The following is a 1,153,433-nucleotide window of genomic DNA, read 5'->3' as shown; positions in this document are numbered from 1 at the left end:
AGCTGGTATATACAGTACATGCAGATTTAACAGCAAGAGAGATTTTTGTTATCACTCATTACAAATGTTGAATGGTGCTCGAGCTAATCACTTTTTTTGAACACTTGACAGTTAGGAGCTGATTGGCTGGATAACCATTTAACATTTGTAATCAGGGCTGGGAAAAACTACAAACTACTGCACCCCCTCCTGACCCCAAACTGCCACCAATGGCCATTTTCCAGCCCCTCAAGTGAAAGTGTGAAGGTGGCATCTTAGAAGTTCCGCAGTCACCACCTTTCTCATCTTTCTCATAGATATCCTTAATGTTGTGATAGGCATCCTCAAAAAAACATCTGCTGTAAGGGGGCAGACATTTTGTGAGGGCTATTTATTCATAAGCAGCAGGAGGAGCACCGGGACGCAGACAAGTAGATCTGCAGGTCCCGGTGGTGGCAATCAGAGAGTTAAGACAGGTCCCGGGCGGACTTCTTATGGAGAGAAACCAACTGACACCCACCAGCCTAGACAGCTGCGGAGAGAGCACACAAGCAGAGACCAATACTCGAGGGGATGGGGAAATGGAGAGGGGAGAGAGAGAGGACTGAGGGGGGGTGGGAGAGATAAGGATGGATGGGGGATGGAGAGTAGAGGGCAGACACTGAGGTGACCTGGGTCTCTTTACTAGTATATTATAAAGTAATACAAAGCAAGTGGCATTACTGTATGCACCGCCGCACCCTGTACCCATAGACTATTACACACCGACGTGATTAAACATTGTCTTGTTCTTTATTTCAGCATTTTAGTGCGACAAAGCCTATAATCTTTGAAAACGAGCAGCAGAAATCACGAAAAATATATTTGATCTTGCTGGATTGCTGCACTAATTGAAAAAGCAATTAGATGACAAGTCCAATTGGAAATTATATTTCTTACGAAGGAAAAATGAAAAGTCATTATAGTTTCATGGATTATTTTGTAAAATCCACCATCAATTCCAGCAGTAAGCTATTATATGTGACCTTGTCCTCAGAATTGACCTAAAATATCTGTTTCAGTGTGGGCAGCAGGAGGTGTCTGATCGCACACTTTTGGGCTGTTTCTGAGTTGACCGCAGATGACTCCTAGTTCTCGTATGGCAAGCGCGGATACAAATTATTATTTTTTTAAATGTTAATGATCAAAATAGAAGTTTCACATGGATGGTGAAATATGTGGCAGACGAATATATAGGGTAATGTCATATATAGGGGCCGTTCGCAGCAGGGAGGGAGGGGGGGGGGGTCTGGTTGTGGTGGCAGTGCTGGGACATGGGAACTTCCAGAGTTTCATGGGTGTCCCCATGAAAGTGCAGATTTTGTAGTTATGCCATTGAGAAGTATATTATATATTCATTAATAACAGAATACAGGCTAAATGCCAAAGTAGGGCTCTTTAATATTAGCAGTAAAGATGTTGAAGGGTCCACCGATGTAGGAAGATGACTCTTTTGCACTCTGGGTCAGGGCCGTCTCTATGTATGGACTCAATGGCCTCTTGCGCAACGGTCTTGTGATCCAAAGCATACCTCCCAACTTTATTCCTTCCAAAGGAGGGACAGCCATATGCGTGCCGCAGGTGCGTTGGAAAAAAAGTTGGGGGCGTGGCCTATACTTGCGGCTCCCCACAAGGCCTTGCCCCCTTTTTCGATGCTGTGGGGTCATGCCCGGCAGCTCCGTGTGCTGCTGGCTATGTTCTTAGCCCCTCCAGCTTCAGGATGACAGGGGGGACTCCCAACTGCCCCCCCCTGCAGCAGGACATTGCCGGACACGGGAGGGACGCGGAAGCGTCCCAAAAAAACAGGACATTCTCACGATAAGCGGGACAGTTGTGAGGTATGATCCAAAGGGCCTGCACCGTGCCGCCCACTCAGAGGGGTGGATCCAAGAGTTAGGCTGATCCTATCCTAATTATAGCATTGTTTGCCAGCTTGTGACATGTGACCATGTGAAGGTGATTGTGCGGCCATGTTATCATGGGTGTGTATGTTATAGCCACATCATGGGAGTGTGAGTCTGTAAGAATAACAGCAAGTGGCTCCAGAAGGTGAAGGTGTATACAGGAGATGAAAGGCAATGGTTAAAAGGTAAGCAGCTCAAAAGATGCAGTTATAGTTCAGTCATGATGGTATGTGAGGTAAAAGTAGGCCAAGCATGAAACAGGAAGCAAGTGGGATGTAACTGGGGATTACAGTTTGCATGCGATTTGGTCAGTAAAGGCCAAATCAAACAGTACATAAATAAGAATCCTCCAGAACACTCTTGATTTCTTTGTGAATTCCATGCATTCAGATTTGGCCATGTACTAAATGGCGATGTACCAGAACCGCACCTAATAAAGCTCCTGCACGCTATTTGTGCTATCTTGTCTGTCAGACTGACAAACACTGAGGCTTATTTATCAATGAGCGATAAAACTCGTTGTGTAGGATAAATGTTGCTCCAGCCAATCAGCTCCCAACTGTCATGTGTTAGAGACCTGATTGGCTGATGCACCATTTATTACATGCAACAAATTTTATAAATCACAATGTGCCTTTATATCTGATAATAATCTAAATAATTTAAGAGAAAATCTAAAATGCTAACAAACATTTTCTCTGCATTGGATCCTCTAGAACAGGGGTGGCCAAACCTGTCCTCAAGATCTACCAACAGTTCATGTTTATCAGGCAACCTGTGGATCTATCGTAGGAATGAATGCAGCAGGTTTTCAAATGTGACAGTTAGTAATGACTACAGCTGTGCACCAGCTAGGTGACCTGAAAAACGTGGACCGTTGGTAGATCTTGAGGACCGGTTTGGCCACCCCTGCTCTAGAGGTAGGCCTGACAAAATATTGGAAACCCTGCACCTATAGAGAACACAGGGTCCTGCTTGCTATCCTAAGTAATTATAACAAAATACTGTATAGTGCAGGCTCTTGCAGCAATACAAGTGCACTAGGTGCCCAGGGCTGGAGAAAGCCTTCCAGGGCCCGGGGAAGAAAGTGGGCGTGTCATAATCTTAGAGGGATCAGTATGATTTATCTACAACTGAATTACCGACAATAACTTGACCGACACTGTTATATCGGAAGGGTGTGAATACCTATGGTCAACATCCCGACACATACATTATGAATACTGTTGGAATGCCTACAGTCAATATAGTGACATGATCATAATGCTGACGACTGCTGCTTAGCGAATGATGAATTGGGACCTTGGTCCCGTAAATTAAAGAAAATTAAATTATTTTTGAACAGCAGACGATGTTGCTCTCTTTAACACTATCAGTCAGTAATACTGTAGCATGTAAGTCACTTACGGTCCTAATGGTAATGCTGCTAGGGCTCATTCCTTTCCCTGAACATCATTTGCACAATCAGGTTCCGCCCACCTAATGTCTCTCTGGCTTGGAATAGAGGGGCGTGACACTGTGGTATTACGTTAGCCCTGGTGCTGACTAAAGTCTATAAAGGCAATAGTCTCTACTTAGTTGGGGTACTCTCATCCCTGTTAGTGTAAGGGGACCTTGCTGGCTGTTTCTTGTCAGAGATGGGGTGACTGTAGTCAGACTTAGGGCTGGCTGAGATACAGGGCACTGAGGGCTTATATCAAGGGGCACTGTATGATAAATATTGCTCCAGCCAACCAGCTCCTAACTGCCATGTGTTTCCTTAGTCCTTATGGGCTGAGGCACCATTCATTACATGCAACAAATTTTACATGCAACACTTTGCTTACTCTACCACTCTCTTTGCTGTTGGTGGGGTACGTGCTGTCACTGGAGCTGTCCCTCCTCTATGCAGGAATTCCTGGATTACTGCTGAGGCTTGGACTAGCTCAGAAGCTGGAGAATAGGGGAAGCTTGGGGGTTCAATAACCTGTGCCCACATACAGTGGCGGATTAAGTAATCGGGGGGCCCAGGTTACATTAGACAGGGGGCCCCCTCCAACTTGTTATTACTGGAAACAAACTGCATGGGATTGGGTAACACTGCAGGGTTGGGCCATTAATATATATATATATATATATATATATATATATATATATATATATATATATATATATATATATAGAAGTAGAGGTGTAGGCCTGGCACTCCTTCAACAGCAATAATGACCCAGGTGCCTTCAGGAACAGATAAGTACTGGTAGGTGAAGAAACAACCACGGCACTCTGGGGATTTTTGAAACAGGTATATTTCAGCAAAAAATAAGCTTCCAACATTTCGGGGTATAAAGCACCCCTTTGTCAAGGTAGATGTGCAGTAATAAACTTACAGTGCATTGTGCTTACCTTTATAATACAAGTGAGGAGGGTGAACAAATCACGCTGTTCTGGCGTGCAGGCACCGAAAGCCCGGAAGTGAGCAGTGAGAGGAAGTGCTGCGCGGCGGATATCCTGCCGCTGGAACGCTGTCTGGAGCGCAAGCTTGTCATCTTCATGGAGACCAGATCTATGTCCAGCCTTAGCGTCAGACACATTTTGAAAAACCGGTGCCGCCTGGCGTGATTGGTTCACCCTGTGATGCAGACATTATGAGTGCATATATAACCATCACATATCCCAGATAGAGGGGGAGATTCTCTAAGCTAGGAATGTGGTAAAAACCCAGTTATCAGGGTTTTTACCGCATTTTGGGATGCTGTAAGCATCCCCCGCTGGGTTACCGCGGCGGGAGGCATCGCCAGAAAAATCTGGCGATGCCCCATAGAAGCCAATGGGCTTCTACCGCATCCCACCTCCACCCCGCGCCGACCCCCCGCACGGACCCCCGCCGCCCCGCATCGCCCCCTCACCTGTGTCCGGGCAGCACAGAGCTGTGCTGCCCGAACCTGTGACCTCCTCCCTGCACTGATCCTCTTCCGGGTGCAGGGTGGAGGAGAGCCCGGCGCAGCAGTGGCGGGTGTGGGAGGGAGGGGGGAGCCGCCGGGACCTGTTGGGACCCGGCGACTCTCACCGCAAAGGACAGCTCTTAACGCAAGAACTGTCCTTTGCTATAATTATTGCATATGTTACAACATATGCGATAATTATAATTGCGATGGCCGGCGAAGGGGGGCAGAGATTCTTAGAGAATCTCCCCCAGAGTGTGGCCCAGGGGTACTGAGCCCCCCCCTTAATCCGGCCCTGCCCACATATGTGAATGAGGTGGTGCTTAGGGCCCGAAGACGTGGCTGAGAAGACAGAGTCTTGAAAAGGTAAGTATAAGTGAATAATAAGTACAGCAACTGTAAATCAGCAAAAACTGAAATACTGTACTGAGAACAGAATGGAACCGGTGGAGAACGTGGACTCGGTTGGAACTGAATAATTATGGAGACTACTGGTAACACTTGATGAGAGATGATTATTAAAGTTGTACGATGGTGACCTCGATGATGGAATGGAGATGAAGATGAGATGCACTGCAGGTAAGTAAATGTTGCTCAGATCAGATACCAATAACACAGGCACTTGAGGAAAATACACCAATGATGATGGTTTCCAATGTTGGTTCACCAATGGTGACTGGTAGGAAGAGATGGTACTTTAGAGTTGAGCAAGTAGGCGATGGTAATAAGCAGTGAGTGCTGGAGAGCGAGGGTGCTCAATGGTGTCGATGGTTTCAATGGCCTGGACAGGTAGCCTTATTTTGGTTCATTCTTTCTGACAAAATCCTTCTTAGATGGACAAAACCATGTTTACTGCAGGGGGGGCAGATGTAACATGTGCAGAGAGAATTAGATTTGGGTGAGTAATTTTGTTTCTGTGCAGGGAAAATACTGACTGCTTTATTTTTACACTGCAATATAGATCTCACTTTGAAGTAAAACCCCACCCAAATCTAATTCTCTCTGCACAAGTAACACCTGCCCCACCTGCAGTGCACATGGTTTTGCCCATCTAAGAAGGATTTTGTCAGAAAGAATGAACCAAAATAAAGCCCCAGGAGAGGTAGCAGTACAGTTGAGAATTGTCTTGGACCGAAGGATATGGTGAGGACCACTAGGAGGAGTCAGGCTGTGTGGTAAATTGTAATAGCACGATGCCCTAGAAAACAGGATAATCACAGGTGCAGGATTTAGAGATGCAGCTACTCTGGAGACATCATTGCAGTGATGGATTGGGGCAGTCCTCCCAGCATCCTTATAGTGGCAGGTGACATCTGATAGGTTGAGTCCCAGACTGTGTGTGTGTGTCAGTGAGGTCAGTGTCAGGTAAGAGGATTGGCTGTGGGAAGTCATATTACCTGATCCAAGATGGCTGCGCCCATGGCTGGAAAATAGAGGCATGGCTGCGGCCTGCAAACATGGCGGTGAGGACGAGCATGACAGGGGGTCTTGTGGAGCAGATACCTTTTGTGCAAGAGACAGCACCATGGTGTTTGGATGAGCACCACTGGATGGGCCCGAGGCGAACCGGACTGATGCCAGTTCACCCGCAGACCGCACACTGTACCGCAAAGCAAGCTTAGAGAGACACTTGAATGGTAAGAAAAAGTTTCTGGATCAATATACAGTCATTGGCATAACCAGCAAGATGGTAGACAAGCATTAGGTCGGCATTACTTAAGATCGACATGCAGGAAGGTCGACATGACTTAAGGTTGATATGGGTTAGGTCGACAGGGTCATTAGGTCGACAAGGTCATTCGGTCGACATGGGTAAGGTCAACAGGGTCATTAGTTCGACATGGGTTTTTTACTGTTTTTTGAGCCAAAATGTGCCGACAGGCGGTATTTCATACTCTCTGCCGATGCCTCCACATGGGCCAGGCTGCTACTGTCATGGCTCTCACTGGCTAGCTGCACATACCTGCAGCTAGGCGGCTGGGATCTGTAGCCTCTGACTCTGTGGCTGTCCCTCCTGAGCTGGCCAGCACTTTACCTTTCACAGCAGCCATGCTGGCTCTCCTCACTGACTCTACTAACTGTAGTGCTCTTCACTGACTCTCTCAGTTTCTTGCCATGGGTAGGAGATATTTATCCCCTCTTGCCATCCAGGGCTACATTTTAAAACCAGGGCCTCCTGAGCTGGTATCTGGCAACAATTTATTGTCCCTAGCTTAATTAATCCCTTTGTCCCTGCAGTTTCTGTGGCAAAGTCTGTATGCTGTGAGCTGCATGTTTTCATTGATTTCCAGTCACTGACATGCTGGGTCATGTAGTTCCACGGCTGTTTTGTGGTGCCAGACAAGCACATGTGCCCCTTCTCTCTTGAACCATTCCTGACAAACATGCAAGTTTGCCAATGGGTGCAACTTCTTTCCGTTCATGTATAACCTTTGCAGATTTGGAAAGTCATGTAAGTCATTATGTGGAACACCACAGCATTTTTGATTTGAAAAGAAAATATCAACAAACTGAGTAGTCAATTGTTTGGCATTAATGAATGTCAGGAAAATGCATTTATTGTGCACAATTTCACCTATTTGCTCTTTAAATCAGACTTGATCTACGCAGCCAGAGCAACAGGTATTGTATTAAGATATAATAAAACAGCGCAGCGTGACTCTCTCTGTGTTTGGCGAGTAATATGTTTTGTGCGATTATTTTAATTTATTTTAAGAACAAATGGTCAGCAGGCCATCAATTTCAAAATTTTACCGATTACATTTTGCCACAGCTAAAAACTGACAACCCTGCGGGAGTTTATCTAAATACGTTTGATTCTTAATACATTGTATAAGTCGACTATTATTCCTGGTTGATATAATCCTGCTTATTATTAAAGTTATAATTACATTTTTCAAATCACACTTAATACATGTAATATTTAGTGCCAGAGGATGAAAACCAGACACCCAGAATTCAGACACAAGGTGGATTTAAGATACACTTGAATGAAGAGCTGAGGTAATTGTGTGGTTAGCAGACATGACTGACAGAGGCCTAAAGTATCAAAATAATGACTCTGTCGCTGGAGGATTCTGGGTAACGCAACAATAAAAGTTTATAATTACAGGCAGGAGTTGTGGAACGGCCTAAGGCAGAACAATCGGTGTTGGGAAGAGGAGGGGGAGGTGGGGTTTCCCCATGAGATACCACTGGAAGCTTGAAATATTTTTTTTTTTTAAATTTACATTTGATCCAGAAAGATATACTGAGATTTGTGTTTAAAATACCAATTAATTGACCTGATTTCCAGACCTTGGGGGATATGTATCAAATAAAGCAGAGATAGAGAAAGTACCAACCAATCAGGTTGGATGGTACTTTATCTCTCAGCAGTTTTGATACAGTACATCACGCCAGTCACTTGGGCATGCCAGTTAATGGGGTTGGCTGCAAACAATATTAGTGTGATTGGAAGTTCAAGTGTGATTTTGGCCAATTGTGGGCAGACTCCTGTACACATTGGGGGTTATTCTGTTTGGTACGGTGGGACCGTATACGGTCGGATCAGGCTTTTTTTCATCTGCGCATGCGTATCTTTCGCAATGCGCATGTGCGGCGTCCTCACACCGCTCACAGACGGGTCTCTCCGTGCAAAAAAACCTGTCCGCGAGAGCACGGTCATTGTGGGTGGCATGTGGGCGTTTTTATGGGTGCGGCCGGAATAATGAGGAAAACTAGGCGTAAACATGGGCGTACATGGGGGTGTGCACACAAAATGCACGGTGCCACAACCGCCTCGATCGGCGCACGCACCGTGCATTTTGGCCCAAAAACAGGCGGTCGGCAAAGAGTGCTCCTGGCCACCCCTAGAGATACCGCAAGAGAGCGGACGCCTGGGTCTGCTAATTAACGCTGATTACTAGTCAAACACATACACCTGAATGTAATAAGCAATGCTGCAGGCCATTAAGTGAAAACCATTATTTCACTACCTGCAAGCCACACACAGCCCTCAAACACATTGGAACCTTATCTTTCTACCGTTCTCTACATGTAAAGGTTGGTTTAATTTTAGGTAATATTCATTCTAGTACCTGGTTATATATGTCCAGGTAGTTAGTTTATAACCATCTACAACCATTCAGAAAGTGTTTTTTTCGGTACTTATGTAGTATCTGGGCTGCCGATTTTGTGATTGTATGCCTTACCTTAAGGCATACAATCAGATGCGATGCGATGCGATTCAATGCTATTTTGCATAGGATTCAATGTTAAGAAAGTCCTGTTCATTTCCCCACTATCCAAGTGGGCATAGAGTTGATTTTATATAGCATGGCGAGCGCAGCGAGCCACCGAGCCCGAAGCGTGGCGAGCGAAGCGAGCCCTGCGAGGGGACGCATATTTCTTAAAAAGTATTCTGTGTCCCCTCGCGGAGCTCGCTACGCTCGCCACGCTTCGGGCTCGGTGGCTCGCTACGCTCGCCACAGGTTTATATCCAACTCCATGCCCACTTGGATAGTGGGTAAAGGAAAAGGACCCCTTTTTCCCATTGAATTCTATGTTAAAATGGACTCAGACCATTTTAACATTGAATCCTATGGAAAAATCTTGACCATCGCATCGCATACGATTTGGTCGCATGCAATGCGATGCGATGCGATCCGATTTCTAAATCGGATGCCCAGATACTACATAAGTACCTTTTTTTCTACTTTAAAAAGCAGGACACTAAATTCACAGGAGTCGACATGTGTCAACTTTTTCACTGTAACACAAACATACCAGTTTTTTATTATGAAAAAGACACATAAACCACATCTAAGAGCAACAATGATGTTTTTGGACTCAATTTCTACTTGCAATGGTGGAGCAATGTCTTAAGGCCATGGCCACTATTTTGCAGACACTCTGTATTTTTTTCCCCAAGAACATACGTTATGCACTTTCATATCTGCTATGAACTTTATGTAGCACCCTCTGTATGTAAGATGCCACCAAGCACATTATTGCAATCACATATCTGTAACAAAGGATCCCAACATCTGCCTATCACACTCTAAAGTCTAATTTTGAACAATATTAGAACATGTTTGCATGTGGCGTACGCTCTGATGTATTGGTGGCTAAGAGGGAGATCTGTCCGTGCACGGTGGCGTGCGCTCTGATGTACGCCTCTCCCCATTGTCTGTGACCGTCCATGTGCGGCTGTTCTGTGGGCGGACTTACGCTCACCGTGAGCGTACGGAAAACGTACGGTGTGAAGGACCGTACGCACGTTTCACCGTACCAACCAGAATAACCCCCTCTGACACTGACATGTGATTGAAGCAAGATTTTTTCTCCCCGATCTCATTACCCAAAGCACTGACACTGCAGCAAGCTAAAACAATTTACAGACAATTTCAACCAGTGTAATGCTCAATATGCAAGCTTCAATATTATTTACTCATTCACTATTATTGATTCTTAATGCAGTGCATCCTATGTACATACACACTGCATGTTAGACTTGCCAGAAAGAACACATGTTGCCAATAAGGTGTTTTACACTGTGATTTTGACAGATATGCATTAAACAGCCCATACACGGCCCGATGCCTGGCTGTGCGTTCCTTGCTTTGAGGTGCGCGCTCCTGCGGCACCTCATCGCACAGTACAAAAAGTATGTGCTTGCACATACTTTTTGTACTTAGTTCTCATCAAATTGCATCGCATTGCATGCACATGCAATGCAATGTGATGTGATCTGTGCTATTTAAGCCCACAACGCACGCCCGTATCGGGACTGTGTATGGGCTGCTTTAGATCTGGGGTAGCCAACCCTAGTCCTCGAGAGCTACCAACAGTGCATGTTTTGCAGGTCTCCTCACAGAGGCCCTTATTCTGATCGGTGCGGATATATCCGCGTGCGTTCGGCCCGCCGATGTTTTGTGTCTGCGCATGTGCAGAGGCGTCTCTGCGCATGTGCGAGCGGGGCGTACGGCGAAATTCCGCATGATATGTGAACACTCCGAACAGGGGGTGGAGAGGGGCGTGAAGGGCTATTTGGGCTCATTACCATATGCATACGCCCCGCGTTTCATGGGAGTTCCCATGAAAACGCTGGGCGTACGTATGGTAATGCGGCCGTGACGCACGTGTAGGGGGCGGACATATGACATCGCCGGATGTCAGCTGCCCGCCCAGATCTCTGCATTTGCACGGAAAAATGTCCGTGTGGTCTGAGGTTGCGGGTGCTGGTGGAGCACTCGGTCCTGCATTCGATGGTCTGCGACCATCGAATGATGGGGGAGGTTCCCTTAGATGGAGGAGGCGTATTCCGTGAAAAATACACGTGCGGTCCGTTCGGACAGCTTCTTACTGCATACGGACGGAGTTGGCGATCCGTATGGAAGGCGGGGTTTCGCACGCACGGTCCTGGCCGCATAATCGGCTCCGACCGCACCGATCAGAATAAGGGCCAGAATCACAAGTGAGCTAATTAGCTCCATCTGTGTATCTTTTAAAATGTGTCAGTGATAAATGAGTGCAGCTGTGCAGCAGCTAGGTTGTCTGGAAAATGTGAACTGTTGGTAGCTCTCAAGGGCTAGGGTTGGCTACCACTGCATTAGATCAATGACCCTCGTGCCTGCTGTAATTACAATGATTTGAGGGCAAATGTGATAGAATTTATTGCAGTGTAGCTCCATTCCTCCCAACCGTCCCACTTTTTGGGGGACAGCCATGAATTTTAGAGGATTGGTCCACCACAACTCGTGTCCCTTACTCACATAACACTTCACAGTACTGTCCATTATTCACATAGCCCTGCACAGTAGTGTGCTTTATTCACATGACACCACATAGTAGTGTCTTGTATTCACGTTACACACAAGTGCTCCTTATATCTGTTATGCCACACAGTAATACCCCTTATACATGTTAAGCCACAACACATTAGAGCCCATTATACACATTATTATACACGCAGCCTTGCGAGTCCACCAAACCCCGCCCGGCGAACGACCGCCCCCCGCCGCCCCCTCAAAGTGCGGCGTCGACTGAACAGCTGCGAATGGATGTTTTGCATAAACATCCATTCGCATGGCTCGGGTAACCGCCCACATCTTTCGATGGTCACCGACCATCGAATGATGTTTAGCGTGCACGCATATATAAGTGACTTTTCAGTTGCGGATATATGCGTGCACGCTGGCGTGGATATGGCCGGGCAGCTGACATCCGGTGATGTCAGCTACCCGTCCCCCACACCCGCGTCACTGCCTCATTACCATGAGAACGCCCAGCATTCTCATGGGAACGCCCATGGAACGCTGGGCGTTCTCATATGGTAATGGGGCAGCCCGGCTCCCCCCCTCCCCACGCCAGCATGGGTGCGTGCACCCGGCGACCGAAAAGGTCACAGTGGGTGCACGCACCATACGCCTGCACATGCGCAGATACCCGCCTGCGCATGCGCAGACGCACAACATCGGTACTGCGTGCGAATGGCTTCTGGGTCTTCAAGTGACACAAGTCATCTGGGAACCCAGCAGTCGGAGGAAGAGAACCCACATGTATACAGTACATGGGTTCTCTTCAATTCGGATGGTACGGGTAACTTGTGTTGTATCATTTGGTATGGGTAACTACATGGACCGAAGAGGACCGAGGACGGTGCTAGTTTTAAAAGTCCCGGCGACTCCTACATCCCCACCCCCTCCCTGTATTTTAATAACCAAGATCGGCCCAAGAGCTCAGTGATGGTTCTTTAAATAGGGGGATCCTAAATCTTTTAACTACCCCTGTATTTTATGGAACCAGCATAGCTCAATGAGCCCGGGGCCGGTCACTCTTAGAAGGAGGGTATGCTTCTGCAAACACAGCAGACAAAAGCATTCTTATTTCAGAAGTGCATTTTCAGCTGAATTCACAGAAGATTTTGCTAATAGGAATGATAGTAAATACCGGTGTTCTAGTGGGTGCCTATGCAAAGTCCTGTTGAGTTTGGCTGGTGGTCTGTTGATTCATACATGTGAGTTCTGCCATGAATTTTATTCATATTTGAGCAAACTCTCCTGATATTTGTGTTCAGTAAATTACCGAGATGATATCTTAAAAAAAAAAGCTACAATCTTGAATGGACTTGAATAGACAGAAATGATTGTAACTTTACTCCCGTGTGCATACATCCCAACTGTCCTGATTTTCGCGGGACTGTCACATTTTTATTTTACTGTCCTGAGTCCCATCCACAGCTGCCACTGTCCGCAGTGGGGTGGTGGGGTAGGTGCAGTTAGCTTTCCCACTGCCCATCACTGCTCTACTGAGCAGAGCAGCGGTGAATATTCAGAGAAACAATGCAGCTAATAAAGTAGTGGATAAGCTATTAAAACCTAGGTTGAACTCGATGGACGCAAGTCTTTATTCAGCCTTATCTACTATGTAACTATGTAGCTGGGGGCATGACCTGCAGCTCACCATTTTCCAATATTATTAAGGTGGCAATCATGTACACCGGAAAAACAGGTTGATTTTGGCATGTAACGGATTGCCGCTTTAAAAAAAAAATGGGAAAACTCTCCCAAAATCTCTCAATTTCTAAGAAGTGGAAAAGCGGAGAGTGATAAACAACTAGCCAATCAGTTTCTACATGTCATTTTTCAAACCCAGCCTGTAACATGACAGGTAGGAGCTGATTGACTGGTTGTCCATCCATCTGCTGGTCCTGTAGTAATCCATATGGGGTACCTGTGGAAGGAAACCATACTCACCAGGGTCCTCCGGCATAGTCCTCTTGGGTCCATGTAGGCATCCCTGGGACTTGACAAAAAAAAAAAAAAAAAACACAATACCGAATCCCTTGAAACTAAGGAGGTTATTCTGGTTGGTGCGTAATTTTCCAAATTCTTTCTGAGCGGTCCGCACGCTACGCTGTGCGGACATGGTAAGAAGAAACACCCACCGGTCCTCCGCATTCGGACGGACTCACACTTTAAGAAGAGGGCGTGTTTACGGACGACATCCAAACCTTGCGTGTGCGGTGGGCACACACATATTCTGCACGGTCTTACAGCGTCTGCACGGTCTTACCGCGTCAGAACGGACGGGAACATGGATGTACGCACCGATGCGGTGTATTTCTGCAAAACATACCACTATCTTTTGATCCCCAAATGTGTGGTGTTATTGGTAAATGTAAAAGTGACATGTATATTTATATTAGTGATAGCAAGTTCTGTCCATTGCTTGCAGTGTAAATGTGTGTAACAAATGGAGCCGTGCTTTCAGCATAAATTTGTGTGTTTAGTAATGGTCCATTTAGGCTGCAAGGTTTCCAATTGAAGCAATGAAAGAGTGTAATTAATGAGTAATGAGTAGAGGAGTGGATTGTATTGTGTTCAGGTGACATTGGTTCAGGTGCGGGAGTACTAATTGGGCGATCCGAATGCCTAGCGCATGACCGAGTGGTGTCCGCAAAGAAATACTTGTTTATGGACACCGCATATTTCTTGCCTTTTGGTTCGTTTACAGTCGGTGTTCAGTCCGAATGCACGCCTACCAGAATTAGTGCACTCCCTCGTGTACGCCCAAGTTTACGCCCAGTTTAGCCCACTTTGAAACTACGCCCCTGTGTACTTCCGAATGACGCCCATAATACGCCCATATCTCCCGAGTGAATGCGGTGCACATTTCTGTACGGTATTAGTGAGAACAAGTACGGAGACCTTGCGTGGCACATGCGCATAGCGTTGCCTACGCATGCGCAGATGGCTAAAAAACGCCATCCGAAAGAATTCGGAAATTTACACATCGACCAGAATAAGGCCCTGTCTTTTTTTTACAGCACCATCAGCCCAGTGCCCACCAACCAGGGGCACCGGGGACAACCCCAGGCTTCAGCCTGGGCAGGTAAAATCTGGTGGGGGGGACCCCTTCATTGAGGGGGGGTCCCACTTCCCCAGGATCCCTGAACAGGCTAACTGGTCAGGGTGACCCACACGCCGTTTTTAAAATTATTTCTTTTTTCTTTTTTTTTATCCGCTGCAGCCTGCACGCATCCGAATGATCTGTGCAGGTTGCCGATTTGTATTTCTATTTAGCGGGCCGCTGAATACGAATACTGCAGAATACGAATGGCTACGTCATCGGCAAAATATGAATCTGTAAATTAGGCCGATTAGCAAATCTGCCCTACAGTATTTACGATTTGTATCTTAGTTAAAATACTGTACAACCGATGCCGTATTGACAATAGGAATACGACGAGTCATATTCCTATTCTTAGTATATTTCCCCCAATATCTGCAATGTGCCAAGCCTATTATTTTTTGCATTGTAACATAGCTGAAAATGCCTAACAGACAAAAAAGAGAGGGCTGGCTTCATTTTACATTAACATGCATTGCAATAAGTGTGGATATTGAATTCATGCAGCATAATATTCACTGTAAGACAATGCGAGGCTTAGATGATCCAAGCCTGAGGCACAAACATTTAAGAGTCCTCGTTCCAAACTAAAAATGGATAAAAACTAAGTAGGTCATACATTACTAATGCAGCATTAGAAGCAGATTTCGTTTTAGCAAGGTGGCAAAACCTCGATGCAGAGTAAAATCTATTTATCCCAGATCTCCTGAAAATCCAGAAAATCACATATTCTTCGCAGCAAAGAAGTTTAATAAATAAATGAAAAACTTTTTTTGCGATGAGTTTTTTTTTTCACTCTATCTCCAAAGCTGCTTAAGTGCCGAAAATGAACAGTGGAGAGGTTTTAGGCGTAATAACTATGTTTTATGTTGTGATATTAGCTTTATAATCTTTTAAGCTATGGGTTTTAAGGAGGCAGAGAGATTCATTTGCTTTACGTTTTTATTCTTTGCTTTCAAATTTAGTGAACATGACCTAATTTTCTTCTAGACTTGGTGAACCATATTTAGGATGTTTTGGATGATCAAATATTAGTATTACATTAAAAAAATCTAAAAACAATTCAGAATAAAATACAGAACGTAATTAGAAATGGCAGCACCTGGTTTAAGAAGAAAAAAGGACATCCCTTTACCCTCAATTTTAACCAAATTACTGTATACTAAACTATTATTTTCCCTGTCCCCATCTGCTATCTGCCAAAGGCCATTGGTATACTTATAATGGGTGCATGTTACACAAGGACCCCTTATTCCATGGGGGCATTACACTGTACACCATGCACCCCTACATTAGGGTTGCCAACTTTTGAAAGCTATTCTCTGGGAGAAGCCCGGAGGGGTGACTTTCAGCAGGAGTTCCGCCCCCAATAAGGAAAGTGACCCAGTTTGCCGATCTCCGCGGAGGGGGCGGGGCTAAATTACGCGATTATGACACTTAGCCCAGCCCCCTCCCCTGAGATCAGCAGATAAGGTTATTTTAATGCCGCGGTCAAGGGGGGGGGGAGCGGAGTTCCCCCAGAATTCGGGAGGGTTGCCCACCTTTCCGGGAGGCCGGGAGGGTGACCCGATTTTTGGGCCCCTCCCTGCCATTACGGGAGGGAAGGCAACCCTGCCCTACATGGGTGGGTCAGTATGTGCGGGGCTGCTTTGAGAACTGTGAAGGTTCATTATGGCTGATCAAGCATGTGAGGAAGTGGACACATCATCTTGGAGACATACAGTAGCTGTCTGTTCCTCCCCAATGGTGACCTTGTCTACTGTATGTGGTTCGGGGCTGGTTGAGTATTTGGCCTGACCTATTATGTAGGCTATTCAAATGATAAGCATAGACTCATTGAACCAACGCTGCCCTTTAAATACCAACTTGTCTCTTATTTATGGTGCACTGACCTGCAAGATACAGTCAAGGCAACCATTCTGTGGAAATACAATATCTTTTATGTATTGCAAGACATGATAGGTTCTCCTTCATTAATACAGTTTCACAATAGGTGTTGAGTGCATAATCATTTTCATTTCTGAGACTAGTAGTTCCCAAACTGTGTGTGTAGGCTCTTGCAGGGGTGCCTTGGTGTGGTGGTTCATGACCAAATCAAATTATTTATGGTAAAAGCAAAACCAGTGCTAGTAGCTGCAACTCATTAAACGTATAGACAATCAGAAGCCCAATTGTAGACCGTAACATAACTGACCCTAAGAATAAAAGGTAGGTACAATTTAGTTAATTTAGCATTCTAGCACCCTACGCCTTGTAATATGCTTGCAGCTCCTCCTTCCTGCCTGGGGTGTCTCTGTCTGCTGTGGTACTTCAAGAACAGTCTGGTTTGTATCTCAATGCTGAGACACAAACTGGACTGTCCTAGAAACACCACAGCAGACAGTGACACCCCAGGCAGGAAGGAGGAACTGCAAGGATTTTCTAAGGAGCAGGGTGAACACTGTAATTTAATATTTGTTTCCAAATTCATCATTAAAAAACTTTTATACAAGAGGTGCCGTGAAATTCTGATACTCTAGGTCGCCTTGTTTCAAGAACATATGGAACCACTGGCTAAATGGCTGACTCGAATGCGATACCTCGCAACTGCCCGCCAAGGAGTTGTCCGAGGTATCGTACATGGGCCTTTATTCAGATCCGATCACAGTACAAATTTGTTTAGAAAATGGGCAAAACCATGTGCACTGCAGGTGGGGCAGATGTAACATGTGCAGAGAGAGTTACATTTGTGTGAGTTATTTTGTTTCTGTGCAGGGTAAATACTGGCTGCTTTATTTTTACACTGCAATTTAGATGTCAGTTTCAACGCACCCCACCCAAATTTAACTCTCTCTGCACATGTTACATCTGCCCCACCTGCAGTGCACATGGTTTTGCCCATTTTCCAAACAAATTTGTACTGCGATCAGATCTGAATAAGGGCCATGATGTATTGTATGTGACCCCCAGCGAGTGCTGCCAGGTCCAACAAATCTTGCGTGCAGCATTTGCGATCTTCGAATCTGATCTGATGCGCTCGGGATCAGGCATCGAATGGGATTCAGAAGTGAGCACATACGGTTTGGGCACTTTTCACCCGATTTCTCGGCCATATCCGTCGGATTCAGGCCTAAAACGTATACGTGTAATATGGCAAGCTTTAGATATTAACTAAAAAATACACCAATTTCTTCTTCGGATGACCAAGTATTTGGAAATAAAGAACAGTCTGGAAAACCTTATAAAATTTTGCAGAAAGGAACGGGGGTTTTGTTGTGTATTTATAGCAGTAGTGTGTGTGACCAAGGCTCTGAAATCATCGTTACATTCTTCATATGCAAACTGGCCACAATTAAAAAACATGTAAAACATAATTATGTATGGCATAATACAAATCATTAGAATCAAGGTCATTGTGTTTTTATTTGGCTGTTGCCACAAGAGACAGCTGCCAGAACTGGTCATCATAGCTGAAATTATCTGTACAAGGTCATACGCAGGACACAGGGCCGGCTTATCAAAGGCTAACATAAATCTCTGCATAGATTACAGTATCATCAGTCCGTTATCGAAATGCAAGCCTGCTTACTGAGACATAGCAAATAGGGGGCACTACAAGCCGTATGTGGGTACTGTACTGCTCTTTTATTGATTTGATTGTACTGAATGCTGCAGGGATTATAAACTAAACTCAAGTACTGTAGTTAATAGTAGCCCCTGCTTATTAGCAGCTGTGGTTGGTTAGCTGCACTCCCCGCACCTATGGTAGCTACACCCCTGTATATAAGACATGTACCTGTGAAAGGGAAGGTGGCCACTCTCAGCTCTGGCCCCCACAGCAGCTGCACTTCCTGAATGTATGGAAGCTATGCCCTTGTGTATAACACATATAACTGTGACAGGGAAGGTGGGCCCAGCCCTCGCACCCCATGGAATCCACCCCGGGCCGGGGGGGGGGGTGTGTGCTGATGCTAGAGTCCGGGGGGGGGGGGGGGGGGGGCTGACGCTACAGCGTGGGGGTGGGGAGGGAAACTACTTACTTCGCCCGCCGCACCGTCGCGCTTCGGTCAGCTCGTGGTGACGTCATCCGCATCACCGGCCGCAGCCTGGTCACAGCAAACAGTGCAGCATAGCCCAAAACAAATATGGCCGCCGCATATATGCATATAATATATGCATATAATATATGCATATATGCGGCGGCCGCACACAATATATGCGGTGGCCATATTTGTTTTGGGCAATGTTGCCGTTTGTGACCAGGCTGCAGCCGCTTGCACCTAGGATGACGTCAGCCCCGGAGGCACGGTCGGCAGCCTTGCCAGTGGGGAATCTGGACTGGCCCACTGGGAAATGGCCCGGTTTCCCGGTGGGCCAATCCGCCTCTGACCCCATAGCAGCTGTATTGCCTGCACCTGTGGTAACTACACCCTTAAATCTACCTTTAAGTAATTTTAGATCTGCATGAATTGTTTCTGTGCTCACAATAACATCTTTCATATTGAAAGCTTTTAAATAAACGCAGCATGTAGTCTGCGAAGATTATTAAAAGTCAAATAATAATAAAAATTACAGTAGAAGATTAAAAAGAATAATCACTGGTATTTGGAAGGAACAGACAAAAAGCCATCTCAGGATAAAGTTACATTGTGTCTCACACAATGACGTGATATCCTATACAAGTTGTAATTATGTGTGAACTTTATCTAATGGATATGATAGTTGATATTAATTTAGGGCATACAGTATTACAGAATACGGTATAGTGGGAATGTAAATTGGATAGGAAAGTTTATGGAAATTAAGGAGGATATTCAATCCTGGACGATATTTTTGACAGGTGGAAATATCGACCGTTTCTGGCAAGATTAGGTTGAATTGTAATTCAACCTTTTCAATGTAGGGTCAGTGGTTTGGCGAAAAGGGCCGCTAAGAAAAGAAGTGAATTCGACAATCGGGAGGGAATTAGTGCAGTCCTGCATTAAGGAATAGGAGTGAATAATGAGTCTGGATGAGAGATGTACATCTTGTGAAGAGCCAAGAGGTCAGTTTTGGAGATCTTCTGAGACCCTCATCATACTTCTGTCCCTGTAATTCAGGGGTGTCAAACTCAAATTCATCGGGGGCGGCATCAGCAGTTTGGTCACCCTCAAAGGGCCGGTTGTATCTGTAGGACTATGTGTCCACTCTTTATTATCATAAATTATTGACACTGCATTCAATTATTGTATAATTATGTATTATTGTAGCATTTCCCTCCTGCTATTGCTGTGAACTGCAGTGCATTAGGGCACACACTGCCTGCACAGGGGGGCAGCACTCAGTCTTAGGGCATATGTCCTGCTTATTATCATGGGACACAGCAATTAATGATGGGCTGCAATGTGCCAGTGCACACACACACATAGGCAGAGAGTTTGATACTTACCCGCTCTGATGCGTCCACTCCAGTCTGAGCTGCTCCACCACCAAGGACACAGCTGCGCTCTCACACAGGCGCATTTCCCCCTCCCTCCTGTGAGTAGCGCTCCTCGCACTATCTATCCAGGAGTGGGGGGCAGCGTGCTCCCGGTCACTGTGCAGTGCACACTCAGCAGTAAGTGACCTGGAGCGCACAGCACCATTCACCACGACAGACCTGCTCTTTCCTCTCTCTGGCTCCTATACAGCAGATTGGAGCGGAGGAGGGGTTGACGACCGGCGGCACTGCGCTAGAGGGCAGACGTTCTCTGGCTTGTAGGCTGCCGCGCATGCGCTGAAGAGGCGGCTTTCTTGTTTAAAAAAAAAAAAATCGAGAATAAAAGGTGAAGGCTGGCGGCGGCTGCGCGGGCCACATGAAGAGGTCTGGCGGGCCGGTTTGGCCCGTGGGCCTTGTGTTTGACACCCCTGCTGTAATTGCATCTGAGACAATAGCCTTCTAATTACAACTTAATAAAATACATATGCATAGTATACAAATCTGTATTGTATATTAAGAATAAATGAATCCCAGTTCTATATCATGAATTGGGATTTTCCAAACATTTTATATTCTTTTGTCCTTTCTACCGTCCATACAAGGAAAATATAGTTACAGTGTTCCAATATAAAAGAAATACAACGACAACAATTTTCAATTTGCTTAGGTAGACTTAAGCCCCATACACACTAGGTGATACTGTGAACAATATCGCCTAGTGTGTGCACTCCATGTCCGGATGAGGGAGTCCTCGCTCCCCCCGACGTCGCTCCCTGACAGCCCCGACATCGGCAAGTGTGTATGCAATTGTCAACACCAGTATCCCGCCGGGTCTCTCTGCGGCCAATATCAGCGTTGGCGGGGACCCGTTAAGTGTGTATGGGGCTTTAATAAAAAGGACACTGTTTTTAATGTACTGTGATCTGTGCAGCATTAAGATATATGAACCATGCTGTTTATCAGGGTGCAAATGGGAGATTTTTTATATTTTCAGAAAATACATCAAATCTATCTATCCAACCAACCATAAAGTGTTGACAATTATCGTATCTTAATGATGTGATTAAATGAAGCAAAATATACTGTAAGTCTTTACTTCCTGCAGAACATAACAGTAGATGCACATTAATTGTATATTCACTGATGTTTGGCCACAGTCTTTAAATGTTAATGTACCCTGGGGTAACCATATGGTGTCTGGGAATAAAAACTTGCTTGAGAATCTCATTTTCCACCAGACTCTGCCAGGGGCCATTTTTTTTCTTGCACAAAATCATGATCTCAGTCTGTAAATAATTGATGTTCCTTACCATATCATTTTGGTGCCATTTGCTTCACAGTTCATCTGTTAAATAGGGTATAACGTGCATTGTGATTACGGGAACTAGCCTCAGTACAAAATCCCTGCAAGGGACTTTCTTGGTGTTAACACCAGAACCTGCAGTCCTGTTGTATATTTCAATGTGACACAAGCATTAGGTCGACATGGGCAAGGTCAAAAGGTGGACATGGTTTTTTTTGTTGCTTCTTTTATCCCGAATGTTGACACCGTCAACATGGACACTGTATCGGTGCACTGCGTCCTCTCGCATGGCTCGCTACGCTCGGCACACTATTTTATTCTCCCACCGCGTCCTAGAGGATGGTAGAGCATGACATACCGCCTGTTGGCACATGTTGGCTCAAAAAAAAGTGAAAAACCCCATGTCAACCTTTTGACTGCTCATGTCGACCGAATCCTTGTGTCAGCCTAATGACCTGTCAACCTAAGCCCATGTTGACCTTTTCAGGTGACGACCTTGGCCCATTTTGACTTGGTCTACCCAATAAATGTTGACTTAAGTGGCGTTGACCTAACGGCCGAATACCTGGCAAATGGGTGTACATAATGTGGCATAAGATCAATTTTTATAGGAAGGGATGTAGTCAGGATCCTGACTGTGTTATCCCAGTGTTCACAATAGTTGAGTATTAGCATTAGTTGAGTATCTTGCATTAGAGTTATGTTAGCGCTAGGGGGAGGGTTAGGCTACAGGAAGGGTCATTTAAGGTTAGGCTGCGGGAGGCAGGGCTGGCGCCACCACTAGTAAGCCTTAGGCATTTGGAGCTGGGCGGCAGAATGGAGCTGGTCCCCCCTCCCACGCCGCATCACCCAGCAAGCCGCCCCTTCCCTGGGGAGCGTCACGGCGAACCGCATCACCCGCCAAGCTCCCCCTCACGACGCTGGACACCCCCTCCCCGGGGAGAGTCATTGTGGTCAGCACCGCATCGCATGGCAAGCCCCCCCCCTTGGAACGTCACGGCGCCGGACAGCCCCCTCCCCTCCCTTTCCCTGGGGAGAGTCATGGCGGCCAGCGCCGCATCGCACAGCATAGCCCCCCCCCCCGAAACATCACTGACGCCGCATCACTGGACCTGGCAGGCAGCCCCCCTGGAACGGGTAAGTGCACTGGCCCTGGCGGTAAGGGAGGGTTAGGCTACCGGGTGGGACACTTAAGCTTGGTAGGATGTGGTAGGGAAGGGTTAGGGTTCATCTGCTGGTTGTTGGTTAGGGTTAGGCTGAGTGATGGGTTAGGTATGGTCAGTCTGCTGGGGGTTGGTTAGGGTTAGGCTGCCGGAGGGAATGGATTTGGTTAGTCCACTGGGAGTAGTTTAGGGTTCGGCTGCGGGGTGGGGGGGTGGGGGATTGGTGGGATGGTTCTGATTAGGCTGCTGAAGAAATAGTTAGGGTTAGGCTGTAGGAGATGATGGTTTGGGTCATTTTGCTGAGGAATTGGTTAAGGTTAGGCTGAGTGCTGGGATGGTTAGGGTTAGTTTGCTGAAAGAATAGCTAGGGCTAGTCTGCAGATGGTGGGTCAGTTAAGTTTAGTTTGTTAAGGGGTTGGTTTGGGTTACGCTGCAAGAAGTGATGGTTAGGGTTAGACTGAGGGAGGCAATGGTTAGTGTAAAGCTGTGTACACATGGGCAAAAATCACTGGTAATATGGTCGCTGAGCGCACTCCTGTTTTTTTGAGCATGTAAAAATTTGTGTGACTTATTCATACAAGGCACGGGGGTAGCTTTGAGTGTTTGTGTAATACCCGTAGTGCCATGTATATAGTATGTATTGGCATAGGAGGTCATAGGTTGGATGCCTCATAGGGACTACTGAAAGATGAGTGTTTAATGATATCCCCATGGGGGACATTGGGGGTTATGCCGTCTGTGTCTACTGTGCCTTCACAGAAGGTGATAGAAACTTTCATAGAAAGCAAGAAGGACTGACTTTATTTAACATATACTGAAGTCCCCTGGGGGGGAGTTGGACTGAGCCACTTTTAGGAAAAACAGCACAGGACCTCTCCATGTGTCCCGTTTGAAGGGGCACTCAAATTGGTGACAGTTGGCAACCAATAAGCATATTAATAAAGCTATCCAGCTCGCGCGGTGAGCGGGCAAGTTGGTCCAGCGCGAGAAACAAGTTATAAAAGTCCCCCCCAGCAACGGCTGTGGCGCAGTTTCCCTAAGGTATACCGTTGGAGCAGAGCTACGCAGCGTGACCAGAGGCGGACAGCAGTGCTGGAAAACAAAAAAACAAGACTTACCTGCGACTCCGGTTCCCCTGACGAGGTCCCCTCAGGCGAGTAGCAGCTCCGGTGTCCGTAAGTGCGCAGAGTCCGACAGTGAGTGACGAAGACGGACGGCGCCATTGAAGTGACGGACGAGCCGTGTGGGGAAGGAGGCGGGCCGCAGCAGTGGAAAGGCAGTAGACGGAGGCGGGAGTCCGTGACGTGTAGCCTGTGACTGACGGGCACGGCCGGACTTGAGGAGGAAGAAACCTGGATCGACGCCGGCCGCGTCATTCAAGAGGGCGGAGAAGAGGTGTCATCAGAGGCGGTAATCAGCCGGGCCCTGCGATATAGAAGGGGACGGCAAGAGGTGTGGTAAGTGACAATTCAGCCCTCATCGCAGTACACTCCTCCCATTACAGTTAACAAGCCAAGCCTTATTCTAACCCATACGCTGATACTGAATATAGTCTGTCTACGGAACAGACGCCCCCTGTAGTCTATATTGGGCATAAACTGCTAATGACAATCCCATCTGGGAAAGGCAGCCGCACACCATTAGTTACCTCTCCGCAGTAATAGACCTAACCAGTGGAGCCGGGAGCCCACTGACAGTGACAGTTGTATCGCATAGTGAATACCAGGATTAGGGGTGTTAAACCCGGCTCAGCAGCCAGGGGACACAATCCTGAGGCAGACCTATCCAGAGAGCCTCTGTATTACAGAACTATAACATAAGTCAGTTCACATTGGAGAAGGGCAATAGCCAAACCCGGCTACTTTGGCCTGGGGAAGCTATATAGAAAAGTGAGAATACTTATTACATGAGTGCATGAGGTTGCCAGACTGAGAGGAGACTACAGGGATTGTATGCAAGGAGCCAGCAACTAGAAGCCATAGCCACGGCAACCAAAGCGCTATAGCATTTCAAGGAAATCCACCTCTTCTGCCACTGGGTTTGCCCGCTCTAGACAGATTGTGTTAGTAGTAGCTTGTGACTAGTGGAAACCTAAAGTCAGGTGTAAAGCTATACCGTGAGGAACTAAGTGATTCTGTATAAAGCTCTGGAAGAGTGCTACTGGGCTAAACCCGGCTCCAGCCAGGGGACGCCCCACAGGACCTCCTGTGAATACCGTATCGGTATACCTACAGTACAGTGGGACATAACTGGTTTATCACAACCCTACTTAAATACTTACCAGAGACTAAAGAATAAAACAGCATTCTTATTGCAGGTAGACTTGTGGGACTCAGGGTATTGGGTGATCACCGTCCTAAAGGAAAGAAAAAGCGCTTGTTAATCTTATAGTTAGTACTTTGTTAGAGATAAATAGAGTTAAAATTATTATTGCGCATTAATAGGGTGGCAATAAACTTCACACACTTATGTAAGGTGCACTGTAAATGAAACGCTCGATTTGAGTTAATTTAAATATCCGTGTATATTAACCTGTTTATTGCCACTTAAACGTTTGTGATAACCATATTTATTGGTTTCAGTTAATACGGTAAGGTATTATGGTTGTGTGTTAAAGGGAACCCTGGCGGAAGGAGAATCCCAGGAGTCGAATGCAGGTTCCAGTAAAAAAAAAAAAACATTTGTGTATTGTATTACTTACCTACTGCCATGCATTGTTCCTTAATGTATTGATGGTTCTGAAATGTTATGCTCTTGAGTGTACAAGAAGCTAGATTTTTTTTAATAATAAAGAAAAAGTTTTAAACCTTCCGTGATCTCCTGTGAAGAAAAAAGAGAAATTACTTACCTACCGAGAGGTGCGACCTACAAGTTCTAAGGTTTACATTTGGGTGCCAGCAGGGCTATTTTTCAGCAGGCTCCAGCAGGAACTGAGGTCCTTATTCTAGTTCACTCTTTCTGACAAAATCCTTCTTAGATGGACAAAACCATGTGCACTGCAGGTGGGGCAGATGTTACTTGTGCAGAGATAATTAGATTTGGGTGGGGTTTTGCTTCAAAGTGAGATCTATATTGCAGTGTAAGAATAAAGCAGCCAGTATTTACCCTGCACAGAAACAAAATGACTCACCCAAATCTAATTCTCTCTGCACATGTTAAATCTGCCCCCGTGCAGTGCACATGGTTTTGTCCATCTAAGAAAGATTTTGGCAGAAAGAGTGAACTAGAATAAGGGCCTCAGTTCCTGCTGGAGCCTGCTGAAAAATAGCCCTGGGTGCCAGGTTTGAAAAGACGGGGTGGTTTTTCTGCCCCCCACCCCATTGCCTAGTTCTTTACAATTATTTGCAGTAACTGGGCAGGGTGAGGTTTAATAATGTCATCAGGTACCAACCAATGATGCAAGAGCCTCCTCCACTCCTCAATCATAACTAGCAGCATTTTGAGGGAACATTTTCCACATTGCTGAGCATGAGTGTGAGTTATACTTAGCCAGGGCCGCCGAGGGCCCTGGTAATTTTTTGGAGGTGTGGCCTAATCACGGGAGGCGTGGCCACCTCCCGAGATTAGGCCATGCCCCCAAAATGTTTTAGGTGGGTGAAAAAACACTCTAAAGTCAAGGTGGGAGTGTTATTGCCCACCCCCCAACTCAACAGCAGCACACACCTACAGCATGTGGTGTGCTGACAGCAGGCTCAGCATGAGCGTCTCACTGACAGCGTGAGAGCTCATGCTGAGTCTGCTGTCAACACAGCACATGCTGTAGGTGTGTGCTGCTGCAAGGAAGGGGCGGAGGGGGAAGGTATGTGGGAGGGGGACGGTATGGAGTTGGGGTCAGACCAGGGCCCCTGCCGGGCCCCTCCAGCAAGCCCGGGCCCAGGTAATTAGTAACCACTCCCCCCCTCTCGGCGGCCCTGTCCTTAGCCCTATTGGGGAATATGCTGAGGATGTGTCCTTAGCACTGAAGGAGTTAAGGGTAATATTTTGTTGCCAAGTGTGTTGTAAGGCATAGTTTGTATGAGAATATAATCTCATCTGAACATTCATCTCAAAATTCAAATGTACGTGAATTGGATAATTGTCACTAGCAAGAACAGTGGGGAAGCATACACTATATTCAAGACTCACAAGGATGTCATATTACTCCCTGCTGGAACTGTCATCTTCAAATCTGCGAGATCTGAGCAGCCGCCAGGGCTTGTCAAAGCCGCGACTGCTCACTGTAACTAATGAATTATTATTATTCTTTTTTTTTTTAAATGAGAAGCTTAAAGCATCCAGTTCTGTAGGCACAATGCGATAAGCCTACAGAACATGTCCTACATGAATTTATGGTGACTGACCAGAATCGGGAGAAATAAATCTGTGTCTTGGTCAACAAATCATATAAAATCAACACTATTTGCTGATTCACTCTTAAGGTCCATACACACTGAACGGTTTTCCCCGTTTTGACGATTTTCCTGGGGGTGGATTACTTTCCAAAGCAGGACGCAATGGAATGCTGTCCACCCCGTTGCTCTTCTGCTGGTTATACCAACAGTTGAGCGGCTGGGCCATCGAGGATGTGGGAGCGCGCATCACCGCTCATACAGTAGCTGCTGCTCACACACTTTCAAAAGTTTCAAGCCTAAATTTTGCAAAAGAGAGAGGGCCAGATGTACTAAGCTTGAAAAAGTGATAAAATGGAGAGTGATAAACCACCAATCACCTCCTAACTGCCATGTTACAGGCTGTGTTTAAAAATGACAGGTAGGAGCTGATTGGTGGACAATCTCCATTTTATCACTTTTCAAGGCTTAGTCCATCTCGCCCTTAATCTTGGACAGAACAGTGATGGCTACATCCGTTAATATTGCTCCAGGGTGGACGGGTGATCTGGGCTGATGGGAATGTGAGAACAACTCTGTGTCGCTCCAGTGGGTATCCGGCTTAAGATGCTACATTTTGAAAAAGTCATACTTGCCTACTTTTTTTTATTTCTCCTCTCCGGGAGAAGCCCGCACCGGAGACCAGACAGCAGCATGTCAGGGGGCGGGATGAGGTGGACGTCACCAAGCCCCACCCCCATAGCAGGCAAAGGAGGCAATTCGCGGATATGGGGAAAGGGTTCAAATGGTGCAAATTCACATCATTTAAGCCCCAGACTTCGCCGTGGGCCTGCAAAAATGAGTATGTAGTGCAGCGGAGAAGGAAGCTTCAGGGGCACCGCGGTCGATGCGGGAGACTTGCCCACCTTTCGGGGGGCCGGGAGGGGGACCCGAATTTTGGGAGCCTCCAGGCCATTCCGGGAGGGTAGGAAAGTCTGTTTAAAGTATGGAAAGTACTAGATGTGACTGAATGTATAATTTTATACAACGCTAGGTGAATATGAGGATGCATTTGTATGTAACACACCCATACACCTGGCACATATACTACTATTGTATTTATACTGTATGTAAAAAATATTCAACTTAAATGTAACTAAGGGCCTGATTCAGATGTGATTGCTGCTATGTGGAATTGCAGAGCCCTGTGATCATATAGTCGCCACCCAGACAGTGAAATCCGGCCCCATGCAAGTCTGCGAATGACTTGCGGATGGATCCAGGGGTGGTTTGAGAGCAAGGTTGACTACCCTCCCGGAATGGCCTGGTGGCTTTCGAAAATTTAGTCCCCGTCCCCCGGAAAGGAGGACAACCCTCATGTATACCGGTGCAACCCCCTTTCCTATCCCCCACGGCAGCACTAATTTCCCGCGATTCGCTGATTTTTTGGGAAGGGGTCCGGCTAAAGATGCAAATTGAATCACTTAGCCCTGCTCCTCCCTGAAGACCTCCAGATTGCGGACTTTGCAGTACTGGGGGGCAGGGCTTGATGATGAACAGTTTCTTGCCTAAAAGTAGGCAACCCTATTTAAGAGAGGAGGAGGCCCGTGTGCAGCCTCCACCATTCAGGCCCCTCCCGTCTCCAGGCAGCAGTGCCAAAAACTGCACAGCATAGTAGAGTCTGATCACTAGAGGGCTATTCGCTGAGCTGTGTCTAATCACAGCCTAGAGAACAGGTGAACACTCGGTAGCATGCGAGGGGTTGTGTATGCTAACACATTCCCTTGCAAATTCAACGGCCGCTCATAAATCATTGTGCCGTCTGCTATTAAAAGTCAGTCTACTCTAGACTGCTAGACTGACTTTTATTATGCCCGCAGATTGCCGAATTCGGGCATGCGCTGACATTGTGTGACATGAGCCGCCCACCCCAAGTAGGTTTTGCCATGCCTCTGCGACACCCATAAAACACTGGCTGTTCCCGCTGCTGCCAGCCCCTTTCCCTCCCCTGCTCCAGCAAATGGCCCACAGTCCAGTGGCGTAACTACTGTAAGACAGCCCCAGCAGCCGCTTGGGGGAGAAAGCAGCAGCAGGGTCTGTGTGGGCGACGGCACCCGCTCGATGCACTGACATGCTGCTGCCTGCCGCTGCCCACTGACTGAGCACTGGAAGCGAGTCAGCCACAGCGCAGGTGGGGCCATGGCAGAGATGACAAATTCTCCCACTGATTCAATTGACTGTACACAGAGCTGGCTATTGGCTACTCTGTACAGGATGGGCGGGCAGATGGGTGTGCTATGGTGGCCTGAGATGCGTCGGAGCCAAGGGAAGCAGCAGTGTATGCTGGTCTCTCTTCCTCTCTCCTGCTTCAGCTTCTCCCTTATGCGTGTGACGTCATCACATCACACGCTGGGGAAACATGTTGGAGAGGAGCCTGGAAGGGGGGGGGGGCGCAACAAACTTTTTGGCAGGGGGGAGCAAAATTTATAGTTACTCCACTGCCACAGTCCTCATATTGCTGTTTGTAAGTTCTCACATTTTTATTTGCTTTTCAGTTGCATTCATTTTCGGAGTATGTCAAGGTCTGCCGTTTATTTTCCGCGTCAGCTTTTCCGTGCTTCCTTATCCAGTCTACCTGGTAGTCTGTATGTAATGTATTATACTGTATCAACACATTCCGGAGCGTTTCTCTTTATTACATGTTTTATGGTATGAGTACTACATTTTTATCTTTGTGAACGGTGCAGAAAATGCAGTTCCCAGCTCGGCGCTGAATGCTTCATGAACAGCACATGTATTAGATATGACACAATGATAATGGAAAGGAAATTACTAAAATTGAATTTTCTAACACAAAAGTGAGCGATTGGTTTTCTGGATGGGAAATGTTTTCCTGTGTCAGCTGACTCAGCAGCACCTCATTTATGAATTTCATGAAAGATTTAGCAGCCGGAGTGGAATCAAATCCAGGTGGCTTTCCAAGGGTGAAAGCGGTTACAGAGACAAATTGATCTATCACGAGATATGTGTGAAGACATGGTAAAGTGCTCATCATTCCATTTATTTTACAATGAAGTACTTTTCAAACATTGTTTCTAACATTGCCTTGGCCAAGGCAATTAATTGGCTCGCTGTTCATGCATAATTCATTCATGATCATCCAAGTAATATATTTGTGTTCCTACAGTATTCATGTAGTGCTCCATTACAGTTGAACACATTGTGGGGGGATGGCTGCTTTAAATGGTAGCACGCCCCTTTTTATTACTTAGGTTGCATGAGCCCCACGTGACAAGGTCCCGATTCAGACTTGATGGCTGCTGCGCTAATTCGCACAGTGGCCATTTATCGATAGACTGCGTGGTATGCTTGCGCAACGCCTGCTAGTAAAGAAATCCTGCTACTTTTTTCTTTCACTAGTCGTTTGCAAGTTGATTGACAGGGAGTTGGCCTATGGGGGGTGGTACCCGCCTAGGGTGGCCAATCTCGGGATCGGAGGGATCCTGGAATTTGGCCACTAAAACACCCAGATTTCATTCCCAGGATTGGAGTTTCCAATCCCAGGATTTCGGGATTAGACTGCGCATGCGCAGTCTAATGCCGGGCTGCGTCTGAGCGGGTGCTCAGACGCTGCCCGGCTTCTCCCGTCCCCGGCAGTGTGGTTTTGCGCAGCGTGACGACGTCACAGGTCACGCTGCGCAGCCCACACAGCGGCCTTGTCCTAGGCGTGCTGCCCTCCCGCCCCGGCTACCTGAGTCAACAACCCGTCGGGCTCCAATGTCAGCCCGAAAGCCACCCACCCGCCCGGGGCATCGCACACCTGCCCGCCCTGCTCATCACCCACCCGCCTGGTCCAACTGCACCACAAAGTAAGAAAATATGCGGGGTGCCCGGGCGGTATTTGTATTAGGGATGCCAATCCCGTCCGTTTAGTGGTTGGAAATTTCTTGCATGGAGCTTGCTACAATGAGGAATAACATTTACTAGGGCACCACTATGGGGCATGACATTTACTAGGGCACTAATATGGGACATGAAATTTACTAGGGCACCACTATGGGGTATAAAATTATCTAGGGCACTAGTATGAAGCACAAAATCAATGAAAGCACAGCTATGTGGTATAACATTAACTAGGGAAGTAAAATAGGGCATAACATGGGATGCAGTTGCAATACTGGCGGACGGAATCCGGCGGTCAAAATCCCGACACTTTGTCCCTCTGTGGGTGTCCACAACACCCATAGAGGGAGAATAATTTATTGTGCCGAGCACAGCGAGGCACCGGGCCCGCTGTGTGGTGAGTGCAGCGGGCCTGCAAGGGGGGGCGATCCACATCACCCCATGTCAGGATTTCGGCGGTCGGGATTCCGGCGTCGGGATTTTGACCGCCGGGATTCCGACTGCAGGAATTTCAAACCAATACCCATAACATTAACTAGGGTACCTTTATGGCATATACAATGAACTGCTGCAGAGACAAAGCACTGCAACATAGGCCTATTCAGGAGAAATGCTGCTGTTGGACCCATAATGTTCTGTCCGTAACCCTCGTGCTGAAGACTACTCTGAAAAGTGGGCGGTGCAGATAATTAGATGTAGCCAACTCTGATAATAACAAGAGGATGCTTTGTAGAAGAAAGGGTTGTCTTCCGTAGATGGGCGTAGTAACTTATGTCATTAAGTTGTGAGTCCTGTTATACTGTTGGACCCCGACTATGTAAATGTGGAACTAACTGAATAGTTTAATAATCAATTGCATGTGGACATTCTTATTGGAGCACCTTACTTGTTTACTGAAAATATACTGGCTATACGACATCAATCACATATTGAAGGTCGTCTTTTCAACTTTTGATTGATGCCTCAGTGATGTCACTAGCAGTTCCAAAACATGGCGCACGTGTACAATGGTCCAAATCTGACGCACTTCACACATGTGAGGTTGACTGTGATGTCATCATGGAAGACGGGTTTGAAACTACTGAATGGCAGTTACTGTACATCCTAAAGATGCTAGGTGAATGGAGGGGGGGGGGGGGGGGGGGGTTCTGTGTTTCAATAGGCAGCCCACAAGTCAAACAAGAGAGGACATGGGATGGTGGTGCCAAGTTCTTTTCGTAACACCCGAGTGCGCCATTTGCCCTGACAGCCCTATTAATTGCCATCTTTCGAAAATCTTACGGTACCTACTGTAGCAGAGGCAGAACTCTGGGAGGCAATGAAGTCATCTGCCGCCGGGCTCCTGCTCCAAAGGGGGCACCTCTCCTCCCCCGCAAGTTTAAATCAGTTATTTAAAAGCCATTAATATTGCTTCTGTGGCTGAGTTCTGAAATATATATGTGTTCTCTATCTCTCTCTCTATCTATATTTATTAAAATAAATATATAAGGTTATATAGGGTTGTGAGTGTAATTGGGGGGGACCAATATATATCTTGCCTCCGGGCAACTGGAACGAACTTATGCCACTGTACTGTAGTCAATGTGTACATTGTATTGTGATTAACATGTGAACTGATACTGGTGTAAATGAATGCCAATGTAATACATTTATTAATAATAAATATATATCTGTGCAGGCACCAGGATTTTTTTTAAATTGAGCGTATTTAAGTGAATTCTAATTGCTTTACATACATTTTACTGCCATCTGGGTACCAAATAGACCCAGTGTGAAAAATGTAATTGCGACCTTTGCCTCTGTGCTCAAGATAAACCTGACATAAAGGACAGCTGTCTCTGTTTTTTTAACACTATTAAGGGCTACATGAAAATGGGTGAGGCCAGAAGGTTAATACTGGTAGGAATTCCGAGGCAGAACGTGTACTCTGCTGGTGAAGAGATCAGAAAATAACATGCAGAACAAATTAGATCTACAGCTAGCAGCTTGCCGGTAACTCCCAATTAAGATCAGGTTCTTATTATTTTTATTTTTTAGGAAAATTAACATATATAATTACAATACAATTTATTTGTGAGTGGTTGTGATGTGACACACTGATTTCTCTTGACCATACTCAGAAACACGGTTCATTTAAACTTTTTGGTAAATCTTCAATATATATATAAATATACCAAATTAAATCATTATATATATATATATATATATTATATAATAATTTAATTTGGTATATTTATTTGGATATTTTAATGAGTTAAAATAATCGGCTGCGCCCGCGTGGCATAAATGGTTGGCCGTGCTATGCATCACTTCCAGGGACACTTGAGACTCAGCGGAGATCCAACAGGCTACTGTAATATGATGGAGACAAGAGAATACACCGGTGTGATTGGACGAACGCGCGGGACATCACTTCTGGTACAAGCCACAATATAGCGATAATGTAATGGGTTGAGTTCTAAGGTGATCCGAGTGATTCTCCTCTCCCACGGAAAGAAGCTGGTTATTAGCAATTATATTTTACTTTAGAACTTTCTATTGCTAGGATCACTTAAATGTTCATTAAAATGCCCGAGTTGAATGCAATCTGACCCCTAAAGCCTTGACCTGGAAGTAATCTATACAGGTCATTTCCGTATTTATTATTTTCAATAAATTTTGATTTACTATTACTTGTTTCTTTTATAATTGTGCATAGAGTGAATATTTATTTTGAATATATTCTGTCTCCAAGTATATTATTGTGTTATTTATATTAGACGAGTGAATTGAATCTTCATTTACACTTGATAGGTGTCGGTGTATATACATGTGACCATACAACAGCAAGGCATCTTGATAAAGCTGACAGTTTTGGGGCAGCGAAACGCGTTGGTGGTGTGATCCCAGGAACTCTATTCAAGCGTCTTGGAAAACTTACCTGGTTATTGATGAGACCCTGCTTCTCTAATTGGATTATCATTGCCACCTTGCTCTGGATGATCATCCATGTAAACTCAATTCTGGACATTTACCTCCATCTGCACCCAGAGGACTTTTCACTTACTTGGACTCCATCTCAATGGGGATTTCTGCCAAAGGGTTTCTATTTATTTCTTATGAAGCTAAATTAATTGTGGTCCTGTGAACATTTTAATTTTAATACCCACTTTCTACTTTTGGTATTGTTTTTAATATGTGTGGTTATAAAAAAAAAAATCTATTTTCTTGTCACTCTCTAAACTTTTTTCGAGCTCTGCTTTCTTTTTGCACTACATTGTGTTTGTTTCTGGGTAGTGATTGATCCCAACAGAAGCTGCTCCTTTAGAATTCATCCATGGTAAGCGCACAGGAATGACAGAATATTGTTATTTTGCCCTTTTAAAATTAACATCTTGGCTGTAGTACCGACCAACAACTGCAGGGGGTAGACGGCCAGCACATTTCACATACATGTAAAATTGTATGTAAGATATGTGCTGGCTGCCTTACCCGTCATCATTAGCTGCCGCCGCTACACAGGACATGGGCTTACAGTGCTCAGCCTGTCCCTGACTCCCATTGGAATGTTTCACAGGAGTTAGGGGTCAGTCTTTGAGGAAGACAATTAATGCAGTTGGCAACTGTGGAACTTTTGAGACACCCCCTCCATAATTTCACTTAAAGGCAGGGCAGATGCAAGGTTTATTGGGGCCCTAAGCAAATTTTATTCCTGCAGGGCCTATTATAGATCTACCACTGTATGGACATCAAAAAGTTACATCCCATTGCTGGTAATCATGGAATTCCCACAATATAAATGGAAAATTACTACTATCGGATCAGGAACATTGATGGTTGCCAACCAGCAGCTTCTGATGTCAATCCCTAAGATGTGACAACCAGGAATGGAGCGGAAGTCAAGGCCTATGCTGATCTCTTTAGCAGCTACAGACAAGGAGAGAGACTGATGAGACTGACTGAAGGGCAGAAGAAGGCAATGAGAGGTGTCACTGTGAGGGACTTATCAGCCCAGATCTGCATGGAAACAAGTTAGCAAATCAACCTACAGTATAACACTGTGCCAACACTGCTGGACGAGCTGGAAGGTTCGTATTGGTGACAGTGTGGGGTTGGGCAGTAAGTTGAAGTATAGTGCCAAGAAGCCTTACTCCCGCCATGGGTAAACCTACCTTTAACACTTTCCCTGTTTTTAGGGGCTCCTGATCTCCTGCTGCTTTGACCATTCCCTGACACCCTAAGCAGCCATATTGATCAGATAATATAGCTATCTGAACAAGACCTAGGGGTATTTGAGAAACAGTGAACCCATGCATTTATACCGGACTGTGGAGTGAAAATCATGATCAAACTGACTACAGTGGTCGATGTTCTGTAGCCAGTTGTTTATGGATTTACAGTATCTACACCCCCTGCAACTCTGAATAAGCCCCTTATGGGCACTTGGAGAGATTCATGGGCGTTTGGATCGAAACGGTCAACAGTGTGTAAGTCGATCATGTCAATTAATTGACATGAAAAAAGTCAACGTATGAACATGGTTGACATGGTGAAAAGGAAAAAGTTGAAAGATGAACAATTAGACAAAAGCTTTTATTATTTTGGGTGACAAAATTGTAGGTTTGAGTACATTAGTGTTCCATGGCCCCTCTCATGGCTTGCTTCACTCACCATGCTGATATGCTCACCATGACAGGTGACAGGATCCCAAAAGACTTCCGGGAGGAATGATTCTAACAATACTGAGTTCCGACCTGGAATCTTCTGATAATCTTCTGGGAAGTCGCCCGGGTACGCTTTGGCCTAAGCCCACAGAGCACACCAGCGAGCTTTCTTGCCTATAACAGCCCCTCTCCTGTAAGACTGGACACATGTACAGGTAATGATATGCCGCCAGGACTTACGTCGACAGGTGGCAGTGCAGGCTCAACCTTCAGCAACCCAGGCGAGTTACCGGTGAGGGTTAAGGTGCAGCAAAAGCTAACTATGCCTACTACACTAAGGACGAGGACCACAGGGCTAGTGCATGTGACAATGGACGGACAGACTTAAACAGGGTACACACAGGCAGACAACACTAATGGAGTGTACGGAGTGAACGGAATAATGCATAACAATGACAGGGAAAAGAGGTGGAACAACACGATATATACCCTGAGACGGAATATACGGTATAAATAGTGGAGCCCCAGCAGGTGTCCCGGGCAGGGATGACACTGTGGGTAGGACTACAGAAAAGTTCTTAATGAAACAAATATACGTGCAAGTACCAATCGATGGATAGGTTGGAGATACTGGCGTATAAATAGTTAACCGTGAATAACCTATCAGGGTTAACCACTGGCTGGAGTAACAGAGGGGACCAAATACATAAACAGAGAAGTCAGGACAGATCCTCAGACAGACTCTATATCCGGCGTTGGACTGCCCTCAGAGAAATAGCTATAAAGGGGCTGGGTTTAATCACCGGGTCCAAGACCTGCCCACACTAAACTAATATCAGCTGAAAGGCTGATTTTCCTGCCTGCCCGCGGCTGCCTGGCTTCCCCGTTGCCCAGGGAATCGCTGCAGCAGTGGGAGGCCGGGGAGGAGACGCTTCCCGGCTGCCTAGCAATGGCAGCTGGAAGTTCGGACCCGGAAGTGCTCTGACATTACGGCTGACATCCGGGATCCATCCGCCGTGAACGGCAGCCGGCGGCGCGGCTCCCACCACATGCTTCAGGAAAGGGTTACCATTCCCAATTGTAGCCCACATGGATGGTAAAGTATGAACAGGTTGAGAAAGATTACAAAACACGTGTCAACCATTGTCATACGGAGTCTCTGTCGTCTTGTCTATGCTGCCGACCAGAGTCCTGGCAGCTGTACAATGCAGTTGCGCATTTGCAAAGCCTAGCTTCTATGGGCTGCATCGACTGCAGTCCATAGAAGCCTGCTAGGGCTGCACGTTAAGACTAGGAGGAGCTTTCTACAGGAAAGCAGCTCTCAGCTTCTTGCAGTCCCAGAGGGAGGAAACACCTCCCAATCGGACTTCCTTACTGCAGGTGACTGGCAGGTAGAGCATCCAATAGGAAGTCACTGTCAGTCACAGTGAAGCCAGTGCAGTCTCACGGACTGCATCTAGCTTCACTGGCACTAATCAGGGTAGCGGTTCTTACTGGCAGTAAAATCCCCCACAGATGTCTACCATTTGAACCTGTCATTTGAAATGCGCTGCTTCCTCTTTAAATAGAGTATATGGAACAAAAATACTTTATTATTTTATGGGCTCAATAGCTATAAGTCAAAATATTGTCCCAGACGCTGAGAGCTCAGCATCGGAAACACTCAGACCCCTGTTTGCCACAGAAGCTAATAATTTTCATTGCTTCCCTCTTTTACAATATAAATCTTTTATCGTAACATATATTTCTCTGTAATCCTTTTATTATTGTTGTAAAGAAGAGGAGAGCTTTAAGTACAGTGCAATCTTCACTTGTGTTATGCGCACTTACTTTTGTTTTAACACTTATCTCAGGGGAAATTTAAAACTTCTTCTTGCAGAGACGTATAACATGAGGGGATGTAATACAATTTCATTTTACAGTATTAAGTTTATGAAGCTTTCACAACTGTTTTTTGGACGGAGCGAGGACTAATTTTGTCTTGTGTACTTGGGCAGAAGAGTGGCTGTATAGTGATTTAAGTGCAACATCTTAGTGGAAAAAAGTATGTTACAGGTAACACTGAAAGACCATATTGTGTATATTTATCCTAAAAAAAGCGATTGTAATACTTTTTAATGGCTAATACAATGTTTTTAGAAAAAATTGCATACTTACTGTCCAGCACTCTTAGGATGTCTGTAATTCACTTACTGTACCTTCAACATTACATCAAAATCAATATTTGTATGTTATCTTCCTTTGCACCTGTTCCTAGTTACCAGATATGTTTTCTAGCTGCACCTGCTTTTATAAATGGACATTGGTGGTTGACATCAATGCTAGAATTGCAAGTGGCCATCGATGGCAGCATACTATGCAATGGATGATCATCAATAGGTGGGTTCTTTTTTTTTTTTTACCTATGCATGGTCATCCCATTTCTTTGACTAACAGGGCCAATGAGAACCTGGGGGCAGGGCTTCAAATGTTCAGGGGTTGGAGTTATGCTTCATGTCCCGGCACCTTGGGGAATATGTAAACAAAATGAAACTATTCAGTATGCTATGCAATCGATGTAGGGAAACCATTTGGTTCTCTCGCATTGACACATTTATTTTACATCGACCATAAACAATCAATGATTATGTATTTTCATTGGTCGATTGCTATCTTTACTTGTTCTACATCTACACCTTCAGCCTTTACTTCCCTGTACAAAACTATTGTCCTTTTGGCGAACTTCCCAATTTCTCAATTCAACTTCTTTACTTCCTTAATATATAATCACTGCATCAGCGTTCAGTAAAAATTCTAATTGTTTTTCTAAACTCAAACAACCTATAGACCACAAATCTCACATTGCTGTGTGACCGTACTACACACTGTAGCTCCAATTGATTCAATTTTACATTGTGATCTGGGTAGCTAGCCTGCATGAAGTGGCACTTAAAGTCATGTATCAAAATTCTTGTCTCAATGGCCCTTATTCTGATCGGTGCGGCCCGATCAGAATATGCGGCCGCAACCGTGCAGGCGAATCCCCGCCTTCCATACGGATCGCCACCTGCCGTCCGTACGCGGATATGTGGCGATCCGCATGAAATTGGACGGGGATACGCCTCCTCCATGGTGGGAGCAGCCCCTGCATTCGATGGTCGACGAACATCGAATGCAGGGCCGCACGCTCCACCAGGTCCCGCAACACAAGACCACACGGACACTTGTCCGTGTGAAATCTTGTATGGGGGCGGGCAGCTGACATCCGGCGATGTCAGATGCCCGCCCCGTACCCACGCGTCACGGCCTCATTACCATGCATACGCCCCGCGTTTGCATGGGAACGCCCATGAAACGCGGGGCGTATGCATAGGGTAATGAGGATAAGTAGCCCCTCACGCCCCTCTACGCCCCCTGTGCGGCGTATAGAGAATCCTTGCGGCGAATTCGCCTGCACATGCGCAGAGTGACCTCTGCACATGCGCAGTAGATAAACATCGGCGGCCCGTACGCAAGCGGGAATATCCGCATCGATCAGAATAAGGGCCAATGAGAGGTATAGGCATCATGGGCAGTACGGATGGTGTAATTGTTAGCATTATTGCCTCACAGCACTGAGGTCATGGGTTCAATACCCACCATGAAGCTTAGAGAATCTGGCCCTGAGTGAGGTAGGTGTGTTTTGATAGCCGGATCGCTGCTCATCTTGATATCTGCCCTGACGTTCTCAAAGTCAGTGCATGAAACCCAAAGCTATTTCTGTAACATTATATTATCACTGTATACCTCAACAAATTGGTGATGAATTTCAGCAGATGATGTGCCCTTTACAGGGCCGGCGCTTCCATTAGGCATCTTTAGGCAGCTGCCTAGGGCGCAGGAACCTGAGGGGCGGTCAGCTGTCACTGCATAGCAGAAAACACAGTAGCCACACAGAAAACACAGTAGCCCGCCGCCCTCCATTCGCCCGCCTGCTACCCTCCATCCAGCCGTCCGATGCCCTGCATCCAGCCGTCCGCTGCCCCCCCCCCTCCCCCCCCGGAGCGAATCCCCGCACTTTTATGAGTGGTGAGGGGATGCCGGGCAAGAGCAGCCTTCTTTATATAAATATATTATACATATATGTGTGTGTATGTATGTATGTATGTGTGTGTGTATATATATAAATATATATATATAAATATATATATATATATACATACACATGGGACGTGCAGGTGTTGATGAAAGGGGGGGGGGCGGGGGGCTACTGTGTTTTTTCTAGTTTGCCTAGGGTGCAGACAAACCTTGCACCGGCCTTGGCCCTTTAGATGCAGAAATCTGATCACACAGTGAGCCTCAATGTTTCCACCAGCCCCATTTTATACTAGATGTGGGATAGTATGAGGCACAGTCTAATGACGTGAGGGGAAGTATTGGTCTACCTTCTCTGGCCTTATGGGAAATTAGAATAAAATGGAGAATATTACACATGTGGAAGGTCTTGAGACCATACTGTATTTGTCAGGGTGACGCTAGTGATAAAACAACCGTTTGCGTTCATATATACATCTGACTTCAGTTGCATTGTTGTATTTCAGACTCTTTGTAGCATTCCAGCACATTCATTTTATTTATTATTTTATGTTGTCCATCCAGGGAGGCTTCATTTCCTGTAACAAGATGGCCACCGAAGTACTTTGGTGGGCATCTTGTTATAGGAAATGAAGCCTCCCTGGGTGGACAACATAAAATAATAAATAAAATCCCAGGTGGGCTTAGGCCCAGATGAGAGACCACGCCCTTTGATCCAAGTGAAACAATGTTAAATATGCATCTGTCCAAGGCTTGCACAGCTCATGCACTTAAATTGATTTGGTAAAAACAACTAGGTGGAACTACGGCCTGTGGAATTCTGTGTAGGAGTAAGATAAAATAGAGAAGGCGGTACTTGTGTATTTTGTCGGCGCCCATCGCATCGCATACCATAACGCATGCGATGGTATGCGATGCGACGCGATTTCGGTGGTTAGTGTACGATGGAATACAATTTTAAAATTGTATGCCATTGTACATGGCATACAATGCCATACGATGTGATGCGATTAAACATTGTATAAGCACCCTAATGGGTGCTTATACAATGTTAAGCACCCTAATGGGTGCTTACAATGTTAAATGCACCCCCACGCCACCCCCCCACTATAAACGTGTATAGTACGTGTATAGTACGTGTATAGTACGCGTCCTACGACCTTTTCATACCCTCACTATCCACGTCGGCGTGGAGTTGAGAATAGATTAGTGTGGCAAGCGCAGCAAGTCACCGAGCCCGAAGCGTGGCGAGCGGACGCGGATACCTGTGAAGCCCGCGAAGGGACGCGTTTACCTGTGAAGGTATCCGCGTCCCCTCGCGGGGCTCGCTGTGCTCGCCACGCTTCGGGCTCGGTGGCTCGCTGCGCTCGCCACACTAATCTATTCTCAACTCCACGCCGACGTGGATAGTGGGGGTATGAAAAGGTCGTAGGACGCGTACCGCCGCCCCTCGCGGGCTCGCTGCGCTCGCCACGCTTCGGGTTCACGTTTATAGTGGGGGGGTGGCGTGGGGATTTAACATTGTAAGCACCCATTAGGGTGCTTATACGATTTTTCATCGTATAGGGGGTCAAAATCGCGTCGCATCGCATGCCATCGAGTACATGGCATGCGATGCGATACGATCATCGTACGATGCACAAATCGGGCGCCGCCCAAATACACAAGTACCGAGAAGGCTATGAGCCCTGTATGTACACATCTACTTTGACATCTTGAGGTGGTAAATAGTCCTGGGCAACTTTTGCAACAGATTAGTCTTTTTTAAGACTGTGAGCAATAAATACATTTGCCTTTAATACAATGTTTTCTTCATTTTGCGAGCATCAATAATACAACACAAGTAGTTCTGTTCTCTGCCTGTCCTTGTTTAAGCCCAGATCTCAAAGCTGCCGGTATTCAAATACCTGTGGTAGGAGCCTGACCAATTGATGTGGTTCCAGTTGCCATGTGGTAGGAGCCTGGTGGCAGCATTATACCCACTCACTGTGTAGTGGTTGGAGTCATAAACAAAAGTTACTGATGGTAAGAGGGAATCACCTACTGACCAGGTCCTGTGAGACCCAAACCCAGTCTGTGATCACTTGGAGTGGGCGGTGAGGGCTGTCCGGACACACCCTTATTTAGATACTCTGTGTGCACAATGCCAACATTTGCATAGTTGAGCGGTTATTGGCTGGATATGCATGTGCGACGGTAACACTGAACATTCAAAGGTGCTTTAGCAATGTCCCTCCCAGTGATGATTTCTGACTAGACCTTTCCATGTGTCCTTCAGACCTGATTTTATGCAAACTTCCACAATCGCCATTATTAGTAACAGAACTTGCATGAGCCCCAAGCTAGGTAATACAGGTTCCTCATAAATAGTTTTACCCTCTCTGAATGTACAAATTAGAATATTATAGAACTGTAGCTACTTTCCCAAGACCCTCCCACAAGTCCGGGTGGTTCTGTGCACAATTTCTACTCCAGAAATGTCTAATTTCTTGGCACAAAAGATACAGTATGGTCAGGTTTCATATGATTCAGAATAGGATGGACATACACAAAATGCATACATTCACATCTATGTAGGCACTGTATTCATAGAGATCCTTCAACTTATAACCAGCCCCTTGATATCTTAAGGCCCCCATACACAGTTCCAACTTGGTCCAATATCAACTGATTCCGATGGATTAGGCTTATATATCATATGAAATCGGGACAAATCGGAGGTGTATGACATCAGGTCTGATCTGATGTGTGTTCCTGTGCTCATCAGATTGGATCCTGTAGATCTTACGGGCAGCATGTGTGATCTATCAGAATCGGATCATCAGCGGCACATCGCAGGTGCTTTTTATCACCCGCAATGTATCGCATCCGATTCCCCTTGAACTCCCCCCCCGGCAGCTCTCCGGAAGTTCTTTTTAAATGTGATCAATCGCATGCAAAATTGGCACATCAAGTGCCAAATTCTATGGACGTCCCGGGGAAGTTCAAGGGAAAAGAGGTCCAACTTGTGCCTCCTTAAGTGCAGCAGAAAGCCAGATGCTTCTTGTACTGCAGACCCTTTGTCTTTCCTAATGTTCCTTGGAGTAGTGAAGTGATAGATCTGGAACACATAGGAAGATCATCGTGTCTGATCATTATGGAAACTGCATTCTCAACCATTCTGCACCTGATAAAGAGCTCACATAGGAAACCCTGATTTTATATGGGATATTATAAAGAGCTTAATCATTTTATGCTATCAATTGACGGATAGTGTATAAAAGCAAACAAATATTTCCATATCATAATTTAACCAGGTGTTCTGAAATTGTGGACATCTGGAAATCCATACCTTCCAAACAGCAAGCTCCCCATCTCACACTGAGCTAATATAAATCACACAAAGATCTGAAGACGGAACTTGATAGAAGTGCAGCAAAATAATAGAAAAGGCATCAAAGGCAGTGTGTGTATTTACAATCTGCCACTGATGGCAGGCAGCCTTGTGTAGACCTCTCACAGCACGCTACCAAATTGTTCATTCACATAATTAAGGAATACATGCAAAAACAACTTCAGCGGCAGGATTGTAATGCATTCTGAAGACCAACAAACATAAGCGACTACATACTGTATACACAACGGAACTGCTTCATTGAATGTATTAATTTAATTCTATGTGACAAGTATATTTTGTACAGTGGGAGGGGGTACTATTTACCTGGGCCCAGGTCTGATAGAGGGGCCCAGTAGGGCTCCCAATACCTGGCAGCTACAGGTAATGAGGGACCAGAGCATGCTGGGTTGCAGTGTGGCCAGGGAGGTGCTTACAGTACTATGTTGTTTGTACTTTATTGTGAGTGTGTATTGCCACGCCTCCAATGATTAGGCCATGCCCCCTGGAAGGTACCTGGGCCCATCCAGACTCTCTACTGCCCTGATTTTCTATTTTACAAATAGATGGAGGTGGTAATGGAGCAACCCTCCATGGTACAACCTGATGTCCAACCAGTGTTAGGAATCTGGATGGTCCAATTTGTAGGCCAGCATTTTGATGAGGTGTCGGCAACATTCTTATTGCACATTCAGGATGCACTAGACACCGTCAACACTTACTATGGTCATGAGTTTAGTTTTTTTAGTCATAGACCCTCCCCTAAAATATCTGGCACTCCCAAAAAATGATAGGTTACTGCTCGCAAATGCCGGCTTCCTGTCCGTTAGATTGTGAGGAGATTGTGGTTAGATCCTTTCGTTCTTTTTGTTGCTATTTTGGCATGTGTGCTACGATCCGTATGCATGCGATAATCGAGTGGATGGCAAATTCACACAATAGTGATTCTGAATCCACATGAACAATGTGCTGCAAAATTCATTTATACTTGATCATCTGAAAACTAGCTCCTACAGAATGGCCCTTATTCTGGTTGACTCTTTTCGCAAGGTGGACCGATGTTTTTCGCATGCGCAGCAGCATTTCTGCGCATGTGTATACCCTGGGTGCGTGTGATCTTAGCAAAAAATTCGCTTAGCTGGGTGCACGCTCCCTGCCTTTCAAACAGGGGGTGGAGAGGGGCATGGGGTGCCGGGCATGTCCTTGTAAACACAGGGAGTACACATGCTAATACGTTTGTGACGCACATGCGGGGGTGGACAGCTGACATAACCAAATGTCAGCTGCACACCCTATTCCCTGGATTTCTACACGCATATGTACAAGTGGTCTGGACCACCCTTACATATGTGTGCGCCTTCACCATCATTCGGTGGTCAGCGACCATCGAAAGATGGGGGAGGTTCCCACTGGCATGCAAATGGATGTTTATGTTAAACATCCATTCGCATGCCGGGCAAACAAACCCGGCGTGCAAAGGGGGGAGGGCGTACCACCATTATTATGGTTGACCCTTGCAAGTCAACCAGAATAAGGACCAATATACAGCTAATATATATATATACTGTGTATATATATATATATATATATATATATATATATATATATATATATATATATATTGAAAGTTACACAAAAGCCAATGTTTGCAGCTAAAAATCCCTCAGATGAAAACATTATAAGAATCACAATATTGTAGTAACAAGCGATTCCTTCCTTTGGCATTTCCACATACAGTACAGTGCTAGGGATATACCACAATATTTATTCTGTGACTTTTTACTGTGTACTAAATATGGCAACTTCATTAGAGGTTTTGCACCTACTTTGAGTATTAATAAAATGTGTGTGTTTTGGCATTTGTGTGGTGTTCACGTTCATCTCTTTTTATCTTTTATTTATTATAAGCTTTTGTTTTTTAAATTAGCAACAGCAGCACAGTATATAAAGGCTTTGAACAAATGAACCACTGACACCATTCATAATTCTAGAACAATATCAATCCGAGCGGTATTCAACTAGGGACCACATCGCTAAAGTGCCACCACAGCGAAGCTCTCACACACGACCGGCAGCCCCTCCCAGCTGTGAGGCATAGCTGCAAAGCCAGGTGCAGTCCAGCCATGATTCAGTTGGCACTGTCTAGGCCAATAGGTCAACAACAAATGGTTAACATGTACAAGGTCGATATTGACAATAGGTAGACTAGGTAGACATTGACAAAAGTTTGTTTACTAGGTAGACATTGACAAAAGGTCAACATAAGTAAAAGTTTGACGAGGAAAAGGTTGACACATGGAAAGGTTGACACAAATTTTCACTTTTTTTATGGTGTCAAAGTCGACACCTGAGCACATGGACATGGAATTAGTGTAGTGGGCACGCTCACCATGCATCGGGCCTGGTGCCTCCCCTGCTACCACTGCACTTGGCAGGAGGACCCAGCGGCCTTGGTGCATGTTGGCGCCAATGACATAGTCAGTGGTAGATGGGACGTCCTCAAAAAAGACTTTAAGGATCTAGGCAATAAACTCAGGGCGCGGACATCTAAGGTAATAATCTCAGATATATTGCCAGTGCCACGAGCTAGCCCAGGGAGATTAGGGAGGTCAACATGTGGCTCAAAGATTGGTGCCAGAGGGAGGGATTCAAGTTCCTACAAACTTCTCGGATTGGGCAGACTTCTCAGTCAGGCACCATGTCTTTTGCCGTGACAGATTTCACCTGAACGAGGAGGGGGCAGCAGTGCTCGGGGGTAGAATGGTGGGAAGGTTGGGGGAGATTTTAAACTAGGTGGATAGATATAAACCATAGACCAATAACTGAGTGTAGTATAGAGGGAGGAAGCAAGGAGAACGATGGAAGAGGGGAGCAAGGCAAACGAAAGGTGTATGAAAATCACACAACCAAACACGACAAGTATTGTCCACAATATTAATTTACAATTTCAGGAACCTTCTGCAAATGTAACAAGTAACATGACGAGGGTGAAGGAAATACGAGATCTGAAATGCCTTTAGCCAATGCTAATAGTTTAACTGGTAAAAATGGGGGAACTAGAGACCCTAGTTTTGGAAGAAGATATTGATCTAAAAGGTATTACCGAAACTTGGTGGGATGAATCACATGAGTGGGAGGCTAACATAGAAGGTTATAAAGGTTTGAAAAAATAGATTAGGTAGAACGGGAAGGGTTGGTAGGATTATATGTTAAACAATCCTTAAAACCATATATAAGGGAAGACATATACGAGAGCACATTGGAGTAAGTAGAATCGGTATGGGTAGAAATCACAGGTAGAGGTAACATTAAAGGTGCTAAAAAACGAAGTGTAGGAATGTGTTATAAATCTCCCAACATAAATATGGAGGAGGAAAAAGACCTCTTGCTACAAGTGGGAAAAGCGGCCAGCTTAGGGGACATAATTATTATGGGTAACTTTAACTACCCACCTACATTTTTTTATTGGATGTCCTGAATGACCAATATTTGTATACATTTATTGAAATCCAACCAGAAATAATAATATCCTGGATCTCTTGATTAGCAACAATGGGGGCATTCTTACTAACATAAACATAAGGGAGACATTGGGGAACAGTGATCACAATATGATCAAGTTTGATTTAAGTTTTAACAAAGATAATTATGTTGGAGCAACTATGGCCTCTTATTCTGGTTCACTCGCAAAGGCAAATTCTTTCTCAAATGGACAAAACCATGTGCAGAATTACATTTGGGTGGGGTTTTACTTCAAAGTGAGATCTATGTTGCAGTGTAAAAATAAATCAGTCAGTATTTTCCCTGCATAGAAACAAAATAACTCACCCAAATTTAAATATGCTTTTGCAAGTGAACCAGAATGAGGGCCTATGTCCTTAAATTTCAGAAAAGCAAACTTTGGTAAGTTTGAAGAGTCCTTAAAGGATATAAAATGGAAGGAATTATTTAGAGGTATGATACTACTAAAAGGTGGCCAACTTTAAAAAAAATACTGCAGGAGGGCACTGATATATTTATTCCGAGGGTAAATAAGCAAACAAATGTCAGAAGGAAACCTATGTGGCTTAACAGCCAAGTCAAATTAGAAATGGCTAAAAAAAAGGAGGGCATTCAAAATGTTTAAACAGGATGGGACACCTGAATCATTTGCCGCATACAAATAATGTAATAAGAAATGTAAAAATACAATCAGGGTGGCTAAATTAGAGACAGTACAAAATATAGCCGCATATTGCAAATCTAATCCTAAAAAAGTCTACAGTTATATTAATGGGAAACGGTTGAAAATATTGGCCCGCTAAAAAAAAGGCATGATACCCTGGTAATAGAAGGAATCGAGAAAGCGGAAATATTCAATTAATTTTTTGCTTCTGTATTTACAAGGGAAGACTCTTCGGTGGTTCTCCCAGAGATTGAATGCTGAGCTCAAGTCACACTGCAGTAAATGCAGGGTCTCTCTGGATGTAAGGGTTACACGAACGTGTCACTCATGCTCAGATGGATAGTATCATGAACCCCGGTTCTCGCACTGCTCGCATGCGCCCCTTACCGGCACGCTGGGGTAGTGTCCTCCGTAGATCAGCTGCCGGCACAATCGGCAATCCCTGGCGTGATGTCTTTTGTTTCCAAGTCGCCCCTGCGTCACTGTGAACTCCAGGTGTATTCCCTGATCAAGCTGCGGGTCACATGATCCAGGTAAGCTCCAACTTACTTCCTGGTCTGTGTGCTGCTGCTGCGGCTAATTCCATCACCTGCGTCTGATTCCCTAATCACCTGGAGGGATAAAAGCCCAGCTCACAGTCTCCTCCTTGTCTTGAACAACTCGTCAGTTTACCTGTGAGTTCTCCAGCGTTAAGCTCCTGTCAAGACTCCCCACGTGCTCCAGAGGTCCGGTTTCCTGAGTCCGCTGTCACCTGTGTTACTCTCAGCGTCCTGGTTATTCCACTCCTGCCAGAAGTCTCCACGTGTTTCCATCTGCCGTGTGATCCTGTCTTCTCGTGCAGCCCAGGTTACTTACTCAGCGTCCGGTTATCCGTGGGTTCCGTGCCCGTCTCCCCTCGGCTCTCAGGCCGCTTCAGTGATCCCCAGTGATCCCCAGTACCGGCTCTCAGGCCGCTTCAGTGATCCCCAGTGATCCCTAGCCGCTCCAGCGATCCCCAGTGATCTCCAGTACCGGCTTCCTAGCCGCTCCAGCGATCCCCAGTGATCTCCAGTATTGGCTCCCTAGCCGCCCCAGCGATCCCCAGTGATCTCAAGTATCGGCTCCCTAGCCGCTCCAGTGTTTCCCATTGTCTCCAGCATCTCCCTGTGATATCTTCGTGTCATCCCCGGCTTCCAGGCCGCATCTCATATTCTCAAGTACCCTCCGTGTTGCTGTATAGCATTCAGTGCTATCGATCACCATCGATGGTTTAAGTACCCCATTAAAGACTCTTGTTGTCCAAACTCTGCTAAAGTCACAGGGGAACCTGGGCAGAGGGCCGCGACCTGGTCGGCAGTTGCAGCGAAGTCCATATCCCCTTGCGGGGGTCCCTGGTGAATACCACTGTCGGCTTAGACCCCGCGCCTCTGCTTTTGGTCTCAGCCAATCCTCTGTGTCCCCGGCAGATCATCTCCCTTCAGCCTCCGTGCATGAGCTCCAGCTACCTCAAGCCTCCTCGCTTCCAGTTCCCTGCGCCCTCCACTGGCGCACCCAGGTCAGTGCCGGGAACACAGACAGTCCAGGCCGTGACAGATTGTTCAAGACCGATGAACTCGGCACGCGACCATAGTGTGGGGCCAGCGGCTCTCCAAGATGTCACCTCGCGTATAGAGACACAAGAAGCGACGCAGCAGCAGGTGATTACATTCCTCCAGGATGTGTCTACTCGTCTGGATTCCCTCCAGCAGTCCCTCCGGCCACCTCCGCCACCGGTATCTAATCAGCCTGCCACTCATGCCCCCGCATATATTTCTCGTCTTCAGCTGCCTACTCCTAATAAATATGATGGCAATCCCAAAGGCTGTAGAGGCTTCCTAAACCAATGTGACATTCAATTTGAACTTCTACCGCAGAACTTCCCGACTGCCAGAACCAAGATAGCCTATATTGTTGCTGTCAGGTTCTGCCCTAGATTGGATATCACCCCTCTGGGAAAGATCTGATCCAATCCTCACCGATTATGACAGATTCGTCTCTACCTTCCGACGGATATTCGATGAGCCAGGAAGGCCTGTATCAGCTTCTACAGAAATTCTCTGCATCAAACAGGGCTCTTGTTCCATGGGCCAATTCGTGGTTCAATTTCAGACCCTTGCCTCCGAGCTCAAATGGAACAATGAAGCATTAACAGCCGCCTTCTGGTTGGGCGTCTCAGAACGCCTCAAAGATGAACTTGCCACCCGAGATCTCCCTGAGCAGCTTGAAGAATTAATTTCCTTGTGTGTCAAAATAGACCTGCGTCTAAGAGAGCGAGGTTTAGAAAGATTAAAGAAAGTAGTTCCCAGAGTCCCGCCTCCGCCTCAGCACCGTCCTACGACAACCGCCACAGAAGAACCTATGCAAATAGGTAGATCTAGGTTATCTACTGAGGAACGGTCCAGGAGGCAGAAAGAAAAATTATGTATTTACTGTGCCGCTCCCGGTCACTTCATTGGGTCCTGTCCCGAGCGTCCGGGAAACGCCAAGCCCTAACCTGCAGTGGGGGAGTCAGGTTAGGTTGTCTCAGTAAAACTCCTCCCACCACTGACTTGATTCTACCTGTTGCCCTTGTGTCCCCTGTGCGTACCCTGCAAGTCTCAGCCCTGGCAGACTCCGGGGCTGCAGGGAACTTTATCTCAGCCGAGCTGGTAAAAAAGTGCAAAATTCCGATTCTGCCTCTTTCCCAGCCTCACTACTTAACAGCGGTGGATGGAAGTAGGATCCCCGGAAGTGATATTGTGCATCGGACAGTTCCTGTCTCATTCCACGTAGGGGTACTTCATCAAGAATGTATGGATTTCCTGGTCATTCCTAAATCCTCCTACGACCATGTGTTAGGGTTGCCATGGCTACAACTCCACAACCCCCGTATCGATTGGAGATCTCTTCAAATCGTGGAGTGGAGCGAATATTGCCAGAAACATTGCTTGACTGAAGTAACTCCGGTTCGATCTTCTGCAGTTAAAAGCCTTCCGGGTCTTCCCTCAGTGTATCATGAATTCAGCGATGTTTTCAGTGAACAAGCCGCCGATGTACTACCTCCACACCGCCGATGGGATTGTCCCATCGATCTTCTTCCTGGGAAGTCCCCTCCTAAGGGGCGTACCTATCCTTTGTCAATCCCTGAGACCAAAGCGATGTCTGAGTATATTCAAGAAAATCTCCAGAAAGGTTTTATCCGGCCCTCTACCACCCCTGCTGGTGCAGGATTCTTTTTTGTGAAAAAAAAAGATGGAGGGTTACGCCCATGCATAGATTATAGAGGTCTCAATGAGATAACCATCAAGAACAGTTATCCTCTTCCCTTGATCACTGAGTTATTTGATCGTATAAAAGGTGCTAAAATTTTTACCAAACTTGACCTCAGAGGGGCGTATAACCTAATCAGAATTCGTCAAGGCGACGAATGGAAGACTGCCTTCAACACTAGAGATGGGCATTACGAGTATCTAGTGATGCCCTTCGGTCTCAGTTATGCACCTGCCGTCTTCCAAGAATTCGTCAACGAAATTTTCAGAGATGTCCTATATAAATACCTTGTTGTGTACCTCGATGACATATTAATTTTTTCTTCAGATCTCCAGTCTCATCGTTCTCAAGTTAAAGAAGTGCTATCCCGTTTACGTGCTAATAAATTGTACGGTAAACTCTCTAAGTGCACATTCGAAGTTCCCCAGATACCCTTCCTAGGGTATATCGTGTCTGGCTCAGAGTTGCGAATGGATCCCGCAAAACTTGAAGCCATCAATAGTTGGTCCCAACCAACCTCTCTCAAAGCAGTCCAGCGTTTTATTGGCTTTGCCAACTATTACAGAAAATTTGTCAAAGGATTCTCGACCCTCATCTCTCCCATCACAGCTCTCACCCAAAAAGGTGCCAACCCAGCCGTCTGGTCCGAGGAAGCCTTGTCCACATTCCACCTGCTTAAGCAAGCCTTCATATCTGCCCCCATCCTCCGGCAGCCAGATACAGACAAACCCTTCCTCTTGGAAGTTGATGCCTCAATTGTGGGTGTTGGTGCTGTGCTCTCTCAAGTTACAGACGATGGCAAACAGCACCCCTGTGGGTTTTTCTCTCGAAAATTCCTCCCTGCCGAGAAAAACTACTCAATTGGCGATCAAGAGTTGTTGGCAATTAAACTTGCACTGGAAGAATGGCGATATCTGTTAGAAGGGGCCAAGTTTCCCGTGTCCATCTTCACAGATCACAAGAACTTACTGTACGTCCAGACTGCCCAGTGTCTAAATTCCCGTCAAGCTTGTTGGTCCTTATTTTTCTCACGATTCAGTTTTAAGATTTTCTACCGTCCTGGGTCCCAGAATGCAAAAGCCGATGCACTATCCCGTTCTATGGAAGATGACACAGTGCTGCAAGAACAGCGTCCCATCATCAGTCCTACGGCTTTTGCCGCCACCCATGTGTCACCTGTGCCACCTCGAGGAAAGATGCTGGTTCTACCAGAGCTCCAGCCCAAAATCTTATCCTGGGCTCATGTCTCGTCCTTCTCCGGTCACCCAGGCGTTTACAAAACCCTGGAGATTCTTCGCCGGTCATATTGGTGGCCTCACATGAAAAATGATGTCCAGGATTTCGTGGCCTCATGTCCTACTTGTGCCCAGCATAAAGTCCATCGTCAATCCCCTGCCGGTGCTCTCCTTCCGTTGCCCACTCCCATGCGTCCCTGGACGCACATTTCCATGGACTTTATTTCCGAGCTCCCAAAGTCTCAAGAATGTAATACCATCTGGGTGGTGGTAGACCGGTTCTCCAAAATGGCACATTTCATCCCGTTGACTGGTCTGCCCTCTGCTCCCAAGCTCGCTCAGATCTTCATCCAACATATCTTTCGGATTCATGGACTCCCTGCTGATATTGTCTCCGATCGTGAAGTGCAATTTGTAGCCCGCTTTTGGAGAGCTCTCTGTTCTGCCCTGAAGGTAAAATTGAACTTTTCCACAGCGTACCACCCGCAGTCTAATGGGCAAACAGAGAGGGTTAACCAAGATCTGGAAGCATTCCTTCGCCTATATGTCTCCTCGTCCCAAGATAACTGGGTTAGTCTGCTGCCTTGGGCAGAATTTGCCCACAATTTCAGATACCACACAGCTACTGGCTACTCTCCTTTCTACGTAGTGTACGGTCAGCACCCTCGACCACCGATCTTTGAGCCTTTACCAGCCTTGGAAGTGCCTGCTGCATCTTCCACACAATAGCTTTTCTCACAAGTTTGGAAAAATGTGCATGTTTCTCTCAAGAAAGCCTCAAAAAGATATAAGTTCTTTGCTGACCGTAAAAGGAGGGCAGTTCCTCAGTTAAAACTTGGCGACAAGGTATGGCTCTCCACTCGAAATCTTCGCTTACGAGTCCCGTCCATGAAGTTCGCCCCACGATTCATCGGGCCATTCCCTGTGATCCAAAGGATCAATCCTGTAGTTTATAAGCTGAAGCTACCACCATACCTGAAAATCCCAAATTCCTTCCACATATCCTTATTGCGACCTCTTGTTCTCAACCGGTTCCAAAGTGCGACTCCTGAGCTCCCCAGAGTTTATACCCATCGAGGGGTTGAATTCGAGGTCGATAAGGTGGTGGATTCTCGCAGAAGATATGGAAACATCCAATATCTCATCGATTGGAAGGGCTATGGCCCAGAAGAAAGAAGCTGGATCAATGCTGCAGATGTGCATGCTCCCCGTTTGATTGCAGCTTTTCATAAAGACAACCCGAGTAAGCCCAAAGGGTGTTCGGTGCCCACCCTAAAAGGGGGGGGGTACTGTCATGAACCCCGGTTCTCGCACTGCTCGCATGCGCCCCTTACCGGCACGCTGGGGTAGTGTCCTCCGTAGATCAGCTGCCGGCACAGTCGGCAATCCCTGGCGTGATGTCTTTTGTTTCCAAGTCGCCCCTGCGTCACTGTGAACTCCAGGTGTATTCCCTGATCAAGCTGCGGGTCACATGATCCAGGTAAGCTCCAACTTACTTCCTGGTCTGTGTGCTGCTGCTGCGGCTAATTCCATCACCTGCGTCTGATTCCCTAATCACCTGGAGGGATAAAAGCCCAACTCACAGTCTCCTCCTTGTCTTGAACAACTCGTCAGTTTACCTGTGAGTTCTCCAGCGTTAAGCTCCTGTCAAGACTCCCCACGTGCTCCAGAGGTCCGGTTTCCTGAGTCCGCTGTCACCTGTGTTACTCTCAGCGTCCTGGTTATTCCACTCCTGCCAGAAGTCTCCACGTGTTTCCATCTGCCGTGTGATCCGGTCTTCTCGTGCAGCCCAGGTTACTTACTCAGCGTCCGGTTATCCGTGGGTTCCGTGCCCGTCTCCCCTCGGCTCTCAGGCCGCTTCAGTGATCCCCAGTGATCCCCAGTAACGGCTCTCAGGCCGCTTCAGTGATCCCCAGTGATCCCCAGTACCGGCTCCCTAGCCGCTCCAGCGATCCCCAGTGATCTCCAGTACCGGCTTCCTAGCCGCTCCAGCGATCCCCAGTGATCTCCAGTATCGGCTCCCTAGCCGCCCCAGCGATCCCCAGTGATCTCAAGTATCGGCTCCCTAGCCGCTCCAGTGTTTCCCATTGTCTCCAGCGTCTCCCTGTGATATCTTTGTGTCATCCCTGGCTTCCAGGCCGCATCTCATATTCTCAAGTACCCTCCGTGTTGCTGTATAGCATTCAGTGCCATCGATCACCATCGATGGTTTAAGTACCCCATTAAAGACTCTTGTTGTCCAAACTCTGCTAAAGTCACAGGTGAACCTGGGCAGAGGGCCGCGACCTGGTCGGCAGTTGCAGCGAAGTCCATATCCCCTTGCGGGGGTCCCTGGTGAATACCACTGTCGGCTTAGACCCCGCGCCTCTGCTTTTGGTCTCAGCCAATCCTCTGTGTCCCCGGCAGATCATCTCCCTTTAGCCTCCGTGCATGAGCTCCAGCTACCTCAAGCCTCCTCGCTTCCAGTTCCCTGCACCCTCCACTGGCGCACCCAGGTCAGTGCCGGGAACACAGACAGTCCAGGCCGTGACAGATAGTTAGATAGGGGTTAAAGCCTCCCCATAGAAGCCAATGTGGAATATCACAATAGCTCTCTGCAATTATTAACCACCCTCATTTGACAAGGCACTTACATTTTTGTGTGAAGGTTCTAAAAATGAAAAGAGGTGCTATTGCTCATAGCAACCAATAAGATTCTGTCTATCAAATTCTCTTTTGCATCCTAGCAAATGATAAACAAAATACAGGGCCAGATGCACTAAGCTTCTAAAGTGATAAAATGGAGAGTGATAAACAACCAGCCAATCAGATCCTACCTGCCATGTCACAGGCTGTGTTTTTCTAAAATGTCAGGCAGGAGCTGATTGGCTGGCTGTTTATCACTCTCCATTTTATCACTTTTGAAGCTTAGTGCCTCTGGCCCTCAGATTGGTTGCTATGGCAACATCACTTCTTTTTCTTTTTAAAAGTTTTACCCCTTACGCTCTAGACATGCCCTCCTTACCATCACTAATTAAGCCACAGCGGTGTCATTTTTTATTTTTTTTGGTCTATTATTTCAACAATACTTTTGTTGTTTATTTACTGTAAGAAAAGTGAGAGAAGTGTGAAACGTTATACCCTTGTTCGTTTTTACTTATTTGTCTTATGTTGCATAGCACGTTCCTTGGTTATGTAATATATATTTCCATCTGCATCCTAAATCGGCAACCCAATGTGATTAAAGCGGTAATAATGTGACAAATAAATGATAAGTAAATTAATTTCGGCAGTGCATTCCTGATCCTGCTGAGGGTCCACAGGCATGATGAAATTGTTTCCCGGGAGCAGGAAATATTGAGCGTGCAGCATGGCTGACGAGAGAATATTCACAGGATATTATCATAGTCATATCCTTCTTCTCAGTATTCATTTGCTCATTTTCATATAAATGAATCATCCGGGTGCAATTGGGGAAAATGTCAGCACTGCGATGATTGTAAAACACATGACTTATGTCAGGAACTTCCTCCTAGTTCGCGGCTGCCACCAACAGTGGTCCAAACATCACACAAATCAGTATTCTGTCACATCATTCTGCCATTACCAGAATCAATCAGATTTCAATCAAAGAGAACGTAGCGTTGAATCATAAATTACGTGTTACTATATGAAGCGCAGGGTCATCAACAATGCATATTGTGATTTATTAACAAGTGGAAAAATTGTTTGATTAGCATAATTAAATGTGAAAAAAAATCTCTATATTACTGTAATACATAAAGGGTAATTATAAATAGATAACTTCTGGTAATGGTATGAAGATATAGGGAATAATTCATGACCTACTGTAAGATATAAGAATTGGAGAAGTCACCAAAATGTTCTGTGACCATATAAAGAGGTGTTGGAACCCAATGTGATTTCTATTATCCTTATGTTCCAATATATGGGTGTATTTTACAAGCCGCAGGCTAACTGCAAGCGCCGGAGGTATTCAATCACCCTTCAATACACCGCGTTTGAGTCCCTTCATCCGGACTCAAAACATTGGGTCATGCGTGTGAAAAACCCCAATTAATTCAGCAGTTTACTTGGAATCAGTGGGTTTCCACACAAGTGTCCTGATTTTTTGGAGTGAAAACCTATAGACTATTTGGTACTTATATGTGAGTTGGGCGCCCACTAAGCTATGTTCTTAGTTTTCCTCGTCCCCTCGTGGGGCTCGCTACGCTCATCCCGCTTCGGGCTCGGTGGCTCGCTGCGCTCGCCACACTATATAAAATCAACTTCATGCCGACATGTATAGTGGGGGAATGAGCGTACTAACTATAGTGGGCGCCCAACTAACATATACTGTAAGTACCGACTATTCTTACTAAACAACGGGGAGATAGTGCTGGTTCATTTCTTACACAGGCATGTGCCATAGTAAAATAACCTTGGTGCCATTTTCTTGGTGCTGGTGTCAGTGTCTGCTTGGTGCATGCACAAGTGTGATTGGTCATTCTGCAAAGAGACTGCTTTTGGGCTCCCTCCTTTCTTTAAATGCCTTTGGGACAAGAACAGTACAAACTTGTATAGATTTTGTTGAGCAAATTTCAAACTCAGAATAAGGGGAGATTTACAGTATCACTACTTGTAAAGTGGACAACTAGATACACTATCCATAGCAGTCAATCAGATTGCAGAGTAACAGCTTCATTTGTCCTATTTAGAAGGTTGGATATTTCTCCCCTTAATGCCATTGTGGATGGTTTAGAGTATGAACAGCCAAATTATATACAGTAACTAGTGGTGTTGGGTTTTGAAGCATAACATGTACAGCTGTACTCACTGTTGTATGCACAATAGTGGTGGCTTGAAGCTTCAGTATATTTGGGTTCTATGAAGCTCATCAAACAGTGAGTATATGCTGTTTACAGGTCGTGGTGCGGGGTTGTTTAAACAGCTTTATATCAGCAGGTAAACATCATGTAATTCTGGAGCCAAGTGGGAGACTTACTGTATGTCTCTATCATGTCTCCCCACACACAGTCCTAGGTGTACTAAAGACAGGTTGGAGGTCAGACCTCTATGGGTCCTTGTGCCCAGCATATAATCACAGTGGGGGGTATAGTGTGGGCGCCAACTGCTTTGTAACACATTTGGACCTCCATGGACTAACAATAAGAAGTAACTATAATAAAAAGCATACCTTATGTTTTCTGTAGATTTATTGGTATTCCTGGCTTAAAAAAAATGTATAATTCAAATACTTTGAGGGAGTATGATATTTAAAGCCAAAAATGGTTAACAGCAAGCAATAGTAGAAAGAGTGATTTTCAAAAACTTTGAAAATAATACAAATAAACTGCTGGCTTCTGTTTTCGGAGTCTGTGGAAGAGGCCAGCAGGAGATCCGTGCAGGACTCTTCAATCAGATATACAGCTCCTGTAAAACATGGAGATTAAACTGATTGCGGGATACAGGAAATGCACAGTGTACGGCTTATCACAGAATATGTGCAACCCACTGGGAGGGCAGACTCAGTTACCAACACAACCCCTGTGAGCCGGCAAGGGGCCACAAAGTGGATTGTACTGAACATTGAGGACATACCGTATTGTTAAAAGAACAACAGAAATTTCTGTGTTTTAGATTAATAGTGGCCGGAGCTTAATGGAGGGGACTGAATTTAGAGTTGCATTGCCTGAGAATGAAATGATGTCTGCATTTAACACATATTCACTCAGGTCCTCCTCTTTGATTTCTACTATATACTTCGTTGGATGTCGCAAACTACGTTTCAGGATCTGTTGGAAGGCTCTCGAAAATCCTTCTGTCCACTCAGAAAAGTAGGCAATTTCACCACCATCTGTAATAATCAATTGAGTTTATTTTCCTTATATATTTCAATGAATCTTCCCCAAAAAATCTTGCCCATCCCAGGCCAAAAAAATAATAATTGTAAAATAAAAAAAAAGTTAAATTGTATTAAATGTGTCGTCTCATTTCTTTTACTGTAGAGTGTTGTAAGTAATTAATTGTAATGTAGAGTGTTGAAAATTGAATTTATTGTAATGTGGACAGTGGTGGTATGAAAAAGTTCAACCACACGTTCCGCCGCCCCGACCATCCCCTCCTATTGCATGGGTGCATATACATATAAATATCACTTTGCATTGGGTGACATATGTTGCTATGTGATATTGCAGTGTAACCACCCATCTCATATCTACGTTGCTATGCAATATTTCATTATAAGCACCCATCTCATATCATGGCATTGGTGCTTGAACAATGCATTGTACACTACATACATGATGCCATACGATTTTTCATTGTACATTCATCGCATCGCACTCATTGTACACCACTAACCACAGTACACGATGCCATACGATTTTTTCAGAGTACAATCATCGCATCGCACGCATTGTACACCACTAAACACTGTACACGATGCCATACAATTTCTCATTGTACAGCATCGCACAGCATCGCATGGCATCGTACACATTAAACAGCAATAGATAAGGTACACAGGGGCAGATGTATGATGTGTCGATATGGGGGAGAAGGGTATCAGCGCACGTTATATGTGCACTGATACCGCTTCTCCCCCATGTATGAAGCGGCCGGGATGCTGTAATGGACAGGGGCGCTATGCTATGATAGCAGGCCGAATGTATGAACGGTCAGCATCGCTGACCGTTCCGCACGAAGCCGGGTTTGGCTTCGCCAGCATCAGGCTGGCGAAGCCCTATCTAAACAGCAGGGACAGCGCTGTCCCTGCTGTTAGGTCTGGGCTGCGCTGGGGATCTCGCGTGAACAGCGAGATCCCGCGCATGCCCAGTGCGGCCGGCTGGGGGACAGGAGATAGCGCATCAGTATTAACTGATGCGCTATCTCCAGAAAGGGACATCGCCGGAGGGGGGAGTTAACGCTCCCCCGCTTCGGCAGACAAGATGTTAATACATCTTGTCGATGTCCCTTCCTGCTTCGCCTCGCTATTGAGGCGAAGCAGGAAGTATCATAGCGGCGCTTATTGCGCCGCTATGATACATCTGCCCCAATATGCCATACGATGGGCACCGTGCTAGGAAACAAGTACCAAAAACATTTTCTATCCCAATTGCACACTGAGTGAAAAATATACACATAATAATCAGATAATACAGAGACCTTGGTTGCATATATCTGCAGATATAGGGCTAAGCCCCCAGGCATCAAGGCGTCTCTGTGTCACTGGGGGTCCCTAATATTGGGTATGGGTCTGGGGTGTGGGCCTAACTTGAGTCATCTGCTGGTGTGTGCCAATGCCACTCTGCAATATCAACAACTGCACACACATAATTTCCAACATATACCACACCCATTTACAACACCATGCTCTGATCTAGATGTCAATGTCCTCTTTAGCTACAAGAGATCTTGGGAGTCCTGGAAAAATAGGGACTCTTGGCCTTATGCTTTCTGTACTGTAAGATGCATCAAGCATTACATTATGCATGCAATGCATTACACCATACTGCGCAAGCAGAACAGCAATTATTTACACCAAATTACAAAGGACAGCTCTCCTGGTAAGAGCTGTCCTCTGCAATGATGTGAGCTTATGACCTGGAGTCGATCTGTGCATGCATTGGCTGACTTGCACGCAATGGTGGGTGCTGGGAGGTATCCAATTGGATCTTTATCAGGTGGAAATGGGAAAAGAAGCCGTAAAGGCTTCTATTGGGTAACATCATCTAAAGATGGCATTGCCCACCACATCCAAGCTCTGGAATGCATTGCATTCAGGAGCTTGGTGCAAATACAATAAGTGGGCAAACCTTGGAAAAACAGCATTTTCTGAGGTTTGACCACAAAATCAGCATTGATGTATCCCACCCATACTGTCCGAGGTTAACCCTTTGAGTGCCAATAGATCTGTGAAATATATGCAAAATATTGGCTAAAAATGCCGGCGTTGCTCACATTTGTTATATAAACTCAAATAAAAAAAGTTGTGTAAAAGAAAACTGATATTTCCTATATAATGTAAACATTACAGGTCATTATGATGAATAAAAATATTTGCTTGCCAATTTTCACACGAATTTTCACAAATTCCCCATGGCATTTATCTAAACACAATTGTCTACATCTGTATCAAAACAATTTCAAATATTAATTGGAAATTAACACAAATTTGCTCATTACTATTATTAAACATTCTATATGTTCATTCTTCTATGTCAATAATTCAATAATGACAGAGTTAAGGAACAGCAACTGAAACGCCAACGTAATCATCTGCTAGAAAACCAACATACTATTTAATATCTCTAACATTATCTTGTCGAGATATTATATTTCAGCGTGTCCTTGGATTAAACATTGAACAGAGCAGTAATATTTTTCCCCGGCTATAATCTTCTTTTCAGGCTAAAGTAATTTCAGTGTAATCATCTCACAATCTAGATCTATAAATTGCTTTATATCAATTATACTATCATTGGCAGTTAATTGCAAACAAGTGGTTGTGCCTGTTGGTCTCTGGTGTCCTAAGAAGTATTCAAATAAATTATCCTCGGAATTGATGTTCAACGACTGTGAATGACATGTTCACCTTCTGTTCACTTACAAAGGAGAGATAATTCTGTAACTAAACTTTAATTTTATTTAACTTTACAGAGCAGTGTTATCTGAATCATTTCTGAATTAAGTTGACTTGATTTTGATTTTGTCTGTGATTTTATAACTAGCCTAGAAAATTAAACCAGTTCAAATTGCCATTGAATTTCTCCAGTTCGTTGGCCATGAGCGTGTTCAATTGAGCCGGGTTAAAATTCATACATCGAAATTTGCATTTTGTGTCCCAGATAGAACTGATGGTGTTTGAGAGTTGCCGTTGAATTCGCGTTTTGCATTAATATTAGAGTTTCATTTTTCAAACACTACTTAAATCAAATTGTTTATATCGTTCATTTTTTTTAAATTCAAACTGAAAACACAACAGTGTTCAAAATTGTATTAATTCATTTTAGATTTGATACATTTAGAGGCACTTCACAAGTGGAAGAACAGACTCAAAATGGTAGAACCTTCTCAGGCCTTCTTTACTTTATTCCATTTTTTTTTATTCAGTCTAAAATTAAAGAAATTCCTGGCAACTGTTCACATTTGTGCACAAATTTGGTCAACCGTATTGAGATATGGTAGATGACCAGTGTAACCCTATCTGCACTCCAAATGGCTGTAAAAATGTGTTACGGAAAGAGTTCCTGAAACTGACATGAATTCAAATATGGTATAATACTGTTTCTGTAAGTAATCAAAACATTGCATTTAATTATAGTATGCGTATACAGTATACCAATCATAGCAGCAACCAGACTGAAATGCCATCTGTAATAGATAAAAGAATATTGTGTCTGGACTACTTGAACGTATTTTATAGCATTCTTGATTCAAGTTAATGTATTACTGTCAGTGGCGGCTCTTACCGTTATGGAGGAGGGGGTTTGCTGCAATGCGGGCCCCCTCCATGGCCATGTCCGGCCACCGCCGCGCTCCCTGGTTCCCTACACGTGGCCAGAGCATGCACAGTAACTTCATACATACTGCGCATGCGCTGGCCCAAGCCTCCATGGGCTGCCTTTGCAACAGCCCCTGGAGGTTTCATCGGGTTCCCGGGTCCGGTGCATGAGCAGTATGGTCCGCGGTAGTGCGCATGCGCGGAACCGTTTTGGGGGCTGCCGCGCATTTGCGCAGAGAGAGGCATCCCAGAGGGAGGGAACACCTCCCAATGGGACTGCCTTGAGTGAATGGCAGGTCAGACTTCCAATAGGAAGTCACTGCCAGTCACAGTAAAGCCAGAGCAGTCTCACAGACTGCATCTGGCTTCACTTTAGGCAGAGACAGTGGCGGATTTCACATGGGGGGCTGCAGCCCTGCAGCCCATAGGTAAAAACCGCCACTGATTACTGTATTATGTATTTTGATGCACACCAAAGAGAAATAACTTGCAGTTTGGAACATACAGTATACAGAGAATTCCACCACCAATGCAGCAGTCTGGCTCCACCCCCAATATCAGTGAGGGGCAATGTCTGAGCCTCCATGTTCCCAGCATTCTTCATTTTGCATGAAACTGTGGCTACTTAGCTATACAGTATGTCAGATCTGGTTGGAAGGGAACCACAAGGGGCTGGTTGTAATCTCTATGAGGCTTGGAGGTGAAGGGGGTTCAACGACATAGATGTACCCTTTTTAGATCCATGCTCAGTTTTTCTGAACAGGTATATACTGTACAGTAGCTTTAGCATGTAGTAGTAAGAGATTAAGCCAAGCCGCAAGTGGTTACCTATGACTGTAAACATCTTAATAAAGTTGTCTATTGAACTAGTCACAATCAGAGATCACCACTATTAGCACTATCAGTACTATCAGGGAACCATGGACAGAAAACTCTTTAATCTTCGACCCATTGAGGGTACTTTAAAACTAGAGGGAACTTGACAATGGCAGAGCTAAATAGAGGAGGATAGGTCTTGTCAGGGGCGTAGCTCTCAGAGCTAATGGAGTCACTTGCCTTCGGGCTCCAAGCTCTAAAGGGGCACATATATATATATATATATATATATATATATATATATATATACACAAGGTAAGTAGGTGCGGCACTCAGCTTTCTCATCCAAATAAGGAAATGACGACAGGACCAAGTCGACGTGTCGTGGCACGACACGTCGACTTGGTCCTGTCGTCATTTCCTTATTTGGATGAGAAAGCCGAGTGCCGTACCTATTTACCTTGTGAATATGCTTACCTGAAGCTGTGGGGCACCGGTGAAAGCTTCCAGTGCAACGGGAGTGCCGGTCCACCTGGATCTCTCTCTCTCTCTCTCTCTCTCTCTCTCTCTCTCTCTCTCTCTCTCTCTCTCTCTCACTCACTCACTCACTCACTCACTCACTCACTCACTCACTCACTCACTCACTCACTCTATCTATATATATAGATACTAGGTGATTCATCGCGCCCTACGGGCGCTCTTCACACCGTCGTAAGGGGCTGCGCCCCCTTAATTTGTGAACGTTTGTATATGAGAAATATGGTTAGAATTGTATGAAAGATGCCCTGTATTGCAACTTAGGTGTCTGCGAATCGCGGGAGGGGGGGTCGTGCAGGGTGCCGCGAATTGCAGGAGGGGGGGTCGCGAGGGGTGCCGCGAATTGCAGGAGGGGGGGTTGTGGGGGGGTGGATGCTGCGAATCGCGGGAGGGGAGGGATTGCAGAGAATCGCGGGAGGGGGGTCGCGGGAGGGCGGCTACGGAGGCGGGGGTTGCGGCAAATCATGGTAGGGGGGGTTGCGGGGGGTGTGCCGTGAATCACGGGAGGGGGGTCACGGGGTGGGGTGCCGAGAATCGCGAGGGGGTGTGTGTGTGCCGTGAATCGCGGGAGTGTGGGTTCCGGGGGGGGGTGTGACGCGAATCGCCACAAGAAAAAATCAACACAGAAAGGTCAACACATGTAAATGTTGACATAAGTGTGGCACTTCATTGGTGTCCATGTCGACACATGAGAATGAATATGAAAACATTCAAAAAATGAAAAAAAAAATTCAAAAACTCATGTCAACCTTTTTCATTGTCGACCATAGCCATGTCAGTGTTTTCCATGTGCAATTTAATTCTGGAGCTGCCGCGAATCGCGGGGGGGGGGGGTGCCGCGAATTGTGGGAGGGGGGGTCGCGGGGGTGGGTGCCGCGAATCGCGGGAGGGGGGGTTACGGGGCGGGGGTTGCGGCGAATCATGGGAGGGGGGGTCGCGGGGGTGTGCCGTGAATCACGGGAGGGGGGGTCACGGGGTGGGGTGCCGAGAATCGCGGGGGAGGTGTGTGTGTGTGTGCCGTGAATCGCGGGAGTGGGGGTTGGGTGGGGGGGTGTGACGCAAATCGCCACAAGAAAAAATCAACACAGAAAGGTCAACACATGTAAATGTTGACATAAGTGTGGCACTTCATTGGTGTCCATGTCGACACATGAGAATGAATATGAAAATATTCAAAAAATGAAAAAAAAACCCTTCAAAAACTCATGTCAACCTTTTTCATTGTCGACCATAGCCATGTCAGTGTTTTCCATGTGCAATTTAATTCTGGAGCTGCCGCGAATCACGGGGGGGGGGGGGGGTGCCGCGAATTGCGGGAGGGGGGGTCGCGGGGGTGGGTGCCGCGAATCGCGGGAGGGCGGAGTTCACAGGGGTTCCGGTGGGGGGTTGCCGCGAATTGCAGGATGCCGCCAATCGCGGGAGGGGGGGTCGCGGGAGGGGGGGTCGCGGGAGGGGGTTACGGAGGCGGGGGTTGCGGCGAATCATGGTAGGGGGGATCGCGGGGGGTGTGCCGTGAATCACGGGAGGGGGGTCACGGGGTGGGGTGCCGAGAATCGCGGGGGGGGGGGGGGGTGTGTGTCCGTGAATCGCGGGAGTGTGGGTTCCGGGGGGGTGTGACGCGAATCGCCACAAGAAAAAATCAACACAGAAAGGTCAACACATGTAAATGTTGACATAAGTGTGGCACTTAATTGGTGTCCATGTCGACACATGAGAATGAATATGAAAACATTCAAAAAATGAAAAAAAAAAAAATTCAAAAACTCATGTCAACCTTTTTCATTGTCGACCATAGCCATGTCAGTGTTTTCCATGTGCAATTTAATTCTGGAGCTGCCGCGAATCGCGCGGGGGGGGGGGGGTGCCGCGAATTGTGGAGGGGGGGTCACGGGGGTGGGTGCCGCGAATCGCGGGAGGGGGGGTTACGGGGCGGGGGTTGCGGCGAATCATGGGAGGGGGGGTCGCGGGGGTGTGCCGAGAATCACGGGAGGGGGGTCACGGGGTGGGGTGCCGAGAATCGCGGGGGAGTGTGTGTGTGTGCCGTGAATCGCGGGAGTGGGGGTTGTGGGGGGGGTGGGGGGGGTGTGACGCAAATCGCCACAAGAAAAATCAACACAGAAAGGTCAACACATGTAAATGTTGACATAAGTGTGGCACTTCATTGGTGTCCATGTCGACACATGAGAATGAATATGAAAATATTCAAAAATGAAAAAAAACCCTTCAAAAACTCATGTCAACCTTTTTCATTGTCGACCATAGCCATGTCAGTGTTTTCCATGTGCAATTTAATTCTGGAGCTGCCGCGAATCACGGGGGGGGGGGGGGGTGCCGCGAATTGCGGGAGGGGGGGTCGCGGGGGTGGGTGCCGCGAATCGCGGGAGGGCGGAGTTCACAGGGGTTCCGGTGGGGGGTTGCCGCGAATTGCAGGAGGTGGGGGGTCACGGGGGGTGCCGCCAATCGCGGGAGGGGGGGTCGCGGGAGGGGGGGTCGCGGGAGGGGGGTTACGGAGGCGGGGGTTGCGGCGAATCATGGTAGGGGGGATCGCGGGGGGTGTGCCGTGAATCACGGGAGGGGGGGTCACGGGGTGGGGTGCCGAGAATCGCGGGGGGGGGGGGTGTGTGTGTGCCGTGAATCGCGGGAGTGTGGGTTCCGGGGGGGGTGTGACGCGAATCGCCACAAGAAAAAATCAACACAGAAAGGTCAACACATGTAAATGTTGACATAAGTGTGGCACTTAATTGGTGTCCATGTCGACACATGAGAATGAATATGAAAACATTCAAAAAATGAAAAAAAAATTCAAAAACTCATGTCAACCTTTTTCATTGTCGACCATAGCCATGTCAGTGTTTTCCATGTGCAATTTAATTCTGGAGCTGCCGCGAATCGCGCGGGGGGGGGGGTGCCGCGAATTGTGGGAGGGGGGGTCACGGGGGTGGGTGCCGCGAATCGCGGGAGGGGGGGTTACGGGGCGGGGGTTGCGGCGAATCATGGGAGGGGGGGTCGCGGGGGTGTGCCGAGAATCACGGGAGGGGGGGTCACGGGGTGGGGTGCCGAGAATCGCGGGGGAGGTGTGTGTGTGTGCCGTGAATCGCGGGAGTGGGGGTTGTGGGGGGGGTGGGGGGGGTGTGACGCAAATCGCCACAAGAAAAAATCAACACAGAAAGGTCAACACATGTAAATGTTGACATAAGTGTGGCACTTCATTGGTGTCCATGTCGACACATGAGAATGAATATGAAAATATTCAAAAAATGAAAAAAAAAACTTCAAAAACTCATGTCAACCTTTTTCATTGTCGACCATAGCCATGTCAGTGTTTTCCATGTGCAATTTAATTCTGGAGCTGCCGCGAATCACGGGGGGGGGGGGTGCCGCGAATTGCGGGAGGGGGGGTCGCGGGGGTGGGTGCCGCGAATCGCGGGAGGGCGGGGTTCACAGGGGTTCCGGTGGGGGGTTGCCGCGAATTGCGGGAGGTCACGGGGGTGCCGCCAATCGCGGGAGGGGGGGTTGCAGGGGGGTGTGACGCGAATCGCCACAAGAAAAAATCAACACAGAAAGGTCAACACATGTAAATGTTGACATAAGTGTGCCACTTCATTGGTGTCCATGTCGACACATGACAATGAATATGAAAAAAAAAAAATTCAAAATAAATCTTCAAAAACTCATGTCAACCTTTTTCATTGTCGACCATAGCCATGTCAGTGTTTTGCATGTGCCATTTAATCCTGGGGCTGCTGTGAATTGCGGGGGGGGGGGTGCCGTGAATCGCGGGAGGGGGGTGGCAGGGGGGGTGCCGCCAATCGTGCAAGGGGGGGTCGCGGTGGGGTTCTTTTTGCCGCGAATCGCTGGGAGGGAGGTCGCGGGGGGGGTGTTTTTTCCGCAAATCGGGGGGGGTCACAGGGGAGGGTTTGCCGCGATTCGTGGGAGGGGGGGGTCGCGGGGTGGTGGTTATGCCGCGAATTGCGGGAGGGGTCGTGGGGGGGTTCTTTTTGCAGCGAATCGCGGGAGGGGGGGTCGCGGGGGGTGTTTTTGCTGTGAATCGCGGTAGGGGGGGTCACGGGGGAGCGGGTGTTTTTGCCGCGAATCGCGGGAGGGGGGGGCGCGCGGGGGGGAGGTTTTGCCGCAAATCGCGGGAGGGGGGCGCTCACCTGGTGGCTGTGGAGTAGCAGTGCTGGGCAACATGGGAAGGCAGTGGGTGTCTGGCACTGTCTGTGGGCTCACTGGGCTGGTTCTCTGTCACATACCTCCCAACATGACCCTCTCCAGGAGGGACACAATGCTCTGTTTCTAGACTTCCCCTTAATGTATGATTGCCATCACCTGTTTTAAACAGGTTAATTTCTCAGAAAGGTGTTCAGCACAGATGAAGGCAATCACACATTAAGAGGAAAGTCCAGGAACAGAGCGTTATAGACACAGACACCCACTTTGAGTGACAGATGTAGCCAAATATATAGGAGATTTGTAGACAGATTGTAGATGCATTGTTTTTATATATCGAAAAGGGTGTTTGTATGGGGGTATGGTATATAAAGTATAGTAGAGTAGTGGGTGTTGTTTCAGGTTGGGGTAGTGTAGGTGGGGAGTAAATTCACCCAGCTACAGTGTGGGTGAAGCTAATCATGGTTCAGGGGGATGCAGTCACACAGGTAGGGTTGGCGCTTAGTGTGTGCCGTGGTGGTAGCCATGGGACACAGTAGTATAGCGGGGAAGAAGGGGGTTTTGTGAGGGGGGTGAGGGCTTGGGAGGGGGCATGCGGGTGTGGGAGGGGAGGGTTGTGGGAGTGGAGAGATTGAGTAAATGCCCACACCCACTGTGTGTTTGAAGCCAGTCAGGGTTCTGGGGGGTGCAGTGACACAGGGAGGGTTGTCACTTAGTGTGTGCGCTGGTGGCAGGCATGGGGCACAGTAGTATTGCGGGGAGGGGTAGGGTTTTGGAGGGTGTTGAAGGTGAGGGCTTTGGAGGGGGCAGGAGGGTGGGTAAGTTGGTGAGTAAATTCACACAGGCAGAGTGTGTTTGAAGGCAGTTAAAGTTCATGGGGGTGCAGTCACACAGGCAGGGTTTGAGCTTAGTGCGGTGGCAGACATGGAGCACAGTAGTATAGCGGTGAGGGGTAGGGCTTGTGAGGGGGGGGAAGGGTGGGTAGTGGGAGGGGAGGGGGGGGATTGAGGGTGAGGGGGGGAGTGGAGGGTGATGGGGGGAGAGGTGGGTGGGGGGAGGGGGACGGGGGGCAGGAGGAGGTAGGGGGGGGAGGGGGTGGTTAAGGGGGGGTGAGTAAATTAACCCAACCACACTGTGGGTGAAGCCAGTGAGGGTACAGGGGGGTGCAGTCACACAGGCAGGGTTGAATGTGGTACAGTGAACCAGTGTGGGTATCCAGGTGTAGGCAGTGACATGGTTCTGGGGGGAGGCTACAGTAACCCCCACCCTCCAGCAGTGACTGACCTGTCTGTGGGCAGGCTCTCCTCGTTGTCCCCATGGTGTCAAAGGCAGGTGTCCGTGGCGGCGCTCCTCTTGTCCCCAGCTCTATGTGTGCAACCGCTGCAGTAGCCGCACAGCAGCTCCCAGTGTCTGAGCGCAGCGTCCTCTGCGCAGTTCGGGTGTGTAGCTGCGGGATTAGAAGCTCCCAGGTGCTGTTCTGGCGGGTGCCGTGGGCGCACAGCTGCACAGCAATCAGCGCAGCTTCCTCCTGTGCATCATCCGACAGAGCGTCCGCGGCCGCACAGCTGCGGCGGCAGCCGAATTAGACAGCGTCCCCAGTGCAGTCAGCATGGGCTTGGGGTATTGTGTGTGCACTTGTGTTTTTTTTGGCAACTAAGTCTGGGTGGGGGATGTGTATTATTTATTTGGCTACATGTGTGTGTGTGTGTATAAGGCTGGGTGGGTGTAACCCCGCCCAGCGTTATAGACACACTCTCTGGATGATTGACAGATGTAGCCAAATATATAAGAGATATATAGATATATATATAGATATATATCTATATATATCTATATATATCAGCACCTGTGTGGTTCACAACAAGTCTTGTAGTTCCAAGTCTGACCGCAGATTGTAACTCTGCATCGCACCCACTGCTCTGTCCCAAGAGTCCTGGTAACACCTGCAATAGGGGACTGTTGCTGCTAGATGCTGATTCACACTGCATACCGCTGAATCTTGTGAGTCTTACCCTGACCCATCGGCCATTGTCATACCTTTTATAAGTGAAGGCGGTGTACTAAATTCCAGCTTGCCTCCGAGCGACTGTGATGAACTTACACCTCTGGGTCTTGTCATCACAGTACATTGCCAAAGATGAATGAAGCTGATACCATTTAATGTTCCACAGGATTCTATCAACTCCTGCCCCCTGGTTGACCTATTTATGTATATGACCCAGGTAGCAGTAGATTTGAAAGATGGAAATAACTATTGTGGGCCATTTACTTGGTCCAGACTTATTCCCTACCCAATTACATCCCCACCATACAATCTACACATATACTCACATATTTGTCTGATTATTTTATTTCCCTTTCTCCTTACCCCTGGCCAACACTGCTGGAGGACCATGTCATACAGCCCTTTGCAATCTGGCTGGACCATTATGCAATAGACTGCACCTATCCTTGTATTTCCCTATACATAATAAGCTTGCAAGCAGGGCATTTACCACTGTCTAGTGGTAAATATAAGGGAAAGTTGTGGTGCACTATAAACAGCAGCTGGTACGTTCCGGTAAAACCATTGCTGGTTGTTCCTAATTAATTGGACAAGGGCCTAGTCCATAGGTATCATACAATTCTAAAAACCTAGTGCTTTATTCCCAACAGTGGCATATATATGCTATTTGCTCTTTACATATTATTTTCAGCATTTATGCAGATTTTAAGAGATTGAATAACTGACTGTTTTATACATTTATCAGTAAATAAATGGTAAAATAATAACTTTTCTTAGAAGTCCCCGTCTTATTGCTTAGTGCTGGTATATCCATATCTCTACCTCTATGTCTGTCTATTATTACCCAGTTGTGTTTCCAATTATAAAGTGCAACAAAATTTTTTGCACTACTTTATATAAGAAACTGTTAAAATAATTTCAATAGCACCAGACTCACTGGGGTTTATTTCCTAAGATGGGAATTCTATTTCAGATGGGATATTGTTATGGTCAACCAATCAGATTGAATTTTCTTCTAGAATGTGCTAACTAAATAAGAAGTAGATTCTGGTTGACGATATCCCATATTAAATAGCACTCCCATCTTAGGAAATAAACCTGAGAGTCTCCTGTACTGGTACAAAATCAAATGCCTTTAATCGTCCTGTTCCCTTAAAATCCTAGAAGCAGTGGCGTAGCTACAGGGGTCGCAGCGGTCGCACCTGCGACCGGGCCCCTGAGCCAGGGGGGCCCAGCCCCCGCCAATGTCAGTAGGGTTACCACCCGTCCGGGATTACTCCGGACAGTCCGGTAATTATGCCCGGTGTCCGGAGTCCGGAGGGGTGGTGTTCCCGGACTATACATTGTGAGAAGCAGCTGTGTGAGAAGCTGCAGTTCTAAATCTTGCGCCAATCCGGGGATGGAGAGCCGCTGCCACACCACCACTGCTGGTCCTGAGTGGTTGCCCTGACCGCGAGCCAATAGGAGCTTGCAATCCGGGCAACCAATCAGGACCAGCAGTGGCGGTGTGACGCTGACTGCAGGCGGCGCGAGATTAGAAGTGCCAGAAGAACTGACAGGCAGGTTCCGCGCCGCAGCCATCTCCCGGAGAGTGCACCTACCAGTCAATATAGCAACGAAGTGGTCGGCTCTGGCTGGGTGTGCAGTGTGTCGCTGCCGGGGACTCATACATACGCTATTGGTAGCCTCCTGTTCCTCCGTAAGTTACCAATATCACCTGCTTATACAGTCCGTGTTAGTGTTACTGTGATTAGATGTCCCCCCCCATTTCAATATTGGACTGATACAGAGACTTCATTCTAATTGGACAATGAGCTTAAAGGAATAAAAATAATCAAAAGTTTATTCATTTGGAAATGGAATTATACAAATATAAAATATATGGACATATACTGTATATTTCCATTTAATCAGAGAGGTGGAGTACACCGCTTGTGATTATTATTCTTGGACATCAGTAATTTTGTTGTATGTAGGGGGGCCCCAAGCTGACCTTTCGCACCAGGGCCCATGAACCCTTCGCTACGCCCCTGCCTAGAAGCCTTGGACGTGAAGACAATTTAGGAGAAATGCTAGGGGTCCACAGTTTGGATGCTCGGGTAGCTGGTACAGATGAGCGGGATCAGCTGTTTGGGCAGTTAAAGAGTGTCTTTAATAGATTACTGTGACAGTGGAATTTTACCAGCACAACCGAATGTTGTTTGTTTCAAATTTGCAGGTTAAACGTTTAGGGAAACATTTTTTTTTTACATCAAATCTGACCTTGTGCATTAGTATCCTCATCATCATCATCTTCATCCACTTTAAAAATGACGGACAATAACAGTTTTGTTATTTAAGCAACAGTTATGTGATAATCATGTGTAATTATTACGATTGCAAAATGTGACCTTAAACTCTTATTCGGATACAAGGTAAGACGCATTACGGAACTATGTAAAGGCCAACATGGATGACAGCAATTAAGAGCAACCTGTTAACATTTAAATCACTTAATTATCATTTGTATTCATGTTTGCTGCTTGTTCTACTTGATAGAAAGCCCTCAGGTGGCCATGAAGATTGCAACTATTAAAACAAACAGCTGTTCAGCATTATCGTTTAGCTTGGAGTCAAAAACCAAGACAAGGAGCAGCTCAATATGTTGGCCGGTGTAGGCTCCATGTAGAACCTATTCAACTTGTTAAAGTGTTTTGAATAACTCATACAAAAATAGAGTTAAGAAGCTGCTTCTCCATTGGATGAGATGTTTTCCTGCAAGAATAGTTATATTCCAGATGTGCACCTGCCATAGGACTGATGTTAGTTATGATGGTGCGATTGATAGTGACATATACAGACCAGGTGGTATGACAGTATCTATGGACGCTGACAGTGGGCATCCCAGTCCTTGCTATCTAACTAGATGCATTTGTCCAAGAATGGTCAACCACGTTTAATATCGATCTAGATGCCGTCGATCCACTATACTAGAACCATACTGTAGACCCAGGATGACTATGTAGTGGCATTTGAGCACCGGAGCGTCCCGTCCCGTCCCCCCCCGCCTGGGGCACTCCAGTGGCTTGCACCGTCAATGTCTGGGATTCTGCTGAGGAGGGAGGATAGAGGCCATGCCTGTGAGAGCACATATAATAAAAGGAGGGGTGAACTGTGGGGAATAAGGAGAAGACCAGGTCACGGGTGGAAAGGAAGGATAAGATTTGGGCGGAGGGGGTGGTAGGCTATTATGGAAAGCTGTGCTTGAGTTCACAACTTAAGCTGGTGAGTAGGGGAAGAATTCATTTATTATCAATTGCGGCCCAAGAGGAGGGGCTGCACCACAGGTCAAAATTAAAATAGGGGAGCCCCACCAACTGTCAGTGAGTCAGTTTGGAATGGCCATTGGTGACTGTTAGTGTTTCTGCCCTATTTGAATATTGAACTGCACTGCAGCCCCTCCTCTGGAATCGACACTTAAAAGGAACCTTGATAAACCCATGTCGACCTTTTGACTGTCAACCTTCCCAATGTCGACCTAATGCTTGTGTAGACCATATGACCCTGTTGACCGAGGGCCATGTCAACCTCTTACATGTGACGACCTAAAGGGCCTATACGCACGTTTTTGCCTAGCATGTATGGATAACGATTATGGGGAAAATTGCTTGGGTGAAAAACGCTCAGTTTCCCGGGGGGTGGACGACTTTCCATAGCTGTATGCTATAAAAAGCCGTCCACTCCTCCGCTAATCTGCTGGTGATACCAGCAGATGAGGGGCCGGGCCAGGCCAGGTAGAAAATGTAATAACAGCATTTTATGTATTCTGAAATACTGACACATTAGATATCCTTACCGGGAACAGTAGAGCTTACCGGGAACAGGGGTTAATGTGGGAGGGAGTGGGGTGGAACTGAGTTCCACCACCTGTAATGGTTAGATGGAACTAGTTCCACCTCCTAATTGTCCTTGCAGAATAATTCTAACAGAATAGTATGGAAGTTTGCAGGGGAGTGCCAAAAACCCTACCACTGGCCCTGTCTCTGCCTAATGGGGGGAGGGGAGGGGGAGGAATTTGGTGGCAGGGGTAAATGAGTTCCACCACCTCCCCAGGACCACTTTAAGCCCTGACCGGGAACTTCCTAGAAAGGCAAAGGACGCCAGATTAGGGCAATACCACTTGGATCACCGAAGCACCCTTGAAGATCACATTTGTACCTCTTCAGTAATCCCTAGTAAAATAGTTTTTTTGTCAATTAATAAGATTGTCTGCCATGTGGAATTTATAGTATGCTATAATGCCTTTTTAATTCTATGCTTATATAAAACATGTGTACTTGAGTGCATCACTGTTTAATAGAGACAGATTACATGGTGATATTAATGATATTGTGCATTGCAAACTGGGTCCTGGCAGTTAATTTGATCACTGATGCATTTTGCTCATAAGAGAAAACATCTCAACTCATTCATTATGACAAAGAAATCATTCCGCAGATTCTTTTCAAAAACAAATCTAAAAGGTTTTATATTTACAAAGCAATAAGCTTAATAAATGCGGAGTAATTCTGTATAAATTAAAGGCTGGCAGCTATTATTTCATCCAGTGAATTAATTACTTCGTTCTAAGCTGGATTGGATCATAACTTGCATTGGATTTCAGTATGATTTTCTGCTACTGTGTATCGCGTTGTGTTCTGGGAAAATCATAGTGCTAGCTAAGGGCCCTAATCAGACCTGATCGCCAGGCTCAGGGGCGGAACTACCATTGGTGCAGCAGGTGCATTGCACCAGGGCCCTTAAGGACTAAGGGGCCCGCGCCATGCGGCATATTGTTAACTTGGGTTGGGGAGGAGGAGGAGGGGGGCCCAAATTAAATTTTTGCACCTGGGCCCACCACTCACAAGTTCCGCCCCTGGCCAGGCTGCGTGTTTCCAGGGCCCAGCGCTAAGGTAAATGTGGCCCCGCTGAACGCACTGCCCACGACCATGGGCCTGATTCAGTTTGCACAGATGCAAATGGGTTCGTAGCTGTACACATGAGTTGGAAAACATTCAAAATCCCCCAGCGATTACATGGGAACGCCCATGAAACGCTGGGTGTTCCCATGGGCGTGACTATCCACCGCCGCCCCACGCCCCCAGGCTGCGGCCTTGGGTGCGTGCATCCGGTGAACAGTCTCTTCACCATGGCTGCACATACCTGGCATATGCACATGCAAACTGCAGGTTCGCGCCGGGACTGAACCATTTCAAAGTCCCGGTGCGAACCTGCATTTTGCGATGGGAAGGCAGTATTATATAACAATCTGCACACACACTTATGTAATGATCTGCGCCAGAGGCAGAACTCTGGGAGGCAATGGAGTCATCTGCCGCCGGGCTCCTGCTCCCAAGGGGGCACCTCTCCTCCCCTGCAAGTTTAAATCAGTTATTTAAAAGCCAACGATATTGCTTCTGTGGCTGAGTTCTGAAATATATATGTGTTCTCTATCTCTCTCTCTATATTTATTAAAATAAATATATAAGGTTATATAGGGTTGTGTGTGTAATTGGGGGGGGGACCAATATATATCTTGTCTCCTGAACGAACTTATGCTACTGATCTGTGCACACCTATGCACCCGTCCAGTACACATTCTTTATGTGTGTCATTTCACAGCTATATTTATTAGAAGAATATGTATCAAACTCATTATCATCCCTTCATTTGTCTCCCTACTCTAGTGATGCCACCAATATGTAAATATACCCAATAATTATAGATATTACAATGCGGATTTCCTTCCACACACTAAGATATGATTGCATTATCTTGCCGGGGCCCTTTGTCCATAACGGAAATACTTCATTTTTGTCTTGCTAATATATGTGTATAAAATATAAGGAATGAGGTTAGACAGCAATCAAATCAAACTATTATGGCTTTTCCTATTTCAAAAGCACTTACTTTGGATTGAGGCGACAATTTAATCACCTGAAATAAGCTATTTGTGGTTAATAGGACAAATGCCACTGCGAATAATAAATGACACTAAAGTGTAATGATATCTTGTGCGAGTCTCGTTTCTTTGTGTTGGATGAGCTGAGAATTTGTAAATCGAAGCATGTTTCAATATAGATGCAGGCAGTGCTGGAAATGCAAATTTATAAGTGGGGGAATGGAAATCCAACTCTCTCACTCCCCCGCCACCACCTGTTACATCACACTGTGCTAGGGTGGAGCAGTACAGATTTAAATTCCAGGCCGACTGTGAATCCTCACTTGCACATTGATTAGCCTCTCTGTGAAATTGGGGCTGAATGTGCAACAGTGTCAATGGCAGACTGCCAGCCAATGAGACGCTGTCATTTGGCAATAAGTCATTGGCTGGTGGTCTGCAAGACGTGATTGGATCATGCCAGAGTTTGAATAAGATTCTTCTTTTGATTGGCAGACAGTCCGTGAGCCAGGTTTGGCTGTTGGCCGCTGCCATCTTCACACTGCACTGCAGGCCTGCAGAGGGGGGGGGGGGGGGGGGGGGCAGAGATACCACCATCAAGGATAACCTCCCAGCTCCTATCCTAGCATTGCTGCCACATAGCCCTTATTCTGATTGATGCGGACTTTACCGCGTTCTTACGGATTGCGTCTTTACGGCGTCTGCGCATGCGTAGAGAACGCAACGCGCATGTGCCACGCCTTGACTCGGTACCAGTTCGGACAAAGACCGTCCAGAACTGTTCACCGCTATCATTCGGGAAATAGGGGCGTATTATGGGCGTCATGCGGAATGACACATGGGCGTAGTTTCAAAGTGGGCAAAACGGGGCGGAAACATGGGCGGACACGGGGGAGTACACTTATGTTGGGGGGCGTACATTCGGAAACCACTCCGAATGCACGCGAGCAAAAAGGGCTGAAATGTGCGGTGTCCACAAGTGTACTATTGCTTTGCGGACACCACTCGTTCATGCGGTAGGCGAACGTACGCCTAATGACTACAACCATTAACACCTGAACCCAATACAATCTACTCCTTTACTCATTACTCACTAATAGGCCGCTTGTCAGTGCTTTAATTGAAACCATTGCTGCTTCAAGGAAACATTACTAGTCCCCCACATATGCTGTACTTCTCAGACACTTAAAAACTGCTAACAATTGACATGACAGAATATTAATACTATCAATACACATGTGTATTCGACATGTACTCATGAAACCACACATTTTGGGTAAAGTAAACACATTTATTTATATTCATGTCACAGTCAATGCCACTGTCATGCAATGACCATAAAATTAAACATCAAAACTATAAACAACATGCCAGGAATGCAGCAAAATAAATAATAATAAAACACAAATATAATAGCACACAGATGGACTCCAGCACCTCCTATGTGCCACTGCACATGTAGCCAGTGGGAAATGAGGAGGCTGCTGGCCCTTCTACAGCAGGGCAAGCTGCACCTGACCATTCTACAGCAGGGCACCCTACACCTGGCCCTTCTGCAGCAGGCCAACCTGCAGCTGGCTCATATGCACCATCAGCAGACTCATTTGGAACACAACCGGGGACTTCACCAGATAGTACCATGGCCATCACTTCAAGTACAGCTGACAGTAATGCCAGGCACAAGAGGGCAACAGGGGAACCACAAAGGACATATGAAGCAAGGGCTCATCTGGTTCCCCTCAGCACGTGATTGGACACAAGAAGCTGACACACACAGCACAATGGAAGATTTGGGAACACATAACGGTAGAGATTAATGCGGCCACAAGTTCATTTCCGACCACGTTTGGCCTTGGTAGGCTCCTTGGCCTGTGCAGCAGCTCTTCGGGGACGCCCAGATGCTGGGGCAGGTGGAGCAGATGATGTGGAGGGGTTGGCTGGTCTACCCCTCCTGCCAGCAGGGAGTGTTTCCGCTGGTAATGCACCAGAAACGGATGACATTAGGACCCTGTTGCTGGTAACCAGCTCCACCATAAGCTCATTATGGTGGAGGAGGAGATCATTTTGGCGGGTGGCTTGCTCGGCCAGCACCTGAGCACTTGCAGCCATGGCCTGATGTGACTCAGCCATGGCCTGCATGCTCCCAGCGATGGACTGCTGGGTGCTGACCAAGCTCGCCAGGATCTCCTCGGTCCTACGCATCCGTTCTGATGCCAAATCTCCCTGCTGGTTGATGTCCACAAGCACCTGGGCCAAGGCGGCCAAATCGGCTTGGCCCGATGCCTGCTGCTGCACAGGCCTACCTCTGGGGCCAGGTGGCACGGACTCCTCCGCCTCCTGAGCAGAGTCCTCACCAAGCGGTGGGGTGTCTGTGGGAAAAGATAAACACAATTAGGAGACATTCTACGATAATTACTTGCACAAGTTTATGGCATGACCAATATTTACCTTCCAGAAAAGACGCAAACACTTCAGCTGGGGCCTCGCTATCCATCGTGCTCACCCCCCTGATCTCCTCAACTGAGATACAGCTCTCCGCCATCTCCTCCAGGGGGGTGAGCTCTAGCCCTGATGGCATGGGGCCGGCCCCAGATGTCTGGCTGTGTTCCCACCGCTTGGTCATCTTCCTCTTCAGGTTGGTTTTGAAGTCCTGCCACCTGCAATGTAAGTTGACATATTAATACATGTCACTCCCAATGTTAGCTGTTGCAGCCATTGCTCTGTGCTACATATTACAACATGTGATTAATGTCCCATATATAATATTACATGCAACTATGATATCAACCGTTACAATACACATTCACAATCACCCTACTCTAACTCTCAAGGAAATAACATGGCAATAATGTATGTGTATCGTAACAACCTCATGTGCCATTTGCAAAATGCATATAAGCATCAATTCAATCATTACTTGGCTATTACTGGCCACATGTATCACAAAACAACTTGCCTCTTCTTCACATGGTCCGTCTCACGAACTTGTGGCGCAACTGCATTAATCTCTGCCGTTATCTGTTCCCAAATCTTCCATCGGCGTGTGTGTGTCAGCTTCTCGGATGGACACTCTATCCAATCACGTGCTCGGGGAACCAGGATGGCCAGCTCCTGTGCTTCATATGCCTTGTTTTTTTTTGGTGGTTCGGCTGTTGCACTGGCTCGCCCCTTGCTACGTCCCTGGCCACGCCCCCTGGCACCAGTCGCTGCACTTGAAGTGCTGGCCATGGTACTACCTTGTGAAGTCCCCTGTTGTGTTCCAAACAAATCTGCTGATGGTGCAGATGAGCCAGCTGCAGGTTGGGCTGCTGCAGAAGGGCCAGGTGTTGGTTGCCCTGCTGTAGAATGGTCATGTGCAGCTTGGCCTGCTGTAGAAGGGCCAGCAGCCTCCTCATTACCCACTGGCCGCATGTGCAGTGGCACATAGGTGGTGCTGGAGTCCAGCTGGTCAAATAGTTGCTGCAGATCTGGGTCCACCTCTGGTTGTGATCCAGACATGTTAGCAACAACATTGTCACCTTCTAATACCCCTTTATATACTGTTTGTGTATCCTGTTTGGCGGACATCAGCGGCAGCTGCGTTCCGTGCGTGAGCGTACGTCGCTGTTTTTTCGCGCCGCATACGGTGGCTGAAATTCCATTGTGTAAAACCTGGCGAAAGTTCTACATGAAATACTGGTCACCAATGCTAACATTGCATAGAATCTTCTGATACACCTGTGACTATTGCACAATACACATGCTATTTTCTAGCATGACATGACATTTGATTCATGACTACTGTGGTATTGTGGCGTTTCATTGCAAGCTAAAAGTAGCCCAATCCCTTAGATAATCCAGGCCACAAATCATGCAATACTCATCTCTACTGTTATAGACCACGCATGTGACAGCCCTATAAATAGTGAGTTTAGTTTTGGGGGAAGTTCAATATAGGTGCTAATTATTATACCTTGGACAAGGGATCTTATGTGTTTGTTATATCTTCATTATTGTAGTTGATACTATCCCTGATGACTGGTGAGTACATTGATTTATGCTATCATGTGTTGGGGATTATTTCCTGTGTTGATGTATGATTTGTTTGCATATATAGATATATATCTATATATGATGTTGGAATTTATTCACATGTTTCAACATTTCAAGGAGCATGCAGGCAGGCAGGCAGGCAGGCAGGCAGGGCTGGTGTATAATGCTGGTTTCAGGATACCTGCAAGTGTGTGTATGTGTCTTTTACACATAAATGTACGCATACACATAGATGCATAGAGTAATTAATGCTAACTACAGCTATGCGTTGCTAAGCTATAGCACGCGTTGCTTGGCGGAGCGCGGCCTTATTGGATTTGCTAAGGGCATACACACTGTGTTTTATATATATCAGATTTGTTCATTGCCATACATCAACACTACGGTTTTGAAGGCATGCGAATTTGTCACCATTTGTGTTGGCGCAGAGACGCTGTTAATGTAAAAATGAACAATAAAGTTATTATCACAAATAACTGTGATCAACCAATGCCACCACCTGATTGGTTGATAGATGCCATTGTCAACATGGCGGAGACACGAAGGGCAGAACCCTTCACGCATGAGGAGCTGCGAGTTCTTGTCTCCGTCATGGAGACAAGGCTGGGCCGTGCAGGGCCCTTTATAACAAACAGGCACAAGCGGAGGGCCTATGCTGCGGCAGGGCGCCGAATTTACGCCCGCACTCGGGTGCGGAGGTCCCTCGGGCAGCTGGAGAGGCGGTGGTCGGACCTCCGCAGGCGCCAGCCCCAGCTGCTTCACCAACTCAGGGGCGAAATAGCTGAGTGTGAGTATTTTAGCTATGAAATTTCGCACTTACAACATAGCATATATAAACAATAAAATGTGTCTCATGATAAGTGGGTGTCCATGGGTTTAAAAGTCCATAGACTGTTATGTGTGCTTCTTCCTGGTTAACATGCAGTCATGAGGCTTTTATATGTAATGCCATAGCATTGAGGATTCTGATGCATACAATGTGCCCGATCTAATATGTGTTACACATTGATAAATGCCTGGGTTGTAATGTGGGAACAAATTACTAACCATCACATAATAATTTGAATGACACACTTTGGAGTCCATTAACAGTAAGGAGCTACTTTCCTGCATCGTTTGCCATCATTATCACCCTTCCATGTATGTCTTGTTTTGGATTAATAAATGTGCCCCAATGAGCCAACATTGACCATGATGTTTTTTTCTACCACACAGCACGAGCCCGAGCCCGACAGGCCCGTGAACAGGCGGAGGCAGGCCTGGCCCAGGACGAGGGCCAACACCCCGAGGAGGAGGTGCCGGCAAGGGTGGAGGAGGAGGAAGTTGGCCAGGAGCAAATGGTGGAGGAGGAGGTGGAGGAGGAGGAGTTGCGTGAGGAGGTGGAAGAGGAGTTTGTGGCGGAGGAGGAGGTGTTGGTGGCGGAGGAGGAGGAGGAGGAGGAGGAGGAGGTGGTGGTGGTGGTGGAGGAGGAGGTGGAGGAGGAGTTGGAGGAGGAGGTGGAGGAGGAGTTGGAGGAGGAGGTGGAGGAGGAGTTGCAGGAGGAGGATGTTGTGCCCGAGGAGATGGCGGAGGAGGGGGCTGAGGAGGCCACAGTTGCCCCGGACACCTCCAATTCAGAGGGGGAGGAGGCGTGCCAGGCACCGGAGTCGGCGCAGATCGGTATGTTGACATAATGCATAATTCATGAAGTAGTTGTACTGGTATTTGTTTTTTAGCACTGGTGATTACAAATTTTGGGCCCATACTAATCATATAGACCCCAAAGTGGGTAGCTACAGATACAGGTACGGGTTAGATGGGGTGTCCAAGGCATCCCTTTCATCCAGGACACCTCTGAATTACACAGGTTTGTGGGATGGGTTGGAGGTCCATTTTGACTGCCACATAACCATTGTAGTTAAACTGGATCCTGGAGTAAAGGGATGAGTGGATCATTTGTGGCTTAAATTCACCTGCTGCAAGCGTGGATTATGACCCATCAAATAGTGGAATCTATATTGTTGGTGAATGTTATTTATAAACTCTAGGATGTATGCTATAAATGGAGTATGGCCCGGCCTACCTTGGAATGGAGTCAGAAGTTGCCAGTGTCCCAGGAGCCTCCTCTACCTAAACACCCCCTGTACTTCAGTTTTTTTTTTGGCCGTCACAGAATTGTAGGTTGGTTTAGACAGAATTATGATTTTGAGGATGTGTACTGTGCATTCCTTACATTTGCATAACTCCCATGCCACGAACCATCACTGAACTTAGACTGAGCAGATTGTGACAAGTTCTTATTGACGGAGCCCATGACCTGCTTGTCATTGGTTAGTCATGGGTGGGTTGTGACTGAGAAGAAACAATATGACTGTTATGTCTTCTGCAGAGTAAAGTGTATAGGCCAAAAAATACAGTATGTAGTAAATAACTTAGCATGTATGTATATATGTGTCATATCTATTTATCTATGTGTGTCTCTATCTCTCTACATCATGGGTCCTCAAAGTGCGGCCCTCCAGATGTTGTGAAACTACAAATCCCGCCATGCCTTGCCACAGTTTTAACACTTCCTTATAGCAAAACTGTGGCAAGGCATGCTGGGATTTGTAGTTTCCCAACATCTGGAGGGCCGCAGTTTGAGGACCCATGCTCTACATAGATATATATATATATATATATACACACATGTCACCTAGCATTTGTGCAATTTATGTCGCAGTATGTGAAATGTATGCAAGAATAACATGACTAATTGTTGCCCCTTTGACATGCCCACAGATGACACCACACCGGCAGATGAGGGTGTGCATGGGGCCCTCCGGCGACTGGAGCACCATCTGCGGCTGGCGCAAGCAGACCTGCAGGACCTGAAGGACCTGCTTCTTTAATTTCGAATTTTATATTTATTTAATGATGTTAATTGTGGCGTTAATAAAATTCTTTATGCAAGTTCACAGTTGTTGGTTTTATTTGCACTTTAAATAGTATATGTGTTGATTGTTTATAATCTTTTACACAGGGTGTAATACAAAGCATTGCACTTACATTGCTGTAAGGGTTAATGTGTGCAATGCATGTGTTAGGCATGCTTGTAAGGATATATTGGAATCTAATTGATTCCAATTCCAAATAAGCAGTTTTTTATGAGGATAGGTAATTGAATAAGTGGGTCATGTGATGTATTGCAGAAGATACTTCATAGTGGGTTGTTTGGCGTAAATCCTCCGCTTACGTGCGGTAGCACCGCTTGGCTCCCGGTCGGATGCGGTATTCCCGAGCATACTCTGTAATACTCTGTAATACCGTGCCGAATCGGAGTGTTTCTCCCGCACACGCATGGTTTGGTTGTCGTCCGTAAACACGCCCTGTTCTTAAAGAGTGAGTCCGTCCGAATGCGGAGGACACGTGGGCGTTTCTACGGACGATGGCCGCATGCGGCAAAACACCGTGGCGTGCGGACCGCTCCGTAAGAATGCGGGAATTTCCGCACAGATCAGAATAAAGGCCATGGAGAGGAGTGCCCAGAGGGACACCTCGCCAGACAATACCGTTGTTTCTGCGGCGCTGGGATCCCATACTCAATCCCAGCACCGGGACATTCTATACACAGGCAAAAATGAAGTGGCGGCGAGAAGTGGTGGTATGTCATACAACCATATACCGCCCCAGGCTGATCACTGGATACAGGGAGTGGGTACATTTTCTATTTCTATATGATTTATATTTTAATGAAATTAACCAATAAATCCAAAAGGAATAAAATATATTTTTGGGGGGTTATTCAAACCTTATCGCTACTCTGCTAAATTGCAAAACCATGGGATTAGGTATACGTCACACAGTCAGAGTGATACGGCCAGTCAGACGGCCTCGTGCATGCGTACTAAGGGCTGTACGCATGTGCATTCTGTCAATGTCATAAATCCCTGCTAAAGTATTTTATCAGAGTCTCCACTACTGATCAGAATCCGATTTATGTCTTCTTTAAATCTGACGTTACTAGTGTTGATCTATACTAAGCCTTGGAGAGTAATAAAGTGGAGAGAGATAAAGTACCAGCTAACCAGCCCTTAACTGCCATTTTGCAGCCACATCCTTGCCCTTACCCCCTCTGGGCACATCTGGTTGGCCTACTACCATCTTCAGTCGGATTCAGAACTCTGCCCTCCTCCACGGATACCCAGCATGTTTGGGGGGTGGTGATAATGGTAAATGCTTGTTTTAGATCTTATGCTGCCCCTACACTTATGCAATGGGATTTGATGCGACATCGAAGTACGATGTCGATCGGATCCGATCACATTTTTGGGTGCAAAAGTCAGCACCCGATGTCGAATGCCATCTTCCGATGGCACATTGGGTCCTGGAAGAGGGCGGGCAGGGGGCGGCGGAGTAGTGTATCCTGGCAGTACCACTTGCGGGAGTCAGCGGTGGCAGATTTGTTTAAAACACTGGGCTGCCCTGTGATTGGCTGAGCTCTCTCAACCAATCACAGGGCAGCCCAGTATTTTAAACAATTCTCCCGCCACCACTGACTCCCGCCGCCCGCAAGTGCTACTGCTAGCGCTACACTACTCGGTCGCCCCCTGATATGAGACGCAGGTATGCCGCCAGCGGTCCCTAGTGCCCCCGCTCACCAAACCCCACAACGCTGAATGCCTCCCCTCTGCCCCCCACCCCCGGATTGTATTCGAGCAATCGCATGTGGTTAAAAACCATGCGACCACTCCTACAATTCGATAGATATTATGTGCAGCACATAATATCTGTCGACGCGTCATTCGACGGCGTGCCCATGCATCGCGTTGAAAAGTCCCTTAAAAATCCATACAATCATTCGATTTATCGGCCAGAATTGGCCGAAATCGAATGATTGTATACAATATCTCACAAGTGTATGGGCAGCATTAGCTTTAATCACAATGCTAAACAATAAAATAAAAACCGAACCAAGTGTCCTTTAAGTTCCTTATTTGTATATTCATCCTGAGCAGCTAATTATTTTATCCTTGACTGCAAACAATTATATCGTCCATGCAATTTACTTTCAAAGTACATAAATTATCACCAGTGTATTTTATCACTTCATGGGTTACAAGAAATCATTATAACATCATTATTCAAAAGAATTGAATTAATTTATGCAAACTTGGTCATTTTATTCTGTGACACTATAAAATATGGCTTTCAACTACTGAGCCTGCTGAGTTGCTGAAGGTTAAGGATGGTGACGATGAAAGTTGGGGGGGTTGGGATCATTAGGTAGACCACTGAGGGTCTTAAGTCAACACCTTCAAAAGGTTGCCATGGGTCTAGGTAGACTAGGGGGTGCTGCAGCACATTCACAATTCAAATAGGGGAGCCACACCCACTGCCAATGAGTTAGTTTGAAATGGCAGTTGGTGGCAGTGGGTGTGGCTCCCCTATTTAAATTTTGAACCGTGCTTCAGCACCACCTCTGTAGCAGTCACTGCTGAGAGTTCTGGTTTTTAGGAATATCCATGGCACAGTTGGTATAATCAAAGTAACTGACTGAGGTGCTTATTAAGTAACCTCTGTTTAAGCAGGGATATCCTTGAGGTTGCCTTGAGGACAAAGGTTCGGAACCACTGAGCCACTAACTGTTCTTTCATGTCCCCATATAACCCGCTACCCAGGCCCGGATTTGGTAATCAGGCCAACCCTAGGCACCACACTTTAGTCCACCCCTCCCTGTACCTGGTCGGCCAACCCCCGCTGCCTGGCTCAGTGCCTCCGCTTGGCCGGTCAGCCTCTCCACCTGCTCCAAAAAAGTGGGGACAGAGAAGAATATTTCTTTTTTAGCAATTAATGTCTTTGGCTGCACCCCCACTGAGACCAACGAATTTGGATTGTCTCGCTTGGGGTACATACGAGTGCTATAGCACCAGCCAGTGCAGATATATCCCTCTCCCCCTTTTCCCTATAGTTGATCTCCACCTGCTCCCGCAGCCGCCGTTCCTCGCCCTGCAGGTCGGTGAAGGAGGAGGAGAGCAGCCCTGCCAGGACGTCTTCCAGCTGCCTCTCCAAGTCGCCGTAACTCCTCCATTTCCACCTGCAGCGCCTCTACTGTCACTCTCCTGCTGGAGGCTCCTACAGCTAGCGGCTGGCCACACCGACACCTCCGTGACGGGTCCATGGATGTGCGGGAGGGAGAGTGCAAGCTGGCACAGGGAGCGCCAAGGAGGGAGCACACAGGTGTCCAGCACAGGTACCGCTGGACACCTGTGTGAGCAGGAGCCTCGTCCGGCACAGGTCACTAGCTCCTGGTCTCTACAGGCAGCTGTGCAAGGGTGATGTCAGTTTCATCTCTCTCTTTAGACTGACATTGATCAATTTTTTAAATAGCATTTGTTAACTCTTATAAAGCACAAAAAAAGGTTGATACTTTAATTATTATATAATAATCCTTTATTCTTCCACTTATTCCAGCTGCAAAACTCCTCCTGTGTTGCACCTATAAATTACATTTATGAATTTCCCAGGAGATGTGATCATAAGTTAATACCAATTCTTCAGATGAAAAAAGCAGTTTGTACTGTACGTGCAGACACATCCTATAGGATAAAAATCTAACACTACTATTCACCTTTATGGGGGAATTCAAGTGTTTTGTGCATTGGTGTCCACTAGATGGTGCCCCGATGGGGCAATTCCAGTGTTGCTGATAACACCAGAAGACTCTGCCATTTTGTTATCTAGTTATACAATAATCTATCATACGCTCACTTACTGAGATATATATTTGTACAGTGTGTACCCAGCTTTAGTCATTGAAGCTTCCACCAGCTCCTGAGATAGTGACAAGTTTATTTCCCAGAGATTTGTTTATTAATGATGTCTCTGTTAAATGAGCCATTGTCCATTGTTCTTTCTCCCTCATTGATTGTCATTGTGTCTGTATTGCCGAATTCACCTTAAATATTGCACAGATGTGCATTATATTCTTATACATTTGGGGCCTAATCACATACAGAAGGACAATGTATCTGTACTAATCGCTCGGCTAATCCTCAGATTCATTTTTGTTTTTACCCATGATGTCTGTTATTTACTTGCCCACTGGTGATTAATTAAATTTCATTAATCCTGGCTTGAACCAATGACAAATTTGGAGTTAAGAATAAAGGTTTCTTTATTCATCCAACTGCAATTAGGTTTTGACCCAGTAAAAAAGGGAATAATAAACTTTTGTAATATACAGTATCAGCGCTTTCATCATAAAATGAAATGTTTAAAAATAAAGGTGCAAAAATGCATTGGAGGAGTGACTAAGGGCAGGATGTATTAATATACATCGCCGCCCTTCGCCGGCTGTCCGCCGCGATGCCAGTGCATATGTACTAACATATGCGGCTGGCATCAGATGCGGTGACGGAGGCCCCCCCGTGATACCTGTACATTGGTCTCCGTCATCTCCCTGCTACCTGGCTCTCCCCTCACGCCGGGGACAGCTAAACAGGCTGTCCCCGGTGTCTCCTCCTCCCCCCTGCAGCCGGAAGGACGTCCGGCTCCGTTACCAGGGGGAGGAAGGGCTTACCTTCCGGGTCCAGGAGGACCTGGACCAGGTAAGCCAGAGGGAGGGGGAGAGGGGGGGTCGGCGGGTTTGCGGCGGAGGCGTCGGGCGGGGAAAAGAAGCCCATAGGCTTCTATAGGGTATCGACACCCAAAGGTGGCGATACCCTTCCCTGCGGTAACGAGGCGGCAGGGTTTTAATACATAGGAAAATGCGGTAAAACGGGGGTTTTACCGCATTTTCCCCTTAGTACATCCCGCCCAAAGTGTGCACATAATGTACCAAGGGCTCTTTTTCATTGGCTTATGCCCGGGTTTAATTCCCCTAAGATCTGTTTTCTACACCTTTAATTTTAAACATTTTCATCTCATGATTAAAACACTGATATATTACATCACAGGTGTTTTATACTATTTTATAACTGGGGCAAAACCTAATTGGAGTTTGATGGACACGGAAACCTTTATATGAGGGTCATCCGTTATTTTTATGTAAGCATTCCTAGTATACAGGCTGAGTGAGTGTATGGATTTTCTCATAGGGCCTGCAGTGCACATGGTTTTGTGCATTAGAGAGAGAATTTGCTTTTGCAAGTGAACCAGAATGAGGCCCATAGTGCATGTATGGTCTATGGGCCGCAATCAAAAGTCTGCATTTGAATATGAGGGTGGTGAGCTGAAATCCACAAAAAGTAATCCGTGGCATGCCCATTAGTTTGGTCATGTTTAGCCGCAAGCCCATTAGTTTGGTCGGGTTTAGCCGCTATGTGCAGCTGAACCGAACCTTAAAGAGTGAGATCAGTACATATATCTCCTTGATCTCCCATTGCTTTAGGATGGACATGACATTTGAACACAGCCCTATATGTTTTTAAAAAATGATCCATGTCTGCAAAGCCTGCAGAGAATTGTTCCTAAGTGAAAAGGCAATTGAAATTTGACAGTGGTGCAAGCAAAGGCACACTCATGTATATAATCAGGACTCACTAAAAGACAATCATTGATGTCCCATTGTTGCACCCCGCCAGCCGTTGTGTCAGATACACTGCATCTTCATAAAAATAAATGCTTATCAGAATGACATCACAAAAGATGACGTCACATGGTTCAATCATTGATGTCCCATTGTTGCACCCCTGCAGCCGTTGTGTCAGATACACTGCATCCTTATAAAAATAAATGCTTATCAGAATGACATCACAAAAGATGACGTCACATGGTTCAATCATAGATGTCCCATTGTTGCACCCCTGCAGCCGTTGTGTCAGATACACTGCATCCTCATAAAAATAAGTGCTTATCAGAATGACATCACAAAAGATGACATCACATGGTTCAATCATTGATGTCCCATTGTTGCACCCTTGCAGCCGTTGTGACAGATACACTTCATCCTCATAAAAATAAATACTTATCAGAATGACATCACAAAAGATGACGTCACGTGGTTCGGTTTGCAGTTTTACGGTATCATGACGCATACTGATACTGTTTTAGACCTGTAATCAAGCATCTATTTGATCTACTCTCTTAATACATTTACAGACATTCATTTCCACCCTGTAAGTGTGTGCAATGTATAATGCCCAATCTTCTCTCTGCCAGCATTCATCTGCTGCACAAACATTAAAAACTGTGAGGTCACCGGGCAACATTAAAACCCATATGCTGCTTCTGGCACCAGCCAAGAGCAGAGCATCTGTGATACCTACTGTATCAGTACATAAATGCATTGCTTGGATATTTATACATTCTATCTAAGAACGTCTGTTAATCAGGGGAAATAACATTAGGATTTAACTCTTGCAGTACAGAAATGTATACCACCTCGTGTAAATAAGACACGTGCTAAAGTAGAAGAAACAGAATTTCAGGAGGAATCATGAAACGTTTCATGCAGTGGAGTGGTAGAACCAAGACCACAAGGTGAACATTTATTGTCTCTGCAAATCCAGGTACAGCAATGCAAATAGGGGGCCAAATGTAATAGGGTGAGAGTTTCAGAAAGTGAGAGATTTTGGGAGAGTTTTCCCATTTTTTTTAAAAGCAGCAATCATTGACCATGCAAAACCAGGTTGATTTTACCATGTAGTTTATTGCTGCTTTAAAAAAAATGGGAAAACTCTCCCAAAATCTCTCACTTTCTGAAACTCTCACCCTATTACATTTGGCCCATGATATCTCCATTGGATCATTACTGACCGTGCAGCTTAGTCTAAAAGTGAACAGTTCCATGACAGTGAAACTGGTCACACATTCTAATTGAAGATATCAGTCTAAAGGTGATTGGGGTGACCTAGGTTCAGGGCACAATGGGGCACCTAGTTTTGACCCCATCCACCCTAGGTACCATGCTAGTACTACTGGCAGGGTACTGAAACGCTATGCAGGTTGTTGTATTAGTCTCTTTCTGCTATTGGATCTCCAACAGCCTTTGCATAGCCATTATGTCTGAGAAAAGAGAGGTCAGTGTCCTGCACTATTGCATTACACTACTGCTCTATACCGGTGGTGGTGCCGAACTTAGCTGATGACATCACATGGAGTCTCTTTCCATTGAGATCATCCATTGGATAGTTTAACATTATCGATGGCTAGTTGCAATATTGCCATCGATGGCAACCATCAATAGCAATGGCAATGATGGTCATCCCTAGATGCATGCAGTGCAGAAGACGGTGTATTTTAGTACCCAGAAACCACCTTAGATTAGGGATGGCCATCAACCATCAATCATTTGAAATCATCGATAGTTTATGGTCAATGTAAAATAGTTTTGCCTTTGATGGGGGAGAGCCAGATGTTTGTTTCCCCCCCCCCCAAGGGACCGGCACATATGAAGCCCCGCCCCCATGTTTTGATTGAACCGCAGGCTAGTCAGTCAAAGAATATGGATGACCATTGTTAGGTAAAAATATCTATGTTCATCCGTTGCATAGTATGTCAGTTGCACTATTGCCATCGATGGCAACCATCAGCGGTGTAGCTAGGTGCCATGGTGCCGGGAGCAAGGGCATATTTTGCACCCCCCGTAATGAATTGTGGGCGTGGCTAACATGTGTTGGCATGTTACATTTGAAAAGAAAAAAACTTAAAAAATAAGACACTATATAATACACTGTAACGCAATCTGCTGCGCTATATAAGACGCTGTAACGGAACCTGATGCGCTATATAAGACACTGTAACGGAATCTGCTGCGCTATAAAAGACACTGTAACGGAATCTGCTGTGCTATATAAGACGCTGTAACGGAACCTGATGCGCTATATAAGACACTGTAACGGAATCTGCTGCGCTATAAAAGACACTGTAACGGAATCTGCTGCGCTATATAAGACACTGTAACGGAATCTGCTGCGCTATATAAGACGCTGTAACGGAATCTGCTGCGCTATATAAGACGCTGTAACGGAATCTGCTGCGATATATAAGATGCTGTAACGGAATCTGCTGCGCTATATAAGATGCTGTAACAGAATCTGCTGCGCTATATAAGACGCTGTAACGGAATCTGCTGCGATATATAAGATGCTGTAACGGAATCTGCTGCGCTATATAAGACGCTGTAACGGAATCTGCGGCGCTATATAAGACGCTGTAATGGAATCTGCTGCGCTATATAAGACACTGTAACGGAATGTGCTGCGCTATATAACATGCTGTAAAGGAATCTGCTGCGCTATATAAGACACTAACGGAATCTGCTGCGCTATATCAGACACTGTAACGGAATCTGCTGCGCTATATAAGACACTAACGGAATCTGCTGCGCTATATAACACGCTGTAACGGAATCTGCTGCGCTATATAAGACGCTGTAACGGAATGTGCTGAGCTATATCAGACACTGTAACGGAATCTGCTGCGCTATATAAGACACTAACGGAATCTGCTGCGCTATATAACACGCTGTAACGGAATCTGCTGCGCTATATAAGACGCTGTAACGGAATCTGCTGCGCTATATAAGACGCTGTAACGGAATATGCTGCGCTATATAAGACGCTGTAACGGAATCTGCTGCGCTATATAACACGCTGTAATGGAATCTGCTGCGCTATATAAGACGCTGTAACGGAATCTGCTGCTCTATATAAGACACTGTAACGGAATATGCTGCGCTATATAAGACGCTGTAACGGAATCTGCTGCGATATATAAGACGCTGTAACGGAATCTGCTGCGCTATATAAGACGCTGTAACGGAATCTGCGGCGCTATATAAGACGCTGTAACGGAATCTGCTGCGCTATATAAGACACTGTAACGGAATCTGCTGCGCTATAAAAGACACTGTAACGAAATGTGCTGAGCTATATCAGACACTGTAACGGAATCTGCTGCGCTATATAAGACGCTGTAACGGAATCTGCTGCGCTATATAAGACGCTGTAACGGAATCTGCGACGCTATATAAGACACTGTAACGGAATCTGCTGCGCTATATAAGACGCTGTAACGGAATCTGCTGCGCTATATAAGACGCTGTAACGGAATCTGCTGCGATATATAAGATGCTGTAACGGAATCTGCTGCGCTATATAAGACGCTGTAACAGAATCTGCTGCGCTATATAAGACGCTGTAACGGAATCTGCGGCGCTATATAAGACGCTGTAACGGAATCTGCTGCGCTATATAAGACACTGTAACGGAATCTGCTGCGCTATAAAAGACACTGTAACGAAATGTGCTGAGCTATATCAGACACTGTAACGGAATCTGCTGCGCTATATAAGACAGTGTAACGGAATCTGCTACGCTATATAAGACGCTGTAACGGAATCTGCTGCGCTATATAAGACACTGTAACGGAATCTGCTGCGCTATATAAGACGCTGTAACGGAATCTGCTGCGCTATATAAGACGCTGTAACGGAATCTGCGGCGCTATATAAGACGCTGTAACGGAATCTGCTGCGCTATATAAGACACTGTAACGGAATCTGCTGCGCTATAAAAGACACTGTAACGAAATGTGCTGAGCTATATCAGACACTGTAACGGAATCTGCTGCGCTATATAAGACGCTGTAACGGAATCTGCTGCGCTATATAAGACGCTGTAACGGAATCTGCTGCGATATATAAGATGCTGTAACGGAATCTGCTGCGCTATATAAGATGCTGTAACAGAATCTGCTGCGCTATATAAGACGCTGTAACGGAATCTGCTGCGCTATATCAGACACTGTAACGGAATCTGCTGCGCTATATAAGACACTAACGGAATCTGCTGCGCTATATAACACGCTGTAACGGAATCTGCTGCGCTATATAAGACGCTGTAACGGAATGTGCTGAGCTATATCAGACACTGTAACGGAATCTGCTGCGCTATATAAGACACTAACGGAATCTGCTGCGCTATATAACACGCTGTAACGGAATCTGCTGCGCTATATAAGACGCTGTAACGGAATCTGCTGCGCTATATAAGACGCTGTAACGGAATATGCTGCGCTATATAAGACGCTGTAACGGAATCTGCTGCGCTATATAACACGCTGTAATGGAATCTGCTGCGCTATATAAGACGCTGTAACGGAATCTGCTGCTCTATATAAGACACTGTAACGGAATATGCTGCGCTATATAAGACGCTGTAACGGAATCTGCTGCGATATATAAGACGCTGTAACGGAATCTGCTGCGCTATATAAGACGCTGTAACGGAATCTGCGGCGCTATATAAGACGCTGTAACGGAATCTGCTGCGCTATATAAGACACTGTAACGGAATCTGCTGCGCTATAAAAGACACTGTAACGAAATGTGCTGAGCTATATCAGACACTGTAACGGAATCTGCTGCGCTATATAAGACGCTGTAACGGAATCTGCTGCGCTATATAAGACGCTGTAACGGAATCTGCGGCGCTATATAAGACACTGTAACGGAATCTGCTGCGCTATATAAGACGCTGTAACGGAATCTGCTGCGCTATATAAGACGCTGTAACGGAATCTGCTGCGCTATATAAGACGCTGTAACGGAATCTGCGGCGCTATATAAGACGCTGTAACGGAATCTGCTGCGCTATATAAGACACTGTAACGGAGTCTGCTGCGCTATAAAAGACACTGTAACGAAATGTGCTGAGCTATATCAGACACTGTAACGGAATCTGCTGCGCTATATAAGACGCTGTAACGGAATCTGCTGCGCTATATAAGACGCTGTAACGGAATCTGCTGCGATATATAAGATGCTGTAACGGAATCTGCTGCGCTATATAAGATGCTGTAACAGAATCTGCTGCGCTATATAAGACGCTGTAACGGAATCTGCTGCGCTATATCAGACACTGTAACGGAATCTGCTGCGCTATATAAGACACTAACGGAATCTGCTGCGCTATATAACACGCTGTAACGGAATCTGCTGCGCTATATAAGACGCTGTAACGGAATGTGCTGAGCTATATCAGACACTGTAACGGAATCTGCTGCGCTATATAAGACACTAACGGAATCTGCTGCGCTATATAACACGCTGTAACGGAATCTGCTGCGCTATATAAGACGCTGTAACGGAATCTGCTGCGCTATATAAGACGCTGTAACGGAATATGCTGTGCTATATAAGACGCTGTAACGGAATCTGCTGCGCTATATAACACGCTGTAATGGAATCTGCTGCGCTATATAAGACGCTGTAACGGAATCTGCTGCTCTATATAAGACACTGTAACGGAATATGCTGCGCTATATAAGACGCTGTAACGGAATCTGCTGCGATATATAAGACGCTGTAACGGAATCTGTTGCGCTATATAAGACGCTGTAACGGAATCTGCGGCGCTATATAAGACGCTGTAACGGAATCTGCTGCGCTATATAAGACACTGTAACGGAATCTGCTGCGCTATAAAAGACACTGTAACGAAATGTGCTGAGCTATATCAGACACTGTAACGGAATCTGCTGCGCTATATAAGACGCTGTAACGGAATCTGCTGCGCTATATAAGACGCTGTAACGGAATCTGCTGCGATATATAAGATGCTGTAACGGAATCTGCTGCGCTATATAAGATGCTGTAACAGAATCTGCTGCGCTATATAAGACGCTGTAACGGAATCTGCTGCGATATATAAGATGCTGTAACGGAATCTGCTGCGCTATATAAGACGCTGTAACGGAATCTGCGGCGCTATATAAGACGCTGTAATGGAATCTGCTGCGCTATATAAGATACTGTAACGAAATCTGCTGCGCTATATCAGACACTGTAACGGAATCTGCTGCGCTATATAAGACACTGTAACGGAATCTGCTGCGCTATATAACATGCTGTAAAGGAATCTGCTGCGCTATATAAGACACTGTAACGGAATGTGCTGAGCTATATCAGACACTGAAACGGAATCTGCTGCGCTATATAAGACACTAACGGAATCTGCTGCGCTATATAACACGCTGTAACGGAATCTGCTGCGCTATATAAGACGCTGTAACGGAATCTGCTGCGCTATATAAGACGCTGTAACGGAATATGCTGCGCTATATAAGACACTGTAACGGAATCTGCTGCGCTATATAACACGCTGTAACAGAATCTGCTGCGCTATATAAGACGCTGTAACGGAATCTGCTGCTCTATATAAGACACTGTAACGGAATATGCTGCACTATATAAGACGCTGTAACGGAATCTGCTACGCTATATAAGACGCTGTAACGGAATCTGCTGCGCTATATCAGACACTGTAACGGAATCTGCTGCGCTATATAAGACGCTGTAACGGAATCTGCTGCGCTATATAAGACACTGTAACGGAATCTGCTGCGCTATATAAGACACTGTAACGGAATCTGCTGCGCTATATAAGACGCTGTAACGGAATCTGCTGCGCTATATAAGATGCTGTAACGGAATCTGGTGCACTATATAAGACACTGTAACGAAATCTGCTGCGCTATATACAGGGGCTGGGTGGCAACTTTTAGCCTGGGGGGCAAGTACAGAGCACCGACCCCTAAATAAGTAAAGGCCGAAATGGATCTTTGCCGTAAAAATAAATAAACATATATGAAATATGTCACACAAGGCAGTCCCATTGGGAGTCCCCTCCCTCCGGGACGCCTCTACATGGGCTGCTGAGTGGCAGCCCATAAAACCGTGTCCCACGCATGCGCAGTACGAGGACGATACTGCGCATGTGCCGAACCCGGGACCCAGAATATGCCTTTGGGGCTGCTGCAAAAGCAGCCCACAGAGGCTGGGGGCCAGAGCGTGCGCAGTACTAAAGAGGCTACTGCACATGCGCCGGCTGCACGATGGGGACCGGCGCAGGCAGCTGAGTGGAGCAGGAACATGACAGAGGCAGTGGAGGGGGGGCCCGCATCACGGCAGCCCCCTCCTCTGGAGAGGTAAGAGCCGCTACTGCTCTTATGCAAATTATGCAACACAATAGTAGACCCCCTTATACTGTACTTGTCCCTTACACATTATGCCATATGGAATATGTAACGGAATCTGCTGCGCTATATAAGACACTGTAACGAAATCTGCTGCGCTATATCAGACACTGTAACGGAATCTGCTGTGCTATATAAGACACTGTAACGGAATCTGCTGCGCTATATAAGACGCTGTAACGGAATCTGCTGTGCTATATAAGACACTGTAACGGAATCTGCTGCGCTATATAAGACACTAACGGAATCTGCTGCGCTATATAAGACACTGTAACGGAATCTGCTGCGCTATATAAAACACTGTAACGGAATCTGCTGCGCTATATAAGACACTGTAACGGAATCTGCTGCGCTATATAACATGCTGTAAAGGAATCTGCTGCGCTATATAAGACACTGTAACGGAATCTGCTGCGCTATATAAGACACTGTAACGGAATCTGCTGCTCTATATAAGACGCTGTAACGGAATCTGCTGCGCTATATAAGACACTGTAACGGAATCTGCTGCGCTATATAACACGCTGTAACGGAATCTGCTGCGCTATATAAGACGCTGTAACGGAATCTGCTGCGCTATATAGCGCTGTAACGGAATCTGCTGCGCTATATAACATGCTGTAAAGGAATCTGCTGCGCTATATAAGACACTGTAACGTCCGCCCTCCCTATGCCTCTGGCAACCATTGATGGCAATGGCTACAATGGCCATCCCTACCTTAGACAGCTGAGGGAGAGCTACTGCACATGCCCAGATGCAACAGCTCCCAGCATGCTGTGCTCACAGAACACCCCCACGATGTATTACACACATTTATGGCAGCAAATGTTTAAATCTTCAACATAAAGATATTTTTTTGCTCACATTTTGTTTCCCAAAAAGTGATATATGCCGCTATTACTTCAAAATCTTAATCTTGTTGCTGCAGACGGTGTATGTTTTTTAATGATGTTTTGCTTGTCATAAAAAGAAGGATTGTGCTGGTTACAATTCAAAGCATAGAAAAGCGTTGATGAAGTACACGGCGCCGGCCGGCTCGCCATTTATCAATTCCTTATAGGAAGACTTTTGCTTTTTTAATACTATTCTTCATCGTCAAAAAAATGTGTTGGCTTTATCTCCTCTCCCAGTTGGCAAGAATGAGAGCAGCGCTGAATTTGTATGGTGCATCGACAGGAGCTTTCAGTAACCTTACATTACAGCAGTGATGGGGAACCTCCATCACCTCCAGCTGTTGTTCAACTATACATCCCAGAATGCCTTGCTACAGTTTTGCTTTATGGCCATTCTAAAACTGTTGCAGGGCATGCTGGGATGTGTAGTTCAACAACAGCTGGAGGGCCGAAGGTTCCCCTCATCCCTGGTGTATCACATGTGTGGTATAGTGTTACAGGACACTGCTGTCTGCATAGTGTACAGACCACATTGTATAAACAAATATATAAATAGAAATATTTATTAAATACTTATGTAACAAACTCTTCAGTATTGTGATGTTGTAGAAATTGTTTATTATAAATGTTATTTTATGTTATATCATAAATGTTGCAATTAGTATAGGTTTTTAGTGCACATTTTCATCAAATCACCAATAACCGGTGAAATCACTATTACAGTACTTCAACATACCTCCAGGGCCGCCATGAGAAATTCTGGGCCCCGGTACAACAACTTCCTGGGGCCCCCACGGGTGGAGATCCCCGCACACTCTGCGGACCTTATGTTACGCCACTGTTTCCAAGGTGGATACACGTACAAAAATTTACACTGTAATGTCTATTACACATGTCACACATCCATTACATATTATACCACATGCCATAATGCTCATTACACGTTATGCCACACACCGTAATGCTCATTGCATATTAAGAAGTTAACATGCTCTACCAGGGGTTAACATGCTCTGCCAGGGGTTAACATTCTGTGCCAGGGATTAACCTGTCTGCCCTGATTTACATGCTCTGCCAGTGGTTAACATGCTCTGCCAGGGGTTACATGCTCTTTGCAAAGGATTTACACATACCCTCCAACATGGCCCATTTCATTAGGTACAAAATGCTCTGTTCCTGGACTTCCTCGCCAGTGGCAATTACAGATATGAGCCTGCAGCACAGTCCAATATTCAAAAGAGGGGGTCACATATACTTCCACTCTAAGCATCACTGTCCTGGACTCACTGGCAGTTGATGTGACTGCCCCTCTTTGAATTTTGGACTGTGCTGGAGTCCAACCTCTGTAATTACCACTGGCGAGGAAGTCCAGGAACAGAGCATTTTGTACCTAATGGAATGGGTCATGTTAGGGGTACTTGCCACCAAATAAAAAAAAAACCTGTGTGTCCAGACCAGGGCCCCCCTGACAGGCCCGGGCCCGGGTAAATTGTACCTGCTCCCCCCCTCTCTCGGCACCCCTGCATACCTCCCAACTGTTCCGATTCTCGCGGGACCGTTCCCTTTTTTGGGATGGTCCCAATTCCCACCCAGGGACTGCAGCGTGCCGTGGAGGGGGGTGGGGGGCAGTCCCCCAGCATGTATTCATAGAGACAGAGGGGCTGAGGGCATGGCCAGTGGCTCTGAGAGCTGCTGGCCATGATGACTCCATGGTGGTGAAACAGGGGCATGCAGCAGTTACTTTTTTGTCAAAACTTTATTGACAAACAAGCAAATTGACAAGAGCTTTCTTTCTGCTTTTCCAGAGAGAAAAGGCAAAAAAAACGCAGCTACTGCAAGAAAGCCTGCACTGGAGAAGACAGCTGATGGTGATTGATCTCTCTCCTTGGTAATAGTTGGGTCACTAAGTGGCCAGTTTATTAACATTATTTTACTAAAGTAATGTGAAAAAGGGTGTTTTCACCGATGGACACTCAAGCTGATCACTGTGTAAATTAAATGAAAAAAATATATACACCTCCTCAGGTTCAGATGATCGGTGCTCCTGTGAGGGCTTCTGGTCTTCAGGGCTTCCTGCTCTTCTGTGATCCCAGTGAAGTAAAATAACACAGCAAAGTGGCAACTCACTTTACAGGACTGAGGGCCACAAAAGGAGGAAGCCCCGGAGACCACCAACGCTGCAAGAGCTGATCCCCGGGTAGGCAGTGAATCAGCAGTGGGGGATTGTCGGGAGAAGGTTGCCAATGGCGGTGGTAGCAGCACGATGTTGACTGAATGTGCACCATGGGGATCCATTGCAGGGACAGTGCTTTATGGCAAGCTCTGTCCCTGCATACGACAATTTATTTATTATTTATTAACAGTTTCTTATATAGCGCATACATATTCCGCAGCACTTTGCAGAGAATATTTGAACATTCCCATCAGTCCCTGCCCCAGTGGAGCTTACAATCTATATTCTTTACCACACGCACACACAGACATTCTAGGGTTAATTTTGTTGGGAGCCAATTAGCCTACCAGTATATTTTTGGATTGTGGGAGGAAACTGGAGTACCTGGAGGAAACCCACTAAAATACAGGGAGAATATACAAACTCTGCACAGTTAGAGCCATGGCGGTAAATGAACCTATGACCTCAGCGCTGTGAGGCAGTAATGCTAACCATTACACCATCCATACTGCCCAAATGGATTTGCTTATGGAATGGATACTTATGTACAAAGTAGTTAATTTTCGCAGTGCGAATTGGCCAATATTATCAAAGCACATTCACATTTGACTATGTGGATGATAAAAAATCGTACCTTGGTGCCATCTTTAACTAAGTCAGTGTGATATCGTAGCCTGCTGTTGGTGCTAAAGAAAACCCTTTACTACATATGGAGAAGCAGGTAGGTAGGTGTTCCCTTTTCAAGTGTGCCCCTTCCCTATCCAGCGGCATTACTGATATAATGGATTAAGGATTGGCATGGGAAGATCAGAGGAACTGTCCCAATTTGGCATTTGCCGATGTTGAGAGGAATGAATTAGTGGCATGTTTTGTGTAGATACAGCTATAAATGTTTGTGCACATTATGGGTGAGATTTAATGGGATGAGAGATGCAGAAAGTGAGAGATTTGGTGAGAAATCTCCAGTTTTTTTAAAGCAGCAATCATTTACACTGCAAAATCAAACTGGTATTGCAGTGTAAATGATTGCCGCTTTAAAACAACTGGAGATTTCTTACTAAATCTCTCACTTTCTGAATCTCTCATCCCATTAAATCTCACCCAATTTATCTTTTATGTTAGTTGCGTCAGTTTTAGAGATGGGAAGGTGACAGAAATTGCAAAAATTTCATAACTGACAAGTTTGTCAAAAGGAAGTTTAAAAACAACTGTAACAATATATTTTGGTGAATGGAGGTTTTTCTTAATAAAAATATGTTGTGAGCAGCCAGAAATATTATTCAAGAAAGAATCATTTGTGTAATGGGCCATATGTGATTTCTACAATGTTATACTTGCTGCAGCTTAGTGTATAAAATGCATATTGTATTGTATTTCATGGTCTGCAAATAGAAATGAGGATACAATATCTGAGCTTTGGTATAATTACTGTGCTGTATATACCCGATATGGACGTAAGGCTATCTGCTTTCATGTGTGCTTCCATTCTCTGTGCTATGTTCATTTTTGGCAATTATTATTACAGGTCGGGTCTCCCTTATCCGTTTATTCCAAAAACAGAAATATTCAGAATATTTTTTTTTGTTCCCTGCCCCTTTTTTCATACTAACCTCGTCCCCCCATGTCCATGGCGACCTCCGGGATCCTCTTCAGCGGCAACTCCGGTCCCAGGGGTGCATTGCGTGATGTCAACAGTGCGCCCGTGCACTCACGCAATGCACTCCTGGGACCTGAGATGCCGCTGAAGAGGATCCTGAAGGCTGCCGTGGATGACGTGGACAACGTGGATGCCAGGGGACCATCGGGCACCAGCAGGGGACCAAGTAAGTATGGCAAAAAATATATATTCCAAAATCTCCAAAAAATCCCTTATCCAAAATGCTTGTTGTCCCGATCATTTCGGATAAGGGATACTCAACCTGTATTATTATTATTTATATTATTATATTTTTTATTTTACTTGGTCTCAGAGATGTCTGCAGCAGCTTACGGAGAAATAACACAATTATACATCAATATAGTATAACAATTAATATAATGATATACTTAAATGCAGGGGAGCGAAGGGCTGAGAAAATGACTATGGGGACGTTTCCTCTGTTCACAGCAGAAAACCAGCTACCCAGTACTTACTGTTAGGCTACACGCTGATGTCCAGTTGGGGTTGTGTGATGACATCATGTGATGTTATTCGCCTGCTCCAATCATACACACACTCTGGGGGCGATTCTCTAAGACAGAAATGCGGTAAAAACCCCGTTATCAGGGTTTTTACCGCATTTCTGTATGCTCTAACCCCCCTCCGCAGTGGCAGCGCTGTGGAGGGAATCGCCAGCAAAAGCTGGCGATTCCCTGCAGAAGCCTGTGGGCTTCTTACTGCAGCGCTGTTTGAGGGATCCGTCACGATCCCTCCCAGCATGCTCTGCGGCCGTATACACAAGAAAGGGTTTCACAGTCACCTCTGCGCCTTTGTGCAGCGGTCACAAATATTCTAAAGGAGGAATAGCTCAAAAAAACCTCCAAAATACACAATTCAAACAAAAAAATGGAACATCATAACTGCGCTCAAACTGAAAAATATATATGTATATAATTACGTATCACCATGAAGTTGATCAAAACGTGGATGTGGATTCCTATATTCGTTTCTGGCTTATCCTCCGATGTGTTTGTACATAAAAAGGAAAAAATGCATATAGTGTGATACCGTTTTTACAAAACAATTAATAAAGTCTTTGGGTATCCCTTCGGGTACAACACTTCTTCCCGGAGTTTTTGTGATATTAAATCTTATCGGGTCACCACCTGTGAATTTTTCATAAGCCAATGCTTACAGTATCTTACACTTTATGGTTGGTATAGAAACATATAAAGGTATCTTTAAAAGTGTGCTCACGTGTTCTTACTTCTTATACATTATGTATCCTACTATCATGGTTTCTTTTTCCAATAAACGGACCGGCACCAAGCAGATTGGTTAAAAAACCCTTCTTCAATTTATTTTGCATAGATTGTTCCACTGTATGGGGAGAGGTTCCTTCCTCTGAAAACAACACCAACGCGTTTTAACAAAAGTCTCTTTCAAGGTGTGTCCAGCGCCGGCGCCACATCGCAAGGGACAGCTCTTATCGCAAGAGCTGTCCTTTGCGTTAATAACCGCATATGTTACAGCATATGCCGTTATTAATAATGCGGTGGCCGGCGAAGGGGGGCGAACATTGCTGCAGATGTTACAACATCCCGCCCATAATTCTCACTTAAATATTGCCATCGTACGGGTATTAAACCAAGTGAGAATGTATGAGACCAGCTCAGCAATATAGTAACTCCATATACAGTGATAACAAGAGAAATGATGCTACAATAGGACTGTACACAGCGATACTATGCAGAAACTAATGAGAATCTATGCCAAACAGAACAAGTATATGGTGAAGGCAGGTGGATAAGTAGTACAGTGATAAGCTAGCAGACTAGCTGACTGTTCTGTTCAAGTGTGTTATGATGACTGGCGGACGGTCAGGATCCTGGCGGTCAGTATACCAACATCCTGGCCGCAGGTACACCAACAGAGTGCTAAAAATGCCCCTTGCGCTGTAGGGCACTCGAACAGTCAGGATTTGGACGTTGGTATACTGACGCTGTCATCCCGACCGTCGGCCAGTCATTCGGCACCCGTTCTGTACAGCATTGAATGGGTGCCACAGCTCTGCATATAAGGTCCCTGCAGCCAATCACAGGTCCTCCTTTTTGTGTCTGTCTACACTACGCTGTCTCTGATTTGCAGGCGCCCTGTGCGGGGGCAGGTGACTTCCGCATTTGTCAGCTGCCCACCCCCCTGCACCCACGTCACCAGGGCATTTTCATGAGAACACCCATGAAACAATGGGCTTTCCCATATGTAAATGACCCGGGCCGCTGCCACATGCCCCTCCATGCCCCCCACCAGCACACCTGGGTGCCTGTGCCCAGCGAACACTCTGTTTGCTGTGGCCAAGGCATATGCACATGTGCAGAACTGACCCTACTCATGCACATACGCCACCATCCACCCATGCAAGTTTTCTGGTCCATACAAACGGACCAGAATAACCCCTTATTGTAAAGGCTGCACGCTCAAATGGAGAAACACTTAAATTGTTCAGTTGAGAGCCATCTAATGGCCGTCGTTGTGCAACACACTTGAATTCCCCCCCATAAAGTGGAAGAGCAACATTAGCCTTTTATTATATAGGATATTTACACTTTGAGAGTAACATATACAGAAGTTTCTGGGTCCTAAGTGATCAGCAGATGAATGTGGGGTCCTGCACTCAGGGCCCCCGCCCGCACACGCATGCACTCCGACCCCATTACTTACCAGCATCCAGCAGTGGCGGCGGCATCTTCCTCCTTCACGGTCCGGAGTGCACACTGCACAGTGCAGCCTGCAGAACGCCGAGCCCCTCTGTGTCCTAAGCTCGGCGCTCTGCAGGCTGCACTGTGTATTGTGCGTGCCTGGCTGGAGTCTGCCGGGTGGGATAGGCCCAGAGCCGGGGTGCGGAGGTGGCGCCGTGCTGCTGTGGGCAGCTGCCCAGGCCCCTCCGGGGACCAGGACAGCTGTACCCACGGCACCCCCCTGTTGGCGGCATTGCCTGCACTTGTATTTGCACATAACAGCATAGGGGACATAATTGATCAGAGATGGGCTGCACAAAGTAAATATTACTCTTTATTAACCCAACCATTTTAAGATATTGTGTTTTATTTTTTATACCTTTTTTTTTTACATTTAAAAGCAATTTGTTTCTGATTGTTTTCATCACTTAAGCTTCTGCACATGATTCCATTAACAATGCTTTCCTCTCTCTGCTTGCGTTGCAAAGAGTAAGGAATGTATTGTTTTATGATCTCAGAATACGTAAATGCATTTATATTGATTGTACTTATCTAATACACATTATGTGATTAGATGAATCAAGAATCTGTTCTAACAGGCTTTCCTTCATTCCTGCTACACAGTAGCAGATAATGGTGATCTGTAGGAAGACAGCGGTGTTTGTTGCAGAAGTGTTGGGGTTTCAGCAATTGAATGACGCATTCTCATCAAATGTTGTAGAGGACAAGTGGAGGTGTTTTCCAGAGCATCCAAACAGATTCTATAGATTTTATAGAATGTTCCAAACAAGTGATAACTAGAAAAGTTAACACCCTCCTTACCCCATTGCCGCCGCCGCCTCTAACCCGGACACGCAGATAGTCGGGTCCCCAGCTCTCCCGGCTCCAGCTGCTAATAAAAAGTGACACTCAGAAAATGGCTGCCCCCATACAGCAGACCGTTTTTAAGGTTGCCAGAGGAGGCCACCGCCTCCTCTAGCATCCTCAAAAACTGTCTGCATTATGGGGGCAGCCATTGTCACTTTTTATTAGCAGCCGGAGCCGGGATAGCTGGGGACCCGACAGATCTGTGTGTCCGGGTTAGAGGCGGCGGCAATGGGGTAAGGAGGGTGTTAATTCTGGAGGGGGGGGGGCGCCCAAAATTCCCGGCGGGGGGGGGGGGGCACTGTATATGTAGTTATGCTACTGATTATGAGGCATATTTGTCAATCAGCAGGTTCTAGACTTGGGGCCAAATGTAATAGGGTGTAATAGGTTTTCCCATTTTGTAATGGGTTTTCCCATTTTTTTTAAAGCAGCAATCAATTACACTGCAAAACCAGGTTGATTTTGCCATGTAATTGATTGCTGCTTTAAAAAAAATGGGAAAACTCTCCCAAAATCTCTCACTTTCTGAAACTCTCACCCTATTACATTTGGCCCTTGGTGTGAAATGTAATCGGTGAGAGAATCAGAAAGTGAGAAATTTGGTCAGACATCTCCAGTTTTTTTTTTTTTTTTAAAGCGGCAATCATTTATACTGAAAAATCAAACTGGTTTTGCAGAGTAAATGATTGCCGCTTTAAAAAAAACAACAACCTGGAGACGTCTGATCAAATCTCTCACTTTCTGATTCTCTCACCCTATTACCCTTGATTTTTATAATCTCTTATCACTGCTTATTGCTGCAATAACACACATAGGAACAGTGGCTATGAAAGTAATGTGTTAGCAGTGAAGGGATCGATAATGAAATCACTTCTCTTCTTCTTGGAAACTCCGCCCTGCCGCAACACAGTCTGCTGACCATGCTTCTGTGGCCAATCATTGTGTTTTACTTATAAAGGTGTGAACAGTGGACCTGCAGTGGCATTCTGGAGCTTGATACGTTTGGCAATACCCATGGAAACTAGGGATGTGCACCGGACACTTTTTGGGTTTTGGGTTCTGATTACCTTGAGGTTTTGGGTTCTAATGGGTTTTGGCAAAACACCTCCTAAGTGTTTTGTGTTTGGATTTTTTGTGTTTTGGGTTCTGATTTTTTTGTTAAAAAAGCATAAAAATGGCTAAAATCACAGAATTTGGGGTTTTTTTTTTTTTTCTCCTACGCTATATTAACCTCAATAACATTCATTTCCACTCATTTCCAGTCTATTCTGAACACCTCACACCTCACAATATTGTTTTTAGGGCAAAAGGTTGCACTGAGGTAGCTGGATAACTATGCTAAGCCACACAAGAGTGCGGCACAAACACGTGGCTCATGTAAGAGTGGGACTGCAGCGGTAGATACGGCAGTACTAGGTAGTACTAGGCACCAGACAGGTAGATACGGCAGTACTAGGCACCAAACAGGTAGATAAGGCAGTACTAGGCGCAAGACAGGTAGATTTGTCAGCAATACTAGTATTGTGCACCAGCAGAATTTATAATAATTAATTGTATTATTAGGTACTGTTTGGCAGTGGCACTCAGTGGCACACGTCAGTGCACCAGCAGCATGGAATTATTTTTTACAGTCCCACACAGCACAAGTATTATTTTTTAATTAAATTTGATATAGTAGCCTAGTATGTAGTTGTACTACTAGGTAGGTACACTTAGGCAGTAACACTGCCAGTGGCAGCAGTGGACTGAGTAAATAATACTGGCAACCTCTATTCACAGTATTCAGTGCAGGCAGCACCAGTGGACTATATATAATTCAATTAATTATTAATAATATAGCAGCCTAGTAGGTAGAGAAAATAAACTACTAGGTACTAGGTAGGTAGGCAGGCAGGCAGTAGCACTGCCAGTGGTCACCATAAAAGGTAGTTATTATATTACACACCACCAGTAGCTTTATGCAGTGCACCAGCAGAATTTATATAATAATTAATTTTATATTAGGTACTGCTTGGCAGTGGCACTCAGTGGCACACGTCAGTGCACCAGCAGCATGGAATTATTTTTTACAGTCCCACACAGCACAAGTATTATTTTTTAATTAAAGTAGAGGTACTTGTGTAGTTTCACGGCGCCGGAAGTGCAGAGGCTCGCGTGCCGCTCTAGCTATGAAACTTGGCAGCCTGCCAGAGGCTCTGATTAACCGTGCGCGTGCCGCTCTAGCTGTATTGAAAGCTACGTAAACAGCGTATAGCTGTATTGACAGCGTGGCGCCGGGCAGCAGCAGCGCGCTGCCCAGGCGCTGACAGGTCACTGTCACTGTGGCACTTGTAGTTCCACAGTGAAATAGGCAGCGCCTGGGCATCGCTGACAACGGGGGTATGTTAAAGTGGACACCCCGGCACAGCGATGCTGGGGCTTCTAAACTGTACGCGAGATTCAGACGCAACTGCGTCTGAATCTCGAGTACCATAGATAGCCGCTAAGAAGCCGGAAAGCCTGGATTCAGATGTGGCCCTAGGGGAACACTATTGAAACCCACCTTCAGTGCCACTAGTGGACGCCACAGCTGTGGACCGTGTAAATCCCACTATCCATGCCCACCCGAAGCGTGGCGAGCGCAGCGGTACGCGTCCTACGACCTTTTCATACCCCCACTATCCACATCGGCGTGGAGTTGAGAATAGATTAGTGTGGCGAGCGCAGCGAGCCACCGAGCCCGAAGCGTGGCGAGGGGACGCGGATACCTTCACAGCTATCCGCGTCCCCTCGCGGGCTTCACAGGTGTCAGCGTCCGCTCGCCATGCTTCGGGCTCGGTGTGTGGCGAGCGGACGCTGACACCTGTGAAGCCCGCGAGGGGACGCGGATAGCTGTGAAGGTATCCGCGTCCCCTCGTGGGGCGCGCTGCGCTCGCCACGCTTCGGGCTCGGTGGCTCGCTGCGCTCGCCACACTAATCTATTCTCAACTCCACGCCGACGTGGATAGTGGGGGTATGAAAAGGTCGTAGGACGCGTACCGCCGCCCCTTACACGGTCCACAGCTGTGGCGTCCACTAGTGGCACTGAGGGTGGGTTTCAATAGTGTTCCCCTAGGGCCACCTAAACTTCTTAGCGGCTATCTATGTGACTCGAGATTCAGACGCAGTTGCGTCTGAATCTCGCGTACAGTTTAGAAGCCCCGGCATCGCTGTGCCGGGGTGTCCACTTTAACATACCCCCGTTGTCAGCGGCGCCCAGGCGCTGCCTATTTCACTGTGGAACTACAAGTGCCACAGGGACATTGACCTGTCAGCGCCTGGGCAGCGCTGCTGCTGCTGCTGCTGGCCGGCCGCTACACTGTTTACGTTTACGTACAGCTAGAGCGGCACAAGCTCAGTCAGACAGAGCTACAGCGCACAGTGAAACAGAGCCTCTGGCAGGCTGCCAAGTTTCATAGCTAGATCGGCACGCGAGCCTCTGCACTTCCGGCGCCGTGAAACTACACAAGTACCAAATTAGATATAGCAGCCTAGTATGTACTAGGTAGGTACACTAGGTAGGCAGTAGCACTGTCAGTGGCAACAGTGGACTGAGTAACTAAAAAATACTGGCAGATTCAGTGCAGGCAGCACCAGTGGACTATATATATAATAAAATTAATTAATATTATTAATATATAATATAATAATATTACAGGCACAGCACCAGAGATAGGCCCCAGCACAGAGGAGACAGTAGTACTACAGGTACACAGTTAGACTGTTCTCCTAAGCAGAGAGGAGAACAGAGTACATAGCAGCACTGAGGGAGACAGCCCCAGCGAATAAAATAATTCATTACAGCACAGCACACCAGAGGTAGACCGCACAGAGGAGACAGTAGTACTACAAGTACACAGTTAGACTACACAGCAGCACTGAGAGACAGCTCCAGCGATTGAAAAATATTGCGCTCAAGGTCAAGCTCAAGTTTAAGCCCCAGCAGCAGCACCAACACACCCTCTCCCAACCCACTACTAGACTGGAGTGAAGATGGCGGGCGCAGCAGCCGCTTTTAAAGCCTCTCGAAATCCGGCGCCGGGAGATGACGTTTTGACCACGAGGACGGACCCGAGTCAGGCGGGAATCTCTGAGCGCTGCTCGGAACCGGGCTCGGAATGATGACGTTCGTGGGGGCTCGGATCTCCAGAATCTGTCTGCACATCTCTAATGGAAACCTGTAGGATGATTTTGCTGTCAAGGGGGAAATATCTGCTGCCATCCCGTGTGCATACAGCTGGGTCCCGTCCTCATACACTGTTGCTGAGGTTGTGGCAGATAGCCCCTTACAGCATACCTGAAATGAATATGTAAATTCTTTATTTGTAAACAGTTGTTCTTTTCCTTGGCCATAAATACAACTGTAATAAATAAAATGCCAAGAATATTATAATTTAGAAGTTCCATCAGCCTTCTAGTGATTAAACTGGTGTAATATATGAAAGACATCACCATCTCTGGTTCAGGGATTTGCAATTACACAGATACCGTGGAGTTTTGTAAATAAGCCGGTGCACGGACCATGAAATGTGACCAACACACATACGCTGCGCTGTAATGTCATGCAGATAACCAACAACGCATCAGATAACTTTGAAGTTAACAAAATGAGAACCCTGCTAAAATATTTCCTAGGAAATCAGAATGATTAGATCTGATTTAGGGAGAACAAAGAGAGCGAAAATCCTTGTGGGAGGCAGGTCTGCACCCAAACACCTTATATTTATTAGCCGTTATGTATACAGCACACACATATTCCGTAGCGCCTTACAGTTAGTATTTGAACATTCACATCAGTCCCTGCCCCAGTGGAGCTTACAATCTAAGCTCAGCTCCCTCTCTGTATTTCTCATTGCCTCCCTTCCTTTCCATGTCTCTCCCCCGTTACTAAGCCCCACCCCCACCCCCGTCTCTTCGTGGCATCACTCTCTCCTTTTCAGCCACACTTGACTTACCTCACTTGACTGCTCTAGTCCCTGGTTCTTCGACTTGCTGTGTGTTCTAAGCACCTTCTCCATTCTACAGTGACCGTCTTAGCGCTGCGCTGGGTATATGGAAAAGTAGTACAGCATGAGCAGCCTGATTGGCTGTTCGGGATTGAGAGGATGGATAGATGATAGGGTGAGCCGGGAGATAGTCATCATTGAAGTGCACCATAGGAGCGAATGTATACAGCTGCTCACTTCTCCACCAACTAGTCTGTTCAATTCATGATTCAATGTAGTAATTATTTTGGTTATTTAGCAAACAGGTGGGGGCGTAACTGCCAGAGGCAATGGACGCTTCAACCTCTGGGCTCCAAGCCTTGAAGGGGCACCTGCATGTAAAACAGCACCTGTGTGGCTCACAGTGGCATCAAATTGTGGCCACTGCTCTTGCAATGGAGCTCTGCAGCGTACCTGTAGTTAATTGACTATATACCAGGAGCCCTGCTAACATCTGCAATAGGGGACAGGATGGCTCCTGTCTAGTGCCACTCAGTCTGCGCTGCAGCAAGGCATGCTGCTGGAATCTGAGATGATACACACAGGTGAATGTTTGGGGTGGGGACCGAACTCCAACTTGCCTCTGGGAAACTGAGATGAACTTACACCTCTGCACATTGGCTTCAGTTTATTTGCGCAGTGCTAGATTGTGTCATCTGTTCCTCTACAGTCATGATTTAATTTTTTATTTAATTAAAAAAAAAATGAAACTGTTGAAGAATTTTAATATTTTATAATCTACAGGGTCTGTAGTGTCTGAATGGTAATTACTCCCCCCCCCCCCTCAAAACTTACATTATTGACTAATTTTGTGTCCTGCTGTTTGTAAACCATATTCATAAATCACTAAATTCCTTGTAATGAGCGGAATTTTTCAAAGCTTTAACAGTGACCCCGTTTGGCATCTTTCCATGTAATTAAACATCGTAAAATTTCAACAGTTTGGCAGAATGTTTAATTGATACCGAAGTGATTACAGGATACGTTATCATGTAAAAGTTAGAATCAATTTTAAAGTCTTAAAAAATTAGGAGCCTGCTTCTGTGCGTTTTTGTCCTCATCATATGAATAAATAAGAAGCAACAGTCAGGCGCAAAATGCTAATTAAGTTACATTCTTGGAGCTGATCTTTCAAGGTTATTGAGAGAAAGACGGAGTTTAACAGGTCAAGTAAGATTTATGGTGGTTAGCGGTAGGTTAATTACAATTATTTGTTCTGTTGCCAAGCATTAAAGTAAAATATCTGTCTGTTCTTCAGTGTAATTTAAGATCTCACATGTTTGCTACATCAGAAATATTCCAAAAATAGATCCGGACTATGAAAAAAATAAGTGATATGTTCTTTTTATTTTTAAATTTAGCAATTTTGATATTTTGGGTGACATTCTATGGGATGAGATAATTTGACTTTGGCGATTTTTTTCGCAAAAACGGCCGAAATCGCTTTTTTTTCCATTTTCGCATATTTAATAAGCTGCGAAAATGTGAAAAAAGTGCGATTTTGGCCAACAAGTTCGACACACTGGAAATGCGATGGCTGCTTTTCGCAGCACATCGCATCCAGATGTTTTCACATTAAAAAGTATACAAATCGCATATTTAATGGTATGCGATTTGTATAAACTGTGTCTATAATTCGCCCAAAAATCAGACCAGGTTCTGATGGGTGAATTAGCCAGAACCCTGCACAGATCGCAATGATCTGTGCAGGGTTCTGGTGTAAAAAAAAGTTTAAACAGTTAAAATAAAATAAAAACCAGCGCGGGGTCCCCCGCCAGAGCATAACCAGCCCCGGGCTCATTGAGCCGGTGCTGGTGACATAAAATCAGGGTCCCCGACAAATAGGGGTCCCCTTGATTTAATGAAACCAGCACCAGGCTCAAGGTCCGGCGCTGGTTCCCAAAATACGGGGGACAAAATGACTAGGGGTCCCCCGTATTTTAAGAACCAGCACCAGACCCAACCAGCCAGCAGGGTAATGCCACAGCCGGGGGACACTTATTATATAAGGTCCCGCGGCCAAAGCATTATCCCCCTGGCTGGTCAGCATGGGCAGGGGTCCTGGGGAAGTGGGGACCCCCCTAATGAAGGGGTCCCCCCCCTCCAGGACTTACCAGCCCATGCTGAAAGTCCGGGGCTGTCCCCGATGCCCCTGGGCGGTGGGCATCGGGCTGATGCAAAGTGTAAAAAATAGAATATAAAACTATTGTTTTCTACTGTTGAACTATGAGTCCCAGCAAGCCTACCCCGCATGCTGGGACTTGGAGAACCACAAGTCCCAGCATGCGGGGCATTAAAGGGCCCGCTGGCACTTGTAGTTCTACAGTACAAAAAATAGTTAAATAAAACACACTGACACCCTGAAAAATACAAGTTTAATACACACATAACACACACATACTGATACTTACCTACCTTGAGCCCGTAGGTCGGTCCCTGGATCCTGGGTCCGGGGCTTCTGGACAGAAGAGTCCGGGGCCTTGGTCCTGGTTCCGGGGCTGGTTCGGGGTCCTGGGCTCCAGGGCTGATGTCTCCGGGGTCCAGGATCCGAAGTAGTCCAAAAGGGGTTCCTAAGGAAGGAAATCCTACTCACCTGGTCCCCGGCGACGACCTCAGCATCTTCTCCGGCAGACGCGCTGCTCCCGGCTGGTACCCGCTCACGGACTGGAGAGGCGCAGAGATGTTCATCTTCCGCGCCTTTCCTCCGGATGTTTCTATTGGCCGCCTAGCCTGTTTTTATATCGCATGTGGTGCGATATAAAAACATGCGCATTTATCTCAATCCATAGAATGTCACCCTTTGTTTTTATGCATAATTGAAGTGCCGTATTTACTGGGGTTAAATTAGTCCGTCAGCTGTATTTAGATGCGGAACATGTTCCACCACCGCTATCCCACCTTGGCTGGCCATGGAAATGTTTCTGTACAGGCAGTACTGCCTCCCACATTAGTAGATGGGGGTGGGCCTAGAGCAGGGTTGCCAACCCTTCCTGATTCCGGTGGACCCCCTTCCGCCCCTCATGTACCTGGTTGTAGAAGCTTTAAATTGCCGCGATTCACAACTTTTCTGCGGAAGGGGGAGCGGCTAAATATGCAAAATGTGCATATTTATCCCCGCCCCCTCTTCTAGAGAGCCGCATATTGCAGGATTTGCATTACTGGGGGCAGGGACTGATGATGTCTCCATCAGGCCCCGCCCCCAGAAGTGATGCTGACAGTCTCCTCTCCGGGGTTCTCCCGAAGAGGAGACTGTAAAAGTCGGCAACCCTGGCCTAGAGTGACTGTCTCCCTCAGCCTACTTCCACCAGCCCGCCTCCAATTTGGCTGGGCTGACAGTAGGGATGGCCATCATTGCTATTGCCATCGATGGTTGCCAACAATGGTGGTGCAACTGGCCATCATAGTGGCAATAGTGCAACTGGATAGTGGGGGATACAGTTACTACGTGGACAAGCATTAGGTCAACACCACTAGGTTGACATGCATGAAGGTCAACATGACTGAAGATCTACATGGGTTAGGTCGACAGGGTCATTAGGTCGACACAAGCATTGGGTTGACATGGGGAAGGTCGGCAGTCAAAAGATCAACATGCGGTTTTTTACCTTATTTTTTAGGTCGTGGTGGGAGAATAAAATAGTGTGCTGAGCGTAGTGATGCGGTGCTACGTTACAGTGTCCATGTCAACTGTGTCGACATTCGGGTCAAAAAGGTGAAAACCCCCATGTTGACCTTTTGACTGCCGACCTTCCCCATGTCGACCTAATGCTTGTGTCGACCTAATGACCCTGTTGACCTCACCCATGTCGACCTTCAGTCATGTCGACCTTCCTGCATGTCAACCTAGTGGTGTTGACCTAATGCTTGTTGACCTAGTTGGTGTCTATCCAATGATCCATACCCGATAGTGGCATACTATGCGAAGGATGACCATCAATGTTTTTACCTATCGATGGTAATCCATTTTCTTTGACTGGTTGGCCTGTGGGCCAATCAAAACATGGGGGCAGGGCGTCACAGGTGTCGGGTGGCAAAGCTATGCTCCGTGTCCTGGCCCCTTGGATAAACAAAAAGAAAAAAACAAACTATTAGTTAATGATTGACATCGCTGTGGGGAAACCATCTGGTTCTCCCCCATCAATGGCATAACTATTCTACATCGACCATAAACCGTCAATGATTTTGAATCATCAATGGCCGATGGCCATCCCTAGCTGCCAGTAATAGTATTGCCATGACTATATTTCTAAAGGAACACAGGTGCAACTATGATGCACATGCATGCCCGCCGCATGTGTGGCACACCATTCGTGTTGCACCCATTCCCTAGTACAACGTTTTATGTAATATGGTCAATTATGTGGAGCCAGAGGACTAATGCTGACCACACATCAGACCAACTTTCCTCCAACATCCAACTAGTTGCTTGAATGGAATAAAATATATGGTACTGGATGGGAGCAAAGGACAATCAGAAATGTGCTCACAAACCCAGGAAAATGGACAAAAACATTCAGTCAAATTGTTTAAATCAAACAGGTTCAACTACAGTACCGTGTCTGAGCGACAGTTTTTGTCCTTTTCCAGATTTTGGGAGCAAATTTCTGAAATAAATATTACATTTACGCCCATATATTTTTATTCCATCCAAGCAACTAGTTGGATGGTTGGAGGAAAGTTGGTCTGATGTGTGGCCAGCAGGGCATAAAGTGGTCATGCAGAGGTGGGGGAACTCATTTATCTGTGCCACCCAATTACCCCCTGCTCCCCTACATTAAGCAGAGACAGGGCCAGTGGTAGGTTTTTAGCACACCCCCCCCCCCCCCCCCCCCGCAAACTAGAATGACTTTCTGTGAGAATTACTGTGCAGGGCCAATGTGGAGGTTAAAATGTTCCACCTCACCATTACAGGTTCCGTTCCACCACATTCCCCCTCACTTTAACCCCTGGTGGCCAGCATTAGCTAAACAGCTAATAACTCAGGTATCAATCCTGAAAAGGAATAGCAATGGTAGAGGGATAATAATAATTGAGGTCATAGGTTTACTTGGATTTACTCAGATCTCAAAGTGGGATCTTATTGGCTCTCAGATTTGGATTGCTGATAAGAACAGTTTGGATAAATCGGATTTTGCACTAATTTGAGTAAATCTGAACCTGCACATCTCTAGTAAATATTACTGTGACCATACCACTATTGCGTGGTCCATATTGCTGTATGTAAAAATAGAGACCTTTGCTGGGACCAGCTTATGATTGAAAACGAACAGAAGATGAGTGATTTGTATTTTAACACTCTCTACATTAGCTCTCTCCAAGCTTTGCTACTCTGGCTATTATGTATTCATAAAGTTACTTACTGTATGACTCATTTGTCTTTTGCTTAAAGTGTGTGCATATAGGCCCTTATTCAGATCCGATCGCAGTACAAATTTGTTCTCAAAATGGGCAAAACCATGTGCACTGCAGCTGGGGCAGATGTAAAATGTAGAGAATTAGATTTGTGTGAGTTATTTTGTTTCTGTGCAGGGTAAATAGTGGCTGCATTATTTTTACACTGCAATTTAGATTTCAGTTTCAACACACCCCACCCAAATTTAACTCTCTCTGCACATGTTACATCTGCCCCACCTGCAGTGAACATGGTTTTGCCCATTTTGAGAACAAATTTGTGCTGCGATCAGATCTGAATAAGGACAACAATTATATTAAGTCACTTGGCGCCGGAGATGTTAAATGTAGACATTATTATATGTTTATTGACATATATGTATATATAGCGCCTGCCTATGCCGTTGCGCTGTGCAATATTTCTATATTTTCTATATTTCTAGGAAGGAAGACATACTGCAAGAGATAGGATCTGTCATTACCCTCTTAGAGATGAGCGTCATGTGCAGACAAGAGTTATTGCCATCCAGAGTATAAACCCATCAGCATGCTGTCAAGTCATATTCCGTGATAGAATGAAATTGAAGATGAAGGTCATACACGTGTTTTGTGTTACATCCTTATTTGCCTGTGTAGAAGGTGTCCGCTCAACCTGTCTGAATTAGCAGCCAGGTTTTCATAAGCTGCTGTTTGACACTTACCGAGGTTATGATGGAAGTAAGCAAAGTAATGAAGAGATCAATCCTGGGGAAAATACAGGGACGGTGTCTGGGAAGAGGCAAAGCGATGATCCAGGCAATCCCAGACAACTGATGAGCCACATGAAAACCAATAAGGGAATATAGAGTAAATCATGCTGACATTACTGGTGAGGTGACAGAGACAAGGGAAAAGGGAGAGGATTCGAACGACAGTGAAGATTAAAAATTACCATATTTAACCAAATATAAGATCCAAGCTAGCTAGACATTAAGGAACTCACAAAAACCCTTGACGACTAATCCTGGGCACACATTGTCAGATAAAATGTTTGTCAGACCGCAGATATTTTATCCTGTAGTCTAATGCCAGCAGATATGATGACCATACGCTGGAGGAGATGTATCAAAGCTTGGGCAGAGAAATAAATATTGAGGGTGGGATGTACTAAAGGAAAAATGCGGTAAAACCCCAGTTTTCGAGGGTTTTACCGCATTTTCAAATGTACTAAGACCCAGCCGCCACGTCTTCGCCGGCCAGGGTATTGCCACCTTTGGGTGGTAATACCCTATAGAAGCCTATGGGCTCCTTATTGCCGCCTGCCGCAGATGCTGATCCCCTCTCCCCCTGGATTACCTTTCTCCAGGAAGCCTGGCCCTGGACCCAGAAGGTAAAATCCTCCTTCCCCTAGCAACGCAGGCGGGTTTCAGGGGACTTAAATTTCAGGGGACTTAAAGGCAGGTAGGCAATGTAACAAAGCAATGAAGAAGGCAAGTCAGATGCTTGGTTGCATAGGGAGAGGTATCAGCATTAGAAAGAAAGAAGTAATAATGCCACTGTATAGGTCATTGGTACGACCTCACCTAGAGTATTGTGTTCAGTTCTGGAGGCCATATCTCCAGAAGGATATAAATACATTAGAGACTGTACAAAGAAGGGCAACTAAAATGGTGCATGGCCTACATCACAAAACGTACCAGGAAAGACTAAAAGATCTTAATATTTATTCTTTAGAGCAGAGAAGAAAAGGGGGGACATGATAGAAACTTTCAAATATATCAAGGGCTTTAACAAGGTACAGGTGGGAGACATTCTTCACAGGAAGAGGAGCAACAGAACACGAGGACATGCACTGAAACTAGAGGGAGGAAGATTCAGGGGAAATGTGATGAAGAATTACTTCACAGAAAGGGTAGTGAATAAGTGGAATAGCCTCCCATCAGAGGTAGTAGAGGCAAATACAGTAGTACAATTTAAACATGCTTGGGATAGGCATATTGATATCCTTACAAAAAATAAGCATCAAATATGGTTTGAGGTAACATGTCTAAAAAGGGGCAGTCTAGACGGACCAAGTGGTTCTTATCTGCCGTCAAATTCTATGTTTCTATGTAAGCAGTCGGGCTCGTTCTGGCAAGAACGGCCGGGAAGTGACGAGCTCCCGGCCGCAGCTTGCCTCTTCCCAGCCGCAGCTCGCCTCTTCCCGGCCCCAGCTCACGGCCACGCCCCATATTTGTCCAGCTGCAGGCTGGACATTGAATCCCGTCAGCTTTTTCTCAGTCGAGCAGACCGACAACGGGACAGGGTCATAGTTGTCGGGCCAGCTCGACAGCCATGGCCCATGATTGAATACACCCATAAAGTACCAACCGGTCAGCTCCTGTCATTGTTCAGACAGCCTATAAATGACAGAAGCTGATTGGTTAGTACTTTCTCTCTGTACTCATTTCTCTACAAGCTTTTATACATCTTCACGACCAAGAGCTATACCACAGTGTATAGACTGCCGGATTTGGCTGACCGATGATCAGATTAGTAAAACATGCTAGACAGTCCCAGCACACCCTCTAGTTTTATCGTTGCAGTCATACACTATGCAGTTATTGGCCCAATCTGCCTATAATTACAGGTCAGACATATAATTGAACAATCTGTGCCCGGCTTTACCTGGAATAAGTTTCAGTTGTGGGTTCGGCAAATTAGGAGTAGGAAAATCTTAAATAAAGATTGGTTAAAAATAATAGATTATTGATACTGGTATTATGAATATTTCTGTAACTGGTTTGTGTTCCTTTACTTGGGACATTTATGATGTGATTCAAGTCATTGGGGTTGACCCCTTTATTCCCATTGTGACACCAACCTTCCCTCAATGTCTGGCTGCACACATATCACATATTACTGTGGCATCACTTCTTGTGCTACAGTACAAACACTACAATCCCTAGGTCTTCAGAACACAGTCCTTTCTTGGTTCTCATCCTACCTAATGGCCCTTTCAGTGATCGCTTTTCTGGTTCTACCTCCTCACTACCTCTGTCACTATCAGTTGGGGTACCACAAGGCTCAGTCTTAGGTCCTCTGCTTTTCTCAATCTATACGTCGTCTCTTGGCAAACGAATCTACTCTTTCAATTGTCAGGATCATTTGTACGTTGATGATACCTAAATCTATCTATCCTCCCCGGAATTGTCACAGTGTTGCTCCGTGTCTCTGAATGCCTTTCTGCCATTTGATCTTGGATGTCATCTCGCCACCTCAAACTCAATATTTCCAAAACAGAATGAATTATTTTCCCAGCAGCCAAGAGTAGTTACCAACCTGATATCTCTATCACTGTTGAGAACACAACAATTAATCCTACTCCGCAAGCTCGCTGCCTAGGGGTCGTCCTCGACTCTGAACTGTCCTTCATTTCTCACATTCAATCTGTCTCTAAATCATATTACATGCATCTCAAAAACATATCCAAAATTCATCCGTACCTTACACAAGACACCGAAAAATTAATCCATCCACTCATATATCACGCATTGATTATTGCAGTGGCCTCCTTACCGGTCTTCCTAAGAAAAGACTTTCACCGCTACAATCCATTTTGAATGCAGCTGCGAGGCTGATCTTCCTGGCTAGCCGTTTTCATTGTCTGCTGATCCGCTCTGTCTGTTCCTCCATTGGTTGCCTGTATATTACTGCATTCAACATAAAATACTTCTACTCATATACACGGTCATTAACCTGACTACACCAACATCCATCTCTTCACTTATCTCAAAATATATCCCCACCGACCTCTCTGCTCTGCACAAGATCTGTGTCTCTCATCCGCACTCATTACTCGCTCCCACTTACACTTGCAGAACCTTTGTGGTGCAGCACCCACCCTATGGAATTCCCTTCCACACACACTAAGACTCTCCTCTAACCTCCAAACTTTCAAGTGTTCCCTGAAAATTAACCTCTTCAGGCAAGCTTATCATATTCCAGAACCCCCACATAACCTCCAGTAGCATTCATATCTAATTGCATCCCATCAGGACTGTCTTGCAATCTGGTGGGACTGCCATGCTATAGAATCCTATCCTATTACATTGTAAGCTTGCGAGCAGGGCCCTCCTACCTCTGTCGATTTGTTACTGCCCAGTTTGTTAAATCACTGTTGTTTCCAATTGTAAAGTGAAATCTGCTTCTCTAAATAAGAATCTGTAAATAAATAAAATGGGGTGTGAGCACATTTCTGGCTGCGACGTGCAGTACCAGTAAGTCATCCCTTTAACTGTAGTCATTCAGATAATTGTACTTGATCAAACATACTGTACCATTTTTCTGACCAATTTGTTTGACCAATATCGTTCATTTTGGCCCTTCTGAATGATATTGGTCAAAATATCTTTCAGTGTGTATGCTACGAACGACGAATGATGACCAATTTCCCTTGAACCCAGTGTCCTGGACGAAAGATGTTGACGAAAGATGTTGACAAAAAGACGAAAGATCTAAAGTAGTTACAGTTTATAGGCTTTTTTAAAGAAATCCAAATTGAGCTGCATGCACAGTTGATGAACCACCTTGATGAACAACCGTCCGGTATGCGCATCATCATTCGTCGTTCGTCGCATACACACTGAAAGATATTTTGACCAATTTTGTTCAGAAGGGCCAAAATAAATGACACTGGTCAAAAAATATTTTCAAAAAATTTGTACAGTGTGTATGCACCTAACGAGAGAGAAAAAGTGGAGAGAGATAAAGTACCAGTCAATCAACTCATATCTACCATGTTACATGCTGTGTTTGGAAAATGGCATGAGCCTTTACTTGGTACTTACCACTCTCTAGGGCTTAACAAATAGACTCCTTTTTCTTGTAAGAAAGGTGTACAATCCAATTGTAAATTTGTTCAGTGAATTTATCATATGCGGTAAGGAATTCCAGAGCTAAACCAACCTTTCAGTACAGAACCCAAACTGGTTATAAAAATGTCTATCCTCTATTCGCACCCTTGCCTTCTGTATGGTCACAGGCACAAAAAGAATTCTGAATCGTTGTAAAGACTTTAAATATATTTCCACATATTGGGCCTAATTCAGACCTTATCGCAAAACTGCTTTTATAGCAAATAGACAAAGCCATGCTGCACTGCAGGGGGGCAGTATAACATGTGCAGAGAGAGTTAGATTTGGTTGGGATGTTTTCAAACTGAAATCGAAATTGCAGTATAAAAATAAAGCAGCCAGTATTTACCCTGCACAGAAACAAAATAACTCACCCAAATCTAACTTTCTCTGCACATGTAAAATCTGCCCCCCTGCAGTGCAGCATAGTTTTGTCCATTTGCTAAAAAAAAAGCTTTGCGGTCAGATATGAATCAAACCCATTGATCAGGTGACATCCAAGTAAATTGTTTTTGATGACCTGTTTTTATAATTGAATTCTACCATTCCCTTTATTTAGCAAGCTTCTCATCTCTAGTGTGTGGTGTGGCCAGAGCGGTGCTTAATGTCCTATTTTTTCTGCATTTTATTTTACAGGTGCATGGCCATTGCCTCCTGTGATTAGGCCACACCCCCTGAAAAGTACCTGGGCCCGGCCAAGCTCTCTACTGCCCTGCCCACTCTTTTGAGGCAATTTGATTATAAAAGATGTGCAATTGCCCTATGCGACTGCCTTATAACTCGGAATTACTGTAGCTCAGCCTAGCAGATTTCTATATGCTCTATAGAGTCCAAGCCAAATTTTGTAAGACTGCTAACAGCATGGTCAGAAATACCAGCAACTTGTGCCAATCGCTCCATATTGAATTGCTCACCCCATATTACCTTTTGTTCTTACTATATTTTGGAATCCAAAACTTGGCCATTCTATTAACGTTTAGGTTGAAGGAACATAGAGATTGTCAGAATAGTGGGCCTTATTCTGGTCGATGCGTAATTTTCTGATTTTTTCGGATGGCGTATTTTAGCCGTCTGCGCATGCGTGGGCAGCGCTATGCGCATGTGCCACGCAAGGTCTCCGTACTCATTCTCACTAATACTGTACAGAAATGTGCACCGCATTCACTAGGGAAATATGGGCGTAATATGGGGGTCTTTCGGAAGTACACAGGGGCGTAGTTTCAAAGTGGGCTAAACTGGGCGTAAACATGGGTGTACACGAGGGAGTGCACTAATTCTGGTAGGCGTGCATTCGGACAGAACTCCGACTGCAAACGAACCAAAAGGCAGGAAATATGCGGTCTCCATAAGCAAGTATTGCTTTGCGGACACCACTCGGTCATACGCTAGGCATTCGGAACGCCCAATCAGTACGCCCGAACCTGAACCAATGTCAGCTGAACACAATACAATCCACTTCTCTACTCATTACTCATTAATTACACTCTTTTCATTGCTTCAATTGGAACCATTGCAGCTTAAATGGACCATTACAAAACACACAAATCTATGCTGAAAGCACGGCTGCATTTTTTACACACATTTACACTGCAAGCAATGGACAGAACTTGCTATCACTAATATAATTATACATGTATACGGGCAGGTTCCCGTCCGTTCTGACGCGGTAAGACCGTGCAGAATATGTGTGTGCCCACCGCACACGCAAGGTTTGGATGTCGTCCGTAAACACGCCCTGTTCTTAAAGTGAGAGTCCGTCCGAATGCGGAGGACCGGTGGGCGTTTCTTCGTTCGATGTCCGCACAGCGTGGCGTGCGGACCGCTCTGAAAGAATTCAGAAATTTACACACCAACCAGAATAACCTCCAGTGTGAGAATAGAATATACTGTAGCTCTCTGCAGTGAAAAGCTTCCTCCAATTGAGCTGCTGTTTTCACATCTTGTACTGCCTGGCTAATGTCATGAGTTACTCAGTCAGGGGCAAAAGCAGGATTTCTAGAGGGGGCTTCCAAATGCAATCAACAATCTCCCAATCTGAGGAACATTAGAGTAGAACTCAGGGGTAGATTTATTAAGCGCGGTGAAGTGATAAACTGTCTGGTTTTTATCCCCAGCCAATCAGCTCCTACTTGTGAAGTTACAAGCTTCTTTTGAAAAATGACAGGTAGGAGTCGATTATACTGTTACTCACTTACTTCACTGAGCTTAAAAAATCTACCCCTCAGTACAGACCTTGAACATATACAGTATATACACATTGGTCTTTTTATACACTTGATAGTATATTTCAGTACAGTATTAATAATTAATCCTTTAGATGGTCTATAGTTTAGGCTGTATAAAACATATTGAATATAAATAACATAAGTGGCCAGGAAAATTGTAAACATCCCATAATAAATATACTGTACAAACATATTAAAAACAGTAGGAGACAGAACTGCTCTTTCTAAACACACTTTCTCCCACCTCATGCTTAGGCACCTGTCACTTCTTCTTTGCAGCTGCTCTCTGGTCTACTGCTTCGATTGATTGCTCAGATCCACACACACAGCAAATTTGGTTGATGACGCTGCCACCACCGGCCATGTGCAGCAGCTCCGCTCTGACCCTTACATTAAATTTTATGTCCAGAGCTATAGTAATCGCATTATTTACTGATGCTTATGCAGTCATAATTTGAACCCCTGGCCAAGCCAAGGGATATTTCCTTGCAACTGGAAACCCCCCCCTGCATTTGCCTATGTCACTGCCTACAGCTATTTAGCCAGTGAGTGATAACAGCAGCTCAAGTGGAAGAAGCAGTGAGTAACAGTATAATCAATTAGTACTTCAATTTCTTAAAATAACATAAAAATAATTAAGCACAAGCCTCTGTCGTAGTTCTGTGGAGATAGTTAACGTCTGAGATTTACTGTAAATGTCTCTAAATAAAAAACAGCAAAACATCTTTTCACCCTTTCGATAAATAATCCCCTGGGTTCTATAACCAAAAAAATAAGACTTTTTTAAACAGGGAACGGTGCTAACGGGCTTTCTATGCTTTCTTTCCCAACATACTGTAACATTCGCCAGCCAGCCCTTAGCCAGATGTAAAACCAAGTTCTCTGTTTAAACATATGTGCTCACTCTAATTAAAGGCTGTCATTGGTATATTTGAAACACATTAGTTGTATATTAGATCTGTCTGTAAATTAAGCTCCTTTACATTGCTCACTTATGGAAACAGCCATTTAGGCTAATCAGGCGATAACAAACTCCCAGGCTAATCGTATTGTTCCGCCCATTACAAAATCAAAGTGTTCTGCAAACATTTGCTCTTAGTTTAAATCAATATGGGTGTAAAAAAAAAAAAATATTGTCGTAAAAAATTGAATTGATGTCACCTGTAATTATCAATTAGGACAAATTGAAAATGTAGCATTGTTGAAAAAAAAATTGCACCGAGAGCCGGCATGCATATTCATGCTGCATTAATGTTAACGGGCACAGATGCGCTATTTTTATATCAGAGGTTTACTGAGGTTGAGCTAATGGTTTCTGATTTTTTTTTTCTTTTCTCGTTAAAAAAAAAAAAAACTTAAATGATGCTACAAATTGATACTAATAAATTAGTATATACATAAAAGAAGTTTCAATTTCCGTGCTAAAAGCAAACCATTACACACTGCATAATGGATTTCAGAAGGCCAACTGATAAGTGGTTGTATTCAAATATTTTCTATTGGCCTTTGTGCTCTTATCTTTCCAGAAGCAGCACTGAATATAACTGCCGTTTCCAACTAACCTTTGCCATTACATCATCAGCGGTAAATGGGTGACCATTTACACGGCCACACTTTTTTTAATTACTATTTTCTGAGCTGCGGTTCAGATAAAACGCCCAATCATTACAAAGACTTGATAACGCTTAGGAATGTTGTCTGTGAAAAATTGAAGTTCTTTGACACAATGGCGAATACTGTACTTTCATGTAAAAGAAGAGAAAATGCAGGGGCACACTCCAAACATTAAGAACATAGGTAATAAGGACAAATATAATAATTTTGCAATTTAACATAGAGGAAAACTGAGGTTCTTGGCATAATTTTTGGTGCACAAAGCACATAAATGTCTAGCTACAGCTCTGACTAATGCATTTGCATACGTGAATCAGGCCCTCAGTCCATTTATTTTATGTTTTTAGAATGTGCTAAATACAGAGCCAGTTTTTAGGACTGCAGCTCCCCTAGGTTAAAACCACCACCTCTTCAAAATTAGTAAAGCGGCCCATGTCTTCACTGTAACTGGCAGTGGCTTCCTGTTGGAAGTCCTACCTGCCATTGACCTACACGACAGGCAGTCCCATTGGGAGGTGTTCCCTCTCCGGGACTTCCAGCTTTGGCTGCGATAGGCAGGGAGCTGGCTTTTTGTAGGAAGCCACTTTCTGCCTTGCCGTGCAGCCCTACCTGGCTTCTATGGGCTGCAGCTGATGCAGCCCATAGAAGCCAGGCTATTGTGCATGCGCAGCGGGGAGTTTCAGTGACCGGCGATGTGGCCAACAGTAGCCTCGGTGCATCGGAACCTGGTGGCAGAGACAAGTGAAGACCTGGCGTGGACCGGTGGCACGGCAGCCCCCCTCCTAATTACAGGTAGGAGCTGCCACTTGCTAAAGATTGGGAACGCTGTACCTGGAGAATCTGTTATGTATTCTATGCCAAAACATTAATATAGTGGACAATTTGCCATTATGTCTGCTTTTTAAAAAAAAAAAAGTATGTTGTTACATGGGTCCTTATTCAGATCTGATCGCAGTATAAATTTGTTCTCAAAATGGGCAAAACCATGTGCACTGTAGGTGGCGCAGATGTAGCATGTATAGAGAGAGTTAGATTTGTGTGAGTTACTTTGTTTCTGTGCAGGGTAAATACTGGCTGCTTTATTTTTACACTGCAATTTAGATTTCAGTTTCAACATAACCCACCAAAATGTAACTCTCTCTGCACATGTTACATCTGCCCCACCTGCAGTGCACATGGTTTTGCCCATTTTGAGAACACATTTGTACTGCGATGAGATCTGAATAAGGGCATTGGTTTGTAGTTGCAGTGGCTTAGCAATAGCCATGCAGACTCTGGTGGTTTGGCGGTACTGGGTGGCTTGTGGGCACTGGTGGTCTGTGGGGGTGCAACAAACAATATACTTACCTGCGCTCCCGTTGTGCCTGCCCCTATTGAAAATGTCCCTCCTGAAATGGCCACCGCCTCAGAGAAGATTATTCTTATTGATGCTAGAGGAGTGTGACAGCCATTTTGGGAGTGACATTTTTAATACGGCAGACATGGCAGGTCCTGGCAGTGGCAGCGAGCAGATATTTTTTCCAGCAGGGAGCAAAATTTATAGTAAAGCCAATGCATAGTTGGGTAGGGCCATGTCCAAGTTTAATTTTGTATTTCAGTGTTATAATAGAGCTTCCCGTGTTTGATCACTGCATGCAAAATCAGCCAATCATGCAAAAAAATAATAAATGCTAAAATAAATATACATTTGTGCCCCTTGCACAGCCCTCTTTCTCCTAACAATGACTCAGGACCATAGCCTCTTTGTAAGTTCCATATTAGCTTTTACTATGATTATTGATTTCCAGCTGTCAAAAAAACTTGCATTCTAATATCCTATATAGAATTTATTTTTCATAAATATTCAATTTATATTTATAAAGGGCTGTACATATGGTAAGCAAAGCAGTGGCTGATAAAGGGCAAATATTGAAGGGTAAACAAGTAGCTCTAACAACAATTGAAATTAAATTGAATAATATTTAATAATATATAAAAACACATACATGCTAAAAAGCTCAAGGCACCTTTCGACAATATGCTATGAAATGGATGGAATCCTGAATGGATCTGTTCCTATTGATACCGCCAAAATAAGAACCACAATGACAAGTGTCGAGGTGCTTATCCTTAACGCGTTTCGCTGTGACAAGGCATAGCGAAACGCGTTAGCCTGAGCACCTGGACATTTCATGGCCACTTTTGCATCCTGTTGGATCCGGACCAGCCGCCCCCTGATATCCATACCACACAGCCATCTTTATTCCGGAGGAATCTTTCATCTCCCTTACTGCCACTGTTGTGGAGGATACTGATGCCATGCAATCCTTAATTTGATTCATTCCTCAAGTGGACAATCATTGTGGTAACTACATCTACACCATCTTTTAAAGAGAAACTTGCCCATTGGACACTTTTAATTGTGGTTCAATAGTTAGCGGTATCAATAGGAACGGATCCATTCAGCATATCATTAATTTCATAGCATATTGTCAAAAGGTGCATTGTGCTTTTTATCATTTATGTGTTTTTATATATTATTAAATATCATTCAATTTCATTTGAATTGTTGTTAGTGCTACTTGTTTACCCTTTTGCATTTTTATTGTTTGTGGGATCCCTCCCAGTAGCTGCTTCGTGATCCATCCCTTTCAGCACCTGATAGTGTTGCCCAGGCAACCAACCCCATTCTCCAAATACTGAAATGTGTAATTTACTGATCTTTATTCATAGATTAGATACGCAGAAATACAAGTCTTAAAACTACACCAAGAGTATGACTTTATTAGTGGAATTCTGCTACAAACAAATGGTAGCTGTGGAGTATAGTAGGTACAGGACTGGGACCACTTTTGCATAATAGATGACCAGGCTGGGACTAGTAATACATAGTAGATAACCAGGCTGGGTCAGTAATGTGTAATGTGTAACCAGGCTGGATCGGGTAAAGTGTAGTGAGTAACTGGGCTGTAATGCATAGCAAAGACACCACACCAGAAAACACACAATTACATTGGACCAGGAGGGCGTCTGTACAATCTACATTGTTCTTGGAACTACCATATTTCCAGGTAGTGTTTATATCTGGTCTTGAGTGCTCCAATTGGCTGCCAGGGTCACATGAGCAACGGAGGGATTCCATTATATTTCAATGAGACCTTTACCTATATCTCTTATATATTTGGCTACATCTGTCACTCAATGTGTGTCTGGAGCTATAACGCTGGGTGGAGCCTCTGACTCACATGACTGACTCACATGACAGAGAACCAGCCCAATGAGCCCACAGACAGTGCCAGACACCCTCTGCCACTCCATGTTACACAGCAAAGACACAGCTACTCACCAGACACACCAGGTGAGCGCCCCACACCTCCATACCTCCCAACATGACCCTCTCCAGGAGGGACAGAATGCTCTGTTTGTGGACTTCCATCTTAATTCATGATTGTCATCACCTATCATTTTAAACAGGGTAATTGATAAGAAAGGTGTTTAAGCACAGGTGATGGTAATCCATAAATTACCACCACCTCCCTCCCCCCCCCCCCATTCACGGCATCCCCACGATTAAATGGCACATGCAAAACACTGACATGGCTATGGTCGACAATGAAAAAGGTTGACAAGGTTTATTTTTCACTTTTTCAATGTTTTCATATTCATTCTCATGTGTCGACATGGCCACCAATGAAGTGCCACACTTATGTCAACATTTACATGTGTTGACCTTTCTGTGTTGATTTTTTCTTGTGGTGATTCGCGGCACCCCCCCCCGTGACCCTCCTCCCGCGATTTGCAGCACACCCCCGCAATTCACGGCACCCCCGGTGACTCCTGCGATTCGCGGTGACACACCCCCCCTCCTGCAATTCACGGCACCCCGCGACCCCCCTCCCACGATTCGCGCCAACCCCCCAGGCCCCCCCTCCCGCGGTTCACGGTGCCCCCCACGACCCCCCCTACCGCGATGCCCCACCCCTGACCCCCCCCCCATTCTGTCATTGCGGCAACCCCCCGCCCCCGCGACCCACCCTCCCGCGATTCACTGCAACCTCCCGCGCCCCCCCATCCCACGATTCGCGGCACCCACACCCCCCCCGCGACCCCCCCTCCCGCAATTCACGGCATCCACCCACGACCCCTCCTCCCGTGATTCGCGGACACCCCTCACCTCCCCCCCCCCACCCCCGCGCGTGATTCACGGCAACCCCAGGATTAAATGGCACATGCAAAACACTGGCACGGCTATGGTCGACAATGAAAAAGGTTGACATGAGTTTTTGAAGATTTATTTTTCTTTTTTTGAATGTTTTCATATTCATTCTCATGTGTCGACATGGACACCGATGAAGTGCCACACTTATGTCAACATTTACACGTGTTGAACTTTCTGTGTTGATTTTTTCCAGTGACAACTACAGTATGAACTATGTGCATGTCAACCTACACATCATCAACTAGTTCTTTGTATAATATATAACACCTGTTCTGTTTTACTGTAGGTGTTTTAAGTCAGACCTTTTACTGCTACTATTGCTGTTTATGTAAATGCATTCTGAATGACAGCAACATCCTACCATCCTTCTACAAGAATATATAACCAACTAGGTGATTCATCGCGCCCCGTGCCCCCCCCCTCCCGCAATTCACGGACCCCCCGCGCACCCCCCCTCCCGCGATTCGCAACCCACCCTCGCGCAATTCACGCCCCCTCCCATGCTTTGCGGACCCCCGCCCTCTCCCGCGATTCGCCGACACCTGCGCCCCCTCCCTCCCTTGATTCACAGCACCCCCCGCACCCCTCCCGCAATTCACGGCACCCCTAAGCCCCTCTTTAGTCCCCCGTATACTCACACACCCCTATCACTACCCAGCTTCCTGCTCTCCTGAACCGTAACTTCCACCACTGGGGAGTCGCTGACGCTGTTTTGCCCACATGCCCCTATCATGCCTAATAGCCCAGCCTCCTGCTCTCATGCACCCGAACTCCCACCCAGTAGGAGGAGACACTGACTAAGGGCCACCATCCTGTACTCCTGTACTGCCACGCTGGACCCTCACCCACTGGCAGAAGCCGCACAGTATCTCCCACCCTCCTCTTTAGTCCCCCTTATGCCCACACACCCCTATCACTACCTAGCCTCCTGTTTTCCTGTGTCGTGACCTCCGCCAGTGGGGAGCCGCTGACTCAGAAACACCCTACTATACTATTGCACACACACACACACACACACACCTAAACAACATGCACACACAGCCCCCCCCCCTACACCCACAAATGTCACTGTACCATCCACACTATCAATGTACATCTTACTCTGTAACCACTTTTTAATTAAACAAAACAATACACACCCCCTTCCACATCATATGCTCTCTATTTAACACATTTCACCTATAACTGAAGTTGCAATACAGGCATCTTTCATACAATTCTAACCATCTTTCTCATATACAAATGTTCACAAATGAAGGGGGCGCAGCCCCTTACGACGGTGTGAAGAGCGCCCGTAGGGCGCGATGAATCACCTAGTACAGTATATATGTGCTTAGCGATACGCAATCAGAGGACTAGAATGATAAACGAAGCACCAAGGGCCATAGTTTAAAGTTACAGATATACAAATATACAAACAAAACTCAGATTCTTCAACTACTGCTCAACGTATTCATACAAGGTAATTATAACGTTTCTCGTCTAGTAGCTACCCATAATTCATTATTATAGTAGTTGTCCATAATTGTATATCAATGTTAAGGATCAGTTTTAGAATATGGCTTATTTAATAACTGGTTGCAATCATGGATGCGTCTTTCCTATGGTGATATTTTTGCTATTCGGCCTCAATACTACCATGGCATATTTGTTGTCAATAGCAACTCTCTCAGGGCCAAATGTAATAGGGTGTGAGAATCAGAAAGCTTTTGGGCTTGGCCATTTTTCAGCTGAAACAAAAAAGTGAGCCGCGTTCAGCTTAAAATCTCCCAGTGTGTATGGGCCTTTAATGTAACCATATATAATATATAAAATAAGAGATGCTACTATACTACTACTCTAAAAGAAGATGCTGGTGCACACTCAAAGTACTAAGAATGCTGATAGACAAAACAGATCCAGTATAATAAATTCTAAACATAGCGTGGAGTATAATTGTGGTTCTTAGCTCATACAGTATACAGCCAAACATGGACTAGGTGAGTCCTATGAGAGGTACACCTATCATTACTAGCAACACATGTAAAAGTATTACTCTGTTCGTATTGTTAGTGACCAGCGTCTTCTCTTACTTCCGTGCCCCTCCAAGCTACTTGAGAGATTTACCTACACTCGTCTCACACATTTCTTTCACAACTTTTTGGAGCCACTTCACAATCAGACTTTCTTTCCCAACATTCCACAGAGACCGCGCTGGCTGAAGTAGTGAATGATCTGGCCACGGCTAAAGCTGGCCATACATCAGAAAGATCGATCTTAAGATCGATTGCGCTCATGATTGTGTACAATTTCCCTTGAAATCCCCGGCAGTCCTTGGTGGTTTTTGGACACACAATCTACACACAATCGATCATACAATCAATCATACAATCCATCTACTGCATGATTGTGTACACAAGATGTGCACACAATCTGCATACAATCCATCTTACAATCAGTCATACAATCCATCTGCTGATTGATTGTATGATCATGTACATAAGATGTGCACACAATCTGCATACAATCCATCTTACAATCAGTTGAGATTGTATGATTGGGTACAATATCTTTCTGATGTATGGCCACCTTAAGTCTAAAGGCTACTGCTCACTCCTTAGTCTTCTAGATCTCTCTTTTGACACTGTTGACCATTATTTTTTTCATACAATCACTACAATCCCTAGGTTTTCGGGACACAGCCCTTTCTTGGTTCTCAATTGACTTATCTAAGGAAAGGAAAAGAAGTAATAGAACACGAGGACATGCACTGAAACTGGAGAGAGGTAGGTTCAGGGGAAATGTTAGAAAGAATAACTTCACAGAAAGGGTAGTGGATAAGTGGAATAGCCTCCCATCAGGGGTGGTAGAGGGTAAGACAGTAGAACAATTTAAACATGCTTGGGATAGGCATATGAATATCCTTACAAAGAAATAAGGATTAAAAAGGGTTGAGATTACCTGAAGGGTAAAAAAAGGGGCAGACTAGATGGGCCAAATGGTTCTTATCTGCAGTCAAATTCTATGTTTCTATGTTAATTGCTCTTTCATTATTTGGTTCTGACTCCACCTCTTCAGTTGGAGTACCTCAGGGTTATTATAATTTATTATTATAATTTTATTTATAAGGCGCCACAAGTGTTTCGCAGCGCCGTACAAAGGAACAATACAGGGAGACAAAACTTGGCATAACATTGAATAACAAAAATACAGTACAAATAAAAAGCACCACAGTTCAATACACATTACAGCTTAAATGAAGTAGTGAGGACTCAATCAACATACAACTAGAGGCTTGAGGCCAATGATGGAGGTGAGTATGCAGACGAAGAGGGTCACTGAGTGTTGGAGTAAAGTAGAGCTGTGAGTGAAATGTGAAGAGAAGTGGGCTTTGACAACAGGAGGGAAGAGGGCCCTACTCGGAGGAGCTTACAATCTAGTAGGAAGGGGAGACAGACAGATTACAAGAGGTGCAAGCGAGGGAGTGGTGGTTAGATAGCAGGATGTAAACAGGCAAGGGGTCGGAGAACCAGCTGGTTTATGCAGTGGAAGGGTACGCTTTGATGAATAGGTGAGTTTTCAGTGCCCGTTTGAAGCTTTGCAAGGTCGGGGAGAGTCTAATGGAGCGAGGGAGTGCGTTCCACTGAAGGGGTGCAGCACGGGCAAAGTCCTGTACTCTAGCATGGGAAGCAGTGATCAGGGTGGAGGAGAGACGAGAGTCGTCAGCTGACCGTAGAGGGCGGGAGGGTGTATGAATGGAGATGAGGTTAGAGATATATGGAGCAATGGAATTAGAGATGGCCCTGTATGTGAGTGTGAGGTGTTTGAAGAGGATTCTGTAGGGGAATGGAAGCCAGTGCAGATTTTGTTGAAGGGGAGTGGCAGAATTAGAGCGGCGGGAGAGGAAGATAAGCCTGGCTGCAGCATTGAGGACAGATTGGAGAGGAGCTAGTTGGGATTGAGCGAGGCCGGTGAGAAGAGCATTACAGTAGTCAAGCCGTGAGATGACCAATGAGTGGATGATCAGCTTAGTTGCACTCTGTGAGAGAAAGGGCCTGATGCGAGCAATGTTGCGTAACTGGAAACGGCAAGAATGGGCCAGGGCTTGGATGTGGGGTGCAAAGGAGAGGGAGGAGTCAAGAGTGACACCCAGGCAGCGGAGTTGGGGAACAGGGGAGATGATGGTGTTGTTAACAGTGATAGAGATATTAGTAGGGGGCATAGCTCTGGGTGGGGGAAAGATAATAAGTTCGGTTTTGTCCATATTCAGCTTCAGAAATCGCTCAGACATCCAGGTAGAGATGGCAGAGAGGCAGTTGGAAACTTGAGAGAAAACAGTGGGGACAGATCAGGAGAGGAGAGGTAGATTTGGGTGTCATCTGCATAGAGGTGATATTGGAAGCCAAAGGAGTTAATGAGTGCACCCAGAGAGGAGGTGTACAGAGAGAACAAAATGGGGCCAAGGACGGAACCCTGAGGGACCCCGACAGGAAGGATAGAAGGTGGTGAGGTAGAGCCAGAGGCAGAGACTGAGAAGGAACGGTTGAAGAGGTAAGAGGAAAACCAGTTGAAGACTGTGCCAGAGAGGCCAATGTTTTGGAGTGTGTGGAGGAGGAAAGGGTGATCCACAGTGTCAAAGGCAGCAGATAGGTCCAAAAGGATAAGCAGGGAGAAGTGACCCTTGGATTTGGCTGACAGCAGGTCATTGAAGACTTTCACTAGGGCAGTCTCAGTGGTATGAAGTGGGCGAAAGCCAGATTGAAGGGGATCTAGGATGGAGTGGTCAGACAGGTAGCTGGTGAGATGCCTGTAAACCAGCCGTTCTAGTATTTTAGAGGCAAATGGGAGAAGAGAGATAGGGCGGTAGCTTGTGGGAGATAAAGGGTCCAGGTTTGTTTTTTTAAGAATAGGCGAGACCAGAGCGTGTTTGAAGGGTGAGGGAAAGATGCCAGTAGAAAGAGATAGGTTAAAGAGGTGAGCAAGGTGGGAGCAGCCAGTGGGGGAGAGGGAACTGAGGAGACGGGAGGGGAGAGGGTCCAAGGGACAGGTAGAGGGGGGAGAGGATGAGATGAGGTAGTGGACTTCCTCAGCTGTAGTAGGGCAGAAGGATGACAGAGTGGGGTAGTTGGGAGGGGAGGATGATTGGGGTGGGTCGGCAGAAGAGGGGGTATGGGAGGAGATATCATGTCGGATTACCTCAATTTTAGAGAGGAAGAAGGAGGCAAGTCAGTGGCAGTGAGGGATGAAGGGAGGAGGGGTGGTGCAGGGCGAAGTAGAGTGTTGAAAGTTTCAAAGAGACGTCGGGGATTGGAGGAATGGGAAGAGATGAGAGATTTAAAGAAAGATTGTTTGGTATAGGAGAGAGCAGCGCTGTAGGAGGAGAGAATAAACTTGAAATGGAGGGTCTTCCAGAGAGTGAGATTTCCTCCAGAGGCGTTCAGCAGATCGTGCACATTTTTGCAAGAATCAAGTTATTTTGTTGTGCCAGGGTTGTGGTTTAGAGCGTCGAAGGGGAACAGTGTGGAGGGGGGCTACAGAGTCGAGAGCAGAGGTGAGAGAAGAGTAATAGAAAGAGGCAGCCGGGTTGGGGCAAGTCATGGTTGAGAGAGAAGAGAGGAAAGTCTCCAGGGAAGACAGGACAGTAGGGTTCAGTCTTAGGCCGTGTCGGACTGGGGCATTAAGGGCCCACCAGGGAACTCTAGCTGCAGGGGCCCACTGAAGGGGTGTGGTCAACCACTGGTAGATGTGATGCATTTTTCTGATTTGAGTACTGTACAATCATGTACTGCCGCCCCATTCATTCATGCATTAATGCTCTCATTCCACACCCTGCCACTCTCATTGAAACATACTGTACATGCACTGCCGCTTCCATTCATACACTGTCGCTCCCATTCATACATTGTTCATACACTACTGCTTGCTTACATACATACATACATACATACATACATACATGCACTTCCGCTACCATTCACACATAATTGCATTGCTGCTATCATTCATATATACAGTATATGCACTGACACTCTCATTCATTCATACACTGCTTATTTACACACACATATATATATATATATATATATATATATATATATATATATATATATATATATATAATGGTGTAGAAAGATGCGGCACTCCCAACAAGTAAAGTACACGAAACTTAAGGTAAGTTTTAGCAACGTTTCAACGTCTTTTATTAGACGTTTTCATCAGGCTTAAGTGTAAGAACAAACATTACATACCTTTATACACCACAGTGACTGCTGATGTCTGCACACGCTGGCCCACTTCCGGGTCCCTACCAGCGTGACATCATCAGTATGCGTTAAGTGTTCCCATCACCAAGACAACAAGACTAAACAATAACAAATACAAATGGACAAGTTACTGATAGAATCCAATCTATACCAAGGCAATAAACTTCAAATACGTAATATGCGAACATAGTTTACATGCAATGCAAATCAAACAACAGCGCTAGTCATGCATATGTATAATGTCTGGCATGGTAAGCACCGTTTAAATACGAAATAATCAGGATAATACAAGGTGCGTTTGGGAACGATTAGGAAATATCAAGGTAAGTGTAAAGCATCACACAGACTGCAATTGGGCCAGCGAACAGATCTCCAATTGGATTCTATTAGTAACTTGTCCATTTGTATTTGTTATTGTTTAGTCTTGTTGTCTTGGTGATGGGAGCACTGAACGCATACTGATGATGTCACGCTGGTAGGGACCCGGAAGTGGGCCAGCGTGTGCAGACATCAGCAGTCACTGTGGTGTATAAAGGTATGTAATGTTTGTTCTCACACTTAAGCCTGATGAAAACGTCTAATAAAAGACTTGCACGGCCCTCTTTCTCCTAACAATGACTCAGGACCATAGCCTCTTTGTAAGTTCCATATTAGCTTTTACTATGATTATTGATTTCCAGCTGTCAAAAAAACTTGCATTCTAACATCCTATATAGAATTTATTTTTCATAAATATTCAATTTATATTTATATGGGGCTGTACATATGGTAAGCAAAGCAGTGGCTGATAAAGGGCAAATATTGAAATGTAAAAGGGTAAACAAGTAGCTCTAACAACAATTGAAATTAAATTGAATGATATTTAATAATATATTAAAACACATACATGCTAAAAAGCTCAAGGCACCTTTCGATAATATGCTATGCATGGATGGAATGCTGAATGGATCTGTTCCTATTGATACCGCCAAAATAAGAACCACAATGACAAGTGTCGAGGTGCTCACCGCTAACGCGTTTCGCTGTGACAAGGCACAGCGAAACGCATTAGCTTGAGCACCTGGACATTTCATCGCCACTTTGCATCCTGTTGGATCCGGACCAGCCGCCCCCTGATATCCATACCACACAGCCATCTTTATTCCGGAGGAATCTTTCATCTCCCTTACTGCCACTGTTGTGGAGGATACTGATGCCATGCAATCCTTAATTTGATTCATTCCTCAAGTGGACAATCATTGTGGTAACTACATCTACACCATCTTTTAAAGAGAAACTTGCCCATTGGACACTTTTAATTGTGGTTCAATAGTTAGCGGTATCAATAGGAACGGATCCATTCAGCATATCATTAATTTCATAGCATATTGTCAAAAGGTGCATTGTGCTTTTTATCATTTATGTGTTTTTATATATTATTAAATATCATTCAATTTCATTTGAATTGTTGTTAGTGCTACTTGTTTACCCTTTTGCATTTTTATTGTTTGTGGGATCCCTCCCAGTAGCTGCTTCGTGATCCATCCCTTTCAGCACCTGATAGTGTTGCCCAGGCAACCAACCCCATTCTCCAAATACTGAAATGTGTAATTTACTGATCTTTATTCATAGATTAGATACGCAGAAATACAAGTCTTAAAACTACACCAAGAGTATGACTTTATTAGTGGAATTCTGCTACAAACAAATGGTAGCTGTGGAGTATAGTAGGTACAGGACTGGGACCACTTTTGCATAATAGATGACCAGGCTGGGACTAGTAATACATAGTAGATAACCAGGCTGGGTCAGTAATGTGTAATGTGTAACCAGGCTGGATCGGGTAAAGTGTAGTGAGTAACTGGGCTGTAAAGCATAGCAAAGCCACCACACCAGAAAACACACAATTACATTGGACCAGGAGGGCGTCTGTACAATCTGTTCTGGGAACTGCCATATTTCCAGGTAGTGTTTATATCTGGTCTCGAGTGCTCCAATTGGCTGCCAGGGTCACATGACCAACGGAGGGATTCCATTATATTTCAATGAGACCTTTACCTATATACAGTATATATATGCTTAGCGATACGCAATCAGAGGACTAGAATGATAAACGAAGCACCAAGGGCCATAGTTTAAAGTTACAGATATACAAATATACAAACAAATCTCAGATTCTTCAATTACTGCTCAACATATTCATACAAGGTAATTATAACGTTTCTCGTCTAGTAGCTACCCATGATTCATTATTATAGTAGTTGTCCATAATTGTATATCAATGTTAAGAATCAGTTTTAGAATATGGCTTATTTAATAACTGGTTGCAATCATGGATGCGTCTTTCCTATGGTGATATTTTTGCTATTCGGCCTCAATACTACCATGGCATACTTGTTGTCAATAGCAACTCTCTCAGGACCAAATGTAATAGGGTGTGAGAATCAGAAAGCTTTTGGGCTTGGCCATTTTTCAGCTGAAACAAAAAAAGTGAGCCGAGTTCAGCTTAAAATCTCCCAGTGTGTATGGGCCTTTAATGTAACCATATATAATATATATAATAAGAGGTGCTACTATACTACTACTCTAAAAGAAGATACTCGTGCACACTCAAAGTACTAAGAATGCTGATAGACAAAACAGATCCAGTATAATAAATTCTAAACATAGCGTGGAGTATAATTGTGGTTCTTAGCTCATACAGTATACAGCCAAACATGGACTAGGTGAGTCCTATGAGAGGTACACCTATCATTACTAGCAACATATGTAAAAGTATTACTCTGTTCGTATTGTTAGTGACCAGCATCTTCTCTTACTTCCGTGCCCCTCCAAGCTACTTGAGAGATTTACCTACACTCGCCTCACACATTTCTTTCACAACTTTTTGGAGCCACTTCACAATCAGACTTTCTTTCCCAACATTCCACAGAGACCGCACTGGCTGAAGTAGTGAATGATCTGGCCACTGCTAAGTCTAAAGGCTACTGCTCACTCCTTAGTCTTCTAGATCTCTCTTTTGACACTGTTGACCATTCATTTTTTCATACAATCACTACAATCCCTAGGTTTTCAGGACACAGCCCTTTCTTGGTTCTCAATTGACTTATCTAAGGAAAGGAAAAGAAGTAATAGAACACGAGGACATGCACTGAAACTGGAGGGAGGGAGGTTCAGGGGAAATGTTAGAAAGAATTACTTCAGAAAGGGTAGTGGATAAGTGGAATAGCCTCCCATCAGAGGTGGTAGAGGCTAAGACAGTAGAACAATTTAAACATGCTTGGGATAGGCATATGAATATCCTTACAAAGAAATAAGGATTAAAAAGGGTTGAGATTACCTGAAGCGTAAAAACAGGGGCAGACTAGATGGGCCAAATGGTTCTTATCTGCCGTCAAATGCTATGTTTCTATGTTAATTGCTCTTTCATTATTTGGTTCTGACTCCACCTCTTCAGTTGGAGTACCTCAGAGTTCAGTTTTAGGCCGTGTCGGACTGGGGCATTAAGGGCCCACCAGGGAACTCTAGCTGCAGGGGCCCACTGAAGGGGTGTGGTCAACCACTGGTAGGTGTGATGCATTTTTCTGATTTGAGTACAATCATGTACTGCCGCCCCCATTCATACATGCATTAATGCTCTCATTCATACATACACCCTGCCACTCTCATTAAAACATACTGTACATGCACTGCCGCTTCCATTCATACACTGTCGCTCCCATTCATACATTGTTCATACACTACTGCTTACATACATACGTGCACTTCCGCTACCATTCACACATAATTGCATTGCTGCTATCATTCATATATTCAGTATATGCACTGACACTCTCATTCATTCATACACTGCTTATTTACACACATATATATATATATATATATATATATATATATATATAAAGTCCACACTGAGAGCATCACACCATAACCGTAGTAAATGCCGGTGCCTTCCCAGGTACTCCTGGCATGGAGTCCAATACACTCGAAACACTGGCGGCACTCGGTCCAATAATTGAACAGGAAACGGCTAAGTAATATCAACGTTTCGAAGTTTAATAACACTGGACAGGACACAGGACACAGTGTTTATATACATACAGGGTTTAAATACATACCACATACAATGAAAAAAACGTGAATTCCCGCCACACGCTGCCCGCGGCTCCGTACAGGCGTGACGTCATCGCATAGCAACGAAGCCTACGTCCCACGCAGCCGGGAGGACAGTGTAACCATAGAGACGCTTGATCCGGGTCGCTTAGCGACCAAACAAGTTAGTCGCAGCGGTCGGACCTCAGCGTCCTTTGAAATACAACAAGTGAAGAAAATAAAAAAGAGGAAGAAAACAGCAGTCAACACAAAAAAACATGTCGATTACATGCATGTTAAGTATAATATACATCAAAAAATGCATAATTGCTAGGTACATACTCAAAATATAATTTAAGAAAATAAACACGGGAATCATGAATATAAATAAGGCCAAATGAGCAAACCAAAAAGGTAAAGTACTATAAGTCAAATGTGTTAGATTGTAGCGCTCAGCGCCTGTCTCCATACACTGTCTAGTGTAAGGCTCACAGTCTGCCTTGTCCCCTTGCAGCAACGTAGCTAGGCGTCACCCTGAGTGACAGCTCGCTTAAGCGAATAGCAGGGCAGAGACCCCTGACCCTGCTGGCAGCGTTCCTTTTCCTGTTAGGAAGTCCCCGCGTAGTGTGTGCCTCAGAGAGAACGTGTGTGACTCCATCCATGCTGTTTGTAGCTCCACGTGCACCGGAGCGCGTAAGAGCAAGCCCCGCTGTAATCCCGTTACAAGCGTGACCTTTGCACAGGGAGATCCATCATCATTGGCAGCAGCGACGACTGGGAGAGATACCGCCAGCGTAAACCAGTTGATAGCCATTAACCCTGCATAAGCCAGACGCTACAGCTAAGTAACAACCAGACACTGTGATTGCCAATGTACCAGTTGTATTACTGCCTGAAGTTAACTGCAAAAGTACTGTTGTATCCTACAAGCCTGCCACTTGAATAAATCCTTCAGTTGGTTATATCTTCGGAGTGTGTGTTTAACAACCACCCTGCACGTACTTATAGACACTCTGCCAATAGGTTATGGGCCCAGCACGTCACGTGCGCGAAGATTAACCCCCTAAAGACAAAGTGCTAGCGCAGTACATAAAAGAACACAAAGGAATTATTTCTGAATTGCCATTTGTGGAAGAGTTAACGAGAATGCACAGGGCATAGCATGAACTTTCCAAAGCTCAAAGGCTCAGAGAATTATACTACATGGAAGTTTGCTATGGAAATGCAGCTTAAGAGGGAGAAGCTATGGAAAGTCACAATAGCCCCAGGAGATAGTCCAAACCCAGAAGAGGTAGACAAGGCCATTGGCACAATAGGCCTGGCTGTGGAGCAGCATGTTTATTCTACTATCTGTGGGAAGGAGTCCGCTAAGGACATGTGGACAACTCTACAAGGTGCTTATGAGAATAAAGGCTTAATGAGAAGGATAAGTCTAAGACGCACACTGTATGGAACAAAGCTGAATGCATGCAAGGACATGAACGATTATATTGATAAGATACTATCGATAGCTCAGCAATTGGCATGTGTAGGAGCAAAAGTGGATGAGGAAGAAGTGGCGATGGTAATGCTGCAGAACTTGACAGAAGAATTTGACTTTCTGGTTGTCGCACTAGAGTCAAATGAAACCAAGCTTACAACTGAAGTTGTGAGAGCCAAGCTACTACAGTTCCAAGAGAGAATCCACAAGGATGCCATGACTGAGGGTTCTGCCTTAGTAGCAAAGGGTGCGAAACCCAAGAAATGCACGTTCAAATGTTATGTGTGCCACAAAGTAGGGCACAAGGCTTCAGAATGCAGGATGAAGAACACTAGTGGCATGCACAAGCGGCATGACAAGAAGAACGAGTCAGCACTGAATGTAACAGACAAGCCAAGGAGGGATCTCTGGTACATGGACTCGGGAGCCTCTAGACACTTCAGCTGCAACAAGGAGTGGTTCAATTCTTTAACACAGTGTACACCCACAACAGTTACCGGGATTGGTGAAAAGGTCCTTACTGCATCAAATGTTGGGACAATCACAGTGAGACTAAGAATTGAGGGACAGACAGTAGTCACAGATATTCAAGACGTCCTGTATGTACCAGAATTGGGAAGTAACCTCATCGCTATCAGCGTACTCGAGGCAAAAGGCTACAGAGTCCAGTTTGCAAAGGGCAGGTGTATGGTGCATAATGAAAGAGGGACTGTAATAGCTTCAGCAACCCGATGCAACCAACTATACGTCCTAGACACAGATGAATGTGTAGCTTTGGCAGCCTCTGCTGAAAATGAGTCGATGGAACTCTGGCACAGACGTTTGGGACACTTAGGATATGATAATGTCCAGAAACTAGCTGATGGGATGGCAACAGGAATCACAGTGAAAGACACCGGAAGACCTGTGTGTGAGAGTTGCATAAAAGGCAAGCAGACCCGCAACCCATTTCCCAAGTCAGCGAGCAGAGCAGAAACACAGTTAGCTCTGGTGCACACAGATGTGTGCGGACCAATGGAAGAGGAGTCAACCAGTGGTTACAAGTACTTCATGACTCTCATCGATGACGCCACAAGAATGACACACGTATACTTCATAAGGAAGAAAAGTGAGGTGATCAAGAAAATTGTGGAGTACAAGAACCTAGTGGAGACTCAGACGGGCCTAAAGTTAAAGGTCCTGAGATCCGACAATGGGGGAGAGTACGAAAATGGAGAAGTAACCGACTTTCTAAAAGGGCATGGCATAAAGCATCAGCTGACGATGGCCTATACGCCTGAACAGAATGGCGTAAGTGAAAGGGCGAACAGAACTATCGTTGAAAGAGCACGAGCGATGGTGAATGATGCTGGCCTAGAGAAAAGTTTTTGGGCAGAAGCTGTATCTACTGCAGTATACCTGAAAAACAGAACACCTACGGTGGCCGTGAAAGGGAAAACCCCCTTAGAGGCCTGGTCTGGGAAGAAGCCAGACATCAGTCATCTCCGTGTCTTTGGGAGCAGAGCTTATGCGCATATACCAAAGGAGAAAAGAAAGAAACTTGACCCAAAATCAAGACAGTGCATATTGCTAGGCTATTGTGAGGAGAGCAAAGGATACAGACTCTGGGATGCAGAGAACAGAAGTCTTCTGAAATCAAGAGATGTGATATTTCAAGAAACAGCATCACCCACAAAAGCAAAAGAACAAGAAAAGCAAGCACTAGTAGAGGTGTGTGAAATAGAAAGCATACCTGAAACAGAAAATACTGAAGAAGGAAGCGAACCAACAGAGCTTCTATAAGGAGAAACAAGGGCATACCAGCTAGAAGATATGAGGAAGAATATGCGAATATTGCTTTCAGTGAACCTCAGAGTATTCGAGAAGCGAAAGCGTGCAGTGATTGGGAGAAATGGAAATCTGCAATAGACACAGAGCTATCAGCACTGAGAGAGAACGATACTTGGACCATAGTAGATAGGCCAAGCAATCGCAAGACAGTCAAGAACAAGTGGGTCTTCTGCAAGAAGTTAAATTCAGACGGAGAAGTTGCCCGTTACAAAGCCCGTCTTGTTGCTAAGGGATACACACAGAGATCCGGAATTGACTATGGGGAGATATACTCACCTGTTGCGAGGTATAACACTCTCAGGTTAGTAATTGCAGTCGCCACCTTACAAGACTTACTGCTATACCAACTAGACTTCGACTCAGCGTTCCTAAATGGAGAACTACTTGAAGAGATCTATATGGAATCGCCAGATCATTATAATGAGGATGAACTTCAGACAGAAAAGGTGTGTCTTCTGAAGAAATCCATATACGGCCTGAAGCAGAGTGGTCGTTGCTGGTACATAAAATTGGACACAGTACTACTTGAAATGAATTTTATTAGATCAGAGACTGACCACTGCCTTTATCACAAAACTCTGGGAGAAAAGTTGTTCATCATAGCAGTCTATGTGGATGATATACTTATAGCAGGTCACGAAGATCACATTACAAGTGTGAGAGATCAACTAAAGCAGAGATTCAAGTTGAAAGACTTAGGTCCAGCCAATCATCTGTTGGGAATGAGAATTGTTCAAAACTTGCAAAAGGGAACAGTCACAGTCGACCAACAAATGTACATCGAGGCAACAATCTTGAAGTATGGAATGGCAGACTCCAAGTCAGTAAATACACCAATTGACAAAAGCATCAAGATTACAAAAGGTATGTCACCAACCACACCAGAAGAAGCAGAGGAAATGCAAGATGTTCCTTACAAGAGCGTGGTTGGAAGTCTTATGTATGCAAGTATTGGAACCCGTCCAGACATTACTCATGCAGTCAGTCGGGTGAGCCAATTTGCAATAAATCCTGGAAGACAACACTGGATCGCAGTGAAGAGGATCCTGAGATACCTAAAAGGTACAAGTTCCTTGAAATTAAAATTCGCCAAGACAAGCAATTCAAATTTGAAAGTCTTCTGCGATGCCGACTGGGGAGCAGATGAAGATGATCGTCGTTCCCACACCGGTTACCTGTTCACACTGGCCGGAGCAGCAGTTAGTTGGGCGAGTAGAAAACAACCAACCGTTGCCCTCTCAACAACTGAGGCCGAATACATGGCTCTTACAGAGACATCAAAGGAAGCACTCTGGATCAAAGAGACTTTGTGTGAGTTAGGTCTACTTTATGAAGAAGAGACTATCAGTATCGCATGTGACAACAGGGGAGCAATAGATCTTTCCTGCACCACCAAGCATCATGGAAGGTCGAAGCACATTGCGATAAGACACCACTTCATCAGAGAACTAGTGGAGAACAAGTCCATCGATGTTGAATACATTGCAAGTGAACAGAATGTCGCTGACATGCTTACTAAAGGACTGTCGAGAAACTTGCTTATTAAGTTCGTGAAGGACTGTGGACTTGTCTAAGTTCAAAATGTTGATTTGAAGTTTTGATGTTCTGAATGTCTTTTCTCTCTAACCATATTTTCGGTTACAGGTATCACAAAAGGACAAAGCATTGTATTAAGTTCTTTTATGTAGCCGAAGACAGCCTTGAGCGAGGGGGAGAGTTAGATTGTAGCGCTCAGCGCCTGTCTCCATACACTGTCTAGTGTAAGGCTCACAGTCTGCCTTGTCCCCTTGCAGCAACGTAGCTAGGCGTCACCCTGAGTGACAGCTCGCTTAAGCGAATAGCAGGGCAGAGACCCCTGACCCTGCTGGCAGCGTTCCTTTTCCTGTTAGGAAGTCCCCGCGTAGTGTGTGCCTCAGAGAGAACGTGTGTGACTCCATCCATGCTGTTTGTAGCTCCACGTGCACCGGAGCGCGTAAGAGCAAGCCCCGCTGTAATCCCGTTACAAGCGTGACCTTTGCACAGGGAGATCCATCATCATTGGCAGCAGCGACGACTGGGAGAGATACCGCCAGCGTAAACCAGTTGATAGCCATTAACCCTGCATAAGCCAGACGCTACAGCTAAGTAACAACCAGACACTGTGATTGCCAATGTACCAGTTGTATTACTGCCTGAAGTTAACTGCAAAAGTACTGTTGTATCCTACAAGCCTGCCACTTGAATAAATCCTTCAGTTGGTTATATCTTCGGAGTGTGTGTTTAACAACCACCCTGCACGTACTTATAGACACTCTGCCAATAAAATTAAACAATGTAAACCTTTGGTCTCAATCAGACCCCTGGGCGACAATGTATCTAGACGATGTATCCAATGCGCCTCACATCTCAATAGCTTCAGAGAGCGGTCACCAGATCTAAGACTTGCAGGTATATGGTCAATGATCATATATTTCCATAAAGTGCCGAGCAACAGGCTGGTCAACCGAACCTTTAGTGATAGCGGCTTTAATGGCCCACCGATGTCCGGCCATTCTTTCACGCAGCGTACGGTCGGTTTTACCGAAGTAATGTAACCCACCTGGACATACAATCTTATCTCATATATTTAGCCAGATCTGTCACTCATCCCCTTTGTATATAACGCTGGGCGGAGTTACACAGTGTATAACGTGTTATACACACAACATACACAGCCCTTTCACAGACCGCTCCACAACCCCCAATATACACATTACACACCCTCCAGACTCCACCACCACTCCCATATACCTGCACCTTTTTAAACTATTATGCTGCGCCCTGCACAGAGCCGCCGCTGATAGGCTGTGAGCGGCAGAGGGGCGGGATGTAGCTGTGAGAGCTGGTGTTACAGCAGCCGCTCTCATCAGAGGTCAAGCTGCGACGCGTGCCAGCAGGGCTCAGGATGTGGGCTGGAAGAGCAGTGTGTCAGCTCTTCCAGCCACATCCCACCCACACCCCGCTGCTCACCTTCTCTGCTGAGAGCGGCGTGTGGATCCGGGTGCACAGGGCCCGCCCACTCAAAAATGCAGCACGCCCGGACACCGTCCTGATCTCCAAGTCCCGCTGTACTCGTGAGGGGGATGTGGCGGCAACGGCAGAGATGGGGGGATGCAGCGCTCCTGTGCCCCACTGACTGATCCTCCATCTCCCTCTCCTTCACAGTGGACACACGCAGGAATTGCATGTATGCTGTACAGTGAAAGTGTTGGTGTGCCCATACTACTTTGTGTGTGTCAGTGTGCCCCAGGTCCCTATACCATGTATGTGTGTGTCAGTGTGCCCCAGGTCCCTATAACATGTATGTGTGTGTCAGTGTGCCCCAGGACCCTATACAATGTATGTGTGTGTCAGTGTTCCCCAGGACCCTATACAATGTATGTGTGTGTCAGTGTGCCCCAGGACCCTTTACAATATATGTGTGTGTCAGTGTGCCCCAGGACCCTATACAATGTATGTGTGTATCAGTGTGCCCCAGGACCCTATACAATGTATGTGTGTGTCAGTGTGCCCCAGGTCCCTATCCAATATATGTGTGTGTCAGTGTGCCCCAGGACCCTATACAATGTATGTGTGTGTCAGTGTGCCCCAGGACCCTATACAATGTATGTGTGTGTCAGTGTGCCCCAGGACCCTATACAATGTATGTGTGTGTCAGTGTGCCCCAGGACCCTATACAATGTATGTGTGTGTCAGTGTGCCCCAGGACCCTATACAATGTATGTGTGTGTCAGTGTTCCCCAGGACCCTATACAATGTATGTGTGTGTCAGTGTGCCCCAGGACCCTTTACAATATATGTGTGTGTCAGTGTGCCCCAGGACCCTATACAATGTATGTGTGTATCAGTGTGCCCCAGGACCCTATACAATGTATGTGTGTGTCAGTGTGCCCCAGGTCCCTATCCAATATATGTGTGTGTCAGTGTGCCCCAGGACCCTATACAATGTATGTGTGTGTCAGTGTGCCCCAGGACCCTATACAATGTATGTGTGTGTCAGTGTGCCCCAGGACCCTATACAATGTATGTGTGTGTCAGTGTGCCCCAGGTCCCTATAACATGTATGTGTGTGTCAGTGTGCCCCAGGACCCTATACAATGTATGTGTGTGTCAGTGTTCCCCAGGACCCTATACAATGTATGTGTGTGTCAGTGTGTGTGACCTACCGGTAAGTATTTCCTCTTCGGTTCTTTCCTTTTCAGATACTACAACTCACAATGACATTTAATATTCGACACAGTAATTCACACAATAAATAAATAAATAACCAATGTTTTATTTTGCAGGAACACTGCTTCTTCTCTGCTATGGAGAATCAAGGTTAATGACATGCAAACAATCTATTTAATGCATAAAACAGAGTAATTTCACTTTAGTAGGACAATAGTATTGCCTTAGCATAACAGAACAACAATAAATATAATCGACAATCAAAATTAACGACCTCAACAATCACCTGAGGTTACTTAATGCATTAAGTATTATCCTAACTGCAGTGTGGATTAAAACCCTTCAGTAGGCAATTGCACTGTCTCTAGTTTATAGGAGTTAAATACCTTTTCCCAGTCTCTATCCTGAATTTATAGAAGTAGTCCTCAACTGGAGGAAATGTTTTACAATATAAGGGAAATACTGGGTAGTTCGGAGGAGAAGTTAAGCTCTTTGTGCGACTATGATCCCTGTTATAAGTACTTGTTTTATATATCTGTCCCTTCCTTTACAGGCATTCAGGTCCCTCGCCGAGACGTCTATACTGCGTGATATTTGTAATCCAAGGAAGGAAGACAAGGTAACTTGAACTAAATAAAGGAGTAACTCTGTGTATGAAGGGTCCTTATCACTTTAATGAGTTTCCTTCTATGCTGGTTTAATGGGGCTACCTTCAAAGATGTACTTTCTGTCGTCTCACTGCGCTTGGACAAGATACCAGCTGACTTATGTAGAGATCACCCTGCAGACTTGGGCAATGTAATCGTTAACTCACTGTTCACACTGACTATTAGCTGAGCCTATGGAGTAGCGCTGGCAAAACTGATCTGAAGAGGTTTTTCCTTCCTAGTAGGGCTGTCGCTAGTCTGTCCTAAGCGGTATCTCTCTAGGGATGACTCTAATTAGATGAGAGGTGCTGATGTGTGGTACTAATGGTACCTATTCAATGTGCTGTACTCTGTGGGATGCACGGCAGTAAGATTACGATACCTGGGGGCTGGGTTGCGACTCACCACTCCCCCTCTTCATTTGCAGCTAGTCTCAGTCACCGCCTTCCCTGTCGTCTTCCCGGCCTGTGTAATGGAGGCGCCGCCTTCCCTATGACGCTGCGGCCCGCCTCCCGGAACTCCGCCTCCAGACTCACACCGAGGAAGCTGCCGGTCACTTCTGCTCGGGAGATGCCGGGGACTGCAGGACAACACCTCCGGTAAGGCTTTTCTTGGCTCCAGCAGCGCTGTCCGTCACGGTCAGGCTGCGCATCTCTGCTTTACACTTTCTCCTCAGGAACAACTGCGCAACAGCCGTTACTGGCTCCGGCTATATATTAACTCTTTCACGCGCTCGCCTTTTGCCCGCTCTCACCGCGAGCCAAATAACTTTATGTCACCACGTCCATGCACAGTAAGTCCACTGACCCCTCTGTACGGGGTATTTGGGTTGGCCCCTTGGCTCCTTTCTCTGGGTGGCTCAATCTATTTCCCTTCCGGGAGGGGAGCTCCATGTATAACTAAAATAATAACTATCTTGCTTTCTATGGGAGTCTTCTCTTGCCTTCTGTGAAGGCATTTATACGGATAAGCCTTTCTAGTTGGCATACCATAAATTAACAATAAAAGTTAGTTTTTCTTGCAAAGTTTCAGTTACCTTCCATGAAGGTATTTATATACATTGCTATATGGACCTCCCCTATGGGGATGAATTGCACTACAAAACATGCAGTAGTCTCTATGAGGCGTATATGGTACAGCCTTGAAGGTTTATAAACATTATACACTATGGGGGTGTTCACTCCATACCAGTGGCCATCACACACTTCCCCACTGAAATTTGCATGTCCCCATGCATAGATTCAAAGAAAATTAGCATTCTTATTATTCAAAATAAGATTCAAATGAAGAAATAAACAAACTGTATTATAGATGACTTAGTCAATAATACATACAAACTTCTATTTTTTAAATTCGGTACCTGAGAGGTAAGATGCCTTTGGTACTCCTGCTGGAGCGTCTTAACTCTGAGGTACTACAGGTTAGGTCATCCGACAATTCAAGAGCATCAGTACAGTCAAATGGCAATAACAATGGATCATGAACCTCATCTACATTGGATGGCCCACTGGCAATCACAGGGCAAGGATACATGCAAGTATTCACTCCCGGCCAGAACATTCTCAACATGTCTTGGAAGGTGGCATTGGGATCTGGACCTTCCATTGAATCAGAGTCTCTTATCCCATGTGTAACCGGTACAGTCAATTCTGGTGGTGGACTATGGCATTTTTTTAACTGGTTCCGGTGCACTACCATCGTACCATCTTTTCCGACTTTGGCGATTTGATAAACATCTTGGCCAGGTTTAGGTATGCTTCGAATCACGTAAGGTACGTTTTCCCAATGTGGATCAAGTTTGCTGTGGCGGTTATGCCGTTGCTTCCACACCACGTCACCAACTTGTAGGGGTTCGGCCATGGCTTTTTCATCATAGTTATTTTTCTGTTTTTGCTGACACTGGTCTCTCCTCTGATCAACCAGTTGGTAAGCGTCTTTTAATCTGTCACGATGTGCTTGAACCCACTCTGTGCTAATGTCGATATCTGGATCCAGGTCGGAGGGTACATCCAATTGGATGTCAGCGGGTAACTTTCCTTTCCTTCCGAACAAAAGGAAGTAGGGGGTGAAACCAGTGGTGGCATGCTCGGTATTGTTATACACAAAGGTTATTTCGGGCAGAAGAACAGGCCAGTCTTTTCTTTCATTTTCTGGTATGGCCTTTAGAATGTTGATCAGAGTCTGATTCAATCTCTCACATGCCCCATTGCATTGTGGGTGGTAGGCAGTGGTGTGGACTTTTTTACACTTGTACAAGGCACAGAGTTCGTGGAACAATCTTGATTCGAACGCAGATCCCTGGTCTGTCAGAATTTTGTCAGGATACCCATAGGGTCTGATGAATGCCCTCCAAAGGATTTCAGCGGTGGTGCGTGCAGTGACATCTCTTACTGGAAGAATGACAGCAAATTTTGAGTAATGGTCGACTATCGTGATGGCGTACTGGTAGCCACTTTTGCTCGTTTCCAGCTTTACATGATCTATCAGGAGCAATTCAAGCGGATGATGACTGAGAATTGGGTGCAGTGGTGCTTTTTGAGTGGAGGCGGGTCTCTTCTTTAGGGCACAATTACTGCAATTGTGGCACCATAACTCCACATCTTTCCTAATGTTGATCCAGAAGAAACGTTGTCTAATGGTAGTTTCCAGCTTCTCGATTCCCAGATGACCCGACTGGTCGTGATATGCGTGCAATATTCTATTGACTTGCTGCCGGGGCACAATGATTTGCGTCACTTGTGCATGTGTCTTCGGGTTGACACTCCGACGGACAATCAGATCTCTCTGAACCCAAAGCCGATCTCTCTGCCTCCATAGCTGACGGAACTCATCGCTCTCAGACTGAACTTCTTCTTTTCGCAACGTTTCCTTGGACAGGAGCAAAGCTTTCAGTTTGGTCAGTGCTGGGCTGGCGTTCTGGATTTGTAGCCATTCATTGGACGACCCCACAACGGGTACCTCTGGCGGAGGCTGGACTTCATTCACTGATTGCATCTTGGTAGATACAGACTTTTGCTGAGTAAGCATGTCATAGAAGGTGGGCATCTCCACTTCCTCCCAATTATCTCCTGGGTCAGCTGCAAACTGTTCCTGGGGGATACGTGACAGGGCATCTGCATTGGTATTGCTCTTGCCAGCACGATATTTGATGGTAAAGGTGAAATTGGACAGTCTCGAATACCACCGCTGCTCCAGTGCTCCAAGTTGAGCCGTGTTGAGATGAGCCAATGGGTTGTTGTCTGTGAAGGCGGTGAAAGGGGTGGAGAACAAATAATTACGGAATTTCTCTGTGACTGCCCATACTAGGGCCAGCAGCTCCAACTTAAACGCACTATAGTTGGCGTTGTTTCTTTCAGTCTTTTTTAAGTTTCTGCTGGCGAAAGCAATGACTCGCTCCTTTCCGTTCTGTTCTTGTGAGAGCACGGCCCCCAAGCCTCGAAAACTGGCGTCGGTATACAGGTTGAAAGGACGAGTGTAGTCGGGGTAGGCTAATATGGGCGTCTCTGTCATGAGCTTCTTCAGCTGGTCAAAGGCGGCTTGTTGCGGTTCCCCCCACTGTACTAGCAACCGTTTGTTCTGTTGACTGCGATTTATTCCTCGTAACAGTTCATGTAATGGGCTAGCAATCTGGGCAAAGTTTTGGATGAATCTCCTGTAATATCCAATGAAGCCGAGGAAGCTCCTCACGTCTCGGACAGTTCTAGGAATGGGCCAGTCTTTTACAGCGGAGATTTTATCTGGGTCTGGAGTGACACCCTGAGCACTGACAATGTGTCCTAGGTAGGCCACGCTGCTTTTTAGCAGGAAACACTTGGATGGTTTGAGTTTGAGCCCATATTCGGCTAGCTTTTGGAAGACTTCATGAAGGTGCTGGAGATGATCATGGTACGTTCCCGAATATATGATGATGTCATCTAAATACAGTAACACAATTTCAAAATTTTGGTGCCCCAAGCAGTGCTCCATCAGTCTTTGAAACGTTCCGGGCGCATTACAAAGACCGAAGGGCATGCGATCGAACTCGTATAGCCCCATGGGCGTGGTGAAGGCTGTCTTCTCGCGGTCGGCATCAGACATTTGAATTTGCCAATAACCGCTCGTTTGATCAAGGGTCGAGAAGTAGGATGCTGATTTCAATGCGGCCAGGGACTCCTCTATTCTTGGCAGGGGATAGGCGTCACGATGGGTAATTTGGTTTAATTTTCTATAGTCTACGCAGAAACGTAGGCTGCCATCTTTTTTTTTTACGATTACAATGGGGGCGGCCCAGGGGCTGAAACTTTCATGGATGACTCCGCTGGCTTTCATCTCTTCCAACATTTTTTTTACCGGTTGGTACAGTGCAGGGGCAAGTGGCCTATATCTTTCCTTTATTGGGGAAGCATTCCCGGTGGAGATATGATGACGGATCTTTTCAGCTTTTCCGAAGTCAGATGCATGCTTGCTGAAGGATTTTTCATTCTCTTTCACAACTTTTAGAACTCCTTCCACCAATTCGCTGGGGGTATCAGCTTCCCCGACATGCACCTCCGTCCACCACGGGCACCCTTCATCAGATGTTTCTGTCTGCGTAGTGACACCCACATTCAGGTCAACAGTTGTGTGTACATCCTCAAAGGTGACCCACGTCAGTCTTCCCATGGTGTGATTTTTGGTCAATCGGATGGAATAATCGTGAGGATTACACACCCGCACTGGAACTCGGCCATTCGCCACCGTGACTAGTGTTCTTGCCACAACGAAGTCGATTCGAGATGGCGCCTTGCAAGGTTCAATGATGGCATCGTAAGACATCCCAGACGGGCCGCATCTAGCTTTACACCACAGGATAGTCTCTGTGTTGGGACGTAGTGTGATAGCTTTATGATCCACAAACTTGACTTTCCCGACTTCACCTGTTTCTCTCACAAATCTCTGTCGGTTTTGCAGCACTTGGACCACCTTGCCCAAAGCTTTCTGGCAATTCTGGGAAACACCCGGGAATTCATACTTCAAGGCTGTTAACAGTTCATCGGGGCAGTTCTGCAAGATATTCATACCAATTATGACGGAAGGGATGGTAGAGGCTTCGGTATGGGTGATAAGGCAACCTTGTCGGGTCAACAGGGTCTTTCCAATTTTTACATCGATTTCACAATAGCCTTCACACGAGATATCTAACCCATTGCTGGCCAACAGCCTCAGCCATGTGGGTGGAGGAGGTATAGGGCTCTTCTGACTCCAGAGTTGGCAGAAGATCTTGTAGTCAATTGTGGTTACCTGGGAGCCAGTATCTAAGGTGGCTAACACTTGAATGTCGTCAATATGTACAGGCAGTACAGGGCATTCTCCAACATACCGCGGGCACCACTCTTCAGGGGTAGGACCTATTCTTGGTAATTCCCCCGGGGAGCGCCCTCTGTCCCCGGGGTCTTGACGTTTAAAGGACTTGCATCTTCATCCCGACAAGCACGTTCCACATGACCACTGCGTCCACATCTGCGACAGATAGGGCGCCCTTGACTGTCAAATTCATCTGTGGGTCTCCGACCCCTCCTTTGACTATTGCCCCTCCAATCTCCACGAGGATAACGATTTCTGGATCTCCAATTTGATTCGTTTTGCTCGTTCGATTGGCGACTAGCAAGACGTTGGATCTCTCTCTGCATATTAGCCATGCTGGACACCAGATCTTCGATCTGTCCCTTTAATACGTATGAGATATCGTGCGAGGATGATTGGGCTCCTTGAGCAGCCATTTGTTGCGTTTTCACCTCCCTCGCTTCTGACTGGCCTTCTGATTCTTCCACCATACTATCCTGGTATCCTGGATACTCGGGGAACTTTACTTCTGGAGTCCGTTTGGGCCCGATTATTTTAATTGCGATGTCTTTAAAGTCGAGGAAAGAATCCTTCGCCTTTTGTAATCTGAGGAGTTTGAGTTGTGTCTTTATGCTGTCGTTGTAGACCCCCTCGATCAACCGATTAACCAAGGTTTGATTCATCTCGTCTACGTCGTGTTCTTCCGGGTCTAACTCTTGTATGTCCTTGTACATCTCCTGAAGGCTTATCGCAAAGTCTCTTAGCGTCTCCTCAGAGCCTTGCTTTCGAGCATAAAAACGTGACTTGAGTTCTGACAGTGTATCACGTCAAAGGTAGCGGCCAACCGCTTGAATATGTGATCTGCTGTTTCTCTCTCGGTCTCTGGCCAGGAATACACCTCGCGCAAAGCAGAGCCTTTCAATTGGCCTAACAGTATCTCTAATTGCTGCTGAATGGTCACTGGATACAGTTTATATATTGATTCCAATTTTTTCTTGAATGTCTTTAATGAACTGGAGTCTTTCCCGCCTTCTCCAGAGTACATCGGAATCCATGGTACTCCGAAGTAATATGGTAGTGTTATGGGGTTGCCTGCCATAGCCGGTTGTGCGGGTGCGGGTGTGGATGTTGATACACCCGTTCCTGATGATGATGCTGTATCCTCGCTTGACATCTTTCTTTTCTTGTTCTTATCCTGTTCGTGACGCCAAATCTTGTGTGACCTACCGGTAAGTATTTCCTCTTCGGTTCTTTCCTTTTCAGATACTACAACTCACAATGACATTTAATATTCGACACAGTAATTCACACAATAAATAAATAAATAACCAATGTTTTATTTTGCAGGAACACTGCTTCTTCTCTGCTATGGAGAATCAAGGTTAATGACATGCAAACAATCTATTTAATGCATAAAACAGAGTAATTTCACTTTAGTAGGACAATAGTATTGCCTTAGCATAACAGAACAACAATAAATATAATCGACAATCAAAATTAACGACCTCAACAATCACCTGAGGTTACTTAATGCATTAAGTATTATCCTAACTGCAGTGTGGATTAAAACCCTTCAGTAGGCAATTGCACTGTCTCTAGTTTATAGGAGTTAAATACCTTTTCCCAGTCTCTATCCTGAATTTATAGAAGTAGTCCTCAACTGGAGGAAATGTTTTACAATATAAGGGAAATACTGGGTAGTTCGGAGGAGAAGTTAAGCTTCATGTGCCCCAGGCCCCTGTACAATGTGTGTGTGTGTGTGTGTCAGTGTGCCCCAGGTCCCTGTACAATGTGTGTGTGTGTGTGTGTGTCAGTGTGCCCCAGGTCCCTGTACAATGTGTGTGTCAGTGTGCCCCAGGTCCCTGTACAATGTGTGTGTGTGTCAGTATGCCCCAGGTCCCTGTACAATGTGTGTGTGTGTCAGTGTGCCCCAGGTCCCTGTACAATGTGTGTGTGTGTCAGTGTGCCCCAGGTCCCTGTACAATGTGTGTCCCCAAAGACACCCTTCCTAACCCACGGTACCCCTTCATCTGCTCCTCCTACAGCGGGAACACCCCACCACCCAAACTCTAAACCTAAACCCAACACATCCCTTACCACACGAACCATGACCCTCACCCATACAAATACACCCAAGCGTTACCTCACTCCCTAACCCGCCTACTCTAGCACACCGATTAGCCCTTCCTCGCACACGCCAACTCCCTCCGCTTGGGACACTGCGACCCGCCAGCAAGTGTTCATGCTGCTTGGGACACCGCTAGCCACAGGTATCCCACTCCTGCTACCCTGACACCCTCATGTCCACACCACATGCACCCGCAGGCTGCTACTTCTGCACCTACCAGGATCAGTGAACCGTTTACCGCAACCCTAAAGGTGCCCATACACGCACCGATTCTACCGATGCGATGTGTGCTATGAGATGCGCACTCCCGCAGCATCTCATCGCACAGTACAAAAAGTATGTGCTACACATACTTTTTGTACTGTCTTTTTATCGCATTACATCGCATGCACAACGCATGCGATGCAATGCAATGCTATTTTAGCACAAAACGCACAGCAGAATCGGTGCCTGTATGGGCACCATTACACAAGAAACCCCACCCACTACACCAGCAAAATCAGACACAAGGACATCTTTTCTCTACCATCAACGGATACCAGGTAAATCGCTCGCCCAGCACGTCATACAATCATATGCCCTTTTATTTTACAACATTTCAGCTCTCACTAAAATGGACATAAAACACATTCTTTACCAAATAACAACCATAATTCACACTCAAATATATTTCTCACTTTAATGGGGCGCAGCCCCTTATGACGGTGTGAAGAGCGCCCGTAGGGCTCGATGAATCACCTAGTATTCAATAAATTTGGTAGTACATGTTACGCGGTGTTTAATGGTGAATCTTTCTCCGCTACGGGGATGACAGAAATGTTGTCCTGATGAAGAAGTGTTATTAAACTTCGAAACGTTGATATTACTTAGCCGTTTCCTGTTCTATTATTGGACCGAGTGCTGCCAGTGTTTCGAGTATATGTATGTATATATATATATATATATATATGTATATATATATATATATATATATATATATATATATATATATATATATATATATATATATATATATATATATATGAGACGATAACCCGGCACTCACTTGTCAAATAAGACTCACAGGCTCATAGTTTGCATTTGCAACGTTTCGGATCCCTTTATTGGATCCGTCGTCAGGCAGTACAGTACTGTACTGCCTGATGACGGATCCAATAAAGGGATCCGAAACATTGCAAATGCAAACTATGAGCCTGTGAGTCTTATTTGACAAGTGAGTGCTGGGTTATCGTCTCCTACATACCCCCTTGCCCCAAGCTCCATGCAGCTGACCAAGAAATGCTGCCTGTTCGCACTATATATATATATATATATATATATATATATATATATATATATATAGTTGCTCCCGTGAGGGAAAACAGCACTCACCAGACTTCAAACACAAGTGTGTCTCAGGAACAGGATGTCCAAGCTTTATTGGTCAAATAAATATTGGTCCGAACCTGCCGAAGTTTCGGTCCATCTGGACCATTCTCAAGGCAGAAGATATCCAATACAGTATGTGTTGCTGACATACTGTATTGGATATCTTCTGCCTTGAGAATGGTCCAGATGAACCGAAATGTCGGCAGGTTCCGTATTTGACCAATAAATCTGGGACATCCTGTTCCTGAGACACACTTGTGTTTGAAGTCTGGTGAGAGCTGTTTTCCCTCACGGGAGCAACTGTATATATATAGCACTGCCTATCTGTAGGCACTGTTATTTATACGGCACCTGTATTTATGGGAGAGAGTGCAGGTCTTGTACATATATATATATATATATATATATATATATATATATATATATATAAGCAATGTTGTTGAGGAGGCACTCCCAAATGAACCGTTGGTAGCAATAAATGCAAAGCAGAAATACAGATCCGGTGCCCTCCTAGGGATGGTCCAGCGGCAGCTGGCAATATACACAGGGGGTTGGCGGACTCGGAATAAACGACACCACACAGAGTTAACCAACGTTTCTGTGCTCAGCTGCACTTTTACCTGCACCTTGATAAAAGTGCCGCTGAGCACAGAAACATCGGTTAACCCTGTGTGGTGTTGTTTATTCTGAGTGCCACCAACCCCCTGTGTATATATATATATATATATATATATATATATTCGTAGTACGGTCCGGCACTCCCTCTGTAAGGACAACTGCCCCGGTGCCTGTCTCGGTGGACAGTGTAGATGGAGAAAGAAGACTGGCACTCGTAGGTCTTTTAAAATCTGTATTCAGCAAACAGTGGAAACAACCAACGTTTCGGGGCTGCGCCCCTTTGTCAAGGTGTGTGTGAACCTTGACAAAGGGGCGCAGCCCCGAAACGTTGGTTGTTTCCACTGTTTGCTGAATGCAGATTTTAAAAGACCTACGAGTGCCAGTCTTCTTTCTCCATCTATATATATATATATATATATATATATATATATATATATACATTCCACCTCACCCCTGCGCCAAGACACACTAAGGGGGAGTTTTCAAACTGTGCCAATATTTTCCGCCAGGGAAAATATCGTCACTCGACAGTTGGAAGCCCGGATTGAATACCCCCTAAGACCACTACCTCCTTCCTCCTAGGTGCTCTAGGCAGCCAAATTATAGCAAAGGGCATCTTACCGCTTGTCGGATCATGGAGCTGCTGGTGTGTGCGTAGGCGCAGCTTGCTGTTGGTGAGGAGGGACTGGTAATGAATGCTTTGCGTTGGTGCCACTGGCTCAGCACTGCTGCACCAGATGGCAGGAAGTGGGATCGTGGTACAGAGGGAGGCTTGCTGGGCCCCATATGGGGTTACCAACCGTCTGTGATTACTATGGACATTCCAGTAATTAATACCGGAATCCGGAAAGGTCCTGGATGTAACCCTAGCCTCATAAAAAGAACACCCCTTCCCCCATGATTGCCACTGGTGACCAGGCTCCTTACATGAGTGGACCCCGCTCCCATGGCATTTTACCGTGATTATCGGGCCTGTGGGGAGGCAGAGCCAAGTGAAATAAATGAAAATTGCATCATGTTGCATTTCCCAAGACCCCACAGGCCCGCAAAATGCGGTAAAATGCAGCAGGGGGCGGGGCTATGATCGCCGTATGTGGGACGTCAAAATTAATAAACGTTTATAGGCACAAAACCCCCTCCCCGCCTATGTGTGCCACAGCATATCAGTGCAGCCTGTCAAGCAGCTTTTCTAGTGAATCAGTGACGCTGTACTGTCAATGACAGAGCTCGCCGCCTCTGGGCAGGGACACTAATTGGCTGCAGCTGCACTGTTCCCCTGCTGACATCATCATCATCCCTGATCTAGCCGATGGGGCAAGGAAAAGCAGCAGCCGATGCTTGATATAACAGCGCTGATCCTGGGGCCACAAGCCGAACCCTCGTGCAAAAGAGGGTGTGGCTAAAAATCAGCTGGGCCTACCCAGTACTATTTCGGGAAAAATAGGTTCAGGAACTTCAGGTCTGGGGGTGGATCAATTAAATAAAAATAAAATATACATTGGGTTCGCAGCTTCAATTCAGCTGATGAAGCAATCCGCAATACATCCAAAACCCTCTGGCCAATGGTACAGAGAGATAAAGATCTTCAACAACTCAAATATACCCAAATCATGCCGTGTTATACCAGGGGCCAAAACCTAAGGGACATGCTGGTCAAAATGGATGTGACCAAGAGGGCGAAACCACTCACCCGCACCAGACCTGGTGGTTGCTACAAGTGTGTGGGCTGCACCACTTGCAGCTATATGATTTCTGGAAAGTGCTTCTTCCATCCCCATTCTGGGAGAAAATACACAATACGTATACCGTTGACATGTACCAGCACCCATGTGGTGTATCTCATAAAATGCCCATGTGGCCTCTGCTACGTAGGCAAAACTATCAGAACCATGAAAACCCGTATGGCTTTACACCGGTCAGCCATCAAAAAAGCATTTGAAAAAGCAGACAGCGACCAACCGGTAGCAAAGCACTTCTTGCTGGAGAAACATAATTTGGCCACACTTCGATACATGGCCATAGACCAAGTCCCCGAGGACATCCGTGGAGGTGACAGAGGAAGAAAACTGCTCCAATTGGAGACGAAATGGATCCATGAATTGGACACTATGAGCCCCAAAGGGCTTAATGAACAAATAACGTACAATGTGTTCCTATAATTGTTCCCCACAGCCTCCCCTCCTTACCCTCCCCATTGTTTGGGAGTCTTCTTAAAAAAAAACTTCAAAAAAACTTTTTTGACATCCCCTTTTTTTCACTTTTTCCATAGTCAATGTGCTATGCCATATTTTTCACATTTTGTGTACATTACATCACTGTTACATGCGGTCACCATTATGCATCTATTTTAGAAATTGATCGAGTGAATATGTCTCACTGTTTTACATATACACTTGGCACCACGTAATTGTATGTTTTTGCTTTGTAGTGCTGTCACCCTGACAACCAGGACACACGCTCAGACTGACGCCTCCTGGAGACCAGCCGGGAGGACGCTACGGTTGCTATGGACGCTGCGCTGCCGGATCCCGGTGACGGGACAGCGCAGTGACGCACTTCCGGGTTACCCAGGCCAGACCAGAGACGGCAGCGGGCGGTGTCGGGGGGACAGGCTGACCTTCCTCACATCTATATAGGTGAGTTTGTTACACCTTCTTATTGTCTTGCACCAGTTTTGCTTTGAGAAAGGGAATTAAATCCCGAAACGTCAGCACAGTTGCTCTTTGTGTCTGAGTCTTTTTTGGAAGTCCGTGGGAGTGCACACAGTGTTCTGAACTGCCTGTATGCTTTTGTTTGTGAGCACCCCGGCGCATACACACAGGGAGATTTTGGAGTGCCGGTCTGCAAGGATCCTACATATTGGTTTGGCTTCTCACACACAAAGGAGCTGCAACCTGGACAAGGCACCCACCACCCAGTTCCCTCTGCATCTATCAGATGGAGTGATTTCTTCATAGCACTGACACACGTGCAGATAAGTGTATACCCTTGCTGTTTGCCCCACGACAGGGGACAGAAGGTACAGCAAGTGCAATTTTACCCACGCTCACTTCCCTCACGCCCACTACAATGGATCGGGAGGATGAAGGGAGAGACCAGCGGGCACATCATAGAATCAATCTTCCCCTGGGTGAGAGACTGAGATTCTCAGATAGTGAAATGGAGTCAGTGCTCTTTAAAGAACGGCTGGCAGATGTGACAGGAGATCTCTCTGCGGATGAGATATACAACGGTCTCTTCAAAATCAAGAAGAGAGAAATAGACTTTTTAATGCACGGAGTTACCCTCTCCGAATACATTCGTGAGAAAAAAATTCCTAGGGGGTTCAGAGTCAAGAACACCCCGACCATTGGGAGGTTCAACAATGAGTTTTGCCGTCGCGGGGTAGCAATACTCAATAACTGCTCTTTCGACCTCATGACTCTAGTAGTCGAGGAGTCTGCAAAGGAGATGGCCATGGCTAAAGATAAATGGAAAGAGTATGAAAGTAAACACAAAGAGGCACTCATTGCTGACAAGTCTTGTGATTGGATCGATAAATTGGACAAACAAATCTCTACCTACAAGAAAGAGCTGACTACATTTAAGAGAAAAAAATTTGATACAGTAAATAGAGATTATGCTGAAGCCAATGTATACACCTGGCTCACTGGCACCAACGCAAACAGACTCCCATCCTCTCGTCCCAGGAAATTTACTTCCAGAAGGAATCGTAACTATGACACATCTAGTGACTCTCAGTCATCCGCAAATGAGGGACCTTCAGCCAAACCTTTCAATGTCCAGAAACCCCCTTTAGGGGTAAAGACCCGCGCAGCGCGCGGGGGGCAAACAGACCAGTCCGAAGAGGGGGGCAGTGCAAGCGCACCAAGCTCCAAGAAAAAAGGCAGGAAATAAGTGCCATATTTAACCTCACTGACATTGAACTTTCAGCAGCTGAGAAATCCGTCCTCAACCGAGGGATGTCATTCGTCCCTACGAATAAGTGTAAAGACCTTCAATGGCACATTGAAACGACCCAATTACACCGCCAACTCAAACTCAGAGATTTCTTTAAAGACAAAGACTCGACCACGGTCATCAATAAATTCTCTAAATTCAAAAAGAAGTCTCAATTCGATCCGTCTTCTTCTAATACCTCCATTGCCAGTTTTATTAAAACACTTAACTATCAAGTTCCCACTATACAGACTGTCAAACCTCACTCCAATCTTTCTGGGGCAGAATGGAAGGCCATCAAACATCTTAAATCTCTAAACAAGGTCATGATCCTACCCGCGGACAAAGGCGGCGGTATTGTTCTCCAGACCCTACAGGACTATAAAACCGAGATGTACTCTCAACTTAACAACAAAAATGTATATCTACGCCTGAAATCCAACCCTACCCAGAAATTTAAAAATGAATTGGACACCATTGTGGATCAAGCGGTGAGTCACAGAACCATCCCCCTTGAAGTGGCTAAATATCTAAAGACTGAGTTCCCAGTGGTACCAATAATATATTGTCTTCCAAAGATACATAAACATCCTACTAGACCACCTGGGAGGCCAATAATTTCGGCTAGAGAATCTCTTTACAGCAAACCAGCCTTATTCCTGGACCACTTCATTCAGCCATGTGTACAAATCCAAAACACATATCTACGTGACACGACAGATCTACTAGTGAAGTTAAATCAGATACGGGACATTCCTACAGGCACCTGGCTATGTGTGTTGGACATAACCAATTTATACACAAGCATACCTCATATCGAAGGACTGGAAGCCATGCGCCATATGATGGAGAACAACCAGACATACCAGGGACCGCACTCTGAATTCATGATGCGGTTACTGGAACTTATTCTTTACAGAAACTATTTCCTGTTCGATGGCGAGTTCTTCCTTCAGCGTACGGGGTGTGCGATGGGTTCGCCCGTCGCACCCTCGTACGCCAATGTATATATGCATGCCATCGAACAGGAGATGTTCTTTTCTCCAGGAATTAAGGACAACTTGCTCTTCTTCTGTCGCTACATAGACGACGTGCTGCTCCTTTGGCAAGGGACAGAGTCGTCTTTTCGCAATCTCATGGAGTCTATCAACAATCGTGACTGTCCCATCAAGTTTACGTTCCAGATGAGTCTCATGGAGGTACACTACCTAGATGTACATATTTACATCAAGGACGGGAAAATTGAAACAGACATATACCAGAAACCCACCGACCGCAATACACTTTTAGCGGCGGATAGCCATCACCCAGGGTGCACTAAGAGGAGCCTACCATACTCGCAACTACTACGAGTTAAGAGGATCACTAGCGAGTCAGAGAAACTCACTGAGAATCTGACCAAGATGTCCTCCAAATTCAGAGATAGAGGCTACCCTCACAACCTGATCCAACAAGCCCTCGAAAAAGTTGAAAAAATCCCTAGGACCGACCTCCTGAAGAAAACCTCAACTCCCTCAGAGGAGAAAAAAAGAGATAAAATACATTGGGTTCGCAGCTTCAATTCAGCTGATGAAGCAATCCGCAATACATCCAAAACCCTCTGGCCAATGGTACAGAGAGATAAAGATCTTCAACAACTCAAATATACCCAAATCATGCCGTGTTATACCAGGGGCCAAAACCTAAGGGACATGCTGGTCAAAATGGATGTGACCAAGAGGGCGAAACCACTCACCCGCACCAGACCTGGTGGTTGCTACAAGTGTGTGGGCTGCACCACTTGCAGCTATATGATTTCTGGAAAGTGCTTCTTCCATCCCCATTCTTGGAAAAAATACACAATACGTATACCGTTGACATGTACCAGCACCCATGTGGTGTATCTCATAAAATGCCCATGTGGCCTCTGCTACGTAGGCAAAACTATCAGAACCATGAAAACCCGTATGGCTTTACACCGGTCAGCCATCAAAAAAGCATTTGAAAAAGCAGACAGTGACCAACCGGTAGCAAAGCACTTCTTGCTGGAGAAACATAATTTGGCCACACTTCGATACATGGCCATAGACCAAGTCCCCGAGGACATCCGTGGAGGTGACAGAGGAAGAAAACTGCTCCAATTGGAGACGAAATGGATCCATGAATTGGACACTATGAGCCCCAAAGGGCTTAATGAACAAATAACGTACAATGTGTTCCTATAATTGTTCCCCACAGCCTCCCCTCCTTACCCTCCCCATTGTTTGGGAGTCTTCTTCAAAAAAAAACTTCAAAAAAACTTTTTTGACATCCCCTTTTTTTCACTTTTTCCATAGTCAATGTGCTATGCCATATTTTTCACATTTTGTGTACATTACATCACTGTTACATGCGGTCACCATTATGCATCTATTTTAGAAATTGATCGAGTGAATATGTCTCACTGTTTTTCATATACACTTGGCACCACGTAATTGTATGTTTTTGCTTTGTAGTGCCGTCACCCTGACAACCAGGACACACGCTCAGACTGACGCCTCCTGGAGACCAGCCGGAAGGACGCTACGGTTGCTATGGACGCTGCGCTGCCGGATCCCGGTGACGGGACAGCGCAGTGACGCACTTCCGGGTTACCCAGGCCGGACCAGAGACGACAGCGGGCGGTGTCGGGGGGACAGGCTGACCTTCCTCACATCTATATAGGTGAGTTTGTTACACCTTCTTATTGTCTTGCACCAGTTTTGCTTTGAGAAAGGGAATTAAATCCCGAAACGTCAGCACAGTTGCTCTTTGTGTCTGAGTCTTTTTTGGAAGTCCGTGGGAGTGCACACAGTGTTCTGAACTGCCTGTATGCTTTTGTTTGTGAGCACCCCGGGGCATACACACAGGGAGATTTTGGAGTGCCGGTCTGCAAGGATCATATATATATATATATATATATATATATATATATATATATATATATATATATATATATATATATATATATATATATATATATATTAGAGAAAGGGAGGGAGAGATAGATGTATATATTGTATTTAGAAACAAAGGCACTCACAGGTGACTTTAAAATAAAACTTATCTTATGAAAAGTAGATTTTCAGTTCCTGATGATGTCATATTTAATTAGAGGTTCTGGAACTGAGTTCCTGCTGGTTCCTGCTGAAAAATAGCACTGGGCCTACCAATGTTTTCCCCGGCTCCCCGTTGGCCCTGTCTGAGCCTGGTCTTAGGTCCTCTGCTTTTCTCAATCTATACTACAGTACATCCCTTGGCAAACTAATCACCTCTTTTAGATTTCAGTATATACTGTATGTGGATGATAATAAAATCTACCTAGCTCCCCCCCCCAGACTTGTCACCATCTGTATTGGTCTGATTGCCTTTCTGTCATTTCATCTTTACCGTCCCGGTCATCTGACACATGATTCCCTGATCTCCTCCTCTGTCCAACTGGGCATGGTAGCAGAATGTAAACAGCAGAACAGCACAAAAACGTTTTAGCTCTTCTCTGTCTACTGTCTGCTGTGATTACTTCCTGGATTACTTCCTGGATGTGGTGACTGTACAGTCATCACAAGCAGGAAGCCAATCATTTCACAACCTTTATTATTATTACTAAATACCATTTAACCCCTTCACGACATTTGACGTATATATACGTCATGGCCGGGAAGTACTTCCCGACACATGACGTATATATACGTCATGACTTTAAACTGTCACTGCGTCTAGAGACGCAGTGACAGAGGGACGATGTCTGCTGTCCCTGACAGCAGACATGTCCCTGCATGCCCAGGGGGGGCTGCGATGCCGCCCCCCCGTCGGCGATCGCTGTGATTGGCTGTTCAGTGTGAACAGCCATTCACAGCGGTTTCCTGTGTTACTGGCGAATCAGACGCTCGGTAACACAGGTGTCAATCACCGCCGGGCGTCAGGGGGCATGAGGGGGTCATCGGTGACGATGACACCTCACCCCACCCTCACCCCACCTGCCCCCAAGGCTGTGATTGGTCCGTGGGACCCACGGACCAATCACAGCCAAGGCGCGACATTTAAACTAACGGTGACTGCGCTGCAGACGCCATTCCGGTCTGGAATTTCGTGCAGAGCGGTCACCGTGCCTATCTGCCGTGATACTGACCTGATCCTTGCTAATACTTACCTGATCCTTGCAAATACCTTACCTGATCACTTGATCACTGCTTGTAGCGTGCTGGACGCTTCCTGGATCTGACTTCCTGAGACTTCCTGCTGCTGCTGCAGTGTGATAGAGAGATAGAGAGATAGAGAGAGAGATAGAGAGAGATAGAGAGAGAGATAGAGAGATAGTGACAGAGAGAGCTATATTTTGTGTCTGCTACCCCCCCTTTTTGGGGGTGCAGGGGTTTTTTATATATAACTGTCAGTGCTGCTGCTGCTGCAGTGTCATAGAGTGATAGATAGTGATAGATAGTGATAGATAGTGATAGATAGTGAGAGATAGAGAGATTTGTGTCTGCTACCCCCCCCTTTTTGGGGGTGCAGGGTCAGTGCTGCTGCTGCAGTGTCATAGAGTGATAGATAGTGATAGATAGTGAGAGATAGAGAGAGATAGTGACAGAGAGTGATAGAGAGTGTATATTTTGTGTCTGCTACCCCCCCTTTTTGGGGGTGCAGGTTTTTTTTTATACATATAACTGTCAGTGCTGCTGCTGCAGTGTCCTAGAGTGATAGATAGTGATAGATAGTGATAGATAGTGAGAGATAGAGAGAGATAGAGAGAGATAGTGACAGAGAGTGATAGAGAGTGTATATTTTGTGTCTGCTACCCCCGCCTTTTGTGCTGATCACTATATCTGAGGTGATCAGCAACTTTTTGGGGGCGCAGAGGTTTTTTTTTTTTATATATACCTGTCAGTTGCTGCCAGTTGCACTGTCAGTTGCACCAAAGGTTGTGCACCTGCTGCCCCTCACTGGTAATCAGTGTCGCATCACTGATCACCTTTTTTTTTTTTTGTGGGTGCTGTGTGGTCTTTTTTTATTTTTTTTTTACACACACTGTGATTTTGTGGGTGTCCTGTGGCCACTGTGCGCTGATCAGTGACGTACATCACTGATCAGCTTTTTCGGCACAGGGTTGATCTATTTTTTTTTTTTTTTTATCAAATTCCTGTTGCCTTTGAGCGCTGTTCAGTGACGGACGTTACTGACCAACATCTGTGCTCAATTTTTGGCGCAGGACCTTTTTTTTTGTTTTTTTAACCCCTTCAATTTTTTTTTTTTTAACCCCTTCAATTTTTTTTTTTTTTTTAACCCCTTCAATTTTTTTTTTTTTGTATAAAGTATTTTTTTTTTCTGCACTACATACACACTACACACTACATACCCCCCGGGTTGAAATAAAGTTTGTACCCCCCCCCCTACACTATACACGTGTTGAAACATTTCACTACCAGTAACACAAAAATAAAAATGTCATCCCAAATGTCATCCCAAATGTCATCCCAGTCATCCAGAAGAATGTATTCAGTGGAGGAGGCATATGCCATGCTTGCCTCTGATTCTGACACAGCCAGTGAGGCAAGTGGGGAATTTGAAGGATTCGTCTTAAGCTCCTCTTCCTCCTCTGGTGATGAGGGACCCCCTCAAAGACGCCCCCGTAGAGCAGCTGAGACCCCCCCCCAATAATTGATCTCGTATGGACCCCACCACCAGACAATTTTGAGCCCCAGGTTCCTGAGTTTTTGGCCATGCCAGGAATCCAATTTGATTCCACAGGTCTCAGAGAAATTGACTTTTTCAAATTATTTTTCTCTGATGATTTTATAAATTTAATGGTGGACCAAACTAATTTATATGCCCAGCAGTTTATTGCTCAAAACCCCACGTCATCATTTGCTAGGTGGACCCCTGTAGATGCAGTAGAGATGATGACGTTTTGGGGTCTGGTGTTTCATATGGGCATAGTAAAAAAGCCAGAAATTAGGCAATATTGGAGTACAGATGTTCTGTACAGCACCCCATTTTACCGTATGGCCATGACTCGGGCTCGTTTTGAGGCAATCCATAAATTTATACATTACACCGATAATGCACAGTGCCCACCCAGAGATGATCCCACCTTTGACAGGCTATTCAAAGTCAGGCCGGTCATTGATCATTTCAGTGCCAAATTTGCAGAGCTATACATCCCTGATAAATGTATTAGTATCGACGAGTCCCTTATACATTTTAAAGGAAGGGTTAAATTCCGCCAGTACCTTCCCAGTAAGAGGGCAAGGTATGGCATAAAAATGTATAAGCTGTGTGAAAGCACCACAGGGTACACCCACAAGTTTAGGGTATATGAAGGGAAGGATTCAAGAATTGAACCGCCAGAATGCCCCCCTCCCTCGTAGGTGTTAGTGGAAAAATTGTCTGGGATTTAATGCACCCCTTCCTGGATAAGGGTTATCACCTCTATGTGGATAACTTTTACACTAGCATCCCCCTGTTTAAGGCCCTTGGTTCAAGAGGTACAGCAGCTTGCGGTACTGTGCGCAAGAACCAAAGAGGCCTCCCCAAAACGCACATTGCCCAAGTACTAAGAAGGGGTGAAAGCAGGGGAATATGCACCGAAAATATGTTGTTGGTCAAATATAAGGACAAGAGGGATGTCCTTATACTGACAACAATTCATGGAGACAGTACCACCTCCATCCCTGTACGAGGTACCAGTACCCACATCTCAAAACCAAATTGTATCCTAGATTACAATAAGTACATGGGCGGAGTGGATCTTTCAGATCAGGTACTGAAGCCGTACAGTGCCCTGCGGAAAACAAATATCTGGTACAAGAAGCTGGCCGTGTATATCATCCAGATGGCACTGTATAACGCTTACGTGCTATTCCGTTCTACCGGCCAGAGGGGGACATTTATGCACTTTCAAGAGGAAGTCATAAAGGGCCTAATATTTGGGAACCAGCAGGCAGAGGGCCCCAGTACTTCTAGTACTGGCCCCCGTATTGTACCAGGGCAGCATTTTCCCAACGAAATCCCCTCCACTGCAAGAAAGGGCAGGACACAAAAAAGGTGCAAAGTTTGCTATAAAAAGGGAATAAGAAAGGAAACTATTTTCCACTGTGAAACTTGCCCCGACAAACCCGGCCTATGTATAAAGGAGTGTTTCAAAATATACCACACATCTATGGATTATTAGGTTCATCATTTCACCGTGCTTCGGGGGTCTTGCTAATGCCACATAGCACCCACCATTCATTCCACCAGAATCTGAGCTGCAAAATCCAAAAATCACTCCTTCCCTTCTGAGTCCTGCCATGCACCCAACTGGTATTTTTTGGTCACATGTGAGGCATTGCCGTACTCTGGAGAAATGGGGGCACAGATTTTGGGGTGCTTTGTCTCCTTCATTCCTTGTGAAAATGACAAATTTTGAGCCAGAACTGCATTTTTTGTGTAAAAAAATGTAATTTTTCATTTTCACTGCCCAGTTGTATCAAAATTGGTGAAACCCCTGGGGGTTTGAAATGTACACTATACCCCTAGATGAATTCCCTGAGGGGTGTAGTTTGCAAAATGGGGTCACTTGTGGGGGGGTTCCACTGTATTGGTAATGCAACATAGCACCCACCATTCATTCCACCAAAATCTGTGCTCCAAAATCCAAAAATCACTCCTTCCCTTCTGAGTCCTGCCATGCACCCAACTGGTATTTTTTGGTCACATGTGAGGCATTGCCGTACTCTGGAGAAATGGGGGCACAGATTTTGGGGTGCTTTGTCTCCTTCATTCCTTGTGAAAATGAAAAATTTTGAGCCAGAAGTACATTTTTGTGTAAAAAAAATGTAATTTTTCATTTTCACAGCCCAGTTGTACCAAAATTGGTGAAACCCCTGGGGGTTTGAAATGTACACTATACCCCTAGATGAATTCCCTGAGGGGTGTAGTTTGCAAAATGGGGTCACTTGTGGGGGGTTCCACTGTATTGGTAATGCAACATAGCACCCACCATTCATTCCACCAAAATCTGTGCTCCAAAATCCAAAAATCACTCCTTCCCTTCTGAGTCCTGCCATGCACCCAACTGGTATTTTTTGGTCACATGTGAGGCATTGCCGTACTCTGGAGAAATGGGGGCACAGATTTTGGGGTGCTTTGTCTCCTTCATTCCTTGTGAAAATGAAAAATTTTGAGCCAGAACTGCATTTTTGTGTAAAAAAATGTAATTTTTCATTTTCACTGCCCAGTTGTATCAAAATTGGTGAAACCCCTGGGGGTTTGAAATGTACACTATACCCCTAGATGAATTCCCTGAGGGGTGTACTTTGCAAAATGGGGTGACTTGTGGGGGGGTTCCACTGTATTGGTGCTTTGGGAGTCTTGCTAATGCAACATGGCACCCACCATTCATTCCACCAAAATCTGTGCTGCCAAATCCAAAAATCACTCCTTCCCTTCTGAGTCCTGCCATGCGCCCAACTGGTATTTTTTGGTCACATGTGAGGCATTGCCGTACTCGGGAGAAATTGGGGCACAGATTTTGGGGTGCTTTCTCTCCTTCATTCCTTGTGAAAATGAAAAATTTTGAGCCAGAACTGCATTTTTGTGTAAAAAAATGTAATTTTTCATTTTCACTGCCCAGTTGTATCAAAATTGGTGAAACCCCTGGGGGTTTGAAATGTACACTATACCCCTAGATGAATTCCCTGAGGGGTGTACTTTGCAAAATGGGGTGACTTGTGGGGGGGTTCCACTGTATTGGTGCTTTGGGAGTCTTGCTAATGCAACATGGCACCCACCATTCATTCCACCAAAATCTGTGCTGCCAAATCCAAAAATCACTCCTTCCCTTCTGAGTCCTGCCATGCGCCCAACTGGTATTTTTTGGTCACATGTGAGGCATTGCCGTACTCGGGAGAAATTGGGACACAGATTTTGGGGTGCTTTGTCTCCTTCATTCCTTGTGAAAATGAAAAATTTTGAGCCAGAACTGCATTTTTGTGTAAAAAAATGTAATTTTTCATTTTCACTGCCCAGTTGTATCAAAATTGGTGAAACCCCTGGGGGTTTGAAATGTACACTATACCCCTAGATGAATTCCCTGAGGGGTGTACTTTGCAAAATGGGGTGACTTGTGGGGGGGTTCCACTGTATTGGTGCTTTGGGAGTCTTGCTAATGCAACATGGCACCCACCATTCATTCCACCAAAATCTGTGCTGCCAAATCCAAAAATCACTCCTTCCCTTCTGAGTCCTGCCATGCGCCCAACTGGTATTTTTTGGTCACATGTGAGGCATTGCCGTACTCGGGAGAAATTGGGGCACAGATTTTGGGGTGCTTTGTCTCCTTCATTCCTTGTGAAAATGAAACATTTTGAGCCAGAACTGCATTTTTGTGTAAAAAAATGTAATTTTTCATTTTCACTGCCCAGTTGTATCAAAATTGGTGAAACCCCTGGGGGTTTGAAATGTACACTATACCCCTAGATGAATTCCCTGAGGGGTGTACTTTGCAAAATGGGGTGACTTGTGAGGGGGTTCCACTGTATTGGTGCTTTGGGAGTCTTGCTAATGCAACATGGCACCCACCATTCATTCCACCAAAATCTGTGCTGCCAAATCCAAAAATCACTCCTTCCCTTCTGAGTCCTGCCATGCGCCCAACTGGTATTTTTTGGTCACATATGAGGCATTGCCGTACTCGGGAGAAATTGGGGCACAGATTTTGGGGTGCTTTGTCTCCTTCATTCCTTGTGAAAATGAAAAATTTTGAGCCAGAACTGCATTTTTGTGTAAAAAAATGTAATTTTTCATTTTCACTGCCCAGTTGTATCAAAATTGGTGAAACCCCTGGGGGTTTGAAATGTACACTATACCCCTAGATGAATTCCCTGAGGGGTGTACTTTGCAAAATGGGGTGACTTGTGGGGGGGTTCCACTGTATTGGTGCTTTGGGAGTCTTGCTAATGCAACATGGCACCCACCATTCATTCCACCAAAATCTGTGCTGCCAAATCCAAAAATCACTCCTTCCCTTCTGAGTCCTGCCATGCGCCCAACTGGTATTTTTTGGTCACATGTGAGGCATTGCCGTACTCGGGAGAAATTGGGGCACAGATTTTGGGGTGCTTTGTCTCCTTCATTCCTTGTGAAAATGAAAAATTTTGAGCCAGAACTGCATTTTTGTGTAAAAAAATGTAATTTTTCATTTTCACTGCCCAGTTGTATCAAAATTGGTGAAACCCCTGGGGGTTTGAAATGTACACTATACCCCTAGATGAATTCCCTGAGGGGTGTACTTTGCAAAATGGGGTGACTTGTGGGGGGTTCCACTGTATTGGTGCAACATAGCACCCACCATTCATTCCACCAAAATCTGTGCTGCAAAATCCAAAAATCACTCCTTCCCTTCTGAGTCCTGCCATGCACCCAACTGGTATTTTTTGGTCACATGTGAGGCATTGCCGTACTTGGGAGAAATTGTGGCACAGATTTTGGGGTGCTTTGTCTCCTTCATTCCTTGTGAAAATGAAAAATTTTGAGCCAGAACTGCATGTTTGTGTAAAAAAATTTAATTTTCCATTTTCACATCCCAGTTGTACCAAAATTGGTGAAACCCCTGGGGGTTTGAAATGTACACTATACCCCTAGATGAATTCCCTGAGGGGTGTAGATTGCAAAATGGGGTGACTTGTGGGGGAGGTTCCTAACTTTTAGCACTTATGGTGCCTAGAAACCTACATGGTGCCTAAAAAAAAACTCATAAAAAGGAGGCTCCAAAATCAAGTAGGTGCTCCTTCTATTATGAAGCCTGTGGTTTGGTCAACGTGCACACTAGGGCCACATATAGGATATTTTTGAAAACAAAAGAATTGGGGGAATCAATTTTTAGTCACATTTCTCTAGTAAAATCTACTGTATTCGTTAGAAAAATGTATTAAAATTGAAACTCTGCAAAAAAAAAGAAATTTTGAAATTTCACCTACACTTTGTTTTAATTCCTGTGAAACACCTAAAGGGTTAACAAACTTCCAAAATGCTGTTTTGAATACTGTGAGGGGTGCAGTTTTTGAAATGGCATCATTTATGGGGGTGTCTCACATACAAGTCCCTCAAAGTCACATCAGAACTGAACTGGTCCCTAAAAAAATCAGTGTTTGAAATTTTCTTGAAAATTTGAGAATTTGCTAGTCATATTTGAAGCCTCCTAGTGTCCAAAAAAATGAAAAGGAGGTTGAAATAATGATTGCAACATAAAGTAGACATATGGTCTTTGTTAGTTATTAACTATTTTGAGTGGTATGATTATTTGTCTCACAAGCAGAAAATGTGACATTTTGCATATTGCTAAATTTTCCATTTTTTCACGATATTTTGGTATTTTTCACAAAAAAACACAGACTGTATCGACCAAAATTTACCACTAACTTGAAGTACAATGTGTCACGAGAAAACAATCTCAAAATCACTGGGATAAGTAAAAGCAAAAAAAAGTTATCCCCACTTAAGTGAGACATGTCAGATTTGAAAAAAAGGGCTCTGTCATGAAGGCACAAACTGGCTCTGTCATGAAGGGGTTAAGACCCTTTCCCACTGGCAAAAAAACGGCTCTTAAATGGGTAAAACTCTGTTTTTTACCCATTTAAAAAAAATGGTATTTGTTAAATGGGTACAGCAACCTGGAGCATTCCCACCGCAGCTCTACCCATTTAAAAAGGCTAAAAAAATGGCAAATTACCGTTTAAGAGCTGCAGTGGGAAAGGGGTATTAGATTTAATTTTTCCACCTCGAACTGAATATTTAAAAAACAGAATGAATTATATTTCCACCAACCATTAGTAGTTACAACTTGAAAGCTCTATCACTGTTGAGAACACGTCATCCTTGACTCTGAACTGTACTTTAATCCCCACATGCTACATGCATAAAAAAAAAATGAAAATACGACATACAGTACCTTATGCAAGACACTGTAAATTGTAATCCATGCTCTCATTATCTCCTGCATTAATTACTGCATTAAGCATTCAATGTGCATTCGATTTCTATTCGATGAAGCAAATTAAATTGAAAAATAATGCACATCTTACCGTGTGTACCCACTATGAGTCTTACTCATCTTCCCCAATACAGTCTCTCACCATTACAATGCAACCTGAATGAATCTTCCTCCATAGATAATCATTGTCTCCAAAACCAGTGTCAGTTCCTCCATTGGTTACCTGTATTCTACCGTATTCATTATAAAATATGTTTACACACAAGGCCACAAACCAAACTACTCCAATGTACGTACATATGTACATCTCTGTTTATCTCAAAATATCTTCCAACCCAACCTCTTCGCTCTTCACACAATCCATATTTTTACCCTCACTCATTACTCGCTCCCATTCATTGCAGGACTTTTTCAGACTGCACACACTCTGTAGAATGCCCTCCCATGCACAATAAGACTCTCCTCTAGTATCCAAACCTTCAGGCATTCCCTCACCTCTTCAGGAAAGTTTATACATTTCCACCCACATAGTTGACATAAACCTTTCCTGTCCAATTATATCCTCATTAAACAGTCCAAACATATCCTCACTTGTTTTCTTTCTTCACTTTCCCATACTCCTGACCCCTCATCAACATTGCTGCATTACCAGATCATACAGCCTACCAAGAACCTTTGCCATCTGGTGGACCATTATGCAATAGATAACGCCTATCCTTGTGTATCAATGCCTATTTCCCTATTTTGAGAGCAGGGCCTTCCTACCTGCTTGTTTCATCAATGTTTCCAATTTGTAAGGCCCTATATAAGAAACGGTTAATATATAAATAATGAACTAATTAAAATAGTCTCCTTTATCATAATTGTTCATGATATAAAGTGGTATACAAGGAAGCTACTTCCATGGATACGGTGCTGTACTGGTTGGCCCTTTCTGTCTCTAATCTTATCAATGATGCTTTTCAACAGTAAGTCCCCATTGCAACTGCTATGCTCTTGATTTCATCAATGAAAAGTTTGATGGCCTAGTGAAGCTTTGATGATATCAGGAAAGGGCTCCATCAGGTTTTTGCAGGAGACAAAGGGAAATGCAGAGGACACTGGTTTGCTGATTCACAATATACAGTAGATATAATTAATTTTCTGTTTTTTTGCAACCATGAAAAGGAAAGGGCTGGGAAATGATAAACCAATTAAGATGCATATCACATGAAGGTCTCAGATTTCTACTGCAACAGGACATCAAACTAACAGCTAATACTATGTTCCACCTCGGTTTTCATTCCAAGACCCAAAAGCTCCATACATGTTTGAGCCTCAATAATCAAATCATTTCCAATCGGGAATAATGTGGAAGACCGCGCAGCAAATCCAAAACCAGATTTTATGTTCCAGATGCTATCAACACATATAAAGCGCAGTACATATTTTTTTGGACATAGCTACATGCAACAGTACGGAATTCCTATCCAAGAAAAAAAAAACTTACAAAAAGAGGCGAAAATAAAGAAGGGGAACGGGGAGAATGGAAGTGAATGGTAGACTGAAGTTGATAAAATGCAAATGAGTCTCATCTCCGACAGCTGGCGGCTTCAGCGTGACACGTTTGATGAATGGTCCTTAAACCCCGAGCAGGCTTCAGGCTCCAATTCAGTGTCAGGATGGGAGAAACGGGAGCATCGCTGGATGCTTCCTTTAATTAATGCAACACTCCTGCATTAGTCAGGACAATGGCGATAAATGGAAAAAGAACGGATATCACTGGTAATATCTGAAATCTTTCAACCTTGAAGCTGGGCTGCTTTAGCCAAAAGCTGCACTGTCGTAAAAAAGGTTTAATTGTATTTGTAATGTACCAGCGCACCATGACAAACCCGCGCTGATATCGCAGGCAGCTCTAGGAGCACCGGTGATAAATGAGAATAATGGGTGGCATATAGGAAAATGCAATGCAACCAAAGACAAAGAGAGAAGTGGATGTGCTCCTGAGATAGGAACAGCCAGTGAAATTCTAGGTGCAGAGATATTCAGACTTCATTTCCAACATGGGTGTTCACAAAATTAATCTTGCTGACAAAACTGAGATTTACTGCTCCACTCCCTCTCTTGTGAATATCTTGTTGTAGTGGAGTCTGCCAAGCAGTCAACCAAGAGACAGAATTAAAACGAAATAAATCAAATGCATGGGCCGAGGCTGTCACTAATTGCAGATCAGAAGAACAGGTGCTCCTGAAACTCATCTAATTCATCCAAAGAGGAACAAAAATAGTTACAGCCCAGGAAGATTGCAGCCTGACAAGTTCGCTGTTTTAGGAAAACAGGCGCTATCGCTGCTGATTTCTGTACTCGTCAGCCAGTATTAATGATTGCATGAAATTAGCAATGCTTACACCGTTCTCTTCTGCCTTGTGTAAATGTTGATGACATGGGTGAGAGGATCATTTTATGATGACGTGGTGATAATGACAAAACAAAGCATCTGCTTGGCCAGATTTTTCTGCGCACATATTGGTGCCAACCGTCTTTTACTGGATGTAAAGATATGAATGTTTATTGTCACTGTGCTTACTAATTGTTCTGCAGCGATGCTTGTGTACAAGCACTTACTGTATGTATTGTGCTGTATAGGATTCACTAAGCACCGCATGAATCCTTTACTTTTATTTTCTTGCTGTAGAACAGAATACTGTTTTCATTGTATAACGTGTGTAAGGAAGGGGAATTAATGTACTCTGGGAGGCAATGGAGTCATCTGTAACTGGGCTCCTGCTCCCAAGGGGGCACCTCTCCTCCCCTGCCAGTTTGAATCAGTTAATTGAAAGCCGTTGATATCACTTCTATGACTGACTCCCCTCCTAACATCATTTTTGCAGGTGTCACACTCTGTATTAGAACGCATGACCTATCCGACTGGAGACAGACACCTTACTGATCGAGCTATTTGGGGGGCACCAATATTTATCTTGCCTTGACGAACTTATGCCACTGAATGTATTGTATGGTAAATTTGAAGATGGGGGATTCGGTTGGGAGGCACAGGAGTATTGAAATATATTGTGGATGATTTACCAAGGTGTAGGAAGTCCCATCCCAGGCATATGGTATACATTGCGTAATAGAAGATCAAAAGCAACTGTAGTGAATATATACTGCATGGCAACAGTTCCAGAACTTTTTTCCATAACTCCTAACTTTTGTCTTTCGGGAGGCACAGCTGTGTCCAAAAAAAGGGTGGGGTTTCGGGTGAGATGGACATGGCCTCAGGCATAGGGGGTGCGGCCGAGCACCATGACCGTCATGATACCCATGAAGAACTCTCTATACATGTTACATCTGCTCCACCTGCAGTGCACATGGTTTTATCCATTTTCCGAACAAATTTGTACTGAGCTCAGATCTGAATAAGGCCCATTGTGTACATGTAGATTGGGGGCATGAGTACATTTAGTAAGTGGTCTATAATTTGTTTTATTTTGTTGGATTGTACACCATTGGCAGTAAGGTCTTGAAAGTGTTGACCTTTTAGCGATACATTCTCATATAATTGGCCAACAGAGGAGAAGGTGCGATGGACATATTTATTTATTTATTATTTTGAGCAGTTATCCTAAAGTACATTTCAAGTGTGTTGGAAACCTATTGAGTTATTAGTGAATTATATTTTACCTTGTAACATTCAAATGTGAGAGGGTTTGATAGCTACATATGCTGATTTTTTTTCAAATGACGTTACCATGAATACATGTTAATTCCAAGTAATATTCACACAACCTGCATGATCTCTCCCTACAGCATATCTCCCATCATTTTAGAAGGAGGTCTTGGGACATCTTGTGCGTGTCCACATTTCACACCACCATTGGGTGTCCCACTGGGGGCATGAACAGGGAGTAACGACTGTCGGGCTAGCCTGACTCCCTGTCCCGTTCTCGGCCGTCTCGAGATCAGCTCGGCAGGCGGTATTCAATGTCCCGCCTGCTGAGTACATTTCAAGTGTGTTGGAAACCTATTGAGTTATTAGTGAATTATATTTTACCTTGTAACATTCAAATGTGAGAGGGTTTGATAGCTACATATGCTGATTTTTTTTCAAATGACATTACCATGAATACATGTTAATTCCAAGTAATATTCACACAACCTGCATGATCTCTCCCTACAGCATATCTCCCATCATTTTAGAAGGAGGTCTTGGGACATCTTGTGCGTGTCCACATTTCACACCACCATTGGGTGTCCCACTGGGGGCATGAACAGGGAGTAACGACTGTCGGGCTAGCCTGACTCCCTGTCCCGTTCTCGGCCGTCTCGAGATCAGCTCGGCAGGCGGTATTCAATGTCCCGCCTGCTGAGTGCGGAAAAGAGGCGTGGCCAAGAGAAACGGCAGTAAATCATTGAGCTGTGGCCTGGGAGCTCGACAATTCCCAGCCATTCTCGGCAGAACGGGCCCGACTGCTTGTAAAGTCGGGCCCGTTCTGCCGAGATCTCTGTTCAATGTTGTTGGGGAAGACAGCACTGAATAGGGACCTGACGCTATTTCCCCCATTGGGAATAACGGCGGGAGATTGAATACCCACCTCATTATTGAGATTTTTCCTTGCCATATACAATCGTTATACCGGCATTGCATTTGATGAAAGCTGATGGTAGCATATAAAAAGGTTTTCAAAAAAATAGAAGGCATTGCATTTATTCTAGGTGTTAGGATTCAGTTCAGCCATCATGGGAAATGTTTTCCTTATAGCTGTTAGCAGGATGCACAGTTCACTGCATAAAGAGTGTTATATGATGTGGAAAGATTAATCCCAAGGTATTCCAGTTTGTATTTTCAACATCAGAAGCCACGTAATAGAAGGTCAAGAGCATGAAATGTAAGATTAAAGGGTAGGACCTCAGATTTAGACTACTTTATCTTGTAGCCTGAAATTTGACCATATTTATTTAACGCATCATATACATGTAAGATATATGGGATTTGAGAGTGTGAGAACATTGACCGTGAAAAGAGATATCTTAAAAGTGCAAGCTTCAATCCCTGCAAAGTCAATATGGCATAGAGAGCATTTAACCCATGACAGTGTTCCTGGGTAGTGCTAAATGTCTATAGGCAGCGGGAATAAATGGTTATATTACCCAATGACACTGACTTCTAGTACAAGAAGAATGGATTGTACGGTTAACTCATCTGACAGTTGTGTTTTTTTTATAAAAACCACATGAAAATTGACTATTTAAAAAAAAAAGAAGTCAATAACAACTTTTTAATACATATTTCACAATTTTAGTGGAAAAATTGTAGCTAGCGTATGTTGAAGCTTTGAGAGCACTACTTCCAACTTTCCATATCGCCTTCTGTACTTCTGCGCATACGCTCTGCCATTTTGATACTGTGATATAGCGTCAAAGTGGGATATGTTTTCCTCCTAGTTCTGTGAGGCCCTGTGATTCCATAAATGCTGTTACCGCTACAATCACCTGTTCCGTTTTCACCCTGCACTGCAACCACATACAGTCACGCTTGTATTCCAACAGCTAACCGAGTCCATAGGTCCCCGTTGTAACATTAACCATGTCCCCAGTGCCTACAGATTACCAAGTGGCAACAGTCGTCCAGTGACTTGAATCCGTCCTCCCATTTTTGTAAATGACAGGGAGTACTTCTGTTCTCCTCTCTGCATCAGAATAAAACTTTGTACTTGGAACAGGAACTCCAGAATACAGTTGGCAGAGCATTCTGGAGTGCAAAATCATAATTGATTTTGATGGTCACAGCTACATCACTGCTAGGGGTCTGAGCAAGCAGCAGAAAATCACTTGGCGCAGAATTGATTTCCTTATTAATATATAATGCTGTATGCAGGACACACAGTGGGAGGGCACTGTCACATGGTAAAAACCTATTTGGTGGCAGTCCCATGAGACCATGACAGTTAAGTTGATCATAATATGTTGTTGGATTATCCTTCACAGGAAGCAGTGTAACGGCAGCCGCATATGCTGCATACAGAGACCAGTGGCAGATTTTACCTAGGTGGTGTCCTGTGCTGCCATCGAGATTGGTTGATTTTTTTTTTATCACTCTCCATTTTATCACTTTTGAAGCTTAGTGCATCTGGCCCAATGTCGCCTTCTGTGATGGTCACCCTCTATAACTACAGATATCTACTTAACAGATGCACTCTCCTCTATGTCCCCACTATAGTCAATGGCTGCATCCCCTCTTTGGCAATGTCCTCCTCTATAGCTGCCCTTCTTCCCTCTAACTGCTTTCTCCTCTATAACCACAACGTCTTTGCAGCCCTCTCTCCTTCATGTTGCATCTAGCCTTGAGGATAGGCCTATAATATAATTTATCTTTCCCAACGCCATGTATTCTGTAGTAGTAATAAGTAATATCCAGGGTCCAACAGGAATGCCCATGACCACCAACTTCGCCTTCCCTTCCTTCAGCTATTAGGTACCATCTTTCCAGTATAGGGGCGGGATGTATTAAAATACATCGCCGCCCTTCGCCGCCCGCCGCAATGCTACTGCATATGTACTAACATACCTGTATTGTGGTGTGCGGGGTGTCGCTGTCACCTTCCTGCCGCCTCCTGCTCCCCTCACGCCGGGGACAGCTATGCATGCTGTCCCCGGCGCCTCCTCCTCCCCACTGCCGCCGGAAGGACGTCCGGCTGCTTCACTAGGGGGAGGAGGGGTTTACCTTACGGGGTCCAGGAGGACATTTCAGGAAGGTAAGCCGGAGGGGGGGTCGGCGAGGTGGCGGGTTTGCGTCGGCGGCGGCGAAAAGATGCCCATAGGCTTCTATAGGGTATCACCACCCAAAGGTGGCGATACCCTACAATGCGGTATCAGTGCGGCCGGGTTTTGATACATAGGAAAATGCAGTAAAACCGGGGTTTTACCGCATTTTCAGTTTGATACATCTCGCCCTAGGTGAGCACAGGACCTTATTATGACCCGGTTTTAGCATTGGGGTTGGTACCAGAAATAGTAACCTTTGCTGATACATTGCAGTGCATTTCTATCACAAGAACCCAGCAACTGTCCTGCAATGTAATCTATGAATCCAAACATCAAACACAGAGTATAATCTTTCTCCATTGTATGTTTGTGGTGTACCAATAGGTGCAGCAATGAACTGGGCCACCGAATCAGCCCTGGTATTCCATTGTCGCTGACTATCCCGGCATGCATGTGATCACCCTCTCTCCTGGACCCCAACGGCACCCAGAGATAGCCGTCGGACCTGCCACGCGTCCAGCGGCTCTCTCTGTGTGACGATTGGGAGGCTGAGCCTCCATCTTGGGGGAACAAATCTGGCCATCAGCCCCTCTGGCATTTGCCAGAAGTGCCAAATGGTCAGTCCGGCTCCGGATAGGTGCAGTTGGCCATAATTAAATGTTCTCTGCATTTTTTCTGTGATGTAATTGATCCTGTTTATCTGCTTATTGATTTTTTTAAATGATAGAATCATATTTTTTTTTTTAAATGTTTATTCACAATGGTAAATATTATTTCTTATGTGTAAGCTTAATGTGATTCCTTGTTCACAGTTGTTTGCATTATTTTGTTGCCATGTTGCACTTTGTCAGCATTCTTTAATTTCACATTTCCAATGTACACAATTTTATCTTGGCTACTAAATTATCACGTGTCATTTGGACGTGTGACTTTTTCCTTTGCTCGTGCTGTAAACCAGATGAAATTGATATAGCGTATAATTCTCTTACATTTCTAGCTCAACAAATGCTGTTACTATCTAATAAAACATTTTTACTGTTTAATTAATGCTTCTAAAATAATCTATAGGAGGTATAAAAAGTGACTGGTCAATATTCAAATTAGTATGCCTTAAGGGTTCTTTTTTTTATTAACGCACAAATATTTTATGTCTGTGTTATAAATTGAAGACATAATTACTAGGACTATACTGGGAAGAAGAAGTTATGTTTCTGTTGAAGTCCTAATAAATGAGATATATTTGTAACAGAAATATAACCGTAATTGTGTGTGTGTGTGTGTGTGTGTGTGTTTGTGTTTGGAGACCAATATACCTCAAAACGTCTATATTTATTCTTCTTATAATAATTAGCCGTTCTTGCTTACAGCTAAATGATATTGAATGATTATATTTACAGACTAGAATTACTTGTGTTAGTATTTGTTCTCCTAAACCCCTCTTACCCTAAATTAGAATATAAATGCACACAATTTTTACAGAGACCTACTGCACCTCAAGAACTGCAGCTGGGGGGTCACTCAGGGGTACCAACCCTAATACAGCACACCCTGAGGAAGGACTTGGTGGTGGAGGACCTGACTGATAACTTGCTGTTGAAATTCCTGTTTTTGCCATCTGAGATGCTTTTTCCCCCACTGGACCCATTCCTGGTACGATTCATGGGGAGAACATGAGATCAACAGCCATTCTGATCAGTTTTTAGCATCCTTGTATTTTATGTCATTTATTGTACTATTGGACTGGTATTTGTTAACAATTAATATCTGTTGGAGTCTTGTGGAACCATTGTGGAAAGAGTTTTTTGGAGACCCTGACCAGAGAAAGAAACCTTTATGGGATTATAGGGACCCCCATTCGGGTGAGTGTCTGCTATATTATTACTGTCTGGTGGATATACGATACAGTGGTGGACAGTATCAAATATAAAGAAACCTTTATGGGGACGTCACCCACTTTTGTGAGGTGAGTGCCAACCAACTTTGTTCTACTGTTGGTCTATGCATTTATAAATATTAATTGCTGCCATTTTTCTCTTGTGGGCATCATGTCTGGAGTGAAAGAGGTCTGAGAAACCGGGTCTGAGGAAGTCAGAATATACCATCTGTGTGGACAGCACCGAGGGGATCACTTACTTTTGTTATATTAGAATATAAATTCCTAATTCTCCTTTGACTAGGACCTTCCCATGATTGGACGCGAGGTATCTTTTATTTGGATACAGTATATCCATATTGCCAAGAATTTCTAAAATTCGTGTCTGATTATAATGATCTGCGGGTCACCCAGTTGAAGGTTGGAAGCATTTAATGGGCAAAAAAACCCCCCAAACACTAGGGTTGCCATTGATGGTTCTACCGTGGATAGTTTGCAGTGCTGTATTGCATCAATGGTGGTAAACCATTGAGAGGAAACCATTGATGATTTAAACCGCATCCCTGCTCTCAGTCACAGGTGAAGCAGTGGGAAGCAATGGAAGGTGGAGCTAAGAACAGGCTATGGGGAAAAGAAATTGGCTCATCTCTGCCATTGTTGGTGGAGAACCACTTGACCTTCACCATCAATGGCAGAACCATTAACCTTCTCTAGTGATTCCTAGAAAATGACAGACAGAATCTGATTGGTTGCTATGGGCAACATCACCTCTATTTACTTTTAGAAACTGTAATACATTTTCCCCTAACTTTGGCACATTGCCTGATTCTTTGTTACCTTCTGAGCAAGCAGAATACATTCAGCATGCAGAGGGCCTGAACAATGCTCGGCACGGATCTCACTACATAAACGCAAACAGAGAGTGTTTGCATACAGCACATGACATTGCCTGATCTGTCTTTTCATGAAATTAGGTGGAACTGAGGCGTAGCTTTGCAATTGCACAAATCACATTGACTTATGGGAGTGTTTTGCGAGATAAGTGGGAGTGTATCTAAAGCTCTGGTGTTTCTGATACCCCTTTCAGACAGAAAACGAAATAACTGGGTGAAGCAGTTCTACCCAGTAATTTCATGAATAACACGGGTCCTTTTTCTGTGTGAAAGGGCATACCTGTGTCCTAAATCCCGTGTCTCTGACCCTGGAATTGACCAGGGTCGAGGACACAGAATGTGTGACCTGTGTTGACCCTTTCACACAGAAGAAATACCCATGTTATTCAGCAAATTACCGGAAGAAGACCGGTAGAAATTTTCAACCCAGTAATTTGTTCTTCTGTGTGAAGGGGGGCCAGGCTGCTCCCGGCAATATGACACGGCATTTGAAATGCTGTGTATTTGCCGGGGTTTTCAGACTTTTCTGTCTGAAAGGGGTATAAGACATGCGAGAAGGGAAGCCTGTTCTGAGGAATCTCTGGCACCTATATATTGTACTAAAAATGCAGGTGGCGGGAAATGGTGTAAAAGCAATGGGCAGCACAGGTTTAGGCTTACACACACCCAATCCCACACATTGTTGAACAGAATGCTGTATTAGCATAAAGTGGTAAATGTGGCATCTGCAGATGTCCCGGATGGTGAAATGGTTAGCAGCACATGGGTTTGATACCCATCATGGCCCTAACTGTGTGGAGTTTGTATATTCTCCCCGTGTTTGCGTGGGTTTACTCCGGGTACTACGGTTTCCTCCCACAATCTAAAAATATACTGGTAGGTCAATTGACTTCAAACAAAATTAACCCTAGAATGTCTGTGTGTGTGTGTGTACATGTAGTAGGGGATATAGATTGTAAGCAGTGGTTCCACTGGGGCAGGGACAGATGTGAATGTTCAACTATTATCCGTAAAGTGCTGCGGAATATGTGTGTGCTATATAAGAAACTGTTAATAAATAAATACAACCAATGAGAATCATTATCTTTAAATGCTCCTGCCACCGTTAGCTCTGCTAAAGTTTGGTAGGTACTTGTTTCCTAGCACGGCGCCCATTGCATACCGTACTTAGTGGTGTGTGATGCGTGCGATGCGGTGCGATATTCCCATTAAATTAACAGGAGCACTTGTACAATATACTGTAATATCGCATAGCATTGCATGCCAGCAAATGGCACGTGATGCGATGCGATTTTTAATTGGACAAGCACCCTGATGGGTGCTTACAATGTTAAATGCACCCCCATTGTCAACGCCAACTCCACTATCAACGTCAACTCGATGCGTGGCGAGCGGCGGTGGTACCAGTTCGACCGACCTTTTCATACCCCCACTATCCACGTCGGCGTGGAGTTGAATATAGATAGTGTGGCGAGCGCAGTGAGCCACCAAGCCCGAAGCATGGCGAGTGCAGCGAGCCCCACAAGGGGACGCGGAATACGAGCCCAAATCGCGGCGAGCGGACGCGGAATACATGTAAAGTAATCCGTGTCCCCTCGCGGGGCTCGCTGCACTTGCCATGCTTCGGGCTCGGTGGCTCACTGCGCTCGCCACACTATCTGAAATCAACTCCACCCCGACGTGGATAGTGGGGGTATGAAAAGGTCGGAGGACACGTACCGACGCCCCTCGCGGGCTCGCTGCGCTCGCCACGCTTCGGGTTGGCGTTGATAGTGGGGGTGGCGTTGACAGTGGGGGTGCATTTAACTTTGTAAGCACCCATCAGGGTGCTTGTACAATTAAAAATCGAATTGCTTCGCATGCCGCTATATTGCATGCAATGCGATGCGATTGTATATGAGAAAAATCGGGGGCGCCGTGCTAGGAAACAAGTACCATTTGGTCCAATCTCTAAATGAATACTTTATTGTAAGCATCTAATTAGCAGAAGCACTTTGAACATAGTGGGTGCGTCTGTTTTGAAGTTAAGCAACTAAGACTGTTCATTGCATTTTTAATGCATTTTAAAATTGTATTTTTTGCTGTCTGTCTAATAATCTTATAATAGAAAATCAATCATTTCAGTAAGCTGCATGTCATAAATCGATGCATTGATTTTTGTTCTTAATATCCTTCCTGGCCATCTAGATGAGTAGAGCTCATAAACAATTCCAGTCCAGTTGAGGGTGGCAAGGTCTGGTCATTGAAACAATGCATCTCGTTCCCGAATGTTAATCATCTGCATCTTTGGTCTGCAGAGACTCTGAGTTCCACTTGTATTGATTTTGTGCATAGATAATACAGTTATGAATGGGGAGGCACTCAGCTGTGTGTACCCTCTGTAAATCTGCAGATGATGATAAGAACAGGACTTGCCAAAAACAAAATACAGTGTCCTAAATATAGGAACATGGTTTTATCTTAAAGAGAACTTATCACCGGGGGAACAGTGTTCTACTAATGTCAAGCTATGGAAAATCAACCAGCCTTTTGTGGTTGGTTTATAAATTATGATAGGCGGTGGTTCTGGTTGAAATTCGCAGCTTTGTGTGTCCTCTATGCGCCGCCTGCATGAACGCCTGCCCCCGCTCTCACGCCGAATATCGAATGATTTTGCAAGTGCTCGCAGATTTAAGACACCTCTATGGTGTATGTGCAGTCGCAAGCCATTGCTCCGAAAGCGCAGGGGAGCGTATGGATTAGAATGACTTTCTATATGCAGAGGTTTTAAAAAACAAACAAAACAGAAATGTCGCAGCTGCTGGGTTTTGCATTAAGATGCCCACAGGCGGCATCTCATATCTGGCACTTGTGCCCAAAGACGCAACCACCGCACGCACATTGCATGACCATTGTCCTTGGTCCTATGGTCATCGGAAGTAGGATGCCACAGCCATTTATGCTACACACCGGATCCCATTTGTAATGCCCCAATACTGCCACTATGGGCAGGGCTGGATTTAGGGGTCAGACTGCCCCTAGGCACAGCATATTAACAACCCCCCCCCCCTGAGTCCCATTGGCCAGAGGAGGGGGGTTTGGGCAGGGGCACCATATGCCGCGGCACAGAGCAGATTACGCTACAGCCAGGGAAGGGCTAGTTCTCAGCGGTTAAAATTGTGTCTTGTCTCCCCACTTGCCTTCTAGAGTAGAAGTGCATGGGAGGAGAGAGCCGCTTACACTGCCTAGCCCGTACTCATCCGCTGCAGCCTGATCCGGCAAGCGCAGCCCGGGATTACCAGGCTGCACACAGCTCCATTCTCCCCGCCGCCAGTCGCCTCTCCGCCGCCCGCAGACAAGTCGATGGACCCGTCTTCCAGCGGCGAGGAATCGGAAGTCTTCTAGTGGGAGGGCAACCACCCCCATCGCCTCCCCCTGTATCCGTCCCTGGTTACACAGGCGGCAGAGCAGAGGCACATTCAGTGCTGCTGGCTGCTCACACACTTTCTGCTGCCTGGGAGGAATGCAAATTCTGATCAGGTCGGCAGCATCCCGCTCCTGAGTCAGGTCACAAGCAGCCTGCCACCCTGTGATGGGTGCCACCCTAGGCCCGTGCCTCACAGGCCTAGTGAGAAATCCGGCCCTGACTGTGGGACTATGTGGGACTATGTTTGAGTCACTGCCCTCCAGTACCACCCACAAACACTCCCTTACTGTCAATCACTTTTACGAATAATTCCTCACTGTGACTGTCGCTGGACTATTGCGGTGGACTTGGGTAGCGCCCATGGAAAGTAGTTTCTCTACTAATTTATTTAGCATCTTCTAGACTATAATAGATAGAGGTGGAAATTTACTAAGATGGGAGTTTGATTTCAGATGTGATGTTTCTATGGGCAACCAATCAGATGCTATGTATTATCTTCTAGAACATGGGTGGGCAATAAGCGGCCCTCCAGGTTAAACTACAGATCCCAGCATGCTTTGCATCCATTTAAGAATGGCCAAATAGCAAAACTAAGGCAAGGCATGCTGGGATGTGTAGTTTATCAACAGCTGAAGGGCCGCTTATTGCCCACCCCTGTTCTAGAAGGTATTAAATAAATAAGAAGTACAGTAGATTCTGATTGGCTGCCCATAGCAAATAGAAATAGAACTCACATCTTAGTAAATTTTCCCCAGAATCTGATTGGTTGCTTTGGGCAACATCCTTTCTACTTTAGAAATTCCATCTTACCCCAGTATTAATGAATAGAATGAAGATCATTGTGCAGCAGTCCATGATTAAATACATTTTGCAAATCCAGATGCCTATTGTTCATACTGTACAATGTTATATCACTTGGCACATATATGGGATAATGTGGTGTTTATTGTAAGTAGTACCAATAAGGAGAGACAGAGAACTCTGTAACTATACAAAAACAGGGCACAGAACCCTGAGACACCGTCTATGTTATTTCTATACCGTTATGACAAATGCCTTTATAAATGGTATTTTACTATCACTAACCTTGGATTCAGTTGAACTGAATTTCATTTGAAAGTTCCAAGGGGACAGAGCAAAGTCTGGAAGCTGCAAAAATTGGAACACAAAACCAAATGTAATAATAAAAAAAAAGTGATTTATTTGTCACTTATAAGCTTGAAAGTGATAATTTGAAACTAACTCTATGCTAATGAGCCGATGCCTTTAACTAATCAAATAATTCCCGCACTTGTTTTGCTTTTTTGAGATTATTTTCCAAAGGAGACAGTCAACAAGAACGGATCTGAAACTGTCAACTGAGACTGCTTAGCCGGCATTTCCATTGAACTGCAGACATCTTAGTTGGTCATCCAGCACAACCAGCACTGAACTGTAGCTATCGGCAGGAAACAGACTGCAATGGTACGCTGCTTTTCATCTGCCTATCAAAGGAGAAGAATGTCATGCAAATGCTATGGGTTCACAGAGAACCATATGTCACCGCAGACAGCAAACTATGGCTGAGGAATCACTGTTAGTATATCCCTGTACTAGAAATGCATGCTGCCGCTAGCTTTCATACCAATGTGAAACGTATAATGGGAAACATACAGCTGCAGACTCAGGGTAACCCCTATAGCAGAGAGAGGCCACTGGATTTTGGAACAGGTTTGGAATCATGAAATAAGATACTTGGAAGATGTGACCTTCAAACCAACATGTGTTTCTTGTTCAGAGGCCTTTGTTTCTACCTCTAGAGAGCACTTGTGAAGTGAATGATGTAGCCTGTGTCTTAAGCTCATACACAACATCAGGCTCTTTGTCACAAAACATTTGAGATAATGATTAAATTATGTATGGGAAAAAAAAAGGTACTTGTTTCCTAGCACGGCGCCCAGATTTCCTACGTACGGCACCGTAGGGAAATCGCATCGCATGGGCCAATATAGCGGCATGCGATGCAATGGGATTTTTAAATGTAATTTTACCCCACAATATCGCATCGCATTGCATCGCATGTCCTGCAAAATCACATGCAATCGCATGCGATTTTATAGAGTGTGCGATGCCATGACATTAGGTATACAATAATATGATTGTATGTCCCAAAAATAGGTTTAACTCACCCCACCACTATCCACGACACCCTAAAGCATGGGTATCCGGACTATTGTTAGACAGCACTTACATCGACAGCCATTACATCGACACCATTAGTTCGACAGCTCAATAGGTCGACATGGTTTTAGGTCGACATACCATTAGGTCGACATGTCATTAGGTCGACAGCTCATTAGGTCGACAGCTCATTAGGTCGACATGTTTTTAGGTCGACACTACCATTAGGTCGACAGTGTCTATGTCGACAGTCAAAAGGTCGACATGGGTTTTTTCACAGTTTTTTGAGCCGACATGTGCCGACAGGCGGTATTTCATGCCCTACTATCCACTAGGGCGTGGTGGGAGAATAAAATAGTGTGCCGAGCGCAGCGAGGCACCGTGCCCGAAGCATCGCGAGCGAAGCGAGCGATGCGAGGGGCTGCGGTACACTTCAAACTGTGTCCATGTCGACTGTGTCGACATTTCGGCCAAAAAACAGTGAAAAAACCCATGTCGACCTTTTGACTGTCGACATAGACACTGTCGACCTAATGGTAGTGTCAACCTAAAAACATGTCGACCTAATGACATGTCGACCTAATGAGCTGTCGACCTAATGAGCTGTCGACCTAATGACATGTCGACCTAATGGTATGTCGACCTAAAACCATGTCGACCTATTGAGCTGTCGAACTAATGGTGTCGATGTAATGGCTGTCGATGTAAGTGCTGTCTAATATCCGTCCCAGACCCAAAGCATGGCGGGTGGCAGCGGAACGCTTCCTCCAATTCGGGCTCGGTGGCTCGCTGCGCTCGCCACACTATATACAATCAACTCCACGCCGGAGTGGATAGTGGGGTAATGAAAATGTCGGAGGGCGCGTTCCGCCACCCCCTATATATATATATATATATATATATATATATAGATAGATAGGTAGATATACACTGGTCAAAAAAATAAAGGGAACACTAACATAACACATGCTAGATCTGAATGAATTAAATATTCTTATTAAATACTTTGTTCTTTACATAGTTGAATGTGCTGACAACAAAATCACACAAAAATTATCAATGGAAATCAAATTTATCAACCCTTGGAGGTCTGGATTGTGAGTGACACTCAAAATTAAAGTGCAAATACACACTACAGGCTGATCCAACTTTGATGTAATGTCCTTAAGACAAGTCAAAAGGAGGCTCAGTAGTGTGTGTGGCCTCCACGTGCCTGTATGACCTCCCTACAACTCCAAGGTATGCTCCTGATGAGGTGGTGGATGGTCTCCTGAGGGATCTCCTTTCAGACCTGGACTAAAGCATCCGCCAACTCCTGGAAGTCTGTGGTGCAATGTGGCGTTGGTGGATGGAGCGAGACCAGATGTGCTCAATTGGATTCAGGTCTGGGGAATGGGTGGGCCAGTCCATAGCATCAATGCCTTTATCTTGCAGGAACTGCCGACACACTCCAGCCACATGAGGTCTAGCATTGTCATGCATTAGGAGGAACCCAGGGCCAACCGCACCAGCATATGGTCTCACAAGGGGTCTGAGGATCTCATCTCGGTAACTAATGGCAGTCAGGCTACCTCTGGCGAGCACATGGAGGGCTGTGCAGCCCTTCCAAAGAAATGCCACCCACACCATTACTGACCCACTGCCAAACTGGTCATGCTGGAGGATGTTGCAGGCAGCAGTCTCCTTGGCGTCTCCAGTCTGTCACGTCTGTTACATGTGCTCAGTGTGAACCTGCTTTCATCTGTGAAGAGCACAGGGCGCCAATGGCGAATTTTCCGAACGTCCTGCACAGTGTTGGGCTGTAAGCACAACCCCCACCTGTGGACGGTGGGCCCTCATACCACCCTCATGGAGTCTGTTTCTGACCGTTTGACACATACACATTTATGGCCTGCTGGAGGTCATTTTGCAGGGCTCTGGCAGTGCGCCACTTGTTCATCCTTGCACAAAGGAAGAGGTAGTGGTCCTGCTGCTTGTTTGTTGCCCTCCTACGGCTTCCTCCACGTCTCCTGATGTACTGGCTTGTCTCCTGGTAGGGCCTCCATGCTCTAGACACTACGCTGACAGACACTGCAAACCTTCTTGCCATAGCTCACATTGATGTGCCATCCTGGATGAGCTGCACTACCTGAGCCACTTGTGTGGGATGTAGACTCCGTCTCATGCTACCACTAGAGCAGGGTTGCCTACCTGACCCTCTCCTTCAGGGAGAACATTCTCTGTCCCTGGACTTCCCTGGTAATGTATAATTGCCATCATCTGTGGTGAGCTAGGTAATTGATAAGAAAGGTGTTTCACCACAGGTGATGGCAATCATACATTACCGGGGAAGTTCAGGAACAGAGCATTTTCTCCCTGAAGGAAAGGGTCAGATAGGCAATCCTATCGCAGCCCGCTGTCCACCATCTGCAGCAGACCCCTACCTCCCTCCATGTCCTCCATGCTGCTCCTCCTCCGGGTAGCCGGGTACTGCCGCAGAGCCCAGGAGGTGACGGCGACCCTCCACACACCACATCCCAGGTATCACAGGGGGCCTCTGTCACTGCACCGCGATGCTAGCTGCATATGTTAGTACATATGCTCTAGCATCTCGGTGGGAGCGTGGCAAGGGGCGGCAATGTAGGTTAATACATCCCGCCCTTAACCCTACTATTATTATTTTTCTGATGATCCAAATTTTTACACTTTCTATAGTATATAAATAATAGCCCTACAAATATATAACGATGAATATTAATACATATGTAAAGCATGACAAATGAATATGCTTTTCTTTCTATTATTGTGTTGTACTTTGTTTATACTCTTATATCATCTCAATTATGTCGGTCTAGGGCATCTAGTTATTTACCATATTAGTTAATTGTACGTAATGTAACAGAAATATCTTATGTTGCTTTGGTTGTATGTAAACTGTAGGCACGCTAGAATTCAGGGCCAGCATGGTATACAAAAACCACAAACAAAAACCTCTGTTATCAACTCCAATTTGTCCTTGGCAGAGATCTGTATTGTGCGTCTGATAATGTCTTGAATGTGGAATTCATAAAACCCACATATCACACCAAAGAATAGTACAAGAGGGGGAGAGAGAGAGTACACAGCCAACAAAATACAATTCCAAATGACCTTGATGAAGGGGAAAGATTGAAATAAAAAGATGAAATACTGCAAGGACAAGTAAAGCAAAGAGCTATTGTAAACAAGACATAATAAACTGATAGAACCCAATGGATATAATAGTACTGAATGGTAAATAATGGGGTTTGCGCTCAAAAGATATATGCGGTCTATCTTTAGATATAATAATATACACTGGACCTATAGTTACCTAGGCCACAAATATAATCCAAAATAAACGTATTTCATGAACTATGTCGTAGGATAAAACTGTTGTTTTAAAGAGAAAAGAAACGCAATTACTTTGGCCGCTGTCATGCTGGGGCGACTGCCGGGTATGATGTAGCTCACAGACAATGTCGGCAAGCATTAGGTTGACTTCAAAGTTTGACCTGGATTAGGTCAAAATTGGCAAAAGGTCAGCATGTACTAGGCAGATGGTTAACAAAAGGTTGATATGGAAAAATTCGACACATGAAAATATTGTCGTGAGTTTTTCATGTTTTTTCCGTGCGTCGACACTTGAGCATGTGGGCCTCCAATAAATGTAGTGCGATCCCTCGCATGGCTCAGCTCTCTCGCCATGCTTTGGGCTACTGATCCGAATCAGTGTCCATGTGGACGATAAAGCATGGAAAAGTCCAAATAAAACCATTAAAAAAAAAAAAGTTAAAAAAAAAAAGTTAAAAAAAAAACCATGAAAAACTTTTTCATGTGTTGACCTTTGTGATGTCAAACTTTTGTTTGTGTTGACCTTTTGTCCATGTTGACCTAGTGCATGTCGACCTTTGTCAATGTTGTTGACCTTGTGGTATCGACTTATTGACTGTCCATCTAGACTTTGTCTGTGAGCCACCCGGATTGCGGCATTGCCATGTTTCTAGATTGTTTACAATTTCTTATTTGCCATTTATGTTCATTTTTCCTCTAATCTTGGGCAGCATGGTCAGTGTAGTGGTTAGCATTACTGCCTCACAGCACTGAGGTCATTTATTTCCACTATAACCCTAACAGGGTGGAGTTTGTATATTCTTCCTATCCTTACATGGGTTTCCTCTTGGTACTCCAGTTTTCTCCCACAGTCCAAAAGTTGCCCCTAGAATGTGTGTGCGTGTATATGTGGTAGGAAATATAGATTGTAAGCTTCAATGGGGCAAGAACTGATGTGAATGGGCAAATGTTCCCTATAAAGCACTGTGGAATAAGGGGCCTTATTCTGGTTGGAGCGGCCGGGCCGTACGCGGACGTCCCGGGATTTTTTATGATCTGCGCATGCGTACATTCGCTAATGCGCAGGCGCGACCACTCACCAATGCTTACGGACGGGTCTCTACGTGCGAAAAAACCTGTACGCGAGTGTACGGGTATTGGGGGCGGCACAGGGACGTGAAGAGGGGTGCGGCCGAAATAATGAGGGAAAATGGGCATAAATATGGGCGTACACGGGGGTGTGCACCAAAAATGAGCGGTGCTACTACCGCACGATCGCCTAAAGCACCGTTCATTTCGGACACAAAACAGGCGGCCGCCAACCGACATCTCAAACCACCCCTACAGATACCGCATGCCAGCGTGCGCCTGGGTTTGCTAATTTACGCGGATTACTACTCAAACACATACACCTGAATGTAATAAGCAATGCTGCAGTCTATTAAGTCCAAACCATGAATTCACTACCTGCAAGCCACACACAGCACTCAAACACATTGGAAGCTTATCTTTCTATACTTCTCGACATTTAAAGGTTTGTTTAATTTAAGGTAAGAATCTTTGTAAGACCTGCTTATATATGCTAAGGTAGGTATTTGTTAAACAGGTCGACACATTCACTACGTGCTTTCATAGACTTTACACAGTAGCACACTCAATCTACACAAGTCGACATGTGTCAACGTGTTCACTCTAATACAAACATAGGTTTTGTATTTATGATACAATAACATAAACCACATCTAACACCTACAAAGGATGTTTCAGCAATGTTTGAAGCCCATGCCCACTATTTTGCACATTAATTAATTCAATCAATTAATTAATTTTCATAATTATAGTTGAAAGGCAACATTTGCAGGTCCATATATATGAAGGGTATGTCAGCGTACACGGACGTACGCTCACTCTCACGAGCGGTGACATAAGCTGACTTTTCTATTGAAAACAATAGGGACCCGTCCGTGCAAGCTGGCGTACGCTCAGATAGCCGCAAGAAGTCGGTGGGAAGACGGCCGAGAGACGTCCGTAAACGGTGGTGTACGCTCAATTGTACGCCAGTTGTCGGAGTGTAAGGGCTGGTCCGTCCGCGTACGTTGGCGTACGCTCATTTGTACGCCACTCCCCTTCTACGTTGTTTCTGCCCGTACGTATGCGGCTGAGTTGTGGGTGGACTTAACCCCAACGGCCGCGTGCGGCTAGCGTACGTTAATAGCGAACGTACGCACGTTTGGCCGCTACGATCAGAATAAGGCCCTATATGTGTGCTATATAAATAACTGGTAATAAATAAAATATAATATGACATCACAGCTCCATTAGAAGAAGACCCAGAGTGAAATTCCAGGGAAAATAGGACTATTATTTCAGGTAAACTTGGAGCACCCACGTAAGTGTACCTCTAGCTTCTGTGTGTGTTCCTGACAAGACACAATGTAGTAATAGAGAGGTTATAGAGCGTAATAGAGAGGTTTCAAAGTCTAATTGCAATAGCATTCTATTTTGAGAGACAATAGTAGATAGACACTGTAATATCCTGTGATTTGCAGGCATCGGTGGGATATGGGCAATGTGCAGTAGCCGATAGATTTAAACCAGCAATCATATCTACATTAATACAGATTGGTTCAAAGTTTATAAATGACATACATATATGTTGTTCAATATATGTTAGCGCAACCTTTGATGTAACAATTTTTAAAAGCCCTGTATGTGCAGTTTATATGTTCAGAATGTGCCTTTGCAGGGCAGTGTGCTGCTCTAATAGGTACAATTCTACAAAGAGGAAAAGTAATTACCCAAAAACGTGTGCTCCCTTTTTTATGCACTTTCATTTGAACTTCTGTTGACCATCTGTTTTTTCTTAGTTAACCCCTCTTGCCGGTAAACATAAGTGTCACATCTTTGCTATAGACATCTGTTGCTGGGCTTGGACTGGGCCTGCAACCTAGGCTCCCTGCTTAATACTGCTGTGGGGCAATAGACAAAGCTATTGTGGGTGTAAATTGTGTGCCTGCTACAGGCCCTGACCAGTCCTCTCAGTGCCGACCTCTCCCCCTGTGCCCAATCACACCCTGTGCCATGCCTGACCTCCTGGAAGCAAGTGACAACTATAGGCCACACTTCCTCTCAGCACCAGTGAGACAGATCATGTTTGGACTAGAGCTGGGCTGGCCAGACTGGTCCTCAAGATCTACACCAGTTCCCATTTCCCAGACCACCTAGCTGGTGCACAGGTGTAGTCAATACTAACTCACATATTCAAACATGCTGCATTCATTCCTAATAGACAATTTCTATAGTTCCACAAGTGGGCTGGAAAATATGAACTGTTGGTAGATCTGTAGGACCGGTTTGGCCAACCTGGACAAAGAACACATCTAAGAAGCTGCTGCCCACCCATCTAAGGAAGATACTGTATGTGTGCTAAGTAAGTGCATTGACCTGTGAAAGTCTTTGCAGAAGGCTCACATTCAGAAGTGGACCCAGCCAGGAGATATACCCACTACATGGAGAACTATGGAGCAAACTGACTCTAGTAACTAGAGGGAGCTTTACAAATTTAGCTATGGAGCCCACTCAGTATTACTTTCTTCCTGTGGGGTTGCCATAATTAGAACCAGGGTCAATAGAGGAAATCAAGGACATCACCTCCAGAGAACTGGCATCAGGTGTCTACGGTAGTTTCACTGATGCACTGTGTTTTATGATTTGAGCTGTCATTGGCGATAGCCCCTTTTGCACAACAACAAATACCTGTACTTCATAAGCTTATTAAACAACCACTACAAACTGAACACCACAGCTATACAAGGGATGCAGTCAGTTTAGCAACGGACATTTGACCAACGGTCATTATTCTGACATCCATTGACCGACAGTCAAAATACCGACATGGTCAATATACCGACACTCATTATACCGACAAGTTCAATTGACCAAGATGGTCAAAATACCGACATGTCAGCATGAGTTTGCAAGCAATTTTTTGCCCAAGAACAGACCTTATCATTCTTTACCATCCCAATGGACCTGGAGGGAGAATATAAAAGGGTGCTTGATGCATGGCGAGTGCAGCAAGCCAAGCAAAGGGGATGAGGTACACATAGATGGTGTCTATGTCAACCTACGTCAACACACACAAAAAACCATAGACACACATGTTGACATGTCAACCTGTCGGAATGTTAAATGTCAGTATTTTGACCATGCCGTTATTTTGACTCTAGGTCAACGAGTGTCGGTATAATGACCATCAAACACCCGTCGGTAAATCATACCGAACCCCTATACAGTCCTGTAACATCCTGTACAACATACAGTACTGCACCATTAATTATCTCTACATCTAAAGGGGTTAACGCCAATGAGAAAATGTTTTTTAAAAAGGCACAAAACACTCCAGTCTGACGTGGGTGTTTTCTTGGAAATGATAAAGAATTTGCGGAATGCCAGATGTCATGATAAAGCTCGGCAACATACAATGTAACTATCTAGCGCATTTCAAACTCTCTATAGGTTTTAATTAGCAGGAGACACTGTAAATATCATAGGACACCATATAGAGATAATCAATTCTAAATATTTCACTCGCCCAGGCAGTAACTAAATCAGCATAACACATTTCCAGTTTTTGCTGTGTACAAAGAGATTGGAACTCTTGCAAGGAAACATATCTGTAATGAATATGCATTTATGTTAGAATGAATATAATACAACATCTGGGATTATGAATAACCCAATCTAATCCCAAACCAGTCCCACTCTCAGTCAACGTTCTTTTATTACAGACAATGTTTTTTTTATCAAGAGATTGATGCTGTTATTCAAACTTTCTTTAAAAGTTTTGGAAAACTCCCGCTCTCCCTCTCTCTACTTGCCATGCATAATAGCGGCTGATCATTTCCATCAGGCGGCCCTGATTTCCCTGAGCGCCAGCATAAAATGCATATTTAGAAGCCTAAAAAGAAGACTATGGATAGCAATCAATAATATCATGTCAAAATAAAAAAAAAGTACAGTACTGTATGTGTGTTCTTGGTCAGTCCCATTGTCACGTTCCAATTACTATAAAGCCTTGATTGCCTTGTTTTGTGCCAGCTGCTAGAACATTTCTAGGAATGTAGTAGAAGGGGCCGGCGAACGCTGTAGGCCTTGTTCGGAGTCACACGTAGGTCTGCATGCGGCTGCGGGTGGAGATTTTTAGCAACATGCACAAGTCATGAGGCTGCATACGCTATGGATGAATGGTTCTTTCACAGAATTCCACCCAGCCCAGCACATTCATGTTCTCTCTCTCTCATGAGCATGTTTAGGTTCAGTTCCACCAAACCCAGCAAGTTCAGGTTACTGTATCTCTCTGAGTTCCACCAAACCAAGCAAGTTCAGGTTACTGTATATCTCTGAGTTCCACCAAACCCAGCAAGTTCAGGTTACTGTATCTCTCTGAGTTCCACCAAACCCAGCAAGTTCAGGTTACTGTATCTCTCTGAGTTCCACCAAACCCAGCAAGTTCAGGTTACTGTATCTCTCTGAGTTCCACCAAACCCAGCAAGTTCAGGTTACTGTATCTCTCTGAGTTCCACCTAGCCCAGTAAATTCATTTTCTATTTCTGAGTTCCACCAAGCCCAGCACATTCATGTTCTCTCTCTCATGAGCATGTTCAGGTTGAGTTCCACCTCGACCAGTAAGTTCAGGTTATGTGTCTGAGTTCCACCTAGCCCAGCAGGTTCATGTGTCATCTCAGAGTACCACCCAGCCTTGGATGTCCAGATCCTATCTCAGATTTCGGCCAAATCCAGGTTTTGCCTCAGACTTTCACTAAACCCAGTATGTTCAGGTTTTTGTTTCTGAGTTCCACCCAGCGCAGCACATTCAGTTCTGTCTCAGAGGGGATTCATACAATACCCTTGCAGTCTCGTTGCTGGTGGTCAAAAGACCGACCCCCGGAATCCTGCTGAGGACAATTCTAACAGGGGCCCTGTAAGTGACCTAACTATCTCAATCTACCCTCCTAACCCCCCTTTGCTAGTACCTAGCCCTATAACGCGTACCCCGCTGCCTAAACCCTCCCCGCAAGTGTGTAACCCATTTACCCGACAGCTTAAACCTCCCTGCTAGTGCCTAACCCATGCACCCCACCACCTAAACCTCACCCTCCTTGCTAGTACCTAACCCTTACCCCCATACCCCACCACCTAAACCTAACCCTCCCCGCTAGTGCCTAATCCTAACCCCCGTACCCCACCTCCTTAACCTAACCTACCTCGCAGACCTAAATCCCCTTCTGAGTGCCGTCCGATCACCGTCATGCTAAACAAATCCACCTGTCGAAGGCAACTTCTGTGTATGCAGATCATCTCCCCATACATTGTGTATTGCATGGAAGCACTCCAATTATCATGCATTCAAATTTTCCCCCATCCCTATTGGCTGCTCTCCTGCTGCATGCAGTCTATGGCAAATAAAAACCTTTGGAAAAATATGTCGCCATATTCTACAAAGGTCATAACGTCTAACAAGCTGTTGTGTTTACCTGTGTATTGTTTGTTTGTATCATGTTAAACAGACTACGGGAATGCAGGCGGAGAGGGAAAATGTGGATGCGAGAAAGAAGCGGAGATAAAAAATAAAAAAAAGATAAGGAAAAATATGTAAATAAAAGAAATAGCAGGAAATGAGAACAGAAAACAGCTGACGTCGGGAGAGGAAGAAATATCAGCAGCGTTGTATTGAAGCAGCTGCAGTGAGCGAGCGACTGATAAGAGGCATTGAGTGGGCCATTGTATGCTACAGAGGAGAGCGGGGCTGTGATAGATCTTGTAGCGCATTGTGTAACAAGGTGTATAGAAATATTGTTATAGAAACCACAGGCTCGCGTCTTGGCTTCCGGTAATTACATCCTGCCGTCTTTAAGACTTGTCCAATTGCCTAATCTTACAAAGATGGCATCACACAGAATTGCAAATATGTTTCTGAGAGAGGACTTTAATATCAGCATGTTAGTAAATACCGGCCCCAAAAGAAAAAAAATTCCGGTAGGAAATCAATGAAATGTGAAATGGTGCCATAATTATGTCAGCAGAAATTTACAGTTTACCGAGTTCTCTGAATTAATAGCACGGATTTATCTCTGCATGTTGGAAAGTTGAAAAAACCTCATTTGTATTTTTCTCTATGATTATAAGGATGCAATTTCAGTTTTGCAATATAATTATTTAGCTCAAACGTGCTGCACGAAATCGTCTATGGAAACCCGTTGCCAAGTTGTGAGGACTGGTTGATCAGCAGGTGGACAGTACACTGCATTCACACCACTTACAGCAGTGATGTTTTACTAGTAGGTCATGCATCAACCAATCAGGAGGCACCAGCACCCAGGGGTATGTTTACTAAAATGCAGGTTTAAAGAAGTGGTGATGGTCCCATAGTAACCAATCAGATTTTAGTTATTATTTTCTAGATGGTGCTAGATAAATGATAGGTAGAATCCAGTGACGGATTTTACCTATGGGCTGCAGGAACGGAGACATTCCAGTTTAAATCCCCCAACCTGCTCATCGTCAGCGAAGTCAGATGCAGTCTGTGAGACTTCACTGGCCTCACTGTGATTGACAGTGACTTCTTATTGGAAGCCCTGCCTGTCAGTCACCCTTATGACAATTAGTCACCCGCATGACAGGTAGTACAACTGGAGGGTGTTTCCTCCCTCCGGGACTGCCAGTCCAGGTTGCGATATGCAGAGAGCTTGCTTCCTGTTGAAAGCCAATCCCTGCCTTGCCGTGCATCTCTAGCCGGCTTCAATGTGCTGCAGTCATGCAGTCTATAGAAACCAGGCTTTTGTGCATGCAGAGTACTGTTGCCGCTGCTGCACATGCGCCTGCTTGGCACCTGCCAACTACATTGTACATGTCCCGGGACACTGGACAGCAGCGGTAACCCTGGAGGGCAGCCACCCTCGAACACCAAGGTAGGAGCCACCACTGGTAGAATCTGATTAGTTGCTATTTAACATCTTTACCTCTATATACAAACGCCATGGGCGGATTCAAGGGAGGGGGGCACCAGGGAATGTGCCCCCCCCCTTTATTTTTGACATAGCTCATTTAGTAGCTGAGGACCGGGGTTTTCCAACAAGCCTGACCTCACGTCGTTACCCCCACCCCCGGGAACCGGAGATACCGCTGGGCAAAGCTGGAACGTTTTCCCCATAGGATAACATGGGACCTGCTAATTCCGACCCCCATCCATTGCGATAGCTGCCAGTCCCCCCCCCCCCCCCGGTATCACAGAAGCTCATGGTTGATCTCATTCGACCCCAAATTGCCGTGCCTTCAATCTAATACCAGACTGGTCCATATGAGTCAATTGGTTCCTGAGATATTGCGGATAAAATATGATTTTTTTTTATTTCTGAAACGTAATTTCATGGCTGTTGTTCTTTGAGGGCAGATTTCTCTGGAACCAAATGGCCCAGTTTCACGGGACCAACATCATTTCATGTAAATGGATCAGTTGGTTCCAAAGATAAAGCCAGATAAACGATATATCCAGTTAAAATAGGGGGGGGTTTCCTCGCGGCTTTGGTGAGCAATGTCCCTGTTTATGAAGCATATTGTGCAGCAATATGTGAGTTTTGGCTCAACCTGTGTGGCATTGTATGAATTTTGGCTCAATCCATGTGGCATTATGGGAATTTTGGCTCATACCATTTGGCATCATGTATAAGTGGCAAGTATAGTGGGGTCTAGTATTTTGTTGCATACTGTGTAGAAGCTGTATATGGTGTGGTACACTACACTACACTGAAGGACACACCCCCTTTTGAGTGGCCACACCCCCTTTTCCAGAGCGCGCCTTCGGCACGCGCACAACTACATCCTTCACTTTTGTCGCCAAGGTGGGCCTGTGTATTTTAAACGCCAGGGGCTTTTTTATTCCCATTCCCACTCTCTCTCTGCTCTCCTCTCTCTCGCCGCTCTCTTAGCATGTACATTGGTGCACACATGCATACGCAAATCTTTAGGCTATGGAATTGCTAATCATCACTAGTTTAACTGCCGCCCAGAAAAGATGATAGATAGTCATCGCAAACTCATTCACACAGACACAGACTATGCACAATAACGAAGAACAGCGACTGTTAATGGCACGCAGACTGGACGTGGCAGCATTGACACAGGTGCTGTACAGATTTGTAAATACATGATATAATAATAACAATTGTATTTATATAGTTCTCTTTCTCCGATAGGACTCAAGGCGCTTAACAGATAGAATTAATGAATGTAATACAGTACAGTACAGAGACAATGAAGTACAGAAAAACTTTTCATAAACAATACTTAAGGGAATGAAGGAGATGCTTGAGTAAAAAGGAAAGTCTTGAGTCCTCTCAAACTGTGCAGGGAAGGGAGTTCCATAGAGTCGGAGACCCATGGCTAAAAGCTCGACCCACAGATGATTTACGGGTGATTCTAGTTATTGCTAAAAATCCTTAATCTACATGTATTAACATGCAGGACTTTCTTCGGGCTGCACCCACTCTGTGGAATGCTCTCCCATGCGCAATAACACTCTCCTCCAGTCTCCAAACCTATAAGCGTTCCCAGAAAACTCACCTCTTAGGGCAAGCTTACCAAATTCCAGAACCAGCCACCTAACCTTCATATACAGTTCCTATCTAATCACATCCCCACTGTACAGTCCACTGTATATCCACTCTCTTTCTTTTTCACATTTTCCATCCTCCTGACCCCTGGCCAAACTGCTCGGTCACTGTATCATACTGCACACCAGGAACCTTTGCATTCTGGTGTAACTAATTCCTATTTACCTATAGATTGTAAGCTTTGTTGTACAACTGTCTCCTATTGTAAAGCGCAACGGAATATGCTGCGCTATATAAGAAAATATTAATAAATAAAATAATATCTGTGAATCAACCTGTGACCAATGTTTTAATTAATTATAAATCGCTTCCTTTATCTGTAACTGAAGTATTATTGTTTTAAAAAAACACAATAGGTGAAATGTAATAGGATGAGTGAATCAGAAAGTGAGAGATTTGGTAAGAAATCTCCAGTTTTTTTAAAGCGGCAATCATTTACACTGCAAAATCAAACTTGCAGTGTAAATTATTACCGCTTTAAAAAAAAAAAAAAATCTGGAGATTTCTTACCAAAGCTCTCACTTTCTGAATCTCTCATCCTATTACATTTCACCCAATATATAAGATGCATGATTGTAGAAAATAATATTAAAACACGCCTAATGATTAGTTTGTTGTTGTTAATAATTTGTTTATTTCTGAGATATGAACTTGCGTGCCTGTATTTTATACAAAGGAGGAATTTTGTAAACTTTGCACACATTATTTTTCCATCCACTGTACAATTTGCTAACACGGCCTTTCTCCTGCCTTTGCTTTAGATGGCATTAATAAATAAATGCATGCAAATGTTACATGCTGTGACTTTTTATTGGTTTTACTTTGTTCACATTTACCAACAGGGTGAAAATGATCTTCAGTTTATTTATTATACGACTGCAAATACGCTATATGCCCATATTGGAGTACATGGAAACCGCAGTGCGGAAATCACAGCAACCACTTACATTGCCAAAATAACTTCTCCACATTGTTCCTGGGGGGGTTGGGGGATAATTATCTAAACAATTAAACATATTTCTGGTGCCTACTCTTCAACTATATATTTTGTTCTCGGTATTAAAAGACAAAGTCGAGAACAATGGAAGCATTTTTTGGGGGACAGAATTAACATTTTTTAACATAAATATTTGTTTTCTTTAGGGATTTGCAAACAATGCCATGCCTATAATTAGATGTCAGCTAAGATACTATGGGGGAGATGTATCAAACCTCCTAACCACCATGTTAAAGGCTGTATTTGGAAAAGGAAAGAAAGCTGATTGGTTGGTACTTTGGGCCTTATTCTAGTTCACTCATTCTGACAAAATCCTTCTTAGATGGACAAAACCATGTGCACTGCAGGTGGGGCAGATGTTACTTGTGCAGAGAGAGTTAGATTTGGGTAGGGTTTTACCTCAAAGTGAGATCTATATTGCAGTCTAAAAATAAAGCAGTCACTATTTACCCTGCACAGATACAAAATAACTCAGCCAAATCTAATTCTCTCTGCACATTTTACATCTGCCCCCCTGCAGTGCACATGGTTTTGTCCATCTAAGAAGGATTGTGTTAGAAAGCGTGAACTAGAATAAGGCCCTTTATCTTCTTTCAAAGAACGCCATTTCTCCCAGTACAGAGACTCATGAGCGCCGACAGAGGGGGAGAGACAGTACGTAACTCCTTCTGCCGCAATGCTGTAACTAGGCCACTGGTGTACACTGAGGACCGGAATTAGCCACACCCTCTCCAGTGGCCACACACCAAGTACCGGAGTCCAACCTGTGTCTCCGAAGCATGGCAGACACTTACTAACTTCTCCATATTCCTGTAGTATAGGTTCAGTGGGTCAGAGACAACTGGATAAGGAGTGGAGGGTGACCCCCTTCCTGATTTTATAAACGGGGGAGGCAAAATTGCATCAGTAATAGAGTTAACTAATTTTTACATTAACCCTTTAATAATTTTAGAGAAAGAGTTTGGTAAAAGGACAGAAAAAAAAAGTTGGCTTCATTCTTATTTTTAGATACTGTACTGCAGATACTGCAGTGCAGCATGATTTTGCCCCGTTGTGTGCTATTTTGCTTTGTTAACAAAGCTAAATCAGGCACCTTGTATTATTGTTGACATTGTGGATGTTGTCATGTCCAATATCGACCTCTTTTCCATATTGACATTATGATTATATACTGATATGGGCACCAAGGGGGTTATTCAGGTTGATTCGCAAGGCTGCGAATTCACAGCTTTACGAGTCCATCAAACCCCGATCAGCGAACGACCGCCCCCCCCCCCTCCCCCGCCGCCCCCTCAAAGTGCGGCTTCGCCCGAAAAGCTGCGAATGGATGTTTTGCATAAACATCCATTCTCATGGCTCGGGTAACCGCCCACATCTCATCTTTCGATGGTCACCGACCATCGAATGATGTTTAGCGTGCACGCCTATAAAAGTGACTTTTCAGTCATTTACATTTGCGTGCACGCTGGCGTGGATATGGGCGGGCAGCTGACATCCGGTGATGTCAGATACCTGCCCCCCCACACCCGCGTCACTGCCTCATTACCATGAGAACGCCCATGGAACGCTGGACGTTCCCATATGGTAATGGGAAAGCCCGGCGCCCTCCGCCCATCTCGCCCCCCCCACGCCGGCATGGGTGCGTGCACCGGCGAACCGAAAGGTCGCCGTGGGTTTACGCACCATACGCCTGCACATGCGCAGATACCCGCCTGCGCATGCGCAGACGCGCAACATCGGTACTGCGTGCGAATGCACGCATTACCGAAGTGATCTGAATGAGGCACCAAGTTTCTCTCTCACCTAAGGCACTAAAATGTCAATTTAAAGTCTAGGCTTCAAGTTTGATTATGAGCAGGGTCCTCACCAGCCCCCCCCCCCCCCATCTGCTTTATGTTCCCTGTATGTCCCAATTTTTGTACTGCATACCGTATGTGCTGTTTTCCCTAATTTCTTTTACAAAAAATTGACAATAGTGTGTGACTGATTGTGGGTTCACATATTTCCTTCTGAAGTGTCACACAGTAAGATAAGTGCTAATCAACACTTTTATTTAGTAATGGTACTTTATGATACGGCGGACCATCATCTATAGTACGGAATACCGGCATATCTAGTATTTGGTGGTATGGAATACAGTCATCACTAATACTCTTTAATATGGAATAAAGGCATCTCTAGTACTGTACTTTGTGTCATGCAGTATTGGAGTCTCTAGTACTCTGGTACGGAATACCAGCATCTCTAGTACTCTCTGATATGGCTTACTGGCATTTCTAGTACTCTATGGTACGGAACACGGTTAACTCTAGTACTCTGTGGTACAGGACATCAGCATCCATTCTCTAGTACTCTGCAGTACGAAATACCAGCATCTCTAGTACTCTCTGATATGGCTTACTGGCATTTCTAGTACTCTATGGTACGGAACGCGGTTAACTCTAGTACTCTGTGGTACAGGACATCAGCATCCATTCTCTAGTACTCTGCAGTACGAAATACCAGCATCTCTAGTACTTTGTGATATGGCTTACTGCCATTTCTAGTACTCTATGGTACGCAACACCGTCATCTCTAGTACTCTCTGGGGATGTGGTCATTTGGTCTACTGCATTATGGTAGACAGTCATTAGGTCGACACCATTAGGTCGACATGGGAAAATGTCGACATGGGTCTAGGACGACATGGGAAAAGGTTGACATGGTCATTAGTTCGACAGGTCGTTAGTTCGACAGGTCATTAGTTCGACATTGTCTAGGTCAGCAGTCAAAAGGTCGACATGGAGTTTTTCACAATTTTTTGAGCCAACATGTGCCGACAGGTGGTATTTCATGCCCTACCATCCACTAGGGTGTGGTGGGAGAATAAAATAGTGTGCCGAGCATAGCGAGGCACCGTGCCGATGCATTGCGAGCACAGCGAGCGATGCGAGGGGATGCGGTGCACTTTAAACTGTGTCCATGGCGACTGTGTTCACATTCAGGTAAAAAAAAACAGTGAAAAACCCCATGTCGTCCTTTTCACTGTCAACCTAGACAATGTCGAACTAATGACCTTTCGAACTAATGACCTTTCGACCTAGAACCATGTCGACCTTTTCCAATGTCGACCTTTTCCCATGTCGACCTAATGGTGTGGACTTAATGACTGTCGTCCATAATACTGTAGACCAAATGATCCCAACCCCTCTCTGGTACAGAACATCGGCATCTCTAGCACTAATACCTCAACCTCACTGAAAATGGTAAGAGCAGTGGAGAGCTGGGGGACAGATGCATAGTGTTATATGTTCAGGGGGGACAGGTGCAGAGTGTTACAAGTATTGGGGGGGACAGGTGCATAGTGTTATACGTATTGGGGGGGACAGGTGCATAGTGTTATATGTATTGGGGGGACAGGTGCATAATGCTATATGTACAGGGCGGGGACAGGTGCATAGTGTTATATGTACAGGAGGGGACAATTGCATACTATATATATATATATGTATGTATGTACAGTATTAGGTAGGGGCCCTATGCACTGCTTTGCCCAGGGGCCCATAATGCTGTTAAGATGGCCCTGATGGAGTACCAAAATCTCTAGTACTATGTGGTATTAAATATCAGAATCTCTAGAACCCAGTGGTATGAAGTACCGGCATCTCTAGTACTCTGTGTTATGGAGTGCCGGCATCTCTAGTACTCTGTGGTATGAAATATCGGAATCTCTAGAACCCAGTGGTATGGAGTTCCAGCATCTCTAGTACTCTGTGCCATGGTGTACTGACATCTCTTGTACTCTGCGGTATGGAATATCAGCATCTCTAGTACTCTGTGGTATGGAGTACCGGCATCTCTAGTACTCTGTGGCATGGCGTACTGACATCTCTAGTACTCTGTGGTATGAAATATCGGAATCTCTAGAACCCAGTGGTATGGAGTTCCAGCATCTCTAGTACTCTGTGCCATGGTGTACTGACATCTCTTGTACTCTGCGGTATGGAATATCAGCATCTGTAGTACTCTGTGGCATGGTGTACTGACATCTCTAGTACTCTGTGGCATGGTGTACTGACATCTCTAGTACTCTGTGGCATGGCGTACTGACATCTCTAGAACTCTGTGGCATGGAGTGCTGGCTTCTCTAGTACTCTTTGGTACAGAGTATCAGAACCTGTAGTCCTCTGCGATATGGCGTACTGGTATCTCTAGTGTTCTGTGGTAAGGAAAACCAGGATCTCTTGGACTCTGTGCTACAGAATACTGGCATACTGTATCTAGTACTTTGTGGTATGTAGTACCAGCATCTCTATTGTTCTATGGCATGGAATACTCACACCACTAGAACACTGTGGTAGGGAATATCTGCATCTCTAGTACTTTGTGGTATGGATTACTGGCATCTCTAGTACTTTGTGGTATGGATTACTGGCATCTCTAGTACTTTGTGGTATGGATTACTGGCATCTCTAGTACTTTGTGGTATGGAGTACAGGCTTCCACTGAAAGAGGAAGTCCTTTTACTGGTATTGTTGTTATATCTGCCTGGAACCGGTAGTCCTCCATTACAGTAGACACTTACCTGGCCACATCAGCAAGATACAGTAATAGAGTACCTTTTTGGTAAAAAACAAAATCACTGTTGTTTGTTAAAAATTCCAGCCATAGACATGGGTATAACTAGAAAATGTTCATATAGCTGAATCAATATTACCAGAACAGTATACTCCAAATCTGTAACTTTCTAGTTTTATAAGTACGAAAGTAGCTGCATTGTTCCGTGTAGCTGCGTTAACGCATATGACACTCATGTGAGTAATATCTTATACAAGTTAATGATTTGAAGCTTTGACCAATCATTTCAAATGTGGCAACAGAAATTAAGCCAGGTTTAGCATTTATTTATTTCACCGTTTTAAAACTATTGGTCAAAACCGCTGATCATTAGCGGATTTGACAACCCGCTTTAGTTAACCCTTTCAGGTCCAACGTTTAGTCAGGCTCAAGATCCCTAGCGCTAGTAGCAGATCCAATGGTGAGCCACTTTTAAATAAGATCATTAACATCGTTCAGCGTTCAATGGAGACCATTTTTGAAGAAAATAAAAATGTACAGTTAATTGAAACATTTAAACCAGACTGAATTGTAAAAAAAAAAAAAAAATTGGACTGCAAAGGGTTAATCTATCCCCTGGCATATTTGTGGGGATCGCTGCAGGTTTCAGCAATCATGTCTATAGTATCTAGATAAAAAAGGTTCTAGAGACAGTAAAGTACGGAGGACATCTCAGTTTCACATGCTAAGCGTCCTTCTCCCGCAGTAAAATCTAAGTGTCCCATTGCTAATAAAATATCTGTATTAATGAAATATTTTGCAAACTTTAGAAACCTCATCTGTTCTTTTAATGGAGCATGGTTGAAAACATTCCTGTCCTCTTTGCCCAGCTATAACCTTTAGTGTTGTTAGTCTAATTGTCTGTGAAACAATTAATGTTGGATATTGCAAGGACTTCTAATTCAGACATTGGGAATCAAATGTGAGCAGATGTTTGTTTCAAGAATTAAAGGCTTAAAAACAGTGCAAGTAAAATTCATGCGCTGTAACTCACAAGAACCAAACTGACAGGAGTTTAAATTGGTCTGGCTATGTTAGGAAGCTACTGTAAATAGGGTATATGATTGGTTGCTATAGATTACAGCGCATCATGCTAATTGCACCATTTTATTATGACAGCACCAATACTGTATATCATTTTTTTAAACAGTTTTTTTTTTTTTTTTTAATTCTTGTAAAAATACAAGGATTGATCCTTTTCAAAGTCAGAGTGCAAGGATGGATTTTCTTTAAAGTGCTATAAAAAATAATTAATGAATCTGCTTTCTACTATCCCGCCCCTGTTGTATGTTGTATGAAGTGCACAAATGCTAGTGGTTTGTGGATGTTCCATATGGGAACCACTCATTTTAAAAATATATTTGGAAGGGCTAAAGGCCATGCATGACTGGATCTGATCACATCCTTCCTGTGGCTGCCCTCGGTGGACTTGCTGTCAGTTTCTGCCATGCAAATACCACAAAAAAATATATAATTTCTATGTGCAAGTCATGAAGCGGCATTTATAAAATTCAGATTGAATTCATTAATTCCCTTGGTTGATTTCCAATATGAAAGCTACTAGTCGCAAGCAACAATTTATATGAACTGACTTTGAATGATCATTTGGGCATACTGTATTTGCAAATTCTTGACAGGTTATCAACCTTGTACAATACACATAAGCCCTTATTCTAGTTCACTCTTAGAGGCAAATTCCTTCTTAAATGGACAAAACCATGTGCACTGCAGGGGGGCAGATGTAACATGTGCAGAGAGAGTTAGATTTGGGTGGGGTTTTCCTTCAAAGTGAGAACTATATTGAAGTGTAAAAATAAAGCAGTCATTATTTTCCCTGCACAGAAACAAAATAACTCACCCAAATCTAATTCTCTCTGCACAAGTTACATCTGCCCCACCTGCAGTGCACATGGTTTTGTCCATTTGAGAAGGAATTTGTCTCTGCGAGTGAACCAAAATAAGGGCCATAGTGTAGAGACTAAATAAGGACAGGGGTAGTTACTGGTGATCACTAATAATCCAACATTTTATACTCAATAATGAGCCTGTCAAATGGTATGGTATAAGCTAAAAGCACAATGCACGGTGATAGTCCACTACAAGTCTGAAAGGATACACCCTACATAGTGCCTAAAGTAGGATAACATGAACATCACAGAATGCTGTAGCCATTTACTGAAATAAAAAAAAGTTATCTAGTGTGTCCTCTATTGTGGTCAACAACAATTTCTATTTGAAGAATGGCATTCTACTGTATATAGCAAAACAGAGCATGTCAGGTGGGATAGCTTAGTAAAGGCCATCGAACATCAATGGTTTATGGCCGATGTCGAATACTTTTGCCATCGATGGGGGAGAACCAGATGGTTTACCTCCATCCACAGCACAGCAAAACCGATATTTTGCATTTGTTCTTTTTTTCAAAGTGCCGGGACACAGAGCATAGCTCCACCCCATGACATGTGAAGCCCCATCCACATGTTTTGATTGTCGATATGTAAAACTATCGATGGTCATCCATGCATAGTTTTACACTATCGATGGCCAGTTGCACTTTTGCACTTTTGGCAAAGGCAACGATGGCCATCCTAGGATAGATAGTACATGAATGCAATGCAATCTTTTACATCTTACAGGGTAATGTACAGTATGACACCTTATTTTTCAAAACACCCATTATAGAAAGTAACATGGGATGAGATCAAAGGATTAAGTGGGCCAAGATGTCTGGAAGCAGCTGCTGATGACCAAATTGTTGCCCGTTACAGTGCTATTCAAGTGATTTGTATCGCCACATTGCCATGTGGGTGAAACATTTTTTCCTTATATACGGGCAGATTTATTAAGCTCGGTGAAGTGATAAACCAGCTCCTACGTGTGAAGTTACAGGCTTGGTTTGATAAATGACAGATAGGAGCTGATTGGCCGGTGATAAAAAACAGACCGTTTATCACTTCACCGAGCTTAATAAATCTACCCCTAAGAGCCTTAGTAGATAACATTTTCATTTTAACAGCTCTTTATGTTTTTTACCTGTGAAAAGATCAGAGAATGCTTGTGTAGAAAGTTTACAACGCTGTACACCCACAATGTCTTCTGTCTACTTATGTTTCCAAGAGGTTATGACAGCTGTTGGTGTGGGCAGCCATAAAGGGCAATATATTGCAGTGGAGAAGTCACCAGAAAGGAAGGAGCAATGCCCCTCAACAGTGAGGCTGCAGTAACATATATTTAGGGATTCAGTACGAAATCCCGGCGGTCGGAATCCCGGCGGTTGAAATACTGATGCCGGAATCCCGACCGCCGAAATACAGACAAGGGGGGGGGGGGGTGTGGATCGCCCACCCCCCCCCCTTGCGGGCCCAGTGCATGCCTCATATCATCTGTCTTGTCTCTCTCCTAGATTTAAGGCTCCTAGGAGCAGAGTCCTCTTCCCTCCTGGTTTCACATCCCTCTAGCACTTCAGTGACGACATTCACCTACTGAGCAACCATTTGGCCCAGAATTCCGCTCCCTCATAGCCAATTGTCTCTTCTAGTGACCTCACTTCTGCTAGATGCGCCATCACTATTGGAGACAGGTTCGAGTATTCTCCAATTACTCCTGTGCTCATGTTGCTTCCCAGTAATTTGTGTACTCGGAATTTGTAATATAATAATCTGTTTATCCTGTACTGGCCTACTGCTTCTGTATGCACGACACCATGGACCACTTGTGGCACCTTAAAAGGAAAGGGCCTGATTCAGACCTGTTCACTAGGCTGTGTATGTTCGTAGCCTATCGAACAGGTTACCGCCGCCCTCCCAAATGCCACCTTCCCGCGCAAGGGGATGTGCATGCTTACGCATCCCCTCGCATGCGGCTGAATGAAGGAGAAATCCTACGATAGTTGCTGACCATTTAATGATCTCTGCAGCCTTTGGTCTGAAAAGAAAGTCAATATTTACTTTTCAGATGGAAGCTGATCTCTGAATTCGGGGCGGGCGCTGAAGTCATGTGATGTCAGCCACCAGCTCCGAGCAGGCATCAACGCGCCTGCGTTCCCAGGCGAACGCCCAGAATTGTTATGTGGACACCTATTAACCGCTGGGCTTTCCCCTGCCCCCCCCCCCCCCCCCTCCCTGTCTGGAGCGTATGGCTCGGTGAGTCTGAAACTCGGTAAAGCCACTAACTCACAGGGTTTGCGCGCACGCATATTCGTGCATGTCTGTGCGCAAACCCCAAAAATTTTGGAAGGGGCCCAATTCGGACACGAACAAACAGGTCTGAATAGGCCCTGAAGTGTAATATTAATAATAATGATCTGGTGGAGCCTAAAGAAATTGTACACATACAGATTACACATTTATTTGGTATTTTATACAATTTATTTACAAGGTTGAATCGCCTTGGGATATAGTTACCGCTGAGCGCCATCCTTCAGATTCACAATCTTTTCCATTGTATCACATACAGATGGAGCCAGCCTCATCTAGTCCTCTAATAGGGTTAAGTGAGCCAGATCTGTTGTACTTAATCCTATGCTAACCCCTACTGTATTGTTCTATGTATTGTATTGTAGCTGAGAACAATAGGCCTTGGTGAGCCCTGGCTTCCCAGAGAAGGCTAGCTGAGGAAGGCTCCATCTGTAAACTTATTTATTAGGCATTAAAGAAGGAGTTGTGAAATAAAGATTATGTTCTACTTTTAACTTAGTGGAATGGTTGCTCTGGTGCCCAACATGTATTTTTACTACATTGTCCAACAACGGTTCTCTTTATAAGTTATTGTGAAGTATGCACCACTATGTATCAAGTATGTATCCAGGGGTCTTTGGTTTTAGGATGCTATACCCCCACAATAGCCGAGACAGTGGAGAGAGAGAGTGAGGTGTTGTGCTACACTACAACCTGCCACCCCAAGTACATTTTATGACTACAACAATACAGTATTGATTTGTGTTTCCTATCATTATGACGTGGAGAGATTGGGAACATACACAGATGGGTCCTCTGTCATTGTTCCTGAGGACACATTCATTATTCAGATACAAAAGCTGGCTGAGACGCACAGGAACTGGTGGCTGTCATGCGCCTTGTGTATAACATACAGTATGATTGGAACACATCTGTGTCTATATAAAAAGCAAAACTAATGATATATTTATTAAAAAACTTAATTTATCCAACTTTTTATGATCATGTGCCCAATTCAGATCTGATCGCACATTTGAAAATGTGCATGGCGGCTGATTATTAGGATGATTGACAGGAAGTTGGCATCTGGGGTTGGAAACCGGCCCTTTAGTGGGAGTGCACAAAGAAAAACATAGGTGTGCCTAGAAAAATGCTAGGCGCGCCTGGCCATTTTTCTGCTCCATGACTTTTTTTCCATCGCAGCCGAGAAGTCCAATGCTTGCGATAAGTTGTGCCCAGTGTAAAAATCCAATGGTGATCCTGTTACGATGGGTTTGGACATATTCACTCAACTGGGAATGCACATTAATTTGCAAGGCGGGATTTTAATCTAGTGGGGCGGCGACTTAACTGAACGCTGGCCTATGCAAATTCATGGTCTTGCGATCAGGGCTGAATTGCACCCTATGTGATAAAGCCACTGTAGAAAAGAAGGATTATTTCTAGTACTAATTGGTACTACACTAGTTTTCAGGAATTTATTTATTGTTCTTAGGAGAGTGTAGATGGCTGAAGGGCCGGATTGGCACTTCTGGCAAATGCCAGAGGGGCCGATGGCCAGGTGAGCTGATTTCTTCTTGCAAGGTGGAAGTTCCGCCTCCCAATCAGCGCACAGAGAGAGCGGAAGGACTTGTGGTGGGTCCGGTGGCTCTCTCTGTGTGCCACTGAGGTCCAGCAGAGAGGGGAGCATCACACGCCGCTATTACCCTGCAAGCTGGGAGAGGCAGCAGGCACATGCGTGGTGCATGTGTGTGTGCACATGCACAAATGCCATGGCCAATTCGGCAGCTCAGTCCCTCGTTGGATGGCAGTAGTGCTCAAGCCACTTTAGAGGCTGTTTGTAAAGGAAGAAAGAAGCACATTTTTTTGTATTGCTGTGTAATAATCAGTAATATTAATTTATATAAACATTTCCTTTCAGGTTTAAAAGATTCCACTCTCCCTGACTTGTAATTTACTTTAAGCTGGTGAATATTTCTGTGGTGACCCAAGAAAAAAAATATGTACCATGTATGTATCATGAAAACGCACATTTTTAATACTGATACAATCACTTTCCAACGGAAAAGGTAAAACACACAGTGGAAGAATTGACATAGTGGTTCCAGTGGTTGTCAGCTCAATATTTCATATAGAGAATGTAAAAAAACAACATTCTTCATCCAAAAATGAAAATAAAAATAACAAACGAAAACCATTAATATTCTGTGGGCTGGCATTTCAATAGACACTGTAAAATCAGAAAATGTAATTTAGGCACCTTTATGTAGAAATATTTGAGTAGGGATAAAGTAAGCTGATTGCTATCAACACATTTCTTTGACCCAGTACATATGTTTTTACAAAGTAAGGACACAAAGGGCAGAAATGAACAAATCAGAATATTTAATGTGCAGATTGTTATGCCTCCCGCACTAAGAATTTATTGGATCCTCCTACTCATCAATAGATGTTAAATATCACAACGGTTAAGGTGATACAAATGCCAATTTAATGAAGGAAATGTATATTTAGAGTTTGGCCCACCAAGTTCATGTTTATCATGTTTATTACTGCATAACTGGGATATCTATCACAGCGTGGAGAAAGATGAACTAGAGAATGATAAAGACGCAACCAATCAGGTCCTACAGTATCTGACATTTTTTAAAAACAGGCCATGAGATGAGATTTAAAAGCTGATTGGTTGGTACTTTGGAGGGTATCCGATCACCTGTGAAGAAACATCAGGAGTGAAAAAATGGATGTTTATTGTGATTTTTTTCCAGTGTTATTCAATTTGGTCGCCAAATTTACCGGGGGCTATTGAATAGCCCTAGGCAAAGCAAATGCCGAAGACCATGGGTAATTGGATACCACTCTATTCTCTTGCCACTTTTTCTCTCTCCATGCTTTGATAAATATCCCCCTTAGTCTGATTCAGAGTCCCTTAGCAAGTTAGGGCAATATTTTTCCTAAATGTTAGAAAAATTAGCCAAATGTAGTTAAACATTTTTGTACAATGTCGAGCTTAAATTTATAATTTTAACGTTAGAATTGGAGCTTGTAAAATTGTAAATCCATTTAAGTAACTCCTAAGAGTTTTTGAGCACAAATGCACCTCTTTTTAAGGAAAGCTGACCTTGCACACAATTTCTTGCAACTTATTGTATTATAAAAAAGACTATTACTGTAGTTATTGTTTGAACAAAACTTTTTTAAATTACATGGATATGAAGACGCTGTGGAGGAAGCCATGTAGGAGGCTACAACGCTAGGGGTGACAAATCATTCTGACAGTATTTTGGGGTCTCCCAGACTCTCTGGGAAAGTACTGTAGGTCAGGCTTTTGAAGACTCTAGGGGCTTGAAGTGCAGTGGACTGTGTTTTTGTGGCTTTGCGTCCCTGCTGAGTCATGTCACAAATTACAGGTTAGTCCAGTGGGGTGTCTGTGTGAGGGGAGTGGGTAGGCATGACAGTATGACTCTGTGTAGTATGTACCGTGACCAAGCTGAAGAGAATGGATAATAGAACAAACCACCTAAAATAATTTGGTAACAACTGGGCATGGCCAGTTTTATGCACCAATAGTAGTTATTGTGCCCAAGAATCTAGAATGAAATAAACTGCAATGTTTAAATATATTTCATTATCCACATATCAAAAACTTTTTTTTTAAATTATAGTTAATATTTAATGTCTACATGAGACTTAAATGAATGTACATTTCCCAAACATTTTGTTACAACAGCACAATCATGTGTTTCTCTTTGATGCCTTCAACTGTGCTTTTTGTAATTTGGTATGTCAAAATGGGTTCGGTATGATTTGTCGATGGCTGTGATCCCGATGGTTAGTATACCGACATAAGATTCCTGCTTGTATGGATTTACTTTTATGGATTTACTCCTTTTGGGCAACTTCATTTAGCAAGTGCTGCATGGAGTTGTGGTCACGTCCTGACCAGAATATGAGACACTGAGGAAAGCCATGCTCCACCTCCCTTGCTGGCTTGGGACTCCCCTTCCAGGCAAACCTGGTTGGGTCTAACTGCCCTTACTGCCATGCTCCACCTCCCTTACTGGCTTGGGACTCCCCTTCCAGACAAACCTGGTTGGGTCTAACTGCCCTTACTGCCATGCTCCACCTCCCTTACTGGCTTGGGACTCCCCTTCCAGGCAAACCTGGTTGGGTCTAACTGCCCTTACTGCCATGCTCCACCTCCCTTACTGGCTTGGGACTCCCCTTCCAGACAAACCTGGTTGGGTCTAACTGCCCTTACACCTCTGAGCCCTTGCACTTGAAAGTTAATTTCTTCTACCTAGCCACTGACAAATTTGTACCACACCTGGCAAGCCATACTGGACAGATCCAGCCATGATATGGGTGGGTCATAAGTACGGGTCATAAGAAGTGTCATTTGACATCACTCACAAGGTGGCTCAGTGATCAGATGGCAGGATTTGTCCACTATAATGGATCCGATTACTGGAAGAATATGAGCAATCCTGATTCTGAATTCTGATTCCTTTTTAGTGTCTTCAAGTGTGCAGATAAAAAATATTGAATTATTTGGGACACATCTAGAGTATTAGATGTTGAATATAAAACAATGATGCGTGTAAATATGTATATTTATGTTGCGACTAATGTCCAATATCAGGGCAATGTTGACCTTAGTGAGGTCTTGGTTAATCTTCACCAGTGTTTTGGCACCAAGTACATAGAAGTAAAGTTCAGTGTTCTCGTCGCAACCGGTGTTTACTACATTCTAGATAAAGGAATGGGACACTTAGAAAATGCACTGGAAGATTATCTTCCTCCCCAACCACTGAGCGTAGATTTTTATTGTCATATAAAGCATAGAGACAACCTTTGTCAAGTGCTTTGTAGAACCCAGGGCAAAAAAAATGCCAACGTGTGCTCATTTCTCTCCCGACTCGTCTAGATCCAAGATGATAGCTGAACACCAAAGACACAGCTTTCCAGAGATATACTTTAGTCCATCCACATCTCACGGTGTGCCAAAGGCCACTGCCTCTCCACCTGCCTATTCCTTTATCCAGATTATTTTCCGCACAACATAGCAGAGAGGCAAGAGCCATATAAATTGTCCCACCAAAATCAACAAATCCCCAAATTGAATGTTAGTCAGTATATAATATATACTATATATTATATATAGTATATACACACAAATGTGCGTAACTTATATATGTGCATATTCAAAAATATATGCACATATATAAATATATATTGTACATACATGCACGTCCACAAGTGAATACATGTATTCATACTCTCATATAACAATGACATTGATTTTTCACCATATTTAAAGCAAGAAAAAACAAACATATTGCTTATTATAGATCCTTGTTGTTCCAATCTATTTGCCAGAATCTTTTCTTTTCCCCCCTCCTCTCTGTAAACCGGGTAATACCGCTCATATGATCCTGCACAGATACAATACCTATAGCAATATGCAATGCCGCTTTATAGTACAGAAACGCCCCTCACGTTCAGTCTCTTTCCCTCCGTGCCACAAGGAGTAAGGTTTTTGTGCTTATCGTCAAATAAAAATCGCAGTGCAAAAATTCAAAACATGGATGTTACACGGTTCAACAAAAAAGTTTTTGTTTCATTTTTTTGTTTTGTTTCTTTTTTGTTTTTATATGGCAACACAGCCTATTAATTCACATACAGTATAGTACAATAGAACAATAAGGGCAGACAGTAATAATAAGAAGAATATGAACAAAAGAGGGCAAGCTTGCATAGGAATGCAATCAAAGAAAAATATGTACAAAGCCAAAATGCTTGTCGTCCTTGATGCCGTTCCTCTGTTGTGTACTCCTGGCAAGAAATATTTAAGGTGGATGGTGTGTATATAAGAAGGAAAACGTAAATTGTCTGTGGGAAATGTGTGGCGTTTGTGTCTTTACATTGCATTTACAGTCCTTCCAATCCTACATAAATAATGATAATGTCCATTGCACTGGTTTGAGTTTCCTCGTGACTTTCATCAGTCCAGACCAACCGGTCTTCAGAGCAGCTTGTTCAGTACTCTGCGAAAGAGGAAAAAAAAGAGATTGTTACGGACTGTAAGAAAAACATTTATTGCATAATAAAAAGCACCTAGATAGATTGACTGGTCTAAGCCAGGCATTTCCAATTTGGTCCTTGAGACACACTAAGGGGGTATTCAATGTAGGCCGGCCCTATTCAATGCGGTCTTCCATTTTACAACAGTCGTGCACGTTCTACCGAGAACGGCCAGGAATTGTCGAGCTCCCGGCTGCAGCTCGACGATTTCTGGCCGCTTCTCACGGCCACAACCCCTTGCCGTGGCCACGCCCCCTTCTCGGCGCTCGGAAGGTGGGACATTCAATCCAGCCTGCCATTCAGTGTTGAGCCAGCCAAGAACGGGACAGTGTTGAGCCAGCCAGGAACGGGAGAGTGTTGACAGCCAAGAACGGGACAGTGTTGAGCCAGCCAAGAACTGTCAGGCCAGCCCGACAGTCGTGACCCTGCATTGAATACCCCCTAACAGACCAAGTTTTAAGGATATCCATGCTGTGACTTAGGGCCTTATTCAAACCAGTAGGTAAACTCTGCCCCACTGCACGCACCTCCCCCCCTCGCTGAGCGAATCCTCGCAGTAGCATGCGAGCAGATGTGTACGCTTATGCATCCGCTTGCATGGAGGAAAATATAATTCAATGGTCGCTTACCATTGAATGATTTTTCCTCCCTTCGTCGATAAAAGAAAGTCTATCATTACTTTTATCCCAGGCGGAGATGGATGAAATGGGGGGCGGGCGCTGACGTCATGTGACGTCAGCCGGTCACCCCAAGCAGGTAAGGACATACCAACGTTCCCAGGGGTATGCTTAGTGTTTCTATGGGTGTGCCCATAAAACACTGTCCGGTCCCTTGCATCCACCCCCTGCATGCCAATCAGTGAACACCCCGGCGAGTGTGAAAATCACAGAAGGCGTTTGCTCTGTTGCGGTTGCACATGCGCATATTCATGCATGCCTAAACCCCAAACATTGGCCAAACCCCAAATTTGGACCTGAGCGATTAGGTCTGAATCACCCCCCTAATTAGGTATTTTGCGGTAACCATCTATGGTGAAGACTGGATATACTAAATCCTGCAAGGTTCTGCGCCTTGAGAACCGGGGTGGGGAATGGCGGTTCTCTGCTGAAGACCCTTGGTTACTGGGATCTATTGCTTAAGGTGAGGTGGGCCCATCTCCTAAGCAATGTCCCATTTACATCACTTCTCTGTTATCCTGGTACAAAGGTTTCTCCACGTACTGTGTGTGTGTGATCTGCAGAAATATCCTCTAAATAATGTGCCAGAATCCTAGTTTCCCTTTAGAGCGTACAGTATCTCTGTGCTGCAGAGCAATGACGGATAATAGCGCTCAGTACAAGTTATATTTGCATGTGCACAGAATACAGGTAAAGGTAATTAGGTGCAGACAGGAAAACGTTTTCTGGTGTCAACGGGGAGATTTAGGCTAAAGCAGGGCTGGGCAACACCAGCCCTCCAGATGTTGATGAACTACACATCCCAGTATGCCTTGCATCAGTTTCAGCATGGCCACATAGCAAAACTAATGCAAAGCTTCCTGGGATGTGTAGTTCATTAACATCTGGAGGGCCGGTGTTGCCCAGCCCTGGGCTAAAGCATACATTGTTGTTACAATAGCTCTAGTCTAGCCAAGGGAAATAACAGGAAACTATACTAATTTGAAAAATAATAAATAAAACATAAGTGGTCATTCATATAATTTTGCTTGTTAAACCAGCCAAACGGAATGACAGTATGTGAAATACCCTTTCTGTGTCACCCCTGTCTGTCTGCCCCTCCCCTTTAGAATGTAAGCTCTCACAAGCAGGGCCCTCTCTCCTCTCATGTGCTTTTCTTAGAATATATATATATATATATATATATATATATATCTGCCACCCAAGAAATTGGATCAGTGTCCTACCCCTGATGCATCTGTATTTATTTACCATGTACATGTCTTACATTGTCTTGTACTGTATTTGTTTTTTGCTCATTTATGTATGGTTAGGGGCTGCGGAACCCTTGTGGCGTAATATAAATAAACGATAATGATAATCTGTGGGATGTAAGTACTTCTTATAGACATGGTTAATAGTGTAAGAAGTTCCACTACCATGATTTTTTGAAAGATATATAGTGTACATTATATATAGAACATGGGCAGGGTCTTCCTGAAAGGTGTGCATGGCCACGCCCCTACATAGCCACACCCACAACTAAGCACACTCTGAGCATATGCCATTGCCTCATCCTACGCTGCCCCGCCCCCAAGTTGGGATTGTGCCTGCTGATCCCGTGACAGTCAGTGCAAATTCGTATAGGGGCTGCCTAACTGATAGGTTGCACCCAGCACGCGCAACCATGTCATAGAATAACCAAATCCTATCCTTGCATCTCTGGAGTCGTTTGGAATAACGTGAGAAATATTGTATTTGTGTCATTTCTTTAGGTGTCAACATAATTACTTACATAATTCACCTGTAAACTGTCCTTGAATGTTTGGCCCCAAATATCCTACGTCAAGAAAATCAATGGCATTGCGCGGGTGACCTCTCATGATGTCACCTTTCCTTGGTCCTGTTGACTCCTTTGAAGAATTGGTTCCTGTAGAGCTGTGACCTCCTGGAGATGGGAAACATGGTTTGCTGTACGGCATCAGTATTTCATCTGCAAAGGAACACAACAGACTGAATATAAACGCACTTTATTAATTGATTGATTGTCTTATATAAATTAAACAGAACATTTTAAATACTACTGTACTTTCCTTTAAATCCATTTGCAAAATAATCTAGCAGGAGAATGCATGATGGAATAAGGATACTTAAATAGCTTCCACACCTGTCTAATTACCTTGATTGCTGCTCTCTTTGATATTTTACAAAATTGCTGATCTTTAAAATATTGCCATTAATTTGAATATGAGTTCTATTTGTAAGCGTTATATGTAGACTCTAAATGTGCAATTATATTAAAAAAGAAAAAAGAAGGAGCTACAGATATGCTTAGATATATAGACATGGGAATAATTGTCAGTATGTCATTACCTGCTAATTAGATTTAGTTGCAGTTATTTGATGGTGTGGCAGAAAACATGCTTAGTGCAGCATAAGTTATACATGAAATTCATCCTTGTTTTACCTAATGTACAGTAATATGCCCATAATAGCTTAAGTGTTTACAATTACACTTAGTAAATATGTCTATCACACACTCTTTAACTCATCGTCAGCAGGTTACCATGTTAGGAGGAAGACAGAGGTCAGAGATTAGAGGTGAAATGTGGTATTTTCTAAGTGGGGAACTAATACTTCTGTAAATGACATACAGTAGACCAGCAGTGAAATGTCAGAGTTACACTGAACAGCACAATCAGGGCGGTATTCAATGTCAGGCGTTGTTTCCGACAGGGGAAATGATGGCTCCCACAGCCTATTCAATACTCTGTTTCCGACAGCATTGAAGGCTGATTTTGACCAAACAGATGCGACTTTAAAACAAGTTGGATCTGTTTTGTCGGGAACAGCCATAGATTGTCGAATTCACCTTCGTTTCTCTACAAGCCATGGCCATTTTCGCCGAGACGCCCACTTTTTGCTAGTCGACAGTCGGAACATTGAATTATACCTGTCGAGTTGCAGGCAAGCTGGCAAAAAAGGCCCAGGATTCCGACTGTTGGACATTGAATACCCCCCTTAAATTCAATGTTTCACATGCAAAAAAATTAAATTGACCATGTGGACATTTAACATTACTTATAGTTAGGGCTAGTTTTCAGCAGGCTCCAGCAGGAACTGAGGCCCTTATTCTAGTTCACTCTTTCTGACAAAATATTTCTTAGATGGACAAAACCATGTGCACTGCAGGTGAGGCAGGTGTTACTTGTGCAGAGATAATTAGATTTGGGTGGGGTTTTACACCTGCCTCACCTGCAGTGCACATGGTTTTGTCCATCTAAGAAATATTTTGTCAGAAAGAGTGAACTAGAATAAGGGCCTCAGTTCCTGCTGGAGCCTGCTGAAAAATAGCCCTGTTTATAGTTACAATGATACAGACTGTTGAAGGTTTGTTTACTAATAATTACATTTAGTAACATTCTGGACTGTATACCCAGACTATTAATCTTCTGTGGCTTTATCTACAGATGTGGATTATGTAAATTAAGAGCATAGATTAATTGAAAGGTCGCAGTGTGAAGAGATCAGCAGGACATCGATACTTTGCATGAGCAAAGATGAGATGTTGCCATGCTACATTGGGTACCATCTGTACAAGTTGCGCCCTGCCACCCTCCTCTTGGTGCCCAGGCTGAACTATCATGATGTGTCTCTATATATTTAACCCTTTGAGTGCCAACATCTCTGTGAGAGATGTGCAAAACATCCACTAAAAATGCCAGCGTCGCTCACATTTGTTATATAAATTCAATTTAAAAATGTGTGAAAAAAGTTTATACTTTTTATATAAGGTAAACATTATAGGTCATTATGATGATTAAAAATGTTTGCTTGCCAATTTTCCCACCTATTTTCAAAAATTCACTTGGCACTCAAAGGCTTAAATAAGTGAATGATACTGATTGACTTCATATTGACTAAAATATCGGGACTCCAAAAGTTTCTATAATTTTTTTTATAGAAAATACATTGCAAAGGTAATTTTCAAATTTTTAACCAAAACGATTAAAAATTTTGTTGGGATGTAATGACACCCAAGTTCGGAGGCCGTGCAGGATACTGGCTAATTGCGGACATTTTTATAAAGGGGCAAAACCATGCCTTGTTTTTGCCCCTTTAAAAAAATGTCCACGATCAGCCAGTATCCTGCACGGCCTCCGAACTCGCTCGTAATTGCAATCGGCCCTATATTTTTGTTGCCAGGTACTGCTTACAATGCACATGCTCTAATGTTAGCTATTTACCTGATCCAAAAGCCTGCTTGTGTTGGCGTTCTGCGGAGCCAAGCCACTCCTGTGTTTGTCGCTGTCGCTCTAAGGATGTTCTACCATGACGATCCAATGAGGTCTTTGCATCATCCATGTTCGATGGATGTCTTTCGAGAGAACTTGCTTTTCTTTCTGATGGACCATTGCGTTGATTGGGCATTTGCTGCCTCAAGCTTTGACAAGGTGGTGGTTCAGGTGGTGGCGGCAGATCTTGAAAATGATAAAATATATATTTATAACCGTTCAATGGAATAAGATGACTCAATTATGAACCACAGGCGGACCACATTTCATATTACATACAGTACTGTATATGAATTGGTACCAGTTGGGAAAGTGGATAGTGAAAATACCAGTTACCGTGCCTCATATAATTGGAATTTGTGTAGTTTAGAGGACAGAACATGAATTATTTTTTACTTTGCCCTTTATTATTTGTGCAGCAGACATAGTAATGCTATTGCATAGTGTTACTTAGTTTAGACAAAGTCATTGATTTTAATTCATCTCATAATTCACAATCTTAATAATTTTAAGAGCAAATGGTGAATTGGGATGTGACCGGGTACTCCAGAAAAGAGATAAGAAATAACAATTCTCTTACTGAACACATACATCAGCCTTGAGTTGGTGTAATTCCCCATGTTGTAGATGATTGGAGTAAAAATAAATCTGCAATATATGGGGTACACCTTTGACAATTCTGACCAAAACTGATTGGAATCGGTAAATCAGATTTTCCAACATGTTGGATTTCTCTGACAATATGGGCTGTATATTACCGACCATTCCTACTAAAAACCTTGCTCTATAGGCAGATCTGTATTTACTGTAATTGGGAATTGCTGACATATTATCAGTGTACAGTATAGGTGCAGATTGGTGAACCGGAGAATCGTTAAATCAGGGGAAAACACAGAACCATTGTATAGTGTTTTTGGCTATGATCAACAAGAGAGTACTGTTCTGCCTGGTGTCTGCAGCAAAGAAACCTTGATGTGAGGATAACCCACGTATGCATGTAAGATTTGATGTGAGCATCCTAAAGCACTCCTGTATTTAAAAAATATACCTTTATGTGTATATCCGGCACTTGTCTAAAGTAAGTATCATGTAAGCCTTCGTTAAAATATATGCACCAAAGTGAACTCATAGAAGCTACACATCATGGATCCATCGACCATAGATATTTCATATTTAAGAACATTTTATGCAAAATTGGACTTTATGTTGAATATTAGACTTACTACACTATAAGGTCCTTCTGTATATATATTTTTTTCATGTATGAGAAATCTGCATTGCGTCATTAAAAAGATCATCAGTTTTGAATTCTACAATTGCACGTATGTATATTTGATGCTTGTACCCACACAGTCGGCGCAACCACAGGTGGCTTTACTCTTTTGGTTTTGTGTATTCTTTTGATGTGTTTGGCGACACATCTTGTATTTCCACCATAGTTACCGCCCATGGCGCAGTGTTTTATGTTTTATCTTTTATTGTATGTCCTTTTCATGTGTTAACCTATGCTCTGTTGACCAAAAGTTTTCGACCTATTGAGTATTTGCTGTCGACCTTTATATTGTCGACCTGCCAACCGCATACCTTAACATCAATATACAGGTCAGGTTTATGTAATTACGGTTTCAGCTATATATTATTTATAATGCTTAGAAGATTATATTCAGGAACATGCTAAACATGGGATGTTATATGATAGTCCTATTATTATGTTACTTTAAAAATGTAATATAATACAAACGAGAATCCTAAAGTTACCTTCTGCAATGACTTCTCTACGAAGTACAGGAGGTGGCTCCATCCGGCCTCCCTTGTGTTTTTTAGTAGGCCGTGGTCTCTGACTGTGATTGATGGCTGAATTGTTGCTCTCAGTGGAGAATGGACTGGAAGGTCGTGGCTTCTGACAAAAAGATTGCATTTTGCCTGGAAATAAAAAGAACGCCCGAATGTAATTATGAGAAAGGAGACCGTCTGTATTACAATCACATCCAAGAGTTTATTATAGTTATTTTGGCAATAACCACAGCTTGATGTTGACAAACCTCAACCAACACCCATGCAAATAAAATAAGCAGGAGAAGACTCATCTGGGCACCAAAGAGACTACGCTCAGGTCAATGCTATAGACGATTTATTCATGGGTGGACTGACTTCGCACCCAATAAAAGAACTATGTTACGAGACCTCTGTAATGTGTTCTACCATGGGATCATGCAGCTCTAAAAAAGGCTTCCACAATGTACAGTACTATTTTTAAGATAAGATATGAGATGTTATTAACGTTTCTCTTCATATATAGGTAGCTACTGGTGTAGATATCACAAGTGTATAATTGACCATCCAGCAATAAGTGCACCAATATATGGCCCGGAAGGCAGGTGTTTCATCAATCCCATGACCCCTCTCAAGACCCCTGGCCTTGCCAGGGTTGTTACAAATACTGAGCATTCATCTGGAGTGAACTATGGCTTGAGACGCTGGGTAAAATGACAAATACGCAGTGATGTAAAACAGCGAGTTATGATACAGTGAACATTTCAATTACAAATATACACGGTAAAGCAATGATAGCAACAAGAGCACTACAAGTAAAATATACATTGTTAATTATTATTCAATGGAAAGTATAAGCAAAGAAATAGAATATGCTTGTTTATGTTCACCCAAGAAGACATGATTGCAGAGGATGAAAGTTTCCATCCACCATATGCCATGCATGTTAATTAAGCCAGCAGCATAAGGTACGTTCATGGAGAGGAAAGAAAGCCCAAGAAGAACATGGCCGTCCCTCATGCCATAGGCACCAGATCAAAGTCTACAAACCTGCTCTGGACAGGCTGGTTCCATTGAGTGTGAAACCAGCTTTATCAGCTGCTGCAACCAGTGAATGAGCAAAGTTGCCGCTCGTAAATATTGAGTCATCGGAAGTGCTAACTACACTAGATCTACGACTAGAAAAGTTACGGTCCTCATCAGATGCAGACCCCCATCCATTTACCATAGAACCTAAAAATAAAGGCAGGGGTCTAGTGAGTTGCAAAACATTTGTGTATTAACCATATTTTAAAATCATAACAGGAAAGTACATCGGAGAACACTATCAAATGTTTGATAATGAGGCCATTTAAGTGCACTGCCCATCTTGAGAAAAACCATAGAGCTTTGGTTGCCAAGCTGGGTCTTCAAAGATCCCCTAGCTGGAAAACTGATGCATTCATTGCTGATACACTTTTAAAAGATCTATCGGTGGTCTGTAAACCTGTGTACTACGCCTTGGAGACATATAGCTGATGGAGATAAAGTATCATCCAAATAGCTCTTAATGTTACACGCTGTTTGAAAAATGTCAGGAGCTGATTGGTTGGTACTTTATCTCCATCTACTTTATCTCTTTCCAAGTAGTAGTTCATAGACCTCAATATTTGGCCACCCCTAGAACTTCCTGCCATGCTAAGACAAGTGCACCTAGGAGATAATGTAGGGATCTCACACTAACACACCCAGTGTTACCTAAAATAGCATTCAAGTCAGCATTATCACCATCTGGCCAGAAGACTTTATATCCTCCGGAGCCGCCACTGAACGTGACCTATCTGGTGTCACGCTGAAAAGAATCTGCCACCGATCATGGTAACAGGTATTCTACATTCACAGAGTTGTTACTTAATGTAATGATATGGATGCTGCACTGTGGAACCCATCAACTTGTTTTTGGGAACTAATTAGGATGATGACCTCTTCTAAGATGGACAACATCTTTAAAGAGGCCAGTAAGATTTGCATTTAAAAAGTTGGATACCAAGAAAACAACCAAGCCAGCAGGTCATCTATTATTACAAACCCATTTGGGTAGTGGGTGCCTATATAATACCTTATACTTACTGTACTATGCCTGATTCATGTTTGCAAAGAAAGCAAGTAACCATGCTGCCATGTGTAAGCCCCTTTTATTATTTTCTGTGCAGGGTTAATACTGCCAGTTTTGCATTACTCTCTACCATTCATGATTGCAGGACTTTCTTTGGGCTGCACCCACTATGTGGAACGCTCTCCCATGCACAATAAGACTCTCCTCCAGTCTCCAAACCTACAAGCGTTCCCTGAAAACTCACCTCTTCAGGCAAGCTTATCAAATTCCAGAACCAGCCACTTGAACTTCATATACTGTTCCTATCCAATCACATCCCCACTGTACAGGCCACACATATCCTCTCTCTTTCTTTTTCACATTTTCCATCATCCTGACCCCTGGCCAAACTGCTGGGTCACCGTATCATACAGCACACCAGGAACCTTTGTATTCGGATGGATTTTATACAATAAAGAATATCTATCCTTGTTTATCAATGCCTACTTCCCTATAGGTTGTAAGTTTGCGAGCAGGGCCCTCATATCTTTGACTGTATGTAAATGCCCAGTATCACTATTGTATTGTAAATTGCAATGGAATATGCTGCATTATATAAGAAACTGTTAATAACTAAAAATAAGAATGTAGCACACATGTTAGACAGGTTTAAATTTACACTGTCATTTAGATTTCAGTTTGAACATACCCCACCAAGTCTGCACATGTTACATCTGCCCCACCTGCAGTGCAACATGGTTTTGTCCAATTGTTTGCTTTTTTGCATTACTTGCAAACATGAATCAAGCCTTTATGTTTGTGACTGTACAGTTATGCTGGTGCCTATGTTTGTGACTGTACAGCTATGCTTGCGCCTATGTTTGTGACTGTACAGTCATGCTTGTGCCTATGTTTGTGACTGTACAGTTATGCTTGCGCCTATGTTTGTGACTGTACAGTTATGCTTGTGCCTATGTTTGTGACTGTACAGTTATGCTTGTGCCTATGTTTGTGACTGTAAAGTTATGCTTGCGCCTATGTTTGTGACTGTACAGCTATGCTTGCGCCTATGTTTGTGACTGTACAGTTATGCTTGCGCCTATGTTTGTGACTGTACAGCTATGCTTGCGCCTATGTTTGTGACTGTACAGTTATGCTTGCGCCTATGTTTGTGACTGTACAGTTATGCTTGTGCCTATGTTTGTGACTGTACAGTTATGCTTGCGCCTATGTTTGTGACTGTACAGCTATGCTTGCGCCTATGTTTGTGACTGTACAGTTATGCTTGTGCCTATGTTTGTGACTGTACAGTTATGCTTGTGCCTATGTTTGTGACTGTACAGCTATGCTTGTGCCTATGTTTGTGACTGTACAGTTATGCTTTTGCCTATGTTTGTAACTGTAAAGCTATGCTTTTGCCTATGTTTGTGACTGTACAGTTATGCTTGTGCCAATGTTTGTGACTGTACTGCTATGCTTGCGCCTATGTTTGTGACTGTACAGCTATGCTTGTGCCTATGTTTGTGACTGTACAGTTATGATTGCGCCTATGTTTATGACTGTACAGTTATGCTTGCGCCTATGTTTGTGACTGTACAGCTATGCTTGCGCCTATGTTTGTGACTGTACAGTTATGCTTGTGCCTATGAGCCTTGTTCAGAGTTGATCGCTGTTGTTTGAATTCACAATACTATCCATTATCAAATTACTGCGGATGGGTACGAATCATAGCGCGCATGCGCAAGACCAATTAGCGTATACATCTAACTGCTTTCCCCTCTCAAATTAAATAACAGAAAGCCAGAGTTTGTGGGTGGTAACCACCCTTATTCTGGGAGTGTCATGAAAAACACAGACGAGCCATGAATTTTCAGTATGGGTGAGTGACGTCAGCTCCGCCCCGATCAGCCTGTATCCGTTGCAGAGTTGTGAAAGGGTCATTGTTTTGCACACTTGTACAGACTGGGAAAATAAACCGATGGTGACTGAGAATAGCGAATAGCGATCAATCCGCAATTCTCTTGTAGACTTGCGGTGGCTATCTACTCACAGTCATCCGCAAATTTGATTTAGCAAATTTTGAATCAGGCCTTATGATATTAAAGACTTTATTTACTTTTTCATTTACCCTATAAAACAGTGTACAGTATTGCAAATACATGGCAAAGTTACCAAAGATTTTTATTGTCTGTGACAGATGCGCAAAATACTTAAATAATCCAATGTTTAGTAATTAAATTAGATGTTTGAATCAGGCCTTATGATATTAAAGACTTTATTTACTTTTTCATTTACCCTATAAAACAGTGTACAGTATTGCAAATACATGGCAAAGTTACCAAAGATTTTTATTGTCTGTGACAGATGCGCAAAATACTTAAATAATCCAATGTTTAGTAATTAAATTAGATGTTTACTGAAGGTAGATTTCCATTTATTTTTATTGTTGAAAATCAATCTTAATGAGTATTGGGTTTAAGGGCAAAAATGCTTATTTACTAACAGATGTTTTTTTTTTTAATATTAATTTTTTTAAATATTATTTTTATTTATATTATATATTTATATATTTTATTATATTACCAAATATGTGTTTTAGCCCTGAAAGCCCAAAATCGATTTATTGTAGATCGATTTTCATTGATTTGAAAGCGGTAAAAATTGATGAAAATCGACCTTCGGTAAATATGTGCCTTTATATTTATGATGAACCAGACAACATTATGTTTTACTGACATAAAATTATAGTGCGACCAAATATTTATCAGCGGCTAAACTGCTATATTTTATACATGCTTAGTAACCCGCGAGCTATAGGAACTGATTTGTGTAATTTATATATTGCCGTGCAAACTGTTGGGAAATAAATGTCTATTTAAATATGTGATGAAAGTTTAATTTATGCCATTTTGAAATATTTATTTTTGTTTACGCTCTTTACGCTTTGAAAAATTTCTCAAGACATTTAAGCCGTTGAAAAGAAATGCCTACAGAACATTAAGTAGTTGCTGAAATGTTACTGAGCAATAAAATACTACGACAAAGTGGCATCTAGCTGTGTCTTCCTAGAATATCTTCTCCACTAAAATTAATTTATGGTCAGTCATCAATTCATTTACATGTCTTTTTATGCTAAACCCATCTTCTGCTGATTAATGTGTATTACTGGATCCATTACACAAAAGTCTGTGTTTTAGAATGTGACTTGGCTAATTGTTGCATTACCATTTTTATAAGATTCCAAAAAATATCAGTTCTTTAGTTTCAAGGCGCAAGCTTAATTCGCAAATCAAGTTTTCCTTAATAAATGCAATCTCCTCTATTGCTCAAAGAATAAAACAATTTTGTAACTATATTGACTAAATTAATTGAGATATTAACATCCAAAGAATTACATTTTTTTCTTTCAGTTGTGAGTTTTTTTATTTATTTTTTCATTTAATGTACCATGTGATTTTGCAACCTACTTTTCTACATATTACAAAGTAGGATTCCACAAGGCTTTTTTAACCTAGTTGTGGGGATTCCCTTGTCAGTGAACAAATTCCTTTTGTTTTGCTACCTCTATCAATATTAATAACATACTCCCAATAAGAAAAGTGAACTCAACTGGTGATTGACTACTAAGTTCTAAAATTCTATTAAGGTCAGTGAATGCAGGCACATCCTAAAACATATAAATGGAATGCCAGAGACTGTAGTGTAAGTCTGATCAATAAGTGTAGGCAGTGGCGGGACTGGCAGAGGCAAACGCAGGATTTTCAGAAGGGGGTTTCCAGAGAGGGGCGGAGCAAAGCACGGAGATGGACACTTAGGTGACCCAGTATATGCCGGGTCAGTTAAAGTATTATAGATAGACCAAATGAATATAAATAATAATAATGTATAATAACATACATAACAGCAGTGTAGACCCCTGGGCATAGCAATGTATTAGGGCCCCTACCTATCCTCCAGCAGTAGGGGAGGGGGGTGCTATGAGCAGAAGCTTTGATGTCCTGCGGGTGGTAGGGGTATTATATCAACCGCTCAGCATGTAGGGCCTGGATCAGTGATTTCCACTAAGTACCCCTTTACTGCACAGATGGTGGGAGATGAGGTGGGAGAAGGGGGCATTGGGCTGAATGAAGGGGCCCTGATACATAACTTCCAGGGTGGTAGAGGATGTTTAATACGCAGAGGAGGGGTGTATAGTGGAGTGGGCTTATTATTCATAATTTTCTGGTGGGAAGACAGCTTGCTTGACTGCAGATATCTCCAGTTCCTGGAACTAGATTTCTTAGCTTTTAATGGAATTAAAAACTAGAGAATCCCACCTACCAAATGGTATTGGGGACTAGGGTATAAGAGTTCAGGAGCAGAGCAATCCACCAACGAGTATATAAAACTACATACCAGGTGTGTAGAGCTACTAGTGTCCATCAAAGGGGGAGAGTCCTAGCTTTTGGAATATACCCTCAGAAAAACTCTATGTCAGACAGAACCTGAAATATCTGACTGGGAAGATCAATTAATAGGCTTGGATGGGGACCACTGTTTTGAAGTCAGGTATCTCCGGTTCCCCAGGGCCAATTTTTTAAAATTATTGTACTCATGGAAGGAGGGCACCCTCAGCTTTCAGTCTATGCCCCTTAGATTCCTGGGGGGGGGGTTTCTGGGTACTCAGAAACACCCCCTGCCTGCACCACTGACTAGGATGCCCCTGGAGATTCCGCTGGCTCCTCATTCGCAGGAGCTGGGTGCTGCCTAATAATAGCAAATTGTAACACCCGGATTCAGATCACTGAGGAGGAGCTGGAAATTTGGTGTAACCCACTGAAAGGGTTGCAACCAGTGTGGAATAAAAAAAATGGATATAGCAACGCTGAATATAACCTAATAAAATGCTATGTGCCAATTGGACTGATTTTACAGGTTAAAACAATTTATTTCCCTAATATAAAATAAACACATGAATAAAAGACACGTATTCGTCAAATATTAAAAGCATAGACCACAATGGGGATATCACTTGTATATATGCTAATGCACTAGTTGAAGAGTCCTACATGAATCCTGGTAAGAAGAATTTAGAAAGATATGACTGTCCGTTCCTAGTATGCCCTTATGGGATCTGGCAATAATATAATTATATGGACGGATATCCAGTGTTCTCTAAATAAGATTACATTTTGAAGTACTGTAATGATGAAGATGAATTTTCAGTACATAAAATAACTTCTTATGCGACATACACACAGGGCAAATTGAGCCTCAATGCTGAGCGATGTAGTGTAGCACAGATCGCTCAGCACACATCGCTGGCATACATGCAATGCGCCATTGATGTGCGCTGAGCGATCTGGAAGGGCCAGTGTTCTTTGGTTACACTGGCAATGACTAGCTGTATACTCATGCAGTATAAATCTACTCCGGCGATGGCAAAGCGCTGGACCATGCATTGCCGATGCTGTGGGCCTGCACATTAAGTCATCCATACTTAATTTCTAAATAATCCAGTCAGGTCACTAGGGCTACAATCGCGCCCGTGTCTATGCCCCATTAGTACAAGATTTAGTGCCTCAAAAATAAATCCATACCAACCAGAGCAAAGTGGAATAGCTGAAAGAAATAACTGAAATGCCAATAGACATCAGATTATCTGAACGGGTGCCGGACAGGGTCCCGACAGTCGGGATCCTAACAGTCATTTACCCGACGTCGTGATCCCGACTGTTAAAATACAGACAGAGGGGTTCCCGATGGCCACCGGCTATTCTCCCTCGCGGGGGTCCACGAGCGTAGCGAGCCACCGTGCCTGCAAGGGGCTTTGCTGCGCTCGCCATGCTGTCTGAGTCCGGACAGTCGGGATCCCGACGTCGGGCTAATGACTGTCGGGATCCCAACTGTCGGAACCCTATACCACACCCATCTGAACACTGAGGTAAAGCAGCAGTGACAGCTACGGAGATCCCCCAAAACAAGTCTATGAGCAACAGTGTGATGTTTGTTGAAAGCCTAGGGGATGATGGGATGGCCTTGCGAGGCTTACAGAGGGTACAAAGACAGTATTGAACAGATTACTAGTATAGCTCATGAACAAATGCCTGAGCAGAGTATAGACTTGGGCCCTATGGATGAGATTACACAGTGGCAATCAGAGAATGAAGCAAGACATTCAAGAAAAGAAAACAATGGTAAAGCACTAGTACAATGAAATATGACTAGGCTGCACAAGGCGACTGCTGATTAATTTGATACCTGACACTTTTATATCTGTGTACGACTGAGTTTCTAAATCTGTATTCAAAATGCTACAGCCACAGCTATTTTCCAACACAAGTTCTCATGTGCTTTATATACAGACCAATTCACATACAATATAGAAGTGTTGCAAATGAATCCTAGTCACAATGCATTGCAACTAAAGCCCTGTAAACACTAGGCGATTTCAGCCAAAATCACGGGGATATGGTCGCTGAGCGTCCATATCCCTGTGCATATAAGGGAGTACAGAGGGAGCATCCCTTGTCCTTGCCTAGCACCCGCCAGAACGCCCCCTCTGGTGAGTGCCGGCGGACAGGGCTCCATTAAACTGGGAAGCGAGTGCGTCTCACGCCCATGCGCGTCCCAGTCTCTCGGCGGCTGGACGCCAGGACCCTGCCCGCTTCAGGGAGATGGGCAGGGTTAGGGGGGAAGCATCAGAATGAGGCGGCGGGGACCCGGGGGGATCCCCGTCGCCACGGGCATGCGAACATCTCGTGCACGCACCCCCTGGTGTGAGCTGATGGCTGGCAATAGTTTCGCCAGCCCCTGCCTGAATGAGGGGCGCTACATCTGTATGTCAATGTTGCAGCTATTCTGAGTAGTAATTATTCAATTACTTACATCCTCGTATTAAACATTTTTTGAATGTAGCACATTATAGCCATAACCTGTTAATTAATGGAAAATAATATCTGCCAAGATACTGGTGCTAATGAAAACCATAGTCAGGAATATACCACAAAGCAAAATGAGTTTCTAAAACAAATAAAGAAATGTAACATGAGTTTGAAAATGGAATTTGAGAATGAATTTCATAAAAAAAAATATTAGTAATAATCTAGTAAATTATGCAATTTGTACTACTTACAAGGTAAAATGATTAATAAGAAAAGAAGGAAACACATTTGTTAAGGCCTACTGTACTTGCGTACGATATTGATGGGAGACATCTAAAGTGCAGGGAGATCTCTTGGATACTAATCTAACCTTTGCTATTAACTAGATCTCCTGCATACCCAGGAGAGCAACCTACCCTTCTAGATCGCGCCCACAGAGAAGTGGGCTATTCGGCGATTTTAATGGACCAGTTGTAGTATTACAGAGCATGACGAACTGATGATAAACTTATTCAGTATTCATTTCCCAGGGCTCTACTGAGGGGAGCAGAGAGAAGGCTGACTCATCCCCAAAACCCTACTGTGCTGCTTTAAAGTACTGTATTTACTGCTATGTACATATGAGAAGCTATAAGACAAGTAAAGGTTTCAGGATATGTATCTAGTGTTACTTAGATATTATATCAAGTTGTACAGTTCATTCTTGCCTGTGACAGCACAAAGACAATGGGCAGACATGTTTGCTTGTCTACAGGAAGTATTCTCCATGGAGGGAGCATACTGCTGGGTTTCTTCATATTCAGACACCTGTGCATATAGAGACTGCTAGCCTACTGTTCACCACTTAATTGAAAATCAAATTTAAATAGCAGCAGTTATGATTGGTGCTTCTACTCAAGTCCCACCCCCAAACCCCACATTTTGTCTGAGGCTGTTAGACAAAATGGCTGCTGCTAACTTTGGTATACCACAAAGGTCACATTCTAATTGCTACATGCTTTGCTTAGAAATGAGGAAGTACCTGGATTGAGGGATGAATAGGGCCTACTCCACACCCAGATTGTCATTGGCAGCAATACACCACAATTGGCTGCCTATCAATGCTCCTGTCTGGGAAATCTCAGGTGCACAGGGAGACACTCTTAAACTTTAAATAAATGATATTGCCCATAGCATCCAATCAGATTTTGTCTATCATGATCTTGATGAAGCAGCCAATGACTGTGGTGGGCGACAAAATGCTTTAGACCACACCCACTTCAACACCTGAGCGTTAAGGCTCACACCGCGGTGTCCTGTTCTGGAGAAACCAGCCCAACCCACTAAAGCCACCTGTGGGAGCAGACGGAGTCAGTAGCCTGTAAGTGGAGACCTGCAGACTGACAGACAGCTACTGCTGAAAAGATAATGCCAACTGTGGCTGCTAGCCGTGGACGAATATCGAGTGCCGGACAGTGCAGCCTCCTGCTATTCTTTAAACCCAGCCTGTAGCATCACTTTTTGAAACGTGATCCATCTGACCCTTAGAACATACAGTACTTGCCTACTTTTAAACTCTCCTCTCTCGGAGAGGAGGCTGTCAGCTTCTGGGGTCGGGATGTTATGTAGACATCAAGCCCCGCCCTCAGTAGGCAATCCCGCAATTTGGGAGGGTTGCCCACCTTTCCGGGGAGCCAGGAGGGGACCCAATTTTCGGGAGCCTCCCAGCCATTCCGGGAGGGTAAGCAACCCTGCCTTAGAAGCTTTAGTAAAATTACAACTGAGACTCCGAAAGCCAGGGCCAATAATTAAGTATGTGAAGCAGTAATAATCAGTAATAATCGATTAGAAAGATAAAATGTATATACAGTACAGGTATTGGTGTTACTGGCTTTGTAAGCTATAATTAGATTACATTAGTCAACCTTTCTAAAACTACCCTAAATTATTTGGTGAATAAAATAATATGACCCGAAAAGTATAAGCACAGACATGTCTGTCTGATCATTTTAACAAAGAGAATAAGATTAGTTTCTAATTAAAAAGGAAAACTATTTATAAGTTTTGTGTGTGAAGTTTCTTGCTGGCCTGTCATAGACTCATCTTCCCTGTAGAATTATCTACTGATGAAAGATTTCTTTTAAGTCTTCAAATTTCTTCTTTTTAAATGCATGAAGGTTCTTGTCTTTTTCTTGCAGCAAATCAAACATCTTTTCAAAAACCGACTTTAACTTGATGTCTTAAATTGAATGCAAACTACGATTCCCCGAGTGGCAAAGATAGCAGAGAACCGCAAAGTGGCAAGTCTAATAAACACACTCTAAGAACGCCGAAGCAACAGCACAGAAAACACAGCACACAGACAAATAGACACACATTCACATAAGTACCTGTCACAGAGCTGTCCAGATTATCCATGCTAGAACCTGGCGTATGTTCTAAGCCTCGGAGAGGCCTGGTAATTTCATCTTCATTATCCTCTTCCCCGGTATCCTGTAGATCTTTTTCCAGGTCTGATATAAATGCTCCTGACACGTATCCCATCGGAGGTACTGGCGCCAATGGCGCTTGGTTATTGCTCTGTAAGTGCCTACAAGGGGAGAAATAAAACAATGTTTAAAAATAAACGCACCAAAATAGCACATTTCTATATGACCAATGGAACCAGATTGCCATTTATCGAGAGCATGGAAATGGGTTGGAGAGAATGATGCTGTTATATATATTTATAAGGAAGTGGATTTCATTACATTTGATGTATTATTCAATTGTGAGGCCATGGTCAAATGATTCACTAATTGAAGAAACAAACTTATTTTTACTGTAATAACAAGGAGTAAACTAAATACGTGTCCAATATTCACTCTAAGGGCAGTTTCACTCGCGCCGGCTGATGCCGGGCGGCGAAACTCCACACGGCCAAGAAGCTGTGCCAAAAACAGTAGTTAACAATAGTCGGGATTGTATCCATTTACACGGGACGGTCATGGCCCGGCCGTCGGGTTGCAGCCAGATGTCACCACTGGAAAGGACGGCTACCGGGCTGTGGCCATCCCGACCATTGTAAACTTCTGTGTACGGCACGGCTTCCTGGCCGTATGGGGCTTCGCCGCCCGATTTCAGCCAGAGCGCGTGAAACTGCCCTAACCCTCTACCCCTGCCCCTCTCTTGTAGCAACCGAACCCTAACCCCCTGCATACTTACCAATTGGGATACCAGCTGTTGGGATTCTGGTGTCGGTATACGGATGTGTGTTATTATCTTAAAGCGTGAATATAAACACAGACCTATTTTTTCTGTTATATCCTTTATTAGAAATTACAGATCCTATCACCTGATTACACTATTCAAAGATATAGAATTGGGCCTGATACATTTTAGACTGATTGCACCGTATTGGAGGGACAAATGGAGCATATTGTCTACTGTGCACACCTGATTGTGTGCTCCAGTGGGTTGCATGCAACATCTTCTGGTTGGCCACACTGCATGGGTGCAGTGCAATGAAGGATGGAATGAGGTATCATTTCGTTATTTATTACGTTGTGTAATATTTGTCGGCATTCTGCTATGGTCCAGGGCGAATGGAAATCACCCCAACCAGCAGCATGGTGGCCGGTCATGTATGTGTGTGTACCCAGCCTAATGCTGGCCATACAGTAGACCAGTGGTGGCCAAATCGGTCCTCGAGATCTACCAACGGTACATATTTTTCAAATCCCCTAGCCGATGCACAGCTGTAGTCATTACTAACTGTCACATGGTCAAACCTGCTGCATTCATTCCTACTATAGACCCACAGGTTGCCTGAAAAACATGAATTTTTGGTAGATCTTGAGGACAGATTTGGCCACCCCTGCACTAGACCAATTTTCATCCAACTAGTCGGTTGGTTGGACTGAATATCTGATACTGGATGGGAGCAAATGACAATCAGCAATATACTCACAAACCCAGGAGCATGGACAAAAACCTTCAGTCAAATTGTTAAAATCAGATTCAACTACAGTACCTTGTCTGAGCGACAGTTTTTGTCCGTTTCCAGATTTTGGAAGCAAATGACTGAATTACAAATTACATTTACTCCCATACAGTACCAGATTTTTAATTCCATCCAAACAAGGAGTTGGATGGTTGAATGAAAGTTGGTCTAGTGTATGGCCAGCATACAGTAAGTGGGATACTTACCAAATCTATGAGAGATATAAAGTACTAACCACATAGATTCTAAACGCATTCTATTGGACCATATAGTACAGATCTGTACTATATAGTTTTGCCTGCACAGTAAATTTTTTATTAGATTTTGATGCTGCGGAGCTGCAAATCGGGATCGAATGCAGCTGAAAAATCATTTGATATCTATTTGATTTCGCTTCAATTTTGCTTGTATAAGCAAAATCAAATAGAAAAAAGACCAAATCAAACCATGTGTACGGGGCAGAAGAGTCATTTGCACATCCTGTGAAATGACAAGAGCTGATTGGTTAGTTGGGTCTGTTCAAATCATCTCCCTGCAGACTCCTTTCCTTCAACAAATGTTATCATCTTTCTTCACAAAACGTATGTAAGTCACAGCGAAAAATGAAAGACACTTGCGCTAATGACAGGAAACACCATGGGCTAAAGTTTTATTTACACTGCTGCAGTAGCTGAAATTGTACACTTGACCACCTCGACTGGCTCCAATAACATTTTTGTCAACATTTCTCATTAACACCATTTCCCTACGTGTGCTAATACTAGTAAACACTAAGGGGGGAAATTTACTAAGCTGTGCATTCTACGTCCCATGTGATGTTGCTGTGGGCAACCAATCAGATCCTGTCTACTATCTTCTAGAGAGTGCTAAATAAATAAGAAGTAGATTCTGATTGGTTGCCCATAGCAACACATACTTACCTACTTTCTGTCTGCCCTTTCCGGGAGAGGGCAGCCAGCTCAGGGGGGGGGCAGGGCTGTGGGGAGTGAAAAGGGGTGGGACGGGGGCAGAGCCACACGTGTGGCTACTTGTTTGTTTGCTCGTGTAGTTTTAGCCACGCCCACCGCCGTGCAATGCCATTTCAAAGGCATTGCACAGTGGTGGGCGGGGCTAAAATGGCGCAATTCGTGTCATTTGACCGTAGACCGCGCGGGGGGGGGGGGGGTTGTTTCGCGGATGCCAGCAGGGGGGGGGGGGGTGTCGCGGGTGCGGGAGGGGTAGGGGTGGGGCGGTAGCGGGAGCCGGGCGTCTTTGCGGGAGGGTTGCACCTCTTCTTTCCGGGGGGCTGGTAGGGGGTCCCGATTCGGCCATTCCAGGAGGGTAAGCATCCCTGTAGCAACATCCCATATGAAGTAGAATATACATCTTAGTAAATTTCCCCCTAAATTTCTGCTGTTAGTGAGGGGCGAAAAAATGTATTCATCACATGTTTTAATGTTATCTCTTTAATTATTCTAGGCCAGGCATGTCCAAACTATGGCCCTCCAGCTGTTGTGAAACTACACATCCCAGCATGCCTTGCCATAGTTTCAGCATTCTCTAATAGCAAAACTGTGGCAAGGCATGATGGGACCTGTAGTTTCACAACAGCTGGAGGGCCATAGTTTGGACATGCCTGATCTAGGCAGTGGTGCCATAATATACAGTAGATACATTCTCAGCCAAGACTCCTTCCCTCCCATCAATACTGCAGACAAGTGAGGAGGGTATTTTGACCTGACTGTCTGATTTACTGCTTCATATTTTTGACATATATATAAATTATCCATTTAATTGCAACAAATTCCTATGATTTGTAAGTCTAATAATGTTTTCAGTATGTATCTCTGTATAATAAATCAAATTATACAGTAGTCACCTTCATTGATCTGCCCTTCAAGCAAAATTATTTATGATAATAAAGCACCAGGCATGTGTAAATTTGGTTAATGAAATTGTTAAGCTACAAAAGATGACATGAGATAGGTACACAGTGCCGTTATTGAAGACGGGGCTTTCTAATGTTTTGGACCAGAATTGGCAATAAAACCATGCAATTATATGTTTCACAGGTGCAAAGCTCAATCTCTTCACAGGTATAATTTCAAACAATCCTCACTGGTCTGTACCTGTTCGCAGGGCCGGACTGGCCATCATGCACTTCTGGCAAATGCCAGAAAGGCCGATGGTCAGGTGGGCCGATTTCTTTGTGCAAGGTGGAGGCTCCGCCTCCCAATCAGCACACAGAAAGAGCTGCCGGACTCACACGTTGCTATTCCCCTCAGAGGTCAAGCGTGTGCACAAATGCCAGAACCGATTCAGCGGCCCAGCCCGTCACTGCATGTTCGCGTGTACTCAGTGGCGTAGCTACAGGGGTCGCAGCGGTCGCAGATGCGACCGGGCCCCTGAGCCAGGGGGGCCCAACCCCCGCCATTGTCCTGGAAGAGGGAAGCGAACAGGACGCAGTCGCACCCGTTCCCAGTGCTCAGTGGTGGATTGGCCACTGAAATTACCGGGAAGAATCCCGGGAGGCCGCTCACCCTGGAGGCCACTGTCTCCTACATTTTAATAAAAAAATTTTAAAACTCACAGTCACAGCCTTTGCAGTGGAGAGCGGCGCCTCAGGGGCTCAGTGTCTCTGTCCGCATACAGAGACCCTGCGCCCCTCCAAAGATGGCCACCGCCTGATTGTGGACAGATGCTAGAGGCGCTCCTGCACCTCTAGCATCTGAAAGGGGAGCGCAGGGCTTTCAGCGCTTCCCGGAAGTGCGCAGTGCGCACCCCTGGGCATTGGTAACGAGCAGGTGACACGCACCTCCTGGCAGCGACCTAACTATGGTCCCGGGGCAGGCTGAGTCTGTGGAGAGCTGCTGTACGCTCTGCAGCCCCGCTGATGTGCAGACTGACAGCTGCCGGCCTGCCGCACACTGTGTGACCGGTAGAGGTGGCACGGTGATCTGTGTTAGGGCCCTTCCTGACAGCTCACGATCTTCAGTGCCTCATCCCGTCCCTCTCCTCTCCCCCTCAACTGCCCTCATCCCCTCTCCTTTACACCCCACCCCCCCCTTCCCTCGTAGCAGAAGCCGGCCAACAGACATTTCTATGCTCTGCTGAGCATGGTGCACTGGAGGAGCGAGCAGGCATGGGCAGGGGAGAAGAATGCAACACTACAGTGTGTTTGTGTGTGTGCTGACAGGGGGTAGGGTAGGATGTGTAGCATAGTGGCAGTAGTATAGTGTGTGCGGGGAGTGGGGTGCAGGGTAGCATCAGTAGTGATATATGTGCGGGAACGGGTGTAGTGTAGGGTACAAGGTGTAAGGTAACAGCAGTAGTGTAGTATGTGCGAGGAGGGGGGTGTAGTGGCGATAGTATAATGTGTGCAAGGTGTGGGGTACAGGGTAGCAGCAGTAGTGTGTGTGGGGGGAGGGTGTAGCGTAGCAGCAGTAGTGTAGTATGTTCTGAGAGTGGGATGCAGGGTTGCGGCAGTAGTGTAGTGTGTGCAGGGTAATGTGTAGTGCGCAGGGAGGGGGTGCAGGGTATTAGCGATAGTGTAGCAGCGATAGTGCAGGGTAGCAGCAGTATTGTGTGTACTGTAGTGGCGGTGATATAGTGTGTTCAGGCAGTGGGGTGCAGGGTACCGGCAGTAGTGTAGTGTGTGGGGATGGGGTGCAGGGTATCAGTAATAGTTTAGTATGTGAGTAAGTTTAATTTATATAGCGCACTTTCTCCAACAGTATATGCGGGGAGTCGGGTGCAGGTTAGCGGCGGTAGTGTAGTATGTGCGGCTATGTGGGTCAAAGTCTTAATTTTTAAAATGTCTATGGGGAGTGGGGGCCAACTGTCTAGACGCATCCCTGTTGTTTTGCCAAAATATCATGGGGCAAAGGGAGCAAAATGTATAGTTACGCCACGGCCTCCTGGGCAATGTGCATGTAACTCTGCCTGTGCAACGAGCAAGAAACTTCCCCTGGACAATGAGCATGCAACTCCCCCTGGACAATGAGCATGCAACTCCCCCTGGACAATGATAATGCAAATCCCACTGGGCAACAAACATGTAACTCCCCCTTGGCCATGAGCATAAAATTCGCCCTGGGCAATGATCCTGTATCTCCCCCTGGGAAATGAGCATGTAACTCCCCCTGGGCCATGAGCATAAAATTCGCCCTGGGCAACGATCCTGTATCTCACCCTGGGAAATGAGCATGTAACTCCCACTGGCAAGGAGCATGAATTCCCATGTGGCAACGCGCAAGAAACTCATGACGAGGAGGACTAAACCCGCTGGCAATGAGCATTTAAATCCCCCTACCCCCATGGCAAGGAGCTTGTAAACGCTGGTAAAGAGCATATAATCCTTGGCATCAATCAAGAAACCCTTGGCATCGAGCAGGAAAACCCTGGCAACAAGCATGTAACGCCTTGCAGCAAGCTTGTAGGTAAGCAGCAGTATGTTGCATAATATGTAATAGGTATTATGGTTTGTGGTAAAATATGTAATGGGCATTGCCGTGTGTGACAATGAGTAACTGGTGCATTGTGTCTAAGGGGCTCTACCTGGTGCAGTGTGTAGTGTAATGTGAATTGGTACTAATATGTGATATTGCCCCTTCCCCACACCCTACATTTTTACCTACATTTAGTCAAAATCGTAAGGAAAGTTAGCCAAAATCGCACAGTGTTAAGGGGGCTTGTGATACCAATGCGCGGCTCCGTGCATTTAGTATCCCAAGTAGAAATAGACTGTGCAGCACAATTTATTTCTACTATATCTCAGGAGGGCGATGCTGCACAGCATGGACACCGCTGCACCCCTTCCCCACCGGCCGATGCTTTAGCCTTGCCTGTCACTGATGTCTCTAGGTACAGTGATGTAGGAATCTCACCTACTGCTATGCTGACTCTGCCCATTTTTTATTTGGTGCCGCCATGAGGCCACTTCCAGAAATTTTCCAGGGCCACTTTTAGTCCCCAATCCGCCCCTGCCAGTGCTGCTTTGCGGGCCCGCGTGCGTCGCGCTGACGTCACGCGGCAAGGGGTCCCCTTCCTATTGGCTGCCTGCGGCTGGGGACGGGACACGGTGGCCGTATCTGAGCTGTGATTGGCTGCAGCGGCTCCGAATCCCCCTGCTGCAGCCAATCACAGCTCAGATACGGCCACCGTGTCCCGTCCCCAGCCGCAGGCAGCCAATAGGAAGGGGACCCCATGCCGCGTGACGTCAGCGCGACGCACGCGGGCTCCAACCTCCCTCTCCCTCCGCTTCCGCGCCATCACACAGCACGTCGGCGCCCGACACAGCCTGGGCTGAGCCAGCTGATGCAGCATAGAGTGGAGTAGGCTGCCAGGAGCAGGACCGCCCGGCGCCCTGTATCGGACTACAGTGAGTCCTGTCAGGCTTATGAGTTTATGTGAAAAATTGCTAAAACTGCTGGGATGTGTAGTTCCACTGTTACAGTGGAACTACACGTCCCAGCATGCCCTGTCACAGTTTTAGAAATCCATTATCTAAAATCTGTGGCAGGGCATGCTGGGACGTGTAGTTCCACAACAGCACTGACTCCAGTCCTGTCAGGCTTGTCAGCTTTTATTTTCTTGGGGTGCCTGCCTGGTGTCTGGCAATGCACTGACAAAGGCTCATGGGAGGTCATAAAAGGTTAAGTAAACCCAGTGAACATTGCTTGCCTTATTTTGTGGCCACGTCCCTTCCCCATGAAGCCATTTCCTATATTTTTGGCTTGAGCACCCACCAGCATCTATGCCGCCCACTCCCTGCTCTGCATGGCTGAGCGTAACTGCCCTGTTCGCCGCTATTAAGTCTCCCGCTGGACTGCTAGCCAATTAGTACTTGCGGTCCAGCAGCCAATCAGAAGCAGCATTGATGGCTGCTGGACCGCAAGCATCTATTGGCTAGCGGTCCAGTGGGAGACTTAATTAAAAATAGCATGTATGTAGGGGGGCCCCAAGCTGACCTTTCGCACCAGGGCCCATGAACCCTTAGCTACGCCCCTGCGTGTACTTTACACTGGTAAGGAGTATACCATTACTGGTTAGTAATATATTGGAATACACGTGGCACTGGTAATTACCCGGGCCCGAGCCCGAGCCCAGGCTTGCTGGAGGGGCCCAGTGGGGGCCCTTGTCCGACCCCCCCATCCCCCTCCATCTCTCCCAGACAGCAGCAGCACACACCTACATCATGTGCTGTGCTGACAGCAGGCTCAGCATGAGCGTTCCACTGACAGCGTGAGAGCTCATGCTGAGCCTGCTGTCAGCATAGCACATGATGTAGGTGTGTGCTGCTGAGGGTAAGGTGGGACAATAACCCCCCCCCCCCCCTTGACTTTAGAGTGTTTTTTTCACCCCCTCTAAACATGTTGGTGGCGTTGCCTATTTGTGGGAGGTGGGCACGCCTCCTGCGATTAGACCCTGCCCCCAAAATGTTACCAGCGCCCGACATATCTCTCAGCTTCCCTGATAGTGCCAGATGTACTAAGCTTTAAAAGTGATAAAATAGAGAGTGATAAAGTAATAGCTCCCAATTGTCATGCTACAGATGGTGTTTGGCTAATACCAGTTAGGGTCCGATCATTTATTAATCTTCATTTTATCACTTTAGTACATCCATAGGGAGTAAAAGGCAGCTCCATTAAAAAGTTCCTATTAAAACTGATCTTGTCAGTCCAAATGTATTTTAATTATAATAAAAAAAATGTTAATGCTAACATGTATTGGTCCCCTTTATTATAATCAGTCTATTGTAAGATGATCATATATTAAATATATATTGGAAACTTTGAGTTTTAAAAATAAAAATATTGTTTTTACTCACCATAATAAACAAATGGGTTTCAAGCTGGGTACACAATATGCGATATCGTTAGTAATCGATACAGCTAGCTATCGATATCACTAACAACATCGCTTGAACTCCCAGGCGAACGATATCATTAGTGATATTGCTCAGTGATGTCACCTGCCCCCCCCCCCTCCCCCCCTGCCGAACATGCAGTCATGGACGTTGTAGTCAGATTTGACTGCATGTTCAGATGACAAGGGGGGGGGGGGATTCAGGGCCGGCACCACCACTAGGCAGCTCTAGGCATTTGCCTAGGGCGCCGGCACCTGGAGGGCGGCAGTTCGCCCCTCACCCCCAGCATGGAGGGTTAGCGAACTGTGGTACCTGTGTAAAAAACTTGCATCCCTGCAGTGCTGGAGCGTGCAGGGGTGTCCGTGCCGCCGGGGGTACCTGCGGCGCTGTCATTGTGTATAAGCTGGCCGCGGCCGGCGGGGTCCCTACAGTGAATAGAAAATAACTAGCGCTATGCGCGCGGCGGCGCGGGAAACGCTAGTTATTTTCTATTCACTGTAGGGACCCCGCCGGCCGCAGCCAGCTTATACACAATGACAGCGCTGCAGGTTCCCCCGGCGGCACGGACACCCCTGCACGCTCCAGCACTGCAGGGACGCCGGGGACGCAAGTTTTTTACACAGGTACCACCCCACCACCCCCACCACCCCCGGCACCGGGGCGCCCCCACCCCGACTCACCGGGGGTGCTCCGGTGCCTTGCACGGGCCCTGGGGGGATTGAATGAATCGCAGGTCATAATTTGGTCGGTCAAGTTACCCCATCTTTTGGCATGTTCTACTTTATCACAATAGATTTAAACTTCAGGTATCACCAGACAGTAACTGGACGATAGATCTACCATGTCCAGTTAGACAGCCAATAGGCTGACGCCGCATGGTCAACATGCATTATTTTGACAGGTACAAAGGGTTCATTTTGCTTAAGGTCGACTGTTACAAAAGGTCAATGGACAATGGTCGACACATGCGTTTTGGGTTTTTCACATTTTCTCAACGTTTTCTTAATTTACTATCCACGTAAACATCGACTGGAAATAGTGACTTGCCGAAAAGCACAGCGAGCAAAGAGAGCCACCAAAAAGTTTTTTGCCGACCATTGTCTTGTCGACAGTTTGACTCCGTCAACCTTTTGTACCTATCAAACTCAACCACTGTTGACCTTTCATGCATTGATCTTTTGTACACGTTGACCCTTTGTATCTGTTAACCTACCGCATGCCAACCATTTGCGGTCAACCTACTGACTGTTGACCTCAACATTGTGGACCTTCTACTGTATACTATACCCACTCCATAAGCTTCAATATGGACACTTACCAGGATTGTTTTGCAATGTCAAATTGGTATGCTCTTGTTAACTCATCCAGGTGAGCCTGGAGCATGGGTTGCATCTCCTCCCTTGGGGATGGGGTCAATGTTGCTGTAGACTGTTGTCCAAAAGAGATAGCAGGGGAAGATGCCACCCCACGTACTGGTGGTGTGGGCACCCGATCATCATCTTCCTCCAGCTCGTCATCCGAGCCTTGGTGTAAGTATGTCTGCACAGGCAGGGGTGGACACCATCCATCACTGTCATACCTGTGGACACAATGCACAGCCATTATAATTTTTGTATTTTAGAACCTTCTGGGATATATTCCCATGTAAAAAAATAAAATCATATTTGTGTATTCCAAAAAATTATACAGAATAATAATTCCTATATAACAGTTACAACTCATAACTGATTATTATGTTGGAAGAGCAGTGCACTATTGCGCAGACTCCAGTCTTCTTGTTCTCCGGGGAGGCTTCTTGTCCTATTCCAAGATGACCAAGAAGTTCTCTACAGAGCATGTGCAGGAGCCATCTTGAGACTGTGAGACTGTGAAGAGTGACATGAGGAGAGTCTTCTGCTTAGCTTCTATGAGAGACTTGGTATTAATCGGTTCAAGCATCCCTACACCGCTATAGACTGGCATTATACACTCATCAGCACAGCAGGTGAGCCTTATGAACCCCCACTCTGCTCGAGCTCCGCTATATGTGAACCAGAATACATGTAACAGTGAGTACGGCTGTACCGGTTATCTACCAATAAACCATCAGAACTGGTTAAGTAACTGGGCTGTTCATAGTTTTAGTCACCCGCTGGTGTTTACATATATACTGTAACTCTGTAATATTACCAGCTGCACACACATCATTTTCCACATATTAGACATTAGTGAATATCTCAGATTGGGCCAGATGCACTAAGCTTCAAAAACTGTAAAATGGAGAGTGATAAACAACCAGCCAATTAGCTGCTGTCTGATAGTTTTCAAACACAGCCTGTGACATGGCCGGTAGGAGCTGATTGGCTGGCTGTTTATCACTCTCCATTTTATCACTATTGAAGCTTAGTGCATCTGGTCCTTTGTGAGATGATTTACCTCAATGGAACATCAATAGCAAATCAATTAAAAAATATTTATGATTCAAGTATAACATTTTAATTACAAAGATTATTTAGGTGTGTGTAAAAGATTTGACAGTGTACATTTTGTCCAGTTTTATGATTTAAAAAAAAAATATGTATATACTGTATATACAATACAATTTTGCAAGACCTTGTCAGCATGACCTTCACAAAAGATTTTGCTTATCTATATACACCATCAATTATTTTTGAAATATGCAAATAATGTACATTTTTCCGACCAATTAAGAAACACCAAATATTTTAAGTATATAATACTGACTGACCCTAGAACCTTGTATAACCTTTTTATTTTGTTGCTACTGTCGTTAATAATGCACTCGAATAATTTTTTTCTTGTTATTTTGACCCTTTTTTGGGGACTCCGCAAATCTTGAAAATTCCAGGTCACATCCTTGAGAGGCAAAAAGTTTGACACGACTCAAAGCTGACATTAGTATTAAAAATAAAGATCTCACTCGCTACGGGAATAAAAGATATCAAACTGTGCTCAGAGATTATAAATAAACCAAGTCTGGCCCCTTCAAAAATAGTTTTAGAAGCAGCTACAGCATAGAAGTAATGCACTCAAAAAGAAATGTAAAGGGCAGAAAATAACAGTAGAACACGCTCACATACAGTTCCGTATATAAATAATAAATAAAAAAAATTGATGTGTGGAACATGGAGACCAAGCGCTACCACTGTATTTTATGTTATTGCAATTAAAGAACAGGTGAATGAGATATTCTCTTATTGGTATTTTATATAACATCCCATACTGATGGAAGTTAATCTGCAAGTCAGTAGTGTTCCGATTTGTGTCATTAGGTCTTAATATAGCACATATTAATGTACTGTACTGTACTTCCGGGTCCTGAGGATGTGATCAGGATTCTGGCGGTTGACATCCAAGTGGTTAGAATGCTGCATTCTGGTCTTTGGGAATTTATCCACCTGCATTTATCTGACCACTCCCCATTACCACTACCAAATGCTAGCTTCCTGTCACTCACTTTGGGACTAATCACTGTTTGCGAGGGCCAAAACCAGCATTTGATTTGTATGCACGCTTTGTTGTTACCTTTGTTTTATCATCGTTATTTTGTGCACACCCATACTAACTTTAATCAGTTTAATCAATAACGTGAAAATACTTTTGGGTTTAATTACTAAGATGAGAGTTATATTAAAGATGGGATGTTGCTATGGGAAACCAATCTTTTATCTTCCAGAAGGTACTAAATAAATAATAAGTAAATTCTGATTGGTTGCCCATAGGAACATTCCATCTTCGTAAATAAACCTCTTTGTATGCAGATGTCCATTGTCTTCATTAGATTTCATAGTTAAAGGGTAACAGAGAATACATTAGCCCATAGGTATATGAACTACTTTGTGAATGTTGCTCTGTATATGATGTGCATTTGTTATATACAGTATGAGGTGCGATGTGGACGGATCCGATACGTAATCCCGGCGGTCGGGATCCCGGCGGTCGGAATCCCGACACTGGAATCCCGACCGCCGAAATCCCGACATGGGGGGGACGTGGATCGCCCCCCCTTGCGGGCCCGGTGCCTCGCTATGCTCGGCACGCTATTTTATTCTCCCTCTATGGGTGTCGTGGACACCCACGGGGGGAGAAAGTTTCGGGATTTTGGCGGTCGGGATTCCAGTGTCGGGATTCTGAACGCCGGGATCCCGACCGCCGGCAAATTGACCGCATCCCATGTGGACTACAGTCTTAATAGAAAGAGTCAATGGGAAAATATTCGGAAAAGTGATACCATCTAAGGCCTTTTGTTACCAAGTGGATTTGCCGCACTAATTGGGATGTATTGTTGCATAAACTGACTTTGGCAGATAACTTAGACATCACTGTTGTCAGCAGTAACGATGTGGTAAAAAGTGTTGCCGTGATTTTATTGTTATGCGGCACTAAACTGTCGATTGAAACGTTCATTTGTGTAAGCACAGTGACGAAACATCAATTGTTAGATCTATGCTTTACAGGCAACACACAGGAACCTTTCAGACTGAATAAGCAGGATTCGATAGAACACAGATTCTCAAACTCGGTCCCGAGGCAGGTCATTTTTTTAAGGTCACCTGGAAATCATGACCGGTGTGGGGTCCTGAGGACTGATTTTGAGAACCGCTGTGATAGAATATTAAAAGATTATAAATAACAACCAAAATGGCTGGCAAGTTCATAGTTCATAGGTCAATTATGACCAGAATGTGAGCTAATTCTATGGAATTGCACCTTTAGCTGTCTCTCCTACCAAACTATCTGTCTGCCTAAACTGTCTGTCAATATATATATATATAGAGGTCTCTGTTGGAGTAAGATCTCATGCTGCCCTGATGCTTGTCCTGATGAAGGTCTGAAATGCGGACCGAAACGTTGATGACAACTATTTGAGTTCAATATTTTAATGAACTGAATAAAAAGAATTTTTTCTGCGAATTGGTGAGTGCCCTCCTTTCAAAAACTTTATTTGATGGTCCTGTGCCTTGGAGTGAGCACAACTGTGATGATCCAATGAATTGTGTGCGGATTCCAAAAATACATATATATATATATATATATATATATATATATATATCAAAGCAAGCATGGATTTTGTTGCTGCTTCAGGACAAAACGGCTGGAAATCTAGCTGATATTTGAATTTTTTATTTGTGCTACAAATGAGGCCACAAAGTCATCCGTTTTCCTCTCGACATTACTGGCTGGAGATAATTCATAGAAGGCAAAGACGACATGGAGTTTTACAATGCACTCATTAAATCCGCACAGCTTTGGCACATCTCTCTTACTGCAAGAGGCAAAGCAACTAACTGGCAAATGAACATGACAGGAACATGGAAATCACAATTTCTTTGGCACAAGCATCATTAATGGCAGAGCTCTTAATCTGTTACTCTACAGTCTTCCTTGCCAATGACTGCAATTTAAACTTGTATATAAAAGCTTCCAGTTTTATGTGAAGCTGAGAAATGTCCCCGGTGTACACACAAGCAGTTCATGCACAGCCTTACCCCACTTCCTGATGGTCCAACCCATAATGCTCTATTTCCGTGCCTGGAAGAGGCTGGATCGGTGGTGGAGGCAGCGGTACATTAGCCCAGTTGGATCCATTATTTTTCTGAGACTTATTGCTGTTTTTGGTCTTCTTTTTCTTCCCTCCTTTTCCACCTAATGTTAAAAGCCAAAACAAACTCAATATATAAAGAATACAGGTGTTCTAAAACTGACAGGAAATACTATATTTATACAGTAGGATTGCGGTATCACTCCTCTCTATTCATAGCATTGTGTGAGACATTTAACATCTTAAAACCCCTCAATACAACAGTGATTTAATGACATGCCCATATAAAAATATACACATGATTTAGGCTTTCGGAGGCCCTGATTGTGTTGTTATAGTAACATTAAATATTAACAGAACCATCAATGATTGGGATGCCCAGCAATGGTTTCAATCATTATTGGTTTACCGGTAATGTTTTCCTGCCATCAATACCGATGGCACCATCTATGGAAACTATCAACGAGGTAGCCTTGGATGGATACACCTAGTTCCTAGCAAACATATTAATCAGCATTCTCATGCATATTGTATTAGAAAACTGTCTCAAATGTCTCCAAATGTATGGATACAGAATCATCTACAGTATCTCCACTGTATAGGCCGGTGGGCTCATTAATATCCCCTTCAGACATAAAGCCCCAGCTTCAAACCTGCTTGGACCTTGGAAGCTGAGCACAGGTTGAAGCTGGGACTTTCTGTACTTGCCCACATTTACACATAGGTGACGACCTAGGTTACACTCGGCTCGTCACCCTTCACACCAGACCTGTGTCTTACGGTGACCTGAGTCTTCTGGCTTACAGTGGGCGCTTGCAGATGTTGTCATCTCCAAGCAGTACTGTGTCACACTAATCGGCTCCTTTTAGGCATGACCCGGGTCATCAAGACTGGATGTTCCACTTCTGGTTTTACAATGCAGCTTGCCCTAGTCCAAATAAGAATGCGGTTCGGCCATATCCACGTGTGGTTTAACGGTTTGCAAACCACCATATATTATTATTATTATTATTACTATTATTATTTATTATTAGTGTGGCTATCTGCAAACCACACACAACAATGGACTTCAGTAGATATATCAAAAGCAAAAATAAATTACAGTACAGTTAATGCAAGAGTGGCTCAGTGGCTAAGTGCTCCGTCAACCCATCAAGCAGAAACGTTGATTCTGTGTGAACCGAGCCTGTGAAATTGTGGCTACTATACAAAACAATAACAATGACGGACACAACAACACAGGATATGCTAGCCTCTATTATCCCATGCGGTGATAACGCAACCACACACACAAATATAATATTAGGGCACTGTATGGTAAGGCCAGAATCAAACAACTTAGACAAAGATCCCCATTTAACCCCAATGAAGACCAACCTGAAAGGCTGCCACTTCTCTCTGAGCTGTTATGTGAGCTGGTGGTGCTGAAATCCTGTGATTGGTTGTGTGGCATTCTATTTGACAATCCCTCAGCACGGTAGTCGGGAATGTAAAGCAAGGCTAAGGGTTAAAGGGCAGAGGTCATCGTGGCATCATGTGATTAGTACACAGCGTAAGCTCATGCACCACATGCAATTCGCAATCAAAGCCGCGGTGGTGAAGATAAGAATTTCAATGTTTGAAATGGAAATGGTAGGAGGTTAATTAGGGAGAATTAGGCCGTATCCAAAAGGTGCATGCAACATTTTCTATATTAGTAAAAGTGAACACAGATTTTTTTATTAACTAGTATTTTATTTGTTGCTAATGTTTTCACATGCAGTCACGATAAAGGGTCAACCGGTACTTACCATTGTTCCCTTTGCCCTGGTCAGTGAGGCAATAACCTAATCCCGTCAGGTCAGACTTCTGCTGGACCGAAGATTTCCATTGCGTTTCTGGCAGGTCTACGGCCAGCTCATGAATGCTCTTGGAATGCAGGATTTGGGTGGTGGCATACGGCGTCGTCTGTGCTATTTGCCCCGGGCAGTTATAGCCGGACTTGGTGGTAAAATCAATGCTGCTGTAAATTGCACCGTCAGACAGCATGGTGGCTGTCTTGTCTCCCTGTCCAGGAGCGGCTGATAGCACGTCTGCGTTAAACATAAGGGAATGAAATAAATCAGTGATGCACAGGAAGCCACAACTATCAAGGTTTAAGATGAAAAATAAATGTGTCACTCAGTACGTTTGCATTTCAGCTGAGACAAGAGTCCAGGAGCCAATGAAGGGAGAATGATGTACAACCACCGCCTCGCTATCAGCATCTGTGACAGGCCAACCACTTGTCCTTCACGTTCCACTGCCTAAAACCATCCTTTCGGGGGTTTTTTTTTTTTTACACTACACCTTCATAGTAGAAAGTGATGTTTAGAATATTTCACTAGAGGGGGACACAATGTACTCCATGAATCCTTCTATATCAAGTTGTCTGTACTGAGAGAATGAATCCACAAATCTTAGAGAGCCCCCACCTGCCAGGAAAACAATACAAATCTAGTGAACGGATGGCACCAGATAGTAAATCTTGGTTCAGCGACCCTTTATCACCATACAGACTGCTGGTTGTGATCAGAGAACGTACAAGTCTTTTTGGTGACATCAGTAAGCCTTTTGTCCACCCCTCCACTGACATTAGGGTCAATTTACTAAAGCCTTTAAGGAAAAGAGGTGCTGTTGCCCATAGCAACCAATCCGATTCCGTCTATCATGTTCTAAGATGCAACAGAGAAAAGTTAGACCGAAAGTGAATGGTTGCTATGGGCAACATCACCTATGTTCCTGAGTATGGGTCATTGAGTCGACCCAATTTAGGTCGGCGTGCATTGGAACGACCACGGAAGGTCGACAGGGCTTAGGACGACACCTGAAATATGTTGACATGGCTAGGGTTGGAAGGTCAACGCAAGCATTAGGTCGACAATGTGAAGGATGACATGAGTTTTTCATGGTTTTTGCCATGAATGTCTACATAGTCGACATGGACACCGTCTAATTGTACCGCGTCCCCTCACGTGGCTCACTGCGTTCGGCACACTATTATATTCTCCCGCCATGATGTAGTGGATGGTAGAGCATGAAATACCGCCTGTCGGCACATGTCGGCTCAAAAAACGTGACCACGTCATGTTGACCTGTTGACCTTCCCATTGTCAACCTAATGCTTGTGTTGACCTTCCAACCCTGTTGACCTTAGCCATGTTGACCTATTTCAGGTGCCGACCTAAGCCCTGTCAAGCTTCAGTGGTTGACCCAATGCATATTGACCTAAATAGGGTCGGCCTAATGACCGTATCCCTTTTCCTGTTTAAATGCTTTACCCCGTTACGCCTGGACCCCTGCTGCTATACACGTTTGTACCGGCATTTCAGGTGTGATAATCTATGTAATAATAAAATGCAACGCAAGTTGAACACATGTAAGACACATCAGGTGACATTTAATGGGATGAGATATCCCGACTTTTGCGATTTTTTTATCAACATTTATCAGCCCGATGGCCACCGCCCAAGGGGCATCGGGGACAGCCCCGGGCTTCAGCCTGGGCCCTCGAGTCTGGTGCTGGTTTATAAAAGGGGGACCTTATTTGATTCACCCTGTGATTTTTTGAAACCATGATCGTCTCTTTGAGCCCGGGGCTGGTTATGCTCAGAAGGGGGGACCCCACGCCATTTTTTCATTAAAAAAAATGCCCATTACCATGTCTCCAAAATGGCATGTTTACTAATTCGCACATTTTCATGACTAAAAATCGTACCATATTGCACTTTTCACCCGCAAATTCGCATCCCATTAAATAGTTGATTTCGGAAAATGTGATATTGTGCGATTTCAGAACCTTACTAAAAACCGCATCCAATTAAATGTCACCCATCTGGTGGACTTTTGCACATTGATTTTTATACAGACATCAGTTTAAATTTGCATATTATATTAATCATGTGAACATTGCTGCGTTTGTAACCTAAAGGTATCCACACACATGATTATTTTTTCACTTGCAATACAATTATATTTACACTAATTATTACATGGCGTGGCATCTGAAAGATCGTAGGCAAATCGCCCTAATTGAGAAGATTTTTCCTAATTTAAATTGTCCAAGTTTGATTCCCTTGGTTGGCTATGGAAATTGCATCTCTATTAGTTTGGACAGATTGACGAATCATCATTAAGCAATCCCCTATCTGCGCATGATCAGAATAGACATCACTGTATCATTCTGCGCGCAAATATTGTCCAACACTTAGGGTTTTATTTACTCAGATGGGAATTCTATTTCACATGGGCTGTTGTTGCTATGGGCAACTAATCAGATTCCATCTATTGTCTCCTAGAACATGCTAAATGAATAAAAAATTAGATTTTGATTGGTTGCCCATAGCAACTACCCATAGGAAATAGAACTCCCATATTAACTGTTGGCAATGTTCTGCGAGTGGGGGGAGGGCAGTTGGGGGGGGAGCAGGAGATCACCGCTGTTGATCGCACAAGAGGGGGCCAGGGGCTACCCAGTTGCTAGGAGACCACGGGCATGCCCTGAAAATGCTAAAAATGGGGGAAGTGGTGGTAGAGGCCCTGCCCACTCTCCTCTTAGTCCTGTCTCCTTTTCGGGCCAGGTGTGCGTTTGGCGCGGCAGGTCCCAATTTAGCAAAATTGGGAGGTATGACTTAATAGCTGTTAGTTCAAAGCGTATTGGTTGCTATCTGCGAATTCTTCACTGGCCCACTTCTCCCCTCTTTTCACTGCTAGATACATCAACTCTGGTCCCGACCTCTTCCAAAGAGTCATCTCCGTCCCAATAGGACCCTCACACAGACCTGAGCAGTGTGCCCAGCTCTGATGAGGCTAACAAGCGGCTGAGGGGGGAAGGAACAGACGATCAATAAATCCTGCAGTCAGGGAGAAGCCCTTCTGTTATGTATGAGATAATGTATTTATGAGACAATGATAATGACTTGCAGTCCACTACTAATTTGTGCCACATGAGGAAAAGGCATTGGCTCTTCTTACCGCACACAAGGACATTAAAGCTGCATTTTCAATGCACATAAAGTTATCTCCTAATTACTTTATTTTATTGGCTGAATCATTACAGAACTCCCAAATCATTTTAAGTGGAATTATCCTTAGAATAATCATAATACGTTATGTAAAACTATGTACAATTTTATTACAACCTTGCACTCTGCAACTTTTTATTTAATTAAAAACCGGGTCACTGAAGGACGTATTTTCGCTCTTCATACTACTGTATTACAGTATATTGCCGTCTAGAGAAAACTTTTACTCATAACGCAGAGGTCAATAGCAAGTTAGCAATAAAGAAACCTTTATCCAAATACTAAACTGTGCCATTTCTATACATTATTGGCCTAATTCAGACCCTATCGCTGGGCTGCGAATTTGCAGCCCCAGCTATAAACGAACTCCTGCACATGCACACGGATCCCAGTCGTTGGAAGTGAGAACCATTGACGTCAGCTCCAGCCCCATTCTCCCCAGGATCATCACAGTGCCTATGCTTATGGCTACTTGGCCGGTGCACACGATGGTGGTGGGGGAGAGAATCCACTCGATAGTGAGTGAGTGCGATGTCATTCACAGCCGTGCAACGGAACGGTATTTCACTCTGCCGGGGGAGTGGCTATCTGATTGCTGGGTTAAAACAAGTAGGAGCCCAGTAATCAGGTCTAAATGACGTCCTACATACGGTATAATAAAATGTAATTTATTATTCTCATTTTATAACAAAAGCGCAACCCAATATTTTGCTGTAGTTGACGCGTTGAATTGGTTGGGTCTCATTATGCCTGATGTTTTCTTGAATGCCTCTACCCAAGTGACAGGCTGAGGCCTATGCAGGTCCAGTCAGAGGAGGCCGGCGTTTTCACGAATGGGGGCCTGTTGCCTCCATTTCCTGGGAATAGTTGGGCCAAGGACTGCGCAACGAGGGGTCTCAAGAGCCGGTCTGCTGCCATTTGGAGGCTTGAATGGGGTGGCAACAGCCCCATTTTCCCAAAACGTCACCCCCATTGTGGGGAAGGGATGAATCTAGGACCTCCACTGGAGGAGGGAGATTTCCTGGCCTCTTTGTTGTATCTGTGGCGGCTTGTGTGATCCTATTGGTGGCTGGGGGGGGGGCTGGCGATGCAATGAAGAGGCCGGCTCCATCTGTACAGTATAATCAATTATGAATGTACCCATAGCAGTGGTCATCTCTATGCTCAGGTTAGCTTCTGCCCATGTTAGCAGATTATCGCAGCTGAATACAGCAACGGCATCAGTGAGGACAAACCACATCTGAATTAGCCCCCAGGCCCATTGTTTTTAATTGTACTGTTAATTGTATGCTACAGGGTATTAAAGTCACAATGATAATTAAATAACCCTCTCCCATTTATATGAGTAAGTATGTTCCTTATTTTCCTGTTTACCTTAGACCACACAGATATTTTATCTTCCAACCTCCGTTGCCATGGGAAAACTGCAACGCATATTAGTTGCAATCACATCTAATGAGAGTTTATTTGTTAATTGGGTTTCCTCCACTTTAATAATAGTCTTCATCTTTGATTGGATTTAACTTGTGGTTTATTGGATGCAAATAATGAAAAGTAAATGAAATAAGTGGGAGATATTGTGTCAACCTCCTCCGAAATTGGCTTTATGGCTGCAGTTTTAATCCTGTATTCGTCTAATGAGTTTTGCATATACGCTGTGACACGCCGCTCTAGAACCATAGACAGATCAGATTAGACGGAACTCTATTGTGATGATCAATAGTGGACTTTTGATTTCTCGGAGACTTGAATAGGAAAGATCAGGGCCGCAAGCTGCTAGGGAAATAATTCACATTGATTGCAGCAACCGAATCTGGCTGGAGGAACACATTAGGCCGGCAGTGTAGTGCTTTCGCTGTGTAGTGTGGCTTTATATTGCTGGCAAAACACACAGCTGGGGTAATTTTCTTTCTATAGACATGACTCTCCCTGCTAACGTGCAGCATGCCCTGCATTAATGCTTCTCCGTGCTTATTACAGCTGCACCAATCGCGCCATGTTTTAGGAATTTCACAGTTCGTGTCATTATACTAAGTGGCAGAACAAGAACAACATTAGACAACATGTCAAGATTAAAGGGTCAATTCAATTAGAGGTGATGTGCTGCAGTACGTCAATGGGGCATTCAAATGCACAAATAGGACCTGATAGCCATTGTTAGCAAAAAAAAGCACACAAATGGGCAAAACCAAGCTGCGCTACAGGTGGAGCAGATGCAACATGTGCAGAGAGACTTAGAATTGTTCAAACTGAAATCTAAACGGCAAAGTAAAAATAGAAAAAGTCGAACATTTGTCTAATATTGGTGGGTTACATGCAAAAGCAGCCAGTATTTACCCTGCAGAGAAATAATATAAATTAATTCGCTCCCCTTGCCTGTCAAAATGGTTTATTAGCAGACACAAGATAATTGGCTTTTATGCTTTACTGAATCTGGCACATAATATAGTACATTGTTGATCTTCCTACGCACCTCTAAGAGGTGCAAGTAAAAACAGGCGATGTAGGTGGATGCAAAACTTCATTCACATGACCATCATTTTTCCTAACTGAATCGACCCTTAAAATTTGGTGTTGCATCTTCGCTAAGCATACTGCCAAATGAAGAAAGGAGTATGGACACATAGGGGAACATGGTTGCTATGGGCAACACCCAGTGTTTTTTTTTCAACCTATGGGCTGCAGCCAGGTAAAATCCGCCAGAGTTTGCACTGGCTTGAGACTGTGACTGGCAGTGACTTCCTATTGGAAGTCCAACCTGCCAGTCACCCAAGGCAGTCCCATTGGGAGGTGTTCCCTCCCTCCGTGATGCCTCTCTATGCGCAGCTGTGGGGCAGCCTCTAAAAATGGGTCCTGTGCACGCGCAGTACCATGGACAATACTGTGCATGCGCCAGACCAGAGATCGTCAGTACTATTCTATGGGTCTGCTCCAGAAGCAGCCACGTTGAGGCTTTAGCCAGCACATGCTGCTACTGCACCGGTTCTGCGCCGATGATCAGGACTAGAATAAGGAGGTGGCGGGGACAAGAAGATAGAGGTGGCGATGGGGACCTGCGGGGACCAGCAACGGTGGCACCAGGGGGGGGGGGGGGGGATTGGGTGGCAATCTCGGCAGCCTCTCTCCTCCAACGAGGTAAGAGTCATCACTGGCAACATCCCATCATCAATAAATTTATCCCACCATGCACCATGCCTCCATATTTCCCTGATTTCCTCGCATTCTATATAGGTTCAGCATAACAAATAACTACCTCCTTTGTGTGTGAATGACAGGGGCACTTTGGACATAGTGGGGCAGATGTATTAAGCATGGAGAAGAGATAAACTGGAGATAAAGTGAAAGGAGATAAAGCACCAGCCAATCAGCTGTGTTTGACAATGACAGTTGGGAGCTGATTGGCTGGTGCTTTATCTCCTTTCACTTTATCTCCAGTTTATCTCTTCTCCAGGCTTAATACATCTGCCCCACTGAGAGATATGTCAAAGCTTCTATACAGCTTCTAGCTAGCCATTATCCAGTACAGTCTATGACGTTAAGTAGAAGCTGATTGGTTGCTTCAAGCATCGTCACCTGATGCATCTCTGCCTTCACACACTTATGCGACTTCTCGGAGGGTAGAAGTCTCACAAGATTTCCCTTGAACTAGCCCTCAGCTTCCCGGGCGGCAGGATCGCCTACGATACACCGTATGCAGTCATTTTGCATACAATGTATTGCATGTGATCCCAGGCAAGGCGGATTTGATAACTTTTTATGGCAGCCCCTGCGATCTCTGGCTCCGATGCGTATGACACCGTACCTCAGATCAGAACCGGAGATTATACATGATATTACATCATTTCATGGTCCGATGGGTCAGAATCGGGTGGAAAGGGCCCTAATCGCACTAGTGCATGGGCCCCTTTAGCCTGGCATGAATACTGTATAATGTGCTGAAATATGTCGAGCACAATGACACCATCGTTAAAATGGTATTATAGAAAGTACCAACCTCCACAGCCAAAATTAACAAGATCATTCGGCCCGTTGTTGCTGTTGTTTACCGGCATACTGGAAGCGGGCCAGGAGTCAGCAAGCCAAGGATAATTGGGGTCACTCGCATTTAAAAGTCCTGGGCGACTGTAAAGTTAAAAAAAAAAATAGAAGAGAATAATTCATCAGAAGGTATCTGTATAAATGAGCCACAGCGAGACACAGAAACATATGCAAATCACTTCAGTCCAATCATCCTTTGAGCCTCGTATGAGTCTGAGTGTAATATATTGTCTGGGAAAAAGAGTACGCTATCAGCTGGGGAGGGAACCGTATGTAGTGGGGCTATGTGATAAATGAGCACCTCCGGGGAACAATCACTCACAATGACTCCGCTGGAGCAGTAATTTCCAGGACTTTAAGCTACTTTTTTCTTCACCTTTCACTTTTCAAATATGTGTCTGTCATCCCCCAACTGATCTCCTTTCACAGAGCTTTGTAGTGTAAGACAGGGCGGCCTGAATTAAAGTACTGTAAAATGCATTTCATCTTCATCTTCCTCTGTCCATTCATTAAACTGTTCATTGTACGCTGCTGCTGCAGCTGTTATCCATAGTGGTTGGGTCCCGAAATTACCCTTGTGCTCTCCTCTGTAGTGTACACTCTCAAACAGATACATTCTGGCACTACTGACACCAGCAAATATAGGTATGCCACTGATAATTTGGCACCCACGGTTCTTACGTTGTGCCGGAATATCGGTTTTGCTGGATTATCTGTGGTATCGGAAGAAGCCCCTTTGCAGTGCGACCCCCACAAAGCCCGACTACCTGCTCCCCTTAGTCAGAGGCAGATTTATTAAGCACGTTGAAGTGATAAAGTGGCTGGTACTTGATCCCCGGCCAATCAGCTCGTAACTGTCCTTTTTCAAACCGAGCCTTGACAGTTAGAAGCTGATTGGCCCAATGCTAAAGTACCAGCCACTTTATCACTTCACCGAGCTTAGTAAATCTGCCCCTTCAAACTCCCCAGCGCAACTCGTCTCCCTTGGCCGCAAGTCTCTCCTGACGCTCATCTTCTACCCTGCAGCACGACCTCCGCTGCAGTGGGCCCCCCACCCCTGTCAACCTGTAATAACTTATGTTCTACCCCAGGCCTCCTTGCACCAATGCAACACCAATTCCCTGCTCTGTTGGGTTCAAAACGTACAGTACACTTAATTCTGGTTCCCTTGCAAAAGCAAATTCTCTCTTTAATGGACAAAACCATGTGCACTGCAGGTGGGGCAGATGTAACATGTGCAGAGAGAGTAACATTTGGGTGGGGTTTGTACTTCAAAGTGAGATCTATATTGCAGTGTAAAAATAAAGCAGCCAGTATTTACCCTGCACAAAAAAATAACACTCAAATGTAACTTTCTCTGCACATGTTACATCTGCCCCACCTACAGTGCACATGGTTTTGTCCATTAGAGAGAGAATTTGCTTTTGCGAGTGAACCAGAATCAGGCCCTTGTTCTGGATAACACTAATGGCACAATACACCAAACAACACAAATAAAGCCCATCGGTAATTAATCTGTTGTTGGCAGGCCAATGGATCACAGTTGGCTTTAATTTCTGATATGTACAGTACTTATCCTTTAAAACATTCATCACTCTTTTTTTTCCCCCATCCATTAACATAAAATTTGTTGGAAAAAAAAAAAGCTTCTGTATGCTGCATTTCTGTAAATGAAAGGTAGCATTAATAACCATTGCCGTTTCCCAATAAAGCTTTCCTCTTCCAATTCCTAAGAGTAGTCCCTGTTTCCTAGGCAACAGAAATACAGGAAAGACACTGTTCTTGCAGCATCTATAAGCTCTCATTAGGCCTAATCTCCTTTTGCTAAAATATTGATTAAATAAGAGATTGCAAGTTATGACCAAGGTCTAATTGCAATCTCCATATTGGCAAAAGGGAATTTAAATTAGGATATATGGGGGCACTATCAAGTTTTATCAGTTTCAATTGAGTAGCCAGAGTAAAGGAATCCAGTTCTATCAATCTACAGCCTATCCATCATCCATGAATCATTTATTCTGTGATCGATTATGTGTAATTGTTCACTCACAGCAATTTCAAATGAGCCAATAAGCAGCCTTAAACAACAGCAACTTAATTTGCTAATATCTACTTAGCGTAATAAACATTCCGCTTGCCCGGTGGTTCCCAAACTGTGTGCCGCGGCACCCTGGGGTGCCTCAGAGCACATGCAGGGGTGCCCTGGGATGGTGGTCCATGAACAATTAATTTTATTTATGGTCAATGTAATAGGGAAAATCAGTGCTTATGGCTTCCAATCATACAATATGAGAACAAACTGAAGTGAATACTGTCCCTCACAACATAAATGGAAATAAGGATCACATATAAACACAATTTATTTAATTTAATATATATTTTTTAAAGTACTCAATAAGAAAATTTTGGCCTAGGGGTGCCACGAAATTTTTTTTGATACTCCAGGGTGCCGTGATTCCAAAAAGTTTGGGAACCCCTGCGCTTGCCTATGAACGCATCACTTGCAATGTTTATATCTAATTAATTTCTTTTTTTTTTTCAACCAGGATGTCGGGGAGATACAATGAGAAGTATCCGTACCCATGAAGCAGACACCAAAGACTCAAGATCATTGCATTGCAACCTTTTAATGTCGTTGAATTGTTTTTGAATGACAGTCGTTAGCAGTTTAGCCATAGAGGTGTAAATTTGCTTTGTAGTTTCCAAACCTACCTCCCGTTACTCATGAGTCCTCCGTCTCCTCTTTGAAATGTAACTGTGTATTAAAAGTGAAAGGGAAAACATAGTCAATATATTTTTAAATATGATCTTTGGAATTATAATCTTTGCATTGTGCAATCTACAGTAGTGCTAATTATTCCACGAGTACACATTAATGCAATTGTAATATATTAAAGGTATACTCCCTCAATACAAGTCTCTAATATTGCATGTGCTTTTATAGATCACTTACAGTTGTTATTTTCCGAATACGTGTAAGTATAGAAGACATTTTTTGGTTCAAAAAGATTATTTTTAGCAAAAGTTTGGACAGTTTGCAAATGTTCTAGAAGCAAAACATAATCTAGCTTTCTTTTGAAGCTAGGAAAATGCAAATTCAGGTTTGCTAACTGGCTGTGCTTCAAGAAAAGTCTTTAATATTTTTCATTCATATTAGCGTAAACCATACTTTGAAATCAAGATCCGTAATGAAATGGACATCAAGTATTCCTGTCAGCGACCCTCACTGAAGGCAGCCATTTTTTGACTGAACCAACCTTCACATGAATGCAATTTATTTTAGGACCTTCCCTCGTTAAAGAGTAAAATGGGGGATATGAAGATGTCATTTGCATCACACCCGCTTCGTCCCTACTGTGCAACGATATGTGTTCATGAATCATGGTTCGTTTCACAAAATGGCTGCCTCAACTGTCAACAAGTCATGGGTGCACTTCATGTTTGTATAATTTCCTACAAACCGGGACAACGAATAATGTGGATATATACAGCAAACAAATGTGCCACTGTGACATAGACATTTTGATTTACTAGCGGGTAGGATAGTCCATGCAGGTGCTTCAGTCATACAACAAAGAGAGAGGCCTAAAGGATTACATGGAATGCCAGAGACAGACCTGCATTGCTTTTCGCTGATATTATCATGTCAGCAATACTGCTAATCTAAGTGGAATGCTGATAGCTTCACTTAATTAAAATGCAAGACATTCTTGTAATAAACTTTAAAAAGAAGAATTAAATGTAGAATAATGATATCCAGATAGTTGCTGACTGAGTGAGCAGTAGAAGGAAAACATTGTAACCAGTCGGTATTAAATCAATACGGGGCAGGCCTGTCAGAATTCATTGCAATTAAAGAAATGTGGCTTTTGCCTGACAGTGCCTTCCTCTTATCAAGCGGCTGAGCGATCCCAGGTATTTTTATATTTTCCTAAGCTTCTTGCTTTAGCTAATAGGCTGCAACACAATTTTGTCCTTCTGATCATATTGCTTACACTTGACTGCACATGGAGATTTTCAGAAGCTCAGAAATTATATGGAGACGTACATTACCTATTTTTTTTTTCGAAACCACCAAAATGTATGTAAATCTTTTTGTGCTTGATAAAACAAGGGGACTCTGTTTCTGAGAGTTGTTTTGACCAGAAGTTTTTGGGGGTTATTTACTAACAAAAGGGCAAAAATGCCAATGTCAAGTAACCTATAGCAGTTTATAAGCAACTTGCTTTGGTTTGTGCAGTAAAAATGAAACAGGAGCCTGCGTCTAATTAGTTGTTTTGTTTTATTACTGTTTTTGGCGATGCCAGGTAAATATTCTATCATGTTGTACGGTAAAATGGCCACTGGGTGGCACTGTTCGGTTGATGGTTGATAAAGAAGGATATGGCAGCTTGTATGGCAGCCCCTACTTTCGCTAAATCGGTTTATTTGATAAATACGAATGTGCTGGGATTTCACTTTCAGCTGAATACTTTTTTTCACACATTTTTACTTAATGTTTCTAAAAATACACAGTAATCATAAGCTCTGATGAGCAAAATTCTTAAAACTGGTCATCGGAATATTCGTTGGGTTTATCATTTTGGCAAGATGGCCTCTCCTGCTGTGTCTGTTTTTATCTACATAATACATAGGAAATATTACCCATTTAAAGGGTCTAATGACAGGGTTGGATTTAAAGATCGAAAATGAATATACTAACAGTCAATAAGTAGACACCATACGGTCGATATACATAAGATCCATGGTTAAAAGGTCAATAGGGTCAAAAGGTAGACAGTATAGACAGGTCCAAAGGTCGAGAAGTAGAAAAGGTCAAGTTATTGGAACCATGTTTCCTTACTATTCCCAGCTGTAGTCCACGCGGTTGGTGAATGATGAAAAAGTTGAAAAAAACACAAACAAACATGTCGACAATTGTCATGTCAACTTTTATTGACTTGTTGATCTTTTGGACCTGTCGACCTTTTGTAGCTAATAGAGCTAATGCAAGTCGGCCATACTGTGTCAAACGTAATGACTGCCGGTTTATCAGCCAGAACACCTAACGAAGTCAAGGTAAATGCTAGTAGCTAACTTCACTAAGCAGCAGGTTTGCCGACAGTGTCGACCGCAGGATGTAAAATGGGCAATACTATTAAATGTCAACCAAGTCTCTAGATCTCTACTTATTTGTAAATGGTAAATCCATGCACTTTGCCTACAGAACATAACTCCATATGCTTGCATACTATTAGAAATTGTTTAGTGAAACAAGACATGCGAATGGATAAGTGGTTATAGTGCAATATAATAAATAAATCAAGCTAGATTTTAGTAACCCTTCACTAAGCGCTCCATGGAAATAGAATTGGAATGCATAGAAATGTGTTAAACAACATAAAAGGAAACTCCTTTGGTTTTATTTTTGGAGCAGGTTTTATAAACGGAGTGGAATCAGCAGATTGTAATTGACTGGGACGCACGCGCGTCCCAGTCTGAGAGTCCCTCTCCGCCAGCGCTCCCCAGCGGGGACATTCTGGCGAGCGCAGGCAGTGAATAAGAGGGGCTCCATCTGTAGTATCTGATTGGTTGCCCATAGCAACATCCCATCTGAAATAGAACTCCAATCTTAGGAAATTTCCCCCATAGAATCAGGTCCTGTTCTAACAAACGTTTTGTACTGCATATCTGCAGTGTGTTGCGTGTGCAGGTATGTTGACATCAAAAATTGGACAATGTCATAATGTCTTCATTTAGCGTTAGGGTTAGGCTATGGTTAGAATTAGGGTGAGTTAAGGCTAAAATCAGCCATTTTGAAAATTGACATTTTTATACCAAACCAACAAGTATTCCAAATTAACAACTCTATTGTTTAATAGACAAATGTGGTGGCTTTCCGGCCAATGTGAAGGAGGGGATCATGTATAACTAGCAAACACAATAAACACATTTTGGGGCTGATGCAGTATCGTACCCATCTGCGGCCACATTATTTACGTGGAAATATTTGAATATTGCTGCATATTTCTGCCTGTATTCCGAGTTGGCCATTCTATGTCCCTGCACATCCGCATGAGCAATCACAATGCAAAAATCCCAGATGTGGCTGCATTCCCTGTAAATTAGGCTCGTTAGGGGCAAAATGCATCCTCATTAGATAATATTCTGTACGGCATATGGCACTAACAGTTCAATTGACACGCATGACACGTCTATACTACTTATTATGTTATTCGAAAAGGCAGAAGACCCCCCTCAACATATAATTCATACTTGGAACTCATGGGGGGGGATTCATTTAAGTGCGAGCCAAAATGATGAAGACTGCAGGACTTGTTGAATTTCTCCTAATTGCTTCTGATGTTAGATGTACCGATTGTACCAAGTGTGATTCTGAAATTTGAAATTCGTTGAATATCTGATTGTGAGGGATAAGATGTCAGTTGAAAGCTGCGGTGACTCCAGAGGTGGAGCTTCAGCACAGTCCAAAATTCAAATAGCAGAGCCACACTAACTGCCACCCCAAACATGGCCAACCGTGACTCACTGTCAGTTGGTAACATAGGCGAATCTAGGGGGTGGTCCGGGGGTGCACAGGACCACCCATTAGAGATACGGCCAGGCAAAGCTGGAACATTTTCCCTATAGGATAACATGGGACCCGCTAATTCCGACCCCCACCCAGTTCAACGGCTGCCAGTTCCCCCTTCGGCATCCCTGAAGCTCGAGTTTGATCTCAGTCGAACCCAAATCGGTGGGCCTTCAATCTGATACCAGGCTGGATCCATATGGGTTAATTGGTTCCAGGGATATTGAGGTCAACCGTTTTTTTTTTTTTTTTTCTTAAATGTAATTTCATGACTGTTTATGTTCTTTGAGGGCAGATTTCTCTGGAACCAAACAGCCCAGTTTCATGGGACCAAAATCATTCGAAGCCAACTCCAAAGTTCTTCAATATGATACTGGTCTTATGTAAATGGGTCAGTTGGTTCCGAAGATATAGCTGGTTGGTTAAAGGGGGGTAGGGAGAGGGGAGTGGTTGTCTCTCCCCCTCACACCAGAAAATGCAGGGACTAGGCTGGTGTATAAGGGGTCAGCCTGGGAATGTCCCTGCATGATCCTGGGACCATATTCCCGGGTAAATTCCTGCATCTTCTGTTGTGAAAGGGGTATTATTTCAAACAGCCGTGACCTGCAGTGCTCTGAATACAGCCGGGCAGCCCCCTGCTACCTGCCCAGCTGTCAATGACTGTCACCCCTGCAGCTTCCGCTCCAATTCTTCTCCCCGCTTTCACCTCAGCCCGCACCCCCCCCTTTAATCATGTGGTGCCGGCGCTCACAATATTTCAAATGTCCACTCGGCTAGAGGGAGCACCAGGAGGAGAGTGGGAGCGTGCTCTGCGCTGCGCTCTGCTCCTCTCCCCATAGAAGCAGCTGCACCGCACTCCATCTCTCCCTGCAGCAGCGAAGGCTCATATAAAAATTTACAGTAATTGGCACTTTTGGGGGCATTGCTTAAGGGATGCTACAAGTGGCGGTATGTGGGGGCATTACACATAATGTGTGGCTTAATGTGTAAGGGGCATTACGGTGTGCAGCATCATGTGTAAGCGGCATTATGTGTGCAGCGTCATGTGTAAGGGACATTATGTGTGCAGCATCATGTGTAATGGGTACTATGGTGCGCGGCATCATGTATAATGAGTACTATGGTGTACGGCATAATATGTAATGGGTACTGTGGTGTGTGGCATCATGTGTAATGGGTACTATGGTGTGCGGCATCATGTGTAAGGGGCATTATGTGTGCGGCATCATGTGTAATGGGTACTATGGTGCCATCAAGCAAGAACCCCCTAGCAATGAGCACGTAGGTAAGCAGCACTTATGTGGCAAATATGTAATCGGCATTACGGTTTGTTATATAGTATGTAATGGGCATCATGATGTGTGGCACAATGTATAATTGGCATTACGGCGTGTGGCTTTATGTGTAATGGGTATTACGGAGTTTGCTAAAATGTGTAATGGGCATTACTGTGTATGGTCTAACGTGTAATACCACACCCCTTTTTATGATGCCACGCCTTCTTCCCATGAGACCACGCCCCCTTTTTGCCGCGCGGCTACGCCGCGCAAAGATCCCCCTGCTGTTATGTCTGGATCTGGGACCACCCATTACCATAGTTCTAGATTTGCCTATGGTTGGTAAGCCTCCACTATTTAAAAATTGGACTGAGCCACCACTGGCCGGGACCTTGCTAGAATGTGGCTGGACAATAACTGCTATCTGACCTTTTGTGCAGTCATCGGCTGACCACATTATTTGCACCCCATAAAATCTGTTCTTTCAATGAGGGTGCAGAATGGACATATCGCTTGAATTGTCTACAGCACTGTGCAGGTAAACTAGACATACAACAGGAAATTCAATGTTTAAGCATGGGGGCAGCTTTTGTGATTGAAAATGTGGGCCCGCAGCAGCAAATATTTTAGAAATCTGCTGCATCCCCCACTAGATACAGATGCGTCCAGCCTCATTTTACACACGATTTCTTATAATCGCCTGTCGTCTGCTGCAACTAGAGTGCCTGAGAACATGCGGGTGCACTGTGCACACACCCGAAGTCCACAGAATTGCATGGTGCGTGTGCTCCGGCGAGTGATTAGTACATGGGTGTGGCTAGTTGCAATTACAATGGATACTCATGTGTGACGCATTAGCATTTAAGATGAGCAAGGACCAGGGCAGGCTCCAGAGAAGGGGCTGCAGCAGAGTTAAAAATTCATCTGCTACCAACTGCCATTCCAAATGGACTCACTGACAGTTGGTGTTTGTCCGCAATTTGAATTTTGGACTGTGCTGCAACCTCACCTCTGGAGCTGCCAATGGCCAAGGACATATCTGTACAAACTAAGGGATGCTTGAAATTTGGTGTATTTTCTGGGGCTATCCCACAAATTCCTTCTGACAAACATGCCCCTTAACGTGTTCCTAACCTGAATGTTGTATGCGTGTCCAGATTGCACTATAACAAGCAAGTCACCGGCGCTGCTAGCGCAAATCTATATCTGCTCTTCCAAAATATTGCCACCTGAGTTCATGTCCTACATCCCCTTCACCCCAGCCTGTCCAGCAGTCTCTATATTATGATTAGAAATAGTGTTAAGGAGCTGTGGGCCAGATGTATCAAGCTTCAAAAAGTGATGAAGCGGAGAGTGATAAATCACCAGCCAATCAGCTCCTACCTTTTCAAATCCAGCCTGTAACATATCAGTCAGAAGCTGATTGGCTAGCTGTTTATCAATTTTTTAAGTGATCAAATGGAGAGCCAGCCAATCAGCACTTACCTGCCATGTTACAGGCTGGGTTTGAAAAATGACAGGTAGGAGCTGATTGGCTGGTTGTTTATCATTCTTAATTTTATCACTTTTTGAAGCTTGATACATCTGGCCCTGGGCCAGATGTATCAAGCTTCAAAAAGTGATAAAATGGAGAATAATAAACAGCCAGCCAATCAGCTCCTACCTGCCATGTTACAATCTGGGTTTGAAAAATGACATAGGAGCTGATTGGCTGATTGTTTATCTCTTTTTCATTTTATCACTTTTGAAGCTTGATACATCTGGACCCCTGTGTCTATAAAACAGTCCGACATCTTTAAATTTAGAAGATGAATTTGTATTTTTAGTTCTTTCTTATATCAAATTGGATGTACCTGTATTGTGCCAGTTCTCCTTCTTTGTGCCAAGTGCAACTTTGTGGTGAATTGTTGTATCAGGGGAATCTGAGTAAAGGATGTAGAAAGAAAGGACATTTCGCCCATTTCGGATAAAAAGTTAACTGGCAATAATCTATGTTGCAGTGTAAATGAAGTGTAAAATGTATCTAGCACATAATTGGTGAAGTAATGGGTTTTAAGCTTCGAAAGGCTTTTTATTCGGAATAAAATATTTTCCCCGAGCACCGAGCTGCAGTCATCTCTCAAGCAGGCTGCGTGATATATACATCTCTCAGAAATAAATATAATCCTTTTGAAATAGTTTTGCCTAAAGGACGGAGGGTGACCACTTGTATTAAGATTATCCGGAGCAAGCTGAAGGGAGTTTTGAAAGATGCGGAATCTTGTGTGACTTATCCAGAAGGAGAATTGAGACATTCCAAAGCAATAATTGCTAGCCGGCGTCTAATTAAAAAGGATAGGGAGCAATTGTGCTTATAGGACACAATTATATTTAATTCTGAGAGCTAATGATATTGATGATATGAGGGTGATAAAGTAACACATACTAATGGACAGTACCTGCTGGGGTAAAGGTGAAAGACTGAACTGCAAAACAAGAAGGTAGAGACAGTTTGAGTTACAAACCCAGCTACAAGAAATTATAGTGATCAAATGATGGATGTGGCATTTATCAGCATGGTGATCTGACTTTGTTTGAAGCAGTAGCCATTCAGCAGCCAATGGTAGATTATTTTACATTGGGGTCAATGAGAATGTAATTGCAAAGCTTCCCGTTTGCATACATTTTTGAACCTTAAAGCAATATGCACAAACATATTGCAACCCATTGCATCCAAACAGTTTCAAGATCTCATCTTTCCTGTACAGGTAAAAAAAAATGAAAGTAACAGGTCTGATCGGTTGCTATGGGTTACAGCAAGAGACTCAATATTGCTTGATCATGGACAAAATATATAAACTCCAATGAGTGCATTAATATAAACATTAGATAGAAATATTAATAACTGGGTAAGAACACAAATTTAAAAACAGCAATGTATATGTTTATCATTTTATTACATTTCACCTTGAATGTGCAACTTTATTTACCCAGAACATCATTCAAAACTTACGCAGTGCCCGCTGCCATAATGTTACAAATGTCTGTCCCACATTAGATGGACTACCTATTCAGTTATTAATTATTGTTTCATTTAGCAACTGTCTCGCGTTTCGCCATTTAGAAATGATGCGTTGTTGAAGTGACTACAAAGAAAGCAGATAATTTTTGGGCTGAATCAAGCCAATCCATAATTTAGAAGTTAGTGATGTCAATGGGGCAATGTTCGCTCTCATTAGAAAAGCCTCTGGTTCCTAGAAATTCCTTAGGCTGTATTGTCATGATTATCGGTTCCCATCTAGCCCTTTAATAGGATTAAGTGAGCCAGAGCTACTGTACATCTCCATGCACCCCGATCGCAGCAGAGTCCTCCAAAATCCTTCGGAGGGAAGTATGCCATTACTTACAGGGAGTTCCAAAAGTCCCTCCGCATTATTGTGCGTGGTTTGTGGCTGCAGATCTCCTCTGCAACTGTGGGAGGCCAGAGAGAGACAAATCCAGTAAGGAATCACAGAACCAGCACGGAACCATGCAGCTTGAACCTTTGACCATCTCTGCTGGGAATTTATTTAGCACACTAATCTCTGCAGAGGGACATTTTGAACTCCCTGTACATTTTATTTATTCCCCCTCGTCTTCAATTAATAATATTTAGAAAAAAAACATATTCTTGATATTTTATTATGTTTCATATTTATTTTTCACCAATACGTTTAGCTTGAAGAAATACCCCACAAGTAATTAGGGTCCCTATTTAATTCATGCATGTGCTATGACGAGTGTTACAAAATGTCCTGAAATGAGATCTGGGAACTAATGAACAGACTGTCAGATGTCATATCTCTCACATTCCCACTAATTCCTTATTCCAGGAACAAATGGCAGCATCGTTCAATGACTCGCTTTCCATGTTCACTCATCTTTACCCTGCCTTTGTTTTCTAGTATCTCAATAATCCCATACATTAATATTCAGGGAGAGCTGGAACATCTAACGTGACATCTCTCCAGAGAGACAATGCTGCCGCATCGCAAGCTGGATCACGCTTTGAAGTACATATGGTTTGATCTAACATCTTATCCATTTGATCTTTAGCACTGCAAATATCTATCATACTTCCAATGAAGAATGAATTTTGGATGTAGCTAATATGACATACAGCTAGGGCCACCACAGGCTGCAGGTAACAATTGGGTCGGAATAGATTTATTAAAGTGAACTACGTTAAGCTCAGATACTGTAACAATGGCCCTTATTCTGGTTGGTGCGGTAATATCAGCGTGCGTTCGTGCCGCCGATGTTTTGTGTCTGCGCATGTGCAGAGGCGTCGCTGCGCATGTGCGAGCGGGGCTTACGGCCAAATCCCGCATGAAATGTGAACACTCCGAACAGGGGGTGGAGAGGGGCGTGAAGGGCTATTTGGGCTCATTACCATATGCATACGCCCGCGTTTCATGGGCGTTCCCATGCAAACGCTGGGCGTACGTATGGTAATGCAGTCGTGACGCACGTGTAGGGGGCGGACATATGACATCGCCGGATGTCAGCTGCCCGCCCAGATCCCTGCTTTTGCACGGAGAAATGTCTGTGTGGTCTGAGGTTGCGGGAGCTGGTGGACCACTCTGCGACCATCGAATGATGGGGGAGGTTCCCTGAGATGGAGGAGGCGTATTCCGTGAAAAATACACGTGCGGTCCGTTCGGCCAGCTTCTTACCGCGTACGGATGGAGTTGGCGATCCGTATGGAAGGCGGGGTTTCGCACGCACGGTCCTGGCCGCATATTCGGATCCGGCCGCACCGATCAGAATAAGGGCCAATATGATGTATTTCTAAATTGGACTCTGTCGGAACAGGGAGCGCAAGCGTATCGTGCGCATGGGCCCCCTTCCGGCGGCTGGCGGCCGATGGTGGAGGCTGGCAGCTGGCGATTCCATCACCAGCCCCAGCCTGAATAAAGCAGGCTCCATGTGTATATTGTGTATACTTGAGTCCTGTTGGAAAAAGTGCGCTATTTAAATATAAATAGTAATGATTATTATTATTATAATTTCTATGAGGAAAGACAGTGGTCTGTTATTGGAAATGCTCTTACAGTAAGTAATCTATAAGTAACATACTTATATAGTGTTCATTCTAGCACCCGCTATCTTTGAAAACCCATGCAGTTCCTCTTCCCTGCCTGGGGTGTCGCTGTCTGCTGTAGTGTTTCTAGCACAGTGTGGTCTGTATATCAGCACTGATATGCAAACCAGACCTGTGCGAGAAACACCAAAGCAGACAGCGACACCCCAGGCAGGGAAGAGGAATTACATGGGTTTTCAAAGATAGCGGGTGCTAGAATGAACACTACTTACTGTATATATGCAGATGGAGTTGACTTCATTGCATTTTATGCAGATGGAAAATGTACAGTAATCTCTATTCTCTTCCATGGTAAAGGTGCGATAATAGAGTCTATCAGTAAACAGGTTTACAAAGTCTACTGTAGTATATATTGGGATATACTGTATAGGGATACGGGATGCACTTTAATTGAAATATGGTGAGACGCAGTATGTAACGTAGGAATCATTTTCTGGTTAACCTCATTTAGAGAAAAGTGGGACAATAAAAATTTACATTTTTGGTCCATTTGTTGTAATACTTTTAGGAGATTGTTTTATAATATTTTCATATCCCTATGATAATTTGGTATTCATATTTTGAGCTGTAAAATGCACGGAAATTTCCCTCTTATATCTTACCAGCATAATTACTGAGTCCCTTTCTCTTCTTTCTGCGCCAATACAGCCAAATACTGAATCCCATGAGGATCACCCAGCAGGCTCCACCAATCCCGGCTATGAAGGCAGGCTGTTTTACCACATCGGTGATCTGTTCCGTGATGCTGTTGTTGTTCTCCGTGATTAGAACTTCATTGCGGTTTCCTGTGATAGCAAGTGATAATTTTTTAAAAATGTCACACAATGTCAACAATATTTTAAATATTGAAAACAATAAACTGAACTGAATTGAACCTAAGTAAAAAAATACTGTGCTGCAAGTACCAGAAGACCAGAATGAGGCAGGCCTGGTGATGTTCAGGGACAACTTAACATTGGTTTTGTGGTTATTTTGTGGTTAAATTATGGGCAAGTGCCCTGGTGCCACCCCTGCATATATTTATCCACTGATCTTACAATCTATATTCCCTACCACATATACATGCACATACAGACATTCTAGGGTTAATTTTGTTGGAAGCCAAATAACCTACCAGTATCTTTTTGGATTGTGGGAGGAACCGGAGTACCCAGAGGAAACCCACGCAAACACGGAGAGAATATGCAAACTCCGCACAGTTAGGGCCATGCTGGGAATTGAACCCATGACCTCAGCGCTGTGAATCAGTAATGCTAACCATTACACCGTCCGTGATGCCCCGATCTGGTAGTTCTCCACAATCATTTTCAGAGAGTGCAGTAGTGTTTTCTTTTTAAACCGGCAAAGGAGGCCCCATGCATAGCCACGCCCCTTTATACACCACATTGCCCCACCAATTCTCTGAGTGGCCTACCTCCTGCTGGGCAGCACAAGCATAGAGGTTTAGACACTTAGATTCTACTGGAGTAGATCTACTGGCGAGCACATATAGATGTATACACAAGCCGCCACCAGTAAGCTTGCACTAGAATTTCCTTGAAAGCAGGTGTTACAGTGACAATGCTGTCAGCGCAGCTAATTAGAAAAGAGACAAGCCATGACCTGCAACGCTCACTGGTTTCTCCAGACAAAGATATAATGATATTCAATGTCTACCTTCTACTGAGGACTAATGAATAAAACTAATTTGTTACAGCAAAATTAATTAGTCACAATAGAATCAGCAGCAATTAATACGGTGAAAGTTTGCAATTCTGATTAATCGAAATACACATTGATACATACTGTACTGTGGGCTTATTTACAAACCTTATAAAAACAAAAGCCTTGACAACTGATTTGTTATTCTGTGGCTGATATATTGGATACTGCAATTAAACAGTTGGTTTGTTTATTTGTTTTAAACATATACCGGGGTAGATGTAGATGTATGAAGGGAGGAGAAGTGAGCCAGAGGAGAAGTGGCCCATGGCAACCAATCAGCTGCTAATTTTATAGTATGCAAATTATAGATGTTACTTCATTGCTGATTGGTTGCCATGGGCCACTTCTCCTGTGGCTCACTTCTCCCTTATCACTGCTTCATACATCTACCCAACTGTCTTTTCCATTATTTACTTTGTATACTGTGTGTCACTACTGGTCAATCCCAATAAAAATAATTAAAAAGCACCAACTGAAATCATTTCATGAAATCACATTTACTAAGGTGTGACTACAGTTCTTGTTTTGTTTTGTTTTTTATGCAGCTACAGATCCAACTGTTATCAGTGGCCCAAATGGATGAGGAATGAAAAAAAGTTCTCAGTATAAGGCTTAAAGGACCACGTAATAAAAAATACAGGTTGGCTTACATAAAATGGATACTAATGTTGTTGACAAATATTATAATAAAACGTCAGGAGCTTATCACAAGAGGTGATGCCTGAGATAAAGCTGTGATAATGGGCGGGATGTATCAAACCTTCTAAAGAGTAGAGCAGGCAAGTCAGTAAGAGAAGTTGTCCATATTTATCAATACATTATAGACAAGTACAGGAAGAAGTTGGTTAGTTGCAATGGGCACTTTCTCTACTTGTCCACTCTTTAGATTTGATACATCTTTCCCTATGTAGTGATACGTTTTTACAACACAACACATTTTCTTTCCAGTAATCACAATAACTGGTTGATAATAGGGAACACTGGCTCACAGTCAGATGTGTAACATATATAGGGGGATGCATTAACATCCGCCACCCCACATCAATGTCATTCGCCGGGTATCGCATTGTTAATAATCGCATTTTAGCTAACATATGTGGGTGCCAGACAGGATCCCGACAGTCATTAACCCGACGTCGGGATCCCGACTGGTAAAACACAGATGGCTGGGTTCCCAATGACCGTCTGTTATTCTCGCTCGTGGGGGTCCACAACCCCCATAGAGGGAGAATAGAATATGTGGCAAGCATAGCAAGCCCCCGTGCCCGCAAGGGGCTTTGTTGGGCTGGCCAGTCTGGATCTCGACGTCGGGCTAATGACTGTCGTGATCGACTGTCAGAACGGCATACCACACCCAACATATGTACGTATGTATTCAGGGCCGGCGCTACCCACTCAGCAGCTCCTGCAAAGCAGGGAGGCGCCATGCTGAATAGGCGCTGTCTCCCTCCCTGCTCTGCTAAAGCTGCCTCAGCCCTCACTGTCACTGCCTCCTGCACACCGCCCGCAGCGCCTGTCTGACAGCGGGAAGCAGTATGGGGAGGCTGAGCAGCTCCCTGCACCGCGCACACACTGTCCTCCTCCTGCGACCTGCCCCCTCACGGACACTTGCGCTGAGGCATGTAGCGTTGTCTGTGAATGCCTGGATGACATGTCATGTCCGGATCCGCCCCCTACCCATTGCTCCCTGCGCCTGTCAGCTGTCAATCAAATGACAAACAGGCAGCAGCGTCGCCTCCCCTTCCTTCCCTCTTCTCAGTGTGCTGTGCCAGTGCCACTGCCAGTCCTCAACACTCAACCCCCTCTATCTCCTCCCCTCGCACATAGTTTTTGTACTGCTTTCGGATCGCATCGCACACACATTGCATTCATGCCGTGCGATGCGATCTAGCTCATAACGTATGCGATTCTCGCAGCGTGTATGGGCACCTTTAGTGCCTGCAACATTTTGCGGCCACAGCACTGAGATGGGTATGCATACATGTACATGCACCCGAGATCCTCCATAGGATCGCATGTTGCATACACTCCCGCAATCGGGCTGCAGCTGGTTGCAATGGCAATTTGAAAGGGCGCAAAATGTATGGTTTGCAGGAGGGCGCCGGACACCCTAGCACCGGCCCTGTATGTATTATTAAAGTAAGGACAGCTCTTCCAATAAGAGCTGTTGTTTAAAAAGCGGCTTCAGCGCTGGACTCCCAGGTCTGAGCCCCGGGCAGGGCCGCCAATAGGGGGGTGCTGTGGGTACAGCTTTCCCGGGCCCCGGCCTCTGAAAGGACCCAGGCAGCTCATTTTCCCCACGACTGCATCCGCTGCGCTCAGTGTGCTGAACAAAGCAGGTACCGGAGCGCAGGCTTATTCAATCCAGGACACCGGCAGCCACTTAAACTGCTGCACCGGCTTTTGAGCCAATCAGAGCTCACGTACCAACAGCCAATCAGAGTGGTTGCCGGTACGAGAACTCTGATTGGCTCACCAGCCGGTGCTACATTTTAATTGGATCTGAGTCGGATCCCTTAACAGGGCTGAGGAGAGAAGCCCATAGGCTTAAATATATATTCCATTGCAGCATCTTACAGTCGGTATGACAAATAAAAAAAAAGAGACAAAATAGAGCAACGGTAAGAAGCAGTAGGTTCTGCAATTGCTCTTTGCAGTGTTTATTTTTATGTTTATATATGTTCCCATTGTGTGGCTGAATTTGAATTCAATACCCTGATTATCTATTTTATTTGAAAAGAAGAGATATCTTTTATTAGCAATATAAATTAACTGCTGATCCTAAACCAGTAATGATTTTCCTGGGCTGTCTGTATTTGGAAATCAATATTTGCTATTCTACAATGTATAAAAAGACAAAGGGGGTTAATAAGGATTCCAATTACATTTTTACTAAGCAAACAGTCAAACCTTATATCAGTCGATGTGACCCTTAGGTCCTATTTCATCTACCCCGCAGCCCTGTGTAGTTAATGAACAAAAACATTTAAAAGGAAAATATACAATTTAAGAACTGCATAATCACTTGCAATACTTGATATTAATGACATAAAAGGAGGTGTCATAAAACGATTGTTAAGGCTGGGACAGCGAGATCATTAAGGAAACAATTAGCTGCCATCTTGAGCATAATTATGTGGAGAAGATGGCTCATGGGCCAACGCTTTCCTTATGCCCTATACAGTATACTAATTATGTTATCAGTTGTTTAATGCAGACACCTTCCATTTCGTTTGATATGGCGTGCTATAAAATGGCATTTCAAAGTGAGAAATCCACTTAGATGTATTTTGGAAATAGCCAGTCTCCAGTGAATTGTTTATAGTGTCGCCTACACTTGGCTGAGGTAGAAATTGTGTGCGCTGAACCAGGATTCTAAAGAATGAGGCCTACTGATCCACTAGGGACCAATCCTGTCTGTGAGGCAAACAGTACCTCAGCACTGTGACTGGAATCAAATGAATAAGCAATATTACTACCACAGATCACAAAATGGCTGCCACGTCACTCTGACATGGCTGGCTTATCATGCTACTAGTGATTTTCTTTTAGTGTACACTGTGGCTACCTACCTTCACTGGGTCTCAATGATAGACACAGCTGGCATTTACTCAAAATGTGCAGGAGCGAACACCCATCTTTTTCCTGGGTGTACCCACGAAAATGATGGGTGCACCCAGGAAAACGCTGGGCCTCCCTATGCAAATGGGGGCGGCTTCCTGCCTTTCCGGGTGTGGGCAGCTGACATCACCAGATGTCAGCTGCCGCCCCGGTTCTCGGAGCGGGGCGCCGCTAATCTAAGTCAGCAGAGAGTGACTTAGATTAGTGAGCGCTTCAGAAATCATTTGAGGGTCAGCCACTATTGAATGATTTTGGGCCCGCATGCAAGGCTGCAAATGGATGTTTATGCAAAACATCCATTCGCAGGCCTGCGGGGACATTTGGTGTCCAGCAGGGGGCGGGTGTTCGTGCGGGCAGTGTTAGTTGGCTTAAAAAGCCAATGGTTCCACAAGGACCCTTCACAAAATAGTAACTCCAATAAAACTTAGAACACCCAGTAACACTATCACTTACACATTACACTGCATGTAGTGCCCTTGATTCATATTAAATCACACATTAGTGCCCCTTATACACATAATGTCCACAGTCCGCAACACACCTACATAAAACTCACTTCCTGCAAAGTATTTTCCCCCAAATGTTATACGGGTCTGATTCAACTTTATTAGCGAAGCAAAAAAGCACACAACTGAGCAAAACCATACGGCAATGCAGATGGGGCAGATGTAACGTACAGAAAAATTTAGATTTGGGTGGGGTGTGCTCAAACTGAAATCTAAATTACAATGAAAAAATAAAGCAGCTAGTATTTTTACACCACACAGAAATAAATGAACTCCTTTAAATCTAACTGTCTCTCTGCACATGTTAAATCTGCCCCACCTGCAGTGCAGTGCAGCGTCGTTTGGACAGTTGTTGGCTAAAAAAGCTAAATCAGGCCCTACATTAGGTAACAACCTCCTTGCCGGAGGAAAAGTCTCTAGAAATTACTTTAAAAAAGATCTAATTTATTCATTCACTACTGTCTTACAGCATGCACTGCAAACTCTTAAATGCCCTTGTGAATACTATTGAAATGTAAATGAAACCACTTTTATATCAAGCAAAAAGGTTATTAGAATCCAGTGTTCTAATAATTGTGCTTAGCGGTAATCTGTACCAGGCGACCCAGAGGAGATGATGAACCAGATTTTTCTTTTCCATTGTACTGTAACAATTGAATATTACGTTAGATGCTTCTAGAACTTCCACACGTTGTAGTTAATGTTAAATAGGATACGTTTGGATGTGTCTAGCTGTTAAAGGCCTAACATTACTGGGTCCATCATTAAATAAGCGTTTGGGGGAGTGCTGTCTGCAAGCTGGCACATGTAGTCCGAGGGTACGATGACCTGCAACTCTTGCTTATAGCATAAGAGGATGGAGGAGGTAGTTTGGCAATCCTGAATACTATCAACTCCGATCCGGACAGGCAAGTACAGCCAGGTAGTGAATAGATAAGCTGCATTTGCCACTGATATTGGCTGAGGCTACCATATTGAATTTGTCTGTGTGCTCTGATTGAGTTAGGACTGGGAAGCCAAATTCCCTCAGTGAAACATGATTTATTTAGTGGCCATATGCGAAACGGGGGAGATATTTTGTGGAACAGATTAGAAAATTCCACCCATCTCTAGTTGGAACAATATATCTAGATATGTTGCATTGTTTCTCAAATGCTGATGCAGAACTACATATGTGGCACTTTACTCCAATGGGGAATAGGGCTGAGAGGCCATCATAGACCTGTCTTCACTTGAATGCTCTGCTGATTTGATTACAGCTCTGCTTCAAAATAATGTAGAAATCCCCAGTGTGGCCATGAATGTAATACACTGGCAGAGATGCTGGAGGGGACTTTAAAGACCCAGATTTTAAATCCCAGTAATGCTGAATCATGGGTTTGCTGTGAGACTCATATAATACAATGGATGTTAGTGATAAGAAGGGAGAGAGAAAGCATTTACACATATACAGGGTTCCAAATTATACCATACATAGGGCTCCATATTATATCATGCACATGGATACGTATTATACCATACATAGGGCTCCAGATTATATCATGCACATGGATACGTATTATACCATACACAGGGCTCCATATTCTACCATGCACATTGATACATATTATACCATACACAGGGCTACGTATTACACCATACATAGGGCTATATATACAGTAATACCATACACAGGGCTACATATTACACCATACACAGGGCTACATATTACACCATACATATTACACCATACACACGGATACATATTATACCATATCGTACATATGGCTACAGATTACACTATACACAGGGCTACGCATTACACCATAAACATGGCTACAGGTTACACCATACACAGGGCTACGTATTACGCCATACATATTACACCATACACACAGCTACATATTATACCATACCGTACATATGGCTACAGATTACACCATACACAGGGCTACATATTACACCATACACATGGCTATGTATTATACCATACACAGGGCTACATATTATACCATTCACCGGGCTACGTATTATACCGACCATACACATGGCTACATATTACACCGTAAACAAGGCTACATATTATACCATACTTAGGGCTAGATATTATACCATACACAGGGCTACGCATTAAGGTTTTACTGTGTGTGTGTGTATATATATATATATAAATATATATATATATAAATATATATATATATATATATATATATATATATACACACACACACATATATAGTCCAACGGGATATACACTTCACAGGTCATGTTGCTATGGGCAACCAATCAGATCCTGTCTACTATCTCCTAGAGGGTGAAAAAGAAATAAGAAGTAGCTTTTGATTGGTTGCCCATAGCACTATGACCTGTGAAGTGTATTTCACATCTTAGTAAATTTCCCCCAATGTGTACATTATAGCATAGTAACAATAGTTTATAAAAAAATCTTCTTACCTATCAGGATTTGCTGCGGTTCACTTTTCACGCCAACGCCAGCACTTGTGCTCGCTGCAACTTCCACGCGGTACTGGATTCCAGTAAGCAGACCACCAATTACCACTGAGCGTATAGCAGCATCCACGGTCTTATTGATGTGGAACCGAGTCTCATTGCCTAGACACCAGATCTGTAGATGTGTAAAAAAGATATAGGCTTGTATTAAAAGGTAAGGCTTGGTCTGATAATAGATGTTACATTAATACTTTTGTAGAACAAATTGGATGGTTATGAGAAAGAGGAAAGCTGCTTATTAAATAGCTCCAAAAACCCTGGGAAACCCTCCCCACGGACTCTGTGTTTTGGTTGATTTATTGATCGCCCAGATGATATATTGACTTCCGCAGATGGCAGATATGTAGTTTTCTGAAATACCTGGTCCCAATGGATTGCCTTCAAGGATTCTGTGGCCTTTAAGGACTACCTTTCTTCCAACGCACCCTACCTTCCTCCAGTACTTTAAGTTGGTCATGACCTGAAGGCGATTGGGGTCTATGGGTAAAAATTTAATATTATACCTCAACTATGCAATGGCTTTTGTTCTAGTCTGTGTTGCCTTGGTTCTGGCCATCGATATTATACAACATCCAATTTAGATTGACTCTTTTCTATGGATCCCTCCACTCTTTTTATGGTTCTCTTTCTCCTCTCAATGGCATATGTGAATGTGCAAGCCATACAGGGGGCGTAACTCCCAGAGGCAATGGAGATACCTGCCTCCAGGCTCCAAGCCCTGAAGGGGCACCTGCATGTATAGCAGTGCTTGTGTGGTGTCACTATAGGATACAAGTGTGTCTGTTGCACTTCCAACAGAGCTCTGTGACAAACCCTTTGCAGAGCTAATTGCCTCTATATAATTTGCCATGCCAACGCCTGCAATAGGTGACAGGATAGCTCCCATCTGGTTCTGCTCAGCCTGCAATGCAGCAAGTGACGGTGTACCCACATCTTCTGGACCCCAAGATGGGACCCATCAGTGAACGCTGATTCTGCATACGGCTGAAAATCACAATTCTGATCCTGACTGGCCAATGTCAGGCAGCATATCTAAAGCCCTGCCAATTCAGTACCGGCTTCGATCCCTGTGGAGCGGCTGAGAGCACTATTTATAAAATGGGGGGGCACCAAACTCCAACTTGCCTCCGTGCGACTGGGCTGAACTTACGCCCCTGATGCAATAGCAAACCCTGCTTCGAACATGCGCAGAAAAGGTTTCCTGGACTTCCCACTCATGCCCCCACCTCTGCAACAGGGCCAGTTCATCTAGGTCAGTGTTTTTCTACCACTGTGCCGTCACACACTAGTGTGCCTTGAGCTGTTCTCAAGTGTGCCCCCAGATCTAGAGATGTCCAAACCAGTTTAGAGCCACCACCAGTTCAACTGTTATTCATTGGTCTCTTATTTTCATGTAAAGAGCCAGTGTATTTTATTTTTGTTACCTGTGGGGACCAGGGTGATTTTTTTTTTAAATGGGGGCCAATAGTTTTTTTTTTTTCCTGTGGGGGCCCAATGTGTTTTGCCCTATGGGGATCTCATTGAGTCCCTTGGCAATTTTAAAATCTCATTTAGTGTGCCGCAAGGTAAAAAGGTTGAAAGTCACCAATCTAGGTGGACCTGGGAAATACTACCCGGTGGTTCTAAGTTGATTTACCCAAACCGAAACAATACAGCAAAATATAAGTGACATAATCAGAGTATATCTCCAACAATACCCTGTATTACTTTGGAATAGCCACTGACAATGCAGAAAATAGAATATTCTGCATACACACTATCGTGTTAAGCCTGATAAATAATATTAATGTCACCCCGCTAGCCGCCTAATATAAGAGGTCTGTTCTCTAATGCTTTACATTTGTAATTACACTTACTGGCGGAGTCTATAAAATAATATTGCAGGTGTCGGTTTGATTTTTGCTCTGTGTAAGGCAGCTGATGATATTCAGAACGGTGTAGACCGCCACCACTGTTATGAAGAATTTAATCGTATGTTAATCTGCTCTAAATCTAATATGAAGAATGTAAAGTGCAGGCGCTATCAGGATGAATTTATCCAATCAGTAAGTATTGACAGAGGTGAAGTTGAGGTTAATATCTGCATGGGGGTTAATAAATCTTGATGCAATATTGATCTCCCCAAATAAATATACACATAATGACTGTGTATTTTAGGATCTTACATTTGCACAGAAGATAATCTCCTGGAACATGTCAGATTCACCGTAGCAGAGATAATAATAATATGCTTGTTGGGCTCAGATGAAAATGATATTGCTTTGCAAAATGGAGTGAGAAATAGAATAAGACACAGACAGAATAAATTCAATATTATCATTTTTGCCGATTGCTTTTTTATTTTTTTTTTTACTTCTTTTTGATTTTGTGGAAAATGGCCACATAAAATCTGTCGACGGTTGTAGCGAAGGAAATATTATTACCCTATAGTCCTGAATAATTCCGTTCTGGTGATCTGACGGTGGCGGGTCCCAGGAGACGCTGATACTTGTGCTATTGTTGCTCCCGACTGTCAGCACTGTAACAGACTGCGGCGGAGCACTCGGGGCTACAGCAGGTGAAGAGAAAAAACAGGAAAGAGACATTAATCCTGGGAGCTGAAGTCTCATTTTTAGCTACCTAATGTATAGCCGGGGCAGACAGAACGCGCTGCTCAAGTTCCCTGCAGACCTGAATATGCAAACATTGCAAGGTACCGAGCATGAAATATTAGCTGTTGTGATAACATCTGTTTAATAAAGGGACAACATTCTGCTTATTTGTTTTTCAGCAGAAATAAAACCTCTCATTTATTAACATGTGCATGCACTCCTCTCTGTATTCCTCCTTTTTCTACACATTAACAATATACAGTACTAATGCAATTTATTGTAATATATATATATATATATATATATATATATATATATATATACATCTCTTATATATTTGGCTACATCTGTCAATCATCTGCGGCTGTAACGCTGGGCGGGGTCACACACCACCCAGCCAGCAAGAACAAATGTAGCCAAACATATAGGAGAATATAGGAGAAGCCCACACCTATCCCCACCTAACCCCCGCAATCACGAACACCTTACTGCACCGCCGCGCTGTCCCAGTCCCTGTGCGCCGGCTCCTGTCAACTGTCGCGGGAACACAGCCGCACATACACTGCTGTGCGCCCGCTGCCTCCTCCGTCCAGCCACCCGCCAGCAGCGCAAAACGCTGTCACACAGCGCCCGCTGCCTCCGGATAGCAACCCCACGCAGAGCCACCCCTCAGACCTGTACACGCCGGCACAAGCTCCCGCTGCCTCCGGCCGCCGCAGAGCCAGCCGGCAGCAGCGCTACCCGCTGTAACACAGCGCCCGCTGCCTCTGGCTAGAAACCAGACGCAGAGCCACCCCGCAGACCGCTACACGCCGCGCTACACGCCGGCACACAGCGGACGCAGCCTCCAGCTCCAAACCCGCTGCTGAGCCACCCGCCAGCAGCGCTAACAGCCGCCACACAGCACCTGCTGCCTCCGCAGGAATACACGCCGCTGAGCCACCCCGCACACCCCTAGACGCCGGCACACAGCGCCCGCTGCCTCCGGCGACAAACCCTGCCGACACACTTCGCCCGCAGCCTCCTGCTGCCAACCCTGCGCGGAGGCACCCCGCAGCACCGCTACACGCCTTCAGACTGCGCCCGCTGCCTCCTGCTGCCAGCCCTGTACAGACCCACCTGGCAACACCGGCTGGCTGCACCCACTGCCTGCCACCCCCACCGGATGAAAACAGACTGTGGCCGATGCATGCCAACCCCGGACGCATGAGCCAGCTGCCTGCCACCCCCTTCAGCCTCAGAAATACTGTGGACGAAGACTGCCACCATTGCCCGCCTTGGACACCAACAGACCACTCATCTCTACCACCAACGGATAAAAGGTAATTTTCACACACCATTGTAACACACACACACTTTCTAGCCACAACTACACCACCCCATGCACTTTAGACCTATCGACACAAACAGCACAACAATAACATCCATAACACAACATAACACCACCGCACACCACAACAGCACCAACGCCCCCATTAACACCCCAAATTACTTAGCAAGCGCAAGACATTCAGCAAACCCAACCCACAACACCACACCACCAACGCCCCCATTAACCCCCCTAATTGATACACAACACCAAGACTTTCGGCACCAAGGTGTCACCACCAGCCTCTCCTGGCGATGCACGGAGCATGCCTCTCTGTGTATGCGCCGTTACACACTCACCAACACCACTTCCACAAACACCCTCACCCCACTAGCCCTCGACCACTGCCATGTGGAACCATCCCCATCCCAAAAACACCATATGCCCGGACTGCAATGCCTACAATTTAGCAACCTACAGGAGCCTTTCCCTGCAATTGCCGCAGAACGGCTTTATGCGCATGTGCCCTAACGTGCTGACCCACCTCCCTCCCTCAAACCCACTCCCCGCACTGCCCCTCGGACACTACCATGTCTACCCATACCCAACAATGGCATGTACACGGCCAAGAATAACAATAGCCCTGACGTGCAGAAACAGCATGGCCAATATTCACACATCACCAACATTCACATCCACCAGACAACAAAACACCACAACACTCTACAGAGACACAAATAATGTAAACCCCAAAACAAGCCCATTCGGCAAACAACAAAACACCAGACACCGGCACACACCCACAAAACATTCCGCCCCCACAACCAATATCTTGACACCACTAGGTCCACACCCCCTGCACTCCACACCAGCAACAACTCGCCAACACAACCCATCACACCTACACTATCCAGCCCCCACACCAACAACAAACCACACTCACTATCTTTGCACCATAAGAACCCATGCCCTCTTTACCATCGGTCTCAAAACCAAACCCACCTGCCCAACATCTCAAGACAACTCAACCCTTCAGAACAACATCAAACACAACCCCATCAACATCCTACTAACACACACTCTCTTTACACCGCAATTGCACACACACTTACACTGCACACCTATGCACGATATCCAACATCACAACACTCACTATCTAACCCACCGTCAATAGTACAAAAAATACACACAACTTTAACACGATAACACACACTAGCACCACCCTCACACGCCAACTAGCGTTACAGCTCAGCTACACAACACTAGCAGCTTAAATACCACTTCTTCTACCCACCACACCTCCATTTCAAACACACACCAACTTCAATCCCAGACAAATATACACACAGACACCCAACTACCTAAAAAAACAGAACACACAAATAACCACAACACCATTACAACATCCCTTTACATGCACACCACCACTACCAACACTTATTTAATATCGCACACAACACACCATACATTAAAACAACAACTACACAGAGTACTCTAAATTACTTATAACACAGACACTCCAACACAATCATTACATTACTCCTCTAAGCATCCCTATTCTTTACATAACAATCTTATGTCTTCCTTCCCAGCTACAACAGCTCCAGCTGAAACCACCGAAGAGAACAACTGTTAGAAGAAACATCCGCAGCAGCACTCAATACTGACCTGGACTACTACATCTAAAGACTATAAAGCCACAAAACCACGGTAAGACCAATACGATTTTACACATACATATACTACACTATATACGCTTACATCACCTCACTTTTGCCCCATTACTAACACACTAGGAACACACACCACCACTTACTCTTACAACAACTGCACAACCACCTCATCAACACAAACAATACACACACACACAACACTCATTTCTCAACATCTTACTACTACATTACTAGCATCCACACTACAACTATACATCCGTATTGCTCAAAAAATCACTACACAAAGTAACATTCAAAAACTATGCACTTACTTACAATACTTAGGAAAAAAACCACACCTACACCAAAATCATTCACACACCCTCACTAACATACATCACATACACTACACTACCCGCCATTAGCACTACTTCTGCTACTAGCCACACCACTCCTACATCTACTATACTCGCAATACAACACAGCATATTGACATAACACAACCACACATAAGTCGAAGTATCCTTTATGTACATCATTAGCTACTATTACAATCACGAGCTTGCTAAACCACTCCACCACACACACACCCGAACAATATACTCCACACATTGAACACACGCACACAACAAAACCCAACACAAGTACACACTGAAAACACCATCACACACACTTCACACACACACACACACACCAGACCAATATACACCACACATTCACCACACACACACAACAAAACCAAACACAAGTACACACTGAAAACACCGTCACACACACTTCACACACACACACACCAACACACACACACACACACACACACATTACACACTTCAAACACACATGTACAACTGTGCTATAAACTCAACATAAACCTAACCAAACAACACCCACAACTCTACTATAGACTCTATATACCCACATACAACAACACTATTCTATAGATACAATCAATGCATGTACACTCTCGCTACAAATAACTCTGGTGTGCGAACACAGCTACTACTGGCCGCACTAAAAATACACAATTTAAGATCCTTTACACACACAATCCACTGCAGCACTCAACAATGACCTGATCACAAACATCTGTCAACTACTAACACTATACTGTTAGAACACCCCACAAACACAATTCAATTCACACACACACACACACACACACATTCCAAATACATCCACACACACACCAAAGTTAAAACACACCTCACAAGCGCATCACACACACACACACACAACACCTTTACACCACACTCTAACATGTACGCCACCCCTACTAACACTTAATTTACATCACTAACAACATACTCCAAACCAAACAACTAACACACTACAACACATTACTCCTCACACAGACACTGAAACACAATTATTACAAGATTAATCGAAGCATCGCCATTCTTTACATAACACTGTAATGTTTTCCTTCCCAGCTACTACAGGTCCAGCTCAAAACACAGAAGACAAGACCTGCTACCAAATTATACGCTGAAGCACTGAATACTGACCTTTACTACTACTACTACATCTCAAGACTACAGCACAAGGCCCAAAACCACGGTAAGACCAATACTATTTTACACACCCACATACTACACTATATACGCTTACATCACCTCACTTTCCTAACAGTTAAAACACACTATAAACACACAACACCACCTACAGTAACAACTACTGCACAACCACCTCATCCACAAAAACAATACACACACACACCTCATTTCTCAACATCTTTCAGCTACATTACTAGCAGCCACACTATACATCCCTATTCTTCAGACAAAAAACCTATACAAAGTAACATAAAATAACTATGCACACCCCGCAATTCCATTTCTTTTCAATCTCTTTATGAAAAAGACCACACCGACACCTAAATCATTAACACACGCTCACTAACAACGATCACATACACTTCACTACCCGCCATTAGTACTACTTCTGCTATTAGCCACACCACTCCTACATCTACTATACTACAAATACAACACAGCATATTGACATAACACAACCACACATAAGTCAAAGTATCCTTTATGTACATCATTAGCTACTATTACAATCACGAGCTTGCTAAACCACTCCACCACACACACACCCAAACAATATACTCCACACATTGAACACACGCACACAACAAAACCCGGCACAAGTACACACTGAAAACACCATCACACACACTTCACACACACACACACACCCGAACAATATACACCACACATTCACCACACACACCCACAACAAAACCAAACACAAGTACACACTGAAAACACCGTCACACACACTTCGCACACACACCAACACACACACACACACACACACACACATTACACACTTCAAACACACATGTACAACTGTGCTAGAAACTCAACATAAACCTAACCAAACAACACCCACAACTCTACTATAGACTCTATATACCCACATACAACAACACTATTCTATAGATACAATCAATGCATGTACACTCTCGCTACAAATAAATCTGGTGTGCGAACACAGCTACTACTGGCTGCACTGAAAACACACAATTTAAGATCCTTTACACACACAATCCACTGCAGCGCTCAACAATGACCTGATCACAAACATCTGTCAACTACTAACACTATACTACAAAGCTAATTGCAATGGTGACAAATAAACATTTCTAATCTTCAATGTATTTCAACACTTATTTCAACACATACATTACCTCAACTCTACATTTTATGCATTTAAAGTAACCAAAATACTATTTATAACAATAACACAAGCACAAAACCATTGCCAATGTCATTTCATCACATCTTTCGATTTTCCAACTCACACTCCAATTGATATTACACATATTCAGACAAAAAAACAAACATTCCTACAAATATTTTGTTGTCATTTTAATGGGGCGCAGCCCCCTACGACGGTGTGAAGAGCGCCCGTAGGGCGCGATGAATCACCTAGTACATACATACATACATACATACATACACACACATACAGACACTATATATATCATGGTTGCTTACCCTCCGGGAATGGTCGGAGGGGTCCTGGAAATCGGGTCCCCCTCCCTGGCCCCCCGGAAAGGTCGGCAAGCCTCCTGGAATTGTGCCCGTCCTCCGCAACCATCCCCGACCAAATGACACATACATGACATCATCGGTTGGGGCGTGGCCATCACATTATGTCCACCGTGGATATCATACAATATAAGGAGGCCGTATGTAAGGTATGTTCTTTGTTCCAAAGAAACAAATGTTTTTTTTTTTTATACAGAGCTGTGCACATCATAGGTTGCAACCACCTCTGCGTGTGCATTTGGTTTGCTACTGGTCCCAATCACCGGTGTAGATTTGCACCTGCCCCTTAGTAGGTACACTGCATACCCCTCCAAGCAGGTGTATGTGTGCAGTTGTAGTCACACACCCTCACTCACCGTTCCCAGAGGTTTCATCCACTGTACAGTATGTGGGTAGTCCATTTACTATAAATGTGACACCGGTATTAATACCTATCGGGGGTATTCAATCTATTTCTGCAGGCGGAAATAGCGGCACGTGCCTATTCAATGCTGCCGTGTCCGACAGCATTGAAGGCTTTCAGATTCAGTTGAATCTGAAATGTTGGAAATGGACGCTAATTGTCCAATTCGTTGCTGATTCCGACAACTTTGCTTCCATTTCTGACAAAACCCAAACGTTCCGACACTCAAGAGTCATTGAACGCCGACTGTCCAGTTACAGTTGGAATGGGTCAAGACCAGCCGCGAATCCGACTGTCGGGAAGGTCCCGACATTCTGATTCGAGATTGAATACCCCCTTTGAGCCTGATTGAAATTTGTACACAATGCCGATGTTAACACAGCTGAGCAGTTATCGGTAGACTGTACCGGCGCCAAGGTACTCTACTGATGCTGCCTGCAATCAGCAGCAGAAATATATTGCTATGGATTGTTGGACAGAGGAGGGCCCCAAACCGGTATCTTGCCTAGGGCCCCAAAATCCGCCATTGAATGTAAGATTTTTATTTTCTTGCAATTATTTCTTTCCTACCAATATATACAGTGTTTATTCTATAAAGTGTCGCCTATAAACATTTTCTGCTACTTTCCGTTTGACATTGCCATTCTCAGACCTTTGATTTCATATAATGAAGCACTGAAATGCAACTTTCCATTCTATGTCATATTTTGCTACAGTTTTGCACGAAGTTCCCAGAAATGACAATCAATGATATAAGTGGGATCATTACTATGTCAGCCACATATTTCCGTTTAAGGTATCAATGTTCTATGATACATACAGTGTTTCCCATTAATTGCATTGTCTGTTGACACACTGTGTTGAGACTAAAGGTAGTCTTTAATCAATTTCACACAATCTGATCAATACCCAGCCACACAGACCAGGCTTTGCAGGCAAATATATTTATTGATTTTTTCTTTTTTTTCCTCCCAGGTCTCTGAAGTTTCACACACCCAAGGCCATACCGAGGCGCTAACGAAGGGACGTGATAAAAGGCTATGCTGGAGGAATCCCAATACTTTGTTCTCTAATGGATGGGGTTTGTTCTTCAAGCTTCCTATACTCCAGGCAGTTGTTTGGAAAACATTGTACAAGTGGTATGTAAGCTGTTAAGTCATCGGTTTTTATCGCTTCATTACCACCATACTGTACCGCCATCCCTCGTCTCCTCCTGCTCTCAACTTATCACTATATACTATATACCAGTAATACCGACACATAAATAATGCTGCTAAATTTGTAACTCCCATATTGTTCTATAACAACATTGTTAATAATAATTAATAAAAGTGTTTATATAGCATACATATTGACAAAACCATGCTGCACTACAAGTTGGGCTGATCTAACAAGTGCAGAGAGAGTTACATTTGGGTGGGGTGTGTACAAACTGTAATCTGTAAGAATAAAGAATGCAGTATTTGCCCTGCACAGAAACAAAATAACTCACAAAAATGTAACTCTGCCCATGTTGCATCTGCCCCACCTGCAGTGCACATGGTTTTGTCCATTAAAGAAGGAGTTTGCCTTTAAAACTGAATCACCCCATAAGTTGCAACACAATGTAACTAGGATACATCGGAATACCAAGCAATCATTTTCTTGCACATATTTAGTGGCAGTTACATATCACCTCCTCAGTAGTGCTGTTACAGATGTCCTCAGTCGGTTTTTAAACACCCCCAAGGGATACTTTGGATAAGAGATACTGGTACTTGTGTAGTTTCACGGCGCCACCGCGCACCCAGACTGCCTTACTTTACTAAGCTACATTATCAGCGTAGCGCCTGTTTGAAAGCTGGCACAAGTACCGAGAAACTCAACCTGTACCAGGAAATTTGCCTTTGGTTTCAATTTTGTGTTTATCACAATCTTTAAATCTGCCACATTCACAAATATTGCCGGCACCTACTGCCTGGTTGTGAGGAACTGAGCGCTCACTGGGGGGGGGGGGGGGGGGGGGGTGTCTAAAATGTGTGATAAAGGACCTGTCTGAGCACTCAACTGGGACGTTTTGGTTGAGTTCATTAATTTGGTTGGGTGGAGCCGCTATGTGCTGCTAAGCTGAACCATACTGAGAGCATTAGTGCGATATCCACCATCAACTGGATATAACACTGCGATATCCCGTCACTTTAAACAAGAGAACAGGAGGGAGAATTGAATTCCCGCCCAGCAAGTCTTAAGAAGACTCCGGACGAAACATTCTCAGCTACAGGGTGTTGCTCCAGGTACACTGAATGCCAAATACAGGTGCCAATGTGTGGGGCACCATTGGCCTTTAGACCGGGTGGCCACACTATATGCCCCCCAGTGCCAGTTACAGCACAGACTGGCAGTATACATTTGCTCTATCTCGCCTAGCTAAACGTTTAGGCAAACAACTATTTTTTTGTAATCACTTAATTAATAGTTTTACATAATCGTCATAGGTAAGACATTATTTTTAGATTTGCAAGTCATTAATGCTGTTTATGGCAATGAGTCCATAAGTCCTTCAGAAAAGAGTTTGCATACCCATGCCATACAGTTAGGGATGACCATCGATGATTTGAAATCATTGATGGTTTATGGCCGATGTTGAATACTTTTGCCATCGATGGGGGAGAACCAGATGGTTTCCCTCCATCGATGGCACAGCAAAACAATGTTTTGCTTTGGTTTTTTTTTTAAAGTGCCGGAGCACAGAGCATAGCCCTGCCCCCGACACCCGTGAAGCCCTGCCCCCATGTTCTGATTGGTCCACAGGCTAATCAGTCAAACACAATGGATGACCATCGACAGGTAAAAATATGGTCATCCATTGCATAGTTTAGCACTATCGATGGCCAGTTGCATTATTGCCATCGATGGCAACTTGCCAGCCTTATAGGGTTGCTGTATCAATCAGTGAAAGGTGTAGACAACTGGACCAGTGGAGAAGTCGCTCATAGCAACCAATTAGCTTCTACTGTACCTGTCATTTTCTGGACTTGATAATTGCTGATCAGTAGCTATGGGCGATTTCTCCACTGGTTTACTCCTTCATTCTTTCCACTGCTTGATGCATTAACACATAGCTGTTGATGAACTACACATTCCAGCATGCCTTGCATCAGTTTCAGCTTGGGCAAATAGTTAAACTAAGGCAAGGCACGCTGGGATGTGTAGTTCATCAACAGCTGCATGGCCGCTTGTTGCCCACCCCCGCATTAACCCCATAGTCACGTAAAAGCAACATTTAACAGTGGCTTTTAAACTGCCGCAATGATGATCACATCTGACATCAAACTTTCTGCCTGCACTTATCCAGCATTCCTGTTTCATCAAACTTGCAATTCCAGCTCAAGTATCATTATCCTGAGTATCTCGCTCTTAAGCTGGAAGACTGAAGTGATTACCAGACGTGTAATTACACACCTGTGCACCTGCTAGAAAATATATATATATCAAAAAAATTGGCAAAGTGTATACCTGTCACTACGCTTTCTCAGACCTGCGATGTGACCGGTTCTGCAGCTCAGCGAATGAAATCTGTACTGTATTCTGGAGCAATGTTTGCCACACAAGAAAACTTTCTGGTATTTAATAAAACAATGGCCCTTATTCTGACCGGTGCGGCCGGATCCGAATATGCGGCCAGCACCGTGCGTCCTAAACCCCGCCTTCCATACGGATCGCCAACTCCGTCCAAACGCGGTAAGAAGCTGTCCGAACGGACCGCACGTGTATTTTTTAATGAATACACCTCCTCCATCTCAGGGAACCTCCCCCATCATTCGATTGTCGCAGACCATCGAATGCAGGACCGAGTGGCCAGGCAGCTCCCGCAACCTCAGACCACACGGGCATTTCTCAGTGCAAAAGCAGGGATCTGGGCGGGCAGCTGACATCCGGCAATGTCATATGTCCGCCCCCTACACGTGCGTCATGGCCGCATTACCATACATACGCCCAGCGTTTGCATGGGAACGCCCATGAAACGCGGGGTGTAAACATATGGTAATGAGCCCAAACAGCCCTTCACACCCCTCTCCACCCCCTGTTCGTAGTGTACACATTTCATGCGGAATGTGGCCGTGCGCCCCGCTCGCACATGCGCAGAGACGCCTCTGCACATGCGCAGACACAAAACATCGGCGGCACGAACGCACGCGGATATTACCGCACCAACCAGAATAAGGGCCAATGAATCAAAGGGCACTCAAACTTCAGCAAGCAAACTGCACCAATCAAACTGCACCAATAGAGTTGCGGCTGTTATATGCTATGAGCATCTATTAGCTTATTAGCTAGAATGTTGAGTTTGTGTTACCTATGTGCCATATTTTATATATATATAGATATATATGTATATATCTATATATCTGGGGGTGGCGAGCTGGCACTCTCCTTGTAGATGTATTCCCCGGTGCCCATTGGTAGGAATGGGATAGTGTAGGGAAATAACCACGGCACTCAGAGGATCTTTCAAAATTCAATAGGGTGTATTCAGGGTGTCCAACGTTTCGGGGCACAGGCACCCCTTTGTCAAGGAACAAAAAAGTGAATCCACTTTTTTGTTCCTTGACAAAGGGGCGCCTGTGCCCCGAAACGTTGGACACCCTGAATACACCCTATTGAATTTTGAAAGATCCTCTAAGTGCCTTGGTCATTTCCCTACACTATATATATATATATATATATATATATATATATATATATATATATATATATATATATATATATGTATATACAGTATATATATATATATATATATATATATATATATATATATATATACACACACATATGCTGCAGTTATAGAAAAAAGCCACACAAGACGGTGTATCCCAAAAAATACAACTCAAAGCACCTTTCTCTTGTGGCTTTGTATGTTTCCAGGTTCAAGCGGCAATATAAATGAAAGCACTTGTCTAGGGATGCTGGGGTTATTAAATAGACCGCGTAGCTAAACAACATTTTTTAAAGCATTTTCTCATTTCCCCTGCTGCTGGTTTGCGGAGACACTGGCCTGAGAGCTGACAGGTCAATTATTTCAGTACTGAGCTGCCTACCACAAATGTGCAAGAGCCCAAATCGCTACTCATCTTTCTCCTGCATGGCCAAAGCGGATTCAATCTGTTACCCTCGCAAGGCCGAAGAGTTGGGAGATGGATACCTACTCTATGGTGACAAATGCCGACTCCAGATACAAAGTCTAACTGTGGGGAAATTAATTTTGGGATGGTGGCCTTTGAAGTACCATTCTATATAAAAAGTAATCCAATGAAAGTTGGCCCTGCTCGGAATGTGTCAACTACCTTTGATTTGTTCATCTCACTCTCGCCAGTTTTATACGAGGCCGATCTGCCGGCTCTTAAGAGATTGCTATTTTTATTGGGAAGAATGTGTAAACTGACAATTTGTGTTGAGCTATTTCTGAAGTTGTACTGTATCTGTTTTTCCATAAAGAATGAAACACTGCTCTTACCACACCTTACACATGGTATATAAATCTGAAAAGACATTTAGCATTAAATTCCATTCAAAACACAAAGGTATCTCACACAAAACATAAGAATATATTTACTAAAACCTCTGGACTATACATCTACCCACCAGTTCCAGGATTCTGATGATTGACGATTTCCCGAGCAATCTAAAAAAATTCCCACATGGAAAAAATTCCCAAGTTGCCGATTCCAATCATTTTTGGACCATAATTGGCAGTTTGACGAGTTCCATCATGTTGGGTTTTGCCGGTTATCCGACCCAGTGATCGGCAAAATGGGGAATTGCCAAAATAGTTTGAAGGCCCGTTCAAACCTCCAGTTTTTCATTTTGGAAGTTTTAGTAAATCCACTCCCGTGACTTTCGATTTCACAGATTTCAATGAATTACTCCAGAGGTTGTTTTTTTGCTAATTAAATGTGTAAATGAGTTTAAGTAACACAAATACATATTAACATACTGTTGGTGTGGCCATAATTTGTGTGGCTCTACTTACTGTAAGTGGATGCACCCTAAATAAGTAACTGTGTACCAAATAGCAAAAAAAAAAAAAAATGAAAAGGATACACGTAAATCAAATGACTGATTAATATCTTCGTAATTAAAGACAATGATCTACACCCAATCATTAGATCTCAGGGACTAAATAGAAATATGGGACAATGGCCCTTATTATTTATTTATTTACAGTTTCTTATATAGCGCAGCAGATTCCGTTGCACTTTACAATAGTAGACAGTGATAAAACAAACTGGGTAACAACAGACAGACTTGGGGGTTAGAGGGCCCTGCTGCAAGCTTACAATTCTGGTTCACTCGCAAAGGCAAATTCTTTCTCAAATAGACAAAACCAAGTGCACTGCAGGTGAGGCAGATTTAACATGTGCAGAGATAATAAGATTTGGGTGAGTTATTGTGTTTCTGTGCAGGGAAAATACAGACTGCTTTATTTTTACAATGCAATATACAGTACTGTAGATCTCACTTTGCAGTAAAACCCCACACAAATCTAATTCTCTCTGCACGTTACATCAGCCCACATGGTTTTGTCCATTTGAGAAGAAATTTGCCTTTGCAAGTGAACTAGAATAAGGGCCTATGTATGATAATAGGGAAAAATATCATTTGAACCCAGCCACCCTTGGAAGACTCCTGTTACATACCATGTGTAAGAAAACGTGGATAATATTAATGCTTCTCTGTGCTATGTACATTATAGTGTAAGTTTCAGTAATGGAAGGCCCCCACCATTGTGTGTCTGCATCTGTTTGGGACACGGCCTATGCTCTGTCGTGTCACCTCTTCTCACCGTGACAGTACTGAGCGGTGCAATACATAAAAGTCACAAAGGCCTCTTTAAGTCTTCTGTCTTTCATACTTCTACCAACAGCACAGATGGCTCCTTCCTCTTAATCAGTCAAGAGAACCCTAAATCATGTCTGTAGCCCTGACACTGGAGAACATTTCTATCCAATTTAAAAATGTGTTGAGGAAAAATAAAATGTTTGAAAGTAATGTAAAATTGCATAACATGAAGCCATGTGTTTTATCAGACTTTTTTTTTTTTATATGATCTTTTGCATATTTTAGCACAGCTGCTGGAATGTAGAGGAGGTGCTAGCTGCATCCGTTCCTGAATCAGGCTGTGGAGGTCTATGTATTAACAATTGTCATTAGAGCATGTTATGTAAAGTAACCTGTCTGAACGTTTCCAGATTTTGGGAAAAAATTACTGAATTACATTTGTTCCCATCCAGTACCATATTTTTATTCCATCCAACCAATTAGTTGGGTGAAAGTTGGTCTAGTGCAGTGGATCCCAAACTGGGTACATGTACCCCTGGTGGTATGCTGCAGACTGGTTGGGGATACTTGAAAATAATATTGGTGGAAGAAGAGGAAGAGGTCTCTCAATGGTGAAAGAAGTCTCCCATTACCCCCATGGAGATGAACTACGTTGCGCAACTTCCGGTTCCGTCTGCAGCATCATCAGTATCTTCTCATGCTTTTGCCCAACCAGCAATCCACTGGGAGCTACCCACGCTGCCCTCAGACATCAATGATCATCTGCCCCGTGCTGACACCGGTGGAGGAAGTAGTGGCATTAATCCTGCAGGCATTAGCGAGAACCCCGGAGATAATACACAGCCAGCGCCAGAAATAGAGGGACCCGATTCCTGACTGCACACTACTCCTCCGCTACTCCTTAATATAAGGACATGCATAAGCATTCACATACTGTACCGCTCACTTCCACTCAACTCGAAAGTACTGTGGATATTTCAAATTGAGTGGAGGGTGTGCTCATAAATTAAAAGACTAATCAAGGGGTATGGAAGAAAAAAAAAAAAAGGTTGGGAACAGCAGGTCTAGTATATGTCCAGCATAAGAAATTAATGAATACTGCATAGAGCCCCATCATCATCGTCGCTGCTATGTACAGGATAGCACGCCGGTCTGTGGAGCAATGTATGAAAGATCAGTGGCACTGTCCATCTCGGCACCTGCAGCTATCGATCTCGATAGCTGTAGGTGTTGTTGACTATTCATCACAGCGGGAAGATCTTTGTATGTATGGTGTCTATGGAGTGCTTTTAGACATGGATATGAGATCTTTAAGCTATAAAGATGTTAAGTTAAGATCCTAAAGCAGTAAGGACTCCTAAATGTTACTGCAAAAAAAAAGTATATATAATTATTGTCAAATTAAATAAAACAAAAATAATTTGCTGCATATGTCGTATGGGATACTAAGGAAACACCCAATGGAATATACAACCTGAGGTCACCACCACCTACTCTAGGTCATAACTCCTCCTAACCTCTAGGAGGCGACACAGCTCAAGATAATCAACCATGCCCTTAGCAGACTGGCCACATTTCTCAGTGTGCTTAGCAGGCCCCTTCTGGAGATGGCTCAAGTCCTTTGTGGTGGATCGCTATTTTTTGGATACTGGTGGATTTTCTGTCAGAATCCAGTTGGTCTTCCAAAATGTCTTTGGAGGAAAGATAAACACCTGGGAGAATCCCACAAAAACCCAGGGGTGGCCTATGCAAAATCTACACATATAATGCCTCTATCAAAATCAGAACTCATGACCTTACCGCTGTGAGGCTGTAATGCTAACCACTATGCCAACCGCCTATTAAACGTTTAGTTTATAGTTACTCTTTAAATGATGTCAGCATACAGAATTCACTCATGTTATGCAATACTGTCCCGTATTAAGGAAATAGACCTTGAAACATTCAAATTGGTGTCAAAGTCAAAAGCAAATAAGCCATCATTGTGCCGTTATGTATGATATTTTCTTGCAGGTTGACTTGAGCGAAAATATGTCAAACTTTGTAAACTGTGAAATCACTCTGCCACCACAGCAGTTCGACACCGATTGCCTTCAACGTTTGGTGACATTTGACAGACGATAAAACTATTTATCAGAGATGCCAGTAAGCGATGGCAGCAGGTAGCAGTGCCGAAGGTTACATTAATCTGTGCAACAGATCGAGGCTTGTGACTTTCGCATATCTTCGGGCAAAAGAGAGCCATAAAAATCACGCTCGGTGCTGCAAGTCTAGTGGCACTTAAAGTGTCCTTTAAAGTATGAAATTACCACCGGACTCGTTCTGCGACGAGGCAATAAATGAAAATGTCACTTCTACAGCCATCCTCAGATTTAAAGTAGAACACACGTGCCCTTCTACCCGGCATTTAATTGAAGTTTAGTCGGAAAGCTAGATAAGTTTAATACAAGAAAAAAGCAGTTAATCTTCTTTGCGGTCTTTGCGGAAACCTACGTAGGCAAGGAGCAGCTGTTTCTGAATAACTCCTAAAATTGAAGAATAACATATTTTTCCTTTTCAAATGTCAAGATCTCTTTTCGTGAATATCTACGTTTATCCAGTAGCTACTGGACAATTTATTTATTGTAGACAAAAAGATTTCACAACAGCCAATTTTCACTTCCGAAAAACATCATATATAATAATGGAAACAAATTCTGCTCTGTTACCTTCCTCGGTTGTACGGGCTGACTTTGAGTCGCTATCCATCCCTTGAAATTCATTGAAATAAGGTCGGACCTTAATCTCATAAGTAATTCCCTTCTTTAAGTTGGCTATCACGGTACTCCGCTCAGCTGGAACCTTGACCTCAAAAGTCTGCCATGCGGATGGAGATTGGAGGCCTGACATCTGACGGTACATCACCCTGTATCCCTGTATAAACTGGGACTGACGATCAACCTAAAAAAAAAAAGAGAATGTTTTTTTTGGTATTTGGAATACAGTGAGAATATTAATGCATTTTTTTATTTGATTACAAAAAAAACAAAACAAAAAATGCTACATATTGATACATTATTTACATCATTTTGGGGCAGCTTTCAGAATAAAAGTGTTTTGGGGCACTAATTTCAATAACATCATAAGGATTTGTTGTACTGTACATTGCAGTACACACTAAAAAATGAGACATGGGTTCTGAGGTCTACAAACATGCCATTGGGGGATGGAGAATTTTATTGAGTGTGGTGCTATAGGTAGATATGGAATGCAACATACTAAACATCTACTTTTATGCTGTGTATTTACATCTATAGTTTGTGCCTTCTGCTATGAAAATAGAGGAACATCTGTTGGTCAAAAGGGTAGACTTGTAATTCAATTATACCCCTTTTTCACTGCTGCTAAAACCCGGGTTACTGCTGTAATAACCAGTATGCAGCTCAATGAAAACGGTTTTCAAAAAGGTTGGACCTGGCAAGGACCCAGGCTAAGGCGCATTGTAAATAGGTAACCTGTTCACCCAACCCAAGTCTGTTTACAGCATGGGGACTGGGTAAAAAAAAGAGAACAGTGTCCCGTCACAGGTCTTCGGTCTATTCCCCTGTTCCATGATCCAGATTTTTCTGGTTTTGACCCAGGCCCATGGAGATCTGGATTTCTCGGCACCTGGAGTGTAAAGTCATCTCCAAATGCCCTCAAAAGAGAAATATCCAACATAGATGGTTTTGACCCAGAAATAATCTGGGTTGGAGCGAAAGTGTGAAAGGTGTCTGTCCCTGATCTGACTAGGATTTAAACCATGTTCCAAATTCCATTTTTGACCTGGGATTTTAGTGGAAAAGGGATCAGATGGCAGTGTTTCTGAGTCACACAGACACTAGGTGTATATAGATGACAAGTAAGACCACTCAAAGTAAATGCTTTGAAAGCTAGTAAGGTAGCTAATGTAAGAGAGAGAGGGAGATGTAGTTTCACTTGTGGTGAACAGATGTCAGTGTTTTGGTGACACACACGAACACTGGCATAAAGCACTGTATAAGACACACACTCCCAAATGTAACACTATAATGCACATTACTGTACAGTGTGTAAGAAATACTTCACTTTCATGACTTGAAGCCAAGTACAAACCAAAAACACATTTTGGTAACACGGACTAACGTCTTCCTACGGCTGTTTATCATAAGGCTTGAAGCTTGAAGTTTTCACATTTCAGTGTGGCAACTGCTTAAAGGGATTGAACCAAATGGAGTTTTGCAATATATTTCAGACAGCCATGCATTTGAGATTGCGTAAGCGTCCTGTTTGTCTCTTATATTACCCTAAATATACAACCTGATTTTCATTTTCTTGGCAGTTTTAAAAACTGAATGACAGCTACAATGATGCAAATTGCCCTAATTAGTATTCTGACCTCACGGTAACACAGTTGTTTCCTAAGTTTCTAATGGCCTAAATACATCCAGTGGAAATCTCAACACTATCCGACCTGTCAGGCCCTGCCAATACAATTAGTATAGAGTGTTGAATCTGCTGACAGAAAACATGAAATATTGAAATAAAAGTCAGATTGCATTTTGTGCTGTGTTCACATTCTGCAAAGGGAAGCATTTTCCCCACAACAAAGAAAAGCATGGATCTCAAAGAGCTTTTTCTATATAAAAAACAAACAGACAGCCTGATTGTGGCTTGTTCGAAAGGGGCCGAAGCCGACCCCGTTCAATTCTAGCGAGGGTATGCGGGTGGCGCTGGTGGCAGGCGGAGGCTGGAGGGCATTTGGTGGGACAGTGGGCGGCACTGACCTGTTCACTAACAGTGAAGGGTTGGGTCACCTTATATTGTCTCTTTTATTATGTAGTGCCGTAACTACGGTTTTACAAGCTACGCCGCCTTCCAGTGTGCAAGTCGGAGGGGGCTGAACCATCGCCACCCAGGTAGAGACAATGACACATCTTTAGGACACATTCTTCTTGACGTCTTAACCCTGCTCATTTTCTGATAGTGAGTAGCATTGTGTAAATAATATTTCCGAGTCTGAGCGTTGGCAAGAAGCCTGTCTCATTCTCATTCGTGTTATAAGAAGAACTGGCCAAGCCGGTCACTGGGAAACCACTAATGTAACATATCTGTACATATAGGATATCACTCAAAGCTGAAACATCTACTGTGATTAAACTCTTGAGAGTAGACATCGCAATGCAAGTACAGTACATAGAGGACATAAACTGTGTTTGGCCAGATTTGTGATCGGAGGATAAAAAGAATAGTGGATTCCTTACATGTATAATACTCCTCCACATGGATAATGAAGTCATAAGAATAGCCAGGGATTTATATGGGGAGATAACAAGTCACTTGAGACTCATTAGTGCTTTAGTAATTGACGAGAGCAACAGAGCTGTGGTAGCTGGGGGAACAATGTACAGTGTTCTATACAGTGCATATGGATGGCTCTACAACATAAGCCCACTTGATACTTGCCGGTGCCTGACACCTGGTGTACGAGGATTATATTTACCAATATCTGTAAGAGAATGCAGGAAAGGACAGGACAGGAGGGCTGGTACCCCACTATCTCTATTGCAGCAATGGGAAATCCTCAATCACCTTAATTTACCAGCAAGATGTCTTTGTGCTCTACTGGCCGGCAGCGCAAGAAATAATTTACCACTGCTTAGCATTAGGGCTGCTCTTGCTGGTGGAACCCAGAGGCTACTTCTCATTATAGGAGTGGGCTTTTCACTCTTTAATAGAGCATAGAGTGTCTAGTCAATAATGTTAGACCAGATAGGGGTTTATAGAAAATAAGGGAATATTGCAAAATGTAGAATCTTACATCTAAAGGTCCATACACACCGGGCGATTACACTTACACACTGAGCGGCTTTCCCCCTGCCTGGCGCTGTCAACGGGGGTGGATGGCTTTGCATAATGCAGTGCTATGGAAAGCCGTCCTCTCCAGTAATACCAGCAGGTGAGCGTCGGCTGGCAGCGATGATGCGGGAGAGTGCAGCAGCGCGCACCACCCCTCGCAGCCTGTACACATGCTGAAAGCCGTTCAGATGAGAAAGCTGAGTGGCTTTCACATGAAAGTCGCACAGTGTGTATGGGCCTGTACACTTCAAAATCTCTCTCATCTATATATATGTCTAGTTTTTGATTGTGTGTCTCCGAAACACTGCCATCTGTTGGCAGCAAGTGACATTATATATCTTTCTCTCTCACATATGGACAAACACTGAGGCAATCACAAGGTGTCAGACTAGCTTTCGAAACATTAGCTTTGAGCGGGCTTACTCATATATATATATATATATATATATATATATATATATATACACATATAAAACAATGCCCTCCTCACCTTTTTTCTTTTTTTTTTAGGTGAAGTACCTCCAGTGACCACTAGAGGCCACTCCATAGACCAATTTACTCCTTAACAGAAAGTGAAACCAACATAATCTGTTTAAACTTTTGATATGGAAAGATGAAGTTGTGTAGAGTGTAGACAGAGGTTGGAGGTAGGAGCAGAAAGGGACTAAGCTGAAGATAGAGGTTTGAGGTAGGAGCAGATAGGGACATAATTTTGACGGGCTTTTACATAAACACTCAATGTTAAAGAGTAATGTTAAAAACGACAATGGAAAGATAGCATTATTCAGATTAAGGTCAGTAAGAAGTGTAGACAAGCAGAGGCGCCTTGAGGAGGAAGTGTCCCCGAAAGTGCAGTGGGGAGCACTCACTGCACCAACCTCTGTACAGTGGCAGGGGGCGTGTACTCTCAACAAGTAAGTCTCTCCCCATAGGCTCTGGCTGCTCTACCGTGTGGGTGCAAATCTCCTGTCTCTCTCCCAACTTCTTTCAAATTCAGTATGGCAGCCATACTTTTCAAAAACCCCGGAGAGATTTTGAAAAGGAGACAAAGATTTGTCAAAAGAAAAGACCAAATGCATATTTAGTTACTTAGTTCTTTAAGACTTAAGAAAAATAATAATGTTATATGTGGATTTGCTGCTTTAAATATGTGCTTCGTGCAAAATATCATCATTCCCAACAACATTTGCTGTAGACACACATGTCAATGTCTGCAAGCTGTGTAAACTTAATTGCGAAAAAATGTGTCACTGTTAAGATTCCCGCAACATATGTCGCCGCAACATTAGCAGGCTATTTTCTAAACTTCCCTGTCTTAACTTTAAATAAATGCACGCAAAGAAATGGATGTAACTCCCAGTAATACCCTCCTAATACTGAACAAAACAAGCTGTGTTTTTAAGAAGAACATTGAACAGCTGCTTTTCAGATCAAGGAAGACTGTAAATCAGACAAAATTGTTTATATCCATCTTTGTCTCCCATCAATTAATTGTTTATGTGCATTAGGACTTTCTGAACGATACATTGGAACTGGAACAAGATCCGCACAGCAGACTTTTTTTTTCTTAGCTCAGATGTAGTCTAGGATTTATTGGTGGTGGAGAAATACAAGAGGTATTATACCGCAGCTGATTCTGGCAATATCTTCGACATTTAGTTGTGCTGCACCGTTCCTTGGAATGCTAATCAGTTTTTATTGAATGAAGACGCTAATTCAGACCAGTTCGCTAGGCTGCGTTTACCCGCAGCCTAGCGAACAGGTCAGCGCCCTCCCGCTGAACTCCCAGGGCGTTCCCCTGATGCTGCGGGACTGAATTCAGCCCTTTCCGATAAATTTTGAATCAGGCCCTTGGTTCTGGGGCAGCAAAGGGCAATTCTATTTCAGTGCTGAAAAGGGTGGAGGCACACTTTTGCGATTAGGCAGTTGATTGGGTAAATACTTCCAATCAGCCACTGGCAGCCTATAATGGTTAGGCATATCAAGGTGGTGGCTGGCCACACCCCCCTCTGGAGGCTGGTCATGCCCCAAAACATTTGCCACCCACCACTGCATTCCACTTTTAGGTCCTTCAAGTGGTTTTATTGGTGATTGGGTCATGGATTGTATATGGGGGTACCCAGAATAATCAAGAGCAAAAATTAAACCACAATTGTATTTGTGTATGTGAAAACCCTTTGAGATCATAGTTATTTCCCTTTTATGTGGTGATGACATTGTGTTTGCCCGTTGAGCGCCGAAAGGGGGAGCGTGGCCACGAGAAACGTCCGTGGATTGTCGAGATCCAGCCACAACCTGGACAATCCACGGCTGCTCTTGGCAAAATGAGCTTTTAAAGTTGGGCTCGTTTTGCCGAGATGCCCCTTGAATGTTGTCGAGAAAGACAGCATTGAATATGCACCCGCCACTATTTCCCCCGTCGGAAATAGGGGAGGGAGATTGAATACCCCCCTATGTCTTTTTCATTTCTAAGCTGCAGTAGAGAAATGATCGCTTCTACTGTAGAATCGGATTGGTTTCTATGGACAACATCCCCATTTTTCACTTTAGAAACTCTTTAGTAAATTTATCCCTGAGTTGGAGGCAAAGAAAATCCGAATGCTGAGTAAGCAATGAGGAAGCATGAACCACCGAAGGGTGCTGACATGCCGACACTTTAATTAGTTAGTCAGGTCATATGTAAATTAGATAGGGGTGAGCCAATCAGGGTGTTCAATGAGGAGTAGGCAGGATAGAAAGGATCGCATGCTATAGTGATCTTCCTCTGTTCTTGTGAATCCCCACCCTCCCATCCCTATTTCTTCTTCTTGGCGGCGGTAAAGAACGGTCATCTTGTGTAGTTGTGTGAGTTTGTAGATAGTGGGTGCCCTCTCCCTGACATCGATTGTCATGGGCCATGCTTCTGCACTGGGGATGGCCGCACCATCTGCAAGAGTGGTGGTGCTGGGAGAGTGATCACCAGAGGTGAATGGATGGTATGGTGATGCTTACCCCCACTTTCCTATCTTGACTGTTCTTTGGTGCCGCCACCATTTTCATAGTCTATAATAAGTTGTCAAAATAAATTTGACATTTAAGCTTTGAAACGCCAGCACTTGTGTCTGTGTCTTTATTTTAGGGTTAATTATTAGTTAAGTTAGAGTAAGTTATGGTTTAAGTTGATATGGTTTAAGTGTGGGGCATAAAGATACCCAATGGTGAGTTCATGCTGATTTGCACACTCATGCTTCCCACGGTGAGCGTGCACAGAATCTCAGAAGTTATTGCGGCACACGTTCTCAGACATGTACTGTACTTTCCAGAGTTTTTGCTACGATCACTTGTTACTGATCAGTATGTTGTGCAACCAGTTGGTAGTACAGCACAGACATCATTCCATACTACAATGATTCAGTAGCACTGATTTAGAAGCACAGAATGTATGCACACAGTAACTTTACAGATATTTTACTACTTTAATCTATAATGTGATTTAGCTGTGATTTTATTTACTGACAAGACCAGCGCCTAGAGACAGCTAAGCGTGTTTATGTGCGCCCATGTGTATAAAATATATACGGCATATTAAACCCTGGTACGCTGCTAATAACTGGCACAGCTCGTGTTATTTTTAGATCTTTATGCCCCTGAATGTGTTAGATTTCTACCCTGCTTTTACTACTGTTTTTTAATGTGACAAAATCAATACTGGAAAGCAGGGCAGTGGATAGATGTTAACACATTTTCTGTGCTGTGAGTTAAACAGAATGTATTTGCAGAACATTAAGTTTTTGCAATAGTCCCGATAGCGCAATTAGGTATTATAGCAGAAACTATAGAAGCTGTCCGTCTTCAAATTACATTTATATTTATTCAATAAATCATCCCCCAAATACTGTATTTTTTTTTTTACTTTTGATTTTATTTATATTGACATACTGTCTGAATGACAATGTTTAGGTCAGCACAGTGGTATGTACTATCATAGTGGGGGGCACTGTGACACGGGACCTTATTCTGGTTGACAAGCAAAGCTCAGAATTTCACAGCTTTGCGCGTCATCTATGAGCCGCCAGCACGAACGCCCGCCCTCGCCGAATATCCCCACACGCATGTGAATGGATGTTTAGCATAAACATTCATTCGCAGCCTTGCGCGCGGTGACAAAATCATTTGATGGTCGCTGACCATCGAATGATTTTTTCAAGCGGTTGCAGATCTAAGACACCTCTATGGTGTCTTAGATCTGCAGGCTACCTGTACGGGAAGAGGATGGGCAGCTGACATCCGCTGACATCAGCTGCCTGCACCCCGCGTCATCACCGAATTATCATGGGAGCGCCCAACGTGCAGGGGAACGTATGTACTAGAATAAAGTCCATGGTCAGGTTGCTATAGCATGGGACAACAGTAGTGAGAGGCACTGTGACATGGTCATGTCACTGCAGTGTGGAACATCACCAGTGACAGGCAATGTGACATAGGTCCAGATGCTCTAAGCTTCAAAAGTGATAAAATGGAGAGTGATAAACAACCAACCAATCAATCAGCTCCTGCCTGACATGTTACAGACTGGGTTTGAAAAATGTCAGGCAGGAGCTGATTGGCTGGCTGTTTATCACTCTCCATTTGATCACTTTTGAAGCTTAGTGCATCTAGCCCATAATCAGGTCACCACAGTATGGAACATCACCAGTGAGAGGCACTGTGACGTGGTATATGACACTGGGGTCATGCTTGTAGAGTCCATCAGTGGTGTGGTAGTGGGTCTGGACATATTCAATAACACCAGAAGTCAAAACAAGAACTTATTAAAGGAAAAACCATCTCAGACACCATCATACATGCTCTACAAGGGTACAACACATGTAACAGGTAAATGCTTACATATGGAAAGAATCTATCAAAAAGAGTTACGTTAAACTACACAACCCCTCAAAAGGTTCCTCACTGAGCCAGTGCTGCAATTTCATGAATCCAAGTTTCATCCAACAACATTCCCATGATGTCACAGCACAGTGACACGTACAGTCACCGCTAAATGTGAGCTGTGACTTATTTGAAAGCCAAACAACCTTTTATCATGGTCCACTCCTATACTTCCTGTAGCCGTTATCCGTCACTGATGATGTGTTCTGCTGACGGTGATGTCATAAAAGCACAATGATAACGTGTACTTTATTGTCCTTACCGTCCAGGAGACCTGAATGGTGGTGGGTGACAGGACTAGGGGATTGTGCAGCCGGACAATGACGTCTCCCAACTCCTTCTGCACCTGTCGATGGTCTACTCCTTGAACAGTCGGGCTTATGTCTGATAGAGAAGATATAACAGCAGTTAGAACATTGAATAATATATTATTGAACAGTACAACATTTACTTCTTCAACAGTTCAATTATTGGAATGAATGCTCTCTTTAATTGAAAAAACTAACAAACAAACAAGGATGAGGATCGATTTGAGCCAATCGATCCATCAATGAAGACACACAAAGACTACAGGTGTATTGAACCCTTCTAGGCAGGAAAAACTGGATGTGCTGTTTAATGCACTCTTTGAAAAAATGCAAAACATCTTATGGGGCCGACACACGTAGAGATTTTGCTGAGCGTTTTGAGCGACGCTAGATCGCGTCTGTAAGGACCAGTGTTCTCCGGTGAGAACACGGACCCTGATCGGTGATCTAACTAGATTTATCCAGCATGCTGGATCTTAATCACCGGGCGATAGCGACACGGGGGGGGGGGCACACATCGCTATCGCTGAGTGATGTAGGGGCATTTTCTAAGCAATCTAGTCAAATTAAGTCAAACCGCTTAGAAAACGCCCTGAAATTGCCCCGTGTGTTGGCCTGATTAGTAGTGTAAAATTGGCCACGTCCGCTGTTTTCTGATGGAGATGGCGTGACGAGCAACTTTTATAAAGTGTCTGTTTACCACTGAGGTAACTCAAAGACCAGTCAGTTAAATCTTTGTCATCGTGTTTATTAAACTTTCCCCAGATTTGAATATTTACTGTCTTTTTATCACGGTCCCTATAGAATAGAATCAGCCAAGTCATTGATCATCTAAAAGCAAAACTTTCCGCTACTGATGTCATGTGATGTGTGGGTGGGAGGATCAGGTTCCTGAGTACAGATTACTCAGAGTAAAGATCGCTTGTTCTATCTAACCTGCTTATTTTATATATTATAAAGGCACACATATTGCAAACATAGAAACATCTCCTGTGATTGTCCTTATCAAATCACTTCAAAAATTCAATCTTAACAATCCAAAATTGCTCATGACTAATTACCAAAATGATGGAACAACATAATAGTAATGTCAGCGCTGGCGGCTATGCATGCCCAAATGGAGAAACAATTTAATTTCTCCACCAGGCGCCATCTAGTGGCTGCCAGAGTGCAAAACACTTGATTTTCCTCCACAGAGGTGAGGAGCAGCCTTTTCTTATAAAGGATATTCTTTGTATATTACTAGTGCTTAGTGCTGTATGTGTTCATTGTGTTCTTTCATACAACACACCTGCACTGCTTCTAGCAGACACGGGTACGAGGAAAGGGTCTCTGGTACAGTACAAATCATTTAATTACCAAAGTGACTGAGGGCTAGATGTACTAAGCTTCAAAAGGGACAAAATGGAGAGTGATAAACAGCCAGCCAAACAGCTCCTACCTGCCATGTAACAGACTGTGTTTGAAAACTGTAAGGCAGCAGCTGATTGGCTGGTTTTTTATCACTCTCCATTTTATCACTTTTGAAGCTTAGTGCATCTGGCCCTGAATCATTACCTGCTGTTTTTCTGTATCACCAGATAAATCTGTAACTTGACTAAATTAATTAATAAATGAATATTGAGTACAGTATAAATGACATGAGTCATCTATCTGCTATATATCTTTTTTTTTCTCTGCTCCATAAAAATAATCAAATCACAAACATACAATAAATATATGACATAAAATGCCTCAGTTTGCTATTCTGATGGAAACAGCCCATAACTAGAGGTCAAACAGCCTATGCTCTCAGGACACTGAGGTAGTGGAAGCCGAGATTTGGACTGTAAAATATTTATCTCTTAAAAGAAATGAGGTAGAACAGGAAAAGACCATGGTTTCTAGGGTAATGGGACAGATGTGTGAGGCGTAAACACGGCCGGTGAACACGTGCTCCACACGGAACATCTTGGAATGTTGTTTCAAGTCAAACACTTGACGGAAAGCAAACTGCGGTTTGAGCTCTTACGCTATAGGATGGTGTTTGTACTGCGCTACTGAATATGTGGTGACCTATATGATTATCATTGTCTTACGGAATAACAGATTCTAATAGTATAGGTACTGTATTTCTCTATCGAAATAGTTCAGGTTCCGGCACTGGCACCCATCGGGTCCTATTGTCCATGACGTCGTGATGAGTACTTATCGTCTAGAGCAGGCATATCCAAACAATGGCCCTCCCAGCTGTTAAGAAACTGCAAGTCCCATCATGCCTTGCAACAGGTTTGCTATTAGGGAATGCTAAAACTATGGCAAAGCATGCTGGGATGTGCAGTTTCACAAAAAATTATCAATGTAACTGTAACTAAACTAGCAGTTATCCAGCTGGACACAAATTGTATCTTAAAGACAAGGGTGAACAAAAAAAAAGGGATTGTTCAATCTATACCTCATATGCCCACATGAAATCCACTCAATCAGTGGACACAGTGAATGGTTTAATAGGGAGTCCATTGTCCGCTGCTCTCCTGCTTTCTGTATATTCCCTCCAGTATCATTAGCTTCCGAGCTTCCCGTCCCAACTCCCAACACATACAGTTCATTTTCCTCCATAGTTTGGAATGCAGTGATCATTCATTCGTCCCCATGGAGATTTCTCATACATTCAGGGTCTAAGATATCTACAGTATCTAAGATATAGAAAACTAAGATATCTACAATAATCTAAATTATAGCTATTTGTCAGTGTTATAGCTATCTACAGTATCTATCTATAGATGTGTCCTGCTCAGTGCCGGCGCCACCTTTAGGCATTTGACTGTGGGCACCGGCCACTGGAGGGCAGCACTTGGGAGCAGGACCACCCCAACGTACAGCCAGGTGAGCGGAACCGTGAGTGACTCGGTGGTCGCATTACCCCCCCCCCCTTTCCCTGCTGTAGAGCGGGTGATCGGTGGGGATGGTCGCAAATCCCCCCACACCCCTGTGGAGCGACTCATATCACTTTTTTTGAAGCTTAGTGCACCTGGCCCTCTACCACTCCAGGATTTCTAGAAGGGGGATTCAAATGTAATTCCCAATCTCTGCAGAACATTGGAGCAAGTAGGGGAGTCTGGGGGAGCGTTAGAAGAACCTTGAACATTGATGTTTTTATACACGGGATACTCTATGGAACACCGTATTAATGGATTACAGTATTAATGTAACAAAATCTCATGCTGATTGTACCCGTGTGTACACACTATAAGAGAAGTGGTTAGCAAAAGGTTAAACATAACATAATAAATAGATACACAAACATACTAGAACCAGGACTGCACTCTTTAGGTACACCGCCAACACCCTCATGATTATTGGAGCCACCTGCCATAAGGAATGGGATTTCTGGGCAACTGGAAACCCCCCCCCCCCTGTGTTTGCCAATGTATCTGTCTACCTATCTCATATCTATAGTTCTATGTATGTATCTAATCTATCTATCTATCTGCGTGAACGTAGTATTGTTTTGGATACCATACACTCCCCCTATTAAATACTTTAGATGTTACAGTATGTGCAGTGATAGAGTTCTCCCTGTGTAGCTGCACATGAGATATGAGATAATGCCATTCAGCTGATTCCCTATTTGCGCGCACTAAGTCACATTACCTTGTGTTCGCACTGGATCAGACACTGGGCTTGGATCACTGAGACCTTCAGCATTGATAGCTCTCACCATGAAAAGATAGATTGTGTTTGGTCGAAGCCCTTTCACAGTAAACAGCGTGCTCTTCACATGATTTGCTACCGTCTGCCAGCTATTGCTGACAGATTGGCTGCAGAAAATAGAAATATTGTGTTAAAACTTTTCATTATTCAGAGGAAATTCTACACCAGCAATGAGGGACTACATGATGTATTTTCTGTGCATTAGAACAGTTAGTATTAAATCAGGGGAAGGCTGTGAACCAGAGCCCTGGGACTAGATTTTATATATGAAAGCTATAGGTTTCAGGCCCGGCCATGTTAGAATAGGCTAAATAAATAATTGCTCATTTTTTATTAATTTATATTTAATTAAACAAGGCATTGTATACAGTATGGAAGGTGTTTTATTATAGACTAGGAGTAAGCAGCCTTTGGTACGCCAGCTGCTGTGGTACCACACAACCCAGCTTGCCTTGTCACACTTTTACCAGGCCTTACCAGCTAAACTGTAGCAGGGCATTCTGGGATGTGTAGTTCCCACAGCAGCTGGTGTACCACAGATTGCCTACTCCTGTTATAGATGGTAAATGTGTTTGCAAATTCAGTTCTCTCATGAATACTTATTACTAGATTAACAGAGCAAAATAATTTTCGATGCCATGTACACACATAAAGGATTATTGGATCTACTGTTGATTCATGTGACGCCTAGTAACTGCAAGCAGTAGTGCGTGTGCTGTACACGTGTGCTAAGTTAGTATGTGCGTCTCCAAATAAGCATCTGTCCCAATGTCACCGAGATGTTCAGTGGTTATGGAAATATTAAATAACCATTACCATAACAGGACTAAGATTGATTACTAACGTATAGACTATACTGTACAACCTGAATATCTAACAGAAATAAGGATTCTTTTGCCTGAGAAAAAAAATAACTTTGAAAACCTGACTTTTTATTTTCAAAGCATTTTGAGACAATTGTCTGTTTTGTGAATTTAGGGCGGGGCATAGCAGCCACCTACCATTAATGCAATACAGCCCTATCTGCCCCCCAGGAGTACTCATTGTAGCAGCTTGGTGTTCTGCATGCACAGACTGTGTACAGTGCAGGGCGGCTCCCCTCATCAATGGCACAGATGGGATGTGTCACATGTTGTTGATACGGGGACATTGGAGCCACTCTGTACTGTATACAGTCTGTACATGCAGATTACAGAGCTGTGGCATCCCCCTTATAGAAACAAGGTGCTGCTGGGCACCAGTTGCTGGGCCAGACTGACTTATGTGGGGGGACACCACTCTTGTAATCCCCCCATCTTAATTTGGCCCTGCTGCCCAGTCTTTCAATGTAACACAGGGCATTCACACAGAAGGAGGCAGCAGCTATTCGGCCGCACAAGCAGGAGAAAAGATCATGTCCAGACAGACATTGTGGGTAAATGCTCCAGACTATAACAACAGCTACTAGCAACAATATTACATGAGTAGCTGCACCAGGAGTACACTAGGTGGCACTGTCTCTCAAGTTGTCACTGTGCAGTCTCTCTTTGTTGTGATCATTATCTCTCTTCTAGAATAATTTTTTAAATCCTCCATGGTATGAAGTTTTACATGTGCTGGTTGGTTGCAAGTTTATGCCCTAGTCTTCCCTGCATGTTTCCTGTTAGAACAAAGATGCATGCTATGTAACACATAGCCCACACTGGTGCATGGTGCAATAATCAGGGCCCCCTGTATATTCCCTCTCTCCCAAGCATTAAGGTTTTATCAATCATATATATGTATGGCAATAGAGAAGGTGGTTACTGGAATTACCTGAAGGCTTCAATGATATAGGAAGTCACAGGTAGGACTCCAGGTGTGCCCGGCTGCCATGACAAAGTGACGCTGTTCTTACTGACATCTGTAACCTGAGGTTTCGGAGGTGACCCAGGCAAATCATTCTGATCATAGCTCTTACTGACAGTCGCTCCCCCGGATTCTGTTGATAAACACATCACTATCAGTGATCCATAACCTTTCTATGTAACAGCAGATGCCTGGGCTAAGGTGTATGTAATGCTTACCTGTTACTTCCAGTACAGCGCTCCATGTTGTCTCACCGCTGGAACTTGTAGCCACGCAGCTATACGTTCCAGAGTCAGTAGTCTGCAATATAGGGCTAGAGTTAATACAGAGCTGTAACATAGAAACATAGAAACATAGAATTTGACGGCAGATAAGAACCACTTGGCCCATCTAGTCTGCCCCTTTTTTAAACATGTTACCTCAAACCATATTTGATCCTTATTTTTTTGTAAGGATATCAATATGCCTATCCCAAGCATGTTTAAATTGTACATCTGTATTTGCCTCTACCACCTCTGATGGGAGGCTATTCCACTTATCTACTACTCTTTTTGTGAAGTAATTCTTCCTCAAATTTCCCCTGAATCTTCCTCCCTCTAGTTTCAGTGCATGTCCTCGTGTTCTGCTGCTCCTCTTCCTGTGAAGAATGTCTCCCACCTGTACCTTGTTAAAACCCTTTATATATTTGAAAGTTTCTATCATGTTCCCCCTTTTCCCTTCTCTGCTCTAAGGTATACATAATAAGATCTTTTTGTCTTTCCTGGAATGTTTTGTGATGTAGGCCATGCACCATTTTAGTTGCCCTTCTTTGTACAGTCTCTAATGTATTTATATCCTTCTGGAGATATGGCCTCCAGAACTGAACACAATACTCTAGATGAGGTCGTACCAATGACCTATACAGTGACATTATTACTTCTTTCTTTCTACTGCTGATACCTCTCCCTATGCATCCAAGCATCTGACTTGCCTTCTTCATTGCTTTGTTACATTGCCTACCTGCCTTTAAGTCCCCTGAAATAGTGACACCTAGATCCCTCTCTTCCTCAGTAGTTTCCATTATAGTGCCATTTATAATATATATTTAGTCTTTGGATTTTTGCAACCCAAGTGCATGATTTTGCATTTTTTGGCATTAAACTGTAGTTGCCATGCTCTTGACCATTCCTCTAATCTACCTAGATCATCAATCATTTGTTTTACCCCTCCTGGTGTGTCTACCCTGTTGCATACCTTTGTGTCATCTGCAAAAAGGCACATTTTACCCTCAATTCCATTTGCAATATCACCAATAAAGATATTAAAAAGCACTGGTCCAAGTACAGATCCCTGGGGTACTCCACTTGTAACCTTTCCCTCCATTGACTGTACTCCGTTTACTACAACTCTCTGTACACATTGAATTACATTCACAGATTGTACAGATACTTAGAACCATATACTAGATGGGTACAACGGCTTCCTCAGCTTAGGGCTGCTGAATCGCACACAAAGTAACTGTAGTGGGGGGCAGCTCTTATTGTGAGTGTGGTACGTCCTCGGGGGCGGGGCCAGCTCTAGAATTAGGCAGCTGCATAGGTTGCTGGGATCTGAGGGTGGGGTCTGCCTATCGCAAAGTTAAGGCTTTCCATGAGGAAGATCCTTGTTGTACTTAATACAGGTGGTGGCTGTGGAACTTCTAGGACACCACTTCCACATTTTCTCTTGAGGGGCTGGAAAGTGGGCATTGGTGGCAGTGTGGGGTTGGTGGCAGTGTGGGGTTGGGGGGCATAGATTGAAATGTTGCCTAGGGTGCCGATAAGCTCTTCAACGGCCCTGTATGTCCCTCAATCATCAGAACCTGATACGGAAATTGTCTTTATTTATTTTTATGACAAATTTACACAGTAACAGGGTTATTTTATCCTCTTCCTTTTTCTATACTCAACATCTCCTTGAGTGACGCGCACAATATCCGCTAAAAATGCCAGCGTCGCTCACATTTGTTATATAAATTTAAATAAGAAAATGTTGTGTAATAAAAGATTATATTTCCTATACAAGGTAAACATGACAGGTCATTATTATGAATAAAAACTATATATACAAGTATAAAAGAGGACACTGAGCTTCCCTAGTCATGAACTGATGTTAAGTACCCCTGGATGCACACGTACCACAGGTGGAGAACACCTGCCTACAGTAAGTCATTACTATTCTATGGTAGAAAATAAAATATTTAATTTAGCAGCCAGTCCTTTGCAAACCTCATTATAAACACATAAGCAGGTTTAGAGAGGTCTCAGATTATACTTAATATGAATATCATGCTCACTTTCTTTACATTAACCATATTAGACCTTTTTCAACAACGTACGTACGTCACCGTTCTCACTGGGATAAGGGCAGGTGGTGGATCTCCAGTTACAGCTAAATGTGTGCGATGGTGACGATCGGACCGCACAGCCCTTGTAAATGACTAAATATCACAGCGATCTTGTTCATCACTTCAGCCAACGCAGGAGCAATAATCAGGACAGAAGCTGTGTATGTTCCCAGAGATGGCTGTGGATCACTGAGCTCCCACCTTGAATGGCGGCTTCTCCTAAGACTACTCGAGATCCAGCCTATTCAAGCGTTCAATTTAATCCAGCGGTACAATAAAAATGCATTAACCTTAGTGGTCGGTGCCTGCTATCAGCGGCGAGTGGGAGGCTAAATTGTTTACTCAAGGAGTGCTGACATTCATTTTTCTAATAAATTCCATTTTGTGCAGAGGAAGTTAATAATTAACTTATGGTCGCAGACAGTGACAGAGACACTTGTAAGGTATTTTGTAAAGTGCATTACCGTTTGAATGAATGAATGAGCAGGGACTACAGTATGTGTGTAATACACACATGCGCGTGCACAAAAACACCACAATAAAATAAAACGGGTTTTTATTATTATTATTAACCCCTAATACCACTTTCACACTGCCTAAACGTTTAAAAAAAATGTATTTTAAAACGATATTTATAACGGGTCTGAGCCTTGAAATTGCACTAGATTACCGTTTTAAATACCATTTAAATACCATTCACATCAGTCAACCCGTTTTAATCCCCTCAACATGTTTCAAGGCAGAATGCAAGGGACAGCCTATCACAGGTCTGTAATCTGTTGTTTTTTCTAAATACCGTTTCAGAGCCATTCTCACTGCATAAAAAATGGCCCTGAAACTTGTAGGACTTTTTAAACGTTTGGAAATACCGGTTATCTTTAATCGGTAAATCAACTCTGGCGCTTTCCCACTGCAGCCTTAAACATGTTGAAATGTGGAAAAAAAACGGCAATATACCGTTTTACAAGTGCGGTGTGATAGGGGTATAAAAGATTGTCATGAAGAATACTTTATTAAACACAACTGCGTTTACTGCTTACCTTTAGAGATTTGATCTGTAATGAGCCTTTATCCAAAATAGATAATCTTGTGTCTCTCCCCATGAAGTTAAATCCTTCTTTTAACCAGCTGATGACCGGCATGGGATCGCCAGTGGCCTTACATTTCAGCAACGCCGTGCCGTCAACAGCCAAAGTCTGGTTGGCTGGTCCTTGCAGGATTATTGGTGGTGGTCTGTCTGTTAGCACTAAAAAGACACAGTAAAATATATTAATTGTGGTGTACCACATATTGATATTATGTGTTGATGAGCGGGAGACAGATTTATCGAGGAGCTGGTTTTCAAAGTTGATGGTCATTGGCGGCTGTGAGTGACAGTTTTCAAACCAGGCTTGTTTAGCATTAATTCCTATTGGTCAAGCCGATGATGACCAGAGGCGCTTTTGGTAAATTACGGCAAAATAAATATGGCGCACGCTTTCTCTCCGTATTCAATAACATAGGTTTATAAAGAAAGATAGATCTAACGTTTTTTTTACATAAGACCCTCTCAGTAAGTTTTATGAAACCATCAATCAGAAAACTGAAACACGCCATTAGGTTTATGGTAAAACTCTGCACATTTACATATTTCTGGGTAACACGTGTAATTTAGTCTAACGGCCTAAATGGCTTTTCCATAATACATTAAATGAGATGGATCAATAAGAGATTAAAAGTCTCTTTTCACCAGAACGAATTGTTGGCTTCAGAGTGGCTCTGTGTATGAGGCCGTTCTAGGTCTCCGTGACATTGAAGCCAAAGGTTAAATGAACACTTAGAGGTTGCAGTGAGGTGTGAACCTCCACATTGCCATCAAACCTGGGACCAGTCAGTCCTCATTTCAACAACATTCAATTGTTTTGCTGCACTGACACCTAAAATGTACTACTGACTTAAAATCTATTTTCTTCATCTAAGGTATAACACAATGCACTGAGTATCGCATTAGTGCTCACTGTCTCTGATAAATTCCATTTACTGTAAATCAATGGTGTGTTAAAACTAAGAATGCGATGCGCTCCCGATATAATTCAGAACGTACAAAGCACTGCCGCTACAATGCAATAACTACCAAAAGTATGAATTATGAAATGTTATATGAAGGCGAATGTTTGCTATTTGTTATACTGTATAAGATGCTGTATTATTCTGTTGTATTCCATTTTGTGACCGGAAACAATATTCAAAAAAATATCCAAGGAAATGCTGGTTATTAATTCTCTAGGAACCAGTGATGTCATTGGTTCCTAGTGGACCTATAGGCAGCACTCTCCGTGATGTCACTAGCGCCTGCAGTAGTAAAATTATCTAAAACATTCTCATTGCTATTTATAGTAAAATTGTTAACGTGTGTTCTCGGTGATGTCACAGGATACTCACAAAATGATAAGCTTGTTTAGATAGTGATGTCACATGGTATCAGAAAAATTATAAGCCTGCATTTTCAGTGATGTCACGGTATACTAATATAGTAAAAAGCTTTTGCGGTCAGTGATGTCACAGGATACTTGTAAATAGAAAACCTTGCATTGTCAGTGATGTAAGGGGATACTAGCGAATTGAAATTTACAATAATGACCCCGTCGACCTAAAGCTACGTCCACCTCTTTCATGCATCGACCGAAGGCCTGTCGACCGAATGCACGTCAAACATAGTTTGGTCGACCAAATGATCCACATCCTGGTGTGTTGCATAATCTTACTTAAGACCAAATACACAAGGGGGGATGCAGTCAAAATACCAACAAGGTCAAAATACTGACATTTAAAATCCCGACAAGGTCAAAATACCGACATTTAAAATCCCGACAAGGTCAAAATACCAACATATAGAATGTAGACATGTGAAATAGTCAACATGACTTTCGGTTGACAGGTCACGAGATCGACATGGGTATTTTCACTGTTTTTTGAACCGACATGTAACGACAGGCGGTATTTCATGCCCTACCATCCACTAGGGCGTGGTGGGAGAATAAAATAGTGTGCCGAGTGCTGCGAGGCACCATGCCCGAAGCATTGCGAGCTAAGCGAGCAATGCGAGGGGCTGCGGTTGACTTCCAACTGTGTCCATGTTGACATTCGGGTAAAAAAACATTGAAAAAACCCATGTAGACCTCGCGACCTGTCGACCGAAAGTCATGTTGACTTTTTCACCTGTCTAGATTCTATATGTCGGTATTTTGACCTTATCTGGATTTAAAATGTCGGTATTTTGACCTTGTCGGGATTTTAAATGTCAGTATTTTGACCATGTCGGGATTTTGACCTTCGGTAAATAGCTGTCGGTATTTTAACCGTCTGTATTTTGACCGTCGGGATTTCATACCGAATCCACAAGGGGACCTTTTCTGCAGCTTAAATAATAACCAGCTACAAAAATGTCACACACTAAGAAAAAAATTACAAAAATAAATAAATAATAAGCAAACAAAATGCATTATCTCCGAACTATGAATATTTATGCAAATATCACTGCAGGTAATTACAGTAAATGTAATATTTCTGCTTTCTGAGTAGTTTAAAAGTTAAAGGAAGCATGAAAAAAAGACATATAATTATTTCCCCCTGACATTTACAATGTAATATGAAAATCACACAGCTCTACAAACGGCCGTAACCTCTGCTGATTCCCAGTCATTTTTTTTTTGTACTGTAACAAATAGACTTGAGTCTCTTACTTCCAACACAGAGAATTTCTCATCACTGGTATCCTTGAACCCTGCCTGTTCTTCGCAGTAAATCTAGAGTGTACCAGCAGGTGCGACTATTAACAGCTCAATGGTCTGGGAGCCAATGTTTATTTCCTGTGTTTGTTCCAATCACAGCTCCCTGCCCCCCAGTCACCTCCGTGCCACCGTCAGATATTGAAAAATATTGTCTTGCCATTAATTGAGAAAACCTTTTAATGTGTACGGTAATTTCAATTGCACCAAATGCATCATTTTGTCAGATGGAAAATAAAGATCGAGGCTGAACTCAGAAGCAATTAGAGGATCAACTGGCAAACAAAAACAGTGTAATTCTCTTTCCGCAACTGCATGATACAGTCTTTGTGTGACCTAGTGACCTACATTGTGGAAATGTAGTCTAATTGTAAAACAATTGTACATGAAAAAAATAATAAACTAATGTAATACATGTTATTCTAACTGCAAAGACATGTTCCTTAAAATTAAATTCAAATTGGACATCATTATTACACTCATTTACCCAGGGACCAGTGGTGTATCAATAGGTCCGCAGACCACGCGGTGGCTTGGAGGCGCTAGGTAAGTTTTGTCGCTGCGGGGTCTGTGGAAGCTATTGCCGGGGGTTAATGGGGCCACCACCGCCGCCGGATCTGTTGCCCTCCTCCTCCACACCACTGCCACCCAGTCCACTGCTGCCCCCCGGGACCATCAGATCCTCATGTCTGCAGTCCCGGCGCTCCTCCTGTTAGAATGTCACTTGCAAAATGGCTGCCGCCTTAAAGCAAGGTAGATGGGGAGTAACAAATCATAGATAAAGAAACTGCAATTGGCTTAGCAGCAAATTCCTGAAATAAACCATGTTGCAGTGAAAGGGGTGCAAATGCATGTATTTATTTATTTCATTGCACGCAGTGATCAAATAATAGATAGCATTGTCCGTACACTGCCATTTTGAATTAAGCATTGACACGCCCCTCCCAACCAAGGGTGGTGCAGCCTCAGAACTGTCAAAGAAAAGGTACTGTGTTTGTTGTGTAGTAATATATAGCAACCCCACAGGCTACAAGTGGTACTACATTTGTTCAGGGCTTATACTTTTGAACGGATTAAAAAGTTTTTTATAAAGGGTGCACATATATTAAGCAACACCATAATATGTTCAACACTCAGGAATTTGTTGAACATCACAGGGCCTTTTGCAAGTATCTAATGACATAATAAATAATAAGCATCTTTTATATGAACTAGAATGGCAATGTTGGAACAGCACGTTGACATTAATTATAGAAACAAGACCCCAAATGTTAAGGGACACTACGCCGACACAGTTTAATCTGTTTTGTATATAATGTGCAGTCACCATAAAATTTCCAGCAGTGATGGCAAGGCTGGGCAAATGGCACTCAATAAGCATTTTTCCTTTCTTTCAGGTCACGGAGGCTCGCAGGCTGACAGAAACCATGTACACTCACCGTCAGTCACTTCCAGCTGGGCCTTTGCCAATATGCTCCCAGCTACCGTCAAAGCCTGGCAAATGTAGTAGCCGGCATCTGAACGCTGAATGTTGGCAATGGTTAAGTCTCCAGTTGGAGACACTGAATATCTACTGTTGGGTTGCTGGGGCTGATTTGGGAACAGCAGATTCTGTTGAAAATAATAAAGAGAAAAAAAAAAATAGAGAAATGGATATAAACATTATGAGACAATATACAGAAACTGCAGTATAAACAATATTAGCATGAAAGCAATCATGTGTGAGACATTTCTCAGCAACCGCAGCAATACAGTACAGTATAACGGCTTTCATACAATGAGACATATGTTTATTGGGATGGAAGTCATTTGTATAATTCTGGTTTCATTCCTAGAGAACAGTTTGCATCAAGAACATCTATCTATCTATCTATCTGTCTGTCTGTCTGTCTGTCTGTCTGTCTGTCTGTCTGTCTGTCTGTCTATCTATCTATCTATTTATATATCTATCAATCCAGTATCTATCTATCTATTTATATATCTACCTACCTACCTATTTATATATCTATCTACCTATGTATCTATCTATCTATCTATCTATCTATCTACCTACCTACCTACCTATCTATCTATCTATCTATCTATCTATCTATCTATCTATCTACCTATTTATATATCTATCTACCTATGTATCTATCTATCTATCTATCTATCTATATATCAATCCAGTATCTATGTATCTTTGTATCTATTTATATATCTACCTATTTATATATCTATCTACCTATCTATCAATCCAGTATCTATCTATCTATTTATATATATACCTACCTATTTATATATCTACCTACCTATTTATACATCTATCTATCTATCTACCTACCTATGTATATATCTATCTACCTATATCTATCTATCTATCTATCTATCTCCAATTTGTAGTTATTTACCTATTTATCTATCTATCTAGTATCTGTATATCTAGTAGTTAACTATCTATCTCTATTGATAGATTTTAGAAACTGTATACAATATCAATCTATCTATAGTACTATATATAGTATCTATAGTATCTATGTATTTATCTAGTTACTGTCTATATACAATATAGTTGTTGGTGTAATAATCAGGCTTTCGAATACATTTGTCCATATAGGGTCTGCCTGTCTGTCTAGCGATCTGATAATGTATGTCTATCTAATAATCTATACCTAATACCCCTTTCACACCGCAAAAATAACCCGGGTCAACCCGGGTCGGTGTGCAGTGTGAAAGGGCCATGTTGTATATCCCAAGTCCAGTAATATGGTAATCGGACCTGGAGTATAAGCAGTGTTATTCCCGAGTCGGACCCAGGATGCAGGGTAGTCTGAATAGGTAAACCGGGTCAAGTGATTCAGGTCCCACCTACGGAGGATGCAGCAGCGTCACCTCAGTGCTGCCTCCTCCCCTGCTCCCGCATGATGCGCCGCCACTCCGCTCCGCCTCCCCAATTGATGTGTCACAATCCCAGGTGTGACCTGAAATCTGTGATGTGAATGGGTATATGTAACTTGTATCTATCTTTTATCTATCAACTGCTGTATCTATACATTATCTATCAATCTATCTATCTATCTATCTATCTATCTATCCATTTATCTATCTATCTATCGTATCTATCTAGTAAGTGTATATCTATTATCTATCTATCTATCAAGTATCTGTCTATCTATCTAATATCTATCCATATTGATCGATTGTATCTATCTATAAACAATATCAATCTATCGATAGTATCTATGTATATATGTAGTTACTGTCTATATACAATATAGTGGTTGGCATAATAGTCAGGCTTCCGAATAGGTTTGTCCATATAGGGTCCATCTATATATAATCTTCTGTGTTTACAGTGTAGTAAATACATTTTTCCCCTATGGGATGCACTTAATTAAATTATCAAGCTTGTAATTAACTGAAGAAATGTTTCAACACGAAGGTAATAGCATCTAATTAATACAATTCTGCCTTTAAAATGCCCTACTTTAAAATAAGACCATGCAAGTGTATAAATTGGGTATTAACATTATTCAATTAAACTAGATGACTTAAATAAAGTGTTGTGTTAATTGTAGCCTCTCTCTGTATAATGAAGCAATGGATGTCCACTTTAAAAGATTCACGTGTTCCACTTCAGAACCACTTAACATAGACATTAGCATGTCACTAAATTAAAGCTGGCTCCGCATAGATTGTCATCCTAACAATACTTTTATTGTCCCTTTTTAATTTAACATCATGGGACCCTTTGAAAATATCATCACCCATTGCTCAGAACTATGGGGTAGGTGTATCAAAGCTTGGAGAGAGATAAAGTGGAGAGAGATTCGTGAGCAGCTTTTTATGTGACTACAATAAACCATAACCAGTGGCGTAACAATAGCCCCGCAGACCCCGCGCTGGCGGGGAGTTGCAGAGTAAATGTGGGGGCCGGAGTCTATGGGGGCTATTGTTGCGCTGACCTGCCTTACTGTGGCGGGGACTCACAGATCTACCTGTCTGCGGTCCCGGCGCTCCTCCAAATGAAAAGTCTCCCTCACAAAATGTCTGCCCCCTTACAGCAGACTATTTTTAAGGGTGCTAGAGGAGGCTTCAGCCTCCAAAACTGTCTGCTGTAAGGGGGCGGACATTTTGTGAGGGAGATTTTTAATTTGCAGGAGAGCGATAAACAAAAAGCCCTAACAGCTCCTAACTGCCTTTTACCAAACGCAGCCTGTAACGTGGCAGTCGGGAGCTGATTGGCTGTTGTTTTTTTAAATCACTTTCCACTCTATCACGTTTTGAAGCTTGATATATCTGACCCTAAGAAGTAAATTTACTCAAGTGTGAGTTTTTAGATGTGAAAGATGTTACCCGTAGCAACCAATAAGATTCGATCTAGTATCCCCTAAAAAGCACTAAATCAGTGATGGCTAACCTCGACACTCCAGCTGTTGTGGAACTACACATCCCAGCATGCCCTGCTACAGTTTTGCTATTTGGCCATGCCAAAACCGATGCAGGGCATGCTGGGATGTGTAGTTCAACAACAGCTAGAGTGTCAAGGTTAGCCATCGCTGCACTAAATGGATGATAAGTAGAATATGATTGCTTGCTATTTCTCAGCTATTTCGGCTATTAGCGGCTATTTTCCAACTGTATTGATCAACATGCTGGTTGAAGAAATGCATCGATTTCAGTAGGAAATCTTCAATATCTGTCGGATTGACTGATATTGGGGGAGGGGGGTGCTCTAACATCCGCACCCCAGCTCCGCCCCCTATCGCCGCACTTCACATTCATAATTATCGCACATGCACTAACATATGCGATAATTATGGCAAAGGACAGCTCTTGCGTTAAGAGCTGTCCTTTGCGATAGAGTCAGCGGGTCCCATGGGGATACGGCGGCTCTCCCCGCCCTCCCTTACCTGGCGCTGATGCTGCTGCGCCGGGCTCTCCTCCTCCCGGCACCCGGAAGAGGATCAGTGCAGGGAGGAGGTCACAGATCCGGGCAGCACAGCTCTGTGCTGCCCGGACACTGGTGAGAGGGGGGGGGGGGTGCGGGGCGGCAGGGGTCGGTGCAGGGCGGTGGTGGGTCGGTGCGGGGCGGCGGAGGGTTGCGGTAGAAGCCCATAGGCTTCTATGGGACATTGCCAGATTTTTGGCGCGATAACCCGGCGAGGGATGCTTACAGCATCCCAAAATGCGTTAAAAACCCGATAACGGGTTTTTACCGCATTTTTAGCTTAGAGAATTTACAATGATTTACTTTCATTGTAAATCTCTCCAAGATCTTCACATTATAAATATCCAATAAACAGCGGTGGCACCAAACACAGCATTATATAACCATATTCATGAATCTAACCATTACTTTAATTTCTCGAAAGTGATGGGACATCACCAGAGTTTTACCGGAGAGTTGCCTACCTAGGAGAGCATATAATTCAGAGCAGATAACCGTTTGGTTCTGTTCTACATTCTGCTCCAGTTTTTCCCTTTGTCTTAACCACCGCTGCGGTCCGTTATTTATTTCGACCCGACCCCAGAGCCATTACATTGCCTGCAGGAGTAGATTATTAATCTATGACAATCAACAATGTTTTATTGATTTTTCTAGACCTTGACAAAAGATCTGATTCCCCAAATGCTACTGGGAGGTTTTGTTTTGGAATGTGTTGTAAATCACGCCGCTTATATCAAGAACTATTACCCATGTTTTGTCGGCTTTGAATGGATAATTGTCTCTGTTCTACATTTGTGGTCTATCTAGCTATTAGGCCTTCGCTCACACAGCCTTCTTGCAGTATATGATTTTAGCACTCACAAGACCGGATACAGGATTTTACAATATAAATATAAAAATAATAAAAAAAAAAAGTGTTCACATGTGCATATTTCAAATATAGTTTACAGTGTGGATCAGTGGTTCACATCCTCTTTTCTCTCCGTACCCCTTGATTAGGCTTTTCATTTATGAGTACCCCCTCCTGTCAATTTGACATATCCACAGTACTTACAAGTGGGGTGTAAGTGGGTGGTTTGCGCATCCTTTTGCATGTCCTTATATTAAGGCGTAGCGGCGGAGTAGTGTGCGCTTAGGAATCGGTTCCCCCTGTGTCTGGCCGCAGGTTGTGCACTGTTTCTGGGGTTCCCGCTAACGCTTGTAGGATTAATGCTGCCACTTCCTCCATTGTAATAAGTGCGAGACAGGTGAATGATGATGTCTGAGGGCAGTGCGGGTAGCTGCCAGGGGATTTCTGGTTGGGCAAAAGCAGGAAGGGGCACTGAAGGCGGAACCAGACGAGACGCGGTTCATCTCCACAGCAACGGAGAGGCTTCTTCCTCTTCTTCCGTCATTACCAATATTACTTTCAAGTACCCCCAACCAGTCTGCAGTGTACACCCAGTGGTGAAGGTTGGGAACCACTGGTGTAGAACAACACTGAACATACAAGTAAACAGGGTTCAAATCCCAGTAACAGAAGCTGGTGATGAGTCAGCTGTGCGACAGATTGACACCATGACTCCCAACTTTCAAAGTAAGTAATGCTGCCTAGCTTTGAAAAGGGGTGGGGTCTCTGGTGGTGGAGGGGTAGGCCTTGGGTGGAGGGGATGTAATCCCCGCTGCACAACCCCCATCATCATCACTTTGGAGGCATTGTGTGCAGCTGTGAATGAGGCCCCATGGGTGCAGCTGTGACATATTGGCCATGTATTATTATATCAGATAATAATAAATCCACAATGGCATTATTTTTGTGTCACATAATATATTGGACTTCTGTGTACCCTGTTTTACTATTTGAATCCTCTGCACTACGCTAACCCCGTTATACTGAATAAATGTAATTGTAACTATTAATGAGATGTGTTAGAGCTTTGGTATGTGACATATTATATGGACGCTTAGTTTATTGCCGGCTGTGATTAATGTGGACCACCGATTTGCTGTGTGCCCTTGAACTGTACGTCTTAAATCTGATAGACCTGACTTGCACAATATACTGTCAGGCGTGTTAATGCAAATATAGAGCCTGTGGCAGTTTCCTCAAAGCAGGCATAATGTGCCACGTAAGTGCGGAATCCTTACCTGGCTCCCTTCCTTCTGCCAGAAGACAGCAGGCTGAGGGTTACCCTTCGTTTCACAGGGGAACGTCACAGTCCTTCCCTGAGCCACGATCTGATCTCGCGGTCTGACAACAAACTGAGGAGGTGCTGGAAATAATGGAAGAGGCCGAGTTAGGAAATTGCCTATTACAGAATCAGTAATATCCCAATAAAGACTGTAGATTGTAAATAAAACATACAAGTTATCAAACTATTATATATATATATATATATATTATTCCCAGAATGCAATTTGGGACCATCTGTGGCTGAATTGCGTTCATCTTTCTTTGTATCTTGTAAGACATTTTGGAGTAGATGCATGAAGCAGTGATAAGGGCGGAGAATTGGCCCATGGCAACACATCAGCACAGAAGTAACATCTATAATTTGCATAATATAAAATTATACACAGCAGCTGATTGGTTGCCATGGGCCACTTCTCCTCTGGCTCACTTCTCCTCCCTTATCACTGCTTCATACATCTACCCCTTTGTGAGAAACGTATCCAATTTTGTAGATATATGAAGTGAAGAAGTTGCTTTTAGCAACCAATCAGCGGCTAACTTTCATTTTTCGAGCAGAGCCTGTAAAACGGCAGATAGAAGCTGATGTTGTGTATGTTTTATTACTCAATGTTTTTACTTGTTCCAACTGTACAGTACTGGTAGGCTGCACTTTTTTTTTTTGCTGGGCCACAAAATGGCTGCCCCTGCTGCATTCGGCTGATGGGCGCATAATAAATAGACATATAAATGCAGCATGGAATAAATTGCATTTCATCTTTTCATATTATGGCTTTCTTGCTACATTCAGTTAGCACAGACTTCAATCAATGTCATGCATAAGCACTGTTATGCTAATATCAACATCTGAAGCTGAGTGGGCAGATACAGAGATCAGCGTGTTGTACATGAATACAGAAGCATAGGCCATGTGTGAGGTGGGTCGCAGGATGACTGGATGGGAGACCTCAAGGTTAATCACCTCATTTTTAGTGCTGTACAATAATTCCGGATAAAACAGGAGATAATGAATAGACGTTTGGAAGTATTACACTAATGAAACCAAATACAAATGCACTTTACAGGTTTTTTTTTCCCCTTATAAAGTAATTTATTACATACAGTAACATAGCAAGTTTGTAATATATAACAGTCAGACAAGATGGGGGAATTGGGCTTTATTCGCCATCATTATTGCACATTTCTTTGGTGATAACTGAAGTCTGTATCTTAAAAATCGGAAAGACAAAGGAGTGTGTCTGTGTGGTGCACCAGAGAGAGTTGGATATTAAAATATAACTTTTATTAATTTATTAGTAAAATATAGCGAAATATAAGACACAAACACATACGAACATAAACATGTAATAAAAAGGATATCACTACCCTCACAACGTGGACCCCCACATGCCCAATAATTGTATTAATTCACTTCCAATATTGATTTTTAGAAATGCTAAAGAGCTGTCTAGTTGAATATGTTTAATAACCAAATAGCGTTTAATAATCAGTGCGATGTTATCTAAGTTACCCTTAAGTTTAAGGTAACACACTGCGTTGATGTGAATCTCAACTGCAATTCCCCCACCCGGTGGAAATATAATCCACAAGGATGGGTTATGTGTTTTTGGTATTCCGTCAGGTATTCCGTCAAACATGATTGACGGGAGCCTCCCGCCCATTCTGGGAGGGTAGGAAAGCCTGGGCATAGGAATGATGCATGCTTTTGTCAGACTGAGAGAAAATGAAGAAACTGAACTCGGACAACTGAATTTGCTTCAAAGGGGGAAATGTAATAGGATGAGAGATTCAGGAAGTGAGAGATTTGGTAAAAATTCTTCCGTTTTTTTTTTAAAGCGGCAATCATTTACACTAAAAAAACAGTTCAATTTGAAGTCTAAATGATTGCCGCTTTTAAACAAAACTGGAGAATTCTTACTAAATCTCTCGTCCTATTAAATCTCACCCAAAGTTTCTATTTTGCTACTTGTGTAAAGAAAGAGAAAGCACATTTTCTGCAGACAAAAAGCTTTCAGGATAACAGCCAATAGTGTGGGCAGGTATTTGATGAGGCATTCGATGCATGTATATGTTTTGTCATGTCATGATAAATATTTTAAAAGAAGTAAATAATATATCACCATTATTAATGTATTAAACAGAGTACTACATGGTGCCACACACAAGGTTGTTTCATTTGGTGAGAATTCATCATTGTCAGCGCCATGAAGTGATGGATTGGCAACGTGACCTTATACAAAACAAATTAAAATACTGTCTGTCAACATCTTAAAGGGACATAATAATCAATAACAAAACATAGTAGAGTTATTAGGAGCTTTTAAAAAAGGCCTGGGTAGAATCTCTTAATCCATTCATCTTCTAGAGGATTAACATTTTACCAAAAACTACGTTCCCCTTAATATATATTGAAACCAATGTAAAATGTAGCAAGGGGACAAAGGAACAGCACTATACAGGATCAGCAGGAATATACCTAAACTGACAGTCTAGTCTAGTGAGAGGGAGATGTTTTAAACATGGGAAGAGATAAAGTGGAAAGTTCCAACCAATCAGCTTCTGTAATTGTTTTCAAATAAAGTCTGTAAAACGGCATACAGTTGCTGATTGGCTGGTACAGCACTTTTGCCGCCTGAGTTGGCAAATGAAAGGGAACCCTTCTTATTTCATATACCATCTACCATAAACATAAAAGTGAGGGACTTTTCCCACCTTTCCAGGGTGCCGGGAGAGCCACCCAATTTTTGGGAGCCTCCCGGCTGTTGCGGGAGGGTAGGCAAATATAGGTAAAGGACAAAATTAAAATGCTAACCCTATGGTCAAAAATAGGGGCAGATTTATCAAAGTTGGGAGAGAGACAAAGGGGCAGATGTACTAAGCTTGAAAAGTGATCAAATGTACATTGATAAAACACCAGCCAATTAGCTCCTAACTGCCATGTCACAGGCTAGATTTAAAAAACGAAAAGTAGGAGCTGATTGGTTGGTGGTTTATCACTCTCTGTTTTTATCCCTTTTCAAGGCTTAGTACATCTCGTCCAGGGCCAGATGTATCAAGCTTAAAAAAGTGATCAAATGGAGATGTGATAAACAGCCAGCCAATCAGCTCCGACATGCCATGTCACAGACTGGGTTTGAAAAATGACAGGTAGGAGCTGATTGGCTGGCTGTTTATCACTCTCCATTTTATCACTTTTGAAGCTTGATACATCTGGCCCCCAGTCTGGTGAAAAATAAAGTATAAACCAATTAGCTGCTAACTTTCATTTTTAAAGAAACAGTCTTTAAAATTATGGAAACTGACTGGCTGGTACTTTATCATTCTCCATTTTATCACTTCCCAAAATTTGATAAATCTACCCTATAATATGCAAGCCAATCGATGTTAGTTACAGTAGCTGTCTGTAAGTTCTGTTTACACATGAGGCTTTGACAGGATCCTAAATAAATAAGGAAGTCTTATGTTCCGAGCCTGCCAACCAATTAGACCTGACCAGGCTTCGATTTATCACAGCAACTTTCCCTTCCAAGAAAATGGTTTACCTGATAAAATATTTAATTCATGATGAAACATACGTGCCTGGGGCTGAAAGTGCTTAAAACAAATACATTTTCCAAAGCCTTTTTCCAGTCATATTTTATTCAGAAAGGCAAAAAATATTCTGCCGTTAACCTCTGGACAGGATGGTTAATTGCAAAATCATTTCGGTTTAGACACTTATGACAATGTTTTCTTAGTCTCTATCCATATGGGAACAATTTTCCCCTTTAGCACAGTTCATTATACAGTAAAATAGTTTTATAAACTTCAATTTTTCTAGAAGCAGAGTACACAGTGTAATAGATACAAAAATTACAGACTACTATTGCGCTAAGAGCGGCAACACAAAAACTTATCTAGAGGAGGTCGCCAAACCTCCCAAGTAGCACAGAAAAAAAGGGGGGGAAGATAGTCTCTTAGTTGCGCTCTTACCAATCGAAAATAAACGATGCGGTCCTTTTTCGATGCTTTATTTTCTTTTTAAGAAGTCTCAGAGTTGACATATAAAAAAGAGTACACAGTGTGCTCAGGGTGAAGTGCCTGTGTGCCGAGTTCTGTCATTTCCAGAGTAAACTATTTCCACTTGATCTATCGAGCTATGGGGTTCTGACATCAGGTATCTACTATAGTAATCTATTTTCCCTGATATTACGGGGGAAATTTACTAAAGGAAATGTGTAAAAAATAGGTGTAAAAATAGGTGTATTTGTATCCAGAAATACACTTATTTTTGACATTGACTATCCCGAAAATACGGCAATTCGTATTGATAGCACATCAATACGAATTGCCCTATTTTCGGGATAGTAAATGTCAAAAATAAGTGTATTTCTGGATACAAATACACCTATTTTTACACCTATTTTTTACACATTTCCTTTAGTAAATTTCCCCCTACATTGCTCAGCACAAGGCTGCAAAGTGGCAAGTTGCTTTTGGTGATTTAGGACAAGTTTTGTGATCTATATAAAGTTTGTGAAGGTATGCTGGTCATAAGCAGTGGCGTTGAGAGGAAGGGGGGGGGGGGCGGGTACTTTTTACAGCTGTCCCGGGCCTCGGGTTCTGGAGGGCCAACCACCTACCCCCCGGCACCCGCAAACCACTTCCCCCTCCCCGCACTGGCGGCCCCCCAGCCAGGCATGCACAGTGCACAGAGGGTCTCGGCGCTCTGTAGGCTGCACTGTGCAGTGTGCGCTCAGGACCTGACCGATGGGAGAGGCTGAAGTAGCCAGAGGGCGATGCCGTGTCATGGTAAGTAATGGTAATGGGTAGAGGGAGGCTGGGTGCTGGCAGGCGTGGGCGGGCGCAGTCGGGGGGTGGCGTTGGGGGGGGGGGGTGTAGTGCTGTGCCGCTGGGGACCCGGACTGTAGGTCAGTCCCGGGCCCCAACAGTTCTAGTGGCGGCCCTGCCTGGGCCCGAGTCTGCCAGAGGGGCCCTGGGTCCCACTCCCCCCTCCCCAGTTGCAGGGAGCCATGCAGTGGGGAGAGAGATGACAAGCTGCAGCACAGCCTCTCTCCCCAGATCAGCACATGCTACTCAGTGCTGTGTGCTGAGCTGGGGCTCAGCACACAGCACTGTTGCATCAGTTGCATCGGCAGCCTTTCCTTTCCCTTTGTCTCGTTAATTTTTTCATGAGGGCGTGGCCACATGTTCCCAAAGGCCCGGCCCCTCTCTGGTGAGGACGCCCACTCCATTATACGAGGCCCATACACACTAGACGACTTTGAGTTGAAAGTTGCTCAAAACAGCAAGTTTGAGCGGTTTTCAGCTCAAAGCCACCCAGTACGTATGGCCTGGCGATGAGCAGTGAGCGCTGCTGCGTGCTCCCACATCATCGCCGGAAAAGCCGTTCATCGGCTGGTTATACCAGCAGATGAGCGGGTATGCAAAGCCGTCTTCCCCCCTCCGTCGGCGCTGGACAGGGGGAAAGCCAGCGATCGCTGTCCATGCATGCTGGGCATAGTCGCCTGGTGTGTATGGACCTTTAGGCCATGTGGGGAGTGGTTAGCTTTAGGCAGTAGGGGGTGACTTAAGGTTAGGCATTTACATAGATGAGGTTAGGGTTAGGCTGTGGGGGGAGGGTGGGATAGGCTGTGTGGAAGGAGGGTTAGGGGAAGATAAGTAAACTTACTAGACCTCTTTCGGGATTCCCTCTATCGGGATGCCGGCGTCGGTATTCTGACCGCCAGTATCCCCACTGCCGGTCATGCTTAGGTTTCCATTAGATCAGTAGAAGATATGTAGGGGATATGTTAATAATTATTCTATTGTAGCCAATTGTAGGATGTTGTAACATGAATAATTTTCCATTTTTCTTCAAGAACATTTTTGCTTTTGCTTCAAAATTGCCCCAAAATATCTGTTCAGTTGCCAGTTATTATTTTTATTTTACTTTAAGAAAAGCATTGGGTACTTGTTTAGTTTCACGGCGGCAGCATGGCCGCCGTGAACTATCGGGTACTGCACTCTCCAAACTATCTAAAATAAACGAAATTAACTGTATGCCAACGTAGATAGTTCATACCCCTACTATCCACGTTGGCATAGAGTTGATTTTAGATAGTGTGGCGAGCGCAGCGAGCCTCTGAGCCTGCAGCGTGGGAGAGCGTAGCGAGCCCCGCAAGGGGACTCAGACACACGGCCACTGCCGCTGTGAAACGAAACAAGTACCAAGCATTGTACATAAAGACCGACAGACTCAGACCCTATTATGTTTCATCGAAGATCACTAAGAATATTCTAAGCAACGCAATAAAAAGCTTCACACACATGTACAGTAAGCAGCACATGGATTACAGCAATTCCAATGTGGCCTTTGTTGTGGGCCCTGGAGGCTGGGGCAGGTGTGATGGAGCAATCAGTCACAAGTTACGCTAGATGCATTTGCAAAGAAAAGGTGTGTGTTATACTGTATGGGGAACAATCACCTTACCTTCCCCCTGGATCCGCCTCTGCCCTAATCATCACACTTGGACCCTTCCTCCTGGGATGTAGGCCTACCATGACAGCATGTATGCATATAAGGTGGGACACCAATTACCCGCGATTCACTTATGGTACCGCCTAAATGTTTGCAGCCCCATAGGATTGTGGGCAAAGATGTGCGAATCCAGCACTTGAAGGGGCCATATCGGTCTGACGTTTTAGTATAAACCAAAAATAAATAAATGAAAGCGACATTCACGGAATCAACAGACAATACAGAGCATCCCATTAAAGTTTTAACAAGCGCTAAAATGATTCATTCTCAATCAGGTTCTCTTACATAAAGTCTGTATGTGAAGGATGGAGCAGTGCAAAACGCCATGCTAACATAATATAAGGATGGGTACTTACCCACAGGGCGAACTGAAGACATTACAATGGTGGTGAGAGAACATAAAAAGGAAATGAAAAAAAAAAAGTCTGTCAGAACGTGTGACATGCAATACTATACGCGGGTCTAATACTGAACATTAAATATCATCAATGCAATGTATGAATTAATCAAGACATACAATACCATTGAGGCTCGAACACCATCCTAACAGGTCAAAGTAAATTAAAAGTCAGTCTCAAATCATCAGTCACTGAATGTGAGGAATAAGTAATGGATCTGATTTTTCATTAAAATAAGTCTTTGGGGTACAAGCCTAATGTATCCATATCTGAAGATACAGTTTTATAACTAAAGCAGGGCTGGCCAAACCGGTCTTCGAGAACTAGCACCAGTCCAGTCATTACAAACTGTTACATTTTCAAATGTTCTGCATTCATTCCTAACGGGCACATTCTACAGATTCACAGGTGGCCTGGAAAACATGGACTGTTGGTAGATCTTGAGGACCAGTTGGCCACCCCATGATCAGAGAGGACCACCAGAGGCCCCTCCCTCAATGGGCAGAATGGAATATTGGAGTCGATGAAGATGGCAGAGGAGTGCAGAACCTAGAACCATAGATGTTACCCCTTACACTCCAATAGTTACGGAGAAGGAAAGGTCTATCAAACCATCTAAGGAGAGGTAGAGGTGTTGCCCATATCTACCAATTAGAACACGGCTATTGTGACAAGGAATCACATACACTAGATAAAATGAAGTCTATTTTGTAACACTCAAATAGCTTACCAGGTAATCAGCATGAGCAAGGAAGGTTACAGCATTGCAGCATACAGGCGTCACAGCATAGTACAAACTCTTCAGAAAACTCCAGTGGTCCCTACCATAGCCCACAGCCCGGACTACCACTTATGCAGCTATTCCACCATCAAGAACAATGACCTCCTGCCCTGGAAACACTTTTATTCGGAAGCCACAGGTGCTGCTTAATCAGCCCAACCCTGATCACATCAGTTTTCTTGCTGCTGCTCTAAAACCTGGACTGGATCTTCCACATTACATTCATGTGTAAAGACGCTGTCCCTGCCACACTGACCTGTGTGTCATAACTTCAATCTCAAGGGGATAAATGTTTCATATTGCAGAATTAAGAATAGAAAAGTGGTAGTGTTGCAGAAAATTTTGTTGTTGTGATGCAACAAATGTTGGGCCCAATTTTATCTTTTTATTGTTTTAGCATTTTCAATTAGAATTTGTCATTCTCATTCTGTAAAGTGTTGGTAGAATCATACAGCATAAAGCAAAAACATTGCAGAGATTTCCCCAAGGGATAAAGTTATGTAAGTGCTCAGGGTACTTGTTTCCTAGCACAGCGCCAGCGATTTTAATTGTATCCATCGGGTCCAAAAAAATTGCGTCAAGCGCATCACATGCAACCAAATCGCAGCGAGCCACCGAGCCCGAAGTGTGGCGAGCGCAGCAAGCTCCGTGAGGGGACGCGCATTACTTCACAGGTATTACGCGTCCCCTCGCGGGGCTCGCTGCACTCGCCTTGCTTCGGGCTCGGTGGCATACACACGTAGAGATCTGTGCTAAGCAATTTTGCTGGTGTCAAGATCTCCCATGGAGAGCACATACACATGCAGAGATTTGTGCTAAGCAATTTTGCTAAGCAATTTTGCTTAAGCAAAAAAAGGCCAGGTAGTGGTTCAGAATGAGAGATTGCGATCAGTATCTCTCTTTCTGTAGACTAGAGAGATTTGCAGTCATTTGCTAAGCAATCTGACTAGATTGTGGCTGCATGCACTGACTTAAGGGGTGTACACACGGAGAAAATTTGTACTATTTTCTAAGCAATCTGACTAGATTGCTTAGAAAGTAAGCACAGATCTCTCCGTGTGTATGCTTCGAGAGATTAAATATCTCTTGCTAACTAAGTCAGTGCATGCAGTCAAAATCTAGTCAGATTGCTCAGCAAATGACTGCAAATCTCTCTGTGTGTACAGAATGAGAGATGCTGATCGCAATCTCTCATTCTGAACCACTACCCGGCCTTTTTTTACTTAAGTAAAATTGCTTAGCACAGATCTCTACGTGTGTATGCCTCTTTAGTTAGCAAGAGATATTTAATCTCTCGGAGCATACACACGGAGAGATCTGTGCTTACTTTCTAAGCAATCTGACTAAATTGCTTAGAAAATAGCACAAATTTGCTCCGTGTGTACACCCCAATACTGATTGCAATCTCTCATTCTGAACCACTACCCGGCCTTTTTCTAAAGCAAAATTGCTTAGCAAAATTGCTTAGCAGAAATCTCTGCGTGTGTATGTGCTCTCCATGGGAGATCTTGACACCAGCAAAATTGCTTAGCAAAATTGCTTAGCACAGATCTCTACGTGTGTATGCCCCTTTAGTGTGCAACATCCCCTCCCTCTCGGCCCACTGGGATGGTCAAATATGAAGTCGGTAAAAAAAAAAAATAATCATGGAAAATGTATGTCGACCGTTTTCCATGGCGAAGATTTTTTTATATAGACAAAACAACTGTCGATTGAATGATCGCCTCCTGACTGTCTACACTCTCTGGGAACCAGTCCTGTTGATTTGTCTTTGTTAAGCCGAGCATGGTATATACAGTGACTGTATTACAGACACCTTTTCGGTATGTGAAGAGTGTGACATGACAGACGTTATCAGTGACAACATCACTAGGGAAACTAGCGGCAATGCATAAGCTCAGCCACATACACACATACTGTATGATAAAACACAATCCACCTGTCTCCTCGCTCTCCTGATTTATTAATACCTGGGGTAAGCAACCCCCAACACATCTGGCAGACTTGGTATGCTGAACTCGTATTAAGTGGCACGCCAAAAGATTTACCAGCTGAGACCAACATGTAGGTTCCAGATCCGAATATAGGCCTTAATATTATATTATTAAAAGAACAATGAGTTTATTTATTTGGTTATTACAGATAGCAAACAGTACCAATACGCCTCAACCGATTGATCTACTTAGAAGACGGGTCAGTTTATATTATTTCATTTTGTAAAATAGATTCAAAACTTCTGCAGATTATAGATTTTCTGTAACAGAAAATGTAGCACAAAACTCAAGGGTTTACTATAAATTTCCCCTCTGTTGCCTGGTCCAGGCATACAAGTACAGGCCAGTAAGAACATAGGTAGGGTCACGCTTGTGGTAGAATCACATTATTAGTTATATCAAACGTACATTCAAAATTGATCTAAGTATCATTATTATTCGGTATACGGTCCCTGGTTCGACAATGTCTAGGTTGACCATTATTGGTCAAGAATGACTAAGTCGGTACCCGGAAATTGTCGACATACGATAGGTCGGCATTAATATATGTCTACATATGTCAGCATGGATACTGTATAAGTGTGCCGCATCCCCTCGCTGTGCTCACTGTGTGTGTAGGGCCCATAGCAATAGTGATGCGGGCCCCAATGGTCACTCTCACTGGCCTAGATGATTCAAGCATGCTTGAAATATCTAGTCATCGCCCATGCTCTCTCTGTTAAGCACACGGGCAGTGACAGATCGCTCAGCACACATCGCTGGTGCACCACTATGTGCGGAGCGGTCTGAGCGATGGTCGATCCCTCAGCACAGAGCTCCCACCCCCTGGGTGTAGGACCCATTACCGGAATGGCAGAAAACAGCTCCAAGCTTGTAACGAGGGTGTCATTCTGATCCCGTTACAGCTTATTAAGTCAAACAGAATCAGGGCCCTAGGCCAGGTCCAGGCATATAGCTGATGGGGGAGGGCTGGGGTAGATGTATGTTGAGAGGGCTTTGCTTGCAAAGTGCAGAGTTTTGTGAGGTAATGCAAATTTAATAAAGTTCACGTTTACAAAATAGAGGTGTTTACCATAGCAACAAATCAAACCTTTTTAGGTACCATTTTCTAGAATGTTCCAGATAAATGAAAGTCAGAATCTAATTGGTTACTATGGGCAACACTCCTGGTTTGTAAATCGTCACTTAGTACATTTACCCCTAGCTGCTTTGTATTGTATGGTCAGTGTGCGCTAGAAGTGAGGGCTAGGATTCTAGTTTTCATTGACAAACAAATCTTCCTCTCAAATTTTATTTTCAAATTTGGCCAAATGAAACAAGGCACAAGGCAAAATTCCACTTAATTTGTCAATTCGCCCCGTGTCTGTGTCCTTCCTTAAAACAGACCAGAACAACTTGAGATATAAAAGATTTCAGTTGACCAATGGGCAATCCTTATAATGTACCTACCTCTCACTGTCAGCGTAGCTGCAGCTTCCACTTTACCGACCCGATTCTCAGAAATGCAAGCGTACATGCCTTCGTCGGTACTGGCCGCCTTCTTAATCCTCAAGGTGTAATCATCCTTGATGTCGTACCTAAATATCAAGACAAAAAAATATATGAATAGAAATCAGAATGTAGCATGCATCCAAAGACCAGGAAGCCTGTACCTGCAGTACTGTATATAGATTTATCACACACGGATCTGTTAGCACCACTTGTTTTAGACTTTAATAATTCCACACAAACATAAATCTTTATGACATTTTTATTGCTCCATGCATTAGTTAAAAACTTTGAGGCAATAAAATTAGTCCTGCATGTGCTTTCAGTATTAGCCTATTATTAATAATATCACTTTGTTCCGTGCGGTATGGCAACATGACAAATTAATATGATCAGTTTTCAATATGTGACACACAGTGTGCCGGCGCTGACACCGCCAGTGTAACATTGTTATGCGTTCCTGCCTTTCCAATCTATTTAATCATCACTGTGCTCTGATAAAAACCTTTTAGCGAAAAAGATCACATTAGTTTTACTTCGCTTGATGGAGCTTCGGGTGGGGGGGGGATCAACATATTTCATATGATCTCAAAGCAGGCTTAGTCAACTTGTGAAAGTCCAGTTGTATTGGAACTACAAGTCCCAGAATGCAACCAGGATTACCTATCTCTCTATGTGGGGGAGGGGGATGTTTGGACAGAGATAAAATGAGAGAATAACTACCAACCTACCAACAGTTATTTTCAAAAAATGCCATGTAAATGGCAGTTAGTAGGTGATTAGTTTGCGTTTCCGATGGTGAGGGGGTCTGCGCATCCCCTGGGAACGTACGAGTGGCACTGCCTGCTCGGGGCAGGTGGTTGAGGTCACATGATGTGGTCGCAGGTGGTTGAGGTCACATGACCTCAGTTCCCGTCCCATATTGAAAGGGGCAGACTAGATGGGCCAAGTGGTTCTTATCTGCCGTCAAATTCTATGTTTCTATATTCTGCGATCTGTGGTGGAAATACAGTAAAAGTCAGTTTAGGCTGACTTTCATTTCTGAAGGTGAGAGAAATCATTCAATGTTACTTTACCATGCCTCCCAACATAACTCTCTCCAGGAGGGACACAATGCTTTTCCTCTTAAATCATGATTGCCATCACCTGTGTTATAACCAGTGGCAGCTCCTGCTATAGGGCTGCAGGACTGCAGCCCCTCCAGTTAAAATCACAACACAAGAGACACAGACAGACAGCACCAGTGCTCCGGTGCTCCCCCCCGCGGCCCTCCCCTACCTCCGGTGCTCTGGTGCTGGCTGTCTGTGTCTCTGACACGCTGGTAACCTCCTCTCACCAGGCTCCATGAAGCAGCAGGTCAGACACAGCAACAGCCCAACCCTGTGGGGAGGAGGTCAGCATGTAGTAGATTCCTATTGAAGCTTCTACTGCTCATCATACACAGACCTGGAAACTCCTCCCCCTATTGGGCTGCCAGTACATGGAGCGATGACAGCAATAGCTTCCAACAGGAAACCATTCTGTGCAAATTGCCAGAGCTACAGTTCTTATACGGGCTGCTGTCTGTGCAGCCCAGAAGCAATTCTCTGCAGTGAGCATGGCCAGACTGTGTGTATTTTGCTCTGTACCTGTGTTTGTGTGCATATGAGTACATCATTTACAGTATGTAGAGTAAATGCATACAAACACTGGTACAGCGCAAATCAAACTAATAACCTGCAAATAATTAATGACTGTTTGCAACGAGCAGCACCCAGGAAATTGCAGCCCCCCTTAAGTCTAAAGGCAGGAGCCACCACTGGTTATAACACCTTTCTTATTAGTTAACCTGTTCAAATAGGTGATGGCAATCATAAATTAAGAGGGAAGTCCAGGAACAGAGTATAGTGTCCACCATGGAGCGGGTCATGTTGGGAGGTATGACTTTACTACTAATCCGAGCCATGCTTGCAGCCATGTGTGATATAGTGGGACCAGAATGATTTTGCAGTGTAAATGATTGCCGCTTTAAGAAATCTGGAGATTTCTTACTAAAGCTCTCACTCTCTGGTTCTCTCGCCCTATTACATTTCACACTAGATGTATAGACACAGATGGAAACACTAAAGAAAATAAATAAATAAAAACTCAAGGGATTGAATTTATCAACTGGTCCTAGAGATGGCGAATCAATGCAGAGATCTCAATAAGAGCATCTGCTCCGGGAAGACTAGTAGAGAAAGGCCAGGTGGAGGACGAGGAGAACTCACAAAAGGGCTTTAATGCTGAATTCTTCCATTGGAATTCCACTTAGGAAAACAAGAGGAATGGCCGCCAAATATAAAACATGGCATCTAATAATAAAAGGCTAAACAAACAGCTATCCCTATCTGGAGATCAAGTCCGCCGAGGGAAGATATAAATGAGTTCCATAATAACCCCATTAAATATTAAATTTTTCTGTGCTGCATCATATTTATAGAAAGGGATATCTATTCAAAGTCATACTAAGAATATAGGCACAGAGGGGGAAATGATGAACTAACATATACGAAATGACATTTTTATTTGTTTCCTTATGTCCGATGGGTATTTTATCTGTGGCACATTATTAAATAGAGTGATACGAGTTCCCATTGTATACAGTGCCAGATTCATTTTCACATGGTCCAACCACAGGGAGTACGACAAGCCAGAGAGTAATGGGGGGATGGTCTACATAGGGGGCGTGGTCTGTATCATTGAGGATTACGAGCTGTAAGAAAGTGGGGCAAAGGTGTGCCTGATTGCTGGGTGCTCCTGTCTAAAATTGCAGGGTATTTATCTTAGTCCTAAACTCAGGTTGTTTTGGCCTGGGGCAACCCGTACAACTGTGCCATGAAAAATAACATGTAAACTAGCAACATGCATGCTACATATATGTACAGATGCAAAATACATAACACAGGGTTGCCGACTTGCAAAAAATCCTCTCCGGAATCTTTCATTACGAGTTTGGGGGGCGGGGCTTAACGATGACGTCATTAAGCTCCGTCCCCATTACGACAAATAGCCGAAATAACTGATCTCCATGGAGGGGGCGAGGCTAAAATGACACGATTGTGCCATTTTAGCTCCGCCCCCTCCTCTGAGACCCGCAGATTGCGGCATTTAAATGCCGCGATTGGGGGGGGGCTCAGCGGGGGTATCCCTGATTCTGGGAGGGTTGCCCACCCTTCCGGGGGGCCGGGAGGGGGACCTGATTTTTGGGAGACTCCCGCAAATTCCGGGAGGGTCGGCAACCATGACATAACATATTAATGTACAATCCATGTATGCAAAACACAGTAATTAATACCATGTATAGTGTACCACATATATATAACACACATGGAAATATATAATATATATATATGTGTGTGTGTGTGTGTGTATATAAATATATATATATATATATATATATATATATATAAATACACAATATACGGAACTATGCTCTGATGTTTTTGGGCGTGGAGCCAAAAGGCATAAAAAAGTCCCTCTGTATAAATTGTGAACAGAGCAGTAATGATACAATATGCCGGGTACTAGTTATGAAGCATAATAAATCACATACAGGTATGTGGGACTGAAAACAATAGCTCTCTGTGAGCACAAGTGTTACTGAAACATTGCTGGTTGCACCAACACTATAGCCTATGTTATCTGAAAGCATTTCACTGGGTTTAATGGTTTAACGGACGCAACCTCCTGTTCAAAGGTGCTTGTAAATCCTTTCATTGATGCCATATTCTGCCAGTGTGCTGGAACCTAAGAAAGTTGAACAGCTAGATATGTAACAGTAAGAACAACCAGAGTGTGCGCCTAATTGGAAGCAGAAAAGATGATAAAACAGTAGTATTTAGAGAACAGTAACGCGAACGGGGTTATTTTCATTGAGAAACCTGGCAGCCATTGCGGGGTATGAATGCACTCATTGTTGCTGAATGTGATTAATGACAGTTGTACAATGCTACGCTGGCAGCCATCACCATGCACACACGCAGTTTCATTTTTTTTATTATTTTTTTTTTTTCGGATATGAAACGCTGATGAAAAAAAAGTCAACCCGATCGCAGTTGGCCTCTGGACAACATACGCTATCATCACTGTACCGTGAATTGAGATTGATTGGTTACCAGCTGTGACAAAGTGAGAGAAAGGACCATTTGAAGAAGAAGAAAAAAAAAAAAGAGGAATAAAAAAACGAAAACTGAATTGCAGAAACGCCATAACCATCTGTTATTGCAAACAAAATAAAACACCGAAGACGTTGTCGCAACTGAAATGCAATATGTTCTACTGAGCTGTGTGAGTGTGTGCGTGGATGGGGTGCTATTTAACGCCTTAGTGTATTTGTATAGGGTTTTCATTTACATTTCTGATCAATTCATGCATGCATAAAGACTTCAGCAAAACATTAAAAAAATAATCAATGTAATATTCGTTACGTTGAAGGTTTATGGGACAATTGCATGGTGGAACTTGGCCTTAGGTGATCTTAGCTTTACTCCACCCACACTACACACTGCACAATCACTTGGTCCTTGTTCCAGGTCTCGGCATAGATAATACTATTCTCAATGTGAAAATGAGCAAATCAAGGTGGTGATGTATCAAGAAATGAGAATAGTGGTGAAGAGGATCAAGTTGTCCATAGTGTCCAAAAAGCTTCTACCTATCATTTTATAGAATGTACTTGATAAATGCTACCTCAAAGCTGATTGGTTGTTGTTATAGGTAACTTCTACACTGGTACACTTTCCACTCTTTTTCACTACTTGATACATCAACCCCAAAGTGAGGAATAGCATTGTATGGCAAGTCATTTCTGTCTATCACCGTCTAAACCAGGTATGTCCAAACTGTGGCCCTCCATTTATTGTGAAACTACACATCCCAGCATGCCTTGCCATAGTTTTAGCATTCCCTATTAGCAAACTGTGGCAAGGCATGATGGGACTTGTAGTTTCACAACAGCTAGAGGGCCATAGTTTGGAAAAGCCTGATCTAAACTGTACTCCTGAAATGATAGTATTTGTGTATTCACACTTAAATGTCTTATTAACAACTAGTAATCCTGTTTGAAGCAAACGCTGCCTTGTGATTGCCTCTGTGTTTGTGCATGTGTGAGAGAGATGTAGTTTTAATCGCTGCCAACAGATGGCAGTGTTTCGGAGACAAACAAACGGACACTAGACATATATAGATGATCTGTTAGGTAGGAGCTTATTGGCTGGCTGTTTATCACTCTCCATTTTATCACTTTTGAAGCTTAGAGAATCTGGCCCAGAATATCCTACTGACGTCCAGTAATTACATTTGTTTTGCTTAATGAGAAAATACAGTATACACAAGCTATATTCTAAAATAAATTGTGTTTCAGTATAATGTTCCTCTGATTGATTTTTTAGCTTAAAGAAATTGAAGAATTATAACGTATGGTACAGTACACCATCCTGCCATCACAGATTAGAGGCACAATGACTGCAACTGCTTTCAATCTGGTTCCCTCAGAAGAACAATGACATTACTTTCTCTTACCTTAGCTATATAGAAAGGCTTTACCCTTGTGTGCACTTAGCTATATCCAGCACTTGTACCTCTGTAACATTCTTGTGCTGTATTGATGCTAAAAATCTTAATTTGTTTTAACATTCTGTCACAGGAGACTCAGTTCAAGAACCGGTCAAGGAGCTGCACACTGGGCAACTCCAGATATATAACGATGTACAGTATATCAAGTGCGCACCAATATATTACTGTATGCGTGTTGTGTTTGTACTACAGTACTGTTACAAAATACATCACCCAACGATTGTGCTGCCTAGATTGTTTGCCTTCTCCCTACACTCCCCATCAGAGATGCCACAACAGCTCTTTGTCCTTTAGAGGTGAAATTTGTCTGCACGGAGAATAGACCTCGTATACAAAGTCTTTCTGGATCTGGGGGATGTTTAATCAGTAGCGTATTTATAATGGTTGTAGTGTGTGTGGTGAGCAAGGGCCCCTCACTCCCAGGGGGGTCTACATGACACACGCTGCACCCATTTTTTTTATATACTAACGGCTCCAGTGTCCCGTGATGATGTTGGCTGTGCCATTTTTCCAGAGATCTGTGCATGGGAAGTACTGTAGAGTCTGAGACCTCTAGTGCTCAGACTCTATTGAGCTAGGCAGCACTGATGCTGGCAGATAAGTAGGGGCCCAAATGGAGTAGGCTGCACATGGGCATCCTCCTCTCTTAAAGCTCCCTGTCCAGAAATGTCATATACACTAACGGGCACAATGTGTATAATACAGGGCTGGATTAAGCCTTGAGGAAGGGGTGTGTGTGTGTGTGTGTGTGGGGGGGGGGTCACAGGACAGTTAAGGTAGCTCCTCTAGCCCTCCGTATCTTGTCAGCAGTGCCCCCTTTTGTCATCCTGCACACCCCCACTATGGGACTGCACAGAGCAAGCGCAGCGAAATTCAGGGTATATGGAATTTAAACCAACAGCGCAAATTAGATTTAAACAAATTGGTTTAATAATGCCTGGGTACAGTACTCTGCAAAAGCTTCACATATTTGAGAGCTGGGATCCCTGGGTCACTAACAGCCCTATACCCACTTCTATCTCTCTTCTGGCCGCTCTGCTCATGAATCCTGACATTCCTGTATCTCTGCCTACACCATCCTGCTCGCATTCTCGCTACCTGGTTCTCTGCTGCTGCACAAGAGGGAGAGCAGTGTGCTCTGAACAGTAAACAACCCCCCCACCCACCACCACCCTTCGAAAAAAGCTTTCAAAGCTAATCTGCTTCCTTCTGTGTTTGCGCATGTGTGAGAGTGAAAAATATGTAGTTTCACTCGCTGCCAACAGATGGCAGTGTTTCAGAGACAAAAGGACACTATATATATATATATATATATATATATATATATATATATATATATATATAGAAGGGGGCTGCAGGTTTAAATGCATTGATTAATTAATGAACTAAATCTCCACTATTTATTATATCAGTTAATTTAGTCAGTGCAGAGCCCCTACAATTTCTGTTTAAACAATGTGGTCACAAGCCATAGGGCACCCCAAAACTAGGAAAGGTGAGTGCCGATGTTTAGTGCATACAGGGGCAGAACTCTGGGAGGCAATGGAGTCATCTGCTGCCGGGCTCTTGCTCCCAAGGGGGCACCTCTTCTCCCCTGCTAGTTTAAATTAGTTAATTGAAAGCCATTGATATCCCTTCTGTAGCTGATCGCTGAAATATATATGTGTTCTCTCTCTCTCTCTCTCAATATATATGTGTGTGTGTATAAAACACATATTTCAGAACAGACACATATACTATTATATTATATTATATAAGGTTGGGGGGGGGGGGGGGGCACCAATATATATCTTGGCTCCGGGCAACTGTGACAAACTTACGCCACTGAGTGTATATATATATATATATATATATATATATATCTTTTCAATATGTCAAACTCCCGCAGCATAGCAAAAATAAATCTCTGAAATCACATTATACAGCGGAATGGCTCTTTTACTTTGTTTTCTTAACCTCATTTCTTAACCTCATTCTGGAAGAAGCAGCAGCGGGTCTCTTCTGTACATTTATTTTCAGAAATGTAATTTGGACGTTGCATTTTATGGTACTACTGTGTGGCGTGACATCCAGCCCTTCCTGCAACTGGTCAATTTGAAACTTCCTGTTCCTGGACGTTATTCTCATGCAATCATACGAGGTCTGTTAGTGGTTACAAAAGCTGTGACTGCCGTTTCATTACAGATGTATGTACAAGCAGAAAACAGCTGTTTGGCGCTGCACAGTATAATGTACACACGCGGCGGCTCAGAGGACACTTCCCTTCTGCAAAGTACAAATCTTCCTTTGCTCTGATGACGAGCTGGCCTTGCAGCATTCTTGTCTGCAGAGGGCTCAGATACTTATTATAACAGTGCCATAAATTTCCTCTTGTAATTGAAAATCTCTTCCCCACGCAAAGGAAAGTTCATTTTTAGATACTTTGTAATTAGAGTACACAGCTGCCCACTAAGACGTGTCGTTTTCCCAAACCCTTCTCTCCACATTTCAGCTATTCCATTCATTATAAACTACTGTATATAACATGCTGGGGCCGATTCTGGAACACAATACACTGTATCCCACTTTGAGGCTGTTCTCAGTCGCACGGATCTCTGTTCAGGGATGCAAATGGCAAGGTTTTGTATACAGCGCTTGTACAATAGCGGATTTACACATTTTTATGTATGTCCGTCCCATTCTGAGTGGGACAGAACTTGGCCGGACCTTTCCGTGAAATTGTGCATTTGGGTGAAGGAGCTGTGCCAATCACACGCAGTCATCCTGACTTGTGGGCGTGTCAGCGGAGTGAAACTTGGGCTCCATGTGATTCTGAGTTATGTGCACTGGATGGGAATTCTGTCTCTGACAGATCTCTTGGACCTACCATGGGCTGGTGCAAGTGTAGACAGAAATGATTACAGTCGTGGTTACTGGTGTAATACTCCTATAGGCCATGTTCTGCCACCGAGTGCTGCTCGAATTGTGGGCTATGCAGGGTTAGCACAAATGTTATATATGCCAACAGGGACATATTTTTTGGCCTGGTGCAATGTGCTCAGACAGCCATGGTGGCTATTAAACCAAGCTTATGGACACAGGTTCGTTCACTCTGCATAAGTGGTATACACACATTTAGTACTGTACATGCAATGGTGGTGCAAAATGGCTGACTTGCGGTCAACTCTACTGTACATTAGACTCAACTGCCAAGAATTTGAATCCCTGTTTGGCTTGGGTGTAGTGTATCTCTTATGTCATTTGACTCGTATTTTTCATAGTGTCTATGATCTTATAAGAATTTAATTGATTGTAGTGGTCAAGTGCACTAACACAGATAAGGTAAGCTGTGTAACTCAGCATCACAACCTTATAACATACTTGCCTACCCGGCCCTCTCCGTGAGGGAGAAAAATGCTCTTTTCCTGGACTTCCTTGGTAATGTATGATTGCCATCACCTGTGGGGAGCTACTGTACGTACAGATGTAGCGGGATTCATCTTTGCAGGGGATGGCGATGGCGTCGCCATCGCCATCCCCTGCCCCGCCGCCATCTGTATGTCGGAAGGGGACGCGCGCGCACGAGGTCGCCCGGTGCCCACACCGGGCGACCGCACCCCCCCACAGTGGCCAGAGGTCCCCCCCAGCCCTGTCGAGCAGGAGGCGGACAGTATTGCGTCCGCCTCGCCGCCCCGCCGCCCGGATACTGAGACGCGTGTGTGTGGGGGACGCACGCGCGTCTCAGTCAGATAGAGGCGCCGTGTTGCTGGCGGATCGCCAGCAAGGATAAGGCCTGCTACATCTGTAATTGATAAGAAAGGTGTTTCACCACAGGTGATGGCAATCCTACATTACCAGGGAAGTCCAGGAACAGAGCTTTTATTCCCTCGTGAAGAGGGTCAGGTAGGCAAGTATGCCTTATAACATAATGGAAGGTATGGCACGCTTAAGTATTATTTATAATGTTCTATTTTGGCATTTATTAACATCAACATGCACTAAAGGCACAAAAGTGTGAATGAACCTTTACTAACTAACTAAGTAGCAAAACATTCCGGCTCTGCTTCATAAGGCAAACATCTTACAAATGTTGTTCTAAAGAGAGAATTCCCAAAATACACAAAGACATGAATTGTAATAACATTTTCTTCTCAATTCTGGAAATAAACTAAACATTATTAATAAAGAAGCTATTTCTAACTGAGATAAGTAGCTGGGGAGGTCAGCTGACACAACTCATCGTACTTTCTTGAGGTCCTCTGAGTTCTTCTAGGGATAGAGATCATTTCCTTAAATGGAGTTTCATTTTATGATAAGTATTAAAATATAAAACTTTTTTTTATTAAAAAAATTAAATTATTGGATAGTCAAAGCACTTTTATCAAGTTATTGGTAGACTAAAGGTGCCCATACACTACTGCTATATATCGCAGCAGTGTATGGGCCACCCGACTCCCGATACATGGCATGCGGTCCTTTCACATGCGATGTATCGCATGCGTCCCCACTCATCGACGCGGGGAGGGTGGACGAGTCGGCGGTTGGACCTCCAGCTCAGGTCCGATGTGCATGGGAATCACACGCATCCAATTTGGGATTGGGTGAAATCAACCCAAATTGCATAGGTTTATGGGTACCTTAATGGGGGTATACAATATTATCTGGATTATTTGTCTAACCGAAAAATCCAGACATACCTATTCAATCACGGCCATTATCGGACGTTATTTCCTCCATGTAGATTCACCTTTGTAAAAGCTGTTGAAGCTGCATCGGAGAAAACGGCCACAAAATTTTCGAAAATGTATTTGTCAAAAAGTTTTTCGCTGATCCACATGGTTTCCGACTCCGACAGTCAGAAATTCGTCAATAAAATTGAATAGGTTTCATTTAAATTAGAGATGTGGGGGTTTCAGTTTTATTCGGATTTACTCAAATCTGGATCATATTGGCTATCGGCTGTCACATGTTTTGGATAGCCAATACAATCCTGATTTGAGAACCGAGTAAATCCGAGTAAAACCGAGACCCCAACATCTCTAATTTAAATTCAACCAGGAAATGTCGAAAAAGGGATGATATTTCCGACTGTTGGAAATATCGGCAGAGATTGAATGTCACCTTATCAATCTATTGGGTGCACCTGCAGTTCTAAAGTTCTCCATTACTCGAATAAAATGTACTAATCCTTATTATGTTTATTTACCAGACTTTATTTTTATACACCTCTATTATCTGCTGATACAGTTCAGAGTTTGCTAAGAGTCCTATGAATTAGTCAGGTAAACCACCGCACAGCACAGCTGCACAAACTCCATCCTCTTGCAAAAATCTGCTGAGGGCAAATAAGTGCTGCAAGGGCTGGATGCTTAAAATGTTCTCTCTTCGCAGCCTATACCCTAAGACAAGAACGTAGACCATTAGAGTGACCTGTCAGCTACATAATAAATATACAGGCACTGAAAGGCTTAAACAATGACCTGGCTAGTCTATAGGAAAGATATAAACAAAATAACATGCACTGCGGGTACAGCATTTTGAACACCCACCTTCCTCTTGGCAAGTCAGCGTCGTCTTTTTTCCACCGGACTGTTGGTTGAGGATCCCCCTGGACTTGACACCGGAATTCCACAGGCTCATCCTCCAGAACTACCTGGTTAATTGGTCTTCGGAGAAAAGTGGGTCGTTCTAGAGAAAACAGAGAAAATGGTGAGCACTGTATTTAATTATAGAAAAATGCCTACATTTATTGTTTTTACAGCTGGATAGTATAATAAAAAGCACAATGAAGTTAAAAAGTATTAAACAGTATAAGTAGATAATAAATGAATACACGACCATGACATACAGAGAAGAGAAAATCAGTTGGACAATTTGAATTAATATATGAATATGTGTAAATCCGAAGGAGCCGGAGGGAGAACATTCTAACCCTTCGATGTTTGCATTTACTGAGCCAACAAGACTGATGGGAAGTCACACATCCGCTTTCTGTTATGCGGAACAGGACACTATGAATTAGTAAAGGAAATGATATAAGCAGACATGGGTTTAGGCCCAGCTACAGGAGCGCAATCTCCGTGGCCTGGCTTATTTTAACATTTTCTCTCTCTTTTTTTAAATTTATTTGTTAAAGAATTAATTTACAGAGATGATATAATATATCCATCACTGGTATTACAAAAATAATCAATTTATTACCGAATGTATTATTTTAACTTATAGTTCCAACTGAACTACGTGTGCTCAACATCTTAATTGGCAAGGTATTCTGAACAAATATTGCTCAAAAAATGTTTCTCAAAATTAAGTGAAAAATCTGTGTTCATAGAATAAAATAATCTTTTAAATCTGTGTTTATAGGCCCCCATTGTGAAACTTTTTCCAATTAGCAACCGACCTCCCAGGTTACAAATCCTATAGTATAGCCTCTCACCCCTCGTGAAAATTGATCTTTTATTATAGAACCAACCCCCCCCCCCACACACACACATTCTCGCCTTTCACTATTTTACACACCTTTACAAAGATGGGTGTTATATTGAAGATGCTATGGGCAACCAATCAGATTCTATCCATTATTTTCTAGAAGGTGCTACATAAATAAGAAGTAGATTATGATTGGTTGCTATGGGCAACATCCCATCTTCGATAGAACTCCCATCTTAGTAAATTTACCCCAAACAGTGCAGATCAGTCCATCCTGGTCACTGCACTTGCAGAGGTCAAATAGTGCTCGGGGTGGAACTACTGTAAGTGCCCGTTCCGACACTGTTGCCTCTTTTGCATGAGCTCCAGGATTCTGGTTCATGGCATAAGGGAGGCAATTCTGATAGTGATGTCAGCGGTTTCTGATTGCTCAATCACCACTTTGGGGGCCCATGGGGTAGAGGAAACCTGCACTTTAGCAGAATAGATTTCCTTATTAAAAGCCGAGGAACGCAGAGGGGCAGCACTGGCGCATCAGATGCAATCACGTCAGATAAAGCCCAAATGCCCATATTATGAGATTGCGCAACTTAATTTGGAATGATTACAAATGTGTTGAAAAAGGTCTTCTATTTTCTGTTTCACATTAAAAATATCACATTTAATTATTGTTTATTTATTATTATTATTATTATTATTATTATTATTATTATTATTATTATTAGCAACATCATAATCATAACGGATAGATCTGTCAAAGAATATGAGCGTTCCCGACCAACTGAAATGACCAATCGCTCAAATTGTTCCATGTGTATGAAGGATATCGATGCCAATGCGGGTACTCGCCGGTCGTTGGTACAGGCCAATGTGTATGCACGATGAACGATTTGGAAAAACTGTTTGACTGGCTCCCACTCTGCTCCACCATCGTTAAAGATCAATCATTCATGTGTAATCGTTTGCTCAATCGTTCATCATTTGACACCAAATCGTTTGTGCAGGAGTTCAGAGGTAATCGTTGAATCGTTTGCCAAATCGCTCTGTGTGTACGCACCTTTATTGTTACTATTATTATTATTATTATTATTGCTTACATAATTTTATGGAAACACAATAAAGTTTGTAATGGTTTGAATGCACAAACTTTGGGTGGATCTGGATTTCTGGAGAAATCGCTACTTGAAATTCTTTTGAAAAATCAAAAGCGATTTCATTCCCACCCAAAAAAATTACTGGCCAGTATTGAACCTATGGGGTAGATTCTATTCAAAACAATGTGAATTAGCGCCCGGAGCTTGCTCTAATAAGAGCGCTGCTACCGCCAACAAGTGGCTTTCTGCTCGCACTCGCCCTGGGGTGTGAGCTGAAATCTGACAAAACTAGGATGGCGATGTTGTTTGCAGACCACAAAACAGCTTCGCCGCGGGGCCCTTAAGTTGGAAAAATGCAACTACTGGCCGCAAGTCCCGGCATTCTCCAACTTGGCAGCTCGCTGATTAAAATAGCGCTGGAAGACAACTCACATCATTTTTGAATAGAATCAACCTCTATGATACTTATATAATATATATAAAGTACATTTTTCGGAAAATCTATTTATTTCACTGTGAATGTATAGTACACAAACAGCTTTCCATTGCATTGTCTCTGTTAAAGAAAACATCCTACAGTATGTAATAAAAGGCTTCTCGTCTGTATAGGGGGAATTCAAGTGATTTGTGTACAGGCAGCCACTAGATGACGCCTGTTGGAGCAATTCAAATGCAGCTTTGTTCAGGCGTGCAGAGCCGCCGGTGCTGACATTACTGTTATGTTGTTCCTTCATTGTGACGGGCTGGTAACTAGTGACACAATAATTGGGACACTGCTAACAAGCCGCAGAGAGGGACCAGAGAGACCTACACATGTTACAGGACGAATGCTAATCTGCTCTATTTCCTTAGGATATTTTCCCTTTAAGGTCGACCATATGCATCACAGAGTGTGTCTGGGAAACCACAGTAGCCAATTATAATCTAAACTAGGTGATTCATCGCGCCCTACGGGCGCTCTTCACACCGTCGTAAGGGGCTGCGCCCCCTTAATTTGTGAACGTTTGTATATGAGAAATATGGTTAGAATTGTATGAAAGATGCCCTGTATTGCAACTTAGGTGTCCGCGAATCGCGGGAGGGGGGGTTGCGGAGGGTGCCGCGAATTGCAGGAGGGGGGGTCGCGGGGGGTGCCGCGAATTGCAGGGGGGGGGTTGTGGGGGGGTGGGTGCTGCGAATCGCGGGAGGGATTGCAGAGAATCGCGGGAGGGGGGTTGCGGGGAATCATGGTAGGGGGGGTCGCGGGGGGTGTGCCGTGAATCACGGGAGGGGGGGGTCACGGGGTGGGGTGCCGAGAATCGCGGGGGGGTGTGTGTGCCGTGAATCGCGGGAGTGGGGGTTCAGGGGGGGTGTGACGCGAATCGCCACAAGAAAAAATCAACACAGAAAGGTCAACACATGTAAATGTTGACAAAGTGTGGCACTTCATTGGTGTCCATGTCGACACATGAGAATGAATATGAAAACATTCAAAAAATGAAAAAAAAAAAACTTCAAAAACTCATGTCAACCTTTTTCATTGTCGACCATAGCCATGTCAGTGTTTTTCATGTGCAATTTAATTCTGGAGCTGCCGCGAATCGCGGGGGGGGGTGCCGCGAATCACGGGAGGGGGGGTCGCGGGGGTGGGTGCCGCGAATCGCGGGAGGGGGGGTTACGGGGCGGGGGTTGCGGCGAATCATGGGAGGGGGGGTCGCGGGGGTGTGCCGTGAATCACGGGAGGGGGGGTCACGGGGTGGGGTGCCGAGAATCGCGGGGGAGGTGTGTGTGTGTGTGTGTCGTGAATCGCGGGAGTGGGGGTTGTGGGAGGGGGGGTGACGCAAATCGCCACAAGAAAAAATCAACACAGAAAGGTCAACACATGTAAATGTTGACATAAGTGTGGCACTTCATTGGTATCCATGTCGACACATGAGAATGAATATGAAAATATTCAAAAAATGAAAAAAAAAACTTCAAAAACTCATGTCAACCTTTTTCATTGTCGACCATAGCCATGTCAGTGTTTTCCATGTGCAATTTAATTCTGGAGCTGCCGCGAATCACGGGGGTTGCCGCGAATCGCGGGAGGGGGGGTTGCGGGGGGGTGTGACGCGAATCGCCACAAGAAAAAATCAACACAGAAAGGTCAACACATGTAAATGTTGACATAAGTGTGCCACTTCATTGGTGTCCATGTCGACACATGACAATGAATATGAAAAAATTAAAAAAATTAAAAATAAATCTTCAAAAACTCATGTCAACCTTTTTCATTGTCGACCATAGCCATGTCAGTGTTTTGCATGTGCCATTTATTCCTGGGGCTGCTGCGAATTGCGGGAGGGAGAGGGGGGGTGCCGCGTATCGCGGGAGGGGGGTCGCAGGGGGGGTGCCGCCCCGAATTGCGGGAGGGGTAGTGGGGGGGTTCTTTTTGCAGCGAATCGCGGGAGGGGGGTCGCGGGGGGTGTTTTTGCTGCGAACCGCGGTAGGGGGGGTCACGGGGGAGCGGGTGTTTTTGCCGCGAATCGCGGGAGGGGGGGGGGCGCGGGGGGGGGGGAGGTTTTGCCGCAGATCGCGGGAGGGGGGCGCTCACCTGGTGGCTGTGGAGTAGCAGTGCTGGGCAACATGGGAAGGCAGTGGGTGTCTGGCACTGTCTGTGGGCTCACTGGGCTGGTTCTCTGTCACATACCTCCCAACATGACCCTCTCCAGGAGGGACACAATGCTCTGTTTCTAGACTTCCCCTTAATGTATGATTGCCATCACCTGTTTTAAACAGGTTAATTTCTCAGAAAGGTGTTCAGCACAGATAAAGGCAATCACACATTAAGAGGAAAGTCCAGGAACAGAGCGTTATAGACACAGACACCCACTTTGAGTGACAGATGTAGCCAAATATATAAGAGATATGGAAGAATCACAGAGCAATAATAGCTTTAAAAAAATTAACAGACGGGATTTTTCAACAACTCCGATCTTAGAAGAACCATTTTAATCAGTCAAACAGCTAATTGCAAAACTATTGAGTGAGCAGAGAACCACACCACTGCCAATACAATTAACATTCTATATGTGAGATAAACTCGATTAGACTTCCCTGCGTACCGCGCTCGCAGTGCTAATCTCTCTGGATATGATCTGACAATGTGCGTTAATAACCACACATTTCTTAAAAAATATTAGCTCAATAAACCATCCCAGCCGGTTTATCTAATTGTTTTATGAAATGTGTTTTACAATATTAAATAGTGCATTTGTTACACTGTGAACTTGCGGAAACGGTTGTTTATATTTGTGTACATTTCCTATTCTGCATGACTAAATAGGACTTTTTAGTTTATCAGCAGATCATTTTAATCCTTATATTGACCTATGTTTGTGTGTAAGTCTTAAGTCCTTTTCTAAGGATTAAAATGATTTGCTGATAAACTAAGAAGCCCTGGTGAGTGCCATTTTCTTTTGGATTGATGTATATGTGGAAAAGGCGTGGGACCACTGATGTGTAACCCCAGGCATTGGTGAAAAGTGGAGTGTGTGCCGACCAACAAATGGAGCCTGTCTCGTTATTGCGGGGGGCTGACGATATAATTGCCAGCCCCCGCCAGCCCCCAACATCTGTCGGAGGAGGGCGCGCATGCACGAGACGCTCACGTACCCCGTTCCGATAGATCTCCCCGCTGCTGTCCCCCGCCTCTCCGTCCGCCGTTGCCAGTTCTCCCCCGCCTCCCCGCACCCTCCCCCCTAACCCTGCCCGTCTCCCTGAAGCGGAGGAGACGGGCAGGGTTTCTGCCGCCGAGTGACTGGGACGCGTGTGTGTATAAGGCGCCAGCGCGTTCCAGTCTGATGGAGTCCCTATCAGCCAGCTCTTGCCAGCGGGGACATTCTGGCAAGCACTGGGGCTAAATGAGAGGGGCTCAATCTGTACGCACAATAAAGTCTGGTTTGGTGCCAGAGGTGGGGCTGTAGCACAGTACAAAATTCAAATAGGGTAGAAACACCAACTGCCAGTGAGTCAGTTTGGAATGGCAGTTGGTAGCAGTGGGTGTGGCTCCCCTATTTGAATTTTGAACTGTGCTGCCGCCCCAGCTCTGGAACCGCAACCGGGAACAACTGTAACATGAAAAATTCCACCCCCGGTCCCATGTAATTCCATGTAAACTCAGGAAGAGTTATGCAAATAAATGTGTATAAAACAAGAGTAACTGTGCTGCTGTTACACACTCTTGCTGTTCAGTACTTAGCCCATGCGGGACATTCTCTTCCCAGTCTCCGAATAGCTGCCCCCATTTAACGTCGGCAATGAGCACTGTGCAAATCCATTATTTCACCCCACCGTGACCACTTTAATATATTTCTTATATTGTCTGCCTACACCTGGAAAATACCCATAGCAGTCGCCTCTCCTCCATAGGAGTCACCATGGTGAAATGGGCCCATGCAGAAACCCCACAGAACCCTTAGTAGCTATAGTTCCATCTGCCATGCATTGCAATGTAGAGTCTAAGCCAACCAGTGATAACAAACTAAAGCAACAGTTCTTTCCCTTTTCTATCACAATGGCAGCGCAAGTCATGGTCAGACTCAATCAACCACAATGATGGCATTTCACGCCAATTAAGAAGCTTGTTAGGGTTACCATAGAAGCACTGACCATTGTGTCTAGTTGCTTTGAAGCTAATGTAATCTGTGAATACACAGGATGGGCTACGGGGAGCCAGCCGTTGTCACGGGTAACAGTTGATAAAATACATATATATATTGCAAAGTAGGAATAAGGGCTTATTTAATTAAACAGCAGACAGGTTAACCATATCATTGTTTATAAGTCTACTACACTAGTCCAATCCAAGTCTAAATGCCCACCCTGAAGCAGGCACAGGAAAGATAAGTGCTAGGAATATGCTGGCAGACACACCTGGGGCCTGATTTATACCTACAGCCCATTACTGAGGGTATTATTCGGAAATGGACACTCTAGCACAGCAGCTGCATCTGTGCACTTAGTGGCTGTGCTAAATTATGCTGCAGGAGGCTCGTGCGTAATAGAGGTGATCTGCTGCGGCATCTTCAGAAGCAGCATCGGATAACTCTGCAAGCACGTCACTGATTTCAGTAGCTCTAAAGCATTGAGTGATGTATGTGCACATGGCATGGTGAGAAAAGGAGGCGTGGCTTCTCGGATGGGGACATGGCTTCATGGGAGGGTGTGGCCTCGCTGGTTGCACCCCCTGTCTTCGCATTGTAGGGGTCCTTGGCTGCAGTGCTAGCTCCTACATAGTGACAGGAGTCGGGTACTGCACATATGTAGCATCTGGCTCCTGTCACTAAGCAGGAGCCAGCATTTTGGTGTCACCTGGGTGTGGCTACCCCCACCCCCCCTTGTGGCTTACTGTCCAGTGTTTTCACAACGATTGGGCTAGTAAAGCTGCATCAAATGACATAGCTACTAGCCTCTCAGGGGCGTAACTATAGCACCGCAGCCCCTGCGACCGCGGGGGGGGGGCGCTATGCATGTGCGGGCGCCGGGAGCTGCAGTGCTATAGTTACGTTAGCTGCAATGTGAAGGGAGCAGGGGGCAGGGGGGCATTGAGGCAGCTGGGGGGACGGACGCTGCAGGGGACGGAAGCTGCGGGGGACACAGAGGCGGCAATTACTTACAGCTGAGCCGGGCAGGGGGAGCCGGGAGCTGTCTGTACTGAAGAAAAAAAAGCCCATACAATGAATGGGCAGCCTGTGATTGGCTGCTGAGCGCTCTCTCAGCCAATTGCTGACTGGCTGAGAGAGCGCTCAGCCAATCACAGGCTGCCGATTCATTGTATGGGCTTTTTTTTTTCTTCCGTACTGACAGTGACAGCTCCCGGCTCCCCCTGCCCAGCTGTAAGTAATTGCCGCCTCTGTGTCCCCCGCAGCGTCCGTCCCCCGCAGCGTCCGTCCCCCCAGCCGCCTCGCAGCGTCCCCCTCACCTGCATTGACGGCTACCTGGGGGAGCGGCAGGCGGCGCAGATGGAGACCGAGAGCTCAGCCAATCAGCGGCCGCCCGGACTTTTGAATAGGATTTCTTCCTATTCTCCCGCTGCGCCCCCGGTCTCCATCTGCGCCGCCTGCGGTCCTCGCCTGCCGCTCCCCCAGGTACCCACAGATATATCGGATCTGAACATCTAGACTGCGGGGGTTGGTGCGGAGGGCGGAGGGGCGGGTGAGTGGCTGGGCGCCCTCCCTTTAACGGCGGGGGGGCGCCCAAAATGTAGTTACGCCACTGTAGCCTCTGCACTTCCAGAAAACAAGACCGATATGTCCCCATCTTCTGAAATGCTGGCTGGCCCCTGTCCCTTTCCTGCCCTCAAACATCCGCAGCATGTCAATCATGCTGTGGCTAGGCTGATCTGAAACCTTTGGAGATGTATGCAAACCGGTTTTGCACTTATGTTGAAAATCTGAATGTATGTAAAACCTTGCAAGCATTTATCAAGTACGTTCTGTGAAACGATTGGTAGAATCTGATTGGTTGGTAAGGGAAACCAATCCACTTGTCCAAATTGCCTCTTCTTGTTTGATACACGTACCCCATAGTTACTGAATCTGATTAAACCTTTCTTCCAGGAGGCAGAGAAAACCGGTCCAGACTCACAGCTTAATGTGGAACATCTTTTTGTTCTCTGGTAGATGACTTTCTTTTTCTATAACTCCTTTTTCCCTATTGATTTTTCTTTGTCTGTTGAGGAACTTTTGACTGGTGTTTGAAGTGCGAGTACTAATGGTTTGCACCACTGACACAGCTCCGCCATTACACACTGTGGGGTTATGTATGTTGCTTATTATCCAGGTACTTTAACAATAACTTCAGCAACAGATCTCTTTCAATACCAAACCTCTGTAGTTAACCCCACCAGGAGAAAATGTTGTAGTGAAAAAAAAAATATATATATTGTTAATATAAATATCACAATACCAAGAACATACCATTAAAAATATATGCCTTGAAAAGCAATATATATGGTAACAGAAACCAGATTGCAATATACTGTACATTGCTGTGCAAGTCTCCTTATTAAGTCAGATACAAAGCTAATAATCAGGGGCAAATGCAGGATTTTTTCGGGGCATTTCCAATTAAATCATAAGAATTTACATTACTAGCAACTACATTACTACAATTGCACAATTCTAACGGAATCTCATCCTACTGGCTCCACTCCCTGATCATCTATATCCAGTATATTTCTACTGTTCGTGGGTTTCTGAAACACTGCCAACAACTGGTAGAGAGTGAAACTACATCTCTTTCTCACACATGCACAAACATAGACGGTAGCAGACTAGCTTTCGAAGCTTTTGCTTCGAGCAGGCTTACTAGTTTGTAATACAGTGCATGCTTTCTTCTGTCAGGGGGTTTCTGGGTACTCAGAACAACCCTCCCCCCCTACATGTGCGCTAATGATAATGATCACAACACAGGCCTGCGCAGCATATTTTATTATGGGGTGCACTGTCAAAGGGGTGTGCTTAGCACCACCTATTAGGGATGTTTAACACCGCCCATTGGGTGTGTCTAACGCCGCCAATCAGGCGTGTCTACCATCATCTATTGGCACTCGCTACAATATAAAATGTCTCTCAGCCACATTATAATCACCTGCATATTTCAGTTTTAATCTCATTACTCTGTGTAACAGTACATGCAAATAAAGTCAAAAACATATATGGATGACGCACATACAGATGGAGCCGGGCTCATTCAGCGGGGGTCTGGCGGTCGGATCGCCAATCGCCAGCCCCTGCAAGCTGACAGAAGGGGACGTGTCCGTATGAGATGCTCGGGCGTCCCCTTCCGACGGAGCTCATCGTCGGTCCCCCCTGCTTCCCCGTCGCTTTCCACCGGTCCCCACCACCTCCTCGAACCCCCATAACTCTGCCCGTGTCCCTGAAGCGGAGACGGGCAGGGTTCTCTTCCCCCGATGCCCGAAAACTAGGACACGCGTCCCAAGTCAGATGGAGCGCCTCTCCGCCATCGATCGCCAGCGGGGGCATTCTGTCGAGCCTGACTCTGGCTGAGAGGTGCACCATCTGTATGTAGTGATATGACAATGGTCTAGTACAATTCACAATGCAAAACACACATGATTGATGAGCGCTTCTTTTAATGGAATACAGTTCTAAAAAGCAAACGTCTTTGGTAAAAGGTATTACTGGTATTGGTAGCGGCAGGGAGGTGTTGATAGGGGTGGGCACAGCATTGGGGGTGCCTGTGCACCCCTAACACTCAATGTGCGCACACCTATGGATCACAATACAATCTTTTAAAATTGATTGATCCTCCCATACTGTATATATCATTTATTATTATTTTTTTATAAGGCTACCTACTTATAATACTTATATTACTAGCAACATAAGAAGAAAATCAAATTACCAAACACAGTCAGCTCAGCCGGGTCACTGTCTCGCTCCCCAACCATATTGGTTCCAACACATGTGTACATGCCCGCATCGCTTTTCCTCGTATTCGATATCATTAGCTTCCCACTGCGGATCTGTAACATAAGAAGGCATGCTACATCAATACATGAAAGTACAGGCATACTTACATACATAGCTTAAGATGTCAATCGTAAACATATAGTTGCGCTGATACACAGTCTATCCATGATTCCCTTTGTATTCAGAAATGGCCCCGCACTTATTGATCTATTCTTTTTCTCTGTTTAAGACTCACCACCTCCCTCCAAAGCTTCAAACAAGTTCTAAACATTCACTTTCTTATTCAAGCCTTTAAACTCATCCTCCTCCCTGTATTTATATTCTGTGTCACCTCTGTCTTCCTCTCTCCAATAAAAGTGTAAGCTCAGACACGCAGGGCCCTCATCTCTAGTGTGCTTTTCCTTTCCTCACTTCACATAATCTCCTCACCATAGCCAACAGTGGCACCTAACCAATGGGTTTAACTGGCACTACTTTTTGGGGTATATGACTTTTATCCCGTGTTCTGTAATGTGTATTAATGTTAATATTTGTCCTTTTTCTTCTTTTGTTTGAATTGCTTTGGTTTATGTACCGTATAAGTTGCTTCCGGACCCTAGTGGTAAATATTAATAATAAAATAGTAAAATTCAGTTTTAGAATGGTGGAATTATTAATTAAACTTCTGGACACATCATAGTTCATCTACTAAAATCTACTGTATACCGGACATACTAGTGTTCATTCTAGCACCCAACATCTTTGAAAACCAATGCAGTTCCTCTTCCCTGCCTGGGGTGTCACTGTCTGCTGTCGTGTCACTGTCACACTGTGCTAGAAGCAATACAGCAGACAGCGACACCTCAGGCAGGGAAGAGGAACTGCATGGGTTTTCAAAGATGGCGGATGCTAGAATGAACACTACATACTGTGTACATTAGGAAATGCCTCCTACCAGCAACACTGTATTAAATAAATCCAGTCTACTCACGCTAATTCTGTCCTCTCTGTCATCTATTTTAACTTTGTCTTTCTTCCAGTAAATAGTTGGTTCAGGGTGTCCTCTTGGCGGCTGGCACTCCAATATGGCAGGTTCCCCGGCTGCCACCACCACGTCTGTTGGGTTGAGCCGGAAGTCATCTCGAAGCACTGTTGTACACAAACACAGGGCATCATAAATTAACATTGCACTATTTCCTTATAAACACAATTTACTTTATGTGAATGTGTAAGGGAACGACGGCCTTGGATCTCGGTTGTGTATATATTGCTTGTACAGTACACTCCTAACTGACGCTATGGAACTGGCAGACAGTACAGATCTGTAAACAACCTCTCGTTGACTCATTCCAATTTCCCTAGCTCAGGCTAGACATGGCGCTGAATCCCATAAGCAATACATAAAGCGGCACTTCATTCGAAAATAAATTAGGTAACATATGCTAGCATCTTATGTAAATGACATGTTTTAAAAGAGGGATTAGGACCCTCTAGCGAGCGGCAGCTCTCCAAAATGAAATCCACTTCACTGTAACCGTTCCAAGCAGTCATGGAAACATAAATAGAACACAATTCTATAATTGCAATGACAAAATAGATATTCGGACATAACAAAACCTAAAAGAACAACGCAAAGTAATATAAATGAAACATGACGAAGATATGTGGATTTTACAGTAACGTATTGGAGAATGCAATAGCGAAAGCTCAGTTCCAGCAGCCGGCAGATATACAGTACTGTAGATTGGTTTGGTGTGTGGCGATGGCCGAATTGATTTTGTATCAACAGCTACTGAACGTCTGCCACTGTTTTTGAATAAAAAAAAAAAATCTAATCTGGGACCTTCTGTGATGCTTTCATTTTTATTTAAGCTCATTACACTCAACTACGTTCGTCAAAGGGAAATTCCTGATATGGGAAAGGTCTTTTATGCCAGTACCCTCCATGAGCTCAAGTCATAACCTCCGTTATACATCTGGTCTCTAGTGTCATGCCAAGTGGACAGCTGAAGCTCTTCACCTTTGTTTAAGGATAAAAGTAAATGATTCTTTTCCCTAGCAGCCATGTACAGTGACTGGTGAGTAATGTATCACGGCACATGTAGGCCTGTCAGAATAATAGGAACCAACGGGTACAGTACCACATATTATTCCGAATATAATGAAAGGACTCCGAAAACAGAGTCTCAGGAAATATGGGCTATCAGGAAATGATCAACGAAAGTCCTTCATTTGTGCACGAGCGCACGCTGCCTCTCCCGGCTTGCAGGCGTGTGATGCCCCTCTCTCTCCTGGACCTCTGCGGCACACAGAGAGAGCCGCCGGACCCGAAGCGAGTCCAGCAGCTCTCTCTCTCTCTCTGTGCACCGATTGGGAGGCATAGCCTCCACCTTGCATGAAGAAATCGGCCCACCTGGCCATAGGCCTCTCTGGCAAACCTATATGGTCGACAGTCGTCATTAGGTCAACAGGTAAAAAGAAGACAATGGGTAAGGTCGAAAGGGTACAAAAGGCTGACAGGGTCAAAAGGTTGACATGACAGAGTTCAACTGCAAAAAAAATTGTATATTTAATCATATATAAGCACAATTAGTGGAAACATGCACCCTCACAGGCTCGCTTTTTAACCGTGTGAATAGAAAATCAAACAAAAGATTGCAAAAAGAAATTCTAAAAAAACTTTTGTCAATCATTTTCATTTTGGCCTTTTCGACATACAGTATCAACCTTAAGCACCCGTTGACCATGTTGACCTTGTGTACCTGTCCACCTAATGCCTCTCGGCCATATAGCTTGGCCTATTGACTGTCAATGTAAGCACTGTTGAGTTATACATTGGAACCAGTAATGACTTGAGCCCGGAGGGCAGGGCCGTAACTAGGGGGGGGAGGGGGGCTGGGGGGTCAGTCACACCGGGCGCTGTGAGGTCCGGGCAGCTTGGGTCCAGGGACAGGCAGCGGGGACCCAGGAACAGGCAGCAGGGTTCTGGGGACTGGTGTAGCCGCTGTAGCGGCAGCTATCACTCCGTCTCCTAGCACTATTTGCCTGGCGGCGGGAAGCGCTGATGACTTTGAAAAGACTTGCTGGACGCTGATTGGCTGAATTCAGCCAATCAGCATCCGGCAAGTCTTTTCAAAGTCATCACCTGCCGCCAGGCAAATAGCGCTAGGAGACGGAGTGAAAGCTGCAGCTACAGCGGCTACACCAGTCCCCGGAACCCCGCTGCCTGTCCCCGGACCCCCGCTGGCTGCACACAGGTATGTTGTCAGCGGGGGGGTTGCCCAGCCTCTGGCGCCAGGGGTAAGGCAGTCATTTGGTCGTGGCCCCCCCCCCCCCCCGGTCAGGGAAATGGGGGGCGACCAAATGCTAGTTTCGACCCTGCGGAGGGGGTTTGTCCAAGCACGGAGAATGCGTATTTATAGTCCACTGTACACCTCTATGCCAACCTGGCAATAGTACTGCGATTAAGGAAAAGTTTACTCTTTGAGAATTCTACTACTGTAAGTTGAACATGATACTTCCTTGGAATAATCTGGAAACATCTGGTCAAATTCTTAAGGCCAATAACTGCACATTAAGGCAGCACCAGAACAAGGCCCACCAATAAATGTGTGAGATCATAATGGGAAGGCTGTCAGAAAGCAGAAAGTGTACAGAGGCTGTGTGGTTGCCCCCAGTGTCCTCCGCCTTGGGTGATAACACTGCTCGCACACACCTCTCTACGACATCATATTTAGGGGCCGATGTAAAGCTGAGCACACACAACTCAGCTCCAATAGCATTTACACTGCATGGACAGAAATAAGTAGTATATTCCTGTATGCACAGTTGTACATCAGTGCGAATGCACAACATCTAACCGAATGCTTGCTTTTATAGTCATCACTAATATCAGTGCCAGAGGCGTAACTCTGGGAGGCAATGGAGTCATCTGCCGCCGGGCTCCTGCTCCCGAGGGGGCACCTCAACTCCCCTGTTAATTTGAATCAGTTAATTGAAAGCCGTTGACATAGCTTCTGTGACATCACACTCTTTATTCTAATCCTATACAAGAAAACATGCATACATATATTTATATATGGTAGTGTGGGGGGCGGTGGGTGGGGGCACCAATATTTATCTTTCCTCCAAGCAACTGGTACGCACTGATCAGTGCACACTTGCTCCAAGCCCTATCACTTGTGCAAATGATTTGACCGAATACACCAAACGGTCGTGAGGTTTCAGCTACAGAGCAAGTGCAGTGCGAAAACGTGCAATGCACGTTGGCAGGACACAATTGTGTTCAACTCCGCGTCATCCCCATTATGTGAGGCTATAGCAAAAAATGTTTAAATAGAACGTCCCAGGCACCTGTCACAGAAGATGAATAGCTGCCTCCAGCACGGCAACCGTTTACTAACACCTGCTAATCTAGGCCCAAGTCCAGGCCCTGCCACACCGTGGGCGAAATGTAATAGGGTGCGTTTTTTTTTTTTTTTGCGATTTTTCCCGCAAAATATGCCGTTTTCGGGCATTTCCCGAAAATCGCATATTTTATAGGGTGCGATTTGCGGGAAAAATCGCATTTTTTAAAGGTGCGATTTGGTGCGATTTTTTTTTTGTCTAAAAAAACGCACCCTATTACATTTCGCCCCGTGTGTCCTTTCGCAGGAGTCCTGACACAGCACATTAATGCCCTGATTTATGTTCCCGGCCTAAATGGTTTAAAGTATGTTCCGATTATTATAGAATATTCTGAATAACAATCAGTCATCAACTATTTTACTCCATGCTCTCCAACAACAACAGCTATCACAGAAATACATCTCTATAGGATTTACATTTACATGATGATTACAAATAACCATCTGTCTGCTTCTAGTTTCTCAATCTGGTCCATATCCCAGGAGCCACTTGTTTATGGTCAAAGCAGCAAAGCTGGAAGGGGGGAAAAAAATGTTGGCCTGTCAGGAGGCAGAGAATGATTCCAGGCATATCCCTGCAGAACCAGGCTTTTCCCGAAACACGGGGAATTGCTGAGATTTTTCTGAAACCTGGGATATTTTTTGAAGTCGGACGGAAAACAAAGCTACACCTGCAGCGCTGACTACAGGACAGGTTTTCCAGATGGTTTAAAAACACCTGAGAGGATTAAAGGTGCACAAACTTAGGGCCAGATCCACTAGGCTTCAAAAAGTGATAGAGTGGAGAGTGGTAAAGTACCGGCAAATTAGCTCCTAACTGCCATGTTAGAGGCTGTGTTTAACATATGACATTGGCTGGAAGTTTATCACACTTCATTTTATCAGTTTTTTTGTAGCATTAGTACAACTGGACCTTACACTCCATTTTGTAAGATTAACTATTTCTGAATCTTACAGTATTGATGTCAGTAATTCCTGGTAAGGATTGTATAGGGCCTGCCTGGGCCCCATATATGCACTCGAGGGTTGGGATTGTTTGGTCTACAGCAAGTTGGTGGACAAGCATTAGGTCGACACCGTTAGGTCAACATGGGGAAAGGTCGACATGGTACTAGGTCAACATGGGTTTAGGTTGACAAGTCAATAGGTCGACACAAGCATTAGGTCGACAGCGTCTACGTTGACAGTCAAAAGGTCAACATGGGGTTTTATCGGTTTCCCTGTTTTTTTACTGGAATGTCGACACAGTCGACATGGACACAGTTTCCAGTGCACCGCTCGCTCGCGATGCTTTGGGCAAGGTGCCTCGCATCTCTCCGCACACTATTTTATTCTCCCACCACGCCCCTAGTGGATGGTAGGACATGATATACCGCCTGTCGGCACATGTCGGCTCAAAAAACAGTGAAAAACCCCATGTCGACCTAGACACTGTCGACCGAATGCTTGTGTCAACCTATTGACCTGTCGACCTAAACCCATGTTGACCTAGACCCATGATGACCTTGTCCCATGTCGACCTAGAACCTTGTCCCCATGTCAACCTAACAGTGTTTGTCGACCAACTTGCTGTAGACCAAACAATCCCAACCCTTACTGATTGGGTGTCCTGCCACGGGGGACCCTCCCGGGGGGCTGGAAGGGGGACCCAATTTTTGGGACCCTCCCAGTCATTCCGGGTGGATAGTCAACCTTGACCAAGACTTATGTCGACCTTGACCCATGTCGACCTTGACCCATGTTGACCTAGAACCATGATGAGCTAACGGTGTCAACCCAATGCTTGTCGACCAACTTGCTGTAGACCCAATGACCGTATCCCATCAGTAAGTGTACAGTATACAGCAATGTATACTGAAGAATGGGAGTAGCATTTTAAAGAACATCCTGAAAATCAGCAGCAATTATTGTATAACTATTTGTGTTTTGTGCCTTCCGTCGGAAGTGTCGCGTATCTCTACCCTGTTAATGTATTCCAGCCAACATTTTAGTAAGCTACTATTTCAAGATCTTGTCAAAACAGCCCCACAGAATAATTACGCGGTGGAAGTCATTAGCGAATGCAATGGTAATCATAACATCAGGTTAAAATTGCTCATTTTAATTTTATCCTTATTGTGAAAATGGTATACAAGAAAAAACATCCATAGAGGCTAATTATATAAGGATTACATGCGCGCCGTAGTTGTGAATGCCACCGTTACCATGTGCCGAAATGTAAACGAGCGGTGTTGAAAATAGCAAAGATTAGATTTTCTCAGGATTTGCACAAAGGGTGATTTAAGAATGCAAACTGTACACAAGCCTTGTGGCAGGATAAAACACATACTCTGTAGGTTACATCGAACATGTCCCGGATCAATCCAGGTCATACAGAAGTTATCCGTCAGTCGTGACGTTCTTACTACCCCCATCATCCACAAATTGCCATCAGAGGTACATTACATGACTTGAGTTTGAAAGATTACCGGGACTAATTCTGTAATCTCATTTCCATAACACAAAGCTACGGGAGAAAAAAAATTGTGTGGCGTTCTACGATATAAATAGAAATTTCAGCCCGGTGATATCTGCATGCATGATTTGGAAATGCTTGCATTGCAAATTTGGTCTCATTATATGGTGTGAAATTTATCATTATTATGGAGGGAGAAGTAGAAACCTTATGTAGGGGAATTTTTGACAGATTTAGGACACATAACATTTTTCACACAAAGGGCATTTATTAATTTTAAAGCAGAAGCCTGTGTTCTGGGAAGTGAGCAGTGTGGAGCGTCTCTCTGTGTAATTGTACAGGGCATAGAAGGAAGTTCCCCTTTCTTGCTGTAATCATGGTATCATGACTAGAGCGGTCACACCCAGGGGATCATTCGCTGTGTCCCGAGGAATCGGCCCTTTATATACAATTACATAGGCATACGCCTTTTATAAAGAGATATCCAAGGCAGAGAAGACTGCAGATCTAGACTTTCCGATCTAAAATGCATTAGAACAGGGAACAATTCCAGCAAACCTTCTTAAGCTGGATCTGACTCTATATACTAACTAATTTCTCGTCTCTGCTTTTTGCAGCAATAAGAAATTAACCTGGGGGGGGGGGGGGTGTCAGCCTTATTTTTGCAAACTCAAGTGTGGTGGCAAAGTAAGAATGGCGGGACCTCACTCATTCCATCTGCACACAAGCCAAATAGGCCCAAGTGACACCAATAACTCATGTTCTAGATGGCAGCCAACTGCCAGCACATCAGCAACAACTGAAGGTCTAGATGACAGCCAACTGACAGTCTATCAACCAAAAACTAAAGGCCTAGATAGTAGACAACTACCAGCATATCACAAACAACTGAAGGCCTATATAGTAGTCAACTGCCAGCCTATCACCAACAACCCAAGGACTAGATGATGGCCAACTGCCAGCCCATCAACAATAGCTCATGGCCCAGATGGTGGCCAACTGCCAATCTATCACCAACAACTGAATTCCTAGATAGTGGCCAACTGCCAGCCTATCACCAACAACTGAAGGCCTAGATAGTAGCCAACTTCCAGCATATCACCAACATCTCAAGGCCTAGATGGTGGCCAACTGCCAGCATATCACCAACAACTGAAGGCCCAGATATTGGCCAACTGCCAGCCTATCACCAACAACCCAAGGACTAGAGGATGGCCAACTGCCAGCCCATCAACAACAGCTCAAGGCCCAGATGGTGGGCAACTGCCAATATATCACCAACAACTGAATTCCTAGATAGTGGCCAACTGCCAGCCTATCACCAACAACTGAAGGCCTAGATAGTAGCCAACTTCCAGCATATCACCAACATCTCAAGGCCTAGATGGTGGCCAACTGCCAGGCTATCACCAACAACTGAAGGCCTAGATATTTGCCAACTGCCAGGCTATCACCAACAATTGAAGGCCTAGATAGTAGCCTACTGCCAGCCTATCACCAACAACTGAAGGCCTAGATAACGGCCAATAAACTGCTCAAGGCATAAATGATGGCAAACTGCAGCTGGAGGTCCCCATTTTAAATGCCAATGCCTTATCACAACAAATAATTATAAATCCATATATATATAACCTCACCTCCAACTAACAACAATTAAGAAATCTGCCCAGAAACTTAGAAAACCCCTTTAACTGACAGTTGCTGGAAAGTGCATCCTTGCCCAGCCTTGAGGTTTAAAGTGCCTTAAGTCAGGTGTGTCCAAACTATGACCCTCCAGCTGTTGTGAAACTACACATCCCAGCATGCCTTGCCAGTTTTAGCATTCCCTAGTAGAAAAACTGTGGCAAGGCATGATTGGACTTGTAGTTTCTCAACAGCTGGAGGGCCATAGTTTGGACATGTCTGCCTTAAGTAGTTCTTCCTGGACTGTTCCTAGTCTATCAGCATTAATGCTTAGATAAGCTTTCACGTGAACGGACTAGGAGTTTGCAGTATTGCATGTGCCAAAAGTACGATTTGGTTTTGACTTTGCCAATGATCAAATTAAAGCCATCATTTCAGCCGCAAACAAAAAATGTGCCTTGTAAGACAATATTTATGCTTTAATTAAAGCTAGATTAAATATTCATACAAAATAAATAACCACTGGCAACACTGAATATTATTAGCATGGAGCTGGTCAGGTCACCCGTTCACTTTCTGGAAATAGATATGTATCACTGCAACTGAATGGGGTCAAACCCAAGGTGACCAGATTTTGTCTTGCAATTTCAAATTAATTTCAACAAATTTGGGATTACAATTATGCAAGCTTGCAATGTGTGCTCGCTTTCATTGCCCACAACATCCGAATAATCTAATCACCTTGTATACTAGAACGATGCGTGTAATTTCCGTATTTGCATAGCACGCCGGTACAGCGCGCACTACATGCCACATATTGTTTAATCAAAAATATTTATGTTTAAACACCTCAATTGATTCCAAACTTCTCCTATCTCCCTCTGCAACTCTGTACATTTAGTAAACTGTTCCATCCCCCTTTCCGTAATGAAATCTGAAAGCTGCAGTTAACATTCAGCAATCTCATTACCCGTTTACTATAAATCTTCAAAAGCATCACTGTGTTTTGACAGCGAACCACACAAAGAGGAAGCAATAAGCATATCCAAGCAGTTTTTACGAATGCAAATTTCCTAAGGACTAAATGTAAATGATCCTCAGACTCCTGTCTATATACTGCCTATACACTGGTTCATAGCAGCTGGAGGGCGAGATATTTGGAAGTTTAAGTGCAGAGGTAGTAAAAACAGCCTATACAATCTCCAATTGTAACTTCTGTGTGCGGTGGGTACTTGTTTACCTGAAATGCCTATTTAAGGCCGCCAAATACTGTATGTCCATTCCTTTCCTTTTGACCTCTAAGAAGTTTTTTTTCTCTCTAAGTGACTTACAGGTATAATTATCAGTGACTGTAAACCACTGGGGAAATCACACGTACTCGAAAGTATCATTAGTAAATAAGAGTCAGAAATGTAATTAGCAGGACTCTCCTATTGGTTAGCGAGATGGCATGGGGGGAGGCAGGGGAATATACAATATAATTAAACCTAATTTAAAAAGGCAAGTTCTAACAAACCTTAAGATAAAGTCGATGAACTCGTGATGACATCAAAAATGTAAATTGCACAGTTTTAGATGACGGCCACGGTATCTGGTAAATGGCAAGTTGAAACGGCTCATTAAAATATGCTATGCCAGCACCATAGATTATAATATTAGTCTGAGAAAATGATAGTTTGAAATCTACGTCTGCTGCACTTCTGGAAAGTGGGTAGGTATAGTAAAGCATGTGGCCTATTAGCCTGTTGGAATTCTCACAGCAGCACAGATTATTTCAGATACATCAGGGTTTAATAACTTACTGTAAATGGGAGTTCTATTAATGACCGGATGTTGCTATGGGCAACTAAGCAGATTCTATCTATTCTCTTCTAGAGGGTGCTAAATAAATAAGAAATAGATTCTAATTGGTTGCCCATAGCAACACATCTTCAATAGGACTCCCATCTTAGTAAATAAACCCCTACATGTGCTGATCTTGTAGGAGGCAGTGACCTGTTCATTTTCTAGGCTAGCAGGCATATTCGTTATACTCTTTGCTGCACCTAAAATGGGGAGAACTGCAGAATCGATGGGTTTTACCTATGCGTGAACCCCCGATTGTGCCCTTTTCTCGCTAACTCGTGGAATGAGCAGATACCACAAAGAAAAGATTAGTGATGTGGGGCTGCTAATGCAGGAAGACATTGTAGTTAATACAATGCTCAGACACAGTCTGATGATGGAATACCATTGAGGCACAGGAAGACGGTATATAGGTGTGATATTGGTTTACAATTTTGAGTATACAGATGAAGCCCCTCTCGCCAGCCGTCGGAAGGGAGTGCGCGCGCACGAGGTGCTTGCATGCCCTGTTCCAACTGAGCTTCTCGTCTTTCCCCACTGGCAGCACTGAGCTAGAGTCTATTATTCATGTAGGGTCTCCAGAGAAACTATGCGGCGGCCATCTTCCTTGCAATGCTGTCTACCATGCAGGCGCGTAATGCCTGAAAAATGGCTACCGCACCAGTTTACCAGTGCTGTTACAGTGTTGCCATAGCAAATGCTGGATAGGTGATCACTGAAGAACTGGACACATCACATGGTGTGGGGCCCTCTGGAAGGGGCCTGTGTGCACCAAAATCACTGCACCCATTATAGAAATGTCAGAAGTCACAGGGTAAACTACCAATCAAATATCTTATGGGGCAATTCAGACCTGATGGCTTGGCCAAAAATTCACAGTGACCAGCCTTCAGTTAGGCCGCCGCCCTGCTAGAGTGAAATCCCACCATGGAAATTAATATGCTCGCTGTACGAAAGGATTTGTACGGCTACAAATCTATATGTCCAAAACCCATCTTAACAGGCTCACCCTCGACTGATTTTTACACTAGGCACAAGTCATCGCAGGCTCAGAGTAGACCAGGGTTGCCGACTTGCACAAAATCCTCTCCGGGAGAAGCCCGGAGAGGAATCTTTCATTACGAGTTCGGGGGGCGGGGTTTAACGGGGACGTCACTAAGCCCCGCCCCCATTACGGCAAATAGCCGAAATAACTAATTTCCATGGAGGGGGCGGGGCTAAAATGACACAATTGTGCCATTTTAGCTCCGCCCCCTCCTCTGCGACCCGCGGATTGCGGCATTTAAATGCCGCGATCGGGTGGGCTCAGTGGGGGTCCCCCTGATTCCGGGAGGGTTGCCCACCCTTCTGGGGGCCGGGAGGGGTGACCCGATTTTCGGGAGACTCCCGCAAATTCCGGGAGGGTCGGCAACCCTGATATAGACTTACTAGGCGGTGCAATGGAAAAGGCATATCCAGCCTGGAGCTGACGTCACACACCCTCCCCTAAAACGCTCAGGCATGCTTGCGTTTCCCGGACACTCCCAGCATTTTCCTACGCACGCCTGCGTTTATTTAACACTCGTACTAAACGGCCGGTCTCCACCCCAGATGCCTACTTCCTGTCAATCACCTTGGCAACAGCTCGCCAATAGAAAAAGTAGCAGGATTTCATTTCAGGATGGCCTGAATTAACCCTTATATCCTTGATGGCTAACCTTGCTCTAAATCAGTTTTGCTATTTGGCCATGTTAAATCTGATGCAGAGCATGCTGGGATGTTTAGTTCAACAACAGCTGGAGTGTCAAGGTTAGCCATCAAGGCCCTATATACTAATAATCGGAAACAATGAAAGCCAACAAACACACGCAGTCCCATCTTCTGCAGTTCTAGACAATAAAAAGTCACATTTAGCAGCCCCTAGGGTTATATTTACAAAAATGCAAATTTTCGGTGATTTAAAAGCGTGTAGGTTAATTCTGTGCAAATCATTCCGATCGAACACAAAAGTGCCATTTTGCGCTTCAGTAATCCTGACAGCAAGGAGTTCACCCTACAGCTAGAACAAGGTATGGGATCCCGTGTCATGGGAGCGGAACAGGCACCTCTACCAGTCAAACACTATTGCCGGAGTCGCCATAAAGTACTTTTACATTGATAACGATAAAGTTGTATCTACGATATGACAATCTGAAAATTTAATTATTACAATTACGTACGCTAGTAAATATAATGATGGGATGTTGACTGATTGTATATCAAATTGAATTATGCTCCTGCCTAAACAACATAATTAACTCTTAATGAACTTTTTTTTTTTTTTTTCTATCCCAACGAATTCAATTCTGTCTGATCTGGGGTTTATGCTAATACACTGTTCATTAAAATGTTAGTTAAAACTCATTAACATGCACACTGAGAGGTAGCAGCTTCATTACTGTAATATCTTGTAAAAGCAAAAAAAAAAAAAAAAATCGAAAATGAAAAAAAAAAAAAAAAGTGTTATATTATCATTTAAGTGCTTCCAAAATGGGAATCTATTTGCATACTGATGTGATTTACAGGATAATATAATCCATAACGAGGAAGCGGAGTAATTAAAAATAAATTTACCACAAATAATTTCAGAGTCATTGATATCAGTTATTATTTTCCAAATTGTGGGAGTGTCTGTTTTCTTAATGGCTTCCCTGTCCCATCTGGCTTGCCGTAATTGCAGGGACGGTGGCAAGCAGAGGGTGTTGTATGTTGTGTAACACGCCCCCATAATGTTTTGCAAACAATTCCTCTGGCAGATTTCGGAGGTTGTTGCCATGGTAACTGCAGTCAGGAAACTGTTAGCACCACTACAGTGCAATACAGTAAAACACACAACATACCAGTGTTGTACTGTGTGTCACATTCAAAAACATCATACAATGCTATATTTTGAGAAACAATAGCCATTATTTTCAAGTGATATTAGTTTGATATTAGGCTAGGGGGTAAATATCCTTAAGATCAATTTTGGACGATTTTCTCAAATGATTTTTTTTTTTTTAGATTTGATTCCAGATTGATTCAAATCTTAACTGATGTTGATCTAGGGCTAGAATACACATTTACTAACATTTAAAAATTAATATAAAATTTTATGTGTGTTTTAGCCCTGGAAGCCCAACCTTGGCTAAAATCGACCAAAATCCCCTGTAGTAAATATACCCCTATCCAGAGGCGTACCTAGATAATCGTGGGCCCCATAGCAAAATTTTATAAGGGCTACCTATTTAGCAACTGATGGTGATAAATGTATGTAAAACATATACTTAGACAGCAAAGATGAGCCCCCTTCAGCTCTGGGCCCCTTTGCAGCTGCACCCCTTGCACCTATGGTAGTTTAGCCTTTGCCCCTATCATTGTCTATAATGTACTAGTTAAATGTTTTGTAGAATTTAATTACTAAATCCTTACGACCATACTCAAATATTTCCCCCCCGGCAGCCACTATAGGGCACCCAACACAGCTATTCAAACGTAGCTTTTTTTGGTCGCAACCAGCAACTGGCACCGGCATTTCAGATTGCAGCCCCCATTTGAGTGTGAAATTGTTCTTTTCACAGGGCGCCCATTAGTTTGGTTGGGTTTAGCTGACCCCACCATCATGAGTGTGATCATGGCAGGAAATTTATTGCATAGGTCCCCAAGATTTCCCTTCAGGAGTCTGGGTTCGATATGACAATTGAATACGGCCTTTAGAGCAGAGGCATAAGTTCATCCCAGTTGCCCAGAGGCAAGTTGAAATTTGGTGCCCCCATCTCCTTAAAAAAAAAAATGTGACAATGGCCAGTGAGTCAGGGTCAGACTCACAAAATTCAGCCAATGGCAGCATGAATCAGCGTTCATTGTTGGGTCTCATCTCACAGTCCAGCACCTTTGCTTGCTGCAGCACAAGTGGTACCAGGCAGAAGTTGTCCTGTCCCCTATTGCAGGTGTTACTAGGGCTCCTGGAATATAAGAGAACTGATAAACTCTGTAGCAGCAGCAGTGAGTGCACCACAAAGCTCCATTGGATGAGCCGCGGTCACACTTGGATCCCACAAGAACAAGAAGGTGCCCCTTTAGGGCTTGGAGCCCAGAGGCAGGATTCTCCATTGTTACACCCCTGCCTTAAAGGTTTTGCTGAATCTACTGTACCCCTAAAACTTTTCCAGTCCTGCATTTCGTTCGTCCAGGTATATTACTGCCATTCTCAGACCTTCACTATTGAACAGTTCTATTCTGAGAGGTGCAATGCTTCACCTTGCAGGATTTTAATTGGACCATAGAATGAACATTTAGTAACTACAGTAACAATTCATTAGGAGCTAGTGACATCACTGAGACACGAGGAAGTCATTAAAAGTAAAACACATTACACAATGGGCCCGATTCTCAAGGCCGTGCATTTGCAGCGGGCAGCTTTCATTTAGGCCACTGCGCTATAGTGAAATCTCACCTTGCTAATTAATGTGCTCGCTGTGCGAATGGTTGTGTATGGCTAAAAAACTATTTGCACAGTTCATCGATTATCGCCCGCTGTGCAAATTCGCAGTGCGATCAGATCTGAATCGGGCCCAATGTTTTCAACACTGTCTGCAGTGCAGAATGTGGGACCCCTGTACTCTTACACAGTGGCGTAAGTTCGTCCCAGTTGCCCAGAGGCAAGAAAAATATTGGTGCCCACACACACAGAACCTTATATATATACAGGGCCGGCGCTACCCGCTCAGCACAGCCTGCAAAGCAGGTAGGCGCCGGCCCTGTGAGGCGCGACCCTCTTTCCATCCCTGACATCACTGCTGCCTGTTGCCGCCGTCTGCTCCTGTCAGGCAGCGGGTGCAGCACAGCGGCAGCGCTGAATAGGCGGCATCAACAATCTCTCTTCACGTCCAGACAGTGACGCCGCTGACGTCCTATGCTCCCGGCCAGTAGTGCTACCACAATCTCATGCCCCTGCTTCCTCCGCCTGTGAGCGGAAAACACAGATCTGCGCTGAGACCTGACACCACCGATTCAGGCTGAGCTGCCAGTGCCGGTGAGTTGAACAGGTACTAATACCCATACACGGATTATGGAGACACACAACGGGACCCGGGTCAGCTGCTAATTTGCTCCCCTTCCCGGCCACTGGTAATCCTTGTGAGGAGTGGACATGAGGGCAAGTGACAATGTGCACACATGAAGTCTCTCCCCATAGGTGCTGACTTCTGTGTTTGTGGTTACTGGAGGCAGATTACATAGCTGTACCCAGAGCAGCCTGCACCTATGGGGAGAGACATCTCCCTAACTTATGTCTCATCCTCCATGCAGACCAGTGGGTGCAGGTTGCAGCAATTGCTGAGGCCACCAGTCCATGTTTGTTCACCAACTCTGCTGTTCTTCATAAGAGTGGCAGCATATATGCTATTTTATTCATTTACAAATAATTATTATTAAGCGCCAAGGCCATCTCCTAGCTCAATACTGGTCCATGGCCTCTCTTCACAGCCCTACAAACTAGTTCCATAGTTTGCTGTATGCCCTTTATTGCATTAGTTAACATATGACATATTATAGTGTGCCAGTACAATTTATGCCACAAAGTGTCACTAATTCACTTTATGCCAAGTGCACATTATCATATTAAATTGTCATAATGCCTTCTCACTATGCTTTCTCTGTCTCTCCCTCCCTTACTTTCTCTGGCTACTCTTTCTCTAATTCCCTCTTTTTCCATGAAATATTCTCTCTCCCTGACAATGGTGGTAGGATGCCCACAAATTTATGCACCTGGGCACTACTCTGGGCATTATGTTAAAGCACCAAATGATGCTACTGTGTGTGAGAACACACTCCTTGTGAGAATATACACCTCTTTTGTGCAGCATGCCTCTTGCTTGTGCTGTTTCCTTTATAAGGTATGAAAGGAAGGGCGCAAATTTATAGTTTGCAGGGAGGCGCCCAACACCCTAGCCCCGGCCCTGTATATATATGTATGCATGTATGTATGCGATATTGACGGCTTTCAATGAACTGATTCCAACTTGCAGTGGAGGAGAGGTGCCCCCTTGGGAGCAGGAGCTCGGCTGCGGATGACTCCATTGCCTCCAGTGACTCCTCTGCTCCTACATAAAGCACTATGGCATTTTTAAGTTGTAATTAGTTGTACACCATTAGTTTATCTCTGCTGAAAACCTTAATGAAGTGATTTCATATATATATATATGCTGCAGTGGTAGAAAATAACAAAATGATTAATTATTTCTGAGAACAAAAAAACTAATTACCCCCAAAAACTCTAATTCTGACATTCTATATATTTTTTTTCCTAGGTGTTTGGCCTTAATAGTGTGCGCACAGCACGAGTACAGTGACAGCTGCTAATGCGGTTTTCTGTAGCAGAGCGGTGACAGTTGTGATGGCGCAGTGTCTGCAGCTAATGTATGACTGTTTTCCAGCAGTTGCCGATGTAAGTGTACAGACACTTTAAAATAATGAGCAGACTCAGTGCTATAATAGCAGCAGCGGATGTCTGAGTTCCGTGCTTTCCCAGGTGACAGGCTCGCAGTCTTCCTCCACAGTTGATTGTACCCTGCAAATATGACTCACCTGCAGAGCACTCATTTACAGATAAATCCGCTCTGAAATGCAAGTTCTGCATCTTTCTGGTGAACCACAAAGCTCCGGTATGGTAGCGGATTATATTATATATATATATGCTAGTAGAGTATTACATTCACAGTGGCGAGCATGCAAGATGCAACTCAAAATGTGATGTACTGTACATGGGTCCTTGTAGCTTTTGTCCCCAGGGTTCTAGGCTGAGCTTAATCGCTTCCTCTTATTTTAGTTTTCGTCCTTTTTATTATGTCTTTTCCTAGGTTCCCATCTCTCTCCCTCTCTTCCCCTCTCCACTCCGCCTTTTCCCTTTATCTCTCCCCCTTTCTTTATTTCTCCGCTCATCCCATCTCTTTCCCACTGTCTCTCTACTTCTCTTTCCTCATCTCATTTTTCCCTTTTCCCCTCTGTCTCTCACTATTATTATGAGGTAATGAAAGTGCTCAGAACCGCGTGCACACACACACACACACACGCACACACACACCAGACTTATTAGCAAAAGCTGCTGTTGCTGGGTATGTGTGTTTAAAAAATGTAGGAGCTAATTGGTTGGTGGTTTATCACTCTTCATTTTAGCACTTTTCAAGGCTTAGTACATCTCACCCTTAGGCAGTATAATAGCATACCTCCCAACTTTGAGGATGGAGGAGAAGGGAAGCTGGTGGGTGTGGAAGGCGTGACCCAAAATTTTGGGGTGTGGCCTACTGGGAAGGGGCATGGCCTATAATCGCGATGTTCCCACGAGGCCACGCCCCGGTTTCGCAGATTTTGGGGCATGAATAGATACTGCGCATGGGTGACAGTGGGAACTCCCAACTGCCCCCACCCCCACCGCAGGACACTGCCGCCCTGGAACGTCCCCTAAAAACAGGACGTTCCTGCGGAAAGCGGGACAGTTAAGAGGTACCATAATAACAATTTATATTAACTGTGATTTCCTTGTTTTTCTCATTTGAAATATCTTACATTAGGGTTGTTATTTTCTAGATCCCTTGTTATGTTTACCCCTGTACTTCGTTCTGATAAATAACATATCTGCACAAGAAAATATCGCAACAGGGAAATGTACAGTACCTTGGTAATTTTACATTTAATTTTTAAAGGTTCTATCATCTGAGAAATGAGTGGACGCTATCATTTGTACAACACACAAAACACACGTAGGGAGAGATAATCAAGGACTGCTTATGAACTGACTTGATGAGAGAATAATATCAAACATCTCAGCAACTTGTCTTTGTCCGTCTCCTACGGAGCACATTTAGCACAGGCAGCAACCTGTTCCACCCCTGATGTCTTTAATTGACCCCGCAGAGAGTGCTGATCAAGCAGTGTTAATGGCTCCTGCTGTCTTCTAGACCATGGCGACAGAATGCTGGTCCTTGTACAGAAAGGCCTAATAAGAAAATATAATCTTTTCCCAGTAGGAGTTTTAGCACAAGCCCAGTACTACACTGCAAGAAAGAAATCTGACTATGTATTATTAGATTAGCCTTTATTTATAAAGTGCTGGCACGGTACGCTGCATTATAATACATTGAGGTGACCATGATGAAAAGAAATGACATATTGCATGAGACAAGAGATAAGATAAGGTAAATGTGTGTGGTACACCTAAGACATCAGGTAGAGGAATAAAAACACATATACTAAGCCTTAAGGCCACCATACACTATGCGATTTGGGCACGATTTCACCCGATTCGGATGAATCGGGCCGTGAAATCGGCCCAAATCGCAATTGCAGACACCCTGTCCGATCCGATGCGCGGTCCCGTGCGCATCGGATCGGGGTCGGGAGGTCGGACGGGCTGCACATAAGATTTGCTAAATCTTATGTGCAGCCCAGCCCCGGAGCTGTGCGGGGGATGACAGCGGGCGGGGGATGCCGGCTATAGAGAGCCGAGCAGGGGGAGGCTGCATAGGGAGCCGAGCAGGGGGAGGCTGCATATTGAGCCGGGCAGGAGGAGGGTGACAGCGGGAGCAGTGCGCTGGGCAGGGAGGATGATGCTGGCTGCCGGGCAGCGGCGGGAGCCGGGAGGAACGCATTAACGAGCAATTGGCTGAGAGAGGTCTCAGCCAATCAATGGCTTGCTAGTCATTCTGTATGGGTTTTTTTTTTTTCAAGTTATCTGTGTTTTCAAGTTATCTGTGTTCCTCCTGGCTCCCGCCACTGCCTGGCAGCCAGCGTCATCCTCCCTGCCCGGCGCACTGCTCCAACTGTCACCCTCCTCCTGCCCGGCTCCCTATGCAGCCTCCCCCTGCTCGGCTCTCTATTAGCCGGCATCCCCCGCCCGCTGATGACTACCCTGCACGGCTCCCTCCTCCTGCAGCTCCCCGGGGACCGCATATGATAAATCCATGCGATTTATCATATGCAAACCTTGGCACATCAAGAGCCTAATCATTTGTCCCCCTCCCGGGGAGCTGCAGGGTGAAATCAGGTCTGACTTGTCCTTAGGACAAGTCGGACTAATGTATGGGGGCCTTTAGAGATAAAGGGCTGATTAAGACCCTGATAGCAAGGCTGCAATGTTTGCAGATGGACAAAACCAAGCTGCACTGCAGGTGGGGCAGGTGTAGCAGGTGCAGAGAAAGAATATTTGGGTGAGTTATTTTGTTTCTGTGCAGAGTAAATTTTGGCACAGAAAGAACGGCTCCACAATGCAGGATCACCAACTGTATGTCCACACAGTGGTGCCGGCAGAACAGTAAGTAATTACCCGAGCCCAGGTCTGATGGAGGGGTCCATTGGGGCCCCCCCATTACCAGGCAGCTGGAGCAGCTCTTCTCCACCCAGCACATGCTGCTGTGTGCTGGCTGCAGTGTGGCCAGGGAGGTGTTTAAGTGTATTTAATGGTAAGGCATGCCCACACCTCCCATGATTAGCCCACGCCCCGGAAAAAGTAGCTGGGGCCCAGCCTAGCTCTCTACAGCCTGTACCCACACTGATCATCTATTGGGCGGTGAACAGCCAGCCCATAACCATGCACAAGGTATCCACCTCCCACCCCAATGACACAAGAACACAAGACTCACCTGGACCAGTGGTTTCACTGACCACAGTAAGGTAGATGGTTTTAGATGGTAGAGCACCAGAGAGAGAGAGAGAGACTGCCACAATAAAGCCAACACCATACCACAAAGAAACATTTGAACCAGGGAGGCAGGGCGGGTTATATCCAAAAGAACAAAATCTCTAAAATGGCTGCCCACAGTCACGCTTGAAATGGCCCTAAAACCCTATCACCCCAACCCCATAGGCTAACATAACCATACCCCAACCACAACACAGCCTCATAATACAACTCTAACCCTTTCCAGCCTAGAGGTATACAATCCCATGTACAGATGTTGCATTTTCTCTCTGTATATGAATGTACTCCCTTCCGTGTAATAATTAAAGTCCAAGCACATGCGTGTCCTTCCCATGTTGTGCCTGCGTGCTTCTTATTTTAAATGCTTACTCCAGGTCATCTAGAGAAAACACAATGTCCACTATGGAGTTGGCAAATGTTTTATATGGAGTGCCTACGGTTTCAATTCTCACTGTGATTACAAATTCTACATTAATATGGCTGATGACTGCATTACTAAAATCAACGAGAGTAGCGGATTTGTTGAGATGCAAACACCCCTCATTCACCTGCAACCGATCACTGGGGACCTGCATGCTGTTTGCTGTTCATTACTTTCTCCGCAGGAAGTGAATGTATTCATCATACAATACAATTTCACATCATTGCAAGATATATTCATTAAACACACCGGCAATATAATGAGTACTGTATTCCCATTACTGGACATTAAACAGTGGGAACAACTGATTACAAAAGCCTTTCGTTTATTTTTTTCTTTTCTTTCTTCTTTTTTTGTTCCAACTGCTTCACATTCTGGATTATGATTGCACAGAGGTTTCACTTAAAACTAACTGAAAACAATTCACAGCCTCATTTATAGCCATATTTCTGTTTAAATACAGTTTGTTATATCTCTTATTTGAGAAGCATGAATTACCCAAAATGCAATTTGAGGTTATGTCTCCAAATTCAGCCTTCTTGAATTCATGAAACGTTGAAAACTTATATTGTGCCATTCCCCATTGGCATCGCAATGTCATTAAATAGTATTTGTACATGGATGAAAAAAAATGTTAAGCTACAGTACCTGTAGAAGGGTAGCCATTTTGTCACATGATTTGGTAGTCTGAATATTTGTTCAACTCACAAAATGGCTTCCTTTACTATATGTGGGCTGTAGGCACTCATTCAATTAATCAATTAAATAGCAGTGCCGATGTCATAGCTCGTGGGTCAGTATTCAACTGAGCCCCCTTCACTCGTGGTTTCCACCTCGCTGGTTCTTTTCAACGAGGTGGAAACGGCGAGTGTGGCCATCAAAATGGTGAGGCTTGCTGCTATATGCAGCAGGCTCGCTGCATTTGCGATGAACCTCGCCATTCCGGGTAATCCTCACCGTCCTCTGATGGAGAGGATTTCACCGGAACATAGAATACGGCGAGCGGCCGGCGAGGGGGTTAGACGGTGCGAATGGCTTGTTTTTGGCGATCATCGACGAAAAGAAGCCATCCTCGACATACAAACCCCATCACCGGCCGCATTGAATATACCCCATAAGTATCTTATCTATATACAGTACTTTTCCACAAACAATGACTGGTCCAAACATTCTGTTTCATTATGTATTGTATGTACTTGGAAGGTTACTACCATTCCCATATTGTGTACAGACATAACAGTGGCATACCATGGGATGCATGCTGTAGGTATGCCTGGCCCTCACACATGGAAGTAATATTTACCATTCCTATTGCATTGTCCTTTCTCCGGTAGATCTAGTAGTGCTACTCTCTACAATAATAAACACAGGGGTATTGGAGCTGTAGAACGAATAGTAGTTGCCCAGCCGCATCCGGGAAGAAAATAAAACTTCTATATGGAATCTGGACGTCAACGCTTACAGGGTAATTGTTTAACCTCACATTAAGCTAAATAATACATAATTGAACTAATTAAAAGTGTTGCTTCCAGAAGGTGAATGGGTCAAACTGAGGCTAAATTCATTACTTCTATGATAATGTGCTGTGCGATTTTATAGGGTATCATGTATGATGTAGTGGGGGTGGGGGGGGGGAGCGGCAATTATTCAAAATGATTTTGATTAAGATCTGGTTCTCTAACAAGTTATTCAAGAGATAACGTATTCCCCAAGACCAGACAAAAATCTGTTTAAAAAAAAAAAAAAATGAAGAAGATACCAGCAGTTTCCCCCAAGAAGTAGAATCTAATCTTTTTTATGTTACCAAGCAATTAATTATAGGGCTTATGGCTAATTTTCTGCTACATAATTTTGCTACCTATGACAGCTACATAATTGGAAGAACACATTTCTTATTAACGTGGAACTCTTAAGAAGTAGCAGCAATAATTTCTTGCCGGTATATACGGAACTTGGTTAATTAATAGTGAACTGTTTATCCAGGAAAAGCTTCAGACAGGGTAGTGATGAGTGCTTTGCTTTAGTGGTTCTGGTCTAGAACAAATTACATCTAAAGGTAACAACTTAGTTCCAATTCATTAGTCAAAACATGTCCACGTTCTGCTACTTTGCTCTTTTTTAATGTAATTGTTTCATTTTTTTCAAAGCATTTTGCCTTAATTCTTCACTTTGAGGACCTGTGATTTAACACTACGGATAAAACAAATGAATTCGGACAGAAGAACGTGTGATGGTCGGGACTTTAGTCGTAATGTCAAATAATCAGATCTCTATGGGGAGTGCAAGAACCAATCATCTATTGGCTACCATGTTGCAGGCGGTGTTTGAAAAATGGCAGATATGAGCTGATTGGTTGGTACTTTAGACCTTATTCAAGTCCGTATGCTCGCATGCAAATTCACATGCAAGCTCAATGTTTTGCGCATGCGCAGCCATGCAGGGATCCGGATCAGAATCTCATTGTTGTATAGTCAACTGATGACTCCCGAAATATGGCGATCTGTTAACATAGTCAACATAAATGTTGAGGGTTGAAATAAAAAGCCCTCAGTCCATCAAGAGAAACCTATATTGGATCTACTGTGGTGCGCAGCTTATATTTGTAAAGTCCCAGATGACGTAAGGCAAAGGGTTGGGCTGACCATCTGGCATTCTGGCAAATGCCAGAAGGGCCGATGGCCAGGTGGGCCGATTTGTCCATCCAGGGCCGATTTTTTGAGACTGGCAGTGGCAGCACTGCCTCTCAACCAGTGGCTATCTATGTGTCCAGGAGAGATAAGTGTCCAGGAGAGATAAGTGAATTACAGGTCCAGGAGAGATAAGTGAATTACATGTGACCATGTCCCTCACTTGTGCATGCCATGATCAGTAACGCACGCATGCCCGGCGTAAATGCCAGGGCCGATTCGGAGGCCCAATACATCCATGGTAACTACCAATATGTTTCAAACCAGAATTACCATAACTGGGTGATGCCATAAATGTAATTCTGGTCAAATAAGTAAATTAACTAGATCTATACAAACATCAAGAGGGAAAATATGTTAATATGTTAAATATCTCTTTTCCTGCAGTTTACAAACTGCAATTTATTATTAAAGTGAAAACACACTGGCAGATTATGAACTGGGATGCTGGAAACATGCAAATGGTGCAATGTAGACAAACCAGATAGAAACGGCACAAAGAGATGCTGATTGTGTAGACCAGCTTCTCATTGATGAGGCTGGTGATATTGCATGGTTTCTGAGCATGAAATGCCTGTTTTACATTCATCACAAAAACATTTTGGCAAAGTAGTTCCAAAAATACATTTAGACACAGATCTTATATTATACAAAACTCGGACAAGAAACTAATCCTTTTACCCCAAGCTTATTGGATGTACAAAGATGCACCTCCCAAGAAACACATGTTAAAGATACTGGACATTGCAGCCAAAGCTGAAACCCTCGCAAAGGAATTCAGGAGCCAAAGGATTTTGCTCAATGTCTGGTTTCCAAACTAGCAGCTTGCTGCAAACTATGGGAATAATGCAATGAAGTCCAAGTTTGGCAGCTGTGCGGGATTCTGGACGAATTCAGAATTTTTTTTTAAAGGGGCCATCATTAACAAGGCAAAACTATGCCTTGTAAATGATTGCCCCTTTGTAAAAAATTATTTGTTGTTTAAAACTGGCAGCTGTAAAATAGAAATATAAACTCCAGGGGTGTAAGTTCATCTCAGTCGGCTGGTGGCAAGTTGGAATTTGGTGCCCCCCTTTAGCCCTTTCAGATGTCTGCAGACTGGAGAACCAGCATTCACTGGTGGGTCCAATATAAAACACCCCTGATAAACGCACTTTGCTACCCCTCACTCACAAACCTTTTATTTATATAATGTGGAATATATCTGACATCATGGAGTGTATAATCCTATGTATACAATTTATGTGTTTTATTTAAAAGGAGCAATTGCTTAGGATATCAAAGAACGTGGAGGTACTGTAGCCCTGCCGAACAGCAATCAAAAACATACAGTTTGTTCAATTGGAATAACTGACTCCGCAGAGGAGACTTTGTGATCTCACTAGTTCCTGCTCTAGTGACCTAATAAGCTGCATTCTCCTAAATGTCTGGTAGGCCTCCCAAAATGGCTGCCTCTTCCGGGCATAGTGGGTGGGTATACTGTCAGTTCTGCCTATGCAACTTTGGTTCATAGAGTATATTTTTCTTCTTTTTCAAACACAGACCTCTGGGATTCTTCAGAAAACATTTAGTCAATACTCTCCTAACCTTTACCCTCTTCTCCACAATTACCAGTCGCTAATAAGACCTCACAGGGTGATCCTCCTGTCCATATCACCATTTACTAAGATCTAAGTCATTTATACCCCTCTCTTTCATCCTTCCAGCATATGCTGTAAGTGATGAGAGAGTGTGAGATACTGAATACAGAAACTCCATTATATTTCATTTAACTCTGTGGGTGTTTGACACCTTTTTACATTTGCTACAGGAAACAGGAAGTATGCACCATAGAGAGCAAGACATGAGAGTGGTCCAGCTAGCAGCCTGTCACCCAGATTTCTCTGAGGTCTTATTTGTAAGCCCCTTATAATAAAAATTCATAGCTTAATTATAAACATTGTCATTTTAATCGGGTCTGGCTTGCATGATGCATAATTACAGTAGCTGGCTGCTAGCCCTTGTTTGCCATGTTGCACCAATGACTCAGTGGAGAAACTTTCAATGTGTCTTGTGCCCTACTGTGCACCACGCAGAGAGAATGGAAACATGCTACTGCAGCATGAGGGAAAGTGTGTCCTGCATGAGCTTCTTCTGCAAAAGTTAATGGGGGGATTCATGGGGTGAGATTTAATAGGATGAGAGATTCAGAAAGTGAGAGATTTGGGAAGAAATCTCCAGTTTTTTTTAAAAAAACCTGGAGATTTCTTCCCAAATCTCTTACTTTCTGAATCTCTCATCCTATTAAATCTCACCCATGATATGCAAATATGGATTATAAGGGGCACGCGGATGAATCAGATGGCAAATAAAGGGCATGGGAGCTGACTTATGGCATATAAGAAACATCTGGAGGGTTCTGAAGGCATTTAAAGTTCATGTGAAGAAGTGTTATGGCATAGAAAGGGTTTGTAGATTAATTTTATGGCTTACAGTACAAGGGGAATCTGGTGGGGCCTTATCGATCTGAAGGGGACTGGTGGTGAATATTGTTCTAGTGGAGTTGTTCTATGGAGCAACTCGAGGGGTCTGATGGCATTTAAGGTTCAGGTGGAGGAGTGTGGTGGCATATAGGGGAATGTGTATGAATTTGATGGCATCTAAGGGACATCTGGAGCGGTCTTATGGCACACAAGGTTCATGTGGAGGAGTCTGATGGCCTAAGGGGCAAGGGGAGAGGCACGAGGACATAAAAAAGGCAATGTGAAGCAGTCAGATGGCATATATGGCCATGCGGAGGAATATAATGGCCTAGAAGAGTCATGGGGAGAGGTTTCATGATGTAGAACTAGCATATGGTGCTTAACTCAATTTTATCCAGGACATTGATAGCAAAAGGTATCTTACTGTACCCGTGATTTATAAAAATCAATGTATATACTTGTATTCATCTATTACACATTCTAAACAGCTGTTGTCAAAACCAGAAACCAGAGATTGGCTATTTAGCAGCAAATATATGTGCAGGTTTTAATTCCGCTGCCCAAGTTCTGACACCAATTCTGCTGCCTCAGCTTGTTTCAGAACAGAAATACCCATAGGGAATAGCTGAAAATAGTTACCCAATAGGTTATGGCACCTGTTTTGGGCATTGGCTTATAAATTAGGATTATAGCAAGAGGGGGCAAGTGGGTTTTTATAGACCATTTATGGCAGGGGTGGCCAAACCGGTCCTCAAGATCTACCAACGGTCCACATTTTCCCAATCACCTAACTGGTGCACAGCTGTAGTCAGTACTAACTGTCACATGACCCAAATCACCTAGCTGGTGCACAGCTGTAGTCATTACTAACTGTCACATTTTCAAACCTGCTGCATTCATTCCTACTATAGATCCACAGGTTGCCTGAGACACATGAACTGTTGGTAGATCTTGAGGACAGGTTTGGCCACCCCTGCTCTATGGTATTCTATTAATGACAACGTGACACTTCCTCAGTGCATTCTATATTTACTGTTTTTCTTTTACAAACCATTTATACATTTAATTACCGACTCTATTATGTGCAATTTCTTCTGCGCATATTTCATATCAATAGGAAAACATCATAGTCAGAATTAGGTCAATATTGATACAACATGTTAGATTGCTTAAGTTTCGCTTGCATGAGGAATGAGTGCAGTGGAAATGAACGAATGTATACGCGCACCGTTTAGCGGTGGCTGATTCTTCCCTCCCTTGAGGCAATGCTTCTACGTGATGTAGGGGATTAATGAATTCTCATTACACCGGAAAATACAATCTCGTCTACACTCAGGATCTTAACCTTTCATCGGCTCAGTGTGGGACACTTAGCCAAAGGACCTATCAAAAATGTGAAAGGCGAAGACCCCCAGATAAATTCACATATAAATTCAAGGGCTATGGAAAGAGTGAGATATTTTTAAATGACAATGTTGCACATGCTGACACTGCATTACTGCAGATTATCTCTTGGCAACAAAGAGGATCTTAGGCGATTATACACTGATATATAACGTATTGCAGCTCTCTGGTAAGTAATAAAGAAGATTTGTCATATAACATGAAAATGGGTTTAGATGAGAAAAGAAGATAAGTATTTTTTTTTTTTTGCATGCCACAGATGTCTGGGTATCACACGCCTACAGTAGTTTCCAAATAAAATCATTCATTATTAAATCCATTAGATAGTTTATCTATTAAAAGTAATATTAAATACATGCGTGAAACCATTTAATGCAGACACATATCAATGTCCATTAGATTACAGCATATCATTCCTGCTTCATACAGTTAGGGAAGCATTTTAGTCTGGCCAACCAGATTCTTTCCAGCTGTGGTGAAACTACAAGTCTCAGCATGCACTGCCACAGTTTTGCTGTTAGAGGATGTAGCAGGGAATGCTGGGATGTGTAGTTTCAAAACAGTTGGAGAGCTACAGTTTGGTCTGGCCTGCTTAGGCCACACCCTGATCTCACTAGCCACACCCCCGGTCTGATATAATGTTCACCACAAATAAGGTGTCCTTAGCTCTAGTTTATTGTAGGAATTTGGACTGACTACAGCTGAGAAAATGGGACTTTTTCGATACTAAAGTATTTAACTGCGGGCATTATCGCCCGGTTTCTAGTCATTTTTTGCTGATGCCCTTTCACCTTTTTGACTTAAAAACGCCTGCGGTTTCACAGAAAACACGTGGATCGGTGAGTAATTTGCCGAAACAGGGGTTCTTTGTTTCCAGTCGAATTATCATCTGAAATTGAATAGGTCGAAACCTCATTAAACCTAAAAAAAAGTCGGAAAATGCCAATATTTCACCCTAGGCGAAAATCGGAAGAAATTGAATAAACACCCCCCCCCCCCTTTCCCTGAGTATTGTTTAAAGCAGTGGTTCCCAACCTTTTTTGTCTCCCGTACCCCTTGATTAGGCTTTTCATTTATGAGTACCCCCTCGTGAAATTTTTAGGGGGCGTGACCTAAAAAGGGGTGTGGCCTCATTTGAAGGGTGTGGCTTAACAGGGGCAAGTCATACTGGCAATGACGAGAAAAAAAAAAGTGCAACCACTTGACCACAATATAAGCTCAGCCCATTCTGCGGACAGCATATAAAATAACAGAACACTGTCAAATCTCTATTACTGAAGCAACAGACATTCCAACGGATCACGTTAGCCTTCCAATAGTGCCAGATACACGTATGCGCCCAAAAGTGCCAGATACACATATGCTCCAATGGTGCCAGGTACGGGAATGCCACCACGGTGCCAGGTATGACCCCATAGTACTGGGTATGCACCCACAGTGCCAACAATGCCCCTACAGTGCCAGCAACAAGTATGCCCCCATAGTGCCAGCAAAAAGTATGCCCCACAGTGCCAGCAATGCACCACAGTGCCAGCAACAAGTATGCCCCACAGTGCCAGCAATGCCCCACAGTGCCAGCAACAAGTATGCCCCACAGTGCCAGCAATGCCCCACAGTGCCAGCAACAAGTATGCCCCACAGTGCCAGCAATGCCCCACAGTGCCAGTAACAAGTATGCCCCACAGTGCCAGCAACAAGTATGCCCCATAGTGCCAGCAATGCCCCACAGTGCCAGTAACAAGTATGCCCCACAGTGCCAGCAATGCCCCACAGTGCCAGTAACAAGTATGCCCCACAGTGCCAGCAATATGGTATGCCCCCACAGTGCAGGCAATGCCCCCATAGTATTTCCCAGCAGCAGCACACTCACCATTGACGCTGCTGCTGGGGAGAGGACAGTCCAGTGTCCCCCTGCCGTGTAGCTGCTGCCGCTGCTTCTCTCAGGGAAGGAGAGTACAGCACACTGCGTATCTCTCCTTCCCTTCACTGTGACTGGGCTGCCCACCGATCAAAGTTCGCGGGCCGGCTCCTGATTGGCTGCCGGCCCGCGAGCAAGCTCTGATTGTCGGACGGGCGGCCAGTCACAGGGAAGCACACTGAGGGGAAGGAGAGATGCGCAATGCACTCTCCTCCCCTCCAGCAACCTGTCTGACTGCCGCGACCGCCATTACAGGCCGGGCCGCCGCGTACCCCCGAGCGGGTGGACGCGTACCCCCAGGGGTACGCGTACCACAGGTTGGGAACCACTGGTTTAAAGCCATGTTTCGTGTTGCATGTGTATTATTCTCCCTACAGTACATGTTCCAAACTAATGAAACCTGCAAACATATGCAATCCCCATTCTCATGGGGTCTCGTTACTTGTTCTGCACTAATCATTTCCACATAATTTCATATACAGTATTTGCATCTCCAGATTTCTCCTAGACTATGTCACGTGTTTTGACCCTTTGATAGATAAACATTGTGCATTTGGCAAAACATCTATTACTTTCGAATCTATATGACCCCCTGCCTGATCCTTTACTTCATGAACATCTGCAGGACATCTGGTAACGTACAGTACCCCGAGCAGCAGCAATGATACAGATCATGTTAACAATGGCAGTCACACAGGAAGCCGTTCTATTTGCTTTAAAAAGTATCAATAGTATAAAGGGGTTTGAGTAGTATATCAATATACAACAGCCTCGTACTGTGGGCCCAATTCTACATCACTCGGAACGGGGCGAATGTTTGGGGGGCAGGTGTATGGGCAAGCACATATTTGCGCATGTGCAAATGCCGGCAATGATTGGCTTTGGGGAGTTACACACTTGCCGGGCTGTTGTTGCGGGGATGGAGGGGCGGTGGACAATGGGAACACCCAGCATTTTATGACCGTACCCATAAAACCGCTGGCCGTTCCCATGGAAACACAGGTGGGCCAATGCCTGCCGCCCTAACGCTCGTAAGAAAAAGTCAGATGAGACTGACTTTTATTTGCGAAGGCAGGAGAAATCATACGATGGTCGGTGACCATCGAATGATTTCTCCTGCTATCGGCGGTGGCTAGGGGGCGGGCTTTCGGACGGGCGGCATCTCAGGTGCTCGGTAAGCTGCAATGTTCCCAATTTACCCAGTTAACCTGAATCAGGCCCTGTATTTCAGACAAAGGAACCCTGTTACAATTATTATACAATTAATCACTAATTTGAAAGTAAAAAAAAAAAATGTTTATCCATCTTAAATGTCTCTGGTTCTATTAGAGCAGGCATGTCCAACGTTGGCCCATGCTTTGCCAGTTTTGCTATTAGAGAATGCTAAAATTATTGCAAAGCATGCTGGGATGTGTAGTTTCACAACATCTGGAGGGCCAACGTTGGACATGCCTGTATTAGAGCATTGCAACATTTCTTGCTGTGTTATTGAGTGTTATTATGGTACTTGTGTAGTTTCGCGGCGCCAGTATGGCGCCGTGCGTCTGAGTCCCCTTGTGGGACTCGCTTCGCTCGCCCACGCTGCGGGCTCGGTGGCTCGCCACGCTATTTAAAATCAACTCCATGCCAACATGGATAGTGGGGGTATGAACTATCCATGTTGGCATTGAGTTAAGTTACTTTTTTTAACATAGTTTGTGGCGAGCGTAGAACCCGGAAGTAGCATGGCGCCGTGAAACTACACAAGTACCGTTATTATTCCCTTGTATTTCTAGTTTACATATAGAGGTTGCCTTCTGTTCTGCCACTAGTTATAGCGGTTAGTATTTTAGTAAGAATAATATTGAACTTTTTCTTTAATTGCAGCGTTTGTGAATATTTGGCAATATGCTACCAAACACATTCCTTCACTAATACCCAATCATTCAAATCCCATGATATGTTCATTTGTCTTCCATAATCTCAGATATCCCTTTGTTCCGTGACCTTTGCTGACCGAGTTCCATTCTTAACTAGCCTATACCAAACATCAGCATTGATTTGTGGACAATAGGAGTGTCATAGGGAGTCAATATATCATTCTTGCAGTAATGAGCTAGACTTTTGCTGACTTTACTTTCAATTTTTTTTAAACAGATCAATAGTGTTGAATTGATGTATTGTAAATTGTCGTTCAATTAGTTTCTGTCTTTAAACATGTTAACAAGACAAAACAGAACAGGGCTTATAACAGATATTTTTTAGGAGACAATGCAGAAGACGTCTTCTTCAATGGGTGTAGGAAATAATGCTTTAAGAACCATATTTACTAATGTAAGGATTCCTTAAAAGATGGTAATGTTAAGATGGCAATATAAGCAAAGACCTAGAGTACCCTATGGGCACTATGGCAATTATCGTAGCAGTGCCAACTTCTTGGTCTACAGCGGCCAACGTTCTACATATTAAACCTGCAGTGGAAGTGTTGCCATTTTAAGGAAGTCAGCTAGAGAAGCCAGCCCCATATCACAACCAATCAGAGTGCTCTGCTGCTGATTGACAGTCCCAGTACTAGGACCTGCACCAACACTAAGAGTCTCCAGCAGGGAGTATACTCATATACCAAGTGGTAGTTGCTCCGACTGCATTTTGAGCCAAGGGCAACCACAGGAAACAGTTTCAGCGTTACGTTATCGCTAAAACCTCAGTGATAACGTAACGGGCTACAAATACTCCCCCTTCCCTCACCAGGTATATGTCACCTATGTACATTTTGTATATTGACTTGTGGACTGGGGTTCGAAAGGGCAGAGATGTGGGTTCTGGAAGCCTGGCTTCTATATGTAAGCATTGCATAAGTGCAGTTTTAGTCTCCCCTGGGACCCTTGGTTCTGTGTGTCATAAATGGCAATGGACATGTCTCAGTCATTATATATACTAGACCCTTAAATAGCAGAACGCCAGATGGCTGGGGGGGGGGGCACACGGTGGTGGGTCCCTTTATCACCCCCTACAAACTGCACAGTATCTCTCCCCTCACTACACTAAGCTTCAATTTTAAATGCGTCTCCTACCTGCATGACTATGTCTTTTGTTCCTCCCCCCCCCCCCCCCCCCACTGCTGCTGAGCTCTGGTCTGTGAACAGTGCACTTTCTGATCACATGACGCATCCAAGGTGTCCATCAGCGTTCAAGGTACACCCAACCGCTGAGAGGCATGCCTCAATTACCTGTAGCTCTCTGTCTGGGCATTATAACTGGCTTTGGTGTGGATCTGACCCCAGCTCTATAAGTGTGAGTTGACTGCCTCACCTCCTGCCTCTCCCTGCAATCCCAGCAAGCTTTGCAGCGTTGGCCAGTTTGAACTATAAAGATTATTACAATAAGATGTTTCTAAGTTATAAATGTCTTCTTCGTATTATTCTAATCATCAAAACTCTGGAGTATGACAATGAGTATGACCCTGTATATACCAGGCATGTCCAATCTATGGCCCTCCAGCTGTTGTGAAACTACAAGTCCCATCATGCCTTGGCACAGTTTTGCTATTAGGGAATGCTAAAACTATGGCAAGGCATACTGGGATGTGTAGTTTTACAACAGCTGAAGGGCCACAATTTGGACAGTCTGGTCTATATTGACTGCACTCACTCTGCATCAGCGACTGTAGGTCTATGAATTTTATAAATGGTTGAGTAGAAGGAAAAAAAAAAAGTCACAGGTTAAAACACGGAACTAATAAAGCAGACTAAAATAATGTATATATATAAAAAATAACACCACTTTTCACTTAATATAAACAATCTTGCATAAAAACACACAAATGTCATCCCGATCCTGTTGTATGACAATACGCTATATTGTTTTTGCTGTTTCTCTGCCAACTGGAAGAGCCTTAACATTAACAAATGGTCTGGAGCTTGATGCCAGCTCATTTCTCAGCCTGCTCTGTTTCTAAAGTTAAAACCCAATGATATACAATTAATTTGGAACACACTAAAAATAGCTCAACACTACCCTGTATTTTAACATTGAATTCAAGGCTTAATTCCTTTTGATCACACTCCATTTAATATGTTTAACACTGTCCATCTGGCTGTTTGTGTTCCATATGGATGTGTTTTATAAATCCGATTGTTCACAGTAATATTATTTGTAGCTGTCCAAGGTTCTGAAATTCTATCATCAAGGTTATAAACGTTCTACGGCCCTAATTCAGAGGGCCTGTAAATTAGCAGCCATGGGATCTATCTATAGACTGCGCATGCGTAGGTTCCATAGTACTCATGCGCGAGTCCTTTCTGCGATAAAATTTGGCTACTTTCTTTATCGCCGGCCGTACGCAAGTTGATTGACAGGTAGACGGCGTTTGTGGGTGGTAACTGGCCGTTTCCTGGGTAAGGGGAAGTCATGCAAAGTCAGTTCCGGCCCCAAACAGCAAGTTTCTATCGCAGCCCTGAGTAAATCCTGGGCTACCCACAGACTAGATACATTGGAAAAAATTAGTCAATGGTGACGGATTTGCTAATGGATTTGCAGCTAATTGCACTCTGGCGGAACAGTGTATACCTGATCATTGGGCTCAGAATTAGGCCCTATGTCACTTTTAGGCTACAAACATATATGATATAAAAATGCGTTATTGAAATGTAGTTAATTCGCCCTTTTTTAAGGTAGTATTGACATGTATTCTGCAAGGTCATATATATAACTAGTACTTAATATTGCAATGTACAGTATAAACAAGGGGAAGATGTATGAAGCCTTAACAAGAGATAAATGCAAGGGTGATAAGTAGAGATAAACGTCCAGCCAATCAGCTCCTTACTGACTTTTTCAAACACAGCCTGTAACATGGCAGTTAGCAGGTGATTGGCTGGACGTTTATCTCCCCTTATCACCCTTGCTTTTATCTCTTGTTAAGGCTTAATACATCTGCCCCCCATTGAGTGGCATCCTATTGGCCCCAATGGTGTACTGCTTCCTAAAAACTTTTTTGTGTCTTTTCTCAGGCAAAAACCTCTAGTTTTCTGCCGAAAATACATGGTAGTGTTTATAAATTTATTTTGATTTTATGTCTTTTATGTTCAGTAAAAAGTTGCCAGGAGTCATCGATTTGTTTAAGGTCCAGATGTATCAAGCTTCAAAAAGTGATAAAATGGAGAGTGATAAACAGCCAGCCAATCAGCTCCTACCTGTCATCTTTTAAGCCCAGTCAGTGAGAAGGGAGATAGGAGCTGATTGGCTGGTTGTTTATCACTCTCTATTTGATCACTTTTTGAAGCTTTATACATTAAATCTAAACAGTTTTGGTTTAGATGCTGAGGAGGCCAGAAAGTAATCCAGGACTATTTTACATAAGGCCGATGTTATAAGATCATCTTGCACCAAAGGTTCTTACAGTGCATAAAAATTAGTTTTTGTTCTTATTGACCTTATTAGAACTTGTATGTTCTAATGTCATTTTAGAACTAAAGTACAAGTTTTGTGACAGTGAGCCATTGATCTGTGCTTAACATACGGGGCACCCGTTGCCCCATGTGATCTTAACTCTTTGAGTGCCAAGTTAATTTGTCAAGATTGGTGTGAAAATTGGCAAGCAAACTTTTTTATCCATCATAATGACCTGTAATGTTTTCCTTATATAGGAAATAGAATCTTTTTTTTACACAACATATTTTATTTGAATTTATATAACAAGTGTGAGCGATGCTGGCATTTTTAGCCGGTATTTTACACATCTCTAACAGAGATGTTGTCATTTTTTGTAGATATTTTGTCCATCTCTCACAGAGATATTGGCATTCAACAGGTTAAGTAAAATAGCCAGCGCTCCATTTTCCTGGAGATCTGCGAATATGCAATACAGTATTTGCCCTCTAGTGCTCAGACTAGTGTTCTGACGAAAGGAGTAGGACTGAACTGCAGAGGCTGCGCACTGGCCTCCGCCCTTTTGTTAATACGCCCCTGAATGGAATTGTTGACTTTAAAAATCAATATACACTGATGACCCGATGGAGCCCGTTGGCATAATAAGAGGCACATTTATGGGGATTTGCAAAAAATAAACAGCTGTATCTGTGCTGGTAAACAGGCTCACAAAACCACTTCATTCCCTTCCTGAAATACCCACAAGAAAATTACCCATCACACGCCAGTCAAACTAGTCAATACAGTAAATAAATGCAGTACAATATTACAAATCAAACTAGAATTTTGGTACTGCACATAAAACTCTACTTTTATAAATTTAGAGTTCTGGAGTTTTCACAACTCAGCCGCGCTACACAAAATATGGACCTGGGCATCTGGTAAAAATATAAACTGCTTTTAATTGGATTTGTGTTGACTAGAGGACTCGCCAGTAGCTGCAGGTATCGCTAAGGGTGCAAATGCATTCTCAGTGTGATGTTTTCCATTTTATTCTGTTACCTAGGACCATTTCTTTTCCACATGAAAGATCTTTCAGAATAGATCAGTCTGAAAGACTTCAAGCATACACTTCTCTTTTCAAGTTACACATGTTATTTTAAGATAACCAGCTTTTAGTAGCTGGAAATTATTATTTGGAGACCACAAGTTGGCCTGCTCACAGCGGAAGCAGCCATTTTGTGAGCTGAACTTTATATTCCTTAGAGTGCAGCCTCAATCAGTGCCAGACAAACATTTGCCATACAGTACCTGCTGATTGTGCATTATATCGGCCATGTTGTGCCTCACTGGGCTGCACGTACAGGCAACAAAATGGCTGCCACTAAGATAAATGATGGCACATGTTTTTTACTAAACGTTAATTCAAATAAATAACTATGAATGCGCTTTTCTTGGGTTTTCATAAGCTGTAAACACCATTGAAAATATATAGGTTAGTTGACAGCAGGTCTGTCTTGTGATTTTTCTTTTTCTTTTTGTGTGTATTTTATTTTAATCGCTGAGCCGCTCTTAAGCACAACACCTGTGATTCTCGACGGCGGGATCTTATCCAAGGGCCATTATACACTCCTCTTGCTGTTCAGTCAGATGTGCGCACAGACACTCTTCAGATGATCAAAGTGAAGTGCGGTGTAGAAGGTGAAAAAAGGAGATCATCGCAACAGCTGCACATAACAAATATTACCCTGTACAATGGCAAACAAGCTCAGCGTTCGTTCGGATGAAGCACCCACTATTGTAGGCTAATAAAGTATCTATTCTTTTATTTGTTATACCGGTCTGGGTTCAGTCTATAAAGGACGACGGTCTTAATCAGATCTATAATGTGACACAGGAGGGTCCCCTTGAGTGCTGAACTCGATCAGATATTCTCTCTAATCCCCATTTGCTTCTAATGGCGATATTTCAAGGGATATGAAAGTGTTTTAGTTGCGAGATGGCCTGACAGGCAACAGGCCAGCAGGAAAGCATTGGGATTAGTCATAATTACCTCATGTTTCACCCTAATTAACTAGTGATACAGAAGGTAAACTCAGTTGGAATTAGAGTTGGTCTTTAGGCGAGTGAAGACGGGATCGCATACATCATTGTTTACACAAGGTAATCTCTCTTTTTAATCCCTGTCCAAGCAGTCGATGTATATTATCGTTTGGCTTGCCAATGCACAAATTATATTGTCTACTTAAACCAATCTTTTGTTTCCTAAATAGCATATATACATGTACGCTGAGCATTTATCCAGGTACTCATCTGTTAGCATTCAAAAGCTCCACATTAATCCTCCTTTTTGATCAGTACTGCTAAATATTTGCGACTTTTGCTGTTAAAATCTTATTTGCACAGCGGAACATACTACTGACACTATATTTACTAAATGTTCTAAAATTTAAAAGAGGTCCATGTTGGCCATAGCAACCAACCAATCAGATTCTGTCTATCATTTTCTAGGATGCAAAAGATACATGATCTGATTCTGATTGGTTGCTATGGGCAACGTTTCATTTTTAGAAGCTTTAGTAAATGTACCCCTTTGAGCTTCAGCATAACATAATTTGCACACATGTATATGCACATACTGTATATATTCACCTCTCTACAGTTCCGTGCATTCCACTGCAATTGCAACAAAAATCACTACCAAAATGGCCGAATGCTGAATTTTGTTTCTAGGACATTGTGGGCACCATTTTTCCAGAGGTTTGCGTATGTGCAGTAGACTCTGGTACACAGAGTCTACAGAACAACGGATAGGAGGGGGCCCACCCGGACTCTGCACACAGGACCTGTTAATGCGACCCTGGTTGTAGAATGTAGAAGATTTTAACCTATGTCCCTGGAACAGGTAAAATGTGCACACTTTCAGAAGGCGGGGTATTCAATGCAGGGTCACGACTGATGGGCTGGCCGGACAGCAGTGACCCTGTCCTGTTCTCGGCCGGCTCGATGCTGAATTCAATGTCCCACCTGCCGTGTGCCAAAAAGGGTTGTGGCCATTGGTCGAGCTGCGACCGGGAGCTCGACAATTCCCGGGCGCTCTCGGCAGAACGTGCCCGACTGCTTGTAAAGTCGGGCATGTTCTGCCAAGATCCCTGTTCAATGCCGTTGGGAATAGCAGCGGGAGATTGAATACCCCCCCCCCCCCCCAAAGTGTAGCAAAAGAGTGTTTAATAAACCAGAGCACTGCGCATGATATACAATGCTGAAGCCAGGGTACTCTGCAGTGCAGGACTGGATGGACACAAATGTGCATGTAAACCAGGACTGACTATACATGTTTGTCAACATTCTCTTATTCATGTTCTGAGGGGCTAATGTCGAATCCTGCAGATCAATGGTTCACTATAGGACAATGTATACAATAGCCTTACTGCTGTAAAAATGTTATGTAAAACAATTATTACATTATGGAACTTTCTAGAAATGTGTGCACTGATATTGCGGGCAGTGGGCCACGTAGAATCTCACAAAGGGGAGAGATGTCCTGCATCAATCCTTGGCGAGAGCTAAATTGCCAACCAATCATCTCCTGTACTTTATCAAAGACAGCACCTAACATATCAGATATATTGGCTGGACCTTTATCCCTCTCTCTCTACCTTAACTCTCCCCCTAAACATGTGGATCATCAATGCCCCCCTTCCACTGGACTACCAAGCAGACATACAGGATACCAGTTGTGTTCCATGGCAGATAATTCTCTTACATAGCATCATCCCTGGACTCTTTACTATATAACACTGGGGATGATAGTTCCTCCTTACTGATTGGACAGTGAGCTATAGGCAAAATAAATGTATGAAAACAAAGGTTTATTTGAGTGATTTGCATTAAAACATATTGGAAAAAGAAAGAGACCAGATGCAATTTAGGCTGCGGAGGTTACAATCTATCTTAACCTGGGTCAAAGAGTGAGATCAATATATTAGAACACTGCAGTTATTACCCACTAAAGTGGTTATCTTTCCTGAACATATAGATCTTGTGTCAGAGATATAAGACCCAGAAGCATTAACACAACCTGTTCCTTATTCTGACTTTAATGTACAGTGTATTAGGGCATGTAGAGCACTGTGTTATGTATTGAGTAAAGAGCTATGCATTGGAATCTCCTTAACGAGTGTCCCTTTAGTCCCGACTTATGGGCCCCATACATCTACAGATCGATTGTCAGATTGGGCTGGTTGGAACAAAAACCTGGTAATATCTGAATGACAGTTTTTGGCAGTTTTCCAGCATTTCAAAGCAAATGGTCAACTGTCATCTGCTCTCATCCGGTATCAGGATTTTGTTCCAACCAGCCCAATCTGACAATCAATCTGTAGATGTATGGCTAGCTTAACTTTGACAATCAATACAATACCAATGGGTGACATGAATTTTGGCAAAGAAAGGTCAGGAAGTGTAGGCAACAATTTTTACTGTTCTCTAATAAATGGGGCATATCTTAAAGAGTGAATTTGTATTTTAAATTATATACTGTATAAATTATTTCATAATACAGGCAAAAATGTGTAAATTTTTCAAAATTAGTTTCCACGAGGTTGTTGACAGCCCATAGCAGAAATTGATGTGTGAGACAAACGTACATTTGTAGGTTGATACAATCACAATCCGTGAGACAAAACACTTAAAAAGCACACAAATGAATAGCAATGGTAGCTGTATGTTACCCTCAAATTGATGACCTCTGCCCTTAGGTGTACTTGTGATGAGTACACCTAAATGTATGGGTGAAAATACACTTTTATTACTGGTTTCCTTTTTTTTTACTCATAGTCTACTGTGTTTTATGTAATTACTGTTATCATGGACTTAATTTTGTGGCTGGGAGTAAAGTATATTTAATGGAATTTCTAGATCAGTGGTTCCCAAATTGTGTACTGTGGCAACCTTGGGTGCCTTGGGTTGGTGGTCCAGGAACAAATTCAAATATTTATGGTTAATTTAATAGGCAAAACCGCCAATCATAAAATATGTGGCCAAACAGAGGTAAATCTTGTTCGTTACAACATAATTAAACCTAAGAATGAAAAAGAAACAACATTTACTTAATATTTATTACTAAATTTGTCAGTACAGGTTGAGTATCCCTTATCCGAAATGCTCGGGACCACGAGCATTCCGGATAAGGGAATATTCCAGTTTTTGGAATATTTTTTTTTTAGGCATACTTACCTGCCCCTGGTGGGTCCCCGATGGTCCCTCGGCGTCCATGGAGTCCTCCGGCATCCACGGCAGGCCACCAGCACCGTCTCCGGCGTCTCCAGCGGTCCCAGGAGTGCTTTGCGCAAGTTCCCAGGCGCGCCGGTGACGTCACTGGCGCGCGCACTCGCGCAAAGCACTCCTGGGACCGCTGGAGATGCCGGAGAGGATGCTGAAGGCCTGCTATGGACGCCAGAGGACTTGGTAAGTATTAAAAGAGGGTAAGGGGGGGGGGGATTTGAATTATTCCAAAAACCCACGGTTTTTGGAATAATTCGGATACGGGATGCCCGGATACGGGATACCCGACCTGTAATAAACTTTTGGCCCATGAGTCAAAAAAGCTTGTCTAAATCTTTCAACCGGATGCCATCCACCACACCCTTCTAACAGGCCATGTTTAAGGTATTTGAATAGGATATCTAAGATATCTAATGACATCACAGAGTGTAAAATATAAGATGGCGTTTTAGATTACCATCCTACATACGCTTACTATAATACACCATTAGCTGTCATTAATAGATTACTCTGATACTGTGTTCTTTATATTATTATTATTATTATTATTATTATTATTGAAGAGCAAATATTCAAACCGTCCACTATAGTTTATTGGTAGACTGTGTCCTTGATACAGACAGATGGGCAATGACTTCATGTACAGTACATGGTATCTGCAGCTTCATGTTCGCAGGTTGAACACAGCTAATACTTATTTAGATGATCTTCCTGTTTAGCTTTCCTCTCCTCATGTTTTATAATGTGTTTTCCCCAGTTTAAAATGCTACAAGAATATAATTATCTATCCAGTTTTAATTACTTGGATGTCTGCTTTGGCCTTTTAATTATTAATAAAGAAAAACCCATTGATTTCCTCCAGTTGTTCGAACATGAGTAAAACCTAATCTTGCCGCAGGCTGGAGAGCCGGAGAGATGAGAAGCAAATCCTTCAGTTAAACATTAATTTCATGGGATTTAAGATAGGTCTGTAGAAGACATCTCCCTTCACTTCTTTTTTTCCCCGTTTTCTTAGCTTTACAAGTCTATTGTGATGTCTTCAGCCCTTTGTTATTAAAGGGTAAGCAATCCTGCCGAAATGATATATGTAATATTCATGCTAAAAAAAAGTCGTCTCCGAGACTTGCCAATGATTAGATGTGTCTATCGGCTCATTGATTTCCCAGCTTTTGAAGCCTTCTGGTTGGCACAACAAAAGCGAAGAGCGACAACGCTTTCAGCGTTCAAAGCTAGTCACAATTGGATATAGATTTACATATATTTCAGAAGCACTGTGGGCATTCTAAGGCTTCAGCCCGTCATAATCAGATCTGGATATATGTTATATGGTAGATGCTGTTAGATGTTATGGAAGATGCTATCGGATCGGATCTCTGCTAATTCATTTGCATGACGCCACCATCAGTAGAGTAAGTGTGGCTAATGTCAAAAGTATGATAGATAAAATGACCGGGGTCTTCTACATACAGTAATTGGGCCCACCTGTGGACAATTATACAAGACCTTGTCCATGGACATAAATCTTAGTGGATGCAAAGTGCCTTACAGCTCTGTAAAAGGATTTAAATGGGCTAGCAGCACCGGAACGTGCCGCACTGACCCGAATGTCTTGAGGACACTCAGTTGATCGGCTGTACAAGGTGCCTGTCTGAAGCATGTAAAGGACACTCCACCAGCAGGATCCTAGCGGTTCTGGCTGCAGGGTGCTGTTCTAGGCACCCTGGTAGCCGGAAGTAAGAGCCGTGGGGCAGTGACAGAGTCACATACTGAGCACTACCCTCTGTGCGATAGCACTGGGTGCACACCTCTAGATACAGCCATGCTGCCTCATGTCTCAATGGTGTTACTTGTTTGTAGTGCCTTGTGAAACGGCAGCGGGATGAATATTGGTTTAACCTTCTGCCCGATGCAAAGTTAGGTCCATTTGGCAAAGAGATCTTGCTATGTTTAACAATACGCATACTCCAGATCCGGGGTTTCTGTCCACCTTCATCTAACAATATACACTGTAGTACATCCTCCAATCTCTGAACAAAACAACTGTATGTGTATTAATTATGTTACCAATAATAATAATATTATCAATTAAGTATTCCCATAGGAGCAGTAGATAACAAACCTTTATAGGTGCTTTCATGGGTCATCAATTATGGCCACAGAGTAGTCTTCTATCTGGAGTTAATAGCCGAGAGTGTCGCCCGCCAACCAGCACATGTCCAAATTCTATTGGAGAAGGCACCCGGCGAACTCCCCTTATTACCTTACTACAAGTATCCAGAGTGCCGAGCACCAAAGCCATATCTATATCTATCTATCTATCTATCTATCTATCTATCTATCTATCTATCTATCTATCTATCTATATATATATATATATATATATATACACGCACACTCACACACACACACACACACACATATATATATATGTATATATATATATATATATATATATATATATATATATATATATAGTCTTGCTTGATTTTTTTCTTAGAGGTCAAAAAATCCTCTTTTAAACACTTTATGGTGCTTTCTACAATGGCCATAATGGTCTCCATTATCCGGGATACAAATTTAATTTCTATAATATCTTATGTGACAGGAACAGTATACTTCCACATGAAGTTAATGTGGAGGATCCGATTTCCCGATATAAGTGTTTCCAGGGCAGAGGGTCAGGGCTCCTGATGGTGTAACAGCTGCCCAGGTGATAGGCTGGGGGTATGTCCTACGTAAGGACCACTGTAACATACTGAGAAGTTCGTCCTATGCTGTGACACCTGTATGCTGCAATGCCATCCTTGCCTATGCATTTTATCTAGTATTACCCGCTACAAAATAAAGACCAAGACTTTGTCTTATCCATTGTACGTGATTCCTTGTCACGCTATCTAGTCTATCTGTAGGCATTGGATGCTTTTTCTTTTTTTTTTAAGTTATAATTAAAAATAAATCAAAGGCATGCAAATTTCAAACGCAGAATTATTTTGATGCGTGTGCAAATTAATTAGTAACCCCCCAAAATACAAGGGCGGGGACCATGGCTGCGCTTACTGCGCTCGAGGGGAACTATGTGTTTTTTAAGCACTTAGTTATGCCCTTAATGGCTGTGAATCCATAGAAACTGGGAGAGAATGTCGGGACTCGAGGTATTTAAGCTTGAATTAAGAAGTGCCCAGGGAATAAACATGGTCTTGTTACAGAAAAATGTACTCTGTGATCTTGGTCTTTGAGTTGAAAGGAAAAAAGGGCATCAAAAGAGCAGAGTTTATCACACTTGCCATTCGGGACTCGGGCTAATCAGCAGAGAAAAACAGAAGCACATTCATCTCTGCAGCGGCTCGCCACTAACCTAATCTGCCAGGCTCCCACTGTGGCTGATAAAAAGCCACTTTAGCCTAACATTGCTTTAACACCAAGCCATGTATGAAACAAAGCGCTGTTATTTCCAATAGTGGCCTGGTATATGCAATGCTTCCATCTGCCGTATATGTTTTATCATCTTTCTCTTTCAACATTTGTCTTTTCTGCCAGTTTTCACCCCTGCGGTTTACAATGAACTAATTTCCATTACTTTCAGCAAGGTTTGATGATTTCGCTGCACTCCTTGACAGGACCGTGTGTCGCCCCCCTCTAGGAGCCCTGTAATCTGTTTAGTTTACTTCACTGGACCTTGGATCACAGTATGGGCTGAGAGATCAATACGAGTATAGATTCCTGATATACAAACAGAACACAGTTCTACTGCGTTTCAGAATATATATATATATATATATATATATATATATATATATATATATACATATACACTATATATACATATTCCAGTTGCAGGAACCACACTCCCATTAAGTAATTCTCAATGCCATATCCCAAAGTCTCCCAGGTTATCAATCCATTAAATTTATATATAGCATGAAAGCAAGGCAGCATTAACTAGTATGGCTTGAAGTACAATATATATTTCATATTTAAAACAAGATTGGAGGTGACATCCATTCATAGTACAGTGAACTCTCAATACAAGGGACCAAAGTCCTGAGGAGGCATGGGAAAATCTAGGAGCTGATTGTGCCCCCCCCCCCCCCACACACACACACACACACACACACACATACACTGTCCCACACACAAACACACACCTCATTGTCCTTGAAAAAGAATTCCAATAGCTCTGATGCAAAAATTGGGCACCTCGTTCCATCCCATCTATTATACCCATATAATTCACCCAATCCAACCTTGCACCTCTCCAATCTTTTCTTAGCGCTGTAGATAATGTAGGAGTAGAGTATTTTCCTCTCCTGTTGCTCCACTCTGCCAAGACCTACACTGGCTCCTCCACCCTTACAGAACGCTCTTTAATCTCATCACCCTCATAAACAAGGCGTTCTTCAACACCACTGCTCCATACATCTCCAACCTTATCTACTTATATATTCCCTCCAACCCACTCCTGTCGGCCAACAACCAACACCTTTCCTCTAAATTCAAGTCCCATACACACTGGGTGACTTTGAGCAGCTCAATTTTGTCATTTAAGCTGCTCTCAGCTCCAAAGCAGTCCAGTGTGCATGGGCAGGTGCATCATCTCCTGCTATGGAAAGCCGTTAACCCCATGTGGAAATCACTGGCCAGGAGGAAAATCGCTCAGGGTGTATGGACCATAACTGTGCGCCTCAGTCAGGCAATATAGGCAAGGAACTGTGCACCTCAATTTGCGTAAGTGCTGTGTAAAATGATACATTTGCACAGGAGAATAAGTTTATAGCCACCATCAGTGTCAATATGGGAAATTGCACCAGCTCTATGGCAGGTGCAGATTTCCCATTTGAGTATGGCCTTTAGCGATGAGTATGTAGAACTTTAATGGAAAGCCAATGGCATGCCCATAAGAAGGACCATCTCAGGACCTCTGTATAGTAACCTCCAGTCCTCCCCAGGAACTACCAGCACTTCTCCAAGACACGTCTAATAAAGTACATCTCCAACAAAACAGTGCCTTTATGTGTACACTCTGCGTACCTCAAAACTCTGTCCACATCCGCATTGCGTGTTGCTCGGAATCAGTCCCATTATGGTCCCATCCCCATAAATCCCAATGCCTGACATTGGTCAAGGTGACCTTGAACAGGCACGACAATGCTTCTAATTTTGTTGAGAAGTCCAATATGAGATTTGTTTTTTGGACCAGGACCAATACTCTTCTAGCTGATCCCTCTCCGAGATATGCCTGAAGAGCAAAGGCCTGGTGGGCGGTGATGGTTCAGGGTCAGGAGAGCTCCGTCATTAGGTCCTGCCCCCTTGCTGCTGAAATTACACTATCGGAACTATATGCATAGTGGCGGGGCCAAAATGACATATTTCCATAAGATGCGTAAGTAGGTCCCACGATGTCTGCAAATTCTCAAATGTACTCTGCCCACTTTGCTAGATTGTGGGCAGGATATTGGAAGGATGTCCACTCTTATCAGCACCCCAGGCAAAACTTCAACCTAGTGCTCCCCCCCCCCCACACACTTCACTGCCACCAATACCTACTTTCCTCCAGCCTCCAGTGAAAGTGTGGAGGAGGTCTCCCTCATAGACATACTTAAGTTTGTGATAGGCAGACTTAGTGGTGCCGCCCCCTACCCCCCCCCCCCCATCTACTTATCTGCCCTTATTTGCTAGTTACGAGCTAGCAAAGATCAGGGGTTGTCCTGTACTGTTGATTTGGTGCATGTTAATCATACCAGTGCATACCAACGCATACATCCCAACATCTGTGTCTCACTAATCGGGACGCTCGTGCCTGAAAAGGGGGCATGGCCTCTCAGGATGTTGTGTCCTCAGGCCACGCCCCATTTCCCACCCCTCTGCATCACTAAATAGACACTGTGCGCATATGCACAGCGTCTATTCCTTTCAGGCTGTGGGGACTCCCAATTCCCCCCCTCCCCCCCTGCCACGGGACACTGGCGGCCCCGGGCGGGAAGCGGGAAAGTCCCAAAAAACTAGGAGGTTTCACGCGGAAAGCAGGACAGTTGGGAAGTATGCCAACATATAAACACCGTTCTAATTTAAAAAATAACTTATTATAAGACACACACAAGTGTCAAATATAAAAAAAAGGCCTCTTCCGAAGCCCCCTCAGCGTCATGGTCAATTTGAGTTCTACATGGGGATAAGAGAAACAGTAATTTATGAGAAAACCATCTAGCTGAAGCGTTTTACACTGTGCATCGTAAATGAGGCAAATGTTGTTTAAAAAAAAATAAAAATAAATTCCCTTCTATATAACACATATCTGATGCATGCAAACACAATTGGTGCCAGATAACGATTTTAAGCTACAAGTCAGATAATTTTCAATACATCATAAATAAGCCAATTACACACACAAAAAAAAGGCTTTATTTGAAGTGTTAACCCTTTGAGCGCCAAGGGAATTTGTCAAAATAGGTGTGAAAATTGTCAAGCCAATTTTTTTTTTATTAACCCTTCTTTAATAATTATTTTTTTACGTCTGCTAACAGAACGGTCGCCGCGAGCGACGCTGGAATTTTTTTTCGGATATTTTTCGGATCGCTCACAGCAGCGGCGGCAATCAAAGGGTTAAATATAAATCACATCTGTGACACCATAATGAAGACACTATGAGTAAACCCTTCAGATCCTTCCGGACGTAAAGGGTTAATCCTAAATACTAGTTACCGAGCATTTGTTTAAAGCGTAAAGGTGAATAAATGTGCGGGTTCCTGCCATCTGCTTTGAAAAGAATGTATCAATTAAAGAGCTTATTCTTGCAATAACTGAATAACCTGTGTTTGTTTAAATAACAGCCCTCTGGCACACACAGGACTGAATGCTTGCCAAGAATTGCAATTTACAGTAACTCCCAGGCCTAGTGTTGGTACTTACACAGCACCCCACCAGGATCAGGAGTTTAGCTCGAAAATACTTTAAAAGAAACCCATAATTAGTTATTATTCAACCCTGAGAATAAAAGACTGCGGTTGAATTGCAATGGAATGAAATGGACCTACCTCTGTCTGCTTACTAGATTTCAATGTATTACAGTATTTCAGCATGTAAAGCATTCCTGATAGGCTGCCTTAATTACTTGTAACTTAATTATTACTAATAATAAAGGATTCTTATTGTTAGCCATAATAACTTCATAACCTGATTAGAATCTCATAAATCCCAACATTTGACTGCAGCGTGGACGGACAGTTTGCGCGCCACAGGCTTGTGTCAAAATTTGTTGTTTTTTTTCCCTGTGGGGGCCAATGTGTTTTGCCCTGTGGGGATCTCTTTGTGTGCCTTGGCAAGTTTAAAATCTTATTTAGTGTGGTAAAAAGGTAAAAAAGGTTGAAAATCACTAAACGAATGGGTACTTGTGTATTATCACGGCGCCCACTAAGCTATTTGCTTAGTGGGCTATTCTGCGTAGGGAAACCGCATCGCATCGCATGGGCCATTATAAGGGCCGTGTGATGCGATGCGATGCAATGCGATTTTCCTATGTAATGCATTCAGCGCTCGCCTCGCTGCGCTCGTGGATAGTACAGGTTTGAAAAGTTCGGAGGACGCGTTCCGCCGCCCAATCCATTTGGATAGCAATGCAGAAAGTGTCCTCAGAATAGCACGGCAGGGTCCTGGTTGAAATAAATTTGTGATCCAGGGGTAACAGCAGATGGTGGTAGTCTGTCCAGTCCACTGGGTTCCCAAATGGTTTGCAGCCAGCACTGTTAAAGATGAATCCAAAGCAGCGTTTGGAAGAGTTCCATTAAGTAGCAGGCTCCAATTGGAGGGGGTGTGGGTCTGTTCCAAAAGAACGCCTGACGCGTTTCGCTGTGTTAGGAGTACAGCTTTTTCAAAGGATTACAAATTTATTTCAACCAGGACCCTGACGTGCTATCCTGAGGACGCTTGCTCTAGCTGCATTGGGTAAATATTAACTCTTCCATCGCAGGATATCTTTAATCCATAATACCACTGGTACTCGCTTCCATCCAATTGAGCAGCAATTTAGAACAACAGGACGTTGCATTATTCTGCAGACTTTATTAGCTGGTTTCATTAGCCAATATTGGTTTTAACCCCATATATATATATATATATATATATATATATAATCATATATATTCTTAACTTACACTTGTGCTTATTTTTCATGTATTTTTATATGCAGTGCTAATAAATATTATTGATTTATTTCATCACCCAAGCACCACTTCTCCTTTTTTTTGTACCTTGGTTTCTGGTGGGACTGACTACCCCACCACCAAGTGGCTGCTATTTGACACAGCACCCCTGGCAGCAACTTCTTAAGATTAATTCCTTCTTTTCACTTCCTGCTATTCTTCCTTGATCATGCTAAAGGAGTGTCACAGACACCTAATTCCACCTGTTCGGAAGTAATGAACTGTTATCTAAGTAGAACTGCTTGGAATTGGCATTATACTTTAATTTAGCTAAACCTTCAAACTGGCGCACAGTTACACACCAGGAAGTCGCTGATATTCTGCAAAAAGGAAAACCATATGTAATTGCCTTCTCTTTTTATACTCTTGTAAAAAGAAGAACGCCATAAACTAATCAGCCTCGGTTATTGCAAACGGCACTGTTGGGAAGTGACTGGCGAGTACCAGTAAGGGCACAGTGTGCAGGTTTAATTAAAGCTGTGAGGATAAAATCCATCAAACCCTCCCATTGTCTTTTTTACCAAGGATATCAATTAACAATCTGCTACCCCCTTTCACTTAAAAATGTGTATTCGTTTGTCATCTGTCCAGAGGGCTGACCTTCCTTTAACTTCGTATTTATTAACTAATTTGGTGCCAATATTGGGGTCACATTTTTACCGCTCAACAGGTTGTTCTTATCTACTTTCAGTCTTTTCTTTTTCAGTGCACTATGTCTTTTATTCACTGGCAGATACCAGCAGTCACTGTATAGCAGGGGTGGCCAAACCGGTCCAGGTTACCTAGCTGCTGCACTGCTGTAGTCATTACTAACTGTCACATTTTAAAACAAGCTGCATTCATTCCTACTATAGACCCACAGGTTGCCTGGAAAACATGCACCGTTGGTAGATCTTGAGGACAGGTTTGGCCACCCCTGCTGTAGAGACTTCTTACTAGTGGTCCATGCACCAATTCACACTACTGCTGTTTATGTAGAACCTGATGTTCATGCTCATTATCGAGGCTGCTTCTGATCCAACTAAAGGTAGACCTAGAGCTGGTCATTGACCATCTAAAGTTACCATCCACCAATGTTTGCCTGCGATGGTCAGTGGTTTTTGCCATGGATGACGGGAAGGTTTCTTTGACATTGATGGCAGAGATGCGACAATGTAGTTTGGGGTATGGTGACTTGCCCCACACTCGAACCCTGCCTCCATGACTGGTCCGTCGTGGGCACTTGTCCTTTAAGAAGGATTCCCGTTGATGGTTTCCTGTTTATGGTTACCTGCCATCAATGTAAAATCCTGAAGGTATCATGGATGGTAAACCATTCAATGGCCAACTCTAGGTAGCACCGGGAGTTATGTACTTCCAACCCACAAAATTCTCACCGCCATCTTAACTGTGTCTGTTTACATAGGTCAGCCCTGATTTGGGTTCTTTGTCATGTTGTCACGATATGGACAGCTTGGTCACAGCTGGGCTGAAAGACTGGGAAGTATATCCTTGCTGTGCATAATAGCGGGGCAACAGGAAATGGCTACTACACATATATCATCTATAATGTATAGAGCATTCGCTTTATGGAAAGAGAAAGGGTCGATCTAGCCTACTGGATTCGCTTCCAGATTCCTAGTGATGACCTCTTTCCAACAATGTACAGTATGTCAATTTGTCTGCGCAATATAAGTACTGTAAATAAATAATAAATTTGCCCTAATTACTCAATTTGACAAGGAGATATTATGTAACTATTTAAAAGCCCCTCAAAATTACAGCTTCTGCAATGTTCTTTCACTTTGAACTGTGACAGCTTTTTTCTTCCAGTTTGAGCTGTGACAGTTTTTAGCCCACAAACTCTCCACCCTACCCCCAGTCCCTATCTGCTCCTAACGCCAATCTTCACCGAATGCCCTCTCTAAGGGGGATATTCAATCGCCGTCGAGCATCTCCCGTGGGGGAGATGCTCGACGGGCCCTATTCAATGCTGTCTTCCCCGACAGCATTGAACAGGGTTTCCTGGCAGAACTAGCCCGACATCTCTAGCTGTCGGGCTCGTTCTGCCGAGAACAGCCGGGAAGTGATGAGCTGCCGGCTGCATCTCGTCACTTCCCGGCCGCAACTCGCGGCCACGCCCCTTTCTCGTCCCGCTGCAGGCGGGACATTGAATCCCGCCTGCATGTTCTCAGTCGAGCTGACCGAGATCGGGACTGGGTCACGGCGGGCGAGCAAGCTCGTCTGCCGTGACCCGAAGATTGAATACCCAAAGTTTAACACAGATCAGTGTCCCTGCAAAAAAATTGCTTTCACTTTCTGTTATGACATCTTTCAGCACATAAAGGAGTAATTTGGTCCGTTTAGTGCCTCTAGTGGTCAGTGGAGGTACTTCATCTCATAGAAGTTAGGAATAGTTTGCTATATATATATATATATATATATATATATATATACATGTAGCGGGAGTAAGCGGCACTCAGAGTCAGTGGTAAATGGTGAAATCCAAATAGGAATTTTTATTCCATGTGCAGGAAACAAAACGTTTCGGAGCTCGCAGGCTCCGTCGTCAGTTGAGAGTAAGCACTCAACTGACGACGGAGCCTGCGAGCTCCGAAACGTTTTGTTTCCTGCACATGGAATAAACATTCCTATTTGGATTTCACCATTTACCACTGACTCTGAGTGCCGCTTACTCCTGCTACATATCTCTGGAGGACGCTCATCCTCTGGCTAGAGGGCACCAGAGCAAGTCACCTGTTGGCATTTCCCCAGTCCTGAGTGCCGGCCTCCTCGTCCTGTATATCTCCTATATATTTGGCTACATCTGTCACTCAAAGTGGGTGTCTGTGTCTATAACGCTCTGTTCCTGGACTTTCCTCTTAATGTGTGATTGCCTTCATCTGTGCTGAACACCTTTCTGAGAAATTAACCTGTTTAAAACAGGTGATGGCAATCACACATTAAGGGGAAGTCTAGAAACAGAGCATTGTGTCCCTCCTGGAGAGGGTCATGTTGGGAGGTATGTGACAGAGAACCAGCCCAGTGAGCCCACAGACAGTGCCAGACACCCACTGCCTTCCCATGTTGCCCAGCACTGCTACTCCACAGCCACCAGGTGAGCGCCCCCCTCCCGCGATTTGCGGCAAAACCTCCCCCCCCCGCGCCCCCCCCCCCCCGCGATTCGCGGCAAAAACACCCGCTCCCCCGCGACCCCCCTACCGCGATTCGCAGCAAAAACACCCCCGCGACAACCCCTCCCACGATTCGCTGCAAAAAGAACCCCCCCACGACCCCTCCCGCATAACCACCACCCCGCGACCCCCCCTCCCGCGAATCGCGGCAAACCCTCCCCCGTGACCCCCCCCCGATTCGCGGAAAAAACACCCCCCCCCGCGACCTCCCTCCCGCGATTCGCGGCAAAAAGAACCCCCCCGCGACCCCCCCTTGCACGATTGGCGGCACCCCCCCTGCGACCCCCGTCCCGCGATTCGCGGCACCCCCCCCCCCGCAATTCGCAGCAGCCCCAGGATTAAATGGCACATGCAAAACACTGACATGGCTATGGTCGACAATGAAAAAGGTTGACATGAGTTTTTGAAGATTTATTTTTAATTTTTTTAATTTTTTCATATTCATTGTCATGTGTCGACATGGACACCAATGAAGTGGCACACTTATGTCAACATTTACATGTGTTGACCTTTCTGTGTTGATTTTTTCTTGTGGCGATTCGTGTCACACCCCCCCGCAACCCCCCCTCCCGCGATTCGCGGCACCCCCCGTGACCCCCCACCTCCCGCAATTCGCGGCAACCCCCCACCGGAACCCCTGTGAACCCCGCCCTCCCGCGATTCGCGGCACCCAACCCCGCGACCCCCCCCCCTCCCACAATTCGCGGCACCCCCCGTGATTCGCGGCAGCTCCAGAATTAAATTGCACATGGAATACACTGACATGGCTATGGTCGACAATGAAAAAGGTTGACATGAGTTTTTGAAGTTTTTTTTTCATTTTTTGAATATTTTCATATTCATTCTCATGTGTCGACATGGACACCAATGAAGTGCCACACTTATGTCAACATTTACATGTGTTGACCTTTCTGTGTTGATTTTTTCTTGTGGCGATTTGCGTCACACCACCCCCACAACCCCCACTCCCGCGATTCACGGCACACACACACACACACCTCCCCCGCGATTCTCGGCACCCCACCCCGTGACCCCCCCTCCCGTGATTCACGGCACACCCCCGCGACCCCCCCTCCCATGATTCGCCGCAACCCCCGCCCCGTAACCCCCCCTCCCGCGATTCGCGGCACCCACCCCCGCGACCCACCCTCCCGCAATTCGCGGCACCCCCCCGCGATTCGCAGCAGCTCCAGAATTAAATTGCACATGGAAAACACTGACATGGCTATGGTTGACAATGAAAAAGGTTGACATGAGTTTTTGAAGGTTTTTTTTTCATTTTTTGAATGTTTTCATATTCATTCTCATGTGTCGACATGGACACCAATGAAGTGCCACACTTATGTCAACATTTACATGTGTTGACCTTTCTGTGTTGATTTTTTCTTGTGGCGATTCGCGTCACACCCCCCCACCCCCCCGCAACCCCCACTCCAGCGATTCACGGCACACACACACCCCCCCGCGATTCTCTGCACCCCACCCCGTGACCCCCCCTCCCGTGATTCACGGTACATCCCCCGCGACCCCCCCTACCATGATTCGCCGCAACCCCCACCCCCGTAACCCCCCTCCCGCGATTTGCGGCAACCCACCCCGCGACCCCCCTCCCGCGATTCTCTGCAATCCCTCCCCTCCCGCGATTCGCAGCATCCACCCCCCCACAACCCCCCCTCCTGTAATTCGCGGCACCCCCCGCGACCCCCCCTCCTGCAATTCGCGGCACCCTCCGCGACCCCCCCTCCCGCGATTCGCGGACACCTAAGTTGCAATACAGGGCATCTTTCATACAATTCTAACCATATTTCTCATATACAAACGTTCACAAATTAAGGGGCGCATCCCCTTACGACGGTGTGAAGAGCGCCCGTAGGGCGCGATGAATCACCTAGTATATATATATATATATATAGACGGGGTTGTATAACAGCACTCCACGGGTTCAAACAAGAAGACTCCAGACACTGGTATCAGTCTTTTTTCAGTCAACGTTTCGGAATTTTACTTCCGTTTTCAAGACAAACCAAAGCATTTCGGAATTTTACTTGAAAACGGAAGTAAAATTCCGAAACGTTGACTGAAAAAAGACTGATACCAGTGTCTGGAGTCTTCTTGTTTGAACCCGTGGAGTGCTGTTATACAACCCCGTCTACATCTCCCCTCTTGCAGCACCCCGGTCAGCTATCACCTTTCCATGCTGGAGTGCCAGTTTCTGTTGCCTATATATATATATATATATATATATATATATATATATATAGATGGGTTTATTTGATTCACTGACAAACACACCTTTGCTAGACACACCACCTCCTCAACGCACCCTTTACATGTCCTCGTAGGATTATACATTTGTAAATAGCGCCCATTATATCTCCGCACCCCAGACAGTATCGATAGTGAAAGCGCAGAAGCGCAGCCGGTGACAAGACATGTCTGAAAAGCACAATAAGAAACTTAAGCAGGCTGCAAGAATAAAGATCGTCACCTCTGATAAAGAAAGACAGAAAATACAGCGGAGTATTGTTCTGTGGCTCTTTTTAACTGCTTTAGCACTAAAAGCTCTATTCATTGTATTTTATCATGGGAACACAGCAGTGAAGTATTGGTCTCCGTCATTTCCTTGTACAATGCTACAATTATGCTGGTGCTGCCTCATTTGTCATTGAACGTGGCCATTAACATGCTCCTTATATATCACTACGACACACACACACCTAGCAATCACATGCGGTTCATAATGGCTTCCCAGCCCATGCCAGGCGCAGATAAATTAGTGGTTAGTGTGCAGCCTACGCTACACATGAAAAATAGTGTCAAATAGTACAGATACTAATTATAAGACACAGGGCCTGATGCACTAAGCTTAAAAAGTGATAAAATGTAGAGTGATACACAACCAACCAATCAGCTCCTGCCTGACATTTTTCAAACATGGTCTGGGACATGGCAGGTAGGAGCTGATTGGCCGGCTGATTATCACTCTCCATTTTATCACTTTTGAAGCTTAGTGCATCTGTCCCCACAGTCTGTGGCTCCCATTGCAGTGTGATGCTAACCAAGGTTTAAAAACAAGGGGAGATGTGTCAAAGCTTGGAGTCAGCTAAAATAAAGAGAGATAAAATAGCAACCAATCAGCTCCTGTCATTTTGTAACACACATCCTGTAAAATGACAGGAGCAAATTGATTGGACACTTGAACATGCAGAGAAGTAACCGGGGGCGGGGAAAACAGGTAGGCTAACCTTTTGAACCTGTCGACTTTACCCATTGTCAACCTAAAAAATAAGCTGTAGAAAAAGTAAATGAATATATGATTCTCTATTAATAGACTTGCCATAGGAATGTGCTTGGCTTAGCTATGCTAAACAGAGCCCCATGACAGGTATGGGGAACCTTTACTCCAGCTGTTGTTAAACTACACATCCCAGCATGCCCTGCAATGCTTTTAGCATGGCTAAATAGCAAAACTGCAGCAGGGCATGCTGGGATATTTAGCCCAACAACATCTGGAGTGCCAAAAGTTCCCTATCTCTGCCCTAGAACATTAAGTAAATATTGTCTGTAGCAAACCGTCTCTACAACTCATCAATGGTCCTATTCTAGAAATGAGGTGCCATCAGTGGAGGCTCCAGGGGTAGGGTTGAAGCACAGTCCGAAATTCATAATAAATAAATAGGGGAGAAACACCAACTGCCAGTGAGTCCGTTTGGAATAGCAGTTGGTGGCAGTTGCCGTGGCCTCCCCTATTTGAATTTTAAACTGCCCTGCCTGCAGTCCCCCCAACTGGAGCCACCACTGGGTGACACTAAACTATTGATTATAATTGTAACTGATACCGAGTTCTGAGGATTGGCTAGTCTGACACACAGGGCTTAAAGTGTTCCCCCAACAAGGATCCTCCCCCCCACCATTAGGCAGAGCCTAGACCAGTGCCAGGGAATTTGTGCCCTACCACCCATAAAGGGATAATGGTCCCACAACACGTTAGATCAATCGTATACACACTACACTGCATGTAGTGCCCTTGATTCATATTAAATCACACAGTAATGCCCCTTATACACATAATGTCCACAGTTGTTCATCTTAACTTTACATTACATACGCCATGCCAGAAGAAGAAGCCGCTGGGACAGACTTTTCTTTTGGAATTACTGTTCAGGACTGTTGTAGAGGTGGAAGTCAGTTCAGTGCCTCTTCCATTAGAGGTGGTGGAACTCAGTTCCACCCCATTCCCATTTACTTTAACCACTGGTGACATGTCATGCGATGAGCCATAAAGTGGTTTTGTTGTATACAATTCAGATGACAAATTAGTGAAACCAAAGTGTAAAACGGAATCACCACTTCGTTAATCATCATAATAATGAATCACTGTCAGGAAGTAACGGTAAACAGTGTAATTAAGGTAAACGTGGAGCGCTCAGTACCTTCCAGTTGCAATTAACCCCGGGTACTTTTTATTCTCCAAGTAAAGTGCTGTCATTAATGAAAATAAATGTAGCTTTATCCATAATTCCCTAAATAAAGAATAATTAATTATGCATTTCCTAAACGTGCTTTTTATAAACACGGAGCAGGGAAACAGCACCCCACCTTATAGCCCCAGTTTGTCGTGACATAATGGGATTAAAACATGAGGAGTAAGCTTAATACTTTAGCCCAAATTGCTCTTTACAATCACAAGTAAAACTAATTATCATAAGCTATAATTGGCTAATCACGGGGAAAAAGGACAAATTCAGCAAATATCCAGGCTCATTAAAATAGGTGGCTTCTTATTTTCCTCCGGCTTGTTTTCGCAGTGTTTGCAGAGGCCTTGCATGCACTTGCGGCGAAACCGGTTGTACATAGACGGCTTAAAAAAAAAAATTGTTGCACGTTCATTTGCTCTGCATGGGCTCTGCAAACACCAGGTTACTGCTGTAAGTCAATTAGTGGGAACAGAGCAAGTGGGGCCACTGGAAGCCTTTAACCTGATCATTTCATTTTAGTATGCCTTTTCCATTTCAGTAAAAGCTTTTGTTCTCCTTGCGACCTCCACTCTGAAAAGGCAAGGTGAATGATCTCATATGAGACTTTATGCCAACGTTTATAAATTGGCAGGCGGTGGTACAGTGTGATCATTCATCTATGCAAGTTAAGTCACAAATGTTATTCATTCACCTGGGATTGCGCATTCTTGTGTGAAAGGTAATGAAATACCCCAAATTAGCTGCCTATTTGTCAAATCCTCAATTGCAAGAAAATGACTTTACGGGATGATTGGTATCTTGTACAAGTGAGTGAAATGGCAGAGGATGCCTAGGTGTAGACACGCATATAAATCTTACAGGTGGAATAATATAGAGGGTAGCAGGATTTTAGATTCTATAGTGTAAGGTAATATTCTGACTTCTCGGTAGATGATTGGTTCCCAAACTGTTATGAATCGCGGCGCACTAGAGTATCAGCATTTATTTTCACGGCACCCTTATGCCAAAAGTTTCTTATTGATGAATTCGGCTAAAATGATTTATGTATTAAATAAATTATGCTTATGCTGTAAGTAATCCTTAGTTTCAGTTATGTAGTGATGGACAGGGGTGCAGTTCTGTCTTATGATTGACAGCAACCAGCTTTGGTTTTGCCTATGACATGGATAATAAATAATTAGATTATGGCCTGAACCACCAACTAATGGATACTGTTGAAGTGCCCCATGGTACCCAATTTGAGAACAACTGGCATAGAGCGATGGCATAATGATGTGGGAGGGACCGGATTAGTGTGCCACTGGAAAGGATAGATGTGCTCAATAAAGTTTTTTCTTTTAAAGAATATACATAAAAAAAGATATTTTTTAATATATTTTCTTCAAATAAAAACATTAGAAGAACGAGACAAAAAACAGTAATACAATACATATTATATATATATATATATATATATATATATATATATCATAGTTTTCAGATGGCCATTTGCCGGAACACCGTGATTTGAGGGCGTGGTTTCAGATTTTGATGGAAACTGGAATGCCTTTCCATTTTCCCTACAGGTACACAAGACTGATTCTGCTCGCACTTTCATAGGCTGATAGCAGAATCAGCTATCTGAGACCTACAGGTATAGCGTGAAGCCTACATTCTGTTACGCAGGGCTGGGCAACACCGGCCCTCCAGATGTTGATGAACTACACATCCCAGCATGCCTTGCATCAGTTTCGGCATGGCCACATAGCAAAACTAATGCAAAGCATCCTGGGATGTGTAGTTCACTAACATCTGGAGGGCCGGTGTTGCCCAGCCCTGCTGTTACGGAACCTTCTGTATCTAATTGAATCTAGTCCCTTACTCCTGACTGCAAGGGTGACCCAACCGGTCCATAAGATCTACCAATAGTTGATGTTTTCCAGACCCCCTGTGAACCCGTAGAATGTGTCAGGAATGACTACATCTGCACCAGCTACAGTAGGTGCTCTGGGTCCCGAGGTCCCGTTTGGCCTGTCCTGCCTTAATGCTTTTTCACCTTTAACCCTTTGAGCGCTGTGAGAGATCCTCAAAATATCCGCTAAAAATGCCAGCACCGCTCACGGCGACTTTTATTTTTGCGTTCCATATTTAGCTAAACTTCAATTAATTGTCTTGACTGTACTTGTATTTATTTATACTAAAAGAACAGGCGCTGTGAGCGACACTGGCATTTTTGGCGGATATTTTGAGGATCTCTCGAAGCAATGTTGGCACTCAAAGGGTTAAATGCCTACAGTAATGTTGCTAGTAGGGAGCTATTTAATCTCCCGCCGCAAAAGAGGGATCACGGCAGAACAAGCCTGACTTTAGAAGCTGTTGGGCCCGTTTGGCCACGCCCCCTTTTTTCTGATCGGCAGGCGGGGCAATGAATCACGTCTGCCAATTTGCTGTCGAGCAAGCCACCAATGGGCCAGGATCACGGCTGTCGGGAGGGACTGACAGACGTGATCCGGTATTGCATACCCCCATAATCTACAAAGATGCACAAAGCAAATTGCAAGAAAACAAGTAATGCCAAATCCAATGGAGCAGTTATGGATAATAGGAAGCCATTTAAGCTGAAGCCTGATAGATTTGGTCCCTTAAGGTTAATATTTGTCATTGAGGGCCAGATGTATCAAGCTTCAAAAAGTGATAAAATGGAGAGTGATAAACAACCGGCCAGCCAGCTACGCAGGAGCCATGTTACAGGCTGGGTTTGAAAAATAACAAGTAGGAGCTGATTAGCTGGTTGTTTATTACTCTCCACATTATTACTTTTTGAAGCTTGATACTTCTGGCCCAGAATCTCTTTAAGCTAATAAAGTAAGTGTACTTCTTAAAGCAACATGTTATATTTATGCCTCCGATTTTACTTTACAGTGTTTTGTCACTAAGCGTCGTATTATTCGGAACTTGGGCAAGAAAGCAGCGTCTGCTGATCTGGGAGGCAAAGAGTTTCCATCATTCTGATAATCTCCCAGAAGGGTACAGAAAATCACTTCCAGCATTGCCATAACACCTTTAATTTTTCATGTTCAATGCATTCTTTTATTGCTCATCTAAGAAGCTGCCAGTATCTCACTTTTTAACTCTAAATGTTTTAATATTACTCATTTTTACTACTACATTCTCATCTTGCTGCAGTACATCAGCTGTCATTGATCATTATTTTTATGCCAGAAGCACCTTGCTGTGATCTTTAACTTGCCCGGTTAATGCTTGGAGAGATTTGAAGGCGGTTTGTAAAATGAAAACGACAGCACGGCCATGGGTTCCAGGTTTTAACTCACACATGCCGTGTATTTTTAAAGGGATCTACAAAATCTTACTCTCTTGGCATTACACGGAAAGGTAAACAAAAATAACAAAAATGTACTGTAAACAGCAGCAAAGACAAGAAGCAACATAAAGGGTGAAATGTAATAGGATGAGATAATCAAAAAAGTGAGAGATTTGGTATTTTTTTTGGGGGGGGGGGGGGTATGTTTTTAAATCATTTACACTGCAAAACCAGATTGATTTTGCAGTGTAACTGATTGCCGCTTTAAAAAAAACTTAGCAAATCTCTCACTTTTTGATTATTTCATCCTATTACATTTCACCCCAAGAGTTAAACACAGACGGGAGGGGGTCCGAACCGAAGATCGTATGGGCAGCATGTATGATCTTCGTCACCGATCTGATGTGCACTGGACCAGGCATCGGATCAGATGCCACACATATGCTATTTGGGCCAATTTCTCCCGACTTCACAATTATTAATATATAATAATTCATATTTTTTTTTGGGGGGGGGGGGAGTTTCTACAGAACCCCACCTTCCCCTCCACGTATTACATGTCATCCCCATAACTGTTCTTGTAGGCACCATCTTTTCATTAATGTCTTCTGAAAGATGGCACATGAGATAGTAAAGACCCTGGCACTAGGCCAAAATGTTTGGTACCTCCTAAGCTGGCACCATCTTTGCATATACTTCTAAAAGATGGCAAGCATAGGTGGGAAGGCAGTGGCATCTTAAGGCGGGTGCGAGGGGATGACACCAAAGTGCCGGCTCTCCTGCAGTGATAGGATCCAGGTGCTGCAGTTGATATTCTCCTGCAGCACTAGGCTCCTGTCATAGAGGAAGAGCCGGAGCCACACACACAGCAGAGTCTCCCCCGGAGATTATGGGCACAGCCCCAAAGTGACAGTACATAGATCCCCAGAAGGCCGTGCCCCCTTTATATTAGGTCAAACCTCTTTTGGGTGGCCACACCGCCAGCCATTAAAAATATGCCACTGTAATGAAGCGACCATGTATTCTATCCATACTACTTGGATTCCGGGATTTACGTTTACAAACCAACCAAAAAAAATTCTAAAATTAATGTAATTCTTATACAAGTCTATTTCTGAAAATAGTTAATTAAAAACAAGTGAAGACAGTAACAATCCTCTTATTAAAACGCCACAATGTGGAAGGTCAGAGAACACAGCAGTATCAGAATATAAAATAAAGCGACACAATCCTCCATATAATACGACACATGATAACGTAGCCTGTTTATTTTCCCGATGACCCGATGTTAAGTTTTCATCTGCAGGTGTTTGGAGAATAAAGCTGACGTCTCCTTGGCTTATACTTGCTTAATGATGCCCAAGGCTTTCATTCCTTTTACACTATAACAATGGAAACATGGCTTCCTTCTGTACAACATAAAAACTAATAAAGTACCCAGCTGTTCTGCCCCTGGTGGGTTCTGCATCTTCTGTGTGAAGTACTGTCAGACCGCGATAAGCGGAGATGGTGAACAAGTCTATATAACCCTTTCCTTATATTGCCACCCTTCACATCCATCTCTTCCAACTTACACTGCAAATTGCATGTGTCGGCAACTCTCTTAAGTCAATACCTTGTTACGCTGAATCTCTTACCCCTCAGTCCTTCAACTATTATATTCTCAGTTACAAAATATCATAAGCAAAAGCTTTCAGATGCTGAAAGCCGAGCTGTCACTGTCTATAAAATAGTATTTTCTACGCAGCCATTGTTCCATAAATGCTTTTAAATGTGTTTTATCTGCTCTGCTGGCAGCCCTTTCTAATGCCAGTGACAATTTATGCAAGTGAGTATGATGGAACAGATATGGCAGGTGCTTCGGAAGTTAGCAAGGGAAGATGGCTGCTGTTACCTCAGTTCTTTGTTGGGCAATGTGAAAAGATAACACAGAAGTGGATTTTTTTTCCTTTAGATTTAAACAAACTACTGTATACTGCATAGGCAATGCGCATTTATTTGTGCAACTTACAGTATGGCGTAAATCCACAATAGCATGCAGGGATGTATAGAGTGGCCATGGGCCCCGTTACTAATGGGGACATGGCCAATATGAGAAGGTGTAGCTACAGGCGCGCACCAGCACCTGCACAGGGTGCACCAGTGGCTGCACCCACACTGTACGGCATGGAAAGAGTAGAAGCGGACATCAGGGCAGGACCAGGAAGTGAGGTCTGGGGGCATGATGGAACTGCCCCTGCTGTAGTGTGGTAAATGTTGACCATGAATATGCAATTCAAGCATCATGCCCCTCATTCCTGGTACTACGCACTAGGGATGGACATCAGAAGCCTACCATCAAATGAAGGCTTGGCATCCGCCATCAAATCTTGTTTGCATGCTCAAATATCTTCAGCGTGGACATGCATACGCAGAAGCACTGCAGCATGGCTGGCTGGGGGGGCGGGGCCATTGGAATACCATCAAATGTTTACCATCGGAATGGCGCCATTGAATGGTAAAAGTACTTCTTTCTGAACAGAAACATTGATGGTTGTGAAACACCACCATGCAATGTCTATCCCTACTACCCACCTGCCATCTACTTAAGGATCCTGGGTAAAAGATGGCTCTTATTAGGACAGGCAGAACCATGGAATTAATTTCATACAGGCAGGGATACTGTATGAGCTACTCAATGACCACCGGGATCTCTGACTAGCTAAGTTGAGTTTTTCAGGGATGTATCAAACCAAAAATGGAATGGTGGAGAAATTACCCATAGTGAAGTACCAACCAATCAGCTTCTAGAAAATCTACTTGATAAATGAAGCTAATTGGTCCAATTGTTCTGTTTCAGTTGGGGGAGGGGTTACTTTTTAGAAGAGTATATTAATGGTCAACTTATAACCCTTTTAGATATCTCTTTCATTTCAGATTGAATTGAAAAATGGCATACAGTGTCAGGAATAAGATGAAAAAATATCACTTACCTGATAGGATTTCATGTTTAAGATTTGAGCAGAAGATCCAGGAAAATGTCATGGAAGAAAGAAAACAGAAAAAAAACATCATTAGCAATTTGTATATATATATATATATAATGAAGCCTTAATAGACAATAATATATCAAGAGAAATTACATCCTAACAATATGACATTGTGACAGTATTACCCTTTCACATTATATCACCCTTTTTTTTTTACTACAAGCCTGTATGAGTATCTCTGTTGTACTTGTATGGCCTACAATACTCTGTACCAGCATCTATACATATAAATACTGCACTAGCCCCAAGCAGAACCATGTGTATGTGTGGCCCATTTGGGACAGCACTGGCAGTAGCAGTACCCTCTGATGTACAGGGTCCTGTAGCCAGCAAAAAAACAGCCTTCCCATCGTCTGTAGAAATCTTCATTATATAATAAATAATATAAATAAATCCTTAAGGGATCAGCATTCAGCAAACTCCAAAAATTTAAAATTTAAAGGAGTTTGCCTTCCGTTTCAGAAAGTAGGCCTGGGTTGTGAAGAGGCACCCAATCGTATCCCTACGTGCATTTTTCCAGAAACAAATGCTGGTGTTCTAGTGCTTGTAATAGTGGGTAGAAGCGGTGTGCACCAGTGGCGGATTCAGGGGGGGGGCACCCGGGCACGTGCCCCCCCTGTCATTCATTTTGTAGATGAGGACCAGAGCTTTCCAACGAGCCCAGCCCCATGTCTCTAGCCCCCCGGGAACCGGAGATATCGCCTGGCAAACCTGTAACATTTTTTCCCCATAGGATAATATGGGACCCGTCAATTCCGACCCCCACCCGGTTCCGACGGCTGCCAGTTCCCCCCCTGGCATCACAGGAGCTTGTGGTTGATGTCATTCAATTTCAAATCGCTGGGCCTTCAATATGATACCAGGATGGTCCATATCGGTCAATCGGTTCCAGAGATATAGCGTGTAAATCAATTTTTTTATTTCTGAAATGTAATTTCATGTCTGTTCATGTTCTTTGAGGGCAGATTACTCTGGAACCAAACGTTCCAGTTTCACTGGACCAAAATCATTCAAAGCCCACTCAAAAGTTCTTCAATATGATACTTGTCTCATGTAAATGGGTCAGTTAGTTCCGAAGATATAGCCGGTTAAATGAGATAACTGGTTACAGGAGGGGTGGGGTGGTTTTCTCTCCCCCTCACACCAGAAAATGCAGGGACTAGGCTGGTGTAAAAGGGGCCAACCTGGGAATGCATTTTCTGGTGTGAAATGGGTATTATTTCAAATAGCTGGGACCTGCAGTGCTCGGAATACAGCCAGGCTCTGCCACTGTCAGTGGCTATCACTTCTGCCTGGCGGCGGCTGTCCCCCATTTACCACGAGCATGTATTCCCCATTGGCAATGAGCATGTAATCCCACATGGCAACGAGCATGGAACCTCTGGCAATGAGCATGGAACCCTTGGCAATGAGCATGTAGATAAGCAGCACTTACTGTATGTAGCATAATTTTTAATAGGCATTATGGTGTTTGGCATAATACTTAATGGACATCATGCCGTGTAACTTAACGTGTAATGGACATTATGGTGTAAATGTTTAATGCGCGCCTTTGGTGGACAATGTCCCTGTTTATGAAGCGTATTGTGAATTTTGTCTTAATCTGTGTGGCATTATGTGAATTCTGGCCCAATCCGTGTGGCATTATGTGAATTTTGTCTCAATCCGTGTGGCATTATGTGAATTTTGGCTCAATACTTGTGGCATTATGTGAATTTTGGCTCAATCCATGTGGCATTATGTGAATTTTGCCTCAATCCATATGGCATCTTATGAATTTGGCTCAATCCGTGTGGCATTATGTGAATTTTGACACAATCCATGTGGCATTATGTGAATTTTGGCTCAATCCATTTGGCATTTTGTGAATTTTGGCTCAATCCGTGTGTTATTATGTAAACTTTGGCTCAATCCGTGTGGCATTATGTGAATTTTGACACAATCCATGTGGCATTGTTTGAATTTTGTCTCATTCCATTTGGCATCATGTGTAAGGGGCAAGTATAATGGGGTCTAGTATTTTGTAGCATAATTTGTAGAAGTTGTATATGGTGTTGTACACTACACTCAAGGACATGCCCCCTGTTGAGTGGCCACACCCCCTTTTCCAGAGCGCGCCCTTGGCGCGCGCACAACCACATCCTTCACTTTTGTTGCCATGGTGGGCCTATTTTTAATCCCATTGCCACCCTCTCTCTGCCGCTCTCTTAGCATGTACACTGGCACCACTAACACTGGCCCTCCCCCACCTAAACCCTCTTTTATCATGGTGCCCCCCCTGTCATTTTATCCTGGATCCGCCCCTGGTGTGCACTGTGGAAACACATTTGAATACAGATGCAAATGCATTAAAGAATTATTCAGTTCAATTAGATACAAACATCTGTTGTTTTCCCTTTGTATAACAAATGGTCATTTGCTTTTGTGGCCCGCGCCGATTGCAAATATCTATTAAATAATGGCAGCAACAGTGGGAGGGATTAAGATATATTCAGCCAATCAGAACAGTTACTGATAGTCATCACCATGACTGCATACTTTGAACTGAGGCTCGAGTACCGGTCAACCGGTACAACCAAATCTACATAGGTATAGATGGATAGGAAATGTTATTGTGTGCATGTCGAAATAATAAAATAAAATACCCCCTAAGGGTAATGTATTAACCCTAAAGTATATGGGCGCTGCATTTTCAGCTTTGCTCCATTGTTCTTTGCATTCTGTGCCCAAGCCCTGTGCTTGGCACTAATCTCTGCGCCAGGTTATTACAGAAAAGTATTGTTACTCTCACGCTGTCCGTCTTCTTTTGCACTTGTCATGAATGGCCGCCAAGACGAAGCCTTGAAACTCGCCTCTTTTTGTTATGTAACCCTGATGATGATCTTATAGAAGTCGAATTGTTCTCCCGCTTAGAGATTTCACCTTCTCCTCCCAGCCTTTCATGACAGTGGTATGAACTCTTGATCTTTGACCTTTAATTGGTGTTAACCCTTGAAAGTTTTGATCATCCTTTTCTATTCGGCTTAGACTTATAAATCCTGATCCCCCCCTTCCTTGCAGCTCATATAGCTCAGTGAAGCATTACAAGGACACTAGGACTGGACTCCAGCTAATGCCTACAGATTTACTGTGTAACATAATCTATTTGATTTGCTGGAAAACACTATATCAGGGAGAAGTTCAGCTCTGAGTTAGCAGGAAACTAACCAGTGATTACATTTACCCTTTAGGTGCCGGACTGCCAGCAATGCCATTTCAGCTCAGGATGCTAAGCAAACAGCAAGAATTGTGGTTTGTCAGACAAAGGTCTATCTCATACAATGACACTGTTTCCCATCCCTCATAAACATCCACACATTCACCCTGCAGCTAAGGCGCACTTGACAATTCCTCTCTCGTAAATGTTATTTAACTCCCTTCCTCAGCCACCAGGCAGTCGCACAGTCCCCAAACCTTTATACAAAACTCATCTCTCTAGACTTACTGTACTCACCGGATCCATCAGACCTACTCCCACCCAGATTTACAACACTATGCCAGTTCATGACCCCTCACCTCTTGGTTCTAGAACATATCCTTCAGACTGCAAACTCTTTGATCAAGATTCTCATTATTATTTGCTTTTGAATAAATGCTAAAACCCTGTATTTGTTACAGTGGTCTGATTTGAGGTCTAGAATGCCGCCATCTATTGAAATTTTCATCCCACTGAACCAAAAACCATGGATGAAGAGTAAACATTGGCCATCGATGGTCATCCCTAAGTTATCCATCTAGCTCTGGACTAAATGTTTGGAGTTACAGTACAGTATGTTTAAATATGCAACTTCTATATATACATTGATGAACTTTACTTCTAACTATTGTACTATTATACTAGTTACTTTACAATATTAACCACTTCGGTGGTATGCCCAGAAATTTTTCGAGCTTAGCTGTGCTGCAACAGTGTGCTGTGCCGGAAAATATCCAGGCATACCAACAGTAGGTAGGTGTGCACCAGTGGTGCTTCCAGATGTGCACCACTGGTGCACCACCTCTAGTGGCACCCTCCCATTGCTCCTCCCTCATGTCGCCCCCGGCCTCCGCACTCTGGCGATCATACGGCGGAGTTCACCTGTTGCTGCTCCCGCCGCCATTTGCACTACATTAGTGACCAGGTCACAGGCCCCACTAGGTTCAGGGGGTGGCTCGGGGGGAAGTGTTGCCTGCTACCTGGTCACTGCTGCAGTTTAAATGGCGGCGAGAAGCTCTGGTGTAAGATCACAGGAGGGCGGAGGTCAGGAACAAGGGGGGGGGGGCAACAGGAGGGGGGAAACGGGACTGGCTGCTGCCTTTGAGTGGTAAGCATAGGCAAATCTAGAATTATGATAATGGGTGGTCCCAGATCCAGACATAACAGCAGGGGGACCTTTGCGCGGCGTAGCCGCGCTGCAAAAAGGGGGCGTGGTCTCATGGGAAGGAGGCGTGGCATCACAAAAAGGGGTGTGGTATTACACTTTAGACCATACACAGTAATGCCCATTACACATTTTAGCAAACTCCGTAATACCCATTACACATAAAACCACACGCCGTAATGCCAATTACACATAAGGCCACACACCATAATGCCCATTACACATTGTGCCACATATCATGATGCCCATTACATACTATATAACAAACCGTAATGCCCATTACATATTTGCCACATAAGTGCTGCTTACCTACGTGCTCATTGCTAGGGGGTTCTTGCTTGATGGCACCATAGTACCCATTACACATGATGCCGCACACCATAGTACCCATTACACATGATGCTGCACACCATAGTACCCATTACACATGATGCCGCACACCATAGTACCCATTACACATGATGCCGTGTACCATAGTACCCATTACACATGATGCTGCACACATAATGTCCCTTACACATGATGCTGCACACATAATGCCCCTTACACATGATGCTGCACACATAATGCCGCTTACACATGATGCTGCACACCGTAATGCCCCTTTGAAATAATACCCCTTTCACAACAGAAAATGCAGGGATTTACCCAGGAATATGGTCCCAGGATCATGCAGGGACATTCCCAGGCTGACCCTTTATACACCAGCCTAGTCCCTGCATTTTCTGGTGTGAGGGGGAGAGACAACCACTCTCCTCTCCCTACCCCCCTTTAACAAACCAGCTATATCTTTGGAACCAACTGAGACATTTACATGAGACCAGTATCATATTGAAGAACTTTTGAGTTGGCTTCGAATGATTTTGGTCCCGTTAAACTGGGCTGTTTGGTTCCAGAGAAATCTGCCCTCAAATAACATAAACAGTCATGAAATTACATTTAAGAAATAAAAAAAAAAAACGGTTTAACCTCAATATCCCTGGAACCAATTAATCCATATAGATCCAGCCTGGTATCAGATTGAAGGCCCAGCGATTTGGGTTCGACTGAGATCAACCTTGAGCTTCACTGATGCCGAAGGGGGAACTGGCAGCCATTGAACTGGGTGGGGGTCCCATGTTATCCTATAGGGAAAACGTTCCAGCTTTGCCTGGCCGTATCTCCGGTTCCCAGAGGGCTAGAGACACTGGGCTGGGCTCGTTGGAAAGCCCCATCCCTCAGCTACAAAATGGGCTAATGGGTGGTCCTGTGCACCCCCGGACCACCCCCTAGATTCGCCTATGGTGGTAAGTATTGCTGGGGCAGGACAAACCTGCCCTGGTAGGTTTGTCCTGCCCCAGAAAATCCCACAACAAGGGGTTAATGTTATACTTTGTACTTCCTACATATATGTTTTAGAGCCATATGTATCAAGTTTCAAAAAGTGATAAAATGGAAAGTGATAACAAACCAGCCAATCAGCTCTTACCTGTCATTTTTAAAACCCAGTCTGTACCATGGCAAGTAGGAGCTGATTGGCTGGCTGATTATCATGTCATCACTTTTTAAAGCTTGATACATCTGCCCCTAAGTGGGAAAACAATGGGGTTATCTGAGTCTTGAACCTTGTTATTAGAGCCATATTTACGCTAGATTTATGGCCTAGCATCATCCTATTGCCATAACATTTCTTAGCGCCAATGTTAACCAGTCCCTTCTCATCCCTAATTTGCCCACCTCTAGCCCCGAGTGACTGTAATACAATTACTGTTCTGCGATACAATGTGCACAGTATTCCTCCTCTGCTCACATTCCGACCCGACTCTCTGTTTCTTACAAAAAAAAGCCTTAAATAGAAAGGCACCCTGGGATAGGGCAACCACGCTGTATGAAAACACAGATATTTAATCAGCCACTTAAATGAAGCCTCTGGCATGTGTTGTTATATAGATAAAGGCAGAAGAAAGGGAGACAAAATTGTCTTGTTTGCAAGAACCGTGCCCCAGTCATTCTTGGATGAAAGTCCCTAAAAGAAAATACCGCGTGCCAAGAGGATGATTTATCTAGGCTTTCATTGTAAAGAGAATAATTTCCCTTATTTTAATGAAGTAAAAATAAACCCCGTCCCGAGAATGCTTCATCTTATTGTTCTCCTCCAACCAACTGCAGATGTCCTCAAAATGTCATTAGCAATATGATGTAAAAGGCTTCACGTTCGCCCATTAAACCGGCCTCCCCGAGGCCGTAGCCTGCGAGCGGAAATTCCTTCCTTCCCCAGATATTATTTACACGTTCCTCATTTATTAGATATCCGTGCTCACCTTTTATATACCATTAGCTGTAATTAATTCATTAGTGGTGCCTTTGATAAGAGGAAAATTGATGAGAGAACGCCGGCCACATCGATGTCACGATGCAATGTATAGGGAGCTGCGTTCCAGAATTCCTGAACTGTATGCCTGTGCTAGGCTCCCTCTAGGTCTGAAGGGACGACCCTGATACGGAATATGCTCCAGGGCATCTACTGCTGTCAGTTTGCACTGTGAAGGCTAATATGATGGGATGGACAGCTTGTCTCTGGAACTGACAGGAAAATGAGTGAATGATCTATTTATACTTCATCCTAATGATGCTTCTGGACACTGTATTGATTCGCAAGCAGCAAGAGGTATTTCACAGAGGAGGAGGCCGGATTCTGTACATCGGCCAATATACAGAGCGTAAGAAATAAATTCTTGAAATGTGCTATCTCAATTATTGGGTACTTATGTAATATCTGGGCTCCCGTTTTTCTTATGAGACCGCGTCCCCTCGCGGGGCTCACTGCGCTCGCCACGCTTCGGGCACGGTGGCTCGCTGCGCTCGCCACACTATATAAAATCAACTCCATGCGTATTTGGATAGTAGGGGTATGAAAAAATGGGGTGCATTTAACATGGGAGCCCAGATAATACATAAGTACCAATTATTGTTTGGATCCCTACTCAAAGCTTGTTATCAGATCATCAGTTACGGAGAACTGACGCTTCATTCATATTGCTGATGGGAAATCACGATAAAATAAAATAGGGAATCAACCAAAACATGCTTAGCACTTCTTAAAGCAATGTTTTCCAAACTGGCTCCCCAAGGACCAATTGCAGTCCATGTTTTAAGGCTGTCCATGTTTGAGCAGCCTAACGGTCACGATTTTAAGTATATCCGTGGCTTAGCACAGATGGTTAAATCAAATTGTTAGAGGGCATGCTGTGGCCAAGCCGGTTATACTTGATCACCTTTAGGAACCTCTGCATTATAGATTGTTTAATAATTAAATGCAAATAAGCGCATAGCATCAAACCCAGAAATGCCAGGTACACAATAGTTGATGTGGGTACCCGGCCTCAGCATGCCACCAGCATTGACAAAGTGCATACGCACATTCCGATGCCAGCCTCGTCATTGGCGGCCATGATGCATCGTTCCTGCATGCAGAGGTATATTGCTGATGACGAGTGGGGGCATGCATAGTCAAGAACATTGTGAGTACGCACTGGACGTTTTGAATGTTTTGACGTTCTCACCCATCAGAATCAACCCAATCGTTCAATAAGTTGTCTAGTGTGTACCCAGCTTTATCTCTGATTGCTAAAATGCGCGGTGGACAATTTATGATTTATTTATTTATTTACAGTTTCTTATATAGCGCAGCATATTCCGTTACGCTTTACAATTGGAGAGAACAGTGATTACACAAACTGGGTAGAAACAAACCGACACAGAGGTAGGAGGGCCCTGCTCGCAAGCTTACAACCTAGCAGATGAAAGCACGTTTGATTGGCTATTTCAGGTTGTTGCATATTTGCAGTTGGCAATTTGTTAATAAATACACCCATTTTTTCCCTATTCCTTTCAGAATTTTTTTATGTCATTTATGTCATTTTTTATGTTATTTCTTTTCTGCTGACTTCTTTTTAAGTCTAAGGTTAATTATACATTAGGTTGTACAATTAAAAAACCAACAAAACTTAAAGCTTTCCCATTTAATACAGTAATTGTTTGCAGAGGAGGCAATCATTGTATGTGCCCAACCAATATGCTTAACAATACAGCCTATTAATTCACCAAGAACTAGTGACAGTACAGAGGGATTTTGTGCTATTTTCCTATTAATATTGGTATTTTATTACAGTATTTATTTGTTTTGCATAGCCCACACATATTACACAGCGATTAATTGTTCAGTCGGTCACACACGTTCCTGTCCAAGAGGAGCTTACAGTAGATATTACCTCTAACATGCACATACTAGGGCCTTATTCAGACAGGTTAGCAAGGCTGCAATTTTGCAGATGGACAAAACCATGCTGCACTGCAGGTGGGGCAGGTGTCACAGGTGCAGAGAGAGTTAGATTTGGGTGGGGTGTGTTCAAACTGAAATCTAAATTGCAGTGTAAGAATAAAACAGCCAGTATTTACCCTGCACAGAAACAAGATAACGCCCCCCAAATCTAACTCTCGCTGTACATGTTACATCTGCCCCGTATGCAGTGCAGCATGGTTTTGCCCATCCACAGTTCCTTGTCAGGAATTTAAGTAGTGATTTTAGGACTTTAAAGCACTAGTGCTAACCACTGCGCCAACCATGTTGCTGAATCATCTGCCTGTGGGTGACAGTTATATTTTAATGTAATTGTGCAACCTTTTTTACTGCTCATTTCCTTGAATATACAAATGCTGGATATGATTTATTTTGAATTCTGTTTGTACATTTTAAATGTAAATTAAATCAAATATTTACAGTACACACACAACCAGCCCTTCATTCAATCACTTGTGCATGCGGATGGGAACACAGAAGTGAGCGTACCTGCCGAATCCACGTACAGTACAGTGGGACACTCTAATATTCTGCCACAGAAAATGAGATCTATAACCTTGTGATAGTAAACTCCAATGAGAGTAGTTATAAATCAGGAAACATGGGACCTTATTCTGGTTCACTCAAAAAGGCAAATTCCTTCTCAAATGGACAAAACCATGTGCACTACAGGTGGGGCAGATGTAACACGTGCAGAGAGAATTAGATTTGGGTGGGGTTTTACTTCAAAGTGAGATCTATATTGCAGTGTAAAAATAAAGCAATCAGTATTTTCCCTGCACAGAAATTATGCTAGGTCGGGCACTGCTGAACCGCTGTCGCTCAGTACACAGAGGTGACAGCCCACTCACAGAGCGAGCTGACAACGCCAGTGTTCTCTAGTGGAGAACACTGGTGAACAGCGAGATTGAAGGACACTGACCATCAATCTCGGACAGCGATGGGATGCACATTACTGTTGCTATAGCCCCCACACACACCAATGTACTGTAGGTTCATTTTCTAAGCGACTTTGCAAACTCAGCAAAGTCACTTAGAAAATGCATTAATATCGGCATGTGTGTAGGCCTTATAAGACCTGCCCAAGGGGACCAGTGATACTTGCTTATGCTCCCAGCTGTTATGGGAGACTCATGATTTTTTTTGGATAGCCCCAACAGCCCTGCAAGAGTAAGCAGATCTCCAGCATGTATACAACTTTCTAGTGAAGTGGACAGAATGGGGAGATAATCACTGAAAACCAGTATCGTAACTATAACAACAGTGGCATAACCGGTTTCTGATGTGGGGGAGGGGCCTAATGATGTAGCTTATGTCTGATAAGTTGCTGTGGGTAACGCCTCAAATTGTTCATGCTCTTTAGATTGTTTTTTCCTCAATTAGACTCTGCAAACTACGGGGGTTATTGAAACCGGATTGTAGCGTGCATGGAAAAGGCCATTCTGCGAAAATCTGTTTCTTTTTTATATTCTACTGTCAGGTGTGGCTGAAAATTTCCCGCAAATTCCCCTAAACACGTCTCCTACTAATTGAAATGTTAATCACAATGTTATCCTGTTAGAAAGCTCGATAATCTCAGCTTGTTTGATATAAAAGCCCCTTTTCGCCAACACAGTTCAAACGCACGTGTTTGCAAAATAAATAAATGACAGCAATGCTTCTGCAGTGCTTGATGCCGTGGCACAAGGCTTACATGGATTCCCCAACAGCTGGATGACATGATCTTTCCACAAATCCAATACCAATTATTAAAGAATTATAATGTAGTCTGATGAACACCAGGGACGACTTGGGGAATGTAGTGCCACGAGAAAACTCAGGGGAAATGAGGGAGGATTTAACTGGTGCTGAGCTGGTCCATTTCCCTGAAGATGTGTCTGAGCTGGTTGAAGCTGCTCACTCTGAAGGATTATCTCATGCAATCTGCTTTAATCACAACTAAATGCTCACAATTGGTCTTTACTGTGGGAAAACTGGCTATTAAGAAATATCCGTCATCGGCAAACTGGTGCCCGTTACATCTCTGTCTTTATTACGAAGCTTTATCTGTATGCTAGATGAGAGGCATCTGTCCGTATTATGCATTTTGAATGATCTAGGCCAAAAGGTCCTATGTGTTCTCTATGTAAATGATTTCAATTAGCAGTAACCGGTTGATAAGTCTACAGTGTCTAGCCACACCATCCAACTGTTCCGCAGGGGGGGGGGGGGGGGGGAAGCAGTTGGCAATCCCCCTGCCCAGCGCTGCTCTGGAGAAGCTCTGAAGCTGGAGACAGTGGGGCTGCCGAACAGTGACGGAAATAAGGTGTGGCATTGCAAAGTGCCGCAAGCATATGCCACACCCCTTTCTGCAAGGAGGGTGCCGATTTACATGTTAAAAAAAAGTTGGTAGGTAAGCAAGGCCCCATGTCCGAAACATGACAAGTGAAGCGAGCCATGCGAGAGTAGGCGCTACACTAATTGCTGGGCCATGTCGACAGGTGCCGACAATGACAAAAAAAATTGCATGTCGATCTTTGTGTCAACATTTTGTCAAGTCAACCTTTTTCATGTCGATCTTTTTGGGTCGACCTATTGACTGCCTACCTAGAGTCTTTAGACCTTTCCATCCACACCCAAATTGTCCCAAGTGACTTTCTCTATCTCCGCACTGCCGGATCATCCGCAGTGACAGGAGCCGAGTGCTGCAGTGTGACATTATCGTGCAGCGTCTGGCTCCTGTCACTGAGGAAGAGCCAGCATTTTGCTGCCACTGAAAAAGGCACATTTTCACGTTTGTCTCCAGAGGATGCGTTGCAGGCATTATATAGCCCTCACTGAACTTTTCCTATGTACAGGGCCGCCGAGAGGAATGCTGGGCCCCGGTAAAATTTGGGGGCGTGGCCTACCAACAGGGGCGTGGTCACATCTCATGATTAGGCCACGCCCAAAAATGTTAAGGTGGGTGAAAAACACTCTAAAGTTGAGGGGTGAGTGTTATTGCCCCCCCCCCCCCCCCAATTCAGCAGCACACACCTACAGCAGGTGCTGTGCTGACAGGTAGTGCTGCAAGGGGGGAGGGAAGGGTGGGAAAGGGGGGGGGGGGGCATTTCAGACCAGGGCCCCCTCCAGCAAGCCTGGGCCCAGGTAATTAGTACCTGCTCCCCCCCCCCCCCTCGGCACCCCTGCTTATGTGTATATATCCTATCACAGACTACAACCTACCCCACTGCATAGCCTGTAGCTGGGAGTACCCGCTGGGTGCATGCATGAGTCCACGCAGGAATCTCTCCCTGTACAGTCCACTCTTCTCCAGCACCACTGTACTCACTCACTCATGTTCTTCATTATAAAATATTTGATCAACGAAAACATGTTTTGAATTGGATAATAAAAGACGTAATACAATAAGCAATCCTCCTATTCGCAGGACGTGGGACATTTCTCATTTGAATAATTAGCAATACAGAAACCAGGGCAAACAGACAGGAAATAATAAGCAACATGAAAAGAAAAAAGATTTCCTGTGTTCTAGGTGGAGAACAAGCTCCTGACTTGGTACAGAAGAGATGTGATGTGCTCCAGTTAAATGACAAGTCCTTTTGTTCATCTGTCAGTACAGGGAACTAGATTGGGGCAACCATCTGATTTTTTTTTTTTTTTAGTTTTATGGACATCAATAGATGCGAGTTTTGCCATGATTTAAAGATTTTTATGCTGACATCAGATGTCTCCCTGACAGCTCAGAGATATGAAATAACAAGCCGTCAGTGTCAGCTCTCTTAAATCAAGCCCAAAAAGCCCCCTTGGCACCATACTGTGGTGGCTTGTTACTGCAAAGCAAATGTCAGTCCAGTAAACTCCAGAATCTACTCATCTATACGGCATCATCAAAACGCAGCTCAGCATCGCCTAAGTTCTGAAGGTGTTATCCTACTTCATATTATAGATAGTGTGCATGTCACTCCGGCAGAAATCAGTCTGTGCACCCATAGGGTCTGCTGCTGCCGTAAATAGTACAGATGCCGACACGCTGACTTACATGGACATGTCACTGTTAATTAATGCTAATGTGAGAATACAGTACGGGTGAGTCTTCTATATCAGGGCAGGGTACTCAAACTATTTGCTCTGGGATCCCATCAGACAATAAAAATAATTACGGGACCCCAGTAAGTTACTGCAGAAGGTCATCACATCACACGTGTAGTCAGCAGACAGCACATACATGGCAGCATTGTGGAGGCACAGAGTGATGGGAGGAGTCTCATATACCATAACCCATCACCTCACATGTGTAGTCAGCAGACAGCACATACATGGCAGCATTGTGGAGGCACAGAGTGATGGGAGGAGTCTCATATACCATAACCCATCACCTCACATGTGTAGTCAGCAGACAGCACATACATGGCAGCATTGTGGAGGCACAGAGTGATGGGAGGAGTCTCATATACCATAACCCAGCGTTCGCCAACCCGTCGCTCGCGAGCGACGGGTAGCTCGCCGGGTGTTTTAGAGTAGCTCAATGACCTCCTGCCGCGCAGCGAGTCCTTGCTTGGCGGCAGGAGGTCAGGAAGTGAGTTAATGCCGCGTCTCTGTACCTGGCGGCGGCGGCAGTGACCTCCTGCCGCGCAGCGGGTCCTTGCTTGGCGGCAGGAGGTCAGGAAGTAAGTTAATGCCGCATTTCTGGACCTGGCGGCGGCAGTGACCTCCTGCCGCGTAGCGCTTCCTCTCCTGACGTCCCCAACATGCCGCACTTATCGACGCCCCCACAGCCTCTGCTTAACTCTGTTAGGTAATTTTTTTTTTTTAAACTGTGTGTGCGCAACTGTTTACTGCTTAATGGGCATCATGTGTATGACATATGTTTAATGAGTCATTAAACATATGCCACACAAATAATGCCCATTTAACATATGCCCCACACCTTGATACTCATTAATTAATAATCATCAAGGTGTGTGGGGCATATGCCACACACATGATGCCACACACTTGATGCTCATTAATAATGAGCTTCACGCTGTGGGTCATTTGTATAATGGGCATCATGTGTGTGGCATATGCCCCAGATACCTTGATGATTATTAATTAATGAGCATCAAGGTGTGGGGCATATGTGTAATGGGCATCATTTGTGTGACATATGTATAATGGAGCATCACGGTGGGGCATATGTATAATGGAGCATCACGGTGTGGGGCATATGTATAATGGAGCATCACGGTGTGGGGCATATGTATAATGGAGCATCACGGTGGGGCACATGTATAATGGAGCATCACGGTGGGGCATATGATTAATGGAGCATCACGGTGGGGCATATGTATAATGGAGCATCACGGTGGGGCATATGTATAATGGAGCATCACGGTGGGGCATATGTATAATGGGCATCACGGTGTGGCATATGATTAATGGAGCATCACGGTGTGGCATATGTATAATGGAGCATCACGGTGTGGCATATGTATAATGGAGCATCACGGTGTGGCATATGTATAATGGAGCATCACGGTGTGGGGCATATGATTAATGGAGCATCACGGTGTGGCATATGTATAATGGAGCATCACGGTGTGGCATATGTATAATGGAGCATCACGGTGTGGCATATGTATAATGGAGCATCACGGTGTGTGGCATATGTATAATGGAGCATCACGGTGGGGCATATGTATAATGGAGCATCACGGTGTGGGGCATATGTGTAATGAGCATCACGGTGTGGCATATGTATAATGGAGCATCACGGTGTGGCATATGTATAATGGAGCATCACGGTGTGGGGCATATGATTAATGGAGCATCACGGTGTGTGGCATATGTATAATGGAGCATCACTGTGTGGCATATGTATAATGGAGCATCACGGTGTGGGGCATATGTATAATGGAGCATCACGGTGTGTGGCATATGTATAATGGAGCATCACGGTGTGGGGCATTTGTATAACGGAGTATCACGTTGTTGGGCATATGTATAATGGGCATTGTGTGTGTGGCATATGTATAATGGAGCATCACGGTGCGGGGCATATTTATAATGGGTATCACGGACTGCACTGTTGAGGGCATATGTGTATCACACCCCCATTTTCCATGGCCGCACCCCATGTGGCTACAGCTCTTAGAGAGCTGACCATGCCCCCATAGCGGAAAAAATGGGGGATGTAGCCTCGCAGGAGTTCCACGGTAGTAGCTGAACCCTCTAATTTTTGGCGCGTGCCTTCGGCACGCGCAGATGTCTCTTCTCCTCTATCTACAGTGTTGGGAGGTATGTTTGTGACATATTGGACATTGCAGTGTGTGCCATATTATGTCTGGGGCATTGCAGTGTGTTTTTTTTTATATTATGCAGATTTTTTAACATTTTTTACTTTAGTAGCTCTTCGGGCGGTTTATTTTGTCGCGAGTAGCTCCCGACCCAAAAAAGGTTGGAGACCACTGCCATAACCCATCACCTCACATGTGTAGTCAGCAGACAGCACATACATGGCAGCATTGTGGAGGCACAAAATTATGGGAGGAGTCTAACATAACAGACAATTCAACTGATTTTTCAGACTCCTTGAATCACTGACTGAGATTAGAAAAGTCATCAGCCTGATGGTCAGCAACATGGTGTCAGGACCCACAGTTTGAGAACCGCTGTTCTATATGATTGGATCATGTTTTCAAACTACAGTACTGTCTGTCCTGAACACACAAATAGGGGTAGGTTCTATTTCCAGGTCATAGATGCATCAGTCAAGTCACTTGTCTCTTTGGTGTTATCAGTGGGGATACTCTATAGCACAGGTTCTCAAACTTGGTCCTCACGACCCCGCACGGTGCATGTTTTGCAGGTCTCACAGAATAATTAGCTCCACCGTTGGATCTTTTAAAACGTGTCAGTACGTAATGAGTGCACCTGTTGGGTGACCCGGAAAACGGGAACTGTGTGGGGTCCCGAGGACCGAGTTTGAGAACCGCCGCTCTATAGAATATGTGCTAAGCAGAGGAATAATAGAAACATCTCGTCAACAATCGGGATGGCCAAAGATGGTTAAAGCCATCGATTGTTTGTCACCTATGGTCAGTGGCTTTGCTATTAATCGTTTCAACTGTTCTCCGCCATCAATGGCAGCAGGTCAGGGATAGATGTTTTTTTATCCCAAACACAGCGGTATGAAGATTAACCTGGCCCCTGTGCCGCTAAGCCCCACTTTTGTCACATTTCCACTAGTCTTAAGGCCCATACACATTAGACGATATGAGCAATGTTCGATATCATCAGTGTTTTCTAAGAAAGACCAGGCAGTGTTTTCTCTAAACTCCAGTTCAGTGGGGTCCTGGTGACATCACTGAATGATATACAGTAGTTTAGTGATGTCACCAGGACCCACTGAACATGCAGGTTGTTGGCTATATAGCCAAACTGACGGTAGGGGTCATTCACAAATCGAGCGATTAATGAATAACTACGCAGGTCTACCGTTTGCACTCTACATGCATGAGGGTTATTAGCGTAACAAAAACCATATAAATTGTAATACAAAGCGGACGGAGGTTGACTGACAGGAAGCTGGCGTTTGGGGGGGGGGGGTGGCGACCTGCTGTTTTCTGTGAGTGTCAGATAAAATGCAGGCGTGCACAGGCACCTTCACAGTGTAGCTGGGCTACTGGTCATCGTCATGTTGCCGTGACGATGGGCCTGTTTTGAATAGGCCTGGGGCTTTTAAAAATATGGATTTCCCCATTGTTAATCTGGGTCTATATCCACATAAACGGCAAATGACAAAAATGCATAGAAAAATACCAGGAAAATAAGAGGACATGGAGACTATATGATTCCTTTGCGCTATATAAATGGGAATGCGCATTAAAGGGTCTAAATGCTTTCGCAGGTTTATATTTACCTGCTACCTAGGCTCTGACAAGTGTTCTGTGAAGAGCACTGTAAGTAAGTACAGCAATTTAGGTCTCTCTGGGGACTGACGTATGGGAATCTAGCATCTGAATGGAGAAAGAAAAGACAAAGATAGAGTGAGGGAAGGAATACCCTAGTGAAATTCTGCGGCGGTGCCATCTGTCACAATCACCGGCGCTCCTGAGGGATTGAGTTTAGAAAGGCCACCGCAACTAATGAACACTGAAAGAAAGAAGGTGGACGCTTGTCTCTCAGAGGGCAGAAAATGCTGGAATGTAGCAGACTATGGAAAGGCTATGTCAACAAAAGCGGATAAAGTTCTATCTCTCTGCGCTGAGCAATTGGTCCCACTGGTGGTAGTTTAACGTTATGTGTGCTATTAAGTACTTGGGAGTTGCTAGGGATTGTGGCATGAAATAGATTGGGCAAGGTGTTGAGTGCTGTAAAGTACACTAGGAGTGGATGGGACTGTCACGTTTCTTGCTGGTGTCAGGCTTTTTCCAGACAGCCCTGACCAATTAAAACCATTTATGTGACATGTAAAAGATAGATTTCCTGTATGCATTAGACTGCTGGGCTGCCAATAATAACTGACGCTGCAAATCCTGCTGTGAACAGTACAGTCATTAAATGGTGTTTATTAAAAAAAAAAAAAAATCAGCAATAAAATACAGTAATGTTTTGTTCTTGCACAAAAAGGGATTTGTGGTATTCTGCAGGCTGGTCTATTGTGCATCACCTACAAGAGAGCTGTCTTTGGGTCTCATCTCCTGGGTTCGACCATGGGGGTGTGGCTTGCTCGTCGGCAGTGTCAATGTTGACAGTTAATAGGTCAACCACTATTGGCCCACATACAAAATGTCGACACGTGGGGAAATGTCGACATGCATTAGGTGGACTTAGACAAAAGGTCAACATTGGGCTGACACCGAAAAAGGTTGACGCAAGTTTTTCACGTTTTGCGTGTCTACTGTATGTCTTCATATGTCGACATGGACCCTCAATTAGTGTAACGTGTCCCCTTGTATAGCTCACTTCGTTATTAAAATCTCACTAAATGCCGACATGGATGGCGAAGTATCCTTTTCATGTGTCAACCCTTTTCTTGTGTCGATATTTTCTCAATGATGACCTAGTGCATGTTGAACTTTTTCACGTGTTGACCTATTGCCTGTCAACCAATAATGGTCAACCTGTTGACTGTCAACATATCGATCAGATACCATATTATGCCATCTTTGTCACTATATTGACCCCGTTGTCTGCAGCTTCAAGGCCATTTATACAGTCAAGCCAATAACTGCCTCTGATTTCTAAAGGTAATGCAATTCCCTAATGAATTTAGGGCCCCATTCAGGTCTGTCCGAATACAGATGTAGCACCTCTCAGCCGATTCCCTGAGCTGACGCAGGCTGGCGGAGTGGCCCTGCATCTGAAGGGGGCGAGCGAGCATCTCACACGCATGCATGTCCCCTTCAAACGTGGTGGGGAGCGTGTTGCCTGCCCGACTCCGCTTCAGGGAGACGGGCAGGGTTAGTGCTGGGTACGGGCAGCTAGGTAGGAGCAGCGGAGGGCTCCATCAATACAGGGCGCGGGAGCATCTCATGCGCGTGCGCCTCTCTCTGGCGGATGACGAGCATCAACATTTGCTGATAGAATCGCCAGGAGCAGCTCTAATGAGAGCTGTTCAATCTGTAACTTCACACCACCGATGGTCAATCTCCATCTGTCTAAAGACGCCCACACACGGTACAATTGTTGGGCGATTCCGTTACACATCTCATCGCACAGCTCAAAAAGTATGTGCTGCACACTGTACTAGATCTCATCTCATTGCATTGCAAGACCTGTGCGATGAGATGAGATGCGATATTGTATACAATAATTGTACCGTGTATGGGCACCTTAAGCTTGTATCGCCCTACAGTAGCCTGCCTTTCAGAACCTGTCCCTGTCCACTGGTGTACTCAAGTCTTAATACGTCTTAGCTTGTGTGATCTACTGCAGATAGTTGGTGGGAAGGTTCTTGACCTCACATATGGCCCTTATTCAGATCTGATGGCAGTACAAATTTGTTTAGAAAATGGACAAAACCATGTGCACTGCAGGTGGGGCAGATGTAACATGTATAGAGAGCGTTAGATTTGGGTGGGGTGTGTTGAAACTGAAATCTAAATTGCAGTGTAAAATAATGCAGCCAGCATTTACCCTGCACAGAAACAAAATAACTCACACAAATCTAACTCTCTCTGCACATGTTACATCTGCCCCACCTGCATGGTTTTGCCCATTTTCCACGCAAATTTGTACTGCGATCAGATCTGAATAAGGCCCTATGTGTTGATAATTCCTTACAGCGGCACTAATATAAGTGGCGACAGCCGCCTGCCTACTTGTTATATCATTACTGCAGCTTTATAAGACTTAAGCTGCAACTGGACCGCTCGGTAAAAAGCCATATCGGTGAATGTTAAGGCCCATTATCCCTTTCATCCCAGCAGGCCCTGAGGACAAGGAAGACACAGCGCTTATAGAGAAAGGTTACATTCCGCTTCTGTTCCTGTCAGTAATTCCCGGCAAAAAAAAGAAAAGAAAAGAAAAATGCATAAAATAATACGCTACAATAGAATTCTCTGCTTTAATAATAACATAATATAATAACAGAGGCATGGGAGACATAAAAATAAGAGTAACGATAATTCCCTTTATTATCGTGACTGCACAAAGATGAGCACAGCCACCATTTTCTCGACTCAATGGAGTTGAGCAGTAATTTTGCACAAAGCAATTTTCAGTCACTGAAATTAAAATGACTTCTCCAGGCATTTTGTATAATGCGGAATAACGTTAAATAGGTATGTTATGTTAAAATGCTCTGCTGGGCTGCTTCGGGGACTCACTTTAGCAGTGCTTTAAACATGCTACGCATTCACTTATAGAAAATAACCGACAAGTGAACTGTGGGGCTTTTTTTATTTAATTTTTTTTTTTACAGCCTTCAATATAGCGATGTCTAAAGAGTATAAACTCCCACACGCATTCGTTTTTTTTAAAATTCATTGTTTGAAAGCCACCTGGATTGCTTCTCGGCGGTTAGGGCAATGAAGTGAAGTAAAACATGTCTAATGTGGATATCCCGCACTGCTCTACTGTGGAAAACATTTCCCAAGTTTTTTGTGCACCAAGTTCCTTGCGGTTAACTTAACTTGCAGTGTTTGCCATGCATCTATTTTGTGACCAGTCTCCGCTGTGGGAAATGTACATAGGGAGACAGCAAAACCGTCATTTGGGAAATGATACTGCCTCACACTGTGTGTAAATGGAGCAGCATCGGAGGGGCCTGCCTGTGGTTTATGATGAAGCAAACTTTTCTCCAGTTGGAAACAGAAGCCTCACATGAATGGAGAAAAATCAAATTGATACATTTTTTTTTTCACTTTTTATTTTTTTTAAGGTGCACATAACCATAATTTTTACTTTTCCCCTAGGCAATCATTTCTCTGCCATGGGGATTTATTGTACCCCTAGCTAATCTGGGTGCATACATCCCAACTTTGAGGAGGGAGGAGAAGGGACGCTGATGCGCGCTGGAGGCATGCTTGAAAATTTTGGGAGCATAACCTAACGGGAAGGGGGCATGGCCTATACTTTCGTCGCTCCTGCGAGGCCACGCCCCCTAGTTTTGGAGCTGTGGGGACACGGCCGGCCCCAGGTGGGACACAGGAATGTTCCCTGCAGAAAGCAGAACAGTTGGGAGGTACGTGGGTGCTGTGACTACATTTGTATGTAGAAATTATTCCATGTACATACTGTAGAAGAGCATTTGCAGGCCAACTCACATCACATTTTCTAAGAAAAAATCAGACATCCTCGGGGGTGCGTGAAATAAAATCACTGTATCTCATAATGGGACAGATGTATTAAGCCTTAACCAGAGATAAATGCAAGTGGGATAAGGAGAGATAAACATCCAGCCAATCACCTGCTAACTGCCATGTTACAGGCTGTGTTTAAAAAAAGTCAGTAAGGAGCTGATTGGCTGGACGTTTATCTCTCCTAATTGCCCTTGCATTTATTTCCTGTTAAGGCTTTATACATCTGCCCCTTTCTCCTCTACAATTGAATAGGAAAATCCCGCAGCTGTGGGGGGAAAGCGCTGCACTGTGAGGTTTTTAAAATCTCTTGCGCACAATTTAATTTTCCCCATTAGAATTTGTATCGGTCCAAATAAGATATGGACCAAAAAAGACCAAAACCAACTTTAGCCATTATGGGAGGGAGCATGGCCAGCCCCCTGTTCCTTCTGTCTGCTGGAATAGATGCTGCCTCTATTCCCGCCTGCTCAGCTAAGCAGAGCAACAAGTGACTGGGGGGTCTCTCAACCCCCCCCCCCACACACACACACACACAGGTGAAACAGCAGGTCAGTCACAAAATATTCCCGAGAAAACCAGGAACGTTGCGGGGTATGATTTGTTTCTATTTGAGATTTTACAGAATTCCCAATGTGGCCGATTCAGAATCTGACCCATTCATTATGGGACAATTTCGGCCTGTCCCCGATGCTCGGGGTTTGTGCATGCGCGAATATGCTAGAAGTTGATTGGATGCCACTTGCCTTCTTAAAGATTCAATAAATCACCCTTTAATAGCATTAGGACAACAGCGGTGTCAGTTTCTTTGGCTACGTGGTATGGTGTGGGTATAATAGGGTGATATACTGTAGTAAACTAAGGCAGAACAAAAATGATATTCCATGGAATTATTTAGAAAATATCACTGTTGTCTAATATATATTATCAAAATCAAATATGATATTTCATTTCTCTTCTTTAAAATTGCTTTTCATATGTTACCAAGTAATGTTTTTATTTTTTTTATTTTTATAATTATAGCTTTATTAACAACGTGACATCAACAAGAGGTCAATATATTGCAATGTGTCTTTATCTTTTAATTTCTTGGTTCTGTTAATAGAAATGGTAAATGTTACAATGCCCCATGTATCGGAGCCTGCCAGCCAGTGGCACATTAAGTACCTGTTATTTACACCTTAAAGACAACCAATCATTTACAGGCTGGGAAAAGTGGACGTTAAGTGACTGTTAATCATGTGATAAACATAACATTTTATTTAACATGTCGCTTATCCAGTCTCTTTCACAAGTTCAATTTTAATCCCAGAGGAGTGACACACTTGCATAACGGTCATCGGTTTCTCTGGTCCGGCTGTTATTAACCAGTAATTACTTTTTTTTTTTTTTATAGAAATGCTACTAAGGGAAATGTCTGTAATTTATGTCCATCATAAAATATTAATATTAACAATAATATTCAAGAAAGTTTTACCGGGTCCGTCACTGGGCAAGTAACAGTCATTTTCCACATGAGAATACAGTATCTACATGAATTATTATCAATCCTTTTGTTGGGGTAGCTGACAGGCATGTCCAAACTATGGCCCTCCAGCTGTTGTGAAACTGCACATCCCAGCATGCCTTGCCATAGTTTTAGCATTCCCTAATAGCAAAACTGTGACAAGGCATGATGGGACTTGTAGTTTCACAACATCTGGAGGGCCATAGTGGACATGCTTGGCTGTAGCACAAACATATACCACTGTGCTGTACAATCAGAGAGAGAGAGAGATTGACAAACCACAGTGACGGGAACTATAACCAGCAGTGAGTGGATTCTGCTAAATGCTCAAAAGAACCACAATGATAATAACAAAATAACACTATGAGGGTATGGGTCAGTAAGTCGGCATTAAGTCGACATGCATTGGGTCGACTATTGATGGTCGACATGGCTTAGGTCAACACAAGTATTAAGTCGACAATAGCAAGGCCAACCGTCAAAAGGGCGCCGCGATTTTTCACTTTTTTTTGTTCCGAATGTCGACATAGTGGACACGGACACCGTCAAAGGGTGCCGCATCCCCTCGCATGGCTCGCTGCACTTGCCATGCTTTGGGCACTAGTCTATTCTCCTTCCACGCCCTAGTGGATGGCAGGGCATGAAATTAAGCCTGTCGGCACATGTCGGCTCAAAAAAAATGTAAACTCATGTCGACAGTTTGACTTTCGACCTTGCCATTGCCAACCTACTGCTTGTGTCGGACTTCCAATCCTGCAACCTTAGCCTTGTCAACCTATTTCAGATGTTGACCATGTCGAACCTCAGTGGTCAACACATGTCGTCCTAATATGGGTCTAGCCTAATGACCATATACCCACTATAAATGATAAAAATAATATTAATAGCAACAGCGTCAATGTAATAAATAATGAGTTACTATAACTAGTAGTAGGAATATTTGGTACATAGAGTAGTTATTGCTCTACAAGTGAAGCTTATTATGTATGGAAACCGTACAGTCAGACTGTTAATGGACTGCAATGAATGACGTATTCTCACACCGCATTGACGACCTGTTACTTTATGAGTGGTGAAGTGAAGCTAACACTGCATAATGAAGGGTCATACAGCTCATCAATAAAGAGCGGGCTGCATTGACAGACCCACCGGCCTCCATATTAGCTAGTACATTTAGAACACTGAATGCATAATTCTGTCTACTTTGACCTAAGCAATTGATATTTCTTTGAGCGAAGGTGTTCGCAAATATATATATATATATATATATATATATATATATATCCCCAACAGGAATAACAGTATAATGTGACAGGTCCGGAGACATGAGCAAGAAATAGACTCCAATTGCTGAGTGATTACTAATGCAAATGTATGCGACAGAGGAACAGGACTATATTTACAGCACCATGTATGGATATCATCAATATTTATATGCTGCCCCATTTACAGAGGTGTCCTAGGCAAGAGACTAGTTTGCCTGCATTGAAAGCTGCTCTGTATACAGTGACCAGCAGATGGCGGTGTAGAGCGCAGGTAATGAATTGCACTATGCAGTCCTCTCAATGGCAATATACTGTGCAGTAGGGCATCAGTGGAAAATATTAACTCAATGTTCCGGCGGACAAAACGACTAAATAGGGATCAGCAGAAAAAAAAGGCAACTAAGCACAAAATACAAACTGATGCTACAAAACAAAAAAAAGGCAAATGATAAAATTAACCTAGACTTGATGTTGAACTTGGCCAGAGAGAGCATTGGTTTTAAATTGGGACAGAAAAATATACAGAAATGTTAGCAAATGACCCAGTGATTCATTGATTTTTCTTCTTTACTTTATCATTATATGAAATTAATAATGAGTAAATCTAAAACAGCAGGTCAGTATTGGAATCTACACGGATCACAATACAATGTAGCTATATATTGACAACTAATAAGCAGGATTTTAGGGACAAAGCACATCAAGTATACTAATTGTGTTTCATTGATTGACCTTTCTTTGTTAATTAGAACAACCCACATCAACAATGCAACAATTCTACTTTCATGTGTCTTCACTTACTGATCCATGTCCGCAGAAATGATGAGGCCAATTACAGTGTGTTCTCTGTGTGATTCCGCTTTATGCTGTTACACCTATCACACTATACAGTAAAGTATAACATTCATTGTGTGTGTGTGTGTGTGTGTGTGTGTGTGTGTTACTGTACATGGAGAACGAATAATATGTAGATTTACATAGGTGGTTTTCTCTCTCTCTGAAAGCACAATGGTTTAAAAAGCAGATGGGGCACAGGATACTAAATAATGGTGACATCATAGGCCCATTTATTTGTAAACTATACTGGAAAACATCGGGCAGCCCAGCTTCGCCTCCCCGGGCTACCTCCATTCTGAGATGGCGATAGCCCATTGTGGCTTATGGGCTGACCACAGACGCGTAGACCCCACGGCTTCCGACTGAGTGCATCGCAGGGATGGGCTCTTTTCGGAGCCCTGTCCCTGCGAGCGTTAGGATAGCATTTTACAATGCGATCGTGGGCTGTAACATTTCACCCAGATTGCATTGTAAATACGATCATTGATAAATGGGCCCCCATACCCAGCAAGTTTTAAACAAATCATTGGCACCTGCAAAAACTGCTTTCACTTTCTGTTATGACACAACGGAGTAATTTGGTCCGCTGAGTGGCCTCTAGTGGTCATTGGCGGTGCTTCACCTGATAGAGGTGAGTAGTAGTTAGCCATGTATATATATATATATATATATATATATATATATATATAATATCTATATATGGAATGCCTCCCAGCCAGCCTAAGGAATCGCCAGATCCCCTGAGCGGGCGCAGGATGGTGGTCAGGCGCTCCATCTGACGGGCGTGTCTCACACGCATGCATGTCCCCATTAGCACGGCGGCCGGGAGCACTTCAGGGCGATGGGCTCAGTAAGTGGGGGCTGAAGGCGTCGACGGGGGAGCAGCAGCGAGCCGGTGGAGGGCGGTGGCAGGCTCTGACAGAATAGGTAAACCCGTAAAAGATTTGAAAGCTAGTTTGCTACATTCTGTGTTGTGTGAGAAAGACATGTGGTTTCACTCTCTGCCAGCAGATGGCAGTGTTTCGCAAACTCACGGACACTAGACCTATATAGAGATGTTATATTACAATTATTTTTTCTTTCCTGTCCCACTTGGAAAGACAATAAGCTTCTTAATGACTTCTGAAGACATTAGTGAGCAGAACGAGCTGACATTAGAGAACACAATGAGCTGACATTAGTGAGCATGAAGCTGGCACGGCCATGAGCATCTATGTGGTAACATTAAACCCCTCCTGGAGCACTAAACACATCTCATTGGCCGGCTCTTCTCACTTCATGCAGCCTGCTGTACCCCAGGAGACCACTTCCAATGGCTTTCCTGAGCCACTAGTTGCTAATGTTCCCTATTACGGGGTGAAGCAAAGACGCGCCTGGGGGCGAATGCTAGAGGTGTAACCAGCAGCCAACCTTCTGCCGACGAGTTCCTAGCCTAGAACCATCAAATATGCACATGCATTATGAAGAGAATCAATTGTGCTTTGAGAAGAAGGAAGAAAAAAAATATGACTCTGCTATTTACTGTGCTGCAATTGCTAATCTGACAAGCTCCATCTGGTCACCAGAGCCTTTATCTCCTCATCATCCTAAATCTCCAAGAGGGAAGTGGACAATGTTGGCATATGTCCAGTTCTACCCCCCCCCCCCCCCCCCTCCCCTCTAACTAATGAGGAACACTTAGGACTTTTAAGTCACCCAGCTGCAGAACTTGGACTAAAACAAACTGCACCAAATTTACTGAAGGCAAATTCACTTTTTCTCTTTTTCAATGAGATCTTTTTTCGCCGATAAGTCCTTGGGTAAACAAAGTAAATCTTGTTAACGCATAAATCTACATGAAATATACAATTGTTTAGCATCTTATCCATATGCATTCTGGAATGTGGGAATAAAAGTGTTTCCAAGAATGAAAGGAATTCAGGAGTGAAATGTAATCCCGTGCTTGGTTTGTGATAAATGTGTAGCAAGAACGAAACCCACACCGGACGCACATCTCAACCCGCAGGATGTTATGTTTGCGCTTTGTTTCGTTTTTTTCATTCTTTTTTTATTTATAGCCTGGTAATATAATATAATGCTCATTCATTAAACCTCAAGTGCCAGAAAAGATGAATAATAATACAGCACTAAAAACTGAAGATGAAAGTTTTCGAATCCCAATGCTAAAAGGGTGCGTCTAGTACCGGTCAGGTCTGTACATCAGTGCTGAAATACAGACCGCACTGTGCTAGACGCACCACAGCAGAGAGCACCACAGCAGACAGGGAAAAGGAACTGCTTTGGTTTTAACAGATGCGGGGTTCTAGAATAACACTAGACATGGTAAGGTTCTGACTGCACCATAGGTCATGCCCTCTAGATGATCCCTTCTAAATACCCATTCATTACCCTGCACACCAGTTATACCTGTGAGGAAGTGCGTAACTACCATAGGTGCAAGGGGTGCAGCTGCTATGGGACCCAGAGCTGAAGGGGGGCCATCTTTGCGGTCTAAGTAATATGATTTACATACATTTATCACCATAAGTTGCTAAATAGGGGGCCCTTACAAACTTTTGCTATGGGGCCCACAAATATCTAGGTACGCCTCTGCCTGTGAGTACCACCTGTGTTATTCAGAACAGCGCTGAATAGATCCTACTGTATCTCCCATTGACTAACGGAGAAAATGCATACTGCTCAGGATCCGGGACAAGGCCCAAAATTGGGACTAGCCTAAATCATACCTGCCTACTTTTGAAAACTCCTCTCCGGAAGAAGCCCGGAGAGGAGTGAAAGGGGGGCTGGACGAGGCTCCGTTTTGGGGGCGGGACGAGGCTGATGTCACTAAGCCCTGTCCCCATGACCGGCAGCCACATTAATTTGCGGGTCAGTGGATGGGGGAGGGGCTAAATGATGTGAAATGACGCGATTTACAGCATTTAGCCCCACCCCCTCCCTGCAGACCCACGAAATTCGGAAATTTTTACCGCTGGGAAGGGGGGAGCAGGGGCTGTGGACACAATGCAGGAGTCTTGCCCACCGGCCATTCCGGGAGGGTAGGCAAGTATGGCCTAAATTGTGACATGTGAGAGGTCTGTTATACTTCCAAATACAAATGAGCTGGGCACATGGTTACATCAAGTTGAAAACTGCCCTCTATCCTCCCTAAATACCTAAAAAAGGTAGGAATTACCTAAAAAAAAACCTGCAGCACAAAAGACCACTATATTGTGCCTCAGTTCCTTGAGCTTAGAACTCCCCCCATGTAAATCATTGGAAGGTAAGGAGAGTACAATGCAGAAATCGGATGCTTTTGGAAAGAAGAGGGATTTGAACTAGGAATGTAATGATATGAGTTATGAAGGACTGGTAAGAGTTTTACACTAGGACCCAGGACCTGGAAGACATAATAGATTCTTGCAGATCATAGGTGTGACTGGTGTAATTGCATTTTCTATTTAGAGCTTTGTGTTGAGAGAATTGTTTCACACTTTGAAACTATGATTGTGTATGTGTTACTAAGTTAGTGTTCATGCAGTTCTGAAACGGAAAATGCCATTACTCCTGTATAATCTTCCAACATTGACCTGCAAGGGAAATGGCAAGAAACACATAGCCACACCCATTGGAGCACAGTTATCCTATATGGGGATGTGCCCTCACCTCCAAGGATAACATTTCAGCAGATCTAGATGGCAATCTAGCAAATATGATACCTTTTAATGGCTAACAAAAATAAATGTTGTTAAAATGCAAGCTTTCGAGACTTCTTAGGTCTCTTCCTCAGGCATGGTATAACAAGGTGTGTGAAGAACCACATATATATACACAGCAGAGTAGGAACAAGATGTGATAGATGGACATTCTTAAGATCAAAACAAAACAAAATAACAGAATGAGCTTGTAAATTGAGTCCTTAATTAGTTTGTAGATAAGTAGTGTGAAAGTTTTATTGTCTCTAAGTTGATGACAGACCAGAGTTAGAGACAACTTAGAGACAATAAAACTTTCACACTACTTATCTACAAACTAATTAAGGACTCAATTTACAAGCTCATTCTGTTATTTTGTTTTGATCTTAAGAATGTCCATCTATCACATCTTGTTCCTACTCTGCTGTGTATATATATGTGGTTCTTCACACACCTTGTTATACCATGCCTGAGGAAGAGACCTAAGAAGTCTCGAAAGCTTGCATTTTAACAACATTTTTGTTAGCCATTAAAAGGTATCATATTTGCTAGATTGCTATTTTGTTTTTCTCACTGAGGAACAATAAAACTTTTGTTATCAACTGGCTAACACGGTACCAAACTTTTTTCTTTTGAGCAGATCTAGATCACACTAACCCTTGTACTTTTCTCTAAAAAGGCTTTGAATTGTCTCTGTTACATGTAACACTCACTCTGCAGTCCGGGCACAAATCAGGACTGTCCAGTCTGAATAGGTTCTATAATTTCCATAATTGGAAACAATTTTTTCAATTTACAGATATTTTAGGGGACATTTATCAAACCATGGAGACAGAGATCAAGTGGAGTGAGTTAAAAACAGTAACCAATCAGCACTTTTTACATTTTACATGCAGTGTTTGTAAAAAGACAGCAGCTAAACAACAGGTACTTTACCTCTCTACAAACTTTGACAACTCTGTTAACATGTAGTTCAATTGTTAAATGCTACAAGGTACAGATTCTCTTAACTGAGTGTTATTGTCATTACTCATCAGTCTCAATATCATCACATATCACTATCATTAGTCACTAGACTAAAAGGTCTGGGTGATTAGACTGCGGGTGCATGTTGTTTACTTGGCTCTATATACATGCGCCCAAGCTTGTTATTGTGTTATTGGAGTGTCACAGTGCATATTGACTGCTGTTTATCATCTATCATCTATCACCCCCTATTCTGTTATTTTTAATAAATATTGCTCTGGTTTGAAATCAACGTGTGGACTAGCCTCCTTACTCATCTGCCAATAAAATTGTCCCCTCTCAAAAACCCTCTCTTAAGAAAAATGGGACAGAATTAATCAGTGCAACCAGTAAAAAAACAAACTGAAATTCAATAGAACACTTTATGTACAACCACACAGACTCCAGATGTTATTTATTGTTTTGTTCTTTTTTAAAGTGATTTTATAGAGATAGTAGTCTGGCAGTTTTGTTATTTCGCTAATAGCGGCTTATTTTTATCTGCTAGGCCAGGGTTGTTTATTGTGACTCTGAAGACATGTATTACCTGATTAATTACATTTGTGCCGACACAGCCTAAATATTATGCAGTTATATTAAATATTCTTTCATGTTTTTATCTTCACCGAGGGTCATAGCAGTGGATATCACATAATGAACAGTTAACATAGCACATATATATAGCAACTGCATAATGCACTGCACAGTGAGACTGTCAGCTCAGATGCTGCGGTTATCTAAAAAAAGATTAGGAACCACCACATTTATCAGCTTAACGTTAATTTTTGGGTGACATAACTTGGAGAGAGATAAAATACCAACCAATCAGCTCTTGTCATTTTTCAACCACAGCCTGTAAGATAATAGTTAGCTGATTGGCTGATACAATATCGCTTTGCAAGGCTTGATACTAACCCCCCTTTTTATATATCTTACACCGAATATGTTCTCCCATTACTTCTTTGTTGTGTAGGGTTAACAACTCCGCAGCGCATATTATTTTTTTACGATTTTCTCCCGATTTTCTACCTCTTAAAAAGCTCTGACAATTTCTAGAAACAATTTCATGCTTGGTCAGCTTAGAATTCAGAATTTGAACTTAGAAAAAAAAAATATCAACATTAAAACACACAGAATAAAATGTCTTTCAGCGGAAAAGATCCCGGCGTGAAGGGAAGTCAATCACTCGTGCCAGGCTGAAACTTTCAGATTGTCTTATTTTATCGCACGGAAAACATTTATATTTACATATATATCACTAGATCTGAGCGAAAATAGGAACAACTTGTTCTAACAGTTTTTGGTGTTTTCTTCCAAATCAGGAACAAACTTGGGGCTGTTGTCGGGCTTTAACTGGTTCTGGATCTATCACTTCACATCAAGAGGAACATACGTGTAGACGGGTCACTGGATGCCTGTTGATGTTGGTAACATGACATAAGCTAAAGTGCAGGATATAATATGGTACGGAACACGTGCTAAGTACTGTTACTATGACACCACTTCATATTACGGAGATCCCTATTATGGCGGTGTCATAGGCTAGTTATCCAGCAGTGAATCACCCAAGTCTGGTTCCATTGAGGATCCAGTCTGTATCTTTGCAAGAACATTGCACAGCGGAACTAACACACATCAAGGACCTTATTGAGGTCTGTTCGATGCCGCCCTGCGTTCGCACAGGGACTGATGGTCTGCGCATGTTCATACGTAGGGTGCATGTGCCCACGCACCCAGGACAGCGGGAGGGGGGCGGAGAGGGGCCCCATTAGCATATGGGAATGCCCAGTGTTTCATGGCGCGGCACCATGAGAACCTTACATATGCGTGCACGCACCACGTCTTCGCGACCATCGAAAGATGTGGGCATTCATCCCTGGCCTGCGAATGGATGTTACTGCGTGAGGCGGGGTTGGGACAAGGCTACGTGTCGGGGGCAGGAGGAGGCTGACATCACCAAGCCCCATCCCATGACTACCAGCTGCATTAATTTGCAGGTCCACAGATTGGGGGAGGGGCTAAAATGATGCAAAATGACGCAATTAGTTTCATTTTAGCCCTGCCCCCTCCCCGTGGAACCGCAAAATTCAGGATTTTATACAGGGTGAAAGGGAGGAGCGGGTGCTGCGGTGGTGATGCGGGAGACTTACCCACCTGCCTGTGGGGGAGGAGGACCCAATTTGCGGGACCTACCCGAGGGTAGACAAGTACAGTATGAGTTGTACACATTGCTGACAGGTGAGATTTGACCCTTGCACTTTTGACTATTCAGTTGTAATTAGCTTAATTGGAAAAGCAATTATTTAGCTGATGTGTTTAAAATACTATAGTAATAAGATGTACTGTAAATATGTGCCACAGAACATCCCCCATATACAGTAGCTCTGAGAAATTGTCACCAGTTTTTCTCACAACGTGCCCAGCTTATTAAATCTACAGTATGAAATAAGCGCAGAGAGCACCTAGAAACACAAGTGATTAGTTAAGGCTATAAATGAACGGTACATGTCAGTCCGGGTCACATGACCCACGCATTGCGCTTCATAAGCAGATTGTTCAGTTACTTACCAAACCATCTAAACCACAATCAAAAAAGATACTGGGTCTACTGGGAGGAGCAGAGGCTTAATTCTATTACAATACAAGTGCACAGACCTTAGGCTCTTTGTGTAATACCTGTAGGATTTGCTGGCTTCAAGAGCACAAAAATCTTCAAACTAAAGGTCTAATAAAAAAACAAATGTAAGATTTAAAAGAGGTTGAAGATATTATATACAGTGTATAAATTAAGGAGGTTTGGTTACACCATTTATACTTTGTGATGTTTGAATCTATTATATATATATTTTTTTTTTATATGGCACCACAAGTGTTCTGCAGCACCTTACGGTACACACTAGGCAATATCGTTAACGATGTGCATGATAACAGCCATCGCTAATGGTATTTTGGTGCATATAGTGTAGTCTAGTGTGCACACACTGTATTGTTAACGATGCGAGCTCCATCATTTGTACCTGCAGGACAACACAGGATAACGCTAATGAGAACCATGCTGCGGAAGGAATAGAACAGAACAGAATAGAATGGTTCTTGCAGGTTTGGCCACAATTTCTGGGTCTGGCGAGTCTTCCACAACTTCACATATAAAGTCTCTGAGTTATATATTCCTCTCTGCCTCCTGCAGATATGGAAACTGGCCTGCTGGCACAACCTCCTCCAGACACACTGGCCTGTCGCCACACAGCAGCCTGCCACAATCTAACCTGGCCTGTCGCCACACAGCAGCCTGCCACAGTCCCACCTGGACCGTCTCCACACAGCAGTCTGCCACAATCCCACCTGGACCGTCTCCACACAGCAGTCTGCCACAATCCCACCTGGACCGTTTCCACACAGCAGCCTGCCACAATCCCACCTGGCCTGTCGCCACACAGCAGCCTGCCACAGTCCCACCTGGACCGTCTCCACACAGCAGTCTGCCACAACCCCACCTGGACCGTTTCCATACAGCAGCCTGCCACAATCCCACCTGGCCTGTCGCCACACAGCAGCCTGCCACAGTCCCACCTGGACCGTCTCCACACAGCAGTCTGCCACAATCCCACCTGGATCGTCTCCACACAGCAGTCTGCCACAATCCCACCTGGACCGTTTCCACACAGCAGCCTGCCACAATCCCACCTGGCCTGTCGCCACACAGCAGCCTGCCACAGTCCCACCTGGACCGTCTCCACACAGCAGTCTGCCACAATCCCACCTGGACCGTTTCCACACAGCAGCCTGCCACAATCCCACCACACAGCAGCCTGCCACAATCCCACCTGGACCATCTCCACACAGCAGCCTGCCACAGACTCACCTGGCCTGTTGCCACACAGCAGCCTGCCACAGTCCCACCTGGACCGTCTCCACACAGCAGTCTGCCACAATCCCACCTGGACCGTCTCCACACAGCAGCCTGCCACAATCCCACCTGGACCATCTGCACACAGCAGCCTGCCACAATCCCACACCTGGACCATCTCCACACAGCAGCCTGCCACAGACTCACCTGGCCTGTTGCCACACAGCAGCCTGCCACAATCCCACCTGGACTGTCTCCAACAGCAGCCTGCCACAGTCCCACCTGGCCTGTCGCCACAGAGCAGCCTGCCACAATCCCACCTGGACCATCTCCACACAGAAGCCAGCCACAATCCCACCTGGACCGTCTCCACACAGCAGCCTGCCACAATCCCACCTGGACCATCTGCACACAGCAGCCTGCCACAATCCCACCTGGACCATCTCCACACAGAAGCCAGCCACAATCCCACCTGGACCTTCTCCACACAGCAGCCTGCCACAATCCCACCTGGACCATCTGCACACAGCAGCCTGCCACAATCCCACACCTGGACCATCTCCACACAGCAGCCTGCCACAGACTCACCTGGCCTGTTGCCACACAGCAGCCTGCCACAGTCCCACCTGGCCTGTCTCCACACAGCAGCCTGCCACAATCCCACCTGGACTGTCACCACACAGCAGCCTGCCACAGACCCACTTGTCCTGTCACCACACAGCAGCCTGCCACAGTCCCTCCTGGACCGTCTCCACACAGCAGCCTGCCACAATGCCACTTGGACTGTCGCCACACAGCAGCCTGCCACTAGTATATATTGTATATAAAAGAAACACAGAAGGCTGAATAAGCCTGAGGTGACATAAACCACTGAGGGTTCTCCCAGGGTACACTCTGCTGTTGATCACATGCTATTGTAATGAGGATGGGCACAAGGCCTATCAGAGCAGGGGGAGGGTTTAGACAGGGTAGGAATGATCACGAGTTTAGAGTGACCACCCTCTGTTCAAGAAGCCCCACCCACCCTTCCCTATTTCTCTTCCTCTTCGGCGGCGGTAAAGAACGGTCATTCTTTAAGAACTCTGTATGTGTGTAGGTAGTGGGGTGCACTCTCCCTCGACATCGATTGTCATGGGCCATGCTTCTGTCCGGGGAATGGCCGTCACCACCAGGCCTGGTGGCTGACCAGGGAGAGTGGTCACCCAGCGTTGTATGTATGCTTAGTGATCTTTAACCCCACCTTTCCTATAGTGACCGTTCTTTAGTGCCGCCACCATTCATAGTCTTAGTTAATTGTCAAAATAAATTTGACATTCTTTTTGAAACGCCAGCACTTTGTGTCGTGTCTTTATTTTAAGTTAAGTTATATCAGGTTTAGAGTTAAGTTTGTATTTAGGTGTATCAACCGTCGGGGTGGGCCAGGGGGATACCCGATGGTGAGTTTATGTAATTCTTTTCAAAACTGCCTGAAATATGCCGTACAAAAAAAAAACTACACCAACCAGTACACGATTTAAAATGTAAATGTCCTTTTCCGTTGTATGTAGTCTAGCTGATATGCTTAAATACTTAAACAATTCCCACTTACTAGACTAAACATTTGCTCTGCAACTGTCGCAAAAGATTGCGTACATGCTACTTGGGAAGGCAAATAGCACAAACTGAATTGTAATAGTGTATTTGATCCTTGTAGTACTGTTGGCAAGCAATTCTGGAATTGTCACGATTTTCCTGCAATGGTTACAAATCTGCACCTTGTGTAAACAGACAATGTTATCCAGTGAGATGGCTTTTTATGTGAGGATTAGAGTTACTGTGTGTGGCGATGCTGGGATTAGATTGCAGTAGTAACATCCCGCACACTACAGTACTGTACACACGTAGCGTACAGCTGTTCCTAATCCTTTGTATCTTTCTTAAAACAATGTTTGTGATTCAAGAAGCCCGTTGCTATACATTATTAAAGACAAATGAAAGGAACATTATAAACCATAACAGAGATGTTATCCATTAGCACAGGCATGTCCAAGCTATGGCCCTCCAGCTGTTGTAAAACTACAAGTTCCATCATTTGTCGTTTGTGGGGTTGACGCATAGATGACACGCAAAGCTGCAAATTGTCATCCAGAATCACCCCCACAGTTATATGTAAAACATTGAGTGTTCTATACGTCACTGCTCAGGTGCACAAACTAATCGCATCACATTTTGACTTTTATGTTTTTGCCATAACGTAATGACAGCTGTAATTGAATAAGGATTTTGTGCATAGTCCATTACTCCATTACTATAGGGCTCCCCGTTCTATACATGATTATGACCAGTGAGTATTGACTGGCCTGTCACTCTAAATCACTCTGAAATCAAGATACCCACTGTGACCCCTCTAATTCACTGATATTGGTGTATTAGCCTTCCCCCGCTACGGTTTCTGTGGACATCTGCACTTGGTGACATTAGATTGCAATCTGCTAATGATGTAATCCTATACAGATCCTCGGTCACCAAACTGAGACCTGATCTGTGGTTTAAAAGCGATCGCAGACAATATTTAACACTTGAATCACGTGCGCCGATATTGCGGCCGGTAAAAGCTACACTGAATAGATGTTCAATGTTTGCGTTCCAAAGGTGTCATAGAGAAATCAGTCATGTGCTTATTTTACATGTGATAACATTTGCACACCATCCACCCAGAAATCATGTTCACACTTATTACTGCTGATAATACTATCCTATTACTAAGCTGCAATATATTCAGATAGGATAAGACTGTGATTACTTTCTATCATGTTTAACCCTTTGATCTCTGTGAGATGTGCAAAATATCTGCTAAAATTACCAGCGTCGCTCACATTTGCTATTTGCATTCAAAGAAATAATGTGTAAAAAAGATTAGATTTCCTATATTCCTATATAAGGTAAATATTACAGGTCATTATGATGAATACGGTTGCGTGCCATTTTTCTCACCAATTTTGACAAATTCACTTGGCACTCAAAGGGATAATGCAGCCATAGAAAGTCTTCTATTGGGACAATTTACTAAGTTTAATTGCCTGGCGCTCTCTCCCAGCAATATTGGTTTGCAGCGCTAAGGCTAAACTGATTGCTTTACCGGTCCACTGTGGAGGCATACTGTATGCGCAGGTGTCACCTTGCAGCCCGATTCGCAAAGGGCAATGGGCTAAAATGGTACTGTAGTTAAAAAATGGATATAAAAAAAAGAAAGTTTTTATTTTTTAAATGTAATCTTTTCATATCAATAAAAAAAAATAAGAACATAGTTATTGTAGCCTAACCCTAACATTTTCGACTCCCACAGCCCTTAGCTGCCTACACTCCTGTATTCTGCAGGAGACTCCCTGACATAGCAGCAATCTCCCTCTCTCCCTCATTTGTCTAGCAATCTCCCTCATGTCACCTAGCCCACATTACACTGTTACATCATAGTTACCTCCCCTTCTGTATTCTGCAGGAGACTCCCTGACATAGCAGCAATCTCCCTCTCTCCCCCATTAGTCTAGCATTCTCCCTCATTTCACCTAGCACACATTACACTGTTACATTTTTGGGGAAAAAAGGAATGAGAGATAGATACAATTACATTGAATCATCAGCACCATTTCCCAGCACTTTGCCAAGTATAGGATCTCTCACTAACTGCTTTGGGGCTCACCTACATTTGTATATGTCATTTTACAAGATTCCTCTCAGATGTAGCAGTACACATCCACGTTTCCAGGTGCAACGTTCACAATCTCTCTATATATGGATCTAGACACACACTTTGGGTGAAACATGACACTCCCCCTCAATGGGGCGCTGTGCAAAAATTCTACTACCAAATATAATCTCCCTGAAACTAGTTTTCAAAAGTAGGCAAGTATGCGACAGCCTAACCATAACTCCCTCACTAATGTCAAAACCTAACCCACAAACCCAACTGCCTAATATCCCGCAGCCGAACCCTATCCCCCTTCTAAGTACCTAACCGCCCTTCCCGTAGCCTTACTCTAGGTCCCCCCACTAGTGCCCAGGCGCATGCTGGCACTGCAGCCCACATACTGTACTTCGTGTTCAGCATCCCGGCAGTCAGGATTTCAGCGCTGGCATCATTCTCCAAGCGGTAGTCAGGATATTGGCGTCAGTATATTGAAAGCCGGCATCCTGACCAACGGGATGCTGACCGCATCACATATATACATAGACACGCACGTGTGCGCACACATGGAAACCCCCTCGTATAAATCCTGTGTTTGCCCCTGCCTGCATGGTGCTTTTAGCAGTGTGGTCTGTATTTCAGGACTGATATGCAGACCAGTTCTGTGCTAGAATCACCACAGCAGAAAGCGACACCCCTGGCAGGGAAGCTATAAAAAACGCACTTAAATCATTGGGCTTCATATAATCTAGTGATGTCATATATCACAGGACAGCATCATAACAGCATCTTTTTTTTACTCTTTGTACTGCAAGGGAGCAATAAAGTTTTGTTGAAGGCCCTCTTAGTCTGGATCACCAATACATACATATATATATATATATATATATATATATATATATATATATAAGTGTAACTACTCCTCAACTCTATGAGGTGAAGTACCACCACCTACCACCAGAGGTGGATCAAAGATCAAATTATACCACTGTCACAGCTCAAACTGAAAGTAAATTGCAGAAGCCTTCCTTTTGATGGGCTATTAACTAGTAACATGAATAATATGCAATTATTTCATTGCAAAAATAAAATGACCTTGAGGACTAAAATATTATGACATTGAAGCAATCTATTGATAATAATGAGCACTAATTAAAAAAATAAGGCAAAGTACTTAGTTTAATGTTCTGTCATGTAGACACTAGAGGAATGTGGATCAAACTCCCTGAAAGCAGAATGTATGTACATATCCTAAAGTAAGTGACAATCTTACTGATGTACATATCGGGGTTATCTACTAGCAAAATACCAAACTTCTAATGTGCAATAAACCATTGCAACTCATCAGCAAGATAATGAAGGCAGAAGTCTGTGCGGTTGCTATGAGTTACAGCATTGTTGCACTGCTTAGAATGTATTCGAAGTGCCAGTGTGTAAGCTTTATTCATTATTTTCTGAATTATGTTGGCCATTAGAATTTAAGGCGTATCCTTACTTGGTCGAAGAACAGTTTCACAGGAATGTGTATGCTCTGAGTGATAAATGCTTAAATGGACAGTAACCATAGCGACCTAAATAATATTGTATTGTTGCATGGAAATCGGTTCTGTACAGTGTAATATGAAACAGTCTGCATCGTGTTTCCTTTCCCAGCATTGGTGGTCTGAGATGATTTACATAAATTATATTACTTGGTAAAAGCTTCATGGAAAGGTTTTAGATTCAACAAGTCTGCATACCAAAGCAGGAACATAAATGTGTTTTAAATGAGAGATTAATGCAGCCTCATTTTTTGTTTGAAGAAATTGCTACGGTCTTCCCAGGTAAAGAAATGTCCATGACCCTAACCATGTGGGGTTTGTATATTCTCCCCGTGCTTCTGTGGAGAGCAGAAGTAGCAGAAGCATTCTACCTGTAATACAGCACCCTCATCCCTGGTACACATGATGGTAGAAAACAAGTGCTGGAGCAGAAACATTGCCACTGTGTGAGTCCTAAGGAGGTGCCATGTGCCTTTCTACAGTATGTAGCCCATACTTGCCAACTTTAAGTGTCTCCCCTCCCCCCATCTTTCTGGGAGAAACCTGGAGAGGAGAGGGGGGAGGCTTGCCAGCATTAATCCCTTCCCCCATTAAGCCCCACCCCTATACCTGTAAATGATTCACGGCTCTTCTGGGAGGGGGTGTACTAAGTGATGTGATTTCTGTCATTTAGCCCCGCCCCCTCTCCAAAGAGCTACAAGTGCCAGTATTTGAACGGCAGACGAGGGAGGGAATGGTGCGGGGGTCCCACTAAATGCGAAAGGCTTGTCCACCCTTCTGTGGTGCACGAAGAGGGTAGGTAAGTATGATGTAGCAGGGTTTCAGTCTTTAGTCACCCTGCAAAACAGAAAGGGTGGCATTGGTGCCGAGCCCATGCCTCCTCCCTGACCCTGCACCCCTGTCAGCAGCCACACACCCCTTGGGTAGGTGGAATGATCTCAGGAGTTGAACACATGATTTGGGCTTGTCTGCTCTCTCGCAAGTCTCACAGACATTAATTGCAGAAGTGCTAAGGAGTGTGCTTATGCACACTGGACCTGATTGTTGTTTGTAAATAAAACAAATGATCAAGCCACTGGGGAAAACCATACTGCAATGCAGGTGGGGCAGATGTAACATGTGCAGAGAGATTTAGATGCTTAACCATACTTTTGGACTCCATACTAAGATTTACTTTTGTCATCATGTCCAATTATCTATTCCCCATAATAATAAATAAAAATAATATACTTTGTTCAATATTTTATTACAAATGTTTTTCCAAGTAACAGGAATGGATGATAAGTCTTCTCTAAAGCTGTAAGTATAGGAAATAACCTGTCATAACGACAGACATAGATAATGCAATTACCGTGTTCCTAGATTATGGCTTCTGATTTACAGCAAGCCATTCATAATAACACACAATGTTACACTAGCACTCCAATACTATTATTAGCTTCTATGCATAAGTCAGTCATTTTTTTCCTGCAACACAGGCAGTATGTGGTATAGAACACGCAGTTAGTATGTGGTATAGAACATGCAGGCAGTATGTGAAAAAGAACACACAGGCAGTATGTGGTATAGAACACGCAGCCAGTATGTGGTACAGAACGCGCAGGCAGTATGTGGTATAGAACACGCAGTTAGTATGTGGTATAGAACATGCAGGCAGTATGTGAAAAAGAAAACACAGGCAGTATGTCGTATAGAACACGCAGCCAGTATGTGGTATAGAACACGCAGGCAGTATGTGGTATAGAACGTGCAGGCAGTATGTGGTACAGAACGCGTAGGCAGTATGTGGTACAGAACGCGCAGGCAGTATGTGGTATAGAACACGCACGCAGTATGTGGTATAGAACATGCAGGCAGTATGTGAAAAAGAACACACAGGCAGCATGTGGTATCGAACTCGCAGGCAGCATGTGGTATAGAACCTGCAGGCAGTATGTGGTATAGAACACGCAGGCAGTATGTGGTATAGAACATGCAGTTAGTATGTGGTATAGAACATGCAGGCAGTATGTGAAAAAGAACACACAGGCAGTATGTGGTATAGAACACGCAGCCAGTATGTGGTATAGAACGCACAGCCAGTATGTGGTATAGAACATGCAGGCAGTATGTGGTAAAGAACGCGCAGGCAGTATGTGGTATAGAACACGCAGGCAGTATGTGGTATAGAACACGCAGGCAGTATGTGGTATAGAACGTGCAGGCAGTATGTGGTATAGAACACGCAGGCAGTATGTGGTAAAAAACGTGCAGGCAGTATGTGGTATAGAACACGCAGGCAGTATGTGGTAAAGAACGCGCAGGCAGTATGTGGTATAGAACACGCAGGCAGTATGTGGTATAGAAAGCGCAGGCAGTGTGTGGTATAGAACACGCAGTTAGTATGTGGTATAGAACATGCAGGCAGTATGTGAAAAAGAACACACAGGCAGTATGTGGTATAGAAGTTCACGCAGTTAGTATGTGGTATAGAACACGCAGTTAGTATGTGGTATAGAACATGCAGGCAGTATGTGAAAAAGAACACACAGGCAGTATGTGGTATAGAACACGCAGCCAGTATGTGGTATAGAACACGCAGGCAGTATGTGGTATAGAACGCACACGCAGTATGTGGTATAGAACATGCAGGCAGTATGTGAAAAAGAACACACAGGCAGTATGTGGTATAGAACACGCAGCCAGTATTTGGTATAGAACACGCAGGCAGTATGTGGTATAGAACACGCAGGCATGTATGTGGTAAAGAACGCGCCGGCAGTAAGTGGTATAGAACGCGCAGGCAGTATGTGGTATAGAACATGCAGGCAGTATGTGGTATAGAACGCGCAGGCAGTATGTGGTATAGAACGCGCAGGCAGTATGTGGTACAGAACGCGCAGGCAGTATGTGGTACAGAACACGCAGGCAGTATGTGGTATAGAATGCGCAGGCAGTATGTGGTATGGAACGCGCAGGCAGTTTGTGGTATAGAACGCGCAGGCAGTATGTGGTATAGAACGCGCAGGCAGTATGTGGTATAGAACGCGCAGGCAGTATGTGGTACAGAACGCGCAGGCAGTATGTGGTACAGAACGCGCAGGCAGTATGTGGTATAGAACGCGCAGGCAGTATGTGGTATAGAACGCGCAGGCAGTATGTGGTATAGAACGCGCAGGCAGTATGTGGTACAGAGCGCGCAGGCAGTATGAGGTATAGAACGCGCAGGCAGTATGAAGTATAGAACGCGCAGGCAGTATGAGGTATAGAACGCGCAGGCAGTATGTGGTATAGAATGTGCAGGCAGTATGTGGTATAGAATGTGCAGGCAGTATGTGGTATAAAACGCACAGGTAGTATGTGGTTTAGAACGCGCAGGCAGTATGTGGTATAGAATGTGCAGGCAGTATGTGGTATAAAACGCGCAGGCAGTATGTGGTATAAAACGCGCAGGCAGTATGTGGTATCTGGTGCGGGGCAGTATGTTGTATAGAACGTGCAGGCAGTATGTGGTATAGAACGCGCAGGCAGTATGTGGTATAGAATGTGCAGGTAGTATGTGGTATAGAATGTGCAGGCAGTATGTGGTATAGAACGCGCAGGCAGTATGTGGTATCTGGTGCGGGGCAGTATGTTGTATAGAACGTGCAGGCAGTATGTGGTATAGAATGTGCAGGCAGTATGTGGTATAGAACGCGCAGGCAATATGTGGTATTTGGTGCGGGGCAGTATGTTGTATAGAACGTGCAGGCAGTATGTGGTATCTGGTGCGGGGCAGTATGTGGTATAGAAAACACCTTTACATGAAAACATTAAAGTCATACACGGACGACAGTAGGAATCACGGATTGAATACCCCCCTATGTCTGCCTCAATGTCATCCTTTACTCCAATGTGAGTTGATGAAATTTGTGATACTCTGTAACTGGGAGCAAGGCCCTAATGATGCAAAATGCATTGTGGCACCCCATGACCCTTTCCCCTTGGAGCTCCCTCCGGGTTCACTCAGAGGTGAGATCCAAAAAGTAGGATATATACTTACTAAAGAGAATTTTTTCAAAGCCTTGGATAATTGCACGGCTATGTGGGGTAGATTTCAAAGGGTAATAGTGATACAGGAGTGTTTGAATCAGGCCCTTTTTGTAGTTTGACCTGTTATAGCCTGACGCTGGTGGGTCACTGTACATTGGAACCCCAAACCCATTGACCCTCTGCCTTAGGCTTCAGAAATAGTATCGGATGCAGCGTCACGAGACACAAACTGTGCTGTAAATATGCCAATGCGGCCCTATATCAGATACAACAGCCATTACCCTCATCACGCCACTCCTAAAGCGTATCCTGATGCAGCTGCAAAAATCTCCAACATTCATCTATTTTGATTTGCCTCAATTTTGTGGTCATAATTTTACGCCTACACCAGGCCTCGGAGAGATCCTATTTTAGGTCTCATTATTATCATTCCATCTCTCGGAATATTTCCACTTGGACATTATTCCAGTGACGCTGGCCATTTTATTTTCAATACTTGTTATTTCTTTTTTTGCAAAGTCCTAAATCCTGGAAGCCGCGTTCTACATACTGATGGAGGCTAACGCGTTTATTTAGCTTATTTTCCGACAGAGTTTTAACAAAAGGAAAACAGTCCAAGGGAAAGGAATATTATTGCTCAAAGGGTGTGAAATTAGAGCCACCTGCTACCTGCTTTATCCAGGATTTGTAATGCTGGAAGGCAAAAATAAAAAGTTGCAATTTTCTGCATCTTCATTATCTCTCCAGGGAGGTTTATCTATACAGCAGGTTAACGTCTCCGGCATCCAGAGCCCTGCTCCGGGCGGCCCTGTGCGAGACTGTCATATTTTAGAGAAAGACGAATAAAACTTTACGCTGAGAACTGCAGTGGAACCCTTAAGGGCCTGTGTGTTATTGTGGTCATCTAGTTATACACGGGGAAAAACAAGACTGCAATAAAAATATATGAGGAATGTTTATCATGTCTTCGGTGCTGTTGCTGGGAATGTGCCGTCCGTAGCTATATACGTGGGCTATCCGTAGCTATATACGTGGGCCACGGAGATCACCAGGGCAGGAGGGCGCTCACAGATTACTTGGGAGCAAAGCTTAATCAGTAACATGGATGTAATTCTAGAGCACCGTATACTGCCCTAACCTTTGGAAGATTTAACATGCTCACTTCCAATGTTATTAGTTTTATATTTTTAGGCAACAGAAGGCATCCAGTAATATATGATGTCACTGCCAGTGGTGCAAGTAAGTGGGTACGGCGTGGTGCAGCGTACCTGTAAGAAATATATTGCCGGTACGCCGCACCACTTCCCCTCGACCCACTGTCACTGCTTTTGCATGCCGGCACACCCGGCAGAACAAAGTGATGTGGCAGTTGGACAGAGAACTGTGGGCTGCCCGGCTGTCTTCTGAGCAGGTCCATGGCTATTTGAAATATTGTGCTGGGTTGCCAGCCAATAGGAGCCGCTCCTCCTGATTCCTTGCCGGGCCGCAAGCTCCTATTGGCTGGCAACCTGGCACAATATTTCAAATAGCCATGGACCTGCTCAGAAGACAACTGGGTAGCCCAGCGCTCTCTGCTTGGCTGTCAAATTGCTTCCATTCTGCCAACCTCGGGGCTATCACCATGAGCCTCACTCCCCCATGGCAAGGAGCGTGAACCACCATTGGCAGAGCATGTAATTTCCTGTGGCAATGAGGATAAAACCCCCTAGTCAACGACCATGTAATCCCCCATAGCAACAAGCATGTAATCCCCCTTGGCATCGATAATTAATCCCCCTTGGCATTGAGCATGAAGCCCCTGGCATTAAGAAAGAAACTCCTAGCAATGAGCATGTGGGTAAGTGGCATTTACTGTATGTGGCATTATAAGTAATAGGAATCACGGTGTGCGGGGCATAATGTGAAGTGGGCATAATGGTGTGGGACATAATGTGTAATTGGCATTACTGTGTGGGGCATAATGTGTAATGGGCATTACTGTGTGTGGTATAATGTGTAAGATTCATTACAGTGTGTGGCATAATGTGACCCTGCCTCTAGTATCATGTAACCACATGTGACCACTCCCCTCTTGACACATGGCCATGTCCACATTTCTACTTGCACCACTGGTTAAAACCTTGCCAATAAGTACACTCCTATAACAACGGGGTAGCTGTATCAATTCTTACCCAGAGGACAGGGGTAGAAGTTGCCCATAGCAACCAATCATCTTAGTTATCCTTTTATAGAATATACCTAATAAATGCTAGCTGAAAGATTATTGGTGGCTAGGGACAACTTCTCCCCTCGTCTTCATTCGAAGTTTTTATAAAACTCCCCCATATATCTTTATCTTCTGAAACTAGAAAATGTGGTCTACTAAGTAATCAGTACGCCATAACATGTCTTCCAATTACAGTCTTTATTTGAAATTGCTCTATTTTACGCTTGTCTGCAACATTTTATTATTATTGTTATTACTAGCAGTAGTACGTTATTGCGTTTTACTATATAACAATAGCTTACAGCTGTCATATATGTCTGCTCTTTATAGATAACAATCATTCCTAATGGTGTGGGGGCTTTGATTTGTAAATCCCACTTTCTAGAATATCAGAAGATGGAAAGTATAGACAGCAATTACAGTGTGATCAGCTCCTCTACTGTTGCAGCAGTTTTTCCAAAGAAATATCATTTTGCAATAAATGGATACTATAGTTTGTCAGATAAATGTGTAGCTCATGCAATGTACTGGGGAAATCTACAGTAACAGTAATGTGCGGGTACCACAGAGGTGTTTTATGATAGAGGTGGTTGGTTTCAGAAGTGAAAAACTACTAAAAAAATAAATAAAAGGAATAAAAATAATAAAGTAGGGATGGACATCGATGGTCGATGTTTCGGAAACATCGATGTTTTTCTTTCGATGTTAGTGTTTTTACCATTTAATGGTGACCTTCCGATGTTTGACACCATCGAATGCTAATCATTCGATGGTGTACCGATGGTGGCTTATTTTTTGTAATTCCCAAAAGCTATGCCTCCCCTGGCTGCTGTGTCTGTGTCAGGGAAACTTCCTAGGTTCGTTGGAGGCTGTCTGACTTTCTCTCTGCTTCCCTCCCTCTCCCTCTCTATGGTTGCTGTAGCTGCTAGGCAACAGGGCCCACTGCTAGTTCTGATTGGCTCTCCCTGACTCAGAGAGCCAATCAGAGCACAAACCTCACCCTGCAGCACCAGTCACTCAAACAGCAGCAAATTTCACAGACACACTGAGCTCTGGAGGATTCAGAGAGGAGGAGAAGTCACTGAATGTTGTACCAGCTCAGGCAAGCTACAATAATAATAATAATAATAATAATAATAATAATAAGTACACAATACAACTAGCTACAGATATCTGTGAATGTCAGTCACATACAACACTCATTAATATACTGCATTAGTATTACCAGGCAGCAACCACTATATGATCATCAGTGAAGTGTTGGTCAGAGATTGTCTGTTTCTGTGAATATAGTGAGATAGTGAGGAACAATATACACAGTCCTGGGGTACCAGTGGAATGAACCAAGATAAAGGTGCCCATACACTGCTGTGACGTCTCGCAGCGGTGTACGGACACAGGACAGCCTGCAGGGACCTTCCCGGCGGCAGGAACGCATGCGATCCGTTGTGATAGATTGCATGCATCCCTGCTTCCCACCCGCCTCACCGCCAGGAGGAACGGGTGGCTGCCTGCCGGTCTGAGCACCTGGTCGGGTCCGATGAACACGGGACCCAACAGCATGTCAGGGAGAGGCGATTTGGTCCGATTTAAGGGGTCGATTGGTCGCAATTGGCCACAATCGGACCAAATCGCCTCAGTGTAGGGGCACCTTAACTGTTTTTATATATAGTGAATTATTTTTTATATTACGTGACCTTGTCGCTAGCGATTGGTCGCTCAGTGACCGAATTGCTGGTTATCAGTATTTTACTGGGGACCAGTGATTCTAGCAAGTTCCTGCGACCAGCGACCGTCGCTGGGCTGCGGTGGGAGCGCACACACGGCGAAGGTCGCTAGGTATCACCGGCAATATGGTCACTGAGCGACCATATAGCTGACGATGGAAGCTAGAATCGCCTAGTGTGTAGCATTATAGTGGTGCCCCCACAGATCCTGGCACCCTAGGCAGCTGCCTAATGGTAGAGCCAGCCCTGCTCATTGCAATATTTATCTCACCATATAAATGATGTGATGACCACTATACCGTCATCTCCCTTATTTGTGTGTGTGTGTAGTTACACTTGCCTTAATAAATAGACATTTTCCTATCTGGAAAAATAGTGAAACCTAAAACGAGTTAGTTTACAATTTATCTAATTTTATTACATTTTGATTACTTGCTGTTAAAGTGTTAATAATGTGTACAAAATTATTATACTACTTCATCATTGGGCATTGTGTGAATATTATATATGTATATTATACACACAATGTCCAATGATAAATTAATATGTTGCTCAGAGCCTAGGCCCTGCCACCAAACTCAATTACTACCTTACAAATGGCAATACAGGCTTTTGCGCATGCACTAGTCATATAACTAGTTTTCACCATCGAATACTTTTGATTCGATGGTTAGTTACCATCGCATCGAAAGTTTCAATGGTGGAAGCACTGCCATCATTTGATGGTTGGCTTCCGATGTCCATCCCTAGCATTAAGCAGCGCAGAATTTGGTTTCAGCCGGTGAGGTGTGTGGTTCCGTTTCCTGAAATAGGAACACACCCAGACTTAAGTGTTTTGAATAAAATCAAGATTAGCCACGGGGCGATAGGGGCGGTCGCCCAGGGGCCCCCACACATCTGGGGGCCCCCACACCCACCACCCCACTGCTGCGGTGGCAGTTCTTGGGTGGCAGGCAGCGTAGGGTGGGTAGCGCTGGCGGGCAGGGGGTCCCTGTGGCGTATGTGAAGTGTGAAGACATTCGGAAAAGGGCTGCCCCCATACGAACGACAGTTTTTGAGGATGCTAGAGGCGGCGGCCTCCTCTAGCATCCTCAAAAACTGTCCTTTGTATGGGGGCAGACATTTTCCGATTGTCACTTTTTTATAAGCAGCAGGAGCCGGGAGAGCTGGGACCCGCAAGACAGCCGGGATCCACAAGGCAAGAGGTACCGGCCGCACAGGGGGGGGGGGGGGGGGTAACCCTATGGGGCGAGGTGTTAACCCTACAGGGGGGGGGGGGGCTTTTTGTCCAGGGCCCCCACACACCTTAATCCGGCCCTGACTAATGCGAAATTACTTGAGAGTTTTGAGTGGAACTTTGCATCCTTGCGAGTCAACCTAACCCCGCCTTGCAAATCCATTTGCATGATGTGGAACGTGCACGCATACTGTATGTCTGAGCAACGCATCACGTTTTGAAGGCCATGACGCTCTCTGAAGGCCGTGAATCACCAGATGTCAGCTTCCTGCCCCCCACGTCACGGCCTTGTTAGTATGGGAATGCCCAGCATTCTCATGGAAACGCCCATGAAACACTGGGGGTTTCCATATGCTAATGGGGCCGCCCGCCAACCCACAACCATCTCACGCTGTCCTGGGTGTGAGCACCCAGCGAACAGACTGTTTGCAGTGCCTGGACGCCGCAGCGGGTTCCAGGCAGCGGTGGCTGGGAGCTTGAAGCGCTATTTGCTGGGTGGGGTGAGGGGGGGTGGGAAGCTGATTTTGAAAAGACTGTCCGGATGCTGGTTGGCTAAGAGAATTCAGCCAATCATCGTCCAGCCAGTCTTTTCAAAATCAGCTTCCCGCACCGCCGCCCGGCAAATAGCGCAGTGCTACAAGCTTTCAGCAGCCGTTGCCCGTTACCCGCAGCAGCTCCCTGGGGCAGTGCCTCCTTCCCCATTGGGGTAGGCCACAAGAATCCTTGGGCCCCTGGGCAACTGCCCATTAACCCATTAGACGGCACTGATTACACAGTCGTGGTAGCGCACCCTGCAATGGTTTGGACACGTCTGGGTTGTCCAGTCCACACCCATCAATATTCCATTACCGCCCCAGCAAAGCCGAGTACCTGCCCTGTCACCACCCCCTTGTCCCTTCGACTACGGCTGCATTTTACACAATTTAACTGCTCTCGCACGCACACTAGCATGTGCGCACATTGCTTTAAAAAAAAATTGCGATTTGCGGTAATTTGCGCATGAAGCTAAATTAGGGTCCAAAAAACAGAATCTCAACCCAAACTACCGGGAGTGGTTTTGCCAAAACCAAAATACGATGATAAATGATTTAAACCAAAACCAAAACATGGGGGTCCACACACATCTCTAGTTTTAGGTCTGTTACCGCTGAGTGACCTTCCATGGCACCTTCTTTTGTACCCGATCCAGATTGTGTTTGGGACATTGTGCCTCTTCTCATAGTAATGGTAAACAAACTGCTTCCGAAGCGCCAACTGCCTGGTGCCAAGTGAAGAAATATCATTTCATATCTCTAAATTTCACAAAATAACATCTTTAAGCTCTCTGTAAATACGGCAGGAAGACGCTGCATAATATTGGTGTACTCATGCCGAGTTAACAGCACAACGAGAATCTTAAATGAAAACATTTCCAACTGCTGAATTCAGATTTCTTAGCAGCTATAATTTCTCACAATAGGGGTTTAAAAATATGCTGTTATGTTTTGCCCTGGATTGCTGAAGACGAGCTCCCCGAGAAGAGACAGCCCTTAGAAAGAATACGCTGCTTTTGTTCAGTCATTCATAAACCGTTCTTATTATAAAGGAAAGCCTTGAGTTTCCTGGTAGTAAAAGTGACATTAATTATATCCCTAAGGAATATGGCCACAGATCCTAATCTAGCAAGTGAGAAAAATCTATTCATTTTGGGTGATATTGTGCTGAAAATACATATTCTCGTGCTGGAAATAGGATGCGCGATCAACAAACTGTGTAAAACATGCGTCTGTAGGCAAGTCGAACAGGTGCAGGGATAAACATGGCATAAAAATAACAATACAGAATATATAATAAATTCTGCAGGTTAATATAATTTTACCTCTTTTATGTGTAGTAAATGAAGAATTAGGATCTCATACCTCCCAACCTTTGTATGATGGTTCATCATACGGGGGGGGGGGGGTCAAAGGGCAGAGGGTTGGGGCATCTGGTGGAGGGGGGCGTGGCTGAGCTTTGCGAACCCCCATTTTTGTAATTTTATGGGCGTGTCCAGCCCCCGTCTCCACACCCTGTACTGATAGAAGCCATGTGCATTTAAACTAGAGATGGGCAAAACGGGTCACTAGCGAGAGCTGGGATCCAGAAGACCAGTCTGTGAGAAGATCCGTATCTTTTAGGCGGGTCAACGGTTCACTTTGAAAGAAGGGGTAATTTGTTAATAACGAGGCATACTTAGTCTTACAATCATTTATTCCCATTATTTTTTACTTAAAAAAAAACAAAACATTGAGCTAAACAAATAAGAACATACATGACCGAGTAAAACACTGATCGATGGCTGGGTGCAGAATCGCCATCGATGGCAACCATCGATGGCGTCTGCACCGATGGCCATCCCTAGCAGCAGCAGCCTTATTATTCTTTATTTCACTTGCAGTCACAGCACAGAACTCAGTCTCCGGAGTCAGTACATCTCAGCTCAGAGATGTAGCAAGTAGAGAAGTTGTCCGTAACAACCAAGCAGCTTCTTCTGCAGCAGTTACCACTTACCAAGTAGAATTGTCATGGCGGTGTCATGGGGCTGTTGCAAAAGCCAATACTAATAATGACGATGGCAGCTGCTGGCACAAGGCCCTGTAATAGCCTTATGGACTGTGGCAGTAGCATAAAGCAGTAAATTAGGCTTTCGGGGGCTGCCCACAACTACAGCCATTTTGTGTGTGACTTGGAACTGGCCTCTTTGTGTGCGAAACCTATAAAGACACAAAAGCCACAATAGTGCAAACGTTGTACTATCATCAGTGTAATATGTAATATATCTAATTTTCTTAGATACGTCCATTTTGTATATTTTTTTGTGATTATAATATTGGATATTTGGATAAACAATGGGGAATTTGCTTGCATTGTGGACCGAGCTGCGGTGATTGCAAGTAGAGTTGTTTTTCATCCTTGTTTCTTCCCTGTGGATGCCTGAGAGCCTTCAGTACGTATCAGATTAATTTATTTTGTGTCATAAAATGTACACGGCACGCTACCACCAGGCATAAAGCATCGGAGCATACCAGATAGAAATGCTGACCTATGGGGAAAGCAGGCAATATTAATGCAGCCCAGAGGTGAATTAACGGAGACACAATGCTACACAGCGTTTAGTCTGCTTTAGCACAATCAAAATGACAATGCAGAAATAATGATATGCATAATATATAGACATCCAGCTTTTAGCACCAGAACATCATCGTATCTCAGGGTGAAAGAGAAAGAGGCTGATTTTTATTTCCTTCGCTCCCTGTGCCCATACAATATTTATGCATGAGGTATAAAGAAGTATTTGCAGACACGGTAACTTCAAAGACCGCGTAACATTATCTGAGACGCCCATCGGGAAGTACATAACTGCACAGCTGGAGACCTCAGCCAAGTTTTTAAAAAAGTTCAGATTTATTCCGTTAGTCTAATTTGTAGGCATGTTAATCCAGAACTAAGCAGGCACAGACCACCGTGAGGCAGGTGCCAATATAAGCCCGCAGGAGACATAAAGCAGCTTCCTGACCCCACAATGGCATTTAGATTAATTCCCTAATACCACAAAATGTCAGTAGTTAACCATGACTCTGTGGTAAGTCATGGACGAATGGAGCCTTACATGCTTTTACAGATGGCTCCTTCCTCTACCTCTCAGGATGTGGTTTTCCACTGGCCTCAATTCCTGTTCCTACTTCACAACACTATGTGGCTGATTCCCAGGTGAGCACGTGGGGGGTTGTATATTTGTGGCTTTATTTAGTCGCTACAAAGGGGGATATTCAATCGCCGGCGAGCATCTTCCGTCGGGGAGATTCCCGCCGGGCCCTATTCAATGCTGTCTTCCCCGACAGCATTGAGCAGGGTATCTCGGCAGGAGCCCGATATCACAAGCCCGATATCACGGGCTCATTCTGCCGAGAACGGCCGGGAAGTGACAAGTAGGGATGGCCATTGACCATCGATGATTTAAAATCATCGATGGTTTGTGGCCGATGTCAAATACTTTTGCCATCGATGTGAGAGTACCAGATGGTTTCCGTACATCGATGGCAAAGGAGAAGCGATGTTTCCTTTTTTTTTTCAAGGTGCAAGCATAGCTCCACCCCGACACCCAGAAGTCCCGCCCCCGTGTTCAAATATAATGGATGACCATCGATTGTTAAAACTATCAATGGTTATCCATCAAATAGTTTGCCACTATCGATGGCTGGGTGTAGAATTGACCCTTCTCATCCCGCTGCAGGCGGGACATTGAATCCCGTCTGCATGTTCTTGGTCGAGCTGACCGAGAACGGGACTGGGTCACGGCGGTTGAGCAAGCTCAACTGCTGTGACCCTCACATTGAATACCCCCAAAGCCCTTCCCTGTGGTATATCCATGCTTATGAATGTGCAATGAGTGTAATGGCTACTGTACAGATGTAGCGCCAGTCAGCCAACCTGCAGGATTGCCAGATTGCTTTAGCTGGCGGATGGTGGACTGGCTGGCGGGGAAGTGCATCAGCAAAACGGAGGGGAGCGGGATTAGCGGCTTCCATGCCCGTATCCACTTCAGGGAGACGGGCAGGGAGAGAAGACAGGCAGGGAGCAGGTAGACGGTGGAGGGCTCCGACAGAATGGGGCTCAGGAGCATCTTGTGCTTGCCTGTTCCCTTCTGTCAGAGGATGGCAACTGGCGCAGGAGCGGCGATTGGCGATTCTATCACCAGGAGCAGCTCCATTGAGAGCTGCTCCATCTGGACCACCAAAACTCACAGCAGCCTTATGCAAGGGCACATCAAGAGAAGAGGAGGTCAGTGTGCAGTCTCCCTCAGGGCCTACTCCTCCTCTCTAGGTGGCAGGCAATAAGCCCATAGATTACCCAAACACACTATAAAAATAATAGGTGAAATGTAATAGGATGAGAGAGAGATTCAGAAAGTGAGAGATTTGGTAAGAAATCTCCAGTTTTTTTTTAAAAAGTGGCAATCATTTACACTGCAAAATCAAACAGGTTTTGCAGTGTAAATGATTGCCGCTTTAAAAATAAACTGTAGATTTCTTACCAAATCTCTCACTTTCTCTCATCCTATTATATGTTACCCAATATATGATAATAAGTTGTGTTTGAATAAGGTTCCTGGTGTCCGTCCCCTCCTCCCCCCCTCTGAACCTGGGTACATACAGTATAATCGTGCACTGGAACAACCTATGGACAATTACAGCCATAGCCTTTAAATAGCTGTACAGATCTTTTTAGATTAGCCAACTACTATGTATCCATGTGTAGTTCTAGATTGTGCATAGAAAAAAATCTATAAACTGCAGACTTAAAGGAGTTCCCGCCGGTCAGCAGCGGTTAACAGGAACTACTGCAACACTACGCAGAAAATGTAAAGGGTGATAGGAAATGATGTCTCAGGGGCGGCAAGTGAGAGGACGGTGTTCCTGCTAATGATGAATCATGTTCCACCGCATGCCACCAGTCCCCGAGACATCTCTCCTACTGGTAATTAAGAAAAGATAGCAGTTACTATTGTGTGTCGGACGTGATTATCGATTACTGTTTGTCTCATAAATAGGTGGCTGCCCCAACAGCCAGTGCATTAATTCAACTCCATTTATTCTTGTGGTTGGGGGGGGGGGGCTATATTTTATTTCATTATCGACAGAGGAATCCACTCCGATTGTCTGTGGGTTGCTCACTTTTCCTTCTATGCATATTTAATGATAATATTACCTTCTTGCCAGGATTTTATCTGTCATCCACTCTGACCTCAACCTGTTAATATACAGTAATATTGTATTTACTGTTCCTGCATTAAGCGGTGACATAGTATATACATTTGTAGGCCCCATAGAAAAAGTATATATGGTCCTCTGTGTACCACCCAATTGTGAAAATGTATGTATCACATGTTACTTTTCATAGGTAAGGTGGGCCCCTCTCTGCTCTGGGCCCCATAGCAGCTGCACTCCCTGCACCTATGGTAGCTACACCCCTGTATATAACACATGTAACTGACAGGAAGGTGGCCCCTCTCAGCTCTGGGTCCCATAGTAGCTGCACTCCCTGCACCTATGGTAGCTACACGCCTGTGTATAACACATGTAACTGTGCCAGGGAAGTTGGCCCCTCTCAGCTCTGGGTCCCATAGTAGCTGCACTCCCTGCACCTATGGTAGCTACACCCCTGTATATAACACATGTAACTGTGACAGGGAAGATGGCCCCTCTTGGATGCTGACCACTTAACCCAGGCATGTCCAAACTGTGGCCCTCCAGCTGTTGTGAAACTACACATCCCAGCATGCCTTGCCATAGTTTTAGCATTCCCTAATAGCAAAACTGTGGCAAGGCATGATGGGGCTTGTAGTTTCACCACAGCTGGAGGGCCATAGTTTGGACATGCATGACTTAACCCATGAGGTGAGCAGTGTCAGGGATTGGTGATGAGATGCATGTCACCCTGGTCCTTCTCCACCGCGAATGACCACAGCACAAGTCACAGTACTGCACAGCAGGCAGCAGGGCCACTATATTGGGAATTGCTTCCCTTTTTTTTCACTTTTACTTTACCAACTTTACATATATTGGATGCTACAGTATTGCAGAAAGTCAATAACGCAACGAAAAGCAGAAACTCATTATCATGTAAATGCATTCCCTTAATAAGAGCAGAGTACCCAGCATCATCCATTTAATATCCTTTTGTTTGAAGTGCATTCAGTGAGATAAGCACTCGAGAAAAAAGTTTTTGTGGCCAAATAAAAACAGCGCTTGTCATACGGCAGGCAGCTCACTTCATCTTGTAGCGGAATGCAATTATTATGTACGGGGGGGATGTGTTAAGAGACAAATGACTTTATGGAGATCAAAAAATAATAATGGATATTTTCAAGTTATTAAAAGACTGTCTTTAGAGATTGGGCGCCTACCTTGTAAATAGGTAAATAGCTGGTTAAATCCATCCATATAGTATGTTTATTAACTTGAGTAAAAAAGATAGTGATAAGCACAGAAAACTATTATTAATGGGCAGAAAGAACACTCTGCCTGAAAGTTATAAGAGGAATGAATACATGAATAAATTCATTGTAATGGGAATTGCGGAACATTAGCAGGGTACAGACAAAGACAGCGACTTGTATAAGCCGCCATGCAAAAAGTTGCCTCAGTGGTTAAGAGAGATATTCTGCAGACTCGTCGGCTTCAGTTTGTATTATGTGACTTCGACAAATACAAGGTCACCACTCTGCTTCAGTCACTGGATAATACGAGAATATGCATTGGAGCCATTCTTCTCACACAATAGCTCATTCCGCCATTCCTGTTTCTAATGTTATCAAAATGACTTTACATTTCAGTTAAGTCCTCAGTCATTATGTGGCGAATCTTACTTCTTTCTTAAGGTGAGTACATGAGTGAATGCATGAAAATTGATGACATCACTGTATGATTTAGTCACAATCGGGCTATTTTGTGGTGGCTCATCTGGTTGGCGGCTGTAAAAAAGTGTGGTGGTGCACTATTTGTAATCTCAGAAATGACTGCAACTATGCTACAGTCGCGCCAATGCCTTGCGTGTGGGCACAAAATCATCCGATGGTTACTTACCATCGAATGATTTTTCAAGCGCTCGCAATCTACCTCTTTGGTGTCTTACATCTGCGAGTGCCTGTACAGGAAGCAGGCAGGCAGCTGACATCCGCTGATGCCAGTTCCCCCACCCCCCCCCCGCACCATCGGGTAATTACCATGTGAATGCCCAGTGTTTTCATGGGAACGCCCATGAAATGGTGGGCGTTCCCATGGTTGAATCCGCCAGCCCGCATCCCCACGCCCCAGCCCGCACTGTTGTGTGTAAGCGCCTGGCGAATAATCTATTCACTGTGGTCGCTCGCACACAGCGGCTGCACATGCGTAAAACTGACTTTGTGCATGCGCAGTCGCAAAACATCGCCCCCCTGCACAGGGGAAGCGAATCAATCAGAATAAAGACCTTAATGGAATGGAAATATACGTGGGTGACTTTTTAAAACTATATTGCTTACTTTGGCCCTTCTGACCGATATCAATAAAATATCACCTAGTGTGTATGCTACAAACATTGAACGATGCACGCTCCCAAATGGGACCCAGTGATGTCACTAAATGATTTCATTAATGATATAGTTCAGGGTTTAGCGCTATATCATTGGCCTGGTGGCACTGCTGAGATCGTTAATGATATTGGCAGTGCCACGAATCTCTCACGGTGTACGCACCTTATAATAGATAGATAGATCTAAAGATTCAATTGCAGTATATTAGCCTCATTATGAGTTAATGGTGATGCCAATCAGTAAGGTGGTTACTGAACAAGGGCCACAGTCAGGCGCACTTGGACTCCGCAGGCAGAAACAGACCCCGGAAGAAGATCTGGGGGACTGTATCATTTTTCACGAGGTAGGGATAGTGTCCTGTGTCCCCACATCATCAAAAGGGAGGGATAGACATGCCCCACAATGGGAAAATAAACTACTAATATCAGGCTCCCAGAATACAATTGGAGAAAATATTACAGTACCCTGCACTCTCTTTTTAAATAGAATAAAAACTAGTATTCATTCTAGCACCCGCTATCTTTGAAAACCCATGCAGTTCCTGTTCCCTGCCTGGGGTGTTGCTGTCTGCTGTGGTGTTTATAGCACAGGTCTGATTTGCATATCAGTGCTGATAAACAGACCATACTGTGCTAGAAGCACTACAGTAGACAGCAACACCCCAGACAGGGAAAAGGAACTGCATGGGTTTTCAAAGATAGCAGGTACTAGAATGAACACTAAAAACAAACTATCTCAGAGCTATAAAAATATATATATAATTTTTTTTTATCGGTACCACTGCCTGAACATAGTCTTAGTGCTCAATTTGACTTACAAGGGCACAGGTAAAATATACAGAGGGAAACTAGTGCAATGATGCCTCCAGGGCATTCCAACATATGGCACATCAGTTAAGGGTCAAGCCCTTCACAAATTGCCTACACTTTACACGGCCATCTGCATCAATAAATTACTAATTCAGCTTTGCTAATACACTAATGGAATGGATCAAAACCCCAAAAGATGAACAATTCATATCTACAATATTATATTTTTATTTCACTGAAGTTACTATTTTAATTTCAGACTTCACATTAAAAAGTTTGCAAAGTCAAATGCATACTGTATATAATGTACAGTAGAAAAAGTGATTGTATAGATTATTTCTGCATTTATAAGTAGAGATAATAAATGATAGTGTAAATATGGTGATGTGCGTTGCCTGCACATTCAGATTCTTATTTTAAGCAATAAAGACGCTCAGCTCGGCCAATTTTCCTGGAACCTATAGGGGTTGTTTGGTGCGCCTGAAGCCACAATGTATAAGGAAACATCTTTAGGCTGAAATCTAAGTCGATTTAGGGCAGCACTGATGGTGTAATGGTTAGCATTACTGCCTCACAGCGCTGAGGTCATGAGTTTCATTCCCACCATGGCCCTAACTGTGTGGAGTTTGTATATTCTCCCCGTGCTTGCGTGGATTTACTCCGGGTACTCCGGTTTCCTCCCACAATCCAAAAATATGCTGGTAGGTTAATTGGTCCCCAACATAGTTAATCCTAGAATGTCTGTGTGTGCGTGCACATGTGGTAGGGAATATAGATTGTAACCTCCACTGGGGCAGGGACTGATGTGAGTGTTCAAATATTCTCTGTAAGGCGCTGCGGAATATGTGTGCGCTGTATAAGTAACTGGTAATAATAATAATAATAATAATAAGTGATTCCGTGTACAAACTGCACTGCACAAGCTATAAACATTTAATAACAGGTTTAATACTTCCCTCATTTATTTTACAGGGGTAACACCCTATTGTATTCATGTGATTGAGTGAGGCACTTGAGCGCTGTATGAATTAGTATCTCTTATGGGGTATGATAATAGTCAGTGGCCCAGGAACAGAGGAGCTCTTTATAAGAGGATGGCTAGACAGACCCTGTATATTTGAGATGAACCTCAGAACACACAGGACCGCAGAACACACTCATCCCGATCTGTGTAGGATATAGTTTTGGAACTGTCAGGGAGACACTGCTGCCATTGAAGACACTGCTGTGATACGCAGCTTGAGCCAGAGAAGTGCAGCCAAGCCAGGTATTGTCAGTCTTACTTGTCCAGGGGTCAAATGTCATGATCGTGTGATTGCTTGGCGGGACCTCCAGAAGCTACATATGCCAAGTGTGTCAATCTGACAGCACCAGGCATGACAGGGTATGGGCAAAATAGAGAGGGATACCCTGGAGTGAGTAGGGCAGGTGGTATGACCCTGCTAGCGCAGAGGCAGGAGAGCGAGAGACAGAGAGTGACAGCGAGAGCGTCAGCTCTGGGAATTATGTTGCACCTCAACTGTGATTCATGCAACCAATAACCGGGCTGGAGAGAAAACGTGCAATAAGAGAGATTGCATATTCCATCACAGAGTGATGGTCTGGTGCCCCTTTATGTGTGCAATGGAATCTGTACACTGCTAAGCTTGTATCTGCTGTCAGTCCGTGTTTTATACTCATCAATGCTGAATAATAGCAGGCAGCTGCTCGCATAGGACACCCACTGGATACCGCGTTACAGAGGATTGAGCCAGACCTATGGCTATGAAGTTACAGAGAATCTGCAGATGTAAGAGGAATATGCAGCTACCATGCCACAAGCAAGCGGGGGCTACCTTTATATGGAATACCGCGGCTGAGGGTGAGGGTATGGACTAATTGGACGCAGAAAATAAATCTTCCATCCAATTGTATATCTGGGAGGCAGTGTCACAGTGTGGCAGTCCGCAGAACAAAGCAATCAAACGACAATGAAATGAAGCAACCAGGAACCCAGATGGTACGGCTGGTAAAATGCATTCCGCAGCTTGGCATCTGGATTTTGCAGCTGCCTTGCACACTCCGTGTGTGGCCGTAAATATTGGTTCTGCTACCGGATATTGTGAAGGATGAGGTCAAATGAAGGCACATGTACCAAAACAATTGCATTAAAAAGGATGCCAGATTCATTTCGCAACAGAACATCTCATATTTCATGTGCCCTAATGTTTGATCTGACATACTAATTAGAAAAGTAAATTTTGTGAGCACAAGTCCTATTTAACCTTCACGTTTCTTTATGTAGTCGTGCACAAGTTCCAGCTCTTGCGTTTCCAACTTCATAATGTGCAGCTAACCAATGGGCGCATAAAGGAAACATCATGCACAGTTTCCGTATACCACTACGTAAGCATCAGGGCACTGGAGCGCCCTCTCTCAAACAGGACTCAAGGCGCTATACAGGCATCACACAGTACAAAACATAGAGTAATACAGAAGTAAATAAAACCTAGAATACACAATAAGAGAACATGCGGATAGAGCAGGTGTTGTGTGTGTGCCCAGTGGTGTAACAATGGCACTTCAGCCCAAGCGGTGGCTTGGGGCAGCCCGCACTGTGGGGAAGCATGGTCTCTGCAGATTCCAATGGGTCTGGCCGTTTGTTTGGAATCTGCTGAAAATGTCCCTCCAAAAATGGCCACCGCCTTGGAGGAACCAGATGCTAGAGGTCCTGCTGGACAGATGGATGGATGCTAGAGGTCCTACTAGGTAGTTTATATTGCTACCCGTTAGTTACAGATTTCGGGTAGTTAAATAAACCCCTGGCAATGAGCGTGTAACATTCTGGCAATGGGCATGTAACCCCCGGGCAATGGTATGCAACTCCTGGCAACGAGCATGTAACTCACTGGTAACAAGCAAAAAACCAACTGGCAATGAATAAGAAACCCATGGAAACGTGCATGAAGCCCCTGGCTATGAGGATGTAACCCCTGACAATGAGCATGAAACCCCTAGCAATGAGGATATAACCACGGGCAACAAGCATATAAGCCAGGCATGTCCAAACTATGGCCCTCCAGCTGTTGTGAAACTACAAGTTCCATCATGCCTTGCCACAGTTTTGCTATTAGGGAATGCTAAAACTATTGCAAGGCATGCTGGGATGTGTAGTTTCACAACAGCTGGAGGGCCATAGTTTGGACATGCCTGATATAATCCCTTGCAACGAGCCTGCAACTCCTGTCAATCAGCATGTAATCCGTGGCAACAAGCATTTAGGTAAAAAAAAAGAAAAAAGTTTGGAGTTTGGGGGGGAGGGTTTGGGTTTCTATTTATATGCTAGATTCCACAATCTATTAACTATGTTCTCACAGACAGAGCCCTCTTTCCTCTTTTGTTTCCACGTTTGATACTGTAAACTCAGACTTACCTTGCATACAGACTCATCCAGTGCTGAGTACCTCCCCTCCCTGAGAAAATGCCGCTACATTGCTCCGTGTGTAGGTGCCATAGTGATAGCGATGCGCGGTCCCATTAAACAAAATCATATTGTACAGAAAAATCTCCCCGTGTGTAGGCCCCACATGTTATCCTCGTGGTCATAGGGTATATTGTTTTACTAAACTGCCCCTTTAAAACAATTCACCTTGACAGCCACAACAAATAAGTTGATAAAGAACAATTGTTGATGACTGTGATGAAAAGTCAATGGCAGGAAGATATATTGTACCCAGGAACAGAATACTGCGGTGGCTGTAACGCGATAAAGAGAAGATTACTGTTACCTAATATTGGCACCACATGTGACAGAAATAAGGGAAGACAGAAAGACGGTATAAATACAGGGAACGGAAGTGGCTCCCGGTTCTAACAAAACGAGTTCTGCTGGTGGCAAGGATCCAAAGATTGGCTGGAGAGTCATGGTCTTAATAAAACACCGCCTTCATGCATGAATTAGATCTCCTTAATGAGGGCATTAGATTCCCCAACACCTTAGAGAAATATAAAATCTAATTTTTTTGTATATAATTTCTTTTACAGAGGTCTATGTGATTGATGAGAATGTGTACATAATGGACATTGTTTAAAAGGGATGCAGTTATAATCTCGGCAGTTGGAATCCCGGCATTCAAAATCCCGACACCGGAATCCCAACCGCCGAAATCCCAACCGCCGAAATCCTAACCGCCGAAATCCCAACACTTTCTCTCTCTGTCCACGACACCCATAGAGGTAGAATAAATTAGTGTGCCGATCACAGGGAGGCACCGGGCCCGCTGCATGGCGAGCGCAGTGTGCCCGCAAGGAGGGCGATCCACATATCCCCCCCCCTGTCGGGATTTCGATGGTCGGGATTCCGGCGTCGAGATTTTGAACGCCGGGATTCCGACCGCCAGGATTTCGTATCAAACCCGTTTAAAACCACTTTTAGGTACTGTAATATTAGTGTGTCCGTTACATCAAAACAAAACTCTCATTTATTATTCTGTTATAAAATACAGTACATTATTTGCTACATATACAAGGAATATAGTTATTCCTTGTGATGCAATTAATAAGTATATTAGTATTAAAATTGAGATTAGAAGACTCCTAAAAATAGGCAAAGCAATAGCGTATACCGCTGATATATAAAGCGATCCGTACAGCTCCCGCATCGTCAGCTGTTTGTGCCTGGTTTAAAATAATTCAACATCGATGTGTCTTTGTATTTGCCCTGTAAAATGTGCAAACGTTATTATGTCTAAAGGCCTGATTCTGCATCAATTTAGTGCATACATACTAGACGATATACACGATAATATCATTAACGATATTCTTAGTGTGCATATCGGTAATTATTATCGTACTGTGTCTACGCACCTGAAGAGCTATATGTAGTATCACATGCTGGCATGAGCAATCTACAGTATTAATCCCAGAGGCGGAACTACTGCTATTAGTGCAGCAGGTGCATTGCACAGGGGCACCTTTGGAATAAGGGGCTCACTGCTGCCACCCAAGACTGTGTTTCATAATAAGTGAACTGGGGTTGGGGTGTAGGAGGGGGGGGGGGGGGGGAAGGGGGGTCAAATTATATTTTAACACCTGGCCAACCACTTACAAGTTCCGCCACTGATCTATCCTATTTTTAAAGAGCATTTCTTGAGAACACCCTGTACTACAAGCTCCAGTCTGTCCCTATATGCCGTAAGTGCCACACTGTATTATGGATTCTGATGAGAGCCTAGAGATATATGACACAACAATGACACTTGTGCATATCAGCCATTAAGATGCCATTAAAATGTTAATGTATTTAACCATTGCTTTTAGTGCATCTCTAAACAGAGGGTGATATCCCCATAGTAACTGGTATTTTAGTGTCCTGTCCACTTAATTCTGATTGAAAAATGACCGAACACCATCTTTGGAGCAGTAAATACAAATAGAATGTCAGAAACTTAAAGACATGACAATTAAATGCTCGTCCTAAGACACAGTTATTTAATTTTCATTAGTCTGATTTATGATGTCAAAGGGTAAACCGATTCAAATAATATAAACTTTACATAAATATATATCATAAATTAATTTTGCTAGAATTTAATTTCCCTCCGGTCTATCTTGCATTTATGATAATGTATTATATATATTGCTTTCTCACTCAAACTATGGTTTAGATTTATTGCATATATATATATATATATATATATATATATATATATATATATATATATATTTATTTAGTCTTATATAATGTACTGTATAGATACTTGGGTACTTCCTAATTTTTGCGACCAACGCTATGCCAGTTACAGTAGCCGCTACTTAACCGCCACGTAAGGATTTTCGGCACCATTGTCCCCCTTGTGGGCTCGCTTCACTTGCCACGCTTCAGGCTCGGTGGCTCGCTCCGCTCCACTTCACTCGCCACAACTTTACTAAAGGAAATACATGGTGGCGTGGACACAAGAGGGTGACGTGGACTCAGGGTGGTGGCGCGGACCCAGGGTGGTGGCGTACAGTATGTAAGTTCCATAGTGTAAGCAGTGGCCGCAAAGATGAGGAAGTACCGATATTTGTTACCTGACTTGTCTAATTTCAGACACACCTTCAGAATAAGCTTACCCGATGATGTTTTTCTGGATACATTGATCTTATTGTCTCAGTGCTACCTATTCTATTTTTGGCTCATTGAGTGGTTCTTCCTAATCTACACAGGTATATTATTTTCTATGGCAAATTCAATATGTAGACCTACAATTCAACAAATCACATGCGGATCACGGGAAGATTGATTCCACCGTATGTTCATCATAAGACTAAAATTGGACGACTCAATTAGAGCAGGTTATAAACAAGTTCTTGAAGTACATAAAATAATATTTCTGAGTATGCTTTACCGTACGATATAACATTATATTCTATACAGTGAGATTTTCTTACAGACCCTGAGTTTCCTCCTCTAACTACAGTGCGCCTCTCCAGCTCGCTGTTCCATTCTAAGTGAATCATAGTAAACATGTGTCCCCACTTTCTTATGAATCATATCTTTAATACATGCAAATGAGACAAGGGCTATGGAGAAATGGTTCCTGTGCACAGCGTTATGGACAGTCTGGGCAACCGTGCATCAAAAATTAAATGACTGTAAATGACTTTTAAATAATTCATATTCCTGCTCTGTGACTGTATAATCAATATCAGGGTGTTCCACTATAGAAAACATATTTGCGAAAGCAATGCTGAATGATTGTGGCCATCCATTTCTCCTCTATGCACTCTGGATGGAAGATTGAATGACTTTATTGTGGTTCTATCATGCATGAATTATTAACAGGAAATGCACTGAGTAGGCTTTGGGTGTTTCCTACCTAAAGGCCAACACTGGGCACACAGCCATAGCCAGGATAACAATGGGGTGTTAGGACTGCAAGCCCAGGCCCTGCACATGGGGATAGGCCCATCTCCCTGTCTGCATGATGATGACTAGAGGTTCAGCTGGCCAAAATCGTACGTATGCATACCTCCCAACAATCGGCCCCACGGATGCGTGACAGTACGTGTGCCTCAAGCAAGTGCTGAATTTTTGGGGGCATGGATTATCAAAAAGGGGCTAGGCCACCCTCTCCTATTTTCGCAGCTGTGGGGGAATTACTGGCTATGCCCCCAGCCCCTCTGGCTGCAATGAATAGAGGCTGTGAGCATGCAGCTATTCATGGCCAGCGGGAAGGGGGGGGGGGGGGGGCTCTCCCACCTGACACATGCCCCCCCCCCCTGCGGTGTGGGACACTGCTGGCCGCGGGAGGGATGCGGGACAGTTGGGAGGTATGCGTATGTTTTCCTCACAGAGGGGCATGTATCAAGCTTCAAAAAGTGATAAAATAAGAGAGATAAACAACCAGCCAATCAGCTCCTTACTACCATGTTACAGGCTGGGTTTGAAAACGGGCAGGTAGGAGCTGATTGGCTGTTTGTTTATTACTCTCCACTCTACCACTTTCTGAAGTAGAGCTCAGGTATAATGGAATATAAAACAGGGGGTTTTAATATCTCAAGCTGTAAACGAATGAGAGAATTTTTGACTATTTATAGGTGTGATGCGGTCATTTGGTCTACTGCATTATGGTCGACAGTCATTAGGTCGAATCCATTAGGTCGACATGCTAAAAGGTCGACATGACTCTAGGTCGACATGGGAAAAGGTCGACATGATTCTAGTTCGAAAGGTCATTAGTTCAACAAGGTCATTAGTTCGACATTGTCTATGTCGACATTCACAAGGTCGACATGGAGTTTTTCACTGTTTTTTTGAGCCAACATGTGCCGACAGGCGGTATTTCATGCCCTACCATCCACTAGGGCGTGGTGGGAGAATAAAATAGTGTGCCGAGCGTAGCGAGGCACCGTGCCCGACGCATTGCGAGCGCAGCGAGCGATGCGAGGGGATGCAGTGCACTTTAAACTGTGTCCATGTCGACTGTGTTGACATTCAGGTAAAAAAAACAGTGAAAACCCCATGTCGACCTTGTCAATGTCGACATAGACAATGCCGAACTAATGACCTTGTCGAACTAATGACCTGTCGAACTAATGACCTTTCGACCTAGAATCATGTCGACCTTTTCCCATGTCGACCTAGAGTCATGTCGACCTTTTAGCATGTCGACCTAATGGATTCGACCTAATGACTTTCGACCATAATGCAATAGACCAAATGATCCCAACCCTTATAGGTGTACAGTAATATATGAACCTAAGGCAATGGAATGGCATCTATTTATTTTATCAAATGTATATCCCCATTTCATTGAAATGTATTGATATTAAACTTTTCCATCTTGGAAAACATATACAGTAAGTTAAAGTTACGGAAGAGTTAGTGCTTAAATAGCAAAAAAACTATGTAGACATTGTAACTGTCTACACACACACACACAATGTTAACATAATGACCAGTCAACATGTCACGCGTCAACATAACAGCCACATCCTGAGGGATGACATACTGTAACATACCACACCAAGCATCCAGAATAATACAGCCACGAAGGCCTGCCGGTGAGTTGTACAGTAGTTTCCAGGAAACCAAAAATCCCTTTATCCCACCCTGGCCAATCTTAACATATAGGTACACTGGGCAGCTCCACGGGGTCCCACAATTCTATGTGGATTCTGGTCACACATCAGATCAGCAAATAAGCATGCCTGCCAGAATCCAGCCAGTGAATAGCTATCAGCATGCTGATTGGTGGTTAGCTGGAGCTATCCACCAATAAGAGTTCTGACAGCGATTTACTGTGCAAAAGCATTTAAAGAGACAGCGCAGGGCTGCACAAGGGGCAAATTGTGATTTTTTTTCCATTTGTCCCTGTCAATGGGTGTGTAGTGGCCCCCCTCGGGACCGCACACAGTTCACGTTTTCCATGTCGCCCGACAGGTGCGCCAATTACTGACTGACACTTTTAAAAAAGATCCACAGGTGGAGCTAATTATTTCACTTGTGATTCTATGAGGAGACCTGCAGCACATGCACCGTGTGGGGTCCTTAGGAACGAGTTTGAGAACCTGTGTCCTACAGCAATAGGGAATTTTTGGAACACAGGTATAAAATGCTGCTAATATTAAGATTTTCAACAAATAGAGAAACAGATACAAAATACCGTAGCGTCTCTGGAATGGATGGCCAGTTTGGCAGATGCATACTGTATATTCCCCATATAATAAGGGATCTGGGAATGTTAATATATGACGATGCGGGCACTTTAATTGTGTAGAAATGACAGAAATACCATATATTCAGGGAAGACTATACATAGCCGTGTCAGACACTAATGCAGATTAATAAGTCATTGTTAGGGACTATGGAAATAAGTCATTGTTAACGATTTTGTGCCACCACCACGGGGAAGAAATGTAACCCTGCTTTTGGTTTTCCGCTAATGAGGAGAACAGTGCCCCGAATACATAGTTCTGTAACATTATACAGGAGAACAATGGGGAGAGCTCAGAATTTATGAAGAAATAATCTAATAATACACTGACAGGTATACAGCAGATGGCAAATCAGCCTTTATAGCGAAGCCAGTTAATTCCGAAAATCCACCCATAAAGAAAGAATTAAACTAGGTTCATGTCAGTCAAAGGTGACAGCGCTATGGATACCCTTCCCTCTGATTTTCCAGCCTCGGGGCACAAATGACAGACACCTTATTAAATTTCAAAAATATAATGTAGCATGAAAAAATACTGCATTCCAATGAGAGGCAAACCTTGTTAAAATGCAATCGGCAGACTCTCATTGTCTGATTCTTTACACACCGAGTGGGCTTTTATTTCGTGTAAACTGTAGATTACATTGTAATAAAAAAGTAATTAATGATCAGACCTGGTCAGCTAGAGGGTGCTGAATGCACGGTAGGCGAGCTGTATGTAATGTCATTCAGGATTGTTAGCTATTAGTGATCAAATACACAAAGCAAGGCATTTAACCCTGCAGCGACCGATTCTTCAGAGAACTAATAAATATTAATGTCGTGTAACAGCCCTTCCCCTTCTGCTTCCAGAATTCCGTTGTCCACAGTTTGTGAGACGCTGACTCCTAGCACTTGATGAAATGTACTTGAGTTTCCATCTTATCTGGCCCCAGATTTAGGGTTTATATTAACCAAAGTTTCTAAACAGAATCTGATTGATTGCTATGGGCAACATCACTTTTTTTTTTGGACCTCAATGGTTCTGCTACATAAGGGAGAAAGGAAATGTTTTACTGTGTATTTTACTGGGCATATTAATTACTGTCATATAGGGCCTGATTCTAATTCATTCAGTCCCCATCATGTTCGCACCGGGACCAATGTTTCTGCCCCGAGCATGTGTATATGCGCATATGCGCCTGCGCAGGGGCTTCTGTGCGGGCTCCTTTGGCAACTTGCACAATCACCGTGGCACCCGCAGGGTGGGGATGGGGGGTTTGAGGGCAAGGAAGAGGGCGTTTGCATGGACTCTCAGCATTTCCTGGGCATATTCACAAAAAAGCTGGAAATGCTGCCCGTCCCCATGCAAACGCAGGCGAGCAGCCGCCTGCCTGGGGAGGGCACCTAGTTCTCGGACCTGAACGCCGCAAGTCTAAGTCAGCCCACAGACAGATTTGAGAGCAGGTGAAAAATCATTCGATGATTGGCGACCATCAAATGATTTTGCCCCCGTACGCTACCCTGCAAATGGATGTTTATTGCAAACATATATTCGTAAAGCGGCAGGGATGTTCGGACAGCGCATGATTGGCGGGCAGCATTAGATGGCTCGCTAAGCCACAATTGTTACCTCCTTAGCTTACCAACTAGAATCACCCCCCTAGTTCCTTGGCGTACACTACACTGATGACATGTATCAAGATTCTACAGTAGAGAGTAATCCAACACAGTCCAGTGTGTGCGCCCACTCAACCCTTAGACCTCAAAGTCCACCTTAAGCATCTTTCCCACCACTCGGCCAGCTCACAGGGAAGAGATTGAACCGCGTGAAACTGCTCCATCTCTATAGAGCAATTTCTCATTAACCCTCTTGGATTCATAACGAGAGCGCCCTCTTCTTTGAGATGTAAGGAGGAAACATTGCCGTCCAGGTAAGTCGTTCTGTACAAGGTTATGAAGGATCAAGCGGGTGGGTGTCAGTCTATAGCTCAATGTTAGATGGGGGCGGTTGTCTATGTTACAGAAGTAGGGTTGGGTTGGTCACACTCCTTGCTCAACACCACACATGCCCTTGAACCCTAACAATTCATATTTTCCATATCTCTTTGGAGGAGCCCAGGTGTATTCATTATTGACTGAGACATCTGGAAAACATGCACTGTTAGGATTCTCTGAGGGCCTGGAGCTGTGAAAAACTGGCTTAGAATTAACAAGGGACAATTCACTTGAAATTTATAGATTAGAAATGACAGTATAAAGCAGAGATTCCCAGTCTCGATCCTCATGGAAACCCAACAGTCCAGGTTTAAAGGAAATCCATGATTGAGCACAGGTGACACATGGGGCTACAATAACAAAGGGGGGGCTTTCGCTTAGTACATACAGTATAGCCCTATAGAGGTCTGTTTATTTACTTTCTCTATACCATTGCGGAACCACTCACTGCAATACTGTACATTCTTTTTTCCACCTGCTATCTACAGTACCTGTCTGTATATGATTCATGTAGGTTATATTCACAAGTTATTCTGTGAAGCAACAGTATATCAATTTATACAGGGTGCAAAGTAAATAGAAAATACTTCGCAGTATGAATTTTGCCAGTCGTTAAACCAGCTAGATATAATTGCCACTTAGAATTTAATTTACAACAAAGCGTTTAAAACAAAAATGCTGCATTCCACAGGACATTTATTTTCTTTATTGCCTTTCCTGTTTTCCCAAGTTTACAATTAAGGGTATCTTCTAACTGACTTCTCAGTCATTTGTATGGAAATTCACACTGGTTAGAGACGTTGGCATCGAGATGAGGAATTCCCATTGGCGGAAAGGACTTTATATAAGCAATACTGATTTGCTTTGTGCTGTATGCAGAGTACAGGACCCTTATCAAGAAGCTGATATGTCAGATATTCGGAGCCCCAAAATGTATACAATTACTGATGCCGCTTGTTATAAATCCAGGGATCCTCTGTCTATACTGTATTTTGTGCACCGCTGCAGTTCTATCTGCCTATGATATGGAGCGTTACAGTGTTTTCTATTGCAGATAGAGATGCAGTCGCACACAGAATATAGGCATGCTGTATATCATTTTAAAAAAGATGCCCAACTGTAACCAGGTTGCACGGGAACTGCTGACTCACTCACATCACGCATCTAGCAGTGCATGGCGTATTGAGGCTAGATGTACGAGGACACATCTGTAGAAGCAAAAAACAATCGTCCGCTTCCTTTGCAAATGTTAAGTACTCATTCACTCGCTGTGGTATATAAAACATTTTACTACGAAGGAAATGACTTTTAAGTTTTAGATCTGTTTAAGCTTTTCAGAGCTCTTAAAAATATGTGTCTGTGTAGAACGTGAAGGAAGACGGAATATTTTTTTTTTTTTTTCGACTATAAATAAATGTAATGTTGCATGAAAGACACGTTTAAGATTTGCCGACTTATACCCAGGGTATAGAACTGGGAGGCTGATGACGCTAATGGTGTTGATTGCATCATTGTAGCCACGCCCCACTTTACAATGTCATTGTTTTTGTAACTGTACAGAAGGGACGGTGACTTGTGCAACATCACGCCCCCCTCAGCTGTATCAAGCTTTAAAAAGTGATAAATTGGAGAGTGATAAACAACCAGCCAATCAGCTCCTACCTGCCATTTTTCAAACCCAGCCTGTAACATGGCAGTGATTGACTGGTTGTTTATCACTGTCCATTTCATCACTTTTTGAAGCTTGATACCTCTGGCCCTGTATGAGTTATGAGTTAATGATATAAATAGCCAGATACATGAATGTGGACTGGTAGGATTAGGATTTGACTTTGTGTCTATTGAAGTCTACTTACAGCTATTTATCTGCTTAACTTATGAAAATAATACTGCAATGTATAAACTAATTTACAAAGCCATCTCACGGGATTAATAATAATACATTACACCGGAATCGCTTTATGCCATCACAAACATCATGCCTTATGCCATCACAAACACCATGCTTTATGCCATCACAAACACCATGCTTTATGCACCTCACAAACACCATGCTTTATATGAAACACTGAACTGCAAATTGTGTGATGATTGGGTAACAGAGAAATACCAGTAATAGTAACAGCACAAAGAATACAGGGGACACAGACAGCTACACTACCAATATATAGAGAGCAGGTCCATTATATCATAATGATAGCATATAGGTGATAGTAAGGACAACTCAGTGTTATTGGAAGCTATACTGTAGGTAATGACTTATTTGGGATTCACTGGTTATGTTTTCTTCCAGTTACTAGCAACGACACACGGAATATAAATGGAAACACAAGAGCAACTTACAGCAGTGTGTGATTTAACAAAAATAATGTTAAAGTCCCATAAGAAATGAAGATGGTTATATTCCTGCCAGCAGATACTATACATTTCTGCAAAACATTCATATACAGTATACTGTATATATCCATTTCCATGGAAATTCTGTTACCGCACATTATTACAGACATTGCTACACCTCCTCGGCTGTCTGAAGACCCCGTAGAGATTGTGATTAAATAACAAGCATGTACAGTATATCATTTTACACTCACTGGAATCATCAGCATTATTTCACCAGGTAAAAGTATAAAGTTTAAGGGCCAGATGTATCAAGCTTCAAAGAGAGATAAAATGGAAACTGATACCCAACCAGCCAATCAGCTCCTACCTGTCATTTTTGCAAAGCCAGTCTGTAACATGGCAGGTAGGAGCTGATTGGCTGGCTGTTTATCAGTCTCCATTTTATCACTTTTTGAAGCTTGATACTTCTGGCCCTAAATAACTTAAGCCCCTTTTCCACCAAAATACCAGGTCGTACCTGGTTTAGACCCACTCCATTGTTATCCTGAGTTTTTCCTGGTTTGCTTTTGTTGTCATTCAACCCTGAAAAACCTGGGAAAGTCCAACAAAACCTGTGGATGTGGATTTCCACTCCACTGTTAGCAGATTTTCCCTCTTAAAACCCTGCTCGTTTCCTGCGAAAAAATCCCATGCTCCTAGACCCAGTAATTTTTTTTCATTGTAGTTAATTCTACTGAGCGGATTCCCGGGAACACCCGCAATATACCCGGGTTTTATCGGCAGTGGAAAAGCAGTATAATACCCTTCAAAAAAGCAAGTTTTACCCGCTAGCTATTACCCTCTTTCGCCAGGTTTAAGGCAATTCCAGTAAACGTCTCACATAGGTACAAAACCAATAAACTACCATCCGACTGATATCTCCTTGAGAAATCTTACAGTACGTCACCCATGAGTAAACTTTTATGACTTTGTGAGCTGAATAATAAGGCAGGAGCTGGGTAAGATTAGTGCCTGCAATAACAAAGTGTCGTGCGCAAAGCTCCAAATTCAGATTTATTAAACATGGATGTATCCTGGGGTTGTTCAGATGGTAATAATGAAATACTCTCTTTTGGAGATTAAAAAAAAAAAAAGAAGGGAAATAAAATCTTACAGAGCTGTAACGCATCTCGTGTCTTGTAAAGATCGGGCGTGAATAAGAACAAAGGGCTGAAACAAATGACATATGTACCCGGAAATATTCCTGCCGTTTAGCCACTTAAATATCAATTACTGCATCCTCACACGTAGCATTTGCCAGGCATATGGAGTTATTTGGAAGATACATGAAAGCGACGCGTCTAATGATCCCCCCTTCTAGCCTGTCCGCAAGGCTCAGATGGTTTCTACAATAAAACCCCCAAATCCTGACCCATACATGTATCCGCTTCTCATTACACTGCAGATTTGGGGAGCGCGTAAGAGTTCTGAGCAATAAATGCTCATCCGCATATAATGTTCATTCTAGCATCTCCCAAAACCCAACTTACTAGCACAGTGTGGTCTGTATTTCAGCACTGATATGCAGACCAGACCTTGCCGGGTTTTGAATTTGCAGGGTGTTGGAATGAACACTACACATATATACCAATACTACTTAAAAGCCTGTCGAAATGACAGCTGCTGCAATGTACAGTATTTCCACTTAGAGCTGTGACAGTTTGAACTTTTACTTTGAGCGGTGACAGTTTTTAGTCCACAAATTCTCCACCCCACCCCTAGTCCCTATCTGCTCCTACTTCCAATCACTGTCTTCACCGCTCCCTCTGTCTATATCCAGCAAGTTTGAAATAGAGAACGTGTCCCTGCAAAAATTGCTTTAACTTTCTGTTATGACATATTTAATCACTCAAAGGTGTAATTTGGACCGTCAAGTGGCCTCTAGTGGTCACTGGCGGAACTTCACCTCATAGAGGTGAGGGGTAGTTAGCTATTTATATACATAGACTACTGTACTAGATCAATGACCTTATGAGTTGAACAAAGTCTTCTCCTATTAACTGTCCTCTCACAGTATGCGCCCATCTCTGGTCTCATTGATTCCAATGCGGAGAGGAACTGCCCATGGTACTAATGTTAAGTGCCTGGAGCCTAATGCAGCCAGTGACCACCCAAGTCTGGTTGAGTATGATGGATCATCGATAGTATTAAAGTACAGAATTGTATTATCTGTTATCTGTCTCCTATTGTTGGAATTATGGCAATAAACATATATTAAACTGCTTGCAAAAAAAGCAGCGGTTCCCCTTTAAATCACTACTGTCTATTAATTTAGGATATCATGCCTCTAAATGGTACACACTAGTTATTTGCACGCTGCCTAAAATGTATGCATTTCACTAGACGCGAAACCCAATTTCATGATAGACTGGCGCTGTGTGACAAGTCAGCTCACCTCTGCCAATTCCGGGGATTTAATTAGGAAACATTTTCTACAGTTTAGTCGCTGCAGCCATGGAATTGTGTGAATATTTTTGCAACAAATCAGTTATATTTAAAAAAAGCACTGGCAGAATTAACATGCAGCAGACGTAGTAACACGTGGAGCGTATGCAAATATGTTATATCAACTGTCACTATTATCTAGAGCAACCCAGCCCGGAGACTCACAGGAACATTTGAAAAAGTTCATACAGTACAAGGGAAACTGACGTTACGTTGTAGGCCAAACAACTTTCCGCAGAATGGCTGAAACATTTATGCTACACATTTGCACTAACGTATCCCCTACTTGCCTAATTAGTAGAGTTCCCTTTGTAAATATCCTAGAGGGGGAAGTCCAAGGTGCATTCTGTACGGTATGTGTGCGCCTGAAGACCTGATTGATATAGTCATTGCATTGCACTGCACTTCTCTAGGCCCCTAACATCTGTCCAAACATCCATATTACATTATTATGTGGCCCTGGTGGGCAGTGCCAGATTAAGGGTAAGGGAGGAGCCCGGCGTGAAATCATCCCCTGGGCCCTAGCTTTCTCAGGACCCCCTCACTTTCCGTAGCGGAGCCTTGAAAGAAGTAAAATCATCCCTGACGCGAGCACCTATGACTTTGTGTGCCCACTTGCTTGTTCCCTTCTGTCTGACGTGCCAGTATTGAGTAGGTGGTGCTAGGCAACTGACACTGCTTCCAGTGTACACATTATGCCACAGTATCACCAGTTCACATTATAAAATACATTGTCCCTCGTTCATATTTTGCTATATCACAGTGCCCCCTGTTCATTCTGTGCCACATTAAACTTCCCTCCAGTTCATATCGTGCAACATTACAGTGGGCTCCAGTTCAAATTATGCCACATTACAGTTCCTTACCATTATAATACCCATCACACACTCCTCTCACTGAAAATGTAATGTCACACTGTTCAGGCTGGGCAATGGATCAGCCCAATCACTAAGCAGACAAATTGGCATGCAATTTTATAACCTCGAGCCGGGACCCACCCAATCCTCTGGGCCCCATAGCTATGGCACCTCTTTCACCCACTATAGTAATCCCAATGCCTGAAGAGTCAGAAAAAAAGATATTATATTTATGTTGTTAACTGCTAATGTAACAGTAATGTCAGCGCCGGTGTCTATGTATGTTCGAGCGGAGCAACAACGAGAATTGCTCTGCCAGGTGCCATCTAGTGCCCGCCGGGAGGAACAAAACACTTAAATCTCCCCCTTAGAGGTGAGGAGCAGCACTAGCCTTTTATTATATAGCATTCTATCCTTAATATTACTATTTTATATACAGCAGCAATGACTTGAAATGAATATAGAATGCTGGAAATGATGCTACACGGTGCTCTGAAATTCATACATTGGTGGTCAGCTTATCACAATTGTCTGCTAGGGAGATGTAAAAAGACAGGTGCCTACAGGGAGGTAATGAAATATAACCTAATACAGGCTCACGTGTCATGACTGCCGAACCTTACATTTGTACAGTATGAAACCAATTCTTACAATAAATTCTGTTTATAAAAAAAAATGGTCTTCCTGTTTGCCCCCAGCAGACCCGTAAGCATTCACCCCCATCCTCAGGGAAATCTAGGTTAATATTACATTTGTGCAGCAGATTCTACATTTTTTTATTTATTGGAAGGCAGTCTACCATGACAGAGGGAAGGTACAGCCTTAGAATTACTGAAGCACAAGAGAGATATAGACCAAGTCACTTGGGAAGAATCACTTAATGTAGTTCAGTCCTCTGATTAGACCATCCATTTATGAGTCAAAGTAATTATTTCACGTGGATGACTCCCAAATCGAACCTTAAACCGTTGACATAATATTAAGCACAGTTAAACGCAGAAGAAACTGTCTTTAACGGTCTTTTTTATAAAATTCAGGATTTCTCTGAGATTAAAAATGTTCACATAGGGAATTGGTAGGATAGCACATACTTTGGTTGCATTTATGGTGTAAACGGCACATCTGGACCTTCCTAGTAATTGTGTGGGGAACTTTTCAATGGCCACTGACACATGGGTGTGATATACTGTAGTACATAAGAAATTCAGTTTTTTTTGCGTAGTATGAAAATTAAACCCACAGTAGAGCTACAGTATAGGAGCTTTTATCTAGACCAGTGATTTACCTTGCGTGGAACACCATGAGATCCCCACAGGGAAAAACACATTGGCCCCCATATAAAAAAAACAATCACACTGGTCCCCACAGGTAACAAAAATAAAATACACTGGCCCTTTACATGAAAAGAAGAGACCAGTAAATAACAGTTGAACTGGTGGTGGCTGTAAACTGGTTTGGGCATCTCTAGATCTGAGGGCACACTCGAGAACAGCTCAAGGCGCACTAGTGTGCCACGGGACAGTGGTTGAAACACACTGATCTAGAACCTTTGTACCAAACCCAGGAAGAATAAGCTATTGTTTATTTATATTGGTGCCTTTCTCTGAATAATACATTAAGGCCCTGAAAAAAAAGAAAAAACTAAATTATTTAATTAAGTCTGTGAATTGTTACTATTCGATCAGTTTAGTTTATTGGGAGATTATGGGGGTCTATTCACTTGGAGAGAGATAAAGTACCAGCCAATCAGATATTAACGGACATGTCACAGGTTGTGTTTGAATGAGTAAGGAGCTGATTGACCGGTACCTTATCTCTGTCCAATTTATCTCTCTCAAAGGCTTAGTACATAGGGACTAATTCAGAATGGATCGCAGAGAACGTTTTTTTCTCTAATGGACAAAACTGTATGCACTGCAGGTGGGGCAAATGTAACATGGGCAGAGAGAGTTAGATTTGGGTACGGTGTGTACAAATTGAAATCTAAACTGCAGTGTATCTAACTGCAGTGAAATCTAAACTGCAGTCAGTATTTACCTTGCACAGAAACAAAATAACTCACCCAAATCTAACTGTATGTCCATTAGAGAAAAAAATCCTGAATTCTAAATAAGGCCCATAGAATAAGGTCCATATACATTTATGCGATTTGGGCCGATTCACCCGATTCTGACAGATTGAGTCTGAGAAATCCCCCCCCCCCCCCCGAAAATCACTGGGATTAAAAATGCTCAGTGCATACACACTGAGTTTTTATCGCCCGTTTTTGGTGATTTTCCCCAGGGGTTTATGGCTTTCCATAGCAGGTCGCTATGGAAAGCCGTCCACGCCGCCGGAGTGGACACGCCGCTGCGGGAGCGCGCATCAGCGCTCACCACTCATCGCTGCCCCGTACACACTGGGCCTTTTTCGATCTGAAAGCAGCTCAGACGAGTAAACTGACCGGCTTTCAACTGAGTCCCCCAGTGTGTATGGGCTTTTAGGCTTGTTCATTTTTTCCGTGTTTCTATCAATACATTAGAAACAAATTCCATACAATAATCTTCACTATTGGATGAGCGCATTACAGACTACTTCCAATAAGTCACATGAAGGGCTAATGTATACCCAGAAGTAAATCTTACAGCGGCAATAATCCTCGATTTGAGCAGACCCCGCCACTATGTCCACTTAACAAGACAAAGCTTCTGTCCTTAAAATGCAATCACGGTTGGATTATGTGAAAGGAGATTCTGATAGCACTTTCTGTTTTCCATTTCACTCACTTATTCCAACATGATAAAGAGTCCTGGAAGAGTGTACAATAGTCATTTTAGAGTTAAACGCCCTGGATCCACAATACCTCTTGTCGCCATCCCACTGTGGATCATCAATGCATTACACTTAATACTATTTTGACATGGTAAAGTAGGTTTGCTAAACAATAGTTCATGCATATTTAAAAAGGAAGTATATGCTCTACGGGATAGAGAATCTTAAGTGCATTATACGCCAGATGTCTGCACATAAATTGACTTGACTATTAAAATAGGACAAAAGTAGTGTTGCTGTACACAAACAAAATATCACAAAAAATCCTACAAGAATAGAAACATAATTGGACATTAAAGGGGAATGTTCACCTTCCGGCGACCTTCGTGTATTGGCCAGTACATGTCTTAGCGCTGTTTTTAGTAAATACACTGTACACATAATACACATACTGTAGGAGTAAATTTACTATAGCTTCTAAAAACTAAAAGAGATGATGTTGCCATAGCAACCAATCAAATTCTGTCTATCATTTTCTAGGACGCAATAGAGAAATTGTAGTCATAGGCCTAATACAGGTTCATCCGCTCCCCTGCGTGTTTATTATTCACTGGCGCTCGCACACATCAGTGCGGGCGTGGGGGGCGTGGGTTTGCGGGCCGGGGGAGTCGCCCATGGGGACCCAGCGATTCAAGGGCGTTCCCTTGAAATGCTGGGCGTTCTCATGGTAATTCCCTGAAGACGCAGGTGGGGCGGGCAGGCATGTGACATCAGTAGATGTCAGCTGCCAGCCCAATTCTTGCATACCCTCCAACATGGCCCATTCCATTAGTTACAAAATGGTCTGTTGTTAGACTTCCCTGCCAGTGGCAGTTGCAGAGGTGGGGCTGCAGCACAGTCCAATATTCAAAAAGGGGAGCCACACCTAATGCCACCCCAAACATCACGGCCCTGGACTCACTGGCAGTTGATGTGACCCCCCTCTTTGAATTTTGGTCTGTGCTGGAGTCCAACCTCTGTAACTGCCACTGGCAGGGAAATCCAGGAACAGAGCATTTTGTACCTAATGGAATGGGTCATGGTTGAGGGTATGTTCCTGTACAGGCACTAGCAGATGTAAGACACCAAAGAGGTGTCTTACATTTGCAAGCGGTTGAAAAATCATTTGATGGTCCCACCCCGGGATAGGTCAGCCAGCTCCAGGAAGCAGGGGGCAGGGCTGGTGGTGTGATGCCATAAGGGGCAGGGCTCATTGTAAGAAGGCTGTTTTGTGGGCATGGCCATTGCGATCCTGTCATTATGATCTGATTCAGCTTGAGTAGTGTCTGATGGTCCCTATGGACCTACCTGCTGAGGAGGCTTGCCGGAGATTGGGGGCATTTCTGGGGTCTTGCCCACCTTTCTGGGGCTCTGGGAAGCTGACTCGATTTTGTGAGCCTCCTGGCCATTCCTGGAGGGTAGGCAAGTATCATTTACCTCATAATCTAGTTTATCTAGTAAAACAGTTGCTGAAAAACTCAGAAACATGACACATGAGAACGGCAAATGCTAATGCTGGGGACTCTCTTACTGCATCACTTTTACCTGCGTACATGCCGTGATGTTCTCAGTGCTGAGTACAGTATATATCTCTGCACAAACAGCAGAGGTCACTGGTTTGTTACAGTGGGTGACAAGCGAATGTGCTGATAATAATGTCTCTAGAATAGGTGAGCGTATTCTCAGCGATATCATCTGGAAACCTCTAGTACTCAATATTTGGTTAAAACATCATCTATGCCTTTATCTTCCTGTTCTAGAACAATGGACATTTAATGATCTGCAGCACCTTCCTATGATGTTCTCTTAGGCGGACACATTTACCCAGCACGCAAATGATTTCAGGTCACTGTATGCATTAAAAAAAAAGCTACAATGAAATGCCCCTGTACAATACGTTATTTCATACATGAATGATTCCCAGCTTTTTACATTTATAAAATGTAATCTCAGTATTGGATAAAGGTGATAATGTTAATTTAATACAAGCATTAGAATAATTAGGTGCAATTATGGCACATTTGTTGGTGAAAACAGAAATTGAATTCCACAATAATAAAAAAAAAAAAAACTGTTTCGGAGAGCGTAGAACTCGCGCCCATTCCCCAATCGTGTTCCGATTGTGGGCCTTATTCTAGTTCACTCTTTCTGACAAATTCCTTCTTAGCTAGACAAAACCATGTGCACTGCAGGAGGGCAGATGTAAAATGTGCAGAGAGAATGAGATTTGGGTGGGGTTTTACTTCAAAGTGAGATCTATATTGCAGTGTAAAAATAAAGCAGTCAGTATTTTCCCTGCACAGAAACAAAATAACTCACCCAAATCTAATTCTCTCTGCACATGTTACATCTGCCCCCCTGCAGTGCACATGGTTTTGTCCATCTAAGAAGGATTTTGTCAGAAAGAGTGAACTAGAATAAGGCCCATTATGAGACAACACAAAAAAAAAAGAAAAACTCACCATTTTTTTCTGTTTTCATTAGAGCCCTGTACTAATTATTACTATAATCCATACAGAGCCCATGGCTCTGACAAAACACTCATACAGAGGGGTAGATAAAGGGGCCTACACACGAGGCGACTGCTGAGTGATTTGGGCAATGTAGATCACACTGCGTTAGCGCTGTGTGCTGAGTGATCTGTCACAGCCAGTGTTCTCCAGTGAGAACATTGGCAATGACCGGTGATTAATTAGATTTATCCAGTGTGCAGGATATTAATCGCTGCGCGATAGTGACAGGTGGGGACACATATCGCTATGGCACCTACACACAAAGCGATGTAGGGGCATTTTCTAAGCGATCTAGTGAGATTGCTTAGAAAATGCCCTGAAATTGCTTTGTGTGTAAGCCACATAAGTCTTATATGCCAATCCGCCTATATCTGCAATATTACAGACTGTGGGCCAGATGCATTAAGCTTCAAAAGTGATAAAATGGAGAGTGATAAACAGCCAGCCAATCAGCTCCTACCTGTTATGTCAAGGCTGTGTTTGAAAAATGTTAGGCAGGAGCTGATTGGCTGGCTGTTTATAACTCTCCATTTTATCACTTTTGAAGCTTAGTGCATCTGGCCTGTGTGTTTGAAAAATGACAACAGCTGGTTGGTTGGTAATTTATCTCCATGCAAGGCATAAGGGGCCCATACGCCAGCGGGGACTATCAGTTCATCGATGATCAGTGATCCGTCGGCAGATCAATGAAATGTAACATGTAAAAAACATCCCTTTTCTGTGCTTCCCACTGCAAATGGGATTGTTACACGTTTAATGTCCCAACAGGACCACCAGTGTATGGGCACCTTTAGTAAATAGACCTCAAAGTACCAACCACTCAGCTCCCAACTGTCAATTTTCAAACACAAGCCTGTAACATGGCAGTTAAGAACTGATTGGCTGGCACTTTTTCTCTCTCTACTGTATCACTCTGCAAGGCTTAGGCAGTTGTATACAGGTTCTTACAGGGCTGCAAAATAGTGAATTTGCTTCTTTTACTGAATAAAATGATACAGTAGCTAAAACCTTGGTTGCTACGGGGCAACTTAAACATACTCTTTAAGTTTGACCCATCTCACCTTAAAGAAGATTTGCAGTGCAAAAATGGGTGTGATATGGGGTTCCGACAGTCGGGATCCCGACAGTCATTAGCCCGACATCGGGATCCCGACTGCCCGGACTCAGACAGCATGACGAGCGCAAAAAAAAGCCCCTTGCTGGCTCGCCACGCTGCGGGCACGGTAGCGAGCCACCAATTCTATTCTCCCTCTATGGGGGTCGTGGACCCCCATGAGGGAAAATAGCGGGTGGCCGTCGGGATGCCGACATCGGGTAAATGACTGTCGGGATCCCGACTGTCGGGATCGCGTTCGGCACCCTGCAAAAATGACTTACACCTTTTTCTGGAAGTGTCCGGAATAACGCAGGCATGACCAAGCGTTTTCAGGGAGGGTGTGTGACGTCAGCGGGGTCAAGGGTCAGAGGTACTGTACGCACAATTGCACAGACTGGAAAAGTCATTCGATGGCGAGAGAATGCGATCACCAACCCTTTCACAAACCAGGGTTTCACTTTCTCTGGTTGATCTGAATTAGATAAAATATGCCATTATATGGAGTGCAGCATTTAAAAGGTGGTTTTAGGAGAGTGAGAAGTGAGGAGGTGTCATTAGTGGCCACACCCATGTGACCTATGGCCACACCCCCTACCTGTGCATGTGCCTGTTTGTCCCCAGATCGAACCGTGGCGATACAGCAGCAGATGCTGGTTAATACAAAAATGAGACAAACTTATCACCATTGGCAAACACATTGGAATTTTCCCAGTAAATAAATAAAAATAACCATGTTCCGATCCATCTAAAACGCTGTTGCGTCACCGTACAGGGCATATTAGTGTTCAGCTTCGATTCAGCAAACAGCAGAATCTTTTGATTTAGTGTTTAGACGCATAATAAGATATGGATTTGATGCATCCTTATGCTACATATTATTGCAGATTATTCTAAATGTTCATTAAAAATGTTCTTTTTGCCTTTGGGCTAATCCGAGTATATTCAGAAACTCATTAATGTGTCTTAAGAGATGGAGATAATTATAGATACTGAATAAATAATGAGGTGGGGGGATTTTGCTGAATAATGGTTTTACATTTCAATACATTCGGATCCGTTCTTCGGTGTATAATAAATCGTCTCATAACATGGAAGATGTGTTCCTATTGATCAATAAAAGCCATGTGTGACGGGCAGTTTTGCAATGCAAACAAAAACCGTCCTCTTATCCGTATATCGTTCCCCGTGTATAACCTCAGAAATATGACATCATTCCCTTTTTTAATTTTGTTTAGAAAATAATACATTCTTCTGTTCAAATAAATGCTATTGTAGAGGTGTTTTGTAGAACAGCTGACGTTGCTTCTTCTTTGTTAGTGAAATCTATCGGTGACCGGCTATAGAACTTCGCTGTCAATGAGCTATATAAACCTATTAAGAGCAAATGATGCCCCCTAGTTGGAATCAATGTAACTGGCCCATCTTTTAATGGAGCGAAGTAATGATGAAAAATATGTCGTCGCACTGAATGAGTTTGTATATTTATCACCCAGCAGGTCTTCTGAACGGATAAATGCCCCGGACTTTTCAGGCCAATGCCTCTATCTACCAGGTATACAAATGGGCTATATAATGACTTTGTCTTTACTACGTATCATGTATCATGAAGACATTTAAGTTAAACGATACATATTGTAATATTGCTGGAATTTAAACTGCAACACAACAATGAGCAGACTGAACTTCAAGGGCAGTATTCAAATGTTTGTGCCATCAGCAGCCACTAGAGGGCGATCATCCGGCCTATTCAAAATCACCCGTTTGAGCGCTCATTAGTTTGGTCGGGTTTAGCCGCTATGTACGTCTAGGGATTCGGTTATTAGGAAGACAGGGTATATATCGACAGTCAATAGGTCGACACGTGAAAAAGGACGACATGCGTTAGTTCAACATGGGGAAAGCGTCGACATGGGCTGAAGTCGACATGAAGAAATTCGACATGTCAATAAGCTGAGCTGCCATCTTGCGTTACATAGCCAATGACAGGCCAGACCCTGACTTCTTTCTGTATCGAGGAGACACATTAAGAAGTAGCGGGAGTGAGGAAATTGCATTTTAAATGTAAGAAATCCTCCAGAATCTACGATGTTTATGCTCAGACACAAACAGAAAATCTGTTCAAACACAAAGCGTAACACACAAACACTATAATAATGTGATCAAACAATGAAATAACATTTGCAACTGACAGACAAGCACCACATAGGACACATCCATCTCCGACTGGCCTTTCCGCAAGCAAACAATGAACAATCTTATTGGTTCAAAGTATAAAAAAAAATAAAAAAAAAAATCCAATTTTGGAATAATAAAAAAAAAAAGACAAAAGACAAATACGATTTAGACGGTAGGAATGGCAACATTACTGAGACTGTTTTGGGCATTGAGAATACCTTAAAGGTCTGTGCAGAATCTGTAATTGAATCCCAAATAAGAGAGTAGGGAAACTACAATAGGACAGATGTACTGTATGAGAAATGCAGCATCAGAAAGCTGGATAACTATGTCCACCATAAGCAGGACACCTGGAGACGTACAATAAGGGGTGCCAACCGCTGTGCGGGGCCGGGTATTGGGAGGAGGTGTGGACAGTGCAAGGAGGTGTGGCCATATAGATGGAACACATATACCCCTTTCACATCACACCTAATTACCAGGTACAAGCCGATTTCTTGCTGGATGTGAAAGGAGGTACCAGGTCTCACAAACAGGTAGCAGCACGGCAATACGAACAGGAAAAAAGAAGGGTTCTTACCGGTTGGTTGCCGTGTTGCTGTGCAGTGTGAACAGGTTAAACGGGTCGAGTGACCCGTTTCCCGTGGAGTAGACAGTGGAGGAGACAGTGCTTGGAGCAGCGCCAGCTCCTCCCTTGTCCCCGATGAAGCGCCAATGCTCCACTGCGCCCCCTGATGATGTGCAGTGAACCAGCAATATTGCCGGTTCGCTGTTGCAGTGTGAACAGATTGCACATGCAGGGTTGCACCTTGACTGAACCGGTTAAAAGTCCCGGTGCGACCCTGCATTTGTGATCTGAAAGCGGCAATAGTTAATAATTATTAATTTGAGTGGTTCTTTATATTAATTAAGTTTAACTGAGTTTACTGTTTGTAATTATTTTTTTTTGCAATCACATTTCCTTAGATGTAGTGTCCATGATATCAAGTAACACCTAGAACAATGGCCCTGATAAGAGGAGGTATTAATTATGGGTCTCTGCCCCTGGCTGTGGTCTGCACAACGTCCCACTGTGGGGTGCTCAAGCAGTACTTTATACTTTATAGAAGTAGTTTTAAGGGGGAGGGGCATGACTCGGTCCTTCCCCATGAATTACCTGGGCCCATTTAAGTTCTTTTTGGCGCTGTATTAGAAAAATGGTTGAAATTGCATAGAGATTTAGAAATCTATGCAATTTCCACCATTTGTGGCTGGGGTCATCTAAAGGTTTTAGAGGTATGTTCTTGCTTACTAGATGACTATTCTAGATACATGTGAAGCTAAAGAGGCTTGTTCTAGATAGGTATGGAGCTACTACAGAGTTTTATTTCTGCAGTACTATTACTGCGAGGTCTGTAACAAACACGTGGCACACCAACAGAGAAATGTCTTATCAAGTCTCATCTGACAATAATCAGACATACTGTAGCTCAATTTGATGAGAACTTTCCTGACATTTAAGAACATTGCCTGGAAAATTCCTTTTTCGTTGCAATCTGTTCAGTAAGTGGCCGCGTTTTGCCGCCGAGCATGTGAGAATCACGCTAAAACAAAGTATAATAATAGATCAACAAATACCGTTTGCTTAAAAAAAAGGAGAAAAATTTAAAACATCCATGAAAAATAACCTTGCAAACATGATAAATAGCTTATTAGTTTCTGAGTCTCAGTACCCTCACTGAAGGAAAATATCAGCATATGTTCACAGAAAGTTCTCTTAGAAACTGCAACATTTTGTCCCAGATACAGCAGCGCTGAAGTGGGCAAACTTGGAAGAATAAGTCGGTTATACTGGGGCGTGGCTTGAGCATGACGTCATTAAGCCCCACCCCCATGCTGGAAAATGTCCAGATTTGCCAATCTGCGTGGAGGGGGCGGGGCTAAATGACGCGTTTATGACACGTTATCCCCGCCCCCTCCCCGGAGATCTGCAGATCAGGTTATTTAAACACCGCGGTCAGGGGGGGGGGGAGCCGCAATCAAGGGGGGGGGGTTAAAGGGGTCCCCCAGAATCCAGAAGGGTTGCCCACCTTTCCGGGGGGGGGGAGGGGGGCGTGAGGGGGGCCCGATTTTCGGGACCCTCCCGGCCATTCCCAGAGGGTAGGCAACCCTGCTCTATAGACTATGATCTTTTGCAGCATAAGTATACAAAAATGCTGTGTGTGTGTGTGTGTGTATTTATATATTGTGGCAGGGACAGCATCTTTGCACATGAAAGTAATGTGCAAGATCCAGTCCAGGTTATAGAGCAGCAGCAGCAGCAAGAAAACTGATGTGATCAAGGTTGGGCTGATTAGCATCACCTGTGCTCTCCTGATATAAGTGTTTCCATGGCAGAGGGTCATTGCTCCTGATGTTGGAATAGCTGCCCAAGTGATAGGCCGGGGTGTGGGCTACGGTAGGGACCACTGGAGTACTCTGAAGAGCTTAAACTATGCTGTGATTACCTGGTATGCTGTAACCTGCTACAAAAATAAGGTATTCTTTACCTAGATGGGCGCCAGCGATTGAAATCGCGGGCGTCGGGGGTAAAAATCGCGGTCATCGCGGTCATCGTGGGCATCGCGGGTAAATCGGGATGCCCGCGATGACCGCGATTTTCCCATAGGGAACAATGTTAAAAAGGCTGATTGACCGCGATTTTACTGTTAAATGCCTCAATGGACCCGATTTGGCCATAGGAATCAATGTTAAATGGGCCACAGAGCCCAAATAGGCACAATTAACCCTTAAATGTCCCCCCCAATTTTTAACGCCACCCCACGATCCACGCCAACCCGAAGCGTGGCGAGCGCAGCGAGCCCGCGAGGGGCGGCGGTACGCGTCCTCCGACCTTTTCATGCCCTACTATCCACTAGGGCGTGGAGTGAGAATAGAATAGTGTGGCGAGCGCAGCGAGCCACCGAGCCCGAAGCGTGGCGAGCGCAGCGCGCCCCGCGAGGGGACGCGGATACCTTCACAGTTATACGCGTCCCCTCGCGGGCTTCACAGGTGTCCGTGGCGACGCGGACACCTGTGAAGCCAGCGAGGGGACGCGTCTACCTGTGAAGGTATCCGCGTCCCCTCGCTGCGCTCGCCACACTATTCTATTCTCACTCCACGCCCTAGTGGATAGTAGGGCATGAAAAGGTCGGAGGACGCGTACCGCCGCCCCTCGCGGGCTCGCTGCGCTCGCCATGCTTCGGGTTGGCGTGGATCGTGGGGTGGCGTTAAAAATTTGGGGGGACATTTAAGGGTTAATTGTGCTTATTTGGGCTCTGTGGCCCATTTAACATTGATTCCTATGGCCAAATCGGGTCCATTGAGGCATTTAACAGTAAAATCGTGTCCATCGGGCCTTTTAACATTGATTCCTATGGCAAATCGGGAGCATCAATGGGAAATCGCGGGCATCGCGTCGGTCGCGTCGCGGCCAGACATAAATGTACCCGCGATGCCCGCGACGGGCGCCCAACTAAGTAAAGAGTACCAAAAATAAAGACCAAGACTTCATCTTGATCCAGCGTATGTGATTCCTTGTTACAATATATAGATGCATGAGATGCATCTCCTTCTGGTCAGTCACTATGTAGAATTGCAAATTTATGGCTGCTGTGAATGTATGCTGGTGATACTGTAAATGTAGTATAATAGATGTAATAGAAGCACTCTGTATTAATGTAGCGCTTACAATACTCTTACAGTTGTGTAGGTTTTGTTTGTGAATGTTGCATTGTGTAAGTATGGTATCTACATTATTATGTTTTATGGTCACTTATTGGCCCTTTATGAGAAATCCCGGCCTGCAGAGCTGTAAGAACCATTCATAATCCAGATAGAAGGTGAATAATGACCTAGGAGGTGTTCTTTCCGCTGGACAATACACCTGCATCTGCTGAGTTTGCCTTTCCTAATTGAGAAGTGATTTCCCAGCACAGCATGTAACTGCTTACTGTACAAATCTTTGAGTCAAGGCATTGCAAGGTATTTTAGCAAGGGGAGGATATGAGAACAAACACACATTCCGATCACTAACTACAGGCCCAGCTGAGGCTTCGGCTACACTTTACAATAGAACTTGATGCATTAAATAAAGTAGGGTCTATGCTTTTCTTTTCTTTTCTATATGTGTCTAAGGAATAGAGACACAGCTCAGCCTACATGGATTCACAAATACCACGGAACCATAAAATAGAATGGCAGCGGGCACATAACAGGAGGCAGAAGTCAGACACATAACAGGAACATCTAAGAAATTCTAGATCAAAAACATGCGCTATTATAGCCACCTCTTTTGGTTCTTCTGATAGAGGGAAAGATGCACTAAGCAAAGCGATAAAATGGAGAGTGATAAACTACAAGCCAATCAGCTCCTAACTGTCATTTTTCAATCACAGACTTTGATATGGCAGTTAGGAGCGGATTGGCTGGTTGTTTATCACTCTCCATTTTATCACTTTTCAAGCTTAGTACATATCGCCCACAGAATGGACCTTATTCTAGTTCACTCTTTCTGACAAAATCCTTCTGAGTTGGACAAAACCATGTGCACTGCAGGTGGGGCAGATGTAACTTGTGCAGAGAGAATTAGATTTGGGTGGGGTTTTACTTCAAAGTGAGATCTATATTGCAGTGTAAAAATAAAGCAGCCAGTATTTACCCTGCACAGAAACAAAATAACTCACCCAAATCTAATTCTCTCTGCACATTTTACATCTGCCCCCCTGCAGTGCACATGGCTTTGTCCATTTTAGAAGGATTTTTGTCAGAAAGAGTGAACTAGAATAAGGCCCAGTGTCACCAAGCCAAAAACTGTATAGAAATAAGTCCAAGGGTGCTATTTTAATCAGTAGATATTTCTTTATATATAAACAATCAATGAGTATGTTCTTACTCCTCCGTAAAAAAATTTACTCCAAAAAAATGATAAAAGACACCTTAAAAAAGATACTGCTCAAGTACTGAAATGCATGGGAAAGAGGGACTGATGGTAAGAGACGATTGGAATGTAATCCTGGGGACAGTGCACCAAGTTCCATGGATGCCTGGTGGCTTATTTCTTCCTTCTGTTTATGTCTGCATTTCTTGTGGACATATCCTAATGGTGAAAGTCGGATCTACCTTTATTGTATCATTGTTCTGTGTTTCCTGAATGAATTAATGTTCTACACCATTTAGAACCTTTTTCCCTGCATAGTCTATGGTGGGAGAAATACCAGTCTAGAGGTGGATAAAGCATACTTCCCATTACATTAAAGACAAAATACCCTGTTCCTGGTCTTCCTTGCCAGAGGCAGTTGCAGATGTGGGGCTGCAGCACATTCCAAAATTTAAATAGGTGAGCTCCCATACTCTGCCAAACATCATAGGCCTGGGACTCACTGGCAGTTGGTGTGACACCCCTATTTGAATTTTGGACTGTGCTGCAGCCACACCTCTGCAATGGCCACTGGAAAGGAAGTTTAGAAACAGACTAACAGAGCATCATTTTATCCTGCAAAGGGTCATGTTGGGAGGTATGGATAAAGAAGGGTTCCTGTATTGTAAAGGCGTTTAGGAGAATGCTGTCCACCCCACACACATGCCCAGTTGTCTACATAGTCTGTAGACCACCTCATCTAGTACGAGCTCCAAAAAAGACAACTTACTTTATTTATATTTGTGCTGTTTGATTAGATGTGATTTTAGTGTAGACTATACAGTAGCTGTCTATTCTTCTACAATGTCCAGGAGACTACAAATTGAGGTGAAGCCTCTTCGACCAGGCCTGGACAACCTGTGGTTCTCCAGGTATTGTGATACTACAAGCAGTAGCATATCCAGGCAAAGCATGATGGGGCTTGTGGTTTTACAACAGGCTTACACTAGACCAGGCATGTCCAACGTTGGCCCTCCAGATGTTTTGAAACTACACATCCCAGCATGCTTTGCAATAGTTTTAGCATTCTCTAATAGCAAAACTGTGGCAAAGCATGCTGGGATGTGTAGTTTCACAACATCTGGAGGGCCAACGTTGGACATGCCTGCACTAGACAAACCGAGTCCAGTCACCTGCTGCATGATTGGTTGGTTTGTGACATGACTTGAATCCTGAGGCCCTCCCACCTAGGTAAAAAAAGCATGGAAGAGGATTGAGAATTTCCTATTGCATCACCAAGTACCAGACACAAGTACTAGACACAAGGTATGAAGCAGGCAAGTGTGATGCATCCCCAATGCATGACCTTTACCAGTATACTACATGCGATTACATGAATCAATGACGATAAACCCGTTCCTTGCCAGGAGTGCCAACGACAACCCTGACCTGCAATTCATTGCTTTGGCTTATAATAGCTACATATTGTTATGGTCTAAGAAAAGCTGTATCCAGTAAAGACATTATTGCTGAAGAAGTGCAGAACATAACACTGAATACGGGCCAGCGCTGATTTAAATAAGGCAATATTCATTCCACTAATCACCTCTTCCAGCATTTCTCAGTTCAATTATCATTTATCATTTTACATTAGTGAATGCATTATCGGTAAGCTTCCATAGACCTCCACAATGTCATCTGCTGTTAGCACATTCATCTGCAATGGATTTCCATTGGCTGAGATTTGAAACCAGAGAAAACAAGAATATCATGAAAGCAGTATTCCCTGCTGTTAGTATGAGGGTCATCATACTAACATACAAGGCAACAAATGAGACTAAACCATGTCCTCTCTTGTCCCAGATTATCTTTCTTTTCTATACAAGATGCATCTCTCCCCTGCGCCCATACCCAGGTCTCCGTAAAATGCCCTCCCAAATTTCTGGATCACCCACTTTACTCCCTAAGTTACTCTAAGTAACGGTACACAGCTCAAACACAATTGACATGTGTTCTTTTTCCGGTCTCCTACAAATGTCTGATTTCTGGCCGACTGTATATAGAAGACTACTTTGCTGTATGACTGGATCATATAGATTGTAAGCTTGCAAGCAGGGCCCTCTTACCTCTGCGTGTTAGCAGCCAGTACTGTTTAATTATTGTGTCCCCGATTGTACAGTGAAACACAATATAATGGTGCTGTATAATTCATTGTTAATATTAATGTTATGTAATGTAATAACAAGTTGGATTTATTCCTCATCTCAAATGTTAATTGCAGTTTATACAGTATCATATTATCTCATCCATTAGTTTTGAGTACTAAATAAATGTTTATTAAGGTGAAACACATATAAACGGATGTATGTAATAAGGACATTAAAAGACAACTTCACCCTTTGCTGTGCCCTGAATAAAAGAATTCACACTATGGTCTTGTACATTTACGTGGTCACTGCATTGCAAATTCCAACGTCTCCTAGCAGAGTAGTTTCCGGGGAAATTAGGGACCACATCTGGCTCACAGTCCGACAGCTGCACAGCTCTGCTCCTAATGATTGCTGGTTTCTTTTATTTATGCCGCATTTTCATTGCCGCCCCTGCAAAATCCCAGGTATTTCTTGCCGGATTTTTGGCGGGGCACAGAGCTTCTCAGCTCAACAGACCCCCTTCATACTGCACCTCAGACCCGGGAATTTCCCATGTCTGCCCCTTTCACACTGCTTTCCATGGTCTTCCTTCCAACAAGTGTATGGAATTTGATTGGGTGTTGGGAAATTTGTACAAATTGCTGTGATTGGCTGTTTAAAAAACAGCTTTTATTGGCTGACTGTCACATATCACATGATTACATCCCCCAATGCGCTTGTTTTTTGGCATCATGTGTGAAAAACCCGGGTCTAGCCTGTTCACACTGCCATACACCCGTGTATTACCCAGGAAAAACCCTGCAAAAAACCTGTGTGTAATTCCCAAGGCATAACACCCGGGAATTTTACAAAGACCCTTTCACACTGAGACAGGACAAGGGAAATTACTGCTTGCCCTGGCAAAAACCCAGGTTTTTGCGGCAGTGAGAACGGGGTATTATCAGTGGCGGAACTCCCGGAGGCAGTGGAGTCATCTGCCGCCAGGCGCCAATCTTCCAGGGGGGCACTGACTCCATTGCCCCCCTACTATGTCATGCTTATTTGTATAGGTGCTGTCCGGCAGTACCCTTACAGTACAGTATGCAGTGCCCCCCCCCCCCCCCCCCAGAAGAAGGAGATGATACCCCCCCCCCCCCCCCAGAAGAAAAGTTTTTGGTGCGCTCCTGAGCACATCAAACAAGCTCCCAGCCGTGACCTACCTCAGCCCCGCGTGGTGTCAGCGGCCGGGAGTCAGCCTGGCCAGTCTCCCATCACCGGCAGCAGAATCATACCCAGAAGCATCACCACCCGCGGGGAAGCCCCAACCTGCCGAGGACGCTCCACACACTCCTCTCATCCGGCCCGCAGCAGCGCAAGTCCTGGGGAGCTGCAGCGTAGCAAGTCAAGGACATGGGGAAGGTACCTGTCACCCTTTCATTCCTCCCGTCACCTCACACCCAGACCCTGCTAGTGTGCACGGCCTGCATCTGGGCTGTAGCAGCACCAGGCTCGTACCCACCACTCTCATTTATCTGCCTGACTCTCTCTCCCCCTCTCTCTCTCTCCTCCTCTCTCTCTCTCCCCCTCTCTCTCTCACTACCCCTCTCTCTCTCTCACTTTCTCTCTCTCTCACCCCCCCCCCTCTCTCTCTCTCTCCCTCACCCCCTCTCTCTCTTTCTCACCCCTCTCTCTCTCTCCCTCACCCCTCTCTCTCTCTGCCTGACACCTATCTCTCTCTTTGCCTGACACCCCTGTCTCTCTTCGCCTAACACCCCTCTCTCTCTGCCTGATCCACCTCACCCTATCCCTTTCTCTGCCTGACCCCACTGTCACCAATCTCTTTGCCTGAACCCACTATCTCTACTTTACTTCCCCTCTCATCCCCTTTCTCTTTGTACCTGACCTCCCACTCTCTTACCACTCTCTCTCTATTCCTGACACCCTTGCTTTCCACTCACCTTCTATCCCTGACATTATATCTATCCCTGACACTATCTCACTCTCCCCTCTCATTTCCTCACTTTCCTGACACCCCCTGACATTCTTTCTCTCTAGCTAGCTATATATGGGGGGGGGGGGCACCAACTTTTTCTTGCCTCCGGGCGTCATGGATGAACTTACGCCACTGGGTATTATATATATATATATATATATATACAGTATATATATATATATATATATATATATATATATATATATATATATATATATGAGAAATGAACATACCTTTAATATTTCTTTCAAAATGAACGCACATTGAAGGGGTAGGGGGGAATTCAATTACCAGTGATCAGTGACCACAGGTAATTATGGCACCCGGGGCTACCCGTGGCAGTTTGTTTCTCCCGTTTTCAGTAGAAAAGGTAAAAAAAATTCAAACAGCCATATAGGTTTGGCAGAAAAAAAAATCCACAATAAACATCGGGAAAAACCTTAGTCTTTCGCTCTACTTTAATTTAATTCCTCCCTATATTGCTACTATTATTGTATGCAGCATTCTGTCTTGGGTAAGGGTTGTGTAAGATATCAAGCTCAAGACTGGCCGGTGAATAGTATCTGAAAGTTATTGAGAAAAATGACAATTATAATAAATGAAAAACTCGGCTGATAATTGTCCTTTTATTCAAATAATGTCCATTTTCATACAATCCAATTGAGATGGGTATGATTCATATATATGGTAATTGTGCTATATTTAATGGATCTATACAATATTAGATGGAGTGTATATATAGCACTGGACAGTGGGAACGTCAGGGGAACCGTAAAAAATAAATATAAAGATAAAAGCAGGTAAGTAAACAAAGGCTATGGAAGGTGCCATGAAAGAGCACACGTTCTACTGGGAAGCAACTGACACAAGAGGGGAATGGTTGGCAGGTACTGTAGCAATTCTGAATGATAACACAATTGTGTTCATTAATTTAATATTTTGCCCCTCTCTCTACCTTTATTGTGATCTCATTTGTTCAATGTTCATACACAGGAGCACAAATTATTAGTCTCACTTCAATGGGTGCTCATCTCGCTCCAAATCTCTCTCTTTGGTAAATATACCCCAATGAGTTCTAAAAATAGCTTATTTGTCTTTTTTGTATATATTCATTTCTTCCCCCTGCTCTCGCTGACTGTTTCGTGCTTCTATCTCATTTAACACTGTTCCCACGAGATATCTATTCCTCCAGGAAGTCTCCGAGCAAACACAGCTGATTCGCTACACTGACTGAAGACCGCAACATACTGTGTACCCGAAATAATGGAATATTTTAGCGAAAGCTTTAATTTAATGAAACAAAGCATTTATTGGGGCAGTGCATGCTGCCGTTTGGTGCATAGTTGCAAAATGGCAGCATGCATTCTAGTTAGTTCTATGGAATTGCGTGTTCAATTTTTAGAGCGCTATTAAATCATTACTAAAACATAACGCGCCATTCTGACAAAGGATAAATAACTTACATATAGTAGCATACGCCAACAAATGCGGTGTACTTAAATATTTCAATACTGCTACAGTATGTTCATTTATAATGTTCTATTGTGTATACGAGTAATACTAATAATTAAATACTACCCTTTTATTACTTATTTTTTATTTTTTTATTTTATGTTTATGACTTAAGGGCTTATTCATTATCACAAAAGGACCCGTTACACATTCAGAAACGCTAGGTGAACGCTAAGTATTCATTATTAGGGGCCAAGTACTGTAGGACAGCTGAGTATTCAGCAAATTTGGTTGTCTGGCAGGAATCAATGCAATCTTCAGATAGCTTTGTTTCCCAGAGACCCGCTTTTATCTATGTCTTTGCCACCATGGCCATCATATGTGTTCAGAAAGCTGGTGTAGGGTTGGTAAGTATCACTGCTACTCAGGGCTGCCAATAGGAATTTTGTGGCCGAGACTGATTTCCAGTCCAGGCCCCTCCTCACTTCACTTACTGCCCCTGGCTCCTGCTCCCCCATACCCTTTTCCGCTGTGCTGCCTGCGCTCGCTCAGTGCGCTGAACGAAGCAAGTCCCGGAGTGAAGGCTTCTTCAATTAAGGATGCGGGTGGATAATTAAAATGCAGCACCGGCTGGTGAGCCAATTAGAGCTCGCGTTTCGGCAGCCGCTCTGGTTGGCTAATGGTATGCTAGCTCTGATTGGCTCAAAAGCTGGTGCAGCATTTTAATTGGCCGCCGTCAGTTGAAGTCGATCTGCTTCATTCAGTGCACTGAGCGCAGAGCAGGAAGCACAGCGGAGGCAGTCGGGGGGACGGGGGGACGGGACGGTGGGCAAAATTAGCTGCCCGGGTTCAGCACTCTGAAGTGACCCAAACATTGGGAGAACGTACAAACTGAACACTATACCGATAGGGTCCTGGTTGGAATCAAAGCATTCGCCCAATCACAGATCATCACTGATTCCTTTTGTGACACTAGAAGATAATATTTTTGTACTTCCAGTTATAATTCCAATAATAAGCGAGAAGAAATTGCTACAGAGGTTACCGTTTTAATCACAATCTTAGAACAAAAAAAATAAAAACAAAAAGCAAAGATTAATTTTACCCAAAGATATTACCGGGGGTTTAAAATTTGCATAATGCAACTGAATTGAAGAACAAGATCATACAAAGAATATATTAACCATATATAAGAGATTACCCATTTTAACCAGGAGATTAACCATGTTTTCCGCAGAGACCACCCAGGATAATGAAGTTATTCCATGGCTGGCAAACTTCTGTAATCCACTTAATAAACTGCCTGCATATTCAGTCAATAATTTGGTATTTAGAGATTAAGTGCGAGACAGAGAGAAAAGGGATAAGAAAAGCAGTAGGGGAAACACGGCGGACAGCTAAATAAATAAATGAATCAAATAAAAAAACAATGCTTGCGCTTATCGGCTTTCAGATACCGTAGCCCAACAGCGATATCTTTATTAGCAGAAAACCTGTTCACACACCATATGCCAAAGTCTTAAACAATACAGTTTTAACTTCTCAGAAAATAATTAGCATCTTACAGACTAAAATCAGTCTTTGTTAAACACGTCTCTGATTAGCATGGTGAGAGGTCAAAGTGTTAATTGATCCATATGCCATCAGCAAAATAATGTCCAATGTAACATTTTTCTTGCAGGAACGTTATTAGTGCCACGTTAGATTAAATAAAGGTGCTGTGACTATTTGGAATTATTCCGAGTTCAAACTGAACCGGCCTGTACAAAAAAGGCAGCAGCCTACTGTGTTCTGAAATCATATAAATAAAGTTTTGTTATGATTTGAATCGTACATAGGTGGCATTGTATATATTATACTGTATATGTGGTTATTTTTATTCTATGTACAAAATTTGGGTCTGACAATACGTTTACATGTCTAAATGAACATGTAACCACTTTTCTCCAACATATGTCTCCCTCATGTGTTGCCTGTGTCAGAAAATTCCATTTTAACCTCGTTTGTACAGTATATTCTAACGATCCATCAAGATACAGCATAGTATATTATGTTGCTACTTTTGATTGCATAGACATTCATCAAGGGCGAGGTCAAACCACAATGTTTACTTGGTATAAATTTTACTGATTTATGCATTTAAAACCGTATCCAAACACACATAATCTATTCACGACAATGGAAAAAATGTTTATGATGTCACTAACACCGGGTCAACCACGTACACAGGCAATAAACACATGGCATGAGGTTGTGTTTCTAATGACTGATTAATCAATTGATCCTGAACTGTTATTTTTGATGGTCTCCATTTATCAAGGTTACATCCTAAACACATTCATCAGACGGGCTGTTGTCAGCTCAGCACTGCTGGTGGGGTACAAGCTTGTCACACTGCAAATATTGGTCCTGCTAGAGACTCGACTTCATCTAGGACATGTCAATCGCTAATCAGTTCCCCATCTCACTGGAGTTCATTAATATATATTTACATTTATTAACATATAGGGGGAAATTTACTAAAGGAAATTTGTAAAAAATAGGTGTATTTGTATCCAGAAATACACTTATTTTTGACATTTACTATCCTGAAAATACTGCAATTCGTATTCGTATTGATAGCACATCAATGCGAATACGAATTGCCGTATTTTCGGGATAGTAAATATAAAAAATAAGTGTAATTCTGGATACAAATACACCTATTTTTTTACAAATTTCCTTTAGTAAATTTCCCCCATAGTCATTGTTTGATCAGTGATATTGTAGTTCCAATTTTACAGATGTATTGTATGGAGCAGGGCCATTTTAACATATGGGCTTATGGGCAGCTGCCCAAGGGCCCTAGAGACCTTTGAGCTGGGGCAGATTGGGCTGTGAGCATCTGCCTCCTGGGCTTCTTTGGAGGAACTAGAGAATATCAGAGCAGCCAGGCAGTGAATGCTGATTGGTGGATGGCTGTAGCTTTCTACCAATCAGAGTGCTGACAGCCATTCATTGTATGGAAGCAAGTGTAGAGATTGCAGTACTGCAGAAGGGGCATGTTATGAGTTGTTTAAAAAAATAAAAAAGTCCTGTTAATAGTTACTCCATCCCTGCCTTTTCTATACATGTACAAAGGAGAGACCCCGTAAGAACCTTCTCTTTATGCCTCATGGTTCGGATATTGCAATATACAGAACTGCTTTTAAAATAATATATTCTCCCCCTAACTGCAGCACAGTCAGAGATTGTATAATAAGCGGTTCTCTTACTGACCGCACTCTGCCAGAAACGCTTGTGGCTACAGCTCATGACAGTCACATGACATCTCCCAACTAGCCTGACTTCATCAAGTGTCTTTAATGAACCAACGGTTCATCCACAATGGCATTTCCCCTGCAAATAGCTATCTGCAGGGGGATGAGGCAAATGCAGTCCCTGACAAGGCTGATGGACACATTACTACTTCTGCTACAGTGGACAGTAGATGATCTCCCCGAGGACGCCATGCCTGCTGCCTTAGGCTTACAAAACAAACCCCTGAAAGGAAAAAATATATATATATATATCTATTTTTAATGAGTACAGTGAAAAATCAATTAGCCGGTGGCCTGGAAGAGGAAATTAATAATTACTTTTCTTTGGCATTTTCATAATATCATAAAAGATATTCTCGATTATCCAGCTGGCTAGACATTCTCCAGCGGTCATGTGACGCGGGTGGACCGGTCGCAAGCAGGCTTGTACAGTAGCGCAATACAGGAGGAAGATCAGTTAGTCCATAATAGTCCATTTCTATCATTTTTGTTGTTCAGACAAAAGTGAATAACAAGTTCATTAACGTCATTCAGCTGGTAGACAGCCAGTCTTGTCAGACAGATAACTGTATCTGTGCTACGGGACATTCTCCCCAAAGTGCCATATCACAGGAAGCTGCATACTGCGAGACACATCTTACTTCTTCAAAGAGTTGGATGTCTTTATTTTTCGAGCTGAGTTAATACCACAAAAATGTCAGCTTTATCCTGTCACAACGTCATTTGATAAGACAAAAATGTGAATTTACTTTAAAACCTAAATATATCAAGGATTCTAAATGAGTTCCTTTGAAGAACAAAATGATGCCACAAGGAGATCCCTAAGGTAACCTCGATGAACCTAACAGAACCGACAAATGTAGACTTTTATCAACTGTCGTGTTGAGGACATCGCACATTCTCCATCATCTGTACATGCAGAGGCTAGCGAAAGCCATAATACAGAATGCAGCATTGACCCTGCTGCCCCTTACCCCGGGTCCTGTTGTGCAAGATGAAGTACTGTATTTGCCTACTTTTAAATTTTCCTCTGAAGAAGCTTGGAGAAGAGAACAGGCTTGCTAGGGCTATTTGCATCTCTTGCGGGTCTACGGGAGGGGGCGAGGCTCAATGATGCAAAATTGCGGGAGAGTAAGCAAGTATGATCTGACTTTATTCAAAGGAAAAGCGGTGAGGTTGGCCAAGACAACTATTCAGATTATATATATGATTTTATAGAATGTGGCAGATAAATAAAGATAAAGATGTGTCCATGTACATCTAGCCTCCTTTGGCGTGAATTGGTAGAGCAGGCATAGTTTTCCTATTAAAATACTATTACTCACACAATGCAGCAACTTGAACACACAAGCAGCTTCTGCTGATTGAAATGATATGTGGCATGCTTATATTCTGTGTGACTGCAGCTATATCTGCATGGTCTTTCGCAAAGTTATTCCTCGGCATAGGAGACCTTGGCAGATGCATATTAATGCATATTACATTATTGAACTAGCTTACCACTTTAAGGAAGGTTTGTGAGCGTACTGTAAATGTAATTGGATACAACAACATTGTAAAACAATAACATAAAAGAACACCCACATACAGTACAACAGCCATGTCCACAATGATTATTTCATAGTGCCTACAACGACCGTCCTTTGCATTGGGATTTAAATGTCTAAATCCATTGTAATGCTCTTTATTTGCACTTAACAGTCTGACTTCCAAATTATACTACTGTCATGCATTTACTGAGCCCATTTTCCAGACAGCGGCAAGTGCTCATTTTAAAACAGTTGGCTAATGACAGTCAGCTTAACACAAAAAAGCAGTAAAAACGAAGTTTATGATTGCAGCGGCTTCCTATTCTGTACAAGCTGTAAGGCGGCACAAGCCGAACACATTTCCAGTCGCTTGCATGTGATCTGAAGGAGAATTATAACAATGTCAGTTTTGATAGATGCAAATGTACATATGACTGAACTTTATAAATATTATTTCATTATTCTAAGCAAGTGCAAGGTTATGCTTATATATATATGGTTGTGCCGTGATATATCTCCATACTAATATGACACTTTGATGGCCAGAGATAACAATAGCCTTCACTGATCTAAATTCTCCATGCAGGCCTATTAAATGGGATGTGGTATAGGATTCCGACAGTCGGGATTCCGACTGCCCAGACCCAGATGGCATGGTGAGCGCAACAAAGCCCCTTGCGGGCTTGCCCACGAGGGAGAATAGCTGGTGGCCGTCGGGCCCCTGTGTGTTAGGGTTTTGACTGTCGGGATCCCAGCGTCGGGTAAATGACTGTCAGGATCCCGACTTGTCGGGACCCCGTTCGGCACCCATTAAATCCTCTTACAGTGGCCAGGACCCTTATAGCAGAAATTGTGCCTTATTATGTATATTATTATGTACAATAGTAATAATTGTATAGACTTTTTTCAATGTACAGATGGAGCCAGCCTCCCCTTTGCCACCAGCGCACCAGATTTGACTAACTGGCAGGTGCTGATGGAGAGAATGGGACACACGAGCCTCTGAGACGCGTGTGCGCCCCGTCCCCCGGCATTGCAGTGTGGCGGACGGCTTGATGGGAGACACTATGAAGACAGTGGCTCCATCTGTACAGGTACAACACCGATTTTAGGCACCTCTTTTAATCCGGACAGGTGCTCTGGGGAAATTAGCGTTCAGCGGGAGGTAGGCTGTGGGAGGGCTGATACCCCTTTCACACTGCACAAATAACCCGAGTCCAACCAGTGTGGTGTAAAAGGACCTTTTTGAAAAAATCCTGGGTTGCTGGGCAGTGTGAACAGATAACCCAGGTTGGGCGACCCAGGGCCTGTTGACACTATAGGGAGGAATCAGCGTCAGTTCTGTCTTCTCTCTCCCACCCCCTCCAGGTAACACACCGCCACTCTTCCCCACCCTCCTGATGATGTCAGCAACCTGGATTATTGCCGGGTCGCTGTGGAAGCTTCACCTCGCAAATGCCGGGTCGCTCCCGGGACAGACACCGGTATTTGCTATGTGAAAGGTGTATAAGAAGGGCAGTAGGAGGGTTCACGAGGCAGTGGGGAGGGGGGGTAGTAGTCATGCTACGGTGCTTGTCACACTACAGGGGGGGGGATGATGAATGGCAGGAGAGTGTGAGGGATGGACTGCGCCCCACAACAGGTAGTCGGATCGCGCTGCAGAAAAACTGCCACCGATAACATTGATAATCCAGCAAACGGATAATCTGACCCAGTGCTAGAACCGAGGGTACTGGATTATCGGTGATTTACCTGTACTATAGTTTGTACAGAAGAGCTGGAAGTCAGAGCCAGAACTACCCTCAGGGCTGAGGGATCACAGCAGATATTTACAAAAACTGTCCCCCAAGATATTTGCGGGTATAGCCCCCAAAACATCTGTTAGCTGCAAAGAGTCATTGACAAATAGGCCGGTAAATGAGATCGGGTTCTCCTATTTCTTACACCAAGTATTCCACTGCATATATTGCTGATGACAGACTAAATGATAAGATTAATGCTCATCAACATTAGTCCAAGCTTGGCAGGCTCCTGGCACTCCCTATGGCTCAGCTAACTCTGTATAAAAGGCACAAAATGCTCATCATTTATGTCCAACTCTGGATTCTTATTAGTCCAACACTGGCCACAGGCATACTCCCATTATTCTGTAAATCAATAGATTACACTGGAACAAAGGGCGACAACTGGACTGTCCAATTGTAGATTGCATCCGAAAAAATGCCAATCAATAGCCAAGCACATAAACCGGCTTGCAGAGCGGTATCACCTATTGATTGATCGCACCGCAGTGGATTTATTGTCCCTGCAGTTTGGGAGATTTACATATGCATTTCTTCACATTTCCACGTCGTGTCATACAAAGGATTGCGACATGTCTGAAGGCCCGAGCCATTGTCAGAGTGCTGTAAAGTGTCAAGATGTGAGACAGAACAATGTGTCCTTTTATTCCCATATTATACACATAATATAACCAGCCCTGACAACTGCTGATTATGTCTTTTTTGAAGCGGTGATGCTTTTTTTTGTTTGCCAGTTATTCTCTGGTGCATCTCCCAATACAGGCGCAGTCCCATCTCCGCTCCAGTCACTCAGCTGTCTGTCAGGGATGGGAGGTAAAAGGTGCTAGTTGTGACATCCCACGTGTCATCCTGAGATGAATTGATGCCGCCCTGCCCAAGGAAACAATAGCCCAGGAATCCGGCAGCCTTACACTTACATCCCTGAGCAATCATCTTTTATTTAGGGCAGAAAATGAACAATTATCCCACAGCTCTCCAATCAATAGTGCATTCTGCGTTCTGTACCATTTACTGTGCTATTGTATTGTGAGTTTGGGATTTCTGCTACACAAGGTTCCAGTGGAGGAACCGGCGAATTAATCTGGCATTAGCTGGGCTATAACATAAGATTCGACCGATTTCGCGGAGTATTCGTTGGTGGCCTTAACATTTATTTATTTATTAATTAGCGGTTTCTTATATAGCGCACACATATTCCGCAGCGCTTTACAGAGAATATTAGAACATTCACATCTGTCCCTGCCCCAGTGGAGCTTACAATCTATATTCCCTACCACATGAACACGCACACACAGACATTCTAGGGTAAATTTTTGTTGGAAGCCAATTAGCCTACCAGTATATTTTTGGATTGTGGGAGGAAACCGGAGTACCCGGAGGAAACCCACGCAAGCACGGGGAGAATATACAAACTCCGCACATTTAGAGCCATGGTGGGAATCGAACCCAGTACCTGCAAGCAACATCTGCAGGCCACATCTGACCCATAATACCGTTTCCCTTATACAGATGGAGCAGCTCTCAATCTAGTTGTTCCTTGCTATTCTATCGCCATTCGCCACCAGCCGACAGAATGGGGCACACACGCATGAGATCCTTGTGCGCCCCATTCTGTCACAGGCTGTAGCAGCCCTCCGACCCGCCCTGCCCCTCCGCTCATGCAGCCACCAGCTCCCTCCGATCCCCTGCCCATCCCCCTGAAGCGAAGACAGGCAGAGAAGCCGCTCCCCGATAGGCGAGCGAGTGAGACTCTCCCAGGTCCCCATCAGATAAAGCTCCTGTCCACCAGCCTAAGCCAGCACATGAGATCTGGTGATCCTGCAGGCTGGCTGCCAGGCGCTCCATGTGTACATGCCTTATATATGTGATTCCAGACCAGGTTTTAGATCAGCAGCAGCAGGAAAATGAGATCCAGTCCAGGTTTACTAAACGGTGCGATCTGGGTTGGGCTGATTAAGCAGCACCTGTGCTATCCTGATATAAGTGTTTCCAGGGCAGGAGGTCATAGACCAGGGTGTGGGCTATGGTAGGGACCACTGGAGCTTCCTGAAGAGTTTGTACTATGCTGTGACACCTGTATGCTGCAATGCTGTAACCATTCTTGCTGTGCTGATTTACCTGGTATGCTGTTCACCTGATTTACCTGGTGTGCTGTTCACCTGATTTACCTGGTGTGCTGTTCACCTGATTTACCTAGTATGCTGTTCACGGATTCAGACCTGATCGCATGGCCAGTGCTCAGATAAGATGTCTCTCCGCTAAAGTGGAAGCCCGCCTTGCGAATTATCACTGTGATCACTGTGCGGCTACACATCCATTTGCAGCCATGCGGATATGTCCAAAGCCGATCGTAACAGGCTCACAATCAAATTTTTTACACTGGGCACAAGTCATCGCAGGCGTCACACAGCCCTGGACTTACTTGTCTGTATGATGGAAAAAGGAATATCCGTCCTGGAGCTGACATCACACACCCTCCCCTAAAATGCTAAGCCACGCCTAGCAGTTTCCTGGACACTCCCAGTGTTTTTTACTGGCTGGCCAGCGTTTTGCTTAGCACTCCCACTAAATGTCCGGTTTCCACACCCGGACGCCTATGTGAGCAGTAAAAGTAGCCTGGAGGTGCGACATAAAATAATCCTGACCTGGGACTGAGGACGGATCATACGATTCAAATGATATAATTGAATAAGGCATTGTAATGAATGAAACTAGCATGTGAACCCTCTATCAGTCATAAGATGATATAAAATAGCAAGCCTTAAGTTTATTTAGCCATGGCACATCCACCGATGATGTGTATAAAGTCATGGGTTTCCTTCATGGTCTGTCATTAAAGCGACTTATTTACTTATAAAATCTAATTTTGGAGATGTTTAACTAGAGACACAATGTAGGGTCTGTGGACCTTAATTAAAGAAAATCACCAATGTGTTTTACATGTAGACACCAAGCTTCATTCAGAACTTACTGTTCCATCGTCTTCTTGTGACTGAATGGTTATTTGTTTACACTACACAATACAGACAGTGCATGACACAGTGGTGGAAATTTACTAAGATGGGAATTTGACTTCACATGTGATGTCATATGTTAGGTTGCTAAGGGCAACCAATCAGAATCTACTTATTATTCTTTAGTAACCTCTAGAATATAGTAGGATCTGATTGGTTGCCCATAGCAACATCACATGTAAAGTCTAATTCACGTCTTAGTAAATTTCCCCCAGTGTGTGTGCAGTATATATCACTATACACATGACAGATCTCTTATATATTTGGCTACATCTGTCACTCAAAGTGTGTGAGTGTGTGTATAACGCTGGGTGGAGCCTCTGACTCACATGACTGACTCACATGACAGAGAACCAGCCCAGTGAGCCCACAGACAGTGCCAGACACCCTCTGCCTCCCCATGTTGCCCAGCACTGCTACTCCAGAGCCACCAGGTGAGCGGCTCCCGCCACCCCCCCTCCCGCGATTCGCGGCACCCCCCCCCCCCCGCGATTTGCGGCAAAAACAAGCCCCCGCGACCCACCCTCCCGCGATTCGCGGCATACACCCACCACGCGACCCCCCCTCCCGCGATTCACGGCAAAAAGAACCCCCCTTGCGCGATTTGCGGCACCCCCCGCGACCCCCCTCCCACGATTCGCGGCACCCCGCCCCCCCACAATTCACAGCAGCCCCAGGATTAAATGGCACATGCAAAACACTGACATGGCTATGGTCAACAATGAAAAAGCTTGACATGAGTTTTTGAAGATTTATTTTAAAATTTTTTAATGTTTTCATATTCATTGTCATGTGTCGACATGGACACCAATGAAGTGCCACACTTATGTCAACATTTACATGTGTTGACCTTTCTGTGTTGATTTTTTCCTGTGGCGATTCTCGTCACACCCCCCGCAACCCCCCCTCCCGCGATTCGCGTCACCCTCCGGCACCCCCCCTCCCACAATTCGCGGCAACCCCCCACCGGAACCCCCGTGAACCCCGCCCTCCCGCGATTCGCGGCACCCACCCCCCGCGACCCCCCTTCCCGCAATTCACGGCACCCCCCCACGATTCGCAGCAGCCCCAGGATTAAATGGCACATGCAAAACACTGAAAAAGGTTGACATGAGTTTTTGAAGATTTATTTTTCATTTTTTGAATGTTTTCATATTCATGTGTCGACATGGACACCAATGAAGTGCCACACTTATGTCAACATTTACATGTGTTGACCTTTCTGTGTTGATTTTTTCTTGTGGCGAATCAAGTCACACACCCACCCCCCAGCAACCCCCACTCCCGCGATTCACGGCACACACACACCCCCCTCCCGCGATTCTCGGCACCCCACCCCGTGACCCCCCACCCCGTGCCCCCCCCTCCCACGATTCGCCGCAACCTCGCCCCCGCAACCCCCCCTCCCGCGATTTGCGGCAACCCACCCCCCGCCACCCCCCCTCCCGCGATTCTCTGCAACCAACCCCCCACCCCCGCAACCCCCCCTCCCGCAATTCGCGGCACCCCCCACGACGCCCCTCCCGCAATTCGCGGCACCCCCCGTGACCCCGCCTCCCGCGATTCGCGGACACCCAAGTTGCAATACAGGCATCTTTCATACAATTCTAACCATATTTCTCATATACAAACGTTCAGAAATTAAGGGCGCGATGAATCACCTAGTAACACCAAACACACAATACATAATGCAGTATATACATGGAGTTTATTTACGAAGATGGGATTTCTATTGAAGATGGGATGTTGCTAATTGCTATGGGCAACCAATCAGTTTCTATCATCTTCTAGTGATAAATAAATAAGAAGTAAATTCTGATTGGTTGCCCATAAAAACATACCCCCTTCAATTGAAATAATAAACCTATACACAATATACACAATATACTGTATAACAAAACACAACAGGTAACACAGAGTGCACAATGCATAACACAGCACATACAATAAATAACATAATATTCACAATAGATAACACAACATGTAAGAATTTGTGTTAAGTACAGTACTTGGGTATATTTCCATTGGAAACAGGAGTTGGGTGTTTAAAATGTGTCAACATGCCAATATTTTGAAAATGTCGACGGCCACAAAATCGAAATGTTGGGAGGTAAGCTTAAGAATACTTTACATTTAAATATATACCTCTAATGAGTTAACTACAGGCAAAAAACTGGGGTATTTTTACTTTAAAATGCCTATTTTGTGCCATACATGAACATATTGTGATTTGTCATTTTAATTATTTCGGAAACTTGCTTCAGACATTCATCATAATATTTTACTGCATTTCATTAATCCTCGGAGAGGTGGATATTTGAAATTTCTACTACTTCTTACACCTGTTTCATTCACAGAGGGCCTAATTTTCAATAATTAGTTCCAAGGAGCAGAAATGTGCTATTTTTAACTGTAATGAGCTGATGATTCTCAAGACAATTACTTTTTTCCTGCTGTATACACTGCTGTTGTGATCAACATGGCTTCTTTCCAGCCTCATTCTCACATTGTAAAACAAAACAAAAAATGCAAACTGTTTTCATTTTATTTTTATGTTTTTTTTTATTTTATTATTCTTGCTGCTGGCCATTGTTGTATGTTTGAAAAGAAAAAAAAAAAGAAAAAAACTGTATTCGGTATAGTAACTATTTAAGAGTGGTTCTCAAATGCTGCTGAGATACAGCAAAAGGCTTGCAAATATAACCATACATTTCTATCTGAGTTAACAGTATTTGCATCACTATCAATATGTGCCTACACACTGAATTTGCCGGTTCCGACGGGTCGTATTGACAAAACCAAAAGTGTCGTCCATTGCGTGTACGCACTTAGTCGCTGACGATGTGCGCTCACTGCGTGTCACCAGCGACATCCTTTATTGCCTATACATACAGGAGGACAAAGGCTATTGTTAGCCAGAGCCATGTTGCGTAATGCACCATGCCCCCCCTTCCCACTTGACCATCGTTTGTTGCGATGGACAGTGGCATAGCAATATCCCAGTGACTTGGATCCACTGGGGAAGTGTAGGAACCTGAGGTCTGCACTGCTGCCAGGACATGCAGATCTACTTTTCTGCGGACCGGTGCTTTTCCCGCAACCTCTCAAAGCAGAGAGTTTTTGAGGATGCTAGAGGCGGCCATTTTGCAAGGGACATTTTTTTATTGGAGCAGGACGAGCGCCGGGAACGCAAACAAGTAGATTTGCAGGTTGCCCTGAACATTTCTGGCGAGGTGGGGGGCCCCAGCTTTTTGTTATGCTGCTGGCACACTTGCAATATGCTGGCACCTGCCAGTTACCAGTAGTTGAATATCTTGATGAACACACCCATCATCCAGAGCGTACTTAGCATTAGACTGATAACAGTACACACCTATTTTTTAAATGTCCATTCCGGGAGAACATGGCTGGGACGCCCAATTGGGTGTTGTGGGTGGGCGTGTCATTGCAAACTGCATCATGATGGAATTGCCCACAATGCTGGAGGTGGGGCTATGATCGAACTCTTAGCCCGCCCAGTACACTAGGCAAGTGGGTGGGATTAAGGAGGCTTAACTCACCTGAGTATGGCAGAGTTCCATGAAATGCTATAGTTTTGGATACTCTAGAACAGTATTCTGAAGGTGTGTGGTCATTTGGCAGAGATATTTGAACCCAATAAACTAATGTGCTTCATTTTATTTTCTACACTCGAAAAAACTGCTTGCTCGCGATTTACCGCACATAGGGGCAGATGTATTAAGCCTTAACAAGAGATAAGTGCAAGGGTGATAAGGAGAGATTACCGTCCAGCCAATCAGCTCCTTACTGACTTTTTTCAAACACTGGCTGTAACATGGCAGTTCGCACACTGCGCCATGTTATTTAATAACTGTCATCATCTTGCACAGGCTTATGCAAAACACAATCTCAGTAGTGGCAAATGAGCAACTCAGTTAATTCAATTGAAAAAATGCAATAAAAAATGAATAGCAATGAGCACATCTTTTAAACGTTGGCAGCAGTGTTCATGTTTACCCAACATTACTGACAATGACTTTGTTTTTTTGTTTTTGGCCTAGTCCAACTAATAGTGTAATGTGCAAACCATTAGGCTGTTCATCTTTCCATTCAGCCCTTTAAATGGACACAATCAATAGCTTAATGGGAATGTTTGGGATAAGCCTTACGAGAACCAAATTGGCACATTACTCCATTTTTTTTCCAGGCTGTGCATTAAGTTCATTAAAATTTCTCATTTGAATTACAAATTTCCGCTTGTCTTGTCTCGATGAAGACAGGACCCTCATTTAGAAGCATAGATTTTGCTGCGTTAATGTTTAAAACAGAATTAGAAAGTTAATGCAGCAAAATAAATACTGTGTTATGGTAAACTGTTATTAATGGTAGTGATGGAAGTTTGTAACAAAAAATTTCATATTCAGATATTTGTCAAACACCTGACTGACAAGGTCCACACTAGGATGGGCTTTCACTGACGTGGCTGCATTTAATGTGACCAATCAAAAAAGGCCACTGCCACAATCAGACCCAACCTCCCATCCCTTTTGCTTCCTGGTTTCCTTTTTTCTCTGCCTGCCATGCTGCTGATCACTGCTGATTGGTCAGCACAGAGGGAGACTCCACCCTGTGGCTGCAGAAATAAGAATCCACGGTGGAACTGTAAAAAAACACCCCTCACCTTCCCTGTGGATGCCTGAGGCTGCAGAGAGGATCAGGTGCCTAGAAACAGCCGTGATGTTCTGATTATTGATGTCTCAATGCTCCGGCCATCAATGATTGGACCAATATTTTTAACAATGTTTTTATTATTTTATATAAATATATATTAAGAGTCGTTAATAAAGCACTGTAGTTCAGCATAGTACCTGTTCTCAACCAGTCTCTGAGTGACACCTGTTCTACAGTGTTGGCAGTATCTAGGGCAAGTTTTGCCCCACCCGAGGCGGAGCAAGTCAGTCCTAGGGGACACCAGAGTGCTGGAGGAGCACATTCGCAAGTATATATATATATATATATATATATATATATATTTGTATTTACTAGAGTGTGTGGTCACAGGCCAATGCACCCCAACCTGGGAAGTGGGTGCTGTTTGCACCCCATTCTTAGGAATGGCGAGTGTGTTGGTACTTCTGTATCTATCTATCTATCTATCTATCTATCTATCGATCTATCTATATATTGCATACTTTTTAACTTTCTTAATTCAATCATTAATAAAAAAACGTAACAAAACCTGTCCATTTCTAAGTGGTTAATAAACAATAATAAACTATGTACAGTATATAGTAGAGGGTTACAGGTGTAACAGCGTCATATCAAGGGCCCCCGAAACCCTTTGCTGGTCCCACCTCCCTTGTGTATGACACCACGCACAGGGGGCGGGATACTACAGCAGTCTACGCTGTAGTAAAGAGAGCAGGGAAATGCTGCTGAGACACTACTGCCACGCTACTGGCTACAGGGTTCCGTTCCATACATCCTGCAAGCCCCAAGCGCGGGTAATGGGACAGGAGCCTTTGCACTCGGTGCGGCACACCGGTCGCCTATAGGTTGTTACGGCACTGAGATGTAAGCTATAGGGATCAAGCTCCTCCTACCTCCCTCCTTTTCCTATGTGTATTAAAAGCCTTCGAAGTACTTCTTTATTCCCACATTTATGTTATTGTAACCACATGCTACTTGTATTAGTAGGTGCTAAATAAATAATATGTGGGCGTGGTTTATTTTTAATAAGCGTGCACGGTGTAATTTTTTTTTTTGTTCCAATTACCAAAGGTGCATCTTGCCTTTGGTAAAACACACCAAACAAATGACTCATTGAACGAACCCGCTAAGAAATGATGTTAGTTTTACGGGAACATAACACGCTTTAATATTCATCCTATAAGTGAATCTTCCTTCACACAAGGGGAAACCTTTGATATTTTAAGGTTACAATTTGCAAGAAGTAAAAAAAAAAAAAACTTCAATAAAAATGAATGCGGCAAGAATTAAGATGGAAATTTGTGCTGGGTTACTGGCCTCTTTTAATTGATTATGGATTTCTGTAATGTATGGCATTTTTTAAATTAATAGCTACAGGCATTACGAGATGATATTGGTTCCTGCATTCATGCATCGTCCATAAGCTTTAGTTTCAATGATTTGGAAAGAAGAAAACCCTTGTCCGGGGCTGGCTAATTTATTATATGTTTTGACCTGTGGACAGCCTTTAGAAAATCTTCTCACATCTAATATTCATGGATGTTTGATTTTTAATGGGGCATTCACTCGAAGAGGCTTTTCCCCCTTCAAAGTGTCTGTTGAATAACACAGAGCTGAGTACAGTGTCAGTGAAAGGAATGTAAGGTTTTGAAATAGAAAAACATGCTTCAGAAATAGCATCTGCTGTGTTTCGTGATTGAACCGGTCGTGTAACACATGTGTCTGGGTACCACATGTAGAACAATATCAAAGGAAACGTTAAAGTATTCTCAGAAAAGAACAAGAAAAGAACATTTAAAGATATTTTACATGAAAGGCATGGTAAACTCGCTTTACGATACCCTATGTTACTCTAGAAGACACTGCTTTTTGTTTTCTTTTTGCAATAATGTTTTTTTTTTTTTCGTGCTTTATTACTTTAGGAAACTGGAAAGATGCTTAGAAAGTAGTCATAAATGGGGTCACAGAGTTCCATGGTGGGGGGAAAGTTGGGAGATCGCCTGTCACTTGTTGCTCTACTTAGCAGAGCCGAGGCGAACAGACTATGTGCGTATGTGCAAGGCATCTAGTTACGGGAGACAGAGGGGAAGGGGGCTTGGGCAGCAACTCCCAGAGCACTGTCCATGCCACCACAATGACAAAAATGGAAGATATGGCTCGCGATAGCAGTATTCTCTCAAAGCTACGCACTTTGGGGAGACCCTACTTCGCCATACACAATGTTGGAAGGAATGGTAAAGACAATTGCATAAAATAAATTAATGAAGTAAAGGTACATGGCTGTATAAGAAACTATATAACTAACTATAACTGTTTGGGAAACTGTAAACGTACAGAAAATAGTAAGTGTTGTATAACAAAATGTTAAGATATTTGTATAGGAAACTCTCAATTTGAAACAGGAAACAGTAAATGTATCTGGATAAGAAATATTAGAAGTATCTGGGTAGGAAATAATACACATGTTTGCATAGGGAACTGTAAAATAAACTACTGTGTAGGAGAATAAAGATGGCTGTACAGGAAATAGCAAAGATGGCTGTACAGGAAATAGCAAGGAAGGCTATACAGGAAATACTGTAGCAAAGATGCCTGTACAGGAAATAGCAAAGTTGGCTATACAAAAAATAGGAAACATGACTATACAGGAAATAGCAAAGATGCCTGTACACAAAATATCCAAGATGGCTGTACAGGAAATAGCAAAGATGGCTGTACAGGAAATAGAAAACATGGCTGTGCAGGAAATAGCAAAGATGCCTGTACAGGAAATAACAAGTATGGGTGTTACTGGAAATATTAAATATTGTTATACAGGAGATGGTGAAGATAACTGTAGAGGAAACAGTCAGAACCACTAAAACATCGGGCAGGCCTGAGTGTGGGGCCATGTCCACTGGAGGGGGCAGCACTACGCACTTTGATGTACATATTTATGGGGGCACAGCATTATGGGACATAACTGTACCTGCCCTGCGCTTCTACAGAGGTCGGCACTCTGGTAATTTGAACCTTCCTCTTGGCAGGCCTGGATTCAGAACATATGCTGTTATATTTTATACCTTTCGGGGAATAAGCACAGATGCTGCATACAGCACCATAATAGTGCATCAGTCCGTAGAGATGTGCCACTCAATGTTAGATATGGGTCACTTGATAGCAGGATGGCCAGAATGCGTGAATCTACCTATAGCATACTCTACAGTGAGGAGTAGATGTGCCACAGTGCCAGACCTGCTTTCCATGAACTGCGAGGATGATGAAACTGGACATGTGTCGCAGAGAATCATCTTATAGCCTGCAAGTGTTTTCCTGCATGACCCATCCGGCATATTGCTTTAAATCACAGGACTCCAGTACGACTAGATTTGTCTCTGAAAGCTTATTTAAATTCCTCAAGCCAGATAAATAATACAACAGATTACCAGCGATCTCCACATTTATCCTAGTAAGAGCCAATTCTTCAGTCTATATATTGAATATAAGTTTGAAGTAAATGAAAAATCTTCCTAAATAATAATTTTTCTCAACATACTGTAGTTCCAGTTCATCCTTCTTTGTTGCTGAGAATATTGAACATTTCTTACTCATTCGCAGTAGTTTTTTTCGACATGAGTTCTTCACTTTTTTGGGGTGTCTATGTCGACATAGGTTGACATCAGTGTACCATGTCCCCTCACATGGTGCCATGCTTCGGGCACTGTGCCTCAGTGGGCTCGGCACACTATTTTATTCTCCCTCTATGCCCACTGGGATTGTAAAATATGAACTAGTTAATTTTATATAAACAAAAAAAAATGAAAAACTCACCTCTTCCTTTTCCCATGTCAACCTTTTTTATGTCGACCTTTTCCTTGTGTCAACATTTTGATTATGCTGATCTACAGATGGAGCGCCTCTCAGCCAGCACCGGGGCTTGCCAGAATGCCTCTGCTGGCGAGCGCAGGCGGAGAGGCGCTCCATCACACGCATGCACATTCCAGTTTTTGGGCGGCGTGGGACGCAAGCCTTGCCCGTCTCCGCTTCAGGGAGATGGGCAGGGTTAGGGGGTGCGAGGAGGCGTCGGGGACTGGCAGACACCGACAGGGAGGCGGCAGGGATGGACGGGGAGCTCCGTCGGAAGGGGACGCGCGTGCATCCCCTTCCGGCAGCTGACAGGGGCTGGCGGTTGGCGATCCGACCGCCAGACCCCCGATGAACGAGACCTGCTCCATCTGTAATACACGTTGACCTTTTTGATGTGTAGTCCTCTTAACTGTCGACCAACAGTGTCGTCCTCTTTTGACTGCCGACCTCAACACTTTGGACCTAATAACCCCATCCGCCCAAACTGGTGCCAAATGGAAAATCATCGTAACACAATGATGGATTGTAGAATTGGAAACCCACTTGGAAACGCTTAACTGTAAGAGTTCTAATGTGTTTTTTTCTGGAAAACATAAACAAACAACTCTCCACCTTCGGGAATAGTGTGCCCCAGGCAGTTACGCTTCATTCACCGTGTCTCCATGAGGTGCACACGCCATGAAACCGGCAGGAGGAGACGTGTAATTACTAACCTCCTCCAAACCACCAGAGTGTCTCTCCTTACCTATTTGTGTAACCATTCAGTCATAAAAGAAGCTTTCGTGTCATTTTTACATATTCACGATATCCTGCTAGCAGAAATTAGTCTTCTGAAGAGAGAGTACACAGATCAGCATTTAAAGCCTACCGCATGCAATTCCGCCTTACATTACCACTTACCAAACATTAAATTACTTATAGGAAATAGAGCAGGTGACACAATTCTGGTGACAGGGCACGGATTGTTAAAATATATTATTTAAGACATTTCATTAGGCACTGCAATTACCCTACGCGCGGCCCAACATTTCCAACTATATTATTTCCTCATCGACAGTGAATTATTAGCAAAAACCCACCTATGCATCATTTAGACAATTGCAAAATAGATAGTGAAGTTGTTGTGTATTTCCTTCTTATAAAATGAAGTTACATTTATCTGCAAAGAAATTGCAAATGTAGCATTTCTTTGGTCGGCAAAAAATGCTAAAAATGTTTGTGATCATAATAACTGAATATAATAAATGTATACTATAAACATCTCTACTACGGAACGTAAGTAAAGATCTCTCCCGTGAATAATATGTGCGCCATCTTAAAGTATTTTTGGACCCTTCCTCCGGGAGAGCTCTAACAAGCAAGCTATCCCCCTACAGAGCAATATTGCACTTTATGCAACAGAGCAAAATTCGGCAAGTGCCATGGTGCAAATCACATCATCAAGGACCACCCTGTTTCCTAGGGAAGTGTCTGGGACCCAGAGGGTCAGCCTAGTATCCCAAGAGATTTCCCTAAGTGGATGCATTCTGACTTTCGCAAGTTACATACTTCCCAACTGTCGGTACTATCCTGATTCCAGTGACACAGTCCCGCTGTTATGACATTAACCCACCAGTGTCTTGTGGGTGGGTGGGGGGGTTGCAGCGGGGCACTGCCCCCTCCTCTCAAATCTCATGCCTCCACCTGGGGCCCCACCCCTTTTATGGACACAACAGGTCCCAAGTAGCGATGGCCGTCGGTGCTATCACCATTGATGGTTACCATTGATGTCGATAGTATAAACAGTCATCAATGGGAGCGTAATATCTAGTGAATGACCTTCAACGTCTTTGACTATAGATGGTCATCTATTTTCTTTGATTGACTGAATCAGAACCTGAGGGCGGGGCTTTATGGGTGACAGGGGTGGAGCTCTGCTCCGTGTCCCTGCACCTTCGTGAGAAAAAACAAAACTATTTGGTTATATTTGCCATCGACGGGTGAGAACCATCTGATTCTCCCCATCGATGGCAAAACTATTCAACATTGGTCTTAAACCAACAACAATTTTGAATCATCTATGGTCAATGGCCATCCCAAGTTTGCACCTTCTAAAGTTGGGAGGTATAAAGCTGTTTTATGCCGGGTACACACTGGCTGATACATCAGCCATTCAGGCAAATATATCCTAGGCCCGTCAGCCGGTGTGCAGATGCGATATGTCTGTGAACAAATCTGTGTACGAAGCAAAGTCCTGTATATGTATCTAACATGATAAAGTTGTGATAGTCTCAATGCAACATTAACTGTTCAATCTCTCAATAATGGGTGCAGATTATTGTCCATTAAGATCAGCCAAGATGCATATATGAGGCAGAAATCCCAGGCAATGTCTTTTTGCTATACAGAGCTATTTTCAAAATTAATGATTCCCCTTTCAGTCCCATCACTGCTATAAATAGACAGTCTGCGCCCAAACCCTACAGCATCCCCAAAGCAGGAAGCCTTTCACTAAAGATACAAAAACAGCTCTAGGCACGAAAAAAAAAAAAGTTGGTATAGACTTTCTATAAATGGCTGTCTCAGTTTACACTGATAGACTCACAAGCCACGATCACTTAAGATCAGTCAATACGTTTCTGACACTATTTCAGCTCACACTTACTGAGAAATGGCTGGCCGGAACAGCTGCTAGTTAACTAACCACTCATTAAGGCAATATGAACTTACCAACTGTAAACGGCCCTGTTCTGGAACAAACAATCTCTGCTTATTCCTCCCTTTCGCTGATCCAATGCTCTTTAAATAAAGCCCTTATCTTTGGAACATCTAGCTACAGTACGTTTAAAACTAAAGAAAGTTTTAAACGTACCGTCTTATTCTCTTCTCATTGCAGGTAAAATTCCATTCATGCAACAGTCATATTTGAACTAGCATCACTGTGATTAGTATACTGCTTTGTCCTAGGTAAAATTCCATTCATGCAACAGTCATATTTGAACTAGCATCACTGTGATTAGTATACTGCTTTGTCCTAGGTAAAATTCCATTCATGCAACAGTCATATTTGAACTAGCATCACTGTGATTAGTATACTGCTTTGTCCTAGGTAAAATTCCATTCATGCAACAGTCATATTTGAACTAGCATCACTGTGATTAGTATACTGCTTTGTCCTAGGTAAAATTCCATTCATGCAACAGTCATATTTGAACTAGCATCACTGTGATTAGTATACTGCTTTGTCCTAGGTAAAATTCCATTCATGCAACAGTCATATTTGAACTAGCATCACTGTGATTAGTATCTTGCTTTGTCTTAGGTAAATGTACAAATTTATTTTTAAAATTAGATAGTGACTTAAAATTGACTAGTGACTTGGACATGGTCTGTAACATCTCACCATTTGCTTATCTCAGTTTTATTGCTCACTTTCTCTAGTGGGAGAGGGGCATTGGGTGCGGTCTTAATTACTGAAGTTAGAAACAGCTTTTACAGATCTACTTATTAGAGTATTGGAGGCTGACTAAGCCTTGGCTGGCTATAGAAATCTGGCTTTAGAAATTTTGTCAGAATTCAAAGTAGGAAGATTCTAAGTAGGAATATACAACCGCACACTGTCGCCTAGACTTAGCCTGGACTTAAACTGGACAGAAACTGAAGGAAACTACAATCAACACAAGTGCAACTCTTAACTGCTAAAACTTTGAATATTACTCTTTCTGCTTGCATATGCACTGTCTGTTTTAAAAATGCACAGCTGTACCTCTAATGACTTTAGCTCTCCTGCTCTTCCATTGATAATAGGTGTCCCCCAACATTTTATTCTTGGCCCTCTTCTTCTCTATCTCTACATGTCCTCCCTGGGTGAGCTTATTTGCTCACTTAACTTCCACTACCACCTCTATGCTGATAATACTAAAATCTACCGATCCTTTCCTGATCTCTCTCCCTCTATCCTCACTCATATCTCCAACTGTTTCTCTGCTGTCTACTCTTGGATGACCCAGCACTTTTTTAGACTTAAAATATTAAAGACTAAGCTGACCTCTTCCCACCCTCCTGCATAAAACCTGACAATCTCTCAACCTAACCTGTCTAAGCTCACTTCTTCACCTTCTGTGTCACCCCAGTCTGTCTAACCCTCCCCTTTAGAATGTAAGCTCTCACGAGCAGGGCCCTCTCTCCTTATGTGCCTTTCTTAGAATATATAAACCTTTGCCACCCTGATAATTGCTTCAGTGTCCTGTCCCCTGGTGCAACTATCCATATTAACCATGTACTTGTCCGAAACTGTCTTGTACTGTAATTTGTTATGTGTTTTTGATTATAACTATGCTCTGTAAAGCGCTGCGGAATCTGTGTGCGCTATATAAGAAACTGTTAATAAATAAATAAATAAATAAATAAAGAAAGATAAATATATTTCAGAACAAAAAACACAATTCTCTCTTCCTGATTTAATGGCATTTAAAGTGATTAAAAAGAAAAACCGAGGTTCAATTTATTTATTGTATTCATTAACATTTTGCTAAGATTGTTCATTGCAACGATTGGAAAATGTTTGCAATTTATTCAACCCAATCCTTGCCTGACCTATATAGGAATTTTATGTAGCAGCGTGTACTTCCAAGCAGGGCTGCCGACAGGGGGGTGCTGTGGGTACAGCTGTCCTGGGCTCCAGCCTCTGGAAGGGCCGAGCAGCTTGTTTTGCCCTCTGACTGCCTCCACTGTGCGGCCTGCGCTGCGTTTGGTGTCTTCTTCAATGCAGGACCCCGGAGGCCAATTAAAATGCTGCACCGGCTTTTGAGCCAATTAGAGCTTGTGTACCATTAGCCAATCAAAACGGCTGCCGGGACATGAGCTCTGATTGGCTCACCAGCTGGTGTTGCATCTTAACTGGCCGCTGGAGTCCAGCATTGAAGAAGCCTGTGCTTCGGGACCTGCTGCGTTTACCAGAAGTTGGGTGGTAAGTAAAGGAAAAAAAGGGGGGGGGGGGGTAGATAGCAGCTCAGGCACAGCTCGGCAAGCATGTTGTGCGGCTGCGCAGTGTGATGTTAGTGGTCACTCTGCCCAGCCATACACAAGCCTGCCCCTTCCACCCACCCACTGAAGGACTGCTTCTAAGCTTTTGCCAGCACATCACTGTGTCAGGAGGCCGATCAGGGGATCCTGGGAATCCAGGGATTGACAGGTATTCAATCACGAATATGGGGATTGGACATATGGCTGGGAGTTGGCCTCTCTAGTCTCTCCCCAGACATTGGGACAGATTCTCTAAGCTTCAAAAGTGATAAAATGGAGAGTGGTAAACAGCCAGCCAATCAGCTCCTGTCTGACATTTTTCAAACACAGTCTGTGACATGGCAGGTAGGAGCTGATTGGCTGGCTGTTTATCACTCTCCATTTTTCACTTTTGAAGCTTAGAGAATCTGGCCCATTGAGAGGCTTATATAGACCATAGGTATGATTTAGAGATGGACGTAAAAGGCACAGAAACTGCATCCGCTGTGTGAAAAACATGCTATTGTCACAGGAGCAGGGGCATATGTACTGTGTAAAGGGTGGTGTGTTGTACACATTGCACACAATGCACCCATTTTCCAGTACTTACCTCTCCACTAGGTGGTAATTTTCTGCATACACTGTAAGGAAAATCACTGGGCCTAGTGCCCCACCTAGTTCTCAGAGTCACTACTGGCTAGAGAAGAAGGGGGGGGGGGACCCAAACGGACACCGCACATGGCTCCCTCCTCTCTTAATATGCCCCTCCGCAGGAGGCACTGAAAGTCAAAAAAACTCCCACTGCCGACACATCAGATCTCCGAAGACTCAACATGAGTTCACCACTGCAACCATCGGCCGCAACATCGGCCATTTGAGTAAGCCTAAGGTTACTCTGCTGCCAGGGCTAGTAAATCTGCTGTGGAAAATACAGGCACTGGTCAAAGAACGCGCCGCCTCATTTTTGGGAACACAGCCAACTCATCGCCAACTCGCCCCCCCTAAACAATCACGATGAGGCAAACATTGCACTGCAACCGTCTTCCCACCCACAGATATGCAATGCACAGTCCCATATGGGACCCAAGGATAAACATAAATTAATATTCAAAATCTAGGTAGACTAGGGGTAATGAAAAAAGATGAGGTTGCCCGTGACAACCAAATCAGGTTCTGTCTATTATTGTCTAGGATGCAACAGAGAAATAATAGACAGTATCTGATTGGTTGATATGGGCAACACCGCCTCTTCAGTACATTTTCCCCTAGGAATTCTCTCTCACACACACACACACACACACACACACACACACACACATAAAGCATTCCCATTGTGCTCACAAAGCCTCAGTCCTCGTTTAGGGTGATGTATGAGCTTGCCCAGGCTGCTTCCGTAGGAGGAGGAATAACGCACTGAGTCCTAATCACATGATGTCTGATACTAATACAATTTTCATGCAAATGTAATGAGTTTAGTATAAATTAACCTAAGATTATATTTAACCTTTTTACATAATGGCTTTTATCAGAGATCATGTGTAATTTATGTTGATTGATTCTGCAAATTACAACCTTGCAACTAGCCACGCTTTTTTTTTTTTCATTTTTTGAAAACTATATTGACATGGGAAAAGCAGCCCAGCCATGCCACAGCTAGTACTGAAAATCTATAGGAAATGTGATAGCAATAATATGAAAACAAGCAATCGTCAATAATGTACATTTATATTTCCTGTAAGCATTAGGTCTCTTTATTGGTTTCAAACTTGGTTGGTAGGGGAAAAGGTAGGAAGTGATGAATATATATACATAAATATATACACACATATAAAGTATATATATATAATATATATTATTATTATGTTATTTTATTAACAGTTTATTAACAGTTATTTATATAGCGCACACATATTCAGCAGCGCTTTTCACGTTCATTTTTGTTGGGAGCCAATAAACCTACCAGAATATTTTTGAATTGTGGGAGGAAACCAGAGTACCCAGAGGAAACCCACGCAAGTACGGGGAGAATATACAAACTCCACACAGTTAGGGTCATAGTGGGAATCAAACCCATGACCCTGGTGCTGTGAGGCAGTAATGATATACATACACATTACACACAGACACACACTGTGAGGCATTAGATATATATTCACACACACACACACACACACACACACACACACACACACACATATATACCCAGGGCTATATTTCAGCAGGCTCCAGCAGGAACTGTGGCCCTTATTCTAGTTCACTCTTTCTGACAAAATATTTCTTAGATGGACAAAACCATGTGCACTGCAGGTGAGGCAGGTGTAAAACCCCACCCAAATCTAATTATCTCTGCACAAGTAACACCTGCCTCACCTGCAGTGCACATGGTTTTGTCCATTTAATAAATATTTTGTCAGAAAGAGTGAACTAGAATAAGGGCCACAGTTCCTGCTGGAGCCTGCTGAAAAATAGCCCTGGATATACCTATAGACAGTGGTGTAACTATAGAGGGTTCAGGGGGTGCACTTGCTATGGGGTCCGGCGGGGGGGCCCACGGGACCAGCAAGCTACCCCCTGATCCACCTCTAGGGTAAACTTTGCCGCAGGCCCGGGGACACTTCCCAGCCACGGCTTTGGGGACACTACCCGGCCGCGGGTCTGGGGACACTAAAAGCAGTGGCTCCGGGGACACAATACTCGGACGCGGCTCCGGGGACAAACTATCTGGCCGCGGCTCCAGTGACACACTTCCGGGCCATGGCTCGGCGGGGGACACTTCTGGCGCGGCTCCTGGGATACTTCATGCATTTATGTTAGAGGTAGTGTATGGACATATGTATGTATGCATATATGTATGTGGGAGTCAGTGTATGGATGAATCTATGTATCTATGTGGGAAGCAGTGAATGGATATATAAATGGGTATGCATATATGAGAGCAGAGGTGTATGCATGTATATACAGTACAGTATGAGAGAAGCTATGTAGCTATGGACGTATGTATGAATGTTAGAGGCTGTGTATGGATGTATGGATGTAGGAGGCAGTGAAAGAATACATAAATGGATGTATATACAGTATGAGATATATATATATATATATATATATATATATATATATATATATATATATAAAATGTATGAGAGCGGCAGTGTATGGATGTATATATGAAAGCTATAATGAAATACAAAGATAGTATGTGAGAGAATGTGTGTAAAAGAGTGAGAATGAATGAGACCTGAGTTGGGGGGGCCTTAAAATTTTTTGCTATGGGGCCCACAAAGTTCTAGTTACGCCCCTGCCTACAGAGTTAATGGGCACGGCGGTGCTGATAAGGGGGATATGGTGGTGTACAATGAGAAAACAGCATGAAGATGGACAAATTAATGACAATACTAAACTGTAATGTGCTTTCACTTTTTTTGTGTTACGTTAATGATACCACAGCAATTAAATATTTATCATCAAATGAGTTTAGTATAATAATTCTGAACATCAGTTTTGACCTTGTACAGCACTTTATATCTCCTGTCCGCATCTTTTTGTACAAAATGTTTTGACGCCGAATCCTGCTTTCAATGTCTTTCGTAGCCCTACTCCCAATTTTAATATTACGTAGAGGTAAGAGAGCGTGACTTATTATTTTAGAGAACAGTTAGAGCCGCTTACTTACAATTGTACAAGTCCCCAGCATATAGCACAGGCACCTATTTTTGGGGGCTGAACCAATATTTCACAAATGCAGCTGATCAATTCACTAAGGCTCTGCAGAAGTCACCGTATAATGAGGAATATTAAGTATAGATGGTTAATTAAAAATCGACTATTGTCCTGTTTTTGGCAAACTATTGGAAGAGACAGTTTTTGTAGAATGCTCCCCGTCCCTCATATCCGCACACACAGAAGGCTAATGTACGGAATATCAAGGTGTTCCTGGAGATATAAGAGTATTTTTTAATGTAAAAAGTGTGCAGGGTATTTTTGTCCCGGAAAATGAATGTGCTGCATACTTATGTAGTGATGCAAGTCAAACAGGACATGCTTATTAAGTGAATCAAATTAAACAGGATCAAGTCAGTCTGCGATATCAAAGGCAGTGTTATCAGAAAACTTCAAAGACATCACGAGATATGTTTTTGCTGGCATTGGCAGAATTAAAATAAAATTCTTTCTGCAAACTGAATAACTTGCCTTATTTAGCATTGTATCTAGTGTCATGAGTTCTAGTATCTTGAGGAGTGGCATCGGGTGGTATCGGACATAGCCAGAACTTTTTATCTCCATAGACCAACATTTTGAATGGGGACCCTTCTCTCTTTCTGCTCTCTTTGCAGCAGTTGTTCATTTTATGCCCCATTGTGGTGCCCTAGTACACATTACACCACACAGTGATCCCAGCTAATAGTTCAGTTACTGTAATTCAGGCTGCCTAGGTGGGCACAATATGCCTCTGGGACCCATACCAATGGAACTCCCTGTACCCACTATAGCTAACCCCATGGCATTACCCACTATAGCTAACCCCATGGCATTACCCACTATAGCTAACCCCACCATGAGCGATAGAATACAACCTCACAAGCCATTGAGCTTACTGTTTTACTAAATAACACATTTTCTCTCATACTAAACCTCAATCTGCATCAAGCAGCCAATCAAATTAGACAAACTAAAAAAAAAAAAAAAAGAATAATTTGATTTGTTGTTTCATGTGAACACAGATCCACTAAACTGGATTACAAGAGGCTCTATAGAATTTCATTGTATAACAATTTAATATACACACAATGTCAGCAGAATCATGATATTGTCTGTCCCACTTGACATTAATAGCACAGACACTATTGTCAGCCCATGACCCCTGTTCAACATTTTAATAATATTACAATTTAAATACAGAACATGATTCTTCCTGGGGACATCACAATGTGTGACATTTTGCAAGGATTAGCAATCAGGGCTGTGGAATGTATCCTGGGATTTAAAAAAAAAAACATTATTAAATATATGCAACTGAAAAATGGTGGGAAATTTAGTTTATTCATCACTATCATAATGCATAAGAGGTATATTGCCCTGTAATAAGTGTAATAAATATTAAACCCTTGGGATTTTGTTGTTTTACTTTACTTGTACATCAACACAAAAAAACGATCTCGTCTCGGAAGGACAGAAGTCAAGTCTACTTGTTGTCACAAAGTGAAAGAGATTAAAAGTCAATGAAAGGAAGATCTGTTCCGAGAGGTTCCCCTAACGCATTCCCGTCTATATCACATCTGACTGCTGTCACCACCTTCACAGCCTCTGCAATATGAAGAGATGGACAGCTGAGGAACAGACAGGCAAAGACTGTGGCTCTGGTTACTGTTGTAATCTGATAAGAACACTGTACACGTTCTCCAACCCATAGGCTACCAATATCAGAGAGCGGCATAGAATCGTGACTTTTGCATACACATGACAAAAATGTGTCCCTGTGGCTGTATATTGCACTTGTCTTAGGGTATGTGCACATTTAGGCTAAAGATATGTCTAACGCAAAAGCCTTACTGATGCGAATATCAACTCGGAAAGTTGAGCTAGGTTTACGGCAAGGTAAAAGGTGTAAGATTTGTGAAACTCAAAAATAGGGCAATTCTCTGCAAAACATGCAGGAGTGGTTTAAGAGAAGGGGGCCCATGTGCATACACTGTGTGGGGCTCCTCTTCTCTGCGACACAGCAGAATCAGTGCAACCGCCGTTCTCTGGAAACATGCCCACCATGTTCACGGTACTCATCTCTAATACACAGATCTCTGGAAACAAGGCTGCCGCCACATTTTCCAAGTGATTCCTGCTGAAGCTATAGCATTGACGCAGGACTCAGGAGAGTTTAGTGACTGAACATGGGTGCAGGCTGTGTGGTGTGGGCCCCCCTTGGCCCTTGTGCACCGCACACACAGAACTCATCATACGTAGATAAATCTTTGGGGACATTATTGTCGTTGGTTTCACACCCCTAATGGTATATTTTTGCAAGTTTATTAAAGTGGAGATGTTGCTTATAGCAACCAATCATATTGTAACTACAGGTTGAGTATCCCTTATCCAAAATGCTCGGGACCATGAACATTTTGGATAAGGGATTTTTTGGGTGAATTTTTTTTCCATACTTACCTGGTCCTCTGGTGGTGCCCCGATAGTCCCCTGATGTCCACGGTGTCCCCGGCGTCCACAGCGGCCTTCAGGTTCCTCTTCAGTGGCATGTCCGGTCCCAGGGGTCCATTGCGCGGATGCGCACTTGCATGGTGCACCTGGGACCGGAGTTGCCGCTGAAAAGGATCCCGGAGGCCGCCGTGGACATCAGGGGACAAAGTATGAAAAAAGGGGAGGGGGTAAAAATAAAAATATTCTGAAAACCACCGTTTTTGGAATATTTGGTTTTTTGGAATACACGTATAGGGGAGACCCAACCTATATTATTTTATAGAAGGTGCTAAATACATAAGTAAATTCTGATTGGTTGCAATGGGCAATAACTCCACTTCTATAAACCCACATTTTAGTAAGCCTCTAATCTGCCTTTACAAACTCAAGTGGGTACTAGTACATTATACGCTCGAAATATACCTGTAAGATGTGCGCCAAATTGCTACGCGAGTCCTAATCTAACTGTAAATCAGGTATGGAGTGTGCTGTGGGTTTGCTAGGGGCGTAGATGCAGGATGAAAACACAACAGTCGTATAAAAATTACACCACCAATAGGCTAACGGTGCCAGTTTCTGTAATACAGGCGCCCCTTCTTCTGTCGGTTAATTTAGGAAGTGACACAGCGTGGTGAACAGACTGACAGATAGAGTAGAAGGACAGGGGAAGACCCTCCATGATCCCCGTCAATCTGTTCACAACACCGTGTCAGCTCCTAATTGAATCAAGTTGTATATTTCTTCAATGCATGGACATGGTTTAACGGGTGACTTCAGCTTATGCGGAGAAAACATGTTCTCGGAGGCTTGCCGCATATCTGACATTAGATGACCATTAAGGTATCAAGTGTATATTATTTATTTGTTAATGTTTATTTTTATAATGCCGGCATATTTCATTGCATCAGATAGACAAAAAAAAGGAGTATTAAAGACAGACAGTATAAAGCAGTGGTGGTTTTCACCCCCCCCCCCCAGGTAAAATCGGCCACTATTCCCTGCCTAAGTGAACCCAGCTGTGGTCTGTGAGACTGCACTGGCTTCACTGTGACTGGCAGTGACTTCCTATTGAAAGTCCGACCTGCCAGTCACCCAAGGCAGTCCCATTGGGAGGTGTTACCTCCCTCCGGTACGCCTCTACATGGGCTACTGATCGGCAGCCCATAAAAACCAGGTTCCGCGCATGCGCAGTACCAGGATGATACTGCGCATGCGCCAGACCCGGGACCCGGAATATGCCTCTGGGGCCTGCTGCAAAAGCAGCCCATATAGGCTGGGGGCCGGCGCATGTGCAGTACCGAAGAAGCTACTGCGCATGTGCCGCGGCGGGGACCTTAGCGATGGCAGCGGTGAGGATGAGGGTGGCATTAGAGGGGAGGGGTCCGCATCGTGGGCAGCCCCCCTCCTCTGCAGAGGTAAGAGCCACCGCTGGTATTAAGGCCCTGCTCATAAGCTTACAATCTACATGATCCTAGCTTTGGAGTTAGATATGCTCCCCCTTTCTAGAAACTCATATAAATTATACTGAGGCTTTTGGGGTACAGTGAGCGAACCTGCCAACTTTGCATTTTTGGCCGTTACATTACCATTTTTTTGGCCTGTACCGGCCAAAAAGGTCTTTGTAGCGATATTCTAGGTCTCTGAATTTGCAATGAAAATACAGGAAAGGGGACATGGCCACGCAAAATGTACCAGTGGCCACGCCCACTTTCTGTTTTTTTTAAGTACCAGTTTCCATCCTTCAGATGTTGGAGGGTATGCAAATATGCCTCCTGCAAGCTGCACATACACAGTGCTGATCTACAACCATTTCCCTGCCGAGGAAATAATCAAGATTTTAGATTTAGATGCGGATGATGTGGTGGTAGAATGGCTTAGTTACTCTTGCATCATCGACACATCGCAACCGCAGCATCTCCATTTTTCCTTGCACGCTCATTGAGGTGCATAGTATTCCTTCTCACACCCTGCATCTTTCAAAACCTGTGCAGTTCTTCTTCCCTGCCTTGGGTTTTGCTCTCTGCTGTGGTGCTTCTAGCGCAGTGTGTTCTGTATTTCAGCACTCATATGCAGACCAGACCTGTGCCAGAAGACCACAGCAGAAAGCGACACTCTAGGCTGGGTAGAGGAACTGCATGGGTTTTGAAAGGTGTAGGGTTTTTAGAATGAAAAGTGCGCAATACCATGATTGCTGTTGGGATACTGTGAACATTAGTGACATGAGCAACTGACATCACAACCCAGCGTCGCTCTGAACTGAATTGCCCATAAACACCCTAGACTCAGTCCCCTTTAGATGAACTGTTTCCTCAAACTCTGTCTCAGGATGAGCCCCCGGCATACTGACAGCAATGCAAACCGCATTAGCACCGCTGATCCCCGTCCGCTCCACTGCTTTTTGTGCAAACAAAAGCGCAAAGATGTCATTTATTATGCCCCAAATTGTATCTGGAATACACTAATCACTCGTTCATTGTGTTTTCCATTGAAGACCTGATAATACAATCCAGATGTGGCCTTGAATGTTATTGAGGTACACAGTGAGAGATGCATTGAAATAACAAAATTATGATAATACAATCTGATTATAAAGGGGAAAAATAAGCAGAATAATACAGAAAACTCGATTATTCCAGCATCTCTAGCTGGGAGCAACGGTGCCTTAGCAGCATCTGTTCCTAAGGCATATTAAAAATGACTTCGATGCTGTAAACTCACTTACTGTCTAAGGTTTCAGAAGTCCTGACTTCCAAGCAATATCCGGGCCTCAATAATCACACGCCTTCTGTAATGTTCTTGTGACACCGTTTTGCAATAAACTGCAAGCTTGACTGATCCTTCCCTAAATCTACTTTAAATCAAGACAGGTCAAGTCAAGTCAACTCAGCTGAAGAATACATTTAAATAGATCAACTAACCTTTACAGCTGCGCTTTCTTTATAAACAAAGAACGAGACGCGTCCTCATAATGTATCTTGTGTTGTATTCTGTATAACCCGCTATGTAAATATTGTACTCACTCAGGGCTATCCCATTCTGGATACATGCCATGAAGTCTATATTTGTCCGGTGTGATTGCCACTGATATAAGTAATTTCTTTTTTTTTTATCATTATTTTCGCGCATTGGCTCCCAACAACAGAGAAATAACACTGACGACCATGAGTATATACTTTGATCATCTTGGATTTTTTCTTTTTTCTTTCACAAAATAATTATCTTTTGTTCTTGATGCAAATTGTTACTGGTTCATATAATCTTTTGCCCAGACCAGTTATGTCACCTCACTTGACTAATACACATACATTTTCTACTAAAAGACAGTTTAACTGAGAGCTGTCACATCCGTCATCTCCACTCGGGCTGGTTAAAATTTTTATCTGTCGTCTTGAATTAATTTCAGCTCGTCTGAGCCCAGCGGGGGACCTTAGAGTGGTTTAGTTAAATTTTTCATTTTAAAAGAGTATTGTTATTATTATCATTTGCAATGGTAGTTGAATAGATTCTTCTTTTTAAAAAAAAAATGATGACACAGAAAGGAAATTATTATTAAACATTAGTTAGAAAAAGAAAACGAGCCTTATCATGCATATTTTTTTTATTTTTTACTAGGCTTTTAGGCTGTTTGCTTTATAAATATTTAAAGTGACCTGTAGCGCATTCACGGAAAGACAGAAGATTTTAAAAATATTTTACGAAATATCTATAAAAATAAAAATCACAGGACAGTAAAATTCACTTATTGACTTTGTTATGATTTTAAAGATTGTAGAGATTGAATTGGAACAACGGTACAGCAAAAACAATAATAAATGCATAAAACACAAACGAAATATATCACAGAGTCAGTAAAAAATTTTTGGTTTACAACAATCCTTCGACATTTTAGCTTTCAAGGGGGCTAAACACAAACAGAAGACGATACTTCAATATGTGAACTGGGTTAGAGGGATGTTTGAGTGATTTCAACAAATGGATCCAAATCTCTAGATATATACAGCAGGAATGGCCAGTGGGGATTTGCTCTCGGGGGGCTGACATTGGGTTGTGGACAAATGTATCGTCTTGCAAGTTTGAGGCTATAGAGGAATTTATGTGTAATTTTCCGGCACATGTCCCAGTTCTATCTAATATTAGAAAGTGCAGAGTATTTAATCCCTAAAGGCACTGTGGTTAATCTATAGTTATGCTTTTCTCTGATAAAAAATCTCTACCTGATCTGTTCAGTTCGACTATCCCAAACAATTGATTAAATACAGAACATTGCAGACAGAAATTTGACCTAAGCCATTGAGTTTGACAGGTCTAGAAACATTTGTGAAAATTGTGTATCATTTTATTTCTTCTATGTTAATTTGCTTCGAAATAGGTAGAGGCAAATAAAAACATTTGTACATTCTTTTTTCATTTTCCATATTTGATAAAGGGAGAATAATTTTTAATTCAACTAAAATAATTTTAAAAAATGATCTATCCTTATGTATCAATGCCTATTTCCCTATAGGGATTCAGTATTAAATCCCGGCGGTCGGGATCCAGGCGTTCAGAATCCCGACGCTGGAATCCCGACCGCCGAAATCCCGACAAGGGGGGGACGTGGATCGCCCCCCCCCCTTGCGGGCTCGCTGCGCTCGCCACGCGGCGGGCCCGGTGCCTCGCTACGCTCGGCACACTAATTTAGTGTAGGGATTTCAGCGGTCGGGATTTCAGCAGTCGGGATTTCAGCGGTCGGGATTTCAGCGGTCGGGATTCCAGCGTCTGGATCTCGACTGCCGGGATTTACACTGCATCTCCCCTATAGATTGTAAGCTTGCAAGCAGGGCCCTCCTACCTTTTGACTGTCTGTAAACACCGTTTGTTGTATCACTGTCTCCATTTATAAAGTGCAACGGAATCTGCTGCGCTATATAAAAATTGTTAATAAATAAATAATAAAGAATAGATGCTTAACACAAATAGACTTAAGCTAGGAAAATTGTCCATCTTTTTTATTTTCATGTTATTTTGACCATTAGGTGGCATTGTTCCAAACTATGGGCCTTATTTTGGTTCACTCTTTCTGACAAAATCCTTCTTAGATGGACAAAACCATTTACACTGCAGGGGAGCATATGCAAAATGTGCAGAGAGAGTTAGATTTGGGTGGGTTTTATTTCAAAGTGAGATCTATATTGAAGTGTAAAAATAAAGCAGCCAGTATTTTCCCTGCACAGAAACAAAATTACTCACCAAAATCTAATTCTCTCTGCACATGTTACATCTGCCCCCCCCTGCAGTGCACATGGTTTTGTCCATCTAAGAAGTATTTTGTCAGAAAGAGTGAACCAAAATAAGGCCCTATGTGATTGCTATAATGCAACTCCTGTTAATAAATGTAAATAACTAAAACAGTCCTGTGTATATATTTAGTTAATTTATGAAGATGGAAATTAAGCATGTGAAGTTTATTAATGAAGAAAAATGGACCATTACCGAGGGCTATTGTACATATTGAGATAGATCTGTGAGATTCTCGTTTCTATAAAACGTCAGGTTTCCATTTAGCATTAGTCCATTTGTTTCAGTATACAATAGAAACTTAATATATATTTTATAACTAAAAATAATATATTAATGGACAATAAAAAGGATCATTCCAAAAATCTGTTGGTTAGGGCAATAGATGCCTGCATGTGCAACAACATGTAGGCCATACTTGCATACTCCAGGAGACAACAGCCAGGTGGACAATGCCCAGTGGTACAATGCCGCAATTACTGGTTTGTGAAGAGAGGTGGATCCATGAAGATGCGTTAATTGATTTATTGGCCACAAGTGGCCAATGAATCAGTCCACGCATCTTCATGCAACATCTTGTGGACACCTGTGCCACACAATGCACTCAGAGGCACAGGCACAGAGTTCCGGCTCAGGTCTGTTGTCAGTTCGGAACTCTTATTTAAAAACCAAACTCAGGTTTTGGATGAAATTTGTAAACCAGTATAAGTTATTATACATTATAAATGTATTGCTCTTTATTGATTTTGTATTATCACTGGTTATTGATTTTTAATGATTTTAAAGGAATCCAAAACCAAATAAAAAAAATAATAATAATTGAGGGTGATTTTGGCAAAATCAAAACATGATATAAATTAGTGCCAAAACTCAAACATGGGGGTCCACACACATCTCTCATTATTACTGTATTCAGTTATAGAGTCCCACCATATTACTCAGTGCTTGGAAGACCAACCAGGCATTTATGTCTAACTAGATTAAAGCCCGTCAAAATGACAGCTCAGTCCCTATCTACTCCTAGCTCCAACCTCTGTCTTCACAGCTCCACCTGTCCATATCTTATCCTTTTGGTTTCACTTTCTGTTAGGGAGTAATTTGGTCCGTCAATTGGCCTCTAGTGGTCACTGGTGGTACTTCACCTCAAAAAGGTGATGTTTATTTAGTTTTTTTTATAAACTAAAGACATGAATTAGAAGCAGAGTAATTAGAATCCAGAAAAATAAAGCAATGTACAGTAGTTAGAATGTAAGCTCTCACGAGCAGGGCCCTCTTCCATCATGTTCTTTTCCTTCTCTTAATTAAACTGTCGTCAATGGAACCATTGTGCCCTGTACTTGTCCTCTACTGTATTCAAATGTAAGTCACTGTTTCCTGTTTTGCTTACTCATTTACTGTATGTACTCTGTAATTGGGCGCTGTGTATCCCTTGTGGCGCCATATAAATAAAGGATAATAATTTAGTAAAAGTACATGTTGAAACCAAAACAATAAAGGTGTCTAAATAAGTAAATCCTTAAAAGTTTTTTTTCTTTTTAAATAGATGATTTTGTATACTGTAGAACAACCCAAACTTGTCTCTGTATGACCCTTGCAATAGTGTTAAATTGCCATGTGCGTGGTGGAACGCGTCCGTGTAATGAATCGGCCCAGCTGTACTATGCGTTTGGAATGGCTCTGAGATAAATATAGCCTCTCAGGAAACTGGTGTAAATTTGCCTTAGGATGAAACAGGTGCAGACCTGGTCTTACCATTCAAATACGGATCTGTGGATATGACAAATTTGTTTGTGTGTGCCCCCTCCGGGGAGTCTAAGGGCCATATCACTCTTAGCACCTTCTGTGACTAATTGACATCACCATAATCCCCAAAGGAAACTGCTTATATCACAGCTGCAAGTAAAGTGCTGAGAGTGTAAGAAAAAGCATATTATTAGAACAAGTGCAAATGCAGCAATAATTTCACCAGACTCTCTTCATCACGCATGTTATTAACTGTTACTGTAGTCGCCGGCTGCTTTGGGAGCAAAGATATTTTCTTTCCCGTTCTCCTCTGCGTGATAATAAAAATATAATTACATTTCACAACGACTTTCCAAATGAAACGCCGGGACTGTCCTAGGAAGGATTATTGTACTGCAGGTATAAATCTTACCAGATTGCACATTTGAATAGACACATTGATCAATTTATACTAGTCACACATATAAGGTAATACATTGATTTTAATGTGATGTATAAATTATTCGGCCTTTTAAATTATTTATTTGTGTGTATACCTATAGTGTACAGGTCCTTAAAGTCGGTCCTCGCTACCCCACACGGTGCATGTGCTGCAGGTCTCCTCACAGAATCACAAGTGAAATAATTAGCTCCACCTGTGGATCTTTAAAAATGTGTCAGTGAGTAATGAGTGCACCTGTCGGGTGAGCTGGAAAACGTGAACTGTGTGGGGTCCAGAGGACCGAGTTTGAAAACCCCTGCTATAGTGGACTTAAAAGATCTGGAAAGGGGAGAATAACATGATAAATGGAGGCAGATGTGGCCACGGTGGTGATGTATCAAGGGTAGCGGAGGGTATGGTACCAATCGCACAGTATAGCCGGATTGAGGCTTGTTCGGATGTGGACAAATTCGTTCTGATGGTGGGGGGTCTGCAGGTGCGTATATTTGCACATGTGCAAACCCCTGTGTGAACGCGTTCGCGAGTATCACATTCGCCGAGCTGTTCACATGAGCAGTGGAGGGAGTGTGGTGGGCAGGGGTTGGCATCAGGGGAACGGCCAGCGGTTTATGGGCATCCCGATGAAAACGCTCCCGCCCCCAATTCGGTGATCAGTGGGCAAGGTAACAATCAGTTCAGACGGACTTTTTACTGCGATTGGCAGAAATAATCATACGATGGCGAGCGACCATCAAGGGAATGTGTTTCATGGAAACGGGCAGGGTTAGGGGGGGAGGCGGTGAAGGTGAGGAGGGGAACCGGGGGGGGAGCTCTGTTGGAACGGGGAGCGTGAGTGTCTCGTGCACACGCGCCCCCTTCCAATGGCTGGTGATGGCTGGTGGCTGACGGTAGAATCGCCAGCCCTTGCAAGGATGGAGGACACGCCATCTGTACATGCATACATACATACATACAGTACATAGACAAGAAAGTCTACTTGCATGGACAATACTGAGAGCTTTAAAGTTGTACTAATGCTACTTTGTGCGTTGTTGCTGCAGTTTTACTTGCCGAGCTATAATGAACATTTGGCATATAACAGAAATAACTATAAAGTACCCGGCACAGGCTGAGATAATGTTTTATCTTTATTCTGTGCATCATTGCTGCAGGTGTTGAAACGAGGCTTCCTCCTCCTTACCTCTGAATAAACCCGCCAAGCCATATTATTTACACAACTGGCATATTAAGCGGAGTTGCTTTACGTAGTCATTATCTGCAGACATTACATTACACTCTGCTTCCTGGGTGCACCATGGTCTGAAATCCTGCATCTGAGCAGGCATTGCCTCCAGATATTATCCAGCTCCTCATCTCTTCTGCTTCTGTGCATGATCATAAAAAGGCATCTGACAGTGCAGGCCCCAATCCCCCACCTCCCTGAGCCACTGTTCGGATCCAAACGTTCACGCAAGCTCATGCATAAGCAAACAGGTGTGAGGGACAGCGGCCTGCCAACCCCAAACAAGAACGAGGTACATATGTATCGTGCTGATTATGGCACGGTTCAGATTGAAGACTACAAGGCTTGATAATAGAGAGGGTCAGTAGGTGGCTTCTCTTTCCTTGCTCCGGAACCTGCCAGCGGCGCGGGAGATCAGCCGGAGAGGGAGAATAATGTCCTTTTCACCCATCCTGCTGGAACAGAGGCACCAGCAGCTTGAGATGCATCTGGGCGGCTGACTCTGCCTCTCTCTCTCTCCTTTTTAATTACTTATCAAGTAAAGACACATGCCAGTAATCATATATTATAGATTCTACCCAGGTAGGCAGCGTAAGCTATTAAGAGCATGCACACAATGAAAACTTCAAAGAAGCCTGCTATTATTTGTCTACTTGGGATTTAAAAATATATATATATATATATATATATATATATATATATATATATATATATATATATATATATAATATCCCAAATGTTTCCTAACAGGGGTAATAACAGCCACGGCCGGCGGTTGTGTGTACAACTACTGATTTGGAGAAAGGAATCTATAAATCACACTCTGTTTTGACATTTTTTATTGTGTCATCGTGTAATAATCCCCATCTTCTGTTAAAACCTTTGCAGCCATTCATTCAGGTTGTGCAATTTATACGGCATTTGTTTGAAATGCTGTAGATAAAATATAAAAGCATTTTGCTGCACTTTGATTCAGACATGCTGCTCGCCAGGCTGCATACAGTACTTGTATATTCGCTGCGTACCCGTATAAACCCTGCCTGAATCCCCTCACTGGCATGCGAGCCGATGCATTCAGAAGAAAAATCATTCTGATGCCCTTGGCCACCTGGAATAAAGTTACCATGAGTAGTGTAGCGCACTTTGCATATACAGATGGAGCGCCTCTCATTTGAGTGGGTTCTATCGCCAAGACCCGCCACCAGACAGGAGATGGCGCGTGCGCACGAGATGCTCGCGTGCCCCATTCCCTTGGAACCCACCGCCACCTCCCGTTGCTTCCACGCCGCTCCCCTGTGCCTCCCTGCACCCCTCCTGACCCTGCCCATCTCCCTGAAGAGGAGACGGGCAGGGATTCCGCTCCCCGCTGTTGAGAGACAGGAATGCGCGTGCGTGTGAGACGCTCGCGCGTCTCGGTCTGATGGCGTGCCTGTCCGCCGGCTCTCGCAGAGTGGAGGGGATCTGGTGAGAGCTGGCTCTGACTGACAGGCGCTTTACCTGTAGAAGCAAAATCAAATCAAAATTGAATCGAAAATGACCCTAAATGGAACGTGTTAGCTGCCTTTGATGCAGATTCGATCCCGATGTGCGGCCCCGTGGCACCGGGATCGAAAGCAGAAATAAGCTTGCCTGGCAGCATTCCCCCCCCCTTCCCCACGTGGAGTTCGCGCGCTGTCCTCCTGCCGTACCCTCCCTCCGTCCTGTTCGATGGTGGGTCCTAACGAACAGCGATAACGAATCGGTATGGACAGCCGCCACATCGAAGCGTGTGTATGGGGCATAGGACCTCATATCTTGCCTGCAGATCACAGAGCTGTGTAAGGACTGCACTGTATAGACAGACCGACATTCATAAAATGCCATGTTTGGTCAAATCCAAATGATTGATTTGGTTCCAAACTTAATTTATTTATGTAGTCGTACGCAGATAATCTAAACAATAATTGCATACTGATGGTAGAATAATAAGCCAGTGATTATTTAGCAAACAATATAGCCAGCACAAGGCTGATTTATAAATGTAAACCATTCTCTTTATATCAGTGTGTGTGATTTCGTTGTGTCCGCGTACATTCTATGCCATCAGTTGCATGCGTGAGTTATTAATCCTCATTCATCCAGTCTTTGGAGAACTGCCAGTGTCTAAATCATCTGTATACAACTGTTCATTTAATAATCCCAATAATAACACAAACAACATCCGCAGACTCTCTTTGTGTGCGTTTCAGCTCATTTCAATTCTCATGCAATGAATGGCGTCATATACCCTAAATAAAGTTCTCCCTATTAATGATTCTCCCAGGTATAGGCCCTCATTCTGAACTCCTCGGTAAACTGCGGAGCTTGCAGGTTACCGATCAGTTGTTGCAAATGGCTCGGTTGACTGCGCAAGTCGCAGAGCCCGTTCGTCCAGGGACCCTGCACATGCGTATAAACCATTATGGACATGCGCAGTAGAAAAACACCGGTCCCCCGTGCGAACACAGTCTAGTCTCTGCACAAATGGGCTCAGGTAATGTACGGAAGTGCAGAACACAGCAGTGTAAACTTTCGCAGCTGCTATTATCAGTGACAGTGCTACATTGGAACTGCTGTCCCAGCATTGGAGCATATATATGTACAGACAATCCTCACTTAACGAACGGGTTCCGTTCCTACGACTCGGTTGTTAATCGAATTGGTTGTTAAACGAACATGTATAAAAAATAGATGATACAAGTACAGTACACTTCTAAATAAAGAAAAGTCATACTCCTACTATCTTCCTATTCTCTGACATGTCGCAGAGACGCTGCAAAACGTGTGCAGCAAGTGTGACTAAACAGTCTGGACAGGTATGAATAGGTAGGCAGGGCGGAGTCGTTAGTCTGAGCAGTCACAGTGCGGTCAATAAATGAGGGCCAGGTTGTTAGCCTGAGTGGTTGTTGAACAGGTAGGTTGTTAAGTGAGGAATGTCTGTACTTTGTTATCAATAGAACACTGTCAAATGTCAGCCTCCATTCTCTACAGCCTCCGATGACTTTTAATGACAACCGAGGAGTCCAGTGGAGCCAAGAGAGAGGAGGGGAGGGGCTACTAGTTACTCAGGCTAGGTCTGATGAAGGGAACCAGTGTGACCTGGCAGCAGCACTTCTGAACCCAATACATGCTACAGTGTGCTGGGCTGTAGTGTGGCCAGGGAGGTGCTCAAAGTGCTTTTTTTTCTATATTTTATTCTAAGGCTACATGGCCTCCCATGACTAAATCACGCCCCTCAAACAGTTCCTGGGCCCAGCCCGGCTCTCGACTGCTCTGACTGAGTCTAATGTATCAGGAAAGATCTGATCCATAAGAATGTGTTTTATAGGTATTGTGGGTTGAATCAATACAGACTATCCAATGACATGTCTTTATGACCAGAATTTCTGACCTATGGAAAACCTCCACGAGGAAGGGATGAGTTCACAAAACGAATACCATTGTCTTAATAATGGTCCATATATTCATGGCCCTTTAGAACATTCTGCCACCCCTAACTGATATAAAACCTCATTTAAAAAAAGACTGAATTGAGAAAGATCAGAGAACAATTGAGGTGCGCATTGTTCTTTTAATCACAATACCCCGAGTTAGCCAACACATTAACACTTCATTACAAGACATTTCCAATCACTAGTATGAGCTATAAATAGTCCTGAGTGAGTCACAGCTGAACTGTAATATATTCGCTCTGCAGTGTTTTAAGAGATTTTTTTTTTCCATCATAGACTAATCTGGTGTATTTACATCATTTAAGCTCTGTTTATGTGTGCTGAGCGGGCAGATCAGCTAATGCATTGCTCTTTTATCTTCCTGCACCACAATTCTCCCTGTAATCCTCATTTAAATTAGTTTAATGGTGTCAACCTATTCTCCTGTGGATGTGCTCTAGCCAGGAAGGCATATTATAATGTGCCATGTCTGTGCCATTAGTGGACGTTCTAATGGGGAGGAAAGGGCATTACAGGTCGGACTGGAGTCATAAAGACAGATAGGGACATCTAGCCCATCCCTCCTGTATGACCTGTAATAAGGCCTCGCTGGTTCCTTTAACACAATTGTGGAAGGAAATTAATAGCAATTGATTGAAGAAATATAACAATCCATACTTCAATGAAACTCATAAAGTGAAGGCAGTAAGCCCTCAAACAACCTAAAATGGGGGGGGGGTTCTATTTAATGTTGTTGTTGTTGATGAATAGGCTATTCTTCCCGCTTCTGGCCAGTGTCTCTTTGGAGATGAGTCGTTTTAATAATTAGCCAAAAACAGCTATTTCTGTCAATGTAGTGGCAATTTCAGGTGACTAGAGGGAACAGCTCAAGGCCTCAACATAACAATAGGCCCACCATCATGGCACCACCAGACAGACATCAGCTGGCCACATGGTTGACCATAAATAATAAGTATTACAATTGCATTCCTATTTTATACATTTATGCAAGTGAAACTACATCTACTAGCTTTGGAAGCATTTGCTTCGAACGGGCTTACACTGCCATTTGTTGTCAGCAAGTGAAACTACATCTACTAGCTTTCGAAGCATTTGCTTCGAGTGGGCTTCCTAGTATCTTACATTATGCTTTTGGTCTTAATAAATCTCTGTTTTGCCTATTACACTATTAGCAGGTGTTTATTTGATTCGTATTTCTCCATCTGGATGAGAGGGACAGATCCGTACATTTACAGATACCAACTGATGCTGATGTGCCGGATATTGAGATAAACATACAGTACAGTATAAACCTTCTATGGGATGAGATATGTCATGGGTACAAAATCACTGAAACGTTCAACTCAAATAAGGACGTAGATTTGGCAGAAAAACTGTTAGCTAATTTATCGAATGCAATATTATTATTATTATTATTATTATTATTATTATTATTATTATTATTAATTTGAAAGAGTATGGTGGCAAAGAAAGGATGGCCTTACAACCATTAGTAACACAAGGTATCCACACACCTTCTAACTTGACTACCCACCGATTTGGGTAAGGATACTGCCCTCGTTAAGGTGGTACAGTCAACGAATGGAGCGCACTTCATCTAAGCAACTGCACCCGGATTGGTGACTTGCCGTTTTTTTTCCCACCACAGTAATGGCAACACAAAACCACAACCAAAACTCAAAGGGAAGGCAAGCCTGGAAACAAAGAGGTTCTAGCCTACATCACCAGCCCATTACACAAACACGCTCTACACCGATGCCCCTGCACTGCTATAGGCTACTACACCAGTGATCAGAACCCATGTCAGCCCCCATCCTTGAGGATGAAACTACCTCTTTTCATATGTATTCATTTGGTTCCTCTTATCAAATATTGTTGGTCCAAGCCCATTTCAAACATCTTTCACCGAGCTGAACGAGAGCATAGCAGTCTCTTTACAAACCTTCTTTTCCTGCCTTCAATTTATCGCAAGTTGCATCACTCAGTTCTCAGAAGAGCCAAATTCATACATTATTGTCCCAGAGCTGTCACTTTCCAGGCCTCTTTCTAATCTTCCACCATGAATTACACGTGGAAAGGTCACTAGTAGCCAATTAGACTCTTATCAAAGATGTACATGCAGGCTGGATTTCCACTATTGACAATGGGCCATAAATCTAGAAATGGCAAAATGCTATTACTGTACTGGGAATCTGACACTACAGGACGGAGCTATTCTCTGCATTTCTTAACACTTGCTCCAGAACTGAACAAAGTGCTGGTGTTCACAAGTCTAAAGCGGGAAGCGTTTCTTTAGCTAAACTAAGTGCTACTCATTAAATAATGAGTAGCACTTACTGTAGTTAAGCTTAAGAAACGCTGGTGTGATTTAAATGCAGAGAATACCTTAGACAGGTTTTAGATATTGCAGTGTTTTTGCAATTGCAAATATTCACATTGATTAAGTTCTAGCATATCCCCCACAATATTGCCTCTACTAGGCAGATAATGGGCCAAATGGGACAGGGTGTGAGAATCAGAAAGTGAGAGATTTTGGTAGAGTTTCCCCATTTTTTTTAAAGCAGCAATCATTTACACTGACAAACCAGGTTGATTTTGCCATGTACAGTAATTGATTGCTGCTTTAAAAAATGGAAAAATCTCTCCAAAGATCTCACTTTTTGATTCTCACACCCTACACCATACCCTGCTAAAGAACACTCGTCTTTGACACCAGAATTTTAAATTGCATATTAAATTCAAAATTCTTCTGGTCTGGCAGTTAACCCTTTCGGATCCAATGTCTAGTCAGGCTCAACAGCCCTAGCGCTAGTAGCAGATCCAATGGTGAACCACTTCAAATAAAGAACATAAACATCGTTCAAAAGTCCATTTTTTAATAAAAAAAAAAAAAGAATTACAGTTAATTGATACATTTAAACCAGACTGTATGCATGGCAGAAAAAAAAATTGGACTGCAAAAGGTTAATATTATTGCCGGTCTAGGTCAAAAGTGCCAGACTTGCTAAAAGTACAACTTAGCAATTCTGGTCCAAAGTGGCATAAAAATAAATATACAGTAAATGGAAAAAAAATACATATAAGTGGAAAACAGTTAAGTAAACATGAAACCTTTTCCCGACCAGGGTTGTCCTATGCCTATGCCTACTACAGTATGTCTACATGGCAAATATAGCCATATAAACAACCAAAACGTCTTAGATACTCATGCGGGTTAATCCAATTAGCCGTGATGATATCGCGGGTGCGAGTCATGCCAACAGAGGCAGCACTTTATGCAGCCCAGGTTTGCTCAAAAGTGCTCTCTGTCCGATAGGGCAACCTTCGCGCACAATAGGACTGAACTCATGGCCTGATTGTATAGTAAAATACCAACGTAGTAACATCACATATTTAGCGGTCATATTTACATATGCTCTTAACGCATATGTATTCTTACACTGAATTTGGAAAAAAAGGCTAAATGCATACCCGCCAACATCTCAAGAGCAAAATACAGCACAAAAAATTTGAAAGAAGGCAAGGCCATGGGTAAAGGGGCATGGCTACTCCCCCTTTCCTATACTTACAAGGGCAGTTGGAGACCCAAAAAAAGGTACAGGCCATAAAAAGAAAAAAATACGGTAATGTGACAGCCAAAAAGGAACAATTGGAGAGTATGTAAATATAAAAGATTGTGAGACGCAGGAAGTGCGGGACTTTGCGCGAGTCTGGACGTATTTTAAAGCGCCAATCATTTACATGGCAAAAACAACCTGAATGATTGATTGGCGCTTTAAAAATCTGGCCAGACTCCCACAAAATTCTTACAACTAGCCCTGAATCTTTGTGGTTCATGAAAGTATAAAAGACCTCTAGCCCTGAATTATGTTGTAAGAAATAGAGAGAACAGTTCAGATCGGCTCGGTGTATTTTTTCTAAATAAAACAGTGTCTCCTAGGGTTTTCAGCAGCTGCAATGTTAGTTGGTTATACGTGTAACAAACCATTGGCATTACGGCTTCGGGGAGTCCTCTATTAATTTCCGACTGTGGTGAAAAACGAGGATCTGAAGTCTGCAGGTTGTTACCGGTACCAGCAAATAGCCTATTTCCTTCCTGCTGTTCCTACAGACCAAGAACTTGCCGTAGGCAGAAAAGCACAAAGCGTACTCGGTAAACCACCTTCGCTACTTTACTAAATGGCCTTATAGCTTTTACCTAGAAATTGTAAAATTTCCAAAAAAAAAAGCAACTATATAAAGTCAAAATGAAAAATTGATCTGCACGTTGTACTACAAGCACGATATAAGACACATGAAATACTTATGAAACACACACGCCATATTTCCTCTAGGGTACCTGGCCGTGCTCTAAATTGTCAACCTCTGCACACTCGGCTATACCCCAGTACTCAAAAATGTCCTGCTGGTTCTGAGCTTGCAAAAGTCTGAACAGAAAATGATCGTGAAAAATATCTGCAACTGTTGGCAGTGGCACCTATGATAGAGGTAGGATGGTTCAAGCAATTATGCACATATGGCCTCATACATCTATCCTCCGTGAGCTACAAGTCGCGTTTCACATAACGCATGAGCTCCGTGTTACCCGGTAGAACAGGGCATCTTTACGTGCAACGTTCTCCATAAGAATGCATCTTGTGGTTAATTCAGACCTGATCACATGGTCGCCAATAAGCAACCGCCAGCAAGGTAAGACGCCGCTTGGCTAGAGTGTTTGCTCGCTGTGTAAATAGATGTGTATGGCTGCAAATCTATTCGCAGCCCTGCAAATATGTCCAAAACCCTTTGTAAGCCGCTCACCACAAATGATTTTTCCACTGTGCACTAGACACCACGGGCTCAGAGTATCCAGATACTTACTTGGCGGCTTCGATGAAAAACAGGTATATCCGGCCTTTTGCTGACATCACACACCCTCCCCTAAATGCTTGGGCACACTTGCATTACCTGAAACTCCCAGCGTTTTTTTCTGGCACGGGACGCCTTTTTTTGGCACTCCCATTAAACAGACAGTTACCACCCCCAGATGCCCACTTACTGTCAACCACCTTGCAAACGGCCAGTATCGCGCATGCTCATCGCGGCCAATACGCATGCACAGTGTATCGATTATTGGCCACCATTCAAATTTGCGGCCGTGTGAACAGGTATATAGGCATAAAAACTGGAACATTACAGTGTTTTTCCACTGTACCATATCATTTTGTATGCAGATGAAGCCTAGGTCACACCCAGAATATAGCCACGCCCCATATTTTTGCCAGCAGAAGCTGCTTGTGCATCCTGTTTTCTCCATTCTGCAAATAGGACACACTTATATGAAAAAAAGTCACGCAAAAAAAGACACATGTGCCTATTTAACGTGAAAGGAGGTTAGAAGTCTGTGGACACACCTGTATTCTGTGACTTCAATCTTTGCAAAAATAGAGCATATACTAAATAATTATAAGCATAGGAATTGTTCTGCAGATACGTGTGTCCGTGAAGAGAATATAAACAATAATTACTGTGTAAAACCCTCAATAAAGCCCCATATGGTAGCTTAACCTAGGAATAAAATGCTAAAATCATTTTCCCACTATGAGCCGGAACGACAAAGTAGGCAATATTTAAGTCTTCTAAATTTGACAAGCCTGTCATTCTCAGCCTGGCGACTGCCATCTGATGCATTTAGGATCTGCGATGATAGGGCAATGATTGACCTTTGCTCATAATTATCTACACAAGAAAAATGACGAACGAAAAAAAAAAAAAAAAAATGAAAAGTATCAGATGGCGGAGTTTAGCAACAAAGGAACAAGGCCATCTGTTCAGCAGAAAAAATCGCACAATGTTTCATGATCTGAAAATATAAATTGGCTCCATAATTTCATTCATCGTTATTTAATGCTTCTTTCTTCCCATGCTAAATATTTTTGGGAGTGTGAAGCTGTCAATAGAACATTCAGTTATCTCTCTGCAGGGGGGTGAATGTTCATTGTACTCCGGTTGCATTATGCAGCCGGATTATCTCAAAATTATTTAAATGCAATATTTACTTTAGTTCAACACTGTAATGTGATTATATTAGTGGTGATAAACGCTTCTTAGCCAGTGCCAGTTATTGTGACAGATACGCTGTCATTGGGGATGCTGGTTCATTCATCATGATGTAATTTCTATTGTTATGACGGTAAAGTTTAATTGCTGAAAAGCATTTTGTCTACACATAAGACGGATTGCAGAACACGAGTGGTGCATACCTTGACCAAAATACACTGTTGCCGTAATCCGATGGGAGTTGGGCCAGACAAGCAGAATTGAGTCTGGGTGTGGAGGGAAAAGTCTACACTGTCTAGGACGATGGTCAATACGTCGACACGAAAAGATAGACATGCAAAAAAGGGAGATATTGCCAAAAGGCCTGATTCAGTCCTGTTCGCTGTTGTGCAACGTTGCAGATGACTGCTAATAGATAGCCGTCGCCCAGGCAGAGGTCCAGATGTATCAAGCTTCAAAAAGTGATCAAATGGAGAGTGCTAAGCAACCAGCCAATCAGCTCCTACCTGTCATTTTTCAAACCCAGCCTGTAACATGACAGGTAGGAGCTGATTGGCTGGTCGTTTATCACTCTCTGTTTTTTTCACTTTTTGAAGCTTGATACATCTGGCTCAGAAAGAGAAAATGCCCCATGTAAATCTGCGAATGAGTTGCGAAACTATCGTAGATCGCTATCCACCCACGATTTGTGCGGGCGGATAGCGATCTACAGTAGTTTCTTTACAGTACGCAATTCCCAAACCATCGAAGGATTTTTCCATCTTTGACCTTTCCACAACTGTTTGACTGAGACAGGCTGATAGAGGCCAGAGCTGATGTCACAGAGGGTCGACATGAGTTTTTTTTAAAGGTTTTGGGTGTCAATTTCGACACCTGTCAAAACCCCAATTAGTGTAGCATGTACCTTCGCATGGCGCCTTGCACCACTACCGCTGCATTCGGAACAGTTTACTGCTCCCAATCGGAGTCCACATGGATGATAGAGTATGAAAAAGTTAAAAAAAACACCGAAAAAATTGAAAAACACATGTCAACCTTTTCATGCATCCACATTTTTCATGTTATCTTTTTTTTGCTTGTGTTTATTTAGATAGTGGGTCCATTGCAGCCATGGACTACATAACACAGAACCTCCATGGTAATAGACACTTGCAGCATAAAGTAAAGTGATTGATGATAATACCACCGGGTGTAATACATCCGGGTGGTAAAGAATTTCTCACAGATATGAAATTCTAATTATCAGGTCTAAAATCAAAACGTGATTAAAATGGCCAAGGACAGCTATCTTTATAAGAGATCTCCTTTGCAACAGAAGGGATTCTGGGTATAGGGCCCAGGAGTCCTTCTGCACATGTGCAGGGAGATGCATACCAGTGAGGTGGGTGCTGGGAGGGATCTCACTGGATCCCTCTCAGGGACTATGTGCAAAGGCTCCTATTGGTTAATAGTGTTTCCCACCAGGTCCAAGCTCCAGAATAAATCACCTTCCGGAGCTTAACACATATGGAAATATAGCCCAAACTCCTCTAGGGCAAGTAGTGGTAAGTCTCAGGGAGGAGAGGGCCATTTGGTACGTGATCAATCTGTACACAACTGTATGGTATCAGACTCGCCAGGGGGGCCTTGGACACTAAAGACAAGGAGAGGAGGTGTCATGGATAGTACAAAAGTAGTTCCTTGACTGTGAGATAGTGATGGTTGGCAACCATTGATCTACCTGATCCAATTGATATTTTTTCTATTCAATGTCATGATTGCAATGATTGGTTACCAACCATCACTTCCTTTCGATGGCTGTCCTGTCGGCTGCTGGCGTCCATTTTGCAGTGTCAGCAGCCGAGCTGCTTCACATATGTCCACCGCGCATGTGAACCAGAAAACCACCGATGGTAAAACACGGGAATGGTCAATATTTGATGGCTATCTACAAGTACAGGCATGCTACAATGGCGGCAACACTGCGATCATTTGAAGGCCCCATGCGATGACCATCCTTACCAAAAGAGTTTATATCACAAGGAAATAAGTGATTGGAATCACGTGTATGTATCATGTCTATACCGTCTCTGCCAATCTTATCTTAAGTTTCTATGTAGGATTTGTTTTGGTACTTATGTATTATCTGGGCTCCCATGTTAATGCACCCCATTTTTTCATACCCCTACTATCCAAGTACGCACGGAGTTGATTTTATATAGTGTGGCGAGCGCAGCGAGCCACCGTGCCCGAAGCGTGGCGAGCGTAGCGAGCCCCGCGAGGGGACGCGGTCTCATAAGAAAAACGGGAGCCCAGATATTACATAAGTACCTTTGTTTTTATATGGTCTGCTGTACCGACTGTCCGGCGCTGCAGAGATTAGTGGTTGGTTTCAGAGGAACCATGATGATAACGAGAATGATTATTTTAAATTGAGTTAATCCTTAGTGTTCCAATTATAGATAATAAGATATGTGTTTAATCACCATAGACGAGGATAATTTGCACGTCAATGGGTTTGTTCAACCCATTGGAATCCAGCATAACATATATCAACTGCCCATGCAACACATCATGTGATTGTGAGAATTCATAACTGCCAAATGGAATGTCTGTTTCTGAATGGCGCTGATCATGTCTCACCTGATGATAATACATACAGTACAGTTATATAAAATGAGAGTCAGCAGAACATAGCAAGAGTGAAGCCATTACTTGCAGAGTAACTACAGCAGAAAAGAGTAGTCGGTATAAAGAGACACAAAACAAAATACAAAGATGGGAAGATTTCACATATTTAAGTTATATATAGAGGGCCAGATGTACTAATCTTGAAGATTGATAAAGTGCCAGCCAATCAGCTCCTAACTGCCTTGTTACAGGCATGTGTTTGAAAAATGACAGATAGGAGCTGATTGGTTGAGGGTTTATCACTCTCCATTTTATCACTTTTCAAGGCTTAGTACATCTCGCCCAGAGTGTGTTTACATTTTACTTGCTGCCGACATGCCAAAGACATACTGGTAGGTTAATTGTCATCAGCCAAAATAAACTCTAGTGTGACTGTGTAGTAGGGAACACAGATTGTGCCTTGGAATAGGTTACGGCGGCTAAAAACCACTTGACCCATCTAAACTGCACATGATCATCATACACACTAGGGTTAATTTTTATTGGAAGCCAATTAATATAACATTATATTTTTTTTGAATTGTGGTAAAACAACGGAGAACCCAGGGGAAGCCCACGCAAGCACAGAGAGAATATACAAACTCTGCATGGTTTCGGCTATGGTGGAAATTGAACCCATGGCCTCAATGTTGTGATTAAGTAATGCTAAGAATTACGCAGAGGCGTAGGGAGGGCGGAGCCACCGGAGCACACGCTCCGGGCGCAGTGGAGGCGCAGGGCGCCGCCCCCCCCTCCGCAAATGAGTCCTGCTGTCCTGCAATGATTAATTTCACACACGCAGGGCAGCCTGCGCCGGCGGCTGCCCTGCCTAGAGACCTGGACGTGGCCGCCACTCCCCCCCCCCCCGCTGCTCTGGCACTGTCAGACACTAATTAACTTCCACCCGGGGGACCCCCACGTGACGCGGACGATGACGCGGGCGGCAGTGCTCGCCTCGTAGCAAAGACATCCCTTCCCTGACTCACTATCCCACTCCAGCCGCCGCGGCGCGTGCTGGGAGTAGGGGAGGAGGGATACTACATCAGATCCACGCAAGCAGCAACTCTGTAATGGTGCAACAAAACTGCCTCCCTCTCCAGCATCCAGCCCTGGCTCACCATCATCAGTGCCCCAGTTTATGATTGCAGCCAGCCAGCAAGCCAGTGTAAGTTTTGAAGTAAACACTGTCCACTCTATTCTAATATGTCTGTCTGTGTGATTCCGTTACAGTGTCTTATATAGAGCAGCAGGTTCCGTTACAGTGTCTTATATAGCGCAGCAGATTCCGTTACAGCGTCTTATATAGAGCAGCAGGTTCCGTTACAGTGTCTTATATAGCGCAGCAGATTCCGTTACAGTGTCTTATATAGCGCAGCAGATTCCGTTACAGCGTCTTATATAGAGCAGCAGATTCCGTTAGTGTCTTATATAGCGCAGCAGATTCCGTTACAGCGTTTTATATAGCGCAGCAGATTCCGTTACAGCGTTTTATATAGCGCAGCAGATTCCGTTACAGCGTCTTATATAGAGCAGCAGATTCCGTTACAGCGTCTTATATAGCGCAGCAGATTCCGTTACAGCGTCTTATATAGCGCAGCAGATTCCGTTACAGCGTCTTATATAGCGCAGCAGATTCCGTTACAGCGTCTTATATAGCGCAGCAGATTCCGTTACAGCGTCTTATATAGCGCAGCAGATTCCGTTACAGCGTCTTATATAGGGCAGCAGATTCCGTTACAGCGTCTTATATAGCGCAGCAGATTCCGTTACAGCGTCTTATATAGCGCAGCAGATTTCGTTACAGCGTCTTATATAGCGCAGCAGATTCCGTTACAGCGTCTTATATAGCGCAGCAGATTCCGTTAAAGCGTCTTATATAGCGCAGCAGATTCCGTTACAGCGTCTTATATAGCGCAGCAGATTCCGTTACAGTGTCTTATATAGAGCAGCAGATTCCGTTACAGCGTCTTATATAGCGCAGCAGATTCCGTTAGCCATGCCCCCAATTCATTACCAGGGGGGGGGGGGCGCAAAATATGCCCTTGCTCCGGGCACCATGGCACCTAGCTACACCGCTGGAATTACGCCATCTGCCATATTGCATGTGAATCAAGTGATACGTACATTCGAAAACAACCTTCTTCTTTTTACAAATCTCACAGAATGCCCTCTGCTGAATGCAGCAATTGGCCACATAGCAGGAACACAGGATATGACTTTAAAATAGTTTTTTAGTTCTTATCAACATTTTACATAGTGGAGTGTATTCAATGTGGCCGGCGAGGAGGTTAAATGGCGGGGATGCCAAAAACAAGCGATCCTCGCCGTTTAACCCCCGCGCCGGCCACTCACCCTATTCAATGTGCCGGGGAAATCATTGCAGTCAGAGGACAGCGAGGATTCCCTCAAACAGCTGTCACAGCTCGCAGAAAGCATTGAATACACCCCACTGTGTTACAACTATGGTATAATAAGTCATCTAAACTATAGTTAATAATGTCGTTTTTACTGTAGTTTCGATTAAATGAGATCAATTAATAACACACAGTACATTACATTTAAACAATTTTTTATCACAATGGCTGAAATGGTTGCAATGACAAATACAGCGCTGGGGCTGTCTGCCTTGAAGATGGCGCCTCTTTTAGGTGTCTGTAATTGTAGTGATGTTGGTTTCTTATGAATGGCTTCTTCTGCTGATCCACTTAAACCGCTCAATTCCGCATCTGTCCGAGTGTTGACAACAACTCAGATAATGACACCGCGTCATTTTTTCCCAGCCCCTTCACCTGTCGGCTTGAAAACAAATGAAGGCTGGCAGGGAGAAAGTAAAGCTGCGAAGGATTCACATTTATCACAATCACCGGAATCCATATTGGAGCGAGAGGAAAAAAAAATCTATTTCTCTTAATCGAGTAAAGTGACTTATTAAGGGTTATGAACACTGGCTGAGTATCTGCTTTGGTTTGACTGTAAAGGGAAAGAAATTATCAGGCGCATTTTGTGCTGTCAGTTCCTTTTGTCTACTGGCTCTTAATTGTTATTAGATTATGTTATAAGGGTTTTCAGTAAGCAGGTCATGTCTTTGATCTGCAGAATCCCCATGAAGCGAGGTGCTGAAAAGAGATCAGGACTCTATGACAAGCGGCGAGGAGAATGTTCCAGGCACTGTACACACACTGTGAAAGTCTGCTTTCTCAAATGTCTACCTTTCAACACTTCACAGACATTTCTCTTTATTAGTAAATCCGCTTTACAAATTAAACAAGGTGTTGCTTGTTATCACAAAGGCTAATTGATCCAAAAAATACTACGCAGGTGAATGGAACCGAAGACAAAAATGTACGATGATTGTCATGAATATCTAGGCCGTCAAGGTCAGGTGGAGGTTATAATATTCGGGACATGGTTGGAGCAAACACAAATTTACCAGGAGATTAAAAAAAGTGGGATCGGGCCAAAATTTGCCACTAGAGCGATTTGCCCAAGTCACAACCATATCCAGCCACTGGAAACCCGTATTTACTGATGGCACACGCCCAACTGACTTGGCCTTGACAGATCATGTGTAATTATTCGGCACAAACCCCGAGAGTCAACGGCTTCGGTGAGTTTCACACTTCCCGGACTGTTCATTCGGGAACGGAGGGCCGGGGGTGGGCAGGGTGTGGGCACAGGAGTACGCCCAGCGTTTCATGGGTGTACCCACAAAAATGGTGCATGCGCCCATGAAAATGCTGGGTGTACCCTTGCGAATTCAGGTGGGTACATCACATGACGTATACCATCATGCATCTAGCACACTCTATAAAATTTTCATTCAATTCTAATCGGTTGCTATGGGCAATGCCTCCACCTGTCATCTTTAGAAGGTGTTATAGATCTCCTCCTTAATGTATTGTGCAGTTAGGGGAAAAAAACAGAACTGGGGTTTCTCTGACCCAGGAAAGAGACAGTGAAGACCCCTTGGCTGTCTTCTTACAGACAGGAGATTAGTGAAGACTCCACTGTGGAGTGCAGAGTAAACTGGGTTTGATCATTAGGTGGACAGTGTCTCGGTTGACCCCAAAGGTTGACCATTTCAAGATAATGCACATCGATCAACAGTGATTTACCTATTATCTGTCAACTTTATTACTGTTGATCTAAAGTCCGGATACAGAGAATACCAGCCTTAGAACTACCAGTCTACACTGGGACAGCTATACAGATGTAGCCATGCTCAGATCTTGGCACACCAAGTCGCATATGTGACTCGGAGTGGCAGGTTGCCGGCAAAATCTTAACAACACACACGCGTGGCGCCGTGTGTGAGCATTATACCATGCAAGTCGCCTTCACGTCAAAACGGAGAACATATGAGCGTGGGTACATCTGTGGGCTGGCTTCCCATGCTCATAATGATTGGGTGGAAGTCATACTTGCCTATCCTCCCGGAATGGGCAGGATGCTCCCAAAAATCAGGAGGGTAGGCAAACCTCTCACATGCACCCGGCCTCCCCCGCATCTTCCTACCTACGCAATTTGCGGGTGTACGTGGAGGGGCTAAAATGGTGAAATTTGCATAATTTTAGCCCCCAACCTGCGAATGGCAGGAATTTTTTCCAATGGTGGTGGGGCTTGATGATGTAAAGCTCTGTCCCCACCCCCCTAATAGCAGTTGCAGTTGTAGGCTTCCCCCAGAGAGGAGACACTTGTCGGCAAGTATGATGGAAGCCTACCTGGGCGACAGCATAACTTATAAACCATAAACACAATTTCATGCTCTTTACCTTGTCAACAGCACCACTGCGTTATCTGCATGTGCTCAGGGAACTGTGTTATAAAGCAAACAGGCAACAGACAGACAGTATAGGAGGTGCTTATGACCCATTCTCATTAACCATTTCTACCATGACACTAAACCACAATCTAGTGGAATATCTCTGCTGCAGAATATCTACTTAAAACTTGATTAACTGGGATCTGCTGCTAGGCTGACTGCAGATTGTAAAACATTTCCATTCTTTAGCACAGCACAACACTCATTAAATTATGTGTCAAATGATGCACTGGCAGCTATTTCCCTACAGCAATGTAGCATGGTCTGTACTTTCTATTATTTAACGCTGGCATTATAACAGGCATATAGTAAAGGTGCCAGCCTGACGGAAAGGCCAAATTACACCATAAATAGGAGAGGCGTTCTCTATAACCCAGGGAACGCCACAGCTAGAAGAGGAAAATGGCACATTCGTTCTGCACAACATCGGTAGCGTTAGCTGGTCAGCTATTTTAGATTAATATAATAAAAGGCTCATGCAGCTCCTCACCTCTATTGGGGAAATTCAAGAGTTGTGATAACTTGAGGCCACTGGTGGAGGAATTCAAGTGTTACTCAGTTCCAGTTTAAATGATTTTACAGGACTCTTCATCCCATTAACCTGCACCTACCCCATCTAACCTAATACATTTGGGTTTAATTACTAAGATGGGAGTTCTATTGAAAAATGGGATGTTGCCCAGTACAACCCATCAAATCTACTTTGTATTTATTTAGCACCTTCTAAAGATAATAGAAGTAGATAGAATCTGATTGGTTGCCCATACCAACATTTAATCTTCAATAGAACTCCCGTCTTAGCAAATGAACCCATTGTCCTGGGTTTTTCATAATAATACAATGAAATATAACTGATTTTCTTTGCAGAACAGCATTTATTTAACCAGCCAATCATAAGTACAGGAAGTCATCATATCCAGAGCAGACTCCAGTAACTATTAAAATATTATAAAGGATCTCTGTTGAAATTATAAGCAAACAAAAAGACAATTGACACCATAGTATACACGTTACACGAACAGCAATGCAACACTCACCACAATACAAAAACGCACTACAGTATATTGTTTATGCAAAAATCTCTAAAAGAAAGACTTAATAAACAGTCACGTCAATGTCAATGCTTCCCCTAAGGTGAACGGTCCGCAAATTAAACGTAATAAAAGCTTAAAGCTATTAAAATCCTCTAAACTGAAGGTCTGTATCTACGATCTACTGTTCAGTACAACTCTGCACAATGCTTTTTCTCTGCAGGAGTGAAGTATCACATCCACATCTTTTCCGTAGTTGCATCCAGTGAAATACTGTAGATGTATGTAGCCCCCCCCCCCCCCCCCCCCGCCCCACCTCTACCCCACCTCTACCCCTGGAAAAGCTGCAGAGAGTCTCCTCTCCAGGCTTCTCCAGGAGAGGAGACACTTACGGTAGGCAAGTATGGCTCTGCTGTTCCACTGACCAGATGCGTTGATCAGCAGCAGTGATGATCGTCAATCCATTGGAGATCGGAGATATCAGCATGTTAAATTGCTGTTAAGCATCTGGGATCAGGATGTTTAATCGATCACCAAGGGATTGGGGATTACCCCACTAAACCGCTGGTGTATGGGCCACTTTAGGGGATGCTGTAGGACCCGTTTGGCACATGCACAAACCAGCCACCGTAAACCATCAGGCCCACACTACAATCTTTGCCCTATTGAATCTCTGTATTAGTATTTGCTATTTACCTGGTCAAAAGTTTATAGAACGAAAAAAAAGTGGAGACAATAAAGCAAACAAAAGACGCATGTCCCAGGGTCAACATCAGCTTATGTACTCATGGCAGATCTTCCTGCATACGCTCCTCATTCACACAGCACTGATGTCTCACTTGGATGGTTGTCCCTGTGCTGGCAGCCATGACAGAAAGCTCTTGAATTTGTTTATTCACACTGCTTTCCTCAGTTTCCACGTGCTGTCATGTAACCTTTGGGGCCTAGAAGATGGATGACGGAGGGCAGGGCCAGGAGCAGGTTGAGGTCAAAATGTCACTGGATCTCATTAACTATATCACTCTAGGAAAGAGACTCTACAAAGGTCACCTCAACTCCGCAGACGGGAATGTGATGAAGGAACTCTGAGGTGAATATAATTACACTTTGCTCAAGTTCATATAAATATGTCGATAGGAAATTAAAGGTGAATTTACCGCCTACAGCTGACAAGTCGCTTCAGGTGACTTTTTTTTTTACTCGTTTTGAGCTGATTTATGTAGCTTATCGTTTCTTATCAATGCGTATCCCAGCAATAAGAAACTATTCCTTTGACCCTACCAGGGGGACCCTCTTGCCGGGGTAGAGTCTCTCGAAAGAGCCCATTTCATCACAGATTAAATAGTAATTTGAAAGCATAAGAAATCACTGTACTGCTAGGCTTAGACATGGCTGCTCACTGCACAAGCCATCGGCGTAGGTACTAATGCCATTCTGTAGCCTAAAGGCCAGTGTACGACCATGGAAATGCAGTTGTAGGGGCCCACGGGTGTGGTCAATTCACACATGCAGTATGACTCGGCCAGCCAATAGAGTTAATGTAGCAACAATCTATAACTCGAGAGCACTGTCTGGAACCTGACATTATTGGAAGAGGTGTGGCCCACCAAGGACTTCCCCTGTTGCGCTATTGGTCAGCCAAGACATGCTTATAACCACAAAGGTTAATGCAAGCTTTTTGGAGCTTGGTAAATTGGACATTTTGACTATAGTGACTGCTCCTGTGATCAGAAGCAGATGGACTGCCACAAATATCTCTGATGCCTGTTCCAGTGCCTACATGATGCATAGCCCTTATGCTATAAATTGGATTAATCTTATGAAAATGGCAATAACAGGGCATGATGTTTCGAGACTGTGCACCGGGATGGAATCGGGTGCAGGCAAACACGGTGCGATTCGCACTAACTTGCTATCGAATTTGACTATATAGTCAAAATCGATAGCCCAAATTGCATTGGGTGTCCACAACTTAAGTCCCACACTAATACCTAAACCTAACCCCCTCCACCACCCAGTCTAATGCTTACCTGCCCCATATACTAATGTTTGGAATGCCAGTAGAATCAACAATGTCAGGATTCTGGTGCCGGTCTTCTGCCCGCTAGTCCGAATGCTGCCATCTGTATTCTGACTGCTAGCATCCCATCAAAACCCATATTGTTCAATATATAATGAATGTTATTCCAAGACCCCAGTACCTACTGTATATATCTATGTGTATACCCCAGCCAGAGGTCATAGTGTGTGAGGTAGAATGGGGTGGAAAGTAGTACCACCACCTGTAATGGTAAGGTGGAACTAGTTCAACCTCCTCCTTGGCCCTGCACAGTAATTTAGCAAAAAAGCATTTTAGTTTGCAATGGGTGCCAAATACCATAGCACTGGCCCTGACTCTGCCTAGAGGGGGGAGGGAAAGGGGGGGGGGATTAGGTGGCAGAGTGAAATGAGTTCCACCACCTCTTCAGGACCACTTTAAGCCCTGACTTTATTTTACATGAAGTTACATTGATTGCAGAATTCTAATAAGGGGTGACATGTTTGCATACGGAGGGGTGGGGACTGTAGGAATAAGTGTGCATTTTTACATATGATCATACATGACCTCACATGCGGCAACATGGTATTATCAAGATCTGAGCAAATCTTTTCTGAATTCATAATTATTTCATTTTCAAGTCTTCTCATACCACCATCCCACTTACTCTTCCCAACAGCAATCTTCACATGACTATAATGTCCAAACCCATCCCCCACCCTCTGCCAGCTGCCAAGCACCGCTTCAGTATCAGGGAAGACCTCTTTTCTGCAGAACATCAGCAGTCAGTGTACTGTAACTCTTTTGTTTTTCTGTGCCTTGTACTGTATGTAATGGGGTTCTATACCTTCGGAACCCAACATTTCCTCAACCATCCACAAAAAGCAAAGTGGGGAATAAACCGTACACAACATTTGTCTGCGAAAACATAACATAAAAAAAAGAAAAGAAGGTACAAATTCCATTTCACTCTCCAGAAGGGGTAAAAAACCCCAACATTTTCTGTGACCCTCCATAAACTGAATGCAATCCTTGTTTGTTAGGGAAATGTTGTACTGTGGAACTGATTCTGGGCAAGGGAAATAAATCTTAATTGTTGGACCTCATTAATTTTTCAGATATTTTAATTTCGGCCACAGCACCCTCTTACCCAGGTCGATAGATCAAGCTGCTATCATATATTCAGCACCTGGGGCTAGGACTTTAGTCTCCAAGGGATGCAATACACTCTGGTTAGATAAGATGCTTGTTTACAGTTGTTCAAGGATTAGGGATTTTTAAATATATATCCCCATACAAGCAGTGGAAAAGGCATAGCTGCTATATTCAACAGTATATTGTCTTTGTGGGGTCTGAGTGGTCGTTACATTACAATGAAGTAGTGAACACAAATATTAGAACGCATTTACAAAATCCTACAGCACTCATAAAAAAAGAGCAATTAGGAATATTTATTCCTAATTAGACTTTTATTGACAAGCCAAAAAAGTTTGTAACTTTGCTGATGCATTTTATTAAAAAAAAAAAAAAAAACTTTGCCATTTAAAAAAAAATTAAAAATCAAAAATAAATTGGTTATATTACCTACTTCCACAATACGTATGTTTTGAATAAAATACATTGTTATGATATTAGGGTAAATTCTGTGATGACATTTAAAAAAAAAAGTTTAAAAGCAATACAATATTTAAAGTCACGCCATAGGACGATAGAAAAATGTATTAAAACATAGATTATAAAAATTCTATTAAAAAAAAAAGACTATAAAAATTCTATTGATTTTTAGCTTTTTACGTTTTGGCCTTGTGAAATGCCAGAATCAATCTAGAAATCAATAAATATCAATAGAAATATATTAAACAAAAACTATATATAAAGCAGATATAATACTACAAATGTTAAAGTCGGTGAGATTAAACCTCAACTACAGTAAAAGCTGGCTGTTATTGTGTCGGATGAAGGTCTGCTCGGAATCCCCAAAGGGCTCAATTGAAGAATTCAGTCAGCTATGCTTCAAAGGACAAGGCACGGCGAAGCAGTCTTTCTTTCTGTGTCCCTGTGACCATTACAGAAATAGTGCAACGGTTTTAAATAATGTTTTGTGATCTATTCAATTTAATACCTAACCTACACTTTTATTTCACATGCTTTTTGGTGGCTCGCACCTCACACATGACCTTCAAACAGATTATTTGCTGGTTCTCTTGGTTTATAGAAGGCTGTAAGATCAATGAGGTGGAGGGGGGGGGGGGGTCTGTAAAGGAGGACAGGGTGCTAGATAATGTTTGTGTTTATTCAGTAAAAATTTTCAACCAATTTCAGTTGCAAAATACAGGTAGAGCTACATTCAATAGCTCATCGGAGACAGTGGCAACAATGGTCTATTATGCAGTGACTGTGATTTCACAACGTTAAATGAGCAATTCCAAAACATTTCAATACATTTCCCTTTCCCAGGTAAAATTATGAATGTGACTTGGAATAAACACATCTCAAATGATTGTAAACATATTAATAATGCAAAATGTCTGTACAATAGCTCTCCAAGCAGTAACAGATGAAATCACTTATTTAGCCTGAAATAAACTTGACAGGTTTTACCAAAATTTGTATATTTTAATGGAATCCCCCCCCCCCCCCCCAAAAAAAAAAAAAAAAAAAAAATGCAAAGTGCAATTTGTACTAATAGCTGAAAGTGGAAAGTGTAATATAACAAACTATTATTCATATAGCAACAAGAGTATTGCAAAATTATGAGGTAAATGTACTAAAAGGTTGTAACAGGTAATGTTGCCTATAGCAACCGAACTGATTCTGTCTTTCATTTCTATATTACATCCTATAAAATAATAGCCCCAGTCTGATTGGTTGCTATGGGAAACAACAACCCTTTTCATATTTAGAACCTAAGTCTTATCTAATATGTACCATGGTGTACATACATTATATGTAATGTGTGGCAATATTGCCCTTCCACAGTTTAGCATGCACTAACAGCAATAGGGCATGCTGGGAAGTGTGGTTCCATAGCAGTTGGGTGCCATACATTGGCTAGTATTAGTCTGGTGTATGTTAGGCAAATAAAACAATGATCTGGTAATTTGCTATGGGTTGTAAACCTATTTGATGTTCAATTATATTTCATGGATTTAACCATGTGTGTCATAAATGCCAGACTCTACTCACCATAAATATTTGCTACATTTTTTTTTTTTACGGTAATTTACATAGAAACATTTTATTCAAAAGAAAGTTAGGTTGACTCATTTCAAATATGGCAGCTACTAACCATCTGTACAGTATACAGGGGGAGATGAATTAAGACTTGGAGCCAGATGTATCAAGCTTCAAAAAGTGATCAAATGGAGAATGATAAACCACCAGCCAATCAGCTTCTACTTGCCATGTCACAGGCTGGGTTTCAAAAAGGACAGGTAGGAGCTGATTGGCTGGTTGTTTATCACTCTACATCCGGAGAGATATAACGTGGAGATGTTGTACCAAGCATCCAATGTGCTTCTATAGTAAATGTAATTTATAAAATATAGTAGAATATAGTAGTTGGAAGCTGATTGATGGCTTTGGACAACTGCTCCACTTTATCCCCCCCATAAACTCCCCCATAGTGGCTTGTGATCTGCTACAAGGAGAGATTATGTACACAAGAAATACCAGCTTTAACAGCCAAATAATCATATTGTAAGCATGCTGCTACATATTACCAAGGTACAGAATTAACTTGTCTACTCACAAGCAACTTCCAGAGACGCATTCCGGCTCATGGCTTCACCAAGATAATTCCGTGCTACACAGACATAACTTCCCTCATCGGGCTTACTCCGGCGCCCATGAACAATACGCAAGAAAAATAAAGATCCGCTGGGGAGCAGCATACGATGGGAACGTGGGTCATCTTTGTCAGTCTCCACTCTCTCCAGGTCTTTGTACCATTCTATTGTGGGCACCGGTCTGCCTTCAGCTTTGCAGTTTAATGTGGTTGGCTCTCCTTTCGAAACGATCACATCTGAAGGATGTTCCACTATCCGAGGAGGAAAATCTTCCTGGCGTAGGCGAGATCCTGAAAAAGACAGAAAGAAAATAGTTCAATACTTTATTCCGAAAGACCAACAGAGATCAATACAAATAAGCAGTGGCTGATCCAGGGGAGGGGCTGCAGCACAGTCCAAAATTCAAATAGGGGAACAACACCAACTGCCAGTGAGTCAGTTTGGAGTGGTAGTTGGTGGGTTCCCCTATTTGAAAATTGAACTGTGCTGCAGCCGCTCCTCTGGAGCCTCCCCTGCACATAACTTCCTTTTTCGCACCTATAGCAAAATATGTTACTTCCGAATTATCATATACAATGTATTCTTGTTTATTTATTATATACATAGAGACATTTCAAATTAAGGAAACCACTGGCAAGTTGGGCCACAGGTCCGGGCTAATATGCCATTTATAATGTGTTGAAGACTTTTCAATGTGGCATTTCCCATGTATCAAGGTTTCAGTCAGAAGTACTCAATCCTGTACAACATAATAAAGTCCAAATCTGATGGTCGTTCGGGATGCCGTACAAACTCAGACTGTTTTTTAAAGGGGCAATCCTTTACAAGGCATGGTGTGCCCCTTTAAAATAACGTCTGTTAAACTCAGACTTCATTACATCCGGTCCAACGTTTGAGTTCCCCTTCTGCTTTGCCATTATGCATTATACTGTATTTCAACTTTTCCATTTCATAAATGGAAGGGTGAAGGGCGGGTGTATCAAAGCTTGGAGAGAGATAAAGTAACACTGTAAAGAGATTTTGGGTGAAATTTAATAGGATGAGAGATTCAGAAAGTGGGAGATTTGGTAAGAAATCTCCAGGTTTTTTTTTTTTTTTAAAGCGGCAATCATTTACACTGCAAAATCAAACTGGTTTTGCAGTGTAAATGATTGCCACTTTAAAAAAACCTGGAGATTTCTTACCAAATCTCTCACTTTCTGAAGCTATCATCCTATTCAATTTCCCCAAAAGCTGATTGGCTGGTATGTTATCCTCCCCAAGAGTCTACTAATATATCTTAGTAGCCAGTCCATTAACTCTGCTGTGTGGTGCAGTTGGAGTAAGACCGGAAACACTTAAGTTAAAATCCCTCTGGCAAATATTTCAGCCAAATGTGGAACATTTTGCGGAACGGTTTTAGAAATTTCCCCGATCTCTTATTGCAATGTACATTTCTCAATGTTCGTGCTGGGAACTCAATGGGCTCGGCTAATTGGCTAGCGAGTTATTGTTGCTCAGTAAACTGTTTGAGGACTGGGACGGGACTCAGAGCCTGTAAGGTAGGAAGGAGAAGCATTCACCGTCTAACAACCATCTGTTCAGTCAAATAAACACGGAACACTAGAAGTAAAGCAGCAATGCATGAAAATATCAGGTACTACCCTACCGTTCCTTGTTTATTTGGCTAAACAGATGGTTGTTATATGGTGAGTGCCTCTTCTTCCCACCACACAGGCTCTGAGTTCCAGACCAATCCTCAAACAGGTTACCAAGCAACAATAACCCAACTACCCAATTAATACGGTTAACTAAGTCTCCAACAAGTCTCCTTACCCTATATCAAGAATAGGAAACAACCCAGCTGTTATACAGGTCCAGGAAGGCCAGCCTAGGGGACCATAACTTGCTCTAATTATTGCTGGCTGCAAGATTCCCTGCAAAGCAGAACTTGCTGTAGTCTGCCATCTGTCATCAATAATACTCCGACACTGCCTTTTTATTTAAAAATTCATGACATCCTTCTGCATAACATTAATGTATGCAATGGAAATTAAATAATGTAAAAAAATATACATATAATTATTTGGTACTTGTTTCCTAGCACGGCGCCCACGATATTCAGTCGTATGGCATTGTATGCATTGTATCGCATCGTATGCCATATGCCCGCATGCGATGCGATGCAATGCGATGCGATTTTAAATTGTATAAGCACCCTAATGGGTTTTTTCAATGGTAAATGGCCCCCCTATCTGATTTTTAATTGTATAAGCACCCTAATGGGTGCTTACAATGTTAAATGCACCCCCACGCCACCCCCACTATCAACGCCAACCTGAAGCGTGACGAGCGTAGCGAGCCCACGAGGGGCGGCGGTACACGTCCTCCGACCTTTTCATACCCCCCACTATCCACGTCGGCGTGGAGTTGATTATACATACTGTAGTGTGCCGAGTGCAGCGAGCCACCAAGCCCGAAGCGTGGCGAGCGCCCGCGTATTACTTTACATGTATTCCGCGTCCGCTCGCCACACTATATAAAATCAACTCTACGCCGACGTGGATGGTGGGGGTATGAAAAAGTCAGAGGACGCGTACCGCCTCCCCTCGTGGGCTCGCTGCGCTCGCCACGCTTCGGGTTCGCGTTGATAGTACGGGTGGCGTGGGGGTGCTTTTAACATTGTGAGCACCCATTAGGGTGCTCATACAATTTTAAATCGTATACCATTGTATATGGCATACAATGCGATGTTATACAATTTAAAATTGTAAAACATCGGCTGCCATCGCATCGCATACCATCGTATGCCTTATGGTATGCGATGCGATGGGCGCCGTGCTAGGAAACAAGTACCATTTTTTTTTTATTTTTTTTTATTTTGCATTCTCTTTAATTGAACATGGGGTACATATTTTACCTCACTCTCCTGCATGTATCTATAGTGACTGTACTACAGGGAAAACCACCACCGCTACTAGCTGACTATTCCTGCTGGACATTGTATAGTATGATAACTCCGCCCCTCCAGACTTCGCTTTTAATTACTGCACTTTGTATTACAATATGTTGCGTGCGGCGGGGCGGGCTGCATATAATAACCGCGGCCTGCTGCCGCTGTTGAATGAGGGGGCGGGAGTGCGGCAGGCCATGGCTTAGTGGTACTTCCACTGTCTGCAGTGTAGACGACAAGTGAAGGGGACAGTTGGGGTGCTGAGGATAGAGCTGCCTGGGCCCTACCCTCTGTCAGAACGATGTGGCCCGGGACAGTTGTCCCTATAGCACCCCCCTGTAGCTATCAACTGTCCCGATGTTCTGTGAGGGGGTAAAGTTCTTAAGGTGACTGCCAGAAGGCTGTGCCAATGTAACATAGCTCCGCCCCGACGTCCGTGAAGCCCCGCCCCCATGTTTTGATTGGCCCACAGGCCAATCAATCAGACAAAATGGAAGACAATCGATGTGTAAAAATATCGATGGTCATCCATTGCATAGTTTAGCATAATCGATGGCCAGTTGCAGAATTGCCATCAATGGCAACCATCGATGGCAATGGCAACGATGGCTATCCCTAACCAGGCCCTGTTCGGAGGACAGATGTGTGTGGACACATCTGTATGTTCCTCAGGACAATTGTGAGGTATGATTACTGTACTGTATGTGCAGTACTGTATGTGTAATAAAGCTTTTCATATTGGATCATGCTTTACAGAACCTGGCGTTTACTTGCAGCATACTTTAATAATATGTTACTTTTATTACCTGCTGCCTTTTCTAAGAAACAGTATTAAACCTCTTTTACTTGTTCCAACTTTGTAGCTATAGGCTCATTCCGTGTAATAGGAAAACCAATTCTATTATTACCATTGCACCCCCAGTGATTAATCAGAGCCGGCATTCTGTGAACTCCTATTAGAATTAAAGACACTTCTCTAATGCAAACTTTCCATAAAATCAATCCAACTGTTTCGATACAGTTGCTGCTTAAAACACCAAAAAGGAGATTTGACCCGTATCAAACATTCCTGGGTTTTACACATTTCCAAGTTGCTTATTTGAAGCCACCCAGAACAGCACAATGAGAGTGGAGACATTCCACCGCTCAGACTGAGGTATAAAGGACGTGTAGTCAATGTACTGAGCCAGAGCAGATGCATTTCCAATGGTGTGGCATAATTGAAAGTGGGGGTATTTACCAGTTCACCAGCCTAGTAGATACGATATTCACCTCAGTTCAGCGCTTCCCCACTTCCTCACCTCCATTTAAATGGTAATGCTCCTCTTTTGAATTGATAGTAGCTTTTCTCTTTAAAATAATTGAGTGTCTCTTTAAATTTCCATTTCCTAGCTGTCACACGGTGTAAAAGGCAGTATGACTAAATAATAAATTGAACGCCAAATGGATATCCATAATGCTACAATTTGGTTCTTCCATCCTAAAAGGAATACACTTTTAGCCGTGGTATAGATAATGCCACAGAATTACGAAGAGATTTTAAATGTCAGAAATATAAAATACATTAGGGACATCAGTAGCATCACGTAAGGTACATTTTGTTAGGGTAAAAGATACTGGAAAGGGATGAGAACGGCTTTATCCTCGAGGAATCGAAAAATATATTTGTATTTAAAGCGCACCGGACTATGCAGAAAAGCACATGAAACATTAGCTGATCATATCTATCTATCTATCTATCTATCTATCTATCTATCTATCTATCTATCTATCTATCTATCTATTTACATACATACATACAGTCAGGCGGCCCTCACATATACATCATACACATCAAAACCAGTCAGTGGCAGGACTCACATGCAGGGATATTGATACAACATTTCAATGCCCTTATTGCATCCGGGTACCCTGATGAAGGCATAGAAACGTTGGCACATTGGGGCTTATTCTGGTTCACTCCTTCGGGCAAATTCCTTCTTAAATGGACAAAACCATGTGCACTGCAGGGGGGCAGATGTAAATGTGCAGAGAGAATTCGATTTGGATGCGTTATTTTGTTTCTGTAACTGGAAAATACTGACTGCTTTATTTTTACACTGCAATATAGATCTCACTTTGAAGTAAAACCCCACCCAAATCTAACTCTCTCTGCACAAGTAACATCTACCCCACCTGCAGTGCACATGGTTTTGTCCATTTGAGACGGGATTTGCCAGAAGGTGTGAATCAGAATAACCCCCATAGAATATAATTGGTTGCTATGGGCAACATCCCATCTTCAATAGAATTGCCAGCTTAGAAGGTCCATGTGCTTACAAAGTTGCTAGGCTGCCCCAACCTCTCGCTTCAGTGCTTAGAAATGTTGGGAGTTGTGATAGTGGGTATTAATTACACTGCAGTTATTTTATGGTCTAGACCAGTGGTGTCAAACTCATGGCCCTCCAGCTGTTGTGGAACTACACGTCCCAGTATGCCCTTCCACAGATTTTATACAGTGGATTGCTAAAACAGTGGCAGGGCATGTTGGGACGTGTAGTTCCACAACAGCTGGAGGGCCATGAGTCTGACGCCACTGGTCTAGACCAATGTTTTCCCATCAGGTGACTTGATCTAGTAGCATCATTAGGGCATCACTGAGGTAGGGAAACGGTTAGGCCCAGATATCGGTTCACCTCACCCAATAGATGCTTTTTACTATGTTGGCAATGGGGAGTACTTTCAAGCCCAACATATGTGCTGGGGCACGGACAGGTGGAAGATGTATTCATCCATTTCATTCTTTCTAGTTCGGTATCTATGGTTCCGAGAACCAATGAGCATCGAGCGATGGATTCCCGACAGACACACGGATTATTTATTTGGATAAATTAGACTTAACAGCATAAACTTTAGAATGAACTTCCATATGGTCTTCACACCTCGGCTCGTTATTGATGGACACAATCTGTATCTCTTACGGAGGCCGCAATCCGCAATCAGAATTTAATAATAATGAATTCACAGCAACAATTATTCCAGCTCGGCATCTGCTACTGTTCAAAAGTTGTATAGCTGATTGAATAATGATTCAAGGATCTTCTTCATTTAGCATACTCACTGCACATCAAGGGCCCCGCATTTCCCTCCAGTAAACTCTGTATACAAATTGCCGTATGTTACTCTCCCTTTCCAATGCATCCTCTCTCTCTCTCCCTCTCCCTCTATCTCTCTCTCTCCCTGTAAAACACTCAGGCGATTTCTCATGTCAGATTACCGGATGGTGTCCTGCCTCTCTAGCTGGTACATCTACAGTAAGACTCCATGCCTTCTGGGTGTCCAAGTGTGGACCCGTGCCAACACTTCACTTGCTCGAAGCTTTCCATCTTCAACAAAGAGTACATTTACACATGCTGCATATATTTCCTGGTAAGCTACACAATGAGGTTCTCTTTTAATTAATACATATAAACAATGCGTTAAAGAAATACGTTGAGGTAATGGACTTGTCAGAGAATGGATAGGTTTGTATACTGTAGCTGGAAAAGTTCTTAGTCCAGAGGAATACAGGGGAAGAGGGGGGGGGGGGGGGATCTATATAGAAACTGCACGCAGAGGGTATATTGTGCCATACATTGTAAAAACATGTAGGGAAGCTTTATCTTACAGCACACACTTGTTTCAACAACTTGTGAAAGGGTTCCAGATTCGTAGAATGTATTCCTAACCTCTGGCAGAGTAAGCAAAAACTACATGCGAGACAGATGGAGAAAGTGCAAGCATATCAGCCCCCCAAAAACACCCTTATTTCATTAAGCCACACCCCATTCATTGTTAGAGCCTGATACCCCAATTAATTACGTATCCAAAAGAGAACTGGGTGATTACTTATCCAATTGGTTGAAACTTGCGGAGGGGTATACTATCTTCTGTCCCGTAATCCTTGGGGAGAGAGGGTACTGCAGACAGGTAAGAGGGGGCAAGCCCGGGCCCATACAACAAGCTGGAATTTAGCATCACCCCCCCCCCCCCTTTCTGTGGCCATGAGGGCTGTAGGAAGTAGAGAGATCAGAATGGTGCTCCCTATAACAAGGAACTAGGCTAACTGTGGTCTGGATCGGCGGGATCCCGGGATTTCGGGATTAGACTGCGCATGCATAGTCAAATGCCGGGCATGTGTCTGGCTGTTCCTGACCCTGGAGTGTGGCCTGCGCAGCATGACTAGGTCATAGGTCACGCTGTACAGGCCGCACCTCCAACACCGGAACCCGCCGCATCGTGATGACTGCTCCCAGTGGCACATAAAATGTCACATGTGCCCAGCGTAACACCTGCTGGCCTTCTCCTCCTGACTGTTCCGCCGCAATACTGCCGCCTGTGCTGCTCCTCCAAGTAAGTTAATGTAGAGGACGGGGGCGATTTTATTATTAGGAATGCCGATCCCGGGAATCCCGGGATTGAGCATTTTTTAATTCCGATCCCTAGTTTTAATTTCCTGCAGTCCAAAGACTTTCAATGGAGCAAATAGTGATCAGAAGCAGATAAAATGTTTGAATGTCGATAAAAGGAAGGGCAAAGGTATATTATCTGACCAGAGAATACAACCAAAAAGATAGATAGATAGATAGATAGATAGATAGATAGATAGATAGATAGATAGATAATCATCTCTTAGTTATCATGTTCTTATCATGCAATCTTTTTCCTGAAAACCTGCAGCATTCTGTACAACTAATGGGTTCTCTATTCTCAGTTGTTTCGAATGATTTGTGTTTTTAAATCTGCTTTAACTGGAACTTGTTTAACAACCTTATTAGTCATTCCTTTAGACATAATGAAGCTATGTAAGAAGAATAAGTTCTAAATTTAGTGCTCTCCACAGCTATCAGCATGACGCGCTGTGGCTGCAACACTGCAACAACTCACTTTATTATTCTGTGACCTAGATAAAGCTGTGATTTAATGAACGTCCACACGGAAAACGCTCAAGAATGAATGGGTATAGGCTTCAGAATGTTTCTTCATGTCATCTTATACAAAATAATAAGCATCTGAGATGGTAACACCGGAACCCTTAAATCAAAGAGTAAGAAAGGCAGTACGGAAAGGCAGTGCTGTTAGAGGCACTTTAAAATGGGATTTTCCCAATTATTTTACATTAAGTACAGTAAATAAAACAGCAAACTTATATTAGGAAAAAAACGTTTATTATGTGTTTGGGGTATCCCGTGTTTATCTCAGTTTTTTTTTGCGTTTGGGGTATCCCGTTTTTATCTCAGTTTTTTTTTTCTTCATATAAATTGGAGTTTATATTGTGAAAATGATCACATAGAAAGGGTAAAAATAAATAAAACAGCAGGTTATTTTATTTGTATTATTTATAAAATCCTTCCAATGGCTCCTAACGTAACCTCAGACTCCCAGTCTACTGTCTGGCCAGCTTATCCAGCATCAGAAGCATCATCCTTGTTCTTAAAGGCAATTAACTGGCTGCAGTTCATTCCTGACTTCAACCAAAACCTGGACTGGATGCATGTTCAACTGTTGTGACACATCCCAAGAGGGACATGATGCTCTGTTCCTTAACTTCCCTCTTAATTTAGGATTGTCATCACCTGGTTTAAACAGTTCAATTGATAGGAAAGGCATTTCAACCTAGGTGATGGTAATCCTAAATTAGGAGGGAAGTCCATGAATAGAGAATTCTGTCTCTCCGGTTGGGAGGTATGGTGATATGCTTAAACAGGGGAATCCTGCTCTCACTGCCGCAAAAGTTGATGCAGTGTGCTCCATTATAGGGGTGGACTGCGTCACTTTTACTGGCATTTATAAACAAAATGGGATGAGTATGTGGCAGACTGTCACAGTCTCCTGGAATTTGGGTATAGCTTCTGGACATCCAGTAAAGTAAGCTACTGTAGAGTCCTGGGAGCTAATCAGTGTGCACTGGGGTAGGGCTGGTATGATTACACCATTGGCAACATAAAAGTCTGAAAGTCTGGTAGGAGATATGATATCTGCTTCTGTGATGTCACTAAGGGCCTTATTTTGGTTCATTCTTTCTGACAAAATCCTTCTTAGATGGGCAAAACCATGTGCACTGCAGGTGGGGCAGGTGTTACTTGTGCAGAGAGAATTAGATTTGGGTGGGGTTTTACTTCAAAGTGAGATCTATATTGCAGTGTAAAAATAAAGCAGTCAGTATTTTCCCTGCACAGAAACAAAATTACTCACCCAAATCTAATTCTCTCTGCACATGTTACAGCTGCCCCCCCTGCAGTGCCCATCTAAGAAGGATTTTGTCAGAAAGAATGAACCAAAATAAGGCCCTAAGTCTATGTTTTTTTCATGCCACAAAATGTTTCTGTCGAAAATATGTAATTATTATTATTATTTGTGTGTGTGTGTGTGTGTGTGTGTGGAAGGGGGGGGGGGGGGGGGGATAACACAGCATTAAGAGTAGTTCCTGATTGCCTTCCCTAACAAAAGCTTCGGGAGACTCCCTATTTTTGGGCTAGTCCCCTGCACGTCCAGAAGTGCAGGCGGATCTCCTGCATCCCGTCCACTTCCTAGTGAAGCGGGCAGGATGTAGAAATAAAACAGGGATTATTAGCTCAGAGCAGAGGGGTGGGGCTTAATGATGTGAAACTGTGTCATTTTCACCCCACCCTCTACTACACAGAGCCACGAATCCTGTCATTGTACCTCAAAGGGGTTGGAGGTTAATTACTTGGTCCTGCCCCTTGAACCGACCGGTTGCAACTCCTCTCTGGTCCTCTCCTGGAGAAATTTAAAAAATATGATCTGATTCTATATTTCTTGATTCTGAATCAATCAAAAGGGGTGCCTTCTTAAGATACTTAGGTCCAGATGTATGAATCGTCACAAAGTGATAAAATGGAGAGTGATAAATAACCAGCCAATCAATCTGAACTGACTATTATTTCCATTGGTGTCTGTCAAAGAGGGGGCGGGCCCTGACGTCATGTGATGTCAGCCGCCTGCCCCCTGGCAGGCATCAGCCACTCACTCCTGGGGTTGGAACGGGGTCGAATTCAGCCCCGTGTGATCGGTGCTGAATTACCACCTTAGTTCATTATAGGTGTACAGTACACTAGCAGTAACTTATAGCAGCCAATGAGACACCTGGTATTATTTATAAATACTCTGCATTAAAACCATGAAAGCTATTACTGGGTTGTTATGGTATAAGAATATGTTGCTAACAGTAAATACCCCTGCACATCGGAAATTGCATTTCAACAAAACAATTCTGCACCCATTTTGTTCATTTTGTGAAACTATAAATAAAAAAAATAACTTTCCCTGCACGGAATAATTCGCCCCCACATGTGTTTATCTGAACATTTGTACAAAAGCACATTTAAAATAAACCAGCGGGTTTTTTTTTGCCACTGATTAAATAAAGCTTTCTGAATACAAACAGTTCTGCAGTCAGGAAGGGAGGGAAATGCGACTCTGCCATCTTTAATGTGAAAGTCATAAAACAAGCAACGTTCTGTTCCAGGATTACAATTGCATAAACCCAACTTAGTCCTTGTACCACTAGCATAATGTGATTTAGAGATCAAGGCAAGCTGTCAAATTCCTAACAATTTATGATGGTGAATACATTGCCAAAGAAAAAGCAATAGCCTTTCCAGGATGGTCGCGGGCTCGGAGGAAATGACAGCGCTCCATAACTGCAGTCAACTCAGAGCTCGCCGAAAGAGTGATTTTCATTTCTTGGCAGTCAAGCAAATTCTCGAGCAGAGCGATACCGAGGTTGAGATTTCTTTCCCTCTGTAAGTAACTTAATGAATGAAGTACTAATTAACATTATGGCATTGATAAATGGAGAGAGAGATTAGGGACGTACTCGATATTCAGACCTTCCCAGATGGACTGTCAAAGCCACATTAATTCCTATCTCATTGAAGCATCTGCCTCTCCCATAATCCACTGGCCCTTGGTACGAGCAACACAAACTGTTGTGACTCAATTCGATTTATATCAATCTAATTTCTTTTAATCCAATTTGTATTCCTATCTACTACCTTCTAATCGCTTAAATCTTCAGCCTCCATCTGGTAAATTTTCTCTCAAAATTAACAAAGCAGATGCCTGTGCAATTGTCTTCTACGGTGAGGCTAATCGTGCCCTCGCAGTGGCCTACAGAATGCATTTATTCCCGTACATGACTTAGATTGCTGCCCTCCGTGTTACAAAACATGGAGGCTATGGAGAGCCATTTTGCTACTCATTAATTGGTTCATTTCAATTACAGCGATACCGGAGATGCCAGGAGCAAAAGCGCAGGCAATGGAGACCTAGACGGAGATAACACAAAGGGCTCATTTGTCATATGGACACTTGTGATAATATTGCTTTGAAAGAAAGGGGGTAAAAATAAAGAACGGGAGCTGAATGCATTGTCTATTCAATGGAGTATGGCAGAATCCTGCACCGCACAGAGTCCTTCTTGGCCTTGGCCTTGAAGCACTGGCATTCTTTGTTCGGCGTTAATTTGCTGCCTTTGGTTGGTATCAGATGGGTCTAACATGTGCACGTAATTAGCATAATTATTGCTATCATTATTATTATTATTATTACTACTGTTATTTTGGCAATATAAACCAAAACCTATTTTCCAGCCATAATCAGACATTCACAAATATTGAATTTTTACAATGGACCTGATTAAATTTGCAGCAACCAGCGTTCAGTTAAGACTCGGCACACTATTGTATTCTCCCACCATGCCCTAGTGGATGGTAGGGCATGAAATACCGCCTGTCGGCACATGTCAGGTCAAAAAACAGCGAAAAAGCCCATGTCGACCTCGCGACCTGTTGACCGAAAGTCATGTTGACTGTTTCGGGATTCTGGGGCAGATTTATTAAGCTTGGAGAAGAGATAAACGGGAGATAAAGCGGAGAAAAGGTAAAAGGAGATAATGCACCGGCCAATCAACTCCCAACTGTCTTTTTCAAACACAGCTGATTGGCTGGTGCTTTATCTCCTTTTACCTTTTCTCCGCTTTATCTCCAGTTTATCTCTTCTCCAAGCTTAATAAATCTGCCCCTCTTTCCTTGTCGGGATTTTAAATGTCGGGATTTTGACTTTGTCGAGATTTTGTCCTTGTCGGTATTTTGACCCAGTTGGGATTTTGACCGCATCCTGTGTGTAGAAGTGTACAGCAACACATCCATTCGAAGCTGTATGAAAATGTCCAAAAACCATCGTAACAGGCTCATCATCGAATGATTTTTACACTGGGCACAACTCATGACAGGCGCCATGTGTCCATAGACTTACTCGGCACTGCGATGGATAGAGGCATATCCGGCCTCACAAAACTACTCAAAAATGCTCCGACACACCTAGCCTTTTCCCGGACACTCCCAGCGTTTTTCTAGGCATGTCTGCATTTTTCTTAACACTCCCGCTAAACGGTGTGTTTCCGCCCCCACACGCCTACTTCATGTCAATCAACTTGCGAACGCTGTGTGTTTAGAAAAAGTTGCAGGATGGCCTTGCGCATGCTGACTACAGGTCATACGCATGCGCAGTGTATCGATAATTGGCCGCTGTAGGAATTCGCAGATGTGTGTTCAGGGTCTGAATCAGGCCCTTTGTCTGCAAGATTGGTATATAAATAATGGGCAGAAAGGTTCCTGTGATCGCATTGGTATAATTCGAAAGGCTTTTCCCAGGCGTGGTGAGGCCAAGGACTGAGCCACTTTCACAGTTTCCTTGGATCATGCAATACGCCTCCTAGGGGTGTGGTTAAATATAAAAAAATGCTAAATATTCTGCATACCATGTGCTGCAAAGGGGGACATCCCACCCTCATCGGTTGGCCGAGGGCCACGATGGGCCCCTCTCACAGGTCAGATCCTGTCAAACGGTACCATCCTCCTGGCTCAGATGTTGCTGCACTGCACTGGTATAACAATGTCAGCCTGAAGGGTGCGGATCAGTAGGGGATATATCAGGGATTTGGTGAAGATCTTCATTCATTTATATAGTCCATTGACTACACATGGATCTTCCTACCATGATCATTCATAATCTTCCAAAGCCTCCAAGTCTTTAGACCAGTGCTTTCCAAACGATTCCGAATCATGGCTTTAGTATATCATGACATCACTATGCCAAAAGTGAGATATTCCAAAAAGATTAAAATGAGGTAAAATGTGTCATCCCTAGGTTAAGGGACAGGATTCACTTATGTTTGTCTACATATTTTATAATTGGAAGCCACAAGCACTGGTTATTTTATTTGACATTGACCGTACATCATTTGAACTGATCCTGGATCACCAAACCAGGGCACCCCTGCAAGTACCCTGAGGCATCCTAGTTTTGAGTTTGAGTTTGAGAATCACTGAAAGTCCTTCACTTTAACTTAAATTAGCCTACACTACCCACATCTGCAGGGGTAAAGCTTAAAAGAAATGATGGGTACTTGTGTAATTTCACGGCGCCACAGTCTGTTAGGAACTTGGCAGCCTGCCAGACTCTGTGCGCGTGCCGCTCTAGCTGTTCTCCTAGCTGTTCTCAGCGCTACGTTACCAGCGTAGCGTGTGCGCGTGCCACTCTAGCTGTTCTCATTGCAGCGCTACGCTATCAGCATAGCATAATGTACACGCTACAATTGAGATGCAGGATTCAGACGCTAATGCGTCTGAATTTGGTAGGGTGTAGGGGTACATAGAGGTGCACTGTGCAAAACACTCCTAAACCTGTGCACAATGGCACTAGTCGACGTAACAGCTGTCGACCTTGTAAATTCCACTATCCACACCAACCCGAAGCGTGGCAAGCTCAGCGAGCCCCGCGAGGGGCGGCGGTACGCGTCCTCCGACTTTTTCATACCCCCACTATCCATGTCGGCGTGGAGTTGAGAATAGAATAGTGTGGCGAGCGCAGCGAGCCACCAAGCCCGAAGCGTGCCGAGCGCAGCGAGCCCCCAGCGAGGGGACGCGGACACCTGTGAAGCCCGCGAGGGGACGCGGATACCTGTGAAGGTATCCGCGTCCCCTCGTGGGGCACGCTGCGCTCGCCACGCTTCGGGCTCGGTGGCTCGCTGCGCTCGCCACACTTTCTATTCTCAACTCCACGCCGACGTGGATAGTGGGGGTATGAAAAGGTCGTAGGACGCGTACTGCCGCCCCTAGCGGGGCTAGCTGCGCTCGCCACGCTTCGGGTTGCCGTGGATAGTGGAATTTACAAGGTCGACAGCTGTTGCGTCGACTAGTGCCATTGTGCACAGGTTTTAATAGTGTACCCCTAGACCCAGCTAAATTTAGATGCTTTAGCCTCTAAATTTAGATGTACCCCTACACCCAACTAAATCCAGACGCTTTAGCGTCTGAATTTAGATGCCCCACCACCTTAGCGGCTTGCAAGGCGCCTGGATTCAGACGCTTTAGCGTCTAAATCCACACTTCCCCGCTTCTTAGCGGCTAGCAGGGACTCTACATTCAGACGCATTAGTGTCTGAATCTAGCGTATACATAGCGCCTAGAGCGGTGTGCCGGGGTGTGTAGTTTAGAAGCCCCGGCACGTCATCGGTGTGCCGGGGTGTCCACTTTATCATGCCCCCCGTTGTCAGCGGTGCCCAGGCGCTGCCTATTTCACTGTGGAACTACAAGTACCACAGTGACCTGTCAGCGCCTGGGCAGTGCGCTGCTGCTGCTGGCCGGCTGCTACGCTGTTAACGTAGAGCTAGAGCGGCACGAGCACAGTCAGACAGAGCTAGAGCGGCACGCGCACAGTTAAACAGAGCCTCTGGCAGGCTGCCAAGTTTCTGTTACAGACTGTGCGCGTGGTGGCGCCGTGAAACTACACAAGTACCAAATGATGTTGTCCATAGCGACAAATTAGATTATGTCTATCATTTTTAGAATCGTATTGGTTGCTATGGGCAACACCACCTCTTTTCAGTTTTAGAAGCTTTAGTAAATTTACTCTGCAGTGTTTTCATATCTTTGCTGTTACCTTATACTGTATGTCCCTGTTTTATGAATGTTCTCTTATTCCCAGTGCACTGTGGTACCTTACAAATCAAGGATTATAATAATAATAATAATAATAATAATAATAATAATAATAATAATAATAATAATAACCTATTACAATTGTGGGATTATAACTAATTGCATAACTGCAATGTAAATATACTTTACATTCATGAATTTACTGTTCATTCTAGCAGCCGCTGTCTTTGAAAACCCATGCAGTTCCTCTTCCCTGCCTGGGGTGTCGCTGTCTGTTGTAGTGTTTCTAGCACAGGTCTGGTTTCCATATCAGTGCTGATATACAGACCACACTGGGCTTGAAGCACAACAGCAGACAGCGACACCCCAGGCAGGGAAGAGGAACTGCATGGGTTTTCAAAGATAGCTAGAATGAACACTATATACTTACCATATAAACTTTATCCATATATATATATATATATATATATATATATATATCAATAATTATAATAATAATAATAATAATAATAATTATTATTATTATTATTATTATTATTATTATATAAATAAACTATATATTTTTTCTAGATTGCAATTTTTTTTAAATATTGCCGAACGGTTGAAGCAATCTTTCCTCCCTGCACGTTTCTAATTGCAAGCTTCCAGGCAAGCAGTTACCATCTATGTTTTGCATTGAAAATATGGTTAAGCAGAAACACTTCTGGAGCGCAGTCATACAGCAGAAATCCCCACTTTAGCTTGAACCACTTAGAAACCAATAAAATGCGTTGTCACATCACCTTGTGTCAAGTGACCATTAATTTGCTAATCGCCCCAAAAACCGTTGTAAGCCCTCTTACACTTGTACACTCTCCTTTGTTACCTCGACATTACCATTCGAATCATTCAAAACAGCTACCGCAGAAGCCAAGTTTCATGTAATTAAACTGATTGGGAAACGGCATAAAAAATGATCAAATACAAAAAAAAAAGACAAAATAAATTTAAAAGAAACCCATGAAAAATAATTCCAATCAGATTGTTGAAGTTCTACTTTTTCCCGGGTTTTCCCAGGAGGATACCGGAACCGCAAGTAACAATTAAACGCTAAAGAAAGTTATTTAATATGCATGTTGACAAAAAAAAAGGAACAAGATATTAATCATGCCGGAATTAGCATTTCCATTATGGGAGCTCAGTTCAGCCCTGTGTTCCAATTCACAAGGATCCGGCTGCTGGACTGTACAAGTCTACAAGATTCATTTATCGAAACATTGCAGCTTTCTGCTATCTGTCATTTGGAGATGAATAATGAGACACGGCTTCACTTTTATCCTTGATTAGTCTCACCTCCCCTTTAGCCCTCAGTTCTTTCAACGTGTTGTTCCGTCTCCCCGCTAGATGTAGGACAAAGGAATTTATTTTAATCACATTTGAATTATTTAGGGAAAATAAAGGCTAATTCTGAAAGCGGAAAGGATTTCTGTTTGCGCGGCAATAATAACTGTTATTGCTTTACTGAAAAAATGAAAGGAAGAACAATTGTTCGGAATGATCTAAGCCTTCTACTATTAGTATTGAGAGATGGCCTGTTATAGATCGTGTGAAAGTCAGGGCTGAGTTAATTCAACTGCAGACTGAATGAACATGAATGTTGTGCCACCAGTCCAATGACCGGAGGTTTACTTGCTCCATCTTTTGTACAGATGTTCCAAACAGTTTCCGCCTGTAAGACCTATGCAGCAAAACTCTGTAATTTTGAGCATTTTAGCACCTGAAACATATATATTTATTGACATAAAGTACCTTAATTAGGTTTAGTGATCCTACGATATCTGACATCTCCTGGATGTCCCAATAATTCTTGAGCTATTCTTGAGTGTGTTCGAAACCAAACTCTGTCTGCGGCCCCTCTCAAGTTTTCCTTACCTCCCCCTCCGTACCTCAATCCACTGTAGACGTCTACCTCTTCTTTATTCCTCCAATAACATCCCTTTTACTCTACTGATAATTCCATCTCTGGAATATTGCCACGGGATGCAGTCATAGTCCTGGCGGTCAGAATCCCGCCGTTGAAAATCCTGATGCCGGAATCCCGACCGTCGAAATCCCGCCACTTTCTCCCTCTTAAATTAGTGTGCCGAGCATAGCGAGGCACCAGGCCCACTGCGTGGCGAGCGTATCGAGCCCGCAAGGTGGGGCGATCCACGCCCCCCCTTGTCGGGATTTCGACCGCCGGGATTTCGTATCAAACCCATTGCCAGGATAGGATCCTTCCACATTCACCATGCCACTCTCACTTATCATTTTGTACTAATGCAACTGTCTTCTCCTTGGCATCCCCATCACCCACCTCTCTCCTCATCATCCCATCCTTAGTGCTGTAACATGACTGTTCTCACCCCTCTGCCAATTACTCTTATGGCTTCCTATCAGTTATAGAACCCAATTCCAACTCAAAGCTCCATCTTTTGTCCTGTTCCCTCTACATCTCCGACCTCTTCTACCTCCAACTACCCCTCCACCCATCAGCTTGGTTTGCAAAAACCTTCTCTCCTCCCATCTGATACTCACCTCACATTCCTGCCTCCAACACTTCTCCTGCACTGTTCCTCATGTTTGGAGTGCAGATCATTATTTTTCTTTGCTGTATAAGATAAAAAGCTAGGCCCATGTAATGTGCAAAGAGAAAAGGTTTTTAGCCACCCTAGGCACTGGGCTAGGAGCCTAATGCTTGGTCAGGGCCTATGTATATGGGGAGAGTGTACATATAGCATATATACTATATATATATATATATATATATATATATATATATACATATATATATATATATATATATATATATATATATATATATATATATATATATATATATATATATATAACAACTACACATCACCTCTCTGTAGAGATGGAATAATGGGGCAGATGTATGAAGCCTTAACAAGAGATAAATCCAAGGGTGATAAAGAGAGATAAACGTCCAGCCAATCAGCTCCTTACTGACTTTTTTCAAACACAGCCTGTAATCATTTTCATTTTCCAGGGTGCTCGCTGCCTGATCACAGGCAAGGGGTGTTCCGCGGGTGGACAACCGGTCTTTCATGGGCGGCCGCCCACAGAAATGGTGGGCGCGCCCATAGAAACGAGGGGCAGTTTCCCTGCCTGCTCCGGACAGGCTGCTGATGTCACATGCTCGGAGCGGGCAGCTGATGTCAGTAGCCGCCACCAAGTTGCACAAGACGTGCAGCCGGAACATAAGTCCTGGGCTTCCTTTCCTCCTGAAATGGCTGGGACGGTCCAGGAAATCGGGTAAACCTCCCAGACCCCCCGGAAAGGCAGGCAAGCCTCCTGGAATCCGGGCAACCTCCTGCGACACAACCCCCCACCCCCGCAGCGGGGAGTCCGTGGGAGCAAATGACGCAAATCGCATCACTGTAGTCCAGCCCCCCACCCCCCGCGCAATGCCTGAAATACCGGTATTGCATGGCGGGGCCACAAAGTTGCAATTGCGCTGTTCATGCCCCCACACTGGTGATCCGCTGTCCACCCCGCCCCCATCCCGCCCTGTCAGTGGCTCCGCCCACCTTGCCTCACTGAACTGGCTGAAGTAGGACACTATGTAGTACAGGATTTCTAAAACTGACAATAATGGGAGCAGCAGCTATAATCTGATGCAGCCAGAGGTGCACAGACCGTGGCAGGAACTCACAATACTGTCACAGTACACACCGCAAAAGTGAAATGTTTCTTTTAGAAGGGAGGCACACAGTATATAAACATCTGCTGCTGGATAGTGGTGTACTGTGAGGACACATAAACAAAAGTCACAATAACCCAGTAGCAGATGTGGATCCAACCTCTTTGTTGTGTAAAACATGTTTTATCTCTCAGATCAGATCATAGCCGCATCTGACATATCCTGCATGAGGCAGCGGCAATTGGAGGTCACAAACCCCTTATTTCTCATTTCTAGCACAGCACTATGGCATAGCTGCCTCCCCTCCTGCATTCTGCAGGAGTCTCCCTGAAATAGCAGCAATCTCCCTCTCTCCCTCATTAGTCTAGCAATCTCCCTCATGTCACCTAGCCCACATTACACTGTTACATCATAGTTACCTCCCCTCCTGCATTCTGCAGGAGTCTCCCTGAAATAGCAGCAATCTCCCTCTCTCCCTCATTAGTCTAGCAATCTCCCTCATGTCACCTAGCCCACATTACACTGTTACATCATAGTTACCTTCCCTCCTGCATTCTGCAGGAGTCTCCCTGACATAGCAGCAATCTCCCTCTCTCCCTCATTAGTCTAGCAATCTCCCTCATGTCACCTAGCCCACATTACACTGTTACATTTTGGGAAAAAGGAATGAGAGGGAGATAGATACAGTTACATTGTATCATCAGCACCATTTCCCAGCACTTTACCAAGTATAGTATCTCTTACTAACTGCTTTGGGGCTCATCTACATTTGCTTTTTTCCCCCCAGTGGTATAAAGTGGAAAAGCAGCATTATGTCCTGTTTGGCTTTTGCAGACCCCCCCACCCCCACCCCGCTTGCCGACATTGATAAAGGGGACACAGCCCCCCCCCCCTGCATGTTACAGAAAGCAGTGCTGAATCAGACCCTATGCATATTGTACTGTATACACCTATAACAGCACAACGTAGACTAAACCAGGGACGAGCACAAAGTGGGTTTCTCCATAACCCCAACTTGTTAATATTGTGAAAGTGAGTGTCATGAAATGATGTCAGGGGTATAATCTATTATCTGGTGATAGATCCGTATGTGGAATATTTGCCTCAGTGTGACTCTGTGATACACATTACACACCTTCAGCCCCTCCTTCTGTAGCGTTCTATCTCAAATCCAAGGATTGCATAAAAACCTGCAGAATGTTCTAGTTCAAAAGAGAGGATGATAAATGAGTTTTTTGTGACTTGTTTGATGTATCACATGAAGAGATGCAGGTCCCCCATAAAGAATGTAATGTTCTACTTACATCCAGAAGGAAACGGTTACCCAACTGAAACTAAAGCGGATTTTGAAATGTTTGCCAGCAAAGAAATATTGTTTTACAGTGGTATCATTTATGTAGAGCATTGGTTTCCTAACTTTGATTAGTTTTTTCATTTATGAGTACCCCTCCACTTAATTGTAAATATCCCCAGAACTTGAGTGGAGTGGTAGTGAGCAGTATGTGTGTCCTTATATTAAGGAGTAGCGGAGGAGTAGTGTGCGGTCAGGAATCGGGTCCCCTGGTTTCTGGCCGCTGGCTGTGTACAGTCTCCGGGGTTACTGCTAACTCCTCTACGATTAATGCTGCTGCTCCTCCACCCGTGTCAGCGCTGGGCAGAAGATCACTGATGTCTGAGGGCAGCGCAGGAAGCTCCCAGTGGATTGCTGGTCGGGCAAAAGCACGAGGAGACGCCGATGACGCTTCAGATAGTGACACAAAGTGGTTCATCTCCACGGCAATCCACTATCAGGAGACTTCTTCTTCCGCTATTACCAATATTATTTTCAAGTAACCACAACCCATCTGCAGTGTACCCCCAGGAGTACAAGTACCCCAGATTGGGAACCACTGATCTACAGAGATAATAAATGAAATGTCTGAATTGACCATCCAAATTGCAGTGCATACGACAGCTCTGGTTACAGGGGGCAATTCAGAGTTGGACGCTAATTGCGTTGCTGCTGCGTCTCTATACTTAACGCAACAGCGGTGCTAAAATGTGCAAATTCTACAGGAGATCCGCAGAGTCTGGAGTTAAAAGATGCCAACTACAAAGCTTCTGTGATCTGCTTTGCGTCCAAGTACACAACATCGTATCAACCGTATGACCATCAGACATCTGAGTAGCCCTCAGGTTACTCAAAGACCACTGTAAATGTCTCAGTCCTTTCACATATCCACGTACACTTGTATATAATACTAGAGTCACTAAAGACAGGCAGAGCGGAGAAAACAACATTTACGCTTCTGCACAAACACATGGAACAATTGATTCAGTTAGTGATGGACCATTTCCAAGTATTTGGTTTCTGTAGATGGGATGCAATGTAATGGAGTTCCTAAAGATGGACAATTGTATAGGCAGGCAGCCTGAATATCCTATACCTGCATAGAGCTGGTATTTCCCAGCATATATGACATTTCCCATCACATACATAGTTTGTCCCGGTCTATGAAAGAGAAAAATGCTGTATCTGAGAGTCTTCAGACTCATGTAAAAGACAGGGTTAATTCCTCATATAGGACCTCATTCTAATTGGCTTATTCGCAGCCTTGCAAGTCCATCAGATGCCGCGCAGTGCCGGCCGCACCCCCCTCGCACGCACGACCGCCCACACGGCAGCAAATGGATTCATTTGATGGTAAGTCAATATAGTATTAAATAAAACACGTAAACTTCTTGACTTTTTTTTTTTAGTAACTTGCATTTGATACCAGCATTCTCTAATGTACACTATTATCTCTCCAATCACTGTACATAAATGATTCACAAATTGCAGAAGGTTCCAATTTGTCTTGCAATTTAACCTTTGACAAATGACCCCCACAGAAAAGAAGAAAACGAAGCTGGAGAAACCACCCCAGTAATATTGAGTTTGTCTGGCACTAATAATGTGCTCCAATACTCTTCCTCACAGATCTTGTTAAGATACAGTCTCTCTTAGTCTGATAACGTTTAAGAATGACATATAACAGAGCGGGTGGAATGTTGTAAAAAGGCCTTGCTCTGGAAAAAAAGAAAGAAAACTAAAGGACATATTGTATGAAAAGAAGAATCACATGGATGCTATAAATCACTGTTCCTCAAGCAGGGTTCCATAAATCGCCAAAGTCCAACCTAGGGGAGCCAAGCGGTTATGCAGTCCAAAGCCTAATGGCAGAAAAATTTGCATATATGCATTACAATGGCATTTGACACTAACCAATGCCTCCACCAATCAGCTCCTTTCCTTTTTGAAACACAGCCTATAACATGGCAGTTAGGACTTGATTGGTCGGTACTTTATCCTCTTCTAATTTATCCCTATAATGGTTTGATACATTTTCCACTTATTCAATTGCCACTAAATTATTTATCACAGAAGACAGAAAACAGAGATTTGTAGTAAACGGAGTACAGTCAAAGGAGGGAAAGGTTACAAGTGGAGTACCCCAGGGATCTGTACTTGGACCGGTGCTTTTTAATATTTTTATTGGTGATATTGCAAATGGAATTGAGGGTAAAATGTGCCTTTTTGCAGATGACACAAAGGTATGCAACAGGGTAGACACACCAGGAGGGGTAAAACAAATGATTGAGGATCTAGGTAGATTAGAGGAATGGTCAAGAGCATGGCAACTACAGTTTAATGCCAAAAAATGCTAAATCATTCACTTGGGTCTCAAAAATCCAAAGACTTAATATAGTATAAATGGCAATATAATGGAAACTACTGAGGAAGAGAGGGGTCTAGGTGTCACTATTTCAGGGGACTTAAAAGCGGGTAGGCAATGTAACAAAGCAATGAAGAAGGCAAGTCAGATGCTTGGTTGCATAGGGAGAGGTATCAGCAGTAGAAAGAAAGAAGTAATAATGCCACTGTATAGGTCATTGGTACGACCTCACCTAGAGTATTGTGTTCAGTTCTGGAGGCCATATCTCCAGAAGGATATAAATACATTAGAGACTGTACAAAGAAGAGCAACTAAAATGGTGCATGGCCTACATCACAAAACCTACCAGGAAAGACTAATAAGAAAAGGATACACCCTATCATAGTGAAGAAACTGTTCGGATTCTAGATAGTAGTAATAATCCCGCAACTTCTTAGCTAATGTACCAGAAACTTGTAGACCATCTTTGGACGGGGATGGGAAATGTAAAGTTAGAGTCTTCTCATTAAGTTCTATAGCTGTTTATGGGTTCCTTATGCTACAATAGTTTGTGGACCACTGTCATAAGTTAGATCCTTGATGGCTAACCTTGACACTCTAGCTGTTGTTGAACTACACATCCCAGCATGCTCTGCATCAGATTTAGCATGGCCAAATAGCCAAACTGAAGCAGAGCATGCTTGGATGTGTAGTTTAACAACAGCTGGAGTGTCAAGGTTAGCCATCAAGGAGTTAGATCATCCTTTTAACTCCATGATTATAGTTGAAGACTACAATTAGATCCTCTCCCTTCAATAAATACTTAAAACTTTACTGAATGAATAACGAGACGTAGTGGAGTTGGTGTTAGCGAATTGATATAATCTATCTCGATATCTATTGTTATTATGGTGGTGGACAAATGAATGAAAACAAACAAGACAGTGATTTGCATACACTACTTCAATTAGTAGTGTTCCACTTTCCATAATCCACAAGGCATGCCCAGTAAAGATAAAACAGTCCAAATCTACATCCTATGTGCAGAGAGTGTACCCACCTAATTTACAGTACAAATTCCATCTTCACAAATAAACTTCTTTTCAACAGTACAACAACCATAATAAAATTAATATTTGGTCAAGGAGGGAAAGAATCTCCAAAAGACAAGAAGAATGATGTACTTTGTCAAGCCCACTACACAAACTCCGCCCCTCACACACCATTGGCTCCCTTATCACTAAAGCAGTGGTTCCCAACCCTGGTCCTCAAGTACCCCCAAAAGCGCATGTTTTCCAGCTCTCAACACAGAATCAAAATTGACATAATTAGCCCCACCTGTGGATCTTTTAAAATGTGTCTGAATAATGAGTGCACATGCTGGGTGACCTGGAAAACGTGCACTGTTGGGGGTACTTGAGGACCAGGCTTGGGAACCACTGCACTAAAGCATAGAATTCATATTTGGTCAAGGAGGGAAAGAATTTCCAAAAGATAATGATGTAACTTGTCAAGGCCACTAGACAAACTCCGCCCCTCACACACCATACGTTCCCTTATCACTAAAGCATAGAATGTAACCACCCACAATGAGCCACCCTCCACTAATTGCAGGTAAGTATACCAAGTAAAACGCAATTTTCATTTATTTAATTTTCACTTACTGTACATTTTAGTTTACAGAACACATCATTAACGGAACCCAAGGTCTGACAAGACTATGCCATGCATGATGAGCCAGGAAGTACACAGCAACTATGCGCCCTTGGAAATTATATTAAACGGTGGATTACTATACTATGCCCTTGAAATCTCGAACAATGGAGAGATAATGTGGAGCTTACTTTATATGACATCATCTTAAAGACCAATGATTCGGAAATTATTAGAAACAGAAACAAACAGAGGATAATTCTAGTTCACTCGCAAAGGCAATTTCACTCTCAGATGGACAAAACCATGTGCACTGCAGGTGGGGCAGATGTAACATGTGCAGAGAGAATTAGATTTGGGTGGGGTTTGTACTTCAAACTGATATCTATATTGCAGTGTAAAAATGAAGCAGCCAGTATTTACCCTGCACAGAAACAAAATAACTCACCCAAATCTAACTCTCTCTGCACATGTTACATCAGTCCCACTTGCAGTGCACATGGTATTGTCCATCTGAGAGTGAATTTGCCTTTGCAAGTGGACGAGAATAACCCCCACAGTTTGATGGCAGATAAGAGCCTATACCCTATTTGATAGAAACAGAGAATTTGATGCTATATTCAGGGGTATATTTAATAAAGTTTCTAAAAATGAAAAGAGGTGATGTTGCCCATAGAAACAGATTCCAATTTGTCTATCCTTTTCTAGGATAAAATCGAGAAATGATAGACAGGATCTGATTGGTTACTATGGCCAAGCTTTATTAAATTTACCCCACAGTCCAATGTAGGGGCCAAATGTCCCAGGGTGTGAGAATCAAAAAGTGAGAGATTTTGGGGGAGTTTTTCTCTGTTTTTTGTTTTTTTTTAAGCGGCAAAAAAAATAATAATGGGAGAACTCCCAAAATCTCTCACTTTCTGATTCTTACACCCTATGGCATTTGCTGCTGGGTTTCTTAACCCATAATATTTTCTAGGTGCAAATGAAACCTATTTGTATATCTTGAAAAATATACTAGGCTATATATTAAATGTTGCTAGGCAACAGAGCCAAAAGGCCAATCGCGGCCGTCACGGGACAACTTGATGCAGAATCCGAGCATGAATTAGTTGAATTCACTTAGTAAATAGGATGAAACAAAACACTAGACTGAGCTTTGAAACTTCTTTTGCTCAAAATAAAAGTTTTTTTTTAGGGGGGCGGGCGTGCCACTTATTTTTTTGTTTACCACTATAGCAGGCATTATTAATCATTTGGGTTTTTTCAGTGGTTGACTGATACTATTCATTAAATTGTGCAAGGCTGCTAAGTTTCCCAATGCATAACACTCAACCTTGGGCATTGTGTTACTGAGTGGGCTCTTAGCGCTTCAGTCTTTATTGAAGCAGTAAAGAAGGACGGGTTGAAAAGAAGCAGTCGCCAGAGAACAGACACACAGCAAACAAAAGTGTTTGACGGGGGAAAAAAAAAGTGGAGATAGATTCAACTTTCTAATTCATGGCTCACACTGTGCGATGTCCCTCTTTCTACCTCAATACACTCATTGCTCTTGTTAGTGAAAGGGATGCAACCAAATCATTGCTCCTCACCTAGCAACTGCTAGCTCGGAGACAAAAAGGGCATGTTGTCTGCTGGAAGGGGAAACAGAGGGAAATTTTTGGATAAACAATGGCGGACACATGTTATTTTGCATCTCGGTTTGTTTATGATGTGATTAGAAACGATCGACCACATTAGAACATACGGCTCATTCAATAAACTGGCCACTATTGCTTTAGAGATCTGCCTTGCCATTGTATTAGGGGTATTGTGCGAGTTGTGTGGATTCGGCTCAGTTGTAGGCTGGGAAAATGGAAAAAAAATTACTCAAATGAAACTTATTCATTTTTGGTCATTTGTATTTGTATTATATAGGTGTTATTTTTTTTATGTATAATCAAATTTCATGTAGGTACTGTACTTTAAAGGTAAAACTAAAAACAAGTCTGTTTGTGTGATTGTCTTATATTGTGTATCCTGTTTGTATGGTTTGTAGAAGCCTTTTAGTCATTAACAAAACATTTTCAAAGCCATACGGTACTGTATTTAATGTCCACGGATAGTCCCAGGTTTTAAGGATTTGACCTCCCAAATGTTTGCCTTGTAAATGTATAAAAAATGCAATATTTCTATTTGTTCATTTATATTTCTTATCTTCCTTTTTTTATTATTTTTTTATTAGTATTATATTGAAGACATTATAAATGAGTTACAATCATATATCCTACACTTAATTAAAACATAAAATAAATGCTGATTTTTATCACCGTTAAACATAGTGGTGGCTGCCATGTTGTCTACTCAGGCAATGTCAATGCGTTAACTATTAATGGCATCAATAAGGCACGAAGCACTAACAAAGACACTGGATCCCAGCTAATCTGGTGTATTAATAATATACAATGGGAATTGGTTTTAAAGGTGACAAATTATTGAACTCTTTAGCATTCTTGAATGGGGCAAGGTAAGTGTATGAGAAGCAGTGGCGGTTTCAAACTATTTTGTATTCAAGGCTCCTAAAAAACACCTCAGGGCCGGTCTGTTCAGAAGTACCAGCTACAGCTATGTATATCTGTTCTCTTTATACAAAAGAAAAGTCAAAATAATCTTCCAATACTTCCTTAATAAGCTTAGTTCACATCATAAGAGCCATCCTGGAATTTCTTAATTGCTCCAGCACTCTGCTAAATTGTTTCCATGTTCTAAATCCTTCCATTTCCTCTGATCTTTAGTGCTCTGGTGTGGACATTGAAACCAGGCGGACATGGAGTACCACAGGACTGCGTGTCAGTCACTGATTGTTGCTGTAATAGAACGTGCTATATGGCTATGCTAAGCATGTAGTCAATGTTCTCTTCAGTAAATATATAGCTGGAAATCTAAGTTAATGGGGCCAGATGCACTAAGCTTCAAAAGTGATAAAATGGAGAGCGATAAACAGCCAGCCAATCAGCTCCTGCCTGACATTTTTCAAACACAGCCCATGGCATGGCAGGTAAGAGCTGATTGGCTGGCTGTTTATCATTCTCCATTTTATCGCTTTTGATGCTTAGTGCATCTGGCCCAATTAGAGACAAGCTGGAATGATGGTGGTTGACAAGAAATGCACTTCTTGTGCCGTACTCAGTCAGTCTTAGGCGCAATGTGAGACTTTTTCAGTCACCATTAATGATGTTTTGCACTGCACTTGCATATACTTTTTAATATTTGCAGTATATTTGCTGACCTTGGGGCTGACCCCTTCGAAAGTTTGGGGGAGCGATGATGCAAGCACTATAATCGCGTCACCCTCCTTCTCCAACTCCTAAGGCTGGAATTTTATAATTTCTGGACATTCTAGGAAAGCAGGCAAAACTAATACCCCTTTCACAAATGCAAATGCCGGGTGGCAATCGGAATTCGGACACGGGTCTGTCCTTGGAGCGACCAGGAATTTGCCGTATTTAGCTGCTCACAGCGACCCAGGGGTGGGGCGGAGATGAATAGAGTCAGCTCTATTAGCTGCCCGGGCCCTTCCAAAGGCTGGGGCCCGGGACAGCCTTTATCCAGGATATCGGATTGCCAGGTTGCTGAACCTGGGATATTCAAAATGGCCTTTTCACATCGCATGCTGACACGGGTCAATCTGGCAAAAACCCAGGAGTGACCTGGGTCAGAAAAGGGGTATTGCATACATAACGATAGGTAGATAGAGATACATGGATTGATAGATTGACTGTGCAATAAATCGATTATTCTATAGATACACATCTATGAGGTAAATTTACTAAAACTTCTAAAAATAAAAAGAGGTGATGTTTCCCATAGCAATCAATCAGATCCTGTTTATCATTTTCTAAGATCCAATTGAGAAATAATAGACAGAGGGCCAGATTCTCTAAGCTTCAAAAGTGATAAACTGGAGAGTGATAAACAGCCAGCCAATCAGCTCCTGTCTGACATTTTTCAAACACAGTCTGTGACATGGCAGGTAGGAGCTGATTGGCTGGCTGTTTATCACTCTCTATTTTATCACTTTTGAAGCTTTGAGAATCTGGCCCAGAATCTAATTGGTTGCTATGGGAAACAACCCTTCTTTTTATCTTTAGAAGCTTTAGTAAATGTACCTTTATGAGAGACAAACACACTGAGTTAAATGTTTCTGCTTTCTTCCCATCACTTTGTGTTGCTGTGAGGTCTTTTATGCGCGGTTCTGACATTGCCGCTGGGGACCTTGTGTTTGTGCATTAGGAGCACCTGATGCACAGGGAATTCACAAGTGAGAACCTGTTTGGCAGAGAAGCGGGGAGGGAGGAACAGGTAAGCCACGACGGTATACAGAAAGAATCAGTAGGGAAAGGTCACAGACCATAAGAACATCTTCATTCTCTGCATGTGCGAACGCTGTGGGATTATTCATATGGATTTTTATTGTGTGTAGCAACATTTAACAAGGTCAAATGCAGAAGGATTTCTCCGAAAAACAGTGTAAAGTAAACATATTTAACCATTGTAACTAATGCATGTAATATTCTAACTCTACAGGTATAGCAGAGAGTTAATAAAAAAATATTTTAAATTAGATACAGACTATCAGATTGGGCCCTATTCAGACCTGCTCACTAGGTGCATATATTGCTGCCTAGCAATCAGGAAAATGCCACCCTGGCGAATGCATCTAACCCCATGGAAATAAGCAACTAAGCCCTGGCAACGAATAAGAAACACCTGGGAAGGACCATCTTTCCCCCTGACAACGAGCTTTTAACCCTCTGGCAACGAGCAGGAAATCTCTGGCATTGAGCATGTAAATAAAATAAAAATATGTACAGTATGGAGAGGGGGAGGGGGGCAAGAAACTTTTTCGGCAGGGTGTGCAAAATATCTAGCTATGCCACTGCTTTCACACACCAGCCAGACTTGCCTTCAATCTGCCATCAGTTAAATGTGCCTCTAAGGGCCGGGCCACACCTAGCGGGCAAAGCGGGTCCTGTTAAGGTGTGGGGGGGGGGGGGGTGTCACACACAGTGGTGTGACCAGATCTAGTGTTACACACAGTGGCGTAAGTTTGTCCAATGTACCTAGAGGCAAGATAAATATTTGTGCCCCTCCCACACCATCATTTATAAATACATGTATGCATGTGTGTGTGTATGTATGTACAGATGGAGCCGGACTTATTGTTGCTGGCGAACCGCCAGCAGCATGTTGCTGGTGATCCGCCAGCAACACGGCGCTCCATCTGACTGAGACGAGCGTGCGTCCCCCACGCACGCGCGTCTCAGCATCCGTTCGGCGGGGCGGCGAGACGGACGCAATACTGTCCGCCTCACGCTCAAGGGGGCTGGGGGGGACTCGAGGACACTGCGGGGGGCGTGCGGTCGCCCAGTGTGGGCACCGGGCGACCGAGGGCAGCACCGTCGGAAGGGGACGCGTGCGCACCTCGTGCGCGCGCGTCCCCTTCCGGCATACAGGTGGCGCGGGGCAGGGGATGGCGGCTGGCGTCGCCATCCCCTGCAAAGATGAATCCCGCTACATCTGTATGTATGTATGTTATGCATATTATTATTATGCATATTATACTATCGTCCTGCTAGGAGAGGGAGTCAGCCACAGAAGCCAAATCTAAGGCTTTCAATGAGCTGATTCAAACTTGCAGGGAAGGAGAGTGCCCCCTGGGAGCAGGAGCCCGGCGGTAGATGACTCCATTGCCTCCCAGAGTTACGCCTCTGGTTACACAGTGCGGCACACTTCCTATGTACGGCACTACAGAACCCTTAACCATATTAATAAAATATTCTGACAGTATGACTGTATAGTGGCCACATCACACCACTACAAAACATTCTGCCATGTGACATGGTAAGCTCTATGTGGAATGTTTGGGATACAAGCCTACAAGGACACATCACATCTGCAACAGAAGCACATGAGCCGCACCACTCATAGCATACATTATCAGTATTTTATTCAGTGACTTCATGTGAAAGGGCAGCCACCAGGCACAGAATACTTATCATATAGCTATCATCAGCAGTGCATTACTATTACCATTATCCATTTTCATCAATTTTCCTTACTTTAGAGGCAACCCCAAGACTGAACTTGTGATTGCAGAAGGTAAAGGATATTTCATGATGCCTGGCACAGTCCAGTCTGCAAAGAGGCTCCAGGGATAATAAACCCATTGCAACCTCCAGCTGCCATCGATTGCATCCCTGCCTATCTTTACGCTGCTGGGTCGGACGCGGCAGTGCAAAATCCAGCTGCTGCTAATAAGAAGCGGACAGAGCGGTGGTAAGTATTGCGGGGACGGCTGGTTTATGGAGAACCAATCCATGCACAGTAGAACTGTTGGATTGCTCTAGTTTTGTATGCAACCCGTTTAGCAAATAACACAGTCCCAATGAGTTTTTCATGTTTTTTTCCAACACAGGTGGTTTTTCATACCCTACCATCCACTAGGGCGTGGAGGAAGAATATAATAGTGTGCCGGGCGCAGCGAGGAAGCGCTACACTTATATTGTGTCCATGTCGACTTATGTCGAAAATCGGGCAAAACAAAATGTGAAAAACTCATGTCGGCTTTTTGACCGTCAACCTTCCCATTGTTGACCTAATGCTTGTGTCAACCTTCTGATCCTGTCAACTTTAGCCATGTCGACCTATTTCATGTGTCCATTTAAGCCCTGTCGATCTTCAGTTGTCGACCTAATGCAGCGGTTCCCAACCGCTGTGCCGCGGCTCACTAGTGTGCCGTCAGTGGTGGTTGGGTGTGCCTCGAGAGATCAGGGGGCTCTGCCGGAAGCCACAGCTCTGCCTGGAGCCGGAAGTGAGCAGCAGCATTGGAGACCCTCCGCCGTAGGGCACCAGCTCACAACACACATGGCACGCTGCACCACCACTGCCGGCGCACAGGAAAGACTCTGGAACCAGGCACAAGAGACCCTCGGGCTCCGGAACTCAAGACACTGCTACTTTCGGAGCCAGGGCAAAAGAGACCCTCTGGCGCAACAATGCAACGTCCGGCAATGGTGCACCACACGCTACCTGTCAACACCACTGTCTGAGCCTGCTGGAGCAAGCTGAAAAGGGTTTAAAATCACTGACCTAATGTATGTCGACCTTTACAGAGTTGACCCTATGACCCCTTCCTCCGACAGTGTCTAGGACGCCAGGCAAATGGTCGACCACTACTTGTTTACAGGCAAAAGGTTGATCAAAAAGTCGACATGCACCAAGTCGACACTGACGAAAGGCAGACACTAGCAACAGGTTGACACAAGCAACGGTCAACACATGAAAAGATTGAAATGAGTATTTCATTATTTTTTCTTTCAGGTCACTTGTTCATACTTTCCCATCCACGTGGACTACAATTGTGAAGGGTACAGTGTGCCGAGCCGACGGAGGCGCCACGCCCCTGCCAGCCATTGCATTATACAGGTTCTGTGGCTAATGCCCCATTACACACGGGGCGAATTCAGGGAATTTTATAAGCGATCTGACTACTTCATTTAGAAGACGCCCGTACTCGCTCCATGGGGGTGATTCTGATTGATACGCCACTGCCTGTCTTTTAAATCCCGCCCCCCCCCCCCCCCCCCCCGCCCAGGCCCCTGCCCCTCTTCGCAGGGCGGATTTGCCCACACGGCTGCGAATGGATGTTTAGCATAAACATTTATTCCCAGCCTATGGTGCGACGCCCACATCTTTCGATGGTTGCCGACTATCGAATGATGTGCAGCGAACACGCAAATCTAAGACACTCTCAGGTGTCTTCGGCTTGTGTGTGTTCTGGAGGGGAACATGTCAGCTGCCCACCCTTGGCATCCGCGTCACTGGGTCATTACCATGGGAACAACCAGTGTTTCATGGGAACGCCCATGGGTTCCCATGCCGCATCCCCATGCCCCCTGCCGGCAGTGTAGTGTGCGACCGCCATGGCAGCTAGCACACAGCACATGCACAGAATTGTGCATGCACAGTTGTAAAACATTGCGCACCCGTGTGATTTTGCACGGTTGAGCATGGACCAGAATGAGGTCCCATTTGCACAGGTGCGCATTGTTTCCTTACAAGTCTCAAATATTATTACTACTAAGCCCCACTCGAAGCAAAAGCTTTGAAAGCTAGTCTGCTACCTTCTGTGTTTGTGCAAGTGTGAGAAAGAGATGTAGTTTCACTCTCTGCCAGCAGATGGCAGTGTTTCGGGTGGACTCATGGACACTAGACTCATGGACACTGACTGCTGTGGTGTTTCTAGCACAGGTCTGGTTTGCATATCAGTGCTAATATACAGACCACACTGTGCTGGAAGCACTACAGTAGACAGCGACACCCCAGGCAGGGAAGAGGAACTGCATGTGTTTTCAAAGATGGCGGGTGCTAGAATGAACACTATAGATGATATTGCCGATTACATTCTGTAGTTTGTGTTCAGGGTTAGTTCATTACCTCTACACTAATATATGTACTGCTTTTTAGAAACTTTTGCAAAATATAAACTTTTTTTTTGCCACAACCACATGGGCCCTTTAATTGCACCAGTCCACATCTCGCACAAGTAACTCACTATCATTTCTGCGTCCAGGCATTCCCCGAGCGACGTATGCTCGACCCCGTAAATCAAACAACAGATCGGGATATAAACACAGCGGTGCCACACGCTCCCCAGTTTAGTCCTGCGAGCTAAGCGCCGCTTCAGTCCTGGACTCCGTCCAAAACACAGCCACATTCTTAAGGCCCCGTTAAAGAAATATTTCTCCATAAGGCTCCGTCCTCAGGAGGAAAATGTGAGTAAAACACAGTAATAAAGCAGAGGCCCTAATTGTTTATTCTGTGGGGTTGAATCAATCAGAAAACATGGCACCGAGCCACGGGGAGAGATTGCGATATCTGTGAATGCAATCGCTTTGCAGAAAGGAGATAGAGGTACCCTGTTATGTGCTAGCTTTAATTAACATAACAGGCCAAATAAAATAAATCAGGTGGCAGTGTGGTGCTGCCATGGTGGAGAGGGTAGGCTGTTGTCTTATTTACCTACTAAGGCATAACAACAAAAGCTAGACACACACACACACACACGCGGCATGGCTAAGTGCAGGCTGCATAGACAGGCTGCAGGGGATATTAAATATCCGAATCCTTTCCAAGATCCAGCAGCTTAGCAAGAATGAGCAATACGGATCATTAATGCCACCACCCGCCCTAACAGCAAGGCAGCCGCTATTGTCTAACTTATTGGTCATTAGCATGGTTAACAGAAGGGCAGGTGACAGGTGCTAAGCTGTGTCAGGGCTGTGACAGGAGTACAGTGAGACTATGACAGATACATGCAGTTGCTACGCCTGCTCAGGATTACTTTTAAGATACTGTGCTGTATAAGCTTATGGCAAAAAAAAAAGCATAAAATAACCATAGTGTAAAAAAACAACAACAACAAAAAAAGAACAAAAAAATGGCAAAAGCAGAGATTCAGAGTTGCTTGGAAATTCTGTCTGATGCCTGGCCTCATTTTAATTTTTTTTTCTCCAGAATAGTTGTTTGCTTGCTGTCACTCCCCTGTGAGAATAAATATTAATGATCATACTAAGTAGCTCTATGTGTACATGTGGGATTGCCATCAATTATTAATAGGTGTAATAAGGGTTGGCTTATTGCAGTAGCCTTTTTCTATTTCGCCGTAGAACAAAGCATTTTTTTTTAAATGGAACTAAAAAAAATAATTATATGGAATCCATTATTATAAAAAAAAAAAAATTGTCTTGGAAATTGTGCCCTGGTTTTTAAGGTTACTGTATATCACCTCTATTGAAATCACCCTGGCCCTAATGAGTAACAGGAGAGAGAACAGAGGCGTTTGTGAATCTGGAGGTTTAATTAGGTAGCCTGCCATAATTGCCTTGAATAGCTGACGTACTTTATATACAGCCATATGTGCGGGGAACCTGGCCTCTTTAAGTCGTGGGGACTGTGTATTGTTTGTGCTTTTTGCTGATGAATGTTTGCAGCACAGTAGAAACAATGGCGGTGTATTCTGGTTGATTGGCAAGGTTGCAATTTTGCAGCCTTGCGAGTCCGCCGAACCCCGCCTTGCGAATGGTTGTCTAGCGCCACCCATTCGCAAGCGCGATTCGCACGCAGGGCCTGCGAATGGATGTTACACAGTAACATCCGTTCTCAGGCCAGGGAGAACCTCCCACATCTTTCGATGGTCGCCGACCATCGAAAGATGTGGAAGGTGCACGCATATGTAAGGTTTGTCTAAGCAACCTTACATCATAGTTGCCTACCCTCCTACATTCTGCAGGACACTCCCTGAAATAACAGCAATCTCCCTCTCTCCCTCATTAGTCTAGCAATCTCCCTCATTTCACCTACACTCTTACATTTTTGGGGAAAAAAGGAATGAGAGACAGATACATTTACAATGAATCATCAGCACCATTACCCAGCACTTTACCAAGTATAGTATCTCTTACTAACTGCTTTGGGCTCATCTACATTTGGATCTAAGCCATAATAAAAGATTCCTCTCAGATGTAGCGGTACACACCCACCCTTCTAGGTGCCATGTGCACAATCTCCCCATATATGGAACTAGACACGCCCTTTGGGTGGAGCATGACACGCCCCCTCAATGGGTGATGTGCAAAATTCTACTAGAAATTATAATCTCCCTAAAACTAGTTGGTACTTCTTTACTTTCACGGCGCCAGCATGGCGCCGCGCGTACTTCCGGGTTACGCTCGCCACTAACTAAGTAAAATAAACTAAGTTAACGCCATGCCAACATGGATAGTTCATACCTCCACTATCCATGTTGGCATGGAGTTGATTTTAATTAGCGTGGCGAGCGTAGCGAGCCACCGAGCCCGCAGCGTGGGCGAGCGAAGCGAGCCCCGCAAGGGGACTCTGACGCGCGGCGCCATGCTGGCGCCGTGAAAGTACCGAAGTACCAACTAGTTTTCAAAAGTAGGCAAGTATGCCTTACATATGTGTGCACGCTGGGAAGGAAATGGGCCTGCCCCTCAAACCCGCATCAAGGCCTCATAGGAAGAAAATGCCCAGCTTTCCCATTAGCGTGTGAATGCTCATGAACCACTGGGCATTCCCATATGCTAATGGGGCCGCACGCCGCCCCCTGCCCTGCCCGCTGCCAGCGAACAGTCTGTTCGCCGTGGATGCATGCACCCTGTCTATGAACATGCACAGAAATGCGCATGCGCAGTAAAAAAAACAAAGGTCCCTGTGCGAGTGTACCAGAATAAGGGCCATTATTTGCAGTGAGTTGTTTGTGTCATTCTCCTATACTCCAGCCTGCCTGTTTCTCATTGGTTGGGCCATGCAGGTGCTGTTACAACTATCAGCGGAAATAAATGAAGATTTACATTACATGTGCAGAATGCTACAAAAGAACAAGGTCGGGGTTCTATGTGTCTGTGAAAGGCTTTTACTCTGAGGAAACGCAATGTTACATTGATGTCGGATGGGAGTAACAGCCTGATTCAGACCTGTCGGGTAGTGATAGGTCTGTGCATGCGCGTATTTGCGCATCAGACGAGCGGCCAGCGTTATATGGGCGTCCCCATAAAAATTGTGGGCGTTCCACTGGGAATGTCGGATAGCGGCTGTAATAAAAGTCAGATCATACGGACTTTTATTACGGAAGGCAAGTCGATAGTCATTAGGTTCAACATGAATGGTCAACGCAAAAAGGTTGACACGTGAAAAGGGTGGACATACACTACAGTAGGTTGACTTTGACAAAAGGTCAACATACTGTAAGCAATAGGTAGACAAGGAAATAGTCGACACGGGAAAAGGTTAAATGGAGTCTTACAAGTTATTAGTGCCTATGTCAACATTGACCCCCAATTAGTGTAATGTGTACCTTCGTATGGCTCGCTGCGCTCGGTACACTTTACCATTATCAATTGTAGTCCACGTGGACTGTCATGTCAACTTTTTCATGATCCCTGCCATGTTGACCTTGTGCATGTCGACATTTGGGTCAAAAGGTTGACCTTTTGGCTGTCGACCAACAGTGATTGAGCTATTGACTCCCAACCTAACTACTGGAACCACCTCGTATGAAGGCCGCTTGCTGTAGGATTTGTAGCGGTAACTGGATGGTTGTTCTAATTATGACCAGTCTCATCCGTCACCATTTTTTTCCTTAATCTAAACCCACTTTATAAACCTTTTTACACCAATTTCAGTTTGTCCTCAATAATAAACATAGATAATGCACATTTTTACACAATCTTCTCAAATCTAACTTGAATGCAGTATCAGTAAAGCTTGGTACAAGCGGGACGACAATGTGATGCATCCCGCCACTTATCTTATGCGTATCAGTGTTTGTTAATGCTCTATGCATGAACATTTAAGCAGAGGGCAGCGAGCTGTCTTTTCGGTGTAAGGACTTCCAGGTTTAAGACCCAGGAATCCATCTGCGCCAACAAGGGAGGGTGAGGGTGGTGGGTGGGGCGGTGCTTGGAGGTCCCACGTACAGAACTTGAGCCTTATCCTAATAATAGTAATCATGATAATAATATTCCTAATAATATTACCTTCCATGATATGACAATAGCATTTGAGCAACACAAAGAGTAATAACAAAGCATATACAGTGTGTATCGTCGTGATGGGTGGCAGGATGTACCGCAAGAAATTGGTACTACCACCCAAGGACAATTTAGTCACTTTAGTCATGTGACATTACAGTTGGGTGGATCAAAGTCGCCGTTCTGTCCCATTGACGAGGCATCATCAAATCACATCACTTGCTCTTCCAGACACACGTTTTTGCAAATTTAACGCAGAACGGACAAATCCATGATGAAGCCAACATTCCACTCTGCAATTTGTCCATTTCAATGAAAAAGGGGGCAGAATGCGGAAGGATGTCCTGCTTAGGGTTGCCAAAAAATCCCTTTAAAGTGGGACAAAATCCCTTTGATCGGCCACAGAACCTGTGTAAACCATAAGTGTCCCAGATTAGAGGGATGATTCCAGAGAATAGGCCTGCCAAGTGTGCTGTGCTCTTATGCCGTCCAAGGGGAGCCCATTCCCCCTGCAGGACAGGGAGTGGGTCCTCCTCAGCCATAGAGGACAGACTCCTAATTATAGAGTGTACCAATAGCAGTCATTAAGGGGCCTTTTACCATCAGACGGTCAGGCTAGAGTATAAGCTGTATCTCAGCCAGGTGGTAAGGTAATTAAGGTCAGAGGCAAAACTACCATTGGTGCAGCAGATGCGTTGCACCGGGGCCCCTGTTGCCACTCACTGTTGCATCACATATTGTGAACTTGGGTTGGAGTGGAGGAGGGGAACCTCATTTTTATTTTTGCACCTCGGGCCAACCACTCACAAGTTCTGCCACTGATTTAGGTACTGCAGAGCTACCCACAGTCCACAACTTTCACTTATGGTCAGAGTTTTCATAAATTTACCCCAGAAAATGTAAATCCCTGAAAATGTCCTTATTTTTCATTGGTGACCAACAGTGCCAAAAATTCTACGTCCATCTTACTACCGAATCTTATTATCTGTGCCTTATATAGCAAGCGTTTGTTAAAGAGGATTATTTAAAATGACAAAGAAGTGTTTTATAATCATATTCAGTAAACTTGTCAGGATGGGGAATGCAGCGTTCCTCAGGATGCCAAGTTAGAATTGCGCGCTAAGTATTTGGATTCACAGACTCTACAGAGTGTCCATGGAAACTATTTTCAAATGTTGCCAAGTAAGAAACTGTATACAATCGTATCCTATTCTCAGCCCTACTGAACACAGCTAATCTAGAGAGGAGCAGGGACACCTTCTGGTTCTGGGTAAACTTGCTACTGGGATCACGGCAGTTTCTGTAACATAACTTCTCGTTGTTCATGGCTGTTTTTTTGTTTTGTTTTTGTTTTTTTTTTAATCTCCCTCAAGTCTATTTCAATTACAACGTCTGTGTTTTAATGAAGATAAACTGCTCGTTGCATCTTAGGCTGTTTATGATGGTGGACACAGTGCTCACAATGTGTTATAGTCTGGATGCTGAACATGACAAGATTAACTGAAGGTGGATATTATAAATACAGTCAGTCTGTATTAGCACCATACTCCGTCATATAATAACGTGTGGCTGCATGCACAGGTGACTTCATTTCTCTCCAGACCAGTCAGTTTCTAATGCTCAAGTGTACATACAGTAGGATTTTGTTTCCATTTAATTATGTAGGTGACCTGGTCATGCAAAAAGTGCTCAGGGCGATAACAGGGATGGGGTGAGGGGAAGGGGGGATCTGTAGAGTAGTACATGGTCGTTGCCTACTAGGAAAGGCAGCTCGCTTCCAATAAATTCTCCCAGCACTGATCTACCTGCTCCCTCTGCTCTGTTTAGTGACATCATAACCATAGGCGTGCGCAGCCCATTTTATTAGTGGGTGCACAATGGAGGGGCGTGTCTATCACCGCCTACTGGGCGTGTCTATCGCCACCTACTGGGCGTGTCTATCGCCGCCTACTGGGCGTGTCTTTAACCACCTACTGTGCATCAGTGCAAACTAAATTATATTAAATAGAATATACAGTGTTGGCCGGAACTCACGCAGATGATTTAATTGTATATAACAAAGCAGTGATATCAGATAGCCCCATACACACTAGGCAATATTGGTCACAATATTGCTCAGAAAGGGCTTTCTGAGCAATATTGTGACCAATATCGCCTAGTGTGTACACTGTACATTGAAAACGACCCTCTCCCTCGTCCAAACATGTTCGGACAAGAGAGTCCTCCCACCTGCCCGTCGGCTCCCTTGGGGCAGGCATCGACAAGTGTGTATGCACTTACAGATGCTGGCCCCTCCCCCCAATATCGGCGTCGGCAGGGATCAGCAAATGTGAATAATGCTTTAACGTACCAACCAATTTAGCCTTAGTGCATCAAGCAGTAAGTTTGTTACAACAGATTCCCCCCTTGGCCCTCTCTCCCCTAACAGATGCTTGCAGCAGACACTCAGTGACTGCTGCAGCAGCTCCTACCCACATCAGTAAATTCAGTAGTCGGTAGTACAGTACTCACTGTGCTAAATAGCAAACTACCTTGCTTCCTCCTAGGAGGAACACTGGCTGCCTGGCTTCAGCTCACACTGGCTCCTGCTCAGCGTGGCTATCACTGGTGGTGAGGATAGAAGTGCTGAGTGACGGCGCTGCTGCTGGCTCTGAGAGGCCGCAGCAGGAGGAGGGGAGTGCAGGCAGGAGGTCGGGTACGCGCTGTGACATCACAGCATTGTGCGCCGTGAAGTCTGGGGAAGAACCTGGTGCTGACTTCAATGGAGCCCCGCCAGCGCCTCAGGTCTGTGAGCCGCAGCAGCAACACCCGGCCGCCGTGATCAGCTTGGCGCGCGGGCTGGAGACCAGCGGCAGCAGGCAAGAATTGCAATCCTGACAGCCGCCGGCCATTAATCAATTTTGCGTGCAAGCGTGTGGGGGGTGCTGGCGGTCATTAGGAGGTGCCTGTGCACCCCCGGCACCCCCCGTGCGCACGCCTATGATCATAACGCACTTGCTCCCTGCTGCGGCTTTCCCAGAATGTATGGGAGACTGATGAATTTTGGGGAGTGCTCCCACACTCCCAGTACATAATGGCACCTTGCCGGTTCCTGCTGATGGGTATGGATCACTGGATAGACAGCAACTAGGTTGCCAAGCATTAGGTCGGCACCACTAAGTCAACATGCAGGAATGTAGACATGGGTTAGGTCGACATGGTAATCAGGTCAACACAAACATTAGGTCGACATGGGGTTTTTCACCGTTTTGTCAAGAATGTCGACACTGTTGACACGGACACTGAAATGCTCGCCGTGCTTCGGGCGCTATTTTATTCTCCCACCACGCCCTAGTGCAGTGGTTCTCAACTTTGTCCTCAAGGACCCCCAACAGCGCATGTTTTCTAGGTCTCCACACAGAATCACAGGTGACATAATTAGCTCCACCTGTGAACTTTTAAAATGTGTTGGGGGTCCTTGAGGACCGAGTTGAGAACCACTGCCCTAGTGGATGGTAGGGCATGAAACCCCGCCTGTCGGCACATGTCGGCTAAAAAAAGGTGAAAAACCTCATGTCGACCTTTTGACTGTTGACATTCCCCATGTCGACCTAATGCCCTGTTGACCTTCCTGCATGTCAACCTTCATGCATGTTGAACTAGAAGTGTCTACCTAATGCTTGTCGACCTAATGCTTGTAGACCTAGTGACCGTATCCCCTGCTGATGATTATTTTGTGGTAAATCATGTTAATATGGCCCTATCTTTGATGCGTTAGGAGAGTTGCACCATTGTGATGCAAGGGGTGGGGCCATTTTGATGTAGACCACATCACCAAACCCACCAGCCCCAGTCACTTGGATTTCCTCTCTTATTTATCTGCAGGAGATGTCCCTGATGATTAGATGTATGAAGTAGTGATAAGGGAGGAGAAGTGAGCCAGTGGAGAAGTGGCCCATGGCAACCAATCAGCACTGAAGTAACATCTATAATCTGCATACTATAAAATTATACAGAGCAGCTGATTGGTTGCCATGGGCCACTTCTCCTCTGTCTCACTTCTCCTCACTTATCCCTTGCACAGAGGTGCAATACTAGCTTTCCTCTTTATTGCTACAATTCTGCACTACTTTGTGTTACTTTGCCCAGAATTTGACTAAAAAAACTTCACACAAATCTAGCGGCATCTCATTGTGCTTAAGTCATGTTTCCTTTGTCGTGATAACAGTGTTATTAATGCACTATACAGCAGGCGTTCCCAACCTCCATCCTCAAGGCACGCAGGGGATTTAGCACAGATGGTTAAATCAAAATAACTGAGAGACTTATAAAGTCACCTGTGCTCAAGCATGAATATTCCTAAAACCTGTACTGCAAGGGGTAAATTTACTAAGATATGAGTTATATTGAAGATGATCAGATTCTACTTATTTATTTAGTACCTTCTAGAAGATAATAGATGGAATCTCATAGGTTGCTATGGGCAACATCCCATCTTCAAAAGAACTCCAATTTTAGTAAATTTACCCATACTTGCCTACTTTTGTTTTTTCCTCTCAGGGAGAAGCCCAGAAAAGACTACATGTCCGGGGGGCGAAGCCGAGTCTGATGTCACCCCCATGCCAGTGAAGCACTGAAATCTGTGTGTTTGCGTATTGGGGGAGGGGCTAAATGATGCAAGATGACGCTATTTATGTAATTTAAGCCCCACCCCCTCACCGCGGACCCGTGAAATCCGTTATTTGTTTCAGCTGGGAAGGAGGGGCGGTGCGGGACACTTCCCCACCTTTCCAGGGGGCTGAAAAAGCTTGATTTTCAAGAGCCTCCTGGCCATTCCGGGAGGTTAGGCAAGTATAAATTTACCCCTCAGTGGGGAAGATGTATTAAGCTTTAACAAGAGATAAATCCAAGGGTGATAAGGAGAGATAAACATCCAGCCAATCACCTGCTAACTGCCATGTTACAGGCTGTGTTTGAAAAAAGTCAGTAAGGAGCTGATTGGCTGGACGTTTATCTCTCCTTATCACTCTTGCATTTATCTCTGGTTAAGGCTTAATACATCTGCCCCAATGTGCCTTGAGGACCAAGTTTGATGAATGCCTTGACTACAGTTTTAATAATGTAATATGATGTATGTGTCATTATCTCTGAGTCTATGAGTACAAAAACTGACAAAACAAACGCCTCTTCTTCAATGACGAATCTGTGAGAGTATCACCTCTAGGTATCTGACAGAGAGAATTCAGGACTAGGGGTTCCGTCCCTAACTGGATAATCAGATTAGCAATGGAAGCTTACAATTTGAGGACTGTTCAGATCTAAACTTCATGGTTCTTCTACAAAGAAAGTCTAAAATTCCTATTGACTCAATGTACAAATATGCTTTCATCTCTCTCATCAACAAAAATGTGGCGCGTTTAAAAAGCAAACACCACCTCGTTCCTATTGCATTCCTGTAGTTGTCAATCTCATCACCAGATCCATGTTTCTCATTAATACTATATATAAGTGTATAGCAAATACAACTAGCACTCACCCAACCAGTGTTATTTTATACAAGGCAGGGTATTCCATTAGTTTCTATAGTGACATGCTGGTGGCATCACAGGAAGACAATGGTCTCATTCTGAATGAATTCAAAATGTCAATAATTTGGTGTCAAATGGTAAAATACACAATATTTGTTTTCTATCCACGTTCTGCCCCATTTGTGGCAACGGCGTGGAACGATGAAGCCAAGCACCAATGCATGATACCTTTATGTCTTTTATCTTAAAGCCCAGACACATCCCTCTATCTTGGGATTTTTATAGATGTCAATGGGAATGGCCCCAACACGCAATCCCACAATCCCGTGGGATAACCAGCCACGTGGTCATAGTATGGAAAGGTGCCATAAAAATCTCGCTTTTCACTGTTTTGGCTCCTTGCTGATAGCGTGTTATCTAAAAGCTATAGCCCAGGAAGTGTAATGATATATTATTCCATGAATTGAGTAGAATCATTGTGTGTCACAATATTATCTTGCCCTACAATAACAGGTTCCTATGTACAATGCTCTCTCAGTGGCATAGGGTAACACCATGAATACACCAATGTGTGTGTGTGTGTGTGTTTCATGATTAATAGCTGTCACTGGGCACCTTCTATCATCAAATCTGTTCATTTCATCCCTTTTAAAGTAGCGCAGCGTTGAGTTATTTCCAGATATCATCACAGTTCTTCAAAGTAAAAAAAAAAAAAACACCAAAAAACAAAATATATTACAAAAAAAAAAACATAAAAAATTTAAATGACTGCCATGTGCTGTAATAATGACTGCTTGGCTGGATGTAACTTTTTGAACCTGTTTCTTAATAAGTAGCAGTACAGAACAAAGAGGGTACAGATGTGCAATGAACTCGACCCAAAGGCTGCACAGACCGGATCCGTTGTTGTCCTTAGAACGATTTTCACTACTAGAAAGTCTACTGTAATATGAATTCCATCCATACCCAATCCACTCACTGCTCTTCTCCCAGTGTCAGTAAGATGAGTATAGCTGTCAGTAAATGGGAAGGGAGCAGCTGACAGCTTATTGCTTTATTTACTGGATTGATTTTTTTTATTTATTTTTTTATATTGTTCTATATATTCCAATGTACATAAAGATTTGAAACACATACACCATATATATAGCCAAAACAACCAGCCCAGTACAGCAAGATGAGACTAAAAGTCTGTAGCTGCTGCAAAACCTCTTTTCTTGGCAAACTCGTCATTGAGAATTCGGAATTTGAAACTCAACTGGAAAGAGTATTTTTTTCTGTATTTGTTGAAAGAAGTTCTGCAGCAGCCGCAGAGACTTCACATGTAACTTGTCTGTGTGTGTATTTTTATATCTATATCTAACTATCTATCTATCTATTTATCTATCTATCTATCTATCTATATATATATATACATATATATCTATATTATATCTATCTATATTATATCTATATCTATATATATATATATATATATACATACATACATACATATACACATACACATACACACACACACACACACACACACACACGGAAGGCACTTGCAGACATACAGTGTCCAGACTACAGGTGATCTCCCATCTATTATCAGGGTGACCTGCTTTAACACTGCTGCACATCCCTACACAGACAGGAACACAGTGCAGCAATGTGAACCACTCCAATGAATGTCTATAATAACAGTTATAGTGAAAGCACATTTGCCACCTTCAGCACCCTGGATAATGACAGCCCGGTCACCGGCTCCCAGGTTACAACTCCCAGCCATGTAGCAAAGTCTGACTTACCCACAACTCTCCTGCCACCCATCCATGTGTACCAACCTGACACAGCCTGCAACATGCTCTCCCCTTACCAGACACTATATAAGGGATTCTTAACTTACCCAGAACCGGACATAACAATCCACAGAGCAGGACTGGAACCAGGAGATCCATATTTACACATTAAGAGATCCAAATGATACAGGAATGGCCAATTCCAGGAGCAGTGTGAATGGAAGAGACGCCTGGAAAGTTTAGTCTCCCCTACAATACACTAATGACAGGATCCTCTCATGCTGTGAGCTGCCCACAGACACACAGAACTGTATCACCCATTAGATTCCAAAGCATGCCTAGCAGGGCACCACATATCCTCAGGTTAGGGGGATGTTGTCCTTGTGACCATGGCAGACCAGAGATGGATACAATCCTTTCCTGAGCCAAACCACTGACTTCCTCCAAAAGTGGTCCAGAAACTTGTGCTGGACTTAAGCTGCAATTGCCTTATTCTGATGTTCTCTCCCCATCTGATGGCTTGGGGGTGCTGTGGGTGTTACACAGAACTGCACAGCATCCACCAGAAGCAGCTGTGAGGGTTCCCTGCTAGAAGTTCTCCCAGAAATGTGAATACTGGGGCTGGCTGGTGTGTGTGCTCCTGGGGATGGAGGGGATGAGAGACAGGCACTAGTATTCCATGCACTGTGTATAATCCAGCAGCCACCCAGCTCAGCCCTGCGCTCAGCCCAACCCTCCTCTGTCACTCCTTCTACATACAGCCCAGTTACTCTGTGGGACCTGGCTCTGCTCAGCAGCCAAGGGGAGGGATAACAGCACTGTACAATGCTCAGAGCAGAAGTGTACTCCGCACCTACTGTATAGACTCATGCACAATGCACAGGACACTAGACCGCTATTAATGCACACAGACAGCTCTTCCTGCAGGTATAACCCAGTGCCCAATGCAGAGAGCGTGCATGCAAAACTGGATGATTGTCTGTTTTACAGATCTGACGGAATAATGCTTAATTATGCATGATGCCTTTAGTGAGAGGGATAACAGCCAGGCTGCACACTCACATGTAGGTAGGTAGGTCTCCTATCATACCCACTGACAGCATTGCATGGCAGGTGTGCCATAGGCCAGAGCAGGGGGACTGGATGGGCTGAGATTCATCTGTACTGAAGCTGAGTATTGCTGTGTGCAGACATTACATTCACACTAATGTGTATCAGTGCATTGCAGGGTTAATTGGTTACTCACTGCAGCTGTTTAGGGGGGGGGGGGGAGATAGAGGGTGGGGGGACAGTGATGGGGAGATAGGGGGGGGGGGGGGTAGTGAGGAAGCTCACCTGTGCAATCTAATATATAACACAAATAAATAAACAAAACAACTGGGATGAATTCAGCAACGACATAGTTAAAATTGTCAATGATTGACTTTTTTTGGGAATAAGAAAGACACTGGGACATTTGAATCCCCCCCATACAGGTGAGGAGCAGGAGACTTTAGTTACTGTTACTGGTCCCCAAACCCTTCTTGCAGGGACAGGACCATGGAAGGAACTCAGTACATTTTTCAGGGCAGATGAGAAAGTGCCATTCCCGCGGTAAGGGATCTTATTATGGGAGCTATACAGAAAGCAGCTGCGTGATATGGTGATGACAGTACTAATAATATTAGCAAAGGACATATAATGTAAAGCAACCATTAAGCCCATATGAAGTATGTACTGTAAAATACAGAGAGCTACATACACATTTTCCATCTCTCTCCCCATTATCTCACTTTGATAGGAACGGTTATATAAACATTAATGGGTAACATTTCTTGTATTCAGTAACTTCTACTAAAGCATCCAGGAAGAGCAATGCAGTGGTACATACAGTGTCGTTGTACTGCCCACTCCAATCAAAGCACAGAGGTGAGATTGGTATGTAGTGGGATTCATAAGATCAGGAAGGGCTTTACAGGATGGGCTCAGCCAATGTACATACTGTAGGTGCGATGGGAGGACAGGAGTGTGATCACAGGCGCCCTGGTAGCTGTGTGATGTTTGCACTGATGATGAGACTGTGGAATACACAGCACTGTCCCCGACACAGAAGGAGCAGGCAGGGAAATCTGAATGAATCTTTAGCTCCCCCTACTGGTACATTTATTGCGGACCGACGTTCTTTATTTTCCTCTTTTGTTTAGACAGTGATGGAGATCCTGAATTCCATTAACTGTGTATTTACTAAAGGCTCTATCATAGCCAGTGTTCGCATGTTAATGTCCTCAAAAGCAAAGTCCTTCACAGCAACTGTTATTTTTTTTCTTGGTTATTACATGTAATACTACTCCATTATTCATTATTATCATTAGAATATATATGATGTTGGTGATAATTTCCCTTCATTTGTACCACAGTGCACTGGAATGCCTGACATGGAGAATAAGAGAACATACATAGAACAGCGACATACAAGGTAACAAAAGACAAAGATATGAAAACACTGATACTGAGATGTGTATTCTACTTCACAAGTGATGTTGCTATGGGTAACCAATCAGATCCTCTCTACTATCTTCTAGAGGGTGCTAAATAAATAAGTAGATACTGATTGGTTGCCCATAGCAACATCACATGTGAAGTAGAATGCACATCTTAGTAAATTTCCCCCTGAATACAGTATATGGATAGTATACAGTAGGTCAATTTAGGGTACAGTGTTATAAAGTGAAGGAGTTAGATTTTTCTGATTACTTGGTGTAGTAGAACCAGTACTGTTATTTTTATTTATTATAATTGATATTATTATTATTATTATTACTACTACTAGGTGTAGTACCACTATTATTAGTATTATTATGTTTGTTATTATTATTACTACTTGGTGTAGGAACACTACTAACAGTATTATTATTATTACTACTATTACTACAATAATAATAATAATAATAATAATAATAATAAATATTATTATTTTTTACCAAGGGCCCCCCGAACCCCTTGATCTGGCCCCAAGCACCAGACTGTATGCCGATGTTGAATACTTTTGCCATCAATGGGGGAGAACTAGATGGTTTCCCTACATCGATGGCACAGCAAACCTGATGTTTTCTTTTTTTTTTTATCACCCTTGACACCTGCGACAACCGCAAAGTCCCGCCCTTGTGTTTTGATTGGCCCACAGGCCAATCATTCAAACATAATAGATGACCATCGATATGTAAAACTATCGATGGTCAGTTTAACTTTTTCCATTTATGGCAACGGTACCAATGGCCATCCCTAGATCTGACTATTTCATCATGGGGTGGTTGGAGCTGTGAGGGGAGAGAAAACAGGAGAAGGTTACATGTGTGGGGTAGGGGAGGGTTTGTGGGTGCCGCGAATGGTGAGGGGGAGGGGTTGGAGCTGTGAGGGGAGAGAAGGCAGGAGAGAGCAGCCTGTGTGGGGGACGGGGGTTGCGGGTGCCGCGAATGGGGAAGGTTAGAGCTGAGAGGGCATTGGTGCTGTGGGAGGGGAAAAAGAGAGGATACAGGAGGTGGAGGTAAGGGGACTGGTGTGACAGGAAGAGAGAGTACTTATTCACTCTCCGCAGCTCTTCTGAAGTTCTGTCTGGGTGAAGGAGTCTGGATGGCTACTGAAGGAGATCTGAGCCTCTGACAGGTCCCCCAAGCTGCTGCGGGGTCTGCAGACCCATTGTTACGCCACTGCTGCAGATACAAGTGAGGTCATGCATAGAATGCAGATGGATTGGTAACGGAATGCTAATGCATCTATCTGTACATCATCGCACTATCCTATTAGTTTAAGCCCGTTAGCACAGCCCCCATAACTATTACCAGCACTTACTCCTACCCCATGCACAGTAATATGGTGCAACTCTGGCTACTTGCCCCTTACCACTACCAAAAGATGACTCTCTATCTGCTTATGCCATGTCGCTGCCCAGTTGCAACCAGACACTCTGATTTAATAATAGATTGTAATAGACTGGTGTAGTGTGTTTTATTCTGTACAATCCCCCCCTGATAATATATATGATCATTGTGCAGATGGTGCTTTTAAAGTGACCGGTGTGCAAATCACCACAGACTCTGGAGAGTTGCAGAAGTGTGTCTTTACTACCTGCAGCACTCCCTGTATAACACAAACATAATACACTTCCCACACACAGCGTACCTCCACAGTACAAATGAGAATTGAAATGACCACTCTAGTGGCCAAGTCATTTCAGTTCCCTATTGTTCCATAATATAATAAAGTATTCATAATTTGCATAGCTAATTACAGTGATTCCAGAACTGCACTCAACAGACCTTTTATTTCCTGCCCAGGCACCAGAACACAGAGCTGAGCAAATCATTAGAACATTTTGCACAGATCGGCTCTCACAGTCTAATAGGCCAGTTAATGACAGAATTGCAGAAACCAGTGTTCCAGTTCCCATTGAGCATCGCCATTCTGCGCTGGTAAATTATGCAAAAATGAAGTCTCACAAAGATGTATGACGACTGATACTGGAGATACCTGTTGCCATCCCGCCCCTATTGTGACATGTAACAAGCTCTAGAAAGCGTATGGTAGTTGGTCTCAGTCATTGTAGTCTATACCAGTGGTTCTCAACCTTGGTCCTCAAGGACCCCCAACAGTGCACGGTTGCCAGGTCACCTGGCAGGTGCACTCATTATTCACTGACACAGGTAGAGCTATTATTTAATTTGTGATTCTGTAAGGAGACCTGCAAAATGTGAACTGTTGGGGGTACTTGAGGACCAAGGTTGACAACCACTGGTCTATACCAGGGGTGGCCAAACCTGTCCTCAAGTTCTACCAACAGTTCATGTGTCTCAGGCAACCTGTGGATCTATAGGGCGGTATTCAATGAGCCTGATTCGCCATGTTTTTATGGCGAATTTGTGCTGTTTGGCGAATTTCTGACTAAAACGGTGAATCACCCTATTCAATGACCACATGGCGAATACATTTCAAGGTTTTTTTCACCATGATTCACCGAGTAGCAATCGCTATCTTTTTATGGTGAAGTGGAATGTGAACTTTTAAAATAAAGTGTTTTGTTTTTTACATTTGGTGTAAAAAAATCAGGAATTTTATTCTGAGGAGGGGCATGCTATTTTTATTCATGTGCTGTAAGCACATGAATATATATTTAATTTAAAAAAATATATATATTTTTTTTTTTACACAGCAGCCAGCAGGGGGCGCCGGAGCCGAGCCGCTCATTACATATTCATATATTCACTGCACCCGATCGTTACGATCGTGTGTAGTGAATATACGCTCCCCTGCTGTCACCCCCGGGGGGCAGCCTGTGCTGCCTGGCACCTGGGGAGCCCACCTATCCCCCACAAAGTTCTGGGGCAGGCAGAGAGACTTCCATCTCTTTGCCTGCCACCGTCCTCAGGCTCCCTGCGGCAATCGCCGCAGGAGCTCATATTCGCCAGTCAGGGGCAGCGAGCCCCTGACACGTTGAATACCGAAGCCCGCCGGCTCCGGAACGTGGCGAATGTGCAGCGAATCCTAAAAAGGATTCGCTGCACCTCGCAGGTATTCTCATTGAATACCGCCCATAGTAGGAATGAAGGCAGCAGGTTTGAAAATGTGACAGTTAGTAATGGTTACAGCTGTGCACCAGCTAGGCAGTGACGTGCGGTGAGGTTAATGGTTGGTGAGGCACTGGCTTGGTGGAGCCAGCACTGACCGGCTCTGTGGGGATCGCTAGGTCCGGGTTGCTTCTGCGCTGACAGGCAGGTGCGGGAGCTGCCGTCTGCATAAGCAGCTGAGACCAGAAGAGCAGCTCATGCCTGTCAGCAGAGAATCAACCCGGACTCAGCGATCCCCGCCTCTCCCCTAATATATCCTGACTAAGGCTATTATGAACTGAAATGTTGCCTTAATCCTGCCCTACAATAACCACACTATTAGCCTCAAAATCTCCAGAAAGTTTTTCACCTCTTAAAATACCAACTAGCCAAGTATGCAAAAATGTATACAAACTTGCATGTATTATACTGTACTATATATATCAAGACACCAAATTATTTAAGAGCCACTGCTGGTAAAGAAAAAAAAAACACATGCGGCCTAATGTACTAGCCTCTGAGTTCAGTGGCTGTGCGGGTTGCCGTCAGAACTCTGAGGTTTAGCCGGCATCCCGCACAGCCACTGAACTCAGAGGCTAGTACATTTGGCTGACATACTTCTTTCATTTACAAATACACTTATTTTACACAAACACACACCTCTGTCGCTTAAACCATATTTGCCTACTATTGAAAACTAGTTTCAGGAAGATTATAGTTTGTAGCAGAATGTTCATGCGGCAAACTGTTTAGTGGGCGTCATGCTCCACCCATAAGGTGTGTTCAGCTCCATGTATGGGCATCTCAGGAATGTGTCCTCCAGTGGTACATTGAGTGAAAACTAAAGTTCTAAATGCTGTATTCATTTAAAAAAAATTTTTTGCATAAAACTGTGCTGTGTGTCAGCCTTTTTAAAGTAATATACAAATTATATCATCAACATATAGATAAATAGGATACAAACTTTTGAGTAAATAAAAGGATTATAGATAAAAGGGCTGTAGCTTATTTGCTATAGACATGGTCTATAAAAATACAAAAAAAAGGCATGAAAAATACAAACTAGCATTGCCCAAACCTAATAATAAAAATAATATTAATGCTATACAGATATATTCAAATCTTCATACTTATAATGACAGGCTTAACCTCTAGTCTGAAGTAGTTGTGCAGAGTATTGTAATTTGTAACTAAATGTTACACATGTATCACTGTATAGTTCTGCAGGACTGTTCTGATACTTGTGTTGCTCTATGAGACATTACAACTATACAAGTTTAATTACCAGTCCAGGTGAAAAGGGGAAAATCCTGGGATCACCTTCAAAATTAGCATACAAGCACCACTTTCCAAGTCAGATTAGTTGCCAGTTGCCACCTTGCCACACACATTTTATAGGAAGATAACACTGGTCCCTGCAGCCTTGCCATTGGGAGCGGACAGCAGGAGCCGGCAAACTGTGAGAGTGTGCAGGCAGGTGAAACTGCTTAAACCAGTGCTGCACTATTATGGAGGCAGCTGTTTGGAAATGTTAGACAGGGCACACTGGTCACTTACCTTTTCCTTCCTGGCTGGGTAAACTCTGCTCCTCCATCTTAGCGATGTCCTTGGTCAGGGCCTGGCTCCACATAATGATTGTGTGAGGGGACAGGCAGTGAGGGGCTGTGCTGGGGAGGGGACGGAGGAGGCTTACCTCCGTCTCCCTCCGGCTGGCTCCCCGTTGCGGCGTCGGCGGCGAGATTGCGGCCTGGAGGAACTTGAGTCCGGGAGGATTCAAGTTCCTCCAATCAACCGCCGGTATTTCGAATGGCGCGCCTCGCGCGAGCCAATAAGCGCTCGCGACGAGGCGGCCAATCAGCGCGGGACGCGGCGGACCAATCCGGGCTCGCCGCGTCATAGCTCCGCCTCCTCCCAGCGTCTTATATTAGACGCGGGGGAGCGGCGGAGCGGAGTTCGTCGGCAGAGAGGGAGCGTGGAAGAGCTCCTGAAGCAGAGACAGAGCAGCGGAGGCGGCGGCGGCAGAGACGGCGGCAGAAGACCCAGGGACAGCCAGCACCGCAGCAGGGGCTACCGAAGAGCCCGAAGCCTGAAGCTGAGGACCGGAGAGTGCTGCAGCAGTGGGGAGACAAAAGAGCTAACGAAGTCCCCTGCTGCAGCCTCTTTCACCGGATCGGGTAAGTGGCCCTGGTCGGCCACCACCTACCTATAGCCTGCCCTAGACCACCACTGTCAGGCCTCCTGCCTGTGCCCCACTGTCAGGCCTCCTGCCTGTGCCCCACTGTCAGGCCTCCTGCCTGTGCCCCACTGTCAGGCCTCCGGCCTGTGCCTCACTGTCAGGCCTCCTGCCTGTGCCTCAGTCAGGCCTCCGGCCTGTGCCTCATCATCAGGCCTCCGGCCTGTGCCCTAACTCCAGGCCTCCTGCCTGTACGAAATCACCAGGCCTCTGGCCTGTGCCTAATCACCAGGCCTCCGGACTGTGTTGCATCCACAGATCTCCGGCGTGTGTCGTCAGCAGGTTTACTGGCTGTGTCTTATAGGCCTGCGGCATCCATCTTAGGTCTGTCGGCCATTTTGTATGTTAGTTACTGTATAGGAAGGGAAGGGTGATCCAGCCCTCCCACACCACAGGCCCTGAGCTGGGATAGACGGCTGTCTACCCAGGCTTCGGTGACTGTTCTAGGGGTGTACTGCATTAGGCCGGGAGCACTTTATATCACAGAGGTTAGTACCTTTCACACACACCTGTTATAGTATAATCTGATCACGTTATTGTTTCTGTTGTTGGATTGTCCTTATGTCTGCCTTGACTGTTAGTTAGAGGATATTGCTTGTTGTTTACTAGTGTAAGTTCAGCCTAGGTACTCGTGTTACGTTAGGGACAGGTTAGTCCTAGTTAGATTAGTGAAGGATTGTAGAGAGGCTGTTTTCGTTCTTGTTCCCCAGGTGCTGGGATCCTCAAGCAAGGTGACAAGGAGTTACGTAGGTGAGTTTTATCCGTGTGTGTGTTCGTCCCTGAGCGCCGGTCTGTGGCTCTCCCGTGAGAGAGTCACACCTACCACCTACGTGCGAAAGTGCGAATAGGTGAAGTTAGGGTGGCTGAGGCCTTTGGCCGATGATGACCTTCGCCTAACCGGCGAAGCTTGTAGCCACCCGCGGGTGTCCATAAGTGACCCCGTCTTACTATACAGCCCGGCTGTGGTTACAAGTATCCTTTTCCCCCCTAGTGATATTTCGGTCCTCGTTGGATACCTGAGGCGGACTCTTCGCAGAACCTTTGAGGGTTGAGGAGCTCACCTAACCGTAAGTGAATTACTATTTATTCACATTTGGCGTAGTCGGCAGGATGTCGGAGACAGAGGAAAATTCTCCGAAGGGGGACCGAAAGTTTAACTTCGGCTCCGCCCTGTCCAGGGTGCCCCGGTACGATGGGCGGAATATGCCGCTGGGAGATTGGAAGAAGAGACTGGAGGGGATCATCCAGATGTACCAGGTGCCGGAAGAGCTCCAGCATCAACTTGCCGTTAATGCCTTAGACGGAGAGGCCTGGCGGTCCGTCATCCTTGTCGCCGAGGATGAGCGGGGTACTTTAGACAACGTGTTTGAGATACTCGACGGAATCTTTGGCAATACTTCCTCCGCCGGAAACCTGCGACAGCGATTGTTTACGCGTGTGCAGAGGGAGGACGAGTCTATCCCGCAGTTTGCCAATGCCCTCCAAGAAATGCTGGGAGAAATTTGTCGTCGCGACCCGGAATGTTTGGGCAAGCTGGCCAACCCCAGCATCGTACTACGAGATCAGTTCGCACTGGGATTACGGAGCGTTCCCCTGCGGCAGATTTTGTTGGACAAGATTTCTGACAACAAAACGCTTACGTTTCACCAGACCCAAGTTGAGGCCATCGCCCGAGACCGGGATGCCAACTTCGGCCCCTACGCTATGGCCCCACAGTGTCTGACGCCTGTCTCGGCCCCAGTCGTTCGGGAAGAACCCCACCCCCTTGAATCCTGTATCAAGGATTTGAAGGAGGCCTTCTCAAAAGTCACCTTAGAAATGAGAGAAGAGATCTCCCAGTTGCGGGAAGAAGTCCATCGACAGAGTGGCCATGGAAGCATAGAAGACCGTGCTCCTCGGCGAGTGCAAGGGGGATCACGAGGGGCCAATCACGGCGGGGCCCGTCCTAGAGAGAACAGGGGCCCCCGATGTTACAGCTGTGGCCGCTTCGGACATTTCGCCCGGGAGTGCGGGGCAGACCGGGGCCCTCCTTTAAACTAGAGTCCCTCGCGGTCACGGGACCACCCGCGGGGGAGATGGGCGGAGAGGCAGCTATAGTGGATTCAGCTGACCTAGTGGGAGAGTGTCATGTTGTCGTGGGATGTTTTGCGGACAAGGAACAGAAATGCCTGCTGGACACCGGCTCTCAGGTGACCACCATGTCGGAGGACTGTTTCCTGGAACATTATTCTCACCTGAAGGAGGCAGTGTTTGAAAGCTGGGTTACCCTTACGGCGGCTAACAACCTTCCTATCCCAGTCGTGGGGGTGGTCTGGATGGAGATAGAGATTTGTGGCCAGAAGGTGGGGAAGAAGGGGATCCTGGTAGTTAAAGGTAAGGGGCTCAGTCATGGGCCGGTGATCGTCGGTATGAATGTATTGAAGGATCTTGATCGGATTTTATTCCAGGAGAGTGGCCCCCAATACTGGAAGAAGCTGGGTGTCCAGCGCCCGGTGCAACAGGCATTTCAACAAGTGGGGCAAATTTGCGAAACCGGAAGGTCGGAGGAGTCTATGGGAATTATCAAAACTAGTCATAGACAACAGATAGAGCTGCCTCCCCGTCAAGAGATCGTTCTTCCCCTCGAGGTAAGGACCCACCGGCGGTTGGATGGGTTTGAAGTGATGGTGGAACCCAACGGATATTTGGGAATTGACTCCGGCCTCATCCTGGCTCGAACCCTGGCAGTGGTAAGGGACGGCAAAGTATTGGTTCGACTGTGCAACCTTCTGGATGAGCCCAGGAGAATTCCAGCCGGCGCCACCATAGCTACCGTGACTACTGTTCCCAGGGATAATATATGTGGGGGGCGGCCAATTTTGCTACGACCAGAGGAAAAAGAGGCATGGTCGATGGCGGTGAGTTTGGGAGAGGAGGAGTGCCCCAGTGCAGATTGGAATGGTCGAGTAATTCGGGAACAGATGGATGTTTCCCTAGATGAGTGTGATGCTGCGACAGTACAGAGGCTGGAGGATATGCTGTGGAAAAGGCGGAAGGTTTTTTCCCGGCATGAGGAGGATTTTGGGTACACGGAAGACTTGCAGCATGAGATCCGCACTGGGGATAGTCTTCCCGTTCGGGAGAGGTACCGGCCAATTCCTCCCAAACTTTACCAGGAGGTGAAAACAATGTTGCGGCAGATGCTGGAGAACAAGGTGATCCGTGAGAGTAAAAGTCCGTGGGCCGCCCCCATTGTTCTTGTGCGGAAGAAAGATGGTTCCATCCGATTCTGTGTGGATTACCGTCGGTTGAATAGCTGCACCGTCCGAGATGCGTACCCGTTGCCACGAATCGAGGAATCCCTAGCCGCCCTCGGGGATGCTCGGTATTTTTCCACACTGGATCTGGCCAGTGGGTACTGGCAAGTCGCCGTAGCTACGCAGGACCAAGAAAAGACTGCCTTTACGACACCGATGGGGTTGTTCGAATTTCTGCGTATGCCTTTTGGACTCACCAATGCGCCGGCGACCTTCCAACGGATGATGGAGAGGTGTTTGGGGGACTTGAACTTTGAAGCGCTGTTGATTTACCTGGATGACATCATTGTCTTTGCTTCTACCCTGGATGAACATCTGGTGAGGCTGGACTTGGTGCTGCAGCGCCTGGAGAAGTACGGACTTAAACTAAAGCCCCGCAAGTGTCATCTCCTTAAAGCCAGTCTCGAGTATCTGGGTCATGTGGTGTCCAGGGATGGCGTGTGCCCCACCCCGAGTAAGATTTCGGCTGTACAAGACTGGAAAACTCCGACCACCATTTCAGAGTTGCGAGCCTTCTTAGGATTGGTCGGCTACTACCGTCGGTTCATCAAGGACTTTGCCAAGGTGGCCGAGCCCCTGCAGGCCCTGCTGCGAGGTGTCGCCACTACCAACAAGAAACAGGCCGTGGCCTGGGGGGCTCCCCAGGAGATGGCGTTTGCCCACCTCAAGCGAATGCTCACGGAGGCGCCGGTACTGGGCTATGCCAACTTTGAAAAGCCTTTCATTCTTTATACGGACGGCAGCTTGCAGGGACTGGGGGCTGTACTATCCCAGGAGCAGGACGGCCAGGAGCGAGTGATTGCCTATGGCAGTCGGAGTTTGCGAGAGACCGAGAGGAACCCGGACAACTACAGTTCCTTCAAGTTAGAGCTACTAGCAGTAGTCTGGGCCGTGACTGAGAAATTTGCGGAGTATCTGGCGGCAGCTCACGTGGAGATCTTCACCGACCACAATCCCCTGGCCTATTTGGACACTGCCAAACTTGGAGCGCTGGAACAACGATGGGTAGCGCGACTGGCGAAATACAGCCACAAGATCCGCTACCGGCCAGGAAAGAGTAACGGGAATGCTGATGCTTTATCTCGGTTTCCTCAACAGATACCCCTGGTCCCGGGGGACGAGGAACATGAAGCAGTAGAGATTCCCGACTTAACCAGGATCACCTCCTCTGGGGTACAGACACAACCCCGGGTAGAGGTGGAGACACGTTTGTACCGAAACACAGAGCGGGATTGGGCCTCGTTACAACAGAATGATCCCGGGCTACATGCCATTCGCCAATGGAAGATCGGAGGACACTGGCCCAATCGCGAGGAGCGGAGTCGACTGACCCCCTACTGCCAGAAACTCCTTCGAAGCTGGGATCGTCTAAAGGTCTGCGCTGGTACGTTACGCCGCCAGGTGTACTTGGAACAAGAATTTCGCATGGTGGATCAGGTTGTAGTGCCCGAAGCATTGATACTGAACTTGGTAGTTGAGGCCCATGAGAATGGAGCCCACCTGGGAGTAGCAAAAACTTACCAGTGGGTACAACGCCTGTTCTTTGCCCCCCAGTTGCTGGCGATTGTAGAGAGAGTGTGTCGGGAGTGTCGACAATGCGGGGTAGTGAAGCCCTCGATGCAACATCCTCCTATACAGACCATCAAGACCAGTCGCACCTTGGAACTGCTGATGATTGACTACGTCCTCATTGGAGAATCTGTCAGTGGTCATCAATATGCCCTAGTCATGACGGATCACTTTACAAAGTTCACTGTGGTGGTGCCGACCCGGGATCAGACGGCGGAGTCCGCGACCAAAGCTATTGTGGAGCATTTCATTCGGCAATATGGGTGTCCTGAACGGATCCATTCAGATCAGGGTGCCTGTTTTCAAGGGAAACTCATGGAACAGCTTTGCCTGCTATATGGAGTGCAGAAATCCCGCACCACGCCGTATCATCCCCAGGGCAATGGAGCTTGCGAACGGTTCAACCGGACGTTGCTTCAGATGTTGCGAACCTTAGAAGCAACCAAGAGACGACGATGGCCCGAACATGTGCAAGAATTAGTGTGGACTTATAACAACAGGGTACACAGCACCACGGGATTCTCGCCATTTTTCTTGATGTTTGGGCGCCCCGGGCGAGATGCCCAGGAATTACATCTGTCCGAATCGGGAGCAGGGGGGGACGCCTTGCCTGGGGATTGGATCACTGAACATCAACAGAGGTTGAAAGAGGCACACGACATAGCGAGGAGAAGAATAGCGGATCATGCTCACCCCCCTGTTAGTGGTCGAGGGGCGGAGCCCCTGCAGGTGGGTCAACGAGTACTTGTCCGCATGGTCCGTCCGGGGAACAAGCTGTCAGAAAGCTGGGAGGTGGTGCCATATGTGGTCCGGAGACGGTTGTCTGAGCAAGGTCCGGTTTATGAGGTAGAAAGTACGGATGGGACAGGTCGGCTGAGGATCCTCAATCGAGACAAGTTGCGTCCTTGCCCGTTTCCAGAAGACATCGAAGAGGAAGGACCTCCGGACACGCGACCTTTGCCACCACCAGTGCCCGGGGAAGATGATCTAAGCGAAGATGGGTGGGTACCCATTAAACTGCCTAGGGACAGCGTGGCCCCTGATGATGGAACTCCTGATCCTGGGATTGTTCCCCCAATGAGACGTTCACAGAGGACCAACCGTGGTGTTCCCGGTCCGCAATATGCTGACCCCAACTTTGTATGGTCCAGTCCTGTCTTTGTCGGGACGACAAAGGAAAAAGGGGGGGGAAATGTGAGGGGACAGGCAGTGAGGGGCTGTGCTGGGGAGGGGACGGAGGAGGCTTACCTCCGTCTCCCTCCGGCTGGCTCCCCGTTGCGGCGTCGGCGGCGAGATTGCGGCCTGGAGGAACTTGAGTCCGGGAGGATTCAAGTTCCTCCAATCAACCGCCGGTATTTCGAATGGCGCGCTCGCGACGAGGCGGCCAATCAGCGCGGGACGCGGCGGACCAATCCGGGCTCGCCGTGTCATAGCTCCGCCTCCTCCCAGCGTCTTATATTAGACGCGGGGGAGCGGCGGAGCGGAGTTCGTCGGCAGAGAGGGAGCGTGGAAGAGCTCCTGAAGCAGAGACAGAGCAGCGGAGGCGGCGGCGGCAGAGACGGCGGCAGAAGACCCAGGGACAGCCAGCACCGCAGCAGGGGCTACCGAAGAGCCCGAAGCCTGAAGCTGAGGACCGGAGAGTGCTGCAGCAGTGGGGAGACAAAAGAGCTAACGAAGTCCCCTGCTGCAGCCTCTTCCACCGGATCGGGTAAGTGGCCCTGGTCGGCCACCACCTACCTATAGCCTGCCCTAGACCACCACTGTCAGGCCTCCTGCCTGTGCCCCACTGTCAGGCCTCCTGCCTGTGCCCCACTGTCAGGCCTCCTGCCTGTGCCCCACTGTCAGGCCTCCGGCCTGTGCCTCACTGTCAGGCCTCCTGCCTGTGCCTCAGTCAGGCCTCCGGCCTGTGCCTCATCATCAGGCCTCCGGCCTGTGCCCTAACTCCAGGCCTCCTGCCTGTACGAAATCACCAGGCCTCTGGCCTGTGCCTAATCACCAGGCCTCCGGACTGTGTTGCATCCACAGATCTCCGGCGTGTGTCGTCAGCAGGTTTACTGGCTGTGTCTTATAGGCCTGCGGCATCCATCTTAGGTCTGTCGGCCATTTTGTATGTTAGTTACTGTATAGGAAGGGAAGGGTGATCCAGCCCTCCCACACCACAGGCCCTGAGCTGGGATAGACGGCTGTCTACCCAGGCTTCGGTGACTGTTCTAGGGGTGTACTGCATTAGGCCGGGAGCACTTTATATCACAGAGGTTAGTACCTTTCACACACACCTGTTATAGTATAATCTGATCACGTTATTGTTTCTGTTGTTGGATTGTCCTTATGTCTGCCTTGACTGTTAGTTAGAGGATATTGCTTGTTGTTTACTAGTGTAAGTTCAGCCTAGGTACTCGTGTTACGTTAGGGACAGGTTAGTCCTAGTTAGATTAGTGAAGGATTGTAGAGAGGCTGTTTTCGTTCTTGTTCCCCAGGTGCTGGGATCCTCAAGCAAGGTGACAAGGAGTTACGTAGGTGAGTTTTATCCGTGTGTGTGTTCGTCCCTGAGCGCCGGTCTGTGGCTCTCCCGTGAGAGAGTCACACCTACCACCTACGTGCGAAAGTGCGAATAGGTGAAGTTAGGGTGGCTGAGGCCTTTGGCCGATGATGACCTTCGCCTAACCGGCGAAGCTTGTAGCCACCCGCGGGTGTCCATAAGTGACCCCGTCTTACTATACAGCCCGGCTGTGGTTACAAGTATCCTTTTCCCCCCTAGTGATATTTCGGTCCTCGTTGGATACCTGAGGCGGACTCTTCGCAGAACCTTTGAGGGTTGAGGAGCTCACCTAACCGTAAGTGAATTACTATTTATTCACAATTGCTGTGCTAGATCCACCACCAGCCCTCCTGTCACCTCAGCCATTTCTCAGGTAAGCAGCAGCTGTACACAGTGGGCTCCTCTAGTTGGTATTGCAGCTGCACTGACCCAGGGAGCAGGACAAGTTGTTACTGTTAGTGCCGGGGGCCTGAGCAGAGCTTCCGTGAAAAGGTCACTGCTACAGCTTAACTCCGCAGTGGCTGGCGTTATGTCTTTGTCTGTGTGGCTGCTGTGAGTCACCAGGATACAGGGGACGGGCTGAAGTGGTCAGCAGGCCTGTGTGATCAGCGGCAGCCCCCAGGCTGGATCCCTTGCATGCACAGGAAAGACTAGGACCACCATTCCAAAAGGACAGATTGGCAGGAGTGACCAGTGCTCCCAGAACAGGCACAGAATCAGGATAAGAGCCCCGAACGGAAGGCAGGAGAGACCCCAGAAAGCTCCCGCTCCAGTGCCGGTGCTCCCCTTCCCTCTTCCCCGACGGAAATTGGAGTCAGCGGCAAGCCATGCAGGTGCGCCTGCTCGTCCTCCTCTAAAACAACACTGCCTATAAGCGGCACCTATAGCAGTGCCTTAGTGACAGTCAGGGACGTGCTTTCTGCCTATATGAAAGCACGTCCCTGTCACTTTAGTGGCACCACTGTGCCCAATCACATCTGTCCCAGTGACAGGGGTGTGCTTTCATATAGGCAGAAAGCACGTCCCTGTCACCGAGGCACCGCTATAGGTGCCGCTTCTCCAGCTTTTTTCTGAATCGGCTTTTACAGCCCCGAGCTTGGGACTGCCCACCCCCTGCCCTGGTAGTTTAACATGCACAGCGGGAGGCACCGCTCTTGGTGCCTCCGGAAAAAAAAAAGAGGGTAAAAATGATTATATAAATATAAAGCATATACTTATGACACATATGTGTCATAAGTATTTTCTTTATATTATTTTATTAATCATTAATGACAGGGGAGGCACTGCCTCCCCTGCCTCCCCTGACTGCACGTCCCTGCAGCTAGGTGGTCTGGGTCATGTGACCGTTAGTAATGACTACAGCTGTGCACTAGCTAGGTGATCTGGGAAATGTGACAGTTAGTAATGGCTACAGCTGTGCACCAGCTAGGTGGTCTGGGTCATGTGACCGTTAGTAATGACTACAGCTGTGCACCAGCTATGTGATCTGGGTCATGTGACCGTTAGTAATGACTACAGCTGTGCACCAGCTAGGTGATCTGGGGAATGTGACAGTTAGTAATGACTACAGCTGTGCACCAGCTAGGTGATCTGGGGAATGTGCCAGTTAGTAATGACTACAGCTGTGCACCAGCTAGGTGATCTGGGTCATGTGACAGTTAGTAATGACTACAGCTGTGCACCAGCTAGGTGATCTGGGAAATGTGACAGTTAGTAATGACTACAGCTGTGCACCAGCTAGGTGGTCTGGGAAATGTGACCTTTAGTAATGACTACAGCTGTGCACCGGCTAGGTGATCTGGGGAATGTGAGAGTTGGTAATGACTACAGCTGTGCACCAGCTAGGTGGTCTGGGAAATGTGAGAGTTGGTAATGACTACAGCTGTGCACCAGCTAGGTGATTTGGGTCATGTGACTGTTAGTAATGACTACAGCTGTGCACCAGCTAGGTGGTCTGGAGAACATGGACCGTTGCTAGATCTCGTGGACAGGTTTGGCCACCTCTGCTTTATAGGCTACACATTCAAAGATGTACAGATGGAGCCCCTCTCATTCACTCTCAGCACTCGCCAGTATCTCCCTGCTGGCGGAGAGGGACTCCATCAGACTGGGACGCGTGTGCATCCCAGTCACTCGGCGTGTCCCTGCTCGTCTCCGCTTCAGGGAGGCCGGCAGGGTTAGGGGCAGTTCGGGGTGGTGGTGGGGACCGGCGATGGCGGCAGGGGAGGAGACGGACTGCAGTGGTGAGCTCCGTCAGAACGGGGCGTGCAAGCGCCTCGTGCGCGCACGCCCCCTTCCGATGGCTGGCGATGGCTAGTGTTGGATTCCAACAAGGAAGAGGTGTGTGACATCTGTATCTACCATAGGGCAAGGCACGGAGTTTCTACTAGATCATGCAACTGATTTGAAGTCGGCGGATTTGAAGTTGTAGAGCAGGACAGGCCAACCTGTGGCTCTCCAGATGTTGTGAAATTACAAATCCCAGCATGCCTTGCCACAGTTTTAACACTCCCTTATAGCAAAACTGTGGCAAGGCATGATGGGATTTGTAGTTTGACAACATCTGGAGAGCCACAGATTGGCCAGGCCTGTTGTAGAGCATATGTTCTCAAAGTCAATCCTCAGGACTCCACACAGTGAATGTTTTGCAGGTTTCCTTACAGAATCAAGTGACATAATTAGGTTTACCTGTCGATCTTTTAAAATGTGTCAGTGAGTAATGAGTGCACCTGGAAAATGTGAACTGTGTGGGGGACCAAAATTGAGAACCACTGTTCTAGAGGATAAAAAATAAACTCACAGGAAACACATGCTATTGAAAAGTATTCAATACACTACAATACAATATTTTTTGATGTGCAGTATCTAGTTACGCCCTTGGACCTGTTCATTGTAATCTGGTATAATATGAACTGGAGGGCTTGATAATATCACACAATTTGAACTAGGGCACTGTAATTGAACTTGGCACAATATGAAGTGGAGGCACTATAGGTCACTACTATACATTATAGGACTTCACAACTGTTGCTATGGGGCCCACAAATTTCTGGCTACACCCTGACACACCACAAAAATGTCCAGTAATGGTCACTCGCACACGTGCAGACAGACATTCACATACGTGTTGTAGCTGTGCTGGGTCATGAATAGGGATGCCAATCCCGGGGCATTTTTTCAATTCCGGGATTCGGGATTAAAAAATGCTCATTCCCAGGATCCCGGGATTGGCTTCCCTATTTAAAAAAAATGCCCGACTTCCCGCATATTTACATACCTCGGTGGCCAGGATCCGGGAGGTGTGGCAGAATTTATGACAGTGGGGAACAAGCTGAAGTAAATCATTATCCGGCCTTACACAGCAGCCGCTTCATCACTTCCTGCATCGCGCTGCGCCACCCGCCAGCATTTCAGCAAACTTTATTGTTCGCGGAGTAGGTTACACACAGAGGCATTTCCTGAGCTCTATTCGTTTCTGGCCTGCGCAGCGTGACTACTGACATCACGCTACGCAGAGCCGGCGTCGGAAGAAGCCAAAACCCGATCCCGGGATTGGCCACCCTAGTCATGAACCCTTAAAGTAAAGTTCTCCTAGAGTCCCAGTCAGTGGTGTAAGTTGGTGTTTGGTGCCCCCCCTCCCCAAATATGGTATATATCATCTCAAAGTCCAGCAGCATGGTTTGCTGCAGCGCAGGCAGGGAGGCACCAGGCAGCAGCCATCCTGTTACCTATTGCAGATGTTAGCAGGGCTCCTGGTATAGAGCCAATTTACTACAGAGCACCATTGCAAGAGCAGTGGTCACACTTGGATCCTGCTGTAAACCACACAGATGCTGCTTTACATACAGGTGCCCCTTCAGGGTTGGAGCCCAGAGGTTGGAGCCTCCATTGCCTCTGGGAGTTACGCCCCCTGGTCCCAGTCCCTGCATGTGAAGTTTGATAAGTTCCTAGGAAACTCATTTTCTAATTGCCACGATATGTAGCGGTAAGATGTGTTAATTATTGGGACAAATAATAATGTAAAATATACCTGCACAGAATCTATGGTCTGGGGGGGAAAACTGAACACTTGAGGCCAAGTTCTGCCACTGTAACGTACAATTTTTCAACCAAATCAAGATATTTCTTTAGGAACCATCCATATACATAGGCAAATGCAGGGGGGGGGGGGGGGGGGGGTGGTTTCTGGTTGTCCGGAAACCCCTCTTCTCTGGGAAAGTGCCTTAAATTATGATAATAGCACTGGTATATAATATGCTCAGTAGAGCTGCCACCACATCATGCAGTGTAAGGGACAGAGCAGAGCTGCTGCACATGCCCAGTGTACCAGCTTATTCTACCACATTTACTGTATGTGTGGATCTGAGGAGGCCTCAATCATCGCAATGAACCAGAGAGTAGCTGCCAGGAGGAAGAGACAGGAGCCTTACCAGTAAGTGGGAGATTGTGAGCTTAGAAAGTGCAGTACTGGTTGTATAATGTTTGTGTATTTATTATGATATATTTAATAATTTCCTGACCACTTACTCCAAGGCACTGCACCCACGACACCACCACACCTGCCCGCAACACCACCGCACCCACACCTCCACCACCCCCCAGCATCCACTTACAAAACACCACTCACCCACGACACACCAGCCTGTTTCCCATCCACAGCACGCACAACCCCTATCCCTTACCCACACCAACCCCATGCCTGCCGCCGTCCATCCCCAAACCAACTAAAGAACACCCGCAGCACCCTCACCCACATGCGGACCGGCACCTAACCAAAGCACACCACCCACACGGCCCAACCCCACTCCTGCAACTCCACCACACACCCCCCTGCCAGTGTGACAGTGTCCCCAGCCCCTCCTCAACCCCCCTCCAGCATTCCCGCAACCACCTCCACCCCATCTCCCGCAAGTGTCCGTGGCCCCTCCTTAGTCCCACTCCCGCCCACACACACCCGCCAGCATCCCCGGCCGCACAACACCCTACCCCCCCATGCAATCTCTCGCCAGTGTCCGCAGCCCCTTCTCAGGTCTCCCCCCCTCCCCATGCAAACTCCCGGCACCAACCCCAGACACAACCACCCCCGCGATCTCCTGCCAGTGTCCACGGCACCTTCTCAGTCACCCAATCAACCCCCCCCCCACCTGTGATCTCCCGCCTGTGTTTGCAGCCCCCCTCACTCCCATGCCCACACACCCCCTCCGCCAACTCCAGCCAGCATCCCTGGTGCCCCCTCCAACTCCTGGAATTGTCCACGGCACCTCCTCAGTCCCCATCCCACATGAGTGGGGGACTGCTTATGGGGGCTACAGGGTATGCTGGCCGGATTTGTTAAATAAATACAAAAACTATATATATATATTTATTGCCCAAAATCAGCACCCACACCCCCCCTCTCCCGGCAGTGTCCCCAGCACCTCCCCAGCATCACTGGCCACTCACCCACCCACACCACCCACAAGCACCTACCCCCACACATAGCACCCTTGCACCAGACCCTCATCCATGCAATAAATGCATTCACAGGTTAAGGGGGTGCAGCCCCTTACAACGGTGTGAAGAGCTCCCGTAGGGCGCCATAAATCACCTAGTTTATATATAATTGAATAAGTTGTGTAGGAATGGTCATTCAAATTGTGGGAACCCCCTTAGTCCGGACTACCCTGCGCCTAGGCAATCAGAATAGCCAACAGACAGATACAGTATTGGTACAGTATTTTATGTGTGCCAAGAAGTCCCCGCAGACCTACTGTACAGTGTAATTGTAGCTGGAGAAGAAAGCATTAGAGGTATAGATATAGGGAACAATAGTTGGTCCTCCGCTGGTGTTTATTTGAATCCAGGTTAAATCTCCAGCTCAGCAGTAAGACCCCCCTGTATTACCCATGCCGTGGTTTTGCACTATTTAATGTACTTCTCCATAAGGCAACCTGTTTCCAGGACAATTCTCACTTGTGCATTCAGTCCACATACAGCATAATGCACATAACAGTAATCCAGACATTTTCCCTGTGGACAGCTCACACACGCATAAATATAACAAGATATGTTTCAACTGCTTTGTCTCTCGGTGAGTACATTAGGAGAAAACTAGATGAGTTTAAAAGCAACAGTCAAACAAGGGTCAATCATTCCTTTACCTGTGAACCGCCTGATTTATGTAACACAGTGTACGCTTGTCGTTCTGTAGATTAGAAAAACCACATGCTATTTTTAAAAACAAGTTCTACAATAAAGCTAGGAGCACTAGTTCGGAATACGGTATAATAACCAACGGCGGCTGCAGCACAGTTCAAAATTCAAATAAGGAAGAAATAGCAACTGCCAGTGAGTCATTTTAAAACGACAGTTGATGGCAGTGGGTGGGGCTCCCCTATTTTGAACCATGCCACCACTAGCTCTTGGTTGTGCTATAGAAGTTGAGAACCACTGACCTAGACTACACCTGTTGTATTATCCTATATAATACAAGGCTAACGCTACTCCTCTCTTCTTCTGGGGGGAGTTAAATTGCTTTGCATGCCTGTGGCCACTAGATGGCACCTGACAGAGCAATCCAAGAGTTGCTCCGTTCAGCAGTGCACAGCGGTCAGACGGTGACAGAATTTTTACAGGCTGGGAATTAGTATATACAGTAAATGTTTTTTTAACTACTATGTAGGTGCGCGCCAGTGGTGTCTCCATCGGAGCACCACTGGCGCACAACCTTAGGGGTTCCCCCCTCAGTCACCCCCCCCACCCCTCTTGTTGGCCCCCCCCAACTGCTCCGGCGTACACGGCGATCGTACGCCGGAGCTTCCCCACCGCCAGCTGCCAATCATCCTGTAATGACGTAGGCGGCAGGCTCGGGGATGTTCGGGGCGGCTCGGGGGAACTCGGGAGAGTTCAGTCACCCGAGTCCTCCTGAGCCACTGCAAAACATCCCCGAGCCTGCCGCCTGTCTGACAGACAGCTGGGGTAGCGGCGGCAGGGGAGCTCCGGCGGGGGGGAAGGGGGTGGGGGGGCGGCGGCTTATGATCTGTGGTGGGTTTTGCTGGGGCAGGGCAAACCTGGTAGGTTTGTCCTGCCCCAGCAAAACCCACCACTCAAGGGGTTAACCATATGTAGGTCCAGAGGAGAATTTTCCACAAGGCAACCTAGGTGCCTGTCTAGGGCTTAGCAGGTCCCAAGGGGCCCCATAAAGATATTCTGGCCGTCCAAGAGGAGCACTCAACTACTATCCCTAGACATCATGACATCACATGGACCTGCTCACACTACCAAAGTCCCTTTAATATTCTTTGATAGAATAAAAAAAAATGTGTACACCCAAAAGGTTTCATCCACTGTATGTGGGCAGTCAGCTTAATTTAAATGTGACACAGGTATAAACCCTACTTCCAAAAGATCTAGAGCCTGAATCAGATTTTTACACAATGCCGATGGTCACGCAGCTGAGCATTAAACGTTCTATCGGCAGATATGGACTGTATGACATCATTGCACAATAATCTTATCACTAATTAACTAACTTAACTAGAAATAATCACACGGACAACTGAAATGCCTTTTAAAATTGGTCAACTGGAATTTATAATAATCTTTAAACTAAGTATGGTGGCAATTAGATAGAACGGCCGGACCCACAGTGACATTACGACTAAACGCCGACACTCATGTCCACGGCATGATATCCTCTCTCCCAAATACACCATAATAGGGCCGGCCAGACAGCAAAGCCCCAATAACCCCCCAGTAAGGATAGCCAGTGTATACAATGTATTGGGCAAAGAGCGCCCCCTAAAACAGCAGCGCAATAGCCACTGTAACTTCTGTTCTTTCCCGCCACAAATATAGGCTGACAAACCCCAACCGGGTTAGGGGAAAATTCCTGTTTTACTCATGAACTGTGATTGTATCTATTTTTCTATTCTGACCAGTGGCGTAGCTACGTTTTGGGCGCCCCCCCGCCGCCCCGCCAAACACCCCTACCCCGCCGCCCATGCAAACCCCCCCTCAATCCCCCACAGCCTTACCTATCGCGCTGGTCCCGGCGGCTCCGTTCTTCTGCTGAGGACCACCAGAAAATGGCCGCCCCCATACAGCAGACAGTTTCAGAGAACTGTGTGCTATATGGAGGCGGCCATTTTGTGGTGGTCCTCAGCAGAAGAACGGAGCCGCCGGGACTAGCGCGATAGGTAAGTCTGCAGGAGATTGAGGGGGGGTTTAACTATAGCACCGCAGCCCCCGGCGCCCCCACATGCACAGCGCCCCCCCGCGGTGACGGGGGCTGCGGTGCTATAGTTACGCCGCTGATTCTGACCAAACAAGTCTTCAGGGCTGTTTTATTAAGACAGTTTTCGTAAGATTTATACATTAGTTACGGATCCCCAATATGTAAGAATAGAGACGCACAGTAGATATCAGTCAAAAAAATAAATGGTTGGATTTTATGGGGCCTGCAAACTGGCCTAATATATTAACCTCCATACAGTTTTAGCTTATTTGGAGCTTGAATCCCAATAGGTAAAGTCATCAAGACATTGTAGTCTATTGGTTGCAGTATGCATATTGTTAATAAGGAAGTGACCGCTCCCGCCATCTGGTGGCCACGCATGCATATTACGGCCCTTATTCTGGTTCACTCGCAAAGGCAAATTTCTTCTCAAATGGACAAAACCATGTGTACTGCAGGTGGGGCAGATGTAACGTACAGAGTGAATTAGATTTTGGTGGGGTTTACGTCAAAGTGAGATCTACTGTATATTGCAGTGTAAAAAAAAAGCAGTCAGTATTTACCCTGCACAGAAACAATATAACACCCAACTTTAACTCTCTCTGCACATGTTACATCTGCCCCACCTGCAGTGCACATGGCTCTGTCCATTAGAGAGAGAATTTGCTTTTGCGAGTAAACCAGAATCAGGCGCAATGTGTTTAATAATGTCTGGAATTATTAAGTAAAGAATCGTACTTGAATTCTTCTTTACCCATGCCAGCAGTATGTAGGAATATCAGTGTGTACATTGGCAAATGGTCAGGGAACACATGGAATTTTAACTTGTAAAGTAGAGTGTTTTACTGCTCTCTATAAAAGGTAGGAGCACAATTACATAAGTGGTAAATAAAGACAGACACAATAAACGTTCACAAGGAAATATCTCTGGTAGAGGCCTATGTGGGGAAAAGAAACCAGCCACCATTTGGTTAAATTTGTATTTTTTTGCCAATATGGGGCTGATTCAGACGTGGGCTTAAGAAACACTGCATCATTGTATGTATAAAAATATGATATAGTTCTAGAATGCCGGAATGCCGCCCACAGAGCAGCATGTCAATCATATTGAGGCCTGATATCACATCCCAGATCTGCACATGCCGAGAGCAACATCTGCGTATTCTCGGAACATCGGGTTGGGTTTAGGCCCTATAAACAGCCTATATGGGTACAAAGCAGGACCTGATGGCCATATGGTACTTCTGGCAAATGCCAGAAGGGACGTTGGCCTATTGTGACTTGTACCCCGTTTGCCCTCTTTGTTGTGCCAGGGCTGCAAAGCAGTCCCCGTCCATCCCTGATTCAAAGCAAAAAACACAATTGTTATTAGCTTGCACCCAGTATCAAGGGTCTTCCTTCCTTGTGAGTCTCTATACCAGCAGCTTCCAACCTGGGGAACTCGTACATGGCAGACTGGTTGGGGGTACTAAATAATATTGGTCATGGTGGAAGAGGAAGAAGTCTCCCGATGATTGAAGAAGTCTCCCATTGCCATGGAGACGATCCACATTGTGCCACGTCTTCCGGTTCTGTCTGCAGTGCCATCAGCGTCTACTCGTGATTTTGCCAGAACAGCAATCCACTGGGAGCTACCCACTCTGCCCTTCGACATCAGCACTCATCTGCCCAGGGCTGTCACGGGTGGAGAAAGCGCAGGCGTTAGCTCCGGAGACTGTACACAGCCAGCGGTCAGACACAGAGGGACCCGATTCCTGACCGCACACTACTCCTCCGCTGCTCCTTAATTTTACAATACACAAAAGGACACACATACCGCTCACTTCCACTCCACTCATAAGTACTGTCAATATTTCAAATTAAGAGGAGGGGGTACTCATAAATGAAAAGCCTAATCAAGGGGTACAGGAGAGAAAAAAAAGGTTGGGAACCAATGCTCTATACCCTGGGCTGTGCTTCATGCTTCAGGCTACAAATATATAGATTTACAATAGTAATAACAACCATTGGTAACCCATGGTGTAATGAGGTAGTGTCATCCACATAGCCCTGGAGGGCACAGATGGTTCCTGTGGCCCCAAGGTATTGCCTTATGGAATCCATGCTTGTTTTATCTACCATTTTTTGGGGTGGCGGGGGAGAATTAATGTGCTCAGCTTGTGTCCGTGCCTCATTTGCCCATTAGAAACCTTTAGCGAGGGCTTTTTATTGTACACAATACCTGTCCCAATAAATGCAGCAAGGCCCAAGGCAGCACAAACTCCACGCACAGCCCAGGGTGGTAACAGATGGGATGGGAAACATAGGAGGTGTACTGTAATGGTGGGGTGAGAGGACAAACAATACACAGCACTGAAGATTGACCTATTTTACATATTCACTTGGTTCTAATCCCATATTTGACATTATAAATTCTTTTTTCAGCCCATTAAATTTAAAATATCTGACTTCATTGTCTACTACGGCTACAGTCATATTATTGTAGGGATACTTGTGATGGACACCTGTCCGCAGGGAGCAGGGCCGAGATGACGGATTTAAGACATGGGATCGGTGCCACAGTTAATGAGCTGGTGGTTGCAGACACCAGAGAGCTGCTGTCAGTCTTGCTACAAATCAATGCATTGCAGTATTTGCATGGGACAGACTGTTCGGAGGGACGTGTATTACAAATTCTGAAAAGCAGCCGAATGAGGGGATTGAAGGAGATTTGTGATGTAAAACACTCTCAGGTCATACACTGTGTTCCTTCCTTGCCTTTACCTTAGAGACATACACGAAGGGGGTCAGCCTGTTATTTTCAGCAGGGGAAACATGATGGCTTTGTGGTGACAGGAGTGGTCTGCAAGACAAATGACCCAAGAAGCAAAACACGGCTTCTTGACAAAGGTTGGGAACAAAAGGTCCACCTACAGTATAATTCCTACATGGGAAGATGTGTCTAGGCAAAACAATTGTATGGCAAATATAATATAATGTGTAAGTAACTCTAACTTATACACAGGACATAAAACTGCCGCTTGTTGGCGATTCTGGCCACAGATTTTACAAGGGGAAAAATTTAGATCCAGAATCGGGAGTGTTTTCTTGTTAATATCATGAGGCAATTTAAATCCTGAGCAGAACTATATAAAACTATCTATTTTATAAAGCCACTGCTTAGTAATACCCCTTAGCAGGACCATAACTAGGAGTGTGTTAGTGGCACCACCATCTGGGCTGCAAGACGTCTGGCTGGACGGCTTGTACAGTTGCTGGAACAGCACCCTGCAGCCTATAGGTACATCGGAGAGCCGCTCTGTCCATCCTTATGATTCGCTAGCAGCTCAGCTTTGTGATCCAGGTAGGGATGGTCATCGAACATCGATGAATCAAAATCAGTGTAGGTTTATGGTCGATGTAGAAGAGGTATGTCATCAATGAGAGAAAACAAGATGGTTTTCCTCCATCGATGCCCCCCCGACACAGGTGGGGGGGCTCAGCCCCATGTTTTAATTGGCCCACAAGCCAATCAGTCAAAGAAAATGGATGACCATCGACAGGTTAAAACATTGATGGTGATCCATTGGATAGTATGCCACTATCGATGGCCAGTTGCACTATTGCCATCGATGGTAACCAATGGCAATGATGGCCATCCCTGGATACAGAGAGCAGAGTAGCCACCCTTTTTTCACAGCATGATGTCACATGTGTTGGCGGGGGGGGGGAGGGGCAGGGCTGATCCAGGATGCCTTATTGCCCTGATATGGGTACCCATTACTAACAGATTGTATTAAAAGGGATACTACAGTACAATAGTAAATAGGGAATAATCCATTATCCTAAAAGCTTTTGGTCCCGAGCATTTTGAATAAGGGATACTCAACCTGTATAATAGTCACCATTTTCTATATAATACAACATAGCAAAATCTAGGGTTAATATCCCATTTACAGGTAGAAAATATTTCTCATTGCATCAACCCATTTTTCTTCACTGATGAAAGATAAAAATTTCCAATACTTGACGTTCAGTGATAGACTGGCCTCTCGACCTCTGACCCTCGTATGGACAAACCTACCGACCTCAGTGCTAGGCCTGGCTCGAGCTACCAGCGTGGATTACGTTTATCATTTTCCTTACAGTTTGTTTTCTAATTAAACCCACAGCTCGCTGATGTATAAATACAGACATCTTTATCCAGGACTGAGAGGTTGATGCAGAGAACAGCAGACTTTAAATGTGTTCAATACAAAAAAAAAAAAAAAACAGAAGAAAAAAAAACATGTGCAGTAGCGTGCAGGACTGCGCCAGTAGCATACAGTGAAGCAGATATATAAAAAGCCTTGTAAAGTAATTAAGTGGTGTGATAACCCACCAGCCATTCAACTCCCAACTGTCATTTTTTTAAGCATGGCTGATTGACTGGTGTGTTATCACCTTCCACTTTATCACCACTGTATCACTTTACCAGGCTTAATACATATTCCCCAGTATGCAAAAAGCAGCAGATTATGTAAATATTTTTTTATGCTAGCAAAATATGCATTCACCATACGGATTGGATATCCAGTAGCGTATGCCAGACCTAGGGCGTGATGTACTAAGCTAAAAATGCGTTAAAACCCCCATTTGTCAGGGGTTTTACAGCATTTTCTAATGTACTAATAATGCCTGGCCGCCGCGTCATCGCAGGGCAGGGTATCGCCACCTTTGGGGGGCGATACCCTATAGAAGCCTCTGCCGACCCCCCTCCCCCCTGCCTTACCTTCCTGCAGGTCCTCCTTCCGGATGTCCTTCTGGCTGCAGGGGGGGAGGAGGAGGAGGAGGCGCCGGGGACAGCCTGCTTAAGCTTCCCGGCGTGAGGGGTGGAGGAGGCACCCGGGAGGTGACGGTGACCCCGAAAAATGCCACATCACAGGTATCGCGGTGGGCCTCCGTTACCGCACTGCAATGCTAGACGCATATGTTAATACATACGCACTAGCATCGCTGCGGCCGGGCAGCGAGGGGTGGCGATGTATATTAATACATCCCGCCCCTTATGTATATGCTTCACCCCAGCACAAAGACATCATTTTATCACCCTCACCATGCCCCAGTTCAACATATGGCCACATGCTACTGGCCGGGCGCATGATAGGCAACACCTGAGCCCATCTGGAGTGGCAACAAATATTGCAAGACCAGGTGCAGGGGGAAAGAGAGAGATACTTGCACCAGTCTTCAGGTAGTCGCTATAAAAATGGTAAGTGGCAGGCTTATATGTGTTTATGTAATGATTAGCATTTCTGTACACGCCCAACATTGGACCACTTCTTTGCCCAGTTCCATCTCTCAGGAACCAGGCATTGTGTCAGATGTGTCAGATCCCCCAATGTGCCTGTGCAGAACCAACTTGCATTATTTTTACACCAGGCCTGGCCAACCTATGGCTCTCTATCCATTGTGAACTAAGTCCCAGCATGCCCTGCCATGTTATTATGGAATGCGAAAACTGTTGCAAGGCATGCTGGGATGTGTAGTTACACAACAGCTGGGGAGCCGCAGGTTGGCCCAGCCTGTTTTACACTATGCTTGCTCTTCTCTTTTGGACACCACCATGGATGGTGTCTCTGAATTTAGCCGCTGTGTGGCTTTGCGCATTAGTACTGTGGGGCCGATTCCGACCCACTCGTAGTGGGGCGAATTCTGCCCCGTGTCTGATGGTGGGGGTTTTCCGCATGCACGTTTATGGGCATGTGCAAACCACCGGGAGCCGACGGCTATGGCGAGTTTTACACTTGCCGGCCTGCTCGCTCCAGAAAGGGCGGGGAAATCCCAGCATTTTATGTGCGTTCCCATGGGAACACAAGCGTGGCTTTGCCTGCTCGGGGCGAGTGGCTGATGGCACATGACGTTAGTGCCGGCCCCATATTTGCCGATCAGCGGCGGAAATAAAAGTAAGTTCAGACTGACTTTTATATCCGAAGGGGAGAAAAATCATTAGATGGTCAGCGATCATCGAACAAAATCTTTACCCTTCAACCACATGTGAGGGGATGCGGGTGGCACGGGCACCGGGGGGGCATTGACGGGTGGTTGTTCGGTGGGGCGGCGGGCCCTGAGACCTATACGCCTATGCAATCATTCAGTAGCAGACTGGCTGTGAATTATCCCCAGAATCGGGCCCAATATGTTTTAATTGAATTTTCAGAATGCAAAATGCTCCTATAAACCTACTTAAAAAAAAGTATAGATTACAATCTACACAAACAAAATGATAATGAATGCCATATTTGTACTTCCATAAATATATTACACAGTACCACCACCCCTGCACTTGTGGCAAGTAGAGCAATACATACACATGTGGATAGGATACCCATCGGTTTATTTATTTTATTTGGACGGAAGATAGCGGCCAGTCACAGCTCATATATCTTTGTCAGAGCCTAGAAATGTACATCCTAATTATGATGATTGTCTCGGTGTAGTGATATAGATCTCCTGTGCTGATCACACAACTGCTGGAAATTAGATCCTGCCAGGAACGGAATACACGGCTTCATTCACTTTGCTCATTTTCAGTTTAAAACGAAGAACATTAGATTGGAGATGAGCCAGTTGGAAGGAGACGCAGAGAATACCACCCAGGACAAGCAGCGCGACTCCCTTACGCTCTCTGCTAAGAGGGGGGAAAAAATTATTTTAATATTTGGGATCTAGTCAAGCCTATCCGACACCAGACCTATGAATAAAAAGTTTGTTTGAAGTGGTGACAGATGAGAAATTTGGTTTATTGGTTGGGCCCGCTCCAATATTTTTTTAATAGATTAAATTGTTTTTCAAGTCATTGCCGTTACCAATTTAAAAAGATAAATGTTTTCACTTAAAAAACGATCTGCTTTCCTTTATACTTTGGTTTCGTTGAGGTATGGTTACCTAAGCGATGCGGTTTTATATTTTCCTTATCCGCTGCAATTTTAAATGGGAAGTAATTGCAAAATAAAAGGTGCTATCTGATACATGGGCAAATTTGTATACTTTGGATGGGTAAAAAAACCCTATTTTTAACATCCCAAGTCAATTGGGGGGACATGCGATCCTGGCTTCTGGATTTTAACCTTCTTTGGAAGTGATAGACTAGTTTGACATGATACATTTGATACATTTGAGAGAGGAGATATTAAGGGGCAATTCAATTTGGTGGGATGATTAGCTGATTATTTCCGTGGATCTCACCAGCCACATATCTGCCCTGCAGTATATAATACAATGTCGACAAATTTCCTGTGTATCTGTATGGGGTGAGCAAAATGGGGTTTTGGGGTTCAATCGCACCAGACCTCAGGAGTTGGGATACAGGTAAGTACTTTAGGCCCCCTGCTAGGTAGTGATGATAAGTATAAGTATCAATGGGGGTGCAGAGGTGTGCTACCATGGACAAAAAGGATCATTACAAGGTTTAGGACAGAGTATGGTTTGTCACGTGTGTGATGCACCAAAAGAAAGGGGAGAAAAAATGGACCACAATATAAAATATACCTTTTATTAGGTTTTACTTAAAACTGTGAAATATAACAAACTACATATTACATTAAACAAAGACAAAGTGAATATAGTGCTTGTTAAAAATACACGTTCGGTGTCTGCATGTACTAATTCACTTGTTTATAAGATCTCTTGAAAATTGTTTCAGCATGGGTCCTCAAACTGCGGCCATCCAGATGGTGTGAAACTACAAATCCCAGCATGCCTTGCCACAGTTTTAACACTCCCTTATAGCAAAACTGTGGCAAAGCATGCTGGGATTTGTAGTTTCACAAAATCTGGAGGGCCGCAGTTTGAGGACCCATAAGCTAATAAAAGTAACGCCCTCTTAGTAGTAATGGCTAGATTGCCTATATAATCGATATGAGGGAGATAAAGTATGCTTGTCAATTATATTATCAAGGATCTGGTCTGTGTGTAAATATAAATAGGTCTAGCACAACAATTAGTCTGTGTTAGACTACAAAAGTCGAGATACTGGAATGAGTCAGCTTGTAGCATGAAATTTAGCTGATAATTGTTTATCCAACACATAGCAAAAAAAATATATATCTATATATATATATATATATATATACATATATATATATATATATATATATATATATATATATATATAAATACACGTGGGATTGTATCTAGACTGACACCAATATGTAGCCAAATATCTTGGTGTGTACGATAGGTGTTGCTGTTAGTACAATGTTGCAATCACACTTAATTTTTACATATCAAAGATGGTTCATTTATACTCAGTAATGTTGCAACATAGCCGTTTTAATAATACAAAGTATGTTAAGGTTGGACCTATTCAATGGCAATGGTTCCTATAAGTGCCAATCCTTGTGTACGTTATATGGTGGAATAGCAGACCCGTATTGCGCTGCTACAGCAGTACACAAATGATGTAAGGTATCACTGGCACAATGGACGTGAACAGTCCGGTGCTAGGTGGCCTCTTGATGTGGCTCACCGTGATTCAGTCACAAAGCATATAACCCACTGCTGGATAGATACTCAAGGGAGTCCCGGAGCATGTGACCAGCCGGCGGATAGGTACTCAACGGAGTCCTACAGCGGATCGGGCTCTAATCAGTAGCTGGCTTAACACAGTATCACACAGTAAATGTCACATTAGAGTCCTTAAAATGACTAATAAAAAGACACAGACGGGAACAAGGTAGTACATGTAGAGTCCTAAGCCTCATCTGTATGGGGTGCAAGGATCAACTAACTGTGGCGCCAGATGCTATGCTTTTAATCCAAAACAACACTGTGCGGCCATCACATTTAATTATTCAAAATAATGTTTACAACTCTGTGATTAATTTTGGTGCAGGATTGGCTGGATGTGACTGACCCTACCTGGCTTTCCCTACCGTTGTTTGTGGCTGGGATACTTATAGCTCCTGGGTCCATCTTTTCTGCGGTGCTTCTTCCACTGGTTTCTCCTGCCAGGCCGCTAACAACAAACCTCCCAACATGACCCTCTCCAGAAAGGGACACAATGCTCTGTTTCTGGACTTCCTTCTTAATTTTGTCTGCCATCACCTGTTTTAAACAGGTTAATGGACAAGAAAGGTGTTTTACAACAGGTGATGGTAGTCAGATGGAGCACCTCTCATACAGCACCAGAGTTTGCCAGAATGCCCCTGCTGGCGAGCGCTGGAAGAGAGGCGCTCCATTTGGCTGGGACTCATGACCGTCTCACACGCACGTACGTCCCAGGCACTCGGCGGCGGGGAGGGGAAACCCTGCCCATCTCTGCTTTAGGGAGACGGGCAGGGTTAGGGGGTGCGGGGAGGCGGCGGAAAGCTCCTTCAGAACGGGGCATACGAGCATCTCATGTGCGCGTGCTCCCTTCCGGCGGCTTGCATGGGCTAGTGGAGGCTGGCGATTCCTTTGACAGCCACCGGCTGAATAAGCGGCGCTACATCTGTATGTTGCAATAATGTAACGCAGCTGCCATCTTGCTGGGGAGTTTACAACATGTAAACATGTGGTGCACAGTGTCATCATTTTAATTTTACAGGTGACACTTATTTTTAGATTTATTTTTTGTTTTTATTGTATTTTATACCTCCCTATTACATGCATACGGCTTGTTTTATAACCACTCCCCGCTTATTGAAGCAATACAGGATTGTGCTTGCCCCACAACGTGTAAGGAGCTGAAGAGATCAAACCCACCTCTATGGCAATGTAGTTTCTAGTTCCTGCGCGCAGTTCAGGGTACAGCATTATATTAAAGAAGTGCGGCAGCCCTACCATCAATCACTCATTTTAACGCTATCACTTTATTGGAGACATACAGTCTCACAATCGGAGAAAGAGCAACAATAAAAAATAAACATTGTCTTATTAACCCTTATGACAATGATCACAGCAGATTGGTACTGAATATAGACAGGGGGTAGCAGTATCTGCTGCAGCCTGCTGGCATTGGGCACAGCACAGTCGCCAACATTCAAGATAGCATAGTTGCTGACATAGAAGGCTGTACAGGGGGCTTGGGAAATGCGATCTTATCCCTATAGCCATACAATACAATGCGGAAATTATGAGCAGGGGTGTGGCTAAATGACTTCATCATCAGCCTCCCGCACTGCCCACTTTACTCAATAAATGGTGGCTGAATGGCTTATTGCAGCTGCCAGCCTGCTACTGAGAGATTTGCCCACTATTCCATTGGGCCCGGGAGCACAACATGATTTCCGGGAGCTTCCTGGCATTTCCCCTAGAGTAGGCATCTATGAGGTAGAGGAGGCTGTAAATTCGCGAGCAACGCTGTAAATTCACAAAACAAAACAAAAAAATCTAAAAGTTTACTTTTTACAACGCTTGATAACTTCTAACAGTTCACTGTTCCCATAGAGCTCCATGGCAGCTACCGCAGGAAATGATAAATGTTTAGGACTTGTTAAATGTGGGTAAGCTGTGGGTAAGTCATTTTCCAACAACAAGCGTTTGTGCTGGAATTTTGGCTTACCACTGCTTGGCGAAGACAGTATGGTGAATATATTCAGTCAAATGTAAACACTCTCGCTATTTAATGTATACTGTATTATTCATATCAGTATTACAAAGCCTTTGATGTGTGTTAATGTGAGACATTGGCTTTACTCATTCATTTTATCCTTGCATGACTCTTCCCTGATAGTTGGCAACTCTGATTGAGACATTTACAAAAACATTTTAAAACAGTTGTAGAATATTGCAGACCGCCTCTGAATCAAGTATCATCGGGACAGGTTGTCTCCAACAGTAGCACTTTATTATTATGGGGACCAAGGGTGGGGGCTGTCTGGTGTATATTATCGGGGGAGGGGAGCTGGAGAATGTTATTACTGGGATTAGTGGGGGCTCTCTGGTGCATCTTCATCAACAGTTGTGGCTGTCTGGTCCTTGAGGGAGGAGAGGAGGAATTGGAATTATATAATGGGGACTGTGTGGAGCAATATTATCATGGAGAAAGGCATCTGGAAGCATAGGGAGGTCTGACTGGAGAATATTACTAAAGCGGTTCTGAAGCATAGTACAGGGGTGGGGGTTGTCCGGGGGAGTGGAGGGGTGGCTATTTCTGTATTAGCTAGGGTGCCTGGAAACCTTTATCAGGCACTGTACATTCCAGGAGTCAGACTATGACGTAGCCACCAGACAGCCCAACTCTATGGTTGAGAAGGGTTTTACTGCAGACTCAAAAGTGACAACTGAGGTATTAGGGAAATACATGCATGGCTCTGAGCACAGATGGTAATAGCACAGTTCAGTGGCAGAAATACCACCTGCAGCTGTAATAGACCAGAGTAAGTAAACGGTGCCAGTGCTGTTGGTCCACCAGCTCAAGAATCCCCTACTTCTGATTGTCTTCTGCAGGGAGGCTCCAGGGGGTTGTCTGCAGCAGAGTTCAAAATTCAAAACTGGGGAGCCACACCCACCAACTGACATTCCAAACTGACTGACTGGCAGTTGGTGTTTCTTCGTTATTTGAATTTTGTACTGTGCTATTGCCCAATCCCTGGAGCCACCACTGCTCTTCTTTATTCAGTTTTTTTTACAATATTAGACTAAAATGGGCACAGTGACCAAGTGGTTCTTATCTGCCGTCAAATTCTATGTTTCTATGTTACAAGCCATCTTGATTTTTGTGAAGATTGTGAACACAGCCTGTGATAGTATATTCACTATGTAACACTTGTCAGGGCCATAGCTAGGTGTGTGCCAGAGGTGCCTTGCCCACAGCGTATCTGCACTGTGGTTACACCAGCTGGCAACAGCATTCACATGGACGCTCCCCGCCAATGAGCGTCCCTCTACTCCTTGTCCACTGATCTCTGTCGCTGCTCCCTGCCGCCGAGCGACTGTCTGCTCTATGTCCACTACCCTCCAAACATTTCAAATGATGGCTATCAGTCTCAAATGATGGCTATCATGGTGTAATGGACATTATGGTGTGCGGTGTAATGGACATTACAGTGTGCAGTGTAATTGGTGTTACGGTTTGTGGCATATTGTCTAATGAGCATTACGGTGTGTGGCATGTGTAATGAGCATTACGGTTTAGCATATTGTCTAATGGGCATTACGGTTGTGGCATATTATGCAAGGTGTATTATGGTGTAGGGCATAATGTGTAAGGGGCATTACTGTGTGTGGCATATTGTGTATTGGGCATTATGGTATGTGGCATATTGTTTAATGGGCATTAGATTGTGTGGCATATTATGTAAAGGGAATTACTCTGTTTGGTGTATTGTGTAATAGGCATTATGGTGTGTGGCGTATTGCGTAATAGGCATTATGGTGTGTGGTGTAATGGGAATTATGGAGTGTATTGTAATGGGCATTACGGTGTGTGACATATTGTCTAATAAGCATTGCAGTGTGTGGCATGTTGTGTAATGAGCATTACAGTGTGACATATTGTCTAATGGGCATTACTGTGTGTGGCATATTGTGTAAGGGGCATTATGTTGAGTGGCATAATGTGTAAGGGGCATTATGGTGTGCGGCATATTGTGTAATGGGCAATATACAAGGGTGGATCAATAAGTACCTGTGTTTGAAGACAGGTGGCGTTGGTAAGGAAAGTTGGTATTATTATAGTGTACTACCATCTTTCAAACAATATCATACCAAATTTCAGATTGATTCATACTGTAGGTTAGTTTTTTTTTCCACCACGACAATGGACCAGCTCCCTCATCTGGAAGTGTTGCGGCCAAAATTGCATAAATTGCGATATAAATTGTTGCCGCATCCACTGTACTCGCCCGACTTGGCTTCCTGCGACTTCTTTCTGTTCTGTAACCTGAAAACGTGGCTCACAGGAAAAATATTCAGCTCAAACGAGGAGGTCATCGTCGATACAGAAGCCTACGTGATTTGGAAAAATTGTATTTTTAGAGGGTTTAAAGAAATGGCAAGGATGTTGGGAAAAGTGTATTGCTGTGAAAGGAGATTATGTTGAAAAATAAATAAAAAAATTTGTAAAAAATTTTCGTCAGGTACTTATTGATCCAACCTCGTAGTTTGCAGCAACAACGAAAAACTAGAGTACATTTTCTTTAATAGTAAGCATCAATGGGTTAATTCTGGAAAAACGAGACCACTTAATAAAACATTTACCAAACTACAATATACATGTGGAAACCATAAGACAGCGCCTGCCAAAAAAACGTGCACTAATTGCAAGGTGCTAAACACCCACAACCAGATGCTCTCGTTCCCTACATCTCATAAACCAATTAATACAGCTTCTGATCATACATAAATAATAGTTTTTTCCAGTTAAAAAAAAAAAGTTTTTAAAATGATCCTCTATGCACTGCTTTCTAAAGGAAAATCTAATGATGTCATTAATACTGGACAAATTACATTCTAAGGTATCTGATAATTACTGACAACTGGACTGTGCTGCATTTAACAATCTACTTTCACATTCATTCTAATCAAATATTCCATGGGCTAAGGGAGACTCGAGCATTACGTAATGTGTTATCTAATTAAATAAGTGTGTTTCTGGTTACAGGGAAAATAAAAATCAATATATATGGTATGCTATTTAAATCCAGTATATTATTTTAAGTTAGGGATCATTTAAAAAAAGAGAAAAAAAAAAAGACTGTAAATATATAGATTAGAAACAGACTGTTCATCGGGTGCTTGGAAAATATCCTCTGTGACTGCGAGCCCACGTTGCATATTGTCCATTTTACTGGACACAAAGGTGAGACTCTGACAAGTAGCAAAGCAGTCTCATCATCGCTCTCCTGCTTTTATCATGTGTCGCTGCATTCAGTGTCGTAAATATCGTAAGGCAGCCCCCGCTGCTGCTTGGGGGAGCGGGGGCTGCGTGGGCGCCGGATGCTGGCACCGGCCACTGCCCTCCACCCCTCTCCCTACTATGCCCGGCCCCTGCCTCCCCCACTGTGTCTGTATTCCGCCGGGAGTTGGGACCGCATATCTACTACTCTGCATCCCGGCGCCTGGCTCCTTATGAGTCCAATGTCCATTACAAAATGGCCGCCTCCTTAGAGCAGACCATTTTTTAAGATGCTATTGGAGGCAGCGACGGCCTCCTCTAGCATCCTTACAAACGGTCTGCTGTAAGGAGGCGGCCATTTTGTAATGGACATTTGACTCAAGGAGCCAGGCGCCGGGACCCAGATTAGCAGATATGCGGTCCCGACTCCCGGCGGAATACAGATGCGGCGGGGGAGGCAGGGTAAGAACGGGGAGCCTGAGGCAGCGCTACATTTAGGGAGGGGGGTGGGTGCCAAAATTATCCCGCGGGGGGGGGGGGGGGGGGGGGGGGGCGCAAAAATTGGCGCTATGCCCCTGCCTGCATTGCCACATTTTATGGGCTGTATGAGGAGATTTATCAAAGCTTGTAGAGAGATAAAGGGGGACATTTACTAAAGGAAATTTGTAAAAAATATGTGTATTTGTATCCAGAAATACACTTATTTTTTACATTTACTATCCCGAAAATACAGCAATTCGTATTTGTATTGATAGCACATCAATACGACTACGAATTGCCGTATTTTCGGGATAGTAAGGGGGACATTTACCAAAATGGATTCGTAGAAACAAGGTGTATTCGTAGGCAGAAAGGGGGACATTTACCAAAATGGATTCGTAGAAAAAAGGTGTATTCGTAGGGAGAAATACACCTTTTTTTTACGAATTTGTATTTTCGGGATTTACAATCCCAAAAATACAACAATTCGTATTCCTAAAGATGGAACATTCGTATTTGTATTTACAAATACGAATGTCTACACCATCGATAGGATACAACAGAAATCACCATTCAAAAGAATGGTGGTTTCTGATTTACTAAGCAGCCGTACTGATAATACGGCTGCTTAGTGGTGTAAAACAGGCATGCAAATACGACAGGAAAATAGAACACCATTTTCCTGTTCTATTTGCTTTAAGCCTGCACGGATCAGTCAGATCCGTGCAGGCTTCAGTGTGAAAAAAATCGAAAAATTAAATAAAAAAAAAAAAAAAATGGCGTGGGGTCCCCCCCACAGCCGAAACCAGCACCAGGCTGACAGAGCCTGGAGCCGGTAATTAAGAATCAGGGAACCCGACAAATAGGGGCTCCCCGATTTTTAACAACCAGCCCCAGGCTCCAGGTCCGGGGCTGGTTCCCAAAATACCGTCGACACGGAGCCGCCGACACCGGAGCCAGCGACCTACCAACGAGATCAAGATAGGTAAGTATCAGTATGTGTGTAATGTGTGTATTAAACTTTTAATTAAAATGGGTGTCAGTGTGTTTTATTTAACTATTTTTTTTACTGTGGCACTACAAGACCCAGCGGGCCCTTTAATGCCCAGCAGGCTGGGACTTGTAGTTCTCCAAGTCCCAGCTTGCTGGGGAGGCTTGCTGGCACTTGTAGTGCCACAGTAAAAAACAACAGTTTATCCTTATTTTGACACCATTTATCAGCCCGATGCCCACCGCCCAGGGGCATCGGGGACAGTACCAGGCTTCAGCCTGGTCAGGTAAGTCCTGGAGGGGGGGGACCCCTTCATTGGGGGGGTCCCCACTCCCCCAGGGCCCCTGGCCAGGCTGACTGGTCGGTAGGGTTAATGCTTTGGCCGGGGGGACTTGCATAAAAAGTCTCCCCCCGGCTGTGGCATTACCCTGCTGGCTGGTTGTGCCTGGGACTGGTTCTTGAAATACGGGGGACCCCTAGTCATTTTGTCCCCCGTATTTTGGGAACCAGCCCCGGACCTGGAGCCTGGGGCTGGTTGTTAAAAATCGGGGAGCCCCTATTTGTCGGGTTCCCTGATTTTTAATTACCGGCTCCAGGCTCTGTCAGCCTGGTGCTGGTTTCGGCTGTGGGGGGGACCCCACGCCGTTTTTTGTTTTTTTATTTATTTATTTTTCTATTTTTTTTTACACCTTGCAGCCTGCACGGATCTGACTGATCCGTGCAGACTGCTAGAAATAATTCGTATTAGCAGCCGTATATACGGCCGCTAATACGAATCATTACACCATCGGAGGGTTACAAAGCAGTCGTATCTGACTGCTTTGTAACTGACCCTCCGGAACACGAGTTTGCATACGACTTAAACAGTCATATGCAACCGTAGGGAAAATACCAATACGAAAAACTAGGTTTTTCATATTGGTAAATTTCCCCCTAAATGTCAAAAATAAGTGTATTTCTGGATACAAATACACCTATTTTTAACAAATTTCCTTTAGTAAATTTCCCCCTAAGTAACAATTAATCAGCTCCTTTCATTTTTCAAGCACAGTCTGTTAAGTGTCTGAAGTCAGTACCGAACTGGGATTTTCGGCACCGGGGGCAACGCGGTAATTTGGCCCTGCTTAACCGGATTGGCTCGTACTTTATTTATGTCTACTTTATCTCTCTCCATGCTTTGATAAATCACCCACTTGGTGTAAAAGAGAATGAAAAGAGAATTATTTTAAAGTGGGTTTCTGGTGCTAGCAACTGGCAGTGGCGCAACGAAAAACTGTGGGCCCAGCCGCCGCAGGGTCTGTAACTGGGACCTGCAGTTCTACTTGTCTACATTCCCGATGCTACTAATGAAAAATGTCCCTTGCAAAATGGCCGCAACCTCAGAGCAGACAGTTATTTGGATTCCTCTGGAATCCTAATAACTGTCTGCTGTGAGGGGGCGGCCATTTTGTGAGGAGCATTTCTAATGGAAACAGAACAGGAGCAGCAGCAGCAGAGCATCATAAGCCCCAGAAACCCACAGCACCCACACTTAAAATGCACCTACAAAGCCACTGCCAGGTCTGTGGGGGCTATTGTTACACCACTGGAGCAAGGGTAGTGAGAGAGTTGGGCAGCTACAGTACTAATTATACAGTCCCGGGCTTGCCACTGTGGGGCCTGAGACAGGAACATATATCAACAAGCTTCCTGTGGTGTTCACAGTCATAGGGTATTTGTCACAGAGAGGGTGTAGCCATACCGCCATAACATACCCCCACTCTAGCACTGGGACCCATATGATGTTTATATGGCCCAGATTAAAAGTGGATAGATGTGAGCGAGCTGTAAAGATTTTTCTGACAGGAAAAATCTCCGGCCAGCTTACTTTTTTTTATGTTGCCAGTGAATACAAAAATCGAACAACTATGATTTTAAGATTTATTTATTAACAGTTTCTTATATAGCGCACACATATTCCGCAGCGCAGAGTATAGTTGAACATTCACATCAGTCCCTGCCCCAGTGGAGCTTACAATCTTTATTCCCTACCACATGTACACGCACACACAGACAGTCTAGGGTTAATTTTGTTGGGAGCCAATTAACCTACCTGTATATTTTTGGAATGTGGGAGGGAACCGGAGCACCCGGAGGAAACCCATGCAAGCACGGGGAGAATATACAAACTCTGCACTTATCTTATGCATGTAAGGGGTTACACCACATGGTAGTTTTATTACTGCCGGTGAAATCACAACTACTGTAGCTTAAATGAATGTAAAGCCTATTTACCAACTACTCTATCATAGTAATACATGTACTGCAGTGATACAGTGTGTTTATATGTGGAGCAGGAGACTCAGACACTGTCCCCGAGCACAAGTGTAGAGTGTCATTGCTGCCATGACGATAGAATCATGGTAAATTGCAGCAATAAGATAAATTATTTTCTATGTTCCATCTCATCCATACATTCATAGCGGAACATATGATAAGTCAGAGTCACACAGCTGACACTTACATCTCTGAAGAGATGTCTTGAGAAGCACCCAGCTGTCTAGCAGGCAATCTATGGGGACTAAAGTGCCACCATATCACGTTTATTGGTTGAAAGACAATTATCAGTCAAGTATAGCTAAAAATAAGAAGTGGTTTCCTGTTTGAGAGAAAGGAGGAGAACTCGCGCTGTTAGAGGCAACTGCTGCACTATGTCCAAATTACCCCTGCAATCCTGTGCAGTGTCCTGTACGGAGCCGCTATTTAGTATTTACAGTACACAGTCATACAGATAATGGGTATATTTCCTGGCGTACCGTATTACGTTGGTATGGTGAAACTCTGCTGAAAATGATGTTTTCAGAGAGTAATAACAGCTCTTCCGAAGAATGTATCAAAGGCAGACCAAGCACAAATCAGATTTATCCACCGGTGTCTTTGGTTTCTGTTAATAACCCTGCCGCCATAGCCACTATTGCCAAGAATGGGGTGTGATGGGTACTAATTACCGAGGCCTATCCCCTTCTCCCACCTGAGTAGTACGTTTACTAAGAAGGGAGTTCTATTGAAGATGGGATGTTGACGACAGCACCCAATCAGATTCTACTTCTTAGTTATTTATGACCTAGAAGATAATAGATAGAACCTTATTGGTTGCTATTACTCTACCTAGCTCCGAGAAGCGGTTCCTTCCTCCTGTACGGCACCATCTTCCCAGTGACATTTTTGGATAGATGGCACTGTTAAAGCAAAAACTTTGGCATGGTAACATTGTCCCTTGTGCACATGTGCCATCTTCACAAATATATATCTGTACTTATCTTTATATGGAGGTTCTTCTGGTTGATGGTATTTTTTGCTTGAGAATTCGTCTCCAGAGCAATAGGAATATGAAAAGATAAGATTTGAAAAATAGAACGATATGATGGTCTATTTTTTCACTGAAGGGTTAATCAAGAGAACGTCCAGTGTCAGCAAGGGGGCGTACCTTACCTACACTGGAATGATGCAAATTACACTTATAATGGTATCTTTTTAGATGATGGGTGCGTACCCGTACTCACGGCGTATTAGGTGTTGACACTCCTCAAAAGGTTTCTTTTAGATATCCTCGTTCAAAGAAAGTGTGCAATTCTTTTGTCATAAAAAGAATTTATTTTCAAAAGGCCTTTCTATCTGAAGTGTTTGGGGTGATGGTTGGAGAGAAGGTAAGATCCCACTATTTGACATCTGGGTGTATACCGGCACTACCCCGCGGATCAGGACCCCATCTCCTTACCTCCCTCATTACACCATAGGAGTGAAAGACACATTTTTCAAAACAATTTTTAAATTTTGGTGTGTTTTTATGAAAATAAATTATTTTTATGACAAAAGAATTGCACACTTTCTTTGAACGAGGATATCTAAAAGAAACCTTTTGAGGAGTGTCAACACCTAATACGCCGTGAGTACGGGTACGCACCCATCATCTAAAAAGATACCATTATAAGTGTAATTTGCATCATTCCAGTGTAAGTAAGGTACGCCCCCTTGCTGACACTGGACGTTCTCTTGATTAACCCTTCAGTGAAAAAATAGACCATCATATCGTTCTATTTTTCAAATCTTATCTTTTCATATTCCTATTGCTCTGGAGACGAATTCTCAAGCAAAAAATACCATCAACCAGAAGAACCTCCATATAAAGATAAGTACAGATATATTCTCCATTCAGCGCCACTTTTTCCAGAACCCCACCCCTCTCTTTTTTGCCTACACATTTATTGGATCAATAGGGATTGATCCACGGGTTTGAAAATACAGGCAGCAGAATTATAGGAGCGCCACACTTAATTCCACCTTTCCAGAAAAATCTTCACAAATATGACTGGGAAGATGGCGCCGGTCGAGTAGGAGGGACCAATAGGCTGATTAGGCTGCAGCCTATGGTGCCAGGACTGGGGGGGGGGAGCTACTTGCAGGTGACAGCCGAGGAATAAAATGTATTCCATGCTTGTTAGCTATCACCCGTCTCATACTGTGGGGTGTAAAGTTAAGGTGACTGCCAGGTTGCTTTGTCAGTGTGACCATGTACCTTACTGATGGAACCATTACTTTATGTACAGTACATTGTGCTACAGCGCCAGCCGGGCATCCTAAACCCATAATCTTCTTCAAACGCCACAAGTAGTATTAGATCCTATATGCCAGTTCTATAGCCTACGTTACATGCACACGGGCAGTACGAAGGGCGAGTACCTGAGCGCCCATACACGTAGCGCTGCCAGGCCCAGGTCAACAAAAAAATAAAAAAATAAATCAATTCAGCAGAGGGTGCGGGTTGTGTATGGGCCAGGGAGAGAGAGCCCAGGCTGCCGCCTCTCTCCCCCGCTCAGTAGATGGCACTGAGCAGTGTGTGCTGAGCAGGGGAGAGAGGCTGTGCTGCAGCAGCAACCTGTCCTCTCTACTCCACACTGCCTGGCTCCTTTCAACAGGGATGGGGGTAAAAACTTCTGACCAATGATGGCATCCTGACGGCCTTCAGAACAATGGCGAAGGAACATCAAAAAGGTCTGGATGTCGACGCCGGAATACTAACAGCTGGCATCCAGATCTTCTCTCCTCAGTCCCGCCGCTCTTGCCGCAATCAGGCGCAGGTGTCAGAATCCTGCAAATCAGCGCACTGCGTCATCTGCGTGCAGCTTGCTCCGAAGCCATATACAGTCCCTCCAAATAGGCTGATTTTACTCTACGGAAATTGTCACACGTCACACTTTGCATCTGAAACCCTATCATCATCATCATTACCAGATTTCAATTGTGCCTTATAGAAAGAAACCAAAAATAAAAAAAAGGATAAGAGGAAAGGAAATGTGAGATCCAAGTATGCATCAGCGGTAATCCTTCTGGAAATAGACTGGAAGATATTAGTGTAAGAAATTGATAGAGAAAATGGAATACTCATGTCCTATGTTGTCAGAGAGACAGCTAATGATTCTCCTACTGCCGGATCAGTACTTGCGGAGGGAAATTAGGAGAATTACAGCGGGCAGCTGTGCAAAGACGGAGGCTGAGATGCAGACATAGCACTAAATAGTATAATTACTCTCACAAACAAATCACTCCAGCAACGTTGCCGGCCTGTGTGACGCTAATACCTGTCTCATAGCCGCATTATAAGTGCTCCTAATGAGAGCGGAACAAATTAATTCCATTGCTTTTTCCTCTATGGCTATGCTGCTTATTAGAAAATGTTGCTTTGCCTGGGTAGGGGCTCCGATGACCAATTATTTGGTCTGCTCCCGTTTAAACGTCACGGTTAAAAGAACGTATTACCTGCACAAGCATCAGGTTCCTTATTTGTTAGGCAACAATGTGCCCGATCTCGGGCCTGATTCGGGGGTGGACAAGTGCCATTTAAATACGGACATACATCCAGATGGGTGAAGCAGATGGAAAATAAATTGCATGGAACTCCATGCCATTGTAATAAGTGTTCCTGGGCAGTTACTGTTACATCATCCCTGTCTGCTGGTGACAGGGACTGGGTCGAAAGATGCGTTCCACGCGCACTGGCGGATATGTACTGTAAATAAGGTTGCTCTAATGTACTGGATATATACTGTAAATAAGGTTGTTCTAATGTCAAATTGTGCGGCAAATGGGCCTAATTCAGGACTGGTAGCACTGCTGCAAAATATCAGGCCGGGGCAATTATCAATAGACTGAGCCTGCGTATGACCCGTAGCGAGGCCATCCTGAGAAAAAATCCTGCTACCTTTTTAATCGCCGGCCATACACAAGTTGATATATAGTGTTTGTGGGTGGTAACCGGGCGTTTTCTGGGAGTGTGATTGAAAACGCAGGTGTGCCCATGCGTGTGACGTCAGCTCCAGCCCCGATCAGCCTGTTTCTATCACAGCCGCTGAGCGAGTCCATGGCTACGCACAGGCTGCACGCACAGTGAGCAGCTTGCGAATGGATTTGTAGCTAATTGCAGACCAGCGAATTTTCGCAACCACGCTAAGCTAATTGCGTCAAGTCAGTATCAGGACTTAAACTCACTCCATGGGGTTTATTCTGATTCACTTGGAAAGGCACAATCACTCTCTAATGAACAAAACCATGTGCACTGCAGGTGGGGCTGCTGTAACATGTGCAGAGAGAGTTCGATTTGGGTGTTGTATTGTTTCTGTGCAGGGTAAATACTGGCTGCTTTATTTTTACACTGCAATATAGATATCAGTTTGAAGTACAAACCTCACCCACATCTAAATCTCTCTGCACATGTTACATCAGCCCCAGATGCAGTGCACATGGTTTTGTCCATCTGAGAGTGATTGTGCCTTTCCGAGTGAATCAGAATAACCCCCTATGCATGGTGCAAAAGATCCAATAAGAAACATATGTATCATTTCCGTCCACATGCTAGAAAGGAGCACAGAAGCCTTATGATACTCCGACGAGACTCCACCAAGATATCTTAGCTGTGCGCGACAGCATGGTTGCCGCTCAGAAATGACCATGGAAAGAGTGATTTGTCAGTAGACTGATCAGGACCCTGCCCACTTTGAATCTCCACCTGTGTCCCTAAGTGTGTCCCAGGAGTTATTTAAGAGAGGAGGAAGCCTGTGTGCAGCCTCCTCTGGCCGGGCCCCCCTCCTCTCTGCCGGGAGCAGCGCTGTGTAGTAGTGAGCACTAGAGAGCTCTGACCCTACTGCATTTGCACAAATCTATGCCTGGTGCTCATTTTTCCGGCGATTTTGCTATCGTTGCTGCTGGTGGCATTGTGGAGTCTGAGCACTAGAGCATTCAGACTCCACGGCGCTTGAGCAGATTGCCAGAGAAATGGCCGCCACACCAATTTTCCAGTGATTTCAGCAGCTCTCCTGCTACCGCTGTTGGACTCCATAGGGTAAGTATTAGAAAAATGGGTGTAGTGTGTGTGGTGTGGCCCCCATGGGCCTGTGTGCACCGTGCGCACCGCACTCACTATAAGTACAAAACTGGCGTGTCCCACATGTCTGAGAATACTTTCTATGGCACACTGAGGCAGAACTCTGGGAGGCAATGGAGTCATCTGCCGCCGGGCTCCTGCTCTCAAGGGGGCACCTCTTCACCACTGCCAGTTTAAATCCATTAATTGAGAGCCATCAAAATCGCTTCTTTAGCTGAGTTCTGAAATATATATGTGTTCTCCCTCTCTTTCTGTATATACATACAGAATATAACATATATTTCATAACAGACTATATATATTTTGAATAACGTTTTGTGTGTGTGGGGGGGCACCAATATTTTTCTTGCCTCCGGGCAACTGGGACAAACTTACGCCACTGATGGCACATGTTTAGTCCGCAGGTATCCTGGAAACCACCTGCATTTGAACTTGAGCCTGATTCAGAATCAGTGGCGTTCTTACCATTATTGACACCTAGTGCTGCAGCTTCAGATCACGTGGCCGAGTTGTGGGCTGGAAAAAAGGGGCAGGGCCTCACAGGCTAGGGTGTGGCCTTACAGTTTAGGGTGTGGCCTCACAGGTTAAGCCTGTGTAATCCTAGAAAAAAATATTAATGTATGTGGCAATTAGATCATACTAATTAAGAAGCAAGTAACCAGAAATAATGTCATTCTCTAGAGTATATCTCCAACAAGGATGACATTTGCCGGGTCAGGAGAACAGGAATGACCAGTGATGGTGACGGTCTGGATACAACAGTAACCTATGTTAACTTTGAAGGTTTTAGCACCCCCCTCCTCATGAGACACCAAACACATGAAGTACACAGTAAAGGAGATTGTGGAATTAGGTTACTAACAATTTGCAAGTTGCTGAAATAGAACAAGGCAAACGCTGACTCAGTTCCTGCCGCTGCCTTTTTCATTGTATAAATATTTAAACTGTTATCTCTATGGTCTGTCAACATCTTTGCATACAGGGGCATAATTCAATGTGCAGTTGTATGTTAAGGGATTAGCATCACAGAAATACCAAAGTGGAATTAATATTCTGTTTATAATGCGCTTTGTTTCTAAATACAGGAAAAGCAAAATCAGTGGACGAAATGGAATTTTGAAACTTGGGCCCGTTGATTTCTCATCCTGCTGTTAGACGAGGGGCATTACTAACCCACTATACAAAATTCTGGTTGGAGGCATTTAACCCAGCCTGGACATTATTAAGTAAACGAGAATGGGCTAAGGCACACTCATATCTTACTGGTTGCAAAATGATCCAATCACAGTAAGAATTACTGATAATCAACCATTAGACAAGAATGCCTTGTGAGTTCTTTCTTGTCTCATTTACAGTATGTGGCACAGCACTGACTGGCACTACCAGCAAAAGAGGAGGGGGGGATTCAGATCATGGGCGGGATGTATTAATATACATCGCCGCCCTTCGCTGCCCGCCCGCCGCGATGCCAGCGCATATGTACTAACATATGCGGCTGGCATCGCGGCGCGGTAACAGAGACCCCCCACGATACCTGTACTGTGGTGTGCGGGGGGGTCTCCAGCTTCTATAGGCGAAATCCGTGCGGCCGGGTAATAGTACATAGGAAAAATGCAGTAAAACGGGGGTTTTACCGCATTTTCCCTTTAGTACATCCCGCCCCATTTATTTGTTCTACACCCCAACATGATTGGGGTGTGGTCATTAGGTTGATATTCAGCAAGTCGACCGCTATTGGTCGACACATGAAAAGGTCAGCATGCATTGGATCAAAAGGTGGACACAAGCAAAATGGGCGACGTGGAAAAAGGTTGGCATGAGATTTTCACTTTTTTTTTTTTTTTAAAGGACTTGTTCATACTCTACCTACCCAGTAGATGTGGAAGGGGGGGAACATACTACTTTGCCCAAAGCATGACAAAGAGCCATGTAAAGGGACGCGGTACACTTATATGATATCCATGTCAACCTATGTCGACATATACACCAAAAACCACAAAAAAAACTCATGTCTACCTTTTTCACGTCAACCTGTTGACTGTCGATTAGTAGTGGTTAATACTTTGACTGTCGACCTAGACACTGTTGACCCAAACCCAACATGATCAGCAAATGTCTATGTAACCATACCCAACATGATCATCAATTGTCTCTTGTAACCACTTCTATAAGGAACTAATTATACTGTAGACCAGGGGTCCTCAAACTATTTTGCTCTGGGACCCTATTAGAAAATAAAAATAATTACGGGACCCCAGAAAGTTACTGCAGAAGGTCATCACATCACATGTGTAGTCATCAGAGAGCACCTGCATGGCAGCATTGTGGAGGCATAAAATGATGGGAGGAGTCTAAAATAAACAATTCAACAGATTTTTTAATAGTTGCAACTCCATACTGAGAAGGTCGGGACCCACTTCGGGGTCAGGACCCACAGTTTGAGAACCGCTGCTGTAGAGTCATCCACACTGTTATAGTAGAACTAGGTTCTATCTAGACTATCCGTGGCTCTTGAGCACACCTTTAGAAACCAGAGCTCATGATAATGACATGTACCCCTTTATAGCGCTCAGAGGTAACTTCCAGTCTAGAGTGTACCAATGGAACATAATGGATACATTTTTATATTCTGATTTTGTTAAGCTCCTGTTATTTCGTTAAGCTCCTGTTATAGAGAATTTGCGGTTGTAATATGAAATTCTTGACCTTTGGAGAATTTTATAGTGTTTGCCATAGAGTGGATTTAAAGCCGGTACTGTTTAATATGACTTTTACTGTTTTATTGGGACATCCAGGATTATTGACACTGTTGGCACTGGGCAAGTTGCTAAGTGCATTTATTGTGCGTTTGTGAATTCAGTGATCAAATAGGAAACTCGGAAGAATGATTAATAGTTTTACTCTGTAGAATGTATTCTGCTGAGGCTGCTGCTGTTGGGATAATTTTTTTGCATATATAATAAGGGGATCATTCTGGTTGTTTTATGGGTGTCCCCATGGAAACGCTGGACGCTCCCATGGGTGTGTGGGCGGGACTATACCTGCCGGGGGCGGGCAGCTGACATCACAGCCGCGCCACGTTTTCGGCAAACCGCATGCAAGTAAAAGTGAGTTTCCACTGACTTCTATTTGCGAAGACTAGCAAAAATCATTCAGTAGTTAGCAACCAACGAATGATTTCTCTTGCAGCAGAGGGGGGCGGGTATTAGCCGGGGCGGTATCTCTGCAGCAGCTTACAGAGCAAACTAGAATCAAGCCCCACAGTTTCTTGAAATCAATCAAAGTAAAATGAAAATATTGTATGGGGCTGTGTAAAGCTTACTAAGGCCCTTATTCTGGTTCACCTGCAAAGGCAAATTCCTTCTCAAATGGACAAAACCATGTGCACTGCAGGGGGGCGCAGATGTAACATGTGAAGAGAGAGTTAGATTTGGGTGGGTTATTTTATTTCTGTGCAGGGAAAAAACTGGCTGCTTTATTTTACAGATATGACTTTGAAGTAAAACCCCACCCAAATCTAACTCTCTCTGCACAAGTTACATTGCCCCACCTGCAGTGCACATGGTTTTGTCCATTTGAGAAGGAATTTGTCTTTGCGAGTGAACCAGAATAAGGGCCTAAATGTATATTATTTAATAAAGATTACAGGTTATACATATGCATCTAATGTATTCATAAATTCACAATAAACGAGGGTTGAGTGTTGCTGGCTTCCCCGTCTCTGAGATTCAAGATGGGTATGGTTTATCAATATTCCAAAAGGGGAGCGTATGTTGAACCCCACATCATGTTAGTAAAGCATACTTGCCTACTGTTGTGATAAAATGCTGATTTTCCAGGCAGTCCCCCACACTTATAGAAGAGTGGCCGGTTCTTCCGCATTTTGAAGACAGGGCCTTGTGACTGACAGCCCACCCATACCCCCAAATGGTTCAAGCAGCATCTACTCTCCAGACTTCTCCCATAGGAGACTTTAAACCTGTGTAAATTATAAGTGTACCATATTAAAGGGACAAGAAGTAACAAGGTGACTCTCCGAAAACTAGAGGGTGTGTGGTGTGGAAATTATGAATTCAAAATGGACAAGTCTTTGCCAGCTGAAAATGGCAGCCGCTAATAATATTTGTGGTTTATTATGGAAATAGCTTTTCTCAGAAGTGACTTCTCTTGAAAAATAATCTTTTACTGTTCTTGTGGTTTTGTATAAAAGACTAGAGAAATACCATTATAATTGTAAATGAAACAGATCAAAGCAAAGTAGGTTTCTTATTATGGATGATTGTTACTACCCCAATAAAGCGGTTCCGACAAAGAAAATGCTTCAAGTTTAGGAGAGAACATTATTTCTCAATGTAGAAGAATTAGAAAATGGAAGAACCAAGAATTTCCAATTGGTCCTGTATTATTTGATAGGTGGACATAACATGAAATACTATATGCTGGCAAGGGGTAAGGAGTTACATTCAGCAGAGGCGTAACTCTGGGAGTCATCTTTCGCCGGGCTCCTGCTCCCAAGGGGGAACCTCTCCTCCCCTTAGCGTTTGAATCGGTTAAATAAAAGCCGTCGATATCGCTTCTGTGGCTGACTCCCCCTCCTAGCATCATTTTTGCAAGTGTCAGACACTGTATTAGATCCCATGACCTGTCTTACTGGAGACAGATACTTTACTGATTGAGCTACTTGGGGGGCACCAATATTTATCTTGCCTACAGACAACTGAAAAATTTACACCACTGACATTCAGAAAATACATATGGTGATGTTAACATTTAAATTGCATCCCTATATTTAAACATTTAGTGGGAAATTTACTACGATACGAATGGCTACGAATGGCCACGAATGGCCATTTTGAGGCATAAGACTGATTTTGGAGACCACATTAAAATCTAAGGTTGGGTTGAGCGTAGCCTCTTTGAAAGTTTTTTTATTGTTGCCACCAAGTACGTTTGGTTTTATCTTCTGGTTCTAAGGTAGCCTATAGTGTGAGCAGTGTTGCAAGTAAGGGCTACGGCGTGGTACGGAGTACCTGTAAGAAATATGTTGCAGGTATGCAGTACCACTTACCCCCTGACCCACTGTCAATTCTATTTTTATTTTAAGTCTAAATATAATGCATCCGCAGCCCGCCCACCCAGCGTTATGATTGGTGCTGTATGCAGCTACTGGCTACTGCTGATTGAGCCTGTCACACTGACAGGCATCAGCGGCGCCGACACCATGAAGAGCAGGCTCCACAATTGTAAGCACAAGCTGCCCGGCTCTCCCCCAAGCAAGAGCTAACCCACCCCCAGTCATTCCCTGTTTATCATTCCCTGTCTCCTGATGCCATGCTACTATTGTCATTTAATCACTCCTCTAGCTTTGTGTAACCACGCCCCCTCATGAAACATGGCCACGCCCATTTTTTGTTGGAGCCTATCAGTACCACCAAGAAAAAAATTCTACTTGCACCACTGAGTGTGAGGGAGGTGGATTTTAAGGCTTACCTATGGTCTTTTTTAATTAGTTGTCATTTAATTTGTTTGATTGGGGGAAGAACACCTATTCTTTTCTTTTATAATTTGTAAGCGCTCCTCCCATCAGTTACAGACAGCGACCATCTGGCTGTGTTGATGTTGTGTTTATTGGAGATAGTTGAACGCCATTTTTGTGTTATTAAATGGCTGTTTTGTCTCATCTGTTGTTCTTTTGTCCACCACTATACTAACATTGTGAAATAAAACATTTGACTGTTAAGCCGATAAATATGACCTAACTGGAAACACCAGATCCTGTTGTCATGTGATTTTATTTATTGGATACTCTAAGCTTTTATTATTATGATGGTATCATTATTAATAGGGGGTTAACATTTCAACCATTCAACCATCCCCTATTTCAACCACTAGGGAGTTTATGATGTCTGAAAAAATGTACAATTTTGGGGACAGGAATGGGGCTTGTCCATAAACATTCAACAGCTGAAAGAGGATGCTATACATGTAGCGGTTTTGGAAAACAGACTTTGGGTTTGCTAGCTCTAAGTTCCTTAATACGTATACGTATTTATGCGAGAAGAACATTGGCAGAGTTTACCTGACACGCATAATGAAATTACTGTTCACACCTTCTTGTCAAGTTCCATTTTTCACGGTTGATAAATAAACTTTACAGCGCATAAGAGATTACATCTAAACTCAGCTGTCCACCTCTTCTGGTAGAATCAGCTGAATCCCATTCATCGTATCCCCCTGAGAGGCGTTGTTGTTCAGTACAAATGTTAATCAAAGTAGCCAAACAAAGACAACAAACGTTGTGTAATAATTGGTCAAGATCTCTAGAGGGCTGGACTTTATTAGCGAATTAAAGGGGGTTTATAAAAGCATGAAATTACTCATTGACCTTTTTTATTTAATTTGCTAGAAGTACAAATCCGTATGAATTAACATTCCCCTATGGAATATTTGCTGGTGGAGACATAAGGTTTATTGATACTAATTAATTAATGTTTTTATTAAACAATAACCACATACTGTACACACTTTTTTTTAGTCTCTTGCTGCCTCTGAAAACCAGGAAAAACCATCAGTGGAACAGTCATGGATTGGCTGGAATCTGCGTCATCTGTTAAAAGCTGGGTAAAAAATGTCTTTGAGATGTCAGTAAGTTTTATCAACTTGCTTCCTGCTACAGCCAAAATTCGCAAATGCGAATAAGATGTATATAAATTTGATATTTATGTAAATCTACGATGTTTTGAGATATTATAATGTGTAGGAACCACACTGAGCATGTGCAGGAGCCGCGCTGAGCATGTGCAGGAACCGCACTGTGCCTGTGTAGGAGCCGTGCTGAGCATGTGCAGGAGCCGCGCTGAGCCTGTGCAGGAGCCGCGCTGAGCATGTGCAGGAGCCGCACTGAGCATGTGCAGGAGCCGCGCTGAGCATGTGTAGGAGCCTCGTTGAGCATGTTCTGGAGCCGCCCTGAGCATGTGCAGGAGCCGCGCTGAGCATGTGCAGGAGCCGCACTGAGCATGTGCAGGAGCCGTGCTGAGCCAGTGCAGGAGCCGCACTGAGCATATGCAGGAGCTGTGTTGAGCCTGTGCAGGAGCCGCGCTGAGCCTGTGCAGGAGCAGCACTGAGCATATGCAGGAGCTGTGTTGAGCCTGTGCAGGAGCCGGGCTGAGCCTGTGCAGGAACCACGCTGAGCCTGTGCAGGTATCCGCACTGAGCATGTGCAGGAGCCGCACTGAGCATGTGCAGGAACCGCACTGAGCATGTGCAGGAGCCGTGCTGAGCCTGTGCAGGAGCCACGTCGAGCAAGTGTACATCTGATCCTGAGACGTCGGTCGTAGTAACCCAAACGCTGCATCAGAATCTATCCTTTCTCAATTGCAACCTAGAAAATTATAGACAGAAGGCCAAATGCACTAAGCTTCAAAAAGTGATAAAATGGAAAATGATAAACAACTAGCCAATCACCTCCCAACTGTCACGTCACAGACTGTGTTTGAAAGATGTCAGGCATGAGCTGATTGGTTGGCTGTTTATCACTCTCCATTTTATGACTTTTGAAGCTTAGTACATCTAGGCCAGAATCTGATTGTTTGCTATGGGCTGATGTGGTAGAGTCATATTCCAATGTTCAGGGAAACCAGATAAATTAGGAGAGAGTGATATCCAGGCCCAAGATTACATGTCTTTAACCAATAACCATTAACATTTATTAAAATATAGCAAAGAGAGCTCAAATAATCAAGAAACACCCCGACTGATTGATGCAGTCACCATTACATCAATGCGGACCCAAAACGCAGCGAGGCATTGTGCCCGCTGCATGGCGAGTGCAGCGGGCCATGTGAGGGGGTGCGGTGCACCGATATAGTGTCCATGTTGACTATGTCAACATTCGGGACAAAAAACTGTGAAAAACCCATCAACCTTTTTGACTATGGACCTTCCCCATGTCAACCTATAGCTTGTGTCGATGTAATGACTATGTTGAACTAAGCCCATGTCAACCTTTTCAGCTGTCAACCTAAGCCCATGTTAAACTTCAGTGGTTGACCCAATGCATGTCGTCCAAGGGCCCATACCCACTATGGCAACCAATCAGAATCTACTTATTTATTTAGCACCTTCAAACTCGGTCCTCAGGACCCCACACAGTTCATGTTTTCCTTGCCACCCGACAGGGGCGCTCATTACTGACTGACACATTTTAAAAGATCGATAGGTGGAGCTATTTATTACACTTGCTTCTGCGAGGAGACCTGCAAAACATGCACCATGCGGGGTCCTGAGAACCGACTTTGAGAACCTGTGTTTTAGAAGATAATAGTATCTGATTAGTGCCAATAGCAACGTCCTATGTGAAAATGTGTAAATTTCCCCCTAAGAGTGTAAAGAATACCAGAAAATAAAGCAGTAAAACAAAGTGAAGAGGTAGCCGGAACTGGAAGAAATGATTGTATTACCATCAGCTTGAGACGTCAGAACATAATGAGCCAATCAGAAGTAGATTCTGATTGTCATCATCATTATTGAGTATGATTGTATCAGCCCTACAGCGCATGCAAGAGATACATACCCACTACTGTACATAGCCTATGCCTGCTTGTCTATGTGTGCCAGTCCCTCCAGGTTTAAAGGAATGTAGACCAGCTACAGTATATGCAAAAATGCCTACAGTATATGGATATATGTATTTTTAATATGCATGTACAGCATGCAAATGAGAAGTATTACATATCCTTTAACTATCCAGGTAAAGTCACTGTTTACCTCTTAAAATTCCAGCATCGCTCACATTTGTTATATAAATTCAAATAAAAAATGTTGTGTCAAAAAAGATAATAAATCCTTCGGTACTCTTTACTTATCACGGCGCCCATCGCGGCCATCGCGTGCATTGAATGCACTAAAAAATCGTGTGCGACGCGACCGACGCGATGCCCGCGATTTCCCATAGGGAACAATGTTAAATGTCTCAATTGACCCGATTTTCCTGTTCAATTGACCCGATTTTCCATAGGGAACAATGTTAAATGGCCCACAGAGGCCAAATAGGCACCCTGAAGTGTGAAATGGCCCCCACAATTGTTAACGCCACCCCACTATCCACGTCGACGTGGAGTTGAGAATAGAATAGTGTGGCGAGCGCAGCGAGCCACCGAGCCCGAAGCGTGGCGAGGGGACGCGGATACCTGTGAAGCCCTCGAAGGGACGCGTTTACCTGTGAAGGTATCCGCGTGCGCTCGCCACGCTTCGGGCTCGGTGGCTCGCTGCGCTCGCCACACTATTCTATTCTCAACTCCACGCCGACGTGGATAGTGGGGGTATGAAAAGGTCGTATGACGCGTACCGCCGCCCCTCGCGGGCTCGCGGCGCTCGCCACGCTTCGGGTTGACGTTGATCGTGGGGTGGCGTTAACAATTGTGGGGGCCATTTCACACTTCAGGGTGGCTATTTGGCCTCTGTGGGCCATTTAACATTGTTTCCTATGGAAAAATCGGGTCAATTGAGGCATTGAACATGAAAATCGGGTCAATTGAGACATTTAACATTGTTCCCTATGGGAAATCGCGGGCATCGCGTCGCACCCGATTTTTAGTGCATTTAATGCCCGCGATTTTTTTACCTGCGATGCCCACGATCAAAATCGTGGGCGCCGTGCTAGGTAAAGAGTACCAATCCTTCCAACCTGCAGGGTGACAAGCATACCCTAAAAATGTACCGGTCCATCCATGCCTATCAGCTCTAGTCACACTTTAATGCTGGGTACACACCAGAATGATGCAGGTTCTGGATCGTAAGACGATCTTACGATTGGCTCACGATCTGTTTGAGCACATGATCTGCTCACGACCTGCACATGATCTGAATCCAATCCGATCTCAACCTGTACCCAGCTGAATGGTCATTTCCAGATCCTACCTGCTGCATGTAGGATTTGTGAAATTACCAGCGGGGACGCACATCAGATCGGAATCGGATCTGATTTGGCCCAAAACATGTCCAATTTACATACAATCGGTCGAGATTGTATTGAAATTGGGTGTTTTGGGGCCAAATCGCTCTGGTGTGTACCCTACATAACACATCCGCTGTACATTCACCCTTCTCATCTCTTCAACGTGCACCAAACAGGTTCCCTTATCCCCTAAGACTGTAAAGTCCCGCAAGCAGGGCCCTCCACCCCCTTGGAAATCACTCTGCACTATTCCTGTCTCCAGTGCTCTCATAGTCAGCGGCACTGGTTCATCCTATCCACCCTCCAGGGCACTTGGTTGTTAATTGTCACTCATATAGTTTAGTGATTTTTGTCCCTGTCCTGTCTAAACCTTTCTAAATTGTGCTAGCGACCTGCCCAAGTATCACAAAGGGACAATTTAAAATTTACAGTGATAGACTTTTTAACCTCATTCTAAAGCCATTATTTCTCTGTCATTGGACAATATTTATTTTATTTTTATTTATTAACAGTTTCTTATATAGCGCATACATATTCCGCAGCGCTTTCCAGAGTATAGTTGAACATTCACATCAGTCCCTGCCCCAGTGCAGCTTACAATCTATATTCCCTACCACATGAACACGCACACACAGACATCGTAGGGTTAATTGTTGTTGGGAGCCAATTAACCTACCGGTATATTTTTGGATTGTGGGAGGAAACCGGAGTACCCGGAGTAAACCCACGCAAGCACGGGGAGAATATACAAACTCTGCACAGTTAGAGCCATGGTGAGGATCAAACCCATGACCTTAGCGCTGTGAGGCAGTAATGCTGACCATTACACCATCCGTACTGCCGTACAATAGAGATTCTTAGCCATTTTTATCATTCCAGGATAAACCAATTAGTTCGCGAGCAATGTGCTATGACCTAAATTCCCTTTCCATCTCAGAATAATGGTACTACAATATTTACATTTGAATTATAGAGGTCCTCAAACAGAGACGCTTTGCCCCAACAATACATCTTTTGATCTTCCCTTCCCCCTCTGCTGGTTTTCACCTTTGGACTTACTTCACTGAAATCCTCACTGATCCGTTTGTCATACTGTACATGAATATTTCATACAACTAAACCCTCTACATCAAATTCTTTATAGAATTGTGCAAACCGCATCAAAATCTTCCCAGTGGTTTTCAAGATACATCCGAACAAACAAACAAACAGCCGCCTACCGGGGAATTTATTATGCACTATGTAGAGATTTTATATTGTATTGTATGTTTATACTATTGAAATTCTCCATAGCGCTGTGGAAACTCTGATCCAAATAAATATTGTTAATAATAATAATAAAAATAATAAATGGGATTACTGTAGTTTGAAATTTAGGCTAATCTTCCCTTAATATTATCAGATATCATTTCAACATTACATGTGATTAATAATAGTAAGTTATTTCCCCTGCCTATACAGCTGGCACGTAATATTTTGTTATGAGCTCTTCTTAAATAAACCTGACAGCGCAATGTGTTGCCTTGCCTGTTGTTTATGTTGGCATTTGATCTAGTTTAAGATAAATGTTTATATTTTTTCGATTTCTACAAATGGTGTAATCAGATGTTTGGCGATGCAGCGGCCATTTTGTTTCCAGAATATTCTTGTATTAATGCCATTACTACAATATCTCATTAAGTCAACTCAGAATTTACACAATCATTTAAGCAAATGTGACAATGTCAGTACTGATTTGCTTTAGACAGAATGCTTCGGAGCTATGTTTTTCCTTGATTTTAATTTGTTTCCTATTTTCTCATCCAAAGAAAGACTGGCAGGTTTGTATTCATGCTTAATTAATGCATTTTAGGCCCCAGCGTCTGTGTGGGCTGCAGGCAGTTACTAACTTGTTTGTGTATTAAGCAGGTTTTGTCTATTAAAGCCAGAATTGAACAAAGTCATTTGAAGTTTATTTATTGAAACCGTTATCTAACAGCTACTGTAATTCACTGTCCTAAAGTACACCAGGGTCCTTATTCTGGTTCACACACAAAGGCAATTTCCTTCTCAAATGGACTAAACCATGTGCACTGCAGGGGAGGGGGGGGGGCAGTTGTATCTTGTGCAGAGAGAATTAGATTTGGGTGGGGTTATACTGTACTTCAAAATGAGATCTATATTGCAGTGTAAAAATAAAGCTGTCAGTATTTACCCTGCGCAGAAACAAAATAACTCACCCAAATCTAACTCTCTCTGCACATGTTACATCTGCCCCACCTGCAGTGCACATGGTTTTTGTCCATTTGAGAAGAAATTTGCCTTTGCGAATGAACCAGAATAAAGGCCCAGATCCAATTTTGTGCTTTTGTTTCTTAAACAGAAGATACTAAGTTTAACACAATATATGTTCTGTGTTATCCAGAGAGTAAAACTATTTATGATGAATGTTCCATAAGCCGGGTTCAAACTTGTTTGCTAGGATGCATATACTCACAGCCTAGCAAACAGGTAAGCGTCGCGTGTATCCTCACGGCCGAATCCCCTCACTAGCATGCAGCCGAAGGGGAGAGAAATCAGCGACCATCGACCAATTTTTCTCCCCTTCGGTAATAAAAGTCGGTCCAAACTGACTGTTATATCTGCCGCTGATCGCCGAATATGAGGCAGGTGCTAGCGACATGTGACGTCATGACGCCCGGCCCGAGTAGGCAACACTACGCCTGCATTCCCAGGGGAACGGCCATCATTTTTATGGGGATGGCCCAAAAAGAAATAGGGCGGGATGTGTTAAAATACATTGCCGGACTGCAGCGATGCTAGCACATATGTATTAACATATGCGGCTAGCATCGCTGTGCGGGGACAGAGGCCCCCGTGTTACCTGTGATGTGGTGTGAGGGGGTTTCCGTCACCTCCCTGGGCGCCTCCACCTCCCCTCATGCCGGGAAGCCTAAGTAGGCTGTCCTCAGCGCCTCCTTCTCCCCCGGAAGGACATCCGGCTGCGTTGCTAGGGGGAGGAGGAGTGTACCTTCTGGGTCCAGGAGGACATGGGTCGGCGGAGGTGGCAGGCAGTGATAGAAGCCCATAGGCTTCTATGGAGTATCGCCACCCAAAGGAGGCGATACCCTGCCCGGTGAAAACGGGGCGACCGGGTGTTAGTACATTTGGAAATGCGGTAAAACCCCCGAAAACGGGGGTTTTACTGCTTTTTTCACTTAGTACATCCCGCCCATACTGCATACTTCCCAATATTCCAAATGACTGAGTCGGGACTCCCGTGCACTTCCCAAAAAGGGCCCGTGAGCCTTGCTTCTTGTTTGCCGTCACTGTGGGGGCATACCCAGTGCTTTGTGAGCTGCTGACATTCCCCCTGTCCCTCTGTCTTGCGTAAATAGACACTGTGCTAGTGACAGGGAGCCCCACACTTCTCCCCCACTGTTGGACTCTGCGGCCCACAGGAGGGACACTGTTATAGACCCAAAAAAAGGGATTGTCCTGTGAAAATCCAGACAGTTGGGAGGTACAATACTGTAGGATGCACCCTAATTGGCCAGGCATGTGTTTGTTATGGACTTCCAATGTACAATCCCGAGAATTGGACATTTTTTTTTTTTTAAATACATCTATTCTTGTTTTTGCATATTTCTCCAAGTATTTGTAAAGTGTTTGTTAATGGGTGACAATGGAAAAGTGGAGGGTATTTAAAAAAGATAAAGCCTATTACAACATGTACAATTAGACATATGCACATGTATTTTGTTCTTTATCTCAGCAAAGTACAGTATTCTTTATTTTTAAGGCATGTATGTTTTTTAGACCTAAAAGTAATCTTCCAGGATTGCATGTGCTTCTGGATGGAATTGGTAAAATATAATGAAGGCAATTCATTTCCAGTTGATGTTAGTTTACCTATACTTCACCTTGAATTCACATATTTGTCAGTGCAAACTACGGGGCACATAGTGATGTTGAGGTGAAGTCAGGGTGAAGATGAGGATATCTTAAAGTTGGGGTGATGTCATATTGAAATAGAGGTTATGCTCTCTCCAAGCTTTGAAAAATCTCTTCCTAATTTACTACATGGTAAAAATGGGCTTTTTCAGCTCAATAATAGTATCGGACTATCCAACTAGGGCTCGTTATTATTGTGTAGTAAATTATTATTGTGTCGTTTTTTGGGGGCGAAAACACATCCGATCTGTATTAAGTTCCCGGACCCATGTGTTACCAGTAAAAAAACTGGATCCTAGGGCTGCTTACTGGGAATTCTGCTTAACGTGCCTTAGACATCCAATCAGAAACCCTGATAATGCCGGCTGTACGTTAAGTGACTAAGGTGGATTAGGACTTTATCAAACCTCGGGTCACAATGAAATTGGTTCTGAATGCTAAAATTAGAAAATCTTATATATGCACAAACACATCTTTTAGGTGCCTACAGAAGGTTTGGACATATCCTAAATAAAATATTTCCGTGATTGCAGAATTCAAATGTTACTGTGATTTCAGTTCAACCTACCCACCTCCAAAATAGCAATATGTGCTTCCATCGTGAATACATCAGCAGCTTTTGATAAGTCTACCAGATTCCCAAGAACAGGGGTTCTCCACTTCAATTTTCACGTTTTGCCAATGAGTTATATTTTGAGAATTTCTGCCAGTGGTAGCAGGTGGGATAATTACTGACCCAGCAAAGTAGATTAACTCAACTGTTCATGATCAAAGAGTTCCGCAAAGCATAAGTGTTGGAGTTAAGGACCACTGTTGTAGAAGACATGTAGTGAATCAGCTTTTTTTTTTTTTTGGGGGGGGGGGGGGGTGGCTATTGAAGCTTAGAGGAGTTGGAATAGAGTCAAGATTTAAATAAGTGCTGTTTGTACTGTCTTTGCTTGATTATAAATCATTTAATTAATCAGCTACGGTGCTTGTTAGCAAAGCTTTATACTAGGAGTGAAGTGGATAAAATGTTTCTTGTATATTTACAATTTAAGGTCAATTGAAATGCATAAAATTATTCCAACCTAGTACATACTGGAAGTTTACTATTTTTAAAAATGTTTTATATTAAACTATTTATGTCGTGTTATTATTACCTACAATGTATCGATACACTAACATTATTATTTGTTGTATAATGTCCTGACGTGGGGTCAAATTTATTTAAAGGGGCAATCACTTACAAGCTAAAACCATGGCAATTTTTTTGATTGCTGGCCTTAAACAAGTTACATAGTAGGTGAGGCTGAATAAAGACTTGCGTCCATCTAGTTCATTCTATGTTTATAGTAGCTTATCCCTTGTTGTATAGTATGTTTTGATATTTTAAAGACAGATTATGTTACTTATTCGTACCCGTGGATGTTTTTAACCAATAAATGTTTATCCAACCTTATTTTTAACGTATTTATAGTGTCTGCTGACACCACTTCTTCAGGAAGAGAGTTCCAAAGTTTGACTGTTCTGACTGTAAAGAAACCATTAATTGACAGAAAGCTGACATATGGGGATTGTAATCGGCCATTTCCTGTGAGTGTCAGGGAAAATGCATGAGCCCAGGCGTTTGAAGGGAAGTTGTGTTACGTCAATTCCTGCCCCGATCTACCTGTTTGTACCGCACAGGCGGGCGGTGTATACTTGTTTGGAGGGCTCTGCAATTGTGTAGAGCAGCGATCATGTCTGAACAATCCCCCATGCCTTGTAAGTGATTGTCCCTTTAAAATAATATGTTTGAGTTCGGCCGGCATGCTGCACGGCCGCCGAACTCGGGTGTCATTAGATTCGGCCCCTGTTACCAAAACATCTGACATTGTAGAAGCCCGAGACCAGAACATTTTGGATCTGATTCAGGTTGACTCGCTAGATAGCGTACATTTGCTGCCTAGCAACCCCATAAACACCGCCCGCCCGATCATGCCCAGAAATGCTCATGTGCAAATCCATTGATCCTGAATTGGCCCCTTTGTGCAGTTTGTATAGTCGCTATATTTTATCAAGTATATCGGATTTCTGTAAGTCGCTCAGCCAAACTATATGAATTCCCAAGTATAATAAAGTTACATATATGTACTGTGGGGGTTATTCTGGTTCACTCGCAAACCCACAATCACTCTCTAATGCACAAAACCATATGCACTGCAGGTGGGGCAGATGTAACATGTGCAGAGAGAGTTAGATTTGGGTGTATTATTGTTTCTGTGCAGGGTAAATACTGACTGCTTCATTTTTATACTGCAATATAGATATCAGTTTGAAGTACAAACCCCACCCAAATCTAACTCCCTCTGCACATGTTACATCTGCCCCCCTGCAGTGCATATGGTTTTGTCAATTAGTGATTTGCGAGTGAACCAGAATAACCCCCTGTATTCTTACACCCTGAACTGAAAATACTGTACTGTATGCTATTAAAGTTCTGATAATTAATGAACAGAGAGCCAAACAATCATCCATAGAAAGTGTATAAAAGGAAACAGGATTAATGGGATGAAGGCAGAGTGAGAGGTTACTGGTTAGTGCTTCCAATCACTGTGTGACATAATACATGTGTATTGCTAGCCATAAATATATATATGAGGTGTATAAGCAGAGATATAAATCCTGCCTGCTGTATATCATCATGGGTAACACGCAGACCTCTGCGGAAACCAGGCAAAGCAGAGATATCACATGTACAGTAAGTGATGCAATTATAATAATACATTATGACAGGTCACCGGCTGCACGCATGTAGACATTTCGAGATGTGTCTTATGTTGGTTTAGTAACACATAGACAGTTCTGTGGAGACTGTGGGTGCTTGAGCACCAACAATATTGTGCGGTAACTGTCCATGCATGGCAATTTTAAGTCTTATGGGTGTCAATCCAATCTGAAAACCTGGCCGCAACTACCAACCAATCATCTTCTAATCATTCTTCTTCAATGCCGCCTTTAATATGGCAGCTAGTAGCTGATTGGCTGGTACTTCATCTCCATCCACTTTATCCATACCTCCCAATATCAGACCAGTGGGAAGAGGCCTGATTTTTTGGGGGGTATGGCCTATTCCCGCTGGGCCATGCCCCATTTTCACAGCTGTGGGGGCATGGCTAGTGGCTCTCTGAGCTGCTGGTTATGTCCCCAGCCCCTCAGGCTGCAGAATAGATGCTGCCCGCCCAACCCCCCCCCCCCCCCCCACCGCAGGACACTGCTGGCCCTGGGCAGGACATGGGAACGTCACAAAACGTAAAAAAAAAATCGGACATTCCTGTCTCTTTCTTTATCAACAACCTCTTTGACATCCGCTCACAACCCGGTCTGCTCTCCATTGTCTTCCTAAACTTTGACTCTTGGAATTTCGAATTTCCATGGAAAACACTCAGGAACCATTTCTCTCCTCATAAAGATTATCACACTCTCCAAAAAGCTTATCATGATACATTGGACTGATACTTCACCTCCTAACCTCACTGAACTCAAACAAAAACGTATCCATCTCCTCTATCTTGAAAGAAGATCCCTCCATTTCCTCGACCTCGAAAAGGGAGCTCTAAAGTTCTTCAAAAGTTGGGAACCGTTTATTAAATCCCTGCCTGCTTCATCCCAATCAGACATCCTGAAACCATTTACTAACGCCTCATGGTATGACTCTTTTTTCACTCAATCACCAACGACATCTACTTAGATGCAAGACTTTTAATACTCTACATAATATCTCCGTAAAGTTGAATCTAACTGCCTTACTTGCATAAATCCTGTTAGTTTTCAACTATAGTGAAGTTTTGATATTGAAGATGTATACTTCTTCCATATTTCAACACAGTGTGGCAACTCCCTCCCTCCCCACCCCATTCCCCCCTCCCCCCTCCCCCACACCTCTCCCCTCCACTCACTTTCCTCTCCCCATAGCATCAAGGCATAACACAACCTGCCTTCCCCCTACTTCTTTTTTGTATTATGTTTCTCTATATTGACCTTTTTAATATGACCGAATATTATACTAAGGTCAATCATTATGCGAGCCCCAATTGTATAGATGTGCCTCTGCTCCTTTTAAATTTCGCACCTCAAACCTCATAGCTGAATCATTCCAATATATCCTTACATTCTTATTGTTTTACCCTTAGGAATATGTCTAAGATAGTATCTAATGGTCAATTGTATTCCTATGTTATGCTGTCAAAACTTAATAAAAAGAATAAAATAAAAAAAGGGACATTCCCGCGAAAAGCGGGACAGTTGTGAGGTATGCTCTATCTGTCTCAAAGGCTAAGCACATAGACGTCTTTATTTTGTTTGTTACCTTATCATTGACGTATTCTTTGTGCATAAGGAGCTTGCTCAGCTCTGCAACTCTTTGTAGAGAACTTATCTGCTTATATATCTCTGGAAGTCATGATTATCACTGCCATCCGCACCTTTCCCCCTAAGCATCAGTATACTATATACAGACAATATGGTAGTTGCTCCAACCCTGCAGGGACCCTAGCAGCACATGGTAAGCATCACAGACCCGAGCAACACAGCATTTCCAGCATTATCATTCATCCTTTTTTTGGCTACTGTATTACAAGACCAGAGTTTTTTTAAAGCTATTTATATCTAGAGGAAGAGCACATACAGTATCTAAACCTATTTCTTTTCCTGAAGATGTTGTAAAATCACAAGACAGATTTAGATTAAGTATGTTTAATACTGCTGCTAATTGTCACACTTAACAATCAGTTATGCCCCAAATGCATCAAGCCATTGGCATCACAATTGGGGCATCGGCACTTGCAGCCACAACACTCCCTGGGGGTTATCCTGCATATCCCAGACTTAAGAGTGCCCAAAAAGGGATCCAACCTGATGAAGCTGCGCCACTCTTGGCAAAGCCACACCTCTATTTCCTGTGGAAAGCCTTCAGCGCACCGGGTGTCAGTAAGGCTAGTGATTCCCCTGTGTCATGCCCACAATAAAAATTGTAAGAAATTGATCAAATAATTGCATATAATAATGTCCAAGAGTACTATTAGCAGCTATATAATCAACAGTGTGATGGATGGAAAAAATAATAATAAATAAGTTCCTGTACATAACACAGACACATACAGTACATAGCACAGACACATACATACTGTACATACTGTAGCACAGACACATACTGTACATAGCACAGACAAATACATACAGTAGCACAGACACATACATAATGTAGCACAGACACATACAGTACATAGCACAGACACATACATACTGTAGCACAGACACATACAGTACATAGCACAGACACATACATACTGTACATACTGTAGCACAGACACATACAGTACATAGCACAGACACATACATACTGTACATACTGTAGCACAGACACATACTGTACATAGCACAGACAAATACATACAGTAGCACAGACACATACATAATGTAGCACAGACACATACAGTACATAGCACAGACACCTACATACTGTACATACTGTAGCACAGACACATACTGTACATAGCACAGACAGATACATACAGTAGCACAGACACATACATAATGTAGCACAGACACATACAGTACATAGCACAGACACATACATACTGTAGCACAGACACATACATACAGTAGCACAGACACATACATAGCACAGACCACAGCTTAAAGTGGTCATGCAGAGGTGGGGGAACTAATTTCTCTATGCCACCTAATTACCACCCTCCCCTCCCCACATGAGGCAGAGACAGAGACAGTGGTAGGGTTTTTGGCATCCCCCTGCAACTAGAATGCTTTTCTGTGAGAATTACTGTGCAGGGCCAATGTCACTTTAACCCCTGGCACAGACACATACATAGCACATAATACAGTACATAGCACGGACACATACATATCTCACAACAACAGAGCCACACCGGTGGTAGCGACCTACACCTGAGACCTGCCACAGACCTTCTCCTTGCCTGGCTATAAACCAATTGCTCCCCCACACCTGCCACTCACCATCAAACTCCTGTCGGTGGCATTTATCCATCAGCCACTTGGGGATTCATTGGATTCTAACCGCAAGTGACTATCTGGAAAATTTTACAGCTCATCGTTAAATGGTCTATTTGAAACAAATTATTCCAGGACATCACAATTAACTGGTATTAACAACTAAACCCAACACCACCCCAATAGAGACTCCCCGCCTCCTCAATCCACCCTATACAGGACTCAAGTGGGTAAGAACATTGGGGAAGTTATACTATTATCAGCTGATAATTGATATGAACTATAGATAGGAATGGTTTCAAATTGGTTTAACTTATGATTATTATCTTGTATTTTTTATTAATTGCCTTTTTACCTTGTTTTTTTTTATCTAAAATGAATTAAAACATTTATAGATTAATATAAATGCCCTCTCTTTTGTATTGTATTTCTGTCTACCTTGGTTCTAAATTTTGGGAGCAGCAGATCGATTAATTGAGGCTGTGGCCTATTTGAATGATTAATTTTATTTAAAAGTATTCTTATTGCGCCCGATATACTCTTGGGGTATATATTGCTTGTATCTATCTTGTTTCTGTTTAGTCACATACATACTGTAGCTCAGACACATTGTATACTGATTCATCTTAAACATTATTTGGGAGCTTCTGTATAGTAGCGAGTAAAAGTCCCAAAGTATTCTCAACCAGTGGCTCTTCACAATCGGAGTTTAAATTCCGATGGGGGGTCAGCGATGGCATGGCGGGGGGCGCCGGGCTGCCCCCATTACCATATGGGAATGCCCAGCGTTCCATGGGCGTTCCCATGAGAACGCGTAATGAGGTAGTGACATGGGTGCGGGGGGGCTGGCAGCTGACATCACCGGATGTCAGCTGCCCGCCCATATCCACGCCAGTGTGCACGCATATGTAATTGACTTAAAAGTCACTTTTATATGCGTGCACGCACCACATCTTTCGATGGTCGGTGACCATCAAAAGATGTGGGTGGTTACCTGAGGCATGCGAATGGATGTTTATGCAAAACATCCATTCGCAGCCTGTGCGGGCGAACCCGCACTTCGTTCATTCGCCGGGCGGGGTTGCACCCTTGCGAATCAACCAGAATAACCCCCAAAGTGTCGGGATTAGACATTTTCTGGTAGCGGCCTGGAAAACGCACATGTGTCTAAGCCGCAGCACCTGATTGTTGGCGAATTGCATAGGAACAGGACTAAATTACAGAATTATCAGACAATAGCGTCTTTAGGCTCTGTCCTCTCCGCCAGACTGCAGGCTAACTCCCTGTTCTGCCCGCTTCACAAGAAGTGGTCAGAATGCCAGACAGATGTCCACTCTTCTGGGGCTGCAAGGGACTACACCAAAAATCGTGCATTCCCTGCAGGATCCGGGACAGTGGGTAAGTATAATTTAGTGATGATTATTTTTTTTATTACTTGGAGCCAGAGGTGGTGCTCCAACACCCAGTGCAGTGACCTAAATCATGCATAGGGGGCGTACATATGTATGGACCTCTCCCAAAGGAGAACGGCCCCGTTACTTCTCTAACCCGTCTCAGCCAAAAGTTCCAAGAGTGGAAAGTAGGGATTGGTGGGTCTTCCTCGCCGAAGCTTGGAGAGACCGTCTTCCCTCAGCTCCCGTAAGGGTTAGGGCGGGTGGGTCCTCCTCGCTTAAGCTTATGGTACTAAGCTGGAATTTTTGCTGTGTCGCCATCAGAGGCTACGAACCTCCGGAATGGGAGCAATCTACAAAGTCCCAGTATTACCCCGCTCCTTGGGAATGGATACTAGACCGGGCTTTTTGCCGTCTCATCCTTCAGGGGCTACAAACCCCAATAAGAACCCGTCACCTACTAGGCCCAGTGAATCTCCCCTCCCTACCAGTGGGGGAGTAGAGGAAGAATGAAGGTACTCAGCCAGACTTTTCCCTGCCCTGAGCATGAAGGATCCCATCCCGTCCACCCAATGGAGCAGTTAGTCCAGCCCTTCTCTACTGCCAGGAGCGGTCCGCACCCACTGATAAGAACAGATACTACACTTGGTCTTAGCCAAAAGACTGATAGTCCTTCTGGAAAGACAAATATAAATTAATATCTGTGATAGACAAGGCCACAAAATATACAAAAAGCATTTCTGTGCAGAGATTATATAAATTATTGATTTTAATGTTATTACATAAATTTTATGGAATTTTTTTTAAATTGTGTTCCTTTAACTACTAACACATTTTATGCCTAAACTCCAAGCATTAAGCACTAAAAATCGGCACTTTGGTTATGATCTCATTAGCATAAATACACCCATTGCAATGACACAGCTACATGAGCTTTAAGAGTAAAAGGCTCTTAAATTACATTTAACCCCTTCCCGACATTTGACGTACATGTACGTCATGGTCGGGAAGTACTTCCCGACATTTGACGTACATGTACGTCATGACTTCAAACTGTCACTGCGTCTAGAGACGCAGTGACAGTTAGGTGATGTCTGCTGTCCCTGACAGCAGACATCCCCCCTCGTCGCCCAGGGGGGGCAGGGGTGCCCCCCCCGGTCGGCGATCGCTGTGATTGGCTGTTCAAATCTGAACAGCCATTCACAGCGTTTCCTGTGTTACCGGCGGCTAAGCCGCTCGGTAACACAGGGATCGGTGGTGATCGGTGCAGCACCGATCACCACCGAGCGGCAGCACCCCCCTCCCACCCGCCGGGCACTCACCCGGCAGCAGCAGCAGCTCCAGCGGCTCCACCGCTACGTCCGGAGCGCACGCTGCGCTCCCCTCCTCCCCCCTCCCCCCCGCAGCAGCAGCAGCAGCAGCAGCATCATGCTGCTGCTGGAAAAGTTAAAAAATAAAATAAAATAAAAAAAATGTGCAAATGTGTATATATATATATATATATATATATATATACACACACATATATATATATATATATATGTGTGTGTATATATATGTATATATATGTGTATATATATATATATATATATACACACATATATATATATATATATATATATATGTGTGTGTGTGTGTGTGTGTGTGTGTGTGCGTATACCGCACCGATCACCTACGATCGCCAGCCCCCCCCCCTCCCACCCGGCAGCCCCCCTCCCTCCCACCCACCCGGCTGCCGCAGCGCCAGCACCCCTCCCACCCCCCCGCCAGCCGCAGCGCCAGCCCCCCTCCCAAAGCTGGTGACCAAAATGGGGTCACTTGTGGGGGGGTTCCACTGTATTGGTGCTTCGGGGGTCTTGCTAATGCGACATAGCACCCGCCATTCATTCCACCACCAAAAATCACTCCTTCCCTTCTGAGTCCTGCCATGCACCCAACTGGTATTTTTTGGTCACATGTGAGGCATTGCCGTACCCGGGAGAAATTGGGGCACAGATTTTGGGGTGCTTTGTCTCCTTCATTCCTTGTGAAAATTAAAAATTTTGAGCCAGAACTGCATTTTTGTGTAAAAAAATAAATTTTTTTACACAAAAATGCAGATCTGGCTCAAAATTTTTCATTTTCACAAGGAATGAAGGAGACAAAGCACCCCAAAATCTGTGCCCCAATTTCTCCCGGGTACGGCAATGCCTCACATGTGACCAAAAAATACCAGTTGGGTGCATGGCAGGACTCAGAAGGGAAGGAGTGATTTTTGGATTTTGCAGCACAGATTCTGGTTGAATGACCCCCGAAACACCCATACAGTGGAACCCCCCCACAAGTGACCCCATTTTGCAAACTACACCCCTCAGGGAATTCATCTAGGGGTATAGAGTACATTTCAAACCCCCCGGGGTTTCACCAATTTTGATACAACTGAGCTGTGAAAATGAAAAATTATTTTTTTTCATTTTCACTGCCCAGTTGTACCACAATTGGTGAAACCCCTGGGGGTTTGAAATGTACACTATACCCCTAGATGAATTCCCTGAGGGGTGTAGTTTGCAAAATGGGGTCACTTGTGGGGGGGTTCCTAACTTTTAGCATCTTATGGTGCCTAGAAACCTACATGGTGCCTAAAAAATAATCTCATAAAAAGGAGGCTCCAAAATCAAGTAGGTGCTCCTTCTATTATGAAGCCGGTGGTTTGGTCACCGTGCACACTAGGGCCACATATAGGATATTTATGAAAACCAAAGAATTGGGGGAATCAATTTTTAGTCACATTTCTCTAGTAAAATCTACTGTGTTCCTTAGAAAAATGTATTAAAATTGAAAATCCGAAAAAAAAATGAAATTTTGAAATTTCACCTACACTTTGTTTTAATTCCTGTGAAACACCTAAAGGGTTAACAAACTTCCAAAATGCTGTTTTGAATACTGTGAGGGGTGCAGTTTTTGAAATGGCATCATTTATGGGGGTGTCTCACATACAAGTCCCTCAAAGTCACATCAGAACTGAACTGGTCCCTAAAAAAATCAGTGTTTGAAATTTTCTTGAAAATTTGAGAATTTGCTATTCATATTGTAAGCCTCCTAGTGTCCAAAAAAATTAAAAGGAAGTTGAAATAATGATGGAAATATAAAGTAGACATATGGTCTATGTTAGTTATTAACTATTTTGAGTGGTATGATTATTTGTCTCACAAGCAGAAAATTTAACATTTTGCAAATCGCTAAATTTTCCATTTTTTCACGACATTTTGGTATTTTTCACAAAAAAACACAGACTGTATCGACCCAAATTTACCACTAATTTGAAGTACAATGTGTCACGAAAAAACAATCTCAAAATCACTGGGATAAGTAAAAGCAAAAAAAAGTTATCCCCACTTAAGTGAGACATGTCAGATTTGAAAAAAATGGCTCTGTCAGGAACGCAAAAACTAGCTCTGTCAGGAAGGGGTTAAAAATATAAAGTAAAATATTAATTTTTAAAGAGCACTTGGTGTTTAAGGCTGAAAAGAAAAGCAAATGCTTTCTCTCCTACCAAATCTCTTAAGGTTTTTTTTTTTTTTTAATGTTACCATGGCAACATCTGTTCATTATCCAAAGTATTTTAAACTCAAAATGACATCTTTTCATCTAACAAACTAAATTACAAAAGTTGATGGAAAAAATGTCCTTTCACCTCTAAATTGCTACTTGTATCACTGAATAATCAGAGGCGGCGTGAAACAAAGAAATGACTGATCAAATGACTTTGAAAACAGCATACACGCAATCGTCTGACTGGTTGACTCCATGCTGAGTCCCGCATTACACAAGTGAAAATTCTAATATTTGGTTTCATATATTTATTCATCAGGCGGGTACTTCATTAGGAGGAGAATTGGTTTAGTTTGGGTCAGTGGTAGCAGACAAGTAGAGGAGGGAGAAGTAATGTCCTTCTCCCAGAATGCAATGCTCTGTTTCTGTGTTCTATTACATTTTGTATTAACAAACTGGCTAGTATTTATGGTTACTGGCAAACTGCGGACAGCTCCCTGACCAATGAAAGTAACACCTGAGGTTCTGCACGTGGTTGCCTGGTTAAATCCTGAACTGTTGGGATCCCAGTAATGAAAACCTTCTGGTGCTATTATCTGGGTCCAGTTCATTGACGGGAATTTATCTTTTCTGTTGGCGGTACTCTGGCACTATGTTTTATTTGCTCAGAAATTAAAAAGAAAAATGTAATGGTAATATTTAAAAAAATGCTTGGTTAATTGTCACAACTCAGTTGCGGATGGTGTCGATTCTGATGTTACATTTGGGGGGGATCCTAATACCTGCGAAAGGTGCGGGTTGCCGCTGCAGCAACATCACCCGAACCTGAAACCATTGCGGCTTCTTCTAGTGCCACACACAGCCGCATCAACTCGCACATGCAAATGCATTATGGGTAATTGGATTCCCCCTTAGTGTTGGCATAACCCAGAGGCTTGGAGTGTAATGTATTGGTGGACCACCATCTGGGAGTTGGGGTTTCACTGAGTCCAAAACACAACTTTCTGCCTTCTGACAGAGTTTCAGTGTACAAGCTGGTGGGTATGAAAAAACTAAGGAACAGAAGCGAGACTTAGCACTGGGGGGGGGGGGGGGGGTGAGATGGGCTGGAGCTTAGTTTACAGGAATTGGTCAGAGCCAGGTGGACAACACGGTACTAGGGGTCAAGCAGAATCAGGTTGGAGGACTGGCTAAGAATTAGAACCGGGAAAACACTAGTAGCGGTACTAGAGGTAGGCAAGGAGAATCTTCGGATCGGTCCACTGGAAATCAAACTAGGGATTCAGGCGGGAGTACAGGTATGAATTATAACTAATACTCTGGCATTGCATGGTACCCAGAAACTCCTTCTAAAGGAGCTTACTATTAAATGTAATCAAGACAGTAGCTGAAAGGGTGTGAGCTTCTGTATTTGGCTAGGAGAGTGCCTGGCATAATACAGATCCAAAAGGAGATCCTTAGGATGCACCTTGATCTCAGCTACCTAGTCCCGGTGGCTGCCTGACCCTATTCCTGATGTTCTAACGTCATATGTATTGGTGCACATTATTTTCCTGCATCGAGACTGAAGGTAACACCATTTTTTAAAAATATTAACGATAAGAGGTAGGTATGACATCATTGAAGGTTCTGGAGCCTGTAAATATAACATGCAAAGAGGTAAAGGACACAACTCTCTCTGTTCGCTCATAGTCTATAACCAGAGGTTCTCAACTCCAGTCTTCAAGTACCAACAACAGTCATGTTTTGGGGATTCCATTACGCATACGCAGGGGAGTTACAACATGAGCTGTTGGGACAACTTGAGGGTCGAGGTTGAGAACCACTGGTCTTTAAAAATGTGTAGCAATTTAGGTGTGTAACAGACAAAGGCCGGCACAAGACACAATTAAGCAAATCATATTTTGTTTGTTTGCTTAAACTACTAAAGGTGAATATATGTTAAATATTATTTGCTACAGCTGTAATTGAAATAAAGACAGGTACTTAATATCCTTGCAAAATATTAAAGCACTGGAATAAAAGGAATCACCGCATATCGCACGTGCAACCAAAATCATTTTGTGAAAGTTGATTATGTGAAAAAAAAAAAAAATCACGAAAATCCTATGTGCAATATTTATTCCTCATTCCAGCACCCTGCATCTTTTAAAGCCTGTGCGGTTCCTCTTACCTGCCTGGGGTGTCAGCTCCCTGCTGTAGTGCTTCTAGCACAGTGTAGTCTGTATTTCAGCACTGATATCCAGACCAGACCTGTACTAGTAGCACCACAGCAGAGAGTGACACCCCAGGGAGGGAAGAGGAACTGCACAGGTTTTGAAAGATGCAGGGTGCTAGAATGAACACTATACTTGATAGCAATACCAAAGAGAAAATCAATGCCAGTGCTAAAAAAAAAAAAAAAAGGGAGTGAAAGGGTTAAAAACTAGTTCCATGTGGAATAGGGACTGAGAGCCTGGAAATAACATGGCACCATTAAGTCATGTTTATGTCAGGTTTGTTACCTATCAGTCTCTATGCTGATGATCAGTAATGGGTTGTGGAGTTCCATTATTAGCAGCAAAGTCAGATTAACCCCCGCTCTGCCTACTGCTCGCAAAGGAAAGAATTACATAATGATAAGTTCCAGAGGCAGCTGAGGTGAGTTTCTTGTCACAGTGCCTCTAGGGCCCTTCACCTATTATAAGAAACCTTTTACCAGGAACTGCCAGAAGCACATCAGAGGTGGTTATGAATTATGCATAGATTGTCTTTGTTTTCCCCCCTTCAGCATCTTACACTATCTTACAGTGTTCTCCAGACTTTGAAACATTCTATAAGTGTCATAAAAGACAGCTCTTCAGTTCGTTACATGCCTTAATATACAGTGTATTGGCTTACTTTTCAGGCCTGCATGGGATGATTTTGTAGTTTAATTGCAACCAGAAACAATGCATTTAAAAAATGGTTTCCTAACGTTGCAACTAAGCTCAATGGATATCGTCCAAAGGATCATTTAGTTTATACCCAGCCTTACAAAGCGGGGGTGGGCTTAGAGTAAGGCTGTGTGTGTGGGATTGGTAGTTAGGGTTAGGCTGCGTGGAGGGAGGGATAGGAACTTAAAGGGAGGTTCGGCTGTGTGGTGGGGGTGGGTTTAGTTATAATCAGTGGGGTACGGGGATTAGGAATTAGTGAGGAGGATTAGGGTCAGTCTGCAGGTGGGAGGGTAAGGCATGGGTAGGATAAGTAATAACAGACCCCTGCCGGGATTCCCTCCTTCGGGATGCCAGCATCAGAATTAATCCCAAATGCAGATCATCTACAGATGGGGCAGGCCTCTTCCTTGCTGGCGAATCAAGGACAGGGTTAGGGGGGGGGTTCGGGCAGGCAGACCCAGGGACCCCGGGTTACCGCCGACAAGCCAGCGCTGACCCGAGGGAGCGTCTGGAAGCGCCGTCGGAAAGGGACGCGCGCGCCTCTCGTGCGCCCGCATCCCCTTCTCGCTATGCAGATGGCGCTGGCGGGGGATGGCGGCTGGCGTCGCCATCGCCATCCCCTGCCAAGATGGGACCTGCCCCATCTGTATATGTATTCTTGTCAGAGGGAAGGTTGCCAGAACCTAAAAACTACAGCAGTCTCTGGAGTCCTGGCAGCTGCAGTAGACAGTAGCACACAGTGCAAGACGAAATCTCACAGGACCTGCTGCCCTCCCCCGTACCCACCTCCCTGGGCGATTATCATGGGAACGCCCAGTGTTTTAATGGGAACTCCCAAGAAACAAGGGGCATTTCCATGGGCTGTGCAACCCGCCGCTGCCCAATGCCTCCCGTCCGCACTGCTAGGTGCGAACTGGACAGCGAACATGTAGTTCGCCGTACCTGCTCGCAACCTGTGTCTGCGCATGCGCAGAAATGTGCAGGTGCAGATGCAAAACATCGGACATATGAAATTAGAATAACCCCCAAAGTGTAAAAAGGAGCACACGGCCCATCTCCCTTCCTCCCGTGCTGATATACTTGTGGCGGAAAATATATCCAAATATTTGTACAAAATTGACCAACATTATTTTTGTAAATGCTTCACTGTATTCTGGCAGCAACATCCGTGCAGGTTCTGTAAGAGAGTCTTGGAACAAACATTCAGAAGTAATTAGAAAACAACTAAATGAAATGAAACATGTTTGGTATAAACACAGGTCTCCCCTGAGAGCGGAACGCTAATGAGCAAGTCTCTATGTTCTGTGGGCTCATTTGCACCAAGATTAGTTAGAAGTTCCTGCATGGAACGGGCCCCCTTGGAGGGGGGGGGGGGAGCTTCATTGAGGGGTTCCCACTCCCCAGGACCCTTGCCCAGGGGTAGAATGCTTTGGCTGGGGGGACTTATAAAAATAGTCTCCCCCCGGCTTTGGCATTACCCTGCTGGCTTGTTGGGCCTGGTGCTGGTTCTTGAAATAAGGGGGACCTCTACTAATTTTTTCACCCACGACCGGCCCTTGGGCCTGGTGCTGGTTTTTAAAAATACAGGGAACCCCTACTCAGGGGGACCCAAGCCGCTTTTTAAAATTATTTATTTTTTACACACTGAAGCGTGCAAGGATCTCACTAATCTGTGCAGGCTTCTGCCAAATACACCGGGAAGGAAGTGTACTGTATTTTCCAGGCGTATTTTACCGGCAAATCGCGTCCGTATCCCGCTAATTGACGATAATTACCAGCTGTATTGAAAATATGGCCGGTTAGTAAATTAGGAATCGAATGGTGATTCCTATTCGTATTTTGCGATGGCATATACACTATTTTTTACTCATTCGTATTTACTCATGCAAATATGATTTTTTTAGGCGTATTTGCCTTAGTAAATTTCCCCCATAGGATTGGTTACCCATAGCAACATCACATCTGAAACAGCACTCCCATCTTAGTACATTGTCCCCTATGACTTTAACATTAATCATAGAATGATTAACAGTTAAAAAGCTTTTTATTGTTTTAGTTTTCACCGTATATAATAGAAAAAAAATTATAAAAATTTTATTGGACAAAATATGAATGAAAAATGATTAACATTCCAGCTAAAACATAAGTAGTTAAAGTTAATTGTATTCTTATCCATACATCTTAAAACAAATAGTAAATGCATGTATTCTATAGAATGACCTCAATGCAAATATTTAACTTAAATTGCAGCTTTGTTAAGCGTCGTTTCATTTGTAGTCTTCTTCAGGGTTCACTGCTGAAATGGATATTTAAGTAATACACATTTTACCTTTTATATGTCTCCCATAGCCTTGTGATGCTTCGGTCATTTGTTATTGTCATTACTCCTGACAGAGTTATTTGCAGGAGTCTTAGCTTATTGTGTATTTGGCGCAAGTCAAACTCTAGAAGTTGCCGGGTGAATGAGATCAGTATTTGCCGCTATTATTGCTGTACATAAAAGGTCTCAGTATGTTTTACCTGCATAATATAACCTTTGCCTTACACTAAACGCTCATTGGGGGTTATTCTTGTCCATTCGCAAGGACCGTACGTTCAAACGGGGATGTTTTGCTTATGCGCAGGTGCATTTCTGCCCATGTGCATATGCAGGGTGCATGCTGGCACGGCAAACAGATTGTTCACTGGGTGCATGCACCCAAGGCTGCGGCCGGGGGGGGGGGGGGGGGGCGGCGATGGATAGTCGAGCCCATGGGAACACCCATAGTTTCATGGGCGATCCCATGGAAATTCTTGGTGACGTGGACGCAATGGGCGGGTAGCTGACATCAGCGGACTTCTGAATGCCCACGCACATCTAAGGTTTCCTCAGAGTAACTTTGATGTGCGTGTCCCTTCCACATCATTCGATGGGCCTGATTCTTGTTGGCTTAGAACGAGGCGAATTCGGTCCCGTTATGTGCAATCCCCCTGTGCCAATGTCTTCAGTGAGTATAATCACTGAGGTGTTCGCACGGGTACGGGAGGGAGGGGTGGCGGACATGGGCCTGGAGCAGGGGAACACCCAGCATTTTATTGGCGTCCCCATGAAAATGCAGGGCGTTCCCCTGGGAATGCAGGCGGGCCGATACATACTCAGGGCGGCGGTTGATGTCACATGATGTCAGCACCCACCCTGTCTTCCGCGGACTCCAAAGGAAATAAAGGCCAGTCTACGAAAGGGAAGAGTCTTCCAAATGGGGAGATAAATCATTCGATGGCCGGAGACCAACGAATGATTTCTCTCCCCTATGGCAGCATGCGAGGGGATGTTTTTGCATTCATCCCCTCGCATGGTACTGAGGGGATTCTGTGGGGGTTCGGCCAGGCGGCGTTAAGCTGCTCACTAACCGATGAACGGCCGCTGCTTAGCGAGTGGTACAGAATTACCCCTAAAGTGTTTACAGTACTAGGGGGATGCATCCTTTTCACAACATATTAAGACAACAATAGTATACAGTATTTTCTATATACGTTTTCTATATTTGTCTTGTGATGTCTCATGGAGCAAGACAACAGGAGAATTACGAAGTTGCCATGACACCTTTAAGTACTAAATAGATCTATGGACAATGGCTGTGCCCGTGGTGGCTGGCTATCACATTAACAATAAAACAAGCAATTTCTGGGAAGATAATGTGCGTCTTATCTTGATTATAATCTTGACCATAACTTGAACATCTAAAATGAAACATCCACTTCCCCGGCCGCCCTGTTAGTAGGTAAAAGGCTCAACATTATGAGGTCATAAAAATATAGGAACGGGATTCTAACAGATATACCACATTGAGATAAGCATTTATAGAACACAAGACTCATTTAAAGACTTTCAAAATAGAAAAGGACTGTTTTCTGCCATCGGGTTATACAAAAAGATTCTGACAGTCTTCCATAATACCGTATAACATAAAAATGAAAACAGTTAAAGGAAAATAACCTCTTCACCTATCTGCCCTATATACACATTTTTTGATAGTCGTAGTCAACTTGTTATCTGATTAAGCCATAAAAACATCACAGGCCGCCAATCACTGAAAACTGAAGCTTAGATGAGTCTTCATTGATTTTTCGTAAGGCTATAGGAAAAATGAAGTGACATGTGTCGACATACCATCACAAATAAACCCTCTTGTAAAATGATCTCATGAGGCATTCCGGTGACACACAATCCAGTTCAACCACCTGAGCTGCCCTCCGTTCCTCTTAATATTTACTCTTCCTTTCCATTATCTAAAGCTAAACAAGTGTATATTATGGACGTGTGTTTGAATTACTTATTTTTTCCTGTTATATTTTTTGGGGGGGTTTCCTAAATGTACACACAAATAGCGCCAGCCCCGATACAATGAATTGGCCACTAAATTTGTCCTCCGCAGTGGTCTCCAGATCAATAACTAATTTCAAAACCTGATTAGTTTGCTGCACGAAAGTAGACATAGTCCTGAATCTTGCCAGGGGATATAATCAACCAGTAAACAGCAGTATTAGAGCAATAATAAAAAAATAAAAAAAGGGGAAAAAAATGATTTTAGACGTTGAACCAGAATTGCCTGAGCCCTTTCAAAAAACCAAGTCTTCAATCGGACTTTAAAGATGGAGAACCTCATTCTCGTCTACTAGGTTTCTGGTTAATGATAAAAAAAACAACCTTAATCGTAGCTATTGAAAAATGTAGCCTGCGGCGGGTATTTAAAGGTGGACATACTTTTGGACAATTCTTTTACCAATTACTTTGTGCTGTATCCATTAGTACAAACCATGGTACCATCTATTCATGATAGGAATCTTCTTGAATGAGGGGTTACCATAGAAATAATTTCCAATCCCTAACCATATAAGAGGAGTAAATTCTTATGGAACGAAAGCTAAGAGCCAATGGTAACACAAATTAGTGGACGAGAAAAAAAGCAGAAACAACAAAACCTCCATAGATTATGGATAGTCATTATGGTTAGCCTTCGAAAAAGAACTTGCAACCTTCCTGGTCTTGGTATTTACTGTATAGCCAACATTACACTTTCAAAGAACATCTGTTCAAATACATTTGCAATGTAACTTGTCGTGCTATTAGCAAAGCTGAGATGATTGTTGGTAATTAATTAATATTAATAGGTTTAAACAACAGGTCTGATTCTAGGTATGAGTACATCATTTGTGTTCTACATTTCAGCATTATAACAAAGGCTGGATATTGATGCACTGCTATAAAAGACTTTTAATACGGTTACTTTGTAAAAAATATAACAGTATTCTCCATCTGGGATACATTATATGAAAGCCCTTAACAAAGGAAATAAAAATCACTATTGTAATTAACAAAGGTTATGTAGTCATGTGACGTCAGCCATTTGCCCCCGGAACACCTCCTCGCACCCGCAATCCCAGCGTTTTCAGGAGGACCCCCATGACACGTTGGGTGTTCCCATGGCCGAGACCCGATTCGGTCCGTGCAAACTACGCAAGACTATGCAAGTTGACGAGTCCATTCCATGACGCTGCACATGTGCATTAATCATTATGCGATGGGCATAAAAAACAGTGCTCCCCCGTGCCAACGCACGGGGGAGCGAATGAACCAGAATGACCCCCACAGTGCGATGCACTAGCGATTTTGACTATAAAGTCAAAACCACTGCTTAGCACATAGGGGGCAATTCCGTTGGAGGGGGGAGGGTCTGCGCATGCACGTAATTGTGAGTAATGGCTTTGGCGAGTTTCACAATCGCTGCTCTGTTCTCTCCAGAGGGGATGGGCGGGGCAGACAAGGGGCCGGATCAGGGGAATGCCCAATGTTTTATGGGGTCTCCATGAAACGCTGATTTTTATTTCCGAAGGGGAGAGAAATCATTAGATGGAATTGGCGGTGGTGGTGGTGGGGGGGGGGGTAATCAACCGGGTGGCATTTCAGGGCTTGCTAAGCAGCAGACAACCGCTGCTTAGTGATCCTTGCTGAATCAGAATCAGAATCAAATGTAGAAATAGACTGTGCAGAACAGTCTATTTCTACTATCTTGTAACGAGGGCCATGCATCTCAAAGTAGCATGGACCCGCTCCCTTCCCACCATTAGTGCCATGCTTCCCTCCCTGCCAGATACTGGCGGCCGCCGATATTGAATATGGTCTGCTGGCAAGTCTTACCATGTGTATACACTGTACAGTAACGTTACCTTCGTTTGTTTATTTAGTTTATGTTAAAAATTTATTTTACACTCAAGACTCCTGGATAACCAAGTAATATAATAACACTCCCACTGCCAAATATTTAATTACTGTACCAGGGCACAGTGGCGGAACTTTTGAGTGGTTGGCCCAGGTGCAAATATATAATTTGTGCACCCCTCCCAAGTCTACAATATGCAACTCAGCGGTGGGTGACATGGAGAGGCAGAGGGTGACAGGGAAAAACAGTGAGTGACAGGAAGAGGGTGACAGAGAGTTACATTTGGGTGGGGTGTGTTCCAACTGAAATCTAAATTGCAGTGTAAAAATAAAGCAGTCAGTATTTACCCTGCACAGAAACAAAATAACTCACACAAATCTAACTCTCTCTATACATGTTACATCTGCCCCACCTGCAGTGCACATGGTTTTGCTCATTTTGAGAACAAATTTGTACTGTGATCAAATCTGAATAAGGGCCGATGAATACACAAATGGATGATTTTTTTGTTTTTTTTTTCCCGTTTTCTCAACATCTGCTTGATTTACTAAACACACGACCATCTATTGGGGATAGTAACCATGCCCAAACTATGATGAGCAAAGCGAACTGTCAGGGCAGATGGTTGTACTGATGGTGTACTGATGGTGATCATACTGTATAGCATAATAAAAACTAATGGCGACATAACCCCTATTGACCTTTTGTACCGGTTGACCTTTTTACCAGTTGACCTTATGCATGTAGAACATATGGTATTGACCGTTTGACTGGTGACCGTAACATCATACATCTATTATACCACACCTGTTCCTTTGCTGGGGAACATGTGGTTAAGCAATTTTTTGCAACTTCATATATACAAAACTTTCTGAAGACTTATGGCGATGTGTTACACAAACTGTGTGCACAAGTGCGTTGGTGCCACCGGGTTAGGCGGTATCACATATGTTGTGAAAATGTGACTTGGGGGGTGGCATGGAATGAATGCAAACATGAGCAGTGTAGTGGGCGTAATATGGGAGTGAGGCTGACTTGTCAGTGAAAGCAGATGCATACACAGATGCTCAGCTGCAGCCCGGAGCCAGATATAGAAACTTGACTTGCCATAGAACTGGATCAAGTTTTGATGGTAAAAACCATGGTGGAGCCTATGGATGCACTTATCGTTATTACAGCATGCCTGGGTGCAATAAGAGATATACATAGCGGGTTGGAATGCAGTCCGAGTTCGGTGGACATGCAGGATAACAGGTCAACTCAGAAGTTTTTTTAAGAGTGGAATTACTTTCCTGTACTATTTTCATTAACTGTACATGGTTTTGCCTTGTAAATAATAAAAAAAAAATGTCCGACTTCAGGCGGTATCCCACATGGCTGCTGACACTGACTTCATTACATTCTGCCCTTAGTCTTACATTTTGCACATTTTGCTTGCACGTATGTAGACAATGGAAGAAGATTGTAGCGGCGTTTGAATAAAGTCGCAAATGGGCACCCGCCAACTGACGTTGCTGTGTACCCATTATGTGCGACGCAGATCAGACCACCAGTGCCTACTTTCACCAGTGTCTTACTAAGTGTTATAGTTTAAACCAGAGGTTCCCAAACTTTTTTGATTCACGGCACCCTAGAGTATCAGAATTTTTTTCATGGCACCCCTAAGCCCCCAAATAAATAATTCGATTGAGTTTATATGTGATTCTTAGGGTCAGTTATATGGTAAAGGGCAGGATTTGCTTCTGTTTGTGCACATTTTATGATTGACAGCCACCAGCACCGGTTTTGCTCATAAATAATTAACCATAAATAATTTGAATTGGTGCTGGACCACCAACCCAGGGCACCCCTGCATGTGTCCCGAGGCACCCCAGGGAGCCATGGCACACAGTTTGGGAACCACTGGTTTAAACAGTCACTAAGAAATGGAAAAGCTGAATGTTTTTTATGGTATGCGGAAATAGTCATATTTTAGTATAATACCTTCTATTTAATTTGCGCACAGTTTAATTACTAATGACGAGCACGTAGAAATGGTGAAAGCTGTGAGTTTTAATATTAAAAGTCACCTGTTTTCATTGTCAGAGTTATAAACCTCTGTTGGAAAGTTGAGCTATTGAATGTAAAACGTCTTTCATAATCAGTAACAGATGTCTCCCAAGAAGAGAACTATCCTTCAGAGACTTAATAGCAGGAGATAAACCATATAAAGATTTAACAATTAAAGTAAACGATTGCCGACTACTAGAGAAATGTGTCCCTTGGTGATAATGTACTGTATATAGTTATCTCTTATGTATTTACATTGCGCAGCAGCATAAATATCTGTACATATGCATCTGATAATTACAAGTCACTACTGTACACTATTATTAATAGAGATGAGCGGGTCCGGATCCCCGAGATCCGACAGATCCGAATATCGGGGATCCGGGCCAGATCCAAGCCGGCTCGGGTGTTCCCGCCTGAATTCCGGACCAATAACGAGGCCGAACGTCATCATCGTGCTGTTGGATTCTCACGGGAGCGGGATCTTATAAAAGACGCACGCGCGCCCGCCATCTTCACTCCAATCTTGGAGAGGGAAGAGGGTGATTGGGAAGCTCCGTGTGCTCCGTGCTGTGCTCTGTGCCATGTGCTCCGTGACCTGACCTGTGCCCTCACTGCCCTGTGCTGTGCTCCGTGCCATGTGCTCCGTGCCATGTGCTCCGTGCCATGTGCTCCGTGACCTGCCCTCACTGCCCTGTGCTGTGCTCCAGTGTGACGGCCTATATCTTATCCATTGTCCAGTGTCACGAGTCACTCATGACATATATCCTGTGTGACGACTGACGACATATCCTGTGTCCAGTGTGACGACATATATCCTGTGTCCAGTGTGACGACATATATCCTGTGTCCAGTGTGACGACATATATCCTGTGTCCAGTGTGACGACATATATCCAGTGGCCAGTGTGACATCTAACCATTGTGTGACGGCATATATCCAGTGTCCAGCGTGACATATATCCATTGTCCAGTGTACAGGAGCTGTGTCCAGGGGCGGTGTCCAGAGGCTGTGTCCAGTGTGACGGCTGTATCCATTGTCCAGGGGCTGTGTCCAGTGTGACGGCTGTGTCCAGTGTACAGGAGCTGTGTCCAGAGGCTGTGTCCATTGTCCAGGGGCTGTGTCCAGGGTGACAGGCTGTGTCCAGTGTCCAGGGGCAGTGTCCAGGGGCTGTGTCCAGGGGCAGTGTCCAGTGTAAAGTAAGAAAAATAAATAAAAGTAATAAATAAAATAAAAACACATTTTTGGAGGATGATGGAGGAGGAAATAGTGGGAGTGCTGAAGCTGCTACCACCAGTCATGACAAGGCCGATACCTCTTTGTATTTGCTGTTTGGAGCATTTCTCTTTTTTTGGGATAGTTTATTAAACTGCCACCCTGTCTGCCCCTGCAGTGCCGCTCTGCCAGGTTGGAAGTGTAAGGTCCACATGTATGTGATGCCGACTGATGTCGCTTAGCTTAGTCATCCAACTACCTCGGTATACCCTTTTGGCCCAACTACAGTAAATTAAAACAATTTTGTAAGCTGTGAAGTGATCAAAATTGACTAGAAATGAGTGGAAACTAATGTTATTGAGGTCAATAATACTTTAGGGGCAAAAACAGGCCCAAATTCTGTTATTTTAGCCATTTTTAGCATTTTTTCATAAAAATCCAGATCCAAATATAAAACCAAAACCAAAACCCACAAGGGTGGTTTTGCCAAAACCAATCCAGATCCAAAACACGAAGGGGATCCAGATCCAAAACCAAAACCCGAAAAAGTGGCCGCCGCACATCTCTAGTCTCTGGGGCCACTTCTCATTCCCTCTGCTGCCCACTGGTGGAGCAACTGGTCAGACACTCCCATTTGGATTGGGTGGGGAAGGGAGCCACCTTTTTTTTAAAAGAGCTTACACTACTCCGACTTATACCACCCACACTAGTGCACCTTTACATCTATACCATGCCCAAGTGCAGAACATGTGGGATACTTTCTGCCACACTACTGAGCAGCACTGTTTATTTCTGTGCACTACATTCAGAGCCTACTACATGCAACTACATACATTCCAACAAAAACACTTTTTATAAACCTCCCACTAATGTAACCTTTTGTAGGGGTTAAAGTAATCATGGAGAGGTGGAGAAACTAATTTTTCTCTACCACTTTATTCCCACCCCCATTAGGCAGAACCAGGGCCAGTGGTATGGTTTTTGGCACCCCCTGCAAACTATAATGCTTTTCTGTTAGAAGTACTGTGCAGGACCAAGGTGGAGGTTCATTAGAGGTGGAGGAACTCATACATACCCTACTCCCATCTACAGATGGAGCGCCTCGTGCTGGGAATCACCAGTTTCCCTTAGCTGGTGCAGAAGCTCCATCTGCCGCGTGCGCCCCTGTCAACACGGTGGAGAGGGGGAGCTGCGGAGGGCTCACTCGGAACGGGGGAACATGAGCATCTTGAGCAGCGTGCCCACCTTCCATCGGATGGCGGCTAGCGGATGGCGAATCTATCACAAGGAGCAGCTCCGGTATACCTACCCTTTTCCCACCTACGGTATACTACCCAGGGCCGGCAACAGAAATAAACAGATAATTAATATTTACTATGCAATATAATAGGGAAGGGCAGATGGGAGGGCACAGCATTGTGCGTTGTGTGCTCATTAGTACGAGTAGCCAGACAGGTGACTAGACAGTCATGCTTACAGCCCGAGTCCCTTAAAGCCTTGGGGCCCCTCAACTGGTCGGGGCCCGGTACAAGTCTCCCCCTTGACCCCCCCTGTTGCCTGCCCTGATATTACCTACACTATTGTACCCTCACACCTACCCTACTCCCGTCTTTTCTGCACACACTGATGTACCCTCATAACTACCCTACTCCCACTTATACTACTCACATTAATACACCCTGCACCTACCTCACTCCCACCTGTACTGGCCACACTAATACACCCTCACACCTACCCTACTCCCAGCCATACTACACACAAACTCATAGTTATATTGGCCAGTTTTGTTGGTGTGCTATGACTCATCTGCAAGTCCGGGTTGTGCAAAGTAAATGAATCCTATAACCTCAGAGAACAAGATACAAACACGCAGCACTACATATTACAGGAATTACATTTACAAATAGCAAAATTCTTAATTATGGTGATATATAAAAGGCAGATGGTTGAATATGAACTCCAATCTCCGTGTCTCTGGTGAGGAATAGGGGAGGAGAGGAGGACTATAGCTGAAGATTAATATTAGCAATGTCTCTGGCATAAAATGAGTAAAGCAATCTTTGTTATAAGTGTTGAAGTGTCCTATTTATGTTCTTGAGATAAAAGGATTTCAGGTTGCCTACCACTGGTGTAGTATAATGAGCTGGAACTTGTAGACTTTATCCTGCAGTGGCCACACACTATTGTAGGGTCTGTTCAGTAACTGCCGCATGATTGCAGTTCAGGATAAGGGATAAACCAGGAAGGTTCCGTATACTGACGCTGGCAACCCGACTGCCATCAGAAGACCAGCACTGGAAATTTGAGGTCACAATGCCAGGCCAGGTTAGGCACTAGTGGGGGGACTTAGGGTTAGGTTGTGGCATAAAGGAAGGTAAGGGTTAGGCTGCAGGAAGGGTGGGTTTAGGTTTTGGTACCTACAAGTGAGAGTTAGCTATAGGTGGGGTGGGCTGTAAGAGATAGGGTTGAGCACTAGAAGGAAGGGTTTGGGCCAGGCTTGTGAGGGGGGGTTTTGGTTGCTACAAAGAAAGGGGCAGGTTAGGGGGGCAGGGGGAAGGTGAGAATACGGTACTTATATGTTAGTTGGACTCCCAATTTAGCCATGTACGCTTGCGGAAGGAAATCGCATCGCATGTCGTGCAATGCGATTTCAGTACTTTATAAGCATATATTCCTGATGTTTGCATTTTAAGTAGTATACTGTAACTATGTTTTGTGAACTTAAGCTAAGTAAATAGTGTAGTCAGTCAGAATTTGCCTAAGTGCTCCTGGTCCCTCACTGGCTCCAGTAAATCAGGCTAATACAATTGGCCCTTTGTCTTTGGCTGTAAACCGTATAGGGCAGAAATTCTAGAATCTGTTAGATGGTGCATTTAGTAAAAAAATGCATAAAATTGGAGTTAACAACACGAAGGCTTGGGCTTATTTTATTGATATCTTTCTGCTTTACACTTCAGTTCGTACAGCGTTTAACAGAATGAGATTTGGTGTTGTAAAAGGCTGATAATAAATTACTTCTCCTCTGTCGAAAACTGCCTGAAACAATTATGATCAAATAAAAGGAATGGGATCATTAGCCCTTTAAATTGTGCTTCACCAAATTAATGGTTGACTCTTTCCACCAACTAGCACATGGATCATAATTTACGCCATTTGCTTTCATTCCGTGTATGTCTGAAATTAGCAAGTATTGTGATGAATTTTAAAATTTTCAATTTCTAGGCTAAATATCTACCGGAATGTATGAATGAATGACACGTGAACTGTATTATATTAGGTTTTTCGACTGGTTAGACTGATTTACTCATTAGCAGGAAACATAGGAAAGGCTTTATAAATAAAACATGCAACAGCCGTGTTAATGGCCTGGTATTGTAGCATAAATATGAATAACTTGCGGCATTAATGTAATAAGTGAGATTTATCAAAGTCTAGACATTTTCATGTAAAAATTTTTTATTCTGTATGTATTTATCTACAAATTACTACAAACCAGTGACGTGTGATCAGGGTAGGCATGGAAGGCAGAGCCTCATGAGTCATGCTCAAGTATAGTTGGGGGGGGGGGGGATGGGGCAGTTGCCCTGGGTGCAGTTGGCTTGTGTTGCCCTGAGGATTCTGTCCTGGATTTGAACCTTTTTGTTATGGACCCTGCAGATAAGGTCACCTGGTTGCAGTTGGTGGAACCGTATTTTTTGGCCAACATTGCAGAGTTTATTATTATTCTGGTTAGCAATGTTTTGTATTTAGAGTGTACATCTACATTTACTTTTTCTTGTCTGTGAGATACTCCAGTATATTCTAGAGCAGGTGTGTAGTAAGGATGTTCCAGTGGAACGCAAGCTCCAGGCACCAAAAACTTCAGGCACCAGCCTTGCCCGGCCAACACTAGGTACTTCCCAGATGTAGCCCACACCTTTGTTTGGTGGCGAGACAGAGTGACGCCACAAGTTACGTCACAATATCCCATCTGTGCTGTAGAAGGATGCGATGGAAGGTGATGGGGCTGAGAAGGGTGATGTGGCTGAGGAAGGTAACGGGAGTTGTGACTGAGGAAGGTATTGGGGTCTGTGGCTGAGGAACATAATGGGGCAATGGCTGAAGAAGGTGAGGGGGTGGTGGCTGAGAACGGTGATGTGGTTGGAGGCTGAGGACAGCGATTACCTGCAGAAGGGGATGGGGCTGGGGAATAAGGAAGGTGATGGGGCTGTGGCTGAGGAAGTTGAGGGGGCTGGTGTCTGAGGATAGTAGTGGGCTGGGGGCTTTGGCTGAGGAACATGATGGGGCTATGACTGAGAATGGTGATAGGGGTTATGGCTGAGGAATTGTAATGGGGCTTTGGCTGAGGATGGCGATGGGGTTTGTGGCTGAGGAAATGTAATGGGGCTTTGGCTGAGGATGGTGATGGGGGTTGTGGCTGAGGAAATGTAATGGGGCTATGGCTAAAGAAGGTGAGGGACTGGTGTCTGAGGATAGTAGTGGGCTGGGGGCTTTGGCTGAGGAACATGATGGAGCTATGACTGAGAATGGTGATGGGGTTATGGCTGAGGAATTGTAATGGGGCTTTGGCTGAGGATGGTGATGGGGGCTATGGCTGAGGAAATGTAATTGGGCTTTGGCTGAGGATGGCGATGGGGTTTGTGGCTGAGGAACATAATGGGGCAATGGCTGAAGAAGGTGAGGGAGTGGTGGCTGAGAATGGTGATGTGGTTGGAGGCTGAGGACAGCGATTACCTGAGGAAGGGGATGGGGCTGGGGAATAAGGAAGGTGATGGGGCTGTGGCTGAGGAAGTTGAGGGGCTGGTGTCTGAGGATAGTAGTGGGCTGGGGGAATTGGCTGAGGAACATGATGGGGCTATGACTGAGAATGGTGATAGGGGTTATGGCTGAGAAATTGTAATGGGGCTTTGGCTGAGGATGGCGATGGGGTTTGTGGCTGAGGAAATGTAATGGGGCTTTGGCTGAGGATGGTGATGGGTGTTATGGCTGAGGAAATGTAATGGGGCTATGGCTAAAGAAGGTGAGGGGCTGGTGTCTGAGGATAGTAGTGGGCTGGGGGCTTTGCCTGAGGTACATGATGGAGCTATGACTGAGAATGCTGATGGGGGTTATGGCTGAGAAATTGTAATGGGGCTTTGGCTGAGGATGGCGATGGGGTTTGTGGCTGAGGAAATGTAATGGGGCTTTGGCTGAGGATTGTGATGGGGGTTATGGCTGAGGAAATGTAATGGGGCTTTGGCTGAGGATGGTGATGAGGGCTGTGGCTGAGGAAATGTAATGGGGCTTTGGCTGAGGATGATATGGGGGTTATGGCTGAGGAAATGTAATGGGGCTTTGGCTAAGGATGGTGATGAGGGCTATGGCTGAGGAAATGTAATTGGGCTTTGGCTGAGGATGGTGATGAGGGACCGAGGACAGTGTTGAGGGGCTGAGAAAGGTTATGAGTGGATGAAGTGATACTGAAGAAAGTGATGAGGTGCTGAGGGCTCAGAGAATGTAGGGCATGGGACCAAGTTTAAACTCCCTGGCCTGGCTGGACTTTCTGGAGGAAGAATCATTATCCCCACAGCCAGAAACGCCAGACCTGCTTGCTAGATTGAGTATATTCGGTGCCTAGCAAGCAGATAAATGCTGCCCCGCCGAACGCACGACCCCCCCACCCGCCAGATCCCCTTGGCATGCTTACACTTCCGCTTGCATGCACCCACTGAGCGGACAATCAGCATCAAATTCGTTTTCCTCTGTTCGCTCTAAAAAGCCAGGACTTACTTTTTAGATGAATGCTTTCTGACAACTTGGGGGTGGGCGCTGACGTCAGGGGCTCACCTGCGTTCCGACTGGTTTTGTGGGGACACCCATAAAACGCTGAGTGCCCACCCCAAAATTCACCAAAGGCGCTCGCTTGCACATGTGCTTACCCCCACCAACGGGGACAGAGTCGAATTCAGACCCGTATGAACAGGTCTGAATCTCGGCGCTGCAGGAGGGGGGGGGGGCAGATGTAACAGGTGCAGAGAGAGTAATGGGGTGATTTCGGGGCAGTATCCAAGCCATATCACTAGATCGCTACATCGCTCCGTGTATAGGTTTCACATGTATAAAATACAATCTTTTCTCCAGACTCATAACTTGGGGTTGAAGGTGGATCAGATACAAAATGTTGTGTAAAGAATAACAGCATTGGCTGAACCCCGACCTTGAATTAATGTGAACATGATTTTGACATTGTGTTCTATCTGAGATCCAATATAAAAAATACACCTCGGTATTGGTTTTTCTGTATCATTTTCTTTCTTTTTTTTTTTTTTTTTATTGCAATCTATCGTACCTCTATAGCAAAAAAAAATAAAAAATTCCCTGCTTTATGGATGTCAGTATGATATAACACTATTATGCATTATGTCACTTTAAAAAAATGTTCTTTTGTCATGAAAAAATTGATTTCTGTACACTAGCCATGCAAAGGGAACACAAACTAGTATGACTGCAATGGTGTCCCACACCCAGGTGTCACCAACCCACCAAAGGTTGCTGACTCCTCAGTAACAGATGCTTGGATCTGCACTGTAAAGCTGGCCATACATCTACAGATCGATTTTCAGATTGGGCTGGTTGGAACAAAATCCTGGTAATAAACGAGAGCAGATGACAGTTGACCATTTGCTTTGAAATGCTGGAAAACTGCCAAACTGTCATTCAGATACTGTATTACCAGGTTTTTGTTCCAACCAGCCCAATTTGACACTCATACTGTAGATGTATGGCCAGCTTAACACTGGACCCAGCACTGCAGACCCTGCATTCTCTGTGGACAGCTTGCATTTCCGGGACCCCTGGAATGATGAAAATGGGGGTTTGGCCCTTGAGAGCATGCCCCCATTCACAAGGCCACACCCCCTACATGCGCGGCCATGCTCATTTTTTACAGATGCACGCGTCTGTTGAGAACATATACCCGCCCAAACTGGGTGTCAATTGACAGTGTATGAATGTATTTTACATATGCTAATCCCTTTGAGTGCCAACATCTCTGTGAAAGATGCACAAAAATATCTGCTAAAAATGCCAATATCTCTGAGAGAGATGCGCAAAATATGAGTGCCGACAGATCTGTGAGAGATATGTAAAATAACGGCTAAAAATTCCAGCGTCGCTCACATTTTGTTATATAAACTCAAATAAATGTTTAGTAAAAAAAGATTATATTCCTTATATAGGGTAAACATTACATGTCATTATGATGAATAAAAATGTTTGCTTGGCAATTTTTAACACCGACGTTGACAAATTCACATGGCACTCAAAGGGTTAAAAAACTTAAAAAAAATAGGTTTTGTTCCTATTATATTTGTATCCTTAAGAGGGACTTGTTCATTGGATCTTACAATGCAATGTTTGCCATATACGGGCCACTACTCTCTACTCATTCTCCTTGACTTCTCTGCTGCTTTTGGCCCTGCGGACCACCCTCTGACAAATAGTTCACTCCATCAGTTTGTGTGATACTGCCCTCTACTGGCTGTCTCCTTTCATGATCAAACTTCTCCCCCACTTCCAGTAACAATAGGAGGTACTTGCCTACTTTTAAAGTTGTCTTACTGGGAGAAACCTGGAGAGGCAACACGTCAAGAAGGCGGGGATGAGGCAGACATAATTAAGCCCCATGCCACACAAACACCGTGATTCGCGGGTCCACGTATAGAAGGTGGGACTTAAATGACGTAAAATGACACTAATCACGTCATTTTAGCCATGCACCCTTCCTGAGGGGGCGGGAGGCGGACACAATTTTCAGGAGCCTCCTGGCCATTCTGGGGGGGGGGGGGGGGGGGTAGGCAAGTCTCCAATAGGTGTTCCCCAATGTCCTGTTCTAGGCCCAACCTATTCTCTCTTTCTACATCCTTTCCAGCGGGAAGGTTTACTAAAGCTTCTAAATCAGACAAGTGGTGATGTCACTCTTAGCAACCAATCAGATTCTGTCTCTCATTTTCTAGAATGCAACATAAAAATGATAGACGCAATCTTATTGGTTGCTATAGGCAACACCACCAGTTGCTGTTTTAGAAGCTTTAGTTCATATACCCCAGGTGAGCTGATTGGCCCTTTTGGCTTCCAATTACCTCTTTAAGCTGATGCCAATCTCTCTCTTCTTCCCTGACTTTTTCCACCTTCCTCCTCTCTTGTAACTCCAGTTGTACATACCAGCCCTGTCCAAACTATGGCCCTCCAGCTGTTGTGAAACTACAAGACCCATCATGCCTTGCCACAGTTTTGCTAAAACTAATTCAAGGCATGCTTGGATGTGTAGTTTCACTACAGCTGGAGGACCACAGTTTGGACATGGCAGCTGTATATATATATACTGTACATGCAGTACTTCTTACAGACGTGCTACTTTTTTTTATATCAATCTATAAATCTGCAATCAATATATTCACTTCACTAGACAGAGGCTTATGGGGGATTTCAGGGTAAGCATGCTTTTCGCTTCTCTTAATTGGAACTCTGAGTGAGATATAAATTATGAAGTCAATCACACAGCCACCTCAATGCAATTATCCTAATGTTTTATGTTATGACTCCATTACATTACTAATGCCCACTTCTAACAATTTACATATTTTTCATTTAACAGAGTCATTACAAATGAAAATGGAAGTTTTATTAAGGGGTTTTGCAGGTATGGCTGATAAGAGTGACCAGAAATCATTACACCGTGGGACAAATATTTTACTGCAAATGTGTTTTTAGATCAAAGATCATCCTCTCTTAACGATTACATTATATACTGTATATATATATATATATATATATATATATATATATATATATATATATATATATATATATATATATATATATAGAGCTGGGGAGAAGAGGCACTCGCTCAGGTTTCATAACGGAACAGGACAACAGAAGTTGGGACCGACGTTTCGGAGTTTAATCCGTTATCAAGGCAGAGAACGGATTAAACTCCGAAACGTCGGTCACAACTTCTGTTGTCCTGTTCCTTTATGAAACACGAGCGAGTGCCTCTTCTCCCCAGCTCTGCATGTTCCTTCGAGTGTTGCACCCTGGTAATTTATCCATCTACATCCCTGGAGTGCCGGTTAATGTCGACATATATATATATATATATATATATATATATATATATATATATATATATATATAATACTGCAGGGCAGGGGCACTCCAAGGATTTCAAAAGATGACTGGGCACAGTCTTGTCTTTCCAACGTTTCAAATCTTTTAATAGATTTTTCGAAAAATCTATTAACAGATTTGAAATGTTGGAAAGACAAGACTGTGCCCAGTCATCTTTTGAAATCCTTGGAGTGCTGCCGCCCTGCAGTACAATATTTCGCAGCTGACATCTGTATCAGCTGAGGGAGGGCAACCAGGTATCGTTTTTCCTGTTAATGGAGTGCCGGTCCCTTGGACTATATATAATAATAATTATATTTATAAAGCGCTTTTCTCCCAATAGGACTCAAAGTGATTCACCATTGTCTTTACAGCTCGAAATACAAAACAAGCTTAGCAGTGGATGTCTGTGAAATGCTTGAGTAAATAAGTATGTCTTTAGTCTATTTTTAAAGGATTCTACAGTGGGCACTTCTCGCACTGTGCGAGGAAGAGAGTTATACAGAGTTGGAGCAGCAAAGTTGAAAGCTCGACCCCCAGATGAATTCAGGGAGATTCTGGGTACTGTTAGTAGTCCTTCTTCAGTGGATCGTGGTAATCGAGTAGGACAGTAAGGGATCAGCAGCTGCTGCAAGTACCTTGGGCCCTGGTCATGTAGGGCCTTGAAAGTGAGTAAGCCAATCTTGAAAACGATTCGCCATTTTACAGGTAGCCAGTGAAGGGCATAGAGAATGGGAGTTATGTGGCTGGAGCGGGGATGGTTAGTTAATAGTCTGGCGGCTGCATTTTGTACCAGCTGTAAGCGGTGCAATTCTTTTGCTGGAAGACCCAGGTAGAGAGCATTGCAGTAGTCTAGACGTGATGATATAAATGCATGTATGACTTTAGGCAGGTCTTCTGAGGGAATTAAATGCTTGATTCTGGCTATGATTCTCAGATGAAAGAATGAGGATTTGATTGTGGCTGACACCTGATGTTTAAGTGTCAGGCCATTATCCAGAACAACACCAAGATTCCGCACATGATCAGAGTTTTTTAGTGCTGTGCCCCCCAGCGTAAGACCTGTTAGTTGGCTATGCTGCCATCTTGTCCTGTGATTTATCATCAGGATTTCTGTTTTATCTGGGTTCAGTCTCAGCCAACTGGCACTCATCCACTCCTGGAGCTCAGCTAGGCAGCCATTTAAGGTTGTTATTGTGTTATCGGTGTCTGGAGCAAAGGACAGGTACAGTTGGGTATCATCTGCATAGCAGTGGTAGACCAGGCCATGACGTCTGATTATATCACCAAGTGGAAGCATGTATACTGCAAAAAGCATGGGAGAGAGTATAGAACCCTGTGGGACACCACAAGACAACGGCACTGGTGGTGAAGAGTATACTCCTGATGACACTCTCTGTGACCTGCCAGCGAGAAATTATTTGAACCAGCTAAGGACTGTGCCACCCAGACCACAGAAATTCTTCAGGCGCTCAATTAGAATCCCATGGTCAATGGTTTCAAATGCTGCAGAGAGTTCCAGAAGGATTAGAATTGAACAGTCTCCTCTATCCCTTGCATTTAGAAGATCATTGAGCACACATACAGATGGAGCGGCCCTGGTTCTTGGCCGGGGATCGCCAGCTTGCTTGCTCTGGCGATCACCGGTGCAGAGGCGCTCCATCTGACTGGGTGATCGCGCGTGGTCCCAGTTTCCGGACGGTGCCGCTGCGGGTCCCTGCCCGTCTCCACTTCAGGGAGGTGGGCAGGGATAGGGGGGACAGTGGGGCGGCGAGGGACACTGGGGGAGGTGGCTGTGAAATCACCGTAGCCATGGGACGCGCGCGAGCGTCTCGTGCGTGCGCGCCCCTGGTGAGAGCCAGCCGCTGGCGGGGGCTGGCGAAAGAGGCCGGCTCCATCTGTATGTATACACACACACACACTCTATACTGTACAGTACATATATGAATACTCATCTCATATTCACTATATATATACAGTGTACTAGATCTAACGATCTATCTTTATATATCTGTGCTTTGTGTTACTTAAAGTGGGACGCCATAATAACATTTATTCTTCAATGTTATTCCTTTTTCGGATCATTTTTAATAAAAAAATATAGTGCTAAACCTTACATGAGAATCCAAACAGTCTGTATAAAGTTGGGGGATCCACAACAACAGGTTCCAATAGCTGTTAGTGCTTATACAGCGACCTTTGATGCACTTACTGTAAAATGGCACCATTTAGAACAGTGGTTCTCAACCTCAGTCCTCAGGACCCCCCAACAGTTCACGATTTCCAGGTCTCCACACAGATTCACAGGTGAAGTAATTAGCTCCACCTGTGGATCTTTTAAAATGTGCCAGTGAGTAATGAGTGCACCTGCCGGGTGACCTGGAAAACATAAACTGTTGGGGGATCCCGAGGACCGAGGTTGAGAACCACTGATTAAGAAGGACTTATAGTGGGTATTCACTGGCCGATATATAGGCCATTCAATCAAACAGACGCTATATTGTGAGCGGGGGGGGGGGGGGTGTATCCCAAGGTATGCCTGTGAACGACTTTATTCACAGACATAGACCATCGGCCTTGCAGCACATCTAATGGCCATTAAATCTGCCAATACCAGCGTGTCTGGCTGTGTGTATGATTAGTCATTTATATGTATATAGTTATGTTGGACTGAACTAGCCTCAGTGTCAAGCATCAGGTTTTCCCTTTACTGCCCGTCACCCTGATGTCACATTGAGATCATACTGTACATACCTCATGTTCTTTCTAGGCTAAACAATAGTTAAAAACCAAACCATTCAAATTCATGCAGTTTTGGGCTGATATTGTAATTGTAATTTCATTTGCTGCCATAAGATGGCAGTGTTTTGGAGCCTCACAGAAACTAGGCATATACATAGATGATCCTCTGTTGGCACTGGTCCTTTTATCAAGTCTTACGAGCCTTTTAGCTTAGCAAAGCTCATACTGTGCCCTGTGTTATACATCTTGTTAACTCTTCTATAAAAAAAATGTCACTTCAGAATTATCTGTGTGTTCTTTTATATCTAAGGCTATCATTCGGGTACATCATAGAAACATAGAATTTTACGGCATATCCTTAGCCTCTACCACCTCTGATGGGAGGCTATTCCACTTATCCACTACCCTTTCTGTGAAGTAATTTTTTCTAACATTTCCCCTGAACCTACCTCCCTCCAGTTTCATTGCATGTCTTCGTGTTTTATTACTTCTTTTCCTTTGAAGAAAATTTCCCTCCTGTACTATGATAAAACCCTTGATATATTTGGAGATTTCTATCATGTCCCCCCTTTCCCTTCTCTGCTCCAAATTATACATATTAAGATTTTTTGTCTTTCCTGGTAAGTTTTGTGATGTAGGCCATGCACCATTTTAGTTGCCCTTCTTTGTACACTCTCTATTGTATTTATATCCTTCTGAAGATATGGTCTCCAGAACTGGACACAGTATTCCAGATGAGGCCGTACCAATGACCTACAGTATACAGTGGCATTATTACGTCTTTTTTTCTGCTACTGATTCGTCTCCCTATGCAACCAAGCATCTGACTAGCCTTCCTCATTGCTTTGCTACATTGCTTTCCTGCCTTTAAGTCACTTGAAATAGTGACTCCTAGATCTCTTTCCTCTGATTCAGTATGAAATCCCGGCGGTCGGGATCCCGGCGGTCGGGATTCCGGCGTTCAAAATCCCGACGCCGAAATCCCGACCGCCGAAATCCCTACAAGAGGGGGACAAGGATCACCCCCCCTTGTGGGCTCGCTGCGCTCACCACGCAGCGGGCCCGGTGCCTCGCTACGCTCGGCACACTAATTTATTCTCCCTCCAGGGGTGTCGTGGACACCCACGGAGGGAGAAAGTGTCGGGATTTCGGCGGTCGGGATTCCGGCGTCGGGATTCTGAACGCCGGGATCCCGACCGCCGGGATTTTAACTGCATACCCTTTCCTCCTCAGTAGTTTCCATTATAGTACCCTTGATACTATATTGAGCTTTTGGGTTTTTGAGTCCCAAGTGCATAATTTAGCATTTTTTAGCATTAAACTGTAGTTGCCATGCTCTTGACCAATTCTCAAGTTTACTTAGATCATCAGTCATTTGATTTACCCCTCCTGGTGTGTCTACTCTGTTGCATATCTTTGTGTCATCTGCAAAAAGGCATACTTTCCCTTCAATATCATTTGCAATGTCACTAACAAAGATATTAAAGAGCACTGGTCCAAGTACAGATCCCTGGGGTACTCCACTGGTAACATTTCCCTCCATAGAATGCACTCCATTTACAACAACTATCTGTTTCATATCCTGCAAGCAGTTGCTTATCCATTTCATTGTTTATAATAAAATCCCACACGTTCAAGTTTATTTAGCAGCCTGCGATGTGGGACAGTGTCAAATGCCTTACTAAAGTCTAGATATGCCACATCTACGGCCCCCCTTCATCTAGTATTTTGGTCACGGAGTCAAAAAAGTAAATAAGATTTGTTTGGCATGATCTCCCTGCAGTAAAACCATGCTGTTTTGGATCCTGTAAATTGTTTAATTTAAGATAGTCCACTATTCTCTCTTTTAATAGTGTTTCCATTAATTTCCCTACTACTGATGTAAGGCTCACTGGTCTGTAGTTATTTGCTTCTTCTTTGCTTCCGCTTTTGTGCAGTGGAACTACATTTGCTCTTTTCGAGTCCTCTGGAACTGCACCTGTATCTAGTGACTGGTTGAATAAATCTGTTAATGGCACTACCAGCACCTCTTTTAGTTCTTTTAGTATCTTTGGATGCACTCCGTCTGGCCCCATTGATTTATCCACTTTCAGTCTTGAAAGTCCTGACTTTCTCCCTAGTAAATGTACTTCCATCTGCCTTATTTTTATGACTGTCCTTGCAACTTAACTGTGGTCCCTTCCCTTCTCCTTCTATAGTGAATATGGAGCAAAAATAATTATTTAGATGATCTGCAATTGCCTTGTCTCCCTTCTCCTTTCACTTATATTCTTAAAAAAAGTTTTGCTTCCTTTATCTACTGACTGAGCCATTTTCTCCTCAGCTTGTGCCTTGGCACGCCTGATCACTTTCTTAGCCTCCTTGCGTCTGGCAAGATACACTTCTTTGTCGTTTTTATTTTGAGTCTGCTTGTATGTCCTAAAGGCCACCTTTTTTGCTTTTACACTAGTTGATACCTCTTTTGTAAACCACACTGGCTTCCTTTTCCTGGTGCTTTTCTTAACCCTTTTGATACAAAGGTCCGTTGCCTTTAGTATTGCACTTTTTAATTTTTTCCACCTCTCCTGCAATCCTTTCAAGTTCCTCCAATCTACTAATGAATCGCTTAAACGCTTAAACTTCAGGGGTTAATCTTCCAAGCATGTGGGGTCTGGGCACATAACCTGTTGGCAGAGTATATAGCGGTGCATGTGGTGTTGTTAGATGACACACTTTGTGGAGGTTTACCCAGAAATTGGGTTTATTGTGTTATGCATAGACTTAACAGGGTAGGCAAGTGTTAATGTTCAAGTACAGATGTAGCAGTATATTAGTGTTCCCACTAGGCTGTTTTAGCAGGGCTATTTTTAAAGGGCAAAATGCGCCCTGCCCCTCTAGCAGCGCCCCGCTAAAACAGCCTGGTGTCTGCCCGACGAGATGCACTAATCAATAACATTTTCATATGCAGCAAAGCCCCCACCACCAGGGTTTTGCTGCAGGGGTGTGTGTGTGATGCCAGTTCTAGCTGGCGTAACCCCATAGAAGCCTCTTTGATTCACTTTACGGTCCCCGCTGGCCCGTGCCACATCCCCCCCTCACCTGTGTCCTGGCAGCCTCTTGCTCTGCTGCCCGAACCAGTGACCTCCTCCTCACTGCACCTCTTCCATGTACAGGGAGGAGGAGGAGGAGCCCTATCTGAGCAGCAGCCTGGTAAGGGTCCAGGGAGGGAGGAGGGACCCGCCGCACATCACAGGCCACAATGCAACGGACAGCTCTTAAAGCAATATGTTAGGGCATATGCGATAATTATTTCTATGGTAGCCTTCGATGTGCTTCGGAGAGGGGCCACGGATGTTAGTGCATCCCGCCCATATGTTTTATACTTAATAGCATAAGGAACATGAGCCTATTTAATAGCTCTGTCGCCAGGTGAGAAATCAGCTGTTGGAGAAATTGGAAAATACTGTATGCAGACTAAGTACTGTCAGTACTTGTCCCTGGTGTGGGACAGTACAGCCCTGCTCAAAGGTGCTTTTATGTAGTTCCTCCCCAAAAAACAGGTTTAGGAGATGTGATGCAATATATTGTAAGGTAAGTAAGGTTACAGCAAAGGAAGATAAATGCAAAACACCAGGTTAGATTTATGAATATTTGCTACACTTTATCACAGCTATTAAATCTGACATTGGTTTTATGTTTTGGGACATTGATTACTCAGGTGGCATATACCACTTGTCATTCGGGATAACATTTTTTCTTTTAGGCCGGTAAAAAAAGCGTGACCGGTAAATCAATAACAAGCTTATTATTATTAATCAGAATAAAGAGCAAATCACTTCATAGTCAGGAGTACAAAACCATGACAGATTGTTATGGCTGACTCCTATTGGCTCAGACACTTGCAGTTAATAGTGAGCACATCATAGTATGTCTGCAAGCTTTTCACATGAATGCATCTTAAAAATGTTAAGCAGATCAGGGGTTAAAGTGGGGGGATATGGGGTGGAACTGAGTTCCACCACCGGCAATGCTAGGGTTAACTAGTAAGTTAGAGTAATTCCAACAGAACGCCTGTCCTAGTGGCTTCCATTTCTGGCATGGCATATGTAATGTCATGCCACCACTGCTGCTAAAAGAAGCGCCATGTCTCAACATGCTGAAGACAAGTTGAGAGGGGTCTGGAGGGACATATTTCGGCGGAGAAGCTGCTGGAGATGTAATGCGAAAATGGGGACTGTCATGAACCTGACTTGGTTCACAGTTATTTCCTGAGGTTTCCATGCCTGTTTGTTTCCTAGCTGCTGCTGTTGCAGCTGCTCTGCATTCTCAGTGATTAAAACACCAGTGAAGCTCCCTGAGTTCAGCACCAGTCACATGATTCCAGGTAACTCAAGGCATACTTCCTGGTTCTGTCTGCTGCTGCAAGCTGCAGACAATCAGCAATCACCTGGAGGAATATAAGCCAGCTTCCCAGAGTCCTCCTTGTCTTGAACAATTGCTAACCTGTTCCCAGTGTTTCCTGTGTCAGAGAGGTTCCCAAGACTCCGAGATCTCCAGGCTTCCCTGTGTCTCAAACTCCAGCGTTCACCTGCACCTGCGATACCTACCTGGTTCTTACCACCTCCAGAAGACTCCTGCGATTCCATCCCTGCGGTAGAGTAGCCGGTGCAAACATCATTTGGCTTTTCAGCCCATCAGTGACTTTTCCATCTAGTCCTGAAAACTGCCGACAGACTCTGTCGACTCCGGGGTTGACTACTCCCTGCTGCTCTCATAGTGACTACATCATCTGTCCTATACTTCCAGCAAGTACCCCCGGAGCCTTCCCTCATCTGTCGACACCACGGTCGACATCTCACGTCGACATCCCCAGCAATTCCCAGATTGCACTTCCCTTATTGAGCTCTCCAAGTTCAAGTGTCATCACCCCAGCCTGCATCCAGAGGACCAGGGCAGGGGGCCGCGACCTGCCTGTCAGACGCAGCTAAGTCCAAAGCTCCTTGCGGGGCTCCCTGGTGAATACCGCTGGCAGGTTAGACTCCGCGCCCCTGTTTCTGGTCTCCGCCAACACTCTGGTTTGCTGTGCCCTGATCCCCCTGTTTATGTCCGTCATCAGACCTCCATCGTTCAACTATCCAGCGCCCTCCACTGGTCCACCACGGTCACAGCCGGGAACACAAAATACTCCTGCACTGACAGTTTGTTCAAGACCGATGGACTCGGCTTAAGACCCAATCGTGGGACCAGCGGTTCTCCAAAATGTTACCGCCCGAATTGAGACCCAAGAAACCATTCAACAACAGGTGATAAAATATCTTCAAGAGGTGTCCAGTCGACTGGATACAATACAGCAGTCATTGTCAACTCATGTGTCGACTGTCCAAAATTTTTTACCACCCGCTGCTCATTCCAGTCTGCAATTGCCGGTACCAAGCAAGTACGACGGTTTGCAGAGGGTATCAAAAACCCTAGCACTGGCCCAGACTCCATCTATGGGGGGAGGGGAGGCAGGGGCAGTGGCAGGGGAAATGAATTTCAGTAGTATTATCCTGGCCCAGGTCTGATGGTGGGGCCCCAATTACCTGGCAGCAGCAGCACATCTTCTCAACCCAGCATGTGCTGCTGGGTGCTTAAAATGCTATTTTCTTCTATGGGTGCATGGCCACGCCTACCACAATTAGGCCTTGCCCATGAAAAGTATCTGGGCCCAGTCAGGCTCTTCACTGCCTTAGGCATACTCCCTTCTCATAATGCCAGGTTCTGAGGGGTAGATTTATTAAGCTCGGTGAAGTGATAAAGTGTCTGGTTTTTATCACTGGCCAATCAGCTCCTACCTGTCATTTTTCAAACCAAGCCTGTAACTTCACAGTTAGGAGCTGATTGGCCGGTGATAAAAACCAGACACTTTATCACTTCACCAAGCTTAATAAATCCACCCCTGAGTTGGATACAGTTGCAGCCTTCTTTGAATCAGATGCAGTTGCATCTGTGTGCTAATGCCGCAATAAAGTCCTGCTCTGGTGTACATTTACATGTACGTCCAAATATCCAAGATGCCCTCTGTCAGTGACAACAAATGCTGCCATCATGCTTTGTGTGTCTCTAGGCGCCATCATCAGATTCACCATTGAAGCTTGTACCGGCCCTGACACAATTCTGACTAAATTCATATTGCTTTGTGATCTGCCATCTCTCCTACTTCTCAGACGCTTTCTGCTCCCTGGATATAACCCAGCTCCCCAGCACCATGTTTATCCTGTCTGCTAAGTTCACTGGCTGAGAGGTCATCTGCTCTGCATACTAACTGCAGGCTGTGAGGCTGACTGCTGATTAACCATCTGTGTAAGGTCTGAATTTAGCAAAACTCTCTATGTTCTGTGCAGTCATTCCAGAATATTATGGAGGATTTTAAGTGAGTTTCACTGCAGTCACACCTCGCTTTTTGCTGTCACTGAGGATCAACGGCGCTGGACATCACACTCCCCTAGTGGTTTGCGCTGTTCCTGTATTGCCCTCCCAGTCTCTGCATCATATCTGTCTCCGCAATCCCACTCGGTGTTCTAGTCACCAGATTTCCCTCCAAAACACCAGCATTGGTGCAGCCATGTTAGATACAGTCACCTAATGATTCTCCACCACTCAGAGCACAGCTCCCAAGTCACCTGACCGCTATAACCATTCTGCATAAGCTCAAACCTTTAAATTCTGTTTCCTGCCTGGCTCAAGTCGCCAGTATAAGGTTGCTTCTGTTGAATTCCGCACGCAGTGCTACACTCCATAGATTCTGCATCTCTGCAATTCCATATGAGTTTCCAGTCCTTCAAATTGCCCAGATTCACTGTGGTAACTTGGGATTGTCCTAGGAAACTCCATTCTGTTCCCAGGTCAGTTCAGATTTAGGTTTCAGTCCAATGCAACTCCATTCCGGGTTCCAGTCCAGTATAGTCTATTCTGGGTTCCAGTCTGGTTCAATTCCATTCCAGTTCGAATTCGGTTCAACTCCATTCTAGTTAAGTGAAACTCCAGTTCCTCATTCCCTCTGCATCTCTCCAACAATAACCTCCCTTTTTTTCTCCAGCGTCAGCCAACCTGCATCTCCCAATCAACATTACCCGTATCTTACCAGCACCACCCAATGCATCCATCCATCAACTTTACCCCCATTTCTCCAGTGTCCTTCTCCTTACATCTCTCCAAGGAAATTTCCCTGTTTCTCCAGTACCTTCCTCCTTGCACCTTTCCTGCGACTTTTACCCTGTATCTCTTGCGTACTCTTCCTTACATCTCTGTTGCGACATTTAAAGTCTCTTCAGCCCCTTCCTCCTTGCATCTATCCTATGACATTTACCCTGTCTCTCTAGCACCATTCTCCCTGCATCTCTCCATCAATATTTACCATGTCTCTCCAGCGCCATCCTACCTGTATGTCTTCAGCGAGTTTTACCCAGATTATTCAATGCCATCCTCATATGAGGAGGTGAGCTAAGTAATTGTAACTGCGCCAGCGCTGTGGCCACCTGAATAGATCTGGGGTGGGCAACCAGTATCATGTGTGCACTGTGCAGGAACATGGTGGCTGATGGATGATCTTACTGTCAGAGACACAGCTGTCCTAGTGCCCACTGGCTCTATACAATCCACTACTGTTCCCCCTGCCCTGGATCCGCCACTGTGCATATGCAAATTACTCCCATGTATATCTTCCTGAGTAATTGGTAAAAACTCTTCAAAATGTAACCAAAATGTTATTTGTTATTTATTTATCTTAAACGCTTTAAACAATTGACTCCTCTTGGAGCTTACACAGAATCCAGTGCAATGGCTTTGAAAGTGTTAAATAATGTATAATGGTGTTCTCTACGGTAATTAAAAGTGCTCAGGAAAAGTAATAGCCTTGGTGTTTATATCCATTCCTTATAAACAAACATGATTTACAACATTAAAAAAAAAATGACCAGAAGGCACACAGCATGATAAATTACGGACAAATCCTGCTTGACCCAGACTAATGTAGCAAAGGAAATGTGCTCTGAATATGACATAAGCTGTGTGAAAACCAGTCTGTCCCCAGCCTCTCCCTAGTACTCTCAGGTTCATGTCCTCACAGCAATCAGAGTATACAGATCACTGTGCATGTGATGTGAATAGGATCGTACTGTGATCTGGAACCCGGGGAACAAGCTCAGGTGGCAGCCTTGTACTTCTCTGCAGTATTGCAGGACAACACAACTCTTAAAAAGTTCCAGCTGTATCTCACATGGGGACTGCTAATAAAACTCACTACTTGGAACATCTCTAGCAAGTGGGCATCCAATAAAAAATGTAAGGAGGGGTATGGTACGGTGTGGTTGATGCCCCAGGTGCACCCTTCAGTGCCAGCTTGGCACTCTGTCCCAAAAAGCTAGGTAATAAACGAAAAATATCTTTCGGCTCCCAATATTCCACTGGTGCATAATGTGGGATGTTAACTCTTGGTCATGTTTGAAGGAGGCGTCGGCCCAGGCTCAGAAGCTTCCTGTTATGGCACTGCCCCTGGTACACTTGTCACTTTGTTTCTCCTTATCTGCAGTTTCCATCTCCAGACTGCTGAGTGCCCCCTGCCACTCACTCACTCACTCACTGCCCTCACCCTAGCCTCTCTGTTCATGTCTATGCTGATTGAACTCTGGGGCAAGGCTGCTAGGCTGTCACCTGCAGGTCTAGGCTGGGTAGGGATGGCCATTGGTGTGACCTCCGTCCATGGTCACCATTGATGCGGATGGTACAAGTGTCCATCGATGGCAACATACGATGCAATGGATGACCATTGATAGTTTTGAACATCGATGGCCATCCCAATTCTTTGAATAACTAGCCCATAGATCAATCAGAACTTGGGGTGGGGCTTCACATGTGTCAGGGGGCAGAGCTATGCAGTGTGTCCCAGTACCTTTAGGGGAAAAAAACGAAACAAATCTATCCAGTTGTCTTGTGCCATCGATGTAGGGAAACCATCTGATTCTCCCCATCGATGTCAAAAGTATTCTACAAGGACCAGAAACCATGGATGATTATGAATCAACGTTAGCCGATGGACTTCCCTAATACTGGGCAGCACATTCAGTAGTTGTGGTCACAGGACAGTGGGTGATACTGGACACCAGGAACTGAAAAGGTGGAAAGTAGAAGCCACTGTTTCTTTACCTGCCATATAAGCTCCACACTCTTCCCCTCTGTACCCATTTTTATTCCGCCCCGTATCTACTCCTCCTTTTTGGTGTGTTGTCTTCGTTCCTATATATACTGTTTGAATTACACTGAGTAATGTTTTATGGATACTGTTGACGTACTTTTTACTTACTTTGATGATCAACTTATGCTGCGTGTGAAAATCAGCCCCCCCCCCCCCCTCCCAAATAAGGTGCAATTCCCCTGCACTGCTGCTAGTTTCCCATGCCCCCCCCCCCCTCGACAGGGGGTCTGTGTGGCCAAAAGATGCGAATCACATCATTGTAGCCCCGCTGTGCAATGCCTTCAAAACTTCTAATGAACACATCTGTATTGAATGGATGATACAAATCACTGGCCAGCACAATATAACACAACTGTTTGGTTAGTGTATAATACCTTATGATTTTTTCCAGTTTATGCTTTAACAACCTCATGTACTAACTTACGCTGAGACCTGCTGTTGGGAGCATTTGCCAATGTGTATTAGATGAGAGTTCCATTGATTGGGGAATTGTTGCCCATAGCAACCAATCAGATACTGTTATCTTCCAGAAGGAGCTAAATAAATAAGAAGTAAAATCTAGTTGCTATGGGAAAAATCCCACCGTCAATGGAACTCTTATCTTATACCCCTTTTCCATCTGAAACCCGTGTTAAACATGGGTTTTTGAACACGGTTCATACCCGTGTAAGACACGGGTAAAAACACTGTTTTCACTGCGCATAGACCCGTGTTATACCCGTGTCGGAGCCATTTACACTAAACCCGGGTAAGCTTTGAAAAAAAAAACAAGAATGCCCACAAGACATTGCTTTTTGCCAGTCAGGTGCGCCTGAAGAACCAATAAACGGCCTCAGAGCGTTACCCGGATATAAAAACCCGGGTAATGTGCGTTTACACTGCGCACAGACACGTGTCATTCCCGTGTTTTACCCTGGTCTCTCTACCAGTGTTTTGGAAGTCGGACCCGTTCACACTAACAAAAAACTTGTGTCTTTGCGTGTCCCTGCGCAAAAACCCGGGTAGAATTTCCTAGTGGAAAAGGGGTATTAGTAAATAAACCCATGCTTGTTCTGTTTACCTCTGTTTTCTGCAAGCATATACACTGGGGTTTAGGAAGTGTTGTCTGGTTAGCAATCAATCTGACATTCAGTATCGTTGGTGTCTTCCTCATGCCTCTGGGTAACCAGCCTGAAGAATATATGGCAACCAATAAATTCACTTAATAGAGTCAGCAGATACCAAACAGAGACAAATATTTGCGCTGGCGTATAAAAACCTACAATTGTCGCTGGCTGGTGCACAACCAGGGGCTCTCTCCACATAGTCTGGTTGTGCTATATTAAAAATGGAAACAATCATTCTTGTTAACTATATCATATGTACTACACATTAATCTAATTGTTCACAAGAACGTATTGTAATCATATTGCAAAGGGGTATTCATATATACAGCAAGATGAATTTGAACAGGGTAAATAGGTGTAAAAACTGACTCACTGCACAAAGGGGTTATTCTGGTTCACGCCTTCTGGCAAATTCCTTCTTAAATGGACAAAACCATGTGCACTGCAGGGAGGCAGATGTAAAATGTGCAGAGAGAAAGAAACACTAATGCTGATTAAGCAATGAGGGAGCATAAACCACTGATGGGTTCCTGCAGGTTGCACTTTGTAGTTAGTCATGTGATATGGTAATGAAGATGGGCACAAGGCCTATCAGAGCAGGGGGAGGGATTTAGACAGGGTAAGAAAAATCGGTACTTGTGAGTTATCCGGACGCCCGATTTTAAAATCGGGTCGGATCGGGCACATCGCATCGCATCGCATGCGACCATCGGATGCGATGCGATGCGATGACCCGATTTTTCCATAGGAATCAATGTTAAAATGGACTGAGTCCATTTTAACATGGAATTCAATGGGAAAAAGGGGTCCTTTTCATACCCCTACTATCCAAGTGGGCATGGAGTTGGATATAAACCTGTGGCGAGCGTAGCGAGCCACCGAGCCCGAAGCGTGGCGAGCGTAGCGAGCCCCGCGAGGGGACACGGAATACCGTCCCCTCGCGGGGCTCGCTTCGCTCGCCACGCTTCGGGCTCGGTGGCTCGCTACGCTCGCCACAGGTTTATATCCAACTCCATGCCCACTTGGATAGTAGGGGTATGAAAAGGACCCCTTTTTCCATAGGAATCATTTTAACATTGATTCCTATGGAAAAATCGGGTCATCGCATCCGATGGTCGCATGCGATGCGATGCGATGCGATATCGCATCGCATCGTATCTGATTGTATGCCTTAACTTAAGGCATACAATCAAAAAATCGGGCGTCCAGATAACTCACAAGTACCGAAAAATCACATGCTAGATGTGAACTTCCTCTGTCCTGCCAAGCCCCACACACCCTTCCCTATTTCTCTTCTTCGGTGGTGGTGGTAAAGAACGGTCATCCTTTAAGAACTCTGTGTGTGTGTAGATAGTGGGGTGCACTCTCCCTTGACATCAATTGTCATGGGCCATGCTTCTGCACGGGGGATGGCCACACCACCTGCCTGGGTGGATGATCAGGGAGAGTGATCACCAGCGATGGTGTGTATGTGTATTCAACTTTAACCCCACTTTCCTATAGTGACCGTTCTTTAGTGCCGCCACCATTTATAGTCATAGTTTAATTGTCAAAAATAAATTTGACATTCATTTTTGAAACGCCAGTACTTTGTGTCCGTGTCTTTTTTATTAGATAAGTTAGTTAAGTTAAGGTTAAGTTACGGTTTAGTGTGTTAAGTTGTAAAGTGTGGACCTGGGGATACCCGATGGTGAGTTTATTAAATATGGGTGAGTTATTTTGTTTCTGTGCAGGGAAAATACTGACTGCTTTATTTTTGGACTGCAATATAGATCTCACTTTGAAGTAAAACCACACCCAAATCTAATTCTCTCTGCATGTGTTACATCTGCCCCACCTGCAGTGCACATGGTTTTGTCCATTTAAGAAGGAATTTGCCAGAAGGCTTGAACCAGAATAACCCCCAATAGTTTTTGTTAAGTCGCTCAAAGATTTCAAATATTTTTGGAGAACCATCCAACGATTTCCTTATCATTCAGCCACTAGAGGCGCTGTTGCATGCAGTATGCGAGATAAGGGGTCAATGCGGCTCCACCCACTTATTAATAAATACAGTACAAACTTGAAGGGAAATTATTTTCCCTTTTCAGATGAATTTATTATTTAGTCTGTTAGGGAACAATCATGGAATAATGGCCTTGATTTTTTTTCACTTTCACTTCCTGCCGTCTTTACTCATTTTTCCAATAATTCTTGTGACATTTTAATATTTCAAGCCTCTCTTTTAGTTATTAAGTAGACCATAGATGCAAATACCCCTTCACCTCATTTCCATATCCATCTGTTCATATTCCTTAGGTTCAACCCCTTTTGGAAATAAATGATTGGGAATAGTCCTTGAAGTAGCAGATTAGATTCCCTTCTGGTTAATGACACCTTTATGACCCTCTAAAAATGCCAAGTCTGACATGATTAAGGTCTCAATCATTTCCATATGCAGAATGTAGGGAATTGCTTGGAAGGAGCAGTGACACTCACCATGGTATGCCGGAGTATGTTATTTCCCACCAGTGTTAGAACATTTTAGCTGAAATTGGTACATAATACGCTATTGGGATGCTCACCATGGGCCTTATTTGAGTTCATTCTTTCAGACAAAATCCTTCTTAGATGGACAAAACCATGGGCCTTATTCTGATCGGTGCGGCCCGATCAGAATATGCGGCCGCAACCGTGCCGGCGAATCCCCGCCTTCCATACGGATCGCCACCTGCCGTCCGTACGCGGATATGTGGCGATCCGCATGAAATTGGACGGGGATACGCCTCCTCCGTCTTGGGAGCAGCCCCTGCATTCGATGGTCGCCGAACATCGAATGCAGGGCCGCACGCTCCACCAGGTCCCGCAACACAAGACCACACGAACACTTGTCCGTGTGAAATCATGTATGGGGGCGGGCAGCTGACATCCGGCGATGTCAGATGCCCGCCCCGTACCCACGCGTCACGGCCTCATTACCATGCATACGCCCCGCGTTTGCATGGGAACGCCCATGAAACGCGGGGCGTATGCATAGGGTAATGAGGCTAAGTAGCCCCTCACGCCCCTCTACGCCCCCTGTGCGGCGTATAAAGAATCTGTGCGGCGAAATCGCCTGCACATGCGCAGACAATCAACATCGGCGGTCCGTCCGCATGCGGGAATATCCGCACCGATCAGAATAAGGCCCCATGTGCACTGCAGGTGGGGCAGATGTAACTTGTGCAGATCTAATTAGATTTGGGTGGGGTTTTACTTCAAAGTGAGATCTATATTGCAGTGTTAAAATAAAGCAGCCAGTATTTACCCTGCAAAGAATCACCAAAAAATCACCAAATCTATTTCTATCTGCACATGTTACATCTGCCCCCCTGCAGTGCACATGGTTTTGTCCATCTAAGAAGGATTTTGTCAGAAAGAGTGAACTCGAATAAGGCCCCATATTGCAGCAACACGTAGTAAGAAGCCTACAGACTTTAAGATCGTGGGCCAGATGCACTAAGCTTCAAAAGTGATAAAAAAAACCCAGCCAATCAGCTCCTGCCTGACATTTTTCAAATACAGTCTTTGACATGTCAGGAAGGAGCTGATTGGCTGGCTGTTTATCACTCTCCATTTTATCACTTTTGAAGTTTAGTGCATCTGGCTCAGGATCACTTCCAGAAAAGTGACACTAATTAAAGTACTTGTTTGATATGGATTAATGCATTTGGTACTTGTGTATTATCAGAGCGCCCACTAAGCCAATAGCTTAGTGTTCTATTCTGCGTAGTGAGATCGCATCGCATCACATGCAATTTTGCGTGCGATGCAATGGTATTAGTTCATTTTCACTGCACCCCTGGCCGTGGATCGCATTGTATCGCAGGCAAATCGCATGCGATCGCATGCGATTTTATCGCGTGCGCTGTAATTTAGCACACCCCCACTAGCCCCGCAATGGGATGCGGAACGCGTCCTCCCGACCTTTTCATACTCCCACTATCCACATCGGCGTGGAGTTAATTTCATAAAGTGTGGCGAGCGCAGCGAGCCCCGTGAGGGGACGCGGATTACTTTACATGTATTCCGCGTCCCCTTGCCACGATTCGGGTTCGTTGGCTCGCTGCGCTCACCACACTTTATAAAGTCTCCACACCGACATGGATAGTGGGGGTATGAAAAGGCCGGGAAGCGAGCGTCCGCTCGTCACGCTTCGGGGTGACGTGGATAGTGGGGGTGTGCTAAATCACATTGCATGGCATCGCACACGATAAAATCGCATGCAATAGCATGCTATTTGCGTGCGATGCAATGCGATCCGATCCAGGGGTGCCATAAAATTTAACAAGTAGCATCGCATCGCATGCGATTGCATACGATGCGATGCAATCTCTTCACCGGCGTATGTAGGCAAATTGGGCGCCGTGATAATACATGATAAGTTTCTTAGAGGGGAAAGGGGAAGTGGAAATTGCGACCGGTGCACAGGTTAGAAGTTACAAAGAAAATTATATGTACATAGATATATACATCGACCTGTAATTCTTGATAAATGTTCCACAATATAGAGTATGTTTTGAAGACAAAATCTTCTGTTAATTTAGAAATGTGGAGGTGCACCCAAGAGAGTGGTTATGGTTAGTCAAGAGAAGAAGGGAAAGACTCTCTGTTTTTTGGGGCACTCTTTAGCTACAGATAACGCCAGGACATCCCTGCATATCTGGATTGATCAAAAGGATATATGAAAGAATGAGTAAGGCTTGAGAAGGGTTACACTTGATTTAACCTGTTGGGTAGTTTCATAGAGAGGCAATGCCTCTAGTGGTCAAAAATAGCCGTGGGTAGTTTTAGCTAGTTCACACAATGAAAAAGTGGGAGAATGGGGGCTTTTTTAGGGGATTCCCCACATTCTCCTGTAGGAAAATGGATTTCTTAAAATGTAGCTTTTAATAGGGTATTACTAAAAAAAGGGGGGTAACTAGACAAACATGTAACTAGACTGGACACACGTACATATAAAACATAAAAAGGAAAGAACAGTATACGTTTCTTAATTGTCCGTGGGTCACAAACTGATGCCGTGAGCCAAGACAATTTTAGTGGCACTCTTATAGTGTTTGACAATTAATTTTATGTCATAAGATAGTTGTGAGTTGCCACGGAGAGTATATGCGTACACCCTTTCGCTCTCATACATACACCCTGCAGCTCTCATACATACTGTACATACATACATACATACACCCGGTCCCTGTCTCTCTCATACATACACCCGGTCCCTGCTGCTCTTATACATACATACATGCATACACCCTGCCGCTCTCATACATACATACATACACCCTGCAACTCTCATTCATACATACACCAGGTCCCTGCCGCTCTCATACATACATTAATACATACACCTTCACTCTAATACATACATACACCATGCCTCTCTCATACATACATACACCAGGTCCCTGCCGCTCTCATACATACATACACCTTCACTCTAATACATACATACACCATGCCTCTCTCATACATACATACATACACCCTGCCACTCTCATTCATACATACACCAGGTCCCTGCCGCTCTCATACACACATACATACATACAGTACATACACCTTCACTCTAATACATACATACACCCTCTTATATATACATACACCCTGCCGGTCTCATACATACATACACACACCCTGCCGGTCTCATACATACATACACCAGGTCTCTGCCGCTTTTATACATACATACATGGTCCCTGCCATCATTATACATACATACACCTTCACTCTAATACATACATACACCCTGCCAGTCTCATACATTTATACCCCCTGCCACACTCATACATACATACATACACCCTGCCACTCTCATTCATACATACACCAGGTCCCTGCCGCTCTCATACATACATACATACATACATGGTCTCTGCCGTCTTTATACATACATACAGACATACACCTTCACTGTAATACATACATACACCCAGCCGCTCTCATACATTCATACACCCTGGCGCTTTCATACATAGATACAAACACCCTGCCATCCTCATACATACATACATACACCTGTTCCCTGACTCTCTCATACATACATACATACATACTTACATACATGGTCCCTACCGTCCTCAAACATACATACACTCAGTCCCTGCCGCTTTCATACATACACGTGGTCCCTGCCGCTCTCATACATACATACATACACCTTGCTGCTCGCATACATACATGGTCCCTGGCGCTCTCATACATGCATACAGTGATGGTCTCATATATATATATATATATACATACATGCACCCACCTCCACTTTCATCCATATATATGGAAACATACACTGCCTCAGATTTATCCATCCAATCAAAATCACAAGGACCAGGGTTGGGAACCACTGATGTAGGCCATGCACCATTTTAGTTGCCCTTCTTTGTACAGTCTCTAATGTATTTATATCCTTCTGGAGATATGGCCTCCAGAACTGAACACAGTACTCTAGGTGAGGTCGTACCAATGACCTATACAGTGGCATTATTACTTCTTTCTTTCTACTGCTGATACCTCTCCCTATGCAACCAAGCATCTGACTTGCCTTCTTCATTGCTTTGTTACATTACCTACCTGCCTTTATGTCACCAAAATAGTGATACCTAGATCCCTCTCTTCCTCAGTAGTTTCCATTATAGTGCCATTGGTACTTGTTTCCTAGCTCGGCGCCCATCTTATGCCATCGCATACCACTAATTAAGGTATTCGATGGTATGCGATGGGACCCGGGTCCTAAGAGCCGCACTGTACAATTTTAATATCGCGTTGCATCGCATGCCATTACAATGGCATGCGATACAATGCGATTTCTAATTGTACAGGCACCCTGATGTGTGATTACTATGTTAAATGCACCCCCATTATTACGCCACCCCCACTATCAATGCCAACCCAAAACGTGGCGAGCGTAGCGAGCCCGCGAGGGGCGGCGGTACACGTCCTACAAACTTTTCATACCCCCACTATCCACATCGGCATGGAGTTGATTTTATATAGTGTGGTGAGTGCAGCGAGCCACCGAGCCCGAAGCATGGTGAGCGCAGCGAGCCCCTCGAGGGGACGTGGAATACATGTGAAGTTATCCGCGTTCGCTTGCCACGCTTCGGGCTCGTTGGCTCGCTGCGCTCGCCACACTATATAAAGTCAACTCCACGCCGACGTGGATAGTGGGGGGTATGAAAAGGTCAGAGGACACGTACCGCCGCCCCTCGAGCGCTTGCTGCGCTCGCCACGCTTCGGGTTGGCGTTCATAGTGGCGGTGGCGTTAACAATAGGGGTGCATATAACATAGTAATCACCCATCAGGGTGCATGTACAATTAAAAAATCGTTTTGATCGCATTGCATGTGATCTGGTCGCATGCGATGCGATGCGATCGATGCTATCAAAACGATGGCATAAGATTTAAATCGTGGGCCCCGTGCTAGGAAACAAGTACCGTGCCATTTATATCATAATTAATCTTAGGATTTTAGAGACCCAAGTGCATGATTTTGCATTTTTTGGCATTAAACTGTAGTTGCCATTCTCTTGACCATTCCTCTAATCTACCTAGATCATCAATCATTTGTTTTACCCCTCCTGGTGTGTCTACCCTGTTGCATACCTTTGTGTCATCTGCCAAAAAGCACATTTTACCCTCAATTCCATTTGCAATATCACCGATAAAGAAATTAAAAAGCACCGGTCCAAGTACAGATCCCTGGGGTACTCCACTTGTAACGTTTCCCTACTTTGAGTGTACTCCGTACTCCATGACCTAGATATTGGACATGAGAAAAAGGTAAAGGGAACTATTGTCAATGGAGAGGAAGGCTAATGACGTTATTGTCCGCTCAGTGTCTCCTCTCTGGGCTTCTCCCGCATCAAAAGTAAGCAAGCATGCTACAAAATCTACATAATAGCCAGGCCCTATTAACATGACACTATGGCAGAATGGGTTTAAATGTTTTTTACCCCCATCTGACTTTACTTGAGTTTCCGGTACAATCACGTTTTTCTTTCCTTGTTTCTAATAATGTAATATAAGATGACTGAGTTCTAATATCTATCTTGTCTTTCCACATGCCTGTTTAGCACTTTCAGCACACATTGGGCCTTGCGAGTCCACCAAACCCTGCTTTGCGAATGGTGGCCTGGCCACCACCCAATCGCAGGGGCGATTCCCTCACAGGGCCTGTGAATGGCTAGAGGGATCCATTCGATGATGGCGAAGGTGAAAGCATATAAAAGTAACTCTCAAGTCACTTACATACATTATGTGTGGACGATCAGGAGGAAGTGGGCGGGCAGCTGACATCCAGTGATGTCAGCTGGCCACCCCCCACACCCGCGCCATCGGGGCATTTGCATGAGAATGTGCAACGTTCTCATGGGAACGCCCTTGAAATGCTGGGAGTTCTCATATGCAAATGGCCCAGCCCTCAACGCCCCCCCGCCCGCACACTTGGGTGCGTGCGCCCGACAAGCACCTGTGAACGAACGGGTCAGAACGAACAGACCTGAATAAAGCCCATTGGCTGCTGCTGGGCTTCAAGCTAGGAACGGCTGGGAAGTTGAAATGTTTTTTTTTCCTCTCAAAATTTGATTTGTGTTTTAAAGTCTCCCTACACGAATCTTGCCTGATAATCCTGGCATGCCCCAACATCTGCTAAATACAGATGGTACGGATGTTAATGGATGCTGGGAGTATGTTCGAAGACATTTATCAAACAGTCCTACCTATTAGGAAAACCCAGTCTTATGTACAAATAGCGTGTAATCTACAGAGCTGATGCTTGCCTGCTGGAGCTGGCAAAACAATATGAGAAGTCTGCTATCTACATAAAAGGAAATGTCAATGGATTTAGGCAGGTGTCTTGAAAATAATGAGTATTTTTTATTTGTTTTTATTAATTATTACGTGACAATATTAATGGTATTTTGGTGTTTATCTGTAAGTATAGTACCGCAAAAAACTATGTTTTAAAATATAATACAACAATAACAACTAGTCTGTGAAAATCACACAAACTTAAACCCCTTTCACATTGCTCTTTTAAAACGGTATATTGCCGTTTTTTTCCCATTTTAAAACGTTTAAGGCTGCAATGTGAAAGTGCCAAAGTTGATTTACCGGTTAAAGTTAACCGGCATTTCAACACGGTTAAAAAGCAGAGTCCTACACGTTTTAAAGCCGTTTTTTAGGCAGTGTGAATGGCTCTATTTCAATGGCTTGAAACGTGTCCCTTGGGGGTTAAACGGGTTGAATTTTGAATGGTATTAAATGATATTTAAAACGGTTTTCACCTGCAATGTGAAAGGTCTCAAGGTTCAGACCCATTTTAAAGTCCCATTTAAGAATACCGTGTCATTACCCATTTCTGCAATGTGAAAGCAGTATAAGCAAAGATCATGAGCAATAATAATAATAATAATAATAATAATAATAATAATAATAATAGCACAAGCATTTGCTTTATAATCCCAATAGATGAGGTACCAGACATTGCCCAGGTTTGGTTGTGCATTGAGCATTACTTGATCTTTATCCTTCTGTTTTAAGCTTTACCGTTCGCCATGCCCATGAAGTAACCAGCATACACCTGTCTGTGGTGGGCTCCCAGATCTGACCACAGTTTTTGTTATTAAACTCCATGGTGCACATTTATCAAAGATTATTTGCGGCTAAATCCCCGAAAACACCCGCAAATATTAAGTAGACCACGAATGTATCAAAGGGGCACCGCAGCAGGAATCTCCAATCCCTACTGCGATCCCCCTTCACCGCCACCGGCCGCATCCCCCATAGATTTCTATGAGGGATGTGAAGCTGTCCCATGTTTCAACATCGGGCAGCCTGGCTTCGCATCCCTGGGTTATCGCCATTCTGATATGGCGGTAGCCATAGGCGTGCGCGCGGGGGGTGCCAGGGTTGCACAGGCACCTCCTAATGAACGGCATCCCCCCTCACCATTGCAAGCAAAATGCATTAAGCTAATTTAAATTCCCACAGACAGGGCTCCAAACAGACACACGTCGGGCGCCAGGCTTAAAGAGCACATAAAGCTCCAGCCTCGGGGGCGTGGCTTGGCCGGCAAACTCTAAAGCCGCAGTGGAGGAGCTCCCGGGCCCATACCCCTGCCCTGTGGAACTTCACCCTCTTCAGTGGCTCCTACTTTCCTCCCGATGCCTCACCCGACTCCCTCTCTCCCAGCAGCCCCCTCCGACGCTTTCCGCAGAGCCAGGGACCATTTACCCGGTTGCGGCCTACCTTCTTAAAGGAGCCGGGGCTTCGATTTCTCCAGATGGCCGGCCACTGAGCTCCGTGGCGGATCCCGGCGGCGTTTCATCGCAGCATCGCTACCGCAGCCTTGGAGGGCCACACCTGCTGTGCCAGCACTATGGGGGTGCCCACGGCCGCCAGCAACCGCTGCCTGCTCCTGCAGGGGTGAGCCCATGTAAAGGCCCCTCTCCTTCCTCCTGAGAGATGACGGCCACTTTGGTGCTCCCTCCCCATCTCTTCCATTCCAACACCTCTGCAGCCATTGGAAAGTCCCCTGCTTTAAAGCTCCAGCCTCCAGAGTCCGCAACTATTCACCCACTAGCTGGCAGTGCCAGTCAAGCGTGCACGGTAGGCAGCAGTAGTGAACACAGTAGTGAACACATAGCAACAAGCATGAAATCCCCTTGGCAGAGTATGTTATCACCTGCATCAACAAGCATGTAATCCCCTGTGGCAAGGAGCATGAAACCCCCTTGGTATCGAACATGAAGCCCCTGGCATTGAGAAAGAATCTCCTAGCAATGAGCATGTGGGTAAGTGGCACTTATATGTGATAATATGTATTTGGCATCACCGGTGTGTAGAGTCATGTGTAATGGGCATTATGGTGTGTGGTATCATGTGTAATAGGCATTACGGGGTGTGGCGTCATGTGTAATGGGCATTACGGTGTGTGGCACCATGTGTAATGGGCATTAGTGTGTGGTGTCATGTGTAATTGGTATTACGGTGTATGGCATCATGTGTAATGGGTATTGAGGTGTGTGATGTCATGTGTAATGGGCAATACCGTGTAAATTTATGCAGCACGCACTGTCCCTATTTATGGTGGGAATGATTCATTTTGAAGCCCATATACATAAATACTGTAAGTCACCTATTTAGTTTGCACTGATGCCCAGTAGGCGGTCGTAGACATGCCCAGTAGGCGGTGATGACACGCCCCTCCAGTGGTGCACCCCCTAAGAAAATGGTCTGCGCACGCCTATGGCGGTAGCCCATTGTAGCCTATGGCTACGGGATCGCATTGCCACTGTCAGTGGGGTCAATGCTAAACGATTCCGGACATCGCAGGGACAGGCTCTCATGGGAGCCCTGTCCCTGCTCCCTGAGGTATGATACATACCTCCGATTGGATCACATTTTACAATGCGATCCTGGGTGGTAACATTCTGCCCAGATCGCATTGCGATCCATGGTACATTGGCCCCCATGTCCTCTACCTCCGTTATGTTATGCAACTCTGCCACATCTTGCATCTCTGACCCACTCTGTGTAGTGGCCAGGCCCTTTTTTGGGCCCTTGGAACTCCTGTCATTATTGGGATTGCGGATATTAGTGGCTGTGAACCTAATCTGGACCCAATCAATGTCCTCTGTTGCTTCCCTAACCCACTTTGTGTAGTGGCAGGAACTCTTTTTGGGCCCTGGGACCTCCAGGGGGTGCTAGGGGTGTCTTACCTCACAGTATTTTTTACATATTGTAAGTCATATGTGTACCAAGATTGGTGGAAATTGTTCCAGGCATTCCAGAGTTACAGATGGAGCCAGGCTAAAGCCTGGGAAAGGGAAACGAGACGCTCACTCATCCACATGCACTGGCGCGCCATCTGCCAGATACGGGCTTCTGGTGCACCAGCAGAGCCAATGAGAACGGCTCCATCTGTGTGCTGGAACATACATTCACATATACATCCATTAGTGCTACCAGTACATGCTTTACAGGTTTTGTGGCCATGCCTCCTTGATTTGACCACATCCCTCAGTACCCAAGCCCCATGGAAGCCTCAAGGACCCTGAGCTGATTTTGGTATTGAGAGCTCTTTAGCCGCTATCAGCAGGGCCGGATTAACGGGGGGCGGGCACAGGGGGTCAGTACCCCTGGGCCCCATTCTATCTAGGAGCCCCCTGTGGTTGGTATGTATTTTAAAAAAAATTATATTTAAACATGTTGTGCATGGAAGTGGGGTAGTGCAGCAGCTTCCCTATCTGCCAATGTGACAATGATTAATGGTGCTGAGCATCGGGAGCCAAGGCACACTGACAAAGTGTGCAGTGCATTACTGGGAGTTGACTTAGTCCCATGACTTTGCACAAGAGGTCAGAGGCTGAGGGGCTTGGGCTGAGCTCTGCTTGGTGGAGCTCATCACATGCTACTCAGGCCCATGGAGGACAGCAGCAGCAGCCTCATCATGGGAGGGTTTTTAATTAGAGGCAGCGCTGAGCCTCTCAGGGCTCCTACAGTGTAAGGTACAGAGGGACAAACACAGGCTTTTCATGTGGCATTTTATGTATATATTTAGTTGAAGTTTGCGGCCAGTAAAGACAAGTGGGAGGGGGCCCCCCTGTCTAATGTGACCCCAGACCCACCAAAGGCTTAATCCGGCCCTGGCTATCAGCATTAGGACACAGAGATCATAGCCATAACAAAAAACCTGCTGTAACATAATCATTCAAATAGAGCGAAGGGATGATTTCTAAGCACTGTAAAGAGTTGAACAAATGTTGTAGATGGAGGTAAGTAAAAGTGCTCGCCTCCAGGAATGAGGATGCAGCCTGCACGTCCGCCACAAATCTGATGCTCTTATTGATCCAGGCAGGGGATATCCAAGCACTAGTTCTTTTATAAGTAGGTGTACATATATATATATATATATATATATATATATATATATATATATATATATATATATATATATATATATATATATACACACATACTCTAAGAGGGCAGACTAGATGGGCCAAATGGTTCTTTTTCTTTTTCTGCCTGCAAATTCTATGGAAGGAGTTCATTTCTTTCCTTCGCCTCCTGCTGGGCACCTATGCTAATGAACATATATCAGAAATTTCAATGTTGCTTTGATCAGACGCCCGTTACCGGCAGCAGTCACATTTTTTTCTCACAGCCTCATGGGTGCGGGAAAAAAATGTTTAAAGTCAGTGGTTTGGGCACCCAAAGTGCCCAAACCCAGATGTTTAGGTGCCCATGTGGCAAAATTAGATGGGTTTAGCCACTCTGTGCATCTAAACCTGATGCTTTCAGATGGTATAGTATGTAATGAATACAGATGGTAACATTGTATAGGGTTTTGTAGTTTTTCCCTGGGTACACCAGTGGGCCACTATATCTACCAAAGCTACAAACTGGAGACCATCATTCACAACCACACATTTAAAACCCCTGCCACTGGTGTACCCAGGGCAATACTACAATAGCTAACGGGCAATATTTGAATTGCTCTGATAGACATCCATTAGCATAGACGCCCAACAGGAGATGCAGGAAATAACTGTGTTCCCTCCTGTGTTTCTATAGGACGGTACTGTACAGTATATAATGGACAGTCCAGCAGTGAGCTCTAAACCCAACTGCAAGGTTTTCTGTACATTACTATTTTATTGAATAAGCAGGCGGTGCTGAAATCTCTCATGTGCTGCGGGAAGCTTAATGTGATGGACAGGGGAATAGAGAGAGGTGAGACGCACATATAAACAACAAGATAAGAATTCTCGGCTTCTCTAGAACTCAATACTCTCATTTTATGACAGTCGGATCTTTACATTCTGGTTCATGTTTATGTTGCAGCGACAGCTGGGTAAAAAATCTATATACATAATAATAATAATAAAAAGAATAATAATACAATATACTAACTATACAAGTGCCGAGATATTTAACCCAACATCGTCTAAGTAGTCATCTAAAGATATACAGATTCTGCATCTTGGCCCTCCTTAGCAATCCGCTCCCTTATCTGTACTTGCACAGATGACGGAGGAGGTTCTAAACAACCTGTGGGTGTCTGCATCATCCGTCGTTACAGGGGTACACAACGGGCGAAGTAATGAACTATATCACTCAGAAGTGCTAAAATGACCAATATCGCTCATTGGATCACCTAGTACAGGGGTGGGCAAACTACGGCCCCCGACCAGATCTTGACTGGCCCGCAGTGCCGCTGAGGACAAGTTTTGAACTCCAGAGAGGCAGCCAGATGGGATTTCCTCAGCCGCGCCCCATAACCCGGCTCTGACCAAGTGTGCATGGGGCTTTACAGTACTGTAAGGGAAGACATACAATTATTGTACATAATAGGGCTGACTCTGAGTTGGAAACAGCGAAGCTTGTGTACGCGCCTTTTTCCGCAGTCGCATCTGCGTCTTTATGCTAATGCCACTACAGCACTAGAGCGGTCAGACCCTACTACACATACGCAGACCTCCAAAAATGGCCGCCGCACTAGCATCAGTGTACAGTCTAAGCACTAGAGCCATCATACTCCATTGTGCATGCACAGATCGCTGTAGAAATGCTGCTGCAGCCATTTTCCCAGTGATTTTGGCTGCTGCCACTGACGCTGGACTTAAGTATTTAAAAAAAGGGGTGCAGTGTGTGGGATGCACAATGCAGCTATTATAGATATGCCACCGCTTGCACCCATATATTATATTTACCTCTCCTGAGACCGTTGGTAGAGGGGCAGTGCTAAACAAATCAACAGGAAAATGGTGCTTGCCTTTTGTGCTGGCATAGTAGAAAATAACTGAGAAAATGGCACCCGTGCCACCTTCCTGGAGACCTACTGTACATCAGACCATGGCACAAATAAATACATACTTTATTTAAAGTTTTTACTTATAAATGTTTACAATTTGTCAAATAGAAGAACATGATCATTTCTTGCTCACCATTTCATGACAAGATTTTATTTATTATTGTTAATATTTCTTATTAAATATTTGAATTATTCATCTTTTAATAAGTTTACACGCTTTTCAAATACGATATTTAGCCATTTAACCAAGCAGAACAAATACCAGTACACTTCATGGCTTTCAGTCAGCCTACACGGACACTTGATATTGGATGTCCTTGCTGAACTCTGTTATTAACCTACGTCCCAATCCAAGTTCCATTCACTTTTCGAATGCGTCTGAACTTCTGGGGAAAGTGTTGGCACTAAGTAAATAAGCACATTTGTAGTTACCATTTCAGTCACTGAAGTCTAAATCCCATCTATACTGTTCTCAGGCGCAATGATGTCGTGTGACCTTTCATAAGCACAAATTTGATTGCGTGGAACAGGTGTTGCTGCAGGTCAAATCTATGATAACTCTGATTTCTCCACCGTAATGTAATCACACAACATGATGGATGGCTGTTGTACAGCTTATGGGATGTTCTGTTGGCTTTTTTCCGGAATCTGGCTCTAGAAATAAGTCCAAGATTCAGCTACAGTACTGTATGTAGTATTTATCATTTTCTCTGCAGTTTACATTGGTTTTCTGGGTCTTTTTATTATGCAAAAATGTATGAATAGTTGAATACATTCTGGGGACCATCTCATTATGGCGTACAGTAACGCTACCGAGTTCTAAAAAAAAATACTTTTTTGGAACTTGATGTTATTTCCACATTACTTTAATAAAGTATAGGAACTGTGGAAATTATCAGTGGAGAATATTAACCCAATTACTAACCAGTAGTAATCACTGATATCTACGCTGGTACTGGGTAATGGGTCCGTTAATAAATATCTACAATTGAACACGCTAAGGGCCAGATGTATCAAGCTTCAAAAAGTAATAAAGTGAAGAGTGATATACAACCAGCCAATCAGCTCCTACCTGTCATTTTTCAAACCCAGCCAGTAACATGGCAGTTAGGAACTGATTGGCTGGCTGTACCACTCTCCATTCTATCACTTTTTGAAGCTTGATACATCTGGTCCCAAGTAGGTAATAAAAGGCAGTTGAGTGATTAAGAATAGGCTCCTCGATAAAAAAAACTGCATCATAAACCTGAGATTTGTACTGATGTTTATAAAAATTATTCAGAGATTCTCCCAATGGTCTGTCTATTGCAGGCGTTGTCAAGCTCGGTCCTCAAGTGTGCAGTGCATTACTGGGAGTTGACTAAGTCCCATGAGACTTTGCACAAGAGGTCAGAGGCTGAGAGGCTTGTGCTAAGCTCTGCTTGGTGGAGCTCATCATATGCTTCTCAGGCCCATGGAGGACAGCAGCAGCAGCCTCGTCATGGGAGGATTTTTAATTAGAGGCAATGCTGAGCCTGTCAGGGCTCCTACAGAGTAAGGTACAGATGCTTCTCATGTGGTATTTTATATATTGGCTTTAAGACAGTTGTCTGTTTGATTATTTTTCCTTCTGATTGACATCCACCCCTGGACATATACGTTACTTATTTGGATGAGCACCAGAGCCGCTGTAATACCATTAGCAGAGTGCCGGGCAACCTGGACTGTATATATATATATATATATATATATATATATATATATGTTTATATTAATCTTCCCCAGTGTAATGTTCTCTCGTGCAGTTTGCAGCCAGTAATGACAAGTGTGAGGGAGTCCCCCTGTCTAAAGTGACCGTGGGCCCCCCAAGGCTTAATCCTGCCCTGAGGTGCACAGGTGCATTCATTACTCATTGACACATTTTAAAAGATCTGCAGGGGGAACTAATTATTTCACTTGTGATTCTGTGAGGAGACCTGCAAAACATGCGTTGTGTGGGGTCCTGAGGACCGAGTATGAGAACCTGTTGTCTATTGTAATATAAAGTCCTATTTTTCTTAAATCTCTCATTTGCCAAATTGCGTAAAAAATATTTCAGCGCTTAGTAAATGAAGCACTGTGAGCAAAACAGATCATATAAAGGAATTAGATTATTCATTTTTTAGTCACAGTTTATTCCGCAGCGCTTTACAGTGAATATTCACATCAGTCCCTGCCCTAGTGGAGCTTACAATCTATGATCCCTACCTCATGTCCTCGCACTCACATTCATTCTAGGGTTAATTTTTTTGGGAGCCAATTAACCTAACAGTATATTTTTGGATTGTGGGTGTAAACTGGAGTACCCAGAGGAAACCCACGCAAGCATAACACTTTATAACACTTTATAGGCATTATGAACAAGGTTGCATGCATTTAATTTACTAAAGCCATTAAAAGTTCAAATCTGTGATGTTGCCCATAGCAACCAACTGGTTGCTACGGACAATCAATTGGTTGATTGGTTGTTATAATTGGTACTTGTGTATTATCTGGGCGCCTGATTTTTTAATCTTATGGCATTGTACACCCCAAATTCGGTCGGATCGCATCGCATGCGATCATATCGCATGCGATGCGACGCGATTGGACCCGATTTTTAATTGTACAGGCACCCAGATGCCTGATTCCTATGTTAAATGCCCCCCCCAGACCCGATTTTTGATTGTACAGCCACCCTGATGGGTAATGACTATGTCAAATGCCCCCCCATTGTTAACGCCACCCCACGATCAACGCCAACCCGAAGCGTGGTGAGCGCTATCCACGTTGGCGTGGAGCTGATTTTATATAGTGTGGCGAGCGCAGCGAGCCACTGAGCCCGAAGCGTGGCGAGCGCAGCGTGCCCCGCGAGGGGAGGCGCACTACTTCACATGTATTCCGCGTCCGCTCGCCACACTATATAAAATCAGCTCCACGTCGACGTCGATAGTGGGGGTATGAAAAGGTCGGAGGACGCGTACCGCCGCCCCTCGCGTGCTCGCTGCGCTTGCCACGCTTCAGGTTCGTGTTTATCGTCACGTTGCGTTAACAATGGGGGGGAGGGGGCATTTTACCTAATAATTAACCATCATGGTGGGTATAAAATAAAAAATTGGGTCGGGTCGGTCGCGTCGCATCGCATCGCATGCCATTGTGACCAATTTTTAAATTGTACAGGAAGGTCTAAAAACACCGAAAATCGGGTCACATTGCGTCTCATAGCATGCCTTAAGTAGTGGCATGCGATGAAAAAATCGGGCGCCCAGATAATACACAAGTACCTTATGATTTTTATAGGCTTTATTAAATTTACTCTATTACTGTAGTGGCCCAATCAGCTAGGACGCCTGATACTAGACTGGAGGTTGTTAGTTAGAGTCCGGAAGAGTCCGTAATATATGAATGGATTAAATTTACTCTATTACTGTACATCCAAGACGCAGGAAAATGAGACACATTCTGGACCAAATTAATTTTTAAACTGCACAGAACATTCTATTTTTGGGCACCGGGCCGTTCAGAGTGTCTCCTAGCGGTTATCTTGCTTAGACTGTACGTATGACTCACAGGGATGAGATGCCTGCGGGATATGACCGGCTCTGCTGGAGACAATCGTATGTAGAGTCTGTCTACTGTATATTATTCCATAATACGTTTCTGCTCAATCGGAATACATTACGGACCAAGTTCTCTATATTCATTGTCATGATAACCTGGTTTATCCTTTTTCATTAAGCTAAATGTAATTTTACAAACGTAATTATTACTTTTTTGACGATCTAACAAGGTTGATAGGATGTCTCAGGAAGATAGTGGTTTGCCACATGGCATCTTCATTAAAACATGAATACTAGCTTTGTTAGGAAAAAGAAAGAATCCACGCTAACATTACAGGGCTAAAAATAATACACAGATAATGTTTACTACATATTGGGGTTGGAAGGGAGTTGATTAACGCGGTGACGCATTGTTCAGATTCAAGAGATTCTTCGGACTTATGTCAATAAAGGCTTCTTTCATCCTGACTAGTACCGTTACCATGTAACACTGATGCCCGGGCTGGAATGTTGTGCTAATCTTGTAAACACAAAACCGCCTAGTTAGCGCTTGCTGAGATATTGTGGCTAAAATTAGCTTGACACCACGGACAAAGCTGCCACAAGGCCCCATGCGGAGTCTATTAATGGGAGTCTCCTATATTTCATCTGTCCATACCATTACATAGTGACATAAAAGAATATACATTTGATGTAATCTATAGTCACATAGGTTAGTCATACTGCTGAAGCGGCAACTGGTGCCCTTTTGATTCTTATACACCATGAACCACAAATATTTGTATATGATTACAGCCAATTAAATGCATGAACGGAAAAAAAAAACCCTTGACTTAAAATAATAATAATCATCTACCATATACAGGTTGAGTATGCCTTATCCGTATATCCAAAAACTGAAATATTCCAAAAACCGTGGTTTTTCAGAATATTTTTGTTTTTGTTTTCCCCCTGCCCCCTTTTTTCATTCTTACCACATCCCCCGGTCGCCCACAGCGGGCTTCAGGATCTTCTTCAGCTGCGGCTCCGGGTCCAGTTGGGCATTGCGCGAGTGCGCAGGTGACGTCACCACCGCGCAATGCACCCCTGGGACCACTGAAGAGGATCCTGAAGGCCGCTGTGGAAGCCGAGGGACACCGTAGATGCCGGGGCACCACCAGGGAACCAGGTAAGTTAAAAAACAAAATTCCAAACACCGGAAAAATCCCTTATCCAAAATGCTCGTGGTCTTGAGCATTTTGGATATGGGATACTCAACCTATATATATATATATATATATATATATATATATATATATATATATATATATATATATATATATATATATATATATATATATATATATATATATATATATATATATATATGTATATACATATACATACATGTCTAGTGTCCGTATGACTCCTAAACATTGCCATCTGCTGGCAGCTAGTGAAACTACATCTATTAGCTTTGGAAGCACTTGCTTTGAGCAGGCTTACACTGCTATCTGTTGGCAGCAAGTGGAACTGCATCTACCAGCTTTCGAAGCATTAGCTTCAAGCAGGCTTCCTAGTTATACTGTATGTTAATTATATCTTTGTACAGAGGTGCTTTACCACAGGGTAGAGCCTTTGTTCAGTTTTCTTTGTTCCCTCGCCCCCTGCACAAATTTGCTCCGGCACAATGTTTCAGCAGTGGCCTCAAGACAAGCAAATGCAATGGGTTCATGGAGTATCTAAAGGGGCTGTGTGCACCCATAATAGGTACACCGCCGGTCTTGTGGCCCTTTAAGTCTATTGCTGGAGACAGCTGCATCAGTTTGTATCATTACGTGAAACAGGATTTGATCATTGCGCTGCTAGCTGCAGCTGGTGCTGGGATTTGTCAGGTCCCGGATAGGTATGTAGAAGAAAAAAAGAGTATTGCACCAGCGCAGGCTGACAAAAATGATAATGAGAACGGTATCCTTTACAATAAATTTTATTAGAATTAATTACTATAGCTGTGTTGGGTTTAAGATTCAATATTGAATTGTATAAAATAGATAATAGATAATAAAATCAGTGGACACTCAATAGTATGCAAGATACATCACAATTGCAATATAAATGGGCATATAAATATGCATTTTACCACACGGACATCATTTTAGGTGGATCCCATAATAGCAGATAACCAGGTGGCCAATGGAGTCCCAGAACAGAGTCCAAGGTGGAATGGGTTCCTCTGAAGGGCAAAGATGGTAAAACCTGGATGGCTTGATCTTAGTCCAAAAGAACTGCCTCGGACTCTGCTCCTGAAGAAGCTGGGAGGATAGTCCAGGGAAACGCGTTGAGTTCTTTTAAATTGGACACCTTTTTCAAGAACATCACAGCAATCCATAAACATCCACATATCCAGGACACCCAAAAGTGCAGTTGCACCAACCCATCCGGAAAAGCAATCCGAGGCAGTTCTTTGGACTTAGATCAAGTCCCCATATGCACAGCGCCCCCCCCCCCCCCCCCCCCCCGCGGTGGCGGGGGCTGCGGTGCTATAGTTACGCCAGTGATGTAAAGCAGATGGGATGAATGAAGCACGGGAGGGCGTTGTGCTTACACAGTTGAGAATATAGACGATTTATCCTTCCAAATCTGAAAATCCTCCACTTTACAAAAATGAATAATCCTACAACAAAAATGTCCATGTGGAGATCCACCTTACAAAGCAAAAAAGCTACCAAATGCAATCACTAACAGCCGATATGGGAACAACTCTAAGAGCACAAGCAGGCGTTCTATTACAACAGGCTCAGTCTGTATATATGGATACCAGAATTGTTCTTGGTCAATAGTAGGCTCCACTGTTGCCTCTCCTTGTAGTTCCTACTGCATATTAGCTGAAATGGTAAAAAATAGCAATTATTGTACCAGAGGCAAATTAAGGGCTGATTGTCATATGTCCCATCCCATTTTAATATATACAACAAATAAATATTATACACCTAGTTAAAAGCCACAATGTACTTTCACTTTGAGCTGTGGCAGTTTTGACTTTCACTTTGAGCTGTGACAGATAGCCCACAAACTCTCCACCCCAAGTCCCTATCTGCTCCTACCTCCAATATCTGTGTTCACATCTCCCTCTCTCCATATCCAGCAAGTATGAAACAGATCGGTGTCCCTGTAAAAATTGCTTTCACTTTCTGTTATGACATATTTTAGCACACATAGGAGTAATTCAGTCAGTTGAGTGGCCTCTAGTGGTCAGTGGCAGTTCTTCACCTCATAGAGGTGAGGACTAGTTAGCCTTTTATTTATATAGATGACAGATATGATACAGATGGAACAGGGCTTGTCTTTGCAGGGGATGGCGATGGCGACGCCCGACTGCCACCCGCTATTTTCCCTCGTGGGGGTCCAAGACCCCCATAGAGGGAGAATAGAATAGTTTGCGAGCGTAGCGAGCCACCGTGCCCGCAGCGTGGCGAGCCCGACTGTCGGAACTCTATACCACACCCACGAAAGACCAGGTGGCACCCGAGTACGCCAGTCAGAGAGAGGGTTAAATCTGAGTTCGCCCCAGATTATCCTAACAATCTGCAGTGGTTCTGTGCCCAATATGTGGGGAAAAGAAGAATCCACCACTTGTCCCTTTCTGCTTGATCAACCCTCCCCCTTTTTGACATATAAATGCATCTGGTTGTGGCCAGGGTGTAGCTTGTCCGCCAAGATCTTTCCTGCACGCTTATTGACCAAGAACTATACCTAGCCAGGGTCAATAAGCGTGCAGGAAAGATCTTGGTGGACAAGCTACACCCTGGCCAACCTGTTTGAACCCCTTCCATCAGGCAGACGTTTTAGGTCCATCCCAGCAAAGACGACAAGAACTACAAAAGGCTTCTTCCCACTAGCTGTCCACCAACTAAACAGTATTGAACGTACCAAATACTAACTCGAACTTTTCTAGATACATGTGAAATGTATGTGATGTATGTTTATGCCTCTCTTCCCACTCCCTTTGTGTTCCCTGATTGATGCTGCACTGTTACCACAAAACATTCCAGGCATACACAAGTATACCTGGCCAATAAAGATGATTCTAATTCTGATTCTGATCTGCCTTGCATGTACTGCACATACCAACTCCGTAAACTTTCAGATGCATATTATAACAGTAGCAATGGTTATATTTTACTTCTAATTAGTTATTTCCACTTTACTGTAAACCATTGGCATAAGTTCTTCCCAGTTGCCCGGAGGCAAGATAAATATTGGTGCCCCCCCCCCAACACACACCATCTTATATAAATATATGCATGCATGTATGTATGTTATGAATATTATGTTTAGAATAAAGAGACTGTTACATCTATGGTCCTGCTAGGAGGAGGAGACAGCCACAGAAGCGATATCAACGGCTTTCAATAGACTGATTCAAACTCACAGGGGAGAAGAGGTGCCCCCTTGGGAGCAGGAGCCCGGCCAGGAGCGTAACTACACTAAGGCAGCCACCGCTTGGGGGAGCGAGTGGCAGCGCTGTCTGTGTGGGCGCCAGCATCCAGCACGGAAAATCTTGCGCACCCACCGCCCGTCGAGTCAGCTGGTGGCTGGCTCAGCCCACCCATATCAATGCTCTGGCCGGCTCACGATGTGACGTGCTGGCGTCACACCATGCTCTCCCCCGCCCTGCGCTGTACTCCTCCTGAGTCAGTACAGCGCAGGGCGGGGGAGAGCGCGGTGTGATGCCAGCACGTCACATCCCGAGCCGGCAGAGTACAGGAGGCAGGTGAAGATGCAGCCGGGTCACTACGAAAGTGAGCTGGGCATAACTACGGAGCAACTACTAGTTGCTAATGAAAGGCCCACCGGCGCCGCTCCCCTATCTGTCCCTGTCGCCGCACAGAGGTGATCTTCTCCTGTCCCCCAGCTCCGCAGCCGCATCGCACCAGAAGTAGGCGCCGTCTCCAGGCACCGCTGCCAGGTATAGCTCATAAGCAGCTGTTCCAGGGCCAGTGCAAGTTATGAATGCTTCTCACCAGTCCACTCCAGCAGCTTGTCAGCAGACAGGCAGCCCAGCACGGAGGTATTCTGTTTTGAAAGGGAGGGGGAATGCACATGCCCCAACACTATGTGTGCCCATGCAATATGTGTGTCAGTGTGCCCCTGCAATGTATATGTGTGTCAGTGTGCCCCTAGTGCCCAAGCAATGTGTCCTTGTGTGTCAATGTGCCCCTGGTGCCAATGCAATGTGTGTATTAGTGTGCCCCTGCAATGTATATGTGTGTCAGTGTGCCCCTAGTGCCCAAGCAATGTGTCCTTGTTTGTCAATGTGCCCCTGGTGCCAATGCAATGTGTGTGTATTAGTGTGCCCCTGCAATGTATATGTGTGTCAGTGTGCCCCTAGTGCCCAAGCAATGTGTCCTTGTGTGTCAATGTGCCCCTGCAATGTGTCTGTGTGTGTCAGTGTGCCCCTGTTGCCCATGCAATGTGTGTGTGTCAGTGTGCCCATGCAATGTGTGTGCCCCTGGTGTCCATGCAATTTTTTGCTTTAACAAGGATTCAGAGTCACACAGAGACAGAAGTATGTAAGTCAATGACTTTTATTTATAATCGATTAAAATTGACATTTGATTTGTTCCCCTTTATAACTAGTGGCTGCAGCCCCTGCATCCCCCATCCCATTAGCTCAAAACATGAGGGCACATTGGCAAACAAAGGGGAGACGATTAGCCACAGAGATGCACAGTGAGTGTGTGTAGTAATCAAGGTGTTGTTTGGTACTCATCTATCTGGGAATCAGATCAAATAAATGTTAGAACCTGAGGCTATACACTGTTTGCACCAATGATAGACATTATATTGGGGTAAAAGGATTTACATAGCAACAGTCAGCTGACATTAGCAGATTTAATTTGAAACTTAGTCCAAATCAAGGGCCTTATTCTGATCTGAGCTCAGTACAAATTTGTTCCTAAAATGGGCAAAATCATGTGCACTACTGGTGGGGCAGATGTAACATGTCTAGAGAGAGTTAGATTTGTGTGAGTTATTTTGTTTCTGTGCAGGGTAAATACTGACTGCATTATTTTTACACTGCATGTTAGATTTCAGTTTCAACACACCCCACCCAAATTTAATTCTCTTTGCACAGGGTACATCTGCCCCACCTGTAGTGCACATGGTTTTGCCCATTTTCCGAACAAATTTGTACTGAGCTCAGATCAGAATAAGGCCCCAAGTAATTTCAAAAAAGTCCATAGAGCTGATTCGAACGCATCTGTGGCCATTTATTTGTATGGTCACAGCATTCTGCTTACTAGTTTATGCTGAATGCGAAATTCCACCTGGCAACTGTCATTATGTGGACTAGCCCACTGTTGACTCTCACTCTGTGTGGGGGGCCTCAGAAATATCACTGTACAGGGCCCTAAGATTTCTGTTGCCGGCCCTGCCCACAGCCACTTGCTGAAGGAGAAGGGGGCACAGGAGCAGGGGCGTAGGGAGGGCGCCGGAAGGTCTGCTCGCCCGCTCCCCAGCTCTGGACCTGCCGCTGCAGCCTCCGTGTAACCCACCGCTGATGCCTCCACCGTCCACATGACCCACCGTCGCTGCTGCCCTGCACTCCCTAATGTGATGCCCTGCTTCCCACTGCAGCCTCCACGGGACAATGGCCGCTGCCTCTACGGTACACTGATTGTCTAAATGATGATTGCTGTCCTTATATCTCTCTCTGCTGTCTTTATCTCTCTCTGCTGTCCTTATCTCTCTCTGCTGTCCTTATCTCTCTGCTGTCTTTATCTCTCTCTCTGCTGTCTTTATCTCTCTCTGCTGTCCTCATCTCTCTCTGATGTCCTCATCTCTCTCTCGGCTGTCTTTATCTCTCTCTCGGCTGTCTTTATCTCTCTCTCGGCTGTCTTTATCTCTCTCTCGGCTGTCCTTCTCTCTCTCTCTCTCTCTGCTGTCCTTATCTCTCTCTCTCTCTCTGCTGTCCTTATCTCTCTCTCTCTGCTGTCCTTATCTCTCTCTCTCTCTCTCCGCTCTTTCTGCTGTCCCGCTCTCCCATGTCTTTTCTCTTTCTGTTGTCCTTTTGTCTCTCTCCACTCTCTTAGGGCCTTATTCTGGTTGGTGCGGCCGGGCCGTACGCGTACGTTCCGGGGTTTTTAATGATCTGCGCATGCGTACCATCTCCAATGCGCAGCCGCGAACACTCCACAACGCTTACGGACGGGTCTCTACGTGCGAAAAAACCTGTACGCGAGAGTACGGGCATTGGGGGCGGCATAGGGGCGTGATGAGGGGAGCGGCCGAAATAATGAGGGAAAATGGGCGTAAATATGGGCGTACACGGGGGTGTGCACCAAAAATGAACGGTGCTACTACCGCACGATCGGCTAAAGCACCGTTCATTCCGGACACAAAACAGGCGCCCGCCAACCGCCAGCTCAGACCACCCCTACAGATACCGCATGCCTGCGTGCGCCTGGGTTTGCTAATTAACGCTGATTACTACTCAAACACATACACCTGAATGTAATAAGCAATGCAGCAGTCTATTAAGTCCAAACCATGATTTCACTACCTGCAAGCCACACACAGCACTCAAACACATTGGAAGCTTATCTTTCTATACTTCTCTACATTTAAAGGTTTGTTTAATTTAAGGTAAGAATCTTTTTAAGACCTACTTATATATGCTAAGGTAGGTATTTGTTAAACAGTTATACACATTCACTACGTGCTTTCATAGACTTTACACAGTAGCACACTCAATCTACACAAGTCGACATGTGTCAACGTGTTCACTCTAATACAAACATAGGTTTTGTATTTATGATACAATAACATAAACCACATCTAACACCTACAAAGGATGTTTCAGCAATGTTTTAAGCTATTTTGCACATTAATTAATTCAATCAATTAATTAATTTTCTTAATTATAGATGAAAGGCAAGATTTGCAGGTCCATATATGTGAAGGGTATGCCAGCGTGCACGGACATACGCTCACTCTCATGAGCGGTGACATAAGCTGAGTTTTCTATTGAAAACAATAGGGACCCGTCCGTGCAAGCTGGCGTACGCTCAGATAGCCGCAAGAAGTCGGCGGGAAGACGGACGAGAGACGTCCGTAAACGGTGGCGTACGCTCTGTTGTACGCCAGTTGTCGGAGTCTAAGGGCTGGTCCGTCCGTGTACGTTGGCGTACGCTCAATTGTACGCCACTCCCCTTAGGCGTTGTTTCTGGCCGTACGTATACGGCTGATTTGTGGGTGGACTTAACCTCAACGGCCGCGTACGGAGAGCGTTCGTTAATAGGGAACGTACGCACGTTTGGCCGCTCCGATCAGAATAACCTCCTTAGTGAGTACATGCATCCTGGCAAAATATATATATATATATATATATATTTGTGTGTGGGAGGGGGGGGGGGGCCACAATTTTTTTAGCAGGGGGGAGCAAAAATTATAGTTACGCCACTGAGCCCGACGGCAGATGACTCCATTGCCTCCCAGAGTTCTGCCACTGCAGTAAACTGAAGAGAACTCACAGTTTGGATTTCTGGAATCTGGAGCATCGGGGAGTAAGTGACTCGTCCAAGGTGATAAGGAACAGACACAGGCATTCACACTGAAAGCAGTATCATACTGTACCTACTAAATACATAATCACGTGTGCTACGCTTTATAAACTGTTGTAGGACCGGATCTATGGTGGAATTAGGATTCATAGGGCGCATCGCAGAGTCTGAGATGTCTTTAAAGTTTTTTCTTTCCCTGCAGGAGGTGAGAAGGTTTTAATGGAAGTCAATGAGAAGTTGTTACATTAGAATAATTGGAGATTCCAATTATGTTGAAGTGATCGATTGTCTCACTCATTACTTTCATTTTGGAGAAAATGAGAACCTGAGACGCACCTCCTTGTACTTGACCCTAATTTCATATGCAAAAAGAATTGGCAAATGTGCTTGTAAGTGATACACTTCAATGTAAAATGACAGATAGATAGATAGATAGATAGATAGATAGATAGATAGATAGATAGATAGATAGATAGATATGAAATAAACAGGTAATAAATATGAGATAGTTTGATTGATTGATTGATTGATAAATAGAAGCATAAAATAGAAATGAGAAATTATAATAGACATACAGATAGGTACTCTATATAAATAGGATATATACTATACAAGGGTGCAGTTGCAATAGGGCCCACCTTCCTGTCTCAATTGCATGTGTTAAACTATACATAGATTGATACTATAGATAAATACCATAGAATAATCATATAGATGACATGGAGAAATGGGCAGTAAGTAAATAAATGAATACATGTAAGAATGTTCTCACACGAGCAGGGCCCTCTCTTCTCATGTGCTTTTCTTAGAATATATATTTATGTTTTACTCCTTTTTTTATGTAACAGCACCTAACCCTAGGACTAGGACTCTGCCACCTTAATAATTACTTCAGTGTCCTGTCCTCTGATGCGATTTTCTTATTTAATATGTGCTTGTTTTTGCTCATTTAAGTATTGGTAGGAGCTTAGTAACCGTTTTGGCCCCATATAAATAAACGATAATAACAGAAATCAATGTGATTCCAGTGCTTATGCCCGAATTAAATGAAAACCTGATTTTACTATGATGTTATTTACAAAGTGAAAATTTATTTAACCTGGCAGTAATGCATATTTCATAAATGCATGAGAACATGCTATTTTGCTATATCATAAAATGGGATGCAAAACGGACCTTGTTGAGGGTTATGTAATACCAGGACGGTATACAGATGGGATGCAGTCACCGACAGTCAAAATACCGACAACTATTGGCATATACTGTAGTCAATAATAATAATAATAATACCAACACGTTCAAAATGCCGACATTCGTCATGCCGACACGGTCAAAATGCTGACATTTAAACCATCGACATGTCAAAAAGGTGAAATGAGTTTATTTGTTTTTTTTCTTTGATAACGACTTATTCTTACTTTACCATCCAAGTGGGCATACAGTTAGTGTCGGCTTTTCAACTGTGTTGGCATAATGAATGTTGGGATTTTGAACATGTGTATTTTGACTGTCTGCCAAAGGTTTTCGGTATTTTGACCGTCTGGGATTTTGAATGTCCAAAAATCATACTGAACCCGTACAGATTGTCCAAGCTCTAATAAAACGTGGTATGTGTGTATGTGTATGTGTATGGTTATGCCTTCCCTTGCTCGCACACATGTATGCATACAACCACACCCACTTATAAACACACGACCACACCCGTTCATACATACACAGCCATACACTAATACCAAGGCCAAAATTAGGACCTTAGACCTTGGACCTTAGACCTAGACCTGTAGATGAGAAAGGTCTTCGCGGCGCACAGCCAGCTCAGCATCCCTATATGTCCCTCTCTCCTCAAGTCGGCCTCGGGTCCTTCTGCCTTCTCCGCCCACTGGATCTTCCACCCTACCACATTACACACGGCTGCGACGGCGTTATGGCGTCACCTCTGCACGGTGTGACAGTGGGAAGGGAATCACAAGCACCTCCACCCAGGATGCAAAACAGACCTCAAGCAGCGGCGGTCCACCGGACAGGAGTTGGCCGTTAGCGGGATGGGACTCGGAGTTGTGTAGCGGGCGGCCAAGAGTGCCACAAATATTGAAAATGACAAGTAAAAAAAAATAAACGAAAAGTCGGTTAAACAGAAGACATACCGTATAGATGGGATAACTGGTTCAGGATCTAACAATCGCAATTAGCCTATATATCAGTGACCGTTCCAATTTCTACCGCTGATTACAATTTACTGCCAATATCTTTCAGTAAAATAAAATAATCCGAAGGCCGCCCTAGAGGGAAGGGTGTGCAGATGGTGATTTATAAACTGTAAAGGCAGTGATGTCATTTTATAAATGCAGACAGGTTTTGGCTCATCAAAATGTTCTACGGGGGCCCATAATTACCGTGTAAGACCATATTTAGCTCCGTTTAACAGCACACACAGTTTCATCTTGATATAGTGCAATGTGAAAGTGGTAACATATTGAAAGAAGCTTTGAGTTGAAAGTCCAATTAACATACATTGCCTGACACTTGACAACACTTTATCTTTTTTTCCGCCTGCTCTGTATGGCATAAATCACCATAGACTTGCATTACAAAATGAAAGTGAAATATTTACAGTCCAACCTTAACCAATTGCTACAGACAGAATGATTCCAGCGGTATAAGTAATACGCTGGAAAAATACATAGAGTAAGCAGGCAAGATACGGTATATCACCCAGCTGCCATAACTGGAAATAAGAAGGCGCGGGAAAAAAAAAAAAGAACTTTGTGATAAATAAATTCCAATCGCTCTCTAAATAGGTGTTTATGTCAATAAATGTTTCATATAGTTTAGTATTTAAAAAGTTTTCCACCTTCAGATCATTTGAGGTTGTTGGTTGCTTCGTGCTGCCATGCAGTTTTTATTAAATATTGTTTTTCAGGCTTTCTCTAGGTTTTTTTTTTTCGTACCAATAACTTTTATATCATCTTGGCAGTTTTGTTTGTTTTCATTTTCCTTGAATATGGCTGTATCACACCTTGGGGGCCTATCGGTGGCGTAACTCTAAATTTAGAGCCCCTTTGCCAAAATAGTTTCTGACGCACCCCAAATGTGGCATTCTGTTAAAACAAACAGGGATGTTTGTAGGCAGTTTGGCTCCCAGTGTGAATAGTTAAAAATGCCCCCCCCCCCCCCCCATAGACATTGTCAAAACAAAGAATGGAGGTGTGGCTCGCTGAAACGGGCGTGGTCTTGCTGGAAAACCAGTTCTACCCAGTTCTGCAAACTCTATGCCCAGACATTGGCCACCGCAAGAAAAATTATTCCTGATTAATACCCCTTACATTAATTGTCATTTATCCTCTTATAGTAATGCCTGTTACACATTATGCCACACAATGTAATGCCCTCTGGCTCTGCGATCTGCTGGCCTTGCTACTGCATAGACGATGACCATCTTTTTCCAAGCTACTCTGCTATGCAGAGCAGTGACCGGCCGGGGGGACTCCCTACTGCCCCCCCACCCCCCCACCCCAACTGCCGGACACTGCCGGCCGTGGGTGGAATGCGTATAGTCCCAAAAAAAAAGGACTGTCCCATGGAAAATGAGACAGTTGGAAGGTATGATATTCACTGGTATCTCCTAGTGTGCACCGAGAAGCATAGCTGTTCTATGTCTGCTAATGCCATATCAGAATGGAATCAGCCATACCAGGCAATGGACTAGCAAAGCCACATAGAGGCTTTACTGGCAGACTGCGGTGTTATACAAATATGCATACGTGTTTGAGCCTTTCTGACAATAATATAATGTTAATTACTGCAGTACTGTAATAAAAAGACCTTTTGTTTCTATAAACAGACTTGTAAATGCAAAATAATATAATGTCGTATTTCTATAGGATGGTCACAGTTGTATGTTATATATCCAGGACATGTATAGTTTTGATAGAGTCTTGTTTTGGTTAGCTAATATGCAATTTAATGGACATTATTACTGTTATTATTACACAGGAGCATTAACAAGGTGGGGGTAGGGGTGTGGAATCTTCACTCAAGATGATGTGGCTATGCCCCCTAGTGGTGGCACCTGGAAAGGGCTCCAGATATTCACAATGGTATGTTGCCAAGCCATACACTTGACTCCCCTTAAGTACTGAGGCTTGGGAATTCTCACAATTTTCACTATCCTTAAACTGCTCCCTGTTGGAGAATATATAGCATACGAGTGAACTTCAGCCTTAAAATTCCTGGTGACGAGACTTTCTACCACAGAAGTAAACTTGGCATATGTAAATTGGGGCATCAATTATAAACCAGAGATGTGCAGGTTTCTATTTTACCCTGATTTACCTGGATCTCAAAGCAGGATTTTATTGGCTATTCGGCTGTCACATGTATTGGAGCCAAAACATGTGACGACCGATAGCCAATAAGATCCTGTTTTGAGTTCTGGGTAAAGTTGGGAAAATCCGAACCTGCACATCTCTATTATAAACATGACAAGTCTTGTGTGTGGCCCTGTGCAATATCATTTGTCTCTGTAGGTGCAGGTGGATAATGCCAGCAATCATTAACTAACCCTCCAGCATTAAGAATCACACAACAATCCTCAGCATCTTTTCATCATTATCCTTTATTCCTGTCTTACCATCATTGTTCTGACCCTCATTACACGTATGGAGTGTGGGCTTGGTTAAGCTGTCTGAATAGTTAGACAGACAGCTTAACCAAGCCCATCTTCTCGTAATGCACAATGAAACTTCTGGAACTTTACACTTTTATTGATACAGACTGAAATGATTGTCCATATAATATAGCTGTAATTATCCAGGGTGCATCAATGTACATGTACAAGAGATCATGGGTACACAAATATATATGTATTTGTTGTTGTACATGTGTGTTGTTGTGGTAGAAGATATAAGCCTATAGGGGTAAGCAGTCCTGTAGTAACACAACTTCTCAGCATCTCATCCTAGATTCACTGAAGGTAGAGACTAGATCCCCTTCAGTTTTGATTACAGGATGTGATGTTCGGTGAGGGCGGAAGTTGTTAGATGCCCTCACAATGTTTTTAATTTATCTGTAATTCACGTGGGTGTAAGTTATTTTGTTTAATTTTAGCTGCATTGTACTCTTGCGGGCTCGCTACGCTCACACGCTTCGGGCACGGTGGCTCGCTTCGCTCACCACAGATTTATATTCCCCCTCCAGGTATACGTGGACCCAGGTCATGATGGGAAAATTGTAAAAACTGAAGGGGATCTAGACACTACCATTCACTGAAGCAGTAAGTAAAATGGAGGATATCACCCTGTCACATGGCAAAAGGCAGCTAGGCATGGGCAAATTAATATAGATCTACAGTACATAGAATAAAGTAGACTTGAGCAGTAGAGTGCAGAACATTAACTAATCACATAAAGCACTGACAAGATAATGGGGGGATGCTCTAACATCCCTGCCCCCTTACCGCCCCCTATCGCCAGCTACCGCATTCATAATTATCGCATATGCACTAACATATGCGATAATTATGGCAAAGGACAGCTCTTGCGTTAAGAGCTGTCCTTTGCGGTGAGAGTCAGTGGGTCCCATGGGGACCCAGTGGCTCTCCCCTCCCTCCCTCCCTCCCTTACCCGGCGCTGCTGCTGCTGCGCAGGACTCCCCTCCTCCCTGCACCCGGAAGAGGATTACAGTCAGTGGCGTACCTAGATACATGTGGGCCCCATAGCAAAAGTTTGTAAGGGCCCCTATTTATCACCTAAAGCTGAAAAATGTATACAGCACATGATACTTTGACAGGTAAAGTGGGCCCCTCTCAGCTCTGGGCCCCATAGCAGCTGGGAGGAGGAGGTCACAGGTACGAGCAGCACAGCAGGGCGGCGGACGGTTTGCGCCAGAAGCCCATAGGCTTCTATGGGGCATCGCCAGATTTTTCTGCATGGCTCCTCCCGCCAAGCCTTGCTCCGTCTCCCGCTTACATTTTATGCTCCAGAGTACCTTATTCATAATTATATACAGACCGAACGGTAACAATTTATTTACTAACACATTAATGGCTTCCTAGTCAGTGCCAGTAGTTCATTTAAACAACAGATTGTGTTTAATTAGCTTAAAATATGATACTTGCCATTTATTATTCTGACAAATGAACATTTAAGTAAATTATACCTAAAGCAGAATTAATTTTCAATTAATCTGATAGCGCTCTAAAAACAACACAAATCATACGACGGTTTTACAACATGCACCGGTCAGCAGCGGAGCAGGCGGCGCAGAGATACATGTGTCCCGGCACACATCATTATGTGGCTGTAAATGAGAAGAAAGAAACTGTAGATAATCCTGAGGGTGTCCCGCGGTGAATTATTAATATAATTTTATTATGCCCTGTCCCTGGCACCTCTGTGCTCATTGTTGTACATGGCCCGAAGGGATATAAGTCATGTTTATGCCGACATTTGACACTTGGCGAGTATAATTATTTGCATAATTAGCATGCCTCCCAGCGTCATATCACAGGCAGAACTCACATGTTCAAAGAAATCCCATCGGAATATTTTTTAAACATTAATGACCTTGTTGTCTGGATTTCAGGTTCTAAAAGAGAGTGTTATACAGACCATTCACCCTGATCAGCTAAATACATGGAAAATAGCATTGCATATTGCATTACAGTTTGCTAGAGTGGAATCCTTATAGCCTGTGTCTGAAAACTCACGCTACAAATAATAAATCAAATGTATACCTATATGTGTGTGTGTGTGTGTGTGTGTGTGTGTGTGTGTATTCAATGTAGCCAACCTATTTATTTATTTTATACACATGTACATATGCATGAACCCCACCCCCAGTCCCGATCTGCTCCTACCTCCAATATCTGTCTTCACAGCTCCCTCTCTCCATATCCAACAAGTTTGAAACAGAGCAGTGTCCCTGCAAAAATAGTTTTCACTTTCTGTTATGACATCTTTAGCACACAAAGGAGTAATTTGGTCCGTTGAGTGGCCGCTAATGGTCAGTGTGTGTGTGTGTGTGTGTGTGTATGTATATATATATATATATATATATATACTAGGTGATTCATCGCGCCCTACGGGCGCTCTTCACACCGTCGTAGGGGCTGCGCCCCATTAAAATGACAACAAAATATTTGTAGGAATGTTTTTTTTTTTTTGTCTGAATGTGTGTAATGCCAATTGGAGTGTGAGTTGGAAAATCGAAAGATGTGATGAAATGACATTGGCAATGGTTTTGTGCTTGTGTTATGCTAGTTGGCGTGTGAGGGTGGTGCTACAGTTTGTTATCGTGTTAAAGTTGTGTGTATTTTTTGTGCTATTGACGGTGGGTTAGATAGTGAGTGTTGTGATGTTGGATATGTTGCATAGGTGTGCAGTGTAAGTGTGTGTGCAATTGCGGTGTAAAGAGAGTGTGTGTTTGTCGGTTGTTGATGGGGTTGTGTATGATGTTGTTCTGAAGGGGTGAGTTGTCTTGAGATGTTGGGCAGGTGGGTTTGGTTTTGAGACCGATGGTAAAGAGGGCATGTGTTCTTGGTATTATGGTGGAAAGCTTGTGAGTGTGGTTTGTCCTTGGTGTGGGGGCTGGATAGTGTAGGTGTGATGGGTTGTGTTGGCTAGTTGTTGCATATGTGGAGTGCAGGGGGTGTGGACCTAGTGGTGTCCAGATATTGGTTGTGGGGGCAATGTTTTGTGGGGGTGTGCCGGTGTCTGTTGTTTTGTTGTTTGGCGACTGGGGTTGTTTTCGGGTTAGATTATTTGTGTCTCTGTAGAGTGGTGTGGTGTTTTGTTGTCTGGTGGATGTGAATGTTGGCGATGTGTGAATATTGGCCATGCTGTCTTTGCACCCCAGGGCTATTGTTATTCTTGGCCGTGTACATGCCATTGGTGGGTATGGCTAGACAGGGTAGTGTCGGAGGGGCAGTGGGGTGAGTGGGTTTGACTGAGGGAGGTGGGTCAGCACGTTAGGGCACATGCGCATAAAGCCGTTCTCCGGCAATTGCAGGGAAAGGCTCCTGTAGGTTGCTAAATTGTAGGCATTGCAGTCCGGGCATATGGTGTTTTTGGTATGGGGATGGCTCCACATGGCAGTGGGCAAGGGTTAGTGGGGTGAGGGTGTTTGGGGAAGTGGTGTTGGTCAGTGCGTAACGGCGCATACATAGAGAGGCATGCTCCGTGCATCGCAAGGAGAGGCTCCTTTAGGAGGCCTGTCTCTGCGTCCTGCAGGTTACACATTGGTGCCGACAGTCTTGGTTTTGTGTATCAATTATGGGGGCGTTGGTGGTGTGGTGTTGTGGGTTGGGTTTGCTGAAAGTCTTGTGCTTGCTAAGTAATTTGGGGTGTTAATGGGGGCGTTGGTGCTGTGGTGTGGTGCGGTGGTGTTATGTAGTGTTATGGATGTTATTGTTGTGCTGTCAGTGTAGATAGGTCTAAAGTGCATGGGGTGGTGTAGTTGTGGCAAGAAAGTGTGTGTGTGTTACAATGGTGGGTGAAGATTACCTTTTATCCGTCGGTGGTATAGATGAGTGGTCTGTTGGTGTCCAAGGCGGGCAATGGTGGCAGGCTTCGTCCACAGTAGGCTGAAGGGGGTGGCAGGCAGCTGGCTCAGGCGTCCGGGGTTGGCATGCATCGGCCACAGTCTGTTTTCATCAGGAGGGGGTGGCAGGCAGTGGGTGCAGGCAGCCGGTGTTGCCAGGTGGGTGTGTGCAGGGCTGGCAGCAGGAGGCAGCGGGCGCAGTCTGAAGGCGTCTAGCGGTGCTGCGGGGTGGCTCCGCGCAGGGTTGGCAGCAGGAGGCTGCGGGCGAAGTGTGTCGGCGTTTTGGCGGTGCGCGGGTTGGCTCTGTGCAGGGTTTGTCGCCGGAGGCAGCGTGCGCTGTGTGCCGGCGTCTAGGGGTGTGCGGGGTGGCTCAGCGGCGTGTGTTTCAGCGGCTGCAGCAGGTGCTGTGTGCCGCCTGCTAGCGCTGCTGGCGGGTGGCTCAGCGGCGGGTTTGGAGATGGAGGCAGCGTGCGCTGTGTGCCGTTGTCGAGGGGTGTGTGGGGTGGCTCAGCGGCGTTAGTTTGTGCGGAGTCAGCAGGTGCTGTGTGCCGGCTGCTAGCGCTGCTGCCGGCTGGCTCTGCCGCGCGTTTGGAGCCGGAGGCAGCGGGCGCTGTGTGACTGCAGGGAAGCGCTGCTGCCGGCTGGCTCTGCCGCGCGTTTGGAGCCGGAGGCAGCGGGCGCTGTGTGACTGCAGGGAAGCGCTGCTGCCGGCTGGCTCTGTGGCGAGTTTGGAGCCAGAGGCAGCGGGCGCTGTGTACTGGCGTATAGCGGTCTGCGGGGTGGCTCTCAGCGGGCGCTGTGTGACGGGGTTTTGCGCTGCTGGCGGGTGGCTGGACGTAGGAGGCAGCGGGCGCACAGCAATGTATGTGCGGCTGTGTTCCCGCGACAGTAGTACACAGTCTGCCCTGAGCGCAGGAGCCGGCGCACAGGGACCAGGACGGAGAGCGCGGCGGAGCAGTAAGGTGTTCGTGATCGCGGGGGTTAGGTGGGGATAGGTGTGGGACCTTTCTCCTATGTATATATCTCCTATATGTTTGGCTACATTTGTTTTTGCTGGCTGGGTGGTGTGTGACCCCGCCCAGCGTTACAGCCGCAGATGATTGACAGATGTAGCCAAATATATAAGAGATATATATATATATATAAATATATATATATATAGGAGTAGGCAAAGAAGCAGACAGCGGCACTCTGGGAATTTTCAAAAACGTATATTTGAGCAAAAATAGCATACCAACGTTTCATGGGCATAAGGTACCCCTTTGTCAAGGTGAACAGTGCAATAACTGTTATATAATTTATTGCACTGTTCACCTTGACAAAGGGGTACCTTATGCCCATGAAACGTTGGTATGCTATTTTTGCACTAATATACGTTTTTGAAAATTCCCAGAGTGCCGCTGTCTGCTTCTTTGCCTACTCCTGCACAACTGTTCCGGAAGGCACCTGGGTCCCTGACCAGCTGGGGGAGTGCCAGGTCAACACACACCTTGCTATATATATATATATATATATATATATATATATATATATATATATATATATAAGTGTTGTTGGGTGGTGCGGCACTCCCCGCATATTAAAGACAGGAGTCAGGTTAAAAGGCCTTTTAACCTGACTCCTGTCTTTAATATGCGGGGAGTGCCGCACCACCCAACAACACTTGCATTAATCGTTTAGTGTGGGCACCCAGCGAAGTATCGTCCAGCGTGGGAGCAGTGAGTGTGCCGGTCTATTGGAGCTGTTATATATATATATATATATATATATATATAAAATAACAATATCCGCTAAAACTGCCAGCCTTGCTGACAGCGCAGTATTTAACTAAACTTCATTTACAGTAGTTGACTTCAGATCATTTGCAGGAAATAACTAACGTGATTCATATTCCTCGACTACGGCCCCGGCATTTTTAGCGGATATTTTGCACATTTCTCACAGTAACGTTGACGCTCAAAGTGTTAATGTAGCAAAAGGCTGGCTAGTCTAGGTCCCACCACATGATTTAATCTTAGATGTAACAATAATCCTAAAGCTGGGTACACACTATGCAATATCGTTTGAACAATGTACTGCTAAAACACTGAACAATATAATTCCCGACATCGTTTAGTGAGGTCACGTTGCCCTCTGCCGAACATGTAAGTCGCTGAAGATGTACAGTAGTCAGATTAGGCTACATGTTCAGACAACACTGGGGATTGTTACTGACCAGAGGAAACGTGCATCGCTAATTATTTACACTACACTACTAGACGATGATATCGTTAACAAAATCGTTATTGTGTATTTCGTTGAATAAAATCACAGTGTGTTTCCAGCTTTACATTAAACAAAAGCTGAATTGTAAATTAGGTAGAGAATGGTGGCAGAATCACGAAATCAATTAGCCAGCAGTGAAATCCTGACTGCTGGTATGCTAAATGCTAAGAACAGTATGTGGGCAGTGCCAGGATGCGCCTGGGCACTAGTGGGGGACCTAGAGTGAGGCTACAGGGAGAGCGTTTAGGCACTTAGAAAGGGAATAGGGTTCGGCTGCGGGGTGTGTGGGTTTTGGCATTAGTGCAGGGTTGCCTACTTTTAAAGATTCCTCTCCATGCTTCTCCTGGAGAGGAGACTGTCAGCAGCACTTTGGGGGCCGGGCCTGATGTAGACATCATCAAGCTCCGCCCCACTATACTGCAAATCCTGCAAATTTTCGAGGAGGGGGTAGGGCTAAATGATGCTATTTGCATCTTTACCCTTCCCCTAGAAAAGTTGCGAATCGTGGGAAATTAACGCTATACCGAGAGAGAGATGGTAGATAGATCAAACACATGGGGGGTATTCAATCTTTATCGAAATGGATTGTTTCTCGTTTTTTTTTTCACTTTTTCACATGGAAGAGTCCCCAGCTATTCAATCTAGTCATTTTTCGAGTATGTGAAATGTTTTTTTTCACGATGCATTTTCGTTTGATTCGTTAGCGATATTTCCACTTTTTCACTTTTTTTTTAATTTTTTTTTCGACTTTTCACTCAGACATATTCAATGATATGATACCGATATGAATGTTTCCGCGTGTATGCTCTTTTTCTCAATTTTCCTTTCACCATGTCACGGGTGATGAATTCATAGATTCAACTCTGTATTTTGTTAAGTAATGGCTCGTTTGATCTCCAGAATAAAATATATGCAGGATTGTTTGCCCTTATTTTGTTTTTTTGTTATTTGTGTGAAATATTAGTTGTTTTATTACAAATCACTTCCCAGCATTGATGCCATTGCAGTTGATTCCCAAGTGCCAGAGACAGGCCCCAGTTCTCAGCTGCTGTAGGAAAATGGTAAGTAGCTGATTCATGTGCCCCTGCACCACTGGTCTTCAATCTGTGACACTCCTGATGGAGGGCCACAGGTTGAAGACCCATTCCTTAGTTTAAACCCAAAACAAACCAAGGGCGCATGCGCTGTGTGCCAGGTGTAACTCGGTGCCATGTCTGTCTAACAGGGCCACCACTGACCAGCTCTCTATGTTCCCATTAATGTTTCCCCTTGCAGGTCCTTACGTCTCCTGCTGCCTCCGCAAACTGCCTTTTGCAGTTTAATGTCTGCCTTGATGCCATTGCAGTTGATTCCCAAGTGCCAGAGACAGGTTTCGCTTAGCGAAAAAGTCACGCCCATTTTTCGATACATTTCACTTTTTTCACTTCTTGCTGTCTCCGGAAAAAAAACCTTTGAATACATCGAAAAAAAAAATAGCGAAAAAGGATTCTTGATGCGAAATAAACGAAAACATATTGTTAAACGTAAAAAAGTTTTTTTCGGAGCACATTGAATACCCCCCAAATACGCAAAATTAACACTAACCTGCACTGTAGGATCCCAGTAGCTGAGTGTGAATATTTCTGTCTGGTCTCTCCCCCAGTGGTACAAAAATGGAGAGGACGGCATCTAGAGGCACCTGGCAGTACTGCAGGCAGCAGGGATACTGTTACTGACAGCAGCTCTCAGTGTACACCCGATGGCTCCTAAGATGCGGCTGGGTGACGCAGTCTCTGACTGCCAGCACTGATCAGGAGGGTCTCCCCTACATGCACTACTGCCATGCCATTCACAGGGGGAGAAACATTGACCAACACTATTTTCTGTGGCAGAGGGAAGCATGAAGACTCTCCTGTCTTTCGAATTTCCGGGATTCTCCCTGAATTGGTGGCAACCCTCCAGGACATTTTTGCAGTCTCCCGGATTCTGGGATTCTCACGGAATCTGGCTGACTTTGAAAGCCTCCACACAGCCTCCCTGTGTGCCATTACCGCCGCGCTGTGGAGTTGGGTGCCTGCTAGCCTGCTGCTAATACAGACGCTATTCCCTGCAGGCAAAGACTCGTGAGATGAGGACATTATCATCTCTCACGAGTCTTTGTCTGTAGGGGGCAGCGGCACGCGCCAGCGCAAATCAGAGCGTGCGTGTGTGCTGGCGTGGATACAGTGCAGGTGCTCTCAGCGCACGGTGCATCTACTCTGCGGAGGAGAATAAGTACATTTGTATAATGCATCCTCACCTACATCAATACATGTCTGATTTAGAAGTTCAAGTTTCATAAGAGGGCCACGCCCATTTTACCAAGCCATGCCCACTTTTCTGGGAGCGCACGAATGAACATGAGGGGAGGGGGGGGGTGAATCTCAAGGAATCAAAGATGCCTGAGGTGGCTACCCTACCTGTCCCCCTTTCGTTCTCCCTTGCAAATGCGATAGAATGTAAGTAGACTTGATGTAGGAGGGTGTGTATATGAGTACATAAATGTTTTATACAGGGTATCTCTCTCCACTTTATCCCACATTATAGCTATTAAGTGAGGGCTGCATAGGCTTGAGGATATGCAAGAGTCTTATATTTGTGATTGCCATTTATATAGATTACTTACGAGATACTCAAGTTTGGTTGCAGTTTGCGGGCCTGCATCTACAGCAGTGCTGGGCTTCCCGCAAGTGCACCAGCGGGGTCAAAAGCCAGGCTGTTCTAACGGGGCACTGGCTAGAGGGGCATGGCACCATTTGCCCTTTAAAAACCAGGCAGCACGCGGTGCCCTGTTAAAACAGCCTAGACTGAACACTAATACATTCTTTTATGTAAACCATTAAATATATACTGTATATTTATTGTGGCTTATTGTATGAAACCAGCAGTATTCCATGTCTAATTAAACAAGTCGTTATGGCTGAAAAGTATCATGCCAAGATGAGATCAGCAAGGGGCAGACAGATGAACAATAAGATAGTTTTATAAAAAGAAAAACATATATAGATACAAAAACACACAAATATATAATATATGTAAACAAGATCTGTACTGCTTAATTGGTACAAACACAAACACCCTTAGACCATAGTAAATGATCTCATTTTAATAAAAATCACAATAAAACGAATAATTCAAGAGGCGGAATTCCTTTTTCTGCTGAAGCATGGAATCACATGAAGAAGGAGAGCGCACGTTTGAAGCGGACCACATGCTGACCAGTATGGTAATGATATAGTAATATATGCTAATATATAAATTGTCCCATAGGCTAGAGACTACAAGCTTTTGAAGCTGTTCTACAGGTCATTATAAGCACCGCGTTACTCATAATGACTGGCTATCAAAACTCATATGAAATGGTTTAGGGCAGTTTGCTACTGGGATTTTAAATAATGTACTTACTGTTCAAGATGTACTTTGGGAGATTAAGAAAATGGGAAATTACTTCATAAAACATTTGCTTCCAGGCAAAAAAATATAATACAATGGAACTAAAGAAATGCGCAGCATAGATCAAAGGCTTTTATTCTGAATGTCAGGCACATCCTGTTCTGTGGAGTCATCCTAATAATGGCCGCAAATGGCTTGGGCACATTTGGGTTTGTGTAAGGGGTTAGGGCATTTTTCATGCTAATTATAATGAGGTGTATACAAACTATAATTGAGATTAGTCCATATTGACTTCATTTTATTAAACTAGACGTCTATAAAACGTTATAAAATGTAAATTGTAGTGTATTTAGTACAGACTACCGGTTCCCATTCCCTGTTGTAAGGATGCTGTGGTCAGATGTGCAGATATTTGTCTAAATATTGGTGATTGTCTCGTTTAGTGCCTGGACCAGGTTACCCCTAGTGTCATATACAGTATTTCTATATTATGCATTCAACTTACACGCTTACATTGGACGAAAGCATCCTCTGCTCCTATCAGACTGGTAGTACGGCGCTGGGCTTTAGCTTAATGCTACCTAATATGTATCACAGACATAGGGGGTATTCAATCCCCCGCCGCTATTCCCGACGAGGTAAACAGCGGCGGGGCCCCATTCAATGCGGTCTTCCCCAACAGCATTGAACAGGGATCTCGGCAGAACGGGCCCAACTTTACAAGCAGTCGGTTCCGTTCTCTGCCGAGAATGGTTAGAATTGTCGAGCTACCTAATGTGTATCACAGACATAGGGGGTATTCAATCCCCCGCCGCTATTCCCGAAGAGGAAAATAGTGGTGGGGCCCTATTCAATGCGGTCTTCCCAAACAGCATTGAACAGGGATTTTGGTAGAACGGGCCTGACTTTACAAGCAGTCGGTTCCGTTCTCTGCCGAGAATGGTCAGGAATTGACGAGCTCCCGGCCGCAGCTCGGCGATTTGCGGCTGTATCTTGTGGCCACTCCCCCTTTTCGGCGCTTGGCAGGTGGGACATTGAATCCCAACTGCCGAGCTGCAGTCGAGCCGGCCGAGAACGGGACCGAGTCACAGCTGTCGGGCCAGCCTGACAGTCATGACCCAGGATTGAACATCCCCCATAGACTATGGCAGCCTGCAACTTCACACATAAGTGACCAAGACTGCAGGGACATTACAATCACTGAATAAGAATCCTAATGTCATTCATATAATGTTTTAGCCATCCAATAACCCATGATGCCCCTGATAACCATTTACTGTAATGTTGGGCCTGGACAACTGTTTTTGGTACAATGGGAAATGCCACAAATTGTTCCTTAGAGCAAGCAATGTGAAAGTGGCTCCAATAACTGGGTCTGGAAGGTGAGTACAAGGCTGTGGAATTTCCACGGATGGGCCTACAACAGTTGACTAAAGCAGGTGAGCATCACACCACTTATGGACTTTACATTGTAGTTTACATTTTGAGAACTTACAAAACAATAAAGGAGCTACTGTACAGTAGTTATCCATAGAACAAAGACTATGGACGCAGGAGGGTTTTATAGGCTCCTCCCCCGTCCACAGATCCTGGCGCTTGTTGGAAAAGTTGGAAAGGGTGTAGCTTGTAAAATACAAGAATTAAGATGCTCTAGAATGGCAGCTGCAGCAAATGCAAGTGAGACTGCTGGTGGCTCACTCAAAGGTATAGAAACAAAGGGGATTTGCACTTGCGCTGCTGAATCTATAGTGATAACCTGTGCACCACACTGAACAGAAGGACCCCTGGACACACTTTGAATAATTACAATAAAGTTTTATGTATAAAAAGCACAATAATAAAATTACATACACACATATAAGTACATTTAAGAAGCAGATGCAATCAGATATCATTTTTCATATACTTAATTGAAGTAAGACAAACTATGCTTGAAATGAAGCAAGTATCAATAACCCACTCCAATGGGGTCACGAAATGTTGATTTTAGGAAATAATACAGGAGCAAAAATAGGCTCAGTATTGGATTATAGCAGCCAGATTGTTAGTAGCAGGGGTCGGGTGGTTAGGGGAGAAGCAAGCCAGAGCAAGCTGATGTGAGCAAGGGACAAGCTGCGTAAGACCTGTTAGCGCATGCAACGCCAGGTGGAAACAGTCAGCTACTGCATGCCGATGGCACAGCGGCTCAACCCGATACACGTGGTGGTGTAGTGTGTGCAAGTGGGTACTCTGGTGGAATGGAGGAGTCGGGGAGCCAGATGACCCGGCGGCTCGACCCGGTGTAACGTCCGTGAATGAGTGCTCCGGCAAGATGCGGCAGATGGAATGGCCGTGGGGTAGGATCCAGGTGATGCTGGCTGTATGTGCTGTCGATGGCCCCTGGGGCTGTGCCATCGGGCTCCCTGATCCCTCCAGCATCTACCATCAAGGAGGGTGAGCATAACATAAAGGATATTATTGCGGTAGCTGACTGTTTCCACCTGGTGTTGCATGCGCTAACAGGTCTTACGCAGCTTGTCCCTTGCTCAAATCAGCTTGCTCTGGCTTGCTTCTCCCCTAACCACCCGACCCCTGCTACTAACAATCTGGCTGCTATAATCCAATTCTGAGAATTATTTCCTAAAATCAGCATTTGGTGACCCCATTGGAGTGGGTTATTGCTACTTGCTTCATTTCAAGCATAGTTTGTCTTACTTAAATGAAGTATATGAAAAATTATATCTGCTTCTTAAATGTACTTATATGTGTGTATGTAATTTTATTATTGTGCTTTTAATACATAAAACTTTATTGTAATTATTCAAAGTGTGTCCAGGGGTCCTTCTGTTCAGTGTGGTGCACAGGTTATCATTATAGATTCAGCAGCGCAAGTGCAAATCCCCTTTGTTGACAGTAGTTATCCATGACCAAAATGTACTAATATTTGTCCATTGGATGGAAAGGGCTCAATACCATTAAGGATCATCCAGCTATCTTCATCCTCTTGTCATCATCGGCATTATTCTTTAACGCTTGTTATAACCATCTTCTCTTCATAATACATAATACAATTCTGTAGATTCTTTACTGTAAGGGTTAAAGGGGTTTATTGACGAAGATGGAAGTTCTATTTTACATGAGATGTTGCTATGGGCAACCAATCAGAATCAACTGCTTATTTATTTAGCACTGTTTTGAAGATAATAGAATTTGATTGGCTGCCCATCGCAGCAACCCAACTTAAATGGGACATTCATCTAAGTAGATAAACCCCAAGATGAGGCATTCTTTGCCACAAATGGAAAAACCAATAGATTGGAGGCCTTTCATGTAAAAATGGAGTTATAATTACTAAAGGACATTGGGGGGAATTTACTAAGATGGGAGTCATATCTTTTATCTTCTAGAAGGTGCTAAATAAATAAGAAGTAAATTCTCATTGGTTTCCCATAGCAACATCCCATGTGAAACAGAAGTCGCACCTTAGTAGATTTCCCCCATTATGCGAGTAATTGCTCTAATGCAGGGTACACACCACGACGACCCGCTCACGATGCACATCGTGAGCGGGTCGTCAGTGTCTCGTCCTACCCGATCACGGTGACGCGGGGGGGGCACGACCCGCTCACGATCCGATGGCGACCTGCACCCGGCTGTATGGTCATCAATCAGATCCTACCTGCAGCAGGTAGGATCTCAATAACGACCGACCGACCCGCGTGACCGCGCATCGGATCGGTATTGGTCCACACCAGGACAGAAAAGGGCCCAATCACCACACAATCTACATCCAATTGGTCGGAATTGGATCTAGATTGAGGGGATCGGGCCCTAGTCGTCCTGGTGTGTACCCAGCATAAGCAACGTATTCAGTTGTCATTTTTAGAATCAGGAAGACATTTTTTTTATTAAATCTCTCTGTATGTTTAATTTGCATTAGGGATTTTAATCAAATGGATCAATGCAATTTGATTATATGAATGGTTGAAGTCAGAATGATGACATAGTTGTAATGTCAACATTAGTAATGTTGACATTAATGTTGATACCTGCATAAAAAATGTTGATATTTTCATAATCTTAACATTTCTATTAGGCTAAGGCAGGGCTGGGCAATAAGCGGCCCTCCAGCTGTTGCTGAACTACACATCCCAGCATGCTTTGCCTTAGTTTTGCTATTTGGCAATGCTTAAACTGATGAAAGGCATGCTGGGATTTGTAGTTCATCAACAGCTGGAGGGCCGCTTATTGCCCAGCCCTGGGCTAAGGGATATCTTTAGGGTAAGGTTAGAGTTAGGATTAGGCATACCGTAAGGGTTAGGTTTAATATCAAACAAATATACCATGAGTAGCAAAAGTGGGACTACCATTGTTACAGCAATGGTGCAGTGCACCAGGGCCCCCGAGGACTAAGGGGCCCACTGCTGCCACTATCACCCTCTTCCTCTCACCCACTGTTTTTCCCTCTTACACTCTGCCTCCCCCGCCTGTCACCCTTTGTCTCTCCCTGTCACCCACTGCCGTGTTGCATATTGTGAACTTGGGTTGGGGTTGAGGAGGGGGGCCTAAATTACATTTTGCACCTGGGCTCAACACCCACAAGTTCCGCCACTGATGAAAAGTAATGAATGTCTTTCAAGAGTCACGAAGTATTGGAATGGGTTATCATTGGCAGTGTCTTTTGGAAAATGTAGTAAGAATTTAAGAAACTGTAACCTATTCATGTTTCCACACCCCTTCTGAGTGCACAATGGTTTGGACATTAGTTTGCAGCAAAATAAAAAATGGTGAAAAAACCCACCTATTATCAACAGATAATCTCAGCTGCATTTCCCTTAGCCTTATTAGCTTTTATTTAACCAGACATCCTTGTTTATCAGTACGAGTTCAAACAATCTGTACGTCCTTGGATGCTTTTAGTATGCACTATTTTCTAAGTCATCGGTAATTCTGGCTAAATCCTTCTCGAAGAGGCCAAGGGAAATGAGAGGAAAAAAGAAGTCTCTCTCCAGTCTCCAAATGTATATTCAGCGAATAAACAGAAACTGTATGTGCAATTTTGTTAGTTACAACTGCTGGTTTATAGTACTAAATGCTTGTTGTTGTAGTCTATCATTTTATATATAAGGCTGCAGGCAAAGGGCCTTATTCGAAATCAGACGCAAAGTGCTTGCAATTGCCAACATCGCTGTTTCCAGGTTTAATATCTATTTGAGAATCATGCCATCTTCAATCATATACATTGTTCTGTCGGCTAGCATCTAGTGCACCTGAGCCCCCTTCTGTTGGATGGTGAATGGAAATGGATTGCGATTCTATTGCCAGGAGCAGCTCAAATGAGAGCTGCTTCCTTTGTATTACATTTAAACCAATGTTGTATATTAGATTTCAAATAATAGTGTATCAATTCTCAGACACCCAGACGGGGAGGAAAAAATGGGATCCTTGTGTAACTTTGGTAGCTCATGAGTCCTGATACTCATGTGTCTCTACCTGCACTGCACACTGTCCTGCTCATATTCGGACTGCCTGTTTCTGCTGCTGCATAAGAGGGAAAGCTAGTGATGTCAGTGTGCTTCGGCCGGGACCCCCCTGACAATGGGGGGCCTGGGGCACAATGTGCCCTGACATGTAAAAAGTAGGTAGTGCTTAGGGTCATCAGGTACAAAAGTTTGACTGGGTTCAAAAGTTTGGTACGTCGATATTCAATATAAAAAAAATATGGCCGTCACAAGTTTTATGGGGGTTTTCACCTATTTTTCAACTTGATTTACCATCGACGTAGACTATGATTGGGAACAGTAACCTGTGGCGAGCACAGTAGTAGCAGAGTGAGCCAACTTGCCTAAATTGTGACAAGCAAAGCAAGCTCAGGAGGGCATGCATTTACACTGATTGTGGTCAAAGTTGATAAAACATATCAAATTAATCCCCCCCTCCCCAAAAAAATAGTCAACCAATTTTCATGTTGACTTTTTGACCCCGACAACCTCTTATAGCTGCCGACCATACCCTGTGTTTATGTTTTTTTTTAACTGTCAACCTTTTGAGCCTATCAACCTTTTGCTGCAATTTGGCACTCTACTTGTGTGGACAAACTGAATAAAACGTTGACAGAAGATAATATCCCAAAGATATTGATCAATATAAGATCAATAACTGGAGAATGAAGTGAGCGTAATATATAAAATGTATTATTATTGCTGCATCAATCTGACACAGTATTCCCCTTGCAGCTAATGTTCCCCATCCACAGACATTCGGTACATGCCTTATCGCATGTATCTGAGATTATAGTATTACTATCACAGTTCATCTTATTCTTAGTAGGTGGTAAGCAATTAAACCCTATCGCTATGCTCTCTGTAAAGGCGAGGTTCTCTCAGTAATGTATTCCGAGGAAATATGAAACCTTAAAGGACACTAAAAATGTTTCGTCTCGCTATTAAAACGCACTCTAGGAGAGGAAAGAAACCATCAGTAAAGAAACCAAAGTCCATGAATTATGTATTCACATAACCGTGATGGAAAACATGGAAAATTTAAATTATTGTAAAATTTTGAATTTGCCTTAATGTAGCTTTGTATTTAATGAATATATTATAACTTTAATATATCATTGGGATTTCAGTGAGTTTTGACCCTGCTCTTGAAGATCTGCTTCTGATATTGTGTCTATGTTTGTGTAGAGGAGAAGAACAATGACGCATACGGAAAGTCAAATTCTATGTTCTGCATTCCAGTCGATGTTCCATCGTTGTTCCACAGTCCTGTCGATGTTCCATCATCTTTCTGCAATCTTGCCGATGTTCCATCATCGTTCTGCCTTCTAATCTGCAACTCCACCTAATGTATTGCCTCTCTGAGGTTTTTGGCTCAAAGCCTTGTAGGACTTCATCAGTTGTATTTTTACGTTTGCCTGTTTCCTGCCACTGGTTGCACTATGGTGCCATCACATGTATCAAGGTCTGCTCAAGCCTCCCCAATTTCTACATTGGTCAAAGCCTACGCCTGAGGTCCTCGTCAGTCTCTCTCAGACCCCAGGCGTGTCACTTTAAGGGCGATGAAAAACCAATGCTTTGGCTGATTGCAGGAGTCCGCGGCAGTCAGTGGTGATGTCACCCTCCGGTGTCTCATAGCGGCTGTGTCAGTGGGGGCTTCCGGGTCTTTGATCGCTTCTCCTAGGGGCTCCAGTGCATCCAACACGTTTCACATCTGTCGATGCTTTTACAAGCGCTTGGTTTCTACTGTTTTGAAGCAACCATCTATTCCATGCCTAAAAAAATACATCGAGCTGCTTCAAAACTAGTGCAAACCTAAATATAGGACTTAATTCCTATGCTCTGTATATTCCATGTTTGGAATTAGGGTGTGCAGTTCAGGCCCCCCATTGGTGCGATTAGGATGCTCACATTTTTTTACCGTTAATGCATTGCTTCAACTGACTTAATTGCCAAAAGGAATCAACTTTATTAACTTGCTCCCAATTACTTTCCTCTCTTGATCTGTTGGTTTTGCATTATTTTGCATGGCTAAGCATATGGTACAGGTCGAGTATCCCGTATCCGAATATCCGTTATCCAAATTATTCCGAAAACCAGACATTCCATAAAGTGAAATCTTTTTTTTTTTTTGCTAAAAACTCACTGGGGACATTTGTAACAGCATCACTGGGGACATGATATGTAACTGGCACTATATATGTGCAAGACAATGATTTCTTGGCATTCAAATTCAGTGCCGAGATAGTACACACATTTTGTTTCACGTTTTGAAACCTTGTTTTTTTGAACAAATAAAATATATTTGTTTGTATTTTATGTGGTAATAAAATATATTTGTGTGTATATTATGTGTTTATACAGCATAAATGCAAGATACTTCAAAATACATCATTGAAATATTAAAATATTCCGAAATACGGAATAATCCGTTATCCAAAATTTTCCTGGTCCCGAGCATTTTGGATAAGGGATACTCAACCTGTATTTATATATTATTATAAATAAAATAGATAAAATTATAAAAAAAAATTGGCCTACGCATTGTTCTTTTTTATTTTATATATGGCTATGGTGCATATGTTGACATCATCTGTGTCCCCCCCCCCCCCCCAAAAAAAAAAATGGCAATTTGTATAAAAAAAAATTATTTAAAAAATGTGATTTTCTAAATACAGTAATACATATAATACACTATTACCGTTTTAGCTGTTGATTATAACAGTGCATAAACTTTGTTTTCAACAGTTAAGATAAAAGCAGACAAAATGAAGAACGCCGCCGTCTTCACCCCGCTCCATAAAAAGAATTATATTGCCCAGAGGAAGTCATGCAAATTATATGGGCAATTAAGAATAACTACACTTCTTCTGACTAAACTTTCAAATGTATTTACGTGGCAAATAAAAGTAAACTAATGGATTTTTTTTATTCTTCATTGCCTACAAAAGGCAAACTAAGCAAAGGCTTTGAAAAAAAAAAGGTTCTAAAACGTAAAACCATCTAGAATTTAACTTAGGATTTATTTATGTATTATACTTTTTACTAGCTTTGGAACAAACAATTTTCTCAAAGTAAATGAGCTAATAGTCTGGAAAATATGTCTAGTTTAATTGTTTGTTATATTAAGAATAAGAATCATGATGATGACGATGATGATTAAATTCTAGATAAAGCCACATTTAATTTATATAAAATAAATTAAATTAAAATAAAGGATGCCGGACGGGTTCCCGACAGTCGGGATCCCGACAATCATTTACCCGACGTTGGGATCCCGATTGTCAAAACGCTGACAGTCGGGTGCCCGACGGCCACCCCCTATTTTCCCTCGTGGGGGTCCACGACCCCCATAGAGGGAGAATAGAATAGGTGGCTCGCGTAGCGAGCCACCGCGCCCGCAGCGTGGCGAGCGCAGCGAGCCCGCAAGGGGCTTTTTTGCACTCGCCATGCTGTCTGACTCCGGGCAGTTGGGATCCCAACGTCGGGATAATGACTGTCGGGATCCCGACTGCCGGAGTCCCATACCACACCCAAAATAAAAGCCCCACAAAATGAATATAATAATAGGATTCACTTATCTAATTGTCCATACACACTGGGTGACTATGCCCAGCGTGTATGGACAGAGATGATCTCTATCATCGCTGGGGGGAAAGCCGCTCAGTGCATACACACTGAGCGGTTTTCCCCCTGCCCATTGCTTTCCCGGCTATAATGCCGGAGCACGCAGCAGCACTCACCGCTGATCGCCGGGGTATACACACTGGGCGGCTTTGAGCTGAAGGTCGCTCAAACTTGCTGTTTTGAGCGACTTCCAGCTCAAAGTCGCCCAGTGTGTATGGGCCTTAAGACCCTTTCAGAATCCAGTCATTGATTCTTCCTGCTACTGGCTGCATGTGAGGGATGTGCTAGCGAACACATCCTCTCCCATGGTACTGAGGGGATTCAGTGGGGCAGGCGATTGGCTGGGGTGCTCGATAAGCAGCGATTTTCCCTGCTTACTGAGCTGAGCAGAATCAGGCGCATTGTCTGTGAGGTATCCGAATACCAATCCCATTGATGTCTGTTATTTCAGAAAGTTTGCTGAGGGGTGACGGGACACAATTTAACCCAGCACGGAAGTTTAAAATCATATTTTTAGACCTGGAACACGTAATAATACCCTGAAAATGACACTGGGAATCTAACCAGTCTGTAACAAATATTTTAAAGTCTGTGTGATATAGAAAAGTATTTCTGAGATTTAAGTGAACTTACTACAGTACATGTCACAGACAGAGATAATTTGTTATTAGATTCATGTCTGTCTTGGCCGAAGTAATTCCACATTGATCTAGACAAGGTATATAAGCCGTTCCCAATGACTCTAAATCTAGTCACTTTCCAATTGATATTTTATTTCACTTTAAAATCCCATTTATGTTAGTAGGTATGTACTATTGAGCACTTCATACTGGAGATGATCACATCATTCACTGTGTAGTTGGAGTTTAGAGCATTTTACTGTTTTCCATCTGCCAATATGATGGAATATGAATTTTGCTTCTGCCTCTCTAACATTCACCTTCATGTGAGACACGAATCCGATATAAAAAAATGTTGAAAATAGTAAAATTCTGGGAATGACACATTTTTATTTCCGTTGTAAAATGTATCCTTGATAAATAAGTGATGTTTCCAGAATATTTAGGAAATGTATTACTAAATGGAAACGTGAAGGAGCTGGGATGGCGTCGGAGGCCGGTGAAAAGTACTCACCCTGGGTTGCTGGCCCTCGGTGCAGGCCGGTGATCCACACAGGCGGCAGGCACAGATGACAGGTCAGACGTGCAGATGACGCAGCTCTCTGGTGGCAGTGAGGGTGCCGGAGAGCTGTGTCATTGTTAAAGATGCGTGATGCCTGTTGTCTGTACATGCAGCTCAATCTGTATTGTCAAAGGCTGCATGTACGGAGTGGGAGGCCAGGTGATGTTACTGACCGATATTGTGAACAATATTGGCCAATATGTATGCACTTTATCATTCCAAGGCAATTGCTTCAGTGTGTACCCAGCATTAGGGAAGCAAGAGAGAGAGAGTGTGGGGAGTTAGAGACAAAGAGGGTGTTAGGGGGAGACAGAGCGAGAAAGAAGGAGGAATGAGAGGGGTAGAGAGTGGGAGGAGACAGTGTCAGAGAGAGAGGAGTAGACAGCATCATATAGAGGGGGAGGGGACAGTGGCAAAGAGAGGGAGAAGGAGATGGAGTCAGAGAAAGAGGGGCGGGTGGCATCAGAGAAAGAGGGGGAGGAGACACCACCAGAGAAAGAGGGGAAGGAGACGGTGTCAGAGAAAGAGGGGAGAAGATTGCATCAGAGAAAGAGGGGGAGGAGACAGCGTCAGAGAGGGGGACAGGAGACACCACCAGAGAAAGAGGGGAAGGAGACGGTGTCAGAGAAAGAGGGGAGAAGATTGGATCAGAGAAAGAGGGGGAGGAGACAGCTATCCATCTCCAACCCTAGGTCACGGCCATGCCTCTCACGCTGGGAGTGTTAACAGCAGTAAGGAGTGTACCTATAGAATATCCCCACAAGCAGTCCTCATCTTGATAACCCCGACAGAGCCGGGTGCTGGGAGCTAAGATGCGAAACTGCAGTGGGAGGCAACACTCCCAGTGTACTCTGTCTGATTAGGCCGTGGACACAGTGCAGCAAATGTTCCGGTGCACGGCCAGGGGACGGGGGCGGACAGTCATGGGGTGGGTCCGGTATGATATACCTGCGGTCAGAATCCCGGCGGATGAAATACCGACGCCTGAATCCCGACCGCTGCAATGCCGACAAGGGGGGCCGTGCATAGGTGCCGATTTATGTTTTTACTGGTGGGTGCTCAAGCCAAAACTATAGGGAAGTGGCTTCATGGGAAAGGGGCGTGGCCACAAAATCATACTGATTTATATTACGCAGCACAGTTGTTTCTAATATTCAAATTATGGCAACAGTGCCAAATACATAAATGCCCACAGTGCAGGTACAAAAATCCCCCCACAGTGCCAAATACATAAATGCCCCCACAGTGCCAAATACATAAATGCCCCCACAGTGCCAAATACATAAATGCCCCCACAGTGCCAAATACATAAATGCCCCCATAGTGCAGGTACATAAATGCCCACACAGTACCTGTGCCAGCGATGAGGGAGGGGGAGTGCAGTGGGACACGGGCAGGTGGGCCGCTGCTGAGCGGGTGGGTGCTCATCAATTTCCGTGGGTGCTCGGGCCCTCAAGCACCCACAGAATCGGCACCTATGGGGCCGTGGATCGCCTTCCCCCTTACAGGCTCTCTGCGCTCGCCACGCAGCGGGCTAGGTGCCTCGCTACACTTGGCTATACCAAAAACAGATTCTGAATTGTCCCAATGCGCTCAGTCTCAGATGTAATTTCACTCGGTTTGTTTTTTGAGATGTGAGTGGACCCCAAAACAGAAAAGAAAAAAAGAAAAAATAGTGTAATACTATTTAAACACAAACGATGCTCCAAGTTATAGATATCTTTGTAGGATTTTAACCGTACCAGAATGATATGTCTACTGATTGTTGTAGACTCAAGCGTATTTATCATTGGGGGGTTGTATCCCAAAGGCAAGTCACCTCCTCTTCCCTCTTTCTCTGACTGTGATGATGGGCACTCAGAGGAGCACAGAGAGAGAAGAGAAAAACTTGGTGCAATAACGTTTTATTAACAAAAAAGTGCAGTAAAACAAATATCAAAGGTAGGATCTCAGGACTCTCACCCTATGTTATTGTCCACAATGGAATGTTGCAGACAATATGAGCATGATGTAATTCTCAACAGGCGTCCCTGGATGCTGGATCTTAGGGTTCGATTGTCCTGGCGTCCTCCCTTTCTTTCCACAGACCGCCGACCGGTTTCGATACACAGGGTATCTTCCTCAGGGCGTGTGGAAATGGTCAAATACATTCAGTATTTATCCCCCTTCCTCGCTACACTTGGCTCACTATTTTATTCTCCCTCTATGTGTGTTGTGGACACCCATAGAGGGACAAAGTGTCTCCTGCTTTGTGTGCTGTGCTCTGGCGGAGGACAATGGAGCAGTTTCAGCTTTATGGCCGGACACAATTGTCTGTGGCAGTTCTGCCTGTGCAGGATTGTGGGGGATTTAGATGGCTTTGTGGGGCAGCTGGGGTATGTTAGGTGAAGCGAGAGCCGCCTGGGGTCTCTGTCACTCTGTGGCTGTGAGTGGGTGAAGTCAGAGGCACTGATAGGCTATTAACCTATGACTTTGCCCAAGACTCCGCTTAGCGTTATACACAGACTCACAGAGATCTCACAGATCTGGGCAAATATATAAGAGAAGATGCTGAATTGCTATACAGTAAGTCATTGTATTGTAGTCATACTGAGAGCAGCCATGGGCCCGGTACTGAGAGAGGCGAGGTATAATTCGGTTTTCCGTCACCCCTATCAGCTAACCCAGATATCTCTAAGACTCCCGGGCATGTGTAATTATAGTGACTGTCCGGCACTACTGAATTTGTGGCACCATAAAAATAAAAGACAATGATGCTGACAAAATTATAAATTTAACGGGAGTCATTTAATACATCATCAATGTCACCTTTATCATTCATTTTTCATTATGATAAGTTTTAATTCAATGGGGTCCAGAGCCTGGAGATCTCTAGGGAGATATGCAATATTGTGCACATAATGGTGTTAGAAGGGATGCGTACAGATTCCTGGTGGTCAGGGTGCGGCATTTAATATAACAAAACTGGCATCCCGACTACTACAGGGAGACTGGCTCCTGAATGCCGACATGAATTAGGATGTTAGCACTGGAAATGCAACTGCCGGGGTGCTGAATGTAAGTATACAGTACCATGATGTTATCAGGGTCAGACCAAGGAAGAGGGAGCAGGGGTGTGTGTGTTTAGATTTAGGCAGTAGTGAGGAGACTTAGACTGCGGGGTGGGGGTGTTGGTTTAGGTTGGGTGCAGGGTTAGGGTTTGGTACTAGAAAGAAGGACATATGTACTGTGCAGGTGCAGTATATCTCCATAGTGCTTACTTATATGTATAGTAATCATGCAATAGTTCAACATAGACAAAGGTCGACATGGACAAGGTCAGCATTGACAAAAGGTTGGCACACTCAAAAGTTTGACATGAAAAAGATTGACACATGGAAAGGTCGACATAGTTTTTAACATTTTCTTAAATTTTGGGGATTTTTCATACTTTACCATCCATGTGGGCTACAGTTAAGAACGGTAGTGTACCGAGCAAGGTGTGCCGAGGTTACGTGTTACACTAATTGGCAACAAAGGATTGAAAACATTGACATCAATTTGAAAAACGATATCAATCTTTTTTTACTGTTGAACAATAGTGGTGGACCTATTGACTGTCTATCTAGACAAAGTCTATCTAATAATATACTACACCCCAACCAAGATGAATGGACTTTATGTAAAATAACAATTTGCCATCGCTGTCCCAATGTGGCCACTATCCATTCATCATGCCTGATCTATCCAGCCATTCCTGACTCAAGGAAATGACAACTTCTTCACAACTCACTGAGCCCCATGCCTTCCCAGTGCCAGATTAAGCCTTCAGGGGGCCCAGGGCACTTTAGACAGGGGGGCCCCCTTGCAGTTGTCATTACTGGCCGCAAACTGCATGGGAGAATATTACACTGTCAAAACACAGAGTAAAGGCAGTATAAACTTGGTCAATGGGTAACTGCAGGGGGAATATTCATAAATATATATATATATATATATATATATATATATATATATTTATATATAATAAGCAGCAGAATTTATTGTAGATACAAAGGTACATCCCAAAAAAATGTAACTGATATCATGTTCAAACAGGCAACCTGGTATCCATCCTCCATCCTGTCTGAGGATTAAGACCTTGGTGAGTGCCCATTTCACCCACAATTGTACATTTTGATGTTCATTCATCTGTTGGAGCACCCCCTTTTGAAAGCTTGAATACATACATACATACATACATACCACATGCAAAGCCTGTTTGTCCTTCTGCACCTTACTCTGTAGGATACCTCACAGGCTCAGTGCTGCCTCTGATTAAAAACACTCCCATGACTAGGCTGCTGCTGCTGTCCTCCATGGGCCTGAGACGCATGTAATGAGCTCCACCAATCAGAGCTCAGCACAAACCTCTCAGCCTCTGCCCTCTTGTGCAAAGTGTCATGGGACTTAGTCAACTCCCAGTAATGCACTGCACACTTGTGCAGTCAGTGTGCCTTGGCACCTGATGCTCAGCACCATTAATCATTGTCACATTGGCAGATAGGTGAAGCTGCAGCACTACCCCAGCCCGATGCACAAAACATAAGCTAAAAAAAAAAAATACATGCCACCCATGGGTACCCTGTGCCCCTTTGCCCCCCTCCCCCCTTTAATCCGGCCCTGTGTCTTCCTTTTGGAAGTAGATCCAGAGCCATCTAGATCACAACACCTTCTCCAGTCCTATGTGAGAATGCTTTTCAGAGCAGCTACATAGCATAAGAGTAATACTGAACTGCAGGGATGTAACTAGGGGTACGCCCCATAAACCCCTGTTGCAGCACTGATTTGTTCGGATACATTGGTGTTTGCCACCAAAAAATCAAGTTAATTTTGTGAGGTAGCTGAGATTTATAATGAATAATCTACTAGTTCAAAATGGGTTTAAAGAGCATAGGCACAGTTAAATAACACTTATGTGTACATGGGGGGGGGGGGGATTAAGTTACTGTAGGTATGAAGGTAGCAAATTAGCCATTGCCGAGGCGTTTCAATGCCGGCAACTGCTGCCACATTTGTCCCCTTCACACAGCCGGATGTGGAACCCGCCTGCCGCAATATGCACACACAGCAGCTTTCCTTATCTGTAAAAGGTTATAGCAAGTATGGAAAATACAGTACGCAATCCACTTATGCATATAAAATGTTATAAATATTCTTCAAAATACATTTTGTCTGTAAAACTTTACTTAGACTCCTTCTTCCTTTATTGGTCGCACCTGTTAGTACTTTTGTACAATCTTCATTTAGAGCGATACTTGTTTAAGTAAAGTGCCTGAATAAAACATGAAGGTAAAATACTGTACGGCCATCACAACGTTTTACAAGAACTTTATAGACATAAATGAAAAGTGAACGGCTGGGTTATTTTTCAGCTGTGATTTATCCTGAAGAAGTGTTTCTTATATGAAAATTTGCCAAAAAAAAGGAACAATCTAAAATAAGCATCTAAATCTTTGTGAGATAATAAAATATATACACACATATGGGAAGGTGTTAATCCACTTTAAAATAATATAAAGTATGTCTATTATTTTAATATAGCAGAGGGCTTATTTAAGTTGATTGGGTTTCTGTTAATGTGCTCTTCTAGAGCTGTGCGTCTCAGAGTTACAAGCAATATATTATATTACCCCACTAGGTGATTCATCGCGCCCTACGGGCGCTCTTCACACCGTCGTAAGGGGCTCCGTCCGATAACATGTGAACACCTTTATTGCGGGAAATATGGTTTAGGCTGGTGTGGTTGTTTAGCAGGTGGTGTAGTTGAAGGTGTGTGTGTGTTGGGGGGGGTGTTTTGCGTGTGGGTGGTGTAGGTGTGTGAGGTGCTGGGGCGAGGGTGCTGTAGGTGGAAGAGTGGTGGTAGGGGTCGTGGGTGTCGGAGGTGTTGGAGCGGTGGGTGGGGGATTTTGGTGTGGCTAAGGGAAGGGGTTTGGTGTACTGTGGATGTGGTAAAGGTTGGTATACTATTGGTGGTGGAGGGGTGGGTATGGGTGTACTGGAGGTGTGGGAGGTGCAGTTGCTGTGTTTGTGCAAGTGGATGCGCGGGTGGTGGAGGGGGGTTGCATGTGGGTGTGGTAGTGGTGTGGGTGGGTGAGGGTGGTGTTGGGAGAGTGGAAAGGGTGTTTGGGTGGGCTTGTGTCAGGTGGGGGGATCCTGTGGGTGTGTTGGTTAGGTGCGTGGGTGGACTGGTTATGTACGGGCAGTGGCATGGATGCTTTGGGTGTGTGAAGTGTGGGGGTGGTGGTGGTGTGGGTGGGGGAAGGCTGGGTGCATATTCAGCGGTACCCCTGGTGCGCTGACCACAAACCTGTGGTGTGCTCTGCCGCTCCACTCCGCTGACCCATAAAATCTTCACTGGCCAGCTCCCCGTGGACTCTGATGTCCCCCCTGCCGCTGCCGAGCGCAGAGAGACCCCTAGTGAGCTGGCAGCTGTGTGCTCTGGTGCTCCGCTCTGCTGACAGAGTAAGGAAACTGGTGGCACTGGCCAGCTCCCCGTGGCCTCTGATGTCCCCCCTGCCGCTGCCGAGTGCAGAGAGACACCTGGTGAGCTGGCGGCTGTGTGCTCTGGTGCTCTGCTCCGCTCTGCTGACAGAGTAAGGAAACTGGAGGCACTGGCCAGCTCCCCGTGGCCTCTCATGGTTCCCTGCCGCTGCCGAGCGCAGCGGGACCCCTGGTGAGCTGGCGGCTGTGTGCTCTGGTGCAGTGGCGTAAGTTTGTCCATGTCGCCCGGAGGCAAGCTAATAGTTGGTGCCCCCCATAGATAGATAGCTAGCTAGAGAGAATGATAAAAAGGGGTAGCGAGCGAGAGCGAGAATCATGAAGAAGAGAGAAAGAAGGGTGTCAGCGACAAAGAAAGAATGTCAGGGGATAAGGGAAAGTGAGGAAATTATAGGGGAGAGCGAGAGAGTGTCAGGAATAGAGAGAAGGGGGTGAGAGGATTTAAGGGTAAGAGAGAGAGGGGTCAGGTACAAAGAGAGAGGGGAGGTCATGCAGAGAGAAGGGGGGTTATGACCGAGACAGTGAGAATGGGGTCAGGCAGAGCGAGGGATGTGGTGAGAGGGGGGTTAGGCAGAGAGGGAGAGAGGGTTACGCAGAGAGAGGGGGGTCAGGTAAAGAGAGATGGGTTACAGAGGGGCCTGGCAAAGGGGGATTGGGTGGGTTAGGCAGAGAGAGAGAGGGGGGGTTACATAAAGAGAGAGGGGGTTCATGCAAAGAGAGAGGGGTGACAGTGGGGTCAGACAGAGAGAGAGAGGGGTCAAGCAAAGAGATGGGTGACAGTGAGGTCAGGCAGAGAGAGATGGGTGACAGTTGGGGCCGGGAAGAGAGGGATTGGGTGGGAGGGGGGTTAGGCAGAGAGGGGGGGGGGGGGTACAGGCAAAGAGATGAGTGACAGTGGGGTTAGGCAGAGAGAGAGGGGGGTCAGGCAAAGAGAGATGGGTGACAGTGGGGCCTGAGGGGGGAGGGGGGGAGAGAGAGAGAGAGAAAGGGAAAGGTACCTTCTCCATTCTCCAGACGGTGGTGCATGTTTCTGGGTTCAGCCCCCAGGGCCTCAATCAGTCCTGCTTAGATCTGGGCTGCTGTAGTGGCCTTGGCAGGCTCTGCGCAGCAGCTGCAGGGTGGCGCTTTTCTGCAGGTGGTAGCAGATTAGCTGCTGCTGCGGAGGTTGCCGGGGGCATGGATAATATTTGCGCAGCGGACTTTGATGGCAGTGTTGGGGGAAGGTGCCGTTGGGATGCTTCTCCCCGGGGAGCCCTCAATAGCAGCTGGTGACGGGAGGCGGGGCTGACACCCGGCGGAAGCTCACGCACACGCCGCTAGGTTACTGGAGTACTGGACCTGTCTTAGTGCTGCCGGAAGCTGCTGCGCTCAGGCAAGGTCGGATATATATTTATTTGGAGAGGAGCGGGGGTGATGGGGGGACGCCACCGCTGCATACAAAAGGGTGTTTGCGCAAGGCAGAGGCTGATGATCCGTGCGGGTGTGGGGGGTTGTCCCTTGGATGGGGCGTAGAGGCTGGGCTGAGTGCCTGGCATCAAGGGGCGGTGAGGGTGTCCGGAGAGCGTGGCTGGGGGGGGGGGGGGCGCGGTGTGTAGGCGTGGGGCGGGGTTTGGCCGTGGATGGGTGGGCATGGGGAGTGTTGGGAGGCTGTGTGTAGGAAGGGATGCGTTGGGGGTGGGGGGCGCGGTGTGTAGCCGTGGGGCGGGCTTTGGGTGGTCATGGGGAGTGGCGGCCGAGGAGGGGGCGGATAATGTGGGAGCTGCTGTGTAGAATAGGGCCTGTCAATCACCCGTGGAAGCCCGCCCACCGTTACCTACACTGATCGTGAGTGACGGTTCTGGCTAAATATATAAGAGATTATTTCTAAGGACCAGTAGAATGACTCATAAGAACAGCAGGGGATATAGAAGAAGGGGGTGGGGGAGCTAAAAGTTCTTCCTTCATTTCTGTTGCTTGGAAGCGGCAGGTGTGGGCGGCTCACTGCCTGGGTTGCAATGCCGGATTGCTTAGCTGGTCCCTAATGTAGGATACACACCAGAACGATTTGTCCTCAATTCCCCCCAGTTTTGATACAATCTCGACCGATTGTATAGAATTGAGTATGTATTGGCAGGGCTTAAAGTGGTCCTGGAGAGGTGGAGTAACCCTGCCTAACACCACCACCCCCCCCCCCCCCCCCATTAGGCAGAGCCCAGACCAGTGCCCTTGATTTATATTAAGTCACACAGTAATGCCCCTTATACACATAATGTCCACAGTTGTTCATCTTCACTTTACATCACATATGCCATGCCAGAAGAAGAAGCCGCTGGGACAGGCTTTTCTGTTGGAATTACTGTTCAGGACTGTGGTGGAGGTGGAACTCAGTTCCCCCTAACATTAGAGGTGGTGGAAATCAGTTCCACCCAGTTCCCCCTCACTTTAACCCCTGTGTGTTGGCATGTTTTAAATCCGATTACCATCCGATGCGCGTCCCCGCTGGTCGTTTGGTCGTTTTGCAGATCCTACATGCTGCAGATCTGGGTACGGATTGGGATCGGAATCGGATGAGATGCAGACCGTGAGAAGATCGTGTGCTCCAACAGATTGTGCGACCATTGTATGGTTGTCTCATGATCTGCTCACGATCACAATGGGTTGCTGCGTTTTTATATGCAATAACCTGGGCTATTGGTGGCAATGAGGTAATAGAAAATAATGTCTTAGTCAAGGTTGGCATCGGAGAGAGAGGGGACTTGGTTCATTCTCCATGCAGGCCCCTCCTCCTCTCTGGCATAATTGCTGAGTAGAATCTGGCACAAACCATGTTCCTGGTGATTGCTCTATTGCAGCGGTCCTTAAGCTATTTTGCTCCGGGACCCCATCATACAATAAAAATAATGACAGGACCCCAGCAAGTGACAGCAGAAGGTCATCACATCACATGTGTAGTCAGCAGACAGCACATACATGGCAGCATTGTGAAGGCACATCATGATGGGAGGAGTCTAAAATAACAGACAACTCAACAGATTTATCAGACTCCTTGAATCACTGACTGAGATTATAAAAGTCATCAGCCTGATGGTCAGCAACATGGAATCACTAACCCCATACTGAGAAGGTCGGGATCCACTTTGGGGTCAGGACCCACAATTTGAGAACCGCTGCTCTAGTGCGTACAGTATGTTTAGATCTTCCTGGTGATTTCTATAGGGCACATGTATACATGGGTTCCGAATGTGAAAGGTGGGTTCCCCTTGACCTAGGAGCCCATGTCCCTTTAACATAGGGTGACCAACTCATCCCTTTAATCCGGGACACATATTAATTGCACATGTTCTGTGGCTGGCTTTCACTTGGTTTAATTTAAACTGCCACACCTCAAGACTCCATTTCACCTGGTTTTAAACTACCACAGAACCTGTGTAATAAATATGTGTCCCGGATTAAAGGGATGAGTTGGTCACTTAAACACCCTGCACCCATGTTTATGGTAGTTACTGCCTAGTATTTAAAAGACAGTAACATCCTATACCGCAGAAAGCATTAGGAAGTCCAGAGATGGGGTGGTATTTAATGCCCAGATCTGCCCACCCTGGTATTAGTAAGAACAGGGGTTCCCTCATTTGATATGGAAGGTTGACAATTTTCAAACGGGCATGTAATGTTTTGATACCATGGGCCTAATTCAGATTAATTCGAAACGGGGCAAATTCAGCCCCGTTCCAATGCTTGACAGGCTGCGCACACGCAAGCGCATATTAGCGCATGTGCAGACCCCGGCAACGAATGGCTTCGGCGGGTTACACACTCACCAAGCCATTCGTTGCATTTGTGACATCAATAAAACACTGGGTGTTCCCATGGGTACGTGGGCGGGCCGATGCCTGTTGGGTGTGGCAGGCTGACATCACAGTGTCTTCATTACACATCCCCTCGCATGTTACCGAGGAAAATCAGCGGCAGCGCCAGGGGGCGCGGGTGTCCGGGCAGGCGGCATCTCAGGCGCTCGTTAACGGAATGCATTAACTGAAGTAATTAATTAACCAATATGAAATATAATATGAAATACATTATACAATTTACAGTGTCATATTAAGTTATATACAGTATGTTTTTTTAGATATTTGTTTGCATTGTATGTGTATATTTTCGGTACTTGTGAGTTATCCGGGCGTCCGATTTTTTGATTGTATGCCTTAAGTTAAGGCATACAATCAGATGCGATGCGATATCGCATCGCATCGCATGCGACCATCGGATGCGATGACCCGATTTTTCCATAGGAATCAATGTTAAAATGATTCCTATGGAAAAAGGGGTCCTTTTCGTACCCCTACTATCCAAGTGGGCATGGAGTTGGATATAAACCTGTGGCGAGCGTAGCGAGCCACCGAGCCCGAAGCGTGGCGAGCGAAGCGAGCCCCGCGAGGGGACGGTATTCTGTGTCCCCTCGCGGGGCTCGCTACGCTCGCCACGCTTCGGGCTCGGTGGCTCGCTACGCTCGCCACAGGTTTATATCCAACTCCATGCCCACTTGGATAGTAGGGGTATGAAAAGGACCCTTTTTCCCATTGAATTCCATGTTAAAATGGACTCAGTCCATTTTAACATTGATTCCTATGGAAAAATCGGGTCATCGCATCGCATCGCATCGCATCGCATCGCATCCGATGGTCGCATGCGATGCGATGTCCCGATCCGACCCGATTTAAAAATCGGACGCCCGGATAACTCACAAGTACCATATTTTCTTATAGTTATTATTTTATTGCATTGATAGTCACAGTGGTGTAGCTTCTGGTGTTTTGAGAGTAATAAGTTATGGGTAATCATATTCCAGCAAAAAGTTATTACACTGTGGGGCTACATCTGAGTCGGACCAAGGTGGCTGTAGTTGCGGACAGTCAGAATTACTGCCTTCTGCTAATGCGAGATTCTGTTCAGCTAATGCATTCGCAGGTGTCCGCCCACCGTTTCCATGGACCCCAGCAACCACCCACTGCCTGTCACTCAATTTGCAAACTCCCCAAAGGCGTTTGCTCTGGGATTTGCACATGAGGGACTACGCACATGCACACAACCCCGCCATCCTAGACAGAGCTGAATTCGGACCATAACAAACTGGCCCTTTTATTGGATATTGTATGATCTGTGTACTACTATTACCATGACTGATCAATTGCATTTTTTTTCCTGTACCGCCATTATTTGTTTTGTCTTGAATAAAAATAAGTTTAAAAAAAAAAATAATCACACCGTCGGCGACAACGTTCGTTTCAATGGCTAAAGGCATATTTAGGTATTTTTAATGCTTGAATTCCTAAACTTTCAGAAACGCACAAAAAAATCCAGTCTGGAGCGTTATACTGTATTACATGGGTCACTAGCATCAAAAGGGTTTACTTCAGCCAGAAAGGAGAAAATCTTATTCTGCAATATATTGATTTACATTTTTGACATTCATGACAAATCCCCAGATACTGCGTTTTCTGCCAATACTGTTGTAAAACTTGAGCTTATTTCCTATAAGTGTAGCGGTCGACTGCTGGGATACAGCCCTGTCATTACTTCAAGTAGGTTTGCACTCCCTATGGCAATCTGCGGCAACTGCTCCCCACAGATAATTCTATAGTCGGACACTTCTTTTCAGATGCTAAATCAAAAACAAATCCCGTCTGAGGAAAATTCACAAACTTACCTCAGGAAAACAACAAAAGAAAAAGCGCTTGTGCGGCATTGTCTATATTGGTTGAAAGTTTTTTGCTCTTAATCAAAGCATTAGTCATTTTTTTTTAATTAATGCAGAGTCAGCCGCCAAGGAACCAACATAAACAGACACTGGAAGACGAATGTACTGTACAAAATGCTCTTTTCAAGGTAACAAACTTCATAAATTACAAAGCAGCAGTTTCTACGATGAAAAATAATAGAATGGCCAAATATATCCTAGAGGGTGAAATACAATCAGATTGAATGTTTTGAGGATCTATTTTTCACACGCCATTTGTAAAATTGCTTTTGGTGACTGAGTTTCTTATTGAGCTTTTTATGGCTACATTTTCGTTCTCAATGTCACGAGGAAACATTCGGAACTTTTCCACTGTAATTGTATTGGTTAGATTGTTCCTCTGGCCTGGCTGCCGTACAGTCTGCAAGATTGGATGGCAAATTCCCCTCATTTCAAGAGCCAGCCTCGAAATTAAAATCGATTTGAGTTTCTGAGCCACAATTCCATCCCGGTCCAATTAAAGTTTTTCTCACTTGAATGGAGAATTATAGTTCCTCTGATCGGAATAAGAAAAATGACGGCAACTACCTACATGTGTATGTAAATCTTTTCTGTGATTAGCCGGCTCTGACATGTTGTAACCAAGAGTTTGAATAATAAGGTCAAGGGACTATGGGGGAGATTTATTTAAGCTTGGAGAGAGTTAAGGTGGAGAGATAAAGTGGAGAGTTAGGAGCATATTTAACGAGTGATGTTCTTGTTATCACTCGGTACAAAGGATAAATGGTGCTCCAACCAATCAGCTCCTATCTTTCATGTGTTTAAAAATCACAGGTGCTTATTGGCTGGAGGACCATCTACCATTCATAATGAGTGATAACAAGAAGATCACTTGTTGTCAAATCTGCCCCATAATGTGCAATCCAATCAGCTCATATGTAGCAGTCATTTTTTAAACACGGCCTGTAATATAATAGATAGGAGGTGATTGCTTGGTAGTTTGTCTCTCTGCATTTTATCTCTCTCCCCAAGCTTCCCTTGTTTCTATGGTTATAACAGATAACAAGAAAGCAACAGTTTTGGTGGAACTCATTGGGCGGTATTCAATGAGAATACCTGCGAGGTGCAGCGAATCCTTTTTAGGATTCGCTGCACATTCGCCACGTTCCGGAGCCTCGCCGGCTCCGGTATTCAACGTGTCAGGGGCTCGCTGCCCCTGACTGGTGAATATGAGCTCCTGCGGCGAATGCCGCAGGGAGCCTGAGGACGGTGGCAGGCAGAGAGATGGAAGTCTCTTTGCCTGCCCCAGAACGTTTGTGGGGGGGGAGGTGGGCTCCCCGGGTGCCAGGCAGCACAGGCTGCCCCCCGGGGGTGCCAGCAGGGGACCGTATATTCACTACACCCGATCGTAACGATCGGGTGCAGTGAATATATGAATATGTAATGAGCGGCTCGGCTCCGGCGCCCCCTGCTGGCTGCTGTGTAAAAAAATATATATATATTTTTTAAATTAAATATATATTCATGTGCTTACAGCACATGAATAAAAATAGCATGCCCCTCCTCAGAATAAAATTCCTGATTTTTTTACACCAAATGTAAAAAACAAAACACTTTATTTTAAAAGTTCACATTCCACTTTTCCATAAAAAGATAGCGATTGCTACTCGGTGAATCATGGCGAAAAAAACCTTTAAATGTATTCGCCATCTGGTCATTGAATAGGGTGATTCACCGTTTTTGTCAAAAATTCGCCAAAAAGCACAAATTCGCAATAAAAACATGGCGAATCAGCCTCATTGAATACCGCCCATTGCATCATGTATCTCATTGGTAACTACTAAGCGTGACGGGCAAAACAAACCCACGAGGGCACACATTTACACCAATTTGGCTCAGATTTGGTTAAACGGGCCGTGGTCAGGATGCCGGCATTCAGTATACCGATGGGGGTGGATCAGTTGGTCGCCAGCAAGTTGTTAGACAGTCATTAGATCAACACCATTAGGTTGACATGCAGTTAGGTCAACATGCAGGAAAGTCGACATGAGTCTAGGTCGACATGGGTTAGGTCGACAGGGCCATAAGGTTGACAGGGTCATTAGGTTGACATGCGTTAGGTCGACAGTCAAAAGGTCGACATGGGTTTTTCAAAGGTTTTCTTTATCCGAATGTCGACATAGTTGACATGGACACAGGTTAAAGTGCACCGCGCCCCCTCGCTTGGCTCGCTGCGCTCGGCACACTATTTTATTCTCCCACCATGCCCTATTGGATGGTAGGGCATGAAATACCTCCTGTCAGCGTATGTCGGCTCAAAAAACTGTGAAAACCGATTTATTCATTTCTGAAATGTAATTTCATGGCTGTTCATGTTGTTTGAGGACAGATTTCTCTGGAACCAAACAGTCCAGTTTCACAGGACCAAAATCCTTTGGTTTCCGAAGATATAGCTGGTTATTTAACAGGGGGGGGGGGGGGGGGGGTGGTAATTTGTCATGAATGTCAAAAATGTAAATGATATAGCTGGTTATTTAAAGGGGGGGGGGGGCTTCTCTCCCCCTCACACCAGAAAATACAGGGACTAGGCTGGTGTAAAAGGGGCCAGCCTAGGAATGTCCCCGCATGAACCTGGGACCATATTCCTGGGTAAGTCCCTGCATTTTCTGGTGTAAAAGGGGTATTATTTCAAATAGCCGGGACCCAAAGTGCTCTGAATACAGCCGGGCAGCCACCTGCTCTCTGCCCGGTTGTCAATGGCTGTCATTTCTGCCCGGCAGCGGCTGTCCCCCAGTTACCGGGAGCATGTATTCCCCCTTGGCAATGAGCTTGTAACCCAACATGGCAATGAGCATGGAACCGCTGGCAATGAGCATGTAGGTAAGCAGCACTTATGTAGCATAATTTTTAATAGGCATTATGGTGTTTGACAGAATACGTAATGGACATTATGGTGTGTGGCTTAACATGTAATGGGAATTATGGTGTAAATTTTTAATGCGCGCCTTCGGCCCCTGATTGTGAAGAATATTGTGCAATATTTATTAATCCGTGCGCCATAGTGTGAATTTTGGCTCAGTCAGTGTCAATTTTAGCTCATTCCATGTGGCATAATGTGTAAGAGGCAAGTACAGTATAAGGGGTTACTATTGTGTTGCATGATTTGTATAAGGGGTATATGGTGTGGTAAACTTAGGTGACCACATAAAAAGTGCCGCCTCACCCTGCAAGTATCTTAGGACATCGGCATCCTGCAGGTGCACCTTTGGAGGGCACCCCCCAATATATCTCCCTGCATTTTTCCTATGCCAGCCCCCTGCCTTTTCCAGGCATATATAATTAGTTGAAAGTATTTACACAAATAGAGACACACCCATGAGCAGTTCACCCAAACAGAACACTGGTCACGCCCCCCACATTATTAGGTGCTGGCCACAACCCCTATATTGCTGATAATTTTCAGCTCCAGACCCATTTAGACCTTAATCTGGCTCTGAGTATGTAGGGTGGCTAAGGTTCAGGCCAGGGTTAGGAACTAGTGGGAGGTTAATGTCAAGCTGCGTGGAGGGATGATTATGGTCAGGCCAGGGAGAGGGGCGGTTTGGTATAGTCACTAGTGGTGGGATAAGGGTCAAGCTTTGGGGAGGTTTATAGTTAGGGTGGTACAGGGGAGAGTAAGTAAAGCCGTGTACACACGGCAGCGATATGGGCTGATATCGCTGGCAATATGGTCACTGGCGACCATATTGCCAGTGATGGGAGTGTGCCCCAGCGATAAATCGCCGGGTGCGTGCTCCCGTTTTCAGCCCCATTATAATCGCGACCAGCTGATTAACTCTGTGGCTCCCCCCCGACAGAGGTTTCTTTAAATCAGCGACCATCTCTGGTCGCTGATGAAAAGGAAAGACTGAGCAATATATCTCCCCCGTGTGTACACAGCTTAAGTTATCCATGTCGACTATTTGATGTCGACCCATTGACTGTCTATCTATTGAACCACACATTTCCGACTATCCGCAAAACAACAACAGTAGCTTAGAACAGTAGATGTGTAAGTACAGGGCCTAATGTTCATCTATAGCATATAGAATAAATACAGTAGTCAGCGTTCCTGCTTAATGGTGATATTTCATTAGCACAGGAGCCCGCACTGATAGACAATTCCACTAATTGGCTGTAATGCAGAAGTGACAGCATTTGACAAGTTGCTAATCAGCGGTCTGGTTGTTATAGCATAGACTAATTGATGTACAATATATTTTAAGCACAGTCCTTATTAACATATTAAGTCATGACACAACACAGCAGTATACATATGCCTGTACCCTAGTATACACTTATTCTTGATCGGGTTTCTTTTTTTTCTGTACAAATACTTGAAAATGGTAAAGTGTTCTGTTTTGTTCTAATAAAATAATACAGAATTATATTATGGCAAATGAACATCTCATTTCCTGTGGTACATTATAATTGTCTATTGTAACATTTCCAGGAGTTGATACAGTACAAAGTATATCCTTTATATCCGGACATCAAAGACAATAAGAGAGAGATGGTATAACTCTGGGGGAGGGGTTGCCAGGCAGATATTTGGGAGAGCCTTTACACTCTAAAGTCCAAATGCTTGTTATATTGACAAATGTCTGATATTATTGGGGTATACCAGTGTCGTAAGTTCGTCCCAGTTGCCCGGAGGCAAGATGAATATTGGTGCCCCCCCCACACACACACACACACACAACGTTATTCAAAATATATAGAGTCTGTTATGAAATATATATTATATACTGTATGTATATACAGAAAAAGAGGGAGAACAGATATATATTTCAGAACTCAGCCACAGAGGCGATTTTGATGGCTTTCAATTAATGGATTTAAACTGGCAGGGGAGGTGAGGTGCCCCCTTGAGAGCAGGAGCCCGGCGGCAGATGACTCCATTGCCTCCCAAAGTTCTGCCTCTGGGGTATACTCAAACTATAGCCTATTATCAGAATGGAAAAGGGGTTTTGAATGCCCCTCCACTCAGAAATTCACATCTGTTCGCATGCGGCCGCACAGAGGAGTACCAGTTGATGGTTACCATCGAAGGAATTTCCTTTCTCGGCCCAGGTCGGTGGCTGCTCATATGGACACGATTTCGGGCTACACCTGCATTCGCTATAGCCCGCTCAGTGTTTCCATGGGTGCACCCACTATTTTTTTATGGGTATGCCCAAGAAACGCCGGGGGTCCACCGCAGAACGCCCCCCACCTGTAAGTCACCCAGCATACAGCCAGCAAAGCTACCCATACGCATGGTGACTCCGTGTATGCGCACAGCGCACCGTGCTCATGCGCGGGTTATCGATGTTCAGATGGGCCTCCGAACGAGTCTGAGTCAGGCCAAAAAATGCAACAAAAACATTTGCACCGGCCAAGCATTCTGTTCCATGTCAGTGGGTACAAGGCTTGACATAACGGAAGAACTGAAGAACATCTCCGTAAAAGCGTGGAGGAAGTGCTTTATTTCAGTTACTCTGCTCATCTGCTGCGTTGCTGGTGGGCATGGATGTGAAGTTATATAAAATGCCAGCTCGCTAATTAATTTGTAGTGACAAGTGTTTTATCACAGGTCTAAAAATGTTCTTTAGTTGCCAGCCTGGATTTAGATATCAGGCTGATTCTGTATTGGTAGTCACACAGAAGCGCTATACTGTCTGTGGTTTTGCTGTAGTGTTAGGACTTAAGAAATTGCCAGTTGCTTTGGAATTCTCGGGATTGCAAAAATACACAAACACACACACACAAATCCGTCAATCCGTTATTTGATTCCATCTTATTATACTGAATAATTCTAATCCACAATTTTTAGTATATCCCTTTTTAATTCATGGTTCAATAACTTGATTGTTTTATGTTGTACAATATAATGATCACATGCATTTGTCATTTCGTGCACAGCAGCAAATGCTGGTATTGTAATAACGACAGCTACTTAAAGGAAATACACAGACTGTACAAACTACTTAGAACGCTTAACTACCTTCTCTCTAGCCCAAAGTGCAGTAGACTCTGAGCAGTAGGAGCCCTAGTAGACTAGAGGGGCCCCAGTTACCCAACAGCACCAGCTGCAGCAGCTCTTCTCAACCCATGGTGCTGTGTGCCGGGCTGTAGAGTGGCAAGGGAGGTGCTTAATGCCCTATTTTATTCCAAGAGTGCCTAGCCACACCTCCCATGATTAGGACACGCCCCATGATATCTGGGCCTGCCCAGGCTCTATACTGCCTCTGTACTGTGTTTCTATTGCACAGCTGGAGTAGGTTCTGGGCTATACACAGACTACACAAACATGGAAAGATCATTTGATGGTGAATGAATTGAATATCGATTTGTAGCTGTCCGCCGATCGGTGTGATATATTCACAAGCCATCAGCAGGATTTCACTCTGTCTGGGCGGCAGCTATCTAATAACAGGGGTCTTCAAAAGTGCCCAGCAGTGATCAGGTCTGAATAACCCCCTTCATAACGGGTGTGGATCGTTTGGTCTACAACAACTAGGTCGACAAGCACTTGGTTGACACCACTAGGTCGACAGGCAGCAAGGTCGACATGGGTCTAGGTTGACAGGACATTAAGTCGACACAATCATTGGGTCGACATGAGCAAGGTCGACAGTCAAAAGGTCATCATGGGGTTTTTCACAGGTTTTTTTTTACCCGAATGTCGACACAGTCAACATGGACACAGTTTGAAGTGCACCGTTTTCGCTCGCGATGCTTCGGGCACGGTGGCTCGCTCCACTCGGCACACTATTTTATTCGGTACTTGTTTCCTAGCACGGCGCCCATCACATCGCATACCATAAGCCATACAATGGTATGCAATGCGACGTGATGGGCACCCGATGGTATACAATTTAAAATTGTATACCATTGTATATGGCATACAATGCCATACAATGCGATGCGATTTTAAATTGTATAAGCACCCTAATGGGTGCTTACAATGTTTAAAGCACCCCCACTATCAACGCCAACCCAAAGCGTGGCGAGCGCGAGGGGATGCGGAATACATGTAAAGTAATATGCGCCGTGCTAGGAAACAAGTACCTTTTATTCTCCCACCATGTGGATGGTAGGGCATGAAATACCACCTGTCGGATAGATAGATCGAGTTGGCATCCAAACATTAACAACATTCAGGAGACCAGCACTCAGCGCTGCACAGCAATATGTTAACAGGCCCTGATTGGCGATCGACTAGATTTATCCAGGATGCTGGATCTTAATCAATGGGCAATAGCAACGCATCGCTATAGCTATGGCCCCTACAAACGCAGCAATGTACAGATGGCGCAGGCTGGTGGAGAGGCGGCAATCTGACGGTGATGCGCGAGTGTCTCACACGCACGCGCGTCCCCGCCGTCTCCACTTCAGGGGGAGCTGTGGGGCCTGAGGGGGAGCTGCAGAGGGGGGCTCCGTCACAACAGGGCTTCAAGCAACTCGTGCGCGCGTGCCCCCTTCTGGCATATGGCGGTGGCTAGCGATTCTATTGCCAGAAGCAGCTCCAACGGGGGCTGCTCCATCTGTAGGGGCATTTTCTAAGCGATACAGTGAGATCACTTAGAAAATGCCCTAAAATTACCCTGTCTGTAGGCCCCGTTAGGGTGCAGGAGGGGTAAGTTAGGGTTAGGCTGCAGGTAGGGACCGTTACGGTTTGGAAAAGGGTAAGGGGTATGGTTATCTCTTCTTTCAAACAAAGTCAGAAACCTAACCATTGGGATGCTCGATAGATAGATAGATAGATAGATAGATAGATAGATAGATAGATAGATAGATAGATAGATAGATAGATCACAACTTTCTTACATATTTTACAACAAATATTTAAATTTGAGAAAATAAAAAAGCAGTTTACTCATAACACAAATGAAACTTTCCAGGTTCGTCATCCATCTGTGTATTATTAATTTTTTTCCTTTATCTTATGTTAATAGCTTTATTTTCTTTCTCTGTGTACTTCACCGTTCCTTTCAAGCAGCAGGTGAATACATTCATAAATCTGTCTTGAACAGTTGCCAATGAATATTCATATCGGAGTGTTCTGATTGTAATAGTGTGACATTTTATTATTTGACTTGGATATTTTGATGAACTTGTTCTGTAGTTGTGTTCTGTCTCCTATAATGAATTCACGTCTTGAATGACTAATTCTCCGCCAGGATAAGGTGACATTGGTGAAAGCCAATTATTACGAAAATACATAAACAACTAATGCGATAGAACATTGCAGGTATATACATTTCTATTTAAGGGCGGCAAATAGCACTGTCATTTGGAAACGTAAAGGACAATGCATTATTATCAACTCGGTGACAGCAGCACAAACACGATTAGTCATCTGTGTCAATCACCATTACGTCTGAATGAAATACCTGTAAAATTGCCTTAATATACACTGCGTTCACGCATGGAGAAATGTCATTATGTTTTAATGGTCGGGGAAATGAATATATAGAGTCTTTTATTGTTTCTGTGAGTGAGATATGAATTGCGCATCCTTTGTGTTGCTGGTAATTGATCAGTAATGGGTGGCTAGCTTCTCTTTAGCGTAAGTACCCGAGAACACGACCCAACATTAGTTTCTCTCCTGCCAAGGAATTGATAAGGAAATTATAGATCTTCTATGCATTTATTAACATATGCATATGCAAATTAAATTGTAATTGATAAAATAAACACATCAGCCAGATCATTTGCTTTATGTACACAGCTCTTGACTACATGATTGTGGTATCAATTGTACATGACTTTGGTAAGGTGTAATGTTCTGTTCAAGTGTTCTGATAGTGCTAGGCACATTCTATTACAGTATACACACCCAGGCGGGCCTCCCGTATGTGGTCATAGGAACTGCCACCCAGGAGCACCCTTGCAACCACACTCAGCGACCGTATCGGGCTTGGGCGTGAAGGACCCACCAGGGTAATGCAGTGGTAAGGTACCATGATTAGAAGCTTGGATAGCCAGTACTGAGTACATGGTCTTGGACCCTCGATAAATATAAATATTTTGTAGATCTGAGATTGTATTACAGGATTACAGGTTGAGTATCCCTTATCCGAAATGCTCGGGACCACGAGCATTCCGGATAAGGGAATATTCCGGTTTTTGGAATATTTTTTTTTTAGGCATACTTACCTGCCCCTGGTGGGTCCCCGATGGTCCCTCGGCGTCCATGGAGTCCTCCGGCGTCCACGGCAGGCCACCAGCACCGTCTCCGGCAGCTCAAGCAGTCCCAGGAGTGCTTTGCGCAAGTTCCCAGGCGCGCCAGTGACGTCAAAGCACTCCTGGGACCGCTGGAGACGCCGGAGAGGATGATGAAGGCCTGCTATGGACGCCGGAGGACTTGGTAAGTATTAAAAGAGGGTTAGGGGGGAAAAAAAAAATTGAATTATTCCAAAAACCCACGGTTTTTGGAATAATTCGGATACGGGATGCCCAGATACGGGATACCCGACCTGTAATATTTATTATATTTTCTTTTAAGGTTTTAAGCGATTGGTCACCGAATCTCTATTTATTGTTTACATATCTTGATTTTACGTAACTTACCATTGCTTTTTACTTAGAGAATTGCTGACGCCCTCCAAGAGTAAGGTCTTTTTGCTTAAAAAAAAAAAAAAAAAAAGATATTCATCCTCAAAGAGCAAAATACGCAAGTGGCGCCACTCATATATATACATACATACTGAAGGTAACATGATAGCTTGGACATATATATTATATCGTGTGGTGGTTGATCTCGATTCCAGGACACCCAGATCAATAATAATGTTCATGTGATTCCATGTCTGCTGTGACAATTTTCTCTATAAGGAAGAGTTTATTGACATAGTTCTATACGGGGGACCCAGAGGAGTCATTAGGTCCCAATTTTGAGGTTATTACTAAGAACTGCAGTTGTAGTCACCTTGAAAGGTGTCTTCTGATGTCAATCTAGTTGAGGAATATATCTCTCTAGGACATTGCTGGCTGTACATTCTTCAAAGCTATGGGCGTTATTCGAGAAACAAACAAACAAAAAAAAAAAAACGATTTAAAGGAACACGAAGGGCTACCATCTTACATGTATGAATGAGCACATAGACATAGCTCAACAGCCGCTACTTTCTGCCTGAAAACCACTGTCCCTACAATTACTCTGCAATACTGCTTACATATTAAATTGCTGCTGCAGTCTTTTCCATTAATTGTAACCTTGAGAGTTGTTCATTGGCCACTTTGGTCTGATACAATAAAGTTAAGTTATCTGGAATTAGCTCAGGAATTTCCACATACTGCTAGCAAACTGTTAGCTTCCAACAGGTTACATTTTGTATATTACATAGATCAGATCTGACTCCTGTTATGGTGCATACGCACTGTCCAATTTTTTTGACCAATTATTTTGACAAATTTCGCTCATTTTGGCCCTTCTGAACGATATTGGTCAAAATATCTTTCACTGTGTATGCGACGAATGATGATGCGTATACCCGCCAGTTGTTCATCGAGGTTGTTTATCAACTGTGCATGCAGCTCAATTTGGATGTCTTTCAAAAAAAGCCTATAAACTGCAGGTAGATCATTTGTCTTTCATCAACATCTTTCGTCCAGGACACTGGATTCAAGGTAAATTGGTCATCAGTGTCTTTCAGTGCACACACTGAAAGATATTTTGACCAATATCGTTCAGAAGGGCCAAAATGAACAAAATTGGTCAACAAAAATTGTACAGTGTGTATTGAAGGCAATTTGATATTTGTCCCTTAGTGCAGTACTTATCAAGGCCAATTTGGCATCTCCTGTGTGGGATTGCCAGGCACTACAATCATTCTGGCCCTAAATCAGGTCTGCCTTAGTAGATAGTACTGGCATACCTTCATTATTACTCCCAAAGTATGAGGGTTATTCTAGTTCACTTGCAAAAGCACAAACACTCTCTAATGGACAAAACCATATGCACTGCAGGTGGGGCTGATGTAACATGTGCAGAGAGAGTTGGCCATACACTTGCAGATTTATCTTCAGATTTGGCTAGTTGGAACAAAATCCTGGTTATGGATGAGAGCAAATGACAGTTGACCATTTGCTTGGATATGCTGGAAAGCTGACAAACTGTCACTCATCCATAACCATGTTTTTGTTCCAACCAGCTAGATCACAAGATAAATCTTAAGGTGCCCACAGAAGCATCAATTTTACTGTGCTATGCGTTTTTGACTGTACAATGGTTCTATACAATTTTCCTTCCAGCTTGCGATGCGATGGGCACTTGGATGCATGCGATGCGATGCGATTAACCCATGTTTGTAATGTTAATTTTCAGATGTAGTCTAAAAAGTACGTGCAGCACGTATTTTTTTAGACATACAATATCGGGCTCCCAGGAACGCGCATCGCGTCACACAAGCCCATAAACACCACCCGATAATTGTACATAAGATGCGTTTTGTACTTAAAAAGTACAAAACGCATTTGATAATTGATGCGTCTGTGGGCACCTTAACTAGTGTATGGGCACCTTTAGATTTGGGTGGGGTTTGTACCTCAAACTGATATCTATATTGCAATGTAAAAATAAAGCAACCAGTATCACCCTGCACAGAAATATTAAAACACCCAACTCTAACTCTCTCTGCACATGTTACATCAACCCCACCTGCAGTGGATATGGTTTTGTCCATTAGAGAGCGTTTGTGCCTATGCGAGTGAACTAGAATAATCCCTTTTGTATCATGGGGACTGACGAGCAGGACTCCTTAACTACTGTAAGTGGGAGAAGCAATATTGGTACTTGTGGAGTATCACGGCTCCCATCGTATGGCATCGTATGCCATATGTAGTGGCATACGATGCAATACGATTTTTTCAGATTTTTGAGCATTTTTGCTCAAAAATCGTATGTGATCGCATCGGATGCCATACGATGGCATCCGATGCGATGTGATGGCACCTGATTTTACACTGAAATGCATAAAAATGCATTGAAATGTGTATTAAAGTTGTGAAATGCCCCCAAATGCCATTTTTCATAGTGCACCACCCCCACTATCAACGTCAACCCGAAGCATGGCGAGCGCAGCGAGCACGCGAGGGGCGGCGGTACGCGTCCTACGACCTTTTCATACCCCCACTATCCACGTTGGCGTGGAGTTGAGAATAGAAAGTGTGGCAAGCGCAGCGAGCCACCGAGCCCGAAGCGTGGAGAGCACAGCGAGCCCCGCGAGGGGACGCGGATACCTGTGAAGCCCGCGAGGGGACGCGTATAGCTGTGAAGGTATCCGCGTCCGCTCGCCACGCTTCGGGCTCGGTGGCTCGCTGCGCTCGCCACACTTTCTATTCTCAACTCCACGCCGACGTGGATAGTGAGGGTATGAAAAGGTATTAGGACGCGTACCGCCGCCCCTCGCGGGCTCTCTGCGCTCGCCACGCTTCGGGTTGACGTTGATAGTGGGGGTGGTGCACTATGAAAAATGGCATTTGGGGGCATTTCACAACTTTAATACACATTTCAATGCTTTTTGATGCATTTCAGTGTAAAATCGGGTGCGATCGCATCGCATCGCATGCAATTTGATCGTATGCGATTTTTAGCATACGATCAGCATACGATGCAGGTCGTGGGAGCCGTGATACTCCACAAGTACCCAATATTTGTGCTTTAGCAAAAGTACAGTACGTATTGCTAGGCTTTGGCCGGCACGTAATGGCCCCAATTTTTCCTCTTATAAAGCACTAGTGAACGACTCCATTGCCCATGAACGATATGTTTATATGAAAAACAATGGTAGCTCAAAAAAATTTGGTCTAGATGGTTTAATTCTACATATTCTCCTTACTAGCTCCAAATTTTATCTTTTTTTTGTAGTCCTACTGTATTTTTGGATGGTACCACCGCAGTAGCATCGGCAGCTGGGTTCCGTTACGTCTACAGTATGTGGTTATTTTTTGTTTGCTCTACATATATGCTTTGCTTCTTCGTTTATATGAGTTTGTTTGGGGTTTTATTTAAGTTTTATAAACAGAAAAGTACAAACTATCTACTCAAATTGAATCGTTATTGAACAGTTTTATAATTCTTTGAAATCTTTATTCAGTTTCACAGTTGTACACAGTGTTATACATATATATATATATATATCTTTTGTGTTATGTAAATGTTTGGCTGCTATATACAGTATGATATATATGGTGGTGGCTATACAATGCAATGTATAAGTGTACATGCTATGTGTTCTATAACGTATGCTCCAGACTTGATTGTACTCTGTTCACTGTATGTTATTCTTAATAAAGATATACTGTATATATAAAAAAAAGTTAAATTATCTGTCCGTATTGCTAGGTTTGTGGGCTTCTTAATTGGTAACTGGATGATAAGTCAACCCTATTGGACAGTCAATAGGATGACTCCACATAGTCAACAAGCGGTAGGTACATATGTTCAAAATGTCAACATAAAAAATTGTCAGTGCTCAAGGTCAACAGGTTGAAAAGGGTAACAGGTTTAAATGTTTGACATGACAATGGTCGACAAGTTTTTTCAACTTTTTAACCCTTTACCATGCACATGAACAACAAGTGGAATTAGTATCCTTGCCTGAAGCATGGCGTACCAAGCTGGCCATGTGAAGGGATGCTGTACCCTAATTGGGTTATATGTGGCGTAAAATGGTACTACAATATAACCCCCAAAAACTGCATCAACTTTTTTGGGGTGGACCATTTCCACGTTGACCTTTTTCTTGTGTCAATGACCCTGGCCACCTTTTGCCGTGTCAACCATACGTGGCCAACACATTACCTGTTGACCTAATTAGGGTATATCCAATGATCCATACCCATCTTAAGCATGGCATGTAAAATTAGAACTATCCATATTATCCAATTGATTTTTCTCTCCGTATATAAGGGAATTCACCATACACACATTAATACGGACCCCGGCCAGATGAGGCTGACTGACTGTAGTATAAAGCTAATGGTTTCGCAAGTATTTAATCTATTGACCTTCTACATCAAAGAGGGGTAATCCGTTCCGGCACATTAACACTTCCGTATCTGCCACACTGGTGCGGTTCTGCTATTTAACAATGATAGCGATCTATTTGAAATGCCAATACCTGGTTGCTAAGCAACGTAACAATACAGGCATAACATCTGACTGTAACCTGGACAATTACTAGGACATTAATCTGGCGTTGGCCAGCAGCTGTCTTCCCAGACAGAACTAAAAAGGATGAGCACGTTTATATTAGGTGATTACATCCATAATCTCTTTTATAGCACGTGTGATTATTTTTTACCCAGGAATAGTTCAATTTTGGCTAAAATAGCTAGCACTAAATCGATGGGCAAAATGTTCACAAAAAGATAGGATTTTATAGTAGACAAATTACTATGAAATTTTGCAACCTTATTTCTTTTCCGCTTTCATTTTTATATCTTCTGTATACTTTCTTTACTTTTCTATGCATTTTTATGTAAGCCATTTCCAGTAACTGCCGGTTGATAATAGTTATTTGTCACTTTTGGCTCTGCTTCAGTTTTATACAGAGATATAACCCCAGCTTCGGTATTTTTATGATTCTCTCAGCAAGTCATACTTAGAAAAAAAAATGATGGAAATTATGAGCTAGCGTAGAATCAATTTATTCCGTACTTTTATATGAAATACGATTTTCTTACTTTTTCTTTTTTACACGTAAATTATCTTTTTTGGGGGGTAAAAATTTACCAAGATTGGCAAGAAACAGCAAATATCTTGCACATTACTTAAAAAAATGATGTGTGTTCGGTAGTCTAGATGTCCAAACCGCACAATTTAAAGGAACCTGATTCGCACCTGATCGCTGATCTGCAAAGATGCAGATGACTGGGAGTAGATAGCCGCCGCCCAGACTGAAAGAAATTCCGCCCACTGCACATCTGTGAATGAATTGCAAAAATATTGTAGATCGTTTTAAACCAGCAAATCCATACGCGACCAATCAAATGATTTTCGCAGTCTGTGCAATTGTAAGTCTGACCCTACCAGTTATCTGCGAAATAGACAGGCTGATCGAGTCTGGCGCTGATGTCACACAGGGTCTTAAAACACTTGGCTGTTCCTGCGTTTTTTTCCGATACTCCCAGAAAAGAGGCGGTTGCCACCCCAAATCACCTGCATCCTGTCACGCAAATTGCAGGGGAATTTAAATGATTATCCATAATCAATATCTTTTGCTATTTCCCCTGTACGGTTCGCATGCACAGTCTCTAAATTATCTCTCGATCTGTGAATTTGCAAAACAGTGATCAGGCCTGCATCAGGGGAAAGGTGTGTGCTATGGCTCTGGTTATGGTAATTAGGTCATCATTAAGAATGTAGGCATTACGGGTGAAATTTAATAGGGTAAGAGATTCAGAAAGTGAGAGACTTTGTAAGAAATCTCCAGGTTTTTTTTAAAGTGGCAGTCACTTACACTTCAAAATCGAACTGGTTTTGCAGTGTAAATGATTGCCGCTTTAAAAAAACCTGAAGATTTCATAGCAAATCTCTTACTTTCTGAATCTCTCATCCTATTAAATTTCCCCCTACATGTCAGCATCAGGTTTATGATAAGGGCTTAACTACTGTCAGGGCTGGATTAAAACAGAGGCAAAAGGGGTCAGTACCCCTGCCCCCCCCCCTCCCTCTAGCTAGGGGCCCCCTGTGGTTGGCATGAATTCAAAAATATATATATATTTTTTGCTGAAGATTTTGTGCATGTGAGTGGGGTAGTGCTGCAGCTTCACCTATCTGCCAATGTGACAATGATTACTGGTGCTGAGCATGGGGTGCCAAGGCACACTGACTGCACAAGTGTGCAGTGCATTACTGGGAGTTGACTAAGTCTCATGACACTTTGCACATGCTTCTCAGGCCCATGGAGGACAGCAGCAGCAGCGTAGTCATGGGAGGGTTTTAATCAGAGGCAGCACTGGGACTGTGAGGTCTCCTACACTCTTACAGACTAAGGTGCAGAGGGACAAACATAGGCTTTTCATGTGGTATGTACTGTATGTATGTATGTATGTATGTGCATGTGTATGACCATGTTTATACTGCCTTTACTCTGTGTTTTGACAGTGTAATATTCTCCAATGCAGTTTGCAGCCAGTAATGACAAGTGCAAAGGGGCCCCCCTGTCTAAAGTGCCCCGGGCCCCCCGAAGGCTTAATCTGGCACTGATATGAATTGTCAACATACTGACAGTCAACATGCACAATGTTGACTTATGGACCATGTTGACATTGTAAATATTGACATTTCATATCACACCAAGCTGGAAAAACAATGCATGGGCAATTCAAGATAGTATAATAAGATTTAGGGGCAGATTTATTAAGCTTGGAGAAGAGATAAACTGGAGAAACTGTATTCATTTCTTGGGGGCAGCGGTTTGGGGCGCTGTATTGCCCCTGCAGTTTAGGCCTTGTCTCCACACGTTACCGTGCCCGGTGTGATGCGATTATGCCATATTGTGTATAGTGTTGTGTGTAGTGTAAGGGCCATTATGGTGTTTGGTGTAATGTGTTATGGCACTTACCTTGTGGAGCGTATAGTTTTAGTGGCATTATGGTGTGGCGTATAGTGTAACTGCCATTGCAGTGTGTGGCGTATAGTGTAAGTGCCATTACGGTGTCTGACGTATAGTGTAAGGAGCATTACTGCGCCAGGCATATAGTCTAAGGAGCATTACAGTGCGGCATATAGCATAAGGTGTATTGCAGTATGTTTAGTATAGTTAAGTGGAATTACGGTGTGTGGCGTATCGTGTAAGGCGCATTACGGTGTGTGGCATATAGTGTAAGGTGCATTACGGTGTGTGGCGTACAGTGTCAGTGGCATTATGGTGTGGGCCATATAGTGTAAGGTTCATTACGGTGTGGTGTATAGTGTAAGGGGCATTATGGCATGGAATATAGTCAAGGGTGCATTACTGTGTGTGGCATAATGTGCAATGGGCATCACGGTGTGGGGTGTAATGTGCAATTAGCATCACAGTGTAAGCGTAGTACAGAGCAGTGTGTCACCACACCCACCACTCCTGCAGCATTTCCCCACCCGCCCCTCCTACACAAACCATATTTCACGCAATAAAGGAGTTCACAGGTTAATGGGGCGGAGCTCCTTACAACGGTGTGAAGATGAATCACCTAGTTAATAATATAATAGCGATTGAAAGGATACAAATAAATTTACACAGATCTATGCACCATGAAGTTTAGCCCAAAAAATATAACGAAAATACATAAATAAAATACTCTTCCAAAATAAATAAAAAAAACTATGGAATCCATTGGGTTCAGGGGAAAGCAAGGGGTTTTATGTAAAATATTGGAAGCATTGGGAGGAGAGAGAGTGCGCTAAAGTATGAAAAGGAAAGGCTAGTCCAGTCTAGGGTCCCAGAATTGGTGGGATCCCGGTATTTGACCACAAAATTGCCGGGATTTGAATCCAGGGATTGGAGTTTCCAATCCTGGCAGGATGCTCATGCGCAGTCTAATGCCGGTCAGCTTCTGAGCACAGACGCTGCATGGCTGCTAACATCCCGGCTGTGCAGCTTTGCACAGTGGTCATACTGGGCAGCCTGTCTCCTGCAACCCCGCTCTGCTGCAATGCCAAACACCCGGCCGCACCGCAGATTGCTGGACCTCCCATCCACTATCGGATGCTCTGCCATTCCCGCCCGCCCTGCTCCCGGCCGCAACACCCGTGTAAGTAAATGTGTGGGCGTGTTTTTTTTGTAAGGGAATCCTGAATCCCGGGATTGAAAAAATGCCCTGGAATTGGCATCTCTAGTCCAGTCCCTGACCTCTCGCATTTATATTTGCAACACAAGAGCAACTAAAATATTCTGTAGCAAACATTTAGATTTTCACAAATTCAGAGATGCTTGGCGGCCCCTGGAGACTCTGACTACCTTGCTGGCTCTTTCTTAGTTACAGGAGCCAAGTGCTGCATAATAATGTCACACTGCAGCACCTGGCTCCCTTCACTGTGGAGAAGCTGGCATTTTGGTGTCACCACTTGAAAGGTTGACCCCAAGGTGCGGCCCACATGCCCCTTGTGATGCATATGCCTTCATACAGTAGGCTGCTAGTAGAAATAGTCGTCTGGAATAAACATTCTGCTTCCTTCCTGTGACTGTGCTGCTCATAAACTCTTGTATTGGGGGTTTAGGTGGTATAGGTGCGCACTATTTTCCAATAGCTCATAGGCAGCCCTCTGCTTGCCCGAAAGGAGGAGCAACACCCACTCCTTTGGAGATTCTCTAAACAAAGAAGGTCGGCGGAGATGAACCAGTGGATGATATGTTTAAACAAATCTGGACCCTTCTGCGGGATTTGGTTAACCAGATAAAAACTTTTATTCACACAATAGATAGATAAAAATACATTAATAAAAGGACATACTTAACACATCAAAGTGCAAGTGCAAAAAATGAACAGGTACAATATCCAGTAAACACTATAGACGGGGGTAACCAAATGCTTATCTCACCAAACGAGGTGGGTTCGGTGCTTAAAGATGGCAAAGTCCCTGGTAGCAACGCAGCACACCACCGCACAGGCTTGAATAAACGTGGCACAGTTGGTATCAAATTCTCCCGTCAGCGTGATGGCATCCTCATAACATGTTTGGGATTAATCCTTCTTCAGATGTGGTGTAATCACTCTGAAGGTTAGGGTTTTAATACCCTATCCAATTAGATGAGATCCCCTGCACATGGGGACGCTGGTGGGCGGAGGTGACATCATATGGTAACACAGAATGGAATCCCCGCAATCAAGACGGGCGGCAGTGACATGAAGTGCATGTCACTTCCGCCCGGGGCTATTCATGTACATATCTGAGCCAGGCCTGTAGAGCATGATCATTAATAAAAGCACAATATTTTATAGATCCCTTTAACGTGTATATTTTGTCTCCTTTTATTTTTTTTTCACAGCATTAGACCGTCCTGTATCAACACCATTTCGTCCCCTTGTTGTTGTAATTGTTGATTCCTTTTGCTTGCACTGAACACTCTTGTTATTCTTTCCCCAAGGCTGTGACCTTCCATTTGGCACCGCTGAATTTTCTTCCATTTATTTTTCCTTAATGTATGTCGGCTGTTTAAATCTTCCTGTATAATGTATCTGCCACCTTCACGAATTGCCAAACTGCCTAATTGGATGTCATTTGTAAATTTTATTAATACGCTCTTTGCCATATGCCAGGATTTTACGGATCCATGTGGCATGTGACCACGTACATTTACAACACGCACAAATACCCATTTGTTGAAAAATCTCATTTAAAATATTGGTTCCCTTCCATACATTTTTAATTCCAACCAATAATTTATCCTGGTGCATCTTGGGATTGGCTGGACTCTAGATATTAGATAGGCCCGGATCAACTGCTTTCAATTCTTCAAGAGATACGTTATCTTGTCACAGTAGATAACAGATTCAATTTGACATGAACTCCCTTTAGCTAAACTTAGCAGAGAGTCATCATAAGAGCCTTTTTCCCATTCTGTCCTTAATTAATCTGCCCTTTAACATTTGCTCAAGGATTTTACATTGTATTGAGGTCACATTAAATGAGGTAAAACTTGCCTGGGACTTTGTTTGTTGAATATATATTACTCAAATGTTAATTGTGGAACGATTCTCTGTATTGTCGCGTAAAGTTCTAGATCATTTCAATGTCATAGCAATTAGCGACGATGCATCTCCGCACTGAAATTCGTCTTGTGTGTATCCCCTCTTGTTAAAAAAAAACGGGAACAGTAATTATAAAGTTATTTTCCTGATTTTCCTAGAGGACACATAAACGGAGGTAACAGGGCCCAGGTAACACAGAGGGCGTGGCCTAATCTGGTAGACAGGACTCGCCAATCTAAAAAAAAAAAAAAACATAAATGAATGGAAATATCCACATTTAGGTGGTTATTGAGACCTGGTCGCTGGACAGAAAATTTGCAATGCCACCGATTATCGAATGAATGCACATGTGTTATGGATCATAGCATGTTCTGATTGCCAGCCGCTCGCAAGTTGATTGATAGGAACACAACGTTTATGGGCTCCGTCCGGCGGGATTTCACTCTGTCTGGGTGGTGGCTCTGCAAAATCGCCCAGCAGCGATCAGGTCTGAATAACCCCATAGGACCTGATTCTGGTTTGCTCTGAACGCTGCAAACATCGCAGCTTACCTAGCACCTGAGACAAAGAGTCCAGGGAATACGCGCCCCCCCCCCCTTCCCTGGCACCGATTACACTCCCTGACACACCCCCTTGCATGCCTCTGCTGCAGGAGAAATCATTCAATAGTCGCCAACCATCGAATGATTTCTCCGGCCTTCGCAAATAGAAGTCAGTGAAAACTGACTTTTATTTGTGTGCACCTGGCCGAAGATGGGGCGGGCGTCTAGCGTCCTGTGATGTCGGCCACCCGTCTCCGGCAGGCATCGACCCACCTGCGTACCCATGGGAACGGCTAGCGTTTTCATTGGGATGCCTATAAAACGCTGGGCTTTCCCATTCCTGCCTCTGGCCCACACCGATATATGCGAACGGCAGGGGCGTAACCAACTATTTAGCGCCCCCCCGCCGCACGTTTATTCGGCGCCCCCCCCCACACACCTAACCTGCCCCCCCTTCTTACCCGCGGTCTGCGTCTCGCCCGGCTCTCTGTCGGGACCTTCCTGACTTCACATCCCGGCCGGCTCCTGCTGCTACAATGAAAACAGACTCTTAGAAAATGGCTGCCCCTATGCTGCAGACAGAAAACTGTCTGCAGTATGGGGGCAGCCATTTTCTAATTGTCAGTTTTCATTGCAGCAGGAGCCGGCCGGGACTGTGACGGTCAGGCAGGTCCCGGCAGAGAGCCGGGTGAGACGCAGACCGTGGGTAACTATAGCCCCGCAGCCCCCCCGGTGGCGCCCCCAATTTCTCTGCGCCCCCCCCCGCCACCGCGGGGGCTGCGGAGCTATAGTTACGCCACTGGCGAACGGCTTGGCGACTATGCAAGTCACCAAAGCCATTCGCGAAGGGGAGCTGCGTAATAGACAATACGCAGCCCCCAAAACATCGGGACGGGCCCGAACTCTCTAAATAGCGAGAGAACTAGAATCCCCCCTTTGGTTCCGTGTACCCAATGCATGAGTAGTTACGCCCGACTGGGTTTCAACCCCTTACTCAATTCTACTAAAGTAGTGTTTGTAATTCTGAATTACATTAGGATATTGGATGTTATTATACCATGTATATACAAATCGTTACCATATATAAACAGCGCAAAGGAGAAACGTCAGCTATAGGTGCATTTAGTATCCAACTTTTTTAAAGACTTTGATCTTGGTCCATGTTCTTACTACAAATCCATTTAAAAGAAGAAAGTTGACTTCACTTTAACAGTTTATGAAGGTTGAAATATGATGAAATGCTAAATGGGCAAAGTTTATTACATTGTGTTTATGTCTATACCAGATGGGTTGTAAATATACAAGCAGAAGACTTATGATGCTACTTTGCGATCAGGCATCTGTACAAGCTACGATGACAAAATTTGCAATGCAGCTGCCTGCTACTTTTATGGGCTGCTCTGTAAATAAGGGGAAGTCATTTTAGTTGAATTTAACATTTTCTCATTTAATTTAGTCTCTAGTCAGCAGACACATGTAAAACGCATAAAGTATACATGAAATGTGTGAGGAATTACGACCCGTATTAAAGCGATATAATTTCACACGTTTCCTTAGGAATATGCCTCAGAAAATGTGGCTGAAGTATATTTTGCACTTCAAACCTGAATTCATGGCAGATAACAATATGGCGATATGTGGCTCATTCCTTCTTTATCTTTTTTTATAACGTAACAAAGCATTGTGCAAGGAGATTAGATTCATTCCATGTAATCCGTATACAAGAATAGGGGCAGATTCAAGTAGCCACTATGTACAGTAATGCTGTATACTGTGGGCACAGGAGCCTTATTCACTTGTGTATTTTTGTATATTTGTTTTTGTTCAATTTCTTTGTTTCATTTCATCTCCATTGTGTAATGGTCTCATTAGGGTGGCCTAATACTCAGCAGACTCCAAAATCTGAAACTTTGAGAATCAGTGGTTCTGAGTCCTCGTGTCCCACTTTTCTGTTTCATATCATCCCGCTTTTCTGTTTCCTGTCATCCCGCATTTCTGTTTCCTGTCATCCTGCTTTTCTGTTTCCTGTCATCTCGCTTTTTTGTTTCCTGTCATCCCACTTTTCTGATTCCTGTCATCCCGCTTTTCCATTTCCTGTCATCCCGCTTTTCTGTCTCCTGTCATCCGGCTTTTCTGTTTCCTGTCATCCCGCTTTTATGTTTCCTGTCATCCCTCTTTTCTGTTATCTGTCGTCCCGCTTTTCTGTTTCCTGTCATCCCCCTTTTCTGTTACCTGTCGTCCCGCTTTTCTGTTACCTGTCATCCTGCTTTTCTGTTTCCTGTCATCCCCTTTTCTGTTTCCTGTCATCCCGCTTTTCTGTTTCCTGTCATCCCCTTTTCTGTTACCTGTCATCCCGCTTTTCTGTTTCCTGTCATCCCACTTTTCTGTTTCCTGTTGTCCCCCTTTTCTGTTACCTGTCGTCCCACTTTTCTGTTCCTGTCATCCCGCTTTTCTGTTTCCTGTCATCCCGCTTTTCTGTTTCCTGTCATCCCCCTTTTCTGTTACCTGTCATCCCGCTTTTCTGTTTCCTGTCATCCCATTTTCTGTTACCTGTCATCCCGCTTTTCTGTTTCCTGTCATCCCACTTTTCTGTTACCTGTCGTCCCGCTTTTCTGTTTCCTGTCATCCCGCTTTTCTGTTTCCTGTCATCCCACTTTTCTGTTACCTGTCGTCCCGCTTTTCTGTTTCCTGTCATCCCACTTTTCTGTTTCCTGTCATCCCCCTTTTCTGTTACCTGTCGTCCCGCTTTTCTGTTCCTGTCATCCCGCTTTTCTGTTTCCTGTCATCCCCCTTTTCTGTTACCTGTCGTGCCGCTTTTCTGTTTCCTGTCATCCCCCTTTTCTGTTACCTGTCGTCCCGCTTTTCTGTTCCTGTCGTCCCGCTTTTCTGTTCCTGTCGTCCCGCTTTTCTGTTCCTGTCGTCCCGCTTTTCTGTTTCCTGTCATCCCCCTTTTCTGTTACCTGTCGTCCCGCTTTTCTGTTTCCTGTCATCCCACTTTTCTTATTCCTGCATTTCTGCACAAAAGGAATAATAAATGTCTCTGGAACTTAAATTTTGGCTGCCGAAGCTCACAGCAAGTGGAATATTAAATTATTGGGGGGAGGGGTTTATGGTGCCTGATGATGAATGGACACCTAACTAATTACAGATCTGTCAACATAGATTGTAGTGAACAGATTGTGGGTTAAAAGTCACAACACAGCATATGCAGGGAAAGTGAATGTACAGATGCGTCCACATACATCTTGGCTTTTTTTCTCAATTTGTCACAACATGTAAAACTGCATGCTCCCGCTAGGAGGTAGCGGGGAGCAGGGCCGCCAATAGGGGGGGCCCTGTGGGTACAGCTGTCCTGGGCCTCGGCCTCTGGAAGGGCCTGGGCAACTAAATTTGACCGCTGCTACCCCACTGACTGCCTCCGCTGCACTTCGCTCAGTGCACTGAACAAAGCAGGCCCCAGAGTGCAGGCTTAGCCAGGACCCAGCTTCCAATTAAAATGCTGCACTGGCTTTTGAGCCAATCAGAGCTTGCATACCAGAAGCCAATCAGAGCGGCTGCCGGTACACAAGCTCTGATTGGCTCACCAGCCAGTGCTGCATTTTAATTGGCCACCGGCATCCTGAGTTGAAGAAGACCGGGACCTCCGGGCTGCAGCTCAGCTGAAGAGGAGATGGGGGGGCAGGAGCCGGGTTACGATAAGTCAAGTGAAGAGGGGGGCCGGGGCCTGGACTGAAAATGAGTCATGGGCCCCAAAATTCCTGATGGCAGCCCTAGCGGGGAGCTTAGTCTCCCGCTACCTGTAATCTTGTAGGGGAAGGTAGCGGCAGTAGTGCCAACTGTACAATGCACCAAAGTGGTGGAGCTGGTGGCTGCATTATGCTACAGGAGGGTATGATGTCCCAGGACATGCTGCTATACTCAGCAACATGTAAGGACACATCTGTGTAGTTTTCATAAACTGCATGGAAACTGCATAACACATGCTATCATTCCTAGTTCCTGGCAGGATGAGGACACTGTACGTTGGGCCTCTTACTTAAATTTTCCTCCCAATTGTTGCCAAACTTTTACTGGCAACAGGAAAGTATCAAACCTGCTAAAGAGGACACATGGGAAAGCTGCCCAAAAGCAACCTTCTCGTAGTAGCTATCAATTATCTAGTACTTTTTTTTATAATTTCATATCTAGAGCTAAGGGCAACTCCTCCCTCTTTGATACATCTGAGCAAGTAAGGTGGCCAATGTGTCTACAAGAATACAGTATTGTGCTGTGACATTGGGCCTTATTCTAGTTCACTCCTGGCAAATTCCTTCTTAGATGGACAAAACCATGTGCACTGCAGGTGGGGCAGATGTAACTTGTGCAGAGAGAGTTAGATTTGGGTGGGATTTTACTTCAAAGTGAGATCTATATTGCAGTGTAAAAATAAAGAAGTCAGTATTTTCCCTGCACAGAAACAAAATAAATCACCCAAATCTAATTCTCTCTGCACATAACGAGAGGTGATACCGTGCTGAGATGTGAAGTTCCAGATAGGAAAAAAAGAGAAAACTCTACGTATTACACACTGTTAATCAGAAAAATTATATTCATCTCTGCCTTATATAACACAGAGTAAAATTGAGGGCTTAGCATAATTTTGACCAAAAATATGGGCCCGCCAACTGCAACCAGGTGCCCTCATTTAGTGGATCCCTAACATTCCTAAGATTCAAGTCCAGAGCATTGGACACCACAGGCCAGCACAAGCTAATCGCCCCAAGGCAGCAAATGTGCTACAAATGCGCTAATTGCCCAGAAAAGTAAAGTGAACCTTGCTGCAGCTGCAATATGAAGAAGACACTAAGGGCCTGATTCAGACACCTGGCTGCAGTTTTGCGGCACATCACTAATGTGCGAGTGATTTGCTACACAACAAATCGCTCGCACTTGATCAGGAGCTCCCTGACTGTGCAGCCGAGCTGCAAAGCCAGGTGCAGGTCGCCGATGTTCCGGGTCACAGCGGCTGTGAGTGACATCATGCAGCCACTGCGGTCCTCCCTCCGGAGCGGGCTGGACATGCCTGCCTGTTACAGGGCCTCTCCCAGAAAACGCCCCTGCATAGCTGTCACTGCCGTCTCCCTGTTGCATCTTCGCCACTCCCTGTTGGAACTTAAACTGCAATCTGTGATTTTTGGACTCCTGCGTCTGGGTCTGAATTGGGCCGTAAAATCAGACGGAGTTTCTCAGTGGTGGAGCCACGTTGCTCTAGCCATGAGGCACAAAAAGAGACATCTGTATATTTATTCATTAATCAAGAACCTGCAACTTAGAGCATCACAACATGTACAAATTAAAATGACATTTTAAAATATGGTAATTTTAAAATCAACCCTAATTATTCAAAGCTAAATTTATGAAATAATGAGGAAAACAGGTTTGCAACAACTTTCGGCATCAGGAAAATTATGAGTTGTCAAACAGAGCATTGTGCTTAAGTGCACGGTGTAACCTGTGGCAGAACCGTACTCACTTGTCACTTTTCTGTCTGTATTCATAGGACTGAATTACTTTAACCTCTCAGTATTTTGACTTGTAAAGTTTCTCCTAGTTCCATTCTATTCAGTTCAACTTCATCTGAGGTTCACAGTCAACATTTCATCAATTACAGAGAACTAAGCCCCCAAGAGCACAGTCGACTTATAAAATGTTACTGTGTCAGTAAATTATTCATACGCGTAAAGCAGTCAAAGACAGCGCTGAACGCCGCGTTGAAAGCAATTTGATCAAAAGTTCCCAGTTTTTCCTCTTGTTTTTAATGCATCATTCATGTTTTCCTGTTTTTGAAGATGCCTACAACTCATTAATTATTATGATCTGTTTACAAGTATGTTTGTTCAACTGCAGGGAAAAGTAAAATGAATCATAGAAAACTATTCATTATTTCCCACTTGTGAAAGTATAATGTATAGCAAGTGCTTTATTGGATTTTAGGTTCATTTTAGATAACATTCTACTATACTCTGCACTTGTTATTGCCTGCTTTATAGCAGATGAAATGTTGAATACTGGTTACTGGGAAAAGATGTGTGATAGATGAGCAAAATCGCAGCAGGAATCCATGGGGGAGATGTATGAAGACTCCTAATGAGTGGAGAAGTGGACAGGAGGAGCCCAAAGTAACCAATCAGCTTGTAGATGGCATTTTTGATGCGTGTTTCCCATATTTCTGATGTTTTATTCTTCAAGTTAACATTTTGCTTCACCAGACTATGGAAACTCATTCATTGCTGTATTATTACATTTGCTCAATTTTAAATACTGCTCTGTGTACAGAGCAGAGGTTAATAATACTGCTGTCAGATGAGGTTGAGTAGGACTTGGGCACAATTATGTCTTTTTTAATTCTGGATATTACGGGGAAAGAAAAAAGTAATTAGCTGCCATTTTACCCCTTTGTCACCTTTGTGCAGACAATTTATGGCCCTCACAAAATATCATCTAAAAGTGTTCTACAATTTAGTTAAATGATCATGCTCACTTTATTATTGATTTTAGAAGTACGTTGCAATGATAGCAAGCACATACAGTAGAAGAACACATAATGCATATATAAGGCCCGGTTCAGACCATAGGTTAATGCCACCTCATGCCGCCCCACAAATGCAAATTATCGCCCATGTGCATGGCTGCAAATTTGTTTGCAGCCATGCAAATGAGGGGAAACCATTCAGAATCACACGCCATCAAAGGGTTTTCCTCTCTGTTCGCAACGACAAATAAGCCAGAACTTACTAGGTGCTATGATCGCCATGGGGAGAAGGAGGCCACTGCTGACATCAGCGGCCCTCCCTCTCCACAGCTGGGGAACACCTGCATTTTCTGGGTCACTTCCAGAAAATGCTGGGTTACTAGGCCCAAATGGTCGCAAGGTGTAAATTACCCTACGAATAGCTAGGGATGGCTAGCCATCACTGGCTGTCTTCGCATGATGGCTCAAGCACGCGCAGAGCATAATGTGCACATAGGCGGTCGTCCGAAATTCAGCAGGGCTGTGCAGATCTGAATCGGGCCCATAGTTCAGAAGCTAGGTGTACTAGGGAGATTTGTTTTTGCTGCAAGGCGCTAGACTCCAGCACCGAGTAGGACACACACAATCATTTACAGAGTGGGCATATCTTATAAAACTACAGTATGTCGGTGCTTCAATGAAAGTTAATCTACTGTAGATTTAGAAAAAACATCTCAATGATGCTGTTAGGTACCCACTAGGTAATAAATAAGTGGTGCGAGGAAATGAACAGTAAATATATTTATTAAGAAATTAATTATTAATAAAAAACAATATTAAAATGTGACATATAAACAAAACCAAAAATATGTGGACTAGAGACAGAGCTGTACTTGAGACAGCAAAACGCAGCAGTATCCTTAGACAAGACCATTGCCATCACATGCAGCCACCCTTCATCCACTTTGCAAGCTTGGATTACAATTTTGCTTTGCCTCGGCACCCTCACCGCATCAATTGAGAATATACATATGTATGAAGCAGTGATAATGGAGGAGAAGTGATAAAGTGCCTGGTACTTTATCACCGGCCAATCAGCTCCTGACTGTCCCTTTTTAAACCTAGCCTGTTACTTAAGAGTTAGGAGCTGATTGGCCGGTGATAAATTACCAGGCATATTATCACTTCTCCTCCCTTATCACTGCTTCATACATCTAACCCTCAGTATGCCGCAATGCCATCCTTTGTGGATTAAACGCTTCCAGTGGTCACCTGGTAACTATATTCCCAAGTTGAACTGCATTCTGCTTGCTATTTACCAACTTGTACACTCATGGCGGCAAGCTAGGAACTGTATGTTACAGTACTAAGGATTTCTTTGACTCTCTATGGTCCCTAGTCCACATCTTTTTTGGATGTATTTATATGTGACATTTTAATATTGTTTTTTAGTATTAATTTATTTCTTAATAAATAAAGTTACTGTTCATTTCCTTGCATCACTTGTTTATTATCTTTGTGTCTGTTTGTGGGACTGAATATCCCAGTTCAAAATGGCTGCTCTTGACAGTCCACCCCCGGCAGCGCCGACACTACCTAGGTAATTTATTAGTGGTTTTTTTTTGACCCGTTAGGTATCAGGTAAGTTTGAGGGGTAAAGGAAAGTGTACTCAGGGGCACAGAGAGTAGAAGGAAGCTGGTACAATATATCTAGAATGGTCCTGTACAAGGCTACTGGCTGCTGAGGATGTGATGTTACCCGTAGCAACCAATCAGATTCTATTACCTTCTAGAAGGTTCTAAATAAATTAGAAGTAGAATGTGATTGGTTGCTAGGGGCAGCATCCCTTCTTTAATAGAACTTCCATCTTGCACATACGCAGAAATGTGCAAACCCCAACCATCGGGGCCGGTGCCGAATTCGGATCACACCGAGTGATCCAGAATCTGCCTTCTAATAAAATGCCATATTTTTTTTCCTTTAAAAGCTATTGCTACAACTGAGAAAACAGGAAACGGGTAAGTACGGCTGCGAAACTAAAATTCTCATAAATTCCAAATAAAGAGCATAGGAAAAAATAAAACTGTGCGGGTTATGTAGCCCTCCACCCCTCACGTACTGTATCCGGAGTATTGTACAGAGACCTTGACAAGAATCACCTTGGAGGATTTTCGGCTGCTTGCTGCATACATTACACGCAGTGACCTTTATTATCTCGGAATCCAGTTTACAATGTTTCTTACCCACTGGCAATGTAGCCAATCTCTGAAGTTTCCATGAAGAAGAAAAAAAAAAGTGCAGAATAGTAACACAAGCAAAAAAGGATGGGGGTTATATGGATCATATTAAATAATATTTATCTGGCTCTTTGAAAGCTGCATTAGAGTCCCCCAAGTAACTAGGCCATAGAGGTTAATGGTAAATATGGTTACATGCTCAGGCTTTTTCCAGGCTTATAATAGCGGGTCTCCACTCATGGTAGTGGCTATACATGATTAGTTTTACACTGTAGGTAGCGCTGACGTGAAATAGCAGAACAAGGTAGTGTAGGCTGGAAGCCCCCAATCTGGATATTTTTTTAAATGTTTCGCCTCTTACAGTAGCTTTTGGAACAACATGCTGGAACACTTAAGATAGTAAGTTGCATCCAGTGGTAGATCCAGGGGTGGGGGCTGCAGTACAGGTCAAAATTAAAATGGAGGAGCTACAGTAACTGACAGTGAGCCCTGGCCGGTGATGTTTGGCAGTGTTTGGGGTGGCAGTTGGTGTATGAATTTTGAACTGTGTTGCAGCCCTACCGCTACAAATGTCACTGGATGCATCGAAGAGTGGTGTAGCAATGTCACTGCAGACCAAGCGGTGGCTTGGAGGAGCCAGTGCCGCATATGCCCATGTTCTGGCATGGAATCTGCTCAAAATGCCCCTGCAAAAATGGCCTGCGTCTAAGAGGAGATAGATGCTAGAGGTCCTACTGGACATTAACGCTTTGCATGTATGTAATAAATGTTCTGCATGGTTCCCCCAGGGATCAGCAGCATTAAATCCAGCAGCACTCGGGAATCAGCATGCCCTACACACACTCCAAAGCCAGGCCTCAGACTCCCATTGGCTAGTTTCACAGGAGTCTGCGGAGGACTTAGTGTTTGAAGCATGCTGGAGTTGTGGATTTGGTCAGATTAATGGTGTCCTCAGTGTTAAGAAATACACGCAGGTACTTATCCATCATGTAGTACCATCAGATAAGCATCTGATTTGCTTAAAATTTATTCTGCAGCAGGGCAACAACCAGTGGCCCCACCACCACCTTATATATATTTAGCAGTCATACTCAGGGTTTCAACCTGTGACCTGTCTCACTGGTGGCAGACACCTTACTGCACAGTAAGCCCAGAGATTCTGTCTATGTATAATTCTTAATTCAAAAGCATTACTATAAGGCAGAGCTATGTGGTGTAGTAACTTCATATAGCTAGACTATGCATGCTTTTTATGCATGAGCAAATTGTTTAATCAGTAAGGTGTCTGCTTCTAGTGGAACAGGTCATGGGTTCTAATACAAGGTGTGACACTTGCAAAATTTAGAATAAAGAGAGTTCGACTTCTAAGGTCCTGCTAGGAGGAATCAGCCACAGAAGCAATATTGATGGCTTTCAATTAACTGATTCAAACCTGCATGGGAGGAAATGTGCCCCCATTGGGAGCAGGAGCCCTGCGCCAAATGGCTCCATTGCCTCCCAGAGTTACGCCTCTATCAACAACATACAGCCAATGCCATTGAGAACTATTTTCAGCATAAATGCAGCACAATTTAAAATTCAAATAGGGTAGCCAAACCAACTGCCAGTGAGTCCCAGCTGGAGATATCTTTGCTGTGTTTGGGGTGCATGTTGTTACCTGGCAGTGAGGATATGGCCCTCACAGAGCCCTGATCTTAACATCATCGAGTCTGTCCGGGATTACATGAAGAGACAGAAAGATCTGAGCTAGCCTACATCCATAGATTATTAGTGGTTTGTTCTCCAAGATGTTTGGAACAACCACCTGACGCATTTCTTCAAAAACTGTGTGCAAACTAGAGAGCAGTGGGTTCAGGCCCTAGAGAACTGAACCTACCTGATCAGAGGTCGGTTTGATGAGGGTTCTATCTTCCACACCATTTTCCGGATCTAGAACAAGACCGAACTTAATCATTCTGCTGTTGGATACTTGCAAGACTCGGACTCTATAAAAGTCCCGGTGATCGGTTCCATCATCATTTCGCTGGAGTATTTCAGTCTGTGCTGTCTGCTGTGGGGGACTACTCTGGGGTGCTACTAAGCTGCTTTATTGTTAAAAAAAAAATATATATATATATATATATATATATATATATATATATATATATATATATAGCGGTGATAAGATCGGCACTCAGGAAGTCCACTTAGTATATAGCCGGGTGCCCTCTGAATTTAGCGCGCTGGACACTTAAGCACAGCTAAAAGTGCTAAAGCGAACAGACACATCTGGGTCAATAAATTTAACCATTTGTCTCCGCAAGCATCCACAAGAGCCAAGCAACTATGGCCTCTAGTGGCATCTGATAGTGAGCTTAAAATGTTCCATAACACGAAGTTAATGCCCTGTTATCAGAGAGGGCGGAACATTAAAGATTTAGTGGTTAAAACTGATATTTCAAAATTGCGTAGCACCCCTGCACCTACAGGATTTCTGGGCAAAAAGCGTCTTGGCTGTTTTAAATGTCCTAATTGCACAACTTGTAGCTTTCTACAAACGGGATCATCCTTCAATCATCCCTTCTCTGGTAGAAAATTCAATATCCTACATTACTTGACATGCACGACCAAATTCGTGGTCTATATTATCACATGTCCATGTTCTATGATATATGTAGGTAAAACGGATTGTACTTTCAAAGAAAGGATGAACCAGCACCGCAGTGCAATTCGAGCAGCACTGCAGGCTGGCTCAAGTGAGCAACCGGTAGCAAGACATTTTGTGACAGCTAAGCACAACCTGTCATCACTACGCTACCGGATCATCGATCATGTGCCCCCACCAATTCGGGGGGGTGACAGATCAAAAATGCTCCTTAGACTTGAAGCACGGTGGATAACCAAACTTGATGCATTGTCCCCAAAAGGGCTTAATGAATCACATGGCTTGCAATGTTATCTTTGATTAAATTTATCTCACATATATAATTTTTTTATAAATGTATTATTATTGAAATAAAGCAAGTTTCTTGATAAAACTTTAATGTTAAAACATGATTTATCTATGCTCCGCTAAGCCCCTTAGTACCTGCTGATTTAACACCTAATAACGTTTTGACTGATCACCTCTTAAACTTATATCAATGTTTTTTCTAATTAATTAAAGATTTCATCAACCAGGAAGACGTTCAGCAAGATGTCAGTAACCATCTACATGAGGTTACTTTTTTATCAGTGGTGCTATATTTGTTATATATGTGAGTTTGATATTGTGTCCATTTTTTGTTTGTATTTTGTTTCAATGTGTGTATGTATTAATTGACTGTTGATTGACAACACACCCGACGGATTTGATCCGGATGTGGGAGGTGTTCTGTTAAACGCAATGTTACGTCTATGCTATTTAAGTGAAATGTTTTCATTGTACCATGTGGCTTGACAAAAACTCAAGTAAAGAGTTGAAACGTTGCAGGAACCATGTGTGCTGTTTCCGTTATTTGAAAACCTTCTACCCAAAGTCCGGAGTGACGCTGACCCAGAACCGTATATATATATATATATACCAAACAAAATCTCTGGAATTGCGCTATATATGAATTTTTGGTCGCCTATAACACTGGGTCTTCTACTAGCAAGACCACCACCATCAAACTAACCCCACAATAGTGTTATATGGCGCCCTTCAACTTTAAATTAGGGTTATTCCTGTCTTTCCTTTTACCAATTTATACACAATAAAACGTTTTTCATTATACATAAAACATTTATTGATACAAGCATAAAAGATAATAAAACAAACTTTTTGCAGTTATTCTTGTCTTTGGAAATGATATTTCTTGATAATAGGTGATATCAAGTACCCGACGCGTTTTGTCTCGTCAAGAGACTTCATCAGGGGTATGCAAGTAGTATTTTTACAATCTTAGGTTGAATTTCTTATAGACTAGATAGAATAAATGCTATTCACTTTATTGTATTTCTCCCGAAGACTTTTTGGTTAGTTCTTATCTCTGTTCTTAGAGGTTCATTAACATACTGTCAGGACGTATATCCTTATAGGATCTTTAAATCCTTATAAATTATTTTTTTCTTTGATTATTGTCAGGAATTAGTACCTATTAAGCAATGGTCATATTTGCAATATATTATTGTTATTCACTCCTGTTGTGTGCACATGATTCCACAGGTATAAAGAATCAAGTGATTCTTTTCCACGGGTATAAAGAATCACAAATTATTTTCTCAATTAATCCTTGGATAATTGGTACAGTTTCCCACTTTTTAGGTTAAGGACAAAGGTGTAGTTGTGGAGAAAGTGACTCCTTGCCTGTGCCTGTGTGCCTGGACTTGCAGTTTGGATATTGAGGAGCACAGGTCCAGGCACACAGGCACAGGCAAGGAGTCACATTCTCCACAACTACACCTGTGTCCTTAACCAAAAAGTGGGACACTGTAACAATTATCCAAGGATTAATTGAGAAAATAATTTGTGATTCTTTATACCCGTGGAAAAGAATCACTTGATTCTTTATACCCGTGAAATTCAACCTAAGATTGTAAAAATACTACTGGCATACCCCTAATGAAGTCTCTTGAGGAGACGAAACGCATCGGGTACTTGATATCACCTATTATCAAGAAATATAATTTCCAAAGACAAGAATAACTGCAAAAAGTTTGTTTTATTATCTTTTATGCTTGTATCAATAAATGTTTTATGTATAATGAAAAACTTTTTATTGTGTATAAATTGGTAAAAGGAAAGACAGGAATAACCCTAATTTAAAGTTGAAGGGCGCCATATAACACTATTGTGTGGTTAATATATATATATATATATATATATATATACACTATTGTGTGGTTAATATATATATATATATATATATATATATATAGCAGAGAGATCCGCACTCCAGATCAGGACAGCATCAGTGGGGTGCTCCGCTTAAAGTACCACTAGTGTACCAAACTATAGTTCCAGGGGCTGATCCACAAATCAACCAAGCGTGCACACTCCAGAATTCCAGCAGTGACAATTTTATTATACATCATACATCACCATTGTGAATAGTCAAGCGACGTTTCGGACCAATAATGGTCCTGTACATTGCTGTGGCGTTGTTTGGCTGTCATAGATGCTGTCTTGATAAAGGACCATTATTGGTCCGAAACGTCGCTTGACTATTCACAATGGTGATGTATGATGTATAATAAAATTGTCACTGCTGGAATTCTGGAGTGTGCACGCTTGGTTGATTTGTGGATCAGCCCCTGGAACTATATATATATATATATATATATATATATATATATATATATATATATATATATATATATATATATATATCTAATAAACGGCCGCACTCCAATCAAATAAGAAGATCAACTTACTGGGGTGTCACACTTTGATGTCCCAATCGCTCCATGGATGGGGAAATCCAATTATATAGATTCTTAGAAGAGGCACTCACCAGGGCTTTATGTCAAAGCGATTTTATTCAAACATCAGAAATAGTCCTACAACGTTTCGGTCCTATCAAGGACCTTCTTCAGGTAAATAACATCACACAACTGGACACAGGACCAAAGGAATCTATATATATATATATATATATATATATATATATATATATATACTGCAGTTGGTTTATTGTTGGCCTGCAGTGTCCCTGTCTGAGGAGTCCTTTTTTTGAAAAGCTTAGGACCCACACACATTTGAATACGGATGGAATTTTGATGCAGTCGTGCATCAACATTAGGATCTTCAAGGGATCCAATTTTTTATTCGATAAGAAGGTTGCATACCGGGAGTGAATATTTTCACTACCCACTAACATACGGAAATTTGCCCCTGAGGAAGTCGTATCGACGAAACGCGTTGGGTGTTTTTCCTTGTTTTAACGAACCATACTGCATACAGCTGAAAAGTGCCTTACTGATTTTAAAATTGTATTAAATGGTAAATTAACTATTTGTCTGGAATTTCCATTGTTTGGTTATCTTCTGGTGGTGGAATTTCATGATAGGGGCGCACTCTGTTTCCTTTTCCATATATATATATATATATATATATAGGAGACAGGCAAGGGCGTCACTCGGAGACTTGTTTCTTGTAGAAAAAACTTTGCTTTATTGCATGGGTGAAACCGACACCAGTGTTTCGAGCGTGTCGCTCGTCCTCAGGGTACAACCCAAAAGTGGTACAAACATGGCTTATAAACCCTTGAACATTCCCGCCAAAACCAACAATAGGTACAATCAATTCAAATCTAAAACTCACCTGTGCCAGGCTCGTGAGCTGCCAGCCACATCTAGCGTGCGGTCCAGTTGCCGTCAAGACACCGCGCACTTCCGGGTAGCGTCATCTGTATGCTGCCATCCCGGTGAAACGCATGATGTCATCCGGCCATCCGGACCTCCGCCTGTGTGGACCGCAACGTGCCGCCGGCTACAGGGAATTGCTAAAATACAAATACAAATGATGTATATAAGTGCATTGTGAAATAAACACTGCAAACTATACCAAAAAAATGCATACGTGATCATGCCAACAAAAAAATGCATATGTATACACCAAAGAATATAAATGTGAAATAAATTTATGTTGTAAAATAAAATAAATTAAATAAATCCATTAACTATTAAATCCCACATCCATAGTGCATAAACATTATTATAAAGAAATTAAATGTTAAAAACATTTAAAAACTGGGCTGATGGTACCAGTTGTGGCAAATTCAGCTAATGATTTTATGTCCCAACTCAATATTATAGATATTATACTGTTAAAACCCTTTTTGAAGTAGTCCCCCCAAAAAATAACCTTATCTAATAAGGGGAAACCCTTAAATGACAAAGGGAAAACAAGAGAAAAACACCAATCACTAGCCATCTTCACATGCTTCATAAGAAGCTGTGTAAACCATGTTGTTCGTTTAAACCCCGGGGAGAAATGGTGTCCAATATATGGATCCACCTAGCTTCAGCTTGGAGTAATTTTTTACCCCTGTTGCCCCCTCGGATAAGTGGGGGTACATGCTCCACAATTTTAGAGCGCAAACTCGCTATGCTATGTCCCATAGTCACACAGTGTCTCGCCACTGGCTGATCACTCGACCCACTACTCAATGCCTGGCGGATGGCATGGCGATGATTCGCCATCCTCTCTTTAAATTGACACTCTGTCTTGCCCACGTAGTAAAGCCCACATGGACAAGACAGAATGTATACCACAAATTTAGTGGAACAGGTCACTGCAGATCTGATCGGGATTTTCCTACCAGTGTGGGGATGATTAATTGAATTACCTTGAATTAGCATTGAGCTGCAGGTGGTGCACCCCAGACATCTAAAGCAACCCGCAGCTCGGGTCAAGAAGTGCCTGGGTGCCACTGGTTTGGTAAGTTGTGAGATATCCAACTTTACCAATAAATCACTCAAGTTTTTACCACGTTTGTATGCTGGCATCAAACGCATTTTATTTAGACCAGGCAAATCTCTGTCAGAACTAATTAACGGCCAATGCTGTTTTACTTTTTTAGTAACGACATTACTGTCGCTGGCATATTGATTAACCCATGGAATCTTCTGTACGGGTAACCTGGTCCTATCCGGGGGATTTAAAGCCACCTCCCTGGGAATCTGCAGTACTCTGTTCTTAGTCTTAACCAGATGGTCTCGTATATATCCCCTTTGCTCAAATTTTCTTTGCATTAAATCCAATTGTTGGATAGTTTCTTGGGGATCGCTAGTAATGCGTCTCACCCTGAGCATCTGGGAATAAGGGAGGCCATCCCGTAAAGGCAACGGGTGACAACTCTCATGGCGTAACACGGTGTTTCTGTCTGTGGGTTTGACAAAAATAGAAGTGGACAGCCGTCTCATCTTCAACATGATGTGTACATCCAAAAAATCCACTACACTTTCACTAATAGTATAAGTGAACTTGACTGGACTTGGCGAATTATTATGTGTCTCAAAAAGGTCAACCAACAATTGTTTCGGACCCCCCCAGAATATCAACAGATCGTCGATATAACGACGATAAAAAATCATATGCTCACTGTGTGCCCCCTGATAGAATAAAGACTCATCGATTACGTTCATAAAAGCATTGGCATACGACGGGGCCACCGGGGACCCCATCGCACACCCAAGCTTTTGCCTATACATCGTACCATCGAAGGTAAAAAAATTCCTATTAAGGACAAAAAACAATAATTGCATGAAGAATTGTGCAGGCGGGCCACTATAACTGTCACTACTGTCTAACAGCCTGCACACCGCATCCATACCCTGCTGATGGGGGATGCAGGTATACAGGCTGGTGACATCAGCGCTACACAATAGCATCCCTTCTGGCCATACCTCAGTTTCCTGCAAACATTTAATTAACATGTTGGTGTCCTTCAGATATGACTTGGTACTCTGAATAATAGGATTCAATAACGAGTCAAGATAGGTGGATACTGGATGGTAAAGAGACCCCCTGGCCGAAATAATCGGTCGGCCAGGGGGGTCCACCAATCCTTTATGCACCTTTGGCAAGGTGTAAAATAACGGTACAATAGGGAATTCGGTACACAGTGCAGAGCAAATCTCATCAGGTATAATACCATTAACTTTTGCATTGATGAGCACATCAGTCAATTCACTTCTAAACATCTCAGATGGGTCCTTAGTCAAATGTTCATAGACCAATGAGTCAGCCAGCTGGCGCTGACATTCTGCACGATATTTGTGTAAGTCCTGTACAACAACAGACCCCCCTTTGTCAGCTTTACGTATTATTATATCAGTTCTCTGTTGTAAACCTTTAAGAGCCTGTTGTTCAACAAAAGACATGTTATTAGAAATACAATTATCTTTGCTCTCAATATGAATCGCATTCTCCATCATCCTGGTAAATGCCCGGATTGATGGATTATGGGATTGGGGATCATATCCTGATCGAGGTAACAACTTTTTCAGCTGTGGGGGTATCTGTGGCAAAGGATTAGTGTCAATGGGTTTAATCTGGTTCCCAAAATGTTCTTTAAGCCTTAAAGCCCGGCCAAATTTAAAACAGTCCACCTTCCATTGAAAAGTGTCTCTCTTAGAGGTAGGGACAAACGAAAGTCCCTTAGATAATACTTCAACTTCGACATCATTCAAGGGAGTACTAGAAAGATTAAATACAAGATCTTTACCTATCGCCCGGTCTTGCGTCCTCCTTTGCCTCTCACTTTGCCGGCCGCGCCTCGTCCTGCGCCTCGGCCTACCGGAGGTTTTAGAGATGCCCGGGTGATTGCCCCTAAAGGGTGGGCATCAGTAGACGTAGAAGGTAGTTGTCCCTCAGTTTCACTAGCCGAGGTACTAGTTCCCTCGTAGTCGGTGAAGTTGCGGTTTTTCTGACGCTTTTCAAAAGGACGTCTGCTGCCTCTTGGTCTTTCTGAGCTCAACCAGAAATAGACTCTGTGCTGTTCATAATCAAGCTGAACTTTACGCTTTTTTTCACGCTTGAATCTCGTCAGGTCTTTCCGATATTGTTCGATTTGTTTAGAGAGTTTACTGCTCCAATCATTCTGTTTGTCCTCCAGTAGCACTGTTTTATGGCTTGCCTCAAACGTGGTTAATTTATTGCGGACTGTTGCTAATTCCTTTGTGGACTCGTCGATGACCAAGAGTAACAGGTCCATCGAACATTTATTTAAGATACTGACCCACCTTTTGCAGAAGGCCATGTTCTGTCGTCCAATAGTGGGCATATTAGACACCCTGAACCCACGGGGTATTTAATTGTCCTTATAATAATCTGCCAATGTTGAGGCATGTAGCATATAATCCACCTCACGTTTTTTTAAGGAGAACCAGTCCCTGTACAAATCCTCGTTTTCAATCACAGTAGCATGAGCAGATGATTTGGCTGCTTGTAGAATTTCATCCACTTCAATGTCGGAATAGCTGAAGCGATCCCCAGTGTTAATTTGGGAAAAGTTCACTCCCAGGTCAGGCTCCATGGTGCAAAATCAGCTGAAGATGCTCACTAACCAGGTAACACAGATCCCAGTAGCGTAGATGTGGAATCCTTTGCAGGGAATTCCCTTCAGGGTACACTGAACCAGCGTTGAGGGTGCCTTGATAGAGTATGGAACAAACCAGCCACGGTAAAAGTCCAACTCACATATAGACAAAGATAGAAGATCCGGCACTCCAATCGCATAAATAATGCAGCTCGCTCCGGTGCCTTCCCAGAACCAAAAGGTACATCAGATAGGAGACAGGCAAGGGCGTCACTCGGAGACTTGTTTCTTGTAGAAAAAACTTTGCTTTATTGCATGGGTGAAACCGACACCAGTGTTTCGAGCGTGTCGCTCGTCCTCAGGGTACAACCCAAAAGTGGTACAAACATGGCTTATAAACCCTTGAACATTCCCGCCAAAACCAACAATAGGTACAATCAATTCAAATCTAAAACTCACCTGTGCCAGGCTCGTGAGCTGCCAGCCACATCTAGCGTGCGGTCCAGTTGCCGTCAAGACACCGCGCACTTCCGGGTAGCGTCATCTGTATGCTGCCATCCCGGTGAAACGCATGATGTCATCCGGCCATCCGGACCTCCGCCTGTGTGGACCGCAACGTGCCGCCGGCTACAGGGAATTGCTAAAATACAAATACAAATGATGTATATAAGTGCATTGTGAAATAAACACTGCAAACTATACCAAAAAAATGCATACGTGATCATGCCAACAAAAAAATGCATATGTATACACCAAAGAATATAAATGTGAAATAAATTTATGTTGTAAAATAAAATAAATTAAATAAATCCATTAACTATTAAATCCCACATCCATAGTGCATAAACATTATTATAAAGAAATTAAATGTTAAAAACATTTAAAAACTGGGCTGATGGTACCAGTTGTGGCAAATTCAGCTAATGATTTTATGTCCCAACTCAATATTATAGATATTATACTGTTGCTATTGTGTAGCGCTGATGTCACCAGCCTGTATACCTGCATCCCCCATCAGCAGGGGATGGATGCGGTGTGCAGGCTGTTAGACAGTAGTGACAGTTATAGTGGCCCGCCTGCACAATTCTTCATGCAATTATTGTTTTTTGTCCTTAATAGGAATTTTTTTACCTTCGATGGTACGATGTATAGGCAAAAGCTTGGGTGTGCGATGGGGTCCCCGGTGGCCCCGTCGTATGCCAATGCTTTTATGAACGTAATCGATGAGTCTTTATTCTATCAGGGGGCACACAGTGAGCATGTGATTTTTTATCGTCGTTATATCGACGATCTGTTGATATTCTGGGGGGTTCGGAACAATTGTTGGTTGACCTTTTTGAGACACATAATAATTCGCCAAGTCCAGTCAAGTTCACTTATACTATTAGTGAAAGTGTAGTGGATTTTTTGGATGTACACATCATGTTGAAGATGAGACGGCTGTCCACTTCTATTTTTGTCAAACCCACAGACAGAAACACCGTGTTACGCCATGAGAGTTGTCACCCGTTGCCTTTACGGGATGGCCTCCCTTATTCCCAGATGCTCAGGGTGAGACGCATTACTAGCGATCCCCAAGAAACTATCCAACAATTGGATTTAATGCAAAGAAAATTTGAGCAAAGGGGATATAGGCGAGACCATCTGGTTAAGACTAAGAACAGAGTACTGCAGATTCCCAGGGAGGTGGCTTTAAATCCCCCGGATAGGACCAGGTTACCCGTACAGAAGATTCCATGGGTTAATCAATATGCCAGCGACAGTAATGTCGTTACTAAAAAAGTAAAACAGCATTGGCCGTTAATTAGTTCTGACAGAGATTTGCCTGGTCTAAATAAAATGCGTTTGATGCCAGCATACAAACGTGGTAAAAACTTGAGTGATTTATTGGTAAAGTTGGATATCTCACAACTTACCAAACCAGTGGCACCCAGGCACTTCTTGACCCGAGCTGCGGGTTGCTTTAGATGTCTGGGGTGCACCACCTGCAGCTCAATGCTGGTAGGTAATTCAATTAATCATCCCCACACTGGTAGGAAAATCCCGATCAGATCTGCAGTGACCTGTTCCACTAAATTTGTGGTATACATTCTGTCTTGTCCATGTGGGCTTTACTACGTGGGCAAGACAGAGTGTCAATTTAAAGAGAGGATGGCGAATCATCGCCATGCCATCCGCCAGGCATTGAGTAGTGGGTCGAGTGATCAGCCAGTGGCGAGACACTGTGTGACTATGGGACATAGCATAGCGAGTTTGCGCTCTAAAATTGTGGAGCATGTACCCCCACTTATCCGAGGGGGCAACAGGGGTAAAAAATTACTCCAAGCTGAAGCTAGGTGGATCCATATATTGGACACCATTTCTCCCCGGGGTTTAAACGAACAACATGGTTTACACAGCTTCTTATGAAGCATGTGAAGATGGCTAGTGATTGGTGTTTTTCTCTTGTTTTCCCTTTGTCATTTAAGGGTTTCCCCTTATTAGATAAGGTTATTTTTTGGGGGGACTACTTCAAAAAGGGTTTTAACAGTATAATATCTATAATATTGAGTTGGGACATAAAATCATTAGCTGAATTTGCCACAACTGGTACCATCAGCCCAGTTTTTAAATGTTTTTAACATTTAATTTCTTTATAATAATGTTTATGCACTATGGATGTGGGATTTAATAGTTAATGGATTTATTTAATTTATTTTATTTTACAACATAAATTTATTTCACATTTATATTCTTTGGTGTATACATATGCATTTTTTTGTTGGCATGATCACGTATGCATTTTTTTGGTATAGTTTGCAGGGTTTATTTCACAATGCACTTATATACATCATTTGTATTTGTATTTGTATTTTAGCAATTCCCTGTAGCCGGCGGCACGTTGCGGTCCACACAGGCGGAGGTCCGGATGGCCGGATGACATCATGCGTTTCACCGGGATGGCAGCATACAGATGACGCTACCCGGAAGTGCGCGGTGTCTTGACGGCAACTGGACCGCACGCTAGATGTGGCTGGCAGCTCACGAGCCTGGCACAGGTGAGTTTTAGATTTGAATTGATTGTACCTATTGTTGGTTTTGGCGGGAATGTTCAAGGGTTTATAAGCCATGTTTGTACCACTTTTGAGTTGTACCCTGAGGACGAGCGACACGCTCGAAACACTGGTGTCGGTTTCACCCATGCAATAAAGCAAAGTTTTTTCTACAAGAAACAAGTCTCCGAGTGACGCCCTTGCCTGTCTCCTATCTGATGTACCTTTTGGTTCTGGGAAGGCACCGGAGCGAGCTGCATTATTTATGCGATTGGAGTGCCGGATCTTCTATCTTTGTCTATATATATATATATATATACATACATACACGCGCACCCACACGCATCTATCTATCCATATATATATAAAATCACAACTGTTGCAATCTACTGAGTATTAGTGCAATGTTGCCCACTGTTTTATCTTTACCCCAGCCTTCAATGTTCTTTGTTTCTTTTCAGCAAATTCTTAAATACACAGCATTTATTATCTTCATCTGAGGCTAGAAAATAGCCACAGGCTTATAAGCTTAGGGTAGACTTAGCCCCAGTCCCAGAGGAATCCTGTGTCTCATCGTGTCCCAATTCCCTGTTTCAGGGGTTAGTGCACTCCACTAAGAATAGATATTGCTTGTGTTTTTCTTGTTACATAATATTCTCCCCGCATTCGGTACACATGTTTATACATTCCGCCCGCGCACCTGCACAGCGATAGAACAATATCTCTCTCGTCTCCACTTTAAGTTAACATATTACTGTGAGAATAATATTCATTAAACTCTACAATCCTATGTATAAAGTTCCAATCAGACCTATTTTTTCCACTGTCATATATTGCAGCCTGAAGCTACTAATTATTACTTGACCTACTAAACTAATAGAGTACATAACCTTGTGTTTTCTAGCCTGGGGCCGGTTCGCATTGATCCATTAAATAAACAACTCAGAAAATATAACTTGTCCAGACACCAAAAAAGCTCTGTACCAATGCCGAGCAACACAAACAGCACTCAGCACAACACATAACACAACTTGGATGAGCTTGTGTTATCTCCAGTGGACTTTGGCGAGTTCTTTTCGTCTTTATTTCTTGATAAGATTTAATATACCAGTATTAAATAAAAGGATTGTACTTATTTTGTGTATAACTGCATAGAACGTTTTTTTCTGGCGTTGGATATCAGGTGCTTAATTTATATGTTTATGCACACGCAATGATTTGTGTATAAATACAATGTGTAGGGATCTTGACAGGTACAAGACCCAATCTGGCAAGGTACAGATTGGGTCCAACAATGCACTAGTAGCTCCCTGTCCGCCGCGGCATGATTGAGATGCTGCGGCATTTGAGGGGGGGGGGGTACCATCCGCCATCATTCAAAATGGGAACGTGTCACCCCCACGTCTTGAAGAGGTCCATCAGTTGTAGACTTCTTGGACCAGGTATCCAGATCCTAGGGTTCGTTTGAGTAAGCTTCAAATTACAAAGCCTGGCCGGTGCCCGAAACCATCGTCAATTGCAACCTATGGTTTCAATGGTGATCCAAGGCTGTGTCCTCAGATACACTTGAATCTTGTGAATGCATGCCGGATGCCTCTGTAAGTCCATAGACAATGAGCGTTTTTCGCCCGTTTTGCCAATTTTCCACAACTGGGTGGATGACTTTCCATATCAGGACATTATGGTAATACCATATGAAAGGCCGGGCCAGCAATAATGCGGGAGCATGCATCAACGTTTACCACTCATCACTGCCACATACGCACTCGGTGGCTTTCAATCTGAAAGTCGCTCAAACAAGTAATCTCAGCAGCTTTTATCTCAAAGTTGCCCAGTGTGTATGGACCTTAGCTCCTACAGATGGTCATTGTTGCATTCAAATTTGAATGCTACAATGTTGCACAGTTGCTTCCTTGTGAGTCTGCAAATCCTTCTATACATGAATTATGCCCTAAAAGTGCCTAAAAATTAGCATATCACATACAATGTATTGGAAATGTATTGGTGTCCCAGTCGTTCCAGATTCATATGCATACTGTGGTGAAACAGGGTTAGTTTCACCAGAGAGTGATGATTTTCTCTTGTTACCACTGCCCTTTAGAGGGTTAAGGCGCCGTCCAGCATCAGAAAGAGTGCTTTGTAGCCAGGTAACTGAACCTGGTTCACTGCAAAGCCAGGAATGGTTCTCTGATGTGTGTTTGGGGGATAGATGGACAGACTCCCAAACATTCCAGGTTTTCAGACCTGCACAGCCACAGGTGGGAACTGGGCTAATCGCAGGAGAAGAGATTTAAACCCTGTTCAGTTTGGTGCACAAAGGGGACTTGAACTGATAGTGCCTGGAGGCACTGAGGCCTGCGCGCAAGGATCGCTGCTTGGACAAATACCCTTTATTGTTATATGTTTGTATGAACCTTATGTCGCTGTAAAGTGGAGTTGTGGCATGTATGTCATTAAATACATGCACAAATACCGGAAACTGCCTGCTGTGTCCTGTCTGAACGGCGAACGTGCTCCAGTACTTGTACACCACAGGAAGCGCTGTTACTAGCATTGGCATAAAGACGCAGATGAAACGATGGCAAAAGACGTTAAGGAGGTTCTAGCAGTGTGTGACTCAAAATCTGCCCCATATTGTGTTAATGTTAAATGAAGCTGCCTTGGCATCATTAGATGGTGTCAACCATCGTAGTCTACTGAACACAATACTGCAAAAGGATCTGAAGGATCCCTTTCCAATAGTAGCTAATATTGGAACTATGTGCAGCACAATGGACATGTACACACGTTTAATTACATCATAAACCCGAGGACATCACTGGAAGAGCTGGGTATTGTAGCAATCATTAACACATTTTGCCATTTATGAGTCTAGGGCAGGGGTGGCCAAACCGATCCTCGAGATCTACCAGCAGTCCACGTTTTCCAGGTTACCTAGCTGGTGCACAGCTGTAGTCATTACTAACTGTCACATTTTAAAACCAGCTGCATTCATTACTACTATAGATCCACAGGTTGCCTGGAAAACATGCACCATTGGTAGATCTTGAGGACAGGTTTGGCCACCCCTGGTCTAGGGGGGTAAATTAACTATAGCTTCTTAAAGTGGAATGGAATCTAAGACTGAAATGCAAATGCAGATGTCACAACTGAAGGGCTGGATGAAGTCGTGTGGTGTGTAGCAACCGGAGGCGGACCAGAGGAAGAAGGATTAAATCGTGCAGGTTTAATAATAGATTTCATAAATGGAAAACAATACACACTCAAATACGTTCTTTAAGTGGCACTTAGTGGTAAATAAAATTTGGGCCAGCACGGCACTTTGGAAGAAGAAAGTCAGTTTGGGGATAATGTCAGTTCAATGGGGCTGAGGACGGCAGGCTGGGGTTGAAGAATAAGAGGATCCGGAAACAGAATGCACTTGATGGTAGATGAACTGGATCCTTGAAGACAGGAAGATGATGAATGATAAATGATGAATGATGAATGGCTGGAAGAAGAAAACTTGTGAAGGGCAATGCCAGGAAGCTCAGGGTTACAGGCAGAGGCCAGAATGCAGGCAGGACTGGCAGCGATTTGGTTCAGCAGTAACCTTACACCAGCAACAGGGCACAGAGAGCAAGGCACCAAAGTCAGGAGAGGTGAGTCAGAGAGCAGGAGTCAGCTGGGAGCTGTGAACGCCTCTGGAGACTCTTTGTACTGACACTGAACAGCCCTAGGCAGATCCCCTATATCCCTAGAGGGCGGCTGCCATTGGCTGTCAGGACAGTATGGGCTGAAACCTCAGACCTGGGCCAATCTGCTATTTTGCCCTTAACCAAGATGGCGGCGCCGGTCTACCGGCGCCACTAATGGCACACACTGCTACACCTCCCGGCATCCCATGCTGCCTGCTGCCCACCAGACTGCCGCTGCCCACTGCCACTGACCCGGAGACCACTACACGCTAGCCGGCGGCGGGCACGAACGGGTGAGTAATATGCCCGCCGCGCACCGCCGCGGCTGCGTGTGACAGCAGATCTAGGTTATTTATTAATCTATGGCAAATTACACAGAGGTTTCCCACCAATTACTAAACTCTCCACCACTACCCAATAAGTAATTCACCTGATTTCTATGGGTAAATTTACTAAAGCTTCTAAAATGATAAGAGGTCCTGTTGCCCATAGCAACCAATACGATCTGTCTATAATTTTCTATAATACAGTAGGAGAAATGATGGACAGAATCTGAAGCCTGCTTAACGTGACCTCTGACATCACGTTACGCTGTGCAAAGCCGCACGCCGAGTCGGGAACAGCTGGGCAGCGTCTGAACGAGTGCTCAGACGCTGCCTGGCATTAGACTACGCATGCACAGTCTGATCCTGAAATCCCAGGATTGGAAACTCCAAACCCGGGATTGACATCCCGGCAATTTTGGGGCCAAATCCCGGGATCTCGTCAATCCCGATCCTGGGATTGGTGACCTTAGTCTCCATCTCTTCCAGCGAGGCCATGAACCTTTTTCCTGGTGCACACCTTTGATCCACCGGGAGTCACAGTGGCTAGTGACGTCTCTACAGAAACGTAAACTACCAGGTTCACTTACATCTCTGAATCAGGCTCACAGAGGCAGGGATATTTGGCATACACAGGCAGGTTCTCGAGATTAACAAAAGGTAATACTGTATTTAACCCACAGATCTGTCCGAATAAGAATAAGCCCCTTAATGCTCCCACGTTCCTGCCTTCTAATGTTCCCCTGTAACAGCAGCCCTTTATTCATGATGCACAATTCAAGTGTGGAGGAGAATGATAAAATATCGGGATTTATCTAGAAACTCACCCAAATGCTAACATACTGTACGATCCTTCCCTTTTAGGTCGCAGTTAGATTCCAGCTGTGTATTTCCATCTGGCTTGTAAATTGAGTATGCAAATAGGATCGTCTTTCAAAATAAGCTATTTACAAGATAATACATAACGTGTGCCCTTGATTTGGCAAGAACGGCACACACCTGTTGAACCTGTTTCAACCATTTAATAAAAAAAATCACAAATGTTTTATCAACCGTTCCCAAACACAGAACCGTTCCCAAACAGAACCGTTCCCAAACACGGCATATTCAGTAGCAGAATCCTGCAATTGTGTTATCTTGTATTACCACTCATATCATCGTAGATGCTAATATTTCTCTTCCCCCAGCCCTATTTATAGACATACAGTAGGGCCTAATTCAGAGGTGTGCACTGCTGCGCCCTCTCTTGTATCTATTGTGGGAGAAGGGGCGTCTTAAGAGAGGAGGAGGCCCATGTGTAGCCTCCTCCGGCCAGGCCCCCTTCTCTCTGCTGAGAGTAGCGCAAGGAGCGGTAGGGTCAGAGCACTTAAGCGTTTAGAATAGGGGTGGCCAAACCGGTCCTCGAGTTCTACCAACGGTCCACATTTTCCACATCACCTTGCTACTGCACAGCTGGAGTCATTACTAACTGTCACATTCTCAAACCCGCTGCATTCATTCCTACTATAGATCCACAGGTTGCCTGAAAAACATGAACTGTTGGTAGATCTTGAGGACAGGTTTTGCCACCCCTGGTTTAGACCTTACTGCGCATGTGTGAACCTCTGGCAAAATTGCAGGCGGCCATTTTTCCGTAGATTTTTTGAGCGCTGCTGCTTCTGGTAGCAGTGCTGCTTTGTGGAGTCTGAGGACTAGAGTGCTCGGCCTCCACTGTGTATGCGCAGATCGCTCCTGCTAGACTCCGGAGAGTAAGTATTACACAAATGGATGCAGTGTGTATGGTGTGGGCCCACCTGGGACTCAGGGAACCGTGTGCACTGCGCACACTGCACCCATTATAGATACATAGAAAACCATCACCAGTGAAACGTAGATGATTTGTACCATCAATCACTATTGGGTCTCATTTGCATCTCAGCCACAAAGCCCAAGTATATTTGCGCTGCCGCTAGCAGTGAGAAATCAGCTGCAGAATGATTGACCGAAGAGACCGTTTGTGGGAGGTAGTGTGGAGTGTCTGGTGCTTGTGGCCATTTTTGGGGCATGACTTGATGCACGACTGTGATCTCATATACATGAAATATGGCACCAGCATCGCAGTTCCTGTGTGTAATCTGCGCAGCCAGGCACTCATTATTCCTCGCATCTGTGTTGAGTTGGTGGCATCTCTGTTCAGTTTTGGGTGGCTGCTACACTTGCTTTTCCTCGCACCTCTGCCACTAAAACAGGCCGCTGCTTCACTGGCATGGCGACTGAATCTGAATGAAGTCTAAGCTCAGTATTTTCACCCTGCAACAGCTCTGCACAATACAGCACCTACCAATTTAGTGTTTGGTTGATGTTCAAAGTTCTGCACTTGCACTCCGGATATAAAGCTTGATACACCAATCCCTGAGGCCATGTCCCCGTCTGATGGCCATGTCCACCCAGTGTTACGTCTGCCCAGCCGTGCCACATGTACACACACACACAAACGTGACATTCTAGGGTTAATTTGTGGAGGGCCAATTAACCTACCAGTATTGGATTGTGGGAGGACACCGGGGGAAACCCACGCAAGGAAAAGGGAAAAAATACATACCCCGCAGTCAGGAATCTCTAAACTTCAAATATAACCATCCAAACCATAACAGTAGCTAATTAAAAAATATGAGCCCATTTTGGAGCTACAGTATGACTTGGGACGACGTAAGAATAGGATAGAATAGTTATTCTCATTTTATTTCTATTTTTTTTTTTTTTATAAGTTTAGCCAGATCTACTTCTATGCAGTCATGGGATAGAAGTACATAAAGCACAACTGTGACATAAATCCTGATGGTAGACAATCTCCAATTTACATTATTGCAGTACATTCCATTCCTGCTGTTCACTGGTCTTATTTTAGCGCGGAGAATAATTCAATATAACATTAAAGCGCCATGTAGCGATAATATATACTAGAGCTGTGGACTCATGTGTATCAATCAGCGATTCTACATTATCCTCTGAGCCAGCCTGCTGTCTGCCATTACTAATATGACTGAATGATTAGTACACAGAGACCCGGGCCAAATAATCTATACAATACAAATTTTATAGCCATCTGTTTTACTAGAAGTATTACCATAGAAATCACAAATTGGCTTAGTGTAAGACTGTACAAGCTGCATCTGAAAAACAATGTTTTATGTTTATATTGTTGTTGTTTTTTATGCATCCTAGTTATTTGGGCTGTTATACACTGTATACTACAGTATATACTGGCATATCTATAATGGGTGCAAGGTGGGAGGTACAGACGAATCCAAGGGGAGGAGCCACACATGTCACAATAGGGATGCCAATCCTGGGGCATTTTTCAACCCCATGATCCGGGATTGAAAAATGCTCAATCTTGGGGTTCCCGGGATCCCGGGATTGGCATCCCCAATAAAAGAAAAAACACTGCTGCCCCCCCCCCCCCCCAAACCAGCCACCCCAGAATATCTATTCACTTGGGAGGGTGGGAGCCGTGCGGCTGGGAGTGGTGTGATGGTGCGACCAGGAGCGGAAGAGCGGTGGTGCAGCAGTGTGGCCGACAGGCTGCACAGTGGGACCTTTGACCACGTCATGATGCAAAAGCCACACACCCGGAGATGGGAGCAGCCGGGCAGCATCTGATCATGTGCTCGGACGCTGTCCGGCTTTAGACTGCATGTGTGCAGTATTATCCCGAAATCCTGGAAATTTTAGGGCCAAATTCCAGGATCCCTCAGATCCCGCGATTGGCCGCACATCCTCAACCATTTCATCATACTCATCTCTCAGTCAGTCCGGCTCCAGCAGAAATCACTGAGAAAATGGCTGATGTGTGCATTTTCCAGTGATTTGTGCATGTCCAATGGTGGTGTCCCCGCAAACTTGGCGTAGGCACCATTTTCCCAAAGACTTGCACATGCTCAGTAGACTGGAACAATGCCAGTGTCTACTTCACTGCCAGAGAGGATGGGGCCCAATCAGAGCCTGCACACGGGTCCCCACTTCTCTTAAAGCACCTCCGCTTGGGTTACAATAAATTGGAAAATGTGATGTAGCAAATGTAACAGGGTTCTGGCCAATAAATTTAAAGTTGCAATGGTTAGTAAGGCAAAACCCAGCGGGGGCCAGTAGAAGTTTGTTGTTTTAAATTGAATTCTGTAGAATACAGGTAATCATTGTAGGGACTAACAAAGCCTTGCAGCTGCATTCAAAATGTATTGTAGGGGTAAAAGCCTGTTTTGGAGGAGACAATGAGAGCATAAAATACAGCTTTTCCAGTGTATTGTTTAAAGCCCCTATATACTATGCGACTTCTCCAAGGGGAAAAAGTTGCATGTGATGCCCCTTGAACCACCCAGGAGTTCCCGGGCAGCAGGATCACATATGATAAAATGTATGTGGTCCTCTTGCATCTGATATCGTATGACCTCTCATTCCCCTCTGCCGGGCGGCTGTCCGAGTCGGAGGTCGGAAGTGCAGCATGTTGATTTCCGACTCCGATCTGATGCGCATGGGACCACATTGGAATGGATATGACATTTCAACTGTCGCCATTATGTACCTGTCAGGATATTGACCATCTGTATTTACACCCTACCGGTATAACAGTTTAGGCTAATTGATTGTCGGTGAATCCTACTGAAGCTAGGTGCAGAATGGGCTCACAGTCCCAGCAGGACCGACATGCTTTGACATTTGGGGCCTGAGCAGTGTCAGGGATGTGTTGCCCCCATTATGCAGGCATGCCAGGTAGAGACTGCATTGTTGGATGTAGATACTGTATCCTGTACCTGGCTGGCTGGATCGGACGGTCAGTTTGAGTAAGGTTCGGCTTACGCAGACTGACCGAGCACTAATATATTGCAAATCATGACCGATGGTCATACAGTCACATTTGCATCTTACTTATACCTCATACCCTCCTGGAAAGGTTGGGAGGCTCCCAAAATGCGTGTACCCCTCCCGGATGGTGGGCAAGCCTCCCGCATGCACCTGGACCTCTGCATCCCCCCCCCCCCCCCCCCCCCAGTATCCTCCTACCTTGCTGGTTAAATACCAGCTATGCGGGTGTATGTGTAGGGGGTGGGGCTAAAAATGAAAATTGTGTCATTTTAGCCCCACCCCCTCTACATACACCCGCAAATCGAAACATTTCTAAGGATGGAGGCGGGACTTGATGATGTCAGGCTCTGGTACCGCCCTCTGAAGCACTGCTGAAAAACAAAAGGTCGGCTAGTATAATCTGCATTGCATTTGTATTTGCCTGCGACTGTGTAATACTTCACAACTCAGAATGAAGCCCTTTGTGTCCTGGTTTGCCAGATAAACATGTGAGACTCTCCCTTTTTTATTTTTTTATTTATTACTTTTTTTATTACTTCTAATTCTACGCTCCTATAAACTTTTAGTTCTGCTGGAATAATTATTATAATTCAATTTTTTTAAAAAAAACATCTAAATAAGCTACAAAACATACTCATAGGTTTTATTTATACACATTGTGGAAGTAAGCAGTTAAGATAAGATCTATGCTCGGCAATAACTCAATGATTTTTATGTTTCAATACCGCAAGCAAATAATTATCACATTGTCTGTAATTTAATGTATTTTTAATGTCATTTTTTCCCTATTAACCATATAAAGCAATTTCCTATGGCTTTTTTTTCTTCAGGCTGTCTGTACAACAATCACAGAAGTGCTGATAAGTTAAAATGATTTATGAATAGTATCCTATACCTCAATCATATTTATTGCACACTGAGAGAGTAAATTGACTTAAGAGCTGAACCTAACCAGTACAGATTTAATATTTTTCCAATTTCAATCCAAGACTCTGAGAATGAAAAACACATTCAAGGGCATAACATTTAGAAACCACGAAATGATAGAGCGCAGTCACAGGAAAATGCAAGAAATTTAACGTTACCCTATACAATAATTTCGTAAAGAAAATGAATCTTCGGCGCCAACACTTGAGAAATTTGTTGTCATTTAACTTATTGACCTTATAACACATCTCCCACTGTGCAGTTATTACCGTGTTACTTATGCATTGGCCAACATTGGTCAAGGTGTTCTTGGGTATAAGAAACAGGAGAGATAAGTATAATAACGTCCATTCACCAATTTAATGATTTTGCCGTCATTGTCTATGGCTTAAGTTGCGCTGGAAGTTGAAGTTTAAACGACGCTATGAAGGCATTCCAAAAAGTAGATCATCCTTGTGACTTGGTGATATTCTTCAGCCTTGTAAATCATTTTATTCTAGGCTCTGCTGTTTATAAAATTGTCTCTTCACGCTGTTGTATTCAGTGTTATTATTTTGTGCCCATGGTTTCAGAACAGAATGATGTTGAATTTGTGCAAATCACAATTGTAAGTAACCTACCGGAATACAGTGTGTGTGTGTGTGTGTGTGTGTGTGTGTGTGTGTATGTATATATATATATATATATATATATATATATAGATATATATATATATATATATATATATATGTCATCTTTTTGTCTTTAGCAGTCATGTACATGCCATACTTTTTACAAATTTGGAGGTGTATTCAATCCGGGATTCCGACAGTGGGAAACCTGGGCCGGTTTAGTTTCTTCCGACTGTAAATCGTCAGCCGGAATTCAATGTTCCGGCTGTCAATTGTCGGAAAGTCAGTGGAGCCACGAAAATGGCCGCAGGTTGTTTAAAAAAAATGGCCATGAATTCAACAATCCGCAGCCGTTTCGAAAAAAAACAGATCCAACTTTTTAAAAAGTTGTATCTGACACCGTTCAATGCTGTCGGTAAAGGCAGCATTGAATAGGGGAGTGACAATATTTCCCCTGAAGGTAAAAATCAGCGCAGATTGAATACTCCCCTTGTATCAACCAGAATAACCCCCTTTGTCCATACAGAAAGGTGGCACTGGATTTGGGGTGAACCTAATTCCCCCCTTCAAACGTGGCTATTAAAGGTGAAGTCCTAGTTTTTGCAGGTGCTAGCCATCCTTTAGGAAAGGTCAACAGAGGCAGAGTAGGGTTCTCTGTGGCCATCCTAAATAGCAGTCACAGCTGTGGGTTCACACCCAAAAACCATAACACTGGCCACATTTAGCAGGATACGAACATTTAAGCGATTAAGTTTTGTTTCTCTGTAAACATTACTTGTTCTGTGGTTCACGCTCATTATCTTACCATGGATTTGTTGCTAAAAATACAGCCAAGTTATCAGTGTATGTCTATGAGAAGATTCTGCCTCACCTTTTATCTATCCTTAATTTATCAGCAAGGCTTAATGAGTTTAAGCTTTATAAACAACTCTCAATCAGATGCCTGGAATATCAATTTGTCTGAACATACCGCTAAGTTGATTAAACTTCAGTTTTAATTGGAAATGATTTAGGTAAAAAAAAAAAAAACGAAACAAATTTTGTGGGCATTTAACAACCTCAGCTTATAAAACAGCCAATATTCATTTTATTAATTAATGGTTTCCTAGAAGGTTGGAATGAGCAAGACAGATAAGGTGAATAGTTATGGGGCCTACACACAGGGTGATTCCAGGCCATTTTCTAAGCAATCTCACTAGATCGCTTTGAAAATGGCGCTGCATCACTCCGTGTGTAGTGGCATAGTTCGATTCCCACCATGGCTCTAACTGTGCGGAGTTTGTATATTCTCCCCGTGCTTGCGTGAGTTTCCTCCGGGTACTCCGGTTTCCTCCCACAATCCAAAAATATATACGGGAAGGCTAATTGGCTTCCAACAAAGTGACCCTAGAATGTCTGTGTGTGCGTGTACATGTGGTAGGGAATATAGATTGTAAGCTCCACTGGGGCAGGGACTGATGTGACTGTTCAAATATTCTCTGTACAGCGCTGTGGAATATGTGTGCACTATATAAGAAACTGTTAATAAATAAATAATAAAACATTCTAGATACAACACTGATTTAGACTGTATTTAAACATCATTTTGAAACCACAGGTAAAGAAAGGATAGACAATTTAGACTTGTTTACATTTAAAAAATATGCCTTATAGGTGTCCTGATTAATATGTATTGTGGTAGGGACAGCATACCTCCACATGAAGATAATGCGGTGGGTCCGGTCCAGGTTTTAGAGCAGCAGCAGCAGGGAAAGTGATGTGATCATGGCCAGTGATGTCACCAGTGCACCCGCACAATGCATCCTTGGGACCGGGGTTGCTGCTTAAGAGGATTCCGATGTCCGACAGGGAACCATCGGGGCACCACCAGGGGACCAGGTAAGTATGAAAAAAAAATCCTAAATCTGCAAAAATCTCTTATCCAAAACATACTTGCCTACTTTTGAAAACTAGTTTCAGGGAGATTATAGTTGGTAGTAGAATTTTGTGCAGCGCTTCATTGAGGGGACGTGTCATGCTCCACCCGAAGGGTGTGTCTAGTTCCATATATGGAGAGATTGTGAAAAGAGATTGTGAACGTGGCACCTAGAAGCGTGGGTGTGTACTGCTACATCTGAGAGGAATCTTGTAAAATGACTTATATCCAAATGTAGATGAGCCCCAAAGCAGTTAGTAAGAGATACTATACTTGGTAAAGTGCTGGGAAATGGCGCAGATGATTCAATGTAAATGTATCTGTCTCTCATTCCTTTTTCCCCCCCAAAATGTAACAGTGTAATATGGGCTAGGTGAAATGAGGGAGATTGCTAGACTAAGGAGGGAGAGAGGGAGATTGCTGCTATTTCAGGGAGTCTCCTACAGAATGCAGGAGGGTAGGCAGCTATGATCCAAAATGCTCATGGTCCCGAGTATTTCGTGTAAGGTATACTCACTCCAAAATACAAACTATACCCACATGTAACTCTCTCTGCACATGTTACATCTGCCCCACCTGCAGTGGTTTTGTCCCTTAGATAGAGAATTTGCTTTTGTGACCAGAATCAGGCTTTGGCCCTTATTCTGATTGACGCGTACTTTACCGCATACTTTCGGATCGCGTCTTTACGGCGTCTGCGCATGCGTGGAGAACGCAACGCGCATGTGCCACGCCTTGACTCCGTACCTGTTCGGCCAAATCCCGTACAAAACTGTTCCCCGCAATCAGTCGGGAAATATGGGCGTATTATGGGCGTCATGCGGAATGACACATGGGCGTAGTTTCAAAGTGGGCAAAACGGGGCGGAAACATGGGCGGACACGGGGGAGTACACTTATGTTGGGGGGCGTACATTCGGATAGCACTCCGAATGCACGCGATCAAAAAGGGAAGAAATGTGCGGTGTCCACAAGTGTACTATTGCTTTGCGGACACCACTCGTTCATGCGGTAGGCGAACGTACGCCTAATGACTACAAGCATTAACACCTGAACCCAATAGAATCGACTCCTTTACTCATTACTCACTAATAGGACGCTTGTCAGTGCTTTAATTGAAACCATTGCACTTCAATTGCTGTAAGGGTTAATGTGTGCAATGCATGTGTTAGGCATGCTTGTAAGGATATATTGGCATCTAATTGATTACAATTCCAAATAAGCAGTTTTTTATGAGGATAGGTAATTGAATAAGTGGGTCATGTGATGTATTGCAGAAGATACATAATAGTGGGTTGTTTGGCGTAAATACTCCGCTTACGTGCGGTAGCACCGCTTGGCTCCCGTTCGGATGCGGTATTCCCGAGCATACTCTGTAATACTCTGTAATACCGTGCAGAATCTGAGTGTTTCTCCCGCACACGCATGGTTTGTATGTCGTCCGTAAACACGCCCTGTTCTTAAAGAGTGAGTCCGTCCGAATGCGGAGGACCCGTGGGCGTTTCTACGGACGATGGCCGCACGCGGCAGAACACCGTGGCGTGCGGACCGCACCGTAAGAATGCGGGAATATCCGCACCGATCAGAATAAGGGCCTTTATGTTCCTCCTACGTGGGCCAAAAACCTTTTAAGTAACGTTTTCCTGGGTACTCAGGTACAAAATAAAATCACTCTCATTCATGGTCCATGCTAAAAATGTTTCATTAAATTATTTCTCTAAGCTTCACTTGTTCACTTATTGCTACCCCCCCCCCCCTTACATGTTTTATCTTTACAGTTTTGTTATGAGAAAACACTGTTATGAGAAAAACAGATCTTATTGGTCATCTGGCTGTCACATGTTTTGGAGCCAAGACTTGTGACAGCTGATAGCCAATGAGATCCCATTTTGAGATCCTGGCAAATCAAATCTGGAACTGCACATCCCTAGATTAAGCTAATCCAACTGTCAGTTATGGAGGAAGGAAAAATTACGCAAAATGAATTTATGTTTTGCATCAGGGTTAGATTTAAGTGTGCCATGATAAAGATGACGGATGTAATTGAATAGGTTTAGTTAAATACATGTGAAACAGCTGCAATTAAGATAACCACCAATTATGAATTGGCGGTTATCTTGATGAGCAGACTCTACAGCAGGCATGTCCAATTTATGGCCCTCCAGCTGTTGTGAAACTACAAGTCCCATCATGCCTTGCCACAGTTTTGCTATTAGGGAATGCTAAAACTATGGCAAGGCATGAAGGGAGGGCCATAGTTTAGACATGCCTGATCTACAGGGTAAATTTATTTAAGCTTCTAGAAATGAAAAAAGGAGACGTTGCCCTTAGCAACCAATTGGATTGCGTCTATCATTTCTCTATTGCATTCTAGAAAAGGATAGACTCTGATTGGTTGGTATTGGCAAAATCCCCTCTTTTAATGTGCAACCGTACAGTTCTTCCCATGCCTAACTCCCAATGTAGAGTCCACCACACACACACAAACACACACACCGGCTGTTGCTTCCGCCTGCCAAACTCTACGGGAATGTAAAGTAGGAAGAGCAATAAATAAACAGAAGATGGACTACAGAGCCTCATTTAATAAAACATAAAATAGTGGTGGTGCTTCAAAACCCTTTTGAGGTTTTCAGCTCTGGTATAAAAGCCATGAGAATGTGCGCGGTAAGAATATTATATGATGCATTTCCATTCCAGCTAGAGAAACGGGAGATTTTCTTAGTGGAAAATAACAATATAGAGTTAGAGTGCAGCTATGTTCTGTTACCGCCACCTCCCTAGTGGTTACTTATGTACTTCCATTGATTGAACAGGTCATATATTTCAAAGGTCAGCTCTGAGCGTAGACTGTTGCTTTCCAGCCTCTGTTGGACAACAAATCTTAGCTGGGAAGTCACAAATTTCTTAAGCCTCTTGTTGGAAAGAAATCACGTTTCAGCACAAAATATATAGTAGTGTAGACTGGAGGAGAGTTATTTCGTTGCACCTCTCCCCCACCAACTGTATCAGCAACATTCTTTAATCATAAATGAGCCAAAACATGTCATTGTAATGTCATTCTACAGAGGTGCACACTGCCGGTTGAATACAAGCCTCCTTATTCCACTGATTCACTGAAAAGCTTCATGAATGTTTGTAGATACAGCTGCTGATTGACAGAATGGTGTATGCCGAAACTATAGATATCACAGACAATAGGCAGATGTACTAAGCCTTGAGAAGTGATAAATTGGAGAGTGATAAAGTACCAGCTTATCAGCTCCTAGCTGCCAAGTTACTTGCTGGGTTTGAAAAATGACAAATGCAAATTGATCTGCTCTCCATACTTCTTCTGCTGCCTTCAACACAGGGCCGGATTAAGGGCTGTGAGGGCCCTGGAAAACAAAAGATCCAGCCCCCCCACCTGGACGGAGGTAGGTACTTCCGCCCCCGCCAACAAAGGTAGGTCCCCCCACCCCCAATGGGGGCAGGTCCCCCCTGGTACCTGGGCAGTGCGGGGATCTAAGCTGCGCATCCCTGGGCATTCAGGAGTGGGGGCCCTGCAGCGGATGGGAACTAGTAGTGCTACTAGTTCCCATCTGCCACAGGGACACTGCCGCTGACTTCCCATCTGCCGCTCCGACCCCGCCAATGACTTTACATCCACCGCAGGGACCCCCTGCCCAACCTGCGCTGCCTGATCCTGCTACCTGCCACCCACCCACCGCCGCAGCAGTGGGGTGTGGGGGCTCGGGGGCAACCGCCCCTGTCGCCCCGTGGGTAATCCGCCACGGCTTTAACACAATAGATAACCATCTTTTACCCACCATTCACTCCACTGGCTTTTGCAACACAGTTCTGTCCTTGCCCATTTCCAGTCTATCCAATTGTATACTGCTGGCACATGCTACTGTCTACTACCACTCTCTGTTGAGGTCCACGTGTCTCACTCTTTTGCATTGCTTACATACAGTTTTCTTCTTAAGGGCCGATTTATCACCATCAGCAACCTCAGATGTGGAGGTACTGTGATAACATGGCCCAATCCCCAAACTGATTTATGACTTTTGCATGCAGGGACAGAGCTTGCTATCACTGACGCCACCATCTCTTTCACCTTCGCATCACTGCCAGACAGTTAGACCTAGTAGGATGAGTTTTCTTCCTCTGGGACTACCAGTCCATCTGCAATAGCAAGGATAGCGCTTCCCATGGGAAGCCACTCCCCTGATATAGCATTAGCCCTATCTGGCTTCATTGGGCTGCAGCTGATTCAAGCCAGCCTGTTTACAGCCTCACCTCCACGTCTGGCATCAATAACCAGGAGACCAGGGAGGAAAGGGCTACAGACGCTCTGGCCATACTCGTAACGAGCCACCGCTGGTTAAAATACACCAATGTGTAATGCCATGTAAAAAAATAATTTTTCCATTTTAATGTTTAAAATAGTAAAATATAACATACCCCATACACATGAAACCCAGGGATATAGGAAATGTTTATATTTCTGAGAATGACATATTATAGGTGAATTATATCTGACAGAGGAAAACAGAAATACAAGAAAATGAGTAAAATTATATTTACATATTTCGCGCCTGCATTGGCTTCCATCCCACGAGGCCAGAAGCAGGACATATTTTAACATAGCTTTACATAAGATTAATTCACACACTTTGACAGCCATGAATCAAAATGTCTTGACAAAACAACTTTTAAAGTTGTCCAGACACATTTATACTCCTTGAATTGCCATTTCTCTGCAACAGCCAAATTTTGACAAATTAGAAGTATACTAATTAGCTGTACATGCAAATGGCAAATTATTTATTATATCACGGATATGGATATTTAATGATATATAAATTGGAATTTCTATCATCAAGCAAATTTATTCAGTACTACACACATTACCAATGATAAGTGATACATTGGGGCTTTGAATGTAGTTGTGAGACTTTTTTCACACTTCAAACCAGATGACCTCTAGAGACTATTGGGAAGCTTTTCATAAAATGATTTGTATAACTGAATTCATATTTTGTTGTCCAGATAATACTTGTATAGAGAAAAGAGTCCAAACATTAAACATTTAGGGAGCAATTCTAGAGGGCTGGATGGCCCCCGAGGATTAAGTATCATGAGTTGTGCAGGGGTACCTATCAGTAATGCTCAAGTGGGGGGGGGGGGGAGAGCTGCTCTGAAAAAAAAACAGTCGCTACCATCAGTAATGCCTTCTGGTCACCGGTTCTGTGTCAGACAATAAGGAGGTGGAGGTGGATCTGCTCAGATCTCTCTTTGCATCCCTGCAACTCCTTCCCATACAATGGAGTGGGGCTCTGAGAAAAAGTCCCATCTAAAAATGCTGTTGATTCTTTCAGGCAAACTCTTAAAGCTGGGGGTTTGCTAAAGATAGGACAGCCCTATAGGACTGCTAATGGTGGATGATCGGTTACATAAAGCATGTGGAAATTAGAGTTTCTGCATGTATAATGAACCATTTTATTTTACGATAACATGGCATGTCAATATTGGTAAGGTAAGTGTGCTAGTGTACCAGTCTCACTGTACTGTGCCCAAAATATTTTTTTTCTTTTTTTTTTGGGGGGGGGGGGGGGGGGGGGGGTAGTTTTATTTGAAACTACCTGGCAAATTATATAATTGATATTTTGCTCGTTGGATCCCACCTAGAAAGCTACAGTAGCCAAAGTCATCCCTGAGCTAGAGATGTGCGGGGACCCCTGTCTTTTGGTTTTGCTTCTAATTCACATAGTGTTTTCATTTTGGCAAAACCAACCCACAAGTGTTTTGTGTCAGATTCGAGTTTTGTTTCAGTTTTGGATTCCTTTAAAATCGATATAAAAATCAATAAACATTGCTAAAAATTGGTAAAACATATAATTCGGACCTTTTCACCTGCATTCCAGAATTCAGTTTATAAATCCTAGTTCCAAACTGACAACAGATCCAAGCCAGAAGTCGGTTGCACTCAGAACACCAAGGTGATTCTGAACTGGCTCTCAACTTGGAACCCCTAAGTTCGGGTGTGTTTGTATTTCTGGAAAACCGAATCACACATTTTTACTTTAGTAAAGATGAACATATCCTCCGTGATTCTCCAAACGTTTTAGGTAAAATAAACCCAACCATTTATTTCCTATAGAAATTGGTAAACTTGTGCTTGAATAGTTACTAGTTACTGGACAAGAAAGAAGAACCTGTCAAATCATGAGCGTTTGAGAGGATCTCAATTTAGAAAATTAGTTTACTCCCCTCTATATGCTGGAGTTGCTTATATTGCGCTTTAGCACTGACTACTCATGGTATATTGCATCACCTACTATGAACTATAACCATATTAGTAGTCACCAAGGACTGTTGTGATCAAATGAAAGCACAAGACCGCAGGCCTAGAGCTTTATTACAAGTCGTAAAACCGTGATGTGGCTTCTGTTGCATTCATATGTCACAGTAGGTAGATGCATTATTACTTATAAACCACATACAGTAGTTTTAAGTTTCAAAGCTCTATAAAACATTGTATTTCATTTTTACTACTATTATGTTTTGGTATTGAGATTTGTTTTGTTTGTTTTTTTATAATTTTTTTTTAAATATGAGCGTTTTAACCAATCACAGACTGTCAGTTGGCTAGTATGACAGTAGTCTGAGACTGACCACTAGAGGGAGCTCAAAGAAGTGGAGTAATTGACACATTTTTGGCACATTGGGGAAGATTCTACGGTAGGAATAAAGCAAAAAAGAGTACATAACTTTGCACCAATGTAAAACCAGGTTGCACTGCAGTGTAAAAATAAAGCTGGCCAGCATTTGCCTGCTACATGTAACAGCAGACAGTATTTACCCTGCATGCAAAAACATGAATATATAACATGGTTTGTTCAAGATACAAAGGTTTTTTTGGTACTTGTTTCCTAGCACGGCCACAATCTTATGGATCGTGTACCTTTAAGTTAAGGTACACGATCCATACGATGGACCCGATTTCCTTTGAAATCAGGTCCATTTTGCCGGCTAGGAGACAATATCGGGGGCATCGCGTCGGTCGGGACCATTAACATTGGTCCCGACGCGACCGACGCGATGCCCCCCGATATTTCCATAGGCTTCAATGTTAAAAAATATTTTAACATTGAAATCTTGTCGGGAAAGGTAAAATATCGGGGGCATCACGTCGGTCGGGACCATTAACATTGGTCCCGACGCGATGCCCCCGATTTTTCCATAGGCTTCAATGTTAAAATATTTTTTAACATTGAAATCGTGAAAAAATGTGAAAAATGTGAAATGGGCCAATATGACCCATTTCACATTATAGATGTCCCCGTCGTCACCCCACGATAGACGCCAACCCGAAGCGTGGCGAGCGCAGCGAGCCCGCGAGGGGCGGTGGTGCGCGTCCTCCGACCTTTTCATTCCCCTACTATCCACGTCGGCGTGGAGTTGAGAACAGAATAGTGTGGCGAGCGCAGCGAGCCACCGAGCCCGAAGCGTGGCGAGGGGACGCGTATAACTTCACAGGTATACGCGTGCGCTCGCCACGCTTTGGGCTCGGTGGCTCGCTTCGCACGCCACACTATTCTATTCTCAACTCCACGCCGACGTGGATAGTAGGGGAATGAAAAGGTCGGAGGACGCGCACCGCAGCCCCTCGCGGGCTCGCTGCGCTCGCCACGCTTCGGGATGGCGTCTATCGTGGGGTGGGGTGTACGCCGTGACATTTGGGGGGGTTGGGAATATTTTACATTGAATCCAATGTAAAATCGGGTCCCAGGGACCCGATTTACATTTCATTAAAAAAAAAAATCGGGTCCAAAATCGGTCGGTCGCGTCGATCGCATCGCATGCGACCAAATCGCATGCGATGCGATCGACCCGATTTTTCCGACACGACCACCCCGATGTAAATCGGTGTGACCGTGCTAGGAAACAAGTACCGTTTTTTTTCCTTAAGGTTTTACCTCAGAATCAGATTCAGCCCTTTACAATTATTGGTATTGCCAGCCATCTTTTTTATATAAATAAATTATAAAGAAGCTAGAGTGTGAGGGATTACAATAGGCTATGCATTCGCTTGGACTCTTTAGAAGGTTTGATAAATCTTCCCCAAGGTTGGTCAGTGTATTGCTTAGTGTGGTCACAAACAAAGTCAATACAGAGGGAAACGCCCACATTTAAACATTTTTGCACAGGATGATTCCCAGACAGTGGTTTAAGGAGCCCTCTAATTGCCAGATCATCTGAGACTGCTACTCAGAACACTCCCACAAGGAAAATACACCGAGCATGCCCCAAGGCTTAGAAGTCCACCCAGTTCTTGAACGCAACTGAGCATGCCCAGAAATGTTCTTCTGGAAATGTCACACTAAAATGTCATGCTAAATGGAGCTGAGGAAACCAGACAGTACCATGACAATGAGAAACAGGATTAAAAAAAGGAATTACACATTGACCCAATGACTTGTTTTCATTGTTTACAAAATTATCTATATTATGTGCTGGTTGACTTTATTTTCAAGCGCTTGGACGCAAATGGGGCAGGCGGCTGATGTCCTGTGACATCATCCGCCCACCCCGAGCAGGTTTCGGCATGCCTGCGTTCACATCGGGACACCCAGCATTTTTTTGGGTGCACCCACCGTATTTGTGGGAACGCCCAGGAAACTCTGGGCATCCCCATGCTCCAGCTCCCTGATCGCATCGCTTTGTGCGAACGCATCGGCGAGTGGTATACACGCCAAAGGTGTTTGCGCTGCGGTTCTGCACATGCGTATTTTCCTACAACCTATAGATTGTAAGCTTGCAGCAGGGCCCTCCTACCTCCAAGTCTGTCTGTCGTTACGCAGTTTGTTTTATCACTGTCTACTATTGTAAAGCGCATTGGAATCTGCTGTGCTATATAAGAAACTGCAAATAAATAAGTAAATAAATAATTTTCGCTGACACGCATGTGCAGACCCGCAACATCGGTCCCGGGACTGAATTCAGCTCTTTAGGAGCCAACTTGAAGTATTATTAACACCAATTAGTCATTTCCAGTAGAAGTGTGAGCAGATCTCTGTGTTCCGGTTTTAATTCGTCATCATGTTTTAGTTTTGCCAGAACCACTGCTTAATGTTTTGGTTCGGATTCGATTTAATAAATTCAATAACCATTAATAGAAATTTATTTAAAAAAGAGCTAACATCACATTAGTTGTGCTATCCGAAACCCAAAATTTGGATTTAGGGTAGGATGTAATGCTGCCCAAGTTTGGAGGCCTTGCAGGATGCTTGCCAAACACTGACATGTTTTTTTTAAAATGAGCAATGATTTACAAGGCAAAACCATGCCTTGAAAGTGATTGCTCCTTTAAAATAATGAGGAAACTTAAAATTCAAATAACAAACCACGCAAAGATCCACATTGGCACAAAGGGGCAGTGCGGATGCCTCACATCGCAGAGGTCATGGGTTCAATACCCACCATGGCCCTAACTGTGCGGAGTTTGTATATTCTCCCAATGCTTGTGTGGGTTTCCTCCGGGTACTCCGGTTTCCTCCCACTATCCAAAAATATACTGGTAGGTTAATTGGCTCCCAACAAAATAAACCCTAAAATGTGTGTGTGTGTGTGTGTGTGTGCATGTGGTAGGGAATATAGATTGTAAGCTCCACTGGGGCAGGGATTGATGTGAATGTTCAAATATTCTCTTTGTAAAGCGCTGCGGAATATGTGTGCGCTATATAAGATATTGTTAAATAAATAGGTTGATTCACTAAGGTTCACTGCTTAACAAGCCCTCTAACGCCGACCCGCCCCCTGAGCGAACATCTCTGCCGCAATGCGAATGGATGTTTAGCAGAGACTTCCATTGGCACGGGAGGGTACAGGGCAAAAACCATTTGATGCTCACAGACCATTGAATGATTTTTTTCCCCTGTTTGCAAATATAAGTCTTGACTGGCCTATATTTGCGGCGCACCTGTGTACCCATGGGACGCCCATAAAACGCTGGGGGTTCCCATGCGAAATCCCCCTGACCGCCTCTCTCCCACCCCTTTCAAATGCCTCGGCGACTGTACAAATCGCCAAAGGCATCCGCACAGTGGCCCTGCACATACGTATATTAGCATATACACATGCGCAGAGGCAAAATATTGGTCCCGGTGCAAATTCGTTAGTGAATCATGCTCTTAGTTTGGTTTGGATCTCTTCTTGAATCTAGATCGGGCCTTGGTTGATATCCAAACCACTAATATTGAGGCAATTTGGATTACAGGAAAACTGCAAATCTCGAATTACCTGTCAATTTTGACCACACTTCCGGGAGGGACTTAAAAGCACTCCAAAATCCAAGATTCTGATTTTAAGTATACTTTGAGTTCCAAACTTGGGTTTTCCCTGAATCAGGACTTGGTTCAACTCGTGTCCCTAAATTTCAGATAACTTTGGTCTTCTAAAAAAACCCGAACCATACATCTGTAATAAAATGCACCCAGTAAATGCTACTTCTGCTGTATTGATTGTGCTATCGGCAACTTCTCCACTAGTACATTTCTCTTTAACTGATTGAAACATCTTTCCCTATTTTTTTGTATAGTGAATCTTACCTTGCTACTGTATAACCAATAAAAATATTGTATGTATAAAACATATCAAAGTTAATAAAAAAAAACAATTTAATTTTAATTATATCCAATAATTTAGCCATTCCAAACATGTACTGTAATATACAAAAGTATACAGTAATAGAAAACAAAATACATGTTATTTCTGCCTACCTCAGTAGCTACAACAAGGTCAGTCGTACTATAAAATGTAAATAATAATTTCAATTATATTATTTTCTGTAGAACATCATAAATAAACTATATCCATTTGTTCCACAATCGTTAAAGTGATAAACAAATTGACATTAAACTTAACTTACCAGAGCATATTGGAAATTGGACGTAATGGGATTTATGGATCATTATATATTGGCCATGGTGATTATAAAACGAGAAACATAAAAAGCTGATAAAGCAATATATTTTCTATTTGCCTTTTTGTTTATTTTTATGAGCTGAAAGAATGATACAGTTTATACATAAATATCATCCTTGGTTACAGAAGTAATTTGAGAGTTACACCATTTAATTTTTTTTTATATCAACAGGCTTAATATGTTGTGAAACCTAATAAATTAATTTCTATTTGTCTGAAACTTCTTCTTTCAACAATATAATCATATTATTTTACGGTTATATGATTATTATGTCTATATTGGGAAATAGCTTTTTGGAACGCAGTAAATTCCTTGTGAAAGATACTTTTCATAAACTTTGATTAAATGGAATAACAAAATATGTCCAATAAAAATTCAAAATGGAAACTGCAGAGAAATATTTTGCTATATAATGATTTATTTAATTATTATTAATAGTTATCAGATAGCAGAGCAAATGCTTTTGAAAAAGTAGATTTTATACAAACTACTGTACCCCGGAAAAGTTTATACAGAAGGAGAGTCTCTAATATAGCTCCAGCCTTCATCAGATCCCCTCCGCTGGCGAGAGCTGGCGGAGAAGCGCTCCATCTGGCGGGGACGCGCGAGCGTCTCGCACGCACGCGCGTCTCCATCTCTCAGTGGCGGGGAGTCCCTGACCTTCTCTGCTTCAAGGAGACAGACAAGGTTAGGGTGGGTACAGGGAGGTGGCGGAGAGCTCAGACGGAACGGAGCGCGCAAGCGTCTCATGCGCGCGCCACCTTCCGGCAGATGACTGGGGCTGGTGGTTGATGATTCTATCGCCAGCTGCAAGCTGAATGAGACGCCCTCCATCTGTACACATTGTTTAATATTAAACTTATGCACTGGTTCCCAAACTCTGTCCTCAAGATCCAACACAGTTTATGTTTTGCAGGTCTCCTCAAAGAATCACAAGTGAAGTAATTAGCTCCACCTGTGGATCATTTAAAATGTGTCAGTGAGTAATGAGTGCAGTCAGACACACACTTGTAGACCAGGAAAAGATCTTTTGCTAGCATTACCATAAAGCCCCAAAAGACATTAAAGCGGCGGCAGCAGCACGTGACTCAGAATCAGCCACATTACATGGCAATCCCTTTAAGTAACACCACTATAGTTATTTCAAACTGATGATTTTATATGTTTTGCTACAGTATATCTTAATGCCTAACATGATCTCTTATATATTTAGCCAGATCTGGCAATCAATCTGTGAATGTGTGTATAACGCTGGGCGGAGTCTGGGCTGGGTCATACACACTCATAGACTGACCCAGGGCAGAGAAATGGCCCATCACAGCAGGGACATAGTGGGATGACATCCAGGGCACCTTACAAAAGCCACTTTTCACACACCACAGACATTACCTGCACTCGGGCCGAGAAGCAGGGGCACTGTGTCACGTCACCAAATGGACGGCCGTGACTCCGCCCACCCATAGCCAATCAAAACTCTGACTCCGCCCACAATCCAAGGGCCTCTTCCCACATGTGCTGTGCTGGCAGGGGACGGGCTCCATGCTGCAGCAGCAGAGAAGCCGCGGCACCGCCCCCATCCCTGCTACAATGACACCAGCAGCCCATGCTCAATCCGAGTGCAGCCTTGGTGTGGTGACGTCACCTCGCCAATACTCCTGATCAGGACTGCCTCCTTTTCCTGACTCAGCCTGTGGAGGAGCCTACACATAATGTGAGTGGTGGTGACCTGCCCGGGTTGTGCATGTGTCTGTCCATCCCCCTTCTACCGCAGTCCCCCGGCAGAATCCCCCCTGTGAGCCTCAGCTATCTGCCAGACAGCCCCCTACCCTTGCAAACACCCGCTGGCCGCCACTGGGTCACACTACTTTGTGTGTAGATCCAAGCCTCCCCAACCCCCCCAACCCCCAGCAGCATCCCCAGTCTATCTCCTGCCAGTGTCCCAAACACCTCCTCAATCCACCACCACCATTCCTGCCCGCTACCCCCCGCAATCTCCCGGCAGTGTTCTAAACCCCTTCTCAATCCCCTCACAGCATCCCCGCCCGCAGTACCCATGCACCCATCCCTCCCACACCTCCCGCACCCACGCAACTGCCCGTCACTCAGCCAGTGCACCTCCACACTTCACTAACCCACACATAAAGCACCCGCACATGTAACTCCAACACCCATAGTATCCCCACACCTGCCACTACACTACCCATACCACCCTCAAACTCTCTCCCTCCCCCACCCACCCACGTCACCTCATCCTCACCCACCCACGACACCACCACACCTGCCCGCAAAACACCACTGCACCCACACTTCCACCACCCCAGCATCCACTTAAACACCACAACCGGCCCCTCCCCCATGGCACACCCACCTGTCCCCCATCCACAGAACGCACAACCCCCATCCCTCACCCACGCCAACACCAGGCCCGCCCCTAAAACAGTGGCAGCACACCCGCCGCCATCCATCCTCATACCAACTAAAGAACATCCGCACCACCCCCACCCACATGTGGACCTGCACCTAACCAAACCATACCACCCACATGGCCCAACCCCGCTCTTGCAACTCCACCACTCACACTATCCCCCTACCCACCACTCCCCCACCCACACCACCCCCAAGCACCCATTGCACCCTTGCACCCGACCCTCACCCACACAATAAATAACTTCCCAGATTACGGACCACAGCCCCTTATGACCAGCAGTGTCTGCCTTCTTTTTCCCTGTAAGTGGCTGTAATGAGCAACAAGAGGTGCCCTCGTAGTGTCCCCAGCCCCTCCTCAATCCCCAGCCACAACCTCCTCTGCTAGTGTGACAGTGTCCCCAGCCCCTCCTCAATCCCCCACCAGCATCCCCATCTGCAACACCCCCTGCCAGTGTGACAGTGTCCCCAGCCCCTCTTCAATCCCCCACCAGCATCCCCATCTGCAACACCCTCTGCCAGTGTGACAGTGTCCCCAGCCCCTCGTCAATCCCCCACCAGCATCCCCTTAAATACCTCCCCCCCCCAATCTCACAAAAGTGTCCGCGGCCCCTCCTCAGTACTCCTCCCACCCGCACACACCCCGCAAACTCTCGCCAGCCATACAACACACCACCCCCGTTATCTCCCGCCAGTGTCTGCAGCCCTTTCTCAGGTCTCCTCCTCTGCAAACTCCCGGCAGCAACCCTGGACGCACCCACCCCCTGCAATCTCCTGCCAGTGTCCACGGCACCTCCACAGTCACCCAATCTCACCCCCATCCCCCCGTGATCTCCTGCCTGTGTTCACACCACCCCCAAGCACCTACCTCCACACATAGCACCCTTGCACCCGACCCTCATCCACACAATAAATGCATTCACAGGTTGAGGGGTCACAGCCCCTTACGACGGCGTGAAGAGCTCCCGTAGGGCACGATGAATTACCTAGTACATAATACTTGCTGCTATGTACATTGCTGGCCCTTTAAATGTCTGCATAGTAAATTGGAAAAAAAAAACTATAAATCTGCATCAGAAGAGAAATGTAAGTAAGTCATTAACAATGTGAATACTCTGTACGGCTAACAACAAAAGGCACACGATGCTGGCATACTAAACAATGCCGTATGGTGGTACGAGAATAGCATTTCTGCAATGCGAATACTATGGAAATATTGATGTTGAAATTTAATGTAAGTCTACCTCTACTTCAATGAGTCTCCAAGCTCAATTTGTTGCGCTTTGTTAAAGCGTACTGCAGTCCCGCGAAACAGCAGATTAAACCAAACAGTTTATTATGTTGGCGGGAAGCTGCAAGTGCTGTATACAACACAACCAAATTATCCCAAGAAATAGCCTTTCACCTCCTTAATTCTGGCTTTGTCCTTGCAGGCATGTATTCAGCATTGCTTTGTGCATTTCAACAAACACATCCATTACTGTATTCCACAGGACGGGGAATTAGATGAAACCCTGCTCATTTTCATTTCTGCCTCTGGAAATATCTCAATTAATTTATTAGTCTATTTGAAGTTGCTGTTTCGGATGTACAGATCGGAACATGGAACGTGCTTGTGTGTTCCGTATATTATCTGATTATGATAATAGTAGAATAATAGTATTAAAGATGTCTGTACGGAACATCAGTGGTAGCTGAGATGTTGGATTGTTGCTGTATGATACAATTGACCTAAAAGGAATGATGGTTTTCAAAGCAACACACATGCACACATGTACACGCACAAGCAAATGTGCAAGGACGCACACATGCATAAAAATATTGTTCTTTAAATCTATGTATGTGCTGGCCCAGAGGCGGAACTATCATTGGTGCATCATGGGCATTATGCTGGGGCCCCTTAGGACTGAGGTGCCCATTGCTGCCCAGACCAGCAATTACTTTTTGGGTTGGGGTAGAGAATACAGCCCAAATTATATTTTTGCACCTGGGCCCATCACTCACACGATCCACCACTGTGCTGGAACATTTTAACTAGATAATAATGCCTAGAATTTCAGTAATGGTTACAGAGACAATTATCCTGGATACCAGGTAGGACCATAGAGAGATTTGTGGGGCCCTGGTAAAGGAGGGGGCATGGCCTAGTCACAGGAGGTCTGGCAAAACCCACCTCAAAATGAAACACATGAAACACTAGTAATTTTGACCCTAATGACAAAGTGAAGCAGTCTATAAGAAGCAGCTTGGTTTTTATATATTTCTGCTTTGTTTCTGAAAACGGCCTTGGCACACGATATACAGTAGTGAGCAGAGAGTCCTTGGAACAACTCTCTGGGCTCTTTTTCACTTTGAGAGATAGTGAAGAGCAGGTAATTATGTGTAGAGGAGTACGGCTGGGTACACACTTGAAAAGACAAAGAATATTTTTTTTTAATAGTTACCCCTTCAACAGTGGTGGGACCCGGTGGGAGCATGGGCCCAGCTCTGCCAGCAGAGGGGGGAGCAGGGACATAGCCCTGCCGCCGGGGGCAGCAGGTGGAGCAGAGAGCCAGGGACCCGGTGCTATTAGCAGAGACTGTGGTGGGAGCAGGAACCCCTTTGAGGCTGCAGGTGGGAGGAGCAGGGAGCCAAGGACCCGGCGCTGTGTCAACGGAGACAGCGGTGGGAGCAAGGGCCCGGCACTGTCAGCTGATAATGCTTTAATGTACCAGGGACCTGGCGTTGTCATCTGAGACCGCTGGAAGGTGCAGGGACATGTTGCTGTCATCAGAGGTGGGAGCAGGGACCCAGTGCTGCCACCAAAGGCTGCTGGTGGAAGAAGGGACCCAGCACAGTCATGACGGGTGAAAAGGAAACCTGCCACTGCTGAAGCTACCGGAGGTACACAATGCTTTCTGTCCTGGGGGCTTAGGGGGGGGGGGGGTGATTATAAGGGACAGTGATGCTTCTCACGACCCTTTCAAACTCCTGCTCTACCTTTTCTCCCTCCCTTCTCTCTCTTCTACCCCACCCTCTATCCCTCATTTGTCTCACCCCACCCATCTCTTTTTCAATCTCTCCCAATCCCCTCTCTATTTCCTCCCTCTGGGCGGGATGTACTAAACTGAAAATGTAATGTGAACCCCGTTATTGTAGTTTTTACTGCATTTTCAGTTGCACCAAAGCCCCACCACTAGGGCTTCACTGTGGGGGGTTACACCATCTCCAGTTGGTGTAAACCCATAGATGCCTAAGGGCTTCTTTTCATGACATGACCTGCCCCCCTCACCTGATGTACGGCCTTTTTCCTCCTAAGGGACATTGTAGTGCCAATGGTGGAGGGGGCCCTGTAAAGATTTTGCTATGGGGCCCACAAAGTTCTAGTTATGCCCCTACTATGCCCACTTACCAACCTCTCTCCACTTTATCAATGTCCAAGCTGATCTCCCCATATGACACGAAAGGCCAGTATGCAGAAAAAGGCAGTAGTGTTGCTCAGGAGGATGTATATGCAGAGATGACCCTTAGATGTTACTAGAAGTAGATGACATTGATCCTTTGGTACTTGTGTAGTTTCACGGCGCCAGCGTGGATAGTTTATACCCCCACTATCCACGTTGGCATGGAGTTGATTTCAGATAGCGTGGCGAGCGTAGCGAGCCACCGAGCACGTAGCGTGGGTGAGCGCAGCGAGCCCCGCAAGGGGACACAGATGCACAGCACCATGCTGGCGCTGTGAAAGTACACAAGTTACGATCCTTTTTATGAGGGCATTCTGATTGGACTGTTAGGGGAAGTCCAAATGCAGAGAGTTGAGGAGAAGAAGTAGCTTGAAGGCAAAATGGCAGGAAAAAAAGGACGGAGTCTTGGTGAGATGAGCTCATGTTTAAAGGAGAAAGAAAATGAGCTGGTGATGGCAGTGGAGACAGACAGGTTGAAGACATGATCTAGTGGCAATGATAATGGAATGATGGGGTAGGTTGTGGGGTGATTGGATTAGAGAAGTATAGAGACTTCATCCTCAGGTATGGGGTAGAATAACCCTAGGGTGGATTGGGGAGTGATGGGGAAAGTAATTGGGGAGTGAGGGGTCTGGCATGAAGAGATATCCCATTGAATGACATTGATTTTTCCTTTGAAGAAGGTGTCATCGTTATTGGCCATGAGTAAAGAAGGTAGAGGAGGCCCGATAGGCAGAGAAGTGAGTGCATGCATGCAGTAGGGGAGTAAAGGATGCTCACTTGCATTTCCCTTCAAGTGAAATAAAAACAATAACAATTATGTAAAAGAGTAATAAAGAACATTCCGAAATGTTTTCCTGATATTAGTCATATTAGAGGAAGGCAACTTGCAGTCATATTGCAATAGTTACATGACGCAGACAGAAGATAGCAGAGGACGACTGACTATTTTCTTCCCTATGCTGGATTGACTACTCGGAATAGATCCTACAGAAGCTGATCCCTGTTCTATATTGCAATAAATGTGATGGAACCCAGGGTCTATGCTTTAAAAAAATACACAAAGTTGACATTGACAAAAGGTTGACATGGAGACAGACCACACATGAAAATGTTTTTTTTTCTACTTTTTGGTGGCAATGTCGACATCTGAGCAGGTGTACCCCCAATTAATTAGTTGACCAACCGTCTTCATTTAGGGAGGACAGTCCTTCTTTTGTAAATTCTGTCCTCCCTCAAAAAAGTGTCTTCCTATATGTCCTCCTTTTCAATATTTTAAGACTAATCTGTAAATCCCCGTATTTGTTCAATGCCGAGCCAATCCGTTGCGTATGATATGATGTTTTTGTATTTAATATGATGGTTCGTCAAGGCTCGGTACAGTGCGGTGAGACGCGATTATGAGACACCTGCACAGCACGGGAGACCTTGGGGGAGCGAGCCGCACACAAGTGGCTATTTTAGGTCTGCCCCCTGTTTAGGTCCACCTTGCCCCACCCTGCTAGTCTATTTAGGTTTGCTCCTCTCCCCAGGCCACTTTAGACCTCATTACTACATCTTGCAGAGAAGACGTGCGGAGCGGAAAATAGGGCGTGTGATCAAGTGGTAAGCTGAGGACGGTTTGTGTGGGCTGCATGATAAGTTTTTCAGAAAGTGTAGTGGTTTTAGGTGAGTCATTTTTTAAAATTCATTTAAAATGCCTTTCCCCCGATGCACGGCCACCATATACATTTATCCCTGTTAAAAGAGCCCCCCCCCCTCGCTCAGCTAGTAATTGCAGATGGCCCCGCAGCCGACTGCACAGTGATCGGTGCATTCATTCAGAGAGATGTGGACTCTGTAGCGTGATTTTTAGCAGGCCGATGGTGGTGCGAGCATTGCATGCTGGGAGCCACTGCGGACTTTATTATGCATTCATCCTATTATAGTGTATTACTGTTGCAATTAATAAAAGGTTTCTTTATGATTTTTTTTTCTCTTCAATTTATTTGTGAATTGAAAAAAAGTTGGTCGTCTTACAATTAATGTTCTGCTGCCTTCACATGGCCCGAATCACTCGCCATGCTTCGGGCCAGGATTTACCGTTTCCAATTGAGGTCCATGTGGATAGTAAAATATGAAAGTACAAAAACAAAAAAGATAAAAAATCATGAAAAACTCATGTTGAACTTTACCTTTGTCAACCATTTTCATTGCAACATTTTGCTTGTGCCAACATTTTTGTCAATGTTGCCTTGTGTATGTCGACCTTTTGATGTTGACCTATTGACTGTCAACCAAGACAGTGTCTGTCGGCCATGCCGATACGGAACCGAACACTGTCAATAATGCAGCATTGGCTTGATAAAGGGGTCAAGCCCCTTTATCAAGCCAACAAACAACAAGTGTTGTTGACTTGATAAAGGGGCTTGACCCCGAAACGCTGCCGTATAATTTGAATAAACCTTCACTGGTTTCACTAAGAAAACGTCTCTGAGTGCCGCTTCTCCTGTCTACTTACTCTCTCTCTCTCTTTCTCTCTCTGTATATATATATTTATTTATTTTTATAGAAAATGCAATTATTTATTTCCCACTGTATGTAAAGTAACACTTTGTATATGATAATATGCTACTAAAATATTTAATTTCTTTCATTTCCAAGCTGAAAGGAAATAGATCATTCAAAAGCATAAGAAAAATAAACTTGCAGCCGTCATCCTACAGTTCCGAGCGGCAATTTTCATGGATTTGGGCATCTTGCAGAGCGCAGGTACACGGATAACCGCTTCTATCTGAATTTGAATTAAAATTGCCAACAACAAAGAGGTAACTTTTACCTCCAGCGACTGGAATTTAATTGAAAAATAACCACTTCCATGGAGAGACAAGTACAAACAATCGCCTGAGAATTACCATGTCATACGTTCTTCAGAATAAACTGCTCACAGCTACACAAAAGTACCAGGACAGAAAAGGCTGTTTTGGCGAAAGCATAAATCTGAGCTTTTAGCTGGAGAGTCATGCTGTGATAAGCGTCAGCAGGTAGCAGGCTCCGGTTACAGGAATACAGGAATTAGAATCAAATGCCGGCTTTGAAGATACAGTAACCTGAGAATAATAATGTTTTGTGTTGTACAACTGTAAGCGAAGGCAGCTATGGAAATAATCCAAAAATATTTCTAGTTCCAGGATGTGTTCTTTAAAGTGCATCCATCACCTGTGCAATATGTCCCTCCCATTGGTTCAGCATGATGAGAGAATAAGCATTAGCCCAATTTTAGTAAATTCCAGTGGTGTAACTATAGGCACCCAGCCATCGCAGTGGCGGGAAGGCACTGAGAAGGTGTGGGCAGAGGCAAAACTCTGGGAGGCAATGGAGTCATCAGTCTCCGGGCTCCTGCTCCCAAGGGGGCACCTCTCCTCCCCTGCGAGTTTAAATCCTTTAACTGAAAGCCATTGAAATCACTTCTGTGGCTGAGTTCTGAAATATATATGTGTTCTCTCTGTTTCTCTCTTTTTTATTCTCTCTCTCTATATCTATCTATCTATCTATCTATCTATCTATATATATATATATATTTATATATATATACAGATTTTAATTTTATATAAGGTTGTATGTGTGCGTGTGTGTGGTGGGCGGGCACCAATATACACCTTGCCTCCGGGTAACTGGGACGAACTTACGCCACTGGGTGTGGGCGCCGGGGGGGGGGGGGGCTGCGGGGCTATAGTCAGCCACTGCCGTTTGCCCCTGCCGCCGGCGATTCTATCTTGCGGCTCCCATCTCTCCCGGCTACTTATTTAAAAAAAAGTGACATTCGGAAAATGGCTGCCTCCCACAGTGCTTCACCTGTACATGTGTAGTGTCTGATTATTGTGGAATTCATGGCGGTACTCCACTTCCTGCTTTTACCATCAAATTCGACCATTCGAATTTATTTGTTGCTGTCCTAAAGTCAAATGAAAGCTCACAGAAAAAAATTAATCATTGGCAATCAGTGGTCCAGTCGCTACAGACTCTCTGTCCATCAAAACCTTAATGCTAGGTGCCAAATGATACGTTTTTTGGCTCCTGTTAATTTCATCTGGTAGATCATTATCTGTCACAGAGAAATAGCTGACACGGAGTTTGAGAGTCTTAATATACAGCCCTGACAGTGTTCCTCACCCGATCTCATTCACTTTAGAAGTGAACAGTATGTCAGGAGTGCTTACACAACTCAGTAAGTGATACTCGGAGGAAACCACAGTGGTGACATTGATTGACCGAATGCACAGTCATGAATATTGCATTTCTAGAACCAGAAGGTAAAGAGACCGGAGACTTTTTGAAGTCATACATTTTATCTGTTGTTCTTTGCTTTTTTCTATCATTGGATGACTGATTTTTGTTTTCAGGTATATTTGTATTGTCTTCATTCCACAATGCAAAGCTTCTGCTGTGATTTATTTTGTACGCTGATTAAATAGAAAAAGGACAGTGGTACTGCATAATCTTTCCCACTGATATTATAATTTGAGATCCTAACAAGGGCCCATGCTGAACCATGAATCATACTGTATGACAGCAATCTTTTATCTCTCCTGCTCTGTGTTGTATCATGCACAGCAACTGAACTGTCTTCCTATCTGTCGGGGATTAGCACTGGACAGGCCAGATGACTGCGCTCATTAACATCTTGCAAAATTTGAAGTGTAATTACTTCAACAATCCAACTCCAGGAAATGAGAAGTCATTAAAAACAGTTCTGTTTATATTAAATACTCATGACATTCTGAGGCATATTTGTGTGTGTGTGTGTGTGTGTGTGTAAGCAGATATAAGGCCAGATGCACTAAGCTTCAAAAGTGATAAAATGGAGAGTGATAAACAGCCAGCCAATCAGCTCCTACCTGATATTTTTCAAACACCCTCTGTGACATGGCAGTTAGGAGCTGATTGGCTGGTTGTTTATCACTCTCCATTTCATCACTTTTGAAGCTTAGTGCATCTGGTCCATAGGGTTCTATGTAATAAGTCAGAGGTTCTCAACCTATCCCCTAACGCTTATTAGACTTTTCATTTATGAATAGCCCCTCCTCTCAATTTGAAATATCCATAGTACTTTCGAGTGGAGTGGAAGTGGGCGGTATGCGTATAGTAAGGCTTTGCGGAGGAGTAGTGTGTGGCCAGGAGTTGGGTCCCTCTGTGCCTGGCCGCTGGCTATAGATTGTAAGCTTGCGAGCAGGGCCCTCCTACCTTATAAACAGTACCAAGTTTGTTGTATCACTGTTTCCAGATGTAATGCACAACAGAATTTTTCTGTGCTGCAGTAGAAGCCGCTCTCCCCCTTGCCGGCAGCACGCCAGGTTTCAGTAGCTGGCGGGTGGACCCGGAGGACGTGGACGCGTGAGTGTCTCACGCGCTCGCATCTCAATTGCTAAGAATGGGGAGCGTGAGCGCATACTGGTGGACCATGCGATGGGAGTCGCTCAGATGAGAGCAGCACCATCTGTATATAAGATACTGTTAATAAATAGAATAAATAACAATGGGGCAGATGTATTAAGCCTTAACAAGAGATCAATTCAAGGGTGATAAGGAGAGATAAACATCCAGCCAATCACCTGCTAACTGCCATGTTACAGGCTGTGTTTGAAAAAAGTCAGTTAGCAGGTGATTGGCTGGATGTTTATCTCTCCTTATCACCCTTGCATTTATCTCTTGTTAAAGCTTAATACATCTGCCCCAGTGTCTCCAGGGTACCCACTAACGACCTGCACTTCCTTTACCCGTGTCAGCGTGATGCAGATGATCGCTGATGTTTGAGGGCAGCATGGGTAGCACCTAAGGGATTGCTGGTCAGGCAAACGAGCTGCAACGTGGTTCAACTACAAGACAACTTCTTCTTCCACCATTACCAGTATTATTTTCGAGTACCCCAAACCAGTCTGCAGAGTACCCCCAGGGGTACTAGTACTCCAGGTTGGAAACCACTTTACTAAGGGGTTAATTTGCTAAGATTGGAGATCTTTTAAATATGGGATTTTGCCAAAAGCAACCAATCTGATGCCATGGGGTAAATTTACAAAGATGAGAGTTCTATTGAAGATGGGGTATTGCCCATATCAACCAATCATATTGTTTCTATGATCTTCTCATAGGTGCTAAATAAATAAGAAGTATAATCTGATTGGTTGCTATGGGAAACATCCCATCTTCAATAGAATTCATATCTTAGTAAATTGACCCTTTTAGACATTCAGAGAGAGGAAGTGGGTGGGGCATAAAGGGCCAGATGTATTAAGTTTCAAAAAGTAATAAAGCAATCTCTAAGCTGCTGAAATATACTGTAGGAATCCTGTATGGATTTGGTGCTGTATGTTAAGAGCCCGATAGAAACTTACTATAGAAACATTTAGACAAATTGCAAACTGGGCAGTGAAAGATAAATGCCGGGTTCTGAACCTGTAATGCGGTGATTACGATGCCTCCTATACATTAAATGCAAAACAACTGGAGAAACAGAGGCAGGCAGGACCAAAGCCCTGTTCACACGAGGCGATGCTAGCAAGAATCGATGGGGATATGGTCGCTGACGGACCATATTCCCTTGTGTACAGGGAGACGGTCGTGACGTGCCTGCGACCAGCCCTTTAGTGGTCTCTGGTCGCAGAAGCAGGCTCTTGCAAGCAATGGCTTCCACCGGCTTCTTGCTGGTCGCTGATGAAAATGGGACACTGGGTGACATGCTCGCTGATCGATATATCACTGAGCGATAATCGCTCAGCGAGTATATCTCCATGTGTGTACGGGGCTTTAGAGATATTGGCCCTAATTGAGATCTGATCGTAGTACAAATGGGCAAAACCATGTGCACTGCAGGTGGGGCAGATGTAACATGTGCAGAGAGAGTTACATTTGGGTGGGGTGTGTTGAAACTGAAATCTAAATTGCAGTGTAAAAATATTACAGCCAGTATTTACCCTGCACAGAAACAAAATCTCACACAAATTTAACTCTCTCTGTACATGTTACATCTGCCCCATCTGCAGTGCATATGGTTTTGCCCATTTTGAGAACAAATTTGTACTACGATCAGATCTGAATAAGGGCCATTGTATTAGTGCTAGGATGCAGCTGGGAAAGTGAATGCAATTCTGGGAATAAAATGGGGGATAAAGGACCGCATTGCATATGTACAAACGGACGCAAATGGAGAGTGTTGGCATACAGTGCATGCACAGAATTGACTGAATATATGCATTTGTCCCATTCTGAGTCCAACAGAACTCGCCCACATCTGTCTTTCTGTGACATAGGACATTTAAGGGCGGTACATGGGTGGTGAAGGTGCAATTGCAGGTAACCACCCTTGTTGGAATGTCATTGCAGAGTAGGGGCATGGGTACTTGTTTCCTAGCACGGTGCCCGCGATTTTGATTGTATTGATCACGGCCGCAAAAATCACGTCGATCGCACCGCATGCCAACCAAATCGCATGCTATGCGATCGACGCGATTTTTACATTGGAATCAATGTAAAATGGTCCCTGAGACCAAATTTTACATTGATTTCAATGTAAAAAGCCCCAAAACCCCCCATTTTTATTGCAAAACCCCCCTGATGGGTGAAATGGCCCTCCATTGTTAACGCCACCCCACTATTGACGCCAACCCGAAGCGTGGCGAGCGCAGTGAGCCTCGGGAGGGGACGCGTATAACTTCACAGCACTCGCCACTCTTCGGGTTCACAATGTCAATAGTGGGGTGGCGTTAACAATGGGGGGGCATTAACCATACTTAATACCCATGAGGGGGCATATACAATGAGAAATTGGCCATATTGGCCCTTTTCCCATTGTTCCCTATGTAAAATCGCATTGATCGCGTCGATCGCATCGTATGCCATTATAATGGAATGCGATCGACGCGATCAATGCGATTTTAACCTTAAGGTCATTTAACATTGTTCTCTATGGGAATATCGCGTTGATCACGTCGGTCGCATCGCGGGCCATTATAATGGCCCGCGATGGACGCGATCAACGCGATTTTCTCTTTACCGGCAATTAAAGCTGGTAATTTACAGAAAATCGCGTCCATCGCATGCCTTAAGTACCTTAACTTAAGGCATGTGATCAACCCCGACGGGCGCCGTGCTAGGAAACAAGTACCGTGGCATGTAATATAAGCTCTGCACAAGTTTTAGCTGTGTATACGGGCAAGGAGAGCGTGTTTCTGATGAGTCTCATGTACAGGGCTAGTGCAAGTCAGGTGATAATGATAAATGTAGTATTGGTCAGCATAAAATCAATGGGCCAGGTGGGTTTCCTATAGCAGATGCAAGGCCCACCCCCTAGATAATTAACTTTTGTACCAACAGCCATATGGTGGTTATTAATACAAAAATTGGGAATGATCACGGCAGTGGCGGAACTTATAGGTTGTGGGCCCAGGTGTCAAAATATAATTTTGGCCCCCCTCCTCCACCCCAACCTAATTTCACAATATGCAACATAGCAGAGGGTGACAGGGAGAGGCAGGGGGAAGCAGTGGGTGACATGGAAATACAGTGGGTGACAGGGGCAGCATTGGGACCCTTAGTCCTCAGCGACCCAGGGGCAGGATGCTTTAAACCGAAAATGCGGTAAAAACCCTGTTATTATGTATTACGTGCTGCAGTGCCCCCACAAGGATTACATATTGTGATAAGTGCCATATACAGGACAGGCCCATGAGTACAAGAAAGATTTTAAAACTACAATATAACACAATAGTACACCATCTTCAGAACCCCGCACCAAGGCCCTTATTCTGGTTCATTCTCAGAGGCAAAATCCTTCTCAAATGCAGATGTAACTTGAGCAGAGAGAATAAGTTTTGGGTGAGTTATTTTGTTTCTGTGCAGGGAAAATACTGACTGCTTTATTTCTACGACATAGATCTCACTTTCAAGTAAAACCCCACCCAAATCTAATTCTCTCTGCACACGTTACATTTGGCCCACCTGCAGTGGGGTGTGGATCAGTTGGTCACCAGCAAGTTGTTAGACAGCCATTAGGTCGACACCATTCGGTCGACATGCATTTAGGTCAACATATGTCTAGGTCGACATGCAGGAAGGTCGACATGGGTTAGCTCAACAGGGTCATAAGGTCGACAGGGTCGTTAGGTTGACAGGGGTAAGGTCGTCAGTGAAAAATGTTTTTAAAAAAAAGACAAAAAAAACCATGTTGACCTAATGACCCTCTCGACGTAATGACCCATGTCAACCTAATGACCCTGTCAACCTAACCCATGTCGACCCAAAGTCTTGTCAACCTTACTGCATGTTGACCTAAAGTCATGTCGACCTAAACTCATATCGACCTAGTGGTCTCAACCTAATGCTTGCCGATCTACTTGGTGGTGACCCAAATGACCGTATCCCCTGCAGTGCACATGGTTTTGTTCATTTGAGAAGGAATTTGCCTTTGCGAGTGAACCAGAATAAGGGCCCCTGTGTAAATGATACCGAGGTCAGAGAGTGGTAAATTGTCATATGTCATAATAGAGCTTACTGTATATTTTGTCTTCCCTGCATCACCACATTTGCACTTTATGGACATTATGAAGAGTTCAACTTGATGTCCGTGTGTCTTTTTGAAACCCTCAGTAGTGCAATATGTCTGCCCTGGAAAACATTTCCAAGCTGCGCTGAGTTGAAATCTTCTCCGAAACTGGGCTTTGTTGCTATCACTTAATACTCTCGATGAGCTGAAGCGGACAAGAACAATGAGAGTTGATTGAAAAGTCTGCTTATTCTCCGTTATTAGATTGGCAATGGCGGAGACATCAGACAATGCGTTACTTTTTTCCCCTTTCATTTTGTTAATGCAATTAAATATTCTAAGTGATATAAATAACAAATAGAGTGTACCAATGTGCCAGCAACATTTTAAAGTAATTTCCTTTGATCTGGAAATGCACATAAAAGTCAATAGTGTTTAGGGAAGAGTGATGTTGATATATTAATGCCATTAAGTGGGTCAACACTTCTTTTGTACTAGAGAAGTGATTTGTTTTGCAGTATCGTAATGGTTTATATGACACACTGCATGTATAAGGGCATTATTGTTGTGTCACGGTGACTTCCTATCATGTGTTTGTTTTATCTTGTAGAAAATTGTTCATTTTCTATATACATAATCACTCATTTATTTTAATATAAACTTGTCACGTACAGTAGGTCTTGTACTTACAGTACTACCCTAGTCCATGGGCTGGAAAGCTGCCTGTCTCTCTCTGGGCGGGATGCACTAAAGAGAGAATGTGGTAAAAAACCATTTTTCGGGATTTGTACAGATGCAGTAAAGCTCCTCCGTCAGGACTACGTTGCGGAGGGAATCGTCAGCAGAAGCTTTAGATTCTCTAAAGAAGCCTATGGGCTTCTCTTCTCGGCGCTGTTTGAGGGATCAGTCACGGATCCCTCCCAGCATGCCCCACAGCCAGCACCATCGCTCTGCACATGCGCAGAGGGACTCCCGGGTCGCAGACCCGGAAGTCCAGTGCTGGAGCTGCATTGCAAAGGACAACTCTTATTGGAAGAAGAAAAAAGAGAAATGGCGGAGCGCAAATCTATGCAATTGAATCTGCTGCTGTCTCTGATAAGGGGACACCCCAACCCCTTAGATACAGATACAAGAAAAAGAAAATTTCAGAGGCAGCGCTGATTCAAATAATCATTTAAAATTTATTATGACACAATTAATACAGTTGATATTTAAATACCGGCCGGTACTTCAATGTATAAAATACACATATAAAAAACAATGAAAAAATTAATAAAAAAGATATATAAGGCAATAATACGCAATAGGATTGGTTAGTGGCTTGCTGCAATGAATATTAATCCACTCTCTTTCACTCCAGTTTTAGTACAGATGTAGTTGTTAGTGAATAAATGGACGGTTAGCTCTCTCACAGCTCAGTCCAGGTTAGTAAATTATGGCATGCATGCTTTTGTGGTTAGAATGAGTTAAATGATGAAAACATGGAGGGAATGAAATGGTGCTCAATTGAGCTATAACCTGCTCTCCTTCGGTTCAGTCACTCAGGCGCCCTGTGAGGGATTTTTTATCCGGCTGTTGATTCCTTGCTAAATGCAAAACAGCTCCCAAGGTGAGGTCCACAGGCGGAGGTGTGATCACGGAGGTGAGGGGTATGCAGGAAGGCACAATGAAGTAGCGGTCAGCGTCTGGTCTCCTTAACGCGTTTCTCGGCCTTTCACACTCGGCCGCTTCATCAGAAGGACGTAGATCTACGTCCTTCTGATGAAGCGGCCGAGTGTGAAAGGCCGAGAAACGCGTTAAGGAGACCAGACGCTGACCGCTACTTCATTGTGCCTTCCTGAATACCCCTCACCTCCGTGATCACACCTCCGCCTGTGGACCTCACCTTGGGAGCTGTTTTGCATTTAGCAAGGAATCAACAGCCGGATAAAAAATCCCTCACAGGGCGCCTGAGTGACTGAACCGAAGGAGAGCAGGTTATAGCTCAATTGAGCACCATTTCATTCCCTCCATGTTTTCATCATTTAACTCATTCTAACCACAAAAGCATGCATGCCATAATTTACTAACCTGGACTGAGCTGTGAGAGAGCTAACCGACCATTTATTCACTAACAACTACATCTGTACTAAAACTGGAGTGAAAGAGAGTGGATTAATATTCATTGCAGCAAGCCACTAACCAATCCTATTGCGTATTATTGCCTTATATATCTTTTTTATTAATTTTTTCATTGTTTTTTATATGTGTATTTTATACATTGAAGTACCGGCCGGTATTTAAATATCAACTGTATTAATTGTGTCATAATAAATTTTAAATGATTATTTGAATCAGCGCTGCCTCTGAAATTTTCTTTTTCTTATTGGAAGAGTTGTCGTTTGGGTTACTCTTCACATATGTTAGTGCATATGCAATTCTTAACAATGCGGTACTCAGCAAAGAATGGTGACGTGCTAACTTGAATGTAAATGCATCTCCCCCACTGTCTCCCCAAAAATTAACAGTTGGCATAATGCATCCAGGCAAGTAACGCGCTCCCACTATCCCCAATCCCAGACTTGCCCATCCGGCTGCCAATCAGAGAAGCCTGACTGCCAATCAGAGAAGCATGATTCGACACTTCACAGAACATGTTTTTACTGCTCCACAGTTCACGCCTCCAAAATGATTAAAATAGGGGTCCTGGCTCTAGGACTTGCTCCTTCGTCAAAGGCTCCGCCCACCACTCACAAGGTTCTCTCTCTATCGGCAGCGGTCGAGCCTTAGGTGTGGCAGGTCCCAACTCCATTGACTCAAAAGTTGGGAGGTATGCTTCCGCTCATCTTCACACTAACACTACAATCAGCAAGCTCATTCATGTTGATAAAGGGTGTCACGCAGCGAAAATCCTGCATTATCTCAGTATAATGTATTTGTTGTATTGAGTAGCGACTATGCATGGACAAAAGGTGGAAAAAGTTTTAGATCCAAGTGATCATGCCCATACCAGAGGAGAACAAAATGCTTTCATCACGGTTTTTTTTTGGCCAAGGTTATGTGCAGTGATTCAGTGATACTACAATGCTTGTCTAGTGTGCATAGAACCTATCATGAACAAGTATTCATTGTCAAACAATGTGTCAATGGAGGCGACAAGTATCAATGGAGGTGACAAGTATCAATGGAGTGCCCGATTAACCAATAGGCTGACTAGGCTGCAGCCTAGGGTGCCAAGACTGGGGGGGGGGGGCACCTTGCCAGTGACAGAAGAGGAATAAACTGAAGGCCTAGTTTATTCCATGCTTGTTAGCTATCACCATAGGCGAATCTAGAATTATGGTGATAGGTGGTCCCAGATCTAGGCATAATAGTAGGGGGACCTTTGCGCGGCGTAACCACGTGGCAAAAAGGGGGCGTGGCCCCATGGGAAGGAGGCGTGGCATCACAAAAAGGGGTGTGGTATTAGACTTTAGACTAGGGATGGGCAATAGTGGCCCTCCAGCTGTTGATGAACTACACATCCCAGGATGCTTTGCATCAGTTTTGCTATGTGGCCATGCTGAAACTTATGCAAGGCATGCTGGGATGTGTAGTTCATCAACAGCTGGAGGGCCGCTTTTGCCCAGCCCTGCTTTAGGCCATACACAGTAATGCCCATTACACATTTTAGCAAACTCCGTAATACCCATTACACATAAAGCCACACGCCGTAATGCCAATTACACATTAGGCCACACACCATAATGCCCATTACACATTGTGCCACACCTCATGATGCCCATTACATACTATATAACAAACCGTAATGCCCATTACATTTTTGCCACATAAGTGCTGCTTACCTACGTGCTCATTGCTAGGGGTTTCTTGCTTGATGGCACCATAGTATCCATTACACATGATGCCACACACCATAGTACCCATTACACATGATGCCGCGCACCATAGTACGCATTACACATGATGCCGTGCACCATAGAACCCATTACACGTGATGCTGCACACATGATGTTCCCTACACATGATGCTGCACACATAATGCCCCTTACACATTAAGCCACACATTATGCGTAATGCCCCCACATACCGCCACTTGTAGCGTCCCTTAAGCAATGCCCCCAAAAGTGCCACTTACTGTAAATTTTTATATGAGCCTTCGCTGCTGCTGCAGGGAGAGATGGAGAGCAGTGCAGCTGCTTCTATGGGGAGAGGAGCAGAGCGCAGCGAAGAGCACGCTCACACTCCCCTCCTGGTGTCCCCTCTAGCCGAGTAGATATTTGAAATATTGTGCGCGCTGTTGTTGTGCGTGACATCGGGGAGAACGCGGGCGCCGGCACCACATGATTAAAGGGGGGGGTGCTCTGAGGTGAAAGCGGGGAGAATAATTGGAGCGGAAGCTGCATGGGTGACAGTCATTGACAGCTGGGCTGTATTCAGAGCACTACAGGTCATGGCTGTTTGAAATAATACCCCTTTCACAACAGAAAATGCAGGGATTTACCCGGGAATATGGTCCCAGGATCATGCAGGGACATTCCAAGGCTGACCCCTTATACACCAGCCTAGTCCCTGCATTTTCTGGTGTGAGGGGGAGAGACAGCCACTCCCCTCTCCCTACCCCCCTTTAACCAACCAGCTATATCTTCGGACCCAACTGACCCATTTACAGACCACTATCATATTGAAGAACTTTTGAGTTGACTTCGAATGATTTTGGACCCGTGAAACTGGGCTGTTTGGTTCCAGAGAAATCTGCCCTCAAAGAACATAAACAGTCATGAAATTACATTTAAGAAATGAAAAAAAAAATGGTTTAACCTCAATATCCCTGGAACCAATTAACCGATATGGATCCAGCCTGGTATCAGATTGAAGGCCCAGCGATTTGGGTTCGACTGAGATCAACCTGGAGCTTCAGTGATGCCGAAGGGGGAACTGGCAGCCGTTGAACTGAGTGGGGGTTGGAATTAGTGGGTTCCATGTTATTCTATAGGGAAAACGTTCCAGCTTTGCCTGGCAGTATCTCTGGTTCCTAGGGGGCTAGTGACACTGGGCTTGTTGGAAAGCCCCATCCCTCAGCTACAAACTGGGCTAATGGGTGGTCCGGTGCACCCCCAGACCACCCCCTAGACTCGCCTATGGCTATCACACATACTGATATACTGTGGAGGGTAAAGTTCTTAAGGTGACTGACAGATAGCTGTACCAATGTAACTTACTGTTGGAACCATTACTTGATGTACATTGTGCTACAGCGCCAGCTGGCCAGCCTAAAGCCAAAGTCTCCTTCACACGTCACTAGCATTAGATCCTACATGCCATGTGTATAACTACATTACATGCACATGGGCAGTATGACTGGTGAGTCCCTGAGTGCCCATACACGTGTGTTAACCAGATTACAAGAGGAGCTACATATGTATTAGCCAAGGGCACCTGGAACCTTAATCAGACCCTGTTCACCACAGGGCATCAGCCTAGTGCTAACGTGGTGTCTCACTGTCCGGTAAGCTCACTAGGTGCGCGCGAGATCTCGCTACTTATGTGAGATCTCTTGTGCAGCCCAGAGGCAACGACACCTGCATCTGTCAAAATCGATAGCTGCAGCTGTTTCCTGAGTGTAACTTCTCTGACCCGGGTTGAGGTCCTTTAACTGGGGTTGAACAACCCGGCAATTGGGCCCAGGTTATAAGAAGGTTTAATCGGTGACTAAGGTTTAATCTGAAAGCCCTTTCACATCGCAACACGGGTCGGACGAGGGTTTGTGATCCTGGGTCCAACCAGGTATTGCGATGTAACAGGCATTTTTCGAGCCATAAAGCTCTAAAAGTGTGTTTACAGTTGGTACATTGAATACAACAGACTGTTATCTATCAATTAGCAAACTTATTTTTTTTTACCCATCTGCACTAGATGCTTTCTATATCTGTATCTTGTTTATGTATAACTGTGTCTCCCACTGTGTCCTATTACTAATTACCTGACATGCGTTTCTCCTGATATAAACAAAAAAAAAAAAAAAAAAAACATTTGTAAAAGATCGTCTTTTCTTTATCTTCAACGGTTATTTTTTTCCTATGTTATCATTTAAAAGTTTTATTTTTCCTTATACGCTTGAAAAATTTATTTTTGCTAAACTTCCCATTTAACTGTTTTACTGCAGTAAAGTCCCTTAATGACTTTTTCGGGGCCATTTAGATTTATCAATGAAATGTCTTCTGACTTTCCCTCATTGCCTCCAACACCGTGTTATTCAACAAATTGTTTCCTTGTTACTTCATAACATTGTGCCGCCATACTGCCAAAAGTATTTATTTAAAATGTTTTTTACAATTACCCATGTGACTTATGTGCTTTTATTTAAGAGTACACTTTCCCAATATTCAAGCTTCGGCGATTCTCTGAGCTAATTCAATTTGCCTTCCTCAAATTTATATTTTCTTTTCTGGCTTCTTTCAGAATGTTTTATTGAAAATCAAGGCATATGCTCCTAGGTTATAATCGCTATTCCTGAGATATAATTGTATAATATATGGGTTGTTGGTTTTTTTTTGAAAGTCCAGAAGAATTTCTCCTTCTATTTCATACTTCTATAACGTGAAGACGGCAGATTTTTTCATGCAAATGAATGTTACAAAGTAACATCAATTCACACGCCGGGGTAACCTCCCACATCTCCGATGGTCGCTGACCATCGAAAGATATGGAAGGTGCATGCATTTGTAAGGTTGCTCTGAGCAACCTTATATATGCGTACACGTTCAGGGGCGGGCAGCTGACATTCGGCCTGTCCATCATGCCTGCATTAGCATGAGGGGCGTTCCCATATGCTAATGGGGTTGGTCGGTGACCCACGTCCCTCCTTATGCCAGTACTGGGGCCTGGTGTGGCTCTCTACAGCCCTGTGCACAGCTGGTAATGTGCGAGCATTTCACTATGTAGCTAATCACTTGGGCCAGCACGGACGGTGTAATGTTTAGGATTACTGATTCACTGCGCTGAGATCATGGCAGAGGCGTAACTCTGGGAGTCAATGGAGTCGTCTGCTGCCGGGCTCCTGCTCCCAAGGGGGCACCTCTCCTCCCCAGCACATTTAAATCAGTTAATCGAAAGCCTTCAATATTGCTTCTGTGGCTGACTTCCCCTCCTAGCAGGAGCATACAGTAGACATCACACTCTCTTTATTTTAAACATAACATACATAACATAAATACATACTTACACACATGCATACTTATATTTATATAAGGTGCTGTGCGTGTGTGTGTGTGTGTGTGGGGGGGGGGGGGGGGGGGCAATATTTATCTTGCCTCCAGGCAACTTGGCCAAACTTACGCCACTGGATCATGGGTTAGATTCCCACCATGGCTCTAACTGTGCAGAGTTTGTATATTCTCCCTGTACTTGCGTGGGTTTCCTTCTTGTGCTCCAGTTTTCTCCCACAATCCAAAAACATACTGCTAGGTTAATAAACTACAACTCTAAACCCCTTATATAGTATATGTTGCAACTTTTAACATACAGAGATGCCAAATATTGGCTTTATGGTGACATACTGTATACACCGCAGAGTTCAATCATGTGCAAAAAAAAACCCAAATAAATCGTCACCCAATAATTTTGACTGCGAGTATGTTTGTGTTGGACAAGTTTTACTAATGATGTATCTCAATTAAACTGAGCGTTTCGGTAAAACAAACAAGAACGGTAGAAAAACGAAAACTTGCCGAAGCATTATTCAATTGCAATAGTATAGGGTGAAATATTTATGCTTTGAATGAGCCGTGTACTTAGTGGGATGCAATTTAATTCATGAGATTCTATTGATTGTACAACTCATTAATCATTACTTTCAGCTGTTCTAGCCGCATATGAATTCCGGCAGCAATAAATAAAAGTGTTTTCTCTTCTACGTCCTACATATCTAAGACTTAATACAGGTGTTTTTTATGATTATGATCTATGTTTTAAGACAAGGATACACTGTTCCAAGTTTTTCGTAGACATTAATTAATCTGTGATGAACTACAGATGTACAGAATAAATAGGAAAACTTATTTCCATTTTATCACCATAAGCACCAAGTTTGCCGAGGTCAGGAGCAGCCTGGCAGTGTCTGAGCTGCTCTCTGGGGGGTTCCCGGCATTAGATTTGTGAATGCACCGTCCAATCCCAGGATTCAAAGCTTGGAGTTTGGAGGGCAAAATCTTCAATAAAATCCCATCTTAGTCAATAAACCCCAAAGTGTCAATTCATAATCACTAATGGGTGAAGATGTGCTCGGAGTGTTTTGGTTTGGAATTTGGATTTAAAATCCAAATTTTGGGGTTTGGGTCTTTTAAAAATGGATAAAATAGCTAAAATGATGTAGTTTTTACAATTTACCTGAAAATCAGATTTAAAATTAGTTTTTGTGTCAGATCTCCACAGCAGATTTGAACCAGGACTTGGTTTGTTTTTAATCTTCAAAATTCCAAAAGAAAAACATGGCACATCTATACTAATAGGCCCATGACACATGTAGAAATGCTATTTTTCGCATATTTATATTTTACTGGGCCCAAACATTATTAGTATTCATCAAACTCTAAAAATGTAAAGTTTTTAGTGTTTGTTTGGGGGGAATCAACTCCATCTTTAGAGGGATTTGATTCAAAAAGACCTGCTCCTTCTTATGAAACCTGGTCCTTTCCATGGGGCTGGGGACACCTTGGACTTTAAAATTTAGATATTTGACACACATTTGGTAAAATATGAGCCCACCAATGGTAATTTGGTGATTTGGTGACCCCCCCCCCCCATGTCAGCACAGACCAACCACCCCAAGGCATCACACTAGTGAGAGATTAAGGTGTTAACGTGTTACATATTTTGAGTAATCAGCAGAAGCTACAGTATGTTTGAATGTGTTACATAGGTTAGAAGCATTAATTATAGATCAATAATGCTTTTCGGAGCGGTTGTCTATGCATCGGAGCAGTGAGATGTATACTTTATCATCAAGGCTAGTATTGTGTCCTGAGCTGGCTCCACCCATTCTCCCCATGTGACATCATGATGTCACTAAATGGGATCTGGCCAACCACCAGGACCAAGACGCTGAGATCCAGGGTGGCTCTCCGGCAGATATTCAGGCAACCTGCCAGTGAAATACAGGTGCCCACTCAACCTTGCACACTTGAGTGTTTGAAACCACTTCCACACCCCTGGTTACAGCACAGCAAGCTGTGGGAACAGACTTAATAATAAATCAATCTCCAACTCTAAAGCTTTGAAATACAAACAACTCTGTTTTCCTTTATAACAATTGTATATTAACGTAATAAGTGCAGAAACGTTCTCTTGGTATTTTACGAGGCTATTTCGGTATAGAACTCAACTAAACGTTCAAACACGTCGATCATACTATATTACTGCCACAACCCCGACCATTGTGCAGTAAGCACATAATTAAACAGTAGTATTCTTTGTTCAGTAAAGTTTCCCAAAATAAAACCCGTGGACATGATCAATATAACATTTAGAAAAAGGCTAATGACACGTTCGACATTTGGACAAATTGATCCAAATAAAAATGAACCGGTAGAATTAATGATTGCTTACTACATACTTATTTCTCTTTTTCTACCAAAATCAATGTTTCAAATAATCTGAAATGACCTACAGTGAGATCCAATAAAACATTATTGTCTAGGAATCACTTAAAATTCTTATATATCAAGAAATTTCTTATTCTACAAGGAGATTCGATTTCAAGGATGGCTGACCTCAAACAGCCCAGAAGGAAAATAATTGACTGCAGATTACTGAGTATAGAAATTGGGGAGAGACAGACCTTTCTGCAAAGAACACTTTGTCTAGGGAGATACCCAGTGGCCATACGGAGGGGGTTAACATAGATATTTTCTTTAGGAATGAATATATTGACCTATAGACTTGCACCAGCCAGAACATCACAGATGCGCATTTGTGGATATCATTTTATCTTTTTGCACTAGTAAATGCTGATAAACAGTTCTAGGTTTTACTAGTTCCATTAATAACTTCTTAAGGGAAATGTCCCTAGTCAAAATTATTATCAACAGTATTATTATAATCTTTTAACTGCCATTACTGTGAAAATGTTTTTAATTTCACAATTTACTGTATTGAAAGTACTAAATTAGTGATGGGAGTATTAAATGAGTGAGATACAGACCGTGAAGTACCAATGTTCCATTTTTCTAGCACATCACGACCACTCATATTTGACGACTTTCTGTCCGCCAGGTTAGCAGAGAGGGAGGTGTGTGGCTTGGCATAGGTGGATATCGTGGTGGGTGTGGCAGCGTAATGTCAACATCGTTGCCCTGCCTCTGTTTCAGCACAAATCGTGTCATTGGCGTCCCAGACAACCCACTTGACTATGAAAGTGGGTAGTGCTGGGAGAATGGCGGGCAGCTATTGTAGATTTGTGGAAGAAAAAATAAATGAGTTCCTGAATGAGCAAAAAGCAGCAAAGGTGTGGTTTTTATAATTCGCAAAGGATATCCCCGTACCCCCAAATAAATATACTAACATATAATATATATACAAAAAAAAGTCAGTACTGTGACGATAATGATCCGTGTTCTGTGGATATGCTGATCAGAAATCTTCAATCAATTATTCCAAGCAGGTATCCAGCGTGGTTAATGAATAAAAACTTAACCTAAACAATATGTAATTAAGTCTCCAACAATTGATTCAGTGAATAATTGTAAGCGTTTAGAATCTAGGAGAGCGTACTCCCACTCGCACAAGATGTAGTGGGTATAGGTGTCAAAAGGTCTCGTTATCTTCCATACGCTGTGTTCCCTTCGCCATTAGAATAACTCAGGGTGGGTTACCCTCACTCGCATTATGCGCTCACATCATATTTAAACATATAGCTGCTTCCATAGCTATTCATGTCGATGCTTAACATTTAACCATAACATTTCTTATTGGTAAGAAACAGGTACCCCCATTTTAGCAATTCATAAAGCAAAAAGTCTGCGTACAGAAAAGTTTGTAGGAGGAACATAGTGATTCCCGAACCCTGATAGTCTGGCCATACTGCATGAGATCATAAAAATCTGCTGCAATTTTTTTTTTTTTATAGAAAAGGATCTTTTAATTTCTGCTTTAACAAAGCACAAGTCCGCCATGGACTGTTCCGCCTATGTTCTGGAACATAAAGATTTTCCCTTTGGAACTGTGCCAATGTTGTTCTACTGAGGACAATTTATTCTGAGATGTAAACTTGGTCCCGCTGCAGCCTTCCCATGAAGCTACTCATCTGGCCGGCAAGGGGGCTCGATGTATCTGTGTTATTATCCCACTCTTGAGCTTAGTGCTAGGGATTAGCGAGCCTCATGCTGTTGGGTTCTCGGGACAAGTCTCCATGTTAAGCCAACAGTTTCCTTCTTCTTTTTTTTTTTGGTCTTTGATTACTGGTTCAAAACAGAAAATATGTTTAAAGGACAATTATGGGTCATAGAAGGTACTGTATTATTTTTTCAATTAGTTTTCTTTTCCACAATTTGAGCTCAATATAAAATCTTCAAAATAAAAAAAAATCTTATTATTTTTCATCCATGAATTTGGTAATTATGTGTGAGCATAATCATTTTATATTTCATAAATCAGAGGCGATAAGACAATAGGTTAAGGTATATGAACTGGTGATTTTAATTAACTAATTTAAGTTAATTAATTTTAATTAACTAATTCTTCTGATCTTTTTTACTAGCCAGCATTCAAAGGCATAATAAGGGTTGTTTTACAGTGCAATTGCCCAGTGTGAGCTGGAACCGCACCCCTCTGTGTGACATCATAATGTTGTGCGTTTAAGGGGGTAGAGGACGCAATGTGGCATGTGACCTAATGAACTGTGTTCTAGTATAGTAGTCATAGATATGATTTTGGTGTGATTATGCAACATTATCCATGGTATTGTATTTACTTTATTTTCTGCAGCAATCACCTACCGGAGTGTATTTCCAAATGCAATGAAGTGGGTAGGTGCAGTACCTTGAAATGTCCTTGGTGGATAAGTAGGCTCATCAATGCACATATGTGTTGGGAGGCCAGGTGCGGCATTAACTATTCTATACAGTTCTGGGCAGTATCGTCTTCGTGGTCTGTCAAAAGCTAGATAGCATATGGGTGTGGCCTCATGCGGAAGGGTGTAGCCTCATGACACACCCTTATTCTCATCACTCTGATAGCCTGCTCAGCAGTCCTGGAGATGCTGGTCTGCCCCCAAACACTCCACCTACATTCCTGACTCCTCCTTAGTGACAGGAGCCAGGGCCTGTGCTTTGACGTTCTCATGCATCACCCTTATCCTGGTCACCGAGAAAGAGCTGATATTTTGGCTAATGGTTATGGTTGCTGTTGCTAGGTCATGAAGGGGGACAAAACTATTTATATTTTTGATGGTGCCGGTTTTAAACTGAAATCATATACTGTAATCACTTTCCACATCATGGACCATTAAATTGAAAGTGAGCTGATAACGGATTATGGGGTAGATTTATTAAGCTCGGTGAAGTGATAGACTGTTTTTTTATCACCGTCCAATCGGTTCCTTCCTGTCATATTTCCAACCAAGTCTGTAACTTCACAGGTAGGAGCTGATTGGTCGGTGGTCGGTGATAAAATCCAGACACTTTATCACTTCACCCAGCTTAATAAATCTGCCCCTATATGAGTAGATCTTATGGTTTCCTTGTTTGACTTTATATAATAAAGCCAGGTAATTGCAATGACCACTATACAGCATCTAACGGAACCATCGAGGACCCTTGCTTACAAAGTTGCGGTCTCACCTGTCATACTTTCCAGACATAATGGTTTAGTGAATTTTTAACCCGACCATAATGTGTTTAATAGAACTGATTCGATGTCTGACTGTCCAATTACCTTGAATCAATGACACATCATATTAAAATCCCCCAAATCATTATATCTGAAGATTGCATTGATTGATGGTGTCAAGGGCTGATTATCTCCCAAGGCATGAAGGTAGCCATATGAGAAATTCCCTCAATTGGACTCCTTTTATCCTTAAATTGCTTTTCAATATAAAGCAAAAGTGACCATGTCTGTATATTAAACAGATGCCAAAACAGGCAACACATAACATTTACATATGTGCATTCCAGCTGTATAGTGTAATCGTATTATTACATCGCCTCCTCTAGCATCCTCAAAAACTGTCTGCTATAAGGGGGCAGCCATTTTGTGAGGGACTTTTTTCATAAGGAGCCAGGAGGAGCGCCAGGAAGCAGACAAGTAGATCTGCGGGTCCCGACTCCCGCCCACAGACGCAGCGGCGGGGTAAGTGCAGGTCCTGGCAGGCGGCAGCATAACAATAGCCCCCACAGACCCCCGGCACCCACACTTACTCAACGCCTCCCCGCCACTGCAGGGTCTGCGGCGCTATTGTTAGGCCACTGATCCTGGAGAGGAAACATCAAATATACTGTAGGTAGAGTAAGTATGCATTAAAAATGAAAGCGAATAACTTAACCCATTAGATTTATTAATTAGGCTTTAAACAAATTCTGAAATAACAGATTTTCAAAGTTGAACTTACTGTATCTGAACTAATAATCAAAAACCTAAAAATAATTAAAACCTACTGTATGGGCTTATTGTACAAATCAAACACAATCTAAACTTTAAAGCAACTTGATGAATGACATATTTGTCAGTTTGACATATTTTCCACGAAACAACGAATGTCACACAGAAATGCCCCAACTTTGGCTTTGCAGAGGATATTTCTGACAGTTGTCCTCTGGCCGCTACCTCTGGGCATATGTTTTCTATGGTACACTTTATTCCTCTGCTGACACACAATACAGAACGATCAAAGGCATGTGCAGCACACAAGACAGACAACAAATAAACAACATTTTTCAGGGGTCAGATATTTTTTAAATAGGATGTTCTGTTCCTTTCTACATATGAAAGCCGCTTGGGCTTAATTATGTTCAAAGCATTTTTTGTTTTGTTTGTTTGGTTTAACAGCAATATTGTAGAATTGTGCATAGTGATTCTGCAGTTCTACAGTTCATAAAAGGAACTTTACATCATGGCACGAAATCCAAACACAAAGCTGGGGGCTTCCAAACAGAAAACTAATCTCCGTATGGATTACATACTAGCCAGTAATGTATAGAAGCAGGGCCATCTTAACAGCATTGTAGGCCCCCGGGCAAAGCAATGCATTTGGGGCCCCTCCACACCCAGGACCTTATTCTGGTTGCGGCGGCCAAACGTTAATATCAGTGTACGTTCCCCGTACGCGGCCGGTGAGCGAAAGTCCACCCACAAAACAGCCGCATACGGACGGACACAAACACCGACAAAGGGGAGTGGCGTACACTTGAGCGTATGCCAACTTACACGGACGGATCACCGCTTAGACTTCAACAACTGGCGTACAACAGAGCGTACGCCATCGTTTACGACGTCTCTCGTCCGTCTTCCCACCGTCTTCTTGCGGCTATCTGAGCGTACGCCACCGTGCACGGACGGGTCTCTATTGTTTTCAATGGAAAACTCAGCGTATGTCACCGCTCGTGAGAGTGAGCGTACGTCCGTGCACACTGGCATACCCTTCACATATATGGCCCTCATAATCTACCCTTTCAACTATGATTAAGACAATTAAAATATTTATTCTAATTGTTCATCAATTATTGTTTTCTATTACCTCAATTGTCTACCTTAATGAACAGCCTAAAAATAATACATTTTACCCCTCCTTACATGTATATTTATTATGTTCTAAGGTTGCGTTTTAATCACTATCTATGTGTCCCCACATTGCTGTTACTTTTAAATCAACTTATGTTGGTTTTACACTGAAAACGTTGACACATGTCGACTTGTGTAGATTGAGTGTGCTGCTGTTTAAAGTATATAAAAACACTTACTGAATGTGTGTCAATGGTTACAAAATAACTACCTTGGCATATATAAGCAGGTCTTAAAATGATTCTTACCTTAAATGAAACCAACATTTACATGTAGAGAAGTATAGAAAGATAAGCTTCCAATGTGTTACAGTGCTGTGTGTGGCTTGCAGGTAGTGAAATAATGGTTTGGACTTAATAGGCTGCAGCATTGCTTATTACATTCAGGTGTATGTGTTTGAGTAGTAATCAGCGTTAATTAGCAGACCCAGCCGTCCGCTCTCATGCGATATCTGTAGGGGTGGTCTGAGGTGGCGGTTGGCGGCCTCCTGTTTTGTGTCCGAAATGAACGGTGCTTTCGCCGATCGAGCGGTAGTAGCACCGTACATTTTTTGTGCACACCCCCGTGTACGCCCATGTTTACGCCCAGTTTCCCTCATTATTTCGGCCGCTCCCCTCAACACGCCCCTATGCCGCCCACAATGACCGTACTATTGCGGACAGGTTTTTTCGCACGGAAAGACCCTTCCGTGAGCGTTCTGGAGTCGTCGCGCCTGCGCATTGCGGAAGGTACGCATGCGCAGATTAAAAAAAAAAAAACGGAACGTACGCTTACGGCCCAGCCTCCTGAACCAGAATAAACCCCCCAATCACAGGAAAAAAATGTAAAACAAAAAAAAATTATAATATGCCCCTTATGTGATCCTGCACCATCTCTCTACTTGCTTCAGTACAGTAAATGAATGTCAGCACCCTGATTGGTTGCTAGCTACACACGTCCACCAATCATCATGCTGAAAGCCATTTACTGTCTGGCTGCCGACTTGGAGGCAAATAAAGAATGCTGGACTTTCATTGGTGGATAGGTCTCCCACTCCTAATCTCAAGTAACAAATGCAGATTTACAGGTAAACTTGGCAACCTGGGAACTTCAGATCTTCTCTCCTAAAATACTACTTGGTATAGACGTATTTATAGTTCGGTATAGTTCTATAATGCTTACATGCACCGCCCGGTTTAGCTGTCAGTCACCGCCAACTCCTATGGTTAGTTAGTGGAACTCCCCTACTCACCGCCTGAAGCGACGAGATATCTGTAGATATATTGTATAGTAGAAATCCTGGCACTCAATCCGAAGGTAGCAAAGACTTGGGTGTCCCTCTGTCCATGCGCGGCGGCAGGAGATGTAGACAAATCACAATAGAGGGCACTCACAAGATTTTCAAGCTGCACGGCGGCAGACTGGCAATAAATATCACAACTGACACAAGTAGATGTGAGTCAATGTTTCGGGCTGGTCGCCCTTTATCGTCTTGATAAAGGGCGACCAGCCCGAAACGTTGACTCACATCTACTTGTGTCAGTTGTGATATTTATTGCCAGTCTGCCGCCGTGCAGCTTGAAAATCTTGTGAGTGCCCTCTATTGTGATTTGTCTGTAGATACAGTATATTGGATATCGTCTGAGCAACATCGGCCAGTGTGTACCCAGCATAGGACTCATGCATTGGATACCAGGTAAGCAGTATAATGTGGTTCATCTGTGTATTTAATGAGGAAAATCTTGATACTTTGGAATTTAACACCCTAACACCTGTCAGTTATATATAGAAAGGCACCTTATATGTGTTGAAGAAGCAATTTGAAGACTCCATCCTTGTATCACATACTGTGGATATATCTCTTATATATTTGGCTACATGTGTCAATCATCCTGAGAGTGTGTGTATAACGCTGGACAGGGTCACACATGAAACTCCACCCCCCACCCAGCCTTATACACACACTACACATAATACACACACACATGTAGCCTAATATATAAGAGATAATACACACATATTGGCCCCTGCCTGCCTGCACTACACCCCCCGCAATACCACACACCTATAATACTCACAGACACATGTAGCTCAGCCAGCGTCGATGGGGGCGGAAGGGAGTGCAGTGAATAAATTAAGTCTGCGCAGCTGCAGATCTGTGGTGCTGACATAGCAGCCTCTGGCAGCCTGGGGGAGCAGCTCTGCCTCCTCTCAGGCTGACCTCGAGTCGCAGACAGAGTCACATGGTCACAGCCTGAGAGGAGAGAAGCATGATGCAGCTGTGACTCGGCAGAGCTGCCTCTTCCTTTATAGTAAAGCTCTGGGCTGGCTGTAGCTCCTCTCAGGCATTTCCAATCTGCCGCTGGCCGGGTGAAGCAAGACTGCCCTGTGAGTGTCAGGCACCACAGGTATATCACATGTGGGAGGGGGATGGCAGCAAGTCTGGGGAAGGAGGGGGAGAGGAGGAGGTTGTCTATAATAACTTAGGGGGGTGCACAAGGCAGCAGCAATCCGCTCCCCCCCGGTATGCACACCCCACCATCCTGCACACCCACCTCTGGCACACACACACACCCCACCCCCCCTGCCTGCATACAGCAGCAGCAGCAACCCGCTTCCCCCCCCCGGCCTGCACACCCCACCGTCCTGCACACCCACCCCTGGCACACACACACCCGCCTGCACACAGCAGCAAGGTCACCGGGCAGACACACTCAGGTGTACTCATTACTCACTGACACACTTCCCAGGTCACCAGGCAAACACACAGGTGTACTCATTACTCACTGACACACTTCCCAGGTCACCGGGCAAACACACAGGTGTACTCATTACTCACTGACACACTTCCCAGGTCACTGCGCAGACACACAGGTGTACTCATTACTCATTAATATACTACCCAGGTCACAGCGCAGACACACAGGTGTACTCATTACTCACTAACACACTTCCCAGGTCACAGCGCAGACACACAGGTGTACTCATTACTCACTAACATACTTCCCAGGTCACCGCACAGACACACAGGTGTACTCATTACTCACTAACATACTTCCCAGGTCACCACGCAGACACACAGGTGTACTCATTACTCACTAACATACTTCCCAGGTCACCACGCAGACACACAGGTGTACTCATTACTCACTAACATACTTCCCAGGTCACCGCGCAGACACACAGGTGTACTCATTACTCACTGACACACTTCCCAGGTCACAGCGCAGACACACAGGTGTACTCTTTACTCACTGACACACTTCCCAGATCACAGCGCAGACACACAGGTGTACTCATTACTCACGGACACTTCCCAGGTTACAGCGCAGACACAGGTGTACTCATTACTTACTAACATACTTTCCAGGTCACAGCGCAGACACACAGGTGTACTCATTACTCACTGACACACTTCCCAGATCACCTCGCAGACACACAGGTGTACTCATTACTCACTGACACACTTCCCTCATCACTGCGCAGACACACAGGTGTACTCATTACTCACTGACACACTTCCCTCATCACTGCGCAGACACACAAGTGTACTCATTACTCACTGACACTTCCCAGGTTACCGCGCAGACACACAGGTGTACTCATTACACACTGTCACTTCCTAGGTCACCGCGCAGACACACAGGTGTACTCATTACTCACTGACACACTTCCCACGTCACCACACAGACACACAGGTGTACTCATTACTCACTGTCATTTCCCAGGTCACCGCGCAGACACACAGGTGTACTCATTACTCACTGATACACTTCCCAGATCACCTCGCAGACACACAGGTGTACTCATTACTCACTGACACACTTCCCTCATCACTGCGCAGACACACAGGTGTACTCATTACTCACTGACACACTTCCCTCATCACTACGCAGACACACAAGTGTACTCATTACTCACTGACACTTCCCAGGTCACCGCGCAGACACACAGGTGTACTCATTACTCACTGTCACTTCCTAGGTCACCGCGCAGACACACAGGTGTACTCATTACTCACTGACACACTTCCCACGTCACCACACAGACACACAGGTGTACTCATTACTCACTGTCATTTCCCAGGTCACCGCGCAGACACACAGGTGTACTTATTACTCACTGACACACTTCCCAGGTCAACACGCAGACACACCACCAAAATCCCTAACCCAACACACCCCTTCCCGCCAACACCATCTGCCCCACCCAAAATTAAACACATTCATCCACAAATAACAAACATAATTCACATTAAAATATATTTATAATTTTAATGGGGCGTAGCCCCTTACGACGGTGTGAAGAGCGCCCGTAGGGCGCGATGAAACACCTAGTATATATATATATATATATATGTCAAGTTTCGCGAACCTGGTGAAGCACCATCCAGAGTGTAGCAGAGGCTGGGTGCTTTGATGTAGGGCTGTTGCATGGACAACACAGCAGAATGGGGCCAATGAATAAAATTAAACCTTTTAATGAAAGAATCTGATGTACAATAATAATGGTGATGGCACAATGATTATGACTAAAGATAATAATGAAAATAACTGAAGACAATGATAATAACAATGAAGATATTGATGAAGGAATTGAGGACAATGATGACTGAAGATATTGATGAAGGAATTGAAGATAATGATGACTGAAGATATTGATGAAGGAGTTGAAGATGGCGATGACTGAAGATATTGATGAAGGAATTGAAGATGGCAATGACTGAAGATATTGATGAAGGAATTGAAGATGGTGAAGCCAATGGGAATTGAGTTTGCTGAAGGTCATGGCTGCAGGAGGACCAGGGATACTGGGCCACAGATAATGATCGTCGGGATGAGAGGAGAGAGGATCACACCTTTGGGGTGTTAACCTAATGTCCATTAAATCCCTATAGGCGGCAATGGAGAATCCGTGGTAGTATTTGGAGTAGCAGTGGACGACCAGCAGGAGGTAAAAGTGGAGAATGCTTCACCCGAAAGACTGGGAGTCAGGCTGTAGCGGTGAGCTGCAGGAATTGCCAGAGATGCACAGCGAGATGCTACTGTATCTGATGGACAACATTGTACTGACTGCCGGTCTGGCCCGGCTAGTCAGTATTTATGTTCTGAGCTGCGGACTGATTGGCCGCGGGAATGACATCACAAATAAAGCTGCGAAGTATAGGCTCCGGGAACCAACAAGATGGCCGCCGCCTGTGTGGCGACACAATCCAGCCAGCGGGGAATACTACGCGGAGGCGCTGCAGTCAGCGCTTCCCAACCTGAGGCCTAGGACGATGCGGACGCCATCATGGCGGGTCTCGCCTCACCCTGCCCGGAGCCAGAACTGACACCGGAACAGGAAAATGCGCCATGGTGGGTGACAGAGCGACAGAGCCCTGCAGGTCGGAGCTGGAACCAGGAGCGGCGGTAAGCGCCAAGGTGGAGGGCATAGTGCCAGAGCACTGTAGGTCAGACACAGCACAGGGAGCAAAGGTAACTGCCATGGTGGTCGTGACAAAATATATACGAGGCGAATAGCTGGCACTTGCTTTCAGGGCTTGTATATATATATATATATATGGGAGAAAAGATACCCAGCGCAAAAAGTCCAACAGTCTTAGTATCAGTAAAGGTCTGAATGTCCCATAAATGTGTGCAGCTCCACTACAAGATATCCAACCACGAATCCAAAAGGGGGTATGCTTGTAGAAAAGAGAAGAAATGAAGCGCACCAATCAGCAATAAATTTATCAAATTTTACTTATATAAATGCTGACATACATAGGGTTAAAAGTAGAAAGCTTGCCGTGTGGACAGAGCTATGCAGACGGAGCGCATCAGGACCAGAGCAATCAGCCAGGAGCTTCCACAAGTACAGCACGGACCAGACCAGGGCACCACGTCGGGAACAGGTAACCATTCCCAACGCGTTTCGTCACAACACCCCCTGACGAAGTCCGTAGCTGTGACGAAACGCGTTGGGCGTGGTTACCTGTTCCTGACGTGGTGACTTCCTGGTCTGGTCCTATACTTCGCAGCTTCATTTGTGATGTCAACTGATCACTGCCTGCGGTTCTCCATCGACGCTTGGTCCGGCTGCATAGCTCTGTCCACACGGCAAGCTTTCTACTTTTAACCCTATGTATGTCAGCATTTATATAAGTAAAATTTGATAAATTTATTGCTGATTGGTGCGCTTCATTTCTTCTCTTTTCTACATACATATATATATATATATATATATATATATATATATATATATATATACATCTGCTGTTCCAGAAGAAAAGTTAAGGGAGCAGGAATGATCCCTAGGATGCAGTGTGGCATTCCAGTAACCCTACTGTACATGATAAATATAGGTAGCGACGGCTGATCAGCGACACCACTCGGGCAATCCCAGTTATTATTATTATTATTATTATCCTGCATTTATAAATGGGCCAGATGCACTAAGCTTCAAAAGTGATAAAAGGGAGAGTGATAAACAGCCAGCGAATCAGCTCCTACCTGCCATGTCACAGGCTGTGTTTGAAAAATGTCAGACAGGAGCTGATTGGTTGGTTGTTTATCACTCTCCATTTTATCACTTTTGCATCTGGCGCTCAATCTTCAATTTACAGGTAGCTGATTGGTTGGTTGTTTATCACTCTCCATTTTATCACTTTTGTATCTGGCGCCCAATCTTCAATTTACAGGTAAACTTGGAAACCTGTCGCACGCAACCGGCGCCTGCACATGCAAATTAGCGACAATGCGCATGCACAGACCCAAAACATCGGCGGAGGGGGACGAATTCGGACCGGTGTCTGAATCAGCATAGACTGTTTCTATCACAATGCCTCAATTAAACAGATCTATTGAATAATTTGAAATATTCATCTTCAATAGAGACATTCGCTATCAAGCCTTTGTAAAGGCCGCTCTGTTATATTTGTAAATGGTACTAAATAATACAAGTGGCACGTTAAAATGAAAGAAAGCCGGGGGCGTCATTCCGGGCTGGACCCTGTCCTCTTCCTGGCAACATTACATTAATTATTGCATTCCTGATTCTCAAGGTGAACATGTTTAATTTGCTTTATCTGTTCTTTACCTTTAAATGGGAGAAGTCTCTGCGGATTTAAGCAATACACAGCTGGAAGCTGCAGATAAACACACGCATTTATGATCAAGACCAAAGACACTCTCAGATGTTCTCTGAAATGTGCAGAAAACGCTGTACACTGACTCACATCCACGGTAATGGGATTAGGAGAAATTGCCTACAGGGGAAGCAGGTTCCAAATGGTGCCAGCTACTGAGGATTATCACAAAAACTGTGACATTATGAAAATACCTTCGAGTGAGGCTTTTGGGTTCTAGAAGTGCTGCGTGCCAGTTATAAAGAATGTGCCTCATTAAAATGAATAGGGTAATCTAGGACAGCAATATTTGTTAGAATCTGTTTTTTTTTCCCTCTCACTTGTGGCTGATTAGCTGTAATTCAGAGACAGCGGCGCAGTTGGCAATGCAAACAAATATTCCTGGGTTTCTGAAAATAGCCTGATGTCTACCGTGCCTCGCTCTCTCTCTCTGCCTGATCCCAGACAGGCAGCGAGTGTATAGGTCTATGCAAAGCAATTCCCCCTTCCATATAAATCAAGGCCAGAGGCTTGTACTATGCATTTTACTTTGGCTCTTGTCATAAATTGGGTGCTTTAAAACATTATTCAAGGCAGCGAAGAAAAACAGATACTCAGAAATTGAAAAATTGGATGGATGAATGGAGCAGCCACAATGGGTCTGTGCTGCACGTTATACAGTAACTGGAGTGCTCCATTGCATTGTTCGCTCAGTGCTATGGGACAATGTGTGTGTGTAATTGTATTAGTGTTTGGTTTTAGCCAGCAATATGTCTCATTCCTCTTAGATAACCGCATAATGCAGCCGGCTTTACTCGAATGGTTAGTCCAATGAATGGAATATACTCTTTTTAAAGGCACAATAGTATCACAATACAATGTCAATGCATACACTATATTTAGTATAGCTGCACTTACCACGGAACTTGAAATATCTTAAACTTGGATTTACAAGACGCATACACACAAAACATAAGTAATAGAATAAGTGCAATATCAGATGAAATCAGTAAATCATCCAGAAAATATCTACAGAGAACGTTAAACTCTAATCATATTTTGGAGCCAGATGTACTAAGCTTTAAAAGTGATCGAATGAAGAGTGATAAACCACCAGCCAATCAGCTCATGCCATGCTACAGGCTGGGTTTGAAAAATGAAAAATAGGAGCTGATTGGTTGGTTTTTTATCACCCTCAATTTTATCCCTTTTTAAGGCTTAGTTTCTCTCTCCCCAAGTGTGAAATAATGGCTCCCTTCTCATTGATGGTATACTGTTCTACTTGAACACATTGAAACAGGTATAAGTACAAAGGAAAGTATACACAATACTGAACTGAGCGCTAATAATTGGCAAAATGGAGAAATTATCGAATGACCATACACATCGCGCATGCACAAATAGTGACAGAAAATGTGTACGGATCGTAAACGCAAAGCGGATATACACTAGTTGACTGACAGGAAGCTGGCATTTGGGGGGGGGGTGACCGACCCCTTTCTGGGAGTGGCAAGCATTTTACGGGTTGGTCTGTGATGTCACTGGCGGCCTTGATCAGCCTGTCTCTGTCGCAGATTATTGGAAGGTTCAGAGCTACTGAGATTTGCACAGACTGCAGAACCTTTTGATGGTTCGGGAATTGCACAAAATGGACGCTGTAAGTGACGCTGGCCTTAATAGCTGATATTTTGAGGATCTCTCACAGCAACGTCCGCAATCAAAAAAGTAATAAATACTGCATAAAAATATAAACTGTTTTCATGTTGCAGAATTAATCAGCATTCCCTGACCCACACCCCACCATCCGTCCGTCTATAGGTAATCATCCTGTATATGACCACCGCAAGTGGTGTAGAGAGGTGGGGAGCAGATACTGTTTACCCAGGCCAGTGGCGTAACTATGACGGGTACAGGTGATGCAGCTGCTTTGTGGCCCAGGGCTTGGGGGGGCCCCAAGATCCAGAAGGCTATCCCCTGTACCCTTCAAAAAAAAGTTCTAAATAGTGCATCTGGATTCGGGCCCACATGCTTACTACCTGTGAGGGAGGGATGGAGGTGAAGCCTACACTGGTAGTGAGGTCGAAAAAAGCAGGGAGGCGGAGCAGCTGCCCGGAAGCTGCTCTGTGGAGAAGTGGAAGGTGATGTTGAGCAACCCCTCAACTGTTAGTCTGTCTATGCCCCCCCCATTCATCTATGCTGCCCCCTCATCTGACTGTCTGTCAGTCTGTGCCCCATGTCCATCTTTCAGTCTGTCCCCCAATATGTTGCTTTGTTCTGTCTGTCTAAGCTGCCCTCATGCCTCATCCATCTATGCCTACCACGATTAGTCTTTCCATCTATGCCCCATAAGGTGTTCTGTCCATCTTTGTCCCCCTGTCAGTCTATGCCCCTACTTGGTGCTCTGTCTGTCTATACCCCCATATTGTGCTGTGTCTGTCTATATTTGTCCCCCGCCCACCCTTGCCCTCCCCCCCTGTCCGTCATCTGTTCATCTATACCTCCCAACCCTGTTCAGTGCTGTAATCATGTATGTACCACAAGCTCACACTCCCCCCTCTCTCTCCCTTTTTCTTCCTGACACTGTCTATCTCTCTTTCTCCCACTCTCTCTCTCTCCCTCTGACACTTTCTCCCTCTCTCCCTGACACTCTCTCCCTCCCTCTCCCCATCTCTCACAGACACACTCTCTCTCTCTTTCAATACCTGGTGTTGACCTCTGTCTCTATTTCCCTGACACTCTCTTTTCCTATATCTTCCCCTTAGTCTCCCTGACCTAATCTCTCTATCTGAATACCTGGTGTTGACCTCTGACTCTATTTCCCTGACACTCTCTTTTCCTATCTCTTCCCCTTAGTCTCCCTGACCTAATCTCTCCCTCTCTCATCTTGTCTATTCCTCTTTCTACACATGACACTATCTAAAGGTGTGTTCACATGGTGCAATTTTGGCATTCACTCTCACTCCAACATGCACCCCTCCATCTCTTTCTTGCATCTCCCCCTCTCTCTCTCTGTGTGTCACCTTATCTATTAGTGCTCCACTTTCTATCATTCCCTATTTTTCCATGAACCCCTCTCTTTCTTCCTGACCATCTCCCTCTCTCTCCTCTCTTTCTCTATATCTTTTCCTACCAAACCCCTCTTTGTCTCTCACTCCCTTCACTATTTTCTTCCCTCCCCTACAGGGCACTGTAGTGACAGCAGTTGGGGGGCCGTTTGAAGATTTCGATATGGGGTCCACAAGCTGCTGAAGTGACCGAGAGCCTGGGTCCGCTGCTCGCCCCTCCCTGCCTACAGAGTATACTTAAGGCTGGCACCATCTTCCCAGTGATATCTTTAGGAAGATGTCAACCGCACATTGAAAGCAAAGACTCTCGCAATGAGCCAGTGTCTTCTCTCTCTGGTGCACATAAGATATATTACACAATATCACTGGGAAGATGGTGCCGGCCAAAGAGGAGGGACCTGCTTACCACAAGGAAAGTAGGAAGTGGGTGCCCTCCTCCCCCACCTGGATAAGAATGTTGCCTCCTGTGGAGCAAAACGGTCTTGTCGTTTTTTTTACATTCTATTATGTTTACTGGGCATCGACATGTTCCCAATTCATTACCGCATGCACAATAAAAATGAAACACAATCGATTTCCACGGAACAGCACTATCGAGTGACTTATTGATCTCCAGATCCTGTATATACCTGTATTACTCTATTAGAATACAGCTACATTCCAGTTCATGCATATTCAGACAGAAAATTGATTTATTATCCCTTTAAATATACATATACGGCTGCTTCAAGCCCTGGAATTCATAACACCTGTCTGAGCAGAATAATCATTTCCTCTTTAAATGATTTAATTTTCCTTTGGAAGTCGGTTGTAAAAAAAAAAAAAAAAAAAAAAAAAATTTTTTTTTTTTTACTTAGGTTTCATTCGTTTTAAGAATGCAGATAAGCTTCATTTTACTTCTAAAAATGTTTGATCAACAATACTCAGAAACCAACTGGTGTGTCAGCTTAACACACCAAAGAGATGTTACAGAAAATAAAAAGGCTGAATAGAAATGAGAGAGAAATGGCAGCGCTCTGACAAGTTACACTAACACCCTCTAGATTTTTCGTTTTTTTTTTTTTTTTTTTTCGCACCATGTTTCTCTGCAGCATTTGAAACTCATGCTGCTATCCCAGTAACACAAGCTGTTACCTAAAAGTGCCTTTAAAGTCATCAATCAAACTCTCAGTCTGGCTTTTACTGCATGCAGAGTACAAAGGATGGGAACTTCTTACAATGCAAACTCAATATTACCACAATGTATATTAAATATTCCCTTTTCTATTGTTTGCTGCTCGCTTTGGTTTCTTTATCTCGCTTTCAAATCATATGAATTGAAATAGTAAAAAAAAAAACCTCCATGCAAAACCTAAAAAGTTACAGTAGTTCAAAAAGTTATACTAAATCGGGTGCAAGGGTGCCATCAGAAATTGTTGGGCCCAGCACGTTCAAAATAGGCAGCCTCCTCCCCTTCCCATAAACACATACAGTGTAAATCAATGGGAAATCTTTAAACCTTACACAAAGGAAGTCAGAGTTGCACAGGAGGTGGGGCCAAACCGGAGGAACGGGAGGTGGGGCCAAACAGCAGGGCTGGGCAAATCGGTCCTCCAGATCTACCAACATATCATGTTTTAAAGACAACCTTACTGGAGAACAGGTGAAGTCATTACTAACTGTCACATGTTCAAACATGTTGTGTATTCATTCCTAACCGACACATTCTACAGATCCATAGGTGGTCTGGAAAACATGAACTGTTGGTAGATCTCGAAGAACGGTTTGGCCACCCCTGATTTATAAGGGAACATAAAGAGAGACTGTGGACAATGGCACCCAAGGTGAGGTACTCATAGGGTGGATTGTCACATATGGGGAGTCACAGGCACACATATGTAGGTGGGTCATTGTCACACATGGGGAGAGGAGTTAGGGACATACATGAAAACCTGGGTCAATGTCACACATGGGGAGTCAAAAGAACACATGAAGAGTCATTTTTACACATACAGTAGGGAGGGGTAGGTAATTTTCACGCATGGGCAGTCAGAGGTACATCAGAGGGTTAGAAACACACTAAAACTGTGCTAGCAGGTGGTTGGTGCTGTGAGATGCGTCAGTAGGACTAGCCAATTACTCAGCTCAAAAGAGGTGGTCTGCAGACTGAAGCCTCCCACCAATGGGGCAGTGACAATGGCTCTGACCAGGAAATAACCAGGGTTGGCACTGCAGCATGAGAGGGTTTTTTCCTGGGTCTGACCCAATTTGGAACCTTGTTTACAAGGGTTATTAGTGACTTAGTGTCCAGTAGCAATTATAATACCAACTACCACCATGTTGTTATACCAGTAGCAGGAGAACATGGAAGCTTCTGATTGGCTGTTTCTACAAGTACTATAAGCCCAGTGCCCTGAACCACCAGTCTGCACTACTTGCAGTCAACCCGAAGTCTCTGTACTGTTGCGTCTTCTGAGTGAAGTGAGCTGTGTGAAGAGGGAAGCGGGCCCTGTCTACTAGTGCATCCTGATTAAAAAATCAGCACCAGATGTACAAATACTGATAATGTAATCTTCCTATTTTTGAACCTAGAACATAAGACATCCCTAATACCCCTCTTCCACTAAACCCCCAAAACCAATGCAAGGTAAATGAACAATTACATACCGTAGGTTTCAAATCCCGCTCAGATTCCAGGGTATTTTTCAAGGGCCCTTTTACACCGAGCAGTAAGCCAGATAGACTGGGCAATAACCTGGGTTATTGCAGCAGTGGAAAAGGAGAATAATAGTAACAAGTATATGAACTAATTATTGATTTTATTACATAAAATATTATTATTATTATTATTATTATTATTATTATTAGTATTATTATTATAGGGCACAACAATTCAGCCACAGCTATAATAAGCAAAAAATAAATAAAAAATACAGAAATTACAATATTGGAATTTATGTTGAGCGAATCAGAGCTTTGTAGGCTTCTTGGTAATTCTGTCATTCCAATTATTACTGGTTGTTTCCAGGTTTCAGTCTTTTCTTCTCTCAGTCCTAATGGATTTTTTAGCTGCTGAAGGAACATACCTGTCCCATGAACAATGGCTTTTCATGGTAAAACCCCGTAAACTATGAAAAATCATCAGCATCTTGCAAATGTTTGGCCACCAGAGCACACAGGACACAAGTCAAAATGTCTCTGAGATGCAAAGATGACTACTTCGGTTTCAAATGTGTTCAACAGCGTAGTTTTGGTGCCTGAAGAAGGTACTGTACAAAACATTTTCCATTGAGAATTGGAGACTGGTTCTGCGAGGAGCTAAGCTGAGAAGTCATTTTGATTGGAAAATGTGCTAACACAGGAGGATGCAATAATGGGATCTTTGGCAGGGAGTCAGCATCAGATTGAAGGAAAGATCCGAGAAGAGCTTCTGCCTTTTCAAGTGCAGACCGGGGGCTGTAGGTCAAAATAAAGTCAAGAAGACTGAGACCCAGCAGGTCTGGTGAGCGGCTCAGTGTTTCGTAGAGAATTTGGCCTACTCTGATAAATCAAATACAAAGATTAGCAATCGGTTGGGATGAACACCATATAAATAGATGTAACCTTGCTTCTAAAATTGAATTAAAGTGAAATTAAATAAAAGTTCTGGACCTTTGTTGATGAATGTCTCCAGTCTTCTAATTGCATAGATAGTAGCCCATGCCAGGAAGACCTTACCGACTATCTACATTAGGGTGCCGATTCTGGTTGACTCTGTAAGCTGCAAGGATTGGAGTTTACCGAGTGCCATAGAGCCCGCCCCGATGCCCGACCGAATACATGCCCCTCCAAAGAGCCGAGTCCCGTCACTACCATGGGAGGGGATGTGTTATAAAGACACATCCCCTCGTATGCTGCCACTGCAGGAGAAATCATTCGAAGTTCCCCGACCCTTGAATGATTTCTCCTGCCTTCGCAAATAAAAGTCAGTGGAGAGTGACTTGTATTTGTAGCCGCTAGGGCCATTGACGTCATATGAATCACCCCCTAAAGACATTAATGGTTCAGTCATTTAAAACTTTTTCTGTTGTAACTTGTGAATTACTGCAACAATGTGATTGTATAGGTGTGTGCCCAGCTTTAACCATGACAACCACCTGCCCATTCTCCCAATATCGGGTGTACAGCTGTTGATTGTGTAGTTGTGTATGCAGTAGTACCGATGCTGGAGAATTAGCTGATAAATGATTTTTAGGTACTTGCTTCCTAGCACGGCGCCCATCGTATGCCAACACATACTACTAATTAAGGTATGCGATGGGATGCGATGGGACCTGATTTTCGGGTCCTAAGACCCGCACTGTACAATTTTAATATTGCGTTGTATCGCATGCCATTACAATGGCATGCGATGTGATCAGACACGATTTTTTATTGTACAGGCACCCTGATGGGTGATTACTATGTTAAATGCACCTCCATTGTTAATGCCACCCCCACTATCAACGGCAACCCAAAGCACGACGAGCGAAGCGAGCCCGCGAGGGGTGGCGGTACGCGTCCTCCGACCTTTTCATATCCCCACTATCCACGTCGGCGTGGAGTTGATTTTAGATAGTGTGGCGAGCACAGCGAGCCACCGAGCCCGAAGCGATGGGATGCGGAATACATGTGAAGTAATCCGCGTCCCCTCGCCACGCTTCGGGCTCTGTGCTCACCACACTATATACAATCAACTCTGCGCCGATGCGGATAGTGGGGGTATGAAAAGGTCGGAGGATGCGTACCGCCGCACTCGCGGGCTCGCTGCGCTCGTTGCGCTTTGGGTTGCCGTTGATAGTGGGGTTGGCATTAACAATGGAGGTGCATTTAACATAGTAATCACCCATCAGGGTGTCTGTACAAATAAAAATCGGGTCTGATGCGATCCGATAAATACGATGGCATAAGATGAACATCCTGGGCGTGGTGCTAGTAAACAAGTACTGATTTTTAACACTCCTTCAGCGTTCAGGATGGGGAGTTCGCATCTTGCTGCTGCTGCAGCATCTATACAATGTGGGTCGGGAGTGGCACAGGTAAAGGTGCTGCTGCAGCATCACAGCGGTCACAGCTTGATACACACCAATCGGCTGATCGGGAGCATTTCACCACATCAGCCAGGAATTGGACAGGTGTGTACCCAGCTTTATGTGTTAACATCAGATTATTTCTCAAAACAGCTGAAAGATATACACGCCCCTCCAATTGTGCACCCACTAATAAAATGGGCTGTGCATGCCTATGAGTATATATATATATATATATATATATATATATATATATATATATATATATATTGAAGGAGCGGGGTTTTTATCGGAGAGCGCTAAATTAGTGTACCACCTAGTTTCTCCAAACACAATATATAATACTGATACAATTTATGTAATGACAGTTGATATTTGTCCCTTTCCCGAATGAGACGTGCCAATCTGTTCAAGGTATAAAAAAGTTCTTTATTGAAACCCAACGCGTTTCGTCAGAACGACTTCATCAGGGGTAAAAACAAAATGTCTTTCAAGTATTTGGTTTGATCAACTTTTAGTACTCGTACAAGGTAAAATCCATGTGTGGGGTTAAGGCCGAAACGGGATTTATTGGCAACGTGTAGATGTAGATCCGCAGATAATAAAGGGTATTTGTGTCCCTATTAAGATGGTTCAGGGGGAAAATTTCCGTTTGGTTGAAAATTTGGTAGATCCTGGATACACCAGGCGTGATCCAATAGTAGGTTACTCTGTTATATATACAGGATCTATTCAATGGATGATATAGTGGTTTAGGAAATCAATCGATTATAAGGTGCATTGATGTGCAGAGTTCTTTTTTGGTCGAGTATCAAAGATTGTAGCCCTTAATTAAGGGATTACTTCATTCCAATAGGGTGGGTAAGATAGATAAAGGCTCCACCAGCCTTATATGGATAAAAAAACAACGATTGTCAAGAATAAGAATTCAATCGTGTCAACGTAGAAATATTTTTCCACCAGTGGGAAATCGGATAAATGGAAACACTTGATTTCGCAAAAAATCCACAATGTAGCAATTTCTCAGGAGCTCCTTCACTGGCTGGTGGGGGGGCCCCTTCCTGCGCTATAGGAATGGAAGCAGCACCTCTGAAGGGTCTTCTGTTAGACAAGACCCAGATAATAGAAATGGAAAAACAGGGGGGTATCAGAGTGCGCTAAGATACAATGGATGACGATTTAAACATTCAGTATTTAATATAAAATATAAAATGCACAGGTACAAGAATAAAAATGAGCCCTTTTTTTAGGGTATCACAAGTATACAATTGGTGAACATGAATGATTGTTGTTCAATTCAGGAGATCTTGATCACAGTTAGCCCAACGCGTTTCGTCATAACATGACTTCATCAGGGGCGGATATTGTAATCAGCAATGACCATATGTGTCTTAAATATAACAGCGTAATATTCATCGCGCTGAAAATTGTATATAGGACATACATAGATTCCACTTGTTCCTTTACAATTGCTGAAACTACACCGGATAGACTCTGGAGCACCGAGCGGCAAATTATATTTAAGACACATATGGTCATTGCTGATTACAATATCCGCCCCTGATGAAGTCATGTTATGACGAAACGCGTTAGGCTAACTGTGATCAAGATCTCCTGAATTGAACAACAATCATTCATGTTCACCAATTGTATACTTGTGATACCCTAAAAAAAGGGCTCATTTTTATTCTTGTACCTGTGCATTTTATATTTTATATTAAATACTGAATGTTTAAATCATCATCCATTGTATCTTAGCGCACTCTGATACCCCCCTGTTTTTCCATATATATATATATATATATATATATATATATATATATATATATAAATAATATATGGATCAATAGCACATATCATATACATATCAACACAGTAATAAATTAAAAGAATAATTTATTCACTGACAAAAATCATGACACTGGTACAGGTATATACTCCATCCATACTGGGGCAGAACGGATGGTGTAATGGTTAGCTTTACTGCTTCACAGCGCTGAGGTCATGGGTTTGATTCCCACCATGGCCCTCACTGTGCAAAGTTTGTATATTCTCCCCGTGCACAAAAAAAGAAAGGACTTATCAGTCGCACTGGAATTAAGATTTGTAATTCAAATGGTTCAAATGACCTCATAATGGCTCTTATGATTATAATTATATGGCCCTTATAATGGCCCTTATCGGTGCGGCCGGATCCGAATATGCGGCCAGCACCGTGCGTCCTAAACCCCGCCTTCCATACGGATCGCCAACTCCGTCCGTACGCGGTAAGAAGCTGTCCGAACGGACCGCACGTGTATTTCTCATGAATACACCTCCTCCATCTCAGGGAACCTCCCCCATCATTCGATGGTCGCAGACCATCGAATGCAGGACCGAGTGGCCAGGCAGCTCCCGCAACCTCAGTCCACACGGGCATTTCTCCGTGCAAAAGCAGGGATCTGGGCGGGCAGCTGACATACGGCAATGTCATATGTCCGCCCCCTACACATGCGTCACGGCCGCATTACCATACGTACGCCCAGCGTTTGCATGGGAACGCCCATGAAACGCGGGGTGTAAACATATGGTAATAAGCCCAAACAGCCCTTCACACCCCTCTCCACCCCCTGTTCGTAGTGTACACATTTCATGCGGAATGTGGCCGTGCGTCCCGCTCGCACATGCGCAGAGACGCCTCTGCACATGCGCAGACACAAAACATCGGCGGCACGAACGTACGCGGATATTACCGCACCAACCAGAATAAGGGCCAATGTGTGTAAAGACCATATGAAAAAGAATAATGACGAGGTGTGCTACCGCTGGACAGTAGGGAATTCAAATAATGAAGAAAGAAAAGAATGTCCGTGGGTGGTGCACAAAGAGAGAGAATAATTTTCACTGGAATAAAATATAGCTTTTAATTCATCATTCTAAAAAACTGCAAACAAAATTTTAAAAACAAAACATATAACATGTAAAGACATAAGACAGTTCTATTTAAAAAGGATATAAAATCCTGATGTGGCGGGATTGGTACCTACTGTAATTCTCTTTATAACAGAGAATGTGTGGTGCGCTCACAAGAAGACAGAGCAATGTATTAATACACTAGGCAGAGTAAGTATTGTTCCTGTAGTAGGTGTACTGTTCCCACAAAAGGTGTAAGTAACACAACAGCGCTAAAATAATAATATAAAGGGAACCGTGTCCCTGATTGTGCTATCATGAATTTAAAAAAACCTTTTTGATATGGATTGGATCAGGTAGACCAGGTGCGGGCAGCAATCCGACAGCTCCTATAACCCCGCTACCCTTGTAGACCAGTGAGGAGTAAGCCTGCAATGTGCTGATTACAATGGGGCTAGTGAACGCCGGGGGGTAGGATACATCCTCTATCCCTGTCAAGTGTTCATTCACGGCCACTCTATGTACTGCTGGTCTATGCGTTGGGTACATGTAAGCACCACAGCGTCTCTGCCTACCTCTGCCCCAGTCACATAGACGTCAGCGTCTGCCATTATCAATGGCTGCACGGTAGACCGCTGTGACTTGGGTGGGCACACCACTAAAGCTATGTTATATGTTTTGTTTTTTTAATTTTATTCGCAGTTTTTTAGAATGATGAATTAAAAGCTATATTTTATTCTAGTGAAAATTATTCTCTCTCTCTTTGTGCACCACCGACGGACATTCTTTTCTTTCTTCATTATTTATATTCTCCCCGTACTTGCGTGGGTTTCCTCCGGGTACTCTGGTTTTCTCCAGCAATCCAAAAATATACTGGTAGGCTAATTGGCTCCCAATAAATTAATACTAAAATGTCTGTGTACATGTGGTAGGGAATATAGATTGTAAGCTCTACAGGGGCAGGGACTGATGTGAATCTCTTATATATTTAGCCAGATCCGTCACTCAAGCATTGTAGCTAATGGTGGGCGGGGTTACACATTTGATTGACAGGCCCGTCCACCGTTATCCGCACTGCAGAACCTGTGTTACCACGTTCTACACAGGCTACACACAGGCTACGTCCTACACAGAAGCTCCCAACCCCTCCTCCCCATGTCCACCCAGGCACACCCCAAACACCTCCCCACGCCTGCACACCATGCCCCCACCCCACACAATCACCCTCTGTACAGGCACTTTAGCCCCGCCCACCCTCCACGACCCTTACTGCCCACACATGACCCAAGCCAAAAAAATCTCTGGTGCCCCCCATCCCCCCCCCCCCCCATTGGGAGTTATAGTGGTACTGTGCAGGTGCTGGGATAATGAGCATGATCACACCCCCGGCCACGGTACACAGCCTCCATGGTACCTGGTCACAGAGCTGGGGGAAGGTGGCAGGCAGGAAGATGGAAGTCTCCCTGCCTGCGCCTGACACTGAGGAGGGCTGCCAGGACACTGGCTGAGCCTCCCCAGAGCTGGCAGGGGGCTGGGATCATCAGCCGCTGCACTCCCTGGTCCCGATCATGCATATGTAATGATCGGGACCAGAGTGCAGTGAATACATTTATATTAATGAGCTGCTCTCGGTTCCCGGCCCCCTGCTGGCCAAAGTGTATTAAAAAAATGTTTAAAAAAATTACAATAAAATTAAATATATATTAATGTGCTTTAAGCACATGATTACAAATAGAATGCCCCTTCTTAGAAAAAAAAAATCTTATTTTTTGACACCAAACTCCCCCCCCCCCCAAAACCCTTTATTTCAAAAGATCACTTTCCTGTTCACCTAAAAAAGATGTCGAATGCAAAACGGCGAATCATGGCAAAAATCATGGAGAAAGCAGTTCTCCATCCTAGCATTGAATACACTCGAATCCCAGTGAAAACCCTATTGAAATACTCCAGCGACTTGCAGCGAACATGAAATGGAGAACTGGAACTGGCCGGCATTCACTGTGAACATCGAATAGGGTGAATCACATTTTCAGTGAAACAGATTCACAGCAAGGAGTGAAAACAGCCCGATTCGCCCCCCAAAAAACTGAGAATTGGGAGCATTGAAAACTGGCGTGAGAAGTGCAGAGGTGGCCGGCAGCAAGATCAACAAGGTCCCTCTCTGCACCTTGCTGATCTTGCTTCCGGCCGCCTCTGCACCTCTCACACTGACAGTGCTTGTACTGCAACCTGAACCCGGCGCCCCCCGCAGACTCTGCTCCTCCAAGCAGCGGCGGGGGCTGCCGCACGGTGGCTACGCCACTGCGCTCGGATCACCAACATCACCCATTCAAGCTGCAGTGGCCACCGCCAGCCCATGCCAGACGCCCCCAGCTTCACACATTGCGCCGCCGCCGAAACCTGCCGCCGCCTGTGTAGTGGGAGCAGCACAGGGAAAACACCGCCAGCCCCTGCCTGCCGCCCCCACCTGCTCACAGCATACTCGGTGAGCCACCCGCCGCCGCCTGTGTAGTGAGAGCGGCACAGGACTTTACCGCAAAACAGCGCCAGCCCCTGCCTGCCGCCCCCAACTGCACACAGCATACTCGCTCACCCACCCGCCGCCGCCTGTGTAGTGTGAGCGGTACAGGACATCGCCCCAAAACAGCGCCAGCCGCTGCCTGCCACCCCCACCTGCACACAGCATACTCGCTGAGGGAGCTGCACGGAGCGGCACAGGACATCGCCGCAGAACACCTAGCGCCACCACCGGCACACTGCATACTCCCATGGACCCACCGCCAGCCACAGCCCCCAGTTTATTGCTGGATGAGTGGAGCGGCATAGAACATTGCTGCTGAGGTACATACGCCAAGGCTACACTGTAGGGGTCCCACCTCTTCAACCCGATGAGAGCGCATTATGGGTCCCACAGCAAACAACACCCAACAGCCTGCCAGCTGGCAGGGGGACATCAGGGGCCAGCCTGACCAGGCCAGGGAAGTCTCATGTCCCTACCAGCCAAGCCCTACCCGCCTATTTATTCCACCTGCTGCCGCTGACCAACAGCCTCCAGGACCTGCTGCCACCAAGCGCCAGCCTCCAAGACCTGCTGCCACCGCACCCCACCCTCCAGGACCTGCTGCAACCAAGCGCCACCCTCCAGGACCTGCTGCCGACAAGCACCAGCCTCCAGGCCCTGCTGCCGACCAACTTCACCTGCCGCAGAACAAAACTCTACACCACCCAACTGTAAGTACTACTCACAACACTCACATATATTTCTACTTCTAATGGGGCAAAGCCCCTCACGATGGTGTGAAGAGCGCCCGGAGGGCGCGATGAATCACCTAGTGTTCATATATTCTCTATAAAGCGCTGCGGAATATGTGTGCGCTATATAAGAAACTGTTAATAGTAATAATAATAATAATAATACTATATTATATTTACGGTACTTGTGAGTTATCCGGGCGTCCGATTTTTAAATCGGGTCGGATCGGGACATCGCATCGCATCGCATGCTACCATCGGATGCGATGCGATGCGATGACCCGATTTTTCCATAGGAATCAATGTTAAAATGGACTGAGTCCATTTTAACATGTAATTCAATGGGAAAAAGGGGTCCTTTTCATACCCCTACTATCCAAGTGGGCATGGAGTTGGATATAAACCTGTGGCGAGCGTAGCGAGCCACCGAGCCCGAAGCGCGGCGAGCGTAGCGAGCCCCGCGAGGGGACACGGAATACCGTCCCCTCGCGGGGCTCGCTTCGCTCGCCACGCTTCGGGCTCGGTGGCTCGCTACGCTCGCCACAGGTTTATATCCAACTCCATGCCCACTTGGATAGTAGGGGTATGAAAAGGACCCCTTTTTCCCATTGAATTCCATGTTAAAATGGACTCAGTCCATTTTAACATTGATTCCTATGGAAAAATCGGGTCATCGCATCCGATGGTCGCATGCGATGCGATGCGATATCGCATCGCATCGCATCTGATTGTATGCCTTAACTTAAGGCATACAATCAAAAAATCGGACGCCCAGATAACTCACAAGTACCATATTTACTGTATACGCACAATTCCAAAAGGAAGGAGGCACTCAGACCAAATATATATGCATTTCCTAGCCGTCAGCATCATATTTTGAAAATGACCGAACCGAACAGAGGAAAGTACAATATTCCTTCTAGATCTGGAAGCACAAATGGCAAACCTTTCAGACAGATGACACTGACATTTCATCTCGCACACGCAGCGCCCACCACATACTTGTAGCAGATTAATATTTGAGTATCCACACTCCTTTGGTAACGTAAACAGATTATAATGTGTTGACTCAATACTGGAAGCTATAAGTCTGTATTTGTTATGGGGGGAGGGGGGGGGGCTGCAGTCAATCTTAACGTCCCCAGTTGGGAAAGGGTAATTTATTGCCGGGGATTTTCCTGTGCGTGCAAATAGTCATCGCTCAGCATCATTGCAGATTTTACTAGAAAGGATGGCTGCTTCATCTGAGATGTATACGAGCACATTTACAATTGTATGAGAGATTGCTCATACCGGGATCCCAGTTAAACTACAGATTGTTTCGCTACCTCCTGCATTTTCAACCCTGACTGTACATAAACATTTGTTGACTGGTTTCTGTACGCTCATTTGTTCCAGCTCGCCGTCTGTGCCGGCTTTCTTCTTGGATATCCTTGGGCGTTTTTCAGTAAACTGCAATATTTCAGACTTCAGTTCTTGTATATCTAACTGCCGGGTGGTTTCTTATTAGAGGAGTCGTTTTTAGGCAGACTGGACAAAAGGACAGAGTTTGAAAATGCCATCGCCCCCAGTTTGTGTGGGAAAACCTGCAACATCAAGGATTACACAAGTATACGTGTATGTGTAGTAGCAGGGGCTGCAATACAAAGTGATACCAGACAGACATTGGCATGTAGGGAGTTAGTACCACACGCTGTGTGCATGGTCTCCCTGGTCAGAGCCTCATATATGAGCAGCGTAGTTATAGTAAGTAATAAAGCCCCAGGGGTTCAGAATATTATTGAGCCACTCACTCTAAAGATTACAATACAGTCCGGCTGAGCAGTGGTGCAGCCTACACCCCTCAATGGCTCCAAATATAATACATGGACTGTGTCAAGCAAATAAAACATCTCCTTAATTGTCCATATATAGGAGGTGATTCAGGTTGACTCGGTAAGCAGCGAATATTGCGGCTTACCGTGCACTTAAACGCCACCCGACCGGGCGAGTGAATGCCCACCCTCTTGGCACGCCTGCATTCCCATGCGTGTTTCTGGGCACACCCACCATTTTTGTGGGCAAGACCAGGAAACAATTGGCGTCCCCATGCTCCAGCCCCCTGTCCGCACCGCTCTGTGAGGTTTAGGATGCATGGCAGGGGGGTTAGATTTAGGCTGCAGGGTGTGGGGGGTGGGGATAGGTTTAGGTGTGGGGAGAGGGAGTTAGGTTTAGACCGCAGGGCGTGCGGGGGGGGGGGGGTTAGGTTTAGGCTGCAGGGAGGGGGTTAGGTTTAGGCTGCAGGGCGAGGGGGGGGTAGGTTTAGGATGTGGGGATTAGGCTGCAAGGTGGGGGGGGGTTAGGTTTAGGCTGGTGGGGTAGGTTTAGGCCGCAGGGCAGGGGGGTTAGGATTAGGCTGCAGAGTCGGGGTTAGGTTTAGGCTGTGGGGTGGGGGATTAGGATTAGGCTGCAAGGAGGGGGGGTTTGGTTTAGGCTGTGGGGAGGAGGGGTTAGGTTTAGGATGTGGGGGGTAGGTTTAGGCTGCAGAGCGGGGGGTTAGGATTAGGCTACAAGGAGGGAGGGTTAGGTTTAAACTGTGGGGTGGGGGGGGGGGTTAGGATTAGGCTGTGGGGTGGGGAATTAGGATTAGGTTGCAAGGTGGGGGGTTAGGTTTAGGCTGTGGGGAGGGGGTTAGGTTTAGGATGTGGGGGGTAGTTTTAGGCTGCAGAGCGGGGGGTTAGGATTAGGCTACAAGGAGGGGGGTTAGGTTTAGGCTATGGGGTGGGGGGGTTAGGATTAGGCTGCGGGGAGGGGAATTAGGATTAGGCTGCAAGGCGGGGGGTTAGGTTTAGGCTGTGGGGAGGGGGTTAGGTTTAGGCTGTGGGGGGGGGGGGTAGGTTTAGGCTGCAGAGCTGGGGGGTTAGGATTAGGCTACAAGGAGGGGGGTTAGGTTTAGGCTGCAGAGCGGGGGGTTAGGATTAGGCTACAAGGAGGCGGGTTAGCTTTAGGCTATGGGGAGGGGGGTTAGAATTAGGCTGCAGGACAGGGGATTAGGATTAGGCTGCAAGGTGGTGGGTTGGGTTTAGCCATCGGCTACGGGGTTTAGGCACTAGCGGATAGGGTTAGGGCTGATTTACCTTCCTGACTCCTGCCGGGATTACCTCCTTCGGAATGCTGGCATCAGTGTCCTGAGCACTGGCATCCCAACCGTCGGTCATACTTAGAAGAACTTCCAGATGACAATCTGATTGAAACGTGTAAATATATATATATATATATAAGATGTATATTTCTGCATTGAAATCATCAATCTCCTATAAACACAATGATGGCGCTGTATGCCAGTAACAGACAAGGAGGCAGTATAGCAAGCTATACAATTACTAAGTATGCGAAACTGAAGGCACTGTACAAATACCGGTATGCCTCATTCATTATCTGTGTATCCTCAGTAACACCTCCTGTATCTGTATCTTACTGCCAAGAGTAATCTCATGTAAATGATATGGTAGAGAGCCAGGTTCAATTCCCCGCACGTGAATGAATCACTACGAGAAGATCAGCAGAAGCTCTCCGTGTAGTTGTTGCCAATACTGAGTATGTAATGCGTCACTATAGGCAGCTGTAGGAGCAATGGGCTGTACGGTGCTAATCCATCACACAGAGTATAAGTGATATAGTAATCTATAGCCAGGAGAAGGAGGGCAGGTAATCAGATTGTCCAGATAAACATGACCTGGTTTCCTACATTGCAGGTACTGTATATAACGTATTTCCCGAATACCGGCATGTGGCAGGGTGACAGTTCATTTCTCACATATTGCCAAGATGAAATCTGTAGTTCATTCTGTGGGAAATATTTATAGGACTGAATATATCATCTATATATGTGTCTAGTGTCCGCGTGACTCCGAAACACTGCCATCTGTTGGCAGCAAGGGAATCTACGGCATGCGGTCATTGGGTAACCAGCATCATGGTAGACAAGCATTAGGTCAACACCATTAGGTCGACATGCATTTAGGTCAACATGACTTAAGGGCAACATGCAAGAATGTCGACATGGGTAAGATCGACAGGGTCATTAGGTCGACGGGGTCATTAGGTCGACATATTTTTTTTTCCTGTTTTTTTTTAACCAAAATGTGCCGACAGGTGGTATACCCTACCATCCACAAGGGCATGGTGGGAGAATAAAATAGTGTGCCGAGTGTAGCGAGCCATGCGAGGGGACACAGTGCTACGTTGCGGTATCCATGTCGTCACGACATGTGCCGACAGGCGGTATTTCATGCCCTACCATCCACTAGGGCATGGTGGGAGAATAAAATAGTGTGTTGAGCGTAGCGAGGTACCGCGCCCGAAGCATGGCGAGAGCGTAGCGAGGGATGCGAGGGGACGCGGTGCTTCGTATTAGTGTTTATGTTGACTGTGTTGACATTCCGATAAAAAAAACAACAACATGTTGACGTTTCAATGTTGACCTTACCCAGGTCGACCTAATGACACATTCGACCTAAAGTCATGTCGAACTTGCATGTCGGCATTAACTTATGTAGACCTAAATGCATGTCGACTAATGGTGTCGACCTGATGTTTGTCCACCATAATGCTGGTGACCTAATGATCCATCACCCGAATCTACCAGCCTAGGAAGCATTCGCTTTGAGTGGGCTTACATCTGTGTTTCGGTGCCGCATGGACACTAGAAACACACCTAAATTATATTGTATATTAAAATGATAACATAGTTCCAATTTTGAAAAACATTTGGCTACACTTTTGATACATCTAAATAATACAAGCAGACCATGGAGCATTTAATAATGCTATAATCAGCATTGGAAACAAGGGTTGTCATAGGGATTGAGTTTATCCTCTGTGTTTGTGTTTATCCTCTGCTGTAATCTCAAGTGTATTACAGAACTATATTACAGAAAACAATTCTTGTTAGTTCTAATTCCTTTGTGGTCGCAGTCTGTTGTCAGAGAAGCATCAGTACTGCTTATTGGGCCTGTTTCTGATGTCCTGAAAAAAGTCCTTAAAAGCCCCTATGACACATGCATTACAAAGAGTGTAAATGTGTTTTAGAACGTAACCGGAAGGTGGTGAACGGTGATGGTTGTTCCTGGGGGTGACTGGGAGGTTGATAGCATTGATGCACACATGGTTTGTTCAGTGGGTGCATCATTGGCAGTACATTTCCAGACGCGCAGGCGTAAGCATAGGAGGCTATGGTCATATGGAAAAACTGCACCTGCCATGGTGCGCACCAGTCATTACGGTATTACAGCGAGAATGGGAGCTTAACTTGAGTGTCACAGTCTGTGCACACTCAACCGCATGGGAAGGGTTTTATGTGGTTTTGCTTTTGAGAGTGACTCTTTCCTATTGGGAATAAACACCATAATAAAGAGAGACCAGCGGTGACATGTTATAGGGTCGGAGTTTACCAGGAGATCGGAATGCCGGCCTATCTTGGACTTTCTTTTTAAAAGCAGAAGTGGTACAATAGCTACATGACCAGTCTTGACCATAAAAACTGCAACCATCTGCTTGGCCATGCTACACTCACGAGAGACCTTCTGTGGTGGTGCACCTCCAACTGGGGTCCACTAAGTCTACTGTTGTTTGGTCTTGAGGGTGAAACTTGAGATCCAGGATTTATTACATGTAGCAGTAACAAGTCACCCAAGCCTCCTTCCACTCTATAGTAAGCTGATGTGGCACCCAATGTGCAGAAACCTTGCTCAGGTAATGTTTTGCATGGATAGATTGCAATGAGATACCGATCTCCTCTCTAACTGTGCCATGACCCCCATGGCGTACACCTAACTTTGGTCCTCAAGGCAGCAACCTTGTCCTCAGTGATGGCGGACACAGGTCGGCCAAATTGCTCCTCGTCTTCCATGGACCATTCCCTACATGAAAATTCTGCAGACCAGTCACAAACAGTGGTTTGGGATGGTGTGTCTTCCTCAAAATCAGCTTTCAGCCAGTCAATACACTCCTGCTGTTCCAAACCACTTACTAGTCAAAGAAATCACGACTCTCAAGTTGCGAGTTTGCAAAGGAAGTGAACATGTTGACTTCTCAGGGGAGCAGTACGGTTCTGTGACTTGGTATTTCACAAGAACATTAGTCAGAGAATACTCTTGAATTTCAGATTGTGTCTACTCTACCATACACTGCACTTATACACATCTCTCAGATGGATTCAGTATTGAATCCCGGCGGTCGGGATCCCGGCGTTCAGAATCCCGACAGCCGAAATGCCGACAAGGGGGGGACGTGGATCGCCCCCCCCCCTGCGGGCTCGCTGCGCTCGCCACGCAGCGGGCCCGGTGCCTCGCTACGCTCGGCACGCTAATTTATTCTCCCTCCAGGGGTGTCGTGGACACCCCAGGAGGGAGAATGTGTCGGTATTTCGGCGGTCGGGATTCCGGCGTCGGGATTCTGAACGCCAGGATCCCGACCGCCGGGATTTTAACTGCATCCCCTCTCAGATATAACCCGTTTAAGTACAAGTTATCGACAACCCAGTTGTCTGTTCATGTGAGCAACTAAAACACTGCAAAAAACATTATTTATTTATATTTTGTTTTATTAATTGTGGTTATAAATATAGTAAAAAATATGAATCCCCAGCTTTTAGTTTCCATATCTTGATTAATTTTCCCACTATAATTAGCCTTATGGGAGGATTCCTAAGAGAGTTTCTTTCGGAGGAAGATGCGCAATGAAGTGCTTGGGGTACTACTTACTTACATCTGTTCGTTTTATCTGAAGTTCTTTAAGCCTATTTAAAGTTAGAAGTTGCTAATAACTCACTACTTTTCAACAGACGTGTTATTTTGATGATGTATCTTGCAATATGCTGAGTGGGAAGTAGTCTTCTTCAAATGATTCTATTTTTAAACGACTGGCAGATGGATCTAAGAGTAAAACTTTTTCAATTAAAACCACTTTTTTTTACCCAAGCAAATGAAAATAAATAAATGTATAGCTTCTCATTTTGAACAAAAAAGAATAAAAATCATATTATTTGCTGTCCTGGGATAGAGATCCTCCGCAGGAGAGACAGGCACATTAAAGCTTTCAGTGTGGGTGCACTGGCTCCTCCCCTCTATCTCCCTCCACTAGTCAGTTAATGAAAAACTGTGCCGAAGGAGAGCTATGTGAGGAGGTATGTGAACAATAACGTGGTGAGATTCTCACAGCACACCCAAACCAAAATAATAAACATAAAATAACAAAGAGGTGAATCATAACAACTTCTGAGTTCACCATAATCCTTGAAAAAGGTCAATATATATATATATATATATAACAACGAGGCAACAAGCCCTAACCGTGTTAGTAACAGTGTCGTTACAGCAGAAAGCCGCACAGAGGCGGGCTCCCAGTATCCCATATGGACTACGAGAAAAGGATTTACCGGTAGGTACCCAAAATCCTATTTTTTTGCTGTCCTGTCTAATTATTGTTACAGATGTTGTATTTAGGGGGTCTACTTACTAAATCTTGAAGTAGATGGGGATAAAGTACCAGACAACCAGCTCCTACCTACCATGTTATACACACGTGACAAGTGATATTCTAAATTATATCACTCATTTTCTTTATAACATCATCCAGTGCGTATGCTCAATATTGTTAATGATGTGTGCTCCCACTCATCGATATAGACCCCCCCCCCCCACACACACACACACTGGGCGGGATGTACTAAAGGGAAAATGCGGTAAAACAGGGGTTTTACCGCATTTTCCTATGTACCATTAACCGTCCGCCCCGTCTCCGCCGGGCAGGGTATCACCACCTCTGGGTGGTGATACCCTATAGAAGCCTATGGGCTTCTATCACCGCCCGCTGCCCACCGCCCACGCGACCCCCCTCCCATCCTCCATCTATCTCCTCCTCCCCCAGCAGGTGTCACAGCCGGGAGGACATCCGGCTGCAGGGGGGAGGTGGAGACACCGGGGACACTGACAGCCTACAGGATGTGACGGAGACCCCCACACACCACATTACAGGTATTGCGGGGTCTCCGTCACCGCACCCCGATGCTAGCTGCATAAAGTGTACACCCCGGATGATGTGCCCGGTGTATTGGTCTGGTCCACTGGATTGGACAACCAATAGTCTGGCCGCGTGTACTCAGCTTAAGCTTTATGGAGCTTTATGATAGCACTAACTGTCCCATTACTACCAAGCCCTTTGCTTGGCAGCTTCAACTGTCATCTCTTCTTTTTACAGTTTTCATAACGACTTACGTTCACCTTATTTTAAATGATCAATTAATCAGTTGAATTATTGAAACTGCTTTAAGCTAAAGGAAAATTGCTATCAGTTTCGGTGTAAAGGAAGAATGAGACAATTTAACATTTTATTGCGAGATAGTTTGTCCATCAGTCAAGTTGCGGAGTTCCTGAAAGTAGCTGATCTACATTACAGAGAAATAAGGTCAGGTCTACTGTGATACCTGTGTTCAACATTCTGCTCTCTTCCTAGTTTCTCTTCTGAAACCTACATTGGAATCTAACCTTCTGCGAGTGCTATGAGCTCTTATCTAATTAAAATTCCAATCACATTACACATTGGGGCAGAGGAGGGAAGAAATTACACTGAAATCTTGCCTTGAATGAGAAAGACTAAATTACTTTGATGTATTCTAAAATTAATTTAACATTTCGCCCGGTTACAGCACTTATATTTTATGTTTCAGGCCTGCATGCTGGAATGAAAAAAATAATAAAAAAAATAAAAGAAGAAGAAAGTAAAACTGCTTTCTGAGATTAAAAATGATCAGTTTCAGGAGAACGGGCTCTTGTCTACATTGTCTGAAACATTCAAAAATAAACAGTTCTTGAATTGGTTCTACTATGAAGGAATGTGACACTGGTCCCTTCATATCTAGCAACGGGGGAGGGGGGGGGGGGTGATTGCCCTTGGTACCTCCTGAGTGCAGATATTACAAAAGGCTAATTTCTTTAATTGACTGACTGGATTATTTCAATGATCTCAAAAGATGAAGGGGTACATTGAGCAGGGGATGTAATCAGGATCCCAAATGCTGAAGGATGTTCAAGGTCAGTATTGGGGTTGGTTTTACAGATAGTGTTAAGGTAAACACTAGGGTTGGATAGGGTTAGGCTGCAGGAGGGGCCAGTTAGGGTTCGGCTGCGGTATGGGGGGGTTAGGGTAGGGCTAAAATACCCACTAGGTTCTATTGGCATTCTTGATTCTTGGGATTCTGATGTTGGGATTCTATCCATTGGGATCCCAACTACTTTTATTTTGATGCCAACCCTAGACGAGGGTTCCCTGGAGTGCTCACAGTCAGATTCCTACCAGCAAGATGATTTGATTGTTTAAGTGGAAGAAATCAGGACCCATTCTCCTGGTTCAGTAGGGCGAATTTATACCTTCCGGTTTTGCTGGGCACAATTTAACTGATACGGAAACATATGTCAAACAAACAAAGTCAACCTGTAATAAGACAAACCCAATACCGCCCTCACTGTCATGATAAATGGGGGTATATTTAGTAACCAGTGGGTTATTAATAACTCCGATTATCACGAGCTTTGACAGTTAAATTGAAAATGCAAATAGAAATAAATAATTAGCATTTATTTCCGATCTTGTCTTTTAATCTATGGGTCAAAGTTTCGATGGTCAGTAACTATGAAAACCTGCTAGTTAGTAAATATAGCCCATAAAATAAAATCAAACCATTATTTTAGGAGAAAATGGAAGAAAATGCATATATTCACCCGTATGCTGTAAATGTACGCAGAGGTGTTGTGTAATGATATATTGCATTGCCGTGCCGTACTTCAGCCTGATCTTTTTCTTACTTTAACGGGTCTATGTACTAAGCCTTGGATAGCGAGTAGAAAGTACCAGCCAATCAGCTCCTACTGTAACTGTCATTATTCAAACACAGCCTGTAACCAGGGCATTAGAGAGCCTGGCCGGGCCCAGGTACTTTTCATGGGGTTTGGCCTTATTGTGGTAGACGTGGCCATGCACCCTTAAAATATAATACAGAAAAAATAGCACTTTAAGCACCTCCCTGGCCATACTGCATCCTTGCACACAGCCGCATGTGCCGGGTTGAGAAGAGCTGCTGCTGCCAGGTAAGGGGGCTTTCTGCTAGGCCCATCAATCAGACCTGGGCCTGGGTAATTAGCACCCCCCCACTCTCGGCACCACTGTAACATGGCAGTTATGAGCTGGTTGGTTGGTACTTTATGTCCATCCAAATACAGGCTGCTTTATTTTTACACTATAATTTAGAATTCAGTTTGTACATATAGAGCACCTGTCAGCCAGCCTGTAGGATCCCATGATGTCCTGAGCTGGTACAAGCTGGCGGACAGGTGCTCCATCTGACGGGGACGCGTGAGCTTGTCCCCATCAGCAAGGCAGTGGGGAGAGGCTTCCCTGACCGTCTCTGCATCATCGAGACGGGCAGGGAGTGGGGGCAGCGAGTGGAGGCTGCGGGGAGCTGGGGGAGGGCTCCAACAGAATGGGCTGTGCGAGCGTCTCGTGTATACGTGCACCCTTCTGTTGGATGTCACGCAGCCGGGATTGGGGATTCTATCTCCACCTAAATCTATGTCTGTCTGCACATGTTACATCTGCCCCACCTGCAGTACATACTGTAAATGCCTTTGTTTCCTCATCCTGTTAAGTAGTTAACATTGGAGCAGATGTTATGACAATGTAGAATGTTTTGGGGGGAGATGTATCAAAGCATTGAGAAAGTACAGTTCATCTAACAAAGGCTACCACCCGGCAATTAATATCCAGTATGCTGGATCAATCTAGTTAGATGCAGGTGCCCCCCCCCCGTTTATAGGCCCCGTTAGAAGCTACTTTATCTTGTTCAAAGGTTTGATATGTATCTTAACTCCTGGCCGTGTACCGGATTTTTTTATGTGCAATTGTGAATTGTGTACATAATAATATTATTTTGTTAGTTGTTCGATTGATCATGTCCCCTTAAACAAAGTAGGGATACGGCAAACTGTACAAGTGAAGTTACTTTATGAGACTTATCCGGGGATCTGTGACTTACACTATAATTACAGCGAATGTTTTGCAGTGCTTGATTAAACCGTAAACACAATATACTGCAGCTTTATCTCATATGCTCCGATTTATTTCATCTTCCCATTTAAACAATTTCCTAGACACTAATGTAGCTGCAGCACTTGCACGGGGTGTTGCTTGCGCTTTTGTATTTCCTATAGTAATTCAAATATTCAATTTACAAGTTTTACAACACAAATGTATCAAGCGTCTAGATGCAATCGTATAAAAACGCAGTCAGTTCTTTATAAAACAATCATTCGTTAATTAAATTAGTAATTTGTTTCTGATTAGTCTGTAATAATATGAAAGCAAGTGGCTCTAATTATGATTAGTGGATTTTTGTCTCTTCTAAAAGTCGATAAAATTACATTTTATACAAAATTTGAGTTCTTGGAACGGTAAAAAAAATCACTCAGTTTACAAATACTATGAGATTTTCTCTAACCATCTCCTACGGCTAAAGAAGTCTTGGCTCTTCTTGAGTTAAATGGTTTTCAAAATTTTGGGTGATCAGTGCCAGCTACTTAGCATGCGATTGGTTCTGAGATGTGGCCATAAATCCCCAAACAAAAATGAATATTTCATATTGCCCATTGATATGATTTTCATTTTATGACAAGTATAATGTACCAGGCATATGGCATATCCCCTTTATTACAGTACCCCTCTCCTCTTCTGCGGGATGGCTGTGCCCTCTCCGTTGACAAATTATAACCATAAAGACTAGTGCCAATGGCATGCAGCCTGGTTCCCATTGCGCATGTCATCAAAACCATAAACTTTCTATCTGCAGATATGGACTGTATGACATCATTGCACAATAATCTTATCCTTAATTAACTTAACTAGGAATAATCACACATACAACTGAACCGTAATTTATTATAATCTTTAAACTAAGTATGGTGGCAATAAGAAAGAATAGCCAGACCCACAGTGACATTATGGGGGAGATTCTCTAAAACAGAAATGCGGTAAAAACCCAGTTATCAGGGTTTTTACCACATTTCTGTATGCTGTATGGCCCCTCCGCAGTGGCAGCGCTGCGGAGGGAATCTCCAGTAAAAGCTGGCGATTCCCTGCAGAAGCCTATTGGCTTCTTACTACAGCGCTGTTTGAGGGATCCGTCACGGATCCCTCCCAGCATGCCCTGCGGCCGGCGCCGTCACTCTGCGCATACGAAGATGGACTCCCGGGTCACAGACCCGGAAGTCCAGCGCCGGCACCGCATCGCAAGGGACAGCTCTTATCGCAAGAGCTGTCCCTTGCGTTAATAATGACATATGTTAGAACATATGCCGTTATTAATAATGCGATGCCCGGCGATACAGGGCTGTGGATGTTACAACATCCCGCCCATAATGACTTAACGTGACACTCATGTCCACAACATGACTTTCTTTAATTTATTGGCAGCGCTAACAATTGCCGGGTCTCCGACTCTCTCCCAAATACACCATAATAGAGCCGGCCAGACAGCCAAGCCCCAATGACCCCCAGTAAGGATAGCCAGTGTATACAATTTATTGGGCAAAGAGCAAACCCTGCACCCAGCAGCGCAATAGCCACTGTAACTGCCGTTCTTTCCCACCACAAATATAGGTTGACAAACCCCAACCGGCAAAGAAAAAGAAAAAATGGGTGGGGACAAAAAGTTGACTTGGGAAGGGAGGGCGGGGAAATTTCTAGAGAAAGAGATGGCTGAAACTCCTGCATCAGACACTGGGCCAGATGCACTAAGCTTCAAAAGTGATAAAATAGAGAGTGATAAACAACCAGCCAATCAGCTCCTGCCTGACGTTTCCAAACACAGTTTGTGACACGGCAGGTAGGAGCTGATTGGCTGGCTGTTTATCACTCTCTATTTTATCACTTTTGAAGCTTAGAGAATCTGGCCCAAAACTCTACTAGCCCCTCCCTAAGGCTGGTTTCACACAAAATCCCTCACGGCTCCCTGGCCGTGAGGGATTTCACCGTCCGGCAGGAGCCGGAGTGTGTGAAACCAGCTTAACACTCCCCTTATTTAAATTAACTACATGCCTAAGTCTGTTAACTGTTTGCCTACCTAACAGAACTGTGCAAGGATGACACAATCCTTCAGCCTGTTTTCAACGCTCGCGCTATTTGCACTCGTTTTTCATTATGCATTATTATTATGTAGATAGATCATTTAAAAAATTGAAAAAGTGGACACATGGTGGCAATGTATATTTGTTATTTAGGGCCTTATTTTGGTTCACTCTTTCTGACAAAATCCTTCTTAGATGGGCAAAACCATGTGCACTGCAGGTGGGGCAGATGTAACTTGTGCAGATATAATTAGATTTGGGTGGGGTTTTACTTCAAAGTGAGATCTATATTGCAGTGTAAAAATAAAGCAGCCAGTATTTTCCCTTCACAGAAACAAAATAACTCACCCAAATCTAATTCTCTCTGCACATTTTACATCTGCCCCCCTGCAGTGCACATGGTTTTGTCCATCTAAGAAGGATTTTGTCAGAAAGAGTGAACCAAAATAAGGCCCTTAGTCTGACTCCCATATGTCACTCGTTTTCAAACTAGTGTCCCCTTATTTAAACCTACCAAGCAAATCACAGATATGCATATATCCAGGCCTCCAAATAAAGATCATGACACCACCAGACAGACACCAAGTGGCCACATGGTTGGCCATGAATCATAAGTATTACAACTGCATTCATATTTTACATTTTTTGTACTTTTCTATATATTGCATACCTCCCAACTAAACCGCGGGAACGTCCCGGTTTTTGCCCTTAGTGAGACACTGGGGCTTATAGTGTATAGGGTCTACATGCCTACATGGCATAAGCCTCACCTCCTCCACTTCTCAAAATAGGCCCTTTTACATTTTCAGCTCCAGGCCCATTAGACCCTTAATATTGTAGCTGTGCCTTTTGGTTATTTATATATTTTTTAAGCCTCTGTACTTAAGAGGGGTATGGGTCATAGTGTCGACCCAATTATGGTCGAAAGTCAATAGGTTGACCGCTATTGGTCGACAGGCCATAGGCCGACACATTAAAAAGGCTGACACAAACAATATGTCGGCATGGAAAAGGTTGACATGAAAAAACTCAAAAAAATATTGGTGTCTATGTCGACATGAACAATGTATACGTGTACCGCTTTGCTCGCCATGCTTCGGGCACGGTACTTCGCATCGCTCGGCACACTATTATATTCTCCCTCTATCTCCATGCATGTCTGGGGGGCTCGGGGCACTATAAATAAGACTGCAATATGCCCTCAAGCAGTCTGTGTACACATTTGTACCCGGCTCTATATTATGGATAATGCAGTTCATCAATGTGATCGCATCACGGCTGGCCACCATTTCCACAAAACACTGTCCACTTTCCCGGCATATACCACCATTTGCGCTTGACAAATAATGTTTTGTCACATTCCACAATCATTCCTGGTCCACCGATGCGGCGCTGTGGCTGCGCCATTATATAAAGGGCTCATGCCCCCCGCACCCAGCGGTTCTACAGCACTGTAGTTTTTTTGGAGATGTGGAGCTGCTGCGCACAATAGTCTATAGACGTCAGCTCCTGTGCCCACAAGTACAAGAAACGCACCAACGTAACAAATGGTAAGCGGCAGCTGGGAACCAGTGCGCTTTTCTCAGGCTCACCTTAAGTCGGCAGACCTTTACATGGCACCGCCACATTGCCTCCTTAACTGAGAGGCGCATTATGTGCCCGTTTGAGCAATTCTTTGCGACTGGAAGAAGTCCGTGGTCTTGAAAAAACCTTATGGCCTCCTCCTCGGACTGAAGCAATGTAAATATGTCCAACGATGCTGCCATATCAATAGATTTCAATATCAGATGAATAAAACAGCAGGAACTCTGAGTGATGCTTCCACTACTCACAGAAAACCACCTCAGAGTGATTTCTGAGAGAATCCAACAGGGGGCGGGAATGAAATCGCATCGCACCGCATGCCTCTAGAACGCGGCATGCGGTGCAATTTCAGTACGGTACTGTACGTAGAAAATGTGGGCCCCGTGCTAGGAAACAAGTACCCACATTTTAGCAAACTTTGTAATACCCATTACACATAAAGCTACATGCTGTAATGCCAATTACACATAAGGTCACACATGATGCCCATTACATACTATATAACAAACCGTAATGCCCATTACATACTATATAACAAACCGTAATGCCCATTACACATAAAGCCACATGCCGTAATGCCAATTACACATAAGGTCACACATGATGCCCATTACATACTACTGTATATAACAAACCGTAATGGCCATTACACATCTGACACACAAGTACCACTTACCTGCATGCTACATGCTAGTTGTGTAACAGTGGACGTAACTAGAAAATGCTCCCTCCCCTCCTGCGGGCAGTCCGGGGTGGACACAGGTGGTACCAGGGCAGAGTGAAGCCCCGGGGGCTGTGTGTGCAGCGGAGGAGCGGTGGAGCGGGCAGTCTGCAGTGGAAAGCACTGAATGAGGGGACACTGTGGACAGTGGCCGCAGAATTTTGAAAATTAAAAAATAGGCCGCTGATAGTGCGCTCTCTCAGCCAATCTTCGGCCGGCCAATCTTTTGAATTTTCAAATTCTGCCGCCGCTGTCTTCAGTGTCCGCACTCAGCGCTTCAGGGACACTGCAGATTGCCCACTCCGCCACTGCACCTACAGCCCCGGGCGCTTCACCCTGTGCCCCTTATGGAGCTTGCTCCCCCCTGCCACCACTTGGGCTACGGAGCCCTAGGTAAGCCAGTGTTGTGTAACCTTCATTACATGCACATGGTCAGTATGACTGGCGAATCCCTGAGGGCCCATACACATGTGTTAGCAGCATTACAAGGGGAGATACATGTGTATTATCCTAGGGCTCCCAGAACCTTTAATCAGGCCTAGCCCATTGTAACCATAAGAGACATCTATACAGTGGGAGGTCTGCTGGAAGGAGACGTATTGGATGGCAGTCGTGGGTACTACGCCTCCTTGTAGAAATAACAAGTTTAAAGTCAATTCTAAACAATCTTATACATCGACATTACTTGTGCTGTGTTTAAATATATGTCCCCCCAGTGCATTGCTGCCAAATTAAAACTAAGCAGTATATCTTTACAAGCACACCTCCGTGTACACTTGACAAACAGTCGGAGACATGCCGAATGTGCCTTTTCTTTATCACGAACCCTCTAAAAGACTGTCAGACAAGAGACCGAAATGATGGAGTCCTTAAATCATCACTCTGAAGCCTTGGAACTTACAGCACCTTCCTATGAATGCAAAATAAAAACCATCCACACACAATTTAAACAACTAAACAAAGTCAATCTACAAAGGCTCAAAATGAATCTACCAGTGTTCTATTCACAGTGTGAATTTATGCCTTGAACGCGCTGTAAATAATATTTTAAGGTAAAACAGAACAAAGCAAATTATGTACATGCAATTGGGATGCTGTTACAAATTACAGATGTTATTATTCTTGTACACATTGCACTTTAGCTCTTACTTTATTGTAAAATACTAATTAATACTCCCCCAGGCAGCGGATGCAGAACATTTTGTAATAACATGGCGGGGGAGAAACAACTGGAATGCACCTAATTAGGTGTAGCACAATGCAACAATGAATAATGATAATAATAATAATTGCATACAAATAGGAATTCATGTATTAAATAGCTGCCGGCTTATTGCTGCGGAGTGGGGCAGACCGGCCTCAGCACCAGCGTTTGAGCCATGTGACCTGGGACTTATCACTGTCTGTCAGGATGAAGCTAAATGACTGTAATCCAACAAACCACGGTACTATTTCAGTTGTATTCATTCTTGCACATACCAACTGCTGAAATGATTACCTTTTTTGTAACAGTGATGAAGGTAAGGCTGGGTGTAAGGCAGTGGCAGTTTTTACCTATGGGCTGCAGGGCCCCCTATCCTGCAATCATGTTTTGGCAGGGAAAGAGGGTCCAATTCAGACGCTCTTGAACGGGCTGCGAATTTGCAGCCTGTCTGATTATCAAGGCAGTGAGTGAAGGCTAGCCCTCGCTTGCTGCTTGCAGGGTGATTGACACCCTGTGGGTGTTTGGGGGCATGCCGCCGGAGTTTTCTGGGTGTTCGCCGGCAGATGGTAGGAAGGGCCACAGACATCATCAGCAGCCGCCTTCTCCACACGGCCTTTGCAGTGAGTGCGTCCTGGCTCGCTTAGCGCTGCGAGCAGGGGAATAATCTTTTGATGGTGAATTTCCCCCTGTGTGCACGGCTGCGTATGCGTACACCATCAGAGAGAGGGCATGGACTGGGTCCCTTGATAAATGTATGTAGTAAATACTGCTAGTGCATGCATTATAATGTATCAGATTAATAATGGCAATGCATTGTAGAAAATACATCACAGTCCCATAAGGAGGTGGGCCCCGTGGCAGTGGGGCCCATTGGGGGTTACTCCTGTACCACTGTGGGGTAGTCCAGCATCAATGCCTTCATCTTCTATCATTTACTATGTCCATGGGGAACTAAAAGTGGCTCAAGCTAATTACAATACTAATATACTACTATGAAACATACACACACAGTAAAATCGGTAAAAAAACAAAGTGCCAAAGGGTCTATTTCAAATACCAACCCAAAAGATTATTAATTGATGTTTATTTGTATAGTGCTCACAAAGTGGCGGAACTATAAATTTTGCTCCCCCCTGCCAAAATGTTTGTGGCGCCCCCCACCCCAGGCATAACTGAGAAGCTGAAGCAGGATAGAGGAAGAGAGACCAGCAGACACTGCTGCTTCCCTTGGCTCCGATGCATCCTCCTAGAACGCCCATCCGCACCTATCCGGTACACAGTAGCCAATAGCCGGCTCTGTGTACAGTCAATTGAATCAGTGGGGGGATTTGTCGTCTCTGCCATGGCCGCACCCGCACTGCGAATGACCCTCCTCCGGTGCTCGGCCATTGGGCAGTGGCAGGCAGCAGCATGTCAGTGTGTCGAGCGGGTGCCGGCACCCACACAGACCCTGCTGCTGCTTGCTCCCCCAAGCAGCAGCTGGGGCTGCCTTACAGTAGTTACACCACTGTGCTCACCCTATCAGCGCACTCATAATTTTAGATTTGCCCCCTCCCGTGGACCGGTTAATCACTGCATTTTGCTCAAGTGGGGACGGCGCTTCATGATGTCAGAGGTCCCCCCCAAGAAAACTTCCCTGTAAGTTGCTTCTCCCGGAAGAGAGGAAGCCAATGTAGGTAAGTATACTATGAGGAGCACTGCAAAACAATTTACCAATAAGACAAGATGCCAGGGCCAGAGAGGGTTAAAGCCAGGTAAAACTGCGTAAAAGCAGTTTATTCATTTTCAGACATTGTGGCATTTTCTCCATGATTGGACAAATGAGAGCTGAGGCGAGATCCTGTGGGTCTGACCCTTCCCGGCTTTGGGTGCTCCTGATATAACAGGCGCTGAACCTACTAATTAGTTTGGCATAATTTCAGACATTTGGAATGTAGGTAGTGATAAAGCACAGCAGAAGGTAACTCTTGGCATCCGAATCACTCTACTCATTATGCTTACTGATGTATTCTAGCAAGAAAGGATTTCTAATCTGTAGGGCTGCTACGGAAAATTAATTTCCATATTATTCTCTATGTATGAACACAAAAAAATGTCATGTGAACATTCAGCCACGAACTGTGCTATGGAGGAATAGATTAGAATTTAAGCATTTTTTTTCTTAAAATTTTGAGCTTTTTAAAAATGTTGAGTCTGGGTTACCTGATCAGGGTTAGGTTACGGTCATGGCATCCCTCCAACTTTCCACCCTGCCGAATCGAGACCCCTTGTTTACTGAAAATTCAAACTTCTGAAAAAGAGGTGGAGTCTAAGGAGGAGGGGGTGGGGTTTCATACGGAAGTGGCATGGCTTCATGTACCCTCCATGTTTATCACTATGGAAATATTCCCTGCTCTCTCCGAGATGCAATAGATACAACATGGCATCTACATTGTCCGGGCTTTTGTATTTGTGTACAGTTGCTATGGCCACCTGAGACTGCCGGGTTGGACCAATAGCGGTGTCTGGGCTGAGCGTGATGACGCATCTATTGACGCTGAGCACGCTGGCGCAGTAAACCACCGTTGGTTACTAGGCTGCTCTCGTTTGGATGCCTGGCAATGTGCGTTGTTGGTCACCATGGGAATGGGGGAGGTCTCTGGCGTTTTGATGCGGCTCCGTCGCTGACGTGATGATGTGCTGTTGCACGTCAAGCAGGGGCGTGGGGATCTGCTCAGTGGCGCCAAGCCGGCCGGATACCATTGGTGCAGATATCACCTGGGTATGTATAAATATTGTTTTATGTGTATTGTTTGTTGTACATCCTGATGAAGAACCGCTAATAAAAAGGTTCGAAACGTTGAATTACTGCCTATGAGAAAATTATTTGGGTGATTGCCGCTGTCTGTACATATGTGTTAACCCTGTTGGGTTATGGATGGCACCCCATTTCCTATGGCTGGTCGAGGAAGTGCTGCTCCTCTCTGGATATATATATACGTATGCGGTGATGGCGGCACTCGGTCACAAATAATCACACAAAAGGCAGTAGATGTGTGCAACGTTACAGCGCGTGCAGTGCTTTTATCAAGAACGCTACACGCGCTGAAATGTTGCACACATCTACTGCCTTTTGTGTGATTATTTGTGATCGAGTGCCGCCATCACCGCATACGTATATATATGACTTCTGCAGCCCGCAGTGAGCCATAGGGGAAGGCACCGGCCCAAGCATCCATGTATCGTGAGTGCCGGGGACCAACCAGAAGCATTATATATATATATATATATATACATACAGTATATAGGTCTACCGATGAATAAATCCAGCGCATGACCTTGTACCCACGGAGCCACAACAGCATTGTGCGTGTTGTATATTGGCTTTAATCAACTGCAGCCACTTTCTCATTAAATGCCCTTGCTGTAAACATTATATTTATCTTGTTTTTGCTGTAAATGAAAATCCGCAGCCGAGTAATCTATCATCTACAACATGTCTACATTGCACAGTTCCGTTAAGAAAATAATCAAAGACAAGATAAATTCCTCACTATGAGAGATATGAAAACACGTTAAATTACACAGATGTTAATTACATTTTTAATTAAAATGTGGGCGCCGTCAACGTAAATATATTCATAAGAATAGAAACCTCGGCCTCTGGTGAAACGAAAGATTTCCTCTAAATTGAATTACTTGTTTTACAAGGTATTTTATTCAGGTAAACATCCCTTTAAATCCTAACAATCAACAATCACATAATAAAGAAGTTCCTGGGTAGAATAATACCTACCAGTTTGCATCAATATCATGCTGCAATTTCCTTGATGCCTGCAAGTAGTTTGTAAGTCTCCTGCCCCACCAAGTGGACTAATGGGGATTTGATTCTCTCTCATTATTTTTGCTTTACCAACGGCAGTAAGTCAGTAACCATGGAAACGCAGGCCGTCGTCCAAATTTAGTACGGATATTCAACACCACCTAACTACTTTAAGCAACATATTTTAATTGTGAAATGTAGCAGTCTATTAAAACGAAAGGAAAATGAAAGACAAAATGTTTAACATCACTTTGAACAAAACTCGGGCCTCACGTAGAGACGTGACGCTCCCTCTGTTTATAACACCAGCATCGCTCACCACAGATGTGCATGTCTTTAGCATGTATTATATCCATTATATATATATATATTCCTGTGTTTAACTCTACTACTGACGTTACAATGTGATGGTTAATATGATGTGTACTCATTCACCTGGCATTTGTGCGTTTTATGGTGCCAGGCGCTTGGCGCAACTTAGGCACTTCACCACAGGTGCTGGGTGCAATGCATAATGCAGGACATTCATATATGCCATCTGGGGGAGAGGTATCGCTCTGAGAGAGACAAAGCAGAGAGAAATAAAGTACCAACTGATCAGATTCTGTTATTTCTTTTAAACTCAGCCTGTAAATTGTTAAAAGCTGATCCAAGGTTTGATACATCTCCCCCTCTGTATTTTGCCTCCCTCTGACCTTTGCCTGTGTTTCCTGACCAACAACTGTAGCGTACAAAAAAATGAACATGAAATGCCAGCATCAGTATTCAGTGTACCCGTGCATTGTACTTTTGTCACATTAAAAAAATGCTGGGCACACACCAGAACGATGTGGCCTCAATTCCCTCCATTTTGATGCAATCTCCACCGATTGTATATAAATTGGGCATTTTTCGGCATGTTTTAGATCCGATTCCAGTTTATGTGGACAGTTCTGTACTTGTAATTTAAGATGGCAGTAAAATAAGTGAGTACTATCATTTTATGCAAAATTCTATGGAGTTAATTTCAGTTTGAATGCAGCATTTAAAACACTTTATTGCAACATTTAAAACACTTTTAACTGCATTCTGAGATGAGAAATAGTGCAGTGGAAGGTTACTTGAATTGAGAGGGCCGATTCAGAGGGGCCAAGTTTCAGAGATCTGAAACAAGTTGCGTATCTACCTGTATTTTGAAGGTGGCAATCATTTACACATCAAAACCAACCTAGCTTCACCTTGAAAAAGATTGCCCCTTCAAAAATATTTGCAGAATCGCACACAAAAGGCCCGGTTCAGACCTGCTCACTGGGCTGCGTGTGTACGGAGCCCAGCTAGCAGAAATGCTCAGGCGATGGGGATCAACGGTGTCTGGCGGGAGCTGATGGCTGGCGGGGGCTGAAGACATCGTTTTTGGGTAGTAACGGAATGGTTGGGTCAACGCCGGCAGGTTATGATGATTCATACAGCTTTTTTCTGGGCGTGCATAAACTAGCAGATGTGAGAGTCCTCTGAGTCTCAGGAGAGCTTGGAATCAGCCATATTAGCATATAATCGCAATTGCAAAAGGTAGTAAGAGCAACTACATCTGAATTAGGCCAAGAGTAAGTTGTAAATACAAAAATCTACCAAAAAATTATAAAACATTAAAATTAAAAAAAAAGGGTACTTATGTAATATCTGGGCTCCCGTTTTTCTTATGAGACCGAACAATGGAAGTGTAATTATTGTAGCGTGCATGGAGCTTCTGTAAGACCCATCCCAAATGGTGGCAGCCACCCGCTGACTAGAACAATTTTGACAAAATTGAGAATGAATTGTCAGGTCGAGATCATCCGGTATATTAACAAGCCCATCACTCTTTGTAATAAAATTGATATCGGTTTCCAGGATACAGAATAAAGCTGGAAGCCATAGTTATTTGTTTGGCTCCAAATATCCAGAAACGGCCGTGTTCGTATTTATGTTCCTGGAAGTAATTCTTGAGTTTGGCAGTAATTTGTTAGCACAGGTGCTTTCCTGTGGCCATACAGCTCCACAACTAATGAAATATACATTGCTCTGTTCATTTTGCACTCTTGACAAAATGTAACTGGATTTGGCCATTATATCAAAAACACCAGTGGCAGCTGCAACGCCTACCATGTATATACAGTATATAGCATACCCTCCAACATAACCCATTCCATTAGGTACAAAATGCTCTGTTCCTGGACTTCTTACCACTGGCAATTACAGAGGCAGGACTCCAGCACTGTCCACAATTCAAAGAGGGGGTCACATCAAATGCCAGTGAGTCCAGGACAGTGATGTCTTAGGTGGAAGTAGGTGTGGCTCCCCTTTTTGAATATTGGACAGTGGCGCAGCCCCAACTCTGCAACTGCCACTGGCAGGGAAGTCCAGAAACAGAGCATTTTGTACCTAATGGAATGGGTCATGTTGGAGGGTATAATATAGAGGATATCCCCGGGGATCGTAAGTGCTGAATACAGTGGGCACAATGTGGTAACTGGGAATCCGCATACTTCCCACACTCCTAAGCCCCACCCCTGAATTCCCATTGGCTAGGTACTACACAGGAGGCCAGACGCAGGCTTAGGAGTGCATGAAGCATGCTGCCCCCCCCCCCCACCCCCCCACTTATGCGCTACAGGGCCTCTACATTACAGACAGGTTTTTTGTAAGGTGGGAGTTATAATAATGATGGGATGTTGCTATGGGCAACCAATCAGATTCTTTTTTATTATTATCTTATAGAAGGTGCTTAATAAAGAGTCAATTTTGATTGGTCGCTATGGGCACACACTAGGTCCTCCCATCTTCAGTAGAACTCCCACCATAGTAAATAAACCCCTTAGAGGAAAAGAAACCAGCAGACACTGCTGATTCCCTTGGCTCCGACAGATCCCAGGCCGCCCCAGCACGCCCATCCGCCCGCCCGTCCTGTACACGGTAGCCAATAGCCGGCTCTGTGTACAGTCGATTGACTCAGTGGTCATTTGTCATCTCTGCCATGGCCTCACCCGCGCTGCGGCTGACTCGCCTCCGGTGCTCAGCCAGTGGGCAGTGGCAGGCAGCAGTATGTCAGTGCGTTCAGCTGGTGCTGGCACCCATATAGTGGCTTGCTCCCCCAAGCAGTAGCTGGGGCTGCCTTACAGTAGTTACGCCACTGGGTTTGTGCCTGTTTCAGGCAGCAGATGTAAGGTTAAGTGGACAGCAGTAGGAGTAAATTGGTCTCTTCGGGGGCCAGATGCAATAAGCTTCAAAAAGTGATAAAGTGGAGAGTGATAAACAGCCAGCCAATCAATTCCTACGTTTGAAAAATGTCAGGCAGGACCTGATTGGTTGGTTGTTTATCACTCTCCATTTTATCACTTTTTGAAGCTTAGTGCATCAGGCCCTAAGTCTGCTATGGGTATTGGATGGGCATGATGACTGCTGCCGCTGCTCTTCCCTTCTCGCTCTCTGATAGGACTACTGGTCATAGGCTCTCTGTTACCAGATGTGTTGGTCCCCTGGGGTCTTTAATTATCCCATGGAGCAATCACACACCATCTCTTTAGGGGGGACTATTAATAAACATTCCACAAATACTCAAGAACAGCTCCACTCCCACTTTTTCACAGGACAATCCCTCTGTATCACAGACAAATGGAGACAAATGGCTGGATGTAAGTTGTGTAGATAATGTGCATCCTCAGCCGCATCCTCCATTGTCTGTACATGCAGGACAATGGAGGACATCAATAGCAAGAGACATTTTGTGGTCCATCACTGCGCTTTTGCTTGTCGTGGCTGGCTTCGGCTAGTGTGAATGCACTTTCTGATGCGGACTACCCCGCCGGGACCCCGTTGCTGTGGGTACACACATTGTTTAGTGTATTTTCAGTTTTAGACATAACATAGGGGGTTATTCTAGTCCATTCTTTCTGACAAAATCCTTCTTAGATGGACAAAACCATGTGCACTGCGGGTGGGGCAGATGTAACTTGTGCAGAGAGAATTAGATTTGGGTGGGGTTTTTCTTCAAAGTGAGATCTATATTGAAGTGTAAAATCATGTAGTCAGTATTTTCCCTACACAGAAACAAAATAACTCACCCAAATCTAATTCTCTCTGCACATGTTACATCTCCCCCCCTGCAGTGCACATGGTTTTGTCCATCTAAGAAGGATTTTGTCAGAAAGAATGAACTAGAATAAACCCCATAGTAACATACACAGTAATTAAGGCTGAAAAAAGACGTTAGTCAATCTAGTTCAACCTATATGATTTGTAACTACTGACTTGAGTAAGTAATTTCTATAGGATTCCCTTGGTGGCAAAAAATTTATCCAGTTTTGATTTAAATTCATTAACAGTAGTTGCTGTAACCACCCCCACCGGCAATGAGTTCCAGAATGTTACTGCTCTACTTGTGAAGAATCCTCTTCTTAATTCAGTACGGAATCTCTTTTCCTCTAGCCTCAGTACATGCCCGCGTGTCCTAAGTATAGGCCTGTTAGTGACCAAGTCATCTCCCAGTTCCATATGATTCCCAATCCTGTATTTGAACATACTAATCATATCACCTCTCAGCCTCCGTTTCTCCAGTGAAAACATATTCAGCCTGGTTAACCTATCTTTGTATTAGACATGTGTGAAGTCACAAAAATATTTAATATTATTTTACACTATTGGTTTAATTTCATACTTTCATTATTTTCATTAATTTCATTATTCAGGACAACCTGAGTTTGCCTCTGTAAACGAGGCAGGTATACTGTATGTCTTGCCTAATGGGCCCCATACATCAGCAATTAATTGTGACAATCCTCAGATCTGGAGATGATTGTCACAATTAATCTTTAATGTGTGGGCTCCCCCTTTTGGCGATCCCGATCAAAAATTGATCGGGATGGCCAATCGATTGCTGAATCAGATTTTTAAACATGTTTAATAATCTGGTATTATCTGCGGTTGTTTTTTATATGTGTGGGCATTCCCGTTTCCTCTTCTTCTACTATTTACATTATGAAAAGAAGTAACATCTGAAATGACAATGGATTGAGGTGATGTATGGGCACTTTCCAGATATGAAGATGCAATCTTTAGATGGGAAAAATCTGCCGATCACTGAAATAAATCTGTAATGTGTGGGCAAGTCAAATAGATTGTAGAAACCATTTATCTGGCCCAAAAAACAACACTGGATCTGGAAAACCATTAATTGTGATTGCTGATGTATAGGGCCCATAGAATGTGGAGGTTTCATATTGGCCTGTTCTTGCATCATGATTCTATAGTACTAGGTCATACTCAACACACCTCTCACCCCCTATAAACACCCGTGCAGTGCTATGCAGGGCAGCCGAGAGGAAAGCCGGGCCCGGTAAAAATAGGGGGCGTGGCCTAAGTGTGGGCACCTCCCGCATTAGGCCATGCCCCCAAAATGTTTAGAGGAGGGTGAAAGAAAACTCTAAAAACTGTAATCTCAGCAGCAGCACACACCTACAGCAGGTGCTGTACTGACAGCAGCCTCAGCATGACCTCTCATGCGGTCAGTGAGACACTCATGCTGAGCCTACTGTCAGCACAGCACATGCTGTAGAAGTGTGTGCTGATGTTGCTACCCGGGAGGGACGGAGGGGGAAGGGAGAGGTCGGACCAGGGCCTTTGTGGGGCCGCTCCAGCAAGCCTGGGCCCGGGTAATTAGTACCCGCTCCCCCCCACCCCTCTCGGGTGCCCTGGTGCTATGTGCACCGTTGGCAAGTAGAGGTTTAAATTCCTGTATCGCGGTAAGCAGGGGTTTACCTCCCAACAGTCCTGGCAATCTGGACCAAAGTCTGTAAATTGGAATGTTGAAAGAAAATGCTAAACAATTCTAGGGTTGACTATCGGAAGGAAATGAATAGTTTCCAACCATCGATATTTTCAATTTGACGGAAATATTTTTTCCATTAGATGCTAGAATTCTGCTTGCTTGTTTCTGATGGGTCATTCCATATTGAATCCCGTCCATTTAATTTGGATCATCTGTAAGCGTTGTACGCAGCGCAAGTCCTTTGCGAATGCATTTATTTTGGGTTTTACTGCAGTTACATATATAATATAATAATCAACGGTTATATCATCTAACAATTACCTTGTAATGGATACTTGCATGTTGCAATGAAGACAATGCGGTCACTATTGGATGCCCATATTGCAACAACCATCCCGCAGGATAAGGATGTAGGCCGGTTGCAAGCAGTGCAATGTCATACAAGATAAATGACTTCTGGAATAAAATCTGGGCGATACTTGCAGTGAAAAAATGTGCTCTGGATGCATTTTCTTCTCCCTATTCTCCTGTTGCTACATAGCAGCTCTTTACCCACTTTCTTCATTCAGCCTTGCTAATTTCAGAAAGACGTTTTAATTTACTTTTAATGCAGTAGCACCAGGGATTTCAAACGCAGAGCTTTCTTCCTGCACAGTGCTGACGTTCTAACATTTGGTCTTAAATTATGTATTTGGAATAGTTCCTGTAGCGATCCATGATTCATTGTGCTTTATTTAAGCTTAAATGCTCATATTTGTATGTTTTGTATACTCAGAGGTTAAATCACTTCTCTCTACACACACACACACACACACACACACACACACACACACATATACTGTACACACACATTCTGCTGTTACTGGTGAAAATCTCCATTTTTCTTTTTTTTATAAGAAACAAACAAACAAAAAAAAAAAAAACGTTAAATTTCAGTTCAGCTCTCTGCAGCATTAACGTAATGAGACTTTCAGCGGTTAGTTAAATTGTTTTGAACGAAAATGGTAGAAGTAGGGGACTATTACAGTACTGAAGTGCTTGAGAGAAACAGCAAATGCCGTAATAGCTGAGTTCAAAACAAAACACAGAAGTAAAATTGAATATATCTGGTTTCTTTCCTAGCAGAGATAAATAATGCCAAAGTGCACCGTCATTTGTCTTGGGCAGTAATTTGCATAAATGCACAACCACCCACATAATAAGATGTTTTCACCGTCTGCAACTAAGGATTCTGGGTATGGACTGGTAAAGCGACATGTTTCACTTTAGGCTCTTATCAGTTCTGGTCAACTTAATAATCATTTAAGTTGATAGCTGTGCTGCTTGCATTTTCTCATCCTTCTTCTATCAGGAGAATCAGTTTCAACGTAAAAGAAACAAGAGGATAAAGTAGCAACAAAACATGACAACAGAACCAAATAAAGTATGGTTTGCAATACTATTTTGGTAAGTGATTAGTAATAACCCGATTTTACTCTAAAAGTAAATGTCCAAACTGAGTCGGTAACATTTGACACGTTGTCTCCTCATTAGGCTCATCCCATTTCATCTTCAGTTATCACAAGTTTTTGTGGGACCCAAATGAAGCGGGTGGGGTAAAGCACTCCGACAGTCAGGATTCAGACAGCCATTAGTCCGACACCGTAATCCGGACTTCTTGGATTCAGACGGCGGGGCGAGCGCAGCAAAGCTCCTTGTGGGCTTGCTGCACTCATTGACATGCAGGCTCGGTGACTTGCTGCGATTGCCACCTGTTCTATTCTCCCTTTATGTGGGTCGAGGACCCCCAAGAGGGAGAATAGCCCCTGTCGGTCAGGATCCTGATTGTTGGGGTTTTAACAGTCGGGATTCCGAAGTCGGTGTAATGTATGTCAGAATGCCGACTGTCTGGAGGTCATCCGGCAACCCATGAAGCATACTTTGTTTTTTGGCAGAAGACACTTTTGCTTTTCTCAACTCATACACTTCAGCAAGTCCCTATACCAGAAGGTCCATGGAGAGGGAAGTCCTGGTGGGTGAGATAGGGCACAGAAAATTATCTCAACCAGTTCTTACTGTATCCTCGCTTCCTCTGAAAGCTGCATTAGTGTTCCGCCTTCTGCTACTTCTGCTGTGAGTGGACCTTCATCCCAGAAGGTGACCAGAGGGAAAACTTGTACTCATTTACCAAAACAATTGACTGTTAAACAATTACTGATGCCATAACAGTAGGAAATGTGCATCCAGTATGCACCGTTAATCCAGTGGGTTTTAAAAAGTTAATTGAGGTCCGGTGTCTCCGCTACCAAATACCATCTGGATGGTAGTGTGTGAAGAAGATGATGAGGGTGAGGAATCAGATGATGATGATGATGATGACATATTGTCTATGTAGAGCCAGTGTGTGGCTCTACATCTTTGCCAGCAATGTCTACTGCTCATTGGCAGCTTGTTTTGTAGAGCCCAAACAAACCAATCAATTCAGCCACAAGTGTGACAGTCACTGTCAATGAAATGATTGGTTTGTTAAACTGTGCATGTCCTGTTTAATATGTACAACAGAAGGTTGGGTAGAAGGACCCAAAGACAATTTCAACTTGCAGCTATGTTCTTCTTCGCTGCTTGGAGCATTGCTTCATAGTTTATTAGACTGCCACCCTGCCTGGAGGTCAGTGCACATCCCTAATATATCTATCTATCTATCTATCTATCTATCTATCTATCTATCTATCTATATATATATCTATCTATATATATAGATATATATATATATATATATATGTTGTGGTTAATGTAACGGAAAGGGCTCTAACAGCTCAGAAGGGCGGAGCCCTAAGAAACATGGAATGCACCAATGGAAACAATATGGTTTTTGAGTGGGGGTGTGGCTACAATATATAGGTATGCCCCAGGACCAGCAAGGAGGGAACTAGGGTCAGATAGATACACACGCACATACAGTACACTCTGTAGATCCTGAGACAATTATAATTATATTCATTGGATATTCAAGATATGGCCCTGGGCTGGAAGGGTTTAAAGTTCCACTGAAATATCGCATACCTTTCTGCTTCAGTTGAGACTAGAGCAAACACAGCCAGAGATTAGCTAAACACACTTAACTATTCCTGATTGTTTATGCAAATGAGAGTATCTGAACGGAGCTATATTGAATTGGGGTAGTTTTAATGCCTTTGAAGCTTATCAACCTTTTAATCATTTCGCAAACAGATGTAAGTCATTTTAATTTCCCATTTAACAAAGTCAATTTTTAGAGTTATCTGGGGAACTGGCGGAGCAGACAAATCAAATATATTGATCTAATAAAATCAGCTTGAATTAGGGACAATACGCTGAAATTCATTACTAACATGGTTTGAGATAGTTCATGGAGCATTAACCGTGATAAGCATGATGCTTATTGATGCGTGCCGTTCTGATTAAATATTTAGCAATGCTTCTGCATTTGTTATGTAAAACAACAGGTGATGTTTGAAATGAAGGAACGCTTTGTGATTAATTAGCCAAATGGTGAATTAGACAGAAGTGACCCTTTAAGTTTCCTGTACTAGCAAATACTCCTGCCAGTAAAGAAAGGGTCTGTGGGGGTAATTTACTAAGATGTGTATTCTACTTCACCAGTGGCGAAACAATAGCACCGCAGACCCCGTGGCTCCGCTGCGGCCGTCCCGTCTGCAGATTTACCTGTCTGCGCAGCGGTCCCTGCTCCCCTCCTGGCTTCTGCTGAAATGAAAATGGACCATCATAAAATGTCCACCCCCATACAGCAGACAGTTCTCTGAAACTGTCTGCTATATGGGGGCGGACATTTTGTGATGATCCATTTTCATTCCAGCAGAAGCCAGGAGGGGAGCTGGGACCGCAGACAAAATCTGTGGGTCCCTGGCACTGAAGCACAGCGGACTCAGAGGGTATGGCATGGAGGGCATGGGCTGTGGGGGGGTTGTTATCTTTACTGGGCGGGGGTGCAATTTTGATAGTTATGCCACTGGGTACTTCACATGTGATGTTGCTATGGGCAACCAATCAGAATCTACTACCCTCTAGAACAAGGGTGGGCAATGAGCGGCCCTCCAGCTGTTGATAAACTACACATCCCATCATGCCTTGCATCAGTTTCAGCATGGCCAAATAGCAAAACTCAGGCAATGCATGCTGGGATGTGTAGTTCATCAACGGCTGGAGGGCCACTTATTGCCCACCCCTGTTCTAGAAGATAGTAGGCAGGATCTGAATGGTTGCCTATAGCAACATCACATGTCAAGTAGAATACACATCTTAGTAAATTTCCCCCTGTGTGTTTTGTGCTTTGTAATCCCTTGGTGTTTTATAAATAGGGGTAAATTTACTTAAGTTAAAAAAAAAAGGATGTTGCCCATAGCAACCAATCAGATTCTGTCTCTCAGTTCTATATTGCAGAAAATGATAGACAGAAGAATCTGATTGAACAGAAATCAAATAGTTTCTTTATGTGTATGAAAAAGGCAACAACAAAATGGAACCTGCAAGCGCAAAAAAAAATGCTTCTGCAAGATGTGTCTGCCTTTGGACTTGCACTCCTCAGAATCGGGCCCTTGTTGAACGAGTATGTGTATGTCTAAGTAAGCAAACATTTAATATGGAAAGAAACATGAAAAGAGTTATCACATTTATCATGGTGTCCATGTCGACACTTGAGCAGAAGGACCCCCCAATTAGTGTACTGAGTCCCTTCACACTTTTAATCAATCATCCAGATCGGTTGTTGTAATGTGGGTATTCTAGTCGGCACTGGGCCCGTGACCACATGGAGGCAAAAGAAACATATTCCTAATGTGCATCTATTTTAGTTCTAGTATAAGATGCTCGGTAGTTTATAAGTACTGTAGAAAAAAAATTACATATATTTACATTGGGTTAAGGTGCATACACACTGTACAATTTTTTTGACCAATTTGGTTGAAAGACATTTCCATTGAACCCAGTGTCCTGGATGGAAGATGTTGACAAAAGATATTGTCAACAAACAAACGATGAATGATGATGCGCATACCCGCCAGTTGTTCATCAAGATTGTTCGTCAACTGTGCATGCAGCTCAATTTGAATATCTTTCAAAAAGAGCCTATAAACTGTAGCTAGACCTTACTTCTTTCGTCTGTCGTCAATATCTTTCGTCAACATCTTTAGTCCAGGACACTGGGTTCAATGGAAATGTCTTTCAACCAAATTGGTCAAAAAAATTGTACAGTGTGTATGCACCCTTACTGTCAGTCATTCATTTCTTAGTAAATATCAAACCATTAAAAGTGTCCAGACTACAGTATTTGGGGTCATTGTGTTGGCCAAGTTGTAACTTCCCACTCAGTGGAATATCTGCTTTGAAGTTGGGTCAGAACTTGCCTGACAAATGTAGTGATGCTCACAGCTCCTCTGCTCCCAGCACCGGGACCCGGGTCCAGCAAGTGCAAGGTCAGCTGTCTGATCCCCGTGGCCCATTTTAGCTGGGCATTAGGCCCGTGGGCAGCAAAACCCACGTGTATTATAGTCGGGCACTACGCCCGTGGCCACATGGAGGCAACAGGCCTGCAGGTGATTATGGGCACTGGGCCCAGTAGTTTAGCCCCTGTATGGGAGTAACAGGTGTCCTGGGGCACTAGGCCCAGTTCACTGACAGAGCCCTATTAGGTCCACAGGCCTGAGCCCAATATAAGCGTGATCCTGAGCAGTAGGCTCAGTGAAGGATCTTTCCTGGGTACTGAAAGGTGAACAGGCTCTGCAGCTGCCACCTTTTTCAGATATACCAGCAGAGGGAGGAGCGGACTAATTTCTAGTGGGCGGTTGGGGTTAAGAGGTGGACAGGCTCTGCGGCTGTCACCTCTCCGGTCCCCAAGTAGCGGGAACGTTCAGGGGTGTGTGTGAGCTGGCCAGCTTTAGATCGGTAGGTAAGTGTACGGCAGTAGAGATTTAACGGGCAGTCCCATCACTTGATCTAGCAGTGTGTTTATTATGATGAATGTTGTTTCCTGTGCAGGGCAGGGCAGGATTTATTGTAATACTGTTAGTTTGTGCCGCACCACACACATAGTCAGTTTGAGGGCTGTGTGATGCAGTTTAGTTAGTAGCGTCACATGCATCGTCCATTTCTGTGAATGGGGGACATGAGCGCTGCAGGCGCACATATGCCACAATCGCTTGTCAAATGGCATGCGGCAAGCCAGCTGGATGATGGCGGCTGCATCTGTAGCCCCGAAACTTTGTTTTAAAGGCATGTCACAGGATGGAGGGCGCATTGGTCTGCATCAAAGAAGGACTATTCTCACCTCCTCTCTTTCCTCCTAGATCCTCATGTCCGTGTGCAGGCAAGTTAACAGGACTGTGGTTCATCACGGCCTGAAGGTGAGAGTGTGCAGCACCAGGTAAGTAATTCAGCTAAACCTGCACGGCAGCAGGCCCCACACCACCCCCCACCCACAGACAATTCTCCCTGGCTTGCAGACTTATCCAATGTGTCCACTTTTCACCCGCTTTCGATTGATCGGGCCGAGAACTTGGGTGAAAAGTGGCCAAATCAGATGTGTTTGACATCTGATCCGATGAGCGGACCTTCACATGCGATCACGTTCCCCGCTCCTGGGAAGGAGTCAGAGTCGAAGGTCCAACCTCCAACTCTGACTCCTCCTAACAGGTTCTCATGTGAAGGGCCCGTGCAGCTCAAGGAGGCTCAGCTGGCAATATACTGCTGCGAATTCTCGCAGCAGTGTATGGCCGGTACCCGGACTATTTGTCTACAACAAGACAGCCATTAGGTCGACACCATTAGTTCGACAACTCAATAGGTCGACATGCTTTTAGGTCAACATACCATTAGGTCGACATGCCATTAGGTCGACACTGCCATTAGGTCGACAGTGTCTAGGTCGACATGTTTTATTTCACTGTTTGGTACTTATGTATTATCTGGGCTCCCATGTTAAATGCACCCCATTTTTCATACCCCTACTATCCAATTTCGCATGGAGTTGATTTTATATAGTGTGGCGAGCGCAGCGAGCCACCGTGCCCGAAGCGTGGCGAGCGCAGCGAGCCCCGCGAGGGTACGCAGTGTCATAAGAAAAACGGGAGCCCAGATATTACATTGTGCCGAGCGCAGCGAGGCACCGTGCCCGAAGCATCGCGAGGGAAGTGAGCGATGCGAGGGGCTGCAGTTCACTTCAAACTGTGTCCATGTCGACTGTGTCGACATTTGGGTAAAAAAAGTGGAAAAAAAACATGTCGACCTTTTGACTGTCGACCTAGACACTGTCGACCTAATGGCATGTCGACCTAATTACATGTTGACCTAATGGTATGTTGACCTAATGGTATGTCGACCTAAAAGCATGTCGACCTATTGAGTTGTCGAACTAATGGTGTCGACCTAATGGCAGTCTATCTTCTTGTTGTAGACAAATGGTCCCGCATCCGTATGGCCACCTTTAAGTGGCATCTAATGGGCTGGGCAATTGCTATTTATCAGATGGAAATGTTATTACAAAACAACCATTGATTTCGTAAAATCGTTTCCAGCACGGTACTGACTCCGTGTAAGACATTTTATAGTATAAAGTGACATGTTTTGTATATTTAGCATGCCAAACACAAGGTCTCATTCAACATTGTCTTATTTTTCCCTTTGAATAATTCAACAAGAATAACAGAAATGTAAACTTTCTCTGATTATATTAAAGCAGCTTCAAAGTCATACAAAAATAGCATAATGGCGGTGGAAGTAATTTGCATGTACAACGCTCATTAATTGCATAAATGCTTTATCTTTCCTAGAATATGAGATAGGAGAACTCTACCTGTTTAAACTATTGATTTTTTTTTCAATTAATGAAAACTAAAACTAAATATTTTTAGAATACATCTGTAAAGCTTACAAAGAACACTATTGTGACTATTCAACTCTATTGCTTGTCTTTTAACAATGGAAAGATTAGAAGAAACAATGAAAGATTATTCATTTATTATTAGAGATTAGAAAATTTTGACAAATTGGTCCTAAATAGAGAATGTGACATCTAATGTTTCCCATACAAAACTGTTTTGTTTCATGCAGCATACAGACTAGGGTGGCAAATCCCGGGATCGGCCGGATCCCGGGATTTGGCCCCCAAAACACCGGGATTGCAATCCCGGGATTTCGGGATTAGACTGCGCATGCACAGACGTTGCCCGACTTCCCCTGTACCCGGCAGCGTGGCCCAGCGCAGCATGATGAGGTCATAGGTCACGCTGCGCAGGCCGCACAGACAGCCAAGACGTGCTGATGGCTGGCTCCCGGAGGCCCCGCCTACCCACCCGGCTCACGGACAACTCTCTCGTCTCGCCCCCACCCGGCTTCCTGCCTGTTCCTGCCTACCCACCGGCTCCTTGCTCCCTGAGACCCCTCCCGGCTCCCGGCCCACCTATCCGGTGACCCCACCCGGCAACCAGGTAAACAGGGTGGAAGCCAATCCCGGGAATCCCGGGATTGAGCATTTTTCAATCCCGAATCCCGGGATTGAAAAAATGGGATTGGCTTCCCTAATACAGACTAAACAACCAGCCAATCAGCTCCTACCTGACATTTTTCAAACACAGTCTGTGACATGGCAGGCAGGAGCTGATTGTATGACTTTTGAAGCTTTAGTGCATCTGGCCCTCAGTCACATACAGGGCCTGATTCAGAACTGCTCGCTATGCTGTGTAAATGTGCTGCCTATCGAGCAGGTAAACGCTGCCCTGCCGAATTCATGCCACCTCGCAGTCGAGTGAATCCCCGCACTAGCATGCAAGGGGATGCGCACGCTAAAACATCCGCTCGAATGCGGCCGCAAAGAGGAGAAATCATTTGATGGTCGCATTCAATGATTTCTCTAGCCTTCGCTCTGGATAGTAAGTCTATACTTACTTTTTAGATGCCCGCTATCCACCGAATTGGGGGCGGGCACTGGTGTCATGTGGATGCATGGGCACGCCTGCGTTTGCAGTGGTATGCCCAACGTTTCCTTGTGTGCCCAAATTTTTCTATGTCGCAACAGGCATCTCCTGCTGCACGGCCTACAGAGGCTAGAAGTATGAGGACACATCTCTAGGAAGTTCAGTATGCGCTCAGTATACAGTATATAAAGCAGCTGAGTGCGTTATCTGCCTACTCCTCACCCGCATCATTTGCAGCATCAGCACCAACCCCTCCTCTTCCTGGTCACCTGGTTGGTCTCCCACATAGGATCCCACCTCTTCCTACCAGACTGATTCACCTTCTCCCCCGCCGGTAATTGGCCACATATGACCACGGTGCCACTGCCCTGAGCTCTGTCGGACCATCTGGTGGTTCCATCATCCACTCCTGATTACTGCTGCTACTTGTTGCCGAGTCCCTGCTGTCAGCTGGAAGATGGGGAAGGAAAGATTACATGGTTTTTACTACATCTCTGGACCATACAGAGAGGCTGTAACCTCTCCCTCCCACTGACCTGCAATTCATTGAAATCCCGGCGGTCAAAATCCCGATGCCGGAATCCCAACCACTAAAACCCCTACAAGGGGGGGACGTGGATCCCCGCGCGGGCTTGCTGCGGTCGCCGTGCAGCGGGGCCGGTGCCTCGCTATGCTCGTCACACTAATTTATTCTCCCTCTACGGGTGTCGTGGACAAAGTGCCGGGATTTCGGCGGTCGGGATTCTAGCGTCTGGATTTCGACCGCCGGGATTTCAACTGCATCCCTTCATTGCTATGGCTTTTAATAGCTACGTATGTTCTAAAAAATAGCTGTAGCCAGTAAATAACGTAGGGGTCTGTATATTAATCCTTGGACAGAGACAAAAAAATGGAAGGAGATGAAGTACCAGCCAATCAGCTCCTAACTGCCATGTTACTGAGGGGCAGATTTATTAAGCTCGGTGAAGTGATAATGTGACTGGTACTTTATCACCGGCCAATCAGCTCCTAACTGTGAAGTTCCAGGCTTGGTTTAAAAAATTACAGGTAGGAGCTGATTGGCCGGTGATAAAGACCAGACACTTCATCACTTCACCGAGCTTAATAAATCTACCCCTGAATGTCTTTGAAAAATGAGTTACTGCAGCAGTTGATTGGCTGACATATTATCTCTGTCAACTTTATCTCTCCCCAAGGCTTAGTATGTATATATATACCTCTTAATTTTGAAGAAGAGCAGAACATAACACTGAATACGGGCCAGCGCTGATTTAAATAAGGCAATATTCATTCCACTAATCACCTCTTCCAGCACTTCTCAGTTCAATTATCATTTATCTACTTACATTAGCGAATGCATTATCGGTAAGCTTCCATAGACCTCCACAATGTCATCTGCTGTTCGCACATTCATCTGCAATGGGTTTCCATTGGCTGACACTTGAAATCAGTGCAACATGAATATCGAGTAAGCAGTATACTATTTATTAAGAGGCTCATTATGTAACAGCTTAAGCCAAAGTTATAACGTTCGTATTGTACTGTATATAGTCAATCTGTGCCTGGCTGTATCTTACCATATCCATTATAAATACTAACATATAAGACCATACACGACTAAACCAATATACATGTCTTCTTTTTTCTTAAATTATCTCCCCTCTTGCTCTATGCAAGATCTGAATATCTCATCAACACTCATTACCTGCGCCCATTCCCAATTATAGGAATTTCCCCAGGCAGCACTCACTATGTGGAAAGCCCTTTCAAATTCCTGAATCACCCACTTTACCTCCTAAGCTTCTCTAATTGCCTATGCACAGCTCAAACAAAATTGACATGTGTTCTTTCCATTCTCAAAACAGCCATCTGGTTTCAGACAACACTGTACTTTGTATTGGTCCCATGCGATAAACCAACCGGTGTAGTGTTGCCAATGTAGTAACTTCCAATACAGCTCGTAGGAGGCTAAATGTGGTTGTTGGTCAGTACGTAGAGTTGCTTGGTGAAATTGTGCATCTGTTTTGGCCTGTGGAATTGTATCACAAGAGGGTATCATTTTCTTTCTAGAGGATTTAGTTGGAGGTTTACAAGACGCGGTGGTGGTGGCCAACCTCTATTGGCAGGTACAACAGCTACAGCAGCCATCTTTTTTTAGACCTTGAGTTGCTCTTCCCACTTATAAAAAGGCTAGGCTGACTGTACCCTACTGGGGTCAGTGGTACCACCGATACAAAGGGCCTTTGAGTTGGTGTACTTGGGAGAGGAGTTGGATACCTAGGGCTTTATTTACTAAGATGGGTGTTCTATTGAAATTGGGATGTTGCTATGGGCAACCAATAGGATTCTATCTATTATCTTGTAAAATGTGCTAAATAAATCAGAAGTAGCTTCTGCTTGGTTGCCCAAAGCAACCTCCCATCTTCCATTGAACTCCCATCTTAGTAAATAAACCGCCTTAAGTGGTGTATGATAGGTGGGCACGAGGCCCTGTCTAGGGGCATGTAACAATCTTTACATGTGCACAATTCCATTGTAGTATCATTTCTGTTGTCATCACTTGCTAGCGTTATTTGCTATGTCCTGCCTTCCCTCTTCCTCTGCACATGTCCGTGCTTCACATCTGCCCCAACCTTCTCATATTCTGTCTGGTGGGAACCTGACTCCTCATCATGCCTCCAAAAATTCCTTGTTATGGTGAAACTGCAGCATTTCTATTTTACCCTCTGAAATTACAAATGATAACCTAAATATGATATGTAAAGGCATTTTCCTATTGTTACATAAATGATAACCAAAAATCTAGCTCATTGTAACCCCAGAGTCCTATTGTGCATGCCCTCTGGTCCTGTTCTCTCCAGCCTACAAACAGGCTTCACTACTGTTCTGTAGCTCAATTCCTTGACCTATCAGACCCTCTTCTTGCATATACACCAACAAGCAAGCCCATGAGACTCAGCTCTTCGCAATAATCCTTATACAGGTCGAGTATCCCGTATCCGAATATCCGTTATCCGAATTATTCCGAAATACGGACATTCCAGAAAGTGAAAAAAATTTTTTTTTTTGCTAAAAACTCACTGGGGACATATGTAACAGCATCACTGGGGACATGATATGTAACTGGCACTATATATGTGCAAGACAATGATTGCTTGGCATTCAAATTCAGTGCTGAGATAGTACACACATTTTGTTTCACGTTTTGAAACCTTGTTTTTTGAACAATTAAAATATGTTTGTGTGTATTTTATGTGGTAATAAAATATATTTGTGTGTATATTATGTGTTTATACAGCATAAATGCAAGATACTTCAAAATACATCATTGAAATATTAAAATATTCCGAAATACGGAATAATCCGTTATCCAAAATTCTCCTGGTCCCGAGCATTTTGGATACGGGATACTCAACCTGTATTATTAAATTAACCTACCTCTTAACTTATAACAAAGCTTTTCTGTCTGCCCATATACTATATTCTCTTTCTCAGTTCACCCTCCTGGTTCCGCCCCTCCCCCTCAGACTGTAAGCCCTCATGGGCCGGACACTGCTCCCTCACTCTCTTTTTCTAGTATTATCTGTGCTACCAGTGTGCTCTTGTTCTCTTCCCCACCGAGGACTCTGATCCTGTCTGTCCATCCACTTGTTTTGCCTTACTTCTTCTTACCCCACTGTACTCCAATTGCCCCACAGGTGACTTACTGTAGCTCCGTTTGCTGTTACAAGCCATAGTCATTTGCTCTACCTTTCGCTCAACTGCATTTGAGAGTACATCATTATATTAATTGTTATATTATATATTGATGTTTAATTGTGTTGTTTCTCCAGATGCTGCAGACATCTCTGATAAGTAAAAAAAAAAAACCATAGAAGCTGATGAGGGTGCCCAGAGAGGTGGTGTAGAGGGAGAAGAGGAGAGGGCCAAGGACTGACCCTTGGGGAACACCGACTGGCTGCGGGGTAGTAGGAGAGGAGGAGCTTGGAGTGGAGACGGAGAAGGAGCGATCGGAGAGGTATGAGGTGAACCAGGAGAAGACAAGTGAAAGCAGATAGCCTTACGTCCATATCGGGTATGTCCAGTCATTTTACCAAAGCTCAGATACTGTGGGCCAAATGTAATAGGGTGAGAGTTTCAGAAAGTGAGAGATTTTGGGAGGGTTTTCCCATGTTTTTTTAAAGCAGCAATAAATTACATGGCAAAATCAACCTGGTTTTGCAGTGTAATTGATTGCTGCTTTAAAAAACATGGGGAAACTCTCCCAAAATCTATCACTTTCTGAAACCCTCACCCTATTACATTTGACCCACAATATCTATTTGCAGACCATACTTTTTATATTATATTTATTTTATATATTTTTTTGTTATATATATAAACTTTTGAAACCTTCATTTGCCAAATTTATCACTTATGACCTTCCTGCAATCTCTGCCACCGTTAAAATCTCGCCCTTCCCATCTCTTATGCTGCCGTAACTAATATAAATGCACAGCAGCAGTCATTTATTAGCATTAGCAGTGATCAGCCGGCCTCTGAGTGACTGCAGGAGGAAGCACAGGGTGACATAAGCAGGGTGACACGAGCAAGGTGACACGAGTCACCTGCTGCCCTTCCAGCTATCCTTGTCATAGCGCCACGGTGATAGACAACATGATTGCAGCTGTCAGTCACGGTGATCATCGTACAGTCCTTGCAGGTGACCCGTGCCATATTAGCCTTCTTCATGCACACAATTATTGCAAAGTGCCAGTGGGTGACTGTAGTGACATCAGGGGAAATGTCCCCGGTGTAAAAGTAGTCTACACGTCTTCCGCCATGTTTTCTGCTTTATTTAACACCAAAGTACTATGTTCCGCACTTGCAAGAGCAGCTCCAAGAGAATGCCGCCAGGGAAAGCCGGACTTTGTAACTACAATGCATAATTTTGCTATAGCTCCCAATCAGCAGGCCATGTCCTGTTATTTAATACTATGGGCAGGTATCAAGGATTATGACCGTTGTATCACTGTCTGCTATTGTAAAGCGCAACGGAATATGCTGCGCTATATAAGAAACTGTTAATAAATAAATAAATAAATAATGACCGAAATCTAGAAGCCGGGGCAAAAACTTTGAAATCATAAAAAGGTGCTGACTGTATGTTGATATCCAATAATCCTCAAATATGCTAAAACCAGCTGCCAACAATAAGGTTAATGCAAAAAGTACAAGAAGGAAGCAGCACTGTACATGTGGCACTTGGGGTCTGATTCAGCCCTGTTGGCTAGGCTGAGTACACTTGCAGCCTAGCGAACAGGTCAGTGCGATACTCACCAAAGGTTTCCGCACTGGAGGTCAGCACATACGCAGATCCTTCCACCATCGAAAACGGGGCAGAATTGGGACCCGTGCTAATGAGTCTGAATTGGCCCCCTGGTGTAGTATAATGTGAGTGCAAGAGCCAAGATAACTGCAATATTATGAAACTGTAATAATACAGTATACAAAAAATAGATACAACTTTGAATCTGTGGTATGCTGGGCCACATCTGGTACCAAGTCTAATATGCAGTGTAGTATCTGGTGATATAGTCTACAATGCAGAACCTTATATAGTCCAAGATCTCATTTAGAGATCCATATATGGTGCTATATCTAAAATGCAGAACCACACCTGGTACAAAAGTCTGATATACAGTGCCATAACTGGTGCCAAATCTAATATTCAAAGACATTTCTGTTGCCAAGTTTTATATACAATGCCAGTTCAAATGTGAAGGCCCATATCTGCCAAGTTTAGCTTAAACCCACTTCTTTCCTCTTATGGAAGCTATTAGTCTACTTCCTTTCTGCATTAAACTCCTGGTGGATTTCACTGACGCACAGTTAGATGGAAGTGATAGGACTGACTGATGTATAGGAGGAAGCATCTGGTCCCTCTTTTGCGCCAAATTAGAGATTGCCATCAAACATGGTTGACCACTGACGGTAGGGTTTTTTCCATTGATGGCGGAGATCCGGTAGTTCTCTGCGAACACTGGCACAGCGCCTCTGCATTTTCTTTTTTTTTCTCCTTGGCACTAGCTCCACCCCCTGATGCAACCCAAGAAGCGCCGTCCCCAATACCACCTGTTGAGTAATAAAGCAGAGATGAACATAGGTGAACCACCTTGTAATTGTTTTCATACCATTGAGGTAAAAAAAACAATGATAACTGTAAAATGGCAATTAGGAGCTGGCTGTTTGGAACTTTTTCTCTCTCCACTTTATCTCCTTACTTTTATATATCTCCCCCCTGTAAGATTAAATAAACCTTTTAACACTATACTGTGACAAAATTGGCCAAGACACTGGTGTTTTAAAGTACAGAACCCTGCGTTCCTACTGCCTATCACGTTGAAACGGTTTATGTACTATGTTTTTTAAACGCCGTCCAAATGTTGTTTGCGCTTTTCGTATCGATGCACTCAATATTACTCAGCGGCTTAAGTACATATTAAAAGTTTCACTTTCTTTCCTTCGTGTAGTTAATTTTAATTAGGAAATCTAAATGCTTCAAATTTCTTGAGCACTCTTAATTTGAAGAGTCATTTAGACCAATTATCCATGGAGCAGTTATCCTAAAAAGCACATTTCACACTTTCCACCTCAGTTTAAAAATGTCACAATATTTAAATAAATAATCAGAAAATCGCCTGAAAATACCCTAAATGTAAAATACTTTAAGTTACAGAATATGAGTAGTGGCGCAGTCTATCAGGAACACAGCGCCTGCAAATAGTCAAAGTTATCGTATTTAAACAGACATGTTCTGCTTTTTGCAGATAAACTCTGTTCACAGACAGACTGACCCCATGCTATTTTTTTATTTTCTGTTGAAATTGTTATGCCACCATAACAAATGCAGGGTACCAAGTTAATCAGGGGGGAAAAAAAGTCCAAAACACACAGAAACTTGCACATAACAAGTAAGTAAAAATAACAGTGAGAACCCAAAAGCAAAACAAATGACGTAGTAAACCAGTACCAAATACATTTAAGTTTGCAAGTATTATGATTTGAACAACGAAAGATAAATATAAAATAGAAGGCTAATTCTTCTACAGACCTCTATGAGGTGAATTAAGGTGGCTCCCAACCTTTACCCAACTACACAATACAGAATGAGTTAAACATGGTCACCCAATTCTGTTTTTGTTGCTTAACTTTTTTACATTTGTATTATTTAATAAAAACCCAATGATTGTTTATGTCATACAAGTTATCCGTCTGTGAAAATGACGGAACATGAAAGTAATGCCAAAGCTGGTGGCTGTGTGCACTTTAACGGAGCCACAATTTATTTGCTCAGTTGGATGCCATCTAGTGGCTGCTGGTGAGCAAAACATTTGAATTCCCCCCCATAAAGTTGAGGAGCAGCGATGGCTTTTTATTTTATAGGATAGGTACAGTGCTCCAAGAAATTTGAAGAACTTAAAAAAAAAAATCTACATGTTCCTTCGCCAATAAGGAAAATATATATAAGAGAATTAAGACAATAGTACTTCTCAGTATATTCATTACAGGGAAAAAAAATGATACAAGTGCCGCACTTTAATACTAATTACTCCTAAGTTATTCCTCTCAGTCCGTGACATCCATTACAATAATTACACAACATTATGCTGAAACAGTTTACCTTTATACGTGTTAATAAAATTATGATACGCTTCTGCATTTACCGCTCAATAGACAAATATGTTTCTGTACAGGGAATTCTTGAATCAGTATGTAAAGTACTCTTCATAATTAACGGACAACTTCCCTTTGATTCGCTGCCAAGACTATAATAACTTTGTTGCTCGGGATTGTAAAACTTTCACAAAATGAGCATCTATCTATTTCATAGGCCCCGCGGTGATTAGTTTGGCTCTAATTAACAGTGGATTTCTAAAGTGAGGGAGAATTGCTGACACGCTTTATGGAAAGGGTTCGATAACGTAATGAGAAAGAATAAATAATTGCTTTCTCAAGTCCTGTGACAGATATCTTAACCTTAAAGATGTGGAAATACGCTGTGTGTCTTTATCGAGGGGTGTGGTATATCTCACAGACAATGTCTACGTCGGCAGTCAATAAGTCAACCCTAAAAGTCGACACTGGATAAAGGTCAATACAAGAAAAAGGTTAATACGGAGAAGGTAGACACATGATAATGTCGGCATGAGCGGTTCACGATTTTCGGTCAATGTTGAAACTCTGCACTTGGACCCCGAATTAGTGTACCGGTTCGTTTGATATACTTCAGCTCAGGTGTCTCACTGCACTTGGCACACTTTACCGTTCCACCCCAGAAATTGAGAAAAACTCATGTTGACCAGTTCATGCGTCGATCATTGCCAGGTCAACCTACCTAGGTGTTGACCTTTTAACCACGTTGACCATATATATTTCAACCATATGGTGTCCACCATATGTAGTCTTCATTATAGCACCCTGTTCCTTGAAAAATCCTTGCAGTTGCTCCTTCCTGTCTGGGGAGTCACTCTCTGCTGTGGTGTTTTTAGGACAGTCCGGTTTGTATCTTAGCATTGAGATACAAACCAGACTATTCTTGAAGTACCACAGCAGACAGTGACACCCCAGGCAGGGAGGAGGAACTACAAGGAATTTAGAAGGAGCAGGGTGCTAGAATGAACACTAATATGATTTACACCTAAACATTGTGTGTCAGCCATCTACATTGCATTAGCAAGTAGTGCGCATCTCATTGGCAATTGCAATCACAGACTGGATACAGTGGTAGCAAATCATGTTTTTGTACGTACAACCTTGCAAACTGATGGCACATACACGCCCCAAAAATGGTCATGACAAGCCTGTGTTTTTCTAACCACTCCTCTTAAACACCCTCAATTGGTAAATTCCTGTCAGAATGTCACTTTCTGTCAATCACTTCTCCATGAAATCCTCATTGCGGACAGGATCAGTGGTGCATGTATGGCGGTACGGGGTAGAACGGCGTCCCGCTAAAACATATGGTGCCGGTACCGCATACCGCCATAACAAATGACCCCCGATGCTCACTGCGCATGCGCGGCCCAGCCGGTGCCTGAGGCGGCGCATAACACCCCGGCTTCCCGCGCCTCTGCCTGGAGTTCGCGGTGGGAGCCGGGGACTCGCCTGAGCTGCCGGCCGAGGAGGAGTGGGTGGAGGCCGGTCGGGAGGCATTGGACTGCTGCATGCCGGGGGACAGGGAGAACCTGGAGCTCTGATGAAGGAGGCCCTGGCCGGGGACCTGCTGCACCAGCTGCTGCTGGAAAAGCCATGCAGGTAATGGCTCAGCCGCTTAGGGGGTTATAGAGAGAGGCGGGACATGCTGGAATCTGTAGTTCCACAGGGGAATCTGCTAGGGTCCCCTGTGGAACTACAGATCCCAGCATGTCCTGTCAGTGATGCCTGGCCCTAAGCTAGCTTCCTTACAGCGACAAGCTGCTGTCATGCTCCATTTGGCATTTGCATGTAAGCCCTGGCAGAGCATGTAACCCTTGGCAGAGAGCATGCAACCCCTGAGCCCTGGCACAGAGCATGCAACCCCTGAGCCCTGGCACAGAGAATGCAACTCCTGGCAGAGAACATGCAACCCCTGGGCCCTGGCAGAGCATGTAACCCCTGGCATACAGCATGCAGTCCCTGGCAGAAAGCATGTGACCCCTGGCAGAGAGCATGCAATCCCTGGCATTGAGCATGAAACATTGAAACCCCTGGCATTGAGCATGAAACCATAGCAACGAGCATGTAGGTAAGCGGCACTTATGTGGCATATTATTTAATTTGCATTACAGCATGTATTATTATATGTAATGGGCATTACGGTGTGTGGTATTATATGTAATGGGCATTATAGTGCGTGGCATAATGGTGTTTGGTAAATAACATGTAATGGGCATTAAGGTATGTGGTATTATATGTAATAGGTATCACAGTGTGTGGCATGTGTAATGGGCATTACAATGTGTGGCATAATGTGTAATGGGCATTATGGCATGGGTAATATGTATCGGGTGTGTGACGTGTAACAGGCAGTACAGTGTAGATTTTTGCCATGCGGCTTCGGCGTGCAATATCCCTATTTACGGTTTGTCTGGCTCCCACACTTTGATCCTGGCCCCTACATTTTGTGTGCAGGATGCAATGCACACGCCCAAACAGAAATGTCATTGTGTTTTAAAGTTTTGTCATGTAGCCACTCCCCTCATGTCACATGGCCACGCCCCTGACCACACCCGTTTTGTTGCACGCGCCTTTTGCGCACAGCACAGTACCACTAAGAATTCTCTACTTGCACCACTGGAAGAGATGTACTAAGCCTGATAAAATGAAGAACCATAAACCACCAACCAACGAGCTCTCAACTGTCTTTTTTCAAACCCAGCCTTTAACATGGCAGCCAGGAGATGATCGGCTGGTACTTCATTAATCTCCACTTTATCATACCTCCTAACTGTCCAGTTTTTCACGGGAACTAGCTGGTGCTTCCCTGACCCTATCGCTGTCTCCGGATGTCTATTTGTTATCCAAATCCAAATTTATCTTTATTTGATCCATTCTGGAACGTATGACAGGTTTCCTCGTTCCTACATCCGTTTCCTAACCTGTAACTAGTTAACGTGACCCCCTCTCTTACGCGTACGTGTCTGATGGTTCATTTAAATGCTACAAGCTAATGGAACGTAGCATCATTAAAACTTAACAGAGCAAAGGAAAAATCGTTTAAACTATCAGATATACACATAAAAAGGTTAAAGCAGCAACATTATGCTGTCTCCTTACCCACTCTGTGTTCTAAATGGTTATAATAGTCTTTTCCTCTTATTACAACCTTAATTTAGGCTAAATAGTGTTCACCTCTCTGAATATCTAATATTCCATCAAATTTAATCAGAGAATCTATTCTGTGCTCGGTTTCTCAGTGCCTTGGCCTTTACGTACAGAATTAGAAAAACATCATTTAATGCATCTTGACTATCTTTTATACTGTATCTGCGGCGTTAGAGATGATGGACCTTATTCTGGTTGATTCGCAAGGCTGCAAATTCGCAGCCTTGCAAGACCACCAGACTCCGCCCTGCGAATGGCGATACGCACACCCCCCTCCCCTCGCATGCCGTGTTCACTCGCACGGGCTGTTTAACATTAACATCAATTCGCAGGCTGTGGCAAAACATTAGATGGGCGCCGGCCATCGAATGATGTGGAAGGCATATGCACATCTAAGGTTACTTTGAGGTAACCTTAGATGTGCGTGGACATTCAGAAGAAAGTGGGCGGGCAGCTGACATCCGGTGATGTCAGCTGCATGCCCCCGGCGCCCACTTCACCGGGCGATTTCCATGGAAATGCCCATGAAACGCTGGGCGTTCCGATGGGCGCGACTATCTGCCCCCCCCCGGCCACAGCCTTGGGTGCGTGCATCCAGAAAAAAAGTAAGTTAGCTGTGGTCGCACACACCCGGTGTATGCACATGTTCAGAAATACAGCTGCGCATACGCAAAACATCGGTCCCCGTGCGAACGTACGCGCCTTGCCAACAGACCAGAATAACCCCCAATATGTAACACATCACATATCACAATAAATATTTAAATATTATTTGCAGCAATAAATGGAGAACGTTCACGGGGGTGGGGTTGAACTCTTTCACACTTTTAGGGTCCGATTCAGGATCACTCATAGCGATCTGAATACGACCCCAGCCCCGATGGTCGTGGTTTGTGTGTGCGCATTTATGCGCATGTGCAAACCCCGCCAGCGAACGACTTAGGCAAGTTACATGTTTGTACTACAAAACATTCCGAACCGTACAAATCTTGCTCCCAAAAATGGCCATCGCCCCCTTTATCACCCTTAGGGCCAGATGCATCAAGCTTAAAAAAGCGATAAAGTGGTGAGTGATAAAAAGCCAGCCAATCAGCTCCTACCTGTCTTTTTTCAAACCAAGCCTGTAACATGACAGTTAGGAACTGATTGGCTGGTAGGTTATCACTCTCCATTGTATCACTTTTTGAAGCTGGATACATATGGCCCTTAATAACGGTCTCCTCTGAGGCTTCGGCCATTTTGGGAGAGATATATAAAATAGGGGAAGGCACCACAGGACCGTAGACATGTATCTGCAGGTCCCAGCAGTGGCCCCCGCAGAGCCCCAGTGCCCACAAGCCATCAATCAGTGGCGTAACTATAGCACCGCAGCCTCCGCGACCGCGGGGGGTGCTATGCATGTGCGGGCGCCAGGGGCTGCAGTGCTATAGTTACGTTACACCCCGCCGCACCAACCCCCGCAAACCCCCATCCCCAGTCTTTACCTGTGTTCAGTATGCGCTGGTCCCGGCTCCCTTCTTCTGCTGAGGTCCACCACAAAATGGCCGCCCCCATATAGCACACAGTTCTCTGAAACTGTCTGCTGTATGGGGGCGGACATTTTGTGGTGGTCCTCATAGCAGAAGAAGGGAGCCGGGACCAGCGCGTACTGAACCTAGGTAAGACTGCGGGGGTTGGTGCGGCGGGCGGCGGGGCGTGTGAGTGGCTGGGCGCCCTCCCTTTAACGGCGGGGGGGTGCCCAAAATGTAGTTACGCCGCTGCCATCAATCGCCTCCAAGCCAATGCTACACCTCTGGAGGATATTCAGTAAGTGGTTGGGTCGCAATGTGGCATTCCTACATGGCACATTGCAGCCCACAGCATTGTTAGAATTCCCTTACACCCCAGGTACACAGGAATATTAGTGGTTTTGAGCAACCATGATAGCTTTTCCACTAAGAGTTCCATATGACCAGTTCCTGTCCAGCATATATGCACTGATCCGTGTCACAGCTTCATCACTGTGAATTCATTCATTAGACATTTCTAACTGCACACACAGAGGCTGAGGCAGGGGCTGATATGGTTCATAAAAGTGAAATACAGTATATTATATTAAAATTGGGACAAAATTGTTTGCCTGCCAAGCACGTCTTTCCCACTATAATAATGTGTGAATATCAAATGTGACAGTCAGTGATAGATTGCAGGTGGGCAGACCATTCATTAATCCCAAATGCTCTGTTTCTGGCTCCTGTTGATCAGTGTGCTAAAGATTTGGGCTTTCATGAATACCCTAATATCTTAATATACCAGATACCAAAATAAGGTGGCATAATAAAAAAATAAAAAAAAAACGAAATAGTAGCAATGTTTTGGTTCAAATGATTGATAATCGTGTTTTGGTTTTTCTAAAAATACCCAGATTCCAACTTCTGTTCAGTAGATAAAAGGTCAATAATCATAGATTTAAAATTACAATTAAAACAGCTATCATCATGTAATTTTTGTAATCTAAAAAACAATATTCAGATTTTGGGACTGATGCACTTACAGTAGCTTCAAAATTGATAAAATGTAGAGTGATGAATCGGATTTGGAGATTAAGGAAAGTATTTCATATGGGATTCCGACTGTCTGAATGTCCCGGCAGTCGGAATCTTGGGTGGTTTCCGGTTGATCCGACATTAACTCGACAGTCGAAATTCACTGTTTCGGCTGTCGAGTGTTGGAAAGTAAGTGGGTTGGCGAAAACGGACGTGGATCTCCTATATATTTGGCTACATCTGTCACTCAAAGTGGGTGTCTGTGTCTATAACGCTCTGTTCCTGGACTTTCCTCTTAATGTGTGATTGCCTTCATCTGTGCTGAACACCTTTCTGAGAAATTAACCTGTTTAAAACAGGTGATGGCAATCATACATTAAGGGGAAGTCTAGAAACAGAGCATTGTGTCCCTCCTGGAGAGGGTCATGTTGGGAGGTATGTGACAGAGAACCAGCCCAGTGAGCCCACATACAGTGCCAGACACTCACTGCCTTCCCATGTTGCCCAGCACTGCTACTCCACAGCCACCAGGTGAGCGCCCCCCTCCCGCGATTTGCGGCAAAACCTCCCCCCCGCGCGCCCCCCCCCCCCTCCCGCGATTCGCGGCAAAAACACCCGCTCCCCCGTGACCCCCCCTACCGCGATTCACAGCAAAAACACCCCCGCGACCCCCCCTCCCGCGATTCGCTGCAAAAAGAACCCCCCCCACGACCCCTCCCGCAATTCGCGGCAAAAAGAACCCCCCCCCGCGACCCCCCCTTGCACGATTGGCGGCACCCCCCCTGCCACCCCCCTCCCGCGATTCACGGCACCCCCCCCGCAATTCGCAGCAGCCCCAGGATTAAATGGCACATGCAAAACACTGACATGGCTATGGTCGACAATGAAAAAGGTTGACATGAGTTTTTGAAGATTTATTTTTTAATTTTTTTTTTTTTCATATTCATTGTCATGTGTCGACATGGACACCAATGAAGTGGCACACTTATGTCAACACTTACATGTGTTGACCTTTCTGTGTTGATTTTTTCTTGTGGCGATTCGCGTCACACCCCCCTGCAACCCCCCCTCCCGCGATTGGCGGCACCCCCGTGACCCCCCACCTCCCGCAATTCGCGGCAACCCCCCACCGGAACCCCTGTGAACCCCGCCCTCCCGCGATTCGCGGCACCCCCCCCCCCCCGTGATTCGCGGCAGCTCCAGAATTAAATTGCACATGGAAAACACTGACATGGCTATGGTCGACAATGAAAAAGGTTGACATGAGTTTTTGAAGTTTTTTTTTTTTCATTTTTTTAATATTTTCATATTCATTGTCATGTGTCGACATGGACACCAATGAAGTGGCACACTTATGTCAACATTTACATGTGTTGACCTTTCTGTGTTGATTTTTTCTTGTGGCGATATGCGTCACACCCCCCCCACCCCCCCCACTCCCGCGATTCACGGCACACACACACACACCTCCCCCGCGATTCTCGGCACCCCACCCCGTGACCCCCCCTCCCGTGATTCACGGCACACCCCCGCGACCCCCCCTCCCATGATTCGCCGCAACCCCCACCCCGTAACCCCCCCTCCCGCGATTCGCGGCACCCACCCCCGCGACCCCCCCTCCCACAATTCGCGGCACACCCCCCCCCGCGATTCGCGGCAGCTCTAGAATTAAATTGCACATGGAAAACACTGACATGGCTATGGTCGACAATGAAAAAGGTTGACATGAGTTTTTTAATTTTTTTTTTTTTTTTTTTAATGTTTTCATATTCATTCTCATGTGTCGACATGGACACCAATGAAGTGCCACACTTATGTCAACATTTACATGTGTTGACCTTTCTGTGTTGATTTTTTCTTGTGGCGATTCGCGTCACACCCCCCGCGGAACCCACACTCCCGCGATTCACGGCACACACACACCCCCCCGCGATTCTCGGCACCCCACCCCGTGACCCCCCCTCCCGTGATTCACGGCACACCCCCCGCGACCCCCCCTACCATGATTCGCTGCAACCCCCGCCCCCGTAACCCCCCTCCCGCGATTCTCTGCAATCCCTCCCGCGATTCGCAGCATCCACCCCCCCACAACCCCCCCCTCCTGCAATTCGCGGCACCCCCCGCGACCCCCCCTCCTGCAATTCGCGGCACCCTCCGCGACCCCCCCTCCCGCGATTCGCGGACACCTAAGTTGCAATACAGGGCATCTTTCATACAATTCTAACCATATTTCTCATATACAAACGTTCACAAATTAAGGGGGCGCAGCCCCTTACGACGGTGTGAAGAGCGCCCGTAGGGCGCGATGAATCACCTAGTTGTCAAATAATGGCCATGAATCGACAATCCACAGCCATTTCTGGCAAAACAAATCCTACTTTAAAAAAAGTCGGATATGACACCATTCAATGTTGTCATTAACGGCAGCATTGAATAGATGAGTGATGGGAAATATTGACGGGCACATATTGAACACCCTTAATTCTCCTTGGGGGAGTGTTGGTTCAGTTTGGATCCACAATTTGGGTCATATAACGCAATAGAGAAAGTCTATGCAGTCTTACAAATTTATGTTGTTCACTCAAATAATTTTGGAATGGTGGTCGTGCACATTTTTCATTCTTAAGGAGTCCAATTCCCACCATTCATGATCCGATTCCCTGATCAATGATACATAACTGGCAAAATCCAACATGTTAGAAATCACAGAATTGCCTATTTCAATCATCGTCGGGATGGGTGAATCGAAGATTTCCATAGAATTTGCTTATTTTTATTATACAGGCTTTTGGCAAAATACAGCATTGTGCCGATAGACTGTCAATGTACTGTACGGGCCCCTGAATATCATGGGTGGTGAGTTGGTTAAAGAGTATAAAATGCTATATAGTTAGTTAAAATTACTTATTGACAGTGGTTTACATTTGTGTTTGCACACACACACAAAATAAAATATATGTCTTACAGTATGTTTCATAATAAAAAAAACTTAAATGTGTTATATAAAGACATAAAAACTGTTTTGTTGGTTTTGAAACATTGTTTTACTAGGTGATTCATCGCGCCCTACGGGCGCTCTTCACACCATCGTAAGGGGCTGCGCCCCCTTAATTTGTGAACGTTTGTATATGAGAAATATGGTTAGAATTGTAAGAAAGATGCCCTGTATTGCAACTTAGGTGTCCGCGAATCGCGGGAGGGGGGGTCGCAGAGGGTGCCGCGAATTGCAGGAGGGGGGGTCGCGGGGGGTGCCGCGAATTGCAGGAGGGGGGGTTGTGGGGGGGTGGATGCTGCGAATCGCGTGAGGGGGGTCGCGGGGTGGGTTGCCGCAAATCGCGGGAGGGGGGTTACGGGGGCGGGGGTTGCGGCGAATCATGGTAGGGGGGGTCGCGGGGGTTGTGCCGTGAATCACGGGAGGGGGGGGCACGGGGTGGGGTGCCGAGAATCGCGGGGGTGTGTGTGTGTGCCGTGAATCGCGGGAGTGGGGTTTGTGGGGGGGGTGGGGTGTGACGCGAATCGCCACAAGAAAAAATCAACACAGAAAGGTCAACACATGTAAATGTTGACATAAGTGTGGCACTTCATTGGTGTCCATGTCGACACATGAGAATGAATATGAAAACATTCAAAAAATGAAAAAAAAAACTTCAAAAACTCATGTCAACCTTTTTCATTGTCGACCATAGCCATGTCAGTGTTTTCCATGTGCAATTTAATTCTGGAGCTGCCGCGAATCGCGGGGGGGTGCCGCGAATTGCGGGAGGGGGGGTCGCGGGGGTGGGTGCCGCGAATCGCGGGAGGGGGGGTTACGGGGCGGGGGTTGCGGCGAATCATGGGAGGGGGGGTCGCGGGGGTGTGCCGTGAATCACGGGAGGGGGGTCACGGGGTGGGGTGCCGAGAATCGCGGGGGAGGTGTGTGTGTGTGTGCCGTGAATCGCGGGAGTGGGGGTTGTGGGGGGGTGGGGGGGTGACGCAAATCGCCACAAGAAAAAATCAACACAGAAAGGTCAACACATGTAAATGTTGACATAAGTGTGGCACTTCATTGGTGTCCATGTCGACACATGAGAATGAATATGAAAATATTAAAAAAATGAAAAAAAAAAAACTTCAAAAACTCATGTCAACCTTTTTCATTGTCGACCATAGCCATGTCAGTGTTTTCCATGTGCAATTTAATTCTGGAGCTGCCGCGAATCACGGGGGGGGTGCCGCGAATTGCGGGAGGGGGGGTCGCGGGGGTGGGTGTCGCGGGAGGGCGGGGTTCACAGGGGTTCCGGTGGGGGGTTGCCGCGAATTGCGGGAGGTGGGGGGTCACGGGGGGTGCCGCGAATTGCGGGAGGGGGGGTTGCGGGGGGGTGTGACGCGAATCGCCACAAGAAAAAATCAACACAGAAAGGTCAACACATGTAAATGTTGACATAAGTGTGCCACTTCATTGGTGTCCATGTCGACATTTGACAATGAATATGAAAACATTAAAAAAATTAAAAATAAATCTTCAAAAACTCATGTCAACCTTTTTCATTGTCGACCATAGCCATGTCAGTGTTTTGCATGTGCCATTTAATCCTGGGGCTGCTGCGAATTGCGGGGGGGGGTGCCGTGAATCGCGGGAGGGGGGTCGCAGGGGGGGTGCCGCCAATCGTGCAAGGGGGGGGGGCGCGGGGGGGTTCTTTTTGCCGCGAATCGCGGGAGGGAGGTCGCGGGGGATGTGTTTTTTCCGCGAATCGGGGCGGGGGGGGTCACGGGGGAGGGTTTGCCGCGATTCGCGGGAGGGGGGAGTCGCGGGGTTGTGTTTATGCCGCGAATTGCGGGAGGGTTCGTGGGGGGGTTCTTTTTGCAGCGAATCGCGGGAGGGGGGGTCGCGGGGGTGTTTTTGCTGCGAATCGCGGTAGGGGGGGTCGCGGGGGAGCGGGTGTTTTTGCCGCGAATCGCGGGAGGGGGGGGCGTGCGGGGGGGGAGGTTTTGCCGCAAATCGCGGGAGGGGGGCGCTCACCTGGTGGCTGTGGAGTAGCAGTGCTGGGCAACATGGGAAGGCAGTGGGTGTCTGGCACTGTCTGTGGGCTCACTGGGCTGGTTCTCTGTCACATACCTCCCAACATGACCCTCTCCAGGAGGGACACAATGCTCTGTTTCTAGACTTCCCCTTAATGTATGATTGCCATCACCTGTTTTAAACAGGTTAATTTCTCAGAAAGGTGTTCAGCACAGATGAAGGCAATCACACATTAAGAGGAAAGTCCAGGAACAGAGCGTTATAGACACAGACACCCACTTTGAGTGACAGATGTAGCCAAATATATAGGAGATTTATTTATTTATTTATTTTGTTTACCAAGTGGACACAAGTTATATGTTAATTGTGAAAACTTAGTATACAATTCATTATAAAAAGGTCAAGCTAAAAATGTAGTGGATTTGATTCAAATCATGGACTGGTTAATTCATTTTGGCAGTTCCAAACAGAATGGAACACTGAGGGGCAGATTTAGCCTGCTGAAGTGATAAAGTGTTGAAAAATGAAAGATAGAAGCTGATTGGTCGGTGCATTATCACTGGACACTTTATCACTTCGCCCATCTTAATGAATATGCCCCAGAATTCCTTATCACTGTAATCAAATATTGATACCGAGGTTTCAGTGACGGCTTCTGTAGAATGTGATGGAAATGTGACGGGTCATAGTAGCGAAAAAATTACTTTTAATTGTACAGTAAGTGACAACTTGAAGTATTTGTAGAATGGGGCTTACTAAGCACTCGGATGTCCATAGTCACATAACTGTCATCCACTGCTGCGTACGGACTAGACAAGAACATTAACGCATCAGGGGCGAAATGTAATAGGGTGTGATTTTTAGACATGTGCGATTTTTGGTCAAAAACGGCCGAAATCCAGAGGGGAGGCTGTGCAGAGAAATCATACTCACCACAGACGTGGGAAGAATGCTGCTGGGCACCCGGAGAAGCGCTGAAGACGTCTGTGGTGAGTATGATTTCTCTCCACAGCCTCCCCTCTGGATTCTACTGGACAAGGGGACCGAAGCTTCGTGTCAACTTAGGTGAGTATGGATGAATGGGCTTGGTGTGTATTAAAGTTGTACTGTCAGTGTGTTTGTGTACTTTTTTAACTATTTGTAGTACTGTGGGACTACTAGTCCCAGCGGGCCCTTTATTGCCCCACATGCTGGGACTTGTGGTTCTCCAAGTCCCTGCATGTGGTGCAGGCTTGCTGGGACTCATAGTTCCACAGCAATACACAATAGGATTTTATCTATTTTTTTACACCATTAATCAGCTCGATGCCCACAGCCCAGGGGCATCGAGGACAGCCCCGGGCTTCAGCATGGGCTGGTAAGTTCTGGAGGGGGGGGGACCCCTTCTTTGGGGGGGTCCCCACTCCCCCAGGACCCCTGCCCATGCTGACCGGTCAGAGGGCTGAATGCTTTGGCCGGGGGGACTTGTATAAAAAGCCTCCCCCCGGCTGTGGCATTACCCTGCTGGCTGGTTGGGCCCGGTGCTGGTTCTTGAAATACGGGGGACCCCCAGTCATTTTGTCCCCCGTATTTTGGGAACCAGGACCGGCCCTTGAGCCTGGTGCTGGTTTAATAAAATCCGGGGAACCCCAACTTGATTGTTCCTTTGATTTTATGAAACCAGGACCGGCTCTTTGAGCCCGGGGCTGGTTATGCTCAGGAGGGGGGACCCCACGCCGTTTTTTTTCTCCTTTTTTTTTTACCCAAAATCGCATATATGAAAATGCACACATTTTCATGACTGAAAATGCGCACATTTTCATGACTGAAAATCGCCCAAAATCGCGGCAAATCGCATTTTTTGCCGCAAATTTGCATCTCATTACATATGCGAATTCGCGGCAAAAAACGCGATTTTTAAAGGTGCGATTTCTGGAGAGTTTGGAACTCGCCCAAAAATCGCAACCTATTACATTTCGCCCTAGAACTCCAATGCGCTTCTTACTCATTTTTTTCACAAAGAAAAAAAAAGACCCAAACTAATAAACCCAAAAAATTTAATTGAAGCACATTGACCTAATGTAAATTGAACTGAGATCCAACAAACTTGATTTATAAATTAAAAACATCAAAAAGTCACACTAAGGGGAAAAAATATTCCAAAAGAATGCTAACAACTCCCAGACACAGAAGACATCAAAACAATAGCAGCTGGAGTAATGAACTGTGCTGACAGTCTTCCATTCACTGCTATCCATGGGAAAAACTCAGGATTTTTAAGGTTAAGATGGTGGGCAGATCGCCCACCTTTGTGTGCTATACACACAAAGAAGTTTCTATAATGGGTGTAAAGTGTGCAGTGCACACGGGCCCCTGGTTCTAGGTGTGGGGGGGGGCACACCCTGCTCCCATATATTAATCTTACCCCTCCAGAGTCCCGGGGCAGTGTCTCTGCACAGCAGACACATATCACTGAGAAAATGTCCGCCTCTGCCGTTTCTGAGTGATTTGCACATAGGCAATGGAAATGTCCCCCGAGCAATGTCTCTGACTGTACCTCCACCTCTTTAGTCATCAGAAATTTTCTAGAGGCTTGTGTAGCACCGCCACTGCTGACATAAGACTACAGTATTCAAGAACATGGGAAAATATTAAAGAACATGGGTACAGTATGTGAACCCAGGGATCTTTCCCAAACATCATAAAATAATTAACCATTAAAAAAATTCAAGCCACAATCCTGTCATATTCAATTGTTCATGGTTTTCACTCACTTTCAGATTCACATAAGGTTTACAATAGTGATGATCAGTGGCGGCACCAGAGGAGGGATGGCAGCACAGTTCAAAATTCAAATAGGGGAGCCACACCCACTGCCAGTGAGTCAGACTGGATTTTAACTGGGCTGTAGCCCAACCTCTTTAGCCGCCAGTAGTGATGATCCCCCCCCCCCCCCCCAGCCCAACAGTGCAATAAAACATTTGTAACACTTTTATGTATTTTTACCCTTCTATGGAAACTGAAAGCTTGGCATTAATCTGTTACCACTTCCTGCCATTACTAGCGGTACTGGCTGAGTGTGACCCTCCGTACTCATTGAATGCAACCCTCCCCTCACCACTGAGAGACCCTCTCCGCTCACCGAAGATTGTTCCACGTAATTTTTTTCTGACTAACAAAGTTATGAAACTTTGAAAAGACGTCAGTAATAAAATCCAGTTCTTATGCCAAATTCAATAAATACCATTTCCCTATGCATTAGGAATAATTAAAGGCCTTTCCAAGTCGGTTCTTCAGACAGCGTAACAAATTCTTCACCAGACACAAGAATGATATTTACATAATTAAGGTGGTCATAAAAAAAAACTGCAATTATAATCTTTCTTTATTGAATATGGGCCAGATGTTTCAAGCCTTGGAGAGAGATTATGGGGGGTATTCAATCTCCCGCCTATTCAATGCTGTCTTTCCCAACAGCATTGAACGGCAGATCGGAACCCGACTGTAGGTGCATTTGGGCCCGGTCTGCCGAGAACGGCCATGGATTGTGAAGCTCCCGGTCACAGCTTGACGATCCACAGCCGTATCTCACGGCCACGCCCCCCTTCTCTGCATTCAGCAGTTGGGACATTGAATCCTGCCTGCCGATTCGTCATTGAGCGGGCCGAGAATGGGACTGTCACGGCTGTCAGGCCAGCCCGACAGACGTGACCCAGGATTGAATATCCCCCTAAGTATCCACCAATCAGTTCCTGTATTTTTTTTTAAACACAGCCTTTAACATGACAGTTGGAAGCTGATTAGTTGGTAGGTACTTTACCTCTGTCTCTACTTTATCTCTCGCCATGGCATTTACTGGTTCATTTTGAAATCTGATAACTAGGCAGGTGAGGTAAATTGGGCAGCTTCTGCTAACCGAACTATTTACCTTAAAATCTGACTGGTATAAACTGTACTTGTATTAGGAAATGTGTGGACTCGGCAGAGTTACATATGGCAGGTACAGTTAACATGCAGCCCTCCAGCTGCCGCAGGACCGGCTGCTTTTTTTCCTGTGCCTTGTGGAGGGGCCCAGGTGCCGCTCCCGCTCCAACACTGCAGGGAGCCAGGCAGTGGCGTGAGAGATGACAGGCAGTCTCTCTCCTCAGTCCAACACATGCTACTCAGTGCTGTGTGCTGAACTGGGGATAGAGAGAGGCAGCTGCAGCCTGTCCGCTCTCTCCGAAAGGGTGTCCGACCCGTCGGACAGTCTGCCGCCCGCACCTGGTCTGCACCCCTTGCACATTTTTTTTTTACAGGGACATGGCCACTTCCTCTTTTTGGACTACACATCCCAGCATGCCCTGCCACAATTTTGTTATTAGGGCATACTAAAAATGTGTCAGGGCATGCTGGGATGTTTAGTTTCGTAACATACCTATAATGGTAAGGTTTCTCTATGTACATGTTCAGACTTAAGTTATACAAGATTGGCTTAATTTAATTTAAATATTATAGTTACCATGTCCTTCTGTCGGCCTGACAAATATTGCGCACTTTTAAAGAAATATGTCTATTTAAGAGCTTGAAATATTCATGTGGAAAAATAAAATGAGCAACGGAATAATTTAATAATGAATAAAATTACACTTTGACAAGTCTGATAATATGTTCTTGCATGATCCGTCATTAATTGTAATAAAATAGTCAAATGTACCGCTGTGTGCGTGCATACATATATACTGTAATATGCATAATATGCTGTCAACACACATCTCACATTATTCCGTCTTGATTATCCTTTGTGTGAACTTAGTAAATAATTTATCAGCTAAATATATTTATTAGACATCAGCATTTATTGTGTGTTTCATACAGCAGCTACTGTACATCCCTGCCACCAAGGTAATGGAATGTAGTCTTTAAACAGATGCACGTTCATAGATCGCAAAGCACAAATGTTACAAGGTTTGGCACAGTATAACTGCGGGGATCATGTGCGAAGCGCAAAGAAGCTGCCGTGGCTTTGTACATACTGATTTGTGCAGCTGCACCTAGATTTCCACCAATAAGCACGGCATTGCGAAGAAGATGATGGTATTTGTAGAGGAGCAGAAGCTTGCACCAGATGGCAGAACTGGGAACTGGTGTCTCCGCCCAGGCTGTGTCACTTTCATGCTCTACTTCCTGGTTCCGGCAGCCCCACCCAGTAAGCGGATCTAGACTTTTCATTTAGGTGCGGTTAACAGTTAATCCTGTCTCAGAGTGCCCAGGCTCATCAGCAGCTCAGTACTCAATAAATCTAGATGGTAGCAGAATCAATGTAAGATCTTTGAATCTGGTAAAGCTGCCGTAGATGGAGTACAAACCACAGGGGATAGTGATCACAGCCACACAATGCTAGGGGCGGCGATCTCTCAATTGTCTTCGCCCCCCCCCCCCCGTTATCCACGGATGGCACCACCCCCATTGATGTTACATTAGAATATCACATGTTCAGGGGCTGGGCTGACATACTGTGAGTGGTGGAGATCTGGTTTTGCCTTAAACGTTTGATTTTGAAAAAAATAAAAAAAAAGAATACCGTAACTACTTTATTATTTCTAGATGTGCTGTTCAGTTTTCTAGAGTTTTAAACCCACCCACATTTTGTTCATCTAAACTAAACCTTAGGGCAGTTTTGTTATGAATTTTTCCTTAAGTATTCAACTTTTTGTGGGCAATTGTGGAATCTGGCAAAAGATTTGTGGAACAGCTTTAAGAATTTAATTTATATCTGACTTCAGTAACACAAAGCTTAAATAAACTCACATAGTAATTTATGAAAGTGCAGATGACCAAGCTGTGCGTAATATAATGCTCCTACTCTTTTGAATGTACAGTAAGTTCCTGGTGAAGTGGGCTAAAATGGTGGTGTACTGTGTAACTTCTTGAGTTTGGTATATTGGAATGTACAAAGTCACATAGTTTTCTACTTCAGTGGGAAAGTAAGATTGCATTTTACAGCAAAGAATTATTTAAATGAGCTTTTCAGGGAGGAGTTCAATTTTGGGTTTTGGATCTCTTGAAAATTAATTAAAAACAGCAAAAACCTTGTAATTTTTGTAATCCAAGAACTAGAGATTTAGGACAGTATTCAATCCGGGATTCCAACTGTCAGAAGGTCCCAACAGTCACATTACCAGGCCGTTTTTGCCAGTATTGAATTAGACAGGCAGAATTCTATGTTCCATCTATTGCGTGTCGAAAAGGGGGTGGGAGGGGTGTCGGCGAAACAGCCATTGATTGTCTAAAATCTAAAAACGGATGTGAATTCGATAATCCCGACCGTTTCCGACAAAACAGATCCTTCTAGTTTTACAGTCGGATATGTTTTGTCGGAATCCGCCTTCAATCCTGTCGGAAACGGCAGCATTAAATTGGCGGTGATCGTTATTTGCCCTATAGTGGCCAAGATTGAATACCCTCCCTTGAGATCCAAATTCAGAACCGTAGGAATATCTGAATCTGTACTCAGCTTGGATCAGATCTCTTAGGAGCAGGTTTTGGTTTGATTGAGATCCACAAAATTCACTTGGATTCTGATTTCTAGAAAACACAACCACACATCTCCAGAAAAATGACCAGTAAGTGCTGTAGACATGAACTTATGCATGCTGATTTGCATATGTTGGGTGATCTTGCATGATCGTTTGCAGATCCCTCCTTAGCCGCAGTATGTTTGACATGCTGCAGTGTTCGGTCGGAAAGTGTGGCCTGCAGATGGACCTTCCTACAAAATGGGGAGGGAGCATCACCCATATTTTGTAGGCCTGCTGTGTCTAAGGACTGGGACAATGGTTTAGACTTCGTGGACCCAGCAGAAGAGTTCCAAAAGACAGTCCTGAGTAAACCTCTACTTACTGTATATCTGGGACCACTACTGTATGTTCGTTTTCTGTTTCCTGAGGTGTTAGGTGACCAATTGTAACAGATCAAAATGTTATAGAGCAGAGATCGGTACTTGTTTCCTAGCACGGCCACACCGATTTGTATCGGGGTGATCGTGTCGGAAAAATTGCGTCGGTCGCATCGGATGCGACCAAATCGCATGCGATGCGACCGAAGCGATTTTTACATTGAATCAAATGTGAATAGGGCCCCAGGGACCCTATTTTACATTGGATTCAATGTAAAGTATTCCCCAGACCCCCAATTTTACCCCTTCAACGTCACCCCACGATTGACGCCAACCTGAAGCATGGCGAGCGCAGCGAGCTCGCGAGGGGCGCCGGTGCCCCTACTGTCCATGTCGGCGTGGAGTTGAGAATATAAAGTGTGGCGAGCGCAGCGAGCCACCGAGCCCAAAGTGTGGCGAACGCAGCGAGCCCCGCGTGGGGCCACGCATAACTTCACAGGTATACGCGTCCCCTCACGGGGCTCGCTGCGCTCGCCACGCTTTGGGCTCACCACTTTATATTCTCAACTCCACGCCGACGTGGATAGTAGGGGTATGAAAAGGTCGGAGGACGCGCACTGCCGCCCCTCGCGGGCTCGCCACGCTTCGGGTTAGCGTCAATCGTGGGGTGACGCTCACAATGGGGTTGCGTTACTTTTACACCATGACGGGGCCATATACAATGTGAAATGGGTCATATTGGCCCATTTCACATTGTTTCCTATGTAAAATGGACTTAATCAAGTCCATCTCATCTTGTGCCATTATAATGGCACAAGACCGACGTGATGCTCCCGATTTCAATGTTAAAAATATTTTAACATTGAAGCCTATGGCAAAATCGTGTCCATCGCGTCGGGGTACATGTTAATGCACGCGACCTTTGCCGGCAAAATGGACCTGATTTCAAAGGAAATCGGGTCCATTGCGTCCATCGTGTACCTTAACTTTAAAGTACACGATGGACGCGATTGTGGCCGTGCTAGGAAACAAGTACCCAAAGATCACCCACAGTTTTGTTTTTTTACCACTAATTTTACCTTTTATTTTTCATAATGCTTCTATACTAGCAAAAGATCCTCTGAAATGTGCTCTAATGGCGACATTTATATGACACATACACTTCCGAAATATTATTAGACAAAAAAAAAAATGAATTATGAAAATGTGAAATGATATTTTTCCTATTAAATCTTTAATTTATATATGCACGATCAGGAGCAACCTATTAGACAGGGCAGTTTATAATCCATGGCGTGTTTGCCTAAATAAATAAAGATCCTAAATTCAATTTTATTTATTGTACAATCTAAATTTTTCGAGGTGTTTATCCATCAATTGTGGCATTCTTATTGCACATATATTATGTAGGATGTCTAATGAAACCACTATTGGCAAAATAAATATTGGTTGCTGAAATAATCTCTGTGCCAGATTGTTGAATGTTAAATGAATAAAATATTAATAACTGACTTAATAAAAAGCTAGCAAGGGATAATACACAACAGATCCTGACAGTTAGACCCCGGTGACCAGGATATAGAAAGTCTTTTGTGGTTTAATTTTAAAACATCTGGCTTAAAACGTTTTCTCTTTTGTAGACCGGAAATAAAAGGCGGTGTCTCTATTGATGGGCTTGTCTGTCAACTTTGTGCGGCAGATATACTAAGTCCTGGAGAGTGATACAGTACAATGGAGAGAGATAAGCTATCGACCAACCAGCTTCTTAAGGGGTCCATACACCAGCGGTGTATTGGGGCAATCACACAATGGGATACGGTCGGTTGGTTGATCTAAAGACGGTCGACAGTCAGTAGGTCTACACCACTGGGTCGACATACTGCAGGGTCCACAGGGGTCTAGATCGACATGGTACAAGGTCGACAGGGCATTAGGTCGACACAAGCATTATGTCGACATGGTCCAGGACATATATATTGTCCTATATATTGGTTTTAATTAGGTTCCTGACATTTCTTAGACTGCATGCAGAGCAAGGTGAGACCTGCACAAATGTTTAATGGATTATCAGATGGGGGGGTGCATTTCTGGGTTGTGGGCCCCCCTGGACTGGTGTGGCTGTTTGGCCTCAGGAGCAACACAAATTAACACTTATTTTCATTTTCACTTTCATCCCTATTGTGTGTTTTATTTCAATGTAATTCATTTCTAACCTTTACCTCTCACTTTTTCACCTCTCACTACTTTCTCATTTTTTTACCTCTCACTTACTTATCCCTGCTATCTTTTAGCAGCCTCTTTCACTAACCTATCCTCACTTTGTTTCACTATATATTTCTTTCAGTCTTGTGTTGCCCTGGGGTCACTCAGCTGCACCATTTTTGGGGTGCCCTGTGCCCTAGATTTGTACTCCGCAAAATGTTAGGGACTTGCCCGACTAATGAGGTCACCTGGTCGCGGTGGGCAAGCCGTTACTTATGGCCATAACTAAGCGAAGAACCTCGCTAAAAATGCAAAATTTTATTGCAAAAATTTTGAAATTGGGAGTTTAATTTGTGCACCTGCACCTTTGACTTTGTATGCAGTTCTACTGAAAGGTCTCCGCAGGGTCGCACCTCTCAATTGGTGTGCACCCCAGGACCCCACCCCTGTATATCTAATGCCGTGTATTTCCATACACATTAGAAGGCCAGAGACCCCTTCTGCGCCTGGTGGTAGCACCCACGCCCACCTGTCCTATTTATTGGTTTTAATTAGGTTCCTGACATTTCTTAGACTGCATGCAGAGCAAGGTGAGACCTGCACAAATGTTTAATGGATTATCAGATGGGGGGGTGCATTTCTGGGTTGTGGGCCCCCCTGGACTGGTGTGGCTGTTTGGCCTCAGGAGCAACACAAATTAACACTTATTTTCATTTTCACTTTCATCCCTATTGTGTGTTTTATTTCAATGTAATTCATTTCTAACCTTTACCTCTCACTTTTTCACCTCTCACTACTTTCTCATTTTTTTACCTCTCACTTACTTATCCCTGCTATCTTTTAGCAGCCTCTTTCACTAACCTATCCTCACTTTGTTTCACTATATATTTCTTTCAGTCTTGTGTTGCCCTGGGGTCACTCAGCTGCACCATTTTTTGGGGTGCCCTGTGCCCTAGATTTGTACTCCGCAAAATGTTAGGGACTTGCCCGACTAATGAGGTCACCTGGTCGCGGTGGGCAAGCCGTTACTTATGGCCATAACTAAGCGAAGAACCTCGCTAAAAATGCAAAATTTTATTGCAAAAATTTTGAAATTGGGAGTTTAATTTGTGCACCTGCACCTTTGACTTTGTATGCAGTTCTACTGAAAGGTCTCCGCAGGGTCGCACCTCTCAATTGGTGTGCACCCCAGGACCCCACCCCTGTATATGGTCCAGGACTGGTTGACAGTCAAAAGGTCGACATTGCGTTTTTCACTGTTTTTTGAGCCGACATGTGCCGACAGGCGGTATTTCATGCCCTACCATCCACTAGGGCATGCCGGGAGAAGAACATAGTGTGCCGAGCACAGCGAGGCACTGTGCCCAAAGCATGGCGAGCGCAGCGGTGCACTTAATCCTGTGTCCATGTCGACTGTGTCATCATTTGGGTAAAAAAACTGTGAAAAACCACGTCGATCTTTTGACTGTCAACCTAGACCATGTAGATCTAATGCTTGTGTTGACCTAATCACCTGTCGACCTTGTCCCCTTTCGACCTAGCAGTATGTCGACCCAGTGATATCGACCTAATGACTGTCGACCATCTTTAGGTCGACCATATGATCCCATTGATAAGACACAATTAGGGTATACCCACTGGCGAGATAAAATATTGCTTGTCCTGGAGACAAGATGGTCACAGCTTAGTATCTGAAAGACTCAGAACAAACAAAAAGGACCATAGTGCAACAGTGTAAATACAATGCTGATTGCTTTAATTTTCACAGGCCACTCACATGGAGGATGTTTTAAATCGCATGTAACAGGTTTCTGATGATGACAACAGCTGTTCAGGACCTGGATGGGCTCAATGAAAAAAGCAATAGTGCAATCCTGTTGTTCCAAAATGTATAACAATTTAATAATAAACTCACAATTTTAAAATAATTAAAAGCATATCACCCATTAGGGTCAGTAGACACAGATCAGCAGTGGTCCCTCCAATCAAGTGGATTCCCGGGTCCGGTCCGCTTGGTAGTGAAAGATCTGCTTAAGCGCGCTTTCGGGCAATGTATGCCCTTCCTCAGAAGCATAATGCTCCTGGGGGGGGGGGGGGGGGCACACTGCACCCATGTTTTAATACTTCTCTGGAGTCCCATGTCAGCTGCTTCATTCGTAGCTAAAATGACCACCACGCATGTGCAGTACCGATTTTAGTCTCTTGATTATGGCGGGCACCATGATTCCAAAGACTTGCACATGTGCAGTAGACTCTGGCCACTGACACCACCCCTTCTCTGCGGCAGTGCAGTAGACTCTGGGATTGTCTGCTGCGCATGTGCAGGTCTCTGGGAACACATCTATCCCTGCTGTGTCACCCCAGTCTGCCTGCCCTTCCCTTTAGATTGTAAGCTCTCACGATCAGGGCCCTCTTCTCATGCGCTTTTCTAACAATACTGTATTTTTCTGCCACTGTTAAGATAGCATCAGTGTCTGCTACTGCAATAGTCTTTTATTTACCATGTACTTGTGCTAATTTGCATTTGTTCTGTAAATCACTATTTTCTTGTGTTTTTGCTCATCTATGTATTGCCAGGCGCTGCGGAACCCTTGTGGCGCCATATAAATAAACAATAATAATAATAACAATAATAATAACTGCACCCACACAATATTCCCGGAGACTAGTGCATGCGCAGTAGACAATGTAAGGTCTACCACACTGCCGGAAAGGAGGAGGCCGATTGGACCCTGCACACGGACCCGCCTCCAGAGTCCTCTCTCTGATTTGCTCATTAAATTACCAGTCATCCCAGACCCACCTTTCCCTTGCTGTTAAATTGCATTTTCTATCACTTACAATATTCCAGTCTCACTCGTCTCCCTAACGGATCTCAAACGGGCTTGATTCTGCCATCAAATTAGGTTTCTCAGTATGCGAAAACTGCCTCACCTAAATCAAGCAGGACTTTATTTCCACCATAAAAACCCAAATCCTTTTCACGTAAGTCAGCTAAATCTTGTAGTCACTTGTAACAGAGATGAGAAAGTGTGCTACAGCCCCCAACCCTGTACAGCAAAGATGAAGCTGAATGTCAAAATAAATACACAGAGTGCGCTCTTCATTTCGCAAAGATCCAAACATTGTATGATAAACCACATAATCACACATACAAATTAAAACCTAAATTGGCATCACAGTCTCTGAGAATGTGAACTGCAGATTAAATGGAATTATATGCAACATATAGTTTATAATCAAACTAAAATGTGCCAATATGTAACTCGCCGATAGCAACGAGGGGATAGACCAAATCAATTTAACATAGCACCAAACCCGCAAACACTGGTGTCTGCTGCGATAAATTAGTTCAGGCAAACAGATGGCATATTTGTGTGAAAAAGAAATAAAAGCTTCATTTAAATTGCTGCGAAACGTTTTGAAACAGTGTTAGAGTCTGTGTGCTATCATATTCATGCAGAGAATATGCCAGGATGGTGTAGTCGTTTGAGATAGGGAAATCAAATGCTGGTTTTCAGAGAATTCATTTGAAAATTGGTCATTATGAGCTAAAAATGGTATCGAATAAATATCGCCCGCTGTCAAAAGCGACCAATCAGAGCGTATGGAATGCAAAGGAGCCAATCAACAAGCCGCAACATATGTCATATGCCTATAAATAGACATGACAAACACCTCCGTTCCTCGTTCCTCATTCATTAGTACGCAGGTAATCATAACAGCAATTTCTGTAAAATGAACACATATTAAACTCCAGCATATTCTCAATGGTCCATAGTCTCATTTGTTTGCCATTAGTGCTACTCATTTCACAGAACACAGTGGGTTGGTTTCCCATCAGTGAGGCTGCATGGTCATTCCCATGCATTTTAATGTGACATAAGCTCAATTGAGCTTGAGGTGGCAATAAAACCAAGTGACATATGGGAAGATGTATCAAATCTAAGAAATGTGTTGTATATACAGAGAGCGCCCCTCATTTAGTGCCGGGCATCGCCAGAATGCCCCCGCTGGTGATCGCCGGTGGAGATGCGCTCCATCTGAGTTGGAAGCATGAGCGTCTCACACGCACACGCATCCCAGTATTTCGGCGGCGGGGGAAAGAATCCCTGTCTGTCTCCGCTTCAGGGAAATGGGCAGGGAAATTTTAGCTTTCAATAGATAAATCTGATTTGTTTTCCAGGGGCAACACCTCTGCTTTACCTCATTAGGGGCCAGATGCACTAAGCTTGAAAAGTGATAAAATGGAGAGTGATTACGCACCAGCCAATCAGCTTCTACCAGTCATTTTTAAAACCCAGCCTGTGACATGGTAGGTAGTTGCTGATTGGCTGGTTGTTTTTCACGCTCTATTTTATCACTTTTCAAGCTTAGTACATCTGGCCCTAGAAGATTTGATAATTCCCTATAGCTCTTTATCGCACATACAATGGTCATACCATCTGAATGAAATCATGTAAGGACTCAAACAAGAGATCTTTGTAATTAATTATACACCTTTCAGACTGTTACAATTACCCAGGTTATTGCCAGGTTGACCCAGGTTGCCGCTAAGTCAGAATGAGGCCAGGAAATATAACTGTAACCCAGTAATTCATCCTGGCTAGTGACCAGGATTGGACACAATACTGACCTGGGTCACATTGCAGTGTGAATAGTCAGGGCATGTCGCAATGACTTGTGTTGCACTGTATCCCACCGGATTGGCTGGCAGCAGTAGTGTTTGATGATTGTATCATCTTGAAGCATCCACTGTAAAGCCGCATAAATCCAAGTCATAAAAAACCTGCGTCCTGTGTGAACAGCTCACCCCAAGATTAACCAGGGTCCAGCCCTCTAGTTTGAGAGGAGCCTGAGCCGGGTCTCATCTGGATTGGACAACTGTTCGAAATGCCTGGTCTGACCAGTATTCTTGATCAGAAAGGGGCATTACTGTTCTCTTGCCCATAAGATCAAGGTGTAGACTGAGACCAGCCCTTTGGAGGTTTTCCTTGTAAGAACAATATCTGGAATTTTTGGGTACAGTAGACGTACAGTAGTTTCCTATGTTATTTATACCCCTTTTACACTCAAAGCCCTGATCCGACCTGGTATTTGTAACACGGTTCCAAGCCAGGTCGGATACGGGATTTGCACAGTTTACACTGCGATGCCGACCTGCAGTGTAAATGGGGACGACACACAGGCATCCATTCACCGCCTCCGCTGCAGAGTACACCAGTCAGCAACAGAGGCTGAGTGTGCCCCTCATCCCAACCTCCATCATGATGACCGCAGGATGCTGTGGTCCGGAGGTTGGGCTTCCCCCATTGCTGTAAACAGGAGCCGGGTCAGATGACCCATTTACACTTCCGTCTACCCAGGTACTGCCCGTGTTCTACCCTGGTCAGGACCTGGGTAGAAATCCTGTGTAAAGGGACATGGGTTAACCCCTGTAAAAGTTAGTAGTTTATCTATGCCACTGGGATTACACCAGCTATATAATGCAGGAATGTTTTGTATGTAAGTGATATTTCAGTTTTTATGTTAGAAGAAGCAGCATTCACTAGTATAAAGTCATTTTTCTTCTTTTTTTTTTTTTTTTTCATTTAAATCAAGTTAAGATAGATGTTTAATCTCTTCTTCTGTAAGACTTTAAAAAGCCTCCTTTTCAGGTCACTGAACTTGTAGCGGAGAGAACAGGCGCATTATCCGCCTCTATGAAAGCGAGTATGAGATTATGATTTAGTAACCTATTTCACCTATGATGGAAAGATGCCATTTGTGATAAAAACACAACACATAATAATCTCTTTGCTAAGCACAGTGCTACATTAAATATCAAACACAGCAATATTGTAAATAATGTATTGTTACTTCATCTAAAGTACAAATGACTCTATATTGACTATAAAACTAACACAGTTCTATAAATATCTGACGATTTGGGCTGCTTGAGTGTTATACAGTAGTAACATATTTAGCAGTCATTGGCTAACACAGCTCTACGTGATAATGTAGAATAATTTGCCTCGACTTACCTCCTGCAAATGTGTGGCTGTAAGTAGAGCATCAGGCAGACACCAGCTGGAAGGTGTGCGGTGTAGGGTGGGGGAGGGGTATGTGTGATACAATTGCATCATTGCATTGTGATGTAAAACCCGGGTACCCCGTGGTCAGCCTACTTGTGTACATAAACAAGTGGACAACCAGAGGGGTAAGTGCAGGGTGGGGTGGGGGTCCAAAGGGAGACTTTCCCACCTTTCCAGGAGGGTGGGAGGTCTTCCTTATTTTTGGGAGCCTCCTGGCTCTTAGGACGGGAGTCAAGTACAGTGGATACCCGAAATGCCTAGATGGGGAAATATTTTAAACACCCTTTAACTTAATTTTTTTTATGAGGAGTTATTAAGTTATTCAGAGTATAGTCTATCTACAGTACCTAATACCAACGCTATAGAAGCAGATATGGGAGGGGGGGGGTAAAAGGAGGAGATAAAGTACTAACCAATCAGCTCCTAAGCGCTGCACATAATGGCCCTTATTCTGATCGGTGCGGATATTCCCGCATTCTTACGGAGCGGTCCGCACGCCACGGCGTTTTGCCGCGTGCGGCCATCGTCCGTAGAAACGCCCACGTGTCCTCCGCATTCGGACGGACTCACTCTTTAAGAACAGGGCGTGTTTACGGACGACATACAAACCATGCGTGTGCGGGAGAAACACTCCGATTCTGCACGGTATTACAGAGTATTACAGAGTATGCTCGGAAATACCGCATCCGAACGGGAGCCAAGCGGTGCTACCGCCCGTAAGCGGAGTATTTACGCCAAACAACCCACTATTATGTCAATTCTGCAATACATCACATGACCCACTTATTCAATTACCTATCCTCATAAAAAACAGCTTATTTGGAATTGGAATCAATTAGATGCCAATATATCCTTACAAGCATGCCTAACACATGCATTGCACACATTAACCCTTACAGCAATTCAAGTGCAATGGTTTCAATTAAAGCACTGACAAGCGGCCTATTAGTGAGTAATGAGTAAAGGAGTAGATTCTATTGGGTTCAGGTGTTAATGGTTGTAGTCATTAGGCGTACGTTCGCCTACCGCATGAACGAGTGGTGTCCGCAAAGCAATAGTACACTTGTGGACACCGCACATTTCTGCCCTTTTTGATCGCGTGCATTCGGAGTGGTTTCCGAATGTACGCCCCCCAACATAAGTGTACTCCCCCGTGTCCGCCCATGTTTCCGCCCCGTTTTGCCCACTTTGAAACTACGCCCATGTGTCATTCCGCATGACGCCCATAATACGCCCCTATTTCCCGAATGATAGCGGTGAACAGTTCTGGACGGGATTTGGCCGAACTGGTACCGAGTCAAGGCGTGGCACATGCGCGTTGCGTTCTCCACGCATGCGCAGACGCCGTAAAGACGCAATCCGAAAGTATGCGGTAAAGTCCGCGTCAATCAGAATAAGGGCCAATGTTACAGTACAAAACCCAGCTCCATTCACTAAGCAGAAGGTGTCATTTTGGTGTCACTCATTGGCGGTTGACACCCAAGTCCGTCCTGCACCCCTGAACCTCCGTAGTGCCGAAAGACTGGAAAAATCATTATATACAGTAGTTTGTGAATTGCATATGGATTTGGGGGTGAATCGCGATTAGCGATCCATTCACAATTCACTCTAAACTTTACATGGGCTGGGTTTTCTTTCTGTTTGGGTGGTGGCCATCTACTTTCAGTCATCCGCAACATCGCAGATGTGCGATCAGGTCTGAACTTGGACCCCTGATTCAGATGGGACCTTCTCTGGAGATCTGAACCTGGATTTCATTCTTTAAATAGTTGAATGTGCTGACAACAAAATAACACAAAAATGATCAATAGAAATCAAATGTATTAACCCATGGAGATCTGGATTTGGAGTCACACTCAAAATTAAAGTGGAAAAACACACTACAGGCTGATCCAACTTTGATGTAATGTCCTTAAAACAAGTCAAAATGATGCTCAGTAGTGTGTGTGGCCTCCACGTGCCTGTATGCCTCCCTACAACACCTGGGCATGCTCCTGATGAGGTCGCGAATGGTCTCCTGAGGGATCTTCTCCCAGACCTGAACTAAAGTATCCGCCAACTCCTGGACAGTCTGTGGTGCAATGTGGCATTGGTGCATGAAGCGAGACATGATGTCCCAGATGTGCTCAATTGGATTAAGGTCTGGGGAACGGACGGGTTTAGCATTGTCTTGTATTAGGAGCAACCCAGGGCCAACCGCACCAGCATATGGTCTCACAAGGGGTCTGAGGATCTCATCTCGGTACCTAATGGCAGTCAGGCTACCTCTGGTGAGCACATGGAGGGCTGTGCACCCCCCCCCCCCCCAAAGAAAGGCCACCCCACACCATTACTGACTGCCAAACCGGTCATGCTAGAGGATGTTGCAGGCAGCAGAACATTCTCCTTGGCATCACCAGACTCTGTCACATCTGTCACGTGCACAATGTGAACCTGCTTTCATCTGTGAAGAGCACAGGGCGCCAGTGGCAAATTTGCCAATCTTGGTGTTCTCTGGCAAATGCCAAAAGTCCTGCATGGTGTTGGGCTGTAAGAACAACCCCCACCTGTGGACATCGGGCACTTATACAACCCTCATGGAGTCTGTTTCTGACTGTTTGAGTTGACACATGCACATTTGTGGCTTGTTGGAGGTCAGTGCTCCTCCTGTTCCTCCTTGCACAAAGGCGGAGGTAGCAGTCCTGCTGCTGGGTTGTTGCCCTCCTATGGCCTTGTCTATGTCTCCTGATGCACTGGCCTGTCTCCTGGTAGCGCCTCCATTTTCTGGACACTACGCTGACAGACACCAAACCTTCTTGCCACAGCTCGCATTCATGTGCAATCCTAGATGAGCTGCACTACCTGAGCCACTTGTGTGGGTTGTAGACTCCGTCTCACGCTACCACTAGAGTGAAAGCACCGTTAGCTTTCAAAAGTGACCAAAACATCAGCCAGAAAGCATAGGAGCTGAGAAGTGGTCTGTGGACACCACCTGCAGAACAACTCCTTTATTTATTTATTAACAATTTCTTATATAGCGCACACATATTCTGCAGCGCTTTACAGAGAATATTTTAAAATTCACATCAGTCCCTGCCCCAGTGGAGCTTACAATCTATATTCCCTACCACATGTACATGCACACACAGACATTCTAGGGTTAATTTTGATGGAAGCCAATTAACCTACCTGTATATTTTTGGATTGTGGGAGGAAACTGGAGTACACGGAGGAAACCCACGCAAGCACGGGGAGGATATACAAACTCCGCACAGTTAGAGCCATGGTGGGGATCAAACCCATGACCTCAGCACTGTGAGGCAGTAATGCTAACCATTACACCGTCCGTGCTGCTTTATTGGGGTTGGCTTGCTAATTGTCTATAATTTTCACCTGTTGTCTATTCAATTTGCACAACAGCATTCGAAATTGATTGTCAATCAGTGTTGCTTGAAAGTGGACAGTTTGATTTCACAGAAGTGTGATGGACTTGGAGTTACATTGTGTTGTTTAAGTGTTCCCTTTATTTTTTTGAGCAGTGTAATTTTGAAATTTACTATGAAGTCATATTTAAAAATACGAACGCATATTAGGCGTATTCTAGTACAAGTTGTAAGAAAATACTCCCCCCCCCCCCAAAAAAAAATACTTAATTTGTAGAAAAATACAACTCCCTACGACACCGAAAAATACGAATCTAAAAAAACAACACCTTTGTAACTTATGCTCCCGAACACCAATGTGTAAATGAAATACTCCACCGATAACAGTCGTATACAAAATACGAATACGACTGAGACATAATCGTAGTCTTAATCATTTTTACCCAACATATTTGTACTAGGAAAAGTCCATCTACATTGGCTGATACTATGAGACTATGGGTGAAATTTAACAGGATGAGAGATTCAAAAATTGAGAGATTTGGTAAGAAATCTCTAGTTTTTTAAAGCGGCAATCATTTACATTGCAAAAATCAAACTGGTTTTGCCGTGTAAATGATTGCCGCTTTCAAAAACTAGAGATTTCTTACCGAATCTCTCAATTTATGAATCTCTTATCCTATTACATTTCACCCAGTATGTGTGTCCAGTGTGCTCTTATTCCTGGGTATCTGTGCCCTTGTACTTTTGTGCTGCAGTTTATAATTTGTATATGTTTTTTATGACTGTTCATTGAGCCATACATATGCCAACATGCCTTTTATATCACTTGTTTTAGGTCATTTTTATAGAATGCAGGGAAACGGCAAGCAATTAAAGAGTAAAATGCTCCAGACCTTGATGTCACTGAAGGTAGTCATATATATTTATTATGTGTCGCACCTCGTGTCCCCAGACTAATGTTCAGTGACTCAAAATGTTTAAATAATTCTATATAACTGTAAAGAGTATGACACTGATTCACCTTTCCAGGAAAGGGGAGAGACTGGCAGCCAAGTCACTTTCCTCTAGATGACATTCAGTAGTATTTCATTTCATTCAGGACCTCAGCAATACGTCCAAAACATTTTCTCATATTAAAACACATTTTTCACCACCCCTGAATTATCTATTTTTTCAAATATATTCCCATCAGTGGTTATCAATAAAGGTGGCCTTACCAATATTTAACAGGAAAAAAAAATACAGTTTTCATGGCTGATTTTGATAACATTGCAGATTCCCATTCCTCTATCCAATGTATCAATCATTTGTTCCTGGGGGTGATTTATTGGAATCATAAGTGCTCGTGGTGAAGCAGCATACTAAATATGAAGTGTTGACCGCTATGCTGAGACTTAAGGTGCCCATACACTAGTAAGATTTATCTTCAGATCTGGCTAGTTTGAACAAAAACATGGTTATGGATGAGTGACAGTTTGTCAGTTCTCCAGCATTTCCAAGCAAATGGTCAACTGTCATTTGCTCTCATCCATAATCATGTTTTTGTTCTAACCAGCCAGATCTGAAGATAAATCTGCGTGTGTATGGCCACCTTTACACCCATCAGCCAGAACATTAAAACCAACTGCCATATAATGTTTAAGTCCCCCTTATGCCATCAAAAAAGCTCTGACCCAAAATGCACGGGTTCCACAAGTCCTTTGAAAGCATACAAATAATAATAATCCCCATCTACTGTAGCTCTACATATATACAGATACAGGGCCGCCAATAGGGGGTGCTGTGGGTACAGCTGTCTCAGGCCTTGGCCTCTGGAAGAGCCTGGGCATTTTGCACTCGGTGCAGGTCCCGAAGCACAGGCTTCGTCAATGCAGGATGCCGGCGGCCATTTAAAATGCTGCACCGGCTTTTGAGCCAATCAGAGCTCATGTACTGTCTGGCACAACAGCTAGTGCTGCATTTTAATTGGCTGCCGGCATCCTGCATTGAAGAAGCCTTGGACCTGCTGCCTTTAGCAAGAGGGGAGGAGGGACTCGGAGCAGGAGTCGGGCAGTAAGTGAAGGGAGGGGGGGAGATGGGGCCCGGACTGAAAATCAGTCCCGGGCCCCAAAGTTCCTAGCGGCATCCCTGGATACTGGTGACATTTACAGTATGTGCATTTTAGAAATGATATGTATATGATTTCCAGTTTGGTTACCTTACATTAAACAGTCCAGTTTAGAGGGACGTTGAATCAGCAGAGTTTCATTGATTGCTAGGAATTGATTTACATTGATCAGCAATGACTGTCTCATCTGCATAACTCCTGCTTACCACACCATAAATCATCACGTACAGTATGTATAGTATGTTACCAGTCATGTCAGTTCCATATACTCATATAAATATCCGTTTATGTAGACAGCACAGTAAGACAGGGCCCTTATTCATGTTTATACGCAGTGGCGGCTGCAGTTCAAATAAGTGAGTCACACCAACTGCCAGCCAAACACAGCCTAACAGCTGGGACTCACTGGCAGTGGGTGTGGCTCCCCTATTTGAATTTTGGACTGAACTGCAGCCCCCCCCTGGATCTGCCACTGTTTGTACACCATTCTTATGTCTTTGCATCAGAGCAGTTTTTAGACTGGTGAATGTACAGTGAGAGCTCAGCACATGTGCAAAGTACTTTTGCCATTTTATACCCATAGTTGTTGACAGGATGGTACCATTTGGGGGAGTTAACCTTGGATTGGCACCAAGAAAAGGTATGTGGGCTTGGTGAATTGAAGGAGATTACTAGACTAATGAGGGAGAGAGGGAGATTGCTGCTATTTCAGGGAGTCTCCTGCAGAATTCAGGAGGGTACTGTAGATAACTATGAGTTTGCATAGCTATATGACAACCCTAGGGATTGATGCTCCTCGTTATTGTGTTGGTGCTGCGTATGAGTGTATGCAATTGTGGAGGACTTTGCAATGGCTCCAGTGGGCATTTGTCTTCACTTGCAGTGATTAGCAGTTCCGTAACTTGGAAAAAGGCAGCTGCCTAAGAATTAGCATACAAACATGAATTAGGCCCAGAGTGCGCTTCCTCTAGGATCACACAGTTACATGTAACATGCAGTGAGACCTGTTTCCAAATCTATATTTATTTATTATTATTATTATTATATTTTTATTTATAAGGCGCCACAAGTGGTAAGCAGCGCTGTACATTTAGAACACATGTAATTTGTTTTTTGTTTGCTATGTACGGCGCTGCGGACACTTTGTGGCACCTTATAAATAAACAAACTACTACTACATTAGAACAGTACGGGGTATACAGAACTAGACATACAGTAACAGTGACAGAAGATCAAAAACAGAGCACAATTAACAGCACAAATCTTAGTACACAATACAGCAGAGATGTAGGTAAGTGAGTGAGAAGAGATGCAGGTATAGATTGTAGGTGAGTAAGAGAGCTGTAATTGAAATGCAAGAAGGGTGCTGTGAGAACAGGAGGGAGGAGGGCCCTGCTCTAAGGAGGAACATTCACATCAGTCCCTGCCCCAGGGTGAATTTGTTGAGAGCCAATTAGCCTACCAGTATATTTTTGGATTGTGGGAGGAAATTGGAGTACCCAACCCACTCAAGTACGGGGAGTACTTGAGTGGGTTGGGTACTCGGGTGGGAATATACAAACTCCACACAGTTAGGGTCATGGTGGGAATGGAACCCATTAACTCAGTGCTGTGAGGCAGTAATGCTAACCATTGCACCATCCGTACTTCTCCATTTATATTTAAAAAAATTCCTAGTAGATGGATTGAGTTCTGCTTTACATTATTAAGAGGGAATAAATGTTGCATCGTTCCCTGTTGGCATATTGTAAGGTGGCACAAAATTTGTAGAATATAACAACATGGTCACAATCTCTGGTTTAGTGCAACTGCTCATAGCAAATTGATATTTCACACTGCAGTAAGAAGTACACTTGGGGGCTGAGTTACTGTAAAGGTGTGCCTGATTGCAGCAGCTCATCATATGGGATCCTAAAGCAATGCAAATGCAGGAGTAAGTACAGGGTGTGGATCATTAGGTCTCCAGCAAGTTGGTCGACAATCATTAGGTCGACATGCATCAATGTTGACATGCATTAAGGTCGACATGCAGGAAAGTCAACATGCAGGATGGTCTACATGACTGAAGGTCGACATGGTCATTATGTCGACATAAGCATTAGGTCGACATGGGTAAGGTCGACAGTCAAAATGTTGACATGGGGTTTTTCAAAAAAATTTGTCCCGAATTTCAACACAGTCGACATGGACATTGAAATGTAGCACTATGTCCGCTCCCTATGCTCGGCACACTATTTTATTCTCTCGCCATGCCCTAGTGGATGGTAGGGCATGAAATACTGCCTGTCGGCACGTCGGCTCATTTTTTTTTAAACCCCATGTCGACCTAATGCTTGTGTCGACCTAACCCATGTTGACCTTCCTGCATGTTGAACTTAATGCATGTCAAAATAATGGTGTCAACCTAATGATTGTCAACCCAATGCTTGTAGAGCTAATGACTGTATCGGCCTTTTGGTGTTGACCTTTTGACTACCAAGACATTGTCCGTGAGCTGCACCACTTCTGAGCAGCTGCAGAGTCTCCCGGATCTGTGTGTGCAGCCATTCCCGGGACCAATCCTGCAGCTTGTAAAGCTGCTCAGCGCATTCTACAGATACCAGCAGTTATCTACTTCCCGATGCTGGTGGACCCGTCTGCCCCCCTCAGTGACGTATCAGGACATGTTCAGGGAAGGGCGAAGCCAGCACAGGGCTTATATTGTCTGGCTCCACTGCTGGTTGAAGCCATATCAATTCCCCCCAACATTCTATATTTATATACCACCATAAAGTACTAAATAACGCACCATAGTAAGGAACATGTAAGCTGCCTTTATGCCAAGTATTACAGCAGTATAACTGTGCCTTGGTTTCCTTTGAACCTTGCCCTCATTTATTTTTCCAATCCATAAGAAAATCTCAATGTTCCCTAATTAACAGGAGTAATACTGTAGCATGCATCATACAATGTATGTATGGATCAATCAACAAGAAAGAATCCATTTGATTAAGAGTTTAAGATCTCAAGGGCAGGGCCCTCTTCCCTAATATCTTTTTCCTTCTTGTACTTGAACCATCTTCGATGACACCAAATCCTGCGGTTTTCTGCCACACTGATACTTATTCCAATGTCCTCTGCTGATGCAGCTACAGTATGTGTATGTACCCTGTACTTGTCCTCTATTGTATTCAACTGTAAGTCACTGTTTTTCTTATTTATGTACTCTGTAATTGGGCGCTGTGGATCCACTTTTGGGTGTAAATCAAGGATCAAAATAATAATAATTTATATGACCATGGGCAAGATGTAATAGAGTACGAATTTTAAACTTTTGCTAATTTTTCAAAAAAAACGGGCAAATTTGTAAATTTTTTAAAAAATCGCACTTTTAATAGTATGCGAATTGCGGCATATATCACACTTTTTCCTGCAAAAATTGCACATTTTGACATGTCGATTTTTTCTCACACTTCAATTCGCATCCAGATGTTTTCCTATTCCTAAGTATACAACTCGCAAATGTAATAAGGTGCGATTTTTGGTGAAAGTTTCCAAAAAAATCACAAAAAAAATAGATAAGGTTCTGACTGGTGAATTTGACAGAACCATGCACAGATCATTTGTCCCCCGTACTTTTTGGAACCGGGACCGGTCTCCAACAGTCCGGAGTTTCATTCCACAGCTGGGGGGATACTTTTTACATAAGGTCCGTATCATGCGCACCATGGCTGGTCAGCCCTAGAATGGGTACCTGGGGGAGTGGGAACCCCCAATAAAGGGGTCTACCCCACCAGGCTTCCCCCATCCATGGCTGAAGCCCGGGGCTGTCCCCGGTGTTTCTGGGCGGTGGACACCGGGCTGATATGTGTAAAATTTAATTAAAAAATCATTGCTTTTTACAGTCGAACTACAAGTCCGAGCAGGCCTCCCCCGCATGCTGGGACTTGGAAAACCACAAGTGCCAGCATGCGGGGCATTAATGGGTCCTCTTGGACTTATACTGTACATTACCACTCCAGGCATTCAGCAGTGTCTCTCCTGCAGCCTAACCCTAATCCTCCCCTCCTGCATCCTAACTCTAATCCTTTGCTGCCAGAGAAAAGGGGGTTTACACAGAGATTTCCTTACACTGCTTCTGGGTGCATATTACTCTGCCTGGCTGTTATATATACGTTCTGCCATAGAATACTTCAAAGATAAGACAGTGCACACGACATGTGGGAGCCTTCTTCTTAAACACATACTGTAGGGATGATGGATCGGGCAAGTGCAATATGCGACAAACTGCACCTATAAACCAGGTTGTTTTTCCATCGCTCCCTTACTGTACCAAGTAAACAGTAACACCACCAATGTATTTACATAAGCAGAAATTCATCCTCTCCATCGCCAGCCCCTGGAAAGTGCCTGTTGGGTAGTAAGTAAATAACTCATTCTATTTACAAAGTTGAACTTCATTTTGGTGAGTGTCATTCTAATACTGTGAAGGATAATGTGGCACTTAAATGCTTTCAATTTGATAACACGAGCTATATCATTCCTCTGATAGTAACAATTCAAGGATAGAAAGCAATTACCCTCTACTTTAGGATTCAGTTCCAACTACAGTGGATCAATATAATGGGTCTCTCAGTCCCTGGAACTGTCAATCTCACAGCATTTATTTTGTTGCACTTGCTAACATACGGTGATATCAGTTAAGGCTCAGAAGATTGTTACTTATCTATCTCTATTTAAGAGTACTAGTACAGATGAACCGAAAATATAATGCACCGTACTGACAAGTAAATGAGTAATGTAGCCCATATATTTATGTGGTCTGCTTCCATTACGGCTGTCTGTAACCTTCGTGTCATTTAAAAAGATTCCTTTGCCTGATGTTCCAAATCTTTCACAGTGTAATATTATATTTCCTAGGTCCTAGCATTTTGGCTAGCTCGGCAAAAGACAGCAAGGAACGGATTTCTGGCCAGGTAACAATGTTTTGCTGGAATGCAAAGATTTAAATGGAAACTGCTTGGTTGAAATGTATTGTTTTGCCAAATAAATCAAAAATAAGGAATTCATTTGGTTGGGCATTTACAGGCTTGTCATGGGTATAGCGTACTGTACGGCAGGAAGGGAAGAGAAGAAGAGGGAAGAAGAGCGAAGGAGAGGTTAGGGATGGAGAGGGAATGGGAGGAAGAGAAGCAGGAGAGGGGAAGTAAGGGAGAGAAGCAGGTGAGGGGAAGGGAAGAGAAGGGAGAAAAGCAGGAGAGGGGAGGGAAGGGAAGGGAGAAAAGCAGGAGAGGGAAGGGAGAGAAGCAGGAGAGGGGAGGGAAGGGAGAAAAGCAGGAGAGGGAAGGGAGAAAAGCAGGAGAGGGAAGGGAGAGAAGCAGGAGAGGAGAGGGAAGGGAGAGAAGCAGTAGAGGAGAGGGAAGGGAGAGAAGCAGGCAGGGCCGGTGCTGGGGTACTTGGCGCCCTCCTGCAAACTATAAATTTGCGCCCTCCCATACTGTACAAAAGGAGTGAGGTCTTACAAGGAAGGTGTATGGCCTTACAATAGTACCCCTATTTCACAATCAAGGGGAAAATCACCCAATGATTATGTACATTAACACAATAGTGCTCCTTATACACAGCATGTCACACAGTAGTGCCACCATATTAACAATAAAAAAAATATATATTCCTGCTACATTAAGTTTAGGAAGAGGGGGGGCATTTTAATTAAACTATTAAATAATAATATAAACAAATATTGAATTTTTATGTATTTTTTAATTTTTATGTATTTTTTTACATTTAATTTTTATGTAGCTCACTCTCCTCTCCCTTATGGGCCCCACACACACACAGCACGATATACAGGCATATTGTGTCTCAATGTGTATATTTACATATGGGGCAGATTGGAATGGATAACCCCTTATTTGTGTGTGCATCTGAATCTGTACTGCAACTCTGTACGAACATTATCAAGCCTGTATTGTGCAATGTAGCTGCATGTGCAGATAAATAACATTACACAAGAAAATAAACATCTTAGCCCCAAAAGGAAAATACAAACAGATTGGGCCCCAACAGAAAAAAAAAATGGGCTGTTGAGGCACGGTGAAGTGTGAAGTGTGTATATCCCTGTGATGGAGGGGGAATACGTGTATTTCCTGGGGTTGAGGGGTAGGGTGGGGTGTGTATGTCCCTGGGCTAACAGGTGGGGTGTGTATTTTTCTGAGCAAGGAGGTTATGGGTGGGTAGTGTATGTCCCTGGTACTGGGTGGGGTTGGGTAAATATGGGCACTGTAGGTCACTTTGTGCAAAGGACAACATGTAAATGTTCTAAACAACAGCAGCAGCGCTACAATGTAACAGAGCTTGCGGTCATACAGATTGGAAATGCCACCAATAATTATCATGGACGCTCTAGTGTAGTACCTAAATGGTCCAATATTGTTATCAGCAATATAAAAGATGGTGGGGCATTGGTGTATAACGACCGGTGCGGGTTATGCACGCTGGCAGAGGCGCAGGAGACAGCAGCAATTCCTGATCTGGGTTAATGATGTCCTCTGCATGCTGCCATATGCGGTGTGTACATACTGGTTTAACACTAATCTGGCAGCAAGTGGTTGCAAACACTCAGTGGCGTTTCAACAAGCATGGCAAGTAAGTGGGTACAAAAATATCACTCCACAGATTAAGGGCCTAACGTGGTATCTGAAGGGGCTAGATCATCGGGCATATGTCAGCGTGTACCTGGAAGACAATATACAGTGCAATACAGATTGAAACCACAGGCCATGTCGTAAGACAAACATCCACATGTACATATAAAAATTCAGGGTAACAGCAAATGCTTAAACCTGGCACATGGCTGTTGGAAAGCTGATTGAGCCAGCTGGCAGGTGGTGTAAGCTGACCCGCAGAGGGGAGGATGGTACCAGCCAAGTAAGAATAATATACTCCCTATCCTGTTGGGCCAAAATCAGCTGCATTACAATCCTAATGTAGGGGCATGATGGGACCTGTAGTCCTCCTGTCCTGCCTGTAAGACCTGTCCACCTCCATGCAGCTCAGGTACTGTAATACATACATCTCGGAGGCTGGCAGAATTCAGGACAGGAGAGATTAACTATTTTACAAGAAACCCAGCAGGGAAGAAGTAATGTACTTACTGGGAAGAAAGTCCACCCAGCCTAGCCATGTTATACTCACCATTCCTAGTCCAGGCTGGAACGTTCCTCTCTGTTCTGATGGTAGAGACTAGTTCCCATGCAGTATAGGTTACAGGAAGTGACGTTCAGTGAGGGCGGAAGTTGTTAGATGCCCTCACAACGTTTTTAAATTTATGTGTAATTCATGTAGGTGTCGTTTATTTTGTTTTATTTTTGCAGCATTGTACCCTCGCGGGCTCGCTACGCTCGCACGCTTCGGGCACGGTGGCTCGCTTCGCTCGCCACAGATTTATATTCCCCCTCCAGGTATACGTGGACCCAGGGAATGATGGGAAAATTACCTAAACTGCATGGGATCTAGACACTACCCTGTTCTGATCAGCTCCTCCGAGTTGAACCAGCGAGTGGTGTGGTGTCTGACAGGCAGCTTGCAGTATCCGAGCTGGCCAGCGCCCTCTGCTGGCTGGCTGGCTATTTAGACTTCTGCAAAATGTAATGACCCAGGCTGCTGCAGCTGTACTACTGTACGGAGACTGGTGCAGGGGAGGAAACAGCCAGGCACCGCCGTGAGTCACATGACCTCACTTTGCTGTTACATAGGAGGCAGGAGGCGGACTTTGCAGGACTCAGTCGGAGTGTGTTTGTGTGTGCACACAGCGGGGCGCAGGGAGCAGCTTCGATCTCTCCAGTACTTCATACTGCCGCCCGGCGCTGTCAGACAAGCGCTGCGGGCGGCATGCAGGCAGTGAGTGAAGGTGAGGGGCTGGGCTGAGGCAGCTTTAGCAGCAGAGCAGGGAGAGTGCGCCTTTGAAGCATGGCGCCTCCCTGCTTTGCAGGAGCTGCTGAGCGGCCAGCGCCGGCCCTGGAAGCAGGAGAGGGGAAGGAATGAAAGGGAAGAGAGGGAGGGGAAGGGGGAGAAGTGGGGTAGGGGAAATAAAAGGAAGGGAGAGAAGCAAGTGAGGGAAGGGGAAGGATAAGGCACGGAAGGGAGAGAAGCAGGAGAGGAAAGGAAGAGAAGCAGGAGAGGGGAGGAAAGGAAAGGGAGGGAGGCAAAGGAAGAGAAGCAGGGGAGGGGTTTGGAAGGAAAGGGCTTTTGGGAGGAAATGAAGGAAATGAGAAAAGGAAGGAAGGAGGGCAGGGGATTGAGAGAAAGGACAGAGGGGAATGGAAGGGGGAGGGAACTAAGGAAGGAGGTGAAGGAATGAAATAAGGAAGGGAAAGGGATGGAGGAACAGAGAATGGGAGGGAGGCGAAGATAGAGAGGCGGGGAAAGATATGGAAGAGAGGAAGGAATAAATGAAGAAAAGGAAGGGAGGCAGGGAGTGTAAGCGAGAGACAGGGAAGGGAAAGGGACTCAAGTCAAATGTGGACGCAACTGTGGCTTTTTGTGAATTAGCAAACCTGGCTCCCCCTTGATACATAGGCCGGAATACTTTGTAACCACCCACTTGGGTCCACTACTGCAGTACAATTGTCCGAGCATGGCTGTGTGTGGACCTAAGATCTATGTCAGGAAACAGATGAACTGTTATTAAAAAAGATAAAGAAAAAACTGTTTCATGTGCTGCGTAATATACAGTATATGACATGAAATACGATACATGTGTATAGTTTGTACATGCAAACAAATCTCAAAAGTTGAGCAAATTCAACATATTAGACCATATAGGTATCAAAGCATTTAATATTCATGTTCCAAACCCTTATATTATGGAAAGTGCAGCAAGAAATTATAGTAATCCGCCACTAATCCCTAAAGAATTGTCACATTTGTAAATGTCTTCTCTGTAAGCATATTGAAATAAGAGTAGCTGTTATTCGAAGCTGACCCACTTTTTGCTCTACTTTGGTATTTTTTCGCATAGTCCTGTGGGGCCTGATTTGCAGAACATCTCACTATATACTATATCAGCTTATAACATTCCTTTTGAAAATAGTAATGTCAAGTAACTTCTTTCATCAGAATTTTTTTTGTTAATAATTTGTTATGCAAAAGCAAAGATATGAAACCATAAAGATTCCCCCCCCCTTCTTTTATAACCCTCCGCTTCAAAGTAACTGCGATATATATTGCTTATGCACAAATTCCACCAGAAGCCTTTAAACACAGTGGTTAAGATAAGTGCCCTATAATTTCAAGATATTATTTCATCTCTTTAAGTGTAATTCGGGTTTCATTACCATATGACATATTTCCAGATTCCCAATATTAATATTCTCCCTTGTAACTTGTCATATAAATGTTCACAGCTGTTAAACCTTCTTTTTCGCAAGGTTATATGTTCGGTACGTTCGTGTTAACTTTATTCATTCTTTTTCAGCCGGGGTTTTATTTTTAGCGTCTTATTTTAGATGTACCGCTTGTTGCAGAGTATGTTCAGTGTATTCAGTCTGTAAAACAAGGTTTAGGAGGCAAAAAGATTTCCCAAAAAGTACAATCAGGGCCGGCACCACCACTAAGCAGCTCTAGGCATTTGCCTAGGGTGCCGGCACCTGGAGGGCGGCAGTTCGCCCCACACCCCCAGCGAACTGTGTAAAAAAATTGCTGCCCCGGCATCCCTGCAGTGCTGGGGCGGTCAGGGGTGTCCGTGAAGTAGGGGTACCTGCGGCGCCGTCATGTGTATAAAGCTGGCTGTGGCCGTGGGGGTCCCTGTAGTGAATAGCAAATAACTAGCGCTATGCGCGCGGCGGCGCGGGAAGCGCTAGTTATTTGCTTTAATAAGAGCAAGTTAAGGATGCGATCTAGTCCAAAACGCAGTGGCGTAAGTTTGCCCCAGTCGCCCGGAGGCATGATTAATGTTGGTGCCCCCTACACATAAACACATTTTATTTTTATATATATATATATATATATATATATATCAATCTCTCACTCGGACGCACACACGCCTTTTACTCATATACACACAGACACACCTTTCACTCGGACACACACACTCCTTTCACTCAGACACACACACACACGCCTCTCACTCAGACACACACACAGAGCTCTCACTCAGACACACACACAGAGCTCTCACTCAGACACACACACAGAGCTCTCACTCAGACACACACAGACCTCTCACGCAGACACACACACATGCCTTTCACTCAGCCACACACACCTCTTTAGCCCAGACACACACACACATCCATACCTCCCAACTGTCACGATTTTAGAGGGACAGTCCCGATTTTCGGGTCCTGTCCCTCTGTCCCACCCGCGGCAGGCATTGTCCCGCTGCGGGGGGTGGCAGTTGGGAGACCCCCCAATCTAGTAGAATAGACGCTGTGCGCATGCGCACAGCGTCTATTCTCGTATGAAAATGAGGTTGCGGCTAATTAGCATAAGCCGCACCCTCATTTGCATACGCCCCGCCCCCTTTTCAGGCGCTCGTGTCCCTATTTCTTCAAGACAAAAGTTGGGAGGTATGCACATCTCACGCAGACACACACACACATCTCTCACTCAGACACACACACCTCTCACACTCAGACACACACACACACCTCACTGAGATGCACACACCTGTTTTACTAAAAACTAAATAAACACAACTTTCCCTAGGAAAACGAACACACACCTCACTTAAAAATCTACAAACATATAAAATCATTGTGTCCCCCCACCTCCACGGCAACATGAAGTAGCAGGGGCTGTCAGTGCCTACCTGTGTGTGGCTATATTTCACACACGCGATGCAGGAGAGTGCTTCTGCCAGCTACATACAGCCTGGGAAGAGCTGGGTGCAGCAGCTCCCCCTAGTGTCAGGCGGCTGCCAGCTCAGTCTCTGTGTGAGAAGAGAAGGCAGCCTCCGTGCCTCAGCTCTTCCGTCGGCTGATGTACAACTGCGGACAGCAGGAGACAATGAAGAAGCGCCCCCTGAAGACCAAAAACCCGGCGGCAGCTGACTCCATTGCCTCCTGCAGTTCCGCCACTGCCAAAACGCATGGAGGACATTGCACCCTAAGAAGTGAGTCTGCCTTCACTCAGACTGCACTGTTATAGTGGTGTTGGTAGTGGTGGTGGTCTTGGGGGTCTTGCTAACCATTACACCAGGCATGTCCAAACTGTGGCCCTCCAGCTGTTGTGAAACTATACATCCTAGCATGCCTTGCCGCGGCAGCGCGAGATTTGAAATAGCCGGGAGTCCGGGACGTGCAGGACTGTGAATACAGCCGGACAGCCCCCAGCTCTCTTTCTGCCCGGCTGTCAGTGCATACAGTCCTTACCGGCGCCCATGGTGCCATCTGAAACTTTATATACAGTACTGATAGGCTGGAAGAGATACCTTTTCGAAGATAATAATTTTTTCAAAGCTACCTACTGTAGATGTGACAACATTTATTGGAGGCCCTGCGATTGATCAATATATTATAAGATTACATACACTTCTCTCAAAACTGTACCATAAAATAAGCTTCAAACTGTATGTATGTCTATACCAAGTACAGGTTTGGTCTCTTTTTTTCATACTTACCTCCTCCCACGATGTCCATGGCCAGGGCTTAAAGTGGTCATGCAGAGGTGGGGGAACACTTTTCTCTATGCCACCTAATTACCCCCCTCCCCCCATTAGGCAGAGACAGGGCCAGTGGTTGGGTTTTTGGCATTCCCCTGCAAACTAGAATGCTTTTCTGTGAGAATTACTGTGCAGGTCCCATGTGAAGGTTAAAATGTTCCACCTCACCATTAGAGGTGGTGGAACTCAGTTCCACCCCGTTCCCCCTCACTTTAACCCTTGTCTATGGCGGCATTCAGGATCCTCTTTAGCGGCATCTCTGGTCCCACGGGTACATTGGGCGAGTGCGCCGATGATGTCACAGGCGGGCCTGCACTCTCGCGCAGTGCACCCCAGGGACCAGAGATGATGCTGAAGAGGATCCTTAAGGCCACCGCGGACGTCGGGGGACCATCAGGAAACCAGGTAAGTATGGAAAAAAAAATATTCCAAAATCCAGAAAAATCCCTTATCTAAAATGCTTGTGGTCCCGAGCATTTCGGATAAGGGATACTCAACCTGTGTTATTTATTTTTAGGTATATACCTCATAACACAGTCTATATGACCTTTTGTATTATTTTGGATAAATTGGATGGAACATGTGAAAGGGCTCCAACTTAGACACAATGTAATGGCATTATTCCGAGAATAGAGCACACAACTCCGCAGTCATAATGTTTTTTTCCTTTTAGGATTATATTTAGTTTCAGCTGTCACAATGTATATCATAGTATTTCATGAATACCATTTAGTCTATTGTGTTTCTGTTTCCTTTGTTCCTACTCTAGATTGCCTTTATTTCTCTGGTGACAGCTTTATTTTTCTCCCAGCACAGAAGAAAAGAGGAGTTTCATATATTTTAAGCTACTGGATTTAAGACGATGTTTAATCTTTAAGTGGAATTTTTTATCCCCACTCGGTGACTTACTGGTTTGCATGTTTTGTGGCTGAGTTTTAACTTTTTAGAATTATGTTTTCATCTGTACTTACTGTAGTATAAGTAATATATAAAGTTACGCCCTTAAGCTGGCCATACATTTATACGATTTGGGCCATTTTCACCCGATTCCGATGGGTAATGGGATGGGTGCCCAAATCCTATGTGCCTAATCTCCAGTTCCGATCCGAATCGCGGTCCCGAGTAAACTGGATCGTATCCAGAAATTGCACATAAGATTTGTCGGATCCAGTAGCACTCGCTGGGGGTCGCATACAATACATCGTATGCTAAAGAACAGCATGCAGAACGGGGCCGATGTTTTCTCATGCGCATTGCATGTGTGCAGCCATGGCGAACAGATTATTTGCCGGGTGCATGCATCCAACCTTGCAGCCGGTGGACAGGGTACATGCCCATGGGAACACCCAGCATGGTAATCTCTCGGTGACGTTGGCGCTGGACAGCTGACATCACCGGATCATATGGGGTCCAGCCGCTGAGGTGCCAGGCAGCTCCCTGGTGGGCAGTTGAGGAAGTATTGCATGACAGGCTGCATGAGATGGCTATGGGTCTTTACGTCAACCCATATTAGGCCAACATGCATTGGGTCGACCACTGAAGATCAATATGGCTTGGCTCGACATATGAAATAGGTAAAAATGGTTAAGGTCAACACAAACATTAGATCGACAAGGGCAAAGGTTGAGTTTTGCACTTTTAGTTTTTCCCGAATGCCGACACAGTATTCTCCCGCCGCGCCCTAGGGAATGGTAGGGCATGAAATTCTGCCTGTAGGTACAGGTCAGCTCGAAATAACAACCGTGAAATACTCATGTTGACCTTTTGACTTTCAACCTTACCATTGTCTATCTAATGCTTGTGTTGACCTTCAACCCTGACGACGTTAGTCATGTTATGTCATGTGTCCACCTGAGCCATGTCAAGACCTTCAGTGGTTGACCCAATGCATGTCGACCAAATATGTGCCGATCTAATGACCAGTGGTGGTTTTTACCTATGGGCTGCAGCCCCCCCAGGTGAAATCCGCCACTGTCTCTGCCTAAAGTGAAGCCAGATGCAGTCTGTGAGACTGCTCTGGCTTCACTGTGACTGGCAGTGACTTCTTATTGGATGCTTTACCTGCCAGTCACTCAAGGCATCCCATCGGGAGGTGTTCCCTCCCTCCGGGTGCCTCTCTCTGCGCAAATGCGCGGCAGCCCCCAAAATGGGTTCTGCGCATGCCCAGTATTACGGACCATACTGCGCAGGGGACAGGGGTGCGCACTTGCACGGACTTCTGGGGACGGTGGCTGGGGACGACGATGGCAGCAGCAGTGGAGGAAGGGGCCCGCATTGTTGCAGCCCCCCTCCTTTACAATGTAAGTGCCACCACTGCTAATGACCGTATTCCCATGAGATACTTTGGATTAATGTATTGGGGCCTTAAAATAAAGTTACAATATACAGTAATATGGGCTCATATCATAAATGTGATGTGGGTGTCCAGTCTCTGATCTTTCCAATGGCTTTACCCAGAAGTCTTCAGGCTTGTGATAACATTTGTGTACAAAAAGAATAGAGTAGACACTAGTGTGTATACTCTTAGGAGCGCTTGATGGAGTTGTGACCTCAATTTAAAGCAGCTGCTTGAGTGGGGAGGGTCGGTCCCCAAAAATATATAGAAAAAACAGCACAAAAAGCAGCGCTATCACTTAAAGATGAGTGAATCAGATTTCCAAAAGTAACAACAATTTATTAAAAAACAATAATTAAAAATTCATATATAGCAGCATTTGTTTTCCCATAGCATATGAATCATAAATGGGTGCAATTAGGGTATATGCACGTAAACATTTGATATTAAGAACAGTAAAAGATAACCAGATCTCACGTGTTTGTAATTAACCCCATCCGGGGTGGAGGATTATAGTCCCGCACTGTCCACACTAGGTAGTCCCAAAAGAAATGACGGAGTCCATATAACTGCGATTTGTATTCCTGTGGGCTCACCGAGGGAGTGGCTGATGTTATGAGAGCCTACCTTCAACCTCATGGCCAGATATCCAGGTAATGTCCAAGTTTGATGGTAAACTGAGCCGTGGACTTCCAAGTGTTGTTTGGGGAAGATGGTGGTCAGATGATTGAGCAGGAGCCTCCAAAGTGTTGGTTTGGGATCTGGTATCAAGGGGGCCAACGCGTTTCGCTGTCCAAACGTCAGCTTTATCAATAACATTTGGTGCATAATACAACTAGCAATCAAGGCAACAATGATCACATTTTCCTAAACAGAGTAGAAGCAGTATTGTAACTGTACAGTGTGTATTAACAGTTCATGTAGACCTTTGCGACCTATTGTGTGTCAACCTAGACACGGTCAATCCATCAACCGTATACATATTGGCTCGTATAGGTGTGCCACAATTTTAGATAGATAAGCTGGAGATATAATATTGGGAAATAACATTGTGGCACAACCATATCCCACCTTCCTGCACAATGACATCAACAGCCGCCTTCCTTAACTTGTAATCATCTTTCAAACTTTAAACCGCAAACAACTTCTTTCTTTCTAAAACTTCCTGCTCACAGCTGCAGGCACATTATTAAAGGGTTCTAGATACTTTCAGACGCTCAATCCGTTTAGTGATATCACTCAGGTGCCAGCACATTTTTAGTCATCATAAAGACCTATAACGTTTACCTTATGTAGGAAATAAAATATGTTTGACACAAAAATTTTTATTTGAAGTTATATAACAAATGCGAGCGACGCTGGCATTTTTAGCTGATAATTGGGACAATAGCACCTTATATATTAGCCACAGGCCTTGCAAAAAAAAAGAAGTTAACCTTAGAGACCAACAATGGAGAATAGGGTTATTCAACATGACGTCTCTCCAGCTGGTGTGTTACCACACATCCCAGCAAGTTTTCTTATAAGGACATGCAATTCTGGAATTCATAGTTCCACAACAGCTGAAGACCCCTGATATAAAACTTCAGTAACTGGGTTTGTCTATATAGTGAGAAAATACTGATTGATGTTGAGAATATATAATACATTAAAATGAAAAAGTTATTTATTTTATTATTCCAATACTTTTGAAAACTACTAACAGTACAATAGATGAGAAAGGCACCGCATTTATTACAGGTCAGGTCTCCCTTATCCGTGTATTCCAAAAATTTAAATACTCCGAAGACAGTGATTATTCAGAATAATCACTGATCGTGGGGGGGGGGGCTTCGGGAACTTCTTCAGCGGCATCTCCGGTTCCAGGGGTGCATTGCGCAAATGTGCGGACGCGCCAGTGACATCACCAGCTTATCCCTTGAGACCAAGGATGCCGCCGAAGAGGATCCTGAAGGCCAACATGGACATCGGGGGACCAACGGCGCACCACCAGGGGACTAGGTAAGAATGAAAAAAAAATCCTAAATCCGAAAAAATCCCTTATCCCAAATGCTTGTGGTCCCGAGCATTTGGGATAAGGGATACTCAACCTACTATATTTTTTATTTTGACTTTTAAAAATATAACTGGGCATTAAAAAAAAAAGTTGCAATATATTGTTTTTCCTTTTAAAGCTTGCAGTCACTCCTAGTTATTTACCACGGGTCTTGTACATGATATAAAATTAGCTAATCGATAATGACAAGATGTTCTATATTTTATATTGGACAACACACAAAGGAAGTTCCCCTTAGGAAACCAGATGAACGAAAACTGTGTTCTTGTAACGTTTTGTCTTTTATTTTATAATCCTGACATGTTTTTGCCTCTAGAGGGCCTTCACATTGTATCAGAGAAGAGATGTAAGATGAACTGTAAAACACAATAGATGCTGATGGAGAAACCACTGTCCATTACACATATAAATAACACGTCAAAACCATTTTCCCCAGCCCTGGGAGTCATAATATGAATATTCAACGCTTAGCGCAAAACAACTGTAAAATATCTTAATTGTGCTTGTGCACATCCCAAAATAGACAGGACGCGACCCCTCAATTTTATTCCAGTCCAAAACTTAATTCATGCTACAGTACTTGAAATAGATTTTATTGCTTACAAGACAAATTCAGCAATTTACAACCGTTAGGCAGAAAACTAAACGTAACTATTCGTAGGTGATTAAATGAAATACATAACGCTTAAAAAGTAATTGTTTTGCTGCCATTACAGGTTAAGTATTCCATATCCAGGTATCCGTTATCCAAATTATTCTGAAAACCATAGATTCCAGAATGTACTTTTTTGTTTTTTTAACTGGCACTACTGGGGACATAATATGTAACTGCCACTACTGGGGACATGATATGTCACGCACTACTGGGGACATGATATGTCACTGGCACTACTGGGGACATCATATGTAACTGGCACTACTGTGGAGATGATATATAACTGTCACTACTGGGGACATGATATGTAACTGGCACTACTGGGGGACATCATATGTAACTGGCACTACTGGGGACATCATATGTAACTGGCCCTACTGGGGATATGATATGTAACTGGCCCTACTGGGGATATGATATGTAACTGGCCCTACTGGGGACATGATATGTAACTGGCACTACTGGGGACATGATATGTAACTGGCACTACTGGGGACACGATATGTAACTGGCACTACTGAGATAATGATCTGTAACTGGCACTACTGGGGACATGATCAGTAACTGGCACTACTGGGGACATGATCAGTAACTGGCACTACTGGGGACATGATATGTAACTGGCACTACTGGGGACATGATATGTAACTGGCACTACTGGGGACATCATATGTAACTGGCCCTACTGGGGACATGATATGTAACTGGCACTACTGGGGACATGATATGCAACTGGCACTACTGGGGACATAATATGTAACTGGCACTATTGGATACATCTGTAACTGGCACTACTCTGAACATGATATGTAACTGGCACTAAATATGTGCAAGAAAATGATTGCTTAGCATTCAAACTCAGTGCCTGAGAGAGTATACAAAAACTTTGCTCCATGTTTTGAAACCTTGTTTCATGCACAAATAAAATATATGTGTGTGTATTTCATGTGGTTGATGTGTGTGTTCAACATAAATGCAAGATGCCTCAAGATACATCATCGAAATATAAAAATATTCTGCAATACAGAATAATCCATTATCCAAAATTCTTCTGGTCCCGAGCATTTTGGATAAGGGGCACTCAACCTGTACTGTTTTTGGCTCCTCAGAGGATTATTTTTTTGTATTGGAGTTCTATTGAAGATGGGATGTTGCCTATAGCAACCAATCAGAATACATACCTTCCAAGTTTCTTATTTAGGAAGCCAGGACCAAAAAGGGGGCAGGGCTATGGTTTGGGTGGCCGTGGACACTGTTTAAGACTTTGAAACCCTGTTTTTAGCATTTTTGGTGGTGTGCCCAGGGCCCCTAGTGCAGAGCAACGGTGATCACCGGCACCCCCAACTCGCCACCCACCCCCACTCACGGGACATTGCCACCCACTTGAGGGATAGTGGGACAGTCTCCAAATAGCAGGATTGCCCTACTATAATCGGGTCAGTTGGGAGGTATGCAGACTATACTGTACTTCTTTTATATTTAGCACCTATACTAGCATATCATTTATATACAGTATATATTTAGTGTCTGTGTGACTTCGAAACACTGCCATCTGTTGGCAGCGAGTGAAACTACATCTACTAGCTTTTGAAGCATTTGCTTTAAGCCGGCTTACTAGTAATAGGTAGAATCTGATTGGCTTCCCTTAACAACGGCCCATCTTTAATTGAACTCCTATCCTATTAAATAAACCCTTAATAGTCTAATTTCTACTATGTAAATGAATAAATTAGAGATGTGCAGGCTCTGATTTACTCTGATTTCAAAGCAGGATCTTATTGGCTATCAACTGTCAACAACTGTCATGTGATTTGGGATAGCCAATAAGATCCTGCTTTGAAATCAGAGTAAATCAGAACCTGCACATCTCTAGAATAAATTAATCAAACTGATATAGATATTTATAAACTGTGTAACATCCTCTGCTTTACTAAGGGTCATAGAATTTCCCTCTTACTGTATATGCTTAGTCCATGTTTCTTCTTTATAGAGCAGAGACAGCAGTTTATGCAATGCAATAAAATGTAAAGTGAAGGACACTCATAAGGTTTAATATAATACAGTATACAATATAAAAGGCTGATACAATGTTGTTTAAAGCCGCATACAAATGTTTTTATTTGAAAGGCCTCCAAATCCGTGTGATGTTCCTATAATTCCTAAACGCCGGTACGGGAGATTGTTTGCAGTTCCGTCAATAATTCCTACAAGACACAAAATCCAGACCCACTGTTCCTGTGGCTTCATGATGTATGTCTGTGTGCCTTGAGGGGATAGAATTCACATCGTGCTGAATCAGAGCAGCTCTGTACACACGGGGCGATTATCACTGAGCGATATATATCGCTCAGCGAGCAGATCGCCCAGTGTCACGTTTTCATCAGTGATGGTGGCTGATGAAAACGAGCCAGTGGCTGCCGGGGGAAGCCTATGTGTAACAAGCCTGACATCGCTCCACATTGATGTTGACAGGACCCTGCATGCGGCCAATGCAGAGTCTGATGAGTTGGAGGGAGTCATGTGACATGAAGTATTCTGCCGCCTGTCATCTCTTGCGACATCCGCCAATCAAATTCTAGCTATCATTTCTACAATGTAGTACATAAATGAAAGGTAGAATCTTTTTAAGTTGCTATGCGCAAAGTATTTACTAAGTCTACAACAAAGTGTTAATCATCAAGAAACACTTTTAAATTATATATATATATATATATATATATATATATATATATATATATATATATATATATATATATATATGTAAATGGTGTCATAAATAACTGGGAGAATTTTGCACATCAATAACTATCCATTAAAAGGTTTTTTGAATCATGGGTTACCAGTTCAACATTCAATCACATATCAGTAGCGCAATGGCCAGTAACTGGTTCATGGTACAATCTTCAATAATCACTGATTCAGTTTGGTTTATTTCACTGTTCCCAGTCATCTAAATTCAAACAAATTGGATTGTTCCAACTGTTTTGTGTAATCGGTTGGTGAGCATTTCTAAATACAGCAGAATAATATCTGCATAGTACTGCTGTTATAGCATAATAATTAGCATTATTAATGTTGACACTGTCATTCCCTGTAACTGTGGATGAGCCAGCTGATGCTTCTCTGAGTATCCAGTTTCTATATATTTAGTCCCAAAATATTAAAATTAAACTGGTTGGGTTGGTGCATATTACCTGGCTTATTATTACCTGAAAAACGCTCTATGGATGAAGCCGCTCTGATGCTAAATGGATAGGGCATTGCTTCACATTCTTTTTAGATTGGTTCACAGTTTGAAAATATAATAATAACTAGGTGATTCATCGCGCCCTACGGGCGCTCTTCACACCGTCGTAAGGGGCTGCGCCCCCTTAATTTGTGAACGTTTGTATATGAGAAATATGGTTAGAATTGTATGAAAGATGCCCTGTATTGCAACTTAGGTGTCCGCGAATCGCGGGAGGGGGGGTCGCGGAGGGTGCCGCGAATTGCAGGAGGGGGGGTCGCGGGGGGTGCCGCGAATTGCAGGAGGGGGGGTTGTGGGGGGGTGGATGCTGCGAATCGCGGGAGGGGAGGGATTGCAGAGAATCGCGGGAGGGGGGTCGCGGGGTGGGTTGCCGCAAATCGCGGGAGGGGGGTTACGGGGGCGGGGGTTGCGGCGAATCATGGTAGGGGGGGTCGCGGGGGGTGTGCCGTGAATCACGGGAGGGGGGGTCACGGGGTGGGGTGCCGAGAATCGCGGGGGTGTGTGTGCCGTGAATCGCGGGAGTGGGGGTTGCGCGGGGGGGGGGGGGGGGTGTGACGCGAATCGCCACAAGAAAAAATCAACACAGAAAGGTCAACACATGTAAATGTTGACATAAGTGTGGCACTTCATTGGTGTCCATGTCGACACATGAGAATGAATATGAAAATATTCAAAAAATGAAAAAAAAAACTTCAAAAACTCATGTCAACCTTTTTCATTGTCGACCATAGCCGTGCCAGTGTTTTGCATGTGCCATTTAATCCTGGGGCTGCCGCGGATCGCGGGGGTGCCGCGATTTGCGGGAGGGGGGGGTTGCGGGGGTGGGTGCCGCGAATCGCGGGAGAGCGGGGTTCATGGGGGTTCCGTGGGGGGTTGCCGCGAATTGCGGGAGGGGGGGGGGGTCGCGGGGGGGGGGTGCCGCGAATCGCCGGAGGGGGGGTTGCGGGGGGTGTGACGCGAATCGCCACAAGGAAAAAATCAACACAGAAAGGTCAACACATGTAAATGTTGACATAAGTGTGGCACTTCATTGGTGTCCATGTCGACACATGAGAATGAATATGAAAATATTCAAAAAATGACAAAAAAACTTCAAAAACTCATGTCAACCTTTTTCATTGTCGACCATAGCCATGTCAGTGTTTTCCATGTGCAATTTAATTCTGGAGCTGCCGCAAATCACGGGGGGGGTGCCGCGAATTGCGGGAGGGGGGGTTCACAGGGGTTCCGGTGGGGGGTTGCCGCGAATTGCGGGAGGTGGGGGGTCACGGGGTGTGCCGCGAATCGCGGGAGGGGGGGTTGCGGGGGGTGTGACGCGAATCGCCACAAGAAAAAATCAACACAGAAAGGTCAACACATGTAAATGTTGACATAAGTGTGCCACTTCATTGGTGTCCATGTCGACACATGACAATGAATATGAAAATATTCAAAAAATTACAAAAAAACTTCAAAAACTCATGTCAACCTTTTTCATTGTCGACCATAGCCATGTCAGTGTTTTCCATGTGCAATTTAATTCTGGAGCTGCCGCGAATCACGGGGGGGTGCCGCGAATTGCGGGAGGGGGGGTCGCGGGGGTGGGTGCCGCGAATCGCGGGAGGGCGGGGTTCACAGGGGTTCCGGTGGGGGGTTGCCGCGAATTGCGGGAGGTGGGGGGTCACGGGGGGTGCCGCGAATCGCGGGAGGGGGGGTTGCGGGGGGGTGACGCGAATCGCCACAAGAAAAAATCAACACAGAAAGGTCAACACATGTAAATGTTGACATAAGTGTGCCACTTCATTGGTGTCCATGTCGACACATGACAATGAATATGAAAAAATTAAAAAAATTAAAAATAAATCTTCAAAAACTCATGTCAACCTTTTTCATTGTCGACCATAGCCATGTCAGTGTTTTGCATGTGCCATTTAATCCTGGGGCTGCTGTGAATTGCGGAGGGGGGGGGGGTGCCGCGAATCGCGGGAGGGGGGTCGCAGGGGGTGTGCCGCCAATCGTGCAAGGGGGGGTCTTTTTGCCGCGAATCGCGGGAGGGAGGTCGCGGGGGGGTGTTTTTTCCGCGAATCGGGGGGGGGGGGTCATGGGGGAGGGTTTGCCGCGATTCGCGGGAGGGGGGGGTCGCGGGGTGGTGGTTATGCCGCGAATTGCGGGAGGGGTTGTGGGGGGGTTCTTTTTGCAGCGAATCGCGGGGGGGTGCCGCGAATTGCGGGAGGGGGGGTTCACAGGGGTTCCGGTGGGGGGTTGCCGCGAATTGCGGGAGGTGGGGGGTCACGGGGGGTGCCGCGAATCGCGGGAGGGGGGGTTGCGGGGGGTGTGACGCGAATCGCCACAAGAAAAAATCAACACAGAAAGGTCAACACATGTAAATGTTGACATAAGTGTGCCACTTCATTGGTGTCCATGTCGACACATGACAATGAATATGAAAAAATTAAAAAAATTAAAAATAAATCTTCAAAAACTCATGTCAACCTTTTTCATTGTCGACCATAGCCATGTCAGTGTTTTGCATGTGCCATTTAATCCTGGGGCTGCTGTGAATTGCGGAGGGGGGGGGGTGCCGCGAATCGCGGGAGGGGGGTCGCAGGGGGTGTGCCGCCAATCGTGCAAGGGGGGGGTCTTTTTGCCGCGAATCGCGGGAGGGAGGTCGCGGGGGGGGTGTTTTTTCCGCGAATCGGGGGGGTCATGGGGGAGGGTTTGCCGCGATTCACGGGAGGGGGGGGTCGCGGGGTGGTGGTTATGCCGCGAATTGCGGGAGGGGTTGTGGGGAGGTTCTTTTTGCAGCGAATCGCGGGAGGGGGGGTCGCGGGGGTGTTTTTGCTGCGAATCGCGGTAGGGGGGGTCGCGGGGGAGCGGGTGTTTTTGCCGCGAATCGCGGGAGCGCGCGGGGGGGGGAGGTTTTGCCGCAAATCGCGGGAGGGGGGCGCTCACCTGGTGGCTGTGGAGTAGCAGTGCTGGGCAACATGGGAAGGCAGTGGGTGTCTGGCACTGTCTGTGGGCTCACTGGGCTGGTTCTCTGTCACATACCTCCCAACATGACCCTCTCCAGGAGGGACACAATGCTCTGTTTCTAGACTTCCCCTTAATGTATGATTGCCATCACCTGTTTTAAACAGGTTAATTTCTCAGAAAGGTGTTCAGCACAGATGAAGGCAATCACACATTAAGAGGAAAGTCCAGGAACAGAGCGTTATAGACACAGACACCCACTTTGAGTGACAGATGTAGCCAAATATATAGGAGATACTAATAATACTAATAATAATTTGACATACATATATTAAAATATATATATATATATATAATTAGCCCTCATAAGCTAGTGTGCGCTGTGATTTATTAGGAATTTTGTAAGACTGCCCTAGGCAGGCAAAGCAAGATCCCAGAAAGCAACCTCGGGCCTGCAGCTGGGCAAAAACACACGGGTTTCACTGTACCTGTGTTTTTCCTCATCGAAAAAGGTCTTTTGTCAGGCGATTCGATCGAAATGCCCAATGAAAACATCAGGACAGATAGGGAAAAACTGCCATTTTCCACTCCCGATGGTTTATAAAGAAAGATACTAACCAAAATGATTTTGAATCAAGTAATTACGTATTCCAAGTTCATGTGTGCCTGCTAGCACTGATGGTACTTGGCAGTGATAGGGTTCACAGGGACAGATGATCTTGGGACAAGCTGTCTCCGAGTTTGTAACCACGGCTGCTACTCAAAGTCAGTTTATTTAATTCATTATCAGGGCAATTGTGAGGACTATCCAAGATACTCTTGACATCTGGGTAGCAATTCCATGCACAATGGACCTTATACTGGTCCATTCGTTCCCCTGTGCGAAAGCGCAGGGGAGCATGATTTGCGATGGGAACTGGTGCAGGGAGCTGGCAGCTGACGTCAGCCGATGTTAGCTGCCCGCCCTCTTCCCGTACAGGAGCCCGCACCATAGAGGTCTCTTAGATCTGCGAGCGCTTGCAAAATCATTCGATGGTCAGCAACCAACGACTGATGCGGGGATATTCGGCGTGCGAGCGGGTGCGGGCGGCGCATACATGACACGCAAATCTGTGAAATATGCTGCCTGTGATGTCTGCTGCGGCACCACAATGGCGACACCCCTGAATAATAGGTTATTTTCAATATTTTTCCCATATGCAATGGTTCTGGACCGGTCATAGATAATGATGCTTATCACTTACACCCTTGTGGACATACAGCCCCTGTTGGACATACAGCCCCTGTTCGCTGGGAATTCTGTGAGTATCACTTCAGTTCTGTCTGGAGTGAGGTACTGCAAATTGTCTTTATCCTGGCGCTCTTTGTTCGGCGAAACCGTGTTAAAAGCAAGAGAAAAAAAAGCTAACTTCCAGCTAAGACATCATTTGATTAACAAAATGAATGTAAGGTAATGATCATTGTGCGAGGGGCTGGTGTAAGCCGTTCTTTGCGGTTTCATTATTCATTTAGCACTTGATAACAAACCCACTAATGCACATTATTTCTGGGGTATAAATTAATGTTATTAAGATTGTGATCTCAGTGTGTGGTTTGTTTCATGTCATAAAAACAAATGACCCAATCATGCAGTTGCTGTAATAGTAAATGTGTGATGTTTATTATACTGGATGAAAAGTTTTCCCGTCCAAATTGTGTAACGTACAGAATGGAACAATTGCTTCGCATTAACATTTATAGGAGATACTTTCCCACAGAGAGGACTGTACCACAGAGATGGCTGTACGCTTCTGTTGTGGGGACCGAGATTGTAAAGCTTCCAGATAATAGAAAGGTCATTCCACAGATAATTGTAAGGATCAGAGCTAGTTACTGTACATCTATATAGAGAACAAAGGAGCCAATTCAGGGGGTGTGGATTGGTTTATCCAGCACACTTAGGTCGACAGTCATTAGGTTGACACCGTTGGGTCGACATGCAACTAGGTCAACAGAGTTCTAGGTCGACATGTTTGAAGGTGGACAGGTGTCTAGGTCAACATGGCACAAGGTCAACATGGGTTTAGGTTGACATAGCGTTAGGTCGACATGGGTTAGGTCGACATGGGTTTTTTCACTGTTTTTTTACCCAAATGGACATGGACACAGTTGGAAGTCAACCGCAGACCCTCGCATCGCTCGCACTCTTTCGGGCACGGTGCCTCTCTGCGCTCGGCACACTATTTTATTCCCCCAGCAAGCCCTAGTGGATGGTAGGGCATGAAATTCCGCCTGTCGGCACATGTCGGCTCAAAAAACAGTGAAAAAACCCATGTCGACCTCGCGACCTGTCGACCTAACCCTGGTTGACCTAACGCGATGTCAACCTAAACCCATGTTGACATTGCCCCATGTCGACCTAGACACCTGTCGACCTTCAACCATGTCGACCTAGAACCCTGTCGACCTAGTTGCATGTTGATCCAATGGTGTCGACCTAAGTGTGGTTGATAATACGACCGTTTACCAATTCAGGATTGCTTGATTCGATCCGAATTTGACCCCAGTCCAGATGGTTAGTGTTTGCACGTTCGGTCGGGCGGCATTAAGCCACTGGCTAAGCCCCAAACAGGGGCAAACACAGGATTTTCAGAAGGGGGTTTCCAGAGAGGGGTGGAGAAAAGCACGGAGATGGACACTTAGGTGACCCAGTATATGCCGAGTCAGTTAAAGTCTTATAGATAGACCAAATGTATATAAATAATAATAATAATATATTTAACAGCAGTGTAGACCCCTGGGCATAGCAATGTATTGGGGCCCCTACCGATCCTCCAGCGGTAGGGGTGGGGGGTGCTATGAGCGGAAGCTTTGATGTCTCGCGGGTGGTAGGGGGTATTATATCAACCGCTCAGCATGTAGGGCCTGGATCAGTAATTTCCACTAATTACCCCTTTACTGCACAGATGGTGGGAGATGGGGTGGGATAAGGGGGCATTGGGCTGAATGAAGGGGCCCTGATACATAACTTCCAGGGTGGTAGAGGATGTACGCAATAATACGCAGAGGGGTGTATAGTGGAGTGGACTTATTATTCATAATTTTCTGGTGGGAGGACAACTTGCTTGACTGCAGATATCTCCAGTTCCCAGAAATAGATAACAACAAGTATATAAAAACTACATGCCAGGTGTGTGGAGCTGGAGCAGTAACCAGCTGCTGGAAGGCTGATATCTCTGGTTCTGGGAACAGTAGAGACCAGCTACTAGTGTCTCTCAAAGGGGAAGAGTCCCAGCTTTTGTAATATACCCTCAGAAAAACTCTAAGTCAGACAGAACCTGAAATATCTGACTGGGAATAGCAATTAACAGGCTTGGATGGGGACCACTCTTTTGAAGTCAGATATCTCCGGTTCCCTAGGGCAGATTTTTAAAATTCTTGTACCCATGGAAAGAGGGGACCCTCAGCTTTCAGACTAATGTCCTTAGATTCCAGGGGGGGTTCTGGGTACTCAGAAACCCCCCTGCATGCGCTACTGCCGAACGACCGCTGCTTAGCGGGCGGTACTGAATCAACGCCCAAAATGCATTTCCGTTTCCAATGTCATTAATATAATGATTTGTTTAAAGGACATTTGCATCAACTTAGTTTGAAGGGTTTTAATTTTTTTACCAATACCTTGACGTGAGCCCAGCACAGTGCGACTCCCTTGGATACCATACTTAATTGATCTGTATGAAGTTAAGCAAAAAGTTTATTCAGAATAATGACATACAGAGTGTCGACATGGATGTTATGTCAGCATGTAAAATGTAGACATTCACAATGTTGACATTGCCAGTGTTTAAATGTGGTTGTAGCGTTGACCCTTCCCTAACAGCAGCCTAAACCTAACAATAAAATGTTGGGCTGTCAACATTCTGTCTGTTGACATTCACAATGTCAACATGACGACAATGTCAACATTGCGAATGTTGATATTTTGACTGTCAACCTTTTGTCAAATGTTAAAATACCAGTCGGTGGGTACAACTGGATCCCAAGCAAAAAAGAGAAGACAACATACAGTAAATTACCAATTTTTAATAAATAGGACACTTTTATCTGTTTAATTGATTTGAGAGGATTGGGCGGTGGGAGATTGAGTATCCCCCTTAAACGTAAAGCGCAGGAACTTTAAGAAATAAAATCACTGAGAAATACTACAGTCTCCGTCCCACAAAATTGCTGCAAAAGCGTCTCCGTGGGAAACTGCAACTCTGCTTAAAATGTCCAGATGTTTCTTTTACCGCCGCTAATGTCATGTTTTGTGAAGTATGAATAAAGTTGATTAGAGCGGCAGATAGTAAAATAGATGCAGATGTCAGGAAGGCGCGTGAGGTGATAACGCTGCTGCAGAACTGGAGGAGAATCATTTTCTTAACATTTCTTGCATTTCAAATTGAAAACTGAAGCTGCCGGTTTACGGGCGCAAGCACAACGTTACATAGTTAATAGGTTGAAGTGAACAAGCTGAGTGCATGAACGTTATTTCATATAGCACTGCTATTGACCCCACTGCTATTGACCCCACCATCAGGGCAAATTTATTACATTACTGGGCCCAAGGCAATGGTCACGTTACTGCACCCAATGCCCTTCTTCAGAGCATAGTATAGGATTTCAGAGAGGATTTGGGATACGAGTATAGCCTGACCCGGATTCATCATTAGTTTAACCCTTTGATTGGCAACTCTGCTGTGAGAGATTCTCAAAATATCCGCTAAAAAAATGAGACTGTTTTTTTTTTGGGTGCATTATTTAACAAAACTTTATTTAATTGATTTGGTTACATTTGTATTTATTTATACTAAAAGAACAGTCGCTGTGAGTAATGCTGGCATTTTTAGCGGATGTTTTGGGGACAGAGACGTTGATACCCAGAGGGTTAAACCTGGGTTTGGCTGTAAGTTAGATGTAAGAGTAACACCTCATTTGCCTTATGTCTGGAAATAACTCTCAGTCACAGCTGCTGTGAGAGGTGCCGGTGCACTCAGAGGGGGAGATGTAGCAAACATTGGGCAGCGATAAAGTGAAGTTGTCCATACCAACCCACCAGCTTCTAACCATCATTTATCTAGTACAGCAGTGGCAGCTGCACCCCACATCTTGCAGGGTGGGAGCCAGTTATATCCTATAAAAATACATGCAGGGATATAACATATGTGCTGGCTGCAGGTCCCCGGGAATCAGCAGCGCTCTGTCTATGATCATAAGCAGATGCAGGGGGGGTTTCTGGTTGCCCAGAAACCCCCCTCCTCTTGGCAAGTGCCTTAAATTATGACAATAGCTGGTATATAATATGATCAATAGAGCTGCCACCACATCATGCAGTCTAAGGGACAGAGCAGAGCTGCTGCACATGACCAGTGGTAGCAGCTTCTTCTACCACATTTACTGTATGTGTGGATCTGAGCCCTCAAACATTGCAATGGACCAGAGAGCAGCTGCTATCAGGAAGAGACAGGAGCCTTACCAAGAAGTGGGAGATTGTGAGCTTAGAAAGAGCAGCACACGTTCTATTATGTTTGTCTATTTATTTGTTTATTTATTATGATATGTTTGACCTTTTCCTGACCACTTTTCCTATTTAAATATTTGAAACAGCCTATACTATAGGCCATCTGTACTGTTAAATATTAATACTCTATTTCATACAGTATCCAGTGTATAAAAAGACCAATTTTTATAGCTGTTTCCACTCCCCTAGACTCCAGTACTTACTCCAATGTGCTGTGAGATTTTGGATTACATTTGGAAAACCTAAAAATCCTGCGTTTGCCACTGATGATAGCTACCGCTGTAGCACCCAAGACTCAGCATTCGGCATCACCAGGCCTGCCATCAGAATTTGTTGGGCCTGGGACTGACAAAATAGGCAGAGCCCTCCTTACCCTTCTCAAACTCTCAGGTGTCTGCAGCACCGGCCCCACTACTCTACATTGCTACAAGGATAATGTGAACTTTGTTTATGACAAATTATACCTTATAGACTTTCTGTCTGGGCCCGGGGACTGGATTCCCTACAGACCCTCCTGAAGCCCTTGGAATCACTGTTCTTTTAAACCTGCAAAAAATGACTGAACAGTGGTGAAAAGAATGGATTTTAAGTAGAGATGTGCGGGCTCGGATTTCCGAGATCCGAGCCCGCACGGATGTCATCAATCCGAGCCCGGATCCGAGCAGCGTATCTACCGTCTGGTGCCTAGTACTGCCGTATCTACCGTCTGGTGCCTAGTACTGCCATATCTACCTGTTTGGTGCCTAGTACTGCCGTTTCTACCTGTCTGTTACCTAGTACTGCCGTATTCTTTATTATTTTTATTTATTTTGGGGCCTAGTTTATTTTTATTTTTTTAGCTGGCTTATTGGGTATTAAACTGATAAAAAAAACAGTTACACACTTGCAGACAAACTCAGTGCTACACGAAATGCCCACTGCTCCTCGGCTGCACATGGTAAACACGATCAACTCAGATGGGGGTCTTTGTGCCACACACTTGTGTGGCTTAGCATAGTTATCCAGCTACCTCGGTGCAACCTTTTGCCATAAAAACAATATTGTGAGGTGTTCAGAATAGCCTGGAAATGAGTGGAAATTAATGTTATTGAGGTTCATAATAGCGTAGGAGCAAAAAAAAAAAAAAAAATAATCTGTGATTTTAGCAGTTTTTATGCTTTTTTTTTTTTTTAAATCAAAACCCAAAACCTTTAGGGGGTGTTTTGGCAAATCCCATTAGAACTCAAAACGCGAAAAGTGGCTGGTGCACATCCCTAATTTTAAGGCAATTACCATTATTTTGCTTTACAGGTCCTTAAAGTAGAAGTATTATTTATAAATAAAAGATGTAAATAAAAATTGTAAAAACTTGATTGATTTTGATTAAAGAGTACAAAAATCTTTCTGTGTGCAGAAGACATGCAATTAATTTTAATTGCAATCAAAACCCTTATGAGGTTACTTTATTCAAGATTGTTTTTGTTTTTATTTTTAGTAGAGTAAAATCAATGTCCTGTTGCAGCGTCTTCTAAATCCATAAAAGAAAATCGTATTTGAGTAAATTCCAGAAACACAACATTGATTTTGATTAATTAAACTCATTTAACAGTGATCAAAATCAAGTCTGTAGTATATGTATCCCTATATCTCTATAGAGTTCTGTTTGCTGTGGATGTACACTCCCTCGTGGTTCCCAACTGCAGTGTACTGATAGGCAATGCCCAGCCAATCAGATCTCATAACATTTCAGTTCACCTTCTGACCAGGAAATGCCCTGCAATTGATGCAATCTGCAATCACAGTTGATGTCTGGTCTGTGGTAGATTGCAATCTGTTTGGGTAGCTACAGTGCTTGAATTCTAATCATGTAAGAATTTGGGTGTATAAGGGTACCCAGGTTGCCCCTTCCCTGCTATTGCTAATAGTAAATGTGTCTTATGGGGGCCCAATTTACATATTCATACGCAATATTTACATATTTTTGAAGCGATCTGACCAGTGTTCCAATCAACGAACCCTGGTTAGCACAGATCGCTCAGCACACACGGCTGGTGAATAGCATGTGTGCCAGTAATGTGTGAGGGCAAACTGTGCTAAAGTGCGGAGCTCAGCATGGGGCCTGAAGTCCCCCCATATGTAGACCGCTTTAGACAGGCTCTCTCATCTGTCATAATATGATTCTGACATCAGGCTCTGCCATTTTGTATCTTTTAAAAAGCACTGGTGGCATTTGCAGGCTTATTATAAACTGAGGATTTTTTTTAATTGTTGTTTTGTCTCTTTGTGTTTCTTCTGTTTATTATTGTTTTCTTTTTTTTTTGCTTTTTTCTTTTATACGTTTTTTTTTTATAGACATGTCATAACAAAAATAACTTTCTCAGGGAAGTAATTAGGGGGGTGCGGAATGTGTCACCATACATAGCGCTGCAGGTGAAAGTGGTGGGGGGTGCTATTGGTAGAAGTTCCACTTGTATCTCTCATTTTAAGGCGTGGCATCTCCTGGCTAGCTCAATGAGTAGGGTGTTTGACTGTAATGCAACAGATTATGAGTTGAATTCTGTGTATGGCAGTATATTGAAATGTGTTATTTACTAGAGGGTATTGTAACTGAAACAAGAGCTCTCAAGTAAAATGAATGACTATACCCCTGCACCTGCTCACACACCCCTGCAGCTATGTGTGAACGAGCCGTCTGGGGAGGGCTGATGACGCAATTAGCATTAAGGGGCCCATTTATCAAGCAATATTTGTGGCTAAATCCCCAAAAACATCCGTTTTTGGGGGTTAACCGCAAATATTAAGTAGCACTGAAATGTATTGAAGGGGGACCGCAGCAGAAATCTCCGATCCCTGCTGCGATCTCCCCTGCAGCGCCGCCGGCCGCATCCCCCATAGGTTTCTATGGGGGATGTGAAGCTGCAAGATGTATCAACATCGGGCAGCCCGGCTTCGCACCCCTGGGCTATCGCCATTCTGATATGGCGATAGCCCGAGCGGCAGTGCGGTCAGCGGGGTCGCGGGGGGGTCAGCGCGTAACCGCGCATGCGCAGACCCCCCCGGCTTCCGGCTCCAGGCATCGCAGGGACAGGCTCCTTTCAGAGCCCTGTCCCTGCGCACAGCAGGTAATACATCCCGGTGATATGATCGCATTTTTAATGCGATCCTGGGCGGTAATATTCCACCCAGATCGCATTGTAAATGCGATCTTGATAAATGTGCCCCTTAATCACTTCATCATAGCCTCACCCCTGTCATTTAATGGCTATAGTATCGGCACTGTACAGCAGTAAGCGTGGTTATGATGAAGAGGATGTGCAGACTCTCCCCCTCCCACTGCCGTTCTCCCTGTACCATGCCCCACCCCCTGTGACAAGTCAAGACCCCATACCTCACCACTCGGAGATGGCAGCCATAAAGTCTGCAAATATGTCTATAATATTTCCTTTTTTTTTCAAATGCTATACATCACAGTGATATGTAATTTTTGTCACTAGTTATACAGAGGATGTGTGTGTGTGTGTGTGTGGGGGGGGGGGGGATGTTTTGCATTTATAAAAAGCATTTTTCTAGGGGTTGGTGTTTAAAATATTTTTAGGATAGACCCGAATACCATGAAAATAATGGGTTTGTCCTTAAACCGTGCTCCTTCTTCATTGTACAGTATTTAAACATGCTTCATTTCACCATGGAAGTAAATCCTTATCTCCACTACATTATTTAGCCAGGTAATACACACACGCTGGTAAGTGCAGCAATGGGTTCTCTTGCTCTTTAAATAATTGTCCAAATGTCAAATTAAAATGCATCCAAAGGTCAAATATGTCACCATTTTTCATCAGCTGTGTTTTTAAATCCTGCGTTGCTGCTGAAAAATCAATGGCATAAACTTTTCATGTCTGACTGCAGAGTATGGCAGTCAGATAGTATATAGCTGGCTTCCAGCATTTTGTAGCCAAACAAAGAATAAAATGATCATTTGGTGAAGCCCACCTACCCAGGATCAGGGTTACCATGACTCTGGTTCTTCCTACAAAAGAATAGACCAATGAGCACCAACAACTTTGTAAAACCTGTAAGCAATGAATATAATACATGGGAATTCAGTTGGCAGCAGTGGTGGTTTTAACCTACTGTATGGGCTGCAGGGCTGCAGCCGCCAAGGTAAAATACACCACTGTGTGAAGCCAGGTGCATCACGGGGATCACGGAGACCAAGAAATAATACCATTATACCAGGCTACAGTTGGCCAGGTTGGAGTAGGAAGATTTTCAAAACTGTGCTGTGGAATATTCAATTAATTTAGTCATAGCTGGTGCAATATGGCTTTAGGTGTCTCTAGGGGATACATATGGATGACTGGTGGTTGGGGGGATGTCAGCGGTCCGAATACCAATGCTGGAATCCCAATGGAGGGAATCCCAACATGGGACAGGTAAGGATAATTACCCTCCCCATGCCCCGGAGCCTAACCTTAACTAAAACCCCACAACCTAACACTAACTCTCCAGGCTAGTGCCTATCACTATTCCCAGTACCCCTAAACCTAACCCTCCAGCATCCTCATTGATGTTGGGATTTCGGCCCATTGCCGAATCCAAGGAGGGGCAACAGGAGCGGTCATTCCAGGACCTCACACATTAGGGGCACCCACACTTTCGCCCTGAATCGTGCATGCAGCTGCTACTGAAATCGGAGCACAGTGTGATTCAGCTCTGTGATTCAGCACGTGACATCCATGAGCTAAGAGTGAGGGGGCTCCATTTCACCCAGTCTCAGCTCCTTTCTCAGCAGCACCAGCAGTGTGTGACTTGCTAGCAGCAGGCTTTGAGCTGTGTGCACCAGACCGCCCTATGGCTACCGTCTGTGGTGCAAGCAGCAGCTGCAGCATTCAGGTGCCTGGAGTTCCGACCTAGTACCTATCTAAACTAATGTTTTTGTTAAACAAACTTCTGTTATTATTATTATTAATAAATATATTATATACCATATAGTATAAAAAAAATGAATAGTATTGTGTCTGGCTGCTGAACTGCAGGTAAGATGACAGTGTGCCGATTTATTGGCCCTTATCCTAGTTGACTCGGACGGATGCGTATTTCGGATGGCCACCGAGTGTTTTTAGCCCCGCCTACCGTACGGTTCGCTCACAACGTCCAAATGCGATAAGAAGCAGAGCGAATGGACCGCAAGTGGATGTTTTTTATGTGAACACCTCCTCCATCTGTGGGAACCTCACCCATCCTCCGATGGTCGCCGACCATCAAATGATGGACCGAGCGTTCAAGCATCACCGGACATATTTCCTTATGAAAGCAGGGATATGGACGGCAGCTGGCATCCGACTATGTCAGATGTCCCCCCCACATGTGCGTCACGGCCGCATTACCATACGTATGCCCAGCGTTTTCATGGGAACGCCCATGAAACGCGGGGCGTATGCATATGTTAATGAGCCCAAACAGCCCTTTACGCCCCTCTCCACCCCCTGCTCGGATGGGTCCGTATGATCCTTTTCTGCACAGAATTCATGCAGTGTTCGGACGTGCGAGGCGTTCGCACATGCGCAGAAATGCCTCTGACCGAACGGACACGCAGCCGTCTGAATTAAACATCCCAACATCTTATGTGTACCTTTAGCATGTCATATATATATATATATATACATTCTTAACTTAACGTTACTAAACCTGAAATAAAGACTCTGAGGCATAGGTTGGCAGAAATTGTTAACTTTTAAGCTAATTTGATTATTTAAATTAATTTGTTTAATTAATTAATGGTGGCCAGAAAGAATGGCTACTAATGTAATGCTGGCCACACATCAGACCGACTTTCCTCCAACCATCCAACTAGTTGCTTGGATGGAATAAAAATATGGTACTGGATGGGAGCAAATGTAATATTTACTTCAGAAATTTGCTCCCAAAATCTGAAAAAGGACAAAAACTGTCGCTCAGACACAGTACTGTAGTTGAACCTGTTTGAGTTAAACAATTTGACTGAATGTTTTTGTCCATTTTCCTGGGTTTGTGAGCACATTTCTGATTGTCCTTTGCTGCCATTCAGTACCATCTTTTTATTCCATCCAAGCAACTAGTTGGATGGTTGGAGGAAAGTTGGTCTGATGTGTGGCCAGCATAACTCCACCCCAACTCTAACGTAACTGGCCTAAATCAAAACGTCAGCATAAACACGTAGTGTGATCTAATTGATTAAATCAGCCGTTCTTTCCCGCCAAAGCGGGGGATTTATACTGAAATACCCCCGCCCCGCCACCAACTAGACAACGGATTCTACAACACCAAGCAGACCCTCCAGGAACATAAACAGACCCTCACTCACAAAGTGAACCCCATCAGGCCGGAAAAGATGCTGGCAACTAAATCTGATCCTATCGTGAGAGACAACAGGCCCCCCATTAGCTAGCACCCAACGAGCAACGGCCGCATTAAGCTTCTTTCTAGCTTCATCAATCGCTCTGGGGTCCCTAGCTCCCCTCCAAGTAAGCCTAGGAATCACATAGGACCAAACGATGGTGCAAAATGGCCAAGCTGATTTAATGGCAGCAAGATCGTCCAAGATCAAGCTCCGCAGCTCTAATTGGGACATCTTCCCGAGGTCGTTGCCACCCAAATGGATCACCAAAACTTCAGGCAAACCATATCGAAGGACACTCACCATAAGGAAAGCCCGTAGGTCCCTCCAAGACATACCCCTGACACCTAACCACCTAACTACCCGGGAGCAGGGAAAGGGTTGACCCTCGCCTGCGGAGACTGACCTAGCGGCCCAATAAACAAAAGAATGGCCCACTACCCAGATTTTGAGCCTATCGGTTCCCAGACCTGAGGAAAAAGATGTAAAAAAGAGGGGATTAGATTGGATTCTCAATTGAAGGTACATTTACGTATTAGGAGAGTCTGCCAAAAAATAAAAAATAAATTTTTGATAACTATAATTGAGGCACAATAATTAAGGTGCCAGTAGACATGCTCCAATCACTCGCCGAGCGCCACCTGCCTAAGGACTTGATGTCAGTGACTGACCAGTCAGCCGCAGCGGCCGAGGTAGCAGCACCAATGCGAAATGAATGGGTACCAAAGTCCCTCGGGGAGAGACCCACACGTTCCAGGCAGCGACCCATCATCCAGCGTCACCGGTGACCCATCATAATGCAAAAGCCAGGAGCCTTCGCGAGATGGTCTAACCTCCGCATATAGGGATGCTAAAGCTACCGGGCAAATGGAGGCCGGAACAGCCGGCGACATAGAAGACCACCTGCCTCTGGCTGACTGGTCAGTTTTGGAACTCCAAATCCTAATCCACAAGGCCCCCCTATCTAATTGAATGTCAGAAGCTAAAAGAACGGCATCGCGGGATTTAGCTGGCGCAACTAACTCTGAGATTCTAAAAGCACCATGAAACGCCATGGAAAAGGCCAAACGAAACAACAAAGCTTCAAATGCAGAGTCAGCACAGTGGCCCACCTCTTCCAGCAGAGATGGGAGGAGGGCGAAATCAATAGGCCTTCGACAATCAGGACTAACGGGGACCGAACGAGACCAACCTTTCATCGCTTTAACCACCAAGAAACTTTTAGTAAAGTCGGGGAAACCCTTAAGTCTAGCGAAGAAGGCTATCCCCACCAAATAGCGTGCTGCCACTGACCTGGATTTACCCGTGCAATACAGTGACCACAGAAAGGACAACGAGGTGGTGCGGCTTGGTGACCCCGGCGGTGGCTCGCTCAAACTTTCTACAAAATAGCCTGCCCATGGGGATAACCTTGCAAACAAAATTGAGCTGGCCTAAGACTGATTGAGCCTGGCGGAGGGTAACCTTGCTACGGGCCCGGCACAGGCCAATGGCCTCGCTCAATTTCATCACCTTATCCAAAGGCAAGCTGCACAGTCCCCTCACCGTATCAATTTGGATACCGAGAAAGGACAAACATGTGACCGGGCCCTAAGTCTTATCCTCCGCCAGAGGTACCCCAAACTGGCGGAAAAGGGATTGAAATGAACTCAAAAGGAGGGTGCAACGGTCGGAGCCAGCCGGTCCGACACACAGAAAGTCATCAAGGTAGTGAGCAAGCCCGTTCTCCCCTGATGACTGCTCCACGCACCAATGCAAAAAGGTACTGAACCTACTGGTCACCGGCCACCGTCAGCCAGGAAGCGAGCGGGCAGCCGGGCAGAGCGCCGGGGACGCGGGGAGGGTGACGCAGACGCCATGCCAGCCACTAGGGAGTAAGAGGAATGGCAAGAAAAGCTAACTCACTGCAAAGCTAGGAAGTGGGGAGCCCCAGGTAAATGCGACTACACTCCAGGAATTCTGCAGGAAGAGGAGGAAGTCACCTCCCCTTCCTGCTATTATCATTCAGTTAACCCAGCCAGCACTATGCCCTTATTGGATCCCCGAGTCACATGCATCCCAGTGTGACACGCAGATGGGGATGTTTAATTCACTCCATGTCAAGTGCTGGCATTACGTTACTCTAATCAGAGTAGGGGCCATTGTGTAATTCTTCATATTATGCAAGATATTTGGAGCATTAGGGTATATATTGTAAAGTGTGATTTGCATTTTGGTTTAAAAAAAAAATACTGACTTCCGGTTCCGGGTTCATGGAGTGAGGAAGCTGGCGACGGAGCTCCGTGGAACCCGATCGGCCAAACTCTTATAACGGCTATCTTAGCCTCCACAGCAGCCCACATCTAATCCCCAGATACTCTGGGAGTGGAATGGACCGCTCAGCGCCATCCACCTCACCCGGCACGGCGCTTCCACCGCGCCAGGAGAAACGCCGCGCGGACACCAACATGGCGGCTGGAAGCGGCTCTCCCCTCCTTACTCCGGCACACAAGAAATCTGCAGCAGAAATGAGGGACCCCACGCTGCAAGACACCCGTTCTCCTGAGAGCCCGGTAACGTATGGGGACATTGTAGCAGCTATTAAAAGCACCATGGAGCCTCTGTTAACCAGGGCAGTGCAGGATATTACCACACAACTACATGCGCTTTCACAAAGGGTGGATAGAACTGAAAACCAGATAGGCGCAGTAACCCATGAGGTCTCTGGTATCGCTCAAACTGTAAAATCCCTGACTTCTGATAACTACCACATTTGGAATAAGCTGGATGAGATAGAGAACAGATCTCGGAGAAATAATATAAGACTTGTGGGACTCCCTGAATCGATCAAGGGCCCTGCCTTAGCACACTTTGTGAGGAACACTCTCCCAACACTACTGGGAATAGCCCCCGAGTGCACAGATCTAGTGATAGAACGAGCACACAGGGTGGGTCCAGTCCCCACCCCCAACAAGCCGAGGCCACGGGTGACTCTGTTCAGGTGCATGAACTATTTACATAAACAACTGATCTGGACTGCCTCCAGAAGAATTAAAGATATTCAATGGGAGGGAAACAAGCTGTTAATTTTTCAGGACTTTTCTATGGAGCTGACTAAGGCCCGGAAAGCGTTTTCCCCTGTTTGCTCTCAACTCGCTACTGAGGGTCACAAATTTGGATTACTCTACCCGGCCAGATTACGCATTTATGAGGGTACCTCCCATAAAGACTTCCTGGTCCCCAGAGATGCTGAGGCTTATGTCCGAAACATGCGCTCTGATAACAACCAAGACATAAGTGACCAGGCTCCACCGCCCACTGCGGGCACTTGATTTGGAACCTCCCGACTCCAGAATCTCCATGTTTAAGCGCTCGGGCAGCCATCCTCTCACCCTCACCTGGATCTCCCCCTCAATATAGATATGACCGCAATCTGCAGCAGTGTCTCATTTGGACATTGTCATAAGTCCCATAGGATCCACAAGTCTGTCACGTACAGCACCAATCTTCCAGAAGAATGGCACTTTGTGCATTTTCCCCTATGCAGCAACACAAGTGCGCCTTCCATACTGACTCGGCTTTTTGCCTCCTTTTCATTTTAACTACACTGAATGGACATCAGTGACGTTTAGCCCCAATGGACATACTCCCCCCCACAGGATGGGTCCTGATCCTAATGGTTTATGCTGTCACTTACGGTTATACTGTTGTTAACCCATTATTAGTGTCAACCGTTTGTTAGCTAATTATCCCTACTTCTGCTGAAATTAGGGCTGTTTGACAAAGTTATATAATTGGTTCGTTAAGTTGGCTGGTTGTTCGGGTTCTGGCGGAGCTCCACAGCTGGACCCAATACAACATGCCCACTTTCGTATTCTTTATGCTTCTATATTGGCGCTGGTCGCCACCAAATATCACTCGGAAGTTGGTCACTTACTTGTTTAACATTTGTACCTGGTATGTTAGTTTAATGGTAATAAGTGACCTGCAATCAAAGCGACTTCTTCGCAATTATCCTCAAGTTTCCCCCATGTTTGTCTTCTCTCCCCTTCCCCTTCTTCCCCTCCCTGCCTTCCCCATGAGTAATGATATATTCTTGCAGATTATGTCTCGCCTGAGAATGCCAAAGCTGTTTACATATTTGACCTGAAGATAGCATCGTGGAACATCGGTGGCTTCAATTCGCCGGCCAAACGCCGTAAAGTGCTGCTCTACCTGAATAGGAAAGGTATCCAACTGGTCTTCTTGCAGGAATCCCATCTAGTCCCCTCTGAAATCGCCAAACTCAATATGCTAGGATGGAAGGTATTAGGATCTAGTCCCTATAATTCTAAAGCTAGGGGGGTAGTCACACTTATTAGAGCCGGTGTTCCCCATGAGGTGAAGGAATCACTGACTGACCCTGAAGGGCGTTACCTAATCCTAACAGTAAACATTCAATCCAAATCTTATGTCCTCTGCAACATATATGCCCCAAATGCTAACTCTAAACCATTCTTACAAAATATACAGGCTAAGCTATCCCTCAAACTTTCTGAACCCTTAATAATATGCGGCGACTTTAATATGATCTCTTCACCCACCCTCGACAAGTCCAAATCCGCATCTACCCCTTCAAAACCCCCTAAATTTGGCATCCCGGCCCTCTCAGAGGCATTACAAGTAATTGACATCTGGAGGGTTCTCAATCCAACAGAAAGGGAGTACACGTGTTTGTCAGCGGCCCATTCTACTTTATCAAGGATAGATTACATCCTTCTATCTCCTTCTCTGCTTCCCATGGTTAGCAATGCTGCCATAGATCCGATAGTGATATCAGACCATGCTTTGGTCTCTGTCACTATCGGTATCTCCCCTAAGTCCCCGGAGTCCCGCAGTTGGAAGTTTCCGGCCTACTTAGCCAAATCCCGCAAATTCCAGACACACTTACGTTCTAAGTGGGAGTCTTACAAACAAGACAACCAGGCTCATCTGGAACAGAATCCGACCCTATTTTGGATGGCATCCAAAGTAGTAATCAGGGGTGAAATTATCTCCTATGTGGCCAATCTAAACAAACAATATACCGCCACATATCTGACACACCAGGGGGCACTGACGTCGGCCTTTCAGAGATACAAGGGACAGCCAACAGGTCCAAATAAATTAGCGTACCAAACGGCTAAACTCAATTATGAGGATTACTTACAAACGATGGGGGACAGGCATTTATTCTCTATGAACTATAGGTTCCACAAATTGGGAAATAAAACAGGGAAACTTCTCACAAATTTATTGCATGGCACTAGGCAACCCACGGTAGTTCAACCACTGAGGAATCATTTAGGTAAACTTTCCACTAATAACGCAGAAACCGCTGAACTCCTACGCCTCTTCTACACCAAACTCTACACAGGCCCCTTACCCCAACATACACCCCCACCGACCCTTCCACCAATCACACAATCATTTTGGAGCTCCTTAACCCTGCCCCAGATCTCAGAAGCTGGCGCTAATACATTAACAGCCCCTATTTCACAAGCTGAGGTAGAGAAGGCAATAGGCCAACTGAAAAGAGACAAAGCGCCGGGGCCCGATGGCCTGAGTGGCGACTATTACAAAATATTGTTTAATGAATTATCCCCTATTCTTACCTCCTGCTTCCAATCTATTCAAACATCTGAGGAACCCCCACCACACTTTAACTCGGCCACACTCAGGGTCCTTCCAAAACCGGGCAGAGATCTTACCCTCCCTTCATCCTATCGCCCAATCTCCCTATTGAACCTTGACTATAAATTGTACACTAAAATCATAGCAGACAGACTCAAGGCACTTCTCCCCAGTATTATTCACCCTGATCAGACAGGATTTATCTGGGGTAGACACTCAGAGCTTAATGTGCGCAAAGCATTGAGCGCAATATCTGTCTCTCCCTCTCTACCCCAGAACACCAATCCATTGCTGGTGGCCCTTGATGCGGAGAAGGCCTTCGATCTGGTAGACTGGCAGCATCTGCATGATACTCTTTTAAGCTTCGGCTTCCCGGGGGGCTTTCTCCGCATCATCCGCTGTCTGTACCATCTGCCACAAACTAGAATTGCATGTAACGGCCTAATGTCTAGCCCCTTCATTATTGAAAAAGGAACACGCCAGGGGTGTCCTCTATCTCCACTCCTTTTTGCGGTCGCACTGGAACCCCTGGCTGTGGCCCTTCGCTCTTCCTCCTTGTTTACTGGGATTAACATAGGTTCAATGGAAATTAAATTGTCTCTGTTTGCAGACGACATGCTGCTCTTCGCAACCAACCCACCCTCTTCTATCCCAGAAATACTGAGACTTATAGATTCATTTGGTTCCCGATCAGGTTATCGCATCAATTTAGACAAATCAGAACTGCTCCTCCTCACTCCCCCAGACACTTGCACATTAGAATACCTCAATACCCTCCCTTTATCCATTGCCAAATCCCATATAAAATATCTAGGTGTCCTGTTGCCTTCAAACCTCTCATCTCTATACACCATCAATTTCAAGCCTGTCATATCCAAAGTGGTAACCATGCTAGAGGGATGGCTACTCTTGCCGATCTCATTATTGGGACGCACTGCAGTCATTCAAAGCATTATTTTCCCGAAAATATTTTACTTTATGCAGAAGCTTCCACTGAAATTAACCCCCGCCGACTTGGGCGCTATCAACAAAATTTTGAACAAGTTTTTGTGGAAAAACTCTAGGCCTAGGCTGGCATTAGCTAAAATCGCGAAGCCCAGACAATTCGGAGGCATTGGTGTTCCAGACTTCATGGCATATAACCTGGCTACTCTGTTCCGTTGTGTCTCTGATTGGCTGACTAATCAGTCCTCTTACACTGATATAAATATAGATAGTGCCCTATTTCACCCGTTCTCTCCTGCGGGACTCCTACACTCCCCACCTCAATCTATTCCTGGACATATCAAATCAAATATTCTCTTTAGGGATGTATACTATGCTTGGCGCCAGGTAAACTGTGCGCTCCATAGAAACCCTCTGTCCACAATTAGAGTTCCCATTTGGGGCAACCCAGCTTTCCCGCCTTCACTCTCCAACAAATGGTTCTATACCTGGAAAGAAAAAGGCCTTCAAGATGCATCACAGATATTCGACCCTGGTGGTCGGATTAAGTCTTTCCTTCGGCTCAGTCAGGAATACCGGCTCCCCCAAAAACACTTCTTCATGTACCTGCAGACCAGACACTACCTGTTGGGACTGCAACCCCACAGAGCGTCAATTGCCAATTGGTTGATAGCTGATCCCATCCAGAGAATTATAACTAATTCCGAATCCTCCCCATATAAAACTAGGCCCCTATACTACCTCCTCACAGAACTCCCTAGCCGTGCTCAATGGGACAAACTTAAAATCTCCTGGGAATCTGATGTACCCTCCCTAACATCTTCCACCATTCTTAGCGCTAGATTCAATGCCACAATGAAAATACTTAATTCATCTTACCTGCAAGAAGTCCATTTTAAGACCATCTATAGGGCGTATATATCCCCAGCACGTCTAGCTCATTTTGTTCCATCAGTTTCCGGAGAATGCCCTAAATGTCATGTAGCCAAGGCGGATTTCTATCACTGCTTCTGGGGTTGCAGGAAGATCAGACGCTTTTGGAACAAAGTGATGGCATACCTCTCTACCCAATTTCATATCCAGGTGTCACCGGATCCATTAGCCTGCTTATGCGCCAATTTTGATAACTGGGATCTAGACACCAGAAGATCAATTCTGACACCAGTTCTATCTGTTATTGTTACTATTGCAAAAAAGATTATATTGTCCCACTGGATATCCCCCTCCTCCCCCACCCTCTCTGAAGTGCAAGCCAAAACGCTACAAATAATGTATTTTGACAGAAAATCCGCTATAATAACATCAGAATCAGGCGTGAACAAATTTTATAGAAAGTGGGGGTTGTTTATCGATGCTCTGCCCCAATCTACACAATCCCAGATATTCTCTGCGTTTGAGACCACTGAATGGTTCCTACACAGACAACTTTTAGGTTCTATTGCTAATTAATGTTGACCTGACGTAGTCTGCTGTACGCCTGAATATAAACTTCTATACTCCCCCCCCCCCCCCTTTTTTTTCTTCTCTTTTCCCCCATACCGCTTTCCTCATGTCTCTTTCCTTGCGCCGCCCCCTCCCCACTCTTTCATCCCAATTCATAACCTATGTTCAATTAAGTTGTATGATATTGAAGATATGTAATTTTCTCACGGTCTGTGTATCAGACCACTTTTGTTAGAAGATGACCCACTTGAAGCCCTAGCTGTAATATTGTAAGTTCTATTATTCTTGGTTCATTGCGGAGATTGCTTCCGTAAAAAATTGAAAAATGTTTTGTGTTACACCAGATGACGTATTGCTAATGTATAACAACTAAGACAATATCATTCTAAGATCTTTTTTGTAAAATCTATATCTGTTGTTATACTATGACCCAGACTCAATAAACAGATTTAACAAAAAAAAAAAAAAATACTACAGTAGATCTTCTTTCTTATTGAACTTAATCACTATCCTGATTTATAAATGATACTTTACTTTTAAAACCGCCTATGTATCACCATATACCACAAGTTTGCTGTCCAGTCCACTCCGGACCTTAATCCAGTGCTGGTCCTACCCAACCATAACACACAGTACAGGTTGAGTATCCCTTATCCGAAATGCTCAGCATTTTGGATAAGGGATTTTTTAGCATTTTGGATAAGGGATGTATTGCACAGGTGCGTGGGCGTGCCATCTGTTCTTTATATCCTCGCTGTTTACCAGATCTAGCTTGCCATGGGCGTCTTTTTTTATCACCGTGACCTGCCACCTGGCAGGCCTATTATTATTGCAGCACGTGACTCGCTGTACCAACCCATAGCTCAGTTATTGGATTTTTTGTTACAGCCTTTATTACTCCTAAAGAAATCTTTTCTTAAAGATACCAGCAGCTTTCTGCAATTATTAGATACCATCGGATGTGTCCCTGAAGGAACCTTGATGGTTTGTTTGGATGTTTGCCGCCTCTATACCTCCATACCTCATGGTGGGGGGCTTGGAGGCTGCGGCATCCTTTATAAAACATCATTTGGATCCCATGCTGCTTGATCACGATTTATTTTGTGAATTGTTGCGCTTAACCCTTAAGCGAAATTATTTTTTGTTTGATGGGGCATTTTATTTGCAATTACGGGGGTGTGCCATGGGGTCGGCCGTGGCCCCCTCATTTGCAAATATTTACATGTTTTTCCAGAAAGAATTTCTATTTTTGAATCATCCAGAGGTTAGCCAGTTTTTACTGGCATATACCGGTTATATCGACGATATTTTCTTTTTGTGGACCGGAGGTGCAGAAAAGTTAGAAGAATTGGTGAATTATGCCAATTCTATAGAATCTACCATCAGATACACTGCTACCTGGAGTTCAAGCACAGTCCATTTCTTGGATGTTGCTATCACTATTGAGGCTGTTCAAATCAAAACTGATGTATATTTTAAAGATATTGACCGTAATACTTTCTTAATGTCAGGGAGTCATCACCCCCCAGCTTTAAAACGAGGCCTCCCACTCTCCCAGATGATGTGCATTGTGCGCATTATGAGTGATAGAGAGTTGGTTGAGCAACGTACATGCTTTGATTGTAAAATTTGTACAAAGGGGGTATGACCCTAAAGTTCTCAATGCCCAAAAATTACAAGTATTTAACCTCCCTAGATCCCAGTTATTTATTCCTAACTCCAGAGATTCTACCAAAATTTTTCCTTGGACTAGTACATTTTCTATGGCTAGTCCAGTGATTAAACATGCTACTATTGCCCTGTGGCCCATCATTAAAACCGACATTGACCTCCCAGGATTACAGCCATTAAGACCTTTGGCTGCTTTTAGAAGAGGTTCTAATCTAAAAGATCGTTTGATGAAAACCGATATTACTGGTAGAGGTATTCCTAGGCCACCTAATACAACATTCAAACCGCCAGGGTGTTATAGCTGCTTCTCTTGTGCCACTTGTAAGCACATGGTGGCTTGTCGCAGATTTAAACATCCTCACTCTGACAAAACCTTTGAGATCAGACATGTTTTGAATTGCAAAACCACCCATGTCATATACGCAATCATATGTCCATGTGGTTTGTACTACATTGGGCAAACCACAAGAACGTTCAGAGAGCGTATGGGCCTCCACCGATCTGCCATCAACTTATCGATTGGTGGCAGGGAAGTGGATCAACCTGTGGCTCGTCATTTTTAGCCATTGGGACATCCCATCAGTTCATTGAAATACTTTATGATAGATCATATTGCAGATTCGTTGCGTGGTGGGAATAGAGCCAAGCAACTTTTGATTTTGGAATCCAGGTGGATTGTTCGACTTTGAACTATCCAACATGGGGGTCTGAATGAGAAGCTCAATTGGAATAGTTTGATTTAACTCTAATTGATAAAGCTTATTTATCTTGTGAACATTATGTTGCTATGTTGTTAATGTGATTAATCTTTCTCTCTAAAATGTTTTGAATGTTTCAATTTTGTATGTATATATTTTTTTGTGTATATATGTTTGTAATCTGATAGTTGGATGCACATAGTAACCCAGGGCAACAGTTACCGTGATGGGGTGGTTATGTGCACGCGCACTTGCACTTTATGATATGGTGCTGCGAGCATGCACAGTACCCTGACCCAGATCATGAAGAGCTGTGTGGAGCCTGGTGTGAAGTGCTCCAGCATGCAGATCTAATACTTTGCTGTGCCGCTCAGTTTCTGAGTGCTGACGGGCAGCCCTCCGGCTAGCAGGTGATGTCAGTACCCGGCTTCATGGTGTATGGAACGCAAACAGGAGGTTGCTTAGCAACTACCTGTGCGTCCATGACCAGAAGTATGGTGACGCTGACTTCCGCTGGCGGGGAGGCGGTGGTCTGTGCTCCGGTGACCGGGCGGCTAGGTGAGTATATGAGGGTGTCAGTGGTGGGGAGTTATTTGCTGTCTGAGGACGGGGTTGGTCCCCTGAAACGTTACCCACATTTTATGCAGTAAAAGTTTGCTTACATTATTGGATGACTCTGAGTGCCGTTCCTGTCGCCTGTTCTTTGGACTTCAGAGCTAACACACCTACCTGGGACCATTATTCCTTTGTGGTTGTCTGAACCTTTAAGAACCTACTGCTGGGCTGTTTAATCTGTTCCTGATTGTATGAAGGAATTCACTGTTTTGATGATCATCGATCTGTTTTGAATTTCATATTGGATTCTTGTTTAACTAACTCCTAAGAAGGAGATGCTCCTACCTACCCTTATGGTTATATCCATATTGACATCTTACTAGTATCATTCATTTTGAAACTACTATTCGCCCCTGATGAAGTCACCTAGCTGACGAAACGCGTTGGTACAGATTCATATCTTTTGATCACATGCTGTGAATGAACCACATACAGGATACGAACTGAATTGTATTTGTTTGTTTTTATCTTTTGTATACAACATATTATAAAGGTAAAACCTGTTATAAATAAATATTTTTTACATGATATGCATATTAGTATATCATAAGCGCACTCTGTACCCTCTCTTTGTTCATCTCTAAATTTTGGGTCCCGTCTAACAGGGGATCCAACAGGGTTGCTGCTCCAGGATATCAAGGCACAGATTGGGGTACCCCCCCTTGTTTCTATATATATATATATATATATATATATATATATATATATGTAAAAAAGGAAAGAACAAGAGGCGCACAATAGTGTAGTATTTTAGATTTAAAAGCATCAATCTTTACTCATAAAAAGTTCACTCACAAAAGTACAGGTGTTATCATCACAATAAAACAAAAGCGCATAAGTATATCACCAATTTGGGGCTATCTGGAACGTAGCACGCTGTACAAACAGTCTCTCTCCTGGACCAAGCCGCGTCACCACGCGTCACCAGCTTCCGTCCTTTAGCTCCGCCCAAACGCGTTTCGTCCTTGCCGGACTTCGTCAGTGGGTGATATATATACATACACATTATATGGAGCTCATAGATTGTGTAACTGGAGCTCTGCACTTCTGTAGCATTACAGTAACTCTGAGATGATGCTTCAGTTATTGGATTTCTAGTTACATAACCACATACATAATCAGAATTACATCTTAAAATGCCTTGTGTTAATTTAACTTTGTACAGAAGAGTGTACTGTACAACCCATTTACTCCAATTATGCCAACAATAGAGTATATCTGTCTAAGTGTATAGATTTAGCTGATGTATAGGATTGTAGTCGGAGCAGCTTAACAGTCCCTCATAAGTCACGTGCTTGGGTAAGGAGAAGGATCTCCTTCTGTAATTAGTACAGTACAAATAAAAGAGAGAGGACTGCAAACTGCAGGGTTTTTTATACTGGTCAGTTGATGCCAAGAACAACAGAGAGGCTGCTGCTGAATGTCACATGGGCATACCTCCCTACTTTCATTGGTGGGCCAGTGGGATCTTTGCACCATGCGCCTGAAATTTTTTTTTGGGGGGTGGCCTCGCACGATGTGAAGGCCACACCCCCCATTTTGCCGCTGCTGCCCCTCTGCCTGCGGGTAATAGACGCTGTACGCATGCGCACAGCGTCTATCCCCTGCTTACAAGCGGTGGCTGTGGGGACGCCCAACTGCCCCCCTGCCAAAGAACACTGCTGGCCCCGGGCAGGTCACGGGAACGTCCCCAAAAACTGTGACAGTTGGGAGGTATGCATGGGTTCTGGGTAATTATTTCTGGGCAAATATATACTGGTCCTTCTGGGCAATAATGTGCATGTCACCATCAGTGATAGCACAAGTGTCCTAAAAGCTACAACCCCCCCTCCCATTCAGTGGCGGATTTTGTGGGTGGTAAGCCCAGGTGCAAAACTACCCTCCTCCACCCCAATCCAAAGTTCTCAGTATGCAACATGGCAGAGTGTGACATGAAGAGGGTGACAGTGGCAGCAGTGGGCCTCTTTGTCCTCTGGGACCACGGTGCACTGCCCCTGCTGCATCAACGGTAGTTCTGCCTCTGCTTATGTTGGGCCTGGGCAGGGTGACATCTCCTCTGGGGATTCTGACACAGGTCTGTAAGATCATAGCCCATTATACACTCCCAGCCCATTACTAACATGGAGCAAGCCAGGAGCTTCTTATCTGGCAATGACCAGATCTGGACACGGTAATGATCACCACTTGACATTTTGTTTGACTTTTTCATCCTTTACCATCAAGTTGACTACAAATGGGAATGAAAAATGGGTAATTGTGTGTTATCAGGGCGCCCGATGTAATGTAAATTGTATACGATATCGCATCCGATTTATCGGCCGATTTGCAGCCGATTCGATCTGCGGTGCGATTTAGCGTCCGATTTGCGGCTGATATTTTGCCGATTTGCATGCTATTCCATCCTTGCACACCCCCAGGTACTTGCACGGCGCCCATCGCATACCATGGCATAACATATGCGATGGTATGCAATGTGATTTTCAGGAAAATGCCCCTTATTGTACAATTAAATATCACATAGCATTGCATGCCAGCAAGTGGCATGCGATGCGATTTGCAATGTTAAATGCACCCCCATTGTCAACGCCACCCCCACTATCAACGCCAACCCAAAGCGTGGCGAGCGCAGGGGCGGCGGTACGCGTCCTCCAACCTTTTCATAGATAGTGTGGCAAGCGCAGCGAGCCACCGAGCCCGAAGCGTGGCGAGCGAGCCCCGCGAGGGGACGCGGATTACTTTACATGTATTCTGCATCCCCTGTCTGCAGTATGGGGGCAGCCATTTTCTAAGAGTCCATTTTCATTGTAGCAGCAGGATCCGGCCGGGACCGTGACGTCAGGAAGGTCCCGACAGAGAGCCGGGCGAGACGCAGACCGCGGGTAAAAAGGGGGGGCAGGTTAGGTGTGTGTGTGTGTGTGTGGGGGGGGGGGGGGGGGGCGCCGAATAAACTTGCGGCGGGGGGGCGCTAAATAGTTAGTAACGCCCCTGGTTGGAGGATGCGTACCGCCGCCCCTCGCGGGCTCGCAGCGCTCGCCATGCTTCGGGTTGGCGTTGATAGTGGGGTGGCATTGACAATGGGGGAGCATTTAACATTGTAAGCACCCATGCCGTTATATTGTATGCGATGCACTATGATGGAAATCGGGGGTGTGCAAGGTGTGCAATGATGGAACAGCATGCAAATCGGCCGGAAAACGCTGAATATCGGCCGCAAAATCGCATCCGAAATTAGGCCGATTTCGAGGGCGCCCTGATAATACACAAGTACCGGAAACTGTGGCGAATGTAACAAGATATGCAAGAATATGTGGTACACTAATTGGGGGTCCATGTGCTTAATTCTACAAATTGACACCATAAAATGTGGGGTCAATCTATTTACTGTCCACTCCACAATCCATTCCACTTGTTGAAACTAGAGTAATAAAATCAGACAAATAATGCAGAACATTGGAAATTGTCGGCAATTGAAAAAAGCTGCAAATGCTGATTATGGCGGATGAGGGAAATGTATTAATAATAATATTCAGATCAATGTTGCATTATTGGTAAATGTTAACACTGATAAATCACCATCAATACTCATGAATAATGTCTCATTTAATATACCAAAAGATTATTGTATTGGGCAGCAAAAAATGTTAATTGCAATAAAATATGAGAATGAAAAAAAAAGCAATAAATTCAATCACTCGCCATTGAGATATTTTACAGAAAAATATAGATACACATTTTCCAGATTTTCTTCAGAGAAATGTTTGGAAGGTGAAGCCTGCTGTGCTGTACTATATATATTAAGCCGATAGTTCTTGCCAGTGCATGCAGTTATTAATGATGCACAATACTGATGGATGAAGGTCTTGGTGTTGTGCTACAATTAAGTTATCATTGGTGGAAAGATGTCATTGAATGGTAATACAACAAAAGGCCTCAAAGGAAATACACACCACATAGTCGGTACTGTTTTTATGACACAATGGGGCAGATGTATTAAGCCTGGAGAAGAGATAAACTGGAGATAAAGTGGAGATAACTTGGAAGAGATAACACACCAGCCAATCAGCTGTGTTTGAAATATGACAATTGGGATCTGATTGGCTGGTGCGTTATCTCCTTCCTCTTTATCTCCAGTTTATCTCTTCACGAGGCTTAATACATCTGCCCCAGTAGTCTTGGGAACCTCAAAAGACCTTAACTTAAAGCTTCCCTGCAGCACAATGCACTACTTACATAAATGAACGTTCAATGCGGCCGGCGAGGGGGTTAAACAGCGAGGATTGCAGAAAACCAGCGATCCTCGCTGTTTAACCCCCTCGCCAGCCGCTCGCCCTATTCAACGTTCTGAGGAAATCCTCGCCGTCACAGGACGGCGAGAATTCCCCGGCTAATGCAGAGAACCCGCTGTATTTAGCCGCGAGTCTCGCTGCTTCTGGAGCTGCATACGCCGATTCCCCCTCACTCAAAAAATGGAGTGAGGGGGAATTGGCATATGAGGTGGGGGCGTTGAATACTGACAGGGTGAGTGGTGACAGCGAGCAGGAAGCTCTGCTCGCTGTCGCCGCTCGCCCACGGCATTGAATACCTGCCATAGAATTGTTATAGAGCACCATATAGATGCAATGTAGACAGTTGCGTGAGTTCATACCAGGAGCCGGGAGGTGAAATAGAAGGTGGTGCCCTGCCTAGTGTGGCTCCGGCTTGCATACTGTAGGTGCTATTGTCCTGGCAACATGCCATTGGCACATCTGGGAGAATAAAGGTTTCTTATTGTAGATCAGGGGTGGCCAACCGGTCAGCGGTAAAGAGCCGAAAAATATCTGTAGTCAAGCTAAAGAGCCAACAACATGCACGCGCCTTCGATGCGCGTGCAAAAAAAGGGGCATGGTCTATTTGGACCCCTTGGGTGGGTGTAATACACATATGCCTCCAAAAGTGCAGTGCCATATATACATATGCCCCCAATAGAGCCAGATACACATATGCTCCCATGGTGCTGGGTATGCCATATGGTGCCAAAAAGCTGGTATGCCCCCACGGTGCCAAAAAGCTGGTATGCCCCCATGGTGCCAAAAAGCTGGTATGCCCCCACGGTGTCACAAACTGCTATGCCCCCACGGTGCCACAAACTGCTATGCCCCATACGGTGCCACAAACTGCTATGCCCCTACGGTGCCACAAACTGCTATGCCCCCACAGTGCTAATTTCCCAGCAGCAGCACTCACCGTTGCTGCTGCTGCCGGGCGTGGAGAGGACAGTCTGGTGTCCCCCTGCAGTACTGTCATGTCACCAAGGGGAGGAGAGCACAACACACCACACATCTCCTTCCCCTCCTTACTTCCCTGTGACTAGGCCGCCTACCAATCAAAGTTCGCGGGCCGGCTCCTGATTGGCTGCCGGCCCGAGAGCTCTGATTGGCGGATGACCCAGTCACAAGGATGCACAGTGAGGGGTAGGAGAGATAAGCGATGCGCGCTCTCCTCCCCTCAGAAGGAAAAGGGATTTGAGGAACCGGCAGTGGGTGATGGGGACGGGGACAGACGGTGGGAGGCGGGCAGCAGTGGGAGCAGGAGCTGCACTTTACCAGGGGGAGCCACAGGTTGGCCACCCCTGTTGTAGATAATTGTGGAAGTAAGGAATCTTTGTTTTCAGACGCTGGCTGTCGATAGGCATTTTTTGAGGTTTGACCACATTTTTTACGCTGCTGCATCCCAACCCTAATGTGATGCACGATGAAGGGTATAAATTGTGGTAGGTGTTTTAGGACTGTGGAATATACAGTATGGGTACTATGAGGTAAGTATGATTACTTTACTAAATATTCATTCTCAGAGGCAGATGTAGGGGTCAGGCCACGTCTAGACACTTCATTATTGGCTGCGCCCCCCCCCCCCCCCTAATAAATTAATACCATATACTGTATACTCAAGTATAAGCCGACCCGAATATAAGCCGAGGCACCTAATTTTACAACAAAAAACTGGGAAAATGTATTGACTCAAGTGGGACCCTCACTCGAGTATAAGCCGAGGGGGGGCTTTTTCAGCATACAAAATGGTCTGAAAAAGTAGGCTTATACTCAAGTATATATGGTATATATATATACTGTATGTAATTACTGTTACCTCCCTCCACATCTCCCCATAGCCTTCTTATTACCCTTTCAGGTACTTGTGTACTTTCACGGCTCCCATCGCATGCCATATGTAGTGGCATGCGATGGGATGCGATTTTCCCGTGTTTTATGCATTTTTGATGAAATCGCATGCGATCTGATGAGATGCGATGAAATTTTTCACAGAAATAATGGACAGTTGACATCATGTAAAATGCACCCCAAATGTCATTTTTTACACTGTACCACCCCCTCTATTAACGCCAATCCGAAGCGTGGCGAGCGCAGCGAGCCCGCGAGGGGCGGCGGTACGCGTCCTATGACCTTTTCATACCCCCACTATCCACGTCGGCGTGGAGTTGGGAATAGAAAGTGTGGCGAGCGCAGCGGGCTTCACAGGTATCCGTGTCCGCTCGCCACGCTTTGGGCTCGGTGGCTCGCTGCGCTCGCCACACTTTCTATTCTTAACTCCACGCCGACGTGGATAGTGGGGGTATGAAAAGGTCGTAGGACACGTACTGCAGCCGCTCGCCACGCTTTGGGTTGGCGTTGATAGTGGGGGTGGTACAGTGTGAAAAATGACATTTGGGGTGCATTTTACATGATGTCAACTCATATCCATAATTTCTGTGAAAAATGACATCGCATCGCATCACATCGCATCACATCTCATGCGATCGCATGCGATGCGATTTCCCCCTGTACAATGCACATCGTGGGAGCCGTGAAAGTCCACAAGTACCCCCTTTCATACCTATCTCCATTTCCTTCCATAAAAATAAAGTGCTGCTAGGTAATTAATGAAGTGGGGGTTCTGTGAGGTGCTGTTACAGAAGGGGGTGCTGTTAAAGTAGGTGATTATTGAAGGGGGGAGCTGTGAGAGGCAAACACGGAGAGGCCTGTCACCCACCACATACAGTATGCCATGCCTGTCAGTTTCACCCACCACATGGGCATCGAGGTAATTGCAAAGGCACCAAAGCCCAATGGAACTTGTTTGATGTTGTCCTATTTTTGCTGCTTGCAGTTCAAGCTTCAGGGCCCCCAAAATGTTGGTCTGCCTCTGCACACATAATAACTGCTTCTCCACCAAGGGCCGTATTTATAATGGCTGCAGTGTATGCAGTGCCCCCGAGTCCTTGGGGGGGGAGGTGCTAAATAAATAAGTTGATTCTGATTGGTTGCCCGTAGAAACATCCCGTCTTCAATAGAACTCCCATCTTAGTAAATACTGTATACCCCTTACTCTGTGGAGTTCAGTGACATTTACCCGGAGATCGGCACATGCGCAGTGGAGCCGGAGTACTCTTGTGCGCCTCAAGCTTCTAGTGGGAAATCATTCACTGCTCATTCTTACTTCCCGATGGACCTTCTTAGACGGGCCACAGCCAAACACTGCAATGTGGGATGCGAAAGTCCAATGAGCGCATTGATTTTATTAGGATATGTAACTACTGTGATGTTTTTATAAGATTTTACAATTATGTTGCATTTTAAGAACATCAGGGCACAGAAGGGTGTTATACAGTATTGTTAATTAGGTTCCCAAGGCTGGTGTGATACATGCAAAATACTACAAAATGAAGTGATTCTCTTCAGTATTTCTAATTATATCCTGTAGGAGAGAGATAAGAGGAACAAAGTGCCTTCTACATAACAGCAACAATTATAAATACATAAATGATTCTGCACTTCACAGTGCACATGACTCATCCGAACCTAATTTACCTCTAGATGTGGATATTGTTGGTTTGAGAAATTCCAAATGCCAGTGAAAACGTAACATAAACTAAGTGTATTTATGGAAATACCAATCAAATACATTCTGGAATTGTCCAGAAATACTTCATTTTATTTTACTTGGTCTGTCTTTCTATTTGTCTAAATATTAATTTAACACCCCTTTCTCCCATGGGGATGATAAAAATGGATATACAGGGGTATATTAAATTGATGCCGGATCCTTTCCGACGTTCTTTTGCCGGAATGGGATCCATTATTCAATCAGCTGCCAAATCCGGATGTCTGATTTGGCCACTGATTCATGCTCACCCGGCCGGAGCGGGGACCAGGTGAGCACAGCGATGGGAGGCGGAGGGAGGCCTAACTGTGGTTCCCGACAGTTAGGATTCCGACGGTCTATATACCGACTTCGCAATACCAACTGCCGGTACTCCTACAGGGGGAAAGCGCAGAGAAGATCCTTGCGGGCTCGCTGTGCTTGCCACCAGGGCCATCTTAACATCAGTGCGGGCCCCTGGGCAAAAGATCCCACGTATATGCAGCAGCAGGTGTGGGCAGAGATGTCCAGGCAGCAGGGATCCGGGCAGCGGCGGCTGGGAGCTTGTACTGTTATTAGCTGGGCGGCAGGGCGGGAAGCGCTTCTGGATTTGAAAACATTTTTAAAAGACTGAGAGAATTCAGCCAATCAGAGTCTTTTCAATATGTTTTCAAATTCAGCAGCCCTTCCCGCCCCACTGCCTGGCAAATCCCCGGATCCCCACTGCCTGGATGCTGCTGCCCAGACCCTGCTGCCAGATACCCGCTGCCACAGCAGCTCCCCGGGGCAATGCCATCTTTCCCAGTGAAGTGGGCCCCTGGGCAACTTCCCATTAAGCCCAATGGGAAAGACGGCACTGCTTGCCACAGGTTCTATTCTCCCTCTATGGGGGTTGTGGACCCCCACGACAAAGAATAGCCCTTATCAGTCAGGATCCTGACTGTCGGGCATTTAAAAAGATGGGATTCCGATTTTGGTGTACTGACTATCGGGATCCCAACTGTCAAGCCGCCATCCGACACCTGTTTGCCTTGAATGCTGAATGTCACAATGCATTCTGCCGCCTGTAGACTGCACACCCTGACCAATTCAGTAAATAGGCAGCAGAATTACCAAACAAGTCATTAACACTGTTCGATCCAATCAGATTTGTATTGCTGTAAACACACTTTATGTTTGGTGCCCACATACTCAGTGACTTCTTCCGTTTAGTATGAAACCAATAAACCAGCCATAGAAATCTGTGTGAGCTTGAGAACAGCCTGTGAAATATCACTCAGGCTTCATTAGCCATGGTAAAGATGCCCGCTATAGCACATCAATGGGTTCTGAAGGAAAAGTGATATTTTCCATTTCACAATAAAAAACCCGCGGTGCTTATCAGCATGACTTAAAAAAGCCAGCGAACTTCAGTAGAGCTGTGTTTTCTATCAGATGCAGGATATTTGTCCTACTGATTCTACAATGCCTGCCGAGCAATGTCCTTATGTCTTAGAACATGTCATTATTTGTAATCGTGTTTACTTCTAGAACACATATAATACGCCTCCACGTACGCTGCCGTGTGGTCAGCATTACGGGCGATGCTTGGCGGCCTCAGCATTTTTTGCCACAATACTTTAACGAGCTTTTCTCTGTCACCTGGAAAAATATAATAGTCTCTGAAAAATCCACCAACTTATCTTTCTCGGCATCCCAGAAGCCAGGGTGTTACCCATTTAGATACAATTAGAGTGCTTTCTTTTAGGCTATTAATAATTCAATAGGTGGATTTAGCGTTTTACTTTTCCCTTCACAGCTAGTAAATCAAGATTATACAGCCAGGTGCATTTGCATTGAAATTCCATTAGTCTTCTCATATACCTCTCCGAGTGTTTTAAAAGGTGTTCAGATGGATATTCATCTCCCTTCTGTATGTGTCATTCTTGTGCGGGAAATAAAAATGCAAGTAAATGCACATAATTTATATTGTTGAAGAATGTTGTTTTTTCTCTTTCCTGTGCGCCCCCCCCCCCCCCCCCCCCTATAAAATTCCTATAGCATTGATCACTGGAATGTGCTGAGGATTTTCTACCTCCAGATGCTGACATAGTGGCCAGCTGTACACATCTATCAACATCTCGCTGATTTATAGGCTTAATAATGAAAAAATCATTGGGTAGGCTAGCTGCGCTTTGCCGGATTATCGACCTGTGACCTTAATTTTCTAATATTCAAGTCTTTGCTTTGTGGGGGTAAAACAGCATATTTATCTTAATAGGTGGTTTATGGAGGAGTATTTATGGAGAACGTGCGGTATTCGCTATACCCCCTTAGAAGCTATTTCTGAGTTTGGTTTTATTCAGCACGTGACACATTTTTTTTTGAGATCTCAATGAAGTAAGTGTATGAGGAATGTGTATGAGGAATATGTAAGTGTAAGACGAGGTGGTTCATTGTAGACATTGTCTACGTCAACACTGAAAGGTCGACATGCACACGAAAGACACTAGAAAAATGTCAACAAGCGCAAAAGATTGACACGGAAAAGCATACCTCCCACCGTGTGAGTCCAGAGAATTGGGACCCTGCGTGCGCCTTTGGACAAAATTTGGGCACCCGTATTTGCCGCTGTGGGGGCATAGCCATCGGCTCTGTAAGCCGATGGCCATGCCCCCAGCCCCTCTGTCTCTGGGAATAGATGCTGTGCGCGTGTGCACAGATCTATTCACCTCTGCTCCCAACTGCCACTTCCACCGCAGGACACTGGTTGTCCCAGGAGTTAAGGGGGATTGTCCCCAAAAAATGGGGCAGTCCCGCGAAGATCAAGACAGTTGAACGGTATGGGAAAAGCGACACATGAAAACATGCATTACCAATACTAGTTTGAGTCCATGTGGATGGTAAAGTATAAAAAATTTAGAAAATCACACTGTTGACCTTTTCGTGTGTCAACCATGGCTTCTAGCGCTGCCCCCGGCGGATAGCGCTAGTTATTTCCAACTCACTGCATGGACCCCGCCAGCTTAATACACAGCGCCGCAGGGACCCCTCTGACCAGCTTGCAGACAGCGCCGCAGGTACCCCTCAGACCCCCGCAACCCCCCACACTCCCGGGAGAACCATGTGGGACACACACCCTGAATGCAATCCACTGCTGCATGCATGCACAGATCCCCTAAGACAGGCCTAGTGGAGCAGTAAGATAACACAGTCCCGGGCCGGTGTCGCTGTTGAGTATCGCTCAGCAGACAAGGCAACATTTTGCTTTCAAATTGCATTGATAAGTGGAGATAACAACATCAGGGTTACCTCTGCTTACACAAGCAAATAGGCCCCTCACCAACATAAGCACTCTTTTGTTCCCTTCACTGAATAACATTCTAAAAGAAACAAATGTGGAAGGTAACTGCATGGAAATGCCTCAGGTTCTGGCATCCTTGACTCCCATATATTGATACACTGTACTTTATTGCCGTTGGCCATTCCTAGTAATGGAAAACAAAGCACAGCCACAAATCAAAACAAAAAGTCCCTATAATGCAGATGTTCCTCTAATGTGATAAGTGCTGTACTCTCATTGGGCCAACTAAATTATTTAAATTTAAAATTTCCAGCATGGGTTTCCTACTTACTCAGCAAGAACTACCGTGACCTCAGCCTCTGCCCACGTCTCTGCCTTCTGCTTTTCCATTTTACTGGTTTGATAACACATTTACATAAACTCCACACAGACATAGGCATTCATCCACACTCACGCTACTTATCTAAGAAATAAAGACGCGTACAACTGAATGGGCTTAAAGGGGACGGCTTATTTATTTTGAGCAGGGGCGGCCTATTTGAATCTAACTAAAATGTATGTCCCTGCTCTAACTAAGGTGGCGGGCAAAGAACGGCATGCAAGATAAATAACATTGCTGGAAAATAACAAAGTAATAAAAATAACAAACTCCGGATCTAAGGGTCTCCTGCCCTTAATTGCCAAGGACCGGCCACCTGCCAGCGTCCAAGACAATGGCACAATTTGTAAGCGGACTTTTCAAAAAGGGGCCACTTGCCCTTAAGGTCAGGGGGTTGACCTTCTGCTTCTGCCCCTGACCTCGCAATATCACTAAGGCAGAGCTCACCACTCTGCCCGAGTCATCAAAAAATTGGGCCACCTGCCCTAAACTACAAATGTCCGCAACAATTTACCCTATCCGAAGTAGATGATCGTTAAGGTCCAGATGTGGGCCCACCTGGATCGGTGATGCCCACATCTCGACATCAACCACCAGCTAAGTGTAGATACAGCTCTAATTTAAACTACCGTTCTTTCCGCCAAAACAAAAATAAGCCGACAACAACTAAACGAATAAATGCGATCGACTTCTCAAAACGAATTCTAACTAACAATTGGGGCGGGAGGGAGGGCAACGTTTCCTGAAGCAAGAGGCAGAATCTTCTGGAAGCAAGAACATCACCCCATCAATCTCCACCTCTGACCTCAAGCAGCCTATCCTGGACCGTCATTCAAATCAGCCGGCCCGTCAATCAAGACAAGCCGAACCCCCGGGCCCAGATCCAGTGTGTGAGCTAAGGATTCCTGCCAATAGCCAGGTGAGTTTATGCTGTTTTCAGCCAGACAAGCTGGCTTCTACAGTCTTAAACTCCACACAGACATAGGCATTCATCCACACTCACGCTACTTATCTAAGAAATAAAGACGCGTACAACTGAATGGGCTTAAAGGGGACGGCTTATTTATTTTGAGCAGGGGCGGCCTATTTGAATCTAACTAAAATTTATGTCCCTGCTCTAACTAAGGTGGCGGGCAAAGAACGGCATGCAAGATAAATAACATTGCTGGAAAATAACAAAGTAATAAAAATAACAAACTCCGGATCTAAGGGTCTCCTGCCCTTAATTGCCAAGGACCGGCCACCTGCCAGCGTCCAAGACAACGGCACAATTTGTAAGCGGACTTTTCAAAAAGGGGCCACTTGCCCTTAAGGTCAGGGGGTTGACCTTCTGCTTCTGCCCCTGACCTCGCAATATCACTAAGGCAGAGCTCACCACTCTGCCCGAGTCATCAAAAAATTGGGCAACCTGCCCTAAACTACAAATGTCCGCAACAATTTACCCTATCCGAAGTAGATGATCGTTAAGGTCCAGATGTGGGCCCACCTGGATCGGTGATGCCCACATCTCGACATCAACCACCAGCTAAGTGTAGATACAGCTCTAATTTAAACTACCGTTCTTTCCGCCATATCAGTTCAAACTTGAACTGACCCGCCACCAACCTAATGACAAAACTCCCTCAACTAAACCTCTAAACTTCTCAATGCGTCTAACAAATTCTGAAAAAACAAATCCATGCCGACTATAGAGAGATGCACCCCATCCGGCCTGTACAGAGTCTCGTTTCTAAAGGATATGGCTTCGTGCCTGACGACCACTCCACCCTCCGATACTATAGCCCTGCCGACTACAGAATTGATCCGCCTCCGTACCAAATCGATGGCACCCGGATTGAGTGCATCTCTCCAAACCCTTCTAGGTATAATCTCTGACCAAAAGAAACGGCAAAATCGCCATTCTCTGATCAGATCCAGCAATAAATTCCTAATCTCAAATCGTATATTGAGACCGGAATTATGCGTTAGGTCGTTGCCCCCCAAGTGAATGATGACAAAAAGTGGGTAACCAAAAGACCTAACCGACTCATCCAAAAGACCCCTCAACGCGGACCACCTCATACCTCTACGCCCCAGCCAACGGATAAATCGCGTTTCAGGGAAACGTTCCGTATCCGTGGTCACCTGGGACAAGGACAACCAATAAATAAATGAATGCCCCACCATCCAAATCATATTGGTGTCCAAGCGTTGACCTGTAAGTCGAAATGATAGATAATGTTAGCAAGATTGAAATAAAGGCAAACATATAGCAAAATTTTAACGGGCCCGGGAGATTCCCTTAAAGGTGATTTTGGAGTTCTATATTAAATTGTTGATAACTACTAGGACTGTGATTTGGGTGATCTATTTAAGACTAATTGATTATTTGACCCACTTAAATTATTTATAATCCCTACCTGTTGTTTCTTATATTGTGGGGTGGGGTGGGGGGTGGGTCGCCCGATTTGACTTGAGGCAAAAAACACAAATCTTCCACCAGTTGGCTAGAGCCTAATTTAAGACTGGTGATAACACAAAAAATTCCTCAAGGCCCCCCAAACACTAAAGCGCGTTTGGGCGAGCAGCTACTCCTCAAATGGGCTCACTGGACTATGTCGGCCTGATGTATCGCTTAAATGCACCAGACCGCCATCTTCCGAGTGCTCGTATGTCGACCTGAGACCAACCCGCCGCAGCGGCTGCCGAAGCGGCGCCGATACGGAAAGAGTGTGTACCAAAGTCGGCTGGAGAAAGACCCTGATGCAATATACAGCGCCTGAAAACCGACCTAAACTGGAAGTTAGTAAGGGGGGACCCGTCGATGTGCATCAGCCAGGCCCCAGGCAATTGGGGCCGCAACTCCACGTAAGCCAGAGCCGCCGCCACCGGACAGATCCGGCGGTCGCCACTCCGACCCAAATGGACCCACTGACCCCTGCCCACTACATCGTCTTTGAGCGCTGTATCTTGCACCATAAACCGTCGTGGTGCACGTCGACATGGCCGAACAGCATAGGCGAGGAAGATGCCCTGGTTGCGGACACTAGTTTGCCTACTCTGAACGCCCCATGGAAAGCCATGGCAAAGGCCAGCCTGAAAAGTCGAACCTCGTAATCGTTTGAGCAAATTACTCTTAGGGACCTCGAGATTCGACGCAACAGACCGGCATCAATCGGCCGGCGCCTGTCGGGCAAAACCGGCCTGGTTCTGGCCCATCCTTTTAGCATCCTTGAAAGGATGAAAGACTTGGTAATGTCTCTCCTCCCACCAAGACGCAAAAAGAATGATATGCCTGCCAGAGAGCGTCCAACAAAACTTCTGGACTTACCCTCCGTGTACAGGTTCCATACATAGGCAATAATAAGACGCTTAGAGCTCTTACCTGTGCCACCCTGTTCAAGCATGAACTCGCTCCAGCGCTCCCATGAGGCCAGATAAGCTCTAAAGGTAGCCGGCGCTAGCGACCGCAGGGCCAGCTCCTCTACCCCTCCAGAGGCACCTGCCATAAAAGAGATGGACATTGTTCACCATACTTCTGGGCTAAAGGCACCAGTTGCCTGAATCTTACCCATTCGAAACGGGACAATGCATCCGCTACTTCATTAAGTACGCCTGGGACGTGTTTGGCTCGCAACGTAATGTTGTTCGCCAAGCACATCATCACTATCTGTGCTAAAATACGCAAAACTGGGAGAGAGGTTGACCTTAGTTGCGTAATGGATTGGACCACCCCTAGGTTATCACACCAAAAGACAACCTCCCTGTTTCCAATTCTGCGCCCCAGAGCTCTAAGGCGACCATTATTGGAAATATTTCCAATAATAGCATATTCTTGGTCATGCCGTCTCGTGCCCAAGATTCGGGCCAGGCATGTGCGCACCATCGTCCCGCATAAAATGCGCCGAATCCGGAAGATCCTGCAGCATCTGTATATAATTCCAACTCCGCATTTGCAACGGCTGGAGCTTGCCATATGCATATGCCGTTGAAATTATCCAGAAACATTTCCCACACTTTCAGATCCCTCTTCATTTCTGAAGATAGACGTAGAAAATGGTGGGGTTTGCGAATCCCGACGGTCGCTCGCTGAAGTTTTCTACAAAATATTTTGCCCATGGGTATAACTCTACATGCGAAATTAAACAGGCCCAATAAAGATTGAGCCTGTCTAAGTGTTAACTTAGCAGCCGCGATGGCATAAAGTATTTCGTCATGTAGCCGGCGTACTTTATCTAGAGGAAGTTTACACAGACCTAGCTCGGAATCAATTTCAATTCCAAGGTACACCAAATCAGTAGTAGGTCCCTCGGTTTTTTCCCCTGCCACGGGAACCCCGAAATCTCTAAATAATTCAAGCGCTGTTTCTAGTAACCTAAGGCACAGGTCAGAACTTGGAGGACCCACTAAAAGAAAGTCATCCAAATAATGAGTAATGCTGTCAGCTCCCGTCACTTCCTGTAGGCACCACTGCAAAAATGTGCTAAAGCGCTCAAAATAAGCACATGAAATGGAGCAACCCATGGGCAAACATTTATCTATGTAAAAACCCCCATTCAATTTAAATCCCATGTACTGAAATGCGTTCTTATGTAAAGGTAATAGTCTAAAAGCTGACTCAACATCCAATTTGCACATGAGAGCACCAGGACCAATTTTTCGAATGATGTCTATAGCATCCTCAAATAAAAAATAATTAACTGTGCACAAATCGTCATTGATGGCGTCATTGACAGACGACCCTCTAGGACAAGAAAGATGTTGAATCAGCCTGAACTTCCCTTTAACTTTTTTGGGAACCACCCCAATAGGGGACAAAACTAGTCCCTCAACTGGTGGTGTTGAAAACGGGCCCGCCATGCGACCTAGTTTTACCTCGGCTTCAACTTTTTGGGATATTATGTCAGGATATTCCATGGCGGAGCGTAAGTTTCCCTTAGTTCTCGTACTAATTGGAGCGGAAACAGGTAATTGAAAACCTTCTGAAAATCCGGACTGCAAGAATCTTGCTCCATCTCTGTCCGGATACCGTTCCAGCCATGGTAACATCCTGACCAATACTATTGGAGTTGGGGCTCTATCCAACGACAGGTGCCGCTGGACCGCGGCTTTGTTTTGTCGTGGACTGAGCCCCACCTCCCCCACCAGTTGGTGGTTTTGTGCAATCCTTGATTGCGTGTGGACCTCCGCATCTGATACAAAGGTGCCGAAAACGACACCGGTTTCCCAGGCTGCATTGCCCATTATTAAATGAGTAGCACTTACCATGGCCATGCTTAGTATTACCTCCCTTATTAATGTTATTGTAAGGCCTACTCCCATACTGTCTTACCCACCCCTTATTCTCAGCAGCCCTAATAGGTGTAGCTGATTCGGCAACTTCGCCGTATAACTCTACGTCTTTTTTACCAAAATCGTACACCTCCCGGCCATGCTGCTTCCTCCTAAACTCTTCGTCATAGACCCGCCAACCGGGACCGACGTAAGAGGTGTAGAGTTTATGAATAAGGAACTGGTATCTCACCAGGTTCACATATTCTTCTGGATGTGTCTCTAAATAACAGGCCGCAAAAATAAGTATGCCTCTAACCCAGTTATTATAAGTTCGAAAGGCATCCTCGCTAGCGGGTCCTTTCTTCCTTGCGGTTAGGAGGGCCCGCCTATCTTTGCTTGTTAATGCAAAGATATCTACATAGCGCCCTTTTCTGATCCTATCCCTAGCCCTAGGACGCAAACCCCGCTTAACAGCGGTGTTCGCGCATTGCACCGCATCGGACTCGACCGATACATTAGAGGAGCCGGAGCTATGGGACCTATATTCTCTACGCCTCTTTCGCTTTCGTCTCCTCGCGACGCCGTCCGAAGATGACTTATCTTCGGAAGACGTCGATGCCAATGAGGAATCCGAGGTTTCATTTCTGCGCCGTCTCTTCCGAGACTTTGCAGATCTTTTCCGCTTAGCTTTCTTCTCTACAGATGAATCCTCTGACCCACCACTGCTAGACCCTGCATTATCATCATTTGTCCAGTCAGGATCATTTGTGGACTCACCAGTATCAGATGATGCTGCCCTCCTTCTTCTACTTTCACCTCCTCCTCGACTTGACGATGGTCCTTCCATGGCTTGCTCCGCGGATTCTTGACCTGTCAATAGAGGTTCTGTAACAACCCCCATCACAGTTGAAACATTCGGTGATACCCTTTCTGCTGGGGAAATGGCGTTTCCCCCTCGCGCTGCAGTAATAGTCGGAGCTAATGCTTTGGCTATGATGTCAGATACTGACTCCACAGTCGCCGATGGAGCATTGTTCCCCTGCCCACCTGGCCCGGTGTTTAACAGGGGAGCCACTGCCGACACCACTGCGGCGCATATAGATGTTAGCGCTGATGCGTCCAATGATACCGTGGTAGTAGCTGTATTACTCCCCCTAACTGCATCGGCATAGGAGAGCCCCGGCTGCAGCCTAGACCCTCGTGGAACCCTAAGGGCCTCATTACCTTTTTCCGCGGCCAGCCTTCTCCGTGCTGCCCGCCTAGATCTAGCGTTAGAATTTCTGGACCCTTCTACCGGATTCAAGTGTGAATCACCTTGTTGGTCCTTATCACTACCCCCACTTTCTTCATTTGACTCACCCATGAGCCCTTGTTCCTGTTGACCGGATTCGCTACTTGCAGAATGCATTTCACCTGACTCGCTGCTTGAGGAGCCGGATTCAGCGGAATCCTCACTATTATCCCGCCACATAGCTACGGCCGATTTGAGCATGGCAAATTCGGCCTCAGTGAGCTTATGTCGCATATCTTCAATAAATTGTCCCCTGGGGTTGTTATCAGACCCCATTCCACCAGATGGCGCTGTCCTCTCATTCCCTTTCTTCCTTTTATTGTGGGACCTCCTGCTATTCCCCCTTATTGCAGCAGAGGGCGCTCCAGGCAAAGAAGTGTCTGTAACACCCTCTGTACTGCCTGTCGTGGCACCCCTGCGTCCACTTCTTCCCCTTGGCGTTATAACAGCCTCAGTGCTCATAGACACTGCACCCCCCTTTTTACTTTTAGGGCGCGTGCCCCCGTGCCCTCACTGCTTTTTTCCCTTTATTCGCCTGTAATGTGGATGCGGGTCCGGAGTGACTCCCGGCACCCGCATCCCTCATGACTCCTCCTGATGCGGATGCTTCAGGCCTAGCGCCTGAGCACCGCCGTGTAGTGCGGCTGTAGCGTGGCGCGGCGGGGACAGGCGCCGGCTCCGACGCCCTCGTCCCCTCCGCTCGCCCCCATGTGCGCGTCTGACGCGCAGGGCTTGCCGGAGGATTTCCTGACTCTCCGGCAGCCCCGCCGCGACGCCCAGACTTAGCGGGCAGCCGACTGATGACCGCCGGAGCGGGCGTTCCCGTCCGCGTACCGGCAGCCCTCCGGCGAGGGGAGGGGGATAGCCCCCGCTCATCCCCCCTGCAGGGAGGCCTAGCTCTGGGCCGCACAGACCCCGCAACTTCACTTAGCGCAGCGTACCTGGCGGGGGCCCCCGCAGCGCGCTTAGGCCTGCCAGCCATACCACAGTCACAGCTTTAAATAAGAAATAGAGAAAGCAGGGAAAGTTTTTAACGTAATAGAGTTATAGTCTAGCAGTAAAAGTAGGAAGAAATAGAGTGAAAAGGAAAGAGATAGGGAGTGAAGGATATAAAGGATTATAGTTCTCTAACAGGCTAATAATTGTCTGTACTTAACAGTCCAAACGTTTCCTGAAGCAAGAGGCAGAATCTTCTGGAAGCAAGAACATCACCCCATCAATCTCCACCTCTGACCTCAAGCAGCCTATCCTGGACCGTCATTCAAATCAGCCGGCCCGTCAATCAAGACAAGCCGAACCCCCGGGCCCAGATCCAGTGTGTGAGCTAAGGATTCCTGCCAATAGCCAGGTGAGTTTATGCTGTTTTCAGCCAGACAAGCTGGCTTCTACAGTCTTATTCTTTTCTTGACTTCCGCTAGACAATGGAATGCAGTTTGTATTTTCCATTGTTCTCCCTTTGTTCACTCTGGTGCTATAACACCTGGTGTGTGGATGGAAATCCTGGTCATTTCTGTATTGAATCACACCTCCTGGTCACAGCTCCTCGTGTACTGCTCAGTAACCAGTTCTTATCAGAGCAGAATGGTGGTCAAGCAAATAAGCGGAAGTCCGCCACATGACTAATAGTGCATGAGTAATTATTACAGTTAATGGAAGAGACGAGAGGAGGAGTCTCTGTCCAGACAACAGAAAAGAAAAGAGGTGGGGTTCAGGTGTGCTTGAAGTCATCATTTGGTGATCAGTGCTGCTGCTATGGAATATAACATGTCAGCTTGCTGTCTAATTACAGAAATAGGTAGCGCCCTACCAATGATATTACAATTGTTTATTTCAGTGGCCGCCCGAAGGAGCTTAAAATGCAGCCCCCCTATCTTGATGGCAGCCCTACTTATTATACTTTCAATTAATATAAATAAATACATTCTCAGTAGCTCTCAATAGTCCTCAGTTTCCCGTAATAACTCTCAGTTTCTATCATATACTCTCAATAGAGCTTAACAGTAGTGCTTAACACCACTGGCATCACTATAGAGATTTTGTAGTTGAGGGATGCACCTGGGTGCCATGGGGTGACACCAAAGTACCCAGTTCTCCTAAGTGACAAAAGCTGGGTGTTGCACTTGGTTCCTGTCACAGTGGAGGAGATGACACTGTGGTCTCCAGGTGTAGGCCACATCCCTCGGTCCCCTTAAGAAATGAAAATGGGGGTTCGGGTGATGATACCATGCACCTACCCATAAGGCCACACCATTCCCATGAAGCCATGCCTATTTTGTCAAAACATGCCTTCAGCACGCAAACATCATGGCCTCTTTGCATCTGATGTCACCAAGTGTATGGATGCCACTTTAATTTTCAGTATCTCAGCATTTTAGTTTATTGTCCAATAAACTAAAAAAATATATATTTTTACTCAAATACAGCCTCCATGGATTTTGACCATTGTCGGCCCAATCATGGACAGAAGCAGAACACCTAAGGGTATCTGCCAGAAATGGGGGGTGGGGATCAGGTATTTTTTTTTAAATAATGTTGTGTTGTTCTGTAGTCGGTAACAATGCATGGTGATGGGGGTTGTCATCTATTGAGCTGCTGCCACCAGTGGTGCCAAGAGATGGGAAGAGGGGATATAAATTACCCGAGCCCAGGTCTGATGGAGGGACCCAGTGTGGTCCATGTTACCTAACAGCAGTCGCTGCGGCATCTTTTCCCAACCCAGCACATGTTGCTGTGTGCTGGGCTACTGTGTGGTCAGGGAGGAGCTTAAAGAATCCTTCAAAAACAGACTCATGACTTTCCTGTTTATGCAAGCATTTTCATAATTCCTTTAAGTATAGTTTCTAAAAAGCTTTTATGTACTTCATTGTTCGTGTACTGTATTACATTCATTCTATCTGTTAAGCGCCTTGAGTCCTATTGGAGAAAGAGCACTATTTAAATAATTTTTTTTATTATTATTATTATTTAAAGTATTATTTTGGTACTTGTGTATTATCACGGCGCCCCCGATATTGATCGCGCAATGTTTTTATCGCATGCCATACACCCGATGCACTGCGATGCGATTTTAGCCCCCTATTAGATTAAAAATTGTATAAGCACCCTAATGTGTGCTTTTAAGCACCCTAATGGGTGCTTACAATGTTAAATGCACCCCCACGCCACCCCCCACTATAAACGTGAACCCGAAGTGTGGCGAGCGCAGCGAGCCCGCGAGGGGCGGCGGTACGCGTCCTACGACCTTTTCATACCCCCACTATCCACATCGGCGTGGAGTTGATTTTATAAAGTGTGGCGAGCGCAGTGAGCCACCGAGCCCGATGCGTGCATTTAACATTGTAAGCACCCATTAGGATAATCGCATCCCATCGCATTATATGGCATTGTATGCCATATACAATTTTAAAATTATATGACATTGTACAACATCACGCGATATCGTAAGCCTTATGGTATACGATGCGATGGGTGCCGTGATAATACACAAGTACCAATATTTTTTTCTGTACTTTATTATAAGGGTGCATGGCCACGTCTCCAACAATTAGGCCACTCCCCTGAAAAGTACCTGGGCTCGACCAGGCTCTGCCCCGGCTGCCACGTCTAGTATGTAATAAGTGTACAGCTTTGTCAAAACTTTGATTTCTCCATGGATTATAAGACAATGGAAGGGAAATGCCCGTATCTTTGCTAGCGATGTTTTGATCTGCTCATCTAAATCTATGCAGAGTTTCAAACTCCTTTTATATGGAGTCGCGTACAACCATAAAACAATCAGATAAATAGTTGATTTTGTTTGGAGTCCTCATTTGCGACTAATTATTGCATTCATTTTTAATTCCAAAGCAATCAAGTACTTAAAACATTAAATTTATTCTAATAAGGCTTTATAATCTATAAAATAAAATACAAATCCATCATTATTTTTTCTATTTTTATTCTATTTTTATTTCTTTGATCTTCTTTGTGTTGCTAACTCAAATGTAATTTATTTCACATTGTACTGTTGGGAAAATGTATTACGTTTTATGCTATCTTTCAATAATAGGCTTATCGGTCCTTTGTGTATCTTATTCCAGCTTTGCTTAGAACTTTTTAAATAGAAACAATTTTAAATGATGTAATTTGCTATTTGTTTTGTATTTGAACTCATACAGTGTTTTATTCATTGGCCTGTTTAACCCATGAAAAGGGTTTATTTTCATTTTTCAGTTTTGTCCCCGAAACTTCTTGATTACCTCTGTGCTATTTTTCAAAATTTTTTGCTGTTTACTAAATTTCTATCCAAATGCACATACCTCTTCTCTGCGTACTTAGTAATGCAACTAGGACGCACAAGACTGTGCTTATTTATGTAATATATATGACACTTGTATATTGTCTCTGTATAAGGAGCAGAACAGGAGTTGAATTGGAAAAAGCCGTGGCTTCTACTTTGTAGCACTTTGTATAACGTATCAGATTTGATCTAGTGCATACACACTGGGCCCTGTATCCTTAAGGCCTTGTTTGCTGCTACATGGCACTGACCTCCCCAATTTGTTGTCAATTTAGACTCCTAGATCCTTTCCAATTCTGATTTACCCAATACCATCCCGCATAGTTTATAACTAGCACACTGGTTATGTCTGCCAAGATGCACAACCTTCCATTTATCAACGTTGAACCTCATTTTAAAAAAAATTGCCCACTCATCTAGTGCAATTCTGCAATTCTGGGCCCCACATTATAAAAACAACTTTATGGAACTGGAAAAAAGAAAAGAGGGAATATCACATCTAGTCTATACCAACTAACGGGTTCTGTATGTTGAACTTGATGGACACAAGTCTTATTTTCAATCCTTTGAGAAAGCAGCGAAACGCATAAGGTGTTTTACCCCACCTTTACCACACCCTTTTTGAATCTACACCCTACCAGCAGATCAAGTCTACAAAAAATCCCTGTGGAATACAGCCAATTTACCAAAAAAAACCTTTGGAAGAGAACCATCTTGCCACCGATCATCTCCAATTCTTTCTTCAATTTGGGACACTGTTTCCTCAAGACACCATTGCTCCCATTCCACTCCGAGGCAAAAAGACCATTGGAGGTATGCCACCTCCTTAAAAGCCTGTTTACCATCAGTGGATGAGGACACCAATACAGTAACAACTCCTGTGGCTCTTTCTCTCCCTTACCAAAAAGGGTGGATTACAATAAGGCTCTCTCCATACAAATCCATATACAATACCTGCTCCTACATCCAGTCTCTGTCTTCACAGCTCCCTCTCTCCATATCCAGCAAGTTTGAAACAGATCAGTGTCCCTGCAAAAATTGCTTTCACTTCTTTTAGCACACAAAGGATTTTTCTGTTCTTCGAGAGGCCTCTAGTGGTCAGTGGCAGTACTTCACCTCAAACTGCACACCTATGTGCAGTGGTGGGGTCCAGGCAGTGGGGTCCAAGCGGTAGTGGGGAGCTGGTAGTGACATTTGCCAGGCAGCTGGGCAGGAAGCGGCTGCTGAATTTGAATAAAAAAAAAAAAAGACTGGCTGGACACGGATTGGCTAAGAGAATTCTCTCAGCCAATCAGATGGGAGGCCACTGATTGGCTGAGAGAAATCTCTCAGTCAATAACCGGCTGGCCAGTCTTTTTAAAATATTTTTAAATTCAGTAGCCGTTTCCCATCCTGCCACCCGGCAAATGCCACTGCCATTTCCCCACCGCCATTTTGAACCCACTGCCTGTCCCCCGCCACTGCCAGCTCCATGGGAATTTTTTACCTGTAATAAATCACATGCGATTCATTGCATGTGAAAATGGCACAGCAAGTGCCAAATTGTAAGCGAGCCTCCGGGAGCTGCTGGGGGAGTTCAAGGGCAAACTGGTCCGACTTAGTCGGACTAGTGTATGGGGGCCTTAAGTTTAGCATAAACTGTGTAGCAGTTTAAACATTGAAAAGAACATATCAAGGTGGTTGAGAATTGGGGTTTGGAATTTGAGAAGTGTACCCAAAAAGATGAGTGTTAAGGAAAAACTTAAATATTTAGAGCATTGGGGCATATCTTGTTGAGGGCATTTCAAAGAGCGGGTGCAGCCCCAAAGAGTTGTATAACACGCAATGGGAGCAGCTACTGACTGTAGAAGTGCAGATCTCCTCGGTAGGGCAGAGTTGGGAGATATTTTGAGACCGGATAAGAGATCCTACTGTAGCTTTGTTAATAGTCTAAAACGTAAGTATTTTATTTTTAATTTAGTAAATTATAGCGACCTATGTGTAGACTGACAGAGCCTATGTACAATAGGAGAAAGCGTGAAAGAAAATCTCCAAACAACTTAAGATTCTGATTCAATATATTTTCTTAGTCTCTTGAGCAAATTAAGAATACAGACAGCTCTTAACAACTCCAAACTGTCCCTATCTAAAATGCAGACAGTCTTCATTACTGCAGCCTGTCTCCAAGCTTTCTTCTAACTAGATTTTGTAGATAAAGATTTCCCTCTTCAACCTCCGTCGCAGTCATCTGTTCCTGGAATTAAACAATAAAACTGATACTCTGTGAAGTTCTATATGAGGCAGAATCTGAATATTGAATTAAGTCAATCTTTTTATTTGGATAGAGTTCCAGATCCCTTCATGAAAAGATGGAGAGTAAGGCGCTATGGTTAATTTACTAAGTCCCAGAGAGTGATAATGTACCAGCCAATAAGCTCCCAACTGTCATTTTTTAAACACAGCCTTTAACATAGCATTTAGAAGCTGATTGGTGGGTACTTTATTTCTGTTCCACTTTATATCTCTTCAAGACTTAGTAAATAGACCCCTGTACCCAGTGGCGGAACTTGTGAGTGGTTGGGCCAGGTGCGAAATTATAATTTGGGCCTCCTCCACTCCAACTCAAGTTCACAATATGCGGTACTTATGTAGTATCTGGGCGTCCGATTTAGAAATCGGGTCGGATCGGGCACATCGCATCGCATCGCATGCGACCATCGGATGCGATGCGATGACCCGATTTTTCCATAGGAATCAATGTTAAAATGGACTGAGTCCATTTTAACATGGAATTCAATGGGAAAAAGGGGTCCTTTTCATACCCCTACTATCCAAGTGGGCATGGAGTTGGATATAAACCTGTGGCGAGCGTAGCGAGCCACCGAGCCCGAAGCGTGGCGAGCGTAGCGAGCCCCGCGAGGGGACACAGAATACCGGGTTTATATCCAACTCCATGCCCACTTGGATAGTAGGGGTATGAAAAGGACCCCTTTTTCCCATTGAATTCCATGTTAAAATGGACTCAGTCCATTTTAACATTGATTCCTATGGAAAAATCGGGTCATCGCATCGCATCCGATGGTCGCATGCGATGCGATGCAATATCGCATCGCATTGCATCTGATTGTATGCCTTAAATTAAGGCATACAATCAAAAAATCGGATGCCCAGATACTACATAAGTACCCAATATGCCACACAAAAGTGGGTAGCAGCAGTGGGCACCTGCTGCTCCAGTGGTGGTTACGCTTCTACCTGTATCTATAGAAGACATAAGGGGATCTTAGGTGTCTTCTGCAAACCACCCCTAACGTAGGCGTGTCTTTTATGATTTTTTAAAGGTTCGTTCCCATACAGTATTGTATGTTGACTACTGACTGGTCTTCAGACACATGACTTTAGTTATAATTACTGTACAGAAGGAGCCCCTCTTTTCTTTGCCAGGTGCTCGCCAGAATGTCCCCGCTGGCGAGAGTAGGCGGAGATGGACTCCCTCAGACTGGGATGCGCGTGCGTCTCACACACACACGCGTGTCCCAGTCTATTGTTGGCTGAGCAGCGGGACGCTTCAGGGATACGGGCAGGGTTAGGGGTGGTTCGGGGCAGCTATGGGGGCCGACAATGGCAGCATGGGAGGCGGTGGGGAGCTCCGTCGCAGTGGGGCACGCGAGCATCTCGTGCACGCGTGCCCCCCTGGCGACGGCTGGCAGTTAGTGGGGGCTGGCGATAGAATTGCCAGCTCCTGCAAAGACAAGAGGGGCTCCATCTGTATCTTAATATTGTATCTTTATATCATCTTTTCAGTTGTTGCCAAGCGATTACGGGTGAGATGCATCAAACTTTTGAAAGAGGACCGGTAGAAAGTTCTCCATAGCAACCAGTCAGCTTTTATCTATCATTTTATATAATGTACTGAATGGATGACAACCACTTGAATGGGTTCTACCGGCATTTTCTCCACTTGACTCCTATAGAAAGTTTGATGAGCATTATAAAAATCAAACAGTTCAAAAGAACACTGATAACACTCCCTTATTTAAACAGATACAGGATTACCTACCGTAGTCCATTGACTTAGGAAGAATCAATGTCTAGACTCAACCACGAAATCGCCCGTCTACGTCACAGTTGTCAGATTCATTTTCAGCAAGTGATAGTTTTAATTAATTTTGTAAATTCATAGCGAAAGCCATTTCTTCCGTCCACTCATAACACAAGCTAAAATAAAAGGCGCCTAAACTTTATAGTATAGAGTTCTGCATTATTCATCGTACGTCGGTCATATTTTATTAGCTGCAGTCATTAATAACTCTTACCACAGCAGTTATACATGCCATAAGCGACCATGATGGATTACAACATATTTTGCTTTGCAGAAAACATATTAGTTTGGAAATTGCCAGCGCTTTATATTGTCTTATTTATCTGTTCTTTAACCTTAAAATGCATTAATAATTTCAGATAATACAATTGTTCCAGAACCTACGTATCTCTCTCAGTTTGCAGGTTTAAGTATCATGCCAAATTCTGACTGCGTCACTGTGTCTATTTATAAAAGGAACCAGAATTGGAGTCACAATCGCTGTATATATTTAAATTCCCCAGATTTTGCATTGCTAAATAATTGACATTGTTGGTGCTCAAAACATAAAACATTTATGTACTTGTTATGTATTTTTAATCACTTTAAATTAAAGCGATCATCTCTCTTTTATGACTGAAGACAAACTCTCAGGATTCAGGGATCTAAATCCTGAGAATTTCCAAAGAAATTCTGACAAGGGGCAAGGGATACGAAATCCCCGATAGGGAAGGCTATGCGGAAAAATAAAAGTACCCCCAGGGATCAATTCCTGCGGTAATTTACAGAGTTTAATTGAATTCCTCCCTTTGGATCCTTACTCCGTCTCCAAGGACAGATATTCCGTGCCTATCACAGTGACAATTGTTTTTAAAAACCCAATAGAGTATCCTCCTACCCGCTCTGCCACGTCTGCCCACTAAAGTACTGCTTCTAAGCAGTTTGCGGCATGGTGCAGCATCATGAGGTCAATACCGGGATCCCAGGAAACTGCCCTGGATTGACAGTTTTTCAATCCCAGAATTGAAAAATGGCCCAGGATTACTACAATTCCCTACAATGCACAAAAATGATAAAGCTCAGTGATGGGAAAACTTAGAGGAAAATACACATCTATGGTTTCTTCCAAATAAAAAGTTATGGCCATTTGGTTAGACTTTATTTGCTATGTCAAGAATGATTACATAGTTACATACTGTAGTTATATAATAAGGGAGGTTGAAAAAAGACGTATGTCCATCAAGTTCTACTTATACTAAATAATGAGTTGGTAATTGTAGGCTAAAGTCCCAGTGATAAACGTGGAGTCTATTTTGTACTGGTCCCCCTAATATACATTAACATTAGGATTGTAATCCTGGCTGTTTTTGTCTGCTAGTAATTTGCCTAACCCTTTCTTAAACATATTAATTGAGTCTGCCGACACTACCTCTTCCAGCAGAGATTCCACACTTTAACTGCCTTAACCGCAAAGAATCCTTTCCTTCAGAGTGTATGATATTTCCACTCGCTTAGTCTCAGGGAGTGCCCGCATGTAATTTGTATAGATCTCAGAGTAAACAGAGCACCAGACAGATCCCCATATTGACCATATTTGATATATATTTGTAGATGTTAATCATGTCCCCTCTTAATTGCCTTTTCTCTAACGCGAACATACCTAACCTTTCCTCGTATCTCAATGTCTCTAGACCCTTAATCAGTTTATTTGCACTTCTCTGAACCTTCTCCAATTCTATGATATATTTTTTATGGTCTGGTGCCCAGAACTGCAAGCTGAATTCTAGGTGGGGCCTTTCGAATGCTTTCTAAAGTGCAAATTCGCATCCTTGTGAGTCAACCAGACTCGCATCCTAATTCGCATCCTTGTGAGTCAACTCCGGGCCACCATTCGCATGGCACGTCCGTTCGCACGGCATGCAAATGGATGTTTAACAGAAACACAACAGCTGGAGGGCCTGCGGGGGAACATCCACGCTGACCATCGAATGATGTGGAATGTGCACGCAGGTCTAAGGTTGCGCAGCTCAGCACATGCACGCATCTGTGCATATACAGGGATGCTGTACGAAGCCTTTGGCAACTATCACAGTTGCTGAGGCATTCGTACGGGTAGGGAAAGGAGGGGGCATGCAGGGGGAATGCCCCGCATTTCATGGGCGTCCTTAAGAAAAATCTGGGCGCTGCCCTGGGAACGCCGGCGGGCAGCTGACGGCATGGCGGACACAAAGGAAAACAATATAAATGCAGACTGACTTATTTCCAAATGGGAGAAAAATTATCTGATGGTCGGCGCCCATCGAATGACTTCTCTCCCCTAAGGCCACCCGCGTATATCCCCTTGCATGGTGCAGAGGGGATTCGGCAGAATGGGGGGGGGGGGTGGAGATGAACGACAGGGCGGCGGAGGGTGTCTATGGGCTCACTAATCAGCGGTCGCAGTAGAGTATATAAGTAGCATGCGTTTTTTGGTACCGAGGTGTATGAACTTCATTTTCCATGTATCACCCCCATCATCCTGTAAAACGGAGACATCCTTGTCTGATTCAATAACCCGGCACAATTTGGTATTCTCTGAAAATGCAAAGGGGGATATTCTCTAAACTAAAAATGCGGTAAAAACCCCGTTATCTGGGTTTTTACCCGGCGGGGGGCATCACCAGAAAAATCTGTTGATGCCCCATAGAAGCCGATGGGCTTCTAACGCAAACCTACGGCCGCCCCGCACCGACCTACTGCCGACCCCCGCCACCCCGCACCGACCCCCCTCCCTCTCCTGTGACCTCCTCCTCCCTGCACTTTACATCCTCTTCCTGGTGCAGGGAGGAGGAGAGCCAGACCCCCCCCCCCCCCCCTGCAGCAGCAGGTAAGAGAGGGAGGGGGGAGCCACCGGGACCCGCTGCTCATCGCCTGGTCAGCGCAAAAGACAGCTCTTAACGCAAGAGCTGTGTGTTGTGATAATTATCGCATATGTTACATCATATGCAATAATTATGTTTGCGGTAGCCGGCGATGGACGGCGGTAAGGTGGCGCGGATGTTAGAGCATCCCCCCCCAAAGTGTGCTGAAAAAAACATTGTATACCTAACTAGCACTTAATTTGCCATATTACTGATATTCATTGTGCAATATGAGTAGGCGAATTAAAGTACCTACAGTAAATACGCTCTCCATCGGGGCATGAAGCTTCAGTGGCAAAGGATTTAAGTCCCCTCTGCCTTATTGTCACGGTACATATATCCTTTGTTTATACAGTATATTAGTTAGTAGAAGGTATGCCACATAAATGACTAACATTTCATGAGCTATTAAAAACAATAAATTACTTAAAAATACTTTAATTACCAAACTGTTCATTATTGCTTTAAATACATAGCGGAATTTACTGCTATGCGACAGTTGTAATTACAGTTCTAAGCTTCTCCCGAAAGTTTAATTTTAATTATTTTATGACATATTTTATTTTACTCTTTAGTGGAAATGCAGATGAATCTGCTCTGGGGATATTTTTTTTCAACTGTATTAAATCAGTAGGGGTGGTGATCATCTTGATAAGTAACATTTTACTTTTGATGTTTATTATAAGAATCAATGTAACGCGTAAACTGTAAAGTCTTATGGACACATTTGCTGTGCAGTTGCTTGCACAAGAAGGGTGAGCGAAACCCCGTGTTTTTTTTTTAAATTCATCATAGAGTTTTGGTTAGAATCAGATTTTTGCTTCTGTTTAGGAATCTTTTAAAATTTATAAAATTTGAAAAGCATTGGTATAAAAAAAAAATCAATAAAACAGACAGCTTCTGCAATGTACTTTCACTTTGAGCTGTGACCGTTTTTATCCCACAAACTCTCCACTCCACCCCCAGTCCCTATCTGCTCCTACCTCCCTCTCTTCATATCCAGCAAGTTTAAAACAGATCAGTGTCCCTGCAAAAATCGCTTTCACTTTATCACTTTATGAAGAGTAATTTAGTTCGTAGAGTGGCCTCTGGTGGTCACTGGCGGTACTTCACCTCAATATATATATATAAACACACACACACAGACATATATATATATATATATATATATATATATATAATCTGGTGGTGACGGAGTCACTCGGGTCAAATAATCACGCATACAACTTGTCTGCTTCGGTCAACGTTTCGGCGCATGTAGCGCTTTTATCAAGATTATATCAACATTATATATATAGATCAGCACAAAATTACATGAATTAGCTTTCATTCAAAAATGCTCATGTCTATTTGAGACTCTATTTTTCTTTATTATCCTACATTAATATTAGTATATCTATTATGATGGTCCGAGCGTAACAACACCAATAACATTAGGAAGTTCTATCTACAGTATACAGAAAAAAGTCAGGCTTTTAAGACAAGAAAAATGACCACAGATTTGAATTTTATTTCCGCAAATGGCATTTTCACTAGCTGTAGCAGTTTTCTAAACTTGTAGATTTTATTAAGGAGAAAATATTGAGCAATTAAAGTAAATTAGACAAAATCAATACTCTCCTAATAGGAATTTTTGCCGTTTTATCTTTTGCTAAATTTCACTTTACTGAGTGTTAAATTATTACTTCCAGGGAACTACTGCAATGTTTTGTGGGTTAAGAGGTTGCTGTAAAAAATATGAAATTTGTAAAGTGATTTATATATATATATATATATATATATATATATATATATATATATATATATATATATATATAAAATGGAAGAATAAACTGGGGTTTGAAACAAACAAATAAGTAAGAAAGAATAAAAACACAAAACAAGCATTCACGGCTGCTCTGTGCATACCTCCCAACTGTCCCGCTTACCGCGGGAACGTCCCGATATTCGGGGATGTTCCCGCATCCCGCCCTGGGCCACCATTGTCCCGCGGTGGGGGGGACAGTTGGGAGTCCCCCCAGCCTGCCAAGAATAGATGCTGTGCGCATGCGCACAGCGTCTATTCAGCACCGACGAGCGGCGAAAAACGGGGGTGTGGCTGGAGGACGCATCATCCCGTGAGGCCACGCCCCCTTTTCGGGAGCGCGCAAGAGTCCTAACCTCCCAACTGCAGAAGTTGGGAGGTATGTCTGTGGGGTGTATTCAATGCAGCTGGCGAGGATCGGTAAAACAAGAGACCCTCACCGTATTCAACGTTCCAGGGGAATCCTCGCTGTCATGGATTCCCCCAAATGGTGAGTTTTGCAGCTAATGTATGGAGCACACTGCATTTAGCCGCGAGCCATGCTGTTATAGTTATTTATTAAATAACAGTTTCTTATATAGCGCACTCATATTCCGCAGCGCATTACAGAGAATATTTGAACATTCCCATCAGTCCCTTCCCCAGTGGAGCTTACAATCTATATTACTTACTTGCACGCACAGACATTCTAGGGTTAATTTTTTGGGAGCCAATTAGCCTACCAGTATATTTTCCGATTGTGGGAGGAAACCGGAGTACCCGGAGCAAATTCACGCAAGTACAGGGAGAATATACAAACTCCGCACAGTTAGAGCCATGGTGGGGATAGAACCCATGACCTCAGCGCTGCGTGGCAGTAATGCTAACCATTACACCATCTATACTGCCCTTACCGTACTGTCGGTAATGAAAAGTCAGCCTGGATTTCTTTCCTGTTTGGCCGCATGAGGGCAGATGTGTATTCAAACGCATCTGATCTCATGCTAGGAAGCTTAAGGGTATTAACAGTGGTATGGTTTGCATATATAGCGGGCCACTGGTGTACCCAGGGCAATACTACAAAACCCTATACATTGTTATTACTATATTATTCTGTAGGAATTGTCACCGTGCCCATTGAAAATTGCAGCATTGTAAACTACGTATGAGATTTTGCTCTGAACTACCGATTAAACTCTGCCTCACACTGCGTGTAAGAGCCTCTAAACCTATTTGATCCAAAGCTGATTTGTTTTAACGACAATTTACATTATGTACAGTAATTGGTGCAGGTCATTGCTGACAGATCCAATTTAAGAAACATCAAGATAAAATAACGTCCCTGGAATTTTGCTATATAAAGATAATTGGTTACATTTTCAAGATGTTTTCCCAGGAGTCCAACGGTGGAGTAACGATGAGCTTAATAACTCGGCACAGTTCGGAATTTGTGGGGTTTCTCTATCCTGGAGATCTCAGATCGCCTTATGTGACAAAACTGAACAAGTTTACTAAAAGGTAATTGGCAAAAATGGTATAAAGATACGTAATTTTGACCAAAAAAATAAATTTATAAGAAATAATTAAGGATTTCAGGGAAAACCAGAAATAAAATTTGCCTTTTGTTCATTCTAGAAGTTACGAAGGCAGCGGCTATAGCTGCTGCTTCCGTTGAAGCTCTGTATGATGATGCAGCAGGAGGCGTCTATTACATGCAGATGCCTCCTATCTCAGTAGAGATCCGAGCTGCATCCTAAGACGCACCATGGGATCACTGTGATACTGACTGAGGCATGCCGCAACCATGGCATAACGCATACTGACTGAGATCCTGGCCTCTTCCCTCTCCCTACTCCGCAGTGACACGCCTGTTTTCACAAACCAAGGCCGTTGCAAACCTCCAATTGGCATTAGACGGTCAATTACTGACAGTCGGATGCCATACGAGATCGTTTGTTACAGGACCTGCTTGCACATGTGCAAAATGGGTTGAGCTCGAACACAAAGTACCAAACATTGGTCATTTAGGCATTAGGACACAGATCCGGGATCTGAATTAGCCCCAATGTGCCTTTAAATGATTTATTTATGTTTTTTTTTTGGGGGGGGATTAATTATGTAGATTTACAAAGCCATCTGATATTTAATGAGTTCTGGGTGAAATTTAGGTATTTGTACTTCACTATTATTTCTATTATTATTATTATTATTATTATTATTATTATTACTACCTACCAGCGCTGTGTCAAATTTCTTGACTTGCTTCCAACATAGATAATGGATCAAATAAAACAATAAACAGGACCAAGCTCAATTCTTCTGTTTTATCTTTTTCTGCACACTGCTTTGTAGCTGCCCGCAAGTCCGTTACAAGTGTGTGCACGGAGATAAAGGCACATCTACCGTATTCACATTTGCTCCCCCATCTATCTGCTTTAAAAGAAGCAAGCGCAACTTTGAACCAGTGGTCAGAATACTGATGCCAACATTCCAAAAACCCCTAACCCTAATCCCCCAGTCCCCCCCCGCTCCTTATCTGCCTAACCCTCTCCACTGGTGGCCAACCCTAACCCCCGTACCCCGCTACCAAAACCTAACCCTCCAGCCTGCAGCCTATCACAAGCCCTCCTTCTAGATGTCTAACCCTATCCGTCCCTGCAGTCTGTCCCAAACTATCCCTCCCTATCCCCAGCTTAACACTAACCCAACCCGGTTACTTGATAGTTCGCCATCCCGGCAGTTGGGATTCCGGCACCGGCATTTCAACTGATGTGTAGATTCCTCCATGTTCTTCTTCTTTAGCAACAGTATTTTTTTGTCATTATACAAGTGTGCTACATATTACCACACAAAAGCATAATATTATAATAGGGGTATGGATCATTAGGTGACCAGCAAGTAGGTCGACACCACTAGGTCGACATGCAGTAAGGTCGAAATGACTTAGGGTCGACATGACTAAAGCTCAACAGGGTCAATAGGTCATTAGTTTTTTTTTCACTTTTTTTATACCTTAATGTCAACACAGTCAACATAAACACTAACACGTACACTCGCCATGCGTCGGGCACGGCGCCTTACTATGCACGGAACACTATTTTAGGTACTCTTTACCTAGAAGGGCACCCATCGCGGGCATCGCATGCACTAAAAAAATCGCATGCGATGCGACCGACGCGATGCCCGCGATTTCCCATAGGGAACAATGTTAAATGTCCCAATTGACCCGATTTTCCTGTTCAATGTCTCAATTGACCCGATTTTCGATAGGAAACCATGTTAAATGGCCCACAGAGGCCAAATAGGCACCCTGAAGTGTGTAATGGCCCCCCCACAATTGTTAACGCCACCCCACGATCAACGTCAACCCGAAGCGTGGTGAGCGCAGCGAGCCCGCGAGGGGCGGCGGTACGCGTCCTACGACCTTTTCATACCCCCACTATCCACGTCGGCGTGGAGTTCAGAATAGAAAGTGTGGCGAGCGCAGCGAGCCACCGAGCCCGAAGCGTGGCGAGCGCAGCGAGCCCCGCGAGGGGACACGGACACCTTCACAGGTATACGCGTCCCCTCGCGGGCTTCACAGCTGTCCGCGTCCGCTCGCCACGCTTCGGGCTCGGTGGCTCGCTGCGCTTCGGGCTCGGTGGCTCGCTGCACTCGCCACGCGATTTTTTTTTTACTAACGATGCCCACGATCAAAATCGTGGGCGCCCTTCTAGGTAAAGAGTACCCTATTTTATTCTCCCACTACGCCCCAAGTGGATGGTAGGGTGTAAAATACTGCCTGTCGTCATAAGGGGTCTATGTACTAAGCTATGGAGAGAGATAGAGCATTGGCTGTATATTGCTGAAGCCTGACACTAATATAGACAGGTACAGTACATTTTCCATGCACAAAATTTTGATTACTGTATTTATTATAATAAACAATTCCATGGCACAAATTTACAGTATGCCAATATCCGCAACACAGGGCACTATGTAAAAAACAGGGACATGGGGAAGGGGAGATTACAGCCTCCCTGTGACAGGTGTCACAGGCAGCCCCCCGGACAGGACGATCGGGAGCCTTGTCCTGGTCCGGATTTTACCCATACCCCGCAAAACAGAGCTGCACATTCTGAGACCGCAGTATATAACTACAGTACCACAACGGCATTTATGACCACAACATGTCATGATAACTGTTGTGCCCTCTGCTGTGCCAGAGCTGGAAATAAGAGAAATACAATGTAACGAGTACGAAGTACATACCCTTTTCCCAATGCTATCCTATATTTCTTTCCATGGATCGTTTCCAGATTTTTCTGGTTAAAGGGACCAGTGCCAACAGCCTTTATTATAGATTCTAAGTAATGTCAGCGTAAGATATTTGTACCTTTTTAAATGTGGCCATGCTCTTGTTCATTTACACTAATAACGAAAAGCATTTAATAGACAAATGCACATACAAACATCCTATTCAGGCATATTACTCTTAGCAACCTGTAACATCTGCTTTGCTTACAAGTGTAGCACCAAAGCACCATTATCTAGCTGATAGTAGGCTTCTCTCATAATGTAGGTCAAAGGGTTAACGTCCATTTTCGAATATTGTAATTAAGATTTGCATTATTAATGCAGAAATTATTCTTTATAAATATATGCACAGAGGAAATCTTACTTATTAAACACATTCACGTTTATTTAAAACCCTTCTTGAAACTCCATGCATATAAATCTGTGCTTATAAACCAGTGCGCAGAAACACAGATGGAGCAGCTCTCATTTGAGCTGCTCCTGGCGATAAAATCGACAGCTGCCAGAAGGGGGCGTGCATGCACGAGAGGCTTGCCCCGCTCTGACGAAGCCCACCGCCGCACTCCGTCGGCTCCCCGTTGCTCCTCAGTAGCTCCCCGCATTCTCCACTAACTCTGCCCGTCTCCCTGAAGTGGAGATGGGCAGGGAAACCGCTCCCTGCCACCGTCCTGACAGAGACGCATGTGTGTGTGAGATGCTCGAATGTCACTGTCAGATGGAACGCTTCTCCTCCACAATCTGGCCATTCCCTGAGCTGGCTGGGAGGCGCTCCATCTGTACATTACAGACTGAACACGTCTAATGCTTTTTCAGCAAAAATATTATTACGTAACTCTGGGAGACAATGGACTCATCTGCCACTGGGCTTCTGCTCCCAAGAGGGCACCTCTCCTCAGAGTATGAATCAGTTACTTGAAAGCCCTCAATATCACTTCTGTTGCTAACTCTCCGTCCTAGCAGGACAATAGACTTCACAATCTTTAAACTAATCATCATTTTTGCAAGTGGCATAGCTTATATTTGAACCCAAAACCTTTTCCACTAGAAGATACTGATTGAGCTATCTGCTCCTGCATAGGAAGCATACGAAGTTACTACACTACAGTACATAGCTCTGCCTAATTGTAATGGTTTTGAACTAACAATTATACATCGTCAAAATATGCATACTTACAGTGCAGGAGCAAATAGATCAATTGGTAAGGTGTCTGCCTCCAGTGAGATAGGTCACAGGTTTTAATCCTAGGTGTGATTGCTAAGCAAATTATAATGTAAATACGGCACTCCGCGGATTTGTCAAATGATCGTTTATAAATTCAAAGCAGATGAAGTCACAGAAACATGCAGGTCAAGGTTTGAAGGCCCGCAGGCCTTTTTTCGTCGGGACAGCAACCTGTGTGTGCAGGAAAGTGCAGTGCAAAAAAACAAACAATTCGCAGCGACAGCTCTGTCTCCACTCATGTCCCACTGACAAAATGACTTTGCTTGGTCCTTCTGCTGCACTGATCAGTGATCTCAGGGTTCTAGATCCCGGTAGCAACCACGTCTACCGGGTATCACAGTTATCCCCATTCTCAACATAATTCTCCAACCAATGCTGCCTGCAAAAATGTAAAATTAATTTCCCTTTAATACAGTATTATGTATTAAACCCCCAGGGGGGCCATTTCAGGACACCTTGTGTTTCATGACTTTGAATTCTAGACATGAAGTTCTGCCTGGACAACCCGCTGCATGGCCAGACATCTGCCAGCTCTACGAGCATCAGTGCCAGGCTGGTTTCTAAGCTTATACAGCAGGATCCCATTGGGAATATCCAGAAAATAAATTTCTTTGACAGTTTGGAAGATTCACATTCTAAAAACAGAGTCAGGCGCAACTTCAGTGTTCTCTTATGTTTTATTTCTATAGCCTGAAATCCAATATCCTGCATTAGCTGCAGTTCCTTAGGAATTGTCAGTTGGTTGAGAAGCTCCAATTTCAGTTGTGATTTTCTGCAACATTTACCGCAGTCGCAGAGAGTATACAGAAATATTTATTTTTACGTAATGAAATAACACAGAACATTTTTTGTGTGTGTGCAGGCTGACGTTCAGTAGCTGCTGAGATACTGACACATTTGTTCTAGTCTGTGGTTTCTACTATATTTGTACTGAAAGTTTCAGTGAAGGAATATTAACGTGGCCTAATGTCTGAGTGGCATTGATAGATGTACTGTATATTGGTACTATGCAGCGACGGACTGGGCCGCCGAATCGGCCTTGGCATTTGTGCATGCACATGACCTTTGTCGTGGGCGCGCGTGCGCACATGCCGCGACATGTGTACGCTGTCTCTCCCGGTTTGCCCTCTTTCCTGGACCTCAGCGGTGCACAGAGAGAGCCGCCGGACCCGCCGCAAGTCCAGCGCCTCTCTCTCTGTGCACCAATCGGGAGGCGCAGCCTCCTCTTACAAGAAGAAATTGGCCCACCTGGCCATCGGCCCCTCTGGCATTTGCCAGAAGTGCCAGATGGCCAGTCCGGCCCTGGTAATATGATGTGGCCAATGTGACTCCTTGTAGGGACAAAAATTGTGATTTTGCAGTGGTGCTTGAGAGATTCATACACAGGTTGATACATGGGTACATAGATTATCATTGGCACATGGGCCCCTGGGTGCCGCGAGGGGTCAACACTGTATGTATATAATTATAGTTCCCTCTCTAAAGATTTGCGCGTGCACAGTACAGAAACCACCAAGAACATGGGCCCTTATTCAGATCTGATCACAGTACAAATTTGTTCTCAAAATGGGCAAAACCATCTGCACTGCAGGTGGTTTTGCCCATTCTTTATTCATCCAACCCTGGACCACACACCCCATACCAAAGGAGCCGAGCGCTACAATAAACTTTACCTTTACAATTTGTAAACCCAACCCGGAACGGTCAACCGGGTAGTGAAGCAGCTAGCACAAAAAGACTTTAAACCAATCCATTGTAGTGTAGATAATCCACCCCTCCTGCCCTATAATTAATACAGTAACATATTTGGTTGGTAAAGACCAAGATCAGTTCATAATAAAAGAGTGAAAGTTAAAACAATTACAATTGTATACAAGGTTTGTCTGGACACATAGGGTCAGCATGACATCAAGATGTCACAACATCTGCCCGGTATTGGTGACAACAGGAAAGTGGGAGTGGACTACCATAAATGGGCATGGCCTCATGGGCAACCTCAAGGTAGTGGCCGGCAATTTTCCTGGAGATTGTGCTGTAGAGAAGCCACTCTGGAACCTTGGCGCAGTTATACCCAAACTGTTGAGTAAGTATACATATGCAGAGTACAATGTGCTGCAGAGAGGCTTTGGGAACACTCAGCACACACACACAAAAATGTTAGTGGGAGAGCTGTATCAAGCATTGGAGAGTGATAATGTGGAGTAGTTTCCCCAAAGCAAACAATCAGCTTCTAAAGGCCCAGATAAACAGGGCGACTGAGCTGAAAGCAGATCAGTTTATTCATTTGAGCTGCTTCAACTCAAAAGCCGCCCAGTGTGTATGGGACAGCGATGAGTGGTGATGCGCACTCCTGCATCATCACCGGCCCCGCCTCTGGTATTAACCAGCAGATTAGCAACGGGGTGGATGGCTTTCCATAGCGTCTTGCTATGGAAAGTCGTCCACCCCCGGGAAAATCGCAAAAATGGGTGAAAATCGCTTAGTGTGTATGCACTTAGCGGTTTTCAGCCCATCGATTTTCCCCATGATCGCTGTCCATATGCGCTGGGAAACATTGCTTAGTGTGTATGGACCTTTACTGTCCTTTCAAAGACTGGGCAAAAGAAATTAACTGATTGGTTACTACTGCATACTTGCCTACTTTTGAAAACTAGTTTCAGGGAGATTATAGTTGGTAGTAGAATTTTGCACAACGCCCCATTGAGTAGGCGTGTCTAGTTCCATATATGTGAAAATAGATTGTGAACGTGGCACCTAGAAGCGTGGGTGTGCACTGCTACATCTGAGAGGAATCTTTTAAAATGACTTATATCCAAATGTAGATGAGCCCCAAAGCAGTTAGTAAGAGATACTATACTTGGTAAAGTGCTGGGAAATGGTGCTGATGATTTTATTTATTTATTTATTAACAGTTTCTTATATAACGCAGAATATTCCGTTGCGCTTTACAAAGGAGACAGTCATACAACAAACAGGGTATTTACAGACAGTCAAAATGTAGAAGGGCCCTGCTCGCAAGCTTACAATCTATAGGGAAATAGGCATTGATACATAAGGATAGATACTGTATTCTTTATTGCACCGATTCCACCAGAATGCAAGGTTCTATGACTGGTTCTGGAATTTGATAAGCTTGCCTGAAGAGATGAGTTTTCAGGGAATGCTTATAGGTTTGGAGACTGGAGGAGAGTCTTATTGTGCTTGGGAGGGCATTCCACAGAATGGGTGCAGCCCGAAGAAAGTCCTGCAGTCGGGAATGGGAGCAAGTAATGAGTGTGGATGAGAGACGCAGATCTTGGGAGGAGCGTAGAGGTCGTGTTGGATGATATTTTGAGATAAGAGAAGATATGTATGTTGGTGTAGTTTGGCTTATGGCTTTGTGTGTAAGTAAAATAATTTTGTATTGAATACAGGTAACCAGTGAAGTGACTGACAGAGTAGCTTTGCAGACGATGAACGTCTGGCTAGGAAGACTAGCCTTGCAGCTGATGCAATGATACATGATGCAATGTAAATGTATCTGTCTCTCATTCCTTTTTTCCTGGAAAATGTAACAGTGTAATGTGGGCTAGGTGACATGAGGGAGATTGCTAGACAAATGAGGGAGAGAGAAAGATTGCTGCTATTTCAGGGAGTCTCCTGCAGAATGCAGGAGGGGAGGGAACTATGATGTAACAGTGTAATGTGGACTAGATGACTTGAGGGAGATTGGTTGACTAATGAGGGGGAGAAGGAGATTGCTGCTATGTCAGGGAGTCTCCTGCAGAATGCAGGAGGGGAGGTAACTATTATGTAACAGTGTAATGTGGGCTAGGTGACATGAGGGCGACTGCTAGACTAATGAGGGAGAGAGGGAGTTTGCTGCTATGTCAGGGAGTCTCCTGCAGAATGCAGGAGGGTAGGCAACTATGTACTACTGTTTGATCAACTTCTTTACTTTAAGTCAGGCATGTCCAAACTATGGCCCTCCAGCTGTTGTGAAACTGCACATCCCAGCATGCCTTGCCATAGTTTTAGCATTCCCTAATAGCAAAACTGTGGCAAAGCATGCTGGGATGTGTTGTTTCACAACATCTGGAGGGCCATAGTTTGGACATGCCTACTTTAAGTCTTTAGAAGGGTCTATACACCTGATCCTACTGAGTCTTTATAACGGAGTCCCCCTGCTCATCTAATACCGGTCACAGATGCAGCTGGAATACGACTGGAGGCGCACTTTCAGCTTGAGTTTGCAAAATGCTAAAAACTGCACTGTACAATGGAAACGCAATACAGTTAATGGACGGATGGAACAGATAATACAGTAAGTACCCAAGTGGCTTGGAGCATCTGTAAAGCTAAGTGAAGCAGACAAAAGGAACTCTAAAAACAGGCACAAATATATGTACAGGCCTCTCCGTGCATGAAGCATCCTGTATTAGTGTCAGATGAACATTCAATGTAGTGTAACATGACTTTACTACATAGTTACAGCAGTTTCAGTGCATCTACAAATATCACTTCCGCCCCACTCTGAATAAGGCCCAGAGGGAATAAAATAATTTTGGGGCACATTTTATCATTAATCTGTTTTTGCACATTTTTGTAATTTGTACATGGATTCCTATATTACATAAAGTATAATAAACTGTATCCAGACAGTTGACTTTCAGATTGTCAATAATCGGAATGTTTGCATGGATTTTACAGTACTGTACGTTGGAAAATGTGGACATACCGCAATTTTGACATGGTCATAATACATACTTGAGATTATGGTTGGTAGTAGAAGTTTGCACAGCGCCCATTGAGGGGGCGTGTCTAGTCCAACACTCCAGGTTTTCGCTGCGGGAGGTAGCTCTATCCACCGCCGCCTCACACCAACCTCCGCCCTCACCTCTGTCTGGGCAGCCTCCTAGTATCGCTGCTGTAGCTGGCGGTGGATGGTAGTGCATCCTGCTCAAGGTCACCAGGTCGCAGTTGGCAGACCCATATTTTGGCCCAAAATTATGCTAAGCTCCTCAAATTTACTCTGTGTTGTATTGAGCCAACTGTAATTATTCCTATTAGCGGTGTTTATTATATAGCTTGCATGCCTGCATTTTATCTTTTTTTTCTGTGTGGAACTACAAGTCTCAGCATGGTAGCCCCCCCCCCCCCCCCCTCCAGTTAACATTTTGACTGTCAAGGGTTTATTTACAAAGATGGGAGTTCTATTTCAGATCGGATCAGATTCTATCTATTATCTTCTAGGACGTGCTAAATAAATAAGAAGTTGATTCTGATTGGTTGCCCACAGCAACATCTCATTTGAAATATAACTTCCATCTTAGTAAATAAACCCCTCAATATTCTACAAACTTACCATACCAATTTAAAGCTTTACCTTCACTGGCCAATAGTCAGCGACCGACCCCTCCTCCATCGCTACGTGTGCTTTTTCAGAAGAACATATTCATTTTAAAGTACACCGATATTGTAAAAATAAAACGTTGCGCCGCTTAGTGAACTTGGCCCCTGTCTTTTGGCACTTTTATTAGAATATTTTTTTTTTCTTCCAGTACTCCATCATATTAATGCTGTGCTACATTTTAAACAGGTTTATTTATATGATGGCTCTAAGGCATTCATTATGCAGTATTTCTGAAAAATGTCTGTTTCCTGTAAGGTTCCTTGAGGAAAATAATAATGAAGCACAGATACAGAGCAATAAAACTAACCTGGTTTGCACCACGTTTATTTGTTACCTGGTTTTAGAACAATTATAAAATAAAATATAAATATCAATCAAAAACTAATAGAACAATAAAAACATCTTGGAGTGATAGAAAAAACTATTAAATGTTTTCCAACACAGGTGAGCAGTAGTTAAGTCTGTCTTCCCATGATGCCTAGGGGCAATGAGGCATATGGATGAGAGGGGCTCTTGGTACGAGTCTCTGGGATTTAATTTAAAACAGGAAGCAAAGCGAATAGCAAGGCTCATTAATGACCACATACAAGTGCAAACTACTGTACCTGCGCAAATGGCCTATTTTCACGCCACAGGTATACCTTTGCAAAATCCTGGTTGTATGCTAACTAGGCTGGATCTCCGCCCCATTTAATACATTTTCTTAATAAGGTAATAACTTTTGTGCATAGTACATATAACTGGTAATAATGTTAATAAAAACATTCAACACCTATATAATAAATGACCTATTTCTCTCATACTGTAACTATTTTAGGCCAGAAAGTAGGATAAACTAGGTCGAGAAAATGTTAGCTTCTCCAAAAAGGTTAGCTGGTTGGACTTTTTATAGTCAGATGCAGGGCTGAAAGTGGTCCTGGAGAGGTGGGGGGAACTAATTTTCCTCTGCAACCTAATTCCTCTCCCTCCCCTACCCTCATTAGGCAGAACCAGGACCAGTGGTCTGGCTTTTGGCACCCCCCTGAAAACTATAATGTTCTTCTGTTAGAATGACTGTACAGGGCCGAGTTGGAGGATGAAATGTTCCACCTAACCATTACAGGTGGTGGAACTCAGTTCCTCCCAATTTCCCCCCAACTTTTATTCCTGGTCAGATGCCCAAAAATGTGCACAACATTCCAAATATGACATATATACGCTGGTAATACCATAACTGCATCACATGCACTTTTAAACACCTGTTTCCCTTTGGTAGCCTTATGTGCATATGCAGGGATGGAGTGACTGCAAACAATACTTGAGAACGGTCAAGGACCTTGCAGGAGAGGTCTCTATTTAGGGAGATTCTCCTGATCTCCTGACATAAATGCTCAGACTCCCACTGAATTTCGCTTGACACTAACCGCATTGAATTGTATCCTCCTAGCATGACATTCCCAGCTGTAAAATGCTGCGGTGACTCATGACTGTTTTCTGGGTGGGCATCTGCTGGCAGCTGCAAGCTTGTACATACAAATACATGGCGCATGCGTTGCTACTGCTGTATTCAGTCTGCTTAGCCATAGATAAACCATTAGCTCCAATGTTCCCCGTATTTGAATCTAAGTTCTCCTGAGTACCCAAAGTTTTGTGTAGCAATGCATAATGCCCTACACTGCGGTTTTGCATCATGGGGACAGGGCTGCATGCAGAGGCGATACTACCCTTGCACCGGGGCCCAGAGAACAAAGGGGCCCACTGCTGCCACCCACTGCTGTGTGGCATATTGTAAACTTGGGTTGGAGTGGAGGAGGGGGGCCCAAATTATATTTTTGCACCTGGGCCCACCACCCACAAGTTCCGCCAGTGGCTGCATGGATGCATTTCTGCCCCTTACGCCTGGACCTCCGCAGATCTCCTGCAGGTTCCTTTGGAAAAATAGGTATACATGCTCTTAAATAACTAAGCAATACGTAATGCGGCTGTTGCTCCACAAGCCTGTATTAGTTGCCAATACACACCATTTGCGAAGGGCCGGTGCAAGGAATCTAGGCGCCCTAGGAAAACCTACAGGATACCCCCCCCCCCCCCATAGAGAGAGGAAGGGGGGGTGTCACCGGGGATAGAGTAACATCATCTGCTCTTGTTACCTGGTCTTAATGCATTGCACTGCAGTGACAAGGAAGCACCACCTTGTAAAAAAATTACTGACAGTGGACCCCCCCCCCCATAGAGGGAGGAAGCACCACCTTGTAAAAAAATTACTGCCAGTGACAAAACTACCCCCCCTCCCCACACCACCTTGTAAAAATAATTACTGCCACCATCCGGAGGATGAAACCCCCCCCATAGAGGGGGGAAGCAAGCACCACCTTGTAAAAATCCAGAGGACGACACAGCTCGGACTGTGTCACTGAGTAGCTGGGCGGGCGGGGTGAGAGGGGCGGGCTGCGGCGGCTCCTCCACCCGCCGGAGATTTACAAGAAAGCATTGCTCACTCACTGTGCCGCTGACCCTGACTTGCCGGCGGGGGCAGGAGCTGCCGCCGCCCGCCGCCGGAGATTCCCGCTGGCTGCTGTAGGCCAGCCTGGCCAGGCCTGATGACTTTCGACTGACTGACTAGTCTGTCAGCGCCGGGTAGGCACCAGCGCAGCAAGGTAGTACACGGGCGGGCTCCGGTGGGGGGGACGGGGTGCCGTGGGGACCGCATAATTACTTACATAATAGCTGCACTTGTTGCTAGAGCCTGCAGGCAGCTTCTTCTTGATCCTCTCCTCTGCGGACTGCGGTAGCGTGCGTAGTAGCTTCCTGCTGCTGCTACTGCTGCTGGCCGGCTCACTACCACCCTCCAGTTAAATGCTTAACCTTGCCTAGTGGTGGCGCCAGCCCTGCATTTGCGACACACAGATGTATGAGCGTGCCCAAAAAACATCTGATCAATTTTGAGCAGATCACTCTTCGGAATTATGTCCTTTTTGGAGCCAAAAACATGGCATTTGAAATATAAAAAAAAAAAATCACCTGTGTTAAAGTTTTAAGTTCACCGGAGTTATTTGTGCTTGAAATTGGGACAGTTTCTAAACCCTGGTGACTCTACAGCGAGCCGCAGACGAGTTTTATATCATCGTACATTACACATGACCAGATCTTTGATTACTTCCAAATTTGAATACTTGTAAAATGTTGATGTGCTCCACTAAATTTAAATTATTACGTGAACTATATTTGAAATAAAATTGGTCAAGTGCTTAAGAGTTTTATACGTAGCTCAATCTGAAAATGGCATCGTAAAAGCTGTGAGCCATCAATGCGGTGTAGGGAAAAAATTGAAAGCTGTGTCCTACAATAAATCATAATGACAAATGTGAGTAAGTTTCGGAACTCAAACAAAAGTGAAGCAATGAAATGTCCATCTATACTAGTGTGCGCAATACTAAGCTCCGCTTGCCAAGCCTATAGCCGGATAAGAAGGTCAGTACGGTGATGTAGTACTGTACTGTATCGTCTGAGTGTTCAGGAGCAGAGACCTATAAACCCATGGCCGGGATCTAGGCTCAGGTGTTACAACCCCCCATTGTGTGCTATTGGTCATCTGTCTCTGCTCCACCCGCCATTGTCTTAAAACAAACCTCAACTGACTAGGAGTGTGCCTTGCTACGACGCGGTGTGCAAAGAACCTTTAAACACCCCCCTAAAACTGCTCATGTTGGGGGAGATTCTCTTTCATTCATGGTGAATCTGTCTATTTAACGCTGCTTACTACAGTACCTCTTCGTTAGCCTGAAGAGGCGAGGTATACCACTGCTCTGTTTACCGCAGCGGGGCTTTGAGCATAGGGTGCGCGCGTCTCTACTATACAGGTTAAAGATGGCTGATCGCTGCGTTAAAGGTTAGAGAATCTCCCCCATTATCTGTTGCCTATGGAAGACTAGGAGGTTCTCCCCTATGCCACGTGTTCTAATGCTTTTCTGGCACACGTCTATTGAAAACTGTACATATTTTATATCTCTGCTAAAATGTATTAGATTAATGATAAGTCCAGTGATCTTTTCCACACCTATACATATGAAACCTGATTACATTATATTGATTCCTTAGGAAAATACATTAATGATGTTGCTCCCTTATTGTAATGAATCATGTAATATGGGTAGTTTCACTGGTTACAAATATGAAGAGAAATCACCAAGAAAATGGGATTGTAAAAAGTGTTGCGGTGATGGTCGTTTCAAGCCAAACAAATTTCTTAGGTTAAAACACAAACAACCTCTATAACCTGCCGTAATCCACTGGACACGGCGACTCTAAATGTTCTCTACAACAACACATACAGTATCTCGGGGAGGGATCAGATCCTCATCAATACATTCTGATTAGGCTATAATGGGATTCCTGCAAACGCATTAGCAGAGTAAGAAAATACATTATATAAAGTTTTTTTTATATTTCATTGGTTCAATTCTAATATTAAATATGATTAATTGTATTATTATATGTTCTTTACTTGTGTTTTACATTTTTGAATTCCATTTGTTTGTGTCATGATCCATGCACAGTAAAGGATCATTTTATTATTATTAATGATAATACATTAATAATATTAACATATCCATAAATTAAAACAATATTTATGATATTTACCCAACTATGGTGCCAAAAAGGTCACTAAGGGGGGTATAAAGGGGGATCTTCAATCCAGGGTCACGACTGTCAAGCTGGCCTGATAGCTTTGACCCTGTCCCGTTCACGGCTGGCTCGACGTGATTCAATGTCCGCCTGCCAAATGCCAAAAGGGGGCGTGGCTATGATATACGGCCGTGGATTGTCCAGCTGCGGCCGGGAGCTCGACAATCCATGGCCGTTCTCAGTAGAACGGGCCTGACTGCTTCTACAGTCGGGCCCATTCTGCCGAGATCCCTGTTCAATTCTGTCGGGGAGGACAGCATTGAATAGGGCCCCAACGCTATTTCCCCCATGGGGAATGGCGGCAGGAGATTGAATAACCCCCCTAAATGCTTGCAGAAATGACAGTTGGAAATATCGGTACTTTTCGACAACAGTAGTTGTAATTTACATTTAACCTATTTAATCTCTTTGACTGTTGGAACTTTACCGGTGGTTGGAAAACAATTGAATAAGTACAGATGGAGCCACTGTCATCTATCCCTATAATAGGATTAAGTGAGTAAATGGATTACTCTGCTAATCCCCTACTCTATTGTTCTAAGCAGGGCCGGTGCCAGCCCTATGCTATGGGCATACGGCTCACCTGCTCCCTGCTTGGATTAATTCCATCTGCAGCTTCTTCCTTCTTCCCTCGGCGGCTCATTACTGCCCTCCAGTGGCCGGCGCCCTAGGCAAATGCCTAAAGCTGCCTAGTGGTGGCGTCAGCCCTGGTTCTATGTATTGTATTGCAGCTGATAACAATAGGATAGCCATGCTGAGCCATGGCCTAAGGAAGATAGATGAGATGGGCTCCTACTGTATGTGCTTACATTTCCGAGTGTCGGAAATATTGGCACACATTGAATACCGCCCTATGTTTTCTCCATGGATCACCTCTGTTGAGCAGTACAGCACCTTACGAATCACTAATAATAATCAAAATACCTGTTTAAGTATTGCTATTATGATTTTAATACATGTATCCATATTACTGCTGAAGGACACATTTAGCTCTTTCCTGATGGAGAGTCATAGTTACATGGCCAAGACGAGTAATTGAATTAGGTGCATCTGTCTGCTTAGGTGGATTAGCATGATAAACAGCTACACCTGTCAGGTCGCGCTACAGATCATGTGTCACTCGGCGAGCTAATCTATGCTCATCTGTACCTTACTATCTCTAGTTACGTTTGATGTTCTAGGGTGGAATATCATATTTCTAAAATATGAAAACTGAGAAATGAATCTAAAAGAAATTCCAAGATCAGGATAACTCTAAACTGCAACTTGTAACTGAAATGTCGCACTACGAAGCATGTCCATCTATGTATGAAGTTATCAGAACATGGGTATAGTGTATGACTGATGTTTTCGCCATGTCATTTGGAACCCAGTTGGCCACCTAGATGTGGCTGCAGTCCAAGGCATTGTTGAGCAAACAATGCGTTGAATCAATTGGTCCTGATGAAAGTTCATTCAGTTCTATTGCCAAACAATTTCAGATCTCATTGTGACCACCTCGGCCACGTGAGTCACATCCACAATAAGCCTCTGGCCCCTATCTGGCACTAGATAGATGAGAACCATAATTGCCTGAAGCTGTCAGTGTAAAGGTCTCACCTCATCACCTGTAGTCTGTGCACACACCGCACATTCATATTAGCGCGCTGCGCTGCATGGAAAGCTATCATGTGATGTCACAGGGGGATTGCTACTTGTGCAATAAAGGCCAGGCAGAAGCCATGGGGACCGGCAGAAGATATATGCTGTGAAAAGCTGAACCAATACATCCACGTGAAGTGGATTTACAGTAATTGTATGTCCAAATAGGATCCACTATACTGTATATAAATATAATATAACTGTATTTATTAATGCTGGCAAAAGGTTCATCTTATACGTAGGAAAATCTTGTATGACAAAAAAAATAAAAATAAAACAAGTTTAAAAAAGGAACGCGTCTATACTGGAATAAACATTATCTACAATTATGCCAGTAATAAAAATGAGGATATTATTCCAATAATATATTATTACTAATATAATAAACATTAATTAAAAGCACAAAATTATTCCTCCCCACCTACATTTCCAACCTCGTTACAGTATCCACACCCTCCCACCTAGGGCTTTAAGTGGTTCCGGAGAGGTGGTGGAACTCATTTTCCTCTGCTATCCATTTACCCTCCATCCCCTCCCTTTATTAGGCAGAGTCAGGGTCAGTGGTATGGCTTTTGGCTCCCCCTCCAAACTATAATGCTTTTCTGTTAGAATTACTGTGCAGGGTAGTGGTTGAACTAGTTCTACCTCACATTACAGGTAGTGGAACGCAGTTCCACCCCATTCCCCCCACTTTATCTCATGCTCCCATCCTCCACTGTTTTGTTATAATTGTCGCCCTAACTTTGGCCCTGATTACCTCCTCCCACTCCGGCATCCAAAACTTCCCACCTCTGGAGCTCACTCTCTAACCCACTCGTATGTCTACTAGTCTACAAGGATGCTCTGAAAACTGATCAGTGCATTAAAGTCCCCCCCCCCCCAGCCTTCCTTACACTATTAATTCACACTGTAAATAGTTAATACGTACAGTATATGGGCGGGATGTATTAATATACATCGCCGCCCTTCGCCTGCCAGGCGCCGCGATGCTACCGCATACAGTATGTACTAACATATGCGGCTAGCATCGGGGTGCGGTGACGGAGACCCCCGCGATACCTGTAATGTGGTGTGCGGGGGTCTCCGTCACATCCCGGCGGCTGTCAGTGTCCCCCTGTGTCTCCTCCTCCCCCCTGCACCCTGATGTCCCCCTGGCTGTGAAACCTGCTGGGGGAGGAGGAGATCGATGGAAGACGGGAGGAGGGGTCGCGCGGGGGCGGCGATAGAAGCTCATAGGCGTCTATAGGGTATCGCCACCCAGAGGGTGGTGATACCCTGCCAGGCAGAGACGGGGCGGACGGCTAATGGTACATTGGAAAATGCGGTAAAAACACTGTTTTACCGCGTTTTTCCTTTAGTGCATCCCGCCCTATATCTGAAAGAACTGCAACCATCCTTTCTTCCTTCCTCTTGGTGTTGACATTACAGCAAACTCATTTTGACCAATTTTCTTCATTATGGCTACACACATAGAATTCTAACAATTTATTTTCATTTTTTTTTACAATTTTTTTTTTTAGGGTACGATGCTGTTAGACGAATTGGACAAGACAGGTACAAAGAACATTTACAAAATGTGGGGATGAAGTCGCACTTCAGGCTTGGCAGCTGTGATAATGATCTATAATTTAATTGGAGATGTGCTGTGATCCTAAGGAGAACTTCACATCTCTCCCCATGTTTATGCATTATTCAGGCTAATGGTGACCCTGAAATAGAAAATGCTTCTTATCTCTTAAAACTTTTATGGCAGAGAGTTCAAAATGCAGAAAAGCCGAGCGGTGCACTCAGTGTTCTAATGCAAACTGAAAGGAGAAGGGCTTTAACCTATTTTAGCGTCATTTCCTTGGTAACAAGGTTAATAGGATTGGACCCTGTGTACACCTATAGACTAGTGCCATATGACTTAGTGACAATCTATTATTACAGAGTAGATGGGGTACATTGAGTATAACGGTGCTTATGGTGAATGTAACATCTGTCTTGCCATAGCTTTCACGTGTCATTGTACCTATTCTATTCATACTTACATAACCTCCCGGAGTGGTCGGGAGGGACCTGAAAATCAGCCCCTCGGAAGGGTGGGCAAGCCCACTGCATTTAGCAGGGGACTCGCACCACCTCCCTCTGCTAAAATGATGCAAACTGCATCATTTATTGCCACCCCCTCCCCAAAGAGCCACGAATCACGGGATTTGCAGGAAAGGGGGTGGGGCTTAATTACGGCAAGCCCAGCCTCCTGGAAAAGCTGCAGAGCGTCTCCTCTCCTGGAGAGTTGGGCTTCTGCCGGAGAGCAGACTCTTAAAGTAGGCAAGTATAATTTTATTATTGTAGGGCTTATGGGGGTATTCAATTTCTGACCGTTAAAAATATTGGCACACACCTACTCAATGCAGCCATATTGAGGTCCAAGCAGATTTGATTTTTTTTAAAAGTCAAATCTGCATTGTCAAAAATGGTTGCTAGATTGCAGAATCCGTGCGCGTTTTCAGAAATCTGTGTCCGTTTTCGGCAATCTTCAGGCTTTCTGTCAAAACATTTCCGACAGTCGGAAGATTGAATACCGACAGTCGAATTGGACCATATTTCCAACTGTTGGAAACTACCGACATTGGGAAAAAAGACCGAATACCCCCAATAGTGTGTGAGTGCACAAGAGCTTTATCACAACCAAACAGTACTCTAGGCAGGGCAGTAGTTTTTGGATTCTCTATGCCTGATCTCCCTTACATTGTCATTATGTCGACATTTAGAATGTTGACGTTCAGTGTGTCGGAATTTACAAAACCGACATAGATATAATGTTGACATTGGCATTATGCCAACATTGTGAATGTTGATAGTGACAATGTGGACAGCCTGGGAACAGGTGCTGCTGCCAATTTCAAGGTCAGACTAACCCTGTGTAGAAGCCCTTCAGTGAGGTAGACCACCTCCGTTATACCCACCGCAATTCGGCACTGGTTTCACATAAAAAGCCCATTGTGCTGGCAATAAATATTACCGCCACATTACATTTGGAGGTCAAACCAGCAGAGGCTTACAGAACCATGCTTTGTACGTATATCCCCTTACCTGCTTTGTGTCCCATCTGGCACAGGAAATGTGCAAGGATAACGTGTGAAATGTGAATATCATGCTGATGAATTTAATACACGTGATGTACAGTTTATTATGCTCCAGTTATGCTCCTTTGGGAGGAACTGACAAGCAATTATTACATACATACATTTCTGAGCCGACGTGGAACCACACAAATGAGTGATAAGTAATAATGGAAACCACAGTCACAAAGACAAGACTCAGGTCAAATGTATATTCACACAGAGAAGTGGGAGCAGAAATTAACATCCAGGAGTGTTTCTGAATGAAGAATGTCCCTGAGTATTGGCTATAAGAATATACCATGTCCTTATTTGCACATATACGTGTCTCTGACTCCGCCCACACACAGTAACAGCGTGACAGAGATCCCAAGCTTTCTGACAAAGGCCATTCTTTAGTATTCTAACATACTCCGGCTGCCCCACAAAGCCAACAAAATCCCCCGAGTAAGTCCTGGACTACGCACAGAACGCACACACTGGTAAAATCATTTGATGATACAGTATACCTGATCACAGGGCTCTGTAATTTAGCAGAGCAGTAATCCAGTCTGACTAACCCCCTAGTTTGGGAAATTCTGCTGTAGCCAATGGAAAAAGGGAAAGCAACAGAATGGGTACACCCTCAAAAATGAGTCTCCTTGTCAGGCACATTTCAGGATCAGAGATGTCGTTTTAAAGCCATAAGACAGAAAATGTACAGTACCTATTTCTCCAGCAATAAAGGATGACACTAAGGTGCCGGCTCTTCTGCAGTGACAGAAGCCTGGTGCTGCAGTATGTAATCCTCCTGCAGCACTTGGTTCCTGTCACATATAAGGAGCCAGCACTGCAGTCAGCCCCCAGAGTGACGTAAGTGCGTACGTCACAGCCCATACTTCCTAATTCATTTAGGAAAATTAAAGTATATATAAGAAGCAGCCATTGCTTGTTGACTAGTTTCTATCGGCACTTCTCCATGGGTCGTCCTCTTTTCATTGCTTAACTCTTTGAGTGCCAACATCTCTGTGAGAGATGTTCTGCTAAAAATGCCACCGCCGCTGACATTTGTTATATAAATTCAAACAAAAAAATGTTGTGTAAGTAAACATTACAGGTCATTATGATGATTTAAAATGTTTGCTTGGCATTTTTTACACCTATTTTGACAAATTCACATGATGCTCAAAGGGTTAATACATAAGCCCCTCAGCCACATTGCCGGTAGTTGCTTCCGCAAAATATGTTCCTATTACTCTGCTCCTGTGTTTTGAGTTCTGCCAACATTTTTATAGTGTGCCTTTACCACCTCAGAATTGTTGTGACCACTACATTGCCTCTGTCTTGTTTACCTTGTCTTGGTTTTTAATACATTTCTATATTTTGCATTAAGCGCTCTTATCCCCTTTCAGGCAAAAGCCTAAAACCCTCATGTGTCCACTGAAAGCCAGAAGACAAGATGCTAGAAGACCCGGGTCTGGTGTGAAGTGGGACAACATGGAAACAACCTGGGTCATCACCCATGTGTGAATGGGGTAATACCTGTTTAAGCATATGCTCTGTGTACTAGGTCTGAGTCATGTTGAAGCAGGTAGATGCTTTACTGTATGCTGACCTCAAACAGCATACGTGTGTATTACAGTATAGCCTGCTGGGATACTGTTTGAGTGTTATTAGGTTCATCTTATTACCTGCTGGGCCAATTTAAAGTCATCACTATCTCATTACCATTTTATGACATAATTGCATGACACTGTAGGTGCCTGTACACACAACTCGAAGACATACTGTTAACATCCACGTTCTCTTTTATTTTTATAGCTTTATGGGGAAAAATTTGAGATGTTCAGGTTCTGATTTACTCTGATTTCAAAGCAGGATCTTACTAACTATCCCAAATCACATGACAGTTGGTGACAGTTGATAGCCAATAAGATCCTGCTTTGAAATCAGAGTAAATCAGAGTAAATGAGAGGCTGCGCATCTCTAGAAAAAAATACTGGTTTGGTTTAGAAAATGAGGGGTAAATTTACCAAGATGGGACATCAATTGAAGATGGGATGTTTCCCATAGCAACCAACCAGATTATACTTATTTATTTAGCACCTTCTGAAAGATAATAGATATAATCTCATTGGTTGCTATGGGACACACCCCATCCTCAATAGAACTCGCATCTTAGTAAATTTACCCCTAAGTGTCAATTTATTTATGACCCTGCTGGCAAGTTTTGCTATTGTATAGTTGTCCACCATAAATTAGTGGAGTATAAAATGACTTTCCAATACAAAGTAATTACATTCTACAGTTAATTAAATTCACATTTTATAAAGTTTTACATGCATTAGGAATAAAATATTAAGTTTAATTATTATGTACTTAAACTCCTGTAAACCTCATTAACTTTAATTAATTGTTTTGCAAAGTCAATTAATCCTTAGTCTTACAATATTATTTCATTATTACTATAACTCGTAATTCTGGGGCTCAATATATATATATATATATATATATATATATATATATATATATATATATATATATATGTATATCTGATTTCTGTCACAACAAGTAGCGGTAGTTCTGTAACCCACAATTACAAGGAAAACATGGACATTGTGATAGCGTAAAACATTACTCCCTCTCGTGCAGTAGGAAATATTTATCGTACAGTAACTCTTCTCGGATTTCAAATGGATTTAAAAGTACTTTACGTACAGTACAGTAGGAATCCTTTCAAATGAGTTTGATCCATGACAAACGCATAGTGTATAATAATTAACAGCTGGAGCTATTTATGATTTTTGATAGAGCTGTTTTAAGGCAGCATTATTTTAATTTCATGCCTGCAAAATAAATACCATGGTGATACTATTTAGCAACAAGCTATATTTGTCACCTACCGCTTGTTGTTACCTGTGTTGCGATCACTGAAGTAGGGGGGAACAGTGTACAGTAGGTAATGGAACTTGGAGAGGAAGAAAGGAGGACTCAGGGGTGCCGGACGGGGTCCCGACAGTCGGGATCCCAACAGTAATTTACCCGACATCGGGACCCCGACTGTTAAAACACCGACAGACAGGTTCCCGACGGCCACCGGCTATTCTCCCTCGTGGGGGTCCATGACCCCCATAGAGGGAGAATAGAATACCGTATATACTCGAGTATAAGTCAACCCTAATATAAGCCGAGGCACCTAATTTTACAACAAAAAAACTGGGAAAACTTATTGACTCAAGTGGGACCCTCACTCGAGTATAAGCCGAGGGGGGATTTTTCAGCATAAAGAATGTTCTCAAAAAGTAGGCTTATACTCAAGTATATATGGTAGGTGGCGAGCCTAGCGGGCCACCGTGTCCACAGTGTGACGAGCGCAGCAAGTCTGCAAGTCTGGCCAGTCGGGATCCCGACGTTGGGCTTTTGCCTGTCAGGATCCCGACTGTCGGAACCCTATACCACACTCAGACTCAGCACTCTGTATTGGCCTGCTCTATTTCTCCACATTGCAACAGGAGACATTGGGGAACAGTGATCACAACATGATCACATTTTATTTAGATTTTAACAAAGAAAATTATATTGGAGCAACTAGGTCCTTAGATTTCAGAAAAGCAAACTTTGGTAAACTGGAAGTAATTATTTAGAGGTATGGATACCACTAAAAGGTGACAAACTTTAAAAAAAAATACTGCAGGAGGGCACCGATACATTTATTCCGAGGGTAAATAAAAAAAAAATGTCAGAAGGAAACCTATGTGGCTTAACAGCAAAGTCAAATTTAAAATAGCTAAAAAAAAAAGGAGGGCATTCAAAACATTTATACAAGATGGGACACCCAAAACATTCGCCGCATATAAAGCATGTAATAAGAAATGTAAAAATACAATCAAGATGGCTAAATTAGTGACTGAACTATAAAAAATAGCACAGCCAGAAATGCATATGGATTGATATGCATGTCCGGCTGTGTCTCGGCAGTGCAACCATCCACTACATACTGGAATTTCATTTTTACCCCATTTGGGGTATTTTACCCCTGTTCCCTGATCACTGTTCTAGATGCTGCCATTGGGTGACATAATGTCTGCAGCCTCTCTCTAGCTCACTCTCTTCTACCACACACAGCCTCCAACCTACCTACATGCATACATGACACACACCCACACACAGCAGCGATGCCCTGTCTAAGTCACACACCTGGTGGATACCCTCCCGGTGCTGTTCAGGCTCTGTCACACTGTGGGCCTCCAGTGACTATGACAGCAAGGAAGGGACCAAGGGAAACTCCTCTGTGGCAGCCACTTCAGTGTAGCAGGAGGAGAAAGCTCAGGTGTACGGGACACAGCATGCTGTGACCAGTTCTAGTACACATGTGTCTGAGTACTTACCCCTGGTGCTGATTTTGGAGAAAAATTCGTCAGCGCTGTTTGGACAGGACAAAAGCAGTGCCAGGTGTTTAAACGATTCGCCAGCAACAGCGTCAATGCTGAATTCAGATGCAATCAGATGTTTGCTTTCATTTCAGGCACAGATAGAGTTGCAGAAGAACCTGGGTCACGTACTGAATCACAAGAGGTCAGAGGTGCACAGGAGGTTTCTTTTGGACTAAATAAAAAACAGAACCGATCTGGACACCGGTCCAGCAGCGTGTCTCTACTGGGGGTGTCTGGGACAGCTTTCACCGGGGACATTGGGAAGGGGAGAAGACAGCCTCCTTGTATTGTCTGGACCGTTACGGTTTTTATTAAATCCACGGACCATACAGGAAGGCTTTATTCTCTCCCTCCTCCTCTGCCTAGTGACAGATGTCACAGGCACCCCCAGACAGGACACCCCCGGACCGGACACTACAAGCTGTGGCCTGTCTGGCATTTCGGGGTGCTATCCGATTCAGGTGTTTACCCACACCCGGTTTCTTCCCTCTCTGAGTTTGCCTTAGGATACCGGCGTTCTGGTTTGACAGATGTACCGCTCCAGTTAAACTCCCCACCTGCCAATGATTGGTGCAGCTTCTGGCAGCTGGAGTCTTATGGAAATGATCTCATCAGAGGCTGCTGCTCACCTGGAGGTATGAAACAGTTATTCATTTTTTTTTTTTTTTTTGTAATATAACTTTATACCACACATTGGGGCATTTTGTGGGGCATTTTGTGGTACAGATTAAGTATCCCTTATCGGAAATGCTCGGGAACACGAGTATTTTGGATAAGGGCTTTTTCTGGTTTTTGGTATATATTGTTTTTAACATACTTACCTGGTCCCCCAGTGGTACCTCAATGGTCCCCTAGCATCCACAGCGGCCTTCAGGATCCTCATCAGCGGTCCCAAGGGTGCATTGCACATTGACATCACCGGCGTACTCGCGCAATGCACCCCGGGTACCGGAGATGGCACTGAAGAGGATCCTGAAGCCCAACGTGGATGCCGGGGGTTAATGCAAGTATGAAAAAAGCGCCCCCCCCCCCCCCCGAAATATTCTAAAAACCAATTGCAACCGTTGTGTAGAGGGATGTCTCTCCAGAAGCACTCATTTGGGGGGGGGCCCTCAATATGTTTCCATGGAGTGTCCATGAAGATTTTGCGTACATGAAATAGATTTGGAAGAAAAATAGAATAGCTGAATACACTGTGTATTGTAAAATGCTGCTAATATGTGCGCGTTCTATAAATAGCGTTTATAAATAATAGATAAATAGGAGTACTATTATTAGCACACTTTTCTTAAGCTTCATACATTGCCTGAATGATACCAAAATATCATGGTCCGAACAGTTTACCAGAAAAAAAAAACTTTTAGTTAGAAAATATTTAGTTATTATTATGATGCCCAAGTCACTGACTGAGAGAGCATGACCGATACGGTACTGTACGGGTCCTCAAACTATTTTGCTCTGGGACCCCATCAGACAATAAAATTAATGACAGGACCCCAGTAAATTACTGCAGAAGGTCATCCCATCACATATGCAGTCAGATGGCAGCATTGTGTTGGCACAAAATGATGGGAGGAGTCTAAATAACAGACAATTAAACAGACTTTTTAAGACTCGTTGAATCACTGACTGAGATTAGAAAAATCATCAGCCTGATGCTCAGCAACATGGAGTCGCGACCCCAGGCTGAGATGGCCGGGACCCTCTTTGGGGTCAGGACCCACAGTTTGAAAACCGCTGCGGTACTCTACAAAAACGGCACAGAGGTAACAATGGACTTTAAAAACATCTTCTATATCATTGGGCAGCCTGGAGACATACATTTTCACACCTCAGGAAATACAGACAATACGATGTACCAGATAAATCATTCCTGTTGGAATAAGTATGGCCATAAGTGCATATAATTTAATATTGATCCCTTAATAATATGCATTTATAGTTCAGTCGTACTGATAGATGTCTACACATACAAAGGCAATATAACAAGCTGCTAGAGAGATTAATAAGATACAGAACCTATAATTAAGGACACATCTCAAGGTATTATGCGTTTGAATGGCATCCACCCATTAGCCATATAAATAAATAATACGGGTAGAACTGACAATTCTCTGTAAGTATCACAAGTGTCAGTCTCCATCAGCCGCAGTGATTACTTCTAGCCTCTGACAACAGAATACAAATGAGCCGGTAAAGAAAACCACCGGTGCTCGTTCTACTATGCAGATCTTTTCTATACATGATGCTGTACGCATGGAGAACACCGGATAAATACAACCCTGGCTACAGAGGTTATACATGGAAATACAGTGGTGCACATAATATAAGGACATAAAGGCATGTTTGTAATCCAATATTATTATTCAGTATCTATGACGAAGCGTCTTTCCAGCTACTGAGAGAGATGTATCAAACAAGGGATGGTCCTCGCCTCCACCATCAATGGTTCTAAATCATCATCAATGGTCTATTACCAATGGTACTATTTTTTTTACCTTTAATAGCAGAGAACCGCGATCAATGATACAGGGCCACCAATTATTTTAGTTATATCCAAGATGTAAGGACATGGAGCCTAGCTCCGCCCCCTGACAGCCATAAAGCTCCACCGCAGCCTTTTATTGGCCGACATCTCACTCAACAGTTGGTTTCACACCACTGCAGTTATGCATCACTGTTGTGGATCATCAGTGGTGACCACCAACGGATAAACCACTGATGGCCAACACTGTATTCTGTGTAGCCTTGGAAAGAGATAATGTGGAGAGAGATAAAGGGGGTAGTTCAGCCTCCAGCATTTCATTTATAAGATCACATTATTAGGTGTCTTTAAATATGTGTGGGAGTGTGTGTGTGTATGGGATGGTGTGTGTATGGGATGGTGTGTGTGTGTGTGGGGGGGAGCGCTCTTGCACTTTATCTCCTCATATATGTGCACTGGAAACTATTAACTACACATTTAATGGCAAATAAACATCAAGTCAACCTCAATTAATGTTATTTACAGTATGTGATCAGATGTTGATGATATAGGGAGCGGATCCATAATAGGCAATGTAATCTAAGTGCAGCCCTGAGACATCTTCCAGGATCGGAAGCTGTAGATCAATACTCTTCGGCCCATCCTGTGATCACCTTTGAAGATTACAATAAGAGCGAAGCAGCCGTTATCTAATCTTACTGTTCATCGTAGGTGAGCGGTTTTTATCAATTAGAATTCTAATGAAATTGCTTGCAACATTTAACAAACAATTCCAACATTTTTGTCCTATTAGTGTATCTAATTATGTGAGTTTGTTTCTTCCTGCTGATTCCCTAATGGAGCTGAGGCTTCAGAAATTATGCTAATTCAACAGTTTTACATTCATTTTAAGTAGATAAAACATTAAAAACTTTCTGGTACATTTGTTTAGAAGTCTGGAATTATTGTGTCAGACACCGTTTAAAGTGACACAACCTCCAAAAAAAAAAAAGAAGGAAAAAATAGACATTTAGAAGAACTGGTCACCAAGTTCATCCCTCGTTTTTTTTTAGTAGTGTAATACATGGCGTCATGTGACTCAGGGGTAGATGTATGAAGCAGTGATAAGGGAGGAGAAGTGATAAAGTGCCTGGTACTTTATCACCCCGGCCAATCAGCTCCTAACTGTACCTTTGTACCATTTGTATAAACTAATGGTGTTCCAACTTCTTTTGTGTGTCCATTGAAAGTCAGATGTCACTAATAGCCCTTTCACACTGCACAAATAACCTGGGTCACTGTGCGGTGTGAAATCGCCAACAGGAAAATCCTGTGTCCAGCAACCGGTATTAAGAAGATCAGAGTTAAATGAAGGGTGTTACCTGGGTTGCTGAGCAGTCTAAACAGGTGAGCCGGGTCCTGTCTACAATATAGGGAGGCGTCAATGTCAGCTCCAAGCACTGCCTCCTCTCTCGCCACCCCCCCTGTGATGCACCGCCACTCTGCCCCGCCCCTGTGTGACGTCGTCGCCACTCTGCCCCCCCCACCCCCGTGATGGAGAGGGTGAGCGGGTACATTGTCAAAAGGTTAACACAAGCAAAAGGTTGACTTGTTAATGATCAAAATGTCAATGGTCGACACATGAAATGGTCGACATAAGGTTTTAATGTTTTTGTTTTGTGTTTTAAAAACCAACTTGTTCTTAGTTCACTTTCCAAGTGGGCATAGATTGGGAATATAATAGCATACTGAGGTTAGCATGGCGGGCACAGTGAGCCATGTTGGGGGGGGGTCAGAGCAACAATAAACAGTGTCCATGTAAACATATGTTGACAGACATAAAAAAACCTGTGAAAAACTCATGTCAACCTTTCCCAGTGTTGAACATTTCTATGTTGACTTTTTCCTTGTGTCAACCATTTCCATATCAACCTTTTTATGTGTCGACCTCCTGGCCTGTTGACGTAGACAATGTCAACCGAATAATCCACACCCGGCTGTTCATAGCAAGAATCACCGATGTTTCATCCAGTACCTTCCGACAGGTGTTGCCAACTTTTGCATTCCAACAGAAGCCAATATCTTTGCCTGCCAATTCATCGCTTACCTGTAACATTGAGTGCCTTGTACGAGTAGGCACGGGACATCACAGAGTAACAGTCGTGCGAGATTTTTATTTACAGATTCAAATTAAAGTTACAAAAACTTCCAATCTTGCCAGAATGACAGCATGACCTCTCTCTGCGCTGAAGGCAAGAAACGCTCATTCTGTGCACGGTAAGGATGTACAGTACTGCAGAAGATCCAGGTGCTGCAATTTCTCATGAAGCATTTAACACACTTGGCTCATTAATTAGCACTAATTGCACGAAGATAATAAAAGCCATGGAAATAAATGATTTGTAGCAGTGGCACTTTGTGACATCTGCATTGTGGTACATTACACCTGTACCATCTGTAAGTTACACTGGTCTATTCTGTACATGTTGTCCAGTTCATTTTAATGACCTTCAGTTGTCACGATTTTATTTTCGTCACAGGAAATGTTTTACTGGCACCAAATGTTTGCAATTTCAACAAATACGAAAACGAGAAATGTTTTCCTACAACACACCAAAAGGTATCAGCAATAAGATTTGAACACTACAAGATAATTCAGAAATCTTAAGACCCCATACACTGCAGCACGCAGTGCTCTCTTGAGCCACCAGGGCAGGATCGCATGCAGTACTGTATATCAAATGCAGACCTTTTGCATGCAATATATTGCATGCAATCCTAGCCAAGCTGGCCCGGCTAAGAAGCAACAGCAGCAGGGGTGACTGAGGGTCCAGTGCGATGTACATGGTACTGCACATTGCATCAGAACCGCTGACGGTCAGCTGCAATTTGGGTTCTTTTCCAGTGATTGTTTGCTGCAATCACAAGAAAAGTACCCAAATTGCAGGTGATCATCCAGTGTATGGGGCCGTTAGTTACATGTAGTTGCAAAGTTATGCCACATAACATTTCAGAATTTTCCATTATCAAGTAGTGTTCGAGTCTTATAAATAGTTGATTACTTTTGAAAACTAGAAATCAGGGAGATTACATAGGACAAGCTAACCGACGCCTCCAAGGGGGTGTGTCACACTCTCCCCAAAGGGAGTGTCTAGTTCGATATATGGGTGTGCCCAGGCTTAAATGCTTGTCATTACAAGATATTTAAATATAACATTGGTAATATATTTTAGGAAGTTTTGCAAGTAATGATACTAACATTGCTGTCAGCAATATGTGGTTTCTTGCTTGCAAATATAAATTTGCAGTGATAAACCTTTTCTCACCTAGCACAGTATACATAAATAAATGTGATGCCTATGCAATAAATTGAAAATACAATTTCATATCTATCCATCTCTAAGCATATGTTATATATATATATATATACACACATATATATATATATATATATATATATATATATATATATATATATATATATATATATATATATATATATATATATATATATACTTAGCATTAGTAAAGTCAATATGGACACCAGGGGTGAAATGTAATAGGATGAGATATTCAGAAAGTGAGAGATTTGGTAAGAAATCTCCAGTTCTTTTTAAACCGGCAGTCATTTACTCTGCACAACCAGTTTGATTTTGAAGTGTAATCATTTACACTTCGAAATCAAACTGGCTGTGCAGAGTAAATGATTGCCGCTTTAAAAAAACCCTGGAGATTTTTTACCAAATCTCTCACTTTCTGAATCTCTCATCCTATTACATTTCACCCCAGATACTCTAATTAAACAAATGTGTTTAACTAAAGAAAGATTACTAGCAAAAATTCTTAGCCTAGATTACTCATTAGCAGTAAAAGCAGCAGCACACTATGGATAAGTGCACACCAGCACATAAGACCCTGTTTAATCATGTTCTGTCTGTCTCTCTCTCTCTCGTCACAGGTACCCACAAGAGGGTATAATGAGTCATCAGCAGGGACTCCTCAACAGCTACAGCAAGTCACAGTACTCCCAGAAATCACAATCCTTACAAAGAAACTTCTTAGTTGAACCCCTTGCAGAATCTGGGAGATTATAAGTACAATGCAGGCCAGCAGGAGATTTATGACTAAAACAAAAGCCTTCTGCAGGATTTGATGTGCAGAGGGAAACTTTTTTATTATTTTTGTTTAGAAAAACCCCTCCCTTTCATTAAAATGAGAAGCAGTGCCATTTTCTGGGAGATGCGGGCATGTAAAGTTACAATGCAGCACCCAACTCCTGTCACTGACCAGTCGGGTGCGGGCCTCACCCCCCTTGTGACGCCACTGCTGAGAAATATTACCAAACTGATTGAGAAGCTACCATTTTATATTGCAATTTCAACAAACACCTCCGCACACCCCATGGGCGGGACATCACACTAACAAAAAAAACGCGGCACAATAAAATGTTTTTTTGGTACTTGTTTCCTAGCACGGCCACAATCTTATGGATCGTGTACCTTTAAGTTAAGGTACACGATCCACACGATGGACCCGATTTCCTTTGAAATCAGGTCCATTTTGCCGGCTAGGACACAATATCGGGGGCATCGCGTCGGTCGGGACCATTAACATTGGTCCCGACGCGACCGACGCAATGCCCCCGATTTTTCCATAGGCTTCAATGTTAAAAAATATTTTAACATTGAAATCGTGTCGGGAAAGGTAAAATATCGGGGGCATCGCGTCGGTCGGGACCATTAACATTGGTCCCGACGTGATGCCCCCGATTTTTCCATAGGCTTCAATGTTAAAATATTTTTTAACATTGAAATCGTGAGAAAATTTGAAAAATGTGAAATGGGCCAATATGACCCATTTCACATTATAGATGTCCCCGTTGTCACCCCACGATAGACGCCAACCCGAAGCGTGGCGAGCGCAGCGAGCCCGCGAGGGGCGGCGGTGCGCGTCCTCCGACCTTTTCATTCCCCTACTATCCACGTCGGCGTGGAGTTGAGAATAGAATAGTGTGGCGAGCGCAGCGAGCCACCGCGCCCGAAGCGTGGCGAGCGCAGCGAGCCCCCGCGCCCGAAGCGTGGCGAGCGCAGCGAGCCCCGCGAGGGGACGCGTATAACTTCACAGGTATACGCGTCCGCTCGCCACGCTTCGGGCTCGGTGGCTCGCTGCGCTCTCCACACTATTCTATTCTCAACTCCACGCCGACGTGGATAGTAGGGGAATGAAAAGGTCGGAGGACGCGCACCGCTGCGCTCGCCACGCTTCGGGTTGGCGTCTATCGTGGGGTGGGGTTTACGCCGTTAAATTTGGGGGGGTTGGGAATATTTTACATTGAATCCGGTCGCGTTGATCGCATCGCATGCGACCAGATCGCATCGCATGCGACCAAATCGCATGCGATGCGATCGACCCGATTTTTCCGACACGACCACCCCGATGTAAATCGGTGTGGCCGTGCTAGGAAACAAGTATCGTTTTTTTTTTTTTTAAAGATTTGCATAGAATTGGCTGTACACTGAAGAAGTCCAGTTCCATTCTACGTTACAAAGCGTAGAAAACATGCTGCGGTATATTGATAAAGTAGGCCGTGTATGCATCAGAGACAATAGCAGGATCACACTAAGCCAGGTATTGCGTGTCAGGTGTTGTCATCTCATGCGGTACATCGCTCTGCAATACGTGTCATTGTAGCCGTTATCTCTTCAACGCTGGGAAACCATTTAGAAGAAAAAAAATTCTATCTTGTATAAATGAATAATAACAAGTTGGGGGAAAGAATCTTTATCTTGCAATCATTTATTAGAATGCTGTAACATTCATAAAATGCGCGGTGTGTAATCTGCTTCATCTAGCATACAGAATGTCCTATTTAACTGCTGGAGCTGTTCAGGCTGAGCTCAGCACAATGGGGAAATAGTGATACTGGATCCGAGGTTCTGCCGCGCTACAAGAGGCTGAAGTACATTTGGAATATTCCGGCGAATAGCAGTAAATAAATGACAAATTGGTAACACACCAAACGGGAAGCTATGGATGAGCATCATTTAACGCTGAAAACACATCCACACATTTGTATAATTATTAGAATTGTTATCATTTATGTAGAAAGTGTATCATACCTGCCTACTTTTTCTCACCCCTCTCCAGGAGAAGCCGTAAAGGAGTAAAAGGCGGGCAGGACGAGGCTACGTGTCAACCGCATTAATACACGGGTCCGCAGATTGGGGGAGGGGCTAAATGACGCGATTTGCGTTATTTTAGCCATGCCCCCTCGCCGCGGACCAGCAAAATTAGGGATTTTATACGGCGGGAAAGGGGGAATGGGGGTGATTTGGGGAGACTTGTTCTCCTTCTCGGGGGGCCAGGAGGGGGACCTGATTTGCGGGACACTCCCAGCCATTCCGGGAGCGTAGGCAAGTATGAAATATATTATAAACATACAAATCTCTTACTGTACTGACAAGGACAAGTATCTATAAATAAAGATGTCCCTTCCCTTCTGGTCGACACGCATTGATCCGACCGCTGAAGGTTGACATGGCTTAGGTGAAAACATGAAATACGTTGACATGGCTAAGGTCGACAGGGTTGAAAGGTCGACAGTCAAAAAGTCGACATGCGTTTTCTATGGTTCCTTTGAGCCGACACATGCCGACAGGCGGTATTTCATGCCCTACTCTTCCCTAGGTTGAGGAGGGAGAATATAATAGTGTGCCCAAAGTGTGGCAAGACCAGGGAGCCATGCCAGGGGACACCGTACACTTTGAAAGTGCCCATGTCGAGTATGTCAACATTCGGGACAAAAAAACTTGAAAAATGCATGTCGACCAAGCCATTGTTGACTTAATGCTTGTGTCAGCCTTCAAAACCTGTCGACTGTAGCCTTGCCAGCTTATTTCATGTGTTGACCAGAAATTATGTCGATCTTCACTGGTTGACACAATGACCTATATCCTCCCTACTTGTTCTCCAGTGCACCGGCCAGGCACAACTTTTTTTCTTCTTGTCTTAGTTATATTTTGTATGGCTGTTTAGGCTGCATCCCTGCAAATATCTATAATATACATATGTCTAGTGTCCATGTGTCTAGGAAACACTGCCGTCTGTTGGCAGGTAGTGAAACGACATCTCTTTCTCTCTCACACATGCAGAAACACAGAAAGTAGCATACTAGCTTTCGAAGCTTTTGCTTTGAGCGGGCTTACAAGTACATTACTAAGAACACAATTTCTCAGGTGTGCGGATCTCTGTTGCTCTCCTCTTTCTCTCTGGGATGAGACGCTGGTTCCACAAGTATGTATGGGCCTATACAACATCGAAAGCGCAGGAAGTTTTTTTTAAGGGGGTTCTATGATTATCTAAAGAACCACTCCATTGGGCTCCACTACGCCATGCAATTTCCGGTACTTGTTTCCTAGCACGGCCACAAATCGCGGCCATCGGGGGTCATTTTAGTGGCCTGCGACGCGACCGACGCGATGCCCCCGATTTTTCCATTGAAATGCATTGAAAACAGTGAAAATCGGGTCGGTCGCGTCGTGTGTGGCTAAAAATGCTTAAATGGTCCACACGCGATGGCCGCGATTTCCCCATAGGGAACAATGTTAAATGGGTAACTTTACCCCCGATGACCGCGATTTCCCATAGGAAACAATGTTAAATGGGTCAATTTACCCAAATCATCATAGGGAACAATGGTAAATGGGCCAGAAAGCCCAAAAAACACCCCTGAACATTGACATGTCCCCCCAAAAGTAGTTCACGCCACCCCGCGATGAACGTGAACCCGAAGCGTGGCGAGCGCAGCGAGTCCGCGAGGGGCGGCGGTACGCGTCCTCCGACCTTTTCATACCCCCACTATCCACTAGGGCAGGGGTGGCCTAACCTGTCCTCAAGATCTACCAACGGTGCATGTTTTCCAGGCAACCTGTGGATCTATAGTAGGAATAAATGCAGCATGTTTTAAAATGTGACAGTTAGTAATGACTACAGCTGTGCACCAGCTAGGTAACCTGGAAAACGTGGACCGTTGGTAGATCTCGAGGACTGGTTTGGCCACCCCTGCACTAGGGCGTGGAGTTGAGAATAGAATAGTGTGGCGAGCGCAGCGAGCCACCGAGCCCGAAGCGTGGCGAGCGCAGCGAGCCCCGCGAGGGGACGCGGATACCTTCACAGGTAAACGCGTCCCTTCGCGGGCTTCACAGGTATCCGCGTCCCCTCGCTGCGCTCGCCACGCTTCGGGCTCAGTGGCTCGCTGCGCTCGCCACACTATTCTATTCTCAACTCCACGCCCTAGTGGATAGTACGGGTATGAAAAGGTCGGAGGACGCGTACCGCCGCCCCTCGCGGGCTCGCTGCGCTCGCCACGCTTCGGGTTCACGTTGATCACGTGGTGGCGTAAACTACTTTTCGGGGGACATTTCAATGTTCAGGGGTGTTTTTGGCCCATTTACCATTGTTCCTATGATAATTTGGGTAAATTGAGCCATTTCACATTGTTTCCTATGGGAAATCGTGGTCATCGCGGGTAAATTGAGGCATTTAACATTGTTCTCTATGGGGAAATCGCGGGCATCGCGTCTGGCCCATCGCAGCCCATTTTTTAGTGCATGCGATGCCCGCGATGGCCCCGATTTTACCCCCGATGCCCGCGATCATGATCGTTGTGGCCGTGCTAGGAAACAAGTACCCAATTTCCTACCTAAATCATCTCTGCAAATGGGCTCTTTAATACTTTTGAACATTAGGGGCAAATTTACTAAATACCTCTTTCGCATCGCAAATGCCGGGTCGCACCCAGGATACCCAGGATTTGGACACGGGAGCGACCCAGCATTTGCTGGTTATCAATATTAGCTTATCATATTCAGGACCCCCACACAACCTCCAGTAGCATTTATATCTAATTGCATCCCACCAGGACTGTCTTGTAATCTGATGGGACTGACATGCTATAGAATCCTATCCTTATGTATCCCTCCTATTATGCCTATAGATTGTAAGCTTGCGAGCAGGGCCCTCCTACCTCTATGTCGGTTTGTATCTACCCAGTTTGTTTCCAATTTTAAAGCGCAACGGAATATGCTGCGCTATATAAGAAAATGTAAATAATAATAATTTGCGGTGTTTTGCTGCTCACAGTGACCAGGATTATTGTCAGGTCGCTGAGGTCATCTGGTATCTGGTATGGGGCGGAGCCTTAGGCAGGGGAGGAGACAGCACTGAGGTGACGCTGCTGCCTCCTCCATAGAAGTGAACGGGACCCGGGTTACCCATTCATGCTGCCCAGCAACCTGTGTCCAATCCGGGATTAACACTTCCTTTATCCTGGGTTGGGATTGCCTGGTTGCTGGATCCGGGATATTCGAAACGACCCTTTCACACTGCAACAGCCCAGGATCTACCCAGGTTATTTGTGCTGTGTGAAAGGGATATAAGAAGGGAGTTCAAGGGAAGATGGGATGTTGTCCGTAGCAACCAATACGAGTATATATTTTATTCTCTATAAGGTGCTAAATAAATAAGAAGTAGAATCTCATTGGTTGCCCATCTTTAATAGAACTCACATCTTAGTAAATTAACCTCTTAGTGGCTTTAAACAGCAAGCTGCATTTTCTATTATTTTTTCTGAAGTTGCTTAGAGATTGGGCCTGATTCAGCCGATTCAGATTATTTGTATACAAACCCAATTGCATACAGATAGAGCATCTCTCGTTCAGTGCCTGCTCTCACCAGATCCCCCCCCTGCTGGCAGGAGCAGACAGAGAGGCGCTCCATCTGACGGGGACACACGCGCCTTTCACACGCAAGCGCGTCCCCTTCTCGCGGTGGCGGATGGAGGAAACTTTGGCCGTCTCCGCTTCGGGGAGACGGACAGTGACGGGGGTGGTGGTGGGGAATGGGATCATTTGTCAGACTGCATTTAGGTCTACAAGCATAAGGTCTACACCATTAGGTCGACCTGACTTAAGGTCGATATGGGTTAGGTCGACAGGGTCAATAGGTCAACAGGGTCATTAGGTCGACATGTGTTATGTCGACAGGTGTTAGGTCGACAGGGTCATTAGGTCGACAGGGTCATTTTTTCAAGCGTCGACAGAGTCAACCTAGCACCGCGTCTCCTCGCATGCTTCGGGCACTATTTTATTCTCCCACCACGCCCTAGTGGATGGTAGGGCATGAAATACGGCCTGTCGGCACATGTCAGCTCATAAAACAGTCAAATTACCCCATGTCGACCTTTTGCCTGTCGACCTTCCCCATGTCGACCTAATGACCGGGTCGACAAGTCATGTCGACCTTCAGTCATGTCAACCTAAATGCATGTCGACCTAAATGCAGGTCGACCCAGTGGTGTAGACCTAATGCTTGTAGACAATATGACCGTATCCCGGTGGTGGAGGGTGGCGGTGGGCTCTGATGGAATGGGGCGCCCCCTTCCAGCTGATGGCGGGTCCTGGCGATTGAATCAGCAGGACCCGCCTGAACGAGAGACGCTCCATCTGTACATCTTGCGATATCGCTTTCAGCTCACCATTAGCTGCAGCACGACTGACATGCTACAACATTTGTGAAACAAAATGGGATGGCAACCAGCACCATTCTTTAAAACTGAGGGTGAAGTCTCTATTTTAGCAAGGTTGTTGTCCCTAGGTTCTACTTCGTAGGACAAAGACTTCCTGGACCTGGCTGTCTTGTGGCCAATAAGAGTAAGCTTCAGCTTATACAGACTGACCACAGAACTCCCATCTTAGTAACATAACCCCTATGTGCACGGAATAGCACAGCCGCAATAAAGTACAAATCAGAACCAGGCCCAGAGTACCAATTACAGGTTGAGTATCCCGTATCAGAATATCTAAAAACCCGAAATATTCCAAAAACTGTGGTTTTTCAGAATATTTTGTTTTTCTTCCCCCCCTGCCCCTTTTTTATTACTTACCACATTTCCCAGCGTCCACGGTGGGCTTCAGGATACTATTCATTGCCATCTCCGGTCCCAGGGGTGCAATGCACGAGTGTGCCGGTGATATCACCGGCACGCCTACTAACTTGCGCAATGCACCTCTGGGACCACTGAAGAGGATCCTGAAGGCCACCGTAGATGCCAGGGACACTGTGGATGACGGGGAACCATTGGAGCACCACCAGCATACCAGGTAAGTATGTTAAAAAAATATATATATACAGGTACGGTATCTCGTATCCGTACATCCCGTATCCAAATTATTCCAAAAACTGTGTTTTTTTGGAACAATTAAATTTTTTTCCCCCTAACCCTTTTTTTATACTTACCAAGTCCCCCAGGGTCCACGGCAGGCCTTCAGCATCCTCTCGGGTGTCTCCAGCGATCCCAGGAGTGCATTGCGCGAGTGCACATGCACGCCGGTGACATCACCGGGGCGCCTGGGAACTCGCACAATGCACTCCTGGGACCGCGGGAGACGGTGCTGAAGGCCTGCTGTGGACGCACCGGGGGGACAACGTGAGAGCCGAGGGACCATCGGGGCACCACCAGGGGACAGGTAAGTATGCATAAAAAAAGTATTCCAAAAACTCCCTTATCGTGGTCCCGAGCATTTTGGATAAGGGATACTCAACCTGTATTGCAGGGAATGCTGGACCACAACTGCAGATTCATTTAAGAATTCATTTTCTGTCAATTCTCTCGCTAGATTAGCCGTGAACTATAAATATTCAAATTGTGGAGGAAATAATAGCCACTTGGGAAACTTTAGGATATTGAATGATCAGAGGTTCTTTTTATGATAAGTTAAGTACAAAATAATTCATTGTGGAGCAATCTGACGTCTTGTATGGCGTTTTCAAAGTGCTCCCAACTCTACACTGCAGGTTTTTGAACATCCTTCCGAAACAATCGTCACGTCTAATATATTCTTTCATTCTAGACTACAATAAAAAAAAAAACTCATAAAGACTGGCAGAACACGATGAAAGTGGCCTGACCAGCAATTAAAAAGAAGTTTCATTTACAGAATGATAAATCAGATCTAGAGAATAAACGATTTCTGTGTCTTCCCCACATACTGTATTACTAACTCTTGGAAGGACATTTAAGGCAGATAACATGCATACAGTATGTCTTCCTGACATTTATAGATAACACACATATGTTCCCAGGGACCAAGGTCATAGAACTGTATAAATACATCTTTGTAATACTTACAAGTACCCTCGTCGGTACCATTCTCTGTAATACAGTCTACAGTACACCTCTCTATGTATATATTTGCCCTTATAAATATCAGGACTGTGAAACATTAGCTCTTGCCTGATAAAATTTGGATGTGCATAGGAGATAGAAGTTTTAAAGAAGAATTGTTTCTGCACATGTACTAGATGAATAAGAATTATAGTTTTTGTGTAATATTTTATACATGCTCCCGAAATGCCCAGCCCACAATTACTAGGCGGCTGATGATTATTTTTTTTTGGGGTGGGGGAGGAGCCTCATTAACAATGCGTTCCTTCATCTATGCATGCATAGGCAACAGGGTGGGTTATTAATGACCCAATAGGAGTGGAGAGATATCGTTCATTATATTGGCCAGTGTGTATGCACCTTAATGAATATGTTTAAATATTCTTACCAGTAGATTATGTACTGTATGCTGCGAGATATTTCTCAATGACCATAGGTTTTAGTCTTATATTACATACAATTAGTCTTCTTAAATGACATAATAAGTATACAGTATGTTTCATTTATTGTTGTTTCTAATGTATATTTAGATGAATGGCAAACATTTGTTCAGTATTCATGCTATGGCTGCCTGTTGGTTAGAGTCTCAGGGGTAGATTTATGTACTGGCGATCAGGGGAATATACGCTATCCCTGTGCCTTATGGCTTCCCCTGATCTATGACACCCGCTGAGCGGGTGTCTAACGTGCGGCAGTGTGGGGCAGGAGGCATAGCGCAGCTACGATATTTTGTACTGCTATCGACTTCAACAGCTGCAGGCGGCGATGCCCTATCCCCACAGCAGGGACAGCGCTGTCCCTGCTGCTGGCTCTGAGCTGCGCTGGAGATCTCACGAGAGTAGCGAAATCCCACGCATGCGCAGTGAGCCGGCCGGGGGGGGGGGGGGGGGGGAGGAGACAGCGCATCAATATTAACTGATGCGCTGTCTCCAGGAGGGGACATCACCGGAGGGGGCAGTTAGCGCTCCCCCCCTTTGGCAGACAAGATGTTGATACATCTTGTCTGTCTCCCTTCCTGCTTCGCCTTGCTAATGAGGCGAAACAGGAACTGTTATAGCGGCGCATTTAGCGCTCAGAGAGCCAAATGTAAATGTACAATCTCATGTGCAAAACATACAGTATGGAACAGGTCAATCAGGCATGGTGAGTAGGCCCCAATGTGTGGTGTTTCTCAACACCAGAGACCTGATGACAGTATTGCAGCAAAGTAAAAAAATAAAATAATAATATTTGTAATATATGCAGTGTATGAATATAGCAATAATGGTTACTTGCTGCTTTCTGCTATGGTAACACACTAAGGAAAGGAGAAGGACGGGGGAGTGAGATCCCAAAAGGCTTTCTATTATGTAGCATTTATAAATGTCTCCAGGAAAATCAGGATATTATTATGGTTAGAAAAAACAACAACACAAGTACCGAAATCAGGCAATGTTCTGCTTACAGTACATATTAACAATAAATACAGTAGTTCTGGATAGCTATACTATTTTAGTGATACTTATTTTTCAATAAATTATATTTCTACTACTACTAATAATAATAATTAATCACAATTCTAGTATGTACAGTATGCCGACTTCAATGACTGATAAACAGTATGGTACTGATGGCATTTCTAGTATGTACAGTATGCCGACTTCAATCACCGATATACAGTTTGGTACTGATGGCATTTCTAGTATGTACAGTATGCTGACTTCAATGACTGATTAACAGTATAGTACTGATGGCATTTCTAGTATGTACAGTATGCAGACTTTAATCACCGATATACAGTTTGGTACTGATGGCATTTCTAGTATGTACAGTATGCTGACTTCAATGACTGATTAACAGTATAGTACTGATGGCATTTCTAGTATGTACAGTATGCAGACTTTAATGACTGATAAACAGTATGGTACTGATGGCATTTCTAGTATGTACAGTATGCCGACTTTAATCACCGATATACAGTTTGGTACTGATGGCATTTCCAGTATGTACAGTATGCTGACTTTAATCACCGATATACAGTTTGGTACTGATGGCATTTCTAGTATGTACAATATGCTGACTTCAATGACTGATTAACAGTATGGTACTGATGGCATTTGTAGTATGTACAGTATGCAGACTTTAATGACTGATAAACAGTTTGGTACTGATGGCATTTCTAGTATGTACTAAGTGCTGACTTCAATATTCGGTGTACAGTATGGTACTGATGGCATTTCTAGTATGTACTAAGTGCGGACTTCAATGTTCGGTGTACAGTATGGTACAGATGGCATTTCTAGTATCTACAATATGCGGACTTTAATGACCTATAGTATAAACAGTATGGTACTGATGGCATTTCTAGTATGTAAAGTATAGTATGTGGACTTTAATTTCCGGTATACATTATGGTACTGATGGGATTTCTAGTGTTTACATTACAGTATGCTGACTTTATTGTCTGGTGATCAGTATGGTACTGATGGCATTTCTGTTATGTGCAGTACACTGACTGTGATGTGGTGTATATAGTGTGTATAGCACACTCACCTTTTCATTCAGGCAGCCGTAAGGAATAAGAGGCAGGTCGCTGTCACAACACGAAGGTGTATATGTTATGGGGTTGATCACCATGATGCCTCCCTCCCGAGTAGATCAGCCACTGCATGGCATTCTATATAATAGTTATAGCATTTCTGGTAAGTACAGTATGGTATACTGTATGTTGATCATTTCATATGTGTCAGGCAGTAATAAATACTCCTGCACACCAAGTATGAGATCTGGAAAACATGCACTGTTATGAAGTCCCTAGGGTAGAGTTTATCAGACTTTGCAATTACAACCCAGATTTTAAAGAAATCCACGCTTGAGTCCTGATTCAATGGTTAAATTAATTTGACTGAGATACTATCACTGTAAGCCACCTGTGCTCAAGCATAGATATTCTTAAAATGAGGACTGTATTGGCGGAGTTTGGGATACTTTGCTAGGGATTGGATTTGGGGAACCATAGTTTATGTCAGCGGTTTGGGTCCTGACCCAGAGTGGGTCCTGACCATCTCAGCATGGGGTTGCGACTCCCTGTTGCTGACCAGTACATTGTTGACTTTTGAAATCTCAGTTAGCGATTCAAGGAGTCTGAAAGATCTGTTGAATTGTCTGTTACTTAAGACCCCTCTCATCAATTTGTGCCCACACAATGCTGCCATGTAGGGATGCCAATCCCGGGGCATTTTTTCAATCCCGGGATCCGGGATGAGGCGGGCAGGCGGGCGGAATCAGGCCGGCGTGCTAGCGGGCGGCGGAGAAGAGGCGGGTAGGCGGTCACTGGTGACGTGTGGCCTGCGCAGTGTGACCTCTACTGTCACGCTACGCAGGCCGCACGCCGGGTCAGGTTACGGGAACACCCGGGCAGCGTCTGAGCGAGTGCTCAGACACTGCCCGGCATTAGACTGCGCATGCGCAGTCTAATCCCGAAATCCCGGGATTGGATTCTCCAATCCCGGGATTGAAATCCTGGACTTTTTTAGGCCAAATCCCAGGATCCCGCCGATCCCGATCCCGGGATTGGCCACACTACTGCCATGTATGTGCTGTCTGCTGACTACACATGTGATGTGATGACCTTCTGCAGTAACTTACTGGGGTCAGGTCATTATTTTTATTGTCTGATGGGGTCCCAGAGCAAAATAGTTTGAGGACCCCTGGTCTATGTTAATAATAATATTTCTGCTCTGTACTATGTACAGTACTGACTTTAATGTGTGGCATACTGTAGAGTACTGGTGCCAACCACCATTGTCAATAAATATCTATATCTTATATTGCAAAATATAAACATTTTAAACCTTAACGTGCATGTTCAAGACAATAAAACATGATAATAAGGAATAAAACTGTCATCTGTTCCTTCCACCAATGTCTTGATTTGCTGTTTATAGCTATATAGTGTAGTGTAATGTCTTGAATACCTGCTTTCCGCAAGTACTGTAAGGGCTGCAGTTTATCTTACAGCACTGTGACAGAGATCTCCCATTGCAAATATAATGTGGCAAACCACCAGGTGCATTACAAACAGAGATACTCAGGGATTCGATCGTTTCCTTATATTTAAAATATCAAAATAAAATATTTATCTGTACCTAAAATAATTAAAATACTTGCACAAAGCCATACGAACGTTCTTCAGTACTAATCTAGAGTCTGATTTGGTTTCTCTGTATATCATTTAGCAATTTATATATTCTTTTTCTACTACAGAATATGGCTGCTCAGAAGGACCATTATAATCAGGTCTAAGGCCAGAATAGCTGGGAACGAAGATGCAGTTTCTGGCTGCATGGCATACTTTCCTACTTTTAAAGTCTGTCAGCAGCACTTCTGGAGGCGGGGCCTGATGTAGACATCATCACGCCCCGCCCCCAGTAATGTAAATCTCGCCACTTGCGGGTCTACGAGGAGGGGAACTCGAGACTCAAGACTTTACTGTTTACTCAAGCATTTCCATAATTCCTTTAAGTATAGATTCTGAAAAGCTTTTAGGTACTTGTGTACTTTCACGGCTCCCATCGCATACCATATGTAGTGGCATGCGATGGCATGCGATTTTTGCCGTTTTTAAGCATTTTTTAAAATCGCATGCGATCGCATCGCGTGCGATTTTTAACAGAAATGCATCCAAATGCATTGAAATTAGTATCAAACATGTTCAATGGCCCCCAAATGTCATTTTTGAGGCTGTACCACCCCCACTATCAACGCGAACCCGAAGCGTGGCGAGCGCAGCGAGCCCACGAGGGGCGGCGGTACGCGTCCTATGACCTTTTCATACCCCCACTATCCACGTCGGCGTGGAGTTGAGAACAGAAAGTGTGGCGAGCGCAGCGTGCCACCGAGCCCGAAGCGTGGCGAGCGCAGCGTGCCCCGCGAGGGGACGCGGACACCTGTGAAGCCCGCGAGGGGACGCGTATACCTGTGAAGGTATCCGTGTCCGCTCGCCACGCTTCGGGCTCGGTGGCTCACTGCGCTCGCCACACTTTCTATTCTCAACTCCACGCCGACTTGGATAGTGAGGGTATGAAAAGGTCGTAGGACGCGTACCGCCGCCTCTCGCGGGCTCGCTGCGCTCGCCACGCTTCGGTTTCGCGTTGATAGTGGGGGTGGTACAGCCTCAAAAATGACATTTGACATTGAACATGTTTGATACTAATTTCAATGCATTTGGATGCATTTCTGTTAAAAATCGCATGCGATCGCATGCGATTTTTTACTATGCGATGGACATCGTGGGAGCCGTGATTGTACACAAGTACCAGCTTTTATGTACTTTATTGTTCCTGTACTGTATTACATTCATTCTGTTAAGCACCTTGAGTCCTACTGGGGAAAGAGCCCCACATAAATACAATTATTATTATTATTAAAGTTAGTAAGCAGAGTTGGAGTTCCAGCAGTTGCAGAGGGTATAAAAGCAGAGACACACCATAGCAATTCATGTGTGTAATGGATGAAAGTGATTAACTAATCATTTCCAGCCCTCAGGTGGATTTTTCTCGCAGTCAGTCAAAAAGTGGAACCTAAATCCGGAATATTTTCTGCACACTTATCTCTCTCCCCTCCGCAGCCTAACAGAAATGTGTGCTTATAAATAAAATAAAATGGCTGAGTACAACATTGGGGAGAAGCACTGAGCGCATTGAAAGAAAAGACGGCGGCGTATTTGTCCCTGGAAAAGTAGGGCACATATTGATTCCTTTAATTGAAAAGCCTCTTGGGAGTAAAAGACTTTTATCTCAGTAGTTTATCTAATTTTAGAAATTCTATGCAATGAATAAGTTAATAGTTCTACTTAAAAAGGGCATAATATTGTAGATAACTTAGAGAATAAAACAAAGGCCGCGCTTGCAATTCCCCATGAATAAATGGAAGGAATGAATTGGTTTAAACATGCATAAGATTCCAGATTAGACTTCTGCAAGTATATACATTTCTTAACCCAGTTTGTGAAAGATCCATATTCTTGATTTGCCGGGACAAGGGTGAATTTATTTTGCAAGTGTTGCATATTTAAAGGGAAACGTCATTAATTATAGATGATCAAAGCGGTAAATTAAAACTAAGGAGGTTTTTTACATATGAAGCGTTGCATTAATTTACTGTACACTATACACAGGAGGGCAACAGATTTTGAATAGATTTGCATATACGGTATTGGGGACGATTCGCATGGATTTGCTCTAACTCGGGCCCTTATTCTGGTTGGTGCGGTAATATCCGCGTGCGCTCGTGCCGCTGATGTTTTGTGTCTGCGCATGTGCAGAGGCGTCTCTGCGCATGTGCGAGCGGGACGCACGGCCACATTCCGCATGAAATTTGTACACTACGAACAGGGGGTGGAGAGGGGCGTGAAGGGCTGTTTGGCCTCATTACCATATGTTTACACCCCACGTTTCATGGGCGTTCCCATGCAAACGCTGGGCGTACGTATGGTAATGCGGCCGTGACGCACGTGTGGGGGGCGGACATATGACATTGCCAGATGTCAGCTGCCCGCCCAGATCCCTGCTTTTGCACAGAGAAATGCCCGTGTGGTCTGAGGTTGCGGGAGCTGCCTGGCCATTCGGTTCTGCGACCATCGAATGATGGGGGAGGTTCCCTGAGATGGAGGAGGTGTATTCATGAGAAATACACGTGCGGTCCGTTTGGACAGCTTCTTACCGCGTACGGACGGAGTTGGCGATCCGTATGGAAGGCGGGGTTTAGGACGCACGGTGCTGGCCGCATATTCGGATCCGGCCGCACCGATCAGAATAAGGGCCTCTGTGTGGTGAATTTACTAAGAAGGGAGTTCTATTGAAGATGGGATGTTGCCCATAGCAACTGATCAGATGCTATCTATTAACTTCTAGAAGGTGCTAAATCAATAAGAAGTCGATTCTGATCAGTTGCTAAGGGCAACAACCCATCTTCAGTCGACCCTTTTAAGGTTGGCATAAATTGGGTAGACCACTGAAGTCCGACAGAGATGGGCAAAATGGGTCACTAACGAGAGCTGGGATCCAGTAGATCACTTCGCGAAAAGATCCGGATCTTTTGCGCGGGCCAACGGTTCGCTTTGAAAGAAGGGGTAATTTGATAATAACGAAGCATAATTTGTTTTACAATCATCTGCACCGATGGCCATCCCTAGCAGCAGCAGCCTTTTTATTGTTTCTTTCACTTGCAGGCGCGGCACTGTACTCAGTCTCCAGAGTTAGTACATCTCAGCTGCCACAGGTGGCAGTGCTGAGCTCAGGCAAATGCATTGTAATGAAAAACGAAACTGAAAGTAAAAGGACGACGGTTCACTTTTTTGGGATCGGCGGCTCACTCACTCTTTTATGGGATCCGTTCAAAAGACCCACTTCATTCGTGAACGACCCATCTCTAATTAGGTAGACACCTGAAATAGGTCGAAATGGGTAAGGATGACAGGGTCGATAGTCAAAAGATCAACATGAGTTTCACATTGTCTATGAGACGACATGTGCCGACAGGTGGTATTTCATGCCCTACCATCAACTACGGCGTGGTGGGAGAACAAAATAGCGTGCCCAGTGCAGCAAGACATGCAAGTGGACACGGTACACTGAGATGGTGTCCATGTTGACTGTCAACTTTCGGGAAATAAAAACGTGATAACCCCATGTCGACCTATTTCAGGTGTCGACCTAAGGCCTGTTGACCTTCAGTGGTCTGAAGGTCATGTCGACCTAGATTGCAGATACTGTATTTGTTTTGTCATCAAGGGGTACCAAAACTGAGGAAGGGGTAGCTGTCTTATCAGCCTCCACTTCAACGCTGCCAGAAAGGGCAATTGTGTATGCAGTTGCCACACCCAACGCGCATTCAATGACATTGGGCAGTGTGTATGCAGCTTTAAGGAAATACCGCTGCAAGTGGGTTCTGTGCTCTGTGGGTTTGAGCACACATCTACATTAAATGTTGTGCACCACTTGATCACATCCCCACTTCCAGCCGCAACACAGACTCGCAGCGAATATGTATCATATTGTGTAAAGTAATCACACATACAAAGAGAGACTTGGGCACTTATATTAAACAATTACAGGTATAAACCGAACCGTGTTTGCTCACCGGAAATCACTGGATACCAGCGTACGTATTTATGTGTATAAAGAACAGGATATTCCCATGAGGACGCTAAGACGTATTGCCAAGTCATTAGTATTTAGCCACAGTAGTATAAATGTTGTGCGCACAGGTCAGCCCATAAAATTGATAATTAGTTCCTAGCAAAGTTAATATGGAAAAGGGCAATGGTGGAGACCCACTCAGGTCCTGTGTGGTGTACTGAAGATTAATCCTTAATCATTTAATTGAAGAGCTGGTGAGGGAATCAGTGTAATTGCTGAAGAAGCAACAACCACCATGAACGAAGGATGCCGGTACTCCAATGCAAGTAGGAGAATGCCGGGTGATTAATGAGATGCAAATAGCAACACAGAAATGCAATGCGTATATATATATTTATTCCGCAATGTTTATAAATGGTTTTCTTGTTAACCATATAACTGCAGGTGTTTTGCCAGTTTACGAAAACAGAACAAATGTAACATTTTGAGTGTATCATATTGCACCTGTATATACGTGTGTGTCTGTAATGAATATACCACACTTGTGTGTGTGGTTGCGTTGTGTGGTGAGCATTCAACCATCCAAGTCATGACTGCAACCAAGATTGGTATATCTGTCTTATAAAACTGCCCCATTGTGAGATACATAACTGTTAATAATTGCTTTTATTAATGGATATACATTTACCTGGATAACAGTGAATAAAACAGTTGAAGTTTTTCAGTCAGTAATGTGTACATCTGTATGTGTTGCTGTCAGTGAGGCAGGGGTGGGCTGCTGCCAGGGAGGCAGGGATGCGCTGCTGTCAGTGAGGCAGGGATGCGCTGCTGCCAGTGAGGCAGGGATGTGCTGCTGCCAGTGAAGCAGGGATGCACTGCTGTCAGTGAGGTAGGGATGTGCTGCAGTTAGTGAGGTAGGGATGTGCTGGAGTTAGTGAGGCGGGGATGTGCTGCTGTCAGTGAGACAGGATGTGCTGCCATCAGTGAGGTAGGGATTTGCTGCAGTTAGTGAGGCGGGGATGTGCTGCTGTTAGTGAGACAGGATGTGCTGCCATCAGTGAGGAGGGGATGTGCTGCTGTCAGTGAGGAGGGAACGTGCTGCTGTCAGTGAGAAAGGATGTGCTGCTGTCAGTGAGGCAGAGATGTGCTGCTGTCAGTGAGGAGGGGATGTGCTGCTGTCAGTGAGGCGGGGATGTGCTGCTGTCAGTGAGACAGGATGTGCTGCCGTCATTGAGGCGGGGATGTGCTGCTGTCATTGAGGCGGGGATGTGCTGCTGTCAGTGAGGCGGGGATGTGCTGCTGTCAGTGAGGCGGGGATGTGCTGCTGTCAGTGAGTCAGGATGTGCTGCTGTCAGTGAGACAGGATGTGCTGCCGTCAGTGAGACAGGATGTTCTGCTGTCAATGAGGCGGGGATGTGCTGCAGTTAGTGAGGAGGTGATGTGCTGCTGTCAGTGAGACAGGATGTGCTGCTGTCAGTGAGGCGGGGATGTGCTGCTGTCAGTGAGCCAGGGATGTGCTGCCGTCAGTGAGGAGGGGATGTGCTGCCGTCAGTGAGGAGGGGATGTGCTGCTGTCAGTGAGACAGGATGTGCTGCTGTCAGTGAGGCGGGGATGTGCTGCTGTCAGTGAGGCGGGGATGTGCTGCTGTCAGTGAGGAGGGGATGTGCTGCTGTCAGTGAGAAAGGATGTGCTGCTGTCAGTGAGGCAGAGATGTGCTGCTGTCAGTGAGGAGGGGATGTGCTGCTGTCAGTGAGGCGGGGATGTGCTGCCGTCATTGAGGCGGGGATGTGCTGCTGTCATTGAGGCGGGGATGTGCTGCTGTCAGTGAGGCGGGGATGTGCTGCTGTCAGTGAGGCGGGATGTGCTGCTGTCAGTGAGTCAGGATGTGCTGCTGTCAGTGAGACAGGATGTGCTGCCGTCAGTGAGACAGGATGTGCTGCTGTCAATGAGGCGGGGATGTGCTGCTTTAAGTGAGGCAGGGATGTGCTGCCGTCAGTGAGACAGAATGCGCTGCTGTCAATGAGGTAGGGATGTGCTGCAGTTAGTGAGGAGGTGATGTGCTGCTGTCAGTGAGACAGGATGTGCTGCTGTCAGTGAGGCGGGGATGTGCTGCTGTCAGTGAGCCGGGGATGTGCTGCCGTCAGTGAGGAGGGGATGTGCTGCCGTCAGAGATATGAACTGCTCCTGACACAATGGCATATATTCAATGCCGTGGGCGAGCGGTGACTGCGAGCAGGACTTTTTGCTCGCAGTCACCGCTCACCCTGTCAGTATTCCACTGACCCCCCTCATTCGCAAATTCCCCCTCGCTCCGTTTTTTGAGCGGGGGGGAATTTGCGAATGTGCCTCCAAAAACTGCGAGAGCCGAGGCTAATTACAGCGAGTTTGCTGCATTAGCCACGGCTCTCGCAGTTTAGGGGAATCCTCGCCGTTCTGTGACTGCGAGGATTCCCCCGGAACGTTGCATAGTGCGAGCGGCCGGTGCGGGGGTTAAACTGCGAGGATCACTGGTTTTCTGTGATCCTCGCAGTTTAACCCCCTCGCCGGCCGCTCGCACCGGCATTGAATACTGCACTTTGTGTGGAACTCAGAATCTAACCCAAATGGTGATAATAAAAAGGCATTATTCTGCCTACTGTACAGTTTGCAAAGTTGTTCACCAATGTGAAATCCGGTCAGTTGCCATTCTTAGTGAAACGCGCCTTCTCAATGCAACAGACAACAAGAGCACATGTGCACACAATATAACAGGAGGTTTGGCCGCAGCCCCCATATGAACCAAGCCCAGAATGCTTAATCCTGGGATTCCCAGGATCCTGCGATTGGCATCCCTAATTTAAAAAAAAATAATAATAAAATCGTCAGCCGTGCACATTTACTTACTTCGCCAGTGCATCGGGCGGTGCGGTTGTGGAGCTGGACAGGAGCTGCAGCCGGTGAGCGGGGTAGGGAGTACGTGGTGCCGCACTGAGCGGCCGGGCCAGCAGCAGCAGAGCGAGTGGGGCAGGTGGTGAGTGCGTCGCCCTGAGCAGCATGACCTTTAGCATCATGTCACTCTGTGCATTTGATCAAGTGCTCAGACGCTGATTAGCATTAGACTCCACATGCGCAGTCTAATCCCGAAATCCTGGGATTTAAATCCCGGCGATTCTGGGGCCAAATCCTGGAATCCCGCCGATTCCAGGATTGGCCACTCCATTTCCAGGGCTTGGATGCGGCAGGCAACGTGTTTTTCAAATCAGCGTTGCCCCCAGAGGCAGATTTCTGCTTTGAAGGATTTAACCAGATCCTTCCCAGAATTTTTAGTGGCACGCGCGTCAATGGACGCTCGTGTAGATAGGACTCCAGGTCATACTTGCCTACTTTTGAAAACTAGTTTCAGGGAGATTATAGTTAGTAATAGAATTTTGCAAAGCGCCCCATTGAGGGGGCGCGTCATGCTCCACCCAAAGGGTGTGTCTAGTTCCATATATGGAGAGATTGTGAACGTGGCACCTAGAAGCGTTGGTGTATACTGCTACATCTGAGGGGAATCTTTTGAAATGATTTATATCCAAACGTAGATGAGCCCCAAAGCAGTTAGTAAGAGTGCTGGGAAATGGCGCTGATGATTCAGTGTAAATGTATCTATCTCTTATTCCTTTTTTCCCAACAAATGTAACAGTGTAATGTGGGCTAGGTGACATGAGTGAGATTGCTAGACTAATGAGGGAGAGAGGGAGATTGCTGCTATTTCAGGGAGTCTCCTGCAGAATGTAGGAGGGGAGGTAACTATAATGTAACAGTGTAATGTGGGCTAGGTGAAAGGAGGGAGATTGCTAGACTAATGAGGGAGAGAGGGAGATTGCTGCTATTTCAGGGAGTCTCCTGCAGAATGTAGGAGGGGAGGTAACTATAATGTAACAGTGTAATGTGGGCTAGGTGAAAGGAGGGAGATTGCTAGACTAATGAGGGAGAGAGGGAGATTGCTGCTATTTCAGGAAGTCCCCTGCAGAATGCACGAGGGTAGCCAATTATGCTCCAGGTCCAAAACCCAGAATTCCTATCACCACAAAAGACGGGCCTTTCTTTTGCCAAATTCTTCATGCATAGACCTTCCTAAACGCCGGTATGCATGTGGAGATAGGCGGCAAGCCTCGCCAGTTTCTTGCGATGCTTGCTACATTCCGCCCATTGCCTTGTAATCCTGCAAATAGATTGCTGCCGTATCATTAGGATTAGCAGAACTGGGAGGGATTTAGATGCATTCAGCCAACCAGATGCGGTCACTGGATATCATCATTATTGTTATGAACTTGCACCAGTAATCAAGCCACTTGATGTCTTAAAACTTAAAGCTACAAAAAAACAACAAAAAAAAATCGAATGATTTCTACACAGGACACACTGGAAACACTGACAGCAGGAAGGATAAAATGATCACAAATGTATATAAACTGTATAATATAAGCAGGGATAAAAAAAAACCTATGCAACTCTGAAACCATGACTGTCACGTAGCTGTCATGTTCCCTGCGGTCTTCAAATCAGTAGTGACAGTAGAAATGTGGTTGTGTTTCAAGTTTACTAAACATATACGCTTGGACATTTTAATTAAAATGCAACATTTCTACAAAAGGTCAGATGTGAACACAATACCAGAAGATAAAACATGCCAAGACTGACAATACAGATAGAGTTTATTGGGGAATATTCGCCTTCAATTATGTGTAGGTCTGATATTAGGAAGTTGTCTGAAAGCTGAGGAACATGCTCAGATCACTGCACTGAAGCCTCCCTTCTGAGGCTGACAAAAACAGCAAATACTGTACATGCATGGGAAGGAATTAGGAAAATAACTTTTCCAATTTTGCTGAAAAGATAACAAAGGTTCTATTTAAATCCGATGGTTGTTCAGCCCCAAGGTCGTGACAGATTTTGCACATTTTGTGTGCGTGGCAGGCAGCTCCAGAGGTGGTGCTGCAGCACAGTTCAACATTTAAAAAGGGGAGCCACACCCACTGCCACCAACTGCCATTCCAAACTGACTCACTGGCAGTGGGTGTGTCTTCACTATTTGAACTGTGCTGCAGTCCCTCCTCTGGAGCCACCATTGGCAGCGACATAGGGTTGCTGATGTGAGCGTTGTGCGAGTGGCAGCTATCCAAAGCCAATGATTGCCTGGTGGAAGGATCTTAGGGGGTGGATTCACAAAGTTTCCATGGCCAGATTTGGCTATTATGTTTGTTCCTCCGTCCTGATGTGATTTGTGTGCCTGTGGCTTCAAAAAAGAGCAGAATTTTAGTTTCAGTATTTGGCTGCACGTTCCTAACTTGGAGATCAGCAATACCACCTGTGGCCAGGTTAGTCCTGCATGTGAAGTATTTTAAAGGAGGGATCAATGTCAGCATTTGTGTGCATGGCATGATGGCTGGTATTGCAAAGATCTTCATACCTGTGCCACCATTCATATTCCTGTTATGAATAAATGATGACCTGTTGTACGCCAAGCCTTTGTGTTTTCGTTATTTAATGTTATTATAAAGTCTTAGGTTTTGTTTAAGTAAAAGTGTTACAAGGGGTAATTTGTTGTGTAATATTAATACTGTAGTAGAGGGAAATTTAGATGAAGACATTACTGAAGGTCTGTGCAGAGGAAGACAGACCTGTAATCAGGAGCGACGAGGCAGATACTACAGTAGCAACAGCAACGTGTAATGTGCAACAGCAATCTCCTCTCTCTCTCCCTGCCCGATATGTAAGTAGTTCCTGCTCCCCTACCACCTCTTGGCAAACCTTCTGCTATTACAGTATGTAGTAACCACTGTACTTGAAAAGTTTCAAGAAAACAGTTATCTAAAAGCTGGCCATACATCTAGAGATTACTTGTCAGGTCTGGCTGGTTGGAACAAAAACCTGGTAAAGGATGAGAGCAAATGACAGTTGAGCATTTGCTTTGAAATGCTGGAAAACTGTAGTACCAGGTTTTTCTTCCAACCCACCAGATCTGACAATGTGTAGATGTATGGCCAGATTAGGATACAGCATCTGGGAAGCACAGTCTATTAAATGACAGTTAAGCTGGGTACACACCAGAGGCGTTTTAAGAGAGGTGGAGGCCCATGTGCAGCCTCCGCCGTTCGGGCCCTGCCTCTCTCCCAGTCACCACCGCCGTAGCACCACACTAGTGTGCAGGACAGTAAAGTTTGAGCTCTTGTGGGCTCAGACTCTACTGCAAACACGTGAAAAAAAATGCCTCCCAGGCCATTTTTTTCGGCAATTCCACCATCGTTGCTGCCTCCATCTCGGGATTCCAAAGGGGTAAGTAATGATAAATGGGTACAGTGTGCGCAGTGTGGGCCCCCTGGTACTCAGGGGCCCGTGTGCACACTTTGCACCCATTATGAGTATGCCACTGGTACACACCATGTGAAGGTGTTACTCATGGGGGCTGATGCAGGGGCCCCGCTAAATGCTTGAGGCTTGCCCACCCTTCCAGGAGAAGGGTCAGATTTTCGGGACCCACCCAGCCATTCCGGGAATTTAGGTAAGTATAATCTAAAATGCACAAACATCGGCTGTTGGATCATCAATTTAATAAATAATGGGCAGATACGATAAATCAGGGGTACACACTATAGGATGTGCACAATATACCGTTTTGACTTGAGTCAGAACAATATATCTGATAATGTTTAGCCAGTTTTGAAAGCGGATTGGTTGCCGTGGGAAGCTACTCCTCTAGATCTCTCGCCAAGGCTTGATACATCCCGAGCCTTGGCCTTTGCAATGACTCTACAGCACTCCGATTATAGATAAGCTCCTGGGGCAATGAGGGAATTGTGGGAGCCGCAGTTTAAGAGCAACCGAGGAACACAACAGAGAAGTGAATTATTGGATCCTGTTTAGAGAAAAACAATATATTGTTGAGCCTTTTTTATATTGCTAATACAGCCGGAATAGAGCAATAGCCTTTCACCACTCATGTAAGATTAAAGCAGTCTTTCTATCGAAACCATTCCCTTATAGAAGACAGACACCTTGATCTTTTCATCCTCGTGAACATTGGCTAGGCGTAGCAAAGTAATAATGGTAGGTGCTGTAATCTATTCTGGTTTTTCTATAGAATATCTGTTCTATTTATCTATGAGCAAAGGAAATAATCTGTCTTGGATGCTGCCACTTTAGAAGACAGGTTCTACTTCCAAAAGTATAAGCAAGCAGCAGTGTGCATTACAAAGACTGCGAATCGTGAACAAAAATAGATTTCTTTTCATAGTGTAGTTTGTTTGTTTTACATTGGTCTTCACTGATTATCAGTATTAATTATTCAAGATAATAATAATAGCAGCAATAATTGCCCAGTGCCCCCCCAATCACATTTCAAAAAATCCCTGCTTAGTGGGTGGCTGCAAATAACTGTTAAAGTAGTTTCAAGACCACCCAGAAATACATGTTCCAGGTCACCCAGGAGGCGCACAGGGAGAGTTCATTAACTGTCACTTTTTTCCAGAGCACAATGGTGATGAATGGTAAATGGCAGGTAAAAATGTTGCCACATAACTCTGAAATGACCAATTACAACTCCAGACTGCCCTGCTCAGTCAGCGGCATCATAGAAAAATATGTCACTCATATTAGTCATCCTTCTGCTAATATAATATAGATACTAATTATTACACTTGCATATTTCTACTTTCCATTAATAAGCCTCTTGTATTTTTAATTCTAAGTATTCAAAACCTATAATAAAATTAAAAAACTACTTATTCTGTAAATTTTAACACTTTACAACAATTACGAGCTCGTATGGATACAAGTCAGATCTGTTTTGTCAGAAACGGCCGTAGATTGACGAATTCACGGCCGTTTCTCGACAATCCACGGTTGTTTTCGCCAACATAAAAACTTTTCACCACTCGACAGGCGGAACATTGAATTCTGCCTGTCGAGTTGCAGGCAAGCTGGCTGAAAACGGCCTGAGATTCCAACTGTCGGGACTTCGGATAGTCGGAATCCCACATTGAGTACCCAACTAATGTTGTTGTCTTTGGTGATGCCAAAATTGAATGGTTCTAATGAATGCCCCATGCTGTGACAAACAGAATATCCTTCATGAGCAACGAGTAGCATAATCAAGTGAAAAGTCAAATGGATAGTTGTGATATTGAATAGTACATGGGTGACTGAAAACATATACTTTGTTTATTCTGCATAGAATATTACAGGAACAAGCAAAACATAAAGTGCGCGCAACTTGGCAGTAATAACGTAAATATTTTACAGACGCTTATTCTGCGGTCTACTGTGTAATACAAATATCTATTTTTTTTTACCAATTTCATTCATTTTGGCCCTTCTGAACGATATTGGTCAAAATATCTTTCAGTGTGAACACTGAAAGACACTGATGACCAATTTCCCTTGAACCCAGTGTCCTGGATGAAAGATGTTGACGAAAGATATCCAAATTGAGCTGCATGCACAGTTGACGAACAACCTTGATGAACAACCGGCGGGTATACGCACCATCATTCCTCGTTCATTGCATACACACTGAAAGATATATTTTAACCAATATCGTTCAGTAGGGCCAAAGTGAACGAAAATGGTTAAAAAAAAAAAAAGATCAAAATTATTACAGTATGATGACAATATTGTATAGAACATCAAAGCCCACACAGTATTTCCCAATACAATGAATTCTCTGGTGACCTCATTACAATTCAGAATCTATTTCTAGTGACCTTTAAACAATTTGGAGACTGTTTTTAAAAGTCCACAATAGAAATACAACGCCTATTGCCTGGTGACCAGACAACATGACTGAGCCCATATTACCATCATGTAGAGTCGTACAATGAAATGGACACAAATCACAATACACATATTATGATGATCGTGACACGACAGAATGCATTGCGCATTGAGAGTGACAACAGTAGAATTGCAAATCTCTACAGTAAAGTGAAAACCCTCATTTTGGTGAAGACAGTGCAATTAAAATGTTGGGCTATACAACAGAGCTGGGCTCCTGATGGCCAAAGAGGTCATCAGCACTTGTAAACTGTACTGTCAAGGTGGCAACTGAACATATGACATCCTTACTGGACCTGCCTGGTGACAATCATATGTCCTGCTCATTCATTGGACACCGTTTCGTTTCTATGTGTACATTTATTTAGAGTGAGATGTATCAAACCAGGGCCAGTAAAAAATCTGCCTATAGCAGCCAATCACATTCTACCTATCATTTTATAGCAGTTATAAGTGATAACTACAAGCTGATTGATCGCTATCTCCACTTGCCCAATTTAGAAGGATTGATACATTACCCCCTTAATCTGTTCTAACAATTACAATGGTTATACATAATACTATTTATAGTATTTTATACTACTTCTATATAGACAGAAACATTATTGGTAGACAGAAGATACGTATCCCCTAGGTGTCAGCAATAATCACAGAACAGTTTTATTGTAAATGTAAACTTTAGACTTTTTGATATATTTCATCACTGCATACATTTTTGTATTATATAGTAGGTATGTGTTTACTTTGTTGCTTTGCTAGAACCAATTTCTGATAGGTCACCAAATGTCACCATGATACAGAAGTGGAGAATCATCTTAAACACAGGGGCAGATGTATTAAGCCTGGTAAAAGTGATAAAGTGGTGATAAAGCGGAGATAAAGTGGAAGGTGAAAAATGCTCCAGCCAATACACTCCTAACTGACATTTTTCAAACATCTGATTGGCTGGTATGTTATCATCTTCCACTTTATCATGCTTAATACATCTACCCCACATTATGTTATATAATCAAAACAATTGTTTATAATCAAGTAAATTTAACAACACGAGGAGAGAAAATATTATGGCAGAGTATTGCATAAGAAGGTGGAGTAACAAATTGACAACAGTGGTTCTCAAACTCGGTCCTCAAGACCCCACACAGTACACGTTTTCCAGGTCACCCGACAGGTGCACTCATTTCTGACTGACACATTTTAAAAGATCCACAGGTGGAGCTAATTATTTCACTTGATTCTGTAAAGAGACCTGCAAAACATGCCCTGTATGGGGTCCTGAGGACCGACTTTGAGAACCTGTGATCTACAACACACAAGTCTATTTACTGAGCAATTTAGAGTGATAAAGTGGACGGAGATAAAGTACCAACCAGCTCCTAACTGCTCTTATTAAAAAACAACCTCTGACATGGCAGTTAAGAGCTGATTGGCCGATGCTTTATTTCCAGTAACCTATCACACTCCATGGCTTAGTTAATAGGTCATACTAGATGACCGTACTCTGTGATCTATTTGAAAAGGGATTCAAACTCTTCTTGTAGCCCACACATACTGCAGGGAGTCATATTGTAAAACAAACCAATATCTACAAGAATGCAGCCCATTATCTAGACAGCAGTGATATTGCTGTGTACCATACGTCGGCACTATTACTAGTATCTCTAGATCCGTACAGTTTTATAAATCTGGCTGCTATTTTGTGCATAGGACTAGTGTATTTCCCGTGTCACCTGTCTTGAAAAGTCTCCGCCCCTTTTTCATTTCAACAGAGTAACTCAAACAAGTAATATAGTAAAGTACATAAAAACTATCATTAAAAACAGTGCACGAGCCATGCATTTTTAAACAGAATAGTGGATGTGAATATAAACCTAATCCTGATTTACATATAATATGTCAATTTGTTTATGTACTGCCGTAAAAGTATAACGATCCAGCCTATCAATGCAATTCTCAGGTCTAACATTTTATTGCACTTATTATCCCCTTGCCCTAGCAGCACAGGCTAAGTGGCTCTTGGAAGATGGCCATAGGACATACTGTAGGTAGAGGATTTGCAGTTTCCTAATGCAACAAAAGAATCCCAGAAAGGAGGGGCTGAGTGACTGCTTCTATAAATTATTTAAACTTCTTTTTTTAATGTTGATGCTTCTCGTTAACCTTATATCACAACACCGAGCTGTGGGAAAAGAAGCACACATCATGGAAACACCATTGTGCGTAAAAAAGATTCTTGCCAACATAAAACTGCAACAAAATGGCTGCCATGATTCCAATAAACAAAACACAAACACACAAACAGCAAATGTTTGTACATTTAGGGCACCAAAAGATTTCCACTTTAATTAAGGGCTAGTTCTACCTGGAACTAAAAACTTAGTTTAGGATGTACTGTAATATCATAAGTCAGTTCTATTCCCATACAGAATTCTTACTCGTGCAGTGGCGAGCGGACAGGGCCTACTGCTCACTGCCACTCGCTTCCTCTAGTAGTAAGAGGTTGTGGCTGGTCAATATTTTGCCTAAATTAAGGCAAGGACAAGTTGTCAGGAACACGGGGAGTGCGGAAAACCATGCAGGAGTCTCCTCACTTTGGTCAGTTGGTTCTTTACCCATATTGGCAGTGCCATCAGGAGCACAATCAATAGCGCCAAGCATGAGCAAGTCATGGGTACCCCGGAATAGAATGAACTCTAGACCTCATTTTAATAATCTTTCGGAATTAGATCTAATTTATGATATTCCATCTAAATCACAGGTTCTCAAAGTCGGCCCTCAGGACACCCGCACAGCGCATGTGTTGCAGGTCTCCTCACAGAATCAAGTGAAATAATTAGCTCCACCTGTGGATCTTTTAAAACGTGTCAGTCAGTAATGAATGCACCTGTTGGGTGACCTGGAAAACGTGAACTGTGTGGGGTCCTGAGGACCGAGTTTGAGAACCACTGATCTAAATCATTGGTGAAACTACCCTTTAACCCTTCGCTATCAGTGGCTGTGTATATGTCACACCAAAGAGGGTTACGAAAAGACCAGCACAACTTTATTTATATTAATCTTATACAGACAGTAGCAGCTATCTTCCATTGCAACAAAACTTTTGCTATCTGTGATACAAACACTACAAAGCATTTACCGTCCCTCTCTCTATGCCATTCTATTAATAAGGTCAATCTGATTTACCTCAATAATCACATCAGCCCTGGAATATTCATTTCTCCGTTGGCATTTGAAAATTCACAGCTTCCAAAATGACAATACACATCCTTCTGACAGGGACCGCAACCTGCATTTTATTCGATAACATTTACAGAGCTTATAAAGCACAGAACTATTGTGGGAATCAATATGTAATCAGCTTCAGATATGGCAGCGAAAAATTCCACACAACAATGAACTTGCGAGCCAGCAGAGCTGACACTCTACCCATCAGCACACACAAACAGAGATCTGCCAAAAATGCAAAAACTCCAGACACCTATTGTGGCAGCGCCCAATCCCAAGTCCATAGCAACAGCCACCCTGCAAGTTGGTATTTGTAGAAAACTTTTGTCACTCACCCCCTTTCCAGTTTTTGCCTTTGGTCCTGCTAACCTTACTCAGAGTCCCACCATGAAACACCAGCGTTAGGATGAAGAGAAGTTGAGGGGTAATTCTCCTGTTCTTTCCTGGAGAGAACATGTCCAGATGCTCATTTCATTCATACCATTCCCAACATCTCCGTTTACTCCTCGATTCTCCTGGATTTCTTTCCTCTGTGTGTGTGTGTGAGAGAGGAAGAAGTGATTAATCACTGAAGAATCAGAGCACACAGTCGCTTTGCCATCGCTGGATGTAGAAGCAATATCTCAGTGATGTTGCCCTGAGGAGAAGCACATTTCTCAATGCTTCTGTTGCATCAATGCAAAGAGCAGGCAGAGAGCACTCCTGCCAGTGCACGCAGGGAAAATTCACATATCTCCCCGTCACTTTGCTTATATTCAGGATATATCCTTTGTTTTCACTCAGAGATTGATTGACAAATATAAAAAAACTGCAATCACTGTGTCCAGCAAGATAGAGAGAGTGAAAATATGCTAGGCTTGGTCAAAACAGACGAGAGGCAGTTTCACTGACAGCTCGAAGCTTGGCTGGCTGATACTAATAGCTGTTCGAGGAACCAAATTGCTCTTTTAAGAGTAATAAGGCTTCAGTGAAAAGCTGGTGTCATTGCCACTTGGGTGGAAAGTGCAGGGTTTATGAAATCACCATGAACCCAGTTCATGCTGCAGACGCTAAGGTCTGCTTACTGCTGACTGTAAAGATCACTGCTTGCTATTGGTGTTCTATTGTGTAGAGGTGGAATGCTTGTTATACTGTAACACACAAATGTCCAGGTCTGTAAAAAAAGAAAAAAAAAAGAGAAAAAAGCCAAATAAAACTACATTATATTAGTCCTGTGCACTATTTGTTGATATAAAAATAGATTTTGCGTATCTCCCAGGCAGTAATTATTTATGTCCCCCTTTTTAAAATATTCATTATGCTGAAGTCAAGTACATGCTTGATTCGTTTTATATGGTATGAAGAGAGAGCGGACCAGTCGGAATCCTCGGAAACACAAAGGTTCTATGCAGGATTCAGATTGACATTGTCATATATTGTGTATTTCGTATCATCGCAGGCTTCAGAACGCTCATCCGTGAGGAGTTTGAACTATTGACAAGGGGAGCAGAGCCTGAGAGGGTTAAATTGGGACTCGTCATGATTGGATGCAGCGTGTCAGGTGGAACGGTTTGTGAATGGGGTAGGATTTGTCTAGTCCGTATTGGAGGCACGTGCCTGCAGCTGGATGGGGAGGTTGTGTGAATGTGTAATGTAATAATCGATGGTCGGGGCCAATAAAATCATAGCCGGACGAATGTGATCACAGCTTGCAAAGTTAGCAGGCTGTTCAGTATAATTGTTATTGCTGGTAATGGGAGCAGAACCTGTGTGCCGCTGTCTTTTACACGTGGATAGTGATGTAGATCTGCATGCATGAATTATGCAGCTTTGCTTTCCATTAAAACATCACATGATATTGAACTGAAAAACTGACATGATGCTACTTCCCATTAGTTGAAGAATGCTAATTATCCTGACATGTGTGCTGCATTCTCCACAACTGTGGGGTAGGGTGGGTTGGGACAGAATGGTCGTTACACTGTGTGTTTGGATTTGGATTTGAAAAGAGTCAGATATTTAAATGGAAAATCCATGTTCACAGTCACTTGTTGGTAAGTTTTTAATATTGGATCATACTGATATGGAAATTCCATTTAAGCAAATATCTCGTAACAGAAGATAGGATGTTGTACAAATAGATGAATTGTGGACGGATGGATGAGAGTAGAATAATAAGTAGCAAGGGCAGAACTACAGGCAATGTAGAGTGGGCTTATACAGATCAGAGTAATCTCCTGAAGTGGTGCTAGCGCAGTGGAAGCGTACACTGAACTTTTGGAGAGGGTGTAGGTACCCGTAGGCTTAGGGGTATATTCAATTAAAGTCGGATTTATTCCGGCATGCATTTGTCGGAATGGATCCAACAATACCTATTCGACTGTGTGGCCAAAGCCCATTCTCGGATTTGTAATTATGCTGCTTACCCGGCCCGGAGCTGGGACCGGATGAGCAGCAGCAGTGGGAGGACTGCGCTGGTGTCGCCGGGACTGGGTGAGTAGCAGCAGGGCCGGCAACAGAAATCTTGGGGCCCGGTAAATGGACATGTCCTGGCCCCCTCAAAATAAGAAAACCCTCTTCACGTGTGTGTATGTGTCTAGATTTATTTTTCTACAAACTACTTCTGATAGATAGATAGATAGATAGATAGATAGATAGATAGATAGATAGATAGATAGATAGATAGAAACTCTCTTCCCTCCCCCAAGGCACTTACCTGGTTAATTAAAAAGGCGGAGTAGGCATTAAGCAGGTTCTCTGGACCTTTTTCCTGCAAATCTTCTCCTCACATTCCTCCGTTAAGCCCCGCCCCTTTTTTCTGTACTCTCTATTTCCTGGAGAAGGAAACCCAGGCTTCTCATTGGTGGGCGGTGGCCATCTTTGTGTAGTCTGTATGGGGGCAGCCATCTTCTTTTAGCTCCTGCTGCATGCTCAGCAGCATACAGAAGCAGAGCCATCCTTTGCCTACCCTGGCTTCCGCAGTTAGATGGCAAATACCAGATGACAGGTAACCGGGGCTGGGGGGAGAGGAGAGAGGGTGATCGCTCTGCATGTTTGTTGTCTGCTCCGAGCCAGTGGCAGAGCAGACAGCATAATAAATAAAAAACAGAGTGCATTTTTTTTGTGCCCGGTGATCATGGGGCCCTTCCGAGCCTTGAGGCCCGGGTCAGATGTCCCCCTTGACCCCCCCCTGTCGCCGGACCTGTGCATACCCTCCAACATTTGTAGGGCAGAAATCGGTACAGGGGGTGTGACCATGTGTGAAGTAGGCGTGGTCACAGTTAAAGTGGGCGTGCCCCCCTTTCCGAATGTGTAATGTGCGTTTTTTTTTTCAATAGGACTCCCACCACTCTAGTAAATGGATTTTAACATATACAACAACCCTGCCCCACACATGCTGATGCTGTGCTATTTCTGCTGCTTACCTTCCCCAGCAGTTGCTCCTTGTACGGGATGGTCCGCACGCGTTCGCGGGTATCGGTCGCTTAGGGTGGCAGTTACGAGCAGGGCTGTCACCACTGTTGCCGCAGAGTTGAGCACTGGGCGGGCAGGAGGGAGAACAGCGGCGGCAGCGTCTAGATCACCGGCACTGACACCCATCCCAAGACTGGGCACCTGTCGGCAACAGGAGGACTTCTCTCCAGGGGTGCAATGCTTAGGAGGGAGGGGGCAGAATATATCTGTACGATTCAGTAACGGGCACAGTGCAGGGTTAGGGGACACAGTAGTGTGTGTAGGACAGAATACTGGGTGTAGGATTAGGGTTGCAACAATACTGTGTATTTGGTGCCGGCATACCTTGCGAGATCAAGTATTCTTTTCCAGCCACTCCCCCTCTCAGCTAACGCTGCCGGAAGAGCAGCACAACTGTGAAGCTAGAAATATAAAACTACAACTCCCAGAGTCGGAGGAGCTGGCTCCAAAAAACTGTACATTCGGTACAGTTAGATTTAGCCGGTACAGACCATTAAAAAACGGTACTGTACCGGCTAAATCGGTACAGTTGGAGGGTATGCCTGTGTAGCAGCACCAGGAGGATGGTGCCAGGTGCTGCCAGAAAAGGATGAGCAGCATTGGGAAGACAATGCTGGGTGAGCAGCAGCAGCATCACCACCTCCACTGCTGCTCACCCGGTGTCTTCCTCCCCAATCTGCCTTTTTTTTAAGTCTGATTGAGATTGTCGGAAACGGGCCAAATCCTGTCAAATTTGACCCCATTTCCGACAAAAGCATGCGGATTGGCAGCTATTCCACCAATCCTTGTGTTAAAATAAAAATAAAAAATTGATTAGGTCATATCATGGATTCGACTAAAAAAGTCGGAAATTGCAGTTTTCCGACAAACTGAGAGATAATTCGGGTCTTTTGTAAAAATGAATGCGAATGGCTTGCGAAAATATCACTGATTGGCGGCCAGCTACAAATCCATTAGCAACTCACTATCCGTCCAATGATCTTTCCAGTGTGTGCAGTCTCTGCGTAACCCTGACCCTTCCACAACTGTGCGATAGTAAAAGGCCGGAGGCCGGAGCAGACGTCACACACCCGCCCTAAAAACGTTTGGGAACGCCTACATTTTTCTTGACACTCTCAGAAAACGGGCAGGTGACACTCCCAAACGGCGGCTTCCTGTCAATCAACTTGCGAACAGCTTGTTATCAGAGTAATTGCAGAATTTTTGGCGCTCTTTGGCCTCAGGCATGTGCGCTATGATCCGTACAGTCTTTCAATAATTGGTCGGCGAACCAATTTGCACAGCAGTGGTGAGGTCTGAATAACCCCCAGTGTCTGGACTGAGTTCTTAATAAAATGTAATAGGAAACAAGCGCTCCCACATCTAATAGGAATCTTCTCTTCTGCAGTAGTTCAAATGGAAACACTAAGTAAATAATCTGAACAGATGAAAATGAATTATTGCTGCAATGGAACTGAATGAAGCTCTATTGTCGGTAACCAAACAGCCATTCAGAAACGGCTATATAGCACTATTGTGTCATCATCATGGTCATCACATATATTTATCTGAGGACTCTGGTACTGTACATTACAAAGATATACCTTCTAAGAAAGGTGCCTGGGAATCGTCTATGAAGTATTAGCATTATCATCATGAAACCTGAGATTTCTCCGGATTCTCTGCATTTTTCAGGTTACATGGAGATGCAAAAAAAAATGCTTATCAACCATGTGACCGTCAACCATGGTCCCGCCGATCAGTCGCTGGTGTCTAACTAGCATGACTAAACCCCGCCGACCCGCTATAGCACAACCTGTGGGAAGACATTACACAGCAACAACTGCATGCACTGTGTGGTCTAACCTTTACCCAGTGGTTCTCAACCCAAAAGTTAATACCGGTATTTTCCAGACACCCGCAGGGGCAGGGGTGCCGGACCACCTGTCATATTATAGAGATCCAGAGGTGACCCGGGAAACAAAAACTGCTTGTTTTATTACAAGCAAGGGGGAGTATTAAATAGTGTAAAGATATAAAGTATCAACCAATCACCTTCTGTCATTTGTCAAATACTGCCTGTAACATGACAGCGAGAAGCTGATTGGTTGTTCTGTTCATCCTCCAAGAACCACTGCATTGGACTCCTCTCTGAAAGCCGGCGGCAGCAGAGACTCAGTTTGATTTGCGAATAGGAAATCGTCAGCAAATTTTAACAAATCAAAATGAATTACAGGATGATCAATAAACAGTATGAACAGCAATCATTATGGGATCAATGGCATTTTATCACAATGTGTAATTAGACAGCTGGTCGGCCTTACTGTACTTCTCGCCATAAATATACATGCGTTCCTATCACCAGGGGATTGTCTGTCTAGGTGGTACACCAGCGCAGATCTTGAGCAGTGTGCAGTCTCTGCGAACACAATCCTTGCATATACGTACGTAACACAGCTTGTCCCTGTTATAGGTTCCCAGCTGCAATTTATGTTGGGCAATGACATTATGCATAGTCCAGAACTCTGAAGTTGAATCAAACCATCTAGAGCAGGCATGTCCAAACTATGGCCCCCCAGCTGTTGTGCAACTACATATCCCAGCATGCCTTGCCATATTTTTTGCATTCCCTAATAGCAAAACTGTGGCAAGGCATGATGGGACTTGTTGTTGTTGTGTCTAGATTTTTTTTTCTACAAACTACTTCTGATAGATAGATAGATAGATAGATAGATAGATAGATAGATAGATAGATAGAAACTCTCTTCCCTCCCCCAAGGCACTTACCTGGTTAATTAAAAAGGCGGAGTAGGCATTTAGCAGGTTCTCTGGACCTTTTTCCTTCAAATCTTCTCCTCACATTCCTCCGTTAAGCCCCGCCCCTTTTTTCTGTACTCTCTATATTTCCTGGAGAAGGAAACCCAGGCTTCTCATTGGTGGGCGGCGGCCATCTTTGTGTAGTCTGTATGGGGGCAGCCATCTTCTTTTAGCTCCTACTGCATGCTCAGCAGCATACAGAAGCAGAGCCATCCTCTGCCTACCCTGGCTTCCGAAGTTAGATGGCAAATACCAGATGACAGGTAACCGGGGCTGGGGGGAGAGGAGAGAGGGTGATCGCTCTGCATGTTTGTTGTCTGCTCCGAGCCAGTGGTGGAGCAGACAGCATAATAAAAAAAAGTGCATTTTTTTTGGGCCCGGGTCAGATGTCTCCCTTGACCCCCCTGTCACCGGGCCTGTGTAGCAGCACGAGGAGGATGGTGCCAGGTGCTGCCAGAAATGGGTGAGCAGCATTGGGAGCAGTGGCGTAACTATAGGGCCGCAGCCCCTGCGGCGGCGGGGAGGTGCCGGGGATCTGCGGGCGCTATTGTTTCTCCCCCAGCTCCCCCATCCTTTTGGGTGCAGCGGGGAGCTGGCAGGGGGGTCTGTGCGGTGCAGGGGTACCACTACCTGCGGTCAGGAAGAGGCTGGACACTGGAGGTCCCTGCGGCTCTGAAAGTATGACGTTGCCCGGGACCAATGTTCCCTCTAATATTACGAAGGCTGTGTGAGGCAAAAGATTTTGGCTGTGCTACTTTGGAAGGAAATTTAAATTTTTGTGCGTCACTTATATATAAATGGAAAATGACGTTCAGCATTTGTGTTAACTTTACTTCAAAATGATATTAAACATTTAAACATTCAAAACACAGCACACAATGTAGTTAATGGGTAAAACATAAATTAGTCCACAACTACAAAAAGGGACCACTGCTGCTTTGTGCGCTCTGTTGTAATGTCTGTGCGCACGCTCGTCGAGTTGTGTGCGCGCGCACGTGCGCACAGCTTAGAGGGAACACTGCCCGGGACCCTGCAGTGAAGTGGAAATAACGCGCTCTCTCTGCCGCCCGGCAGTGCGGGAAGCGCTTCTGACTTTGAAAAGTTAGAAGCGCTTCCCGCGGCGCCGGGCGGGGGAGATAGTGCGTTATTTCCACTTCACTGCAGGGACCCTGGCAACATCATACTCAGCGCCGCAGGGACCTCCAGGCTCTCCCTGACCGGAGGTACCCCCGTGCCGCATGGACCCCCCTGCCAGCTCCCCGGGGGGGGGGGGGGGGTGTCTTGTCTTTTAACTGGGGGGGGGGGGGGGGGCGGTGAAATTGTCCCGGCGGGGGGGCGCAAAAGTTTTTGTTACGCCACTGATTGGGAGGACAGTGCCGGGTGAGCAGCAGCAGCATCACCACCTCCACTGCTGCTCACCCGGTGTCTTCCTCCCCAATCTGCCTTTTTTTAAAGTCTGATTGAGATTGTCGGAAACGGGCCAAATCCTGTCAACTTTGACCCCATTTCCGACAAAAGCATGCGGATTGGCAGCTATTCCACCAATCCAGGTGTTAAAATAAAAATAAAAAATTGATTAGGTCATATCATGAATTCGACTAAAAAAGTTGGCAACTGCCGTTTTCTGACAAACTGAGAGGTAATTTGGGTCTTTTGTAAAAATGAATGCGAATGGCTTGCGAAAATATCACTGATTGGCGGCCAGCTACAAATCCATTAGCAACTCACTAACCGTCCAATGATCTTTGCAGTGTGTGCAGTCTCTGCGTAACCCTGACCCTTCCACAACTGTGCGATAGTAAAAGGCCCCGAAGCCGGAGTAGATATCACACACCCTCCATAAAAAGTTTGGGAACGCCTACATTTTTCTTGACACTCCCAGAAAACGGGCAGGTGACACTCCCAAATGGCGGCTTCCTGTCAATCAACTTGCGAACAGCTCGTTATCATAGCAATCGCAGAATTTTTGGTGCTCTTTGGCCTCAGGCATGTGCGCTATGATCCGTACAGTCTTTCAATAATTGGTCGCTGAAACAATTTGCACAGCAGTGGTGAGGTCTGAATAACCCCCAGTGTCTGGACTGAGTTCTTAATAAAATGTAATAGGAAACAAGCGCTCCAACATCTTATAGGAATCTTCTCTTCTGCAGTAGTTCAAATGGAAACGCTAAGTAAATAATCTGAACAGATGAAAATGAATTATTGCTGCAATGGAACTGAATGAAGCTCTATTGTCGGTAACCAAACAGCCATTCAGAAACGGCTATATAGCACTATTGAGTCATCATCATGGTCATCACATATATTTATCTGAGGACTCTGGTACTGTACATTACAAAGATATACCTTCTAAGAAAGGTGCCTGGGAATCGTCTATGAAGTATTAGCATTATCATCATGAAACCTGAGATTTCTCCGGATTCTCTGCATTTTTCAGGTTACATGGAGATGCAAAAAATAATTCTTTTGTTAGACAGAATTTCGGAGATAAACACAACAGACCCCTAAGCCTTATCAGGTCACCTTCCAGGGGACTGCTAAACGTATGAGTACACACTCACATTGTACTTACACCTGCCTGACCCCAGATTGAAATGCACAACACACAAAAGGCCCATGCACAGTAGGTGATAGGGGCCACGCCCAATATAATTACCAATATCGGTAGCGGGTCCTGATATTGTTCATACACACTGAGCAATATAATTTAGTGATGTCACCGGGACCCGCTGAACATGCATGTGCCTGCTCACTGAGTTGTCAATCACCGGCGGCTCTCGGGCGGTTGGCAGAGGGGCCGATAGATCTTTAAATATATATCGGGCATCGGTTGTGTTGCAGGATGCTTTGCATTAGTTTTGCTATGTGGCCATGCTGAAACTGATGCAAAGCATGCTGGGATGTGTAGTTCCTCAACATCTGGAGGGCCGCAATTGCCCAGCCCTGCGTTATGGGCTGGATCGCATTGCATCGCAATTTGCATGCGATGCGATCTGAGGGCAGTACAAAAAAGTATGTGCATACTTTTGTACTGTGCAATGAGATTCCTGCAGGAGCGCCCATCACTTCGCACCATGTATGGGCACCTTAAGGAATGAGCTGCTGCAGCAGCGGGTGGGAAAAGCTGCACAAACAGGAGGGATAGAGCAGGCCAGTCTCCAACTGATAACTGTACTCTTTGTCCATAAATTGTCCCAAATGCAGGGACAGTTGGGAGGAATGTATCACTTCACACCAATGTGCTAGTGCATGTAACAAAGTAAAGTGGTTATGAGCTTGCTGACCTCAGGGCAGGTGGGAAGGGTATCCGGACGCCATGTTACGGTTGACCACCCTTAAGGTGGCCATACACATGCAGATTTATCTTAAGATCTGGCTGGTTGGAACAAACACATGGTTATGGATGAGAGCAAATGACTGTTGACCATTTGCTTGGAAATGCTGGAAAACTGACAAACTGTCACTCATCCATAACCATGTTTTTGTTCCAATCAGCCAGATCTGAAGATAAATCTTACTAGTGTATGGGCAACTTCAGTCAGTGCTGCTCAGTTAGACGTGTAAAGATCGGCGGCGGCCGCTAGAGCAGCAGTAACGCTAGTTACACACCACCAGCTGATCGGCGGGACCATGGTCACATGGTCAACAGGACTTTTTCAGGATTTTTTGGTGCTGGTCCACTTGGATCACTCTTACTATGCAAGTGGGCAGAGTTAGAATAGAGTAGTGTACACCGTGCCCGGAGCATGGAGAGCACAGCGATGCACATATACAGTGTCCCCGGGGACCCCTGTGACATTTAACAACAATAAATCCTGGAAAAAAGTCCTATCAACCATGTGACCGTCGTCCATGGTCCCGCCGATCAGTCGCTGGTGTCTAACTAGCATTACTAAACCCCGCCGTCACGCTATAGCACAACCGGTGGGAAGACATTACACAGCAACAACTGCATGCACTGTGTGGTCTAACCTTTACCCAGTGGTTCTCAACCCAAAAGTTAATATTTTCCAGACACCCGCAGGGGCAGGGGTGCCGGACCACCTGTCATATTATAGAGATCCAGAGGTGACCTGGGAAACAAAAACTGGTTGTTTTATTACAAGCAAGGGGGAGTATTAAATAGTGTAAAGATATAAAGTACCAACCAATCACCTTCTGTCATTTGTCAAATACTGCCTGTAACATGACAGCGAGAAGCTGATTGGTTGTTCTGTTCATCCTCCAAGAACCACTGCATTGGACTCCTCACTGAAAGCCGCCGGCAGCAGAGACTCAGTTTGATTTGCGAATAGGAAATGGTCAGCAAATTTTAACAAATCAAAATGAATTACAGGATGATCAATAAACAGTATGAACAGCAATCATTATGGGATCAATGGCATTTTATCACAACGTGTAATTAGACAGCTGGTCGGCCTTACTGTACTTCTCGCCATAAATATACATGCGTTTCTATCACCAGAGGATTGTCTGTCTAGGTGGTACACCAGCGCAGATATTGAGCAGTGTGCAGTCTCTGCGAACACAATCCTTGCATACGTACGTAACACAGCTTGTCCCTGTTATAGGTTCCCAGCTGCAATTTACGTTGGCCAATGACATTATGCATAGTCCAGAACTCTGAAGTTGAATCAAACCATCTAGATCAGGCATGTCCAAACTATGGCCCCCCAGCTGTTGTGCAACTACATATCCCAGCATGCCTTGCCATATTTTTTGCATTCCCTAATAGCAAAACTGTGGCAAGGCATGATGGGACTTGTTGTTTCAAAACAGCTGGAGGGCCATCGTTTGGACATGCCTGATCTAGAGAAGTATAGACATTACCCAAGAATCTAGATCAGGGGTGCTCAAACTATTTTGCTCTGGGACCCCGTCAGACAATAAAAATGATTACAGGACCCAAACAAGTTACTACTGAATGGCCGCCACATGTGTGGTCAGTGAAGTGAATTGACCGCTTTTGTGACAGGGAGGCAGTGGGTAATGGGGGGGTGGGGGGTGGAAAAGGGTGACAGGGGGTGGAAGAGGGAAGCAGTGGGTGTTTACTTAATGAGTCATACCCTGTCCCCCCTCCACAGACACATTAGCCTAATGATCAGCAACATAGAGTCATGACCCCCATGCTGAGGTGGTCGGGACCCACAGTTTGAGATCCACTGTTCTAGATACAATGAGCATGCACTTGGCATCTATTAAATCCCCCCCCCCCCCCCCCCGACACACACACACAAAAATTTCACCCTTGCATCGCATGCAAATTGCATTATTCAAATTGTATAATTTTAGCCACATTCCCTTCCCAAAGACCCGCATATTCAGGTATATGCAGTACTGGGGCTTGATGAGGTTTCAATCAGGCCCCGCCCCAAAAAATTGTTGCTGATAGACTCTAGAAGTAGATAAGCTTGATTTGGGGATACAACGTTGGCCATTTGTTTAAATATTTATTTTAAAATGTAATTGTATATTAGAAGGAATAATGTTCTTCATTTATTTTAAGAGTACCCCAAGCTACCTGTACTGGTACTAAATAACAATAAAAAACAATAAAAAATACAGTAATAATGGTTAAAGCAGTTACACAGGGCCAGATGCACTAAGCTTCAAAAGTGATAAAATGGAGAGTGATAAACAGCCAGCCAATCAGCTCCTGCCTGCCATGTCACAGACTGTTTTTGAAAAATGGCAGGTAGGAGCTGATTGGTTGGTTGTTTATCACTCTCCATTTTATCACTTTTGGGTACTTATGTAGTATCTGGGCGTCCGATTTAGAAATCGGGTCGGTAGCATCGCATCGCATGCGTCAAAATCGTATGCGATGCGATGGTCCCGAGTTTTCCATAGGATTCAATGTTAAAATGGTCTAAGTCCATTTTAACACAGAATTCAATGGGAAAAAGGGGTCCTTTTCCTTTCCCCACTATCCAAGTGGGCATGGAGTTGGATATAATACATGTGGAGGGGACGCGTAATACATGTAAAGTAAAACGCGGCCCCTCGCCAAGCTCCGGGCTCAGTGGCTCGCTGCGCTCGCCACACTATATGAAATCAACTCCACGCCGACATGAATAGTGGGGGTATGAAAAGGTCGGAGGATGCGTACCGCCGCCGCTCGCCGCGCTTCGGGTTGGCGTTGATAGTGGGGGTGGCGTGGGGGTGCATTTAACATTGTAAGCACCCATTAGGGTGCTTATACAATTAAAAATCTTATAGGGGGCCAATTAACATTAAAAGCACCCATTAGTGTGCTTATACAATTTAAAATCGTATCTCATCTCATCTCATCTCATTGTATGCCATATACAATTTTAAATTGTATAAGATGCCATAAGATGGAAATTTGTACCAAACTCAGAAACAGGGTCATCACCAGGAGGTACATTTGGGGGCTAGTACTGTCATCTGGCCCACATGCTAATGAAAAGAAAGTAATTCCTCTACTCACCACTTGGTAATCAACTGTATAATCATCAGCTGGTCTCCAATCCCGAAGCCACAGTTGCTGAGTTAGTTATGCAGCCCACACACGCATCGATTTAAGAATGCGTTTTGTACTTTTAAAGTATAAAACGCATCGCGCGTACGATTATCGTGTTGTATTAGTGCGGCGTGTGCGACGCGATGCTGTGCTATGCGCGTTCCCGGGGGCCGATTTTAGATGTCCAAAAAAGTATGTGCAGCAGGTACTTTTTTGGACATTATCGCATAGCATCGGGCTCAGCATTATACAGGCATACGAGCCGATGCTATACGATGGGTTTTTTTTTTTTTTTGGAAATAATTACATACAAATTGGCATCAACAACTTTATTGCAGGTTTGAAACATGTGAACTCGAACAAAATAAAGGTCAGAAAAAGCCAGTGAAAAAATGTGCTTAAATCGCACAGCATCGCATCGCAGACAGCAAAATAACCATCACATCGGGTCATGCTTAATTCTGGCAGAAAAATTGTAAAGAACCATTGTACAGCCAAAAACGCATAGCACTGAAATCGGTGCGTGTGTGGGCACCATTACACAGATCTCAGTGCCTTTTTGGTCTTCAAAAAATAGCTGCCAATTGTATAACTCACTTGGAAATAGAGACACATTGTTATGGTGGGAAGTTCATTTACATGGTACTGATAAACAAAATATTTAGCAACCACCCCTAGATTGTCTCTAAATGATCAATTCACAAAATGTTACATCGTGGTGCCCCAAATTCATAGTATGCCACTCCATGCTGTACCCAATTAATAATATGGCCCATAGTACTGTCCTTGATTCACATGCCAACAAGTAGGGCCTCCAATGCTCAGTATGTCACATAGTAAGGCCACCAATTTGATATTGCCATGGACTTGCCTATGAAGAGCAAGTAAACATCCTTCACAGATCTGGAAAATTGTATAAAGGTGTCATGAGGATGATGTCTATTAGAATTGACCATTTCTGATGTTGGCCACAATGGGTCAGATTCATAGTTGTAACGGAAAGCAACTGGGCTAAACTATGTAGCAGGAATCATCCCTAGATCCTCCTTGTGGCACTACAGGAACCAGCACACTCCCTAAATGCAGGTCCCATCAATGCCTCTGTGAAATAAAATGATGTGCTGGGGAAAACATGTTCTGTCTGTTTTCTACTCTAGAACAACCCCCTCTCTTTCAGCACCTGAGGGGCATTACTAATTTGATTGAGCATCTTTCAATGTGTTTTATTATAGAGAGGCATTATTGGGACGTGCATTTAGGGAGCATGCTGGTCCCTGTAGTGCCACAAGGAGATTCTAGGGGTGACTCCTGATAAGCTGGTTCCCATTTTAGAAATATGTGTATGTGCTATTGGGATATAGTCGGTTGGTCGACCTAAACACAGTTGACAGTCATTAGGTCCACACCCTTGGGTCGATATACTGGAAGGTCAACAGGAGTCTAGGTCAACATGGGTTGGGTCGACAGGTGTCTAGGTCGACACAAGCGTTAGGTCGACAGTCAAAAGGTCGACATGGGGTTTTTCCCTATTTTTTGAGCCGACATGTGCCAACAGGCGGTATTTCATGCCCTACCATCCACTAGGGCGTGGTGGGAGAATAAAATAGTGTGCTGAGTGTAGCGAGGCACCGTGATCAAAGCGCTCGCCATGCGAGGGGACACGGTGCACAAAACTGTATCCATGTCGGTCGACATTCGGGTTAAAAACAGTGGAAAAACCCCATGTCGACCTTTGACTGTTGACCTAACCCATGTCGACCTAACAATTTTGACAAACTAGACACCTGTCAACCTTGTGCCATGTCGACCTAGACCCCTGTCGACCTTCTAGTATGTTGACCCAACGGTGTCGACCTATTGGTCGACCCAATGATACCAACCCATGCTAGTCACATGTAGCCTTGCCTTATACAATTAAACGTCCAAGAGTGGGCACTGTTATCATGCAATATAGCAGGCATTCCCAACCTCGGCCCTCAAGGCACACCAACAGTGCAGGTTACGGATATCCAGGCTTGAGCACAGGTGACTTAATTAGTACCTGAGTGATTCTGATTTAACCATCTGTGCTGAAGCCTGGATATCACTAAAACCTGCACTGTTGGTGTGCCTTGAGGACCGTTGTTGGGGCTAGCGGAGGTATGGCGCTGTGCCACTGAGGGCCCGGACTGTAGGTCAGTCCCGGGCCCCAACATTTCTAGTGGCGGCCCTGCACACACTGTCACAGATTGACAGTTCTGGTCTCTTATATAAGAGATTTAATCAATTTATCTGAACAATTGTTTTTGTCCATTTTCCAGCATTTGGGCTTGAATCGGTGATTGTCATATGTGAAGGGACGCGGTACATTTAGACAGTGTCCATGTTGACTACGTCGTCATTCGGGACAAAAAAAATGTAAGCCACTGGCCATGCCCCCAACCTCGCAGAGGCGTGCTGGGCAAAGGGGACTCCCAACTTCCCCTACCACAGGACACTACCGGCCATGGGAAGGATGCGAGACCATTCCAAAAAAAGTGACAGTCCCGCGAAAATCGGGACAGTTGGCAAGTGTGCACATGTATGTATATTTATATCATACAGCCACAGATATTCTAAGGATAGCATATGGGGTGCAGTGATCGTGTTCCTTCAATAACACAGAGCTGACTGATGTATCAATGATTGTTTCCCCCCTGCTGTTCTGTCACACATATGGAGATCCCAGGCTTGATAGTGCAGCATCTGCTGCTGTATCCACAACTTCTTTACCTGTCTTGCAGTTTATACAGAGAACCTGTAAATCCGCTAGAGAATTGCGAATGGATCGCTATTCGCTGCAAATCCGTGTGGAATTCAAGTCAGCATTAAATTGATTTCCAAATCGCGTCAGTCAAATTGTGAGGGCTTTGCAATTAGAATTACACACTATTTTCGTATGTAAGTTTAATTTATATAGCGCACTTTCTCCAACAGGACTCAAGGTGCTTTACAGACATTAATAAACAATGCACATAATACAGAGGACGTTGGTGGAACAGTGATAGACAATGCACAGACAAAAGAAACCCTTGAGCTCACAGTAAGCATACACTGCATGCACTGTCATCGAAAGGGTTGTGAATTCGCATCTCAGGTCTGAATAACCCCCAATGTCACTTTCCCATTGCTCAGTATGACCACATTTATACTTATGGCTATGTTGGTGCTATAACCGGATTCGGTATGAAATCCTGATGGTCAAAATCCCGAATGGGTCATAATACCGACAAGGACAAATTCCCGACAAGGACAAAATCCTGACATTTAAAATCCCGACAAGGACAAAATCCCGACATTTAAAATCCCGACAGGGTCAAAATACCGACATATAAAATGTACATGTGAAACAGTCAACATGACTTTCCGTCGACAGGTCGCGAGGTCGACATGGTTTTTTCACTGTTTTTGACCCGAATGTCGACACAGTCGACATGGACACCGTTGGAAGTGAACCACAGCCCCTCGCATCGCTCACTTCACTCGCAATGATTCGGGCACACTATTTTATTCTCCCACCACGCCCTAGTGGATGGTAGGGCATGAAATACCGCCTGTCGGAACATGTCGGGTCAAAAAGTAGTGAAAAAACCCATGCCGACCTTGCGACCTGTCGACGGAAAGTCATGTTGACTGTTTCACCTGTACATTCTATATGTCTGTATTTTGACCCTGTCAGGATTTTGTCCTTGTCGGTATTTTAAATGTCGGGATTTTGTCCTTGTCGGTATTATGACCCATTCGGGATTTTGACCCTGTCGGGATTTTGACCGTCTGGATTTTGACCGCATCCCCTATAACCAATGCATCCTGACACCGAATGGAAGTCTTTATTGAAATAGTGAAGTTTGTTCTCCCAGCTACTGAGTGCTGCAGGTTCAAGTCTCAAACGGTCGTTTCTGTTATTTTTACCTTTAAGAGTCATTTATTAAAGTGTCTCTCCTGCTGACCTATATAGCCCTTTCCACCGAGCGGTCTTGGGACTTGTTAGCCTACTTTTCAGAGTACACAGCTACTTCTGTTGGCCAGCCATTTTGCCCGGATGGAAATAGCGTTAATCCATTCATCCTCTCCCTATTTGTCCCTTGGGACCACTCGCAGGTTCTGACCCTTTCTCAGCCTGGTCCTCGGGTACCCTGCGCCTGCACTTACTCCTATCCGATCCTGCTGGTTCTGTTACTGCACTCATCCCTCAGACAGCCTCTGCCTTTCCTAGCTGCTTCTTTTATTTCTCAGGTCTCTCACCGCAGCTGAGCAACGGTCTAATGAGAGGTTCCTATTGCAGACATAAGACAGCACATACCTTGAGATTTGATTGTCTAAAAAGAATAATCGGTGCCTGGCCTTTCACATCCATCACTGGAGCAAGATCATTGATTTTGCCTGTTAGTGAGTGTAAAGGAGCGAAGATTACTAACAGATGCTAGTAATTACACCAATGGCGTCCAGGCATCCATACTAAATGTACATATGTAGGACACACAGCAATGGGTCACAATTATGGAGATTCCACAGTATATGTGTGTAATTGAGGATATTATTCTAAAGGTTATGGGGGCTTAGGCAGCCCCTGGATGCTCCATTTTGAAAATAAATTCAGTGCCAACACTAGACAAATAATAAACGAGGGCAGTCCTGTCAAATTATAGGCACCCCTTGGGGGGTCCGTAATATTGGCAATAGTAAAAACCTACAATTACTCTGTAATCAATAGTTTAATTTTGTTATTTTATTTTCCTTTCAAATAAATTTATAAAATGGAAAAAAGACCAGCGCTAAACAATCCGGACGTTATTATACACTGAAATAATATAAGTATTTCCAATATTGCTGCTGTTTAATAGGGCTGCTCACTTAGCCCCAATTGGAACAAACAGAAGAAAAATATAAACTGCGCAAAAGGAAATACTAATAATTCAATAAAATTTATTAGAAATAGTAATTACTTATACACTTGGTATGTGGCCACAACCTATAACACATTAGGACATAAAACACATCTACCTAAATAAAAATAAAAATAAAAAATACATAGCATCCAATTAAACTGTACTATTCATCAATCATAGATAGTTCAATGCTGATTACCCTGTAAGTTAACAATGCAGGTTATTGGATTAGTAGGCTCTTTGAAAATATAGTTAGATCCAGATAGTCCATATAATCAAACCAGTGGTGATGTTTTTAGATGTAAATAATAGATAGCATTTGTTGCAGTGGTTGTCTGGCCAGACATAAAAAATAATAAAAAAGATTTTGTATATGTACCTTGGAGACTTGTAGCCAGTTAAAGGCCCTTATTCTGGTTGGTGCGGTAATATCCGCGTGCGTTCGTGCCGCCGATGTTTTGTGTCTGCGCATGTGCAGAGGCGTCTCTGCGCATGTGCGAGCGGGGCGTACGGCCAAATCCCGCATGAAATGTGAACACTCCGAACAGGGGGTGGAGAGGGGCGTGAAGGGCTATTTTGGCTCATTACCATATGCATACGCCCCGCGTTTCATGGGCGTTCCCATGCAAACGCTGGGCGTACGTATGGTAATGCAGTCGTGATGCACGTGTAGGGGGCGGACATATGACATCACCGGATGTCAGCTGCTCGCCCAGATCCCTGCTTTTGCACGGAAAAATGTCCGTGTGGTCTGAGGTTGCGGGAGCTGGTGGACCACTTGGTCCTGCATTCGATGGTCTGCGACCATCGAATGATGGGGGAGGTTCCCTGAGATGGAGGAGGTGTATTCATGAAAAATACACGTGCGGTCCGTTCGGCCAGCTTCTTACCGCGTACGGACGGAGTTGCCGATCTGTATGGTAGGCGGGGTTTCGCACGCACGGTCCTGGCCGCATATTCCGATCCGGCCGCACCGATCAGAATAAGGGCCAAAGTCCCTAGTGCCTCCCAGTTGCTGATACTGAATTTCCTTGGTAGGTGCAACTATATCCGGAGTTTTAACACCAGTAGCTTGGATGATGAAAGGCAGGTCATCTGTTCCCATCCATTCCCACTTATCCTATTGTCTTTTGTTCGTCCACCCACCACCTTTTAGTCTGTTAACTCTTATTAGAGAGTGGAAGTAGTCCTTCTAAAACATGTTTTGCCCCAAACAAACCAAGCACTTCTGCCACAAAAGTCCCCGATGCTGAAGTGCTTGGTCTGTTAAACTTTGCATGTCTTTTTAATATCCACCATAGAGGTGGATGGTAGAGTCCAATGACAATTCCAAGTTTACCCACTGCTGTGTGGCAATGGTTCTTAGTTGTGCTATAAACTGCCCTGCCTTTGTGCCACTGCTCTGTTGCTTAGTAACTCGCTAGTATGCTACCACCTTTGGCTGAACGTAGATTAAAAACAATATTAGGAGTTGTAAGGGGTATGGGTCATTAGGTCACCAGCATTCTGTTTGACAAGCATTACGTCGACATGCATTTAGGTCAACATGAGTTAAGGTCGACATGCAGGAAGGTTGACATGACTGTAGGTCAACAGGGTCATTAGGTCGACTTGGGTAAGGTCGACAGGGTCATTAGGTTGACATGTGTCAGCACATGTCATATCGGCATGGACACCAAAACGTACCACCGGTGCCTCGCTGACCTCGGCACACTATTTTATTCTCCCACCATGCCCTAGTGCAGGCATGGCCAACCTGTGGCTCTCCAGCTGTTGTGAAACTACACATCCCAACATGCTTTGCTTTAGTTTTAGCATTCTCTAATAGCAAAAAGGTGGCAAGGCATGCTGGGATTTGGAGTTTCACAACAGCTGGAGAGCCACAGGCTTGCTCTAGTGCATGAGTCTTCAAACTGTGGCCCTCCAGATGTTGTGAAACTACAAATCCCAGCATGCCTTGCCACAGTTCCGCTGTAAGGGAGTGTTAAAACTGTGGCAAGGCATGCTGGGATTTGTAGTTTCACATCTGGAGGGCCACAGTTTGAAAACCCATGCTCTAGTGGATGGTAGGGCATGAAATACCACCTGTTGCCACATTTTTGCTCAAAAAAACAGTATAAATAAGTAAGTAATTCAATTAAGCCGTTTAATTTCCTGTAGTGGCTCAGTACAGCTCTAATGGCTGCTGCTGAGTGTTCAATAGTCTGTGAATGTGTTTATGTTGGTACTTGCTGGTGTTGTTTTGTTATTAGTGGTTCAGTGTTTACAACACTTGTACTTTAGAATACGCTGACTCGTGTTTTACATTAATTAGGATCCTCACGTTATTTAACAATGAGTTCAACTGTTCTACATGTTTCTAATTGAAAAGGTTCAACACATTCCTACTGTATGGAACTATTGGGCCAATTCAGACCTGTTTGTACAGGTCCTAATTCGACCCCATCTCCGATGAATATGTAACTAATGCGCATTTGCAGGCCCCTTAACCCTATGTGTGTGTTTATGTGTATATGATGTATGTATGCATTCTATGTCTGTTTTGGGGGATGTATGTATGGTAGTGCGTTTGTGTATATGTATGCAATGTGTGTGTTTATGGGGGGTTTTCTGGTTGATTCGCTCAGATGCAAATTTGCATCCTTGCGAGTCAACCAGATCCCACCTTGCGAATGGTGGTACGCCAGCCAACATTTGCAGGGCATGTACGTCCGCACAGTATCCGAGTGGATGTTTCACATAAACGTCCATTCAAATGTCAGTGGGAACCTCCCACATCTTTCGATGGTCGCCGATCATCGAAAGATGTGGAAGGTGCATGCATATGTAAGGTTTCTCTGAGGAGTAACATAGTAATTAAGGCTGAAAAAAGACGTTAGTCCATCGAGTTCAACCTATCTGACTTGTAACTACTGACTTGAGTAAGTATCTATAGCATTCCTTTAGTGGCCAATAAAGCATCCAGTTTTGATTTAAATTCATTAACAGTACTTGCTGTAATCACCCCCACCGGCAATGAGTTCCAGAATGTTACTGCTCTAATGGTGAAGAATCCTCTTCTTAATTCAGTATGGAATTTATTTTCCTCAAGCTTCAGTACATGCCCGCGTGTCCTAAGTATAGGCCTGTTTGTGAACAAATCCTCTCCCAGTTCCATATTAATCCCAATCCTGTATTTGAACATACTAATCATATCACCTCTCAGCCTCTGTTTCTCCAGTGAAAACATATTCAGCCTGGTTAACCTATCTTTGTATTCTAGTGATTCAAGACCTTCTCTGTACCTGTTCCAATTCATTTATGTCCTTTTTAAGGTGCTGTGCCCAGAACTGAACACAATATTCCAAGTGTGGTCTCACCAATGCCTTGTAAAAAGGCATTATCACATTGACATCCCTTGAATCCATTCCACTTTTAATGCATGCCAGTGTCCGGTTTGCTTTTGCTGCTGCACTTGAGCGGTATGCACTATTAGCCAATTTTTAATCTATGATGACCCCCAAGTCCTTCTTTACAGCATAATTTCCTATAATAAATCCATTTAGCCTATAATTATCTTGTTCATTTTTGTTCCCATAATGAATTACTGTACATTTTTCAACGTTAAACTGCATTTCCCAACTTTCCACCCACCTTTCCAGTTTATTTAAGTCACTTTGTAGTGTTTCCACATTCTCTCCTGAGTTAATTTCCTTACTCAATTTCGCGTTCTCTGCAAATATTGCAATGTTAATCACTTCCAATATCATTAATGAATATATTAAACAAGGTGGGTCCCAATATTGAACCTTGCGAGACTCCACTTTGTACCTTACCCCAGCTGGAATGTATTCCATTTACCACCACTCTCTGTCCCCGATTGTGCAACCAGTTTTTAATCCAATTACAAATTTTATCTCCTTAATAACCTAGTTTCATTAATAACCTTTTATGAGGCACTGTGACAAAAGCTTTAGCGAAATCAAGCAGTATTATATCAAGAGATTTCCATTAGTCTGACATGATCTATTTTTGACGAACCCATGCTGAGCCTTACTTATCACTTTCTCCTGTTCTAAGAAATTTTGGATACTATCTCTTATTATTCCTTCTAATATTTTCCCCTTTTCCCCACAATGGATGTAAGGCTAACCGGTCTATAATTTTCAGGGTTAGTTTTGCTAACTTTCTTCCATATTGGTACTACATTAGCTATGCACCAGTCCCTTGGTACCGTCCCCGAGTTGATTGATTCCTCGAATATCAAATATACAGTAATGGTAGTGCTATGACAGAACTCAATTCATTTAGTATCCTAGGGTGTATTTTGTCCAGGCCAGGAGATTTGTTACTATTTAGGTTCTGTAATCTATTTTTGACTATTTCCTCACTCAAACATACAGTTTGGAAGCAATCAAGAGCCGAGCATTTAATCTGTGGGAGATCTTCTGAAGATTCTTCCCTTGTAAATACAGAAGCAAAAAATTCATTGAATAATTCCGCATTCTCTTTTCCTTCTATTACCAGGGTACCCTGCTTATTTCTTAGTGGGCCAATATTTTCCTTTCTTAACCGTTCCCGTTTATATAACTGTAGAATTTTTGGGGATCAGATTTGCTATCCGCGGCTATTTTACGTTCAGTTTTTAATTAAGTCATCTTGATTGTATTTTTACATTTCTTATTACATTCTTTATATGAGGCAAATGATTTGGGTGTCCCATCTTGTTTAAATGTTTTAAATGCCCTCCTTTTTTATAGCTATTTCAAATTTGACTTTGCTGTTAAGCCACATAGCAGTGGCGGAACTCCGGGAGGCAATGGAGTCATTTGCCGACGGGCTCCTGGCCTAAAGGGGCACTGACTCCATTGCTCCCACCCCCCCCCCCCCCCCCCCACCTCACCGGGCGCCCACATGTAGTGCACCCGGCTCTCTGCTCCTGTCGGGTCGCCGCCCCCCCCCCCCCCCCCCCTCGCCGGGCATCCACATAGTGCACCTGGCTCTCCCATGCTCCTGCCGGGTCACCTCTGTCTCCCCACACCCCTCGCTGGGCCCTGCTAACACCGGCTGTCCCCCTGCTCCTGCTGCCTCGGATCCGGAGGCAAGATGAATGCTAGTGCCCCTCCAAGCCCAATACATGTATGTATACATATATATATATATATATATGTGTGTGTGTTGGGAGTTTGGGGAGGGGGGACCAGCATTCATCTTGCCTTTGGGACCCTGGGACGAACTTACGCCACTGCCACAGGTTTCCTTTTGACATTTGTTCTTTTATTTACCCTAGGTATACATTTATCAGTGCCCTCCGCAGTGTTTTTTTAAAGTTTGCCACTTTTAATAGTATCCATACCTCTAAATAATATAATGAATATTGAGGCGTGTGAAGGGGAGCAGGGGCATGGAGTGGTTTGGCTAGGGCAGAGGAGGGTGGAGGGTTATGGGTAGCAGGGGGTGTGGTTTGGGGTCGCTGGGGTAAGGGGTGTGTGATGGGTAGCAGGGGGTGTGTGATGGGTAGCAGGAGGCATAGAGTTGGATGGCTGAGGCAGTGGGTGTGTGATGGGTAACAGAGGACATGCAATGAGACACAATTGCAAATTAAAACTGAAAAACTTTCTCATTGAGGGTAATATTCTTACTGGCTGTAGAACTGAAGAAACAGTTTTAATACCCAAAATCCCAATGATTCCTTCAAATTTACGGTCTCATTTTGAACAAGTCCAATAACAGTTTGCTTTGTCATGACCATAAATAAAGCACAAGGTCAAACACTTAATGTAGCTGGAGTTGACCTAAGTGTAGAACATTTTTCCCATGGCCAATTTCGTGTGGCCCTTTCGCGTGTTACATAAATAAAAGTATTTTTGCACTCACGTCTAAAGGAAAAATAACAAATGTAATTTCTTATTTTTAGTTACTATTACTAGAAAAATTTTCGCTAGTTTATAAATAAATAAAAGGAAAATTTTAAAAAATGAACAAATTTACGACAAGTGTGCCCCCACTAACAGGTTTTGCTTCTTGTCCCACAGAGAATTTTTTTTTCCTTTGGAAGACAACTTCTTCCAAAAATGTTTTAGAAAACCCTGGGGAGCACCCCACCACTAACACAGCTATTCCCACAGCGATCATACAAAATTGCACTGTTGATAATTGTTAGCTTCTTAACAATTACTATGCATGTGTCTCTAGTTCCGGGCTCACAAAACCCACATTCCTATACAGAATTGAACATAACCCTACTTGCAAAGCATTATTTGCATGTTTTTACACTGCAGTTGACTCAGAAACATACATACAGTATGCAAGTATGGCCACTGTATCTTCACTTGCAACTGAAGGAATGTACTGTAACTGCTCAGTAATGGACCATTCTTATTTAGGAAAAATTAATTCAGAGCTGTGTCGACACAATTGTAGGCAATGCAGGGCTGAGCCAAAGCCTAAATACACCTGTTATCAGCCAGACCTGAGTCCTAAGCGATGGCTGGTACAAATTGCCATTGACGGCATGTACAAACCAAGAGTGGGTGTACTACAACTATGCATACAACGGTGCATAAAAGATGGAATGGCACAGTTAGAATAGTTTCACAGCACTGAGGTCTTTGGTTCAATTCCCAACAAGGCTGTATCTGTGTGAAGTTTGTATCTTCTCACAATTTTGGCATGAATTTCATGCAGTACTCTGGTTTCTTAACTCAAAAAAACCTACTGGTGGGTTAATTGGATTCTGAGAAAAGAGAACCTTAGTGCATGTATGTGTATTTCCATGAGATATAGAAAATAGATTGTAAGCTCTATGGGGAAGGGACAGATGTCTCTGTAAAGTGCCGCAGAATACTGTATGCCAAAGAGAAATACCGCTCATTGCAAGCCTGTGAATTGCTTGGCGCGGCTTGCAAAAATTTGCTGCTCACCATCAAATGACTTTCCCAGTGTGCGCAGTCTTTGCGTAGCCCAGGACTTACTTGGTGGCTGTGACAGAAACAGGCTGATCAGGGCCAGAGCTGACGTCACATGGCTTCCCCTCAAACACAGACACTCCTATAAATTGGCCGGTTACCACCCTCAAACGCCGGTTACCTGTCAATCAACTTGTGTACGGTCAGTGATAAGAAAATGAGCAGGATTTTATCGCAGGACGCCTTGCACATGTGTACTATGATCCGTACGCATTGGCAGTCTATCAATAATCTCCGGGCCTGCCAATCTGCAGTCGTGCGATCAGGTCTGAATATACCCCAATGTTATCTGGAACTCTTGCAGAGAGTAAGGTCTGGACGGATGGAAGCAGAGCGTACTTCTGCTGAATCTACATTGATCCCAACTTTAATACAAAACTCTATTTTGGGAATTTCACAAAAATTACAGCGAGCAACTATTATCCTCCAAGAATGGTTCTTTTTGAACCTGTCAAGAAGAGAAAATGTCTAATTGCTATTTATAAATGCATTCGCCGCTACTCCAAGGAACATGCAGCTTGAATATCTAATCCCATTATAAGTTAAACAATGAACGATTCCGCTTCATTATAATTACATTCATTTGACCACTGCGTGGAAAGAAACTTTTTTTTTCATTTAAATAAATGAGAGGTGGCAGTGATATTGATGTTACTTCATCCCAGTTCATTGAATTAACCAATGAGGAGCCTAGGTGAGGGGGTGTGGCCAAATCCTGGGTGTGGCATGTCCATGAGCGGAGGAGGGGTGCATTCTTCCCCCTGCACTGCTGTCCAGGCCCTAAAACAAGCCCAGATAATTAGTGCATATCACCCAACCCTGGCACCCCTAATATTATCAATAGATAGATACAAGTAAAAGGTCAACAGTACATTGGTCGAGATATGAAACAGTCGACACGTATTTATAATTTTTTCCCACTTTTTTGTCAGTTTTGACCATATGGCTTTTTGCGATTCTGAGATAAGTTATTTGCGCAGCCCCCCATTGAAACCTACAGGGGCAGCAGCGTGAGAAGAGAAAATCAAAGTGGATCATTTACAGTATTTTTGTTTTTCCATATTCTAAATAGTGAGCAATGACATGAAATGCTTTCTGTAGCAAAAATGCTGGAAAAAAGTGGAATGGTCCATAAAACATAAACAGAACTTTTCTTATGTATTCAAATAAGGTTCCATTAACATACAGTACTGTAACTTCTTACAAAAAGAAAGATAAAAGAATACAGAATTAAATCTATATACAGTACTGTAAATTGGGGATCTTGGGGGTCAGCACATAGACGTTACGGCAGAGGGTCCTCTGTGTTTATATTTGTCTTTTTTTTTATAAATATCACATCTTTCATTTCAAATCATAAAAGATTAGACTAAGAAATGATTTGTCACGTGAAGTCTGGGGAGTAAATGAACTGCTAATCGGCTGTACAATCTGCGTGCTCAGGTAAAATTAAATTTTTAGCTAAGATGAATGAAGTCCTGCTTTAGGTCACCCATCCACAAAGCCTGCTCATGGACTGGTGCAGATTCATATGAAAATAAATACCCTAGGAGTGATGCTATGAAAGATCAGAATTCCCCAAAGCTCTATTTTTAAGTCACAACGGAGTGATTTTTCAGATGTGTATATATATATATATATATATATATATATAGACATTGGATGGGCTCTGCACACACTAAATTAACTGATAATAAATAGTGGAGATTTGGTTCATGAATTGATCAATGCATTTAAGCCTGCAGCCCCCGTCAAGGGACCCCACTGTTCTGCAGGTCCTACCACTATCGCTGAAAATGGCTGCAATACACATAGCTATCACATCAATGTTTGATACCAGGCATGCTATCAGGTCTGAAGCTCACAGCAGACTTTGCTTTTATAGGTGAGCAGCTACCAACACACCTGTCACTAATCATCTAGGGAAATGGCTAACATAAGCTATGGAATCTTAGTTAAAAACAGGGTGCATATATATATATATATATGACTGGACACATTGGAGGACACACACATATTTGGTGAATACAAGGAATCACCTCTTATCCATTCCCATATACGATCCAAGGGAGGTGGATACATTTATATACATATTTTTTGCCCATAAATAGAAACCACCTTTTCTTTAATGGCCCACTAACTATTATCCCTTTGATCATTGATTAATAAAAAGGCAATCAATTAAATATAGCTATTGTTAAGTATGGAAGAGTAAAACACCAGAACTACTGTTACCAAAAAAAAAAAACCAGTACTTGTGTATTATCTGGGCGCCCGATTTTTTCATCGCATGCCACTACTGAAGGCATGCGATGCGATTTTTCATTGTAAAGACCTGATTTTTAATTGTATAGTCACCCATGGGTGATTTCACACCCCCACTATCCAACTACGCATGGAGTTGATTTTATATAGTGTGGCGAGCGCAGCGTGGCGAGCCCCGCGAGGGGACGCGGATTACTTTACATGTATTCTGCGTCCCCTCGCGGGGCTCGTCATGCTGCGCTCTCCACACTATATAAAATCAACTCCATGCGTAGTTGGATAGTGGGGGTATGAAATCACCCATGGGTGACTATACAATTAAAAATCGGGTCTTTACAATGAAAAATCGCATCGCATGAATTGTATGCCACTATATTGCATGCGATGCGATGCAATACAATGAAAAAATCGGGCGCCCAGATATTACACAAGTACCAAAAAAACATTAGTGGGGAAATTATCAGGAGATATTTATATTCCAATTGGTAGCTATAAGAAGACTCACTACATTTGGACCTCTCAAACGGATTTATCTGAGAGATCTATTTGTCGCTGATGAAGTCTTTTTAAGTCGAAACACGTTGGGTGTGCTACATCTGTGATTACAAACAACTGTAAAACACCAGGACTCACGCCAGCCACAAGGAGTCGTCTTAATTCTTTTGTATCTTTTATACAAATAAATGTTTTAAAACTATGTTTTACTTCATCTCTGGTTGTTTACAAATTTGGAATAATCCATATCTAATCCTGGGCGCTACTGTGTGTGTGTGTGTGTATATATATATATATATATATATATATATATATATATATATATATATATATATATATATAGCCACAAAGAATGAGGACACTCACCGGTCTTCTTGAAAACAGACAATTTTTTCTTTATTTAGTCCATCTCACCAAAATAAAGTGCAAAGTGCATGACAGTGGGCCAAGGGCCAACGTTTCGGTCCGCCACCAGACCTTTATCAAGGCCCCCACTATCTCCTCCTAAAGTGCACTTTAGGAGGAGATAGTGGGGGCCTTGATAAAGGTCTGGTGGCGGACCGAAACGTTGGCCCTTGGCCCACTGTCATGCACTTTGCACTTTATTTTGGTGAGATGGACTAAATAAAGAAAAAATTGTCTGTTTTCAAGAAGACCGGTGAGTGTCCTCATTCTTTGTGGCTATATTGGTGGACTGGATTTGTCCAGGATCTCCTGAGGTGACACCCCGGCAGTCGACTGTGGTTGGAGGAGAGTGTGATCCCTACCTCTGGATATATATATATATATATATATATATATAGTAGGCGAAAAAAGCAGCGTCACTCCAAAGGGCTTCAATCAAAGGAATTTATTGTCACATATGGTCGACACGTCTAGGTCGACGTTTCAATGCAGCAGCATTTTTATCAAGACAGCGTGTGACCAGATATATAAACAAGTAATGAAAAGAAATCAGGGGTACATATACTCACAGAGCCACAATTGCGTCCGCCCGGCAGCCGAGTGTGTCCAGACTCCCCCCACGTAGTGGGCGGTCGCCCCGACACTGACGTCATCATGACCGCGCCCGTTGCTAAGAAACGCTCGGGACGCTAGATGCCGTCCCCGGCTACCGGACAAACACTGCAATGAAATGCAACAGTAATATAATGAAAACACAGCAAGCAGATGGTAAACACAATGGAAAATATGAAAGGCAGGTAACACATTAATAGAATGTTTGGTGCGCGCAGAGCGCCAGATATCCAAACGATCCAAATGGGTGTGTGGCAGTTCAGTCAATCACAGGAAGACGTTCCAATTCAAGTGTTCATTGAGACCGTGCGGCCTGATGGTGTTCAATTTGTGAATCCATTTGGATTCCAGTTTAAGCAAAATATCGTCCCGGTCTCCCCCACGCTTAAGAGGGGGAACGTGATCAATTAAAATGAACCTCATGTCACTGATGGAGTGGCCAGATTCAAGCCAATGTCTGGCTACTGGTTGGTCAGCCGATTTAGAACGTATTGCATTATTAATGGCTGAGCGATGCAAAGCCATTCGCTCACGAATGGTGCGGACAGTTTTGCCAACATAATGCATTTTACAAGGACAAAACAATAGATAAATGACATGTGTTGTTAGGCAGGTGATTACATGTTTGATGTTGATAATAGATGAGTCCACGGGATGTTTAAAGTTGCGGCATACAACCAAATTTTTGCAGGTGGTGCAGCTTAAGCACCGGTAGCATCCAGGGGGTCTCTGTAGAAAGGTGGAAGAAGAGGATATTTGTGGGGTGTCAAAGCCGGTAATGTCAGTATGGACTATTTGGTCCTTTATATTTCTACCTCGCGTGTAGCACGCCATGTCAGTCTTTACAATAGGCCACAATGCCTGTGTTGCTCTCTGAACAATTGGACTCGATGTTGAGTATTCTTGTTTCCAAGGAATGACGTCACTGTTGGTTTTTTGTTTGGGGATCAGTAAAGCTTCTCTAGGGGTAGCCAGTACTTCTGCTTGAAGATGTTTTAATTCTTTCAAATCATAACCTCTAGCTGCAAATCGGGCGACTACTTGGTTGGTGCTGTTTTCAGCTGCTGCCCTGGTGCTAGATATCCGTGCTACCCGGAGTAGCTGGGATTTGGGGAGTCCTCTTTTGAGGGGTTTCGGGTGATGACTCGACGACAACAGCAAGGTGTTTCGGTCCGTAGGTTTCGAAAAAACTGCTGTGGATATCTGATTGTCCTGGATCGAGACCTGGACATCAAGATAGTGAATACTGTCCTTCTGAATGGACATCGTGTATTTAATTGGGGAGTTCCCCAAGTTGATAGCCGCAACATGTTTTGTGCTAAATGGGTGGGCATACTCAATAAATGTAGCAACGACCTTATGTTGCTGGTTATTGAGGAGTCCGCCCGGGAACTTACCATAGTCAAAAACAAAATTACTGACATGGAAACCAAATATGATATACCCAAATTAATGGAGGACAACCCAGAATGGCAACAAAGTCTTTCGTTAAAAGTTGCAACCTACAAAAAAGAACTGCTACTCTTCAAAGCCAACAAACTAAATATTGTTTCCCGTGATTATGAAGAAAATCGGGTATACAGGTGGCTGATGGGGGGAGAACCCCAATCCAGGTACCCCCAACGCAGTGGTCCTAATAATTATCGGAGGAGGCGCGAGAATTGCAATCGGGATGCCCCGACTTCGAACTCCGATAGTGACTTTCGTGTAAATGACTCTGATGATCCCCAATCATCGGGGTTACCCCCTTTAGACCAAGACCAGACACAAAACACCAAAAAAGGCAGAGGAAAAGGACGTCAAGGACGTCCACCCGCCGGGGGCGTCAAAACGCGCGGATTGCGCGAACTAAAGGCCCTGAGAACTTAATTTACAACCTCTCCTCCCATATACTATCTGAACCAGAACTGGCAGTGTTAAATAAGGGTCTAAGCTTTGTTCCTACCAACCCCCACAACAATCTCCAGTGGCAAATTGACCAACATCGTTTCCAACGTAATCTGCGCCTCCGTGAACATTTCCAATACCATCAGGAGTCTGCCCCCCGAACAGCCACTCAGGACTTTATCCGATCTCGCATCAAGTCTACCTTTGATCCCCCCTCATCCAATAAATCTGTTCCCACCTTTTCCCGATTGGTTGACGAAGCGGTCTGCAAATACAATGCAGCATCACCGATACTCCATCGCAATCTGTCTCGTGAGGAACATCAGGCATTGATCGATTTATCCAACTACCGTCATATCATCATCCGCCCAGCGGACAAAGGGGGAGCAATAGTCCTCCAAAACCTGCAGGACTACAAAAATTAACTTGAAATACAACTCAGTGATACTAAAACTTATTGTCCTCTAGCACAAGACCCAACGCGGCAATACCAGACTGAACTTGAAAATCTTCTCCAGGAAGCTGTATCAAATCGCCTAATAGACTTGGACCTGGCTCAAGCATTATTTCCAAAACACCCAGTCACCCCCATCATCTATACTGTACCAAAAATTCACAAATCCATCCAACAACCCCCTGGTCGTCCAATCATCAGTGCCATCAACTCTCTGTACCAACCGGTTTCGAAATACTTGGACCTCATACTTCAACCCTACATACAGAAGCAACCAACTTTTATTCAAGATACCACGGCATTTCTCACTCGGCTACAGAATCTACCAACTATCCCTGACTCCACGGTCCTGGTTACCCTCGACGTGAGTAGCCTTTATACCTCCATCCCCCAGCAAGCAGGGGTGGAGGCTGTCGCTGAATTTATTCGTCTAAACGAAGTTCCTGACATGGACCATTCACTGTTTTTACGCCTTTTAACATTAACATTGAGTCGTAATTACTTTCTCTACAATGGGGCATACTTCTTGCAGACCAGTGGGTGTGCAATGGGGAGCCCAGTGGCACCAAGCTTCGCAAACATCTTTATGTTTGCGGAGGAAAAATCAAGCTTCCTTGATCATCCAGATTTGAAGGAACATATTCTGCTGTATGTCAGGTTCATAGATGACCTGTTCTGCTTGTGGACTGGCCCCATCCCTCTCCTGGAAAAACATGTTGCGGCTATCAACTTGGGGAACTCCCCAATTAAATACACGATGTCCATTTAGAAGGACAGTATTCACTATCTTGATGTCCAGGTCTCGATCCAGGACAATCAGATATCCACAGCAGTTTTTTCGAAACCTACGGACCGAAACACCTTACTGTTGTCGTCGAGTCATCACCCGAAACCCCTCAAAAGAGGACTCCCCAAATCCCAGCTACTCCGGGTAGCACGGATATCTAGCACCAGGGCAGCAGCTGAAAACAGCACCAACCAAGTGGTCGCCCGATTTGCAGCTAGAGGTTATGATTTGAAAGAATTAAAACATCTTCAAGCAGAAGTACTGGCTACCCCTAGAGAAGCTTTACTGATCCCCAAACAAAAAACCAACAGTGACGTCATTCCTTGGAAACAAGAATACTCAACATCGAGTCCAAATGTTCAGAGAGCAACACAGGCATTGTGGCCTATTGTAAAGACTGACAAGACATTACCTTGATTCAAGAATATAAGACCCATGGCGTGCTACACGCGAGGTAGAAATATAAAGGACCAAATAGTCCATACTGACATTACCGGCTTTGACACCCCACAAATATCCTCTTCTTCCACCTTTCTACAGAGACCCCCTGGATGCTACCGGTGCTTAAGCTGCACCACCTGCAAAAATTTGGTTGTATGCCGCAACTTTAAACATCCCGTGGACTCATCTATTATCAACATCAAACATGTAATCACCTGCCTAACAACACATGTCATTTATCTATTGTTTTGTCCTTGTAAAATGCATTATGTTGGCAAAACTGTCCGCACCATTCGTGAGCGAATGGCTTTGCATCGCTCAGCCATTAATAATGCAATACGTTCTAAATCGGCTGACCAACCAGTAGCCAGACATTGGCTTGAATCTGGCCACTCCATCAGTGACATGAGGTTCATTTTAATTGATCACGTTCCCCCTCTTAAGCGTGGGGGAGACCGGGACGATATTTTGCTTAACCCCTTCCCGACATTGCCTTTTATGGTAATTTTTTTTTTTTTTCCTCCTTGCGTTCAAATAAGCGTAACTTTTTTAATTTTCCGGCTATATAGACACATGAGGGCTTTTTTTTTGCGGGACAAGTTGTACTTTGTAATGGTACCATTTACTATACCGTATAATATTCTGGGGAATCAGGAAATAATTCAATGTGGGGTAAAAAAAAAAAAAAACGCCATTGCACAATTTTGCGCTGGTTACGGTTTTTTTGGAGTTCATAGTTCGTTTAAAATGATGGGTTATCTTTATTCTATGGGTCGTTACGATTCTGGTGATACCAAACTTATATAGTTTTCGTTATGTTTTACCACTAAAAAAAAAAATCGCAACTTTTACGGTTTTTCTAATTTGCGTTGCGTCGCCATGTTCTGCGGCTTATAACTTTTTTATTTTTCCACCTACGGACCTGGGTGAGGGCTCATTTTTTGCGGGCTGAAGTGTACTTTTTAATTAATACCATTATGGGATATGGGCGACTTTCTGATCTCTTTTAGTTATTTTTTTTTGGGTACGCGATGCGACCAAAAAACGTAGTTTTGGCGTTGGGGATTATTTTCCGTTTACGCCTTTAACCGTGCGGGATAACTAATGTTATATTTTAATAGATCGGACTTTTAGGAACGCGGCGATACCAAATATGTTTATTTTTTTTATTTTTTATTTATTTTTATTTGGGAAATGGGGAAAGGGGGGTGATTTGAACTTTTAATATTTTTTTATTTTTTTTTTATTTTTAAACTTTATTTTTTTATTTTTTTTACTTTTACTACAAGGCCCCCTAGTGTACTTGACCACTAGGGGGCGCGATCGCCTGTACTAGGTTCAGCCATAGAGCTCTATGGCTGAACGTAGTGATTTTATGCACTTCCTATTACATCCTGCCTGAGGCAGGATGTAATAGGTATGCATACACGGCCAGCACAGGGGTCTACATTAGACCCCTGGCTACCATGGCAACCGATCGGCACCCTCCGATCTCGCTGCGGGGGGCCCCGATCGGCGCCGGAGGGGGGCGCCCCCCCTCCGATCAGCTATTTAAGCACTGCGGTCGCTTTGCCCGCGGTGCTTAAAGGGTTAAACGGCCGTGAGAGCAGGGACCTGGCTGTAATATACAGCCATTACCTGCTCTCTTTCAAGCCAGCTCACTATGTGAGCTGGCTTGATTCCCCCTCAACCGACATATGACGTAAATGTACGTCATATGTCGGGAAGGGGTTAAACTGGAATCCAAATGGATTCACAAATTGAACACCATCAGGCCGCACGGTCTCTATGAACGCTTGAATTGGAACGTCTTCCTGTGATTGACTGAACTGCCACACACCCATTTGGATCGTTTGGATATCTGGCGCTCTGCGCGCACCAAACATTCTATTAATGTGTTACCTGCCTTTCATATTTTCCATTGTGTTTACCATCTGCTTGCTGTGTTTTCATTATATTACTGTTGCATTTCATTGCAGTGTTTGTCCGGTAGCCGGGGACGGCATCTAGCGTCCCGAGCGTTTCCTAGCAACGGGCGCGGTCATGATGACGTCAGTGTCGGGGCGACCGCCCACTACATGGGGGGAGTCTGGACACACTCGGCTGCCGGGCGGACGCAATTGTGGCTCTGTGAGTATATGTACCCCTGATTTCTTTTCATTACTTGTTTATATATCTGGTCACACGCTGTCTTGATAAAAATGCTGCTGCATTGAAACGTCGACCTAGACGTGTCGACCATATGTGACAATAAATTCCTTTGATTGAAGCCCTTTGGAGTGACGCTGCTTTTTCGCCTACTACCTCAATTTCAAGGAAGGCACCCAAAGGCACACTACTACTACCCTCAGATTGGTTTGAGTGCCGGCTCTTAGCCACCTATATATATATATATATATATATATATATATATATATATTTCGTTTAAAAGTTTCGTGTTTTACATGAAAACTGAATTTTATTTATTAAATGAGTTGCAGTTACACTCTGTGGAATGCCCTCCCAAGCACAATAAGACTCTCCTCCAGTCTCCAAACCTATAAACGTTCCCTAAAAACTCATCTCTTCAGGCAAGCTTATCAAATTCCAGAACCAGTCACGGAACCTTGCATTCTGGTGGAATCGATGCAATAAAGAATACAGTATCTATCCTTATGTATCAATGCCTATTTCCCTATAGATTGTAAGCTTGCGAGCAGGGAGCTCCTACCTTTTGACTGTCTGTAAATACCCTGTTGTATCACTATCTCCTTTTGTAAAGCGCAACGGAATATGCTGCGCTATATAAGAAACTGTTAATAAATAAATAAAATGAATAGAACATATAGTCAAGACATTGCCAAAGTTCTAAGTAATGATTTTTATTTGAAATAATAATTTTGTCCTTCAAACTTTGCTTTCACAGAATTCTCCTTTTGCAGCAATTACAGCATTGCAGACCTTTGGCATTGTAGCTGTAAATTAAAGCACCTCCCACAAGTTGGATTGGCTTGATGGGCACTTCTTGCGTACCATACGGTCAAGCTGCTCCCACAACAGCTTAATGTGGTTGAGACCTGGTGATTGAGCTGGCCACGCCATTACAGACAGAATACCAGCTGCCTGCTTCTTCCCTAAATAGTTCTTGCATCATTTGGAGGTGTGCTTTGGGTCACTGTCCTGTTGGAGGAGGAAATTGGCTCCAATCAAGCACTGCCCACATGGTGTGGCATGGCATTGAAAAATGGAGTGGTATCCTTCCTTATTCATAATCCCTTTAACCCTTCATAATCCATTACCTTGTACAAATCTGCCACTTTACCAGAACCAAAGCAACCACAGACCATCACATTACCTCCACCATGCATGACAGATGGCGCCAGGCACTCCTCCAGCATCTTTTCACTTGTTCTGCATGTCACAAATATTTTCTGTGTGATCCAAACACCTAAAACTTCGATTTGTCTGTCCATAACACTCTTTTCCAGTCTTCCTCTGTCCAATGTCTGTGTTCATTTGCCCATATTATTATTTTCCTTTTATTGGGCAGTCTCAGATATGGCTTTTTCTTTGCCACTCTGCCTAGAAGGCCAGCATCCCAGAGTCGCCTCTTCACTGTAGATGTTGACAATAGCGTTTTGCGGGTACCATTTAATGAAGCTGCCAGTTGAGGTCCTATAAGGCATCTATTTCTCAAACTAGAGAACCGGGACTTTCCACTTCTCTTTCTACTCTGGTTAGAAAGACAAGATATAAGCGATAATTCGCATATATCTAGAGAGCGCCACAGTTGAATGAATTTAATACAAATTTATTAATATAAAATAACACACACTAAAATTGTACAGACAATATAAGCTCATAAAAATACAAAAAAGTAAAAAGAATCGATATATTCGCACACACTCCTATTGACGATTTCAAGGGCTGTAATAGACAGCTGATTGTCCTTTAAATTGATCCCTAAATGGATTTGGGGAATTATAAATGTCAGTGGCTTACAGTATTTATCAATGATTAACCGACCTCAGATCCTTTGAAATTTGAACAGCCGAGAGAAATATTCAGTTGTGCTGTGTATATTCAACAGACAGCTCCAGCACCCCTGTCAGCGGTCGCCGCCTGTTGACAACCCGCTGATGAGATGTTTCACAGGGGGCGAGCCGTCCGTCTCCGGCAAACAGCGCGGATGGAAGTTTGCTGTACTGCCGGGAATCACAGAAGTCAGGACACAGTGCAAACACTCACCCAGGTTGCGGTGGCTTGAATTACCGGTCAGACGCCGGCTGTTTGTTGAAGATAGCAACACACTGGGGAGGTCACTCTGGAACGGCTTGGAAATTTTTAAGGCAGGTTGAGGTAGATTGTTAGGCGGTTGCTCTGAGTCGGCTACACGGAGTGCCAGCTGGTAAAAATCCCTTGACGCGTTTCTCCACTTTGTGGGTAAGCAGCGGTTTCCTCAGAAGGTATAAGACAAGGTTTGTGAGCCATGCTATTTAAAAGACAGACATCCAATCATCTTTATGCACTAATTAGTGCTTCTAGCAAATGTCCTGATGCAGGTTGTGAGTTAACCCTTGGTGGGTTGGGTTTAGAAAGAAGCACTTTTTGCTTAGTCATGTGTAATTTCCCAGAACATTCGAATAAACTTATAAAACATTAATCCTAATGCTCCTGTATAACATATCATCCATACAAATTATAAACATTACATATACAAGTATATAAACCAATATATATTATCAAAAAACGAAATAAATAAATAATAAATAAATAAATAATAAAAATGTATTTATTTCGTTTTTTGATAATATATATTGGTTTATATACTTGTATATGTAATGTTTATAATTTGTATGGATGATATGTTATACAGGAGCATTAGGATTAATGTTTTATAAGTTTATTCGAATGTTCTGGGAAATTACACATGACTAAGCAAAAAGTGCTTCTTTCTAAACCCAACCCACCAAGGGTTAGCTCACAACCTGCATCAGGACATTTGCTAGAAGCACTAATTAGTGCATAAAGATGATTGGATGTCAGTCTTTTAAATAGCATGGCTCACAAACCTTGTCTTATACCTTCTGAGGAAACCGCTGCTTACCCACATAGCGGAGAAACGCGTCAAGGGATTTTTACCAGCTGGCACTCCGTGTAGCCGACTCAGAGCAACCGCTTAACAATCTACCTTAACCTGCCTTAAAAATTTCCAAGCCGTTCCAGAGTGACCTCCCCAGTGTGTTGCTATCTTCAACAAGCAGCCGACGTCTGACCGGTAATTCAAGCCACCGCAACCTGGGTGAGTGTTTGCACTGTGTCCTGACTTCTGTGATTCCCGGCAGTACAGCAAACTTCCATGAGCGCTGTTTGCCGGAGACGGACGGCTCGCCCCCTGTGAAACATCTCATCAGCGGGTTGTCAACAGGCGGCGACCGCTGACAGGGGTGCTGGAGCTGTCTGTTGAATATACACAGCACAACTGGATATTTCTCTCGGCTGTTCAAATTTCAAAGGATCTGAGGTCGGTTAATTATTGATAAATACTGTAAGCCACTGACATTTATAATTCCCCAAATCCATTTAGGGATCAATTTAAAGGACAATCAGCTGTCTATTACAGCCCTTGAAATCGTCAATAGGAGTGTGTGCGAATATATCGATTCTTTTTACTTTTTTGTATTTTTATGAGCTTATATTGTCTGTACAATTTTATTGTGTGTTATTTTATATTAATATATTTGTATTGAATTCATCCAACTGTGGCGCTCTCTAGATATATGCGAATTATCGCTTATATCTTGTCTTTCTACATATTGTCCTCTTACAAATATACCTATTTGTACTTGGGAGCAGCCAACCATATTTACATCCATATTTACCTAATTGATTCAATAAGCTTTGTGTAATTTTCCAGTTTTTTATTTTTTTATTATTTTCTATTTTTTCCCCAAAAGGGGATGTGGTCACTGATTGCGCCCGATTGGTTTGTTCTTTCTGAACCAGAGCTTTTATACTCTGGTTAGAGCCTGTTCTCTGAAGGGAGTAGTATACACCGTTGTAGGAGATGTTCAGTTTCTTGGCAATCTCTCGCATGGAATAGCCTACATTTCGAAGAACATGAATAGACTGTTGAGTTTTACATTAAAGTTCTCTTTTTCTGGCCATTTTGAGAGTATAATTGAACACACAAATGGGATGCCGCAGATACTCAACTAGCTCAAAGGAAAGCTAATTTTATTGCTTCTCTAATGAGCAAACCCTTTTTCAGCTGTGCTACCATAATTGCACAAGGGTTTCATAATCATCCATTAGTCTTCTAACGTGATTAGCAAACTCAATGTACCATTAGAACACTGGAGTGATGGTTGCTCGAAATGGGCCTCTATATGGGCCTCTACACACCTATGTAGATATTACTTTAAAAGACAGACATTTGCAGCTAGTATAGTCATTTGTCACATTAACAATGTATAGAGTGTATTTCTGATAAATTTTATGTCATCTTCATTGAAAAAAAATGCTTTTCTTTTAAAAATAAAGACTTCTGAATGGTAGTGTACATACATAACACACACACTGCTTATAGCACATATTTATACATACATACAATGCATACATACATGTACATATACAGATGTACCGCCGCTCATCCAGTGCCGGGGACTCACCAGACCACCCCCGCTGGAGAGCGGTGCTACAGCTGACTGGGACGCGCGAGCGTCCCACACGCTTGCGCGTCCCAGATTCCCATCAGTGGTGCAACAGGAACCCTGCCCTTCTCCGTTTCAGGGAGACAGGGAGCGGGGAGGTGGGGGAACGCGGCGGGGACCCGGGGGAGGGAGCCCCATTGTAAGGGTGCGCACACGTCCCCTTCCGGCGGCTGGCGCATGGCAAATCCACCACCAGCCACTGCAAAGATGAAGGCCGCTTCATCTGTACATATAAACACAAAACACACTGCATACATACACACACATATACACAGCATACATAAATACATGCAACACCTGCTGATGGTATATACGATGAGCATGTATGTATTATAATTTTGTACCCTGATGACAAAATGAATAATTTTGAAACGTTGGTATACATAGCTGCACCTTGACTCTGATATATCCGTGAGTGCCGCCGAAGTGAACTTGTATTGTGGTGATCCCATGCCAGGGGTTACTTGGAAGGCATCGGAGACAGCTTTTACCACATATACGTGAGTGCCGATCTGACTGGATTTATATATATATATATATATATATATATATATATATATATATATATATATATATATATACAAAGCACACATACAGTACATACATACATACATACATACAAAACACAATGCATACATAACCTACCATCAAGCCTGTCTCCATCTCTCAAAACAAATATACAGTAGTGCATCGTTTGATGGGGAACCCCTAAGAGACGCAGCCGGGTGTAATGTACCTCCTGGACCCCCCTCTTGATCCAGCTCTGCCACTGACCAATGGAGACGGTTTCCCTCCTATACGGTAACTCTGCGCCCTTCGTGTATAAATAAATGCATTGCAGAATCGCTTTTGTTGCTTGGTCAGGAAAGACCCTTAATTAGCTTACAATATGTTTGTTTCTCTATTGGAATCCTGGAGCCTGGCAGAAATTATCATAATTCATATACACATGTTTGATTCACTATAGTGGAATGGTATCTGTGATAAGCCGGCTAACACATTATGTTGGAGTTCATGTATCATACGATACAATAGCAAAGAGACATAAAATATGCAAATGAAATGTAAAAGAGCTGAAAATATTTACATGGGGAGTAATAAAGTAGTTATCTGTAGCTGATATGTCAGCTCAATTTATAGTGGTTTCTTTTAAGTGAACAACTGCTGGCAGTGTATTCCCTGCATATAACAATTATCTCTTAAGTCAAAGATTTATTAACTGGTCGGTAACATATAGTAACGCGTAGCGCTGGGTAATCTGTCTCTTACCTTCCTATTCTCCTTAAGTATTTCATCATCACCTGTCTGTAATCTCTCCTTTCTCTCTCTATCCCAACCCATTAATCCATGGGAAATTACTCCCCTGTTTTATTTCCTGTTGGTTAAACTTTTATTATGCCACACAAAAAGGTAATGTATAATATCGGCTATTCCAACGCTATTGTGGCTTCCTTATTTTTCAGTTCTTTGTCTTCCTTTCCCTGTAACCAGTTTGCACAGTACAAGCATTTCTTATTATTCAGCAAATATACACTAATGCTGAGTCTTATAAATATTGGGTTATGAGCTCCCACTTTGCACAGTATAAATGTGTACATTATCCAGTGGCATAACGAGAAACATTTCCAAAATTCCAGGTACCCACTGAAGTCACACTTACCTGGACAGAAACAGGAAGTTGTGAACATGGTGAAGCGCTACCAAGATGTGTTTTATTGCCATTCTGGGAAAGACACAGATCATCCAACATGATGTTGTGACTCCACCTGTGGTGGTCATTAAACAAAGGCCATATTGCATTCCGAAGCAAAGCGGGCAGCGGTAAAGAAGGAGGTTGAAGAGATGTTACGCCTAGGAGTTATGGAAGAATCCACCAGTGAATTGAATAATCCAACTGTTTTAGTACCTAAGCCTTCAGGTGCTTTAAGGTTCCCCAATGACTTCTGTAAATTACAGTAAATCAAGTTTCCAGGTTTGATTCTTACCCTATGCCTTGGGTTGATGAATTGGTAGAAAATTTAGTCAGAATCTCACTACAGTTGATTTGACAAAAGGTTATTTGCAGATTCCAGAAGCAGCCTTCTCTACCCCAGAGGGCTTATTCCAGTATAAAAAGCTCCCATTTGGTTTACATGGTGCCCCAGCAACCTTCCAATGAGCTAGGAATAAGTTGCTGCGGCTCACAGGGAATATACAGCTGCATATTTAGACAATATTCTTATTTTTAGCTCTGATTGGAAGTCGCACCTACCAAAATTAGAAGCCATTTTAAAGTCTATACGGGCACACGGGTTTACCGCCAACCATGAGAAATGTACCATTGGTTTGGTGGAAACCAAGTATTTGGGGTACATTGTGGGCAGAGGACAGGTTAAACCTCAGCCTACCAAGGTAGAAGCAGTGCTCATCTGGTCTAAACCTAAATGTAAGTCACAACTTAGGACGTTTCTCGGTCTGGTGGGATATTATCGCAGGTTCATTTCGAGATTTCGCCACTAGAGCGGCTCCACTGACTGAATTTCTTAAAGAAACAGTCCCCAGACAAGATAACGTGGTCTAGACCAGTGGAAACTGCTTGGCAGGATTTAAGACGAGTGCATAACAATTATCTGAGTAATTAATGAAAAAGTAATACAAAATTTGGATCGCCCCTAGATATGTTAATTTACATGCGAACGGTATATTACTTATTAGATGGAGTGCCTGCCAGCCTGCAGGATCGGCAACTATCCTGAGCTGGTGCAGGCTGGCGGACAGTGGCTCCATCTGACAGGACGCGCGAGTGTCTCGCACGCTTGTGCATCCCCATCAGCACGGCGGCAGGGAGCAGATTCCGTGCCCGTCTCCGCTTAAGGAAAACGGGCAGGGTGAGTGGGGGGCTGCGGGGGGCTATGGGGGAGCTGCAGGGAGCCGACAGAGGGCTTCGATAGAACGGGCGCACAATTGCCTTGCGCGCGTGCCCCCTTTTGTTGGATGGTGTGCAGCGGCAATTGGCGATACTATCCATCTGTAATAGACAACTCGCAAAAACATGTAAGAAAAAGTTCCTGCCAGCACTGTGATGTCTATTACCTCGTTACTGTATTTGTTCTTTTTGTTTTGTTTTCGTAAAATATAAAGTGACACATTAATAGAACCTTAGGCGCATGATACCGAAAGTCCATCTGAAAGATACTCCCTGTCTTGACATTTCACACAAATAAAAGATACTTTGGAAACACTTTACTTGAAAGGTTGATAGCCCGCCATCTGCACAGATGGGCATTTACAAAGCCATTTCTCAGCGACATGAAAAGTACATCTGCAATGGAATTGCCATTGATTTTTTTTCTTTTTTCTTTGTTTTTTTTTCATTTTTTCTTTTCTTTGTTTTTAGGAATGTCACAGTGATTGTTGTCAGTCTTTGCGGCATCTAACTAAACAGGTTTTCAAGACTTCCTGACAAAAATACTAAATATTGGATTTGTTTTTATTAGCAATGGTGGATCTGGTTGTTTTTGCTGGGAACATACTGTTTGTTTTCAGGCTTCGAAGAGTTTCTGTACACACCACCGGATGCCCTAAGGTCAACAACAGCCAAGTTGCCAGGGCTGCCATTGGAAATATAGGGGCCTGCGACTGGCAAAATAGACAGGCCCCTCCTTATCCATGCGGCCCCCGCACCTGGGCGCTCTGGGAGCTAATTATGAAACATCAGACCACAGAGTCCGGAGCAGGCAGCCATAGTGGCGCAAAACTGGTAGCATTTCAAATATGGAGCTGGTCACAAGCCTTTAAGAGCACACATACCGGCCACAATCAGGAGCTGATGCCGCGACAGCTCCTTATTGGCTGTCAGTCACTGCCAAATTCAAAAGGTGCCAGTGCTGTCCCTCTATGTCTGTGGTGCACAACAATTATCTAGACCCCCTAGAGGCCCGGGCCTGGGACTCCAGTCTGGAAATCCGCCCCTGATGACTGCCCTGCTAGTTGCTATACCAGTGGAGTGGTTTTCTTATAGGTAAAATACTTAAAACAGTACTTGCTGTTACAGTATACACACTGGTCGATGGAGTGCAGACTAAGTGGAGCGGGTTGTCACATACTTTATCTCACCACCCAGGTCACCATACTGCCTTTTCCTTTCCCCCTAAAAGCCCCTTTGGTATGCTTCCAATTGTAGACAGCTTGCAGCTCTGCTCTGTAAAGCATCCAACAGTAGACCGCAGTCACGTACAGATGTAGCGGGATTCATCTTTGCAGGTGATGGCGATGGCGTCACCATCGCCATCCCCTGCCCCGCCGCCATCTGTATGCCGGAAGGGGACGCGCGCGCACGAGGTGCGCGCGCGTCCCCTTCCGACGGTGCTGCCCTCGGTCGCCCGGTGCCCACACCGGGCGACCGCACCCCCCGCAGCCTCCTCGGGTCCCCCCCAGCACTAGCGAGCGGGAGGAGGACAGTATTGCGTCCGCCTCGCCGCCGGATACTGAGACGCGCGTGTGTGGGGGACGCACGCGCGTCTCAGTCAGGTGGAGCGTCGTGTTG

At 44.3% G+C, this 1,153,433-nt stretch overlaps 1 protein-coding gene across 8 annotated transcripts; it reads right to left on the bottom strand.

Moving 5' to 3' along the window:
* Positions 1-209,745: 209,745 nt before the first annotated feature.
* Positions 209,746-1,111,395, bottom strand: ROBO2 (roundabout guidance receptor 2). Of its 8 annotated transcripts, none has more exons than XM_083171910.1 (30): positions 1,110,619-1,111,388; positions 569,933-570,259; positions 355,561-355,718; positions 354,523-354,643; positions 344,158-344,296; positions 332,996-333,123; positions 321,811-321,935; positions 316,193-316,364; positions 312,027-312,232; positions 308,840-308,921; positions 308,589-308,754; positions 306,735-306,901; positions 303,056-303,177; positions 294,738-294,969; positions 278,620-278,744; positions 276,140-276,311; positions 268,478-268,660; positions 265,192-265,218; positions 264,607-264,675; positions 257,618-257,660; positions 254,862-254,989; positions 247,616-247,897; positions 247,203-247,325; positions 245,773-245,929; positions 241,602-241,862; positions 231,845-232,044; positions 220,524-220,688; positions 218,718-218,951; positions 216,275-216,463; positions 209,746-213,777 (listed from the first exon to the last, which is right to left on the bottom strand). In XM_083171910.1, the coding sequence occupies exons 1-30, from the start codon at positions 1,110,737-1,110,739 to the stop codon at positions 213,770-213,772; spliced, it is 4,632 nt and encodes a 1,543-aa protein (XP_083028036.1). In that variant the 5' UTR covers positions 1,110,740-1,111,388; the 3' UTR covers positions 209,746-213,769. The 8 variants fall into 8 exon arrangements, with proteins under 8 accessions (XP_083028036.1, XP_083028035.1, XP_083028037.1 ...); XM_083171909.1 differs by having other exon boundaries at positions 216,266-216,463; positions 1,110,619-1,111,387; XM_083171911.1 differs by lacking the exon at positions 1,110,619-1,111,388 and adding an exon at positions 613,883-614,539 and having other exon boundaries at positions 216,266-216,463.
* Positions 1,111,396-1,153,433: the final 42,038 nt, after the last annotated feature.

This window comes from Crinia signifera, chromosome 2, assembly GCF_055691185.1.
Source record: "Crinia signifera chromosome 2, ASM5569118v1, whole genome shotgun sequence".
NCBI lineage: Eukaryota > Metazoa > Chordata > Amphibia > Anura > Myobatrachidae > Crinia > Crinia signifera.
This window is presented reverse-complemented; position numbering and strand designations above follow the sequence as displayed.

Excerpts from the sequence above, each read along its gene's own strand:
- ROBO2 (XM_083171909.1), bottom strand. The coding sequence starts at position 1,110,739 with ATGTTCTCTCCAGGAAAGAACAGGAGAATTACCCCTCAACTTCTCTTC. Across the intron at positions 316,365-321,810 it reads GGCAGAAGGAAGGGAGCCAG|AATCTGCTGTTCCCAAATCA; the intron begins GTAAGGATTCCG and ends TATTTTCAACAG. Across the intron at positions 232,045-241,601 it reads GACATTGCAAAACAATCCTG|GCACTTACAGAGCAATAACC; the intron begins GTAAGTGTCCAT and ends CTCCCCTTGTAG.